The sequence below is a fragment of the Lissotriton vulgaris genome, chromosome 3_2 (assembly GCF_964263255.1).
Source record: "Lissotriton vulgaris chromosome 3_2, aLisVul1.2, whole genome shotgun sequence".
NCBI lineage: Eukaryota > Metazoa > Chordata > Amphibia > Caudata > Salamandridae > Lissotriton > Lissotriton vulgaris.
This window is the reverse complement of record NC_141690.1, coordinates 162,038,324-163,191,756: the sequence shown is the minus strand read 5'-3', so window position 1 is coordinate 163,191,756 and position 1,153,433 is coordinate 162,038,324. Positions and strand designations below refer to the sequence as shown.

At 44.9% G+C, this 1,153,433-nt stretch overlaps 2 protein-coding genes across 4 annotated transcripts; one reads left to right on the top strand and one right to left on the bottom strand.

The window, feature by feature from the left end:
- Window positions 1–450,049: 450,049 nt before the first annotated feature.
- On the bottom strand, window positions 450,050–674,823 carry TRMT44 (tRNA methyltransferase 44 homolog). Of its 2 annotated transcripts, XM_086964141.1 has the most exons (11): window positions 674,204–674,823; window positions 661,570–661,687; window positions 654,561–654,780; window positions 617,055–617,123; window positions 606,135–606,242; window positions 589,271–589,342; window positions 549,894–550,000; window positions 530,482–530,665; window positions 505,211–505,640; window positions 494,365–494,481; window positions 450,050–450,334 (listed from the first exon to the last, which is right to left on the bottom strand). In XM_086964141.1, the coding sequence occupies exons 1-11, from the start codon at window positions 674,529–674,531 to the stop codon at window positions 450,102–450,104; spliced, it is 1,986 nt and encodes a 661-aa protein (XP_086820267.1). In that variant the 5' UTR covers window positions 674,532–674,823; the 3' UTR covers window positions 450,050–450,101. The 2 variants fall into 2 exon arrangements, with proteins under 2 accessions (XP_086820267.1, XP_086820268.1); XM_086964142.1 differs by lacking the exon at window positions 589,271–589,342 and having other exon boundaries at window positions 674,204–674,668.
- Window positions 674,824–675,262: 439 nt separating this feature from the next.
- ACOX3 (acyl-CoA oxidase 3, pristanoyl) lies at window positions 675,263–1,149,613 on the top strand. Of its 2 annotated transcripts, none has more exons than XM_086964140.1 (18): window positions 675,263–675,398; window positions 731,785–731,970; window positions 822,198–822,431; window positions 846,655–846,729; window positions 848,292–848,381; window positions 864,137–864,280; window positions 898,408–898,496; window positions 967,115–967,211; window positions 992,787–992,969; window positions 1,000,301–1,000,423; window positions 1,019,423–1,019,543; window positions 1,024,443–1,024,565; window positions 1,063,513–1,063,626; window positions 1,122,173–1,122,288; window positions 1,126,997–1,127,171; window positions 1,133,511–1,133,578; window positions 1,145,226–1,145,312; window positions 1,148,944–1,149,613. In XM_086964140.1, exons 2-18 carry the CDS (start codon window positions 731,809–731,811, stop codon window positions 1,149,061–1,149,063), a joined length of 2,121 nt encoding a protein of 706 aa, XP_086820266.1. In that variant the 5' UTR covers window positions 675,263–675,398; window positions 731,785–731,808; the 3' UTR covers window positions 1,149,064–1,149,613. The 2 variants fall into 2 exon arrangements, with proteins under 2 accessions (XP_086820266.1, XP_086820265.1); XM_086964139.1 differs by lacking the exon at window positions 675,263–675,398 and adding an exon at window positions 701,350–701,369.
- Window positions 1,149,614–1,153,433: the final 3,820 nt, after the last annotated feature.

The following is a 1,153,433-nucleotide window of genomic DNA, read 5'->3' as shown; positions in this document are numbered from 1 at the left end:
GGCAGAAGGCATTGTGGCGGGGACTGTATGTACATAGGAGATTGAGAGGATGACCCTCGATCTTACCAGTTAAGGCCACGCAGCACCCCTGCGTGTCAGTCTCCACCTGTAGCAGATTAAAGGGGAGACCCCTACAAACCAATATGGCCTCTCCCCAGGAGCCCCGTGCAAAACCAGAGTGTCAGATCCTATCAAACCCATATCTGGTGAAGAAGGTACAGTGTGTCCCCAGGAGGTGCGTTTCTTGTAAAAAGAGAATGTTGGGTGCTTGGCGTTCGGTGCTGTGGAGAACTGTGGCTCGCTTTCTACGGTCTATAAGGCCGTTGACTTTCCATGACAGAATGTGGAGGGGTCTGTTAAGAGTTGATGTCATGTGATTGAGTGGTGTGTGTGCAGACCAGTGCAAGGGGCCTGGATCCCAGAGTAAGTATTGTCACATGATCTGGGTGTAAAGATAGAGCTCGGGTAGTATGATGGGTCTCATGTCAGAGGAATAAGAAACCTTATAATCGATATTAATAACATCAATATTTTTACCTTCTGTATTTACAAATTCAATATTTCTAAAAACATTAAAAACAATATTTTTAACATCAATAATACTTACCTCTGTATTTAAAACAATCGATTTCTTACCTCGATATTCTTGCATGTCAACATTTTTGCATTGATATTCTTTCTCTGCAGCGAAATCCACAAATTGGTTGAAAAGTATTTTACTGTACCATTTTAGGGACAGAGTACACATACTGTAGCTATGGTAAGTAGTTTCTGTTGCAAAGTCATCCTGTGCCCTGGGACCCAACAACTTTTTTTTGCTGACTGGTACTGTTGGTAACATACTCTGACTGACCCTGGGCTCTGCCCTTGCTATGCTGAAAGGGAAACTTAGATACAGTGAAAACACCTACATGTAGAGTCACCTGGCATTTCCTTTACTTGGTTGCACCCCAGACACCCCTCGCGACCAGGCTTGGTCAGAGGGTATAAATAAAGGAGCCAGGGTCGTACATGACCACTGGCTGAAGAGAGACCAACATATCTGTGTGGGTTGCTTGCGTGCTGCTTACCACAGGCCTTCACTGACCGGTCCTGCCCGCTACACTGGCCACGAAGGGTGAGAAACTTCTCAACTGGTGTTTCTCCTTTCGGTTATTTAAAGGAAGATTCCCTAACACAAAGCTCACTCCCTTGTTGGTCAATGTCAAGAGATCTGTGATGAGTGATGGTGTGGACTATATGGAAGGATGGAGAGAAAGGGAAAATGAGAAGATGTAGAAAAGGAAAATACAGTTTGATGGGAGGAAGGTGGTCAAGAAAGTGTGGTGTGTGTAGGAGATTGGGTAAGGATCAAGTCTCAACGGAAAAACAGTAAGTTTGGGCAACCTTTTAAGATTATTAAATTGTTTGAAATTGCTGTTAAGAATCATGACCACAAACCTTTGAACCTCAATAGGGTGGCGAAGTGCCCAACAAGTAATGTTGATCAACCCGAAATGAAATCTGTACAAGATGATCTCATGTGACCTTCTTGTACGAGGAAGATTCCTTGCTGGTTACATGACTATGTTCTTTGAGGGCTAATGTGTTTACTTCCTCATGTTTATGTTTTTTGAAAGGGGGAGGTGATGTGGTGTTTACACTTCTGTTGTTTCTATCTTGATTAGTTGATAAGTGATTATGATGCTAAGAATTAGAATGTAAATGGTTGCTGGGGTGCAATAAAGAATCTTAGTATTGGCAGTTACCTCTGGTTGTTCGTGGATGAGGTCTCTGCATCAGCTTGTTATGAATAAACTTGCCTTTTCCCTAAACTACAAATGTTTGCTGGCTGTAACTTATACTCACAGACCTTAGATTTCATGGCAAATTCCCAGTCGTTTCTAGACACAACCGCCTGTTGCAGTGTTTCCGTCAGCACCTTCACCAACCTCTCAACAATACCATTGCTTTCAGGGTGATATAAAGCTGCCTTCTTATGCACGATTCCTCATTCCTTTAAAAAACTCTCCACCACTCTGGAGGTGAACTGTATATGACAAAATGGAAGATGGAAACCCCTCAATCTCAAATAGATCCTCCAAAAGTCCAATGACCACACTAGACTCCACTGAGTTGACGAACTTGATTTCTGGCCACCTGGAGAACAAATCTAGGCACACTAAGACATACCTGTCTTGGGACTCAATTTAACAGGTCCTAAAATGTCAATTGCAATGTCAGACGAAGGAGCTGCAGCTTGCTCCTTAATAACCATGGATTACGTCCTGCACTTTAAGAATCTGTCACTGCACACACTGTCCTTTCAATCTGCAAATCCATACCAGGCCACCAATAGGCATCTCTAACTCTCTCTTTAGTCTTAACGATACCCATGTGACTAACATGAACACTGTTTACTAGCTTACCTCTGAGACCATCAGGAGGAAGCAACTTACTGCCTCTCATTAGAAGACCATAAACAACAGATAGCTCCTCCCTGACTTACCAAAACCCCTTAATTTCTTCTTTGCAAGTCTTCTTTTCAACCCACCTGCCTTGTATGTTCTTCATCACTAGTTGAAGCCACTGGTCATTGGCCAAAAAGTTTCTCCATTCTTTTTCCATAACAAACCTTCGCTAATGGTGCACACATTGACTCCTTCCTCAAATTCTTCTCCTCAGCCACCCTGGATTGCTCTGGGCCCCTCGCTTTGCACCCATGCTCTACCTCCCTCTTGTACTCCATCCTGGCCGATAACTCCCTGTTGGATGCATGGCGCCATACCCATCGGGACGTTCGCGAGGGCACCTGGGTTATGGGCACTACAGGTTGCTGGTTCCGCTTGTATCTTTGGATTACCACTTGCGACGCATATGCCTGGATCACCTCGGTTGAGCACATGGTGTGCACTCTTTCAGACGATGCACTTGTAAGCCTCAGTTTGCTCCTCCCGCATGTCCCGAAGTGTATGTTTGCTTGGCGTCTGCCCCCAACGCACTCCGCGGTTCGGTGTGTTCGACGAGATTCAAACTGTAATTGAGAACTATTTCAAACTTAATGCCAGGTCAGTGGATTCCCCCTCCACAAGGGGGAATGTATCTCCAAACAGTTGGGTGTCTTGCGCTCTATCCGCAGCACTCTTGAGCGCCTAGAGGGAGAAATTAAGGCCCTCGACTCTTTGCGCTCTATAAGGCCCACACCGACACCCTTGCACAGCACCGAGATAAACTCTCTGAATTTGAGCAAGAAGCTGATAGGGAGCTCTCCTTTCTGGGTATGGAGGCGAGGGCGCACTGTTATGGCGAGGGTGAACGCCCCGGTAAGACCTTGGCCAATCTTCTGCGACGTCCTCATGCTGCCTCCTACATCACTAGTGCAAGACGGTGGTCCGGAAAGCACTACCTCTCCCACCGAGGTCCTTTCACAGGTCACCGCTTTTTACACTCAACTTTACACCGCCGGGGTTATCCCATCTCGTGTCCTCCTGGACTAATACTTCGATACTCTTGAGCTTCTCTGGCTGAGCAATGGCCATCTGAAATATCTCGATGAACCCTTTTCTAAGGAAGAGATCCGAGCTGCCATCAATAATCTGCCCGGGGATAAGGAGCCTGGCTCCGACAGCCTGCCCGCTTCTTTCTATAAAGCATTCGCATCCATCCTTATCCCATGTCTTGCTGCTATGTATAATGACTCCTTCACTTTGTGAGACCCTGTTGAATTGCTCTTGAAACCAGACAAATCCCCTCAACTTCTGGACTCCTACCGCCACCTATCACTCATCAACAACGACAATAAGAATTTCGCCAAGCTTTTGGCCTCACGCCTTTTGCCCCTCATGTCCATGATTGCTCGCCCGAATCAGTCCGGTTTCATTCCTAGGCACGCTACATCACATAACCTCTGCACGATATTTGCTGTGCTTCACCAGCTCAACCCCGCACTACCGGTCGTGGCAGCTCTTTTAGACGAATGGTCCTTCCTGTTTTATCTCCTCCCCGTCACAGATTTAGCCCGGTTTTTCTGCGCAAAGTCCTTTTCCTTTACGCCCTCCCCGTGACTCGCCTCCGGATCAATGGTCAGATATCAGAAACCATTTGCGTCTCGATAGGTAATAGGCATGGTTGCAGACTTTTGCCTATGCTTTTTGCTGAGGCCATGGAGCCCCTTGCAGCCATGCTCAGGCAGCATCACAGACAGAGGGGCCTGGGCTTTGCGGCCGGTGCCTTGGTCGTCTCCATGTACACGGATGATGTCACGCTCTACATCCGCCACCCTCAAGAGAACCTCAGCCCCATGGTCAATTAAGTAGTGTGATTCAGGGGCTTATCCGTCATCCAGGTAAACTGCAGCAAGTCTATTCTTTTTCCTTTGACGGATGCCACTATTCCCTTCACCCCGGACTACCCTTTCCTGTGGGAATCAGGGTCCACTAGATATTTGGGTGTCTGGCTCAGTAGGGATGTGGATGAACTTTGAAAAGCCAATTTTGGTCGGCGGTTGATTGGCTGGAGACCAAGGTTTCCCTTTGGCGGCGCCTACCTCTGTCCCTGGTGGGGGTATCGCCATCACTAAGATGGTAGTGCTCCCAAAGCGTTTCTTCTCACAGCTCATTTCTTCCATACCCTCCATTCGCCTATCCTCTCTCTTGTCTGGGCAGGGCATTAGCCCAGAATCGCGTATGACATCCTCACACTTCCCCTCACGAGGGGCAGGATGGGTGCCCCGGATTTTAAATGATACGCCCACAGTGCCCAGGCCAGCTTCCTTCACTTCTGGTTGCATCCGACGACATTCTGGCCTCACGTGGCGGTTGAGGCCGAACTGGCGGCCCCTTTGCCCCTACACACTGCAATCTTTGCCCCTGCCAAGCCTCCATGTGGGGAAATCGACACAGTGGAAACCCTGCACTGGGTTTGGGACAGTCTTAGGAAATATTCAGGCTCAAGCTTGCTCTCCGCTGGCGCCAGATCTGTGGCATACCAGCCGGCTTACTCCTCGCTGCACACTGCAGGTATGGTGAAACGTGCAGCTGGTATGGGTCTGGCCACCTTATCTGACCTCTACCCTAACGGCAATTTTTTTCGCTACCGGCCGAGTCGGGCCCAATGGACACACTGCTCTATTATCAACTTAGAGCGTCTTGTCGGGATTTGCATCCTACATTCCAGCAGCCCCCGCCTTCGATGGCCGCCCTTGACCTGACATACACATCTTTCTCTCCTTGCAGACTGGTTTCTAGGATCTATGCCACCACGCTAGCGGCATCCTTAATATCTGCTGATCGCTCCCGCATGGCTTGGAGCGGGACTTAGGCATCCATCTCTCTCAATAGGACTGGCTGTACTGTTGTAAGCAGACCAAACGCTTATCTCCTAACTGCCGCTTGTGCCTCATACATTTTAAATATTTCCACCGGCTGTACCGCTCCCCCGCTCAGTTATTTAGAATGGGTCTCATCCCTAGTAACAGATGCGACGGACTTCCCTCACCTTGCTTGGCTTTGCCCTTTGGTCTCTACATACTTGAGCAGAGTGTGCACTATTATTACAGAGATAACCTCCTCACCTGTCCTGCCAGACCCTCTGACCAGCCTACTCGGCCTGGTGAGTCACTGCCCTGACACCACCCGCCGACTCCCCGGAAATGCTGCTCATTCTCGCGCCCCATAGAGTTCCTATACATTTGGGTCGGAGGCCCGCGCCCAAGGGAAGTGCCTGGCTCGAGGATGCTGCGTGGTGTCAGACGCTTCTATCAGAATTTTAGAAATTAACGCCGGTTACTGGTCGGCCACGTGATATCTGGGGCCCTCTTCTTTTGTATCTCCTCTCCCGGAATGTCTCCCCCTCTGCGACCTCTCCCGCGCTCCCTGCCGGCACTCAGCCTGTGGCAGCGGCCAGCTTTGGTCCATAGGAATCCTCCTTCCTCTCCCTGCTCACTGCTGTCCGCTCCACTGCTGTCCGCTCACCTCCTCCTGCCTATATTCCACCCCGTTTGATGCCCCTTGCTCCCCTCTCACACTCTGTCACTTTACCTTTCATTCCATGGTGTGCCGCTAGTGTATCATTGTCTTCATGCTGTTTATGACTATGATGTTTCTTTTTTTCTCTTGTCATGTGTCGCAGTACTATTTGATTACCTTGTAACCTGATGTGCACGATTTTCAATAAAGGTTTTTGAAAACCAAAAAAAAAAAGAATTCTTCTCCTCCGAAATAGTCCTTTTCTTCCAGGATCTCAGTCTCAGTGCCACAAAGTCTGGAAAGACAATCTGCCAAGATGTTGCTAGAGCCAGGTAAATATGAGATGTCAAACTCAAACTCTTGCAATGCCACCATCTATTTTCGTATACGATTAGATACAAAATCAATGCGCTTTTTAGTAAAGACCTCCTTCAATGGTTTCTGATCAGTCAGGACTTCGAATTTTTTTCCCCACAAAACGGTTCTCTGTTACGCACTCCCCAGGAAACCCAGAGGGCTTTTTTCTCCACAGCGGAATAGTTTAACTCCGCCCCTCTGAACGGTCTTGGGATACCCAGAATTGTTTGATTAATACCATCAACTTTTTGTAGCAGGACAGCTCCCAATCCTTTCGAGCTGGCATCAGTCATAACATAGGAAAACTTCAAAGGATCAAAACTAAGCAGACTAGAAGCCTCACCCAATAACTTATTGATGCACCGAAATTCTGTCTCACATGCAAGTAGTCTTTTCTGCAAAGTTAGGCACAAAGTTGATATAGAATTCAGACATCCCCAAGAATTTCATGCGTTCTCCCTTGTTTTTGGGAGAGACTAAATTACAGATGAAGCTAACCAAGGAAGATTTAGGTTTAATACCAGATGGAGAGACAGATGTCCCAAATATTCTATTTCGCTGACGTCAAACTTACAATTATCAGACCTGAGTGTGAGATCAGCATCAAACAGTTTCTTCAAAACCGATCTTAACCTGCTATCATGCTCTGCAACATCCACCCCAACAATCAAAACATCATCTTGATAGATTTTGACTCCATCAACACCGCGCAAAATTCTTTCCATTGCTCTCTGAAAGACAGAGGTGGCAGAGATGAAGCCAAAGGGACTCCTCAAAAATGTGAATGTCCCAAAGGGATTGATGAATGGGGTAAAATCGTGGGACAAAGGATGGAGTTTAACTTGATGATATGCTGAAGATAAGTCTAGTGAAGAAAATTGTTTAGCGTCCCCAAGAGTGGACAACATTTCATTAATGTTGGGGAGCTGGTAATGATCTACAACCATGGCTTTGTTAAGCTCCCTAAAGTTAATGCATAGTCTGGCCTCCCCATTGGCCATGCGTGCTATATTAACCGGAGAGACCCATTCCGTGGCTTCCACTTCATCAATTATCTTGTTTTTTAGAATCTATCTAATTCTGGCCTCATGCTTTCCTTCACTAGTAAAGGAACACTTCTAACTTTGGCTACCTTGGGAATCGTATTTTGTTTAATTGTTATAGAATGCATATAATTGGTAAGACAAGTGAGTTCCTTCTCAACAACAAGACCGCAAAGTCTGTTTGCACCAGTTCCTGCATGCCTAACTACAAACACCTCACTCCACGAACGGGTGCGTCCCTGCCTCCTTACTATTCAAGCAGTCTCCACAGGACATAATCCCAGAATATCCCGAGTGGACCCTGCCCTGTCTGGACATAGAGAGGGCCCAACAGAAGTGACGAATAACCAATGAAAAAGCGAGCAAGGATCGGAGGGCAAAGACTCCAACACTGCGAGTAGGATCCGGGTTGTAATTAAGGATCGCCATCCAGGATGGAATGTTGCACTCCATGTGAGCCCGAAGTGTGTACAGTGACCCGAGTGGATGGCACCATGATACCTGCTCAACAAGGCCGGAAAACCGTTGTGAGGAATGTGTCCTGGTTCAAGGCTGCATGGCGATGCCTCCCCCATGGACCATCCCCGCGAAGAGGGGTGGGGGCCTGAGAGTACTGCTGATCTGACGACCATGGCTTGCAGCCGGAGCTCAGCACCCTCTTCCCCATCGATGGCCGCACCGGAAGACAGCAGCTGATGGGGGTCACATCCAACATCACCGGTCAGACCCTCGGGGAGTGCACTTGGTGCCAGTCCAGTGAGGGAACCACAGAGTCAGCACTACCTATTGCGGCCCAACCCCTCCCGAAGTCAGAGACTGAAAAATCTAAGGTACTGATATGCCAATTCACGTTTGTTTGGTTATTCCTTTTTCGCATTATTCCTTTTCTGTTCTCTCTTTCTCTTTTCTCTCACTTTCTCTCTCTCGCTCCGTTTTGCCTTGTTATCTCTGGGCTAAAATAAGGGAGGGATGTAGAGAGTAACCCGGCATTTCCTTTACTTGGTTGCACCCCTTGCCCCTTGCGACCTGTGTTGCAGGGCTGCTTTTAAAATGCAAATTGTGCCCAAACTCGACTTTGGTATTTGCGGCACTTAAGAATTGATAAACTACAATGTTTGGGTATATTAGGTACCCCCATGGCACCCACTAGGTGTCCCACTGGTAGGGTCAGGTATTTAGAAGGAAGACCCTTATAAAATGAGTTTTATTGCCCTGGGTTAGTGAAATTGTACAATTCACTCCCTACTTGTAGTAAAGTGCTTCCCAAAATTGACTTTTGTACTAGGAGCACTGTGGAGTGGGGATATGCAATAAAATGTTTTTTTAAGCCCTGGTGTTGGAAAAATGGCCCCAGCTATCTTTCCCATTGCAAATCCCCTGCCACATAGGTTAACATGGCAAGAAGTTATTAATTAATAATTCCTGTTAGGAGAATCATACAAATGCCATTCAAAGACTTCCTAGAATGGTATTGATAAATCCAACAATATGGTATTGTTGAATTTCTCCTAAAGTTTACAGACAAAGAAGTTATAAGACTTTCTTGTCTGTAAGCCAAAATTCAGCCTTCCAGTCGTCTGTCCTGATTGGTCAGAGTTATTTGGATTAGCCAGGCTTCTTTGATGAGGTGATAAATAGCCCTTGTGTTTGGCCAGCTCTTCTGGGAGGGCAGGGTGCTGCTACATAAGAATTTCAGAGCAAGGGGAGGTGTTGTAAACCACATTCTTCGATGGAAGGAGGAGACAGGCAGAAAAAGTAACTTTCAATTTACACCTCTCCTCTTTGAACCCAGCCAGATGGTGGGACTAAGGAAGGAATGAGCAGAGGCAAGGGGCATAGACTATGGAGATTACCCATCCTGGGGGTGTGTTTAGCCAGCTTTTCTCTCCCTGCTGGAAAATCAGCCATTATGAATTTTGGAGAAATGGTGCTCTCTGGGAGAAAAAAGTCCCACACTTTGGAGGGGTACACAGACAAAATATTGAGTTTTAAATTTCGATATACAATTATATCGAAGTTTAAATATCGAAGGGACATAATATAGAAGGTAAGTAATATCGACACTCTTAATTTCGATATTAGTAATATCGAAGTTTTAAATATCGATGTTATTAATATCGAAGTAAATAATTTTGATGTTACTAATATCGATTTTTTTATAAATGTTGTATATATTATATTGTATTTATTATGTTTTATAATTTATTTTTAATGTAATTAAATTAAATGTTGTATTTTAGTACTGTAGCGGGTTGTGGGTTTATAGGGGAATAGGGTGGGAAGTAATTTAATTATGTTGAATTAATTATTAATTAGTAGGAATCATACAATAATTTAAATTAATTGGTAATTAAATTTAATTAATTTGTTAATTAATTTAAATTAATTGATAAATTGATAAATATGTTCTGTAGCGGGTTGTGGGTTTATAGGGGAATAGGGTGGGAAGTAATTTAATTATGTTGAATTCATTATTAATTATTAGGATTTTTTAATTATTTTTAATTAATTGGTAATTACATTTAATTAATTTGGTAATTATTTTAAATTAATTGATAAATTGATAAAAATGTTCTGTAGAGGGTTGTGGGTTTATAGGGGAATAGGGTGGGAAGTAATTTAATTATGTTGAATTAATTATTCATTAGTAGGAATTATTAATAAATTTAATTAATTGAGAATTATTATTAAATAATTTTAATTAATTAATTAATTGATAAATATGTTCTGTAGCGGGTTGTGGGTTTATAGGGGAATAGGGTGGGAAGTAATTTAATTATTTTGAATTAATTATTAATTAGTAGGAATCATTAATTAATTTAATTAATTGAGAATTATTATTAATTATTTTAAATTAATTGATTAATTGATAAATATGTTCTGCAGCGGGTTATGGGTTTTTAGGGGAATAGGGTGGGAAGTAATTTCATTATGTTGAATTAATTATTAATTAGTAGGAAGCATACATTAATTTTAAATAATTGGTAAATAATTTTAATTAATTGGTAATTAATTGTAAATAATTCATTAATTGATAAATGTGTTCTGTTGCGGGTTGTGTGTTTATAGGGGAATATGGTGGGAACTAATTTAAAGGTGATTAAGTAATAATGATTTAAAAATCATTGTTAATTTAATTTTATAATTGTTAAATATTTATTAATTGGTAATTAAATATTATAAGATGGTATTTTTTTAATGTTTTTTGTTAGTTACATATATTTTGCTCATCATGTATTTAATAATTATGTATATGTATTGTAAATGGTTTATATTTATTTATTAGTTTATATTTGTATTATTTTAAAAAAAGCATTTTTTATGTATGTCATTTTAACCCCTACGCTATCCAACAGTTTCCCTACTGTTGCACTCTCTGGAGTGGGAATAGTAATTTTTACCCCTACGCTATCCAACACTTTCCCTACTGTTGCACTCTCTGGAGTTGGAATAGTAATTGTTACCCCTACGCTATCCAACACTTTCCCTACTGTTGCACTCTCTGGAGTGGGAATAGTAATTTTAACCCCTACGCTATCCAACACTTTCCCTACTGTTGCACTCTCTGGAGTTGGAATACTAATTTGTACCCCTACGCTATCCAACACTTTCCCTACTGTTGCACTCTCTGGAGTTGGAATGGTAATTGTTACCGCTACGCTATCCAACACTTTCCCTACTGGTGCACTCTCTGGAGTGGGAATAGTAATTTTTACCCCTACGCTATCCAGCACTTTCCCTACTGTTGCACTCTCTGGAGTTGGAATAGTAATTGTTACCCCTACGCTATCCAACACTTTCCCTACTGTTGCACTCTCTGGAGTGGGAATAGTAATTGTTACCCCTACGCTATCCAACACTTTCCCTACTGTTGCACTCTCTGGAGTGGGAATAGTAATTTTTACCCCTACGCTATCCAACACTTTCCCTACTGTTGCACTCTTTGGAGTTGGAATAGTAATTTTTACCCCTACGCTATCCAACACTTTCCCTACTGTTGCACTCTCTGGAGTTGGAATAGTAATTGTAACCCCTACACTATCCAACACTTTCCCTACTGTTGCACTCTCTGGAGTGGGAATAGTAATTGTTACCCCTACGCTATCCAACACTTTCCCTACTGTTGCACTCTCTGGAGTTGGAACAGTAATTTTTACCCCTACGCTATCCAACACTTTCCCTACAGTTGCACTCTCTGGAGTTGGAATAGTAATTGTTACCCCTACGCTATCCAACACTTTCCCTACTGTTGCACTCTCTGGAGTTGGAATAGTAATTGTTACCCCTACCCTATCCAACACTTTCCCTACTGTTGCACTCTCTGGAGTTGGAATAGTAATTGTTACCCCTACGCTATCCAACACTTTCCCTACTGGTGCACTCTGTGGAGTTGGAATAGTAATTGTTACCCCTACGCTATCCAACTCCTCCCCTACTGTTGCACTCTCTGGAGTTGGAATAGTAATTTTTACCCCTACGCTATCCAACACTTTCCCTACTGTTGCACTCTCTGGAGTTGGAATAGTAATTGTTACCCCTACGCTATCCAACACTTTCCCTACTGTTGCACTCTCTGGAGTTGGAATAGTAATTGTTACCCCTACGCTATCCAACACTTTCCCTACTGTTGCACTCTCTGGAGTGGGAATAGTAATTTTTACCCCTACGCTATCCAACACTTTACCTACTGTTGCACTCTTTGGAGTTGGAATAGTAATTTTTACCCCTACGCTATCCAACACTTTCCCTACTGTTGCACTCTCTGGAGTGGGAATAGTAATTTTTAACCCTACGCTATCCAACACTTTCCCTACTGTTGCACTCTCTGGAGTTGGAATAGTAATTGTTACCCCTACGCTATCCAACACTTTCCCTACTGTTGCACTCTCTGGAGTGGGAATAGTAATTTTAACCCCTACGCTATCCAACACTTTCCCTACTGTTGCACTCTCTGGAGTTGGAATACTAATTTGTACCCCTACGCTATCCAACACTTTCCCTACTGTTGCACTCTCTGGAGTTGGAATGGTAATTGTTACCGCTACGCTATCCAACACTTTCCCTACTGGTGCACTCTCTGGAGTGGGAATAGTAATTTTTACCCCTACGCTATCCAACACTTTCCCTACTGTTGCACTCTCTGGAGTTGGAATAGTAATTGTTACCCCTACGCTATCCAACACTTTCCCTACTGTTGCACTCTCTGGAGTGGGAATAGTAATTGTTACCCCTACGCTATCCAACACTTTCCCTACTGTTGCACTCTCTGGAGTGGGAATAGTAATTTTTACCCCTACGCTATCCAACACTTTCCATACTGTTGCACTCTTTGGAGTTGGAATAGTAATTTTTACCCCTACGCTATCCAACACTTTCCCTACTGTTGCACTCTCTGGAGTTGGAATAGTAATTGTAACCCCTACACTATCCAACACTTTCTCTACTGTTGCACTCTCTGGAGTGGGAATAGTAATTGTTACCCCTATGCTATCCAACACTTTCCCTACTGTTTCACTCTCTGGAGTTGGAACAGTAATTTTTACCCCTACGCTATCCAACACTTTCCCTACAGTTGCACTCTCTGGAGTTGGAATAGTAATTGTTACCCCTACGCTATCCAACACTTTCCCTACTGTTGCACTCTCTGGAGTTGGAATAGTAATTGTTACCCCTACCCTATCCAACACTTTCCCTACTGTTGCACTCTCTGGAGTTGGAATAGTAATTGTTACCCCTACGCTATCCAACACTTTCCCTACTGGTGCACTCTCTGGAGTTGGAATAGTAATTGTTACCCCTACGCTATCCAACTCCTCCCCTACTGTTGCACTCTCTGGAGTTGGAATAGTAATTTTTACCCCTACGCTATCCAACACTTTACCTACTGTTGCACTCTCTGGAGTTGGAATAGTAATTGTTACCCCTACGCTATCCAACACTTTCCCTACTGTTGCACTCTCTGGAGTTGGAATAGTAATTGTTACCCCTACGCTATCCAACACTTTCCCTACTGTTGCACTCTCTGGAGTGGGAATAGTAATTTTTACCCCTACGCTATCCAACACTTTACCTACTGTTGCACTCTTTGGAGTTGGAATAGTAATTTTTACCCCTACGCTATCCAACACTTTCCCTACTGTTGCACTCTCTGGAGTTGGAATAGTAATTGTTACCCCTACGCTATCCAACACTTTCCCTACTGTTGCACTCCCTGGAGTGGGAATAGTAATTGTTACACTACGCTATCCAACACTTTCCCTACTGTTGCACTCTCTGGAGTTGGAATAGTAATTGTTACCCCTACGCTATCCAACACTTTCCCTACTGTTGCACTCTCTGGAGTTGGAATAGTAATTGTTACCCCTACGCTATACAACACTTTCCCTACTGTTTTAATCTCTGGAGTTGGAATAGTAATTGTTACCCCTACGCTATCCAACACTTTCCCTACTGTTGCACTCTCTGGAGTTGGAATAGTAATTGTTACCCCTACGCTATCCAACACTTTCCCTACTGTTGCACTCTCTGGAGTGGGAATAGTAATTTTTCTTCATACGCTATCTAAATTGTATTTAGCTTTTTTATTAGTTTTATGTTGTTATTAATTGTTATTTATATTATTATTTTATATATATAAATGTATTAGTAATTTATTATATATCTATTTGTTTATAAGTAATGAAAATAATTAATTTAGAGTTATTTTTAATGAAAAATATATTATGTATTATATATTTATTAATAAATTTGTATTACATTATGTATTAATTTAAAATATTATAGTATATTTTTAAATATGTTTATTAAATTTATAAGTATTATTTTGTTAACATTAGACTTTTATTTTATAAAAATTAAACGATATTTTACAAAAAATGATATTTTTGTCATTTGATATATTTTTTTCGATATATTTGTACTTACCTTGTTAGGGATAGGATTCCGATATTTTTCCATCGATATTTATGTTGCGATAATTTTGTATATCGATATTTGTGTATTCGATATTTTGTCAGACATTCCTTTGGAGGATGTGCTCATACCCTTGGGTGTAGACCTCCTGCTTGCTTGACACAGAGGACTTGGAATAAGTATCTGAGAGGGGTAGAGCCTCTCAGATCTGCTGCTTGAAACTTAACAGAGAAAAAGGGCAATGAAGAGGACTCTGAAGATTGCACCTGCTGCACAATCTGAACTACAGCTCTGTGGACCTACCTTGCTTGAAAAAGACTAAAGAATGGCCTGTCTGCAAGCTACAGGTCAAAACAGCTCAACTGGAACATCAGCACCATGAATCGTCAGCCTGGAGTACTACCAGTGGATTTGAAGGGATTTGTCTAAGTGGATTGTGGGAACTGAAGTCCCAAACTTTCAAGGACCATCTTGAAGCTTCCAGACCATTGGAATAGGTGTTGGACCCTTTGGGGAACTTCATGAAGAAGTTCCAGAAGTTTGGAAAAGTTTGGAGCAACTTTGGAAAAAAAGCTCCATAAGTGGACTGACTCGAACTGGTCAGCCAAGCCAGCAACCCTCAACTGCGAGCCGGCCTGCCATCCAGGTTCGTCCTACTGAAAAGCTCTAGATGTCTTACTTTAAGAGTTTGACAGGGATTAAGCTGAAACCCAAGACGGCGAATCCTCACCGAATCCGGCCTGGTGAAGAGCATCAAGGGACCCGAAAGAAAAAGCTCTGTAAAAGCTTCTCAGTCCGAACGTAGAAAAGGGGAACGGGACCAACCGCAAGAGCCAAGCCACCCCCTTCAACCGCGAGCCGGCCTGGATCCCTAGTTTGTCCTGCTGGAAAGCTCCAGAGGTCAGACTTCCACAAATTTGGCCAGGAGCTTGTCGCAAGGCAAGCTGGCAAACCCTCATTGAATCTGGACTGGCTGAGAGCTTCGAGGGAACTGGGAAGAAAAGCTCCAGAATTTTTTTAAGTCAGGAGGCAACACTTTTAACCGAGACCTACCACAAGGGGTAGCTGCACTGGGCTCCATCTCTGTCAGCTTGAAACTTTGACTTTGACCCAGTCTAGCGTGACCAAATGTCCCAATAGGTGCTATATTTCCTATGTGCTATATAGGGCTACATCTTTACAAAATTCATATCTCCAGTTGCCTACATTGTTTTCTTTTCATTCTGGTGTCTTTTTAAAGATACAAATATTTCCTATTGTTATAAATTGGTCTTGGATTTATATTGTGAGTTGTGTCTTAATAATTTACTGAATTGGTGTTTCTAAATGCTTTAAATACCCGTCTTTGAAGTTAAGCCTGCCTGCTTGCAGCCAAGCTACCAAGAGTTGAGCATGGGAAGAATTTTCTAAGACCAGTACTGAGCCCTATATTTTGTTATTGGCCTTATTGCCAGAGGCAGATATACAATTGCCACTACTAATAACCCATTTTCCAACAGTTTCTCAGAGCACAGCGTATTCATACCACCAAAAATAATGTACAGAAACATTGAGAAAATCCAGGCTGACCATGCTATACCCCAAATAAAAGATTCTCATTTTCAGATACAAAATTGCTTCTACCTCAAAATACCACTTATCATTTTTAGTGAAACCATGGCTTGCTCAAAAACACCAGCTGGACATTTTCACTAAGTACTCACATATACAGCTGCTTCTCCTGGACAGATTCAGCCTCACATGCACATGTATTACCATAACCAGGCAGTAGTGGGTTAAATAAGGATGTGCACAATATTTTAACACCATGGTCATCACAATGCCTTAAGCAGACGCCATAGTGTAAAGCATGCCCACAGTATGCCAACAATATTATTTATTATACCAGGGAGACCATTATGCCAGGCCAGGCACCCACAATGTCGAGGATGCACACAATGGGCCTGATTCACAAAGGAAAACATATACGTTTGTGTAAGTTTACGATTGTTTGCTATTTGTAAAGGTATTTTCATAGTAGTATCTTTATCTTCACACATAAAAAGATAGTGAGTTTTGTGGAATCGTTCATTGTATTAGTTTGATCTTCACAAGCAAATAATCAGTACCTCATCTGTACATTGTTTTGCTATTTTATGTATGGCATTGCCCCTTGTGTAGATTGTGAAATGACCATAGCAAAGTTTCAAGCCATATAGTTTATGACTGTGTTCAATTTAAGAAATATAATGCTGAATAGCAAGCATATGTGCTCAATATTGGCTGCCCACTTGGCTTAATGTGTGATTTCATTGTGCTTTCATGGAAGTTCTTAAAAGCCGTACAAATAAATGTAGTCTACCTCGTGCGGGAAACATATTTTCTTGTGTGTCCTAAGTTTTAAGATTCTTGGACAATCACCTCAGCCCCATGGAAAGAGTGCTGCGCACAGCTGTTAGTATTTGCAAATAAGAGGACATTTATCAAGTACTCAGAGCACATTATTCTTATGTATCAGAATGAAGGCACTTATTAAGGTAATCCCAGCAGTCATTATATAGGACAAAATAAAGATTAGGAAAACCCAAGGCATTTAACATCACACATCCATACTTCCCCAAATAAATTAGTCTAATCCATACACCTATATACATGCTATCAGCCTAATGGTTATTGTATTGCTGGGCCATGCAACAACTGCATCCCACAGAAAGCTGTCAGGCTTGCAGTTAGATAATGCTCTACAGCTTATCCACTCTAGCAGTCAGTCTTTGTGTCCCCCCCCCCTCCCAAATCTCCAGGTCGCTTATACTTTCTTCCTAATGATACTCTATGGAGAGGTAAGGAAGCTCCATCACAGCCTCTTGTATCTGCAGAACATGAACAATATCTCTGTTAAAGATGTGCTCAAAAGTCAAGCAACTGTAACCAATTCTGCTACCTCCTTCCTCCCAAGTTTGTTCGGTGTGAGTCTGGAAGGCTTTCAGTGCTAATCACTGCACATAGTCCTCCAGAATGGAAGATTCCTTTCTGCTGTGTTTCTGTTATTTCTGTTAGCATTGCTAATGTTGACCTGCAGCTACAGTACATGTCTATCTCAAAAACTCTGTTAGCTAGCATCACCATTTACAGTATCAGTTCCCTAGGCCCAAGCCTTACACATATGCACTTGAATTAGTTTGTACCCTTCATGTCGGCAGACAATTAGGTCTAATTTGTATGTAACATATATGTAATACCATGCCATCCATTACACCTCAAAACTTAAAAATAGAAATAATCTGACAGTGGCCTGCTGAAATAATGTAATAATTCACATTTCCAGCAATATCCTGAGTATATTACACCTACATAGTTTCAAAAACCTTTATATTTCCATTGCAAACATTTTCTTCTCATTTTGTGTCATTTCAAAAAGTGTCTTATTATGAAATATTAAGCAACAGCAAAATAGTTTGTCAGTAAAAGTAGTGGCCATCACAAATGTTATTATTGTTTAAAAATCTGAGGAAGGACTATTGATTCAGAATCAGAATGCCAACAGAAATACAGTGCACTCATTAAAAATAAAGCCCAATTGTACCTGCTCTGCGGTAGGATACTATCTGTTCACACTGTACCATGGATTTGTGCTTCTTAGAATGTTTGACTAGGCCTAAATAAAATATTTATTGTAACAGAGTCCGATTCTAATCAAGCAGAGTTTTGTGGTGTATGCCATTTAATGGTCCTTCCTTAGGCTTTCCAATTTAAAGCAGGATAGCAGGGCATCATGTTTATGTTACTTTAAGTGTGCAAAGTGTTATTCTCAGTTATGCTAGTCTGCTTCAAATGTTGAAAAAAATTAACACTTAGGGGCCTATTACTTTGGCGGGCGAACTTTGTCTTCCCGCCCCCGCAAAGGAGCATGGGACGGACCGCCGAAGTTGCGGCGGTCCCGCCAGGCAAATTAGGATGCGCCAGCCACATTGGCGGGCGCCTCCTCGACATTAACATTGCGGCAGGCGGCGGTGCTGTAAGCAGCACCCACCGCAATGTTAATGTCCTTTTTGTGCATTGCCATGCACAACGTGACAGGCACCGTGCGATGCCTGCCACCTTGTGCATAGCAATGATGGGCAGTACCACATACACCCCCCACGCCCCGGAGGCCCGCATTGGGCCCGTAGAGATTTCCCACATGCCTTTCCATGGTGGAGTGTCCGACATGGAAAGGTATGCATCCACATATGGATGGCGGTGCCGGCAAGGCACCACCACCATATTGTGTCCCTTTTCTGCCTGGCCGGCAATCCTACCGGTATAAAAACCGCAGACGGTCTTTCTGTCCACAGTGGTACCCCTCGCCATACTAATAAGGCGGGGTGACCCGGGGACATTTGGCAGGCAGATCGGCACAGCCGGACCAGCGGGTCCACCACCGGCACGGCGGTGGCAATGCGCCCGCCATCGTAAGTGACCTCTTAAACTCACAGAGTACACTGATTTATTAAATGTAATTGTAAGATAGCAAGCAAAGTGTCCTCCTGACATGCATGATGCAGCAATGCTATACATACCAATTCAAAATACGGGCATGTCCATTGTAGAGCTTAGCCTTGTAGTGTAGAGCCACCGCTGAGCAGCACAATTGCCTATTTGCTTCCACTGCACACTCACCAGAATTGATACTTTCAAATGTCAGCAGACTTCTGAAGTGAAAGTGAAATCTGAACCCAACCCATATGCCCATGACAACAATAGATCAAACTAGGGACCGCGCAAAGCCAGAATAGTCTTTTCATGGCCCCTGGTTTGATCCGGAGGTGCGCCAGAGGTAAGCCCGTCTGTGCCCGTCCGTGCCGCGGCCGGGCACAGGGCCCCCCCCCCTGGTCAAAATACGTCAGTAACCTCATATACTAGAGAGGAGTTACTCTCATTAAACATCCCCAATGAGAGATGTCTAAATATCTTAAATGTGGCGGACTGCTATGACCCGCTTTTCTGTAGTTATTGCGGCCCGCTCACAACCCCTGAGGACTGTAATACTATACCACGAAATTCCAAAATTATGAAGGGAGGTTTAATCAATGCAAGATCCATGTGTAAACATGCTGCACATATCCACGACATGATCGAAGAGAATGAGTTCGACTGGCTCTTCGTCACGGAAACGTGGCTGAAGGACTGGTGTACCCCTGATGTGGTCAATGCCTTACCACAGGGGTATCATATCCAACGCTCTGATAGGAAAATCAAACAAGGAGGAGGAATTGCTATTGTGCACTGAGATTCCATAAAATGTACCACCTTTGACCTCCCTGATGTAAAAGGAGCAGAGTGTCTAGGCTTCTGCCTTCATACACATGAATCAAATATCTTTTCTGGAGCTCTGATATATCGCCCTCCCGGTTCTCATAAGGAGTTTCTGGGGAGTTTTACTGAAGCGCTCAGTAACATCATCCCTAAATACGCTAACTTTACTATTTTGGGAGATATAAATTTCCATTTGGACACGAATACTGACCCTAATACCAGGGATTTTCTAGAACTTCTTAATATGTGGGGGCTATCGTTATTAAACAGAGACCCGACTCATGAAGCTGGCCATACTCTAGACTGTGTTTGTACGAATCTAATGACCCTTAAGGCAAATAAACCATGCCCTCAGATATGGACCGATCATATGCTTATTCCTTTGGAACTAACTATAGCAAAGGAACCAGCGAACAAAAGGCAGCAGACAATACCTTCCCAAAACAAATACGATTGGAATAAAATTAGTCAGGACCCGGACTTTCAGGATCTTGTGAAAGAGGGAAAACCTACCCTGACGGGAGACACCGAGATAGATAATGAGATCTTTAATCACTGGATCACGACAAGTCTAGAATTAATTAGCACTAAGGGATTAAACAGCATGTCTAAGAATAAGAAGAAAATAGCACTCTGGTTCTCACAATCTCTTAGAGAGAAGCGTGCAGAGGTTAGACTATTGGAGAGGAAGTGGAGACGCTCATACACAATAGAAGAACGATGAGTCTAAGAAGAAGCAAGAAATCAATACCATGTGCAGATTAAAGATGCCAAAAAAGTATTTTACTTTGAGGCAATTTCGTCGGCAGAAAATAAGCAGAAGGAGATCTTTAAAATAGTGGATGACTTCCTAAATCCAAAGATTACAAAGCAAGACATCCCCCCCTCTCAGACCCTATGTGACTCCATTGTAAACTATTTTGAGGCAAAGGTCCAGGAGCTCACAAAAGCTTTCCCTACACCATTGAAGGGATATGAAAAGGGAACATTAGATCCAGATATCAGAAGGCCTGAGTTGAATGAGTTTCTTCCAATTAGTTTGGAAGACAGCCGACAGGCAATCTTGACCGGAAGATCCGGATCTCCTTTTGATCCGTGCCCCCCCAAGATATTACACTCTTTGATTGATTTAGTGAACCCGATTATTAATGACATAATAAATTCCTCCCTTGCATCAGCTACAGTCCCTCAGGAATGGAGGTTAGCGGCGGTTAAACCTCTGCAGAAGAAAGCGCTGGCTGATCCCTCCATTTTATCAAATTTACGGCCAATCTCACTACTACCGTTCCTCTTTAAGCTCACAGAGGCAGTTGTAAATAAACAACTGACCAAATTTCTGGAGGATGAGGACCTTTTACATCATAACCAATCGGGTTTTAGAGCCTCCCACTCCAAGGAATCAGCTCTCCTTTATACAACAGAGACACTGAGGGCCGCCATGGATCAGGGAGATAGGCCTGTCCTAGTTCTCCTTGATCTGTTGGCGGCCTACGACACGGTCTCGCATGAGATGCTGATCAACCGTTTGGCTACGGTGGGTGTAGGGGGCACTGCCTTGGCATGGCTGGAAAATCTCCTTGTGGATAGGAAACAGATTACTGTTCTCGGACAGGATCTATCAGCTAAAAAGTCAAATCCCACAGGTGTGCCTCAGGGATCAAGGCTAAGTCCGGTGCTGTTTAATCTATATATGACACCTTTAGTCGAGCTAATAACATCATTTAACATCAATACAGTATCATACGCGGATGATACTCAGCTCATCCTAGTATTAGACAGCAAGTCCAAAAGAGCAGAGGAGAATCTTGGAAATTGCCTCACTGCAACCTTCAATTGGATGAAGGCTAACCATCTAAAATGCAACACGGGCAAGACTGAAATTCTCCCTGTGGGTTCCCAAAATCTGTTTTCCCCCCAGATGTGGTGGCCCCCAAATGAGGAAATTCCGCCAAAAACAGTATTATCTGCACGTAATTTGGGAGTCAGATTCGATGAAAAACTCTCTTTTAAACAGCAAGTGGTTGCAGTGGCAGGATCATGCTTCAACATCATTCGTGGACTTCGAAAGTTTTTTAACTTTCTCCCTTTGGAAGCAAGGAAGACAGTTGCAGTGGCATTAATTTCATCACGCTTGGACTACTGCAATAGCATATATGCAGGAGTGAATAGAGCTACCCTGCATAGGCTGCAGGTTGTCCAAAACGCTGCTGCACGCCTGGTGCTAAATCTTCCTAGGAGGTCTTCTGCCTCTGCTGCCCTAAAACAGCTACACTGGCTCCCCATACATAAGCGAGTGCTTTTTAAGATAGTGGTAATTACCTTTAGAGCGTACCACAAAAAAGGGCCCAAATATCTGCTCTCACGGTTGAAGCCGTACATACCAGCTCAGAACCTGAGGTGATCAGATATGTGTCTCCTGACAGTCCCCAGATTCAGATTGGCCACTAAAGGAGGAAAGTCCCTGGCCGTCCTAGGTACCAAGGCCTGGAATAAACTCCCACAAAGCCTGCGGCAAATTCCCACTGAGAGCGAATTCAGGAAAGCCCTGAAGACCTGGATTTTTAATTTACCAGACATGGTTAGCAAACTGCTAGTCTAGGCTCTAAATGACATTCAGGTAATATGATGTGAGTAGTTTTTTTCCGGCCCACCATCTAGGCTACAGACTACAGCACCAAGATGCTCCTTGGAGCGATAGAATGCGCTTTATAAAAGCTGCTTTACATTTACATTTACATTTACATCCATTCCACTTGTGTGCACAACGCCTAGCCACATAGGTGGGTGTCGTTTTATTGGAAGAAGTGTGGAACCGGAAGGTGGTAGAAATGTTATGGATTCCAACAGATTCCAGAACTTTCTGTTCCAGAAATGTAGTTGAGGGTAGTAGGGCATTGCGGGTAAGAAAATGTGGGATCTATGCAAGGCACACCCTGTGCTCTCCTGGGTGTCAGGTTACCCTGGAGGTTGGCTGGGCTTAGTTCTAAATAATGCAACTATTCTTATTGCAACCCCTTTGTGGAAAAAAAGTTATTAAGGCGTAAGCGTAAAATACCCTAAATATGACAAAAAAGCTTAGGACTGGGGTTGGAAACACCTCAACAGCTAAAGGGGTTAAAATATTTGAAACATTTCGAAAGGATATTGCCAGCAAATGTTTGTTTCAAGTAATTTGCTTTCTGCAATTCCTACCTTTCAGCAAATGTCATCAAACCTCAAGTTGTAAAATGTCCACACTTTTTAGCTAAATTAAAAGAGAGCTGTGTTTCTTGGTAGCACACACAGTGTTTGCAAAGGCAGTTTCTCCTTAAGTTAATCAAACTTGACCTTTGACCACTATGAACAGACAAAAGGCTACAGGAGAAAATAACTCAGAGGGCCTCATTATTATTCTTATTATTATTATTAAAGCCATTTATTAAGCGCCTGGTTACCCAAAACAGTGTGTCCCCGCGCTGTATACTGCACAAAAAAGCTAAAGGTGAGACAGGGGAAGAAAAATAAAGATTTATAATGGCACCGGGATTAGTCCTGGGGGAAAAGAAAGGTTTTAAGTTTTCTTCGGAACATGCTTTCGGAAGGCTCCATCCGGAGATCGAGCGGGAGATCGTTCCAGCATTTGGCCGCTAAAAATCTGAATGAGCGTGCGCCCATCCTGGCTCTGGTGATTTTAGGAAGTTTGAACATCATCCTTCCGGCTGATCTCAAGTCTCTGATGGGGCGGTGTATTGTCAGAAGGTTAAGGAGATAGGCCGGACCTTTGCCCTGAGCAATACGATGAGCGAAACAAAGAGACTTAAATTTAATCCGCTCTCTTATAGGTAACCAGTGGAGTTTGGATAGAGCTGATTTACCTGATGCTCTGCGAGGAAGTTTAAGTACAAGGCGAGCTGCAGCATTTTGAGCACATTGAAGTTGATGCAATCCTTTTTGGCTCAGCCCTAGGAGAAGAGCATTACCGAAGTCAAGGTGGGGGGTTACTAAGGCATGCACAATGGTCTTTCTAGAGTCGATTGGCAAAAGATCCAGAATCTTACGGAGAGCTTTCAGTATACTGAAGCATCTAGCTGTGACTTTATTCACGTGTGTTTTATATGAGAGATCTGAGTCCAGTGTTATCCCCAAATTACGCACTGACTCCACAGGATGAGGGGGACTGCCCAGTTCCATAGGCCACCACATATGCAACCATACTGAAGCAGATTTCCCAACTACCAACAACTCGGTTTTGTCGCCATTGAGGCGTAGACAGTTGTGGTTCATCCAGGCTGATACCGATGATAAACAGCTCGAGAAGTTGATGGCATCTTCTCTACACTCAGGCGTGAGCTTCAGTAGCAGTTGTGTGTCATCGGCATAGCTGACAATGCCCACCCCAAAACTCTCAACTATGCGGGCCAGGGGAGCCATATAAATGTTAAATAAGGTGGGGCTCAAACTCGAGCCCTGTGGAACCCCATGGCCTACACTTCTGCGAGAGGATTTAAAGGGGGGACAGTGCATTTGGAAACTTCTGTTGGTCAAGAAAGACTCCAGCCAAGCCAAGGCCATTCCCTTCACTCCAATGCCTGCCAACCAAGACAGCAGCGTTGAGTGCAGCACGGTGTCAAACGCTGCACTGAGATCTAATAAAACCAACGCTGCTGTCTCTCCCTCATCCACGATACTCCTCAAGCCTTCGGTGGAAAAGAGTAGGGCTGACTCAGTGGAGTGACCTGCTCTGAAGCCCGATTGAGTGGGGTGCAGGAGCGAATGTTCCTCCAAGTAGCTCATGAGCTGCTTATTCACCACCTTCTCAACGACTTTAGCGCAGAAAGGGAGGAGGGAAATGGGGCAGAGGTTCTGAAACTGAGTGATGTGAATGTTGGTTTTTTTTTTTAGGGGGATAACCTGAGCAGTTTTCCACGCGTCCAGAACCTGACACTCTTTAAAGGAGAGCGATGTAATGAGACTAATCTGATCGATTATTGTCGTTTCCAGTACTCCTTTAAAGTGAGCCGGGGGGCAGACATTGCTGGGTGAGCCTGATTGAATGCTGTTGGCAATGCTCACTAGTTCTTGTTTCTCTGGAGTAATAAAACCAGAAAGGCAAGTCTCCGTGTGGGTGTTTGTAACTACTGCGTGTTCAAACGGCTGGCTGTTGTCTTTCGTAAAAGTGGCATGGATTTTGTCAATCTTACCTATGAAGAAGTCGGCGATAGAATCGCACAGCTCTTCCGAGTAGGTATCTTGGGCGTCCAGCCTGGTAGGGACCGTGAGCTCTCTATAGATGGTAAAGAGTTCTTTCGTACTGTTCTCAGCAGAGTCAATTCTGTTTTTGAGGTAGCAGCTTTTTTCTGCTCTCAGCATTTTCTTGTAGGTATTGAGTTCTCTTTTATAGTAGAGTTTGTCCTCGGGGTTATAGTGTGATCTCCACCTACGTTCTAGATTTTTACATCTGGATCTGACTAATTTAAGAGGTTGAGAGAACCAAGGGGCAGTTTTCAATTGCCTAGCAGGGGGTTTGGTTGTCCATGGCGCGATCTCATCAAGTGCGGTGGTCACCCATGTTTCATATTTATTCCAGGCCTCCTCCAGAGAGTTGCTTTGGGGAGGGAGATTTTTTTGGAGAGCACATCTAAAATCTTCTTGATTAAAGTTTTTCCATTTTCTTCGTTTCATGGGGGGGGGTTTAGAAAGAGTGGTGTCTGATAGGGTTTTATCTACTGTGAACGGGATGATAAAATGATCCGACCAGATTATTCTAACCGGAGTACAGATATCAATACCACCCCAGTTCGCAAAAATGGGGTCTAGGAGATGACCATGTTGATGGGTGGGGGATGTAGATTTAAGGTTGAGGCCCAAGGATGTCAGAGCATCAGCCACATCCTGTGCTTCCCTGCAATCTGTGTCATCAAAATGGAGATTAAGATCTCCTAGAATCATAAATCTTTTGTATCGCAGGGCGGCTTGAGTAATGCACTCTAAAAGCTGGTTGCCAAACTGCCCTACCACCCCCGGTGGCCTATACACCAACAACCCATGAATGGCATTTCTAGGCCCTATATTAATAGTGAATAAGCTACTTTCGCTATTATGTAAGGTGGCCTTCTCTAGAGTGCACTCTAGTTCCGATTTGTACATGAGGGCTAAACCCCCCCTCTTTGTTTGTGTCTGTCTAAACGAAGTAGACAGTACCCGGGAGGAGTTGCCTCAAGTGCCTCGGGAGACGATTCCTCGTCCATCCAAGTCTCGGTAAGGAAGAGTACATCAGGGTTCTCAGCAACTAAAAGATCATGTATTTCGAGCTTATGTTTTTTAAATGACCTGCAATTTAGTAATATCATATTGGCTTTAGGGACATTGTAGATGGTCGTTTTAGGGGATGAGAAAGCTTGTTTACATGTTCCGCATGTTGGCGGCAATGTATCAGCTTGAAAAGCGTGGGTGCAGTCAGTAAGCACACGTGGGCACATTAGTAGTAGCTCCTGTTGAGTATAGTGTATAGCGAGCCTAGATGGTACCAACCCGTCATAAGGAGCCGCCCCACGCCCCGGTCTGTCGCGGTCTGTCGCGGACGGGCGCTGGCGGGCTGGAATCAGGCTTGACTCCGGCGCGAATCCGGCGCGCCCGCTGAACGCGTCCGCTGCGCGGAGTCAAAGCCGCTTGTTTTTATACTGGTGGCTCAGTCCACCAAGAGAGTCAAGCCCTCCCCAAGATGGCCGCCGCCGTCCCTTCGCCCGAGACCCAGCCCTTGAATCGGCCAGACACTCTGGGGGGGGGGGGGCAGCGCTGGAAAATGAAATAGCAGCAAGGATAGTTTTAAAAACACATTTTACCCCAGTGCCTTCACCCTAAAATCGGTGAGGCGCAGGGCGTCGCGAAAATCGTCGCGCTAGTGCTGGGAGGGAAAGGACACACAGGGTAAATCACACAAGTTAAAATCTGGTGTCAGAGTACAGTAAATAAAAGACTGCCGGCTCAAGCCTCAGGCGATTAGTGCAGTATACGACCGAAACGGCCGAAATCCTTTGTTTTTATACTGGTGGCTCAGTCCACCAAGAGAGTCAAGCCCTCCCCAAGATGGCCGCCGCCGTCCCTTCGCCCGAGACCCAGCCCTTGAATCGGCCAGACACTCTGGGGGGGGGGGCAGCGCTGGAAAATGAAATAGCAGCAAGGATAGTTTTAAAAACACATTTTACCCCACCCTAAAATCGGTGAGGCGCAGGGCGTCGCGAAAATCGTCGCGCTAGTGCTGGGAGGGAAAGGACACACAGGGTAAATCACACAAGTTAAAATCTGGTGTCAGAGTACAGTAAATGACACAATAGGTCATATGTAGGTAACTTACATTTTGCGAATCTCAAATAGCGATTTTTAAGGAATCGCTATTTGAGAATTGCAAAATGGAATGTAGGTAATAATTCGCAATTTTTTTGCGAATCCCTAAAATTCCTTAATTGCGATTAGCAAATTGCGAATCGCAATTAAGGAATGAGTGTCCCATTCATTTGTATGGGCCAAGAGGCCCATAGGAATTAATGGGGCTACATTCTCAAATTGCGTTTTTCTATGAGAAAATCGCAATTTGAGAATCGCAATTCCAAGGGAGCCAGGGTTTCCAAAGGACACCTGTTGCACCCTTGGAATGTGCCTGTAAGTAAATGTGGCGCACATACATGCCCTAAGGGCATGTCTGTGCGCCACAAGGCACTTTGAATTTTAGAAAAAAATGCATTTTGACAGGAAATCGCAAAATACCATCTACTTGGAGTAGGTGGTATTTTACGATTCCTTAAGCCAAAATCGCAATTTAAAAGGCACCCCTACATAGCATTTAAGGGATCGCAAAATTGCGATTCCTTAAATGCTTGAGCTAAATAAGGAATCGCAATTTTTGCGATTCCTTATTTTGCTATGTGGCACCTACATTCCAAAACGCCGTTTGTGATTCGCAAACGCCGGAATTCTGTAAATTCCGGCGTTTGCGAATCGCAAACGCCTTCCTACATATGCCCCAATGTCTTTATGAAATCATTCATGGTTTTTGGGGGTGCTGCAGCACCTATATCAACCCTGCCGTCAGTGCCACCACTTATGATCTATTTGGAATGCTGATGATGTTTTTTCTGGCAGATGGTGGAAAGATTTTCACTGGTTTCCTTAGTCAGGACGTGGACTGCTCAGTGGCAGTAAAGAAAACACCAGAATGACTGTCTTGTATGCAGTACAATTCAGGCTTTGTGAAGACGAGCTATGATAAATTATGCTAATGTGGTATGTACAAGAGAATTATTGTTGTTTCATTTTAATTTACATTCAGATAAAGAGAACATATTTCTTATTAATAAAATAATAAGAAAAATCACAGAAATACACCAACTATAGCTTAGTCAAAAACTATGGGGCATATTACCAAGCAATAGCGATAATTATCGCTATTGCTTGGTTAGAGATAAAAAATTATCGCCGAGCTGCCGCGATTTTTATCGCAGATAAACCTTGGTATTACCAAGGTTTATCGCAAATGCGATAAAAATCGGCAATAATGCATGAATATCGCTGAAAAATCTGCGATATTCAGGCATTACCGAGCTAATGCTTTTAGCCATGTTATCCACCTCCCATTGGATAACATGGCTAAGAACTGCTCCTGGGCAGGTGTTAGCTTTGGAGATATTCGCGTTTAGCGCGAATATCTCCAAACATCTTGGCACGCCCACTTTGCATGTCATTAGTGATAAATTTTTCTGACATGCAAAGCGGGGCCCAAGATGGTCACTATCTCCTACTAGCTGTTGCTAACTGGTGTTAGCGACAGCTAGGTAATAGGGAGATAATTTTATCTCGGCTTTCTTGGCTTTTAAAGCCAAAAAAGCGGAGATAAATCCCTTGATAATATGCCCCTCTAGTCCTAAACCCATCATGCACTGGGTTTTTTTCCAGGCTCTACACGAATATCTGAGAAAATGGACATCCAGATTCTGGTCTTTTTAAAAATAATGACATTGTAAGTGATGTAATATGTGTGGTCATAAGCAGTGCATTGATAGCGCGGAAGTTATATTTTTTTTACTAAAACTATAACTGGGGTACTTCATGTTTTTTAACATTAGCTTATTTCTCATTCTAGCACCCATCTATAACATCACGTTAACCTTTGTTTTTGTTTCTTTTCAGTGAATTTATAGAAGTTTTTAAATTTAAGTTAAACTCTTAGAACCTATCCTAACTATAACGTCACTTTTACTGTTGTTTATTTCAGTTAATTTCTTGTTTTTTTATCATGATGTAAATTTGCGCTTCTCAAGCAGTCAGACCACTTATGTGCACAGACTTTGGACATGTACAGCAGGAGTTGGCAGCAGGGCCTGGGATTTGGCCAGGCCCTGCATTCAAACCCTGCTAGTAGCTAATCACTAATATGCATGGGGGCCTTTGGCCAGGCCCTGTCACCAACCCCCGCTTCACATGGGCTTCAACCATGAGTAGCGAGGGTTGGCTGCGGGGCCTGAACTTTTCCTGGGATCTGCCGCTCAACCCCATGTTTGGCCAACCAGCGTGCACACCAAACCTGCATTGCTTTTTCCCTTATTTAAATTTTTTTGGGGGTACTGTAGTACTTTTGTGGTACCTTCGTTGCAAACGTCCACCCAATGGTTCCATGGAATAATGCAAGTCTCCTTGGTGAAACCTTTTTTTATATTGCTTACTTGGCCGTCAGTGGGGTCCCTTTGTGCCTCCCCACAAGCACCTGTGGTCAGGGTGTTCCCACCCTGCGCCTTTATGCCTTTTTCTAAACATGTTTTCAGCCCGCAAGAACTGTGTCCTGATTCTTGTAATGACTGCTAAACCATTTTCTGGAGTTTGCGGCTGGCCTATCATATCCCAAGGTACCACGGATACTGCCAGGCCGCACTGGCTGACAGGAGAAAATGCCGCAATGGGATTCAAGTATTTTTTTAAATTTTAGTAGTGCAGAAGACCTACAGTACAGAACCCAACATATCACTAACTTTCCTAGTACATTACTACTGAACAGATTTACACCAATACCAAAAACGAGGATTTCTGAGTAAAGTAAGTTCTAACTTTATGCCACATTTGTAGAGAATTGATATGGGAAATCAATATTTTGGTACCCCCTTTTTTCTTGCCACCTGCTTGATGGATAAGCACACAACGTTTTATAAGGGAGCTGAAGGGAGTGAACTTTTTTTGTGAAAGTTTTGTGCCGATTTGTATGTATGCAAAATTAATGTGAAAATAAATGGTGCCCAATAACAGGTTATTTTGAGGAACTGCACTGATAAACTCACATTTACACATATATTACTTCGGTGCTAATGCCACATTCAAGTTTATTACCACAGAACAGCAACATTTTATTGACCAACAAATTGCATTAAGTAATTACTTCAGACAGGAAATCAACTCTCCTAATAGTCATATGCCACAGCATGATTTTACTTTGCTGCTCAGATTTAACCCCTAGCAACCTAGTTTTGGTTAGAGCAAATACAAAAAAATGCCATGCCATGAACCACACATGTAAATGCTCAACGTATACTATGATACGTTGAGCATGATGACTCACGGAAGTGCAGGCTACCCACACTTGACCACAGCAATAAATAGCATATTACACACTCTGATTCTCCATATAATACATATTTAATTTAAAACATAGATTTTATTGTTTGTTTTGCTGACATTTATATTTTTATTGTATAGTTATTCGTGTAGTGTTGCGCTCTAGCTTCCGACGCTCCCACGTGATGACGCGGTGCGCCGGAGTGAGAGCGGAACACCTGCGCATGTGATCTATGCAAAGCGTGCGAACGGCAATTGCACAGCAGAAGCGACCGGAGCAGGTCATGTTTAGACGCTCGGCACTCTCTTAAATAGCGAAGCTCTAAATACATTAAAGGAACCTGTTAGAAGCACCTGGTATCACTGTGTCCTCATTTGGGGTAAACCTACAACTTTACAACTCGTTTCTTCTTTGTTCTGATTAGTGTCTTCTCTCACAGTCTCAGGATGTATAGCGTATTTTAATTATGCTAGAAAACTGATGGTATTGTGTATTGTTTAGTGCATAATTGCCAAGAGGCTATTGGGTTTGCGGTAGTTGCAAAACAAAAATCTTGCTTAAAAAAAAGAAATCTCGGTTAAGCATGTTCCTTAAATTAAAAAAGGTGATTAGTAAAAATATATCCTTCAATGATATTTTTTTAATTTAAGCTTAGGAACAGAGCTTTTTGAGCTCGCAAAACTCCTTCCTAGATCAAACCTCCACACAAACAACGAGAAATATAAATTAACTCAACATACAAAAGTTAATAAATACTCCAATGAAAAAATAAGGATTATTGGAAAACATATTGAACCTACTGAGAGTCTGGAACATCATACGTGAAACATAGCAACTAATAAATACATGTTTAGTTGATATTCAATTTGTGCTCTTAAACTGCAATCGATAATAAAGAAAGCATATTTTGCCTGTAAGTAGGGTGCTTACGAAATCTTGCTTTTGGACGTGCTATGACAGTGACAGAGGACCCACAGCAGTAATTGACTGCCAGAATTTGTGCACCTGCATTATCCCATGAAGTACACTTCTCCATAAGTAGCAGGAATGGAGTTTGAATGTAGCCTTTCAGCCAAATTGCCTGCCCCTCTGAAACATTTGAGATTTAAAATGAGCCTGTTTTCGAGAATAGAGTAATTCAGAAGATTTTTTCCAATTCCTTTTGAGAATCCTTTAGAGGATATGAGAGCAAGGCTTGCATGTAGCCACAAATGAAGTAATTTCAAGAACTCCCACATCATTATTTCTTGCTTCTTCAAAAGTAGAAAAGCGCCCTCTCTCTTTTGAGCTCCAGCTGATTTGTTCTGTTGACAGATATTGGGAGATAACCTCTCCTTTAGTTTTGTGTGCTCATTATCTTTGATTTTTCTTTGCTGTCTTCCAATTACCTACACAGCCTTCTGAAGCAAAGGAACTGGTCCGGAATAATAATAGAAATAACAATAGGACACCTGACAGGTCTTGGCCAGTTTTAATGTACTAATACCAGATACACACTATAAGTAGATGTTTTCACTAAAGCATCTCAAAAATGTATTTCACTTACTTATGAATTAATTGTAGTTTTAGAATTCAGATAACAGGACCTTAAGTAGCTAAACAATTTATTTAGCTCATGTACATCACATAATCAAATTATCAGGGACTCTCCTTTGCCTGTAGTTGGTATTTACCCACCCGTGCCAACTAGAAGACTCCAAAATGAGGGAGTAGATAAAACAAGAGACCTGACGTCACTGCTCCAGATTTGCGTTTAAGAAATGGGGGGATTTTCAGTTCACATACCCATAACGGCACTAATTATTCATCTAGACATGGCGTTTGGGCTTTACAGAGAGAGATCGCCATAGCAGAGAGAAACACATGATATGCGTGATGACGCGGCACGCATACATCGATACAAACCACTGTCGCTTGCCGAGTCCGGTAAGGTGCTGATTGAACGCGATACACCGACGGTAAGCGCTGCATGCATGTCGCCCAAGATAGCTCAGCCCACAACTCCAATAATCACCGACAACATCACTTGTAGCATAAAAGGCCACTTTATTCATAAGATCAGGCAATTTATAATATGAATTAATTAACTCTATGTTTCTAAAACATTGTCATCAAAACCGTGCAATTTAGAACTTCAGGCCAAAACCATAAATATATTTCTCAACTTCTTTCTTGTCACATTTATTTTCCAAAAACCATCAACGTCATTTTATTAAATCACCCCATATATTAACATATTCCGTTTCCTTGTTTTCCTTCCTTTTCCCCCCAACCTATTCCTTCCCCCCACCTTCTCATGAAGGACGGTCAAGCCCGCTCTAGGTGTTGACCCGCCCCCCCCCCCCATTCCGCCTTTGCAGTGACACATAGAGCAAATTGCCTGTCCTATTTGTGGCTAGTGATCTGCTCAGAAAGGCAGAAAAGCTAATTGTTACTCTATTTGTAAATAGTTTATCATTAAGTCTTTTTTTTTTTTTTAAAGGGTTGGGTGGGTGGGCCTCGGCAAAAACGGCCCCTCCCGACAGAGAAACCTCCTGACTGCGCAGTAGCTAAATGCGCGTCACTAATCCCTACCAGCTGGCTCACGCTCCCCTTCCCGATAGTTCTGGACTGAACCAATCGGGCGAATATCCCCGGGGGAGAATCGCTTGGGCTCTCTCCCCCGAGGATACCCTTTAGAGCCTGAATTAGGTTAATGTCCAGTAGTAAAACTATAAAGAAGGACATGTAAGCACTCTAGGCAAGGTCTGAACTACCCGACAATGAGCTTTTCCAATCAAGAAAAAGGGGGGACGAGCTACCGAGCATACTTGATATCCCTGGCTTTGAAGAGGTCAATAGTGGCGGAAAAAAGTCAAATGAGACACAGAACTAGATTATGAAGTCGGGGTGGGTAACCAACCCTGTATAGAGGCGTGTAAGTACCACTATAGGATTAATGCACAATAATCCGAAGATTCAAATAGTCATATGGAGGGGGTGTGAGGCATGATTTTATACTTTTGGAACTTTTGGAACATATCTAAAAGAAGGTTTTCAACAAATAAAGGACGTAAGAACAGGCGACAAAGTATAACCTGACCTGCAAGGAATGATACACAAAGTTTAATGTATGAGGTTTTGTAACGCTGCTTTAACTCCACAAATTTGGATTTATGGACTGACGGTGGCAGTTTACGTGAGAACAGCGAGATAGTGACCTAGCACATACTCACTCACAGGTACAGGTATGCCCTGAATGGGCTCCATCCCGGTAAATATCTATGACACCCTGTAGATTTTTTAATGTACATTAGAGATTCAGTGAATGGTTGCCGATTGCGTATGTTGCATTGTTTTTCACTTTTGTTCCCTTTAGGAACACTAATACAAAAGCTAATTGGTGCAGGGTGGAGTGACAGAACCCACGCCCTGATGAAATTGCTGTGAGTTTTCCTAGGGCAATGAAAATGTCGGCTTTTTAAAAGGGCAGACACATAGCACTGAATAAAAGTCCTATAGCCAGTGTGATCTAGCCCGGTTTTAATATAGTGGGGTTGATCCTGCGGTACATTGGATGTTTCACTGATGTACTGGCAGTGTTCGACATCCTAGCACCAGTATTCACTCTTTGTTTCCTTTTTCACATTTACAATTTATGTTGAGTTCGGTGGTCGCTGATGATGAGAACCTGAGGTAGAAGGCGAGTACCTTTCTACTTACCCCCAAGGTGTTACTTTCGTGAGGCGCCACCAACCTCTCACACATTTTTCTCTATGTACTTCTTTCTCACTTATTAGAAGTAGTTTGGCTCTCACACTAGGGGAAAGGAGATGTGGGGTTCACATTAGTTGAAAGCAACGCAACATTTTTTAATCATAGAATGTGTTTTAAAGTGGTGACCCAGGTTCGGTACGTAGAAAACAAGGACCCCCTGATAAGGATACAGTTCCTGGGCAGGGCAAACAGTATATGGCAAATAAACAACCCAGGCAACCCACAAGTGCTGGCAAAGTTAAAAAAACAAGACAATAATAGGTAATAATAAGGCACTGGAGTAACATAGAGAATCCAATTTTCCAATGAATGTAGGGACCAGATCCAGAGTTAGCAGTGGTGAAGAATCAGCCACTGACCATGATCCCTTCTCTTCCTTTGCTCTCATTACGCAAGATCAAATTAGCAGACTCACTTATACTACCAAGTCTGGCTCCCCCTTAGACCCCTGTCCTCCCTCAGTGATGGCTAACGTCACCGAGGTGATCTCTCGCCCACTTATGGAAATTTGTAACACCGCATTCTTAACTGGTCGCTATCCAGATCCTTTGAAGAAGGCCGTGATCAAACCTCTTCTGAAGAAACCCTCCCTGGACCCCACAGCTCTGGCCAGCTATAGACCAATTTTTTTTTTTTTGAATCTGGAAAAGCCTCTATTTGCGTTAAAAAAATCTAAGAATATTAAAGAACACCTGGTAAGAGCAGCATTACCGACAACTAATATCGGTGGTACACTTGAGGACATATGGGGATTGCCACGAGTCGTTGGGCATGTGAAATGTAGTTCATGCAGTGTATGTACCAGTACAATTGAAGGTAAAGATTTTGTGTTTGAACAGATTGTTTTCCACAGGCAACATCTTACAAACTGTAACAGTTCTAATGTAATTTATGCCATCTTTTGTCCCTGTGAGTTAATTTATATTGGTCAAACTACCCAAAAAGTGAGACTCCGAATTGGGCAACACAAGAGCAGAATTCGATGCAGGACTCTTAACGCCCCACTTGTGGACCATTTTGTTGAGAAAAATCACAATGAAGATGAGTTGAAATGGACAATTATTGACGTGGTCAAGAGTCCCCCTAGAGGTGGTGATCTCAGTATCCTGATGAACAAGGAGGAATTGAAATGGATCCTGAGAACTAAAAGTATCCACACTGGATTGAACCGACTTGAGGATTGGACATCTCTGATTTAAATAGACGATCCATTCTCTCGTTGGGATGCCCTTTAAGAGACAATCTATTCTTACTTTGGGAAGCTTTTGTTTTCGGAGTAAAAGTACATCTATCTCTAGGCAATGTGCATGGATAGAATCCACATAATATCTACAAGATGTATGGAGTATAATTCTTGTTTATGTGGCCCGTCTGTATATATGCACAGCTATGGACTTGGTCCTTACTTCAGGCCTTCTTCCTTTTTGCTATGAAACTGTTTCCCTGTATATATACAAAATTTCCCTTTTCTATTACTTTTTCCTCTATTGCACATTCCCGTTATATATATATATATTTTTTTTTTATATTTTATTTTTTATGTTTACACGCAATTACAAAAACTCTAACTAGTTACTGTATGTTTGACCATGGCTGGCCCTGAAATGGTGAGGCTTCCTGCTTGTTCCCTAAAAACGTGATCGCACCCCTTTTACTTAACCATTATAAGATGGCCGCCGTAATTTCGCCCAAATGTCACGTGACTACAGCCCGGCATTCTACTTCCTGCTGCAGTATTTACCGGGACTGTAGGGAGAGCGCCTTATCGGTACGAGCACTTACTCGACCGAGTTAACAGACCCCCATTGCGGCGGACTCTGTCTCCTCTTAGCGGTAAGATCACTACTGAGCCTTTACCCTTGGCAATGCTTTAACTTGACCCGTGACAGTCTTTTAATATAGTAACATGCCTGTAAGTTACAACCCTCGCGGAATTGTTTTCCATTTGCAGGGTGACCCGAGTTGTGAAGTAGAATTCCATTTCGGCCGATTGTGGTTTCCTTTTCTGGTAAGATTGATGTACCTGCTATATTCTATGGATTACTCCCTGTGTACTATGGCTACTTGGGGTGACTTTCAGCATATGTTCCCCTTTCTAGGTAATAATTATCACTTCCAGCACTCGAGCGTCATTTCGGTAAGAGAGTGCCTCTTGCTTTTCCTAAATTCAAGCTACTTTTCGACGCCCTCGCCTGTTACTAATCTCCGTCTTTATATGTCACTTGAATTTTCAGAAATGGGCTGTTATTTTACTGTATATAACGGTAAGCTTGACCTCGGTTATCAAATTTGTACTTTCGAATTTTATATAAATCAGATAATTATGCCCACTTCTTACCATTAGGTCTTGTAATACCCTGATTGGCTGGGGGTATTTCTCCTCTATTTGTTAAAGTTACAACTTTATCGGTAAGCCATATCTCTTAACGACCTATATTTATTACTAGCCGTACCTAGATAGGAACTAATTCCTCTTTCCTTTAATAGGTCCATATATAATTATTTTTCAAACAGACGCCCTTGTTCCAACTTCTGGGCTTGAAGGTATGTTCTGTGTAGAGTAGTCCTAATCTGCGCACGGGTGGTTTATTCTTGTTTTCTCTCATTCTTGGGAATAGTGGATGCTAAGCTGTTATTTCTACTTTCTGATTCACGTTGATCCTTCCAAGTTCTGGCATGTTCATTCTTGGTACTGGATTTTCTTTGGAATTTCGTAGGTTGTTGGAATATGCTCTAAATTCTGTTTTTGAGCTAATAAGAAAATCGTTAAGATATAACTACTATGTCTAATATATGTTATTTTGTTTTTTCCTCCCCCCCCTTCATTTTCTTGATGTTTAATTTTACTGTAAATATGTGTGGTGATTGTGATTGTATGTTGACTTAAAATGTTGGGCTTTTAATAATTACCTAAGGCATAAAATTACGTGTCCTGATGATGATCCCATATTACCAGGGATCGAAACGTCGTCGACACCTCACACTTGACGATCGTTGTATATTACACTGAATAGATCGCGTAAAGTGTATACGCTTTATTGTCTGTTTATACTACAAATGCACTTACAGACCGCCCTGTTTCTTTTGTTTGCCTTAATTGTTGTTAGATGTAATAGTAGGACACAGGCTGTGTCTCGCTTGGTCATTGCTTTTTCATCTGTTGTTGGAAACAAATATTTAAACTATTAAAATATGTCCGGCTGGACAGTTTGAAATATAGATTTCAATTTTGCTCTATATTTATTGTAATTGCTATTTCTGTTGCTAATGTTTGGGACCACTGTCTTTTGAAACAGCTATAGACCAATAGCGTGTCTCCCCTTTCCTGCCAAAATATGCGAATCTCTGATGAACAAACAACTCTCAGAGTTCGTCGATACTTACTAACTTCTCGACGAAACGCAGTTTGGCTTTAGGAAAGGGCATGGAACCGAGACCGCTTTAATAAAGGCCTCAGACGAGATCAGAGCTATTATGGACCAGGGAGGTGCGGCTGTCCTGATCCTTCTGGACTTGTCCGCAGCATTTGACACGGTCGACCATGCTATTCTGGTCGACCGTGTCACAGCCCTGGGGATAAACGGTACGGCTAGAGATCTTATTTCATCTTTTCTGGCCAACCGTACCCAGACAGTGAAGTTGGGTAACTTCTATTCTCCTGTCTCTGCACTCCCCTGTGGAGTTCCACAGGGTTCCTCGCTAAGTCCAACGCTATTTAATATCTATGTAGCAGACGTAGCAAGGGTAATAAAGGCCCATGGGTTGCGACTTACATCCTACGCAGACAACACCCAACTGGTTCTGGCGATCCACAAGGACGGCCCAGCGGTGGCAGCCAATTTCCAAAGGGCCATGCTTGCTGTCAGTACCTGGATGTCCTCCAATTGTCTGAGGCTTAACTCAGACAAAACCGAGGTCATGACCCTTGGTAAACTCTCCCCGGACTGGTCTTCCACTTGGTGGCCTAACTAGCTGGGCTCTCCACCTGTCCCAGTTGAAAAGGCTAGAAACCTGGGAGTCATTTTTGACAGCAAGTTGTCATTTAACCTTCATGTCAACAAGGTTGTGTCATCTGCGTTCTTTATTCTAAAGAAAATCAGGAAAATACTGCCTTACCTCCCCACCTCAGCTGGGAAGACCCTGGTCTCCACCCTAGTGTTTTCCAAAATTGACTACGGGAATGCCCTCTTCCTTAATACTCAGAAACTTGTTCTATCTAAGTTGCAGTCCATACAGAATGCGGCTGCAAGAATTCTTCTTGACATCCCCCGCCGTCAGCCAACCACCTCAGCCATTCGTCACCTGCATTGGCTAAGAGTTTAAGGCCCTCTGCATCGCCTACAAGGCAGTGCATGGCGTCGGTCCAAAGTTTCTGATTGAAGCGTTCCAGTTGTATAGCCCCAAGAGACAGCTGAGATCCGCCAACACCTGCCTGCTTCCGGTACCTCGCACGAGAACGGCAACCTGGGGAGACAGGCGCTTCTTGGTTGCCACACCCAAACTTTGTAACCTTCTGCCACTCACCATAAAAACTGCCCCCAATCTGATGAGCTTTCGTAGGCTCTTAAAGACATGGTTGTTCAACCAGTAAGCCTGCTGCTCGGTCTCTCTATCCGCCACATGCGCCAAGACACCTTCGGGTATTTGTTTGCGCAATAAAAATCTCGAAAATAAATAAATAAATAAATACAGAAAGGAGATGGTTTCCCTTCTGTGTCATTGGGAACATTATAAATACAAATTGCATGTACAAATGATATATCTATTCAAAGAAATATTTTTATTGTGTGTTTTTTAATTCATCATTATGTCAATGAACTTTTTCATGACACTTTTATCAAACTTATCAAACTTTTTAAATGTAATTCCCCTGTAGCTCTTATTTATAGAAGGTCACTGCTAGAGACATTATAAGAGAGAGAGGAGGGTGCAAATGATGTATCTTTTCCTCAACTCTGCGGCAGTCTGTTTTTTTTTGTCAGCAAGCCAATCTTGTTGCTACATAAATCCAAGGCAACTAAAACTGTGTAAGTGGCATCACACATAGCCTTTAGTCAGGATTACAAAATATATAGCAAATATCCTAAAATAGTCTAAATTGTTATCAAGGGGCCTGCAGTTCTCTTTCAATTAAGCACCAGCTAGACAAAACATAAAAATAAATCACAATACAGTGACTATTGGACCCGATCCCTTATGCAGGGCCACCCCCAAAATTGTGCCTTCCTCCTCCTAGTTTTTGCTGAATTCGTTTTTGTTTGTCTTGGGACTCTGTGCACTTTACCTCTGCTAATCAGTGCTAAAGTGCTTGCTGCTCAAAACATGGTAACATTGGCTTATACCCAATTGGCATATTTAAGTTACTTTTCGGTCCCTAGTAAAGTGCACTACATGTGTAAATTTAATGCAGCACTGATTGCGCGGCCCACTTAAGTAGCCCTTTAAACGAGTGTGCAGTTTTAACCTGCAATGTTGATCTGGCAAAGTAAACATTTTAATGACCCTGCATTGTCACTCCAATCAGCTTGGAGCAAGGGCAGGGAAGGTAGGGAATTCCAAGCCCTTCAAATACATTGTATAAAGGCTTCTTCCACCTTTCAGAAACAGGACACCAGGGTATAAAAGTCACATCTCAGACACTACAACTTCAGTACACTTCTGGACCTGTGGATACTCTGCCAGGAAGAAGGTCTGCTGACCACTGAAAAGACTGTCACTCTGCTGGACTGCTATTCTGAAGAAGCTGCTGCCTTGCTGTGCTGATCTTCTGCTTGCTGCCTTCTTGTCTGGGGAAGAAGAACTGGACCGGGACCTGGAATCCATCTTGAACCAGGACCATAGAAGAACTCAAAGGGCTAGTCTGCTGGCCTCCTGATCTGAGCCTCAGCGAGTACCTGGCCCCCAAAAGGTGCTTCTCAGGTCTTGGACTCATGCTATGGCTGTTGAGCTCTTATATTCAAGCTTTTGGGTACTTCACTCTCACAAACGGGCCAGTTTGCACCAGAACCATGCTACTTGCATGGAAAATCAGAGCGAGTTGCCTCAAATTAGTCTCTTGGCACAGTATGCATCGATCACCAGCATGGACCACCAACGCGAACGATCAGTCTGCCCATCAGCAATGCCTAGCCTCCTGCTCGTTCCACACTAATCACTGCCAGCAATGCTCTCCTTGCTCCCAGCTAGCTTTTCTCAGGTGAATGGGACTCTTGGCATAAAACTTAAGAAGGTAGACCTTCAGTGGGGTTAATCTGGAACTGTATCCCAACCGGGCTCCATTGAGGTTGTCTTGAACTTTTGAATTTGAACCGGTCCAGTGCAACGAGATAGCAGTGGTTGGTGCTTTCAGTTTCTAGGTGCTATTTCACAGTTGAATATGTAAATTTTCATGACTTTGGTACAGCTCTTTAGATTTAAGTCATTTTGGTCTTGTTCTATTTATAAAATGTTGCTCTATTTTTTCGTTTGGTTTTACTATTTGAAGAGTTGCACAAATGCTTTACACATTGAATCTAAGTTAAGCCTGACTGCTCTGTGCCAAGCTATCAGGGAGTTGAGCACAAGTACATTTGACTTTAGCTTGTGCCTTACCCTAACGAGAATTGTTGTGCTGCTTGACCAGGGCTCACACCCGGTCAACTAGTAACCCAATTTCCAGCAGTGTCTGTATAAACGAGAAGGACACAGGGACTTAGGTTTTTTTTAACAACTGCATGAGGTGTATTTATAAAATGCCACAACACTCATTGATAATTTGGCAGCTGTCCAGCGTTCTCAGCTGGTTAAATCCCTCACTCTGATCTTATTCTGTGCTGTGTTTCTGCAAATCTCCACAATCTTAAGGTTATTCTACCACTGCCCTTATCTGGTCTGACCACTGTACTGAACCGATGCTCAAGTCCTCAGACATGCCCCTCTCACCTTCAGAGGCAGATGCTATCCTCTCACATCGCTTGTCAAAATTCACCTAAATGTTTTGCTATTCCCTCAGCAACTCTGCTTCCACATTGCCGTCTGACATCACTTAGGCCAACAATACCATTAATAATTGGATTTCCACGCTCCTTCACTCTTTGACGCTTTTTAACATTTATCTCAGTCCTTTAGCTAGAATTATTTAGTACTTCAGTCTCAATTTCCTCACATTTGCTTTCGACACCAAGCCCATGGTTTGCCTCACCTGTAAAACCCCCAATAACTACACTCATTTTCATAACTGTCTGGTAGCAGTGACAAGATGTATGGGGCTTTATTGCCTTAAACTGAATGGTAGAAAAACAGAAGTTATGGTCATCAGTAATCAGCTCAAACGGTGGTCCTTAAATTGGTGGGCCAACAAATTCGGTCCTCCATCTATTCCTAATAAGGTGATGAAAAACCTTTGTTTCAGGTTAGACAGGAAGCACACCATGGACCACAAGGTTAACATTATTGCTTTTTGTTGTTTTAGCCTCTTATGATGCCTTAAGAAAATTCTTCCTCCTCTGCTTTCTTCAATACGGAAAGCTGTTATCTAGATAATTATCTTCTTGCACCTAGTCTATTATAATTTGTGCTATCTAGGCACTTGCCAGACTTTAGTCGGACACCTATAGTTGTCCAGAATAGAGTAGAATAGAATAGATGTAAACTTGTAGAGCGCGATTTGCTGCCCGGAGGCGTCCAAGCGCTAGAGTAACCAGAACCTACCGGAGAACAGAGGAGGAGGAGACTAAGGGTTAACGGGGGTAGAACCCTGCGATGCACCTCCTTCTCCACGTCGAAAGACATAATTCTGCCTCTACACACCTAAAAACTCTACACTGGCTCTAAGAGGACTAAATTGAAGGCTCTCTGCTTCACCTAATGTACCCCCACCCGAAAAGGACCTCAATACATCAAACACCTGGTTTATTCCTGAACACTGCAACAAACCTTCTACTCTAATAACCTATATCCTGCAGCTACACCCAGAACCAGGCCTGCTGGATAAAAGGGCTGCTTCTTCAGGGACATTGTTTCTTATCTCTGGAACACCCTACTTTAGTACATTCGACAAAGCCTGTTGAAGGCTGCATTTAAAAAACAGCTATAAACCTGGCTGCTATAGCTTGTACCCCTGTGCCCACTTGGTTTGAATCTGAGAGCTAGGATATCCCTGTTCTGGGGTAGCTATGCACGTATAAATCCCAAACATAACCCTTGTATGAGTTTATTGTGCATTTTTCTATTATCACATTGAAGAAAGAATTAAGCATGACAATATTTGATATCATGAGAAATTAGAGATTTCCACAAGAGATAAGGTCATAATGAGGTCCTCTGATTTATTTCTCCTGCAGCCTTTTGTTTGTTCATAGTGGGTCAAACGCTAAGTTTAATTAACTTCCAGAAAAACTGTCTATGCAAACACTGTGTCTGCTTCCAAGATTCACATCTCACTTTAAATGAATTCATCTTAAAAAATGTGTAGTAATTTTATAACTTGAGGATTGATGATATATACTGGAATTTAGAAGTTACCAAAATCAAATTGCTTACAAAAAGGGTTTTTTATACTTTTGAATTCCACAGTACAAACAAAAATTTACTAGCACCATCTTTTCTAAAGCTTTCAAATGGTTTAACCCCTTAACTGCTCAGGTGTATCTAACCCCAGTGCTAAGACTCTTTTGTTAATATTTGGCGCACTTCACGACTAAGCCTTCATTAAAGGAAACTTCCACAAAGGGGTTAGCAATAGGACTAGTTTTGGTATTTTGAACCAGGTCCAGCCACCCAACAGTGCAACCCCCCCAACATTTTTGAAAACTAGACACCCAGGGGAGCACAGAGTGTGACTTGTGTAGATCCCACATTTTCTTATCTGCAATGCCGGTGAACCTCAAACACATTACTGGGGCAGACACATCAGGAACCTGTTGGGATCCACAAAATTGTTATCTTACGCGGCTAGGCCTAGCGCACACAACAGGAATGGATCGAACTAGGGGCTATGCGAAGAACATATTGGCTCAGCATGGTCCCTGTTTTGATTCATTGCTGTCAATGGCAATAGGGTTCATAATACATTGCCACTGGAGATTTCTGGACCTTCCTATTGACATCTGCAAGTACCAACCCTGGTTAGTGTCCAGTGGAGGCAAATAGGCAATTGTTCTGCTCAGCCCTGGCTCTACAATTCAAGGCTAGGCTCTGCAATGGATATGCCCACATTCTACATTGTTATGTATATCATCTCTATCTGTGAGTTATATTTAATTTGAAACAGACTAGTACACCTGACAACAACACTTTGTAAAATAATGAGCTATAAACATCATGACCTGATGTTCAGCAACAACACTTGGAAAGACTTCGATCTCTGTGCCCGTGTTAGAGTCTTCTTCTCCTTTTTCATTGTTATTTTTTTTTTTTCAGCGTTTTCCTTCCTGGTTGCCCGCCTACCTCGCCGCCCTCCGTCTTCCCTCCCCGCTCCCCGCTTCCCGCCACCACCGCAGACCCCGCCCCTTTTTTCCTTCTGTTCCCTCCCCGCTCCCGCCTCCCAGCTGCCCCGCCCACCCGCGCACTTCGCCTTATATGGCGACCGTGCGAACGCGCAGCGGTCACGTGCAGCGGGCGCGCCGATTGTGCGCCGAAGGCGCGCCAAAGGTAAGCCCGTCTGCGCCCGTCCGCGACCGGATCGCGACCAGCGCCAGGACCCCTGGCCCACGAAGACCCCGACCTACCCGCCTGACGTACTCCGCCGCCACCCTCATCGCTCTCAACACCGGCCGACTCCCAGATTGCCACCAAGCCACACCACGACGCACCCACGGACCCTTCAGCTGCCACGCCTGCAAATTCACCTGCATCCGGACCTGCCCCGCACCAGCACCCGCCAAGTCGAACACCACCAGCACCCACCTCAAGTGCATCCTGCTCAACACCCGCTCCGTCCACAGACACGCCATCGAACTCTGGAACCTCCTAGACGCCACAGCCCCGGACGTTGCCTTCCTCACAGAGACCTGGATGAACGCCTCTTCAGCTCCCGACATCGCCATCGCTATCCCAGAGGGCTACAAGATCGTCCGGAGGGACCGCAACGCCAACCAGATGGGAGGAGGCATCGCCATCATCCACAGGAACACCATCCGTCTCACGACCAGCACCGACAACACCCTGACCACCGCCGAACACCTGCATTTCCAGATCCACACCGACCCGAACACCACCCTCAGAGGCACCCTGATCTACCGACCCCCGGGACCACGCACACAATTCAGCGAGGACATCGCCGACTTCGTCAGCCCGCATGCCCTCCCCTCCGCCGACTACATCCTCCTGGGGGACCTCAACTTTCACCTGGAGAACAACAACGACCGCAACACCAGCACCCTGCTCGACAACCTCGCCAATCTTGGACTCAAGCAGCTGGTGTCCACCCCCACCCACCTCGCCGGACACACACTGGACGCAGTCTTCTCATCCTGCAAAGACATCGTCTTCAACCACGCCACCGGACTCCACTGGACGGACCACAGCTGCGTCCACTTCACCTTCAAGAGAACGACGACCCACCACCACCAGCAACAGGCCGCCCGCAGAAGCTGGAACAAGATCACAGCAGACCAGCTCGCCACCTCCCTGAGCCAGCACCCTCCTGCCAGCTCAGCGAACCCCAGCCAGGCCGCCGACAACCTCACAAAGTGGATCAGCAACTGCGCGGACGAACTCGCCCCGCTGAGGACCCCGCCCAGCAGACCCGGCAGCAAGAAAGCCCCGTGGTTCACCGACGAACTCAAGAGCTCCAAGAAGAACTGTCGAGCCCTCGAGAAAGTCTGGAGAAGGGAACCTACACCGGACAACAGGACCACCTTCAAGCTGGCCACCCGGAAGCACCACCAGCTCATCCGCGCCGCCAAGAAAACTGCATTCAAGGACCGGCTGGACAACAACGCACACAACTGCAAGGAACTCTTCAACATCGTGAAAGAGCTATCCAACCCCAGCGCAGGAAACAACGACATCACCCCATCGCAAGACCTCTGCAACTCCCTCGCTTCATACTTCCACAACAAGATCACGGACATACACAACAGCTTCAACAACCAACCAACGCACACCAAGACCGAACAACCACCCCCCACCACCACCCTCCACGCCTGGACCCCGATCAGCACCGAAGACACCATCCGCACGATGAACTCCATCCACTCCGGATCACCGACCGACCCCTGCCCTCACCACGTCTTCAACAAGGCTGACGCTGTCATCGCACCCCACCTGCGAGACATCATCAACACATCCTTCGACACCGCCACCTTCCCCGAGAGCTGGAAGCACGCCGAACTCAGCGCTCTACTCAAGAAACCCACAGCGGACCCCACCGAACTCAAGAATTACCGCCCCATCTCGCTCCTCCCGTTTCCAGCCAAAGTCATCGAGAAGACCGTCAACAAGCAGATGGCCGCCTTCCTCGTGTCGAATGGATCCCTCGACCCCTCACAGTCCGGCTTCCGAGCCAATCACAGCACAGAGACCGCCCTCATCGCCGCCACCGATGACATCCGAGCCCTGATGGACCACGGAGAAACAGCGGCCCTCATCCTCCTAGACCTCTCCGCGGCATTCGACACGGTCTGCCACCGCACCCTAGTACAGCGCCTCAGCAACGTCGGAATCCAGGACAAGGCGCTGGAATGGGTCATCTCCTTCCTCGACGGAAGAGCACAGAGAGTCCGCCTACCACCGTACAAGTCAAAAGCCACCGAAGTCATCTGCGGCGTCCCTCAAGGATCCTCTCTGAGCCCCACCCTCTTCAACGTCTACATGAGCCCCCTCGCGGCCATCGCACGCCAACACAACCTCAACATAATCTCCTACGCCGACGACACCCAGCTGATCCTCTCCCTGACCAACGACCCCGCCACCGCCAGAGCCAACCTGCACGAAGGGATGAAAGAGGTAGCCGAGTGGATGACGACCAGCCGCCTGAAACTGAACTCGGACAAGACGGAGGTCCTCATCCTGGGCCCCTCACCCTCCGCCTGGGACGACTCCTGGTGGCCTCCCGCCCTGGGCACCGCACCCAAACCGACAGACCATGCACGCAACCTGGGCTTCATCCTGGACTCCTCCCTCTCCATGACCAGGCAAGTCAACAACGTTTCCTCGGCGTGCTTCAACATCCTACGCATGCTACGGAAGATCTTCTGGTGGATCCCCACCGAGACCAGGAAGACCGTCACCCAGGCCCTCGTCACTAGCCAACTGGACTACGGCAACGCCCTCTACGCCGGTACCACCGCCAAGCTCCAGAAGAGACTCCAGCGGATCCAGAACGCCTCAGCCAGACTCATCCTCGACATCCCACGAACCAGCCACATCTCCGGACACCTGAAAGACCTTCACTGGCTCCCCGTCAACAAAAGAATCACCTTCCGCCTCCTCACCCACGCACACAAAGCCCTACACGACCAAGGCCCGAGCTACCTCAACAGCCGAATCAACTTCTACGCTCCCAAACGCCACCTCCGATCAGCCAACCACGCCCTCGCCGCCGTCCCCCGCATCCGAAGAGCGACTACAGGAGGAAGGTCCTTCTCCTACCTGGCCGCCAAGACCTGGAACTCCCTCCCGACCGACCTGCGCCTGACCCAAGACCACCTCTCCTTCAGGAAGAAGCTGAAGACCTGGCTGTTCGAGCAGTAGCGGCACCCTCCCCCACCCCCAGCACCTTGAGACCCTACGGGTATGTAGTGCGCTTTATAAATGTCATTGATTGATTGATTGATTGATAAGTGAAGGACCACAAGATAGCTTAGGCCACTAAACTCTGCTTTGTAGAACTGGCCTAAGGCGAGAAATATTCTACTTAGGCCTAGTCTAATATTTCGAGAAGCACAAATCCATGGTACAGTTTTGAGAGGTATTATCCTATTGCAGAGCTGGCACAATTGGCCTTTATTGTTATGGAATGCACTGTATTTCTGATGGTATCATGTCTCTGGCACAAAAGGCCGTCTTCTGATTTTTAGTCATGAACCAGATTTTTGATTGTCACTACTTTTACTGACACACCATTTCAGCTGTTCTTAATATTTCAGATTGAGGCAATTTTTTTAAATGGCACAAAATGTTTTTAATAGAAATGTAAACTTGTTGGTACTATGTAGGTAAAATATAGTCCAGATCTTGTTGGGAATTGTGAATTATTCAATGATTTTTGCAGGCCAATGTTAGATTTATTATTCAGTTTTGAGGTGTTGTGTATGGCAGGATTTTCCTGGCAATACATATATGTTACATACAAACCAGGCTAACTGTATGCCAACATGAAGGATATAAATTTTTTCAAGTGCATATGTGTAAGGCTTAGGGCCTAGGGAACTGATATTGTAAATGGTGACGCTAGGTAACAGAGTTTGTGGCATTGCCATATTACTGTAGCTGCAGGCTAACATTAGTAGTGCTAACAGTAATAGCTGAAACACAGCAGAAAGGAATCTTTCATTCTCCATTTTGAAGGACTATGTGCAGTGATTAGGACTGTAAGGCAGTCCAGCCTCATACGAAACATGTTTGGAAGGAAGAAGAAAGCAGTATTGGTTACAGTTGATTGCCTTTTGAGCACATCTCTAACAGATACATTGCTCATGTTCTGAAGTGCAAATACAGGAGGATGTGAAGGAGCTCCCTCTCACTTCTCCATAGAGAGTCATTACGGAAAAAGGAATAAAGAGTCCAAGGGAATTGGAGGGGGAAGACACAGGGCCTCATTTACAATTGTTTGGCATAGGGCAGCATTGCAAGCCTTTCTGCTGTGCTGCTCTACATCAAGAGAAGATGGCAGGAATGCGCTGTACCTATAAGAAACAGCACGATCCTGTCCTTTCTCCCTGCACTGGTGCTCAAAGTGCTGCCTTGTGCCAATGCAGGCACCCTTGCACCATGGTGCAAGAGTGTCTGTGTTGTAGGGTTGATTGTTTTCGATGGAGGTAATTTCCTCTTTTGTATGTGTGCTCCTGAATGCATCACACATAGAATGAGGAAAAAACAAGGAGACATAATGTTATTTCTCCTTGTTGTGCCTCCACCACACCTCCCCTGTGGAGGCATTGGCTTTTGAAGCATTCTCAGGTATACAGAATGTAAATCTGGGAATGGGCTAAATGAAATAGGTGTCATGTGGGAACACCCACTGTAATGCCCATGGCACTCCTCCACATTCTAGTGTGAGGCAACGCAGTGACTTGCGGTCCATTGCCACACTCCATTTCTACAAGGCCATGAAAAGCCACGCAGGGTGGCTGTACGTGGCCTTGCAGATATAGCTACGGCCTGTGCTTGACCAGAACGTTACAAAAAGGAACGTTCCAGTGGCACCCAGGGTTTGCAAAAGAGCCCGACAGAGACTGACTGCTAGAGGTGACATGCAGGAGAGCAATTATCTGACTATAGGCCTGACAGCTTTTTAGAGGTATGCAGGAGTAATTTCATTGCCATACAATATGATAAACATTAGGATGATAGTGTGTATGTATAGGTGTATGGATAAGACTTGTTTATATAGGTAAGTAGAGATATATGACACTCACACCATCCCCGAACTGATGAGCTCATAGACAGGCTGGGTGCTGCCAAGTTTCCCCTTATATATAATCTGAAAAAGGATACTGGCAGATTATCCTGACTGAGGTGGGGCCAATGGCTGGTTGAAAGAATGGCCTTGCCACATTCCAGAGGCTGGCTTAAAGGGTCCTGGCTGGGATAAAGGCATTCTGTGCCCCTGTATAAAGGACATAGCTGTCCTCAGCTCCATCTGGGAGGAACACTCCAGGAGATTAGAAATGCAATGTTGAGGTATGGCATAGTTATGGTCTAAGATGGCTGCTCTGAAAATAATCTCTGTCAGCCCAAGACCTGCCCACCTCCAGTTCCTGACCTGTTGTTTGCCTGAACGCCTTCATGACACTGGGTGAGGTGATCCACTGAAGAGTTGAGGCATCTGCTGAAAAGGACCCAGTGCTCTGTAATTACCATGGTTTGTTGATGGGGCCATTCCCCCCTGTACTCGCCACTTGCACAGGATCTCAACAACACTTATTGCAGCAGGGCTGCAAGTTTCAGACCTTCCCCACCAGTAGCCGCTGTCTGGTTGCGGGAGTGCAGTGACAGAGCGGAGACACATCTAACTTCGTGTCCTGAAATGTGGAGGGACCACTGCTAGGGACTACAAGGAGAAGAGTACCATTTGTCTAATAACCATCTGGGGTGGAGGGCTGGTTCAGGCCCACTAGGGGTTTTAGCCCAGCTAATTTGATGTTCCTGCTGCGTTAAAAAACGGAGTTGGACAACTGCATGAACGGCAGGCCACTGGTGCAACACTCTGCCTATGCATAAGGATCCCGATAAAGGTGGTAGAGCTCCTCTGTCAGACCTACAGCCCCTCTGTTATACCCGTCTTGTGATTACTTTGATGGCCAGGGACTGGGGAGTGTTGGAATGGCCCTGCTTTGAGCTTGTTGCTCGCACCCGGGCTCTGGTGGTGAGACCGTGCCATAGGGCCGCCAGGATGGCACACAGCGATGTGGATATGCATGTTGCAGTGGAAGGCACAAGGGGTTGTATGCCTTGGGGGTTGCTTGACTGGAAAGGGCGTCTTGAGGAGATTGGAACACTCAGGAAGGACACTGTTGATGATGCAGTGCAAGTGGATGAGGCACTTAAATTCAGCCTCACATACCATCCAAAGATTGTTGCTAGATAAGGTCCAGTCTGGTGAGTTGATGGGCCTTCGTCATTTAAACTTCACTGCCTCACACCATAGGATCTATATGGGCCATTACATTTGATTTCTGCTCATAAGAGATACTGGTGCCTTGGGCCTCATTTCCGTTCACAAACTTCAGATATCAGCATGACAGCGGTCCTTTGCTAAAGCTGTGGCTAGCAGTACTTCTCGGACCCACAGTAGAGGGAACAATCTGTCAGAAACCACATTCCAAGCTATCCTGAAGGAGGTCACGACTTTGAGGACTTCCCTGGTAACCACTGTGGCAGATCTGGCCACTGATATCAAGTTCCTCAAATCTGACTTTCAGGCCATGCTTCTTTGATTGGACATGTTTGATAGACGCCTGAATGAGATGAACAGACAGTACGGCTTCCAAACTGATTGGGAAATAGCACTGGGATGATTGTGCAGTAAATCTATTGATTTAGAAGACTGCACAAGGAGGGATAACATTAACCTGTATGGTATTCCTGAAGGAGAAGAGGCAATGCATGGCATTCTTCTTGTTCTACTATACACCTCTGCTCCTTCAAGTCACATTCATGGAAAGTCTGGAGTTTCAAAGGCCTCCCTGCATTCGGTGCCATATTTCCAGACCTAGGGATCAACCCAGCGCTGACATTGCATGGCTTTCAGAGGGACCAACATACATGCTTTATTTTACAGGCTATAAAAAACATGGGGGCCTTTGTTTACATAATGATCTTACAGCGCACTTCTCTGCTAATATCTTGCATGAAACTGCTATCAAGCTGGCGCAATTCCTCTCCCTTTGCCTGCATCTGTAGGAGGTAAGTGTCAAGGTCGGCCTATTAGACACAGCCTTGATGATTGTAACATATCCATGCCAAACGTCTGAATTTGAGGAGCCAGAGACCCTAGAGAACCTTTCCTCAATCTTGAAGGAAATATGAACATGGGCTTGGCCCAGGGCATGAACTCTCACTCAGATGCTAAAGCTGCTTGTTTCCCTTGGTCTCCCAATAAAAATGATGACTCACTTGTGTGGGTGTACAATGCAGAATCGCCTAAAAACATATTTAAAAGAAAATATAGCACTTAGAGTTTGCTCTGATATCACCTCAATCCCTATGATTTTGGCCCTTCGCAGTCGCAGGCCATTTACCCACACAAGTGAGGGGAGCGCTGAATGGTAGGACATTTATGCCGGCACGGTGATCCCACACAGAAATGTGAGGAAATGTGATTTCTTTTCAGCTACATTTGAGATTTGCATAGGATTCTGGGTAGGAAAACGTTGGAAGACCCACGCAAGCCACCCATCCTTGTACTCCCCCGTTGTCTAATTTTTAGAAATGTGTGGGTTTGGTAGGTTTCCTTAGATGGCCGACGAGCCCAGGGCCAAAAACCCACATGACTCCCCTTACAAAACCAGGTCATTTTGTAATTGATAATTTTGATGTCTCCACAATATGTTTTGGGCCCTTACTTGCCCTTGGTACTTAGCCCACCCACACAAGTGAGGTACCATTTTTATTGGGAGACCTGGGTGAACTCTGGGTGTTGGGAAATTGTGTCAGCCTGGTGATCCCACAATTTACCCACACAGACATGTGAGAAAAATGTGATTTTTTTAAGCTACATTTGAGGTTTACAGGAGATTCTGGACTCCCCCAGGTACCTAGTTTTCAGAAATGTCTAGGTTTGGTAGGTTTCCCTAGAGCACGGGGCCAAAAACCCAGTGAGCTGTTTGCAAAACCAGGTTGTTTTGTGATAGGTAATTTTAATGTCTCCACAATGTGTTTTAGGCTCTTACCTGCAGTCTTGGGGGCTTTGAGGAATGTGGGGTGGAAGGAAGTTTGTGGATCCACGCAGATTCCAGATGTTTCCTTTACAGAAATTTGAGGAACATTTTTTTCTTGACTAAGTTTGAGGTTTGCTAGGAATTCTGGGTAACAGAACCTAGTGAAAGCCACTCAAGTCACCCCATCCTTGATTCCATCTGGTGTCTAGTATTAAAATGTATAGGTTTGCTAGGTTTCCCTAGGTGCCGGCTGAGCTAAGGTTAAAAATCCACAGCTAGGCAATTTGCAAAAAAATAGTCTGTTGTCACTGGAAAAATGTGATGTGTCCACGTTGCATTTTGAGCCATTTACTGCTGCGGGCACTAGGCCTACCCAAACAAGTGAGGAACCATTTTTATCGGGAGACTTTGGGGAATGCGGGATGGTTGGAATTTTGTGGATCCATGCAGATTTCAGAACTTTCCATCACAGAAATGTGAGGAAAATTTGTTTTTTTAAAGTTTGAGGCTTGCAAGGGATCTGGGTATCAGAACCTGATGAGAGCCACACAAGTCACCCCATCCTTGATTTCTCTTGGTGTCTAGTTTTCAAAAATGTATAGGTTTGCTAGGTACCTATGTGGTGGCTGAGCTAGGGTTCAAAATCCATAGCTAGGCACTTTGCAATAAAAGGGTCAGTTTTCACTGGAAAAATGTTATGTGTCCACGTTGCGTTGTGGACTGTTTTCTGTCGCGGGCACTAGACCTACCCGCACAAGTAAGGTAACTTTGAGGAATGTGGGGTGGGTGGAATTTCTTGGATCCACGCAGATTCCAGAATTTTCCAACAGAGTAATGTGAGGAAAATTGGTTTGTTTTACAAAATTTGAGGTTTCCAAGGGATTCTGGGTAACAGAACCTGGTGAGAGCCACACAAGTCATCCTATCCTGGATTCCCCTGGGTATCTGCTCATTTAAAATGTATAGGTTTCCTAGGTTTCAATAGGTGCCGGCTGAGCTAGTATTCAAAATCCACAGCTAGGCACTTCGCCTAAAATGGGTCTGTTTTTACTGGAAAAATGTGATGTGTTCATGTTGAATTGTGGGCCGTTTCCTGTCACATGCACTAGGCCTACCCACACAAGTGTCTGGAGATTTAGGGGAATACAGAATAGTTGAACAAGTGTCATTACAAATTGAATTTCTTTGCATTTCTGCCTTCCAAATGTAATACAAATTTGTAAACAAAGAAGTCATTTTGAAAAATGACCTATAATTCACATGCTTGTGGGGGTACCCACAACTTTGGAGATATGCAAATAACCACTGTTTCTAAAACTCTATATTTTGTTCCCATTTCAGAAATATATAGGTTTTCTGGGTACCTATTTTACACTTTTTATATGTTACCAAATTAATTGCTCTATACCCGATACACAATGAAAAACCATTGTATGATGCAGCGCAGTTATTGGCTCTGAGTTCTAGGTGAACCTACAAGTCCTATATATTCTCACAACCAGAAGGGTCCATAGGATGTAACGATATATTGTTTAAAAAAAAATCTGTCATACTTTGAAGGAAACACATGTGAAAACGTTGGCACAAACAGCTGTTTTTTTAACTTAATTTCAATATTTTTTATTTTTAACTGTTAGTTTCTATTGAAAAAACCTTGCAGGATCTACACAAATGACCCCTTGCTGAATTCAAAAGTTTGTCTACTTTTCGGAAATGTATAGTTTTCTGGTATCCATTAGTGCTTTCACACCCATTTCTACCACTAACTGAAAGGAGGTTGAAAGCACTAAAAATAGCATAAATAGCCTATGTCCCAGCAAAATGCCAAAACCGTGTAAAAATGTTGGTTTTCTGATAAACGTCTGCCTGTCCCTTAAAGCAGAGAAGATGGTGATTCCAACACCACAAACCCCTTGTTGATGCCATTTGCAGGGAAAAAACAGATGCTTTCTTCTGCAGCACTTTTTCCAATTAAAAAAAAAAGAAATAGCTGTATTTTGGCTAATTTCTGGGTCCTCTCCAGGGAAATTCACAAACGCTGGGTACTTATCAAATCCTCAGGGTGTTGAAAAAAGGCTTATATTTGATATGGATACCTTATGTGGAAAAAAAGCTACAGGGTCCATAATAGCAAAAAAAGAGATAGCACAGGGGATGGGGAAAGGCTCAGCATCGAAGGTGTTAAGCATAGTATTTATTTAACAGACACACTGCAACAACCAGTCTCAGATCGGATGTAGTGTGCAAACCAATGGCCATTAAATTGATATTTCTCTGCCTTTATAATGCACAGTCAATGTTACTAGCAAACATGCAGCTGGTAAACAGCTATTAATTGCATTACCAGTTCACTTGCACACCTGATGGAGAGTAAATGTTAAGTGTCAGTTGCCTCTATCAAATTCTCACCTTCAAAGGAAATTTATGAAAATAATTTTTGATAATATGTGTAAAATGGTGAAAAATGAAAAACAGTCTCCGGCTTTGCGGCCTGGCCTGAGCGGGCCCGTAGGCCCTGGGAGGAGCCGGAACGCGCCATCCAAGCCGCACTCCTTATCGCCTTGCTGAGGATATCCCCGCCCGCAGAGGCCGCACAGACACGAGGTGAGGAGCGTTAGCTCTGAGGGAGCAGAGTACGAAGGAGCAGGACTGCGGCGCTGCGGGGGACGGCACTACCGGCCGAGACTTAGTGGGACACCTTCCTTGGGCCCCGCGACCTCGGGGACCCGGGCGGACTGGTGGAGAGACCCCCTGTGGACTGCTGGCTGACCTTGACCGCGCATGGTGGTGCAGTAGGGCGGAGGGGGTCGGCGGCCTGCCTCACACATATCTGGGCCTCCTTCCTGCCCCCCCATCCGGCGTGACCCGGCCTCGAGTGTGGTAAGTTTAAATTACCTATGCTTAATTTATGCGGTAAAGTTCAATAAGAATAACTCAGTCAAAAATAAGAGGCAGAATCCGTGGTATTTGAGGTTTTAAAAGGGGTTTTATTCCTTAAAAAGGAATTGGTTCGAACCAGGTTAATCACAATTCCGTCACCACGAAGGATCAGGAAGGGACAGACAATACTTTATTGACAGTTAATCATATATATAGTCAATGCATTACAATAAAGGCAGATGCAGAAGGCGTAACAGCTGAGAGGAGAGATAAGAATACACATACGTAATGGAAAGGCGTTACAATAGGCGTGCATGAAGGCGTGTACTAGAAACGTCATTAAGAGGATGTCACGAGTGGGTGGATCCATGAGAGAATCCTGCAGTGTCAGCAGAAATATATGGCAGAGATGCGCGCGCAGGCAGCATGACGTGTGATTGACGTGTGATTGACGTGTAACTGGAGGGTGAAGGGGACTTGACATTTAGCCCTACATGAGGAGACAGAAGTCTGGGATGTCAGAACAACCTAATCCCAAATCGTATCTAATATTTCGTGTTTAAGGAACTGTATTATCTGGAAGGAAAGGTCTCTCGGGCAGAGGCTATTCTATACTAGCTATTAGTGCGTGTATAAGCGTCTACGTGTCTGCATGAGATGCGAGGGGGCATGGGCCTATCATGGTAACAGGAGCTATGACTTACTTGCACGGAGACAGTGAGGACGGGCCCTTTGCTCTGCAGCTGGAAGGATGTTTACCTAAACTACTAGACAGGAATGTATTTTTCGAGGAGCGGAGCAGATAACTTGAAGGCTGAGTACAGTTTTGGCAGGCAACAGGCCGAGCCGGGCACCGTTAGCCGCGCAGGGAGTAAGACAAAGGTCACGGATACAGATGCAGGTCCAGGCTGGAGCATTCAGAGGCAGAAGGCAGGAAAGGGCTCGATGGCAGAATTCAGGGCCTAACTCGCCAGAGCGGAAAAACGTGTAAAGTACACCACATAAAGACGTTGGCAAGGCATACTTAAGAACGGAATATTCGACCCATTCATGGTGGATCTGAAAGAGGACATGTTAACGTTGGACGCAAATGTATTTGCGTCTTCATAGCTGGAAATGGAGGGAACATACATGTACTTGTAGTGCGTACATAGAGCCGTTGGGGTCTAAGATAGGGGACACAATTGATCATGAAAATTCATATTTCCTCATTCCCTCCTTGTCCCCTACGGACCCTTCATGATATATCGATCCTCATGAATCGATCAATCTGTTCACGTAACATCATTTGCTCTTCTTTCTTCTTATGGCGTTTTGAATGGGAACTTGAATGTGGAATACATGATGTGGCACACAGGCCGCAAATCGCTGGCCCACATTGTAGACATAGGCAGCAACTGAATACTATGAGAAGGGCAATACCTAGGAAGGATAGGACCTTCCATCCCCAGGCTGTCAACGTGGTCCAGAACCAACCGGACCAAGTCCAGGTGCCTGGATTCTGGTGTATCAAACTTGCAATCTTATGAAGACGGGTAATAGCTTTATATACTGAAGGTGCGTTTTGTGGAATGAAAACACAGCAGCTCGATCCGATGACTCTACAGGCTCCGCCCCTATCGGCTAGGATGACGTCAAGGACAAGACGATTTTGAAGAACAACAATCCGCATAGCAGACTGCTCCTCTGTTAAGTTGCCTAGGGCGGAAGTAGTTTCATTCACTACTGCTTCGAGGGTTCTAGTTAATTTGCGTATCAGTTTACTATTAAAGACAGCACCTAAGTAGGGAAAGAAACCTTTATTGAAGTCTGTGTATTGCTCCCATGCCGTTTCAGTGTAATCGACAATCGGGAGATCTCTCCGGAGTCTATTGTTTACTAGATGGGTATTTCTATGATAATCAGGAGGGGCTAGGAAAACAGGTGGCAGAAGGAATGCAATGTAACAGGTACCATCCCAATCTAGAGGTAAGCGTATATATGCGGTATGACCACAAATGAAGTAGGAATGACGGGTAGCTCTAAATGTAGACTTGCCTTGATCACTGAATTCGACCACAGTAGTACATTTACTATGACCCAAGTGTATTGAACCATTCTTTCTAACGCATAATTCACCTTGGACTGGTAATACTGACATGGCAGGCAAGACTGGTGCAGCTTCGGATTCAACATTCAGAATCATGAGGTTAAGTGTAAAGTTACCTAATCCATATACTTCATTTTCTAGATCAGTTCCTGTCCTTGTTGGAAGTCCCTCCTTGTTAGGGTAGCAGGCTTTAAGCAAGACTAAGTTCAGGTTTCCCCAAACCCAATTGCCCTCGTAAACTACGGTATCTGAATCTAAAGAATTAATCAAACTAAACCATGCGCCACATGAACCATTGTGTGTGAACGGGTACGGAAAGAGGGGCAGAACTCCCTTGTATTTCTGGTAGGGAGGGAGTCGGCCACATATCCAACAATTTGTAGCGTTGTTGGTCTGATGAGAGTGATGTAACATACTAATGAATGTGTTGTTGCGCAGCGCAAGTCTGTAAGACAATTCATGCGGAGGTAATTCACTAAAAGAATGTTCGGCAGTGACGTTGAAAGCAGAATGTGCACGCTTGAAAATAGGGTAGTAGGTGTGCAATAGTATACTTGCAGCAATAATCAGAAGACTTAGAAAAAACATAATCAATAATGTCACTATACAGTGACTACGAAGTGATTTACAATATGCACGTTTCTTGAGCTGTCTCTGTCTATCTCTCTCTCTATCTCGGTCTAGGGGATACATGTCAGAAACTAATTTAACCGATTCACCTAGGGGAGGACTTAAACAATTAAACTGTCTGACTTGCTAGACCGCAGTTTCAGTTTGTACTCTTGGGAAGCGGTTTTCTCAACCAGGGGGAGTTTTGAGTCAGTCTGTGGAGGAGGGCAGGGCTGAGAGTTCAAATCAGAAGGAAGTCCATGAAACTTTTTAATGTGGCTCGAGTGCAGCCACCCTTTCCGGCCCTCAATTTTCACGGCGGTCCTCGTTGTCAGAAGAACCAATTTCGGTGTTTGCCAGCGGGGCTCCAGCGGGCTTCTTCGGTCAAAATTCCGCACAAAAACGAAGTCCCCAGGGACCACTTCATGGGGCTTCACCTCGGTGTTGTCGGGAAAGGCTGCAGCTACCTGTGAACGACAAGATTGTAGTGCAGACATCAAGAAGGCAAGGTAATCTGTCAGCATAATACAGTCAACATCAGTTATTTTACGAGGTATAGGCGTCCCCCACATATTTGGTGGCCTACCGAAGACCACCTCATACGGGGATAGCCCTGTTCGAGAATGCGCTATCATTCTCATGTAGAAGAGCGCAACTGGCAAGGCTACAATCCAGTCAACGCCTTTTTCTCTGCAGATTTTTGAAAGTCGGATTTTCAGAGTCTGATTATGGCGCTCCACGAGACCTGCTGCCTCGGGATGCCGGACACAGTGGAATTTCCACTGATAACCTAACAGGAGTGTAATGTGTTTCACAAGCTCGGATGAGAATGGCTGACCGTTATCTGAGTACACGATACGGGGCAAACCATACCGTGGGAAGAATTCGCGAACCAGCTGCTTGGCAGTGGTCGGAGCAGTGTAATCTGGGACTGGATATGCTTCGGTCCATCGGGAAAGTGCACATACGACTACGAGAACATATTTGAATCCCCGACAACGTTCCATCTGGATATAATCCATCTGGAGGACTTCAAAAGGATGATCGGGAGGTTGAAATCCACCTTGCTCTACAGGAATGCTTTTACCTGGGTTGAACTGACAACAAATCATGCAAGTACGCACTTTCTGTTTGGCTGCTGCTCGTAAGTGTTTATTGAACCATATGTTTTGAATACTGTCTAGCATGGCTTTTTCTCCTAGGTGTGCTGGACTATGTATCGTGTTAATGATGACTTGAACCATAGAGTCGGGGAGAAACCATGTAGATTTTCCCTTCGTCATCCATCCCTGATCTGTTTGGATCCCTCCTAGTTCAGTCCATTTCTTTATTTCGTCTGGTGTAGCATGTGTCTGTATGTCAATTACATCATGTGCGGGATCCCTAACTGTCATACAGTGTGTCGGTGTCGGAACTATTGTCTTTGTCACGTCAGTTACATGAGTTCGATTCTGGGCAGTTTGCTTAGCTGTTCGGTCTGCCAGGTCGTTACCCTGGGAGATGGTATCGGTGACTTTTGTATGTGCCTTACACTTCATGATGGATATCGCAGTAGGCAGATGTATTGCATCTAACAGAGCTTGAATGAGGGGACCGTGTTGAATGTTGGCACCGTGAGAAGTTAAATAACCTCTCTCTCGCCAGAGGACTCCGAAGTCGTGAACGACTCCGAATGCATAACGTGAATCAGTGTATATGTTAACTTTCTTATTTTTGGCTTGAATACAGGCTTGTGTCAGAGCAATGAGCTCTGCTGCTTGAGCTGACAAGGTGTTGATACAATTGGTTTCAATAACTTTGGTGTCTGTCGTGACTGCGTAGGCGGCCACTAATTCACCTGTACTTGTTCTCATACATGAACCATCCACATAAAGTGTCAGGTCTGGATCTGGTAATGGAATGTCTGTCAAGTCTTGTCTGGGTTTCGTCGTAATAGTAATGACTTCAATACAATCATGTGCCAATGGGTCTGTTCCACTTAATGGCAAAAGTGTGGCAGGATTTAATGTACTACAGCGTCTGATTTCTATGTGTGGCTGAAACAATGTCAATTCATAACCTGTCAGTCGTGCTATAGTCAAGTGCTGGGTCTGTGTACGGTTTAAAAGAACTTCCACAGAATGTGGAACTTGCACTGTCAATTGATGTCCTAATACTATGGAATCACTTTGTCTGATTGCTAAAGCTGTCGCTGCAACTGATTTCAAGCACGCAGGCAGAGCCTGGGCTACTGGATCTAATGTGCTAGAAAAGTAAGCACACGGTTTGTGTGAACCTGCTTGTTCCTGAGTGAGTACTGACAAGGCAGTACCTTCGCGTTCTGTGACAAAAAGTGTAAAAGGCTTACTGTAACATGGTGTTGCCAAAACAGGTGCTTGACATAAGGCTTTCTTTAAGTCTTCAAAAGCTTGTGTATGTTCTTGAGTCCAAGGGAGGACAGTTGATGTCGCTGCCTCCTGGGTTGTCAACTGAATGAGTGGCTTTGCTAGAAATGCATATTGGGGAATCCATTGTCTGCAGTACGAAGTGAGGCCTATAAAGGCCCGCACCTCCTTTTGTGTCTTGGGTGGTGACATGTTTACAATTAACTGGATGCGGTCAGGTGTGAGCTGTCTCCCCCCTTTGGACAGCAAGTGACCAAGGTACACAACTTGCTGAACACAGAATTGCAGCTTCGAAGGGGACACCTTGTGCCCCTTGTCGGCCAGAAAATGTAAAACCGTCAGTGATGCTTTTTCACATTCAGGTTCGCTTCGGGCGGTGATCAGCAGATCATCGACATACTGAAGCAGGGCAGTGTTAACAGGCATGTGGATACTGTTAAGTTGTCTTTTCAGTGCTTGGCTATAGATGCTGGGGCTTTCTGTGAATCCTTGAGGTGCGCGTGCAAATTTGAAACTTCGTCCATTTAAACAGAATCCGAACAAGTATTGGCTTTCCGGATCGATTGGGACGCTAAAGAAGGCGTTCTTGAGGTCAATTACAGTAAAGAACGTCGCTTCCGAATCAATAGCTGTCAATAATGAAGAGATATCTGGAACCACAGGATACTGTGGTACAATGCATTTATTCAATTCGCGCAGATCAATAACTAGTCGATAAACTGGTGGTGCATTTGGATCAGTACGTTTAAGAATTGGAATGATAGGAGAAATACATACATTGGAGTCGGTTTCCACGACCACTCCTTGTGCAATGAGCTCGTCAATGATTTGCAGCAAAGCCACTACAGCATCTGGAGGTAACTTGTATTGTCGAATTCGTGGTAATACCACTCCTGCCTTGAGTGTGACTCGATATGGTGTAATGTGCATACAACCTACATCAGTGGGGCCTTGTGCCCATAAATGTGCAGGGACATTCCGTAACCGGTGATCCATTTCTCTCAATACATAGTGACCCTTAAAGTCTCGCAGAAATAATCGTACTCCTTCCGGAGAACAGCATATTACAGCTCCTAGAGCTTTCAGTGTCTTTATACCTAGCAAATTTTCTGGGCATGATTTTGTAAGCAATAAATCTGTAGTCCGTGTCAGAGGACCAACTGCAAGAGGAAGAGGTTGCGATACTTCGTTAATAATAGGCTTTCCTGAAAATCCAGGGGAAACATTCTGTGAGCCTGAGAGGGGTGCCCCTGGAACCTCATCGTGACTAATAGTTGTTCTGCTTGCCCCTGTATCAATTAAAAACTTTCTGTCTTTCCCTAATACTTGACTGTGTACATAAGGACCCTCTTGATCTACAGGAACCTCAATAAGAGGCAAGCCAACCTCCCTCTCTAGGCTGTTTCATGTGTATCGCTGATAATCGGGGTAGTCATTTTGTGCGTACTGGTACATCTGTTGTGTCGTGTTTTGTGTTGCGGCAATAGGCTGTGGCTGTGGTACTGCTACGGTCTGTTGTGAAGCTTGCATAGGCTGTATGTTTTGTATATTCTGGGGTACTTGTTGTTGGGCCTGATCTTGTCTAGGTGGACGCGGTCTCTCCTTGGTCTTACCCGTGGAGATATTGTGTTTCAGAACTGCACAATCGTTTATATAATGACCTGGCTGTTTGCAATAGTTACATGTCCCTTTAACAGGAGCCGTCGAATTACTGGGCTGGGTCGCACCCTTTTTATGACCGTCAACTGGAACTGACTGAGCAACTAACATTTTCATTTTCGTGTCTTTCATACGTCTTTGTTCATGTTCTTGTTCTTCTCTAATTCTATTCTGGTGGTACTGTAACATTTGTAACATTTGCGAAGGGGTATTAGCTTGCCAAGTGCTCTCGACTTTCGGTACTCTGTTCTTAACTTGGGGCAGGGAATTCTCGACTAATTTTGTTACAAAAAGATGTGGATATGATTCGCTACTTGCTTTCAGGCCGCTGTTAATACCAAAACATTTTTCAAATCGGGAATAAAAATCACTAGTGTCTTCATCGGGTTTCTGTTTGCAAGCTGAGATTGCACCCCAGTCTTCCTTTTTTGTGGATAATAAACGTGGCAATACTTGTACTAACAATCCTGGTAATGCTTTAACTTTGTCCCCAAGTCCTAGGCCTGCGACTCGGGTATTTTCTTCATTTTCTAATGCAGCCCAATCAATCTTTGCGTCTCCCACCTCCCATTCTTTTTCTTTGAGTTTCTCGTAAATACCGGCAGGCAGTAATACTTTCAATATTTTCATAATGTCAGGATAGGTATAATCACCCATGAGTAACATGTCTTTTATTTCACGGTGAAAACCTGCTGGATCTTTATCATGGCTGGGCACTAATTTTTTCATTTCCAATAATTCTATTTTAGTTATGGGCGTGTACACAAACACGCGTCTAAAAGTATTATCATCATTCTTAACTGGGTGCACTTCTCGTAAGGGATTCTGTCTGTCTATGTAATACATTTTTCTTTCCATGGGTGGAGCTGAATCAGGCTGTGGACACAGGAAGGCACTATATCTGTGCCGATGTTCTAGAATTATTTTAATCAGATCGGTACCTAGACCTCTCCATTTATGCATGAGTAGTTCTACTAATATATCAGGCAGGGGACCTGGATCGGAGTGTTGGCTTCTATACAATATGAGTAGGTGTTGTATCATATACATACCAGCTAAACGCTGTTCGCTTGGCGAAAGATTCAAAAACGTGTGTGCTAGCGCATCATCACTATATTTTTCAGAACTGCCAGCCCATTGTACTGCTGACCTGGCTAATTCTTGTTCGTCCATAGAATCGAGTACATGGTACCCCATTCGTTCTCGAAGTCTATTGTCAGTGGCCTGGAATAAGTGTTCAGGGGTTCTCGGATTAGACATGGCTGCCTGAAAAATTCTTTTACTTTCTGGACGTACTGGACGCATTGAATTATTAAAAGATCTTCCTTTACCTACATAAGCTATCATTTCTCTAGCTGGTAATTGTAATTGTCCTGTTGTCGCTTCTGGTGTTTCCTCCTCCTCTGAGGATTCGATCTTGTCTGAATCTATTTCTGGTTCCGGCTGTCTTCTTTCATGTATTTTTATTACTGCATTTCTGATTCTTCGGTACATGTTTTCTATACAACTCTGTTTATCATGTTTCCCGTCTGCTATATTCTGACCCCATTTGTTAAGTGCTTTCATTTCGTCCGGATCTGCACCCGGCCTATCTTGGTTTCTTATTAGGCAGTTTATAAAAAAACGTAATAACATCCCCTGAGTGTCAACTTTCTGGTATGCCATGGCGTTGCTAATACTTTCGGGACCTTCCCCTGTTTGGATGAAGTGGTATATTTTGTCTAGATGATCGACCATCCCTGGTAGTAACATTAAAAAGTTTGCAACTCGTCTTAGTCGTACTGATGACAACATCATTCTGTCGTCATTCTTTTTACCGGGTACTGGATCGTATCTACAGTCTGTAAGAGGCTCATTGAGTATGTTGTAATTCTCTGATTTGGGTGTACGTTGTGTTGCTAAATCCCTATAAGTCAATCGATGTGCTGATGGTGGCGTTTGAACACCTCCTGTCGCACCTCCTGAGGTGCCAGATCCAAAAGGATTCGTTGGGTGTAAAGTAGGGAGAATAGGTGCAGGAAGAAGTGGAAGAACGGGCGGAAGCGTTGGAACGGGAGGAGGAGTATGTTGCTGCGGAGGTGGGGGTTGATTATCTCGGGCTCGAGCGCCGCCAGCAGGGGGTGTGAGTGGCGGTGCGACATTAACATATTCGGGGCTACATCGTCTAGATAGGAAGAAAGGAAAATGTCCTTTGCGGTATTGTGATGCATTTTAGTCGGGAGCAATGGAGGTGGCAGATCTTTTGGTACTTCCGGGGTGGCCTTAGGTAAACCCTCGGCCAGAAGAGGATACATACCATTCATAAGGGTGTTTCGTTGTCTGTCTACTTGTTCTGTTTTTACTCGGATACCTTCCTCAACTAATACATTTTCTCGGACCTTGTCTGAATCCTCTCTACGTTTCTCTTCTTTTCTGAGTGCTTTTTCTGTGCGTCTATGCGATTCTTTACGCCATAATTCAATGGCATCTTTCTGTGACTGTCTGGCTTTCTTTTTCCATAATACTTCTTCTACTCTCATGATGCAATCTGCATCCCATGTCCCAGCAGCGGGCCATCTCTGATTCTCTGCTAGATCCTTGGTGTAGTCCACCCATAAATCAAGATATAATACGGCATCTAGGCCATGTTTGTGGTACATAAAGTACCCTGGAGTGTCCCTAGGTGGAATGGGAACGGCTTCCTTGAGTATCCCTTTTCTAGTTTTTATCTGTCTTAATTTGGAGAATAACGGCATCTTAAAAATCTGGCTACTTGATTCCTACTCGGACTTGAACACAATTAATACAATAATCACAGTAATGAAAATCGAACAATCACTCATACCACGACATTTTGAAACACATTAAAACATTTTAAAACAAACAACAATGATTAGAATAAAACTAGCTAACTGCATAATACTGGATGTACTGCTAAACAGTACAGATACACCGTTAAAACAGTGCAGACCGGATATACTGCTAAACAGTACAGATACACTGCTAAACAGTGCAGACCAGGTCTGTGTACCCAAACCCGTCTCGACCGGCACAAATTAATGCGCACGTCTAGATGCGTCCCCAGCAATGGTACTCACCGGGAAGCACGGAACGGAAGGCCTCGGAAACTCTGGACTGGACTGGACCGGACTGGACTCGACTCGACTCGTGACGTAGATACTTCGGAACTTCGGAACCTGGTGGGCCTCTGTATACCTCGGATCTTGCTCTCTCAGCTAGGCTCTGGTCGGGATCCTCCGCACTCCTCACCGCCTCGTCTGGGTGTTGATCGCAGCCTCAGTCACCTCCGTTGGCCTGAGGGAGGTACAGGAAATCCTGCGGGTACGCGTAGTTGTCCGTCCGGCTGTGGCAGGGGACCGGGCCTGCAACGCACCTCCGGCGCGTGGGGTGGGGGAGGGGTCCCTATTCGGGCTCCAATTATGTGGTAAATTTAAATTACCTATGCTTAATTTATGCGGTAAAGTTCAATAAGAATAACTCAGTCAAAAATAAGATGCAGAATCTGTGGTATTTGAGGTTTTAAAAGGGGTTTTATTCCTTAAAAAGGAATTGGTTCGAACCAGGTTAATCACAATTCCGTCACCACGAAGGATCGGGAAGGGACAGACAATACTTTATTGACAGTTAATCATATATATAGTCAATGCATTACAATAAAGGCAGATGCAGAAGGCGTAACAGCTGAGAGGAGAGATAAGAATACACATACGTAATGGAAAGGCGTTACAATAGGCGTGCATGAAGGCGTGTACTAGAAACGTCATTAAGAGGATGTCACGAGTGGGTGGATCCATGAGAGAATCCTGCAGTGTCAGCAGAAATATATGGCAGAGATGCGCGCGCAGGCAGCATGACGTGTGATTGACGTGTGATTGACGTGTAACTGGAGGGTGAAGGGGACTTGACATTTAGCCCTACATGAGGAGACAGAAGTCTGGGATGTCAGAACAACCTAATCCCAAATCGTATCTAATATCTCGTGTTTAAGGAACTGTATTATCTGGAAGGAAAGGTCTCTCGGGCAGAGGCTATTCTATACTAACTATTAGTGCGTGTATAAGCGTCTACGTGTCTGCATGAGATGCGAGGGGGCATGGGCCTATCATGGTAACAGGAGCTATGACTTACTTGCACGGAGACAGTGAGGCCGGGCCCTTTGCTTTGCAGCTGGAAGGATGTTTACCTAAACTACTAGACAGGAATGTATTTTTCGAGGAGCGGAGCAGATAACTTGAAGGCTGAGTACAGTTTTGGCAGGCAACAGGCCGAGCCGGGCACCGTTAGCCGCGCAGGGAGTAAGACAAAGGTCACGGATACAGATGCAGGTCCAGGCTGGAGCATTCAGAGGCAGAAGGCAGGAAAGGGCTCGATGGCAGAATTCAGGGCCTAACTCGCCAGAGCTGAAAAACGTGTAAAGTACACCACATAAAGACGTTGGCAAGGCATACTTAAGAACGGAATATTCGACCCATTCATGGTGGATCTGAAAGAGGACATGTTAACGTTGGACGCAAATGTATTTGCGTCTTCATAGCTGGAAATGGAGGGAACATACATGTACTTGTAGTGCGTACATAGAGCCGTTGGGGTCTAAGATAGGGGACACAATTGATCATGAAAATTCATATTTCCTCACGAGGACTGTGGAGGTACACGCGGCGGCAGACGGCCGTGATTGAACCGGCCCCATGCCCCCTGGACGACTCGCATCAATGGGCTGCTGCCTCCTGCGGCCAAACTGGACTCTGCCGGCCTTGCTGCCGCGGCGACCTGCTGCTACTATTGACCGGGGGAGGCCTGTGTCCTCGGGGCTAGAGCATCTAGAGTGACGATTCCAGTCTACAACCCCCCACCCCCGGGATTCTGAGTCGCCGACGCGGGAGCTGGGCGCACCTCTACGCGCCCGGGTTGGAAACCCCGCGCAATCATGAGGCCCAAGCAGGGCACCTCCACCCAGAGCAACAATCTCAACAAGTATATGGTCCAGAAGGGCGCGAAACAGACAGAGACACCGGCGGGTGACCCGCAGAGCCCAAAAGGCCCATCATTGGCCAGCATCATGATGGCCATTCAATCACTGGGCGTGACACTTGAGACCAAAATGGACAAGATCTCAACAGAAGTAAACCTCCTTCGAACGGACCTCAATAAGACCTCGGACAAGACGAAAGCCAATGAGGCAGAAATCGCGGGACTGCAGGCGTCAACGAAGCAGCTGGAAAAGCGGGTAAACGATCTAGTCCATCAACACCGCCAGATGGCACTCCGGCTCCAGGACCAGGAGGGAAGGGCACGAAGAAGCAACATCCGCATAGTGGGAGTACCGGAAGATCTCGGAGGGCCCTATGTGGAACTCTTCATTGAGGACCTGATCCTCAACCACCTCAAGCCCAAACGCTTGTCCAACATATTCACTGTTGAGCGAGCACACCGGCGCCCATCCCAAAGCCGAAACCGGGGGCCCGCCCAGAACTATCATCGCTAAAATCCTCAATTACAGAGATCGAGACGCAGTCCTGCAGGCAGCCAGATGGGCTGGACACCTTCCCTACGAGAATGCCAATATCCGGTTCTTCCCTGACTTTACCCTCCAGGTCCAAAGGGAGAGGAGATCCTTCGCAGGTGTTAAAGCGGCGCTCACAGAAAAAGGCATTAGATACATGATGTTTTTCCCCGCTAAGCTCAAGGTCCTCGCAGGGGGAAAATCCTTTTTCTTTACTTCACCCGCGGAGGTGCCGGATTGGATAGACAGGACGTCGACCGCTGACGGTGAGGAAGCAGGGGGCCAGAACTGGAGAGACACTTGGATGGCTTCCCCAGCATCGGCTGCGGGGAGATCAGATCTATACGCCCAGAGTCAGCGTTCCTGGAGATCACGCTCGGCAAGTCCAAAATGAGACACTCTGTGTGAGGTGACTGGGCTTGGTAGTGATGGACCCGACCAATTTGATTGATGCTGCAACATGAAGTAAGACACTGCAACTGGTCCTTATATACCCGCCTATAGGGGGAACTAAAAAAGCTAAAATGATACTGTCTTGTGTAACTGTTGGGTGGCCTACTTTGCAGGACTGGTAGACATTTCACACTCCTGTATTGTTGGGGGGGAGTGGACTCGGGCGGCGGGTGGGGCCGGGGCCAGTACACGCTCCTAGCGAAAGGTTCACCCGGGAAGGAAGACGGGCTACCTAGAGTTTTAGTTTCTTCCTTTTCCGGGGTGAGTACTGGGCGAAAGGCACTCTGCTAATTGGGGATGTGGGTAGTTTTAAACCCGCGGAGCAGGGAGGGGGTGGGAGAGGGAAGAGTAGGGGATGCGGGTTTGGGCGCGGGGAGTAATTGAGGTCAGTTGTGGGAATTTGGGGAGTTGGGGGAGGAAGGGGGGGCGGGCATTGCCTGGTGAGGTCACTCAAATCCCTGTGCATATGGAATTATGCTTTGCCTGGAACCCGGTGAAATCAGTAGCAGGAAAGAATACTTGCCAGTATGAGGTGGGATAAGAGCCTCAAGGTCATGAGTTGGAACGTCAACGGGCTGGGGGACAAGCTTAAGAGGACTATTGTGATGCAATTCATCAAACGACATGGGCCCGACATTGTGCTCCACCAGGAGACCCACTTACTGGGCAACTCCTGCCATGCTCTTAACAGGTGTGGGTACTCGCTCTTGGCGCATGCTGGGTTCACCTCGGGGTCACGCGGCGTGGGCCTCATGGTGCGTCATAGTCTGCCATTGGTAGTGGATCGCACAGACTTGGACCCTCCAGGTCGCCATGCTGCTATTTCAGGAAAATGGGAGGGCCACGGGGTGAACCTGGTTTTCACATATGTACCACCCGGGTTGCAGACACAGGCATACCAATACTTGAAACAGTTGCTTCTGTCCCTTCCGGATGGGCAACTAGTAGTGGGAGGAGACTTCAACGCGGTGGTTTTGGGCAATCTGGATAGGCACCCTCCTAGGATCCTGCCATCGGGACACACATGATTGGTGGACGCCCGTCGCACAGTGGCAATTGCTCTTATTACATCGAGAATTGACTACTGTAACAGTCTGTATGCAGGGGTGGCAAAATCTACCCTGCATAAACTACAGATGGTTCAAAATGCGGCGGCTCGGCTGGTTTTGAGATGGCCTAGAAAGTCATCAGCATCAGCCGCCTTGGACATGTTGCACTGGCTCCCCATCCAGAAACGTATATTATTCAAGATCCTCCTGATCACATTCAGAGGTTTTCATAAGCGCGGGCCGAAATATCTGTCTAATAAATTTCACAGATACCATCCGAACAGAGAACTCAGGTCAGCTACGGCCAACTTAATGTCCATCCCTAAGTTCAGACTGGCCACCAAAGGCGGAAAATCACTGGCAGTCCTAGGCGCTAAAGCCTGGAATATACTTCCGGCCCACCTCAGAGCATCCCCATCAGAAAAAACCTTAAAAAAATTACTAAAAAGTTGGATCTATGGACTGTCCGAATCAAAGTGCAAAACCCTTGTTTAAATGACAACTAAAGCTCAGTTAAAACCACCTGACAATCTATTAGTAATGAAGTCACAGCGCCAAGATGCTCCCTGGAGTGTGCGTGCGCTATATAAAAACCCCCAAACATCAAACATCAAACTTCACGGACACATTCGGCCTTACTGACCTCTGGCGCCTTAAACACCCACATGACACCCAATACACCTTTTTCTCGGGCCCACTCTTTCTCCCGCATCGACTACACTTATGGACCTATACAGAAGGGAACCACCGTACGAGAATCCACGCACCTGGCGAGGGGCATTTCAGACCACTCCCCAGTGCTGGTACATTTCACCTTGGGCGAAAGGAGGGTGGGGTGCATAGCACCTATAAACGTGTAGTACCTCCGCAATGAAGATACTAGAAAGACATTGACCCTGGCCATCACCTATTAATTCGCTGAAAATGTTGGCACAGTAGACTCCGCGGTTGCACTATGGGAGGCCTTCAAAACGGTGATCGGAGGGGAAGCCCTCTCGATGATCGCTGGTCGCCGCAAGGAGCGAGAGGCTCAAATGGTCCAACTTGAGACAGACCTCCATGTATTGGAGGCGGCAGCGCCGACCCAGGATGATCCGACAACTACCCACCAGATGCAGCTTAAAAGAGCGGAATATCGAGCAATAGCCACCGATGCCGCTAAAAAAGTCATTAGAGACAAAGAAGGGAGGATATACGACCAAGGGGATAAGGCGAGTAAGTTGATAGCCTGGCTAGACAGGAAACAGCAGATGCAAAAGGTAGTAACGGAGCTCAGAACGGACTCAGGAGGCACGGTCACAGACCCAGCTGATATTGTCCACTGCATTACCAGAAGGTTTATAGCAGGGGGTCAGATAGACTGGAGGAAGACTCCATTGAAGTATTGAAGGACATCCGGCTACCTGCCCTGTCGGAGGAAGACCGTGAGGCCCTTGAGGCGCCACTCACTAACGAGGAGATGAGCCGTGCCATCGGCGACCTTCACTCAGGGAAAGCTCTGGGTCAGAACCGTCTGCCCTTTGAGTTTTTCAAGCTCAAGGCTGATACTATCAGTCCTTACCTGAAGCAGATGTTCGAAGAAAGCAGAGATCGGGGTCAACTGCCGCGGGACCAACGTATAGCCACTATAGTGGCCATCCCTAAGGAAGGCAAGCCTAGAGACTCATGAGACTCATGCGCCTCATATAGACCCATCTCGTTGCTCAACGCGGAGCCGAAGGTGTTGGCCAAGGTGCTGGCTAACCGACTCCGTCCGGTCCTACGCACGCTGGTCCACCCGAACCAATCGGGCTTCATGCCCTGCCGTAACACGGCACTTAATATTTGGCGATTACACAGAGTTCTGGGGCGTTGCCACACTCTTGATGAGGACGCGGTAGTGGTGTTGCTTGAGTCCACTATGGCATTTGACACCCTGGAATGGCCATATATGATGGTGGTCCTCCGGAAGCTGGGCTTCGGCCCTGAGTTTGAGGTGGTTTTGTCTCCTCTATGCTGAGCCTCTGGCCCAGGTGACAGTCAACAACAAGTTTTCAGACGTTTTTAATCTGGAGAGGAGGACGAGACAAGGGTGCCCCCTGTCCCTCCTACTGTTCGCCTTATCCTTGGAGCCTCTTGCGGCCTGGATCAGGCAGGACCTGTTTCTGAAGGGTATCCGTTGGACGGATGGATGGGAGGACAGGATTTCATTGTACGCGGACGATATCCTGCTTTATCTCACACGACCCTGACAGTCACTTAACGTAGCCATGGATATATTTACGAGCTTCGGAAGGAACTCGGGATACAGTATTAACTGGGGCAAATCAGTGATGTACGTCCTTCATGGGGACCCTCCAGTGCCCCCTCGGAATTGGTCCATCGCCACCGCCACGGACGGGTTCCGCTATCTGGGAATTTTTATTTCCAAAGAGAAGACCATCAGATACGAACATAACCTCCTTTCCCCACTGCAGCGTTTCCAGCAGGACTCTGCGTCGTGGAAGAAGTTACCGATATCCCTCCTTGGACGGGCATCCCTCTTTAAAATGATGGCGCTGCCACGATTCCTATACGCCCTACAGAACCATCCTGACTTGGTCCCACAGTCTTATTTTGCTTCTATTGAGTCCATTCTACGAGAGCTGCTATGGATGGGGATGCCCCGCATCTCCCTCAAGAAACTCACTCTGGGCTGGTATGACGGGGGAATTGCACTGCCGGACATTCAGTCATATTATTGGACCACCCACCTTTCGGCCATTAATCAAGGCACATACGCGGACGGCGCCGATCCAGGCTTTGCAATGGACCGCTGGGGGTAATTTTGAAGCTGCACTATACTCAAGGCCCGGCAGGTACCCCCTCACGGGGCCCACCAATCACTCGGTCAAACTATGGCATACCGTCCAGCGAAAGCTGGGATGGGCCGACACCTTAACGATGGCTACCCCGCTGTGGGTGTCCGAAAAGCTAGGTACCCTTGGTCGGACGAAAGGGTTTCACAATTGGGACCTCATTGGAATTTTCCATATCCGCGAGCTGTGGGCCCGGGGGGGGGGGTCGTCTACTTTGAATCACTGCAGCGCACGTATGAGCTTGCCAGCACAGAACATTTTAGATACTTGCAAATCAGACACTTCCTGCAATCTAATATTCCCCAGGGAACCATGCCCCCTGCTGCCTCCCACCTGGAGGACAGACTCCTTGATGGCCACCTACCTGAACATGCCATATCCCTTACGTACAAGAAGATTATTAACAACTCCCCAGATCTACTCCAGTTACTTAAAGGGAAGTGGGAGGCGGACGGGTTGGAAATTGATGAAGAGGAATAGAGGTCTGCCCTGGCGTCCCCAAAGGAGGTGGCCATATCGGCCAGACTGCGGCTGATTCAACTTAAGATTCTCCACAGAGTCTACATATCTGGTACTAGGCTGGGGTTGATGGGCCGCAGTGAGGATAGGCTTTGCAGGAGAGGGTGTGGGGCAGACGTGTGGTTATTCCACATACTGTGGGAATGTCCGCGGATCCAAAACTACTGGCGCCGCATTCACCAATGCATACAAGAGGTGTGGGAGGTGGCACTGAGAGTAGAGGCAAAAAGGTGTCTCCTAAACATCTGGAAGCCTAATGACCTAAACACTCATGGGAGGTTGTGGGCCACGCTGGGATTTGCAATCGCTAAACGGAACATTGCCAGGCAAAGGGGGGCGAAATCTCATCCACAATTGGCCTCATGGCAAACTGACATGGACTGGTGTATGCGCCAGGAAAAGACGGTATACGTGGCCGGATGTATGATGTTACAACGCATATTTTCACAACGCTTACCATTACAACGCAACTTTTACAACGCAGGATCCATTACAACGCATGCCTTTACAACGCATGACATTACATAGCAGATGCTATTACAACGCAAGCCATTACAACGTAAGTATAGGTAATTATATATATATTTTTTTTAAATGTAATTAATAAATATTTATTTATTTATTTATTTTTTAATTAATTTTTTGTGAACTTTTTTAAATTAATATTAAAATAACAAAGTAATTTATTTAAATTATATAAAGTACTATTATAAAAACGAAACCCTTAAAATACCCCTGTACCCCAAAACCCAAACCTAGCCCTAAACCCTATAAATACCCCTGTACCCCATAACCCAAACCTAGCCCTGAACCCTAAAAATACCCCTGTACCCCAAAACCCAAACCTAGCCCTGAACCCTAAAAATACCCCTGTACCCCATAACCCAAACCTAGCCCTGAACCCTAAAAATACCCCTGTACCCCATAACCCAAACCTAGCCCTGAACCCTAAAAATACCCCTGTACCCCATAACCCAAACCTAGCCCTGAACCCTAAAAATACCCCTGTACCCCATAACCCAAACCTAGCCCTGAACCCTAAAAATACCCCTGTACCCCATAACCCAAACCTAGCCCTGAACCCTAAATACCCCTGTACCCCATAACCCAAACCTAGCCCTGAACCCTAAAAATACCCCTGTACCCCATAACCCAAACCTAGCCCTGAACCCTAAAAATACCCCTGTACCCCATAACCCAAACCTAGCCCTAAACCCTAAAAATACCCCTGTAACCCATAACCCAAACCTAGCCCTGAACCCTAAAAATACCCCTCTACCCCATAACCCAAACCTTGCCCTAAACCCTAAAAATACCCAAACACCCCAAAGTATATACCTCAGTACCCCAAAACATATACTCCTATACTCATACATATTTTTAAAAATTTCTTAAATTAATATATTTAATTTAATTTATTAAAATACATAAATTAATATTTTTATTTAATTTCAATATTAACTAAATTAATTAAATAATGTTATGAATTAAATAAAAGAAAAAAGAAAATTATATACTTACCTATACTTACGTTGTAAAGGCATGCGTTGTAATAGCACCTGCTAAGTAATGTCATGCGTTGTAAAAGCATGCGTTGTAATGGATCCTGCGTTGTAAAAGTTGCGTTATAATGGTAGTGCGTTGTAAAAGTTGCGTTGTGATGGCGGTTTGGCTGTCCCCGGAAACGGATTGGTATATGGACTAATTGGAACGAGTACTTCATATCTGCGAACCCCCACATGTCGCCCGAGATGACGACCCAACAGTAATACCAAGTGCTCATTGAAGGATCTGAATAGTTGCTTGTAACCACCTAAGATATGTAATGAAGGGTTCACCAGGAATATTTGTATTTCACTCTATTGATTGTAAGTGACAACCACCGCTGTTTCTCTATAATTAATAAAAAGATTTAATAAAAAAAAAAGATGATGAATAGTAAAGTTTTACGCAATTTCATTAAATTATGCGAACTAGCAACGTAAAGAGTAAAAGTGACATGCATATTAATCTGTTTAAAAGTTTATATGTGTGAAGTGTTTTGTTCAATATTGCTTAATATTGACATGTAACCTTTGAAAATAAAAATGAGTGAATACTGAGAAAACTGAATTATATATGGGAATGTTTGTTTTACATTCATTTTAATGTGGTAATTAACAAATGTATCTGTAGGCCTTAAAATGCTTCATTTCCTCCATTTCAATCAGAAACTAGCTGAAGTTGGCATTTCAGACGCTATGAGAACATTTCCATGTGTTTCTTTTCATGCTTGTGAACAATGGGACTTTTCTGATTCAGCAACATGTTTCTTTTTTCAAACTTATGTTTATTCGCATTTGGCATACACTCCGATACAATATGACAGAAGAGACATCAAAATAGACTTACAAAGTATAGTGGTAATAAAAGTCCAGGGATGATTTGTTATACAAGGCACATGTCCAGGGCCTCCCTTCTAGAAACCTAGAATAACAAGTACAGTGTCTAGTATTGTGAAGGCACGGCATGTGTCTACCTTAAGAAGTATACGCTCAACCTGTCTTTCTTGTGTGACAGGTTTTAACTCTAAACCTTCCAGCTGGGAATGTGCCCCCTAAAAGAAGAAAACACAAGAAACAAGAACCCAAGAAAAATAAATAAATTCCCACCCCCCACCCTACCAATATAATAATGGTGGCAGCAACACTATATTAGATTGTTTCAAGGCTAATCATGTACAGTCAGATTAAAATTGAAAAAGGTGCATATCTCTGACGGAGGGTGGATAGACTGCCAGCGGTAATTCACATGTAAGAAAGGCAACGAACAAACCCCATTTGTATTAAAAACTTTTATAATCGTGTCGGAGGATGTCCGATATCCTTTTGAGACATAACAATTTCCAAAGCCTTGAATGCCACAGCGAGATAGTAGGGGCCGCCTTCTTCTTTCAGGCTACTGCTATCGTTACTTTGGCAGCCCCAATACATGTCCACATAATGGTCTTTTCTGCATTGGTTTGGTGTTCGAGAGATGGGTCATGAAGGCCTGTAGAGTCTCTGCCATAGTAATCGGGATGGGGTAACCCAGCATGCTTTTAATTTGTGCAAGAATTTCCTCCCAAAATGGTCGTATTGTGGGGCAGTCCCACCAAATATGCTGGAAATCTCCCAAAAGCCCACAGCCCCTCCAGCATTTATCAGATGTGTTTGGGAATATTATTTTAAGCTTAATGGGGTAAAGATACCAATCCATCATTGTTTTAAGATGGGTTGCCCCCCGAAGTTCTAAAAAGTGATTGAATTTCATTATGTCTGACCACAACCCTGTCCACTCCCTATCGAATATATTGCGTTGTTCTATCCCCTCCCACATCTTCATATATCAGGGTTTTCGCCAGTGTGTAGAGGCAAGCAAGCAGTTGTATAGGAATGAAATCACCCCTTTAATAGAACCTACATTCTGTACAAAGGTTTCAAACTTTGTGTGCTCACGTGTAGCTGCTTCGCGAATGTGGGGGGTGAGGACCCAGTGCTTCAGTTGGATATAATGAAAATGTTCAGTTATGAAATAAATGTGTCAGTGCAAGACAGCCACCCTCTTTACAGGGATTGAAAGGTCCCTCCTGAAGGGCCGGAGTAAAGGCCGGATTGAATTGGAGGGGTGTATAGGGTGAGGGACATGTGGTCCAGTGGTCATTCCCAGATATGGAGTCCCATACTTTCAAGGTGGGGCGAGTAGGAGTGGTAATGTAAGCATTCTCTGGTCTCTCCCTCTTGGGTCTCCATATGAGGTCCCAGATTGTCCTCCCTGCAATGGCTGTGTCGAGTCCATATGGCGCCAGTGTTTCTCTGATTCTCTTTTAGACCATTCTGTCAATACCCACAGTTGAGCAGCTTTATAATATAGGCCGAAATCTGGTAGGCCCACTCCTCCCTCTGTCCGTGATCACCTCAATATTGCAAAGGAGAAGTGTGCCCGCCCTCCTTGTCATATAAACTGTAAAATCATAGACCTAACTTTAGGAAGGAGTTCCCAGTCAAGTTCGATGGGTAATGCCCGAAAAAGGTACAGGTGTTTAGGGAGTACTGTAATTTTGACCGCATGCATACGGCCGAGCCAGGATATAAAAAGCGGCTTCCAGCGTGTAAAATCAGTTTGGATCTGGCAGAGAGAAGATGGGAAATTAGCCTTATAGAGCCCTTCCACGCATGGTGTCACTTGGACTCCCAGACACTGGAGAGAGCGAGTAGTCCGCTGGAATAGAGTGTGCGTCAGTAATGCATCAACCTCTTCTTCTGGAACTGTGGGATTAAGTATATATGATTTATCTAGATTAACCTTAAATCCTGCTAAAGCTACAAACCGTGCAAGTTCAGTATGCAGTGTGGGAAGAGAGTGCGACGGGTCCATAACAGATAAAAGCACATCATCTGCAAAAAGCGATATTTTGTGGGTATCACCACCAAAAGGGATTCCCTTAATCTCCGGTGCCGCCCGAATGGACATCGCCAATGGCTCAATGCTGAGGGCGAATAATAGGGGTGACAAAGCGCACCCCTGATGGGTTCCCCTGGTAAGGGAGAAGGGAGCAGACAGCAGCCTGTTCACTTGTACTCTGGAGCGGGGTTGTACATAGTTGGCCCTAATCATCGTAATAGATTTGTCAGCGAAGCCAAAGTGTGTGAGCGTGTTAAAGAGGAATGACCAATCCACCCTGTCAAAGGCCTTCTCAGCATCTAACCCGACAAGCACTGCTGGAATCTTCTGTTTGGTAGCTTTTTCAATGAGATGTACTATACATAGGGAGTTGTAGTGGGTCTGACGGCCTTTAATGAATCTGGATTGATCAGGGTGGATTAGTTCTGGCATAAGGTAATTCAGCCGGGCAGCTAAGATAGCTGAGTAGAGCTTCGCGTCAAAATTTAGAAGGGCTATGGGGCGGTATGAGGCGCACAATTGTGTATTCTTCCCTGGTTTGCGAATAACCATGAACAACGCCTCAGCCATCAAGTGAGTCACCTCTCTCTCCTAAGCTATTTTGTTAAAGAGACATGTGAGGTGGGGCATGATGTCTGGCACAAATGTTTTATAGAATTGGGCCCTCAGTCCATCCGGACCTGGTGCTTTATGGAGTTTAAGGGAGTTAATGACTGTGCCCACTCTTCTGGGGTGATAGGAAGATGTAAGTTTATCGTTCCACTCCTGCAATGCCTGGAGGTAGCTATGTTGCATTTCTATGTCGCGTGGTTCTCCGGTGTATATTGCCTTATAGAAGGATCTAAAAATATCAGCCTTTTCAGTATCGTTGTGGACCAATCCGTCCTCCCCGTCCTGTATGCCTCCTATGTATTCCAGTTCATGCTTCTCTTTCAGCTGTCTTGCTAAGTGATTGCCTATTTTGTTTCCCTGGGAGTATGAGAGTTGGCGCAGTTTCAATAATGTGAGCTCTGCCCTATAAATGGCCCTGAGCTTCCCCTGTAATTGTGTGAGGGTGTCTGGAGAACCTCTAGTGGGGTTGTTTTTATGATTAGTTTCGGCCAGTTCCAATTCTGCCCCTAGATCGACCCTCTCCTTAGTCCTCTGCTTATTCAGGGTGGAGTTAAGCGCTATGGATTTCCCCCGGAAAATGGCTTTGAAACCGTCCCAATTATTGAACACCAATGAATCTTCAGGGGCATTTAGGGTAAAAAAGTCAGTGATCGCTTCCCTTAGTTCAGTACGGAGCACCCTATCTCTTGTGAGAGAAGTTGGGAAATACCATTTAGGTGTTGTAGACCCAATCTCACTCCACTTCCGACAGATTGAGACGAGACAGTGGTCCGATAGGGAAAGAGGGAAAATCTTGGCCTCCTAGAGGGTTCCTAATAGATTCTGACTAATAAAAATATAATCAAGTGTGGAGTATGTATGGTGTACGTGAGAATAAAAGGTGTAGTCCCTTGTCTGAGGATATAGGGTACGCCAGGCATCTAAAAAAAACAAAGTTGTGGATTTGTTGCTTAACATCTGTGGAGAAGGAACTAGTTCCTAGTCTATGAGGGTGAGTGCTATCAAGATCAGCTTGCAAAGTCAGGTTGAAGTCACCCAGTAAGATTGTTGGCCCTTCTGCAAAGTCCTGTATTTTACAGCCTGCCCCACATTAGTGGTGTACACTACAAGGAATGTGCATAGTTTACCCTTCAGGGTGCCCTTGACCATAATGAACCAGCCCTCCTTGTCCGTCCGAGTGTCGACGGGTTGGATTTTTGTGGAGCTACGAAAAAAGAGTGCAACCCCTCGTGTATAGTAAGCGCAGAGGACCTATACATCAGTGGATATTGTTTATGTCAAAGTCGGGATTCTTCCGCCCTTGAAAGGTGTGTCTCCTGAAGAGCCACTATAAGTGATGGTCTGTAAGGTATTTCCAAACTCTTTGATGTTTTTGGGGCGAATTGAGTCCCTTCGCATTCCAGGAGCCTATAGAGAGTATCATCTGTCCAATGTTAACCCCCCACCCCCTCTCCCTCTCACATCTGTGTGGCAGACCTGGGTGTCCAGCGTTAGTAGCTGTGGTTAGCTTTACTTTGTGAAGGCTCATGATCGCCCGCAGGAAGACCCAGCAGTTCCGGGCCCTCCCTCGCTGCTTGTTTTTATATTCGAAACTAAGACCAGACGGGTATGTCCAATGATATCTGACTTTGTTGTCGCACAGTTTTGACGTGATGGGTCAAAACTGCTGCCTCCTTGCCAAGGTTGCCGGTGCCCGGTCTTGGTAGATGCCACAGGTGTGACCTTGGAAGGATACAGCACCTTTTTTCCGGGCCGCCAGTAGGACGGCTTCCTTCAACTTGTAGGAGTGGAATTAAGCAAGTAGATCTCATGTCTATTTTTGTTCTCCAGCCATTGGGCCTCCGACTCAGTGCACCCTCTCCAACTTAATCCTGAGTGTTTGGGGGCTCATGATCTCGGCAAACAAGCCCTCAAGGAAAGCTTCAAGATCTGGCCCTTCTGCTCCTTCCTCCAGGTCACGGATTTGTAGGTTGTCCCTCAGTGCCCTGTTTTCTAGATCTTCAGCTTTAATTGGGTTTGGCGTAGCTGGTCTTGGAGAGCATGCATTTCATCCTGCATTTCTGAGGTGCGTTTGTCTGCTTCCTGAGTTTGTGCTTCCATATCTACCACTATGGTGCCCATAGAGTCTACATCTTGTTGGAGGGTGGCTATTTGGACATTTAGATCAGTCTTCAGTTGATTAATGGAGGCCTTAATGACCTGACTCAGTTCCTTCCGAAATTCCGTTTTAAAATCGCGTAGGGAAGCCATAAGGTCATCTTTTGTTAGGGCTATGGCGTCCACACTGTCGTTGTGGTCCGATGGCAGACGTTTGTCCGCTGGTTAAAAATAAGTTAAAGACTTTATTCGAGGCTTTGGCCAGCGCCTTCTTCGGTGGCATAGAGGCGGGTTGGGCGACACCCCCCCTGCTATGGCAATTGTAGCCCTCTGCTGTAGCATCTGTCGCTGCTGGATGCTTCACTGGCGAGTTGTAGGGAGCTATCAAAGTGAGTCAGTCGGGTTTCTCCCCTCCTCTTAGACCTCTGGTCTTTTGAGGCGCTGTCACCAGTCTCATGGACCATATGACGCACTGTAGATGTTTGCTTGTCGGTCGCTCTTTTCAACCTCTCAACTTCAGTGGCCTAGAAACACTGGGAAAATTCTTGCCCGGTAGTCCGGTCTGAATCTGTCTCTTCTAGTAGCTCTCATAGTGATAGGGAAGGGCCTCCACTGTGCTAGGCCGAGCCCTGCTTCCCTCGCTAACTTAGTGGCCTGCCCAGCTCCTGGGGAGAGCGTGGCAGTCGGGTTGTTCCCCTGGTCGGATTGTGTCTCTCACGGATGTGTGGGCCTCCACTGCCTCGTGTTAGTGCGGTGTGTCTGCAGGCCTCCCTAGCCCATTGAAAACATCAGTCCTCTTTAGCTCTGCAGTTCTTTGTGATGGCTCACCTTTCTTCGACGTGATCCCGGGGTAGCTGATGTGGTCAGGTCTCAAGAAGTGCATGGCATGGCTCCTGCAGCGATGCCTGGTCTCGCCCCAGCCGCCATCTTGAGGTCAGGCATGGTGTGTTTGCGAGCCTCAGAATTTGGCAGGTGTCTCAGAATTGTGTAGCCTGGGTGAAGTTCAGTGCTCCCGCATTGCCTCCCTCGATTGTTGCTCAGCTTTCCAATTTCTCCCCAAGCCTCCAACTCACTGGAGCGCTCCAGCATCGCTGCGTGTAGCCGGGGGTCCAACTGTAGCATGCTCTCCTTAATGTCTGCTTCTCCCCAACGACTAAACCCCTGGGGGTCTGATGCGTTTTAAATATGCTCAAGGTGTGAGTAAGTCTTAAGAGGTGTAGAGCACAACTCCCGCATCACTGCTTGCTCTCACCCCTACCGCCGGCTTGGAGTCAGGCATGAAAGGTGTGCAGGTCCAGGAATCCGACAAGCCCCTCAATTCTGCATAGCCAGGGCATAAATCTATGTGGCCACAATGCCTCTCGTGTGTGGTACACAGTTGTCACTAATCACGTGGAACCCTCAATGCACCTGCATGATCCAGCAGTTTGGCGTATAACGGCAGGGTCGATAGCAGCATACGCTCCTCCAACTGTGAATCCCCGCTCTGATCACCCGTGTCCTCGGTGCTCACAAACATATGCAGTCAGCTAGGGTGAGTGGAGCACCATTGTGAGACCGGCCTTGTAGTCACCTCCACGGCAGTCGGGTGCCGCTGCGTCTCAGGGGATGGCAGATGCCATTTTGGGGAGCTATGCGGCCGATCGGGTGGGCTCCGAAGCAGCCCTTAGCTGAGAGCTCTCATCAAAGTCTGGGGCTCCTTACATGCACCAGTAGTAGGGCTTTCTGTCGGAGTCCACAGCAACATTTATGGCAGTGCACCTCAGCAGTTATGCACCTGAGACACGAGCATGGACCGGGAGCCGAGACAGATAACGTCCGCTCGGCCATCTTGCCCGACCATGCCCCTCAGCAACATTTTTGACAGAAAATGTATCAATACAATTGCAAACCCAGAGAGAGTGTCTGGGAACTAACTGACAGTGAACACAATGCATTACCAAACTTCCAAAGAATAGATGCAAAATAATAATGTGGCGGAGTGAGCTAAAGAATGATGATGGATTAAGCCAGATCAGTTGACTGGGGGTGAGTGCTAGCAATGTTCAACATTCTATCCATCATCCCCTTTGGTTTTGTTTTGTTTTACCCTAAATTGGCAGGATATGCCCAGACGTGGGTCCCTTGCTCACTTTGCCACTGGAGTCAAGCTAATCTGGCTAATGACGGTTGATTAGCCAGAAACCGGTCCCAGGATGCTTGTTTCTTGCCTAGGGAAGACATGGCTTGGCAGTTCACGCTGGACTGTTCACACGAGGCACAGGGTCAGACTGATTTGCATATAGCCATGTCTGAACTGGGCTGGCGGAGTGAGCTAAAGAATGATGATGGATTAAACCCTGATCAGTTGACTGGGGGTGAGTGCTTGCAATGTTCAACACTCCGTCCATCATCCCCTTTGGTTCTATCATTTATCTATGCCACAATTTGAATAGTCAGGAAACACAAGTCACATTTAGGCTTTGTATATGGAATTCATTTAGTACAATTAGTCACACAATAATAAACGGATTCACTAAAATAGGCATATGTTGATTACCTAGGGAAAAAAGAGAGAGAACATTGCAAGATCAAGTTCATCATTTAGGTTATACAAACCAATTATGCGGAGATTGGAACATAAGAAGTCACAGAATTTAGTCCATAACTCTGCAGTCGAAGAGTTATACCTGCACACTTTACCTGCCGGCAAAGTACAGAATGAGTCTGTTCGGAAGTTCAGTTCTAGATTGGGATAGGCATAAGGGAAATCAAAGTTCAGTCTTACAGCATGCCAGGCAGGGAACATGCACATGATAGCCAGCCCCAACTCCTCCTCCATGGGGTCAATTATACTTCCAAAAGTTCTCTGTTAATGCCCACAAAAAGTATCAGTTCTGTTGTATGTTATGCTTTCTATTGGTTGTCCACAGTGGGCTGCTCATGGTCTTATCAATACTTCACTAAGAAATCCGGAAGCATTAGGTAATCCAGACATGGCCATATGCAAATCCATCTGACCATGTGCTTCATGGGATCAGTCCAGAATGAACTGCCAAGCCATGTCTTCCCTGGACCGGAAACAAGCATCATGTCTGAACTGGGGTGGCGGAGTGAGCTAAAGAATGATGATGGATTAAACCCATATCAGTTGACTAGGGGTGAGTGCTTGCAATGTTCAACACTCAGTCCATCATCCCCTTTGGTTTTGCTTTGGTTGCCCTAAGTTGGGAGGGTATGCCCAGATGTGGATCCCTTGCCCATGTTGCCACTGGATTCAAGCTTGCCTGGCTGATGATGGCTGATTAGCCAGAAACCAGTCCCAGGATGCTTGTTTCTGGTCCAGGGAAGACAATGCTTGGCAGTTTGGGTTGGACTGTTTCCATGAGGTGCAGGGTCAGACTGATTTGCATATTGCCATGTCTCAACTGGGGTGGCGGAGTGAGCTAAAGAATGATGATGGATTAAACCCAGATCAGTTGACTGGGGGTGAGTGCTTGCAATGTTCAACACTCCGTCCATCATCCCCCTTGGTTTTGCTTTGTTTGCCCCAAGTTGGCAGGGTATGCCCAGACGTGTGTCCCTTGCTCACTTTGCCACTGGATTCAAGCTAGCCTGGCTGATGACGGCTGATTAGCCAGCAACCGGTCCCAGGATTCTTGTTTCCGGTCCAGGGAAAACCTGGCTTGGCAGTTCGGGCTGGACTGTTCCCCTGAGGCACAGGGTCAGACCGATTTACATATGGCCATGTCTGAACTGGGGTGGCGGAGTGAGCTAAAGAATGATGATGGATTAAACCCAGATCAGTTGACTCTGGGTGAGTGCTTGCAATGTTCAACACTCCGTACATCATCCCCTTTGGTTTTGCTTTGTTTGCCCTAAGTTGGAAGGGTATGCCCAGACGTGTGTCCCTTGCTCACATTGCCACTAGATGCAAGCTAGCCTGGCTGATGACGGCTGATTAGTCAGACACCGGTCCCAGGATGCTTGTTTCTGGTCCAGGGAAGACATGGCTTGGCAGTTCGGGCTGGACTGTTCCCATGAGGCGCAGGGTCAGACTAATTTGCATATGGCAATGTCTGAACTGGGGTGGCAGAATGAGCTAACTAATGGTGATGATTAAACCCAGATCAGTTGACTGGTGGTGAGGGCTTGCAATGTTCAACACTCTGTCCATCATCCCCTTTGGTTTTGCTTTGTTTGCCCTAAATTGGCAGGGTATGCCCAGACGTGGGACCCTTGCTCACTTTGGCACTGGATTCATGCTAGCCTGGCTGATGACGGCTGATTAGCCAGAAACCGGTCCCAGGGTGCTTGTTTCAGGTCCAGGGAAGACATGGCTTGGCAGTTCGGGCTGGACTGTTCCCATGAGGCACAGGGCCAGACTGATTTGCATACGGCCATGTCTGAAGTGGGGTGGCGGAGTGAGTGATGATGATGATGATGGATTAAGCCCAGATCAGTTGACTGGTGGTGAGTGCTTGCAATGTTCAACACTCCGTCTATCATCCCTTTTGGTTTTGCTTTGTTTGCCCTAAATTGGCAGGGTATGCCCAGACGTGGGTCCCTTGCTCACTTAGCCACTGGATTCAAGCTAGCCTGGCTGATGACGACTGATTAGCCAGAAACCGGTCGCAGGATGCTTGTTTCCGGTCCAGGGAAGTCATGGTTTGTCAGTTCGGGCTGGACTGTTCCCATGAGGCACAGGGTCAGACTGATTTGTATATAGCCATTTCTGAACCTTGGGTGGCGGAGTGAGCTAAAGAATGATGATGGATTAAACCCAGATCAGTTGACTGGCGTGTGTGCTTGCAATGTTCAACACTCCGCCCATCATCCCCTTTGGTTTTGTATAGATAAATTATATTCATGAGCAAATTATCGTTTTGAGTCACTTTTGGTGTGAAGTTCTTATCACGAATGTCTCTTACTAATGTTTGGAGGAGAAGTTGATGTATGCATACATTTGGCATTTTCTTATTCCAGGTCCTCATAAGGATTTGCCACATGTTCTCTTAATATATGAGTCCCTGTTAGCTCACATCAAAGACCTTTGGTAGGATCTATAGTTTATATGTAAGTTAACTTGATATTGGCCCGACAGAGGAAATAGATTGAAACGCGAGAAAGGTAATGAGAGTAATGTGTGTAAAAAAAATTATTTAGCTTTCCACTGCAACGGTTATCTAGTGCCTAGTCGGATGGTTAGTTTGACTAATTAAACTAGGATATAAAGAGACATGACTAATAGTAATTGGGGTTTATAGTGGTGAAAAGAAAATGGAGTTTCGACTTTGACGAATGACTAAAATGGACTTATCATTACTGAAATTGTTGAATTGTATGTTTGTTGTGGTCCGTCGTGACCTAAATGAGTACGGGTCCATCATGGCCTAAGATCCCGGGATAAGCCTACGGGCAGTCTTAGTGTGGCATACACTAAGTGTGTTTTTCTGCTGTTTTGTGAGTACTGTGCATTAGACATTGTTGCTGAGGTAGCACAGAAATAAGGGGTGGATGTATAAAAGTCCAAGGCTCTACAGAAAACATATAAATTGGATTTTAGTGACAAAGATTTTGAGGGTTTAAATTCCTCCGGAAAGAGATTACAAATTAAACACTTAATTACACTCCTGAAGCGATGAGGAGAGACCGAAAGATGGGAATGCAGATGGGCTAAAAAGATGGAAGATACCGCAGTGGCACTGCCTTTGTATCCGACGAGGTAGAGAAAGAGAAAGATGAGGCAGAGGCGTCGGCTTTCCCTATGAGAGAAGTCCCAGGAGGAGGGGATGTACATGTCCTCTGGAGAAGACAAGACATTTTGTCTTTTACAAATGCCGAGGCTGAGAGAGAAACCAGTTGAATGGTTAAAAGATTTGTGAAGGTTTCAAAGGTTTTGTTTAAGGATTTGGATGCTTTAGTTAATATTGCTACAAACTTGTGGGTGAAATCTAAGATTACAGTCAATTGGCCAGTGGAGAAGTGTGGCTCAATGATTAGTGCGGCAGACCCTGATGCAGAGGTCTAGCCCGGGACCAGGGTTCAATTCCCTGCCTCGGCGGGTCTTGGGCTCAAAATTCCACGGACCTGATAATTCTCGCCTCGGTGCCTATTCCAATCATGGAGTCCCACTCTGCAACTCTGGGCAATAGCTTGCTTAATCTCCACAATGGCCCCCACAACGCTAAGGATGCCTAGCCTCCACCTTGTGGGTGCCCAGGAGTTGACGCCTCACAGGGAAAGCCAGGATGGGTTCCACAGCGGTAATCGTACAAGCGCCTTGAGACCCTTGCGGGTGAGTAGTGCGCTATACAAGTATCAATTTACAATTTACAGAAACGGAATATGATAGAAATCCAAAAACAGGTGCACTATCAGCTGAAGTGATGAAGAAATTTAATCAGATCATTACATATTTGAAAGGAAAGATTTCTCCAAAAGAAACGGATTGGGTAAAAATAGATAAAACTACTAAGGAATTAAAGGAAACAGTACATGCTTACTATGAAAGGCTCTTACAGGCATTCAAACAGTACAGTGGGATTGAAAATGTGTCGGAGAAAGAGAAGGGCCATTTTGTGTATCTATTTGTGTATAGTTTAAGGCCTGAGATTCTTGCTATGATTCAGCAGCATTTGATTTGTTGGCAGAGTAAATCAATAGATGAGATACTGCGTTATGCAAAGTATTGTGGAGATGACATTGAGATGCAATATAAGCAATTGAAAGAGAAGTTGATGTTGGCGCAGATGAAGGCAGTCAAGAGAGGATCTGTGGGTTTTGATGCAGATTTTGCAGGTATGATACAGGAAAATGGTCAAACTACTCCTGGGATAAAAGGAGTAATAATACATCCTATGTTGAATTTGATGCCACAAACAAGGAAATGTGGACCAAATATAGAATCATTGAAAAAGACTTTCCTTTGTCACAGTTGCAGCAAGTTTGGACATTGGAAGGGGAGTGTAAACTAAATATGGCAAATCGGGTGAATTGGCAGGCAATTGTGACAAGCGGGGAATGATTGATTCAATCACAGAGACTAGTGATATGCTAAATCACTCGATGTCAAATGGGAGGGGTCAGAATCAGAATATGCCTCAAGCTCCTATGCAAAATTTGAATTGACAAGTAGAGAAGTACAATGTGAATATGGGATTCCATACCATTTTTTTAAATATATATTTTTTAATTAAATACTTGGTACAGTAACAATAAATACATGTTATACTTCAATCTGTTAAACAAACTCAATATACACAGATTATAAAATGTAGAGAGATTCAAAATACATTGTGGCGTTCTACCATTGATTGAGAAGCAATTAATACAGAATAAAATCAGGGTAAGAGACATCATAAAAGACATTAATTAGACCTGCCGACTCATTTAAAATACTGACATCCTGTGACCAGATAGGGACTTCCTTCAGGCAATTCCATATGTGGTCTTCAGCAATCAATCCTGTTCATAAACTGGAGTCCCTCCACCCCTTTATAGGGGCCCAGATATCCAATCCCAACTCCCTCGTCTTCCGACCTCTCATAATATATAAAGAGGATTCTATATTATGGATCCCCAGGAGTCTAACCAGCCACATTTGAAAGGTAGGTGCTACAGTATCCTTCCAGCCTACCGCTAGCAGTATCCGCAGGACTGCCACACATATAAAAACAAAGGCTTCCTTCCCCCCTCTGAGGCCCAAATTACTCTCAATTCCTATTACCATTATGGTAGGGGATAGGTCGATCTTGATACCTAGCAACCCCTCCCAAAACATTTCATCCCAATGATCAAGTAAATCCAAATGTACAAGTGGCTTCACAATATTTATTACAGATGGAATACAGTGACTCAGATACTTCTCAATGATAGTGCCTTAGAGGGGAGAAGGAATGAGTGCTTGGCGCATCCTTAGAGGTTGACCAGAATGGTCCTTATGTGGATGGCAAAGTAAATGTAACACCTAGTTCATTCCTTGTAGCTACTGGTGCTACCCGATCCACTGTGAGAACTGTGGAAATTCTCAACCTACCCCTCTCGGGAGAAACAATCCCAAGTAGTAGAAGCATCTAACCAGTTAATTTCAACCCCAGTGACAGAACCAGTGCAAGTGCAAATTGGGACCTTTGAGGATATGCATACATTTCAGTAATTTTTTTTTCATGATTTATTGTGTAAAATAAATTGTTCTATTTATTGTACACCTGAAGGAATAGAATTTCATACCAAGGATGAAGATGAAGTGTTTAAAATGGCCAGACAGAAGACAGAAGTGGAGAGTTTGTATCTCTTACTTACAGAAAATTATTTACCTCTTGTATTGAACGAAATGGTTTTGCCTGATGTGTAGGATTTTTTAGGTAAAGATATTGGATTAATGAGAGGAGTAGCTCCAATTCGAATTGCAGTGAAACCAAATGCAGAATTCCCAAGAACTCCAGCATACAATCTTAGTCCTGAGACTGTTGCTGGAGTAGCTCCGCTGATCGAAACCCTGATTGAACAAAAAATGTTGAGAGCGATTTTAGGCAGTCCATGTAATTTACCTACCATGAGCATCCGAAAACTGAATGGGAAATACAGAATAGTTGAGAATTTGTGCAAAATTTATCAGATTGTGATACCATGTTGTCCAATTGTACCAAATTCTGCTGTGATATTATAGCATATTCCCTGTGAAGCTGAATGATTTTCAGTGATTGACTTATATCCAGCATTTTTCTCCATTCCCTTGCATCTGGATAGCAAATATTTGTTTGCGTTCCTGATCAGGAACCGTGTCTTGGCGCCGTGATCCACAAGGGTATACAGAAAGTCCCTCAATAAAAAATCGGTCCTTCTGTATGGAGCACAAACTTGAAGGACAACAGTGACCCACACCAACAAAGTCCGACCATTCATTAAAGAAATCTTCCAAATCCGCTGGCCGAACACCATCAGAACAATGACCTATGGCAGTAGACTTTCCAATATCCTGCTCAAGAAGAAATCATGAAAAAACACTGGCGCTGAATAGGTCACGCCCTCTGCAAGCGTCCATCAAAATCCATCCAACAGCCCTGACCTGGAACCCGGAAAAGAAAAGTAAAAGAGGAAGCTCAAGAAACAAATGTCACTAATGTCTAGAGGCTGACTGCAAAGGTATGAGGGACACCTGTAGTCAGAATGAAAGAAAAGCCTAGGACAGAGATGGCTGGAGTGTCTTGGTTGATGGCCTATACCCCAGAAGAGGTGGTGGGCATAAGTAAGTAAGTGCTTCCTGTGCAGGTATATGAAGGGTGATGCAGTGGTGTCACTTCCTGGGCTGATGGGTGATGGAAAATTAAGTCCTCTTGCTTTGTAGGTACTATAGAACATATAAAAAATGTAAACCTAGTATTTTATGCATGTGAAAAAATTGTTTTGCGTGTCTTCTTTAGCCCTGCTCACAGCAGTTTTGGGCTACAATGCCTGTCTTGACAATATACTTTTGAAGCCACTCTTGCCGCTGTTGTAATTCTGCACTTCAGTTCACATTTGAAAGCTAACATTTATACCACGTGTACTACTTCAACACTACTATACTCTGCCTTAGCTATACATCAGACCACACCAATTGGAGTTAGGCTATCAGATAACATTTTGTAAGATGTAGAATACACTAATTGGTTACTGTTCAGCTGTTTCCAGTTTCCACAACTCTACTGTCCAGAGTCAATTTTATACTGATAATCCAGTGGCATAAAGGCTAAACATCTGGGACACCACACACAAAGGCAGATTCCCTAAGTAAATGATCCCTTATTGTTGTGTTAAGTCTTTCATACATTTTAAAACCTTTATCTCATTTGCCAACAACAATAATGAACTATGTCACCAAATGGCTGAGGGCACTTTGCCCTTTTTATTGAACAATCTACCATGGTGACCATGGACGTCTCCCGAATTGGGCCAGCTTGGGCACAGTTAGAATCCACTATCCACACAGTTGAGTTCCTTTTTCCTGCCCCAGAGTGTATTCTTTGTGTATACGGTGCTAGCTAGAGGGGTGCACTCTAGGTGGGTTTTCCCTCTACTCACCTCTTTAGTGGTGTAAGTGAACACGCAGCAGCTTAGCTATGGGAGTACTGATTAGAACTAATGTAAAAAATCTGATTATTGGTTGAGGGTCAACCAATCAGTCAATCAATCAGTGGTTATTAAGCGCAGCTACTTACCGGTGAGGGTCTCAATCCGCTGGGGGGTAGACGGGGTGGAGGGTTGCAGTTCCTAATGGGCCTCGCTGTTCATTTGAAGAGCCAGGTCTTGAGATCCATCCTGAATTGTGTCAGAGACTGGGGGAGCCTGAGGTGAAGAAGCAGATCCAAGGGCAAGGACCAGTTGGGCAGAGGGGAGGTGTCTGGTGGGTGAGTGATATGAGAGGAGGTGGTTCAGGTATGCCAGTCCGGTGTCATGGATGGCTTTGTAGGGGTCTGTGAGGAGCTTGAAGTTGAGTCTTTTGTTGACTGGGAGCCAGTGGAGTTCTTGTAGGTGTTCAGAGATGTGGGTGCAGCAGGGAATGTTCTGAGGTTTTCTGAGGAGTTTCTGGGTGGTGCCTGAATAGAGTGTGTTGCTGAGTCAAGTCTTCTGCTGCTGAGTGCGTGGGTGACTGTCTTCCTGGCCTCAGTGGGGATCCATCTGAGGGTGTTCCAAAGCAGACGAAAATGGTGGAAACAGGATGAGGTGACAATGTTGATCTGGTGGTTCATGGTGAACTAGAAGTCCAGTATGATGCTGAGGTTTCGTGCATTGTCAGTGGGTGTGGGGAGGTTCCTAGCTCAGCGGGCAACCAGGAGTTGCCCCAAGTGGAGGTGTTGGGCCCCAGGATAAGGACTTCGGTCTTGTCCGAGTTGAGCTTGAGGCAGCTGTCTCTCATCCAGGTGGCGACAGCATTCATCAAATTATGAAAGTTGTTTCTGGCTTTGGTGGCCTCGTTAGTGAGGGAGAGAATCAGCTGGGTGTCATCAACATAGGAAACTATGCTAAGTCCATGGCTCCTGACGATGGCTGAGAGCGGGGCCTTGTAATATTTGAAATGCGTGGGGCTCAGGAAGGAGCCCTGAGGCACTCTGCAGCCTCTGTGGGTTCCAAGAGAAACAGGGGAAGTCTGACTCGCTGTGTTCTACCAGTGAGGAAGGAACCGATCCAGTCCAGAGCTTTGTCGTGGATGCCAGCATCATGGATTCTCATGATTAGGGTGTAGTGAGAGACAGCGTCGAAGATGGCCGAGAGGTCAAGGACGATGAGGCTGCTGTTTCTCCCCAGTGGAGGAGGAAGCGGATGTCGTCGGTGGTAGAGAGGAGGGCGGTCTCGATGCTATGGTTGCTTTGGAATCCGGATTAAGAGGAGTCCAGGATGTTGTTGACTTTGATGAAGTTAACGTTGATGGCCTTGTTGATGACCTTGGCTGGGAAGGGGAGCAGGGAGTTTGGTCTGAAGTTCTTGAGGTCTTTTGGGTCGTCTGACGGTTTCTTCAGCATGGGATTGATCTCAGCGTGTTTCCAGTCTTCGGGGGAGGTGGCGGTCTCGATGGAGCAGTTGATGGTGTGGCAGAGTTCGAGGGGGGATGGTGATGGCGGCTCTGTGGAAGATGGTGTGCTTGCAGGGATCTGAGAGGGGTATGGAGTGAATGCTTTTCATGGTCTTGAGAGTGTCATCTGTGGTGAGAGGGGGCCAGTTGAGCAGAGTCTGTTGACTGGCGGTGCTGTCTCGTGAGGTGGTGGCAGGATTGATGGGCGTGTCTTAGGTGTCAAAGCTGTTGCAGACTTCTGTGGTTTCTCGATGGGGTTTTGTGAATTCCTTGGCATTGGTGAAGAGTTCTTTGCTGTTATGTGCGTTAGCGTTGATTCTGACTAGAAGGGCCATTTTCTTTGCAGTTTTGAGGAGGGTCTGATGTACAGAGTTGGTGGCTTTGAAGGCTGCGTGTGTTTCTGGGGTTATGTTGTTCTTCCATCTCTTCTTGAGCCATCTACAGATGCATCTGGATACGTGGAGGGCAGGAGTGAATCAGATGGCTTTCTTGGATTGTTGCTTGCTGGGTGCTCTCTTGAGGGGTGCCAGTGCATTGGAGCAGTTGGAAATCTATTGGCCGAGGTTGTGTAATGAGGAATTGGTGTCTGAGGATGTTGGCGGTATGGTAGGGCTGTGGGAGGTGGTTAGATGTTCTTCAGTGACCTAGCTCCAGTTGCAGCGATGGGGGCCGAGGGGTGCATTGGTGTGCAGTGTTTTGGTGAAGATGAAGTGCACACAGTTGTGGTCGGTCTGGGGGAGTTCAGAGGTGTGTCTGGAGGTGATGTATTCACTGGCAGAGAAGACGGGTTGAGCATGTGTCCTGCTGCGTGGGTCAAAGAGGTGCTAAACTACTTAAGTCCTATGATTGGTGAGGTTCTCCAGAAGAAATGCTGTGTTCTGGTCATTGGGATTGTTCAGGTGGAAGTTGAGGTTGCCGATTAGGATGTAATCAGTGGATGTGAGAGCCTGGGGTGCGCTGAAGTCAATGATTATGTCAGTGAAGGGCGTGCGGGGGCCAGGAGGTCTATAGACAAGGGCCCTATGGAGGGTGGTGTTGGGGTTGGTCTGGACCTGGAAGTCCAGATGTTCAATGGTTGTCGTGGGGTCATCCTAGTGGGTGGTCAGGCGAGTTCTTGTGGACGATGACGATGCCTCCTCCAGGTCGGTCGGTGCGGTCCATGTGGGTGATCTAGTATCCATCGGGAATGGCGATGTCCGGGCCCAAGTCACACTTCATCCAGGTTTCCGTCAGGGAAGTGATATCGGGGAATACGGAGTCTGGGAGGTCCCAGATTTCTGTGGAGTGTCTGTGAAGGGAACGAGTGTTGAGGAGGATGCAGCTGAGGCAGTCAGGTGTGCTATGGATCAGTCGGGCGGCAGTTGGAGCTGGAGTGCAGAGGTGGGTGAGAGTACAGCAGCAGTTTCGGCAGGAGAAAGGTCCTTGAGTGTCCTTCAGCGGCCTGAGGTGGCAGGTGGCGTGGCGTCTGTTGCGTAGGGCACAAAGGGTGTTGCTTCGTATCAGTGGAAAGTTTGACAATCAGGGACCATATGCTGAGCAGGGTCCAGGTATAGACAGGTGTGGACAGGCGCAGACGGGCGCAGTCGGGCTTGCCTTTGGCACGTCTTCTCCACACCGGCGGTGCAGCCACCATTAAGTAGTGAGAAGGGGTGGGCTGGACAGCTGGGAGTGGGAAGAGGGAAACCCGGTGCTAGGAAGGGGGCAGGGCAACAGGGGACGAGCAAGGACACAACGCAGAGAGAGAGGAGAAAAAGTGAAAAGTGGAAAACAGCAAGAGAGGGTGAAGAAAAGATCAAAGCAGAAAAAGTGCAAAGAGGCAAAAATCAAAAGGACAGAAGGCAGACTAGCAGCAGAGCAAATATGCTCACCACTAGACTACCAGGGATGAGGCACAAGCGGGAGCCTGCGAGTGGAGGAGGACCTCGAACCACCAACCACCGAGGGTCAGAGAACCTGCAAGGGGCAGCCAGTACTAGGTGGAGCTGCGCAGGAAGGGAAGCAGATCACTGACAAAGTCAGTGTAGCTGCTCCTTTCACGGCCCCACGGCCACCATTAAGTAGTGAGAGGTGGAGGGCTGGACAGATTGGAGGTGGGAGGTGGGAAACGCAGCCCTAGGAAGGGGATGTGGCCCCGGGGTAGAGAAGCGGCAGGGTCATTGTGCAGAGAGAGAGGAGAAAAAGGGAAAAAAAGCTCAACCGGTTGTAGAGAGAAAAAAGCAGAAAAGAGTGCAAAGAGGCAGAAAGTAAAAGGACACAAGGCAGACCAGCAACAGAGCAAAGATGCTCCCCACTAGACCACCATGGATGAGGAGACTGTGGGTAGAGGAGGGCATCGAAACACCAACCGGTGAGGGTCAGAGAGCCTGCAATGAGCAGCAGCTACCAAGCAGATCAGCGCAGGAAGGGAAGCAGATCACATGCAAAGTCAGTAAAGTTGTTCCTTTCCTGGTGCAGCGGCCACCATTAAGCGTGTTGTAAATGCTTCTCAAGCAACAACGGCAGTCCTTGTCTTGGAGAATCACAAAGTAACTAGATTAACATGGGCTTAATCTCTTAGTATCTTGGTAGAAAAGCAGTCATGTCTTAAGCATTTTTGCAGCACAAAAACAGTAATAAGGTGAAAACACAAACCAGAAAAACCCCACATCAATGTATAAAAATAAACTAAATTTTAATAAATAGAATGAAACAAAATTAATTAAATTCAATCTCTAGGAATAGAATTCTGAATTTTTCAAACGTTCACTGAAAATAGCTTCTAAAAGATCAAAGCGTCAACCGTGGGTATCTAGTCACACAAGACCACTGCAAAATCAAAAGGCATGACAGACTACAATGGAGCAAGGTTCGGATACATGAGGTGGATTGAACCCACTATTAGCTTGCCTTCGGATTTTGGAGAAATTTGCCCCAAGGGCTGTTTAATGCCTGCCCTAGGGGTGCTATATGTATTAACAAGAAGAGTTTAGGCTTAGCAAAAGATATATTTTGAAAGGTTATAATGGCAGGTTAAAACTACACTATAGAAAGAAGTGACAGGCCTGAGGTATGTTATAAAATAGTACTGTAGTAGGTGGCACAATGAGTACCCCGGCCCACCATTTAATTTACAGGCTTTGGGTATAGGTAGTACCACTTTACTCTAGACTTATAAGTACATGAAATGTGCCAATTGGGTGTAAGCCAGTTTTACCATGTTTAAAGGAGAGAGCACAAGCACTGCAGCACTGGTACGCAGTGGTATAGTGGGCAGAGTCGTAAAACCAACAACAATAAATACAACAAAACAGGAGTGAAGGCAAAATGCTTGGAGGAGAACGACATTAAGGATGTCAGGTTCTTCAACTATGGGAATAACTATCTGAAGTTCAGGTTCAGTTTTCAACCAGTTAATGTTTCCCAGAGTACCAGTACATTGAACTATTATATTAGGAATTTAGGGAGTCGCGCGAGCGCGTCGTCCAAGATGGCCGCCGCCACCGGAGCTCGGTGATGTAATCGGCCCAATTTGCCGAAATACGACAAATTTTTGTCAGGAACCTCATTTACAGCGCAGCGCTAGCAAGATAAGTGTATTACCTACCTTCTGCTCGTTTTTCTGGGCGATTTCTTCGTGGGAAGTGTTCCTGCTGGCCCTCTGGTTCCTCTCCCTGCCTTGGTCCCAGTCTCTGCCGGCTTCCTCCTCACAGGGGGCGGGGTGCTCAGAAAGAGAGGGCCTGGCTTGGGCCTAGCCACGCCCACGACCCTATTACTACTGCACTGCTGTTTCTGGAGAGCTTTTGGGAATTCTACATCTTTTTCCCTAATATTTATTAAAATTTTGAGGTGCTTTTCTTTTTCCTGCATTTATTTGACGCTTTTGGTTATTTACTCACCTCAAGATGGATAATAAGAATTCTGCCACTAATAAGAGGAAACAGCAAGTATCGCCTCCCCCAAATAAATCTAAGGTTGTTGAATCTTCTGAACCTTCCCTCACATTAATTTTAGAAGAAATTAAAGCGCTGAGACTGAACACTGAAACTATTGCAATTGAAATGAAGAATATTCGCAAAGATATAGCGTCCATGTCCATGAAAGTGTCTGATAATACTATCAAAATTCAGGATAACAAAAATAAATTGGACTCTTTTACTCCTTTGGTGCAGCAAATAGTACCAATGCATACTCAGCTGCTGGAATTGGACAACCGTAATCGGCAATACAATCTCCGTATTTTCAATCTTCCTGAAGAGATTGAAGGATCTGACTGTCGCTTATACCTAGAATCCTTGCTTCCTGGTCTTCTAAATATTAAATTTTCCGAAAAGTTTGAAGTGGACAAGGCACATAGAATTCCTTCGCATAGAAATCCTCGCCACACCAAACCTAGGCAAATGATTTTTAAGGTTTTGCGACACCATCATTTGGTTCTTATCAGGAAAGCTGCTAGAGATATTCCTTCTCTCTTGGTAAATGGCTCCAAAATCTTTATCCATCAAGACTTTGCAAAGGAAACGGTTGCTATCCGCAAAGAATTTTCTTCTTTTCGTCCACAACTGAGAAGCCTTGGTTTCAAATATGGCCTGTTTGATCCTTCTACGATGAGAGTCTGGAAAGACACTTTCTCTAAATCTTTTCAATCGTCCTGAAGATTTAGGACTATTCCTGGAACAACAAGCTTCACCGTCAATGGAAACTCAGGATGCCGTCACTTGAATATTGTAGTTTGATCTTCCCTGGCATTTAATGACTATCCATTTATGGGCTCCAACGGTTCTTGGCCATGCTTGAGGAACGGGTGTGCGTCTCTATGTTCTTATTTCTGTATCTTGTTTGTTCTTTTTCTTTTCTTTCCTGTATCTTCCTTTTGTGTCCCTCCTTTTCTTGCTACCTACATAGAGTTACTCTTTATCCATGGCTGTTTCTCCCATTCGCTTTCTTGCAATCTTTCTTTCTGTGTCTCCTTCTAATTCATGATGACTAGTTCTCATAATATTAAAATTGTCTCCCTTAACGTTAAGGGTCTTAGACATCCAGTTAAACGCACTAAAATTTTAGATTACTTGGGTGCATGTAGAGCGGACATTTGCTTTCTCCAAGAAACGCATATTGACGACAACATTTTACATTATATGAAAAAAAAGTGGGTAGATGATATTGTGTCCTCTCCTGCACAAGGAAAGAAAAATGGTGTTGCAATTTTCTTTGCTAAAAGACTGAATTGCCAGATTCTTAGTAAGTGTACCGATACAGAAGGTAGATATGTTATAGTTAAGGTTAAACTTCATGATTCCATATTCTATATGCTTAATATTTATGGCCCTACAGCTGATGACCCTTTGTTTTGGTCTACTATAACTACAGAAGTTTTGAAGTTGGGGCAGGCTCCTTTGATTGTTGGAGGGGATTTTAATGTATTTATTGATCCATTGTTAGATAGACTCTCTTCTGCAAAATTCCGTCTCCTAAAGTATTCCATGCCTTTAAATCTTTTCTTCACACAACCAAATTGGCTGATATTTGGAGATTGCATTTCCCCACTGATAAATGTTTTTCTTTTTTTCTAATCCCCATAACTCCCATTCTAGGATTGATTACTTTCTGATTTCTCCCTCTTTACTTCCATCAGCCACCAATCCTGTGATAGGTAATATTGATATTTCTGACCATGCTCTAATTTCGTTTGTTTTAAATATCTCCTCTCCTTTTACCAAACAAAATAGGTGGCGTATGAACACGAGCATTGTACTTAATGACACACATAAACCCAAATTACTACAGGCTGTTCAAGACTATTTTTTGTTCAACCCTGAAGATTCATCGTCAATTATGCCACTATTTCTATTATGGCTCATGAGAACAAAAAATTTAACTCTAATGTTAAACATTTAGAAAAACAAATTGCTAAATGTGAACGTTTATTTATTTCGTCTAATGACCCTCAATATAAACTTAAATTGCAAAAACTTTGTTATGAATTTAATGCTATACTTAGTACTAGAGCAGGGATCCAACTCGCTAATTCCAATGCTAAATTTCGTTTCAACACTAATAACACTCAAATAACCTCGATACATGGTTCTCAAGGAAAGGTGGCTATCTCCCATAGTGATATTGTTCAAGAATTTTGCATTTTTACTCTTCCCTATATAGTAAACCTGATCCCTGTGATGAATCTTTAATTGATTCCTTTTTGAATAGGTGTACTCTACCTCAAATTTCTCCATCAGATAGACTTAGTTTAGATTCTCCTATTACTTGTGATGAAATTTTGCTTGCCATCAAATCGCTCCCTAACAATAAATCTCCAGGTCCGGATGGTATCCCAGCTGAATTTTATAAAGAATTTCAGTCTCTCCTTTTGCCCTATTTGAGTGAGATATTTTCCCATTTTAGTTCCTCTGGTACCATTTCTGGTTCCTTTGCGGACGCTTTAATCATTGTACTGCCCAAACCCGATAAAGACCCTACCCTGGTCTCTAACTATCGTCCCATCTCCCTAATAAATCAAGACTGTAAGTTGTATGCTAAAATCCTTGCCTTTAGATTAGCTCCTGTCCTTCACTCCATTATTCACCCAGATCAATCTGGTTTTATAAAAAATAGGTTCTCTGCTAACAACACCAGAACATTGTTACACATTATTGTGCAAAGCCCATCTCTCTCTTCTCCTGCAGGAGTTATGGCTCTTGATGCTGAAAAAGCATTTGACAAAATTCTTTGGCAGTTTTTATTTAAAACTTTATTGTCCTTTAACTTTGGTGCCCCTTTTATTCGTATGATTTCTGCCTTGTATTTTGCTCCTACTGCTCGTTTGTTTATTAATGGTCAAATTTCCACTCAGTTTTCCCTTTTTAGAGGTACTAGGCAGGGTTGTCCCCTTTCCCCACTATTATTATTATTTTTGTTAGGAATTGAACCTTTTCTTAATTATAACTGTCACTGTGATAATATTCAGGGTATTGTGATCAATGATGTTATGGTTAAAACTTTAGCATATGCTGATGATGTTTTATTGTTTATTAGTAATCCTATTTCTTCTGTTCCTTCCCTATTAGACATTATTACAAAATACTCTACGGTTTCTGTTTACAAATTGAATGTAAGTAAGACAGAATTTTTTCCTTTAAATGCTTTTTGTACTCCAGATATGTTACCAACCCCAGACATTATTTGGCAAAAAAATAAGCTTAAATACTTAGGAATTTTATTTGCATCATCGTTGCCTGCTACTTTGACATTAAATAGCGAATTCATAATTGAGTATATTAAAAATAAAACATCCAAGTGGTCTTCTCTTCATCTCTCCTGGTGGGGAAGAATGGAATCTATAAAAATGAACATTGCTCCTAAAATTTTTTACTCCTTGACTATGATACCCACTCAATTTCCCCTCAAATTTTATAAGGATGTAGACAAATTGCTATCTAAATTCCTTTGGTTAAACAAAGTTCCTCGTATTGCTTACAGAAAATTAAAACTCCCTAAGTTTCAGGCTGGTTTTGCACTCCCAGACTTTCATCTGTATCATAAAGCTTTTATTTTAAAACAAAGTTCCTTATGGTTTACTAATTCTCCAGTTGTCAGACCTCCAACTTGGTTTGAATTAGAATCCTCAATTGTTCGACCCTTTTCTCTTCCTTCTCTGATATCGTTGTGTTCTGGTTCCAAGGTTGTTCATCGATCATCTATAATTAAATCCTCGAGATTAATCATTAATGATTTGGATTCTAATTTTGACTTACCCTTACTTTCTACAGTCCACCTGTCTTTATGGCACAGTGCTTTACTTAAACTGAACCGAAACATTAACTTCTGGTCCTCATGGATTTCAAAAGGTGTTTTATATCTCAAAGATGTTTTTGATAGAACTGCCTTTATTCCCTTTGAGCAACTCCAATTAAAATTTAAAATCCCGGCTTCAGATTTCCCTAAATATCAATCCTTATGCAATTCAATTCTAGATTCCTTTCCAAATGGTATCCCCTCATCTACCACCAATGATTTATTTATTTACCTTACAGCTGTTACATCAGCCTCCAAAGCTGTCTCTATCTTTTATAAAAATTTTGCCATCTCTCAGGGCTCCAATGTTGGTTTTATTGCCTCTTTTTGGAATAATGAACTTTCCATATCATTATCATATGACTCCTGGTCTTCTACATGGCTTAACAGCATATCTGGATGGCTCCCAGTGTCTCTATATCAAACTAATGCGTATATTTTGTTCAACACTCTATGGACACCATTGCGATTATATAGTGCTAAACTGTTACAGTCTGATTTATGTTGGCACTGCAAGTCTTGTTCTGGTTCACTTCGCCATATGTTATTTGATTGTCCAGTTATTAAGAAATTCTGGTTGGAAGTCTGGCCTATCATTCTGAATATTTTATCTTTGCAAGATGATATCACATATATACTGTTAATATGCAAATCGGTTGCCCTTTCTCCTCCTCTTTGTGAGTCAAGGGCTAAGTTATTTAATTTTTTGGTTACAGCTGCGTTAAAATCTATTACTTTTTGTTGGAAAGATGCTTCTTCTCTTTCGGTTCACGCTTGGTTGTCATGGATTACCTTTACAAGGAAAGGTGCTCAGCTATCACTTAAAGGTGTTAATCACAATTCACAATCATTTCAATCGTTTTGGTCACCTATTGATTCATATGTTATGAAATGATATTGTTAATTAGTTTTCTTTGTATATTAAGAACTATTTTGACTTTCATTATCACTTTTTTGTATTTCTGCATTTTATGTACTCAATTGCTTTGTAACTCTGTATGGTATGATTTTACGATGCAATGATATGTTTTCTTCCCTCCCTCTCCTCCTCCCCTTTTTCCCTTCCTCTTCTTATACGATTATTTGTTAATGATTCTCTTTACTACAAATTTACCTAGGATCCATAGTTCTTGTTATTATTGTCGTCATTTACGATTATCTGCTTTAATTTTTTTTTATGTACTGTTCTTGTTTATTTCTTTTGTCTCAAAAATTTCAATAAAATCATTTTGAACTTTAAAAAAAAATATTAGGAATTTAGAATGCCATAAAAACCCCACCTCGAACCTGTGGAACCAGAACTACTGTGTATGTAATGTTGATGCGTACTATATGGCATCCCAAAAAAACTGCACATCAGGGATGATTATGGTCTGACTGCATTATATTATGATTAGATTTGGTGTTATTATGCATTGATCATGATACATTTCTCTATTGTTCCTGATTGCAATACCCACATCAATATGTGGCCATACTCTCAATTCCCCAGCTCTTTTCATCCCAAATGCCCGATGCTAAGCACAAACTCCACCTAGACCCCAGGAGATCTCCGCGATGTCCGCCGGTCATGTTAGGCATGTTTCATGTATTTAAGACCATGCCTGAATTCCAGAATGTGCTTTGCCTTGATGATTCAGCTGGTTGACATCGCATCCCGAACACGTCTGGTTCAGCCTCCAGAGAACATTTGCGGACTCTACGATTTACCTGAGCATCTCCTGGAAGCCAGGCCACCTCAATCTCTGTGTCCTGCAATCCTTTGGTCTCTGGACACCACTCGGCCACCTGAAAGTAATAGAAAACAAAAAAACTGTGAGTAACAATAAACAAAACCTTGTAGATTTAGAGCAACAACAGGCAAAGGAGCAACTCGAGTTTAACCCCTTGGCTGCGGCGGTAATTCTCAGGTTGAGACTTACCTTGTGCTATTAACAGGGTAGACAGAACTCATATGAAGGACATGGAATTCAGAAGTGCGCCATAGGAATGCTCTCCTACACATTGCTACATATTGAACAAGAACCCCAGTAGTGGTTAATGCTTTGTAAGTGTGTTGGTTAACATTGTAAAACTAACCCGGAAGAAGGAGAGGTAGATCTGTTCTATGACGTATTTGTTTTATGTAATAGGTCCATCCTTAAGCACGTCCGCTTTTGATCCCTAATCTCAGAGACAAATGTGGAAACATTGATACGGCAGCTATACAGACATTACACCAACACGAGAAGGACGTCAGGATCACAGCAATGAACTGCAGGTAGGAAGGGACTTTAAAATATCCAGACGTGCCTCTTCATTTGGAGGTGGGAACTCAATCTCAGGCAGGGCAGGGCGGCTCTAGGCTCATGGTGGCCCTGGGCAGGGAGCGTAGGGAGGCCAGTGAAGAGGGGGGGGGGGTCAGGGTTTTTGGAAGTGGAACATAGCCGGAAGCCGCCAAATCCCTGCCAGGTTCCGCCACACAAATATGTATCCATCCTCAGAGGATTATTATATTAAGGATATATATTGGCGTGGCGGCCCCTGGGGTCTGGCGGCCCGTGCAGGTGCACAGCTTGCACATGCCGAAGGCCGCCCCTGGGCAGGGAGAGACTAAACACCAAAAGAAAACCTCAGAGAACTCATAAAGAATCTCGTCTTTTCGTTGAAGGTCGACAATTGCGAACGGGCATCCAACAACTAGGCCCTCTGTATTCCCTAGCCAAACTCCTTTTGTGGACAACTCAATATTCACGTAGTAAGGAAGGGCATGAGAAGTTGGGTTCATATCGTCCCTGGGAATCAGAGAGTGATGTCTCTAAGGTAAACTCCACATAGTTGATACCTTGACATGGTCACTACACCCAGGACTGGCTAATACACATCTTTAATAAAAACAAGCTTATTCCAGATACAATGCTGACTGAGATTGAAAGATAAGAGAGAAACCTGAAAACCACAGTACAGCCAACCATTTATAACACACACTTAGGGAAAGATGAAGAAGTACTCGGCTAAACAGACAACATTCTTAAGTCAGTTTAAAATAACAAAACTGAAAAAAACGTGGTAGAATTTTCACGTGAGATGGTGTAGTCTAACATGGATGAGTACTACACAACAGAAACCTTAAATAGTTTCTATGACAACACTAAGACATGGACAAACACCCCAACACTCATTTCTGATGAATGGATCAATCGTAATTAGAGAAAGAATCATTTTTCTGTTTGGCCCCCTTTTTTCTCATCAGATTACTACGTACGACTATTCATTTTTGGTCTCCACAATATCCACCATCATTCAGCGAGAGGCCAATACTGATTCAGCCAATGGCCTTTTTAGGAAAGAGTTGAAGACATAGAAAATGGAGAACAAGGGGCCAATAACTGACAGTAAAACTTTATTCAGTATTACAATACAATACAATATAATGTATAAAGTGCACGGCTGCCTCTGAAGAGGCGTCCCGGTGCTAGAGGTTGTTAAATGCATTGAAGAATCCGTTTATGACATTAGTGCCATAAAAGTGCATCATAGAAAAATGTCATACAAACAAACAGTACAGATGGCAATAAATAGGGAGGAAACACAGTTCAAATGATTGTAAACTATATAAAATCTCAGCGTACTTAAATAATAATTGGAGAAAACAGTCAAATCCTAAATGAGACTTCATAAAAACATTTCACTAAAAACATTTCACTAAAGCTATAAAGTGCACAAAAATAGCTAGCATAAACCAATCTAGACAAAAGGAATTCAAAGATATCTTTTTCTAGGGTTTTGTGACTCTCTGATAAAACTAATAATAGCACAGCAGACCGCTACCGAACCTAGTTGCTGTAAAATCAGGTAGCCCTTTTTGTGCGGTTTAAAATTTAAAGGACGTAAAACTGGGATTAAAAAACGAGTTTCCACGACTAGTAAAGAGACGATAAAAGCATAAGATTGACTGTACTTTGTTGTGAACAAGTATCACAAGGGCATTTGGGGAGGTTATCAAACCACATTCTTGCGGAAAAGCTAAAAGAAAGGGTGGGGAGCCCAAATGTAACCTGGTTAAATACAATCTGTACTGGGAGTTGTCTAGGTAAGTGAGATAAAACTCCAGTTCATGTACAGGGGATCATGCGCAGTAATTTACCATAGAGGATAACTGGAGGGCCAGAGTCTGGCGGGCGCATTGACACTGGTCAAAAAAGAGAAACCTTGTCATGGCTCTAGCAGAAGGACTTATTAATTTGTGGGAAGAAACTCGGTTACCCCCAATTTTTTTAAAGTACTTTTGGCATAGGCTAGCCAGGGATTATTAACAATCTTATCCAAAGCCAAACAATATACCAGAATAGATTTAGTGAGGCCTAACTCTGGTTGACTGCCAAATTTTCAGCCATAGTAGGAGGGTAGCCAACCCAAGCTAGTCTTCCAAATAAGTCATACCCACCTCAGAGTGGCAAAAAAAGGTGACGCAAAAAGCTGTTTTGAAACTTGTGGAGTCTGTCACAACAGCAACATCCCCAAACTGCAGCCCATAGTTTGCAACCAAAATACATTCAGATTCATGAGGAGTCACCATTTCCTTCACTAGCCTATGACCCAGTTTTAAAAAAATTTAAAACTGCTTCATTCTTTTCTAGAGAGTTTTTGTGCTCTTAGCTTCTGCAAGGGACCCAGTTATGCTACGGGTACCTAGATAATTGAAACTATCTACTCTGGTGTCGTAAACTCCGTCAATAAGATGGGCTTTCATTTTAGGGACTTTATGCCTGCAAATAATATCAAATCAATCAATCAATCAACAAATTTATTAAGCGCACTACTCACCCGGAAGGGTCTCAAGGCGCTGAGGGGGGGAGGGAGGGGTGCGGGGATGTGATGAGTTACTGTTCAAAAAGCCATGTCTTGTCAAAGGAATTTGAGCAGTTTACCTTTAAATCCAGTGAAGTCATAAACTCAAAAAAGGCATCCATCAGCCTCTGCAGGCCATTAGCAGTCCTTACAATGAGGACTGCATCATCAGCATACAAAAGTGTATTTAAGTACCAATTTCCCATCATCAGGATATCTAGCCTTTTTTTAAGTTAATACCCTTCAAGACTAATTAAAAATAATAAAGGCACAAAAATACAACCTTCACAGACTCCCTGCTGTTTAGAGGTGGTGTAAATTCCCCCCTTAATCCTAGATGGATTTTGGCTGAGGTATCTCAATGGAGCTAGCATAATAGTGTAACTAGAGCTTGTTCCTCCCCCAGGTTTTCTAAATTTACCGATAATTTTGAGAAAAAAAATTGGTATCATGAGTATCACCCTCTCTAGCAATGACGTGCAACTGAGCAACATGCAGCAAGGACAATCGAGGAATGAACCTAATTGCCAATTTAGGTGATACAAACCTGACATCCTTGCAAGAACTTATCTCTAATAAAGGCCATAGCATCAGCCTCACCTCACCTATAACACATGTGATTCCTATACAAGGCGAGAGCTAGCTGTTTGTTTTTTTAAATAGTCACCATAGATTTTACTTTGATTCCATTGATGAGAAAAATAGGGAGAGACAATTGAAGGTCGGAAGTAGAAGTTTCCATTTTGACCACACCCATACACTATCCCTAAAGATGTAGGCAGTTTTGAGAAAGGAATGCTCAAGGAATTTTCTAAAATCAATAATAACAACTTTCTACAATTCAATATCCTATTAAGGATCAGATGACACATAATTCATTTGCAAAATCCTGCAGTCTACCCTGGTGAATGGATTTGCCTCCTCAAAGATGAGAAGAGCTATAAGAAGATACACTGAGAACCCACAGAATGATTACAACTTATAATCAGACAGTGGTCAGTGAAGCATCACTGTAAGACTGGATCCCGAAGAAGGAAGTGGATATTCTGTTCACAGACAATTTAAGGATCGTGGTACAAGGTGTACAAAGCCAGGTAAACACCACCAGGCTAAAATATTGTGTCAACATAGAGTCCTTCCAAGAACCACTCTCACAATTTAGCAACTACTTTCTCAGATCTCTCATTGGTCGGATTCCATTATATTTAAAAGACACTAAATAAGTGCAATGTTAACTTAAGGGGATTTCTTTAGATCCTACCACAGAAACCCATCACAGTTTAGATGTGGAATATGCTCACACCAGCATCCTACAAACCTCTTCTCCACAGACCATTCAAGTGGATTTATGAGAAAACAATTAAATCTGCATCACTCCAATTCCACTGGTGAAAGCCAGTGAAACTATCACCAGGAAGGAAAAAAATCAAATTTGAATACACATTGTATCTTCCGATGGAATGTACTTATATGGGCAGTACATATGACCCAGGTTTGGTGAATCTGTATATGTACAGGATTGAGACACAATACACCTCCAATCCCAATAAACCACACTCTTACATTATTACACTATGGACAAGTTATCAGAGATATATTGGTGATTTCTTAATAATCTGTGCAGGTGATATGAACAGACCAACAGTGATAGCAGCACAGGTGCTTAATCCTCCTCTTTGTTTTACCATTACCTATAGTAAATCTTCACTGGCATTCCTTGACATTTTTACCATACCAGAAAATGATCACCATACTACTGAAGTCTACAACACCCCAACCGACCAGGATTTCGACCAAAATGTCCTACACCACTTCAATAGTCATCATCAAAAGTCCTTAAGAGAGAATTTACTATTTAGGCAGCATGTTTTTTTTGTTTTGGAACTCGCCGATGATGATCATGTAATACAACATTTCATCATATGGCAGGTATATTCCAAAGTTATACCTCATATAAACATTGCTTTGTTTTTTGGTTATGGGGGACTCCAATGATGATCACGCAACTCTAAACATCATTGCACAACCTGTGGCATGTTTTCACTGCAAACTTAAAAATTCTCACCAGACAATGCCTCAACGTGATAAGCAATAACCCAGGTAAGTCTCTAGGACCATGATTGCTTTTCGAACATATTGACCATGGTTTTTTTTTCATTCTCCAAGCAGCTGAATCCAACTTGCCATTCATAAGGACGAAGTAATGAACAAATTTAGAATCAAGTATCCACATAGTTTCTGTTTTGGGGCCATTGTGAGTTTGGCATTCTGACAGTCCAACCGCTGCAGCAGCAGACCCAAGAAGACCGCCACGGCGGCTGTCCCCCACATGCCACATTACAAGGTTTCAGATGGGCCGGCGGTGGTGTTCCTGATGGTAGTGCCTATTTGTTGATATGTGTTGATGCAGGTATGTTTGTTTTGACTGCAATGTACACATATTCATGACACGTGGAAAATTCCTACTACCAGTACTTTCCCATTTCTGTAATCTAGAACATATGTGCCCAGTCAGGTCAATGGGTAAATAATACAAAATGGACTTACCTGGATTTTTTTGCCAACTTGGTCATTTTCATCGGGGTCAGGATGCTGCTGTGAAGGGGAGCCCTGGAGGAAGGTATACACATCCGTGACTGAAGGGAGGAAATGGGTGTGAATGCACCCTGAATATTTTGATTCCGCCGCCTCAATGCAGACGGTCCCACCGCTAAGGTCAGCTCGTCATAACGGCAACTGGTAATTCGGACCGCAGTGAACATCTCTGTACCGCCCTATGGCAGCTGCTTTTCCCCAACTGCCACGGCTGGTGGTGTCGGTGGTGCATCAGCAGTCTTTCGTGCAGCAAACCACATATCTCGTAATACGGCAGTCCGACTGCCTAGTCGGTGGTGGCAGTCTTGAGACCATCAAACTCCTAATAAGCCCCTTATTGTCTTCGGTGTCTGCTAGGAGTGTGTACTCTAAGCATTTTTCCCTCTAGTCATATATGCAATAATCATTAAGTTGCAACTAAAAACAAGACCAGTCCATGTATAAATGATAGACAATCATTGCTTGTTCATAAACAAGAAAAGAGTAACATGCCAGAAATTGGATCAAGGGTAATAACTTATTGCCGTTGAGATGTACTGTCATAATGCCTGCTGCCATATCCACCACTGAGGGCAAAAGCATGTCACAGAATATAATTAAAGATTCAGTTTCAAAAATTAAAATGAAATGTTGCTTTACCTTCTTCAGCACTATTTTTGTAGATGAACACTGAGAGGCAATACAAGATATTTATGGCAATATGTTTAGATAGAATCTCTCTATATGTTTTTACATATTATAAACTGCAAAATAAATGTAATCTGACTTGTATTAAACTGATTCTAATATCTTTTTGCAATCAATATCTAGCTGGTTTATGGTGAGTTTAATTTCCACTAGACATTCTAATTTTATTCTTCAAATTTAGAAGCATTATACCCCTTTCGCATGAAAGACCAACACACGAAGGGGCAGATTTACAAGAAACTGACGCACCTGTAGATGCGTCAGTTTCCCTGCGCCAGCCTGCAAAACCCATGCGCCACCATTGATGTGCCATATTTAAAATACAGAGCACCATGGTGCAAGGATTGACAGATGCATCAGAAATTCTGGCGCTTCTGTTGGCGCAAAAGTAACACATTTCTTGAGTTGCTCATGAAAGTGACACAACTCCAGCAATGTGACACAGCACATTTGTGAGTCCAATTCAAAAAGCTCTGCGTCATTCCTTACGCCTGGTCGGAGCAGGCGTACAGATTTTGACGCAGAGAAGGCGTAGAGTGACGCAGTGAAATGTTGCACATTTCACTGCATCAGTTCTACATGGCTTTTTGCGTCGGAACACCCACCCTGCATACATTATACCTGATGCAGTTATAATGTGGAGCAGGGCTTTACAAGGGGATGCATCTCCTTAGATGCGTCACATTGTAAATTGGCCGCAACTCGGCGCATTGTTTACACCACCGCTGCGTCACAAAAAGAGACTCAACTGCGCTGCATACGTGTTGCAAGGGGATTGTAAATCTGCCCCCAAGTATCTGGTGGGAAAGGTGATAGTGTGGTGAAGTATTATAAGGAATGGCATACCCTTTGCCATGCATTATAATATAAATACAACTCACTTCGGAGTTCCATGATGTTATTAAAGAAGGAACTCGACCTTCAGCCTAGTTCCTCTATGTGGTCTCAGTGACTTGCAATGTCCTTACAATATATAGCAGATGGTACTCTATCAAATATATATTGTTTTTGTATCTAAGATATTTTATTTATGAGATAGAAATTAAAAGCTGACAGCAGAAACCGTGTGCATATACCGTACTCTGGAAAACTATTCAAAATCAACAATTTTAAGCTAAGAAGTGGTTCCCATTATGCATCAAGGGAAAGTTTTACTTCTGATTTGTGATTTTTGTTATATACGCCACCGCATAATCAAGCCTCTCCTGTTCTTTCCAGGTGCGTCCATGTTGGCAGTAATGGGATGTCACTTGTGACATACCCTGCATTGCCATTGTGGCTCTGAGTACACTGTGAGCTTCTCTCGCCCATTAAAGAGTTTATAATTGGAATGAAAACTATTTTGAATCATTATTGTGAATTAAAATAAATGGGACACTTTGAATTTGGGCTCTTTCTTTGTTCAGGCTAAGTGGCTTCCCACGTTAATGCAGAGCTTGTAATCAGACTTTAAACTATGTCTAATGATAATTAATTAAAGTTTAATAATATGCATTAGCATTGGCATTAGCTCTGAGCGAAAAGCCTGCATTCAGGCAGAGAGCCTTCTAGCCATCAGAAGCACCAGGCTACTAGACCATGCTTCACAATTTAAGTGGTATTACATTCTTACCCACAGGTAGTTCACACTCTTGTCCGGAGGTGATTGATCACCTTCGCGTGCATTTCAAGAAAAAAGCTGCAATATCAAGGCTTTGTTTAAGTTTGAGAATGAAGAAAAATGTATCTTTTATTATAATTTTTAAAATAAACAAAAATTGGGCCATATGTATCATGCATCTTACAGGTCACAAGCGGCCATATTGGCAGAATAGGGCCATTTTGCGACCAGTCAAATGCATTTTGATATGTATGAATCCAATTTACAATTCGGTAATGTTACTGAATCACAATTTAGAATTGCAAATGCATACCAATTCGGTATTAAGAAGGGGCGTGTTTAGGGCGTCCCTTCCAAATACCAAATTGCTGTGGTATGTAAGAATGCTTTGCGACTGAAACATTCGCATTTGACCACCTACTTCAAATAGCTGTTAACCCATTCGCATGTGGGAAGGGGCCTCAAAGGGACCCCTTCCCAGTTGGGAATGAAAGAGAAAACGTTTTTTTCAGAGCAGGCAATAGTCCCATGGACCACTGCCTGCTATTAAAAAAAAAATCAAACTTTTCATTTTTCTTTTTTACACACAACCCTTTTTCCCTTAAGGAAAACGGGCTGAATTTTTTTATTTAAGTTGTTTTATTTAAAATCTTAGAGCAGATTTTCTTTGCTGAGGATCATTTTTTTCCCGTCTTGTCTGTGTTGAGCTTGAGGCATTTTGCATCCATCTGGTGACTTCAAGCGTGCAAGTGGAGAAATATGCCTGGGCCTTTGGTGTCTTGTCCTGTTAGAGATGGAAAGTATGAGATTGCTGTCATTAGCATAGGATATGATGTTGATTCCATAATCTTGGATGATGCTGGCGAGTGCTGTCATGGAGGTGCTGAACGTAAAGGTGGTGAGTGAGGATTCTTATGGAACTATGCAGATGAGGTTGGCGGCGCACGAGGAGAAAAGGGTTAGGCTGACTGACTGGTTCCAGTCTGTCAAGGAGGAGAAAATCAAGCAAAGTGTGGGTCCTAGGATGCTGGCCTTGTGCAATAGGTGGTTGATGTGGTCGATGACCACAGTGCATTTGGTGGCTCTGACTGTTTGATAGTAGCATCTGAGGGTGAATTTTTAGGTTCTCTTGTTGGTGTCATCCTGACTTTGTCTCCATGTGTGTTCAAGTTCCTTGCAGTGGCGTTTGGTAAGCCAGAGCTCTTTCGTGTCTTGTAGCTTTATTGGCTTTAAGAGGAATCTGGGTGTATGCTCAGGCGGTGATATAGGTGTTAAATTTGGAGATGGATTTGGGGAGGATGGTTTAAGGATAGTGGTGTAGGAGTTCAGAACACCAGGACGCCATGATACATCTGAGATCTTGCTCCAGTCTCGCCATGAAGATTTGGTGAAGGTGTTTCTGTAGTGGTGTGGGATAGATATGCTGAAGTTGACAAGGGTGTGGTTCAACCAGGTGATTGGTGTGGGTGTGTTTACTGTGTTGTTGGTGAAGCTGGAGATGTTGGGGTGCAATTGGTGTCTAGTGGCATGTGTGGTGCTTTCCACTCACTGTCAAAAAATAAGTTTATTTAGACCATTTGATCTATAAACCACAGTTCATACTTTATCATATAAAATCACATAACACAAATTCATATTCTTAACAGTAAAAGTTATATTATCCTAAAAACAACCTTTGTACAATTTAAAACCAGAGTTCATTTGGATTATAGGGCTATTGGCTATTTTTGGGCCTCCAGTCAAATCAGGAACTTATATACCCCCTGCATAAATTTCCCGATGGCTATCGCAATATCAAGATTTTCCATATCAACTAGAAGCTCCCGTGCTTGGGTGCGATCCTCAACATCATATTTTAAAAATATCGGGCGTAGAAACGAATTGCGTAAATTTAAAAACATATAACAATCCAGTAAGATGTGCAAAATATCTCATACCTATTCTTAATTTAAGAACTTCTGTTCTTAACCAACGGTTTGGTAACAAGTCTATATATGGAAAGTTTGAGTCTTTCTCCCATCCACTCACTGGGTGAGTCTGTGGTTGAAGTGATCTTTGGGGAGGGTGGTTGTGTTGAGATCAGTGCTATTCTCCAGGTGGTACACCAGGATGCAGAGGAGGATGCTGTGCTGGAGTCAGGGATCAGGGAAGCAGTCTTAGATGGTGCTGCCGAAGTTGGACGGTGGTCCGGGAGAATGGTAGACATGGGTTCCACTCAGGTTGTAGTTGGTGGCAATGACACAATTGGAGGTCACGTGCTCCATATTGCTGGTGGTGCTTTCAGAGGTGGTTGAGCATTGGATAGATTATTGAAGATGGTAGCGATTCTACCTTGTCTCTTTATTCTGTCCTGTCTTGCAATCTTGCAACTGGGACAGATTACCATGGAGATGAAGGAGGCCAATAAAATAGTCAGCCATGTTTCAGTCAGGAAGAGAAGGTGTGGTGAGCAGTAGTGTAGCTGATTTCACATTACTTTGGTGTGTTCAGTGAATGAATGAGTGTTGATGAATATGCAGGACAAGGTGGTTTGGGGTGTGGTGAAGGTTGGGTGTGTGTGGTCATGTATTTTGAGGGTGTTGAGTGTGCGAGGTGGGTGCAGGAGGGTGCATGCGAAATGGCAGGTGGCACAGGAGAATGCACCTTAAGGGTTTGGCAGTGAGGCATGGCTGCAGCGCTGGGAGATGCAACCAGGGTGAGGAAGGCTGTGGTAGAGTAGCACTGGGTGGGAACTGGGTTGGGGAAGGCCAGGGTTACTACCACTGGGTGTTGACGGGTGTAGTCAGGCTTGCCTTTGGCACATCAGCAGCGTGCCTGCGGCTCATCCACTGCTCGTCCATGGTGTGTCCGCCATCAATTGATGGCAGTTTTGGTGGGAAAACAGTGATGTCACTTCCTGTATAGATGGATAATGAGAAATCCAGTTATGCTACTTCCTGTGAAGATGGATTATGGGAAATCCAGTGATGCCACTTCCTGTACAGATGGATGATGAAAATGAGCCCTGTTTCTTTGCTTCTTCTTTTAAGGTTGAATTTGGGGAAACCAGTGATGTCACTTCTTGTCCAGATGGATGATGGGAAATGAGTCCTCTTGCTCTGCTTTTTCTTTTAAGGTCAGCGTTGGCAGTAAAACTGCGATTCCACTTCCTGTGCAGATGGATGATGGGAAATCTAGTGATGTGACTTCCTGTGCAGATGGATTATGGGAAAATATTTTTAGTAGGAACGGCAGCTCCTTCAAGTGCGAAAGAAATGCAGATGAAAGAGTGGAAATCATGCTGTGGCTATGGAATGATTAGAATAGAGTTGATTATGTACATAGTTCATAGCACAGTAGATTTACTCTTCATGGAATGGCTATCAGCTTCCAGAAAGTGGGTGTACTGAATTCAATTATCATGGGAGAAACTGGTGTATGTAGTCAGCATGTAATGCGATACAGGTAACTCTTAATACTGCGCTTAATAAACTCAAAGGGACCCCTTCCCAGTTGGGAATGGAAGAGAAAACGTTTTTTTCAGAGCAGGCAATAGTCCCATGGACCACTGCCTGCTATTAAAAAAAAAATCAAACTTTTCATTTTTCTTTTTTACACACAACCCTTTTTCCCTTAAGGAAAACGGGCTGAATTTTTTTATTTAAGTTGTTTTATTTAAAATCTTAGAGCAGATTTTCTTTGCTGAGGATCATTTTTTTCCCGTCTTGTCTGTGTTGAGCTTGAGGCATTTTGCATCCATCTGGTGACTTCAAGCGTGCAAGTGGAGAAATATGCCTGGGCCTTTGGTGTCTTGTCCTGTTAGAGATGGAAAGTATGAGATTGCTGTCATTAGCATAGGATATGATGTTGATTCCATAATCTTGGATGATGCTGGCGAGTGCTGTCATGGAGGTGCTGAACGTAAAGGTGGTGAGTGAGGATTCTTATGGAACTATGCAGATGAGGTTGGCGGCGCACGAGGAGAAAAGGGTTAGGCTGACTGACTGGTTCCAGTCTGTCAAGGAGGAGAAAATCAAGCAAAGTGTGGGTCCTAGGATGCTGGCCTTGTGCAATAGGTGGTTGATGTGGTCGATGACCACAGTGCATTTGGTGGCTCTGATTGTTTGATAGTAGCATCTGAGGGTGAATTTTTAGGTTCTCTTGTTGGTGTCATCCTGACTTTGTCTCCATGTGTGTTCAAGTTCCTTGCAGTGGCGTTTGGTAAGCCAGAGCTCTTTCGTGTCTTGTAGCTTTATTGGCTTTAAGAGGAACCTGGGTGTATGCTCAGGCGGTGATATAGGTGTTAAATTTGGAGATGGATTTGGGGAGGATGTGTTAAGGATAGTGGTGTAGGAGTTCAGAACACCAGGACGCCATGATACATCTGAGATCTTGCTCCAGTCTCGCCATGAAGATTTGGTGAAGGTGTTTCTGTAGTGGTGTGGGATAGATATGCTGAAGTTGACAAGGGTGTGGTTCAACCAGGTGATTGGTGTGGGTGTGTTTACTGTGTTGTTGGTGAAGCTGGAGATGTTGGGGTGCAATTGGTGTCTAGTGGCATGTGTGGTGCTTTCCACTCACTGTCAAAAAATACGTTTATTTAGACCATTTGATCTATAAACCACAGTTCATACTTTATCATATAAAATCACATAACACAAATTCATATTCTTAACAGTAAAAGTTATATTATCCTAAAAACAACCTTTGTACAATTTAAAACCAGAGTTCATTTGGATTATAGGGCTATTGGCTATTTTTGGGCCTCCAGTCAAATCAGGAACTTATATACCCCCTGCATAAATTTCCCGATGGCTATCGCAATATCAAGATTTTCCATATCAACTAGAAGCTCCCGTGCTTGGGTGCGATCCTCAACATCATATTTTAAAAATATCGGGCGTAGAAACGAATTGCGTAAATTTAAAAACATATAACAATCCAGTAAGATGTGCAAAATATCTCATACCTATTCTTAATTTAAGAACTTCTGTTCTTAACCAACGGTTTGGTAACAAGTCTATATATGGAAAGTTTGAGTCTTTCTCCCATCCACTCACTGGGTGAGTCTGTGGTTGAAGTGATCTTTGGGGAGGGTGGTTGTGTTGAGATCAGTGCTATTCTCCAGGTGGTACACCAGGATGCAGAGGAGGATGCTGTGCTGGAGTCAGGGATCAGGGAAGCAGTCTTAGATTGTGCTGCCGAAGTTGGACGGTGGTCCGGGAGAATGGTAGACATGGGTTCCACTCAGGTTGTAGTTGGTGGCAATGACACAATTGGAGGTCACGTGCTCCATATTGCTGGTGGTGCTTTCAGAGGTGGTTGAGCATTGGATAGATTATTGAAGATGGTAGCGATTCTACCTTGTCTCTTTATTCTGTCCTGTCTTGCAATCTTGCAACTGGGACAGATTACCATGGAGATGAAGGAGGCCAATAAAATAGTCAGCCATGTTTCAGTCAGGAAGAGAAGGTGTGGTGAGCAGTAGTGTAGCTGATTTCACATTACTTTGGTGTGTTCAGTGAATGAATGAGTGTTGATGAATATGCAGGACAAGGTGGTTTGGGGTGTGGTGAAGGTTGGGTGTGTGTGGTCATGTATTTTGAGGGTGTTGAGTGTGCGAGGTGGGTGCAGGAGGGTGCATGCGAAATGGCAGGTGGCACAGGAGAATGCACCTTAAGGGTTTGGCAGTGAGGCATGGCTGCAGCGCTGGGAGATGCAACCAGGGTGAGGAAGGCTGTGGTAGAGTAGCACTGGGTGGGAACTGGGTTGGGGAAGGCCAGGGTTACTACCACTGGGTGTTGACGGGTGTAGTCAGGCTTGCCTTTGGCACATCAGCAGCGTGCCTGCGGCTCATCCACTGCTCGTCCATGGTGTGTCCGCCATCAATTGATGGCAGTTTTGGTGGGAAAACAGTGATGTCACTTCCTGTATAGATGGATAATGAGAAATCCAGTTATGCTACTTCCTGTGAAGATGGATTATGGGAAATCCAGTGATGCCACTTCCTGTACAGATGGATGATGAAAATGAGCCCTGTTTCTTGGCTTCTTCTTTTAAGGTTGAATTTGGGGAAACCAGTGATGTCACTTCTTGTCCAGATGGATGATGGGAAATGAGTTCTCTTGCTCTGCTTTTTCTTTTAAGGTCAGCGTTGGCAGTAAAACTGCGATTCCACTTCCTGTGCAGATGGATGATGGGAAATCTAGTGATGTGACTTCCTGTGCAGATGGATTATGGGAAAATATTTTTAGTAGGAACGGCAGCTCCTTCAAGTGCGAAAGAAATACAGATGAAAGAGTGGAAATCATGCTGTGGCTATGGAATGATTAGAATAGAGTTGATTATGTACATAGTTCATAGCACAGTAGATTTACTCTTCATGGAATGGCTATCAGCTTCCAGAAAGTGGGTGTACTGAATTCAATTATCATGGGAGAAACTGGTGTATGTAGTCAGCATGTAATGCGATACAGGTAACTCTTAATACTGCGCTTAATATCCAAATCTGGTGCTGGAACAAAGAGTCCATTCACAAGAATTTGCACACAAAAAATTCCCAAAGGTCAAGTCAAGTCAAGTCAAGAGATTTATATAGCGCGCTACATACCCAGAGGGTCTCAAGGCGCTTGAAGAAGGGAGGGGAATTACTTCTCGAATATCCATGTTTTAATTTGCTTTCTGAATGCTAGGTGGTTCTGAGTAAGGCGAAGGTGAGTGGGAAGTGAGTTCCAGGTTTTAGCTGCCAGGTAGGAGAAGGATCTCCCTCCCATGGTGGTTTTGTTGATGCGAGGTACAGTGGCAAGGGCTTGGTTTGAGGAACGTAGCTGGCGGGAGGGGGTGTAGAAGGACAGTCGTGTGTTGAGGCATTCGGGTCCAATTTCGTAAAGTGCTTTGTGTGCGTGGGTTAGAAGACGGAAAGTAATCCTCTTATTGATGGGGAGCCAGTGGAGGTTTTTCAGGTGCCCAGAGATGTGTTCTTTACGCGGGATGTCTAATATGAGCCTGGCTGAAGCGTTCTGGATGCGTTGGAGTTTTTTCAGGAGTTTTGCGGTGGTACCGGCGTATAGGGTGTTTCCGTAGTCCAGGCGGCTCGTGACCAGTGCGTGGGTGACTGTTTTTCTAGTTTCGGTGGGGATCCAACGAAATGTTTTTTTGAGCATACGAAGAATGTTGAAGCAGGATGAAGAAACGGCGTTGATCTGTCTGTTCATCGAGAGTGAGGAATCTAGGATGACTCCCAGGTTCCGTGCGTGGTCCGTCGGGATGGGTGCTTTTCCAAGGGCCTCCGGCCACCAAGAGTCATCCCAGGCGGAGGGGGAGGTGCCTAGGATGAGGACTTCTGTTTTGTCTGAGTTTAGTTTCAGATGTCTGTGCTTCATCCATTCGGCAACTTCTTTCATTCCTTCATGCAGGTTGGTTTTGGCAGTGTTAGGGTCTCTGGTGAGAGATAGGATCAGTTGAGTGTCATCTGCGTAGGAGATGATGTTGAGGTTGTGTTGGCGTGCGATGGTCGCGAGGGGGCTCATGTATACGTTGAAGAGGGTGGGGCTGAGTGAAGATCCTTGTGGTACGCCGCAGATGACTTCAGAGGCCTCTGACTTGAATGGTGGAAGGCGGACTCTCTGGGTTCTTCCGGTGAGGAACGAGGTGATCCATTCCAGTGCTTTTCCTTGGATTCCGACATTTCTGAGGCGCTGTAGAAGGGTGCTATGACAGACTGTGTCGAAGGCTGCGGAGAGGTCGAGGAGGATGAGGGCGACTGTGTCTCCATTGTCCAGTAGAGTTCGAATGTCGTCTGTTGCAGCGATGAGGGCGGTTTCAGTGCTGTGTTTGGCTTGGAAGCCGGATTGTGAGGAGTCGAGGGATTTGTTGGTTTCGAGGAAGGCGGCGAGCTGGTTGTTGACCGCTTTCTCGATGACTTTGGCCGGGAATGGAAGGAGCGAGATAGGGCGGTAGTTTTTGAGTTCAGTGGGGTCAGCTGTGGGTTTCTTCAGAAGGGCGCTGAGTTCGGCGTGTTTCCAACTTTCCGGGAAGGTTGCGGAGTTGAGGGAGCAATTGATGATGTCTCGGAGGTGTGGTGCTATAATGGAGTCTGCTTTGTTAAAGATGTGGTGAGGGCATGGGTCTGTGGGGGATCCTGAGTGGATAGAGTTCATCAGACGGATGGTGTCTTCAGTGGAGATAGGGTTCCAGTCATTGAGGGTGTTCAAGGGGGGTGGGGGTCCTGCAGAGGGTTGCGTGGGTTGGTCTTCGGGTCGGTTGTCGAAGCTGTTGTGGATGTCTGCAATTTTGTTGTGGAAGAATGAGGCTAGGGAGTCGCAGAGGGCTTGAGAGGGGGTGATGTCGTTGGAGTTGGCTGAGGGGTTGGTAAATTCCTTGACGATGTTGAATAATTCCTTGCTGTTGTGGGCGTTGCTATCTAGTTGGTCCTTGAAGGCGGCTTTCTTGGCATTCCGGATCAGTTGGTGGTGAATGCGGGTGGCGTTTTTGAAGGCGTCTTTGGTGTTGGTGTTTGGGTCTTTTTTCCAGGCCTTCTCAAGGGAGCGACAGAGTTTCTTGGATTTCTTAAGATCATCGTTGAACCAGGAGGCCTTCTTGCTGCCTAGTTTGGTTTGTCGTTTTTTCAGTGGTGCTAGGATGTCGGCACTGTTGGATAACCATTGGGTGAAGTTAGTGGCTGCTTGGTCGGGGTTTGAGGAGTGGGCGGGGGGGTATTGAAGAAGCGATGAGGAGATCTGGTCGATGGTGACTTTGTTCCAGTTTCTTCGCAGAGTGGGTTGGGGATGGTTGTTGAATGTGGACTTGTTGTAGGTAAAGTGAACGCAGCTGTGGTCAGTCCAGAGGAGAGCTGTGGTGTGGCTGAAGGAGACGTGTTTGCTGGAGGTGAAGATAGGGTCGAGTGTGTGACCTGCGATGTGGGTGGGGGTAGTGACAAGTTGTTTAAGTCCGAGGTTGGCGAGGTTGTCCAAGAGGGAGGTGGTGTTGCGGTCGTTGCTCTTTTCAAGGTGAAAGTTGAGGTCTCCCAAAAGGATGTAATCCTCGGAGGGGAGCACGTGTGGAGTGATGAAGTCCGTGATGTCTTCACTAAATTGTGCGCGGGGTCCTGGTGGCCTGTAGAAGAGGGTGCCTCTGAGTGTGGTCTTGGGGTTGATGTGGATCTGGAAGTGAAGGTGTTCAGTGTTGGCGAGATTGGCGTCTGAGCTGGTTGAGATGCGGATGGATTTCTTATGGACGATAGCGATGCCTCCTCCTGTTTGGTCGGTCCGGTCCTTACGGATGATTTTATAGCCTTCCGGGATGGCAATGGTGATGTCTGGGGCTGAGGAGGCGTTCATCCATGTTTCTGTTAGGAAGGCGACGTCCGGAGAGATGGTGTCTAGTAGATTCCAGAGGTCGATGGCGTGCCTGTGGACTGAGCGGGTGTTGAGCAGGATGCATTTTAGGTGGTTGGGGTCGGATATCTGTTGTGTGTTCGTAGATGAGGAGTTGTTCTTGGTGCCGTCGAACTTGCAGGAGTTGCAAGAGAAGGGCCCATGGGTGTGTCCAGGAGCGGCTTGGACGCAGTTGGGGGAGCGGCCGGGGTTAAGGGCTAGGAGGGTGGTGGCATCATAAGTAATGCGGGAGGGGAGGGTGGTACGGGGGCCAGGGGGTCTGGCGCTGGGCGCGGTCCAGGCGCGGACGGGCGTAGACAGGCTTACCTTTGGCGCACCTTCGGCGCGACTGGGGCGTGATCGCTGCGCGTGAACGCTGCGCGCAAAAGCCACTGTCATAAGTGGATAGTTGAAGGGGAGGGGCGAGGCAGGCTCAGCTGGGAGGGGCTAGGACGTCACAGGAAGCAAATGGCTGCAACAACAACAAATACTTAACGCAGGGAGAGGTTGGGGCGAGCAGTGGGGCGCTATGACAAAAATATATATTTTAGAAAAGAAATGGCTGACATAGAGTAGCGCTATGAGCACAGCACATTAAGAGTGACAAGCGGCGCTATGAAATTGGGCACAGAGCAATCACAAAGCAGCAAAGCAGCGCTGAGGACAGAGCGAGTTAAATGCACAATGCGGCGCTATGGTAGTCCAGCTGGAAGAATGCAAATATTACAAGCAGCGTAGGAGAAGCGCTACGATACCCAGCAGGAGAACAGAGGGGAGCAACCGGATCTGCACGAGTCAGGACGGTCACCATTCTCTCTGCATATTCTGGTGAATGCCCGGTACAGTATACCTTTGTCTCGGCATTAACACTTGCACAGTACTTTTGCAATCACTGCGCATTGCAATTGAGATACTGTGGGAGCAACCATCGGCTTATTAAACCACTATCTAATACTGCATCTGTCAGTATCAAAGAGGAAGCAGTTTCTAATGGAGAACCTCCTTTATAAATAAGATTACCAACTAACTAAAGCAGCAGGAAAACTTTCAATGCTCTGTGATGCAAACAATTACTCTCAAGTGTGGCCTTGCAACTCATAGGGAGTTACAATGGCTACATTGCAAGACACAATGGTATTTTCATATACCGTGAAATGGGTGATTTGCGTAGGGCAGATTTTTAAAATTATTTAAAGTCTTTAGCCTAATTCACTAAGGCTTTGCACTGTTGCAAAGTAAGGCAAAGCAGCACAGCTGTATTTATTTTCCAGCACAAAAGGTTTTTTTGTATTAGAAAGGTATACATTTCTCAGTACAAAAATCCTTGTGCACTGATTTGCAACAAGAGACACTTTGCCACACCCTCATTTAAAATGGGTGCACTCTGGACCAAGCACAAGGATCACATCAGCTGTTTAGTACAGCGCCAGTATGCTCAGTATTGAGTGACAGTTGTGTTTTATAAATATCCCATTCGTTCATTCATTAAAGAGGGCTTTACTGGGGCAAACATCTATAGGTTTTGATGCAAACCCTGGTTTGCTAAGATAACCATGCCGGACTTTGAATCAAAAAATGCATGGGCAGGGACTACCGGCCACCCCCTCCCACCTGACACAGGTAAAGCACAAATGAAATGAACTGGATGAAGCAGTTGGAGTCTTTGGAAGTCAGGGGATCTCGCGATCCCCCGGCCGTATTTATTAAATATGAAAACAAATAAAAATTGTCAAAATAAAACGTTATTTTACACAATTATAAAACGGCAAATATCCAAAATAGATAACAGTATTATAGACATATCTGGAAGGGCTAACCTTAACATATTTGTCTAATACAGCGTGTTCCTAACCGAATCTAATTCCACATCATTTGCAGTTTTATAATTACTGGGCCTACGGCAAGGTCGCTAACCGGTGTCAGATCCTTATTTGCTGCACTCTCCCGACCGAGTGCGCATGCGCCACGAGGGCCCGTTCACCAGGAGAGTCTGTACCCTGTTTACCCTCGGACACACCGGGAACTCCATTTAACCCCTGATAGGAGGGCCCTTACACTCGCGTCATTTACCGACATCATAGTGTATGCGCGGGTTGGCTACTCCCCAAAAGGAGAGAGCGTTGCTCCCTCCCCCGCACCCCTGTAAGCCAACGTATATCCTGCCCCTGGAGTTCTGAGAGGTACCCTGGGAAAAACCAGTCGCCCCTCCCCCTGGGCGAGCCCATATGCTAATGGTGCCGCCCCCCCCTTAAGGACCTCCAATTGCTGCTCACCAAGTATGACCTTACCGCCAAGGGCCAGCATAGTCAACCGGCTATCTGGCCCCCCCCCACAAAACCTCCCTACGCTTATAAGGTCATGATTACTTACCAGAACTCTCAACCCATGCCATTATATTCCTCACCCATAAGTCATTGCCCACCTCAGTAAGATGAACCCCGTCCTTCAAGTAAAATTGGCTGCCCCAGATGCATCTGTGCGGTATGTTCTGCAGTACTTTCCCCAACTTGTAATTGACCCTCTTTACCGAGTGGTTCAATGCGGCTACTGAGTTGCCCCCCCTCCATTGTAGTCATGGTATGAGGTGGGACCACACTATTGTGCACCCTGGCAATTCCATAGCTATACACCCAGCCGCGGAGACTATCTCTTCCACCAAAACCCTTTTGTTCAGTCTCACCAGATCATTCCCCCCCAAATGCAGTATTACCACTGAGGGTGGTGGCATGTGTGTTTGCAACAAATGAGTCATATAGCCCCTTAGCTGACTAATGCAGAGTCCCCCTCTACCGAAAAAGGTCACCCTGGACCCCTGTACCTCCGCCCGCCGTCTAAACCCATCTGAAATAAAAACATGATTAGCACGTTGCACATATGAATGACCTTCAACCCATATTATGCGCTTCTTCTCTTGTTCCTCCTGGCGATGCATCCTTGTTGGTGTGGGCGTCGGGCGACTTTGTGTAATCTCCAGTCCTGCGTGGCAGGTCCAGGAAACTGGAAGGTAAGCACACAACAAGGCAAATGTCAATTTGGGAAATATTACCACCTCACAGCATGTGCAGCCGCGCATAGTGCCTATAGTTGTCAGAAGACCATCTTCCGAACTTTTTATACTGCCTGACTGCAAACCTCTAGCGGCGGCTTCCGTCGCCGCCCCAATCCTGAATGAATGGGTACCGAATTCCTTGAGGTCCAATCCTGCTTCTCTAATAGCCATTGCCAATACCCTTTGGAATTGAAATCTGGACAAAGGGGTCCCGTCCGTGTGCCCCAGTAAAGGTCCACTTGGCGTTGCGACCCTCTGATTGATGAATGCCTCTATGCTGGCTACTTGGCAGCATGGGTTACTGCGTGCCCTAGGCAGCACCAAACTCTCCCCCAGGGCGTCCTGATCCGTCTTACACTTCCTGATTGTAATCCATAATGCATCGCCCTGGCTCGTTGTATCTCACCTTTGAATGCCGCCTGCCATGTCTGTTTATCTGGCTGACACCAGTTCACCAATTCGCAGTGCCCCATAAAAGGCCAGTGTAAACGCTGCCCTACACAAGAGTACCTCCCCAGGGGAGCTGCCTATGCCCTGTAGGGCAACCAGTACTTTTGCCAACCGTTCTATCCCTATCGGTCTCCGGCCGTCCGCCGGCCGCAGTTGCTCCCGCCGCCACCCCTTCAATGCTTCTCGCACAAAGAAGCTGTTTGTGGGATCCCTGACGCCTTTTACTTGTGCGAAGAACGACCCCGCCGCCTTGTGTCTATTAGCTGTGGCTGCTGACCGCCCCCCCCCTCGCGCATCGATTCCAAATAGAGAGTGAAGCTCGCTACGCCTCTGTAGTTGGTAATTGCTCCCTGAGCACCTGTATCTTGAAGCGAGAAAGGGCGTCAGCCGCATTATTCAGCACCCCTGGAACCTGTGTGGCACTGAATTGAACGTTCAACCTCATGCATGCAATGACAATTTCTTTCATGAGGCGCAATATCAAGGGACAACGTGCTGCCTGCTGGTTAATACACTCGACCACCCCCATGTTATCCGACCAGAATACCAGAGACCGGTTGGACAATTGGCCAGGCCACACCATCAATGCCACCCAAATGGGGAATAGTTCCAGGAAACTTATGTTAACAGTCAGCCCATTTCTTTCCCACCATTTTGGCCATTTCTGCGCCACCCTTTTGTTGCCCAGGATGGCGCCAAAGCCTACACTGCCAGCGCCGTCGGTCCATAGACCTAACTCCACTGACGTCGCAGGTGAGGGCCCCCACACCACCCTGCCATTGAAATCCTCCAGGAATGCTATCCAAATGAGCATGTCCTGGCGGACCTCTGTTGATAACCTTGTCCGGTGGTTTTTCTCTCTCAGACCCTTCATAGCCTGGGCAATAGAGCGTGAAAAAAGGGGCGTGCCATGGGTATGACTCTTAATGCCAAATTAAGTTGACCCACCGTCTGTTGTAACTGCTGTAATGTCACTTTCTCCTTAATTAAGCATTGTTGCAAAGCTGCTCTGAATTTGGCTATTTTTCCCCCGTCAACCTGAAACAGCCCTCTACTGAATCCAACTCGATGCCTAGGAATTCAGGCAAGTGGCCGGGCTCACCGTCTTCCCTTGAGCCCGCAGGACCCCGAAAGCGCGCATCAGCACGCAAAAGTCCTGCAATGCCTTTGCACACTCCCGTGAGCCCACCGCCCCCAGGAAGAGGAAATTATCCAGATAATGCATTACGTGTTAATGTACAGTGGACCGTCTCAAAACCCATTCCAAGAATGAGCTAAAAGTTTCAAAGTATGAACATGATATGGAACAACCCATGGACATGCATCTGTCCATATAGTATTTCCCCTGGAAGGTGAAACCTAATAAGTGTTGGTCCTCGGGCTGGACTGGGAGTAATCTAAAAGCGGATTCAATATCCGCTTTAGTCATCAATGCCCCATGCCCCAGTGTTCTTAACATCCCAACTGCTTGGTCGAATGAGGCATATCTCACGCTGCATATGTCATCATCAATTGCATCATTCAATGAATTGCCCCTGGGTGCTGAGAGATTATGGATCAGCCTGAATTCACCCTTATCTTTCTTCGGGACCACCCCCGGGTTGTGTTTAACTGAGAGTTGGTTCCTGCACTGCGGCCTACCCACATAGCCTGCGGCTGGAATCCTGAAGCCATGCGTGAAACCTACCTGTAGTAACCTGGCAGAGTCATGGTCTGGGTATTTATTCAGCCACGGGGTCGTCACTGATATGTCAATGGGGGTGTGGGCAACCTGGATGTGACAAGACCTACTCTGGTATCCTCCTCCCCCTACCGCTCTGAGGACCTTTTGCCCTGCAATTGGCTTCAGTGTGGGAAGCCTGCCCACAGCTGGCGCATGCATGTTTAAATCTGCATGTGCCCGGGGCCCTAGTACATGCCCCCTTATTAAAGTCCCAGCATGCCCCCTTTCCTCCCGCATTGCCCCTGGGACTGCTGGACGGGTCCCACCCAAGCCCCGCACGAAAGGGCTGTTGACCAGAGTGCTGGGATGGCTGCTGGAAATGCTGTTGTGGCCTGTTGGGATACCCTTTACTCCAACTACTGGCCCCACCCGGAGCCTGCCCTCCCGAAAACTGCGAGTGCCATGATGCCGAGTCAACTTTGTCCCAAGTTAAAGATTTGTTAAACTCCTTGGCTTTCCTAAAGGCAATATCATATTCTTTCCATGCCTCTCCATGCTTCTCGATAAACGTTATGATCCTACTCTGGTAACAGGCCAATTGGGCCTGCATCCCCGGTGTATGCTCAGCAATTACTGCTACAAATACTGAAAACGCCTTGAGCCAGTTACTGAGGGTCTCCTCCACCCTAAACTTCAACAACTAGGACCGCCACTCGCTAGGCAGTAACATATCCTTCTGGGTCTTTGCGTACTCCCACTCTCTGTTATCAATGAGCAAGGAAAACATATTGATAAATTTGTCCGCCCAGATGCACTCTTTCACAGATTGAGCCACGTGTTGTGCCAGGTCCCCCCCCCCTGCATGGCTGCGAGCCTTCCCCCACAAGGGGTAAAGCAACTGCCTTACCACTTTCCGTACTCCGTGTAGGCTCAATAATCTTATTCTTTCCCCCGTCACCTTCTGCACCTGTTAGGGGAGAAATTGGAATACCTGGCATGTTACCCCCTACCCTTGCTGCCATAATTTGGGTCACCACCTTCTGTGCCTCTGCCAAGGGATCTGCGGCAGCCGGTAGAACACCCCCTATCCCCAACCATGGGACCAGCGCCGCTATCTGGGCCTCCAATTCCAGGGGAACCGGGCCCACTCCAGGGTTTTGGCCTGCCGGACTCACCTGTGGCACCACTGCTGGCACCACTGTCACCGGCGGTGTGGCCGGTGCAATCATTGGGGTTGCTGGCACTGCCGGACTCACCTGTGGCACCACTGCTGGCACCACTGTCACCAGCGGTGTGGCTGGAGCCTGTTCCGCCGGTACAATCATTGGGGTTGCTGGCACTGCCGGGATAATCACGGGGGTGCGGGTGCTGGGGCGGGTGCTGGCGCGTCGTCTGGCCCTGGTATTGTTGACCCCCCACCCGGTCTGGGGTTATTACGCTCCTTTTTTGCCCCTACCGCGCGCGGGTGGGACCTCCAAGTCTCCTCTACGCTTAGGTGGTATTATTGTTCGCTTAGGCCTGCTCCCTGTGCTTGCCTCCAGCCTCTCACCCATCTCAGCCACAGTCCTCCCCAGCGCATCCACTTTCCCCCACCTTTTGTTCATTGCTTCCATCCTGCGCATCATTGTTTGTAACATGCGTTCCACTTTTGAGCCTTTCGTGCCCCGTGTAGCCATAACCAAAATTAAATTAGTGCGTTACAGCTTTCTGCAAACCCTTCTAGAATTCGCACACAATGTCGTAAATACCGTCTATGTAAACTAGACCACCAACGATGTCCCTTGTGGACTTCTTGTGGCATCTTGAGCTTCTTGGTTGTGCAGCCTGTTGCCAGGTTGCCACAGGCATTAGAATGCTCTGTACAGATTCTGAAGTTGTGATGTTTAGACTACCTAGACAGTTGAGCTTGGACCTTGCTACTGGTGACTCTTTATCCTGTGGATGGGATCCTATTCTACAATAAATACTTATTTCACCTATAATCCACGTTTGAACTTCTTTACTTTGGCGACGGGACGGGATTTCTCAAGAAAAGAAGAAAGGATCTCAACAAGGATACAAAGATATCTTCTTTTATCTCATTTTGAAGTTTATCAAAGGTACTGTTATTTTCAATTTTCAATTTTACTTGAAACTTTCAACCTTCATGCCTTTAATTCAACTTCCTGGAAAGACTTTTTATGGAAAGCACTTTTGTTCTAAATGGTATGTCTTAGTTTTAATAGACTTCTTTTCAAGGTGGCCAGAGATTGCTATTACTCGTGGCATAGAGTCCAAACATGTTATACTCTTTTTGGAAAAACTTTTTGCTAGGGAGGGCATTCCCAACATCATTTTGACGGACAATGGAAGTCAACTTGTCTCTAGGGAGATGGCATTATTCTTGTCTAAACATGGTGTTAAACATAAAAAATCTTCTCTCTGTCACCCAGAGACAAATGGCACTGTGGAGAGATTTAACCATGTGCTCAAGGAGACAATTAGAATGTCTAAATCTGCAGGTTCAGATTGGAAATCTGATATTTTTGAAAAAGTTAAACTTTACAGGTTATCACCACTTGCCACTACGGGCAAAACACCCTTTGAGCTCTTCAGAGGTAGATGTCCAAATACTTTGGTTTCCCCGCCTTGGGTAAATGATTTGCATCTCAAGGTTTCTAATGAAAGTGAGGATTGGAAGGTAGGTCAGGAGAAAAAGTTACAAGCTAGGAAAAGAATTCATGATTTAAAACATTCTGTAAAACACACGGTGGTGCATGTGGGTGATTGGGTTCTTATAAGAAATCCATGTAAGATGAACAAGATGTTATCTGCATCATTTTTGAAGCCCATTCAGGTCATCAAGGTTTTAGGCAATGCAATCAAAACAACTGATCATCGCATTTGGAATTTGAACAGAGTTGTGGTGATCAAGAAAGATTTTGTTGACAATTCCAAACCTCCTGTGTCAAGTTCTTCACCTACAGGTGTCCCATCTCATCGCCCTGTGATTGGTTCTTCGACAACTACCTCATCTCATCGGTCTATGGCTGGTCCTGTCATCACAAGGAAATCTTCAAGGATTAGACGTATACCTACTCATTTTAATGACTTTGTAAGATAATGTTTTCTGTTTATTTTTATCTGTTATAAGGAGGGAGATGTGTGGCATCTTGAGCTTCTTGGTTATGCAGCCTGTTGCCAGGTTGCCACAGGCATTAGAATGCTCTGTACAGATTCTGAAGTTGTGATGTTTAGACTAGCTAGACAGTTGAGCTTGGACCTTGCTACTGGTGACTCTTTATCCTGTGGATGGGATCCTATTCTACAATAAATACTTATTTCACCTATAATCCACGTTTGAACTTCTTTACACTTCTAGCACCAATAACGCTGACCTTTTTAAAAAAAACACCAAGGTTATAATTTCCAAGCGTTTAAAAGGCCACATCCACCTAGCCTTTAAAATGATCCTCCCGATAGTGTATCTTAAAGGAGGTCTCCCATCCAACTGCTGCCGTGGAGAAACCTGCTTCGATTCTGTGCCGATAACTGTGGTCAAAATCCCCTTCGTGAACCACACAAATCGACCCTCCCCTTTGACTCCCCTCAAGGGGATAAAAACGCCGGCTTATGCCCCCAAATTACCGCACCACTGATTGTTCTGCTGCCCGCTTGCTCGCCCCCCGGTACCACGACCACAGCAGCCACCGGGATTCAAATACCGGGTCCCACGGCGCACTGCTCCGCTCCCGATCACCCGATCTCCTGCTTCTGTCGGGAAACGCCAAAACGTAGCCTGCAATAAAGAAAATAAAATTAAAGGCTCCCCGGCGCTGGTGGGGGGAGCGAGGCTGTTGCCTGGGCAAGCGCAGGGACAAAGAGACCGTCTCCTGCGCTCGCCGGGCTTTTAACCTGCAAGCCACGCCCCCCACGGCCCGGAAGCACCCCTAGTGCTTCCGGGTCGCGGGGGTGCTTCCGGGCCGCGGGGGGGCGCGACCCAATGGCTGTAGGAGGGGGGGCCCGCCCCGCCACGCATACGTGGGGGCCGAGCAGTCCCCCATTTCTTTACGCCTCCTTGAAGCAGGTGTCAACAAGCTAAAATGTTTTTATTTCTAAGAAAAAATGTGTGCTGAAGGGCAGAACACACACCTTGTGAAGCTGTGTATTTCAGCTCTGAAATGTGTCTAGTAAGTGGATTTTTTACAGAACGGTTATACTGCCCGTACAAATCCTATAGACAGTGCACACTCACATCTGCACCATGATGCAAGGCTGTATGTTGCCCAATGCAGCCAAATTAGAGCGCAAGTGCAGGCCGGACTGGCCTGGCTGTACCCGGCATCAATAAGGCTTTACCCGGGAAGCTGGAAAGATGAGGGCCGGTTTTGCAGGGCTGGGACCCGGTTTTGGCACTGGGGGCCGAATTTGCAGCATCGGCCCCCAGTAACAAAAGCAGCCGTGCATCACACTTGCACCCACCCCGCAAGGGCTGGTCCGACGAAATTGGCAGGGCTGCTTGAGTACCCAGTCCGGCCCTGAGTGCTGGGGGTGACAGCATAAGCAGGCCAGTCTTAATAGATATGTGCCATGATTCCCCATGGCACATGCAACACCCGAAATCTAGCTGCTGTGCTGTGTGTAAAAGTAGTGAATTGGCCCCGTTGTAAATCTGCCACTGGCCTTCAGCATTATGGTTACACCCCCATCCCTAGAGCGCCTGGAAGCATCAGAGTAACACGAACGGACGTCCCAATATGTATGTTATAGGTATGAAGACCCATTTTACATTTAGGTACCTGCCTAGTTTGACTCACTAATTATTTCTGAACAATGAAGGTGTATAAAAAGTTTGCATCACTGGAACGCACAATTTTAAAAGAAGATCAAAGTAAATGAATGCTTAAAGCGGATATGTTTATAGAATATGAATGAAACTGTTTAATCCCACCCACTGTCGAAAAGACAAGTTTGCTTCCTGTTTGGCACACACAGGACATGATGTGTCTCAACCAGGCGAGCATGAGGGTCTGCAACGCGCATCCCATCGATTCTCTGTCAAGCATCGCGTGGACATTAACGAGTTCCAAAACTATTCCTTAGCATTCAGGCTCACTTCCTCGCATTGAGGAGGAAAACACTATAGATAAGCAATTTTACCTGCGGATCAGTACAGCTTTGAAAGCTCACAGCGCTTTCATTTAACAAAAGGCCCTGGATCGATGCGAGGCATTGTCGGGCTGAGGTGGGCAGGAAACAAGGGCAGCGCAATCTGCGGCGCGCGCGTCTCGCATTCAAGATGTCAGCTCGCGTCGGCTTACATCGATTGGTCGACTTTACAGAGATGAGGGCGGGGGCAGAAGTGATAGGATCCGACCCGGCTAACAAATGCAAGATTAGACTAGTAATTTCCGTGCCAAATGCCAATTAAACATTTTTGCAATTTGATTTCTTGGGAAGAATTGTAGCTGCCTTCTCCTGTAGCGCTTTGTTTTTCTGGCCAATACTAATCAACCACATATGGCAAGAGCTGCTAATATTCGGCCGCACTAACATTTCATTGTTTGTGTTTATAAGCAGTTCCACAAATTTATTCGGGATAATAACCTGGTGATTTGTAACATATGTATTTTAATATTTTAAATTTCATGAACGGTATTCTGAAATTTGTTTGGGAGAGAATGTGGCCAAGCCAAGTAAGCTTCCCTTGAGTACCTTTAATCGGGTAAGAGTAAAATATGTTATTTACAGCAATTAGAAACGCAGACGTGTGATATGAAGCATCATATGACATCGAGTTAATATTAAGACAATTATTATTCATGAATCAAATGTGGTGTGTGTACCCTTTTCCGAGAATCCCAGAAATGCCTTCGCCTACTACACTTAAGTCCCTCCCCTTGCAGATTTGATAATTCTTCCCCATCCTTTACTTCTGGAAGGAACGGAAGACACAATTCTGCAAATCATCTCTTTACCCAAATCTTTCTGCTTTCTGCTCTACAACGTGCCATTGCTTTGTAGCTAAATTCACACTTTAAAAGTGGCCCTGCTTACTTTTACTCGTACCTTATGTAAGAAAGTGGATTATTTTTTGGGGTGAGCAAAGGCACTAAATTAGCTTGAGCGTAACCCCCTGGTAGCAATGGCACAGAGGAGGCAGGTTTAACTCAGGGCACTGTGTAAAGTACTTATGCAGTACTAAAAAAGCATTAAAAGTCAAAACATTAAACAAGCAAAAAATCCAAACCGAATTAGAAAGATAAATTAAAGCATAATAAATAAAATGATAAAAATCCAAAAAGGGAACCAGAGATGTTACTTTTTAAAGATTTAAGTACCACTAAGTGCCAATGATAGTCTATGGAAGAAGTAGCCCAGGACGTAGGGCCAATTTCGGGCACACTGTGATGGAGCACGGATAGGATACCTTGTATGGGTTCAACCCGTTAAAGATTTTACCTTTTGAATTTGTCTTTTTTATAGAGTCCTCCATGATGTTGCATTGAAATGAGACACCTTTGTCGCAAGGTCCCCTGAAAGTTCCAGATGTCTTGAAACTCCAAACATTGCATAAGTTCTCACTTTTCAGGGTTTCTGGAGAAGCTCCTCTGGATCACTTCTAAAGTTCTCAGGACCTCAGTACAGCACTTCAGTGCCAGTAGTCACTCCAGCAGAGTCCAACACTAAGGTCCAATCCAGGTTCAGTTGGTACTGGTCAACTGGTCACTTCAAGAAAAAATGCCTCTTACAGCTTTTTTTGTCTTAGTGGCAACACAGGAAGTCAGCCAATTGGAGTCCACTTCTTTATGCTGGGTACAAGAGAGAACAGGTCCAGTCGTTCAGGGCTACTCTTAAGTCCCTGACTGCAGGTCTAGTCCACTTCTGATTTTCCGCAGGTCCAGAAAGTGTTCTGAGGAGGGTTACTTGGGATGCCACATTTATGGTTGGCACTAGTTTGTGGGTAGACATTAACTCCTAACACCTCCATGAACAATGGGGTTAAAGTTCCCAGGGACAACCTTACTCATTTTATCAGCAGTTTCTGTTTGACCTACTTCAGACATTCCCTCAATACCCCTCTCTCCCAAAATCTAAGATGATGAAACCTTCCCTCCCATGTGCAAAGTTCTTTCGCCCACCCACAGGTGTGTCCAGTGAAATTAGGAGTCCCAACCACTTTATCCATAGGGGTATCTTCCATCCCACTAGGGTTGGAACCTGCCTGGCTTGTGTGGGCCTTGGAGAACAAAGGTTTTCCCTTCTTCAGATCTCCACTAATCAATAAAGTTGTACTTGTACTGCACGGCTTATCACCCGAGAGTGTATTCATGGGCTGCGCTCGCAGCAGCAGTCGAAGTTCCAGGTGTTGAGTCCCTTCCTGAAGTGGGTCAGTGAGGGTCTAGATACAAATGGGCAGGCCTCACCTCTGTCCCTTTCAAGTTATTGAAGTTCCTGTGTCCATCCCAACTGTCCTTCCTGGGCTGACAGGGATCAAATGCACCACACCCAGTCCAGTTCTGCTCTGGGAGACGTTTTCACCCCTCATTAAGGTCAAGTACTGGCTGGGCAGCTGCTAGGAGGCTAGTGCAGCTTAGCCTCCAGGAGCTAAAGTCAGAGAAAGAGTAACCTACTAAAAGTTACTTTTCCCAAATATTTATTGAAAATCCAATTTCACCAAAGAATTGGATTTTTAATAAATATGAAAAATTGTCTTTGAATTAATATTTTAACTGTTTCCTTTCAAAAGTTACAGATAAAAAGGTATAACCTGTACGTTGACATTTCCTATGATCCAGCTACAACACTGCTTGTGAAATAGCTGTAAGGTGGTTAGTCACTGGAGGATCTTACCAACCTTAGGTTGGCACATGTTCCACTTTTAATTATCAGGTACTCTAATATGTGGATGACAAGGTGTACTTATGAGTGAGTTATTAATATTTAAAAGCAGGGGTTTCTGAACATCAAAAAGAGTTCCTTTGGCAAATCTGACAGCAGGTTTTTGGGCTGCTGCTGCAGTCAGGCTACACAGGATAGGTCAGAAGCAATATTTTACTGGCCCACATTGCGGATGCCACTACAGGTGCTGTAGTCCACAAGTGCCATTCAACTTCCAGGCCCTAGGTGGCCTTCCTGAGCCAAATACTAGGGACGTATAGGCAAGTTAAATTTGTCAATCAGGGGTAAGCCAATTTAACCAAGTTTTGAAGGGGAGCACAGGCACTTTCCTCCACAAAAAATAGGGTTAAATAAAAGTGAATAATCTGGAATAACCATGGAGGAAAGGCACATTTGCTTCTGCAGCTACATACATTCTTATCAAGTAAGAGATGGCATACAGAGGATATTCACATGAAAGTGTCACCGAAACAAAAGGAATCAGAGAGTGGAGGTGAGAGAAAACAGTTCCACAGCTATATGGTAAAGGCAACAATGTGCAATATCATGAGGCACACACTGTACCTAGGATGGGAAATCCGCTGAATCTAATAATCCTCTTCAAGTATATAACATGTACTGTGCATACATAATGAACAGTGAATTGTGTGCCTAGGTATATTAATGCTTGCCCTGTACCTGTTCTTTAGAGCAATACCATACACCAACAAAAACATGTAAATGATATCCCTGTATAGCAGACATAAATGAACACACCATGGGTTAATAGTGTAATATGAGGAATATTATCAGTTAGGTCATGAAAACTGAATTAAAGAATTAAAAAAGGAATCCACCACAAACGTATGGAATAATAGTAGAATCCACCTGAAGACTCACCTCCCCACTTTCCACACCTCCAAATGCATACTAGCCCTGTGATAATGTCAGAAGTGTTCAAGATGGTATATGAGGAGACCTAGTTCAGTACCTAATCCTTTCAATGGGGATTGTATTGACCACAAGAAAATACAATCTAAACTTAAATTCAAATGGATGTATATTTAATATTAGTAAAGCCTAATCATCATCATTTTAGGTAGCATGAGCATCAGGAGCTACAAACCCACGTATGCCAACTTGCTGCTTCATACCTCCATCTACTTCGATCATGAATTTGACATGTATTTGGATAATGGAAAATGTAATAACTCAATTCAACTAAATGTATATTTTCATGGAAAGGCCTTTAGTGCAAGAAAAGAAGTGAAAGAACAAAAACATGTTTTCTTCATCTGACTGAGGGAGGACTCACCATCTTCCCCTTGCCATGCACACTTCACTGCAATCTAACTTTTACTATGGCAATGGGACGGCGAGTCATTTCATCACATGAAAGAAGGGCATGTAGTACACTGGGGTATTTGTTACCTAAGGGCGGGATAAAGTCATTGGCACAGTGCAAATCTGATTATTGTGTCCCTGAAGCTAAAAGGCTAACAATACTGTCAGCTTAGATGAGCAAGAGACCCACCTCTAGGCATACCCATCCCACTTAGGGTGAAAAGTGCTACGCAAACAAATGATAGCCGGAATGCTGAATAAATCATACATTCACCCCCAGTCAAGAGATACGAGTTAAATCCATTGTTCTTTTGCTCACCATGCCATCCCAATTTAGACCCAGCCATATGCAAATCAGTCTTGACCCTGTGCCTCATGGAAACAGTCCAGACCGAACTGCCAAGCCAGGTCCTCCCTGGACCGGAAACAAGCATCCTGGGACCAGTTTCTGGGTATTACCCTTCATCATCCAGGCTAGCTGGAATCCAGTGGCACAGTGAGCAAGGGACCCACCTCTGGGCATACCCATCACACGTAGGGTGAAAAGTCGTATGCAAACAAACAAATGATGGGCAGAATGCTGAATAAATCATACATTCACCCCGTCAAGAGATCTGCGTTAAATCTATTGTTCTTTTGCTCACCATGCCACCCCAGTTTTGACCCAGCCATATGTAAATCAGTCATGACCCTGTGTCTCATGGGAACAGTCCAGACCGAACTGCCAAGCCAGGTCCTCCCTGGCCCGGAAACAAGCATCCTGGGACCGGATTCTGGGTATAGCCCTTCATCAGCCAGGCTAGCTTTAATCCAGTGGCACAGTAGGCAAGGGACCCACGTCTGGGCCTACCCATCCCACTTAGGGCAAAAAGTGCTACGATGGTACGTTCAGGCTGGACTGTTTCCATTGGGCGCAGGGTCAAGACTGATTTGCATATGGCTGAGTCCAAACTGGAATGGCATGGTGAGCAAAAAATCAATGGATTTTGGCCCAGATCTCTGTACTGGGATGAATGTATGACATTTTTCTGCATTCTGTCCATCAATTGTTCTTTTTGCATTTGTCATTCCGAGTGGGACAGGTATGCCCACACGTGGGTCCCATGCTCTCCATTCCACTGGAGTCAACTATCCTGGCTGATGAGGGCTGAAAGCTCGAAATAGGTCCTAGGATGCTTGTTTCCAGTCCAGGGAGGACCTGCCCTGGCAGTTCGGGCTGGACTGTTCCCATTGGGCGCAGAGTAAAGACTGATTTGCATATGGCTGGGTCTAAACTGGAATGGCATGGTGAGAAAAAAAAGATGGATTTAGACCAAGATCTCTGTACTGGGGTGAATGTATGACATTGTTCTGCATTCTGTTAATCAATTGTTCTTTTTGCATTTGTCACCCCAAGTGGGACGGGTATGCCCAGACATGGGTCCCATACTCTCCATGCCACTGGAGTCAAGGTATCCTGACTGATGAGGGCTGAAAGACTGAAACCGGGGCTAGGATGCTTGTTTCCTGTCCAGGGAGGACCTGGCCTGGCAGCTCGGGCTGGACTGTTCCCATTGGGCGCAGGGTCAAGACTGATTTGCATATGGCTGGGTCCAAACTGGAATGGCATGGTGAGCAAAAAAATGACGGCTTTAGGCCCAGATCTCTGTACTGGGGTGAATGTATGACATTGTTCTGCATTCTGTCCATCAATTGTTCTTTTTGCAAATTCATATGCGAGTCAGGGTCTAATTTCCAAAATCCACAGAGTACTCCAGGTTAGTGGGCCAACTAGGAGATAGTCCTATCAGTGGAGGTGGGAAGATGATCTGTATGTATATGTAGCCGACGAGGCATGGGCAGTGTTTTGGACTGATGTGCCTATGGTGTATTGAAGTATACCCCATATGTAATTGGTAAACAAATGATGTACCAACGGTGTATAAATCCAGCACATATGCATCACATTTTCCTTCTCACCCCCAACAGATACTGGAGGAGCACCAGGGAGCAGGAAATCTCCTCCATATCTTGTGGTCCCACGACTCAGTCATCCAGACATTGTGGAACAATGTACTGGGGCACAACATGGAGATACTAGGCTTCCCATTCATGATTAAATGGGCACTCTCTATACTGTTCACACCACTTGACAATATAGAGGGAATGGCTGCACATGATATTTACACAGGTTGGGAGCAACAAGTCAACTAATAGCCCTATTTTGGAAAAAAAGGAAGCCCCTATTAATTGTACTTTGCTATAATGAACTATGTGAACTTATGGCAAATGACCTACTGATATATAACATAATAGAGATGGAGTATACATTTGCAGCAAAATGGTTGTCCCTGATCGGCCACTTCTCTAGACTGGAATACCTCAACCTCTTGCCCCCTTGATATGAACCCTCTTATTTTTTTTGAGTAGTTCCAGAATGAGCAGTCTGCTGATAGGGTTTGTGGAAGCTACAGTCCGGGATACAACCACATACACTGACAGCCTGTATCGATGGTGTCTTAAGAAACTGGATTATTAGTTGGGGTGGATGTTAGTCCATCACAAGTAATAATGGCACTATTCTTTATTATGTGTAGCAAAGGTTTCAGTAATTTAAACCTGGACTCAGGCCCTGACATCTATGGCAGGGAGCAAACAGGCTTAACTTAAGAAAACTTGTAAAGCATTTAGAAGTATCAAAACAGTGAAAAAGTCAAAAACACAATACAATAAAAATCCCTTTCCAATTTATAAAGAGAACAATGCAATGAATAGAATATCTCCAAAATGACAAAAATCCAATAAGAGGAACCAAAGATATGAAAATTAAGACATTTTAAATAAAAATAGCGCCAAAAAGCATTAACCACGAATCACAGCCATCTGGCTGCCCTTGATGGTACCTATGCGTGATTTAAGGCTGTCCACGATGGAGCCTGGGTCGGTTCCAGAAACCAGGTTCATCTTGGTTGGGACAACCTGACCACCTTCAAGGCAGCCACCCGCAAACACCACCAACTGATCCGAACCACCAAGAAATCAGCATTCAAGGATCGACTCGACAACAACGCCCATAGCAGCAAGGAACTATTCAACATCGTCAAAGAATTTACCAACCCCACTACAGCCTCAAACGACATCACCCCATCCCAAGACCTCTGCGATTCGCTATCCTCCTTCTTCTACAACAAAATAGCCGACATACATAACAGCTTTGAGAACACTTCCAAAGAACAGTCCACTCCATCCACCTCCGAACCTAATCCGCCCTTTAACAACCTTAGCACCTGGAACCCAATCTCCACTGAAGACACCATCCGCCTAATGAACTCCATCCATTCTGGTTCACCAACCGACCCCTGTCCCCACCACATCTTCAACAAAGCAGACTCCATCATCGCACCCCATCTCCGTGACATCATCAACTGCTCCTTCAACTCCGCTACCTTCCCAGAAAGCTGGAAACACGCCGAACTCAGTGCCCTCCTGAAGAAACCTACAGCAGACCCCTCTGAACTTAAGAACTACCGCCCCATCTCCCTCCTCCCATTCCCTGCCAAAGTCATCGAGAAAGCCGTCAACAGTCAGCTCGCCGCCTTCCTTGAATCCAACAATTCCCTCGACTCCTCTCAATCTGGCTTTCGAGCCAAACACAGCACCGAAACCGCCCTCATTGTAGCGACAGACGACATCCGAACACTACTGGACAACGGAGAAACAGTTGCCCTCATCCTACTAGACCTCTCCGCCGCCTTCGACACAGTCTGTCATAGCACCCTCATACAACGCCTCAGCAACTCCGGCATACAAGGAAAAGCCTTGGACTGGACCATCTCGTTCCTCGCCGGGAGAACCCAGAGAGTCCAACTTCCCCCATTCAAATCAGAGGCCACCAAAGTCATCTGCGGAGTACCACAAGGTTCATCTCTCAGTCCCACCCTCTTCAACGTCTACATGAGTCCCCTCGCATCCATCGCGCGACAACACAACCTTAACATCATCTCTTACGCTGACGACACCCAGCTGATCCTTTCTCTCACCAAAGACCCTAACACCGCCAAAACCAACCTTCACGAAGGCATGAAAGAAGTAGCCGAATGGATGAAAAGCAGCCGACTAAAACTTAACTCAGACAAAACGGAAGTCCTCATCCTAAGCTCATCTCCCTCCGCCTGGGACGACTCATGGTGGCCATCGGCCCTGGGCACAGCACCTATACCCACAGACCACGCACGTAACCTTGGCTTCATCCTAGACTCCTCACTCTCGATGACCAGACAAGTTAACGCGGTCTCATCCTCTTGCTTCAACGTACTTCGCATGCTCAAAAAAATCTTCCGTTGGATCCCCTCCGAGACTAGAAAGACTGTCACCCACGCTCTGGTCACCAGCTGACTGGACTATGGAAACACCCTCTACGCCGGAATCACAGCCAAATTACAGAAAAAACTCCAACGCATCCAAAATGCATCAGCCAGACTCATCTTGGACATCCCTCGCCAAGATCACATTACCGGTCACCTGAGAGACCTCCACTGGCTCCCCGTCAACAAGAGAATAACGTTCCGTCTCCTCACCCACGCACACAAGGCCCTCTACAAACTAGGACCCGAATGCCTCAACACACGACTGTCCTTCTACATACCCAACCGCCAACTAAGATCCTCCAACCAAGCCCTCGCCGCAGTCCAACGCATCTATAGATCCACCATGGGAGGAAGATCTTTCTCCTACCTAGCGGCCAAGACCTGGAATTCTCTCCCCACCCACCGCCGCCTTACACAGAACCACATCTCCTTCAGAAAGGAACTTAAAACATGGCTATTCGATAGATATTGCACCCCCTCCCACAAGCGCCTTGAGACCCTCTGGGTGAGTAGTGCGCTATACAAATTCCTGAACTTGAACTTGAACTTGAACTACCTTATGTAGCTCAGCTGTTGTTCAGCTGTTGCTGAAGAGGATTCCACGAGGCTAGATAAATTTTCAGCGACATCCTGTTAAAACAGATTTGCTGCTAGGAAAAAACTCTGAGTAAGAGCAACGTGAATCTTTAGCCCAGCTGCAATGCATCTTTGTCACACTGAGTTGCCACGTTTGTCCTGGTCTTCTGGAGAGCGTTGGAGACAAAAAGTTCTAAGTCCAAGGTTTTCAGGATCTTAAGAGGAGTGCACTTTGACACAGCCAAGGGCCCCAGGTTCACTCCAGCAGAAGCAACCAGCAGGGATAAAGGCCAGTTCCAGTTTGAACTGGTCGGCTTAGCTCTTCAGCAAAAGGGCTTTCAGTAGCTTGCGGTGTCCCTGTAGTTGAATAGGAGGCCAGCCAACTGACACTTAGAGTCCACTACTTTGTCCTGGGTTCAAATGAGGGGCAGGACCAGCCTTTCAGGTCTCAATGAAGGTCTCAACAGCAGATGAAGTCCTTCTTCTGTCTTCCACAGGACCAATGGTACTCTAAATAAGGTGCCCAGGATTGCCACATTTATGCCTGTAACTAGCCCGTGGATACGGATTTCTCCTGGCCCTTCCCTAACCAATAGGGGAAAAGTCCTAGAGGTAACCCTACCTACGTTAGCAGAAGTTCCTGTGTGCCCTACTGCAAACAATCCCATACTGCCCCTCTCTACCTAAATTCAACATGGCAGAATCTTTCTTCTCCTGAGCAGAGTTACTATGCCTAATCAAGGGGTGTGGGCGGAAAAATGAGCTACCCCTCCTCTGGGGTCACTCTAAATGGTCTCAGGGGCAGTTCTACTCCCACTAGAAGTTGTGCCTGCTTAACTAGAGGGACAAAGAAGGGGGCAGGCCCAAGTGTTAGCTACATCTGCCTATGACAGAGTAGGCCTCTTTGAAGTTAATTAAGTTAATAGGAACAGCCCAGATGGCCGCCCTGCCAAAGGAACAGGATACCTCTCTACACCCTAGGCCCTTCTCTCAGCTCTAGGAGCAAGTTCACAACTCATCAAGTGGCATATTCATTTCCTGGGTGACAGCTGGGGAGCAACGGGCTTCGAGAGGCTTTAGACAGTGATGAGGGACTAACTTAAATTATTGTTTCTAAAATATTTATGACACATCCAAATTTACCAGTGAATTAGGCTTGTAATAAATGTATTAAAAAGTTGAAGAATAAACTTTGTAGGCATTTCCTAGGTGGAGATAAGATTATTAAATGCAATATTGTATCTCAATGATTTCTTATAGGATAACTAGCCCTGCTGCAGTGAAGTAGCTTTTGGGGTCTTATCCCTGTAGGGACTTGTGTAACATTAGATCTTTACATGTCCTACTTGTAAATACCATGCACCCTGCCTTATGAGCATTAAGGCTTACTTAGGGATGACTTATACATGTGTAAAAGCCAGGTGTAGACCTGTCAACAGAGAGTTGTTTTGCCTGTTTGAATTGCCAGTTTTAATAGTGCTGATAGGCTATATTGGTAGGCCTACAGTTATGTTTGGAATTTCACTGTAAAGGGTGGCACCATGGCTTGCTTTAGTCCACTAGCGACACTTAACTTACAGGTGCCGGATACACTTTATACCATTTACTTGGGAAGATGTGGGGCTGTGGTTGTGGCTGTGTCTGGGTTGCGGGGGCAGGGTGAAAGTACTCCATTTAATTAAGGATAGACGGATATTAATGCATGCAAACCATTGTCTGTTGCTAGTCCTTGAAACTGTCTGCCTTCCTTTGTGTTTCTTGGCTTTCTAGTCTGCATCCTGCAATTTCCTCGAGTCTGTCAGATCTTCCCTTTTCTTTGTTGGTTAGAGGAGCTTTGTTCTTTCACCTGGGTGTGAGATTGGTATTAAACTGTTGTATAGCTGTATTATTGTACCATTATAATTCAACATGATGCATTTAACCAGGATCGATAATGCAATTATTGGGATCCTTGAATTGTTAAACATTGGGGCATATCTACAAGGGAATGGCAGAGCATGGAGTTAAGCACAAAATGCTAACGATGCGCTCTGCCATTCCAAAAGCGGAGGGATACTTCATATCCCTGCGTTTTCCCTAGCGCTGGTGCTAAATTAAGCTGCCAACGCAGGCACCCTAGCACCATAGTGCAAGGGTGCCTGTGTTGAGGGAATATTTGTTTATGTCCAGGAAGGTGTCCCTTCCTGCACATAAACAATCATTTGCGGTGTTTTGCTGTTTCTGTGTGTGCTGCACAATGTTGCACACATTGGAACAGCAAAAATGAGGAGAAATAAACCATTTCTCTTTGTTTCTGCATGTTGAGACCAGGTTTTCTCTGGTCTTCATTTTGGAGCTGCTTCCTATTCACGCCACCCTTGTAAATAGGAGTCAGCATCGAAATCCTTGGGTGTTGCGGCAGAATGCCCAACGCAACACCCATTACCCACCCCTTTCATGCTAAGTATAGCAAGAAAGGGTGCCTTATTTACAAGTCGGCGTTAAGCCATGTTAAGTCTTAGTGTTGCCTAGTAAATAAGGCAAAACCCCTATTGCCACAGGAACGCCACTAAAGTGGCGTTCCTGTGGCGATAGGGGATTGTAAATATGACCCATAATGTGTTGAGGTTTTCTCTGTTTCTTTTCATTATTCTGGCTTTTCTCATTTTGAATCCCCACATAGTCCTCTTTCCACTTCCTTCCCTTCTCATTTAATGTCCTATGATTTACATGAAATTCCAGGAAAACGAGAATCCACATAACAAGCCTCATCGATTTTCGAGTGCTGCTAATTGTCTGCTCTCTTCTGTGAACATGACACTTTCGGGTTAAGTTTGGTAATATTCATTTTTTGCAGAAGATTTCTATATTTGGAGATAAGCAAATGCAATAATTAAATCATCTCCTCTACACAGGACGCCATAGAACTATTTTCAAAAGAAATATATCCTAAAATATACGAACTGTATGCTGAAATAAATAGAATATATGATGTTACTTAGCATACCTTTACTCCACAGGTATTTACTTTCGAAGTTTTTACTTCGCAAATACCATTACTATGCATGATTTTAGTGTGCATGCTTTTACTTCGCAAATATATACAAATACATTAAAATTGCTATTACTTCGCAGTTAAATATTACGCATAACGTTACAATGTGTTATTGGTACTTTAAAACAAAAAATGTATTGTAATAGTAACCTATCCCCTGGCACGCACCCTGACCCCTAAAAATATCCCAGCACCCCAAAACCTAAACGCAGCCTGAACCCCAAAAATACCCCAGCACCCCAAAACCTTAAATGCACCCTGAACCCTAAAAATACCCCATGCACCCAAAAACCCTAACACACCCTGACCCCTAAAAATACCCCAGTACCTCAAAACCTAAACACACCCTGAAACCTCAAAATACTTAATGATTCCCAAAACCCTGACTCCTAAAAATACCCCAGTACCCAAAAACCTAAATACACCATGAACCCTAAAATTACCCCCTACACCCCAAACCCCTAACCCACCCTGACCCCCAAATAATTACCCCAAAACCTTAAACGCACCCTGAACCCCAAAAATACCCCAGCACCCCAAAACATTAAATGCACCCTGAACCCTTAAACTACCCCCTATACCCCAAAACCCGATCCCATAAGGAAGTCCCAGGCTGTGAACTAATGGGCTTTTCCTTTAAAAGGACAGGGAGGTGTCCTGCACTCTGGGTTGCTGTGCTACAGACCCCCGGCTAATGCTCTGTCAGCCATACCTGAGTTGGTAGATCTCATCTACGATCTTTCCAATACTCATACCAGGTTTATGGTTTTGGGTGACTTTAACTTATGGCCGAACGGGCCTGCAGACACAGCTTACAAAGACTTGGTCCGGGCCTGCTGCAATATCCATCTGCAGCAGGTGGTGCTCCCTCAGACTCACTTAAAGGGCCATGTCTTAGTCCTGATTTTTGCGGATGTAAGTCAGGCTGCGATCCGAGACATCATTCCCCAATGCTGGACGGATCACGCTCTTGTTCACTTCTCACTCTTTCTCCCTGCTGATACCTTGAGGAGTGGCAGCACAGGAGCTACTACCAAACTTAGTAAGCAGTGGTCCAGGCTCTTGAAACATTCAAGCCTGCCAACTCTGCGTTCAGAGGGATTTACCCTAGGGGGAAGCGCGGAGGAGAGCTATGAGATCCTTAGCCGGAAAATCACAGACTCTGTGGATCAAATAGCCCACTTGCGGAAAGCTAGGGATAGGTCCTAACTTGCCATGCCTTGGTATTCAAAAGATCTTCTCCAGCTGAAACTCCGGTGTAAGCGGGCGGAACGAGTTTGGAGAAAACAGTACCTTGAGTCAGATAAAGTCTTCTTTAAACCGACCCTGTTGGACTATAAAGCACAGATCAAGTGTGCCAAAGCCAGGTTTCTCGAGGAGACGCTGCTGCAAGCAGTGAATAAATCGCAGACCCTGTTTAAAATCATTAAGGATCTCTCTCGTCCTGACTGTGCTACCAATGACATCCCGGCCTCTCAATCTTTATGCGACTCCCTGGCAAAGGCCTTCGAGGACAAGATTGCCAATATTCTGAGCAATCTTTGTGTTCCGGCCCCAGAGCTTGCCTGATCCAGCACCTGCATCCACCTTCGAGACCTGTGGGGAAGCCGGAAGGCAGGTACAGCTGGATAGTTTTCCCCTCCCTTCCATTGATGATTTCTGCTCCTTGGCTAACGGTGTGTCGTCAGGCTCTCCCCTGGACCCGCTACCTCATACATTTTGGAAAACGTTTCAGGAGGAGCTCTTTCCCCCTCTTCATGCTATCTGTTGCCAGTCCCTCAGCACCGCCAGAGTCCCTGAATGCTGGAAATTGGCCGTGGTTTCTCCTCTTTTGAAGAAGGCAACGCTGGATCCCACCTGTTCGGCGAACTATAGGCCTATTTCGTTGCTTCCTTTTCCTATTAAGATCTTGGAGAAACTGGTCACTAAACACCTGTCCAGCTTCATGGAGACTAATATCTGCCTGGATGTGGCTCAGTTTGGCTTCAGGCCAGCTCATGGTGCTGAGTCCGCACTGGTGGTCGTTCTGGACGACCTACGTTCGCGAGTCGACTCTGGTCGGGCAGCCTTTTTAGTGCTGCTCGATATGTCGGCCGCGTTCGATACGGTCAGTCATGCCATTCTGGTCAGCAGACTGGAGGAAATCGGGGTGGCCGGCTTGGCTCGGGACTGGCTGGTCTCCTATCTTGGTGATAGACACCAGGGGGTAGCCTTACCGCCCTACAGATCTGACATCAAGAAAGTAGGGCAGGGTGTACCCCAAGGGTCGGCTATCAGCCCTATTTTATTTAATCTGTATCTCCGTCCTCTGATCAGGCTGATTAAGTCTTTTGGTATTGCGGTCATCAATTACGCTGATGACACGCAGCTTATCTTCTCTTTTGAGGGTAGTGATGCTGTGTCTCAGGAGACTTTCCACTGCTGCATGACGGCCACTGCGGAATGGCTGCGTCAAAACTCTCTGCAATTCAATAGCTCAAAAACTGAGATATTGCATTGTTCCACGGACCGCACCCCACGGCCCTTGCCGACGGACTTCTGGCCTACCTCCTCCCAGGGTACCGTCGTGTCAGCAGATTCTGTTCGGAATCTAGGTGTCATGTTTGGTTCTAACTTACAGCTGGATGCATTCGTGAATAAAACAGTGGCTACTTGTATGATGCTGCTTCGCACGTTACGCAAGATCCTTCCCATGCTTCCGGCCCATGCCCGACCAGAGGTAGTGCGTAGCATCATCTTAAGCAGGCTTGATTACTGCAACGCACTACTTCTGGGTGCGCCTGACACCCTGATTGGTAGCAGCGAATACAGAACATGGCTGCTAAGCTGGCTCTCTCTCTGCTGCGACCTGATTCTTCTTCTCTGGCGCTTATGGAACTTCACTGGTTGCCAATCCACCAGCGCATCTATTTTAAAGCATTATTCTTAGTTTTTAGGGCCCCTCATGGTCAGGGGCCTGTTCCGCTGCAGGAGCTGTTTTCTTGGTATACGCCAGCCAGACCTCTGCGATCCTCGTCGACATGCCTGGTGGTAGTTCCCAAGATTTTGAGGATTCGGATGGGCGGACGCTCTTTTGGGTTCACTGCAGCCAAACTGTGGAATTCTTTACCTTTGTCCCTTAGAAGCGTTGGGGAATTTTCTCTTTTTAAAAAAGGATTAAAAACGTAACTTTTTCCTAGGAAAATGTAAACATTGTGGCAGTGTAACATCGCGTATGGTTTTTAAAAGAGTCAAAGCGCCAGGATACCCTTTGGGTGACAGTTTAGCGCTATACAAATACGCGATACATACATACATACATACATCCTGACCCCTAAAAATATCCCAGCACCCCAAAAACTAAACTCACCCTGAACCCCAAAAATACCCTAGCACCCCAAACCTTAAACACACCCTGAACCCTAAAAATACCCCCTACACCCCAAAACCCTATCTCACTCTGGCCCCTAAAAATATACCAACATCCCAAAACCTAAACCACCCTGAACCCCAAAATAACCCAGCACCCCAAAACCTTAAACGCACCCTGAACCCTAAAAATACCCCATGCACCCCAAAACCCTAACCCACACTGACCCCTAAAAATACCCCAGTAGCCCAAAGACTAAGTGCACCCTGTACCCTAAAATTACCCCTACACCTCAAAACCCTAACCAACCCTGACCCCTAAAATTACCCCAGCACTCCAAAACTTAAAAACACCCTGAACCCCAAAAATACCCCAGCACCCCAAAACCTTAAATGCACCCTGAACACTAAACATGCACCCTACACCCCAAAACCCTAACCCACCCTGACCCCTAAAAATACCCCTGTGCACAGTAACTCCATTATGCGTAGTAAATGCATGCTAAGTAATGGCATCTGCAAACTAAAATATGCATAGTAAAGGTAATACGGAGTAATGACCATGTAGTAATGGTAGAATACCGAAATAAATACCCTGCTTAAATGTGAGCAACCCAGCAGTTTCTCCCAGCCAAGTATTGGTTCCCAGAGGAAAGATTCACAAGGTACTAAGGGCCATATGTATCAAAGCCAAATGGGTTCGCAAACGCCGAAATTCATGCGAACCCATTTAGCAAAATGGTATGTATCAAACAATTTGGGTGCAAAATAAGGAATCGCAAAATTTGCCATTCCTTATTTTGCGATTACATTTAAGGAATAGCAAATTTTGCGATTCCTTAAATGCAATGTATCAAGGAAAAAAAAATTCCAAAATGCCCTTAAGGAATCGCAAATTACCACCAACTTCTAGTTGGTGGTAAGTTGTGAATTCCTTTAAAAAAGCATTTTTTTGAAAATCCAATGGTGCCATGTGACGCTCATACATGCCCTTAGGGCATGTATGAGCGTCACATGTAAGGGCATGTATGTGCGCCATATGTGCACACATGTCATTTTCAGGGGTGCAGCAGGGTGTTTTTGAGACACCCCTGCACCCTTGAAATTCTTCTCAAATTGCGATTAGCAAATTGCGAATCGCAAATTTCCCATTCCTTCCTATGGGCCTCCTGGCCCATAGAAATGAATGGGAAAGTATTCCTTAATTGCAAATTCGCAATTTGCGAATTCGAAACTAAGGAATATTAGGAAATCGCTAAAAAAATGCGATTTTCTTGATACATACCAATTTGCGATTCTGAAATAGCGATTTCTTAAAAACCGCTATTACAGAATCGCAAATTGGTACCTTGATACATATGGCCCTAAAGCTGTTCAAACTAATCTGATGATGCACAAAGCAATAAAAAATGGAAATTCTGTAAAAAGTTTTTCTAGTTTAGTTTAGTATGATATGATAGGTTTCAGTATACATCACTTTCTACATTTTACTAGACAACGTTAACTTTAAGGTTTCACTAGAAAAAAATTCTTGGTAATATGCATCAAACGTACTATTTTGGGATGAGGTGTATACTGCAGTTCAAAACTAGACATAATACAAATATACAAAATACAAAAACGTTATTGCTTCAGTTAATAAACACCATACCAATCTTCTAAACGAAAATTATTTTTCATCTTGTTAAATTATTAAAATTCAGTTTCTTATCAGAGTCTACAATATTGCTCTCCATTCCGATCTCAATATGAAGTGCATTAATTCAGTTTAAAAAGAACTGTAAGTCACTTTCGTACCTAGGAAGCTAAATAAAAAATGGGTGAAGTCATCCAGAACATATTAATAATATATCAATAAAACAATCTTCTATATTGCTATCACTTCAAAACTAGACACACTTTTAACTCTTGACACTTTCACAAAATTAAATCTCGGTAATGACAGCAGTCGGTGGTGACTCCGTATCTTACAGGATAGATTTACTACCAAAATGGTCCTCACTAGGGCTGGGTGGAGGACGCGAAGTATCGCTACGCATAGCTACGCAAAGTGCACATCCACACTACGGGAGCTACACGTAGCACTAATCGGACTGCGGAGTACCCTGTTCGCACTGTGCAAGATGCCGTTTTCAATGATTGCACAATGCGGACAAGCATCCGGCACTGTGCAATCATTGAAAACGGCATATTGCACATTGCGAGCTGTAGATTTTTACTCAAGCAGCAGCTTTCTCAACGCGGACTGGTAGTTTCTCATCGCGAGCAGTGGCGAGCATATGCGACCACTCACAATGAGAAACCTGACCTCCCCACGTTGAGAATCTCGCCAGGAGGTTTATTTTCCACATTCGCGATCGGCAACTTGATGTTGCTGAGCGCGAACGAGGAAAAAGTCTTGCCTGGATGTCATTTTGCTTGCTTGCGGTCGCCAACTTGATGTTGAGGACCGCGAGCAAGCGAAAAATGACCGCTGCACTACGCTACGCGTGTTTGCACAGTACTACGTGCAGTTCACATAGTGCGAAGTAGTGCAAACTTCGCAAACTACGCGAGCGTAGCGTAGTGCTTTGCCTAGGGTTAGTCCTCACCCCTGTTTAATCTTTTGGGCTCTTTGGAGGAATATCAGGAACAGGATCACGTTGTTGTTAAAATATTTTTGCGACAGAAATACTCAAATCAAAAACTACTTGCTGAAACTGAGTAAAGTTTTAGGTGACAGGGTGCATACACATTTAATAAAACAAGGCGACAAGAGATCTGGGGAACAAACCCTCTAGCAGTGTAGATCCTGAGGTGGAGAATAGTCCATTTTGTATAGAGGAGACATAAACTAGGCAAATGGGGTATCTATGTTCTCACACTGCAGACTGAAGCCTTTGAGGGACGTCTGAATAGCCCCAGATGTCAAATTGTGCAGAGAAGAACAACCTGCTGTACACACAAAACGGCAGATACTGTTAATAACGCCAATAGTGCGATTTAGCTTAAATTCAGCTGACTGTCTGGGATTTAACATGGTAAATTGGTCCAGGAGCTCATGACATTGTTTAGTTATTATCTTTTTAGGAAAGTTTACTACTATATTAGGAGTCCGACAGATGGTATTTTGTAGAGACCATTCAAACCAAGAACTCATATTTTTATCAAGTAAGAATAATTGCTTACTTTTTCAGTTCTTTTTTTAGGGTGTGGTGGACAAGCCAATGCCAAAAGAGGAAAGAGCATGTAAATGGCCTTAAAGTTTGTGCACCTTTTTCTTTACCGTGAGCGACATCTTCATTGTTAATTGTTGGAACTGGCCCTTCTTGCAGGGTCATCCCCAAACTTTTTGCTTCTTCCTCCCTTATTTTTCCTGACCCGTGGCTGTTGGAAATAGGACTCTGTGCACTTTACCACTGCTGATCAGTGCTTAAGTGCATATGCTCCCTATGTAAATTACTGTTCTGATTGGATATACATGTTTGGCCTATTTGTATCACCATGAAGTCCCTAGTAAAGTTCACCGGGTGTGCCAGGGCTGGTGATGACAAATGCTACTAGTGGGCCTGCAGCACTGATTGTGCCACCCACAGGAGTAGCTCTAAAATGGTGTCTCAGGCTTGCCACTGCAGTGCCTATGGGCAGTTTAGAAACTGCCATGTCCTCCTGGTCAGTGTCCCCACTGACCAGGCCTAACCCTTCCCTTTTTGTGCACATCAGTCAACCCTATGGAAGGCCCAAGGTACCCCCCTGGGCAGGGTGCAGTGTATGTGAGGGGTAGAGCATGTACTAGTGCAGGTGACATTCTCTGGTAGTGAATTACAGCCATTTTCGTTTTTCACTATTGTAAGGCTATCTTGCTCCATTGGTTAACACGGGGGATGCTGGCTACAGTGGCTTCCAGCATTTCTTCCCATAGGAACAAGATAGGACATAAGTATCTAGTATCCCTGAACTCAGAATTTAATAACACATCTTTTGGGAAAGGTTGTTTTTAAATCTTGTGTTTGAGAACAGCACTTTTAGAAAGTTGCTGTTCTCTTGTCTGACCCTTCTGTGTGCTTTGGCCTGTTTGTGTATTGACTGTCTGGTTTGTGAGTGACAGGGGCTGGGGATTCCCCAGGAGGCTGGCTGAGTCAGCCCTAGGCTGAATGACTGCATTTGCAACCTGAGTGGTGGGAGGAGTTAGCACCTGGGCCTGAATAGGGCTGTGCCTGCCTGCCACAATGCTGGCTCCACCTCCTGCTGGGCGGCTGACGAACCTGCCCCTCACTCTGAAAGGAAAGAAGAAGCCAGCAAAACAAAGTACTCCGGATCCACCCAGAACTGGTTCAGACCGGGCACAGGGCCCACATGCACTAAGAGAACAAAGACTTTAGGGGTACAAGTACAGGACCCCTGAGAACAGAAAATTAGATCATCCTGGAATCAAGAAGGAACCTCTGCCAAGGAGAAAGCTGACTCTGAAGAAGGAAGACTGTCCTGCTGTTGCTCTGCTGAACTGACCTGCTGTTGCTTTGCTGCAAAGGAGAGGGGAAGGACTTTGCTGTGTGCTGTGTCCCCTGTCTTGTAGGAATCTCCAAGGGCCTGAGAAGAGCTAGCTCCCTGTTCTGAAGTCCCAGGAACAAAAGGACTTCACCCCAACTACCCTGAACTCTGCTGAGAGAGTTCTGTCCTTCCTAGAGTGCTTGATCTAGTTGTGGGGCCTCTGGAAGTTGTACCTGTGCTGGGAAGCTTGAAACTAAGCTTGAGAGACTTTTTCAATTGAAAAGTGTTGCATCGCTCGCTTGCGGAGCGCATCCCCGACAGTGCGAGAAGTTTCCCGCCGCTACGAAGGTCGAGATCGTGGCAGAGCCTGACGCCGCTGCCAGAGCCGTCGCATCCTTCGTTTGCGGGACGCACCCGATCGGTGCGGGAAGCCGAACATCGCTGCTAGTGTCGTCGCAGAGCCTGTCGTCGCTAGGTGAGATCGCCGCACCGCTTGCTTGCGGACCGCATCACGTCGCTGCGAGCATCGTCGCAGAACCATCGCATCGAGGAGCTGCGAGAGAGAGGATCCCAGCTGGACCGAGCATCGTCGCCCCGGTGATCATCGCTGCCCCTACGAGATCGTCGCATCGTGCCTTTGCGAGAACAAACTTCCTACGGAACCTACGCACCGGAATCCATACAAGTGGCCTTCCTCCCCATAGAGACCGGATTCCTCGCAACATGCCCGCTGCTGCAGCTGGGCTGTCGCATTGCCTCCCCAGGGTCTCAGGAGCAACGCATTGCTTGTTTTCCACCGCACCAGCTTCTGCGTTTGGTACTTTGTTGCAACTAAAAGGTACTGTGAGTAAACGTGACGCAACTGTGAACTTTTCACGCATCTGTGGATTACTTTATCGCAACTTAAAGAACTTTGATTACAACCTTAAGAACTCTTTTGAAACCATATTCTTGAACTGTGTATGTTGGATTTTTGTTGTTTTGGTCTTGTGTAGTTTAGAATAAATATCTCTATTTTCCTAAACTGTTGTGGAATCAGTTTGTGGTGTTTTCACTGTGTTACTGTGAGTGTTGGTACAAATACTTTACGCATTGCCTCTGGTTAGCCTAGACTGCTCGTGCCTAGCTACCTAGAGGGTGATCAGGGGTTATCTCAGAGGGTTATCTCCTTGCCCTGACTAGAAGCAAGGGTCCCTATTTGGACAGCGGGTACCTACCTCTGCCAACTAGAGACCCCCAGTTCTAACATTGGTGGCAGCGGTGGCATTTGAACTTGTATTTGTACTAGACCCACAGTGATTGGTGTACATCACTAGTGAGTGCAGACCACTATGCCACCACATACTACATTTTGTTTTTGTTCTATTTTTGATCGTAACCCTGAAAGAATTCAAACATCATGTCTCAGAATGGTAAACCAGCAAGTGATGTAGCAGAACTGGATTTTGATATTGAAATGTTAAGTGATTACAAAGTAGGTCAACTCAGACAGTTCTGCAGGAACTTTGGATGCCCCATGAAGCGCTGCTCCAAGAAGGAGGAGCTACAGGAGGCCTTAAGGGCCTGGTGGGAGACCAAAAAGGCTGGGGAGACAGATGATGCAGAAGTGGATGAGGATGCACAGAGGGATGGTTTCAGGCCACAGGATCTGCCCGTGTCCAGAGCAGCCTCAAGGGCTGGCAGCAACCATTTAGCTGAAAGTGTTTCCCCAGAGGAGTTGGAGGAAAACCAAAGGGCTAGAGATCATAAGTTAGAAATGTTAAGGCTTGAATTGAAGATAAAGCAAATGGAGGAAGAGAGAGAAAGGGCGGCGGAGGAGAGCAAAAATGCCCGTGCCCTGGAAGAACTGAAATTGACCTTGGACCATGATTTTAGAATGAGGAAACTTGAGATGGAGCTCGAGAGGCGTGAGGCCATGAGGGTCTCAGCTGAAGAAGAAACATGGGTAGCTCAAGAGGTGAGCTTTGCTGAGTTGGAGGTGGAGTCCAGCTCAGATGGTGGCAGCATGATTATGATATCTAGTGCGGAGAGAAAGGTACAAACACCCAGAGATGTGGCGCCTGACTTGAGGGAGGGGGTCAACATACACCAGGGGGTCCAGGTTTATGATGTAGTTCCAGTGGAGTGCAGTATCCCTGAAGTAGATTGGGGGACTGGCACAGGGGACCATATTCCTAGTGGTTGGAGGGACACTTTACTGACTCTAGAAGAGAGGTACAGGGAGAGGGGTTCCCCCCTGGTAGAAACCTTGGTGTGTGTGTGAGAAGACCAGCTAGAAGAGTGTGGGTTGTGTGACAGAGACAGTCAGATACTGTCTTGCCAGTCTCATGAGAGTGGTGTGGGGTACTTGTGTGAGGCACTGGAGGGTGAGGCAAAGGATAGCTTGGGTAACAACTGTGGGGGGCTGTGTGATTCATTTGTTGGAGAGCATATTTTAAGTCCCTGTTTTCCAGAGCTATGCCAACACCCGGTGGAGTGTGAGTTCTCTGACCCCAGAGAGCTTGCATGGAAGGCAGACCTCTTGGTGAATTCCAGAGAGTCTGAGGAGGCATTGCGGAGTGATCCCAAAAGGAGTGGCTCAGATATCTTCCATACCTGTGAGGTGGAAGAGGTTCAGTGTAGCCCAGTTAGGTCCCAGTATAGTGGGAGGGGTATAGGGGCTCATGTCCAGTCTCAGTGGAGAAGGAATAAGTGTGGGACGGTGTGTCTCACGGTGCCCGAAACCCAGTCTCAGGGCCTGGAGGGTTCCTTAAGGGAACACCAGTTTGGGGACCTAGACTGTACTTGTAGGCCATTTGAGGAGGATCTCCTAGTGTTTGTTGAACGGGGAGTGCCTGTAACCAGGCCTCCATCAGTTCTGGTGTCTGGCAGTGCCACTCCAGTTGGGAGGGTGCAGAAGTCCAGACTGAGGGGTGAGAGAGGGAAGGAGTCCCCACTGGGAGAACCAGTGGGTCAGGAACCAGTCAGAAGGGCTGAGTCTCCCAGGAGTGACCATGGTGACACCACTTCTGTCCTGGGGGATCTTCCTGCACTGTCAGGAGGACAGGGGTCGGGAGATCTGCACCAGGCAGACTGTCACAGGACACATGAGTTGTGTGTCACCCTCAAGGGGGTACTATGTGAGTCCCCAGAAGTCCTGGCGTGCCCCCAGGAGGCTGGCTGAGTCAGCCCTAGGCTGAATGACCGCATTTTCAACCTGAGTGGTGGGAGGAGTTAGCACCTGGGCCTGAATAGGGCTGTGCCTGCCTGCCACAATGCTGGTTCTACCTCCTGCTGGGCGGCTGACGACCCTGCCCCTCACTCTGAAAGGAAAGAAGAAGCCAGCAAAACAAAGTACTCAGGATCCACCCAGAACTGGTTCAGATCGGGCTCAGGGCCCACACGCACTAAGAGAACAAAGACTTTAGGGGTATAAGTACAGGACCCCTGACAACAGAAAATTAGATCATCCTGGAATCAAGAAAGAACCTCTGCCAAGGAGAAAGCTTACTCTGAAGAAGGAAGACTGTCCTGCTGTTGCTCTGCTGGACTGACCTGCTGTTGCTTTGCTGCCGCATCGTCGCCCCGGAGATCGTCGCAGCCCCTACGAGATCGTCGCATCGTGCCTTTGCGAGAACAAACTTCCTACGGAACCTACGCACCGGAATCCATACAAGTGGCCTTCCTCCCCATACAGACCGGATTCGTCGCAACATGCCCGCTGCTGCAGCGGGGCTGTCGCATTGCCTCCCCAGGGTCTCAGGAGCAACGCATCGCTTGTTTTCCACCGCACCAGCATCTTCGTTTGGAACTTTGTTGCAACTAAAAGGTACTGTGAGTAAACGTGACTCAACTGTGAACTTTTCACGCATCTGTGGATTATTTTATCGCAACTTAAAGAACTTTGTTTACAACCTTAAGAACTCTTTTGAAACCATATTCTTGAACTGTGTATGTTGGAGTTTTGTCGTTTTGGTCTTGTGTAGTTTAGAATAAATATCTCTATTTTCCTAAACTGTTGTGGAATCAGTTTGTGGTGTTTTCACTGTGTTACTGTGAGTGTTGGTACAAATACTTTACGCATTGCCTCTGGTTAGCATAGACTGCTCGTGCCAAGCTACCAAGAGGGTGAGCAGGGGTTATCTCAGAGGGTTATCTCCTTGCCCTGACTAGAAGCAAGGGTCCCTATTTGGACAGTGGTACCTACCTCTGCCAACTAGAGACCCCCAGTTCTAACAGTAATGATGGGAATTCACTCCACAGAGAGGCAAAGCACTTTTGATATAGGCATTTGAGAAGGAACTTATCTTAAAAGTGATAAGGATATTTGCTCCTATATTAAAAAATGTATCATCAATCTGCTTTGAAATATTGTTGCACATGACTGGGGAGTGTGCCGCATTGGGATTTCCATTTTTGGGATTTCATTTTATCTTCATGGGGCTCCTGGGTGCTTCTAGCACACCCAACAAAGCTTCATCTCTGCATACATCCATACTTCAATAGAGGACATCAGGCTTCCAGAGAACGAGGCCGCTTTGGGATCCATCCAATAAAAGCAAACCTTATGTGACTGTAATCCCTCGTGCTCTACCTTGCAGACAAACATCTTCATGCTGGACTGACAATCCTAACGAAACTCGCTGTCTATGGGAAGCATGCAGAGACTTTCTACCATACAAATACCTCAGTAAAACACCCTCAAATACCCTACATGCATTTATCAGGGTGAGGCACTTAATCACATAATACAATAAAGCACAATTAAAGCATCCACAGCACCTGCTCAGCTTCACATAAAAGATTGCTTTGTTAGTTAGCAATGCGTGAGTGAATACAAATGTATTGTCATACACCATTCAAGCGGCACAGAGAGTCGCACAAATCCACAGATATTTATTTTAATCCAAATAAACCATGTTAATTTCAATTTTATTCCATAACTTTCAAAACGTTTTCCGGGTTCACAACAGAGTTAATGTGTTTCTAAGCTTCAGATGCTAAAAGACCTGCCCATCCAAACTTTATCCAGTAGCACAATGGAAATTCAGAGTATGTCCTGGCCAACCATAAAGAAATCCACCCAATGCATGTCGGGCTTAAAGCCCTTCTTCAGGAGTGACTGGAATGTAAGGATAAGCCCATCAACATCATAGTCAACATCATAGGGACTCTTACACAATGTCCATAACATTATATGTAAATCATATATGGACATGCAAGCCTTAACATGCATGTGCAACACTCTACCAAAACCACTGTGTTCCAAGCCAAAACTAACCAAAATATGGTGTTTTAAGGCTTGAATGATGTTGATTGGCTAATCTTTACATTCCAGTCACTCCTGAAAAAGGACTTTAAAACTGGAAAGTTATGGAATAAAATTGGATTAAACATGGTTTACTTGGATTAAAATAGACATCAGTTTGTTGACTTGTGTGACTCACAGTGCAGATTGAATGGTGTATGACAATGCACCAACTACTTTCAGAATTTCACTCATGCTCTTGGGACAGAGCACATTAATCAAGCTTGCATGCAAATCTTTTGCCTCGAGCACTTTACAATTTGGTGAAATTAAAGAAATATTGGAGTGCATTCCATCATCCATTTGCATAATGAATACAAATGTGCCAATCCTGTGGCTAAGTGAGATAGGCACATCAAAAAAGAACGGTTATGACATTGGCATGTGCAGCAGCGATAGCAACAGAATAATGTAATGGCAATGACGAACATCTCACCTAACCCCAACTAGATCCACTTAGAGTATTATGATTAGGCTATCTGGTTTTAGGTTTAAACCTATACTAACTGATAAAACCCCACCGAAAGGAAAATAGCCATCACCGGTGTAAACATATAAACACTGAAAAAACACCTTCGCAACCACAAACTAAGTGCCATTCAAAGAAAGGAGAAGATAAGTGAAAGAGTTATTTTTATTTCTTCCTGAAGGGGCCAATACAACTTTGTTTTAAAAGACAATAACAAGAAAGACTGGGCTAACATTAAGCTGCTTGAGTTTTGTTGTTTAGGGATGTCACTAAAATATTGTCTCTTCTTCCTTCTGCTTTTTTCAGTTTTGTGGTCTTTGGTCTAAAAATGCAGTGTTTCAAAACATGTTTTAGGTCTTATTTTGATAATTTAAAAAAACTACAGAGAATCAGGAAATGTCAAAATCATATTTGGTATTTTTGCTACATTTGATTTCACTGATAGGCAAAAAGGCTGGTTTCATAAGAATCTTCCCCAATATGTACCATCACATTTACCCACAGACAGAGAATGGATGAAATCCTTTGATACATCAGCCCCCTTTTCTAGCGAGTCAGTATTAATTGTAGGTGAATTTGCCAGGCTTCAAACATTGAAAGCAAGGTGTAGTGACATGTATATGTGAAAAGAATGTTGTCACCAAGCATCTGAGATAGTGGTTAAACCATGACACCAGACAATGGTAAACATGGAACGCATTGTCACTTGGAATGCTGCTGGAAAAAGTTCCTATCAAGTTCAATAAAGATTGAAGTGATATTGTTTGTGTTTGACAGTAATTCAGCTGTGCAGATGAAAAAGTTTTATGATATGTCAACATAGCTACCTGAGCTGAAATGCTTCCCTGTAATAGATTCTTGTCACTTGCTAGATGGTATGCTGAAAGCATCTTTTCAATCTTCACAGTTAATGAAGAATGCTATTGACTTTGTGGTCTATTCTGGTACACTGTTTCGTTATGCCTGGGAACTGAAATGCAAATATTTCTAATTTTGTGTGGCATCAAAGAAAGCGTCCTCCTAACTGTGTCATATAGGCGGTGGTTCTCAGTCCTAGAGGCTGTGAATGCTATATTATCAATGTGGTGACTGTTTACCGAATTTTTGCTTAGTGATGATGCCAAAGGCAAGAAATGTGATGATCATTGGTCACATATTGATAGTGATGTGAAAAAAGTAGTCCACTACATGCTTAGGCTTTTACATTAAAACATGACACCTGTAATGTACTTAATCAAAATACTAGTCTGAAAACACCCTTGTCTACCAAGTGTTCAGCGTAATTGGTCTATATGTGAAACATCTCCTTGAGAGTAGGGTGGGCGACACTTTAAGTGACTTTTGCACTGCAACATGCTCAATGTTTAAATTCCTGTCACTTGGTAAGCAAATAAATGTTGAGAAGCAATTCAGGACATTCATAATTTATGATATAAAGAAGAAGTCCACATTGAAGACTCGCTATACCTTCGAAAGAGCCTACAGGCTGCCACGATTGTCACAGAGGACAAAACATGGGAATCTAGTGCTACATTTAATGACCAGCAACTGACAGTACACAAGAAAGAGGGCTTAAAGAGGATCATGGGAGCTGGCAAGATGACAAATTTCACCAAAAGTTCCATACTTATCCTGGTGAATAAAACAAGACTATATTTGAAGGTGTAATATCCCAGCGTGCACCACAGAAGTGCACAACTCAGAATATCAAAAGGCAATGTAGTCCCCTTCCCTCCAACCCCATTAGTATATTCTGAGTTGGATAGCCATTTAGAATGTTGGGAGGAAAGCAGGATAGAATGTTGGTCTAAGGTGATCTGTGGGGTAGTTATAAGCAGTGGTCAATTTGTAAAATAAATAAGTGCTGTGGCTCTCATCAGAAGGTGGCTTGCACCAGCCTACTTCTCCTGTAAGGTCGCCTCAAACAGGACACACTACTGACCATGAAAGTGGGAAGAGGATGTGCTGTTACAGCCAGAGGTGCCGACTTCGGAGCTGAGGAACCAGGTTTAAGTCTCTGCGTCAGCTCAGATTCTGTGATTTTGGATCACTTAATATCTAACTGGTGCTCATGAAAAGATTCATTGCTGATGATTAAATGACGGTGCTGAGCACTGGAAACCACTGGCTCAAATTAAGCACTGGTTGTAAATTCCTGACAAGAGATTAAAGCACATTTAATCTACCAATAAACGGTTATATTGTTAAAAAAGAAAGGGGGCAACTGTCTCCATTGAAGCACTCTAGCTTCATCCCTGAATTCAGTGACATCTAAGCATGGGTTTTGGAAGCTGTGATACCCTGTCCTGTTCAATCACTTTGGCCTGCTTTTGTATGTTTTCTCTTTTCCTCAGTGAACTCAACAATATGTGAATCCATTAAAGGAGTTCTGGACTTTTGATAACGAGTTCAACTGTACAGCCAAGGCTTTACTGGTTTACAGGGCGTAGCCAAAGTATAGCACCACACACAATCGAGGACAACTACTACTCCACAACCTAAGGCTGTACAGGGAAAGACATTTGAGGACACCATAACTCTTACCAGAGTACATGTACCACTAGAGGGGGGAAGAGATAAAACTCTATCCCCTATAGAATCTATGCAGTCTCCATATCCGGTATCTTTACCTTCCTACATAGTGCGTGGTGTGATATATGTGTGCATTGTACATGTGTTTGTGTGTGTCTCTTTGTATATGAGTTTACATGTATGCGTGTTTGTGTGTGTGTGTGTGTGTGTATTTGGACTTAAGAGCTTAAGAGTGTGCAATGGAGAGACCAAGAAACAGTGTGTATGGTGACTGTTGTTCATGGAGAACATAGATTGTATCTGCACTAAACAGTGGTCCCGCTGTAGATTTTACAACCTGTATTTTCTTTGCTTCCCAGGTCCTGGTCTCACAGCTCCAAGGTTATGTGTTGAAGTTTATATCTGCTCTGTTCCCAATTCAAGTAGGCTTTTAGTTTAGATAAGCTTCACTCCTCCCATTCCTGTGTTATTCTCGGTGCCACCTAACAAAACAGAGGACCTTGGCTGAAGATGTCTCGGTGTATGTCACTTCTCTAGTGCTTATCTTGAGTAGTCCTTGTATGCTTTTCCAGAAGAGCCAAGGAAACAGGAAAAAGACTAGCTCATAAATGTAATCATGGTTAAAAAAGTTTTTACACCTTAAAGACATTTTCACTTTGAATGACCCAGTGTGACAAAGCAGGATAGATGCTGGCCCCACCAAGCCTGTAATTGTGTTTTATCTGACCTTCTGACCTAAAGAAAACTCAACACCGTAGCCCAGAAGGATTCTCAAAAGGGAATTGGTTCCTCTGCTGCTGTCCTCCTTTATGAGATTTGGCACTGAGCCCTATATTTTGGAAGAACAGTGCTCCTATGAGTTGGGCTGTCAATAAGAGTAGATGAACTGATTTCACCTCCAAGGTATGCAAATGAAGGTCAAAGCGACTAAAGCCAGGATGGAGGATGTGTTATATAAGAGACATAAGAACCATGTAGCAGAGCTGTCTAAATTGACAAACAAAACTATAGCGATGCTGCAATGTGCCCAAAGGTCATGGACCTGCAGAAGAAAAATCCTGTGTCATGAGCTTGAATTGGCTCTACCTGCCAGTGCCATCTCTGACTATAGAGCAACCAATTTATTTCTGTTTATTTAGTCAGTGGCACGTAGAGGCTTTTTTCTCTACTCTCCCAGGCTTGCAATAGTATCTCATTGACTGTGGGTCTTTTCCTGATTCTAGAACCGTGTCTCTCTAGAGCATATGGTTATAGATATAGAAATATTTAACCTTTGGTTGGCTTTAGACACTAAATCCAATTTCCCAGTGTCTGCTGATCGATTCCTGCCAATGTGCACCAAGTTCCATGGGTCCCCCTGCCAACAGAAAGTCTCAATAATAGCTAGATAGTTCTGAGACATAGGCCCAGGGGTCACTTGTGGATGCTTTCTCCATACTAGCCTAAAAGTATTACTGCACTGACTTGACATCAGTGGAGCCCTTTTTTTTGCACTGTATCTTCCTCCTGACTAACAGATAGACTATATCAAAAAGCACACCAAGACTCTATAGTTGAGATCCCTGGCACTCTAAGGACCTTTTATGCTTGGGTGTCAACCTGTTCCAAAGTAAATTATACCTTTTAGGATCGTTCATTCGTAAAACTCAGTCATAATGGGTCAATTCCCCTACATGTTCAGTTTTTCACTCCTTGTTGTGGCACACTGAGGTATTGAGCACATATATTGTATTCAATTTAATACAATAATGATGTACATGTATTTATATAGCGCAAATCACCCACACTGCAGGTATCTAAGCGCTTGCTTAGGGAACCCGTCCTGGTATTCCCCTGTGAGATACCCTGGCAGGGTATCCACAAGGTGAAAGCCAGGCATCCCGCCGCGAGGGGCCGTTGTGGAGATTAAGCAAGCTATTGCCCAGAGTCGCAGAGTGTGAACCCGTGAGTCGAGTAGGCACCGGAGCGAGAAATATCGAGTCCGTGGAATTATTGAGCCCAAGCCCCGTCGAGGCGGGGAATTGAACCCTGGTCCAGGGCCGATCTCAGCTTCCGGGTCTGCCGCCTCTAACCCCTGAGCCACACAATGTATCTTGCTTTCAGGCACTGCTTCATTATTGACTACAATCTGACTACAATAACAGTAGTTCACTTTTGTGACAACCCTGGAACCATTGATACAATGCTTCAAGCCCTTCCACCAGCCTGCCAGTTTATTAACTTTGCCCATAGTGCTCAATATTATTTGATTTTCTAGTGCAAGTGGTGCTAACACAATTCAGTGGGGCATTTCTTATCACCCAAAAGTGCTTGCATCATTTGTTTTTGTCTGAATCCTCATCTGGTGACATTGTTATTTCACTACATGCAAATGGAACACTTAGGTCGTTCCGGCATCGGCTAACGGTCTGCCAGACCACCAGGTCGGAGAAGACCTGATCCTTGGCTCCTGGCTGAGGACTGAATGACCCATTTAGATATTCCTGCCTACCTGGTGGCGACCTCTGTGACAAAAGTGCATCCTTTGCATTGGTTGATGCACTTTCATGCTCAGTGGAGTGCAGAGTGCAGAAGAGTCTGCCATGTTTTTTGGTTTGTTCTGCTTTTGTTTTGCATTTTGAGAAACAAATGAAAAGTGTAACAAGGGTTGTTTTCAGGACAGCAAAATAACAATTGCCTTAATGTACAATGAGTTTTCTCCCTGAACAAGAGAACCACTATTTCTATAGCCTGAACATCATACCTCAAATGATGGACTGGGACAGGAAGAATCATTGGCCTCGTCCTAAATAGGGTGTGGCTACTGTCAGTGCAGCACAGAGATACTGTGGCAGAAAGGCTATTGGATCAAGGCTTGCGATAGCAGAGCCAGTGGAGGCTCAGCTATTGGAAACCTGCTGGTTCCCCGACCTGTCGATGAAGTGGGGGACTGTTAGTTTGGCGATGTGGGAGTGCCCTCATTCTGTGGTAGATATCTTGCTCTGCTGAACTCTAAATGTTCCCTTTAATCTTTATCAAAGATATAACACTGACGGGACAATGAATTTTTGAGTGAAACTTTCATTGACCGTCTAAGTTCAAAACTCTCTTAGATCTATTGGAGTAAGCCTTTAATGCTTGACTTTTTAAATGTACAAGGGGGCTTAACTTGGTTATCCAATTGGAATGCTATCATAGTTGAGGCATGTGAGAGCTACTGGACAGTGTCCAGTAGCCCAGATATAATTCTCATGTACCTCCATCTATTGGTATCCGACCTCAGTTGAGGATCCACCAACAGCGACCTACACCAGAGTTTCACCTAGAAGCTCCACTATTCACCAACACTTGCATCACATAATATCCTGGTAGAACTCTTACCCTACCACCTATTCTTTGGGAAATCTCTACCCTCTGGCACATTAACAACACATGCGAGCAGTGACACCCTTGCCCACTAGCAGTTGAACTACACCATGATGGAGTGGCACTATGTTAACCTTCAGTCATAAAAACATGTCTTTTCTCTATATTATTATTACATTATTCAAGAAGATACCATTTATAGAACATGGTTCTGATTCCCTATAAAGAGGTTTTTTTTAATAACCGAATACTATAATCTTTATCTTTAAATCTGTGGAAATAAAATGAAAAAATCACTACTCTGCACTAATTCCAGTACACTATAGGGTATGGTCTTCGCACTGACTTACTAAATAATAGCTTCCAAAAAACATATGAATAGTATTCACATTGTTCACTGAGTCTTAATATGTTCTTGATAATGTTCCTTTTAGTTTTTATGCACAGATTCTTTTTCTTGGCGACAGAAGAAACTCCGGATTTGCTCATGAAGTCAGAAGGGTAAGTAATCGGAAGTTCAATTAACCACAAATATCCATTCTTTATGCTTTATAGATCCTTCATTATTGCCAAAGTCTTGATTCTTTTAAACATTGTTCGGAAAATCAAAGAATTCACACTCGCAAAACTAATTACATTTTTAATTAATTTTTTTCCTTCATACGCGCTTCCTTTTATGCGAGCGTTTTTAAAGATCTTACTTGATTAATGTTTTCTGTCTCTTTTGTTGCAGATCGAACAGATTTCACAGTCGGGACCGGAAGCGAAGATTCGTTGCGTTGGTGTTACCATGAGAACCCTGCCGAGGCTGGATTACCACCGGAACACTCCTCGCGCTGGGAAGTTGCCGTGGAGACTACAGAGAAACACACGGGACGGGAGCTGCTCTGGAAATCAGGTGAGGAACAGCATTCAATGAGCACAAGCGAGTTCTGTTGTAATGCAGGGCTTTTTATACTGTTTCTTTGGGTAGGGTTCTTCAGTTGGGGTGTGGTGAGAAAAACGTGGGAAGCATGCTTCAATTGCCATAATAGCAATGTGCTGAGTATGTAAATGAGCCCCTGTCGAATGGACACAATATAGTGGTTAAAAATATCGAATTGAAGGTAAGTAATATAATATCGATTGTCAAAATATAGAAGATTAAAATATCGAAGTATATAATATAGGCATTAAAATATATCAAATTTTTATTAATATCAAATTTTTTTAAAGTGTTTTGTATGTTAGTATTTTTGTAATGTATGTTTAATTTATTTTAATTAATTAATTTTATGTTATTTAATTTTTTGTAATTTGGTAATTTAATTCTGTAGCGGGTTGTGGGTTTATAGGGGAGTAGGGTGGGAAGTAATTTAATTATATTAAATTAAATATTATTTTTTAGCAATTATTAATTATTTTTAATTTCATTTTGCTTTTTAGTTCTGTAGCGGGTTGTGGGTTTTTAGGGGAATAGGGTGGGAAGTAATTTCATTGTAATTAATTAAATATTTGTATTTATTTATTGGTATTCATTTTGAATTTATTGTTAATTAATTTTTAATTGGTAATTATTTTTATTAATTGGTAATTAATTTCTACTAATTGATTAATTGATAATTATGTTAATTGTATTAATTTATTTTCCGTAGCGGGTTATGGGTTTATAGGGGAATATGGTGGGAAGTAATTTAATTGGAATTAAGTAAAAAAAAATGTTTTATTTATTGGTATTGATTTTTAATTTATTGTTAATTATTTTTGTTTGGTAATTATTTTTTATTAATTGGTAACTAATTTTCATTAATTAATTATTGATTTATTTTCTGTAGTGGGTTGTGGGTTTATAGGGGAATAGGGTGGGAAGTAATGTAATTGTAATTAATTACATATTAAAGATACTTTGTGTGTATTGATAATTTACTGTTAATTATTAATTGGTATTAATTTTTAATATTAATTATTTTTTGTTATTGAAAATTAATCCGTTGTTAATTAATTATGAATATGTAATTAATTTTTAATAACTAATATGTATTTGTATTTCGAAATAAGTAATTATTACATAATATTAAATTGGTGATTAATTGTAATTAATGTTTTATTGGTATTGATATTTAATTTATTTTTATTAATATATTAAATCATTACTTTCCCTACTGTTAAACTTACTTTCGTGGGAATAGTAATTTTTACCCTTACACTATCCAACGCTTTCCCTACTGTTGCACTCTCTGGAGTGGGAATAGTAATTTTTACCCTCCAGCTATCCAACGCTTTCCCTACTGTTGCACTCTCTGGAGTGGGAATAGTAATTTTTACCCTCCCGCCCTCCAACGCTTTCCCTACTGTGGTACTCACTGGAGTGGGAATACTAATTTTTACCCTTCCGCTATCCAACGCTTTCCCTACTGTTCCACTCTCTGGAGTGGGAATAGTATTTTGTACCCTCCCGCTATCCAACGTTTTCCCTACTGTTGCACTCTCTGGAGTGGGAATAGTATTTTTTACCCCTACGCTATCCAGCGCTTTCCCTACTGTTGCACTCTCTGGAGTGGGAATAGTAATTTTTACTATTCCCCCTACGCTATCCAACGCTTTCCCTACTGTTGCACTCTCTAGAGTGGGAACAATAATTTTTACCCTCCTGTATTCAATGCTTTCCCTACTGTTGCACTCTCTGGAGTGGGAATAGTAATTTTTACCCTCCCGCTATCCAATACTTTCCCTACTGTTGCACTCTCTGGAGTGGGAATATAATTTTTTACCCCTACGCTATCCAACGCTTTCCCTACTAATGTACTCTCTGGAGTGGGAATAGTAATTTTTACCCCTACGCTATCCAACGCTTTCCCTACTGTTGCGCTCTCTGGAGTGGGAATAGTAATTTTAACCCTACGCTATCCAACGCTTTCCCTACTGTTGCACTCTCTGGAGTGGTAATAGTAATTTCTACCCGTACGCTATCCAACGCTTTCCCTACTGTTGCACTCACTGGAATGGTATTAGTAAATTTTACCCTCCCGCTATCTTCCAGTAAAAATATTGTATATTTTTTATTAATATTACGTTAATATATATATGTGTTAAAAAATAAAATTGTATGTTTTTCTTAACTTAAATTAATTATTTATTAATTTTAAGGTTATTTAAGTATTTTTAAGTATGTTTCAGTCAATTATATTTATTATTTCATTAATTTTAAATTACTTTTAAGACATTTAAAAAATATATATATTTTGACTAACTATATTTTTTACAACGATAGTTTTGATTCGATATTTTTGTACTTACCTGTTTGTAGATAGGAATTCGATATTTTTGCATTCTATATTTTGTCAACGATATTTTGGTAAGTCTATATTTTTGTATTCGATATTATGTCAGTGATCCGCTCAAACTGAATATCTAGTTTATTCCTGAATCAGGTTGTACCAAAAATGTCACTTTGGCCTATGTTTGTGTAAAAGGAGCCAACTTGAAAACCACTCATAATAAATATGAAACAAGGAACATTATTCATGACACTTTAAAACAAACAAAGACACCATAGGGCCAATTCTTACAACACAGTATGGGGCTGAGCTATGTTCCTAGTACAAACCCTAACAATCTATCACCCAAAGACATCTGCACCACATAAGTAAAAGACAGCTTTAATTTTGCCCCCCAGGTGTGTCATCAGTCAGTGGCATAAACACTACAACACTAGAACGCAATGCCACCCCCATCCACTGGTATCTGCAACTGGTTTGCATGTCCAATCATTGGCACCTCCATTAGAAATGCTTACATTAGCACACTCCGCCGTTGCCATCTGCAGCTAGCAGCACCTTTATCCAATGCCACTTGCACCAATCATTTATGTAAAGTCATCCTTTCTCACTGGCACCTGCACACAGTGGCAGCTCCACCTTATGACTCCTGCAAAGTATCTGTCTCTAGCCGCACTGGAACCCTTTGGCCACACATGGGCTCACAAGACTTAAAATAAACTCAATGCACAAATGGAGGGACAAGAGGACACTGGCATTAGGATCTGTTTATACCAACTATTGATTGGACAGCTCAACCGATGAGGAGGGAGACATCACAAAAGAAGACACCAAAGTACTCTGCACTGGAAAAATACTGGACGACACAGTGAACATGTGCACAGGGGAACATAGACACAACAGGTACCTAACTGACTGTGGACACCAGGAGACACCTGCAATAGGGGCAGCAGAACATTTACAGAAGTGGAAATGGCAATTCTAACCATGAGGACAGGGAAAGAATGACACAAGGGCAGCGGGGTACTTACAATAGGGTCAACTATCTGACACTTTGGTCAGAAAGACAATGTGAGAGGGGAAATGTAACTGATACAAAAGACAGGAAAACAATTACAATGGGTACAGGGAAACACTGACAAGTGAGATATATGCACACATTTAGTGACAGATAATTTACAGTGGAGGCAGGGTACCGCTTCACTTAGGAAGGGTATTTAAAAGTATTACCAGAGAGACACTGACAATGGCGAAAAGTAACTGACGCCTGAGTCAGAGAGACACCAGTAACATTGACAGGGAAATTCTGACATTGATATATCGTGACACGAACAGTGGGGCAAGTAAGTGATAAAGAAACACAACACCAGGGAGACAGCAATGTTGAGTTCAGGCAGACCTAATAAATTGCTGAGTTGTTCATGTAGGTAAAACAGTCACCCTTACGTCTTCTTGGGCCAAAGGATAATCATGCATCAAGGAATGGACTTTAAAAAATACAACCTCTCACCCACTCTAGGTGGTAGGCTATCACAGGGTTGCTCCTTCGCCAGCAACAGGTTTAACAAAGCATGCTCTTACCACAGCTCTTTATTTAGCAATTTTAGGTTATTGAGAAGGGCTCGTCTTAAATGCACAAAAAAAGGAGTAGAGTTACTTTAACTGGTGTACCTCTTGGCTTATACATGATTAAAACACATAGAATGGGGCACGGGTGAATTAGGACAACTCTCTCAAATATGTTATGGTCGACATGTTACTGTCCTATCTTGTGTTTTCAGATGATCCCAGGGCCTTCATAAAGTCCTAAATAATACAGGAGCCATTCTCTCTAACTATTCCCAGCCTGTTCTAACTTACTCTGGTGTTTAATGTATTGAGAGTGTGGCCTGTACGTCTTGATGCTCGAGTTACACCAGACATCTTAATGAAAAATAAATCGGAGCTTAAACAATATATTAACTCAAAAATGATGAGACCCAAACACATTTGGTTATGTCATGAAAACCTGAACCTAAAAATGAGTATCCTACTTACCAACACGTGAAATCGCAGCAAAGTTAGTTTGAACTTTGTTAGTGACTTTAAAAGAAGGATTATAGTATACCTCACCTAAATCAATGGCCTCTGAGTTTCATGAGAGTACTAGTGGGAGGCACAATGCATGGCTAGGCAGTCTCTGTTTACTAATAGTTTTTGATCCACTTGGAGTGGGGGGGTGCTGTTTTAGATACCTGTATTGGCAGTGCTAGAAGTTTCGAATAGCACCCTTTAGTCAGGTGCACTATGTTGCTATTTCTACAAAGGTCCTAAATTTAAGTCGGGGACCACTGTTCCATAAGGTAGGCAAAATAGAAATAGCAAAAAAATTGATTTGTCTCTAGGACTCTTGTGACCCTTTGTTTACTGGGATTTTTTGGTCAACTTAGCTTCATATAAGTTTACCAATCGTGAGGGAAACTTGCAATACCCCAAATAGGTTTGTCTTTAGTCAGATGCACTAATGTCACTATTTGTGTTAAGTTTTACAAATCAGAGTTAGGGGTTGCTGTGAAATGCAAATATGGTAGGTAGCAGCTCTGGCCCACCGTTAAGCCAGGATGGGCATTCCAGCCATTATTCATACCCTCCATTGTGATGCTGTCTGGGAGGACTACACAAATGCCAACTGCACCTAGTCATGTGACCCAGGAACAGGTTGCAGGCACCAAAGGCTTAGGACAAGAAAATACCAATTTTATAAAAGTGTCATTTTCAGAATTGTGACTTAAAATCTGACTTACCATTATTGAGGGTTTTAACCTACAATTCCGGTAAAGGTACCCAGGGTTTGTAGATTTCCCTGGATGATTAGAGATAATAGCCAAACTATCGCTAAATTGGAAGGCGGGGTTGTTGAGAAAAATGAAGAAAAGTGCTGTGCAAGAGAGTGTGTTTCGTGTCTAAAAATGGCATCCATGAAAGGTTTGCTACCCTAGGATCACCATGTTTCCAACTTCCAGGCACAAGAAGAGTCGAATAAAAAAAAGTTTCACAATTTTTCCTATTTTTTGTGGTTTCAACCTACCTGCAGTTTGAGGTGGAAACGTGTGTAACCCATGGGTGATTTAAACAAGCTATACATTTCTGAAAAGTAGATATGGGCCCCCTAGGTGTGGTTAGGTGGTCCGCATCATAGATCATGCCTGCTCTCTGGATCTTTTAAATGGGGCACTTGCAGAATCATCGTCTGCAGAGATAGAATTCGTTCTGGGTTTGCTAAACATTGAACTTGTAGAAGAAATATTGGGTGCCTACGGCTGACCTTAATTTGGCTACATTTTCCAAATTTTCATGTTATTATTTTATTATCCTTATTTGTTTTGTATATGTTTATGTTTATGTTTGTGGATTTCTGGAGCGCATGGCTGCCCGTGAGCGTCCCAGCGCTAATGATAGAATAGGTGAGAGCAGGTGAGGGGAATTTAGGGAAACAGCCAGGTCTTCAGAAGCCTGCGAAAGGAAAGAAGATTGGTCTGGGACCGAATGTCCAGTGGAAGTGCGTTCCAGAGTCTGGAGGCATTATACGAAAAAAGGCGTCCTCCTGACCGGACCCTCTTGATCCTGGGTATTGTAGTCAGATGGAGATGCGTGGATCAAAGGGTTCTGCTGGTTTTGTGTGGAGTAATAAGATCTTTTAGAATAGGAGGGGCTTTGCCATGCAAGATTTTATGGGTGATACACAGGGCCTTGAAGTGTACCCTTTCGAGTATTGGCAACCAGTGCAGTGACCTGAGGGCCGGCCTCGCTGAGCAACGATTGTTGGTGCCCGTGAGAATCCGAGCAGCGGTATTTTGTACAACCTGCAATTTGGCTGTCACTTTCTTTGGAGCGCCAAGATAAAGCGCATTTCCGTAGTCCAATCTGGACAATATGAGGCCCTGAATCAAGAGCTTCCTAGACTGTGTGGGCAACAGCGGGAGAATTTTTCGCACGGTGCGGAGGAGGCCGAAGCAGGCCCCGGCTGTTTTCCTAGCTTGAGTGTTAAGTGTAAGGCCTTGATCCAGCCAGTTCCCAAGGCTTTTGATGTCAGACTTTGGGGCATGGAGGCCACAGCGTCTCAGGACGGAAATGTGACTGATTGCCCATAACCAGGATCTCCGTCTTATCGCTGTTGAGCTTAAGATGGGACCTGTCCATCCAACTGGTTATATCCCCCAGACAGGTGTGCAGGTCGATGGAAGGATGGTCCAGTTGGCTTAATGATACCACAAGCTGGGTGTCATCGGCATAGGTCAGGAGCTTGATACCATAGGGGGTGACAATTTTTTCAAGAGGGGACATATACACATTAAAAAGCGTAGGGCTCAGGAATGAGCCCTGGGGAATGCCACAGTGAAGTGGGGTTGTGTTGGAAATAAAGTTGCCCTCAGCTACCTGAAATGACCGATTGTGCAGAAAAGAATTCAGCCAAGATAAAGCAAGTCCTGAGATGCCCAGGTCCCTCAGCCTCTGAAGCAGCGTTAGATGATTGACGGTATCGAAGGCTGCGCTCAGGTCCAGGAGGATCACTGCCACTGATCCCCCAAAATCGATGATCTTCCTCGCCTCTTCAACAACCGCCATCATTGCGGTCTCCTTACCCTGGCCAGGTCGGAAACCCGTCTGTGAGGGTTTAAGTAAGTCGCATGCTTCCAGGTAGTCAGATAGCTGACGGTTGATGAATTTTTCTGCCATCTTGCTAATACCTGAGATAGGCCGAAAGTTGTTCAGCTCCATGGGGTCAAGATTGTTTTTTTTAGTAGGGCTTTGACTACTGCCATCTTCCAACTCGGGGGTACAACCCCCTGTGACAGAGAGATGTTAATCAAGTTTTCCATAGGGGCCAGAATATTGGGTGCAACTGATTTTAGAATATGTAATGGGGCTGGGTCAAGCGGGGAACCGCTTTTGATTGACTGAAAAATGGGGGGAAGTGTTTCGATTGTGATGGGGACAAACATATCTAAGCTATGCTCAGCTTGCTGTATTGCTAATGAGGGAGATTCCAGTGGATCAGCCGGGCTATCAAAGGGAAGATGCTTCAGAATTTTTGGGATCTTCTGGTTGAAGAACTCGGCTAGCTCGGTTGTCCGAGGGAGCTATCGGGCACGGGGGGTCCGGAGCTTTTAGGAGTTTTTTCACTATTTGAAAGGCTTCTCTTGATGAATTCGTGGAGGATCTCATTTTTTCAGCAAAAAAAGCAGCTTGCGCCTGTTTCAGTGCCTTTTTATAGTTTAGTATCGTAAGTTTATAGTCCCGTTTCCTACCGGGGTCATAATCCTTCCTCCATGCCCTTTCGGCCTTCTTGCAAAGTTTTTTTAGGAGACGAACCTCCTTGGTGAACCAAGGCGAGGTGGCTTTTTCCCGAGAATTAAGGGTGAGATTTTTTGGGAGGACTGCGTCCAAGGAGTTTTCAATCCATGTAGTAAACATGGTATCCGCTAATATGGGATCCACTTCAAAAATAGGAGGAGAAAGTTCCAGGGTGTGCTTCCAATTATCTATATCCAATTTTGACCATGGGCGTGTAGGCCTACGGGGAACTAATCTATGATGATAGGTGGTCGGGATCCGCCAATTGAACAGGATGAGAGAGTGGTCTGACCATGGTACTGGAATAGGTGCGTGCACCTTAAAATCAGTGATATTGGAAAAAATGGGGTCCAAAAGGTGCCCCAAGGTGTTTGTGGGTTGATGGCTTCCCAGGTAAAGCTGGCTCGACTATCTTCCCTACTATCGAAGTGGATATTTAAATCCCCTAGGATCATAAAATTAGGGAGTGTACTGGCCAAGGTCAGTGATGTTTCCGTAAGTGAGCTGCAAAACTGTCCAACAGCACCTGGGGGGCGGTAAATTAGGAGTCCAGAGAGCGATTTACATGGGGAGACTTGAATGGTGAAATATACGTTTTCGCAGTCTTGTATAGGACTGCCGTGAACCTGACAGGAGAGATGCTCCTTGTATATTATCGCTATCCCATCAAGATGTTGGATGAGGAAACCTGAAGGCAGGGCCTGGACAATGTCCTGGTCAGAATCAGGAGATAACCATGTCTCTGTTAGAAACAGTATCTCCAGTTGGTATTCTTCAAGAAGTTATTAATTTCCAGTGCGTGTTTCGGCAGGGATCTGCAGTTTATCAGGGCCATGTTGAAAATGGTGTGATGTGGGCAGCATGACTCATGGATGGGTAACACGTATGGACAATGGAGGCAGTAATTACGAGGGCCATCAAGTATGATTGAATGTGTGCATAGGGGCGAAATGGGCTGTCTCAATTGGAGCAGGGAGTCCCTGGAATACTCTTGTAGGGTAAGGGGTGTGGTAGTCATAGTGCTAGGCCCTAGGGCCGGTCTGGCGCGGACGGGCGCAGACGGGCTTACCTCTGGCGCACCTCCGGCGCGCCATTGACGCGCCTGCTGCGCTCGTCCGCTGCGCGTACGATTTAGGGAGGGCATTTTGTAGTGGGTGGGCCAAATCGCCCTCACCACTAGTCCGCCGACCGTGATTACCCTCAAGATGGCGCCTGTATCGGAGCGCTCGAGATCCTGATCCCGCATCCCTAGTGACCAAAATCGGCCACCTGAGGACGTGTGGACCCTCGGGAAGGGCGAGTGAAAAGGTAGGGGAAAGTGAGGGGATTTTTAAAAAGTGCACAGAGATCGTACCGTTCTGTGAGTAATTTTTAAAAAAGTCACACAAATAACACAGATTCAATATTCAATATTCAGTATTTCAAACAAGTAAAAACGAATTCCTCCCTGACTCCCGGCTTCCGCCTCAAGAGTCTGACTTTCTATCAATGAGTGCTTGTTCAAGGTCGGTCCTATATGTAGTGGGTGGGCCAAATCGCCCTCACCACTAGTCCGCCGACCGTGATTACCCTCAAGATGTCGCCTGTATCGGAGCGCTCGAGATCCTGATCCCGCGTCCCTAGTGACCCAAATCGGCCACCTGAGGACGTGTGGACCCTCGGGAAGGGCGAGTGAAAAGGTAGGGGAAAGTGAGGGGATTTAAAAAAAGTGCACAGAGATCGTACCGTTCTGTGAGTAATTTTTAAAAAAGTCACACAAATAACACAGATTCAATATTCAATATTCAGTATTTCAAACAAGTAAAAACGAATTCCTCCCTGACTCCCGGCTTCCGCCTCAAGAGTCTGACTATCTATCAATGAGTGCTTGTTCAAGGTCGGTCCTATATGTAGTGGGTGGGCCAAATCGCCCTCACCACTAGTCCGCCGACTGTGATTACCCTCAAGATGGCGCCTGTATCGGAGCGCTCGAGATCCTGATCCCGCGTCCCTAGTGACCCAAATCGGCCACCTGAGGACGTGTGGACCCTCGGGAAGGGCGAATGAAAAGGTAGGGGAAAGTGAGGTATAGCATTGCACATTGAATTTGCTTAGCTTGTGCTCATATCTTTACTATTTTTTAGTTGCTAAGTTACTTTCCAGACTAAGGAGGTGATGTAGTATTTTCCCTACTGGGCTCACTTTGGTTCTCAGTCGGTTGCGGGTATTAGCAGCTCTAGGCTATCTTTGCTTTGCACAGCCAACATAACATATTATACTATTTTAGCAATACAGTGCACATAATATTTGTTATTCAGTGACTTTTCTTGGGATTTAGTCTGAAGATTTCGTACAAGGTCGAACAAGATGGTGTTCTGTTTTTCTATGCCCAGTCAGCAACTTTGCCTAACATTTTAGACACAACACAATTGCACAGCTGCAGATATTTAACACAGCAGTTCTTGTAATATAAACTGTGTCTTGACCCCATGAAGGTAAGAGGGGAGAATTCCAGCAGAGAGACCAGTCTTGGAATGGAGGCAGCAGCCTTGTGTAAACTGAGTTTACACCCATGATGCGGACCACCTAACCACACATACTAGGCACCTATGTGTTACGTTTAACCTTGTGTCACCTGGTCACCGAGTAGTCATGGAAGTTGCAGTGTCCTCATTATTTACTGCATTCTCTTGGTATTCTTTGCATTAATGCCACAAATTATCGAAACTTCTTTTTTATTAAGCATATTTATTATTTCTGTTGTCATATGTGCAGTTCCCATGATCCTCTTCTGGGTTGTGTATTACCATTTCAAAGAATGGAACCTCAATCATGGTTATGGTAATATTATTTCTAGTTCAGTTTAAAGAAACATAAACGGCTTATGTTATAATTTATTAGCAAATAGAAATCTATTGGTATTTATAACTGTTATTTGTACAACAGTTGTATTAACACTGATTGCATAATGTACATATTTGAGGCCAATGGTTGTGACAAGTGTTCTTTAAAGGTGAAATTATGATGAACACCAGTTATGAACCATGTTTATATATTGTTTCCATTGGCATTCAGAGTGAATTACACATGGTGTAGTAAATAGGTATTGATTGTGGTTGGTTAATCTCACATATACTGCATCTTAACTTCCTCGTTGCATCTCCAAAAATCAATGTGGTAACTTGTGCTGTACTAGTTCTTAACTCTTTCCAGTACTGTCTTTTTCATGTTTTGCAGTGTGGTTATGAAAGGGAGTAATGTATTTGTCTGGTAAGATTGGCATGTCCAATATTTGACTTCGGCAAAATTTTAGTTCTGACTTTACTTGTAGGAGACGCTGTCATTGAAACCGGGAAACATTACCACAATGAGACTGGGTGACGCTATACCAATGACTGGCACATGCTTATAGTGGGTAACCAGAGTAACTTTTATTGGGGCAGGAAGATGAAGATGTGCTGGACTGTTTTAGAATGCCTTGACAATATCGAAAAGAAGCACACTGTTACTGGGAGATGAAACTGAAAATGGTGGTACACTGGTATGTGGGCTAGCGAGATGTGAACACAGAAGAGGAAGACAAATTAAAGTAGAAAGATACTGACACAGGTTGAAAGAGACTCTCACACATGAAAATGTGGGAAAGGACTCTGGAAAACTGAATCACAACAATGGAGACCTTAACCACTCACAGAGGGTTCGGAAGATAACAACACTATGACAGGGTAAATATACTAGTAGTTATGTGAAATGCTTAGAACTGTGACTGGCAGTCAACGAGATTGGTCAAGTCAGAACTACAACAATGGGACTGTGGATAACTCTCAAAGTGGGACTGTGACAGACCGACATAGGAGTCCGCACAGTAGGAAACTACATTGGAGAGTGGAGCACAAACATTGGGGTAGATCCTCAAATTCAAAATAGAAATATTAACACTATGGGGCCGATTCCGATTCAGTAAAATCCCTTTACAAATAGCCGTACGGAGCATAATCCCCGTACGAATCGTACCCGTAAACATCCCCGTACGTACGATGAAGTACGATTCGGATCCAAAGCAGAACTCCGTACGAATCGTACTAAAAACCGTACGACTAAAAAATACGTGCGATTTGTATCTGGAACACGTCTGTACGTAATTAAGCAGCAGTTTCCGGCCCAGCAAGTACGATTCGTCTCTGCGACACTCCGTACGACTCTTTTTCTATGGGAGCTCAAAACGTCCGGAAAAGCAGAGTCCGACCCGAACCGCATCCCAGGTATGCGACGTACACGCCAAGAACCCCATCGCCTGTGTCAGCCCAGTCCTGTACGCCTACGACCTGGTGCACAGAAACCGACGAGGGCGCATACGGTGCGAACAACAACCAGGGGCGATTGGAGGGGTGAGGGGCGGTAAACATCACCCATACCAAAGTCCAAACCCATAATCTGGATGACATACATCACCACCAATGTCCGGTTACTTGGGGGTGGGCGTGTCCAGCAACCCCTGCATACCGCAACAACGGAAGTGTACTTGTACGGTGCGTTTCACACGCTCGCATATAGCACCATTGAAATAGTAATATGAGGCGCACACACGCCATGAATGCCGGGGTACGGTGCATTACACACGCTCGCGTATGGCTCCATCACAATAGTGATACAAGGCGCACACACGCCATGAATGCCGGGGTACGGGGTTCGCGTGCACGTCGTTCAGTGTGGGTTCGTCTCGTATTTGATTGTGTGGCTCGCTCATACGCGACGTTTTCCGTACAAATTGCATTCTGATTCCCCGATCTGGATCGTACTTATCGGGTCATAAAGCATGTTTACGATTCGTACGGTTCACTTTGAGGGTCTGTGTCGTACGGATTTTCCCTTGCTATTTGTACGGTTCGCAACGAGTCGGTCGTATATTTTTCCTACGAATAGTACTGCGGGATTCGGACGGTAATTGGACGAGTCGTACGGAAAGGGCTACGGATTTGATTCGGTTGTACGGATTAGTTTACCGAATCGAATCGGCCCCTATGTGAGGCACTTAAACTAGACAGAAGGCTTCTCTTGTGATAGTTTTACTGGGATACCTACCACTGGGCAAAGGAACATGCATATTTAGAGCAGGGTGGTATTTGCAGGTGTGATGTGGAGACTGACACCAGATAGTGAGACACTGGAGATGGGGAGATGGTCCTGGGTACTCTGGGAACTAGATAGAAACTCTCACTAATAGAAACACGCAAGACACTGACAGTAGAAACTAGTACATAAGTAGACATTGCACTAAAATAACTCACTCTGGATGGAATGTCATACATACTGTAGACCAGGAGTTATGGACAACTGCGACTGTGGAGTCCTAGACTCTAGAACATGAAGACACAAACTTGCATACAATGATGACATATGAGGAAATGGACATGGGTAGACTCAAGAGAAACATACATAGAAAGTACAGATACAGTGAGACACAGGTACTATACCACTTGTACTACCAGAACTAAATTTGGTCTGCAAGCAACCCAATCTCCAAACAAACATGCATTGTGCTGCTCTCCAAGGCCATAGTGACGGTAATTCTGTGCCATTTTAAAAGAAAGTAACATACAATAACACCATCCCAACCGTATGAGGATTCTTCTCAATACACCCCCTGAGCTTTCCTTGCCCACTCAAAAGCACTCTATGGTTATGGTCAGTGTATGCAGCAGGTTAAACAAAAACAGCAAAACATACACAAGACTCCTGCCCTTTTACAGTATGAGAGAGTATAAATGAGAACCCCCATGAGAGTTTGCATGGTGTGAATCTGTGCATGATTGTCAACATTGTCTACTATCATGCAGCAACGTCGAGAAGGGTCGCCAGGGATGGGTCATTTTGTCTTTGATGAGCTGGGCGTCTTTGACTACTTCAAGAGTAGATGTCTCTGTATCTCTATTACATTTGAGATTGGAACCTAAATACGCAAAAAAGTCCTAAGTTGAAATTGATTGAGAAAATAAAATAAGGAAGTATATTCGTGTATCTATTTTGGGGAGTGACCTTGTTGTCCTAGTAATATATTTTCAATGCTGGTTTAGTCAAATTGGATTCATTTTCGATTTTGAGGGTCCTGGTTCCCATTGTAATAATGCACTTATATCTGCATATATACTACTCTTTAAAAAGACGTGCATGGATTTTTCTGGACATATAAAAAAATTCGCTACGACGACATATTTAGTGCGCCAATTCTATTTTGAGCTGCCTGCCCACAAACCTAATTATTCAAAAGGATACTCTTTGAACAATCTGAGCAGTAATTACTGGATATTTATTTCCCCAGAAAAATTCAACTGCTGACCTTTAGTGCAGATATGAATGGGAATGAATTCGTCAGATCTGATTCAGAGTTGAAAGTCATCACAGTGCGAAGACAAAATAAACCTTCCAATATAATGTGAAAGATCTTCAAACATTCTCGGAATAGAAGTTTGGAAACATTTTAATTACAACCTTGAATCCTTTTGACTGTCTTCCTTGATTTCGGAGCCCCTGCTTTGAACTGTTAATTACTCTGCAGCATTTTAATGTCACGTGCATTACTATGTAGTTATCTCTCAGGTCTGATGGGATCCTGCGGTTTCCAATTTCAAGTAGCTTTGAAATGCTCAAAAACTCTCTCAAAGAATGTAGGGGGTAATTCATTTCACCAGATATTTCGCCGAGTTAGGGCTTCTTTTTCAGACAGTACAGCTGGGAATCAGTGAAACGGTGAGCAAGGTTTGACTCTTTCTGTTTCTGAGCTGCTGTCTGAAAGAAAAGAAAAGCGGGTAGAATGAATCGGTGTTGCCTCCGTAGGCACATAAAAACAGGCGCTGTGTCCTGCCCCAGCTGAGCCGATCATGATACTGCCCCAGGTGGGCAGCCACACTGCTGGGGTTGCATTGTGGGGAGGCTTGAACACCTTATGCTGTTGTTTCTTCTCCAGGGAAGCACAGGCTTGTTGTGGAAACGAGGAATATGCAGACAGTGCGCCTGTTTGCGAGCCACAAGTCTTGATGTTCCCATGCATGTCTTCCACTCAGCATTGCATTCAGATGACATACAGTTGTGGCGGGTAATGTTTGTCTGCACTGTCACATGTATTTAATTATTTTCCCTATTTATGGACACATGGGAAGCAGTCTCCCAAGTGCCCACAACTAAAAAAAAGAGAGTGTGCCTCCTTTATGAGGCCCTTGCAGCACTTTTGCACCGCTAGAATGTCATTTTTTTTACACGCCCACAGCATATTAACAATTTAATGAATGTAAATATGTGCCCCTTTCACGCAGAGCACGGGGTGAAAGGGGCGTTCCATAGGTGTTGCTTTGGGTGTTCCCAGCAACACCCATGGAATCAGCAGCATTCCCAGATTTACGAGAAATCCTAAACATGGGAATGCGTCAGAATGTAGCTCCACCCCAGGGGTGGCACTATAGACCGCAACAAGGAGAAATATTTTCATTTCTCCTCATTTTTTCCATCTTCGGTGTGCTTCATTCTGCACCACACAGAGAAAGAGGAAATCACATCAATTGATTGGTTTTGTGCTGAAAGATGTCCCTACCTGTACAAAATCAATCAGACACTCAAAACAAACACCTTTGCACCATGGTGCAATGTTGATGGCGTTGGTGCATGGCAGCCCATTGTGCACCAGAGCAGGGGATAAAAACAGGAATACACCATATCTCATAGATACAACCTATTCCTGCCCTTTTGTTTTGAGGCAGGGCAGAGCAGCATGATTCCTCGAAGCACTGCCCTGCCCCAAACCTCATAAATGAGGCCCATTGAATGTAAGTGGGCTTGCAAAGAAAGCTCTTGTAGCATATAAGCACTGGATCTATGAAAGGTCCTTCACCTATGCAACATTCTTTGCTACCTTTTGTACTGTAGATCAACGCAAATATATTGCACATTCCTTAATTTGGACCTGAACTACAATGTAATCTTTAGCAAGCAACTTTGCTTGGACTGGTCACTAGGATGACAATGGTAAAATAAAACTACCCAGGATAGATGAAATGCAACTGCATACTAATAGATAAGGTTCAATTAATTTGCATATGCCTCAATCTTGCAAAGGAGCGGCAAAGTTATTACACCCATATTCATTAAAAGCAGTTAGGTCTGTAATAGGGAAACGCGTATTCTGTATTAAATGAAGCTGCAACCTAGCAGGCACAAAGTTCCTCTCACTGCCTGTAAGCTCTATGCTCAGTGGTCTCTTCCTCCACCCTTCTCTGTTCTTGCCCTCTGTACCCTTTCTGTTGTCCCTCTGCTGCCTGTGTATTGTCGATTCTTCTGCCATAACTGTTGCTCTTTCTTTTTGCCCAATTCTGTATATTATATCATTAATGTTGCCTGTTTTACCTCATTCTATTTATTTTATTATTATTCGTGCCTGTTTTTGACTGCTAATCAGTGCACAGTGAGCCTTGTCTCTCACTTTCTGCCACCCCCCGCTCCCGCCGTCCGCTTCCCAGCTTCCAGCACCCCTCATGGGACCTACTTAATGGAGGCCTCAGTGCGGCCTCACCAAAGGCACACTAAAGGCAGGCCGATCTGAACCGATCTGCGACTGGACCGCACCCAGCGTTAGGAACCCTGGATCTCTTATCACCCCCCTACATCAGCGCCAAACGCAGTGCCTTGAACCCCAGATGCCACAACTCTACATGCACAACAGTAGGAATCTTTGCATGCTGCCACTGTCTCTTCACCTGCACAACCAAAGCACATGCACATACCAACACCACGCCGACCACAACTGCACCCGAACAACTCCACTGCTTCTTGCTCAATGCGATCACTCTGCAAACATGCCATAGAGATCTAGGATACCATCACCTCCCTCAACCCGGATATTGTCTTCCTCACGAGACCTGGCTCAACCCTTCACCCGCACCCAACATCGGCATGCCCAATGGCTGCATGATTGCACACCAGGACCGCTTCAACAAATATGGAGGTGAGATCGCCATCATCCACAAAGAATCCATCCATTGCAGCCCCACCATTGACGACACCACCCCAATCATGGAACACCTCAGCTTCCAACTCAGAACAAATGGGAAAACCACCATCAGAGGCACCCTCACCTACAGACCTCCTGGACCATGCCCCAGGCTTCTGCGACGCTATCTCCGAATTCATTACTCCTCAAGCCATGAACGCCAAACACTAGATCTTCCTCTGAGACCTCAACTTTCACCTCGACGACCCAAACAACACCAACACAGCCAACCTCCTTGTAAGCATGAAGAGTTTCAGCCTCACCCAGCTATTCACTGACCCCACACACATTGCAAGACGCACGGTGGATCTCTTCTTCATTGCCAGCAACAGAGTTAACTACTGCCATGTCACCGAGTACACCTGGATGGAGCACTCAGTTGTCCACTTCACCTTCACAGTGGATCCCAGAGCCATCACCAGACTGCCCAGCACAACACACTGCAGCTGGAACAAAGTATCTGAAAGCCAATGGACCGACTCTCCCACCCTGACACTACTACCAACCTTGAACAGGCTTCAACTCCTAGATCTTTGATTGTACCGACACATTCACCCCCCCATCAAAACCACCAAAATCAAGAGATCCACCAAACAGGCTAGTGGGTACATTAGAAAGGAAATGGCGCACCAGCAAGGAACCCACCGGCCAGACCACTATCAATAAATCACTCAACCACTACCACCAACTCCTGAAAGAGATGAAAAGGAACGTCCTAGCTGACCCCCACGAAGCTAGCCCCAACCACAGCAAAAGCTTCAGCATCGTCAAGGAGTTTCACCAATCCCTCAGCAACAGAAAACGTCATCATCCCATCTCAAGAACTCTGTGACGTGTTGGTGGAATTCTTACATGACAAAATCTCCATCATCTACAAACACTTTGAACCCCAACCTGCCGCCACCGACATCCTCAGCCTCATCGCTTCCACAGTTGCAATCTCTGACCACCGGGTTACCACTTGGGACCAGCTCACCACGCAGTGCACCACTGACATCATGCACTTCATCCATCCTGGAGCTCTTATGGACCCATGTCCCCACCACATGTTCAGGCTTGGCAACAGGCCCATCAGCAACAAACTCACAGCCATATTCAACAGATCCATCACCTCAGCCACCTTCACAGATGAGTGGGAATGCATTGAAGTCAAACCCCTCCTAAAGAAACCGTCCGCAACCTCAATGAGCTGAAGAACTACCTGCCCATCTCCCGTTTCCCCTGTCCTGCTAAAGTCGTCAAAAAGGCCATCAACCACCAACTCACAGAATACCTCGAGAACAACAGTCTTCTGGACGCATCACAATCCAGATTCTGCACAAACCACCCAGATTGCAGCCACTGATGACATCAGAACCCTCCTAGACCAAGGAGAAGTGATTGCCCTGATCCTCCTTGACCTCTCAGCTGTGTTCAACAATGTATACCACCACACCCTGATCAAGAGGCTTCATCAGATCAGAATCCAAGAGGACATCCTCAAATGGATCGCATCCTTCCACACCAGAACACAGAGAATATGTCTTCCATCATTTACCTCGAAGCCCAAGAACATCAACTACAGCATCCCTCAAGGTTAATCGCTCAGCCCTACTCTGTTTAACACCTACAAAACATCCCTGACCAACATCATCAGAAACCATTGGCTGAACATCATCTCCTATGCAGATGAAACCGCACTCATCCTCTCTCTATCCAAAGTCCCATCCATCTCTGGGGCCAACTTCCACCTGTGCATGACCAGTGTCGCCAATTGGATGCAAAACAACTGCCTCAAGCTCAAAACAGACAAGACAGAAGTAGTGATCTTCGGGAACAACACCTTCCCATGGAACGACACCTGGTGGCCTGCTGACCTGGGACCCTCTCCCAGACCCACAGACAATGCCCGGAACCATGGCATCATCCTGGCAGCAAATTCACCATGAGGAACCAGATCAATGCAGTCTCTCCTGCCAGCTTCCTCACCCTGTGCATGCTACTAAAGATCTTCAAATGGCTCCCAATCTCCACCAGATGCACTGAAGGTGCATTGAAAATGAGAAAAAAAAGATATTTAAAGTATTTTCATTTTCAAGGTCTGTACTATTAAATAATAATGTATTGTTAATATCCTTTTATTTCCACCAGATGCACTGTCACCACCAGATGCACTGTCACTCAAGCCCTAGTCACCAGCTGCTTGGATCATATCAACACATTCTATGCAGGAATAACTCCTGAAGAGATTGCAGGCATTCAGAACTCAGCAGCCAGACTCATCTTTGACCTCCCCTGATGGACCCACATCATCACCCCTCATGTGAAGAAGCTCCACTTGCTCACAGTCCACAATAGATGCCAATTCAAGATACTGACCCATGCCTACAAAGCCCTGCACAACCAAGAACTAGTGTACATCAACCACAGCCTGAAATTCCACCAACCCTTCAGACCCCTAGTCCTAACTCACACCGCCGCATCTGCCGTAGCAATAGTGGAGGACGCTCCTTCTACTACCTCTCCGCAAAATACTGTAACAGCCTCCCCCTCCAGTTGAGGACCTCAGCCTCTCTCCAAGAATTCAGAAGCAGACTCAAGACCTGGCTATGATGCTGACCAAGCAACTTGGCTCTCAGCGCCTGGATACCCTCGCGGGTGATTAGCTGTGTTTTATAAATACTGTTTGATGAATGGAAGGGTTGCAAAATTTGTATCAATTTAATGCTGTTATCTTTTATTTTATTTTTTTTTTTTACTATTTTGGTACTTACTGCCTGCATTTCATGACATTTTGGGGTTGATTCAGATTCGGTAAAATCCCCTACGAATCGCCATATGGAGCATTTTTCCCGTACGAATCGTACACCTTCAACGTCCCCGTACGTACGATGAAGTACGATCCGAACCCAAAGCAGATCTCCGTACGAATCATACGAAACACCATACGACTTAAAAATACGTACAAATCGCATTTGGAGCATGCAGTACGCGACATCCGTATGGATTGAAGTCTCTTTTTACCAACCAGCAAGTACGATTTGTTACGAAAACACTCCGTACGATTCTTTTACTACGGGAGTTTAAAACGTCCGTAAAAGCATATTTTGACTCGAACCGTGTGCGAAACGGACCCCCCCGGGTACGCGAGTGCACCCCATGATTGCAGGGGTACGGTGCGTAGGGGTACGGTGCGTAGGTGTATGGTGCATGGGTCTATGATGCGTAGGAGTACGGTGCATGGGTGTACGGTGCGTAGGGGTACGGAGCATAGGGGTACGATGCGTACCCCTATGCTCATACGACGTTTTCCATCCGAATCACGTTCGTTCCCCGGTCCGGATTGTACTTGTCGGGTCGTACAGCATGTTTACGATTCGTATGGTTAACCGTGAGGGTCTTGTATCGTACGGATTTTCCCTTGCTTTTTGTACGGTTCGCACACATTCGTACGTATCCTTTTCCTACGGATCCTACTATGCGATTTGGATGGATTTGTACGATTCGTACAGAAACGGCAACAAATAGTCATACAGATTTGTTTCCCGAATTGGAATCAACCACTTTATGTGCTGTAGGCAGGACTGAGCAGTAACCATGTTTTTAAGTGTGTTTGCTTCTATCAATGGATACATACACAGTTAAGTTTTTAAGTAAGTGAACAATAAACATTACTGCAACTCCTCTGTATGATCACATGAACACTGAGTGAGACTTTGTTACTCCAGCTAAAGTAATCCTACCCCTCAAGCAAATTTATATTTCACTTAGATTGCTGCCCCCTGAAAAATAATCTGCAACTTTAAAATGACAGAGGTAAAAAGATTAAAACAAATAAAGACAAGAACTGACATAAAATACGCAAGAGAGAATATCATAGTACTGTTCACAGTGCAACGAAAGGGTAATAGTTTGCATAAATAATCAGAATGACAAACAAGACAGGTAAACTTTTCAAGACCTACAGGGAAATCATAGACTAGATGACTTCAAATACACCCCTTGTGGAAGCATCCAACTCTTTCAGGAACGTCTCAACTACATCAACCCTAGTTCCTTAATTGGACATAACCTATTGTTTGAAACTCCCCTTTTAGCGGGGGAGATGTTGAAGGCCCTGTTATATTTCCTTATCCCCAAGGGGCAATGAGAAGGTAAGGTCACACAGAGTCAGAGTGTAATGAATCAGACAACTCTGCCAGAGAAACTCTAATTTCATTTGTGGATGTGTGAACTCTCACCTCAGAAGCCAGAAATAATAGAAACACACAATGGTAGGTATTTTATAGAAAATATATTATTTATTGCTAGAAATGGGATACCTGGTTGGCTGAGGTATGCACGTAGGCCCGGCAGGAACCACCACTCTAGTCAAGGGTATCTAGATACACACTAAAAGATAACCTGGGCTCACCTTCTGTTAGTTTGGCAAAGAGCAGTCAGGCTTATCTGACAGGGCAATGTGTAAAGTATTTGTGCAAAACATATTGACAGCAACGCAATTAATACACCACAAAAAGACTCCACACAGGTTTATAAAAATAGATTATATTCTAAACACAACAAGACCAAAAGGACAAAAATCCAATGCATAGAAGTTGAGATATTGAAATTTAAAGGTAAAAAAGCAGTAACATGCTTAGAAGCAAGTAGCACTAAAAATAATACTTTAGGTCACACTGGACTGGGACTAAGTCAAAGTTCAGGCTGACCGTGATGGAGCGCCGGCCGGCTATAGGACCTATGCAGGCCCTGGTGAACAAAGTACCTTTCCTGGTCGTAAACTTCAATGTTGAGGCCCGCAGCTGAAGGCAATATGTCAGTTCCGAAGATGAGTACTGGAGACGAGAAACATTGAACGATTCCCTGGATTCTGCCACGCAGTTGAGGAGATGCATCTATCTCATCAAGATGCAGCAGTGGGGATACGCTGTCTAATAGGTCGATATCTGGAGGCAAATCACTGGTTCCGAGGTGATGCACTAATTTGATTTCCGCAACTGGGTCGATGCACTGGTTCTGCTACACGTAGACAAGAGATGCATCGAAATCCATGTTGCAAATATCTAGCCACTTCATGTGGGCCAGCACAGGAGCTGGGTAGAGATTTTGATATCCCTGAGTTTTAAACGACAGGAGGAATGCCAACAAGCCCTTAAAGATCACTTGGAGTGAATGTAGAGTCCAGCACTCCTTCAGAAGCGTCAGAGAGCAGTAAGCAGCGGGCAACAAACAGAAAAGCACGCCTTCCAGATCAGCAGTCCAGTTGAGTCCTTTAAGCCGCACAGCCGTTTTTCTGCCAGAGCTTAAGTTACATGTCAAGTAGTGTCTGATTTTAGGGGGCCTGAGACCCAGTACTAAGACCCAAAAGTGCCTTTCATGTGGCAAACTGTCTGAAATGCCCAAAGATTCCTTTTAACCCAGTCCCGTCTGCCAAGCTATCGGGAGGGAAATCAAACATTTGTGTGGGGACAGGACACTACCTATACAACTAAAGTGTTAGACCGTCCCTTCCATTTTGCACAAGCAAGCCCATCAGAATGCATATGTATGTACATGGGTAGTCAGACACACCTATCCTTCCTATGTGGTGGATGTCTAAAGGGAATGTACAAAGTGTATCTGTCACCTACATCAGACGAGCATTGGAGACAGGCTGCAAAGCACATAAAGTTATAAGTACAGAAATATTTCTTAAGCAGTAATGCCAAATCCAACTTAACCAGTAAGGAGGATTTGTCATTACCATTCAAACATATGAAATATGAAAAGGTACTCTTCTCTGATCAGGAACTATATGTTATACCCATTTACAAGGGACCTACTAATAAATCAAATATGCCAATAAGGTATTCACAAATGTCACACATTTAGGGGAGAAACACATGCACTTTAGCACTGGTTAGCAGAGGTAAAGTACTCAGAGTCCTAAGGCCAACCAAAAGAGTTCAGCAAAAAGAGGAGGAAGGGAAAACGTTTGGGGTGGCCCTTTAGAGACGGCCATTTTCCAACATGTATTATGTAGAATCAGTACATCAGACTTGTGTGTAGTAGTTCTGGAAATTATTATTGTGAACACAGCAGTCATTATGTAGAATAAAATGAACATAAGAATAACGCAAAGCATTTTAGATCACATATCCCTTCAAACTGTAAGCATTTAGTCTAATCCCTACCTCATACCTACACATATATGTATTTCAGCCTCATGGTTATTGTATAGGCTGTATAGGTTGAATGACTATTATTTTCCCAGACTAACTTTTCCTAAGCCAAATACTTATGTCTGCATACCTTAGAAATCTGGTGTGCCTGCAGTCAAGTAATGGTACTCCAATATCTCCCATTAAGTGCGCAGCCTTCTTGCTCTGTCCCTCCCAAAATCTCAGGTCTCTTTATATCCTAATCTCCAATGACTCTCTATGAAGGGAGAGTATTAGCTGATTTTTAAAACTCCAGACATCAGTGATCAATGAAACCTGTAACAACATGTCAAGCTCCTAACTAGTAGTGCCTCCGTTCTTGAAAGGCATCTTTTACTGCCAGCAATTCTTTGTCAACTGTGGAATCATTTATTTCAGGAGAAGGTAGTTTCCTGAATGATCTGCAACTGGATGGAGTTGACGAGTAGGTTTGTGCCGATGGGAGAGATTTCTCCTAATAGCTAGATCTGATGCTTTAGCTTCCACATAAAAGGGTTCCTCTGGATGCAATTGGAGCTGCTGTTGTGAAGACACCTGGTATTGAGAATGACAGATGAATCCTCTGTTCAAATACTGGTCCAATACTACTTGATATATAAACTTTCAGCTTCCATCAAAATGTAGAACTGACCACAGGCCAAACTGGCTCTAGGTTCCAACTCAATTCTATAATCAGGATCAGATATCATACCTTCTCAGCATCCTTCTCATTAACTACTGCAGACAAACCTTCATATTCAGCTGGAAATCTCAATTGCTTCAGTAGGACAGCTTACCTTTGTCTGTTGAGCTAACAGCGTGGCCTGAGAATGTTCAGTAGTTGATCCTTGGTCTGAAAGCAATACTCCTGGAAATAACTTGAATTGATCAGCACCATTCTTTTTTATAATTTATAGATAGATTATGCTCTGCAAGACAAGCAGGGCGAACATCTATTGAAACTGACAGGCATCAATTAAATTGAATTGTATTTGGTCATGATGATGATGTAAACTAATAGTCCAATTTTGCCGATGATCGGTCAGGAAGACAAGTTTGTACCATCACCTACGCAAACTGTTTCTTGAATTTTCTTTTTGATGAAATGCATTCCAATTTTGCAGGTATATTTGATGTTGCAGAAATTCCCTGTGGCACTTGAATCAACAACAACTGATCACTGTGTTTCTAAATTTTGTAGTTAGAGGAATGATCAGTTAAGTAGCAGCTGACTTAAGTTTATTGATGACTTGTTGTACATCATGAGTTGTCTTAGTCCCAGTATCCAGTACCCAGTACCCTGTATTACCACAATATATCCAAAGATTCCCATGTCTACATTTCTCCATCTCTTCTTTTGATACCAGACCTCCAATGGACCTTATTTGCATGGGTTCCTCCATTGACTCGCTGGTTTTGTTGATTCCAGGTCTAAATCTGTCAAAGCATGAGAGACTTGGACAAAAATCTCTCTTCTTTTCCGTCTTACATTTATTCAATATCTGGTCAACGTGGAGAAATCAATCAATTCTGAAACTTCCAAGGGTATCTTGGGTATCTGTGCTAAGGAATATTTAAAATCTTCTCTAAGTCCCCTGTAAAAAATTGCCGCTCTTTTGGCTTCTGCCCATTCCATTTCTAAAATTAATTTATTGAATTGTGCGAGATCAAATCTCTGTTCCCTTGCTTTAGTGCTAAAAGTTCATTATCAGTTGCTAGTGACACTGATCTATCAAAAATGCTAAGAAATGTTGCTTTACATTTCTCAAAATCATTTATATTGGATCGTTGCGAGGAACCAATTGCAGGGGCCAAGCTGCTGCATTACTTCTCAGATATGATAATATGAACGCAAAATTGGATTGGTTTTCAGTGCCTTATGAGTATCCCCACTAAAGAGCTCTGGAGGGGCTAAAGGACAATTAGGGAAATTGCATGAATTACTTGAGGGCAGATTTCAGATGTTGAGGATTGAGAAGGTTAATCGTATGCCCCGTTATCTCTAGGCAATGGTGAGCCTCCTGCAACTAACTCATCAGTCTTTCGGAAAAAATGTTGTGTTTCCTGTTGGGATCTTTGTATGTCTTCTCTCCATATTTTATTCTCTTCAATAGTACTATCCCTCTGCCATTCTGCCTAGGTGGAAATTTCACTTCAGTCTATCAGAACTAACCTTGTGCCAGCGAAATCCACATGAGCAGAAGAGTACTTCCAATGACGCTCTATCACTACAAGTGCCAAAACCAAAATGATTCTGTCACAGTGCACCAGCCAGAGGGGTTAGGGGAAGTGGAAGAAAAGAGAGACTTCCTCATAAGTAAAGGAAATATCACCCTTATGTTCTATCTCCTCACTCCCCCTCTATGTTATTTTCATGAAGGAATGGAAGTCCCCCTCAGTGTTATCTTCTTGAACGAATGCCAGGGTATTTTATTGATCCGATCCACCAAGAAATCAGCATTCAAGGATCGACTCGACAACAACACCCACAACAGCAAGGAATTATTCAACATCGTCAAAGAATTTACCAACCCCACCGCCGGCACCAACGACATCACTCCCTCCCAAGGCCTCTGTGACTCTCTCTCCTCTTTCTTCCACAACAAAATCACCGACATTCATAACAGCTTTGAAATCCTACCCGAAGAACAACCCACTCCACCCACTTCCGAACCAAAACATCACCCTCACAACCTTTGCGCCTGGAACCCAATCACGACTGAAGACACCATCCGTCTGATGAACTCCATCCACTCAGGTTCACCAACTGACCCATGCCCCCACCACATCTTCAACAAAGCTGACTCCATCATCGCACCCCATCTCCGCGATGTCATCAACTGCTCCTTCAACTCCGCTACCTTCCCAGAAAGCTGGAAACATGCCAAACTCAGCGCCCTTCTGAAGAAACCCACAGCGGACCCCTCTGAACTTAAGAACTACCGCCCCATCTCACTCCTCCCCTTCCCGGCCAAAGTCATCGAGAAAGCCGTCAATAGTCAACTCGCGTCCTTCCTTGAATCCAACAATTCACTTGACCCCTCACAGTCCGGGTTCCGAGCCAAACACAGCACCGAAACCGCCCTCATCGCTGCTACAGACGACATCCGAACGCTACTGGACATCGGTGAAACAGTTGCCCTCATCCTACTTGACCTCTCCGCAGCCTTCAACACAGTCTGTCATAACACCCTCATACATCGCCTCAACAACGTCGGAATACAAGGAAAAGGTTGGACTGGATCATCTCATTCCTCGCCGGAAGAACCCAGAGAGTCCGTCTCCCCCCATTCAAATCAGAGGCCACCGAAGTCATCTGCGGCGTACCACAACACAACCTCAACATCATCTCCTACGCCTGTGGTTCCCAAAGTGTGCGCCGCGGCACCCCGGTGCGCCGTGATGAGCAGCCAGGGGCGCCGCGCCGGCATGCAGGATGAATTGCAGCCACAGCCCAACATGCGGGGGGTTAAAATTCCACCTTCAGATTGGTTTTGCCCATGAGCGCGCTGCCGCCATAGGCATAGGTGCGTATGTACGCATGTGTCGTACTTAAGATGCGTGGTCTCTGCATTTCTTCTGTAGCAAGTTTGGAGCGTTTGAAGATTGTTGTTGCTGACCCCCGTGTTGTGCCGTGCCTCGTGGGACCCCCTTCACCAACAATTGGTAAGTAAGCAAGTGCTTGTGGTGGCGCGCCTCGATGCGCACTTTCATGTAAATGAGGGATTTTGTTGTGTTGGAGTTTTACCTTACTTAACAGATTTTTGCTCTTTTGTTTCTCCGAACGCCTTTTTCTGTCCTCACCACGTGTTCGCTCATTTGTTCTTCTTTTGCTTTCCACCCTTATTCTCAAATGATCTGTTCCTTTTTTTCTTCTCTTCTCCGTGCGCTCTCTGGTCTCTCCCTTGTTCCTCTTCTGCTCGTTGAACTAATTTGCCCGTAACTATCTAATTTAGCAACCTCCCCACATCGTGACCTCAGCTGTTTCCTTCTTCCCTAGCTCTCTGATCTCTTTCACTTCTCCCCTCTGAACTGGAGAACTAGTGACTGGTAAACGCGTTTACTGACGGGACGCCGAGATTACACCATTACTGATAACTACATTCACGAATACCACAGCATTGTAACATTTTGCCTACTACGGTCAATTACTCATACTTGTCTCCCGTGTATTAATGACACAAAATATGTTTACGATAGAGGCAGCCGTTGCACACCGAGTCTGGGATAGAGAATAAAAGTGGCCCCATTTACAAGCCAGGGCAGTCTAGAGCCTGTAAAGACGCACAACAAGCTATGGGAGATGCAAGCATTTGTGTTAGTTGGACCTTGAACAGCCCCCGGACCTGGCTGCTTCGAAGAATATACAACCCTCTTTTGCTGCTAGCTGGTTTCACCATACAACAATATTTACACGTAATACTGGTAACTATGTCTGGCGAAATAATAAATACTGTCCGAGAGGGTTAGAGTTTATCCGGAGGAATTACAGTAATTTCCTCAATTTCACAAGTATTTAGCATGTAAACAAAAGATGAAAACGGAACCTGTAGAGACATACATGCTATACAATTTCTCATGATATATATATATATATATATATATATATATATATATATATATATATATATATAGATATATAGATATATGTATGTATATATATATATATATATATATGTTAATAGCGTGAAATGGGGCTGCCGGCTTCCAGGTCAGGGGGAACAAACATCAGGTGTTCTTGCCAAGGTAGGGTAGTCACCTGTCTAGAGCTGGCAGTTTCAACAGGGTGAAGCAGTCCACGTGGCTGGCAGTGTTAGCAGTTTAGTATAGTGCTCAGGCCTTCCACTGCTCACACTGGACTCACTGCCAGCAGTGTTCATTACTGGGCACACTGTTGGCAGTATAAGCAGTAACAAATGAGAGACATCAGTGTTTGAATTGGGCAAGCTGCACACTGCTGGCAGAATAAGCAGTAATAGTTCAGTGTTTGCATTGGGCTTCTTATTTTGTTACAAATATGATTAGAATACCTTCATTACATCCCAATTACTTTAAGGAAGGCAACAGGAAGTACTCCCGAGGTCGGGCTTACATCCCGCCCCCCCCGGTTAAAAAAAAATGGTGGGGAGCGACGGCCAACTGCTGATTAGGTCAAGGGAGCCACAGGTCAAAAAAGTTTGGGAACCACTGTCCTACGCTGACGACACCCAGCTAATCCTCTCCCTCACCAAAGACCCTAACACCGCCAAAACCAATCCACACAAAGGAATGAAAGAAGTAGCCGAATGGATGAAGAACAGCCGTTTAAAACTAAACTCGGACAAAACGGAAGTCCTTATTTTAGGATCATCCCCCTCTGCATTGGACGACTCATGGTGGCCACCGGCTCTGGGCACAGCACCCATACCTACAGATCACGCACGTAATCTAGGCTTCATCCTAGACTCCTCCCTCTCGATGACCAGACAAGTCAACGCCGTCTCTTCATCATGCTTCAACATCCTACGCATGCTCAAAAAATCTTCCGCTGGATCCCCACCGAAACAAGAAATACAGTCACCCACGCACTAGTCACTAGCCGACTAGATTATGGAAACACCCTTTACGCCGGAACCACAGCCAAACTACAGAAAAAACTCGAACGCATCCAAAACGCCTCAGCCAGACTCATACTGGACATCCCCCGTCAAGCTCACATTTCCGGTCACCTGAAAGATCTCCACTGGCTTCCCGTCAACAAGAGAATAACGTTCCGTCTCCTCACCCACGCACACAAGGCCCTCTACGACCTAGGACCCGAATGCCTCAACAAACGACTGTCCTTCTACACACCCACCCGCCAACAACGTTCATCCAATCAAGCCCTCGCCGCAATTCCGCGCATCAATAGATCCACCATGGGAGGAAGATCTTTCACTTACTTAGCAGCCAAGACTGTAGAAAACTAGAAATATTGATGTACATAAGCAACGTTCATTTCCCTTTTCCAACTCCTCTCCCTGCACGCACCATGAATACCGTAAAGTATTGACTGCATCACTCTGCCAGCAAAGGCCTGTACCCATATGTACATGACAGCCATTTCAGGCACCCTGGCCTTCTGCCCGCCTAAGATTAGAATCACCGGCTTCCCCTCCGCGCGTATTCAACCCCCCCCTCCCCCCTCTCATGCACAGACCATGAAACCCTCTCCCTCTGCGCGACCCTGCCCTGAAAGGCAACCCTCCTGCTTGACCCATGCACCCCCCCCCCATTTTCCTCTCGAAGAAGCATCCTTCGCCTCAGCTGACATAACCCCCCAGCTGTATCTGACTGCCCCTGTTCTCTCATGTACGGGTCATAAGACCTCTCTCTCTCTCTGTGCGACTCTGTCCCTGCGCGCACCCTGACCCCCCTCCTTCTCCCTCACATGGACAAGTCATAAACCTTCCTCCTCTGCAAGACCCTGTCCTTGGGAGTCACGGCCGCGCCTGACCAGCACCTCCTTTCCTTTCATGAATAACCCCTCTGTTAGTAAACCCTCCCTCTGCGATGGACTGTCCGCACCTGTCCGAGGCCATCGCCTAAGCCGGGAGATACTGTTTACTACCCTTTATTGTATGGAGTCATTCCTCTTCAAAGAACCCACTATTGATCCTGGCTTCCCCACCCCCTGGGCTACGATCAGGCGCACACATCCTAATAATCAGCGGAACAGTCAGCTGCGTCATGGCCCCTTCCCTTATCGACAGTTCAAGGGTCTCTATTGATAACATATGTGGGGTAGGATTGACACGAGGATTATAGGGATGTCTTTTCTTTGTGTCACAATGTCCTGATTGTAATGCCAAGTGTTTTGTAAGGTATAAAAGACTGAGTCTCAGCTCACTTGTTAGAGCACCTCCCGATGGCACCTTGTTTCGTGTCTGAAATGACAGGCTCTCCTCATGAGAAATAAACTCTGTTCTTTGATTCCGGCTTCCAGCGCCCGTCTCTTTTATTTGGTAATTATTCAGAATGGGAACTAAGAGGCGTCTTGCGCCAGCAGCCCGGGCATCGATACTAGTATGGGCTGACCTTTTACAATTGGCGTCCCAACGCGGGGTCCATCAGTGACATACGGTCCAGTAAGAGAGATCCAGACGATGAGGTGAACATCTAAATGATCGGAGTATACCTGCCTTGAGAGGGCCCTCGTCCGGCTGCCGATTGAATGAACTTCACCTATTCTGAACGGACCTCTCTTGAGTGACCTACTGTCCTGACTGGAATCCCACAGGACTGCTGCGGTAAAATCATGGAGTAAGAGAACGATCGGGCGCTGGAAGGAGGAAGGCGAAGAACTGCCCACACGGTCCGGTCCGGGTAAGGTCGCGTAAATGCGACAAATTGTGAAATGATTGTTTGTTGGATAATACTAGTATTACGCTTTGTTGAAACCTCTGGAGATTCACCGTCTGCAAACGGAGAAAACAACAGGCTCTCCCTTTGCAAGCAGTGAAGGATAGGTAACGCAGACTTTTGTCCCCGTTGTAATCCGTCGTGCCTATCTTCCTCCCCCACTGTTTCCCGAACTGTCGTTCGTGGATTATTGTCTGGAGATTCTTTGTCTGCAAACAGGGAAGAACAAGGTCTCGCTTTGCAGGTAGAGAAAGAGTGGGTAACGATAACTTTTCGTGCCCACTTATTCTCCCCACTGAATTGTTTGATTGACCGAACATTGATTGTTCGGTATTGGTTCGTTTGAGGTATTCACCGCCGCCAAACAACGGAGAATAGAAATATTCTGCCTAGTCTTTGCCCGCAGTGATAAGATAGGTAATGCAGACTTTTGTCCCCGTTGTAATCCGTCATGCCTATCTTCTCCCCACTGGTTGGTAGCCTGTTTAGCCCGGACCGCTTATTAGAGATGAACCATCCAGCTCCACTGGAGGGCACACCTAATAAGGACCTGTTCATTAAGTGTGGACTAGTCGCTATAGCTTATAATAGGTTATGGCATAAAAATACAAGAAAAAGAGTTGAGCGAAATCAGTAGGCCACTGATGAGTTATCAACTTCGCTAAAAAAAAATAAAAAAAAAAAGAAACGTTAGAAATAACTCGCAATAAGAAACATAAAAATGGCGAGGGAAGACAAGCTTGACACCAAGGCAAGCCACGAGGTAGCTAGTTTCCGTTGCCTATTCCTGCCCCAAACATGTCTGCCTCATTGCCCACCACGCCCAAATAACGGTCACATGAAATAGATACAAATCAATAGGTACCTACCCCCATTCCGGAAACTCCCGAAGTGCCACAGGTCCGCGGTTACGCCCATCCGGTAGGCGAGGCCTCGAGGCATGCGGGGCTCGCCTGGACGCAGTCGGAAGGGGAGGCTGTGGGGCGGACGGCCCAGAAAACCGTGATGGCCTCTCCTTCTCTCCTCTTCTGCTGCCCTGCAGGCCACGGGGGGGGGCTGTCTTGCCTCAGCCACCGACCACCCCCCCCTCTGTCTCTCGCCTGGTCCGACCCGCGAAGAAGGCCGAAGCCAAAAGCAAGAACGGCGGCGCTTACAGGTAGTCCCGCCACATGTCAAATTCCTGCATAGTTACAGGTAGTCCCGCCACATGCCGACGCCTGGACAAGCGCAAGTAGCCCCGCCACATGTCTACCCCTGGAGAGTTGGAGGTAGTCCCGCCACATGTCAAAAGGGGGGGGGGCTGTCTTGCCTCAGCCACCGACCCCCCCCCCCATCTTCAATAGCCGGCACGGCCAATATCGAAACGGCGGAGCCGAGGATCGGCGAGGGGTCGCTGGAAGGGGGAGGTGGCGCGAACGAGCCTCCCCCACCTCCCTCCAGGTGGAGGCTTCCAGCGACACCCCAACGCTCTTACTTAAAGAGGGTCCACAACGAAAAACGATCCTTCGCCCGGGGCGGGCACACGCCCCATGCCTTCTCTCCTCGACTTTGAAGATTCTATGAGAGCCGGGGGGGCCCCCCGACCCCTCTACATGGGCGCCCCCGTCCCCCTCACCGGGACCCGCAACATCGACGCACTCCTGCCGGCTCCAGCCTCAGTTTGGAAATGGCTAAACCACAGCCAAGATACAGACTTGTTCAGTTCCGGTGGAACACCAGAGTGACCCGGTAGGAAAATTGTTACCGCCCTCCCCACTCTTTGACTGATGGTCCATATTGTTAGACTGTTACCACATTGCGAAAAACTTTTTGAACTGCCAACGGAAGGTTCTGGTCCAACCATGAGTCATAGGAGACATTCTGACTATACCGGAACCTGCCTAACCTCGCCCAAAATGGCGCCGATACACGAAACGAAAACTTTCAAACTCCCTGTTCACCCGGATTGCTCGAATATTGATGCTCTGAGATATGTATGCATTTTTTGGACAATGGAAGTCGATAAGATGGATAATGAGTATGTGTTTAAAGAAAGAAACAATGTAAGACAGATATTGATCAGATGTTTGGACAATGAACTGACTTAGGGTGGGTACCAATTATGATATGGAAAATGAATTGGTGTAATTCAGATAATGAATGAGCATTTGGATAATGAATTAATGAATTAATTGAAAAACTGAATTCTTGACATGCATCATGCTTGCTTTGTAGGGAAGTTTGATACGATTTTATTGCACTGCTGCACTTTATGCAATGAACTGCCACCAACTTCTTTCTTCCTATGTACAGTTCCAATCTGCTCCGTGGCCGGTCCACTGGGTTGTAGGCCTGTATTTATACACCAGCACTTTTTTTATTAAAAGTATTTTTGAAAAAGAAAGCATAGTTGTAGCGGTTGCATTAATGAGTTTTTGAATGTATTACTACTGTGAGCAACGAGAAAGTATGATGAAGGCTGAAGGTTAAAAAGGACCCGATATTTAGCAGCTACATTATGTGTGACAGGCAGCCGGAAAAGTGTTTTAGACGCTTTTAAACGACACCGCAGAAATGCCACCTGACCGCCACCCTTGCACGCAACCTAAAGGGGTCGCGACCAAGTAACTCATGTAGATACGTAGATCATCAATGATTATCTATCTGACGCTACTGGTCCCTCTGGGCTTAAATGCCGAGATGGCAAAGAAATGCACTACGTGGAGATAGGTCGAGTATGTGGTAGGTAAAAACATTTCCGGATTACTGCATGCTGATGAGGTTTGAATGCTGCCCCCCACCCCTTCTTTCTCCTCCCTTCTGCAGGTCGCGTTGGAACATCGGCTGAAGTATGGGAGAACGATGAACGAACCACCGACGAAAAAGGGAAGGAGGGAATATGAGCATAGTCCTTATGACGATAAGTTTTTAGAGACGTAGACTTAAATATGACTGTTCCTCCATTAGAGCATAGCGACTGAGAAAATGGACTGACATGGAAAATCGACGGGTACTGTATGACGGAAATTGACTGGAAATTAGTACGTTAGAACGGCTGGGAGGATGGACTGACCTAGAGACTTGACGGGTACTGTATGACGAAAATTGACTTGAGATAACACGTTAAAGAATGTAACTAGACGTTTGACTAGGTAGGGAAAGGACAAAAGAAAAATGCACGGGTAAGGGTTACCAAGGCTGCTCCCGTGTGGGAAGTTAGAAATGTTGCTGATGTTCAAAATATACTGCTCCCCCCTTCTCACACTCTTATAGATCTAGCCAAGCTGTCCGACTGTTCTCCCGATCAATACTTGCCGTTGCCTCAGCCTGGAGAACTTCCCACCAAAGGAAGGAACTGAAAAATGGTTTAAGATCCAACCATGGGTAAATAGCGCGACCAGGTTAATTTCTGATCGACTGATCGAGGTGTAAGTATTGGCAAATGAGAACGCTCGAAGAGATAACAAACGAAAAGGAAAAGGAGGGAAAAGGAGAGAAAGGTAGAAGGAGCTAAGCACGTAGATAAATAGGATAGTAAAAGATAAATGGGATTTAAAAAGAAGATTTTGTTGGCCAACTATTGTTTTCTGTTTTGTTGTGAATGTCTTATATATGTAATACAGATACTGTCTTCCTTCGTCTGAGTTTTGTGTGTGTGTGTGTACTGTAGGGGTTTATGTTCTCCCTCTGTTTGCGTCTCTCCGTTACCTGACCCCCTACTGTTCTGTGCTATGAACGCACTAAATGACCTATTTTTGTACACGTCTCTCCCTTTCTCTATCTCTCTCCCTCACTCTGTCTCTCTCTCTCTCTCTCTCTCTACATGTCATACGTGTACCATATGGCTCGTTTAGATTGCGGACGACTCTCACTCTCTATGAGAGTCTCCCTATTTCCTCTTCCTTTTTATGGTAAAACCGTGCCTCGCTGGCACCAGTCTGATTGGGTACTTATTGAACGCGAAGGTGTTCAGCGAAATTGACCGAAACTAAAATGATTGTATCTCGCCATATTACTACCTCTCCTTTCTGCAAAATGAATGAACTCGAATTGGCTGAGAAGGAAAGGACAGGTAAGACGACTAAGGTCCCCCAATTTGGCCTTTTATAGGGGAACTGTATGTCAATGGCACCTTATTTTTCTGTTCATCAGAGACGAGCACCAACGTCTAGATTGACCCCCAATGCCCAGATTGCCCCACCCCCTTTTGCACCCAAGCGCGAACGCCCGAAGCATCCCCGCCCCATTTGATAGACCCCAGCTGCTGTTCCGGATATAAACATGATGACCATGAGTAACTGTCGTCCCTCGAGAAAAACCTGTTTTACCCTGACTCTCGATGATAGCGCCCCCGCCCTGTTTGAAAAGGTTAGCCAGCCTTGAAGGGAAATGTTCCGAAATGTTGAATATGATGAAATACGCAGTTGATGGGAATATTATTTCTATAAATTTATGTCATGAATAGACCCTTGGCATGAACACAGTAGGAATGTTGACATATGCACTGCTTGGTAATAGACCTCTGACTGACCGATGAGCGTATCTCCCAAGTGCGCAGGATTGAGGGAGGAATTCACCTGCATAAATGACTTCGTCTACCAGTTCTCTAAAAAATTGTTTTGTACCTATTCAAGGATTCACGATCACCGGAGGAGAAGGGTCGGACGTGACGTACAGCCTAGCTGCAGATCTTGAGACACGTGTGACCTCGACCAAAGGTGGAGCCGCAGAGCAACAAGATATGGGACGAGACAGCAATTTCAAACGTGGAAAATGAAGCTTGATGGGCTGCCCTGAAGCCCTCCGTCTGCTAACCCACGTGTGCCTGGAGTCTCCGTCCCCCTTCTTTGGGCCCGATTGATGGGCCTGCCTGCTTGTTATCCTTTGCTCCCCTGGTCCCTTTTGTGTGTCCCAGGAACTCTGACCCAACTCCGCCCTCTCTCCTATCAACTATTTGAACCATACACACCCCCTCTTTTCCATATGACTTCACGCCAAAAGGAAGAACGGCATTCAGATGGGAAAAGGGTGTTGCCACGGAAATATAGGTGCCGAGCATAAGGCACCACTAAAAGGACTGGTTAGGGAACAGGACTGTGGTCTAACAGCAGAGGACTGACTGCACCCTGCAACGCGTAAGGATAGACCCGAGCTGGACCTATAGCTCCACCGCCGGTGCTCAACAGCGCCAACGAAAGGACACGGACAAGAGCCTACCAGTGATGGCTCACTGCTAAAAGACACTGTGACGAAGAAACATTGTATATTGAACTAATTCCGCCCTCAACTACTTGGTTAAAATGTTCATTGGTCACATTTTTTAAGTCAGAAACATTTATGCTATGTAGTGCTTCTGAAATGATAGGAACTCGACAAATGCAATTTCCTATGTGCTGCATTCTGCCAGGCGCATCAACTGTCCATGATTATATGCCATATGTTAGTATTGACAAATGCTAATTCTTCGACCGCACCTGCTTATATGTACCCTCATCGATTACGAAAATGAACTTTGCTATGTAAAAAGGGGCGACTGTAGAAAACTAGAAATATTGATGTACATAAGCAACGTTCATTTCCCTTTTCCCACTCCTCTCCCTGCACGCACCATGAATACCGTAAAGTATTGACTGCATCACTCTGCCAGCAAAGGCCTGTACCCATGTGTACATGACAGCCATTTCAGGCACCCTGGCCTTCTGCCCGCCTAAGATTAGAATCACCGGCTTCCCCTCCGCGCGTATTCAACCCCCCCCCCTCTCATGCACAGACCATGAAACCCTCTCCCTCTGCGCGACCCTGCCCTGAAAGGCAACCCTCCTGCTTGACCCATGCACCCCCCCCCCCCATTTTCCTCTCGAAGAAGCATCCTTCGCCTCAGCTGACATAACCCCCCAGCTGTATCTGACTGCCCCTGTTCTCTCATGTACGGGTCATAAGACCTCTCTCTCTCTCTGTGCGACTCTGTCCCTGCGCGCACCCTGACCCCCCTCCTTCTCCCTCACATGGACAAGTCATAAACCTTCCTCCTCTGCAAGACCCTGTCCTTGGGAGTCACGGCCGCGCCTGACCAGCACCTCCTTTCCTTTCATGAATAACCCCTCTGTTAGTAAACCCTCCCTCTGCGATGGACTGTCCGCACCTGTCCGAGGCCATCGCCTAAGCCGGGAGATACTGTTTACTACCCTTTATTGTATGGAGTCATTCCTCTTCAAAGAACCCACTATTGATCCTGGCTTCCCCACCCCCTGGGCTACGATCAGGCGCACACATCCTAATAATCAGCGGAACAGTCAGCTGCGTCATGGCCCCTTCCCTTATCGACAGTTCAAGGGTCTCTATTGATAACATATGTGGGGTAGGATTGACACGAGGATTATAGGGATGTCTTTTCTTTGTGTCACAATGTCCTGATTGTAATGCCAAGTGTTTTGTAAGGTATAAAAGACTGAGTCTCAGCTCACTTGTTAGAGCACCTCCCGATGGCACCTTGTTTCGTGTCTGAAATGACAGGCTCTCCTCATGAGAAATAAACTCTGTTCTTTGATTCCGGCTTCCAGCGCCCGTCTCTTTTATTTGGTAATTATTCAGAATGGGAACTAAGAGGCGTCTTGCGCCAGCAGCCCGGGCATCGATACTAGTATGTGCTGACCTTTTACAAGACCTGGAATTCTCTCCCCACTCACCTCCGCCTCACACAGAACCACCTCTCCTTCAGAAAACAGCTAAAAACTTGGCTATTCGATAAGTAATGCACCCACCCTCCCTCAAGCGCCTTGAGACCCTCTGGGTGAGTAGTGTGCTATACAAATTACTGAACTTGAACTTATGCATGACACCTAAAATTAAACTCAATTATACATTCCTCAAATACAGTTCTCAATTAACACCCTGCTGAGCTTCAGGAAGAGTTTAAAAACCTGGCTCTTCTTGAATTCCAACTAGTTTTCTGCCACCACCCTACAATCATTATTTCAGCGTCAGGAAACCTACGGTGTCAGTGCGCTTTATAAGTTTAGCTTAACATTAACATTAACATTAACATTAAATATATACGTGTCCTAACATTTACTATTATGCAAGCTTTTGTATCTATCTACAATACATAAGAACCTATTATACCCCAGAAAGGTAATTTCAATATGGCCTGCGGGAGCCTGCAGAGTGTGAGAGATGTAGGACGCGCCCAGCAGACTTCATTCACGTAGCTTTGCGCTGCCCAACTATTGCCATATATTGGGCAAAGGTATTTCAGACACTGAGTGACATCACAGAAGTCCCAATGCTCCTGGGCCCCTCGGTTGCCCTGCTGGGCTATACCAAGAAACTAAAAAAGGGTATCCGTTGTTTGATTAAAATGGCATGCTAGTTGCAAAGCGCAGGTTAGCGGTGCAATGGATGTGAGGCCCGCCTCCCACAATACAGGAATGGTCACGGGACATGTTGTTTTGCAATACTCAGATGGAATTATATAGTGAGCTGCTCCCCCCCCCCCCGAAGTCGCCCCAAAAACATCTGGGGTTTATACCAAACATATCTAGCTGGGAAAGCCCACCCCACTGCAGACCCACCCTTTGATACAGAAGGTGCCCCGGGGTAAATACTAAGGCCAATTGACATATGTGGCACTGAGGTACGTAACTAACGTGCACAATCACTCTATCATTGTAGTTGAACTTGAGGTGTTACGGAATTTTGGAAGTCGTGTCCACTACATGTCTTTGCTGTGGCTCCTTTAGGATAAAAAATGGTTAGCATTACTTTTTTTATTACAGTATGCTTGTATGTAAATGCTCCCTGAATGTACATTTGGTACTGGTTTCCATTAACGGTTCTTAATGGAAGCAAAGCTCGTTCATTCTGTAATGTATGACCTAATAAATACTATAAAAAAATAAAAACTTTGTACAATACATTAAACAATACCTGAATCTTTCTGAGGACTAGCTTCTCTCTATTAATGATTTTTATAAAAATGTCTTTCTTTTGAAAATGTCATCAAGAGACATGCTGCCCACCTAAGCAAACATTCTACAAATGTCTGATATTAATGCTTCACACGTTTTACTTTTCTTTCTCAGTCAGTCAGTCAAAACAAACTTTATTTGGTTTGTTACAACCATAAAAGTACAATTTGCATCTTATCTTACTAAACAGGAAAAGTAAAAGCAACAGAAAATACCTAGCACGGCGGTATCGATAAACATATTACATCTTAATATACATATACATAACTATCATTTTTAAAATCGAGATGTTATCACAATTAATTTAAAAAACACTTAATTCACATCTATACATCAACTTCTTAATCATACAGCACTATTTTAAACACTAATTGTTTCACATTATTTGATGTCAGGGACCTATATTATTGGATCTTACTCTGTGCAACTGAGGAATGCCTTAACTTTTTTCATATATTTCCCCAAGGCACAGGCTATGTCTAAGTTCTCCATTTCCATCAACAATTTTACGGCTTGCATCCTATTTGTAATACTGTAATTTTAAAAAATCGGACATAAAATCTCCTTCCGCAAATCTAAAAACCACATACAATCTAATAAAATGTGTATAATATTACAGGTAGTGCCTAAAGTGCAAGTGCAGAGCCCGTTACAACTTATCATTTGATTTCGGGCTCCATTATTCGTGTAACATGGGTTTATTCCGATTCTCATTTTTAGGACTTCCCGCCTTAAGTTATGACTTGGTAGCCGGTCTACATATGGGAAGTGCTGGTCAAGCTCCCAGGCAGATGTCATGTGGGCTACCGAGCTTTTTTGTGAGAGGTACTCCCGGTCATAAGTGCGGGACATCTCGGTGCCTTGGAGCCTTAGTTCTCTCTTACCTATTATTATATGATCTTGTAGCGGGCAGACCTTCAGATCGAGCACCCTGTATGCATTCCTTATTGATGTTCTAGCCTCTTTTGCCCAGGGTAGGTCGATCTTTGTAATTTCCTCTTTGGCCCACTGAGAGATTTTGAGGAGCTCATCAGTTCCCAATCGCTGCCAGAATCGTACAAGGGCCATACAGGCGGTTATCGCCCATGAGGTAATTCCCAACTCAAGTCTGGCCGCCTGTACCATAGAAGATTTGGGCAGTCCAAATAGGCTTTTTAATATATTTCCCTCCTCTCTATCCCAGGAGGTCTTACAGTTTAAGTAAATAACTTCGGCTCCATACAAGAATTGAGGGGGCACCATTGCTTGATAGGCTTTCAGGACCGGTCTGTCTGACATTTCTCCGTATGTATTGTTAAATCTTTTTAAGCCTTTCACAGAGGCCAATGCCCTCATTTTTAGTGCTTGTACATGAGTATGCCATTTCAGGGTACCAGAGAACCACATTCCCAGATATCTATAGTCCGCTACCCTCTCGAGCAATACTGTGCCCAGGTACCAAGAGAACTTTGTTTTCTTCCTGCCAAAACAGACAATTTTTGTTTTCTCCATATTTACTACTAGTTTTTTGGTAGTACTTTTCTTTCTCATTTACTTCTATTCATGCTTCTCTGTAAACAATGTTCCTTTGCACTAAAAACTGAATAGCTTACTCACTTCTTTCTCTTCACCGAAGCCCTCTGGAAACCTTCTTTGAAAGCGCCGACTCAAAACTACAAAAAATGAAAGTCCTGAAAATGGGGAATACCTATCTGTGCACACACTAATGGGGAACAACAGCTGGACTAGGAAATATGTCACAAAAATTCCCTTCGGAGCATGCACGAAATGAAAACATGGCTCTTGCTCGTCAGACAACAACTTAAGTGCACAGCACGAGCTTTGGGCATGCACATTGATGATTATAGAATCAGAAAAACTAGAATGCAGATCTCCCTTCAAACAAATCGCAACCACCATTTTGAATGTCTCTAATGAAATTGTCATTGAGTGACATTTATATGTAGGAGTTGCGTTGTTCTTGCCCCAAGCAATTGGGCACAAGAGTGATGTAACTCTTAAGAGTTTTATATCAACCCACGCAAGGCCACCTTACGTGGCCTTGTGTGGCTTGATTAATCCAGAGTAACGCATTGCAGGGCAAATCACTACTTTGCATTACTCTGCCCCAGAGAGGCGTTCCATGGGTGGAGCATGGGTGACCATGGATTTTGGCGCATTCCCAGATTTACCATCAAGTGCAAAGCTGGGAATGGGTCAATGTGCTACGCCTCCCCAGGTGAGGTGCAAAGAGGAGAAATATCTTTATTTGTCCTCGTTACTTCCTCTTTCTTCCTTTCTATTCTGCAGCACATATAAAAGAGGAAAATGCATTGGGGAATTATTTTTGTGCTGGAAGGTGCCCCTTCCTGCACACAAACAATCCTCCTGACAACTCAGCCATCCTGTAACCTGGTGTAATGGTTCCTGGGTTGGCTCTAGGCAGCACTGTGAGCACCAGCACCGGGAAATGATAGGAATGAACCACATATTGCCTGCTCTTTCTCTATCATGCAGCACTGCTTGATAATTTCATAAATATGCCCCTGAGTGTCTTCAGCAACTGTTTTACAAGCAGTTCGAAAAATGATCCACAGTGTCTCCAAAGCGGGTACGGTTTGACTTTAATGTCTTATCTCCATAATTTGGTTATGTTCTGGTACTATCAACTGTGTTCCTGACACAATACATGATAACATCCCTGCTTACAAAATGTGTGTGCCCAAAAGACCCAGAAAATCAATCATCCATTTTTAATTTGAAAACAGTATACAACAGCCTGTGCAGAGAGCTGTGACATCCTTCACCACCCGCACATTAGACACATTTGCACTGCTTGAAGGAATGGGCTGGGATAACATAATCAATTTTGAAATAGAATTGATCATACCTCTGTGACTCTAGTCTGGATGAATTGATCACATCCACTTTCTCATCAGTAAAGGAAATCAGTTGGGTCCACCCAAATGTCTGAAAATGTGTTCAACTATAGTGCACTTAGATTCACAAGTGCTTCAGGTGCACTTCAGAACACTTAACCATTGTGGTAATGACAACCTACAAGACCACAGTTATTTTTACTACAAGTGAACACATTCTTTTGTTGAAAATGTTACAGTAAATCTAAGGAACCCAATTGTTCTCTTTTATGAATAGTTATGGGTAGCAATAAAATATCCTCCAAATATTTCAATTAAATATTGCACTTTTCACCAGTATGTTTATTAATGCTTTAATCTTCAAACAAAAGCATACAAATAGTGTTACTTTTCTATGATATTAAAGATCATAGCATTCAAGAAGATCTTTGGCTTTCCATCACATTAATATCATTTCTTTATCTTCAGGCCTATTGGCCAATAATCTGATAAAAGCCCAACTCAAGATCCTGTTTGTGCCCTTCATCTTCAATTGTTCGCATACCCCCCAGCATGTATTATTTCTAGTGTATCCCTGAAACTAACCTTGATTCTGTGTTATAATCTGTACTCTTTTTCACCTCACTCACAAAAAGAAACCGGAGTCGTGTATTATTCGAGCTATAAAGATGTTCTATGTATAAATATTGCATTACACTCTCATAGTATAGCAATATTTACATTGTAATACGTTTGTGAGTACATATCCCCATGTCTTAACTTTCATACAGTTTCACACAGTTGAAGCCGTACTTGTGCAATATTGAGGTTGCTTTCAAGAGAAAATGCATGGCTTTCATTATGAAGGTTGACTTGTGCTCAATAATTTTCAGTTTTATTTCTCCTGGCATTCGTCCTACATATACCTGCCTACATTGACATTTAATAAAACATATAACACTTGCTGTCTCACACGGTACAAAACATCTCAAATGAATGTTTTGCGTGTTTGTGGTAGGATTCTATTTTGTTCTTTAACAGCATTATTTTAAATACTACATGTCAAACATAAACATTTTTTATGTTTTGTGAAGCTAACACAGATGGAACATCTGATTTTCTTAATTGTTCCTCTTGATAAGTAAATCTCTTAAGTTGTATTTCCTTGTGTATACCAGGCAGTTTTTTTTTCCGTACAAGGGTTTTAGATTTTTGTCGTGTACTATGTTCCACTGGTGTTTAATAACATTTGTATTCTTATATTGATGCCTACTTATCAGCATGACAAACCCAGTGTGGTTCTCTTTAATGTAGCACTTTCAAATGTGGTATTTGTTGAATTGTTTACTCCTATCACAAGCACATCTTAGAAATATTTTCTTTCACTTTATTTGTTAAGTATCTCTTTCTCATGCATTTTATAAGAATGCATTTTACTCTGGGAAGTTGACTGAAGGGTTAACTACATTTCTTTTGAATTGAAATAAAATCGTGTTGCCATCAATAGTCTTTTTAGTGCGATTTGTAAAATTAAGAACTCAGTCTTGAATTCAATGTCTTGAAAATCAATGTTCATGTTTAGTACATTTGCACACAAATCTGTGAGTCATGATGCATGTTAATTTCTAACAAGTTCCAATTTTGACTTTATAACTCACCAAGATTCAAAAACGTTATTTAGAAACCACTACAAAAGTAAATGTTTATCTTTCTAATTTGGTTATTGAAGCATCATCTTCTCTTCCAGAACATTTGTGTAAATATTAGGGTAAGCAGGCATCATGTTGCTGACCTTGACCCTTCTCAATGTCTGTAATAGGACGCATCTTTGTAACATTAATAATTGCAATATAGGATTAACTGTTAAAAATAAAAAAAATAAAACATTTTCCCTCAAGGATTCTGATAATAACATCCATATTGTCACTTCTGAGTCCACTTTACGGGTTATATTACTTTGAACTTCAATCAGCATTCCCATTCCCCACATTACCTTATCTTTAGGAAGTATACCTATAGGGCTACCCTTACCACTGAGACATGGGCTTGCCCCTTTTGATGTGATGCTGTCTATAGCTTGTAGGGTTTTTGGGTGAAAATGAGGTCAGCATCCCACCCTCCCATTGTAGACACAGCGGACACTGATGTGCCCTTATCTGTGGATCCTGTTTTTAATCTTGGTGACTCTGGAAATCAAGGAGTGGGGACCTGACTGTCCAGGCAGGATCTGGGATTGACTTACAGCAGCACACAAATGGATCCAAGGGAAAACAAATTGGGGTTGACAAGGAAACCGTGTCCCTGCATGAATACACCATCAGCCGTGTGGTTACTCACTCCGGGAATTAGAGTGGGTCACCCCATTTAAGGGTAGATAGTCTCACAGGCATCCACTGGACCCTTCCAGGCAGAGCTATATGAAAACTTAATCCACCAATCACAGCTGTCATAGGTGTGACAGGGCAGTGGGAGGGGATTTTAGTTCCATATTTAAGAGTCAGAATTCCAACCGAACACACACCTTCCTGATCACCTACCTGATTCCTTCTCTTCTTTTTTAGCTTGCAAGTAGGGGCCAAGCAGAAGGGCTGATTCAAAGTGTTACAGACCTCCAGAGAGAAAGGAGACCCCAGATCCTGTTCTAACTGGGATCAGTAAGACCCCTTCTGGAAAGGAAACACAAAGAAACCCAGGAAAAACTAAACCAATCAGAGTCTTTTGTGAATACTGTAGAACCCTCTGTTTTAATTTTTACCAGTTCCGAAATATTTTGTTTAGTAGTGAAGTTATCTTTTTACAAAATAGACTAGAAAGATTACTTTGTAAACACCTACTTTGTGCTGTGTGGAAGCTTTAGTAGTAATGAATTCAGTTCTGCTAGGCTCTTCCCTCAGGACAATAATGAGCAATTTGCTAACTACCTCCCTGCCCGCGGCATTAGAGCTGGCTCTGCTGACACATAGACTGAGAAGAGTACCCACTTGCCACTTAACCACAAATGTGAGAGAGGAGAGAGAACAGTAATACAGATGTCATTACAAAGAATTAGACTTGGGTTTAGACCTTTTTACATGTCTGCTAGAAAAGGGCCTAGTGTAAGCAAGCATTTTGACTTGGGAGCTCTGTGAGCCAACCGTAAACCTAAATGTTTACAGGTGTTTAATAGAAGAAATTGAATTCATGTAATACTGAGTAGAGGGCGCAAGAACTAGGATTACTGAGGCAGGATCTATATATATTACGAAGAAGGGTTTTGCTATATTTTTGGGAAGCTAACTAGAGTAAGCGTCCCTCTAAAATCCAATAGCAAAGCATTTTGTTGGCAAAGGCCCAAAACCTAAAACCCCATGTCTCTTTTGCACATCAGGTGTGCACATGGTAGAACCAGCTGAAATGATCGTTAGAGTACCGAGCCCAAGTATAACTATATACAGTAATTTTGCCTAGGGCCGTCTTAACAGCATTATAGCCCCCTAGAAATAACAGTGCACTAGGCCATGCCTACACAACCACTCACAGGAATAAAAATGTTTAACTGAAAATGAGTGTTAAATTCTGGTCTACATAGGGCCGCTATGCTCGTGGAGCCCCCGGGCAACTGCCCAGCGTGCCCATGTGTTAAGACAGCACTGGTTTTACTCCAAAGCTAAACTGGAACTATCCCTGAAACACATTTATAGGTCAGGCATAATATTTTTAGAACCTACCAGCAATGTGTTTTCTATCTTTAAAGCAATGATATGGGTATAACAATCAATCTTAGTGTCCTATCACACCGATTTCCAAATCCCTCCCTAATTGCCAAGCAGTTTTTGTGTTTTGAGTGTTGATCATGTTTTCATCCATGGGTAGAAATCCACACAGATCAGAATTTTGATCCCTGTGCAAACATGAATTTATGCAGGGATCAGAATTTAACTCCAACTTCAAAATCAGGGCCTTAGTGTATAGTGCTAATGACATGGAACAATTATATTTTAGCTTTAGGAATATAATGTGCTCATAGAAGCAGTCTGCAGATTTTGCACTTTATGTACTGATAAAGGACAGTGTATCACTGAGGAGTACTGACCCTGATTTTAGCAGTGATTGAAGGATTGGTACTGATTGGCCATGAGGGTTATGCAGATGTAGTGCCAGTCACTAACATTTATTTTAGGTCTCACTGGGAGGAACTGCCCATGGTGCGTGAGCATTCGAAACATTATCCCATGCACAGTTCTGAATTTATAGGACCTAATTAAACTGCTAACACATTGGTTTAAAGGCCCTATGTAATGATGAAATTTCAGAAGGAAAACGAACTTACAATTTGCCACTGAAGTAGTCCAACATTTCCTGTGAACTAACCCTCTTACAAAATTGTCTTGAAAATAAGAATAATTTTGAGTAACACAACTGAACCATAATGTTTAGAAAACACCAGTTTTCTGCCAGTTTTTGCATCAGGTTTTGAGGCCGGAGGGATCCATTGATCCCAGATAATTAATGTACTTTACTACCCATATAGCAGTGAGGGGGGCCATTTTCCAATGGTTGTGCTCTTGGCACTTGCGTTCCTTTTTTGTGCTTATCTCTAAGTAAGTACAAGTCTTTTTGTATGTGAGACTTATTCATTCAACGTATAACCCAGTACAGAATCCCAGATTACCTTCAAGATCAATAGACTATGAGAAGAATAAATTAGGCCCCAAATTGAGACATGATCCCTGCAAGCCAACACGTTTAGGGCCGATGAGACCTTGCCAGCAACAGCAATGTACTAGCCTCCTCAAGGACGCTGTTGGTAGCTTGGAGAAGCGGTCCCTTTCCACTTTAGGAGGCATCAAAAGGGAGCTAGTGTTCCCATTTGGTCCTTGAATGAAAAATATGCCACCTTCCACTATTTCTGCTAGTAGAAACCAGGATCCACTTGAGCACACATGTTCTGGTTCATTGTTCTGGGTCACTATACAAACAGTCCGGAAGCCATATTCAAGGGTATTATAAAGAAGTCATCATACTGAGAGGGACACCATCAACAATGCAGAATCTTAAGCTGCGACTTAGCATTATGACCCAGGTACTTTGAAGATTGTGGCATACTTGCTGGAGCAATCTGTAGTGTGATATGTAGTCGTTGACAGTACAGTGCGCAAAACCTCCAACTTTAAGAGCAACAAAGCAAAGCAAAGAGACAAACCAAACGAGAAACATTCAAAAACATGTGTGTGCTGCTGAGAGTTAAAATATGCAAAGTACAGTTCTAGATAGCAGCAACAGACTCTCAGAGGACATGCTCTAGATGTGCCCAGTTACGTCAACTGGAAACATTTCTGGGCATACAATAATAGCAGTACATTCATTGCCACTGAATATATTGTCGTGTCGTTCCTATAAATCTATATAGGATCTGTGCATTTAGACAACATAGACTGTGGGATTGGTTTCCAGATTGATTCCAGACACCCCTACCGGGTATGTTCACCTGTATACCAGCTAGCTCAAAGTGCCACTATAAACTCCTCTTACCAAGTAGAGAATAGTTCTTGGCAACTATCGAACATGACAACTGTGTCCCATCAGGGATCATGGAAACAGTATAGTACTTTTCGCTCAGTCACTCATGCTCACTTTGTCTCAGAGAGATACACAGAATGAATGGTGGGGACGTTTTTCAATAAACATTTATTGAACCAGCATCATTCTAGTGTAAAATAGGTGTGCTGAAACCACCATAAGACAGAAACAGATATAAATGATTATAAGCATCAATAGAGTATGTGGATGGTAGATTCCTAACAGAGTGCTAAAACAATGAATACAGGCAGGTATAAAAATAAATGACAATAATAGTACGTACTCCTGCGATGTAACCCTAACTAGATGTTCCTAAGTGTACCTAGCATCTATGTAGGTGTAGAGCCAAGAATCCTTTTAGGCTCAACCCAACCCCATTACCTGAAGTGAGAGACAGTGGGACCCCACCTTGGTCTTGAAATGGACACCCTGCAAGGGATGTCAGATCACTGCGAGCTGGAGTGTCTGGGTGCAGGAACCTCAATGTCTCTCGTCAGTGAGTTAGCATGGATGTCTTTCTCTTCTTTCTGCCCCAGCAAAGATATTGTGTATATATACCCAAAAGGTAGCCTTAGTGTTTCTACCTTGCTGTGTCATTTCGATTGAGGATGACAAAAGGGATGACTCTTATACATAGTTATTATGCATAAGCTGGTAGTCCTGCTGTGAATCAGAGAATCCTCATGCATAATAAATGAAGCTAGTTTTCTGGGAATACTACACAACATTTATGCAGCACCTTAACTAGGTAAAAGGTCAATTCCTAATCCGTTATGTAGTGTAATGGTAGGAGAAATATAGGTGAAAAGTTGGGTGACTACCTAAGCCTATATTGGGGTACATTTAAAAATCATAACACCCACTCCTAATACATACTAAAAAAGGAAATGTCCTTCTAACTTAAGCACAATAAAAAAACTGCTTAAAATATTTTCTAAAAAGTTCATAAAAATGCTTAAAAGTAATTTATATATGTAAAAAGTTCTCTATATGGTTTGGGCAACTGAAAATGTCTGAAAACCATGGTGCTCAGCAATAGAAAAGGAGTGAAAAAAGATTTTGTTTAAAATTACAATTTTGGTTGTTTTGGAAAAAGGCGAATTCTTCCCAGAGCACACGGAGAGCCAAAGGTTTATGTGTCCAGTGTGAGAGACACAACTTCACTGTTGCTTGCCATCGCAGACAACGGTCCCAGTAACACTTCATAGATCAGGTCAAATCAAGCAAAGAAGATCTTCTTCAGTTACCACTGCCGGTGCTGGGGAAGCCTTTGAAATATCCAGAGCATGTGTGCCTGTAGAGGAGGCAGTGTCCGATCCAACAGGAGTGAAAGCATCCCGTGGTGGCTCCAAGAATGCTGACATCAACATGGGAATATGCTGAGGACACTGCAGTACGTTGGCTGGTAACGGGTCCAGCAATGCATCCACGTCCAGTGGTGCAACCGATGGAAGTTTCAGACAGAGGTCCAACACGCATTCTTGTCTGCAGAATAGGCAGCGGAGGACAGGCAAAACACAGTCATTTCAGACTAGTCGAAATGATAGGAACCAAGACTAGCTTAGTTCCCGAAGTCGAGGTGTGCCCAGATGGAGTATCATGCATTCACGGTAACGGCGCTGCAAGAGCGCTTTTTCCATCTCCTTTGTGACTGGAATATCCATTGCGTAGCACAAAAATTTAAATCAGGATTCCCGCTACCAGTGGCAGGATTAGTAGAAGTCCTTTGAAAATGCTTCAGAATTAGGAGTGTTTAAAAGCTGGAATCACTCTGAAGACTGTCTGAAAGGTGCCTAGCAGTTCAGAATCTATTGGCTTAACTCCTTCGACGCTCATGACGAGCTCAGCTCGTCATGATGTACACCTCCATACACTCATGACGAGCTGAACTCGTCATGAACAATGGGAAAACCAAAAGGTCAGCACAGGAGGAAAATAGCACTAGCATCGATGGTGTTAAATAGGTGTACTACACCCTTCATATCAGACATGTTAAAGATGTGCCGTACCATTTCTCTGAAATGGAAGGGACAGTCAGTTCGTACAGGTGCCTGTATCTCAGCTGAGGACCTTGCAACCTGGAGATCGAAAGTCTCTCGGGCTGAGGTAAAGGAGACATCTTTCTGTAAAAGCATGGCTTTCATTCGGCTCAGAGTATCAAACTGTATAAAGGGAACATTCAGTGAAGACCATAACAGGGCCTTCCTGACTGTGCTGGTCAGTGGAAAAAATACTTTCATACAACAAGTAACCCTGGAACTCACTGTGACAAGATATACGATGCCTGAAAGCATCCCACAACAACCTTGATCATTCAGCATTAAGTAACTCCCATTTGAGAGTAGCCTGAACACCGGATTAATCACAGCAGCTGGGTACCCTTTCAAATGACAGGACAAGTTTCCAACTGAACCATTACAGGCCCCATGAAGCATAATATCCTGTCAAATGAGAGATCCACTCAAAGAATCCTTGCTGTCTGTACCACTGAGAAACACTTCAGTGTCCCCGTTCCTGAATCTAAATATATACGGTATTTCCCAAGATTCATTGATGACTGCCCTACCAATTACTTCATATCTGCCTACCTGGTGGTGTTCTAGGCAATATTGAAACAGGAAAGTTGTTACTGGCAATGTTATATGGCGATGAATTAACCATTCTGTGGATGGTGACTCTGCTACGGCGAAAGGTAATCAGTCTACTTTTTCAATGCGCAGCATTGTATATTCTGCATCCCTTTGTGCCATTGTTATCTGCGTTTCAGTTAAATTATATGCAGAGAACAGAGACATACTGTTGATATAATGCTAGGGCATATAACCAGAATGCAAAGATTGTAGCACCAGCTTAATGACACAACAGAACGTAACTGTGATTGTCCGTGTTTTAAGATGGGCAGATCCTGTTCCAGTATATCTATAGCAGAAGATACAATATTGCCCAGTTAATAAATCTTGGATGTTAATGTGATCATATCATACCATTATCAACCACTGCTTAGGCCTTTTCTAGGTTAATTCTGTCAATGTTACGCTATCTGTCTGCAGCTTCTTGTTGAGAGAGTTTCCAAATTTAATTGTAAGTGGCATATAAGAAGCGTTTGGTACGATGTGGCTTATGGAGACCTAGCAAAAAATCCCTTAAATCCATGTTGTCTGACAGTAGGGACTTGTGTTGTTTTGCCTGAGACTGTGTTGAGGTTCTTAGCCAATCTAGGCATAACTTCCCAAAACTGTATGATGTCACCACCCCAGATGATTGTATTGTACATAGTGTGAGTCGGGCCTATGGATACTAAACCCTCTGGTGGTACCCCGAAATCTTGACTGACGCCTATTTATGTCTACAGGCCAAACTAACCATCCCTTCCAATTGGAGTCTGTTTAAGTATATGAAATGCCCTGCATAATATTAACTAGTGTACCCTCACCAAGTTCTGTGTAATTTTGCAAACACTCAAAGTATGAACATGAGAGAATACTTGGTGTGTCCAAATCCTTAATCTTGGCTAACCCAAGACAGGACGTCTTTTGCACAGTGTTGTTCTGGAAAGATGATTTGTTGGGGTATGAGGCATGTTCTAAATAGTGCCCCCATTCCCTGAACTTGTGTGGGTGCAAGCTTATAATAGTATGAGTGTGGATCTGATGTATTAAACCCAGAAAAATAAGCAAACTTCTGTGCAAACGTTTGTGAACTACCTTTCGGTGGTGTCGGGCAATGTTCCCATTGGTGATATGTGAAAACATTCCATGGTGCACTTGTTTTATGCAGAAAGTGATGACCATAATGTTGAAAACAGTACATTGTGTAAAAATCAATAATGCCATCAAACATTTCATACTTTGTAAATGCTGCAGAAAGTTCTAAATCAGACAACATGTTATTTACAGTTTCAAAATCCCAATCGTCAGATCATGTAGTGAAGGTGATGATATCTTGAAAGAAATTTTGAATACATGTAGTATTTTCAAAAATTCTGTGGGACCAAATACATCATTAGCAACCATATATAACCTATTCCATCAGGAACTGCTGTAATGCTCACATAGGACAGGTATCTCTGTTCACAATGAGATAATGTATGAGGTTTCAGTACCAAGTTCAAATTTAATGCTGTGGAGCATTCTGGAAGATAGTGTCCACTCAGGAGTAAGAAAAAGACAGGGCCGGATGTAGGTCGGTCGGTAACGGCCGAAAATCGGTATTTTCGGCCGTTACCGACCGAGATTCACAAAATGGTATGTAGGGCCACATATTTTACAGATTCGGTAAATTTACCGATCGGTAAATTTACCGAATCTGTAAAATACCGAATCGGTATTTTTACCGATTCGGTAACAATGAGATGTAGGTGGGACTCTTCTGAGTCCCACAAGCCTTACAGAATCGGTATTTTACCATGAAGTCCAACTTCATGGTAAAATACCGATTCCGGTGTGCATGCACATGTGTGCATGCACACCTGTGCCATATGACAGGCAGACCTGCCCTTAGGGCAGGTATGCCTGCCACATGGCCCCCGAATCTTTTTTGGGGGTGCTAGAGGGTGTCAAAGTGACACCCCCTGCACCCTTGTCAAAATCGGTATTTACCGATTCGGTAAATACCGACCGGTAATGCCCCATTCATTCCTATGGGCTTCAAAGCCCATAGGAATGAATGGGGCATTACCGGTCGGTATTTACCGAATCGGTAAATACAGATATTTACCGATTCGGTAAAAGGAACATCTGGATGTTCCTACATATCCACCCCTTAGATTTACCGATTTTTAATTACCGAATCGGAAGAATTCGGTAATTAAAAATCGGTAAATCTATTTTACCTACATCTGGGCCACAGTCACTAAACCTGTCCAAAACAGTCGGAAAAGTATTCCAGTGATAATCCAGAGCTGTAGCCATGGTGAGACTAGGTAAGTCTTTTTCTGTAAAATTTAGAAGTCATGAAGTTGTTATTTGCAGGAAGCAGGAGCTGGCGGTGACTCAGGTTCACTTGGATCCAGGAAAAATGTGTAAAAATTTATGAAATAGCCATATGCAGTTTGATTTATCTTTGGAAGCTCAGCAGGTTTTGATGAACTGGCAGATGTCGCCTGTTGAGGCATATTGATGTATAGGTTCGTGGTAGGCCGAATTGATATCTTGTTTCATTTGAGTTTTGATGTCCAATTTCAATAGGAATGAGTTTCATTTCATTGTTGGTAACTCCATTACTACATATAGAAGACTCTTCGAATGTTATAAGTCTTTCTGTCTAAACTTCCTGTATGGTAGCGAGAAGAGAGCGGCGGCTACCCAGGAGCTATTCAGGATCAGCCACATAGTGTGGTTTGATCAGATCTATTGAGACAAATCACTTTTCCTTCTTGTCGGCACAAGGCAGAAGTATTGTTCTTGTTCATTCGACAGCCAGGATAGGTACAGGCTTTCTGTAGGATGGCCCAAATTCTTTCTTGTCCACAATCTTTTCTCTAACCAGAGCCCCAACTTTTGGAATCCCGACAGGTCTTGCCGTGACTGATTTGACTTCCACAGTTGCGGTGCGTTTTACTTGCATGTTGCTCTGTAGTGCCCGGAATTCATTAAGATCCTGTAAAACGGCCAAACGCTTATCCTACCCACATTCTCATTCCAAATAGGACTTCGTAAGGGGTAACACCTCCTAGGGAACTTCTTGGCATATTATTTAGTGCCCTCTGGACCCATGTAGGTGATTGACCCAACTACCACCTGAACCTAATACCCTTGCTGTTAAAGATTGCTTTAACTCCTGGTTCTTCCTCTCCATGACTGAATTTCCCTCAGGATGGGATGGAGAGGAATACCACAAAGCAAAACACTCAAACTTCGAATGGCTTGCTTGTAATCCCTAGAGCTAAACGCTGGGCCACCGTCAGAATGTAATGTGCCAACTTCATAGTCCCCATGAAGACTTGCAAATGTTTTATAAAAGTTCGAGCGTCAGCCAAGCATTGAGGCCAAACCCAAAGGAATCTAGAACATGAATCCACTGCCACCAAGTTGTACTTGTAAGCCCCATCAGATTGTAAGGGGCAGCAGTGGTCCAAATAGACACAGGCAAGAGGTCTGTCTGATATTAGTAATGGTGTTTGTGCCAGATGAGCTACGGTGGAACTCTTCATCTTCAGACAGATGTCTCACATAAGAACCAATCATTTTGTTTGTTTTGTTAAACCTGGCCACCAATAGCGTTGTTTCAGTGGAGAACCCAGACCCAAATGTGCAGAACCCAGACCCTAATGTGCAACTAGAATTAAACCTAATCTTCAATCCATGTTCGATATTATTATATCCTCCAATCCTGTAATTTGAGCATATGGAATGTTCTTTGCATCTGACTTGTAGGAGTACTTCAGTGGAAATGTCTTTAAAACAGCTGAGCTGTTTTTGCATGAAGCAATGACAGCTACCATTATGTCTCCGTCTATTCTCATGCAAGAACGGGTGATTACAGCTAAGGCAGCAGTTCGTACTGCCTCTTTTGCGGCTTCATTAGCCAATGAATTCCTTTCATCGTGAACGCCATCACATTGATGACTTAGTTTGTGCATCACGTGGGCTCTCAACAAGTCTTTTTTCAACTCTGCCACTTGTTCCCAAAGCATTTTATTCTTTATTGTGCAACCTTTTGAGTTTTTAAACCCAGTCTGAGCCCAGTAGTGAAGATATTCACTGTAAAACAGGACACTGTAAAACGAATCGCACACTATAAGTTTGAGGAATTCTTGATCAGTTTGTATTAGTGCCAGTAATAGAGCTTTACATTCTGCCTGCTGTGCTGTGCAGTCTCCTAGAGACGGTGTCTTCGTACTGCAAGGATGGAACTTGCCGTATCCTGCATACATACTTTTACAATTGCACAAGCTGTGCTGTGTGGCTGTTTACTTCCAGGGCAGGCTGAGTAGAACCGTCAGTGTAAATAATGTATTCATACTGATCTAGAGGCATTATTTCGTTCGGGAGAGGATATTCTTCTTTGTATTGCAGGAATGCTTGCGTTTTTAGTGTACAATCACATTTGAAGTCTACATCTACTGCAGTGTGAGAATTAGCTCTTGTATCCATCTCGGATGTAAAGCATTAGCATGTGGAACGTTTGCCTTTGTAACAACCTCTAAGGCTGGTACTGGAGTTAAGACAATTATTTGTTTCCCCAGAGTCAGTGCTCTTTCTCTCACTGTAGCAGACTGTGCTGCTGTTAGAATTTTCCCTGTAAAAGCAAAGCCATTTCAGCGTTTGTGTACAAATGTGATTTATATGCTATGGGTACTGTTTTGGATCACCAAATTTGTGTTATTTACACGTGTGTGAAGGTGTTTTTTAAAATTTATTTTATTTTAGAAGTTTTCTATAGCGCTGGCCAGACTCGAGGATATCGGAGCGCTTTACAGCAGGGTGGAGAGAAACAAATACATCATAATAGAACAAAATAGACGTATTCATAAGTGTTCAAAAGTTACAATTGTGCTGAGCGCCTGAGGTGCGTTGTTGAGGTAGAGAGGTCAAAGGGTCTGAGGTGCGACATAGAGGTAGAGAGGTCAAGAGGTAGTCTCAATGCATAGTCAACGTTTTATGCTGAAATTTTCTCCTAGCAGCGATGAATCAAGGTGATGGGTTGGGGAGAGGAGATGAGGTAGGCAGTGGTGTGCAATGTCAGGTGACTGCCAGGTGGAAGCATGTGAGTCACGTAATTGAGTTTGGGAAGGCACGGTTGAGGTAAAGGACTTTTAGGAGGCTTTTGAATTTTGGAAAGGAGGGGGTTGTTCTGATGTCAACAGGGATGTTCCAGATTTTCGGAGCGTTGCCTGCAAAAAGAGCGTGCTGTGTTTTTTTGTTTGTGCGTTTTCAGGGGGATGAGTAGGAGGGAGTTGGAACTCCTGAGACTTCTAAACTGTCGAGCTCTCTTAAGTATAGAAGCTAGGTATTCCGGTTTCCCTGTGTGCATGGCTTTATGTGTAAAGCAGGCAGTTCTGAAGCTGGCACGCATTTCCATTTGATGCCATTTTAGATCTCTGAGTGCGGGAGATATATGGTCAAATTGTTTGACCCCGGTGACCATTCTGGCAGCTGCATTGAGGGTAGTTTTGAGTGGCACTAGGTGGGAGAGAGCTGTACCGGAGAGGACTGCGTTCCCATAGTCCAGTCTAGACAACACCAGTAATTGGGTGGCATGTTTGAGGTTCATAGGTGGAATGTAGGGTTTGATTTTATTGAGAAGCTTCAGATGGAGAAAGGCGCTCTTAGCGGAGTTCTTGATGTGGTTGGTCACGGATAGTTTGTGATCAAGGGTGATTCCAAGTGATTTTACTGAGTTTGCCAGGGTGAGATTCCCGTTGAGGGTATCGATTGTTTTCAGCCATTCAACGATTTGCGGGTTTTCTTCCTTGTTGGAGATGAGGAGGATCTCGGTTTTCCCTGATTGAGTTTAAGGCGATTTGTTGATAGCCATTCTTGGACTTCTTAAGGGAGGAGGTTTCCAAGTAGATCTGGGTGTCATCTGCATATACATGGAAAGGGATGTTGGCTTTTTTCAGAATGGTGGTGAGGGGTTCCATATATATGTTGAACAGTTGAGGGGAGAGAACGGATCCTTGGGGGACACCTCTGTTCACGGGGAGAAGGTCAGATGTAAAGGATTTGATTTTTACTCTTTGGAAGCGGTTTTGAAAGAAGAAGGTGAACCATGGAAGGGCCACTTCATCTGCACCTACCCGCTCTTTGAGAGCCTTGATGAGAAGAGGACTGTGATCCACTGTGTCAAAGGCTGCTGACAAGTCTAGGAAGATGAGTAGACAGCAATGGTCTGAGTCAAGGGAGTTGAGGATGTCATCCACGATGTTGAGGATTGCAGTTTCGGTGCTATCGCCTTTTCTAAAGCCTGATTGGTGATGGTCTAGCAAATTAATATTGTCAATATGTTTGTTCAGTTGACGGAGAACACATTTTTCAAGGATTTTGGCTAGTAAGGGGAGATTGGAGACAGGTCTGAAATTATTCCAGTCGTTAGTATCTAGGCCTGGTTTCTTCAGAAGAGGTGTCGATTGGCTACTTTGAGACAATCTAGTATGATGCCAGTTTTTAGGGAGCTGTTTATGATTTTGCACCAAAGTGGTGCCTGGGTGACTTTCAGCTCTTTGGCCATTTGGGAGGGTATAGGGACGAGGTTGTGGGATGAGGGCTTGGAGGAGGAGATTAAATTGAGGATCTCAGCTTCAGGGATGGGGTCGAAGGAAGTCAGGTAATTGAGGGTCGCTCTCTAGAGGTAGTTATGATTGCTGGGGTGCAGTTTTTGCCAGGAGGATGGAGGTTGATGTCCAGTGATAGTTCTATCTTTTCATTAAAGAAGTTGGCAAAGTTGTCACATAAGGCTTTAGAGGGCTGGACATGGGTAGTAGATGGCTTGGATGTTTGTTTTTTGAGGATGTAAAAGAGTCCTCTTAGTCTGATTTTAGCCTTGTCCAGCGCGATACAGAAAAAGTTGTTTTTTTCAATATTGATATGCTTTTTGTACTGACTTTTTGCTGATCTGAGTTCTTCGCAATGACTGGAGGAGGGATTCTTTCTCCAGAGACGTTCAGTGGTTCTGAGTTGCCTTCTTTCCTCGTTGATGTCCTTGTTGAACCAGGATCTGGAGGGGATGTTCCTGGGTTTTTTCAGTTTCATGGGAGCTAGTTGGTCTAAGATGGAGGACATGGTTATGTTGTAGTAGGATGTGAGTTCTACAGTTGAGAGGCCGTCCGGGGAGATGGGCAGGAGGGAGGATATTTTTTTCTTCTAAGTCAGCTGTGTTGATCTGCGTTAGGTTTCTCGACCATGTAGGGGGTCTGTGATGGAAGGGTGAATTGACACATGATCGGTTGAGAGATGTTGAATAGGATTAGGTGGTGATCTGACCAGTCGACCGGAAGGATATGGTCTATAGTAATTGCGTTGTGTTGGGCAATGATGGCATCCAGGCGATGATGGCATCCAGGATTGCCCCTTTGTTATGAGTTTCTTTTGAGCAGTGCTGGGTAAGGTTACTGGAATGTAAAAGCTCATTCAGGTTTTGTACAGGGGCGTTGTTCTTATCATTCCAGTTTCGTGGCAGATCTACAGTTTATGAGCATGCAGTTAGTTCGGGGAGTAGCAATGTTGATGAGAGAGGCTGTGTGTCTGGGGGGTTTCGGGAAGGAGTGGCCAGTTCTGAACCCGGTGATTACCTGAATTGTAGATTGCAAGACATGAGTGGAAGGGATGTTGGATGAGAAGGCCAGCTCGAGCGCTTCCTCGGAGGACATGGCTTCCATAGCTCTATTCGGCCTCTGGGCCTAGGACGAGGAAGGGCAGGGGACTAGCCAGTGGCAGGGGCTTGGGAGGCCTAGGGTGTGTGGGGGAGGAGGAGATGGGGTGGAGTGAGTGTTTAGGGGGGATTGTGGAGTGTCGAGAGGTGGGTTAGGATATGATGCAGGCCCTATATTATAATGGCGACTTGGCTTTCAATACGGGTGAGGCGGCGATCCATCTCTTCTTGAGGGGAGGTGGGTTGCTTCTGGGTGGGGTCTCCTCGGCGCGGAGAAGAGCTGATAGTGTTGTATTGTCCTCTGGTGTTAATTGAGTTGTCATTTTGGGTTATGGGATAGGGCATAGGATGAGGGGGGTCGAGTTGTGGTAGTTGTTTTTTCTTGCAGGAGGGTAGAGGCCGGTGATTGGGAGACTTGGGGTGTGTATTGCAGTCGCTCGGTACTGATTGGGGGGTTCTGCACAGAGGGTTGTTCTAGAGGATGGACTAGTGCAGGGGGAGAGGCCGTGTCCTTGGTGGTAGAGGGATTAGAGAGGGTTAGAGGTTGCGTGTAGGTGATTGTGATAGCGGGAGGTGGAATAGTGAGGGTGTTCAGTTTGGGGTACTGGTTGCCCGGGTGGACGGGGAGCGCTGGGAGGGGGGTAGTGTGTGGGTGCTGTTGGTGTATAGAGAAGGGAAGAGGAGATCAAAAGCCTCAATGTTGGCATTATTGGCTTGGATCAGGACTGTGCCATTGGAGTAGATGGTCACCGAGGTGATCCCGCAGTGTGGCAGGTGGTTGGGGGGGTGTAGAATGAAAGTTTGCAGCTATGGGGCGTCTTGATGGTTTTGGTGATCTGGCAGTTTGGTTTCAGGGTGGAGGTCCAATAGCCGAAGCTATCATGTCAGCTTGTAAGGAACAAAGTATATCTGTGTGTTCTTGTGTCCAATGTCTGTTAGACCTGGCATCTTTGGCGTGATTACCCCTATCTTTTTGCCTCTGCCTCCTGTATTTTTGATGCTGTGCTGGATTTCGTTTTTGCTGGTTTAGATGCTTTGGACACTCTGCCACTGCTGACCAGTGCCAGAGTGTAAGTGCTCCCTAGGTAAATTGTTATTCCGATTGGATATACATGTTTGGCATATTTGTATCACCATGAAGTCCCTAGTAAAGTGCACTGGGTGTGCCAGGGCTGGTGATGACAAATGCTACTAGTGGGCCTGCAGCACTGATTGTGCCACCCACAGGAGTAGCTCTAAAATGGTGTCTCAGGCCTGCCACTGCAGCGCCTATGGGCAGTTTAGAACTGCCATGTCCTCCTGGTCAGTGTCCCCACTGACCAGGCCTAACCCTTCCCTTTTCGTGCACATCAGTCACCCCTATGGAAGGCCCAAGGTACCCCCCTGGGCAGGGTGCAGTGTATGTGAAAGGTAGAGCATGTACTAGTGCAGGTACCATGCTCTGGTAGTGAATTACAGCCGTTTTCGTTTTTCACTATTGTAAGGCTATCTTGCTCCATAGGTTAACATGGGGGATGCTGGCTACAGTGGTTAACAGCATTTCTTCCCATAGGAACAAGATAGGACATAAGTATCTAGTATCCCTGAACTCAGAATTTAATAATACATCTTTTAGGAAAGGTGGTTTTTAAATCCTGTGTTTGAGAACAGCACTTTTAGAAGGTTGCTGTTCTCTTGTCTGACCCTTCTGTGTGCCTGGGCCTGTTTGTGTATTGACTGTCTGGTTTGTGAGTGACAGGGGCTGGGGAATTCCCCCAGAGGCTGGATGAGTCAGCACTAGGCTGAATGAAGCAATTGCAACCTGAGTGGTGGGAGGAGTTAGCACCTGGGCTGAATAGGGCTGTGCCTGCCTGCCACAATGCTGGCTCCACCTCCTGCTGGGCGGCTGAGGACCCTGCCCCTCACTCTGAAAGGAAAGATGCAGCCAGCAAAACAAAGTACTCAGGATCCACCCAGAACTGGTTCAGACCGGGCTCAGGGCCCACATGCACAGAGAGAACAAAGACTTTAGGGGTATAAGTACAGGACCCCTGACAACAGAAAATTAGATCATCCTGGAAATCAAGAAGGAACCTCTGCCAAGGAGAAAGCTGACTCTGAAGAAGGAAGACTGTCCTGCTGTTGCTCTGCTGGACTGACCTGCTGTTGCTTTGCTGCCAAGGAGAGGGGAAGGACTTTGCTGTGAGCTGTGTCCCCTGTCTTGAAGGAATCTCCAAGGGCCTGAGAAGAGCTGGCTCCCTGTTTTGAAGTCCCAGGAACAAAAGGACTTCACCCCCAGTTTCCCTGAACTCTGCTGAGAGAGTTCTGTCCTTCCTAGAGTGCTTGATCCAGTTGTGGGGCCTCTGGAAGTTGAACCTGAGCTGGGAAGCTTGAAACTAAGCTTGAGAGACTTTTGAAGCTGAAAAGTGTCGCATTCGCTCGCTTGCGGAGCGCATCCCCGACAGTGCGAGAAGTTTCCCGCCGCTACGAAGGTCGAGATCGGCGCAGCGCCTGACGCCGCTGCCGGAGCCGTCGCACCCTTCGTTTGTGGGACGCACCAGACCGGTGCGGGAGAATCGAACATCGCTGCGAGTGTCGTCGCAGAGCCTGTCGTCGCTGGGTGAGATCACCGCACCACTTGCTTGCGGACCGCATCACGTCGCTGCGAGCATCGTCGCAGAACCATCGCATCGAGGAGCTGCGAGAGAGAGGATCACCGCTGGACCGCGCATCGTCGCCCCGGAGATCGTCGCAGCCCCTACGAGATCGTCGCATCGTGCCTTTGCGAGAACAGACTTCCTACGGAACCTACGCACCGGAATCTACGCAAGCTGCCTTCCTCCCCATACAGACCGGATTCGTCGCAACACGCCCGCTGCTGCAGCGGGGCTGTCGCATCGCCTCCCCAGGGTCTCAGGAGTGACGCATCGCTTGTTTCCACCGCACCAGCTTCCTGCTTGTGGAACTTTGTTGCATCTAAAAGGTACTGTGAGTAAACGTGACGCAACTGTGAACTTTTCACGCATCTGTGGATTATTTTAACGCAACTTAAAGAACTTTGATTACAACCTGAAGAACTCTTTTGAAACCATATTCTTGAACTGTGTATGTTGGATTTTTGTCGTTTTGGTCTTGTGTAGTTTAGAATAAATATCTTTATTTTCCTAAACTGTTGTGGAATCAGTTTGTGGTGTTTTCACTGTGTTACTGTGAGTGTTGGTACAAATACTTTACGCATTGCCTCTGGTTAGCCTAGACTGCTCAGGCCAAGCTACCTTGAGGGCGAGCAGGGGTTATCTGAGAGGGTTATCTCCTTGTCCTGACTAGAAGCAAGGGTCCCTATTTGGACAGTGGTACCTACCTCTGCCAACTAGAGACCCCCAGTTCTAACATTGGTGGTCAGGCGGTGGGATTTGAACTTGTATTTGTACTTGACCCACAGTAATTGGTGTACATCACTAGTGAGTGCAGACCACTACGCCACCGCATACTATTGGTTTTTGAGTTTTTTGAATTCTATTTTTGAGTAACTCTTCGAAAAGCATCATGTCTCAGAATGGGAAGGCACCCAGTGAGAGGGCAGAAGTGGAATTGGAGTTTGCCATTGGAGATTTGTATTCATACAAAGTTGAGCAACTTAGGAAATTCTGCCTTGAGTTTGAGTGCCCCATAAAAAGCGCCTACAGAAAAGAGGAGCTGCAGAGAATCTTGAAAGCCCATTGGGAGGCACTAGAGGGAGATGATGATGTGGATGTAGAAAATGCTTTTCAAGGCAACGATCTGCCAGTGGGCAGAGTCGGCTCAGGAGCGGGCAGCAACCACTCCAGTAGGGGCCTCACCCCAGAAGAGTTACAGGAAAATCAAAGAATAAGAGAATATGACTTGGAGGTCATGAAAATGAAAATGAGGCAATTGGAAGTAGAGAAGGCGGCGGAGGAGAGCAAGGATGCCCGCGCCTTAGAGGAAAAGAAATTGCTTTTGGCTCATGAATTGAGAATAAAAGAGCTGGATCTGAAAAACAAGGAGGTGGATGCCAGTTCAAATGGTGGCAGCGCGCAGCCAGTGCATGGGGGTAAAGTATATATTCCCAAAGACCTGGTACAGAATTACCATAGGAGTGAGGATATTTATGCCTGGTTCACTTCGTATGAAATTGCATTGAAGATGAATGAGGTGCCTGACAAGTATTGGGGGGCGGGCCTGTGGAAACATTTTGAGGCGTCTGGGAGGAGTGCTCTAGAGCCCTTAGAGTTGACAGATGCCATGACCTACCCCAATATGAAGGAGGCCTTATGTCTCAGGTATGGCCTTACTCCAGAGCAGTACAGACTGCAGTTTAGAAACTCCAAAAAGAAAGAGTCTGAGACTTGGATGGAGTGTGTGAATGGGTACTCGCGTGCACTGGACGGTTGGATGAAGGGCAGTAAAGTAACTGATTTGAAGGGGTTGTTGCATTTAATCAGTTGGGAGCACTTGAGTAGTCTTTGTGTTCCAGAGCTGCGCCAGCATCTTTTAGACAGCAAGCTGACCGACCCCATTGAGCTTGCTAAGGAGGCGGACCGCTGGACCAGTACCAGGGTCCACAAAGGAATTGTGGGTACCACAGCCAAAGGTGGGCAGGGTCCCCAGCAGAAGAGTGGGGGGGACAAGGGTAACCAAAAGGAGTTCTCACAAGGGCCCCAAAGTAGTTCCCCGGAAAAGGATTCCCAAACCCCCAAGCCTAAACAGCCATGGCCCTCTAAGGGTAGGCAGGACAAGAGAAATAACCAGGGTCCCCCTACCTGCTATCACTGCAACGAGGTGGGCCATATTGCTCCGAAATGTCCCAAGAAGAAGCCCGCACCCACTGGTGCTCCCGCCCCAGCGTTAGCTAGTGTAGCTTTGGGTGGGGATTTGGTTTCTAGTGACTGGGGAGAGCTAGCAGTTATGACCCTTGTCTCGCTAGGAGACCAAGAGGTGGTCCAGGAAACCTTACTGCCCTCTAACACTAAGAAATATGGGCAGAAGGTGACCATCAATGGGAGGGAGGTTGAGGCTCTGAGAGACACCGGAGCCAGTGTGACATCCGTGAGGTGTCAGTGGGTGTCTGACGAGCAAATCATCCCTGGTGTACTCCGCCCTGTAGTGGCAGCTGACAGCTCAGTGCGCCTCTGCAAGCTAGCGAAGGTTTCCTTTGAATGGGGAGGAGTCTCTGGTCTTTTGGAGGTAGTTGTCAGTGATGCCTTGCCTGTGGACTGTCTGTTAGGCAACGACCTGGAGAGTTCTCCATGGAAAGACATAGAACGCCGAACTCACTTGGAGATGTTGGGTCTGCCTGCGTGGATCTGCGTGACCACGCGTGCTATGGCAGCCAGTAAGGGTGAATCAGCAGTACTGGAGCCTGAAACAGTGGCCCAGAGACCTGCCCGGAGAGGAAGAGGCAGAGGGCGCGGGAAACCAGCCCCAGCCGTTCCCACGGTCCAGGAGGAAGCAGAACCTGAGGGGGATGCCCTGGAACCTACAGGGGAACAGGTGGCCGAACTGGGAGACCTACCTGAGCTGACCCATTGGCAGCAAGAAGGTGGTCCCTCCAGGGAGGAGTTCTGCAGGGAGCAGAAGGAATGCCCTTCCCTCGTTGGTCTGCGGCAACAGGCTGTAGATCAGGCAGCAGGTGGAGCAGTCAAAGATCACTATGTTTACTGGGAAGGTGACCTACTTTATAGTGAGCCTAAGTTTGCTGAGCCCGGTGCAGCCCGTGTGCTGGTGGTACCCGAGCGCTTCAGAAACTTCCTAATGGGTCTGGCTCATGACGTGCCTCTTGCAGGACATCTGGGGCAAGACAAGACCCTAAACCGGCTTGTCACCCACTTCCACTGGCCCCAGATGAGAAAGCACGTCGGTTCCTTTTGCAGATCTTGCCAAACCTGTCAAGCTAGTGGCAAGACTGGAATGAAGTTGAAAGCCCCCCTTCAACCCTTCCCAGTGGTGAGCACCCCTTTCGAGCGGGTGGGCATAGATATCGTAGGGCCCCTGGACCCCAAGACAGCCTTAGGCAACAGGTTCATCCTGGTCTTGGTGGACCATGCCACCCGGTACCCGGAAGCAGTCCCTCTCAGGACAATCACAGCACCCGTGGTGGGCCGTGCATTGATGGGGATCTTTTCCCGTGTGGGGTTCCCCAGAGAGGTGGTCTCCGACCGGGGTACCAACTTCATCTCTAGGTACATGAAGTCTCTGTGGGAGGAGTGTGGGGTAACTTATAAGTTCACCACTCCTTACCACCCTCAAGGAAATGGGCTGGTTGAAAGGTTCAACCGGACCCTGAAAGGTATGATTATGGGCCTAGCGGAGCCCATGAGACGGAAGTGGGACGTCTTGTTACCATGCCTGTTGTTTGCCTACAGGGAGGTGCCTCAGAAGTCCTTAGGGTTCAGTCCCTTTGAACTCCTGTATGGCCACCCTGTCAGAGGACCTCTCTCACTGGTGAAGGAGGGTTGGGAAAAGTCCCGTGGGAAAACCCCCCAGGATGTGTTCAGCTATGTGCTGGCCATCCGCAACCAGACACAACGCTTCAGGAAGCTCGCTCAGGCGAACCTGGAAGCAAGCCAGGAAGAAATGAAAAGATGGTACGACCAGAATACCACTCTGGTCGAATTTCAACCTGGGCAGAAAGTGTGGGTGATGGCGCCAGTGGAGCCTTGCGCGCTCCAAGACAAGTGGTCTGGGCCATACGAGGTGGTGGAAAGGAAGAGTGAGGTAACCTACCTGGTTAACCTGAAGACTCCCAGGCAGCCCCTGAGAGTTTTGCACGTGAACCGCCTCAAACCACACTTTGAGAGGTCTGAAGTAACCATGCTCATGGCTACAGATGCAGGAATGGAAGAGGATAGTGATCCTCTCCCTGACCTCCTGGCAGTTAAGGAGCACGATGGGTCAGTGGATGGTGTGGTCCTCTCGCCCACCCTGACCCCAGAACAGCAGAGCAACTGTCGCCAAGTGTTGGGTCAGTTCTCCTCTCTGTTCTCCCTGACCCCAGGAGTCACCAACTGGTGCGTCCATGACGTGGACACTGGAGACAGTCTGCCTGTGAAGCAAAAATTTTACAGGGTAGCTGACAAGGTCAGGGCCAGCATCAAGGAGGAGGTTTCCAAGATGTTGGCGCTAGGGGTGATTGAGCCCTCCAGCAGCCCCTGGGCTAGCCCAGTGGTCTTGGTTCCCAAGAAAGCTGCTACCCCCGGTGGCCCTCCAGAACTCCGGTTTTGCGTGGACTACCGTGGGCTCAATGCGGTCACGAAGACTGACGCACACCCTATCCCCAGAGCTGATGAGCTCGTGGATCGGTTGGGAGCTGCCAAGTACCTCAGTACATTTGATCTGACTTCCGGGTACTGGCAGATTGCCTTAACTGATGGGGCCAAAGAGAGGTCAGCATTTTCAACGCCAGAGGGGCACTTCCAGTTCCGTGTCATGCCCTTTGGGTTGAAGAATGCCCCTGCCACGTTCCAGAGACTGGTTAACCAGGTACTGTCCGGGCTGGAGGAATTCAGCGCCGCATACCTGGATGACATTGCCGTGTTCAGCTCCACGTGGGAGGAACACTTGCAACACCTCTGCGAAGTGTTGAAGGCTCTGCAAAAGGCAGGCCTCACTATCAAGGCCAGCAAGTGCCAGATAGGGCAGGGATCTGTGGTGTATTTGGGACACCAGGTGGGGAGCGGCCAGGTGGCGCCCCTACAGGCAAAGATTGATACCATTCTGGCTTGGGAGCCCCCCAAGACCCAGACAGAGGTGAGAGCCTTTTTAGGACTCACCGGGTATTACAGACGGTTTGTCAAGGGATATGGCACCATTGTCGCCCCCTTGACAGAACTCACTTCCAAGAAGTTGCCCAAAAGAGTTGACTGGACTGACGCCTGCCAAACTGCTTTTGAGGCCCTGAAGACTGCGATGTGCACAGCACCGGTGCTCAAGGCACCTGACTTTTCCAGTGAGTTCATAGTTCAGACGGACGCTTCAGAGCATGGTGTGGGAGCAGTACTCTCACAAGCCACTGAGGAGAATGGAGACCAGCCAGTAGCTTTCATTAGTCGGAGGCTACTCCCCAGGGAACAGAGGTGGAGTGCGATTGAAAGGGAGGCTTTTGCTGTGGTCTGGGCTCTGAAAAAGTTAAGGCCCTACCTGTTTGGGACTCACTTTCGTGTTCAGACCGACTGTGGTAAATTTAATTACCTGGTACTGAATTTCTATGCGGTAAAGTCAATAAGAATAACTCATAATAAATAAGAGGCAAAATCCGTGATATTTGAGGTTTCTCAAAAGGGTTTTATTCCTTAAAAAGGAATTGGGTAATTAGCATATTGGCTCGAGCCAAGGTGGCATACCGTTCCGTCACCACGCAGGTTCGGGAAGGGACAGACTGACAGAGTCAATGGTAATAGCGAATATGCAAGTATGCGACAATACATTATTGACAGGCATTCATATATATAGTCAATGCATTACAGTAAAAGCATAGGCAGGAGGCGTAACAGCTGAGAAGAGAGATAAGAGTGCATATACGTAATACAAAAAGGCGTTACAATAGGCGTGCATGAAGGCGTGAACAAGAACGTCATTTATCATGATGTCACAAATAGGCGGATCCATGAGTGAATCCGGCAGTGTCAGCAGAAATACATGGCAGAGATGCGCGCGCAGCAGTATGACGTGTAATGTACGTGTAACTTGAGGGGTGAAGGGGGACTTGACATTTAGTCCTACATGAGGAGACAGAAGTCTGGAGTGTCAGATCAACCTAATCCCAAATCATATCTAATATCTCATGTTTAAGGAACAGTATTATCTGGAAGGAAAAGGTCTCTCGGACAAGAGGCTATTCTATACTGACCATGAGTGCGTGTATGAGCGTCTACGTGTCTGCATGAGATGCGAGGGGTGCGAGGGAGGGCATGGGCCTACCATGGAAACAGAGCCATGAATTACTTTGCACAGAGACAGTGATGGCCAAACCCTTTACTCTGCAGCTGGAAGGATGTTGACGTGAACCACTAGACAGGAATGTATTTTCGAGGAGTGAAACAGATAATTCGAAGGTTGAATACAGTCTTGGCAGGCAACAGGCTGAGCCAGGCACCGTTAGCCGCGCAGAAAGTAAGGCAGAGGTCACCAGTACAGATGCAGGCTCAGGTTTTGAGATTCAGAGTCAGAAGGCAGAAAAAGACTCGATGGCAGAGTCCAGGGCCTACTTCGCCAGAACTGAAAAATGTGTAAGGTACACTACATAAAGACGTTGGCATGGCATATTTAGGAACGGACTATTTGACCCATTCATGGTGGGTCTGAAAGAGGACATGTTAACGTTGGACGCAAATGTATTTGCGTCTTCATAGCTTGAAGTGGAGGGAACATACATATACTTGTAGCATGTACACGGAGTCGGTGGGGTCTAAGATAGGGGACACAATTGATCATAAAATTTATATTACCTCATTCCCTCCTTGTCCCCTACGGACCCTTCATGATATATCGATCTGCATGAACCGATCAATCTGTTCATGTAACATCATTTGCTCTTCTTTCTTCTTTTGGCGGTTTGAATGGGAATTTGAATTCGGAATACATGATGTGGCGCACAGGCCGCAAATCGCCGGTCCACATTGTAAACACAGGCAACAACTGAATACTATGAGAAGGCCAATGCCTAGGAAGGATAAGATCTTCCATCCCCAAGCGGTCAACGTTGTCCAGAACCAACCGGACCAAGTCCAGGTGCCTGGATTCTGATGTATCAGACTTGCAATTTTATGAAGACGTGTTATGGCTTTATATACCGTTGGCGCGTTTTCTGGAATGAAAACACAGCAACTTGACCCGATGACCTTACAGGCTCCACCCCTATCAGCTAGGATGACGTCAATGACGAGACGATTTTGAAGAACAACAACCCGCATAGCGGACTGTTCCTCTGTTAAGTTACCTAGAGCGGAAGTAGTTTCATTCACTACTGCTTCGAGGGTTCTAGTTAATCTACGTATCAGTTTACTATTAGTAACAGTACCTAAGTAGGGGAAGAAACCTTTATTGAAGTCGGTGTATTGTTCCCATGCCGTTTCAGTGTAGTCGACAATCGGGAGATCTCTTCTGAGTCTGCTGTTTACTAGATTGGTATTTCTGTGATAATCAGGAGGAGCTAGGAAAACAGGTGGCAGAAGGAATGCAATGTAACAGGTACCATCCCAATCTGGAGGCAAACGTATGTATGCGGTATGGCCACAGACAAAGTAGGAATGACGGGTAGCTCTAAACGTGGACTTGCCTTGATCACTGAATTCGATCACAGTAGTACATTCACTATGGCCTAAGTGTATGGAACCATTCTTTCTGATACATAATTCACCTTTGACTGGTAACACTGACATGGCAGGTAAGACTGGTGCAGTTTCGGATTCAACAGTCAGAATCATGAGGTTAATTGTGTAATTACCTAATCCATATACTTCATTTTCTAGATCAGTTCCTGTTCTAGTGGGAAGTCCCTTCTTGTCAGGGTAACAGACTTTAAGTAGAACTAAGTTCAGGTTTCCCCAAACCCAATTCCCATTGTAAACAGCAATGTCAGAATCTAGGGAATTAATCAATCTAAACCATGCCCCACAGGAGCCATTGTGAGTGAACGGATATGGAAAGAGGGGCAGAACTCCCTTGTATCTCTGGTAGGGAGGGAGTCGGCCACATATCCAGCAGTTTGTAGCATTGTTAGTCTGATGGGAGTGATGTAACATGCTAATGAATGTGTTGTTGCGCAGCGCAAGTCTGTAAGACAATTCATGGGGAGGTAATTCGCTAAAAGAATGTTCGGTAGTAACATTGTAAGCAGATTGTGCACGCTTGAAAATAGGGTAGTACATGTGTAATAATATACTGGCAGCAATAATAAGAAGGCTTAGAAAAAACATAATCAACAACGTCACTATACAGTGACTACGAAGTGATTTACAATATGCACGTTTCTTGAGTTGTCTCTGTCTATCTCTCTCTCTATCTCGATCTAGGGGATACATGTCAGAAACTAATTTAACCGATTCACCTAGGGGAGGACTTAAACAATTAAACTGTCTGACTTGCTAGACCGTAATTTTAGTCTATATTCTTCAGAGGCGGTTTTCTCAACCAGGGGGAGTTTTGAGTCAGTTTGTGGAGGAGGGCAGGGCTTAGAGTCCAAGTCTGAAGGAAGTCCGTGGAATTTCTTTATGTGGCTCGAATGCAGCCATCCTTTTCTGCCCTCCAATTTAACAGCCGTCCTCGTTGTCAGAAGAACCAACTTCGGGGTCTGCCAGCGGGGCTCCAGTGGACTTCTCCGGTCAAAATTCCGCACGAACACAAAATCGCCAGGGACCACTTCATGGGGCTTCACCTCGGTGTTGTCGGGAAAGGCTGCAGCTACCTGTGAACGACAAGATTGTAGTGCAGACATCAAGGAGGCAGGGTAATCTGTCAGCATAATACAGTCAACATCTGTTATTTTACGAGGTATAGGCGTCCCCCACATATTCGGTGGCCTACCAAAGACCACTTCATACGGGGATAGCCCGGTTCGAGAGTGCGCAACCATCCTCATATAGAAAAGGGCAACTGGCAAGGCTACTATCCAGTCAACGCCTTTCTCTCTACATATTTTCGAAAGTCGGATCTTTAGTGTCTGATTATGGCGCTCCACGAGACCTGCCGCCTCGGGATGCCGGACACAGTGGAACTTCCACTGATAACCTAACAGAAGTGTAATGTGTTTTACAAGCTCGGATGAGAATGGTTGACCGTTATCTGAGTACACGATACGGGGCAAACCATACCGTGGGAAGAATTCACGAACCAGCTGCTTGGCAGTGGTCGGAGCAGTGTAATCTGGGACTGGGTATGCTTCTGTCCATCGGGAAAGTGCACATACGACTACGAGGACATACTTGAATCCTCGACAACGTTCCATCTGGATATAATCCATCTGGAGGACTTCAAAAGGGTGATCGGGAGGCTGAAATCCACCTTTCTCTACAGGAATGCTTTTACCTGGATTGAACTGACAACAAATCATGCAAGTACGCACTTTTTGTTTCGCTGCTGCTCTTAAGTTCTTATTGGACCATATGTGTTGAATGCTGTCTAGCATGGCTTTTTCTCCTAGGTGTGCTGGGCTATGTATAGTGTTAATGATGACTTGAACCATAGAATCGGGGAGAAACCATGTACATTTTCCCTTCGTCATCCATCCCTGATCTGTTTGGATCCCTCCTAGTTCAGTCCACTTCTTTATTTCATCTGGTGTGGCATGTGTCTGTATGTCAATTACATCATGTGCGGGATCCTTGACTGTCATGCAGTGTGATTGTGTCGTAACTATTGTCTTTGTCGAGTCAGTTACATGAATTCGATTCTGGGCAGTTTGCTTAGCTGTTCGGTCTGCCAGGTCATTACCCTGGGAGGTCGTATCGGTAACCTTTGTGTGTGCCTTACACTTCATAATAGATATCGCAGTTGGTAGATGTATTGCATCTAACAGAGCTTGAATGAGGGGACCGTGTTGAATGTTGGCACCGTGAGAAGTTAGGTAACCTCTCTCTCGCCAGAGGACTCCAAAGTCGTGAACGACTCCGAATGCATAACGTGAATCAGTGTATATGTTAACTCTCTTATCCTTGGCTTGAATACAGACTTGTGTCAGAGCGATAAGCTCTGCTGCTTGAGCTGACAGGGTGTCGGTACAATTGGTTTCAATAACTTCAGTGTCTGTTGTGACTGCGTAGGCTGCCACTAATTCACCTGTACCTGTTCTCATACATGAACCATCCACATAAAGTGTCAGGTCTGGGTCTGGTAATGGGACATCTGTCAAGTCTTGTCTGGGTTTCGTCGTAATAGTAATGACTTCAATACAATCATGCTTCAGTGGGTCTACACCGCTTAATGGCAAAAGTGTGGCAGGATTCAATGTGCTGCAGCGTCTGATTTCTATATGTGGTTGAAACAATGTCAATTCATAACCTGTCAGTCTTGCTATGGTCAAGTGTTGGGTTTGTGTACGATTTAAAAGAACTTCCACGGAATGTGGAACTTGTACTGTCAATTGATGTCCTAGTACTATGGAATCACTCTGTCTGATTGCTAAAGCTGTCGCTGCAACTGATTTCAAACATGCAGGTAAAGCTTGGGCTACTGGATCTAATGTGCTAGAAAAGTAAGCACACGGTTTGTGTGAACCTGCTTGTTCCTGAGTGAGGACTGATAATGCAGTACCCTCACGTTCTGTGACAAAAAGTGTAAAAGGCTTACTGTAACATGGTGTTGCTAAAACAGGTGCTTGGCATAGGGCTTTCTTTAAATCTTCAAAAGCTTGTGTATGTTCCTGAGTCCAAGGGAGGACAGTCGATGTCGCTGCCTCCTGAGTTGTCAATTGAATGAGTGGCTTTGCTAGAAATGCATATTGGGGAATCCATTGTCTGCAGTATGAAGTGAGGCCTATAAAAGCCCGCACCTCCTTTTGCGTTTTCGGTGGTAACATGTTTACAATTAACTGGATGCGATCTGGAGTGAGCTGTCTCCCCACTTTGGACAGCAAGTGACCCAGGTACACAACTTGCTGAACACAGAATTGTAGCTTCGAAGGGGATACCTTGTGCCCCTTGTCAGCCAGAGAATTTAAAACCGTCAGTGAGGCTTTTTCACATTCGGGTTCGCTTCGGGCGGTGATCAGCAGATCATCGACATACTGAAGTAGGGCGGTGTTAACAGGCATGTGGATACTGTCGAGTTGTCTTTTCAGAGCTTGGCTATAGATGCTGGGGCTTTCTGTGAATCCTTGAGGTGCGCGTGAAAATTTGAAACTTCGTCCATTTAAACTGAATCCGAACAAGTATTGGCTTTCTGGATCAATTGGGACGCTAAAGAAGGCGTTCTTGAGGTCAATTACAGTAAAGAACGTCGCTTCTGAATCAATAGCTGTCAGTAAGGAAGAGATATCTGGAACCACTGGGTACTGTGGTACAATGCATTTATTCAATTCGCGCAGATCAATAACTAATCGATAAACAGGTGGTGCATTTGGCTCAGTACGTTTAAGAACTGGAATAATAGGAGAATTACATACATTGGAGTCGGTTTCTACGACCACTCCTTGTGCGATGAGCTCGTCAATGATTCTCAGTAAAGCCACTACAGCATCTGGAGGTAACTTGTATTGTCGAATTCGTGGTAATACCACTCCTGCTTTGAGTGTGACTCGATATGGTGTAATGTGCATACAACCTACATCAGTGGGGCCTTGCGCCCACAAGTGTGCAGGTACATTCTGTAACCGGGGATCCATGTCTCTTAATACATAATGGCCTTTAAAATCTCGTAAGAATAATCGTACTCCTTCCGGAGAACAGCATATTATAGCTCCTAGAGCCTTCAATGTTTTTATTCCTAATAAGTTTTCTGGACATGATTTCGTAAGCAATAGATCTGTAGTCCGTGTCAAAGGACCAACTGCCAGAGGAAGTGGCTGTGATACTTCATTAATAATAGGCTTTCCTGAAAATCCAAGGGAAACATTCTGTGAGCCTGAGAGGGGTGCCCCTGGAACCTCATTGTGACTGATTGTGGTCCTGCTTGCCCCTGTATCAATTAAAAACTTTCTGTCTTTACCTAACACCTGACTGTGTACATAAGGACCCTCTTGATCTACAGGTACTTCAATAAGAGGCAAGCCAAATTCCCTCTCTAGGCTGTTTCATGTGTATCGCTGATAATCGGGGTAGTCATTTTGTGCATACTGGTACATCTGTTGTGTCGTGTTCTGTGTTGCAGTAATAGGCTGTTGCTGTGGCACTGCTACAGTCTGCTGTGAAACTGGCATAGGCGGAATATGTTGTATATTCTGTGGTACTTGTTGTTGGGCCTGATCTTGTCTAGGTGCACGCGGTCTCTCCTTGGTCTTACCCGTGGAGATATTGTGTTTCAGAACTGCACAATCGTTTACATAATGACCTGGCTGTTTACAGTAGTTACATGTCCCTTTAACCGGAGCCGTCGAATTACTGGGCTGGGTCGCACCCTTTTTGTGACCGTCAGCAGGAACTGACTGGGCAACTAACATTTTCATTTTCGTGTCTTTCATACGTCTTTGTTCATGTTCTTGTTCTTCTCTGATTCTATTCTGGTGATACTGTAACATTTGTAACATTTGTGAAGGGGTGTTAGCTTGCCAAGTACTTTCGACTTTCAGTACTCTGTTCTTTACTTGGGGCAGTGAATTCTCGACTAATTTCGTTACAAAAAGGTGTGGATATGATTCGCTACTTGGTTTCAGGCCGCTGTTAATACCAAAACATTTTTCAAATCGTGAATAAAAATCACTAGTGTCTTCATCGGCTTTCTGTTTACAGGCTGAGATTGCACCCCAATCCTCCTTTTTCGTACTTAATAAACGTGGCAATACTTGAACTAACAATCCTGGTAATTCTTTAACCTTATCTCCAAGCCCTAGGCCTGGAATTCTAGTATTTTCTTCGTTTTCTAATGCAGTCCAATCAATCTTTGCATTTCCCACTTCCCATTCTTTTTCTTTAAGTTTCTCATAGATACCAGGAGGCAGTAGTACTTTCAATATTTTCATAAGGTCGGGATAAGTATAATCACCCATGAGTAACATGTCCTTTATTTCACGGTGAAAACCTGCAGGATCTTTATCATGGCTAGGTACTAGTTTTTTCATTTCCAATAACTCTATTTTAGTTATAGGGGTATACACGAACACACGTCTAAGTGTATGGTCGGCATTCTGAACTGGGTGCACTTCTCGTAACGGATTCTGTCTATCCATGTAATACATTTTTCTTTCCATAGAGTGGGTTGAATCAGACTGTGGACATAGAAAGGCACCATATCTGTGTCGATGTTCTAGAATTATTTTAATCAGATCGGTACCTAGACCTCTCCATTTATTCATTAGTAGTTCTGTTAATATATCATGCAGGGGGCCTGGATCGGAATGTTGGCTTCTATACAATAGAAGTAGGTGTTGTATCATGTATGTACCAGCTAAACGCTGTTCACTTGGTGTCATGTTCAAAAACGTGCGTACTAACGCATCATCACTATATTTCTCGGGACTGTCAGCCCATTGTACTGCTGACCTAGCTAGTTCTTGTTCGTCCATAGAATCGAGTACATGGTACCCCATTCGTTCTCGAAGTCTGTTGTCAGTGGCTTGGAATAAGTGTTCAGGAGTTCTCGGATTACACATGGCTTCCTGAAAAAGTCTTTTGCTTTCTGGACGTACTGGACGCATTGAATTATTAAAAGGTCTCCCTTTTCCTACATACGCTATCGTTTCTCTAACTGGTAATTGTTCTTGTCCTGTAGCTTCTTCTTGTTGCTCCTCCTCTGAGGACTCAAACTTGTCTGATTCATTTTCTGGTTCTAGCCGTCTTGTTTCATGTATTTTTAATACTTCACTTCTGATTCTTTGATACATGTTTTTTATACTATTCTGTTTATCATGATTCCCGTCTGCTATATTCTGACCCCATCTATGAAGTGCTCTCATTTCCTCCGGGTCCATCCCCGGCCTATCTTGTTCTCTTATTAAGCAATTTATAAAAAACCGTAATATCTTGGCTTGAGTGTCAACTTTCTGGTGAGCCATGGCTTCCTTAATACTTTCAGGTCCTTGCCCTGTTTGGACAAAATGATATATTCTGTCTAGGTGTTCAACCATTCCGGGTAAGGTTAACAAGAAATTGGTAACCCGTCTTAGTCGTACTGATGCGAGTATTAATCTGTCATCATTTCTACCGGGTACTGGATCGTATCTACAATCCCCGATACGTTCTTTTACTATATCAAAATCGGCTGATCGAGGTGTACGTTGTTGTGCTAGATCCCTGTAAGTCAATCTATGTACTTGTGGAGGTGTCTGGAAACCTATCGCCCCTCCGGACGCGCCTCCTGAGGCACCGGCTCCGAAGGGGTTATTTGGGTGAAAAGTGGGAGGAATGGGTGCGGGAAGAGCTGGAAGAATGGGGGGAAGACCAGGAGGGACATTCGGAACAGGGGGAAGAGGTGGAGGAGTAGCTTGTCGCGGGGGTAGAGGCTGATTGTCTCGGGGTCGAGCGCCGCCAGTAGGAGGTGTGCGCTGCGGTGCGGTATTAGCATATGCGGGCACTACATCGTCTAGATAGGAAGTAAGGAAAATGTCCTTTGCTGTTTTCTGATGTACTTTAGTCGGGAGCATTGGAGGTGGTAGATCTTTTGGTACTTCCGGGGTGGCCTTAGGTAAACCTTCGGCCAGGAGAGGATACATACCATTCCTAAGGGTGTTTAGTTGTCTGTCTACTTGTTCTATTTTTACTCGGATACCTTCCTCAACTAATACGTTTTCTTGGGCCTTGTCTGAATCCTCTTTCCTTTTGTCTTCTTTTCTAAGTGCTTTTTCTGTACGCCTATGCGATTCTTTACGCCATAATTCGATGGCATCCTTCTGTGACTGTCTGGCTTTCTTTTTCCGCAATGCTTCTTCTACTCTTATGATGCAATCCGCATCCCATGTCCCTGCAGCGGGCCATCTCTGGTTCTCCGCTAGATCTTTAGTGTAGTCCACCCATAAATCGAGAAATAGAACGGCATCTAGGCCGTGCTTATGGTACATAAAGTACCCTGGAGTATCCCTAGGTGGAATGGGAACGGCTTCCTCGAGTATCCCTTTTCTCGTTTTTATCTGTCTTAATTTGGAGAATAACGGCATTTTAAAAATCTGGCTACTTGGTTCTTACTCAGATATGAACACAATGAACACAATAATCACAATAATGAAGATCGAACAATCACTCATACCACGACATTTTGAGACACATTAAAACATTTTGAAACGAACAACAATAATCGGAATAAAACTTGCTAACTGCATAGTACTAGATACACTGCTCAACAGTGCAGACTTGATATACTGCTAAACAGTACAGATACACTGTCTAAAACAGTGCAGACCAGATCTGTGTACCCAAACCTGTCTTGACCGGCACAAACTAATGTGCACGTCTAGATGCGTCCTCAGCAACGGTACTCACCGGGAAGCACGGAAACAGAAGGCCTCGGAAACTCTGGACTGGACTCGACTGGATTCGTACTGGATTCGGACTCGACTCGTGACGCAGATACTTCGGAACTTCGGAACCTGGTGGGCCTCCGTATACCTCGGATCTTGCTCTCTCAGCTAGGCTCTGGTCGGGATCCTCCGCACTCCTCACCGCCTCGTCTGGGTGTCGATCGCAGCCTCAGTCACCTCCGTTGGCCTGAGGGAGATACAGGAAATCCTGCGGGTACGCGTAGTTTCCGTCCGGCTGTGGCAGGGGGCTAGGCCTGCAAAGCACCTCCGGCAGGTGAGATGGGGGAGGGGTACCTGTTCGGGCGCCAATTATGTGGTAAATTTAATTACCTGGTACTGAATTTCTATGCGGTAAAGTCAATAAGAATAACTCATAATAAATAAGAGGCAAAATCCGTGATATTTGAGGTTTCTCAAAAGGGTTTTATTCCTTAAAAAGGAATTGGGTAATTAGCATATTGGCTCGAGCCAAGGTGGCATACCGTTCCGTCACCACGCAGGTTCGGGAAGGGACAGACTGACAGAGTCAATGGTAATAGCGAATATGCAAGTATGCGACAATACATTATTGACAGGCATTCATATATATAGTCAATGCATTACAGTAAAAGCATAGGCAGGAGGCGTAACAGCTGAGAAGAGAGATAAGAGTGCATATACGTAATACAAAAAGGCGTTACAATAGGCGTGCATGAAGGCGTGAACAAGAACGTCATTTATCATGATGTCACAAATAGGCGGATCCATGAGTGAATCCGGCAGTGTCAGCAGAAATACATGGCAGAGATGCGCGCGCAGCAGTATGACGTGTAATGTACGTGTAACTTGAGGGGTGAAGGGGGACTTGACATTTAGTCCTACATGAGGAGACAGAAGTCTGGAGTGTCAGATCAACCTAATCCCAAATCATATCTAATATCTCATGTTTAAGGAACAGTATTATCTGGAAGGAAAAGGTCTCTCGGACAAGAGGCTATTCTATACTGACCATGAGTGCGTGTATGAGCGTCTACGTGTCTGCATGAGATGCGAGGGGTGCGAGGGAGGGCATGGGCCTACCATGGAAACAGAGCCATGAATTACTTTGCACAGAGACAGTGATGGCCAAACCCTTTACTCTGCAGCTGGAAGGATGTTGACGTGAACCACTAGACAGGAATGTATTTTTGAGGAGTGAAACAGATAATTCGAAGGTTGAATACAGTCTTGGCAGGCAACAGGCTGAGCCAGGCACCGTTAGCCGCGCAGAAAGTAAGGCAGAGGTCACCAGTACAGATGCAGGCTCAGGTTTTGAGATTCAGAGTCAGAAGGCAGAAAAAGACTCGATGGCAGAGTCCAGGGCCTACTTCGCCAGAACTGAAAAATGTGTAAGGTACACTACATAAAGACGTTGGCATGGCATATTTAGGAACGGACTATTTGACCCATTCATGGTGGGTCTGAAAGAGGACATGTTAACGTTGGACGCAAATGTATTTGCGTCTTCATAGCTTGAAGTGGAGGGAACATACATATACTTGTAGCATGTACACGGAGTCGGTGGGGTCTAAGATAGGGGACACAATTGATCATAAAATTTATATTACCTCACGACCACAGGCCCCTCAGGTGGTTAATGCACATGAGGGGTGAAAATCCAAAACTGTTGAGGTGGTCCATCTCCCTACAGGGAATGGACTTTACGGTGGAACACCGCCCTGGTACAGAACACGCCAACGCTGATGGTCTGTCCAGGTTTTTCCGCCTTAGTGAAGAGAACTCCCAAGAGGGTGGGTAGTTCTCCCCACTTTCAGCTGGAGGGGACACGTGTTAGACCTGGCATCTTTGGCGTGATTACCCCTATCTTTTTGCCTCTGCCTCCTGTATTTTTGATGCTGTGCTGGATTTCGTTTTTGCTGGTTTAGATGCTTTGGACACTCTGCCACTGCTGACCAGTGCCAGAGTGTAAGTGCTCCCTAGGTAAATTGTTATTCCGATTGGATATACATGTTTGGCATATTTGTATCACCATGAAGTCCCTAGTAAAGTGCACTGGGTGTGCCAGGGCTGGTGATGACAAATGCTACTAGTGGGCCTGCAGCACTGATTGTGCCACCCACAGGAGTAGCTCTAAAATGGTGTCTCAGGCCTGCCACTGCAGCGCCTATGGGCAGTTTAGAACTGCCATGTCCTCCTGGTCAGTGTCCCCACTGACCAGGCCTAACCCTTCCCTTTTCGTGCACATCAGTCACCCCTATGGAAGGCCCAAGGTACCCCCCTGGGCAGGGTGCAGTGTATGTGAAAGGTAGAGCATGTACTAGTGCAGGTACCATGCTCTGGTAGTGAATTACAGCCATTTTCGTTTTTCACTATTGTAAGGCTATCTTGCTCCATAGGTTAACATGGGGGATGCTGGCTACAGTGGTTAACAGCATTTCTTCCCATAGGAACACGATAGGACATAAGTATCTAGTATCCCTGAACTCAGAATTTAATAATACATCTTTTAGGAAAGGTGGTTTTTAAATCCTGTGTTTGAGAACAGCACTTTTAGAAGGTTGCTGTTCTCTTGTCTGACCCTTCTGTGTGCCTGGGCCTGTTTGTGTATTGACTGTCTGGTTTGTGAGTGACAGGGGCTGGGGAATTCCCCCAGAGGCTGGATGAGTCAGCACTAGGCTGAATGAAGCAATTGCAACCTGAGTGGTGGGAGGAGTTAGCACCTGGGCTGAATAGGGCTGTGCCTGCCTGCCACAATGCTGGCTCCACCTCCTGCTGGGCGGCTGAGGACCCTGCCCCTCACTCTGAAAGGAAAGATGCAGCCAGCAAAACAAAGTACTCAGGATCCACCCAGAACTGGTTCAGACCGGGCTCAGGGCCCACATGCACAGAGAGAACAAAGACTTTAGGGGTATAAGTACAGGACCCCTGACAACAGAAAATTAGATCATCCTGGAAATCAAGAAGGAACCTCTGCCAAGGAGAAAGCTGACTCTGAAGAAGGAAGACTGTCCTGCTGTTGCTCTGCTGGACTGACCTGCTGTTGCTTTGCTGCCAAGGAGAGGGGAAGGACTTTGCTGTGAGCTGTGTCCCCTGTCTTGAAGGAATCTCCAAAGGCCTGAGAAGAGCTGGCTCCCTGTTTTGAAGTCCCAGGAACAAAAGGACTTCACCCCCAGTTTCCCTGAACTCTGCTGAGAGAGTTCTGTCCTTCCTAGAGTGCTTGATCCAGTTGTGGGGCCTCTGGAAGTTGAACCTGAGCTGGGAAGCTTGAAACTAAGCTTGAGAGACTTTTGAAGCTGAAAAGTGTCGCATTCGCTCGCTTGCGGAGCGCATCCCCGACAGTGCGAGAAGTTTCCCGCCGCTACGAAGGTCGAGATCGGCGCAGCGCCTGACGCCGCTGCCGGAGCCGTCGCACCCTTCGTTTGTGGGACGCACCAGACCGGTGCGGGAGAATCGAACATCGCTGCGAGTGTCGTCGCAGAGCCTGTCGTCGCTGGGTGAGATCACCGCACCACTTGCTTGCGGACCGCATCACGTCGCTGCGAGCATCGTCGCAGAACCATCGCATCGAGGAGCTGCGAGAGAGAGGATCACCGCTGGACCGCGCATCGTCGCCCCGGAGATCGTCGCAGCCCCTACGAGATCGTCGCATCGTGCCTTTGCGAGAACAGACTTCCTACGGAACCTACGCACCGGAATCTACGCAAGCTGCCTTCCTCCCCATACAGACCGGATTCGTCGCAACACGCCCGCTGCTGCAGCGGGGCTGTCGCATCGCCTCCCCAGGGTCTCAGGAGTGACGCATCGCTTGTTTCCACCGCACCAGCTTCCTGCTTGTGGAACTTTGTTGCATCTAAAAGGTACTGTGAGTAAACGTGACGCAACTGTGAACTTTTCACGCATCTGTGGATTATTTTAACGCAACTTAAAGAACTTTGATTACAACCTGAAGAACTCTTTTGAAACCATATTCTTGAACTGTGTATGTTGGATTTTTGTTGTTTTGGTCTTGTGTAGTTTAGAATAAATATCTTTATTTTCCTAAACTGTTGTGGAATCAGTTTGTGGTGTTTTCACTGTGTTACTGTGAGTGTTGGTACAAATACTTTACGCATTGCCTCTGGTTAGCCTAGACTGCTCAGGCCAAGCTACCTTGAGGGCGAGCAGGGGTTATCTGAGAGGGTTATCTCCTTGTCCTGACTAGAAGCAAGGGTCCCTATTTGGACAGTGGTACCTACCTCTGCCAACTAGAGACCCCCAGTTCTAACAATGTCTAATTGAAAAATCAGGTCTGATTAAATCGTAGCAAGGTATTACTTTTTCTGCGTAATCTAAAATATATGTTTTGCCAAAATTTAGGAATTCCAATAAGGATTGTAAGATTTTGGAGGTTGGAGCAAAGCACACTTTTCTAGAAAGTTAGCTGCTAGGCTTTTCCCCTCACTTGAAAGCTTATAACCCAAAAATAGGACATTGAGGTAGGCTATTTTTGATTTTTGAAAGTTGAATTTGTAGCCCTCAGAGGCGAACCCCAAAATTATATTACTCACCCTGATCAAATGATCCATCAAATCTTCATCCGTCTGATAAATATCATCTACATAGGACAATTCCTCCTCATCAAAATGTTGAAATAACTGTGTAACCCTAGCTGAGAACAACCCAGGGCTATTCTTATACCCTTGGGGGAGTTGACAGAATACACGCTCAGAACCCAGCCTTGAAAATATTGTCAAATATCTGCTTTCAGGTGCTATTTTTGGCAGAAAACTCAATTTGAGAAATCTAGTGTTTTGTATTTTTTCCACACAATGTTATTCATTAAGGCAGTACTGTGTGAGTTCTGTACTACAAATGCCTTTGTGTTCAGATGTCTGTAGACTAAAATTAGACGGTATGAAATATCGGGTTTCATGACAGGAAACCAAGGCTTATTCATTGAAGAGGTGCAAGTTTCTATTATACCCTGGTATTCAAGTGTATCTAAGATCTCTCTGACTTGCTTTTTCACTTTTTGTTTAGTAGGGTACTGTTTCTATGGAGTTGGGGTATTTTTTACTGAGATCACGTGGTGAGATGACTCAGCATTCCACCCTACATGGTTGCAATATAATGCTGGAGCAAGTGCTACCGCTCACTTTTGCGCGTATGAATGTTTTAAGTATATTATAACAAGGTGGGAAAAAGCTGGTAACATTTCTGGTTCTCCCTTTGGGCACGCCATAACAATCTCAGGCGGCCAATCTTTTTTAGCCAAAAGGATGTCACAGTCATAAGTCAGGTTCTCCGAAAAGAGACCTTTAATTTTTCTTATTTTGTCCTCCTCCACTTGGAGTGTTAATGCCACCCGCAAACACCACTAGCTGATCCGCACCACCAAGAAGACAGCATTCAAAGAACAACTAGACAACAACGCCCACAACAGCAAGGAACTCTTCAGCATCGTCAAAGAGTTCTCCAACCCCAGCGCCGGAAACAATGACATCACTCCCTCGCAAGAGCTCTGCAACTCACTCGTCTCGTTCTTCCACCGCAAGATCACCGATATACACAACAGCTTTGGCGCACCAACCACGCACCCAACCACCGAACCAACGCCCCCCACCACCACCATCTGCGCCTGGACCCCGGTCAGCATCGAAGACACCACCCGCACGATGAACACCATCCACTCCGGATCACCAACCGACCCCTACCCCCACCACGTCTTCAACAAGGCCGACTCCATCATCGCACCCCAACTCCGGGACATCATCAACACCTCCTTCAACACCGCCACCTTCCCGGAGATCTGGAAGCACGCCGAGCTCAGCGCCCTCCTGAAGAAACCAACAGCGGACCCCAATGACCTCAAGAACTACCGCCCCATCTCGCTCCTCCCCTTTCCTGTCAAAGTCATCGAGAAGACCGTCAACAGACAGCTTGGCGCCTTCCGCGAGACGAACGGATCCCTCGACCCCTCGCAGTCTGGTTTCCGAGCCAACCACAGCACCGAGACCGCCCTCATCGCAGCCACTGACGACATCAGATCCCTGCTCGACAACGAGGAAACAGTGGCCCTCATCCTCCTGGACCTCTCTGCAGCGTTCGACACTGTCTGCCACCGCACCCTAGTACAGCGCCTCAACAACCTCGGAATCCAAGAGAAGGCACTGGAGTGGATCATCTTGTTCCTCGCCGGAAGAACCCAGAGAGTCCGCCTCCCCCCGTTCAGATCCGAGACCACCAAAGTCATCTGCGGCGTACCACAAGGATCATCACTTAGCCCAACCCTCTTCAGCGTCTACATGAGCCCTCTCGCAGCCATCGCACGCAAACACAACCTCAACATCATCACCTACGCCAACGACACCCAGCTGATCCTCTCCCTCACCAACGACCCCTTCACCGCCAGAACCAGCCTACACGAAGGGATGAAAGACGTCGCCGAATGGATGAAGAACCGCCGCCTGAAACTGAACTCAGACAAGACGTAAATCCTCATCTTGGGATCATTGCCCTCCGCCTGGGACGACTCCTGGTGGCCCCCTGCCCTGGGCACCACTCCCAAACCAACGGACCACGCACACAACCTGGGCTTCATCCTGGACTCCTCCCTCTCGATGACCAGACAAGTCAACACCATCTCATCATCATGCTTCAACACCCTGCGCATGCTCCGCAAGATCTTCTGATGGATCCCCAACGAAACCAGGGAGACGATCACCCAGGCACTCGTCACCAGCCGGCTGGACTACGGAAACACCCTCTACGCCGGAACCACAGCCAAACTTCAGAAAAGACTCCAGCTCATCCAGAACGCCTCCGCATGACTCGTCCTGGACATCCCCTGACACAGCCACATCTCCAGCCACCTGAGAGACCTGCACTGGCTCCCCGTCAGCAAGAGAATCACGTTCAGACTCCTCGTCCACGCACACAAGGCCCTCCACGACCTGGGCCCCAAGTACCTCAACAACCGCCTGACCTTCTACGTGCCCACCCACCAGCTACGATCGTCCAGCCTCGCCCTCGCCGCCATGCCATGCATCCGCAAAGTCACCGCTAGAGGAAGATCCTTCTCCTACCTGGCAGCCAAGACATGGAACTCCCTCCCGATCCACCTCCGGCTGACCCAGGATCATCTCTCCTTCAGGAAGTTCCTCAAGAGGAGTAACGGACCCCTCCCCCCCGGCGCCTTGAGACCCTCCCGGGTAAGTAGCGTGGTATACAAATGCCCATGATTGATTCATTGATGTAACCGATGTGGGCCACTTACCCTAGTATCAGGTGTCTCCACTGTGATGTGTTGATTTATCTCGCTGTCAACAGAAATTCCATCAGGTTCTGGTGAGCTATTGTTACTTCTGCTGCACTGACTAGCATCGTCAGAGCCCATTACCCATTCAGAAGTGGAGTCCTCAGAATTCTGGGCATGTCTAACTTTAAGACCTGCTACTTTCTTCTTTAAATTGAGGTTTTGATTTTGTTTTTTCTTCTTTTTTGATATCATAGTCTGAAGTTCGATGTGTGTCTCTGGACTTTGTCCATTCTTCTTGTCTGTGTTTGGACCGCCCTTCCCTCTCTGAATTTTTGATGAACCCTGAAAGGAACGAGAGGAACATGTATCATTATCTTGATACCTGTCAGGTTTTGTAATGTTATCACGATTCCTAAAGTTGTACGTCCTTTCGGAGACCCACTCCTTGATTGTGATCAATTTTATCTATTCTCTTGTTTTTTATTTTCCCATTTCTTCTTGGAAGAATCCTGTGCTTGCTTGGTGTTATCCTTTTCAGGTCCACCCAAGAGTGGAGGTTTTGTTGTTCTAGGTCCCAAAGTGTATATACCTAATTTGCATAGGTATATTTGATAAATTTAGGTAATTCACGCTCCTGTTGTATAAGAGTGAAATCCCTCAGGCATTGGTGTATTGCCACTGCTGCTGCCTCCCCTTTCTGTTTCCCAATATAATAGCAGATGCCTGGGCAAAATTTCCTAACAATTTCATTCCTACCTTAAGAGCAGGTACTGCTCCCTACTCATTCTGTATTTGTCTTTATACATCTAGTATTACGGCTATTGAAGGGATACCATGTGTTCTGGTACAAACTGCAGCGAAAACTGTACCCCAAGAGGTACAATTCTCTATCTGAAGAACTATCTCCATTGGCAAGCAGATTGTTAGCATTCTGTTTTTTTCCTGAGGGCTTGTGTGTGGAAACACTGCCTCTAACTGTGATTTTCTGAGCAATCCATAATGGTATTTGTTCATGTCTAGTGTGCATTTTACCCATTACTGTGTGTAGCGTTTGAGGAGTAATTTTAGTTGCAGACCTCTGAATTTGTCCTTCTGGTGTAGGTAGCCATTGTTGGCTGTAGTGTGAGTGTTCTCATCACGAACGGTGTCTGGTTTCTGTAAAGTTTTATTATTTCTTTGTATAGTGGACATAAGTCAGCTACTGGCATAGTGTCAATGTCTGGATGCGGTGTGAAATCCGTTAAGACCGGCCAAGTGGCTCCATCTCTGCCGAGTATACTGAGTCTTACTTTATCTTTTATGTATGGGAGGGCACCTTTAAACCAGTTTATGTGCTTCTGGTAGGAGAGCAGGACATCAATATCCTCTTATGGACAATATTTCCATGGTGTTTCATCTTCAGTGTAAGATTGAAAGGTATTTGTGAGTGCATCTGCTGGTGGAAATTTAACCCATGAATAGAATACCTCTGGTTCTATATGATTTGTGTGCCTCAATCGCAAATGTTAGTTTCCCATCCCAGGCTGTGACTTCATACTCTGCTAGTTTTGAAGTAAGGGTAGTTCTGACTTTTTCTGAAATGTTTATTTTGCCTTCTTTTTCTCCTTCCTCCCCTGCATTCGCACGTTGTGCTGGCGCAGGGTTGTCTTCGTCAGCCATTGTTGAAAAAGTTTTCAAGGAAACTGAGATAAGGTTTTTTACACAATGGAAACTATTTTTCCTTCAAGCTTGAAGCCAATACATAGGATTCTACCTTGCTGTGTCATGTCCATTGAGGATGACAAAAGGGATGACCCTTATACATAGTTATTATGCAAAAGATGGTAGTCCTGCTGTGATTCTGAGAATCCGCATGCATAATAAATTAGGTTAGTTTTCTGGGAAAACCACACTTGCAGGCGGCACCTGCTGGCTACTGGACTTTCAAAGGAGCACTTGCTGTAAAATGAGTGAGTGTGTCCTTTCTGCCATACCACTGCCTTTCAGTTCTTGTTTATGGACCATAAACAAGCTATTTTGATTGAATTTGACTTTCGGACTGAGGATGTGGTGTTACGGCCAGAGCTACCGACTTTGGAGCTGGGAACAATATTCCAGTCTTGGCCTCCACTCTACATCCTTTGATCCTGAGCAAATCACTTAATCTCTCTTTTGCCTAAAAAGTAATTAATGTGTCCTTGCATAATGTAACTTGCATAACGCAACTGGTGCTTATGTAAAGTGCTCCAATACCTTTGGCTCGAAATAGCGCTATATAAAAACTGCAAAAAAAGAAAAAAGCTAGCTGAAAAGAATATGGCAGCTCTAGATCCACTGCCAATTGACCATGATCAGCATCAGAAACTCCTGCTACAGTCTGGAGGCAGAGACCTCGCCTCAGGCCCCTCTTCCCTAAGTGCCCACCACCCAGGAGAAGAACACAAGTGGCACAAAGCAGACCTTAGTTGGCATACGGAGAGCGCAGTGAATGGAAAGAGTGGCGCCCATGAACTCAAGCTCCCTCTAACTCTGCAAAGAATATGCAGAATAAAACTATGCTGCCCCGTTATGGAGATGGAGTCTAGATATAAGTGTCAGTAGCAATAGTAGAAATACTAAAGGCAAAGAAGGAGCAGAAGAGGTAGAGGGAGCAGTGGAGGGTCCCCAATTGTGATGGTGACTCACCCAGCCTGCATCGGCGGCACCCCGCTAAGACAGAGGAGCTCCGCCCCACTGCATTTTGAGCAGTGGAAAAAGATAAACAAAATGAGAATAACACTACGTTATTATATTTTTATTTTTCTGTTGTCAGGCAGGTTTAGGGGGTGGATGGGGCTTGGCTTTCATCACAGCCAGCAAGGGGAGGAGCGGTGGGCCAGCCAAACAGTCATGCACACTTTGCTAGTTCCCCACCAAACTATAATACACAGCCTGGTTGGTTACATGCACAGGCTCCCACTGCCTATCTGAGCACCGAACCACAGCACTCAAACCAATCACAATGCTGCATGGCAACATTGCGATTGACTTAGGGTAGTCTGGGTGTGCTTCCTGCTTCAAGCAGGACCAGAAGAGGATGATGCGAGTTGGCTGTCTGGCAGCAAGGTAAATCATTTTTTTATTTACTTTTCTATTCCCCCCTGCCCCACACGTGCTACCCAGTGGCAGCTGCCACTGCCAGCATGTCTCTTAGCATCCTTTAGAGTTTCACTCACTGGGGCAATGAGCAGCAACCGGGCAACACAGGGCTTTGCTACATTAAGGCAATGATAGCAAGCTAAGCTGCCTTACAGCAAAACAACCAAACTCCACAAGAGTATGAGATTTGACCAAGTGGCCTAAAAATGGCTATGCAGGTGGGGCACAGGGTGTGCACAAACAGCAGGATGACATTTGTCTGAAGATCCAAATATCCTTGCCCCTGGAGCTGCACCCGGGGAAGCAATCCTAGCGCATCACAAGTCTTCTTGCTGCGCTGCCCTACGCCAATGTGAAATTCCTGTCCTTTCTCCCCTCATGTGTGTCTGCGTTGCATGCTGGTTTATTTTTTTGCAGAAAGGGGCACCTTCCTTCACAAAAATAATCCTAATAGGCGTTTTCCTCTTTCTACGTGCGCTGCAGAATACAACACATGTGAAAAGAGGAACAAAGCGGAGAAATATACATATTTCTCCTTTTTATGCATGCTCAGGGGGGCTGTAAGGTTTTGGCGTTGCCCCAGCTTTACGTGATTAAGTAAATCTGGGGCAGCATCAACATCCATTGGTGCTGCCTGGGAAAACCCACTGCAACGTCCATGGAATGCCTCCCTGGAGCAGAGCAAGGCAAAGTAGCCACTTGCGCTGCTTGTCTTGCTCCATATCTATGGGGCTATGGAAAGCCCCGCAGGGTAGCTTTGAGTGCCCACACAGATATGGTTGAGGGGTCTGCGCCGCCGGAGCATCAGAAAAAGTGATGCTACGATGGCACAAGCCTCTCATAAATAAGCCCCTGATTGTGTGTGCTTTCCCCAGTTCAGATTAGAATGTGTGTTGTTCTTCTGCACAGTAAGGTTACTTTTGCTCTAACATACTGTGTGGTCAAACCCCATTGGGTATGCAACTAGCCTACCAGACGTGCACCCTATTGGGATTTGCCAAGGACTTGAAATGAGTTCCTACCAGTTCCCTTTTGATGTGCCCTTTGATGGCAACTACAACTCACAACATCACTGTAACAGGGATCTGTAGAGCACACAGCTAGGCACATCTTAAAGCTTTTATAAACCCCAAAAACAAAAATTAGACAGGCGCGTAATGCACTTTTTCTTTTATCTCACGATTTGTAATTACTCTAAATAAGGCTTGGACATGAATGTTCCAAGAGGCAGTGTAGTACTGCAAAGCAGAAGTTCTCAACTCCAATAAAACTCTATTGGCTAAGAAAAATAAGCATTGGGATTGTAATTCAATTTTTTAGGTTATTTCATGATTCTTAAGGCAGAGAAGAGAAATGCAGGCACGAGATTGCGTGCAATAATGGGAAGAAAGCGCCATGTTGTCTTTAGTAAGAGATGGATCTTTCTCCCAGATGGTAGGTAATGCAGTGGAAGTGTCCTCAATTGTTAGTACAAGACAACAACTATTGAAAATCATTTTGAAAATTATTAATCAATTGCATTTGTGTAGCGACAGATTAACATATTGTCTAATAAAAAAACATGTTGCCTTGGTATGAGGAAGGGCAACGTTTTTTTCAGAAAAGAATAATTCCGGGTGGGGAAACCTTTCAGTGGTCTGTCTTGGGTCTACAATAGAAGCCCCTCTTACTGACTCATCTAGTCCCAGTTCTATTTGTCACGAACCACCCTTTATTTCAGTTTAACATCAGATAAAAAAAACAAGAAAGATTTCAAACACCGCAATAAATTTCCCTGCTCCCAACGTCCCGCTGGAAGAAATAAGAGAGGTAACATGTACTACTGTAACTGGGTTGAACCAGAGTCCGCCCTGCTTGTTGGTAAGAATAGACAACAAGCAATGGCAAAGCCTGTTGGTCTGATGCTGGGTGCTTGCCACAGTGCCTTGTCAATGCTTGCTTTAGCTATGTTTTTGTAAATCTTTATTACAAAAGTATAAATTATATGTGAGAACGCACAAACAACCGTTTGTGAATGCTTTTGTAATAAACTTCACAAACGTATTTAAGGATTGCCGTACCTGCATGCCCAAGTGTGCACATGCACAAAGGTTTTGTGTAATAAAGTTATGCAAAAACTATACAAAATGGTTGCCGATGGGTGTGCATGTGACTGCATGCTCCCCAATGAACAGCTGTTGTGGGTTTAGTTTGAAGCCAATTCAAAGATCAGCGTAGTACATACATATTTGACACATCAACACGCATTAATGGCTATTTTCTCAATGGGTTTGAAGCTCATTTTGAAATAAACGATGGTTGCCGTACTGGTTTGTGATGTGGGTTACTATAAGCAGCAGAAAGGGCCTAGTAGAGGTGTCTGAACAGACTAGTGTCGAACTGGGACAGAAAATATGCACAAAAATAAAAGTGTCCCACATTAGTGAATCAAATAGCTGAAAAAGTGACCCACATTTGTAAATTGGGGCAGTTTTGACCTTATGAAGAGATGCTGTTTACGTGTTTTCAAAGGCAGCGGAGACTGCATGCATTTGTGCTTGCTGCGGGGAATGTTTGTTGCAATATCAGGGAAATCAACTGTAAAAGCCGGACCACCATACCATAACCAGGCCCACAAACAGTCAAAAACCTAGCACACATACTGACCACTCAAACCAGCCCACACAGACCTGCCTGATTGCGCTATAGGCCAGTACGACACTGCATCAGACCCTTGCAAAATTAAAGAAAGGGGATTTTTTTCTAAAAAAATAACACATTAGCTTACAGGTCTTATTTTTTTATGAGATTGCACTTTGTGAACAAGCAGACTGCTTTCACTCAATATGAAGGGAGCCACTGACTCAAGCAGGGTGACTCATTGCTCCAAGCTATGTGCTGTGGTGGGCGGAAGCAAAAGGTTAATGACACTGTAGTAGACCAATGGGTGAAGAGGGCTCTGTGAAAGCCTTTCTAAGTAAGTAGTTTGTATATGTATTTTTATCAACATCAACAGGTGCTGTCTAAAGCCTCAAAATGGTGTCACATATTTTCCTGACCACAACTCAATTCATGTCGATTGGGTAGGACAAGGGATAAATGAGTCCCAATGAGCAATATGCCTCTCTTAAATGGGCACTCCCTTTCCATCACGGGTGAAGCCTGTTCAGCGTACTTCAGGGAAAATCAAGGGTATCCTACCTTACACATAACTTCAACACATGCTTCGTCAATTAATACAAAATATATACTGTTAAATTATACATTTCTATAAATGTATTAAATAGAACTCCAAAAATATATAATTCAATTATAATAAATAACGATACACAATACAAGCATCTATAATAATAATAATTTTTTTGTTTAAAAAGTATTTTTTAAAGAAAAATGCAAACCGCAACTTGGACTGTGTTCAGGATTGGCCGGGACTACGGAGAGAAGCGGTCGCACTGGAAGCTTAGAACGCGGACAGGTAAGTGCAACTGAGGCCGGGTCCGTGGGTCGCTTTCGGGGGGAGGGGTCTTGGCACTTTTGGGAAGGGGGCAGGTTTTAAGGGCTCAGGGAGGGGTACATTTAAGAAGGGGGCAGGATTTTAGGGTGCAGGGCAGGGAGTTGGGGTAGTTTTAAGGGTTGATTTGGGGGGAGTTTTTTTAGAAATTGGGCAGCTTTAGGGTTCAGGGTGGGGGGGATTGGGATCGGTTTTTTTTTTAATTGGCGGCAGGGTTTTAGGCCTCGGGGCAGTAGAAGGGGTTGAGATAGTTTTAGGTACATCACGGGGTCAGGTTGGTGTATGTTAAGGGGCAGGTATTTAGGCCTTAGGACAGGGGAGGTAAAGGGGTTGTTTTCAGGGCAGTTTTTGGACCACAGGGACAGGTAGGAGGTTTGTAACTTAGGGCAGGTTATGGCGGTAGGAGTAGTGGCAAAGTTAATCATGCATTAGTTTACAACAAAATTGTGTGGTATAGGCATGCGTGGTAAAGGAATGTGTGGTTAATACACATTTTTGGCTCATTATGCAAATTAACCATTCTAACCTCGATCTAATAAATACTGGGATAAGTGGATGCAATTGGGGATACATTGTGGGGGTTGAACAACTATCAATGAAAGTGCATATAATGGCAAGGGAGAGCAGATTTACTATTCTAACTCCAGTGGAATAATCATAAAAAAATTCAGACGGGGGGGGGGAGTTGGGGAGTGCTGATACTCAGATTTTCTGCTCCAGTTTCAGTGTAACATATTGGCAATAGTGCATAGATAAGGCAAGGGGTGGTCAGATTTAGTATTCTGTTTCCAGTCTAACAAACATTAGGGAAATTCAATAAATCAGGACGGGTCAAACACAAACTTGGGAAAGTGCATACATGGGGGAATCAGATTCACCATGCCCAAATAATATATGTGACAGGCCAAGCAGGAGGGTACCTGCCTTATAAGATATGTTTGGGGCCCCTGCCACCTCCATCCTGCCCTCTATTGTCCGGGTCCATGTCCATACCCCATTCATTCTGCCTTTCATGATCCTATGTACCATACATGCCAACAACTTGAACTCGGTAAGAGGGAGATTTTGAAAAAATAATCAGGGGAATTGATTTTTCCCATTGACTTACATTGAAAAGGAGGAGATTTTAGGCAGGCGACAGATAAAATAAAGCCCCTTTGGACTAAAGAATCATGAGTTTCCTGCTATGAATCGAGTTTGTGGCATGTATGGTTGCACTGCCACTTCTTCTGCCTCCTGCCCTCTGTGGTCCACTGTGTTGCAATAGCCTCTCCTGCTTGTTCTGCATGGTTGGTTTGCTGCCCCTGCCCCTTTTCCCCTGCCCTCTGTGGTCCACTGTGCTGCCACTGCCCCCTACCGTCTGTCCAGCATGTTCAACTTACTCCCTCTGGACCCTCCGCCTTGCTCTCAATTGTCCGTGCCCCTGACCCTGAGTCTAATGCAATAGGATGGTGAGAGAATCCACAAATGTATTCTGTAGTACATTTTTGTTCTCGCTTGTTCCCTTTTGGTGCATACCCTGTGAATCAGTTATTTGTGTCGTAAATTAATGAAGCTCTTTGTCTAAAGTCGTATAAAAGGCTGTAATTTCTCTATGTTAAGGGCTCGCCTTTTGCCTTTTTAAGAAGGTAAGTCTATGCTGGATTTTCAGTAGACCTTACTTAATTTCTCTTCTTCTTTATGATTACATACTTCAACACTAATTGATGGATGGCCAGCTTATGTATTTCTGTACTGATATTATGTGTGTAAACTTTCAAACTTTAGTGATTGTCTGCCAATCTTAGTGGGAATGCTTACAGGGAAATTAAATGTATACATTACAACAAGGTAGAGACGGGCCCAACAGGGAGAACTGGGGCAGTGTAAATTTAGCCCCACCCATATACATCACAAATACATAGCATAAACGTGCACTTAGTACATGTTTTTTTGTGTGATCTAATGAACAATGGAAAGTGTTGCACTTGATATTATTAAAAGTGCATTCATTGTAGGATTAGAGACTTTACTCCTATTGCGTGCCTTAACCATGTTAAATGATATAATATTTGAAGACTCAATGAATAATCCATCCTTACTTAGTAGACATATTCATTATAGTAACAAAATTAATGTATGTGCTGTGTGCACTAATGATTCATTTATTGTATTCAAATGTAGTTCTTAGACATACTTACATGTACACATTTAAGGTTTAACCTAATGCCACATGTAATATGAATCAAATGTACTGACAACTTACATTTATTTGTATTTGATTGTGCACACACATATTAAATGTGCACTTATGATTTAATACTTTAAGTTGCCTTAACTAGTCCTGTTTTCCATGCTGCATATTTTCCATTTAATGCTTACATGACCTTTCTTGCAGTTGCAATTCACATGGGATTCTTAATGAAGAATAGATACAATACTACATTAGCGATAGAGAGAGAGCCTGAGAAGAAGATCTGGACAGAAAAACATGGAGAGCAAGAGCATTAACTGACAAGTCCTTTTAGAATGTTTGCAACATGACTTAAGTGAACAAGAACAATGTCGTTCCCATGTCTAGTGTGGGATACTTCGTACATGTTGCAGAGTACAACGTGAGAATGGAAAAGGACAATGGTACCCCTGATGATGCAAACAGAGGGGTGTTGCTCAAGAGACTCTTGTGTTATAACCTAGTGTTCACTAAAACAGGTCCCAGAATGCTTTCAGAATCTCCCCAGACTCTCAGGAGACTTTTCCTGTGGACTTTGAGAGGTTTATACCTCTATGCTTCACTTTATTTCTGAGTGTGGCTTAGGCTAACACATTCCCCTGACCAAAGAAGACTCTTGACTGGGAATCTAAAATGCTGACACCTTCCCACTGCTTTTCCTGCCATGTTGTATTTTCCCTTTATTACATTTCCTTAGCTTCTGAGATTCTTTTAAGATGCAACCAACCTTAACCAATTTAGATTCATCCATGTATAGAAGACAGAATCAGAAACTATTCTCTGAGCACCAGATCTTACGGTTGATCTTTTGTATTGCTGTGACTGAACTTCTTGTTTGTTTAATACTGGTACACCTAAACTTCTTTAGTAGGTTGTTATTCTGTAACTTTATACCATGGTGCTGAGATTCCTGTATCATAACTCTTGATACAGCTTCTTAACTTTAGTTACTGATTTGTGCCCCTTATTGTGTAGCCAAATGGGTTACAATGTTAATTTAATTTTGATTAATCTTATGTTAACTCCTATCACCTCTCTGTCAGAAAAGAAAAGATCCATCGGCAGACAAATCGTAAGAGTTTTGGCCCAGAGCGCTGGATCAGCACCAAAGCACGAAAGTTACTACACCGTTCCCAGTCCAAGCTGTTAGCGCACATTGGGAAAGTTAATGAGACGCAGGTTGGTGAGCGAACACAACTGAAGTCATCTGAACGGATTCAAAGCTGTAAAACCTAAAGTACTTTGTTTAGAAATGTTAAAATGAGGAGGTCTTTTTCCCATATTAAATTATGGTAAGTGCTCTAAAACTGTAAAATATCCTGTTGATCACTTTATAATTTGTTGCATTTAGGGGAAAGGATGGGCATTACCATCAGAGCTACTGACTTTGGAACTGGGAAACCAGATTCGGGCTTTGGCGTCTGCTCAATATCCTGTGATTCTGGGCAATTACGTAATCTCTCCATGCCTAAAACCAATATGAATGTTTCCTTGTGTAATATAACTCATGCTCATGTAAAACACTTGCTTACCTTTGTCACATTCACACTTAAAAAAAGTTTTTAAAAAACTAAAAAGCAGGTGTTTTGCACATGCCTGTCATTGGGCCACATTTGGGCTCTTTTTCTCTGGTGGCCATCTTTGAAGACTTTTTTGTTATGAAGCTCCTTCATTTCCTTATGTGCTTCAGTATCCTTGGTAGGAAATGCTTTCACTTTTCCATTTTGATTCCATCAAGATGGTGTTCAGATGCACCGAATGCAGAATGGTAGCACTCTAGTTGTTCATTAGAACACTGTGGCAAAGTTGCAGTTTATCACCACAGAGTTAAATGGCAGTTTGCTGCTGGTGTTGAAAGTGCATGTTTCAAACCGCATGTCAGAATGATTTAATGAAATAGATTAGGAAGAATTTTGCTGTTGTACAGCACTAAACATAATGTCTATGACAAAATGGAATACCTTCATTTTGTTCCTTTCTAAAGAAAATGTTTTAAGTTTTACCAATTTGTTGCAATCAAGATGGCTTCAGCACTGCCACACTTTTGTCATAAGTAAGACTGTTAGCACTCTGCTTGTTCTTTATAACACTCTGAGAGGCTGCAGAACCAGATTGAGCTATTTCCTGTACAAATGGCTGATATTTTTCCATCTTTCCCATTTGTATGGAGAAAAACCACATCTGGTGGGTTTTGGAATTTTGGGCTGCGTTGTGCACTGTGTGCGTCTTTTTTATGTATGAAGTGGTGCCTCATGGATGTCTCTCGTTGCACTGTGCTCTCAATGTGCACACTGCCCTCTGAGCTCAGCTGTCTGCTTTTCTCGCTCTGTCTGCCTGCAGGCTCAAGCCTTCCTCAGCCTGCCTTCCCTTCTCCCAGGTCAATTCCCTTCTAGACCCCAAACTCAACAGCAGCCTATCATGGTTGCACATACAATATTGACACAAGGATTTCCATTAAGGTGTGATGAGACGTTTTACCACTTAATGTAACTACTTGTGTCGTTATTGGCACCATCCCCCAGTGTTGTTTCATGGTAGGGATGTCATTCTCACTCAGTGCATGAAAACGCTTCTATTGACGGCCTTGTTTGAAAAAAATCCTACCCCAGGGTGTGTCCTGTCCTCCAGTGACAGAGTGACCCGTGCTCAGGAAGTGAGTCAAGCTTCACAGCGACCGGGCCTGAAATAAAAAAAATCTCCTCACCTTGTCCTCTTTTATGCCACATGTCATGCTTGAGGCCCGATATGAGGTGAAAGAAGAATACCAATAACAGTAGGATAAATCTGTTGGTTAATCCACCTTGTGCAATGATTTGCATTTTGTCTAATAACAATTTTGACTTACTTTAAAGTAGCACAGAGGGTTAATATGCCTGCTGCAGAACACACTGTTTATTACTTCAAGGTTTTAAGTTACAATCCTGCTGATATAGCGCAGTGAGATGAGAACTGTAATCCTAGCTCTGCATGCACACTGCAAAGGCATAGGTTTAGACTGAGTCCAGAGTCCTAAAATGACTGCCACCACTTCCTGGTTGATATGGTGGAAGCCAATGAGATCTCAGCATGAGATCTGTGGGTTCTGCTGATGTTCCACAACAATGTTTTTGAGCATTAATTCGACAAACACTACTGAACAAATTTACACCAAATCACAAACTGCACTCTTTCAAGACCAAGCTCTAGCTTTCTGGCAAATTTGGAGGAAATCCGTTCAGCCTTTATGTATTTACCACTAGGTGGTTATAGTTAGGTCTGCTTTTCCATAGATGGAGCATTGTTTGGTTTTCTAATAACTTTGGACCTATTTGACAAATCTTCACGAAACGTTCCAAAAGAAAAGTTTCATCCACCTCAGCTCCTTCCTGAAAAGTTTCAGGGTGATCTGTTAAGAGGAGACAAAAGAACAACTGCTGCCCCAAAATGCAAACTCCCCATGCATTTTCCATAGACTTCTTTAACACTGGCTAGAGCAACAACTGCAGAACAGAATTACACCAAATTTGGCAGGAAGCTAGATCGTTCTGTTTCTGATTTGGTGTAAAACCATTCATAAAGTTTATGAGATATATGGCCATAAAAATATAGATATTTAGATGGTTGGGTTGGCAAGAGTCCCACAAGAGAACAAATAAAAATATGGAGCCCTGTGATTGGTTGAGAGGCCCACTGTTCCCATTAGCCTTTGTGCTATTACAAGAGGCTCCTGTGAGTCCTGCAAGCGCTGTGATTGGGCTTGATGTTGGAATTTTAAAAATGAAATGGCCACAATTACTGTTAACTGTGAAAAATTGCAGGTGTTGTACAAATGAAGTAAAAAATCTATATAAGGGGACAGCAGAAAGACATACTGTCCCCCTAGATTTAGAAAGGAGGTCTCAAAGAGATAACTACTGTGGGACTCTCGCAGGATCATGAATAATAAATTGGAGTAGGTGAGTTTGCAATACTCTCTACGAGTAGAAATGCTTATTTCGGTGCGTGTTTTTGAGAGGAAGTGTGTAAGACATAAGTACTGTCATGAGTAGAAGGTGAATTCTTTTTTTAAAATTTACGATCTCACGAGACTGTCGCTGTATTGAGAAAAATAGGAAGGAGTTGGTGATATCTGAATACACTCTGGTATGCACACTTGTTACTGTAGGAAGGAGTCGTAATGAAGATGGAGTTTATCAGAATCTACTATTTATGCCTTCAGCTTGGAAAGAGTTGTTAGTAGAGTTAAGTCTCTTTCTGCCACCCTACTATGGCTCCTATCTTCCGAGAGAGGGGTCTCAGCAGAAGGGGCAGTCCCTCCAGACACCCTACTATACATACCTGTTATCCAAGAGAGAAGTTTGAAAGGAAAGCGCAGTCTCTTCTCACACCCTAGTATGCACACCCATCATTCTCAACGGAGAGGCCAGTCCAAGCAAACACCCTACTGCGCACACCTGTCATCTGAGAGGGAGGTCCCAAAGTAGAGGACCATCCATCCATACACCTTACTATGCAGACTCATCATCCGAGAGGGGTCTCAAAGGAGAGGTCAGTCTCCCCCCCTACACCATACTATGTGCACCCATCATCTGAGATAGAGGTCTTGAAGGAGAGGCCAGTCCATCTGCACACCCTACTATACACATACCTCATCTGAGACAGAATTCTTGGAGGAGATGTCAGATCCTGCACACACCCTACTACGTACACCCATGAATTGAGAGAGAGATGTGAAAAGAGAGGCCCATCCCTCTCCACTCACTAGCACGCACACCCATAATTTGAGAGAGAGGTCTCAAAGGAGAAGCAAGCTGCTCCCCATATACCCTACTACACACACCTGTTATCTGAGAGAGGTCTAAAATGAGAGACCAGTCTTTCCACACACCCTATGATGTACACCTATCATGTGAGAGAGAGGCCAGTCCTTAACCACTCACTCCTATGCACGCCTGTCATTTTAGAGAGAGGTCAATTACTCAATCAATCAATCAATCAGGGTTTTTGTAAAGTGCACTTCTCACCCGTGAGGTTCTCAAGGCACTGAAGAGGGGGGTATGCTACTCCGCTGGGGTCATTCGAAGAGCCAAGTCTTGAGCTCCTTTCTGAATAGGTTCAGTGTCGTTCTTCATCGGAGGTTAAGGGGGAGTTCGTTCCAGGTCTTGGCTGCGAGTTAGGAGAATGATCTTCCGCCTGCTCTGGTCCTGTAGAAACAAGGGACAGTGGCTAAGGCAAGGTCAGCTGAGCAGAGGTTTTTCTTGGGTGCAAGGAAGGAGATTTGATCATTGAGGTATCGGGGTAAGGTGTTGTAGAGGGCTTTGTAAGCTTGTGTGAGCAGTTTGTAGGTTATTCTTCTTAAAACAGGGAGCAAGTGGAGGTCGCAGAAAGGCTTTGTGTAATGTGGTCATGTCGTGGGATGTCGAGGATAAGTCTGGCTGTGGCGTTCTGGATGGTCTGGAGTTTTCAGAGGAGGTTTTTGCTGATTCCCGTGTACAGGGTGTTTCCTTAATCCAGTCTGTTGGTGATGAGTGTGTGGGTGACAGTTTTCCTGGATTCGAGGAGGATCCTCTTGAACATCTTGCTAAGTATGTGGAGGGTGTAGAAGAGAGTTCTGAGTGGAGGTCATTCCCTCTCTCTCCACACCCTACTATGCACACCCATCATCCTGGAGAGGGATCTCAGTGGAGAGGCCAGTTTCGCCATACACCCTACTATGCATACCTGTCATCTGATGGAGAGGTTTGAAAAGAGAGGGCAGTCCCTCTTCATACCCTAGTATGCACACCCATTATGCAAGAGAGGGTTGTCATTGGAGAGGCTAGTCCTTTCCATATAATATTATTTGCCTACAATACTGTTGCAATCTCACGAGAGTCTCGCAAAGTAGAACAAAGGTTCCAGTGAGTAAATCGTACTGCATGAGGCTCATTCAATCCTGCGAGACTCTCAAGAGGCCCGCATGGAAAATTACTGGACTTACAACAAGGTGTTTTATGATCCTGCAAGAGTTTAGCGAGATCATTACGGGCAGAAGCAAAAAAAAAGGGCCAAGGACAACCAATATTTAACATTACTATTACATGGTTGAAGAAATGCTGTGATGTAATTGGCTGCAGAGCCAGAGACATGTCAGATTGTCCTTGGTGCTTTGGAGGAGAAAGAAGTCTGTTCGAGTTGTGCTCAGCAGTCGTGACTTAATTTGGAATTGAAAGACACTGGTGGTTTGAACTGCATTTAAGAATCAGCTCCAAGTTCAGGTATGCAATAATATGTTTTATGAAGTTAATGAGTAGTCTCAGTAAGTGCACTATTAGAGGTAAACTTATTCGACACAAGGTTTACTTAGTGAAAACCTATTTGTGGAGGTGTAGATTGCTAAATATAGCTTTTAATGAAACAATTACCTGCTTCGATAAACAGTAAAATATTGTCTTATTAAGTGAAGGAGGATTATTGTGTTGTTCAGCAGTAAGAACCTGAGCAGGCATAGTGTATCCAGGTAGAAAAGATGTGAAAGCACATGACAAGCTCTCAAGTTCAACAGCATTTGCTAACTCTGTCCGAGTTATTTTTCGTGAACTCCTTTTAAAAAACTGTATGCATGAAAACCTTTGCTGAGATTTTTTTACCACCACATTCTTTGGCAGGCTGAGGTGACTGAGTTGCTGCAATTACACCAGGCTGCTCATCATAATCTGATGAAGACATCATAAGATATTGAGGCTGATTGTTTTGTTTGTTTACAGTTGTTGAAATAGTTTATTAATATAACTGTTGGAGTTTTGTTATGTTCAGTTATGTTGTTGTAATAAAAAAAGTTTAAAGTTACTATTGATTTGTTTATTTAATAGTTATTATAAAGTGTAATATTATTACAGTATTGTAAAGTTGACTAAAACGGTCAGTCCCAACTTCAGGGCGTGTAGAACTGTTCCTGCATTTATACGTATCTATACGGTTCTATGCACATCTTTGTTGCTACAGAGAGCGGGTAATGGAGAACTCATTTATTTGAATACCCTTGTAGGCTGAATTGTCATGCAACAGTGAGGTCTCAGTGAAGAGATCAGTCCTTGTCCACACTGTCGTATAGAGACCTCTCATACAAGAGAGAGGCCTTGGCACAGAGGTCAGTGTATATTCGTACTATACAACACACAGCTATCAGATGTTGTTGATGTGATAGCGGAGAGGGCAGTTCTTCTGCACATGAGCTTGTGACTCTGGAGAGAAGTTGAAGCAGAAAGGTCTATATCTGACTACACCCTACTACACATGCCTGTCCTCATAGGGAGATGTTTGAGGGAGAGCTGAGTGTGTCCTCACATTCAAAAATGCACACCAGTCATCTAAGAGTCAGTTCTCAGAAGAGAGGCCACTCGATTTTTTACCCTACTATGGACATTCATCATCATAAATAAAGGTATAAGCAGAGAGAGCAGTCTCTACCCACAGACTATTTTGCATGTGTTAGTCAGGGGAGACCTCTGACTTGACAGGGCAGTGTGTGCCTCCATACCCTAGTCTCTACAGTTGTTATGCAAGATAAACGTCTCAGCACAAAGGGAATTTCTTCCCGCCGCCTTACTTGCACATCTGTCATCCTAGGAAGAAGTGTGACCAGAGAGGTAACCCCATTTTCACACCCTAATTTGCACACCCATAATCCAAAAGACAGGTCACAGGAGAGGGGCCAGTGATCAAGGTTGTGAGGCTGAAACACATCATGAGGATATCATGTTGCCACTAATAAATATCTGATTTATACGATTTACTGTCTTGAGTAAACAACTCTCCTTTCTGGAGTGTCTTGATCATACTCGTGTGATCAAGACACTTTTTGTGTCGAAACACGTAGCGGTTTGCAGGAATAAACTTTGGTGTTAAACAAACGACTTCCGAGTGTGCATCTACACTCAGATGAACTTTGGAATATTTACAAAACCGGCTTGGGGCTCCTGCCGGCGGATGCACCACTCGACAATGGGATTGATCTTGGAAGGACCCGTACTTGGTTGGATTATATATATATATATATATATATATATATATTCACTGAAAAAACCATAGGTTTCACACCAGTTATAGTTAGCTGGAAATTTTACTGATATAAAACCATTGAAATTCCCACGTTATAGTTAGTCGGACTCACTATAACTTGCGCGTGCAATGCACTGCTGATGACGTCACATATTACATCACTCATGACATGGTCAGTGACATCACTCATGACATCACTGATGACACCATCCTTGTGACACAGTGACAGACCTCCTCTCAGTGTAAAGTAACCCTTGAGACACATATTCAAAAATAGAAACTGAAATTTTTAAAAAATGGACATACCTATATCAGTTACAACAAGCAATTCTGTACTTCCACTATCTATATACTCATCCACTCATTCACCAACAGTTCTATATAGTCACTCATACATATACTCACTCATCATATGAAGAGATACACCTATACATTCTGTTACACACCGACATTCATCCAAAAGTTACTCACACACATATTCACACGTGCAAATAAACTATTGAACAACCATTTATTTGAAAATAGAGTTATACACACACTTCCACCTTACTTCTATTGAAAATTACACATATTTATTCTCTTAAACAATCACTTATAGAAACACATACTTATTTAAACAGGAAATCTTACAATCTCTTACTCTCACATATACTCACTTATATACATCAATATTCATATATACTAGATTAAAACATATGTAGTTACTGATAAAGACACTAGTGAGACAGTCATTCACTCACTAACAAACACATATAGACACTCATCCACCCATACAGTCCTGTACATATGCTGTCTTCAAAACACATACAAACAAAGAGTCAGTCACTCATGCATCTATGTGCTAAGTAATACCTCCACCAAACCATATAGACACTCATACTAATACTAATAAAAATATCAAATAACCCATATACATACGCATGTAGCTACTTATCAACACATGTAGCCACTTATACACAAAGTGAAACACTAATATATGTATTTAAATATTTAAACATAACTCACTAATATTTATTTTTCAGAAAGACACATATTCACTGGATGGTGTCATCAGTGATGTCATGAGTGATGTCACTGACCATGTCATGAGTGATGTAATATGTGACGTCATCAGCAGTGCATTGCACGCGCAAGTTATAGTGAGTCCGACTAACTATAACGTGGGAATTTCAATGGTTTTATATCAGTAAAATTTCCAGCTAACTATAACTGGTGTGAAACCTATGGTTTTTTCAGTGAATTTAATAGGTTTTTTAAATGCTAATTCCTAACTATAACTGGTGTGAAACCTATGGTTTTTTCAGTGAATTTCAAAGGTTTTTTAAATGCTAATTCCTAACTATAACTGGTGTGAAACCTATGGTTTTTTCAGTGTATTTCATAGGTTTTTTAAATGCTAATTCCTTTGTATATCGAGTTTCTAACCTTTTTTTTTTTTACAATTTGCTGTTTTTTTTAAGTATTCATTTTTTTTATAATTTTTTTTTTTTGCGCTCTGGGTGCGCGCTCCGGGAAGCTTTCAGCTAAGCTCTCCTGTAAGCTTCTCCGAGAGCTCATCTGAAAGCGCACCCAGAGCGCAACTGTCGTTCGTGAAAAAAAAATATGAATGAAAAGTTAATAATAATGCAAAACATTTCGTACCATACAAATAAAATTTGTTTTTTTTAATATGGAAAATGATTATGCATTTCTATTAAAGATTGATGACGTCACTTCGGCGCGCAACGTACGTGCCCTCGGAAGCGCATACGTGCGCGGCGCCTAAACGCACGCAAAAGCGCCTACGATCGCGCCACGTGTGCGCCCCGGAAGCGCCTACGATCGCGCTGCGTAAACGCACCCGGAAGTGCACCCGAGCGCGCATCGTAAGCGCGTCAGGTCATGTGACCCTAAAATAACACTTTTCATTGGTTGCTAACAGTTTTTTTTTACAATGAATGAAATCCCCACCCATTTCCTTCACTTCTTCTTTCACTTTTGTGACTGAAAGACCTGCCTTTTTTGCTGCTCCATATTCCTGGATTCATCATGGCTGCCAGATCATCCAGCAGTGAAGATGACTTCATTGATGAAGAGCCACCTACCCCAAAGGTGAAGGGACATTTCATCTGGAAATTCTTTAAATTTCCAGCAGACCAGAAGAAGGTGAATGCACCAAAAGTAGAGTGCAGGATCTGCAAAAAGGTCCTGTCACGGGGTAACCCCCCAAAAAAATACTCTTTTGGCAACTTCACCATGATTCGCCATGTGGAGACCAGGCACCCCCAGAATTTTGCCCGAGAAAGTGTCAGGGCTCTGGCACAGGAGGTTCCCAGAGGTGGGGCCTCTACATCAACAGGAGGAGCAACTTCTTCTGGAAGAGAACAATCTCAGGGGCAGGTAGCAAACATCCAACCTGCATTCAACCATGGGGTCGTCAGATGCAGATACTGCAATCAACTCCTCACCTATGGGGAGCAAAGTGTCCTGCTCATGGTTCGGGCATTAGAGAACCATCACTGCCCTTCCCACCCCTAATTTTTTTCTTTTCTTTTTGCTCCTGTTGAGCAGTTTCTATTCCCTGTTTTTGTTCCTCTTCAGTTAAAAGAAGAAAACCAAAAGTTCTTTTCAGAACTACCTCCAATTCTCATCAAAGAGCTATAATCTTAAAAAATGAAGAGTAAGTGAAATATAGTGCATTGATAATTGAAAGGAGAATGAGTAAGAAAGAACAGAAAGGTATGAGAGGTGAAAGGAAGTGAAGTAGGAGGACTGAAAGAAGGTGAGTGTTAGAAAAGAAATTTATGACACAGTGAATAAACTGGAGGCCTCATTTCTGAAAAGTGACGCATCGCTACGTGAAAATAGCGATGCGTCACTTATCTGGACGCACTCCTTATGACATTCCACATATGTCATATTTAATATATGACTAATCAATTCGCAAGGAGTTACAGATATGTCAGTATTTCTGACATATCTCTAAACACAAAAGTAACGCATTGCAGGAGTGCGTCACAAAAGTGACGCAACTCCAGTAATGTGTCCTTTCACATGGAAAAAGCACCATGTGAAAGGTTTGCTGTGAAGCAGGCGCAAGATTTTGGCGCAACTGCATCCTAAAAGTGACGCACTGCGTCATTATTACCAAGCTTTTTGCAAGGAACACCCCCTCTGCATGCATTATACCTGACACTATTTTTTAAAAAGTGACGCATCTAGGTACATGGGTCACTTTTTAAAACTCTGCGCCATATTGTATCTGCATCAGGTATAATGTATGCAGAGGGGGCAATCCCTCGCAAAAAGCTTGGTAATAACAACGTACTGAAATCTATGAGATTTCCCTGCGTCACTTTTAGGATGCTATTGCGTCAAAATTTTGCGCCGGCCTCGCATCACTTTTATGTTTACACATATGTCAGAAATACTGACGTATCTGTAACTCCTTGCAACATGATTCGTCATACATTAAATATGACACATCTGGAATGTCATAAGGACTGTGTACAGAAAAGTGACGCATCACACCAGCAGTGTAATAAAATGTGCCTCGTTGCACTATATTTAAAGGATGCAACAGCATCCTAAAAGTGACGCAGTGAAATCTCAAACATTTCACTGCGTCGCTATTACAAAGCTTTTTGTGGGGGAACACCCCCTCTGCATGCATTATACCTCACGCAGATATAATGTGGCGCTTGATTTTAAAAAGTGACCCATCTACCTAGATACCTCACTTTTTAAATATAACGCAACGCAACACATTTTTTTACACTACTGGTGCAATGCGTCACTTTTCTGTGCGCACTCCTTATGACATTCCAAGTAACGCATTGCTGGAGTGCGTCACAAAAGTGACGCAACTCCAGTAATGTGTCCTTTCAAATGGGGAAAGCAGCATATGAAAGGTCTTGCCTCAGTCTAACACCTGCTGTAAAGCAGGCACAAGATTTTGACGCAACAGCATCCTAAAACTGACGCAGTGAAATCTCAAAGATTTCACTGCGTCGCTATTACAAAGCTTTTTGCGGGAGAACACCCCCTCTGCATACATTATACCTGACGCTATTTTTAAAAAGTGACGCATCTAGGTACATGGGTCACTTTTTAAAACTCTGCGCCATATTGTATCTGCAACATGATTCGTCATACATTAAATATGACACATCTGGAACGTCATAAGGAGTGCGCACAGAAAAGTGACGCATAACACCAGCAGTGTAATAAAATGTACCTCGTTGCACTATATTTAAAAAGTGACGCATCTAGATAGATGCGTCACTTTTTAAATATTGCATAACAATGCGCATTTTTTTACACCGCTGGTGCGTCACAAAAATTGACGCACAGGAAGCGCAAAACTAACAGCGCAAGGCCTTCATAAATATAGTCCTGGATTTAGGGGGTCAGAGGGGGTCTACTCTTCCCCCTTATGATCCAATCAGCTTCCTGCGCGCAAGTCGCGTGTCGCGCCTGGAGCGCACTCCCGTGCGCGCACGGGAGAGCGCATATCCCCGCGCAAAACGAAAAAAAAATTTTAATGCCCTGCAGGACCCTATTTTAGTCCCTACATCAAACCTAGGGGGTCAGAGGGGGTCTACTCTTCCCCCTTATGGTCATTTGCCCCTTTTTTTTTCAAACCCCTTGTGTCTCGATTTTACCGAGACACAAGATGGCGGCCGCTCCGCACTGTTTAGAATGTTTACAGACAACTGAGATCCAATCAGCTTCCTGCGCGCAAGTCGCGTGTCGCGCCTGGAGCGCACTCCCGTGCGCGCACGGGAGCGCGGCTATAGATATATATATTTTTTTGAACCTAAATTACTCAAAATCCACTGGAGCACATATCTTGAGACATAGCAAAGGCACATCGGGCTACCAGTCCCTACAATTTTGCCAAGTTTGGTGGAAATCCATTCAGCCGTTCGGGCTAAAAGTGAAATCGACCGCCCTATGGAAATTAACATGGGGAAAACGCGTTTTGGGACCCCCCTTTTATCTCGGCCCCCGCTTGACGAATCCCCCCCAAACTTTCAGGGAAGGACCGGACCGCCATGAGACCATTTTCCTGAAAATTTCAGGCAGATTCGTCAACCGGCGCCAAAGTTATTCAAAATAGAATGTTGAGATTTAACATTGAAAATTATCCTAACTATAACTACCTACTGGCGACCGCCAGTAGGTAATATATATATATATATATATATATATATATATATATATATATATATATATATATATATATATATTACAATCCAGCCGGTAGCCGCGCCAACATTCCAAGCGCAAAATCCAGCGCGTGGACACAGAAATACGCCAAAGCCAGTCTTTAGATGTTTGCTGCTTTTATTAAATCATAGAGTGCAGGGTGAAAAATGCTGAACAGACGCGTTTCGGACAAAGCGTCCTTGCTCACTGTTGGCTGGAATGTGGACCACAGTTCATATATATAGCATACATTTAACGTAAGCGCGCCCAAATTCGAAAACATGTATGTGGAAATAGAAATAGGGCTCACACATTGCCTAAGCCTATATTGAAACGAAAATGGGCGCCATTTTGGAATGGTACGAGTGAAACGCTGTCAATGCACAAAATATCATTGCATATAATTATTTCACAGCTGTATACTAATTGTACATGCTCGGACAATTGTAAAGTTGTGCATATCGGATCAGATCGCGTAAATTGCGATACAAATATCAATTGGTAAAAACAATGACCGTACTAATACATGTAAGTCAATTCTTCACAAAAATGTGTGTCAGGGATTATGAATAAATCTACCCTTACAATATTTGAGTTGAATTAACCATAGGGAATTTGTACATAATAAATTGGAACAATACTACACATTAAATTGTATATCAAAATTGATTTTTAGATCCAAGGAATAGGTGACATTATATAATAAAGTGCCTAGTGCAATATGTAAACATTCATATGTGCAAAATTCTGCATAATAAAGTGCAAAAGTGCTTCTTTATCTTGCTGGCAAATGCGCATAAATGTCCACCTATAATATTAACTTGTCTCAACATAATAATATGATCATATAACGTTCGTAATGCTCATCTAAGATAATTTATTCCCATTTTCGGAAAATAATTTCCCTGTGGTGCACACCATATTCAATACATAAAAAATAGCGCGAATTCAATGACATCCTAATGGTTTGTCGGAGCGCATACTAAATAAAGTATGTTTAAATGCTAATGCTATTACAATGGTGGTCTGTATTTGATTAACTAAAATCAAACAATAAGTGCCTGAGGAGAAAAACGTGACAACTGAAAAGTAATGCCCAAGGTCAATCATACCTGTAAATGAATGAATTGAACCCAATATCATTGCAAAGAAAAATAAAAAAGAAAGAGAAAATGATCAAAAATCTGCTCTAAATAGGACTTGAGGCACATACGGCAATGATTTGTCACCAAATAGGTGTCTGTAGATTATAATGGACTTGAACAGAGGAAACCTTCACATATGTGGATTCTTAAATTACTGAAACGAAGGTAAGCAATGCAAATTTGTGGGAATGATGTAAATTGTCTTATCATATCACTGGACAAATGGTCATGAGATTCTCACAAAAAATTCTCACAAAAAATTGCTTAGATCTTCCCCCATGTTTAGACCCCCCGGTATTTTGCTATTGAGTTGCACAATGTATCGTGATTCGAGCTGCCTAAGTTTTGATTCATAATCTCCACCTTTTTTAGAGGTGGTCACTGCATCGATCACAAAATATTTCAATTGTGCCAGGTTCTTATTGTGAAATTGCTGAAAATGTCTCGCTACAGGGTAGCTTTGGTCAACGTTCACAATGGCCCTTAGATGTTGTAATATGCGTTGGTACACAGGTAGTTTGGTGCTCCCAACGTATCTCAAGTTGCAACTGCAAGTAAGCACATATACTGCCAGTTCTGTCCTACAAGTATAATGTGCATTCAAAAAAAACGGTTTTATACTAAAGGGGGTTGTGTATGACTTGGTATTAATTCCAAAATTGCAAGCTCTGCAAGAGCTGCATCGGAAAAAGCCCTTTTGTGGGCATAACCAATTGTCACTCTTGGACAACTCTGGACTGTTGGTGACTAGTTCATTGCGCATCCCAAAAGCTTGCCTATAGGTGATGGTTGGAATGTTGGGCAGAATATCTCTGAGTACAGGGTCGGTGAGGATGACAGGCCATTGAGTTTTAACCATGGAGGCAATCTGTTGAGCTTGGCGACTAAAACCAGTGATTAGTCTGATGTTGTTGCTCTCCTGGCCCTCACTAGTTTGTGAATTGGATGCTCTAAGGGGGTCTAGTAGTTCAAGACGATTAAGGCGGTTGGCCTTCTGCATCGCCACATCGAGGGTATGGGAATTGTAACCCCTCGCTATCAGTCTAGCTTTTGCTTCTAGCTGATGGTAATCACGGAGTTCAGTGGAACTGCAGGCCCTATGTATCCTCAGAAATTCACCATATATATATATCAACGATCCAAAGTACGCCGAAAAAGGAGTCACTACAAAGAACGGGTGCCGTACACACGGCGACGTGTCCGTGAAATTAATAAAAGCTCCAATGTTTTCTCTCCCTTCTGAGAAACACATGGGATTCTTAGGCATATATCCCTCATGTCATTTGAGAGGTCCTCAGTGATGTCATGAGTGATGTGTTGAGGTCAAAAGCAGTGCATGGCAGGGGCCCAAGTTATAGTCAGCTGTGCTAAGTATAACTGGTGAATTTCTGTGTTTTTTTTAGTTCGAAACTTTAATGTTGTCACTGGCATATTCACCTAACTATAACATTTCTTTAATCTTTGTTTTGTCAGTGATATATATATATATACCTGTGAATAAAAACGAGCTGTTTGTCCTGCAATCCCTCTGGCCTCTGAGTTCTTCATTTTGGAGTGCTTCTTCGTCATATATATATATATATATATATAAATATATATATAAGCTCCAATGTTTTCTCTCCCTTCTGAGAAACACAAACAGCACTCACGGGAACAGTGGCAAAAAAAGTGGGTTTATTTACGCCTTAGACAGACGCGTTTCGGGAGAAACTCCCTTCTTCTGTGTCAAACATTTGCGCATTACGCGCCAACATTTTTAAAAGGTAACTCGCAGTCTAATGACACAAATGAGGGACTGCGCGCTCTTTGAATATTCATGGGCGCCATCTTGTAAGTACTAAATACATTGCATAACATACATATTCATGCCGTATTTTTAAGTCTAAGTCGCGCATTAATATTACGCCTTAAACATTTTAAAACATATAGTTTTAGTCTGTGTTATCTTGCCGTGGATCGGCAAAGCAACCCATATAGGTTGCCACGTCCCTCATACTTTGTTGTCAATAAAAATACATACAAACATTAAGCTGCTCTACTTAACATATGATTAGTCTAATCTAAAAATCCCATATAAACATCAATATTTCATTTCCTCTCACGAGACATTAACATAAATGACAGATCCCTGTCATTATGTTCGAAAATTCACATTATATCTAACATATTTTATCAGGAAATACTTTCATATGTCATCATTACATCATGATTCATTACTGTACTTAAGGTTATTGTTCCTATAGCTTCAACTTCCTGATTTCATAGTTCATAAATGTATGGACAGAACCTCTCCACTATTGAGTCCACCCGGTGCGCCCCGGTCCTTCCCTAAAAGTTTGGGGGGGATTTGTCAAGCGGGGGCTGAGATAAAAGGGGGGTCCCAAAACGTGTTTTCCCCATGTTAATTTCCATTGGGCGGTCGACCTCACTTTTAGCCCGAACGGCTGAATGGATTTCCACCAAACTTGGCAAAATTGTAGGGACTGGTAGCCCGATGTGCCTTTGCTATGTCTCAAGATATGTGCTTCAGTGGATTTTGAGTAATTTAGGTTCAAAAAAATATATATATCTATGACAGCGCCCTGGTACGCGCTCCGGGGAGCACTCCGGGCACGCCACGCTACTTGCGCGCAGAAAGCTGATTGGTTCTTGGGTGTCTGTAAACATTCGAAACAGTTCAGAGTGGCCGCCATCTTGTGTCTCCGTAGGATCGAGACACAAGAGGTGGCCAAAACAAAGGGGGAAATGACCATAAGGGGGCAGGGTAGACCCCCCCTGACCCCCTAGGTTTGATGTGGGGGCTATAAAAGGGCCTCGCGGGGCAAAAAATGTTTTTTTTTTTTTTTCGATTGTCGCGGAGGGAGCGCCCGGTACGCGCACCGGGGAGCGCACCGGGAAGCGCACAAAAGAGGAAAAAGAATGCCAGAGTTTAAAATTTTTGCCAATATTTTATAAATGGGAGGTAGTTCTGAAAATAACTTTTTTTTTATTCTTTTTGTTGTTTTATATTTTTTTATTATTTTTCTGAACATTTGTTTATTTTTTTGCGTTTTTGAACAATTTTATACTTTTTGGGGGTTTTTTAAGGGAATTAACAAAAAACAGGGAATTGGAAATGGCTCAACAGGAGCAAAAAAAAAGAAAAGAATTACTGTTTTCTTTTATTGCTGCATTGGTGGTTGTCTACAGCATTATTTATTAAGGTGACGCTAAGTTCACCATAGCATAATGTTTTGCCACAGAAAATGCAAACAAATTTGAGCTTGCCAAATTTTTCCCGAATATTTGGCACCATTTGTCGTTCTTCAGGACCAGAAAGTGAGGGTACAGAAGAGGAAGTGCTGGCCACAGGGGGTGGGTTGTTGCGAAGTTCCTGGACTTCAGCCTGGGCTAAATTATTGGGATGCCACCTCTCCATGTGGCGGATCATGGTAAAATTACCAAAAGAATATTTTGAGGGATTGCCCCTGGAAAGAACTTTGTCACAAATAAGACAGGTGACTTTGGGGGCGTTCACCTTTTTCTGGTCATCTGGAAAAGAAAAGAATTGCCAAATGAAGTGCACTTTAACGTGCCTTTGTCTTGGTTCTTCAGGGAGGAAGCGGCTTTGTTGTTGATTCTCCTCCTCTTCTTCCTCCTCTTCTTCTTGTCCTCCAAGAAACTGTGGTGGTGGACCTTCTTTTCTTGGTGGTGGGGTTGGTGGTGGGAGTGCACCAGCTGCAGCAACAAGTGATGCCATTGTTTGCACAAAAATAGCTCTTGCTCTCTCAATGAAGAAAGTAAGAATGAGGAAAAAAGGAGGGGGCTTTCATTATTTTGAGAAAAAAAATGATGAGAACCAATGAAAAGTGTTATTTTCAAGTCACATGACCCGTTGCGCTTACGTTACGCTCTCCGGCACGCTTACGTTACACGCTCCGGGCCGTGCCTCGGAGCGCTTCCGGGTGCGTACACGCAGCGCGTCATAAGACACATCGGGCGGCTACGCGATACGTCACGCTTACGCGACGCGTCACGATGTTGTTTTCGATCGCGACATTGGCGCTAACGGGACGCTTCCCAGTTCGCGCACCGGGGCGCTTCAAAATACTACGCTTTCCGGGGCGCTCACCGGGGGCACACACCGGGAGCGCTCCAGGGCAAAAAAAAAAATACAAAAAAAATTTAAAAATAAAAAAATTTGAAAAATTGTAAGGACTCGTAGCCCGATGTGCGTTTGCTATGTCTCAAGATATATGCTCCAGTTGTTTTTAAGAAAATTAACTTTTAAAAAATATATATTGGGCTACATTGGGCTATATATATGTTAGAGCCCAAATGTAGCCCAAATGTAGCCCAATGTAGCCCAATGTAGCCCAAAGATGGCCACCAGAGACAAAAAAATACAAATGTAGCCCAAATATCAGCCAGATGTAGCGCAACTATAGCCTAATGATAGTATGTACCAGAGTGTTCTAAAGAACAACTAGAGCGCTAACAGTCTTACTTATAAAATGAGACTTTTAGTTAGGAATTAGCATCAAAAAAACCTTTGAAATTCACTGAAAAAACCATAAGTTTCACACCAGTTATAGTTAGGAATTAGCATTTAAAAAACCTATTAAATTCACTGAAAAAACCATAGGTTTCACACCAGTTATAGTTACCTGGAAATTTTACTGACATAAAACCATTGAAATTCCCACGTTATAGTTAGTTGGACTCACTATAACTTGCGCGTGTAATGCACTGCTGATGACATCACATATTACATCACTCATGACATGGTCAGTGACATCACTCATGACATCACTGATGACACCATCCTTGTGACAGAGAGACTGACCTTCTTTCACTGTAAAGTAACCCTTGAAACACATATTCAAAAATAGAACCTAACATTTTCAAAAAAGTGGAGATACCTTTACCAGTTACAACAACCAATTCAGTAATTCCACCATTTACATATACATCCACTCATTCACCAACAGTTCTATATAGTCAGTCATACATATACTCACTCATCATATGTAGTGAGACACCTATACATCTGTTAACACACCGACAGTCTTCCAAAAGTTGCTCACACACATATTCACACATGAAAATAAAATATTGAACATCCTTTTTTTTGCATATACAGCTATACACACACTACCACCTTACTTCTAAGGAAACTTACACATACTTACTCTCTTAAACAATCACTTATAGAAACACATACTTATGTTATGTTATGTTATAAAGGGCTCTTCTATAGCGCACGGCTACTCCATGGAGTGTCCCGGCGCTTTGGCAAAGAGAGAATAGAGGAAAGTACATAACACAACGCCCTCCTCAGGCGGCACAGAGTTACTGGGCAAAAAGCCACGTCTTCAAGTCCTTTCGAAAGGAGAGCAGGTTAGATGTAGTTCTCAAAGCAAGAGGAAGCTCGTTCCAACAACGAGGGGCCAAATACCGGAAAGAGCGGCCTCCAGTACGAGCCCGTTTAATAATGGGTACAGCTGCTTTGGCCTGCTGTGCGGATCTTAGGAACCTCCTGGGAGCATAGAAGGCCATCCGCTTCCGGAGGTAATTAGGGCCGATCAAGTGGAGAGCCTTAAAGGCCAGAGTCAAGATCTTAAAAGTGACTCTCTTGGCGACCGGAAGCCAATGAAGTCTCACAAGCAACTCCGACGCGCGAGCCCTTCGCGGTAGTCCAAAGATGGTTCTAGCGGCCGAGTTTTGCACGACCTGCAAACGGGCTAGAAGATACTTCGGAAGGCCTAGATAGAGGGCATTCGCGTAATCAAGACGCGAGTCTATCAGGGCCTGGACAATAATTTTTTTATGTTGGAGGGATATTAGGGGAAGAAACTTCCGCAGCATTTTCAAAATGCCGAAGCACTTTCCGGTCAGCCCTACAATCTGGGGTCTAAAAGAAAGATCAACATCATATAAGACACCCAGATTTTTAGCTTTTTGCGAGGTATCCTCAGGCGGTGACATGTCACGAGGCCACCAAGACTTCCATTCGGGGTCCGGCGGGCTTCCAAAGAAGAGCAACTCTGACTAGTCCGAATTGCACTTCAAACTATGTCTCTGAAACCATTCAAACACGGCTTCCAGACATTCCCTGATCTGACCGCTGTCAAAGTCTTCACCCTTGTTACACGTGAAAAGTAGCTGGGTGTCATCAGCATAGGATATGATCTGGGCACCAAAAGATTCCGCTACCGCCGCCAGAGGGGCCATATAGATATTGAAAAGGGTGGGTGTAGTGAATAGGTCCACACAGATGATGATGTAGAGATGTTTATTAGTAGTCAAGTAGTTAAGATGGTAATAACACCCCAGATGGTAATAACACCCCACCAGGAACATCCAGCAAGATGCTCAGCCCAATGCCAACTGTCATCCACAGCCCACAGAGCCCCAACATTCTACAATGCATCATAGCTGCAACATTCTACAAGCTGGAGTAGAGAGGGAGATAACATGCAAAGCATAAACAGGATGCAAGAACACTACATTTTCCCCCCTTGTCCGAAATGAAAACAAACAGAGAAAGAACACAGAACAGAAAGAACCCCGGTAAGAAAGAACCAAAGAAAAGCAAAACATACGGAAGAACATACCCATCCTCCTTTAGAAAAGAAACATGAAAAAGTCAGGAAGACAAAAAGAAGCAAGCAAGAAAAACATACAAGAACCCATCCACTTTCCCTTCAATAACAGAAGAAAGATAAGAAAACAGCAGACAGGAAAACCAAGCTTGAAAATACCAACGGCTAACCGACATACATACCTACTGGCCAGACAGGCATGCAAGACAGATAGACAAAAGTACAAGAACCAAGATACGTTTAAAGTCCAACCCTCAGAGATATATGGTAAAGAACCACAACACGAGAGTGAGAACAATAAAAAAACAAGAGAAAACAGATAAAACTGCAACATCATAAGAAGACAGAATTACCCATCCTCCCACCAGAAAGTTAAACATAAGCATGTAGAAATAACTTTCACAATGAAGAAAAACTCTCCCACAAGAGGGAACTATGGGATTCTAAAGCAAGAGACGGAGAAAACGTCTCAAACAGAAGAACAATAAATGTAAGACATAGGATAATGGGACAAAAACCCAAATCCAACCCCAACAGAGGGACAGAAAAGGCTCCCCATGTGGACAAGCAGCATGTAGACAGCGTATATGGGACTAAAACCCAACAAAGCCCCTTAACATTGAGTAAATGGGACTTAGACCAAAAATTAGAAAACTAGGTGGGACTAACACCCCCTAAACAGGTGGGAATGGCACCCCCTAAACCTAGGTGAGACTAACACCCCCTAAACAGGTGGGACTGACACCCCCTAAACCTAGGTGGGACTAACACCCCCTAAACATTTGGGACTAACACCACCTAAAAACTGAGTAAATAGGACTTAACCCAAAATTAATGCATAGGTGGGACTCGAACCCCCTAAAAAAACATACAAATGAATCAAAAGGAAAAAGGGTTTGGAACCCAGTAAAACCACAAACTTTAAAAAAATAGGATGTGGGACTAAAAACCCACCCCTAAGGATTATGGGACTACAAACCCACTCCTACAAAAAGAAACACACAGCACGAGCTCAAAAGATAACAAGTAACATCAAAAACATAACCCAGAATAATGTAGTGAATAGGTCCACACATTTGATGATGTAGAGATGTTTATTAGTAGTCAAGTAGTTAAGATGGTAATAACACCCCAGATGGTAATAACACCCCACCAGGAACATCCAGCAAGATGCTCAGCCCAATGCCAACTGTCATCCACAGCCCACAGAGCCCCAACATTCTACAATGCATCATAGCTGCAACATTCTACAAGCTGGAGTAGAGAGGGAGATAACATGCAAAGCATAAACAGGATGCAAGAACACTACAGTGGGGCTCAGGACAGACCCTTGAGGAACCCCCACCTCCAGAGGCGGCATTTCAGCGGAAAACGGGGGTGCCCAGACCACTTGTCGGCGGTTGGTTAGAAATGACTTAAACAATTTCCACACCGTCCCCCGGAAACCGATTTCCCAGAGTCTTGAAAGGAGACCATCGTGGGGGACGGTGTCGAACGCCGCCGACAAATCCAACATGACCAAGATGGCTTTCCCTCCTCCATCCAAAGTCTCTCAAATGGCATCGGTAATCTCTAAAAGAGCTGTCTCCGTGCTGTAATTCACACGGAAACCTGATTGAGAGTCGTGCAACAAGTTGTTATTCTCTATGAAGCTGGAGATAGAGAGGTGCACGTGTTTTTCAATCACCTTAGCCAGAGAAGGGAGGAGGGAAATTGGTCTATAGTTTGCGTGAACAAGGGGATCTGATGTAGGTTTTTTTAACAGCGGCAGAATCAAGGCGTGCTTCCAGGCCTTGGGCACCTCACCAGATGTCAGGGAGGCATTGAGCAGTGGATTGAGCAAGGTGTTAATTGCCGGCGCCACTCTCCCAAGGCATGTAGCAGGACAGGGATCTAGCGGCGAGCCTGATTTAAGTCGAGTCAGGAGATCGAGAGAGGAAGCATAAGAGATGGACGGAAAGTCCAAAAGTGGAGGTCCTGTCTCCTTCACAAGTGAAGGCAGAGGAGTCAGATGACAGACACCAGAGCTAAGGCCCGCTCTAGGGAAGGAGCCTTGGATAAGCTTAATTTTATTAATAAAAAATTCACTAAGTTGGCTGATCCAGACTTCCGTATGAGAATGATTGGGAGAGCTCGGGGCAGGAGAAATTAACTCTTGTACAATTCTAAAAATTTCTTTACTCCTACTATCTGCTGTGTCAATTCTGTGTTCCAGATAAGTTTTTTTTGCATCCAAAATTTGCTTGTGGTAGAGTCGGATTAACTCCCTGTATTTAGTTTTATCTTCTGGGTCATACAGGCGCCTCCAGACTCTTTCCGCCCTCTTGCAGTCCTGACGCATCCTGCTAAGAGGAGGAGTAAACCAGGGGGCCGAGATGTGTTTACCCACCGAGTTACCTGGCTTGCCAGGGGCTAACTCCTCAAACCTAGTTTCGAGCCATTTTTGGACCAGTTCAATATCATGCTCCAGATCTCCTGATAGGAGGCAGGGATATTGGCCAAGAGCGGTAGAAAGCATTTCTGCCGTGACTCGATGAAAAGGCCGCGACATCCTTCTGGTATCTTTCGCTCCTCTAACACTGGGCATGGCTGTAACGGAGATGCAAAATTCTAATAAAAAGTGGTCTGACCAGAGAACAGGGCACGGTGGAGAGGCCTCGATAGACCTAGTAGAAAAGATCTGATCGATCGTATGGCCTTTGATGTGAGTCGGGCTAAAAATGAAAGGGGACAACCCTAGCGGACAAACTATGTCTTGGAGCTTAATGGTATCGGGGTCAACAGTGTTGTCCATATGGAGATTGAAATCTCCCAATAGGATACAATGCTCCGATCTCAGGCAAGGTACAGAAAGTGCCGCCTGAAGGTCCTCAAAAAAGGAGCCTAAAGAGCCAGGTGCCCTGTAGATAATAATCCCTGTGCAAGTTTGACGGGAAGATAGTTTGAGAGTGAAGCCTAAGGCTTCACTGCCCTTGATGTTATCCACAGGGAATGTCGAGCTAGAGAGACTCTTGTCGACAACTATTGCCACACCGCCACCCCGACCAACCACTCTGTCCTTCCTGTAGATGGTGTAATTTGGAGGGACAGCAGCGGCAATATCAGGGCCGGAACACTCAGTAACCAGATATCAAATTCCAGATGTCAATGGAATGCTTACAAAAAGATCTGGTATTGAGCAGGTGACAAAGAACAAGTGGTGATGTGGATACAGGCGGAACACCTTCCCTCATCGGCAAATTCCAGCCGCAGCCAGCGCAACCCTTTCTAAGCAAGCGGCCTCCTGGAAAAACATGGTGACAGGAGGTAATCGATCCTCGTAGCGCTAATAGCTCAGTGGCGGAATAAGAGAGCATCGGAACTACTGATACGTCTTCAACACCAATGACAGACTACAGGACAGCAAAGTTACTGCACGCCTACCTCGCCGACTTCCGAGACGCGGACGAGCACAGACGGGCGGGACTCTGGCGGGACTCAGGCACAGAGAAGGCGCTCCCGCTGCGCGTCACCGCTGCACGTCGAGAGAAGACCTTTAAATAGGCTGCTCCCAGTGTCCCTGAGCACAAGAACGCTCAAAGATGGCGCCCACAGTTCCCCTCCCTGCACAAAGATAGCGCTCCCTGTCCCCTGCCTCCCCGGAAACCAGACCCGCTAAACAGCGGTGGGGTGACAGAATTATAGAGCAGGTGAGTGGCCAGAGACCCTGTAGCTAAAACCAGGGGAAAGCAAACAATATTAAAATAAAATACAAAACGGGCAGTTTAAAATAGCCTATGATGCTATAAACGCTGAAAACAGCGCGCACACCCAGCAGCAAGGCGCTTCTGCAATACTTAACTTCAGGTCCACTGTGCCAGGCTGTCCCGGTGGATACTCCGCCTTAAATAGGCAGCTCCCAGTGTCCCTGAGCGCAAGAACGCTCAAAGATGGTGCCCACAGTTCCCCTCCCTGCACAAAGATGGCGCTCCCTGTCCCCTGCCTCCCCGGAAACCGGACCCGCTAAACAGCGGTGGGGTGACAGAATTATAGTGCAGGTGAGTGGCCAGAGACGCTGTAGCTAAAACCAGGGGAAAGCAAACAATATTAAAATAAAATACAAAATGGGCAGTTTAAAATAGCCTATGACGCTATAAACGCTGAAAACAGCGCGCACACCCAGCAGCAAGGCGCTGCTGCAATACTTAACTTCAGGTCCACTGTGCCAGGCTGTCCCGGTGGATACTCCGCCTTAAATAGGCAGCTCCCAGTGTCCCTGAGCGCAAGAACGCTCAAAGATGGCGCCCACAGTTCCCCTCCCTGCACAAAGATGGCGCTCCCTGTCCCCTGCCTCCCCGGAAACCGGACCCGCTAAACAGCGTTCGGGTGACAGAATTATAGTGCAGGTGAGTGGCCAGAGACCTTGTAGCTAAAACGAGGGGAAAGCAAACAATATTAAAATAAAATACAAAACGGGCAGTTTAAAATAGCCTATGACGCTATAAACGCTGAAAACAGCGCGCACACCCAGCAGCAAGGCGCTGCTGCAATATTTAACTTCAGGTCCACTGTGCCAGGCTGTCCCGGTGGATACTCCGCCTTAAATAGGCAGCTCCCAGTGTCCTTGAGCGCAAGAACGCTCAAAGATGGCGCCCACAGTTCCCCTCCCTGCACAAAGATGGCGCTCCCTGTCCCCTGCCTCCCCGGAAACCGGACCCGCTAAACAGCGGTGGGGTGACAGAATTATAGTGCAGGTGAGTGGCCAGAGACCCTGTAGCTAAAACCAGGGGAAAGCAAACAATATTAAAATAAAATACAAAACGGGCAGTTTAAAATAGCCTATGACGCTATAAACGCTGAAAACAGCGCGCACACCCAGCAGCAAGGCGCTGCTGCAATACTTAACTTCAGGTCCACTGTGCCAGGCTGTCCCGGTGGATACTCCGCCTTAAATAGGCAGCTCCCAGTGTCCCTGAGCGCAAGAACGCTCAAAGATGGCGCCCACAGTTCCCCTCCCTGCACAAAGATGGCGCTCCCTGTCCCCTGCCTCCCCGGAAACCGGACCCGCTAAACAGCGGTGGGGTGACAGAATTATAGTGCAGGTGAGTGGCCAGAGACCCTGTAGCTAAAACCATGGGAAAGCAAACAATATTAAAATAAAATACAAAACGGGCAGTTTAAAATAGCCTATGACGCTATAAACGCTGAAAACAGCGCGCACACCCAGCAGCAAGGCGCTGCTGCAATACTTAACTTCAGGTCCACTCTTTCAATCTCTCACTCTCACATATACTCATTTATATACACCAATACTCACATATACTATTTTAAAACATATGTAGTTAGTGATAAAGACACTAGTAAGACAGTCATTCACTTACTAACACATACATATACACACTCATTCACCCATGCAGTCCGGCACATATGCTGTCTTCAAAACACATACAAACAGTGAGTCAGTCATTGATGCATCTGTGTGCTAAGTAACACCCCCACCAAATCATACAGACACTTATACTGATACTAAAAAAAGCATCTAATAACCCATATACACACACATGTAGCTACTCACCAACCCATGCAGCCACTTATACACAAAGTGAAACACTGATACAAACATTTAAATATTTAAACAATACTCGCTAATATATGTATTCACTAAGATACACTTAATAAGCCAGTTATCCAATCATTTAAAAAAAAAAAACATTCATTAAGACAATAATTTAAACATTTATTCTCCCATCGACCTTTACATATACATATATAAAACATATTTATTTATCAGAAAGACACACATTCACTGGATGGTGTCATCAGTGATGTCATGAGTGATGTCACTGACCATGTCATGAGTGATGTAATATGTGATGTCATCAGCAGTGCATTACACGCGCAAGTTATAGTGAGTCCAACTAACTATAACGTGGGAATTTCAATGGTTTTATGTCAGTAAAATTTCCAGGTAACTATAACTGGTGTGAAACCTATGTTTTTTTCAGTGAATTTAATAGGTTTTTTAAATGCTAATTCCTAACTATAACTGGTGTGAAACCTATGGTTTTTTTCAGTGAATATATATATATATATATATATATATATATATATATATATATATATATATATATATATATATATATATATATATTACCTACTGGCGATAGCCAGTAGGTATATATAGTTAGGACCTAGTTTCCATAGGAAATCCGCAACATTCTATTGGGAATAACTTTGGCGCTGGTTGATGAATCTTCGCAAATTTCTCAAAGAAGATGGCCCGCTCCGCTCCTCTCCTTCCCTGAAAGTTTTGGGGGGATTAGTCAAGTGGGGGCTGAGAAAAAAGGGGGGTCCCAAAACGTGTTTTCCCCATGTTAATTTCCATAGGACCTTTAGACACGGCTACAGCTTGAACCGCTGAACGGAATTACACCAAACTTGTCATAATGGTAGAGTCTGGTACGCAGATCACGCTTTTGTTTAAATAGTGTAAATCCCTCCAGTAGTTCCTGAGAAAATTAAAAGAGAAAAAATTATATATCTGTAAGCGCGCACCGTGCGCGCACCCTGAGATTTTTCTGGAAAAAAAATTTGGGGGGGGCCTTAGGGGGCTTCTCTATTTTATTTTAATCTCGAGGGTGCCCACCCCTCGTTTTGCCCCAGAGATCACCGCCGCGGCCCGAGCCACCTCAAGATGTCCGCCGCCTGGTTGTGGGCGGGGCCGGGAGGACGGGGTTTCTGCTTCCCCCTACCTGGGGGAAGCCTTCGATGTCCGGTTTCCTGTGACGAGGGGGAGACCGGGTGATGCTGGCCCGAGGAGGAAGTGTGGGCTGGTGCGGGGCTCCCGTGTGCTGAGGAAGCCCCGGGAAAAGAGGAGACGCCGCCAGCGGGCCCCCGGCTGACCATTGATAAGCATCGTTCATGAATCAACATAAGTGCCGGCGGAACCAGTTTCCATGCAGGCCTCAGGAGCCCGAGTTCGCCATGTGTACATACCAATCCACGGTACGCATTGCATTCCCTAGCCGGATTTCCATGTATGTTTGTCAGTGACTCCAACAGCAGGAAGCACTTACCGCCGCAGCGCGCTGTACATTGTGCGGTGCTTTATTTGTCACAGCTGTTCCTTGACAATACCTGATCTGGTGCATAAATTCCTGACTCCTGAGGGGCGCTGACTGAAAATCAAGACCTCAGTGGCTATTATCAGGTCCAGGTCTTGTTTCAGGCTGTTCATAAAATCTGGTTTTGCGTTGAAATAATGCCATCCAGATGGTACTAGGGCTGTGTGGAGGAAAACGATTTTGGGGCTGTGTGGAGGAAAAAGATTTTTATTCTTGATTTATGTGGTAATGTAAAAACGGCAGTTGCTCGACCACCTTTACCATTTTCATGGTGGATGATAGAGTTTTTTTATGTGAGGTAAATATGTTACTAATTAAACAATATGTTACTCCTACTTTTCAATTCTTTTTACTGCTCTATGTGTGGAATATATTTGTATGACATATATGTATGATGATCAGAATTGCTTTGTAAACCATACCACGCCATCTACAGCTTTTAACGGCAACAGTGTTGTCTCTGTGAGTTGAACAGTCGCTGCTAACACATGCGGTGAAAAAAAAGAATGGAAGTATGGATTCTCTCACCTGTCCACTGGAGGGCGCTGCACCCCTCCAAATAGTCACTCCGACATCTGCAATGACTAACCCTTGTTATGGTGCCGTACTGGCACTTTGGCAGGTAGACAAGCGCGCTTCCCACCATGGACTCTGTACAGCAAGGGCTCAACTGCTTTTGGCTCTATTATGGATAAGGGTATCTGGTCCTTCATTTAATAAATTAGTACATTGACTGAGCTGTAGTCTACATTTTGCGATTTTTTTTATGCCTAAGTGTCACATAATGTGTAATGGTAGTTTCTGAAGACTAGAAATGAAATTTCCTAATGACCTTTATGCGTGTGTTGATGCTTTAAGAATCCGAAAATGCACAGGAGAGTGAAGTGTACGTTAAATGAATTATTTTAAAAATTGAGTGAAATATGCAGCAATGTTTCTAGAAAAGCCTGAAAGGACATTAAAATGGTCAGGATCGCTGGCAAATCCTTAATCTGCACGAAAATGATTCTTGTGATGTAGGTTAGCTTTCTCTCTCTCACCAGAAAAGAGGCCCTTTGCATATGGTAAATGCTTGTTTGCAAATAATTATAAGTACCAATGTTTTCCTAATAAAGGCAAATACGTATTTCTTGCAAATTAATACCCACCATATATATATTACCTTGTGGCGGTCGCCAGTAGGTATATATAGTTAGGACCTAGTTTCCATAGGAAATCCGCAACATTCTATTGGGAATAACTTTGGCGCTGGTTAATGAATCTTCGCAAATTTCTCAAAGAAGATGGCCCGCTCCGCCCCTCTCCTTCCCTGAAAGTTTTGGGGGGAATAGTCATGTGGGGGCTGACCGCGGGTCAACTGCAAGGAATTGCTTCCCAATATATCCATATTATTTAAACTAAAATATCTCAAAAAATACTCAACTGATTTACACCAAATCATGTATATAAATACACATATACATATATACACCCATTACTACCAGGGCAGAAGCAAGAAATACGGCACAATCAGGGGGGCAGAAGGCAAGAAATACGGCACAATCAGAGAGCATCTTGCTCCGGTCCAAAAATCGGATCCCTAGGGCTGCTCAGGTGGTCCCACAAGGATATTAACATAATTAAACGTTATCCGCTAATAGAATTAGCATTTTAAAAACCTTGCAAATTCACTGAAAAAACCATAGGTTTCAGGCCTTATATAGTTAGGAATTAGCATTTAAAAAACCTTTGAAACTCACTGAAAAAACCATAGGTTTTAGGTCTTATATAGTTAGGAATTAGCATTTAAAAAACCTTGAAAATTCACTGAAAAAAACATAGGTTTCAGGCCTTATATAGTTAGGAATTAACATATAAAAAACCATTGAAATTGCTCCTATATAGTTAGTTGGACTAACTATATTTGGCGCACCCGCAATCCACTGCTGATGATGTCGCATATTACATCATTCATGACATGGTCAGTGACATCACTGATGACATCACTGATGACATCTCAAATGACATCACTGATGACATCACTGATGACATCTCATTTGACATCACTGATTACATCATTCATGTGATAATACGATGCACTTCCTCACACTCTAATATAACCTTTGATACACCCAGTGTTAAATACAGACTATCATTCTTGAAACCATTGACACACCAATACCAGTTACTACATAGGCACTCACTGATTCCTAGGTCTACACACACATCCACTCATTCACCCATACAATCACTCATACATACAGTCACTCATCAATGCAACACTATCATATGCACTCATACACCTATGCAGACACTCACACACTGCCACTCATCCATGGAGTTACTCACACACCTAGTCAGTCATGTAAAGAATCAATCACACTTCCATTTTCTCATCTATATAGTTATACACACAACACCTTACTTATTCAAACATATACTAACACATACCTACTCTCTTATACAATCACTGATACAAGTACACATTGATATGCACAGAGTCACACACCTCCCAGCCAGCCACACACACACTCAGTCTCCCAAAACAAATACTTGGGCAACCAATCAATAACCCATATAGCCACTCATATAGCTACTGATCAACACATGCAGCAGCTTACACAACAACAGACATACTGATGCACACATTCACACAGTTTAGTCACTAACCTATGCATTCAGTAAGACACATTTAATCACTCACTCATACAGTCAGTCACGCACCTACTAAATCCTTCATCCAGACACTTATACATCCACTCATTCTTCAATATGTAAAACATATTTAAACTTTACAGAAAAACAGTCACTGGATGATGTCATCCGTGATGTCATCAGTGATGTCATCAGTGATGTCATTTGAGATGTCATCAGTGATGTCACTGACCATGTCATGAATGATGTAATATGTGACGTCATCAGCAGTGGATTGCGGGTGCGCCAAATATAGTTAGTCCAACTAACTATATAGGAGCAATTTCAATGGTTTTTTATGTGTTAATTCCTAACTATATAAGGCCTGAAACCTATGGTTTTTTCAGTGAATATATATATATATATATATATATATATATATATATATATATATATATATATATATATATATATATATATATCACTGACAAAACAAATATTAAAGAAACGTTATAGTTAGGTGAATATGCCAGTGAAAACATTAAAGTTTCGAACTAAAAAACACAGAAATTCACCAGTTATACTTAGCACAGCTGACTATAACTTGGGCCCCTGCCATGCACTGCTTTTGACCTCAACACATCACTCATGACATCACTGAGGACCTCTCAAATGACATGAGGGATATATGCCTAAGAGTCCCATACTGCTAAATCATAAAAGAATAGAAAAAACATGTATTTTTGTTAATAGGAAAATAAGATACTACTGTGGGAGACACCAATTGCTTGCATTTAAGATCTAAAAGTAATTTTGGTATATGTCCTTATAAAATAGAATTTGAAACGATGCACTGAATTGTTTCTTAGTCGACTAACTATGTGGCTCCTCAAATGACGTTGTAGTCTGCACCCATTTAGGGCAGGCAAGATAAAAGTTGAATAGTTAAGCGGCCTAATGATAGATGGAGGCTTTCTCCATGTGAGAATCTTGACATCCAATCACTGTCAAACACCTGCCAATAATGACAGCAACAGAAGGACAGATGGTAGCTAGAGTGACCATCTCGCACCAAGTCATTGCGGACACTACTTCCAGACCAGGAATTTTGTGTGATAGCTTAATGCATTCTGGGTTTTGTAGTCTTGTTTTGCATCATTGCAACTAATTAGATAGACTAAGACATCTGAAATCAATGCTTTGCAGGGGAAGCAGTCAGGACTGGTGAGAGTGGCCGTAATGACCTGGAGTGAAGTGGCACTCTAATTGTAAATAAGGGGAAATATGAAATCAAGGGAAATTAAATGAGTTTATTTTGTTAAGGGACAATAATATGATCCAAGTCATGCGATAGACTGCAACTAAGATGGAAGATAGAAACTGCAAACCACGTGGCTGAGAAAACTTGAGACCACGTTCCTTCCACAGATGTCCATTAACAGACATTCACAGCTAAACGAGTGCCACATAAACTGCAAATGAAAGGACACATGCTAATTGAGTGAAAACAGAAGGAGAGGGTAATAAAAATGAATGTATTGAAAAGGAGCCCAGTAGCATCTTAGGCTGCAACCAATCAAGGCAGGCAAGAAGGAAACTAAATAGCAGGGCAACCTCGAAAACGTTTCCCATATTAACATTCAGTCCGCACGCCCTCACCTCCACAGACTACATCCTCCTAGGGGACCTCAACTTCCACCTGGAGAACAACAAGGACTGCAACACCACCACCTTGCTAGATAACCTCGCCAACCTCGGACTCAAGCAACTGGTGAACACCCCCACCCACTACGCCGGCCACACTCTCGACCCCATCTTCTCCTCCAGCAAGCACACCTCCTTCAGCCACTCAACCGGACTACACTGGACAGACCACAGCTGCGTCCACTTCAACTAAAGGAGAGCCACGACCCACCACCACCCGCAACTGGTTCCCCGCAGAAGATAGAGCAAGATCACCGCCGACCAGCTCACCACCACCCTCAACCAGAACCCCCCCCGCCAACACAACGGGCCCCAACGAAGCAGCCCGCAACCTCACACAGTGGCTCACCAACTGTGCCGACGAACTCGCACCACTGAAGAACCCACCCAGCAGACCCGGCAGCAGGAAAGCCTTGTGGTTTACCAACGACCTCAAAAACTCCAAGAAAACCTGCCGCACCCTCGAGAAAGCCTGGCGCCACAACCAGACAGCAGAACACATGACCGCCCTCAAGAACGCCACCTGCAAACACCACCAGCTGATCCGAACTACCAAGAAGACAACATTCAAAGAACGACTGGACAACAACACCCACAACAGCAAGGAACTCTTCAGCATCGTTAAAGAGCTCTCCAACCCCAGCGCCTGCAACAATGACATCACACCCTCGCAAGACCTCTGCGACTCACTCGCCTCATTGTTCCACCGCAAGATCGCCGACATACACATCTGCTACGGCGCACTGACCATGGACCCAAACCACCGCACCAGCGCCCCCCACCACCACCCTCTGCACCTGGACCCCGGTCAGCATCGAAGACACCACCCGAATGATGAACACCATCCACTCCGGCTCCCCTACAGACCCCTGCCCACACCACATCTTCAACAAAGCCGACTCCATCATCACACCCCAACTCCTGGACATCATCAACAGCTCCTTCGCATCCGCCACCTTCCCGGAGAGTTGGAAACACGCCGAGTTGAACGCCCTCCTGAAGAAACCCACTGCGGACCACACAGACCTGAAGAACTTCCGCCCCATCTCGCTCCTCCCCTTCCCAGCCAAAGTCATCGAGAAGACCGTCAACAGACAACTCTCCGCCTTCCTCGAGACCAACGGATCCCTCGACCCCTCACAGTCCGGGTTCCGAGCAAACCACAGCACCGAGACCACCCTCATCGCAGCCACTGACGACATCAGGTCCCTGCTCGACAACTGGGAAACTGCGGTCCTCATCCTCCTGGACCTCTGAGCAGCCTTCGACACCATATGCCACCGCACCCTGATACAGCGCCTCTGCAACACCGGAATCCAAGGAGCGGCCCTGGAATGGATCATCTCGTTCCTCAACGGAACAACCCAGAGAGTCCGCCTCCCCCGTTCCGCTCCACATCCACCGTAGTCATCTGCGGCGTTCCGCAAGGATTCTCACTCAGCCCCACCCTCTTCAACGTCTACATGAGCCCTCTCGCAGCCATCGCACGCCAACACAACCTCAACATCATCTCATATGCCGACGACACCCAGCTGATCCTCTCCCTCACCAACGACCCCGCCACCACCAAAACCAACCTCCAGGAAGGAATGAAAGACGTCCCAGAATGGATGAAGATCCGTCGTCTGAAATTGAAGTCAGACAAGACGGAAGTCCTCATCTTCGGACCATTTCCCTCCACCTGGGACGACTCCTGGTGGCCCCCTGCCCTGGGCACCGCACCCAAGCCAATGGACCACGCACGCAACCTGGGCTTTATCCTGGACTCCTCCCTCACGATGACCAAGCAAGTCAACGCCGTCTCGTCATCCTGTTTCAACACCCTGCGCATGCTCCGAAAGATCTTCCGATGGATCCCCACCGAAACCAGGAAGACGGTCACCCAGGTCCTCGTCACCAGCCGTCTGGACTACGAAAACACCCTCTACGCTGGAACCACGGCCAAACTCCAGAAAAGACTCCAGCGCATTCAGAACGCCTCAGCACGACTCATCCTGGACATCCCTCGCCACAGCCACATCTCTGCTCACCTGAAAGACCTGCACTGGCTCCCCGTTAACAAGAGGATCACATTCAGACTCCTCACCCACGCACACAAGGCTCTCCACGACACGGGCCCGAAGTACCTCAACAACCGCCTCACATTCTACACACCCACCCGCCAGCTCCGATCCGCCAGCCTCGCCCTCGCCTCCATCCCACGAATACGCAAATCCACCGTTGGAGGAAGATCCTTCTCCCACCTGGCAGCTAAGACATGGAACTCCCTCCCCACTCACGTACGGCTGACCCGGGACCATCTCTCCTTCAGGAAACAACTCAAGACCTGGCTGTTCGAGCAGTAGCGACCCCCCCCCCCCTTCAGCGCCTTGAGACCATAACGGGTGAGTAGCGCGCTTTACAAATGCTGTTGATTGATTGATTGATTCACCAACAATGCATGGCAGCTAGGTACCTTTGGGTAACACACCCTTCAGATTCTTTTCAGGTGTAAAGCTTTCAGTATAGCTTGTCAATGCTTCTCAAGTTTTTGTTGCCACCTGAGATATTGGGAGACGCTCCGAGGTATTTCTGATGTAGCTCATGTAAGGCCTTGAAAAGCATCTATTGATTACTCCTGATGAAGAGCAACAATGCCTGTAAAGACCAGTGGTGAGCAAAGTGTAAATGATTTCATATTTACTAATTGTTACAGTCCGATGGCAGTAAAGATTAAAATAAAAGGCAGAGATATCAATATTTAAGGAAAGGGAAAAATATATTGGACTAAACACAATCGAGTAATAAGATTTGAATGATTGAATGAAACATTTTACTATCAATAGGAACCTTGTCAGGAGTAAAGAAACAGTGCACGAGGAGGGGCTATACAGGAGTCAGTATAGTACAGAATGTCTAGCGTGAACATTTTGATTACAGAGACAGTAATAATAGTACCAATTAGTGAAAAATGTGTGAAAAAATTCCATTAGAGATATTTTCTATCGGAAATAAATTAATTCAGCCATGTTTTTCAACCTGACATATGCTTATGGCTGCAACGCCCTTGAGAATTGGGCCCGTCATCTCCACCCCATGCGCCTGAAGACATTTACTTTCATGTTAAAATTCCTATTGTCTCACTAGTACATGTGCTTTTAATACCCGACTAATGAAAAGTGGGCAATTAACGAGCAAAACTAAAGCATGACTGAGAGCGCAGTGTTCCACTGCATAGCTGGAAATTATGTCATTAAGCAAATGAATTACCTTGAAACTAATTATTGTCTGCTTGCGGAGTGACTCACTCCTTTCTAGAATTCGGAATGAAATCTTTCCTCCTAGATAAACTAAAATAGCACCTTCTCAAAAAACAGTAATTTAAGCTTTGACAACTTAACGTTTTTTGCAATTTGATTAGCTTAATGAGAAAATTCAACAGTTTTTCTATGTGACCCATTTGCATGCAGCAATCAGTTGAGTGTATACTTCTATGAAGTGAAGGTTTTGAAAAACTCCGTAGCAATATATTTCGTGCCTTTCTGAACAAACATTGCCAAAGCCAATATGGCTTTAATGTGGGAAAACATGAAACAACACGAATCCGCACAGTTGTATTTGAGATATTAGCGAATGAAAAAGTGGTTTCAGAAGGGAATAAACAGGCATCGAAGAGTTGCAGTTCAACGATTTCTTCACTGTTAAAATATAGTGCCTATACCTTTAGAGCCATTTGGCGAATTTGCATAAAACTTGCCAAATGCGTAGCATGTTTAAATTACTAATTGCATTTTTAGATGTGTGCAGATCCACGAAGGGGGGCATAGGGTAATGGTAGGGGTAAAAAAAAGTGGCCAGTCTAGCAGCCATTAGAATGTTTAGTTTTGGGTTAGTATGTCGCGCTTTCTGAAGATACATAAAAGGTGGTTTAAGTTTTAAGATTGAGGGCAAAAGCAATTTTATGTGCTAAAGACTTTGACACATATAATGAATCTGCATGACATTTGTCAGGCTAGAATAAAGTTAAACCCACTGCAGGAATCTCAGGGTTTATACAGAACCAACAAAGGAAGGTGAAGTTGAAGGGTACAGGGGGGGCAAATAAATATTTGATTTGCTAATATCCTTGTCCCAATTTCATGGATTTTTATGAAAATTAGCAGACACTTTAGTCTATTTAGTCTTCATGTTTAGCGTTTTATGCTAATTTGTCAAGGGGCACAGTTAAATAGGGGCGGGCATGTGCTAATAGTTTTGGCGGTATTTAATGAGTGTTCATGTAATTTCACAGGCTGTTAGCAAGTTGCACCTTAAGGTCTCGTGACTCTTTGTTGGGCCTCAGCAAACCTGCAGCATTCACAAGCCTGATAAGGGGGGCCAATGGGCCAAAAAGGATCCAAGAGCTGTCCCATGGAGTCCATGGATGAGGGATAATGGTTTGCAAACCTAAGAGTCTTGTTCAGAGGTTAACAAACTCCGGCCCAGTACACTAGACAATAATGATCTCAGTGTGCGTTAAAAGAAAAAAACACAGCTTTTTTTTTTTTACCACTTTCTTAACTGTGCAAGATTACATTTTATGTACAGACTAGATGTCATTTACGATTTCATATATGTGTATTGATCAAATGATGTCATGGTTATTAACAAATTAACACTTATTGATCCCCTTTTACTTGTGAATCTGCACAAAGAAATAAAATTGCAGAAGTAAGCTAAATATTTTTCAAAATCATGTGTAATGATATAACAATATATAAACAAATATGTACATAGATAGAGAGATAGATAGATAGATATTTAGATAGATATTAAATGTTGAGTCAGAGTTTCTATAAAAAAGCATTTTTTGTTTTATTAAAAACATTTGCGCCATTTGACAAATCTGCATGAAACCTGCCAAAAAGCGTACATCTACTTTGGGTTCTGAAATACAAGATTCACGCAGTTCTGTCCAGCAGGAGCCAAGAAAAATGTCAGTCCCAAAAATCCCATTTATCCTTTTTACTTCCCATAGAATGCAATGCTCTTTTTAGCAGAAAAAATGGTTCAACAGAATTACACCAAATTTGGCATGAAGGTAAAAGGTAAAATGTAATAAATCTTTCTATGTTGGTGGCACGGACATGTGCAAGCTTCCTTTCTGGTTCTGGATGCGCAGCACCGAATAGGAAGCAGCAAGTGAAGGTTGCATGAGTCTACAAGACCAGCCTGAAAGCTTGCCCTGGGTCCATGGATCCTATTTTTGGAACCACAGATCGAAAATCCAATTAAAAAAAAGAAGAAGATTCTGGCCTGTTGATCAGGACATAACTTGCACCCCACATGTAATGTTTATGACCTAACAATATTTATACCAACAAATAACCACATCCAAAATCAAAAAAATTAATTAAATAACAAGGTATACCAAACCAATAAATACTTCATTTATAGTTGTTTCTATCAAAGTGGTATAGGTAATGTGATATATAATTTTAGCTGTACGATGATTTACAATATTTGTATTTGCATCAGTTTCGTTAAAAGTGCTGTCTTGGGCATTGCATTTGATGTGTAAGGCATGGCTCGAAAGGCTTTTGTGGGAGTTATGGATTGTAGCCTTAAACATAGCTTTAGAATTTTGTCTTTGTTTCAGTTTTGATGCGTAACCATAATGCACTTTAACTGTGCTTTTAGGTGAATTTCTGAGGTTTGAATTACGCCTGTTAAGATGTAATAAAAAAGGCAAACATAACTTTACTTTAACCTTTGATTTTTACAGTGAACCTATGCGCAGAGTGTGGTATGCTATTTATTACCATTGGCAAATGAGTATTAGGAGACATAACTCACAAGAGACGAAGCCTCGCGTGAGACAGGACATCCCTTGCTTGCCTCAAAAATAATAACTAGCTTAGATTCAGTACATCTGCATGTATAGTTTATGCCATTATGTTACTTTATATGTATCTGAGTAAAAAATAATATATTTGGTCATGGCCTGCTGGGGAATGGAGAAGACATGCATCTTGTGGGCTCTGATTCAACTCCACAGTTAATGGCTTCCAGTACTGCCCCACCATCACCAGTGAGTCCTGAACTGCAGTGCAGAGCACCAAGATGTCATGTATCCTGGAGTGCTTTCTAGAACTGGATTGAACTGGAGACCTAATGTAAACTGAGGCCCAGCGTCTGGCATAATATTTAAGTGCCAGTCCTTGGAAAGACACCCTAGTGGACCTGCCTACAGGAGCTGATCGCTGTTCTACCGAACCCCCTCTACTGCCATTCCGAGGTCCCCAGGAAAGCCAGAACAGACCCACAGAGGAGAGAGAAGCACAAAAGCGGGTGGGTGAAGGCCCCGTATACAGAGAGAGAGACCGTACTGGCTGCCATCTTATAAGGCCTAGCTGGAGTGGATGGCACTGCAGCACTCCCCCGCTGCTTGAAATTTGCAATGAACAACACTTGGGCCAGATCCTGAGCCAAAGCATCTGGTTAAGCAGGTTGAAACTGGTGGCTCCATGGTCGGGGCCACATGACTTTCATGGGTAGGGGGCAAGAGGAACACTCCAGTAATCAAACTGACGACCCCGGTGAATGGAGATATGAAGGGATTCCTTTTAGGGCTCGGCCTATGTCCCACGAAGTGGGCGTGGCTTAAGTCCTTTTCTGAGGGGTACGAAAATCTTGCCCGGCAAATTCCATAAAGCTCGTGCATTTTGCAATTTATTTTTGGCAGTTGCATGGCAATTGTCCCTCGCATGGCTGACTTTTTAGAAGACAGCACGCAATAGGCAATAGGCTGTAGAGTTGCTCTGCTTCCTGCATATTCCGTGCAGCAGAAGGCCATATTTCATCAATTACCAGCTGTCAGGGGCAGCGGTAATTGAAGCCAGATGCTCGGCGCGCATTCACCACTTTCCAGTTACTTTTTTTTCAGATGTGTGTGCGTGCATGCTGGCTCCCTGCCAAAGCTTGTGTGTGTAGTGGAATGGTGAGCACGATGACTGCGCTACCACCCCTGTTGCACTCGCCCCAGGCCCCCCCTGGTCGCGCCTTCACTACTTTTCAAAATCACAGCATTTCTGATGGCACTGTATTTATAAAGTAAATGTTTTTAAACGTGGCTCAATCAGTTTTCTCAGCTGGCCGGGCGGATTGAGGTGCCAAGGTTCAGGTTTGTGTGTCTGCAGGGCTGCACTACAGGAAGAGCGACGCAGGCTGGTACTCTCCCCACCCCCTGCCTCCGGCGCCCAGCGTAGTAGGTGGCATTGTGTGGGCACCTGTCACTGCCCCAAACACGGGGTTGGCAGGTCATTGCCACAGTTAGCTGTTTCTATAGACGGCGCCACTCTTTAACTGCTTCCCTGTCTCAAATACGATGCGAGGTGGTTTGTGTTCTTTGCGATTTGTCTCTATCCTCTGATGTTCTTTTAATTGTGTACAGTACTCGCATAGCGCTTAGGTAAACCCAGGGCTCTTCCAAGCGCTCATAGTGGCCCAGAGGTCTCATGCTAGTAACAACCATTGCATCTTTTGAGATCTGTTAAACAAACAACGCGCTGTTTGTGTGATGTATAAATTAATCTGCGTGCCTGTTTTTTTTAACAGAGCAGCTATGGGTGTTCGCCTGTTTCTAAGGGCTATTAAATGTGTCTTCTTAGCTAATGGAGACACAGGGAGATTGCAGTGACCAGAACTAAGTCAATAGGGTCAAGTGGGAAATCCGGTGCTAGAATTCAGATGTGTTTTGTCTCACAGCCGCGGCCCCCCTTCGGATGGTCTGGGAGATGAGCAGGGTATCATCAACAGTGTCCCGGGGGTCTCAGTTTTCATAGACTCTCTCTCTCGAGAGAGGATGCAGTCACCCTTCCCTTAACCGCTGTTAAATAAATTCTTTCGGCGGTGACTCGGGTGTCAGCGAGTGCTGTTCGAAACATACACGCAAGCAGACACACCATATGTATTTAAAAAGTTCAAAACGCCGCCAAACGAATACATTTGTCATTTAGGGAACACCATTTTAATTGACGGGGTCAATATGAGCGCAAAAACTTTAATATTACTTCAGTGAATGCATTTTTTCTCAGTCACAGTAACGGGAGTCCTGTGCTTTAAAACTATTAGCAGTGGGACGTAATTTAAAATCTGAGCTCTCGCTATACGTTTGTACAAAGCTTAAAAAAGGTCTGCACCTGGTTTATTATACCACAATCAGTGCAGAGTGAGAGTGAATACAGTGTGAGTGCCAAGTGAGTGCTGAATGAGAGTGAATGCAGAGTGAGAGTAAGTGCAGATTGAGAGTGAGTGTAGAGTGAGGGTAAGTGCAGAGTGAGAGTGAGTGCAGAGTGAGAGTTAGTGCAGAATGACAGAAGTGAGTGCAGAATAAGTGCAGAGGGAAAGTCGAATGACTGCAGAGTGCGAGTGAGTGAGTGAAGAGTGTGAGTTAGTGCAGAGTGCATGCAGAATGACAGTGAGTGCAGAGTGAGTGCTGAGTGCAGAGTGAGTGCACAGTGAGTGCAGGGGCAAAGTGAATGCAGATGCAGAGTGCGTGCAGGTGCACAGTGAGTGAGTGCAAAGTGAGAGCAGGTGCAGAGTGCAGAGAGAGTGAGTGCAAAAAGAGTGAGTGCAGAGTACAGAGTGAGTGCAGAGTGAGTGCAGGTGCAGAATCATTGCACAGTGAGTGCAGGTGCAGAGTGAGTGCAGAGTGAGGAGTGAGTGTGAGTGCAGAGTACAGAGTGAATGCAGAGTGAGTTCAGATGCAGAGTCAGTGCACAGTGAGTGCAGGTGCAGAGTGAGTGCAGACTGAATGTGAGTGCAAAGTAAGTGCAGAATAAGTGTGAGTGCAGAGTGAGTCAGGAGTGAGTGCAGGTGCAGAGTGCGTGCAGAGTGAGTGCAAGTGCAGAATGACTGCAGAATGAGTGTGACTGCAGTGAGTGTGACCGAATAGTGACTGCAGAGTGAGTGTGATTGGAGAGTGAGTGTAGAGTGAGTGCAGGTACAGAGTGCATGCAGAGTGAGTGCGAGTGCAGAATGACTGCAGAGTGAGTGTGACTGCAGCATGAGTGTGACTGCAGAGTGACTGCTGAGTGACTGCAGAGTGAGTGTGACTGCAGAGTACCAGTGACTGCAGAGTGACAGTGACTGCAGTCTGTGAGTGGGCAAGGTAAACAGTGTGTGAGTATGTGAGTATGCAGGGTGAACAGTGTGCAAGTGTGCAGGGTGCAAAGTGTGTGAGTGTCGGGGATGAACAGTGTTTGACTATGCAGGATGAACAGTGTGGATGTGCAGAGTGAGCAGTGTATGTGTCTAGGGACACTTTGTGAGTGTGCATGAGAAAAACACTAAAACTAAGTTCACCACACACATACATAGGACCACACACATAAAACCACACACCACAAACACATACACCACACATACACCACACACACACACCACACTCACACACACCACACACACACCAGCCTCTCACCACCACACTCTCATCACCACTCACCACCACACACTCACAACCACACACTCACCCCCACAGACTCACCACTACACACACAACCACACACAAAACCACACACCACCAGCCATCAGTGCACGCTTTCACCAAGCACAAACACCACCAGCCATCAATGTACGCTTTCACCAAGCACAAACCACACCAGACGTCAGTGCAGATTTCCACCACGCATACAACACCAAATGTCAGTGCATGCTTTCACCAAACACACACACACATGCCACCAGCTGTCAGTGCACACTTTTCACCAGTCACACACAACAGTGCACTCTTTCACTAGGCGCACTTGCCACCAGCTGTCAGTGCACCCTTTCACCAAGCACACACATTACCAACTATCTCAGTACACTTAATAGCCACACACACTACTAGCCGTCAGTGCACGCTTCCACCAGGCACACACACCTCCAGCCGGCACTGCATGCTTCCACCAAGCACACATACCACCAGCCATCAGTGCACAATTTTTACAGGCACACGCACCACCACCCATCAGTGCACACATCAACTGTTAACGCATCCACAATTAACTATTGTAGCAATCGCACTATGCTGCACTTACTTTTAAACATATTCATCTAAAGCGCAGCATGCACCATTGCTACTAGTCCAATCCAACACACATTTCCACTACACACCACATGCACACACTGCATAACACATGGCTACAAGACATTGCCATTTACAATGCCTTTACCTCTAACTCTAAAAAAATCCGAGACCTATTGCATTTCTAATGCTTGTTTGGTTAGTTTACACACAGTTAGAGTTCTGTCTACTGATATATGTGAAGTTCTTTCCTAGGAAAAGTGGTGGGAGACAGATGTCTGATACTCATACTTTCTTATATATAGATTGAGGAATCAGGACAGGGAGCTCTACCATAAGCTTCTATATTCAATGGTTTGATATGGTAAAAATTGTAAGCATAAGTGTTAAAGGTCTCAAAAACCCCAGACAAACACCTAGCAGTCCTCTACTTCTTGATATCGTAGAAGGAGAGAACCCCACTTGGTAAACTGCAATCAGAATACAATAAGCCTGCACATGCAAAGCTATTTGACATTCAGGAGCAACAACACAATTCCCCCCTGAAATCAGGGCACATCCTTGTCCCACCTTCCTTCGAGAAACGTGTTCGGGGTTATTAACAATTCACTGGTGGCCGCATGCAGGGAATGCACACGATTAGTTCCCCTTTGACTCTTCAAGATTTTAGTCAAAAGGTTGATGGTGCTGTAGCATCATTAGCAGCAGATCCACAAGAACCAAGTAGCTTGGTTCACGCCTTTCCCACTCTCGCTGCATGGAGATCGCCAGAGCAGCGGTTGCCCTCGGAACAGGCAGCTATGAGTGTTGCTCAGTTCGGAGAAGTTGGGCTACTTGCAGGCTATGTTGCAGCAACAGGAGGCGCCGGCTCTCCTGATTGGCACTGCCGAAGTCCTTCTCAGTTGTCAGAGCAGCTCCCAGCTTACGAAGATGCAGTAAGTTGGCTTTACCCGGAAGGGGAGAGGGAAATCCTTTCTTTATACCCAACAGGAGCCTAGTGAGGGTTTGACATCGTCCACAGCATCTTCAGGTGCCCTCAGGTTAGTCAGATGCAGTTCCCTTGCAGTGCAGATCCAAGCCTCAGAATGTATCCTCAGTGTCTCCCTCGGGTAACAACCCGAATCCTTTGGCACATTGATACGGACAGCCCCTCCTGGCATACAGGGTTGCTGCAGTGCTTGGAAAACAAAGGCACTGATTTTCTTGATGCAAACACCCAGGCCGAGACGGTCACAGGTTCCAGCAATTCAGCAGTGGTAACTTTACTGGTGGCCATTTCTGGCATATGGGATCACCACAGTGCTCCAGTGTGTGCCACCCAGCTCACAGGAATACAGTAATACACATATCTGTCTCAGTGGATTCCTCTCCTCCTCATGTCTTTATGACAGGCCTGGGCTTCCCAAGATTGAACCCACTGTCCTCCATGTATCATATCATTGCAGGCACACTTACTTAGTGTACATTCACATTACACTTAGTGTTCAGCAATACTACTGCCACACATTTTACCCTTACATGCAATCAGCACACACACTCAGTCTGCGTACACTGTTCAGCACTGAAGCTTTTTCTATATTTACCCAGGGTGTGCTATTCACAAACTCACACACTGCCACCACACAAACTTACCATGTGCGTGCTGCACAAAACTTCACCCTTTATGTATTGTACTTTATCTCAGAATGCATACACCCAGCACATGCTCTCATTGTACATGCACTGCACAGCACTACATCCTTTGTGTCATGTATTCTTTACAAAAACAACAAGTGATGGACCGAATGTGGATCAATGTCACACATTCCCCCAGTCAAAAGATCTGGGCCCAAATCCATCGTTTTTTTGCACTCCACACCACCCTGGGTTAGACAATGGCGATATGCAAATCAGCTCTGACCCTGTTGCCCCATGGGAACAGTCCAGTCCGAACTACAAAAGCCATTTTACCTCGAAACCGGTCCGGTCCTCGGATGCTTGATTCCGTTCTGGGAAGGACATGGCTTTTGTAGTTCGGACTGGACTGTTCCCATGGGGCACAGGGTCAGAGCTGATTTGCATATCGCCATTGTCTAACCCAGGGTGGTGTGGAGTGCAAAAAAACGATGGATTAGGACCCAGATCTTTTGACTGGGTTGAATGTGTGACATTGATCCTCATTCGGTCCATCACCTGTTGTTTTTGCAAACTCGCTATAAGTGTACTGGGGATACCCAGACGTGGGTCCCAGGCACTCCACACCACTGGAGTCAAGCTAGCCGGGCTGATGAGAGGTGTTACCTCGAAACCGGTCCGGTCCTCGGATGCTTGATTCCGTTCTGGGAAGGACATGGCTTTTGTAGTTCGGACTGGACTGTTCCCATGGGGCACAGGGTCAGAGCTGATTTGCATATCGCCATTGTCTAACCCAGGGTGGTGTGGAGTGCAAAAAAACGATGGATTAGGACCCAGATCTTTTGACTGGGTTGAATGTGTGACATTGATCCTCATTCGGTCCATCACCTGTTGTTTTTGCAAACTCGCTATAAGTGTACTGGGGATACCCAGACGTGGGTCCCAGGCACTCCACACCACTGGAGTCAAGCTAGCCGGGCTGATGAGAGGTGTTACCTCGAAACCGGTCCGGTCCTCGGATGCTTGATTCCGTTCTGGGAAGGACATGGCTTTTGTAGTTCGGACTGGACTGTTCCCATGGGGCACAGGGTCAGAGCTGATTTGCATATCGCCATTGTCTAACCCAGGGTGGTGTGGAGTGCAAAAAAACGATGGATTAGGACCCAGATCTTTTGACTGGGTTGAATGTGTGACATTGATCCTCATTCGGTCCATCACCTGTTGTTTTTGCAAACTCGCTATAAGTGTACTGGGGATACCCAGACGTGGGTCCCAGGCACTCCACACCACTGGAGTCAAGCTAGCCGGGCTGATGAGAGGTGTTACCTCGAAACCGGTCCGGTCCTCGGATGCTTGATTCCGTTCTGGGAAGGACATGGCTTTTGTAGTTCGGACTGGACTGTTCCCATGGGGCACAGGGTCAGAGCTGATTTGCATATCGCCATTGTCTAACCCAGGGTGGTGTGGAGTGCAAAAAAACGATGGATTAGGACCCAGATCTTTTGACTGGGTTGAATGTGTGACATTGATCCTCATTCGGTCCATCACCTGTTGTTTTTGCAAACTCGCTATAAGTGTACTGGGGATACCCAGACGTGGGTCCCAGGCACTCCACACCACTGGAGTCAAGCTAGCCGGGCTGATGAGAGGTGTTACCTCGAAACCGGTCCGGTCCTCGGATGCTTGATTCCGTTCTGGGAAGGACATGGCTTTTGTAGTTCGGACTGGACTGTTCCCATGGGGCACAGGGTCAGAGCTGATTTGCATATCGCCATTGTCTAACCCAGGGTGGTGTGGAGTGCAAAAAAACGATGGATTAGGACCCAGATCTTTTGACTGGGTTGAATGTGTGACATTGATCCTCATTCGGTCCATCACCTGTTGTTTTTGCAAACTCGCTATAAGTGTACTGGGGATACCCAGACGTGGGTCCCAGGCACTCCACACCACTGGAGTCAAGCTAGCCGGGCTGATGAGATGTGTTACCTCGAAACCGGTCCGGTCCTCGGATGCTTGATTCCGTTCTGGGAAGGACATGGCTTTTGTAGTTCGGACTGGACTGTTCCCATGGGGCACAGGGTCAGAGCTGATTTGCATATGGCCATTGTCTAACCCAGGGTGGTGTGGAGTGCAAAAAAACGATGGATTAGGACCCAGATCTTTTGACTGGGTTGAATGTGTGACATTGATCCTCATTCGGTCCATCACCTGTTGTTTTTGCAAACTCGCTATAAGTGTACTGGGGATACCCAGACGTGGGTCCCAGGCACTCCACACCACTGGAGTCAAGCTAGCCGGGCAGATGAGAGGTGTTACCTCGAAACCGGTCCGGTCCTCGGATGCTTGATTCCGTTCTGGGAAGGACATGGCTTTTGTAGTTCGGACTGGACTGTTCCCATGGGGCACAGGGTCAGAGCTGATTTGCATATCGCCATTGTCTAACCCAGGGTGGTGTGGAGTGCAAAAAAACGATGGATTAGGACCCAGATCTTTTGACTGGGTTGAATGTGTGACATTGATCCTCATTCGGTCCATCACCTGTTGTTTTTGCAAACTCGCTATAAGTGTACTGGGGATACCCAGACGTGGGTCCCAGGCACTCCACACCACTAGAGTCAAGCTAGCCGGGCTGATGAGAGGTGTTACCTCGAAACCGGTCCGGTCCTCGGATGCTTGATTCCGTTCTGGGAAGGACATGGCTTTTGTAGTTCGGACTGGACTGTTCCCATGGGGCACAGGGTCAGAGCTGATTTGCATATCGCCATTGTCTAACCCAGGGTGGTGTGGAGTGCAAAAAAACGATGGATTAGGACCCAGATCTTTTGACTGGGTTGAATGTGTGACATTGATCCTCATTCGGTCCATCACCTGTTGTTTTTGCAAACTCGCTATAAGTGTACTGGGGATACCCAGACGTGGGTCCCAGGCACTCCACACCACTGGAGTCAAGCTAGCCGGGCTGATGAGAGGTGTTACCTCGAAACCGGTCCGGTCCTCGGATGCTTGATTCCGTTCTGGGAAGGACATGGCTTTTGTAGTTCGGACTGGACTGTTCCCATGGGGCACAGGGTCAGAGCTGATTTGCATATCGCCATTGTCTAACCCAGGGTGGTGTGGAGTGCAAAAAAACGATGGATTAGGACCCAGATCTTTTGACTGGGTTGAATGTGTGACATTGATCCTCATTCGGTCCATCACCTGTTGTTTTTGCAAACTCGCTATATGTATTCTTTACAGACATACATACACCCAGTACACCCAGTACATGAACTAAACACATGTATACTACACAGTACTTCTCTAACCCTGTACAATGCCCTTCCTAGGCATATATACAACCAGCGCAGAGACACTACAAGGGAATCATTTATAGAAAATTCTCTATCTGTCCTAACAGTGACAACAGAAACTATATGACAGAATTTAGATTGGAGACAGATCCTTGTGTTCAATATATACAATTTGGGGGTGCAAATCATAGAATTTCAGACAAATATTAAGTTTGCCTATCAATATTTCAATAATAATACTAAAGAATAAAGTTTGAAGAGTCCTCTCTGGGTGTTATCAAGGTCTTTACACCATGAAATTTGAGCAATTAACTGGTGAAGATTCAGTAGATTCTTCTGGAAAGATATGGACTCGGTGTCGATGTTTCAGTCTCTGTTGTGCTTAGTCGGCGAGACCATCCTCGGGACCACTATAAATTGGAAATACAAAGACAACCCCTCATGAATTTATGAGGTACTAGTGAAGAAGAAATAGCATATGCGGTCTATATCCGAAATTAATCAAAATGCAAAGTTAAAGAGCCACCATGAAATAATTGGGAGGACAAATTCTGGATGAAGGTCCAGTGAATTAATTAGCACGCGGGCTGATTCATTTACTGGAGCTTCATTCAAAATGGTCCTCCCAGTTATTTCATGGTTCATTTCTACTAGGTGGTAGCCTTCCATCACTATGAGGGTAGCACTTTGGGCACCCCTCCCTGTCAAACAAGAATGCAGTTCATGAGACTGGTCTTTGTCATGGGGCACATGCATAATCTGTGTTCACCTACGACAATAAAATCAGCATTAGGTATCCAGACAACAGTACAATTGGAACTCAGGGCAGGGGTACACTTTTCAACCATGCAGAGAACTTTTCTATCCCAACCTCCACGTGGCCAAATTTAAAGTCCAATAGTTCCTGATGCAATATTTCAGTTCTGTCTCACATAAAAAGCAAGGATTGCCATATTATGTGTCAAACAGTTTTGGGGCAAGATCACCGGGGTCTTCTTAGTTGAAGAGGGTAGATTATTGACTGCACAGGTTCCCATAATCTCTCAAACTTTGACAGTCAGGTCCCATTATAGCCCCTCCTCTAGCTGGAGCATTTTATGAATTTGACTAGTTCAGGTCTTCAGTGTAGCAAACAGGGAGATCTTCGTAAGGGGTGACCTAAACCTGGTCATGGAATGAATACAAGACCAAATGGCACAAAAATAGTGGGAAAGGTGCAACTTCCACAAATTTGAAACAGGGGTTTGATTCTTTGAGTCTGGTAGATATTTCAAAGGAGCAGCATCCTGAGGCAACTGACTTCACGTTCTATTCCCATGTACGCTGGTCTTGCACAATATTAGATGACTACAATTGCGAAGGGAGATTGATTTCACAAGTTACAGAACACACTTTCTAAGCACTCTCTGACCATGCAACATCAATCACACTGACTCTGCAGCATCCCAGAAACAGAAGGGTTAACTGGAAACTTAACTTAGAACCTCCACCACAAATTGACTCCTTCCGTGTTCCATTTTACAAATTTGCATTGCATATAGTTTGCTACTTTTCTTGTTAAGGTTCTTTGGAGTACATTCTTCCCCATCTTCTATTTATGCATTTCAACACTCTCTTTTCTTTTTGGGGATAATCTACTTTTTTCTTTATCCCTTTGTGAGAAAGTAGCCTGGTATATGCTGTCCACTTATTAAAGTGGTCACCCTGTACCAGTCCACACGACTCTTATGAAGTATGAGGTCAAAGAGAACCTTTTTGAAAGCTATCCGAGTGGTAGCTATGGAGAGCAGCCTTCAGGCTTCATCTTGAAGGAATGTAAAGCAGCTTGTTTTACTAGAATATCACCTCCTAAATGACTAAATAAAAGGAGAACCACACAGTGTTTATATAAAAATATGTATTTATTAATATAACACTCTCTACTAGTCTCTAAACGTGACTACGGCACAAAGCACACAATACTGAATCAATGGAACATTCGTAAATAGCAAAATACACTGCGGGCTCCAGGGGGAGACCGAATCATGTACTAAACAAATGGTATAACAACAACGACTTAACTAGACACAGTGCCTAGAGCACGTAGAATCACTGGGACCCTAAGGAACCACCCGGAGGAGTGACACAGGGAGCCCACAGAGGAGGGGTGCAGTGAGGAAACACAAACGTGTGCTCCGTACAACTCTATGGGAAATTCGCTGTTGGAAATTTACAAGTTAAGGATACTTCTGAGAGGACTATTAGCAAACCCTTTGGAACTTAGGAGGTTCTATGGCGAACCCACCAGTGAGTACTAAAGTAGTCATGTTACCTATCCCAGAGGAGCCAGGTGCATAGGGGTCACGTGGTGTCGTAAACCTTCTTCGTTTTCAATGGAGAGCTGCAAAGAAGTCCTGCTGCCAGGAGGGCGAAGAATTTATGGTGGAATCCAAGCCTGGATTCTAGGTGAGAGTAACCTGAAAGCAGAGGGGAGAGAGTCTGGGTCACTTTAGGTGACCAGGGGCTTGGTAGTCAAATGCCCACCGATGTCGGGTGCTTCAGGTGTGAAGAAGGGTTGCTTGACTCTGCAGCAACGGGGACCAGGAGATGTTGAGGATGACCAGGATCCAGAGGTGAGCTGTCCCAAAAAGGGTGTCGAGTGCTGAGGGGTCGATGTCCAGCTGGAGCACCAATAAGCCTTGGCAAATGCAACCCACACGGTCAGAGGAAACAGGTTACGATGTGAACCTGCAAGGTCCAGGGTACTCTCCAAACAATAGAGAGTCAGGACACATCTGGAGAAACCAGGTAAGCCTAAGAATTAACAAGGTGACTCTGGCCAGGACCCACAGGCCAACAGACCAGGGATCACGAGGAGACCTCAAGCAAGTTTGCAAAGTACCAGCCCACAGGACACACCTGGTGCACAGGGGTTCGGGTTGCACAGTCCCCATGAGGGATACTGGTCTCAGAATCGCTGAGATGGCAGATCAGGCTCAGGGACCTTCGGAAACCTACCTCCTGTATTGCTGAAATCTTTGCAGTACTCAGAAGCTTGGGAGAAGCAAACTGGTCAGATGCGTTTAGGTGCCTGCTTTCGTTGGGTATTAACTCCTTTACTCCAAGGGAGATTCTTCAGTCGTCCAGCATCATTCAGGCAGTCAAAGTACTTGGTTTCATCTTAGCAAAATCTTTTCCAGGTAAAATATAAAGTCCTGTAGTCAAGTATGCCACTTTAAATCCATGGGAAGGGGTTGGCAAGATTCTGTCGACCCTCGTAGGGGATGGGAAGGACAGAGGGGTGGCTATGCCCATGTCCTTTGTCCAGTTTCGTACTAGAGCAGGAGCCAATGGCTCCCAGAACTGATTTGAGAAGGACTATGCAGAAGGACACCAAATGTGCCTCCAGCGCAGGCTTTCTGGTACTCTCAGAGTGCACCCACCCAGCCCCAGTACACTAAACCCTGTCTGGGAGGTGGTCACACCTCCCTGTGACAGGATGCCTATTGTCATGCCTTCCTCTGCTCCTGCTTGGCCCAGCAGCAGGAGAGCAGAATCGTGTTTGTGGCTGGTAGTGTCCATTTTGTGCTGCCCAGGTCGAGAAAGTTGGTACCGGGTAGACCAGTGATTTACATATGTCCTTTTGGAAGGACGGAATCATACCTCCACACCAGTTACTGGTTTGGTGGTATGATTCCAAGGTGTTTGACACCAAACACAACATGTTTTTAAGCAGCCGTTTTAAAGTTAGCATTTACTGCGAGGCTATAATGCACGCTCAGAAGAGGTCGCTCCCCACGCTCCCAAGGCTCTGTGGCATCGTAGCGTTTCAAGCTGCTCCCTAGGCACTGTGGCATCGTAGCGCTTCAATCTGCATCCGAGGCTCTGTGGTATCGTAGCGCTTTCAGGCTAATTTAGACCACCGCTCGCTCTGCTGCCAATATCTGTAGCGCTATCTCAGTGTGATTGTTTGCCATTGCCTGTATTGTAATTGTAGTGCTTGCATTGCTCTGCTCGCATTGAATTTGAAAGTTATTTATGCCCGATTTGCATCTGCCCATACAGTCACCTCAGTTTGTGCCCCAGTCTCTCCCTGTTTCGCTTTGTTTTTGTTGCTGCCATTTTGTTGTTGTTGTGCCTCACGGCCCGTCCCTCCGCCCCGCTCCCGCCTCCCAGCTGCTCCTCCCTCCCACAGATAGTTATTCACCGGCCCGCCTATCCCCCCGCTGTGACTCTCCTGACCCGCTCAGAAGAGGTCGCTCCCCACGCTCCCAATGCTCTGTGGCATCGTAGCGCTTCAAGCTGCTCCCTAGGCACTGTGGTAGCGTAGCGCTTTCAGGCTAATTTAGACCACCGCTCGCTCTGCTGCCAATATCTGTAGCGCTATCCATACAGTCACCTCAATTTGTGCCCCACTCTCGCCCTGTTTCGCTTTGTTTTTGTTGCTGCCCCTCCCTCGCCCCACCCCCCTCCACTATCCACTTATGACAGATGCTTTTGCGCGCAGCGGTCACGCCAAAGGTAAGCCCGTCCGCGCCTGGACCGCGCCCAGCGCAATACCCCCTGGTCCCTGCAAATCCCTTCCCACCCGCATATCATACGACGCGGCAACCCTCTCAGCCCTTAATCCCGGCCGCACACCACAATGCTACCAAGCGGTCCCAGGACACACCCATGGACCCTTCATCTGCCACTCCTGCAAGTTCGACTGCATCAGGACCCACACCAAATCCTCAAACTCCAAACAGAGCTCCGACACTAACCACCTAAAGTGCATCCTGCTCAACACCCGCTCGGTCCACAGACACTCCATTGAACTCTGGAACCTACTCGACACTACATCGCCGGATGTCGCCTCCCCTACAGAAACATGGATGAACGCCTCATCAGCGCCCGACATCGCCATAGCCATCCCGCACGCCTACAAGATCATCCGAAAAGATCGCATCAACCAAACAGGAGGAGGCATCGCCATCGTCCATAAGAACACCATCTGCATCACAACCAGCTCCGACGATAACCTAGCTACCGCCGAACACCTTCACTTCCAGATCCACACCGACCCCAAAACCACACTCAGAGGCACTCTCATTTACAGACCTCCAGGACCCCGCACACCATTCAGCGAAGACATCACCGACTTCATCAGCCCACATGCCCTCCCCTCCGAGAACTACATTCTTCTGGTAGACCTCAACTTCCACCTGGAAAAGAAAAACGACAGCAACACCACCACCCTTCTGGACAACCTGGCCAATCTCGGACTCAAACAACTTGTTGACACCCCCACTCACTTAGCCGGACACACGCTCGACCCTATCTTCACCTCCAGCAAGCACATCTCCTTCGATCACACCACAGCTCTTCACTGGACAGACCACAGCTGCGTTCACTGCAACTACAAAAAGACCACGACCCACAACCCCCCACAACCTATTCCTCGAAGAAATTGGAACAAAATCACCACCGACCAGCTCTTCACTTCGCTTCACCAAAACCCCCCGGCCAAATCATCAGACCCAAACCAAGCAGCCTCCAACCTCACACAATGGATTACCCACAGCGCCGACGAACTAGCACCCCTGAAAAAACATCAAATCAAGCAAGGTAGCAAAAAAGCCCCCTGGTTCAACGATGACCTTAAGAAATCCAAGAAGCTCTGTCGTACTCTCGAGAAAGCCTGGAGAAAAAAAACCAACCATTGACAACCTGGCCACCTTCAAGAACGCCACCCGCAAACACCACCAACTGATCCGATCCACCAAGAAATCAGCATTCAAGGATCGACTCGACCACAACGCCCACAACAGCAAGGAACTATTCAACATCGTCAAAGAATTTACCAACCCCACCGCCAGCACCAACAACATCACTCCCTCCCAAGACCTCTGCGACTCTCTATCCTCATTCTTCCATAACAAAATCGCCGAAATACACAACAGCTTTGAAAACCAATCCGAAGACCAGTCCACCCCACCCACCTCCGAACCAAAACCGCACTCTAACAACCTTTGCGCCTGGAACCCAATCACCACCGAAGACACCATCCGCCTGATGAACTCCATCCACTCAGGATCTCCGACCGACCCATGTCCCCACCACATTTTCAACAAAGCAGACTCCATCATCGCACCCCATCTCCGCAATGTCATCAACTGTTCCTTCAACCCCGCTACCTTCCCGGAAAGCTGGAAACATGCGAACTCAGCGCCCTTCTGAAAACACCCACAGCAGAGCCCACTGAACTTAAGAACTACCGCCCCATCTCGCTCCTCCCATTCCCTGCCAAAGTCATTGAGAAAGCTGTCAATAGTCAGCTCTCCACCTACCTTGAATTCAACAAATCCCTCAACCCCTCACAGTCCGGCTTCCGAGCCAAACACAGCACCGAAACCGCCCTCATCACAGCAACAGATGACATTCGAACCCTACTGGATAATGGAGAAACAGCTGCCCTCATCTTACTTGACCTTTCCGCAGCCTTCGACACAGACTCTCATAGCGCCATCATACAACGCCTCAGCAATGTCGGAATACAAGTTAAAGCACTGGACTGGATCATCTCGTTCCTCGCCTGAAGAACCCAAAGAGTCCGCCTCCCCCCTTTTAGATCAGAAGCCACCGAAGTCATCTGCGGCGTACCACAAGGATCATCACTCAGCCCAACCCTCTTCAACGTATACATGAGCCCCCTCGCATCCATTGGGCGCCAACACAACCTCAACATCATCTCCTACGCAGACGACACCCAGCTGATCCTCTCCCTCACCAAAGACCCAAACACCGCCAAATCCAACTTACACGAAGGAATGAAAGAAGTAGCTGAGTGGATGAAGAACAGCCGTTTAAAACTAAACTCGGACAAAACGGAAGTCCTCATCTTAGGGTCATCCCCCTCTGCCTGGGATGACTCATGGTGGCCTCCGGCCCTAGGAACCACACCCATACCTACGGACCACGCACGTAACCTGGGCTTCATCCTGGACTCCTCCCTCTCGATGACCAGACAAGTCAACGCTGTCTCATCATCTTGCTTCAACATCCTACGCATGCTCAAAAAAGTCTTTCGCTGGATCCCCACCGAAACAAGAAAGACGGTCACTCACACCCTGGTCACCAGCTGACTGGACTACGGAAACACCCTCTACGCCGGAACCACAGCCAAACTACAGAAAAAAACTCCAACGCATCCAAAATGACTCAGCCAGACTCATATTGGACATCCCTCGGCAAGCTCACATTTCCGGCCACCTGAAAGACCTCCATTGGCTCCCCGTCAACAAGAGAATAACGTTCCGTCTCCTCACCCACGCACACAAAGCCCTCTGCGACCTAGGACCAGATTGCCTCAACACGCGTATGTCCTTCTACACCCCCTCCCGCCAACTACGATCATCCAATCAAGCCCTCGCCGCAATTCCTCGAATCCATAGATCCACCATGGGGGGAAGATCCTTCTCCTACTTAGCAGCCAAAACCTGGAATTCCCTCCCCACCCACCTCCGCCTTACTCAGAACCACCTTTCCTTCAGAAAGCAACTAAAAACTTGGATATTCGATAAGTAAAGCACCCCCCTCCCTCAAGCGCCTTGAGACCCTCTGGGTGAGTAGTGCGCTATATAAATATTTGAACTTGAACTTGAACTTGAACTTAAACATAATTGTCTGTGCATCACAGACAACCCCGGAGAATGGTCTCTGAGGGCTGCAGAGGGGCTCTGCTCGTGAAGGGGCACCCTCTCATGTAAAACCCAGCACCCTGCCTTCAGGATTGTTAAGACCTGCCTTAGGGGTGACTGATAGGTATTTTAAGTGTAGTGATTTAAATAGATATAGTGAACCTATATCTGAAGTAAGTGGTGCAAGCATCAGCTTACACAGTCTGCTGTAGCAGGCTGATTGTGTCAATTTGGATGGCCTCTCAGGGATGGCATAATACATGCTTCAGTCCCTGGGAGTATACAAACTGGGAAACCCAATATACCCTTGGAGGCTTGGGCAATTCAACAATGATAGCTAAGGAGTGCCTACAAGGGGTTTTGTTTCAAAGAAATTCAATGAATAGCTGTTCTAAAAGTATTCTAGGGGTGAGTCTCATGAGAGCATCCACCCAAGTGTCCTTTGACAACAACAACAAATGAAATTCAAGAGCACAAAAACACGGGAATATCTTTTTTGTTTGAAAATATTAAGCATGGGCGCAAAATCCGTTCCGTTCGCGGATTTTGCGGATTTTCGGCAAATTCGCGATCCGCGAATTCCCGTGAATTTGCCAAAAATCCGCGAATCTGCGAGCAGAACGGATCCGGGGGGCAAAAGTTCAAGCTTCAAGCTTGTAACTATTTTAGAACGGCGCTGGCAAGCTGCCAGCACCATTCTAAAATAGTTACTAAGTTAGCTTCAACAGGAAGCACTAATAGATAAAATACAGGTGCTCGCGCACCTGCTTTATTTTATCTATTAGTGCTTCCTGATGAAGCTAACTTAGTAACTATTTTAGAATGGCGCTGGCAGCTTGCTGGCGCCATTCTAAAATAAAACAGGAGTGGGGCAGAGGGCAGAAGGTCACAGAGTGGGGCAGAGGGCAGAAGGGCACAGCAAGGAGTGGGGCAGAGGGCAGAAGGACACAACAACGAGTGGGGCAGAGGGCAGAACAACGTCTCAAATTAAACTTTTTGTTCCTCTTAAGTTTTCTGTTATTTGTTAGGCAGCGCTGGGACGCTTACGGGCAGCCATGCGCTTTACAAATACAATTTCATTTCATTTCATTCATTTCATTTCATTTCAGAAGGGCACAACAACGAGTGGGGCAAGGGGCAGAATGGCACAAAAACGAGTGGGGCAGAGGGCAGAAGGGCACAAAAAACGAGAGGCTGGCAGTGATGAACCAGAGGGCGCATCGCGGTCTTGCACAAAAAAAAACCAGCGAACACGCAAAGCGCCCCGCGAACACGCCAAGTACCCCGCAAACACGCAAAAAAAAATCCGCAAATTCGCACAAATTCGCGAATTTTGCGGATCGCGAATTCGCAAATCCGCAAATTTGCGGATCGCGAATTCGCAAAATTCGCCCATACTTAGAAAATATAGATTTGTTTATATACAAGTAGTTAATTAAAAAGAGTATAAATGAACAATCAAATCAGCAATAAATCATGAAAGAGGCTTGTTGAAATATGGCAAATGTGTAATTCTGACCTTAAAAAATAAATCCTTTTTCTCTCTAGTACATAAATCCTTGACCAAAATAGAGGATATTTTCAGGAAATCACCATCTCCTGCGAGTGTTGCCTTACCTGTTTTGCTGGCTGTAGAACTCTGTGCACTTTCCGCCTTCTTACCAGGGCTAAAGTGCTTATGCTCCCCTTTCACAATGGTAGAATTGGTACACACATAATTGACATACATAGCTTACCTACAATTCCCCAATATATGGTGCAAAGTGTACCTCCAGGTCGGCATGTTAACTGTCATTAGTGGACTGCAGCACCCATTGTGCCACCCACTATAGTGACAGTGAACCATGCCTGCAGGCCTACCATTTCCTTTATTGAATTTTTGTCATTTTGATGCCATTTATTAAAATTCAATTTTACTTTATTTTTCTAATTTGGTTTGGGATTTTTATTTTGTTGCACTTTAACTTTATTACTGTTTTGGTACTGCATAAATACTTTACACACTGCCCTAAGCGTAAACCTGTCTGCTTTGTGCATAGTCGCCAGGGGGTTGAGCTTAAATTAATTCAGAGACCTTGAGGGTTCACCCTAACAAGAGCTGAGATTGTTCCTTGAAGAGGATAGTCACCTAACCCACATAATATTGCAATTTCTTACAAATATTTTTTTGAGTAAATCATTAGTACAATGTTAAATAATGCTGAAATCTGACTGAAAATGTATATAGTTTGGAGACTATATCCATTAAAGAATCTCTAGATTTATATTTTGAAAATATCAAAGTAAACCATAATTCTGAATTGAATATTATCTTTTATTTTTAAAAGATTTTCCGTATAAAAGAGGATAAAGATGTGCTATACCTGACAGCTTTGATGTGATATTCCCCCAGAATGTTTGCCTTCACTTATATTTTGCTGAACTTGTTTTTTGTAGGTATTAGAACTTTGTGAACTTTACGCTTTCAAACCAGTGGTAAAATGCTTGTGCTTTTCTTTCCATAAACATGGTAAAATTGGTATACACCTAATTGGCCAATTTAATTGACTTATACGCCCTTAGTAAGTAGTACTACATGTGCCCAGGGCCGGGTAAATTAAATGCTACTAGTGCTAGTACTAGGATGCAGCACTCCTTGTGCCACCCACTAATATAGCCGTGTAAACATGTCTCAGACCTACCACTATAGCCTATAGGGCAGTGTTAAACTGCAATTTCAACCTGTCAAAACCTTTTGTCAGGCCTAAACCTTCCATTTTATTTCTTATAAGACACCCCTAAGGTTAGGCCTAACAGCTCATAGAGCAGGGTGCGTGGTATTTAAAATGCAGGACATTTGTACTTAAGTTGTACATGTCCTGGCAGTGAAAAACTCCTGAAGTCATTTTTCTGTGTAGTAAGGCCCTCTCTCCAGTACACTAACAGTGGGTTACTTTATTGCACTTAATAAATATAACTTCAGTTTGAATTGTAATTTAAAATAATCTTTAATGGTAAAGTTGATTTTAAATTATTATTCTGAAAATGCTACTTTAAGAAAGTTGGTATTTTTCTACATAAACAAATATGCCTTTGTGCCAGTGTCTCAGGTCACTTGACTGTGACTGTGAATGGCTCTCCCATATAGTGTTGTGTGTTCATTGCAGACATGGGGACAAAAAGGTAGAGTTGAATGGACATTATCAAGATGATGATTTTACCAGAATTTTTTTTTAAGATGGTGCCACTTAAAATACAAAAGTCTTTTATTTGCCAAAATGGATCTCTAAATAAACTTAAGACACCCGAATCAAATTGAAGGGTTCATATTCCATATTTTGGTAGGTATCAGAGTGGAGTGCCAATTTGAAACAAATAATTCTCCGTATCATTGGCCAGGATACAAATAATAATAAATTGTTGAATTGCTTAGAAGACACTTTTATTTGGCCTTTCTTTTACATGCCCTCTCCATGACTAAACCTGTTAAGTTTTGGGTGTTCCACTAACAATTACGTATTCATGTGCCCTGATTAAGCCTTACTTTGTTGACAACATTTATTTCCTAGACCAATTTAAAATGAGTCCCATTTGGTATACCATCAATCAAAATAAATGACAATGCGTTCTTCTAGAAACATGGTTATCCAAAGAGATCCTCTTAGTTAAACAACTCATGAAAAATGAATAGATCATTTCTTGTGCTTATTGTATATATAGGTATGGTTTCCCTCAAAGTAAGAAGCTAATTTCCTCTCTTAGGGATGGCTTGGCACAATACAATTTACTAACCTCAAATACACTGTCCAGTCTTAATGCATTAACTTGAAATGTTTTCATCCTAGGGCTTCTATCATATATAATTCATTGTAAATGCTTGATTTAAATAGAGATAAATATGTTGGAAACTGACTTGAACACTTCTCCACCCATTACTAAAGTATGGTCAAAGATCCATTCCAACACTAGATCTGCTAGGAAGATAGGAAGACACAATCTCTTTTCTTCTTTTATAACAGATTGTATACATATGCATATGATACAACTCTTAAACCATGACGTGTTTGCTTTGTGATGTGAACAAAGGGAATATTTCTTTTCAATTAATTTCCCTCTTAGTAACGTTTGTAATGTTTTCTTGGTGGGGCTTTAGGTTTCTTAACCTGTAACCCATTGCTGGGAAAACTCATCACTATTTAGGGGCCTATTCCGATGTCGGACAGACCTCAGTCCGTCTGACATCGGTCAGGAGCCGTAACCGACCAACCTGCTGTGGTCGGTTACGGCCCTGCAAGTACGATGCGACTGAACCCAGTTTGGTCGCATTCGCATGCTTCACAATGGGAGCAGGAATGCATGACTCCATTGTGAAATGCAGTGGTGCAGTTCATCCCTGCACCCTGCACCCCAAGGTGCCTGCCACCGGGTGAAGGGATCAACGGAGGGGCACCATAGGTGCCCCCAGGAATCCTTTTGGCGGCCTCACACCCATGGGGGCCCTGCTGGGGCCCCCAGAGACAGTTTCTGACTGCCAATTTGTGCCAGACACACCGGCACTAAAAGGCAGTGAAAAACTGCCATCGTACTCCCTCGGTCGTAAAGAGGCAACCGGGGGAGTACTGGAGGATTTTCGAATGGCAGACGGCCTTTCTGAGCCCGTCGTAGGCCATCCGGAAATCTGAGTGGGATTCCTCTCCGACTGAGCCCATCGAAATGGCTCTGTCAGAAAGGAACCTGCCCGGCACGTTCAGATTCGGTCGGAAGGGGTCCGAACATGGTTCAGAGCCCTTCCGACCGGAATCGGAATCAGCCCCTAAGTTGTTTCTTCTAATTAGAAATCTTTTGATCGAATCACCCTAATATATTGATAGAACTCTGTTCACATGCCTACAAAAGTGAAAAAATGTGGTCCTCTTTGATTAAATATTCATCATAATGTGCTACTTTTTCCTTTAATGTCACTAACGTTTATGAACCTCCCTAAATTAGCAGTAATTATGTTTCAAACTGGGTTCAATCTATGTCCTTTATGTTTTTATTACAGTGCACTTTATTATCATTATGTTCTGTTTCCTATTATAAATATTTACTTTTTATCAAAAAGAATACATCATGTTATTGTATATATCTTTTTATCTTGTCCCTCATCTATGGTACCCTTTGTTTATCCTTCTTTTTATCTCTGTCTTCTATTCTCCTATTTCATTGTTGTCTACTTTAACCTTTTATTTTATAATGTATAATTTATTTCTAATAGCCCCTGACAATATAACCGTGAATGTTTATAATTCTAACACACACATGTATTAAAACGTAATAGCTATTGTAGTTATTTAATGTTCCATGTACTTTATCATATACCATAAAATAATTTATATATTACTAACCATGTCCTATATTTTTGTGCCGGCTATTGTAAATATTATGTTTTATTTTAATAAAAACTATTAAACTTCATCTTGGACTTGGCTTTCCCTGTAGGGTCATTCTCAAATTGTTTGCTTTCAACATCCTGTTTTCTGAACCCGTTTCTGGTGGCTTTTAGGACTCTGCGAAATGTACCATTGCTAACCAGAGCTAAAGTTCTTGTGCTCTCGCTTCTAAACATGGTAAAATTGTCTTACAACCATTTGGCACATTTAGTTTGCCTATAGGTCCCTAGTAAAGTGGTACTATATGTATCCAGAGCCTGTAAATTAAATGCAACTTTTGGATCTGCAGCATTGATTGTGACACCCACTTATAATAATAATAATAATAATAAAGGAGTTTCTAAAGCGCCTGGTTACGCCATCACGGCGTGTCCCCGCGCTGTGGAGCGAGAATCAAAAGGGGAGGGGCATCTATCCCTACAGGGCAAACAGATGTGTTTTTAAAAGTTTCCGGAACATAGTTTCAGTGTTGGCTAGTCTGATCACAGGTGGAAGGCTGTTCCACTGGGTGGCTGCCAGCACCCGAAAGGAGCGGCCTCCCATCCTGGCTCTTCTTACACGAGGAACTGTAAGGAGACCCATACCCGCCGAGCGAAGTGCTCTTTGGGGTAGATAGGGGATAGCCAAATCCTTCAAATACCCTGGCGCTTCTGCAGAGGTTATCCAGTAACAAAAAAGGAGGGCTTTAAAGAGGATTCTTTTCTTTACAGGAAGCCAATGAAGGGCAGCCAAAGTAGGCTTGGATGCTGTTCTTTTGGGGAGTCTAGACGGGCCGCCGTATTTTGCAGCACTTGCAGTCTTCTCATGTTCTTCTCCGTAGTTCCTAATAGCAGCACATTCGCATAGTCCATGCGAGAAGTGACCAGAGCTTGGATCATAATGCGTCTGGCCTCAAGTGGCAGTAGGTCCAGAGTGCGATTTAGGGTCTTCATAACCCCAAAGCATTTCCCCACCAATTTGTCAACATGACTCTCAAAAGAGAGTTTAGGATCAACCCAGACCCCCAGGTTCTTGGCCTCACTGCATGGGATGGGCAGAGAGCCAAGGCAGGGCGGCCACCATTCCTGAGTCCAGCTCGCCCCATCTCCCCCTATCACTAGCACCTCCGTTTTAGCCCCATTGAGCTTCAGGCAGTGTTGATTCATCCAGCCAGCAAGCTCCTGCATGCAGGTTTTAAAATTGGCAGCTGCTAACTTTGGTGACTGTGACAGGGAGATGAGCAGCTGCGTGTCATCGGCATAAGATACTAGATCTATGCCGTATGATTGAACAACAGCTGCCAATGGAGCCATATACAGGTTGAACAGGGTGGGACTCAGGGCAGAGCCCTGAGGCACCCCCTGTTCTAAGGCCACGCTGTTGGAGAGGAACATACCTCTCTGAACCTGGAAACTACGGTCAGAGAGAAAGTCCTTGAGCCATCCCCAAGCTGCCTTGGTAACCCCAGCGCTGCTCAGACACCGTAGCAAGGTGGAGTGTGCCACGGTGTCAAATGCGGCGCTGAGGTCTAGCATGATAAGTGCCATAGTGTTACCCTCATCAGCACCAATCCGCAAAGTTTCGGTTGCTCTCAGCAGGGCAGTCTCAGTGGAGTAGTTCTTTCGAAAGCCGGACTGAGAGCTATGAAACATATTGTTTGACTCTAAGTACTCCATAAGCTGAGTGTTTACCAGTTTTTCCGTCACTTTCGCTAAGTAAGGTAAAAGGGAGATTGGGCGGAGATTTTCCATTATATCCTGGCTTACATTAGGTTTCTTTTTTATCGGCAAAACTATGGCTTTCTTCCAGTCACCTGGAAGGGTGGCCGAAGAGAAAGACAGCTGGATAACATGTCTGAACAGAGGCTCTAGCACATCCAGACTGGCATTGAGTATTTTGGGGGGGGCCGGATCACGGGGGGAGCCTGATTTAACCTTCTTGCATACAGCGACTAGTGTTTCCGCAGCAGGGACATTAAAGCTGGGTAATTCAGAATCTAATAAACCCACCTCCCTACTACTGTCGAAATCAGGGCCATTGGTCAGATTACCCGTAAAATTGGCATAGATGTCCGAGATTTTACCTGCAAAGTAATGAGCAATGTTGTTGCAGGTTTCCACTGAATCAGCGGAAGGACAACTATTGTTCGAGATTACAGATATCTCTTTAAAAATTTTAAAAAGTTCCTTCGAAGAGTTTTCAGCCTCCGCAATGCGATTTTTATAATGTATGGCTTTAGAGACCCTTATAGCCTTATAGTACTCTTTTTGCTTTTTCTTATAGTCTGTTTTAATCTCCGGGCAGAAGCTGACTCGCCACTCACGTTCCAGCTGCTTGCAAGCAGATTTCGCAAGTTGAAGTTCCGGAGTAAACCAGGGGGAGGTTTTCCTCACATTCTTCGTGTTTCTCTCATTACGCATGGGGGCCGTTTTATCAAGTGCACCTAAAATGCGATTATGTAGCTCATGATGGGCCATTTCACAGTCCGCTCCTCCTAATGGACCACCTACTGTAATTAGTTCATTGAAGGTGGACTGCGAAAAACTTTTCCATTTCCGTCGCTGATACCTCTGCTCAGAATCTCTCCTCTCTGCAATCTGAATCAGGAACGGGATCACAAAGTGATCAGACCAGGGGACCGGGATCGGAGTGAGAGGTTGTACCCCAGAACGATATCCAAAAATGGGGTCTAAAAGGTTCCCTAATCTATGCGTAGGGTCCTGATTGATAAGATCAAGCTGTAGGGAGCGGAGATTGGAACAAATATCCTTTGCTTCCATATCCAATGGATCGTTGAAATGAGCGTTCATGTCACCGAGCACAAAGAAACTCCTTTTCCTAATAGCTTGGTGAGCAGTAACCTCCATGAGGCTGGAGCTAAAATCATACATCCTACCAGGTGGTCTATATACAAGAATGCCTGAGAGAGAGGTTTGAGGTCCAAAGTTAATGGTGAAAGCCCCCGCTTCAGAATGATTGATGGTAAGGGGTGTTAGGGAGCATTGGAAAGGCAGTCTGGAGGCGATAGCAATCCCCCCCCCCCTGCCTTCCTTTCTATCCACTCTGGCCAAGGAAATATGTAATGCTTTACACATATTTCAGGTCTGCCATTGCAGTTTTAAACATTTTGACCTAGCAAAATAAACCTTTTACCAGGCCTAGACCTTTCATTTTTAATACATATAAGTCACCCCTAGGGTAGGCCCTAAATAACCCATAGGTTATGGTGTAGTGCATTTGAAATGTTAGACATGTGCTTTTAACTTTTGCAAGCCATGGCAGTGAAAACTCTAAAATTAGTTTTTTACTACTCCAAGGCCTACATCTCCCATAGGATAACATTGGGTTGCTTTATTACATTTAATAAGTGATTGCTTTCAATTGGGAGCAGATAGGAATGTCTTCTTTGATATCTGAAACATTGTAATTTGAAATCATCTTTAATTGTTAAGATGGATTTTGAGTTACAATTGGATACTGATGGACAGAATGCTGAACAATGTCAAACACTTGGCCCCAATCAGAGATCTGGGCCTAGATCCATCGTTTTTTTGTCCTTTGCTCACCACGCTATTCCAGTTTGGACCCAGCCATATGCTGATCAGTCTTCACCCTTCTCCCCATGGGAACACTCCAGCCCGAACTGCCAGGCCAGGTCCTCCCTAGACTGGAAACAAGCATCAGCCCTCTTGCCCCTCTGAATTTATTTTCAAGTTGCAGCATTCATGAATTTTGCCAAATTTCTAAGTTTCTAGCTGGCCAAAACAAAAATTTAAGCTAGTCATCAACAAATCAAATGCTTGAATTCAAATCTGATTGACAGGACCTGCAGTTTTCTAGCACACAAGTTTAAATATCCAAAATAGGGGACGTGGCCAAGATGGTGGCGGAGTAGGACGTGTTTCTCTGTCCCTCCGGTGTAGACTGTCATTAGCTTTGGATATTCTGCCCTTCTAGTGCCCATCGGCACTGGAGAGTGAGGGTGGACGTTACCATTGACCTTCCTGCCCCAGTGGAGGGTGTAATTTGGCGATCAACAGTGGTGTTTGATGTTGCCTTGAACCGTCCTGGCCTTGCTGCGGCCCGGCGAGGGACCCTGGCACTGAGGCACCTCAGACCATGCTGTGGAAAGGCGGCAGCTCCCCCAGCATAGCAGAGGGCATGCGAGCTGCAGTCCTGTCCTGCAGAGCATCCTGAACTGCGGGGATCGAGAGTCTGCCTCCTGTCCGCCATTTTACGAAGGTGAGCGGTCCGGGCCTATTGGAGCAGAAGAAGAGTGTGGCCTAGCGACGTGTGCTGATGGTACCCCCCTCCCATTGAGAGTGTGCGGGCGGGCCTTCCTGGAGAGCGGCGGCTTGTCTGAGACCGCAGCTGTGTGGGGCTGCCAGGTCCGGTGCCCGTGTGTGCTGAGTAGCGGTGCGGAATAGCGGAGAAGGCCCAGGCACAGTGCAACAAGGTGAGAGGGGGCAGCGGACCTTTAGCAGCGCGACTTGGTCCGTAAACCAACGGACAGCGCGCTCCTGTGCTGCGGTGGAGACAGGGGCCCAGCGCGGAGAGTGTGTAGACGGGGTTTGTGCACCTACCGTGGTCCCCAAGGAGCTCCGCCCGAGGGGTCTAGTGGTGCGCCTGATCTGCGTCCTGGATGCTGGAGGACTAGCGATACCTGTAGGGGCGGTTGGGGTGAGGGCCGCTGGCAGTGACACTGTGCGCACGACAGGAGTGGATGCCCCCCCTTAGTGCCTACTGAGTGCAATCTGCTGGCCTCTGCCGGGGGTACTGGCGGCTGCCTTGCGGGTGAGGCTGGTCTGCTATCGTCCCGCGTGTTGGTGGGAGACGCCCCTCTCCGTTGGTTGTTTTGGGTGGTGGCCCCTCCTACGCGCCCGCCTGGATGAGGCCTGGTGGATTGGTGGCTGCCTTGCCCCCGGAGCTATAAATTGGTCCGCTGGTTGGCGGGGTGATGAGCTGTGGTGTGCGGGAGGGGGCGGACGGCAGGACCTGGTGTCTTCCTGAACTGAACTGTAGTTGTGGACTGTGGCGGCATATGCCCCCCCCGTCCCGCGGGGACTGAGAGTGCGAGTGGGTCCTACACTGGGAGAGTACTTTGCAGCGGTGTGATTTTTGGCCTTGCTGGTGGGTTGGGGCCTGGAGACTTGTGCTGCTGGGTGCTGGGGGCCCGTGCATCGTTTATGCATGGGCGTTCAGGGGGACTTTTGAGCCTGGCCTTCCAATGGTGCCCCTCTCCCCCTGACAATTGGTCGCTGTGGCCTGGGGAGACGGCTGGGCCTTTGAGGCATAGATCAGGGCCCTGAGCGAGTGGTGGTTTCACTCCCCACCGGCGGGGGGAGAGGCCTAGGAGGTACTTTGTAGTGGTGGGCTCACGACTAGGCTGGAGCCTGGGGGCGAGCACGTGGGCCCTCAGCCGTGCCCTTTGTGAGTTGGCTACACCTCTGCCCTGTTTCTGGGCATTGGGGTGCGGGCCCCTCCCGGGGGTGAGATGGCGGCTTCCAGGAATCGGAAGGATAAACCCCTCAAAGATCTGCCCCAGAAAGTGGGGGGGCAGTCTACCTCTCCGCCTACTGACAAAATCCCTGTGCACTGAGGACAATGAGTCACCGGCGACCAAGACCTTCATTTTAGAATTGTTCTCTCCCATAAAGCAAGACATTTTAGTGCTCCACTCGCAGCTTTCTTTGGACCTGCGCGAGATGAGGCGTGATGTGAATGCTGTTGGGGAGCGGGTGGTGCCCTAGAGGAGCACGACATGGGAACAGCGGAGGACATCCACCGACTCCAGCAAGATGTAATCTGCCTCACAGAACAGAACCTGGACCTCCAGGGGCATGCCGAGGACTTGGAGAACAGGTCTCGGTGGAACAATATTAGAATCTGGGCGGTTGCGTGGAAAGGAGAGGGAGATGACCTGCGTGAGTACGTTGGGGCACTTTTCCATCAAATCCTTGGGGAGGAGGAGGTCCAGGGCATTCAAATGGATCGTGTCCATCGCGTTGGTTTACCTCGTGGGACCAAGGCCCCTCCCCCAGGACATACCGGTATGTGTCCATGACTTTCAGCTTAAGGAGAGGATTCCCCGGAAAGCCTGTGATCTTAATCCCATACACTTCCAGGACCATCAACCAGCGCTTTTACAGGATCTAGCGGCCTCCACCCTTGTCAAACGTAGGGACTTTAAGACCATCACTAATCACTTGCGGGAGCAAGGCATTCCTTACTCGTGGGGTCACCCGTTCCGCATCTACACCTAGAAGCGGCAGGTCGCCTGCTTGGCAGCGCAGGCGCTCCGCAGAGTGGCAACGTGTTGGGAAGCCCTCTTCATCTGCGAAACCGGACTTGTCTGCAAATCTACTGGAGAGGGGGGCTGCTGTTGCCTCCGTGGCCTTCGTAACCGATACACCTGGGGCCTCTTGAGGCCCAGCAGCTTGGCACTAGCTGGGACTATATCTGGCGCCGGAGGAGGACGGTTCTCCACTAAAGTGTTGTAGCACTCCTATGTTCTTAGAAGATAGTGTGTCTGTTAGATCTGGGGGTCTCTAATTGGCAGAGGTAAGTACCTTAGACCAAGTAGGGACCCTTGCTTCTAGTCAGGGTGAAGGAATACACACAGTAGATAACCTCCGCTCTCCCTCTAGGTAGCTTGGCGCGAGCAGGCAGGCTTATCCCCAAGGCAATGTGTATAATAATTCCACTTAACACAAAAATAATCCCCAATCCACCACAAACTGAGACCACACAGGTAAGTATATTTTATAAAAATATATATCTTTATCTAGTTTCAGCAATAAAATAAAGCAGTTGCATGATAATCACTTCTTTTAAGAACATGTGGTACTTAATCTTGAAGGTTGCAGTTAATTTCAGGAAGTTCTTGTTACAAAAATGATAGTCTCAGGTCTCTTGGAAATCAGCGTTCAAAATGAGTAATACTGACTTACTTCAGGAAAATGTGTTCTCAAAAACGAGCATTAAAAACACTGCCCACGTGTAATCTTATCTGTGGGCTTCAAGCGCAGCAAATGCGCTTTTTCGCGAGGCCCAGGGACTCTTCTTTTCCTCCGGGACAGCCTCACTCGTTCTTATGCCTCAGGCACACCGCGCCAAGCAGATCTCGACAATCCAATGAGCGGCGGGGGAGGTGGTGCTGCTCACCTTGTGGGGGCGGCAGGCCAGGAGTGCGGGATGCTCTAGATTCCCTCGGCAAGGTCGGGTCAGTCTTTCCCGGTCCCGGCGGTGATCACGGCAATTCCTCGGCTTCCGCAGCAGCTTCTGCAGAGCCAGCCAATCCCGTCGCGGCTCCTGTGACGAGCCCCTCTGGACGCGAGGTCACCAACCAATAGCAGCGCGGCCTCGCGGATGATGCTACGCTCCATGGGCCAATCCCGTCGCGGCTCTGGGGAGGCGGCTCGGCTCTCTCACCCAATCACAGCGCGGCGGGCTCGATCTTCGTGGCGTCGGCTCCGACCAAGTAAGGGGCACTTCCACGGGAGTTCACGGACCCCGGGCTGCGACAGTGACACGGCACACAGCGGTTCTCAGCGTTACTCACGCTGGGGAGGCCCACAAGTCTCCGATCTGCACCCCACACGTGTCGATGAACACGTCGATCTCGGCCACACAGCAGGCTGGGTCAGCGCGGCGCCCTCACTCAAATTAGAGAGCAGCCAGTGCGCTAAGCAGTCAAACTACAGGGTTTCACGATCTCTTCGCCACACAGCAGCTTCAGGGGGCACAGGAGAGTCTTGTAGTCCTCGGGCAACCTTTATGTCCCTGGGTTGCAGACAGGGGGCCAGCTCTTCTCAGGCCCTTGGAGATTCAAGTTTGCAGACACAGCACACAGCAAAGTATTGGCAGTTTCAAGCAGGCAGGGTCACAGCACACAGCAAAGTCCCTTTCTTCTCCTCTCCTTCAGTTGGATAGCAGGATAGGTCAGCCCTTAAAGCACACAGCAAGTCAATCTTCCATCAGCTCCTTCAGCAGTCCTTCTTCTGGCAGAGGTTCCTCTTGATTGTAGAATCTGCCTTTCTGTTGTCAGGGGTCATTCTCTTATACCCCAAAAAGTCTTTGAAGTCCTTTGAAGTCTTTTGAAGTATTTGTGCAAAGGGGGCCCTGAGCCCGGTCCAAACCAGTTCTGGGTGTTGCTGGGGCTCTGGGGTTGTCCTGGCTTCTTTCTTCTTTCAGTATCAGGGTCAGAGGTGACAGTCGCTCAGCGGGAGGTGGAGCCAGCATGGTGGTCTGGCAGGCACAGCCCTTCACTATCAGGTGCTATCTCTTCCCACTTTCCTGGCAGCAGATGCTGCCTTTCATCCAGGCCTGGCTCAGATAACCCCCTGGGGGCTCTGCAGACCCTGTCATTCTCAACCCAGACAGTCAATCCACAAACAGTCCCAGGCACACAGAAAGGTTAGACAAGAGAACAGCCACTTTCTAAAAGTACTATTCTCAAACACAGAATTTAAAAACAACCTTTCCTAAAAGATGTGTTATTAAATTCTGAGTTCAGGGATATCATACACTTATGTCCCATCTTGTTCCTATGGGAAGATAGGCTGGGATCCAATGGGACCAGCCTCCCCCATGTTACTCTATGGAGCAAGATAGCCTTACAGCAGTGAGCACACAAAATGGCTGCTGCTCACTACCAGAGCATGTGACCTGCACTAGTACATGCTCTACCTGACCCATACACTGCACCCTGCCCAGGGGGGTACCTTGAGCCTTCCATAGGGGTGACTGATGTGCAGAGACAGGGAAGGGTTTGGCCCAGCCAGTGGGGACACTGGCCAGGCGGACATGGCAGTCCACTGACTGCACACAGGCCCTGCGCTGGCAGGCCTGAGACACCATTTTAGGGCTACTTGTGTGGGTGGCGCAATCTGTGCTGCAGGCCCACTAGTAGCATCTGTCATCACCAGCCCTGGCACACACAGTGCACTTTACTAGGGACTTCATGGTGATACAAATATGCCAATCAGGTATACCCAATCAATATGACAATTTACAGAAGGAGCACTTACACTCTGGCACTGATCAGCAGTGGCAGAGTGTCCAAAGCATCTAAACCAGCAAAAACGAAATCCAGCACAGCATCAAAAATACATGAGTCAGAGGCAAAAAGATGGGGGAAAAACCACGCCAAGGGTGTCAGGTCTAACAGTGTCCTGTATCAGGAACTGGAAATGTGTGATGAAGGCACCATGTTCTCCTGCTATTTGGGCCTGTTTGACAGACTGTTGTTGCCTTTTGTGAAATTTGCATTTTTTTTCCTTTGGGGTTTTCATGTGGTTGGGGCTGGGGTGTGGAGTTTGGTTGGGGGCTTGGGGATGTTTTGGGGGCTCCGCATCAGAGGGAGCTGGGCGAGGATCGGGGGTGCCGTCAGGGCGCTGTGGCGCCGTAGGGGCATTGGAGAAGGGCGTTGCATTGGCTAGCCCTCCCTGTTCTAGACATGGTAGGTAGGGACTTAAAGGTTGTGAGCCTAAATGTTAGGGGTCTGAATAGCCCAGTTAAGCACTCTGCTATCCTCTCCCTCTTGGAGAATGCGGACGGTGGTGTGTGCCTGTTGCAGGAGACTCATCTCCTCTCTAAAGATCTTAAGCGCATGGCAAGCAAAGGCTTCCCGTCGCAATTTTGGTCCTCAGGTCCGGCTAAGAAGCATGGGGTAGCAATTCTTTTTAGCGTGCGTGCGCATTGCAAAGTTCTCTCTCAGGTAGTGGACATTAAAGGTGGATTTTTGGCTATCCACGCTCAATGGGGGAGATGTAGCTTACAATAGGGTCCATATATGCTCCGAAAGAGAGGCAGGAACCTTTCTTGCAGGCAGCCCTTTCTCAGGTGTTAGCGTCACCGGACGCCTTGATCCTTGTTTGTGGTGATCTGAATATTTTAATGGACTCAGGATTGGACAGGTCTGAGCAGAGGTCCCACCAGGCGGGGGCAATGTCGCAGGGAGGGAGGCAGTGGCTTCTGGAGGGAGGGTTGCATGATGTGTGGCGTGTTCAGCATCCCCAGAAGCGCGATTACACCTACTACTCTGCAGCTCATAAAACGTATGCACGCTTAGACCACTTCCTGGCCACGTCCTCTCTTTTACCTCATCTGTCAGCAGCCGAAATCTCGCCTCGGTCCTTGTCGGATCATGCGCTCATCTCAGTCTTGCTTACCTTCCATGGCGATCGACCGCCACCGTTTGGCTGGCGCCTCCGCAACTCTTTGCTTCATTCGGACTCGGTGGTCGTGAGGATATGAGACACTATTACCCACTATCTTGCTGATAATGAAGTAGAGGATACACCCCTAGCATCGGTCTGGGAGGCCTTGAAATTAGTAGAGCGGGGAGCGTTTATAGCGCTTGCAGCGACGTATTCCCGACTGCGCAAAGAGAAGCGCGCTGAGTTGGAAAAGGAGGTTGGTGGCTTGGAGGCGATACATAGGAGGAATGGGGCCCGAGGGTCTGAAGGGAGTTGGAGACGAAAAGACGCATGTTAAAACACCTTGACCTTGACAGGGCTGCACATGCATTATTTCGCTGGCGGCACAAATTCTACCTCAGTGGGGGCAAAAGGGGGAGGATGCTAGCGCACAGGTTGCGGGCGCAAACTCAATTAACAACTATCCAATCCATTAGTGAACCTCAAGCAACTGAGCAAGCCACTGATACCGCCATTGTGGACAACTTTCGACAGTTATATCAGACTCTGTACAGGAGGGAGGGCGCGGCCTCTGGGGGAATGGTGAACTATTTGGCAGCTTGTGGCATTACGCCCCTACTTCCGACATCGGCAGAGGCTTTGGATTCAGGGATCCGCATCGAGGAGGTCATATCCGCGATTGGGCTGTTGAAAGTAGCTAAATCCCCAGGGCCGGATGGCTTCTCTGCCATATTTTATAAAACTTACTGTGTGGAGCTGGCTCCTCTTTTAACCTGTCTCTTCAATTCCTTTCTTGATACGGGAGCGGTGACTCCGTCCATGGCTGAGGCGGGGATTACGGTCATTCTTAAACCTGGGAAGGACCCTAAGGACTGCGGTTCATACAGACCGATCTCCCTGCTCAATATTGATGCAAAATTGTTCGCGGGCATGTTGGCTGCGCGACTCAGCCCTTTAATGGATGGAGTCATTGAGCCAGATCAAGCAGGATTTATCCCAAACTCGGCAAGGGGGGATAATACCAAACGGCTGCTTCAACTCATAGATCTGGTTCATCGCTCTCGGACTCAGGCCTTCTTACTCTCTATTGACGCGGAGAAGGCATTTGACCGAATAGTATGGGACTACCTGTTCGTTGTACTGAGGGCATTCGGGGTGGGAGATAACTTCCTGCGTTGGGTTCAGTGCCTCTATGCGGCCCCTAAAGCGGCGGTGCGGGTGAATGGCTGTAAATCAGCCCTCTTCTCCATCACTAGGGGAATGTGACAGGGATGTCCCCCATCCCCGTTGCTCTTTGCACTCTATATGGAGCCCTTCACCCAGCATGTACGGTCCAACATAGGTATCTCGAGATTAGGTTTGGCGCTGATACCCACAAGATTAGCTTGTACGCGGACGACGTTATCCTGTCGCTAACCCAACCTCATTCCTCCCTGCGGTGCCTGTCGGCGGAACACCTCGAATTTCAAAAGGTAGCGGGCTTTAAAGTTAACTTCTCAAAATCACAAATTCTTAACGTCTCCGTCCCTAGTGCGGATGTACAGGATCTGCAGCAAGACTTTGCCTTTCAGTGGGTGCATTCCGACATTCCATACCTGGGTATCTGACTGTCCAACTCTATTTCTAAAACGGTGTCCCTTAATTATAGTTTGCTTGTTGAACACACCTCCAAAGCCCTCTCAGACTGGTCCCGCCTCAATTTGGCCTGGTACGGGAGGTTGGCTGCAGTGAAGATGACTGTGCTCCCGCGGGTCCTTTATCTTTTCCAAATGCTACCTTTGAGTCCCCCGCCAGGCACAGCAGGGGATTCTCCATAGGTTTTTATGGAACAATAGGCGCCCGAGGCTAGCGCTGTCCCTCGCTACTACCCCTAAGGCAGCGGGCGGGCTGGGCTTCCCCCTGTTGTCGGCTTACTATGAGGCGTCCTGTCTCCGCTATATTGCAGAATGGAACAGGCCCTTGTCTAGTAAACACTGGAACTTTATGAACCAAATGGTGGCGGGTTGTAACATCTGGCAGGAGTCCTGTTTACTATGCAGGCTCAGGGCATGGGGTCTTTACTCTTCCCCGGTGACTTCCCCGACCCTAAAGGCATGGGACCAACTAGCGCAGCGCAGGGGGTGGACCACTTTTCCCTCCCCAATGACTCCTATAGTTGATAACCCGGACTTTCCACCGGGATGCACGGCCCCAGTCTTCCATCGCTGGCGAGAGGAAGGCTGTAAGAGGGTGGGCTCCCTCTTTGACCTGGATGGCCTGATTCCATTTGCCCGATTATATAAAGAGTACTTCTAGCTGCCGGAGTCTGACGCTTTCCACTATTTGCAGGTGGCACATTGGGTGACCTAACCAGCCAATATTGCCTCTATGTTCCGCCCCTTGTCGAGGTTTGAAAAATTGTTAGTCTGCAAGACGGATGACCGCAAGATCATCTCAGAGTTATATGCGATGATACTGTGCCATCCTAAGAAGCAATGTATGAAGGCGCAGGTCCGCTGGGAAACAGAGCTAGGGCGTCCCTTGACGAAAAAGGAGTGGGAGCACATCTTTTACCGCGTACATCACACGGCTTCTAATACTGCGGGTACCGAGTCGGCCTACAAAGTGGCAGCCTATTGGTACTATACCCCGGCGCGCGTCAAGGCGTGGAATGTAACGAAATCGGGCCTCTGCTGGCGGGGGTGTGGCCTTTCAGGCACTCTGGTACACTTGTTGTGGCATTGCCCGAAGCTGGGGTGATATTGGAAAATGGTACTAGATGAGCTAGATGATGCGTTTCAGATTACATTTCCCCAGGCGCCTGAGCATGTGTTGTTAGGGCTTCCCCACCCTAAGACCTTTCCCTTTTGCTCGCTTGTAGACAGATTGCTTTAGCTCTGCTGGCAGCGAGGCAGGTCCTTTTGGTGCAGTGGGGTTCCCCGGTCATGCCCGATCCTCTGGATTAGATTCAAAGGCTCTGGCACATTCTAGCCATGGAACGGCTCTTGCTGGGCGTGGATGGAAAGGGCTTTGAATATGCAAAGCTCTGGGGTCCGTTCTTAAAACTCCTTTCTAAAGACCTATGTGAAAACATGCCCGAAATATCTCCAGATCCTGCAACTTATTTCTTTAGAGCCTAGGAGGGATACGGCAGCTGATTGAGTGGTGCTTGGTAGACCTGGTGGTTTCTGGAGAGTGAGGGTTGGAGGTAGAAGCTGATGCGGAGCGGGGTGGGGGGAAGCAGGGGGGGGGGGTGTGAGGGGTTGGGGTCTTTGTTTCTTGTGTTTGTTCCCTTACAAAAGTGGTGGCTATAGCACAGACGGGGCTGATCTTTAAACTCATACATCTACGCGTGGTCGCCCTCCGGGGTGTAGGCCCAGACGCTGTGTCGTTGCCAAGAGAGTACGCACTGCTGGCAAGTTGATGTAGGCGGCTGGGCTGTGTACCAAGATGCTTTCCCACATAATAAAAATGACTGACTCTAAATATCCTAAATATCTCTAAATTTTAACTCATCAAAGCCTGCCCTGCATATTTTTTTAAAACAATATTATTACAAAAACTATACAAATTACCACCACTTGTAAAAAGCATACTTTCTGAGTGAAGTTCAATTCAAATGCCAAGTTTCATGCAAATCCATTTTCAGTTTTTGCTGTTGCAGATAGCAAAACTGTCCTATGCAAACTTGAATAGAAAAATGTCTTTGTCTATTGGACCCTCTTTTAACTTTATTTTCCCATTAACAGATCTCCAGGAAACATGGCATTGCAAACTTTCACTACTTTCCTTAGTAGTGTGCAAACCCTGGTGCATATTTGTCAAATGGAATCTAAAAAAGCATCTTCAGTGGAAAGGATGGCAGAACCATCACTACTCTGATACATCTCCTGTGTCCTTTAGAGTACTGGACAGATATGTACTATTTCCTGAGATAGCTTGTTTTTTCAGCACTGCTGTTGCGCTATTTGTGTCCAGATTATGTGTGTACTCTGTAGAAACAATGTTTTCACAGATGCTAATGTTCTCCAAGGTTTTGCTGTTGATAACGTATTTGGACTGACAGATATTCTGATCTGTTGCCAGTTTTGTTTTTTTTTAGTTGCTAGTTCTGCATTGATCTCAATTGTTATATCATCCTCTGATGGTATGCTTCCCAATTTTCCCACTTACTGCTCCTCGTTAGTGATATTTACCTACAGCCAGCAGCATTGCACAACACAAACCCTACTATGTTACTGCCCGGCCAGATCACTAATGTCTGCAAAGTGGTAAAGAGAATCCTTTTGCGGTACACACATAATGGGAATCTCATTATCTTGGAATAATATTATCATGTATCATTAAATCTTTGTTCTGCATTTTTTATTTATTAAGGAAATACAATGAGCAATATATATAGCAGTAAGACGCATTTAGTTCCAAGGTGGGTAAGGTGGCAAAAACAGGCTCATAGGTTGACTCAAAAAAAAGGAATAGCAGATTACCTGAGGAGGAGACCTGGAGCAAACACTTTAGAAGATACAAATGTACTACTGGAGTGCAATTCGTAAATGATAGTCATAATGTTAATTAGATGGTCATAATGTTAATTTTATAAAGTATTGCTCGATGAATTCCAAAGAAAACAATGTATCACCAGGAATACTGCTGAATCATAAATTATGCACGATAAAGTGTGGTGGTAATTAAGATGCCAATTAACCGCTGTTCTTAAGCTGATTGTGGCACTTGTATTCGCATGTTTCAGAAAATACAAATTAGCAATTAGAGAGGTTTTTACCTAATGCTGAAATGTGTCCAGCAGAGGCAGGTAGGCAAGTCTCTTGGTAGATTCTTTATATAGATCCTGCTAATACAGCTCAGGCTAAAATGCATATACAAAAGCTAATTAAACAGAAACAATAGACAGTGATACTGGAGTAGTGGGTAAGATTAAGGAAATCGGTTTTTCAGAGACAGAACTTGTATTTTCCTGTAATGGTAAGATGTCCTTTGGACATCAATGTGCAAATATTGCATTGCAGAGAAGCTCACTTTCAGAACATGCCTAAGAAAGTAAGGGCCAAATGTATAAAATTCTAGAATTGCAATTTCATATTTACAATTCTTTCCGAATCACAATTAGGAAAACGCAATTCCTGATGTAAGAAAACGTACATCTTTGACATAGCGATTCCTAGTGGTTCGTAAATTGACCCACCTTGTGAATTTTAAGGAGATAGCTTACAGTTTACGAACCATTGTGAATTGCAGTCATTACTGGGATGGTGGTGACTGCTGACTGTTCCATTGGAGTTTAGAGGTGGGTAAGAGTATTGGGTTGGAAGGTTCTTTTTAGGGTTAAGGGGTTGGTAGGAGTATACGATGGTAAGGGTATTTTAGGGTTATGGTGTAGGTAAAGGTATATGATAACAAAGGATTTGTTTAGGGTTTAGGGGTGGATAGAAGTATAGGATAGTAAGGGTTTGTTTAGGGGTACGTAAGTGCATAGGGTTGTAGGGAATCTTTTAGAGTTTAGGGGTGGATAAGGATATAGGGTAGCTATTCATGCCCCTCGCACGGAGCAATCCCAAAAATGTGCCACAGCAGTGACAGGCTCAATGTCTGTTGTGGCCTCAATGTTAGTTGCAGATGTGCTCTTGGTCTTTGCCAGTCCTTATGCGTAGTCCCCCCATAAGTCCTCGCTAACTTGCATTCAACCCTATTATAGGGGCGCCCCAGTATTTTCTAGGTGGCAGCGCTCGTAGACTTCCAGCCTGCACCCCGGTCCGCAGATCTCCCCACTTCGGGTATCTTCCAGGCTCACCTGTTATCGCTGCAGCATGTAGGTGTTCTCAGCGCAGCCCAGCCCGGGTGGGTGCCATCTTGTCCCTTACTCTTCACCACTATGCTGCTCCTGTCAGACAACGCTAGGAACAGAACCAGGCAAAATACTTCCGCTGTTCAACGGAGCTAGTTCATCACAGGTGGAGCACCGCTGCCAACAATTTCCCTCGTGCTAGAAGGTGGTATGCGCTACACCGCTCACTCACCTAGGCACGGCCGCCATTTTGCTGCTAGTGCCCACTCCGATCAACATCAGGGTTCAGGGTCCGCTGGGCAGGGGGTTTAAGCTCTCCTCTCGCAGCCCTGTGCTCATAGGGCGTTGCCGGTCGCACTGCAGCGGGTCACGTTCCTTAGAGGCGACAGGCTCACCCGCTTCATCGATGTCCTCTTTGCTGGCTCAATGCCTTGGGAGGTGCCATCTTTGCGCCGAGGAAGCCCCGCCAGGTCACTTCGGGCTATCACTGCTTTAATCGCCTTCGGAAGCAGTACTAAGCACATCGCTCCCCTCCTCTGGTTCTTGAGACGTTCCGGTGTGCAGATCGCTGATGTAGTCTGCTGCCGGGGCTCCCGCTTCCTCTCTGTCGGCTCAAAGATTGGAGGCCGCCCTCTTGGAGCTGAGGGAGCCACGCCAGGTCGCTCTGGGTTATCGCCGCTACAATCACCTTCCGGAGCAGTATCAAGCACTCTGCTCTCTTCCTCTGGCTCTCAGGACGTTCCGGTTCGCAGACCGCTGATTTAGTCTGCTGCCAGGACTCAGGATGAATAATTGTGGGGATTAGCTCAGTCCGCCCGCGTCCGTTCACAACGGCTTCAGGCCATGCCCCCACCAGGGTGGATGTTACTGTTATAGCTCGTATTAAAACGCTGAAGGGCGTGTGTATGTATGCTGTAATGGTGTATTTGAGACTGCCTTGTAGAATATGTGGAAATATTATTAGTATTATTATTAATAATATTTGGGTTAACATACCCACTGCTGTGCATTATAAGTATATTGCGCATCACAGAGGAGTTCCATGCCCATATACAGGAGTGAGGCCAAGGCGTGGTTCCTCAATAAGGTTAGGGAACTCTGAGGTGACTTGCGATATCCTTATAATACATGGCAGGGAGTACCTGATTCCTTATAATATATACTCACACCATTGCCTTTCCCACACACCACTTAAATCCTTGGTGTCTAGTACTTTCATATAAGAGAGAACTTGTTTGCTAAATTAAAGAACACAAATAGAGTCATGCAATTTCTACTGCAAAATTATAAACATAAAAAGCTGTTAGGTAATCGTTGCAACAAGATGTTAGAATCAGTTTAACACAAGCCATTTTGAAAAACAAAACACATAGTAAAAACAAACAGAAAGATTTTACCTTTTCTTTAACTACCTTAAGAGTGTAAAAATAGCATATTGCCCTACATCTCCCCTTTCAGATTGTCAGTGTACAACCAGAGAAATAGGGGCAGAAGAAACAAAAGCAAAATTTCATTTCCATTGTTTAAACAGCTGCTTTAATTATGACCTGACCAGCTTTTCAGCTCGGCTGCTGGCTTTGGCAGCAGGCATTGAGATGTCAAAATGTGACTGTAATAAGTTTTTACAGTTGACTTCTGACATGATTTCTTTATAATAAGTTGTTACAGTTAACTTCTGACTTGATTTCTTTCTATTCGGTGACTGGGTGTGTCACAAGTCGCAGATTATAATGAAATTAGAGACAGGCTTTCAATACAGGGATTGCAGAATCCCATGTTTTGTAAAAGAGATTAACTCTGTCAATCTAAAATGATATGCTGAGGGCAGCTCACCACGATTATCACTCTCTGCAGGTATGTTTACATATTTTTGATGCTCATAACACTTAAGCTATAATATTCTAGTTTATCAATTTTTTTCAGCACATCCTCAAAAGATCAGAAGGGTCAGGTCCTGAAAGAAAAACTTTAGGAATTTTTGTCAGCAGGAATGAATCCGAAGTGTTGAGTTTGACAATCTCACTCCTGTCGCTGATCTGACTATTCTCTATGAGTCTATATCATCAACAAATGTAAACTTAATTTTCACTCATCCATTGACAAGATACCAAAAGCTGCATGCATCAAGCGATCCATTCCAGAGTTCTTCTAGTGCGTATCGAACAATTCGTACATTAAACAAACAAATCTTTTGGAGAGCATTTGAATATTCATTCTAACGATAAAAGTCTTGATTTTTGTTATCTCCTTGAAGTAACAGCTCAGTGGGCGATGTTTCCAGATTTGAAAGATACGTATGTAGGTGCTGAGCCCCAATAATCTTAACCCCAGTTTTAAATACCCCCAAAATTTACCTCATGCAGTTCAGCCCCAGGAGACTTCTCATTGTTCTAATGGTAAGAGACTACCTTCTCCATCAACAGCACAATGTAGCAGAGTAGAATCATAATTAGAAACTGGGACAGCTCACAAACTGAGTTCTAGATCAAAATGATGTTTAAAAGATTTAATACAGAATTGTCAAAATGAGCATTAGAGAGAAAGTAGTATATTTTGGTTTGAAGGCCCAGATACAGAATCCAGAATCACAGATCATAACAGATACCCTGCTTAGGGCCAGATGTAGGTCGCCAATTACCGGTCGGTAAAGGCCGAATTCGGCCGTTACCGACCGGTAATTGGATTTTGAGATGTAGGGCCCTTTATTTTACAGATTCGGTAAATTTACCGAATCGGTAAATTTACCGATTCTGTAAAATACCAAATCGGTAATTTGACCGATTCGGTAAATTCCAGATGTAGGTAGCACTGTTTACAGTGCTACAGGCCTTCAGAATTCGGTATTTTACCACCCAATCCAATTGGGTGGTAAAATACCGAATTCAGGTGTACCTGCACATCTGTGCATGTACACCTGTGATTCCATCAACAAGAGAGTAAGGGTTAGAAGAAAACACTCTCATGCCCCTTATGAATCCATAACTCAAACAACAGGAGAGTGTTAGTATACACAACAGACAAAATGAGCTAGCCAAAATGTGTTCAAAACACTACTAAACTATTAGACGTGGCTGTTATTGTCAGTTGGAAAGATAGAGTGCACGTGATCAAAGATCTAGCTAAAAGGACCCTCAGGCCCCAGTGAAACACTGGTAGCCAGTTGTCTTCATTGGGTCCCTCTTTTTGCTAGGAAAGTGAAGGTGAGTTTAAAAAGAGTATGCACTACTCCTCGAAGTTATTTAATAAGAGGGTAGCTCTAACTCTGTTAAAAACAGTGGTTGAAAAACATAGTTATTTTTCTGGACTACTATAGGTTGTGCAAATTTGAACCAACTAGTCCCATTAGTGAAGTGAAAAGAAATTATAAAACACGGTCAACATGTTTCTGCCAATTAAGCCAAATTCGCTCGGCATTCGTCAGGACCAGGAAGAGAAATAACACTCGCTGTTCAGGGCACGCTAAAGTGCACAGATACAGGGAGTAGTGACACTTAATGATACGACCTGTAGTTTGTCGAGGCACTTAGTAGAAAAGTCTTCCCCAAGTTGCTATAAGCTCCTTCTTATAGGAGAAACCATAGGATCTGTAAGGGTAAATAGAAAAGTGAAAAGAAACAGGAATGTCAAACTTAAGAATCTTAAATGTTTGCATCTACCCTATTAGAGCTCTAATCATGTGCACTTAGTTATTAATACCAAATGGTGTCTAAACTCAAAGAAAAGAAGGAAAATTATCCCTTCAGAACAAAAAGGAGGAACCATGTAGTAGGTATGTCCAATATTCAGTTAATGTTGCAGACAAAGGCTTTTCCTTATCTTATCAGGCATTAGATACCACAATGAGGAGAGGGAGTAATTGCCTTAAAAAACAGTGCTCATTTCAACCGAATAGGTTTGAAAACTCGAAATAATTACATCAAAAAGCACACACACCTTTGCAAGTGGCATACAGAGCACAAAGCACTCCAAAAAGAGGCCAGCTAAGCTGGGCACTTACATTTCATTTGTTGATAATGAGCCCCATGGGCATTGCGGCAGGAGGAATCTTCACGTTTGGGCGCTAAAAAAATTTTTTTTTACGAAAACGCGTTACTACGTGTTTTCAAAGCCGGTAGTGATTGAATAATAAGTCTTGTGTCCCGTGTGAACTGGGGAGAGACTTACTTATAACCAAACGGCTCCCTGCTGGATCACCTACACGCGGCCACATCCGCCGCCCGTATCATCCAACGCGGTAGTGAAGCCGTGTAGGAAATAAACACTGGGGACGCGCAATGCGTCTGGGACGATGACGCCGATCACGTGACCCAACGATCGCGTCATAATTTTAAAGGGGCCAGTTTATTTACGAGCACAGTACAGAGCGATCTTTGCAAAACGAAGGAACCATGAGAAAAAAGCCTCAAAAAAACAACGAAACAGCGTAATTGCGTTGTGTAGCTAATTTATAATGTTAATATTAGATTGTGTGTTAAAGCTGAGGGGAAGAAATGTCTCATGTATTTATTGTATTAGAAATGATTCAAAAATGGAATCAGCCTACTGCATATGTCACATGGGGAGATACAAAGTATATTATTTCTGTGATTGTCAGCTAAAAGGACATCACGCAATGTGGAAGAAGGTAAACTGATGGTTTGAGTGGATGGTCCGTCTATCTACGCATGACCGATCCCCAAGGGATATCGTCATTAAGACCCTGTTTGTGAGTGGATAGACGATATATCCATCGCTGCTCCTTTTCGAACAGTGTGTTTTCGTCAGTACAGTTCAGTTGTTCAATTATCACCCATTTGACATCGTTTGCACAATGGCCTTGCTCCAGAAAATGGGTAGTCATTTTTGTGGTGGTTCTGCCACATCGGATGTTACTTCGATGCTCTCCTATTCTTGTTTTAATTTTTCTGGTGGTCATCCCTATATATCTAAGACCACAGGGACATGTAATCAAGTATATAACATTACATGAATTACAGTTTGTGTGATTTCGTAAGTGCCAGATTTTACCCTCCTCTAGTTGTAGTGTTTTTGTAGATGATGTTAGGTGGCAAACACTACATCCCCCGCAGGGGAAATGGCCAGTTACCGAAGGCAGGCCCCAGGCATTCAGAACAGTGGCATCATGTTTAGGTTGATTAGTTCTCGGGCGGGTATGTACCAGGGCATCTTGCAAACTCCTTTCTTTTTTATAAGAAAATAATGGTTTCTGCCAATTTCTACCATTACTGGTAAGGATTTGCCAATGTTTGCCAATGCAACGGCTTACAGAGTTGGAAATGTTACTGTAAGTAGTTACACAGGTCAGAGGGACCTCAGATTCACTTTCCTTTGCATTATCCTCCAGGAGCGCTTCCCTGTTGTTATTTCTTGCTCTTTTTCTACTCTTTTGTAGAATTTTTCTAGGGTAACCTCTCTGTTCTAATTTTAGTGTAAGGTCATCCGCTTGTTTGTTAAAGTCCGCAAGATTGCTACAATTTCTACGTAAACGTAGATATTGGCCAAAGGGGAGGTTCTCGCGTAGGGAACGCGGGTGAAAACTGGAGAAGTGGAGCAGATTATTCTTACTTGTTGGTTTATAGTAGGTCTTACTCGTTATTCGGTTTCCAGTTTTTGTAAGTATGACGTCTAGAAAGACAATGGATCTTGAATCATACTGGTATGTAAATCTTAGGTGGGGGTCACAGGTATTGACCCAATCGAAAAAAGATAGTAGACTTTCCTCTGACCCTTTCCAGATTAAAAGCACATCGTCAATGTACCTCTGCCACAGGATAACATTGAGAGCATAAGGATTGGTGTTTGTCAGGATGTGCGTTTTTTCGAAGTTGTAAACATACAACCCCGCTATACTGGGGGCAAAGGTACTGCCCATCGAGGTGCCAGTCTTCTGTAGATAGAGAGTGTCTCGATATTGGAAAAAATTCCGTTTCAGTGCCAAAGTAGCACAGTCAATCACAAAAGTCTTGGAAGTGTTATAAGACCATGTGGTCTGGTCTAGGATGTCTGCCAAAACTTTAAGAGTTGCGTCCTGCGGGATACAAGTATACAAGCTTTCAATGTCTAAGGACACTAGATAACAAGGTTCCTCTGGGAGTTCTACGTTTAGTAACATTGAAAGGAGGCTTTTCGTGTCCTTGATGTAAGTACTTGTGGATTGGATCAAGGGTTTGAAGAAAAAATCACAGTACTTAGAGAGAGGTTCCAACTGGGACCCAATCCCAGACACAATTGGTCTTCCCGGCGGTGGTGTGCGGTTTTTATGGGTTTTGGGAAGGGTGTAAAAGTAAGGGATTTTTTCTTCTGAAGTTGTGAGAAAATCAGCCTCATGTTTAGTGATGTAACCATCTCTTTCCGCAGTAGAGACCAGCTCCAAGATTTCGTCTTTCAAGAAGGGAGAGGGATCTTGATGGAGCACGGTGTAACTGTTGGAATCCCCTAGAAGTCGTTTACATTCGGCATCGTAGGCCGTGGCATCCTGAATTACTATGCCTCCCCCCTTGTCGGCACTTTTGATTACAATTTCTTGGTTCTCTTGTAACGATTTGATTGCCTTGTATTCTCCTGCTGTCAAGTTTTTAAAGGTGGTTGGCTCGGTCAGACTCTCCACCTCCCGGGATACCGCTTGTTCAAAGGTTATGATGTCAGCCGGTATTAAGTGGGTTGGTGGATTGAAATTAGATTTCCTTTTGAAATTGGTGTCACTCAAAGTGGCAGGGACTTGTGTATTTTGTTGTTCAAAAAAAGATTTTAGTCTGAGTTTCCTGAAAAACTCACCCAGTTCGCATTTCAGTTTGAAACGATCCAGGCGGGGACTGGGTATGAACCCAAGGCCCCTTTCTAACACTGCGATTTCATCTGCAGATAAGGTGACTTTCGATAGGTTTGTTATCAAACTTGTTGGTTGCTCGGTCCTGCCCTCTGTTCCTGCGCCTTGCTCCGTGTGTTGTCTCCCACTGTTTCTGTGGGGCCCCAGTGTACCTGATTGCCTATTCTTCTCTTCCCCCTGCCTCTCCGGCCAAAACCTAAAAAAGGCTGCGGATACATATTTTGTTGGAATTGTTGTGGCGGGGGGGCAAAGTGTGGGTTCCAACCAAATTGCGGTGGAAACGGTGGCTGGTTAAAGGGGTTCTGGTGGAAACCTCCAGGTCCTTGGTGTGGGTAAGGGAACCATTGATGATTATATTGGCTGTAATTTTGTTTCCCTTGAGAGATGGTTACATCACTAAACATGAGGCTGATTTTCTCACAACTTCAGAAGAAAAAATCCCTTACTTTTACACCCTTCCCTTGAGGGAAACAAAATTACAGCCAATATAATCATCAATGGTTCCCTTACCCACACCAAGGACCTGGGTGAGTTTTTCAGGAAACTCAGACTAAAATCTTTTTTTGAACAACAAAATACACAAGTCCCTGCCACTTTGAGTGACACCAATTTCAAAAGGAAATCTAATTTCAATCCACCAACCCACTTAATACCGGCTGACATCATAACCTTTGAACAAGCGGTATCCCGGGAGGTGGAGAGTCTGACCGAGCCAACCACCTTTAAAAACTTGACAGCAGGAGAATACAAGGCAATCAAATCGTAACAAGAGAACCAAGAAATTGTAATCAAAAGTGCCGACAAGGGGGGAGGCATAGTAATTCAGGATGCCACGGCCTACGATGCCGAATGTAAACGACTTCTAGGGGATTCCAACAGTTACACCGTGCTCCATCAAGATCCCTCTCCCTTCTTGAAAGACGAAATCTTGGAGCTGGTCTCTACTGCGGAAAGAGATGGTTACATCACTAAACATGAGGCTGATTTTCTCACAACTTCAGAAGAAAAAATCCTTTACTTTTACACCCTTCCCAAAACCCATAAAAACCGCACACCACCGCCGGGAAGACCAATTGTGTCTGGGATTGGGTCCCAGTTGGAACCTCTCTCTAAGTACTGTGATTTTTTCTTCAAACCCTTGATCCAATCCACAAGTACTTACATCAAGGACACGAAAAGCCTCCTTTCAATGTTACTAAACGTAGAACTCCCAGAGGAACCTTGTTATCTAGTGTCCTTAGACATTGAAAGTTTGTATACTTGTATCCCGCAGGACGCAACTCTTAAAGTTTTGGCAGACATCCTAGACCAGACCACATGGTCTTATAACACTTCCAAGACTTTTGTGATTGACTGTGCTACTTTGGCACTGAAACGGAATTTTTTCCAATATCGAGACACCCTCTATCTACAGAAGACTGGCACCTCGATGGGCAGTACCTTTGCCCCCAGTATAGCGGGGTTGTATGTTTACAACTTCGAAAAAACGCACATCCTGACAAACACCAATCCTTATGCTCTCAATGTAATCCTGTGGCAGAGGTACATTGACGATGTGCTTTTAATCTGGAAAGGGTCAGAGGAAAGTCTACTATCTTTTTTTGATTGGGTCAATACCTGTGACCCCCACCTAAGATTTACATACCAGTATGATTCAAGATCCATTGTCTTTCTAGATGTCATACTTACAAAAACTGGAAACCGAATAACGAGTAAGACCTACTATAAACCAACAAGTAAGAATAATCTGCTCCACTTCTCCAGTTTTCACCCGCGTTCCCTACGCGAGAACCTCCCCTTTGGCCAATATCTACGTTTACGTAGAAATTGTAGCAATCTTGCGGACTTTAACAAACAAGCGGATGACCTTACACTAAAATTAGAACAGAGAGGTTACCCTAGAAAAATTCTACAAAAGAGTAGAAAAAGAGCAAGAAATAACAACAGGGAAGCGCTCCTGGAGGATAATGCAAAGGAAAGTGAATCTGAGGTCCCTCTGACCTGTGTAACTACTTACAGTAACATTTCCAACTCTGTAAGCCGTTGCATTGGCAAACATTGGCAAATCCTTACCAGTAATGGTAGAAATTGGCAGAAACCATTATTTTCTTATAAAAAAGAAAGGAGTTTGCAAGATGCCCTGGTACATACCCGCCCGAGAACTAATCAACCTAAACATGATGCCACTGTTCTGAATGCCTGGGGCCTGCCTTCGGTAACTGGCCATTTCCCCTGCGGGGGATGTAGTGTTTGCCACCTAACATCATCTACAAAAACACTACAACTAGAGGAGGGTAAAATCTGGCACTTACGAAATCACACAAACTGTAATTCATGTAATGTTATATACTTGATTACATGTCCCTGTGGTCTTAGATATATAGGGATGACCACCAGAAAAATTAAAACAAGAATAGGAGAGCATCGAAGTAACATCCGATGTGGCAGAACCACCACAAAAATGACTACCCATTTTCTGGAGCAAGGCCATTGTGCAAACGATGTCAAATGGGTGATAATTGAACAACTGAACTGTACTGACGAAAACACACTGTTCGAAAAGGAGCAGCGATGGATATATCGTCTATCCACTCACAAACAGGGTCTTAATGACGATATCCCTTGGGGATCGGTCATGCGTAGATAGACGGACCATCCACTCAAACCATCAGTTTACCTTCTTCCACATTGCGTGATGTCCTTTTAGCTGACAATCACAGAAATAATATACTTTGTATCTCCCCATGTGACATATGCAGTAGGCTGATTCCATTTTTGAATCATTTCTAATACAATAAATACATGAGACATTTCTTCCCCTCAGCTTTAACACACAATCTAATATTAACATTATAAATTAGCTACACAACGCAATTACGCTGTTTCGTTGTTTTTTTGAGGCTTTTTTCTCATGGTTCCTTCGTTTTGCAAAGATCGCTCTGTACTGTGCTCGTAAATAAACTGGCCCCTTTAAAATTATGACGCGATCATTGGGTCACGTGATCGGCGTCATCGTCCCAGACGCATTGCGCGTCTCCAGTGTTTATTTCCTACACGGCTTCACTACCGCGTTGGATGATACGGGCGGCGGATGTGGCCGCGTGTAGGTGATCCAGCAGGGAGCCGTTTGGTTATAAGTAAGTCTCTCCCCAGTTCACACGGGACACAAGACTTATTATTCAATCACTACCGGCTTTGAAAACACGTAGTAACGCGTTTTCGTAAAAAAAAAAATTTTTAGCGCCCAAACGTGAAGATTCCTCCTGCCGCAATGCCCATGGGGCTCATTATCAACAAATGAAATGTAAGTGCCCAGCTTAGCTGGCCTCTTTTTGGAGTGCTTTGTGCTCTGTATGCCACTTGCAAAGGTGTGTGTGCTTTTTGATGTAATTATTTCGAGTTTTCAAACCTATTTGGTTGAAATGAGCACTGTTTTTTAAGGCAATTACTCCCTCTCCTCATTGTGGTATCTAATGCCTGATAAGATAAGGAAAAGCCTTTGTCTGCAACATTAACTGAATATTGGACATACCTACTACATGGTTCCTCCTTTTTGTTCTGAAGGGATAATTTTCCTTCTTTTCTTTGAGTTTAGACACCATTTGGTATTAATAACTAAGTGCACATGATTAGAGCTCTAATAGGGTAGATGCAAACATTTAAGATTCTTAAGTTTGACATTCCTGTTTCTTTTCACTTTTCTATTTACCCTTACAGATCCTATGGTTTCTCCTATAAGAAGGAGCTTATAGCAACTTGGGGAAGACTTTTCTACTAAGTGCCTCGACAAACTACAGGTCGTATCATTAAGTGTCACTACTCCCTGTATCTGTGCACTTTAGCGTGCCCTGAACAGCGAGTGTTATTTCTCTTCCTGGTCCTGACGAATGCCGAGCGAATTTGGCTTAATTGGCAGAAACATGTTGACCGTGTTTTATAATTTCTTTTCACTTCACTAATGGGACTAGTTGGTTCAAATTTGCACAACCTATAGTAGTCCAGAAAAATAACTATGTTTTTCAACCACTGTTTTTAACAGAGTTAGAGCTACCCTCTTATTAAATAACTTCGAGGAGTAGTGCATACTCTTTTTAAACTCACCTTCACTTTCCTAGCAAAAAGAGGGACCCAATGAAGACAACTGGCTACCAGTGTTTCACTGGGGCCTGAGGGTCCTTTTAGCTAGATCTTTGATCACGTGCACTCTATCTTTCCAACTGACAATAACAGCCACGTCTAATAGTTTAGTAGTGTTTTGAACAAATTTTGGCTAGCTCATTTTGTCTGTTGTGTATACTAACACTCTCCTGTTGTTTGAGTCATGTACACCTGTGCCCTGCCCTTAGGGCATGTATGTGTCTCTCTACAGAGAGAAGACTTGCAGCGGGTAACTGATTGGGAGGGGAAAATGGGAAGGAGTACGATAAACAGAACACCAAAAGATGAATCAATTTTATACTACATTATTAATCACACTGCTAAATGAACTAATCATATCATTTTAAGGTCAAAATCATTATTTCACTGGTTACAGTCCAAAGCATCATTAAAATTACTAATTTGCCAAATAATTTCTCACCCAAAATTGCACATCAGAAAAAACTTTTTTTTTATATGAGTGGCGTGCTAACCAATCTAGCACAGGCCTAACACTTTATGGATATAGCATTGATTATTTCCTGACATGTTTACAATACCTTATTTCGGAAAATGTGTTGAAGTTAAATGCCTGCCCTGACTGAAAGTGTCAACCCTGTATCCTGTTACATTGCCTTCTGTTTAAAACAATGCACCTTTTTGATGCTTGCTCATCACACCTCACAGGCAACACACAGCGGAAATGAATAGTTCTGGGGAGTTAGGAAAGTGTACAGTGAGCACAAAGGTGTTTCTGCCCCTTTATGTTTTTTGAACCCTGACACTTCTGCAATACAGAAGGATTTGCAGTCGTGTGAGTGCCGCTTCTGTGATATAGACCGCATGGACCCACATTTTCCGCCTGTGCGATTTCAGGGGGAGTCTCTTTCTTTTCATGGGGGCAAGGCCCCTTGTAAATTAGAGAATGCCTTTGCACCTGCGATGTGTTTCCACCATGGGTGGAGGGGCAAATAAGCTATCGAGAGGTGCACTAACAGTGTATCACAACAGGAAATGATGTATCACTGTGGAGTATATTCTTTTTATACAGCAGTAATAGCTTACCCTGGACAGATATGCAGGTCACTACAGCGCTCTGATTTGTAATTCTAAATGTAAATGAGCGCCCTGTATCAATTTCCTAGAAGTTTTTTATAGAATGCATATATGCTTAAGATATGTATATTTTTTGCAGTTTTATATAGCAAGACCAGCATTAGAGCACGTTACAGGAGAACCAGCTTAACTTGTGTATTTTTTAAAATTGGACATAGGGTGATTAAATGGTTTGCTCAGAATCACAGGCTGCTGAGCCGCGAGCAGGACTCGAAGTTACTTCCCACGTTTAAGGTCGGCGGCTCGGGCAGTAAGGTCGTATCTTTTCCTCGTCACATGCACAGGATAAATAGCCTGTACCGTACAGGCTATTTATCCTGTGCACGTGATACCCTGTTTATGGAGTACTAGGTTAGTAATAACCAAGTAAAATCTAATAGCAGGAAAACTGTTGCCAACGTGCACTCGATAAGAAACAAAGATGCTCTAAATGATATATTCGTGGTGCTTCAACCACCGGTACCGTGTCCATAGGCGCTGATATACTGAATGCATTGGGTTCAATAATATGTAAAGGAGTTGCGGGTGGCTAATCGTGAATAACGTACATGTTGAATAATGTATGGAACGGGACATTAAATATTCCTAAAATGGATATTGAACTTGTTTGAAAAGTGTCGATTCTGGATTCAACAGATCAAATTTGTTGATACCTTAGGGTATTTTAATAGGGCTCCTATCAGCCAGGAGGGATCCCCCACCTTGCACTCTATCCTAAAATCGGATAGCAGCCACAGGAAATTCCTACCTGTCAATTAGATGCGGATCCAATAGAAAATAGCTTTAAGGTTTTTGTGTACTTACAGAAAACTTACAGCCGTCTGTTTGAAACTATAAAAAAATTAAACATAACTCCCCATGAGGTGCAACATCTAACATCTGAAGGCAGGACCGCTTGGGCCTCATTTTGTGCTTTAGGAGTTGGTTCAGCGAATTTATCTCAACACATAATACATATGTCTTTTTTTGCATTGGTATTAATATAATGAAACATCTGATTTAAAAAAGTATTGAAAATGATCAGAATGGAGGCATTCCTTAAAATGACACCCAACAATGTTTATTGTTTTCTATAGTTCGCAATGCAGACCTCAATTGCTTCTAGGCACTTCTGAGAGAGGTAAGTTGGACGGCATGGGGGTATGGTCACAATTGACCCCTGTCCATTAAATTAAATGGCGAAAATAGCATTTACACGATAAGGTGGTAGCGGAGTAGTGGTTTCATTGGCTGCCTCATGCACTAGACAAATCATTTTCATGACAAGACATTTGCAGTACAAACTGTATCATTCTTTAGAAAAGTATTTGTGCTAAATACATTTAATACTGTTAATGAACGAATGGAGTTCAGTGTTCATCCCGAAGGCAGCAGAAATAACAAGGTCAGGCGTGTCAGGCACCACCTTGGCCGTCATTGGGCCGTGGTGCCTAGAGTACGGTATATTTATTCACTGGCAGCATCTTACTTCTGTGAAGCAGTCATCAGTCATTTGTGCAGCAGTCCTCGAGAATGCCCCAGATATGTCACTGCGCTGGGCTCCTGGAATGCTATTTATGGAGCAGGGCCCCGAATATGGCGTTATCATCCTTTTTGAGAAATGTGTGCTGTCTTTTAATGCCCTTGACCAGGTCTGGCTGCTAGTGTTTCCACGCTCTTACTGTCTATGAGGTTTCATGCTTTAGGGATAATCCAAGGTCACTACAAGCATGTTAGATTACAAATTGTATAGATACAAGAATAATGCAGATGCTTAAAGAAAAGGCAAAATTCGATACCATTTCCCCTTGCACTAAACTTACATTTCATTTACACATGTGCACTTTGATGCTTATTCTTTTCTTTTTTTAACTTTCCCCTTTCTCTTTGTGCCCTTATGGTATACCAATCAGGACCTTTTGGGTGACGATAGGCCTTAATATTATATATCGTTCTGTCTACAATTGACATAGTGACATCATCTTCTATACTTACTGTCTTTTATGGGTTGGGGGTATATAGATCCTCCCGCATCTGGTCCGGCCCACGGGTGGAATAAGAGGAACAACCCCTTTTTTAAATAAAAAAATGTCTATAGTACTCTCTTCTGTTATTTATTACCATTCTTATTTCCTCTTTGAACTTTCGCTTTTTCCTCTGTGCTTATTTTTCTTATGACCTTTCTCCCTGCTAGTGTGCTTTTTTTTTGCCCCCCTTTCTTTAAAGCACTGGCAGGGGCTTTGAGTCTTGAGAGATGCCAATATCCTTTAAAAGGTTAGTTGACAAAATGGGTCCCAAGTGCCCTCGTTGTAATTCAACTGCCGCCCAATGGGCCCTTTGTTGCTGCTTTTTGTAACGTGTCTTATGTCTAAAAATGTGTGTGCTTTGTGTTCTCTTTGTTATTTCATAACATCTAACGCACTGGTCGCTTGTGTTAGTATTTGAATATATTATGATGATTTTTCTTGTTCGCTGTGCTTTGTGCCATTCTTTTCTTTATGCACTTTTGTCTATATGCTTCTGTGATGTTTCTATACATGTTATTTATACATTTTTATGTTTTATCTTTGATTTCTTATTTATTTATTTAGTTATTTATGCATTTTTATATAGCGCGGACTTTACCCGAAGGCGTCGGAGCGCTTCACAATAGGAACAGAGATGAAACATGATGGAAAACATTACACAAGAACAGATTACAAAAGCAGACGTTACGTTACATAAGGTAATAGTGACAATTGTGAGCAAATAAAATACATGAGGTAGTAAAAATTGTGAGCAACCAAAAATACATGAGGTAGTAAAAAGTGCACACGAGGAAAAAGTGACAAGTGTGCAGTTACAAGAGAAAACAGAGTATAATTTGAGGTATAATACTGCAATAAGTGCTAGACACTCAGGCACAAGAGCAAGCGTTACGTAGGCAAAGGTGGCACTTGTGCAAGTATCAAAGGTAAAACCATGTGAGAGGCAGCAAACCGTGTGTTACAAGGGCAAAGTGGTGTGTGCATGTTACAAAAGGGCACCAAACACAAGTACATGGAAAATACTGCAAAAAGGCAAACACTCCAATCACAAGAACACACTGGGAAGGCACTTCCATGGTCATGGAAAGTAGAAATTTTCAGTAGTGGGAAGTCTTCCTCCAAATAACAAGAGGACGTGAATTACTTTTGGAGGTGCCTCTGAGGAAGCACTCAGTGTGGGAGCGACACGCGTTGGCTGATACTGTGATCTGGTTGATTTTATAAGCAAAACAATTGTTCCAATGAAGAAGTTACTTTTCCACATTACTTTGGTCTACTGGACTTTGTGAGTTGTGCACCCCCAACGTAGTTTAACTATGTGCAAATTGCGTACCTGCGGTATTTGCCTACTAGTCTACAGCAGATGAATCTTGGTGGGGATCCTGTTGTCAAACAGCCTGACATACCAATTTACACACCCTTAAATGCATGGGCAATTAGCTTTAGGTCTGCAATATAAGTATGGGCAACTACGGCGCACTTGGAGTCAGGAGTTTATCCATATGCTATGGACCTGCCCGTGTATATTAGATCATTGGAATGGAGTTCAACATTCCCTGGGAGAAGTCGCGCATATGACAGTCCAAGACAATGCCCTAGAGTGTATTACGGGGCTCCGTATACGCACCAAAGTACAGAAAGTTCAAAGACGTTTTCTGTATCTTGCCCTTTTACTAGCCATTTGGGTCCTCACTATGAGATGGAAATCCCCTAGATGCCCGTCACTGTCTAGTTGGCAAGATGATATGATACAATGGGGTGGGGCTGAGAGCGCGGCGCTTAAAAGAGAGGAGGCAAGAGGGTTACGGAAATTGCTCATCTTAATGGAATGGGACATTATGTTCAAACTCTTAGATCTAATTCCTAAACAACACAATCCCACGCAATAATCTACATTCACTCTTTATGGAACCTTAGCTGGACTCGCGCAGACCCCAGTCCACATACCATAGAGTATAGACAGAATAGGAGACACAGTACCACATGAATAACCAGGCGACCACATGCATCAGAAGCAGCAGACCAGGAGGGGGAGAGGGGGGGAGGGAACGGGAGGTGGGTGGGGATTAGTTAGATAGTTAAAGTTAGTTTAAAGTTAGTTTAAACATAAATATGCTTGATATTATTGATGTAATATTGTATATATATGTAATATTATCGGCTGCTTATATGACCATACCTCTCATACCGCACAGCCGGACGACTGACGAATTGTATTTGTAACCGGAAGTTATATCACGGTCAAATATGTATTATGTATATAATGAAAACAACAAACACCAAATACCTTATGTGTCGAATGGTCCTACTTTTACTCTAACGAGGTATTTCAATAAAGTATGTTTAAAAAACCAACAAAAAAAACTATAGTGTCAGGGTCTGCATTCAGAGTCTGCTCTTTTTGGCTGAAGCCTTATAGCAATGGACCACCCTTTCTTTGCCTGGAATTACGCAATCCATTGTTTGGAGAGTCTCGCATAGGGGGTTGAGGGAGTTTACTGTCTGACAAAAAGCTTGGGAGTCTTTCATTTCACTTGCTATACTAAGTTCCTCCCAAGCCTTTTCAATAATATTTTCCTTTTTTTGTTGTTGCTTCTTTGTAAATTTTTCTAGCCTGGATTACTTCTGGCTGGTCTTGTGGGCATTTATTCTGCCCAAGTCTATGGGCGTTAGAACAGGTTCCATCAAACCACCTTGCATTGTGACTGGATTTTGCCACACCCTTGGTTAATCTGTCTGCCATATAATGATTCAGCCTGGTGTATGCAGTTATTACTTCTGTTGGGTTGGGTTTGGTTTGTTTTGGAGAACCATGTCTATTTCTGCTTAATTGCCCATAAGAAGATCTCAATGGAATGCTTCCTTATCAATTTTCTCCCATTTAATAGATAGTCCTTTATTCCTGCTATACTCCATCTGGGGTTGAGGGCTTTTCACTGTGACTTTATCTAGGGGTATCTTAAGCTCCAATATGAGCGTGTTGTGGTCACTTATACACAAGGCCACAACTTTACATGCCATAAGCACTGATGTGAACTCCTTGAAAATTAAAACTTGAACTATTGTGGAGCTTGAACTAGGACCCATATATGTCGGGAGCTTTGACGCGCTCAGCATGCAGTATTCTGATGAAGAAATTAAATTGTTTGCAAGGATCACTCTGTTTAGTAAGTCAACATAGGGGTTGTGTTTAAAATGTAGGAGGGGCTGATTACATTCATCAATGACTCCGCATATTGGAGATACTCCAAAGGTACACATTTCGGTGTTAAAATCAACTACTGAAATAAGTAATGCCTCCTTTATGTGATCACTTAAGATCTTATGCTGGGCATCATCTATACTATCCAAATCTTTAGTTTCTGTATAATCAAATATATTATAATAAAAAATTTACAAGTACCAAATCAAATACTTTCTGCAAGGTAATCAGAAAAATATGGTTGAAAGCCTTCGTGGATACTGTGCAATCAACCAAAGAAACAGATATGAAAGTAACTAGGCCCCTTTAGCTTCACCTGACTTCGAGGGGGTGGCTGAGACGTGGTAGGTGACAAATCCATTTATATGCGGCGGGTCCGATAACCTTGTCTCTTGACAACAAAGTATTTGGTGATGGTCAACTACATTCAGCCAGTCTGGAGTCTCCTGTGTGGTGTGCAGGCTATCCACCTTCCACAAGATTAAACTAAGAGACTTGGCCCCCATAGGAAGGTCATTAATTCCCCATTGGTTAGATACTGCTGTTCTGAGGCAGTTAAGCATAGCCACGTTTAGGGTTACCCCATGAGGTAATATCTAGTTTGGGATTGTAATAGGCATTGACCAGGAGCCTGTGAGCCTCAGGGGGATAAAAGAAGCCCAGGGGATGGACTCTGATGCCCTCTGAGGAGGAGGCAGTGTGGCTGAGAGAATGCAGTAAAACCCACACTACACTTCATCTTCTAAAATTGACTATCACACAGTCACCTTGCAAGGATTTTGTTAATAGGCCAACCCAAGAGACCCTTCTTGTTGAGATAATATCGTTAGATAGCTCACAGGACCATCTGGAGTCTTTCTGCATCTAGTATGTCACCATTGCAAGGTCATCCTGTGCCCTGGGCACCCCCCAACTTTTGCTGAATAGTACTGGTGGTAACTGACTGAATGACCCTGGGCTCTGCCTAACCAGGCCCCGGGCCAGTGCTATGCTGAAAGAGACACGTTAGAATAGAGTTAAAACACTAGGGTACGGTCAGGTACCCCTGTGATTAGCATGACCTACCCTATTGGCCCCTAGTATATGATAGGGCAGGGGGATGGAAACTACCTAGGAGTCCCCAGTACTCTGGGGTATGGCAGTTTAGAAGCCAGCAGCTCTTTTTGCACATGTATGTGTGCACTGCTGAAGCCTGAGGTCAGTTTAAAAACAGCCCTGGGTGCCAGGACTGCTTTTAAAAAGTAAATTGTGCCCAAACTCTGCTTTGGTGTTTGGGACACTTAAAAATGGATAACCTACAATGTTTTGGCATATTAGGGACCCCCAGAGTCTCCCCTAGGTATCCCAGGGGTGGAGGTCAGGTATTTATAAGGTACACCCTCATAAAATGAGTTCTTATATGCCTGGGTAAAGTTCGATTTCACATTTCACTCCCCACCTTGCGGTAAAGTGCTGCTCAAATTCGACTTTGATGCTAGAAGTACTGTGGATGAAGATTCTGCAATATTTCTACAGATTCAGAACCCCAAACGTCTCCCATACTTGCACATGGGGTGGGGTTCCTGTAGATATAAGACAGGTACTTATCAAATATGTTTTTGTAAGCCGGGAGGTTCTCTCCTCTCTATTTTATACCCTGTGTGTTTTTAAACTTGTCACCACCACCTTATCTTGCTCGATTTACTGAGCGTTTTAGTGCCTCCTGATTTGTGGTACCTTTTCCCTTGATTTAGAAGCGTTTCCTGGCAGACACCTCAGACGCATTCTTTCCGCTGCCTGGGCCCACTCTCATCTGAGTACTGACGCTGAGAGTGTGGTCCCAGGGAGTTGAAGCCCAGACAGCGGCTATCTTGGGTGGGAGTAAGTGCTCTGCTGTGCTATAGCTTCATATAAAAGGGGCCTCTTTGCTGTCAGCGCCCTCGTAAGCTGTGCATTATTTCACCCTCCTGAGGCGGAAGCCGGGAGGTTCTCTCCTCTCTATTTTCTACCCTGTGTGTTTTTAAACTTGTCACCAACACCTTATCTCGCTCGATTTACTGAGCGTTTTAGTGCCTCCTGATTTGTGGTACCTTTACGCTTGATTTAGAAGCGTTTCCTGGCAGACACCTCAGACGCATTCTTTCCGCTGCCTGGGCCCGCTCTCAGCTGAGTACTGACGCTGAGAGTGTGGTCCCGGGGAGTTGAAGCCCAGACAGCGGCCATCTTGGGTGGGAGTAAGCGCTCTGCTGCGCTCTAGCTTCATATAAAAGGGGCTTCTTTGCTGTCAGCGCCCTCGTAAGCTGTGCATTATTTCACCATCCTGAGGCGGAAGCCGGGAGGTTCTCTCCTCTCTATTTTATACCCTGTGTGTTTTTAAACTTGTCACCACCACCTTATCTCGCTCGATTTACTGAGCGTTTTGGTGCCTCCTGATTTGTGGTACCTTTTCGCTTGATTTAGAAGCGTTTCCTGGCAGACACCTCAGACGCATTCTTTCCGCTGCCCGGGCCCGCTCTCAGCTGAGAACTGACACAGAGTGTGGACCCGGGGAGTTGAAGCCCAGACAGCGGCCATCTTGGGTGGGAGTAAGCGCTCTGCTGCGCTCTAGCTTCATATAAAAGGGGATAGCCGTTCTCCGCGCAGCGGACGCGTTTGGCGGACGTGCCGTACTCACGCCGGAGTAATGCAGAGTCCTGCCCGTCTGCGCCCGTCAGCGCTAAGGAGGCGCTAGGGGCCATGGACCCTGTATTATTTATGTCCTCTGGTGGTCTGTACACTAGGGAGGAGTTACTCAGTCTAAGGCCACTGCCTTCTAATTGTGCGCATCCCCCTTTTGATCCGCTTTGCGGCCCCTCTCAGTGCTCATGTAACAACTTTGTGCTGCCTTCCCCCGCTTCTATTAGCATCTTAACCAAGCCTCCTTATATTGTTTCCGCACCCCCGAAGCATTCAGCTGCCCGTGACCTAAGAATCTGGCATCTCAATGTTAGGTCCTTGGTCAAACATCATGCCAAAATCCATGACCTTGTTATGGACGAGGCCCCTGATGTTTTCTTCATGACCGAAACCTGGTTGCATGATGATGCCAACGTTGTGACGAACCTAGCGACCCCTCCCGACTATTCTATCTACACCCATAATCGCAACTCTAGGGGTCGGGGCATTGCAGTGATGGTTAAATCATGCTACCCTTGTGTTTGGAAACAACTGGTTATAGCTGGCTGTGAGAGGGCTCAATTTGCCATTTCGATTAATGATCACTTTACCTTTTCAGGTCTTCTGATCTAAAGGCCTCCTGGCAGTGACAGTATATTTAGAAAGACTTTCGCAGATATAGTGAGCTCCTTGGCTGTTGGGTATGCTAACTTTAGTGTCTTCGGCGACCTTAATCTTCACTTCGAACTTTGCCACTCCTCTGCTATCAGTGGTATACTCGCCGACTTAGAGGCACTGCAGTTGAGACAGGTAGTCACTTACCCCACACATGAGGGTGGGCATACCTTGGACCCTATATTTACCAACCTGACTGGGGCTGTGACCTTGCCGCCAATTCCGTTGGCTTGGTCTGATCATCATCTGGTGGAATTTCAACTTGCTATCAGTACCCCCCCCCCTTTTAAAATATCAGATAGGGTCATTTTCAAACGTCCTTGGAAGAAGTTAAAGCTCGAGGACTTTCATCGTTTGCTCGGCGAACATCCGCCTGGCCCTTTCAATGACGTTGAATCTGGCTACGATATCTTTTGTGACTGGGTCTCTCGGGCCCTTGACTTTCTGGTCCCTGCAACGTGGAGTAAATGTCGCCGTGGCAAATCTAGTCCTTGGTTTGATGGCGCCCTCTTGCTTTTAAAAAAATCATGTAAGCAAGCCGAAAGAGCTTGGCGTAAAACCTATGAGACAGAGAAAAAATCTCTTTACTTAGCCAAAGTTAAGATATACCACAGGGCCATCTGCAGGGCCCGTGCGGCCTTTTACGCTCAAGAGTTCAAGCGTATCTCTAACCCCACGAAGCTGATTTTTAAGGTCCTCAAAGATCTGACGGCTAAAAAAGCCCCAGCAGCTGAGATCTGTTCTGAATCTCACTGTGAGGCACTTGCTGGCTTCTTCCTGGATAAGGTGCAGACCATCTATCGCTCCTTTTCTAGAGCTGCCTTCCAGAGTGAGGATCAGACGCCCAGTCCCACCATCAGTGTGGCCTTGTCTATACTCCCAGGTATCTCTGAGGTGGAGCGGGACAGGCTGGTGGCAAAAGTCAAATCTGGGTCTCCGGCGGATCCTCTTAGACCTGCGCAGATGAGAGTGTCGGCTGCTATGTGTCTTCCTCCTATACGGGATCTTAGTAATCTTTCTTACTCCACTGGCATAGTCCCCACTAAATGGAAACAGGCTTATGTCACGCCTCTATTAAAGAAACCGGTGTTGGACCCACTTAAACTGGAGAATTACCGTCCAATCTCTCTCCTCCCCTGGGCAGCTAAGATCGCCGAGGCTCATGTGAACGAGACCCTGTCTAAACATCTTCAAACTGCCAATATCCTTGACCCCTGCCAAAACGGGTTTCGGCCTGGTCATAGCACCGAGACAGCTCTCCTTGCCATGACGGAACACCTACGTACCGTGTTGGACTCCGGACAGACTGCGGCACTGGTGTTACTTGACCTCAGTGCCGCGTTTGACACGGTTTCACACACGATACTACTGCGTCGTCTAGGAGAAGCAGGTGTCTCAGGGAGGGCACTTGATTGGTTTTGATCTTTTCTATCTGATCGCACCTTCCGGGTTGCTATTCCCCCATTTGAGTTCAAACCCTATTCCATCGATCAGGGAGTACCTCAGGGGTCGGCACTCAGCCCCACGTTATTCAATCTTTATGTTCAGCCGCTGGCTGCGGTCGCCAAGCAGTGGGGTCTGAATATGGTCTCCTACACTGACGACACACAGCTGGCGGTTGCCCTCAGTGGGGATGCCGACTCCATGGCCTCTAGGTTCAGAGAGGGTCTTATAGGAGTGGCAGGTTGGATGACGGAACATTGTTTGCAGCTCAATGCAAAGAAAACAGAGGTTTTAATCGTGGGTAAACACAGCAACCTCTGGGGCGATCATTGGTGGCCATCCGAGCTAGGCCCTACCCCCATTCCAGTGTCTGAGGTGAAAAATGTGGGTGTCTGGCTGGATCCTGCTCTTAGTTTCTGCGGACACACCAAAAAAGTAGCCGCTACCTGTTTTGGTATTTTGCATGAGCTTAGGCCGGCCCTGAGATTTTTTGACTCCCCGACCAGACAGCTGATAATTCAGGCTGTCATACTCTCGTGATTAGATTATGCGAGTTCACTTCTGCTGGGGGCCAATCAGGCAGAAATCGTTCGGCTGCAGCGTGTACAGAACGCTGCGGCGAGAGCCTTGGTGGGCCTACCCAGGTTCTGTTCGGCAAAAGCTACTATTTCTAAGCTCCATTGGCTACCTATGGCTCAAAGGATCGAGTTTAAAACTCTCTGCCTTTCTTTTAAAATTCTCAAATTGTCTTCCCCCTTGATTTTGGCTAACCTTCTTACTATGTATGTCCCTTCTCGTTCCTTAAGGTCATTGGGCCAAAATCTGGTGATAGTTCCACGGGTCAAACGCTCTCAGGCTGGAGGCCGATCTTTCCGTTACCTCGCGGCTAAGCTCTGGAACTCTCTACCTGCCCATATTCGTGCCCTTGAGGACTTGTAATCTTTTAGGAGAGCCATCAAGACATTCCTCTTTCCTTCTGGTCCACTATAGTTTTCTGGTTTCTTTCTGTGCTTGTTTAGTTGTGTTTTGATATTTGCTGCTGCCAGCTAAAGCGCAGGGACGCCCCTTTGCTGGGGCAGCTGTTTTGCGCTATAAAAATCTCAATAACATAACATAACATAACGTAAAACCTGGTGCTGGAAAAATGACCCAAGTCATTTTTCTCATCGCAAATCCCTTGTTACATAGGTTAACATGAAAGCCAAATAAACAAATTTGAAGAAAAAAAGAAAACAAATATGGTAGGAAGTTACTCATTATTAACTCTGGATAGGAGAGGGAAAGAAATGCCATTCAAAGACTTCCCATAATTGTATTAATAAATCCAAAAATATAAGATTGTTGAATTTCCCTTAAGGTGTACATACAAGAAGTGATAAGACTTTCTTGTTTGTAAGTGCGAATTCAGCCTTCCAGTGGTCTGCCCTGATTGGTCAGAGTTAGTGGATTAGCCAGGCTGCCTTGTGGAAGTGATGAAGAGCACCTGGGGTTAACCAGCTCTGCTGGCAGGGCAGTGTGCTGTTCCATAGGATGCTAGGCCAGGGGAAGGATCCGTAAACTATGTTCTTCAAAGAGGAGAGTAGAGACCATTGTCATTTACAGCTTTGAACTTCCCACCTAAGGTAGATGGTAGGATTAAGGAAGGTATGAGGTGATGCAGGGGGGAGAGTCTAAGTAAATTAGCCATCCTAGGGGTGTGTTTAGCCAGCTCTTACCTCTTTGCTGGAAAATCAGCCATTATGGATTTGAAAGATATGATCCACTCTGGGACAAAATAATGCCACACTCTACAGGATGTGGTCATATTTTGGAGGAGTTAGCCTGCTTCTATTGGTCAGAAGTGACCTCCTGCTTGACTCAGAGAACTAGGAATAAGTATTTGCGAGGGGCAGAGCCGTCCAGATCGGCTGCTTGAAACTCACTCAAGCAGGAAGTGCCCTGTTGAGAGGTTTTGCTGTGCAAAGATTTCTAAGGCCTGACCTCTGAAGACTGCACCATCTGAAACTACAGCCCTGTGGATTATCTTACAGAACAAGAACTAAATAATGGACTCCCTGAAAGCAACAGGTTAAAAGAGCTCATCTGGAACATCACCAACTAAATCCGCACCTTAGAGAACCACCAGTGGATTTGTAAGGATTTTGTACCGGTGGGTTGAGGGAACTGAAGTCTTCAACTTTCAAGGACCATCTTGGAGCTTCCAGACCCTTAGAGTGAGTTTGTGACACGCTGGGACACCTTGAGGAACATCAGGAAGAAGTTCAAGAAGTTTTAAGAACTTTAGACCAACTTTGAAAAAAAGCTCCATAGAAGGACCGACTCAACCTGGCCAGCCAGACCGCCTGCCAAGCCAACCAGGTTCGTCCCGCTAAAAGCTCCATCACTCCAACTTCCAGAGATTGACCGGGACTAACTGAAAACTAAAGCCGGCGAGCCCTCACTGGATCTAACTACATGAGGAGTATCGAGAGACCCGCGAGAAAAAGCTCCAGAAAAGGTTCTAAGTCCGCTCGTAGAAAAGGTGACCCGGAGCAACAGCGAGAGCCAAGCCGCCTGCCTTCCATCGCGTGCTGGCCTGGATTCCTGGGTTGCCCCATTGAAGCGATCTTGAGAAATTTTCTACGTCCGCTCAAGAGAAGTTGACCGGGACCTCGTCATAAGTCAAGCAGACAAACCCTCACCGAATCCGGACTGGCTGGGAGCTTCGGGGGCCTCGAGGAGAAAAGCTCCGGAAAAGTTTCTAAGTGTGAAGGTAGAAACTGAGACTGGGACCTGCTACGAGCTGTAGCCGCTCAAGGCTCCATCGCACCCATCCTGAAACTTTGACTTTTGCCCGGTCTATCACGAGCAGGTTTCACACTATGGTGCTATAATCTTCTAAGTGCTATATTTTATTAAATCTTTGAAAATTCATATCTCCGGTTCCCTACATTGGATTTTTGTCATTTTGGTGGTATTTTAAAGATAACAATACTTGCTATTTTTATATAAATTGGTGTTGGATTTTTATTATGTGTGGTGTCTTAATTATTTACTGAATTAGTGTTTTTAAATGCTTTACATACCTCTCTTTGAAGTTAGGACTGTCTGCTCGCAGCCACGTTACCAAGGGCTGAGCATTGGAATAATTTTCTAAGACCTATGCTGAGTCCTACCATGTATTAGTGGCCTTGTTGCCAGTGGCAGACCTACATTTTCCCCTACCAATAACCCACTTTCCAACAGTCACTTTATACGATAAGGATGCATGTGATTCAAGGCTGTCAGTGCTCAATTTTGGGAACGTTTTGCAGCGCAATAATGTAAGGAGTGGACTCCGGTGGGATATGGGGGCGGATATTGTTTGATTCCCTTCTGCGTTACTCAGTTAAGGGTATCATCTTGCTGCCATGTGTACTTTGTAAAGAAGCACGAGGCGCTCTAGGCTTCAGTGGGCTGGGCATCAAGGAATTAGAGCTGTTATTGCTACCAGGATTCATACACGCAGAATTAGTATGGGAAGTCCCACTGTTTGGTGTGGCCTTGCACAGTTTCTCATGGTGGTGTTGGGAAAAATGGGAGAAGGCCCTACTTAAGGGCACAACATCCCCCCTGACATCTCCTTTGATGTTGCTCCTAGGGTAGACACCGGCGCGGGGGAGGGAATCAGGAGCTGTACGATAGTGTTGTTTTTCTTATTTAACCCCTCTGGCTTCCTGAGCATCAGCTCTATGGCAGTGAGATTGTCCAAAATGGGTTACAGCTTAATATGCAAGGCAGCAGTGATTGTTTCATGATAATAGACCAGTGTGGGTCCAACTTTTCCTTTCCCCTCCCCAGGAAGTCCTTCTTCTTGGGCAACTGACTAATTGTGACCCCGAGATGCTTCTATTTAGATGCTACTTCCTATCTCTTTCTTTTTCCAGCCGCACCTTGCGTGATAGGAGTGACTACTGTAATTTTATGCTCCAGTGGGGTCATCTGTAGGTGGTGTCTGGAGCTATCAGGGATCTCTAAGATGGGCTGCCTCGGCCCGCAATTTCCCCCTTACTTCAATTCAATTGAGGCCCCCGGTCTTTTATTTGTATTTGAGGGGCTAAGCAAGCACCCTTCTGGAGAACTTAATTGTTGTGAATTTAGGGAAGAAAGGGAGAAGCTCTATTCTGCCAACACAATTTCTTTGCTTATAATGTCCACCGCACATGTCAAAAACGCGTCCATGATTGTAGTTTTAGTTGTGGAGGCATGTTTGGATGTGCAGTGCGTGTCTGTATTTTACATTTCCCCATTCGCACCCAAAAATTAGACACCACACCTTTTTGGGATTTGCATGAAGCCTCAGTGAACTGGCATTTCCAAAATCCAGGGGCCCCACACAGCGATGATAGTCAGTGATGATAGTCAGTAAACTGGTAAATCAGTTGTTATAGGGTAAGTGAAAAATAACTGATGTCACACCCTAGCCTGTGTGATCGAGTAACAGTCGCAATATTGATAGCAATACTTGTAGTTTCACTAGTACCGGTACCAGTACAAGTGACCAGTAGCAATATCAGTTCCACTAGCTGTAGTGGTAGAAACCAGTAGCCAGTAGCAGCAGCAGTAACTGTCACAGTAGGAGCCACAGTCACAGTAAGAGCCACAATAGCAGAGATGGCAAGGGAAACGTCGAGCAGTGGTAGCAGTGATATCAATTCACAAATAATCCACTTGCCTCCTCCACCCTGAATCACAGGCCGCCGCCTTCACCACACTTCCAGAACACAGGCTACCCAGGAAATATCCAGTACTGGCAAATGCTGTCCAGTGGTATTGTTGGTAACTGCTGAGATCTCACTTTACATCTTTGAGAGTTTTAAGAAATATGTTGAGGATCAGATTAAATCAGTCAGGCCCGTCAGGGCCACACCCATGCCAACTGTAGTTTATGGCCTGGCCATGGAAACACACTGCAGGCAAAAGTGCTGTGTCTGTCTGCCTGCCCCTGCGGCCCCAAAACCGCCATAACCCTCACAGCCACAGCAACCTCAAGCAGACACTGGTGCACCACCACTGACCACCAAAACCCATCCTGCTGCAAACCCATATCCACCCACCTGTGCGGGTCGAGCGAGCACAGTGAAGGTGGTGAGAGCAAAAGCAGAGGAGTGCAATGTTGACTGTCGACTGTTTAGCTCGTGGTCAGAAGTTACTCGGGCTGAAGAATCTGCACGGGCCCCCAGGTAGAGAGCAGCAAATACAGGAGGTGGTTGCAAAGGGGCTATGACGCGTCTGTGTCAGTTGCGTAAGAAAAAACAGTAGCCGGAGAGAATCCTCTACTATCGTTCACTGGAATCTCCTCACTAGGTCCTCACTCTCTCACAGTGGTCTGGTGGGCACAACCGCGGCACGACAATAACATGAGGGAGGAGTCACTCCACAATTAGTTTTTTATCAGGTGCAGTAAATGCCACATTCAAAGTGACAAACTCAAAATCAGGCCCATTGCATAAAGAGGAGAGAAAATAAGGGAACAGAAAATGCTGAGAATAGTGCAGTTTTGGAAAGTGGATTATTGGTAGGGGTAAGCATGCACCTTCCACTATTATTAAGGCCACTAACATGGTATAGGGTCCAGTAAAGGACTTAGTAAATTAGCCCCTCGCTCACTTCTTGGTAGCTGAGAACGAGCAGTCAGGCCTAACTTAGAATACAGGAGTAAAAATCAATTAAAAACACCAATACATCACATAAGTAAGAAATAATGCACAATGACAATCTCATACCAGTTTATAATAATAGGAAATATTTTTATGAACAAATAGACACCAAAATGACAAAAATCCAATGTAGGGAAATTGAGATATACATTTGTAAAGATTAACCATTTTATAGGGCTTAAAAACATATAGCACAACCCTCCAACATCTGGTTGTGCTCGAATGGGACAAAGTCAAAGTTTGAGGCTGATCATTATGGAGCCCTGGTCAGATACACTAATCGGGGGGCCCTGTTAAAAATGTTACCTTCACACTTAGAAATGTTTCTGGAGCTTTTTCTTCCGACTTCGCTTGACCCACCACAGTAGGTCAGATTCGGTGGGGGGTCACCACTTTGTTTTCCACGAGGCCCCAGCCAAATTCTGGAAGTCTGAAGCTCTGGAGCTTGCAGCGAGATGAGCCTGCAATCCTGTCCCGGTTGAAGGTAGTGGCTTGACTGTCGAGGTCGGGTCGATCACCTTATAGAGTTTTTTCAAAAAAGTTCCCCAGAGTTCTCCAAACCTCAGGAGGAGCTTCTTAAAGGTATCCTTGCAAATTCAAAGTGTCTTAATCACCAATACAAAGGTCTGAAATCTCCTAGATGGTCCGTTGGATGTCTGGACTACAATCCCCACAATGCACCTGGCCAAATCCTTAAAAGTCCACTGGACGCACTCCAGGATTGGGACTTTTGGTGGAGATGATGCAAATGGGCTCTATTAACCTGAAGCTTGCAGGTAGTCCACTCCTTAATCCTTTATTAAGCAATGTACAGTCCCCAGGGCTGTAGTACCAGGTTATGCAGTAGGTGCAGTCATCCAGAATGCAAGCCGTTGGGTGCAAATCCAGATTCCAGCAGGGAAGTCCTTCTTTTCATTGTAGTTTCAGGCAGCAGATTTAAGAGACTATGCAGCGCTCACATACTTATGCAGTTTTCTGAGGCAAAAAGCAGGGTGGTACCTGTGTTCAATGAGATGCTGCTTGCCACCCAAATGCATGACTACTTCCTCCAAAGTGTAGCATCTCCTTGTCTCACAAATGACTTAGCTTCTAAAATCCAACATAGATTTCTCTCCAGAGGAGCTAGAGCTAGCTAAACCAACCCACACTGTGGCTCGTTTCCCTTAGCTCTTCTCCCCCTGACCTCTTCAAGTTCTTCTCCTAAGCCGGCCATCTTCCAAGGGGGCACAGGATTTGGGGGTAGGTACCCCTGGCATTGCTTACTGATCTGGTCTCTCTTTGAGCTCAGTTTGATTTACCTAGCCCCCTCTCTGGGACCTAACCTCCACAGCTGCAGAGCTCTATCCATCAGATAGCCTCTGGTCCTGCCAGGCCACTTGTCACCTAATCAAAGCAACCTAGCTAAGCATGTTAAGGCTGACCAATCAGCAGAGACCATTAGAAAGCTAAATTTTGGCTTACAGAAGAGAAAGTTCGATAACGTCCCTTCTGTACTATTTAAGATAAATTCAACAGTGGCAAGCTGTTGCATTTATCAATATCAATCGTTTAAGACCTTGTATGATATTTTACTCATTTCCTAGAAATAGTTATATCTAAATAAAATATTGCAATGTTAGCCTATAGAGTCAAGTATCTACAATGGGGAAAAATGATGGGCAGCTTTTCCTCACCAGGGCATATAAAACTTCTTTTATAAGGTCCCTCCTTATAGTTACATGGTTCCCACCCACGGGACACCTAGGGAGACATGGGGGGGGGGGGGGCTAATATGTACGAATAAGGTAAAAAATCACTTTTAAAGTGCCCATACCACCAAAGTCTTGTTTGCACACAATTGTACTTTTAAAGACAGTCTGTAAAACCATACTAGGACTTATTGGTAGTTTGAAACCCAAACCCTATTTTATTAGGGACATATAGGGTCTGTTAATACAAATTGTGAGAATTTACTTTTAAATACAGGCTGCTAGGCAGGACTGCCTTTAAAAGGCCTGCAGGCACACAGCAGCACACACATGCAAGTGCAGGAAATGTGTTGGACCTCTAAACTCCGTGCCCCATTATATACTTGGGAATTATAGGTAGATTTTACACCCTGGCCCTATTATAAACTAGTTCAAGTTCAAGTTCAGTGATTTGTATAGCGCACTACTCACCCAGAGGGTCTCAAGGCGCTTGAGGGAGGGTGGGTACTTAAAGGGTCTGTCTTTACCAATCGTAAGTGTACCCTATTACGTGTAACTTGTTAAACAGTGCACTGGCCATGGGCCTGCTTAGCAGTGCCCAGGGTACAATCAGAGTCAGAAAGCCAGCATCCATTGGTAAAAATGGGGGCAGAAAGTGGGTGGACACTGCAAACCGGTACTGATTTCTCACATGGAGGCACATCCCAGTAAAAATGCTCAAAATGGAAAGGCTTGACACCAAAGCTCTGCTAACTATGCTTTATTTGGCATGCACTTGCTACTCATGTCCCTCCATGAATAGTTGAGCTATCCCACAGCACTACCTTCATAAATGACCCTCTGGCTATCACACCCTCCTGCTTCCTGCCCACTATTGGAGGTAGTGATTATCACCCTAGCATTGGTTTCTGGCAGTCCATAGGTTCCTAATGTTCCTGTGCTTACCTGCAAATGACAGTGACGTTAGGAGGAAGTGTTGGTTGTGGGGATGGGTGTGTAGGGAGTGAGGGAGAAAGGAGTCAGTGCAACTTCTTTTCTGGGGGCAAGATATTGTAGTGAGGAAGAATGCCTGCCTGCACACATTGCTATGTTACCATAACCGCATTAGAAGTTTAAACGCCATTTTGCAATTTTGCCGCTTTGCACACAACACTACATATATCTGTTGTTGAAAGTTAACTTGCTCGCTTTACTTCACATGTGAATGGTCTGCTTTGCACATCCATAGACGTACACGGCAGCCTCTATCTGTACAGCTTCTGCTCACAGCGTCAAGGTCAAATAACAATGTATGCTGTTGATTCAATGTGATCGGCCCACGCTCTAGACATAATATGCACCCAGCTGCAAGAAGCTGACATTCAAGTGCCTTTATTATTACACTGCATGCAGTTTTCAGGCACTTGAAGAAAAACCTTTCCTTCTACAAGAGAGCTGGCTGATCCTTTGATGTGATATACCTAAGCTGATCCTTGAGGTATTGGGTTCCCAGTTGAAACTTAGAGACCTTATATTATTATGAAACTTAGCTTAGAGCAAGGGAGGGTGGTACACAAGGCGCTTTATGACCTGTTCCCACTATCAGTATAATATGATTTCTCCCTTTGTGTTTTATGGAATTGTGACAATGCTGATTGTATTATTTCTAATCTTATGCCTGCTTATGTTAGCCAAGATACTGCATCTTAGAGCACATCATTGAAACAAACATTTTAAACTTTACCCTGTCTCTGATTACGCATTTTGTGGACTTATATGAGAAATAACAATGAAAGCATGTTCTTGTTTCCCACCATTCCTGAGAGTATTCTAAGTCGCTTGTTCTGGTTTGTCTAATCATTGGTAGCTTCGCTTAGGATGGAGAACGAATGAGACACTGATGCTAGTCGGATAGGGGTTCTAGGTACTGAGGTGAGTTTCTGGTACAACACAAGTCACCGAGGTCCTGGTTTCCTACGGACAGTTCTGTGCACACACAGAATCCCCGCAACAGTATGTTGTTGGGGAGGGGCACAACAAACAACTGTTATTCAGTGACATGATTCATCAAGGGGTGGATATGAGCATTACCAATTCACATGCTATGCTATTTTTCTCCCTAAGTCCTTTTTATTATAACTGCATTATCTCATGACAATCTGGGGTGTATTCACCAATGTAAATTTTATTGTTATGTCATGTTATATAATGCTACATTACTTAGATTTGCATTACGCTGTTACAATTTTGTCTATGAAAATAGTAATTTGGCCATAATAAAAGGTTACAAAAAGACTAATAAATTTTTGAAACCACACTGCAGTCTGCAGTTATGGGTATAAGATCAGGATGGCCTTCTTGAATCCCAGTGATCTTCTTGGTATCTCAGCCACAAAATAATTGAGTCAAGAGCAAACTGGCTGCAGAGAGCAAACTGGACATACGTCCACTTCCTCTTGGTCTAAAAGGCAGTTGACTCACTTCTGCTCATCTTAATGCTTCTTTTTATGGGTTGGCTTGACATCGCAGATATCCCCAGACAAGTACGTGAGAGTCACTAAAAAGATTCTTTGGCTCCACCCACATGTTGGTAGTCAGGAATACATGTTTTGATTGGGCAGAAGCTGTGGACTTTCACAGAAAAGTGATTGTCCTCCAGCAGCTGTGATCATTTTGTTTATTTTTCCTGCTACATAATTTTGAACTTTCAGGGGCACACGCATGACGCTGTTATGATATTAAAGTATCTTATATATAATTTATGTTGTTTGTCTTTCTCCGACAGCAGCACAGATGGGAGCATCGCAGCAATGAGGAATGTATTGTAGTCCCAGCACACTCCGTTTACTTCAGTTATTAAATTCAGGGTGGAGATTTGTGTTTGAGCGCAGAATGGGATACCAAGGGCTACACCACTCTACATGGATTTTTAGGTCTGACTTGACAGAGTAATTGTCACCTGAATTTCTGTGATTAACAAAATAAATCCAGAGTACTACTGGGAGAGGTGCTTTGGCTCGATCCACATAGGCTGAATGCAGGATTTGGTTGGGTCAAATTTCTTTGCTATCACTACATGGACTTCTTGTATTGCCCTTTCAGGCTTGTGGTAAAACATACTTGATAAAAGACTTAGTTGGTTAATGCAAGAAATTGGATTGTTGGTTGACTGGGGTGTAAGCCCTGTTCAAGCAGGAACCACAATTCTTGTCAGCAGAGCCGGCCTTTGATTAGATAGCGCCCTGGGCAAAACCAAATTGTGCGCTCTCGCTCACTCAACTTTAATTATCTAGTCATTAAAATCTTTGGAGGGGTAAGTGGACACAGGAGTGGTTAAGAGGGATCCACAAGAAGAAAAACAAACCAAACATGCACACAGTAATCAGCAGCGTTCCTAAGAAGTGTTTAAGAACACTTTTCTTTGGAGCGAGGTTGAAGAGAGAATATGGCAGGCAGGTCCTTTGCCCTCTGAGGGCAGAGCCCAGAGCATAGGCCCAACTCGCCCATGCTAATGGACGGCCCTGCTTCCCAGGGTAAGGCTCAAGCAAACCCCAAATTATTCAGCAGTTTATAACTGAACACACTGGCAGGCCTGAGACACGTTTAAAAGGCTACTTAAGTGGGTGGTACAATCAGGGATGCAGGACCACTAATAGCATTTAATTTACACTCCCTGGGTACATGCAGTGGCACTTTACTAGAGACTTATAAGCACATAAAATATGCCAATTGGGTATGAGCCAATATTACCATGTGTTAGGAAGAGAACACAAGCACTTTAGCACTGGTTAGCAATTGTAAAGTGCACAGAATACTAAATGAAAACAAAAAAGAATTCAGAAAATGATAGGAGGAAGTAGGCAAAATGTTTGGTGGTAACCCTGAAAAAAGGGCCATTTTAAATAATTATGTTGGCAAGCCAATGATCCTGGCTATAGGCCTGATTTGCGAATGAAATATTATGATAAAGATACTAGGCCTGAAATATTTATTGTGAAAATCATATGTTAAGGACAATAGCCATTTAAGTGTCAATTGTTATTACTCTATATTAAAGCCTACTGATAGTTATTTTATTACATGGGATCTCACACATTTCAGTAGTAGGCAATGGGCAGGCGCAGCCGGCACAGATAACAGTGGTGGTGTGGGGCGGGGTGGGGCAGGGCAGGGGGGAAGTCAACAGACGACAGGATAGGGAAAGTAAAAATAAACAATAAATTAAAAAACACTTACCTTGCGCTCACCACATCTCTGAGTCAGTGATGCAGTCAGCGCAAGGTAAGTGATTTTATTTATTTTTCATTTTACTTTCCCAATCCCATCTCTTTTCGACTTCCTCACTGCCCTGCCCACCCTCACCCGCCCCACTACTATTACCTGTGCCAGCCGCGCCTGGCAATGGGTTTGGTTTTGGTTACCCCTAGTGACAAAATATGGATATAGAAGGTTTGCTCTGAGAGAATCCTAGTTAGACTCTCATAGAAGAAATAGTATTTTGCTTAGCCAACTGTAATTTTGTATTCCTTTCTATTTTTATGACTGCCTGTCCAATAGTTGTCTTGAGAAAAAGCTTATTCACGAAACTGTAGGCCTGAGATGTGTATTATGACAAGCTATGGGCCTGATTGGTACACTGTGAAATTCTATGTCCGCTGCCATAGGTCTGGTCTGCTTATTATGCCTCTTTATGACAAAGGTAGTTGGTCTAACTAATTGTGAAAAGCATTTGTTAAAGTCAATAAGCCTTTTACAGTTGCTTGGTATCATATTGGGTGACAGGCTATTGACAGGTATTTTGTTACATTTAATTTCTCAGATTATTGAAGTAGGCAAGGGTTTGGGCGCTGGCCTCCCACCCTGATAAACCCTGGTGGTATTTACTGTGATGACTCTTGTTAGGCCCTGCTGAGAGGGGTTGTATATTGTTTTTCAAACTGAATTCTAATATATATCCGTAATTCTATAACTGTATGCACAGTGGTTACCACTTTATGTGCACTTAAATCGACCAATGTTGGGTAGGAGAGTCAGTGGCAAAGATTAAAGGCTTCATTGGTTCATTGGGAACAGTCATGCCGGATTTTGTAGGTTTGATCTGTTTTTTATGAAACATTACAACAAAGCGATTAGGCCTGACCTACGTTTTGTGTAAAGCATGGGTTAAAGACAACAGACTGTTAAGGATGGATTGTTATTACACTGTGCTAACACTTGTAGGTAGGTATTATGCTACGAGGAATTTCCCTGATTACTGAACCAGACAAAGGTTTTAGAGTTGGTGATGCACCCCAACAAACCCTGAGGCTAGAAACTGTCCACTAAAATAATCCTTGTTAGGCTCTCTCAGGAGCAATAGTACTTGGCTTTGCTAACTGTAATTTTGTATACATTTGTACTTTTATGAATGTATGACAGAAGGTCACCTTGTAGATAGCTTACGTTCAGTACAGTTGGCTTGAGTTGGGTATGGTGTCATGCCAATGAAAAAGGCTATAGGCCTGATTGTTTGTTATGAAATGTTCTATAAAGGTAGTAGGCCTGTCAAATTGATTGCAAAAAACATATGTTAGGTTCAACAGGTATTTAAGGGCAGATTATTATTACTCAGAATAAAAGCCTACAGTTATTTTGTTACATGGAATCTCACAAGGTTTCCTTAGTGGGCAAGGGTTTTGGTATTGGTCACCTCCTCTTGCAAGCCATTGGTATATAAAATTTGCACTGTGAGAAACGTTGTTTAGTTCTGCTGTTAGTAAATTGGCTGTTGGTTGACTAGGCTATAAGCCCATGGCAGGCAGCAACCACAATCCTCATCAGGGTAAGAGACCAGAAATACACAAATTAACCTGTGCTCACCCACTGTTAGCTTGACACAGAGCGGTCAGACTTAACTTGAAGGCAATGTGTGAAGTATTTGTACAACACATCAAACAGTAAAAACTGTGAAACCACCACCCAAAATAGATCCCACATCAGTTTAGCAAAAATGAGGATATTTTAATAAATAAAACAATAAGTAGAACCAGCGATATTGATTTTTAAAAGAACCAGTGAAAATAGCTCCTAAAAGCACTAAGTGCCAAGTAGGAATATCTCGTCGCGCTGAACCTGGACAAAGTCAAAAGTTCAGCGACCAGCATCGATGAAGTGCAGGCAGGCTATAAGGACGAGGTTGAGCAAGCCTGTCAAAAGTACTTTTGTCCGGATTTCGTCGATATCAAAGATCCTGTCAGCAGAGAGGGTGTGGAGCGCAGAGGGAGTGATGCACAGATGTTGATCCGTAGAGGTGGTGAAGTGCTGAGTAAGCACCTTAGGTCCACTTCCAAGGGTTCAGGACTGGGGTGGCACCACTTGGCAGAGTAAACTCACAGATTTCAGAGTCCAGGTGCTGAAGTAAGGTAGTTGGAAGTCTGTTATTGCACTGAGATTTCAGATCAGGAGGCTATCCAACTAGCCCTTGGAGACACTCAGGGTTTTGGAGGTCAAGTGATTCAGGTCCAGTGCTTCTCACCCACACCAGAAGGGCAGCAGGTCAACACAGCAAGAAAGCAGTTCTTCAAGAGCAGCAGTCCAGCACGGTGACTGTCCAGCAGCACAGTGGTCCCTCTTCCTGGGAGGGTACCCAAAGGTTGAGAAGTGTACTGACGTAGTAGGGTCTGAGGTCCAGTTCTTATACCAAGTGGTGCCTTTGAAGTGGGGGAGACTTCAAAGAAGGATCTTTGAAGTACGCTGACCCTTCCTGGCCATGCAAAGACTAACTAAAGGGAACTATGCAGCCCTTTGTGTGGGGCAGGATGCATCCTATTCAGGTTTAGGTGCAAGACTCGGCCCAACACCTCCCTCCCCTCATCCCAGCATGGCCCATCAAGTCACTCCTAAGCTCCCATTGTGCGTGGCTGTCTAGGGAGAATACACAAAGCCCAGCTGTCACCCTCCCAAGACATGTATATGAGACAGGCTGCAGGCACACAGGGCTGAGAGCAGGACAATGACAACTTTCTAAAAGTGGTATTTTCAAAATTGTTATAGTAAATATGACTTTGGCATTAAAGATGATTTATCATTACCAGTCCATCGGTACCAAGCATGATAGATTTAATCCTCTCAGTCAGGAAGTACAGCTTATTAAATGGAATCCCCAATGCTATCGTATTAGAGGGGTAGACATTGCAGTAACGAAAAATGAATTTGGGAGATTTTCACTACCAGGAATGTGAAACTTAAAAGCACATGTCCTACATTTTAATTACACGAAAGTTGCAGCGCCAACCAAACGGCACTGTACCCACGGGCACTCCTCTGAGACTTAGTCTCTACAATTCGTATTGATGTAATCCGTTTGTTATAAGTGTAAGAATTCTCAATTACTCATTGGTAGGTCAATGTAATGACGTCTTTAATCCAGTCTTTTGTTCAAATCATTTCTTCGAAATTGTTACATTATTGATCAATTCCATCAAATTTCAATAGTATATGACAATCGCTTCATCATTTGATATCATCTCAAATTGCGATGTAAGTATCCCTATGCATTACATTTACATTTACATATGCATTTCGGGACCCAGCCCTCCTTCAGGGGATTCACATATAATCGCATAAATTGGTAAGACGTCGGGTCAAAATTTCCTCGTACAAATGTTGTTACACAGCAGCCTGCCAATTGGCACATCTAGGGCCTACCTCAGGGGTGACTTATATGTAATGAAAGGGAAATTTAAGGTTTGGCAAGTGGTTTTAAATACCAATTTTATGTGGCAGTGTGACACTGCTTTCAGGTTGCAATGGCAAGCATGGGACATGTTTTAGAGTGCTACCTAAGTGAGTGGCACACTAAGTGCTGCAGGCCCACTGGTAGCATTTTATTTACAGGCCTTAGGTGTTTGGTACATCACTCTACAAGGGACTTACAAGTTCATTAAATATGCTAAACAGGTGTTAACCAATTATACTGAAGAACCGGGTTTTAGAAAACAGCGGCGCCAGGGGAAACGCCCGATGTCTTCGGGTTCACCTGTCTTAGAATACAGAGACACAGGATACTTCTCGGTGACGTCAAAGACCAATTTTATTGGCTGCAACCAGGAACAGAGGTCTACGAAGCACAACATGGGTGGTTTGCTAGAGGCTGCACAAATTCATAGAGCGGAGCATCGTCTTTTATGCTAAAACTACATTCCTGGCTAGCATCAGTTACATACAAACGGACCAATCAGATGATGACATTTAATACATATCGCATGACGACAAACCCACTTTCCGTTGTCCAGCCCACCAGAAATGACCAAGCAAAATCCAACATTCCTGCTCGAGCAGGCCGGACGGACCCATAATAAAAGACCTCAACCCAAATCAATAAATAAGCCATAAAGGAAGGAACAGAAGCAGATGAGAAGCAAGATAGAAGGGTGTGTGCATGTACCATAAACTCAGCAATGTCCTGCTCTTTGATCTCTATCTGACCAGCTGCCTAACAAGGAACTGGCTCAACGAGGTCAGCCTCGGGCAAGGGAGTCAGCTCGTTCAGGTCACACAGAAGTCAGCTAAAGGTGTACGTGTCCCAAAGACTCGTTCGGCCGCAGTCATCGGCCTATGTGAGGGCAACCACACAAAATTTATTTAATGGTTTTGTAAAGCGCGTAGTAACTCCGAAGAGCATCCCAGCGCTGATCTGCTTCTCCAGAGGTTTTAGCAACTAGTAGGATTAGATTTGAGGGAAAAGGAAGGTCTTCAAGGTCTTTCTGAACTGGAGATAGTTAGGTTCTGTCCTAAGTTTTCGGGGTAACTGGTTCCATCGTTTTGCCGTGTGGACCGAAAAGCGACGGCCACCGGTCTTGGCTTTTCTCACTCTAGGGACTGAAATAAGATTTTCTGCATTGGATCGGAGATCCCTCTCTGCTTTGTAAGGGATTAAAAGTTCTTTCAGAAGAGGGGGACCGTTATTATTGAGTGTTTTATGGGCCAAGCAGAGGGATTTAAACAAGACCCTTTCTCTGATTGGAAGCCAGTGGAGAGAGTTAAGGGCCGGCCTGGCGGAGGATCTTCCAGGTGTGCCCGTAAGTAATCGGGCTGCGGCGTTTTGGACTTTCTGTAGTGAGTTCAAGGTGGCTTCAGGGGCTCCCAAGTATATAGCGTTACAGTAGTCTAATCTTGCCAGGATTAGACCCTGTATGAGGAGCCTCCTTGCGGTCTCTGGGAGCAGAGGAAAGATTTTCCTGCAGGCTCTGAGTAGTCCAAAGCATGTCCCTGCAGTTCTCTTTGCCTGGGTTTTAAAACTCATGTCTTTCTCAATCCACACACCAAGGCTCTTGACCTCTTCCTTGGGTGCGGGAGGGTCCCCTAGGCACCTGGGCCAAAGGTGAGATGGTAGAGAGGGCCCATTGTGGCCCATCAGGAGGATCTCGGTTTTGGACCCGTTTAATTTTAATGAGGAGAGATTCATCCATCGGTGGACTTCAGAGAGGCAGCTGTGGAGGTCGGATGGGGCATGGTGAGGGTGGGAGAGGGTAACGACCAGCTGAGTGTCGTCGGCGTAGTTGATGACTGACACGCCGTACGAGCTGACCCTCTTCTCCAGTGGGGCCATATACACGTTGAAAAGTGTCGGGCTCAGAGATGAGCCCTGTGGCACTCCGCACCGGAGGGGGATGATGGATGAGCAGCTGTCGTTTTCCCGCACCTGGAAGGAGCGTCCAGTCAGAAAGGATTCTAGCCATTTCAAGGCCCGACCCGTTACTCCGGTCTCTCCCAGTCGGTGGATAAGGGTGGGATGGTCTACAGTGTCGAAGGCCGCACTGAGGTCTAGGAGGATCACTGCCACTGATCCTCCCATGTCCAGAATGCTTCTGGCCTTCTCCACTGCGGTCAGGAGGGCGATGTCAGTGCCCTGACCAGGACGGAATCCTGTCTGGGAGGCCGCTAAGAGGTTGTTGCTTTCTAAGTAAAGCGATAGTTGTTTATTTACCAACTTCTCTGCGATCTTGCTGTTTCCAGGGAGAAGGGATATGGGCCTGTAGTTGGCAAAATCCTGCGGGTCTAAAGAGGGTTTTTTCAGCAGACCTTTGACTGCTGCCGCCTTCCAGCTGGGTGGGACAATGCCCTCTGAGAGAGAGGAATTGATCAGGGCCGTGAGGGAGGGGGTAATGATACTTGATACTTTTTTTAGGAAACGGAGGGGAGCAGGGTCAAGGGGAGAACCACTTTTAATAGCTGCCAGCGTAGCTCCCACTTCTTCCGTTGTTACGGGACCGAAGGTATCCAGGGAGGGTTGGGGGGCTGGCGGCAGTGGAGGGATGGCGGTGGTGATGGTAGGATCCGGCTGTGTGGGGTCCTGTTCAGGAGGGGGAATGGTTAGGAGAATGTTTTGAATCTTCTCGTCGAAGAAAGTAGCTAATTTTTGACATTTGGTTTCAGCTGCTTTGGGATCGAGGGGTTTGAGTGGGGGGTCGGGGGCGTGGAGTAATTCTTTTAGAACTGCGTAGGTTTCATGAGCCGAGCAGGCCGCTTTTTTAATTCTGTCCTCGTAGAAACTGGTTTTGATGCTACGGAGCTCTTTTTTATAGGATTTTATCGCGGCGCGGAATGCTTCTTTCCGTTCCTCGGTTTTTTCCTTCCTCCAGATACGTTCATATCTTTTGCAAGCCTTACGTAGCAGATTAAGTTCCGGGGTATACCAAGGTGAGGGATTGACTCTCTTGATGTGTCTAAGAGATGTGGTTTTGGGCAGGATGGCGTCCAGCGATTGGATAATCCAATTACTGAATTTTTTGTCTCCTACTAAGATGTTATTAGGGGGATGAGGAACGTTTTCTCGGAGTTTGGCTGCCCAGACTTCTGGATCTAATTTTTGCCATTGTCTGGAGTACGTTCTGATTTTTGGGGGTGGCGGAGGTACGGTAATAATGTCCCATACTAAGGGAACCAAAAAGTGGTCCGTCCAGGGAAGGGGGATATGGTCCAAGGATCTAAGGTTGGGGATGTTGGAAAAAATAGGGTCAAGCAGTTGCCCTTTTTCGTGTGTGGCCTGTGGGTTTTTAAGGTCTAGGCCCATTGAGGTGAGATCTTGGAGTAGTTCATTGGCCGGTTTGTCGTCTTGGTCCAGGAAATGTACATTCAGGTCTCCCAATAATAGGTAATTAGTGGTAGATGTGCATTTGATGGAGGTCTGGTCAGCAATTTTGGTCGGAAAATCCCCTAAATTGCCTGGTGGGCGATATATCAGCGTTCCTGATATCGAGGTGACAGGGGAGATTGTGATGGTATAGTGACAGCTTTCGTAGCCCTTGATGTTGCCATCAGACGTTCTACAGGTGAGGGTGTCTTTGATGATTATTGCAAGTCCGCCTCCTCTACCCTCTGGTCTATTCTGTGAGTACATAACGTACCCGGGGGGGAGTGCTAAAACGATGTCTGGGCCACTACTGGAGGTGAGCCAGGTTTCTGTTAAAAACAAAATATCTAAAGCATTGTTGGTAATTAGGAGGTTCACTTCTTGTGCATGTTTCACAAGCGACCTGCAGTTGAGTAGGCCTAAGTACAAACCCTTTGATGCCCCAGTCTGATTGACGGGGTTACAGCGATCACAGCCGGAGAATTGTGTGTCTCCGGTTAGGATGCGCGAGCAGGAGGGATGTTTATTGGTGTTCAAGGCTAGCAGCTCAGCCCGGGTGTAGGTCAAGTTAGTAGGATCTGCCACGGCCAGAGTGACTGGGCCTAAGGCCGGCTGCGCCCGTCCGCTGCGCGTCCGGTGATTGCACATCTTTGTATGGGTGGAAGGAGGGGCGGGTGGGCGTGGCCTGTGTAGGCGTGGCCTCGGTTCCTCGCCTTCAATGGCGTCAGCTAGTTTGTTTTCCTTGGTTTTGTTGCAGCGAAGAAGTCGCTGTTCAGGCGCTTAATAGTCCGTTTCTGGTGGTGCCAGGGGGTGAGTACAATTTTAAAATCAGGATAATAGTGGGCAAGTGCAACACGAAATACAATTTAAAAATATGTGACCGCCCGGCTTCCGCCTCAGGAGTATAGCAGGCTCTGGAGTAGTGGCGCTGTGAGTAGCGTTTTATACTTAGTTTGGGCGGGTGGGCGTGGCCTGTGTAGGCGTGGCCTCGGTTCCTCGCCTTCAATGGCGTCAGCTAGTTTGTTTTCCTTGGTTTTGTTGCAGCGAAGAAGTCGCTGTTCAGGCGCTTAATAGTCCGTTCTGGTGGTGCCAGGGGGTGAGTACAATTTTAAAATCAGGATAATAGTGGGCAAGTGCAACACGAAATACAATTTAAAAATATGTGACCTCCCGGCTTCCGCCTCAGGAGTATAGCAGGCTCTGGAGTAGTGGCGCTGTGAGTAGCGTTTTATACTTAGTTTGGGCGGGTGGGGGTGGCCTGTGTAGGCGTGGCCTCGGTTCCTCGCCTTCAATGGCGTCAGCTAGTTTGTTTTCCTTGGTTTTGTTGCAGCGAAGAAGTCGCTGTTCAGGCGCTTAATAGTCCGTTCAGGCGCTTAATAGTCCAATGGCTGCCGTACACAAAATGGAACCCGAAGGTTCGAACGAAATCCCTGAATACGTAGTGTTTCCATTGATCGATTATGACAAAAACACTCGTACATACCGCACTTGTCATTTGTGGTCCGCTGAAACCAAAATCGTCATTATTCTACGACCTTTATTCAACGGGTTCGGAATCACGGAACCTCAGACCCTCCTTTTGCCCTTACATAGGCAACAAACCAAAACACATGTCAGTCTGAATCCAGGTCTATATTCATCAGATCATCAAGATGTTGCTGTAGCATCATCCTAGTACTTAGCAACTCTCTCTGGACAGGTCTCCTGGCACACGAAGTAGCACAAAGGCCACAAATAGCAGGAGCGCACTGTACGCAAAGACAGAACAGGAAAAGGATAGCTAAGATCATCCCAATGACCATCAGAATCTTCCATCCTCACATGGATAACAATCCCCAAAAACATCCCATCAACGACCAATCTCCTTCGTCTATATGTACAGACTTGGAGATCTTATGTAGCCTGGAAATGGCCTGGAAAACTGTTGGAGTGTTGTCTGAAATGAAAACGCAGCAGCTCGATTGAATCAATTTACACACCCCTCCTTTATCTGCAAGTATGACATCTAATGCAACTCTGTTCTGAAGAGTCATAAGGCGATCCGACTGGAGCTCAGCAGTCAAGTTACTAAGGGCACCGGCAGTTTCGACTATGGTGGACTCAACCACTCTCGTCAACTGTCGAATATTCCTGCTATTAGCCATAGGTCCCCAAAATGGCAGAAAACCCTTAAAGAAATCTCCCAATTCTTGTCCTGCGGTATCTTCCTTACTGAAGACACCTCTAGCAACTCTCGTCTTGTGGTAATCTGCCGCAGCTGTAAATGTGGGAGGCAACAAGAACGAAACAAAACATGTGCCCGAAAGGTCAGGGGGCAACCATGTGTACGCTTTATCGTAACAGATGAAATAGGTACCCTTAGCTGCAAGGAATGCTGGGGAAGTCTGGGACGCAAAAACATACATCTCAGTGCAGACACTCTTCCCTAACTGAGCTCTCGGATTGTTGCCATTACCTTGCAGACAATAATGACCCACTATCCAAATCGGAGAGGATTTCTTCGCTCGCTGGTTAACACTCAGACTAACTCCGTATCCAGTAACGTTCCATCCAATGTATGCTTGTGTCTCATCTCTTGGGATAGTCTCATAGGAACTAATTCCCCTAATCATGTCAACTATACCCTTGACCAGAGCACTAGTCTTTGGACTATCTTTCACTGAACGTTGGGGATAGACTCCATGAGCATAAATGAACATCGTTCTGTATGCCCAAATAGAACCATTGTAGCTAAAAGGCAAAACCAAGTAAGGAATACCTTTATCGGTAGTATGGGGCATGAGGCCACAAACCCAACAATTTGTCGTATTCATTACTAGCTGGTGTTGATGCAGGAGCTGAACAAAGGAATTATTAGCAAATTCCAGTCTTCTAACAGTTTCATGTTCGGGCAGTGGGTGAAAAGAATGTGAAGAAACAGTAGGAGGAGGCATAGGTTGCATAGTGGGCACAAAAGTCACTTGAAAAGAGAATGTCACATATCCAATTAAAAACATCATTAAGCTAAACAGCATAAACAAACACAATATTAAAAAACGTTTTCTACTCATAATTTTACATATTTTGCTCTTGAAGCTTATTCTTTCAACAGGTCTCTCCATCTCGAAAAACTCCATCCTCTCTATCTTGCTGCTCGCGGCGGTAGGGTGTTCTGTGCTAAGGAATGAGTCTGTCAGTCTAGGGAAACGCCCTCAGACCAACCAGAACCGTCGACCTAACGTCTTTGGCTTGCACTCCAAAGACTTGACACCGCGACCCTACAGCTGAACCCGGATGGTGGTTCGAAAAACAAAAATCAAAATAGTTCCTCGGAGGAGAGCTTAACCTTAAAAAAAATCAGTAAAAGAAAGAATTTTACTTTTTTATTAGTCCAGCGACTCTCGGTCGCAAATTATAACGCTCTTTGCTAGGCAATGTCTGTTCACGGAATAGGAGCTCAGGTTCAGAAGTGTTCAAATGATTCAACGGAGGCACAGCTTCTTGCAGAAGATCGTCACTTTCTTGCTCAGTGTTCGTTCCAATCAAATGGGCATCACTAAAAGGCAGAAAACGAGGCACGGTCTCAGTTTCAGAATCAGGAAGTCTTTTCTGGACCCACCAGTCGTACAGCAGAGGCAAAGGGGCCCTCTTACAGTGTACGCCGTGGATCCAGTTCTTTTTACCGTGCACTCGTACTGCGGAACGGGTGGCCAATAGGACTAAGTAGGGGCCGATCCAGCGGGGCTGCTCGTTCTTGGTCTGCTGGAAATTTTTCACCAACACCCAGGTGCCAGGTTCGATGGCGTGTCCTGGATCTTCAGAAGCTTGTGGCAGTGTATCATGAACCTGTTGATGCAAAACACGCAATTTAGCTGTCAATTTGTACATGTAGTCAAGCAATACAGTATGCTCTATTTCACTAAATTTCGTCGGCCTCAGCACTCCCCAAATGTTTGCCGGGCGACCAAACACTACCTCCTACGGACTAAGTCCCATTCGTGAATGCACAGTCATTCTAGTGGACAGAAGGGCTAATGGCAAGGCATCTGGCCATTGTAAACCAGAACTCACCTGAATCTTGGCTAGTTTTAACTTAAGGGTGGCATTGTCGCACTCTACTAAGCCAGCTGATTGGGGGTGATTTGCAGCGTGGAACTTCTGCTTAATTCCTAATCCATCACACACTCTCTTCATCACTTGCCCCACAAATTCACTCCCATTGGCACTCCAGATCATTCTCGGCAAACCAAACCTAGGGAAAAATTCCTTAATAAGGGCTTTCGCTGTGGACAAGGCAGTGTTATCTTTCAAAGGGTAGGCTTCCACCCATCTCGAAAAAGAGCAAACAGCCACTAACACGTACTTCAGGTTGTTGCACCTCTCCATGTGGATGAAATCTCGCTGCAAAGCCTCGAACGGATACGTTGGAGGAGCAAAATGACCAGCTGGAGTTGGAGTTCCCTTACCAGGATTGTACATCAAACACACCATACAGTTCTTAACCAGATTCTCTGCATACTTAGGAATACTAGCATTCTGCCATACTGGAGCTAAAAACTTACAAATCCCTTTCACACTGATATGAGCCAATCCATGAGCCATCGTAACCACTGGAAGTACATATGCATCGGGTAACAACCATCGCTGATGCTCCGACAACTCAATCCAACAACCATTCGAATCCAATTTACCCTTGCTTTCTCTCCATTCATTCAACTCTTTCTCCTTAGCTTCAGCTTGGATGGATTTCACACTCTCAATCGTATCTTCACGCATATTTCTATCGGGAACCCATCTCGCCGGACCCGCAACATACATTCGACTCATCACATCTCTCGCAGTTTCTTTCGCGACTTAATCTGCAAATGCATTACCACGACCAACATCATCAGTAACTTTCTTATGCGCACTGCATTTCACAATCGCAACTTGCAACGGCAAAGTAAGAGATTCAAGAAGTTCATTCACCAACTGACCATGCTGAATCTTAGTTCCATGCGAAGTCAGGAACCCACGCTCTTTCCACAAACGTCCAAAACTATGAGCCACACCAAACGCATACTGGCTATCGGTGTACACAGTCACTCGTTTTCCTTTCGACAACACACACGCTCTCGTTGATGCAATCAACTCTGCTGCTTGTGCTGAATTATGTGGGATACGTGCAGCTTCAACAATCGTATGCAAAGTCGTAACAGCATATGCCGCAGTCGTATCCCCATTCCGAAGCTTAAAGCACGAACCATCAACCCATAAAGTACCATCACATTCTGGAAGAGGAGCATCCCTAAGGTCTATCCTCCCTTTCGTTTCTTCCTCTGCCCTAAGGAAGCAATCATGCTGTTCAGAAACATCTGTCTCAACTGAAATCGGCAACAACGTAGCTGAATTCAACGTGTTGCATCTCTTTATATGCACGTGGCTCGCTAACAGTGTCAATTCGTAACCCGACAACCGAGCACTACTTAAGTGCTGTGTCTTAGTGCGATTCAACAAGGTATCCACTGCATGTGGAACCATCACAATCAATGTATTATCCATTACCAAACCAGCAGACTGTCGAATTGAGACAGCCGCTGCTGCTGTAGCTCTCAGACAACTCAGCAACGCTCCAGCTACCGGATCCAAAGTCGACGAAAAATACGCACATGGACGCTGCTTATCGCCAAACTGTTGAGTCAAAACCAACAATGCACATCCCTCTCTCTCGTGGACATAGAGTGTAAACAGCTTACTGTAGTCGGGAGTAGCCAACACAGGAGCCGAACACAACGCATCACGCAATTCTGAAAAGCTCTTCTGACATTCGTCAGTCCAAGGAATAGGATTTGGAGTATCCTTAACAATAAGAGCTATCAAAGGCTTCGCAAGCATTGAAACATTAGGGATCCACGGTCTACAGTACGACGTAATACCCAGAAAAGCACGTCCTTCTCTCTGTGTCGTAGGCACACTCATTTTCACAATAGCTTGAATTCTTTCTGGGGTCAGTTTCCTTCCCTCCTTCGTTAAGAGGTGACCTAAATAGGTAACTTCTTGTCGACAATATTGCAACTTCGAAAGAGAAACCTTATGATGGAAATCAGACAAATGACGTAACAACGACAAAGTAGCCTCTCTACAAATCTCTTCATTGTCAGCGAAAACTAACAGATCGTCAACGTACTGGATAAGAGCAGCACCATCATGTAAAACAATCGAATCAAGTTGTGTTTTCAAGGCCTGACTATAAATCGATGGACTTTTACAATAGCCTTGAGGAGCGCGCTTAAACCGAAAACTTCGGCCTCCTAAAGAGAAGCCAAAAATATCTCTACTCTCCACGGCAATCGGGATGCTGAAGAAAGCATTCTTCAAGTCAATCACCGAAAACCACGTGGCTGTAGCCGGGATCAAAGTCAATAAAGCAGTGCAGTGATATCAGGCACAACAGGAAATTGCGGAACTACAATCTTATTCACCTCGCGTAGATCAATCACAAACCTATATGCAGGAGGCTGTGAAGAATCTGTTCTTTTCAGAACAGGCAAAACCGGACTATTGCACACATTACCTCTCGTTTCCTCAATCACACCTTTCTCAATCAGGTCATAGATGATCGCCAGAAGTGCTCTTTCACCATCACTGGAAATCGGAAGGCAGACATGACCGGGCGATGGTAGTATCAGCATCCGGTCCCTTCCAGGTGAACAGCAGCTGAGTATCATCAGCGTACGCTATCACTTTCGCACCCAACCTCTCCGCCAAGTAGACCAGGGTGGTAAGGTAGGTATTAAATAAAAGGGGCCTCAAGGTGGAGCCCTGCGGAACCCCTGTAGTCAAATTCCTGACCGAGGAGGAGCAAGAGGCCATGCATACTTCCGGCGTGCACTGGTCTAGAAAGGACTTGACCCACTCCCAGGTAAGGCCGGAAACACCAATAGTGGAGAGCAGCTGGTGGGGCACCATATCGAAGGCGGCAGAAAGGTTGAGTAAAATCAGGGCCGCCCTGCCGCCCCCGTCAAGACACTCTCTGATCCCCTCCGACATCTCCACCAGGGCGGTTTCCGTACTATACGCCGCTCAGAACCCCGACTGAGCCGGATGCAGGGCCCCTGAAGATTCCACAAAAGTCTCGAGTTGTCGAAAAACCACTTTTTCACAGACTTTAGCTAGGGCTGGTAATAGCGAAATTGGTCGATAGTTAGCAAGAATCTCCGGGTCCAAAGATGTTTTTTTAAGGAGGGGAAGCAAATTTGCTTGTTTCCATTGTGCTGGCACCATGGCGGTCTGAAGAGAGAGTTTCACGATGTCAGTAACAGTGGTACACACCTCCTTAGCCACCCCAGCTAGCACTCGGGCTGGACACGGGTCAGCAGGCGATCCAGACTTAAGAGATGTCAAAATGGCCAGAATATCGGCCTCAGCTACGGCTGTGAACGACGTGAGCGGATTGACAACCGACCACAGTGAAGGATCGGGACCAGAGGGCGACGACCCCTCAGTTATGGAAAGCGTGCCGACACTGCGCTGGATCTTTAGGATTTTGTCCAAAAAATAGGTCGATTGCTCCTCACTCCATTGTTGAGAAGCACCCTTTGTTCCGCAGCAGGGGATAAAAAACTTTTAACAATGGCAAATATTTCCTTCCCATTGTTCCCGGCCAGTTCAATCCTCCCAGCAAAGTAATTGCTTTTAGCTAGCTTAATAGCCATATAATACTGAGCCAAACGTAAAGACCTCTTATCCGACGGGCAATACTTCTGGCGCCCTTTCCGTTCAAGCCTTTTACATCCCAACTTAAGGTCCCTGAGCTGATTCGAGAACCATGGTTGAGAGGGAAAAGAACGACGGGTGCCCCCGTGGGTGTATTTAGAACTAGCCCTAACCCCCTGGCTAATCCAGCGCTCAAAATTCACAACCGCCCCCTCCAAATCGGAGGCGGGAGTGAGGCGGGATTGCTGAAGGGCCGCCAGAAAGGCCGGAAGATTGATCTTCCCCGGATGAAGAATGGGCGCCGATGGCAAGTTTTTAGCGGGCCTCCCAGTCGACCAAGAGAATCTGATCAGGTGGTGGTCCGACCAGGTCACAAGCTCAGGCTCCTCGACCTTGATGGAAAAATTAGAGCAGACCAGATCAATGAGGTGACCACCATCATGAGAGGGCAGTTCCCCATATTGCGTCTACTTGCCAGGCACAGGGAGTCCTGAAAGGAGCTAGCATCGCAGGATGCCGGGGAATCCAGGTGAATATTGAAGTCCCCCAGGAGGAGAAATTTTGAATAGCGGAGTGCACGTGGTATAATAATCTCATCCAAGGCTTTGGGAAACGCTCCAGCTGGACCCGGAGGGCGATACACCTGGGTGCCCCCAGAGTGAAGTGGGGTGAGATAGTAAATACAAAATCCAAGGATTCGCCCCCCCTCCCAGTCATCAATGACTACATTGGTGAAACACCACAGTCCCTGAACACTACAGCCGTCCCACCTCCTCCCCCGCTAGCTTGATCCCCTCTGAGCAGTTTATAGCCCCTCAGGATTGCAAACTCCACCACCGGAGCACAGGACTCGTTGAGCCATGTCTCTGTAATGAAGAGAGCATCCAAGAGGGAGTCAGACAGCAGCTCATAAATATCTGCTGAATGTTTAACCATTGACCACGCATTAATAAGCGCAGCCAAAATCCTGGGAGTGCCTAGCTCAGTCAAAATCAGATAAAGTCGGAATTTGCAACGTGGGCAGCCATTAAGAGGAGGATGGCCGACCTCCCACTGGGTGTGGCCCATACCCCTGAGTGCTACCAACTCGGCACGGGTGTAAGCCATCTTTCTGTCGGCCGGATCAAAGTCCGTTTGACCAGGGTGCCTGTCGCTGCACGCTGCCGGGGCGCGGACGGGTGCAGACGGGCTTGCCTTCGGTGCGCCAGTGGCGCGATTGCTGCGCTCGTCTGCTGCGCGTCCGAGAGGGCATGTGCAATTTATGAACAAGCCCCTCCCCCAGCTAGACCGCTGCCTACGGTCCGGCGGGGATCCGGGACTCACCCAAGATGGCCCCTGCCCTCCATGACAAAGGCACAAAGAGCCGCAGTGAACCGGGGCAAAGGGAGCGTTTCAGGAGGTGAGCAAACAATGATTTAATACGTTTGCAAACAGTTTAAGAACGTGCAAGGTTTAAAAATGAGCAAGCAGTTTAAAAAATAGGTAGCGTCTGGGAAAGGTAGCAGAAGAGGGATCCCAGTCAGAGAATACCTCGCAGTCTGCCCCAACACACAAGCGGATACGAGGAGCTGCCACCACCCTCGGTCAACCGCAGTGAGCCCCACACAACCTGACAATTTATGAACAAGCCCCTCCCCCAGCTAGACCGCTGCCTACGGTCCGGCGGGGATCCGGGACTCACCCAAGATGGCCCCTGCCCTCCACAACAAACGGCACAAAAAGCCGCGGTGGACCTAGGCAAAGGGAGCGTTTCAGGAGGTGGGCACACAATGATTTAATACGTTGTATCAGGGCGATTAGTTTGGTTTAATAAGGTCAAGGAATCTTTTTTCAGATTGGGCCTGGGATTCATGTGGGACGACCCAAAGTCTATTGCAAAAAAAATAGTACCCCAGCTAAAGAAAAAGGTACTGGGACTTTCTTGATTCTATTTGCACTAATGTCAGGACACTAGGCACTTTAACCACCAGCTTTTTGAATGTCAAGGGTTGTTTTAAGTTCAATTTGTATATAGATGATGTTGAACCCCCGCAGGCATGTGCACTTTACATACAATTTAGGATTGGGGTCCTCCCACCTAACACAATGAACAATAACTGGGTAAATGTCACTGTAACCTCTCTGTGCCGGTCTTGTCATTCTACCCAATTGACTATAGAACATTTTATTTTTTCTGTCCTGCCTATGCACTGTTAGGACATTTTCGATTATTCCCGCCTGCCGACTGCTTTCGTTTTCTCACCCATCTGATGCTTTACACATATTTAAGTCTGATACGACAAGGTGGCTTGTATTCACAATATCAGGATATCTGCTTTATGCCTAGTGGTTGCTATCTAAAGTGGCAAAATAATATCATGTCGTAGATCATTGATTATGCAAGTGTGCCGGCTTTAAGGCCAGTCATCAGGATAGTGGGATAATGACAGGGCTGAATTAATTTATTCCTGGTGTTGTTTTTAGGTAAAATAGTAAAATTTTCATTATCACATGTAATCCTGAATCTTAACTTTTTTATAAAGATGTATAGGCATTTGAAGTTGATGCTGTTTTTCAGATCCTTTGTTTTTAACGTTGTCGTGATTTAGTGTACGTTATGTGATTTTATGTAAGTGTACGATCATGCTATTGATTGAATAAAATTATATATATTTGTATCATTGTTGTTCAGAAATGTGAAGCATCTCTCCATTTGTGTTAGGGAGCTTGTCCATTACACTATAATATAGTCAATGTAACGCCCCCAATAGTGAATGTACTCCATCCACTCAGATGCCTTGGTAGACCATGCATGCCCCTTCTCAAACCAACCCATGAAAGGTTTGCATAAGAAGAGGCAAACCTGGACCCCATAGTGGTTCCTTAATATAACATAACATAACATGTGTATTTGTAAAGCGCAGGTTCACCCAGAGGTCTCTTGGCGCTGAACAACAGATGTTCCTTGTTACCCAACTCAATAGTACTCATTTTATCGACCTCAGATGAATGAAAGACTGAGTGGACCCTCCGGGATTTGGACCTGTGACCATGAGGTCGAACACAGGCCCGTGCAATGGGCGCATTAGTCTACTGAGCCACCAGGCCCGGTCCCTTGAAGTTGTTAAAACCACTGGCTGTTGCATACAAAGAAATTTCTGCTTAAGATCAGAGCAGACATTTTAAGCAACATCAATGAGTGTTCATACAAATTGGCTTTTCTAGTGGACACGAAATGGTCGAGAACCCTCAAACCAAATTCTTTCTTGATACCGTCGCGTTCTAATCTAGGACCCTGATCGATACTGTGACCGTATGCCCTTATACGGCTATAATCCCCTTTTACCCCTATATTGGCATAACCGATCAAATGCAATATTCAGAAACTCGTCTCTGGCTTCACACGAACAGAGCCACATTTCAGAATCGCTTCCTCTGCAACTTCCTTTGCAGCTCATTAGTGCAAATGACACAGCAGAAGACACTATCTAAGATTCCTAGATTAACACTCCAAGTTCTTCAACAAGATAAAAACTCAGCAACCTGGGAAAGCCCCGCTTGCTATGTTTTGATTAGTAATAGAACTCTAATGAGCACTGATAGACGATCACTTCCTAGTGACATCTTTATTGACATCTTATGTCCAAAAACGTACGTCAAACCAGGCACCTTTCAGGTATAAATATTACCAACGTTGCCTTAAGCTGCTGCTGATGATGCCATCGCTGACTATCGCTACTGCTACTGCTATCGCTGCTAACGAGCGAACGATGGTGTGGTGAACATAGGAGCTGAACAGCTGTCCCCCTGCAAGAGCCCAGCAGATGCAAGCTGCCCGCGGACGCTGCCCCTCCTCTTCCTCGACGCGCTGAGAGAGACGCTGTCTTTTCTCCTGCTGAGTAATCCTGCTCCGGCGTTTCCAGCCTACTCTTGCGAGTGACTGGGATATCGAGTCCCTGGAAGGAGATACCAGACCTCCAACATTCTATTTCAGAGGTATGGTGTTGACTAAACCCTTAGAGAGGATTCTTGAAGCATGCCTTGGCAAAACCAACTTAACTAAAGCTACTTACTTACTCCCCTCCCAAGTATAAGGCTTAGGTCAGGTACACTGGGGTAGGCGTAGTTAGAAGCACCAGTTGAGTACGTTAGCTAAATGTATATATGAATGTATATATGTTTTATTCATTTTAAACCATTGTATGGCTAAGAAACCATATCAATGCTTTTACAGTATTATTTCGCAATACTCATATTACTGTACGTACTTTTTATAATAACAAGTCTTGCAATTGTGGCAATTCATTTCTCTTGTACGAGAAGAAAGACTGTTCAATAAATAATTCCTTTTATTGAAAATGCCCGTCTCTCTATTCTCTACATATTGTGAAAGTAATCTGCACAACAACTGACTGAGTAAAATAACTGTCTATTGTTTCACACGACTCTAGAGATTGACTCTTATCTGAGGAGCAAAGTTGTCATGTTGCACGGTTGTTGGAAAACTGAATCCCTTCTTGTCTGTACCAGGGAAGCTGATCACTTCCTATTCAGTCAAGAAAGTTTCCAGTGACCTCTGAGCTAGTTGGTAACAAACCCAATTAAGTTTAGCATAGTCAGTGGAGGCCTGGAAGATCCGCACTTCTACGTCCATACTACTGTTTATGTTATTCCAATGCGCAGGGCCTATTGGGAAAATAGGAACTACACTACATGGCGCCCAAACGTTTGGTAAGGCGATAAACTAATGCAAGACGTTAGAGTAACTCAGTCGTGCATTTTTCACACAGACCCCTTTCTCCCGTAACTACTCCAATAGACGTCTGGAGTGGGTGAAAGGTTAAAATCCGCCCGACCTTAGTAGGAAGAGATTCCTATGTAAAGCTCTTGTGAATTCAACGTTGAAGGATACAGTGTTCCAAAATATTGTGCACCTAATCTTTGTCTCCTTGGAGACCTGCTCTGCAAAAACTTTCCTGACAATAAAATGTCAGTGTTAGAAAACGGGACCGTTGAAACCGCAGCAGATGCAAATCAACGGGACGCCGGTACTACTGAACCGGGTGCAATAATCATCCCGGCACATTTAAGAAAATCTATAACGTCAAAACCTATAGACAATGGACTGACCACACAAGGTGGCACAGTCGTCTTCGTGATAGAGGCACACAAATATCGGCAGACAGAGGTATTCTATTCATGGATAAAATTTCCAGCGGCAAACGCTGCAACACACGAGTTCCGCTATTATAAAATAGAGGATCCACCGGGAGAGTACGCTCCTTTCGAGGAGATTGAAATCCCATTAAAATTCTAAGAGCACCTGCTCTGGTTTAATGGCGCCCTAAAACACAATGATCATATTACCAGGCTCGGTCCACTAGGTAGACCAGTTGCAACGTGGCCGGTTCTAGCCAGCTACACACCACATCCGGACATTGATAAAATGTCTAAATAAGAACTTTTAGCACAGCTAAAAACATTAATTAAAATACATAGGCAATTAGTCCAATATGTAATGCGGACTACTACAGTCCAATCAGCTGTTAATACACCACAGCTGACCCCTCATCAGGGGAACACTAATAAAATTACACCACAGAACATATAGTCATGTCTTGGTAAAACATCCATAAAACGGGAACAAATTCCTTTCTGGTTAGCGCAGAAAATCACTCAAATAGAGGCAGTATTTCCGAATACTACCCCTATTGAGAAACATAGGATCTTGACCATCTGCCTTCCTATGGGGGTCGCACCACACGTGGAGGACTGTGACACTTGGGGTACAGTCTTTGCTTCCATTTACACAAAAACACATGGTGTTCCGTCAATGGCGGTAATACCAGATGTGCTAAAACAGATTCAAAATTAATACGGTCCAGAACCTGCTTTAACTCTTGGTATGAAATTACTGAAAGACTTCTAGCAGGTCTCGGCTATATTACTAGCCAATATAAAAGTGAAGCAGCATCTGTGGCGATCCACCAGAAGTTGAAGGAAACAGATATAACAGATCAACCAATTGAGCTTGCCAGAATCATAGAGAAATGCTATGAAGAATTAGATAGAGACAGCTTGGGTTGAAAACCAGTAAAGCCCCAACTGCTCGAAAATCCTGAAAAATTATTTATTAAAAATAATTCAAACACTCCTAAAAAGAGCTGGGATGGAAATAAACAATCCACTCCCAAAGAAAAAGTTTTCCAGTCCAGAGGAAGGTCTCCTCGACGGAGGGAAAGAACTCCGACTCGAGAACACCAGTCTCCCCAGAGGGAGCCCTCTGAGAAAAGATACAACCTTAGAAATAGGGATAATTTGAAAAAGCCTGATAGATATCAAAGTATTGATACACGTCCCTCTCGATCTTTTTCGCAGAAATCAGAAAGAAGAGGACGGTCAGACCCAGGAGAGCACACCAAGTCCAAAGACAAGGAACCTGCTCAAAGTAAAAAATCTCAATTTCCAAAAAAGAAGGTAGCCAGTATTAGAGTAATCGAACATGCCGAGAATACTGAGGACACAGTTGAAAAACGGGGAGTGGGCACAGACAATGCAAGACAGTGCAGCAGAAATCAGTATAGCTCGCAAGATCCTGATGAGTCATCTGGAGACAGTGGACACGAATTAATGCATTCAGGTTGAAACTGCCGACACCAGAGTTAGCGAGCCCCATAAGATATACGAAATAACATTGCGTATAGAGGGTGATAAGACTAGGAAAATAAGGGGTCTATTTTGGGATAAACTCTCAAAAGGCTACGATATTCTGTTAGCTGAAAAAGATTGGCCCCCAGAGTTTGTCAGGGAGTGCCCTCGTGGCGAAGAAATGATTATGCCTGCCTTCTCGAATCACATTCCGATTCACAAAAAAGATACTTATGCAAGGAAATGGGCAGTAGCCCAGGCACCGGCATTATATAAAAATCATGTAGGATGGGATGAGGACTCTCCTCCTCACAAAATCCAGTTAAAAAGTGAACCAACTGCACAAAGGCAGTATCCCATTAAGCAAGAAGCTAAAAAACAAGTCAGGGAGATTTTAGATCAACTTGAATACCAGGGGGTGATTGAAACATGCACCTCTCAAATGAACAATCCTTTGTTTCCTGTCTCCAAACCAGTCAATTCATATCGTCTAGTTTTGGACTACAGACACCTTAATGCATGTTGCAAAACTTTTGCAGTACAAAATTCGCATAGTGATGCACTAATGAATAACATAGTTAGGAAAAAATACAAAAGGACATTAGACATATCTAATGGTTTCTTTTGTCAAAACATTGCACCAGAAAGCAGATACTTGACCGCTTTCTCAGTAATGGGGTCTCAGAAAATTTCTGTAGGCTCCCACAGGGGTTCAAGAACAGCCCAGGACTATTCTCAGCTAGAGTAACAGAGTTACTACAAATATATGATGATGAGGCATTATCTTACGTAGATGATATCTATCTAACAGACGACGACTTGGAGACTCACTTGAAAAGAGTGAACACCATTATACTTCGGTTCGCAGCAGAGGGTTACAAATTCAACTTTAAAAAGTCTCGAATTGCCCATCTGACAGTATTATTTTTAGGACACGAATTATCAAGTGAAGGAAAAAGCCTAGCGGACAACTTCTTAGAGAAGTGCGCTGTACTCCAAGCTCCAAAAACGCTGAAGAACTTACAATTGATTCTAGGCTTTCTGAATTTCGGTAGAACTTACATTCTAAATTACACGGAGAGGGTTAAACCTCTCTACGAACTAATTAAACCTGATTTTAAACAAATCACCTGGACTCAAAAACACACAGAAATGTTGAGATCACTGCAAACAGACATGTTAGCAAAAACAAAATTAGATACACGTGACAACACACACAATCTTGTAATCCGAGTCATCCCAGGACGATGCGGATTCACGTACCTGACCTCTAATGAGGGAGAAAAGGTACCAATTTCAGTTAAATCTCACTTGTACACACAAGCAGAAAAAACATTCAGTCTCACAGAAAATACTGTGAAAGCAGTGCAGACTGCAATAGCAAATGAGCGAGAACTAGCACACGGCAAAAGGATTAATATCCTCACAGCGGAATCCGCCTTCGAGGCGCTATTCAGCCCAGTAAACCTGCCTACAGTGTCACTGGATCCGAAATGGATACAGTGTGTAGATTCTCTTGAAGCGGAAGATGTGAAATACTATTTCGCCCCGCAATTCAAAAAACTGAATGATTTAGAATATGAAGAAGAATATCCTCTGCCAATCGAACTTCTGCCTCTCCCACAGTACGCCTGTATAATCTATACAGAATTTGTACAGCATTTCAACGTAGAGAACAAATCCTACGATGCAACCTGTGCGATTGTTAAAGGTCGTTGGCTGTGCGGTAAATTCAGACCGAAAATAACAAAAACTGAATCAGTAAGAAACTGTTCGGCTCAGAGAGCTGAAATCAGATCTTTAAAGATGGCGCTTGAAAATGCAGAACGTGAATTCCCGACACTAATCGTGTGCGATTCTCATTTTTGCGTCAACTCTTACAATAATAAGTTGCAGAGCTGGATTGAAAACGATTACAAAGATGACACAGGTGCCACAATAAAGCATAAATTGCTCTGGAAACAGGTAGCTCTTTTACAGAAAGAACTACAAAAGACTCACATGATACTCACTCTGAGTCATCAACGTGATGGCGTTCACGTTGAAGGGAATTCATTGGCTAATACAGCCACAGCGGAAGCAACTAAACCGGCTTCCGTAGCCACAAAAAAGCGTGCAGAAAAATACATAGACGGGGAAACCATGCTGGCAGTAAAAACGTCCGTTAAAGGCGACTGTGCAGCACTACCCGTGAACTATCCACTCAATTATGCATACGTAATAGATGCAAACTCCGTTCCTTTTGCTCGAATCCCTGGAGTGGGGGATAGGGTAATTCCAAACATGAACCGGAGAAAGTTATTAATAGCAGACGCACACATGGGTGAAGGTCCTAGGCACATACAGATGAGGGAATCTCTGAAAGAAGTACAATCAGTGTACTGGTGGCCAGGAATGAGCCTACACCACTACAGATATGTAAAGGACTGCCCGGACTGCGACAAAGATCGCAGCAATGAGTCAAGCGCATTAATGCCATGGTAGGCATAATGCAGTCTACCTGCCATCCAGCGTCCTATTAATCAAGAAGACTAAATCCACTTAAAAAACGGTTATAAAAGATCGGCGAGTCTTTATCGGCACATACGCAATTGCCATGTTCCATTCTGACCAGGGTCCTGCTTTTAGCTCTCGAGCTTATAAGGAGGCCATGGCCAGCATGGGAGTTGGGTTGCGGTATTCTTGTCCGTCACACCCCGAAGGGAACAGTGTGGTAGAAAGAAAAAACCGGGACATAAAGCAATCTATAACAGCGAAGGTATTAGGTTCAGGTGCTGGGTGGGTCAAACATCTAATAAGTGTCCAAATCAGTCTTAATAACTTGCCAAGAAATTCTCTGAAAGGTTTCAGCCCATACGAACTATTGTTCGGAACTAGAATGAGAATTCAGGACTTAGATAGTCAAATATCAGTGGTACAAGATAAGAAAACAGACTTTGACATCAAAGATCGTTTGGCTGTTTTACAGGACTTGAATGAAACAAGAAAATCCTTAAGCAACATAAAGTTAAAGCAACAGCCAGCTACCACTGACGAGGCACCACCAGCCCCAGCAAGGCCTGTCTGGATTCCAAAGATTGGGGATCTAGTCAGAGAAAAATAGCGGTGAAGAAGGAATTTGGGCCTTCTTACAGAAAAGCAGTACCTGTCTTAGCAGTCAACGGAACAAGATCAGTAGTACTACCGCCCCTTGCTGGTAAAAAGGAGAACAGAGTTGTATCAATCGACCTGGTAAAACCACAAGCATGTGGCCTATAATCAACAGTAGGCCCAGTGGACTCCCAAGAAACAACAGAATACCCAAACTTGCAACAATCCAAGAGGTTCAAACTGAAAGACTAATCACATTTGATCAGCCTGCAGTGCACAGAGAGGGACTATGCAATAATTCCATGGAACTCGTGCCTCTTGAGACACAGATTGAAACAGTTCGTCAAGAAACACCAGTCTACAATGATGTGGCATCAGAATGTGCTACCGAAAGACAAATTGAAAGAACAATCCCAACAATTGACAGAACTGCCTCTGGCTACTTCATCAACTTCGATAACTTTTCTGAGGATCTAAACAACTCCGAAGTGATGCCAGAAATAAAAAAGACTTTTAAAGAAAAAGCAACAGAACTCTTTCAACAAATCAAAGAAGTATATTTGGATGCACCGTTGATTGAGCATTGGATTATTTCAGGGGTATTCATACTCCTACTATGCCTAATTTTAGTTTTAATTTTAGGAAAGTGTATTACAATACAATGGACACAGCAAGTCAGAACATCAACTTAGTCCTCAAACCACACAGATCATCCCACGTGAAGAAAAGAGAACTGTCAACAGTAAATGTCACAGCCATTTTAATACCCGGTGGGGTAGTATGGGAGAAAACTGACTATGAAATCTATGGTCCGGTCGAAATCCTGAAGTATCCTCATCAATTCAAGGTTTCCTTAAGTGACTTTGTAAAACCTAGTACATTCTCTGATGATTGGGACTTTGAAAGTATTAATAATATGATATCTGATTTAGTAATGTCAGCTAGATTCACAGATCATGATTATTTACAAGGTTCGTCTAGTTATGAACAGATGTTCTGCTTCACACACTATGGTGATCAATACTTGCATAAATCTGCACAGCCTAGAAATGTTTTTAAGTATAACCAATGGGAACATTGTGCTACACCACCTAAAAGCAGTTCTAAAACATTCTATGAGAAATTTAAGTACTTCTCAGGGTTTAACACCAGTGATGCAGAAACGTTTTATTATAAACTGTTAGATAAAAACAGGATTGAAAACAATGCTAACAAATACTAAATTGATATATTCAGAAGCATTTTATGAAAAAATGATGACATTTGGTTTTGATTATTGGAAAAATAACATTGAAACAAAAACCATCTGGGGTACAAAAGAGTGGCAGGTACAAGGCCTAGAAGCACTATTCCGAGCCTGCATGATCCCAGAACAAATGATGTTTTTAAATGACACAATCCAACAAACAACCTGTCTTGGCCTAGCTAAGATTACAGACCTTAACAAACCGTCTATTCCAAAGCCAATACCTGAAAATGCAACAACAGATATTGAGATAGACGTATCTAAAATTTTACATTGAAACAGAACACATACTGATTGGAAAAAGTGGTTAATCTGGCCTACTGACACAAACAACTGTCAAGATAGATTCCTGAATAAAACACAGGGGTTAAAAATGACCAGGCAAGACCCTAGATACTCCCAGAGACAACATCCAGGGATAGTACCAACATACAGTGTAGGGAAACTCTGCCTTGAATGGCTAGGATCATCCACACTGGCTGAAATTAAGCAACACTTGTCTTTACTTCAAGATGGTGCTGATTTGCGTGATTTTATTATGGGACCACGCAAACAGCGTCAAAAGCGTTTCATAGCGACCAGTATCTATGCTGCATACAACGAGTCTTGGAAAGTCACACAAATTGAAACAGCTGAAAAAATACGAGAAATTGATCGTATTAATTTGGAAAAATCACTTTCTGTAGTGGACAATGGGTTAATGACTCTGTCCTCCAGAATATATTCGTTGGACAATATTGTATCATCTGCCTTTGATATAATAGACAGAGACTTGCTAATATTACAGCATGGCCAGTCGCAATTACGTTCTATTGTACAGTTAGGCTGGACGCTGCAAAATCTTCGTTCAGGCTATGTGCCTTGGCGTTTAATCAACACAACGTCATTATTTTCCATATTTAACCTTACTGATAAACAAATCAGCTTGGCACAGAAAGGAGCAGACTATACAATCCTGAGCATCGAAAAACTTGAGAGATTACCTTTGACAATGTCAGAAAGTCCTGTCATTGAATTGATAATACACGGGATTATCACAATTCCGATAACAACTTTCCAATTTAAAAAGTGCCTTGAATACATACCTACTGGCCAGTATGAACAATTAGGTAAAGGATACGTTAAGTCAACATGGAAATTACCATACACACATTCATGCTATAGTGACAGCAACAAAAATGTATTTCTTAGTGGTGAAAACTGTAAACGTTCACTAAGTGGTATACTTTTGTGCCAGGGTATTAATTTACACGGAGCCTGTGAAGGAAATTCTAACAACCTTTCATGCCACCAGCTTGTCACACCTGCAACGCAGATAGAGCCTTTCTTTATGCAACTCGCGAATGGGAGTTACATTCTAAGAACGGATCACAGATGTTGTGGCCTTTTGCCAGGGAAAGCCTATCTCGTAAGCGTAACTTCCATGGTCAAATGCTGTATGCAAGCATTGTTTCCGAGCGGCCCTGGAGACATAGAGACTCCCATCTGGCCTCGTTTGAATTTCTCTTCTATACGAATTGATACTTTAAGCAGAATGAAGTCTGTGCTTTTGCAGACAACAGTGCCCATCACGTCATCAAAAGAGACGTATGATCTTCTAGTTGCAAGGACAGCTACAGAGATACATGACCTTCTATCAACAAATTGCCCCGTGCATTTCACAGAAATGCTTAGCCAACTCCTTAACATGTCTAGTGCCACAGGCATCCCAGGCATATTTAAGACGATTTTTACGGGACTGCTAACACCATTCAAAGCAATTCTGGGAATCATTCCTAATTTTGTCCATTCAGTCTTTGGCGGCATACCCCTATTTTTGGGACTTGAAGCAGGCATTTTATTTTTGACCCTCCTGCTCCGATATGGCAAGCCAAAGCTCAGACATGACTGCTACAAGGATGGAAGAAACAATCCTAGCAATCCGCTACCGGGACAGAATAACTAGAGTCCTTGGATTGGCCAGGCTGAGAGATCTAAACATGACCTGGTTTCTTTCATTCAGACCGATATGGCAATCCTGCATCTTACCTGTGCTTCGATGTATGCTATGCGGAGATGAGTGCGTGTTGGACACCTGTCTTGCACTTCCATCAGCAGTACCAATGGATATCGATACTTTGCTAAGTCCGATAACGGCTCACGCATTGTGTTGTCCCCAGCGGCTACACATCCTGATGACGGCATTCGTTGAGACTCCTGTACTACGACTAGGTGGTAATAGTGGAGCGAGTGACAAAAGCAACATCACCCAGGTACGACCTTCTGTGAGCATTGCTGATCCAGACTTTGATGACAGCAATCATTCTCACACCTGCCAAGTTACAGCCCTATCGAATTTGGTCGAACTGTCACCTGATTTTGTAGACCAATTCTTTGAGAGCCTGTCTGATATGATGTTCTCACCCGAACAGAAACAATAACTTTAGAGAAGCATTCCGACACACAGCGTTCCCATGAACTCTGAATTCGGCCTTCAGTTTTGAACAACAAAAACTGCTAAAAAGCGTTGGAACTCTATTTCCCCCGTTCAACAAGAATTTTTTTTTGAATGGAACACCTTTTAAAAAAATATTCACCTTTTTCTGGCACTAAAATTCTTTGCTTAAAGTAGACCTATTCATAAAGAACAGAAGCTTCTACTTCTATTTTTAGGTAATTCTAGAGACATAATAACTTTACACCAGCCTCTAGCACATTTTACTGCAATGCATTTATATGTGATGAAATTATCTCGCCTTTTCTTTTCTGTATTAAGAGATTTCATGTGTAATTTTTTCGCAAAATCGTTCATTGATTACATATGCTATAATTTTGAATGATTTCTATGCTTAAAGACGTACAGTACCTATATTTTCACGTATTTCAAATACGCCTATTTCAAATGCATATATGTATTTTGGGGTGGGCAATGTTACACATGCATCTTTTGCTATAGTTTTAGTAAATTGATGGACATAAATTCGTGGAGTGAGTGTCGCGTTCTAATCTAGGACCCTGATCGATACTGTGACCTTATGCCCCTATACGGCTATAATCCCCTTGTACCCCTATATTGGCATAACCGATCAAATGCAATATTCAGAAACTCGTCTCTGGCCTCACACAAACAGAGCCACATTTCAGAATCGCTGCCTCTGCAACTTCCTTTGCAGCTCATTAGTGCAAATGACACAGCAGAAGACACTATCTAAGATTCCTAGATTAACACTCCGAGTTCTTCAACAAGATAAAACTCAGCAACCTGGGAAAGCCCCGCTTGCTATGTTTTGATTAGTAATAGAACTCTAATGAGCACTGATAGACGATCACTTCCTAGTGACATCTTTATTGACGTCTTATGTCCAAAAACTTACGTCAAACCAGGCACCTTTCAGGTATAAATATTACCAACGTTGCCTTAAGCTGCTGCTGATGATACCATCGCTGACTATCGCTACTGCTATCGCTGCTAACGGGCGAACGATGGTGTGGTGAACATAGGAGCTGAACAGCTGTCCCCCTGCAAGAGCCCAGCAGATGCAAGCTGCCCGCGGACGCTGCCCCTCCTCTTCCTCGACGCGCTGAGAGAGACGCTGTCTTTTCTCCTGCTGAGAAATCCAGCTCCGGCGTTTCCAGCCTACTCTTGCGAGTGACTGGGATATCGAGTCCCTGGAAGGAGATACCAGACCTACAACATGCTATTTCAGAGGTATGGTGTTGACTAAACCCTTAGAGAGAATTCTTAAAGCAAACCTTGGCAAAACCAACTTAACTAAAGCTACTTACTTACTCCCCTCCCAAGAATTATTCTGAGGTCGGGTACACTGGGGTAGGCGTAGTTAGAAGCACCAGTTGAGTACGTTAGCTAAATGTATATATGAATGTATATATGTTTTATTCATTTTAAACCATTGTATGGCTAAGAAACCATATCAATGCTTTTACAGTATTATTTCGCAATACTCATTTTACTGTACGTACTTTTTATAATAACAAGTCTTGCAATTGTGGCAATTAATTTCTCTTGTACGAGAAGAAAGACTGTTCAATAAATAATACCTTTTATTGAAAACGCCCGTCTCTCTATTCTCTACATATTGTGAAAGTAATCTGCACAACAACTGACTGAGTAAAATAACTGTCTATTGTTTCACACGACTCTAGAGATTGACTCTTATCTGAGGAGCAAAGTTGTCATGTTGCACGGTTGTTGGAAAACTGAATCCCTTCTTGTCTGTACCAGGGAAGCTGATCACTTCCTATTCAGTCAAGAAAGTTTCCAGTGACCTCTGAGCTAGTTGGTAACAAACCCAATTAAGTTTAGCATAGTCAGTGGAGGCCTGGAAGATCCGCACTTCTACGTCCATACTACTGTTTATGTTATTCCAATGTGAAGGGCCTATTGGGAAAATAGGAACTACACTACAATACATGTATAAAAACTCTAAACATCTAGTGTAACAAACATCATATAGTAAGAGTCCCATATAACATCCACAAGCTTACTGAGAATGTCTGTTGTATCCCTAATGTATGAGGGTAAATTGGTAACAAATGGTTTAAGAAAACGTCCACAAATTCTGAGAGATGCTCTGTGGGTGAATCAATACCAGAAATAATAGGGCAGACTGGTGGAAAGTCCGCCTCTTTAAGTATCCTTGGGAAATCTTGGATGGTCTACCTTCAAATACCTATACTCCAGATCCGTTAATAGGCATATTTCATGCCAATTTGATAATCTCTCATTAATTGTGCTCATTAGCGGGCCAATGGGACTAAATGTGAGCCTTTTGTAGCAGGATATATCATTTAGCTGTCGCTTTACTTGAAGATGGTATTGGGAGCGGTTCATGACAACCACATTACCTCCTTTCTCCGCATCCAGAATAAAAATGTATTCATTGTCTCTCAAATTCTTTAATGTTTGAAACTCTACTTTACACAGATTATTTTCTGGGTTCTATGAGAAGCTAACATTCCATTTTTGTACTGCAAGTCATACGAATCATGCATGACCTATTTCATAACAAGTTCAATACCTTGAAATTGAATATTCTGTGGAGTGCCTTTAGATTTTGGTCCTAGTTTACTATCACATGTTAAATCAGATTGAATGTCCAATTCTATCAGTAATTCATCTGTGTCTAGTTTATATTCCTTAACAACATATAGTCAATGAATATCTTTGACATCAGAAATAGTTGTTTCTGATAGTGTAACACTTTTATTCACATCAAAAATGCTATGATGATTCACTACAAATAAACTTTTTAATTTCAAACTTCTAACAGACCTGTGCAAATCAACTTGGACATCAGAGAAATCACAATTGTTAGTTGGACAGTAGCGTAAGTCCTTATTAAGAAGACTAATTTCCACAACATTCAGAGTATGATATGATGGGTTGACAATGAAATTAACATAATTAACAGATCTAGTTTTACCAGTTTTTTTCCCAATTCGTGCATCCTCTTCGAATGTTGTCGGTCTTGTCTCCGGTATTTGGGTCTAATTTGTCCTGTTTTGTTCCATCTGACCCCTCTCCTGGTTTTATGTGGGCAGAGTTTTGTTTAAAACTCATCCTTTATCTCCTTAATTCGTCTAAAAAGGTTGATGAGCTCGAGGAGTTGAGAGTGGATTTAGATGTGCCAGGTGTTACTTCATCTATAGGAGAGACATCAGGGCTTCTGCCTCCACTTGATATACCAGCCTCAGCTTCTTGATGGACCTGCTTATAAGTAATTATTGCTTGATCACATCTCTTAGCAAAAGTATACACTTGGCCAGTGTTATAATTGTGATCATCTCTGTCTATTTTACGCTGTTTTCTTTTCTTTACTGTATGTGGTGTTTCTGAATTGCTATTTTCTGGATAGCATATTTTTTTTATCTGATGCTTCTTTTAAATTCAGTCTGTTATTTTCTTCACTATTTTCAATATCTCTTCTCTTAATTTTGATTATATCCTTTCAGCATGTTATATCCAAATGTTCATCATTATTGATGAACTATTAAACGAATTATGCTCCCATTCTTGCAATAGATCTCTGTCTAAATCATCAAAGTTTGGAAAAGTGAGTATGCGTAGGCCTCTAGGGATTTTACGATTCTCTATGTATTTTTTAAGAGTAACTCCATCCCACCACTTGGATAGCTCCTTTTTTGTCAATTTCTCCAATCAAATAAGTTTACTCTTTAAATCCCCCGAAGCATTCTTCCTCTACAGTGTCTAAGTATTAGTACCTGATGCATTACAGAAGAGTGCCTTCACCAACTCTTCTCTATCATTGTGAAAGAATTTCATATCTGGGGTTGTGTCCACTTTATGAAGAGATAACAGGTGCTGGCAAACCCACTGTTTACAATAGTTACAAACAGAACAGGGACAGTTGTGATATAAAATACCACACTCTGTATAGTTACCGTAATTACTTCGGTGCTCACTCCCTGGGCCAACTGTCCTAATCTATTGCTTTAAGATTTCCAGGCCTAGTTTGGTGCTTGGGAATAGTCTGAAGGTGAGGAATCTGCTATTAGAGGTATCTGTCCAAAGTTTTTTTAACTTTTTACGACTTACCCAGATAGAGGGGCCTGGAAATATTTTCGGTATAAATTCTATTCGTTTTCTATTCAATTTATTCAAGACAAATGAGTTGCTATTTCAAGTTAGGCTACTAGAAATTCTGTACAACCAGTGAAGAAAACTCTGTTACATGGGCCACAGTAGAGTGAATACGTGAAGATGAACTACCACAGAACCTCTTAAATCTTTGTCATAATTACGACTAAAGCATTAAACACACTTGCCAGGGAAAAAAATTGGTTTCAATATATATGCCTTGAGCGAGATTCATGTTACTCATTATCAGGAACAGGTAAGGACAGTACACAAAAAACAAGCATTAGTAACAACAATAAATCAGCTCCAATTAGTTAAGGCGTACCAACAAACAAATGCAAATATGCTGTTTTCAGCATTAGCACATTAAAACCACACCTGTTGGCTTTGGCAATATGTGTTAAAAGAAACAAATTAGGCCACTGACCAAGAACGCGGGGTGAAAGCTGAGACTCCTATCCTGCCCTGACTGCACCACTGTTCATGCCTAATACAAAGATGGGATTTAAGGCCCCAAAACACCCAAAGCCTTGAGTCTCTGTTGGGGCGCAAACCTATATCTCATTTACCCTCTAGTGCGCGTTGTAATCCTTGTAAGACTTTGGTGCTCCCCACTTGATCCATCTCTCATTTAATATTTGGATAAAAGCACTTCTGATTTAAGAACGACAGACTAGAACTAAAGTTAACTGTTTTCATCAAAGAATAGCCGTTACAGGAATTCATATGCTAAGTCATTACTCATGTGGTACAGTAAGCTTACATATCATAAGGAATACAAACAGGAACTCCGTAAAGTTCTGCTAGAAATCCAGGATAGATTTGCTTTTTAAGAAAGTGGAAAGGTGTGTTTTATCATGGAGGAATCACATCTTTTAAAAATTCTTAAAACAAAGGATTTCTTGCATTTATTACATGAGTACATGGTTCACGGGTCCTAAACTACACGGAAATAAGCAAAAGGAAACATTTACTACAGAATACATTCAGGGATTCTCTCCCTATTCTACTATATGACTTGAGGGTTCCTAGAGTCTGTTCATGTGACAGCTTGTTTCATAGGATGTTTTTCAGCCTGAGACCGTTGGGTTGGCCTTGGGGATGTACATTTCATTCGGTTCAGCTGGTAAGCATTAGTCTCAAATAGCAAGCATAAAATCCTGTATTACAGCCAATAATAATGACAGCAATGATCACGTGGATTCTACATGTCACATTCAAGATGGACGACAGAACAAACATTGGCCTAAATTATTGAAAGCTCAATTGTGTTTTATTTACCACAATTTGAAAAACAGATCTCACATTTCCAGTTACACATATATTGGACTTACGCACACGTTTTTTGTGCACCGTTTTCTTTAAACCCAACCTCACTTTTTTTTAATTGACTTATGGGTGTCAATTAAGGCCAGCCAAGCTTTACAGTTGCTGCCCCTAGCTTGCCCCTAGCTTGCCCTTCGGTAACAGTGATACTGCCGCTGTTATCCCTATCCCCAGCGCCTTGAAGGCAGCACCAGGGACAGAAAGCCCTTCTTAAATTCTGTAGATTACACTCGTTCAACTTCCTGCATTCTCTAAGCAGCAAATTGGAGGGGGCGGAGAGCTAATGTAGGTCAAAGAGTGAACCCTTTGATGTCATGAATTGGCCAAACGGTGCGGAGTGGTGTGGCTCACTGGTTAGAGGCGGCAGAATCGGATGCCGAGAACGGCCCGGGACCAGGGTTCAATTCCCGACGCAGCAGGGTCTTGGACCAGGGTCAACGGACTCGATAATTCTCGCCTCAGTGCCTACTCTAAGCAGGGATCACACTCGGCAACTCTGGGCATTAAGCTTGCCTCATCTCTACAACGGCCCCCCACAGACGCCGGGGATGCCTGGTTTCACCTTGGAGATACCCAGCAGGGACCATCTGACAGGGAAAACCAGGACGGGTTCCCCAGCGGTCTTCAGCGCCAGGACACCCCGAAATGGGGTAACAGTGCGCTTTACAAGTATCATCATTACATTACAATCACCATTTCCACTATTACTAGAAATATTAGAATTGCTGAATGGCATTGATGCGTTTTAGATGATCTAACGGATAGTGCAAGGTAACTTTGCCCTCCAAAATCCACTCCACAAAACCCAGGTAAATACTTTTCAATTTATATTGCAATCCTGCAAAGAAAGTTCTTCAGGTTGCATATTTTAGCAAAGGTAAATAGGCTTTAAAGCCGGTCACTTTAAATACTGCATATGCCTTTTGTCCATGGGAAATCAAAGATGACAATACGGATTTAAAAGGGGGTACATTACGAGACAGGGTTAGCTGTACTGGCAAAGTGGTCATTTTTTCAAGCAGGTGAAATGTAATCTGAAAATGCGGTTGCAGAATTGAAGTGTGGACTCCCGGTCAAAATGACATCCCCGGCACTCCGAGCTGCAGAAAAATATAACTGAAAAATAAACTCTTCTTTTTGATGAAAAAAAACCTCTCAAAACTAGATTATTTATTTATGACGCTAACATTTCGATGAAAGGGAACGGGAGGGATGCATACTTCCCCTGACCCCTTTCAAGCTGACAGGGAAGTTTTTTTAATTGGAAGCCATTTGTTGAATGGTTTGTCACCCGCAGTTAACAAGGCAGGTGGCAGCGGTCAGGCATTCTGAAGGACACCAGGCCCATCACACCGTCATCGTGACACAGGTACATTCGGAAGGGTGAGTCCCACGATGCTGCCGAAAAGAGAAGTAGAAGCACATGAAAGACAACAAGAAAAGATGCTCAAGGAGTGAGGCCAAATGTGTTTAATCAAGCAGGGACATCTGGGTACAAGAACAGTGAAAACAGTTAATTCCAGTATAGTGAATGCGTCAGAGTTCAATGCTCGCTGCTGAAACATGAAGTGATTTGCAGGTCACAAGTTAGAATCAAGAATGACTAAACGTTTCATCTTTCTGATCTGATGTCGATACATTGATTACCATTAAGGGCCTCTTTACAAGCTGATTAAACATTCCATCTAAATAACTGAAAACACAAGGTACAACGTAGTCTCCCAATTGATAGATTAGCACTGTCATATAATGAAGCAGACTGGGGCCCTTGGCACAGACAAGCCTCGCAGGAAGGGTATGGGCGCCCTTGGCACAGACAAGTCACGCAGGAAGGGTATGGGCGCCCTTGGCACAAACAAGCCACGCAGGAAGGGTATGGGCGCCCTTGGCACAGACAAGCCACGCAGGTGGGTATGGGCGCCCTTGGCCCAAGCAAGCCACGCAGGAAGGGTATGGGCGCCCTTGGCACAGACAAGCCACGCAGGAAGGGTATGGGCGCCCTTGGCACAGACAAGCCACGCAGGAATGGTATGGGCACCCTTGGCACATACAAGCCACGCAGGAAGGGTATGGGCGCCCTTGGTATAGACAAGCCACGCAGGAAGGGTATGGGCGCCCTTGGCTCAAGCAAGTAACGCAGGAAGGGTATGGGCACCCTTGGCACAGACAAGCCACGCAGGAAGGGTATGGGCGCCCTTGGCATAGACAAGCCACGCAGGAAGGGTATGGGCGCCCTTGGCTCAAGCAAGTAACGCAGGAAGGGTATGGGCACCCTTGGCACAGACAAGCCACGCAGGAAGGGTATGGGCGCCCTTGGCATAGACAAGCCACACAGGAAGGGTATGGGCGCCCTTGGCTCAAGCAAGTAACGCAGGAAGGGTATGGGCACCCTTGGCACAGACAAGCCACGCAGGAAGGGTATGGGCGCCCTTGGCATAGACAAGCCACGCAGGAAGGGTATGGGCGCCCTTGGCTCAAGCAAGCCACGCAGGAAGGGTAAGGGCGCCCATGGCACAGACAAGCCACGCAGGAAGGGTACTCGACTGGCAGTTAACAACGAGGTAAATTTGTGAGGGAGGAAAAGTGGGAAATTGCAGATGAGTTGTAATCCCCGTTTTGCCGCAGACACCCATTCACACCTAAATCCGGATTACCCGCCAGAACAAATTAAGGTCATGGATTGCTCATTAATAATGTAAAAATGACCAATGGTTTCTCTTTATGGTCTTTTTATTCCGAGATCAACATGTTTAGTTCAATATACATTTGGTTACATGTTGCACATTTTATGCCAGATTTATAAATAATGGAAACAGGGAAGTCCTTTCTTTGATGCTTCCGTTATTTCTATAATTTCAACCTTATTCAGTAGGTTCTTTAAATACAGATTGTAGATTCCTTAATTCTTTTCCTTTAGTCCTGCTTATTCCAAAAGTCCATATCAGTAGCACGCAGGTTCTTTAAATCGTCGCCAGTGTTACAAAGAAGGACGAAGCGTAGACCAGGTGGTGCAGATAAGAAGATCTCTACTTGATTCTCAAAATCTCTTCATAGTTACAGGTGACCAGATGTAAGTTAGATCCTTTAAAGTGCCCCACCAGGAGCAGGCTCTCCACTGCTCAGCCCATCCACACCAACTGACAACTCTTCCAATACAGAGAAAGACAGTGTAGCAAACTTTTAAGGGCATAGATAATCCCTAGATCAGAATCACAACAAACTAATAATACCTCCACAACATACTAATAGACCCTCCACAATATTCAAATAAATGTGTGCTGACACAGAAATTTATACAAAAATTCTTGAATTTATTTTGATTATATTATATTTTGTTTGTTATTTTTTATCCTTTGTATAAATTTCATTTACTTATTTATTTCATTGTCCATATTTACAAAGAACCTTGGTATATAATGCATACTGTACAAACACAAGCAAAACATTGGTTGTTCTTAACTAAAGGCATATAAAGACAATAAGTGAAAACAGAACAAAATTACATAACCACAAATACAAGAACAGATACAAAAACAAATAAACCCAGTGATATACGAGATATCCAGTCGTTGGAATAATTGATGAAGGCAATGCGGTTGAATGGAACTACGCGCGTTTCGGCCCAAGGCCTTCGTCAGGTGACCGTCATTCGTATAATTAAATAAATAGAAAAAGTGATATGACCTAAACAGACGATACAAAGACAAGAAAATATAGATGTATCAACAGCTCAGGCACACATGTTCATTTCAGCTATTTACAATGCAAAATCTGTTTCTGTATTTTAGGGTCTATGACAGTTACAATACAAATATATATATATGTACAATGTTAACGACTTAATGCAACCTAGTAGGTTTATTTGTTTTTGTATCTGTTCTTGTATTTGTGGTTATGTAATTTTGTTCTGTTCTGATTCTGATCTAGGGATTATCTATGCCCTTAAAAGTTTGCTACACTGTCTTTCTCTACATAGTTTATCTTCCCTACGAGTAGCCAACTGAATACATTGTAGGGGCCCCCTTTTTCTCATAGAACTCTTCCAATACAAACACCATCAACATTCTATCTGACCTCATCACAGGCTGAGCAGCAAAGGAGAGAACCTCTGTAGGGAGAGTGCATTAGTAAAAGGTACATTACAACACAGTATTTACTACTGATATTGTATTACATCCATCACAAATTATATACCATGGCATATAGTGTTTGTGCACTACATATAGCGCAATGCTGAGTACGGAGCTGTATTTAATTTGTAAAAAAAAAAACAGTAAGTGCCAGGGCTTTCATCAGGAGTGCACTGCAGCTTTCACCACCCATTCCCCTTACCTATACTGCCAGTAACAGTACAAACACAACTACTAACAATCACACTCCTACAAGTGTGACAAATCAGACTCTTACAGGCCACCCAGCAATATAACAATGGCTTGGGTAGCAAATATTAGTCATTTTTAATGTACATTGAATTAATAAACAGCTATTGTTGTGCTTATCTCCAAATTATACAAACAGCGCGACTAACTGGCAGACTGTCGTAGATGCTGGTGCTGACTATTAGGTACCGGTACCAAGCCCAAATAAGCACTGGTACAGATGTGTGCATACAAAACAATCACACTAATAACAGTTGGACAAGAATAAATTATACGACAATATTCAGAACAAGAGGTGGAGTCAGTGAAGGGGGCAATAATTCAAATAATAAATGATTATGAAATAATACAATCGTGTTACTCCTTTTAACTAAAGTCAACATTTCTGCGCAGGTGTTGGAATCTAGAAGTCATCCTCTGGATAGAAATTTAATTAGCGTGCATTTGGGAGCAGTGGAGCAGGGAAGAGTGCAATGGTTCCTTCAGGAGAAAAAAGCCCTAATGCCAGGGATAAGGCAGACCTGAAAGTCTGAGACAAGGCTCTGGAATGGACCACCTCCTTCCTCTCCGGCAGAACCCAGAGCGTCCGCCTCCCCCCTTTCCGGTCCGCAGCCTCCGAGATCATCTGCGGTGTACCCCAAGGATCATCCCCCAGCCCAACACTGTTCAACATCGACATGGCACCGCTCACCCACATCGCCCGACTGCACGACCTCAACATCATCTCTTACGCTGACGACACCCAGCTGATCTTCTCCCTTACCAAGGACCCCCTCACTGCCAAAACCAACCTCCATGAAGGAATGAAGGCCGTCGCCGAGTGGATGAAGAACAGCCGTCTGAAGCTGAACAAGACGGAGGTCCTCATCCTCGGCTCCACCCTCTCGGCCTGGGACGACTCCTGGTGGCTGACCTCCCTGGGAGCAGCACCGACACCCACAGACCATGCACGCAACCTGGGATTCATCCTCGACTCATCACTCTCCATGACCAAGCAAGTCAACCTCCTACTTCAACACGCTCCGCAAAATCTACAAGTGGATTCCCACCGAAACAAGAAGAACTGTCACCCAGGCCCTCTTCAGTAGCAGGCTGGACTACGGAAACACCCTCTACACAGAAGCCTCGGCCAAGCTTCTGAAACAACTTCAACGCGTACAGAACGCCTCTGCACGCCTGATCCTCGACATACCTCGCCACAGCCACATCACACTCCACCTGAGAGACCTGCACTGGCTTCCCGTCAACAAGAGAATCACCTTCAAGCTCCTCACCCACGCTCACAAGGCACTCCACAACACCAGACCGGCATACCTCAACAGACAACTCACCTTCTATACCCCGAACTGCCAGCTCTGCTCCGCCGACCTCACCGCCGTCGCTCATATCTGAAGAGCAACCACCAGAGGCAGATCGTTCTCCCACCTCACCACCAAGACCTGGAACACCCTCCCCATCCTCCTATGGCAGAGCCAGGACCTACCAACCTTTAGGCGGCTACTCAAGACCTGGCTATTCGAGCAATAGCAGCCTTCGCCCCCCCCAGCGTCTTGAGACCCTCACGGGTGAGTAGTGCACTTTACAAATGTTCTGATTGATTGATTGGTGTTGGGCCACGAAAAGTATATTTTTCAAGCCGAATATTTGACGTATCCCTCTTCCACAATTGACTCTTTCACGTTGAATTTTCACCTGGTGGAACCTTGCTCCTGAAAATGCCTTTTAATACCTGTGGTATGCCAGCATTCTTGATATTCTTGATTTAATCCTACGACGCACTCCATGACTGGACCATGGCTGACATTTTGTTCTTTGCATCAGCCTACAACGTTTTTCTCTTACGAAGTGATAGAGGTACCTCACAAGTTGCCGCTACCCCAGTGTGTTGGGAACAGCTCTATGGTCTGCTATCATTTTCAATATTGAAATTTTTTGGTGCTGAGTGGCACTGAAAGCATATTCTAATATTGAACATTTGCTGCAACTTTCTTCAACAATTGATTTCCCCATGCTATAAATGTTGCTGCCTCTACGGTTTAATCCTTGTTTCTCCTGATCGTGGCACACAGTCTTTTTCACAGGACCTCAATTAACTGGTACTACTTTAACATAATAAAGCTGCTTCAAGCCTGTTTCTCCACTTACCTTCAAATAGTCAGTGTTTACCTTGCTGGTTACCCATGTCTATGGGAAGAACTAAGTCTATTGGGGCGCTGTTTCATCTTACGCATCTGCCGTGCACCCAAAAGCTAATGCAGTGCCTACATCTAACCCCTTTTCAATATCACGGAAGGACAGGGAGAAATCCACTCAAGCCATTTGGCCTCATCTTGCGGAATCATCCTCTGGCATTTTTGCATTCTAAACCCAACTCTTTATCATTGCTATCTTCTACTAATAGAGTTAAAAAAGATCCTCCTTCACCAGCCACCTCTCCTTCACCAGTTTCCCTGGAGGTACTTCTAGATGAAATAAGGGCTCGCAAGCAATATATGAAAGATACAACCACCCGCCTGCAAGCTTTAGAGGATAATTTGTCTTCATTTCAAAATAAAATCGCTTCTATGGAACGTCAATTCAATTCTCTACAAGTGTCTTCACAAACAATTCCTCCAATGAAAGCTGAAATAATTAAACTTCAGAAGCAAGTAGAAAATCTAGGGAACCGTCGTAGATGCAGTAATCTACGCATTTGTGGTTAAGGATCCAATCCTATAGCCTTCTTTCAATCTTTTCTTCCGCAGGTATTAGAGATGGCAGAGCCCCCCTCACTAAATACACAAAGAGCACATAGACTTGGTCGAACTCCATCTACTCCCTCGTCTCAACGTAAATCAAGAGATATAATACTCTACTTCTTAGAGTATACAGACTTGTTGAAAGTGTTACAAGCAGTTAAATTTAAGCGTCGTATTTCCTGGCAAGGTTCACAATTCTTTTTCTCACAAGACTATGCCAATGTTACTGCAGATAAAAGGAAAAGTTTCCTTTCTATGAGACCAGCACTTTGTGATCTGAACTCCAGATATGGTTTGATTCACCCTTGCCACTTCAAAGTAACTTATAAAAATAAAACTACCATCTACGAGGAACCTGCTTTACTTCAACGTTTTCTGGACAATTGCAAAGAAGAATCTATGGAATTCGCAAGAGCATCTTCATCATAAGAATACTGTTGTTTCCTTGTCTCATGTGTAACCTAATGTTATCTCTCATATTCCCTTTTCAAGATAAATCTTATGAAGTATCTTCTTTCCTTTTTTGTTTCCCCACTCCAGATACCAGTTTCCTGACGTATTTCCACCATCCGTTGTATAAAAATTATTTGGAATATGTTTCTCCTCGTGATCTTCACCCGGAGTGGTCTCACTGGTCCTATGTCTTCTCGTTTTTGTTGCCTCAGTACCCCTCGTCCATGTTTGAGTTTATGTTATGTTTCATTGTGTAATATTGTGATGTATTCTAGTAGTTGGGAGTGGGCGGAGCTAGGGGGGCCAAAGGAAGAGAAAGGAGCAGTTAGAGTAGGGACAGGGACGAGTAAGGAAGCACTAAATAAAGCTCAGTGAAACATAAATAAGTGTCTGTGATTATTGTGCTAGACACTACAGCTGGCGACGAGGGTGGGATGCGGTAACCTGCCATCCCTGAATTAATGAGGAGAAACGTCCTGTCCCGGGCAGCACGAGAGAAGTGGTCGCCGTCGCGACACGTGTGCCCCACTGAAACCGCCGCCTCAAGCCAAAGGCCAGCGGTAAGTGCCTCTGCTCTGCGATTCATCGATCGCGTGGAGCCCTGCCTGGCCAGCGTGATTGAGCGCTGAGAAGAACCAGAACCGAGCGCTACTTCGCGCCAAAGTTGGGAGCTCACCCCGGATGCGTGTGACATGGCACACGGCTGCTGAAATGGCCCGAGATTAAAGAAGTAAAATCGGGAGCCCACCCAGATCCTACCTGGATGTTCCAGTCACTCAGGAGTGTGAATCGTCGACGAGGTGCTGCTGTCTGCAGGACCGGCTGCCGGTGAGTCCGGGTGAATGAATCAGCCTGCAAGGAATGAATGAAGTTGAAATCTCGCGGGAACCGAAATTTCCTTCACGGCGGCCATCTTGGAATCAGGCAGCCCATGAGACATCCCCTATGTGCGGATTGCAAGAGGCCATTTTGAGGTCAGGCAGCGTAAGGAATCACCGAACAAGCATTGGTAAATGCAAAAAAAGCAGTGGCAAAAGCAAGCAGCAAGCAAACAAGTATTGGCAAAGACCAAACAAGCATTGGCGAAGACAAGAGACAAGCAAACAAGCATTGGTAAATGAAAAACAAGCAGTGGCAAAAGCAAGCAGCAAGCAAACAAGCATTGGCAAATACCAAACAAGCATTGGCGAAGACAAGAGACAAGCAAACAAGCATTGGTAGATGCAAAACAAGCATTGTCAAAAGCAAGAAGCAAGCAAACAAGCATTGGCAAAGACCAAACAAGCATTGGCGAAGACAAGAGACAAGCAATCAAGCATTGGTAAATGCAAAACAAGCATTGGTAAGGGAAATAAAACAAGCCTTGGTAAAGGAAGTAAAACAAGCATTAGTAAGGGAAATAAAACAAGCATTGGTAACGGAAATACGACAAACATTGGTACCTGAAACCAAACAAGCATTGGTACCTGAAATAAAACAAGCACTGATAACTGCAAGTGAACAATAAGGAACCAGCCTTGGCAAGTTTAGAGGAACAAGCATTGGCAAATGTAAATGAACAAATGTTAGCAAACGTGAAGGAGCAAACATTGATAAACGCAAGCGAACAAGCAGTGGCAAACGTAATGAAAGAATACGCATCAGCCAAATGAAATAAGCACAAGCAAATACAAGGACCAAGCGAAGACAACAACGCAATAGAACATGCACAAGCAAATGCCAGAGACAAGTAAAGACAATGGTGACCACAAACAAGCACTAATACAAGTGACAAGAAGGGGAATGAACAAAAGTAACTGTTAGCAACGAGCACTGGCACATGCAAGATTCACAGCGCGCCAAGCACAAGCCAGTGCCGGAAACAAGCGAAGATTGCACTGAATATAAACAAGCACGGATGAACACAAGTTCCGAAGTCAGCGAGCACAAGCAAATGCAGATTCCGAATGTAACGAGCACGAGCAAAGACAGGTGCCAAAGTAAACGTTCAGCACCACCTGAAGACAAACAATTAAAAGTAACGGGAGCTAAGAAAATAAATGATTCAGAAGCATGAGTAGATGAATGTCAAGGAAGCCTTCTCTCATCAACGAAGTGATTGGATAACCTTCACTAGTCCAGAAAGAGACACATGAGCGAACAAGTGTGCCAGGCACCATCGCGGAAGAGCCACAAACCACCTGCAGCTAACATGTGACTCTAAAGAAAGCGAGCCACGAGTCACGCATAGTGTAGCTGAGTGGTGGCCATTATGAACTCAAGAAATCCAAGTTTCATTCACTGTAGCCTATCGAGATAGTTGCAAAGCTTACCAACCTCAAAGGAAACGATCAGACCAAGGATCTCGTCTGAAAAGAGTCAGCGAAGAAGATGGGAGCAAAGTGAACAGTCCTGTGACGGTAGCAGATCAGAATCTTCCTCCCTCATGGCGGTGGGAAAAGCAACACAACGGTCCAATCCCTGCATTGAAGTGCCGCCCCCAGTGACAGACTGACACTCAGAGTTTGGGTCTCGAATGGAACCGGTGGCTGGAATCACTGGGCGATTTTCTTGAAGCAACTGGTGAGCGAAGAGATAGAAAACGTCTGATACTACTCCTCCAACTGGTAGGTCATGAGGGCCGACGCTTAATCAGAACATTTCCTGAAAAGGACACAGAGACCTACAAAAGACTCCAAGAGAAGCTACGTGCCCATTTCCACGCACAGGCAGACGTGGATCATGATCGCATCGCCTTCAACAAAGCACGGCAGGAACCAGGAGAACCATTGCCAAAATTCATCACCCGGTTGCAAAGTTTGGTACCATGCTGCCATTTCAATACATTTACAAATGAGGAAGCAGTTCGGCTCTGGATAATCGAAGACTGTTCAAATTCTAACACGAAGCGCAAGATCCTTCGAGGGCATTAGTCGCTAAAGGAAATCATCAGAAAGGCCGAAGTTGGAGTGCGGTTCAAAGCAAGAGACATATCAAAAGAATTGCACCCGAATGCAAGACACAAAGATACCAGGAAAGAGACATCCCTCATGTCTGGGACCAAAACTCAAGAAACAAACAAAACCAGAAAGAAGAGGGTGAAGGCAGACCAGAGATAAGACAGCGGGAGAGACAAAGGGACCTGGAATACTCCGAGTCAACAATACAAAAGACTGGGACAATCCAGGATTGTGACAGTCTCACTGACACAACCTCAAGGAATCATTCAAAGCATGGCACAAACTATTCTGAAGAGGATGAAGCGTCAAGTGGGACAGATCGCACCCATGGACAAGATGGCAGTCTGCCCAACAAGCGGGCAAGAAAAACAAACTACTGAAGATGGGAACAATCATGACAAATCGGCACACGAGCACCCCCGAGCAGCGCACTATTCGCCAAATTCTGTAGATGCGTCCGAGGAAGCATCAAGCAGTAGAACACATCACACCCATAGCACAGATGTCAGTGCACAAAGGAAGCGGGAAGAAGAAGCCAACCGCATAAGATGGACTGATTCACTCCGACACCGGAAAGGGGAATACAAATGCATCCATGACATCCGAGATAACGAGCAAACTGAGAGGAGGTCATTACCATCATGTGAGAGAGGCAAATATGAAGCACCCTGGGAATAAACACAAGACATAAACATGTGGTTATCAAACAACCTCTCCAGTGAGATGCCACCGAAGCCACTTCGAGAAAGGTACCCGGAGAAATATCCCAAAGAAACCTCCGACTCTAGGAGCAGCCCGTCATGGCCTACCTATTTCAGAAATTTACCATTCAGGACACACTCAAAGGAACGTTCTCAAAGAAAAACAACAAAAGACTCTTCCGATTCAGAAAGCACGTCTGCTCGATCCCTCGAGTCGACTGAGTCATGGTCCCGACAACGGCCATGGCGTCAACCACCCGAACACACCATAGAACCAAGGGACATTCTTCCCATAAAGAGCAACATGTCTCACACCAATGTCTCTGAATACTCAATCACTCCACAAGACAACCTGTCATGTCAGTCACAGGTATGTCAAGACATAAATAATACACCGTCACCCCTGATGGGGTCAGCGAGGCTGACTCAAAGGGCCTACAAAAGGAAAACAGATATAGTGGACATTACTCACCGGATGGAAAAGGACCAGCCAGTCAATCTGCAAGGAAAGCCAGACGTGTCAATAGAGACAGATCATCATCGGATGAGAGAGAAACATACATATGCCCAGATGGTCCAAGGGTTCACCAGTCCCAAACGCGAGCGGGAGTGGATGAGACAACCAGAGACAGCAAATGAGTCCCCAAGCCAAACCAAGATGATCTCTTCAGATAGTACCTTACCGTCTGGCATACATGACTCTGAACAGGAGGGCAGTGTTGCCCTCAACCGGACAAGACAAAAAGAAGTAAAAGTACATGCGGGTGCTCGGAAGAGAACCAGAACAACATCGCCTCAGAAAGGAGATTGAACGTCAATCGAACAAGAGTCACAAAGGAAGACAGACTGCCGATATCAAGCTGAGCCCTTCACAGTCACCTCAGACACTGAAGGTGAGTGGATCACCCAGAAGCTGATTGAAAACCAAAACGAATCTGAGCATACACAGATCACTCAAGACGTCGTGCAATTGCAAAGATGCACTCTTGTAGTAAAGGATGATCTCGTCAAGGCGACAAAGCCACGTAACGGAAACAGAGATGCGTCTCCATAGCTCAAACGAACGGCCCGCGGACCCGTGTGGCTGATCGAGGAACTATAAATATGTTGGATGCTAAGTTCATTTCGTTAACAAGGGGGGAGATGTAATATTGTGATGCATTCTAGTAGTTGGGAGTGGGCGGAGCTAGGGGGGCCAGAGGAAGAGGATGAGCGGAGACAGGAAAGGAGCAGTTAGAATAGGGACAGGGACGAGTAAGGAAGCACTAAATAAAGCTCTGTGAAACATAAATTAGTGTCTGTGATTATTGTGCAAGACACTACACATTGTTCTTCTACTTTTAGTCAGTATTTTCTCTCACTCTCTCTCTTCGTTTCTTTCATCCATTCTTCTTCTTTCTAGCCTTCTCTTCTTTCCTTTTTATTAATCTCCTTTTTCCTGTTTCACTTCCTTTTCGGTCTCTAATGAGCTCTTTACTAATGGTACTTTTGATTCCTGCAGGTTTTTTCCTATGGTCATATTTGCTGTAAACTTTTTATTTTTAATGCATTTTTTTAACATATATTTTTGCATAAATAACGTTACGTATAATGACTTGGAATGTCAAAGGTTTGGGTATGCCCATTAAAAGGCAGAGGGTTCTTACCCACTTAGCTAATTTAAAGGCAGATATTGTATTCTTACAAGAATCTCATCTTGTTTCTTCAGAAGTTTTGAAACGTAAATGTCAATGGGTAGGAACTGCTTTTTCCTCTCCTGGTACAAGAAGAATGGTACAGTAGCTCTTTGTCATAAAAAACGTAAAGTTTCCTTTTTGTCTCAAGATACAGATGATGAAGGCCGTTGGTTAATTGTTCATCTTAAAGGTAATAATGTTCCTATCTCTTTATTGAATGTGTATGCACCCACTAAACCGGATTAAAAAAATTGGCCTCATATCTCCATGCTTTTGATGTCTATCTCCACACCATATGTTATTTTTGGCTGTGATTGTAACCTAATTATTGATCAATATCAGTGCTTAATTTGAGCAGGAGCTTTCAGGTGCTCAGCACCTGCACTTCTTTCACAGGGCCGGGGATACAATTTCTGACCCTGCAGGTGGTGGTCTCAATATTAATTGTTCAAATTCAAAATAAAAAGAATAACATACATTGCATGGTTTCTGGCTGGTAAATGTTCATAGACATGTCAGCATACGCCTGTCCAGGCAGACATGATTGTCTATCACCAAAATAGTGATGAAGTCATCTCGCCGATCACAAATCCAAGAAGTCATCGACAAACTATGTCTTGCATTCTATTCCCAGAGTCTGCTGCACCATGCCACTGCCTGAGCCTAAGCCTCCCATTGGATAACTGTAGCTGGGGGCTGGCTCAAGACGGAGTTGAGGCAAGGAAGCTGAAAGAGCACATTTGGAACTTGGGAGTGAGAGCTCTTAAGGAAGAATAAATGAAAGTAAGTGTGGACTTTCCACTTGCTGTGTAGCCAGAGTAGCATATCCTGCAGCCCTGAATTGTTGCTATCCTCAACATGCTCGATGCAGCTGTGGCCCAAAACAACTTTTGTGCGCATGGCGTCACCTGTAGAATCTGCGCGCTGCACCCCAGCATGTTAATTGCTCAGCGTGCGTGAGTCCAGTAGGCACCACAGCCATACTTACCGGCATTGGCAGCATTATGGCTGGGGACAATGCCTGTTCTGAAGCAGGCAAGGGTCACAGCAAACTGAGCTGTGGATGCCAATGCCGTCGCCATCCCTGGACCTACTAATTACAGGTAGCACTAGTAGTGACATCACCTGCTGTGCTCAAGCAGCTACCTGTTCTGCAAATAACCCAGTTATACTGCACCGATTAATATATGCAAAAAATATTTTTTATTTGGTGTACATTTTGTTTTTGCACTCGGTGTAGGTAAGAAAGTAAAACATGTCATCTTCCTCTTCTTCAGGAAAGACAACAGGAAAACGCAGAGTTAGCAGCAGTGTTACAGATGAGAGAGAGAGCAGGAGTAAAGAGGAGAAAGAAACAACAGGAGAGGAGAGAGATAAGACGGAGCTAAGTAGAAGAAAAGAAGAGCAAATCAGATACAAAGAGAAAGCAGCCATGATGTGAAGAAGAGAGCATTAAGAAGAGAGAAGATAGAATGAAAGGATGTAGAGGACAGGACTGAGGAAAAAAAGCAGACAAATGATAAAACTGAGACACAGCTAATCACTGCTAGATGAGTGATTGTAAAGATCCAAGATCGAGGGTAGAGAGAGCAGAGCATGGATAAAAGTGAAGAGGAAAAAGGGCAGGGGTAGAATAAAAAGAGGGCAAATCAGAAATGCAGGGCATAAGGTAACACACCAGGTGTGACAAAGATGATAGAAAACAATTAGAGAGGTGAGAAGATAGACTCTTAGAGCAAAGACGTGGGGGACAGACAACAGATCAAGGTTAGAAGATAGAGGCTGAGGCAGTGAGAGTGTTGAAAGTGGGGCTCACCGGAGGAAGAAGTGAGCTGTGGCCTCCTTGGCAAAATTTTCAGCACCTGCACTTCTTTTTTTTTACAAATTAAGCACTATATAGACCTTTCTTTAAAGCAACTATCATCTCCTACCCAATGCACCAACATTTTAACACTTTAATTTCTCATAGATCTCTCGTTGAGTCATAGAGATTCTGCAATCCTCAACTCCGTGAATACACCTTTTTCTCTCCTACTCACCTCTCCCAATCACGTATAGACTATTTATTCGTTTCTAAGGCACTTACACAGCCCATAATACATGCAGATATCGGTTCTATATTGATTCCAGACCATGACTCAGTAATCTTAGATTTGGAGCTACTGCCTGTAGGGAAGACTAACAGAAGATGGAGATTTAATACATATTTGCTAACTGATCAGACCTTTACTTTTTCTTTTGAATCCTTTAATACTGATTTCTTTAATCTTAATGTATCCTCTGTTTCGTCCTTTGCTGTTGTATGGGATGCTTTTAAAGCCTCAGCCAGAGATATTATCATTTCTTATGTTGCTAACAAGAAAAAATTAAATTCCCAGAAAGCTTCTGAAGTTCTTAAACATTAGGAGGTTAGAGATACTTTATACTAACTCTAACTCTAAAGCTGACCTTAATAATCTTATTGGAGAAAAATGTAAATACAATAAACTATCTACAGAAAATGCCAGCTCGTATCTTCTTAGCAGTAATGCTCACTATTATGGTTGGCAAACTCCTTGCCTCTTATCTTAAAGTTAAGAAAGATCGCTTAAATATTGAATATATTCTAAACACTGATTCTTCCAGCGCAACCAAGAACCTAGACATTTTAGAAGAATTTAAAAAATACTATTTGTCACTTTATACTCCTGAGGATACTCCAGACTGTACGCAATTACAACAATACCTTCATTAAACAGGGAATGCTCCTGGTCCGGATCGATATTCTGTGGTATGTTATTATTTTTCTAAGTTGATTGACCACATCTTCATTTGCTGTTTATGTTTTTTATTTCTTCTAAGGCTTCTTATTATTCCTTTCAGGATGCACTTATTTGTTTAATTTCCAAAGAAGGGAAAGATCCTCATTTATGTAAAAATTGCAGACCGATATCTTTAATTAATTCCGACTATAAATTATTCGCCAAGATACCTGCTCTTCGTTTAGAACCACTTTTACCATCTATCATTTGTCCAGAACAAAATGGTTTCATTAAGGGTAGCTCCATCTCTGACAACACTAGAACCTTTTTTAATATTTTACATAAATCAAACATATTCCCTCGTTCACTTGCAGCCATCTCGCTCGATGGGGAGTAGGCTTTCAACCGGATGGATTGGTCTTTTATTTTTCATACCCTTTCATGGTTTGGTTCTGGACCCAAATTCATTTCTTATGTCTCTTTATTATATACATCACCCAAAGCTTCCATCCTTGTCAACGGTTCTACTTCCACATCTTTTACTCTTCATAGGGGTGTTCGCCAAGGTTGCCCTCTTTCACCACTTCTTTTTTATCCTTGCTCAAGAACCCTTTTTTGATAAAATTAACCGAAATCCTGATATTTATGGTTTTCAAATTAATAAAATTCATATTAGAATGAGTGTCTATGCTGATGATATTTTGTTATATCTATCTAAACCTGACATTGCTATCCCAGCTTTTTTGACATAGGTCAACGATTTGTCCTCACTATGAGGTTATAAATTGAACCCTGACAAATACAAAATCCTTCCTCTTTATGTTTTTTGTTTCAGACATGAATTTCTTTCAACTAATTTTACATGGAACGCCCAAAATATCGAATATTTGGGTCTATGATTTGCCCCTTCCATTAAACTTACTTTAACACTGAATATGACCCAAGTCTCTAACATAATTTCCAACTCTATCTCTAAATGGCATCCTCGATACTTAACTTGGTGGGGCAGACTTGATACTATTAAAATGATGCTTGTTCCTGTTATTCTATATACTATTGCTGCTATTCCTCTTTCTATCCCCTCTCATTTCTTCAAGAAAATGTACTCTATTTTATCTGTCTTTTTATGGAACAAAACAAAAACCACATATATCCCTCGCTATGCTCAAACGTAGTAAAACGCTTGGGGGTGTTAACTTCCCTGATTTTCAGATGTATCACAAAGCCTTTCTTCTTAAACAACTTTTTAAATCATTCTTCCTCAGATACTTCTCCACTTTGGACAGATCTCAAATTCTCTTTCCTTTATCCTTTTTCAATTAAGGAATCTCTCACATTTACTCATAAGACACATTGCTCATCCTCACCTAAACATAATACTTTGCTTAAATTATTTCAATCAATAATTAGTTTGCATCCCTCTGATTTTGATTGTTTTCTCAACTCTTCGATTTGGCATAACCATTTTATAACAATTAATAATAAACCAATATTGTGGAAGTCCTGGCTGCTCTGCGTTCATCAATTTTACCCGCATAACTCCTTTCTCACTATTTCTGAAGAGCCGACACTTTATAACCTTCAAAAATCATATTCTAATAAATGTAGGGCATTGATTCATTCTATTCACTCTACACTTTTATCTTTACCACCTCCGTCTTCATCTGCTCTCCCTTCATCAACCTATGACAATATCCTTTCCATATAAAGTGCCCAACCAAGTGCTTCTTTTACTTATACATTTCTTACTAAACCCATAGAACATAGATGTAAATCTAAAGTAGAAATACAATGAGAACAAGATTTTCATAATTAATGGTCCATTTCATTTTGGGATAAATTATGGACCAAAATTCGCAAGACCTCAAGATCCACTAGTACAACTCAGACACTTTTCTTTTTGTACAATAGGCTCATGTTCACTCCAGCCTCCGTACGTAAATTTATACCTACCTTTATCTCAAGCTGTTGGTCTTGTAATGCTTCTGATGCAGATATATTTCATATTTTATTTTCCTGTCCTATTACCCACCAATTTTGGTTGAGGGTATGGTCTGAGATCAATACTATTTGTCATACTCGTTTTCCCTTCTCACCTCAAAACATTTTTCTAGGTTCACTTTCTGAACATTGGCAAACCATCACATATAATACAGATATTGTGGATTTACTGATTGCAATAGGTTTCCAACAAATCACCAAAAAGTGGAAAGAATCTGCAAACTTATCCTTCCAAACTTGGGGGTATAGTGTATGTTATAACCATCAACTAGATTGTGCCTATATTTCTCCTTTATCCCTACTTATTAAAAGAGAACACGTATGGTCACCTATTACTATTTACCCGCAAGAAAAAGCTCCAGAAAAGTTTCTAAGTCTGCTCGTAGAAAAGGTGACCGGGAGCAACCGCAAAATCCAAGCCACCTGCCTTACATCTCGTACCTGCTTGTCTCGGATACATACCATAAAGGAACTTTCCTAAGAAACTGGGCCTCCCCTCTCTTCGTGTTTATTGAATTCAAAAATTGGAAAGCCGAGGGCATACCTTTCAAATACTTCTCACGTCTCTTTGGTTTATAAAAATGTCAGGCTACTTGCACAGACTTTGGCAGGAAGATCAAAATCGGTTAACTGTTGCCGCTCAATCTCTATGCAAGGAGGCAGAGAGTGGGCAGGTTTGGGTGGAGAATCCTCCCCTGCTGCTGCGACAGAAGATCCCCCGTAAGGGCAGCCTGATTGGAGGAGTGATGCTCATTTGCAGAAGCTCGGAAAAGCACACTCTCTGTACACAGTCCAGAACCACAAGGATAACTCAGGCCCAGTCTCTCCTGATCTTCTTGAGCACTCTGGGCAGGAGTGGTAAGGGTGGAAAGGCATACAAGAGGCCTGTGCTCCAAGAGCGACGAAAAGTGTTGGTGAGAAGAGTCACCTTGGAAACCCCAATGCGCAAAACTGCTGACATTGCACGTTCTCTTTGGAGGCGAACAGATCTAACCTAGGCTCTCCCCACTGGTGAAAGAGACCTTGAACCACCATCGGATGGTGACGCAAATCATGATCCGCAAGACACTGATGTGGGAGTTTGTCTGCTCTGGCATTCAGAGTAACAGCCAGATGTTGAACCACCAGGGAAATGCCTTGTTGTTCCAGCCAAGTCCAGAGATGCAGGGTCTCTTGACAGAGGGTCCCAGGACCCCCCCGACCTGTTTGTTGCAGTACCACATGGGGGTAGTGTTGTCTGTGAACACTTGAACTGGCCTTCCCCTGTTAAGAAGGCTCTCAGTGCCAATTGGATTGCATGAAGCTCCAGGAGGTGGATATGGAGCCTGGTTTCCACCGGAGACCAGAGTCCTCTGATCTCCACCTCTTCTAGAAGGCCACCCCATCTCAGAAGTGACACATCCATCACCACTGTGACAGCTGGTTGGGGAAGGGAGAAGGATAGGTCTTTGACCCAATCGTGGTTTGTCAACCACCACTGCAGATCTTTCGCAGTACCCTCCGATATCTCTACTAAGTCGGCGAGATTCCCCTGATGCTGCGCCCATTGGAACTTCAAGTCCCACTGTCGAGTTGCATGCCCCAACTGGCACAGTCCACTAGTGGGATGCAGAAGGCTCAACAGCCTCTGAGTCATTCTCACAAAAATCCAGGATAGAGGCTGAAACATCAGAAAAGTCTGAATATCCTGGATCCGCTGCTCTGAAGGATAAGCCCGAAACTGCACTGTGCCCAGAACTACTCAGATGAAAGGAAGCATTTGGAAGCAGTCAGGTATGACTTCGGCACATTGATAGTGAACCCCAGCAAATGCAGAAGCTTCGCCGTAGTATGGAGGTGGGAGACGACTGTCTGGGTCGAGCCCACCTTCAACGATCAGTCGTCGAGATAGGGGAAGACTGGAATTTCTGATCTCCGCAGATGGTCTGCGACTACCTCCATCACCTTTGTGAACACCAGAGGGGCGCTGGTGAGACCGAAGGGGAGCATGATAAACAGAAAGTGCTCTTGACCCACAGTAAACCACAGGTAGTGGCGATGGCAGGAAGGACTTGAATATGGAAGTAGGCCTCCTGCAAGTCCAACGCTACCATCTAGTCTACTGTGTCCCGGGCAGACAGGACCTGAGCAAGGATGAGCATCTTGAACTTCTCCTTTTTGAGGAAATAGTCGAGAGGTCTGAGGTCGAGGATAGGACGAATGCCTCCATCTTTCTTTGGAACCAGAAAATAGCAGGAATAGCAACCACAGCCTATTTCTGGTCCAGGAATCCTCTCTATAGCTTCCTTGCCCAAAAGAGTTTTGACTTCCTCGTGGAGTAGGGCATGGTGATCTCCGTAAGCCAATCATATGTTGGAGGCATCAAGGGCAGGGTAGTCTCAAAGGGGAGGGAGTAACCCTTTCGGACTATTTGCAACATCCACCTGTCCAAGGGGATAACTCACCAGTGGTGGAAGTGAATGAGTATCCTGCCACCAACTGGACAGTCATGACCTGGAAGCCACCCGACATACAAGGTCGGGGTGACCCGCGTTCAAGTCACCGCAGAGGTTGCAGGACTTGTGAGGTCCTCTGGCTGGAATAGGGTTGGTTCGGTTGAAAACCCAATCCGTAGTCACGAAAGGCGCGAAAGGCAGACACAGGCCGGGATGAAGTGGAGAGGCCCAGGGACTTGGCCGTAGCCAACGAATCCTTAAAGCGCTCTAGCGCTGCATCTCCGAAGAGACAGTAGCCATCAAAGGGCATGTCCATAAGGTTAGGTTGGACATCCCCCGAATAGCCAGAGATCCATGGCATCTAATGGCCACAGTCAAAGAAATCACTCTGCCTAGTGAGTCTGTCGTGTCTAAGCCATATCACATGGCACACTTTGCTGCATCTCTCCCATATGTAACAGCTTGAGAGAGGAGAGCCCGCTCCTCCTCCGAGACACTTGGCAGCACTAGTGCAACTGTATCCCATAGCGAATGGGAGCAACGAGCCAAGAGGCATGCGGTATTTACCAACTGCAATGCTATGCTGGTGGAAAAAAAGATCCTCCTACTGAAGCTGTCCAGCATTTTGGGTTCCCTATCTGGGGGTGAGGAAGGGAACGCGCAATGGGATGTGGAGACTTGGACCACTAAGCTATGTGAGGTGGAATGGGTGGAGAGGAAAGCTGGGTCGCCTGATGTAGGTCCGTGGTGGCGGGCAATAGCTCTATTCACTGGAGCACCTGTGCTGGGCTTGGACCAGGTGCCCAGTAGAACATTGGTCAAGGCCTCACTGAAAGGCAACAAGGGTTCCCAGGTAGAGACACCAGGCTGCAAGACCTCTGTCAAGACATTAGTCTCGACTGCCACGGTACGAAACTGCCGGTTCAAGACCTCTGCAACCCTACGCACCACCATTGCAAAAGAAGCCCCATCTGCCAGAATCTGGGGAGGTTTCCAGGCTGCTGGCATCACCCAGGTGCTTATACCAGTCCAGTTCTTGATTTGGTTGCAGGATTTCAAAGGGTTTCCGCTGCCCCTCCCAATCATCATCATCCATCCCAAGCCCTTCCAAATAGGGCAGGGTTCAGGAGGGAACTGCAAGGCTCCGTCGGTGCCGGACTCCGCATTGGTGAACTCCCAACAGGCTCTGTGTCATCTGTAATGACAAAGGGGGAGGTGCCGCTGGTGGGCGCCGGTGTTGCAGAGGGACTCAATGTCAGACATGGCACTGGGGAAGGTCACAGGGTCTCCTTCGACTGACCCTGCGGTGCCCAAAGACTCGCTGGCAGAATCAGGCAGCCTAAATATGGGGCACATGGTGTCATAGAATTCTTTTAGTTGGGCGGGGGTCGCTCCCGGACCCAGAAGGGAGGGAAACATGGAGCAGACCCAGGCACCTGCTCTGAGGAGTGGGCCTCGAAAGTCGAGACTCTTCTGTCTCGTCGCGCGGGACGGGGTGAAGTCGAACCACGCTTCGACTTCTTGTGTTGCTTCTTACCTGACTGCAATGACTCCGACTGGGAGGAAGAAGACTTTGAGCCCAGGGAGCGGAGCTTGGACTTTTCTCTTGACCAAGAATGGGAGCAACATTGATGAGGTGACCTCTGTGGTGCCATATGCTGGGCCATGATTAGCGTTAGGGACATCTCCCTTAAAGCCTTTGGTGCGATGGCCTGGCAGTTGGAGCATGACTTTGGGTTGTGGTCATGCTCCAGGCACCAAAGACACACCAGATGTGGGTCTGCGAACAACATGGCGTGGTGAAAGGTGCCGCACAACTTGATCCCTGAGGTCTTCTTGCTGGACATACCTACACACCAAAAGGACTCAACAAAAAGTTGAAAAAAGTCTGTCAAAAAGTGACGGGGTAGCTCTCTTCAACGGATCTGCCCTGGCTGGTGCAGAAAGAAAATAACTGATGTCAGCACGCCAGGGTGGCACCTATATAGATGATGAGGACGTCATGATAACTATGAAAACAACGTCACACGGAGTCTACCGACTCCAACTATCGGCACGCAGGGGCACTACTATAAAAAATCTTCTAAATCCAGCCTGCGCATGGAAGTTCAAAGGTAAGGAATCGGCAGCTAGATGTCTCTATCAGATGCAGAGTCTTCTTATGCTTGGTGCTGTAGAGGTTCACCTTGTGTTCCCTGATGGCCTTCGGGCTCATCAACGCACAGTGGGTGCAGGCCTTGGAGTAGTGGCTTGACCTCAGGCTCCACAAGCATGCCTGGTAGGGATCAATTACACACATCAGTTTGTGACAGTCCATACCAAGCTCTAGACACCTGTAGTTTGGAGGGTGTGGGGGCATCCCTTGTACACTGGGAAAATGTCACAGGTTTCTAAGAAATGAGGAAGGGAGCTGTGGATCCACGTCTGGTAGCATGGAAAGAAAGGAACTTATATCAGTGCATTGAAGTGGCATCTTCATTTCCATAGCAGTATGGTGTCAGTGCGGAGCTGCAAGGTGCCACCTTCTGGCACGCAGAGGTACTACTGGATCCATTTCTGGATCCATCTGACGCCTGGGGAATATTCAAAAGGTGAGGAATGTGCAGTTATCTCAATCAGAAACTATTGCAAGACGGAGAGTAGGGCTAAAAGAGAAGAGAAATTAGAAAACTGAAAAAATATTGAGGAGGCAATAGGAGCAGGAAGGGGAGAGTTTATGCATAGAAAAACAAACCCTGGTATGCAAGGAGTCTTTCATCAAGCAAACAAACAAAAAAATGACATTCATCACATGAGAAACACGATGAATGAAAACTCGATTTAACAGTACCATGCGCAGAAAAAGTAAATGTTTTTGAGAAAAATAACCATGAGAACAACTAGATAAGTATACAACTCGTTTCAGTATTCCCCGAAAATTCAAAATTCAAGCATTTACCCTCTCATAAAGAACAGAAGCATTTACATTTTTACTGACATTACTGTACTTGTTTTGCTACCATTAATTACATAGTAAACCATGGCATGTATGCATTGAGGCAAAGAGTGTGGCTAGTGTGTGCCTTGGAATAAGCAAAAAAGACATTGTTAAGGATAGAAAGAAGACAAAAAATCATCAATCAACAGCTGACTGACTGACAAGATTTTATTTCTAGCAATGTAAAAGTTCAAAACAATAAGGTAATATCCTATAATTATGGCATATGGTCTACTTTTAACAATTGGTAGGCTTAAAGTAGATACACTGGCTGTCTAGTAGTTCTAGTTCATCTTATGTTGAATGTTGTCTTAAAGAATCTGCATCCCTCCATTTCACCCTTCTGTCGAATACATATATTCAGTTGTTTTGTGCTTTATTCAATACCCAGATATATTTTCAAACTACATACCTTTTGCCTTAATTATAGGTGTACCTTTGAGTGCTGAGAAAACATCAAAATGTTATCTGCTTGCAGATTCATCCTTACCTTTTCATCTAATTCAAAACCCTCCCAAACATCTGTTTCTTATTATGTTTTCTATCAAGGGTCTAAAAAAAATAGCCAACAATGAGGATACAGCTGGTATGTCCCCAAGGGTATGGTAAGCTGTTCGAGATAAGACTGACTACTAGCTCAGAGTCTGGTTTGGTGTATAGTTAATAACAATTCTCACAGGAATAACAGCAGATCCCATTATAAGTCTTCCCTGTGACTTTTATAAGCTCTACTCAGCATCATCTGTGAATCACTCTTAAGTAACAAAGCCCACAGTAATACGTTCTGTTACATGAAACCTTGTGATAGTGCTCCTAAGATTTGAAGTTCCATATAGTCAGATGGGTGCTTTAGGTCTGCGATGTATCAAAATTGTGCACTTTACCATGGCAATGCTTTACTGCAACTCCATTCAGAAGATACCGGATTAAAAAAGTAGTGATTAGTAGTCAATAGACAGGTTCCAGGTTTGTGATCCAGGTCAAAAGGACCATCGGAAAACCTGTTATGAACCTCAAGCTGCTCATTCTTCACAATCAGTAAATACAAGGAGACCTCCTGTCAGTAGATAAATATAACAGGCATTTATAGAGTTGAACTTCTTTGCAAGTCAGTGGAGTTACAGAATGCACTTATTGACTTCTAATAGTTTAGGTTCAGAGCCACAAAAAAAAAATGTGCAAATACAATAGTCTTTTTCAGAGACCAAGTACATAGTGTATTAAGCGGCAACAAAGAAGATTACCTGAAAAAGATCTGACCATCCCACATGCACTCCCAATATTATTCATGTTTTTGAAACCAGCATTTTTCTACTTTGTGAAACTGTCTCTTCAGTGCACAAGTCATTACTACTTCTTTAGCAAAAATATATTTAAATCTGCTACAGTAAATGTTATTTTAATGCATAATTAGTGTAACTATGGAGTAAAAACCAAAGCGTCAGATCCAAAGATAACTTCTTACCTATGGAGTGGCACTTGCTGAATCAGTATTTATCGACTATTATTTGTCAATCCAGTATTTTTCAACGAATCTCTGTTCTTCCATACTATCACAATTCAGTCTAACGACTGCCAAATGACTCCTATGATAAATACGGACATCATCCAATTCTACAGTGTTGTTCATCACCTTCACAATTTGCTTAGGAGTACTAAACTAACTTTTTCCCGTTGCAAATTTCTTAAAAGACTTCACTTTGACCCATTGTCCTACCACCAATTTCACGTACTCCATGCTTGAAATCAAAATAAGACGTATTCTTCTTTTGGGACGCTAAAATGCATTTGCACTTCTTGCGCATTCCAAATTAGCGTCCTTCCTCTCCTCATCCAACCAGGATTAGCTTTGAAATGCAGTACTTATCCTCTCATTAGCCCGAATGGACACTCCCCTACGGAACCATGGGAAGTCACCCTATATATCCAGATCATCTTTCTCAACTCCATTTTCCAATCTTTTCTTCCTTGGTTGGCCAGCTGCAAAATGCCTTTAACCGCATCGCTGCGCCGGCTTTTCCCGCTGTGTGCGGCTATTTTCAAAATACTGCGTTACATGACGAGCTCAGCTCGTCATCAGCATACGAGCGCCGTAGCTGATGACGAGCTGAGCTCGTCATCAGCATCGAAGGTGTTAATCAATCTGTTCGCTCTTGCCACAACACCACTTCCCTAAAGATAATAAACTGCTGTTAATTGTGCTAAATACCTGCAAATTCACCGACATTTCTAATTTCCTCTGCTTTGAACTGAACTACACTATAAGTTAAAAAGAATGCCAGAAGACCCTCACTCAAAAATATTTTGTCCAAAATCTTGATCACTGTTTTAGTGTACAACTTTTCAAACACAAAATCAATGAATACTAAAATGTACTTATATGACCCATCACTCCACATAAAAGGTCCTATGATGCCCAGCGCCACATCTTCCCATGGTAAATTGGGATACCTTAGAAGACTCAAAGGTGGATTCCAAGTTCTCTGGAATTTGTCACCCTTTCACAATCCATACATGACCTCACAGACCTCTCAGTTTCAGTGGCTACTTTGGGCCACCAATATAATTCCCTCACATTACGCTTGACACTTGCTATGCCAGCATTTCCCTTATGAGAAAAGGTTACATTTTATTTCTCATATAACATGGCGGTATCACCATATCGCCTCTAACCACAAACATTCTGTTCACTCTTAATTCCTCACTAACTTCCCAAAATGCCTTCATCTTCTCACCTAGTAGCTTTGCCTTCACACAATTCCCTCAACCACTGAAAGCTTTTTCTCCAACTCTTTTTAAGGTATCATCTTTGTCATATCCCTTCATCCACTTCTCCTTTTGGAAGCATTTTACTTCATTAATCATAAAGATTCCTGCAACACATGCATCATTCCAGGGATTCACATCATTCTTCCTGAGAGACAACAACAATCTGCTTAGAAAATATGCTGTTACACTTTTCTCTCCAGGTACATAATGAACTTCATAAAGAACAAGTGTTTACAGCACCGGGGCACATTACTGGCCCCCAGCCCTGAGACACCTCGCATGAGATAGCTGCGCGCTTTACAAATGCTGATTATTATTATTACTAAGTGTCCAAAATACCAACATAGTACATGCGATCGTGAAAAATGTCAAAGTGAGAGATATTCGATCAATGTTTCTGAATAAGCCTACAAGTAAGGTTTAAATGACACCTACTAATTTACTATAACAATTACTGTTTTCAAAATGTTTGAGCGTGCAGTGTAGCATTAAATAAAAATAACCAGACTAAAAATAGGAAAAAAAGAAAAAAGTATGAGAAACCAATACTTTACTCACAGTCATAAAAACACTTGGTGGCTTTATAAAACAAGTAAAAGAAAAGTTTCAAATATGAGTTTGTGAACCCAATATCACACACCCTGGCATGCTAACCTATAAAAAAAAATTCAGGAAACGGAGACATGTTACATTATTCTAAGGCAGAGCATCGAACAAAACTTCACGAATACTGCCAAACCAGAGCCTGACATCTGCTGTTAAGGAGTCTAACCTGCTAAATGTGAAAGTGAAGGCTTGGGTGTTTTATGGACGCAGGGGGCGGGGTGCAAGAATATTTTGGTGTGCCTCTATCTGCAGAACAATGCAGCCAGGCTAGCTGGAGGGAAAGATCTAAAAGCGAGTCAGCGCGTCGGAATGAGACACAGACAGTGATTGCAGTGGGGGGGGCGGGGGACAAAAACAAGGTAGGCGAGCGTGTGCTGTCAAGTTGCTGCGCTGTACCTTTAAAAATGAAGGCATGCAGGGGAAACAACTGCATGCCGTCTGGGCTCCCACGAAGCAATGCGCGAACCTCTGCTTATCTTGGTTGGCATTCTCTGTGTGTACACACTACCTGCACGGATGCTGCCCTCCCCACCCCGTCCCATGTGCCCGGGCTATGGTTACTACATGCGGACCGTCCTTCCCTCATAGTGATCATTTGGTTTCTTAATCAGTAGCAGCACCGAAGCTGTCTGCTCACCCACCACCTGAGGGGACTCCGGGGCCTCGTGCTACAAACACAGGCAGACCCGGAGATCCCGACCCGTATCACAGGTCCAGTTCACACTGAAATCCCAGGCCCCAGGAACGGCCCAGTTCCATCCGTCCCAGGAAGAGGATCATGCATCGAAAACCCTTTGAGAATTCCGGAAAGCTGCAACTCGCCGTGGCCCTGTTGCGCTCAATGCACACCTGCAGAACACGCCAGCCCGTCGGACTGCGAGATCGCAAGGAGCTTTTTTTTCGCGGGACCGTGGAGTAGTCATAGTTCAAAGGACTGTGGGAAAATAAAGCTTGTGGTACAGCCTGTGGAAATCAAGTGACAACACGAGGGGTAGCACAAAGCTTAGCCTGCGGACGTTTATTGTAACAGCACCAGATGGAGTCGTGCCATGAAACAGCCTTTTGTCTCTAAGCCCCGTCCTTTTCAGATTGGGCGCCCGGACTTCCTGCTGGCATAAAAGGTTCCTTATCTTCTTTATGGGGCCATCTGGAACCATAAAGAAGATAAGAAACCTTTTACTTCAGCAGTAAGTCAAGGAACCCAATCTGAAAAGGACGGGGCTTAAAGAGAAAGAAGAATGTCACTATGACCTCTTCTCCAATGGCTGGCCACCGTTTAGGAGGCCAGCCAATGGAGAAGAGGGGCGGAGCTTAACCTAGCTAGTGATATTCTCTCTATCTCATTAAATTGCGCCAGCGAGACTGCGCAAGCGCAGCCATCGCAGGCTGAGACCTAAAAAGCTGTAAGCCCATGGACAATCTTGAAAGTCTTGCGGAGGCTCTAGATAATCCTTCAGTTGTTATAAGCTTTGTCAAAGGCTTATGACCTGATCTCAACATAAACTTTCTTCCCCACAAGTACTTGTGAAAATGCTCCAGTGCCCACAAACAAACCAAGGTCTCTATCTCTATTACAGTGTACTTTTCCTCTGTGGGAGGGACGGTGATCGAGAAGCAAAAGCTATAACAACCTCGTCCTTGTTCACCTCCCTGAGTATGTTCCCCAAACCTGCTTGTTTGATCTCTAGAAATGGTCTATGGCATGCGCTAACCACTCAAATTTGTTTTTGTTCTTCAATAACATATGCATTTCATGCATTTTCTCAGAAAATGTTTCACCAAACTTTAAATAAAACTTAGCCAAAACCAAAAAGAACTTAGTTCATCCTTATTGTTAGGTGTTGGAGCCTTATTAATAGCCTCCACAAGTTTCTCCTTGGGTTTAATGCCCTTGTCTCATGTCCGAGATATATGTCTTTCTACCAGCAAACCTGGGTTTGTTCATTTCCGCAGTTAAATTCTTTTTACAGAGAATGCTCAACACCTTATTTAATATTTCACCATGGTGCTACCTAGACTTTCCTATGATCAAGATGTTGTTGTTGGTAAATGAAAGCATCTGTGCGGCCTGCACAAATAACAAGTCACATTTGTCCTTCACTGGGAACCAAGCACCCTAGCGCAGCGCCTGACTCTTAGTGGGTAGCGTTGCAGAGCAGTCTAAGGCTTACTCAAGGGAAGTGGTGTGGGCTAGTAATCGCCATTACAGGTGCACAGCAATAACACTCAATAATTGATTGTCCAGTCTGTACTTTGCTTTATAAAAGTAAGAGTAAATTTATTAAACACACACACTACTCAATGCCATGCACCAATTTACAAATATACATAAGCTGTTGGGATTACTTTGTGACATTGCATAACATCTCCACCCCTCCTGCAGGGGATGGGGTCTAGTACCACCACTCATGTATGCACATCATCTTGCCCCAATGCAAATAGTTGAACATAACCTGGAGTGAGGGCCATGCGCACTGGCACCAGCCCAGTGGCGACCCACCCCATTATCTCAACAAGCATTTAAAATTGGTAATCCTGCCTTGGTAACACATAACCCTGACTGAGCATTTCCTACTGACCATAAAGTATGCACCTCTATATCTTAAGGGCTGGCAGTCTGGGTTCTTCACCTAAGCTCAGCAGCAAGAATCTATGTTAAAGCATCACTTTAGAATGATGTTACTCATCACATTTGTGGATCATTAGAATGCATTGCAATTACAGCCCCTAAAGGCATCACAGATGAAATCACTGGATTACGCATATACAACCAGACACCCTAGCAGGAATGTCTGGCAACATAACCCCACTTTGCTTATGACATCACCTTACACAGGTACTTCACATTACACATGTGACCTTCAGTCCCTCTAAAAGAAATAACTATAGTAAATGCATTTCTGGTGCACTTACCCCTCTACACCTCCAGGGTCCCCTAGAAACGTAGGGGAGGACTTTCCTCTTAGTGCTGGGGGAGACTGTGTTGCTTCTGCAGCTCCCCCTGCACTTGGTTGTGGCCCTCAAAACGTAGACTTCCTAATGCCTTGCAGGGCATTATGGGGCTATCGTGTTCCTAGCCGTGAATATTAGATGAGCGGCTCTCCCGCTGTGCCGGGGAGAGCCACGCTGGTGGTCCCGGCGGTCTTCTGGCGCGCTCTAGCCTCGTTGGATGGCCCGTCCCACCTAGACCCACAGCTAAGGGCCTGCAGCTCGGGGAGCCCACCCCTGGCCGCTCTTGCTGAGCTTTGGGGCTCGGTCCCACCCGGGCCCCTGGCTCCTCCTTTTGTCTTTTTGGGTTCCCGGTCCGACCCGGGGGAGGGGTTGAGGGGGGGGGAAGGTGTGCGATGGCACTCCCCATCTTTACTTCTGTTGGGGGGAGCCCTGGGACCTGACCCACCCCGCGCTTCGTCGACGGTCCCATGTGGGGTCAAAGGTTGCCTACCTTCAGGGGGGCATATCTCGGCCCCCAGGCTGCCGATTTCCACCATTCCAGCCTCCTTTCGCTCCCAATGGCTAGCCCCAGCCACTGGGAACACTCGCATTCACCCTCCTGGTCTCAAGGAGCGTGCATTCAGCAGGGAGCTGTCTTCACTAGCTCCCTGCGCCAGCCTTTTGCCTGAGTCTCCTCCTGAGCCTCTCTTCTTCCTGTGCAGAGATCCCTGCTTCTGCACACTGGTCCTGGACTCTTCTCCTGGCGCTGTTCAGGATTCTGGAGCAGTCAGGGGGTTCCTCCTTCCAACTGCCCATTGCGCCAGACTCCAGCACTCACTGCCTCAGCAGAGCACACCCCAGAGAGAGCTCCTCTTCCTGTGCAAGAACTTTTTAAAGTTGAGGAGGGGGCTAGCAGGAAGTCTCAGTTGGCCCTATCACACAGCGACACATCACTTTCCTGCCCTGGCTCCATCCTTCCTACCCAGGCCTCTGAGTTGGTTCAACCTGGCGTAGTCCAGGGTCTCTGGCCACATGGTCTCTGAAAAAGCCCCAGGGCTGCCTTCTTCCTGGTGCAGCCTAGTGCCTGGCACCTAGTGATAGCTGCTTATGGATGAGCCTGTAGCTCCACCCATCTTCTCTTCCTTCGAGAGGATACCTTAGCTCGTGGAAGAAAGGTTATCAATCCAGCCTGCTGAGGTCGGCCCTCAGCCAGGCCCTGGTTATGGCTGACTCAGAGAAATATGACATTTCTGGATGACCAAAAGTAGTACAAATAGGACTTTGGACTCTGCAGAATACTTCTTTTCACACCCGTTACAGTGGAAGTTAGTGCGTGTTGAATCTGTAGGCTTTAGGAAAGTTATTCTAGCCCATGGGCTCCACATCCCCATAAGGGAATAATGAAGTGAAAAACAGTAAAACACACTGACTTTCCCTGGTATGGTTCTTCCCAGTGTATAAAGCCTATTCCATGTCACCACCCCATCCTGCACCTGCTCTTAAGCTGCGCATGCTAGGAATCTCCCCTGCGCATCCCCTACATGTGTGCACAAAACATGTTGACAGACGTTGATAGGTACACCTTAACACATTACGTTTAGGGACCCTATTTGTCCACCCCATTTTTAATGTTACCACCTAGAAGCAGGAATAACGTTTATTGAAAGCTTACTGGGCAGGTATTTTCAAACATATCACTTAGTCTACTCCACTATCACACCCGCACCACACATAGTCAATTATAAGTGCTCCTACGTAATTCGCAAGTCGCAGCACGCCCCAGCCCGTAGAGGACTGGGATGGCCCCAATGATGAAGCATGTCACCATGGGGCAACCCTGGTGAGTGAGGGGACACCAAGAAAAAGAGCAATTTTCTACTATACCTTCCAGACCAACCCCATTGAGCGTTGCGAATGGAATTATAGTGACCGGCTAGGCTCTCAGGTATCTGGTAACGGAGACCTTATGTTGAATGTAGTACTTGGAGGGTGAGCCTGAGCCTTTTTCCTCCCTCTAACTCCCTTCTCTTTTGTATTAATACATTGCAGCGCGCAGCTGCGGGAGATTCTATACACACCTTACACTGTGACAAAGGCCAGTTTATCAGTTGACATACAAAAAACAGAATACATAGGAGAGACCATCATGGCAGAAATTACAGGACTCTCTTTTACTGAAGATGAGGCAGACAAGATAAAAGCCTCCATGCTCCCTCACACCAGTACACCCTACAAAGACACGAGTGAAGCCCAGCAATGTTGGGATGAACTAACAGAATTAAAACGCAACCTAGTGAAAACAATAATACATGGAATCATGATGAGCGAATATCATAGGGCCAACGCAGCACCACGTGGCCTGATAGTAAACAATGAGCCTTTCATCTTCCAGGACGATCTCATTTTTAAAAAAGATTGGTCATTGATTAGCTGGCACTGCACTAGGGACTGGCTAGTCCTTATTGTAAAAACTGCAGCACGGCGAGCAGAGACAATGAAAATTGAAATCCATGATCTAGAGATCAAATTAAAGTCCTACCAATCAACAGCAGAACTTAAAAAAAGATTGGACGAATTGAAAAAATCAATGACTGAATTTGAAATCTCACTGAAGGATACGAAATATGTAAAATTCCACAAAGACAAGAAGTCTTTCTCGCATGAGAAAGTGTATCCATATATCAAGGTCGACTATGTCCCTTCCGGTAAAAACCCTGGTTACAACACAGACAGTGGGGGTTCAGATTCAGGATCCGATTCTTCTGACTCAAGTTACAACCGTAACCAGCCGAAGAACAGACGAGGTAGAGCTGGGAGGATGAGAAACAGAGGGAATTTTTGGCAACCTTATCAGGGACCACCGCCACCCCAGTTTTTCTATGGCCATCCACCGTTTCATCAACCATACCCTCACCAACCATTCCCGTTTTGGGATAACACCCAGATGTGAGGCATGCAGCAGCAGCCTTTTTTAGGGAGAGGCAAGAGGCCGGGAAGAGGAAAAACCAGAGGCCAACAAGTACAATGGGCACAACCACTGGAAACAGACAGAACACACACGAGGAGCCAAGGGCCGGTGACTACACCATCAACCAGCCACATCTGAGCCTAGTGGTTAATTTATCTGACAAGGTTCTCACCCCAGACCAAACTAGAGTGCTAGAAAAGGGCCTGGGTTTTGTCCCAACAACAAACCTGGATAAATTCAAGTTATACTGTGAGTTGAAGGAGTTCGTTCGCAGTATAAAATTACAAGGCTTTTTCAAAGATAGACAACAGTCAGTGGAAACCTTGAGTGATACAGGACTAAAGAAAAAATCTTCCTTTACTCCGCCGGCAGCAAGCCTACCAGTGGAACTGCTGGCGTTTGAGAAAGCAATCCTTAAGGATGTGATGGATCTGGATACTGGGTCATTGAGAACATTTTACAACACCAGTAGGTCTGAAAAAGAGGCAATACAAGAATTGGCTAATGATACAAACATTACAATAAAACCGTCTGACAAAGGCGGAGCAATAGTGGTGCAAAATTCAACAGACTACGAGACAGAATGCCTTAGACTCTTGGCGGACCAACGGAACTATGAAATCCTAACTGTGGATCCAACAGAACGTCTAAGGGTTGAAATTGCAAGAATGGTGGAAGAATGTCTAATAAATGATTGGCTATCTAAGAAAGAAGCAGATTTCCTTGAGAACAAACATCCAAGGACACCATATTTCTACACAATCCCAAAGATCCACAAAAGACTAGAAAGTCCACCTGCGAGACCGATCGTCTCTGGGATTGGGTCGATTTTGGAGCCTCTGTCTAAGTTTGCAGATGCTTTTCTACGACCACGAGTGCAACAAACTGAGACATATCTGCAAGATACAAAAGCAGTATTATGCCTAATCAAGGACCTCACATTTGATCCTACCACACAAATACTGGTTGGACTCGATGTGGAGAGTCTTTATACGAGCTTGCCCCATAGAGAAACATTGCAAATTTTGGAGGAGATTCTATTTGAAAATGAGTGGCAATACAAGACACCGAGACATGTTGTTTTGGAATGCTGCCGCCTAGCACTGACCGAGAATTTCTTCCTATTCCAGCGAACCATTTACAGACAAACCCATGGAACTAGCATGGGAAGCACATTTGAGCCGAGCGTGGCCGGATTATATGTCCACCAGCTAGAGAACAAAAGAATTCTGACTCCCAACAACCCATTCTCTGCACATATCCAGATGTGGAGACGTTATATTGACGACGTCATCCTCATCTGGAATGGAAATGAGATGGAAGTGGACCTTTTTCTAACCTGGTTAAATTCACCCTTTTCTGAAATTTACCTCCACAATGAGCAGAGAACAATTGGTCTTTTTAGACCTAAACATCAGAGCAGAAGGTGGTAAACTAACCACTATGACACATTTCAAACCCACTTCGAGAAATTGCTTACTAAACTTTGAAAGTTTCCACCCCCGCCAGTTACGGGAGAATCTACCCTTTGGACAGCTCTTACGCCTACGGCGTAACTGTTCAGAAAAACGAGACTATGAAACCCAGGCTGAAGAACTGAGTATGAAATTACTCCAGAGACAATACCCACACAAAATGGTATCAAAGGCCAAAAAGAGAGCGACAAATAATAACAGAGATGCTCTCCTAGAAATAAAACCCAGAACTGAACCCAAAAATGACACTGATAGAAGGCCTATCTGTGTTACAACCTACACCGTGGCCTCACAGAAAGTGACAAAAATTGTCAAAAAACATTGGAAGACACTAAATAGTGGTGGCCTTAACCTCACTCAACCCATGTTCAGTCACCGCAAAGGTAAAAATCCGAAGGACTTAATAGTCCGTACACGCCCAAAGACTGTAGAAGGCCCAGTCCGTCGCCTACATCCACTGCCAACGGGACACTATCCATGTTCCAATTGTAGTGTCTGTCATCTAACGAGTGCTACTAAACAAATTACATGTAACAATGGCCTGATTTGGGATTTGAAATCCTTTTCCAACTGTAATACAGCGGGGGTAGTCTATATGATCAAATGTAGTTGTGATCTACACTACATCGGCATGACCACCAGGAAGGTCAACACAAGGATGGTGGAACACCGCAGTAATTTCAGATGTAAGCATTCCAATACAAAAATTACTACTCATTTTTTGGAAAAGGGACACACCCCTAATGACATGCGGTGGGTGGTTCTGGAAATACAACAACCACATGCAGACATGGAGAAAAAATTACTGGAGAAGGAACAACGCTGGGTTTTTAAACTCCGCTCTCATATTGTGGGTCTGAATGGTGACATCCCTTGGGGACAATTCACGTAACAAGAAGAATATAACCTAGTGATACAGAAAGCATTTCTGTACGTAAAATGACCAAACAGGTGGAGGCAAATAACTGTTGGAGGTATTTTGGGCCGTTCTGATTTACAATATCTAAAAATCAGCTGCATTTTTATACCTATTCATGTTTTTTCAAAAACTGCGGCAAATTACCTGATAATAGTAATGCCCTTTAGGAGTATGCCTTAAATTAATTTTTAATAAAAATGCCCAACCCAATCGGAAAATATCGGCCTTTCAAATGAGGAAAAGGCACTTCATACACCTAAGATGGCCGCCGGTTTCGAACGCTCCGAACAACCGACACGCACCAGCTCTCCACAGAGCGCTGCGTGCAATGCGGAAGCAACCGGGCGATCGCAGGTCTTTAAAACAAATCCGGCGCCCCCGGTCAAACAACATTCGGACCGGAGAGACGCTAGTAGGTGTTTACATGAGGGAGGTATCCTGTGAGCAAGTAAGTGTGTGCTAATGAAGTCTGGCAAACGCAGAGCCTTTAGTTACCGCTGTGCGGGTTGATTAACCATCGCACAGCCTTGCAGATCGGAAGAAACAAGATCAGTACATGTAATTTACGATTTGCCTTCCTCCCACCTCTCTTAGATTGCTGGGATACTGAACCCCTCCGAGTCCATGGGGCACAGTTAGGTCCCACTACATGTATGTAAATATGTATGAGTGTGTGAGCAAGATGAATGTTTGGTTTTGTCACAGTAAGGTGTCCATCACGTTTTGATGCATGAGAACTACCACTTTTTGTGCATGAAAACAATCACGTTTTTGCATATAAAAACGTCCTGTTGAGGACCACGGGAAATGTAATCATGTTTTCCACGTGCAATCCGAAATATGTGTTATGTGTGTTTATGTTGGGGTAACACCCCTTGACTTTTCAAGTTGTCTTTTGTTTTACAGGAACCTCGTGATTCAAATGAATACGTAGGTACTTATGCATGCACTAATTATCGATTGCAGCATTATTTACTTAAAGTAACTCACAGCAGAGCTAAGGAGTGGCGAACACAGGGCTGGTCCCTGTGTAGTCCCGAAGAAGTGCTTGGGGTATGCACAAAACATGTTGACAGAAGTTGATAGGTACACCTTAACACATTACGTTTAGGGACCCTATTTGTCCACCCCATTTTTAATGTTACCACCTAGAAGCAGGAATAACGTTTATTGAAAGCTTACTGGGCAGGTATTTTCAAACATATCACTTAGTCTACTCCACTATCACACCCGCACCACACATAGTCAATTATAAGTGCTCTGGGATGGCCCCAATGATGAAGCATGTCACCATGGGGCAACCCTGGTGAGTGAGGGGACACCAAGAAAAAGAGCAATTTTCTCTTTTTCTATCTACTACACCTTCCAGACCAACCCCATTGAGCGTTGCGAATGGAATTATAGTGGCCGGCTAGGCTCTCAGGTATCTGGTAACAGAGACCTTATGTTGAATGCAGTACTTGGAGGGTGAGCCTGAGCCTTTTTCCTCCCTCTAACTCCCTTCTCTTTTGTATTAAATCGTTCCATTGTTAGACATTGCAAGTGATCAGGGAGCCCCTTTAAAGGTATGTACTGGGTTCTGGTCCTTACAAGTTACCGAGCTACATAATGGCTTCACTGAAAATAATGGTGTTTGGTATCAAACACTTTGTCATATTAAGTTACTACTGATGCCAGTATCACATTTATGAAGACATGTACCCAGAGGGCACCTTAGAGGTTCCCCCTTGTTACCCTACAAGTCTGCTAGTGTGTTGGCTAACTGGTATCTTCCAGTCTGACACCACTGATGAGGTTCTGACCCCTTGCAAGGGAGAGCCTGCACTTCAGTGGCCAGGAACAATGTCTGTTTGGCAGAAGGTGTTCTCACCTCCTCCAGCAGGATGGTTAGTGATTCAGCATATCAAGGCCAGAGGCTTCAAAGCCTCTGAAGCCTTTAATGTGAGACCCAGGATTGCCCCGAGACCAGAGGAATGCCACCCTCTGCCCTGGGGCATTATTTTGGCAGCACAGCAGGCAGGAAATTAGATATTTAGGAGGCGTGTTTCCCTCACAGGGTAGTCACACCTCTAAGCTGGGCTACCTGAAGCGGACAGCCAACGAAGGGTTTCACCATCATGGTTTTTTGTGAAATATAGACATTTGGGCCAGGGTTATGCCCACTCCCCAAAACATGTGGTCACAGAGGGGCTGTAGTCACCCTAGGGGTATGTAGCCCATTGGCTACTACCACATACTCCCCTAAATTGAGTATTTAGGGGTCCCCAAACACCAGATCGACTTCCTGGGAACCAAAGAGAAAAAAGAAGAGCAAACACTGCAAGAACCAAGGACCTGGATAGAAACTGGCAGTAAACTGTGCCTTGCTGCTTGCTCCTTAACAATTACAAAGACCCAACTCGTCCTGCGGCTGTGCATCCTCCCCAACACTTGGAAGACTACCCAGCACTTTGACAACCAGCTATCTTGGAGTGGAGTAGCCACCCCCTGCATCCGCAAGCAGCAAAAGCATCTGTCCAGTTCACCATAATGTTTACCATCTGGCCCACCGAGGGATCAACAGTTCAGGAGTTTTTCATGGTTCTAGGAGGTCAGGCCCATCTCTCTGCAGGGTTTCGAGACGTTAGACCCTCCAGGAGCCCCCCTGCACCAATACCCAGCCCGGACACCACCACCACCTTGGAAATCTTCCTGCACATCAAGGGACTTCAGTACCAACGGGACCCACAACCAGAGTTGCCCTGCTGTCTTGTTTTTCCCTACTCTGCAGGTGCACCGACAACTGCGAGAGCCTCAAACGCAAGTGGCCAGCCAGCAAAGCAGCTCTGCACCCGAGCCCCACAGCTTGGGTCCACAACTTCTGACTGCGTCCCCTTGGCCTAGGGCAGCGGTCTTCAATCTGTGGGGCACGACCCCCAGGGGGGTCGTGGAGTCCTGGGAAGGGGGTCGCAGATTCTGCAGAGTGCAGTTCCTGGCATTGGGCTGATCGAGGGTGCTCACGGCGGAGGCCTAATTCACACCGAGGTGTGAAAAACATCAACGCCTCATTAACAAGTAAAAGGTCTTTTAAAGACCTGTCAAGTACTTGGGTGTGACTGTGTGTGTGTCCCTGAAGCTGTTTCAGCCGGGCTCACATACACGAGCTGGGGGGAGCTGGGGGGGGGGGGGGGGAGTGGCTGTAGTTTAGCCCTTTGAGTTCAATGGATGTTGCGCACCTGGAGCCTGTGGGTCCCGTGACACGTCCCCCGCCCCCAGCAGGGAGGCACAGAGATGCCCTCCCATGAGCGGGAAAGAAGGACGACGACGCAGAGAGATACTGATCCCCCCCCCCATGAGAGAGGCACAGAAAAGGTGGGTGGATGAATGATGGGATGTAAGGCTGAAGGATGGATGGATGTGGATGGATGAAAGGCTGAAGGATGGATGGATGTGTGAAAAGGTGGGTGGATGAATGATGAGTGGATGGATGAATGAAAGGGTGGATGGATGAATGATGGATGTATGGATGGAAGGATGAAAGGGTGGATGGATGAAGGATAGATTGGTGAAGGATAGATGTATGGAGGGAAGAATGAAAGGGTGGACGGATGAAGGATGGATGGATGAAAGGGTGGATGGATGAAAGGGTGGATGGATGAAAGGGTGGATGGATGGATGTGTAAAAAGATGGGTGGATGAATGAAGGGTGAATGGATGGATGAAAGGGTGGATGGATGAATGATGGATGTATGGATGGATGGAAGGATGAAAGGGTGGATGGATGAAGGATAGATTGATTGATTGATTGATACATCTATCCTTCACCAATCAAGGCATTTATAGAGCGCGCTACTTACCCAGAGGGTCTCAAGGCGCTTGGGGGAGGGGGTGGGGTGCCGCTACTGCTCGAACAGCCAGGTCTTGAGCTTCTTCCTGAAGGAGAGGTGGTCTTGGGCCAGGCGGAGGTCGGTAGGGAGGGTGTTCCAGGTCTTGGCGGCCAGGTAGGAGAAGGACCTTCCTCCTGTTGTCGCTCTTCGGATGCGGGGGACGGCGGCGAGGGCGTGGTTGGTCGGTCGGAGGTGGCGTTTGGGAGCGTAGAAGTTGAGGCGGTTGTTGAGGTAGCTCGGGTGTGGTCGTGTAGGGCTTTGTGTGCGTGGGTGAAGAGACGGAAGGTGATTCTCTTGTTGACGGGGAGCCAGTGCAGGTCTCTCAGGTGTCCGGAGATGTGGCTGCGTCGGGGGATGTCGAGGATGAGTCTGGCTGAGGCGTTCTGGATCCGCTGGAGTCTCTTCTGGAGCTTGGCGGTGGTTCCGGCGTAGAGGGCGTTGCCGTAGTCTAGTCGGCTGGTGACGAGGGCCTGGGTGACCGTCTTCCTGGTCTCGGTGGGGATCCACCGGAAGATCTTCCGTAGCATGAGCAGGATGTTGAAACAGGACGCGGAGATGGCGTTGACTTGTCTGGTCATGGAGAGGGAGGAGTCCAGGATGAAGCCCAGGTTGCGTGCGTGGTCTGTCGGTTTGGGTGCGCTGCCCAGGGCGGGGGGCCACCAGGAGTCATCCCAGGCGGAGGGCGAGGAGCCAAGGATGAGGACTTCCGTCTTGTCTGAGTTCAGTTTCAGGCGGCTGGTCGTCATCCACTCGGCTACGTCTTTCATCCCTTCGTGGAGGTTGGTTCTGGCGGCGGCGGCGGGGTCGTTGGTCAGGGAGAGGATCAGCTGGGTGTCGTCGGCGTAGGAGATGATGTTGAGGTTGTGCTGGCGTGCGATGGCCGCAAGGGGGCTCATGTAGACGTTGAAGAGGGTGGGGCTGAGCGAGGAGCCCTGAGGATGCCGCAGATGACTTCCGTGGCTGCAGATCTGAACGGTGGTAGGCGGACTCTCTGTGTCCTTCCAGCGAGGAAGGAGATGATCCACTCCAGTGTATGGATGGAAGAATGAAAGGGTGGACGGATGAAGGATGGATGGATGGATGAAAGGGTGGATGGATGAATTATGGATGTGTGAAAAGATGGGTGGATGAATGATGGGTGGATGGAAGGAAGGGTGGATGGGTAAAGGATGGGTGAATGGATGTATGGATGAAAGGGTGGATGGATGTATGGATGGGAGAACAAAAGGGTGGATGGATGAAGGATGGATGTATGGATGGGAGGATGAAAGGGTGGATGGATGAAGGATGGATGTATGGATCGGAGGATGGAAGGGTGGATGGATGTATGAATGGATAAAAGGTTGCATGAATGAATGGATGGATGTGTGAAAAGGTGGGTGGATGAATGATGGGTGGATGGAAGGAAGGGTGGATGGGTAAAGGATGGGTGAATGGATGGATGAAAGGGTGGATGGATGAATGATGGATGTATGGATGAAAGGGTGGATGGATGAAGGATATATTGGTGAAGGATAGATGTATGGATGGAAGAATGAAAGGGTGGACGGATGAAGGGTGGATGGATGAAAGGGTGGATGGATGAATGATGGATGGGTGGATGTGTAAAAAGATGGGTGGATGAATGATGGGTGAATGGATGGATGAAAGGGTGGATGGATGAATGATGGATGTATGGATGGATGGAAGGATGAAAGGGTGGATGGATGAAGGATAGATGTATGGATGGAAGGATGAAAGGGTGGACGGATGAAGGATGTATGGATGTGTGAAAAGGTGGGGGGATGAATGATGGGTAGATGGATGGATGAAAGGGTGGGTGGATGGATTTATGGATGAAAGGGTGGATGGATGATGGATGGGAAGATGAAAGGGTGGATGGATGTATGAATGGATTAAAGGTTGCATGGATGAATGATGGATGGATGTGTGAAAAGGTGGATGGATGAAAGGAAGGGTGGATGGGTAAAGGATGGATGTATGGATGGAAGGATGAAAGGGTGGATGGATGAAGGATGGATGTATGGATGGAAGGAAGAAAGGGTGGATGGATGGATGTGTGAAAGTGTGGGTGGATGAATGATGGAGGGATGTGATGAGGTCTAACAGGCGCATTTATGGTTGTCAAAAGTTTATGATGAGGAGTACCAGTTTCTAGAAACTTTTGTCGGAAGGGGGTCCTTACGCCTAAAAAGGTTTTACAAGGGGGTCTCGGCATCAAAAAGTTTGAAGACCTCTGGCCTAGGGGTTCCCACGACCTGAGCCTCCCTTTGGGTTCAGCCAAACTTGACCCCAAGTTGCCCATTGCAGTCTATTAGTTTCAGATCCCCTTGACTTGAGCGGTGATGCCTTCAAAGCTACTGTCCCGACCAGCACATCTACATCCGGACAGACCAGGTCAGGTAAAAGGAAACTGCTGGTGGCCCCCAGCAAGTTAAGTCCCCAAGGGCACCTCTGAACTCCGACTGCAAGTACCTGTTTGCTATGAGTGTTTTTCCTCCCGTAGGATAAAACTGTAATATTCGATCTTCCCATTAACCTGTTGTTGTGACCACTGCCTGGTCAGACACTCCTGAAGTAGGCGCATGCGCATGTGAGAATACCGTACTATTGTTATGGAGGAGGACTGGCAAGCAGAGCAGTTTGCTTCTGACTTTTGAAAAGTTGAACACTCAATGATGGGTTGACTATGGAACTTTGAATTACATTTGGAGCAGAACTAGAAGAATGTATTCTCCATATCCTATCCCCCAGGAGTCTTTCTCATAACGACCTGGTTGCTGAACCCTTCCTATAAGGCCCCAATATGAAGTAAAGAATAAGAGGAATTTTCCCATGCTGTTGCAGAGAAATCAGATCACTTGAGTTGAACAGACAGCGATTAAGCCCATACTATAATGTATGGTTCCATCACCTATACTTTCTGGCCAGGCTCCAACTCCACCGGGTGAGCGTTGTGGTCATACCACTCTTTCATCACTGCCTGGCTGGCTTCCAAGTTGTCAGAAGCTAGACACCAATTATGTTGGACCTGGGGGTTCCAGATCACCAAGGGTAGCCTGGCTCAGAGTAGGAAGGCCTAACCCACAGGCATTTGTGTAAAGCTTGTGTCTCACCCTAACAGTAACTCAGCGTCCATCCATTCAAAAATGACACTACACCAAGTCTTTTTTAGGAAAATATGACACCTCATCTGTCCTCTGCCAACGAACGACTGCTCCCCTCGAAAAGGGGGGTGGATTCGATGACGCTTCCCACAGGGACCTCTTCAGGAGGATTGGCCAGTAAAGTCAATAGATGAGTGTCAGGACTCGATCAAAGGCTAGGGGGAGACTTCCTAAAAGAAGAGGCTGTCGACTTATGGGACGATCTAACCACTTCTAGTGCGCCTACCTCCCCAAACCACTGCCTCACTCCTCACTCTCTGGTCATTACCAAATGTCCGCCCACCCACTGGCCTTTATATAGGCAGGCCTCAGGCTACTAGAACCAGCTAGAAGGTTCTAGAGCATCCCTGTACTATCCTATGGGCCTTTTTCCTGAAATTACAGTTATGGCAGTTAATGGCCACCATTTTGTGTATCCCATATTGTTAGTCAGAAAAGGAACCTAAGGCAGGGGGTTACAAAAAACCTACAGGGGCAAGGAGCACCTAACCCCTAGGTCAACACCTGAAAAATGCCAGTGGACGTCAAAATGAAAAGATTGAGGAGCAAAAAGGGGACAAAAATAAATAATTAAATAGGAGGGACCGCCCAGATGGCTGACAGGTCTAACACGCGTCCCCCCCAGCTGAAAGTGGGGAGAGCTACCCAACCCCTTGGGAGTCCTCATCACTAAGGCGGAAATACCTAGAGAGACCGTCTGCATTGGCGTGGTCCACTCCAGGCCGATGTTCCACCCGGAAGTCCATTCCCTGTAGGGAGATGGACCATCTCAACAACTTGGGATTTTCTCCCATCATCTGCATCAGTCAACGAAGGGGTCGATGGTCAGTCAGAACCAGGAAGTGCGAGCCAAACAGGTATGGCCGCAACTTCTTCAGAGCTCATACCACCGCAAAGGCTTGCCGCTCTATTGCACTCCACTTCTGTTCCCGGGGAAGCAGTCTCCTGGACAGGAAGACAACAGGCTGATCCAGACCCTCTTCATTGAGTTGCGATAACACTGCCCCAATGCCATGCTCCGATGCGTCTGTCTGGACAATGAACTCCTTGGAGGAATCCGGGGCCCTCAGGACCGGTGCTGCACATACGGCTTGTTTCAGCTTCTCAAAGGCTTGCTGACAAGCCTCTGTCCAGACTACCCGTGGAGGTTGTTTCTTGGAGGTGAGCTCAGTGAGGGGCGCAACAATAGTGCCATACCCCTTCACAAAGCGACAGTAGTAACCTGTGAGGCCCAGGAAAGCTCGGCCCTCAGTTTGGGTCTTGGGGGGCTCCCAAGCCATGATTGCCTCAATCTTTGCCTGGAGGGGCTGCACTGATCCCCTACCCACCAAGTGGCCTAGGTACACAACCGACCCCTGCCCGATCTGACATTTACTGGCCTTGATTGTCAAGCCAGCCTGTTTCAGGGCCTGGAGAACAGCTTGCAAGTGACACAAATGGTCCTCCCAACTACTGCTGACGATGGCAATGTCATCCAGATAAGCAGCGGAGAAAGCCTCCATTCCAGAGAGGACCTGGTTCACCAGCCGCTGAAAAGTGGCAGGGGCGTTCTTGAGCCCAAAGGGCATCACACAGAACTGGTAGTGGCCCTCAGGCGTGGAGAAGGCTGACCTTTCCTTTGCTCCATCTGTAAGGGAGATCTGCCAGTACCCTGAAGTAAGGTCAAAGGTACTCAGGTATTGGGCAGCTCCCAGCCGGTCAATAAGTTCATCCGCCCTAGGGATCGGATGTACATCAGTCTTGGTCACTGAGTTCAGTCCCCGGTAATCCACACAGAACCTCAGTTCCGGAGTGGTGCCCGGTGGGGCAGCTTTTGGTACTAGAACCACCGGACTGGACCAGGGGCTACCGGAAGGTTCAATGACTCCTAGCTCCAGCATCTTGGTAACCTCACCGTGGATGCTGGCCTTCACCTTGTCTGACAGCCGGTAGGTCTTAGACTTCACTGGTGGGCTGTCTCCTGTGTCCACATCATGGGTACACATGTGGGTCCTTCCCGGGACAAGGGAGAACAACGTGGAGTACTGCTCCAAGACCTGGCGGCAGTCCTCTCGCTGCTCAGGAGTTAGGGATGGAGAGAGAATCACTCCCTCCACCGACCCATCCTTTTCTTGAGACGAAAAGAGATCAGGGAGAGGCTCGCTTTCTGCTTCCTCTGCACCATCAGTCACCATCATCAAGATGACCTCAGGCCTCTCATGGTGGGGTTTGAGGCGATTGGCATGCAGCACCCGTAGGGGCTGTCGAGGGGTCTTAAGATCCACCAGGTAGGTGGCCTTGCCCTTCTTTTCCAACACCTCAAAGGGGCCTGTCCAGCGATCCTGGAGGGCAGTTAGCTCTCCAAGTTCCATCACCCATACTTTCTGGCCAGGCTCCAACTCCACCGGGTGAGCGTTGTGGTCATACCACTCTTTCATCACTGCCTGGCTGGCTTCCAAGTTGTCAGAAGCTTGCTTCCACAACTTTGCCATTTGGCTCCGGAAAGCCAGCATGTAGCTCACCACATCCTGGGGAAGCTTCCTGGGAGATTTTTCCCATCTGTCCTTCACCAGGCTGAGAGGTCCACGCACAGGGTGCCCATACAGAAGCTCGAAGGGGCTGAAGCCCACTCCTTTCTGTGGCACTTCCCTGTAGGAAAATAGCAAACCGGGTAGGAGGACGTCCCATTTCCTCTGCAGGCTCCCAGGCAGACTTCTTATCATGCCTTTCAAGGTCTTGTTGAACCTTTCCACCAGACCATTGGTATGTGGCTGATAAGGAGTGGTAAACCGGTAGGTAACTCCACACTCCTTCCACATAGCCCGCATGTACGCTGACATGAAGTTGGTCCCCCTGTCGGACACAACTTCCTTGGGGAAACCCACTCGGGTAAAGATCCCCATCAGGGCCCTAGCCACTACAGGTGCAGTGACAGTCCTCAGAGGAATTGCCTCTGGGTACCGCGTGGCGTGATCCACTAGAACCAGGATAAACCTGTGACCAGCTGTAGTTGGTGGATCCAATGGCCCCACAATGTCGATGCCCACCCTTTCAAAGGGGGTGCTAACGACAGGAAGTGGTTCCAGGGGAGCTTTCAGCTTCACCCCTGTCTTCCCACTGGCTTGACAGGATACACACGTCCGACAGTATGTGTCGGATGCCACTTTCATCTGAGGCCAGTAAAAGTGGGGGACAAGCCGGGCAAAGGTCTTGTCCCGTCCTAAGTGTCCTGCCAAAGGAATTTCATGAGCCAGTTCTAGAAGAAAGGCTCGGTACCGTTGAGGGACTACCAAGGCCCGTGATGAACCGGGCAAAGGCACCTTTGGTTCACTGTAGAGGAGTCCGTCCTCCCAGTAAATATGGTAGTTCCCTGCAACGTTCCTTGCTGCCTGGGCTTCGGCCTGTCGCCTCAGTCCCTCAAAGGTAGGGCACTCCTTCTGGCCCTTACACAACTCCTACCTGGTAGGCCCTCCTTCTACATGCCACTCAGCAGGGATAGGTAAGTCCTCCAGGGAGACTACTTCCCCCTCCACGGACTCCTGGCTCACCACCGCAGGCCGCCGATCTGTCTCATGGGGCGTGGAAGCCGAAGCAGGCTTCTCCTGTCTTCGGTTCTTTCCCTTTTTGGCAGCGGGCTGGGTCATTGTTCCAGGCTCCAGCCCAGGCGAACTCCCTCTCCGGGTAGTCGCGGACCTTGTGCTTGCACAGGCCCAGTCAGGTGTACCCAGCATCTCCGAATGAGTCCGGTATTCCACCTCCTTCCAAGCATTGTGATCCATGTCATTTCCCAACAGACAATCGACTGGCACGGCAGGGCTTACGGCAACTCGAAGTGAACCTGCAACCCCTTCCCACTCAAAGGGAACCTCGGCCACAGAGTAGTGGCCCAATCTGCCGTCAGCCATCGTGGCGGGGTGGAGTACATGTGGAATCACCTGCTCTGGAGACACCAGTTGACTCCTTACCATAGTCATACTGGCTCCTGTGTCTCTCAGAGCCTCCCCTCTCTGGCCATTGATGGTGACCCATTGCCCATACTTTGTAGTATTTGAGGGCACCTGGATCTTAGGAACCATCTCCCAGGGACACTAAGGTGACACCCGCCCACTCACCCCCCCTTATCTAAGGGCAACTCCTCCCCGAGCACTACACTAGCTACTCCTGGGGCTTTTCCTCCAGTGGGAGGGGGTGGTCTCTTTGGGCACTTGACATCTCCCTTATAATGTTCAACACCACCACACTCAAAGCAGTGGACAGCCCTTGGCTGCTGACCTTGGCCTGGATGAGGGTTTCTGGGCGGGTTAGCCTTAGGGGTGAATCCTGATCCCTTTCCCTGGAAACTGTTTTGGGGGCCTTTTGAGAACACCCGCTTTTTATCTCCCCCCTCCTTCTTCTGGGGGGCGCACTGTCCGGCCCTTTGGGAATCCCCTCCAGTCCCCTTTGAGGACACCCGGGTACTTGCCCAGATGTCTGCCTCCTCTGCAAGCTTCTGGGGGTTGGTCAGCTTGCTGTCCACCAGGTGTTGACGCAGCTCGGGAAAACATTTCTCGAGTAGGTGCTCCTTGAGTATAAGGTCATACAACCCCTCATAGTCCCCTACCTCGCTGCCTTGCACCCAGCCCTCTAATGTCTTCTTTGCATAGTCCAAGAAATCTACCCAATTCTGTGTGCCTAGTTTGTGACTACCCCTAAACTTTTGACAGTATTTTTCTGGAGTCAGTCCAAACTTTCTGATTAGCGCCACTTTCATGGTGGGGTAGTGGGTCTGCTCTCCCTGCTTTAGGGCCAAGAGTGTATCCCTCCCTGCAGGAGGCATGTACTTATACAAGCCACCCCCCCCAGTGTTTCTCCAGTATCCCATGGGCTTTTAAGGAGACCTCATAGGCAGCCAGCCACTTGGCGATGTGATCCCCTGTACTGTAGCTGGCGACTACGTCCTTCGGTAAATAGGGTCTGGGTTCCCTGGTCACATCCTTTGGTTCGCTGCCACCATTCTGAGAATTGGAAGTCCCTACTTGCAGGGCCTTAAAGTCTAATTCTCTGAGGCTCAACTCGTGAGCTAGCCTACTCTCCTCCCTTGCCTTCTCCAACTTTGCTAACTCCCATCTTAACTGTCTCTCCTCCCTCCTATCTGCTAGTTCGGCTTCAGTCAAGCTTCTCGCGGAGACACTGCTGCCCTCTCTTGAGATTGTTCCTGGACCTGTTAATAAGTTTTCCCTCTCAGATTGGTACAACACATCTACCCCGATGACAGTTTCCCGGTCTGTCTCCTCCTCCTCCTTCCCATCTGGGTGGGCTGCCACCCACGCCCTCAAGCTGGTTTGAAGTTCCCCCTTCTTAGCACCACGCTTGAAGAACACTCCCATATTCTGACAGAATTCTCGGAGTTGAGCCACAGTATAAGTTTCTAACTTATCCAGTGCGAATTCCATCTTGCTACTGAGAGTTCGGGACAGCCACTAAGAAGGAATAATTTAGAGGGTAATCAGAAGCTACCTTCACCCACCACCAGGAGTAAATTTGGAAAAACTAAAAGAAAATTAGGGAGTCCGCAAGGAGAAAGCTCCAGGTCTAGGCCTGTGGAGTACACTAGGTTACTATAGAGTGGACACAAGCACAGTTCTCATCCCACCGCTAGACACCAATTATGTTGGACCTGGGGGTTCCAGATCACCAAGGGTAGCCTGGCTCAGAGTAGGAAGGCCTAACCCACAGGCATTTGTGTAAAGCTTGTGTCTCACCCTTACAGTAACTCAGCGCCCATCCATTAAAAAATGACACTACACCAAGTATTTTTTAGGAACATATGAGCTGTTTTATAAAAATATTTCTGTTTTCTCTTATTTCTCTTGACCGTCAGTTTTGTTACTATTCAAATCACATATTTCTCCATTTGCTTCTCTACATTAATTAATTCTCCAACAATCAATTCACATTATACTGTTACTTAACTCCCTGGGAACACCCCGGGTATCATAAATTGGCCTGGTACATTCGTAAGCAGGGTTTGACTCTTTCTCAGGCACAGATGAGTAGTCACAAGGGTTCAGATGAAAGATTCAATTCTACAATCAGCTTAATTAAATTAACTCTGATGATTGACACGAGAGATGCAAGAGTTTTCTTCCCCTTCCACCACTGAAAGAAAAAGGGTCAAGCAACAGTCTCAGTCTTTTTCAACATTAAAAGGGAACAGTTAACTCCTTTTGTTCAATCACCCTCCTTTACTTTACTAGTTCCCTTTGTCACAAGTTCTGGCGAACTCCTAGTCTCCGACTTCCCTGTCTTGCCAGCGCTGTGCTTCCAGAGCACAAATAGGGGAAAGTAAGATCTCTCTACTGGGACCTCGCCTTATTAATTCCTGGTCCCACAACAGCCCCGTTTCCACCTTACTTGAGGCTGGCAGAGTTTTGGGTCTCTCCTGCCGTTCTTGCACCGCTGCAGCCACCCGGCGCTCACCACCAGGCTTCCTTTCCCAGCAGTGCCTCCCTCGTGGGCCAGGCCAAGGGATATTCAAGCCGGCACCGAGGGGAGGCCACCCTGGGTTAGTGGCGTTGCGGGCTCCTCTTCTGTGGAACTGCTCCTCGAGTCGTCTTTTCCGACCTTCCGACAGCAGCGTTATGGGGCAGGTGCGGGAGAGCAGTGGCTCAGTTAGTTGCCGCCCCTCTCTCTCCTCAGGCAATCGGAAGATCACCTCTGGGCCTGTGCGCCGGTTGACGCTTCTTCAACAACACTCCGCCCACTCCCAGGATGGGGAAACACCACACCAGGCCTGCGCAGTATCGCGCCACCTCCGCATACGCTGCTCTCCCCGCCAGGAACACTTGGAGCTGAGGAGAACACTCCACCCACCCTCAGGATGGGGAAACACCACACCAGGCCTGCGCAGTATCGAGTTATCTCTGCAGACGCTTCTTGGTGCCGGTAAGGGGAATCGTAGTGGGTCTGACACGGGCGGCAGACGTTGTCCAACAGAGAGGAGGGGAAGGGGTGTAGCAGAACAGCCTCTGACACCTCAGCTGTCCTCTGCCAACGAACGACTGCTCCCCTCGAAAAGGGGGGGGGGGGTTCGATGACGCTTCCCACAGGGACCTCTTCAGGAGGATTGGCCAGTAAAGTCAATAGATGAGTGTCAGGGCTCGATCAAAGGCTAGGGGGAGACGTCCTCAAAGAAGAGGCTGTCGACTTATGGGACGATCTAACCACTTCTAGTGCGCCTACCTCCCCAAACCACTGCCTCACTCCTCACTCTCTGGTCATTACCAAATGTCCGCCCACCCACTGGCCTTTATATAGGCAGGCCTCAGGCTACTAGAACCAGCTAGAAGGTTCTAGAGCATCCCTGTACTATCCTATGGGCCTTTTTCCTGAAATTACAGTTATGGCAGTTAATGGCCACCATTTTGTGTATCCCATATTGTTAGTCAGAAAAGGAACCTAAGGCAGGGGGTTACAAAAAACCTACAGGGGCAAGGAGCACCTAACCCCTAGGTCAACACCTGAAAAATGCCAGTGGACGTCAAAATGAAAAGATTGAGGAGCAAAAAGGGGACAAAAATAAATAATTAAATAGGAGGGACCGCCCAGAGGGCTGACAGGTCTAACACGCGTCCCCCCAAGCTGAAAGTGGGGAGAGCTACCCAACCCCTTGGGAGTCCTCATCACTAAGGCGGAAATACCTAGAGAGACCGTCTGCATTGGCGTGGTCCACTCCAGGCCGATGTTCCACCCGGAAGTCCATTCCCTGTAGGGAGATGGACCATCTCAACAACTTGGGATTTTCTCCCTTCATCTGCATCAGCCAATGAAGGGGTCGATGGTCAGTCTGAACCAGGAAGTGCGAGCCAAACAGGTATGGACGCAACTTCTTCAGAGCCCATACCACTGCAAAGGCTTCCCGCTCTATTGCACTCCACTTCTGTTCCCTTTCCCTGGAAACTGTTTTGGGGGCCTTTTGAGAACTCCCGCTTTTTATCTCCCCGCTCCTTCTTCTGGGGGGCACCCTGTCCGGCCCTTTGGGAATCCCCTCCAGTCCCCTTTGAGGACACCCGGGTACTTGCCCAGATGTTCGCCTCCTCTGGAAGCTTCCGGGGGTTGGTCAGCTTGCTGTCCACCAGGTGTTGACGCAGCTCGGGAAAAATTTCTCGAGTAGGTGCTCCTTGAGTATAAGGTCATACAACCCCTCATAGTCCCCTACTCGCTGCCTTGCACCCAGCCCTCTAATGCCTTTTTTGCGTAGTCCAAGAAATCTACCCAATTCTGTGTGCCTAGTTTGTGACTACCCCTAAACTTTTGACGGTATTTTTCTGGGGTCAGTCCAAACTTTCTGATTAGCGCCACTTTCATGGTGGGGTAGTGGGTCTCCTCTCCCTGCTCTAGGGCCAAGAGTGTATCCCTCCTTGCAGGAGGCATGTACTTATACAAGCCACCCCCCCAGTGTTTCTCCAGAATCCCATGGGCTCTTAAGGAGACCTCATAGGCAGCCAGCCACTTGGCGATGTCATCCCCTGTACTGTAGCTGGAGACTACGTCCTTCGGTAAATAGGGTCTGGGTTCCCTGGTCACATCCTTTGGTTCGCTGCCACCATTCTGAGAATTGGAAGTCCCTACTTGCAGGGCCTTAAAGTCTAATTCTCTGAGGCTTAACTCGTGAGCTAGCCTACTCTCCTCCATTGCCTTCTCCAACTTTGCTAACTCCCATCTTAACTGTCTCTCCTCCCTCCTATCTGCTAGTTCGGCTTCAGTCAAGCTTCTCGCGGAGACACTGCTGCCCTCTCTTGAGATTGTTCTGGGACCTGTCAATAAGTTTTCCCTCTCAGATTGGTACAACACATCTACCAGGATGACAGTTTCCCTGTCTGTCTCCTCCTCCTCCTTCCCATCTGGGTGGGCTGCCACCCACGCCCTCAAGCTGGTTTGAAGTTCACCCTTCTTAGCACCACGCTTGAAGAACACTCCCATATTCTGACAGAATTCTCGGAGTTGAGCCACAGTATACGTTTCTAACTCCTCCAGTGCGAATTCCATCTTGCTACTGAGAGTTCGGGACAGCCACTTAGAAGGAATAATTTAGAGGGTAATTAGAAGCTACCTTCACCCACCACCAGGAGTAAATTTGGAAAAACAAAAAGAAAATTAGGGAGTCCGCAAGGAGAAAACTCCAGGTGTAGGCCTGTGGAGTACACTAGGTTACTATAGAGTGGACACAAGCACAGTTCTCATCCCACCGCTAGACACCAATTATGTTGGACCTGGGGGTTCCAGATCACCAAGGGTAGCCTGGCTCAGAGTAGGAAGGCCTAACCCACAGGCATTTGTGTAAAGCTGGTGTCTCACCCTTACAGTAACTCAGCGTCCATCCATTCAAAAATGACACTACACCTAGTCTTTTTTAGGAAAATATGAGCTGTTTTATAAAAATATTTCTGTTTTCTCTTATTTCTCTTGACCGTCAGTTTTGTTACTATTCATATCACATATTTCTCCATTTGCTTCTCTACATTAATTAATTCTCCAACAATCAACTCACATTACACTGTTACTTAACTCCCTGGGAACACCCCGGGTATCATAAATTGGCCTGGTACATTCGTAAGCAGGGTTTGACTCTTTCTCAGGCACAGATGAGTAGTCACAAGGGTTCAGATGAAAGATTCAATTCTACAATCAGCTTAATTAAATTAACTCTGATGATTGACACGATGCAAGAGTTTTCTTCCCCTTCCACCACTGAAAGAAAAAGGGTCAAGCAACCGTCTCAGTCTTTTTCAACATTAAAAGGGAACAGTTAACTCCTTTTGTTCAATCACCCTCCTTTACTTTACTAGTTCCCTTTGTCACAAGTTCTGGCGAACTCCTAGTCTCAGACTTCCCTGTCTTGCCAGCGCTGTGCTTCCAGAGCTCAAATAGGGGAAAGTAAGATCTCTCTACTGGGACCTCGCCTTATTATTTCCTGGTCCCACAACAGCCCCCAGTTTCCACCTTACTTGAGGCCGGCAGAGTTTTGGGTCTCTCATGCCGTTATTGCACCGCTGCAGCCACCCGGCACTCACCACCAGGCTTCCTTTCCCAGCAGCGCCTCCCTCGTGGGCCATGCCAAGGGATATTCAAGCCGGCACCGAGGGGAGGCCGCCCAGGGTTAGTGGTGTTGCGGGCTCCTCTTCTGTGGAACTGATCCTCGAGTCATCTTTTCCGACCTTCCGACAACAGCGTTATGGGTCAGGTGCCGGAGAGCAGTGGCTCAGTTAGTTGCCGCCCCTCTCTCTCCTCAGGCAATTGGAAGATCACCTCTGGGCCTGCGCGCCGGCTGACGCTTCTTCAACAACACTCCGCCCACTCCCAGGATGGGGAAACACCACACCAGGCCTGTGCAGTATCGCGCCACCTCCGCAGACGCTGCTCTCCTCGCCAGGAACACTTGGAGCTGAGGAGAACACTCCGCCCACCCTCAGGATGGGGAAAACACCACACCAGGCCTGCGCAGTATCGCGTTATTTCTGCAGGCGCTTCTTGGTGCCGGTAAGGGGAATCGTAGTGGGTCTGACACGGGCGGCAGACGTTGTCCAACAGAGAGGAGGGGAAGGGGTGTAGCAGAACAGCCTCTGACACCTCAGCTGTCCTCTGCCAACGAACGACTGCTCCCCTCGAAAAGGGGGGGGGTTCGATGACGCTTCCCACAGGGACCTCTTCAGGAGGATTGGCCAGTAAAGTCAATAGATGAGTGTCAGGGCTCGATCAAAGGCTAGGGGGAGACGTCCTCAAAGAAGAGGCTGTCGACTTATGGGACGATCTAACCACTTCTAGTGCGCCTAACTCCCCAAACCACTGCCTCACTCCTCACTCTCTGGTCATTACAAAATGTCCTCCCACCCACTGGCCTTTATATAGGCAGGCCTCAGGCTACTAGAACCAGCTAGAAGGTTCTAGAGCATCCCTATACTATCCTATGGGCCTTTTTCCTGAAATTACAGTTATGGCAGTTAATGGCCACCATTTTGTGTATCCCATATTTTTAGTCAGAAAAGGCACCTAAGGCAGGGGGTTACAACAAACCTACAGGGGCAAGGAGCACCTAACCCCTAGGTCAACACCTGAAAAATGCCAGTGGACGTCAAAATGAAAGATTGAGGAGCAAAAAGGGGACAAATATAAATAATTAAATAGGAGGGACCGCCCAGAGGGCTGACAGGTCTAACAGAGCAGAACTAGAAGAATGTATTCTCCATATCCTATCCCCCAGGAGTCTTTCTCGTATAACGGCCTGGTTGCTGAACTCTTCCTATAAGGCCCCAATATGAAGTAATGAAGTAATGAATAAGAGGAATTTTCCGATGCTGTTGCAGAGAAATCAGATCACTTGAGTTGAACAGACAGCGATTTTAGATTGAATGTCCAGGACCATGAGATGAACGTCTGAACCTGATGCAGTGCATTACGGGTGTTAGACCTGTCAACCTTAAGGTGGTCTTTCCGCAAACTTTTTGGCTCCTCCCCTCTTTTTTGCTAAACTCTATCCTTATTACCGCTAGTAACCATTGCTAAAGTGCTCGTGCTCACTCCTTAAAACAAGTTAACATTGGCCTTCACCTGATTGGCCCCTTTAATTCACTTATAAGTCCCTAATAAAGTGGTACAATATGTACTCGGGCCCGTAAATTAAATGCTACCAGTCTGCAGCATTTGTTGTGCCGCCCACTTAAGTAGCCTTTTAAAACATATCTCAGGCTTGCCATAGCAGCAAATTTGATCTGCAAAATAACCCTTTTTCCAGGCCAAAACTCCCTTTTTAATACATATAATTCACCCCTAATGTAGGCCTACAACAGCCTCCACAGCAAGGTGAAGTGTATTTATAAGTTAGACATTAACTTGTAAGTTTCACACGTCTTGGTAGTAAAAAATGACTTAATTCGTTTTTCATTACCCTGAGGCCTACCTCTGCCAAAGGATAACATTGGGTTACCTTATTACATATAACACGTGATAACATTTGTTTAGGAACAGGTAGTAATGTCATGTTTGGTCTCTAAAGAAGTATACTTCAATCAGGCTTTAAAGTCACAATTCTGAAAGTGTCCCCTTTAGAAATGTGGCTTTTTCTTGTTCTAATCATTTGGTGGCTGCAGCCTATGTCCTGGGTAACATGACTCTGACTAGAGTGGCAGTTGGCCTTTATGTATTTCTCCCAGACTATGAGACTAAGGGGGGCTAGGTTTTGGCAGATTTGGCATTTAACACCAGGATGGGAGGGGAGGTGAGGGGCTGTTCCCTGCCCCACTTACATTTCAAAGGAACTGCCTCAGCACACTCACAAGGAACTTCACATAAGTCTTTTGTCACCCTAGACATCTTGGAGCCTGGGCAGAGGGAAAGGAAACCATCTTTAGAGGAAACTCTAAAAGTTTCCTCCACTTCAAGGTTGGCACCATGTATAAAAATTGGACCCTCAGACACACTGTTCAGTTCACTCCTGGACAGCAGAGGACACTCAGAAAGGCAGCCTTGTACTTCAGAGGACTGCCCTGCTGCTTGAGGCATGCTTTGTACTTTAGAGGGCTGCTCTGCTGCTCCCAGGTGCTTGAGGACTACCATGCTGCTTAAACCCAGGACTACCAGAGTGTCTCCAAGGGCTAGTGTCCTGAGCTACAGGGATACTGGGACACAAGGACACAAAAAGATCCAACAACTTGAAACCTGACCTAGATCCTGCCTGACGTGAGTCCTTCCCTCCAAGTGGTGCCCACTCAGTGCTGGGCCTTTGTAAGTGCTGCTAAAGGTGCCTAAACAGCCAAAACCCAAAACGTAGAAACTTTTCAGCCAAAATGTGCTCTGAGAATCGACAGGAGACAAGGACCTACCTGCAGCCGATTGCCTAAAGTCCATCCCCAGTCAGCCTGACTTTGCGGCAGCTCCCACTACATTCTTCTCCAAAGCAGCAAATCCTGTTCGGCAGCTCCTCGCAGAAGGGGTATCCGGCTTCTTGGAGTCCTCGATGCCTACAATCTACAGCTTCATCCCGCTGGAGATTTTCAGCTACCAAAAAAGTGACAAAGTCTGAACGTAGAAATCTTTACCATGATTTCGACCAGTGGCTCCTACTTCTCAGACACCATCTCTGCCTTGCTCCACTAATCTTTACCTTGTCAGACATATATCCTCCAAATGTCTTCTTAGTCCGAAAGTAAGCAGAGACGGGGGTCAAACCTACCTCACTTATCTGACCCGTGCTCCCTCACAGTTGGCCATAACTTTTGACTTGCGCGACTAGATGACTGTAGTTGGTGCTTTGATCTTTCCGGCACTAGTTTTTGCTAAAAGCTTAAATTCATAACTTAGGTTCCACTGATTGGAATTTGTTTTGATGTCATATATATAATATATATATTTTTTTAATCTAAATTGGTGTGGTAACTTTGGTCTATTTTGTTTTCACTTTATTACTGTTTGAGTGCTTCACAAATACTTTACACATTGCCACTAAGTTAAACATGACTGCTTTTGCGTCTAGCTCCTAGAGGGTTAAGCACAGGTTAATTTAGAGACTTTTGTGGTTCCCCTGACAAGAATTGTAGTTGTTGCTTTAGAAGGATTAACACCCGCTCAACCAACAACCCAATTTTTAACTATGGGGTTCAGGGAAACGTCACAAGGTATATTGACACTGAAAACTTCATTGAAAAATCCCAGATTCCAAATGTCAGCACCGCCCACTATATGCTACAAGTGTGCAGAGCACGTGATCTATGGTAGCACATGCTGCAAACACACATTTTGGGCCAGCACAGGAATTACATGAAGGGCTTGTACCACACTGAATAGTTCCCGCACTAATTGTTGAAGCGCTTTAAGCCGTGCCTACTCCAAACTCTCTTTTTTCAACTTGCATAGACTATTTATTTGTGGGTGCCACACCAGTGGAAATAATAGAAGCCTCAAATATTATAGAGTACCGTTGAAACCAAAGAAAGGTAAACGCTACTTCTCTTTCAGGTGTCAGTAAATGAGTTCCGTATTCCACCCAAACACCTCAACGAGAGATTATCATTCCACGTACCCAAAAGGAACCTCTGCTCTGCCGACCTTGCCTTGGACGAGGTCCCCGGCATCCGCAGAAACAATACGGCGGGAGAGCCTTCTCCTACATTGCAGCAAAGGCTTGGAACGATCTCCCCGTGAACATCACACGCTCCCCGACCCTGCACTCGTTCAGGAAGGACCTCAAGACCTGGCTCTTCGACTGGCCCAGAGCCGCATCCAAAAGAAATGCTGAACATCATCAGTACATTTCAGAATCCAAGAACCGTCTAGGAGGACAGCGGAACCTTGTAGTCTTCTTTAGGGAACATTTCTGTATTTTAAATTCCTCAAACTCGAACTTCGAAATGGACAATAAAGCCAGCTGAATTAATGATAGTCAAGCGTTTTAGTTAAATCTTAATTTTAATAAATGTAAAAGAAAACTAAAAAAGTATTTTAATGTCTTTGCCTTTTTGTTTTGGCAACCTGCGGCTGTCTAAGTTCGTCAGCCCCATGTGCAAACAGACAGAGTTCAGAAAGTAAAGGACAACCATCTGGGTGATTCGTAAAAAACCAGCAGAGTCGTGTTTTTAAAAGGTCAGAGGGTGGTTTTCTTCTGAATTCCAGTTTTGCTCTCTTTGCTGCTTTCTCTTTTCTCCAGTCGCGAATATGAACTCTTGCATCATGAACTAAGGGGACAAAAAGGAAAAGTCATACCTGATCGAACGACCATCACACAAGTAATATCAGCAGTAGTGGCGTCAGTTAAATGAATATCATATGCTGTATGTAGCATGCACAAGCAAAGAATACGTAAACATAACTGAAATGTTTATTGGCAAATTCGCATCACAGGATGTTAATTGGATAAAGACTGAAAGACAAATGAGAAAACTTTCATATTATAAATATAATAGAATGAAAAAAAATCGCAAAGGTAAAAAAATGGTATCAAGCTAAATCGGGAAAAAAGAGTCCATTTAGCATGAATTGCTTGAAAAAATGCTAATACACATACCACAATACATATACTTTAATAAGACAGTATTCTTCAAGAGTAGTGGAAAGACGTTCGATGTTTAGTGGCTTATGCCAATAGAGCACTGGCATTTTACAATTGAATTTCACCTTCCATAAAAAATATATTTCATTAAGCAAGTGTTCACTGTGGAGAAGAATCAATAGTGAATGGGTTCCACTTTTAGGTTTGTGTACATGAACCAACTTTAACACTAAGAAACATAACAATATTTTAAACAGCGACATGGTAAACTTTTCACTTCTACCTACTACCCAATAAACATTGTTGCTCAAAAAGCATAAATGGCATGCATATGAGTTCTGAGATCTGTACATTGCAAAATACATTTACATCTCATTCAATCATTTGCAGTCTGAGAAAGGATGGCACCTAGTTTGTGAACTAAAAAAAACAATTTAACGCGGTGTGTGGGGAGGGGTGGTGGGTTCTCTAGAGTAACTGACAGAAAGATATGCAAGAGAAGGAAACAGCATGTCTTTTTAAGATGGCTGGCAACCTTAAACATGAGATCTGGTGGACCTGGGTAACCACTGTAGCTGTCTAAACTCTGGCTCCAGCTATAAGTGTGAATGCAGCGTGCATCAAACTACCTTACCGGGAAAAAGACAGATTAAGGATGACAAATAAAAACATCAGTTTCATATTCAGTTCTCGAAAACTTTAGTGAAAGTTAGTGTTTACTGTGTGAAACCAGCCAGCCAAGTACAGTATTATAGTCCTAAGAAACCTGTTTGTCAAGCATGCCATGTCTAAAATGTATCTAGGTAACTCTTTTGGACTAGTTTCTTGAGATGGGCTGAATGTTTTTAATTTCTCTCTCTCTTGTCAGAAATGGTACAAACGCACACAGCAACCAAAAGAAAACCTTTATTTTTAAGTATGGCGTTTTGACAGCAAAGCGGACAAACAAATCCATTGCGAAAAATATACATAGAAGGGGCTTTAGGTCCGCCCCTTTAAAGCATTTGCTTTCTTCTACCAGCCTCTTTCGGCCAGTGGCTTGAGACTTATTCATTCACTTAATGCTTTTTATGCATCCTTCCACCTCAACGAGAGTGATTGCTTGGAACTTCATGAAAACCTACTTTACAAATATAGTCCTCTCTCTCCGGTTCTGCTGGCTCCCTCCAATATGGTAAAACTGCTAGCATTAATATAATAAAGCCAGACCAATTGGCTTTGCCAATAGTTCTTTTAAAAAAGCAGGTGCAGTCTCAGCTGCAAAAGCCATGAAGAATTCACATATCAAGGTTACCTTTTCAGCATGCACCATACTGTGGCAGGCATTATCAGGAAAATAAAACATTCTAACAATGCATTTCACTCTGGTCCTGCTGAAAAACAGTGAATCAAAATGGCCAATTTCAGGTCAAGAATTTAAGAAGAGAGTGAACTAAAAGCACAGTGCAGAAATCGGCTATTACATTCCAGGCATGGTGAAATTCCAATGTGGACAAATAGGACTCTAAGGCGTGGAGGTCTTTGTTCAAAAGACAGACACTGGGTAGGTTTCAAGTCGTTTGTTGTAGTACACCGGTAAGACCAACAGACACATCCAGCTCGCAAATACCCCAGCTTCAAAACTGTCCCAAACAGAGACATCACCATGGAAACTTGGAACATGTAGCACGAGCTAGAACACATCATAAACAGGGTATGGCAATACAAGTCATTACAATAGTCTTGTTGATCCATGAATTTTAATTAGAGTCCACATTTCTTGATTTATGTATCAAAAGTATTTTCTCGATAGTTCTTCCAAGCTGTTGAACCACGCCCAATTATTTTCACTGTGACTTCTTTAAATGATTTCAATATTTTAAGAATAATATGAAAAAATAAAAATATCATTTTGCGTCTATCTACCTCAGTCGATTTTTCTCCACTGAAATAGTATTCGAGGAATCCTATATATAGGCAAAACTATTCAGTGCACCCCATCACATAAAACAGTTAAAAACATATACATCAGATGGGCACCACCAAAATATTCAGTAATGGAAAATAAAGCCTTTGCTGGCTGGGATGCTACAAAAAACTGCAGTGCTATGTGAGCGGGCTATATGATTAAAAACAATTTCCTGGCACAGGAACGAAATGTTGGTGACTTTGGAATGAAACAAATCTGCCTTTTAGTGGCCTGCATTTAGATGGAATTATGGACAAAGCTGTGCATAACTGAGTGGTAATAATAATAATTATATCCCACATTTGTAAAGCGCACAATCACCCGTAAGGGTCTCTAGGCGCTGGGGGCCGTCGGGAAGATTAAGCAAGCTATTGCCCAGAGCCACATGGTGCTGGGCTAACCTGCCGCCGGGGATCGAACCGTGATCCCCAGATTCCAGAGTCAGTCGCCCTGGCCGCGGCGCCACAAATATGTTACATATATGGAAGTTCCTGATGGTATATATGTCAACATTGCACATGACATTTACGAACCCAGATCCACATTTAGGAATGTTCCCAGGTATGGCACTGTCTTGATAGAGTTTCTTAGAAATGGGTTTCAAGAGAAGGTTTCTGGTGACTAATACTTGATATAAATGGTGTCTGAAGTGGTGACAACATTTAAGAAAAAACTATTTGAATCACAACAAAACATACCACACCTAAGGGCATGGGCTTATGGAACTTGTGGAACTTGTGGGACACCCCCGCGCCGCACGGCCACCAGCTGCTGCGTGTGTTCCCCTCTGCCTGCCTTCTGCCTCGCCGCCGGCCTCGCTGACGCCGTGGTCGCTCCCCTCTGGTTTCCCAGTTGTTTTGCCCTAAATTTGTGCTTGTCTGTTCCTGCCGTCTGCTCGCGTATTTTGCTGTTTTTCCTTGTTTTGCCCGTAATTTGTGCTTGTCTGTTTCTGCCGTCTGCTCGCGTATTTTGCTGTTTTTCCTTGTTTTGCCCGTAATTTGTGCTTGCCTGTTTCTGCCGTCTGCTCGCGTATTTTGCTGTTTTTCCTTGTTTTGCCCGTAATTTGTGCTTGTCTGTTTCTGCCGTCTGCTCGCGTATTTTGCTGTTTTTCCTTGTTTTGCCCGTAATTTGTGCTTGTCTGTTTCTGCCGTCTGCTCGCGTATTTTGCTGTTTTTCCTTGTTTTGCCCGTAATTTGTGCTTGTCTGTTTCTGCCGTCTGCTCGCGTATTTTGCTGTTTTTCCTTGTTTTGCCCGTAATTTGTGCTTGTCTGTTTCTGCCGTCTGCTCGCGTATTTTGCTGTTTTTCCTTGTTTTGCCCGTAATTTGTGCTTGTCTGTTTCTGCCGTCTGCTCGCGTATTTTGCTGTTTTTCCTTGTTTTGCCCGTAATTTGTGCCTGTTAATTTCTTTGTATCCCCTGTGCCGTGTCCAGTTTCCTTCCTGATTGGCCGCCTACCTCGCCGCCCTCCGCTCTCGCTTCCCGCCACCGCCATTGGCCCCGCCCCTTTTTCTCTTCTGTTCCCTCCCCGCTCCCGCCTCCCAGCTGCTCCGCCCACCCGCGCACTTCGCCTTAAATGGCGACCGTGCGGACGCGCAGCGGTCACGCGCAGCGGGCGCGCCGATTGTGCGCCGAAGGCGCGCCAAAGGTAAGCCCGTCTACGCCCATCCGCGACCGGATCGCTACCAGCGCCAGGACCCCTGGCCCACGAAGACCCCGACCGACCCGCCTGACGTACTCCGCCGCCACCCTCACCGCTCTCAACACCGGCCGACCCCCAGAATGCCATCAAGCCTCTCCACGACGTACCCACGGACCCTTCAGCTGCCACGCCTGCAAGTTCACCTGCATCCGGACCTGCCTCGCACCAGCACCCACCAAGCCGAACACCAGCAGTACCCACCTCAAGTGCATCCTGCTCAACACCCGCTCCATCCACAGACATGCCATCGAACTCTGGAACCTCCTCGACACCACAGCTCCAGACGTTGCCTTCCTCACGGAGACCTGGATGAACGCCTCTTCAGCTCCCGACATCGCCATCGCCATCCCAGAGGGCTACAAGATCGTCCGGAGGGACCGAAACGCCAACCAGATGGGAGGAGGCATCGCCATCATCCACAGGAGCACCATCCGTCTCACGACCAGCACCGACAACTCCCTGACCACCGCCGAACACCTGCATTTCCAGATCCACACCAACCCGAACACCACCCTCAGAGGCACCCTGATCTACCGACCCCCTGGACCACGCACACAATTCAGCGAGGACATCGCCGACTTCGTCAGCCCACATGCCCTCCCCTCCGCTGACTACATCCTCCTGGGAGACCTCAACTTCCATCTGGAGAACAACAACGACCGCAACACCATCACCCTGCTCGACAACCTCACCAACCTGGGACTCAAGCAACTGGTGTCCACCCCCACCCACCTCGCCGGACACACACTCGACGCTGTCTTCTCATCCAGCAAGGACATCAACTTCAGCCACACCACAGAGCTTCAATGGACGGACCACAGCTGCGTCCACTTCACCGTCAAGAAAACAACGACCCACCACCACCAGCAACAGACCGCCCGCAGAAGCTGTAACAAGATCACAGCAGACCAGCTCGCCACCTCCCTGAGCCAGCACCCTCCTGCCAGCTCAGCGAACCCCAGCCAGGCCGCCGACAACCTCACGAAGTGGATCAGCAACTGCGCGGACGAACTCGCCCCACTGAGGACCCCGCCCAGCAGACCCGGCAGCAAGAAAGCCCCATGGTTCACCGACGAACTCAAGAGCTCCAAGAAGAACTGCCGAGCCCTCGAGAAAGTCTGGAGAAGGGAACCGACACCGGACAACAGGACCTCCTTCAAACTTGCCACCCGGAAACACCACCAGCTGATCCGCGCCGCCAAGAAAACAGCATTCAAGGACCGGTTGGACAACAACGCACACAACTGCAAGGAACTCTTCAACATCGTCAAAGAGCTCTCCAACCCCAGCGCAGGAAACAACGACATCACCCCATCGCAAGACCTCTGCAACTCCCTGGCTTCATACTTCCACAACAAGATCGCGGACATACACAACAGCTTCAACAACCAACCAACGCACACCATGACCGAACAACCACCCCCCACCACCACCCTCCACGCCTGGACCCCGATCAGCACCGAAGACACCATCCGCACGATGAACTCCATCCACTCCGGATCACCGACCGACCCCTGCCCTCACCACGTCTTCAACAAAGCCGACGCTGTCATCGCACCCCACCTGCGAGACATCATCAACACATCCCTCGACACCACCATCTTCCCCGAGAGCTGGAAACACGCCGAACTCAGCGCCCTACTCAAGAAACCAACAGCGGACCCCACCGACCTCAAGAATTACCGCCCCATCTCGCTCCTCCAGTTTCCAGCCAAAGTCATCGAGAAGACCGTCAACAAGCAGATGGCCGCTTTCCTCGAGACGAACGGATCCCTCGACCCCTCACAGTCCGGCTTCCGAGCCAACCACAGCACCGAGACCGCCCTCATCGCCGCCACCGACGACATCCGAGCCCTGATGGACAATGGAGAAACAGCGGCCCTCATCCTCCTAGACCTCTCCGCGGCATTCGACACGGTCTGCCACCGCACCCTAGTACGGCGCCTCAGCAACGTCGGAATCCAGGACAAGGCGCTGGAGTGGATCACCTCCTTCCTCGACGGGAGAACACAGAGAGTCCGCCTACCACCGTACAAGTCAGAGGCCACCGAAGTCATCTGCGGCGTCCCCCAAGGATCATCTCTGAGCCCCACCCTCTTCAACGTCTACATGAGCCCCCTCGCGGCCATCGTACGCAAACACAACCTCAGCATAATCTCCTACGCCGACGACACCCAGCTGATCCTCTCCCTGACCAACGACCCCGCCGCCGCCAGAGCCAACCTGCACGAAGGGATGAAAGAGGTAGCCGAGTGGATGACGACCAGCCGCCTGAAACTGAACTCAGACAAGACGGAGGTCCTCATCCTGGGCTCCTCTCCCTCCGCCTGGGACGACTCCTGGTGGCCTCCCGCCCTGGGCACCGCACCCAAACCGACAGACCATGCACGCAACCTGGGCTTCATCCTGGACTCCTCCCTCTCCATGACCAGGCAAGTCAACAACGTCTCCTCGGCATGCTTCAACATCCTACGCATGCTACGGAAGATCTTCTGGTGGATCCCCACCGAGACCAGGAAGACCGTCACCCAGGCCCTCGTCACCAGCCGACTGGACTACGGCAACGCCCTCTACGCCGGGACCACCGCCAAGCTCCAGAAGAGACTCCAGCGGATCCAGAACGCCTCAGCCAGACTCATCCTCGACATCCCACGAACCAGCCACATCTCCGGACATCTGCGAGACCTTCACTGGCTCCCCGTCAACAAAAGAATCACCTTCCGCCTCCTCACCCACGCACACAAAGCCCTACACGACCAAGGCCCGAGCTACCTCAACAGCCGAGTCAACTTCTACGCTCCCAAACGCCACCTCCGATCAGCCAACCACGCCCTCGCCGCCGTCCCCCGCATCCGAAGAGCGACTACAGGAGGAAGGTCCTTCTCCCACCTGGCCGCCAAGACCTGGAACTCCCTCCCGACCGACCTGCGCCTGACCCAAGACCACCTCTCCTTCAGGAAGAAGCTGAAGACCTGGCTGTTCGAGCAGTAGCGGCTCCCCCCCCCCCCAGCGCCTTGAGACCCCACGGGTATGTAGCGCGCTTTATAAGTGTCACTGATTGATTGATTGATTGATTGAACTCTTCCACTTGTAGTCAAGGAAAAAGATGCAAATGGCTACTGCTAATGGTATAGAATAGAATGGAGAACGAAAGTCATGATCTTTATTCTACTTGATATGTAGTGTATGCCAGGCATTTCATGATGGTCAGAAAGAATTAGCCGAAGTATTGGAAACCTGGAAACGATATTCAGATGTGGAAGCAAACTGTGTGGATTTAAATTTTGTGATGGTGTGATTGGTGTTGAGAGTACAGGAGTTGTTAAAAAAAACAATTATGTAGTTTTGAGCTATCTCACTGCAAGGCAGAAGCCAAACTGAGGTATGGTGTGCCTTGCTTTGAAGGATACTTCATCATTTTTGGCTATTTTTATTTATTCTTGTGATGTGCTGTGTTGTGGGATGTGGGAGGGATATTATTTGCTTTTAGCCATAACTTAAGCAACTGCTGTGTAGGTGCTTGTAGGACCTGGATTATCCCCATATGTTTTTCCTTTTGCCTCCTATTTTTATGACCATGTTTTTGTTGGCTATAGGACTCTGGGTACTTTATCACTGCTGATGAGTGCTGAAGTGCATCAGTTCTCTGTGTAAATTGTGATTATGACTGGCTATCCATGATTGGCTTTACTGGTAAGTCCCTAGTAAAGTGCACTGAGTGTGCCAGGGCCTGTAAATCAAATGCTACTAGTGGGATTGCAGCACTGGTTGTGCCACCCACATGAGTAGCCCTGTAAATGTGTCTCAGACCTGCCACTGCAGTGTCTGTGCAAGCACTTTTAAAACGCCATGTCAACCTGGCAAGTGCACCCACTTTCTAGGCTCGAACCTTCCCTTTTCTTACGTGTACATGTAAGGCACCCCAAAGGTAGGCCCAGGGTGCTCCTCTTGGCAGGGTGCAGTGTATGTGAGAGATAGAATATTGGCTGGTGCGTTTTATACGCCCTGATAGTGAAACACTCTGTATTTCATTTTTTACTATTAACCATAGGTTAACATGGGAGCTACCTTGTAACATCTTACATGTGTAACTTTCCACTGGGACAAGATAGCTAAATGGATGTTAGTTGCTCCAAACTCAGAATTTAACAACTTTTAGTGAAGGTTTTTTTTAAATTGTATGCATGAAAATGCCACTTTTAGAAAGTGTTACAGCAAACAAATGATGGACGGAATGCTGACATTGCAAACGTTCTGCCCCAGTCAAAAGATCTGGGTTAAATCCATTGTTCTTTTGCCCACTACGCCACCCCAGTTTGGAACCAGCCATATGCAAATCAGTCTTGACTCTGTGCCCCATGGGAACTGTCCAGGCCGAACTGCCAGGCCAGGTCCTCCCTGGACCGGAAACAAGCATCCTGGGACCGGTTTCAGGGTATGTCACTCTTCTTCAGCCAGTGGCCCACGTCTGGGCATACCCATCCCACTTAGGGCGAAAAGTGTTACAGCAAACAAATGATGGACGCGATGCTGACAATGCAAACATTCTCCCCCAGTCAAAAGATCTGGGTTAAATCCACCGTGGGTCTGTGCCTGCTCTGCAGAATGCTGTCTCCACCTCCTGTAGTGAAGCTGGACCAGGGAGGACAGAACTGGTTTTACTGAGCAAGAGAGACTTTCTGAGCAAAGACTTCAAAGGGAAAAAGGGGTACCAGTAGTAGATCTTAAACCCCAGAACTTTAGATTACTTCTAGAATCAAGAGAAACTTCTGCCAAGGAAGAAGAGCTGAAGAGGCAGCAAAGGATGATGCCTTTTCTTTCCTTGGATGAAAATGACTGTGTTCAGGTAGAAACGTATACGAACTTTAGGGAAGGTGTAGGTTACTTACCCTGTAAGCATCTATTTGTAGTATGCAGTGCTGCAGATTCACAAGCTATGCACACTCCTGCCATCTAGTGTTTGGACCAGACTCTGCAAGTTGCTTTTCTTGAGGAAGTTTTATGGTCAGCGTTGTGCTTCGTACCCCTTCCTCCTCGAAGTATTGCTCATGTTCAACGGCTCCTTTGACAGATTGTAATGTTATTTTCCCTGCCATACGGGAAGTGAGACTATAGCATGCTAAGTTACCGTTTGCTGTTGAAAATGCTGAAAGATTTGTGTCACCAACTAAAACGTGCCGGGAGGAGGGAGGGTGCACGTGAAGCTGCAGCACTTAATGCTATGAATAAATGCCTACAGGGTAATGAATAAATGCCTACAGGGTAAGTAACGTACTCCAGTCATAGCATGTATTGGCTGCAGATACACATGCTATGCACAGACTTGCAGTACTTCTCTCGTAGTAGCTTTTGGCATCAGATTTGTATTTGCTTAAAATAATGTGTGTAGAATTGTTTGCCCCACCAGAGATTGTTGTCTGGCTTGCACATCTACACAATAGTATTGGGTAAAAGTGTGTGGGTTTGTCCATGTTGCCGCTTAACAACTGTACGTTAGCAGTATATTTCCTAAAAAAGCTGTTGATGCTGTTTTTTCTGTGTTGAATAAGCTCTTGGCATTGTAGGTAGTGTTCGTTTTTCTTTGATGTGGCAAATTAGGACACATTTTTCTATCCACCTAGCTATTTCGGCTTTTGATTTGGGATTGCCTTTGGAAAAGCAACAAATAGTTGGGCTTTCCGGAAAGTTTTTGTTCTACGTACATAGTGTCGTGTTTATATCTAGGACCCTAATTCAATATTCCCGATTTATGCCCTTGTGAGGTTATAATCAATAATATCCTGATAAAGGCATAAGAATCAGATCCATATTCAGTAATAGCCCATGCAGTCCAAAGCACAGCACGGCTACTCCCGTCGACTCCTAGAAAGCACAACGCGTTCTTTAAACAAACCAAGCCTCCAGCAGCCCGGGAAACCCCCCCCTGCCTTTGTTTTGATTTGAACAAGAACTCCTGAAGTCCAGAAAAAACTGTTAGTTCTTAGTGACGTTCTATGTCCAACCTTACGTCAAACCCGGCACCTTCCAGGTATAAAATACCAACAGTTGCCTTAAGCAAACACACGGTGGTTTGGAGCAGAGCGGCCATCTACTTGCCCGAGAGCCCAGCTGATGCGAGAGCCCACGGAAGCCGCCCCTCCTGTTGGACGCACTGAGAGAGATGCTGTCTTTTTCTCCAGCCGAGAAAATCCAGCTCCGGTGTTTCCAGCCTACCCTTGCGGGTTGCTGGGATATCGAGTCCTGAAGAAAGAGATACCAGACCTCCCACATTCTATTACCAAGGTACGGAGCGGACTAAACCCTTAAGAGAATTCCTGATGCAGACTCTTGGCAAAACAATCTTAAACAACTTAACTTAAACTGCTACTTACTAACCCCTTCCCAAGTATTAGGCTTAGGTCAGGTACACCGGGGTAGGCTTAGTTAGAAGCACCAGTTGAGTACGTTAGTCATTGTATTTATGTATGTATATATTTTACCCATTTTAAAGTATCATATGGCTAAGAAACCATATCAATGCTTTTACAGTATTATTTCATAATACTACTTTTACTGTACGCACTTTACTTTACTTTAAGTATTGCAATTGTGGCAATTCATTTCTCTTGCATGAGAAAGAAGATTGCTCAATAAATAACACCTTTTATTGAAAACGCCCGTCTCTCTATTTCTCTGCACTCTGGTGAAACTAAGTATGCACTGCTGACTGAGTGAAATAGCTGTCTATTGTTTTCACACGACTCTAGAGATACACTCTTATTCTGAGGGAGCAAAGTTGTCATGTTTATGCGGTTGTCGGAAACTTCCGGGTGGAATGGACAAGAGAACCGCAACCCAACACCCATACTGGCCATGGCCTCCTTATAAGCTCGAGAGCTGAAAGCAGGACCCTGGTCAGAATGGAACATGGCAATTGCGTATGTGCCGATAAAGACTTGCAAATCTTTTATAACAGTTTTGGCGTCAGCTGAGCGCGGGGGCCACATTTTTAAAGTGAATGTAGTCTAAAAAACAAATTAATAGGACGCTGGATGGTATGTAGACAGTAGTACGCCTACAATGGCATTACTGCGCTTGACTCATTGCTGCGATCTCTGTTGCAGTCTGGACAGTTCTTCACATATTTATAGTGGTGCAGGCTCATTCCTGGCCACCAGTACCTTGATTGTAATTCAGTCAGAGATTCCTTCATCTGTTTGTGCCTTGGACCTTCACCCATGTGTGCGTCTGCTATTAATAAGATTCTCCGGTTCATGTTTGGAATTACCCTATCCCCCACTCCAGGGATTCGAGCAAAAGGAACTGAGTTCGCATCGATTACGTATGCATAATTGAGTGGATAGTTCACAGGTAGTGCTGCACAGTTTCCTATTAAGGACGTTTTTACCGCCAGCATGGTTTCCCCGTCTATGTATTTTTCTGAACGCTTTTTTGTGGCTACGGAAGCCGATTTAGTTGCTTCCGCTGTGGCTGTAATAGCCAATGAATTCCCTGCAACGTAAACGCCATCACGTTGAAGACTCTGTGCGTGTATCACATGAGTCTTTTGTAGTTCTTTCTGTAAAAGAACTACTTGTTTCCAAAGCATTTTATGCTTGATTGTGTCACCTGTGTCATCTTTGTAATCATTTTGAACCCAGCTCTGCAAGTCATTATTGTAAGAATTGACACAAAAACGCGAATTGCACACGATTAGTGTCGGGAATTCTCGTTCGGCATTTTCAAGCGCCATCTTCAAAGATCTAATTTCAGCTCGTTGAGCCGAACATTTCTTCAGTGATTCAGTTTTTGTTATTTTCGGTCTGAATTTACCGCAGAGCCAGCGACCTTTAACAATCGCGCAGGCTGCATCGTATGATTTGTTTTCTACATTGTAGTGCTGTACAAATCTATCTGTATAGATTATACAGGAGTATTGTTGTAGAGGTAAAATTTCGATTGGCAGAGGATATTCTTTTTCATAAGTTAAATCATTCAGTTTTTTTATGTTCGGACCATAGTCGTATTTCACTTTTTCAGTTTCAAGAGTGTTTCCCCACTGTATCCATTTCGGATCCAGTGACACTGTAGGCAGGTTTACTGGGCTGAATAGTGCCTCGAAGGCTGATTCTGCTGTAATGACCGTTATACTTCTACCTTGGGCAAAAGCTCTTTCTTTTGCCACTGCCGTTCGAACTGCATTTACAGAATTCTCTGTAAGACTGAATGTTTTCTCTGCTTGTGTGTACAAGTGAGATTTGTATGCTATTGGTACCGTTTCTCCCCCATTAGAGGTCAGGTACGTGAATCCAGATCTCCCTGGGATGACTCGGATTACAAGGTTTCGTTTATTGTCACGTGTTTCTAATTTTGTTTTTGCTAACATGTCTGTTTGCAGTGATCTCAAAATTTCTGTGTGTTTTTGAGTCCAGTTGATTGGTTTAAAATCAGGTTTAATTAATTCGTAGAGAGGTTTAACCCTCTCCGCATAATTTAGAATGTAAGTTCTTCCGAAATTCAGGAAACCTAGAATCGATTGTAAGTTCTTTAGCGTTTTTGGTGCTTGGAGTACAGGCACTTCTCTAAGAAGTTGTCCGCTAGGCTTTTTCCTTCACTTGATAATTCGTATCCTAAAAATAATACTGTCAGATGGGCAATTCTTGACTTTTTAAAGTTGAATTTGTAACCCTCTGCAGCGAACCCAAGTATTATGGTGTTCACTCTTTTCAAGTGAGTATCCAAGTCGTCGTCTGCTAGATAGATGTCATCGACATAAGATAAATCTTCATCAACATATATTTGTAGTAACTCTGTTACTCTAGCTGAAAATAGTCCTGGGCTGGTCTTGAATCCCTGTGGGAGCCTACAGAAATTTTTCTGTGACCCCATTACTGAGAAAGCGGTCAAGTACCGGCTTTCAGGTGCAATATTTTGACAAAAGAAACCATTAGATATATCTAATGTCGTTTTGTATTTTTTGCGAATTACATTATTCATTAGTGCCGCACTGTGCGAATTTTGTACTGCAAATGTTTTGCAACATGAGTTAAGGTGTCTGTAGTCCAAGACTAGACGATATGAATCGTCCGGTTTGGAGACAGGAAACGAGGGATTGTTCATTTGAGAGGTGCATGTTTCAATCACCCCCTGGTATTCAAGTTGATCTAAAATCTGCCTGACGTGTTTTTTAGCTTCTTGCTTAATTGGATACTGCCTTTGGGCAGTTGGTTGATTTTTTTAACTGGATTTTGTGAGGAGGAGAGTCCTCATCCCATCCTACATGATTTTTATATAATGCTGGTGCCTGGGCTACTGCCCATTTCCTCGCATATATATATTTTGTGTGAATCGGAATGTGATTCGAGAAGGCAGGCATAATCATTTCTTCGCCATGAGGGCACTCCCTGACAAACTCTGGGGGCCAATCTTTTTCAGCTAACAGGATGTCATAGCCTTTTGAGAGGTTATCCCAAAACAGACCCCTTATTTTCCTAGTCTTATCTCCCTCTATACTCAGTGTTATTTCGTATATCTTATGAGGTTTGCTAACTCTGGTGTCTGCAGTTTCCACTTGAATGTATTCATTCGTGTCCACTGTCTCCAGATGACTCATCAGGATCTTGCGAGCTATGCTGATTTCTGCTGCACTGTCTAGCATTGTCTGTGCCCACTCCCCGTTTTTCAGCTGTGTCCTCAGTATTCTCGGCATGTTCGATTACTCTAATACTGGCTACCTTCTTTCTTGGAAATTGTAATTTTTTACTTTGAGCAGGTTCCTTGTCTTTGGACTTGGTGTGCTCTCCTGGGTCTGACCGTCCTCTTCTTTCCGATTTCTGCGAAAAAGATTGAGAGGGACGTGTATCAATACTTTGATATCTATCAGGCTTCTTCAAATTTCTAAGGTTATATCTTTTCTCAGAGGGCTCCCTCTGGGGAGACTGGTGTTCTCGAGTCGGAGTTATTTCCCTCCGTCGAGGAGACCTTCCTCTGGACTGGAAAACTTTTTCTTTGGGAGTGGACTGTTTATTTCCATCCCAGCTCTTTTTAGGAGTGTTTAAATCATTTTTAATAAATAATTTTTCAGGATTTTCGAGTAGTTGGGGTTTTACTGGTTTACCACCTAAGCTATCTCTACCTAATTCTTTATAACATTTTTCTATAATTCTGGCAAGCTCCATTGGTTGATCTGTTATATCTGTTTCCTTTAATTTCTGGCGGATCGCCACAGATGCTGCTTCTCCTTTTATATTGGCTAGTAATATAGCCGAGACCTGCTTGAAGTCTTTCAGTAATTTCATACCAAGAATTAAAGCGGGTTCTGGACCGTATTCAGTCTGAATTTGTTTTAGCACATCTGGTATTACCGCCATGGACGGAACACCATGTGTTTTTGTGTAAATGGAAGCAAAGACTGTACCCCAAGTGTCACAGTCCTCCACATGTGGTGCGACCCCCATTGGAAGGCAGATGGTCAGGATCCTGTGTTTCTCAATAGGGGTAGTATTCGGAAATACTGCCTCTATTTGAGTAATTTTCTGTGCTAACTAGAAAGGAATTTGTTCCCGTTTTATGGGTGTTTTACCAAGACATGATTGTATGTTCTGTGGTGTAATTTTATTTGTGTTCCCCTGATGAGGGGTCAGCTGTGGAACATTAACAGCTGTTTGGACTGTTGCAGTCCGCATTACATATTGGACTAATTGTCTATGTATTTTAATAAGTGTTTTTAGCTGTACTAACAGCTCCTCTTTCGACATTTTTGCAATGTCCGGATGTGGTGTGTAGCTGGCTAGAACCGGCCACGTTGCTCCTGGTCTACCTAGTGGACCGAGCCTGGTAATATGATCATTGTGTTTTAGGGCGCCATTAAACCAGAGCAAATGCTATTGGCATTTTAATGGGATTTCAATCTCCTCGAAAGGAGCATACTCTTCCGGAGGTTCCTCTATTCTGTAATAGAGAAACTCTTGTGTTGCAGAGTTTGCCGCTGGAAATTTTATCAAAGAATAGAATACCTCTGTCTGCCGATATTCGTGTGCCTCTATCACGAAGACGACTGTACCACCTTGTGTGGTCAGTCCATTGTCTATAAGTTTTTTTGTTTTTTTTTTAAACCTTTATTATGTAAAGAAGAGCAGTTAAAAATCCACAACCATGGAGGCTGGTCAGTCAAGCATAAAACCTCAGCATCAATTTACACAGCTCATCAGCCGACAACCCGGGGGTACGGCAGCGATATTTCACAAGTACATACAGGCCTGTGGTATGGCTAGGATTCGTGAAAGGTTCCACATTTTATATTTTATTTAAATAAAACCACTAACAAAACACAAAAAAGAGATAAAAAACGAGGCATAGCTATGTACCAAGTGAGAGTCCCCTATGGCCGGAGGAAAAGGGTAAATCATGTACGTCAATGAGAATGAGGAGAAGTATCGGGGAGGGCAGATTGTCTATAAGTTTTAACGTTATAGATCTTTTTAAATGTACCGGAATGATTATTGCATTCGGTTCATTATGTAGGATACTCGCGTCGTCCATCATTAGTTGTATTGCTAATATGGTAGCATCCCATTCATCATCACTTTCTAGCATTTACTGCCAGAAAGGTTTTTTGTTGCAGATCAGGTTTCAAGGAAACAAAGATTAGGTGCACAATATTTTGGAACACTGTATCCTTCAACGTTGAATAAACCAGAGCTTTACATAGGAATCTCTTCCTACTAAGTTCGGGCGGATTTTAGCCTTTCACCCACTCCAGACGTCTATTGGAGTATTTACGGGAGAAAGGGTCTGTGTGAAAAAGCACGACTGAGTTACTCTAACGTCTTGCGTTAGTTTTATCGCATTACCAAACGTTTGGGCGCCATGTAGTGTAGTTTCTATTTTCCCTATAGGCCCTGCGCATTGGAATAACATAAACAGCAGTGTAGACGTAGAAGTGCGGTCTTCCAGGTCTCTACTGACTATGTTAGACTTAATTGGGTTTGTTACCAACTAGCTCAGAGGTCACTGGAAACTTTCTTGACTGAATAGGAAGTGATCAGCTTCCCTGGCACAGCCAAGAAGGGATTCAGTTTTCCAACAACCGCATAAACATGACAACTTTGCTCCTTAGAATAAGAGTCAATCTCTAGAGTCGTGTGAAACAATAGACAGCTATTTCACTCAGTCAGTTCGTGCAAGAATTACTTTCACCAAGATGCAGAGAATAGAGAGACGGGCGTTTTCAATAAAAGGTATTATTTATTGAACAGTCTTTCTTCTCGTGCAAGAGTAATGAATTGCCACAATTGCAAGACTAGTTATTATATAAAGTGTGTACAGTAAAATGAGTATTGCGAAATAATACTGTAAAAGCATCGATATGGTTTCTAAGCCATATGATAGTTAAAAGGAGTAAAATATATACATTCATATATACATTAGGCTAACGTCCTCAACTGGTGCTTCTAACTACGCCTACCCCGGTGTACCTGACCTAGGCCTAATACTTGGGATGGAGTAAGTAGCAGTTTAAGTTAAGTTGGTTTTGCCAAGGTTTGCTTCAAGAACTCTCTCTAAGGGTTTAGTCAACACCATACCTCTGGAATAGAATGTTGGAGGTCTTGTATCTCCTCTCAGGACTCGATATCCCAGTCACCCGCAAGGGTAGGATGGAAACGCCAGAGCTGGATTTTCTCGGCAGGAGAAAAGACAGCGTCTTTCTCGGCGCGTCAAAGAGGAGGAGGAGGGGCAGCGTCCGTGGGCTTCTCGCATCTGCTGGGCTCTGCAAGGGACAGCTGTTCTGCTCCTGTATTCAGCACACCATCGTAGTCGTTGCGCTTGCTTAAGGCAATGCTGGTATTATTTATACCTGAAAGGTGTCTTGTTTGACGTGAGTTTTTGGACATAAGACGTCAATAAAGATGTCACTAGGAAGCAGTCGTTCTTCCAGTGCTCATTAGAGTTCTATTACTAATAAAAACAAAGCAAGCGGGGATTTCCCAGGTTGCTGGAAGTTTTATCTTGTTGAAGAACTCGGAGTGTAATCTAGGAATCTAAGATAGTGGCTTCTGCTGTGTCATGTACGTTAATGAGCTGCAGAGGCGAGTTTCTGAAATATGTTTGAAATATGGCTGAAATATGGCTCTGATCGTTTATGCCATTATAGAGGGTATGAATGGATTATAGCCGAATATGGGCATAAGGTCACATATTGATCGGGGTCCTAGATTAGAACACGACACTTAAACTTATAGAAAACGGACTGACACCATGAGGTGGTACAGTCATATTCGTGGTAGGGGCACATGAATATCGGCAGACAGAGGTATTCTATTCATGGATACATTTTCCAGCAGCACACACCGTGACAAAAGACTTCCACTATTACAAAATAGAGGAACCTCCGGATGAATACACTCCTTTCGAGGACGTTGAAATCCCACTAAATTACCAAGAGCACCTGCTCTGGTTTAATGGTGCCCTAAAACATAATAATCACATCACCAGGCTCGGTCCACTAGGTAGACCAGAAGCAACGGGGCCGGTCCTATGCAACTATGCAACACACCCAGACTACGAAATAATGTCAAGCGAAGAACTCCTAGTTAAACTAAAAGAATTAACAAAGGCATATAGAGAATTGGTTCAATTGGAAAGGGATGATATAAAGAACCTCCAGAAATTGAAGGAAACAGATATAGCAGACCAACCATTAGAACTTGACAGAATCATAGAAAAATCCTATGAAGAGCTAGGAAGAGATAGTTTGGGTGGGAAACCGGTAAAACCCCAACTGGCTGAAAATCCTGAAAAAATATTTATTAAAAATAATTTAAGAACTCCAAAAAAGAGCTGGGATGGTAATAAACAATCCACTCCCAGGGAAAAACATTTCCAGTCCAGAGGAAGGTCTCCTCAACGGAGAGAGAGATCTCCAGGCCGAGAAGACACGTCTCCCCAAAGGGAGCCCTCTGAAAAAAGATACCTTAGAGATAGGGATAAAATAAGAAAACCTGACAGATATCAAGATGTTGATACATGTCCCTCTCGATCCTTCTCACTCAATCTTTCTCGATCTTCCTCACAGAAATCGGAAAGAAGAGGACGGTCAGAACACAGAGAAGAGCACGTCAAGTCCAAAGAAAAGGAACCTGCTCATCAAAGTAAAAAAGTTACAATTTCCCAGAAAGAAGGTAGCAAGTATTAAAATTAAACATGCAGAGAATTCTGAGGACACAACTGAAAAACGGAGAGTGGGCATAGACTTTTCTAGACAGCGCAGCAGAAGTGACAATAGCTCGCAAGATCCTGATGAATCTTCTGGAGACAGTGGACACGAATGAATACATTCAGGAGGAAACTGCAGACACACGAGTTAGTGTGCCCCATAAACTATATGAAATAACATTACGTATAGAGGGAGATAAAACTAGGAAAATAAAAGGTCTCTTTTGGGAAAAACTTTCAAAAGGCTATGACATTCTGTTAGCTGAGAAAGACTGGCCACCAGAGTTTGTCAGGGAGTGCCCTCATGGCGAAGAAATGATTATGCCTGCCGTCTCGAATCATATCCCGATTCATAAAAAATACACATTGGCAAGAAAATGGGCAGTAGCCCAAGCTCCAGCTTTATACAAAAATCATGTAGGATGGAATGAGGATTCACCTCACCACAAAATCCAGTTAAAAAATCAGCCCACTGCACAAAGGCAGTACCCAGTTAAACAAGAAGCTAAAAAGCAAGTCAGGGAGATCTTAGATCAACTTGAATATCAAGGGGTGATCGAAACATGCACCTCTCAAATGAACAATCCTTTGTTTCCTGTCTCCAAGCCAGATGATTCATATCATCTAGTTTTGGACTACAGACACCTTAACTCCTGTAGTAAAACATTTGCAGTACAAAATTCACATAGTGCAGCACTAATGAATAACATTGTGCGCAAAAAATATAAAACGACATTAGATATCTCTCATGGATTCTTCTGTCAGAACATTGCATCTGAAAGCAGGTATTTGACCGCTTTCTCAATAATGGGATTGCAAAAACAATTTTGCTGACTCCCACGGGGATTCAAGAATAGCCCAGGATTATTCTCAGCAAGGGTAACAGAGTTACTACAAATATACGACGATGAGGCTTTATCCTATGTCGATGACATCTATCTCACAGATGATGACCTGGAGACTCACTTAAAAAGAGTGAACACCATAATACTTAGGTTCACATCAGAGGGTTACAAATTCAACTTTAAAAAGTCACAAATTGCCCATCTAACTGTCCTATTTTTAGGATATGAATTATCAAGTGAAGGCAAAAGCCTAGCAGACAATTTCTTAGAGAAATGTGCTGTACTCCAAGCACCACAAATGCTGAAGAATTTACAATCAATACTAGGTTTCCTGAATTTCGGAAGAACATACATTCTAAATTATGCAGGAAGGGTTAAACCTCTCTATGAATTGATAGGACCAGATTTCAAACAAATCAATTGGACTCAGAAACACACAGAGATTTTGAGATCATTGCAAACAGACATGTTAGCTAAAACAAAATTACAAACTTGCGAAAACACACAAAATCTTGTAATCCGAGTCATCCCAGGAAGATACGGATTCACATACCTGACCTCTAATGAGGGAGAAACCGTACCTATAGCTTACAAATCACATTTGTACACTCAAGCTGAAATGAAATTCAGCTCTACAAAAAAAATTCTGACTGCGGTTCAAACTGCTGTAGCAAAAGAAAGAGCCCTTGCACAAGGTAAACGAATAATAATCGTTACACCGGTACCTGCCTTAGAAGCAGTAACAAAAGCAAGCATTCCAAATGCTAAAGCATTATAGTGCTGCATGCGCGATCGTTAAAGGTCGAAGGCATGAAGGGAAATTTAGACCAACGGTCACTAAAACTCAATCTCTAGGAGATTGTACAGCTTAGCGAGCTGAATTACTAGCATTTAAGATGGCGCTTGAAAATACTGATCGCGAATTCCCCACACTAATAGTGTGCGATTCATATTACTGCGTTCAGTCTTATAATGAATACTTGCAGAACTGGGTTCAAAATGGCTTCAAAGATGCAAAAGGTGGCACAATCAAGCATAAAATGCTATGGGAACAAATAGTTCTTTTACAGAAAGAACTACAAAAGACTCACGTGATACACACACTGAGTCATCAACGTGATGGCGTTCACGTTGCAGGGAATTCATTGGCTGATGAAGCTGCGAAGGCAGCTGTGCAAACGGCTTCCGTAGCTGCAATCACCCGGTCAAAAACAAAAATAGACAGCGACATACTACAAGCTGTCAGTGCGTCAGTAAAAGATTACAGAAAAACACTCCCGAAAGGCTTTCCAGTAAAGTACTCATACATAACTGATGCGAACAATGTTCCATTTGCTCGAATCCCTGGAGTGGGGGATAGAGCAATTGCAAACATGGAACACAGATTAGGACTCATTTCAGCGGCACACGAAGGGTTAGCTTCTGCACATGCTGGTATTTCCGCCACAACATCTTTATTAAAACAGAGATATTGGTGGCCGGGTATTAGGAAGAAAAATAAGAACTATGTTCTAGAATGCGAAATATGTCAAAGAATGAAAGTATCAACAGTAAAACGACCAGCACAGACGCCCCTTCTAATCTCAGACAAACCATTAGCATGTGTTTACCTGGACCACTGTGGTCCCTTACAAAGGGATGGCAACTATAAATATATCATGGTCGCAGTGGATTCCTGTACGAGATTCATTTGGATGTGGCCCCAGCACTCGGCTGACGCCAGAACTGTTATAAAAGATTTGCGAGACTTTATCGGCACATACGCAATTGGCATGCTACATTCAGATCAGGGTCCTGCGTTTAGCTCTCGAGCTTAAAAAGAGGCCATGAACAGCATGGGCATCGCATTGCGGTACTCTTCTCCCTTCCATCCTGAGGGAAATGCGGTTGTGGAAAGAAAAAACCGGGACATAAAGCAATCTATACCGGCGAGGGTATTAGGTTCGGGTGATGGGTGGGTCAAACATTTAACAAGTGTCCAATGTAGTCTTAATAATCTGCCAAGAAATTCTCTAAAAGGTCTCACTCCATACGAACTATTGTTCGGAACTAGAATGCTTATTCAGGATCTTGATAGTCACACTTCAGTGGTAGAAGAAAAATCCTTTGATATCAAAGATCGTTTGGCTGTTTTACAGGATTTAAATGAAACAAGAAAAAACCTGAGTAACAAAGTTGAAACAACAGCCGACAGCCCCTGAAGAAAAACCACCTGTCCCAGCAAGACCTGTCTGGATTCCAAAGATTGGGGATCTGGTCAGAGAAAAGATCGCGGTAAAGAAGGAATTTGGGCCTTCTTACAGAAAAGCAGTACCTGTCTTAGCTATCAGTGGAACAAGATCAGTTGTACTACTGCCCCTTGCTGGTAAAAGGGAGAACAGAGTTGTATCCATCGACCTGGTAAAACCACAATCATGTGGCCAATAATAAGTAGTAGGCCAAGTGGACTCCCAAGAAATAGCAAACGCCGAAATTTGCTACAATCCAAGAGGCTCATACTGAGAGACTAATCACATTTGATAAACCTGCAGTGAATAACAAAGGACTATGCAATAATGCCATGGAACTAGTGCCTCTTGAAACCCAAATTACAACAGTTCGTCAAGAAACACCAGTCTACAATGATGTAGCCTCTGACTATGCTAATGAAAGAATGAAAAATGCAAAAGCAAATGAAAATCCGGAAAAAATTCCAACAATTGACAGAACTGCATCTGGCTACTTCATCAATTTCGACGACTTCTCTGAAGATCCAAGCGAGCATGAAGAAACGCCTCCAACAAAAACTTTCAAAGACAAATTAATTGAACTTTCTCACCAACTAAAAGAAACATATCTGATTTCACCATGGATTGAATTTTGGATTGTATTAGGTGTACTTACTCTCCTGCTTTGGCTCATCATGGTTCTCTGTTTGGGAAAATTCATTGATGGAAAATATAGTACAATGGACACAGCAAGTCAGAACATCAACTTGGTCCTAAAGCCTCACACATCCTCCCACGTCAAGAAAAGAGAACTGTCATCTGTGAACATCTCAGCCAATGCAATACCCGGTGAGGTAGCATTGGACAGAACCGATTATGACATTTTTGGCCCGGTTGAGCTCTTGAAATATCCACATCAGTTCAAGGTTTCATTAAGTGACTTTGTGACACCAAATACATTCTCAGATGATTGGGACTTTGACAACAATAATAATATGATGTCAGATTTAGTAATGTCAGCAAAATTCACAGAACATGATTACTTACAGGGTTCATCGAATTATGAAGAGTTATACTGTTATAACCATTATGGTGATCACTATTTGCATAAAACTGCTCAGCTTAGAAATGTTTTATCTTATAACCAGTGGGAACACTATCCAACTCCACCAAAAGGCAGTTCGAAAACATTTTATGAGAAATTCCAGTACTTCTCAGGGTTTAATAACAGTGATCCAGAAACGTTTTATTTTAAAATGTTAAGTAGGACAGGAATGAAAACAATGTTGACAAATACTAAACTGATTTATTCTGAAAAATGTTATGACAAAATGTCTACATTTGGTTTCGAATTTTGGAAAAACACCATTGAAACAAAAACGATCTGGGGTTCCAAAGATTGGCAAGTACAAGGCCTAGAAGCATTATTTAGGGCCTGCATGATCCCAGAACAAATGATATTCTTGAATGGCCCAATTCAACAAACTACTTATCTTGGCCTAGCTAAGATAAAAGACTTAAATACACCGTCTATTCCGAAACCCATAACTGATAGTGACAGCACTACAGATGTGGAGATAGACGTATCCCATATTTTACACCAAAACAGAACACATCCTGATTGGAAAAAGTGGTTGATCTGGCCAACAGACACAAATAACTGTCAAGATAGATTCCTGAACACAACACAGGGGTTCAAAATGACCAGACCAGACCCTAGATACTCCCAGAGACAACATCCAGGGATAGTTACAACATACAGTGTAGGGAAACTATGCCTTGAGTGGCTAGAGAAATCCACACTGGCTGAAATTAAGCAACACTTGACTTTACTTAAAGACGGTGCAGACTTGCGTGATTTCATAATGGGACCACGCAAACAGCATCAAAAACGTTTCATAGCGGCCGGTATATACGCTGCGTACAACGAAGCATGGAAAGTAATGCAAATTGAAACAGCGGAAAAATACGAGAAATTGATGGTATAAATTTGGAAAAATCACTTTCTGTTGTGGACAATGGGTTAACGACTCTGTCCTCCAGAATATATTCACTGGACACCATTGTATCATCTGCTTTTGATATAATAGAGCAGGACTTACTAATGTTACAACATGGTCAGTCTCAATTACGTTCTATTGTACAGCTTGGTTGGAAGTTGCAAAATCTGCGTTCAGGCTACGTACCATGGCGTTTAATCAACACAACATCATTATTTGGTATCTTTAACCTTACTGATAAACAAATCAGTTTGGCACAAAAAGGAGCAGACTATACGATTCTGAGCATTGAAAAAACTCGAGAGATTACAATTGACAATGTCAGAGAGACCTGTCATTGAATGGATAATACACAGAACAATTACAATTCCGATAACAACTTTCCAGTTTAAATACTGCCAAGAGTATATACCTACAGGCCAGTATGAAAGGTTGGGTAAAGAATACATCAAATCAACCTGGGATTTACCTTATACACACAGATGTTATAGTGAAGGGAACAAGGAGGTATTCCTTAGTGGTAAAAAGTGCAAAAAATCACTAAGCGGTACACTTCTGTGTCAAGGTATTAATTTGCATGGAGCCTGCAAAGGGTCTTCAAATAACCTTTCATGTCACCTGAATGGCACGCCTGCACAACGGATAGAGCCATTTTTTAGACCACTTTCTAACGGCAGTTACGTTTTAATAAGTGACCACAGCTGTTGTGGCATGCTGCCAGGAAAAGCCTATCTGACAACTGTAACTTCCAGGGCCGTTTGCTGTATGCAAGTATTGTAACCACACAGCAATCCAGATATGGGGGCTGCGTTATGGCCTTCGTTGAATATCTCTTCTATTCGAATTGATACTTTAACACCTTGGCTGCTAGAGGTTTCCCCCCCCGGTGCTGCACTCGCAGATTTACCATTGTTCATGACGAGCTCAGCTCGTCATCAGCACAGCTCAACCGTGCCTCATGATGAGCTGAGCTCGTCATGAGCATCGAAGGGGTTAAGCAGAATGAAGTCTATTCTTTTACAGACAACTGTGCCTTTAACGTCATCAAAAGAAATGTATGATCTGCAAGTGGCAAGGACATCGGCAGAGATACATTCCTTTTATCGACAAATTGCCTCGTGCATTTCGTAGAAATACTAAGCCAAATCTTAAACATGTCTGATACCAGTGGCATCGCACATGTATTTAAGACAATTTTTTCGGCACTGTTAGCACCCTTTAAAACAGTTCTGGGCATCTTCCCGAATTTTGTCCATTCTGTCTATGGCGGCCTACCCTTAATCTTGGGACTCGTGGCAGGAATTTTATTTTTGCTCCTTCTGCACCGATATGGCAAGCCAATCCACAGACAAGACTCTAGCAACGATGGAAGAAACGATCCTAGCAATACGATACCGAGACCGTATCACTAAGGTCCTCGGATTGGCCCGGCTAAGAGATCTGAGTACAACCTGGTTTCTTTCATTCAGACCGATCTGGCAAGATTGCATCATACCTGTGCTTCGATGTCTGCTATGCGGAGAAGAATGCGTGTTGGACATCTGTCTTACACTACAATCAGGAGTACCAATGGATATCGATACTTTGCTAGGTCCTGTGACTCATGCATAGTGTTGTCCCCAGCGGCTACCGATTCTGATGACGGCATTCGTTGAGACTTCACCACTACGAATAGGTGGCGGTGAGGTACGAGAGGAAAGCCGCACCAAACAGGTACAGCCTTCTGTGAGCATTGCTGATCCAAACATTGATGACAGCAATCATGCAGAGAACTGCACAGTTGCAGTATTTTGGAACTTGGTCGAACTTTCACTTGATGTGGTAGACCAATTTTTTGCGGGTCTGTCTAAAATAATGTTCTCTCCAGTCAACGAGAATAACTCTTAATAAAAACAATGAGCACACAGCGTTCCCTGAACTCTGAATTCGGCCTTCAGTTTTGAAAAACAAAACTACAGAAAATATTTGGAACTATTTTTTCCCCTGAAAGCGAAATTATTTTTGTTCATTCTCCAAAATATTTACCTTTTTTTTGGCACATGGTACTATGCTTAAAGTAGAACTATTCTTAGAGAACAGAGCTTCTATTTTAGGATACTAGAGACAATATTTTACCTCAGCCTCTAGCACATATACAGCAATTTGTATAAATATGTGATGAAATGGTCTCAACCTTCTTTTCTGTATTTAGAGCCATTTCATGTGTAATTTTCGCAATTCATTCAGCTGATATATATATGCATTTATCTGAATGATGACACTGCTTGAAAAGCGTACAGTACCAACACTAATTTTCGTGTATTTACCTTATACCATCTCAAATGCGAAGTATGTATTTTGGGGTGGGTCGGAAAACACACATGCATCGTTGAATGTTTACTATTGCTTAGTTTTTTAGTAATGATGGACATCAATCCGTGGAGTGGGTGTCGTGTTTATATCTAGGACCCTAATTCAATATTCCCGATGTATGCCCTTGTGAGGTTATAATCAATAATATTCTGATAAAGGCATAAGAATCAGATCCATATTCAGTAGTAGCCCATGCAGTCCAAAGCACAGCATGGCTACTCCCATCGACTCCTAGAAAGCACAACGCGTTCTTTAAACAAACCAAGCCTCCAGCAGCCCGGGAAACCCCCCCCCCCCCTGCCTTTGTTTTGATTTGAACAAGAACTCCTGAAGTCCAGAAAGAACTGTTAGTTCTTAGTGACGTCTTATGTCCAACCTTACGTCAAACCCGGCACCTTCCAGGTATAAAATACCAACAGTTGCCTTAAGCAAACACACGGTGGTTTGGAGCAGAGCGGCCATCTACTTGCCCCAGAGCCCAGCTGATGCGAGAGCCCACGGAAGCCGCCCCTCCTGTTGGAGGCACTGAGAGAGACGCTGTCTTTTTCTCCAGCCGAGAAAATCCAGCTCCGGTGTTTCCAGCCTACCCTTGCGGGTTGCTGGGATATTGAGTCCTGAAGAAGAGATACCAGACCTCCCACATTCTATTACCAAGGTACGGAGCTGACTAAACCCTTAAGAGAATTCTTGATGCAGATTCTTGGCAAAACAATCTTAAACAACTTAACTTAAACTGCTACTTACTAATCCCTTCCCAAGTATTAGGCTTAGGTCAGGTACACCGGGGTAGGCTTAGTTAGAAGCACCAGTTGAGTACGTTAGTCAATGTATTTATGTATGTATATATTTTATCCATTTTAAAGTATCATATGGCTAAGAAACCATATCAATGCTTTTACAGTATTATTTCATAATACTACTTTTACTGTACGTACTTTACTTTAAGTATTGCAATTGTGGCAATTCATTTCTCTTGCATGAGAAAGAAGACTGCTCAATAAATAACACCGTTTATTGAAAACGCCCGTCTCTCTATTTCTCTGCACTCTGGTGAAACTAAGGATGCACTGCTGACTGAGTGAAATAGCTGTCTATTGTTTTCACACGACTCTAGAGATACACTCTTATTCTGAGGGAGCAAAGTTGTCATGTTTATGCGGTTGTCGGAAACTGAATCCCTTCTTGTCTGAGCCAGGGAAGTTTATCCCTCCCTATTCATTCAAGAAAGTTTCCAGTGACCTCTGAGCTAGCTGGCGCAAACCTAAATTAAGTTTAACATAGTCAGTAGAGACCTAGATGACCTCAGACCTACGTCTACACTGCTGTTTATGTTATTCCAATGCGCAGAGCCTATTGGGAAAATAGGAACTACACTACAATAGTGCAAAAGAGCATATTTCACATTTGGTGTATGTAATTCTCTTTCTGCGACTGCTTATTATTTTAGAAAGAAAACAGGTAAATCCAAAGTTTGATTTAAATAGAAAGGTGATATGACCTCTGGCAGAAACATTGGGTTTGTGCATAGGCAGCTTTGTCCGGAAATACTTGAAAGTAAGGCTCCTCAATAGTGAGTGCATGTATTTTGTGGCTACAAGGAATGCATTCTTCCATGTTAAGAGCTGTATTTTGTATTTGTGAATTGGTTCATATGGTGTGGACATTAGTCTTGTTAACACAATATTTAGATTCCACATTGGTACAGGAAGTGTACGTGGTGGAATAACTGTTTTAAGTCCGTTCATGAATGCTTTTATGACAGTTATATGGAAAAGAGATCAGTGTTTTCTGATTTGTAGGTACACTGCAATTGCTGCTAAATGCAGATGGCCAGATGTGTATGGTAAATATGCTTTTAGCAGATGTAACAAGTAACATACTAGTTGTTGTTCAGATGGTAAAGATGGGTTTACGTTGTTTGCTGCAGTATTGGATAAAGCGATTCCATTTTGCAGCATAACTGGCCCTTGTGGTTTAATTCTGGCCTTCTTTAGAATGTTCAGGTATTTTTAAGGTAATTCTACATAGTTAAATTCTGTGATCTCAGGAGTCAGATTGCAAGATTGAGTTGTTGAACACTGGGGTGTCTGACTCTACCCCATTGTGAGTGAGAAGATTTGGAATGTTGGGTAGCTTCTCGTGAGGATCTAGGGTTAGCTCCAGCAGTGTTGTGTACAAAGGTTGCAGTGCCCATGTTGGAGCTATGAGAATCATAGTTAGCGAAGTCTGACTGAGTTTCCAGACCACATACAGAAGGAGTTGGGGTGGACAAAATGCATACACAAAGATCCATTAACAGTTCATCCATAGAGCTTTGCCCTTGGATTGTGTGTGTGGTTATCTGGATACGAAGTTTTGGCTTCTGCGTTTTTAGCAGTGGCTGGATGCAAAGCTTTGGCATTTGCATTTTTCTACTGTGGCTAAAAAATCTACTGTTGGTGTCCTCCTACGTTGGAAGTAAGTTTGTAGGGTCTGAATGTGGATTTCCCACTCGTGTACTTGCGTTCTGCTTAGTAGGTTTGCTAGTGAGTTGTCCACTCCCGGTATGTATTGTGCTAGGAGGTGGACTGTGTGTTTGTTGCCCCATTTCCATAAGACTTCTGCTAGCTGAGATAGTTGTGGTGAATGGGTCCCTCCTTATTTCTGAATGTAGTATATTGCTCTCATATGGTCTGTTCGTGGAAGGACATTTTACCTGATATGGTGGGTAGCAACGCTTTGAGAGCCATGTCAATGGCTAGCAGCTCTAACATATTGATGTGCAATGTCTGTTGTTGTGGAGACCAATGTTCTTGTACCACCCACAATGTATGTCCTTCATATGAGCATCCCAACCCATGAGTGAAGCATCTGTTGCGATTGTTACCTGCAGGATTGAGTCCATGAAGGCTCTTCCCATTTGTGTATTTTTTGAGTTTCATCATTTTGAACCTCCCTACACAGTCATCATTGGCTGCCTATTGCTAGAAGCATCAAGTAGTAAGCCCTAAAATTTGCCTTCAGAGCATTTGAGCATAAAGGCATCGGCTATCTGAGAAAAAGACTGCTTCCCTATCATCAGGGTAGACCACTTCGCTTCAACGAACAACAATATTTAAATATCCAGAGAATCAGTAAGGCAAGGAGACAGGGTTGTTCCTTTTCCTACTTAACTGCTAAACTCTGACATTCTTTGCCTTTAACCCCTAGTTCCACACATCCGATACTGTTTTCCGTAAACTCTTTAATCCCTTGTGTGCTGATGACGGCCCCCGTCTGTCATGCAGCACGGTGCTCGTGTGCTGATGACGGCTGGGGGCCGTCATAAACCCGCCCACTCTTTAAAAGCGCCGCACAGGTGCAGAATCGCTGCTGCACGAAAGGGGTTAAAACATACCTGTTTGACAAGTAGGCACCGCACTTCTGTATGGGTCTGTTTGTTTAGTGCAACTCTGAACCATTAGCGCTGGGACGCCTCTTCAGAGGTAGCCATGTGCTTTATAAATAGTATTGCATTGTATTGTATTGTAGTGCCTGATGGACCTTAGATGAAACCAATACTAGATCCTCAATGTTGCCTCCCGCTTGTGATCATTGCAATGCTAAGCACTCCTGTAGGGGTCTGATGTGTAGTTTTGCATGTGGAACTATTGCTATGCAAGAGGCCATCATACCTAGAAGGTGCATCACTGTTTTGACTGTTAGGCAATGATGTGGCTGAAAAAGTTCCCGTTGGTTCTGGAGACTGGGAACCCTCTGTGGATTGGGGTATGCTTTTGCTGTGATTGAATTGAGTATGGCTCCAAGATATGACTGTATCTGGAGCGGTTGTATATGGGATTTCGTGGCATTGATCATGATTCACAATTTGTGTAATAGGTTGTGTCTTGAGTGTCTGTAGGGATAGTTTTGCTCGCATTCCAGGGCCTTTGTGGTCTTGGGAATTGGCATGCAAGCATTGGAATGACGTGACTGGCAGTTGCTGCCTGAGTCTTGGTGTTGCGGATGAATAAAACTTACCTTACTCATAAAGGGTTGTCATCCTTTCAGTGGCGATGAACGACAACTTTGAGGGCGCATGTGTGTTTGGGGTAGTTTGGGCCACCCGAGGATCATCATGGCTATCCGTGGAGTAGTGTGAGCCATTTGAACTGCGTGGAGACTGCCAGGGCAACCGCGAAGCTAGGGAAGCTTGTGTTCTGCTGCATTATTCTGGATAGTTTTCTGGCCAGTGGGCGCAGTGTGAAATTTGAAGGGGATTTGGCTAATATCTCCATTCTTTTGCAATGTGGGTGGTGTTAGAGTGAACAGCGGTTAACTCTGGCTGCACCATCCTGCTGCACGCGCACGGTGTTGGTGCGAACAATGATTTGCTTGGGCGTGGCTTCATTGCAGCATTGTGCAGGGGACGTCAACACGCTTCTGCATGTTAATGCGGAGGCCATTTTAGTAGGTTGGAAACCTACTACATCCATTTCTGCATGTTTACAGAATTCAAGCACCACAATGTGCTGTACTTGATCATGGTAGGTTGGAACAAATGGTGACAGGCACATCAAAGATTGTATTGTACACAGTGTGCAGTGTGAAGCCAGCCTGTCATATTTGTAAATAAACAGTGACAGGCACACCAGAGGTCATATTACAAGTAGTTGAAGTGTGACAAATCAGTGGCACATCAGGATCCTGTTTAAGGTCAGTTGTTTTGACTTTAGGCTGTACATTATCCAAAATATATAGCAGCAACTCAGCACTGTCTGGTGTCATGGAGAAAGTTTCTCTACCTCCGTCCATTTTGTCAGTTCCAGGCACCCCACTAATGATTTGGGAATGGTGGCATGAAGCCTTTGAGGCTTACCTGGAAGCCAATGACAGGAGATACATTTACTTCAACAAAAAAAGAAACCTTTGACTATGTAGCTGCGCTGGGCACATTAGCTATAACATGCAAATGCCGTGATCTTAAGGATTAAATTATACAGAACGAGTTAATCAAAAAAACGAACAGAAAAATTCAGGAAAGGTTGTTGCCTAGAGAGGATCTGAGTTTGGAAGCAGCACTAGTCATCGTAAGAAGCATAGAACATTCCCAATATTGCATGATGGAATTGGGTGAAAGCTCAGTTAAAAACGAGATTAATCAAGTCAGTCAGTCAGTCAAAATATCTTTATTCGGCTTATTAAAAACCATACAAAGAAGTGAACAGTAAAATACATTTCGTACAAAATTTAACATAATACACATGATACAGATATCTGACAACAATTTTAAAATTTATAATAGACAGTTTAAAAAGGAAAATATGTTTAACATTTATAGTTAATCTTGGCAGGCGGCTTTTGCCCTTGAGGCAGCTACCAAAAATTTAGCAACGCAATAAGTAATGTGAGGGTTAGGTAGTAGTTGTAAATAGAGTAGAGCCGGCCTCACCTGTATGAAGCCGGCCTCCTTAAGGATTGGCAACAGGAATTTTTTCCTAGGCTCTATGTATAAACCACAAAACATAACAAAGTGCATTGTGTCCTGCACAGAGAACTGGTCACAGCTGCAGGGCGGAGCTGATTCTGGTTTCTGCCAATTATTAAAAGAACCTAAACGATAATGCAACAAATTAAATCTAAATTTTGTTAAAAGAAACCTGTGAAAAGGAAGTGTAACATAGCCAAGATAAGGTGCAAGTGAGGGTGAAGTAAGCAGCAGACAATGTTCCCTCACTGCCGGCTTTGCTAGTTCACTCTCTTCACGACCCATCTCCATCCTTCCTATAAAAGACTTTTTAACCGAATCAAGATCTTGGATCCTAATGGACTCCGGAGAGGTAAAAAGCTCCGGGCGACCTATGTCGGAAAAAGCTTTTGCTAGATAGGCCAGCCATGGAATTTTGTTAAATCTGTCAAGGGACAGGACATCGGTCAGAATCTTGTGGTTTAATGGGAGTTCTACATTCATCCATATTTTTAACCATAGAATCAGAGGGGCCATGCGCAACTTGTCCGAGAGAAACTGAAGGCCAACTTCTTTATGTATGGAGTACGTTGGGGTGGACTGAGGTACCGAGAGCAGGGCTCTGATGAATCCATTCTCTGCTCTCTGTATCGGCTCCACGTTTGCGTAGCCCCACAGTGCGGAGCCATATAGTGCAATGGCCACGGATTTACTGTTGTAGATTTTTAAGATAGCTTCCATAGGCCTGGCTCCTAGCCTAGCAGCAAAACTCAGGATTGCTGAGGATGATCGAGTGACGGCCAATCTCTTAGCTCTAACCTGTGGTCCCCAGGTCCCTTTCTGATCAAACAAAATGCCTAAATAGGGAAATGTGGATACCCTAGTGACCAGGTCCCCCCTACAGGTAAATGTTTTAGTTCTCTTCCTGCGACACTCTGAGCCCACCACCATAGTATGTGACTTGGCTACGTTTGTTTTAAGGTCTAGTTGGTCCATAAACGTGCCAAAAGCATTCAATAGGCGCTGGAGGCCAACTCCCGTACGGGCGATCAGCACTGCGTCATCCGCGTATAGAGTGCCGGGATCTTTGTTGCTCCTACACGCGGGACGTCGGCTTCCTGCCCCTCCAGGTGTGCCCCCAAGCCATTGATGTAGATGGTAAAAAGTAGGGGGGCCAAAATGCAGCCCTGCCGCACGCCCCTTAAGGATCTAAACAGAGCGGTACACCTGCCCTCATTAGTCACGCGTACACTCGAGAAGAGTTCTTGGTGCAGGGAGGACATAAAGGTGACCAATGCTTCATCTATGCCGATCTCCAACAAGATGGACCACAACTTGGTCCTATTGACCAAGTCAAAGGCCGAGGAGAGGTCCATGAATGCAAGATACAAAGACCCCTCCTTGGCTATAGTATATTTGGAAATGAGCAGGTGTAAATTGATGCACTGTTCGATGGTACCCTTTTTTTCCCTAAATCCATATTGGATTTCGGACAATCCACCACAGCCCTCAACATTATCCCTTAGCCTAGATAGAAGGACTCTGCCTAAAATTTTTACCGATGAAGCTAGGAGGGATATAGGCCTATAACAGCCTGGGTTGTCCCGTTGGCCTTTTTTAAAGATGGGAACAATGGTAGAAATGTTCCATGATGCAGGTACGAGGTTAGCGTTCACTGCATTAAACACATTTGTCAAGACTTCAGCCCACAGTTTTGGGGAATACATGAAGAAGTCGGCAGGCACACCGTCAGGGCCAGGTGCCTTGTGCTTTGTGGTGGCCATAATGGCTTTCTCCACCTCATTTTGATTAAAGATAATGGGGCAGGTGGCTGGTCTTATCGCCAGGGCGTCTATGGTTACGTCACCAGTATCCCCATAGACATTTTTAAAGTGGGATAACCATTTTTCATCAGGAATAACGCAGTCCATAATATCATTATCGTCATCTGAGAAAAAAGGCTGTTTAATAATTTCCCAGAACTTTTTGCTATTCTTCAGGACTGCCGCCGAAAGGAGATCTTCCCAAGCTTCTTGTTTGATGGTGTCCTTTCGTTTTTTTATTGCTGATTTGTAGATTTTCCTGAGTCTAGTAATCTCATCATTTGCCCTGGGGATACTTTTTAAAGCTACCAGTAATGATCTATGTGCTTTTGAGCATGCTGAATCAAACCAGCGCTTATTTCCTGGGGTTACGTTTTTGGTCTTTACCAAGAGGTCCTGCGACACCTGCGCACATATGGCCTCAAAGGCCTGTACAATTTCTTGACCCTGTGCGCAAGGATTTTTACAGACCTCAACCTGCCCCTTAATCTTTGGAAAATTTTCGGCATAGAATTTTTCTGGGACCACCTTTGCCCATTTCAGGCGTCTACCTTGTCCAGTAGTTCTTAATGGATGGGTAATAACTTCCAGTGGGGATGGTCCAATATTGCCTCCCCAGGCCGCTTCTAGCTCTACAGGGTTATGGTCACTAAAATGTGATTGTGTGGTGCAATAGGCATTGACCCGTGTAAGGGTGCTTAGGGATACAAATATATAGTCAATAATAGTGCCATGTGGGATACCAGTGAAAGTTGGCTGTCTAATGCCACCATCTGGTTCATAGAGGTCATAATTGGCAAGGAAATCCTCCAGTTCTTCTCCCTCAATAGAATGTTCAAAGTGGGGTTCCACAGGCCCATCGTCCCCATCAGTGCTACTTCTCCTGCAATTTAGATTGCACGGATGGATGTTAAAATCGCCTAATAAAATATACTCTGTATCAAGCGTTTTATTCTGACTGATCATGTTTAAAATCCTATCCAAATCCATAATATTACGGCCTCTGTGCTCACTGTTCCCTGAGTTATAAAAATTAACAAAAATAGTCCTACTAGTGTTTTTGATCACTCTTTCGACCATCAGGATATTAGGGGAATCCGTGTCGATCTGCCTACAGCTACCCTTTAAATCTAATGAAAACAAAAATAAAAGGCCTCCCTTGGCCCTCCCCATACGACTATGGACAGCGGCTTTGGTGAAACTGATAAACCCATCCCACCACAGATTTTCAGAAGTGTCCCACGTTTCTTGAAGGGCAATAATATGATGGCCTAGGACAAAGCTTGACCAGGATTTATCCTCACGTTTACCATTTAGCCCCGCAATATTCCAACTCAATAGCCTACAAGAATCCCTAGGAGTCTCAGGTACTGGGCATAGAGCTGGTGCCACATCCAATTGTTGAGCTGTGTCATCTATTCCCTGATTTGTTATTTCTGTGTGTCAGTCGCAGTCGTTTAGGCCTGACAAGACCCCGTATCTGTTTCCCATTCCCAATCCCCAATCAAAGGGAGTGGGCACCTGGCCCCATCCGTTTGCTGCTGGATTCCACATGGGCTGGGGGGTATTAGGTCGCATTGAAAAATGTTCGTTCCCTTGCCTAGACATAAACCCGATGCCCTGGCCTCTGTTATCATAACCTGGAGTATGTGGGCCCCACCTATTTATATTGGGCCAAAGTGGCCCTGGTGTTCTGGCCATTGGCCCATGCGGAAAGTTGTGTTGCCCTAACCCACGGCTGCTCGGGGGGCGAGAGTGGTTGTAATTAAATCTGGGCCTAGTTTCCCCGCCCCAGTGAGCCGTTCTATCGTTTCTTCTGGGCCTTAAATTATTGGAAGAAGTCGCCAACTGGGTCTCAGTGTAGAAGAATTTCAGGGTAAGGGGAATTATGGATCCAGTTCTGCGTTGCGGTGGGAGGATATTAGCAAGAATGTTAGGGAGTACTTCTGCGCTAGCAAAATTTAATATGACGCAGTCCCCATTAAATTTCTTGATCTTGTTACCAATCCATGGTACCCTCCTTGCCATAACAATTTCACCGGCTAACTGATCAGCCCCCTGGTCTGCCATGCGCATATTATTGGTAAGCCAATATAATGCTTTGTCTTTAAGGCCTTGGGCGGATTCCCTTTGCTCCTGAGATAAAACAGGGACGTTCGCCAAAACCAGGACTAATGGTGAGGCTTCCAAAATGAATTGTGGTGAATCATCCCCTAAGTGCAAAGGGGCAGGTGCCATAGGTTGTAACATGGGAGCCTCACTAATTACATCATTGGTGGGCACAGATGGTAACGATTGGCCATCCAAGATGGGCTGTTGTTGTATATCCGTAGTGCCTGGGACGACACCCTGATCTTCCTCTATGGCAACTACAGGTTTGCAAGCTTCATTGGCTAAGTTCTCCAAGTCATTCGCCAACTTACTTTGCAACCCTCCCATCTTTTTTATTTCAGAAGTTAATTTATCGATCTTCCCAATAAGAGGCTTGATGATGGTTTTGATTTTGATGTCTATCATATCTGCAATCCTATTAAATAGGTCATCATCAATAATTTGTCTAAGCTCATCCACGTCGTCACACTCCACATTTGTCCCTTTATGTCTAGGGGGTGAATTAACCTTCTTCTTTCCTGACTGTTTTCCTCCCCTTTTGGCTTGAGCTTTTCTGCAATTTCTCACAGGACGCGTAACAGGGGAAGAAGATGAGGGGATCTCTGCGACAATGTTTTGCTGCTGCTCTAAGTCAGACACGACGTTTGTTGACTGATCAGCTAGCAAATCAGAGTTTCCGTCATCTACTTCCAAGTTGATTAAGTTAGCGTCAGGTATGGAGGTAGAAGGGTCGGGCAATGGGGTGTCAGAGATTTGTGTGCTTGGGTCAGGGCTCAGTGGGAGCAAAATTGGCGATTGACTCAGGCCCAAGGATTCCCTTCTGTCATTGTTTATTTTTTTGACCACTTGTACAAGAAACGAGTCAAGGGTTTTAAGTGGTGCTGGGGTGACTGAGGCCGATTTTTTAGACATTATTATCAGGTCAAAGGTCACAGAATGCACAGGTAAATGCTGTAAAATAATAAAAACAGGCTGCAAGTTTAGCAAAACAATAAGGATTAAATAGTGTCGTACAGCATATACAGTTTATGAACTCAGAACCTGGCCCTATTACAAGAAACTAGAGTTCAAATGAGTGGAAATCTTAGGGGTAGCTTAAGGTCAATCCCAAGCGCCCTTGGTGGGCCACCTATGAGACAAGATCAATCAGCAGTAAAAACATCTAGTAAGGACCATGTATTCTAGGTTTATGTCCTGTTATGTAGCGTTTACCCCCCCTACTAAACCTTATACCTGAGCGATTCAGTGAGTGCTCATAAAAACCCCACTGACCCCCGTCTGGCAAAAAGGAGAAGAATGGAGGAATGCTATAGATGATGGACCAGGCAACAGTGTTCAGGGGCACAGAATATTAGAGGTCTTATAATTATGTCTTTTTGTAAATAACAGTACCTTGTCTATGCCGTAGCGTAGGATTTAAGATGTTAGGGAGTGGGCCCAGCCCGGCCTCCTTCGGCCCCGGACGGCCACAGACGGTCCCGCCCTTCTCCCGGGCTTCTCCCGCGCGCTCCCGCGCCGCGGGGACGAGCTGTTAACTTTATAGTGCCTGGGTTAGGGTGGGAGGGGCGTGTCCTGCAGGGAGAGCGCCCAGGTGTGTTAATTGTGGGCGGGCGGTCAGGCGGGCGCTCCTGGGACCGGTAGTCCTGCGCCTCCGCCTGCTCGCAGCCCTTGCAGGATACCTTGGATCTTCTGGTCACCCTGTCGAAGCGGGACCCGCGCAGCGGGTTCCGCGAGTTGCAGCGTTGAGAAGAGGGATTTCCTACAGGTCTCCCCTGTCGTCCGGCAATCAGCAGCAAGTGCGCGATAGTAGTCCCGCTGCTACTCCTGTCCCGCAGCCTTTTCTCCCCGGTCAGTTGGGGGCGTGTCCTGCAGGGAGAGCGCCCAGGTGTGTTAATTGTGGGCGGGCGGTCAGGCGGGCGCTCCTGGGACCGGTAGTCCTGCGCCTCCGCCTCCTCGCAGCCCTTGCAGGATACCTTGGATCTTCTGGTCACCCTGTCGAAGCGGGACCCGCGCAGCGGGTTCCGCGAGTTGCAGCGTTGAGAAGAGGGATTTCCTACAGGTCTCCCCTGTCGTCCGGCAATCAGCAGCAAGTGCGCGATAGTAGTCCCGCTGCTACTCCTGTCCCGCAGCCTTTTCTCCCCGGTCAGTTGGGGGCGTGTCCTGCAGGGAGAGCGCCCAGGTGTGTTAATTGTGGGCGGGCGGTCAGGCGGGCGCTCCTGGGACCGGTAGTCCTGCGCCTCCGCCTCCGCCTGCTCGCAGCCCTTGCAGGATACCTTGGATCTTCTGGTCACCCTGTCGAAGCGGGACCCGCGCAGCGGGTTCCGCGAGTTGCAGCGTTGAGAAGAGGGATTTCCTACAGGTCTCCCCTGTCGTCCGGCAATCAGCAGCAAGTGCGCGATAGTAGTCCCGCTGCTACTCCTGTCCCGCAGCCTTTTCTCCCCGGTCAGATGGGGGCGTGTCCTGCAGGGAGAGCGCCCAGGTGTGTTAATTGTGGGCGGGCGGTCAGGCGGGCGCTCCTGGGACCGGTAGTCCTGCGCCTCCGCCTCCGCCTGCTCGCAGCCCTTGCAGGATACCTTGGATCTTCTGGTCACCCTGTCGAAGCGGGACCCGCGCAGCGGGTTCCGCGAGTTGCAGCGTTGAGAAGAGGGATTTCCTACAGGTCTCCCCTGTCGTCCGGCAATCAGCAGCAAGTGCGCGATTAATCAGATGGTCAAACCTCGTATGAACTGTAGGCGGGGAAGTGTCTAAACGGCTTGGGAGCATGTTGAGGTGTAATGTTTTAGGTGTGGGAGCAAAGCACACGTGACAAGTGCGAAGAATTGTCCAGCTGCTAACACAATGTATTTCAAAAGTGTAAAAAAGGCCATTTTGATAGTCATACAAAGGCGAAAAAGGGTGAAATGACACAGTGGTTGTAAAGTCCATTGAGGAAGGTATGTCTGATGAGGATGAGAGTATGATATTGATGCTGGCACCATCAACCCATGATGACCAGATTGTACAAATATCACTGATGCATAACATTAAAAAAAGGAAGCTACCTGTTTGTGACAACAGGTAGGTTACTTTAAAAGTAAGAGTGATGGCTAATTCTGGTACACCATTCACACTGATTGGTGAAACTGATTTCGCCAAGTTAAATCTTTCATGTCTGAGTAATTCGCACATCAAGATTTTTGAGTATGGGGGTAAAAAGGTGGAGTTATTGGACCAATTCGAAGCTGCTCTGAGTTTTGATAACAAAATGTCCATGGGCACTGCATTAGTGGCCAAAGGTAGATCCAACCTGATGGAATAGAATGAGCAAGGAGATATGGATATAATTCTCGGTCCTAACCATCCCAAATTAGTTTTGTCCAGACAACGTTTGTTCAAATTATGTAACAGTGAGATGTGCACTGTGGATGAATAAAAATGTGGGTATACAGATATCCTGGTGTCTTTATGGACGTGCATCAAGAGTTGAAAGGATTTAAACATCGTATTGTACTAAAGGAAAGTGTGTACAGAGAGTGGATAAGGTGAGGCGTGTACCTTTCAGTTTAAGGGAAGAGCTCAAGTCAGAGTTGGACAAATTATGCAAGTTAGGCGTTATTGAACCAATCGAACGATCAGAGTGGTGGGCACCGGCTCTTCTAGTAAATCGGATAAGACTTGCGTAGATTGGCGTAACCTAAATGCCAACATCTGGTTTGACCGTCAACCACTTCCTAATATTAATGAATTGCTATCCATATTAAAGAGTGCCGCAGTATTTACTATACTTGACATGCTGGCAGCTTACCACCAAGTGTAGCTGTGTGAGGAGTCAAAACACCTGACTTCCTTCATAACGCCTGAAGAGGCTTTCCGTTACAGATGAATGCCATTTGGTTTGGCTTTAGCATCATCTGTAGTTCAGAGATTGATGAACAATTTGTTCAAGGGCGTGTCTGGAGTGTTGTGTTTCCAAGACGGCATTTTAATTTATGGAAAGAATGAGTGCGAACATGATCAGAGTCTAGAAAAAGTGTTGAAGATTCTGGAAGTATCTGGCTTAACTTTAAAGAAAGAAAAGTGTAAGTTTTGTTGCATTGATTTGGATTATCTAGGACAAGATGAACATTTTGAAAGCAATTGAGAAAGCGCCTGCCCCCTGTGATACCTTACTAAGGTTTGTCATCCTTTCAGTGTCCTGCAGACAATTCGGTTTGCTGGAAATCCTGCTAAGCCAGTAGTCCAGATAGGGCATCGAAACTGTAGAGCTCTGACGCAGTCCGTCTGAGCCTGATGGTGGGAAAATATTGTCTAACACGCGCAACACCTTGCGGAGGAGGACATACAACGCATGACACCCACCATAACACTTCCTCGAGACAAAACAACTTGCAGAGTCTGGGACTAGCACTAGATGGCAGGAGTATGTACAGCATGTGAATCTGCAGCCAAATCATGCTGCGAACAAAACAATAATTTGGTGTTTTGGTACTACAATGGGCTTACACTACGCCATATGGCCCAACACTTACATCTGAATTCTCATGCAGAATTTAAACAAGCTTTACTTTCTACGAACAGACAATACTTTACAAACTTTAGCAATATTGTAGCCAGTGGCGGCTGGTGACATTTGTAAGTGGTGAGGCGTACACTTTGTGCACTGCTGCGAGCGAGCGCAGCGAGCGAGCTCAAACATCTGAAGGGGGGGAACTTGAAAAAAGAGTGGGTAAATGGTGCATTTACAGGCTCAAACTCCAAAGGTTTTGCGTGGTTGTGATCAAAATACAAGTGGTGAAAGTGGTGTTATCCCCCCTTACCTCCAGGGCCTAGTAGCAGCTGTGGGATTCCTTTTGTCACCTGAGTCTTGTATCATATTAGGCCTTAAGCAGAGGACGAAACTCACAAGGTGGTGTGAGTCCAGCGGCCAGATTCATGAAAGACCCGTTTTGCGAGTCTGAAATAGCGATTCATAAGGAATCGCTATTACAGACTCGCAAAACGGGATTCATGTAGGAATCGCAAAATTAAATGTGATTCCTACAGATTCCTTATTTGCGATTAGCAAATTGCTAATCGCAAATAAGGAATAACTCCCCATTCATTCCTTTGGGCCAAAAGGCCCATAGGAATGAATGGGGAGTATTCCTTATTTGCGATTAGCAATTAGCTAATCGCAAATAAGATAGCGATTTTAAGGGTGCCAGGGGTGTCCAAAGGACACCCTGTAGCACCCCTTAAATGCAAATTGAAACAGGTGTTGCGCACACACATGTCCAAAGGACATGTGTGTGTGCAACATGCAGAAAAATGCTCTTAAAAGCATATTTCTAAGTTTTCGCAATTTACCACGAGGTTTGACCTCGCAGTAAATAGCGGGCCGAAATTGCGAATTCGCAATTTTTAAATGGATGATGAATTGAATTTAAGGAATCTCAAATAGAGATTCCTTAAATGTAATTCCTCGCAAAATTGCGAAATCGCTATTACCGATTTTTGCATTTGGGATGATGAATCCCAAATGCAAAAATAGCGCTCGCAAAGGGCCAGATTCTCAGAATCTGGCCCTTTACGAGCCGATTTCGGCTTGATGAATCAGGCTGCAGATGTATTACCTGGAGGAGGTAGGTGCTCTGCCTGAAACCTGGCAGCACGCACAAAGAATGAAATGAGTATGGCAGTTAGTTACAATATTTTTATAGAACAATATTTTTGTTTGGTGGTGTTTGTGTGCTCGATATTTTTTCAGACATACACCTGTCACCCCCCACGAGCGGAGTAGGTCTGCTCATTTGACCTCAATGCTTCCACCAACCCACATGTGTCTGCCTGCCTTAAAGAAATAATGCAATGCATGACGTCGCTACTTAAAAGATAATGATCCGAAAAACGCCCGACAAAGACACACCGGCTGGTGTGCTGTTTTTCAGATTTTTTAAACAGACAAGTAACGTAGATGAGCCCACGAGCATACTAGACCCGCAAAGTGTTGTTTTTATGATTCAGCATGAAAAACAAACACCCTCATAACACCTGCTTTACAATGTGCAGCAGGAGTGATTCACCAACTCTGGCTCCTCAGTCCAGACGGCCCTCCCCCACGGCCCCTCCTCCATCTCTTCCCAGGACCCCAGTGGTCAGCAGCGCATGCATCTCTGGAGGTGGCCTCAAAGCTGCATCTGCCCAATAGTCACCCTTAGCAAAATTTTGAATTTATCAAAAAAATGTTGAGGATCACATGTTGCTGCTGGTCGCCAGAGGTTTCTGGGATTGAAACACAACACCACGCACGTACAGTATGAGGCCACTTAAGCAGCGTTTTTTCACCATACACAGCCCGACATAGAGTAAATTGCCGCATTGCATTAAACCTCACAACATATTCCACTTTTCACTTTACGTCTGGCTTTACCTTGTCTGCCCCCTCCCTTAATTCCTTTGTTATGTGCACGTGAAAGCACTTGTAAAGTTCCGTAGCGCTCTTGGAATCTGGGCGCTCCAATCGGCTCTGGTTTGTGGTTGACCGAGCCAAAGAGGTCTGCTGATATTGTGTTTGGTTACCTTTCCGTTTCAGGCTGTTTAGAGATGAGTCACTGTGGGTGGTGGTCGGCGAGGTGAGCATGTGCTGGCGTCTGGACAGTGGCTGGCCAGATTCTGATATAGGTCAGTGTGGCACATTCTGTGTACGGGTGCGTGCGTGCACTGAAAGGCTACTGCTGCTAGTTATGAGACAGACATCTGCTCCAAGAACAGGTATTTTGTAGTGGCTTGAAACTAAACACACGTAGTGCCAGCGGGTACACTAGGTGCTAAAACAGGAGTGCATACTAGGCGCTAAAACAGGAGTGCAGCGCCTCAGACCTGATGGAATTCTACCACCGACTGCAGCACTGACCTTTGTGCTCAAGAAGTCCCTTACCAGCACCCCTTCCCCTTGGATACTTTAAAACTGCTTATAGCAGGTGTTATGTTATGTTATAGGGGGATTTATATCGCGCACTTCTACTCAAGACTGTCCTGGCGCGGGGGGAAAAGTGACAGAACAGGCAACAGATCTACAACGAGTGTTTGAACAGATGAGTTTTGAGGAGTTTTTTGAAGGTAGAGAATTCCTTAGTGTGCCGCAGGGCATCTGGCAAAGCATTCCAGATGGTGGTAGCCTTTACCACAAAGGACTGCCCCCCAAGCCGTGCTTGATGAAATCTGGGAATCACCAGCCGTCTTTGAAGGGCGGAGCGAAGAGGACGGTTAGGGAGGTAAAAGGCAAACCTTGAGCTAATGTAGGCAGGGCAAGTGTATGGCTCAGTGAGCTATTCAATATTCTACTACACATTAAACTTGCAGCCGCAAGCGCGCTAGAATAACAACTGACTGCAAGTACTTTTATTGACTGCTGATACTCTCGGCAGCACATCACCTACTGAGGCATAGATATGGTAACCCTTACCCTGTAAAATCTCCCCTAAAGCACACTTTGTAATTACATAATGTACATTTCTAAAACAAGTTTTTACCCTATCTCAGTGTAAATATATTATGCATTCAAACTGCATTAATAAAACAATGCATACCATCATGTTTTTCACATCGACCTTTCACATTGTGCAGCAAAGATATTTCTGTGTACTTTCTAAAATACATATAGCTTTTAAACACAATAAACTGTATTTGCATCTATTTATTGCGTTTCACGCGCAACAGTCTAGCTTGTTTATAGTCATCAAGACAATCACTGCACCTACTTGGGTACTCTCTTACAGTCAGTCCAATAGCCAGGGACGCTTGGTGAAGGATGCGCTGCACCCATGATTCCACCCGCTATGGGTAACCGTGACTCCTGGAACCCAGGGCACAAGTCCTAAAAAAGAAGTGGGGCTGCCGACGTCACAAAAGGAAGTGACGTCAAAAAAGGTGGCTTGCGCCATCAGACTCATTGCCTCCCCTCACTCACCGCTCTTTCTGAGACTGAATCAGAGAAGTCAGCGCATGAGCAGCGTTCGGAATGAGCTTCAATCTTGCCCCAGAGAGGCCAAAGAGTGAATGTGTGGGACTCCATTCCCTCCAGTTATGAAGCTCCCAGTAAAATAAGTGTGGGGATGCTGTCCACCCGCGTGGTACCCCGGCTCGAGCCCTGCTGGAACCACTAAAGCAGTATCGTCTTAGCCGTCCGCAAAGCTCTTAAGCGCCTCGTCAACGGTCTTAAGCACTATGCAACTCACTACATGGCAGCTACATGCACCTAAAACACAGGCATTCATGTACCACAGACTCACACACACACACACAGACATGCCACAGACAGAAGTCCAACGTGCACTTTGCATGAAGCCTCTCCATATATTCTAACACCTTATTATGCATCCATATTACAGCTACGAAATAAATATGAGATACTAACACAATAATTTCCATACAATAACAGCACCACCTCAGCACGGCCAGCATGGAAGCATAACCCTTCAAACAGCAACCACAATCGCAGGGTCCACCACCAGTTGTCGATGTGTTGGGTTATCAGATAGAAGGAATATCAATGAAATAGGTGTGCCTCTTTTTTAGCATTAAATTTCATGAATTTACTAGTAATAAAAACAGAAAAAATTATTCCAAACGTTTCCCAAGGCCTTTAAGGCCCCGATTGCAAGTTAGGTACAGCACAATTAACACGATTTTGTGTATACATTTCGCTCTACCTGATTAGAAGTCTTTATTTCTTTGCACATCCGTTTTTACTGAGTGTGGGAGAACCTGACAATTATCCAGTCTGGTCATTCAGGCTGGGAACATTTCATAAAGCTTTGGCTACAACAACAGCCAAACCTCATTCAATGTTCTGTTCAAATGGTTGCACATACCCCCATCCTCCCTAGCCCCTCCACATACAGGTACCACCCGCACAGAGCAGAAGACAAATATATGCATGAGATGAAGAGTTCTGTGTGATTTAACGATTTGAAAAACTGCCCCACACGGAACTCCCCATGCATCGGGGGTTTACTCATCACTGCATGGTACTGGAGCTAATAATATAATGGCCCCAGTAACATGCAAGTATATGAATATTTTGGAAAAAAAATTACTAAGTCAAATTGCTTTTATACAATGAAATAGGAATTTCCATGGATACTTTTGGGTACCTTCAAAAACTTGGTGGTTGTTCCTGAGAAGAGTCTGTAGACCTCCACATTCATTCTTCAATCTCTGCAGAGTTTCTCGGTCTAAATATTCAGCCACATCCTTCAAAGGAAGACTGCCTGAAAACAATTGAGGGGAAGCAATTTGAAATTTTTATTAACGTGTCCACAAAACCATTCACCATTCACATACAGATACATCCAAACAGTTTTCCTAAAGCAGCTCAAGAAGAAACTAGCATTGGCAAAGCCAAGACATATGTCTTTTTTTGAAGTGACGCGTTTGGGAATCATCAGGCATCTTTGTGTATGTTTACACCCAGCTGACCTGGAACAAAAATCCTAGTAAGTTGTGAACTTAACCCCTTTGCTGCGGTGGCTATTCCGCCGCAGCGCTAAGGGGGAGGCAGGGCAGTGCGGTGGTCCCGTCCTCATGATGGAACCGCTCCGTCACGGCCCACGGGTGAGCTGTGCTTGTGACGGAACGGTTCCGTCACGGCCCCGCCCGCTCTTCAGAACGTCAGCGCAGGCGCGGAATTCGCGCCGAGCAGGCGCGGCGAGCGGGCCGTGACGGAACCGTTCCGTCACCAGCACAGCCCACCTGAGGCTCGTGACGGAACGGTTCCGTCACGAGCATGGGAGGGGTTAAAAGCAGTGAACCGCAGCATGGCTCCCAGAAGATACAATTGTTGGGGGAAGTTTAAAAGTAGACTGTTGGGTCAGGACAGTGCTCTTTGAAGTGGTTTCTTATGCTGTTTTATGAATGTAGGAAAGATGGTGCTGATCTGATGTCGATAGGGATAGTGCGCCAGATCCTGAGAGCATGAACAGAGAACCATTAACTTCTATTCTTTCCCTTCTTGCAATGTTTTGTCTCTAATCTGCTGATATCCAGCCTCCTGGTCTAGCACGCTATTCCAGATGTGGCTAGTTTGTGGGCCAATTATAACAAAACATTCAAAGGTTTTTAAGCTGTCCAATTTGATTCAGACTGTGCCAATCTGCCTAGACATCCTTAGGATGGACCACTAGCTAAAGAGCATGCTGTGCGGTGAACCTGGAGGCAGGTCTGTGATGGCAGTAGCAATGCTACACGTCTCTTTAATTCACATTACAAGGAGTAAGGAATGTGCAACGTCAGCAGGTTTGTAGAGGGGTAAATTTCTTCTTTCAATCAGTTCCACAATTTTCATTTTAAAATCAGGTAAGACAGTAAGAAGTATGCCACTTGGACGGTGTTTCGTTTATTTTTAAAAACAAAATGGACATAAACTATAGGAGTTCGTTGCACTGAGAGAGCTGTTTGAGTGAAGAAACAGACCCAACTGTTGCATAATCAGCTAAAGAGATTATATGTCCACACAATATTTTTTTCTGTATTGCACAGTTTAGAAAGTAGAGATAGAAAGAAATTAAACTGATAAGGAAGAGGGTACGATTAGGAGACAAAGTAACAGGAATGTGATAAAGGAAATGAGATCCCAAAAAGAAATAAATTGTTGGAATGTATTAAATCATTTCAAAATAGAGGGAAAGGGAAAAAGAGAAAAAATGGGGAGGAGGGCAAGACAAGTGGATGAAAGAGGTCTCACAGATATGGAGCAAAAGAACGAGAGAGAAAAAGAGAGGGTTAAAAAAGAAGCAATGTGCTCTAATTGCTAAGTTGCAAAAAAGAGACCTGAATTATAATCATGGTTCCCACAATAATATGTTATGCTATGTTATATAAGTTCATAACACGCGCGGCTACTCATGAGTGTCCCGGCGTTAGACCAAACAGGGTAATACACTGGCTTAAGGTGAATAGTTGAGTTTTCAATTTCTTCTTGAAAACACTTGATCCTGGATGGTGCGCAGGGCAGGAGGAAGAGCATTCCATGCAACCGCCGCTTTCCCTGCATAAGAGCTGCCCGATCCTCTGACGCTTAAAACGCGGGACCTGGGCATAACATAAGAACAAAGAACGCAAGGAGTGCGCAGGAACATAAAAGGAGAAATACCTCTGTAAGTAAAGAGGGTCACCCCCGTAAAGCGCACGGTGGGCCAAAATCAAGAGTTTGAATTTCACTCCATCAACCATGGGAAGCCAATGAAGAGAGCGCAACTGTTGATGCACACTGTCCCTGGCCGACAGACCCAGTAAGAATCTGGCTGCGGTATTTTGAACCACCTGTAGCTTCTTCAGCAGGTAGCCCGGAACACCAGCATAAAGAGCATTGGCGTAATCCAGCCGGGACAAGATCAACGCGCAGGGGACCGTTTCCCTCGCCGCCTGTGGTTTTAAGCAGGCCGAAGCAACTTCTGGTCAGCTTCTATATATGTATTGAGAAGGAAAGATCTTCAACGAACCAGACCCCCCAGGTTTTTTGCTGGCTTTCCTGTTGAGGTCCGTAGAGGGTACTCAGGAGGCCAGAGCTGCTCTCTGAAATTGAGGGGAAATTTACCAAATAGAAGAATCTATGACTTTTCTTCATTGCACTTGAGCTGTGCCTCTGCCAGCCATTTAAAGATAGATGATAGGCAATGTTGGACCAAAAGTACAGCGCCCGTGTCTTTGTCCCAGGTAAAAAGAAGCTAGGTATCATCAGCATACACCAGCACCTTAGTCCCCAACTTCTCTGCGAAATATATCAGAGAAGTAACATAGACATTGAATAGGAGGGGACTAAGTGAGGATCCCTGCGGGACTCCTGTTGTTACTGGCTGAGGGGAGGAAGAGGACAGTGGAATCTAGATCTGCTCAAACCGCCCTTCTAGGAAGGATTGAAACCAGCCCCACACAGTGCCCGATAGACCAATCTTGGTCAGACGTGACAAAAGAAGTGAGTGCGGGACCGTGTCCAACACCACCGCGAGGTCAAGCAAAATCAGAGCAGCCCTCCCGCAGGCGTCCAGACACTCCCAGATGGCCTCCACCACCTCAACCAACACTGTTTCTGTGCTGTAGGATGCCTGGAACCCATATTGAGCTGGATGCAGGAGAGCCTCCTTTTCCACAAAATCAGTGAGCTGCTTATTTAGCAACTTCTCACACACCTTCGCCAGAGCAGGAAGGAGGGAGATTGGCCGGTAGTACCGCAGACAGAGGGGGTCCAATGACTGCTTTTTCAGGAGTGGCAGGATCTTGGCCTCCTTCTAAGCCAGAGGAACCACCGCTTTCTGGAGGGGCAAATTAATGATGGAATGCACTTCTACATTTGCGACCTCAGCAACCACTGCCAGTATCCAAGCAGGACAGGGGTGCGAAGGCAAACCCGACTTAAAACCTTTAAGAATTTTGAGATATTCCAGAGGATCGACTGGCCTAAACACAGACAGAGAATGGCCTGTACTGACAGACTGACACTCCAAAGGTGCCTCCATACTGATGCTGCAGGAGGTAAATGCTGCTTGGATAGACAGGATGTTATCCCCGAAGCAGCAAGTGAGAATATTACACCAAGAGGGTGAAGATGACGCCACACTTGCTTGGGCCTCAGGAGACATGAAACTCTGAACAATCGCAAAGACTTCCTTAGAGTTATTGCTGGCTGAATCAATACGGGCTGAGTAGAATTGCCCTTCAGCCAGCTTTATAGCTGTGTAATATGTCTTCGGCTTATCTCTGAGCTTTCTCTTTTCGGCCGGGTAGTAGCCACTCCTCCACCAGGCGCGCTCAGGGGCTTTACAATCATGCTTCAAGGATTTGAGAGACAGGTTAAACTGAGGTTTGGACGGAGATTCTCTAGCCAACCTAGTGGAACGTAGTGGGGCCACCGTCGCGACTGCATTCGAGACCCAGCTAGAGAACCCCGCCACACGTTCCTCAATGTCTCCTGTCAGACTAGGCCTGGAGGCTACCAAGGCCATATTTAGCTCAAGAGGATCGATTTTACCAAAGGCTGATTAATAGCATGAATGTGCTAAAGGCTCAATATTGGACACTTCCCACGAGAAGTGGGTTATAAAATGGTCTGACCAGGTGACCGGAAAAGCGCCCCTTAACCTCATCACTGCGGCGCGAATTCCGCCGCAGTGCTGAACATTCAAATTGCGGGCGTGGTCATGACGGCTCCCGGCCGTCATCAGCACACGCCCACCGTGACTCATGACGGCCGGGAGCCGTCATGAGCATCGAAGAGGTTAATGAAATCAGGAAGTTGGTACAAATAGGGTCAAGTACATGTCCAGCTTTGTGGGTGGGAAGGCTGACATGCTGGTTGAGCTGAGCCAGTACTAAAACATCCAGCAGGTCACGCGCATCCTTACTCTCTGCTTGATCCAAATAAATATTAAGGTCACCCAGGACCATATAGTGGGCAAATCTAACAGCCCTGGTGGTGACAGCATCTCACAAGGCCTGGATAAAAGGCCCCACTTTGCCCTGTGGCCTATTTTATTTATTTATTTTATTTTCAGAGTTTTATATAGCGCGAACAAGATCTTTGCAGATATCAGAGCGCTTTACATAGACGGGTACATGAGGGAACAAAGTCAAATAGGTAGGTCGATAGTTCACAGAGTACAGAAGGGAACATGAGGGAACAAAGTCAAATAAGTAAATCAGTAGATCATACAATACAAATAATACAATTGGGTGGCTGCAAAGCAATCAAGTGGGTGATAAGACAGCTCGTACAAATAGATAAGGGGTCAAGCAAGTAATAAAGATCATCGCAGGGTGTTGATAGGGTTCGAGATAGTAGTACAGGTGAATTTAGCCATGAGGATAGCTTTTACTTCTTTTTTGAAGAGTGTAGTGGAAGAGAGAAGCCTGGTTTCGGGAGGGAGTGAGTTCCAAATCCTAGGCGCCATTCCTGAGAAAGAGCGCTTGTATGTTTTCTCCTTCCGGAATCTTCGAGGTTTCAGCAGAAGATTGTTTGCGCCTCTCGTGTTTCTGATTCCCCCAGAGATTGTCAATTTCTGAGCAAGGTAGCCGGGTGAGTTTAGGTGTACAGCCTTGTGTGTCATGCAGGCTATTTTCAAATGTATTCTGGCTTCAAACGGCAACCAATTCAGGGATTTCAAGTCAGGGGTGATGTGGGAGTGCTTTTTTGACCCCGTGATGAGTCTCGCTGCAGCATTTAGAGATGCTTTTAGTGGTGCGGTTGTAGTTAGTGGGAGTCCGCAGAGGGAGGTGATGCCGTATTCAATTCGTGGGATGACTAGTGCTTGCACCGCTGTTTGGAAGTCTTTGGCTGGGAGGTAGGGTTTAAGTTTCCTCAGAGTATTGATCTGGAAGTTCGCTCCCTTTGTAGCTTTGCTGACATGTTGCTGCATGTTGAGATTGGTGTCGAGTGTTATGCCTAAAGATTTTGCTGATTCCACGATGGTGGGTTGGACATTGAGTGCGGTTAGGAGTTTAAGCCAATGTTGAGTGGTGGTTATCTTCGCTGGAGGTGCGATCAGAAGGAACTCTGTTTTCAGGGCATTGAGTTTGAGGTGATTGTCGGCAAGCCAGGATTGGGTGCATCTGATCGTTGAGTTCAGGAGCAGGATGTCATTGGGAGATTGCAGTTTGAGGTAGAGTTGGGTGTCATCGGCATACATGTGAAAGTGTACATTGGATTCTTGTAGCAAAGTGGTGAGCGGTTCCATGACTAGGTTGAACAAAGTTGGGGATAGAGAAGATCCTTGGGGGACGCCTAGCGTTACAGGTACTGGCGTGGACATCAGGTTGTTGCTCTTGAATTTCTGCGTCCTGTTGCGGAGAAAGGAAGTGAACCATTTGAGGACAGTTCCAGATAAGCCCATTCTTTTGTTTAGTAGTTCTAGTAGATTCTCATGTTTAACGGTGTCGAATGCGGAGGAGAGATCAAGAAGGATGAGGAGGCAGGTGTCATTTTGGTCTAGCATTTGAAGTGCGTCGTCAATTATGTGAGTCATAGCCGTTTCTGTGCTGTGTCCTGCTCGGAAACCTGATTGGTGAGGGTTGAGGAGATCGAATTGCTCAATGTGTTTAGTCAATTGTAGTTGTGCGCATTTTTCCAGCAGTTTGGCGAGAGTGGGGATATTGGTGATGGGACGGTAGTTGTTGAGATCCGCGGGGTCGGCTGTTGGTTTCTTTAGTAGAGGTGTGACCTGACCAACTTTGAGGGAGTCAGGTATGCTTCCTTGTTGGAGAGAGCTGTTGATGATTTTAGTCCAGAGAGGGAGAATCAGTGGGGTAAAATCTTTTACTGCGAAGGCAGGGAGGGGGTCCGTGAGGTGATTGGAAGGTTTCAGGGTGCTGAGTAATTTGCCAATTTCTTCTTCCGAATATGTGTCAAAGGTTGACCATGTCGCATTGTTTTTTCGTTCAACGGGTGCTGGGCATTTGGGTTTGGAGTAGAGGCTTGCGTCAGTGAGGAGATCGCTTTTTATTTTGTCGGTTTTTTGGATAAAGAAAGCAGCGAAGTCTTCACATGAGGGTACCACACGCCCAGTGTTGAGTGGTTGTGGTAGCTCTTTGGATTGCGATTTGATTAGCTCAAACAGTTTTCTCGGGCGGTTCTTTGCTTGGTTAAGTTGGAGGCGGAAGAAGTCCGATTTTGAGCGTTTTATTTTCCTGAAGTAGGCGTTTCTCTTCTTCTTCAACTCTTTTAGGTGCATTGCAGAGGGGGCTGATCTCCAGGTCCGTTCTGCCATTCGCAAGTCTCTTCTATCTTCGTTGAGACTCCCGTCGTACCATGGTTTGGAGATTTTAATGGCGACTCTTTTTAGTTGCATAGGTGCAGCCTCATTGATTATCGAAGTCATAGTGTTGAGATAGTGGTCAGTCAGGGTTTGGACGTCCGAGGCGCCTGCAGGAGGGAGTAGGAGATTGCAGCTGTTAGGGGGCAGAGAGCCAGGGTTGAGCTTTTTCGAGTTTCTATAGATCAAAGAGCCTAATAACCTAAATAAACCATTTCCCACTTCTCAGTCTGCTGTTCTCTGGTTTGCCAAATCGTGAGCACTTACAGGAAATTCACTTAAAGTGTGTGCTATACAAAGAAAGCACACTCACTCAGAGGAGTTTAAGGACTTGCGGAGTAGAACAATTTGGAGACTAGAGGAGGAGGGCAGAGAAGCAGAGGGAGAAGACAGTAATAAGAACAATATGAGTGTAAAGTTCAACGAATTACAAAAGTGCACTCAGCCTTCAACACAAATCCTATTTTCCAGAGCATGATATTCAAATGTGCAAGCACACCTACCACAATGGCCACCAAAACCGACCAATCACCCAACCAATTCAAGCTGCTGACCCACGCACCCAAGTCTCTACACAACCAAGGACCTACCTACATTAACCACTGCCTGTACTGCCACCAGCCACTGAGAAGATTACGCTCCACTTCCTTATTGCTTGCCCACATGCCCCGCATCTACTGAAGAAGAAGTGGAGGATGCCCCTTCTCCTACATAGCAGCAAAGACCTGAAACAAACTCTCTGTGCAGCTCTGGACCTCAGTTTCGGAATTCCAAAAGGCCCTGTAGGCCTGGCTGTTCGAATGAGCCTTTCAGGACCAGCAAGCGCCTGGATACACTACCGGGTGATTAGCAGCGCTATAAAAATCCTAACTAATTGATCAATTGATCTGATGAAGTTAGGGAAGTTGCAGTCACAAGCATGACTAAAGAAGGATGGGAATAAAGAAGGGAGAAAAGATGAGTGGGGATGGGGAAAGTAAATATTTGAAAAGATTAGCGGAAAGAAGAAGCTGAAAAACGAAGAGGAAGAAGTGAGAAATATGTATTGCTTAATTTGGGCTGGAGTTTGCCAGTGGAGCCCACCGGCACAAATTTTTTAGGACCATAACTTATTCTTGCTGATTAGATATTGACCAAGAGCAGGAGCAGGAAAACACACAAAGGGTAAAGAAGGAAGAAGAGAAAGACTGAAAAACTGTCACAAAGAGTGAGATAAAGGAGTATGTAGTGTCTGAAATTGTTTTAAAGAAACATGAGTGCCTTTAAGGCTACACAACCTTGGTATTCAGCGTGTTGACATTTAATAGCACTAAACCTAGGCTTCTGAGCAGAGCTTTGGGCACCGGCACTCATGGTTTTACAAATTAAGCACTGGCATATATGGTTTTGTGTTTAAGTTGCAAACTATACAGCCTAGAGAACTTCATTTGATCTCAGCTTTCTCACTTGACAAAAAATCCAGGCAAACTACTTTTCTCTAGGGACTGATTTCATAGTTGCCAATATTTGGAGCTCCAGGAGGCAAGTCAACTTGCACTCAGTGCTGAACACAAATAGCGTTGCTATTCAAGAGTGAGAGAGAGCGAGATCAGGAGCAAGACAGAAGAGGAGAATCTGTTCAGAATTGAGAGTTAGAGCACACTATTTAAAAAATCATCAGCTTCAGGCAAATTATTTTCACATAGTTGAGCCCCTACTTCGAATCCCTAATCTACATCACAGTAACCGAGTTGTCGTAATCCAATGCAAATAATTACTCACTTAAAAGCCCTTGGCAGTCTCATGCCTCTGAAAGTCCAGCGAGCTGGGACAGAATCAATCATGATAGAATCGGTCTACTGTACTAGAGAACTAGAGAACAGCTACAACCCAGGGTAGCACAGATGCTTGCTCATCAGTAACAAAAAGGAAACACCATATTAAATCAGAAGGCAATTTTTGTTTTTTCAGACTCAAAGATCATTAGAGCAAGCCACAGGTCTGCATTTGTGTAAAATCTTAAAGACACCGATGACATTACCCACTTTAGTAGGATTTTAACATAAGGTTGGCATGGGTGTTTTTTACTTAGTAATTGCAGTGAGGAAATCTCCTAACAGGAAAATGTCAGAAGATGGGAAATAGCTTTCAAACTGAAGCAACATTAGGAGAAATAATCGAGGCTGCTGTGCACTTCAGGGGCTTCTCTAGGCTCATGGCTGCCCTGGGCAGGGAGCGTAGGTAGGGGGCCCCGGAAGATGGGGTCAGGGCGGGGCGGAGTCCCCCGGAGCTCAGTAAGGCGTTTTAATAAAACGTCCAAAAAAGGCATTAGATGACCAGTACCGGTGGCTGCTCCTACACTTCCGAATTCGTCTCAGAATGATCAAATTTAGGAGGAGGAAGGTATTGTGACGCATGACGTGAGGGACTAGCACAGACGTCTGCAGTGCCATGGCCATGACAGGGGCCGCGGACCCACAGCCCCCCCCACAGGAAAGAATCGGTGGCCTCTTTGCCTGGAAACATTAATATCGATACCATATCGAATATGGTGTCTTACGCATGGCAGATGGCCACGTCCATGGAAGAATGCAGGCGCAGAGGCCAGTGAAGAGGGGGGGTGGGGGCAGGGTGTTTGGTAGAGGAACAGAGTCGGAGGCCGCCAAATCCCTGCCAGGGAGCGCCACGCAAATATGTATCCATCCTCAGAGGATTATTATATTAAGGATATATATTGGCGTGGCGGCCCCTGTGGTTTGGCGGCCCTGTGCAGGTGCACAGCTTGCACATGCCTAAGGCCGCCCCTGTGCACTTTGTGCATTATAAATGCCAATTGGAGTAACATGAATTGTTTGCCACTGGCTAAAATTTTACTATGTTTTTAAAGTGCAATAAATATATGTGAGATCTTGGGATGTGAACTATATTGAGTCATGGTATGGAGACATTTTAATGTGTACATGTTTGTAAATGTATAAATTGTACCTAGGTGGGTTTGAAAGATATAAGCATGAATTGTTGTTTTAGGCTCTTTAAAAAAATATCAATTTTTATGAATTGTGTGTATTTCTATTAGAATTTATTTTTCGGTATTTCTTGGAAATCAAGTATTTTTGACTTGATGTCTGGGTCCGGTACGAGGGAGTCACAGGTTCCAAGAGGGTGCCTGGCGTCGAGGGCGGTGTGCCAATTACGCCTCCACCCCCCTCCCGTGACCCATGGTGCAGATCGCATTTTTACTACAAGTGCAGAAACCTGAATTTGGTAAGCCTCCTAAACCAGGAGTAACTGGGAATGAGCAATTGCTCTTCCCTTAATGCACCTTTTCACCTTTTTAAACCCTTTTTTTCACTTTCACGTCCCTAGGTCAGGGTGAGCCTTAGGGTGCTCATACCGCCAGGGTTTAGCACATTTAATGGTCCTGATGAATGCCTGGTAAACTTACACCGTTTTATAGGCAGAAACATGTTGACTGACTGTACTATTGGTTGGAATTAACCAAACAGTTAATTTTGGATAAATTCCCAACACATACATTTTTTTTTATCTGTGTCCTAGTGATCTATAAAATAAAGTATATTTTTTTTGATACACTTAAGACACTTTTATTGTTATACTTTCACTGCACGCCTTTACACAAAAACCCGCTCCGCAGTAGATCTGGCGTCGCAGCACACTAAAGAGGCATTCGGCCTCTTTAGTGGGGCCCAATGATGAAGCACGTCACCGACCAGGTCGGTGAGTGAGGGCTTTCTTAACTGACCTAAGTCAGGCCAGTTTTAATTCTTGCTCCATATTGTGGTTATTTGCATACCACTGACCTCTCTTTTTTTGTTTGACTATGTTTTTAAAGTGCAATAAATATATGTGAGATCTTGGGATGTGAACTATATTGAGTCATGGTATGGAGACATTTTAATGTGTACATGTTTGTAAATGTATAAATTGTACCTAGGTGGGTTGGAAAGATACAAGCATGAATTGTTGTTTTAGGCTCTTTAAAAAAATATCAATTTTTATGAATTGTTTGTATTTCTATCAGAATTTATTTTTTGGTATTTCTTGGAAATCAAGTATTTTTGACTTGACTTTGACTTAAAGCAATGACTTACTTTGATGCGGACTAAATGCTCTTGAGCAGGAAAACAACTCCGTGCAAAGAGATAACCTTGAGCAGGAAAACAGAACATTTGTGCAAACTGTAGGAGCACAGACTTACTTCCACAATTCCAAGATTTAGCATTGTCTTCAGAAACACATTCAACTTGGCCTTCTTTGGCAGTATCTAATAGTAAATTGGCTACTTGCAGAACAACCTGGTCAATGAAATCTCGCGGGAGTGTTGCACAGTTTCTGGTTTGCTCAATTTTTTCTCTTGGCAAAAATCCAGATATCCAGGCCCTGCTTTCAGAGGTTTTGCTATTGTCTTCTGGATATAGACAATGTTGATGTTCCTTTTCATCATTGCAGCCAGCATCACTTTGGGAACATTGGTTAGATATCTGTATACAGTCTGTTATGCTGCAACTAGAGTAATCCTTTTTTCTGGTTACGTCAGACTGCTGATTCTTAATATACTCTTTTCTCTGTTCATCAATCAAAGCTTCATCTCTTGGTTGATATGTCCTTGATTTTCCAATGAGGCATACCTTTATGAAAACAGATAAACAAAATGTAATTGTTTCTTGCATAGTTCAAGCCCGTGAAGCATTTTGCATCAATTACCTTGAACATGAGAAACGATACATGCAGGAGAGGCAACTACATTGTAATCATTATTTTCCAAAGTATCTAAAGAGCATATATGTTAAATGTTTCAGAGTTGTACAAGACAGCAGGTGGGCATGTGGAAATATAGACAATCTAAATAAAAGATGGGAAGGTGAAAAAGTAGAAAAGAAAGAAAAATAAAGTCCTGTTGCTCCTGCAGTTCAAGACAGATTTGAGACGCATCTCATCAATGAGCTTGAGGGCTGTTAATAAGGACTCCCTTCACAGCTTCCTTGTCGAATCCCATTGACGTTCCCAGCTGCATGTCATTTTAATAAGCAGATATATGCACAGTCAATAAATAGATGCAACATGTGCCTTGCCCACAAAGCAGTCTGCCACCTATGAGATTACATGACACATTTGTTTGAAACATTTGTTTGAAATTCAGTGGCTTTTACATTCATAGCTCGTTGCCTACTCTTTATGCCTGTTGTGTTTCTACAGTTTGCCTATTTTTTATTTGGCAAATCACTGCCTACTGACATTCAAACCATACTTTACTCTGAAGGTTCCAATATTATTTTCCTCCTCTATGCCCTTGACCCTACCCACAATATGGTGTCCTATCTTCCTCGTGCATGATTATCATTTCAGTAATGCACTGTGCTAAAGTAAATCTCTCCAAATTGTACGCTTAAAGACATTTGCAATGTATGTCCTTAGTCTAACCAACAATATTAGGTTTTCTTGCTCGGTTACTCAATGAGGCTGCCCCTTATATTCCCCTTATTGTTACTTGGGAACATAAAAGCTAGTTCCACTGCGTCGAAACAAAAAGAGAGGTGTTGTACTACTCAACATCTATTGAGTAAAGAGATAGGACACCATGTTGAGGTTGCAAACCGTGTGATTTGCAAAATCACAGCATTTGTGACCACAAAATGTTTTTTCACAATGCCCTAAAACAATTTTGCAATTTGGAAAAACATTCCTAAATCACATGAGGGTTTTTGGAAGTCATTCCACATCGCAATTTGGAGGGGGAGTGAAGGAGTCAACCAATCCTATTTGTGATTCACAATGATAAGTAGCTACGATCAGCGCCACTGGAATTATGCGATTGTGAGGCAACGGCAATTTTCACATAATTATAGAATTGCTGCATTTGCCATATACGCTTTCATCTGCAGATAAGCTGCAGATTTGAACAAAAACAAATCTGTTTTTATCTCAAGTGGTTCAAAAGTTACAAAAAAATGCAGCACCACGTGTTGCTGTGAAGTGAAAGGCCCTTTATAATGCTGGACTGGTCACCTTTCTATTGCATATTGTTATGTCTGGATTTTGAACTGGTACTACTGAGGTGCAACCAACGCCCACAGAATATTACTAAATTTAAAAATGATGAAATAATGAAGTAATACCATTAGAAAATGTGCCGCATTATGCTACATAATTTGCCTTTTATGCAGCATAATTTACGTAACCTTGCCACATCATGTGTCCCTTTCTTGCCACATAATTCTAGTGGTCCTGTCTATGATTTATAACCGCAAGTGAAACTTTAAGCTACACCTCAAGGGAGAAGGGAACTCATTCAGCAAGCACTGATAATGCATCAGTTTCGCCTATGTGATGACTGATATACTGTTTTATCAATCACCATCTGGGACAAAGGGACGAAGTATAGAGCTCCCTCACAAGCATCATGGACGTGGTGCAGGGGCCAGAGCTGCAGACTCAAGAGCTGGGGATCCTGCTTTGAGTCTCGGCGTTGCAACTTCCTGTGATTCTGGGCAAATCACTTAATCTCGCAGGTGATAAATTGGGCTCTATAAATCTGCTAATTTAGCTTAAAGTATTACCGGAAAACGAAAAAATAGCTCCACCAAAGCAGATGTTAACAGTATTTCATCGCGGGAAACTGATAAGAGAAGCAGACGAGGAAAAAGTATTGGTAAATGCAGGAAAATATGGTACAGCCAATAGAAATGGATGAAAAATAAGTGGCAAGCACATGAACCAATGGAATGCGGGGGTAATTCCCTTTTAAGATTTAGATCAAAAACAACAGATTTGACAAGCACAGTGCAGTCGATGTACAGGCGAAACCTAAAAAGGGGAAGCTGTCCCATTGGACAACTTCCCTAATGGGATGTCCCTGAGACAGTCTCAGTCGCAGTAGTCCAGATGTCATGGACTCCTTAAAAAGATGTTTCCCGTTTGGGAATGCGAGTGCATGGTTGGTGGGCTGATGACCACCATCACTTCTTTGTAGCCAATCACAGGGTTCACAAATAGCGACCTGCCCAATTAACATTCACTAATCGGCTCATTATGCAACTCCTTGACATTAGACATTTTGTGACATGCAAAATCACAGGCAGGTCCAAAAAGTAATGCACAATTTGTACCCACTATTTCAGACTTGCCTGTTAGTAAATCTGGCCCTTAGTTCAAAGGCTGAGATTAGAGGAATACAATCAGACTGCACTATGATGACCGCACGGGAACATCATTTTAAAGAACGAATATATTATTCTGAAGGAGCTAAAACATGACAAAGACCATTAGAAGACATCGAAGACATCAAAACCATAACGTCAAAGGCCCTCAGTAGATATCCAAGATAGCTAAATAACAAGATATTCACTAGAGGTGGGGAAGCCAAGAGAAGCTTTTCGTGAGAAACTGACTTTGATTTGACTTCCGTGAGATGGAGACAACAAATAGCTCAGGCAAGCACCAAAGGCACTACAGTATTCCTCCTTATTGCTGTTTTAAAAGTCAAAAACAACACTAAAAGCATGAAAGTGGAGCACACAGAATCTAAAAGGTGTGTTTGTGCTGTGCGTGAGTCTGCTGAGTTCAGTACGGTTCCACAGGCATCAAAACATATGATAGTAAAACCGCTCTTGAAAAAGCCTACCGCTAATTCTTTCCTGGTGGAGAGCTACCGCCCTATTTCACTTCTTCTTTGGCTGAGCAAGATCCTCAAAAAATTTGTAAATATACACCTGTATTAATTCTTGGAAACACACTTGATCCCACACCCTACAAGATTCAGACCAGGCAATAGCCCTCTTAGTGGCAACCGAAGAGCTAAGAGGGATCCTGGATCAAGGCGGATTATCAGCTGAAAGCGCCGCCTTTGCCACAGTATTCCACTTAGTCCTCATTCAGAAAATTAAGGAGGCAAGAATAAATGGAATTTCTCTCAAATGGCTAACTAATTTACTAGAGCTAAGAAGCTTTCGAGTTCAGGAGGAGTCCTCACTCTCCTCAACTTATGCATTACATTTATGGAGTACCCCAGGGATCCTCCTTGAGCCCCACCCTTTTTAATGTTTACACACGTCCAGTGGCAGAAATTGCACAAACTTATGGGTTTGCCCTTGTCTCATACACAAACAACACCTAGATTGTCGTTTCAGTCCGTACAGACATCAAAGAACACCTCACAGCAGCTGAAAGCATGCCTCAAGCATGTTAAGAACTGGATGTTGGATAGACATCTAAAACTGAATGGAGATAAAACAGAAGTGTTGGTTGCAGGAAACAATCCTTTCCTCTGGAATGAACTCAATTGGCCAAAAGAGTTAGGACTGCTCCCGGCCCCTGCTCCATCAGTGAAGTGTTTAGGATTCTAGAATGATGAAAGACTATCTATGGAAGTCCAAGCCACAAAATTGGCAGCTTATTGCTTTGGTCTTCTTTGCACCTTAAGAACGTTTTTAAGTTTACTCTCAATCCAGACGCACAGAATAGTAATCAATGCTCTGATTAATTTGCGCTTAGAATAAGGGAACTCTCTTTATCTGGGCAGTCTAAACAGGTTACGAACTGCCTGCAGGTAATTCAGAACGCAAGAGCACGTACACTTTTTAAGATTCCTAAGCGCACGTCACTAGTCACCGTGCCTTCGCAGCACTTCATTGGTTGCCAAACAAGAAGAGAATACTGTTTAAGTCTCTCGGCTTAGTCCAACGAGCTTTATACAGAAAAGGACCCCTGCCCATTCAACGTCTGATCACCGCCTAGGAGGCCAAACAAACTTTACGCTCCGAGAGTCAGAATCTTCTTCTTATTCCCAAGATCAAGAAAGTAAGAGGTGGCGGAAGCTCCACTTCATTTTGAGCTCCTACGTTTTCACATCAGCTTCCTTTTCATATTAGGAAGAAGAAATCAGAAATTACCTTTAGGAAGTTATAGAAAACGTACCTATTCTAGGGACATTTAGATATATTCACCATTATCAGCGCTGGGAGGTCCGTTGGGTAGCCAATGCGCTATATAAATCCCAGAAAATAGACATTTTTACCTAGCAAAATAAACCTTTTCCCAGGCCTAAACCTTCCATTTCAATATATATAGGTCACTCCATGGGTAGGCCCTAAACAGCCCATAGGACAGGGTACAGTTTACTTGAAATGTTGAGCGTGTACTTTTAACTTTTACATGTTCTGGTAGTGAAAAACTCTCAAATTCATTTGTTGCTACTGCAAGGCCCACCTCTCTCATTCGGTTGCCTTATTCAATTTAATAAGTGATAACCTTCAATAGGGAGAAAGAATGAATGTTGAGTTTGGTGTCTAAAGAATTATAATCTAAAGCCCTCTTTAATGGTAAAGTTGGATTTTAAGACACAATTCTGAAAATGCTACTTTTAGAAATTTGCTAAACTATATAGGGTTGGGCCCCTAATCAGTAAGGCTAGGCCCTTCTAACATCAAACAACACCTCAAATACCAGTACTGATATCAATTCTTCATTTCATTCATACACCATGATCACACATCTCAATTGTCATGACCATATTAATCTTTATTCAAATTATTTTTTTTATAGAAATATGTTTACCAATTTAGAACAAACATTGTATCAAGATGTATAACCCATTTTTTAAATACACAGGGACATTAATAATAATATATTTACAACAATGAACAAATCTCACAGACAATACAAAAAACAAATACCATAAGAATACGAACAAGCTAATTTCTCCAAGATTTAAGTTTAGATACAAATTCAACTTTTACTCCACCTCCGTATCTACCAGGGTCTTCATTTACAGGAAACTTATTCTTAAGGGTTCGTAACCTTCGCTCGTTTCATTACCCCATTCCTCGTCTAATTCACATTAGTTTATCCAAACAGGCAGCCTCTGCGAAGCAATTATTTCAAACCACTTTGAAAGTTGTTTTCGTATCAAAACTTAAATCTTGGAGAAATTAGCTCATTCATGTTCTGAGTCTTGAGGAGAACCCAAAAAGAGATGTAGAAGGGATTTAGGAGGCACTTGAAAACATGGCTTTTCCCAAACCCCTAGCTTTCTATTAGTTGGCCCCCTTTCGAAATGAGTCGGTCAGCACCAGGATGCCTTTTTTAGGTGATAGTGCGCTTTAGAAGTGAAGTAAATAAATAAATCGAAACACGTTAACGGTTGTTTGCATCACCAAACAAGTGCTGTACATATGAAGTACCACTGTGCTCAATACTAATTGTTTTTATTTCGGACAGTCTCCCATGAGCTCAGTCACTGCTTGGTTGCGCCCTTAAAGAAAGAAGGGATTATTGTACTGTAACATTAGTCTCAAGGGCATTTTTTGTTTTTAAACAAGGTTTCACTTTTACAGAAAAAAAATTGTAATATGTTATTTATTTTGTTTATGGTTTATGTAGTTTGTTCATTGTTGTAAACATTGTATTATTAATGTCCCTGTGTACATTATTGAAAACGTTTGAATATACATTTTGATAAAATGTTTGTTTTACATTGACAAAAATATTACTATATAAAATTATTTTGAATAAATATTGATATGGTCATGACAATCGAGGTGTGTGATCATGGTGTATGAATGAAATGAAGAATGTATATCAGTACTGCCATTTTAGAAAGTTGCAATTTTTTTGTCCTAACCATTAGGTGCCTGTACCCTGGGTTACATGACTAGGTGTAGCTGACAGTTCGACTTTTTGTGCTTTTCAGCACTATCTTCCACTAAATCTTTAAAACTGGATTTCTGCGTGCCTACTGTTTTGATTTTTGTCATTTTACTCTACTTTTCTAAATTGGTGTGGGATTTCTCTGGTGTTGTGTTGTCACTATATTATTGTTTGTGTGCTACATAAATACTTTACACAAAGTCTCTAAGTTAGGCCTAACTGCTTTTGCCTCAAGATACCAGAGGGTTAAGCACAGGATAATTTGAGGTTCGCCTGTGTATCATACTGACAAGAACTGTGGTTGCTGCTTGAGTAGGGTTTTACCTCCCCAACCAATAAACCAATTTTCTAAAATTATGAACACTGGAACACTCTAAAAATATGAAGCAAACCAACACAGATGCAGTTACTGTAAAAATGGTTACATGGAGGATACAATTTTCATAAACATGTAACGTTTGAAGTCGCTAGCCAATTGCAAACTGCACTTAAGGAAGGCACTCTTCTGCCCAAAAGAGTGTTCACAAACTCTACTGAAGAGTAAAACAGCAAACATTTACAATGCAATAAGTCTCCCAACTGTGAGTTTTAGAGCTACTGGTATTGTAAATGGCAATCCCTTGTGAAAACTTAACATGTATTGTACTGTATAATAGTAGTTTTCCACCAGTACCATAACTACCACTATTATTATTACTATCACCACAGAGTAGTAATAGTAATAATTGTAGTGGTGGTTAGACAAGTAATCCTCCTCCCCTTCCTAAGCGCCTTGAAACCCTCTGGGTATGTAGTGCGCTATATAAATTCTATGACTTGACTTGACTTGACATGGTGCACAAGTTACTACTTGTGTAACGATATATCTGTAAGAGACATTAGTTAGTGATAGATTCCTTACCTTAGAATATCCCCAGGCGTCAGACTGGATCTGGAAATTTTTGCGTAGCAGTACCCTTGCACGTCGGTAGGCGTCGTCTGCGGCTCCGCGTCCGTCATAGGCGTCGTGGGCGCCGTTATGATGTCGTCGGAGTACTTAGACGCCGCCTCCGCGTGCTGACGTCAGTTCTTAGACACAGCTTTTCCGCGCCAGAAACGCAGAGCTATGCTAAAAACCAACACTGGTGCCATTGAAACTAAGGCCCTGAAAGGGGATGACCTTAACCCTAGATATCAATTCGCAGAACAGGGAGGATGGGTGGGTCGGTTAGGAATCTATCACTAACTAATGTCTCTTACAGATATATCGTTACACAAGTAGTAACTTGTGCATCTGAAAGAGACACGTTAGTGATAGATTCCTTACCTTACAATAGATACCCCAGCAATACCAACCCCGGTGGTGGGTCTGCGAACCAATAATCACACCAGAAAGTCCTGGAGGACAGAACGGCCAAAGAAGCCATCCCTGCGGACTTGGCTGTCCAGGCAATAGTGTCTTGCAAACGTGTGCAGCGAGGCCCACGTAGCTGCCTGGCAAATGTCCTGCAAGGGCACGCCTCGGCCCAGGGCAGTTGTAGTCGCCATGGCCCGAGTGGAATGAGCCCTTAGCCCAACAGGGGGCTCCTTCTTAGCCAAGGAGTAACACGCCTGGATACACAAGATGATCCACCGTGAGCTGGTCCGCTCGTGCACCGCCTTTCCCTTCTTCGCGCCCACGTAACCAACAAAGAGTTGGTCATCCACCCGGAACTGGCGTGTGCGATCCAGATAGTAAGAGAGCTCAAGTTTTGGGTCCAGACGGTGGAGCCTCTCTTCCTCTTTCGAGGGATGCGGAGGCGGAAAGAAGGTGGGCAAGGTGATGGACTGCCCGATGTGGAAGGCTGTGACTACCTTGGGCAGGAAAGAGGGCCTTGTCCGCAACACAACCTTGTCCGGATGGACCGAAAGGAAAGGGGGTTTAGAGGATAGAGCCTGGAGCTCACTCACTCTCCTGGCAGAGGTGATGGCAACCAGGAAGGCAGTCTTCAAGGTAAGAAGGCGGATAGGACAGTTGTGAAGTGGCTCAAAGGGAGCGCACATCAGAAAAGTAAGAACCAGGTTCAAGTCCCACTGAGGCATCACGAAGGGAACAGGTGGAAACGTGTGTGTGATGCCCTTCAGAAATCGATTTACAATAGGGGACTTGAACAAAGATGGTTGATCAGGCAGCCTTAGGAAGGCTGAAAGGGCAGAAAGGTAGCCCTTGATAGTGCCCAGAGCAGAGCCCTGCTGGGCAAGAGAAAGAAGGAAGAGAAGAACCTCAGAAAGAGGGGCAGAGAGAGGATCCACAGCCTTTGCTGTGCACCATGCCACAAATCTGTTCCACCTGCAGGCGTATACCGACTTTGTGGAGGGACGCCTGGCTGCCAGAATGATGTTACAGACTTCAGGAGGCAAGTCAAATGGTCTCAACTGTCGCCGCTCAATCTCCAAGCATGGAGGTGGAGACTGGACAGGTTCGGTGGAGAAAGGTCCCCTGCAGATGCGACAGAAGGTCCTCCTGAAGAGGCAGACGAACGGGGGGATCGACTGACATACTGAATAGCTCGGGATACCAGTACCTTCGTGCCCAGTCCGGAGCCACAAGGATGACTTGTGCCCGGTCGCACTTGATCTTCTTCAGCACTCTGGGCAGAAGTGGTATAGGCGGAAAGGCGTACAACAGACCGCAACTCCACTCGCGACGAAAAGCGTCTCCGAGCGAGTGCCGCCTTGGAAATTCCAACGCGCAGAACTGATGACATTGCGCGTTCTCTTCTGTGGCGAATAGATCTAACCAAGGCTCTCCCCACTGCTGAAAGAGGCCTTGCGCCACGTCCGAGTTCAGACGCCATTCGTGATCGATCATGCACCAGCGGCTGAGTTCGTCCGCCCTGGCGTTCAGAGAACCTGCCAGGTGTTGAACCACCAGGGTCACACCCTGATGTTCCAGCCACTGCCAAAGGCGCAGAGCCTCCTGGCAGAGGGTCCACGACCCCACCCCGCCCTGCTTGTTGCAGTACCACATGGCGGTGGTGTTGTCCGTGAACACCTGCACTACACTCCCCCGGACAGAGGGGAGGAATGCCTTCAGTGCTAGACGAATCGCCCGCAGCTCCAAAAGGTTGATATGGAGCCGGGACTCCGCCGGAGACCAGAGGCCTCTGATCTCCGCCTCTCCCATGTGGCCTCCCCAGCCCAGGAGGGACGCATCCGTCACAACTACGTGCTCCGGTTGGGGAAAGGAGAGGGATCTGCCGCTGACCCAATCGCGGTCCGTGAGCCACCACTGCAGCTGTCTCGCAGTGCCCTCCGAGATCAGGACATGGTCGGACAGGTTGCCCTGATGCTGGGCCCACTGAAACTTCAGGTCCCACTGCAGAGCCTGCATCCGCCAAGGGCGTGATGCACCAGAAGGATGCAGGAAGCCATCAGCCCCAGAAGCCGCAGCGTCAACCTGACTGAGACTCGGTATAAAGACTGAAAGATTGGAATCAGTGCCTGTATATCCCGAACCCGCTGTTCGGGTGGGTAAACCCGAAACTGCGCCGAGTCGAGAACCGCTCCGATGAAAAGGAGCTTCTGAGAGGGACACAGGTGTGACTTCGGCACATTGAAGGAGAACCCCAGCTGGTACAAGAGGTCTGCAGTCGTCTGGAGGTGGCTGACGACTGTCTGGGGCGAGCCCGCCTTCAACAACCAGTCGTCGAGGTAGGGGAAGACTGAAACCCTTACCTGCGCAGATGAGCTGCGACCACCGTCATCACTTTCGTGAACACCCGTGGGGTGCTGGTAAGGCCGAAGGGGAGCACGGTAAACTGAAAGTGCTCGTGGCCTACCGTGAACCGCAGGTAACGTCGGTGGGCCGGCAGGACGGGAATGTGGAAATAAGCGTCCTGCAAGTCCAACGCTATCATCCAGTCTCCTGGGTCCAGGGCAGCTAAGACCTGAGCCAGAGTCAGCATTTTGAACTTCTCCTTCAGGAGGAAGCCGTTGACGTTCCGTAGGTCCAAGATAGGGCGTAGGCCCCCTTTGCCCTTCTTGGGTACCAGAAAGTAGTGGGAGTAGCAACCACATCCTACTTCTGGCCCAGGAACGCGCTCGATGGCCCCCTTGGCCAAGAGGGCCGTAACTTCCTCCTGCAGAAGTCGCAAATGATCCCCCGATACGCGGTGGTGTTGCGGTGGCATGGCTTGAGGGGTCGTCTCGAAGGGGAGGGAGTAGCCCCTTCGGACGATTTGCAGCACCCACCTGTCCGACGTGACAGTGCGCCAGTGGGAGAGGTGATGGCGAACCCTGCCCCCCACTGTCACATGGGCCGAAAAGCACGGACTAGGAGGGTTTAGAGGCGGATGCTGCGGGGGAGGGTGTGGACTGGCTTCGCCGTTGTCCCCGACCGCCTCCACGGCGATTTCCACGGCCGCCACCGTGCTGTATGTTAGTCTGCGGTTCGTGGCTGGCAGCACGTGTGGGGGCGCCCCTTCCTTGGCCACGAAAGGAGCGAAAGGCACCCGTTTACTGACGCGGGGCCGAGAGGCCCAAGGACTTGCCCGTAGCCCTGGAGTCCTTAAAGCGCTCAAGCGCATGGTCTGCCTTGTCGCCAAAAAGGCGACGGCCATCAAACGTCATGTCCATCAGAGTGTTCTGGACATCTGCCGAAAAGTTGGCGGACCTCAACCAGGCGTGGCGACATATCGCCTTCGTCGTTGCCATCGCTCTACCTAGTGAGTCGGTGGTATCCAGCCCACACCGGATAGAATATTTTGCTGCATCCCGGCCTTCCACACGGGCTTGGCCAAGTTTGGCCCATACCTCCAACGGACACTCTGGCAGCAATTCCGCGACCGTATCCCACAGGGAGTGGGTGTAGCGGCCCAAGAGGCATGCGGTGTTGGAAGACCGCAGTCCCAGACTAAGGGAGGAGAATACCTTTTTGCCGTATTGCTCATACCTCTTGGATTCCCTGTCTGGTGGAGCCGACAGGAATGCGGTCTGGGAATTTGATGCCTGGATGACCAGGCTCTCGGGGTGGGGTGGGTTGACAGGAAACATGGGTCGCCCGGGGCTGGGCGGTGGCGTCTGGCCACGTTCCTATCTACGGGCGAACCCGTAGCGGGCCTGGACCAAGTGCCCAAAAGAACGTCGGTCAAGGCCTCATTAAAGGGCAGCAGCGGCTCGGCCGAGCTTGACTGCGGTTTAAGGACCTAAGTGAGGAGGTTAGTCCTCACGGCCGCGACGGGGAGCTGAAGGCCCAAGGCCCAAGGCCTTGGCTGCCCTCATCAACACCACACTGTAGGTCGCCCCCTCCTCCGTAGCCACGGTAGGAGGTGAGACAAAGCCAGTGTCTGGTGATGTGTCCAGACCACTGGCATCCCCAAGTTCACCTGTCCAATCCTCTTGAGACTGACACTCTCGGGTCAGAGGGTCCTCAGACCCCTCCCAATACTCCTCTTCACCCATCCCCCGATAGTCAGGGTTGTCAAACGATGAGGCCGGTTCATAGAAGCTAAACTCCCCAAGCGGCATCAAAAGCGTCGCCCAGCTGCGCCGTTCCGATGCCAGAACCGGAGCGAGGGAGGCATCGGGGACGGCGCCGCCTGAGGACGGCGCCGGAGGTAACACCTGAGGGACCGGCACCGGTGAGGTCGTTAGGTCAACCGGCGATGACCCGGATCCCGAAGCGGATCCAGAGGGGCCTCGGGGGGATTTAGAAGAGCGATGACGTCTCTTCGACTTCTTACGCTTACCTGACGACGACTTCGACCCGGAGGAGTGATGCCGACTCTCGGAGCTGTGATGACTCCGACCCCGCGACCTGTCCCTCGACCTCCCGTGGTACCGGGACCTCTCGCAGAGCGGGCCGACTGCCGGAGTTTGAGCCGCTTGCGGGACCGCTCCCGCCTAGCCTTCAAAGTCAGGGCCCGGCAGTCGAGGCAGGCCTTGTCGTCGTGGTCGACGCCGAGACCGTGGAGACACCGACGGTGAGGGTCCGTGACCGACATCAGACGGTCGCAATCCCCACACTGCTTAAAACCAGGCATCCCTAGGCACCGTCCGGAATCACAAGACTCAAGAAAAGATGATCAAAAGGGATCAAAAAGACTAGTAAAAAGGTGACTAAAGTACTGCTTTTTCCAGATCTGCGCTGCTGGCGCGGAAAAAAGAAGATTTGACGCAAGCATGCGGAGGCGGCGTCTAAGTACTCAGACGACGTCATCACGGTGCCTACGACGGACGCGGAGCCGCAGACGACGCCTATGGACGCGCAAGGGTACTGCTACGCAAAAATTTCCGGATCCAGTCTGACACCTGGGCATATTCTAAGGTAAGGAATCTATCACTAACGTGTCTCTTTCAGATACTTGTGGTGGTTGTAGCGGTGGTGGTATTGGTACTGGTGGTGGTGGTACTGGTGGTGTTGGTGGTGGTGGTACTGGTGGTGTTAGTGGTGGTGGCACTGGTGGTCTACGTGGATTTTACTTCATTATTTATGCTACTTCTGGAATATTGTTTATCAAAAAAATACAAAAACTAACAAACATCATCATTTGCAACGCCAATAGCTCAAACTTTTAGTAATGCCAGCCCTACTGCATTGCAAATGCTTATTTTATGTTGCAGGCATGAGGTGTATCATCTACTTCCCAAAATACAATCTTAGATTTGTAGACACTCAAAACAGTCCTATGGTAGGAGGCAGTTGTTCAGTCAGTGTAAGGCTAATAGCTCACATAACTTTGCATTTTGATACCTGAAGTTTTAAATTACGATAAATGTAGTAGACCTCAGGCAGGAGACTTGAGTTACCAGTAACTGTGCAAAGAGCAATAACTTCAGAAACAGGTGCTTTATTTCACCTTTTCTGTGGTGTGAAGGTTACCTAACTGTTTTATTGCGTTCAAATGGGCACAATGGGGCTTATTTAAAAGTCCCTTTCACCACCAGTGCTTCACTTTTTGTGTGGGAAAAAGTGACGTAGCGGCGGCGCGAAAAGGCTTGTAAACTAGCCCCAATGTCCTGTTTCTCTGGCTCTAAAGCAGCTTTGCTGACCTGGTTCTCTGCCTCTAGAGCAGCTCTGCTAACCTGGTTTTCTGCCTCTAGAGCAGCTCTGCTGACCCGATTCTCTGGCTCTTAAGCAGCTCTGCTGACCTGGTTCTCTGGCTTCAAAGCTTCTTTGCTGGCATGGTTCTCTCCCTCTAAAGCAGCTCTGCTAACCTGGTTTCTCTCCCTCTAAAGCAGCTCTGCTAACCTAGTTTCTCTGGCTCTACAGCAGCTCTGCTGGCCTGGTTCTCTGGCTCTAGAGCAGCTCTGCTGACCTGGTTCATAGGCTCTAGAGCAGCTCTGCTGACCAAGTGCTCTGAAAGAAGGGTGGTGTTTGTAATCAAATAAGACTGCATTGCGAGAGCCCCCTTTTTTCTAAATGCTGGATGATGCCCTGGTAATTCTGGGGGGTATAAACAGATTGTGTTTTCGAAAGTGCTGAGGAGATCTTTGTGAGGAAGTAGAGGTAGGCAGAGCGCGTGCATATGTTTTAGAAGAGCACGTGCATATGCTCTGCCCTGCGTGCGGAGAGAGGGAGCAGAGCGCGTGCAGAGAAGAAGCAACCGAGCAGAGCCCTACGTGTGCACATCTTGTTTAAGCCATACGCGCACATCTGCTTGTTTTCAGCTAAGCTGTTAGTCAGACGTACGCATGCACATGTCCTGTCTTGAAAGCGTGCACATCTCCAGTTCCCCTTCGCCCACCAAACCGAAGACAATAGGTCTCGCCAAGGCGAGGAGCGCATGCACTGCGTCGCTAGGCGAGACCTAAAAAGCAGTGGGAAACAGAAACGCAGTGCAACAGTAACTCTGAAAGATTTGATAAAGTGTCTCAAGAGTGCAATAAAACAGATGTAGGTAGGCTTTTACTGGTCGGTAACGGCCGAAATCGGCCGTTACGACCGGTAATAGCCTTTTCCTATGTAGGTGTCATATTTACCGATTCGGTAAATAACGAATCGGTATTTACCGATTCGGTATTTACCGAATCATCATTTACCGATTCAGTATTTACCGAATCGGTAAATGAGATGTAGAAAGCACTTTAAAGAGTGCTTTTGTACTTTAAGGATTCGTTATTTACCACCAACTATTGGTTGGTGGTAAATAAGGAATTCCTGTGTAAATGCAAATATGTGCATTTACACCTGTGCCATGTGACAGACATGCATGCCCTTGGGGCATGTATGTGTGCCACATGTGCACACAAGCACTAATCAGGGGTGCAGCAGGGTGTCAAAGTGACACCCTGCCACCCTTGACAGCACCAGGATGCCTTTTTTAGGTGATAGTGCGCTTTAGAAGTGAAGTAAATAAATAAATCGAAACACGTTAACGGTTGTTTGCATCACCAAACAAGTGCTGTACATATGAAGTACCACTGTGCTCAATACTAATTGTTTTTATTTCGGACAGTCTCCCATGAGCTCAGTCACTGCTTGGTTGCGCCCTTAAAGAAAGAAGGGATTATTGTACTGTAACATTAGTCTCAAGGGTATTTTTTGTTTTTAAACAAGGTTTCACTTTTACAGAAAAAAAATTGTAATATGTTATTTATTTTGTTTATGGTTTATGTAGCTTGTTCATTGTTGTAAACATTGTATTATTAATGTCCCTGTGTACATTATTGAAAACGTTTGAATATACATTTTGATAAAATGTTTGTTTTAAATTGACAAAAATATTACTATATAAAATTATTTTGAATAAATATTGATATGGTCATGACAATCGAGGTGTGTGATCATGGTGTATGAATGAAATGAAGAATGTATATCAGTACTGCCATTTTAGAAAGTTGCAATTTTTTTGTCCTAACCTTTAGGTGCCTGTACCCTGGGTTACATGACTAGGTGTAGCTGACAGTTCGACTTTTTGTGCTTTTCAGCACTATCTTCCACTAAATCTTTAAAACTGGATTTCTGCGTGCCTACTGTTTTGATTTTTGTCATTTTACTCTACTTTTCTAAATTGGTGTGGGATTTCTCTGGTGTTGTGTTGTCACTGTATTATTGTTTGTGTGCTACATAAATACTTTACACAAAGCCTCTAAGTTAGGCCTAACTGCTTTTGCCTCAAGATACCAGAGGGTTAAGCACAGGATAATTTGAGGTTCGCCTGTGTATCACACTGACAAGAACTGTGGTTGCTGCTTGAGTAGGGTTTTACCTCCCCAACCAATAAACCAATTTTCTAAAATTATGAACACTGGAACACTCTAAAAATATGAAGCAAACCAACACAGATGCAGTTACTGTAAAAATGGTTACATGGAGGATACAATTTTCATAAACATGTAACGTTTGAAGTCGCTAGCCAATTGCAAACTGCACTTAAGGAAGGCACTCTTCTGCCCAAAAGAGTGTTCACAAACTCTACTGAAGAGTAAAACAGCAAACATTTACAATGCAATAAGTCTCCCAACTGTGAGTTTTAGAGCTACTGGTATTGTAAATGGCAATCCCTTTTGAAAACTTAACATGTATTGTACTGTATAATAGTAGTTTTCCACCAGTACCATAACTACCACTATTATTATTACTATCACCACAGAGTAGTAATAGTAATAATTGTAGTGGTGGTTAGACAAGTAATCCTCCTCCCCTTCCTAAGCGCCTTGAAACCCTCTGGGTATGTAGTGCGCTATATAAATTCTATGACTTGACTTGACTTGACATGGTGCACAAGTTACTACTTGTGTAACGATATATCTGTAAGAGACATTAGTTAGTGATAGATTCCTTACCTTAGAATATCCCCAGGCGTCAGACTGGATCTGGAAATTTTTGCGTAGCAGTACACTTGCACGTCGGTAGGCGTCGTCTGCGGCTCCGCGTCCGTCATAGGCGTCGTGGGCGCCGTTATGATGTCGTCGGAGTACTTAGACGCCGCCTCCGCGTGCTGACGTCAGTTCTTAGACACAGCTTTTCCGCGCCATAAACACAGAGCTATGCTAAAAACCAACACTGGTGCCATTGAAACTAAGGCCCTGAAAGGGGATGACCTTAACCCTAGATATCAATTCGCAGAACAGGGAGGATGGGTGGGTCGGTTAGGAATCTATCACTAATAATGTCTCTTACAGATATATCGTTACACAAGTAGTAACTTGTGCATCTGAAAGAGACACGTTAGTGATAGATTCCTTACCTTACAATAGATACCCCAGCAATACCAACCCCGGTGGTGGGTCTGCAAACCAATAATCACACCAGAAAGTCCTGGAGGACAGAACGGCCAAAGAAGCCATCCCTGCGGACTTGGCTGTCCAGGCAATAGTGTCTTGCAAACGTGTGCAGCGAGGCCCACGTAGCTGCCTGGCAAATGTCCTGCAAGGGCACTCCTCGGCCCAGGGCAGTTGTAGTCGCCATGGCCCGAGTGGAATGAGCCCTTAGCCCAACAGGGGGCTCCTTCTTAGCCAAGGAGTAACACGCCTGGATACACAAGATGATCCACCGTGAGCTGGTCCGCTCGTGCACCGCCTTTCCCTTCTTCGCGCCCACGTAACCAACAAAGAGTTGGTCATCCACCCGGAACTGGCGTGTGCGATCCAGATAGTAAGAGAGCTCAAGTTTTGGGTCCAGACGGTGGAGCCTCTCTTCCTCTTTCGAGGGATGCGGAGGCGGAAAGAAGGTGGGCAAGGTGATGGACTGCCCGATGTGGAAGGCTGTGACTACCTTGGGCAGGAAAGAGGGCCTTGTCCGCAACACAACCTTGTCCGGATGGACCGAAAGGAAAGGGGGTTTAGAGGATAGAGCCTGGAGCTCACTCACTCTCCTGGCAGAGGGGATGGCAACCAGGAAGGCAGTCTTCAAGGTAAGAAGGCGGATAGGACAGTTGTGAAGTGGCTCAAAGGGAGCGCACATCAGAAAAGTAAGAACCAGGTTCAAGTCCCACTGAGGCATCACAAAGGGAACAGGTGGAAACGTGTGTGTGATGCCCTTCAGAAATCGATTTACAATAGGGGACTTGAACAAAGATGGTTGATCAGGCAGCCTTAGGAAGGCTGAAAGGGCAGAAAGGTAGCCCTTGATAGTGCCCAGAGCAGAGCCCTGCTGGGCAAGAGAAAGAAGGAAGAGAAGAACCTCAGAAAGAGGGGCAGAGAGAGGATCCACAGCCTTTGCTGTGCACCATGCCACAAATCTGTTCCACCTGCAGGCGTATACCGACTTTGTGGAGGGACGCCTGGCTGCCAGAATGATGTTACAGACTTCAGGAGGCAAGTCAAATGGCCTCAACTGTCGCCGCTCAATCTCCAAGCATGGAGGTGGAGACTGGACAGGTTCGGTGGAGAAAGGTCCCCTGCAGATGCGACAGAAGGTCCTCCTGAAGAGGCAGACGAACGGGGGGATCGACTGACATACTGAATAGCTCGGGATACCAGTACCTTCGTGCCCAGTCCGGAGCCACAAGGATGACTTGTGCCCGGTCGCACTTGATCTTCTTCAGCACTCTGGGCAGAAGTGGTATAGGCGGAAAGGCGTACAACAGACCGCAACTCCACTCGCGACGAAAAGCGTCTCCGAGCGAGTGCCGCCTTGGAAATTCCAACGCGCAGAACTGATGACATTGCGCGTTCTCTTCTGTGGCGAATAGATCTAACCAAGGCTCTCCCCACTGCTGAAAGAGGCCTTGCGCCACGTCCGAGTTCAGACGCCATTCGTGATCGATCATGCACCAGCGGCTGAGTTCGTCCGCCCTGGCGTTCAGAGAACCTGCCAGGTGTTGAACCACCAGGGTCACACCCTGATGTTCCAGCCACTGCCAAAGGCGCAGAGCCTCCTGGCAGAGGGTCCACGACCCCACCCCGCCCTGCTTGTTGCAGTACCACATGGCGGTGGTGTTGTCCGTGAACACCAGCACTACACTCCCCCGGACAGAGGGGAGGAATGCCTTCAGTGCTAGACGAATCGCCCGCAGCTCCAAAAGGTTGATATTGAGCCGGGACTCCGCCGGAGACCAGAGGCCTCTGATCTCCGCCTCTCCCATGTGGCCTCCCCAGCCCAGGAGGGATGCGTCCGTCACAACTACGTGCTCCGGTTGGGGAAAGGAGAGGGATCTGCCGCTGACCCAATCGCGGTCCGTGAGCCACCACTGCAGCTGTCTCGCAGTGCCCTCCGAGATCAGGACATGGTCGGACAGGTTGCCCTGATGCTGGGCCCACTGAAACTTCAGGTCCCACTGCAGAGCCCGCATCCGCCAAGGGCGTGATGCACCAGAAGGATGCAGGAAGCCATCAGCCCCAGAAGCCGCAGCGTCAACCTGACTGAGACTCGGTATAAAGACTGAAAGATTGGAATCAGTACCTGTATATCCCGAACCCGCTGTTCGGGTGGGTAAACCCGAAACTGCGCCGAGTCGAGAACCGCTCCGATGAAAAGGAGCTTCTGAGAGGGACACAGGTGTGACTTCGGCACATTGAAGGAGAACCCCAGCTGGTACAAGAGGTCTGCAGTCGTCTGGAGGTGGCTGACGACTGTCTGGGGCGAGCCCGCCTTCAACAACCAGTCGTCGAGGTAGGGGAAGACTGAAACCCTTACCTGCGCAGATGAGCTGCGACCACCGTCATCACTTTCGTGAACACCCGTGGGGCGCTGGTAAGGCCGAAGGGGAGCACGGTAAACTGAAAGTGCTCGTGGCCTACCGTGAACCGCAGGTAATGTCGGTGGGCCGGCAGGACGGGAATGTGGAAATAAGCGTCCTGCAAGTCCAACGCTATCATCCAGTCTCCTGGGTCCAGGGCAGCTAAGACCTGAGCCAGAGTCAGCATTTTGAACTTCTCCTTCCGGAGGAAGCCGTTGACGTTCCGTAGGTCCAAGATAGGGCGTAGGCCCCCTTTGCCCTTCTTGGGTACCAGAAAGTAGTGGGAGTAGCAACCACATCCTACTTCTGGCCCAGGAACGCGCTCGATGGCCCCCTTGGCCAAGAGGGCCGTAACTTCCTCCTGCAGAAGTCGCAAATGATCCCCCGATACGCGGTGGTGTTGCGGTGGCATGGCTTGAGGGGTCGTCTCGAAGGGGAGGGAGTAGCCCCTTCGGACGATTTGCAGCACCCACCTGTCCGACGCGACAGTGCGCCAGTGGGAGTGGTGATGGCGAACCCTGCCCCCCACTGGCGTCACATGGGCCGAAAAGCACGGACTAGGAGGGTTTAGAGGCGGATGCTGCGGGGGAGGGTGTGGACTGGCTTCGCCGTTGTCCCCGACCGCCTCCACGGCGATTTCCACGGCCGCCACCGTGCTGTATGTTAGTCTGCGGTGCGTGGCTGGCAGCACGTGTGGGGGCGCCCCTTCCTTGGCCACGAAAGGAGCGAAAGGCACCCGTTTGCTGACGCGGGGCCGAGAGGCCCAAGGACTTGCCCGTAGCCCTGGAGTCCTTAAAGCGCTCAAGCGCATGGTCTGCCTTGTCGCCAAAAAGGCGACGGCCATCAAACGTCATGTCCATCAGAGTGTTCTGGACATCTGCCGAAAAGTTGGCGGACCTCAACCAGGCGTGGCGACATATCGCCATCGTCGTTGCCATCGCTCTACCTAGTGAGTCGGTGGTATCCAGCCCACACCGGATAGAATATTTTGCTGCATCCCGGCCTTCCACACGGGCTTGGCCGAGTTTGGCCCATACCGCCAACGGACACTCTGGCAGCAATTCCGCGACCGTATCCCACAGGGAGTGGGTGTAGCGGCCCAAGAGGCATGCGGAGTTGGAAGACCGCAGTCCCAGACTAAGGGAGGAGAATACCTTTTTGCCGTATTGCTCATACCTCTTGGATTCCCTGTCTGGTGGAGCCGACAGGAATGCGGTCTGGGAATTTGATGCCTGGATGACCAGGCTCTCGGGGTGGGGTGGGTTGACAGGAAACATGGGTCGCCCGGGGCCGGGCCGTGGCGTCTGGCCACGTTCCTATCTACGGGCGAACCCGTAGCGGGCCTGGACCAAGTGCCCAAAAGAAAGTCGGTCAAGGCCTCATTAAAGGGCAGCAGCGGCTCGGCCGAGCTTGACCGCGGTTTAAGGACCTCAGTGAGGAGGTTAGTCCTCACGGCCGCGACGGGGAGCTGAAGGCCCAAGGCCCAAGGCCTTGGCTGCCCTCATCAACACCACACTGTAGGTCGCCCCCTCCTCCGTAGCCACGGTAGGAGGTGAGACAAAGCCAGTGTCTGGTGATGTGTCCAGACCACTGGCATCCCCAAGTTCACCTGTCCAATCCTCTTGAGACTGACACTCTCGGGTCAGAGGGTCCTCAGACCCCTCCCAATACTCCTCTTCACCCATCCCCCGATAGTCAGGGTTGTCAAACGATGAGGCCGGTTCATAGAAGCTAAACTCCCCAAGCGGCATCGAAAGCGTCGCCCAGCTGCGCCGTTCCGATGCCAGAACCGGGGCGAGGGAGGCATCGGGGACGGCGCCGCCTGAGGACGGCGCCGGAGGTAACACCTGAGGGACCGGCGCCGGTGAGGTCGTTAGGTCAACCGGCGACGACCCGGATCCCGAAGCGGATCCAGAGGGGCCCTGCGGCGCCGGCGGCGTCGGGGCCGAAGCACCCGACGGCGTCGGGCCGAAGCCCCCGACCCGCTATGGCCCCTAGACGGGTCCGCTGGGCCCAAAGGCGCCGCGGAGCACGTCGGGGGAGAGAGGTTCCTCATGGCCATGAGGAAGCGCTCGATCTCCTCCGGCGTCGCGTCCTGCCCAGGGACCGGAGGGTGTGGAGCAGGCCACGACGCCCGCGACTCCGACGGAGCCGCGTGGGCGGTGTCACCCGAACCCCCGGCCGTGTCGCGCGAGCGTCGGGGGGATTTAGAAGAGCGATGACGTCTCTTCGACTTCTTACGCTTACCTGACGACGACTTCGACCCGGAGGAGTGATGCCGACTCTCGGAGCTGTAATGACTCCGACCCCGCGACCTGTCCCTCGACCTCCCGTGGTACCGGGACCTCTCGCGGAGCGGGGCCGACTGCCGGAGTTTGAGCCGCTTGCGGGACCGCTCCCGCCTAGCCTTCGAAGTCAGGGCCCGGCAGTCGAGGCAGGCCTTGTCGTCGTGGTCGACGCCGAGACCGTGGAGACACCGACGGTGAGGGTCCATGACCGACATCAGACGGTCGCAATCCCCACACTGCTTAAAACCAGGCATCCCTAGGCACCGTCCGGAATCGCAAGACTCAAGAAAAGATGATCAAAAGGGATCAAAAAGACTAGTAAAAAGGTGACTAAAGTACTGCTTTTTCCAGATCTGCGCTGCTGGCGCGGAAAAAAGAAGATTTGACGCCAGCATGCGGAGGCGGCGTCTAAGTACTCAGACGACGTCATCACGGTGCCTACGACGGACGCGGAGCCGCAGACGACGCCTACGGACGCGCAAGGGTACTGCTACGCAAAAATTTCCGGATCCAGTCTGACACCTGGGCATATTCTAAGGTAAGGAATCTATCACTAACGTGTCTCTTTCAGATACTTGTGGTGGTTGTAGTGGTGGTGGTATTGGTACTGGTGGTGGTGGTACTGGTGGTGTTGGTGGTGGTGGTACTGGTGGTGTTAGTGGTGGTGGCACTGGTGGTCTACGTGGATTTTACTTCATTATTTATGCTACTGCTGGAATATTGTTTATCAAAAAAATACAAAAACTAACAAACATCATCATTTGCAACGCCAATAGCTCAAACTTTTAGTAATGCCAGCCCTACTGCATTGCAAATGCTTATTTTATGTTGCAGGCATGAGGTGTATCATCTACTTCCCAAAATACAATCGTAGATTTGTAGACACTCAAAACAGTCCTATGGTAGGAGGCAGTTGTTCAGTCAGTGTAAGGCTAATAGCTCACATAACTTTGCATTTTGATACCTGAAGTTTTAAATTACGATAAATGTAGTAGACCTCAGGCAGGAGACTTGAGTTACCAGCAACTGTGCAAAGAGCAATAACTTCAGAAACAGGTGCTTTATTTCACCTTTTCTGTGGTGTGAAGGTTACCTAACTGTTTTATTGCGTTCAAATGGGCACAATGGGGCTTATTTAAAAGTCCCTTGCACCACCAGTGCTTCAATTTTTGTGTGGGAAAAAGTGACGCAGCGGCGGCGCGAAAAGGCTTGTAAACTAGCCCCAATGTCCTGTTTCTCTGGCTCTAAAGCAGCTTTGCTGACCTGGTTCTCTGCCTCTAGAGCAGCTCTGCTAACCTGGTTTTCTGCCTCTAGAGCAGCTCTGCTGACCCGATTCTCTGGCTCTTAAGCAGCTCTGCTGACCTGGTTCTCTGGCTTCAAAGCTTCTTTGCTGGCATGGTTCTCTCCCTCTAAAGCAGCTCTGCTAACCTGGTTTCTCTCCCTCTAAAGCAGCTCTGCTCACCTAGTTTCTCTGGCTCTACAGCAGCTCTGCTGGCCTGGTTCTCTGGCTCTAGAGCAGCTCTGCTGACCTGGTTCATAGGCTCTAGAGCAGGTTCTGCTGACCAAGTGCTCTGAAAGAAGGGTGGTGTTTGTAATCAAATAAGACTGCATTGCGAGAGCCCCCTTTTTTCTAAATGCTGGATGATGCCCTGGTAATTCTGGGGGGTATAAACAGATTGTGTTTTCGAAAGTGCTGAGGAGATCTTTGTGAGGAAGTAGAGGTAGGCAGAGCGCGTGCATATGTTTTAGAAGAGCACGTGCATATGCTCTGCCCTGCGTGCGGAGAGAGGGAGCAGAGCGCGTGCAGAGAAGAAGCAACCGAGCAGAGCCCTACGTGTGCACATCTTGTTTAAGCCATACGCGCACATCTGCTTGTTTTCAGCTAAGCTGTTAGTCAGACGTACGCATGCACATGTCCTGTCTTGAAAGCGTGCACATCTCCAGTTCCCCTTCGCCCACCAAACCGACGACAATAGGTCTCGCCAAGGCGAGGAGCGCATGCACTGCGTCGCTAGGCGAGACCTAAAAATCAGTGGGAAACAGAAACGTAGTGCAACAGTAACTCTGAAAGATTTAATAAAGTGTCTCAAGAGTGCAATAAAACAGATGTAGGTAGGCTTTTACTGGTCGGTAACGGCCGAAATCGGCCGTTACGACCGGTAATAGCCTTTTCCTATGTAGGTGTCATATTTACCGATTCGGTAAATAACGAATCGGTATTTACCGATTCGGTATTTACCGAATCATCATTTACCGATTCAGTATTTACCGAATCGGTAAATGAGATGTAGAAAGCACTTTAAAGAGTGCTTTTGTACTTTAAGGATTCGTTATTTACCACCAACTATTGGTTGGTGGTAAATAAGGAATTCCTGTGTAAATGCAAATATGTGCATTTACACCTGTGCCATGTGACAGACATGCATGCCCTTGGGGCATGTATGTGTGCCACATGTGCACACAAGCACTAATCAGGGGTGCAGCAGGGTGTCAAAGTGACACCCTGCCACCCTTGACTTTTTCCCAATTTTACCGAATCTGTATTTACCGATTCGGTAATTGACATTCATTCCTATGGGCCTCCAGCCTGGAGGAATAGGAATGAATGGAATGAATGGCAAATACCGAATCGGTAAATACCAAATCTTATCGAATCAGTATTTGTTACCGAATTATTATCTACATTGCAATTACCGATTCGAAAATACCGAATCGGTAAAATTCGGTATTTTCGAATCGGTAATTTACAATGACCTACATCTAGCCCCAAATTCCCTGATTAAGGTTAGGTGCTTGCAGTCCCTTTAAATGAAGATAGTTCATGACCTGTGGTCATAGGCGGTTATACTTGGGTGATTTCACACTAAAAGTGGTCCAAATTTGATGACTGAGCCCAACAGAACGCATTTTAATCTACAGTGACAACAGTGTGTGGGCACACAGGAAACAAAGGCCCAAACTAAGGTACTCAGGTGCTTATCTATCCAAATAACGAGTAGGCCAACTGGGGAAAGAACGTCTGCACTCAAATGATTGGTCCAAAATGGGGGGGAAAACACAAAGGTGGCACAGGGAGGGAGGGGTCTGCTCAGTGGGCAGGGACACTGTTTAAAGTACAAACCAAAACTATCGCCCGTGAGCATATGTTTCTCTGATGTCTGATCATTATTGCAACACCTATTCACATAATGTTAGAAAACATCCCCACACATTAAAAAGTAACCATAAAGGGATCACATCTACCCTATGCCACTGGTCTTCATGTAGAAGGCGAGGAGGGCTAGTAGGCATCTTCTCCAGATGCAGAAATATAAAACATACACCGTTGCCACTAGCCAGGACCTCTGTCCGGATGACCACGCGGTGAGCAAAGGGCTTCGACTAAACTTCAGCAAACCAATGGAGCTCCCCCCATCCCCGAAGTGAGGGCACACAGAGGGCGCCCCACATGAGTACAAAAACACAATTAGGCACTGGAGTGACCCAGTAGCCCGGAGGGTAAGAGAGGGAGTACCGGAGTTTGTCCTCCCAAAGAGTTCTAGCACGAAAAAATACTCCAGAGGACCACGTAGTGGTCAGTTGAGTAGTTATAAAAAACTGTACCTGTGATCCAGAGAGAAAAGGGTAGGGGCGATAAGACTAGTGGTACTATACGGTTGTGACTAGCGTGGTTGCGCTAGTCACAACCGTATAGTACCACTAGTCTTATCGCCCTACCCCACATAAGTGCCAGATCTTGAGCAAAAGGAAAAGGGCACGGATTTTACATCCGCACAGTTTGTTGTGGACCTGCGTCCTTACAACATGTCACCAAAATAAGCTGCCATGAACCGGAAGCTTGAAACAAAAGCGCTCAAAGTGATTCAGAAATATCAGTCCATATAAAGAACATAAAAGAAAGACGTGTGTGGTCATTGAAATAACGTACCAGAAATACTTAAAGCCATACATACCCGTTTTGTTGAAGGAATCCTGAGACAGTCTTCTTCTACATCAAATCCACAAGTAATTCCCACCTCAGTGATAAAATCCAGGTATTCCCTGTACTGGGTTTTCTTGCATTCCCTTCGGTTGTACTTTCCGTGGAAATTAAAGAAGCAGCAAGGCAGTACAAAGCAACAGCAAGAATACGAAGACCTGTAACACAATTTAAATACAGGTTTGTGGAAATAGAAACATGCTGCGTTAGCCATTAAAGGGCTACTCACAAGCGTCTTAGCTGTAAGAATGCAGATGCTTAAATTAACATACATGACGAACCTTTTGTTATTCACAGTAGGAGTGTACTATTCAAACTCGCTCTATTATGCAAACTTTTGGAACTAATATTTTTCTGTTCTGCACAGAACAAGTGCACACAAGTACATAATTACGGCCCACAGTACAAGATCGTACAATTGTATGCAATATTTTGGAAAGAGCCTGAAAGGCAACTCAAAGTACATTTCAAACTACAGCACAGAAATAAATAATTTCTACGTTCTTATGTTATAATTATTTGTAGATCGCAAAGTCACCTGGAGGGTATTCTGGGACAGAGCGGGGTGGGGTGTATGGGGGTAGCCTAGGCGGGGGAGCTATTCGGAAAGTGGAGGAGGTCCTGATGTGTCCAGTCCAAAGCCTTTCTAATTGCAGAGTCCCCTAGACCTTAACTCCTTAACCGCGGCGCAAATTCTGCAGAGGTGCGGGAGTTCTATTGGGTGGGCGGGCCGCGTCGACCAACAGGCGTGCGCAGCACTAGCCAGGTAGCTCGCGACGGCGATTGGTCAACGCGCGCACGGAAAGGGTTAAGACCTGTCATTTTTGTCCCTTTTCTCTAATTCACAAAAACACTAGAGAAAAAAAAGGTACAGTACAGGACCTTTCCAATTTGCATAACAGAATTGTCATGTACAGCTAATCCCCAAACAGATCCGTTTGCCTTTTCATTCAGTTTGTCCTGTGAGACAGTACATGGATTAGAAAACTAGTATCACAGTTGCACAGAATAAATCAATCAAGAGTTAGGAAAAACGGGAAGGCTCCTTAACGGGGCACAACATTTTTAACCATGTAGCAGCATTTTACAGCAGATGCAACGGAAACACTCGAGGCCTTAAGCACGCTCGATCGGAATGGCGGAGGAGCCTTGCATCACCAAGCTGGTCAAAGTCAGTCGCAGGAAAATAAAATGACGATAAAGCAATAATAATTCAATACCAAAAGAGAGAGCTAGGACGGGTGGACAGCTGTCCTTGTCCTAAGAATCAATAATAAACCAACTAAAACAGCCACGTTTAGAAGACTGTCTAACACGGAAATGTCAGGCACCTCAATGGTTTTTTAATAAAACCCTTACACACCAACCTGGTTGGTGTCATGCTTCATCATCGGGTCCCAGCTGAGTAGCAGAATGCTACCCAGCTGTGCTACAACACCTGTTTACAGTGGAGCAGGTTTGAGGAGTTAGTGAATGTGATTAAGTGGCAGCGAATATTAAAAATACCTCCAGATACTACCTGTTGAGTTTATTCTTGGTGAACCTGGGTATATTTAAAAACTGGAGAGTGGATAAAGGATACTATGTGTAGTCGTATATTTATCCAATGATGGTCAACATGTTTCAGCCCAATAAAAAAATATACGGGGCTTTCGTCAGGACCTCTCAAATAACGTGATATAAAGTGAATGTGAGAGGGAAAAAATCACCACGTGTGAGGCATTTCAGTGTTCACGCAAAGGAACACTATATATGGAAAGGGGCGACCACTCGGTCCCCCCGAACGTATGGTTGGGTGCCCCCATCCTCCCGGGAAACCATTTTGGGCGGGGGGCGTGTCTCGGCTGGTATGCCCGAAGCGGCGTAGCCGGGGCGCGCCTTTTCCCGCCCAGGAGGGGTTGTCCTAGACACCTACACCGATGTCCACGCCCAGTAGGCGTACTGGAGGAGGGTACACGCCCTCCCGCAGAAGAATAAATAGAGCGGGAATCCGAAGAAGCGTCCTCTTGTTCCTGTGCTCTGAAGGCTGCACCCACTCGTTGCTCGTGAGCCCTCGACGGAACAAGCAGCAATTTTGAGAACTTATAATTCTTGTGTTTCTCTTTCAGTTACTCGAAAGGCGAAGAGTCCAGGACCTCGTGGATCGTCTAGGAGCCGATAATCGAAACCATGGCTGGCAAGAAAGCAGGAAAGGGTTCCGAGACGGATAAGGTGCTACGCCTGTTGGTGAACCGAATGACTTGCATGGAGCGGAAACTCGGACAAGTCCCACCGATCGGTCGAGGTTTGGCGGACGTCAAAAAACAACTGGCTGCACTGAGCAATCCTGGTAACCCTAAGAAGGTAATAGGTCCGGCCTTGCCGGGAATCGTCCCCGAGGGTAGAGGGAAGCGGGTCAAGAAGAGGGCGGTTTCAGGGGAGGTTCCGGTCCCAGAGGTACCCCCGGCCACCCCTGTCACACCGGCAGACAACCCGGTACCAATCCCAGACGCGGGTCAACCGATCCCGGTAGTGATTACCCCCGCTAACGATGAAGATATGCCTCCTGAATCGGCCACCCAGTTGGCCGCATGGCTCAATAAAAAGGCAGGGGGTGCCAAGGCACCCGGAGACACGGCCGAAGAGGCCAAGCTACTAATCCAGCAATTGCGGCAGTCCCGAGATGCCGCAAAGGCGAATCTTCCTCTTGTTTCCCCACAGGTGACACCGGTAGGACCTGCAGTTGGTCTCGAGAAAACGGCGGGAACAACAACTGAACCGGGTAAGCTCGCTTTGCCAATGGCGGGGGAGGGCTCATTACCCTCAAGGCGGGAGAGGGTGGCAGAGCACATCCCTATGGCCACAAAAGAGTTAATATGGGGTGACAAATATGTCAATATGTTTTCATTATTAACTGACCATCGGAGATGGAATATGCTAAAACCCAGAAAGATTTGTGGCACCCGAGCGTGTGGCGTGCCAAGATGGCGGAATTCAGGGTGGATGAAACGATAACGAATTGGGCGAAGGCCTTTGCAATATTTACTGCAGTTATGGGGGAACGTAAACCCGAGGTGTTAACTGAATTGTCTTGCTATCAAACTCGTATTATGGATTTTTATGCAATGTATGAGGGAGAGGAATGGAAAGGTTATGACATGAAATTCCGAAAAGCGAAAGAATATGATGCCTCTCTGACATGGGACTGCCTCGACTCGGTCTCATGGCATAAGCAGCTCCTGCCGGGGGCGGCAGGTACATCCTCGCCGGGCGGGAGTGGGTCGGGGGTCTTCCGCCAAAAGCCCGCGGTGCCCTTTCGAGCAGGCGCCGGTGTCGATCACCAGCCGAAAACCGGTGGGAATGGCGGCAAGCGGGGGTCTGTTGGGGCTTCAATCGAGGCAACTGTAACAGACCGCAAGGAACATGTAGGTTCAAGCATGTGTGTGCGGGCTGTGGGAATTCCTCACACCCGGAGAGTTCATGTAGATCAAAGAATAACGGGGCGGGAGGAAAGGGAGGGTCCAAGCAGGAGTAAGGTAGAACGTTGTGACCAGTTGCCTACACCCGTTGATCTCATGGCTATGACTCCTTGGTTAAACAAATACCCTGATCATGTCTCCGCTGGGGTGTTGAGGAAGGGATTCATGCACGGCTTCCACATCCCGGCGGGGGATTTTCGAGGGGACTCCTTTTGTAAAAACCAGTTATCGGCGCAACATAATCCAAGTGTGGTAGAGAGAAAAATTGCAAAAGAAGTCAGCTTAGGGCGAGTGGCAGGGCCTTTTCATCGCCCACCGGTGGCGGATTTCATCTGTTCCCCGTTAGGGGTTGTCCCGAAGAAAGACCCAGGGGAGTTTAGGCTTATTCATAACCTGTCTGCTCCAAGGGGCTCCTCGGTGAACGAGGCCATTGACCCAGAAGTCTGTTCGGTGCGGTACGCATCATTCGATGAGGCCGTGGCCATGCTGAATCGCCTGGGCCCCGGGGCGCTGATGGCGAAATCAGATATCGAGTCGGCGTTCCGGTTGCTCCCGGTACACCCGCAGGATCAGCGTTTGCTAGGTTTTGCATTCCAAGGGAGTTATTACATGGATAAATGCATGCCTATGGGTTGCTCCATTTCTTGTGCCTATTTTGAAATGTTCAGTTGTTTTTTAGAGTGGGCATTCACCGAGGCCACAGGGCATAGGCATGTTATGCATTATCTCGATGACTTCCTGTTTTTGGGAGCAGCCGGCGATACGAAATGTGCACAGGCGCTGCACGATTTCTGCATCCTCATGAGGGAGTTTGGAGTCCCATTGGCACCAGGTAAGACGGTTGGACCACCTACTTCACTGGAGTTTCTGGGAATTGAGCTCGATTCTGTGGAGGGATGTTTCCGTTTGCCGATGGGAAAGGTGGCCAAATTTAGGGCTTCCCTGAAACTATGCCTTGGTAAGGAGAAAGTGACCCTGCACCAGTTGCAGCAAACAGTGGGTCAGCTTAACTTTGCCTTGCGAGTGATACCAATGGCCCGCCCCTTCTCACGCTCTATTGCACAAGCTATGGCTGGTCTCAAAGAAGGACACCACCGTACGAGACTGTCTGCAGAGGTTCGCCAGGATATGCGCATTTGGTTGGCATTTCTGGCGGACTTCAACGGTCGAGTAGTGTGGAACAAGCCGCCAGCGTCTTCAGATGAGCTAGGTCTGTGGACTGACTCGGCGGGGAGCGTGGGATTTGGCGCCATTTTTGGTAATCGATGGTCGGCGCAAACATGGCCGGCGTGGTGGCACTCCAGCGGTCTCACAAGTAACATTGGGTTCCTGGAGCTATTCCCCATTTTGGTTGCTCTGATGGCATGGCCAGACGATTTCAGAGACCGCTCAGTGGTGTTTTGGTCTGATAATATGACTGTTGTCGAATGCATTAACCAACAGGCAGCACGCTGCAAATGGATCTTGAGATTGTTGAAAGAAGTTGTGCTGCTTTGCATGAGACTGAATGTACAGTTCAGGGCGAAACATGTGCCGGGTGTACTGAATCATGCGGCTGATGCACTCTCTCGTTCACATATGCAGGCGTTCAGGGGTTATCTACCTACAGCGGACCTAGTGGCGGCACCATTCCCCGAAGCACTTTGGCTAATCGGTGCCCCGGATTACAAGACCTCGTGGCAGCAAGCTTAGCCCCCAGGACAAGGAAGGCATATGAAGGAGCGTTTCGTTCCTATTGCACATTTTTGGGTCCGACAGGGGATCAGAACTGGGGTCAGGAGGAATCCTTCCTGGGGTTCCTGGTAGCACTGCACGGAGAAGGCCGATCAGCGGCAACGGCCAATAGGCATAGGGCGGCCATTTCATTCATGGCGCAGGTGCATGGCATACAAGACCCAACGGGTTCCTTTTTGGTGAAAAAAGCCCTTCGCGGCTGGCAGCGCCTCGAGGGTCGCAAGCAAGATGTAAGGCGCCCGATTGGCTTAGATAGGTTGTCCCTACTCATAGCGAAACTAGACGAGACATGCTCCTCCCAATTCGAAGCAGTTCTGTTCCGGGCAGCTTTCGCATTAGCGTTCCATGGGGCTATGCGGGTGAGCGAACTATGGTACACTATGCAGGGGCTCACAGGGTGACCAAGTAACCAATCTGGTATGCACCTAAAGTACATGGTAACAATTTAGAGAGAGAACAGCTAGGCTGTCGGTCTGATTAGCAGGGCCACAGCCCGACTAAAGTCGAAAAACCAGAGAATCACAGCAAAAAGTGGGGTAACCATAGGAAGCAGACCCTACTCTCCTACACCACAGGTCAGGAAAAATAAAGGAGGAAGAAGCAAAAAGTTTGCGGATACCCTGTAAAAAGGGCCATTTCCAACATGCAAACTCTGGAAAACTTTAAAGACAACTTAAAGTTGTAATCTGCTCTTGTAAAATCACCATTCTGTTAAGTCTTCTGGACCTCATTTGGTGTTGTTCATGCTACAAAAAACTGAAAATAAATAACTAAAGCCATCTTTAAAATGTCTGCTCTCCACAACAAACACTAATCATTGCTAATAATATATGCCCTAACTTCTGCACTTGATACTATATTCTCCAGTCTCCACTCACCGTCTTTGTTACAACAAGCTGATCCTCGTACCTCATAGATCAATGTTTTTCAATCTCATGGTTTTTATCGCTGTTCCTTTTGAAGACAGGACTTGATAAGGAGGTTTATTCAAAGGAAAGTGCTTGTTCTGGAGAGGCAAGATGGCTGCTTCGTGAGCGTTGTGGGAAGCTGCCTCCTCTACCACGGCCATAGGATGGCTGCCTAACACTGCAGTAACTACCGGGCATGATTGCAAAATCCACCTAGCTTAAGTCGGCAAATCCTGGGCTGAAGCGGATGAGGTTCTTCACGGAGGCTGTGATCCTGGCAACGCGGGCTCTGAGAGCCTTTTCTTCTGTGGCGATGCAGCGGTCAGACGCGTGGTGCACCAGGACGGTAGAGGAACTCGCAGATACATTGTTGCTTGGCTGTACGCTTCGTGAAGAGGTGTGGAGCTGATTCAAACACCGGCGAAATGCCTCCAAAGGGAAAGCCGCTGGGCAAAGACTCAAGTGCAACCGGAGGGGCCAAGACTGCATCAGTGAATCGACGCGCTGCAGAAGGGAACATCCTGAAACTTAGTGCGGACACTCCAAAGCCTGGCCTGGGCAAGGATGGATCGCCAAAAGAGAAACCAGAGGCAAATGGAGCTGGCGAACAAAAGACAGAAAGAGGCACACGATCTAAGGCGCCAACTGTGCCGGTAATGTTTGCGGGGAGAGGGCCTCCAACACCGCAAGTAGAAAATAATTTACCCAAAAGTACTAGTAATATAAACCTAAAAATGCATAAGGACAATTCTAAAAATAAGACTACTGTGGACAAAGTGTCTGAATAAAAGGCTGATAAAATTCATGTGAGTACAGTTAAGACTGGCCCTGCGGCAGATGAGATAAATGGATTTGCGGCCAAGCTAGCCAATATTTTCTGCAAGGGGTCAGAAAATGCGCAACAGGGATGCGACAAGGATGCGTTACCAGAGGATGCATGCCGCAAAAAGGATTAAATAATAACAGCATCTTGCTAGCTGCAGGGGATCCTCTATGCACACCGGTGGTAAAGGGAATGTACGGTTTGCCTGATCAGGATGAAGGCATCCCTGTAGCGACTTCAGATGGTGAACATTTCTACTCGCTGACAAATGACCCAGATTTATCCGAGGACAGCTGGAAAGATAGTGCTGATGGAAACTCAACGGAGGACAGTGGTAGCCCTGTCACGAAACCCGACACACAGAAGCGCATCCCCTTTCGCAGCAAGAAGAAGAGTGCTAGGGGATCAGACAAGGACAAGGGCTCCACGTCAAGCCAGCTCAAATGGGACTATTCTGCCTCGCAGCTTGAAGAAGCACTATAGAACGAACCTAGAACCTAAGCCTCAGAGAGTCAAGGTGGTGCAAACAGCGCTACAGGAGCTCAGGCGCTACAAGGCTACACTGAAACAAATACAGACTGAGGCCCACCAGGAACATTAGAGGGCCCATTTGGCAACCAGGAAACTTCAGGGCGCACGGAAATTAATGAACGTACTACGGCATTAGAAGAGCGCATAGTACAATTAGAGGCAAGCGTGGAAAATTCCGATAGGCAGTCCACCTCTAATGAAAGTAGAAAGTCCAACGTCCTGGAAGCTGGAGGATTTTGAAAATAGACAGCGACGGAACAATCTTCGCCTATTTGGAATTGCGGAAAAAACGGAAGGAAGCGATATCCGCGGTTTTGTTCGAAAGCTTCTGCAGGAGGCCTTTCCTGAACTGGCTCATTGGAACTGGGACGCTGAAGTGCAAAGGGTGCACAGATTTCCCTTGATGCTTAAAAGAAAGCCAGGTCAAGACGAAAATCCCAGAGCTATCTTAACCACATCAGCGCTGCGCAGATTCCTGCGCTGTGCTGAACGTTCTAATGAGCCAACGGGCTCATGACGGAACGGTTCCGTCATGAGCACAGGCCAACCGACGCTCATGACGGAACCGTTCCGTCATGAGCATCGAAGGGGTTAATATTTTTCGGCAACTTTCTCCTCCGCCAATCTATATTTGAGAAGGCCAGGCAGGATGCAAGAAGGTCTGCAGCTGGAGGCATCACAAGGGTCCTGGGACCTGTTTTGCCTTTCGATGGGAGGGGGAAGGGAGGGGAGGGAGAGGGGCACCGAAACCACAGGGAAACAGGGAAGACATTTTCTAAAAGAATGGTCTTTGGGTACGTTGATATGGTAGACCTTAGCTTGTGCACTAGTAGGTTTCGTAATTTTTTTTCACTTTTTCTGTTCTTAAATGAGGAAAATTAGAATAGCATATGTTAATATATGTGGTTTAAATGATCCCAAAAAAGGAGGTGGATCAGTGTCGATGGTAAATTTTTAAGGGCTGATATTCTATGCCTCCAAGAAACTCATATTGAGGGATGTAGGAGATGGCTTTTGGAGATGACTGGGTATCAAATTATCGCAAACACAACACACGAAACTCACACTAAGGGGGTGGCTATATTGGCTCGGAAGGGTTTGGGTAGTTTTCCTCGTTGCTTGGTTGACAAAATGGGCAGATGGGTGATTGTTCAAGTTTGTATTGATAATAAAATGTTCACTCTCTGTTCAGTATATGGATCAGTGTTGGATGATCCAGCACTGTTTGACTGGCTAAAAACTGAGCTTGTAGGGTGGACTTTACCTTTGATTTTTTGCGGGGATTTGAATATTAATTTAAGCTGCCACGTTGCCACCAAGAAGGCTCCGTACCAAGGTAGAAAACCCAAAGTTTTTAACTCACTGTCACAACTCAAATCACTGCGCGGGTTAGATGTATGGGCTGTAAAAAAGGGGAACTGACCCAGGCTTTACGTACTCTTCTGCTCCACATAAAGTACATGCTAGATTGGATTAATTCCTAGTGTCGCAGGAACATGTCTTGAAAAGTACTATTAACAAATTTCCCAGGGTCATGTCGGACCACAACCCCTTGGTGATTGAGCTGGATATTCAGCTCTCATCCCTGCAAACACGGTGGACATTAAATAGGGCATTATTAAGTGAAGAAGGGTATACACAGCAAATGGGGGAATGGATCCCTAGGTTTATCGAAGAGAATTATGGAAGTGCTAATCTAGGTATAATTTGGGACACATTAAAAGCAGGGGTCAGAGGAGAAACTACTAGTTACAGTTGGGAGACACAAAGACAAGTGAAAACCTTGATGCGTTCATTGTACGAGGATCTGGTTAAGGTGGAGGCCGAACTGATAGAGATATTAAAAGCTGGAGCAGACTCGGAGGCAGGACAGTCAAAAGTTACTATTGCCAGATCCGTGATTACGCAAATCTCACTAAAGAAAGCAGCCAGCAAATATCTGGCCTATAGAATTCGGGCATACGAGAGCCGTGAGCGAGCGGGGCATCTACTAGCAGTACGCACAAGGGAGAAAACAGTGCAATCTCAGATCAGAGAAATCAGGGATCCGGATGTCGGTATAATTAGCGAGACCAATGCTATCCTCACCGCATTTCTAAAATTCTATCAAAACTTATATACCGAAGACACCCAGGCTGGGAGTCGGGAAATTCAGGATTACCTACTGGGACTGGCTCTGGATCAGCTTTCGGCAGATGAGAGAGACAGACTAGATGAGCCAATCATTATGGGCGAAATAACTGCTGCCATAGAGCGTCGGGCCCTGACCTAATCCCAGGGGAGTTTTATAAAAAAAAGTTTAAAAAACAGCTTTTGGCGTTGATGCTGGAAGTTTTTCGAAGAGCACAACTAGATCTGTCCACTTCAGATTCATGGAAAAGTGCTAATATTATAGTTTTCCCAAAAAAAGGCAAACCAGTTATGGAATTGGGATCATACGGGCCAATTACTTTGCTTAATAGGGATGTTAAGATATATTAAAAAATTCTGGCAAATAGGCTAGCTGCAGTTATCGGAAAGCTAGTCTCTCCGTTTCAACATAGGTTTGTACATGGGAGCGGCACAACAGAACATATCAGACGCATAATTACACTTTTTGACTACGCAAGGGTTTCAGGAGACCCTATGGCGGCTATATTTCTTTATGCAGAGAAGACTTTCAATAGGGTCTCCTGGCCCTTTTTATGGGCAATCATGGAAAGGCAGGGACTGGGTAAGAGTTTTATCGGTGCTATTGGATGTATGTACCAGAAACCTGTGGCAAGGATCACAGCAATGGGTGCGTCATCTGATATAATTAAAATCACACGCGTTACACGCAAGGGTGCCCTTGATCTCCACTTTTATTCGCACTGTATATAGATCCTTTAATTAGGAAAATTGTGGAGAATAATAGGATTCAGGCAGCTCAAACCCTCGGTGGCGATTCAAAGATATTAGCATACGCAGACAACCTTGCCATAACAACATCTAGTCCTACAGATGCGATGAGGGAGGTAGAAAGGGAGGCCAGAAGATTCAGCAAAATATCAGGCTATTTTTTAATGAAGAGAAGACAATGATCGTGAACAAATCCTGGTCAGACCTGGTCGATACAAGGGTAGCTGGAAATACTAGATATTTAGGGGTCGAGATTTCCGCTAACATGGATGAAATTGTGCAAATTAACTTGGAGCCCCTGTTACTCAAGACCAAAACTGATCTCAATAGAATGAACTGTTTACACCTTACATTGCTGGGAAGGTGCAATATTATAAAAATGTTATTTCTACCCAGAATCCTATATTTTTTTAGAGCCACTAGAAGTTAAGAAAACCTGATTGTCTGCTTTTAATCAAATTCTTGTGGAATGGGAAACGCCCTCGTATAGCACTAAAATGTATGACCCTACCTAAGGATGGGTGGTCTCTCCCTGATCTCCAGATATAATACTGGGCAACAAACCTACAACAGATGACTTACCTATTGGGAAAATGATCGACTGATATTGTGGAAGCAGTCTACCCCTCAATTTACAGGTTACTGCTCGGGATGAGGCACATGGGTATTTGATGCGGCATATTGATTTTGCCTACTTCTAAAGAGTCAAGTTTAAGGTCCTGTTGGGAGCATTTAAGATTTGGTTGGCTATTAGGAAAAAACTCAAATTAAATAGGATACACAGATATATCCCTTTGAAAGATAATCAACTCTTGCCGGGAATCTTTCATGATGGTTACATGGAATCTTGGAGGGAGAAAGGTATTAGGCATATTGGAGATCTGATAATGGATAACACAACACATACATTCTATACAATTAAGGAAAAATTTGGGGTTGGAAATAACCATTTTTTCAAATTCTTACAAGTGAGGGACTATCTTTCTAAAAAAGTAATTCAGGGCCATAGAGTCCCCTTAATGGAGGTGGCATTAGGAGCACAATCTGCACCAATCTCCAAGTTTTATGTATTACTTAGTAACATAATGGAGGATGATCTTATTAAACACACTGACCGTTGGCAGGAATTGGTACAAGCTGGAGTGGGGGTTTGTGAGGACTCTTTATTGCTAAGCTCAACCGCAGCTATATCTGCAAACTTATAAGTTCAATGCTTCAAAACCTGGCTAAACTTATACATCACTCCAGCACGGATTTCTAAGTGGGGAGGCTCAACAGGTATACACTGCTCTCGTTGTGGATGTCTTGTGGTAAACAGCATTCACATGTTAGCAACCTGCCCCCGATTAACAGGATTAGTGGGGAGATGGGTAACTATATCAAACAAATGCTGGATTTTGAGGTCGATCTGTCTCCGCAAGTCATTTTGCTGGGGGTAAGCAATCAGGCAGTGACAGATCCTAATAAGACTCTGCTTTTCATTATGATGGCAGTTTTTAGGCTTTGCCTGGCTACTGTTTGGTTGGATAAAGAACCTCCCTCAGTTCATAGCTGGCTGGGAAATTGCTAGCTACCTATCGCTGGGAGAAAGCAATATATAAACGAAGAGGTCTGAGAGACAGGAAAAGAGGCTTTGATATATGGTCTCCAATAAGTATCTGGATTAATGAAACCATGTCTTGATCTTTTTTTTAAATAGGGTGTGTAAGCTAAGTTATAGCTGAGATAGGAAGGCAAAATCTAAACATATTTTTGTGGAAAAAGTAACCTTATGATGCAGTATAATATTGGTTTAATTTAAGTAAAATTCGACTTTCCTATGGTTTCGGGAAGAGGGTGGGGGGGAGGCTAGGGGATGGAGGGAGGATGCTGCTTGAAGGGAGGGTTCAAGATAAATAATTGCCATCCTGTTCATATGTTTTGAAATGTTTCTTGGTTACTGTATTGTTGTAAGTATATATATGTGCCGGATGTCTAAAAAAAGATAAAAATAAAAAAAAGGTTCATTCAAGTTATCAGGAGCAACCCTCAACAACATCAGCTACCGCCGTCTCCTGGAGTTCAACATACAGGATTCCAGTAGTGGAAGCTTGCTGTTGCCAAGCAGCTGTTGCTAAGATAAGTAAACACTCACAAAGAATACAACATTTCTTCTTTCTTTAAAAATAAAAAGTTATTTGTATGAAGAGATAACAAATTCGTAACAACATACATTGTTAATAAGGCTAATCACAAATATAATCGTGTAACTTCTTAGGCAATTTCTTAACACGTGTGCTAGGTACTCTATTCTCAGACATGGTACTGGGCACTCTATTCTCAGACATGGTACTGAAAGGTGTACAGGTTCTTTTGGAAGAAACTTCTTTTGATTCATTGTTCACATCTGAACTGAAATTAGGTACATCTTTCCTTAACCACTCTCGAACTTCCGTTTCATTGGACAGGGCCACTCGATTAGTATTCCACCATTTTCTATCAGAAAGCTTCAAAAAATCACCTTTAATAAACTCAACTTTCCTGGGGTCTGACAACTTAGAACTTCCTTTGTGTTGAATAGTTCCCAACTTTACTCTTACAAAATTGCCCAATATAAACATTTTAGGTTCTTTGACCAACTTATCATTGTGTCTTTGATCATAAGAACTTTGCTAATCTTCACATTACATCTAATGATACTATCATTGATAAATTTCCTGCCACATCTTCCCATCCATGTGGGCACAGCAATCGAACAAGGAACTCTACCTTTGAGTAAGCAAAACGGAGTTTCACCTGTAACAGAATGTGGAGTGGTTCTATAATTCCACAACATTTTCTTTACTAAACATTTCCAATCAACCTGATTGTTAACGGCCATTTGTATACATTCACCCAAAACGCTGTTGAAGCGTTCAATAAGGCCATTTCCACTGAGATGATAAACCGGAGTTTTTAAGTGCTTGATGCCCCATGTTTTAAGAAAATCACAAAATTCTTTGGATGTGAATTGAGGTCCATTATAAGTCAACATTTCTGCGGGATAGCCCTCTCTACAAAAAATGTCTTCACAGAAAGCAATCAAGTTGTCAGGTTTAACTTTGCGCACAAAGGTTACCTCAGGCAATTTAGAAAAAGAATCCATTAAAACAATGGCAAATCTACACCCAACACCAAGAATCTCAAAAGGAACACAAATGTCAATTGCTAATCTTTCCCAAACTTGCTTGGGCCAGATCATGAATGGCAGTTTCTTGTGTAACATGTGTCTTGTCACTACGAGAGCATGCTACACAATCCCTAACAAACCTTTCAATTTGCCTGTCCATGTCATGCCACCATAAATCTTCCCTTCCCTTCCCTGGCCTTCCTCTTCATAGTTGACCTACCACCATGGCCTTCATGCAACAATTGTAACAATCTTGATCTCTTAGTAAAGGGAACTACTAACTTATCGTTCCTCTTCAAGATACCATTCACAAGAGATAATTCACTCCAGACTTCTTTATAAATTAATAAATCATCATGTGACTTTCAACCCTCTCTCATAGAAAGACAATCAACAACTTTTTTTTATGATAGAATCATCTAAAATTGCTCTTTTCCAATCAGACTCTTCTGTGGTGTGACATACATCACTCAGTTTGGCTACCACCCAGTCTTCTACCTCTAAATCTAAATTTTCACTATTTTCCTTATCAACTGGAAGACGTGATAAAGAGTCGGCATTTACATTTTTCACATCAGGTACATATTTAAGACTAAAATTATACTCTTGTAAACGATAAATCCATTTGGCAATTCGTGGAGTAGCTTTGGCAGCCCTGCGTGGGAGAAAATGTCAATTAGAGGTTGATGATCTGTGTGTAATTCAAACCTCATACCCCACACAAAATTCCGGAAATGCTGCACTCCCCACCAACACGCCAATGCCTCATTTTCGATATTGGAATACATGCTCTCAGCACCTTTGAGTGTCCTAGTGGCTTGTGCGGGCAGCTCGAAGTTGGGAGGCTGCTACGACGGGGCTAACGGCTGTGGCTTCTGTCATTGTTTTAATTGTAGAATTTTCCACTCTTTCCCTAATCCTTAGCCTGTGATTTGTTGCCCCTTCCTTTTCTTTTGAGTCTACCAGTGCCAGGATGCATCTCGAGGTGATAGCGTGCTCTATAAGTGAAATAAATAAATAAATAAATAGATGCGAATGCTATTACTCTCTCTTTGCCTTCATGAATTTGCATCAGTACCGTGCCCAAACCATACCCACTGACATCTGTCACAATTATGTACTTATCACTAGCATTGAAGAGTTTTAAGGAAGCAGCACGAGCATCACCTTTTTTTCCCTCCTCAAAAGCACTCTGGCACTTGTCAGTCCACGCAAATGCCACATTTTTCTTCAACAATTCTCATAGAGGAAACACACAATTGGAAAAATTAAAAATAAATATTGAGTAATACTCGGCTAATCCCAAGAATGACCTTAACTGATCTGTATTCTGTGGAACAGGTGCTTTTTCTAGATCTTCCGCTAACTTAAACTTGGGTTTAATTCCCTCTTGATTTAAAGTGTGACCAAGATAATCCACCTCCGTTTGACAGACTTTGCATTTTTTTAGACTAATGGTTGGACCAGCTTGCTCTAATTTGTTTAGCACAATTCCTAATACATCATTGTGCTCCTCCATTCTTTCCCCACACTAAAATATCATCTTGAAACACCAGAATATTGAGAATGTCTTTCAAAACACTTTGTATAACTCTTTGAAAAACTGCCGAAGCAGATGCCAAACCAAATGGCAAAAGCACAAATTGAAATGCTCCTTCCGGAGTGATGAAAAAAGTTAAGTGCTTTGATTCCGGTTGTAGCAAAATTTGATGATAAGCACTTGACAAATCTAGGGTGGAAAAAAAATTCCCATAATTAACGGTGGCTAATATATCATTTATGTGGGGCAAAGGGTGGCGGTCCACCCAAATACACTCATTTACATCTCGTAAGTCCACACACATGTGGATGCTGTCATTCGGTTTGTTTGCAATAGCAATTGGACTAAGCCATTTGGAAGCTTTGATTGGCTCTATGATACCTTCTTTACACAATCTATCTAACTCTTTTTTGAGGGGATACCTCAACGCCAATGGCACATTCCGTACTTTATGCACTTTAGGTATAACCCCTTCCTTAAGAATGATGCGATGTCTAAACTTTCTCAAACATCCTAGTTCTTCTTTAAAGAGATTAGGAAATTTTGACACCCATTCATGCTTACCATGATGTTCTGTTAAAAGTACTTGCATGGGATGGTTAGGGTTCAAAATAATTTTTAAAGCTTTTTGTTCTCTCCAACCTAATAGGGATTTCCCTTTTTCCACAACATAAAGTTTAGCTACTGTTTCTCTATCTCGAAACTTAATATTTGATAGAAAATAACCAATTACTGGTAATTTCTGACCACAATAACCTACAGGATTGACGTCAGTAACTTGAAGACTTTTAGAACCCAACTCTTTCCAAATCTGCGTTTTGATTAAGGTGAAATGAGAACATGAATCCGCCCACATCGGTAACATTTTTTCACCAACCCAAATATCACACTTGGGGGATTATAATTTTCACCATTGCCAATGTCATCAACTTCATCAATCATATATACTTCAACATCACTTTCCACAGTCATCACAAGCATATTTATTGATAACATTAATGACAGGGTTTGAGTGAAATGTGCTAACAGTTTTACAAACTTTTGGGAAATTTCCTATTCTTTTACATTTATAACATCTGCTTTTAGCAGCAGGACAATGAATAGCATCCGATGAATGTCTGTTACTGCCACATCTGTAACATAACTTGTTAAAACTAGTAGTAACTTTTTTCTTATCACCTTTAACCTCATCAGTTTCATTAGCCTTTTTGTCACTTATTTTACATACTTTTGCTGAAACATTATCATGTTTAGATTCAGTTATAGTTAACTCTTTAACATATAAAGATGTATTTTCAATACGTTTGGCTATACTAATGGCCTTCTCTAGTGTGTGGTCAATTAGGTCTAATAATTTTTCTTGGATCTTTTTGTTATTCGTAGCATTAATCATCTGATCTCTTATAATTTCATCTCTAAGGTCTTTAAACCTACAAGTTGTTGCTAATCTTCTTAAGGTTGCGACATATTGCTAAATTTTTTCTCCATGCAGTTGTTTGCGATTAAACAATGCTTAACTTTTTGCCATAGTTCTCTTCTAACATTGTTAAAGCCATTTCATAAGCATCTTCTTCATCACGGATCCATCATTGTCGTTTCTTGATACAGAAGACGGTTTAGGAAGTGTTTTTAATACATTTTTTCCTTCCACTCCCAAATAAATGCTGTTTTAGAATCGCTAATTTCCTATTGGGAACATAATCTTCACCACCAATAGCTTCCAGATACATTGTAAAAGACTCTTTCCAGTCTTCCCAAGAGATGCAAGGAGATCCAGGATCTGGAAGAAAGGTGGGGGGTGGAGCAATAACTTGTGAGGTCATGTTATAAAAATCTCCTGCAAAATGCTTATTTACTTACATTTCTGAGTTAATGAATAAATAATTTAAATGTAAAACCACTGTGCTTTCTACAAAATTTTAGAGTTAATAAAGACCTGTTTGTTTTCAATGTCACTGTTTAAAAGTAAAAGAAACTTCTGAATTAATACTACTCTGTCTGTGCCCAATGTCGTACTCCAAAGTATACTTGTAGTTTAACAATTCACAAAACTATGAGCATGTAAGATAGGCTGTGTGCCTATCACCGTTGACTTCTATGCGATGCTTGTATAATTTTTTTATAATAAAAAAATCGTGGTTGGCAAATAGCAATAACGTCATGTGTCTTCAATTCCTGGTGTTTGTATGCCAATGAATATGGCGGCACGTCTACGTGACCTCCTGTATAAGGTCACATCAGGTAGACGTATGGCGCAGAGGACGCAGGAAAACAAAAGAAGTCAACGCGCTCCAGCGAAATTTGAATGGCGCACACCTGGACTAGCGATGAAAAGGTCAACGCGCTTCAGCAGGGTTTAAATGGGGCACACTTGGACTCGTGCTCTCTAAAATGCAGGTCAAGGACTCGCGCCTGCCAAGTTGCGTTCAAGTACTATACCAGCTTGTAGATTGACTCTCGCTCCGACGTCTTCTCAGCATGTGCATCCAAAGATAAGCGTCCTCACAGCTCGTGCTCTTCTTCACGGGCGGCAAGCAACTAAAAGGTTACTATGTAAGTAATTAAATATTTTTACTTACAAAATTTCACCAACTGCATCATGAGGCAATTTCTCTTGCTGCTGGGGGTCTTCGGGTCTCCGAGTAAAAATGAAATAAATACTCACAAAATCCCCATAAAATGATAACCTACTCCTACTTTAGCTCATCCCCGTCGCCATTTTTTAAGACAGGACTTCCCGGATATTTGATAAGAAGGTTTATTCAAGTTATCAGGAGCAACCCCCAACAGCTGTCTCCTCAACAGCAAAGGCTACCGTCTCCTGGACTCCAACATACAGGATTCCAGTAGTGAAAGCTTGCTGTTGCCGAGCAGCTGTTACTAAGATAAGTAAACACTAACAAAGAATACAGCACTCCCCACCAAACTATCCACCAGCTGGAGATCCCAAATGCTCTGTACTCTTCCCTTTCTAAAGGATATCATTTAATATTTTGTTTTCTCTTTTCATTTTCCCTTTTCCTTCCATTGCCACCTATCTTCAATCTAAAGGCTCAAAGTAGATACTTGCAGCTGAAGCAGTTCATTGCCTTAAGTTCATCTTTTCAAACACTGAAATCATTAATTTTTCTCCATATAGTTCAATTTCTATAATATTTTCTGCAGATACTATAATTCCTACATTATTTATCATATACTTTAAACCGATAATAAGTCTGCAGTCCTTTGTAACAAACTCAGCCACTGTTGACAAATTACAAGTGCTTGAAGACATACAAAAGAAAATTTGAAAAATGAGTTGGGTCCCTGCATCACAATATACATGGCCAAACGTTATTCTCAGCACTGGTCCTTACCCAATTAGATTACTGTACTAGGAGATATTTCCCTTTATTAATTCTTACGATTGGACATAGTTCTTAACTTTGCTAGTAGGATCTTAATAATCTACCCAAGCACAGCCCAATAGGTGAACGTCATCACCAAATTGGTTGGTTCTCAGCAACAAAAGAAACAAATAATGTACAAGTTACTAATGATTGATTGCAAAACCTTTTAACAGCTTTTCTCCTAGTTACCCATTTCAAATGCTGACCAGAAACGGCAACTGATCCATAACTCTTACCCTCATTGGCTCTCCTAAGCCTTCATCCAGAGTCTCTTGTTCCTTTCATTGATCTAGGAAAGCTTAATCACTGGAATTAGCTCCCTGATGACCAAGTGATTCATGATCTAGCCGCTCTATATAGTCATTTGAACCCACCATCAAGACTTAGGTCAAACTGTTACTAATCTCCTGTCTTGACTCTCTCATGCCTTACTTCTCTCCTGGTGTTAATGTCTTGTAAGTCTCTATACTGTCTCTCAACCAACATTTGCAAACACCAGACCTTCCATATTATATGTTTTGCACCCAAACATTAAGCCAAGTAATTTCGCAATAGGCACTGTCTTCCTGCTACTATGTAGAACTTTTGCCGAAATGCAATCATATGCCACAACACATAGGTATATAAAATAAACCAGTATGGCCACTGGGTTAGTTTATTTACATCTCCTGCTTTTGACAAGCTACATAAAGGAGAGCCAAGGAGACATCTGAGCACTTCTACACCTATGTTTGAAATCAGCAGAGTCTCTGCATGGGTATAGGGTCTTTATTTTCTCCTGACCAGTGACTCACTCATATATCAGATCAAAAGATTTGTTTTTGCACACTAGTTCCATTGCCGTAGGAGTTTTAACTTGTGATGCGTTTTTATTAACATTCACTCCTCCACATAGTGGATTGAACCAGTCGTTGTTTTAAAAACAGACTTAAACAATACATTTTCTTTACGGCAAATAACTATTATGTCACATACCTGGCTGCAATCACCGGTAACCATGGAGTTAGCTCATCAGAGTGATTCCCAATTAACCAGTCAACATCTGGGAATAAAAAGTCATCATTTGGTGTAATTGCACATTCCTAAAGAAAAGAAAATATTTTTATTTATTGAATAAATGCCAAATGATAATACAAAGAGATAAGGAGGCCAACAGTCACATGTTATTATCTCATGCACATTGTCGTAAATAGGCTAAGCAGCAGTTTAAAAGCAGGTTTCATTAGCTTTGCGTAAAAGGGATCTAATGATCCCAACTCCTATAGATGCAGGAGGACGTTTGTGTAATAATCATTATAAAGTAAATTAAAATAGAAAAATGAGAAATCAGTAACATGCTAAAATACGAGAAACATCCTTTACAACGCAACCATTACATTGCACACCACTTGCAACGCAGTCATTACATCGCAATATCCTTTACAGCGCATGCCACTACAACGCAGGCATTACAACGCATGACACTACATCGCATGACGCTACATCTCATGTCACTACATCTCATGTCACTACAACGCAAGCATTACAACGCATACCATTACAACGCATGTCATTACAACGCATAATACCCCTACACTATCCAAAACTTACGCTACTGTTGCACCCCCTAGAGTTAGAATAGTAATTTTTACCCCTACACCATCCAACATTTACCCTACTGTTGAACCCCCTGGAGTTAGAATAGTAATTTTTACCCCTATACTATCCAATACTTACCTCAAATGCAATGTAATGGTACGTGTTGTAAAGGTATAATGCGATGTAATGGAATGCGTTGTAAAGGTAGTTTCTAAAAATGCGATGTAGTGTCATGCGATGTAATAGAGTGTGTTGTAAAGGATGTTGCGATGTAAAAACTGCGTTGTAATGGCATGCGTTGTAAATGTATGCGTTGTAACCTCATACATTCCTAAATTACATTAGGTAAGCAGAACTCTGCTACATAACTTAAGAAATTACTAAGAGCAACACTAACAAGCTTCCATCAAATGAATGAGATAATAACAAAATAGCTAACAAAGGCTTCATAAACTGTGTGCCCATATTTGATCCATCGGTCTATGGAGAGTTTGATTTATTACCAATGGGAGACTGTCTTCCATTCTCTGGAAACATTCGGGGAGTATGTTTTTAACAAATAAACATGTTCTCACCTCAACTCAGAGTTTTCATTTTTTCCTTGTGATGAGATTTTAACCCAGCTGTGGAAGGGGCAACTGAACCCTATCACCCATAAGACGGTCTACCTAGACACTGCTTCAACCAGAGTACAAACTGTGGAAACCTCCATAGAGCCTTCTCCTAGCAGGCATAAGCATTGGTGCTAATGGGGGAGGGCGGGGGGAGGGGGAGGGACTGAGGAGTGCTCACCACATTATCTCTAGTTGTTTGGTAATGAGAAGAGGGCCAGCAGCAAGTCTCGGTGGTCTGTTAGACTTTATTAATGGTCTGCTTAGTCTCTACTATGCACCAGGATGTTAGAAGGAACAGCTCCTGTTGTTGCAAATGCTACAAGCAGGCTCTTGTGAAAACTTCCAAGTCGCAGTGCACAATGTTTGCAATCCTGAATGTTTCCAAGCAGGTCAGTGGAATCACGCTAAGACTTAACGTGGGACTACATCATAGGTGGTGCACGTCCAAAGAAAAGGCAGAGACATAAATGCAGTTGTCAGGGAACTCAGTGGTGTTTGAGGCCCAAGCTGTGATCTTACCATTTCACAAACAGAGAACTGAGTCGAGAAATAAGTTGGTCTGAGAAGTTGTCAACAACTATAAACAAGCTCTATTCCATTGGGTGAACAGAGGCACCGCCTTTGATGTGGATTGGGCTAGGGAAACAGCACATCAAGTTTTCCGGAACTGAACTGGTGGAAGAATTGGCTGAGAATGCATTGGCTCTTCCTCACTGATTGAGGAACCATTGTTATACCCTCTACTGCAGCGGCGGCTCCTCCGCCAGGGCAGAGGAGCATCGCATCACTGCTCTAAGAGCAGTGCAAAGGAAAAATAAAATGATAATAACTGAACATTATTAGCACTTTATTTTTACGTTGGCTGCAAGCTCCATGTTAGGGCGGGCCGGGGGAGTGGGGGATCGGGAGAGAGGGTGCTAGGCTCCCGTGACCTAGAGGGAAGAGGAGTGGCTTCTGCACCTTAAATGTGCATGGCGGTTTGGGCGGCCAAACCTCCCATGTGCACTTTGCGTGTTCTCCACCGGCTGTATTGTACAGCCTGGGTGGAGAACATGCACAGACTCCCAGTCCCCGTCTGAGCGCCGAACCACAGCGCTCAGACCACTCATGAAACTGCTGTAAGGTAGCATCGTTATTGGCTAGGCGAGCCTGGGTGCTTCTGGGAGGCAGGATTCAGCAAGGAGGAGAGGCAGCGGATGGCGACCCACAGGTAAGTGTTTTTTTATTTTTTTCTAACCCACCTGCGCCACTGTCCCCTACCAGCCACCACTGCTCTACTGGGATAACTGTGAACATACAAGGATCACCAAACAGTGAAGTAGTTTACTGTTGCTTTGTGGCTCAAGATAATGTTTTAACTGTTACTTCGTAAGGTCAATGCATTATTTTACCTTATTGTGACAATGAATTAATTTAGATTGTTACATTATTTAGTTGTTTGCTTATTGGTGTACCATTCCTAGCATTACCATGGCAGTAGTATGTCACAGTCTGTCATGTTTTTAAATGATGCACGAGTGCTTGCACTGATATGAAAACACCAGTTAAAGTTGTCTGAATCCTATCTGATAGCCACTGGGTGAGAAGTTTACACTGCCTCATAAAACATGTTGGGGGTCGCATAAGAAGTAAAGTTAATCAACGTCTAATGGAAAACTTGGTCAGTCTGGTGAAGGAGAGACAAGAGGTGCTTCGATGGGACTCAAGAGGATGGAAAACCACAAATAATACATGTTGTCTTAAAGCTCCAAAACTTGATGCATGATTACAATGGGTGGGGAAAAAAGTGTGTTAAATGATAGTGCTGTGTGGAATGACAAACAGAGACAAATTTGAAATGTGTGCAATGCATTAATAAGGTATCATCAAATGTGGTGCACCAATAACCCCTGTGTACAAGAGACCTTGCTGGCCGATAATCCTGATCTTAAAAAGGGTATATTTATCACAGTAGCTACAGAACACACTAAACTTTGTGTAAGGGAAATAAAACCAGTAAGGTCAAACTTTTTAACCAAATGTCAAAATCTGTCCTTTTTCGTAATCGACTTTGTCGCGATAATATTTTCTTTATTTTTTTGTCTTTAATCTCTTCCTCAATTTTTTCAAGTCTGATTAAGGAAAAGAAAAAGAACTGTGGAATTCAAGGCTTTTTCATTTGCAACAAGTGTAAAGCCTGTAAGCACAGCGAAAATTGCAAAAGTCTCAAAATTTCACCAGAGAACGTACCACATAAAATAATGAAATATGTGAATTGCAATACAGAATATGCTATATATGCCCTAAAGTGTAATGTAACAAGTTTTTTATAGGCAGTACGCTCCACAAGGCGAAAAAAAGAGTACCCGAACACCTAAGGGCTATTAAGAATTTGGATCGCCAATATCCCATTGCATGCCATTTCTCAGCTGTACACAATCAGAACCCAAACCTCTTGAAATGTTATGTTCTTGGCTGTATTCAAGCAAAAGAGAGGGGAGGAAACAGAATTAGGGAGCTAAGGAGACTACAAATTTACCATCAAGTACAATACGATGCAACCTGAAGGTCTTAACCTTGACGAGGAACATTCAGTTCATCTGTAAGCTTATCTGTTGTGAAACCATTTAGAGCTGTCTAGCCATAATGTAATTATGATTTTAATGGTTTTAATTGTATATAACACTTATTTTTTGTTACTAAAAGTTGCACTCTCTATTTTTATTTTTAGATGTGAAGATTGAATAACATATTTATCATGGATCGATTATGCCCACTGGGGCAGAATTGGCTTGAAGTGTCACAATTTACAAATGTTTCCTAAAACATATTTAATTTTGGTTTAGAGAACACGGTATGTCCACATTTACCATTTATTTTCCTAATGGCTGGCCCACTTGGGCAGAATTGTCTTGTTCAAAGAGACTGTCTGTTTAGAACGGACGAACTGAGAGGTTGTACCACTCGAGTAATATAAACAATGACATTAAGTGAAAACCAATACTGAAAAACTGCATTTTTTGTTTTTGTGTTACTTAAAAAAACATAATGTACGTAAATCTTTATTGATACTAGGCTACTAACAGTGAGCGTAACTGCAATGTTTTTTCTATGTTCAGAGATCACGTGCACGTTCTGCAAAATGTGTTGTACCTTTAAAAAATAGCTACAATGTAACCTCACCCATGAAAGATAAGTGAGTAAACTTTGAAACGTTTTGGGTGTTTCTCGTTGCCAATAAATCAAGCAGAGCACGAATTGTGTCCACGGCTCGGTTCTTTTCTTTTCTTGGCAAAAAAGAAAAGTATTTGACCAGGATTGGCGAACCTGCCGTGTGCCCGCCAATGCAAGTGCCTCGGACACGCCAAATACTTTTTTTCATGTATGGATGTATGTACGTATTTATTAACTGGACTATAATAGAAATAGAGAAGTGTGTGTTAGGCAATTAGGAGAAGCGTACAAAAGCACAGAATACAAAAAGTTGTGAAGAAAGCGGCCTTCCACATAAATAATATTGACAGTTAAAATACAGATTTACCTAGATGTGAGATTTACTTGGATGACAGAAGGGTGAATGTTGTTGGTAATTCTGGATCTCCTTCATATGTAAATAAACAAAGAAGATATTGTCAAGACACTTGGAATAGCAGAATTAGTGGTAGAGGAGGCGAGGCAGCAGAACTGTGCTTGGCGCAGGATTGCCCTGGGGATGAGCTGGGTATCGTTGGCGACACCCATCAAAAATTGCTGTATGTCCCAGATGTTGTATTTAGAGGGACACTTACACAAATACACTCATTTTTTAGAATCAACTTCATTGCCATTACACACATAACATGCATTTGGTAGATAAAAATAAAACATACTAAAGTCTCCTAAAGTAAGTACAGCCTCAGTAAGGTCTGCAGGTTCACTTACGGTTTTCCCCGTCATGGTTGCCAACATGTTAGTAGCGCATGAGCATCCTATAGTGTAGCAGGGATTCTGCTCCTACACAGAACTGTGCATAGAGACTTGGAACCTCAGTGAATTAGGGTGTGCCAAAACTCACCTTAGTAGCCAAAATCCCCTACCAGACTAGCAATCAGTGTCTCATTGGTTCTTCCATAACCCCAATGATTAGACAACCCAGAACATGGAACTTAGATTACCTCAGGCAATGTGGAAAACATGAACACTCTTTCGTTATACTCTCATACCAATCCAAAACAGGGAGTAAAAAAAAGACACGAGCAAGTTTGAAATATTTATTTCTAATGCCGTGTTCTCATGCGCAGTATCTTAGCTAATACAAGCAGACATATTATAAGCAACAAGATTATCAGCATAGTTACTATTCCATAAAATACAAAGGGAGAAAGCATGTTACAATGCTAAATGAAACAGGTTTAGAATATACCTATATTTCACCCTCCTTTGCTAGTAAGTTATTTTAAATCTACAGAAGGTCTCTTGGGATTACAAGGGCGGCCCCATACCTCTGGTCCTAGCAGAAATGGATCACATCAGTTTCTGCAACAACTCTCTGCATGCAAATCTTCTCCAAGTGTGTTTGATCATGCCTACACGCAGTGCATTATTAAACGCGCCAAAATCCGAGGTGGCCGCAGCTGCATATATGTTATGTCTAGAACGTGCGCTGATCAGTCCGAACAACAACCACTGTGTTGAAATAACCTTGAAGGCCTCGGCACTCACTGTTCAGACAAAGCCTTCCAAGCAAGGCTGCTGGTATAGAAAAACATATTATTCTCATGTGAAGCAAAACGCTTAGCTTAACTCTAAACATTTATAATAATGTGTGCCGTGTGCAAAGAGGCTGCAGAAAGGAAAAAATGGTGTTTAAACTTCTAATAAGCTCATGTCAACTTAACACAGTGTAAATGCAAAGTTCATCCCCATGACACCCTCCCTTGATCCGAGCACGGATAAGAAAAAGGGGGAAATTTTGGAAAGCAGAGTTCAAGAACGATAGTCAGAACCAAGTTCAAATTGCCATAGGGAAAAAATGGGAAAAAAGTCCATAAATTATCAATTTTAGCAACTGAAATACGGAAGCCAATAGGGCTGGGTGGAAAAAAGTGAAGTCGAGAATTTTTTTTTATATATATATCGGATGTCCAACATGTGACATCAGTCATGTGAGAGAGAGAGAAGCGATAACACATCTCACTCCAATAATGTGTATGCAAAATATGTATTAAACAGCCTCCAATAGGAAGTCACTGTCCTCATCTGAAAACAGTTCAGCCATCCAATTCAGCAAAGGGAAAGAACATACATGTTCCTCAATTAGCGGAGCCTTTAGCACCATCAGAGGGCAACTCGGTGTTTCTTCAATGAAGCTGCGTGCTAAGAAATCTTGCGCCGCTGTGAAAACATTCCAACAGAGAAGTGGAGAAGTGTGGCTCACCGGTTAGAGGAGGCAGTCCATGATGCAGAGGTCAGACCCGGGACCAGGGTTCAATCCCCGACGCGGCAGGGCCTTGAGCTCAAAATGTCCACAGACTTGATAATTCTCGCCTCGGTGCCTACTCGAATCGTGGGTTCACACTCTGCAACTCTGGGCAATAGCTTGCTTAATCTCCACTACGGCCCCACCGCGATGGGATGCCTGGTCTTCACCTTGGGGATGCCCAGTAGGGGTACTCTCGCAGGAAAAGGCCAGGACGGGTTCCCAAAGCAAGCGCCTTGAGACCTTACGGTGAAAGGCGCTATAAAAGAACATATGATTTACGATTTATTTTTATTTTACGTCCCAGAACTCCATGCATCACTGCGAAGGCCATAATCCCTCCGCCAGTACAAAGCAATTCATGAGCAACTAAGGGGCACATTAGCTGAGCATAATCCACATTGGGAGACACTGTATTGCAGAGACACAAATCCAGGGCCCAGTCGAAATCGCAACCCAGGCAATGAAAGACAGGCTGAACGCATGTGAAAAAGGAAAATCGAAAAGATAATCCATAAGCTGCACTCAAAGTAGCAAGAGGCAGCGCTCCATAATATTCAAGCATTCGAATGTGGAGCAGAAACAGTCGTGCAGATCTTCTCGCAACACAGGACGTGCATCCATTTTGAAATAAACAAAACAACAGAAGTACGCCTGCGGCCAGAGCTAGCATTAAGGGAAACCCACCAAACAGGCTGGAAAAAATCGAATGAAAGAATGCCGGGAACACACCAAATATAGTTTGAAAAGAAGTCACAAGGTCACTGCTAACAACTTTAAAAAAGTGAGCCAGCCCTGTGGTGGAGGAAGCATTAAAGATAGTGTGAATTAACTCACCGAACTGCAAGGGAAAAACCGTATTTAATAAAGCATGCACTTCTGTGCGGGTGTTTGCCACGTGAAGGACAAATGTTTCACGAGCAGATGTGAGTGCGACTCCTTCTTGGGACAATAGAGCTCTTATACGACTCATTTTGTTGAACTCTGCTTTCAAGGTCGGAATCGTTGGCCAGATGGAAACATCAAGCTTCCCACGCGGAGGAGGAAACATTACATTTTTACAACAAACTACACGCTACACGCTCACTGACCGTAACCACGTAAGGAATTCAGTCTACCATTCCACAACAATCTTCATTATTTAAAAGTAAATAACTCCCATTTGCCAGTAAAGTGAATGTGGGTATGATAGCAGGTGCCGGTGTACCTTTCAAAAAACAGGCTAAATTCGGCTCGTTCTGGTTACAAGAGCCATGTAATTGGATATTCCTACACATTAATGAGTGATCTGGTGTTGTAGTGCAATCTTTGCCATTCAAGTAAACCTCTTTTCCCTCCCTAAGGCACCAATTGGTAAATGGTACTGACCAAGCTTCATGAAGCTAAGCGGTGCCCAGAGGTTCAGATCTGCCTATTGCGTAGAATTTCATACAGGCCTCGAACTTGAAAAGGGGAAAAGGTAAAGTTATCCATTTGTCGATAAGCCACGTTGCAGAATTTGTTTCGGCCACAGAAAAAGGTAACGGTTCGATCTTTTCAATGTGTAACATAGAAAATGTTGCATCTTTCAATGACATAAAACGTTGCTTGTCAGTCAAATTAAACGGGGCAAATAATGATGAAGTATTCATGTAGTGCCATGGCACTTTTCCATATTTTAAGGTCTGCAAGGTCCAGGCAAACTGCATAATAGAACGCAATTGATTTTGACCATGGTACAAAACAAACACATCTTCTTGCACAATATCAACAACAGATGAAACAATATTATCCAATGTGTAAATGCGGGAAGAAAGCGTGTTAATGCTGTTATCTACAACTGCTAGCACTTTTTTTCAAATTTGCTTGATCTATAGCTCTAATTCGGTACAGTTTCCAAACCTCATTGTAATTAGTATATATCCATATTTTAGATCTGCCGGAAGCCGGGCCCTTCACAAAATCATTCAGATCAACATCCTCAGTCAATTTAGATAATTGCAGCTTAACTGACGCCAAAGTGGAATGTTTGAGCCAACTTTGACATAATTTGCCTACAGAATAGGTAGTCACAGAGTGGCCACTTTCAAAACGGGGATCCACCCTGACCTGTGTGTAGCCTGAAGCTAAACCCAGAAACCGATGCTGGCAAGAATCAGCACTTCTGTGCCAGAGCAACCAACCCTTAGGATACAAACTGGATATGTTAAAGGTAGAATTCAGTAACAGAGTCTGTAATTCTCTGATAGAACACTCGGTATTATTATTCCAACCGGAATATTCCTCTAACTCAGGAAAATAAGGAGCATTTAATTTTTTAGTAGTAGCCAATCCAAAGCAAGTCGTTTGTGAAATCGTAGAGTTCAAAAACAACATATGGTTCGGGATGAGGCATACACGATGCAAAGCCTCGGTGCCTTGCACTTGCCAATCTTTAGAACCCTAAACAGATTTAAGATCAATAGTATCTTTCCACAGCTCGTAGCGCCCAACAGCCAATTGGTCTAACAAGGACTTTGAATACAATAATTTTGTGTGGGTAAGTCGAACTTGGAAGTGGACTTTTCGGTCATTTAAAAAAAAAATGCATTGGAATTTGACTGATTAAAATCAGTAAAGTAAGTGAACCTCTTTAAAAGAGATGAGGAACTGCCTTGTACAGGAGCGGGACAGTGTTCCCATTGTGTATAATTAACAGTATTCCTCCTGGTATTAGCTTTATGAAGGTAGTGATTGCCAAAGTGTTGATAACAAAACAAATCACCATAATTTGCGGAATAGATACAAATCTTCAGCATCAAAGGCAGCATATTTCAATTCAGAAAACAAAGCTTCTACGGCCTGAACATCCCAATCATCAGAACGTATATTTTGTTTAACCCCTTCGATGCGGATGACGAGCTCAGCTCGTCATTAGCCACGGTGGTCGTGTGCGGATGACGAGCTGGGCTCGTCATGTAACGCAGCTTTTCGAAAAAAGCCGCACAGCGTAAAAATAACCCCCGCACGCATGTGGTTAATCGCATCTCCCATAGAAACCCTTAGGACATTTGGGACATTGATAACCTCTGTTGGTCCGTGAATTTGAAAACTAATAGCATCCCACACAATCCCATCTTAGACAGGCCAAGCAGTTATGTTAACAAAAGCCAGGTCCCTCTTCAATCTGTGTGATGAGGAATGGGGAGCCAATTTTCCATTAATATGTTGAATACATGATCTCTCTTCAACATAGGATCCGTTTGACAAGGCGGAAAAAATACACCACAAATCCAATAGACATGAACAGGTAAATCGAAAAAAGCAGCAACCAAATGTAGGTCCAAGGAGGAATCAAAAAAATTTTTTTAAACCATGAGGCAAAAATTTAGATTTTTGAAGGGGTCTTCGATGTGTCAGAGTCAGTGTCAAATGAAAATCTGGACTGTGTAGCCAAACATGTTTGCAAATCAGGCATCGATAAGTCAGTGGGGTAGGTGTATTCAGTCTCATCAAGGTGAGCATCAGGTGGTGAACTCAATAAAGGACTAGAAACTGCAGGCATCTCAAGGGCAACATCAGGCCTGGGATTAAGAGCCGGGGCCAAAACAGAATTCCTCAAAATCGATGGACATGAGACTGCTGGAGTCATACTAAGAAGAATCGGCCACTCTGTGTAGTTTGACATTGTCAATGGAGATGTACCTTTTTTCTTTACGACCTGGAAGTGGTGGTAAAATGACGGTTCTTGTGCCCTTCACACCAAACAATGGAACTGGAGCTCGATATGAGGGACCAAATTCTTTCTTGTTTTCGAACCAGCTCTCCAACTTGGGGAAGCCAGCCAACTACCGGAATCTGCAACGCAGCATCAGATGTGGAGGGGAAGTGTTCCTTTGCAAGACTGTCTCTAGTCTCTTGTAGATTCTGTAAAACATGACAATGTTCATCTACGTCAAAGGGGGCAGCTACCGCCACCTCGTCTAGACCGTCAAGGTCCGGGACGAACATTTTGATACCAAAGAGCATTTTGTACCGGGTTCGCCCTCCCAGACACCTTCTAGGGAGATTATTAAGTGCACGTTGCAAGCTATTTAGGTGGGCCAGCCAGTTCCTGCCAGTGCCTATAACTCTAGCTGTCAAAGACTGCTTTAAATCTCGGTTAATTCGTTCCACAACACTATTACCCTCAGATCTGTATAGAGATGAAAACTTGACTTGGACCCCCAACAAAGTCATAGCATCCTTATACGCCTTAGAGGCGAAAGCAGGACACTGATCCGAATGGAACGTGCCACAGGCAAAAATCCCCACAAAGACACGTAAGTCTCTTATGACAGTTCATGAATCAGCGCTGCGGTGTGGCCATACCCACACAAAGCGTGTGCAAGAATCAACTGCAACTAAGATGTACTTATACGCAGGATCAGAGGAAAAAGGACCGCAGTGATCTAAATAAACACAACCAAGTGGTCTATTAGACATGTACAACTGTGTCTGGGGCGGACACAAAGCAGTTTAAGGCTTAATCTGCTGGCAAATGTCACATTGAAGGACATAATCACGCGTCTGTTTGTACAGTCCCCGCCACCAGAAATGTTGTTGTAACTGAGATACAGTAGCCGAAACGCCTGAATGCGCAGACGCAACACCCTCGTGAGTAGCTGTAATCAGTGTGGACTTGCGGTCCACGTTGGGAATTAGTCTTTCACCAACGTCCGGTATTTTCACAATAGGAACTTTATCAGGACTTAAGTGATATACTTCGAAGGGAAACCCTTAGGATATTTACTTCCCTTCTCAATAGCGGCTACAGCCGCCAAGATGTCCTCATCAATCTTACTTTTGGAACGTGTAACTGCTGCAACCAAATATGTAGGTACTGCTGACTTTGCGGCCTCATCGGCCAAACTATTGCCAACAGCGTGAACTCCCCTGCGCTGATGACCGAATTACATACACGAGTGGCAACTGCTCTTTAAGCTCAGCCACTCGAACCCAGATCATTTTATGTTTTATCGTGCTACCCTTGGAATCACGAAAATCATTCTGAACCCAAAAGAACAGGTTTTCATTGTAAGACTGGACACAGTAGTAAGAATCACTAACAATAAGAGTCGTCGCACCAGGATCAGCGTACTCCAATGCAAGCAACAGAGCACGGTGCTCTGCCAATTGTGCGGTACAGTCCCCTAATGTGTGTGTATGCACGACATCGGACTTGAATTCATCATTCACCATGGTACCTACCACAATGGCACAAGCTGAGACGTTTGCGTGTTTAGACCCATGCGCAACTTGCGCTGAACCATCAGCGCAAATGATACAATGGAAATCCTCAAAGGCTGCATTGTCAATGGCGCAGGATGAACAAACTCATACTGCAAAAACTTGTGACTGTATGGAGGCATCACAAATAAACGTGACACCCAGAGACTTCAATGATTCTTCCCATTGTATCCAACGTGGGTGCAAAACTTTAGAATTTGGTACACTGGCTTTCGTCACTGCCTCTAGGGCAGGATACGGGGTAACAACCAATAGGCTTTTTCCCTGCGACAGTGCACGTTCCTTAAGAATCGCCATTTGCACTGCTGTCAAAACTTTCTCCACAGTGGAAAACCGCATTTCAGCTGAAGTGTACAAGTGTGACTTGTAAGCGATAGGCACTGTGTAACCTTTGTTAAAAGTAAGGTAAGTGAATCCCATCACCCCAGGTATGATTCTTATCACCAGGTTGGGTTGGTTATCATGAGTCAGTAAGAATTTAGATTCTAGAAGATCAGCCTGCAAAGATTGCAAAATGGCTGAATGTTCAGGCAGCCAGCATGATTTGGTAAAAGTAGGTTGTATCAAAGCATATAAAGGCTTGATACGCTGGGCATATTCAGGAACATAGGTACGCCCGAAATTCAAAAATCCCAGCAAGGACTGTAATTTTTACCGTGTTTTAGGAGCGTGCAGCTGTGTGCATTTCTCCAAGAAGTGAGGAGCCAACCCTTGACCTTCATCGTTGAGCTCGTAGCCCAGGAACAACACTGTGTACTCTGTAATGTGAGATTTTGCAAAGTTGAGTTTGTAACCGAAGTCCACAAAGTTACAAATTATGCGGTCAACGCGACACAGATGCGCCCATATTTCGTCATCTGTGAGATAGATGTCATCAACATACGAACACGCATCTGGGTCCATTCTCTCCAAGAGAGAGACAATGCGGGCAGCAAACACAACCGGACTATTCTTATAGCCCATGGCCAGGCATTTAAGTTGGCGCTGTTTGCCGCCACTGGTAAAACTGGTCCATTGGGAACTTAGACCAGATAGATTGTGGGCAAAAAAAAAACGTTGGATTGTCAAGTGTGGTTTTAAACCTTTTTCGCACAAGACCATCCACTAAAGCAGAGCCGTGGGTATTTTGTACTGCACAAGTACGGCAATGCGAGTTTAAATGCCGGTAATCCAATACCAAACGGTACGAACCGTTAGGCTTGGTCACAGTAAAAAGTGGGTTATTCATCGGTGTCACGCAAGTTTCAATCACTCCTTGATATTTCAATTGTTCAAGGATTTCCGCAATGGAAGCCTTAGCTTCACGCCGGATGGGATATTGAGGTTGAGGCTGTGGCACAGCCCGTAAGGGAATCTCGTGGTGCGGGGAAAATGTATCTCAACCACAGTGCGTACGGTACAGAGCCGGCGCAAGGGCCTTAGCGGCGACTTTCTTTTACTGAAACTGGGGTCTTTTCTGTGAAAAATCCTCGTGCTTGCCTTTAACGTCTTTCGGGCGGGGCTGGTAGCGACTCTGCTGACCACCCCTACCTCTTCCGCCGCTTCCACCACCGGACGAAGAAGCCGATGTGTCCTGTAAAGAACGAGGAGACGAGGAGAGTGTTGATCAGGAACCTAAAAAATCTATCAGGTGACTTAATCGTAGCGCGGTCGCGCAACTCATAAACGCGCTCAGTAGACGCAGACACGGGTGATGGGGACGGGACTCCTGTTTCTGTTGCTATTTCCCCTGTTTTTTATTTCTGTTCCAATTTTTCTTTGGAGCTGTGGGTTGAACGTCCGTTTCAGACTTCGCACCCTGAGTTTGTTTTTTATCTTTAGCAGAAAAGGGCTTGATACCTAAACTATTGCGGCCAATGGTTTTATAATCTGCCCTTAATAATTATCAGTAACTGTCGGGGTTTTTCAGCATCGGGGGCATCGCGTAAGGTATTAGCCACTTGAAAGTTCACCGCATCTCCCTTAACATTAGAAAGGACGAGATTGGATACTACGTCAAATGTGCCAACGAGTCTCATTCCCAATTCAACCGCAGCCTCAGGTCCGTGTTTGTACCGAACACGTTTAATGACCGTCGGAAGGGCAGCCATTAACGGAGTGCCGAAGCACCACAGGTACACTACTGCAAAAATTCTCCCCCATAACTCGCAGTCACCGGCTTCTGGTACCAAGTCCTTGGATAAACTAATTGTAGGAATCCTGTGTTTTTCTACGGGAGTCGAATTAGGAAACACTGCTGCCAGCTGGTCAAACTTCTCGGCAAGCCAAAAAGGCATATCATCCTTATCATGGGGACGCTTGCCCATTACTGCATTGACCATCACGGGACTAAGCTTCATTCCGCTCGGTCCAGCTGGAAGGGCTGCAACTCCAGGGCCCCCGCCCTGGAAATTACGGGTAATATATTGAACAAGGGCCCTAATCACACTAATAGTAGAGTCATACAGGGTCTGTAATTCAGCAACGGCAACCAGCCCTGCACGAGGATGCGGGGTGAATCCAGCCAAAACCGCCCAAGAAGCACCCGGAATGGACAAAGGACCCAATCTAGTTGCTGTTACAGTGTGGGGAAGGGCGCCATCAAACCAAAGACGGTGCTGCCATGCAGAAATCGAAATCTCCTGTGTCCTATAAGGACATATTCCCCGGGCACGGCTAAGTGACTGTAAGTGTGAAAAACCTGCGTAGCCGCATCAACTGCAGGAAACGTCACCCAAGAGTAGAAAATCTCAAACGGGTAAGCAATCTCAACACTCACTACCAAAATCACTGCCATGCCCTCCAAACCTACATTAAATGTTTGCAAATGATTGCGAACCGCAATGAGACTATGTTGCGGTATAACAATGCTAGCCATAGTGTCACAGGGAAGAAAGGGTACAATGTAAAACAATGTAGCACAACTGGGTAGTAATTCAAAAGGAAACCGTTTTGAAAGATTCAAGCTTGAAAAGACCTATGTAACTATAGGTGGGTTTGTCAAACACCACTGTTATACTGAAACAATAGTGAAGGGGCTAAGGGTTGAAGGAAGTACTACTCAAGCGTCATGTAATAAGACCACCAGCGTTGGGGATGATGTAGCAGGGATTCTGCTCCTACAGAGAACTGTGCATACAGACTTGGAACCTCAGTGAATTAGGGTGTGCCAAAACTCACCGTAGTAGCCAAAATCCCCTACCAGACTAGCAATCAGTGTCTCATTGGTTCTTCCATAACCCCAATGATTAGAAAACCCAGAACATGGACCTTAGATTACCTCAGGCAATGAACACTCTTTCATTATACTCTCATACCAGTCCAAAACAGGGAGTAAAAAGAGACACAAGCAAGTTTGAAATATTTATTTCTAATGCCGTGTTCTCATGCGCAGTATCTTAGCTAATACAAGCAGACATATTATAAGCAACAAGATTATCAGCATAGTTACTATTCCATAAAATACAAAGGGAGAAAGCATGTTACAATGCTAAATGAAACAGGTTTAGAATACACCTATATTTCACCCTCCCTTGCTAGTAGGGTATTTTATATCTACAGAAGGTCTCTTGGGATTACAAGGGCGGTCCCATACCTCAGGTCCCAGCAGAAATGTATCACATCAGTTTCTGCAATAACCTTCATACATGCGAATGTTCTCCAAGTGTGTGTGATCATGCCTACGCAGTGCATTATTAAACGTGCCAAAATCAGAGGTGGTTGCAGCTGCATATATGTTATGTCTAGAACGTGCGCTGATTATTCCGAACAACAACCACTGTGTTAAAATAACCTTGACGTCTCCGCACTCACTGTTCAGACAAAGCTTACCAAGCAAGGCTGCTAGTATAGAAAAACATATTATTCTCGTGTGAAGCAAAACACTTAGCTTAACTCTAAACATTTATAATAATGTGTGCCGTGTGCAAAGAGGCTGCAGAAAGGAAAAAATGGCTTTTAAACTTCTAATAAGCTCATGTCAACTTAAAACGGTGTAAAGGCAAGGCTCATCCCCATGACAATAGACATGTGAAAGTAGTCCTACCAAGAACCCCATATTGTGGTATGCTTCTTGGGACACGCTCTAGAACATAAGATTGGTTGCTTTCAGCCAATATGTTTCCTCATCTCCCGCCCCCCAACAGTGGAGGTGGGACTGAATGGAGGTTCCTGGCAATATCTGGTTTTAGCCAACAAGAGTACCATCCCCACAATAGAATGACCAGTTCTGGTGTAGTCCAGTTCATCTATTACACTGAGGGGTCCCATCTTAAGGGACAGATCAACTGGATCTCCCACCACTTAAGTTAAGGAGTGGGCAATATTTCATCTAAAGCCCAGAATGACTGAGCATCCCTAGACAGTGGGCAAGAAGTCTCCAGTATCATCACTGCAGCTATGGTAGTTGGGAGATGACCTCCACCCCATCTTCTGCAGACGCCCAGATGCGCAATATACACTGTGCAGATATTTAAAGTGGATTCATTGTAATTTAGTCAATAATACATGTTCCCCCAGGACATCTTGTCATCTCTCCGTTCCTCCTCCTCAAAAGCTTCCAGAACTTTCTCCCATTGGGATGTAAGATCCACAACTAAGCCTGGGACATTGCATATTATAGTGCAGTGTACCAAGTGTTGGACTTGGCCTTCTCTGCATTGTCACACCCAAACATTCTGCCTTCACACCTCCTGTTTCTGAACCCTTTTGTGCTGGTTTGGATACTCTGCACATTTACCACTGCTAACCTGTGGTAAAGAGCTTGTGCTCACTTCTTAAAAAATGGTAATATTGGCCTTCAGATGATTGGCACATTTCATTTATGTAGAAGTCCCTAGTAAAGCGGTACTACATGTACCCAGGGTTGGTAAAGCAAATGCTACTAGTGGGCCTGAAGCACTTATTGTGCCACCCACTTAAGTAGCCTCTTAAAACATGTCACAAGCCTGCTATTGGAGGCTGTGTGCAGTTTTAAATTGGCAATTCGATCTGGCAAAATAAACAGTTTTCATATATGGCAGATTGCAACCGATCTTTACATACGCACAAAGGCCTCCTGGGCCTAATGCATTATTTGGGAACCCACTGCTGATCAAAATAAACCTTTTGCAAGGCCTAAAACTCCCTTTTTATTACATATACGTCATCCCTAAATAGCCTATAGGACAGGGTACACTGTATGTACATGTGATTTTAAGTTTTACATGTCCTGTAGTGAAACACTCTTACGTACATTTTTCACTACTGTGAGACTGTCTGTCTAACAGGATAACACTGGGTTACCTTATTACATTTAATAAGTGATACCTTTTGTTTGGAAACAGGTAGATATGTCATGCTTAATCTCTCAATACTTATTAAATTAAAATTCCCCATAAAGTTAAAGTTGCATTTTAAGTCACAATTATGAAAATTTCACTTTTAGAAAGTTTTTAGTTTTTTGTCCTAACATTTGGTGCCTAAAGCCTGTGTCCTGGGTCACATGACTGTGATCCGAGTGGCAATTGGCCTTTGTGTATTCCTCTGAGACAGTGAGACAAAGGGGAAAGGGGGAGTTACAGGTTGGCAGGATGGGCCATACTGCCACGATGGGCAGGACAGAGTTGTTGTCTGCCCCACTTCCATTTCAAAGGTGCTGGCTCAGCACACTCATAGAGAACTTCACAATAGGCTTTTGTCATCCAGACCCCCTGGAGCCTGAGCAGAGAGGAAGGAAATAACAGAACCATCTGCGGGGTAACACTTTCGACGTTTCTTCCACTGCAAAGCTGGCACCAGGTAGAAAAATCAGACCCACAGTTTACTCCTGGACCTGTGGACGGTGCTCAGAAAGCCTACCATGTATTTGAGAGGACTGCCCTGCTGCTTGAAGCCTGCATTGTACCCTCAGATGACTACCCTGCTGCTTGAGGCCTGTGTTTCTGCATGAACCCAGGACTTCCAGATTTACTCCAAGGGTTAGTTGACTGGCCTCCTGTTCTGAGCTACAGAAATGCAAAAAGCTCCACCAACTTTTAAATTGTACCTGGACCTTGTCTGACCAGGTTCACTGTGTCCATCAAAAGGATCTTCATATTCAACAAGGAGCTAGGGCCTACGTTTGTTATGTGAAGAACTCAGAATAGGTAGTTCCCATTACAATGGCGAATATTTATTTTCAAAGTAAAATCGGTCCCGGCAATTCATATGCCAGCCAATATCAGCTTCAGTCACCTGATGTTGTACCTCATCTCTCACCCTGGCATAAAACCATTTGGGACTGAATGAACTAGGGGAGGGACCACCTTCACTGCTCTATTGACAAGAGCTGGTTGCTTCATTGAGAACAGGATGAAAAGATACATGAGAATCTGGAGGTGACCAGGTGTTGTGATAACCGTGAATGTTGTTTTGATATTATTCCTTCACCTTAGATTATTTAGCATGTTTTGTAATTTGGCTGGTAAGGAATTCAATAGTAATGTTGCTTGAACTGAGAATGGGAATCTTCCAAAGGACATTTCTTGTAAACAGGGACAACCAGATGATGTGTTAATCGTGAGCGCAGTGTCCTGCTTTGGAAATCCTGTTAGAACTTTCATTGCAGCTACCTTGTGCATTTTCCATAGATGTATTGTAGAGGAGATAGGGAGTTTAATAAGCTGAGCGTCTCGCTAAAGGCAGCCATTGTAATGCTAGAAGCACAGGAGTAATGGGTCACCTTTAGTGGAGGTTAAGTAATAATCTTGCTGCATGAATTTAGAGCCTTTATAATTTTTGTAGTATGGGGAGCAGAGGTACAGGCTATCCGTGCAATCAAACATCGATACTGCAAGAGTTTGAATGGTCCACAGTTTCAGATGATAACCTAGGTAAGGAATGATTGTATTGTATTGTAATTGCATTTATATTTCGCTTACTACCCCTGATGAGGCGTCAAAGTGCTTTTCAGGGAGTAGCAAGCTACTCCGTAACCCATAAAGAATTAGTGCTGAATTAGTATAGTAAAATATGAAAGAAATTTGGGTGGTGGATATGTTAGTCAGTGATTTGGATTGAGAAAGATATCGGGGAGATAGAAGAAGGAAAAAGGATTGCATCTATGTAGCGCTTAGTATTCTTGGTGAGGTGTTGAAGTGCTTTTTTTGATAAGTAGCACGCTACTCTAGATTCCATAAAGGATTAGTGGTGAATTAGTATGGTGAAATATGTAATTAATTTGAGTGGTGGACTTGTATTTGGATTGAAAAGGATAGTGGTGGGATAGAAGAGGAAAGGATTTAGAAATCTTTTTATTTTTATTTTGGAGCCCATAGTAGAAGGAGGGGGCTTGGGATGAGTAAAAGGGAGGTGGTGGGGGAAGAGTCAAAGGGGAGAGTTTTGAAAGGCTTGTTTTGGGGGGGATCAGAAACATTAAGGAGGTATGAAATGATGCAAGGAGGTGTAGAGTAGGGAAGAGTCTAGAAAGGGTTCTTTTGTGGGCCATAGTAGAGGTATGGGGTTTGGGATGAATGAGAGAGTGGAGGTAGAGAATGTAACAATAGAGTTACAGGGTGAGAAATAAGGTAGTGCATTGGAAAGAGTATTATTATTATTATTACACTTATAAAGCGCACAGATACCCGGCAAAGTTTCCCGGCGCTAGACATTTGGAGGTCGATACACCTAGACAGAGATAAAAGGGCAAAGATCACAAAGAAATCAGACTAAGTCACTAAACAGCAATGTCTTTAAGGTCTTACGGAAGGCCAACAGGGACTGACCGTTTCTAAGATCAATCGAAGGGGCATTCCAGTGCCTGGAGTGAAGACAGGAGAAGGAGCGACCACTCATACGGACGAGCCGGAACCTGGGAACTGAAAACAATGAAAGGCTGGAAGAGCGCAGCTGTCGTGCAGGAGCATAAAGAGTAAGTAGATTTTTAATGTAAGAAGGAGCAAGGCACCATTTGACAAAAAACATGTAGCAAAGGGTCTTGAACTCAATACGCTTATTGATTTTAAGCTAGTGAATTTGGTGAAGCAGAGGCAGATCTAAGCAGGAGGAAATGAAGGTGAGCAGCAGCGTTCTGGATGACTTGTAGCTGGAGTAAAGAGGCTTTATCAGCACCCAAATACAGGACGTTGCTGTAGTCCAACCTGGATATCATCAAAGCCTGCCGGACCGTTCTCTGAGCTGCCAGTGGGGTTAACCAAAGGATTATTTTAATCCATCTGAGAGCAGCAAAGCAGGATGAGGTTTGCATGGACACCTGAGGTTTAAGGGAGAGCTTTTGATCAATAATAAAGCCCAGGTTCTTAATTTTGGAAACGGGGACATGCGTGGGGCCCAAATAGTTGGGCCAGTGTTTAATACCCCACAGCTCAGGGTTATTGCCCAGAATGAGCACCTCAGTTTTGGAACTTTTTAGCTTCAGGGCATTACTAGTCATTTAAATATTCCTAAGGCCAAACTGCAATAAGAAAGGATCCTGGTGCTAAGCAGAGGAAAGGGAGAAGACAATCTGAGTATCGTGGGCATAGGAGAAGATAGTCAGACCCGAATTCTACTTCTCTGCAATGTTGGCCAAGGGGCAAACATATATTTTAAAACAGAAGGGGCTCAAAATAGAGCCCTGAGGAGTTCCAGAGGTTAGCTCTAGCGTGTGCGATCTCACTATGTTAGAGAAGACCTGAAAGGTACGGTCAGTAAGGAAAGACCTCAGCCACTACAGAGCCAAGCCCACAATCCCACAGGCTTCGAGGCGGTCGAACAAAATGGAATGAGACACCGTATCAAACGACGCACTCAAATCCAACAGCATGAGTGTAGAGGAGCCCCTGGAGTAGAGTTGTAGTCTGAGGTGCTCCGTGACCCCGAGGAGAGCAGACTCAGTACTGTGGCCATGTCTGAATCCAGACTGAGACGGATTTAACAAATTAGATGTCTTAACAAAAGAGGAAAGTAAGGTATTAATGTACTGCTGCAAAATTTTATAAAACACAGAAAGAAGAGAAACAGGATGAAAATTGGACCAACATTGCGGGTCAAGAACTTCCTTTTTTAATAACGAAAGGACAAGAGCATGCTTCCACCCCTTCGGGACCAAACCGGTACTTATGGAGTTGTTAAGTAAATTAAGAATCATAGGAAGGACCGTGTCGTCCAAACAATTGCGTTTAGAAGGGGGGAGAGGATCAGCAGGAGAGTCAGACTTAATAGAGCTCAATGAATCCAAAATAGGCCAACAGCTGATCTGTTCAGAGTGCTCAGACGCAGAGTTCTGAGGGGAAATTCATGGGAAGCTGCCAAGAAACCAGAAAGAAACATTATATTCCCTTGTTAACTAACATCCATTGCGGGTTGTGCGTGAATGGACTTGACTTTGTTGTAAAAGAACAATGCTAACAAATTGAGGTTGAGTGAGCGAAGGAGGAGGCAGAAACGCACTTGCGGCAGAGAGTTGATTAACTACCTTAAACAGAGTTTTCTGGCAGTGCAGGGAGCTGGAAATCTTATCTATGAAAAAGGCAGCATGTGCCGATCTACATAGAGCATGGTATTTCTTTAATGCTCCCAAGTACTCTAGTTTGACATCAGATATTGTTTCCTCCATTGCCTTTCTAACATTTTACAGCACTTGTTCTCTTCTTTAGGAGAGTCGGTAAACCAAGGTGCAGGGCGATGTGTTGTTTAGAGACAAGAGGTAGAACAGCTTCAGTGGCTGAAAAGAGCCAGGAATGCACACTAAGTTGAGCTTGGTCGAGAGAAGGATTGAGAAAAGGAATATTATCCCCAAGTACTTTGTTTAGAGAAAAGTTTGGAGCAATTCAGGGTTTTCAGCTGTAAAGTTTGTCTAGTGGAAGAGGAATCAGGAAGCTTAAAAGAAAAAGGAACTGCAAAATTATCAGTCCTGCAGAGGACAGAAAGTGAAATAGAAATAATAGAAAGATTAGAACAAAATAGGGTCAAGAAGAGGACCAGAAATGTGAGTGGGAAGTGAATTTAATAATAAAAGATTCATATCCTCAATAAAAGTAGAGGCTGATTTGTCTTCAAGGTTCTCAAGATGGAGATTAAGATCAAGAGTAGGAGGAAGAGGTTTGAGATTAGTCAGAGGGCTGAGGAAGAGGATATATTGAGAGCAGTATAGGGTGAGAAATAGGGTAGTGCATTGGATATGGTGAATTAGAATAAAAGTAATAAATATATAGATCCATAAGTACATGAAAGGGATAGGAAGGTAGTATATGTAGATTAAAGATGCATTAAATAAACTCCGGCTTTCAAGTGTTGATGTACTTTAAATTAATTTTATATATATATATTTTTTCTTAATTCAATAGTGAAGCAATTGTAGATAAATAGTTAAGATAAAATATGTACTTATTTATGCAGTCACTTATATATACATGTTAAAAACATAACTGTTGATATCTATATTTTTTTAAAACAATTATTCTACATGTTTATACAAAGCAATACACATATATAGGTGCATATATATCGTACAAACAAAGGCTTATATACAGAGGGATATGCTGTATATTTCTGTTTGGGTATGGTGGTTATATGGGGAAGAGACAATTCTGGTGTAGTTTTCTGAAGATAAGGTGGGTATCCGTGGATCTTATGTTGGGGTATGGAGTTCCATAGTTTGGCTGCTTGAACAGAGAAGGATGTGCCACCCAGGATTTTTTTATTGTCCGTTTGGAGTTGAGGCTAGGTGCCTCTCTAGAGTAGAGGTTCCTTTGTTTTAGTTTTTTTTCAAATCTTTTAATTGAATTTAAGACCAAACAACGACCAACAAGGTCACATTTCGAGGTTTTTCCATGTATACAGCAGATCTTACATGGGGGTCCAATGTTACATCATCATCGTGGCAAAGGATAAATAAATCACAGTCATTAGTCTTCAGCCTCAAGTACCGGTCTCCTAGTCTGGGGGGGCTCGCAGATGTGACCTCTACATTCGTTCCAATTGTCCCATATTTCCCCCCATTTGCGGGCGCACTCTCGGGCTACATACACCATCTTCTTTTGTAACATGCACCAGTCCATATCTTGTTTCCATTCAGAGAGACGTGGTGGCGTGGCTGCCCCCAGAGTCTTGCAATGTTACGCTTGGCCACCATTTGGCCGAGCGTTACCCAGAGCCTGCCTCTAGCTGGTAATTCCATTGGCTCCCATATGTTTAGAATGCAGCGCTTCACCTTCGGGCGCAACTCTTTCCCCCATTCCGCACCCCCTTCTGCATTCATCACTCCCGCTTCTGCCCATCCTTTTTAGCCTCGTATTCGATATGTACACTCGATGCAGGATTTTCAGCTGGATGAGACGCAGCCTAGACGAGATGGCCACCTCCTTAGGGGAGACTAGCGCAAAACTCCACTCTTCCTCATCAATATCCAGCCCATCAGCCTCCTATCGTCTCTTAAGGTCGTGAAGCAGATCAGGAAGATTATTTATCAACTTCTCTGTAGAGATTGCATGTTCCTGAATGTGCCCATATAACAACCTATCCTCGAGGGGGAATGCCTGTGGGGGGACAGTGTCCTGTGGGATATATTTCTGCAGTGAGTGACGGACTTGGAGGTACTGAAAATACTCAGTGTCTGCTAGCTTGTATGTCGTCTGTAGGGAGGGAAATGACTTGACCCCGTTAGAGTCCCATAAATCTCCTATCTGGGAGATACCGATAAGGTCCCAGTTCTGAAACCCCTTCGTACGGCCCAAGAGGCCAAGCCGTTCCGAAACCCAGAGGGGAGTGGCCAGGGTGAGTCTGTTGTGCCGACCCATGTGTCGTTGAAAAATATGCCACAGCTGCACTCTGCGGAGAGTCGGCCCAGTAGGTGCATGTTTGCCTGGACGTAAGTACAACGCTGCTTCATAGTCGTCGCCCCCCCCCCCTTCCCCCGGGCAGGAGCCACCTATCCATGCCATATCCTGAGTCGTTACCGTCGCAATATGTGCCCTGGTTAATGGCCGATAAATGTGCGGTCCAGTAGTATCTACGTATGTCAGGCAGGGCAATCCCTCCGTCGTACCACCCCAGCGCCAGCTTTTCCAAAGCTATTCTGGGTGAGCCGGACCACAGGAGGTGTCTCTGCGCCGCCTCAATAGCCTTGAAATATGAGGAGGAAATCAAGTCAGGGTAGTTCTGCAAGGCGTAAAGAAATCGGGGTAGCACCATCATTTTAAATAGTGCTGCCCGGTCCAACAGGGAGACCGGGAGCTTCTGCCAGGCAGCCGAGTCGCGCCGAAGCCTCGTGAGGGGTGGGAGCAAGTTTTTATCTTACATGGCGGTCTTGTCTTTCGACACAAAGATGCCCAGATATGTGAAGCCCTCAGTGACCACCTTTATGGGACACTCACGTGGGAAGTGTGGGGGTGGCACCACTAAGGACATATAATCAGGATTTACTCCAGTTGATGCTGTAGCCAGAGTTTTTGCCAAAGCTTGTAAAAATATCCAAAGCCACGATCAAAGACTTCCTGGGTCTCGAGAGATAGAGGAGGATGTCGTCTGCGTACAGGGAGATCGTGTCCTCCCAGCCCTCAGCCCATCGTAGTCCTTTAAGGGAGACATCCTGCCTGATCCAGGTGGCCAGCGGCTCAAGGGAAAGGGCAAACAGAAGGGGCAAGAGTGGGCACCCCTGGCGGGTCCCCCTCTCCAGAGTGAAGGCCTCTGAGACCTTGTTGTTCACGACCACCTGGGCAAGCGGCTCGGAATAAAGGAGCCGCACCCAAGAGATAAAACTTGGGCCAAAGCCCAGTTTGCGAAGGACCGCCATCATGTATGGCCATTCGAGGGTATCAAAGGCCATTGTAGCGCGGAGCGACACCACCACTACATCTTCACCTATCGTGTGGCTTCTCCCTAGTACCCCATTCAAACGCCGGAGATTAAGTGCCGTGTTACGATGGGGCATAAATCCGGATTGGTCCGGATGCACCAGGGAGTTGAGGACCGGCTGAAGCCTATTAGCAAGGACTCTCGCCAGTATTTTTGGTTCTGCGTTTAGCAGGGAGATAGGCCTGTACAAGGCGCACAGCTCCCTAGGCTTCCCTTCCTTAGGAATCGCAACAATGGTTGCTAGCCTTTGGTCGCGGGGTAGGATCCCTTTGGACTTGCTTTCTTCAAATATATTTTTGAGATAAGAGCTAATGCCATCGGGCTTGAGCTTGTAAAGCTAAATCGGGAGGCGTTCGGCCCCAGCGCCTTTCCAGGACGGAGTTCCCTGATGGCGCATTCAACCTATGCCACAGCGAGCGGCGCTTCGAGTAGATCGCGTTCCACGTCAGAGAGGGCAGGCATCCTTAGTGGAGAAGTGTGGCTCACTGGTTAGAGCAGGCAGACCCTGAAGCAGAGGTCAGACCCGGGACCAGGGTTCAATTCCCGACGCGGCAGGGTCTTGAACTCAAATGTCCATGGACTCGATAATTCTCGCTTCGGTGCCTGACCTAATCATGGGTTCACACTCTGCAACTCTGGGCATTAAGCTTGCTTAATCTCCACAACGGCCCCCCACGGCGGGATGCCTGGCTTTCACCTTGGGGATGCCCTGTAGGGGCTATCTCACAGGGAAAAGCCAGGACGGGTTCCCAAGGCAAGCGCGGAGATACCCCTTCGGGGGTCGATTCTGGCGCTATATAAGAAACATAATAATAATAATAATAATAATAAGGTCAGCTAGTAGTGGGTCTGAGTCTTCTTCTGGCCGGTCAGCCCCCCTGCTATAGACAGCCCGATAGTGACTAGCAAATCCAGTGTGCAGATTTCAGCCACTATCTTGCTCGCCTGTTGTTTTTTGTCCAGCAATGCCAGGAGCTTACCCGCCTTGTCTCCCTGGTCATATTTATTTATTTATTTATTTATGGACTTATAAAGCGCCTGATTCAATTCCCGAAGGGATATCTCTGCGCTTGTGCTTCCACTGGTTAGTGTCTATCTGGGTTTTTTGGCTGTAACACTAGGGAGTTTTATCTAAGGCAGGGTGAAGAGATATGTTTTAAGGTTTTTTCTAAAGGATTCAAGACTGGGGATTTGTTTCATCACGGGGGGTAGGGAGTTCCAGAGAACAGGTCCTTTGTAGGAAAGGGCTCGGCCACCCTGTCTGGCTCTTCTGACCCTAGGGACCTGAAGCAGTTGATGGCTGCTGGAGCGCAGAGTACGTCCAGGGGTATATGGAACAAATGTTTCCTTTAAGTACCTGGGAGCAGTGCCAAACAGGCATTCATGTATCGTGCAACATATCTTAAATTTAACACGCTGCTTTACTGGTAACCAGTGGAGTTGGTGTAGAAGGGGACGGGAAGGGGTTCAGGGAGGGGCATTGAGGCTAGCCTTGCTACAGTGTTTTGGACTACTTGTAATTTTTCCAGTTGTTCCTCATTTGCCGATATATATAGGCCATTACAGTAGTCCATCCTACTTATTATTAAGGTCTGAATAAGCGTTTTCCTATGATTGTCTGGCAAAAATGGAAAGACGCGTCGAAGCAGCCCAACCACACGAAAACAAGCACCTGTGACTTGAGTAGTGTGTTCCTTAAGTAGGAGTGCCTGATCCAGCTTAATACTAAGATTTTTAACTGTTTGTTTCGGGCTTGGGACAGGTCCCAACTCCAAGGGCCACCAATCTGGGGACCATGTTAGAGTTGCTCCCCCAAACAGCATGACCTCGGTTTTGGTCACGTTGCATTGGAGGTAGTTCTGTGCCATCCAGTGTGCCACTGCTCTCATTCCATCCGCAAAAGATTTTTGGATTGCGGGTGTGAGGGTTTGGAAAGGAAATAAAAGCTGGGTGTCATCAGCGTATGACACCGGGGTGAACCCATATGATCCTATAATGTTTGCTAAGTGGGCCACATACACGTTAAAAAGCGTGGGGCTTAGGCATGAGCCCTGTGGCACTCCCTTAGTGAGCTCCCTAAGGGTGGAAGAGTGGGAGCCCAGCTAAACACCTTGTGAGCGACCCGAAAGAAAGCTTTGCAACCATGACATAGCCGCACCTCCTATGCCCACATCTCTCAGGCGGCCGAGAAGGAGTTCATGTGACACCGTATCCTGCCCTCTCTGGAGGCAGCCATCTTCCTCGCTTTTTCCAACACCATCGCCTGATATTCCGCTGTCTTGAGGGACAGCTGATGACGCGCCCTGGGCGTGTCCTCAGTACGCACCACCACCTCCAGCGGCCCAAGGTCTGCCTCAATTGTCACGAGTTGTGCCTCCGTTTCCTTCCGCCGGCCCGCAATTACCGACAGGGCCTCCCCTCTGAGGACCGTTTTAAAGGCCTCCCACAGTGTAATCGCCGACGCCACTGAACTGTCGTTGCTTTCAAAGTAATTTGTTATTGAAAGGGTCAGCGCCTTGCGTAGGTCTTCATTGCGGAGGTACCAGGCATTAATCAGTGCCACGCACCCCTCCCGCCTGTTACCCACAGTTAGGTGGGCCATAACCGGCGAGTGGTCAGAGATAATCGTATCTTGGTGTGGAGGAGTAAGGATGTGGTCTAGGCGGGAGAAGGAGTGGTGCGGCCCCAAAAAATAAGTGTATTGTGTGTCGGTGGGGTGTGTCAGGCGCCATATGTCTGCGAGGCCAAACGTCTCTAGGAAATCTCCCAACCATCTCTGTCCCCTAGGAATCTCCCTGGGTGGGTGTCTGTCTAGCGTACCGGAAACTACTGCATTGAAGTCCCCCCCCTATGAACAGCTGTCCGTCCGGGAGGGATAGGAGGAGTTTACCAAGGTCAGTGTATGCCTGCGACTGGAGACCTGGAGGGACATTTGAGTCAACCTGCGCCCCTCCCACTTACCCGAGATTGTGGCAAATCGGCCCTGCGGGTCTGTGTCTGTGTGGTCGGGAAGGAAGGGAAAGGTGCGTTGAAGAAGGATGCCCACACCCCGGGACCCAGTGGTGAAACCAGAGTGAGTTACCAAAGCATAGCCATACCTATTCAGAGCGTGACAGGCATTACCCAACAGATGAGTCTCTTGTAATAGCACTGCGTCAGGCTGGTTGCGCTTGATGAACTGAAGCACCATGGTGCGTTTAAGTTTATCCCCGAGCCCATTGACGTTCCAACTGCATAGTTATACCATGTGAGGTGAAATTGATTGATCAGTGCTGGTAAATACTTCAAGTAGACGTTGAAAAGCATGGGTGAGACAATAGAGCCTTGAGGGACCCCTGCTTTTGTGAAGTACGGTTTGGACGAGAAAAGGGGAGTATGGATGACATTAGTTCTGATGCGAAGGTAGGATGTAATCCAGTCTAGATCAGTACCCTCTATGCCGGCTTCATAGAGTCTTTGTATCAGAGTGTCATGGTCAACCGTGGCAAAGGCCACCAGTGTTTGGGAAGAAAATATAATGGTTAAGGTAGGGAGAGTGATACAGCTGAAGAAGGAAAGTATTGGACTTTCATCGTGGATTAGTGCAACATGAGTGATTGAAGACTAATACAATGACTAATGTCCATAAAATAATTGGCTATCAGCTGAAGGAGGACAGGGGGCTGGACAGAAGTGAGATTTGCTATTCTTTCACATAATGATGGTATGAAAAACCACATGAAGAAATAATGTCACAAAAAACCCAGGACTGAGCCTTGAGGACATCTTCTGTTAGTGAGGAGGGCGAAGATAACTTACAGTTCCAAGCAACTAATGAAGAAATGTTAAAGAAGTAAGAGTAGAACCCCTTAATGACTGATGCAATATGCCTTCGGTAAAAGCAAGGATAGTAAAGTAGGTGATCAACAGTTTTTAGGTGCAGCAAATAGACTAAGGAATACAAGTACGGATGAGGGACCATTGGCAAAAGCGGAGATGATGAAATTACATATGTGTGAAAGCGAGAAAAGCCCTCTTTAGCAAGACCTTTTAATTGATGGGCCCAGTAACCGCAGTTACCAGCACCATTCAAATTATGAGACCAAGAGTGTTTTCAGTGATCTGTTTATTTTTACATGGAGACTTAGCCTACTGCAGGCCGCCAAAATCTATGTGTGACATCCCGGAAAAATGGAGAATTAATGGAAGATTCAAATCCCATAATTACTAATTTCCCTGGTAATTCCTCATTTCTAAGGAGACTTTATGGTCTCACTTTTAATGCCCCGGACTTTCCCCACTCTCAGAGTTATCGATATAGTTCAGGGTGGTGAAAATCCAGGCCACTAATGAGAGTCAAGCAAGAAAAGCCTATCAGAAGGGACGTAGTAGGTTATCAGAGGGAAACTATAGGCTAGGGAAATTGAAAACAAGGTATTGAAGTATTGGCAAAGCATGAAGTCAAGACAATGGGCAGTAGCTAAACATCAAATGAGAGCTGTTGTATCCTTTTCATTATTTAGTAAAGGCAGTACCATGCAGACTTGAAACACATTAGGTAGATACCAGATTTAAGGGAGAGCAATACTTGCAATGCACATACTACTTAACAATAAAACATTGTTTAGATGCCACTTCAGATGTACTGTGATGTGTGCAAATCTCAACATTATTGTATGTATTGGTGAATTTAATTTAAACACACTCCTACCGTGAGGTCTATCTAAATCAAGGTAGTGTCAATTAAACAGTTATAAACATTCAATGCTACAGGGGTTCTCTCAGAGAAAAAAGCCCTATATAAGAAAGGCGTAGTGCTGATTGTTTGTTGCTTTCCTATGTATTCCTCAATTCAGCACCTGACTCGTGCTTCCAAATATAAAGCTGTAGCAGTGATCCCCTTACTAGTGGAATAAAAGCAAGCACAAACTGTCTCAGCATGATATCAGCAGGCTGGACTGCAACAATGAATCTGGAAGTCTTTACACCTGGCCCACGTGTTCCACTTGCAATCCATTAGAGTACTGCACCTCATTCAGAGTCAGGATAATCACATTCTAAAGATACTTCATGGGCAGATTTGAACTGCTACCAGATGGATACTAATGAAAACCAAATAGTAGATAACAAGCTAAATCCATGAGATGCACTGTAAATACTAACATTCTAATACAAAACCTCTCTGTAGTTTAGCTGGCAACCAGTATCTTCCATTCAGTGAGTCATTTAATCAGAAGAGACTGCTAAAGGCAGTTCTTGGAAGAGATGGAGCACAGCAAGATACATCTGCTCTCAATTCATTTTCGAATCAAAGCTCGCAATGGAAAGCCTCTGCATGGGCAGGTAATTATATGTACAGATCAAGAAATAAATTACAATTACACAACACATGGTTACAGTGCATAATGGTCTAATAGAGAAGTGCAATTACTAAACCAGGACAAATGATAACTACCTAACTTCAACCTTGTCTCGCCTGTCTTGAACCCTGCAAGCCAGATTAGTATCTTGTTGCATCCACTGCACTACTAATCTGTCATAGGGAATCAAAGGACCACAAATTAATTAAGTAATAAAGGTATAAATCTACCAGCACCCAATGACAATTAACAGATGATATGTGTGCTACATAAGTGTACTAATTATTACTGCTTTGCAGCTGAGAATAGTTGGAAAAACAAAACAAATAAGCATTCACAAAGCCAAAGGTCTGGTCTTGGCAGGCTGTTGTGATGGCTAATTGCAGCTCGGTTTATAGCAAGAATGTGCCACAAAAAAAGAATAAGACAAAAAGAAACCATGCAACCATCTATTCATGCCCGCCATATGCTTGCGTTAAACATTTTCGATTTAAAAACATTCACTGATATAGCCCTTTTATTAGTGAGTTTTTTTATTATTTGTGAAAGAGCCAAGAATAAATCACCACCCAGCCAAGAACTTAAATCGCAAGCCACTTAAATGCTGCACTGTGACAAACACTCTATAAATGTAAAAAAGGGGCATTAAATAAATCGCAGTCTAACTAGGCACCCAAAGTGCAGACACAATAATTAGCAGCTATGCAATTTTGATATTAAAAAAACTCAAATTAAAAATCCAAATTGGAACCAGTTTTATTACTACATAGGAAGGGTCTAGATGGATGTAAGTAATGTTTCACACACTTTGTGCAGTTACTTAAAGAGAAGGGAACCTGTGGTTATAGTGGACTATAGCATTGCCCTATTCTGTATGCTGTGGTGGGATGAAATAACTTGTGAAGATAATTTAACAGACCAATGAATTAAGCCTGCTGAACAACAGCTCCTTCATGTATGAATATGTTATATGCACTTTCTGGAAAAACAATAGTCTGGTGAAGCAACAAAAGCAAGTGATGTTATTGATGATCATATAGAACATGTCATGAGAGATGTAATATATGAGGTCATGAGCCATGCATGGCGTGGACGCAAGTTATAGTTAGCCCTGCTAAATATAAGTGGTGAATTCTTTTTTTTATCAAAACATTAATGTTGTCACTGACATGTTCACCAAAATGTTTTTCCGTTTTAATAATAACTTTGGAGCCATTTAAAGAATCTTCACCAAATTTTCAAAACTAGTTTGCCAGTCACATCAGCTGGTGTGGAAAGTTTTGGGGTGATTCGTCAATTAAAGGGGCAAGAAAAAGGGGGTCCCAAAATGTGTTTCCCCATGCAATTTCCCCTAGGCATTTTAGAAACGACTACACCAAATTTGGCAAAAAACTAGATATTGGTCCAGAAAGAGTGATTTTTGTAATTTGGTGTAAATCTTTTCAGTAGCTTTGGAGTTATTAAAGACAAAAGACCCAGAGATCCAAAAACACACCCACTCACAGACCCACACAGGCACTCACACACCCAATCACACACAGCCACATTAACACCCATACAGGCACTTACACACCCACTCATAGACCCACAAAGCCACTTACATACCCACTCACAAACCCATTGAGCAAAACCACTGACACACTCCCTCAAGCACCCACTCAGCCACTCGCACACCCACTCATACATTCACACATCACACGCCCACTTACACATCCACGCAGCTTCTCAAATACCTACTCAGAGGCCCAGATAACTACTTACACACCCATACAGACAAGGATACATACACTCAGAGACTCAATCACACACCGAACCACAGAGCCACACAGACACTAACATACCAGGTCACACATCCATTCAGTCACTCACACACCCATACAGTCACTGATACATCCACCCAGAGAACCACTCACACACCCATACAGCCACTCACACACCTACTCGGAGACCCAGGCCCACTCACACACCCCTTCGGAGACCAAGACACCACTCACACACCCATTTACACACTCATACAGCCACTCACACACCCAATAAAGACCCAGAGAACTACTCTTATATCCACTGAAACCCACACAGGAACTCACACACCCACTCAGACACACACACACTCACATACACACTCATAAAGCTAGTGACACACCCACTCACAGAATCACTTACATACCCACAAAACTATTCACACTTACACACCCATACAGTCACTTACACACCAAGTCCCAGATCCCGAAAAACACTCACACGCCTACATAGGCACTAGATAGCTACATAGTCACTCTCACACCCAGTTGAACACCCACACAGCCACTAACACACCCGCTCACACACCCAGTTAGCCCCTCACACACCCACACAGTTATTTACACAACTACTCACACACCCCCACACAGGCAGTGATATAGCAATATAAATCATAAGACATGTTTGTATTAAATATGTTGTTTTGTATTCAATGTGAGCTATTGGTGGGGAGCGGATCTGCTGATCCGTCGCCGATCCATCTGCAATATAGCCAGCAGACCCTTTATTTGGCATGGGATCCACGGCAGTCCCACATGAGAAATTAGAAGAAAGATTTGAAAACAAAAAGAACCAGTGTTTGGGAAAAGGGTTGACTCTGAAAAGAGCCTTTGTTTTTATGGTGTGTAGATGATAATTACACATAGAACAGGATGCAGTCTTAAGTTGTTGAGGAACTCCCTCGTGACTGTGAAATGGATCCTGTCTCTTCGATATATTCGGTGATGTCGAAGCATAAGTTGTTATGGTATATAGAGCCCCTGTTGTGGTCTTGTGGAAAGGAAGAAACAGCTTTATTGACATGTTTCCTGGTTTTCTCTAACTGCTGACAGAATTGGGTTGACCACTATCACTTCTGTCTTTGGCAAATGTGGGAGAACACCAAGGCAGTATGTGGGAAAAGTGACAACGTTGTTATGGTATTTAGAGCCCATGATGTTGTCTAGTAGAAATGCTAAAACAGCTTTATTGATATGTTTCCTGGTTTTCTCTGTATGTGGACAAAATTGGGTTGACCACTGCCTCTTCTGTATTTGGACAACACTAAAACAGTATGTGGGAAAAGTGACATTAATTTCGCAAGGGTATCCTTCATTAGGATTTACAGTTCTAATCTAGTTATTGTGCCTAGGTCATTGCCAACACAGAGCACAATCATAAGGTCTGGATGTTGGCACTCTGTAATGCTTTCAACCAAAGGCCGCAAGTTATGTCACTTTAACCCTCTCTGGCCAACCCAAGTAATGTCTATATTCTGTAAGCCTAGGTCCCTGTCAATGCCACTCTTCCTAGTACTCAGTAAACAGCAAAACTATGAGTGTATATAAGCTGAAAGAAAATGTTTAGTTCCTAGACACTACAGTAAAAGGCAAAACAGAAGGGAGGTTAGATGAGAACATTAACTAAACATATATAGTGAGCTGAAAACGCGGAAGAGGAATAGTTCTACTAAAATTATACTTATTAAGCCAGTATGAATTAATTTGTTTGAAATTATATGTGGGGGGTTGCTTATAGTATGTAATTTAATAGTATGTAATATGGACCCACTCAAACATTTAGGCATTCACTTTCACATCCAGTTTCACTCCCACAAAAGCACTTATATACCCACCACTCATTTAGCAGACAGTGACTGACACACTAAATCACAAACCCATTTACTCACCATTACATCCACTTACATTGTCATTCACACGCCCATACAGGCACTGCTACATCCACTCACACACCTATTAATTCATTCATGTACCCGCCACTCTGACAGTTACACACACTCTTACACACCCACAGAACCAGTTATACACCTAGTCACCCCCATACACTCACATACCTATTTACAAAATCATAGAGCCCCTCACACACCCAGTAAGACAGTGACAGAGGCCCTACATATCCACTCACACACTTGCACACTCAAAGTTACACACTCAAACACCCACTAACACAGCCAGTTACCAATCCATGCAGCCACTTACATACCTAGACACTCATACAGTCCCTAACACACGCAGTCTCACACACAGCTACTTAACATCCAGTGCAACGCCCACAGAGGCACTGATGCACTCACTCACATATCCACTCAACCACTCGCACACCCAGTCAACCACCTGTGCAGCCACTCATATACCAATTTATACACCTTTACTCAGACATTTACACACTGACATAATCACTTATGTATCTACTCACTTGCTTATAGTGTGAAATGTACTGGTATGTAATGTAAAGTTAAATGCATTCTATATTTGCTTTTCAGCTATCTACTTGTGTTTAAAGAGGAATGGAAGGTATAACGTCAGGTGAAACAATAATACAATTATGCTTTTGGACAGCATCCATTTACTGGGCAGCAGATGACATTTTTAGTGCAACTGGCATATGGAATTTGCCACAATGAGTTACCATGTCTTGAAGTTTTGGTGAAACAGCAGAGATGGTAACTATCTGGTTGGGTGGTAAGGGTCCCACTGATGGTCTAGCTGCTGATCGTGATGCACCACCTTCTCTCCCTCTCATCATCTTGTCATACATACTTTTTTTTCCAGATATTTCCACATAGAGTATGTGCCTTGTGAAAACTTCTCCTCCCAACCTCTTGACAGTTAACAGAGTGTGCATATCCACTTACAGATCAGAGAACTAAAGCTCTCTCCCACCTTATTGACTCTTTAAACCTAGTGGGCCGTGTCTTCAAGGGTGGAATGGAAAAAAGTATATTTAGTAATCATAAACCCCTATGGTTTGATTTAGATATTTATCTGGGGGTTGAAGAGCCAAAGGGGTAGCCAAGGGTTAAGGTGCAAGCCCTCCGTTTGGATCAGAGGAATGTTGACCTAACAGCCCTTAGGCCTTACAACAGAGCTGTGGGTCAGTCATATGAATACACAGCTCAATTGTCTTACTACCACCGGTGACCAACAGGTCATAGTAAACCGATTTGTCCAACTGGTATAATAGACTGCAAACTACTAAGAAAGTCAATTACTCCTGTTAATCAGAATGCAAAATGGTTTGGCACATCTTATCAAAAAGCCTCTGCTGATTTACACAAGGCTTTGAAGGAGACACCAAGAGATAGCCATACAGTCCAACAGTGTAGAGCGGTATATAAGACAGCCCTTCACCATCGGACCAAAGAGATTCAATTGTCCTCTTGGGATAAGCTAGTATCGGCTTGTAGGCAGAAAGAACATGTCATGAGTGATGTAATATCTGAGGTCATAAGCAGTGCATTGCGAGGGCGTAAAATATAAATAGCTCAGGTAACTTCAACTGCTGAATTTCTATGGTTTTGTGTGCGTAACATCTGAGCCCAACTATAATGTCCCTGTAACCTTTCTTTTATTCAGTGTAAATTATATACACTTTTTATGGGAGGGGGCGGCTGTCAGGAATCCGCAGACTGTGCCCTACCTTATTTGGCAACATCCCCAGGGGGTCACTAATTAGCCATTTCCTCAGTTTTGGTTAGTCTTCATACACCTCTATCCCATGCTAAGCAGGCAGTGTGCATAATATGCTGTTTTTTTCTTATGGAAGTTTATGCATTGTTGATGGCCATACCAAGGCTTGTTGGGCATGGACCATTTGGCACGAGCTCTGGAAGAGGCATTATACTTTGTTAAACCCGTTGCTAGGTAACTCCACGTTGCACTCCTCAGGACACGTGGCCCTCCAACGGCTCCCTGATTGGCTATAAATAGTGAAGTCAAGCCTGCCTGGCTTCATTTCCTGGCATGCTGGCAGCAGATTCCTGTTCAGCAGCCTTCCTCCAACATTTAGGCTTCGTTTCTGCTGGTGAGCTTCAAACCTCTGCATCATCTTAGACACCTCGCTCTCTATGAACCGCCAAATAAACGTTGTATTGTCCTCCTGCTTCCACACGCTCTACCTACTCCGAAAGACCTTCAAATGGATCCCCATCAAATCCAGGAGAACCATCATCCAGGTGCTTGTCAGCAACAAGCTTGACTACAGCAACACACTCTATACCAGCACAACCCAAAAACTCCAAAAGAAATTGCAGTGCATCCAGAATGTTTCCACCAGTTTTATCCTGCACATCCCCCACCAAAACCACATCTTCGGTCATCTGAGAGACTTCCACTGGATCCCAATCAACAAGAGAATCCCCTTTAATCTCCTCATGCATGCCTACAAAGCCCTGCACAACACAGGACCTGGACTCAATCATCGCCTCTCCTTCTACACACCCACCAGACACCTTCGCTACACTCATCTGGCCCTGGCCACTTTTCCACGGACCCGCAAGAAATCGGCTGGAAGAAGATTCCTCTCCAACCTTGCGGCGAAGACCTGGAACTCCCTACCTCTGTACCTCAGGCAATCACTGGCACTGCCTCAATTCAGGAAGGACCTCAAGACTGGGCTCTTTGACTGATCTGCAGACTCCCTCCCCTGCGCCTTGAGACCTTTACAGGTGAAAAGTTATGCTTTAAAAGGACCCGGATTGATTAATTGAACATCCGGCACAGCTGGCTATTTTCCCTTGGCTCATCAACAGGCACATCTGGCGACTTCAGGAGCGGTTCAACGTTCAGCTAAGTGTAATACTGCGCTTGTTGAGAGAGCTAAACTGTTGTGGGATGAATGCAAGTAACCACTTTGACTTTTGATAAGGCGCTGTCATTTTGTAGGCTCTTGACCTCCTGCAGTGACTGTGCTTTGTGCGCTCTAGCCTAGAACATACCTGCATTATAATCTGCGCATCATTATAAACATTGTTGGGAGACCTCCTAATTATTGAGCATTGTGTTTAGGAACTCGGGTGCGTTAAAAAAACAACAGCTTGCATGCCCAAGAGGTGGTTGCCTCAAAGTGTTCCCAGAGTCCATATTTTGGTTTATCTTATGTTATTTTGCCCAGTTTTGATTGCATGTGTATGAGTGAGTTCTCTCTTTATGAAGAGAACCCTGTCTATAAGGACTTCATGTGTAGAGTGTGGTAGTTTAACTGTAAATGGACATTTATCCACAACCTCAGAGTGCTAGAAACACAGAACCAAGTACAGAGGTAGTTCCAAGAGAGTCAACCAAGGTATCAGGTGATTATATGTCTTTGGTTAACTTGCACATGAGACTCTAGTTCTCCCCATAGGTGCATCACTAATCTCTGTCCCCTTGTTGATACCCAGAAGAACTGATTGAAGAAACACTGGTGTCGTCCACTGCAATTACGAAGAACGGAAGCCCGGCTGGACCAGGTGGCTAGGCGTAGCAGTGTCTTTCTCTTGTCCCTTTGAGCTGTCCTGCATTTTAGGTGAGTGGTCAGGTCACGACACCAGACTGCCAGTTTGTAAGCATGCACCAAAGCAGAAAGGGGTGCTCAGCTTTGTACAAGGACCACGTCATGGTTATCAGTCATCACTCTCACTGCTCACATAGAAAGGCCGGCACTAGGGTTTGCTTGAAGGGCCCATTTATTTACCCAAGTGGCAAAGGTTAACCCATCTCAGCTAACTTGTAGCCTTGCTCACAACAACAAGCTCCATTTTTTAGGTGCCTTAAATACCCGTTCACCTTCCAAGTGCCACAGTAAACTAGAAAGGCTTACTATGTCTTTGTTATCGTAGCTAGTGGACATGGTTATCAATTCTGACACTGTGCATGATTCAAAGTTCAAAATTCTTGATCTCAAACATGCATAATTTATATAGCCCAAGTGGACTGGGATGTGTGATTCGACTTGATCAATTGCCTGCTTGGTTTAAACATAATTCTATATGGTTGAATTTAACTGGAGTAGCTGACCTGGGCTATACTTAGTCTGAATAAGTCCCTTTGCTGAGGACATGCTTCTTCCAAAGACCAATACTTCTGGAAACTCATGTAGTACTGATTTGTTTTATGTAAAGACACACCCATGTTGAGGCAGGCAGGATGAACAGTCACTCAAAAGAGTACAAATATTTGATTACTGATGTGAACATGGTGTAATCTGGTGAAGTGATTGACAGTTATTCACTGCCTGTGTTGCACATGGTTCTGCACTGTTGTCTCAGTCACCCAGGCCCTTGTCACCAGCAGACTGGACTATGGCAACACTCTCAATGGAGGAACATTAGCCAAACACCAGAAACGACTACAACGCATAGAGAACGCCTCCGCACGCCTCATCCTCCACATCCCACGCCACAGCCACATCACAGTACACCTGAAAGACCACTGGCTCCCCGTCAACAAGAGGATCACCTTCAAGCTCCTCACCCACGCACACAACGCTCTACACAACTCCGGACCAGCGTACCTCAACGAACGACTCACCTTCTACACCCTGAACCGCCAGCTTCACTCCGCCAACCTCACCACCGCCCCCAGCATCCGTCAAGCAACCGCGGTGGCAGATCGTTCTCCCACCTGGAACACCCTTCCCCATCCGCCAACGACAGACCCAAGACCTATTGGCCTTCAGGAGACTCCTCAAGACCTGGATGTTCGAGCAGTAGCAGCACCCTCACAGACCCTCACAGGTGAGTTGTGCGCTCTACACATGTACTGATTGATTGATATGATTGGATGAGGAAATGTTAGCAGTTACTTATAGGTGATAAGGCACTGGGGAGTGTATGAGCACCAGGAACAGTATTTAGTGGCTACAAAGCCCTGCTTGCCATCAGTAGATGGGCAAATGTGAAGCGAGCAGATGTTGTTTATTGGGTGCCTTTCTTGGTCAGTCTGTTTCATAAAGGCAGTCGGCAGAAGGCAGCCAGACTCTGGTGACCCATGTTAGAATAGACTCTCTCATAGGGCCAAGTTGTGAGGGTGTGTGTGTATATTTTGAACTGATACTGCACAGAATGTATTAGTTCTGCGTCTCCTCGTGAAGCTTCCATAGATGCCGCCTAAATTACGGCTGCTTATTGGATGTCTGATTGTGGGGGTCTAACACTACTGTACCTCTATTATATAAAGTGTTTGTTTGTTGGTGTGAATTTTGCAATGCTGCTGGTACGGTCTGTGAGAGAGATGCTGGCATTGCTGAAGCCCATTACTTACTTGTTCTGCGATTGCTGTCTGTCATACTGAAGACTGAGAAAAAATGTCAAGATGCCAAATCTAAAAAAATTAGCACCGTCAATGCCTGCTTCCTTTGTTCTTGCTGATAGGAACACCGTTTTTCCTCTGGCAGCATGATATTAGCAGATTATGTATGTTACAATGTCAACAATTATATTAAATACATTATGTACTATATATTTGTAATTTACATGAATTGAAAGGAAAATATATGTTATAGAAGCGACTTGGAGAGAACCAAAATATTACAATAATGTAAAATATCTCATGACATAAAATGTACCTCCAGGTTAGTCTGTTCTCCATACAGGTCCCAGATTTTTCTTCTTCTTACATCCAGTCCCTTACCACTGTGCTAAAATGTGTAATGGACTGTATTATTACAGGAGAAATGCAGGATCATTATCTAGGAGCAGATATTACAAAACAAAAGCCTCAGTCACAGATCAAGCTATTTGTACGAAACGTTACTGGGTATGTTATGCGGCTGCACTTGTAAACATTACATTTGTCATAGATTGTCCAGAAATGAAGTAAGCAGGAACACATTTCGTTGTCCAATTTTTCAAAATATTTTGCAAGGAACCCATCTGCCCACTTCGAGACCTAGCCAGAACATCAATTAACAACATCTGAGAAAAGACAGCCAGTGACCTCGAAGTTTGTCAAATCATGTCAGATCACGGGTGGAGACACAATGCAGGAGATGTCTTCCAGAGGATGGGGAGGACAAGTTCAAATAAGTGAGAATTGTCTTTCTCAGCTGCAGTATTGTTGTAATTTGCACTGCCACGCATGAAACATCATGTCAACAAGTTGTCATACTGCAATGAAAGTCACCAGGGAAAAGTTGCCACAAAAATGTTGCTCCAGAAGATGTGGTTCCTCTTGCTAAATGCCGTTATAGACCGGACTACAGAAAAAATGCCACATGTTAATATACAAGCAAACTGCCTTGTCCAGCCAAGTGCTGGATTTACCCAAAACGGAGAAGTTACTTCCTTCGGTAACGCCTTATCTGGTAGAGACATTATTTAGCCGCAGATTCCATACCTTCGAACTTCTAGGCGATAGGTTGGATCTGAAAGACATTTGATAGCAGCACCCCTGTGTGCCGGTAAGTGGCGTCGGTTGACTCTGCCTGACGTCATAGGTGTTGTGTTCATGGGCCCCGCAGATAGAAATGTGGCGCAGCGACTTGCTGAAATGGGGCAAGGCAGAATCCGCAGCGCTGCGAGACGAGGAGAGCAAGGGCCTGCGCAAATATCCTATAGCTCAGGAATGGGACTTAATGATGATAGACCTGGAGGAGATAGACCTGAACAGCTCGGGAGGCCCGGTGGGATGAACTCACAAATGTGGCGGGAGGGGGACGAGGCTTAAGGGCACCAGTGTGACTCACAGGGGCTAGACCAGACCTACGGTTTTTACCACTTCAGACATACATAGTGCCACCTTGACCCGGGATGTGGAGTGTACGAGTGAGAACGACCAGGAGACAGGGGGTGGGTGGGCGGTTGGGGAGGAAGGGACAGTTGGGGTATGCTACTTATGACGGACACGATTCTGGAGGGTACGGAGTACGTATGGGAATCATCCCGGGAATGCTCTGACAAGCAATTTGTAACTGAAATGCACTGTTCCCACAAGTTTCTGGGTTTGAAAACGGAAAAGACTGATGTATGTTGTGATAAGAAAATGTACAGAAATGTATGTCATCCTGTAACAGTCACGAATAAAGAGTTAAAAAAAAAAAAAATAGGTGTTGTGTTCATTGTTGTTGTGACGTCCGCGCCATCAAAATAACTGCCACACTGGCACTCTGCTGTCAGTACTTTTCACGACTTTGCACGCCAGAAGCGTGCAGCCATGAAGTGACTGACTGTGGTGTGTTAGAAAAGGCAACTAGGGCCCTTGAAGGAAAAAAGCCCTCGATACTAGAACCAATCCGCAGTGCTGGGAGGATGGGTGAGTCGGCAGGGAAACTGCCGCTAGATCATGTCTCTACCAGATAAGGCGTTACCGAAGGTAAGAAACTTGCCCATCTGATAGAGACATCTAGCAGCAAATTCCTTACCTTTGAACAGATACCCAAGCAATGCCATCACCCGGAGGAAGGACTGTGGACATTTTAGACCAGGTAGTCCTGCAAGACAGAGCAACCAAATGCGGGCGTGTTAGCCGCCGTCCTTTTAAGATCAGGCTTCCCTTTCCGGGTCCGCTCTTCATTGTGCAGATTACTTCTCACAAAGTTACTTCTGCGAAGAGCAGGAATACATTCCATTGCAGAGAGAACAGGAAGGATTTTGTTGCGTTCTTCATAGAGTTAAAACCAACTTCTGAACACTGCCATCACGTACTTCCCAAGACTGTTCGCCGCGGGGCTGATCCACCCCAATAAACCAACAACGACTGGAGTTTCCATGGATTCTGGCTAACAAGAAGTAAAGCTAAATAGCGGTAGGTACAGGTACAGCCTTTCTATGCGTAAATTTACTCGTGTTAATACTTTAGACGTGAAATAGATGCGTCAGAGAAGCCTTGAGAGAAATATGCCACCTACACCACCGTGGTTTTGATATTTATACCTCAGTATTGCCCCCCCCCCCCCACAAAAAATTACGACGGATGGTATAGCTTAGGCAGAACTTTTTATTGTAGGAGACATTTTTCTGACCGTTTTGAAAGGCTTTGGCTTACAGGAGGATTGCACGCCTGCTAACCAAGTCAGCCAGCTGGTCCTGCTGTCTACTGCTAATTTTACTAGACACCCAAAATGTTCGATTTAAAAAGCCAAAATGAAATTCCAGGTGCCACCGCTAGATGGCAGCATCTGCACAGTTTATGAATATATAGCCGATTGATTTATACAAAACATACTTGTATTAAGCTCCAGCAAAAACAGCCAAGGCCTAAATTAGTGTGTATATACTTTGCATGTTAGTTTACTGTTATGTAGCTACTCTACTACTCAGTATATTGCCACATTTTACAATGTCTAAATAGTTTATATGGTGCCGTTGGCAATCTTTGCATTATTAAATAATGGAAACTAAATATCAGAATGCAGTTTGTGCTGCTGTGCTACCAGTGCTCTCGGTCTCCCCGTACACTTGAAGCTCTCGCGGGAGTGGCGAGCGATGGATGGGATGCCCATGCACGCGGAGTGGTGCTGGCCTTGATGAACCCGTCCCCCACCCCCCTCCAGCATTGCAGGCCCCTCACATCTGACATGCCTCCCCCATAGGCAATGAAACAAAGTCCAAGAAGGCACAGGATGCCACCAGCACTGGCTGCACCAACTGATGGCGAACATTTATTTACCATGACCCGCAATTACCAGTGGCCATAGGCAATTAATGTTGATGTGATAGCCATATGCCCCCAGTACACTTAGCAATGCATCTCGGGGTGCATCCCCGTAAAGCAGTGGTTCCCAAACTTATTTGACCCGTGGCTCCCTTGATCTAATTGTCAGTTGGCCGTGTTTCCCCCCATTTTTTTACGGGTGGATGGGTGGGTGGGGATGTAAGCCCGACCTCGGGAGTACTTCCTGTTGTTTCCCTAATTTAATTGGGATGCAATGAAGGTATTTTATCATATTTGTAACAAAATAAAAAGATTACAGTTGTAAAAGGGGAAAAACAAACTTTTGCTTTATGTGCTGATACGTTTTCCCTCATCGAGAATGTAAATGCGTTGTGAACTCAGGCGTGGGAGGATGTATTGAAGCCAGTGACCATACTGATGTTTCATTAATATTTGAATGCCTTCCCCTTTCAAGGACCATCCGAGAGTTCTACTGGGTTTGGTCTAGAATAGTTTAGAAAAATGACAATGGCCCTGTCTGTTATCGCATATTTGAAGATGTTTTTAAACAAAATACACTTTCTTTTTATGTAATTGTAGATGCATATTCCCTATTGAATATATGGAATATGCATTTACAATGAAATTTAAAAAAAGTGTATTTTGTTTACAAAAACATCTTCAAATGTGCGTTTACAGACAGGGCCATCATCATTTTTCGAATCTATTCTAGACCAAACCCAGTAGAACTCTCTGTTAATCTGGAGTTAAATTCCACCAAGTTAAGACAGTGTTATCATTGCATACTGGAGGAAAAATGCACCCAACAGGCAAAAACGCACGCCGAAATTCATTTAATACACCCCTCCCCCTGTCTGCCAGAACCCTGCCAACCCTCTCCCCTCTGCCAACCCTCTCCCCCTGCCCCCGGATGTCTCCCCTTCTCTGTTTTATGCCTTTTGGCTGGCCCTGCTCTAGAAGTGCCCGTTCTGCCCATGCTTGCTCCCTTTGTGACCTCTCCTGCCCCCTCTACCCATGTCTGTCCCCTTCGTGTCTTGAGACTGTCACTTCTTTCCATGCCTGCTCCCTTCGTGTCCTCTGACTGTGTCTTCTATCCATGCCTGCTCCCTTCGCACACTTAGTCTGCTCCTAGTGTCCATGCCTGCTTCCGTCGTGCCCTCAGACTACCCTGCTGTCCGTGCCTGCCCCATACCCCTGACTTCCCCCTCTGTCCATGCCTGCCCCCGAGCTCTCAGACTGCCCCTTCCGTGCATGCCTCCTTTCTTCGTGCACTCAGTCTGCTCCTTGTGACCATGACTGCTCCATTTGTGCCCCCTGATTGACCCATCTGGCAATGCCTGCTCCCACTGTGCTTTCAGACTTTCCCTTCTGTCCATCCCAGCCCCCTTCGTGCTCTCAAACTACCTCGTCTGTCCATGCCTTTCCTCCATGCCTTCTCACTTCGTGCCCTGAGACTGCCCCTTTCCTCCATGCCTGCTCCCTTCGTGCCCGAAGACTGCCCCTTTCCTCCATGCCTGCTCCCTTCGTGCCCTGAGACTGCCCCTTTCCTCCATGCCTGCTCCCTTCGTGCCCTGAGACTGACCCTTTCCTTCATGCTTTCTCCCTTCGTGCCCTGAGACTGCCCCTTTCCTCCATTCTCCCTACGTGCCCTGAGATTGCCCCTTTCCTCCATGCCTGCTCCATTCGTGCTCTGAGCCTGCCCCTTTCCTCCATTCTACCTCCTGCCCTGAAACTGCCCATAGAGGATTAGTGTTGAATTAGTATAGTGAAACATGCAAGTACATTTTAAGTGGTGGATAGGTTAGTCAGTCATTTGGATTTGGAATGATAGCAGAAGGTTAGAGGAGGAAAAAGGTTTGCATTTATATAGCGCTTGTTGACGCACGCTATTCAGGAAGCCTACTAAGGATTAGTGGTGAATTAATATGGTGAAATATGAAGTAATTTTAGTGGTGAATATTAGTCAGTTATTTGGAGTGAGAAGGATAGCGGAGAGATAGAAGGGGAAAAAAGGTTTGCATTGATATAGCACTTGTTACCCCTGATGTATGATAAAGGAATTGCTTCAGCAGAGACCCGGGCCTGCCCTCACATCTACTGTGGAACTCTGGCATCATCAGTAAGTATTTATTTCACATGACTAGCAATACTACTCACCCCAAACATAACATGTGTAAATGAACCAATCCGATCTCTGTACTGGGTCAAACAATACTCCCTCTCTAATCTTACCAATTGGTATAAACAGCCACCTGTGTTAAAATAGCACTTTAGCTCGGAGTAGCATTTAAGAGTTTATCATCCATTCAACGATTAAAATACCCTTAAATAGCAGCGGTGTGATTATGACGTCACGACGGAAGGCTGCAGTTGATTAAATGCTACAAATTGCTTTCTTATTCCTGCTGTCAGTTTTCAGCAGAAGCCGGTGACTCAAAAGTCAGCAGAAAATTATTGCTTGCTCCAGCATGGAGCAAGCAATAAACGATATAAGGAAGGCCAGGAGCCCACAGAGCTTGTTCGGACCCCAGGACTAGCCTCACAATCCTAGGGCCCGATTAGCAAAAACCTTTTCCATGCTTAAATCGTGTGAAAGTGGAGTTCCCCACAAGGAAAATACATTCCATACTCGCAATGTTAGGTGTGCATATTGTTAAGCAGGGCTGTCACATGCCAGAGCAGACGTTCCGGTATATTTTTCCACAAGGATAAGTGACAAGTGAAAGTTCCAAGGGCTATGGTCCTTGTAAATAAAGATGCAGAAATTATGGGATAAGGCATTAAAGATTATAATTTCTACAAATTTTGTGGGGGACAACTTCACGCAGAAAATAAAGCATTCCATGTCTTATCTTTGTGCCCTCAGACTCTGATGCGCAACACCCATTGGATTCAAAGGGCTTCAGCCCCCGACCCCTACCCCCCCTCCTCTGCCTCCCCATCGTGTGTGGCAGCCCAGGATGAGACAGCATCCCGGGTGCACACATAGCCGCACCCGAGCACTTACAGGTCTTTAAAAGACCTTTTGCATGTTAATGAGGCCTCGCCGTTGTTTCACCCTTTCTAAGAGCCCCTGCAGCTCCACTCTGCATGTTGCCCATATCGAGTCGCGGCGCCCCTGGCAACTCATAACGGCGCACCAGGGTGCCGCGGCGCACAGTTTGGGAACCACGGCCGTAAAGCATTGGAATGAGACAGCGGTTACTGTGATCCAATGGGGCAGCCGTTTATCTCTGACCAAACAAAGGATGGGTGGTATTGATATTTTTCAAATTACGTATAGATACCATTGCAATAATCCAAATTTGATGTTGCCACTACGATCACTAGTGTGATTTTTCACAAATATGCAGAAGTAGGGCCCCTCTAAGATGCGAGCAGTACAAAGATGACTTATGTGCTTGATAAATAGGGCCCTCTGAAGTCCCCCCACCCCCACAAACTTGTAGCACAGGACCTCGCATTACGCCCTGCTGCGCCAGAAAGAGAGACGACCGTCCCCATGCCTGTCAAAGGGTCCCATGCTCTGCTGGTGCCTCACTCACTCCGAAAAGCCCTCACAAAAGTGGAGAGCGGTCTCACTGTACTTTGTTGTAACACATGCAATTCCCGATGAATGAACATTTAATAATCGAAGCTGAAACACAAATAACGTTCAGATATGTTACCCTGAACTGAAGTTCTGTCATATAAGTTCACTCACAAGAGCGAGTATTGGTTTGAAAATGTTGCCTTTTTTACTGGTCCTTTCTAAAGTGTCTGTAGCACAGTCAGTGTACACACATATACATATAGCCAGTAGGGGGTGGGTGAGTGCCATCTCCTATTCCTCAGTACATTCTTGATGAAGAAATGTTTTCAGAATCCAGGTTGTAGTTTCACATATATGTATTTATCTTTATGTGTTCAATATTCATTGCATGTTAAGGCAAAGAGAGCTTTCAAACAGCCAACACGTGTTTCGCCCTTCCGTGGTCATTCGGACCAGGGCTTCCTCAGGACTTGTTTCAGGTTCATATTAGGTCTTTAAATTTCAATTAGAATCTGGTAAGGTTCGGGAAAGAAATTTCTAAGCAGCATTAAGCGAGTTGTGGTCTGTCAGCAAGAAGGGTCATAATTTCTGGTTCTAATGGCGTCCAGGTAACTGCCTGTAGCTTCAGTTTTTGTGTGCCCATCTATGCCAGGCAACTTGTGCTCTCATGTGCGGGTCACAGTATTCCAACATCTATCACTGTACCTAGAGGGTGCCTGTGGACGTGTATATCCCTTCATCACCAGGTACCTGCGTTTGTCCTGTTCTACCCCATCACTGAACCCATGCTCTACCAGGCAAATTTTGTATGAGTCTTTCGTTTGTTCTTGTTAAGTACAAACATGGAACTCCACTTGTGTCAGCTTGTCTAGTTATAACTTCGCTTGCCCGTGGCTCCAGTACACATCTGCAGCTTTTATCTCAGTGCTCTGCTCTCTCTCTCTCTCCAGTCTTTGCTTGTGCACTCGTTCCCTCTGACCTCTACTCCAACTCTCCTGTCTATGGTGTCTACTCCCTCTCTCTCTCTCCCTCCCTCATTGTTCTTTCCCCTCACTCCTTTCATGCAGTGTGCTTCCTACAAGAATCTCTAAATTGTGCTCTTTATATCTATCTCTGTGCTGTGCTCGTCACTCCTGTCCGGCAGGCTGCTCCCTCACTGGTTGCTGTATTGTGACTGGATCTGGAAGATTTTCAAGCAGTCCCCCTGAGCTGGGGTAGGTGGTGTTGTTCGGCTGCGCATCAGCATCAGAAGTGATACTTAGTACCTGTAAAGACGCCATCTCGGCGAGCTGACATCAGTTACTTTTGAGACTTTCTACGCCAGCAGTGCAGCGCCACAATGTTGTAATGGCAAGTTGTTCTTGTCTCTTTAAGAACAACTTGTCTTCCCCGTGCGCCTGTTCACGGGCGCTGTTTTCATTTAATGTCCACTTCGCATTCTGGTGTTCTCATCTGCCCTGCTCTAACTGTTTACTTTGGCAGTTAAAACGAGAGCACCAGAATGAGCGGTTGTGGGTTGTTTCTTCCCCACGCTCATTACCTTAAAAAAAACTTAAAAGGTGCAACACTTCCTGGATTTCTTCACATTCCACGACGATCTGTATGTGTCCAAACAACCCACCGACCGTCTCAGACGTTTTGTAGCCATTTTTCGGAATTGACATGGAAAGATTATTGGGATGTAGGGATCCCACATTAAGTGAAACAATAGAAATGGACAAAAGCATAGAGAGAGATCAATGATTTCTTTTAAAGCAATGTCTAATGATTCTTCTTTTAGCAGTACTTTGGTATCAGTCATCCCAGATGAAGGTGATCATATATCCATAATTGATGAGAGGAATAAACACAGAAGAGTATCATTTAAAAACCCTAACACATTTTGTTACAGGTGTGGTTTGCACAACCATTTGGGCTATATATTCCGAATTGTCCTGCTTCTTTTAAGCGATGCACCAAATGTGGTAAGATGAGGCATTTTTTGTCCGTTTGTAAAAGCTCAAAAAACACTGTCAGAATTAGCTCATTAGAGGCCACTCCTGATACGTGTGCACGTGTTTAAGCTAAAGTAGTACTTACAATTTCTAATGAAAACCCGGATCAGATTAGTATCAAAGGCCCGTTCAGTCAACCTATGGTGGCTCATGTGCCCATAGAAATTATGGCGGACTCAGGTACACCAATTACTATTATCGTTGATTGGTTATTTGCAGACAAGTGGAAAGAGGCAAAATTGTTTGAAACAGATATTCACCCGAAAGGTTTTGGGGATCAGGATATTAATAGGTTAGGCTATTTCATTGGTGTTCTGTCCTGTTTGGGTAGACAAATTACAACCAAGATCTATGTGGCCATTAAGGGAAAAAATATAATAGGCTGGAAAGATTTTGGGCATCATTCTAGTTCCCGGTGCAGAGAATCCTATTGATCTGGGTGAACATTCGATGAATTTCATTGAAAGTGATGTGGAAATGAATGTACTTAATGTTAACAGATTTCAAAATAGTTTTCAGAAAAAATTTGTAACATTTGTTAATTTGAACATTTGATCAAGCTTAAAGAAAATGCCTATCCAGTTGTCTATAAAGTGAGGTCGGTTCCGCTTAGTGTCAGACATGATCTCAAACTTTTACTGGACAAACTTTGCAAAGAAGGCGTCATTAAAGCAACAGACTCCGCGGAATGGGTCAGTCCGGTTGTCATAGTTAAAAAGAAGACAGGCGAGATCCGCCTCTGTGTGGACTTACGTACCCTAAATAAAAATATAATTATCGACTGTCACCCTTTACATAAAGTACAGGACCTTTTAGCCAATTTGGGGAAGGCAAAAGTTTTTTCTTTGCTGGATCTTAGATCCGCTTACCATCAGATACCACTTGCTGCAGAGAGTCAAGACCTCACCACCTTCATAACACCTTTTGGTGCATTCAAGTTCTTGCGTATGCCTTTTGGTTTTGCCTCTGCAGCAAGTGTGTTCAAAAAATGTATGGACACCATTCTTAAATTCATATCGGGTGCGCAAGCTTTCCAAGATGATGTCCTTATTTTGGCGGAGTGTGCAAGAGAACACAATCTTATTCTGGAAAGAGCGTTATCTGTTTTTGAGAAGGTGGGCATTATTCTCAGAAAGGAGAATTGTAAGTTTATGGTCGATCAATTAGATTATCTTGGTCACTGCATTTCCAAACAAGGTATTAGTCCCAAGATGTCTCTCATCTTTGCCATTAAAGACCCCACACCTCCAACAAACAAGGACATTCTTCGTTAATTTCTTGGATTGTGCGAGTACTACTCTCGTTTCATTCATGGGTACGCTTTAATTGTTCAGCCTTTAAGGGACCTATTACGTAAGGAAAAAACATTTGTTTGGCCTGATGAAGTGCAGAAATCATTTTCTGAGATCAAAACTTTAATCACTTCTGCACCCATTTTGTCACCCTTTACTGCTGGTCAATTGTGCTGCTCAACAGTTGATGCTAGTCAATTGGGCTTAGGTGCTGTTCTGTCGCAATATGTTGGGAGTAATGAACATACCATTGCTTATGTCTCAAGTTCCCTACTGTTCTCAGAAGTGAATTACAGTACAATTGAGAAAGAGGCACTTGCCTGTGCCTGGGCAGTTGAAAAATTCAAAACTTATCTATGGGGTACCCAGTTCAAAGTTTTCACTGACCACAAGCCTCTTTATTTACATGCTAAGTGGTAATGGCCAGACTAGTGCGCATGCTTTTTAGACTGCAGGAATACAATTTTTCTATTCAATACTTACCTTGTGGCAAAAATGGACGTGCTGATTGCCTTTCCCGAATGCCCATCAAAGATTTTTCTCTGCCTGAGGCAGAGGAAGCACAGTGTGTTGTGGCTCTCATTGAGGATACTGTTGATGAGAACTCTTCCTTTTCCAGAGAGACATGGTTATCAGCACTTGGTAAGGATGTCTTCCTCCAGCAAGTTATTACTCACATCAAGCAAGGTTGGCCTCATGAGAGAAATCTTTCTCCTGGTGATGAACCTTTTGCACAAGTTTCAGATAATTTATCAATTTGCTTCGTCATGACTCATTAATTCCTCCCACTAATCTTAGGGAATTGTTATTCAAGAAGAGTCATGAAGGTCACATGGGTGTTTCTGCAACCATTCGCAATTTAAAACAGTTCTACTGGTGGCCTGGTCTGGATTCCCAAATAAAAAAATGGATTTCTGATTGCAGCACGTTTAATTTCCGATAAGCATTGGAAATTATCTGAACCCAATCTACACATGGTTCCCATACCTGATTCTCCATGGGAAAAAGTAGCTCTTGACTTTGCGGGGCCTTTCGAACTTCTTCGCAGTAACAAAAGGCACCTCTTAGTTGATTGATTACATGTTTAAGTGGGTGTACTTTGATTTGTTTCGTCACCTGATACTAATACTGTAATTACATTTTTGAAAATGATTTTTGAAATTGAAGGTCCACCGAGAGAACTGGTGACTGCCCAATGGCACACAATTTAAATCTCACCAGCTGTTGAAGTTTGTTCAAGATTTGGGAATTAAACACCTTACTGTTGCGTTATATTCCCCTTCTTCCAATGGCCTGGTAGAACGAATCAACACATTTTTGAAGGAGGGGATTCAAACTGCTCTGTCTGGTGGTTTTCATGTGGAGGAATTTTTAAAACACAAATTGTGGGCTTACAATACAACTCCTCAAAGCACCACCGGTGTTTCTCCTTTTAGATTATTGCGTAACAGACTTGCCAGTTCACATTTATGTCCTGCTTGGGTGAGAGATTTAACTAATCCTCCTTGCAGTTCCCAGGGCAGTTTAGAAACAGTAAAGGATACTGTCAAGCGAAAACATTCAGCCTTTTTAATTTACCGTCAGAATTTAAAGAACACTAAAGATGTCTTATTTACTGTTGGTGATTGGGTTTTGATTAAAAAAAAAGAGAATCCAAGTTCACCCTATCTGTCAGAGTTATCAGAGCTTCGAAAGGGGATGTTCTGTTGGATGGTAGAGGGTGGCGGAACAGGAGGAACAAGAATCACAGCTGATCAAGCTTTAAAAATTACATCTATGTCAGAGTATTATGGAGGAAACTCTGGTATGGACTTCAGTTTTGACAATCCTGTTTCTTCTTCATTGAATAATGATGTTCATATTAATGAGGATGTTTGTATCAATGATTTTCCTCATGTTGCTTCTCCAACTATTGAATCAAGACAAAGTGGTTCCTCCAACTTGCAGTTGTTAACTGAAGATTGTTTGATTCCGGTGACTCCTCACAGATTGCCTCGCAATGCTTCTCTTCCTCAGAGATTTAGAGATTATTATTTAATCTGATTTCTCAGTTCCACTTATTGTTTGCATTTATTTATATTGTATAGTTTGTTATTTGTATTATGTTATCCATTAATTGTAATGTTACAACATATTTTTCTTGGTTTGTCAAAACTAAGGAGGTGATGTTGTAATGACAAGTTGTTCTTGTCTCTTTAAGAACAACTTGTCTTCCCTGTGCGCCTGTCCTCGGGCGCTGTTTTCATTTAATGTTCACTTTGCATTCTGGTGTTCTTGTCTGCCCTGCTCTAACTGTTTACTTTGGCAGTTACGACAAGAGTACTAAAATTAGCGGTTGTGGGTTGTTTCTTCTTCCCCGCTCATTCCCTTATTAAACACTTAAAAAGTGCAACGCTACCTGAATTTCTTCACATTTAACACACAATGAGAACTAAACAATGGTGTCACATGCTAAAGCCCTGCGAAGGGAGTCCCTAACCATTGTAATAGAGTCTTTACCAGATAAGGGGTTACAGAAGGAAAGTAACGTGTTCATCTGATAGAGGCTTCTAGCCGCAGATTCCTTACCATAGAATAGCTATCCAAGCAATACCTCCCAAAAGGTGGGACTGCAAAGCCAATTAAATTAGAAACGGGCGAACAGCCTGTCACATCGAGCCTGACTGTCCAGGCAGTAGTGCTTGGTGAACGTGTGCAGGGATTTCCACGTTATGCCTGACAAATGTCCAGGACCAGGACGCCGAGCGCTAAAGCAGAGGTCGCAGCGCTGGCTCTGGTGGAGTAAGCCTGTAATTAATTAATTAATTAATTGTGTGCTTATATAGCGCTGGAATCACTCCCAAAGGGGTACCTCCGCGCTTCGACCGCTGCGAAACCCTTCCTGGCTTCCCTGAGAGATGGTCCCTTAATGGGTATCTCCAGGGTGAGACCAGGCATCCCCGGCGGTCTGGTGGGGCCGTTAGTGAAGATGAGGCAAGCTAGTGCCCAGAGTTGCCGAGTGTGATCGCTGATCAGAGTGGGCACCGAGGCGAGAGAATTATCGAGTCCGCTGACCCTGGTCCAGAAACCTGCCGCGTCGGGAATCGAACCCTGGTCCCGGGCCGTCCTCTGCTCTCGGGTCTGCCGCCTCTAACCAGTGACGATTCAGAAAAGGGGGGTGGTGATGAACAGAGTGTCTGAATTAAGCAGACCACTCTTACCCAGTCCAAAGATCAGGGCTTGATCCATCACCGTTATTTATCTCACTGCATCATCCCAGCTCAGAACCTGGCTATATGCAAATCAGTCTGTCCCTGGCCCAGTGCATCATGGGAACAGGGCAGACTAAACTACCAAGCCAATTCTTCACCAGAAAGGAGACAAGCTACCGGGGACCGGTTTCTGGCCTCTAACCAGTGAGCCACACTACTTCACACTACAAGGGCTGTTTCTTTGCGAATGCAAAGGAGATCTTAATGCATGGAACAATCAATCGTGAAATGGATCTCTTCTGCACAGACTTCCCAAAGAAAAGGTAGGCAGGGTGATGCTCTGGTCTACATGGAAGGGAATCAGCTTGTCCAGGTAGAAGTTGGTATAAGGAGATTGTGAGGAGTGTGCCTGCAATTCCCTGACCATCCAGCCCGATGTTATGGACACTAAAAAGGCAGTTATTTTCAAAAGCCTAAGAGAGCATTTGTGTAGAGGCTCAAATGGTGCACAAACTACAAAGGTGAGGACCACGTTGAGGTCCCACTGAGGTATACATAATGAGTGGTGTAGGGGGAAACATATGCCGCAGGCCTTTAAGCCACACAACAGGTGACTTAAAGAGAGACGGTCGGTTCAATGTTGAAGAAAGCACATCATGACCCAAACTTGTACCAATGGCAGGCATATCCAAACTATATGGAGGGATGCCAGAATAAGATTACAGACTTTGGGAGGAAGGTTGAAAGCCGTCAACTGTCGCCGCTCACTCTCCATGCATGAAGGTGGAGGGTATGCAGATCCTCTCGAAGAGGCAACCTGACTGGAGAACCTGACAGCTCAAGATACCAGACTCTCCATGCCCAATAAGGAGCCACAAGAAAGACTTGGGTCCGATCGTTCCTGTTCTTCTTGTGAACTCTGGGCAGGAGTGGTATTGGTGGAAAGGCCGGAGCTCTACTCAAAATGAAAAGCATCTCCAAACGAGAGTCACCTTGGAAACTTCGGTGCACAAAAACTGCTGACATTGTGCATTCTCGGCAGTGGCGAACAATTCTAACCAAGGGTCTCCCCATTGCTAAAAGAGGCCTTGCACCACCTCCAGATGGAAATGCTATTCACGATCCACTAGGCATCTTTAAGTTAGTTTGCCAATGCCAAGAGAATCGTCCAGAGCTCCAGCAGGTTGATGTATGTGGAGCTCGGACACTGCAGGAGACCAGAGTCGTCTGATCTCCACCTCTCCAAGATGGCCCCCCTCAGCCCAGGAGCAATGCATCTGTCACTACAGTCAGCTCTGGCAAGGAAAGGGAGAGCGGTCTGACACTGACATAATTCTGGTTCGTTAATGAAATGAAATGAAACGAAAAAGAGTATTTGTAGAGCGCGATAGCTACCCTGAGGCGTCCACAACTGAAGATCTTTTGCAGTTACCTACAAAATCTGGACCTTGTCTGGGAGATTCTCCTGATGCTGCGACCACTGAAACTACAGGTGCCACTGCACAGGTCGCTTATGCCAACAGGCATAAGTAGAAGAATGAGAAGAGTGTGGCAACCGTCTTGCACTCAATTAACTAATTTATGCAGAATTGTTACAATTTCAAATTATTTATATCAATAGTAGAACAATGCGTGCAGCGGGAAAATAGGTTCTGCGGGCCTATTGGAAATTACAAAGGAGGAAACCGGATGAAGATCTGGTTGTCCCAGTGCACTGCTACAGGTCCCTCTAACTGAGTGTACTAAATTAAACAATGTTTTCAATCACATTTCAAAAGCATATTTGTCAGTATTAACTTGAATTTCACAATAAGCAATTTCAATAAGTTGAACATAAATAGTCCTTTTGATTTAGAATCACATATTTTTATGTAAATTCAGATTTTTCAATTTCCAAATTCATAGGTAAAGGTCCTTGAAGATACACGTTGAGTTTCAAATCATAAATCCCAATGCATTTCGGGCAAAAACAACACGCCCTTCGTCAGGGGAATCTGTACAAAGTAATATATACACGTCAGGACATTTGTTTGCAAAGGCAGCAGGCAAAATAACGTAAAGTTAGTAGCCCCACGTTTTCAAATGATACTATTAGTTGAAGAATATTAAAAACTATAGGATTTAGAAACCAAAGAAAAAAGGTAAGTAATCAGGGTCAGGGGAATAAGGAGGAGGAGGAAAGAGAAACCGCTAAGGGTGATAATCATTCCAAGTTCGATAAGAAAATTCGAGTTGTCCGTGGGAACATAAAGGATTACCAGTGGATACCAAAAAAGAAAATATCAGAAACGTGATGTTTAGTAACCACTATAGGTGTACGGCTAGCGGAAATGCTCAGTTAGTGGCTGTGAATGTTAACCAGTGTTCGGTGAAAAAATGCTTACCGGAACACTCAGCGTGATTTCAATGAACGAAAAGACGGTGAGAAGAACAGATGTTAAAATATTTGTAGTAGCATAATGCTAAATAAACTAGTGGCGAGTGCGCTAGAGGTGAAGAGGCTTACCGGGTGAGTGACTAATTGAAAACCATGTTTGCGGTGAAAAAGCAGTCAGGACGATCTGGGGAAAAAATATTATAATAAAGCTGAATTAACCGTGAATTACGGGTATACAGCATGTGAAAGAGATACGTGTGAGTTACTCACCACCGGTAGCGGTGATCGTTGCTCAGCGTCTCCGGGCGTTTCAATTAACGAGTGCGGTGTAGTTTACTCGGAGAGAGTTAGTATTAAAAAGGATATGTGAAATAAAGGACAGACTCCGTGGGAATAGCCAAAGGGAAAACGTGGCGGCCATCTTGTGTTAGTTTAGTGAATGAAAACAGTATAGTGACAATGAGAGAGTGAGAGGATAAAGTCGATGTCACTAGAGGGATTCGCCAGCAGTATTGGAGTTGCTAATGCGAACTGGAGACATAAAGTGAATTATCAAATAGTGTAAAGATACACTGTTGTGAATTTAAAGCCATAATGTCCGTAATGAGGTTGAAAATACAAAAACATCATAATGGTCATAGCAGAAAGAGAGATTCATCATAAGTGCTAAATGCAAAAGTACATGAATACTATTCACCACGTACAAGGAGGACCAGCAGGTAAACACAGGGCTTAGCCAGCAGGAGACGCCAATGCGTGGAGATGAATATGTTGTGTAAACCTGAAACTTCTGACAAAGTAAATGAAAGGGGCAAAGGACATTAGACATAATTACACAACTTACCAATAAAAGGATTTGACATCATTTGGACCTGTGACTTATCTCGACCTGTGGGGACTGTTGTCATGGGATCCGGACATAGCGGGGAGAGAATACCAGGACAGGTGTGTGTAGCACATAACTGATAAAAGTGGCTTACATTCAATCCTGTATCACAGTCCCATTGAACTGTTTACAATGTAGCGCTACTATGAGATTACAGTAGTTTCCTTTACTTCAAATATAAGCACTGGGCCATGAAATACATTATTAAATCTATTGGTTGATAGAGTTCTAAGGTCTTTTCACCCACACTGCATTACAGAGCAGCCATTGACTGCTTGCTCTCAGTAGGCTGACAATCAAGAGTGAAAAAGATTTTACATAGTACTGGCACCAGGATACCAGTAGCAAACAACCGCAGCCATTATGGTAGGGGTCCAGAAGTCCCTATCTGCTCTTTGACCCTCCCGCCCCCAAATCTGAAACCTTCAGAACGGGATTTGAATGGCTACCTACCTTTATTCAAATCCTACAACGCTCGTTCTTGTCAAGTCTCAAAATTGAGATCCTAACTATTTTCTTATTTGTAAAACTAAAAGGGAACTTACCCCTTCGTTGCTCAAAATATGAACCAAAAGGCCATTTCCACAACCCAAGTCTACGAAGGACTGCTTTCTGGTTAACTTCTTTTCTGTTCGTTCATCTTCCCAAAGGATCTAAAAATATTAAATATTAAAAAAGAAATATTTAAAAAGGAACATGAAAATTAGGCATCAATTAAATATTGTAAATGTCAATGTTTGAATATACCAATATTTTTAAATCGAAAAACAGTTCAAAATAAATTTCCAGAGCGAAGACTGATTAGGAAATGGGAATTACCACAATAATCCTTTCCGTAGAGTGCGGTGGTACTCCCTCAGGCTTAACTGTTGGGTAAGAAGCTTTCTATGAATGCCTTCATTAGGGCTGTCGATATACCAAAACAATCTTCAAAGGGAGCGATAACGGAGTACTGTAGATACTTACTTAAAAGGTATTTCCCGCTCCTGCTGGCCACAGCTGAGTGATAAAAACCAAGTATTGCAATGGAAGCAAGGGCAGCAAGGCTATTAGCACCTCCACCTCATGAGCAGTGACTATAGCTCGACGGAATTGTGGGCAAATTGGCTCTTACAGATGGCCGCAGCCTTAGCTCTCCGCCTAAATGCAGTTTTACTACCACTCTGTGCCAGCCCCTTCAATCCCCTCCCAAGGATAGAATGCATGCCCAAATGCTGCAGAACTGTAAAAACAACAAACTTGTTAATTTCTTTATTTTTTTATAATTTCCAGTGGTGGTTGTGGAATACATTTCCTCTTTGACAAGGAATGGGAGGATTCGGGACAGAGTGGCAGCGACAGCTTCGGATCAGTGAGGTTTTGGTTCAGCGCAGAAAGGAGGAGCTATTTTTTCAAAGCTGACAATTTACACCAGTGGTTAAATTGTGTGGAAGATGGGGTTCTGCCCACCAGCACCAGGCGCAGCTGAGGAGCGGGTAGCTACCGAATTCTCCATCTCGGGTAGATATAATAGTAAATATAGCCAGCAAATTGAACATTCGGATTGACTTTCCTGCTCCCAATTTTCCGTACTGGGTGCTAATGAGTGTTATAATTATTTTATCTTGTCGAGAGTGTGGCCTGCAACCTGATTTTATCATGACCCAAAAAGACACTGCAAACTTTTCTCAAGACAGGAAATATTTGTGCTTGCAAAGAATATACCTATGTTACAATCTGATTCAGTTTGATTGCACCTATATGCTTTAGTATTGTTACGCTCCTTAAGATCCAGTAGCGAGTCCCAGCTATTCATAAAATAGTTTACTTAACACTGGTTCTGCACATGGAGAAATCTGAATGGGTGTGAAATCAGAGAGGATTCAGGATCCAAATGCAGACACGAGTAATAGGACCCTAAAGTTACCAATCAAATGATTTTTTTTTCCTGTGCCAAAAGAATATGTTGATTACATAAGGCTCTTTATGGTGGACTCTTAACTTAACCACAGAGTCCTCACCTTATGAATCTCCACAGGCACCAGACTGAATCTGAAAATACTTGCAACAGTCCATGTCTGTTGACAGATGCCACCATTAACCTCCATGTCAACTCCATTCTGCTTCTGGACGTTACAACACAGTCGCGTAAAGATGATGGACTGGGATTAAGTCTGAGTAGATACTAGTGTGATAGATTAATTCAAGAATGTGGCCCTTCACTTTTTTTGTGTAAAACAGAGCTGCATAGGGGTGCCCCTCCTGCATGCTGATAACAGTTTTATTGGCAGAAATGCCATGCCCACCCAAGAAGGTGGACCATAGTAAACAGGATTGATCGTAAGCTGAGAGCTAACTTTCTATGTTTTAAATACCCCAAAGCCCACTCCACAGAAAGGGTAGCTGGAGGGAAGTGAGAAATCTGTAGTTGGATAGAGAATCCACCAGGAAGAGCTTATTCTTTTGATGCATACTTTTAATCACAGATTCCTCACTGTGAGGATCAATTCCAAAGCAACGTTCCCTGCTCCAAGGAGGAGGGTCTGAAGCGGATCCTGCAAAAAACAGCAGGTAAAATGTCCGTATTTGCGGATTTGAGAATCGATAAAGTAATGCATGCTAATGGTATGGACAGAAGCCCACGTGGCTGCCGGGCAGATATCCAAAGACGGAATACCTGGAGATAAAACAGTAGTTGCAGCCTTCGTTCTGGTGTAATGAGTCCTAAAGCGGGTCTTTTTTAGCCAAGATATAAAAGAAAATTGATGCAATAATGCAAAAGACAATCCATTGGGCTAACGTTCGCTTTTGGACAGGCCTTCTTTTTCTTGCATTAGAGAACCCAGCAAATAGTTGGCCATTATTATGGTACTCCATAGTTCTACCAACATAAAAAGAAAGAGCACATCCAACAGGCGAAGCTCTCTTCATCCTTGGATGGGCGTGGATGAGAATAGAACTCTGCGAACGTGCAGGAATGCTCCACATGAAAAGGTCACACCAGGTTCGGCAGAAAGGATGCACTAGTTCTAAGAACCAGTTTGTCAGGACAAAAGGTGGTATATTTACAAAGCCTGCAGCCGGACAGAAGTGATTGCAGTAAGAAAGAAACCTTTTTCATGAGGAGGAGCCTCAAAGTACTGCTGTGTAGAGGATTAAAAGAGGAACAAATCAAGACCAAGTTAAGGTTCCACTGTGGCACAAGGAAAGGCGCAGCGGCAAATATTTGTGAATGTCCTTTTAGAACATGCATCACGAAGAGCAATTTGAATAATGGAGGTTGATCAAACAAACAAAAGCCAAAAAGTCCCAAACGGAATCTTTAACAGTGCTCACATCAAAATTGAGCAGGTCATTCAAGCCTGAAGAGGGTCAACTTGTGCCTCATTGTACTAAATGACCAACCTGAACCAGTCGGCTGAATAAACTTATTTGGTGGAAGTGCAACACATATACATACTCTGAGGTCTTTTATTCTAATATAGTTGTATGTATATGGTATTTCTATAGCACAAACCAAAAGGCAGCAGAGAGCTGTACATGGTAAAAGACAAGCAAAAAGTCAATGAGAAAGGAATCTAGTTTGCGAATTATTAAATCATTATGATGTCATGTTCTTTATAGAGGTAAATCTTCAACGCTTTCCTCTGGATGGGCTAAATGTTGAAACACACAAGATGATGGACGGAATGTTGCACAATGGCAAAACATTCACCTCCAGTCACAGATCTGGGTTTAGTCCGGGAAGGACCTGGCTTGGCAGTTCGGGCTGGAATGTGCCCATGAGGCACAGGGTCAAGACTGATTTGCATATGGCTGGGTTCAAACTGGAATGGCATGGTGAGCAAAAAAAGGATGGATTTAGGCCCAGATCTCTGTACTGGGCTGAATGTAGGGCATTGTTCTGCATTCTGTCCATCAACTGTTGTTTTTGCATTGGGCTAAATGTTGGTCTGGTCCTAATGGATATGGGGATGTTGTTCTAGTTCGTGGGTGCATAGATAGAAAAGGCCTGCGGTCTTGTTTTTTTTTTATACAATTAGTTTGCAGTCTGATGGTGTCCTGAGTGAGGGTGTGCCAAAATCCACCAGAGCTTGTGAGCTTGTCTGGAAGATAAGCAGAGGTGCTGGTCGGGATAGCTTTGTAAATGATGCAACTGCTTTTGAATATGATGTGGAAGGGAAGTGAAGCCAATGGCCTCTTTTAATAGTATGACTGTACTCAGCGCTACGAGGCCTCTGGGTTGTTTGCGCTTTATAAAACCCGATTAATAATAATAATAATAATAATAATAATAATAATAATAATGGAGCTTTATCAGAATGAGTGTGATTTTATCATATTTGTTCAGGCTGTGGGTGAGACATGCTACAGCATTTAGGATGCCACAATGGGGTGCCAGATGGAGTTTTTTCTAGTCCAGGGAGGATCTGGCCTGGCAGTTCAGCCTTGACTCTTCATATAGGGAACAGGGTCAAGACTGTTTTGCATATGGCTGGGTCTGAACTGGAATGGCATGGGAGCAAAAAAACGATGGATTTAGGCTCAGGTCTCTGTACTGGTATGAATGTTTGCCATTTGCAGCATTCTGACCATCATTTGTTCTTTTTGCAGTTATCTGTGAATGGAGCACCAAGTGGCTACATAACTAGGTTGAAGATCACCAGAGACAATATGTAAACCATGGGGTACTCTAAAAGTGATAGGGTTCTTTTGTGTCCTGGACATGCCTATGTGAATAAACTTGGGGTTGATTGGAAAGGTGGGAGGAAAACAAATAAAGGACATTGCCACAAATCCCAGTTAGGACTCCAGGGTGCGTAAGAGGGTTGGATGGTCTACTGTGTTGAAGGCAACTGAGAGGTCCAGCAATATCAGAAGGCAGGGGGTCATCTTCATCTGTGGTCAAGTGACCATCATCTACGATTTGTAAGCTAGCAGTTTCCGTTTTGCAGCCTGACATGAAGCCTGACTGGTAGTCGTGAATGATATAGTCAACACTGATGGGGTCTTGTAGTGAAACACAGACTGATTTTTCAATGATCATGTAGATGAATGGTATGGGAGTGATGGGCAGATAGTTGGTGAGGTCATTAGGGTCTAGTGTAGGGTTCTTTAGGAGAGGGAGGAATGGCCTGTCTTAAGAGCATCTCTTCATAAGTTGTAGCTTTGAGGGAGTATGTCATGGAGATCTGGGAAAGATAGGACTTTAAAGGCTGACTGCTGCTGGGTTCTATGGGAAGGGATGCATGCAAGAATGGAAGCAGGTTTGGTGTTGTTGCTGTGCTGCCGGATATTCAGTATTTTTTCATGGAAGAAGCAGTTAGTGGCATTGCACTTTTCTGTGGAGTGAGAAATAGGTGGGTCTGGCAGAGGGTTAATGCAGTGATTGATTGTCTCGAACAGCCTTCTGCTTCGGTCGCTGGCTTCATTAACACCTTGGCTGCTTGAGATGATCTTCTGCTGTGCTGAAGGTCAATAGAAACGGGTGTGGTCATGACGAGCTCAGCTCGTCATGAGCACACAAGCAGTATGCCTCATGACGAGCTCAGCTCGTCAGGGGCATGGAAGGGGTTAATGGGGTTGGTACAGCACTTTGTTTTGGCTGAAGTGATGAGAAATCCTCTGTAGTTTGTATTTTTCTGTTTTCTTTCATGTCTACAATGGATCATTTATTCTGGTGATGACCATACTCTTTTGCGTTTATTAAAATTCTGTCTCTCTCTGTATCAGCTGACTTTACTGTGACAGCATTCTGCTCTTTCACAAGGAGCATATTGGCACACAAAGTAGTTTTGTTCAGTGCCATTAATTACTGTGGTAGTGTGTGCTTTTTGAGACCAAAACCAATTTTTGCTGTTGTCAATGTTTGTTATAACGGTGAGAGCCCGGTAGCTCCCACACCAATAAGGTTTTTAAAAAACCATGCCAAAACAATTCACACATTGACAAAACAAAAAAGCTGACCACCAATTTCAGACCTACTGGCTTTGCCAAGTCTTGTTTATTTTTGCATGCAGCTCTTTGATGACAATTAATGGCTCAATGTTCTATATTAGGATTTTGAGTTATAAACGACAAGTACCAAAAAGAGCTCTCTTACAGAAGCAGTAACCCACTGAACTATTTACATTCTATGCATTTGTTATCCATGGTCCACGTTCTTAGCAGCAGGCATTTTAACCCTCTGCACTACCTTAGGATTAGTCACAATTTCCACTAAACAAACCGCTGGTCTCTTCCCAGAAAGATGATTAATCACCGGAGTTATCTTGACATTTTAATTGATGTCTGATAATTGCTGAAGGCCAGGAAGCGGCAGCAGGTGCTTTTAAAATGAGAATTAACTTGCAAAAATGAAACCTCTACCCAAAGTCAGCGCCCTGTGCGGTGGCACCGATCGCACCGCCCTAGAGCCGGCCCTGCTTCCACGCCTACACTCCTGCTGCAGCGATTGGATTCACTACCAGGTGATAACCCGTGCTATGCAAATCAACATAACCGAACAGAACATAACAGAGACTGGACATGACTTTCTGGACCATGGTTACATTATTATGCTATGACCTCACCAGTTAAATTATACAACTATTGGCTCAGCTGTGGATGTAACCCTGTTTATTGCATGCCAGTAAATAAACAATATAGCAGTTCTGTTTAAAACCTTTAGTACGATTACATCAGGAATGAAACAAAAACAAATAAGAAGACTCTGTGGGTCTGCAAATAGGAGCTTAGTTCATTCCTCTTTTTAAATGAGTAAGTAACATCTATTACTAACCCATGAGTTTAAATTAATGAATTCCTATTTGTAAAGCGTGAACATATTACCCCTTAATCATTAAGGGGCAAGATGTTCACGCTTTACAAATAGGAGTTCATTAATTTAAACTCATGGGTTAGGAATAGATGTTACTTGCTCATTGTTTCAAGGCGCTGGGGGCTTTCGGGGAGATTAAGTTAACTATTGCCCAGAGTCACATGGTGCTGCTCAGTTGCCACCAGCGCCGGAGATCGACGCTCTCCCGAGTCAGTCGCTCTGGCCGCTGCGCCACACCTCTCCCTGCACTCATTAAGTGCATCGAAAACTGTTTGACATTGGGCCACATCATGTCCTGTGTTCTTATAGCCAATGGCCGTACTGCCTCACAATGTCACAGGAGCAGAATTGGTAAGCACACAGCTGATCCACAAGAACTCAAAAGGATTTTGAAATACAAGCAAATCACTTTCAAAATTTTATAAGCTGCCCTTGTGAGGTTTGCTTCTCTTTTTTTCTTTTATGGTGTAATGTTTAAAAATACATTATTCAGCTAGTTTATTTGGAATTTGGTGGCGGATACATTTCTCTACTAACAGCAGGACAACTTTACCAAAACTTTGAATCAGCTGATTAAATGTGAACATAACTGCTGTATTTATGTAATTATACAGGCGCATTTGTAAACTACACTCCTGGCTGGGAAGTAATGAGACGTTATAAAGAGTTGCAGGTCGCCTAACATACATATTTTTAAAAAATACTGATAGAGAAGCAGCGAGAATGTGATTTCTGAACATGTTAGGTGATAGTTTCAATTACAGGTACAAGGGAAGCAGTTAATCAGTGAATCAGTACTTGTGCCATGATGTGAGGGCCTGAGAGGTCTATTCATTTACCACTAATTCATATGCGCTAAACCACAGTAATATTTATTCATAACATGAACTTCTATCATAAAGATGTTGGGTCATGAACAAACTTCCTTTAGTATTTAGTATCTACCATAATAACAACTACCTGGTCAGCCAAATCTGACTGGTTGGACATTGAAGAGCAACCAGCAGTATGTTACTCTTTTACAAGTGGTGGCTATTCAAGGTAACAGCTCTAGGATGATGTATCTGGAAAAGTGAAAAGCACAGAACCAAGCAACAACAGTGCTGATTATCGGGCCTGATTAATTTGGGAAAACAAAAGCAACAACAACTAATGAAGTTGAAGATCATGTTCCTCATTTCACTTGTAGATGGTTTTTGGTAGGTTTGTTCTGTACCAATTAGGCCATTCTATACCTACAATAGGCCACTAGATAGTAGGTGGCTTTATTAAAGACCAACACCTAGACAAACAAGCATTTACAATGCAATGGTCTTGGCTTTGTTAAAGTTAGAGCTATTGGCATTGCAAATGACCATTCATGTTTTGGTTTTTTTAAAACATAAATAAATCGTATTGTCATTTACAATGGCAATAGGTGAGCATTAGAGAGTAGTAGAGAGTATTGGCGGACACAGAGCATCACCCACACCCACAGAGCCAACACACACCCACACAGAGCCCAACACACAGAGCCCAACACACACAAACAGAGCCCAACACACACACACACAGAGCTCAACACACACACACAGAGCTCAACACACACACACACACACACACACAGAGCTCAACACACACAGCCACCCACACGGAGCCCAACACACACAGCCACCCACACAGAGCCCAACACACATACACACAGAGCCCAACACACACAGCCACCCACACAGAGCCACAGACACACACACACAGTCCAGGTCAGCCACACGCCCACTACCCAGTAACGCCCCAGGGAACAGAGGCAAGAATAAACTATCACAAGCAGGGAACAGAGGCACTAAAAACAATCACAAGCAGGGAACAGAGGCAAGAATAAACGATCACAAGGAGGGAGCAGAGGCAAGAATAAACGATCACAAGCAGGGAACAGAGGAACTAAAAAAAAAACGATCACAAGCAGGGAACAGAGTAACAGAAAACGATCACAAGCAGGGAACAGAGGCACTAAAAAACGATCACAAGCAGGGAACAGAGGCATAGAGTTTTGACAGGCAGCGTGCATTGCGCCTCCCGTGAAGGGGGGGGGGGGGACGTTCTATGTACTAGACGAGAAAACTGCATATATTGTTAGGACAATGACACTAAATTCATTGCGGCTACAAAACATAGTAAACATTTTAACTAGATGTTGCATCACGACCATGCAGTTCTACCGTAGCATTGGACTACAAACTGTAAGAAGCATTAGTAGCAAATGGCATAACACCACTCTCACGCCATTAGACACCACTATGCTCAGTTTGTGCCATGTTATTGAAACTACCTGCTAGGCTTTAAAGTATTGAAAAGTAAAGCCAAAGGGTTTTCCCTATGGGAGATATTATTTCCTGCTTCTAAATCAGGACTCAAAACGATAAACTCAATTCACACCATTCATCTATCTTGCATTTTGTTGGATGGGAGAACTCTTACCAGAAAGGAACACAAACAGTCTATTTTTTAAAAAAGTATACAATTTATTATAAATAAAAGAATATGGATTCCAAGTTAAAACCACAAAGTACACAAATAAAACCACCTAATGTGGATGTGGAGAATTTTTTTTGAAAAAGACACTAATAGCCATATTTTATTTGTGCATTAGGTATGATACAACTCAGTGGAGAAAACATATAGAGACTGTCCTGAAGAAGGAAGCCATTATCAACTTAAGCATCCGAAACGCGTCAACGCATTTTCATCAAGTCATATTCGGTGTTGCCAACAAATAACCTGGTTTAAAGGAATATTATTCCCCCAATGTTGACAAACGAGGGCCCGAAATGACATAACTAAGATAGATAGTAGTGTCTTTTTCAAAAAATTTTCTCCACATCCACATTAGGTGGTTTTATTTGTGTACTTTGTGGTTTTAACTTGGAATCCATATGCTTTTATTTATAATAAGTTGTATACTTATTTAAAAAATAGACTGTTTGTGTTCCTTTCTGGTAAGTGTTCACCCATCCAACAAAATGCAAGATAGATGAATGGTGTGAATTGAGTTTGTCGTTTTGAGTCCTGCTTTAGAAGCAGGAAATAATATCTCCCATAGGGAAAACCCTTTGGCTTTACTTTACAGTATATTGGTGCTCTATTTCCCTAAGGGTTATTAGGAGCCCCTCTCTTCTATTTATACCTTTAAAGTATTGAAACAGATCTGCGAAAGTTTGAAAGGCAAACTCCAAACCACATATATCGCCCATACAGAAAAGCAGCATTTTGAATGCCAGACAAGTTAACTATACATAGCGTACTTGTGCACAGAGTGCTGACAACTTAAAAGGCAAGACTCCCCTTCCCACTATGTAAAAAGGTAGGATTGAATGCCTGTCATGTCATACCTACTTGCTAGGAACAACACATATAGGGCAGAAAAAACACAAGGCTCGTGCACCGCACAGATTCAAGTAGAACGTCTTCTAAATGTCACCCCACCCCCCAAAGAATGGACTCCGTGGATGACGTCACACTGTACCCTCTTGGCCTACATTGAACTCAGGCCGTGATGTCACATCGTGGCTACTGTCACTTTCCACAACCCAAGAGCGCAGCTGCAACCCTCTCAGCGAATTTCCAGCCTGCACACAGACCAGGGAAGCATATGACGCCATACCCAGCAACGCCTGCAAACCATAAACAAAAGACAAGGCCCGTGACGTCACATCAGCAAGGGACTGCACAGGGAAAGGGGATTAGGAAACCGAGGTCAGGCCCTTCTACAGGGGCACAGTGACGTACCGAGAGGGGGCTCGGCCGCCTGCAGCACTGAGCCGCCCAAGACATCAGAAAGTGAAACGAACACCCGTTCCCCTACACCAGCACAAAAGCTGCGCAGGCCCTGAATCCCCCGTACCTTGGTGCGAGTAGGGTGCAGGGGGAAAGAGGGTGTCGATCTAATGGTATCTTTGTGTGTGGGGCGGAAGGGGGTAACTAATTGGACGAGACCCACCAGCTCCGCCCTGTTGCTGCCGCAAAGAGCGAATGAGAGCGACAGGCAGGAACTGGGGGGATATACAGATACAATTCGGCCTCCCGGTAGGGCTGCCCTGCGCGACTGCCAGAGGCAAGTGTCAAGTTAGATTTCGGACTGTGGCAGGCTCCGACGGCCACCAGGGGCCCGCCGTCCCAGACTGGGACGGCGTGTTTCCTCCATGCAGAAGGTCGGCCGTGCAGCCCCCACTGAGGGAGGGAGGGGGAGGCACCGTGAGCGGGGTGGCGCCAGTATCCATATCGCCTGTGGTCTGCTCACGCTGCCTGTACGCGCCAGTCTGCTCTCTGATTGGTAATAAGGAACACCAATGGTAGTGTTTATTTGGTAGTTGTCAACCAATCAGAGAGACGACTTGGGCATGCAGGCAGCGTGATGGGGGGGGGAGTGTTTTGCACCGATGACGTGAGGGAGAGAAAGAACCCAAAAAACACACCCCTCAATCCCAAAAAGACGGGACTTAAACGGACAGACGCCCCTCTCCTCCAATGGCTGGCCTCCGTTTAGCAAGCCAGCCAATGGAGAAGAGGGGCGTGTTTAAGCCCCTACTCTAGAAAACATCAAATCTTCGCAGGCCGAGACCTAAAAAGAGAGGACAAACATAGCAATATTTGTCACAATTGAGCCGTTAATGCATTCAAATTTGTATCTTACCAACAAGTAGGTAGCAATGGCAACATCTTCATATACAAACTTCTCAGGATCAGTTACTTCGGGCCACACCTTTGGAAAAATATGTTAAAAGCACAATCAGTCTTCTCATCTGATAACATTTTCACATTAAGTAGTAGTGGTAACATCATTATGGAACAATAGAGGGCTTTGCATAGTTTTAAGATGAAAAGGAGAGATCAACACTAACCTGACAGCACTGCAGGTACATTGTGTTACTCTAAACATGACCAAATACGAGATCATTTTGCTGAATAAGGGGCACAGATGTGAGTATCAATGCGCGCAGAAACAGATCACTTACAAGCCTTACACATAGAACATTTCGAATAGTCAGTTCTTTCTCTGAAAATCTGCTCGATTCACCTGCTCACAACCTTCCTCAACCAGAATACACCAAAATTCAAGGTTACATAGCAAATATTGACAAATGTATAGTGATTTTGCTTGTGTAACAAATACTGGAATGATTTCAGCTGGGGTGCATTCTATAGTGGCTTGTGAATCCAGTCCACGTTTTCACACCAACGCTGTGAGCGAGTGAGCGGAGAGGACGCCACATCTTTGCATCGCAAAGCCTCTCCCGGCCTGCAGGTCCCGCCGGCCTCTCGTTGGTTGCCCGCTGGCCCCGGTCCCTGCTCGCGGACTAGGTGGTCTTTTGCCTTTGCCGGCGGTGAGCAGTGGCGAGCGGCTCTTGTGGGCTGGTGCAGCCGCGGTTGAGTCTCAGCACCCCCGTGGCGCACCTGAGCCTGACTTCCAGAAGCGAGTGAGCCACGACCGGCTGCTGCTGCTGTTGCAAGGAACAGAGATACAGCAGGAATTGAACCCCGCCACTTCAAAGGACAGGGGAATTGCTAGGCTGTAACCAGAAGCCCAACAGCTTCACAGTATTTGTGGGACAGAGAGGTGAGCTGGGGGACCTGAGAGATCCAGAGGTGGATCCGGGAGTACTGAGATGAGTGCGACCTCTGTCAGCAGATGCCGCAGAGAGTGATCCATTGGGGGGGTGCGGAGGTGGACCGGTTAGTTCCAGGTGCAGCCTGCACCTGCCCTGTAGAGTCCCACTTACCTGAGCCTTGGGCCTGGCAACCGCATTGAGAGCCTGCCGTCATTTGCCGTCATCTCCTCCAGCCACTTGCCTCCTGCTGCCTTGGCACTTTGGCGTTTCTGGCGCAAAGTCCAGTCTCGCCAGTGGTTAGCGCATAGAGGAACCCCCGGTCCAGGGAGCGGCGAAGGAGTACTCAGCTGATTTTTTTCCAGCAGTGACACTCTCTCGCCACCTCTAGGCATCAGCAATTAAGGTGAAAGATCGAAATAAGAAAGGCTCACGGAACAGTTCAAGGATGGTCAAAAAGCGATACCCAGGCAGAGGCACGTGTAGGAAGGGGCAAATTGACAAAGCAAGAGATTGCCCAGGCTTGGCTGAAGGGGGGCAAGGTGGCCCAGTATCAGACCCTTTGGGTACCACTCACAAACAAACACTCACATACCCACCTACAGATGGAACGTAAAACAGAAACAGAAATGGAAACGGGCATTCATCTGAACTGGAGACCATCCAAAGACGGACCAGCAACTATGCCCGTGCGCTCTTCCACACAGGGAAAAATTCAAAGTTTCTTTCAAAGAATCACTCATTCTTCACATTCCACCGGTAATCAAAAACACAACAGTAACAGTAAGAAGGATCCAAGGGAAAAATCTAGATGTTCTCGATCTTTAAATAGGGCAGCCTCACTGAGCTCAGAACAGACCCAGCCTAAGGACTCACGAAGATCAATTTCCCATCCCACACTCCAACAAGTCGGAGATTCACTCAGGCCGGCTGGGGGAGATACCATACCGTAAACAGCTCAAGTTCACGCCTCAGCACAGGGAACGGTTATTCAGCTAAGCCCGCCAATCTCCCCAGAAGTAAAAGCCCCAGAAGAAGAGCAGACGCAAAGGATCACACCTGTTCCTGTCCAGGGGGGCCTATCGCAGGAATTTTTATTAACTTTAGAAGCCCAAATAGACACGCAAATGGAAGCATCTCTAGCACAAACACCAGGGCTAGACATTATGTGTGCTACACATACTAATTACCTATCGCCACTCCATTTACACGAAGTGAGCAATGACCAAGGTAGCATGGGAAGTCCAGCAGACTAGAACTGTGAAGATTTTTGTCTATACAAACAATACACAATAGCCAAAGTTCCACTCTGGCAGTCACAAAAAATGGTGCTCCAGATTGATCGGATTCAGTCGATAGCAACAACACTATTGGCTCTAGGGAACAGGCTAACGGCGATCAAACACAAACTTGATCAGACGGGAGTGGGCCAATGATGCTCCGGCACTCAACAAATGGACAAACTTACCGGAAATTAGGTTGGCCTTCTAAAACAACGCTAGGAAGAACGGACCACCTGCAATTATACCAAAGGATATCAGAGAGGCCGCATCCAGCCAAATAACGCAGACAAGGGAACGAATATATCAGGCAATAAGTTCTCGCATCAATGAATGCACGAACGTAATGTTCACTTCAGCGCCAGCCTAAGCCTCCACACAAACTCAGATCTAAGCAAGAGTCCCAGCAAGCAAATCCCTAATGCACACGCTTTCGGAAGAGCTTCCTCTTGATTCGCAGTAAGCTCCTAATACTCATGTATCTGGGGAATCTCTCAACTCACAGCAAGCTCCTCCAGGGCTCGAAAAAATAAAAAAAAATTGTACTAGTCCTGCAGGACTAGTACCTTAAAAAATGACTCGACCTTACTGCAACCTACTTGACCTCCATCTGTGAAAGCCGAGCAAATGTAACAAGATAAGATTTAAAGGCATCTTTATTGCTCATTAACTGAGCAAGATAAATCTTGTTATCTTGTCACATGTGCTCCGTTTTCACAGACGGAGGACAAAAGTTGGTTTGTTTTCGTACTCGCCAGAAAGGGCGAGTAGGACCTAAAAACAGCTCGACCTTTTTAAATTTAGCTTGACTATGCGAGCGGCCAAGTGGAATTTTCGAGCCCTGTCCTAGTATTCATGTCTCGGGGGACGCTCCTCTATCAAGAGCAAAAAAGAAGCTGAAAAAACTCCACAAAAAAAAGCGCCTACAAAAAAGTTTTCAGGTGACAACAGGCCTCGGACAAAGAGCACACACAATTACACAACAAGGAAATCCGGTCAAACTTTTCCCCATTTTCAATAAAAGACCTAATCCAGGTTCTAATTCACGCTCCAATCACTTAGTTGTTAACATACAGAACAAGCATTTACAATGCAATGGTTTTGCCTTTGTTAAAGTTAGAGCTATTGGCATTGCTCTTGACACTCTGAAGCTCCACTCTGCACTCTGAAGCTCCACTCTGAAGCTCCACTCTGAAGCTCCACTCTGAAGCTGCACTCTGAATCTCCACTCTGAATCTCCACTCTGAAGCTCCACTCTGCACTCTGAAGCTCCACTCTGCACTCTGAAGCTCCACTCTGCACTCTGAAGCTCCACTCTGCACTCTGAAGCTCCACTCTGAATTTCCACTCTGCACTCTGAAGCTCCACTCTGCAGTTCCACTCTGCACTCTGAAGCTCCACTCTGCACTCTGAAGCTCCACTCTGCACTCTGAAGCTCCACTCTGCACTCTGAAGCTCCACTCTGAAGCTCCACTCTGCACTCTGAAGCTCCACTCTGCACTCTGAAGCTCCACTCTGCACTCTGAAGCTCCACTCTGCACTCTGAAGCTCCACTCTGAATCTGCACTCTGCACTCTGCACTCTGAATCTGCACTCTGAAGCTCCACTCTGCACTCTGAAGCTCCACTCTGCACTCTGAAGCTCCACTCTGCACTCTGAAGCTCCACTCTGCACTCTGAAGCTCCACTCTGAATCTGCACTCTGCACTCTGAATCTGCACTCTGAAGCTCCACTCTGCACTCTGAAGCTCCACTCTGCACTCTGAAGCTCCACTCTGCACTCTGAATCTGCACTCTGCACTCTGAAGCTCCACTCTGCAGTTCCACTCTGCACTCTGAAGCTCCACTCTGCACTCTGAAGCTCCACTCTGCACTCTGAATCTGCACTCTGAAGCTCCACTCTGCACTCTGAAGCTCCACTCTGCACTCTGAAGCTCCACTCTGAATCTGCACTCTGCACTCTGAATCTGCACTCTGAAGCTCCACTCTGCACTCTGAAGCTCCACTCTGCACTCTGAAGCTCCACTCTGCACTCTGAAGCTCCACTCTGAAGCTCCACTCTGAAGCTCCACTCTGAAGCTCCACTCTGAAGCTCCACTCTGAAGCTCCACTCTGAAGCTCCACTCTGCACTCTGAAGCTCCACTCTGCACTCTGAATCTCCACTCTGAAGCTCCACTCTGCACTCTGAAGCTCCACTCTGAAGCTCCACTCTGCACTCTGAAGCTCCACTCTGAAGCTCCACTCTGCACTCTGAAGCTCCACTCTGAAGCTCCACTCTGCACTCTGAAGCTCCACTCTGAAGCTCCACTCTCCACTCTGAAGCTCCACTCTCCACTCTGAAGCTCCACTCTGAAGCTCCACTCTCCACTCTGAAGCTCCACTCTCCACTCTGAAGCTCCACTCTGAAGCTCCACTCTCCACTCTGAAGCTCCACTCTCCACTCTGAAGCTCCACTCTGAAGCTCCACTCTCCACTCTGAAGCTCCACTCTGAAGCTCCACTCTGAAGCTCCACTCTGAAGCTCCACTCTGAAGCTCCACTCTGAAGCTCCACTCTGAATCTCCACTCTGAATCTCCACTCTGCACTCTGAAGCTCCACTCTGCACTCTGAAGCTCCACTCTGCACTCTGAAGCTCCACTCTGCACTCTGAAGCTCCACTCTGAAGCTCCACTCTGAAGCTCCACTCTGAAGCTCCACTCTGAAGCTCCACTCTGAAGCTCCACTCTCCACTCTGAAGCTCCACTCTCCACTCTGAAGCTCCACTCTGAAGCTCCACTCTGAAGCTCCACTCTGAAGCTCCACTCTGAAGCTCCACTCTGAAGCTCCACTCTGAAGCTCCACTCTGAAGCTCCACTCTGAAGCTCCACTCTGAAGCTCCACTCTGCACTCTGAAGCTCCACTCTGCACTCTGAAGCTCCACTCTGAATCTCCACTCTGCACTCTGAATCTGCACTCTGAAGCTCCACTCTGCACTCTGAAGCTCCACTCTGCACTCTGAAGCTCCACTCTGCACTCTGAAGCTCCACTCTGCACTCTGAAGCTCCACTCTGCACTCTGAAGCTCCACTCTGCACCTCCACTCTGAAGCTCCACTCTGAAGCTCCACTCTGAAGCTCCACTCTGAAGCTCCACTCTGAAGCTCCACTCTGCACTCTGAAGCTCCCCTCTGAAGCTCCACTCTGCACTCTGAAGCTCCCCTCTGAAGCTCCACTCTGCACTCTGAAGCTCCACTCTCCACTCTGAAGCTCCACTCTGAAGCTCCACTCTCCACTCTGAAGCTCCACTCTGAAGCTCCACTCTGAAGCTCCACTCTGAAGCTCCACTCTGAAGCTCCACTCTGAAGCTCCACTCTGAAGCTCCACTCTGAATCTCCACTCTGAATCTCCACTCTGCACTCTGAAGCTCCACTCTGCACTCTGAAGCTCCACTCTGCACTCTGAAGCTCCACTCTGCACTCTGAAGCTCCACTCTGAAGCTCCACTCTGAAGCTCCACTCTGAAGCTCCACTCTGAAGCTCCACTCTGAAGCTCCACTCTGAAGCTCCACTCTGAAGCTCCACTCTCCACTCTGAAGCTCCACTCTCCACTCTGAAGCTCCACTCTGAAGCTCCACTCTCCACTCTGAAGCTCCACTCTGAAGCTCCACTCTGAAGCTCCACTCTGAAGCTCCACTCTGCACTCTGAAGCTCCACTCTGCACTCTGAAGCTCCACTCTGAATCTCCACTCTGCACTCTGAATCTGCACTCTGAAGCTCCACTCTGCACTCTGAAGCTCCACTCTGCACTCTGAAGCTCCACTCTGCACTCTGAAGCTCCACTCTGCACTCTGAAGCTCCACTCTGCACTCTGAAGCTCCACTCTGCACTCTGAAGCTCCACTCTGCACCTCCACTCTGAAGCTCCACTCTGAAGCTCCACTCTGAAGCTCCACTCTGAAGCTCCACTCTGAAGCTCCACTCTGAAGCTCCACTCTGAAGCTCCACTCTGAAGCTCCACTCTGCACTCTGAAGCTCCACTCTGCACTCTGAAGCTCCCCTCTGAAGCTCCACTCTGCACTCTGAAGCTCCCCTCTGAAGCTCCACTCTGCACTCTGAAGCTCCACTCTGCACTCTGAAGCTCCACTCTGCACCTCCACTCTGAAGCTCCACTCTGCACCTCCACTCTGCACCTCCACTCTGAAGCTCCACTCTGCACCTCCACTCTGAAGCTCCACTCTGAAGCTCCACTCTGAAGCTCCACTCTGAAGCTCCACTCTGAAGCTCCACTCTGAAGCTCCACTCTGAAGCTCCCTTCTGAAGCTCCCTTCTGAAGCTCCACTCTGCACTCTGAAGCTCCCCTCTGAAGCTCCACTCTGCACTCTGAAGCTCCCCTCTGAAGCTCCACTCTGCACTCTGAAGCTCCCCTCTGAAGCTCCACTCTGAAGCTCCCCTCTGAAGCTCCCCTCTGAAGCTCCACTCTGAAGCTCCACTCTGAAGCTCCACTCTGAAGCTCCACTCTGAAGCTCCACTCTGAAGCTCCACTCTGCACTCTGAAGCTCCACTCTGAAGCTCCACTCTGCACTCTGAAGCTCCACTCTGAAGCTCCACTCTGAAGCTCCACTCTGAAGCTCCACTCTGAAGCTCCACTCTGAAGCTCCACTCTGCACTCTGAATCTGCACTCTGAATCTCCACTCTGCACTCTGAATCTCCACTCTGAATCTCCACTCTGCACTCTGAATCTCCACTCTGAATCTCCACTCTGCACTCTGAATCTCCACTCTGAAGCTCCACTCTGAAGCTCCACTCTGAAGCTCCACTCTGAAGCTCCACTCTGAAGCTCCACTCTGCACTCTGAAGCTCCACTCTGAAGCTCCACTCTGAAGCTCCACTCTGAAGCTCCACTCTGAAGCTCCACTCTGAAGCTCCACTCTGAAGCTCCACTCTGAAGCTCCACTCTGCACTCTGAATCTGCACTCTGAATCTCCACTCTGCACTCTGAAGCTCCACTCTGAAGCTCCACTCTGCACTCTGAAGCTCCACTCTGAAGCTCCACTCTGCACTCTGAAGCTCCACTCTGAAGCTCCACTCTGCACTCTGAAGCTCCACTCTGAAGCTCCACTCTGCACTCTGAAGCTCCACTCTGAAGCTCCACTCTGCACTCTGAAGCTCCACTCTGAAGCTCCACTCTGAAGCTCCACTCTGAAGCTCCACTCTGAAGCTCCACTCTGAAGCTCCACTCTGAAGCTCCACTCTGAAGCTCCACTCTGAAGCTCCACTCTGAAGCTCCACTCTGCACTCTGAAGCTCCACTCTGCACTCTGAAGCTCCACTCTGAAGCTCCACTCTGAAGCTCCACTCTGAAGCTCCACTCTGAAGCTCCACTCTGAAGCTCCACTCTGAAGCTCCACTCTGAAGCTCCACTCTGAAGCTCCACTCTGCACTCTGAAGCTCCACTCTGCACTCTGAAGCTCCACTCTGCACTCTGAAGCTCCACTCTGCACTCTGAAGCTCCACTCTGCACTCTGAAGCTCCACTCTGCACTCTGAAGCTCCCCTCTGAAGCTCCACTCTGCACTCTGAAGCTCCACTCTGAAGCTCCACTCTGAAGCTCCACTCTGAAGCTCCACTCTGAAGCTCCACTCTGAAGCTCCACTCTGAAGCTCCACTCTGCACTCTGAATCTGCACTCTGAAGCTCCACTCTGCACTCTGAATTTGCACTCTGAAGCTCCACTCTGAAGCTCCACTCTGCAGCTCCACTCTGCAGCTCCACTCTGCAGCTCCACTCTGCAGCTCCACTCTGCAGCTCCACTCTGCAGCTCCACTCTGCAGCTCCACTCTGCAGCTCCACTCTGCAGCTCCACTCTGAAGCTCCACTCTGAAGCTCCACTCTGAAGCTCCACTCTGAAGCTCCACTCTGAAGCTCCACTCTGCACTCTGAAGCTCCACTCTGAAGCTCCACTCTGAAGCTCCACTCTGAAGCTCCACTCTGAAGCTCCACTCTGAAGCTCCACTCTGAAGCTCCACTCTGCACTCTGAATCTGCACTCTGAAGCTCCACTCTGCACTCTGAATTTGCACTCTGAAGCTCCACTCTGCACTCTGAAGCTCCACTCTGAAGCTCCACTCTGAAGCTCCACTCTGAAGCTCCACTCTGAAGCTCCACTCTGAAGCTCCACTCTGAAGCTCCACTCTGAAGCTCCACTCTGAAGCTCCACTCTGCACTCTGAAGCTCCACTCTGCACTCTGAAGCTCCACTCTGAAGCTCCACTCTGCACTCTGAAGCTCCACTCTGAAGCTCCACTCTGCACTCTGAAGCTCCACTCTGAAGCTCCACTCTGCACTCTGAAGCTCCACTCTGAAGCTCCACTCTGCAGCTCCACTCTGCAGCTCCACTCTGCAGCTCCACTCTGCAGCTCCACTCTGCAGCTCCACTCTGAAGCTCCACTCTGAAGCTCCACTCTGAAGCTCTGAATCTGCACTCTGAAGCTCCACTCTGCACTCTGAAGCTCCACTCTGAAGCTCCACTCTGAAGCTCCACTCTGAAGCTCCACTTTGAAGCTCCACTCTGAAGCTCCACTCTGAAGCTCCACTCTGAAGCTCCACTCTGAAGCTGCACTCTGAAGCTGCACTCTGAAGCTGCACTCTGAAGCTGCACTCTGAAGCTGCACTCTGAATCTCCACTCTGAATCTCCACTCTGAAGCTCCACTCTGAAGCTCCACTCTGAAGCTCCACTCTGAAGCTCCACTCTGAATCTGCACTCTGAAGGGAAGGCGGGTGCCGGCAATGCCGGCTGTTCATCGAGAGGGACGGGGGGGGGGGGGTTGGGGGGAGGGGGGCGGGAGAGGAATAAGATATCGAGGGATACATGCTGGAAACAATCATACTTCACGCAACTGCTGTTCAGCCCGACAGTTATCCTCCTGTGAGATGGCTGAGGGTTTCAGATGAAATGCGGAGAGCACCAACTAAACCGAGGCAGCGGTAGGGGGGCGGGAACGGGGCACAGGAAGGCAGGTGCCGGCAATGCCGGCTGTTCATCGAGAGGGACGGGGGGAGGGGGGCGGGAGAGGAATAAGATATCGAGGGATACATGCTGGAAACAATCACAGTAATTTTATTAAATGCACCTCGGCTCACCCTTACAGCAGGAAGGCGGGTGCCGGCAATGCCGGCTGTTCATCGAGGGGGGCGGGAGAGGACACGGACGGCGGGAGACACCGGAGCAGGAAGGCGGGTGCCGGCAATGCCGGAACAGATTCGGGGGCGTTCCCGGCTTTCGCCTGACGTCGCGTGACGTCGGCAAAAGCCAAAGAATCTCGGGAACGCCCCCGTGTCTCCTCCGGCATTGACGGACAGGCCCGTCTTCCAATGGCTAGTCTCCATTTATGGAGCTAGCCAATGAAAGACGGAGGCCGTTCCTGTCTCCCATATAGATCTCAAGAGGTGAGCGCATCTTTTTCGCGAGGCAAAACCTAAGGAGTCTTCACCGACACGAGGAAATACTCAGAGTACCCAAAGAATACCAAAAACAGACAAACTAGTAAATGGCATGTGAGGTGATTGTCCATCGATTCCAACACACTCAATGGGAATGGTTGGACCCCTGGCTGAAACTCCAGCGATACATCAGGCCAGCACAGGAAAACTACTAAACAGCGAGAGTGGAAACCATCCTCCAAACAGGCAAGTGGGTCGAATTATGGCCCCAGGTATCCCTTCCAATGTAAGAACAGCAGCCGCACAGAATGATATATATACCATTTCTACCTTGTCTTCCACTTCCATCAGTCCATCAACAATGACCACAGACCAAACCTCCTCAATGAATACTCATGCGGACAACGGTTAACTTTACAAGGGACGACGAACAGGTGCAGGAAACCTTGCTGAGGGGGAATACAAATACACGAGATCGCACAAGAAATCCTAGCCCATCTCAATTTATGAAACCATCTGCGGAGAAAAAGGTTACATGGAAGAAAAGCCATAGCCTCTCGCTACACACACAAGGAAGCGCTAGCTGGTACCCAGAGTTAAGGGACTGTGAGGAAACAGGCCAGGGAGTACGTGAAAGTTCAGCTCTCCAGTATCATCCATTGGGGCAAGTCTTACATCCCCGTACCAGAGGGAAAGGAGAAAAAAAAAAGGATGAAAACTCATCTGCCGGCCTAATATTTATTCCTCATTACATCTTTAGCGGACCAGCTGATATTTTGAATAGAAGGAACTTATTAAAACAAATTCAACATATACCTTCTCTAAAGCACCTAACTTCAGTGAAATTACACTCAGTAAAATGTGCCCATATATCGGGGTGAAGGGCACCTGAATCCATTATCACAACCTGGAACTCAACTGCCACCAGAGATGCCATCCTCAAAGAAGAGTCCATTTTTGACGAATGGGGCCTAGAATTAGAGCCCACCGGGCCAAGGACATACCTGCACGTCCTAATCAAGGTCTAGAGACTTCCCGCTGGAAAATGTACACTGAAGGGAGCTTGAGGGGCAACCCATGATTGGCTAGTAAGTACAACACGAGCATCCAATCCATTAACGATCCACTGTGACAAAAAAGACCGGACAATCATCTGGCACCCCGTAGACAAGAATTCCGAGGGGGCAACAACAAATTCAGCTCTTAAGGATAATAACTTCCTTTACGTTACCTAGTACTAGAGAACTTTCACTAAGGCCAACTGTAATGCCCATTCAGCATGGAAAATTGGTATTAAAAGACCAACTCACCATCATCTCTTGGAATGTGGCGGGCTGGCCTCAACACTCTGTTCTAAACATGGGCGTGACTTCCTAAACAACAATGACATTATCTGTCTCCAGGAGACCTGGTCACTCACTTCAACAGCAATCTATGGGTATCATGAATGCTTTCAATCAGAAACACAAACAAGCTTATTTGGGAGGCCATCAGGGGGCCTTTCGATCTTTCTAAAGCAATCTCTTATGGTCTCGATCTCTGCTGACATGCAGGCCCATTAGAACATACAATCCCTAGCCATTAAAGGCCTGAGAAGCATTCAGAAGGCTTTCTCATTGGTCCTCATAAATTGCTACCTGAATCCCTGTAAAACATCAAAAGCACTCGCCCTGAGCAACCTGTGCTCGACCATCAAGACAGTCATCGAATCTTATCCCGCGCACAAAATCCTGTTGGTATGCGATTTTGACACCAAATATTTGGGCCGTCGACATAATGCAGGACAGAGTAATAGCGAATGCGATAAATTTAACAATGTATTAATCAGATATGGCCTAAAATCAGAAAATCAGACTCCGGATGTCTGTCCCACGTTTAAGAAAACCTCCTCAATCGACTACATCTTCATTTCAAGTGGCTTGATTAATCATCTTCAGAGCTTAGCCATCGCAAATCGCACAGAACGCGATCACAATCCCCTGGTAATAAATCTGAACTTAAATCACCAGATAGCAGATACAGGCCAAGAGATAGGCCACTCCACAGAAGATGAACTCATTAACATGGTGAAACGAATAAAATGGCAACCATTTTATTAGCCCCAGGTGACGAACTGGCTCAATGAGGTGAACCTCCGATCACAGGAAATGCCGGGGAATTTTCTTTTTACAAATTGGGATTTCATGACCAGAGAGCTGGGAGTACTTCTTCAGGGCCATAAAGGCCTTTCAAAGCGATCTCAAAAGTTGCCAAGTGACATAAAAAAATCTCTTGGAACGAACCATTAATCTCACATGGAAGAACCTGAGGAAGAAATCCCCGTCTGTTGAAATTAAACTCAACTCACAGAAAATTATTGGCAGTAAAGGAAGCAAGGAAAACTCACAAAAAAAACATCTGGGCCCTGAAATGCGCTCAGCAAGACAAGGAATGGAAAAAGTTATTCATCATGCTCAGAGAAGGCTCTTTAGCTCGTTTTGGGAGTATGTGAACAGATTAAAATCTCTTGGACCCCTGGAGGACAAATGCTGTCTCAGCCCCTGTCTGGGAGAACCATGTAAGAACTCAGTTCCAGACACATAATATAACATCGACCATGGCCCTAGTCCCATTGAACAGAGGTGAACATGATGATGATGATTTGAGCCCTGTATAGCGCAACTTTGCCCAAAGGCGTCAAGGCGCTGGAGATGGAAAGAAAAAATAAAACATCAAACCCCAATCCAACCAAGGGATATTAGAAGACTAATAAAATCCATTAAATCAAGTGGGGCGCCGGGCCCAAATGGTCACCCTATGGGGATCTGCCAATCCACTACAGAGGGCTGGGCAATGTTACTGAATCCACTATTTAATACCGCTTATACCCTCAGAAAACCCCTGAAGCCTGGAAGGGATCAATATTATGCTGATTTACAAAAAAGGAGATCGGCTTAAACAAGTTGCTCCCTTTTTTTCAAACAGGCGTCTGAGGAGGAGCGGCAACAACTGGCAATATTTACAAGCAGGGTTCAGAGCACACGCAAACAGTTCCTTGAGAAGTAATCATAGGTATAAAAATAAAATAAGATCATTCACAAGGGGTTGTTTCTTTTTTGCTTTATAAGTGATCCTGGTTCTACTTGCAGAGGAGATCCAGAGAACATGAAACCAGCCGACAAGTGTTTCGCCAAATCGGGTAGTTACCCGTGACTCTTCAGGGCTGAATGAGTGATATAGGGGACGATATCGACGGACTGGTGATAATTCCAACCCGGTCCTGGACGAACTTTCCATCTGAAAACTAGCGTAAAATTGAAATACCAAATTAAAGACACAAGCACAGGATGTTAGATTGAAAACGAAGCATGCCCAGGATCATCCACAAATCCATTAAAGCAAAACCCCATCCACCACAACATGGTCAACAGGGTTGCTAATCTTCAGTTCTGTTTCTCTCCGGTCATACCTAAAAAAAAAAAAAGGGATGGAGGTTGGGTGGTCTGCAGAAAAAGAGTTGATTAGGAGTACAGTCAGTACCGTGAGTAGAATTGACTTATTTACAGGCTCCATGTGTTCTTCTCGATGACTGATAGAAAGAGTATATAAAGGAAAGAATAAGTTTGATAGGAAGTTAGCAACATGCATTTGCAATGCAATAGGTCTCGCCTTTGCGAAAGTTTGAGTTATTGGCATTGTAAATGACAATGCCTTTTATTTATGTTTTTTGAAAACCTGCAAGCGGTGCGTAAACATGCACTTTTTACTTATAGTCGTTGCTTACGAGAAGCAAGTCTGGCAGTAACTACGCCTCTTTTACTGCCAGCCTTGCTTCTCATAAGCAAAGACTATAAGTGCAAAGTGTGTGTTTACGCACCGCTTACAGGTTTTCAAAACACATAAATGGAAGGCACTGTCATTTACAATACCAATAGCTCAAACTCTCACAAAGGCGAGACCTATTGCATTGCAAATGCTTGTTTAGGACTTGAGCCCTGAACTCCAAGGAGAGTCCCAGCACCAGAGTGGACAGGAGCTTCCAGAAACTTAACAGCTCAAAAGCAAAGGTTCCGCTCTGCAAAACTTAGTGCTACCCTCCCCACCAACAAATCACCAGTCATGCCAGAACAGCAATCAATCCAAAAGGAAAGGTTCTGCTCTGCAGAAGGTACTGCCAGCCTAAGTGTGAACAAATCACCACTGATGCTTTTACAGCTAATCAACCCAAAAGGAAATTTTCTCCTCTGCAGAAGGTACCCCCAACATATGCACCAACAAATCACCACTCACGCCAAGAAAGCCAATCAGCCCAAAAGGAAATGTTCTCCCCTACAGATGGCACCGTCAAGCTCCCCGCCAACAAATCACCATTCATGCCAAGACCGCAATCAATCCAAAAGGAAAGGTTCTGCTATGCAAGATGTACCGACAACCTTAACACCAACAAATCTCCATTCACACAAGACAGCCAATCAAGCCAAAAGGAAAGGTACTGCTCTGCAGAAGGTACCAACAACCTCCCCACCAACAAATGGCCACTCATGCAAAGGCAGTAATCAATCCAAAATGAAAGGTTCTGCTATGTAGAAGGTACTGCCAACCCCACCCCACCAACAAATCACACTCATGCCATGACAGAAAATCAGCCCAAAATGAAAGATTCTGCTCTGCAGAAGGAACCATCAACCTCCCTACCAACAAATCACCACTCATGCTATGTCAGCCAATCAACCCAAATAACACCAAAGTAAAAATCTAAATATACAACCTTGTTTCGCTACCTCCTTCTTCTTCAACTCACCCTCCTCTTCAAGGGGGGTTATGACCACTGAGTAAAAGTGTGAGAAAACTGTCAATGCTTGCCTTAATTCCGCCAACTTGGTACAACTTACCAGGACAAAAAAGAAATCAAATCCCTGACTGAAGTATTCCACAACACAGTCATGGTGGTAACAGGTATGGAATTCTAATGCCTTTGAAACCCCGGACTCACCTCTGCAGGCTTCCATCTCAATATCTGGATCTCTGACCTCTACTCCCCCACGTGAAATCGCTCTTCCACCTCTACAAATGAATATAACAATACAGTCTTCTGTGATCTCTGCTCTCATCTGCTCATACCTGTTCCACATCTCCACATCAACTGCAGCTATAGGGAGGCAGACTCTTTATAGTCCAAAGACCCTGGCTATGCAATGCCTTCTCTGAGCCGCCGCATCGAAACTAGCCAGCTCACAGAACTAAATGCAATCTTCATCTGCTCTGAGTCCTTCACCCAGCCGCCACTCCCCATTGGTGCCTCTCAGCCATTTACCTTAGACACATTTTAACAATTCCATGTATTCCTACAAACTGAAGAACTGCTGAAGAAGGCTGAGGATCTGACAAAGACTTCGAGCTGAAACATGTCAGCGTTGTGTGGTGCTAGCATAGCCTAATGTTCTAAAGCTAGTGAGAAGAGAGAGGTCCTATGTGTGCTAAGGGAAAATATTGCTGAAGAACAAAAAAAATTATGTAGACATTTGGATGGGAAAAAAAACAGCGGTGTTTGGGTCTTTTCTCAAGCATACAACGGAGAAAAATTAAGCTCATTTAAATGCAGATACTCCTGGGGATAAGTAACAAGATCATTTATTAGTGCGCAGTATGCAAATAGTTTTAGATCATTTGTAAACGTAGTCTGTGGGCTGCAGCCGGGGGCTTCTTCGTTACAGGTTGCTCGTCCTGAATGTTTAGGTCTGTATCCGGTGTCTGCACAAACACCGTTTTGTCCTCATATTTCTGTAACTCATTTCCTTGTATGTGTAATTTTGGTGTTTTTCTGGGTTGTTTTCACATTGCTGCTTGCTTCAGTGTGTCATTTTTCGATTGAGTGAGTCATCAGGGCAAAGTGAAACTTTAGGGAAGAGAGACCCAGAGGGAGGGGGTGGGGCAGGGGGTTCAAGAAACACGGCAGGCGTCCTTCATCATAACAAGTGTTTACATACCTGCAGGCGGCATGGAAATGTTGAGTGAGACGCAGGTTTCTTCGGCCCCGTTTGATGCAAAGAGCAGAATGGCGGTCTCTGAGGCACAGACGAGGGACAGGTCCCTCGAATGAGGGGGAGCTGCAGAACTATGCTAATTCACCACTAGTACTTTTTGTGTCCCAGAGTAGCATTCTGCTCGCCGAAAAGCGCTTCAACCGCTCGTCATGGGTAGTAAGCGCTATCTAAATGCAATTACAATGACGTAGTGCAGTGTATTGGTGGCTTCAAGGAGCCGCTCTGGGCGTGGCCCTCAAAGCCAAGGCTGGGAGCCAAGCAGGAATCATGACAGGGCACTCTGGGGTTACAGTGACAAGGAAAACTGGTTGGTCAGCAGTAGATGAATCCTAGTTGACTGTGCTCGCTTTAGGAGCTGCAGAACAATCTCCTGTCCAACCACATCAAGGCAAGTGGTGCGGATGATGTGAGGTGAGATGGCTTGGCAATCTACTTGGCCAGCTTGGTTAAAGCGTTTGGTCGCCCTGGGATCAAAGAGGTGAAAATATCCCAAATTGAGAGATTTCATTATCAAAAGGTGTAATGCCAGGAGAGCCCCAGACAGACTCATGGATGCCCAATGGCAGAAGGTGGCCCAAGAGATAAGGGAACGTCAATGCACTCAGAAGGATTGACTGGCCAGGTAAGAAGTAACGCAGAAGAGCTTAGTGCATTGGAGGGCCAGCGCAGACTCAGCTTACCATAGAAAACCATCGGCATTAAATGAGGCAGGAGTCTAGGAAAAAAGTGAAGAAGACAAGTGGTTGTGGTGGGGATGTGATGAAGACGCCTGAGATATGACAGAGTACCAACTCGGTGAGGTATAATCTGTGAAGGACTGACTGCAGCGGTTTATATCCAATACTGTTGGAGGGGGTGATGATAAGACTGCGAGTGCTAGTCATTCAAAGATGTTGGATCCATGAGAAAGGTTAAGACGCCTGAGGGCAAAGACATCTACTAAGCAGTTAGTGTGGATACAAGCCATCGTGAAGCAGGGAGGGTAGTTACTAGCAAGAAGCAAGCATATGCAGGGAAAATGTAGTTGCAGGGAGATTGATTTAATAGCGTAGGGTGAAAATATTTAGTTGGACGGAGGAAGCCGGGGCTAAGAAGAGGGTGAGCAGGACTTGTGACGAGATGGTGGTTAAAGGTTAGGGTAAGGAAGTGGGATAGAAGGATGGGAGATGGCAAGCAGCAAGAATGGACAATAATGCTCATGGTTAACTTTTTGAAGAGAATGAAGTTACAAAGTGATTGCTAGAAGCGAAGATTGTGTACGGGACTGCATAAGGAGCATGTAGAGGGTCCTAGTAGCACAAATTGGTATGCAGAGAGTTGAGATCAGAGTTTGGATAGCGGAGTTGGTTCCTATTCCATTAAAGCTGTGGTGAAGGTGTTTAGTTGTGTACGTGTGTGTTGCAAAATCCAGGTACAAGGTGTAGCGAGGTATGAAATCAGCATACTCCTGTATGCAAAATACACACAGACTGAAGCTACATACTTTCAGCTCATTAGGCAAAGTGATGCAAGCTCCAGAAAAAAGCACGCCAATTAAAATCAAAGTACCACCACGTTTTGGGTCTTCGACTTCTTTTGGTTTCTGGTGCCGCTGTTGAACAGCAGACAAATAGCAAATGCAGCAAAGATGATGCATGCAATCATTAAAGAGGCTGCTCAGGGGCATAATACAGACCCTTGCAGAGTACGGGCGCCGCAACCCCTCAGGGGACTCCCATTCAGCCTGAAGTCATTGAATATTTGAGATATCGGTGACTCGGGGCCTTCATGACATTCTGCAGGCGGCGTATGGGGTTGAGGGGGGGCGGGGAGGGGGGGCAGGGGAGAGGGAGTACTTCATTTCGTATAACTTTATTGGGGCTTCCGAATTATGTTTTTTTTACATCTGTTTTTAGGACAAGACATGCAAGCTCCTCGTGTGGTTTTTCAAGATAAACGAGGCGGAGACGTTCAGTTTACAAGGGCCTGTGACATAACTGGGTCCACATGGGCAGATCCTGCCCTGCTGCCCGACTCTGCGTTGCCCTTTCACCGGGATAATCATAACTATAAGTGTTATCTCTGACGCAACTGTTCCCACGGGCAAGCAGCACTGCATTCAGTTAACTCTTGCTTAACTGGGAGTAAATGGAAACGGACTACTGGCACACTGATTAATGCTTCATAATTAAAATAAAAACACATAATCGGGGGCTCTAATTGCTTGTCCTTTTTTTGAGGTACGTATGCGATCGTTAAGTGGCGAGTTCTGGATAATGCTCGCACTTTTTTGTCACATTTAAACTGCAGTTTTACTAATATGCTGGTTCCGATGGATGCATGTGCGGGCCACTCAAAGTGAATTAATAACCATAACCAAAATTTGGTAAAATTGGGTTGAAAATTCAGATAAACAATATACCAAGTAAGCCAAGTCTGTATCTAGAAACGGATAACCCCCCACCCCCCACCCCTGCCCCCTCAGAAGCTGAGTCGATGGCACATTCCGTGAATTTGAAAAACAAAACTGATGGGAAGCACCAGACCATCAACACTAACTACAGTAAATAAATATGGAGGTGAGACGATCTTTATTTCACAAATACAAGTAAGGGGCAGGAAATATAGGCGTTATTCTACACCTAAATAGCGCTCATTAGATCGACCTGGTAAAGATTAAGAGCGAGGCCACTACTGCAGATACACAACGGTTCAGTGCAAGGTTCCCGAAGTAATTCTTTAAAAATACATGCACGCAGTCGTCGCCTAGGTAGACTACTCAAGAAGGCAGCTCAATGGTTCAAATAAGTTTAGCTGGAGCCGTCTCCCTTTCTGAATTCTAGTTTTTCATCCCAGTTCAGCGAGAACTGCACAGATCACTTGCCATCTCACGAGCTGCTGCCCCGCGCAGTGACGGTCTGTCCTGCGCTGCAATTTTCATGGCCGCGTGGGAACACTGGTTAGTATAACTCCGACCTGTCTCACCCTCCCCAACTTAACCGCATGCCAGCTAGCGGGTTTTCCCGCTGTGCGCTGAAATTTCAAAAAAGAGCCTTACGTGACAAAGCCAGCTCGCCATGCGCGCAGCGCAGGTAACGCCCATGACGAGCTGGCTTTGTCACCAGCATCGAAGGGGTTAACAAACAAAAACAGTGCAACACCTATCTTGAGAGGTGGCTGGGGCCCTAAGCTTCTTCGGACCCGCATTTTGGTGCCTCCCAGCGCGCTGTACACAAACGAGAAGCCCAGGGGGGCGAGAGCTACCAGCGCAGGGACAGACAGTGGGCTGTCAACTCCCCTCGCAGATTATTTGGTCTGGCCGCATCGCTCCCGGCGGCCCCTGATCTGTGTTGTGAAGGTAATCCTTACATAAATGATGCAGGAATAAATTGAAGAAGAAAAGGTAGTTGATATTCCATCTAGAAGTTTATTCTGTAGTAGATGGCAGCAAACAACAGGAGTATGTCTGTATGGTCCAACGTCCAAATGCTCAATGAGACATTAAGCAGTTGGAGGACACTGGAAAACATTGACCACGAGAGATGCACTTTTGAAGATGAACATTCTTCAAAAGTGCGTGCCGTGGCTCGAGTAATAATACCATTCATAGACATAAAAGAGATGCACAATATTGCAAAGTAACATTCCATGTACATTACATCTTCTCCCTTTTTATACAATAAAATAAAAAAAGTCAAAGGAAAACAAAACTAGTTAAGACAAACAGAAATCTTTGAATCGTGAAGGATAAGAACAATTTCTATGTTCTCTAGTTGAGATAATAGGAGAAGTGATGGATGAGCTTGATATAACGTGAGAATCATTAGCAAACTCAACACATGAAGAAGGCGTATCATTTAAAGTGTGCAAGACCTGTGAAGAATGTTGACAATTAACATCAGAAGAAGTGCCCAAAGGAAAATAAGAACAGGAAGGACCTTCATCAACACGTTTAGATGGAAATATCTTTATAGCCTGCTCAAGAGTAAGTTTAACAATCACACGCTTGTTCCACCACCCCTTTTTTTTGAGAAAAAGTGAACCTTTAGAAACTTTGAGAACCTGAGTAGGTAGGGAAAAATTGGAGATGCCTTTTTTAACCCTGTCATGGGTTTTAACCATAACCCAATCACCAACCTTAAAGGTCTGCAGGGTACACAAAACCTTGGAATCAAAGTTCCTTTTCTGATCTCTCTGATGAATAGACACATTTTCTTTGACAACAGCTTTATCACAACTTGCTAAGCAAAGCCCACCTTTTGTATTTAAATCTTTGATCCAAGATGGACAAATATTCCCATTGGGATTCCGTTTTTTAAACAACCTAAAAGGCGAAATCCCTGTAGTGGAATGTGGAGTAACTAAATAAGAATGCACCTTTTTTTCTAAGAAAGTCTTCTACATCCACATTAGAAGAAATAGCAGTCTGAATTCCTTCCTTGATAAATCTATTAAATCTCTCCCCTAAACCATTAGAGGAAGGAGAGTAAAGTGCTACTCTGAGGTGTTTTACGCCATACAATTTCAAAAAATCTTGAACCATGGAAGAACAAAAGTGAGAAGCATTATCACTCACAATTTCTCTAGGCGGACCTTCCGAGAGAAATATTTTCTTCAAAAAATTGACAACAGAAAATGAATTCTGACTCTCGAAAAAGTCAAACTCTACCCATTTAGAGTGGTAATCAATAAGTAATATAATGTAACGTTTGTCAGGAGATAAAATTTCAAACGGTCCAGCAAAATCAATGGCTAACTTGTCCCAAGCCTCTTCTGGTAAAGGAACAGTATGAGGTGGTAAATGAGGGGTCTTCCAATGTTTGTCTGAAACCAAACAGGTATCACAAGCGTTTAACCATAAAGTGACATCTTTATCCAGGCCAGGCCACCAAAAGTGTTCTTTCAACTTACGGGACGTGCCTCCAATACCCAAATGGTCCTGATGAGCAGCAAGAAAAAGTTTCCTGCGAAGGTTAAAAGGAGGAATACATTGATCTCCTCTGAAAATCACTTCATTAATAATGGAGAGTTCATCAGAAATTTGAGCATAAGACTTCAAAGAGGCAGGTAGGGCACGAACCTTGGGCCAGCCTGAAACAATCATATTTTTAACTGCAACTAAAAGGGTATCCTCAGAGTAACTTTTAACCCAATCAGCCTCTGAAATCGAAAAAGGAGAAAGAACTAACTCCGCTATAGAAGCTACAACACATTCTATATCATCACAATAACTTTTACCATTATCATCATTCTCCAAAGGCAGTCTTGAAAGCGCATCCGCCCTCAGATTGTTACCTCCAGAGATGGGTTGTATGGTAAAATTGTACTTGTGGAGTCTCGACAGAACCCTAACAAGTCTAGCAGAGGCTTTCCCTGTGCCATTCCCATTAAGGAGATGCAACAGGGGCTTATGATCACTTAACAGTGTGAAATGAGACCCCCAAATGTAAGTTTACATTTCTCCACAGCCCATGAACAGGCAAGGGCTTCTCTCTCAATGATGCTATAGTTGGACTCAGCACGACTCAAAGATCTTGATGCAAAACCAATGGAGTACTCCTTAGCACCACACCATTGACATAGTACCGCTCCCAGACCCTTCTGACTGACATCCACAGAAATTGTGCATTTCAAACCGGGAGTGAAAGAGGACCAAGCTGGTGCCTCAACAATAACATTTTTAACCAAATTAAATGCACAATCTGCATCCTGAGACCAGACTAATTTTGCATCCTTTTTAAAGAGAATGCGAAGAGGTTGAACAAGTTGAGAATAATTCTGCACAAATCTAGAATAATATTCCGCCAGACCCAAGAAAGACTTCAAGGAGTCTTTATCCTTAGGAATGGGAACATCGGAAATAGCTTTTGTGAGGGAAACCTTGGGTCTTAACCTTTCAGCAGAGATACAATGCCCAAGATAATCTAACTCATTTACAAAAAATGTGCACTTCTTCTCTCCCAAAGTTATACCAACCTTGCTGAGGCGTGACAAAACTTCCCTTAAAGTCTTGAGATGTTCACCTTTGGACTTTGAGTGTACCGAAACATCGTCCTGACACACTCAACATCATTTTAAATAATGTCCATAAATTTCTGGAAGACACTTGCCGCGGATGCCAATCCAAAGGGAAGTCTCAAATTCCTAAACGCTCCGAATGAAGTGATAAATTTGGTGAACAACCTTTACAACGAAACTTTTACAACGCACTACCATTACAAGGCGGTCATTACAATGCAAACCATTACAACGCATTGCGCTGGGGGGCGCTCTAGGATAGGGAATAAGTTTAATTTACTATCCAACACCTTCCCTAGTGTCCACGGGGACTGGTGTTGGAATAGTAAATTAAACCTTTCACTATCCAGCACCCCAAAGCGCTATGCGTTGTAATGGATTGCGATGTAAAAACCGCGTTGTAAAGGCAGGCGTTGTAATAACCTGCATTGTAACGTCATACATCCCGTCATACATCCGATAAATTTGGTCAGTTCTGATCAGGCTCTAGTAAGGGGAATCTGATGATAGGCACTTCTGAGATCAAGAAGCGAAAAGATTCTTGAACCCGAAATGCCAGTGAGCAGATCCTGACTTTTCGGTAAGGGATGGCAGTCCACAATGATGTTCTGGTTCAAAGAGCGAAGATTCGCACATAGGCGAATACTGGAGTCCCTTTTTTTAACAACAACAATTGGGCTGACCCAAAGTGATGAGTCAGTGGACTCAATAATGCCTTCAGACACCATTTTATCTAAGACCTTTTTTAAATCATCTCTGACATTGAGAGGAATGTTCCTTAACTTATAAACAACTGGAACAGCATTTGGTTTGAGTCTAATCAAGTGTTCAAAATTTTTGATTCTTCCAACAGAATCATTAAAAACTTTCGGAAACTCAGAAATCACATCATAAATAACAGAATCCTCAATATTATCCACAACAGAAATAGATGCATCATTTACCTGGTCTGGAGAGTCCGAACTAGGAACTAATTTAAGACCCATTTTCGCAAGGTCCTGCCAACCAACTATACATTTACCATCAATGGCTACATACACTTTAGTTTCAGTACATCTACCCAAACATGTAATTTCTGTTAAAAAATAACCCAACATGTCGATATCCTTACCACCGTATGCTTTAGGAACAATATCCAATGGTAGTAGGCTTACTTTTGAGGACCAATGAGTGTTAAATAAAACCTCAGAAATGATGGTTACAGGAGCACCAGAATCAGCCATCATGTCTAAGTTAATATGATCAATTAATACCACACAAGTTGGATCTTTAACACGACTACTGTTGGGAGACTTATCAACCAAGTCAACAGACAGTATGTTATTTTCTTGTAAGACATTCAAACATGCATCAAAAGCATTAATTTCAACAGTGTTAACATTAATATTATCCAATGATGATTCAAGAACAGAAACATCTATATCAGTATTATTAAAAGAAGATAGAGTGCTGACTTGAACTGTCTTCCTATTTCTAAAAACAGTGTGGAAATGCCCAACTTTGTTGCAAAACGTACACCTCTTGCCCAGTGCTGGACAAATTGGGCTATTACTAAGGTGTGTCTTAGACCCACATCTGTAGCAGAATGAACCAGACTTTTTTTGAAAATGTTTCACATCCTTGTTTTTAGAATTAATAGCATTGACCTGTATATCAGTTTGAATAGACGGAATATTTCCTTCAGAAATACATCTCGAGGAAATAATGGATCTTTCAACACTTTTCGCCATGTCTACTACTTCTGACAGGGACGGATCACGACAACTCAAAATCCTTTCCTGGATTTTCTTATGATAACACTTGTAAACAAACTGGTCTCTGAGTACAGTATCTAAATATGCGCCAAAGTTGCAGCCTGCCGCTAAATTTCTGAGTGCGGAAATAAACTCTTCAACAGATTCATGCTGTTCCTGTTTCCTTCTCATAAAGTTAAATCGCTCCAGCATGACACTGAGTTCTTCTAGAAATTTTTTATTAAGTCTTAAAGTTGCATCAGTGAACTCCCTCCATCCATCCCCATTTCCTGGAGGAGCTACAGAGGGTGGAAGATTATCGTAGATTTGTCGTCCAGCGCTACGTACACGACTATAAAATAGCAAGCTTCCTTTTGGCTGAGTACTCATCTGCCCCAATTGCAATCAAGTAACTCTCAAAACTTTTATACCATGACTTCCATGTTTCCTTGAGCTTACCAGGTGAAGGAAGAAAATGATTCAAAGTAACAATCTGCTGATGATCTGCCATGTTTAAAAATAAATCTTTTTAAAGTTTTAATCAAATGACTGACAGTACCTCAGGTCTGTACCAGAGCAGTCCGTTTTCGTTTTTTAAAATAAGTAGTCTAAAATGACTTTAAAAATGTAAATGATAACGAACCTGAGTCGTGTGAAGTGAAACACTAACAAAACGCTAAGCGCTTCGTCAATTTCAAATCGAGAAATCCTGTAAAATGTCTCTCCGTGAAAATCGAGCTGTTACCATAGAAACAGCTTCCTTTTGCGAAATCAAAATGGCCGCCGGTGCGTGATCACGTTAAACGTGATGACGTGGAGATACTCAGCGTAGTGATGCGATGGAAGGCCTAATTGAGCTTGTCACTATGATGTCGTGCTATGCGTCATGAGTGACAGCAGTTGAGGCCAATCGCTCGATAAAAACTCACAGAAATGCCGAAAATCCACCGCCGAGTCACCTTAAGACGCAATTCCTCCGGCTTTTCACTGAAGAAGACACACAGAGTTCTTCGATGAAACTGAGATCCTCATGTGAAGACGACAGCGTGCACAAAAATTGGTTGTTTTGCTGCTTTTACCCTCGTCGCCAAAATTGGAAGGTAATCCTTACATAAATGATGCAGGAATAAATTGAAGATGAAACGGTAGTTGATATTCCATCTAGTAGTTTATTCTGTAGTAGATGGCAGCAAACAACAGGAGTACATCTGTATGGTCCAACGTCGAACTGCTCAATGAGACATTAAGCAGTTGGAAAACACTGGAAAACATTGACCACAAGAGATGCACTTTTGAAGATAAACATTCTTCAAAAGTGCGTGCCGTGGCTCGAGTAATAATACCATTCATAGACATAAAAGAGATACACAATATTACAAAGTAACATTCCATGTACATTACATGTGTAGGCCCTTTCGGGGATTCCTCCCCTCTCTCTACTTAACTTGGGCCGCAAATCCTTACTTCTTGTTATAAACTGGAGGCCCGCCCTTCCTCGTAACATTAAAAGCTGGAGACCTTTTCTCTCGCAGTTGATGCTCCAACAGGTTTCAACCATGCCTTATATTCACATCCTTAAGTTTGAAGGTCAACATCACTGGTCCTTTCTTAACAACGTTATGGCAATCAACATGTCAGCGATGATGTCCATGTTTACATTTTACATATTTACTTCATCTTGCATTCATTTGTTGTGTTTCTGTAGTCTTTTTTTGTGTGCAGTACTTTAAGCACCTGTATGTGTCTTAGTGCTTTTCAGGCGTGAGTGGGGCTTCATGGCAGGAGTTACTGAGAACTTCTAAGAAAGTGCTGGGGCTGAAGGTAGGGAGAGATTCTCACAGTGCCTGCCGGTGGGTCTGGCTACAAGCCCATCCGGTCACTGGCCTCTCTGCAGTGTGCACAGAGCGATGGTCACGCATGTGCTAACTATTTGCTGTTTTATGTGTAAGTGTCTGAAGGCGGTGTATACAGCTGTTAAAATATTGACCGTGCCAGAGGAAAGAAAATGCTGTCTCCAGAGAGACAGAGACGTAGATAATGTGTTAGATGTTTAGAGGCAGGCCATGAATTGGGCCGGGTCCCTCCAGGTCTCACACCCAACAGGTATGTGCAACCTCCGGGGGCCGCCGCCAGCAAGAGAACACACATACCGTGTAGAAGAGCGTGAAAGTATCTCCATGTCTGACCTCTGACCCCCACCCTTGCATAACATGAAGGTGACAGCTGTGGGGTTTCCCTGCCCTTCCTGTATCCCCACCCCACAAAGCGGACATGCAACAAACCCAGTGAGAAGCCACTCCTGGAAATGATGGCAACATCTGGGCCCCAGATGGGGAAGGTGGCTGTCTGGGCCTCATCTGTTTCTTTACCCCCTAACCCCTCCCCACGCGGTTTCCATCACAAACTAGCTGCCCTGAAACACGGGAGCCAAACTTTCATGTGTAACACAATCCTAACCGGGTTGGGGTGGCAGGTTAAACAACAAGTATCCCCTTTGAAGGCAAATAAATGAAAACTGGCACAGAACTTGTCCATCCCATTGCCTGTGCAAGATGAGGTGTATTTACCATGATGGGCATTCTTGGCAGTTGCTTTACCCAGTCAGCATCAACATGTCTCTGAAAAACATTTTTGTCGCAACGGGCCTTGCTATGAAATAGTGATGTGGGGTGGGGGGTTTACAATTTGTTTTAGGTCTGGCAATCTCTCCAGCATCATGCAATAACACAAATTAAGTAGTAAAAAATACATGCACACACGGCCATTGAGTCGGTCCTTTTCTACATTCACTCTTTTCTTTCCCCACCCACCCAAGCTCGCAGCCTCTGGTCTTAGGTAACATGTTTTAGCCGATTGCAGTCTTCACTGAGTGACGGTTTACCTGACCATCCTCCTAAACAAGGAGCAGTTGACGTGTCTCACAGGTACAAAGACCTGATAAGTCGGTGCCAGCATTTTAGTCCCATAACTTTGTTTTCAGGTACTCAGTGGACATGCAGCTTCCGTCCCCCGTTGTCAGCAGACAGTAAGTGTTACGCGATAAGAAAGACAGGAATGGCTGCACACTTCACACCCGACAAGACAGCAAGGCAGTGTAACACCCAAGCCCACTGTTTATTTTTGCATTGCGCTTTTAAAGTGAAAGCACAATGCAAAAATAAACATGCGGCCTGCCTTCCTTCTGCCGTGAAAGGTTTCCTGTCTTTATCGGGCCTGTGTTTTGGCCCCATAAAGATAAGAAAGCCTTCGCGACGTGAGGAACTCAGATGAGCCCATCCAAGTGGGCCGTCTGAAAAAGAGAAAAATATACGTCGCACAGTGCTCTTTCCGAATGGCGGGCCACCTTTTAGCATAAACGGTCATGCCAGCCAATGGGAAAGAGGGGCGGGGCTTAAAGCCTGATATTGACACTCACCAAAAAACGTAAAATCTTGCCAGCGACACTACGCATGCGCAGCCCACGCAGGCTCGACCTAAAAAGGGAGAGAAACCAAAACGGGTGCAAGAAAAAGCAGAGATGGAACCCTTTTGGTATATTTTACACCAAATATTAGTAAGAGAAATGGATCGATTCGAGAAACCATGTGTTCGTGCTCTTCGAGCTTCAGCAATCAAAAGTACAGATTTTTTAATTCTTTCTTATACCACTAGTTAAGTAGGTCCTTATTTTGCATTGACAAGTCGATCCGGACAAAAAAGCGGTCTATCTGCTTGTGTATATTTAAAATCTCAATTGGTCTTTTAATTCACATATATTTAGACCATCTTCTTGTCTCCTATGACTTGTATGACATTATCATGGTTAGTAATCATAAACGCATTAATTTAGAAAATATTAAGTAGAGAATAAATAGTTACGCTAATTCCTACAGACATTTCAAAGGCATTTTATTTAAGTAATCTCTGGGCATTATAGCAGAACTGGGTGTACTATTAGATTAGCAATTCAACAGTCAGTCAAGCCATTTACTACAGCGATCTTCCATCAAATGCTGAAGTCAGTTTTCACTGAAGCCGATTGCTATATTATTATTTCCATCACGTTAAAATAGTTACATTCTCTGTAAGTTGGGCTGTGATTGCCATATATGTTTTTGCTATTGCATCCCTAAGCATAGTCAATTATTTTTATGTACGTAGATTCAGCTTTACAAGCTCCAATTTCTTCCTTTCTTGTTTTCCATTACAACTATATCGCTACTATGCACAGAAAATACCATGCAAGTAATTTAAAAAACCTTTCAACAAAGATATGTGAATTATGTGTTTTTCATGGAGGACTACCAATTAAGGAAGAATTCTATACCTATACTAACATACATTTTCTATATTGAAGCTAATAACAAAATGACCAGAAACTATTCTGCTTGGCACCATCAGAACAGTCGATTCTAGGCCAGGGACAAAGACAAGAGAATTTTTTTTTTAATCCTGTATTTTCATTTTGTGCACTATTTACTAGCATTTCAGACCATAGTCTAGTTCTAGACCCTGAATAAATTGTTCTAGTGCCACATAGAGCCAGCATTGTAGTGAAGAGGTCTAGCGCTCGACTGGCATGTGTTGTAGCCAGATCCCAACAGCTGGAAGAAGGTCTGACTGACTGACTGAGATACTTATAAAGCGCTCTTATGCCGAGGCGTCTTGGCGCTGAGTAAATATGGTGAAGACAACAACAGATCTTAAGGCCTTGAGAAGAGCTAGGTCTTTATCATTTTTCTAAAAACGACCCTGTTGGATTCTAACCAGATTGTCACAGGGAGGGAGTTCCATAAGATGGACGCTTGGTAGGAGAAACCCGTTCCACCCCATCTAACTCTTTTTGTTCTAGGGACATAAACCAATCCTGTATTGGCTGACCTGAGAGAGCGGTGGAGCTGGCATACCGAGAACAAAGTTTGAATATCCCCAGTTCCTCCTCCATATATAGCCTTGTGCAGTAGGCATAGGGCTTTAAAGTTCACCCTATGATGGACTGGAAGCCAGCGTAACTCCTTAATCACCGCAGATGTTGGGTATTATTTGGGTAGGCCAAGTAAAACCCGAGCCGCTGCATTCTGGAGGGATTGAAGTTTTTTGGTCTGTCCCTTACCAACTTTTAAGTATAGGGAGTTACAATATTCGATTCTTGACAGAACCAGGGCTTCGACCACTGTTTTTCGAAGTGACAGAGGAATCAAGGGCAGAATATTCCGTAAAATTTTTAAGGTGAAAAAGCATGATGAGGAAACTTGATTTATTTGTGAGGCAAGTTTAAGGTCCTTGTCAAGCACTAATCCCATGGTTCCTAACCTTGGGCTGGGACTGGACAGGGGCCTGCTTAAGTAGGCCTCCACGCTTGGCTCCATACCAAGGGTAGTTGCCCAAACTCTAGGACCTCAGTTTTTTCTGTATTTATCTTTTAAAAGTTTGAATTCATCCAGGCCATTACATCTGTGAGGCAATCCCGAAATCTCTCAGCTGTAAGCCCCACATTTTGTGTCACAGAGCCCACTAGTTGAGTGTCGTCAGCGTACGACACCAACATTATACTGTGCTCTTTGATTACCCGAGCCAGAGGACTGACATATAAATTAAATAATGTCGGAGACAAGGCCGAGCCCTGAGGGACTCTGCATGGGATATGGAAGATTCCCGACTGCAGGCCATTCCAGTGGATTAGTTGTTCTCGTGAGGTTAGAAACGATGTTAGTAGAGTCAGAGCCACATCTTCTATACCCGCTTCCTTTAATCGACGCAGCAATACTGCATGATTTACAGTATCAAAAGCTGCCGTCAGATCTAACTGGATGAGTGCAGCTCTGCCTCCCCCATTAATCACTTACGGATCTCCTCTGTGGCCATGGTTAAAGCTGACTCAGTGGAGTGCCGCGAGCGAAAGCCATGTTGTGTGGAGTCAAGAATATTACTACTATCCAGGTATTCTGTCAGTTCTAGGTTCATGGCTTTCGCCAAGATTTGTGATGGCAATGGAAGACAGGAAATTGGCGGTCTAGGTTCACGGCTTTCTCCAAGATTTTTTATGGTAATGGAAGACAGGAAATTGGGCGGTAGTGTTGTGGCTCTGAGGGGTCTAAGGAGGCCTTTTTTATGATAGGCCTGATGCATGCCTTTTTCCACAAGGAGGGAAACTCCCCAGATGTGATTGAATTTAATAAAGGAGTCAAGGTGGAGCTTACTTCTTCTGATACCAGATGTATTATGTAAGGGGGACATGGATCCAGAGGTGAACCTGATTTAAAATTTAACAACAGGTTGGCAACTTTAGCCTTCTCCAGTGTGGAAAAATAAGACAACCTTGGCAGAGATGCCCAGTGATCCTCGGAATCTACAGTATTCGTTTTTGAGACACAAGCAGCAGTGGATAGCCCATCTGTTCCACAAACATTTGGTCCGGCAGAAATGCTCTATCACCCGGACATTTTGATAACGCTGTCACTATTTTAAACAGCTCCTTAGAGGAATTTTTTGCCTGCAGGATTTTTTCGGTGAAGTAGACTGATTTGGCAGATTTATGGCTGCCTTATAATCTTCTAAGGCGCAATTATAGTCTTTTTTATGATCAGCACTATAATCTGATTTCCAATTACGCTCCCTGCATCTACAAGTTATTTTAATTTGCCGTAGCTCAGTCGAATACCAAGGTGAGCTAACACGTTTATTATGGAGTTGTTTGGTGGTTTTGGGGGCTAAGACATTTACTGCTGAACTAAGCCAGCTGTCAAAATTTCCGACTGAGGTATTCTAATGTGTGTAATAGTATCTAGGGCCTCATTCGTTGATTGCTCCTGTGGGTTAGGCCGTCACCTGCCTACCAATATCTGTCCACCCCTTCACGACTGTGGTACTGTACACCCGTGTTGATAGGAAACACAGATCATCAAATATCCAGTTTTCAGGAAGATAAAGTTATATTCATGGGCATGTCCCTAAATTGTGAACATGGAGAACCTTGTTTTGACTATTTTAGACCCTTACTTTCCTTCCTTATTGGCTAAACTATTTGTATTCTATTGCTAGACCTGTCAATCTTGCGGTGGTCTTCCCCCGAACTTATCGCCTTCCCGGTCCACTTTTTCTGACCTCGTTTTTGCTGGTATTACAACTCTGCTTGAGCTCTCTCCTCTAAAGATGGTAATATTGACTTATCCCCAATTGGCACATTTAATTTACTTGTAAGTCTCCAGTAAAGTGGTACTACCTGTGCCTTGTAAATTAAATGCTACTAATGGGTCTGCAGCACGGATTGTGCCACTCACTTAAGTAACCTTTTAAACATGTCTCAGGCCTTCCACTGCAGAGCCTGTGTGTGCAGTATTAAACTGCCATTTCAACCTGGCAAAACAAACCTGCTGCTAAGCCCACACCTTCCTTTTTAATGTTTATAAGACACACCGAGGGTAGGCCCTGGAAATCCCAGAGGGTGGGTGTAATGTATTTAAAAAGTATGACATGTACTATTAAGTTTTACATGTCCTGGTAGTGAAAAACTCTTAAATTAGTTTTTCACTGCTGTAAGGCCAATCTCTCGCATAGGATAATACTGGAGGTGCATTATTAATTTTAGAAGTGTAATTTTCAAATGGGAAGACCACTTCATGTTTGTTGTCTCTGGAATTCTGATTTCAGATCCTAACTCATGTTAAAGTCGAATTTCGAATTACAATTCTGAAAATGCCCTTTTTAGAAAGTTGCAAATTGAACAATTGATGGATGGAATGCTGAACAATGCAAACATTCACCCCCAGTCACAAAGATCTAGGTTTAATCCATCGTTCTTTTGCTCACCACGCCACCCCAGTTTGGACCCAGCCATAAGCAAATCAGTCTTGACCCTATTTCTCATAGGAACAGTTCAGCCCAAACTGCCAAGCCAGGTCCTCCCTGGTGCGGAAACAAGCATCCTGGGACTAGTTTCAGGGCATCACCCCTCATCAGCCAGGCTAGCTTGAATATAGTGGTGCAGCAAGCACAGGACACAAGTCTGGGCATGCCCTTCCAACTTAGGGTGCAAATACAAGCCTAATCCAGGGAGGACCTGGCTTGGTAGTTCGGGGTAGACTTTCCCATGAGGCACAGGGTCAAGACTGATTTGCATATGGCTGGGTCCAAACTGAGGTGGCATGATAAGCAAAAGAACAATGATTAAATCCAGATCTTTGTGAGGGGGGGTGAATGTTTGCATTGTTCAGCATTCTATTATTTTTAGAGAGTTGGCATTTTCTTGCCTTAGAAATTTGATGCCTGCAGCCTGCCTCTGATCACAAGTTTGGGTTTAATTGGCAGTTGAGCTTTGTGTATTCCTCCTAGACAGCTACACACAATGGGAGCTTAGGTGGGACTGAATACGTAATTCCTTCCAGGATGGGAGGGAGGAGCTGGGCCCAGCCTCACTTACACCCGAATAGGCTGTGTCCTGTCTCCACACAAAGGCCTGCATACCCCATGTAGTTACTCTGGAGCCAGGGCAAGGCATCTAGTCACTTCAAAGTCATGGCTCTAAAAGCTTTTACCTTCTTCAAAGGCACAAATGGACATAAATACTGGATCACAGACATCAACTCTTAGTACAATTCTGGATGTATGGATACTCTGCCAGGAAGAATGACTGCTGTGCTGCTGAAGGACTGCCACTCTGCTGGGCTTCTGCTTTGCTGTGCTGACCTACAGCCTGCTGCCCACTTGCCTGGGTGAGAAGGACTGGACCTGCAGCTCTTACACCCAGAATCCAGAGTGATTCCAAGGGCTTGTTGTTTGACCTCCTGATCTGTAGCCTCAGGGACATAACAGTTTTTCAACAGTCTTGTATCTGCACCTGGATTCCGCCATCTTCGAGTCTATTCTGCCAAGTGGAGCACCCCAGTCCTGGACCCTTGGAAGTGGGCGTAAGTTGCTTTGCGAGGCTCTGTAGAACCAGCTAAGCCAAAGCATCTCCTCTGTTGGGCGGTGCAACACAGAGCAGAACAGACGCATCTCAGCAGCTGCATGAGTGGATTCCGCAGCAAAGACTTGCATCGCCACTGCAGCCAGCATCGCCTGCAGAACAGCTACTGCGCAACACATCCGCAGCACATACCCTCGTATCTCTCATCGATGGCAGAGTTGACAATGACAACGGACTTTGAATGGCAGCCTCGCCTCTTTTGGGAACCCACGCATTGCCCAGACTACTTGCTGCATCCCCGAAGCCCGACTTCACATTCAAAGCCATGTCAACATGATCATCGAAGGAAAAGGAGCCAGGACCACGATCTCACTGCATCGATTTAGCAGAGCGACACATCGTCACGCGGATCCACGCAACACTCTGCAACCAAGGATTTAAGGTACTCTCTTCTGCTGGCCTAACTGAGTCCCTGTAGTCTCCCACACCCCATCAGAGTCGACCTGAACTTGTGACTTTGTCCTGTCCGGTGCAACCAGATATCCACAGTAAGCGCTTTATGCCTTTTGATTCTATTTTCTCTAAAAACTTTCAAATTCAATATCTCCGGTTCTACCAATTGGATATTTGTTGTTTTGGTCTTCTTTTATTTATTAAAAATTACGTTATTTGTCCAACTCTGTTGTGGGCTTGTTTTGTGGTGTGTTTTCATTGTGTTACTATTTGAAGTGTTGCACATATACTTTACACATTACTTCCAAGGTAAGCCTTACACTCTGTGCCACGCTACCAGGGGTTGAGCTTAGGTTATTATGGGGTTTGCTTGTGCCTTATCCTGACAAGGATAGCGGTTGTGCATTGCCATGGGCTCACACCCCAGTCAACCAACCCAATTTCTTACATCTAAGTTTTTATCAAGATAGCTGGTGATCTCAATCAGGCCCCAAACTCGACAAAGAATCAATTGGTTTTGGTGAGCAAGTCGAGATCGTATAATTTATCAACAGGACAGCTAAGTAGTCAATTAGTACTTGAGAACAGTGTGCAACCGCATTTGTGTTATTTTGTTACTTAAATTGATATGTCTGAATTCATTGATAGATTAGGACTTTCACTGTACACCAACTGTGGTTAAGGTTTTCTTTTCATAAAATAACATTGCTTTCAATCTTTTAAGTCTTTACTGATTGGTCAGCTGCCCAGAAGGTCAAAAAGATTGGGGAATCTACTTACCACCTTAGACAGTGGACCCAGAGTCTTGTTTAGAGGTGGGAAGATATCCAAACTCACCTGTGATACAGCTGGGTTAGACCTGCGACTTCAAATGTCTGGGAGAATGGCTAATAATTATATATTAACTTCATTAAAGAGCTCTGGAAAAACATATCGGTTAAAGTTAAATTAAACAAAATCTTTGGTCTGTTCAAAGTCAAGTCTGAGCTTTTGACCATGAGCACTAAACAACATTATTAAATATACGTTTTTAGGTCTCGCTAGAACCAGCGCATGCGATGCACTGGCGAGACATTTAGTAAGTGGATATTTCAAGTGCTACCAAAGGCAGCCACCAGCTTGCTGTTACGCACACATGCACGTGCGATCTCTTTTACTTTCACGCACGCTCAAAACTCCCGTTCGTCCCCGCACTTCACTTTCAATTTTTCGCGCATCACTAGACCAATGCTTGTTTCCTGAGATAATCAGCCCCTGGTGCCTCTGGTCAGAGCGACGCTCGCGGAGTGCCCCTGCATCTTTGGAAGTGCCGTGCTGCGTTCAATAGAATTCTTAGAATATTTAATTACAATAATGAATTCATCATATTTGTAATTTTGTCAGATGCCCACTTGAGTGCTTCAAAAGCCTGCACTAATGTCTGCGCCGTTGAATTATGCTTCGTCAGTGCATGTGCAATCGTTAATTTATGCAAAAACGTACGAGTTACCAGTCAGATTCCTGCTCGAGTGTACCTGTCTCTGCTGTTGAACCAGCCCTGCTCTCCTGAGGAATGCCAGGCTCTGGCATTACTCAAACCGATGTTTGCCCCGTGATTACAAGGCAGCAGAACCTCTGGAGGGTGGGAGGCAGAGGTGGGAGGGGGTGCACATGACATCTGTGCCATAGGGGAACCTCCAGTCTTATCTCTCATCCTAATCCCTACGGTGATAGATTTGGTCTGAAAACAAAGCTATCATGACCTTTAACCTTGGTTTTCAGTATTTAGTGCTCTCTGCATCTGGGCACAAGGTTCCATAACGTCCCCTTATATTTAAATACAACTACCTTGATTACATCGGCACAAGTACCCCCCCTCCACCCAGACTTATTTCATTTGTAATAATTTAGGAGATATATTGGTTCTACCCATCTTTATCACAACGGCAACTAATGTGCATAAACGTATAGCGGGGACTATAGTTGCAAGGTTTTCAAATACATGTTTCGGAGCTTCCCATCCTGTGCACATTCCTTGGTATACAACAGGGTGTGCCTAATGCACCCACCTTCCTAAAAGTCCAATAAGACTATGTTTGCATGATAACACAGCAAAAGTAGCGGTGGTTTTGACAATCGCACTAACAATTCAACATGGAATGTTTAAATTGCAATAGTTATTTTAAAAATACATTTGTTTTCTTGTAGTTCTGGTGCCCCTCCAGGTAACATTAACATCCCACTACCACGGTTGTTGGATCAACGACAGTTCCAGAGGACTCTTCGTCAAGTGTTTATACAACTGATTGTACCCTGGCACTCTAATAATGAATATCAAAAGCATATGCTATTTGGGGGGGGGGGGGGGATTCCCAGTCCTGACTCGGTTAGGTTCTCTTTCTGTACAAATATAGAAGCATTGTTCATACCCGAAACTATTAGTCAGGGCAGCCTAACCGGGTCAGGACTGGGAAACCCCCCCAAATAGACTATGTTTGCATGTAGACATGGTTGTCACTAGAGTGAAAACTGAGAGACCTACCGAGCACAGGAATACTGTCGCAAGGCGGCCCAGACTCGTGCTTTCTGAAGCTGCTCCATCAGTCCTTACCACCTCCTCTTTCTTTCACCAGATACTCTGCCCACGCGCCTGGTGGAAGCATTGGGGTTCCCAGTTGTGCATTAACATCTGTTGTCGTATTTGAATGTCTCCTGCCAATCGGCACCCTCGGATAGGCTGTCCATACAATTTCTGCCCCCATATACTTACTACGCACCACGGCTGTTTGTGAAGCTAGGGGTTACTTTTGCCCTGTACTCTGTCGTCCTCTGCCCCCGCCCCCACCCCACGCTTCTCTTCTGCCCTTCAGCAGCGCGCACCGTCCGCGTGGACTTCTTTGCTCCCCTCATCTGCAGTGCGGAAGTGCCTTTTGGCGGGCACTGTTCTGTCCCGCGATTGCCTCTCTAAACTCTAATCCAAGCTGGCGACATCCGTGTGTGGCCTTCTGTGTCCTTGCGCATTTCTGGGTTCCTCTGGGTGAGCTAACACAATGATGATGACTACTCCTCTCTTTGCTCCTATACAGGGCCGGTCTTGTTGTTTTGAAAAATAAGTAGCTCCTTCACACACATTCGAATAGAATCACAACTGGAATACAGGACCATTGCGCTTTCTGCTCTGCAGAGAGGCCATATTTTTGAATGATCATGTAATCTGAACACCTTTTTGACCCACGGTCAGGCCCAGTGTGAAAGTTGTACTGCCTGCAGCCTCAACTCCAAGGTGCTCAACTGTAGCCTGTTATAAACACCTGGAGGGAACTCAGTACAAAGGGTTTATCATCCAAAAGTAATATGCTGTGAGATGAAATACAGAAACACAATTGCTGGAAATAGCTACCACTCTAGGGGAATGCAAGATTAAGGAGGGCATGTGAAATATAAACAGGAACAAAATCACTACCATTGATTACTCTAACATCAGGACCACTGCAATTATGCTGCAGAAGAAGGTTACATTATGTGGCTGGGTTAGTAAATTATGTGACAAGAAAGGGCAAACTAGGCAGCATAATCTGGCACGTTTTGAAATAGTATTACTTCATTTGTGTTGCCATTTTTAAACTTGTTAACACTGTTTGGGCACTGGTTGCACCTCATTAGTACCAATTTAACACCCACATTTAGCAGTGGGAAAAAGAAAGTTGACTATTCCAGATTTTCAAAGGGCCTTCCCACATGCAGCAAGACGTGTCTGCATTTTTAGTAACTTTTGAACCGTTTGAGAAAGAAAGCACTTTTGTTGTTAAAATCTGTAGATTTTGCAGCAGATGGTCGATTATGTGGCAAATGCGTCAAATGCATAATTCTGCAGAAATTGCCGCTGCTGCACAATTGCATAATGCCAGTGGCCCTGCCAAACATGCAGCATCAGACAGGGAAAGAAAATAGGCTCAGTACCAAAATAAAAGGAGCCCCATTAGTGAGTTAATTAGGTAGAATAGTGTCCCATGGGGCAGTTTTCAAACTTGTAAAGATATACCGTGTAGGTTTTTTGTAAGATATGGAAAACTGCACTGATTTGAGTCTGGTGCAGGCAATGTTTGCTTTAATATCATAAAAATCAATAGTAAAAACCAGCTCACCTGAACATAAAGCAGGTCAACAACTAGCCAAACAAGCATTGGCATAGCCAGTAGGTCTTGCCTTTGGTACCTTTTAAGTGTTTAGCCATGCAACAGTTGATGTTGTTGCATCAAGGATATTGTGCTGTATAACTAAATACTTATAAGGTCCCAAAGGCAAGACCTATTGGCTATGCCAATGCCTGTTGAAACAAGATATCATGCCTCCGGGTATACGAACAGGGTGGGAATAACGTGCAAGTACTTTTTGTCCCAAGATACAGCCATTAATTATTATCTCCAAATAGACAATTTTTTAAAATATATTGCTTACTGTACCACTCTTGTCCTATCTGTAAAACGCTTGCACTTCGAATGTAAACTATGATAGGGCAAAAGTGGAGATACAGAATATGTAGTAGGGAATAACATCCTATCATAGTATCACGGGCAAAAAATCAAACAGGTAAGTATGTAAAGGAATGTGCAGACTCCACTAATATGTAACTCGACAATGTATATATATTCAAGGTATGTAGATGTGGAGTTAAGAATAGTATATCTATGCCTACCTATATGCACTTACCACCTTCATATTTTGGTCCTCTCTATTTTGCCTACTATATTACGGCAGGCAATCTTTCCTACTCGATATACAGACTACAGCCAAGCCCAAGTAGTTATGTCCAACATGATTTTCGCATTTACCTTAACCATTTCTTTATACTTTTCTTTCAGCTCCTGATAAAGCTTGCTGTATCGTATTACAGAAATGAGGGACAAGGTGCTTTTGAAATCACTTGTCTTGGGCTCGGCAGACCACTTAGCCAGTTTGGGCAGAAGTTCATTTACCAGCCACTCTGGTTTTGGGTAAACAACTCCATCTGATTTCCAGCCATCTAAGCATAGAGCTAAAACAGAAATAAACCTACAAAAGAAAAGGAAAGGCCATTAGAAGATGATCGTTAACTACATCACACTTCTGTCTTTTTTTCTTTAAACAATGGAATGGTCAGGGGAGAGCTCCTGCTCTTAACATAGGCAGTTTTTAAAGAATAAAACAATTCGGAGAAGTTCACAGAGTAGCAATTCAATAACCAACAAAAAGGACAAGCGAATAGTCCTATAATTAACAGGAAAGATCATCGGGACCTTATAAGATACTCATTAATTCTATGACCAAATAGGTCTGTTTTTCATTCAGTTATTTTACTGTAGCGGGAAAAACATAGTGGGTTCGATGTGCATCTTCTAAATCACAATATGTTTTTTTCCAGTGTTCCTTTCCTAACTGAGCGTGCTAAAACAAGATACAGCATTTAATGCACTATGAGAAACTCAAACTGTGTTAGGGATTAGTTCACCAGAACCTAGCCAGCCAACCCTCTCAATTACAATGAGGAAGAGGCATAGGTAGCTGCACCTCAATTACTCTGCAATATCTGGGATCCATTGTATTCTAAAGGACCTTTAAGAAATATGTTGCAGCAGACTATTGAGTACCTAGGGATAGCTGTGGTTTCTTCTTGTTGGCAATAAAACTTTAACACCGTTTCATAAACCAGCAAATAACGTTTTCCCTCCATGTTCTGATTGTCATTATATTCCGTGGAATATGGCAAGATATACACATACTCTTTTGTTGCTTGGAATAGGTTGCATTTACTGAAGCAGAACAAATTATCAAATAATTTGATACATTTCTTCAACTTTTAATTATTTTTACTATATACACTCTAATAAATTATCTTTTATAATATACTCCTATTTTAAGCTTCTAATAACATTGTTTTCTTCCCCATCCTTTACAACACTTCCCCTAACATGTCTTTAACTGTAGGAAGGTCGCTGTATTCGGGGGAGGGGCTCGGGGGTGCCGGATCATTATTAAGGGGTGTAAGGTAATGAGCATGTGGAAAGTAGCTATCAGAATTTATGTGCTTCTTGTAGGCCTTCGTTGTGTTTATTGTGAGTACAACATTGATATATATATATATATATATATATATATATCAAAGAAAAACTCGTCCCAATCTCCAACACTGCCAGATATCGCGCAGTCCTGAACAAATGAAGAGAGGAACCCAGAGATGGTGTCAAACAAGTGTGTTTATAGAGGCTCAATCTCGCTCAGCATGCCCGCTATATATATATATATATATATATATATATAAATAAATATATAATCAATGGGGGGAGGCCGGATAGCCACGATTAATATATGTGGTTTGAATGACCCAGCCAAGCGGGGCAGGATTAAAGAGGACATTCGAATTCTCAGGGCCGATATTATCTGTCTCCAGGAGACTCATATTCAAGCTAGTAAAAGCCAAATTTTGAAATTAGATGGGTTTCAGTTGGTGATATGCTCTAAACAGGAGACTAAGACTAGGGGTGTTGCTATATTTGCCCGCAGGGGTTTGGCGAACTTCCCACGCTCAATCTCAGACAAATATGGTAGATGGGCCCTAGCTCAATGTGTTATAGATAATAATGTTTTCACTCTTTGCTCTGTTTATGGCCCGGTATTGGATGCTACTGAGGTATATGACTGGCTGAATACTGAATTGGTGGGTTGGCTGCTCCCACTGATTATTTGTGGTGATTTCAATATAAATCTGGGTTGGGCTGTACAGAATCCATCCGTAGCAGGTTACCAGGGGCGGAAACCGAATGTCTTTAGGTCTCTGTGCCAAATAAGAGAGCTCCATGGGCTAGTAGATGTTTGGGCTGCAATAATAAGCGGGGAAGACGGGTGTACATATTACTCCGCCCCACATCAATCACATTCCAGGCTAGATTATATTTTTATTTCTCATAATTTGGTGGCGGGTTGCAACATTCAGAAAAGTCCCAAGGTTATGTCCAATCATAATTCGTTGGTTCTGGAACTCTCACCCAAGTGTTCAAAGAATAAGTCCAGCTGGACTTTTAATCGGACTCTATTGAGTGATAACCAATATGTGGAGCATATAGGTATCTGGATCACTAGGTTTTTTTGCGGAAAATCAGGGCAGCACTAATCCTCAATTTGTTTGGGACACATTAAAAGCCGGGGTCAGAGGGGAGACTACACAGATCGGATGGCAGGCTCAAAAACAAGAGAAGGATAAGATAAATAATCTATATGCGGAATTGAGCAGAGTCGAATTAAACCTGGGCCAGGTGATTTTGGAAAAAGGGGATATTGAGGCAGCAAAAATGCAGATTGTAACTTCTAGAGCTGCCATAACTGAGATCTTAGCTAGTAAGTCAGCTGCCAGTTATCTTACCTGGCGCACGCAAATGTACGAAAGCAATGAGAGAACAGGACATACTCTTGCTCTACGTATCAGGGAAAAGGAAGCTCAAGCCCAAATCATGGGAATCAATGATCCAGATATTGGATTTGTAAAAGATTCCGATGCTATTCTTCTAGCTTTTGAAAAATTCTACCAGAGACTATACTCAAAGGAAAGGATTAATATCTTAACTTTGCAGGATGAGATAGCGGGATTCCTAGATCAAGTTCCAATTGAACCTCTGTCCCCCATAGATCTGGGTATGCTGGAAGCACCAATCACCTTAGGTGAGGTTGGTAAGGTTCTAGAATAAATTCCATCCGGTAAAGCTGTTGGGCTTGACTTTTTGCCAGGAGAATTTATTTTTAAATTCGCCATGCAGCTTGCCCCAATCTTGTTGGAGCTATTTAGCTTGATTCAGGGGGGGGAACCTCCACCCGATTCATGGAGATTTGCCATAATTGTTTTTTTTTAAAGGAAAGGCAAGCCAGCCACTGACCTAGGAGCTTACCGGCCAATTACTTAGATTAATATCGACGTCAACATTTATTTTAAGATTTTTGCGAATAGACTGGCCTCGGTCATTAAAAAATTAGTATCACATAATCAACATGGTTTTGTTCTGGGTCGAGAAACTATAGACCACATCCGTAGAGTCATAACTTAATTTGATTACACCAAGGTGACAGGAGACCCTATGGCGCTAATTTTACTTGACGCCGAAAAAGCTTTCGATAGGGTCTCCTGGCCTTTTTTATGGGCAGTTATGAAATACTATGGAATTGTGGAAGGGTATATTCGGGCTATAAAAGGCATGTATTTAGATCCTGTAGCCAAGATAGAACTAAAGGGAGCCTATTCTGGAGGGATCAGCATAGAGCGGGGTACCAGGCAAGGCTGCCCCTGCTCTCCTTTGCTATTTGCAATCTATATTGACCCCCTAATCAGATTAATACAAGAGAGCCAGGCAATTCAACCTGTATGTGCTCCAGGAGGGGAGGTAAAAATGTTAGGATATGCTGACGACCTAGCAATAGTTACTCCAGCTCCACAGGATACTCTAGCCGAGCTTGGGGCTATAACATCTCTATTTGGGGAAGTCTCTGGCTACCATATGAATGAAAGCAAAACTCAAATAGTGATTAATGAGAAGGTAGATATTGTTGATCCACGGATTGTACCTAGAGCAAGATATCTCGGGGTCGAAATTAGTTTCGACCTAGCCACAATTGTTGATCTAAATCTCGTGCCACTTTTAGGAAAAATGAAAACTGATACTAAAAGAATGAGTAATCTACACTTGACACTTATGGGGTAAAGTAACGTTATCAAAATGATTTTATTGCCAAAAATTCTTTATTATTTCAGGGCTATCCCTCTGGAATTCAGTAAAGCTTGGTTCCGGAAATGTTATCAGGTAATTTCCTGGTTTTTATGGGCGGGGCAGCGCCCAAGACGGGCTTTACGATACATGACTTTGCTGAGAGATCGAGGGGGGTGGTCCGTTCCCAATTTTCAGATCTATTACTGGGCCACCACCTTGAAGTATTCTGCCGAACTGTTAAATGGCCCTAATCCAGATGACTTTGGAAGCTCTATTTTTCAACTTATTTGTGGGGTAAAGGCCAGAGGTTTGCTATTGCGAGAGATTGATTTTGCCCATTTTAAGAGGGTCAAGTTCAAGGTGCTGGTCAGCGTATATAAAGTCTGGACGGCAGTCAGGAAAAAGGCTGGAATTCCCGTATGCATAGGTATACCCCTTTTGGCAGCAATACCACTCTGCTCTGATATTTTTAATGATGGTTACTTTCGCATATGGAGGGCAAAAGGGATTGTATTGGGGATTTTTTGTCCGGGGACTGTATACTTTCTTTTGATGTTTTTAAGGAACGGTTTGGGATTGGTAAATGGATTTCTTTACATTTCTACAGGTTAGGGACTTTTTAGATAAGAAATGCCATAATTGGGGACAAATCCCCTTGTTAGAAATGTTCAGAAACACAATACCAAAAACCGCTGCTATTCATAAAGTCATTACGGAAAGAATGGGGGATGATTTAGCTAAACATTTTGAACGATGGCAAGTACAGGTAAAGGCTGGGCAGGGGGACTGGGAGGACTCTCTGTACTATAGCCAAATGTCATGCATATCTGCCAATTTACAAGTACAGTGCCTTAAAACTTGATGTGATTTGTATGTTACCCGGGCCCGAATACATAGGTGGGGGGGCACCACCGGTATTAGTTGTCCGCGCTGTGGATAAGTGGCTGCGGATAGCACCCATATGTTCGCGACCTGTTCCAAACTCTTTCAATTACTATCTAAAATCGAACTAAGGCTGAGTGGAATCCTGTTTTTTTTTTTTATATTTACCCCGTTGACTGTCATGTTGGGTATTTCTGATCACGCAATGGATGAAAATTATAAGAAACTCGTATTTGTTGCCATGGCTGTCTATCGTCTATGTATAGCCACAGTATGGCTAGATGTAATCCCTCCGACTGAAAATGTTTGGCTTAATAAATTACTGTCTATATATAATTGGGAAATGGAGGTGGTGAAGAGGAGAGGAAGGCCGGCTAGAGAGAAAGGGGAGAAGCTCTGGCTGCCTATGTCTGGTAGACAAAGACATATTTATATTTTCTTTTTTTTCTCCATGTGCCCATTTATTGTATTATTGTATTATTTTATTCTTATTCTGTTTTTCTGTTTTTTTTGTTTTTGTTTTCTCCTTGTTTTTGCTGAATTGGGTTGCTGGGGGAAGGATGGATCCGCCGGGGTGGAGGGGAGAAAAATTGTGAAAAATGTTTGGGGAATTAACCACAGTTCTTGAATTTTTTTGTTTTTGTTTTAATCATTGATTGTTATTGAATGTTTGATTTCTGTGCTTGTTATCCCAATAAAAAGTTCTTTAAAAAAATAAAAAGGAAGGCCGCTGCATTCGCCTCTTTGCAATTCTTCAATCTTGTTGTTTCACTATGAGACTCCGCTGCTCATATTTTCTATCCCCTCTGTCCATCTGATTGGGCCACTGGTGGGCTGAATAGAAACCACAAGCAGGGTCGTCCCTGCTCCTTGTGATTTGTTTCCAACCCTTACATCTAAATATTGTATCCTCTTGCTTCTATATTTCCTTGCCATTCCACTACTCTCCATTCAAAGCTTTACCCTTCAACTCATAACTAACACCTTTTTTGGTCTCTTTTTTTAATGTTATTTTTTACAAAGCCTGGCAATATATTGGGAACTAGGCCTAATTTGTTCAACACACAACTGAACACATTTCCTTACTTACCCTTACTTCGACCTTTACTTTATCTGACCTTGGTCCAACTGATATATTGCGCTCTTCAACTTTAAGCACTCTGACCCTATGCTCCCTTAATCATGTCCGAAGAATCACATTATATGTTGCTCTACCTAGCCAATGACCCTAGGGAGTGTTGTGCGATACACCCAAAGGATGAATCTGACCACATATAGTATACCTCCACAGCCTATTTGACACAATTATACACAAACCTGTTGTTTCTCTGAATATAAAATGTCAGAAACAACAACATCAGTCGCGCCCGGCACTGATCGGAGGAAGGGGGGGGCGGGTGGGGATGAGAACTCGAGAAAGAGGGAATAAAATCTTACCTTAAGGCTGCTTCCTCGCCTCGGTAGTTCTCACTCCCTTGGCATTACCGGAAGCACACCCAGGCTACCAGTCAGCGAATCGAAACGCTGCCTTAGCAGCGTTGTGATTGGTCTGAACGCCGTGTTTCGGCGCTCAGACGCTGACTAGGGACCTGGGCATGTTCTCCATGTAGGCGGTAATGCAGCCTGCAAGGAAAACATGCGAAGAGCGTAAGACTGCTTTAAGCGACTGAGAGGGCTGGCCAAGCAGTCACTGCGCACTTTAGGAGCGTGCTACCACTCCTTCACTGCCCCAGCTCCCTAACACAAAGAGGGGGGAAGTAGATGAAAATAAAATGATAGTAACACAAGTTAATATCATTCTCTTTTCCCTTGTGTCACTGCTTAAAAGCTGTGGAGCGACGCTCCTCCACCTTATTGGAATGTCCCATACCTACGCCTTACCAGTCCTCGCAAATCAAACTTTCTTTCAAATGTTCTCCTTTTCAAAGCTAAGTGTGTAGGTTGGAAAACGGGTTGCTGTGAGCCTAGTGTAACTGAGACAGGACCAGAAATCAGTAATGACCTAAATGAGAGCGGGAATCTGTACACACATTGGTGTGAGTATTACTAACACATTTTTTAAAATAAATTAATTAGATATAATAATTAGTCAAGATTAATTAGATTACATAAAAATGGATGTCTATACCACAGGTTCGCAAGGGGTATTGTTTGCCAGTAATTAGAGACTGTTGTGTTCCAAATGTCAGTTGTGAACAGGATATACATACATACTTGAATGGAAACTCACCATTCGTCATCCTTGGCATGTGAAAGACGAATTTGATAAACATTGCTTCTGTTCACTTGAACATGTTCTTCTTCCACTTTCTTCAGGGGTATAAATGTCGCAACTCCATTAGAAATATCTGCAATTAGTCGGCAAAGGGAGGATATTTTGATAGGTAGCAGTTTCATACTTCTAACATAATTTAAACAACTTTTGCAGATCCTTTTTTACATTATATTTAGCATTTCCTACCACACGCTTTCCATTTGTAAGCATTGCAAATGGTTAATTCTACACAACTTAATGGTGCTCAATTTATCGACTTCTTATGGATGAAGCCACCAATGCTCTGAAATAGTGGCTTCAAAGCTCCATCATATGTTATTAGCAAGCACTTCAGCGGAGACATTTACTAGTTAGATGTTCAAAATGTGCAAAATAGCGCTTTAACACACATCGATTTCCATTCCTAAAACATAAGCAGGAGACTCTTGCTTCACTAATCGGTATACAAAAGCAGACACTTCAGAATGAAAAGCCTTCTATGCCCGGATCAACAACGAACTCATCAGAAGGTTGCAAACTGTTGTAAGGTAAATTCCACAGATGACCACAGGTAGCCAGGAGGTATTTTCCATGTAAGAGGTTTATTGGTTATTTGTTACAGGTTCCATAGAAGTCTTAAGTAGGTATTGTAAAGGTCCTGTGAAGGTCTTAAGGAGGTCTTATGGAAGGTCCCACCAGGAGCTGCATGGTTGCTGCTCAGCCCACTCTCTTCAACTGTCATTCTCCACACACAACCAGGCACACTCACATTCTACTCTCTCTGTCATCAAGCATTCCAACATTACACGCAGACATCACATCCATTCTGGCTGAGCAGCTAAGAAGGAGATGATTCAAGGTATAACATATCCCCTTCCCTTCAACAGCAATAAAACACAATAATTTGCAACATTGCAATTTCAAAATAAAAATGATAATACTTGCAATATTGCACACAGTTCATATTAGCAAGAAAGAAAGAAAAGAATGGGTAGTAGAATGACTAGAATGAGGGAAGGATGAAACAGTGCAAACAGTTACAGGATGGCACACATCCCCTTCCCTTGGAGAAAAACAAACAATAGAAAGCTATGAATGGATCGTTGTTTAGTAAGAGTGAAGGCACTATGTAAAAAGGTGCAAGGCAGTAGCGTAACTAAAGGCTGAGATAGTACAACACCCAACCAAGTTTCTACATGCCACACCATAGAGAAAATAGTGCAGGACTGAGAGAGTGAAAGACAAAAGGGAGAAGATAAATATCTAGACACTCACTCTCTGCACACCTCCATAACTGTATGGGATATATGACCCATTGCACAAAGTATAGGGTACCATAAATGACCCATCGCATAAAGGCACAGAGGCCCAAAAGTAAAGATACTTAACCCATCGCACATGGGCACAAGGTACAAAGGCACAACAGTATGGGTAAATAACCCATCGCATAAAGGCACAAAGGCTCAAAAGTATGGGTACATAACTGTTGGAACTGGCCCTTCTTGCAGGGTCATCCCTAAACTTTTTGCTTCTTCCTCCCTTATTTTTCCTGACCCGTGGTTGTTGGCAATAGGACTCTGCGCACTTTACCACTGCTGATCAGTGTTAAAGTGCATATGCTCTCTATGTAAATTGTTATTCTGATTGGAAATACATGATTGGCATATTTGTATCACCATGAAGTCCCTAGTAAAATGCACGGGGTGTGCCAGGGCTGGTGATGACAAATGCTACTAGTGGGCCTGCAGCACTGATTGTGCCACCCACAGGAGTAGCTCTAAAAATGGTGTCTCAGGCCTGCCACTGCAGTGCCTATGGGCAGTTTAGAAACTGCCATGTCCTCCTGGTCAGTGTCCCCACTGACCAGGCCTAACCCTTCCCTTTTCGTGCACATCAGTCAACCCTATGGAAGGCCCAAGGTACCCCCCTGGGCAGGGTGCAGTGTATGTGAAAGGTAGAGCATGTACTAGTGCAGGTACCATGCTCTGGTAGTGAATTACAGCCATTTTCGTTTTTCACTATTGTAAGGCTATCTTGCTCCATAGGTTAACATGGGGGATGCTGGCTACAGTGGTTAACAGCATTTCTTCCCATAGGAACAATATAGGACATACGTATCTAGTATCCCTGAACTCAGAATTTAATAACACATCTTTTAGGAAAGGTGGTTTTTAAATCCTGTGTTTGAGAACAGCACTTTTAGAAAGTTGCTGTTCTCTTGTCTGACCCTTCTGTGTGCCTGGGCCTGTTTGTGTATTGACTGTCTGGTTTGTGAGTGACAGGGGCTAGGGAATTCCCCCAGAGGCTGGATGAGTCAGCACTAGGCTGAATGAATGCAATTGCAACCTGAGTGGTGGGAGGAGTTAGCACCTGGGCTGAATAGGGCTGTGCCTGCCTGCCACAATGCTGGCTCCACCTCCTGCTGGGCGGCCGAGGACCCTGGCCATCAAAAAGGAAAGATGCAGCCAGCAAAACAAAGTGCTCAGGATCCACCCAGAACTGGTTCAGACCGGGCTCAGGGCCCACATGCACAGAGAGAACAAAGACTTTAGGGGTATAAGTACAGGACCCCTGACAACAGAAAATTAGATCATCCTGGAATCAAGAAAGAACCTCTGCCAAGGAGAAAGCTGACTCTGAAGAAGGAAGACTGTCCTGCTGTTGCTCTGCTGGACTGACCTGCTGTTGCTTTGCTGCCAAGGAGAGGGGAAGGACTTTGCTGTGAGCTGTGTCCCCTGTCTTGAAGGAATCTCCAAGGGCCTGAGTAGAGCTGGCTCCCTGTTTTTGAAGTCCCAGGAACAAAAGGACTTCACCCCCAGTTTCCCTGAACTCTGCTGAGAGAGTTCTGTCCTTCCTAGAGTGCTTGATCCAGTTGTGGGGCCTCTGGAAGTTGAACCTGAGCTGGGAAGCTTGAAACCAAGCTTGAGAGACTTTTGAATCTGAAAAGTGTCGCATCGCTCGCTTGCGGAGCGCATCCCCGACAGTGCGAGAAGTTTCCAGCCGCTACGAAGGTCGAGACCGGCGCAGCGCCTGACGCCGCTGCCAGAGCCGTCGCATCCCTCGTTTGCGGGACGCACCAGACCGGTGCGGGAGAATCGAACATCGCTGCGAGTGTCGTCGCAGAGCCTGTCGTCGCTGGGTGAGATCACCGCACCGCTTGCTTGCGGACCGCATCACGTCGCTGCGAGCATCGTCGCAGAACCATCGCATCAAGGAGCTGCGAGAGAGAGGATCACCGCTGGACCGCGCATCGTCGCACCGGAGATCGTCGCAGCCCCTACGAGATCATTGCATCGTGCCTTTGCGAGAACAGACTTCCTACGGAACCTACGCACCGGAATCCACGCAAGCGGCCTTCCTCCCCATACAGACCGGATTCGTCGCAACTCGCCCGCTGCTGCAGCGGGGCTGTCGCATCGCCTCCCCAGGGTCTCAGGAGTAACGCATCGCTTGTTTCCACCGCACCAGCTTCCTGCTTGGGGAACTTTGTTGCATCTAAAAGGTACTAACGTGACGCAACTGTGAACTTTTCACGCATCTGTGGATTATTTTAACGCAACTTAAAGCACTTTGATTACAACCTGAAGAACTCTTTTGAAACCATATTCTTGAACTGTGTATGTTGGATTTTTGTCGTTTTGGTCTTGTGTAGTTTAGAATAAATATCTTTATTTTCCTAAACTGTTGTGGAATCAGTTTGTGGTGTTTTCACTGTGTTACTGTGAGTGTTGGTACAAATACTTTACGCATTGCCTCTGGTTAGCCTAGACTGCTCAGGCCAAGCTACCTAGAGGGCGAGCAGGGGTTATCTAAGAGGGTTATCTCCTTGCCCTGACTAGAAGCAAGGGTCCCTATTTGGACAGTGGTACCTACCTTTGCCAACTAGAGACCCCCAGTTCTAACAATAACTCATCGCTCAAAGGCACAAGGGCACACAAGTATAGGTAAAAAACCATTTGCACATCACAAACTAATGTATGAAAACTACAGGAGCAAGAGAATAAAAACAACTCGCACTGCTAAATAAACATAAGTAAAGGGGGATGCAAGAGTAACATTAATATTAGGCACAACAGAAAAAAAACGTGTAGGGTAGGAACACTGAAAAGGTGTGCGCACACCCACACTGAAGAAATAACCAATGTATGGAGACCAGCACCTACCCTACAAGAAAAGATAAAACTTAGTGTCCCAAAATATCTAGATAGGCCAAATCTAAAACAAACCAGGTAAGCAAAACACCAATTACCGCATGAGCAAAATTATAGAATAGTGTAAAACACAGTGTGTATATATAACACATGACTTGCAATAAAGACTGTAGTGCACTTCCTAATACTTGCCAATTGCCAACATGTCACAGTATTGTTTAAATTACTGTTTAATCCATTTGAAGCATAATAAATGGTAATTTTCTCCATTAATGTAGACAGCTGACACTAGACAAGTGTCACGGTGCAAGGTTGATTGAGAACAGTCGGTGAACACAGAGCTTTTCGACTCTCAGGGAGTGGACCACAAAAAGGAAAATGCCACTTCAAGAAACGATCAAATAAACGAGAGAGACGTTGAAACCAACGAGAGTACTTGCGATATTCTGCTGCATCGAACTGCATCAGCGGTGAGCAAATGATGCATGACTGGTTATGCCGGGCAGACACTCCTCATCGTAACTGACGTCGAAGAGACCAGCCGACGTCACAGAAGATGCACTGAAGCCTCGCTGGACTGTACACAGGTATGACTGCATGCGCCATTTGATTTTAAAAGAGGCACAAGGTGAGCGCGCGATATAAAGATTTAACCAGTATGGTTGAACGGTCACATATAGAGAGGAAGGCTATGGCCCACAATTAAATCAAATAATTGGGCTTACCTTCATATGTTAATGACATTGATGGAGCAAGGATTCGCACGTTAAGCGACTTGCTTGTATCAAGAACCTCAAATAATGTTAATAAAGTAATAAACATGATTTTTTTACTAATATTACACATTTTTTCACTACACGGGGGTGTCCCAGTGACGCTTGCCTATGTATTTACTAAACCTAATACGCTTGCAATTAAAATGGCTGCTGCTACGCGGGAATGTAGACTGCGCATGCGTCGGTCATACCCATGTGACGAGACGTACTCGCAGTTCTGGTGGGAATTTGTTGCTCATGCGCAATACAGCTGATATGGCCGTTCTGTGTTCTCACATGCTCAGAGCTTGCATTGCAGCTTTCGCAAAACTGTTTGTTCTGCCTAATACTTAATGCTTTAGTTATTATAAAGTAATGGGAATAATATAGCAACTCATGGTATACAGTGAAATCATTTATTCTATGTATTAAAACTATTCTTTTCCATTTCATATAACACTTCGAAACTTGGCCTGTTCTAACGTGGCTTGCTTGAATCTGAGTCTGCGCGAGATCTGCGAGTCTCCACAGAAAATGACCTTTGGACAGAAGCCAGATGGTAACCCAAACCAAGATGTGCCTGGGAAGACAGCTCTAACCTAGTCGAAGAAGCCAAGCTGTAATACATTTGTAACAATTTTATATGAAAATAATATTCACCATTGTTAGGTGAAAACATATGTCATCGGAACTCAGAGAATAAGGGGTGGGTACCAAGATTGAATGTTAAGCCTGAGAAAGTCTAAATTTTAGGTGGTGTGATGACCTAACCTCCTCCTTTGTCCAATCAGAATTTGGGGTTTCTTACACTTGCAACATTGGGGGGTGGTACACTGACCCGAAAAACAGTATAACTAGCGTAGGTTTAGCTAGAGAAATTGTCCAACTTGTCCGAATAGCTGACCTGTCACTGACCCAACGCACTTTATAGGTGACTGAACTCAGAGAGCTGCGAAGCACTCTGTTGGGAGGTTCGAAAAACCCATTTGGGGTTTATGCAGACTTAAAGTGCTGGCGAAGCACTTTGCTGGGAGGTTCGAGAACCCAATCGGGGTTATTGGCAGATTCCTTGCAGAGGGGGAGTAGCGCAGGCGTTGCAACCGAAGCTGCGGGTGTTGGTTGTACCCTTTGGTGAACCCGGTCCTGATCCAAATTCTGGGGTTAGCCTGTCCTGACTGTCCATGAGCTGTACCTGCTCGCCTACTGGCATCTAAATCCTTGAGGGTCCTTTCCCGTCTTTTCCAAACTGACCCGTGGCCAGGGTTGGTCTTCACTCTATCCTAGGTAAATATAAAGTCTGTGTGGGTGATTGCTTATCTATATTTGCATTTCTAATTCTCGAATATTGCAAAGCATAATTTCATATACGTTCCTTTTTCTCCCCTGTCCCTTTATAAATGAGATTTTCATGCATTAATTGTCTATTAGCATGTTCCACTTTTCTACCTACCTTTAGCCAAATGCTAAATCGTTTTCTTTTATAGTTTATGTTCCATTCTTACCCTCCCTATAGAAAATAAGCACAGCTGGATAAATCTAATTGCATAAGTTTCATTTCCTTTTAACAGTTAGTGAATAACGAAAGTCTACTTTGATTTAGCATGTTCCCTTTCTTTACCTGCCTTTTGTGAAGTTGTGAAAGTCTGTTGATCTAAATTAGCATGTTCCTTATTTTCACATTCCCTTTATTTTCCGATTCCTAAATGAATAATATTGTCTGCCTTATTCATAGCTATACGATATTTCTAATTCTAGTTATAGATAGTCTTATTTGTGTTAATCTTTTGCTCATGACATATGATGATGATGATGATGATGATGATTAGATAAAGGTTTTCAAAACTTCCTGAGTCTGTGGTGATTATAAAGAGTGCAAACATTTTTTATTTTATATTGTATTGTGATGACTGCTTATCTTTACAGCTAGTTCCTTGATCCATTGGGATCTTAGGTACCTGAGACGAGGATTGGTAAGTCAGGTACATTGGAAATAAATGGAAAGGAACAGGGTTACTGGTAGTAGAGTTAGGTTACCCGATTAAATAAGTGTAATAAATAAATTATGGGCCTAAGTGTGCATATTTGGTAACAAAATAGTCGGGTGACCTGCGCGCTCTATCAGTAATTTTCTGATAGCAGAATGATGGTTAAGGACTAGTTAAGATAGGTAGGTAGGTTAATTGCTGATAACTGTGTAAAAAATAATTGCTGCTAAAATGTTATTTGCTGCTAAAAGAATCGATCAAATGCAAAATTGCTTTGAAATATTATTAAATGTTTTTGAAATATTTTTGGTGAAATGCTGTTATATTGATCTATGTATTAACACAACGTTAGTGATTGTTATATGTTTGTCTGGAATCCCCGGGGGCAGAATAGCGGGTGGTGAGGAGAATCCACCTCGCAGTGAGGTCAGTGGCTCGAAGAAACTTAGTGCATGGTTAGGCAGAACTGGAAGCGCTAATTAGGGTTTTCTGTATGAATAATTGAATGAATGATAGTTCAAGTTAAAGTTCAGAAATGTATATAGCGCACTACTCACCCAGAGGGTCTCAAGGCGCTTGGGGAGGCGGGTGCATTTACTTATCGAATATCCAGGTTTTTAGTTGCTTTCTGAAGGAGAGGTGGTTCTGAGTAAGGCGGAGGTGGGTGGGGAGAGAGTTCCAGGTCTTAGCCGCTAAGTAGGAGAAGGATCTTCCTCCCATGGTGGAACTGTGGATGCGCGGAATTGCAGCGAGGGCTTTATTGGATGATCGTAGTTGGCGGGTGGGGGTGTAGAAGGACACTCTCGTGTTGAGGCATTCGGGTCCTAGGTCATAGAGGGCTTTGTGTGCGTGGGTGAGGAGACGGAACGTTATTCTTTTGTTGATAGGGAGCCAGTGGAGATCTTTCAGGTGGTCGGAGATGTGAGCATGGCGAGGGATGTCCAGTATGAGTCTGGCTGATGCGTTATGGATGCGTTGAAGTTTTTTCTGTAGTTTGGCTGTGGTTCCGGCGTAGAGGGTGTTTCCGTAATCCAGTCGGCTGGTGACCAGTTCATGGGTGACCGTCTTTCTTGTTTCAGTGGGGATCCAGCGGAAGACTTTTTTGAGCATGCGTAGGATGTTGAAGCAGGATGATGAGACGGCATTGGCTTGTCTGGTCATCGAGAGGGAGGAGTCCAGGATGAAGCCCAGGTTGCGTGCGTGATCCGTTGGAGTGGGTGCGGTTCCCAGGGCTGGTGGCCACCAGGAGTCATCCCAGGCCGAGGGGGATGAGCCTAAGATGAGGACTTCCGTTTTGTCCGAGTTCAGTTTTAAGCGGCTGTTCTTCATCCACTCGGCTACTTCTTTCATTCCTTCGTGTAGGTTGGTTTTGGCGGTGTTCGGGTCTTTGGTAAGGGAGAGGATCAGCTGGGTGTCGTCTGCGTAGGAGATGATGTTGAGGTTGTGTTGGCGCGCGATGGATGCTAGGGGACTCATGTATACGTTGAAGAGGGTGGGACTGAGTGATGATCCTTGAGGTACGCCGCAGATGACTTCGGTGGCCTCTGATTTGAAGGGGGGAGGCGGACTCTCTGGGTTCTTCCGGCAAGGAACGATATGATCCATTCCAGTGCTTTTCCATGTATTCCGACGTTGCTGAGTCGTTGTATGAGGGTGCTGTGGCAGACTGTGTCGAAGGCTGCGGAGAGGTCAAGTAAGATGAGGGCAACTGTTTCTCCGTTGTCCAGTAGCGTTCGGATGTCGTCTGTTGCTGCGATGAGGGCGGTTTCGGTGCTGTGTTTGGCTCGGAAGCCGGATTGTGAGGGATCAAGGGATTTGTTGGATTCGAGGAAGGCTGCGAGCTGACTGTTGACGGCTTTCTCAATGACTTTGGCGGGGAATGGGAGGAGTGAGATGGGGCGGTAGTTCTTAAGTTCGGAGGGGTCTGCCGTGGGTTTCTTCAGAAGGGCGCTGAGTTCGGCATGTGTCCAGATTTCCGGAAAGGTAGCGGAGTTGAGGAAGCAGTTGATGACGTCTCGGAGATGGGGTGCGATGATGGAGCCTGCTTTGTTGAAAATGTGGTGAGGACATGGGTCGGTTGGCGTTCCTGAGTGGATGGAGTTCATCAGGCGGATGGTGTCTTCAGTGGTGATTGCATTCCAGGCGTTAAGGTTGTTAGAGGGCGGTGTTGGTTCGGAAATGGGTGGAGTGGACGAGTCTACGGACTGGTTTTCAAAGCTGTTATGTATTTCGGCGATTTTGTTGTGGAAGAATGAGGATAGAGAGTCGCAGAGGTCTTGGGAGGGAGAAATGTCGTTGGTGCCGGCGGTGGGGTTAGTAAATTCTTTGACGATGTTGAATAGTTCCTTGCTGTTTTGGGCATTGTTGTGCAATCGATCCTTGAATGCTGATTTCTTGGTGGATCGGATTAGTTGGTGGTGTTTGCGGGTGGCGTTCTTGAAGGTGGCTAGGTTATCAGAGGTTGGGTTTTTTCTCCAGGTTTTCTCGAGAGTGCGGCAGGACTTCTTGGAATTCTTGAGGTCATCGTTGAACCAGGGGGCTTTTTTGCTGCCTTGCTTGATAATTCGGTTTTTCAAGGGTGCAAGTTCGTCGCCGCTATGGGTGATCCATTGGGTGAGGTTAGTTGCTGTTTGGTTTGGGTCCGATGATTTGGCAGGGGGGTTTTGTTGAAGCGATGTGAAGAGGTGTTCGGTGGTCATTTTGTTCCAATTTCTTAGCGGAATAGGTTGTGGGGGGTTGTGGGTCGTGGACTTTTTGTAGTTGAAGTGAACGCAGCTGTGGTCCGTCCAATGGAGAGCTGTGGTGTGATCGAAGGAGATGTGTTTGCTGGAGGTGAAGATAGGGTCGAGCGTGTGTCCGGCGTAGTGGGTGGGGGTGTCTACAAGTCATTTGAGTCCTAGATTGGCCAAGTTATCCAGAAGGGTGGTGGTGTTGTTGTCGTTTCTCTTTTCAAGGTGGAAGTTGAGGTCTCCCAGTAGAATGTAATTCTCGGAAGGGAGGGCATGTGGGCTGATGAAGTCAGCAATGTCTTCGCTGAATTGTGTGCGGGGTCCTGGTGGTCTGTAGATGAGGGTGCCTCTGAGTGTGGTTTTGTGGTCGGTGTGAATCTGGAAGTGGAGGTGTTCGCCGGAAGCGAGGTGGTCATCGGAGCTGGTCGTGATGCGGATGGTGTTCTTATGGACGATGGCGATGCCTCCTCCTGTTTGGTTGGTGCGGTCCTTTCGGATGATCTTGTAGCCGTCCGGGATGGCTATGGCGATGTCGAGCGCTGATGAGGCGTTCATCCATGTTTCTGTGAGCAAGGCGACGTCCGGCGATGTAGTGTCGAGTAGGTTCCAAAGTTCAATGGAGTGTCTGTGGACTGAGCGGGTGTTGATTAGGATGCACTTTAGGTGGTTAGTGGCGGATCTCTGTTTGGAGTTTGCGGATTTGGTGTGGGTCTTGATGCAGTCGAATTTGCAGGAGAGGCAGTTGAAGGGTCCATGGGTGTGTCCTGGGGCGGCTTGGTGGCAGTTTGGGAGTCGGCTGGGGTTAAGGGCTGAGAGGGTTGCGGCGTCATAAGTAATGCGGGTCGAATGGGAATCGGGGGGGCCAGGGGTCTGGCACTGGGCGCGGTCCGGGCGTAGACGGGCTTGCCTTTGGCGCACCTTCGGCGAGCAATGGGCGCGACCGCTGCGCGTGAACGCTGCGCGCAAAGGCATCTGTCATAAATGGATAGTGGAGGGGGGCGGAGCGAGGGAGGGTCAGCTGGGGGGCGGGGTAGTATGGTCAGTAGGAGCTGGAGGGAGCGGGGGTGGGGCTGCAGGGGAGCAGCAGCGGCGTGGACGGGCTAAGGCACAACAACAATGCTGGGAGGTCGTGGGCACAAGACAGACAATCGCAGGCACAATCAGCTGGCACAATATAAAATACGGTCGCAGGCAGGCACAATCAGCTGGCACAATAGATATTAATGCAGGCAACGATACCAGGCACTATGGTAGGGCACAATGCGGGTTGCTGGCACGGAAGGCAGGGCAGGATGCAGGGCACAATGCGGGTCGCTGGCACAGATGGCAGGGCATGATGCAGGTCGCTGGCACAAATGGCTGGGGAGAGCTGCGAGAGGAGCGACCAGTTCTGACCGGAGTCAGGCTGGACACAGCTCCTAGTCTCGCGCTATCTGCTTAAGGTATGTTTGTGGGAGGGAGGGTCAGCTGGGGGGCGGGGTAGGATGGTCAGTAGGAGCCGGGGGGCGGGGTAGGATGGTCAGTAGGAGCTGGAGTGAGCGTGGGTCGGGCTGCAGGGGAGCAGCGGCGGCGTGGACGGGCTAAGGCACAACAACAATGCTGGGAGGTCGTGGGCACAAGACAGACAATCGCAGGCACAATCAGCTGGCACAATATAAAATACGGTCGCAGGCAGGCACAATCAGCTGGCACAATAGATGTTAATGCAGGCAACGATACCAGGCACTATGGTAGGGCACAATGCGGGTCGCTGGCACGGAAGGCAGGGCAGGATGCAGGGCACAATGCGGGTCGCTGGCACAGATGGCAGGGCAGGATGCAGGTCGCTGGCACAAAGGGCTGGGGCGAGCTGCGAGAGGAGCGACCAGTTCTGACCGGAGTCAGGCTGGACACAGCTCCTAGTCTTGCGCTATCTGCTTAAGGTATGTTTGTGGGAGGGAGGGTCAGCTGGGAGGCGGGGGGCGGGGTAGGATGGTCAGTAGGAGCTGGAGGGAGCAGGGGTGGGGCTGCAGGGAAGCAGCGGCGGCGTGGACGGGCTAAGGCACAACAACAATGCTGGGAGGTCGTGGGCACAAGACAGACAATCGCAGGCACAATCAGCTGGCACAATATAAAATACAGTCGCAGGCAGGCACAATCAGCTGGCACAATAGATGTTAATGCAGGCAACGATATCAGGCACTATGGTAGGGCACAATGTGGGTCGCTGGCACGGAAGGCAGGGCAGGATGCAGGGCACAATGCTGGGATCCTAAGCGCTGGGATGCTTCCGAGTAGCCATGCGCTATAGAAGAGCCTTTTAATAATAATAATAATAATAATAATGCGGGTCGCTGGCACAGATCGCAGGGCAGGTTGCAGGTCGCTGGCACAAATGGCTGGGGCGAGCTGCGAGAGGAGCGACCAGTTCTGACCGGTGTCAGGCTAGCAAAACTTTTATTGGGATATAACCTAGTAAGGGTCACACGGAAGGAGTAGTAGGTTCGTCGGAGAAAGCTCTACGTTCCGCCCCTGGGCGCCGCGCTTTACTTTTTCAGCACGGCACCCGCTTTAAGAATAACAACACGGGTGCCCGCTTTCACAATAACACGAGCACCTCTTTCTTTGCTACCAATACACATAACAAGCATATGCGATTTAATAGGTCTCGCATTTTCAAAACTTTGACCTGTTGGCATTGGAAATGACAATGCTTTTTATTATTATATTATTGCAGGTTTTTCAACACATAAATAAAAAGCAGTGTTATTTATAATGCCAATAGCTCCAAATCTCGCAAATGCGAGACCTATTGCATTGCAAATGCTTGTTTTAATGTGAAAAACTACAGACCTATGGGTTGATCTCGCATGCAAAAGTGAAGGACATACTGCTACGGTATCACTTTGGTGTTATTCAAAACATTTAAATTTACAAATGTCGTAAAAAGCACTAACTGCAAAAAAAAAAAAAAAACAAAGCAGGACACGTGCATGCTTTATACAAGATACCTTTAATTACCAGCTCACTGCTGGGCACTGAAGAGTAGTGTGGGTTTGCCTTTGGGATAAGGATCCTCGGCAGCACCTCCGCAAGATCCCCCTGATCAGCAATACTGCGAAGAATTTCCACGTCCTCCTCGCAGCCCCCCGAATCGCAGAAGTCATTCTTTACCGAGGCCAACCAGCGGTCGCTATCTGCATCCTGATGGCTTTGGGATCCGCATAGCCTCCTGTTCACCACTTGTGGCTTCTGCACCCACACGTCAACAGCAGCCCAGAAGCCGGCGGGTAGTACCGAAGGGCTTCCTCTCACCGTGCACTGCCCTAGAATCACCATTGTTTTCTTCACGACTCAAGTCCAGCCGCGAAAACCCTATTGTAGTTCAGACACAGGCGTGCAGCTGTCAGAAAATGTATTTAGTAGCCTATCACAGAAGCAGACATCTTAGAACCAGGCTACGTTTCTGGTCGATGTGTTGTTTAAACACACCGTACAAACACTGAGCAGATGAGGTGAAAGCATAGGTTCCTTAACACACAAGAAACAACTTATTCGCCGGTCTCGCTGTTGGACATATTGTTATTTCATAACAGCCTTCTCAATTGAAATCGACTCTTTGGAACAAGAATGGACACAAAAGAGGGACCAGTGCTGAAAGTGTTGCCTCTTACTTATTTGAATGTTAACACCATCTTGGACGGTGTGAATTGTGTATATTTTATTGAAACGACATAAAAAAATAAGGTAAATGTCCTCAGTCCTACGAATGTTTAGAGAAAATCTGCTCCACAAAATAAAACAAAGAGTGAAATTGGTATTTGCTGCTATGTGAATTACAAAAATAAAAGAATAACGTTTTGTGGTGTCAACGATCTCGCTTTTATAAAAAAAAAACCACTTGATAGCCTAATATTTATTCACTTTTGTAATCTACTGATTCATCAAGGGCGGTAAGTATTGGAAGATCGCACTGGTTACACGTCTTCTTTATTCCCCGTTATGAAAGTTGCTCTGAATACTTCCCGAATTTACAGGCATGTATTTAGTCCGTCGTCTATGTTTATTTCATCAATTAGCCACTCGAATTACATTGAGTTGCATACTCATTAGTGAATGAAGCTGTCAAGCCAGTTATAGTACATGATGTGTTCGAGCTTGTTGTGGACTCAGTAACTCGGGATCAGCTTGACGCTTCAGAGGAAGGTAATGTCTTGTCTGTAGTACAAATAATATTATTTTATGGAATAGACTAAAAGGATACTAACTATCTGTCCTGGGAAAATCCTGCATCATCAGCCTGAGGAGGCGATTGCACTTTGTGCATTGACAGCTAGTGTGGCTTCTCATTTATGCATATTTGTGATTCTAGATTCCTTGCGCTTCAAATGAGCATTTTGTCCCGGGTTCAGTATTATTAATAGCCATAAAAATGTAAGGTTTGCTAATGTACAACAGAATTTAACAAGTCGATAGTCCGGTTCTTAGCGAGTTCTAATTTCTTTAAAGCAATTCTGTTAACTAGAAATGTGTTTTCTGAAGTTATTATCCTGAAACGTTACGAAATAGTTGATCTGTTTGTTAAAATGGACTTTGCAGCTTTCGATGATGTTGCCTTGTCATCTCTACTATCTGGAGGCAAAGGTTACTGTAGTGAATGAATGATGATACGGTTCCATGTTGATTGCTTAAGTAGGTTTATTCAGGATTAATTGTTAAGATGTAAAGCAGAGCCCCACCAGGAGCAACCTGCCTGCTGCTCAGCCCATCCACCAACTGACTCACACTCTCACCAACGTTCCACACATAGGACATGGCAACATATGAGAACACCGACAAAGTAGATTTGAAAGCAGCAGATGAGCCCTTTTAAACTTCTGCCTGTCAATGTGCGATCAAAGAATTATATTCTTAACAGAGAAACTATATCTTGAGTGAGTTAGGTTTGGTTGGTACGAGTGCTTTGTTGAGGAGATAGGTAGAACTCCTGCAATAATTGTTTTCCTTTGTGGTCATTTCTTGCAATACACAGGAGAGCATTCAACACGAGTTATCTTTCCCACTTTTATGGCGAGTCGTTCATGTTGGCAAGACAGACCTCTGTTCCTTTCAACGACATTCCTTCAGTGCTCACATTTTAAGCAGAGATTCAGATAACGACTCATCGTTGCTGTGAGTTCTTGGGATTTGCACTTTTTTGAACCCACAGGCAATACGTGAATGTATTTATTTATAGCTCTTATTATAGGTCTGCTTGATCCTGTAAGTGTGACAGCACTCTGTACCATGGCCAGTTCACACAACGGTAATTGGCATTGTACATTAGAAAACAGAAGAAAGGGCGATGTAGGTCTTGTTATGAAATTGCATGGTGAAATGAGACTTTTTTTTTAATTAAAACCAATTGATAAATGAATTTGACAAGATTCAATAAATGAAATTTAAGCTCGAGTTTGAAAATTGGGAGTAAGGGATAGGTCATGTATCCTTGGGAAGCACATTTCATATTGTAGAGGCATTCCCCGAGAAAGGGCATTTGAGGGTGAAGGCTTTTTGAATTGCTATGCGTTGAGAGAAAGAGTTTGAGCTTCTTTCGGACATGTGTGTTTTCAGACAGTTCTAGTTTTTGAGTGAGTTAGAGAGAGGAATTTAGATGCAAACCTTCATAAATGGATATAAATGAATGTATTGAGTGTTAACTTCCATAGTGTTAGCTTTTAGAGATCAGAGGGCAGGTGTTATTTGGTCACTGTTTCGCGGGCCTGTGACCAGCCTAGCTGACGAGTGGAGGATGGCTTTGAGGTAGGTAATGCATAATTAATATAAACACAAAAGCCGGACATAGGGACCAATACGCCTACCATAGGCACCAACTCAGAAGATGTAACAAATGTTTTTTTATCAAAGAAATTCTATTGTGTGCAAGCTTCGAGAGTGCCCTCTGTCCCAAGGCACCACCCTTATCCCTCAGGGTCAATTGTATCTGTAACTTATATCGAAGTTGCGGGACATGCAAATGGCTAAGGAGTTTGCATATGCATATGTTGAGACAAATATTTCCGAAAAGGTTAAATGTACAATTTGTACAGTACGAAAGCAAGGATGGAAAATTAATGTACACCTAAGCGGACAGCTTTGTGTGGATAGATGCTCTGGGTCCTGTTAGAGAGGCGGGAATCGAACCAATAAGTGCTGTACACTGAAAGCCCTATCTGTTTTTGTAAAGCATGGAAGAGGATGTTGTGGGCAATAGTATCAAAGGAAGCTGACAGGTGTAGGGGTACGAGCATGCAATGCCATTAAAAAATTGTATTGGAGTCGTCTATAATTTTGAACATCGCAAGCAGATTTAGCCGGCCTTAACGGCCTGTGCCTACAGTTGAGGAGACAAGAATGGGAAGCTGCTGTATTGGCTAGCGTCCTGACCATTACTGAGCACAGTTATACCAGAAATAGTCCACGGCAAAGGGATGCACCCACTGTGCCCCCTTGGAGATTGCTCAAACCTTTGCAGAATATTATGCTTCGACTTATACTGCCTGTTAGACCCGTCTGCTTCTGAGAGTCCCCTCACCACTATGATTTTTTTTGTTCCCCTGTACCTCCCAAAATTTGTCGCTTTTCTTTGTCTACCAGGACTTTTTATGTGCTGTTTCATGGGGCTAGATGTTCCTTGACGCCCAGTTGCTCACCAAGTTTTTGGCACCTATTTACAAGGCACCTGGCGAAACCTGTGGCATTATAGACTGGGATTGGCAACGTGTATGAATGACCCTAAAATGGTGGTCATCCTTTTTCCTCATGAGAGTGACTCCCATTGGAGCCTCCATGAACATTGGCCTTTGGAGGTTTTGGCGCCCTTTTGTTTGGCGCGCATTCCTGACAGGAATTCCTTTATTTCCCTCAGGTACACAAAATGGCTGCTCTAGAACCACAGTATGGTGGCTGCTAGGTCCTAAATACACCTCAAAAGTGCAATGTCATTGGCATAGCCAGAGAAGGTTCTAGAACCTTCTGGCTCGTGCCAGCGCCTCAGGGCATTCGTCGAAGAGAATGGGGTATTGGCTTCCCGTCAGGCTGGCTTTCGCCCCGCACACTCTACGGAGTCCGTAGTCCTTTCGGTCCTCGACAACCTCAGGGAGGGGAGGGACACCAATCAATTCCAGGCATTAGTCCTCCTCGATCTCTCTGCCGCCTTTGACACGGTGGATCACACCATCTTACTCTCCCGTGTCGGGGCGGCGGGGATCGGGGGTACGGCCCTGGTATGGTTGTCCTCCTTCCTGAGGGACCGCACCCAGGCGGTTCGCCTGGGTGACTTCTCTGCGGACTTCCGGAAGGTTCAGTGCGGGGTCCCCCAAGGTTCCTCCCTCTCACCTCTTCTGTTTAACCTTTATATTTCTCCCCTTATTTTTTCTTTAGAACAAATGGAGGTCACCGTATATAACTATGCGGAGGATCTCCAACTTGTTTTCAACCTCTCTTCATCTTCTGCCTCTATTTCTAATTTCCAGTCCACTATGATTTTTATCCGGGACTGGATGGATTTCAACCACCTGAAACTCAACCCCGACAAGACCGAGCTGGTGTTGACGGGTGGTTCGTCCAGTCCCTGGTCTTCACTTTTTTGGCCCCCCTCCCTTGGTCTCCCTCCGGTCCCCTCTACCTCGGTCAAAACTTTAGGCATCAAACTCAACTCTCACCTCACCCTTCACTCCCAGGTCAGCTCTGTGGTTTCTTCTTCTTTTCTTTCTCTCCGCACCATCCGCAAGGTCTCTCGATTTTTCACCTTCGAGGCCTTGAAGCTGATCATCCTTGCGATGGTCATCTCCCGCCTGGATTATGGCAACGCCCTATATGCAGGCATACCTGCATATAGTCTCAGGCGGTTGCAGATGATTCAAAACCAGGCGGCTCGGTTGGTCTTTAACCTTCCAAAATCCTCACATGTCACTCCCCTCCTAGAAAACCTTACACTGGCTCCCGGTTCTGGAACGTGTCCAGTTCAAGCTTGCGACCATCACCTACCAGGCTCGACTGGGCACGGCCCCTGCCTTCATTTCCTCAGAGATTGTCCCTTACCTTCCAGCCAGGGAGCTCCGATCCTCTTCCAAATTTCTGCTGACAGTTCCCCGGTTTCGTCGGAAAAAGTGGGGGGGGGTCAAAATTTGCGACCCTTGCCCCAGCTCTCTGGAATTCATTACCCTTGGAGCTCAGATCCCTTACCTCATATTCCCAGTTTCGTAAGAAACTTAAAGCTTATTTTTTCAGTAAAATCTTCATGTAGTTCCTTTCCCCTGTCCTCCACCCCTTGTCCCTTGTGGAGATCTGCCAGTTACAGCGCCATGAAACCGCCGGTGAAAGAGCGCTATATAAAACTTTTAAAACTCAAACTCAAACTCAAACTATATAAGGTCCAGTCCCTGGCGGCCATTTTAGATGAAGAAAGAGATTGAACCAGAATTGACCTTAAGAAGAAGAAGGAGATTCCAGACTTGACACCAGATTGACACCTGCCCTGTTGACCCCTGAGGTGGCTGGAAGCCCAGGCAGTATAGTAGCAAAGGTCATTGGCGTTGATTCTGACTGGCGTTCCAGTCAACTACTTGAGCGGTGACCTTGCGCCTACAGCGCCCGCCCAGCAAGTGCCTCATTACCCTCAAGAGACTGTGGCCAATTTCGTGTGCCTCCCCGCCCCCCGGTGGTGAATTGCGACAGACTCCGCGTGTCGCGAGGCGAGAGCAAGTTCGCCGCGATCGTCTCCTGTGCCCCCTTCGCGACAGGCGCCTCCAGCGAGGAGCGAGGACGTCTCCGAGCCCCACCAGCGTAGAGTGCTTCCTGCGCGGACTGAAGGTGAGGAGGTGAGCCGGGGCGGGGAAAGGCCGGCCTTCGTTGGGCGGGACTAGTGTCTCTGCCCCTCCCCAGTGAATCGGCAGCTGTAGCTGTGGGCGGGAACCACCCCTGTATGAGGAAGTCGGAGGGAGGTCCGTGGAGCCCCTGAGAACCCCGTCGCTGGCGTGAGAAGTGCTGTGCCCTGACTGAATCGCTTCCTGATTGCAGCCAATGTGAGGTGGGCCCGTTTCTTCAGGTGGGGAGCAGCGTTGTGAAAGAACTGTGAACCGGCATTTACTTGACTGAGCGCGAAGATTGTGTGACCTATCCAGCAACCCGTTCGTCAGTCTAAAGACTTTGAACTGATGCCGCCCTAGTGCTAGCGGTGACAAGCCCGTAGGCACGCTTAGACCCCACCGGCAAGCAGAGATCTCATCCCGGTGGCAGCAGAGTGTAAATGACGTATTCACTGTGTTTCCTTGCCTTTTAGATACACGCGCATACTCCCTGATTGAATCTTAAAGAGTCCCAAAACTCATTCTGTGCCCAGAGAAGCCCATATGCATTATCATTGAAACCAACACAAACTGTAAGAGTAATCTTTCCAAACTGAAACGTATTGCAAGTGTAATGTTTCTGAAGTATTTAAATGGTGGCAGCGATACCAGAATGAACATGTGGTTGTTTATTTAAGTGAACCAGTATTTATTCTGCTTTACAAAAGTGATATTTATTCCTGATATTTATTCTATTTATTAGTGATATTTATTCTATTTATTGGTGATATTTATTCTTGATATTATTTATGGTATTTATTTTAAAATTGAAACCCAGAAATGTGTGACTAAAAGAAATGTGTATGTGCTTTCCCAATTGAACCCTATTCACAATAGAGAATTTTTATATAAAGGAATCATATTTTTCTACAGCAGTGGTGTGGTGTCCTTCTTTTTGGTGACTGTACAGGGAGTTATTATTGGGTCAGAGCCGGCTTAACACTAAAGCTTTCACTTACCTTGTCACTTGAGCCAAGCTACCCCCTTTGTGCTGGGCTTGCCCATCGCAGGTCCAACATAAAATTGGTGCTCAGCGGGTGGGATTACGAGCCGTGCTTGTTTTGGACCCCATAATAATTCAGTGTGCCCCACAGGTACACACCCGGAGTTTCCTCCCAGCGGCCCTCCAATTCAATATTTTGCTTTTTCCAAATTCTCTTCTGGAGGTGGGTGGAGGTGACCCTCAGAGTTTCCTATCCTTGTAACCTACTTCAGGGTGGTTGTCCACACTTTTCACTTGCAAGATGGAATTCGACATGTCAGAGCTGGAGACCTATACTGTGGCGCAGCTCAAGGATTTCTGTCAGGAAAGGGGAGTGTTCGTTAGGCGAGGGGCCAAAAGAGAGGAGCTCCGTATTAGTCTGCGAGCCTGGGTGGAAGCGCATCCGGAGGGAACGGTAGAGGAGGAGGAGTCAGACAGAGGTACTGTCATTGAGAGGACCGCAGAATGTCACTAAAGCCTTCACTTGCCTTGTCACTTGAGCCAAGCTACCCCCTTTGTGCTGGGCTTGCTCATCGTAGGTCCAATACTGCCACTCTGTGACTGGCAACTGAAGTATATCAAAAACAACAAGAGAGCTAGGGATACAAGACAATCCTATTCCCCAATCAAAATACTTAGAAACAACAAAGGAGCGACAAAGACATTGGAAAGAAGGAAAAAATAAGAAAAAAATGCAGTACCCAAGGTGTGCCTACCCGGATAAATATTCTCCAAAAAACCGCAGATGCTGTTTAAGGAGAAACTGAATTACATAAAGGAAGGACACAGAAGAGTGTCAAACTGGAATGATTAGTATTTATAAGTAAAACCCTCACTCATCAACATAGTTGATGACATGCTTCATCATAGGGTTTTATCAGGGAGACCGAGTGTCTCCTTGGTATGCTACCACGCCTGTATTACAGCGGAGCAGGTTTGAAAAAGACGTGAAGTGAAACAGTGTTCAAAAAGTGAAATAAAAAAATGGCAGGCTGTACTCCAAAGTGAATTTAATAAAGAGTCAGACTACCAGTATTAAAAATGGTGGTTCGGACATTATTGACAATCAATTCGAGTCAGATATGTCCTTTGTGTGTTAAAAGGTCGACATGTTTCTGCTTTCAAACTGCTATGTTTCGCAAAGCTTTAATCAGGACCATAAAGAAATGCGAGATTCCTAGGCAGTATACGCACCCTAAGGCGTACCCTAACCTTGGGAATGTGTGTGCAAATAACAGTAAACTCACGGTTTTACCCGGTTGTAAGTTTTGCTCGGAATTCCCAAGCAGTAAGTATTAAAGGTGCTGCCAGCTCGAAGTAGAATACAGGTCTGGCAAACACTCTAAGAATCATACTACATGACATGCTAACATTCTAATATCACATTCTACAGCACAAGCCCACAGCTCTAAAGAAGATAAGCATCACTACAGGGGGTATCACCAATCGAGATAGTCTCCGGACTCAAGCGCTCAACTAGCCAAGGAGCACAGAAAACAACGAAACCATGATTATCAGCTTTAGTGTGCATTTGGGACAAAACAGGGAGTCAAATGATAACAACATTAGTTATATAGCAATGAAAGTTTATGTCGTCCCGACAAAAATAAGGTACTAGACAGCCCAACAGATTAACTCTTAAAGAGCTAACGACCTAACGCGCAGTCTAAAAAATCTACCCACACTTCACTCACCTAATGTCTCGATCAAACAAAGCTAGGGAGAAGAGAAAATAACGAAACCATAGGTAAATGCTTTGACGCGTATGTGGGACAAAATAGGGAGTCCAGTGATAACAACATAGGTTATATATCAATGAATTCTTTACAAGAGCTAACAACCTAACTCGCGGTCTCAGAGATCTGCTCACACTTCACTTACGTCTCAGTCAAACAAAGGATATTTTGCAAGACTTGAGCAAGGAAAGGCTTAAAGGAATTTGAATAGTGTCTTGCAAGCGGCTAAACTACGTACTTCAACAAGTCAAATTTGAGACGTCGGGTGGAAACTTACGTGCGGAGTTTGAACATAAAAGAAAGACTCTGTCACAGTAAAAGAAAACATATGGAAACTGATCGGGACTGTGAAATGTCAGCAGACTTAACTAAAAAAATATACAATACAAACCAACCACGCTGGGGCATTACGGCACTTGGCAAAATGGTTAAAACAGAGAGTAAAATTCTAATGGAGAATGAATAACTCAGAATGGGCTCAAATAACATTCTCTGCATGATTTAGTGGGAATCAAAATTCTTATGCCGTAATGCTCAATCATGGGAATAAACAACGGAGGAAATGTTACAACGAAAATAAAGATCTTAAATGCAGATGATGGAACTAGCATCATCGGACTTGAAGGCGCAAAAAAGTCACGTGCAACCTTCGATGGGACCGGTGTCCAAAAGTAAAAGGGAAGGCTTATATCATATGGAGAGATACTGTCAGATCTAAGTACCATATCTGAAAGCATTCTTCCACTGAATTTCATTGGCGAGTCCTCTTTTGTGTGTATCAAGAACAAAAATCCAAAAGACCTCTAGCCTTTTACGAACTTCACAACTTTTGGATTTTTGCATAATTAAATTTTTTTTAAGATATGCCATCTGATGTCATTGGCATTGTGGTCTTTGTCTAGGTAAAGTTTAACCGAAGAGGCCGTTAGCTACGACATACTTATTGCCAATCGATGTTCCATTAATCGCGTAGACAGTGCACATGCTGTCTCACCAACGTGACCTAAGTTACAAGGACATAACAAAAGGTAGATCTGGTTGTTGATTTTGCAGTTGGTAAATTTGTTAGCATGTACAGTATACCCATTATGTGTGAGACTGTTTCCTTCAATAGCAGTCGCACATGCTTTGCATTGATTACATTTAAAAGTTCCCTTCAAGGGGCAGTGCCGTCAATATTTTCTGAACAAAAGCGGGACCTTTAGCAAAGCCTGAGTGTACAATCATATCTTTGATGTTCTTATTTCTGTGAGTGGCTTTGGCAGTTTGGAATCTTTCCTCCTTGGAGTGTTGAGAGTGTGTCAATTAGAGTATCCTATCTGTCTCACTGCTTTGTTCATCATAGAATGTTTGGTGACACATACAAGTTGTGTTACCAGCGAGCGAAGATGTGATCTTAGCCGGGGGATCTCTGTCATAAAATCTGGCTCGTTTGAAAGATTCGCGTATGAGGCATTTCGGATAATTTTTCTTGATACATTTTTCTTTCATGGCGCTAGTTTGGAGATCAAAAGTCCTGAAGATTGGAACAGTTAGGACGAAGTCGTAAGTACTGTACGAAAGGAATACTTTGTTTTTTCACTCGTGGATGGTAGCTTTCGAACTGCAACAAAATGTTTCTAGCTGTGGGTTTCACATAAAGGTCTACTTCAAGAATACCATTGTTATGGCGAATTAAAATATCTAGGAACTCTACTTGGTAATGACTAATGTGTGCCATGAATTAAAAAAATGTGTCACACAAATTAAGCCTCACCGGGAACTCTATAGTAACTCAGCCGTGTTGATCCAAATGAGAAATATGTCATCGATATAATGGGACCAATGTGACACATATTCGTAAAATGGTGCAATCTTGTCGTGAATAGATTTCTTTTCAAACAATACCATGTAGATGTTGGTTGCTGAAAGTGCGTAGGATGCCCCCATGCTTACACCTTTGATTTGCTTACATAGCGTGTTACCAAATTCAAATGTGTTTTCAGATAAGACAATCGCAGCGGAGACGCTGTTAGCTACGCGGCGCTGGTAACAATTGTTGCTGGAATTTGTTTAAGCAGAACTTGGTTTTTAAATATTGCTGCTAAGGTCAGAATTTGTTTTTAAAACTGCTTAAGCCACACATCTCCCACCTGTACACTCCTGGGCATGGTCCGACACGGCTGGTGCCGATTGCTCGGAGGGCCTTGTAGGAGGAAACACAACTTCCGGTTGGGTTAGCGCTCTAGCCCACACGTGCCCACCGGTACTTAAAGTTAACCTGAAGCGCACGCACAGCGGATGTGCGCAGCGGGCGCGCCGGTGGCACGCTAAAGGCAAGCCCATCTGCGCCCGTCCATGCCTGGCCCGGGCAGAAGGCCAGAACCCCTGGTCCCCACACTCAGGCCCGTTGAGGATACTCAAGAGAGGACTTAATAAGTCACTGCCCTGGCCCAGCGTCCCCCGCTGCCATAAGTTCGATCCCTTAATGGAACCTCATGTATGTGAACACTGCAAACTGCAGTTCGACTTTATGACAACTAAACAAGCTAGGTCCCCAGCTGTTCCAACATATTCTGTTGCTACCAGAGAGTTAAAAGCTATGCTATTGAACACCCGCTCACTAATCAAGCATAACATAGAGATGGCTGAAATGATTGAAAGTCATAGTCTCAACCTAGTATTTGTCACAGAAACTTGGGCGAACGATTCATCCGATCCAGATTTGCTCCTAGCTCTTCCCTCAGGTTTCCAGATCACTAGGGTAGATAGATCTAACAAAAGAGGTGGTGGGTTGGCCATCCTCTCGAAAGAGGGCATACCCATAATAACATCTTCTCTGGGCACCTCACCTGACTGTGAGCTTCTATCTTTCCAGATACAACTGAGCCCCAATGAAGCATGGAATGGCCTATTGATTTACCTCCCACCAAAAGTCCAAGCCTCTCTGGTAGATAAACTTAACCCATTTGTTGGAAACTAGCATTAATTATGTAAATTACACCATCCTTGGTGATTTTAATCACCACTTAGAGCTTATTTCGGATCCTAAAAACACCGAACTTATAGTTACCTTGTCCGGTTTAGGGATGGAACAATTGGTCAAAGAAAGTACGCACATAGCCGGACATATTCTCAATGGCCAATTACTTCCAACCCTATTATTAAAATACAGGAGGTTCTTCCAGTACAATGGTCCGACCACAGGGCCGTCATATTTATAATTAGAGTCTTAGCCCAAAACAAGACAGGGATCAAGCCTTTGACATCACACATGTACCGAGATTGGACTAAGATTGACCCGACCTTCTGCAAACCTCTTTAAGTTTAAATAAACCAAATTTACAGGTAGAAGCTAATCAGGCAGCGCAAAACATAACATCATGGATTACTAAGGTCTCTAATATAGTAGCACCTTTAAAAACTACTATCTCACGAAGAAATAATGCCTCCGAACCATGGTTCTCTGATAAATTGAGGAAACAGAAGCAACTATGTAGGGGAACTGAAAAACTATGGAGGTATAATTATAACAAAGATCTGAAAATGAAGTATGCCCAGACGTTAGCCACATACAAAAAGTTGATTGTGGAAGAAAAAAGCAACTATTTCACTAAGAAAATACTGATATCCAAAAAGTCAAGTAAAGTGCTTTTTGCTACCATCAAAAAACGTACTAAACTCCCGACTAAGGAGAGAGCAGATAATAACCCAGAACTGTGCAATGTTTTGGGTCAGACTTTTGCCGATAAGGTGGAATTAGTATATAAAACATTTACCCAGCTTCCTGCTGAATCTACATCCTAAAGGAGCACCCTTACAATGAGCTCTCCCGGCTTCGCCTTCACCCCTCCAACTTTGGATCAAATCACTAAAATCATAATGGGCACAAAATCAGGGGCTCCGTCTGATTTCTGCCCTCCAAAAGTCTTCCATCTCTTTCCAGAGACCCTTGGCGAACAATTGAGTGACCTATTCGCAGGAATAATACAGCATGGAAAACTCCCTGAACTATGGAAGGTTGCATTGGTGTTACCTCTACTAAAAAACCTCATCTAGACCCTGCCGAGCCTAATAACTATCGGCCAATCTCCATAATTCCTTTCTGCTCTAAGGTCCTTGAAAATTTACTGAACACCCAGCTCACCGCTTCTGTTTCATCTAATAATCTGCTTGACCACTCCCAATTCGGGTTTAGAGAGGGACATGGAACGGAAACTGCCCTCATTGCTTCAAGTGAGGAGCTAAGGAAGACATTGGACGAGGGCGGGAAGGCCGCCTTGATACTATTAGACCTGTCGTCGGCCTTCGATACCGTCAACCACAAAATCCTTTCCAATAGACTATCTGAGCTGGGCGTCAAAGATTTCGCCTTGACCCTTCTAACATCATATCTTACAGAAAGATCTTTTCGTGTGGAATTGGGTGAGGCCAGCTCCCAAACCTTTAACCTTTAGTGCGGTTTGCCACAAGGCTCGCCGTTGAGCCCTACACTGTTCAATATTTACGTGTCCCCGTTGGCTACTCTGATTAGACAGTTTGGTTTTTCGGTTATTTCTTATGCGAATGACACGCAGATTGTTGTGTCCATCAACAATAACGAAGATGAGGTAGCCGATCGCTTTAAGAACTGCATGACCCGTGTCAATTCTTGGATGCAATCCAACTGTCTTAAACTGAATGGCAGTAAGGCAGAAGTGCTTCTTTTGGGCGCTAATCCTTTGACTTGGTCTCGGAGGTGGTGGGCTGTAGTTCTAGGGGACTAAGGCAAAAAATCTTGGGATCAAGTTTGACTGTAGGCTGACCTTGACAGCCAAACAAATTGCCTTACCTCCAGTTTCTGGTCAATTCTGAAAATGATTCGGAAGGTTCGACCTTTTGTGCCGTCGGAGGCAGTAAAAATGCTGGTGACTACGCTGGCCTTTTCAAGACTGGATTACGGCAATGCACTATATGTAGGGATCCAAACCCAATTCCTGAAAAAGATGCAACGCCTGCAGAATGCAGCAGCCAGACTGATAATGAACATCCCTATGCATGAATCTGTTTCTCAACAGCTGGGAGCTCTGCATTGGCTCCCGGTTAAGAAGAGGATTATTTTAAGACTCTTTGTATCACATTTAAGGCACTGCATGGAAAGGGCCCTGCTTATCTAACCTCACGTATAATATACTATGCACCATCCAGGAACCTCAAATCTGCACAACGTAGACTGTTGCAAGTGCCCAGGTGCAGGCAGAGCCGTTGGGGAGGAAGGAGCTTTTTGTTGGGAGCCGCCAGGCTTTGGAACCTACTTCCGCTAACAATTAAAAAATAGCTCATATCTTCCAGCATTTAGAAAAAAAGTAAAAACCTGGCTTTTCCAAACTGATATCTAGTTCCATTTACATACTAGCTTCGAACTCCCTGAGTCCTCAGCGCCAAGACGCCTCCAGGCATTCGCTGCGCTCTATAAATTGAACAATCAAATCAAATCTGAAGACATTCTAGTAAAAAGATTTTTGGACAGGTGATGTTATAAGTGTTTATGACCCACGCCACCGCTTCACGTGCCTCTAACTGGGTTTCCTTACTGTACAAGGACTCTATGTCCAATGTTACCAGAGTATGACATTGCGGATAAAAGGGAAGATTTTCCACTTTATTAATGATGTTTTTTAGTGTCCTTAATATGGGATGGAATAACGGGTATGCTGGTCCGCAGAAAGTTGTCTATATATTTGGATAATGGTTCAGTAACTGATCCAATGGTCGCCACAATAGGATGATATGGTTGATCCTTGGAGTTTTTATGAATTTTTGAAATTTCATAAATGCTTGGCATTTTTGGATCTTTGATGTTAAGGAATTCAAACTCTTTTTCACTCACATATGTCTCCAGCTAATAAAGCCTCATTAGTTAGACATTGGATTTTAAATAAAAGTTTTGCACTTGGATCAATGGTAATTTTCTCTTAAAAGCTGACATCACTTAAAAGATTGCCCATCTTTAGTTCATATTGTGTCAAACATGACAGGGTGTGGGGCAAATGGATTAATACTGTGGATATAGATTCATGCTTAAAGTGTTGACGTGATTGTGGCATGTATTTATGACAGTGTCATTCATTACTCAGATGTATACAATGGTGGTTTGTTATAGCTGACTATGGTTTCTATCGATTCCACTGTGACCTGTTATACAATAAGAAAACAATAAAATTGTTTATCAAAATGTTTTTTTTAACATAGCAGTTTTTTTAAGGAACTGTAGGACCTAAACTAATACCTAATTATCGCAGCGCTAATTTTAGTGTGCTGGGCACTTTAGGCTGCAACATTTTCAGGGGACATTTTGTGTTTTATACTGTGCTTGTTTATAAATACGCTCTTTATTAATAATAATTCTGTTTCTTTGCACTTCCTACCTCTTTCTGCTGCTACACAGTCACTTGCATTCACGCTCCCTTGATGTGCTGGTGTACTCATCTGTCAGAGCGAGTCACCGGGGCGACGTCATCTTGGGTAGCGTTCTAGCTGTTACACCTGCATTCTCCCTATTTAATGGAGGTGATGCAAGCGCGCAGCGGGCGCGCACAGTGGGCGTAGCGACGGCATGCCAAAGGCAAGCCCGTCTGCGCCCGTCCGCGCCTCGGACGTGCTTAGCGCAAGACAAGCTGCCCCAGTTAACCCCCGTTTGGTCTATTCTAGTGACGAGCGTGTCCGGCTTGATACTCGGAGAGCTGGGTCCACGGGTAATGAAAATGGCACAAGGTCGGGTAAGCATCCCTTCAAGAAAGTACTGTTGGGGTAACTGTGGATTGCTCAATGTTAGATCCTTGAATAAACATCATGTGGACATCTCCATCTTATTGAATGATTATGATCTTGATGTCCTGTTTCTTACCGAAACTTGGACACGAATAGATAGTGAAGTGGAGTTGGGAATAGCATGTCCTCCAGGCTACAAAATTCCTCATAAGCCCAGGCGGGATGGAAGAGGTGGAGGAGTGGGTTACATTTATAAAGATATCTGGAATATTACCCCACTCTGCACAGTGGACGTGCCGGGAATTGAGTCATTAGGGTTCTCACTTAAAGGCACCAGTGGCGTCCTGTATACTGGCTGTTAGACCAGGAGTCCTAGACTACATAGGGTAGCTTAGCACAGAGCAGTTAAGTCTAAACTCCAAGGCAGATTGCACACAGCTTGCTTCACATCAACAGTCTCTCAGTGCACATCCACTAGAAAAAGAATGACTCTACACCAGAGTTGGAAAAATACGAGCTGTTTTATAAAAATAATCTCTTGTTTTTCTTTGTTACTTAGCAGACTTTTAGTTTCAGCACAAAATAGCTCCACATGAAATTATTGGCAATAGGACAATTTTATCAAACATTAATGACATTTCCCTCCCCATCACTCTGACAGGAGGGTTCTACAATAATTCCTTCTTTTTAGACAAGCAAAATATTTATATGTCACGGACCTGGCATTTAACAAGCTTAGATCTCTCTTACCGTTAGGCTAGGCTTATTCATTAACCATGTACACTCATTGCAATATTGAACCTGAGGTTACAAACAACAGTCCCTCGAATAGTGCAGTAATACCAGGCCTAAAGGGAATGGTGCTCCGATAAGCCCTCAACCAGAATATTCTCTTTGTCCCCAACCAGCCTTTTTAGTTTACACTGTCCAGATTAACATTACAAGCTGTTCACAGTTCCATTCGTCAGCACCAATTGTTTGGCCTTATAGCAGTAACCCTGTTCTCCTAAGGCTGCAAGTTGCCCTTCACCCTGTGGAATGCTTTCCTGCAGGCAGCCTTTTCGTGTACGACTAGACAGTTATGATGTCGCACACTCCATGAGTTTGGTTTACTCGATTACCACAACAGCGGAAAAAGAAATTGCTCCAAGCCCGTCAGCTGTTAGTCAGTGAAGGCGGACTTTCCAGTCAAATTCGGAAGGCTCACCCCTCCCTCCACTACCCCAAAGCCGGGTAAGAGGCCCTTTCTGACCCGGGGGCCCGCTCTCCACTCCTCGGTCTTACCGCGTGGTTGGAGGCGGTCCCACACTTGTTCCTGCTGCCTCGATCCACCGGTAACTCAGCTCCTTGTGGTTTCCGCCCCCGGCGCTGCGGAATGCAAAGCAGCTGATGGGGTCGGGGCTACGCCAAGTCTTCCTCACAGCTCCCTGCTCCGTGTCCCGCCCTCCTCGCGTTCGTCAGAGGGGGGGGGGAACGACGCAGGCCGGGCCCCTTCAGTTTCACGCCCCTTTCTCTTCCGGAAACCCGCTTGCCTGCCTCGCTGTTCTCCGCAATACGGTCTGCTGCGCTCGCTGCTCCACTGACCTCAGGCAGACCCTCCCGGCTGACTTTCCACAACAGGGGCCCAGGAATTAGCGTCAGTGGAATGATGACGAAGTAGCCACTCACCAAGCGCCACCGGGTAGGTCTATTTCCTTATGAACAGGAAGTCACTCAGGAAAGGAGCAAAGATGTTCCTAACCCCACAGTTCCACAGCGAGCATTACCGGCGGGGTCACTCAGGAGAAAGGGGGAAAAACCAGGGCAGGAGAATCTCCTTTTTATTCAGGACCTGTCCCCTGTGGTCTTCCCTAGTCCGTTAACGTCGTCTTAAGGTAGGAGGCTCTATGGCTTTTAGGAGCCTAAAAACGATACAGTCTATCAGGGCTCAGTCAGAAGATAGGGGGCTACGTCAGCAAAGTAGGGCAGCTGAACCTAGGGACAATCTACCTCTTATCACTGTGCTGGCCTCCCTACACTAATGCTTCACTCCTTACAAGGTTCTCTCAGGTACTCTGGACACTCTACATAATGGCTGCCCTGTCCCTGGCCTTATATAGGCTAGCCTCAGGCCACTAGAACCAGCTGGAAGGTTCTAGAGTGTCCCTATGTTACCCTATGGGTCCATTTTCTGAGGTGAGCAGTTCTGGAAGTTACAAGCCACCATTTTGTAAAACTAAATTTTCAGGTTAACAGTTGGGCTTCTAGGCCTAAGAAAGATTTTAGGATCAAGGAGTACCTAGCCCCTGGGACAACACCTAAAAATTCCAGTGGAAATAAAAAGAACAAGGGTTAGGAGGCAGAAGGGGAACAAAAATAAATAAATAAGTAGGAGGGACCACCTGAAGGGCTGACAGGTCTAACCCTGGCTTACTGTGTTACAGACCACCAGGGAGCGCTGCCCATGTTTATCAAGAACTGACTGATATCATATATAACTGATCAAACTCTCACTCTAAGTTATTTATCTTGGAGATTTGAACCTATGAGAGAATGGCAGTTTAGACACAGCTGTTAAGGAACTTTGCCAGTCCTGTAAGAATGTAAACTTACAACAGCTGGTGTTACAATCTACTCACCAGAGGAGCCATGTGCTTGACCTTAATCTAGTTGTAAAGGAAATACTCCCTCAATGCTGGACAGACCATTAAAATTGATAATCATATGATGGTGGTAGGTCATCTACTCATACCAGGAGGGAATGGTCCAAAATAACAAAATTGACGGACCTCCCCAGGCTTGTTGATGACAGTTATGTCCTGCATGATTCGGTGGCAGTGAATTATCTGAACTTATGCCATCAGATCACCAGTTAATTGGTTCAATTAGCACCTCTAAGGAAAGTTAAAAGCCGTTTAAAACCTTCCGCTCCCTGGTACAACGAAGAACTTAGGTCGATGAAGACTAATTGCAAACAAGCGGAAAGGAAGTGGAGGAGGAATTATCTGGAATCAGATAAAGCAGTTTTAAAAAACTTACTTTAAACCTACAAGGAGCTGATAGGCAAGGCCAAGGCCAATCATCTTGAGGAGACTATTTTAGACTCAACTAATAAGTTTCAAACTCTCTTTGGCCTAGTGAAAGGCCTGGCCAATCCAGAATGTGCTAAACCTAACATTCCAGCATCACAGGAACTATGTGATAATTTGGCACTTTTCTTTGAGGAGAAAATCAGTAAAATCTTAAATGGTCTTAAACCTTCGGGAAACAACGATATGTGCCAGCATACTGGAAATGACATGTTAACAATTTGGTGTATAAATGAAAGGGAACATTTGACAGTCCTGTACCATTTCCAGGTTCCCTCATTAGAGGAATTTAACGCAATTGCTGCTGGTATTTCCTCAGGTTCTCCTTTGGACCAACTCCCCCATAAATTCTGGAAATCTTTTGGCAGCGAACTTCTTCCGCACCTTTACCACGTTTGCTGTCAATCTTTAAGCAATGCTGTAGTTCTGGACTGTTGGAAAAAAGCAGTCATTTCCCCATTGCTAAAAAAGGCGTCACTGGATCCCCAATGCCCCGCTAACTATAGACCAATTTCCTTGCTGCCCTACCCAATTAAGATTCTGGAGAGGGTAGTGCCAAAATCTCTCTCAAGATACATCGAGGATAACGAGTTGCTGGACGAAGCCCAATTCGGGTTTCGTCCTGCACATGGAACCGAGACTGCCTTGGTTGCAGTTTTGGATGGCCCAAGAATGCGGGCTGACAGTGGTCAGGCAGCCTTTTTGGTGCTGCTTCACATGTCAGCCGCATTCGATACTGTCAACCATCAGATCCTGATTGAAGCTGGAGAAATTGGATGTTGTAGGGGGGGGGAGGGGGGGGGGGGGGAAGGAGAGATTGGCTGCATTCCGATCTTTCCAACAGACAGCAGGCAGTGACGCTATTTTTGTTCATTTCTCAGTTCAGGGATGTTAAACAAGGAGTTCCTTAGGGCTCGGCCATCAGCCCAATCTTGTTTAATGTTTATCTTCACCCGATCTTCAGTTTAGTAAAATCTTTTGGAATTGATGTCATCAACTGTGCAGATGACATACAGCTTGTCTTCGCGGTTGATGGGGATGATTTAGTCTTCCTAGAAAAATTTCACAATTGCCTGCATAGAACAGCAGCCTGGCTGAAAGAGAACTCCTTACAATTCAATGGGGAAAAAAACTGAAGTTATGTGCTGAATGTCAGACAAAATTCAACGCCCCCTCCCACCAGACTTCTGGCCGGATCTGTCTAATAATTCTTCTGTGCCCACCAATACAGTACATAATGTGGGAGTGGTGTTGGATAGCAACTTACAACTGGACTCAGGTGAACAAAACCGAGATCACCTGTCTATATCTGCTTAGAGCCCTTCCCAAGATCCTTCCGTTTTTACCCACTCTTGTTAGACCTTTAGTGGTACGGAGTATTGTCCTGAGCACCCTTCTGGGTGCACCAGGCTCTTTGCTAAAGAAACTACAAAGAATACAGACCATGGCGGCTAAATTGGCATTGACCCGGCCACGTGGAGCTTCGGCCTCCCTGGCCTTAAAAGCTCTCCACTGACTGACCGTTGTACAAAGAGTACACTTTAAAGCACTTTGTGTTGTTCACAGGGCTGTACATCAAACTGGGCCTAAAATCCTACAAAGAAAATTTGTATGGTATTCCCCTGCCAGATCTCTGCGCTCTTCCTCTGCGAACTTGGTCTGCGTTCCCCAAGCTAAAAAAGTTTGAATGGGTGGAAGATCATTTAGCTTTAATGCAGCCAAGTTATGGAATGCCCTACCCCTGGAACTCGGGCAACTAAATGCCATGTCACGGTTTAGGAAGGAACTGAAAACTCGACTATTCCCCAGATAGTTATCTAAGATTATTCTGCTCTGTCCTCACTGCTTCGGTAATTTAAGTGCCAGGATACCCTTTGGGTGACAGCAGCGCTATATAAGTGCACATTACATTACATAGAGAATTAAGAAAAATACCTCACATCGGTCTTACGAGATGATAGGGATAGGATTATAGTTAAGATGATGGCCTTATTTCAAAATTACAAAATCTGATGAAGACTCCTTAGCATTTTTGGGAAAGTTGCAGCACTGGATATAGTTGTTCTCTTGGCTGAATTAATTTATTTGAGAAGTATGTGTTTGTTGATGTGATCCATGGGACATCGAAGTCACCAACTGGGATGTGCTTACAAGAAGAGTATAATTGGTCTCTCCTTTCCTCATTAAGTTCCTCCATAAATATGTAAAATTTCCAAGGGTTTTTGAAAAAGATTTATAATTTGGTTTCCGAGCTGGTTTAAATGCCAATGTTCACTGTGAGGAGTCGAAATTGGTTGGTACAATAATGATTAACAAACACCATATGGGTTCTATGTAGAGATTTTACATTCCACCTCCACTCTTGCCAGTTCTGGCCAGGTGGAATATTCTATATTTTGTGGGAAATAGGATGTCGATTCAAATCAAAAAGTTGTATTCTTTTTTTACATGAGAACCATAAAAACCAGCCCATCAATACATATCATAAAAAGATTACATAATTACACAATTGCAAATAGTTACCTATAATTTCATAAATAAATCATTCGATGATACTACCTATCCTATTTATGACCTATAGAAAAAACATACCATAAAAATGGAGCAACAGCTAAGCAGATTTCTAGGTTATGTAGTTGTTGAAGAAAAATCACAGTTGGCTTGCATTGTCTGAATTCATGATTTCGCAATATACGTTTCGGCATTTGTTTTCTAGGCAACTCATGTAATTTACAAAAAATAAAAAGTGCAAAGTGCATTGTTCTTGAACACCATCACAAGGACACTTATCAACTACAGAAGACCAATTATTCGCACTTGGGAATGACTCAAGGCGATGGATAACATTACATCTAAACCCTGCTAAAACAAATCTATGTTGCATATTGTGTACATGCACATAATAGAATTTAATACCATTATTAAAACACTAGGCTTCCCTCATTCCTTGTTGAATCTTTCTTCCTCCAACAAATTAATTAAGATGGATTTGATTTCCATCTTGCTTACCTTATGAAGGAAAGCAGGATCCCTAATGAGTTGCATTCTAGCCAGCCTGCTACAGAAAGCTTTCATATACCTAATCCATTGGATTAACCTCTCTTTCATTAATCAACTTCAGGCGGCATTCTATATGGAAAGTCTTGGCCAAATTAACTCTTAAGTCCAGTTCAGCCATGTAGTTAGCGAAAGTTTCAACTAGTGATTGCAGACCCCTAGGTATTCGGGCCTGGGTCATCCGGATACTGAAGAGCAGGATCTTGCTGGTGCCCAATCTGGAGGATACCCTGCTTCGATCCTCTAACACCCTACCCAAACATTAACACATAGGTTGAAAAGGAACGGAGCAGAAATAGGAGGTCAATGAGAGGCATGGCTGCATGGGAGAATCAAATGTCAGTAATGGCAAGCACATTTAGATTATCAGAGAAGATGACAGTGAGGTGGCGGACCTGCAGTTAAATAGGGAATATCTGAAGGATTGAATGTTTATGTGGTTTGAGAGGTATTGATATTAATGAGATAATTGGTACATACTGATCTATGATTAGCTGGGATGGAATGAGAGACAATTCCATCCCTTAACACTGGCATAAGAAGTGTGAACCATTACTTATTAAATAATTCTCATGATGAGTTATTATTAAAACTTAACTATGTCAAGCACAACTAGTTGGGCTTTAGGTGAAATAACAAAATGCTTACGTTTATCATCCTACTCATCCTTTACTTGGTCTACTGTGCTTCTTCATGGTCCTAAGTTGTTTACTTGATGTACTGTCTTGTATGACCACACACAGTTAGTGTCATCAGTTCCTTGAGGTGGTCAGTGCCCTCCCCAAATGATAATCCACAATCTCCTTCTTTTGCCACACTGCAGCAATGTTTATTACATTAACCCGTTCAGTGCTTCCAACGTCCAACGGTCGTCGCGTGCACTACCTCGCTAGTGCTGCGCACGACCGTTGGACGTCCGAATCCCGTTAGCGCAATTGAACGTCCGCACTGGGGCGGAATGTTTGCGCGCGCTTAACGGGTTAAAGATGCCTCAGTTCCTCTGAGAGGGTGAATATGATCAGAATGCAAATCAGTCTTTGCCGCACACCAGAGTGAATGAGGGATGCCAACCACTAGGCCCCCATGTCACGACTGAACTTGAATTACTAGGCTATAATTTCTCAACTCAACTGAACCTGAACAGGAGCACAAGCACCCACAACTCATTTCAACCTTGTTGGGCCTCATCAGTGAGATGCAGTTTGAGTCACGTTGTGCAGTGAGTTTTGGACTTGTATATTTACCTGACTCTGTCCTGGCTGTTCAGGCTAAACTCTTCCATTTGGAGCAGAACTAATGCTAGTTTCCACATGGTTGACCATGTCTAGTGACACAGTGAGCAAACATGAGATGGAATGGAATGCAGTCTAGACTCTATAGTAGTGGCTGGGTAGTGGCTGTTTCCTCCCCTACTGGGACAATTCAGTGGGTTAAAGTAGAGCACAGAATCTTTCTAAAACCCTGTTACAATGATCCATGTGTAACATGCAGCTACAGGATTCCTGTGCAGTAAGATTGCTGCATGAGCTAATGCACCCACTGCATGAATCTGTTTCTAACTTGTACCCTCAAGTTTCAATCCCTGCATGGGCAACTAATCTTTAATTCCTTCAATATCCATGTCATAAAGTCAATATGAGTGAAATGTACCAATTATGCAACAGATGATGAAATGTGTTGCAAATCAATAATTATGCGGAAAATGCAGTGGCTGAGATATCGTTTAGCTATTTTATGTGACTGAAATTGGGCCTCTTACTTTTGAGTGGGTTGCTCACAGAAAGAGAGAATAAGGAAGTGCTGTCAAAACCAATTGATTTTGCTTAGTGTTGGACCTGGCATTTCTTGGCGTGGTTACCCAGACTTTTTGCCTCTACCTCCTCTATTTTTGATGCTGTGATGGATTTCGTTTTGCTGGCTTAGATGCTTTGGGCACTTTGCCACTGCTGATCTGTGTCAAAGTGCAAGTGCTCCCTCTATAAAGTATTATGGTAATTGATTGTCCATAATTGGTATCTTTGTCTTAATAATAATAATAATAATACTGGATTTTATACAGCGCAAACAGCTACCTCACGAGGAGGTGTCCCGGCGCTAGTAGAACACAAGTGACCTGGGCCAAAGATAGGAAAGCTAGCGTGGCTGGGTGAAGAGCCAGGTCTTTAGTAATTTCTTAAAGCAGGGTTCGGAAGGGGCCTGTTGGATTGCTTGTGGCAGGGAGTTCCACAGAGCGGAGACGTTTGCTGAAAAGGTCCGACCGCCTAGTCGGGCCTTTTTTGCGCGCGGGACGGCCAGTTGGACACGGTCGTTGGACCGTAGTGCGCGACTTTGGAAGTATCTTGGAAGGCGGTTTTTCAGGTATTGTGGGCAGGAGCCATGCAGAGATCTGAACGCCAGCGTCAGAGCTTTGAATTTTATTCTGTTGGCAACTGGCAGCCAATGCAGGGTTCGAAGATGCGGAGAGACTGACTGCTTGAAAGGGATTCGCAGTAGCAGTCTCGCAGCCGCATTTTGAACTACCTGAAGCTTGTGAGTCAGGTATTTTGGGAGGCCAAGGTATAAACCATTGGCATAATCCAGCCGGGAGGTGACAGTCGCGTGGACAACCGTTTTTCTGCAGCTCTCCGGTAGGAGTCTTAGGATTTTTCGGAGGTTTCTCAGCTTGCTCAGGCAGCATCCGGCGACTTGTTGGATATGGGATGTAAAGGACAAGTTATCATCCCATCTCACTCCAAGATTTTTTGCCGAGTGACTGGGTGAAGGGGGCGGGCCCATCTCCGTTGGCCACCAGAGTTCTGTACTTACTAGTAAAGTCCCTAGTAAATTGCACTATGTGTGCCAGGGCTGGATGTGACAGGGTCTCGTGAGTGTCCTGAACCCAGGGAGGAGGAGGTGAGACAGCAACAGACTGGCCTGCATTTGATGTGGGTGGGACGAGTAGCTACCTGGATGTGAAGAGGGCTGTGTTTTGCTGCCTTGAAAGGATGGCTCCACCTCCTGCAGAGCGTCTCGGCCCCAGACACTCACTTTCAAAGGAAGAGGGTGTGCACCGGCTCGAAGACACCCAGGTCTGGTTCGGACCGGGCTCAGAGCCCCCTGAACACAAAGACTTCAAAGACATTCAGGGGTATAAATGTGAGAGCTGAAACCCCTGAACTCAAGACTGAACTCAAGCCTGAAAAACTACTTTGTAATCAAGAGGAACCTCTGCCAAAGAAGAACAGCTGAAAAGACTGAAGAGAAGGGCTACCCTTGCTGTGTGTTCTGGGGCTGGCCTGCAGTTTGCTGATTTGACTAAGGAGAGGGCAAGGGTTGTGTTGTGTCCCCCTGCTTGAAAGAACTTCGCTATGTGCTGTGTTCTTAAGTAACTTGTCTCCAAGGGCCCGAGGAGAGCTGGTCCCCTGTTGTGGAAACTCAGGAACATCAACTTTTCCAACCGTGTCTCAGCAACGCTTGGTGCGTGGTGCCTTTGCACGCCTAAGACTGCCGTGTGGTCTGTAGTACTGTTTACTATTTTCCACGTGACCGCATTGCCCTGCAGCTTGAAACATCGTCCGTGCTGCTGCACTGATGTTAGTGGCCCAAGCCATCATAGTAACTAAGGTTGTGAGTAAGGATCGCCGCCGCCGGCCCAGCCGCAAGGTGCTAAAGGATTTGTGGAAGCTAAGGACCGCCCAGCAGAATGTCTGATGAGCGGAGAGAGAGAGAGAGAGAGCGAGAGAGAGAGAGAGCGAGGCAGCGCAACACCCAGGTATGGCTTGGACTCTGGTCGGGAGCCGCAAGCGGAGTTGCCTGGGGAGGCGTGCAGGAGTAGTACATGTGTGCTCTGATCTCTCTCCCACTGCCCCGTGTTAGACGCGCTGAGTTCCTGAGCGGCCCATACCTGCCCAGCAGTACCGGGGCCGCCCCTTTAAGTTCACAACCGTTGTCTCCGTTGTTGGGGCCTAGTGGTGCCCTAGCTGATCCCGCAGATTGGCTTATAGTCTGATTCTTGCATTACGAACTGCATTATTCTTGTATTACAAACTGTCTTATTCTTGCATTACAAACCACATTATTCTTGCATTACAAACTGCCTTATTCTTACATTACGAACTGCAATATTCTTGCATTATGAACCGCATTATTCTTGCATTACGAACTGCCTTATTCTTACATTACGAACTGCAATATTCTTGCATTATGAACCGCATTATTCTTGCATTACGAACTGCATTATTCTTGCATTACGAACTGCATAGCATTGCATTAGGACTCTATTAGATCATCGTGAACTGCTCATTAATACTGCAAGAACCTACAGGTGATTGTTGTCCGAATAACCGGCCCAGTGAAATATTATGAATACGCATATGCTGGATATTTTTATTGTTTGGTCTCATTGTATTTCTACTTGATAAAGATACCGCTATTTTCCTAAATCAATGTGGTGTCCATTTGTGGTGTTATCACTGTGCACTGGGAGTGTGGTTGCAAATACTTTACATATTGCCTTGGAGATAAGCCTGGCTGCTCGTGCCAAGCTACCAGGGGGTGAGCAGGGGTTATCTAACAGTGTGTCCCTCCTTTCCCTGACTAGAAGCAAGGGTCCCTATTTGGACTTAGGTACCTACCTCAGCCTACTAGAGACCCCCAGGTGTAACACTTAGTATTTTGTTTTTTTAATAATCAATGAAGCTAACAGTCGTACAACACAGGCAGCGACAGCAGTGCAATTAGATCAAGCTTCGCTCACAAAATAAGCATTGGCAAAGCCAATAGGTTTCGCCTACGCGAATTCTATTGAATTTGTCAATTTTTTTAACATATTGCAGAGCAGTGGAGCTGCTGTGCAATATAACTTAAAGTTAAAAAAGAAAGTCGTGACATGCAGTGTAGCTATTCTGTTAAATATTTGAAATCCCCAAAATCAAAGTTTCCTTACTGTGAACGGTGTGTCTTTCAAGCGGCCAACGGAATAGCAGTTGTCTCCAGGGGCTAACAGTGCTAACTAATAAGGATCTGTCGCAGGGCAAGAAAATGGCCAAGGAACCATTATTATATAAAAGCCGGGTGTGTAATCGCAGCTTCTCCACGATGTGTAATATTGGGCAAATGCTGTTATCTGACTGTATCTCTGAAACAATGGGGCGTAAGCATAGGACGTTTTTAAAATGTGATGGTTGCTACTACACTCCCCTGTGTATATAACTGTGCATAGATCTTCAGTAAAAAAAAAGTAAGGGTAGGCTCTGCCTGGCAGAACGGTTTCAGAAGGGCTTCCAGGTTTGCGTTTACACACAGTATGATACATTTTGGAAGCCATTGGTCTAAAATACGACTGTACCTTTAATACAAACCAGAGCTGGGGAGTGGGGACTGCCCTAAATTGTGCAGCTCGTGAACAATGAAGCAACGCAGCGCACCACCCTTTTGAGCAGACTTGACGAAGGCTGATGACGCATGGCTGTAGCTGCCCGAGGCAGTAAGGAATATGGTGGGGAGCAGGGTGAACAGAAGGGCCAGCATCAGAGGGGTGCACTGGTGCTAGCAATGGCAAGAGAGATACTACGCTCCCATAGCAGCCGCTCCGGCAGGTCAATGTGTATACTCACTCAGGAAAGCGAGTCACATAACATTAGCAATTACACCAAAGCTGCAGCAGCTGAAGCCTCGGATGCTCTCGTGCGCTTCCGACTCACCGGCTCTGTTCACGGTGGTGCTCCATGAGAAACAAGGTAAAGCTGCTCTCTGGAGGGAGTAAACTATTTAGTACACTATGTGCTGCCGTGTCTAATGTTCCTGAGTGGAATATTATAGATGAATCTCAGGTGAAAGCATTGAAGGGGCATGAATAACAAGTATCACAGAGTGGGAACGATGTGGTTTAGAAGTCAGAGAGCTGCTGGCTCGAGAGCTGGGGATCCGGTTCAAGTCTCAGCTGCGCATTATTTGGTGATTCCGGGCAAATCAATTTATTTCTCTGTGTGATAAGTTACTACTGTATAAATCTGCTGCAAGACCAGAAAGAAGCAAAACTTTATGAAAACATATTGTTCCATCGAAGCGGATGTTAGCAGTATTTCGTCTACGTCAGGGTTTTAAGTGGAGGGGTCTGTGGGGGTCTGACACCCCAGTTTTATTTTGGGAGTCCTCGAACGGGGTCTCTATGGGCCTTTATTTTCGGGACTCAAAGGTAGGGTGACCAGACGTACCGGATGAGCATGCGTTCTTAATCAAGCTAATGCGCTCCCAGTACGCCTGGCATCCCCACACCAGCTCGATCAGAGGCGCAACTAAAGTGCCCACAACTCCTTGGTAGTGTGCTTTCACCGCACCATTGTGTCAATCAAGTCAAGTGGGATCATTTAGAAGCTTAAACGACTTTGTGTGAGAAACTGCCTACATTTTGATATCGCTTCTTTACTTCTGATCATGGGAAACTTGCTTGTAAAAGTCCAGTCAAACAAAAGTTAGATGTGAAATAATACAAACGTGTTTGCACAGAAGAAAATTTTATGTGACCGCATCATAACGAGGATTTGATAGCCCTATTTTGAGAGTCTGAGAACAGCAGGCTGATTTTGTGCGCTGCGAGGCTGGCCTGCAGCATCGCCCAGTTGTTTGGAACACCACAAGAGTAAGTATGTGTAAGTTTCCTTAGAAGTAATGTGCTAGTCTGTGTATACTTGTATATGCAAATAAATTAATGTTCAATAGTTTATTTGCATGTGTGAGTATGTGTGTGAGTAACTTTTGGATGACTGTCGGTGTGTAACAGGATGTATAGGTGTATCACTACATATGATGAGTGAGTATATGTATGAGTGACTATATAGAACTGTTGGTGACTGAGTGGATGTGTATCTAGATGGTGGAATTACTGAATTGGTTGTTGTAATTGGTATGGGTATCTCCATTTTTATGAACATTTTAGTTTCTATTTTTGAATATGAGTTTCAAGGGTTACATTACACTGAAAGGAGGTCTGTCAGTCTGTCACAAGGATGGTGTCATCAGTGATGTCATGAGTGATGTCACTGACCATGTCATGAGTGATGTTATATGTGACGTCATCAGCAGTGCATTGCAGGCGCGCAAGTTATAGTGAGTCCAACTAACTATAACGTGGGAATTTCAATGGTTTTATGTCAGTAAAATTTCCAGCTAACTATAACTGGTGTGAAACCTATGTTTTTTTCAGTGAATTTAATAGGTTTTTTAAATGCTAATTCCTAACTATAACGTATGTGAAACCTATGGTTTTTTCAGTGAATTTCATAGGTTTTTTTAATGCTAATTCCTAACTATAACTGGTGTGAAACCTATGGTTTTTTCAGTGAATTTCATAGGTTTTTTAAATGCTAATTCCTAACTATATATAAGGCCCCAAACCTATGTTTTTTTCTTTAAATTTCAAAATTTTGTTAATAGCAAATGTCTATAGCTATGAAATGTAATATTTTTGAAAATGAATGAATCCTATATTTTATTTGTATTTAAAACAATTTTTTTTAATGTATATATATATATTTTTATTTTTTTACCCTGTAGCGCTCTCGGGGCGCGCCCCGGTGAGCGTTCCGGAAAGCGTAGTCTTTTGAAGCGTCCCAGGGCGCGCTCCGGAGAGCGTCCCGTTAGCGCTTTTGCCGCGAATGAAAACATCATTGTGACGTATCGCGTAGCCACGTCCACGTGATACGCACGGCGTAAGCGCACCCGGAAGCACTCGAGCGAATACGATCGCGCAACGTAAACATCCGACGGGCTTACGCGACCCGGGGCGCGCCGCGTAAGAGCGTCGGTCATGTGACCTGAAAATAACACTTTTTATTGGTGCAGAACAGTTTTGGTTTTATAATGATGAAATCCCTGGTCTTGTGACCTGAAAATAACACTTCTCATTGGTTCAGGCCTTTTTTTTTTCCAAATGATGAAAGACCCCACCTTTTTTCCTTATTCTGACTTTGTCCTTTGACTTAGGAAGACCTGTTTTGCAATCTTTGAGATATATTTTGTACTTTGAAATGGCTACAGTAGCAGCAGCAGCTGGAGCATCTGCACCACCACCACCACAACCACCAAGAGGACCACCACAAGATTACATTGGTGGTCAACAAGAGGAGGAGGAGGAGGAGGAGGAGGGGAGGAGAAGGTGGCTGCAAGAACACAATACCCCATACCAGCCAAGACCACACATTGTATGGGAGTTTTTTTCGATCCCAGAGGGAAAGAAAAAAGTCAATGCGGCCAAGGTGACTTCCCTAATCTGTGGCATGGAACTTTCAAGGGGGAACCCTAATAAAAAATACTCTTTTGGAAACAACACCATGATTCGCCACATGCAGCGCAGTCATCCGATCAACTATTCTGCTGCAGACATGAGGGAACTGGCCAGTAACCCTCCCCAATCTTCAAGCACCACCTCCAAAAGAAAGCAACCCACTCCATCGGGACCAGAGGCAAGGGAGACGATCCCTTGCATTCAGCCACGGTTTGCGGATTTCCGAATAACATGTATTCATTGTGGTAAGACCATCTCCAATGGTGAACTGAGCATAAAGCTCATCGTCCTTGCTGGGGACAACCACAAATGCCCCAAAAAACCCGAATTTTTTGTTGTTGTTTTTTTTTGCTCCAGTTGAGCCATTTTCAATTCCCTGTTTTTTCGTTTCTCCCCATAAAAATAGCAAAAAAATATAAAATAGTTCATAAAAGCCAAAAAAAGTACAAAATGTTCCAAAAACACAAAAAATATATAAAACAACAAAAAGAAGAAAAAAAACAGTTTTTTTTTAGAACTACCTCCAATTTATAAAAAAAGCTACATTTTTTTAAAAACTCTGTCATTCTTCTTTCCCCATGGGCCGCTCCCGGGTCCGCTCCCCGGTGCGCGTACCGGGGGCTCCCCCGCACAAATCAAAAAATATATATATATTTTATTTGCACAGCGGGCCCTTTTATAGCCCCCACATCAAACCTAGGGGTTCAGGGGGGGTCTACCCTGCCCCCTTATGGTCACTTCCCCTTTTTTTTCCCACCTCTTGTGTCTCTATCCTACCGAGACACAAGATGGCGGCCGGTCCGGACTGTTTCGAATGTTTACAGACACCCGAGAGCCAATCAGCTTTCTGTGCGCACCTCGCGTGTCGCGCCCGCTGCGCTCCCCGGTGCGCGTACCGGGGCGCAGCCATAGATATATATATTTTTTTTAACCTAAATTACTCAAAATCCACTGGAGCACATATCTTGAGACATAGCAAAGGCACATCGGGCTACCAGTCCCTACAATTTTGCCAAGTTTGGTGGAAATCCATTCAGCCGTTCGGGTTATCTCGGCCCCCGCTTGACGAATCCCCCCCAAAACTTTCAAGGAAGGACCGGAGCTCCGCGAGGCAAATTTGAGGAAATTTTCAGGCAAATTCGTCAACCGGCGTCAAAGTTATTCACAATAGAATTTTGAGATTTTGCATTGAAAAAATACTAACTATAACTACCTACTGGCGACTGCCAGTAGGTAATATATATATAAACATATACATAGAGATAACTCTAACCACTAGTATATGCAGTAGACCTTAGCAGTACCATTCCTATGTGATTCTTAGAGTTTATCCCTTTATATCTCTTCCTTTCGTGACTTTACAACTTGTACATTTGCAATTTTTAGGTCTCGCCTGGCGTTGCAGCGCGAAAGCGCTGTCGCCAGCGAGACCTATTGTTGTTGTTTTCCCTCCCAAGTTGTACAGACCGGTGCACAAGCCGATCGGGGTCTGTGGACGCGCTTACACAGGCCGGCCGAGGGCACACACACGCGCGCACACACATGCACAGACACACATACACACACCGCTGCCGCGCCTCCACACGCACACACACACACACACACACACATACACACACCGCTGCCGCCGCCCCCCCACTTCCCCTCCCCCCCACAACTAAGACCCACTTACCGCATCAGCGGCCTCAGCCGCCACTCCTGACTTCTGCTGCCACTACGGGACTCTCCCTCAGGCATGGGAGCCCCGCGTCACCACTGCTCCTCTGGGCCATCCACTCCGTGGGCGCGGGCTTCTTGCAGAAGACTGAAGTCCCGCCCCCCGGTTTCGGGATGTAAACGCTCACGGCTAGTTTTTTAATAGCCCATACTGGGATGTGAGCCGGTCAGCGTGCACGAGTCTCTCTCTCACCCAAGCTGCGCCCCGTGCAACTTCCGAAAATATCAGGCATCAAGAAGTTAATGAGGTTGAGAAATGGTTTTAAAACTCCTTTTGTGGAGTGCTAGAGTGTCATTGAAACTCACCATCGTTCACACTAACGCTCCTCCATTTAACCGGTTCTGAGAGGCCATTTGTGAATGCTTGCATCTTGTTATTTATAAATCTGTTTATGAACAGTTCTGCCTTTGTGTTGTTCAGGCAGTAACCGCTGGAAACCGGAAGGGGGTGCTGCACTCTCCATTAGGGCTTTGTTTCTTCTCACAGTGACTCAGCACAACACACTGAGGCAGAGCGTCGGCTGTTGTCCGTCTCAGCAGGCCTTCAAGATACTTGACCGATGGCGACTCTCCCACTTTACGAAAAGCGAGGACCCGTCCAGCTGTATGCAGGCAGCTGGCTGCTGAGCTCTTGGACATGCTACAGTGCATCATATTCCTGGGTCCCGCTAACACCGGTCCTTGTGAACCCCACTCCCTTTCAAACATTGGATGGGCATGTATTTCCATGTTCAAGCGCCAAATGTTTTCCGTATAAACATGACTTTCCCCGCCCCATCACAGCCGGGTTTCCGCTCATCTGCACGAGCCTTGGCAGTACATGCCACCATATTAGACTTTATTTTATAGCTCAAGTGCTTAAAGTCCCGAGGAAGATGCAAGAGGAGGCAAAATACCTTACTTTTTGCAGAATGAAGAAGGGACCCATACTTTCTGGGGTGAGACAGCATCGTCAACAGCCAAGATTTGCAAAAACTCACAGACCGCTCTGGAGTGTAAAGAGAAACAGAGACAAAAGTCCTGTTGGGGTAGAGGAGGCCATAGAGGTCAAAGGCTAGTTGATTCATATCAGCGGAGCCCTCTTTGCAATGAGTGTTGTACAGTTCAGTGCTGCCGGTAAACTAAACAGTCAGTTTACCGTATTGATCAAAAGTCAGTAAACGCCGATTTCCATGGGGTTAACAACTCATTATTGCCATGCCTACACAGTTCAGTATTTACAGTGGATGTTTTAAAACTTTTACTGCTATACATTTATGACTCCTGCGGATACGGGGTGACAGTGGGGATGAATACATTAACACAAAATTAATAAATGCTGGCTTCACGGCAATGTGCTTTTGTCAGGCAACATATTGGCGCTATACAACACAGAGAAGAAATCAGCACATCTTTACTTCCAGACCCCGCCCATCCGAAGCTCCTCATATGTGCCCATCTTGCTCTCCCAGTCTGTCCTCCTTGACTTCCGTAGACAGCTGTCCCTTCTCCATAGGGTCACTCACAAAGCGCACTGAAAGTACATCTTGGAGCTCCTCTAAAGTTAAATGAATCCACCCTTCCTTGCTTAGTCCATTTTCCCACTCTCCCCTTGTTGCCACCCACTACATAAGTACACATGGGAAAGAATCCTAGAATAACCTCCATGCATGGAAACCCCCCTAACCTTTATCCTTCACCATGCATTGGCCCTAGTTTTAGTTCTTCTAAAATTTCCTGAATGTCACATCGCCTAAAATATATTTGCTAACAAGCAATATTAGTTTTTAATTTTTAACACAAAAATGTAATTTTCATTTGGGTTCGTTATGTGTTTCTGCATTGGTGCAATGTTGTTTGTTTACTTATTTTGGCATCTCTCGGACACCCATTCGTACCCTCACCCTCCTTGGAACCTGTGTGCATCATACCCGACTTTCCTAATGACTGGATTTACCTGCACCCTAACAAATAAACTACTAACCAGCTCTGTTCGTGCTTCAACCAACTGAGCTATGATCTGGATCCATCAAATGGAGCTGTTGGCCAGACACCTGCTTAAAGCTGTCTCTGGCGAGGCTGTCCTTGCCACTAGATAAATGGGTTATCCCCCTGGGGCATCCTTCGTTTCAGAGCTAAGTGGTGTGAGGAGATCGCTGTCCCCTCCCCACCCCCAAATTGCAGGTGAATTTAGTTGTGGAGTCTTCCAGATTTCAGGGCATACGAAAACATGTTCATCTACCCTTAATACCCAGTGAGTAGGGCACTTGACAGAGAGATCACCCGTTTCTGGACATTCCTGCTAGTGTTCTGAACTGGGGACAGTTTGCCATTTGCACACTCCCTTCCAGGTACGGTAAAGCTTCGTATTTTCATCTTCCTAAATCAGCCGAGTATCCCCTGGGCACCACCTCCTCTTCCGGCCCACACGGCTAGCCATGTCAGCAGGGATTTACAGGCAAGAGCTGTATTTTTTTCTAGCTCAGCAGCACTTTGTATTTTAGTTTTACTTTCAGCTTCTAAATTCAGACGTTCATAACCAATTTAAAGGGCTGGCGTGGCAGTTTTATCGCCCCGCCCCTCCCCGCATTAGCCGGGCAACATTTAACAGTTTGACCGAAAGTGATATCGGGCAAAGGTCGCGGTGTGTAAGGCCTGTAAGGGCATCTAACAAAGTGGAGACAAGTCCGCTTCTATTTAAAAAAAAAAGTTGTATATTTTCAGCGCCGAAGCAGAAACAGATTTTTTGGGGAGGAAAAAACATCGATATGGATGACGGTTAGTGGTCCTGTGACGCAGTACTACTAACTACACTGTCCTACCACAAAGGTAACTGTGTGAGGAAGGCATGCGCAGCTTTTGTTAGTTTTACTATACTTGCCAGTGCTTTGAGTCGTATGGATCACTTTAATCTTTCACTATTAAAAGCACTGACTAGGTCGAAAGGTTTGGTCTTGCTTGGCTGGTAGCCTTCTGGCTTTGCACTCGTTATTTTATTTTCGTATAACTTATTATTTTTTTTTTTTTAAATCGAGCTACACTGACATTGAGAAAGGCAAACGTGCCAAAACACTTCTGTCTGCTGTTTTAAGCTTGCTAGGAATAAAAACAAGCATGTGCAATGCAATAGGTCTCTCATTTACGAGAGTTTAAACCATTGGCATTGTAAATGAGAATGCCTTTTATTTAGGTTTTAAAAACCAAAACATAGATAAAAGACATTGTCATTTACAATGCCAATAGCTCCAACTCGTGTAAATGCGAGACCTATTGCATTGCAAATGCTTGTTTCTATTTGTATCTCTTCCCTTTGTGACTGTACAACTTGTACATTTGCAATTTTTTTTCCTGTTTGTATCTTTTATGTAACTCATGTAATCCTAAGTCCTTATGTATCGCAACTGGTTCATTTGTAAAGTGATCTGACACCTTCGGGTAATATTCGCGCTATAGAAAATTGTATTAAATAAATAAATAAAAACTATGGAACCTCCATCTACCGTCTGGACATTCGTCATGTGGCAAGTGCGTTGTATGTCCCCTGACTAAGAAAGTAAAGGAGTTAAACATTGGGCTTAGAACACTGTGGATGTTGAAAAATTTCACAAATTGAGACTCAAAAATTGCAGTTTATTTATTCAAATGTTCAAGTAATCTTTTTTATGTGGGTATGAAAATGAGACAAATCCGTACCAGAATAACAGAGCACTGCAGTGCTATCCAGTACAAAAGAGAAGCCACCAGATTAACACAACACTACATAGAACAAGCATTTACAATGCAACAGTCTCGCCTTTGCCAAAGTTAGAGCTATTGGCATTGTAAATGACAAAATTTGTATTTATGTTTTGGTTTTGAAAACAGATAAATAAATGGCATTGTCATTTACAATGTCAATAGCTTAATCTATCGCAAATGTGAGACCTATTGCATTTGCACCCACACACACACCCACACAGAGACTCACACCCACAGAGACTCACACCCACAGAGACTCACACACACACACAGACTCACACACACACACAGAGCCCCCCCACAGAGCCACACACACACAGTGCCCCCCACACACACACAGAGCCCCCCCACACACACAGAGCCCCCCACACACACGCATCCCCCCACACACACGCATCCCCCCACACACACACAGAGCCCCCCCACACACACAAAGCACCCCCCACACACACAGAGCCCCCCACACACACACAGCCGCACCCCACACACACACACACACACACACACACACACACACACACACAGAGCGCCACACACAGAGAGCCACACACACATGGAGAGCCACACACACACACAGGGAGCCACACACACTCCGAGCCACACACACTCCGAGCCACACACACACACAGAGCCACACACACACAGAGCCACACACACACACACAGAGCCTCACAAACACACACACAGAGCCACACACACACACACACACACACACACACAGAGAGCCACACACACACAGAGCCACACACACACAGAGCCCCCCACACACGCACAGAGAGCCCCCCCCACACACACAGAGAGAGAGGCCCACCCACACACGCACAGAGCCCCACACAGAGAGAGAGAGAGAGAGCCCCACACACACACAGAGCCCCCCCCCCCACACACACACACACAGAGCCCCCCCCCACACACACACAGAGCCCCCCACACACACACAGAGAGCCATACACACGGAACAGAGGCCAGAAGAAAACGATCACAACGAGGGAACAGGGGGGGCACACAGAGCCCCACACACACAGAGCCCCCCACACACACACAGAGCCCCCCCACACACACACACAGAGCCCCCCCACACACACACAGAGCCCCCCACAAACACACAGAGCCCCCCACAAACACACAGAGCCCCCCACACACACACAGAGCCCCCCACACACACAGAGCCCCCCCCCACACACACACAGAGCCCCCCACACACACAACTCTCAGTTCCCTCTTGCGTCCGGCCGGCAGTCATTAATTTGTAAAAGAATAAGTGCTGGGCCCAAAGGTTTTCTCTAAGGCCTGCCTCTCGTTCTATGGAATGTTGGGGTTGCTAAATACCACGACTGCCTAGATTCTCCCTTTGTAACTGTTTTCCTGAATTCTTTTCCACCTATTTTCTTCCTTTTCTGCCTTTCTCTCTTTTATTCCGAGACAATTTTGATGATGAAAAAAAAAGTCCCAGTCTCCAAAAATGAATCCCGGTTGGCCCCAAGCTCAAATTAAGCACTGCGCGAACCCACCCTGGACCCAGTATGTGCTATAAATACCCAAAATAAAATCCATTAACTATAGCTGTCTATAGCCCTTTGGTCGATAAGGAAAGAGATATGTTTGCAGGTAATCTTTCAAACCTAGATCAATTTCTAGCAGCCAAACTCCCTCTGTAGGGCTGGAGCCATTTTGCTTGCGTAACGCAGCTGTGCTGCTCCATCGGTAATACAGGAAACACATGTTTAATATAAAATCAGTAACCTGTGATAAAAAGTATGCTAACATTTTGGTCGGCTAACAATAGCATCCGAGTTCTTGAATAATTAGCGTCCTTAAAGCAATCTGTTTTGATTGTTGCTGCGTTGCCAACAATTTCCAACAGCCACATGCGCCCCGCTTAAAAGAGGGATTTGCTTTTCGTTAAACAACCCCGGGAGATTATCGATCTGCGAGCAAAGATGGGCGCCGATTTGCATGGAAATGAAACGCGCAGGCTTGCCACGGCAAACCCCTACTGTCCCGGCGCGGGGAGAGCGACTACCTGGCGTCACGGCCTCATTAGCATGCGGAGAAGGCGAGCACTGCAACACAAACGACTCCGGCTCCGGGAGCAAGCTGGCAATTACCCTCAATGGGCTGGCTATGTCCCTTTAAAGCCGCGCGCTCGGCGAACAAATTGGGCTTACTTTCTTTGCCTCTGGGGGTCATGTAAAAAAGCCAAGCCGGGGGTCTGGAGCAGGCTGAAGGAGAGAGAGGATGTGGCAAGGAGGGAGAAAGAGAATGGGGAGGGTGAAAGAGGAGGGGGGGCAGAAAAGCACGCACAACGTGGGAACGGGGGGCAGAAAAGCACGCACAACGAGGGAACAGGGGGGGCAGAAAAGCACGCACAATAAGGGAACATGGGGGGGCAGAAAAGCAAGCACAACGAGGGAAAGGGGGGGGCAGAAAAGCGAGCACTCACCGGCTGGGGCGGAGGACTCTGCAGCTTCTCTACTTCTTCCGGCGGCGGTCCAGCAGAAATGGCTCTCTGAAAAGCCTCGACATTTCGGACTGGGGGGCGTGTTTTTCTTTCTCTCCTCTTCCCATTGGCTGGAATGTATATTTCCAGCCAATGGGAAGAGGAGAGAAAGAAAAGAGAAAGAACCTAAACCCCCCCACAACCCCGCCCGAATCCGGGCTTGAACGGAGTGATGCCCCTCTCCTCCAATGGCTGGCCTCCGTTTAGGAAGCCAGCCAATGGAGAAGAGGGGCGGGTTCAAGCCCCACACTCCAAAAAATAAGATCTCCCCTGCTAGACTGCGTGAGCACAGCCTACGCAGGCTTCGACCTAAAAAGGCCACAATGACGAGAGTATGCGTTAGAAAAACTTACACAAACACGCTCGATATGCGTGAGCCCCTATTTCTATTTGAACAAAGATGGGTCTACAGACAATGTACATTTTACATGGTTTGAATGTCGGGATTCCCTGGGGCATTTTAAAATCATGAACCGAAGTTCATTTGCCAGACATAAGCGGTTACTTTCCGGAATTACCTGAAAAATATAATTTACTCACATTGAATTAACACAGACCGGTCACACAAAAAAAATTGTCTTGGTAGCGATTGAAAACCAACAACCCTGTTTTTCTTAACATTACGCTGACTAGTAATTTCCACAGCATGACGTAAGAGATAATATGATTGGTCTATATCTTGGATCCATCAGAAAATAACTAATACAGACCTTTCCTGATTTACGCAAATTGCTTCACTGTTTGAATACACGAGTAGACATAAGCCCTATAGGAGGATGACAACCCCCATGAGCACTCGGGACCGTGAATGACTTCCGGGTCCCTGTATCATTTCCTCTCCCTTTCGGCGCAGACGGGACAATGCACGTACACCAGTTTAAAACCCCGCCACATATGCAGCTAGCCGTACCATTGCCGCGGAGTGGGGATCGGACTAGGTAACATGGATGGGCACTCCTTTTGATGAAGTAAGTAGGGTTGAGATACAAGGTGGGCAGGTTTCTCCTATTTCAAATGTTTAACCCTCAAGAGGAATGGTCAGACAACTCTGGGGCCCATCTAAATAATTAAGAATAATTATATTTACTTTCTGACTAAACAGAATTCCGGTTTACTAATACATATACCAATACAGTTTTGTCATGACTGGATGACTTTATCAACTTCCTCGACATGTCACTGGTATTTCAGTCAACGGGGTACAATTAACTTCTGAATTTATTGCTATATGTTTAATAGTTTAAAAAATATACATATGTTGCTACTTTCACAAGATGATCTAAAGAAATCAAACTCTATTACAAGGTAGAATTGGAAAAGGGGACCTACACTTGAATACTAATGGTCTCCGATGATTTAATCAGCCATGCACTATCTTGCAAGCAATCACCTCAAGAACGAGTTGAAGACTAATGATGACATAGATAATGTTTGGATAGCTGTTGAATAATGTTTGTAAGTCATTGTGAGGGTTGGGGTTGGGGTAATGAGAAACGCTATGAACTGAAATCTATGAGTAAACGTTTTATTCGTAGGTATAGTACTTATTCTGTCTCAGGGGTATAAGTAGCGCAAAGTCCAACAAGGCACACAATGCAACAGTCCGGGATTCCCTCCTCTGTTGGGCTTCCGATGTCTTTAATTTCCCGTCTTGGCTTTCCCTGGGGCGTCACTGGTCCAGACGTAGGCTCGAGAGAAAAGGAAAAGAGACAGCCGCGTTAGTGGCTGTGACCGATGTTTAACAGGTGGGAGGGGGGCAGGGGAGTGAGGGATCACCAGGATACTACCACCATCTATAGCAGCCTTTTGGGTCTTGGCGGAAACAGTGCATGGCGCTAGTGACCACCCTCAGGCTACCCCGTCCCACCCCGTGGTTTAAACAATCCCTGAAAACGCCCTCGTACCTTGTGGAGCCACACTTCTCCCCTGGAAGTGTGGCAGGGCGGCTCATGGTATTGTTGGCCTCCTGGCTTGTCGAGTCTCTGCTCCGGGGGTCCTAGTAGCGGTTCTTCGGCACTTCCTCCTTCTTCGTCCTTGGCGTTCTCCTCGTGGATCGGCTGGTCTCCTAGAGGTTCTGCGCCGACAAACAGAGATGGGGCTTCCTTAAACGCCCCGGCTCGTCTGATTGGGTTGGTGCAGATGACGTCCGCTCTCCTGATTGGCTGACTGTCGGAAACGCCGGGGAACACACCCCCAGCGTCACAAAGGCAGGTGCAGTGACGGGGTCAGCGAAGGCAGAGCCGGGGAAACCCAGGAAACGTCCAAAGGATCCTGCGGACGGGGTGGAAATGGAGAAATGTTAGCAGGTACACCCCGTCCGTCCGAGTCAGGGACCGCGACCTCGGGACAGTCATCAACCTGAAATAATTGTTTTACACCGGTCTGCGAGGTTGGCTAGACAAGTCAGAAGCAGGACACACAGTCCAAACATACAATATAACTAAAACATATGGCCATCCCCTCCATTGCATTTTTAATTGATACTTATCTTTATATTGTGGCTTTCTCTTTGTTAGTATGTGACTACAAAGGACCCAACTCCTCTGTGACCATGATGCTGGTATCTCCTAAAATCTAGGGTTAGGGATACACACACAAAATGTCATGGAATGTCCACAGTGCTACAAACTAAGAAAATAGTTCATAGAACCATAGTTCACATAGAACTCTTCATATTTTGAAGAGGGTTATCAATGAGCACTTGTATGAGCACGACCTTAGACATCCCTAGTAATTTCATGACCTGATTTTTTCCTAGTGCACCATCAGGTCACCTTGGTAATCCTTGTATCCTGTTTTTGTTTCCCTTTTATATTTATCTAATGTAGGTTTCAAGTTCCCACAAACCTACTAACAGGTAGGGTAGTTTGGTAGTGCTTAAATTAAGAAGCTTCCCTGACCAATCTAATTAGTCTGAACAGTAGATTGTTTAGAAATACTTCACCAATAGTGATCCACACACCCTGACAAATGCCCCAGACCTTTCAGGCTATTGACGATGGGCAGAAACATGTTGACAGGTAGTGGATGGCTGTGAGTCATTGTACTCCATTACCCACCCAATTTTGACTTTTTAACCGTACCTAGTGTTCCACCGAATAAAGGTATTTCCCTAAGGCATAATAAGGTATTTTTTAAGTATTCATCTGTATCCCCTGTCCTGTGGTGTTGTCCAGTAAGATTTATGTAAGAACTGCCTCCTATCTAGTCAGTCTTCGAGGAGGTCGAGTCCGCCTTGGTGGTACTGTCCTACCAGGGTGGGGAGAGGATTCCTATGATGAAGCATGACACTAAAAAGGGTGTGAGTTTTCCTCTTCCACTAAGAATGACTTTCCACAGACAGTAATCTAAGGTTAAAGTTTTGCTCAGGCTACTCACCCCCCCCTCCTTCCTTGGCTCCAAAGAGACCTCTTGTTTCTGAGGGTTATGGCCCATGTAGTGTGTCTGTGCCTACGTATGCTGACGTCTTTATTTTTTGTCCTCAGCCTAATAGGAGATCTGCAAGGCTATCGTCTGTAAGTATTGTACGATTCAAATTTGTCCCAGACGCATAGTTAAAAAGAAAAGTTGCGACGGTACAGAATAGCTAATATTGTGGTATTGTTTTCCTTAAGAATCCCGCCCCTCCTAAACCAGAACCCAAACAAAAGCGTAGTTCGTGTGAAGCTGCCCTGAAGCCGAATAGCTTGTCTTGCTTTTGTCAGCATGTATCAATGATAGCCTGTCTTAAAGGGCAATTAAAGCAGATACACAAGTATTAGAAACCATTTTCTTTGTCAAATTTCTTGTTTGTACCTAGTCTTTGGGAGGGAGGGCGAGGGGTGAGAGAAAAGTAGACCAAAAATTGTTTATGTGTGTGTAAAAGGCCGCTTTATTAGGAAACAGGTGCACATTACAAAATACAACCTCGGCAAACGCCTTACAAAACTAAACCTCACTAAATAAATAAATAACTAACCAAACGAGCCCCCAACCCCCACCCCTACATATTTGGGCCCTCCCCACAATACATCAATACACATTATAACATCATTATACATTACGTCATGAGAAAACATTACATCATCAATCAACATTACGTCATATATATAAAACCTACGTCATCAATAAACTTTATTCATCAAACCACAACTGAATTAACATTTGTCATGTCCTCCGTAATCATCGATCCTGCCTGACCCTGCACTCCTGCAGAATACCCCTTTTCAAAACTGAACGGTCAAACCATGACCAACCTGCCCCGGCCCCAGTCCAAGAAAATTCTAACGAAATTACAACCAACAATCAACCTGAAACCGAACTGATACACCACGACCCCGCACTGCACCTGCTCCTAGCGACAAATACAATACAAGAAACAACCCCTGCACACCGGAAACCCATAAAACAGCCTTTTGAAAAAGAAAAATTAGCAAAAAAGGTGAGAAAAAACGAGGGAGCGAGGGGTAAGAAAAATACTACAGAAAACAGGGAGGGAGGGTGGGACAAAAAGTTAAAGCACCTAGCCACCAGGTCACCAAACCTAAAATGGTGGCGGTTGGAGGGAACGGTGGAATTTATACTTGGGCTGGCTGGTCCTACTAGACCAGCCCAAAAATAGAACATTCTGGCAACTTCTGGAAATAACCCCTCGCAGCCCTCCCAAACCGCCCGGGGGAGGAGACCTCCCTTCGGTCGGCTCCCTCCCCCAAGCCCCCCTTGGGAGGGAGGGCGAGGGGTGAGAGAAAAGTAGACCAAAAATTGTTTGTGTGTGTAAAAGGCCGCTTTATTAGGAAACAGGTGCACATTACAAAATACAACCTCGGCAAACGCCTTACAAAACTAAACCTCACTAAATAAATAAATAAATAACCAAACGAGCCCCCAACCCCCACCCCTACATATTTGGGCCCTCCCCACAATACATCAATACACATTATAACATCATTATACATTACGTCATGAGAAAACATTACATCATCAATCAACATTACGTCATATATATAAAACCTACGTCATCAATAAACTTTATTCATCAAACCACAACTGAATTAACATTTGTCATGTCCTCCGTAATCATCGATCCTGCCTGACCCTGCACTCCTGCAGAATACCCCTTTTCAAAACTGAACGGTCAAACCATGACCAACCTGCCCCGGCCCCAGTCCAAGAAAATTCTAACGAAACTACAACCAACAATCAACCTGAAACCGAACTGATACACCACGACCCCGCCACCCAGAAAGGTAGGCAAGTGTGGGGGGGGTGAACACACGGAGCCTTCCTTTCTGCCCCCCAACCGCGTAGCGAACGGAAAGATAAAAGGAATCAACGCTGCATGGCCAAAGCCCGTGCTAACACCTCACGAAGCTCTAAAAGGTAAAGGTCCATACCCACACGTGACAAATGTACTCCGTCATCCCGGAAAAACTCTACCGATTCGAATTTTATGTCCCTGTGCGATATCCTGCTGAAACCGTGGCCCCTGCAGCAACGAGACACCTCCGAATTCACCTTCTTCCTTGCCCGATCCACAGCCCTGGGGTTCACCGCCCCTCTCCAAGTCCTACGCGGTATCAATTCTGTCCAAAACACATGGCACCCAGACCAGAGTTCCTTAATGAGGCCTAAATCCCGTTTCATAGCCCGCAGTAAGACAACCCCTTTCGTGGCACAAAGATCATTTTCACCCAAATGAATGACCAAAATATCCGGGCATAAACCGCCCACCATGTTACTGTTTAAACAAGGGATTAACTCTCTCCAGAGCATCCCACCTTTACCCTTCCACACAATATTAAACATACGATCATTAAAGCCGAGCTGTTCTCCAAAGTAGCTCCGTGCCGCCTGGACTCTGGCCCATTTAACGAAGGAATGCCCCACTATCCAGACCGTGACCACTGGCGATCGAGGCCCAGCAACGGATCCTGAAAGAGAAAACACAATTAGAACACATGTCTAGGCTGAGAACGCCTGCGCTTCTTCTGCCGGGCTCCGCACATAGCGCCGGAAACAATTAGAAGACCAGCGCCCCAACCTCATAATATCCATCTCCGTCCAACCTCTGTGATAGGCCTCCGTGGCTGCACCTATACGAAAAGAATGAGTACCATATAAACTACTATCAAGCCCAATGTGTTGCAGGGCTTTACGGAGAACCATCCGTAACTGATAAGATGTGACAGGTAAACCATTAATGTGTTGGAATACGAGGGCTTCATCCTTGCCCCCAGACAATGAACGCCAGCGCCGCGCCAGCAATAAAGGGCAAGTGAGCTTTGGGTCGCGCGCTTGTAACCAAACCCCTTTACCTTTCCCCGTTTGATCAGTTTTGGAACTGGATAACCAGACATGAACACCGTCATCATGACAAAAAACATCCCTCCAATGTAAACCACCCTTATGCTTGGTCCCCAACAACTCCGAGACCCTAAAAGCTCCAAAAAACATAAACGCCATGAGCATGGAAAAAACACACGCCTCAAAATCATCCGAACATACCAAAGGTAAGACTGTAATTAACCTAGCCAGTATTTGCCAGGATAATGGAGCCCTAGATCGAACCACATGCCCCTGTTCCCTGGCCCAGCCCTCAAGCATTCTCCTGCCTATTTCCCCCGCTGACGGGGTGTAACCCCATAATAACTGACCCATAAAAGCAATACCCGCTAATTTCCCCGCTATAGTCACTTTAGTGAGGCCCTTATCCATGAGGTCTAGTATAAAATTCACGACATCCTCTGACCGCTGTGACAGATCCTCCCGTCTGACAGCTCCAGAATCCAAGAATTCCCTCCAGGCCAAGGAATAAGCAGTGCGTGTGGACACAGATAAAGAACCTACCACCAATTGTACGACCCTACTTCTCCTACACGCCACAGATGAGTCGGCATCCGAGTCGGGGATCTGTCTGCCTCCCTCGCCAGTCCACGGAATCTCCCCCACTGTGAACGAGACAAAGCATCCGCAATGTCATTGTCCACGCCAGGAATGTGTAAAGCACGAAAATGAATGTCGTGTTTCAAACAACCCAGAACGAAAACTCTCATCAGTTTCAACACCTGTTCGTCTCTGGCAGACTGTCGGTTCACTATCTCCACAACAGCCATGTTATCCACACGAAACAAAACCTTCTTGTGTGCCAATTCCTCCCCCCACAGTGTCAAGGCCACCAACAGGGGGAACAATTCCAAGAAAGTGATGCTGCGACCACCATTCAACCATTCATCCGGCCAACGTTCCGCGCACCATCTGCCATTCCAGAAAAGGCCAAAACCATCACTGCCAGCCGCGTCAGAAAACATCTGTACGTCCCACTGGAAATCAACGTCTCCGACCAAGGGAACACCATTGAAAGAGGCCAAAAAGAACTTCCACATTCTCAAATCCTCCTTTACACCAGCAGACAGGCGCACACGATGATGAGGCAAGTGGTGTCCTGCTAAAGCCCTACCTAGTCTCCTACAAAAAGTCCTACCTGCTCTCACCACCCTACAAGCAAAATTCAAATGACCCAATAGCACTTGAATCTCCTTTACCAACACTTTCTTTTTGGCCAACATTGTCTCTAGCAGTTGCACCATGTTGCTCCTTTTATCCTCAGGCAAGCGAGCAGACATGAGTACAGAATCAATTTCGATACCCAAGAAGGAAAGGACCGTACTGGGGCCCACTGTCTTTTCCGGAGCTAAAGGAACTCCGAGATCCTCCATGAGCCCATGGAATGTGTCCAGAGCTGTCTGGCACTCCGCGGAGCCCGGGGATCCAACAAAGAAAAAGTCGTCAAGGTAATGTGTCACCAGGGAATGACCAGTCCGATTTGAAAAATACCACTGTAAGAAAGTGCTAAAACATTCAAACAGCGCACATGATATTGAGCAGCCCATAGGTAGAGCTTTGTCCACATACCAGTTACCACCGAATTGTATACCAAGAAGGCACCAATCCTCAGGGTGGACAGGCAACAGGCGGAAGGCAGATTTTATGTCGCACTTGGCCATTTCAGCGGCTGCACCCGCTGTCACAACTAGTGACATGGCCACATCAACAGAAGAGTAGGATACCGACACAATCTCCGGGTCAATAAAATCGTTAACTGAGGATCCTTCCGGCCATGAGAGATGTTGAATGAGTCTGAACTGACCTGCCTCTTTCTTAGGAACAACACCGACTGGAGAAACAATCAAATTGAGTAATGGCCAATCTGTGAACGGGCCAGCCATCCTACCCTCTTGAACCTCCTTAGTAAGTTTGTCTTGGACAACTGCGGCATGTTCCAAAGCCGATTTTAAATTGGCAGACCATCTCCGTTCCCGGGATCCTGGGTAACCCAGTCGGAAACCAAACTGAAAACCGTCTAATAACTTCGTTTTTGCAGACTCATCGTCATAACCTTGCAAGGCAATCCGCAGCCTGTCCAATTTAACCGGAGTACGAGCCTTTGGCCCCAGAACCCTTAGCACCTCTGGATCCCCGCCCCCTTGAGGAATTACCTGATCCTGACTGCTTCCCCTGGTGGCTGCCCGAAGGCTCGTTGTCCCAACATTTTGATAACGGGTGTTTCCTCCCGCAACCTGAACATTCATGTCGGAATTTACAGTATTCCCTAATACAGGAACCCCTATTGAATTCCCAACAGAAACCTGACTCTGATTGAGTGTTAGAGTTAGACCCCACCCCTCCCCGGGTGGGCTTCCCCTGAAAGGGCCGGTACACTAGAGGTAAACCACTGGCCGTGAACACAGTCTTCCCCCCGGCTGATGACCCCATTGTGTGTTGCCATAAATCATTATCGAGCTCACCCCATTTCGCCTCAGGGTCCCACGCCATCCTGGCCCTAAATTCCTCGTCGTATTGAGACCAGGCAAAACCACCCCCGGTGATCTGAGCTTTACGAATCACATCCATGTACTTAAACAGGGAAACGCTGCGCTCAGGGAACTTTTCACAGTACACACTGGCATAAATCAAAAACGCAGCTGTCCAATTTTCAATATTTAAAGGCACTTTCGGGCGTTTAGCCAACTCAAATTCTTCCTCTTTAGAGCCCTCCTTAGACCGGACTTCTCGATGGAGAAGCTTAAGGAGCTCCACATACTCACCATTCCAAATTCTTTCTTTAGTACTAAGCATCAAGTGAGCACCCAGAGGCTTCGTCACCCCCATGTATGGCAATTTTTTGATTTTCAACTCTTTGCTAGCCACTGGCTCTTTAACAGTGCTGGAAGCACCAGCTATAACACCACTGTCCATTTTGTCTGTAACTTTGCTGGAAGCACCAGCCATAACACCACTGTCCACTGTCACTGTAACGTTGCTGGAAGCACCAGCCATAACACCACTGTCTACTTTGTCTGTAACGTTGCTGGAAGCACCAGCTATAACACCACTGTCCCCTTGTTGAGTAACTTTGCTGGAAGCACCAGCTATAACACCACTGTCCCCTTGTTGTGTAACTTTGCTGGAAGCACCAACTATACCACAGTCCCCTTTATTTTGTAAAAACAGATCATCAGTACCCACTGCAGTGTCTTTGACATAACGACCTTTAACCAACCGGCCATCCGTAATGACCACATCAAGTTCACCACCGGTACCCACTGACACCATAAGAGGTTTGGCCTGTGGGACCGTTTGCTCACCTTGCAACAGAGAGACAGCTCTCGATGGCTCCGCCCGTGGCGCCGAGGACAATGCATCCGGTCTCCGAGGTGCCCTACCCGATGGGCCGCGCTCTCTTCTCCCCTGCAGTTGCCTCTGGACCACTGGAGCCTGTAAAACACTATGAGAGGAATGAGAGGGCACCCCCCCCTCAAGATCCCGCAGTTCACCTTCTTCGGGACTCTCCTCGTCATAGTCCAACACCACCGAGTCCACACTAGTATGCATCATATCACCACGGGTCTTACCTAACCCGGTATCAACCACTGTACATTTCAAAGATTTCGAAACTCCAGGTGGGGGAGCAGACTGTACACGCCTGTACCTCCCTGGGCGCTGACTCTGTTGCTCCATAGCCGCCGGCAAGGCCTGCCACCTATACCTGCTACTCGTTGGGGCCAGCGGGATCACGCCAGACCCTCGTGTGCTGGCCGCGTCGGGTTCCCTCGGTGGAACAGAGAGGGCCGCGCTAGGCACTCTCCTCACTTCCCCTTGGCGAAAATGGACTGGACTGCGCCCTGCCAAGTCTGGAACGCCGCGCCTAACCTCGTCCTGAAAAGAAAAAGTTTGGACTGGTGTGCTAGGGTTCCTACCATCCACAGACCAACCATACACATTCTCCCTTCGAGTAGAATCAACAACCCTCCTCTGACCTCTCTCCAAAGAACGGCCTCGCGCGTCATGCCTCAATGGAACCACCTGAATCGGAGAACCACCTACCACCTCGTCGTCGTCACTATGATCCAAATTATCAGGTGCCGAAAAGGAAGCGCGACTAACAGCTCTAAGGGCTGAGTCCTGGCCTGCGAAATCCCTCTGAAAAGTACGGTGTGCCAGGCCCGCCGCGCCAAAATGTTCCCAGCCTGGAGAACCACACATGAAATACGGACCCCCAGAGGCCCCAGATAAGTGCGGAGCTGTACTCCTGGGTCCTTGCATAGGCCCGCCACTCACCTGACCAAAACCTCTGTCGGGGCCTAACAAAGTGCCCTGGAAGCTAAACCCTGCCGCATTCAAGGCCCCAGGAGCCGGAAAACCACCCATACCCATTCCGGCCGTGCCAACAACCGCAGGACCCACACCAAAAGCAGTCTGCCGATTCTGTAAACCCGGTTGAAAAGGCCCACCCCTCAGAAATGGAACACCCCCACCTTCAGATCGAAAACCTTCACCCTGTTCCAAACCAGTAATCGCACCACCAAACGAAACATTGACGCCCATTTGGGCCCATTCACCCTCACCTCGAGAGCCACCGCCCCCAGAAACCACTTCGCCAGTCGCCGATCCCGGGGTAGAAAACAATAACGGACTCCCCACATTGCCTCCAAAATCAACCGCTCCCGCGTCAGCCTCTTGAGCCACAACCCGTACACCAGATGATAAAATAGTCCTGGACCCCACCAATCCCCCCTCATGGCCCTCCCCAACTCGAACATTGCGCGGAATACGACCTAAAGGAGTTAACAATCGTTGACCATCGTCAGGGGCGAACTGAGTTTCACCAACAACCAAAATGTCCTCCTGGGCCCCAAGGGCAACCTGGTCCCGGTCGGAGTCCTGTAACACAAATTGCACCGAGCTCCTACGACCTCCGCGCACAGGGACACCGTCAGCAGACTGTCCCCGCCGCTCAAAAAGCGGATCCGAGGCGGAGCGTTTCTTGCTGCCTCCCCGTCCACTCTTGCCCCCTTTCTTCGACCCCTGCCCCCGTCCCGCCATTAACGGAAAGTCCCCGGTACCAGAAGCAACGTGCAGTTGAAGCGGCGGGACTTGTGAAGGTATACCCTTCCCCCCACTTAACATGCCCGGGGCCTCCGGAGCCTCCGAAGCACCGGGCTCCCCCCGAGGTCAACCGTTGCGGGGCCGGCTTCCTAGACCGGGAGCGGCCCCTCTCGCTTACCTGACTCGGCCGTCTCCTCTTCGGCGACGAACATGCCATTACTGCGGCCACTACACCGGCGGAGGCCTGGCGGTGAGGCCTAGCCTGTCCACCTCCCGCGAGCAAATCCAATCGACCGGCATCAGCCAATAAGCGCATCGCCTCAAGAACTCGTGCGTCTTCCATTACTAAGCTCGAAGTAATATCGCTACAGGCAAAGAATGAAAAAGAAACGCACACACACAAGATACTCTCACAAAAAGTTAAAGCACCTAGCCACCAGGTCACCAAACCTAAAATGGTGGCGGTTGGAGGGAACGGTGGAATTTATACTTGGGCTGGCTGGTCCTACTAGACCAGCCCAAAAATAGAACATTCTGGCAACTTCTGGAAATAACCCCTCGCAGCCCTCCCAAACCGCCCGGGGGAGGAGACCTCCCTTCGGTCGGCTCCCTCCCCCAAGCCCCCCTTCAGTAAGTTAATTTTTTGTCGCGATGTGCGTTTTTTGTTTTTTTTTAAGTCCGCCAACTGCTTACAACTCGCAAAAACAAAATGAGCGCAACAACAAACGTGTGCAGTTTATACAAGGCACCTCGGAGAAACAGCAGAAAAAAAGATATTGTGATTATGGATAAATATTGGAGAGGCCCTGTGTGACCAGGAACCGGGTAAATAACACTTAACAGTTTGCCCTACAGACAGCAGCACTGCAAGTTGTCTACCATGCTAATAAAACCGCGGTATTGTTTATCAGACTACCGAATAAACACGGACGAGCACCCTGGATCAAGCAACGTGAAAATGAGTTAATAACCTCCTAGTTAAGGTAATGTTTTCATTAAAACACATTACTCTTATAATTTGCTGATGTATAGCAAGGGACATTTAAGGATGGTATGAGTCAATTTATGGACGCAGGGAGGGGGTGTACTACCAAAATCATTTTTCGGGACGCTTTTGATAGCATAGTATAGGTTTCTAATTATATCTTAAGGCATACATTCTTATTCATGATTTTTATAGCAGAATACAGTCATGCAGATCAGAATTAAAGGTCTGTTGATTTCCATTATTTTCAGAACGAATGAGGGTGGTCTGAAGATGTGTGTGTGTGTGGGGGGTGGGGGGGGCGGGGCAGGGTTGGATTGGGATTGAAAATCGGCCCGGGCACGCGCAAAAGAAATCGGCCCACATTTGCCTAATCACTCCTCAAATCACTGCTTGGCGTAATCTTATAAAAGAACTTTAGGGGGGGGGTAGGGGGTAAAAAATTGCATGCGTTAGTTTACAGTGGTGAAATAAATTAGGCCACTTCTACTAAGGCCCCCGCCCCCCACTCAGTATGTGCACACATTAATGGGCCGGCCACGGAGACAAAAGACACCTCTGCCTGTTGCTAAATGGAGGTAATGAGTGCCCAACTGCCTCTAGAAAGGCCACTCAGACACCTACTGGGCCGCTGGCTGTATTCGAAGAATAGAGACAGCGCCCAAGTGGCCCCCCAGACTGCTAAAAAAAAGCAGCCCACAGCAGAACTCGGGCATTGCCCGAATGCCCGCGTTACCTATCCGACGCTGGGAGGAGGTGTGTCCACTCTTCCCCTCCCCTCGAATTTTCCATCATCGGAGGAAGGGAGAGATTGAAAAGCTCTCTGGTCACTTTACACACTACTAAAATCATAAACTGTCCTAAAACAATAATACTGTATGAAATGTGTTTTCCTAAAATACAGAAAACAAGCAGCTCGATCACCCATAGAAGGTATGAGTGAAATTAAATTAAATGTGGCTAATTACAGAATGCGTTAAATGTTTGTTTGCAGTTAGCAGACTTTTAAGAAAATAAATCTGAGTTAACATCTTGTCTGAATGTGAACATATGTGCAACAGAAATAAATGAAGGAAGAAGCATGACACAAAAGCAACAATGAATCCGCAGGTTTACCTGCGCCTCATCCCTGGTGGTCCAGTGGACCTCTGTCTCCCTTCTTTCTTTCTGCTCCTACACTCGTTTTTCTCCCCTTTCTATCTTTCACCTTTCTGCACCTCTGCTCTTTTGCGCCTTATTTCTGCCCATTCTCCCTTTCTCTCCCTCTGCTCCTTCACTCGTTTTCACTCGTTTTTTCCCCTTTCTATCTTTCACCTTTCTGCACCTCTGCTCTTTTGTGCCTTATTTCTGCCCATTTTCCCTTTCTCTCCCTCTGCTCCTTCACTCGTTTTCACTCGTTTTTTTACCCTTTCTATCTTTCACCTTTCTGCTCTTTTCTGCATCTCTGCTCTTTTGTGCCTTATTTCTGCTTATTTTCCCTTTTTTCTTTATCCCTTCTTTCCTCCCTTTACCTTTCCCCGCCGCTGCTGCCCCCGCGGCCCCTCCCCCCCAGCACGACCGGCCCAATCCAGCTCCCCTCCCCGCCTCCCAGCTGTCCAGCCCTCCCCGACCCCTACTTAATGGCGGCCACTGCGGGGACAGGCGAGCAAGACCACTGACTCATTGTCAGTGAAATTGCTCTCCCACCCTCGCAGCTCCACCATTAAGTGAGGTGCTCCTGCCCCTGCACTCTTCAGTGTTGGTGATCGAGGCCCTCCTCCACCCGCAGGTTTCCCTGCGCCTCATCCCTGGTGGTCCAGTGGACCTCTGTCTCCTTTCTTTCTTTCTGCTCCTTCACTCGTTTTTCTCCCCTTTCTATCTTTCACCTTTCTGCACCTCTGCTCTTTTGCGCCTTATTTCTGCCCATTCTCCCTTTCTCTCCCTCTGCTCCTTCACTCGTTTTCACTCGTTTTTTTACCCTTTCTATCTTTCACCTTTCTGCTCTTTTCTTCATCTCTGCTCTTTTGTGCCTTATTTCTGCTTATTTTCCCTTTTTTCTTTATCCCTTCTTTCCTCCCTTTACCTTTCTCTGCCGTTGCTGCCCCCGCGGCCCCTCCCCCCCCAGCACGGCCGGCCCAATCCAGCTCCCCTCCCCGCCTCCCAGCTGTCCAGCCCTCCCCGACCCCTACTTAATGGCGGCCATGGTGCACCGAAGGCGCGTCAAAGGCAAGCACGTCTGCGCCCGTCTGCGACCCGTCTGCAACCAGCACCAGGAACCCTGGACCTCCGCCCCGCCAACGCTACGACCCAGCAGCACTCCACGCACTCAACCCAGGCTACAACAACAACTGCAAGCTAGCATCACCAGCCGACACCCATGGACCCTTCAGCTGTCACCGCTGCCGGCACACCTGCAGCACCGCCAAGAACACGGATCCAGCACAACCCGCCCACAAGAACACAACCGAACCGAAGACCCTGCAATGCATCCTCCTCAACGTCCGATCCCTCCACAAACACGCAACAGAAATCTGGGACCTCCTCGACAGCATCACCCCAGACGTAGCATTCTTCACCGAAACCTGGACCAACACCACCTCGGGACCGGACATCGCCATCGCCATCCCCCAAGGATACAAGATCTCCATTAAGGACGGCCCCATCCACCCAGGAGGAGGAATCGCCATTGTCCACAAATACAGCCTCCGCCTGAGCACACTCCCTGACGAGTCCACAGAACTGATGGAACACCTTCACTTCAAGATACTGGCCAGCCCCACCGCCGCCCTCCGAGGAACCCTCATCTACCGACCCCCTGGACCCCGCGGACCCTTCGCCAACTCCATCACGGACATTATCTCCCCGCAGGCCATCGCATCCACCAACTACACCCTGCTGGGAGACCTCAACTTTCACCTCGACAATCAACTGGACCCCAACACCACATCCCTCCTGGACAACCTCCACAACATTGGACTCCGCCAGATCGTGACCGAGCCCAGGCACTCAGCAGGACACACCCTCGACCCCCTCTTCACTACAGGAAACTCCATCACCTTCAGCCACACCACCAAACTCCCATGGACCGACCATTGTTGCGTCCACTTCACCTTCAGAACACCATCCACAGACACCAGCACCTGCTTCCACAAAGAAACTGGACCAAAATCACCGATGACCAGCTCACCTCCTCACTCAACAACTCCACCCCAACCATCGTGGAAAACGACGACCCCAACACCGCAGCCCGAACCCTGCATAGATGGATCTCGGACAGCACCAACACCATAGCCCCCCTCAAGAAAAACAATACCCGTGCCAAGAAAGCCAGATGGTTTACCACCGAACTTCGAGAGTCCAGGCGCACATGCCGCCGCCTTGAAAAGGCCTGGAGAAACACCAAATGAACAGAAGCCCACAACAACTTCAGAGCCGCCACCAACGCCCACCATCAACTCATCAGAGAAACGAGGAAAAAAGCGATTGAAGACAGAATCTCCACCCACGCACACAACAGCAAGGAACTCTTCAGCATCATCAAGGAGTTCGCCCAACCCACCAGCGAGTCTACTGACATCCCTCCCTCACAAGAACTCTGCGACAAACTCAGCATCTTTTTCCACCACAAAATCAAGAGCATCTACAACAACTTCGACGAAGACAACCAACACACTGAACCCTCACCAACCACCCCTGATACCCGGAAACCAGCGATTGATGACTGGACAGCCCTCACCACCGAAGACACACTGAAGACAATGAAGTCAATCCACTCAGGGGCCCCCACGGACCCCTGCTCCCACCACATCTTCAACAGAGCCGCCAACACCATCGCACCCATGCTCCGCCAAACCATCAACCGCTCCCTGGCGACCGCCTCGTTCCCCGACGACTGGAAACGGATGTATGACGGTACAACGCATACCGTCACAACGCATCCCTTTAGCACGCATCCCTTACAACGCAAGTCGTTACCACTACTTGCGTTGGGGGTGCGGATTTCATATAGTATAATTTACTATTCTAACACCAGTCCCCGTGGACCCTAGGGAAGGTGTTGGGATAGTAAATTAACTATTTTTAAACCTTTAGCGCCCTCCAACGCAAGTCGTGGTAACGACTTGCGTTGTAAGGGATGCGTGCTAAAGGTACTGCGTTGTGAAAACTTCGTGGTAAACGATGTTTACCCTGGAAACACGCCGAGGTCAACCCCCTCCTAAAGAAACCCTCAGCGGACCCCACCGACCTCAAAAACTACAGACCCATCTCCCTGCTCCCGTTCCAAGCGAAAGTCATCGAGAAAGCCATCAACAGCCAACTCGCCACATTCATTGAAGAACACAACATCCTCGACTCCTCCCAATCCGGCTTCAGAAAAAACCACAGTACGGAAACCGCCCTCCTCGCCGCAACAGACGACATCCGCACCTTACTGGACAAAGGAGAAACAGTAGCCCTCATCCTCCTCGACCTATCAGCGGCGTTCAACACAGTCTCCCGCCGCACCCTAATACGCAGACTCTACGATGCAGGAATCCAGGACAAGGCCCTCGACTGGATCTGCTCCTTCCTCTCCGGCAGGACGCAGCGGGTCAGACTCCCCCCTTTCCTCTCGGACCCCGCACCGATCACCTGCGGAGTCCCCCAGGGCTCCTCCCTCAGCCCGACGCTCTTCAACGTCTACATGGCTCCACTTGCCCCCATCGTCAGAACCTACGGACTCAACATCGTGTCATATGCAGACGACACCCAGCTCATCCTCTCCCTATCCAACGAGCCCAACACCGCCAGACGCAACTTTCGAGAAGGCATGGAAGCCGTCGCCAAATGGATGAAAAACAGCTACCTTCAACTAAACACCAACAAAACAGAAGTACTCATCATGGGCCCAAACCCCGACGCCTGGAGCGACACCTGGTGGCCCACCGCCCTCGGAAACCCGCCAACCCCCACAGACCACGCACGCAACCTGGGAATCATCCTGGACTCCGAGCTCAAAATGGACCGCCAGATCAACTCTGTCTCATCTTCCTGCTTCCACACCCTCCGCCTCCTTCGTAAGACCTTCAAATGGATCCTCCTCGAACACCGAAAGACAGTCACTCACGCCCTGGTCACCAGCAGACTCGACTACGGCAACGCACTCTACGCCGGAATAAACAAAAACCTCATCCGCAAGCTACAGAACATCCAGAACGCCGCCGCAAGACTGGTCCTCAACCTGCCAAAACACTACCACATCTCCCAGCACCTGCGCACACTCCACTGGCTCCCCGTCGAGGCGAGAATCACCTTTAAGATGCTCACCCACGCACACAAGGCCCTCCACGGCACCGGACCAGCATACCTGAACAGCCAACTCAAATTCCACGCACCCCAAAGGACCCTACGATCAGCCCAGCTTTCCTACGCCGTGGTCCCCCGCACCAGAAAGACCAGATCTGGAGGCCGCTCCTTCTCCTTCCTCGCGGCCAAAGCATGGAACGCCCTTCCGCTCCACCTCAGACAGACAACATCGCTCCCCATCTTCGCAAGAAACCTCAAAACCTGGCTCTTCGACAGACCCCCTCCTTGATGGAATGGAACCTGCACCCCCCCCCCCCACTCCTCCCCCCCCACCCCTAGCGCCTTGAGACCCTTACGGGTGAGTAGTCGCGCTTTAACAAACTCCTGATTGATTGATTGATTCCCCCGCTCCTTATCTGAACAATTCCTGGACCTGCTCTTAAGAGTGTTTTGTGTAAAAATATAGACCCTATTCACAGTACACTTCTGTAAGAATGTATGCAACTCCAGGTCCGGCTCTAAGGGCTGTCTTAACTCCATGGCGTTTGATGGGACCCACTGTCATGCTGCTTAAAGCCCTCTTCTAATGGTGCAGCGCTCTGCTACATCATTTTGTGCCATGCTTCGGTAAGAACTCATGCCTTTCAAGAATAATTTAGCTCCATGCCCCATACACTCACTCAACGTTATGGCCCCGTAAGGACGTACCCAATGCCATGCTTCTGTAAGAAAACTCCAATACCAAGCAGTGATTTCTCAAGTTAGGCTGCAATGCGGTATTAATGTGGTATTTAACCTTTGCACTGTAGAAATAAACAGTTGAATATGTATTATTAATACACTTCTAGTGGGACTCATTTATTTTCGTGTGCATGCGTGTGCAACTCATGTATCACTAAGTCATTTAAAAAAAATAAAACAAACTTACGCCCCAGTGATTGACGAGGCATTGGGAACAACGTTTCCAATCTCTTTTCATTTTACAGAAATAGTTTTTGAGCTTCTTGTTAAACAAGTATTTGCAATGCAATAGGTCTCAAATTTACAATTTTGAGCTATTGATATTTTAAATGGCAATATCTTTTATTTATGTTTTAGTTTTTTAACCCCTTCGCTGCGGGGGATATTCCCCGCTGTGCTGGGGGGCAGGGGGGCGGGCACAGCGCTCACATGCTCATGACGAGCTGAGCTCGTCATGAGGCACGGCGCTCCTGTGCTCATGACGAGCTCAGCTCGTCACGGCCACACCCGTTCCCGTGGAACGCTCAGCACAGCAGGGGAATTATCCCCGCATGCGAGCGTTCCACGGCTCATTACGAGCTGAGCTCGTCATGAGCACCGGAGCGCCGTGGCTCATGACAAGCTCAGCTCGTCATGAGCTTTCAAGGGGTTAAAACATAGATAAAAGGCCTTGTCATTTACAATGCCAATAGCTTACACTCTCGCAAATGCGAGACCTATTGCATTGCGAATGCTTGTTTACTTGCGAGGCATTATCAGGCAACAGCGTCTTTCCCAGTAGCTTCACGGTAACTTCGTCCAGCGCCCTCCACTCCCCGCCAGTCAAGACTGTTGCAGGCGCCTTGGCAATCAAGTGTGTGTCGTAGCCATGGCAAGCCTAAGAGGATCTTCACCACAACTCAGTGCTTAAGCTAACACGCACCTTCTCAACAGTGCCTGCATGATCGGACTGCGTTTAACAATCCACCCTCCTTAAGGGGATGTGCGTGAGTGGACGCTTGCAGAGGAGGCCCATATGAAGGCCAGTAGGAAGGATGTGAAATCAGAAGATCTCAGTAGAGGGAACTCAGTAGAGATTTCCTAACTGAGGCAACTGTGAGTGATCAACATGCATCGGATGCAAACAACAGTGTGACTGACAATGAGGGGAGTTGATGCCCTTAATGTGACTATTCCTAAGCTCCTAGATATATGACAACTGGTACATGAAATTGTCAAAATATATTGTTTCTTTACTCTTATCTTGTATTCGGATCCCATCAGACCGCATGCTCTTAACTACATACCCACTGTGATTTTATTGAAAAAATAAAAGATTTAAAAAAAAAATCCACCCTCCGTCACATACTGCAGCATCTAGTCTGAGTGGGCTCGTCTACTGGAGCCTCTGGATGCCCAAACAGATGTTGAATCATAGCACATCCTCTCACAGAGCATCCTCGCCACCATCTTGCCCAGGGGACCCCACACTGTCTAAAGTTATTTTTTCTGTTATGCATTTGTTGTGATGCTATCCCTAATATATCTATAGCTAGTTATCTGTTTGCTTACTTATTTCTTCACATTTTTTTTTCTTTGTAGCAGGCAGAAGACGTTTGTCTCAAAATGAATCCCTCACCTTTCAGCAGTAGAAATGATGCAAACGTCCACCAAGACTTGCTGCCTGAGTTCCCAAGGGGCCCATTGAGTGTATACAGAGAAAAGGCGTCCTTCAACTGGAGAGAATTGGCATTGTTTCTTGATGGTGAAGATATCATTCAATTCAGGGTACGAACACATAAAATAAGTATGAACGTATTGGTTATGTTTTTCATTCATTATGGTTGTGGTCCTGCACCTTTCCCTGTTATTCTATGTTATCTGCTCTTAAATTAGCGCATTACACTGGTGAAATTTGTACAGGCAAGAAGTGTGTTATTATGGCTTCTGTTGTACTCTTGATTTATGTGCACAAACCTCTCTTTGCTCACAAATTGGGATTTCCACAGGTCCACAAATGAGCTCATATGCTTTTTTGAAATAAGGACCTATATGTCTAGCTGAGGTAACCTATGGCTCAAATTAGATGCCTACACCTCCATTTGTTTCGGGGATACAACTGGAACCAACAACAATATCCAGCATAGTAGTTCATAAATGTCGAAGTGCTCATATAACAGCGACTAGATCCATTCTGAACCACTTGCAACTGATCATCTGAAATTTCTTCCAAAGGGATATGAAATGTATTTTTTTAATCCAAGACTCTGAAATCATACTTTATTATTTTAGGGTTAAGCATGCAGGTAAAATCCAGAGAAGATTGTGTTCAGTTCTGTTCACTGTAAGGCCAGAATCAAATATGTAAATGTAAAGAGTAACTGGGATAATATAGCAAGTTTGAGTCGGGCTGTACTACATTTACATAAGCCTGTTGTGCCGCTAAACATAAAAACCTAAGAGTTACATTTAAAAGAAAATAAGAACTTACCACAACTTATTTAGTGGCAAGATACTCCCTGTGGAGCGTACACAGGGTTTAAAAATATCCTTCAATAAATATATATTTTTTAAAAAGACTCAATGCTAAAATGTTAGAAGGTGGTTCTGACCATCTGAGCTGCCCGGATTTTTCGCTTTTTGAGCACCTAATTGTTGAACTATTACTGTGGGAGAGCTTCATAATTTGGGACTCACCCACAGTGAACTCATGATGAAAGAGACTGCATGTGGATTTTACTGGTGCCCCCCTGGCTTGACTAGGCCGCTGCACTGAAGCTGGAATAAGGGGCACCAGACTGGTTGCATGCAGACACGTGTGCATGCGAGTGCACACGTGTAGGGGCTGCGCAGGGGACTGCGTGTGTATTTTTACCAGTGTCCACCTGGCGCAAGTAGGCCACTGGGCTGCAGCCAGAGCAGGGGGCAGCGTGCTGGTTACATGCAAACATGGGTGTACATGCGTGTGCCCAAGTGTAACAGGGTGCACAGCCCAGGAGCAGCTACAAAGTGAATGGTGTGGTAGGACTTATGCAGAATTGGGTGGTGACATGGAATAGGCTTTATACAGTGGGAAGAAACATGCCATGGAAAGTCAGTGTGCTTTACTGTTTTTCACTACATTATTCTCCTATGATAGGGAGCACATGGGCAGTATCACTTTCCTAGGGCCAACAAATTCCAGACATGCACTAAAGTCCACTGTCTCTTATGTGAGAAGAAGTATTCTGCAGAGTCCAAAGTCATATTTGTACTGCTTTTGAGTCATCCAGATATGTCATATTTCTCTGAGTCATCTTATAACCAGGGCCTGGCTGGGGGCTGACCCTGCCAAGCTGAATTAATTACCTTCCCCTCCAAGCTGTAGCCTCAGAGGCCCAGCCCTGCACAACAAGCATTCTGAGGGCGAGGGCCTCCACTCCAAGAAGGGAAGATGAGTGGAGCTACAGGTTCATCCATCAGTATCTGACACCTGGTGCCATGCACCAGGCTGTTCTGGAGAGATGGCAGCGGGGGGAGGGGAGGGGCTCTCAGAGACTATGTGGCATGAGACCCCCGGACGACGCCATTTTGAACAAACCCAGAGGCCTGGGCAGGAAGGAGGGAGCCGGGGCAGAGAAGTGATGTGTCGCTGTGTGATAGGGCAAACAGAGACTTCCTGCCAGCCTCCTCCCCAACCCTGCACAGGAAGAGGAGCTCTCTCTCTGTGGTGTGGTCTGATGAGGCAGGGGGTGCTGGAGCCTGGCGCCATGGGCAGTTGGAAGGAGGAACCCCCTGACTGTCCCAGGATCCTGTATAGCGCCAGGGGAGGAGTCCAGGACCAGTGAGCAGAAGCCTGGGCCTCTGCGCAAGGAGAAGGGAGGCCCAGGAGGAGAGCCAGGTGAAAGGCTGGTGCAGGGAGACAGTGAAGACCGCTCCCTGCTGAGTACACCCTCTTGGAGGCTGAAGGAGAGTGCTCCCAGTGGCTGGGGAGCGCCACCAGGAGCAAGAAGAGGCCAGAATTGTGAAGAATGGTCCCCTGGGGGCTGAGGTATGCCCCCCGAAGGTAGGCGACCTTTGACCTCTGGCTAACCAACGACTAAGCTCGTGGGGCTCCGCCGCCGGTCTCAATGATACCCCCGTGGGGGGTCGGGTCCTGAGGACTGCACCTGCAAGAAGCAAATTTGGGGAGCGTGACTGGGGATCGCAGTCGCACTCCCCGTGAAGCTGGTAGAGAGAGGTGCCAGGAGCCCACCCTGGCCCGTCCGCACCTGGACTGCGCCAAGCGCCAGAACCTGTGCCCCCCGCGAACAACACAATGCCCGACTCCACTACGATACCAGCACCCTCCACGCACTCAACCCCGGACGAGAACACACCTGCTACCAGGCCACCCCAAAGCGCACCCTTCACCTGCCGGAACTGCAGCTTCACCAGCATCCGGCCCACCAAACCACCAACCAAAGAACCTAACTACCTCAGATGCATTCTTCTCAACACCCGCACCGCCCGCAAATACGCTGTCGAACTCTGGGACCTTCTCGACTCTACCTCCCCAGACGTTGCCTTCCTGATGGAGACCTTGCTGAACCCCACCTCAGCTCCCGACATCGCTTAGCCATCCTGGAAGGCTACAAGTTCACCCGCAGGGACCGCCCCAACGGCATAGGAGGAGGTATCACTATCGTCCACAGGAACACCATCAGAGTCTCGACCAACACCGATGACACCCTCAGCACCGCCGAAGACATGCACTTCCAGATCCACACCGACCCCAACACCACCCTCAGAGGAACCCTCGTCTACAGACATCCCGGACCCCGGCCACAGTTCAGCGACTCCATCGCCGACTTCATCAGCACACACGCCCCCGCCTCCACAGACTACATCCTCCTCGGAGACTTGAACTTCCACCTCAAGAACAACACAACACCAACTCCACCACCCTGATCGCCGACCTCGCCAACCTCGGACTCAGACAGCTCGTGACAACACCAACCCACGCAGCCGGCCACACGCTCGACCCCATCTTCACCGCAAGTCCCCACGTCTCCTTCAACCACACCACTGAACCCCACTAGACCGACCACGGCTGCATCCACTTCACCTTCAGGAAGCCCACCACGCACCACCGCACCCAACAGATGCCTCAACGCTGCTGGAGTAAGGTCACAGAAGACCAGCTAACCAACACCCTCGCCCAGAGCCCACCCACCGACTCCACCGATACCGCCGCCCGCAACCTCAGACAATGGATCAACGACTGCGCCAACACCCTCGCCCCACTCAAGACACCCTCCAACAGCCACACCAACAAGAAAGCCACCTGGTTCACTAAAGACCTCCAGGCCTCCAAACGAACATGCCGAAAACAGGAGAAGAACTGGCTCCACGACGAACACGGACAGCTACGCAGCCCACAAGAACGCTACCCGCAGACACCATCAACTCATCAGAGCCGCCAAGAGGGCCTCATTCAAAGACTGCCTGGATACCAACGCACACAACAGCAATGAGCTCTTCAACACTGTGAAGCAATTCTCCAACACCAACAACATCCCACCTTCGCAAGACCTGTGCGACACGCTGGCCACGACAGCTTCAATGCCACAACCACCACCCCCACGACCACCAGCTGCACCAACCGCCTGCTCTCCTGGACCAGCATCAAAGACGAGGACACCAGCGAGATCATGAACACCATCCAGTCCGGATCACCGTTGCACCCATGCCTTCACTACATCTTCAACAAAGCCAGCACAGCCATCGCACCCCATCTCCGGAAAGTAATCCACATCTCCTTCGAGACAGCAACCTTCCCGGAAAGCTGGAAGCACGCCGAGATCAACGCCTTACTCAAGAAACCCAAGGCGGACCCCAAGGACCTCAAGAACTTCCCACACATCTCCCTGCTCCTGTTCCCGGTGAAGGTCACTGAGAAAATTGTCAACAAACAACTGATCCGCTTCCTCGAGGAGAACAGCATCCTGGACCCGTCCCAGTCCGGGTTCCGCAGGAATCACAGCACTGAAACCGCCCTCATCGCCGTTACTGATTACATCAGGACCCTGCTTGACAACGTAGAAATAGCAGGCTTCATCCTCTTGGACCTGTCAGCCGCCTTCGATACGGTCTGCCAACGCACACTACGAACACACCTACACGACGCCGGGATCCAAGGCCCTGGACTGGAGCACATTCTTCCTCTCCAGCAGAACTCGGAGCGCCCGCCTCCCCGCTTCCGCTCCACTGCCATCGAAATCCTCTGCAGTGTACCCCAGGGCTCTTCCCTCAGCCAGACGCTGTTCAACATCTACATGGCACATCTACATGGCACCCCTCACCCTTGTCGCCCAAAAGCACTACCTCAACATCATCTCCTATGCCCATGACACCGAGCTGATCATCTCCATCACCAAAGACCCTCTCACCACCAAAACCAACCTCCACGAAGGCATGAAGGCCGTAGCAGAATGGATGAGGAACAGCTGACTGAAGCTGAACTCGGACAAGACGGAGGTTCTCATCCTTGGCTCCACCCCTTCAGCCTGAAACGACTTCTGGTGGCCAACAACACTAGGAACAGAACAGCCCTGAAACCCACCGACCACGCACACAACCTAGGGGTCAACCTCGACTCCACCCTCTCCATGACTAAGCAGGTCAACCTCGTCTCCTCATCCTGCTTCAACACCCTCCAAATGCTCCGCAGGATATTCAAGTGGATCCCCACCGAGACGAGAAGAACAGTCACCCAGGACCTCGTCACCAGCAGGCTGGACTACGGAAACGCCCTCTACGCAGGAACGTCAGCCAAGCTCCTGAAACAATTGCAACGCATTTAATCTGATCCTCGACATCAGCCACCTGAGAGACCTGCACTAGCTCCCCGTCAACAAGAGGATAACCTTCAAACTCCTCATCCACGCACACAAAGCTCTCCACAAGACCGGCCCAGCACACCTCAACAGATGACTCAACTTCTACACCCCCACCCGCCAGCTCCGCTCCGCCAGCCTCGCTCTCGCCACAGTCCCCTGCATCCGAAGAACGACCACCGACGACATATCCTTCTCCCACCTCGCCGCCATGACCTGGAACACCTTCCCCACTAACCTACGGCAGACCCAAGAACTACTGGCTTTCAGAAGACTCCTCAAGACCTGGCTTTTCGATCACTAGCAGCCCCCCACCCCAGCGCCTTCAGACCCTCACGGGTATGTAGTGCGCTTTATAAGTGTCATGATTGATTGATAGATTGATTGGTACCAGAGGTGAACTGGAGCAGGGGAGCACCGTCATGCTCCCCTGGGAAAAGTGATGGGGGCCTGGGACCCCAACTCCGGGCCCCGTGTGAGGAGGAGGAGGTGGAGAGTGCCATTGCACCCCCTGCGTAGAAGACTCTGGGGCCCGGGACCCCAACTCCGGACCCCGCCGAAGTCTGGAAGCGTTGTTGCGCTCCCCGTGAAACTAGAGGATGGGGTGCCAGGAGCCCACTCTGGGGCACGACTGGCAGGAGGAGGAGGGGGAGTGCTGCTCCATTCCCCCGAGGTCCAGGGCTGGTCTTGCGTCTACCTGCCAGACCAGAAGAGAAGTGCCAGCTCCTGCTGCAGCACGCAAGGGTGCTGCGCGGACAGGGAGCCGGCGGGAGCAGCCGGGAGTGGGCTCCTCGGGCTGCCCTCCAACGCTGGGGTTGTGGGGAGTCCCGGGTGGGACTGGGACCCCAAAAACAGAAGAGGAGCGGCCTGGGGCCCGGGTGGGACCGGGCCAACCAACAACATGAAGGGCGGCTCTCCCCGAACAGCGGGGGAGCCGCTGCTAGGATATCCACGAAAATGAGGAATTGCCCCATAATGCCTTGCAGGTGTGGACCGGCCTGAAAGAGAACACAGCTTTTTATCTGTTTCTGGTGGCCCCAGGAGAACGGGGTCACCACCCTGTGAGTGCCAAGGTGCAGGGGAGCTGCAGGAGCAACGCAGTCTCCCCTAGCACAAAGATGAAAAGTTCCCTCCCTAAGTCTCTGGGGACTCTGAAGCAATAGCCCTCAAGGGCTCACTCAGCATTGAATCACTTTCTGGCCGGAAATTTTGTTCTACAACTGGGGGTGTATTGAGAAGTGCACCAAAGGATGAAGGACTGAGTTGGGGATGTATGGAGAAGGGCATTGTGTAGTATGTGCTACTTAACTCTTTAGCCATTGTAAGAATTAGAATGTAACCTCTTGGTTCTATATGACCTCATGCTAGAGTTAAGACAGAGGTTCAGAATGTTATTACTCAAGTAAAGCTGTTAGATGAACAAGAGCTGTTTATGCAGGCTGAGGTGTTATGAAGATACTTAAATAAATCTTCTGGATTACTGACATACAACTTTGTGGACTGATCTTTACGTTGGCGACGAAGTTTAAAGGACTCATATCTCGTCTACACCTCAACGCTACCATCATCTGAATTTGAAGATTTTCTCCTCTTGGTATCATATGACTGTATTAATCTAAAGTGTGAAATTCCTGCTTGTGCGCGTAGAGGAGTATGTCACTTGCTGAAGAACTGTGTGCTGTTTTGATTGAACACTTTAAGTGAACTTTGAGTGGAGAAGGAGTTTGGGGTTTATTGGCACTTCAAAATTGCCTCCTGACTTTAGCTTGTGCACCCTGCTTTTGTGCTTTCTCACAGGATTTCTCAGCGTTTGTTTTGTCATTCAAGAGAGTTTGCGCTGTCTGTGTGACTGATCGCATATACTCTTCTTTTGGGGCCTTTGGTTGAGCGCCATTCATTTAATTGAAACTGTAACCGCCTTAATTAGAATTGTTTATGATTGAAAACAATTCTCTTACCTGCTGCCTCCGCGTGAACGCCACTGTTTCCACGTGAATCCTCGTCTGTGCTTAACACTCCACATCTTCACACTTATCACGTGACATGCGCACTATGTTTAAAACTAGACTGCTGACCGATTTGGAAAGACTTCTCTTCCTTGTTCTGGAACTAGACGTCTAACCTTCCATAGCATCTTACATCACACGTCAAGGGATTGAATGCTAGACTGCTAGCCTTTCTATTACAAAACACATCTACTACTCATTTCCTGATAATACTTGGAATCTTTTCGACAAAGCAAGATTCTGTACCCCAAAGCAAAATTCTACGCTCTGGAATCTCAGAATTGACTTGCCTGCGTATTCCAAAGACAAAGCATCTTTGTGACCCAAATCAGATCTTCTTTATTACTATTGTGGGAACTTCTTTGGCAGAACATTCTTTGTTGGCAGAACTGTGTTTATTGCAAAAATCTACATACAACTTATCTCGTTTTACTATGAGACTTTAAGCGATTTCTAATAGCATATTCTTGCTATTACAATGACTTCTTGCTTTACAGGTACTATTTATATATTCACCTTGCCCTAACCTTTTCCATTATAGGTATTTAACAAAGCAATTCCAGCATGGAAAATATTCCACCACCACCATTTTTCTTGTACTCTCCCAGTGAACCTCCTATTGCTTGGGAAGAAATAGAAAATGTTATTTTCTCATTATGCACGTGTGTGTGGTGTATCCCTCAGTGCAGAAAGGAAAATGTCACTGCTTTTACACAGTTTGGGTTCCTAGGACATGAAGTATTTCAACATCTTCCGTATTAGTCTTCTCTAGATGCAGACAATTTAAATGACTATGAAGTTTTTCTAAAAATACTTGATCTGCATTTTTTACCAAAAGTCTCCACTGTATTAGAAAGACATCATTTTGGTAACTGCATGCAAAGATCAGGGGAGAGTGCTGAAGAATATATAACAGAATTAAGGAAATTAGCTTCTTCATGCAATTTTGGAGCTAACCACGAAGAAAGGTTAAGAAACCAGTTCATGCTGGGTTGTACTTTAGACAAAGTTAAAGAAGCTTGTTGGGAGAAAGACGATCCATCTCTCTCAGATATCATCTCTATAGCTAAATCGTGTGAACACAAGGCAACGTGTAAAAAATGTTTAAAAAAAAGTCATGCCTCAAAATGTTGTCGCAGTGAAGAAGAAAATTCAAGAAATCTCTTGTGGTGATGAATGCCAAGTAGAAAAGATTATAATGAGAATCAGTGATGGTGATAAAAGTGGGCCTTTTGACGTTGTGTACGTTCAAAAAATTCAGGTGAAATTGTTGTTTGATTCAGGAGCTAAAATCACTTTGATTCCAAAAGAGGCGTATGATAAATACTTGTTGGACAAAGTAGTTCTATATAAACCTGATATTAACGCTATGGTGAACCCATTATTTTGTCAGGATTTTTCAATGGTAGTGTTTCTTACAAAAACAATACAGCCACAGGAAAGATTTATGTTTCCGAAAGAGGGGATACATCAGTAAGTTGGTCCCTACAAAAAGATCTAAGAGTTATTCTTGATCCCAATGAAACTTCACCCATAAGGTTAAAACAAGATGAATTAGAAACTTGTAATGAAGAAATTTTGGATATTGAACAAAACAAATGTGCGCATTCTGATTCCAATTCTTATGAAAATTATTTTCTTGGGGTGCTCAAAGAGGAATTGGGTTGTTTGAAAAACTATACTCACAAAATAATTTTAAAGAAAAATTCTGTTCCTGTCATCAGTAAGGTTGAAATATTCCAATTAAAGTTAGAGATAAAATGAAGATAGAACTTGACAGACTTTTAAAAGATGGCATCATTACTGAAGTCGAAGCAACAGAATGGCTAGCTCCAGTCGCTTTGGCACTTAAGGAGAATGGAGAGTCTAGACTTTGCATTGATCTCAGATAACTTAATAAGTGTGTTGTTGTGGATCACTACCCATTACCAAATATCTCTGAAATGTTGTCGTTAATGGAAGGTGCTACGTTTTTCTCCTCTATAGACCTAGCATCAGCCTACCACAAGCTACATGAAACTTCCCAAGACTTGACCGCTGTCATAACTCTGTTTCGGACATTTAAATTCTTAAGAATGCCTTTTGGACTCATTTCAGCTGCTGCAGTCTTTCAGAGAATGATGGAGCACATATTCAAAAACTGTGGTGGTGTAAAAATATATCAAGATGACATACTTATTTTTGGCAGCACTGAACTAGAACACGAACATTGAGTCAGATTTGTTCATAGTAAGCTTAGAGAAAATGGTTTCTTTGAAAGCTAAGAAATGCAAATTCAATATCACTGACATTGATTATTTCGGTCACAAGCATGTCCAGTCTTAGTAACAAGGATGAGGTTGTAAAATTTTTAGGAATGTCTGAATACTATGCCAAATTTATCCCTAGCTTTGCTGATAGGACACAGAACATGAGGTTTTTACTCAGAAAGGGTGTTCTCTTTGAATGGAACGCAGAATGTGAATCTGAGCTTAGAAGTGTTAAGCATCTTATGTCTACGGCTACCTCTTTGAAGAGCTTTGAACCTCGCCAAGACATCATTGTTTCGACTGATCCCAGTGCTACTGGACTAGTTGCAGTCATGATGCAAGTACATGATGGCGTGTAACGCACTATTTTGTTTTTATCCAGGTGTCTAAGAGGAGCAGAAATTAACTACTCTGTCATAGAAAAGGAGGTGTTATGCATATTCTGAGGAGTGAGAAAACTCAGGAAATTTTTTGGGGTAACACATTTACAATCAAGACTGATCATAAGCCCCTAAGGGAAATTTTTGAAAAGGAATACTTACATAACATTTCTTCTAGAATATGAAAGTGGGTGGTAGCCCTTCAAGAATGTAACCTCTGTATAGAATATATCCCAGAGCCAAGAACAACATAGTTGATTGTTGCTCTCTTCTGACCTACAATGAGTTTGATGATTACGCAGTATGTCTTGTCAATGACCACATAATCAAGGAAGACAATTGGGTCAGAGAGCTAGAAAATTATGAACATTTGCAAGCTGTGATAAGTGGAATCACAAGCAATTGGAAAGAGCATTTCAAAGTGAGACATTCCCTTAAGGTTCTTATACGTGTGAAAGATGAACTATCCTTTCAGAATGTAATTTTGTTGAGAGGTACCAGGTTGATTCCTCCAGCCAGTTTAAGGATGCAATTGATTGAATTTAATACAGAAATTGAGCTTACAGGTAGGCGCCTATCCATTACCCCTGATCTGTGTATTCCAGCACCCGAATCACTAACTCAGCAAACAGTCCCTCGTGTCCCTCTAGATCCAATAATGACACCACCACCCCATGTATCCCAACAGTAAAAGTTCCACGCAGAACTAGAAATACTACCACCATTACAAAAAACGGGAAGCGAAAACAAACAACGGAGGCGGGCCCCAAAAGGAAGAAACCATGTGAGGAACTAACATCCAGTATTGTGGAGGGTGAGAAGCAGGACCAAACTCTTGATGACCAATTTTATACTAGTGCAGACATGAACCATCCTCCTTGGGCACTTAATCTCCTGACTGATCTGAGGTCCCAATTTAGAGCCATTGTAAGAGAAGAACTGACCCTCCTCCTTAACCGCTCAGACAAATTGATATCACTTGGGGAAAGAAGACAACCAAATCCTCATATAATCCTAACCCAGACAAAAGCTAGCAGGATCGACTCTGGCTGCCAGGTGGATATTCAAAAGCCAATATCTCTGGACAGGCTGGGTGCAGAGACCATTGATGGTCACACCACAACTCAAGAGATAAGGGAACTGAATATTGATAACCACCAGGAACACACAAATTCAAATCAAGCACCTCCCTCTTTAAGGGGGGGGACAGGAAAAGCTTTCCCCCACATGAGCCTATTGGGAATCTGAGTGAGCAGATAAGGCCAGTTCGTACTGTGGAGGGGCCAGAAACAGTAACCCTGCCAACCATAAATTTACCCCCTGCCTGCTCCCCATATCTAATCATACCTGCTGGAGTCCTTTGACTTAGAACAAACCAAAGGGAATCACAACTTGACCTTAGAAATAAAGGCCTGTTCTGGCTAGCAAGGCACAGGCAGTTTTATTGTGGTAGGGCAGACAAAATTCTAATGGTCGTTGAGTGTGCTGGGTGGGAAAACGCGAAAAAGACATGGCAAGGGGATTGTATAATCATAAACTTTAAAAACCCGGCAACTGTGAGAGATTTACTTGAACAGAACTTATCCCACCAGGACCCATCAACTGTAATTAGGCTCTACCCACTGGACTATTTATACCCACCATCAAACGCTGACCAGGAACTACACTACTTTCAACACCTCCAGATGGCTACTAAATCCCCCACTTAACGGTAGATGGGATGCCCCTCCAAGGTCCCTATTGCTCAATACATCAGCAAGCAACAGACCTGAGGATAGATGGGACGCTCCACCTAGGCCTTTACTCTATAACATACCAGTAAATAACAGATTTGAAACTCTGGAGGAAATAGATTGACAAGAGGGGAATTTGATGCCTGACGGGAAAATTGGAGGGCACTGGATGGATAACAAGCTGGACGAGTGCAGGGGGGTCAGGGTAATGAGCTAAGAGTGCATACCAGAAGCACCACATAATAATAGTTTGGAAATCGCCGGGGTGAAAAAAATGAAATGAAATGAAATGAAATGTCAATTTATAAAGCGCAGTTGCTGCCCTGGGGCGTCCAAGCGCTAGCGAACAGCTTCAAAATTGATTAAAGACAGAAAAAAAGAGAGTTAAAAAGAAGCATTAAAAAGAAAAGTCTTCAGCTGTTTCCGAAAAATGGAAAGGTTTGTGTTGGATCTAAGTTGGAACGGGAGCGAGTTCCACAGCTTGGCGGTGTTGTAAGTAAACATACTGCCGCCAGCTCTTACCTTTTTTTATTCTGGGGACAATAGCCTTACATGCCTGGCTAGAACGAAGGGTTCTGCTAGGATGATACTGTATAGCTAGGTCCCGAGTAATGGCCGGTCCCGTGTTCCCAGAAAGCTTGGTGGAATATGCACATCGCCTTAAAGGCGATTCTTTGTCGCACCGGAAGCCAGTGCAGGCTGTGCAAGCCAGACTTTGCCGACGTCCTACGTGGCAGTTGGAGCACAGTGCGAGCCGCACAATTTTGTACAATCTGAAGCTTGCGCAGTGTGTATTCCGGAGCGCCAAGATAGAGGACATTGTTAGAATCCAAGCGGGACTGAATCAAACCTTGAATGGCTACCTGCTTTGCCTCTACTGGCAGAAGGGGAAGAACTTTCTTCAGCATCCTTAAGAGGCCAAAGCAAGTGGCCGCAAGTTTTGTGGCCTGAGTATTAAATGAAAGGGTCTTGTCCAGCCAAACCCCAAGGCTTTTTATATTGTCCCTGGGTATTGGGGGGGTGCCAAGACATGAAGGCCACAAAGGATTAACAGCAGTAGGGTTAGAGGGACCCAGGAGCATCAGCTCCGTTTTGTCTCCATTCAGCTTAAGGAGCGAGGAAGTCATCCATTCCTTTACCTCCTTTAAGCATTTTGACAGGCCACCTGCGGATGGCAGGCCTGGCTCCTGCGCCAAGGAGACCACTAGCTGAGTGTCGTCCGCATAGGAGATGATCTTAATTCCAAACGGACGAACAACCTCAGCCAGTGGTCTCATGTAGATGTTAAAAAGCGCAGGGCTTAATCAGGAGCCCTGCGGGGCTCCACACTTCAGTGGCCTGCTTGAGGATACCGAGTCCCCATCAAAAATTTGGAAAGATCTGTCACTCAAAAAAGATTTGAGCCATAGCCATGCTCCGCCAATTATTCCGACACTCAACAGGCGTCCTAGCAAGATGTCATGGCTAACTGTGTCGAATGCTGCTCTTAGATCAAGAAGGATCACTGCCACTGACCCTCCCTGATCCAAGATCTTTCTGGTTGCCTCGGTGACTGCCAGCAGGGCGGTCTCCGTCCCATGCCTAGGTCTAAAGCCCGTCTGGGTAGCGTCTAAGAGCTGGTTGTTCTCAAGGAAATGCACCAGATGGATGTTAATGTGCCTCTCGAGAACCTTGCTTACCCAGGGGAGCAGAGAGATGGGACGATAGCTACTGAAGTCACTGGGGTCCAGATTAGGTTTTTTTAGCAGAGCACGCACCATGGCCCGCTTCCAAGCCGGCGGCACGATACAGGAAGAAATGGCATTTAGCAGGTTCAAGATGGTCGGCAAAATAGCCTGAGGTGCCTGCATCATGATTTGCGGCGGTGCTGGATCACATGGAGATCCGGATTTTGCTTTGCTGGCTATGGAAGCCAAAGATTCAGGGTCTAATGGCGGGAAGTGATCCAAGGTGATGAGGGATTGAGATGGCATATCCTCCCCGATTGTCTGATCCTGGACTATGGGCCGAGGTTCTATAGAGGGGAAGGAAGAATAGATTTGAGTGACTTTCTGAGAAAAAAAATCTGCCAAGTTATTACAGTGAACTGTGGGTTTATCCAAGTGCGTAATAGGGGGGGAGTTTGGTCAACTTCTTCACAATTTGGAAGATCCCCTTGGGCTTGGACTTAGCTTGTATAATTTTATCAGCAAAGTATGTGGATTGCGCAGATTTGACCTCGGCTTTATAGATTTTAATTGTCTCTCTATATCGAGCTTTATCGTCCACTGCATAGCCTAAACGCCAGCGTCTTTCCAATTTCCTACATTGGCGTTTCTTATCCCTAAGAAGCTCTGAGTACCAGGGAGCAGTTTTTTGCAAGCGTTTCAAAGTAATTTTACTAAGGGGGAGCGTGGCATCAATAGACTGTGCTATCCAGTCTTCAAATTCCTGGTTGGCTACACAGGGGTCCTCGTTGTAGGAGGGTTGGCTCATCCCAAGTCTACTGGTCCATGATTCGACCTTTAGTTTGGCCCAACTTCTGGCCCTCCTCACGATAGGTCTGGAAAGTACTACCTTAGGTGGCACCAATAGATGGTCGGTCCAAGGGAGGGGAATTGGCAGTCTCACCACCCACTCTGTGCAATTACTAAACACAGGGTCCAACAGGTGACCTTTAATATGGGTGGGAGGCTTTACTCGTTGGACCAACTGTAGTGCCGCCAGATCATCTATAAGTGACATGGCTGTGTGGTCCATGGTGACATCGAAATGAAAATTCAGGTCCCCAAGCAAAGTAAAGTTAGAGGAGATTCTAGCTCGTTCTGCTAAGACGGTCGGGAGGTGGCTGTGGAACTGTTTGGAGGGGCCGGGGGGGATATACAACCGTGCCGGAGAAACAGTTGTTAGGGGAAAATTCCAGACTGAAAGCTAGACTCTCGCAATCTGGTATTGATTCCGGGATGACTTGACAGTGATGTTGTTCTTTATATATAATAGCTAATCCTCCTCCTCTCCCCTCGGGGTGATCCCGCCGTATAATTTGAAAACCCGAGGGAAGGGCTGTTGCTATGTCGGGATCAGAGTCCGTCGTAAGCCATGTCTCTGTGAGAAAGACTGCATCTGGCATATGTTCTTCCAACAGAAGAGCGATTTCTATCTTATGTTTAGGAAGGGATCTACAATTCAACAGTAGCATACAGTAGTCCTGCTTCACTTCCTGAGGCTGCATCGGTTTAAGGGTCTTTTTACACCTTGGGCATAGGACATAAAAAGGGGACGAACAGCAACCAGGTCCTAAAGGCCTCATACTATGAAGAGATTCCGCGCTATAATACCTGGGTTTTGACAGCTGCGGTGCAAGGTGGGTGGCCCTGGGCCCGGTCCTGGCGCGGACGGGCGCAGACGGGCTTGCCTTTGGCGCACCACCGGCGCGCACGCTGCGCGGACAGGGAGGCGTCATTCTTTTATCCTCAATGGAGGAGGGCATGAAGCGTCCTACTGCTGGACCGCTACCCTATTCCTCCCCCTAAGATGGCGTCCCCCCTCCTAGCCTTCCGGCGTCAGCACCTGAATCGGCTGAACCGGTCAAGAAACGGCTGCGAGGGGCCTCGGAACTACATGATTCTCGCACCGAGAGGTCAGTAATAAGTGCTGATAAAAATGAGCAATTTAAAATATTTATAAAGTTTTAAAAATAAGTTCGGCAAAGCAATTTATTAAATGCTCGTGGGCAACAAAGATAGCACAAAGAGCCCCCGGCTTCCGCCTCAGGGGTGAGAAAAGCAATCCCTGACACCACACTATCGGCCCCTCTGAGTAAAGCTTACAGTCAAGTGGTGGATGAGAGGGTACCAGACAGCAATCCCAAGCTGCCATCGAGAGACACACAACCCCCAGGTGTGAGTATAGTGCAAGGCCACCCGCTCAGGGTGCTGTACTGGAATCTTGCTGGGCTCATAAGCAAACTTGCTTGCCCAGATTGGGGGCTCTTCATGGATAGCCAGGACATTGCTATGTTCCAGGCAACCTGGGCTAGGGAAGACCATCAGAGGGTGGGCTTCGCAACATTCAACATTCCAGCTAGCTCCGGTGGGAGGGGTAGACCATCTGGGGGCCTGTCTATCTGGGTAGCCACTCACCTGGGCTGTAGAGCTGAACCGCTGTCCACCGCTACAACTGATATCCAGTGATTCATACTTGCCTTTCCTCCAAATAGGAAAATCGCCCTTGTCAATATATACTCTCGACTTGTAGCCAACAGCCACAAATCTGCCACTGTTGACCAATTCTCACATTTTATTCCTACAATTGATCCAGCTACATGGTTGATTGTAGGGGGTGACTTCAACTGTTAGTTCGAACCCCTTATTAATTCAAGTAATACCACTCCCTCTGAAGAAGACATGCAATGGCTAATTCCAGACACGCTTATTCAACCTATTAAAGCCTGGACCCCACTGGCACTCCAGAATAACTCAATTACATTAGCTTACTCATTAAGAGCTTGCAACGGCCGAACAAAATCAGACACCCTGGGTCAACTGACATTTAACAGACCAAGCCAGGAATCTCTGCTGGATTACATTCTAGTGGAAACTAGACTCTGGCAATGGGTGCACGACTTCTCTGAGATGTTTAGGCAGGATAGCGACCATAATGCCCTGATCCTAGAATTGAGTCTATCGAATTGGGGCATTGTTAATCCCAAATATACTCCACTACCCAGAATAGTGGTCTAATTCTCACAAATAACAGAAGGAAAATTAGGTGGGGGCAATTCCAACAGTCACCCAAAAAATGGCTACAGTCTATCAGATTGTAATTCCAATACTCACAAAAATGCAGGGAGTCACATCTGTTGAGGATTCCCCTCTCGATCTTCAAAATGTAGCAGAAATACACTCGGAACTAACCCTAAAACTTACAGATTTATTTTAATCAGTTTTGGCTCACAGGGCAAAGGCAGGGGCCAAAAGTACATGGTTCAACATAAAATGCCGGAAGGCGAAGCAGGCCCTTCTGGATGCCGTTAAAATTAAGGACAAACAACAGATCAGACAAAACAGGGTGCAAAAAAAGATTAGGAACTGGATAGATGGGAAAGCCTCAAAATTGCATTGGTCAATAAAGATCTGAAGATCTTCTGGGCAATAGTCGCCTCTGGCGATAAGGGTGGGAAACCAGCCATTGAGGCAAATATAGCATCTGAAGTCTGGGAGAACCATTTTCAGTCCTTGTACTCAGACAAGGAAGCCCTAACGGTAAATGTCAAAACCCTAATAATAGACCCCGACCTTCCCCAGGAACTGGCCATAGGGCTCACCTTGCCCGAGGAGCTAAATGCCATTAAGAAGCTCCGCTCTAATAAAGCGCCAGGCCCAGATAAACTATCAGGGGATCTTTTTCGGGAGGAGCCAAAAATTTGACAAGTGAGATATGGGAAATATGGTGAATTAACCTCCCCGTTCTCTGTCAAGAAAGGGGTACGACAGGGTTGCGTTCTTGCACCCACTTTATTCTGCTTATTCATAAACGGACTCATAAAACAACTCAAAAAGGTAAAGGACAGCGATGCTCCTAGGCTCGCCTCTGGTAGGGTTCCCGCGATGTTGTTTGCCGATGATACCCTTTTACTCTCAAAGACGCCAATGGGAATTAAACGCATTCTCAACAGCTTTGAACTTTTTTTGTAAGAATAGGGGTTTGGCGATCAACACAATGAAGACCAAATACATGGTCTTCAACTCCGCTATCAAGTCTCGCCCAAATCCATACCTGAATGGCATCCGGCTCGAAAGAGTATTGGTCTTTGACTACCTGGGTGTCACCGTGTCAGATTTCTAAAAAAGGGACACTGTTCCTAATGCAGGGTGCAAAAAGTCACCAATGCATGAGGGTGCTAATGTCACCCATATGTGAAAAAAAGAAAAGGGGAGAAGAAACAGAATCCCTAGGTAAGTAGACCCACAGAAAACAGGGAAAACATTTTGTGTCCTCTGTTGCCCTCACACACCCCGAAAGGTGTCATGCTTCATCATCGGGCAGTTGCTCCTCGTAGGGCCGGCGCTGCAATCCCCTACGGGTCCCCCTACGGGTCTCTTTATTAGAGATCTTTTGTAGGACAGCCGGATGGTGCATGTGGGTGTGCGGGGGGTGTGGTGGGTCAATTGAGGGTAATAAAAAATGTGTGCTAGTGTAAAGTGAAATTCGTAATGGGTAACCATGCAGCAATTGTTCTAATCATGTACCCTGAGCAGACTTAACTGCTAAATAAAATCTAGCCCCAGTAGCATACTATGCCTGGGTATAGAGAGACATAGGTCAACATGTTTCGCGCCTGCGTCGCCTTAAGGGTCGTTGGCGCTTCGTCAGGACCAGAATTAAAAGTTGTAAAGTGCACGTGATAAATGGATTAAAAATACCCTCATAATCGATCAGGGCAGGCAGTAACCTGTATACCCAACATCTGGCTACAGGTGCATGTTTGTAACCGCTCCTGGTCAGTACCCTCATAATCGATCAGGGCGGGCAGTAACCTGTATACCCAACATCTGGCTACAGCTGCATGTTTGTAACCGCTCCTGGTCAGTACCTCGTTATTTCAAGGAAATCGATCCGTTGGCGTCAGGCAATGGACTCACCCATAAAATCGGGCCCATCATTGCGTCGGCCAGGGACCTTGTCAGAACATCTTGTATGGGGTCCGCAGATCACCAAGGCAAGTCTTAAGCTAGCTCAGACAGTGGGAGGCCTCACAAAACTATATAGATTGTCCTCATTTAAACCAGCAGGTCCAATAACTAAAATGTACAAAATTCAAGGAAGGGGTGCTACACTGTATGGGGCAGAATTGTGGGGGCTTTGCCCAACCATTAGTCTGAGCAAAATTGAGAATAACTTTATGAGGCAACTCTTATGCCTCCCACCCAGCACCCCTCTCACCCCAATACGTCTGGATCTGGGCATGAGGCCAATTAGTGAGGAGATCGCCCTCAGACCTTTAACCTTCTTGCGGCGCATGTGGGCAACTCCGCAACTGATCACTTATCGAACAGAACTCAGAGATCTCTTGAACCTACCAGGCATTGCGGACATACCCTTGCTTAAGTGCATAAGGGACCTATGTATCAAGTTGGGCAAAACTGAGTTATGGACCTCTCCTGTGGACTCATGTCCCCTGATCTCGCGGGTGGAATTGGTGAAATCCTATAAACTTTCTGTCATCCACGAAAGTTCGTCCTGAGGCCGTTTGACAGCCGACTTCTTGCAGGTTAAAGACAAGTAAAGCCTGGAACCTTTCTTGGATGACATCCAGCCAAACCTGGCCAGAAAACTGTATGTGCAGATCAAACTAGGGACCCTACCACTCCATGTTTTTACAAACAACTGGTCCAACACCCGCTCTCATGGATGTCCTGCTTGTAACTGCAAGGAAGAAACAGAACTACATGTTGTTTTCTTTTGCACCGCTTATAAAATACCTGGCAGCGCTGGCTTACTCAGCTATGCAGGAACCTAGGTTTTGTCCAATGCGCGGAGGCATTAAGAATATTAATGTATGATAACCATACTCCCATTGCTTTCGCCGTATCCCGTTTTTTTTTTTTTTTTTTTTAAATTTTTAAAACCTTTATTATAAAAGAGCACACAGCTATTCAGCCTAACATCCCGGAGGCAAGGCAGCATAGTATCAGGAGGAAAATAGTGCAAGACGATTTACATCAGAGCATTGCAGGTTGTTTTTTATTTTTTATAAAAGATAACCAAACCAAGAAAGAAACGCCAAAGGGCGCATAAGATAGGCAATGGAGTAACGAGGACGTGTATGAGTCGGTCAGAGGCAGAGGAGGACAGGTAGAGAATCGATAAAAGAATGAATAGTAGGATGGGGAGGGGGGGGGAGGAAAGAACAGGAGAAGTACAATCAGCATAAAACAGTTGGTGTCACAGGTTACGGTGATAGGTGTTCGTCCCAGGGAATAGGTTCCGGTGGTAAGCACACATCACCCCTGTATGCATTCCATGCCCCCCACACTTTGTTCCACGTCTGAGGCCTCCCCCTGGCAGCATAAACCGTCTTTTCTCTGAGCATACACCAATCCATGTTGGCTTTCCATTGTACCACCAGGGGGGCCGTAGCAGCACCCCACTTTTGGGCAATATCTCGCTTAGCAATCATATTGCCTAGTGTCGCCCAACGAGTCTGCGCCGTGTTGTAATCAGTCGGTTCCCAGACGTTGAGGAGGCACCTCCGCGCCTCCGCAGCCAACCCAACACCAGTCACCTCTCCCATAATCCGGTGTACTCTCGCCCAGTAAGGGGCGATGACGGGGCATTCCCACAGAATATGCATAAAGGTAGCGAGAACCCCGCAACCACGACGACAAAGGCCATCGGGCGAGAAGCCCATGTGCACAAGCCGGGGGCCGGTGACATACACCCGGTGAAGGATTTTGAATTGCACCAGTCGGAGACGCGAGGAGATGGCGACCTCCTTAGTCACTCCTGCACTCTGCCAGTCCTCGTTGTCAAGTTCCAGGCTGTCTGCCACCCATTGTTCTCTCAAGCACAGGAGGAGATCAGTTCGAACATTTATCAGTTTTTTATAGGACAATGAAATAGCGCTGTCAGGCATATGGCCATCCAGAATCCTGTCCTCCAAGGGGGAGCTTTCGGGGATCTCACCCTCCGCTGGCCTAGCAGAAATCAACGCGTGCCTCAGCTGGGCGTAGCGGAAAAACTCCGATCCGCCCAAATGATATTCGGCCTGCAGTTGGGGAAAGGTCTTGACTTCTCCTTTAATAACCATATCGTCCACCCTGGAGATACCTATGAGATCCCATTTATCAAAACCCTTGGTGTGCCACAGTTTGCCCAGGATATCAGAGTCGTACAGTGGGGTGAATCTAGTCAGTCTGCCCTGCCAACCCTGTGCTTTAGTAATCATCCGCCAAGTGTGAACCGCTGCCTTGGTCGGGCCCGTGAGGCGCCGATCGAAGGATCTGGAATACAGGGCGCGATAATAGTTGCCACCGCGCAAAAGCCATCTGTCCATTAAGTAGCCTGGGCTGTCCACGGGGCCATAAAATGTTATGTTATGTTATGTTATGTTATTTTATTTTGTATAGCGCACAGATGCCGCAGCCAAGAGGCGTCCCGGCGCTTTGGAGATGAAAACACAACACAACAAAAAGACCAGATAGCACTAAAGTTAAGCAGAAGCTAAGCAGAGGAGAATACATGAGTTTTTAATTGTTTCCTGAACTGAAACAAATCAGGGATGGAACGAAGTGAGGCAGGCAAAGAGTTCCATAATGTAGCCGCCATCACCGAGAATGAGCGGCCGCCCATTCTGGATTTTTTAAAGCGAGGAATGATGGCCAAGTTTGACCCTGCAGACCGAAGGGCTCTTGAGGGGACATAGTGGAGAATGGTCTGGGTGAGAATAGGAGGGGAGGCCAAGTTAAGAATTTTAAAGGTGAGGCACAGAGCCTTGAACTTGATTCTTTGGCCTACTGGGAGCCAGTGGAGGTCGTGGATAGTGCTGCGAGCAGAAACAAATTTAGGGAGGCCGACCAGCATCCTGGCCGCCGCATTTTGTATCCGCTGAAGACGGACTAGCTCAGCTTGATTCACACCCAGAAACAGAGAGCTGGCATAGTCCAATCTGGTCAATACCATAGCTTGGACTATGATCTGCCTGGTGTCTGGGTCAAAGAATTTAAAAATAGGCCGAAGGCACTGCAGAGCGCCAAAACAAGTTCCCGCGACACGTTTAATATGAGGGATAAAAGACAATTGATCATCAAGCCATACGCCCAAATTTCTGGCTTCAGTTACAGGAGTGGGAGCAGGACCCAATTCAGAAGGCCACCATTGGACCATAAAATCCATGGTTGATAGCAGTGAGCTGAGAGGACCAGTAGTACCGCCGTACGTCCGGCAAGGCGATGCCTCCGTCATACCACGGCAATGTGAGCTTCTGGATGGCGACACGGGGTCGACCCTCCCAGAGCAAGGCGTGTTGCAAGCTCTCAATTTCCCGAAAATAGCAAGCCGGAACCGAGTCCTGAGTGTTCTGTAGGGCATACAGGAACCTGGGCAAGGACATCATTTTAAACAATGCCGCCCGGCCCAGGAGAGAGAGCGGGAGCCTGCGCCAACTATCCACATCTCTCCGCAGCCGCTGGAGAGGGGGAAGGAGATTGTGATCATATCGCGCCTTTGAACTACCGGAAATGTATATTCTCAGGTACTTAAAGCCCTGTCCGGCCAACTGGATATTGCAGCCTCTGGGGAGGCGCGGCGTGTCCCCCTTTAGAATGTAAAGGGAAGTCTTAGCCCAGTTAATGACCAGGCCAGAGTGGCGTCCAAACAGCCTGAGCACGTCGCATGCTACAATGAGTGACTTGCAGGGAGAAGTAAGATAGAGCAGGATGTCATCTGCGTATAGGGAAACTCTATCCTCAAAGCCCGGGGCCCAAGTGATACCGTGCAAGTCCGGGTGCACACGTAGCATGGCCGCGAGCGGCTCCAAAGCCAGCGCAAACAGGAGAGGTGACAGGGGGCAACCCTGCCTGGTACCTCGGTGGAGGGCAAAGGACGCCGACATGCGGCCATTGACTGTAACATTAGCCAACGGGCAAGCGTAAAGAAGTTGCACCCAACTCAAGAAGCCCGGTCCAAAGCCAAGCTTCGCTAGCACCGCCCAAAGATAACTCCACTCAAGGGAGTCAAAGGCCATCGTGGCATCAAGGGAAGCAAGTACCGCCGGTTCTTCCAGGGTGTGAGCTCTGGCCATGACACCATGAAGCCGACGCAGGTTAAGGGCAGTGTTACGGCGAGGAATAAAACCCGATTGGTCCGGGTGCACCAACTCACCGATGACTCCAATCAACCGATTGGCAAGCAATTTGGCTAGGATCTTAGGCTCCGCATTGAGGAGAGAGATGGGGCGGTAGGATCTGCAAACGTCTCTCGGTTTCCCCTCCTTGTGAATAACCACGATGGTGGCCAACCGCTGATCCAAGGGGAGGAGGCCCTCTTCCCGAGCCCTCAGGAACATAGTCCGCAGATACGGGGGATACCACATCCGGTCGAATTTTGTATAACTCGACCGGGATACCATTGGGGCCAGTCGCTTTACCCGACCGTAATGCACGGATCGCCAAGGCGACCTCGTCAGCGGATATGTCCCGATCTAAGTCGGCACGGTCCTCTTCAGAAAGACAAGGGAGGTCAATTGTCGAGAGGAACGCAGCCGAGTCAGCCTCAGAGCGGTCTGAGTTGGAAGTATAGACACCCCGGAAATAATCAGCAAAAGACTCGGCAATGGCACTTGGGTCCGTGACGGTCACTCCGTCATCGCCCAAGATCTCCGGCACCACACGGCTAGCCATCTCGCGCCTGTCCAACCAAGCCAGCAGCTTTCCGGCCTTGTCCCCAACGTCGTAAATACGACCTTGCTGTTCCCTGGCCAGAATAAGGGCAGCATTCGTGGCGAGATCGTGGTATTCCGATTGTTTAAGGGAGAGGTCATGCAAAAGAGAAGGATCGGGCTCGGGCCCCAAACGGGACTCGAGGCACAAAACCTCATCTTCAATACGCGCGAGGTCGGCATCTCTGACTCGCCTGGCCTCCGCAATGAGAGCAAGGGCCTCACCCCTCAACACAGTCTTGAATGCCTCCCACAAGGTGATAGCCGAGCCAACCGAGCCTACATTTTCCGAGAAATAGAGGTCGATGGCCTTAGCCAGGAGCGCACGAGTCTTGTGATTACGGAAATACCATGGGTTAACCGCCACCGAACGGTCAGACAGGACAATGTTAAAATCAAACGAGACCCACAACGGGGAATGGTCGGAAATACCCCGTGCCAGAAAACGGGCCTCAGACACGGCGGGCGCATGCGCAGCCAGGGTAAGAACGTAGTCTATACGGGACAGACTTCCATGGGCACTCGAAAGGAAGGAAAATTGGCGAAGCACGGGATGTAGCAGTCACCAACTGTCCACCAACCCCATAGAATCAAGAAAGGAAGGCAACCACATTTGGGAACTGCGGAGATCTCTCGGCGGTTGGCGGTCCAGGGAGCCAGAGCAGACTGAATTGAAATCACCCCCCATTATCAATAGGCCAGCAGGCAGGGACAAAATGGCGCCACCAAGGTCTTGGAAGGTACTGGATTGCAGGCCCGGGGGAACATAAACCGAAAGTAGCGCTAAGGAACGCCCCTCCCATCTTCCCGCCACTGCAGCGTAGCGTCCCCTCTCATTGATCACAGTGACGTCTATCTCAAGGGGAAGGGACGCACGCACCAGGATACCCGCCCCCCGGGAGCCCGAAGAGAACCCAGAGTGGACCACCATTTTGTAGCCTTTACGATTAACGGCCTTGCAAGAGTTCCCTACCAAATGCGTCTCCTGTAAAAGCACAATATCGGGCATATGTCTCTTAATCAGTTGAATCACCACCCCTCTCTTAACACGGTCACCCAACCCATTAACATTCCAACTGATCACTTTTAATTTCCTACCCCCCATCGTCCCGCAACCCGTCCCACCCGACCCCAGCCAACTCGATCATCAAGTAAACAGTAGTAAACACGATCCATTGCCTAAAGAAAGGAGAAGAGAAAGAACGAACACACAAATAAACTTGCATAGTTGCACCCCCCACCCTGCACCCCTGCATAAGACTAAAAAGCCCCCCCAACCAGCAGTGTGCCTGTCACCCCAAATAACTACTCTACAAAAAGAGACCCAGAGGAGTAAGGAATCTCCGCGAACACCCCCCGCCACCCTCCATGTACCAACAGGAAAGTCAACAGGGTCAATTAAAACAATACCCAATAGTCACATGAGGCGGAAAGACCAAGCGCCGGTTTTCCCACTGTAGAGCCAAGTCTCATAGATCCGGGCCACCAGCCGCACCTCCATCATGGTCGTCTTGGGCATCTCGACGCGGCGACAAAGTGTCCAACCAGTCACTCACATTCTCGGCAAAGTCAAAGAAAAGGGCTCGGCCCTCATGTTCAATCCGGAGTTTGGCAGGAAACATCATGGAATACTTATATCCCATATCTCGCAATCTCCGCTTCACCCCGGCATAGCTCTGGCGCTGCCGCTGTACCGTCCTGGTAAAATCCGGATAGAAATGTATTTCAGCGTTCTGGTACTTGAGCGGTCCATGTCGTCTGGATGCCTGCAGGACCGCATCCCGGTCGCGAAAGTTGAGAAGTCGTGCCACAATGGGCCTGGGCGCCACGCCCGACTTCGGCGGGCCACCCGGCACCCGGTGGGCTCGCTCCACCGAGAAAAAGTTGCTAAGGCCAGACGGTGCCAGATGGGTCTTTATAAGTTCTTCAACAAAGAGGTCCGTCGCCGCTTCTTCTGAGCCCTCCGGGACACCGACAATGCGGACAGTCTGCCGCCTGGCACGTCCCTCAAAGTCCTCCAGCCTCCTTGAGAATTGATCCGCAGTCATCCGCAGGTTCCGGACCTCAGTTTGCAGGTCCGAGACGTCGGCCATCAGGCTGGAGGTCTTAATGTCCAGTGTTTTGACTCGATCATTAGTTTTGCCCAGGTCGGCTCTAATAAGAGTCAGGTCAACGGCCATAGTGTCCACCTTGTGTGTCAAGACCTCATGTTGCTGTTGCATGTCAGCCCGAAAACTGGTGATGGCTCCCATAATGTCGCTCAGAGTAGGCTCGGAGCCGTCGGGCGAGCCCGTAGGTGGGAGGCTCTTGTCAGAGGATCCCGTAACAGGCGGCGTCTTCGGTTGGGTATAGCGCTCAATCCTGTTCTGTTGCGACTGTGCTTTCCCGCGGACGCCTTTGTTCGATGTCTTGTCGGGGTCCCCTCTGCCCGCCATGTTGGGTCCGATGAGGACAAAGGGCTGTGCCAGTCAAGCCCGAGCCCAACGAGCAAGATAGAGTTTCCGGGCTGGACAGGGAGACCAGGCCGTCTTGAAAACGCACTGCGGGCGCTAGTATTCCGCCAGCAGAGACGACAGGCAGGCACTCCGCAGATCGATCGTGCGGAGTGACGGAGTCCGGAGAGACAATGGCACAGCACTGGCACGGAGTTCCACTCGACGTAGCTCAGCGTAGGAATCACCGATTCGAAATCGGAAAACAGTTCTCGCCTCAGTAGACCATCAGCAATAAGAATCCACCCTTGTGGATCAGGATTTCAGACAGGATATCTGAGGAGGATCGGAAGGTCCGCGGAGCTCCGAGCTTACGCGGCCATCTTGGTTGCCCGCGAAGCTCCTCCCGTATCCCGTTTTTTAAATTCAATGTGGCATGTACGCCAAACCTATTTAAGATAACACTAAGGCTCGCATTTTCTTTTTTAAAGTGTATTTGTTAACATTTTCTTTAATACATTACAAAGACATTGATTAATAGCAGCACACAGTGGCACCTTCAGCGAGACATCGGCATCATATAAGAACAACAGTGGCGGATAATCTAGTAACTGTTCTAGAGTCTTATACATTTGTTGGGAGCATCTTTCAGCAGCATAACCCATAAATCCATCGCAAGAGATCACTGTGAATCAAAGAGCAACAACCCATAGTGTGTCAACCATGGCTTCCATATTTTCCAGAACTTTTTGGGGCAGCCCCATGCTTTTAGGTCGTCTTTTCCCCCAAAATATACATTTCCATACTTTTTTCCCACTCCGTCAGGGACGGGATCGCCACAGCCCCCATGCCTTGGCCTAGTCTCGTTTTGCAACCACCAATCCCAACTGAAGTAAGGTTAACTTTGGTTTAGGGAGATTAATGCCAGTGGATATCCCCAGCAATAAGAACTGCGTACTGAGTGGTATCGTCTCTCCCAGGACCGTACTCAACCTTCCCAGCATGTTGGCCCAATACTGTTGAATCCGTGGGCAGTCCCCACCGTGTGAAAAAATATACCCCGTGACACTCCACATCTCAAACAGTCTGGTGTTTCCGCCCTCCTTATATGATGCAGTCATGCCCTATCATAATATGCTCTGTGCAGGTATTTAAATTGTATCAGTCGGAGCCTGGACTTAATAGCCACCTTACGTGGGTGCATCAGTGCCATTTCCCAATCTAAGTCTTCCATCTCACCTAACGTTGCTTCCCATTTCGCCCGCAACTTCTGTAGAGCTTCTGTCCGGCTTGTTGTTAATTATCGTCCTATAGGTCCATGAAACCGCTTTCTCCACAATTTCTCCCATTAGTAGTCGCCCCTCCAGTGCCGAATATTCCGTAATGTCATTAGTGTCTAGGTGTTGTACTCGCCAGGCATGGATCAGCTGCAAGTATTTGTAGTGTTGAGTCTTGCTCATGCCATATTACGCCTGTAGGTGTGAGAATGTGACCAGTTCTTCACAGTGTATGATATCTTTGAGTTGTGAAATGCCCAGTAGGTCCCATTGTTGGAAGCCTCGAAGTTTTGTAATTTCCTGAAGCCAGGTGCCGTCCCAAAGAGGGGTTTCCCTAGTGATCCGGCCATCCCACTTCCTTTGTTGTTCTGCCTGTTTCCAGGCTGTTGTAACAATCCGTGTCACAGTCAGGAGTCGAGCTGCCCCCTTCCCTCCAGATAAGTAATGTGTGTGTGGGCAAGCTTGCATTATTTATAACTCTCTTTTATTTTTTTATACTGGTTTTATAATTCATTCATTTATTATGTATACTGCTCTGTAGAGTGGATCCTGACCATTTAAACACAAATGTATTGTATTGTATTTTCAGACCAGGACCAGGCCAGAGCAGACCAAGTAATGCACTTTATTTCGCTCTGATGTACAGTCTTGTGTCAATAGCCTCAGATGAACTATTGTAAGATTATGTATTAGTCTGTATTTAATTGTACATATTCCATGTTTTTTATGACAATCCTCCCCGTGACCAAAATAAAGTTTTAGAAGAAGAAGAGTTTGCACATGAGAGTCATCCAGGTATCTCTAAGACAAAGGAAATACTGAGACAAATATAATGGTGTCCTTGAATGGACCTTTCTATTGAGAGATGTATGAGAGAGTGTGTTGAATACAATCTGTGTGACAAAATTCTTAAACCTAGAGTTCAACCCATGACTTTAAGGACTCTACCCAAACTTCCTTGAGAGAAGTTTTCAATAGACAATTTGGGTCCCATTAAACAATCAATGATCAACAAGTATGTTTTGGTTCTTATAGATGTGTATTCTAAGGTGGCCTGAAATTAAGGTCACCAATTCTGTGGAGACAAGAGATATAACAACATGTTTAGATGACATTTTGGCAAGATAGGGTTTCCATCCAGATTATTGTCTGATAAGGGAGTTCAGTTTACCTCTAGTGAAATGAACAAGTATCTGTCTGATGAAGGTATTAGTCGTAAGAAGTCTGCATTATATCATCCAGAAACAAGTGGAATTGGAGAAAGATTCAACAGGGTACTCAAAGAAACCATTCGGAGTGCTTTGTCTCTTCACAAATGTTGGCAGGCTGAAATTAATAACAAAGTAAGAAACTACAGATTATCTCCTCATTACATGACAGGTAGAACTCCTTTCGAGTTGTTACGCAGAAGAAGGGCTTGTACCATGATCTGTCCCTCCTGGATTCTTGACAAATCTCAATGTTTGAAAACTGTTGGTGATGACCAAGATACATTTGAGAAAGAAATGAAGAGAATGTGTGAAAACAAAAGGAGATTTGATGTTAAGAAAAGTGTAAAGAAAACGAATATCAGTGTGGGCGACATAGTCAAAATCAAAAATCCCTGCAAGGTGACTAATGTCAATGGTTCTAAATACTTGTTACCTATGAAGGTGATTAACGTTTTTAAAAATGCAATCAGAAACGAAGATCACAAGGGATGGAATTTAAATAAGGTTGCAAAACTCTCTTACTCATTGTATGAAACTCTTATTGAGAATAATGGTAATCATCCTTGTATGATAAAGAGTCACAACAAATATGAAAGTACTAGACAACGTACTAAACCTAAGTACCTAGAAGACCATGTTTTGTGTTGATGCTCATCGTTTTAAAACATTTTGTTCAATTTAATTACTTACTATGTTCTTTAACTTATTTTGTAAGTTCTGTTATTGGGAGGGAGATATGTAGTATGTTGTACTTAATGCCTTAGGCCATTGTAAGAATTAGAAAGTAACCTCTTGGTTCTATTTGACATCATGCTAGAGTTAAGACAGAGGTTTAGAATGTTATTACTCAAGTAAAGCTGTTAGATGAACAGGAGCTGTGTTTGCAGGCTGAGGTGTTATGAAGATACTTAAATAAATCTTCTGGATTTCTGACATACAACTTTGTGGACTGATCTTTACACATCCCCTGGAGGCGAAGAGGTGCAATTGCACGAGAAATGCATTACTAATGTAATTTCTATGAAGTGCCTTGACCAAGGTTATTTCTATGGAGGGACTGTAAGTCACATGTGTAATGTGAGGTCATAAGCAATGAGGGGTTAGGGTGCTGGACATTCCTGCTAGGGTGTCTGGCTGTATATGCTTAATCTGGTGATTTCCTCTGTGATAACTTTTAGTATTAAATCTTTTTATTGAGCAACAAAGGAAACATAGCATCTTGTACAGCCGGCACTCCTGCCTGGGCACAGGGCGGTTAAGTACATTTCAGTAGCTTGAGCATAGCTAATAGATGTTCCTGTTGCGAGCGTTAACACAGCAAGCCGCCTACAACCCATCCGGGCCAGCTGCGTCTTTAAGGCTGAAAGGTAAGTGCATTCAGCGATAATAATGAGCATGAATAAAATAGAGAACTGGGAGAAAAAGGGTAAAGGAAAAACAAACACCCACCCCCCACCCTCCTCCCACAACCACCCTTCTCCTTTTCCATAGACCAAAGGCAGAGACTATATGGGACCGTCTCTCTAACAAGTGCCATCGAGCGCAGAACTGCTTGGGAGTGTGCGCTTGTGAGGCTGCGCCTTAGGTTCTGGAAGTGGGGTGTCTGCAAGGCGTAGCAGTCGCAGGTATCGAGGGCAGCTCAGCTCTCGGAATTCTCCTGTCAGCAGGGTCAGAAACGGCCGCCAAAGTGCTGCAAAGTCTACTCCCCGACCTGCTTTAGCCAGTGATAGTTTCTCCAATCCCAGGATCGCCCAAAGCCTATGTAGCCAGCCTATTTGCAGGGGAGGTTGGACGGCTCTCCAATGCGCTACAATATTTTGTATAGCAGCCCATAGCGAGATCGCAATAAACCTCCCTCTCCAGGACTTTAGGGGGTACATCAAAGCGTTAGGAAGGCCCAGTAGGATATAAGCAGGGAGCCTGGGTAATTGGGTGTCTAAGTGCGCGTCTATCAGGTCCAGAATTGGGCTCCAGTAAGGCTGGAGGTGGTCGCAGTTCCAAAGTAGGTGTTCCAGTGTCCCCAGCCCTCCGCACCCCCTCCAGCAGCGGTCACTAACCCGGGGGTCCCATTGATGTAGCCGTTCGGGTGTGTGATACCAGTATGTGGCAACTTTGGTCATGGTTTCGATGAGGCCTGTATGGTGGGCAGCGTGTCTGGCTCTATAATAAACCCCTTCCCATTCTTTGCGTGAGAGTTGCCTCCCCAAGTCCCTCTCCCACCTGATCCGCCCCACGTTGTAGGTGTATATGTTGGTGAGGAGTAAGTGCTGATACAGGTCTGATATCAGTTTTTTGTCAGAGGTGCGTGTCAATAGCCACTTCTCGTATGGAGTGATGTGGCGTCGTGCACCGGGTCAGACCGATGGCTGTAAGACCCAATGGCGAACTTGCAGGTCGGGCAAGCGATCCGTTTCCGGTATGTCATAGTCCTCCTTCACTTTCTGGAATGGAAGAATGCCGTTAAGGTCGAACATATGACCTACATCTCTACAGGGTGTCTTTCTCCATGCCACGTATGCCCGAGGGTCAAGGCCGGGGGATAAATCCGGGTTGCCGAAGATCGGTGTCATTGGCGAGGGGAAGGAGGTAAGTCCTCCCTTCACAGCTACCTTGTCCCACACCTCCAGGACAGTGCTAGTGATCAGTGAGGCGTAGAGGTTGGGAGGCCTATGACATTGTGGCAAAAACGGGATGCCCTGAAGTGGACGCCCGCCACCGCCACCGCCTGGTCCTGGAAGAGCCAGTGTCTGCCAGATTCCAGTTGGTGCCACTCCACCAAGGTGCGCAGCTGAGTCGCCTGAAAGTATAGGGTGAGGTCGGGTACGCCTACGCCGCCGTGTTCGGGGGGGGAGTGTGGCAAGCGCGTGCTTAAACCGCGGATGGCGGCCGTTCCAGACAAAGCGCACTAGCTCCGATTGTGCCTTCTGGAGCCATCCCGCCGGTGGGCGTAGAGGGAGGGTCTGGAAAATGTAAAGGATCTGGGGCAGCAGAGTCATCTTGTCGGCCGCGATCCGACCCAGCCAGGATAGGGTGAGGTGCTTCCACCTTCTGATGTTGTCACGAAGTCGGGAGCTAAGCCTAGTATAGTTGGCGTCTGCGGTGGCCTGCACCGTTGGGATGGTAGTCGCCGACCACTGTAGGTCAAACTCGGCCTTGGCGTCCTCTAGTACCTCTGGCGGCATAGATATATTCAGGGCCTCCGACTTCGTCACGTTAATCTTAAAGCCTGATGCCCGCGCGAAGGTGTGGAGCTCAATAAAGAGCGCTCAGAGGTATTGCATCGGGTTGGTCAGGGATAATAAAATGTCATCAGCGTATAAACTGATTGTGTGAGTGTCCCCACCAAACGGGATGCCCGTGATGAGGTTGTGTTGCCTCACTTGTTGCTCCAACGGCTCCGTATAGAGCGCAAACAGGAGGGGGAGAGTGGACACCCCTGTCTAGTCCCTCTGCCGATTGAAAACCGTGGGGAGGAGTGGCCATTAACCCGGACTGCAGCGTTTGGTTGGCGGTAGCAATTAAATATCCGGTTGCGAAGGGTTTCTCCTATCCCGAACCTCTGTAGCACCAGGTCCAGATAGGGCCAATGCACCCTATCGAATGCTTTCTCCGCATCGATAGTGAGGAGCATGCAGTCCGGTCTCGTCCGTGACCCCGCCTCGATGAGATGGAGGACACGTCTGGTGTTATCGCTGGTTTGTCGTTGCGGAATGAAGCCCGCCTGATCGGGGTCCACCAGTTGTTGCAAATATGGTGCTAGTCGACCTGCAAGTATGCGGGTGTAAAGCTTCAGGTCGATGTTCAACAAGGAGATTGGCCGGTATGAGCTACACCTCGTGGGATCGCGTCCCAGTTTGGGAATCTCCGAGATGGCCGCTTCCAGCAGATCCGGTGGGATGGCATCCGGTTGGTCGAAAGTGTTGAAGAGGTCTCTCAGCAGTGGGGCTACTTGTTGGCAGAAAGTCTTATAGAAGGCCGCTGTGTAGCCATCCGGGCCTGGCGATTTCCCAAGTTTGAGGCGTGAAATCGCCGTTATGACCTCCTCCAGGCCAATGGGCCGATCGAGGAATGCTGCCTGCGCTTCATTAAGGGATGGAAGGGACGCACCATGCAGGTAGTAAATGTAAATGTAAATGTGGGTGTACTTGTAAAGCGCACTGCGACTCCATGGAGTATCCTGGCACTGAAGACCGCTGGGGAACCCGTCCTGGTTTTCCCTGTGAGATGGTCCCTTTCTGGGTATCTCCAAGGTGAAACCAGGCATCCCCTGCGTCTGTGGGGGGCCGTTGTAGAGATGAGGCAAGCTTAATGCCAAGAGTTGCCGAGTGTGCTCCCTGGTAGAGTAGGCACCGAGGCAAGAATTATCGAGTCCGTTTTGACCCTGGTCCACGACCCTGCCGCATCGGGAATTGAACCCTGGTCCCGGGCCGTTCTCTGCTTACGGGTCTGCCGTCTCTAGCCAGTGAGCCACACCACTCCACTTAGTCATGACCGTCCTGCTGATCGAGGCGGTCTGCTGTATAGAGATTAGCGTAGTAATCGCCAAAAGCTGCGGCAATGGCCGCGTCTTCTGTAATGGGGGCACCGTGGCTAGGTTGGAGGGTTCGGATATGTTGCCTTTGCCGTTGCTCCCGCAGTCTGCTCGCCAACAACCCCCCGCAGCGCTCTCCTCCGGTATAATACGCGTGTCTGAGGCGCATGGCGGCATATTCGGCCACATCCTGGTCCAATGCCGCCAGCATTTTCTGTTCTGCGCATAGCTGACGTCACGCTCGCGCTGCCCCAGTGCGTTGATGCATCTGTTCCAGTTCCGCCACCCGCTGAGTGAATTCAGCTTGTTTCTGTGAGGGTTCTTTATTGTTAGCCGTAGCTATGGAGATAAGTTCGCCGCGTAGGACCGCTTTAAGAGCTGCCCACTGCGTGGCTTTAGAGGTGTCTCCGTTAGCATTATGTGTGAGGAACTGGGCAAGCGCTGTCTTAATCCGCTCCACTGTGGACGGGGTTTGCAGAAGGCCGTCCCGCAGACGCCAGTGCCGCTGTGGGCCGGGCGCAGCCGCGACAAGAGAGGCCGGAAGGATCTCCACGTCTCGTCCCTGAGAAACCATCCGGGAGGAGCACAGGAGATAGTCAAGTCGCGCATATGTTTTGTGTGCTGCGGAGTAGTACGTGTATGCCGTTGCCCGCGGGTGCACCAGTCTCCACAGATCTACTAAGTCTAGGTCAGAGATGTGAGTGTGCCCTACTGTCAACAGCGCTCCCACTTGACCGGACCGCTGGCTAGAGCGGTCTGCAGTGTTGTGAAACACAAGGTTCAGGTCGCCCCCGAGCAATAGGTGTAGGTGTGTGGTGACTGTGGCCGCCTCCAGTGCAGTGTGTAGAAACTTCTCCTGGCCTTCATTGGGCGCATATACAGTACCCACTAGTAATGTTTGACCGGCTATTTGGAAGCGGTGAACTAGCAATCTACCCCTGATCTCAGCTTCCTTCTGCAGTACCCTTCCACCAAAGGATTTGGCCACGAGTATCGCCACCCCGGCTACCTTTTTGTGTGCGGACGAGAAAAATTGCCAGGGAAATGATCGGGACTTGAGTCTGTGTTGGTCTTTGGGCAGCAGGTGAGTTTCCTGCAGGAGGCAGATATCTGCCTTCGAGTGTTCCAAGAGGGATAGGACCGCTTTGCGCATGACAGGGTTATTAAGCCCTCTCACATTAAGCGTGAGAACTGTCAGAGGATGTGTCATGCTAAGTGATTAGTTGGGCCAGCTGTGTAGTGCGCCTGAGTTGCCTTGGTCTGTAGTGGAGCCATTCCGTGTTCTGCATGTGGAGGCCCGGAAGACCCAAGCGTAGACTCAATATACCGTGGACAAGGAGATACCCCCCACACCCCCCAATCCCAACAGTCTCCCAACTCCCATTGTACCCTCCCCCCCCCCCCCCCCGCCCCCCCCCCCCTCCCTACCCTTGCCCCAACTGTAAGCAACCAAAAAGTGAACATTGTCCCAGGTCCAGCTATCAGTCCGGCTGGATCTGTGGTGAAGTGTAACATTAATGGGGATATAGTGGCGACGGCGGCCCGATGGCCCCCGCCCGACCCCTCGCCGCAGAGCGGCCGTGCACATCAGTAACCCCAGTAGCTAAGACTCATGGTGCGCTGGCTGTGTCTTTCTGTGATATCTTTTAGAGGTTGTGATTGCGAAACATTATAATTGTTATCATCTATGTTAAGTACCTCATTTAAAGTGATGCCCAAACATGTATTCTTGCTACTGCGTTTGGGGAGGAACAACCCAGACTGTTAGCCACAAGATGTAGAGCTGTATACTGTATGGTCAGTACAAGATGCTCAGTCAGGGTTATGTGTCCCCAGGGCAGGTGTACCTATTTTTAATGCTTGTTGAGATGATGGGGTGGGTCGCCACTTGGATGTTGCCAGTTGGCAAGGTCCTCGCTCCAGGTTGTGTCAACCCACTGCATTAAGGGGCAAGATGATGTGGATACATGGGAGTGGTGGTACTAGGCCCTACCCACCCTGCGGGAGGGGTGGAGATGTTATGCAGTGTCACAAAGTTATTCCAACAGCCGAGGTATAATTGTAAATTGGTGCATAGTATTAAGTAGTGTGTGTGTTTAATAAATGTACTCTTACAGTTATAAAGCAAAGTACAAACTGGACAATCAATTATTGAGTGTTATTTCTGCACACCTGTAATGGCGATTACTAGCCCACACCACCTTCCTTGAGTAAGCCCTAGACTGCTATGCCACGCTACCCGCTGAGTCAGGGGCTATGCTAGGGTGTTTGCTTCCCAGTGAAGGACAAATGTGACATGTTATTTGTGCATCACTCACAGATACTGCCTCGTTTTCCAACAAAGAAATATACGTTTTATGCAGCAGATCACATGTGCAGAGAGGAAACGGTAAGGAAGTGGAAGGGGAGAGCCAGAAAGATACAACATTGGTAAAGCCAGTCGATCAGGTTTGCATGTTTGGTTATGAGGCAGACAATTTGCTTTGCCAATGCTTGTTAGCGGCAACTCATTATCTTGTGGCCAGCAGCCTGGTGGTAGAGTGAAAGGAGCATCCTGCACACTGAATGTCAGCAACCCTCCACTGGTGTAGACATCCTGATCCTCATGATGCACTCCTGAATTTCTGCAAGACTGCATCTTTTGTTGTTGATTCTGCAAGACTTTGTCAATCTTTCGGTCAGGTTGTCTCGATCTGAAAAGGGACAAGCCAATGGGCCAGCTCTCCAAGGGTCAGGTTCATACTTGAGCGCTGAGAAAACCTTCTAAAAACACTGCTATGGTGTGCATTAAAAAAACAGTTGGCTCATGTAAAAAAAAAACTCACTTGTGAGATGCATTATTGATGACAAAAAAGGTATGATGTTAGAGTGGATCTTCAATCATTCCAACGGAAGCGCTTGCAGAGGAAGGTTGCAGCCAGACAACCAATATCATAAGAGTGAGACTAAAATATGCATCTGTGCGGAGCCAATGTGATCCTCAATGTGTCAAGCCAATGGCTGGGGGCCGGCAAGCCTCTGGTTTGACGGGGTATGACTGGGGCTGACCCAAGCTCAATCAATAAGTCCGGCATTGGCTTCACCAGGCATAAAAAGGTAAAAGAAAAGGATAAAGAGATCAATGACTGGAGATTTAAGGGGAGGGAATAAAAATCGAAATTAAACTGAGGCATGGAGCGGGTGCTAAATAGTAGTGGGTGGGGAGTGAGACCAGAGAGAACAGCATTAAGGTTGAAAGCAGAAGGAGTAAAACTAGGGGGTTTGGAGGGTCTCTGCTGGCAAACTTCAAAAGCCCAGAAGGAGGTGATAAGGAAGAGGTGGAGTAGAATGTGGAAGAGAAACATGGATAGGGGAAGGGGGAGGTGATGAATTTTACAGGCAAGGGGAATCCCTGCACGCATTGATGGAGAGTATGGAGGCGCAGTTCAGAGGAGGGCTGATGGAACTGTCATCATCAAAATGGAACTTTGGGTCAGAGTGGTCTTGTGAAAAACCAGCCTTGAGAAATTCATTCAATTAGGAAAAGCATTTGAGAAGGTAGAGTGTGAAATGTGGTAATAAGCAAATACTCAAGCTGTAGGAGGCTTTGGGGTACACTTTGAACAACATATATTGATTATAGTGATAGAGCGCGCAGGTCGCCCGACTCCTTATTTCACCAGATTACACGCACTGGGGCCCATGACGTGTTTAATGACTGTATTTCTGTGAATCGGGCGAGTTTACACGTCACTATCAGTAATTCGTTGTGTTTCCTTTCTTTTATTTCCAGTGTACCCGACTTACCACCTTGTCACAGGTACCTATGTTCCTGATGAATCAGGAGCTAGCAGTGGGTAGGAGATAAGACTACTAAAATTACCCTATACATTTGAATAGCAACTCTATATGATTGTAATAACCACAGACACCTGAAGGGTTTTCAAGACTTTATATAGTAAAAGTTTAGAGTTCGTATGCCATGAGAATAAAGTTTATACAGATCAAAATATCAATAATTAGAATCAGGACTAAAAATGTAACTATGAATGAGAGTGAGCACCATTGAGTGCGAACAATCTACAGGAATAGGGTAACAGGGAACATGCTATTCAGTCTTCAGGCTTATACTAAGGCAGGTAAAGTGAAAAGCACCTACTAAGAAATCAGAAATCTAGAATTCATCAGTAATCTATATGAGACAGCTCTGATCTAAATAAGAATGCTTTGATACTACAGGAAAGGGTAATAGTGGAGCATGCTGAATGAACAAGACAATTCAATATTCTCCTAAAGGTAAGGGTAAAGTTGGAACATACTACTTAAACAGTTTGCATGTAAAATCCTTTAGAGAAAGACAGGGAAAATAACATAGGCAAGAATGCTTTATTAAAAGGAGGAGAAGAAAAGAGAATAGATAGACGGACACCCACAGTTATATTTACCTAGGACGGGAAATGAGGACTAACCCTGGCCACGGGTCAGTTTGGGAAATGACGAGGACAAGGACCCTCAAGGATTTAGGATGTCAGTAGGCGAGCAGGTACAGCTCATGGACAGTTATGACAGGATACCCCTCAGGATTTGGATCAGGACTGGGCTCATCATAGGGCACGACCAACGCCTGCGCTACTCCCTCTCTGCACGGAATCCGCCAATAACCCCGATTGGGTTTTCGAATCTCCCAGCAAAGTGCTTCGCCAGCACTTAAAACTATTCCACCCCTTGGAGTTTGTGGAAATTACGGACAGAGTGATCTGCAGCTCTCTGTATCAATCACCTATAGAGTTCATAGGGTCGGTGACAGGTCAGCTACTCGGACAAGTCGGACAATTTCTCTAGCTAAAACTAGACTAGTTATACTGTTTCGGATTAGTGGACCACCCACAAATGTTGCAAATGACAGGATCCCCAACTCTGGATTGGACAAGAGAGGTGGTTAGGTCATTGTCACCACCTAGAATTCAGTGTTCCCACAATTAATATTTATATTTTCGTATCCACCCCTTACATTCCAGTTCCCATGGCATACGTGTAAAAGAGAACAATAAGGCACACAATATTATCACATAAATTGTTACATTTCAGGTACAAGTCGAAGTCTTTTCCTAGAGCAGAGGGTAGGTTCCCAGGAGCATCTCAGTTTCGGCAGCCAGCTGGCTGAGTTCCACTTTTGCAAGACTTCATTTCTCTTGTCACGTGATGAGTCCCTTTCAGACTTCTAAGATGGAGAGGCTCCCCACTCCCAGGCCCACAAATACACGGTACATGAAAAGTAAGCGAAAACAAATTAGAATCACAGAAAAACTAATTACACTGTATACCTTGATTAGCTACACTGCACCCCCTTACTTTATAATATCTATAGTGTTAGAGGTTAGGCAGAAATAAACAGATGTGCAAAAGCGGCAGTAGCAAGCAGAGAGCATGTTACAAACAAAGCGGCCATTTTAGCAGTAATGCGCATGTGCGAAAAAATCCCTCCAGAACTACGAGTGCGTCACATCACATGGGTATGACCGACGCATGCGCAGACTAGATTTCTGCAAAGCAGCGATCTTGTCAGTTGCAAGCTTCGTTAGGATTAATAGACACATATGCAAGCATCTCTGGGACACCCGCGTGTTGTGTGAAAGTGCATTATTAATGACAAAACAGGTTGATTACTGACATTATAGGTTATGCGAGGTTCTTGAATGTGAGCAAGTCGCTTTCCGTGCGAATCCTTGCTCCATCAATCCCCTCTTTGATGATATTTTCTATCATCACTATTAATGGAAACAGATGCCAACTTCTTTCAGATCTCATTCATTTCAATCTCCACAAACTTATTGTTAAGCCTCTTCTCTGCATCCTTATTAGGATGGGAATTCTTGGCTTTCTTATAAATCTGGTTTCTCAGTTCCTCTAATTCAAGTTCATCAACATTCCGTTTCACTCCTCTTTTATTCACAGTATACTTCTTTCTGCATTTTTGACATTTGCAGCAAATTATTATGATCAGCACAATTAAACTTATTCCAGCCATTGGCATCAGTATTTTTCCCACGAGACTTCTACCTATGTTAGAAAACCAACTACCTACAGAGGAGAGACCATCAGTTAGTCTCTTCCAGGCACTATCAACCTCCAGTGGTTTGAGTTCCCTTTCCAAATTAGTTATGTTTTTCACATATTTCTTAATCTCAACGCTCTTGTCTGGAATGTAAGTGCAACAATGTTGCGCTTTCAACATTCTACAGACTCCACCCTCTTTTGCCAATAGGGTATCAAGAGCAAGGTGATTTTGTAAAACCATTGATCTGATCGCAACCGTTTCAGTATTGACCAGCAGGAATCCAGCAGCAGTGTCAGTTGATAACCGATCCACTACTGTAGACAATTTGCACATTCGGTGAGTATTCAGAACCACTCCCACTCCAGGTATCAGTGCACTAAATATATCACCTTTAATTTCTCCTACACTTTCTCGTCTACTACGTACTAAACCATTAGTATTTTCATTGCTTCCAGCAGTGTTGTTCACATGGTATATTTTCGGGAAGACAATGCCAAAATAGCAGCTTCCATACCAGTGATCCGGCAATTTGAAATAAGCCTTGTTTCCACATATATAATAAATTCCAGGAAACACAGGTTCTGACCCATTTTTGAAACCCCAACCTCCAATTACCTTGTAATTGTGTTCGCATTCACTGGAACCGATGAATACATTGTTATAATAACTAGTCTTTTCTCTATGAAGACAGAGTTTCCCTTTCCGTTCGAAGTCCAGCAACAGTGCAGGATTAGCTTCACCATTTGAGGTGCTTTCCATGTTTTCAGCCCACTTAGGGGTTTTCTGTCTTTTATCATTCGCCTTTCTCTGGAAACTCTCCCTTCTCTTTTCTGCCATTTTCAAAAACATTTTCTCTTGTTCATGTAATGAACAGGTCAAGTTATCTCTGCGTGCTTCATTTAAATCTATGTCACCTATAGTCAGAAAATATTCTCCCATATAACGAGTCACCTCACTTCTAATATGTACAATGTTCAGGTTTCCCCGAATAGGAAGTTCAGAAAAAATTACGTCAGTGTTTGAATAGTAGTACTGTAAGGTGCTTCTGTAAAATAAGCTTGCTAATATACTACAGGAAATTCCATAGGTTAGGGGTAGATGGTGATAGGTCACACCTTCAGCTACAGAAGTAGGTAGTTTCATGCAGACTTAACAGTCTTCTATTTCCATGGCTTCTACATAGTGTACTAAAAGATTTGCAAATACATTTAAATGTGTTCTGTTTTTGATTCTGTGATAATGTAGTCCTCCCTCATCTGATGCATCTATGTCCATTTTTGTCTGTCTAAGGCTGAGTCTTCTCATGCCTTTCTACACTTCGTGGTGTTTCTTCAGTTTGTACGGCTTCTGTGTCTGGCGTCACTTGTTTAGTAGGGTACAGGTTAGTATCTTTACTTATCATAAATGGAATGGTAATTGTTAGTCCTATCCATACTATCAGTACTATGGCTATACTACATAAACATACTTTGCAGCATGTTTTACAACAGTTTCCTCTAGGTCTTCCATTCACATTTGAATCAGACATTTTGGCTCAAAAGAAACTTTCCAACCCCTCTTTATAACTTTACTCAAGAGGCTTACGTAGTTTCACTTTTTCAGGTTGGGTCTTCTTCTTCGGAATTCTGATCAGCAATTGAGTCTTTGTCGCTTATTTCGAGATCTTCAATTTCTTTCACCACCAGATAAGTACATTCAGGACTCCGATAATTTTTGTTTTGTCTTTTTATCCTGGTACTTCGTCTGTTTGGGTGGCCTCCGGTTTTCTGTCTTTCACTTGCAGCCCTTTTTCGGTCTTCTAATTTTTCTTCTACTGTTTTTAATCTTAGTCTCAGTCTTTTTATGTATCTGGGTTCACTTTTCTTCTTCTTGAGTCTCTTAGCTGTTACTGTAGTTTGGCTCTCCTCACAAGCCCTTTTATTTTCGTTCAGTTATGGCACTGTGATTTCGACGGTATCTTTTTCCCTTCCTGTCTGACTAGTCCCAGGTCTTTCTTCAGTTTCTTCCGCCTGGTTTCTAAGCTGGCCTTGCTCAGGTATATTTTGGATTTGTCTTTGACTTTCAACTGTTTCAGACTCTGTCTCCTGAACACGTTCTTCTATTTCTATCTGTTCCTGTTCATGCACTTCGAACCCTTGATTTTCTTCTGCATGAACTTCAGCCCTAATTACTATCTGTCCCTTTTCGGTTTCTGGAGTCTTTGGAGGAGTGTCGATGACTTGGTCTGTCCCTATCTGACCTTGTTCTTCAGCAAGTCTGACATGGATTTCGATGACCTGATTATCTCCGTCTTTTCCTGTCTCGTCTTCACTATCCCACTCTCTATCTAGGTAGGAGTACTTTCTGGTTCTTATTGGATCAAGAATCAGATCGTCTGCTGGGAACCATTCGTCTTGACTGGTGCTTGGTAGTTCGACATCAGCTAGTTCCGGACCCTCATCTGGAGACCCCTCAGCTGCACCACCTTCAGCCTCAGTCGCTTCTTCTCCGGTTACCCGCTTTGTATGACTGGCATGGATCCACTTTGGCACGCCTGCACACTTTACTGCAGTTGTGGTAACAAGAATCACTTGTCTGCGCTTTCCCCACTTCGGTGCAAGGCAACTCTTCCGGGTGTGCTTCTTTAACACAACCCAATCACCTGGTTTCAGATTATGGACTGGAGTTGTGGGCCAGGCGACGGCGTCCTCCCCAATCTGGTGAGAGATAGAACGCACTTGGTCACCCAGCTGCTTGCAGTATTCTAGTACCAAATCATCAGAAATACTTAGCAGTTTGTGTCCTGGTACCCATACCTGTCGCATCACTCTTCCCATTAGTATCTCATGGGGACTTAGGCCTGTCTTTCGGTCTGGAATGCTTCTCAATCCCATCAGGACAAGGGGCAAATCTTCTATCCAGTTCAATCCTGTAGAGTTACACATTTTTGCCAATCTTGATTTTATAGTGCCATTCACCTGTTCGACTACTCCAGAAGCCTCTGGATGGTATGCGCAGTGCAGTTTCGGGGTAATTTTGAATGCTTTATAAAGATCATTTAATATTTCGTTGGCAAAATGCCCACCTCTGTCTGATTCAATTGTCTCTGGAAAACCGTACCTAGGTATCAGTTCCCTTAGTAACAATTTGGCTACAGTGATAGCATTATTTTGCTTTGCTGGATAGGCCTCCACCCATCTTGAGAATAGGCATACTATAACCAAAACGTACCTATATCCTTTGCACATGGGTAGCTGAATGAAGTCAGCCTGCAGTCTGATAAAGGGACCTTCTGCCTTTCCAATCGTACTTTGTCCCACTACTGTTCTTTTCCCTGGGTTAAACTGCTGACAAGTCAAACATCTCTGGCAAAGTGCCTCTGCAATGTTCCTGAACTTCGAATTGTACCACACTTCTTGACAAACACGGCACATTGCATCCCTCCCTATGTGTGTGTCTCCGTGTATGAGTCTTGCCATAGGATCAACCATACTGTCAGGTAATACAGGCATACCTTTACCACAAACCATGACACTATCCCTATCCCTAGGTTGACAACCATCTTTCTCCCATTTCTCTTTTTCGTCTTGCTCTGCTGCTTGTTGCAACTCTTTCAGTTCCCTCCAAGTAGATACATTCTCAAACACCATAAGTTGGCAGCTGTTTCCGCCTCCCCACAATTTAATGTTTAAGGACATTTTGTGTCTTGCACAATATTGGGCAATTTGGTCAGCATATCGATTTCCAGCTGTCACATCGTCGTTGCCAGATTTGTGAGCAGCACACTTGACCACTACCAATTCTTTGGGTAACTGGATTGCTTCCAGTAGGTTCTGTACCACTTTTCCATTTCTGATAGGGGTACCTGAGGAAGTCATGAATTCTCTTTGCAGCCATAATTGGCCTAAGTCATGCACAACCCCGTAACCTTATTGACTATCAGTGTATATGGTTACTCTCTTGTTTTTCCCTTGTTTACAAGCTCTTGCCAATGCAATTAATTCAGCTACTTGGGCAGATTTTATTTCACTTAAGTAAGATGCTTCCAGGGTCGTTTCTAGAGTGACTACCGCATAGGCAGCACTCAGACCTCCATCCTCATGTCTTAAACAGGAGCCATCCACAAACATCACAAGGTCTTCTACAGGTAAGGCTGTTTCTTTTATATCAGGACGTGGTTTAGTGCTAAATTCAGTTAGGTCAATGTTATGTTATGTTAACATTATTTATACAGCGCACAGCTGCCCCAGCGAAGGGGCGTCCTGGCGCTTACACAGATACTAAAACATAACACGCAGGAAGAGGAAAAAGGAGAAACGACTACCTAAGTACAGGAAACAGGAAAGTTTTAATAGCACGCCTGAAGGCGGACAGATTATTCAAAGCTCGAATGTGCACTGGGAGTGAATTCCACAACCCCGCGGCAAGCACTCGGTAGGAGCGACCACCCATTCTGCTGAGTTTAAAACTGGGACAGACCGCAAGATGAAGAGCCTCCGATCTAAAGGACCTCGAAGGAATGTAGGGGATGAGCAAGTTGGTAAGTGCAGGTGGCGAGGAGAGCTTCATAATTTTAAAGGCCAGACAGAGCGATTTAAACGTAATCCTCTCACTGGCTGTTTTCAGCCAGTGAAGAGCAGAAATAGTGCTGGAAACAGAGCAATGCCTGGGAAGACCAACAATGGCCCGCGCCACAGCATTCTGTACCCTTTGTAGCCTAGATGCCTCAGCCTGGTTTACCCCCAACATCAGCGCACTACCGTAGTCCAGCCGAGATAGAACCGAGGCTTGGACCACGAGCTGTCGGGTGGAGGGATCAAAGAACTTGAGGACCGGTCTTAAGCCTCGCAGGATGCCAAAGCAGGTGGCTGCAACCTTCTTCGTATGGCCCGTAAAGGTGAGCGCCGGATCCAGCCAGACCCCTAAGTTCTTTACTTCAATGCAGTTATGCTCCATCTCACCCTCAACTTCTGCACTTGAGGTGTTTGGTAACAAGGTTGCTGGATTTAGTATATTACATGGGGAAATTATCACATTTTCTGCACCTATAAGAATTCTCTCATACTTAGTCAGCCGACTGGGTGTGAGATACTGTGTCTTGGTTCTGGTCAGCAGAATCACAACTGAATGTGGAACATATACAGTTACAGGGTGTCCCATCACAATGCTTTCACTTTGTTCTAGACTAGTGCAAGTGGCAGCTACTGCTTTCAGGCATCCAGGCAATCCAACAGCCACTGGATCTAAAGTAGCCGAAAAATATGCCACCGGACGTCTGGTCAGACCATGTTCTTGTGTTAGGACTGAGAGTGCACAATTGTCTCATGTGTCACAGAACAGGTCAAAGTTCTTGGAATAGTCAGGCATTCCCAATGCAGGAGCGGAACACAGACAATTTCGTAATTTTATCCAGGCTGTCATACTTTCATCATCCCACTCAACTGGATCTTGTACTCCTTTCTTGGTCATTTTTATTAATGGTTTTGCTAGAACAGCAAATCCCGCAATCCACTGTCTGCAGTATCCTACAACTCCTAGGAACATTCTAACTTCCTTCTGGGTTCTGGGTAATTCCATGTCTCGAATTATTCTAATTCTTTCTGAAGTGACTTCCGGATACCTTTTTCTATCTGGTGCCCCAGATATTTCACTGAGTTTTTGCAGAACTGCAGTTTGTCAGGTGATACTTTATGTCCTCCCTTGCCTAGATGATTCAACAATGCAATGGTATCAGTAACACAGTTGTTCCGACTTTTAGACGCCACTAGAAGGTTGTCTATGTACTGGACCAAAACTGATTCTCTAGGCAGGATTAGTGATTCAAGGCATCTTTTTAAAATCTGATTGAAAATCGAAGGACTTTCTGTGTACCCCTGGGGGACACGATTCCAAACGTAGACATGACTGTCAAATTCAAATGAGAAAAGAAATTTGCTGTCTGGATGCAATGGGATGGAAAAGAATGCGTGACATAAGTCAATAACGGTAAACCATTCCGCATTCCATGGAATTTGGTACAGGATCACTGCAGGGTTTGGCACAATAGGGCAGCAAGGTACAACAATCTGGTTTACCTTTCGCAGGTCCTGCACTACCCTGTACTTTCCACTAGGCTTTTTAATTCCAATTATGGGTGAATTACAAGGACTGCTCATTACTTCCTGTATAATGTTAGCTTCTAAGAATCTTCTTACTTCAATAGCAACTCCTGCTTTTACTTCTGTAGTCATTTTATACTGTTTGATATTTGGGTATACTGCATTTGTCTTAATGGCTATTTTAACGGGGTCTACATTTGCCATTAATCCCACATCTCTCCCTGTGAAATCCCACACATCTGGTATCACTTTCTGTTGGAGCTCTTCAGGTAAATCCTGTATTGACAGTGTCTTAAATTCTGTGTCAGGCCTTAGCAACATCAACTTGTACAGTCCATCCTCATCTGGGGTCTGAATTTCGACACCCTTTGGTGTGCAAAAGATGGTACAGTTCATTTTGCACAACAAATCACGTCCTAGCAAATTTACAGGACTAGAGTCACAGACGACAAATCTGTGCATTTCTTTAAATCTCCATTGGTTCAGTTACTGGAGTACTGATTATTTGATTTGACACACCCACTACTTGGATGGCTTCTCCCGAGAGGGGTAGGTTTGGAACGTCCATTGTTCTCACAGTAGAACGGGTAGCACCAGTGTCCAACAGAAAGGTGACGTCATTTACTTCAACCTTTCCTTCAATGTATGGCCCTGTCTGGTCTACCAGTAAGGAGGCGCCAAGCACGCACTCCTCGTCCTCCCCCCTCAGGCCCCGTCAGTATGGTTCATCACAGAGGAATGTATCATTTAACAGGAATTGCGAAGTTGCTGCATTTCTCTCATCTCTTCCTTCCCACATCTCGACCCCCTCATTCTGCTGAGCCTGGTTCTTATAGTTAGGCCTAGGAGCTCGAGGCAACTGATTCTGTTTTACATGTTGCTGGTTCTTTCTTGGCCCCTCTTTCTGCACCTGTGGATTTAAACCATTTATGGGGGCATTACCAGCCTGCAAATGTGGACACTCGTCTCTCCAGTGCCCTATCTGACCGCACCCGTGACAGGGGAACTTCTTTTTGGCTTCTTCTTTACTCATTTTTACTCTGGGCTTCCCTCCTCCCCCAGAAGTAGTGTTTTGCACATTATTATTCATTTTACTCAACTGTTTCTCTTGTTGTTCAGCCAATTTTACTTGTGCCCACATCACCTTCTCCTTCAGGGCTTTTCTTTTGTTCTCCAGCTCATCCTCACAGTACTTGGCGTACTTGAGGACCTCATCTATGGGTTTTCCCTGCCAACAGATTTTATTATCCCTGATCCACTGGGATATTTCAGGCCTCAACCCCAACACGAATCGGTAAATGAAATGGGTCATATCCTTCATTTCAATATTATCGATTCCACTGTAGGTTTTGAACACCTGTAGTAGTCTTTCATAGTAGGAGTGCACTGTTTCATCACGATTCTGGGTAGTTCTATCTATTCGGGTCCAATCAGTCTCTTTTGCTGGCACTTTCTCTTTTAGGTATTGTATTACTTTATCATACTTTCTCATTACATCTGGCGAGGGAGCTCCGGTTCTGGAGTCTCTCTCATATTCTTCACTGGGCCAATCAACTGCGATCTTGCATTCTGTCCACAAGTCTACAGGAACTACAATGTCAAAGAACCCATCCAGGTCCTTCAAGAGACATTTTTGGACCTTCACGAATCGCTCTACCTGCCTATACCATTCTACAGGTTTCTCTCGTAATTTTGGGAAGTCATTAGTAAAGGACACAATATCCTGTCGGGACCATGGGACATGTACATATTTCCCACCTGGTACTTCTCTCATGGGATACAGATTTTCTGCCTTGTCCACTTCTTTTAGAACATATTCAGAAGTCTTTGGTTTGGCCTTACTATCTTCCCTTTTCTTTGCCCACCTGGCTTTCCACTTGTCTAGATCTCCCCACTTCTGCATTATGTTCAGCAATTCTTTTATCTGTATCTTCTTCCCTGACACATTCATATTTTCTAAATCTTTGTCTGAAAATTCTGCTCTGTAGGGTTTCTGTAGTACCTTGGATCGACTAACATCTATTCCCATATTTGCAGCAGTGTCCATTAATTTTTCATGGAACACTCTAGTGTTCCGGGTAAGGCTTTTACATAGGAACAATAACTCTTCTTCATCAAGGGTATTTAACCGGTCTAATCCTACATTCCCAGCCGTCAGTTCCTCCAGCTCTATTCTTAGCTTGTATATATCTAATGGTTTTGGCTGAGGAGTTTCTTTTTCCATCTCTTGGGACCATCGCTCTATTTCTTCCGGAGTCACTACAGTGGCACTCCGGCTACCTGCAGCTGTTTCTATCAGGACTTCCTTTGCCTTAGTCTGATTTCCTGACCGTGGTACACTGGTTCCTGGTTCCCTTATGGGCAGATCCATCAGGGAGATCACAGACTCACATTCGCTTGCATGATCATCAACTATGAGCGGCTCTTTCCTAGGCGGCTCTACAATTGGCGTAATAACTGGAGTTCTTGGACTAGCCTGTCTATCCCCATAAAGAGGAACAACTGGACCAATAGTAACTGGAATTGTCAAGGCTTCAGGACTGGGATTTATCTGAGCTATAGTCTGAATCAGTTCATTTCGCTGTTTTATCAATGCTTCCTTTTCTCGTTCATGTAAAGCCCTTTCCATAGAGTTGTCATGCATTACCTGGGGTACTAATGGAGGGTATATACTCGGGGCAGTTGGGATTGCCAAACCTGGTCTTTCATCATCAAAGGGTCTATAATTTGGGATTGCTGTGCCAGGCCTATAAAATCCTTCACTACCACTGAGTTTACTACCAGTACCAGCTATATCTGTCTCACTGGCCCTTCTACTTCTAGGATGTCGGAAAAATGGGTTTTTCGAACTCAGGGGCCTAGACTCTTCAGCATAGGGTGGTGGATTTTTCATTAATAAATCCTCCAAGTATTCATCCTCTGAATCCCCCATAGCCATTAAATGTCGGGTTTTCTCTGTCCTTTTTCCTCCTTCGTGTTCAGTTACTCCAAATACTGGAAATAGTCCCTCGACCATCATATTCTGTCTCCACTGTTTCATCTTTTTCTCCTTAGTTTCTCTCTGTAATTTCGGATACCATTTGCTCACTCCCTTATCCATTCGGGGTCTGTCTCGCTCTAGAGCCTCAATCTCCCATTCCTCTAAAGCTTCGTATTGCGTTGATCTGGGTCTGGGGTGTAAGTCATTCATTCGGGTCCTTAAATTAAACAGAATGCTGACATTAAAGGTACCATCGAGGGGAAATGCTAAGACTCCGTCATCTTCGGTATACTTTACCCAATTCTCCAACCATACACAGGTATGATACCCTTTGTCAAACATCATAAATGATGCGGGAGTATTAGGTGGTGGAATGATTACACCTTCCCTAGTTCTAATGGGCTTGTCTTTCTTGAAATAGTTCTTGATCTTTTCGACAAATGACATTTTTCTCTTACTTCCGTACATATTGTAAGGTCTACCCCTTAGCATCTGCTCCTTATGAAAACCTAGATTTTTCGGATCAGGTAAGAATTCAGGATACCACATACACCTTTCCAAACTCTTCAAGCTCGGATTGATTAATTTTATTTACTTTGGTACTTCCAATGCTAGCACGTCTTTCAATTTACAGCAACCAATCAACACAGAGGTTGCAAATACTCTTGACCAATGGGTGCGCGGCCTTTTCGCGAGACGCGGTCTCATGCTTCGGCACTCACCCCTCCCTTACAATGTCAGCTTCTCTTACACGCCCGCTGTTTCAACCAATACCAGCGCGGCACGGAGTGACGTCAGTGCGACCTTGCGACCGACTCCCTCCTTCACAAGGTAACGGAAACTTTGAATTTTTCTTAAAGTGCAAGTGCTTAATTTAGTTAACAACGTATAACTTTCGCCACTGTGCTCGAGGGTTTTAAAAAGGAAAAAGGTTTTTCTCTTACTGCAGGTAAACCACTTCTTTCTACTTTTCATTCACTTCGGATAGACCTCCCTGCCTATCCTCTCACTCGAGCATTTAGAGAACCTGCTACTTCTTTGACTCATCCACTTCTTTCCGGGATATATACTAAGTCAAAGTTTCACCACTGGACTCCTTTGCTATCACTCAAGCTTCGAGGAACCTACTACTCCTCCTGCATGTGACCCTTACTAGGTGATATCACAACGGAAGTTTCAACAGTGGACTCGTAGCTATCATTTATTCAATGATTCATTCAGAAAAAAGAATCCTAATTAGCGCTTCCAGTTCTGCCTAACCATGCACTAATCTTCCTCCCAGCCAGTGACCTCACAGCCAAGTGGATTCTACTCACCACCCGCTATTCTATTTCCCCGGGGATTCCAAACAACATAGAACAATAACTCACAATTTGTTAATCACATGCAATAATATAGCAGCATTTCATAAAATATAATTTCAAAACATTTTATAACCTTTTCAAAGTAATAATAAAAAACTTATTTTAGCAGTAATAAAATTTTAGCAGCACATTTTATTTTTCACAGTTCGTCAGAAAGTATCTTATCTACCTATCTTAACTAGTCCTAACCATTCTACTGCTACCAAAAAATTACTGATAGAGCGCGCAGGTCGCCCAACTCCTTATTTCACCAGATTGCACGCACTGGGGCCCATGACGTGTTTAATGACTGTATTTTTGTGAATCGGGCGAGTTTACACGTCACTATCAGTAATTCGTTGTGTTTCCTTTCTTTTATTTCCAGTGTACCCGACTTACCACCTTGTCACAGGTACCTATGTTCTTGATGAATCAGGAGCTAGCAGTGGGTAGGAGATAAGACTACTAAAATTACCCTATACATTTGAATAGCAACTCTATATGATTGTAATAACCACAGACACCTGAAGGGTTTTCAAGACTTTATATAGTAAAAGTTTAGAGTTCGTATACCATGAGAATAAAGTTTATACAGATCAAAATATCAATAATTAGAATCAGGACTAAAAATGTAACTATGAATGAGAGTGAGCACCATTGAGTGCGAACAATCTACAGGAATAGGGTAACAGGGAACATGCTATTCAGTCTTCAGGCTTATACTAAGGCAGGTAAAGTGAAAAGCACCTACTAAGAAATCAGAAATCTAGAATTCATCAGTAATCTATATGAGACGGCTCTGATCTAAATAAGAATGCTTTGATACTACAGGAAAGGGTAATAGTGGAACATGCTGAATGAACAAGACAATTCAATATTCTCCTAAAGGTAAGGGTAAAGTTGGAACATACTACTTAAACAGTTTGCATGTAAAATCCTTTAGAGAAAGACAGGGAAAATAACATAGGCAAGAATGCTTTATTAAAAGGAGGAGAAGAAAAGAGAATAGTAGACGGACACCCACAGTTATATTTACCTAGGACGGGAAATGAGGACTAACCCTGGCCACGGGTCAGCTTGGGAAATGACGAGGACAAGGACCCTCAAGGATTTAGGATGCCAGTAGGCGAGCAGGTACAGCTCATGGACAGTTAGGACAGGATACCCCTCAGGATTTGGATCAGGACTGGGCTCATCAAAGGGCACGACCAACACCTGCAGCTTTGGATGCAACGCCTGCGCTACTCCCTCTCTACACAGAATCCGCCAATAACCCCGATTGGGTTTTCGAATCTCCCAGCAAAGTGCTTCGCCAGCACTTAAAACTATTCCACCCCTTGGAGTTTGTGGAAATTACGGACAGAGTGCTCCTCAGCTCTCTGTATCAATCACCTATAGAGTTCGTAGGGTCGTTGACAGGTCAGCTACTCGGACAAGTCGGACAATTTCTCTAGCTAAAACTAGACTAGTTATACTGTTTTGGGTTAGTGGACCACCCACAAATGTTGCAAATGACAGGATCCCCAACTTTGGATTGGACAAGAGAGGTGGTTAGGTCATTGTCACCACCTAGAATTCAGTGTTCCCACAATTAAAATTTATATTTTCGTATCCACCCCTTACATTCCAGTTCCCATGGCATACGTGTAAAAGAGAACAATAAGGCACACAATATTATCACATAAATTGTTACATTTCAGGTACAAGTCGAAGTGTTTTCCTAGGACAGAGGGTAGGTTCCCAGGAGCATCTCAGTTTCGGCAGCCAGCTGGCTGAGTTCCACTGTTGCAAGACTTCATTTCTCTTGTCACGTGATGAGTCCCTTTCAGACTTCTAAGATGGAGAGGCTCCTCACTCCCAGGCCCACAAATGCGCGGTACATGAAAAGTAAGCGAAAACAAATTAGAATCACAGAAAAACTAATTACACTGTATACCTTGATTAGCTACACTGCACCCCCTTACTTTATAATATCTATAGCGTTAGAGGTTAGGCAGAAATAAACAGATGTGCAAAAGCGGCAGTAGCAAGCAGAGAGCATGTTACAAACAAAGCGGCCATTTTAGCAGTAATGCGCATGTGCGAAAAAATCCCTCCAGAACTACGAGTGCGTCACATCACATGTGTATGACCGACGCATGTGCAGACTAGATTTCTGCAAAGCAGCGATCTTGTCAGTTGCAAGCTTTGTTAGGATTAATAGACACATATGCAAGCATCTCTGGGACACCCGCGTGTTGTATGAAAGTGCATTATTAATGACAAAACAGGTTGATTACTGACATTATAGGTTATGCGAGGTTCTTGAATGTGAGCAAGTCGCTTTCCGTGCGAATCCTTGCTCCATCAATAGTATAGGCCATAGAAATTCATTGTGTTTCTTAGACATTTGAGTTCTAAAAATGCCTGCATACAATATGATGTGTCAATTTCCATTGTATGTCAGGACCTATTTACAAAACCTGTTGGCTTTACCAGTGCTTCTTTTGATATTTAGCTCAAATAAGTGGTGGGGAGCTTCATAAGGTATTTATATAGCGCTTCCTACCCTTGACGAGGCGCTGAAGAGGCACACACAGAATAAATATTTTGACATTATTCAACAGCACACTGCTGGTTTTGAAATATTTACAGTTCAAAGTACAGGAAGATAAAGTGATTTGCTTAGAACAATTCTCTGGGCAAGGGATGGCACAGGGTTTAAGAGCCAGGTATTTGTGCCCAGTCACTTGAATGGTTTGCAGTTATAACATTTAATCAAAACCTCCAAAAGCATGCTTGTCCACCATTACATAGTTCCATAGTGCCACAAAGTGGAGGGCATTCTTAAAGCAACTGTGTGCAGGGGGGTGGGGAGGGCGGTCACTTGGGAAATCAAGACTGCAACAATAAATGTGTTGTGATGCAAAGAGATGACCGTGGAGTTAGGCTCTTGAGTCAGGCGTTCTGGCCTTGAAACACTAATAACATCCTGTCTGATGTTGAACAGGCCGCATTAGCCTGCTGAAGTGCAAGGAAGACCTCAGTAATTAGTTAGGGCTACACCAGCACTGAGAACTGAGTGAGTGATGCAATGCGCAAATACCTCCGCTGATTACTTGTTTGCTGTGTGCTTTGCCGGAATCACTGCATCTCTTCTCCCTTCAGTTAAAAATCTACTGCAAAACGGTTAATGTTTCTACGCTGCCTGTTTTCATACCAAGCGATACCAGAATAAAGAAGTACGATTCTTGTAAGGGATGCTGAGAACTTTGTAATCAACTATGAGAAAAAAAACACATTGCACATAACATGGCGGACATACTGGGGTGGGGAAATAAAAGTAGGGACGATGGCAAGCAACAAAAGAAAACACGCTTGCCACGTCATGGCAATTTTTAGGTTTTGCCTGCACAGCGATGCGCTGTGCTTGTGAAATCTCTTGTATTTAATATATCTTAAAAGGGGACTCTTATCAGTTCCCAATGCCAAATTCCTGTTTTCATTCTCTTTTGTGTGGAACCTTTTTTTGTTAACTTCCCCTGGCTGCACGCATTTACGATACTTTGACTAAAGCTATTCACACTATTTAAGCCCCTTTCACTGTCAAGATAACATCTCTTCTACAAATAAAGCTGTGCAGTTGTTTATGTCAGGCTCGGTTCCAAACTTCCTCGGGGCTGTGATGAGAGTCCAAATCCCGGCCCTACCGAACGACCTCAGAGTCCAATAGTAAAACACTGAACAACTAAGAGAGTGCAGCAGGTCGCGGGAAAGGAAGGGGACAGCAGGCAGGGAGATCTGCAACAACAAAGAACAAGATATTAAAGCACCCTATTTCCCTATACTACAACAGTGTACTCTACAGTCTCTTAACCCAACACCTCCCCACGTTTCACCAGTCAATACCTGTAAAGAAAAATACACAATGATCAAATCCAATGGAGACAGGGGATTGTTGAGGTTTGAAGAACTGGGCCCACTGTGAAAACAAAACGAACACGATTCAACTCCCTCTGCTCCAAGTACTGGATTGTCGGTTGTTGTTCAAAACAGAGATCACTACACATACCCAAATACTGCGTTAGTTTCTATAAATGGGTGACTTCACAGTTCCCTTTTGACTTTTCCAATACCCCTCCTGTCTCCTGTTAGAACGAGATAAGCAAACAATAATGGGCACTGCACTCTTCAGAATCATCTCCGTAAGAAACAGTATGGTAACCACTTCCCATTTGGTTCTCAGAGTTAAAGCTCACTCTGCAATGGGTCTTCATTAGCTTGCGCCCTAGGAAGTTCTGCAAGATAGCACCCTGAGAGGGCTTGAGAAGGCGAGGCTCAGTAAAAGCTCCAGGTGAGTCCTATCGCCACTGTGCAAGCTTACACGTATTTACACTATGTACATATTTTGTATACCATGGAAGGCTCAGTTTGGTTATGTTCAATTAACAGGTCTATTTCCCTGTGAACAAACGTGCAGCCACCAAAGTCTGTAACTGCACACGAAGACACTGAGCCTCCGAGTAACACTCCTCCGAGTGCAACTCTAAACAACAGACCAGGTTGTGGGTGTGTTGTTGGGATCGAAACTACCAACGCCACACACCCAAACGAATTCGGATTACTCACGATTCTGGAGGACTAGGAATCACCAGACACCTCTTACCGCCTCCAAACAAGGACTCTGTAAACGCCACCGCAAAACGGAATTATCGGCGTCTCACCGCCGTTTGTATCTGACCTTTATTTCCTGGCATGCGTGCGCAGCTCACGTTTGGTACGCGACGTCAGCGCGGCATGCCGGGAACTGTAGTTTCTGATCCTTTTGGCGGCCCATGAGCGTTCGGCGGCTTGGAACCTGACAGTTTAAGCCCCCTTCACTGTCAAAATACATTCTCTTCCCAAAGGCAGACAGCTTCTAACTGTATGCTCGAATGCTTGCTTTTTATTACTTAGTTGTGTAAAGAAAATGCTTTAGTCTTAGAACGTTTGTGGCATTTCCTATTTATGCCTCAGTACTTTTCTTTGCACTCTGTAGGCATTATCGGATTGATTTTTTCAACTTAATCTATATGGTCATTATTTTCAAATACTAAATGTTGTTTTAAACATTGCAAGTTAAAAATAAAATTAATATACAAGAGCTATGCTAAATTTTACTACTAAACAGGCAGCCACAAGTGCAGTCACCTTGCAGACGGCAGGGTCATGATCTAAATGGTGCAGCAGGCTCAGTGGCACTGGGCCCAAACGTTGTAAGAACTCCTCTAAACACCAAATATTGCTATATTTTACTACTAAATAGGCAGTCACCAATGCAGTTATCTTACTGGCACAAGGGGCATGATTTGAATGGTGTAGCAGGAGCAGTGGCACCAGGGTCTCAAAAGTTGTCAGAACTCCTCCAAACACATAATATTGCTTTTGCATCAATTCTATTATTTCCCTCTTTCATTTCATTTTTCAAAATTTAGCTATTACTTACCCACACTATACCACTAGTAACAGCACAATATATTGCCTTTCTATACATAAACATGTCATAACACTTTAAGAGACTTTCTATAAGTTATATCATACAACTACTCAGCTAGCTAGCTACAACTTACAACCAAAACAGCTTATTATTCACAAAGTTGAAACCTAATGCATTTACCAATGCTTGTGTTTTTTTCTTGTGGGGGGGGGGGCGTTGCAAGAAAGAAGGATGCAGCAGAGGGTGGCAGGGAATGGGAGGGACAGTGGCAAGCATGGATGAAGAGGTAAGGGATGGGTGGGAAAAGGGGCAAGCAACAAGGTTATGAGAGAGATGGCGGCAAACAACAACAAAGCAGTAGGGGGTGGAAGGGATGGTAGCAAGCAAGCAGGGCCCTCAGCAGCACTCCACAATGGCTCTTAATGCTCTGGGGAAACGTAAACACCCCCAACAGCTAGCGTCTGGAGGGGAGGTCTCTCGGATATAAGTGGGGGTCGCACTGATCCTCCTCGAAGTAGAATGACTGCTGATGAGCCCAGGATGGTAATGTATTTGTATGTTTAGTGTTTAGTTAATTAAAACCATAACAATTTTCTGATAAGACATCTAATACAATTACATTACAATTGTTTTAATAGTTTTAAAAACAAAATTTCATAATTTGAACAGCGCCCATTTGACAATGTGGTCAGTTGAGTACATATGCATCTAAATGTTCTTGCTTTTCCATCATAGAGTCCTAGAATGTTGGAAAAAAGTCATACAAACCTCATTCTCAACATTGGATGATTTAATGATTTTTGTTAATATTTATTTCGATTATTCGTAGCGCACTTTTTAATCCATCAAACTCCATGTAGTCAAGTAGATCGTGGTTACAGTAAACTTGTCAAGTCACTGACAATGGCTAGGGCTTTGGAAGGCACGCTCCTAGTGTGACTTAATGCGATTGAGTTATTTGATGTGAAAAATTAATAATTCGCCTCACCAACTTCACTAGTAACTTTACTTTGTGTTAGAAATAAGAACCATGACAGGTAATTTTTGTAGATTGAATGCGTTGAGTGATCATTTGTTCCACTGACAAAAATATGATCCACTTACTTACTACAATGACCTGTCCTGTATATAATTTCTATAAAGAAAAATAAAATAAATATATACTCCTATTGGGCTTCGGTTTTCAAAATTTGAGCATGACGTCTGAGAAATGTTATCAGCTTGCAGTTCATTTGAGGGTCTTACTGTTCTAGCCCTTGCGTAATAGCAGCTCTACAGGTCCTTATTCCTCTGTGGATCAGGGCTTTACTTAATAAAGTGGCTCGTGCTGTATGCACTTTCGGGCAAATACAAATTAGATGGATGAGGTCTTCTTTCTTTACTACCACAAAGTCAGCATGCTATATGTAGAAAAAGGGTAGGGCTGATGGCCTTTTTCAAATATGCCCGGCGCTAACCGCCTCTATACCATTCTAGTTATCAAATAAAGAGGCAGGCGCTGGAGACTGGAAGGCAGGAAACAGAAGTTTTATTCCGACGGAGCAGAACACATCAGATCAGACAACAAGGTATCGTCCCGAGGTGCTCTGTAGCCTCTCTGAGGCCTGGCCTCTTATACCCTGGATTATGACATGTGAGCATTCTTTATTGCATAAAAACTCTTTGAACTTATAAAAAGACATCCCCGTAATCCTCGTGTCAGACCCACCCCACATGCATCCACAATAGAGGTCTTCACCCTGCTGATAATAGGAGGGGGCTATCACGCAGCTGAGTGTTCCGCCGATTCTTAGGATGTGTGCGCCTGATCGTATCCCACGGGGTGGGGAGGCCATGATCAATAGAGGGTCCTTTGAAGAGGAGTGACTCCATACAATAGGGGGCAATAAACTGCATCTTCCGGCTAGGTGATGGCCTGGGACCTCGTGCGGCCGATCGGATACAGAGGAAAGGGTCATCAAAGGAGAAGTATTCATGAGGGGAATGGTCTGTGTGGACAATCAAGCGCGGAGAGGGAGTTTATCAACAGAGGGGTATTCATGAAAGGAGAGGAGGTGTTGGTCAGGCGCGGGCTCGACTCCCAAGGACAGGGTCATGCGGACATGTGCATGTGAGGGAGGGGGCAGCCAGGGTGCGCGGAGGACGCTCGCAGGGTCAGGGAGCGCGCTGGTGATCCAAAATGGCTGCCGTGCTGGTAGTGACAAGCTGGCGCAGATGATGTTCAGTTCGTAAACTTAAAATTCCACAGTCCTCCCTTTTAACATGTCTCGCCAACTTGTCAGTTCGGATTTATCCCCATAAGGCCACGTATTTCTACTTCATAGAGGGGACTCATGCGCTCATTTCTGAAGTCCAAAGTCTTTGGGCGCATGCAGTTAGAAACAAGTGCGCACAAGGATGGCAGGCATTGAATACCTAAACAACACCCACATAGTATCACAACGGGTATCAATACAAAGGAAAACAACCTCCAACCCCAGCCCTTCAAAGTGTCCCAAAACCAGCTCCCAAGCGACCATCCTTCTTGTTCTTGGTGAACCTCTGAGGAAAGTCTGTGGAGGTGTTCGATTGCTTTGTAGACTGAGGGCGAGTTATCTGGCACATAGGTACAACAACTAGATCCGATGATGTGGCATGCTCCTCCTCGATCGGCTAGAACAACATCTAGAACGAGGCGGTTTTGAAGGGCCACAAGGCGGACCGCCTGAAGCTCAGCCGTGTTGTTAGCGAGGATACCAGCCGTGATGTTGATCGTTGTTTCTACTGCCTGGGTCAGGTGTCGGATAGCGCGGCTGTTTGCCATTGGGCCCCACAGAGGAACAAGTCCCTTTGCTGCATCCAGGAACTGTGCTCCAGTGGAGTCGGCTTGTCCAATGTCATTTGCGCGCCTCTGCCGGTGATGGTTAGCAGGGGCTACATATGTGGGAGGGAGAACAAAGGCGATGTAGCAAGTACCTTTCCAACCTTTCGGGAGCCAGGTGTAAGCTTTGGTGCCACAAACAAAGTACATATTTGGAGAAGCAACAAAGGAAGGGGGATCACCTGAGTCCAATGTTCTGGTAATGCGGCAGGAACCGTGACCCACCAGCCGTGTTCCCTGGCCTTCAAGACACACAAGACCTGTGACATTGATAACAGACAGAGCCACGGTCAGGGTGGCGGCAGTTTGTTTTCGCAGGTGAGAGAAGGTGGGTCTAGCCGGATTGTGGAGCACTTGCACTTCAACACGTTCTTTGGCTGGGATGTTCTTAATGAAGGTGGCACCCGAGGGCACAGGACACAGGGGAGCAGAGGTCCTTCCGGTTCTGTTCAGCCAAAACCCAGAGTAGAAGTGCGACACTGTCTGGCTGGAAGTGACGTTATCCTTGTGGCTTTCTTGCATGAGGATCAACCAGGCGAGGCAGGAGCCGTGAACTGAGAAAGGAGAAGGGATGAAGGGGATGGAGTGTCCATTGGCGTGCGGGAGCAACCCGCAGATCCAGCAGTTCGTGGCATTTGCAGCAAGGTTGTGTTGGTGCAACAGTTGCACGAAGGAATTGTTCCAGAACTCCCTACGCCTTTCTCGGAGCTGAGGTGACATGGAGATCAAGTGATGCTCTCTCGTAGGGGTTGGCTGAGCAGTGGGCAGCAATGCCTGACGAGCGGGTGTGCTTTCCTCCAGGATCCAGAAGGAGGTCATGAGGAGGAGGCAAAAGAGGAAGACAATGAAGAAGGCGATTGTCTTTGATTTGTGCAGATTGTCAGTCTTTGGGTTCCTGTAGTGGGTATTTCCGGTTGCTTCCATCATCTTCTTATCTGGCGCTTCCATCATCTTCTCATCTGGCGCTTCCATCATCTTCAAGGTGCTCGGTAATGGGCAGAACCACAGACTTCGTTTAGCTTCTCTCCCGGTAACCCTTGGTTGTGTTTAGGTCACCGTTCCGAGATTTAACTTAGTCCGTGGCCTACTTAGCCGAAGCTCCCTCCTTTCGACGCAGGAAATACCCTTCTTTGGATGGCACAGTGGGATCAGAGAATTTTGCAAGTTCAAGTGCCTCGGTATCGGGATAGCAGTCCAGTGCTGGCCGGTCTTTGTTCAGGAGCTCTTCTTGGGTGTCGACGTTATCTGTCGTGGCCAGGGTCGAGGAGACCTTCCTGCAGTGGTGTGCGTGCAGCCAGTGCCGCTTCCCCTCCACTCGAAGCGCCGTCCGGGTGGTGATCAGCACTTGCCAGGGGCCCGTCCACCGGGGTTCCAGACTCTTGGCCCGTTGAAAGTTTCGGACTAATACATAGTCCCCCGGTTGGATGTCGTGGCCTGGGCCCCTGGAAGCATCGGGGATGGCCTGCTGCACCTGTTGATGAATTACAGACAACGTTTTAGTTAACTTGCACAAATAATCAGACAGCAGGACGTCCGGGACGTCATGAATGGAGGTCGGTTTGGGGGCAGTCCAGAGGTTCATCGGTCGCCCGAATACAACCTTGTAGGGGGTCAAATGGGGTTTGGTGGGAGTGGAGCGCATCGACAGCAAAGCCAGTGGGAGGGCATCTGGCCACTTAAGTCCGGTGGTGGCCACTATTTTTGACAATTTCAACTTCAATGTGGCATTATGTCGCTCCACCAGACCGGCGGATTGGGGGTGGAAGACCGCATGAAACCTCTGCTTCACCCCCAACCCTTTTAAGATTAGTTGGATAACCTCAGCTATGAAGTGGGGGCCATTGTCGCTCCATAAAATTCGGCAAAGGCCATAGCGAGGGAAAAACTCCTTCAGTAGTACTTTGGCAGTAGTCATGGCAGTGTTGTCACGGGTTGGATAGGCCTCTACCCATTTGCTGAAGGCACATACAATGACTAGTACATACTTCAAGCCTTGGCATCTCTCCAGCTGGATGTAATCCATCTGGAGGACCTCAAAGGGGTGATCGGGGATCCCAAACCCTCCCCGGGGTACCACAGTTCCTTTCCCGGGGTTGTGTTGCAGACAGATAAGGCACTGCTGGACTAGACGTTTGGCTGAGTCGGGGATTTTGTCGTTGTGCCAGACTTTGGAAATGAGTTTGATCATTGGTGCAGATCCTATGTGTGCGGGGGAATGAGCCATAGTCAGTATGGGGATCAGGTATGAGTCAGGCAGCAACCATTTGTTTGCATCTTTTGTTCGCCAGCAGCCCTCATCGTCCTTCAAACCCACCCGCGCCCACTCGGTCAGTTCGTGAGGGGTGCTGGCTGACTGGATGTCTCTAATCATTTCCCTTGCGTCAGCCCATTTCTCTGCTTGTGACCTGGTCACATACATGCGTGTCACCGTGTCCTATTCTCAGCTGTGTTTCGTGCAGTGATGTCGGCCAGTGCGTTCCCTTGTCCGACTAAGTCTGTCACCTTCTTGTGTGCCTGGCATTTGATCACTGCTAATCGTTTGGGGAGGAGAACTGCTTCAATCAGGGCAGAAACCAGATCTCCGTGAAGGATGGGTGTGCCGTGGGACGTCAGGAATCCCCTTTCCCTCCACAGGAGCCCAAAATGGTGAACCACCCCGAAGGCATACTGACTGTCTGTGTATATGTTCGCGGTGGTTCCTGTTGCTATGATGCATGCTCGTGTGAGGGCTATCAGCTCTGCCGCCTGTGCAGATCGTTGTGTGATGCGGGCTGTCTCAACTACTGTTCGGGCTGTCGTTACCGCATAGGCAGCTGAAGTGGTGCCATCTGGGAGTTTGATGCATGAGCCGTCTACCCATAGCTCTCCATCAGGGTCTGTAAAGGCAGTGTCTCGGAGGTCAACTCTACTCCTAGTTTGTTCGTCCGTGAGGGTCACACAATCGTGTATGGGAGGCACGTCGGGGTCATTTTCAGGCAGGGGCAACAGTGTGGCAGGATTCAAAGTCGTGCATCTCTTTAGTGTGATGTGGGGTGCAAGTAGCGTCAATTCGTACCCTGTCAGTCGTGCGCTAGTCAGGTGTTGAGTCTTGGTTTGGTTCAAATGGGGTGTCGACTGCATGGGGTACTAACACGGTGAGGGAGTTTGAAAATACAATTCCCTCGCTCTGACGGATAGAGACAGCAGCGGCAGCTACTGCTCGAAGGCAGGCAGGCAAAGCTCTGGCTACAGGATCAAGAGTGGCAGAGAAGTAGGCACAAGGGCGCTGCTTAGGACCAATAGACTGAGTTAGGACAGACAATGCGCACCCCTCCCTTTCGTGGATGAAGAGGGAAAAGGACTTGGAGTAATCCGGTGTTCCCAGGACGGGTGCTGAACAGAGGGCATCCCGTAACTCCTTAAAGGATGCTTGACACTCAGGGGTCCAAGGGAGCGGGAAGGGGGCATCTTTGGTCAACAAGGCAAGTAGGGGTTTTATAATGAGGCTGAAATTTGGTAACCATTGTCTGCAAAAAGAGGTAAGGCCAACCAAAGAGCGGACTTGCTTTTGTGTTTTTGGGATGGGGATGTCTAGGATGGTTTGGATTCGATCGGGCGTAAGTTTCCTCCCTTCTTTGGACAGGAGATGGCCTAGGTATGTCACTTGTGGCTGGCAGAACTGTAATTTCTTTTTGGAGACTTTGTGGCCATTTTCTGCGAGAAAGTGTAGGAGTTGGACAGTGGCTGTGATTGCAAGTGGGGTGGTGTCGGCCGCCAAAAGGATATCATCGACATATTGGATCAACACCACTCCATCTGGTAGCTGGACGGCGTCCAGCTGTCTTTTGAGGGCCTGGCTGTAAATACTGGGACTTTCAGTGTACCCCTGGGGAGCTCTACAAAATCGGTACGAGCGGGACTTTAGGGTGAAGCCGAAGAGATAACGGCTGTCTGGATGGATGGGGATAGAGAAAAACGCATTCTTGAGATCGATAACAGTGAAGGTGGTGGCAGTGGACGGGATGAGGGTCAGAATGGTGGTGATGTCTGAGACTACGGGGTATTGGGGTACAACCACTTTGTTAATCTCTCGCAGGTCGATGATGAAGCGGTACGCTTTCTCATCTCCCTCGCCTTGCTTCTTAACAATAGGTAGGATTGGGCTGTTGCAGACATTGCTAACTACTTCTTCAACCACCCCTGCATCTACCAGGGACTGAATGATCGCTACCAGTGCCTTCTCGCCCTCGGGCGATATCCGATACTGTGGGAGTTTCGGGAGCACGGCGTCCTGTCTTACAGTTATGTGTACGGGGTCAATCATCATTCGTCCCACATCGGAGTCATTTTTGGCCCATAGGTACGGGGGCAGGGCGTCGAGCAAGGACAGATTGCAGTCAGTCAGGGAGTACATGTGTCGTGCTGGGCAGAATTTAGACACGCTCGGGTTGTCGTACAGGATGACTCTGACTCCATCTGGGGAACACCTGATAGTAGCTCGAAAATGCTTCAGTAAATCAATGCCCATAATGGCGTCAGGGGAGTTGGAGGAGAGCAAAAATGTTGTGTCAGTGGTGTTGCTTTCTAGGTCAAAGGAGATAGGCACGGACAGAGGGTTAGTGGAGGGCGTCCCAGCGAAACCTATCGATGTAATGTGTGAGCCAGACAAGGGTGCCCTTGGAATCAGTCGTTTTGATAGCACACTACGTGTCGCCCCAGTGTCTACCAAAAATGGAGACTCTGTACCCAGGACCTTAGCAGTGACGTAAGGACCTTGCTGGTCAACACAGAGCTCGACTGGATCCCTCCCTTGCCCCTGGCAGTCCTATGCAAAATCGGGGGCATTCTCACCGTCGGATAGTTGATACTGGTTCTGTCGGGGACGGTCAAATGTGTTCGATCTCCGTGGTCTGTCATTGTTGGTGTTGTTTGTGTACCCTCGTCCTTGTCCCCTATTTCTCGGCCCACCCGCTACGTCCTTGGGGTCCCCATTTCTGTTCATCTCTAACAGAACCGGACACTGGGATTTCCAATGGCCGAATCCTTTGCAGAAGGCACACTGGTCCTCGCTAATGTCTCTACGTCCGATGTGGGGTGTTGGGGTGCGGTCTTTGGGAGGTGGATTTCTAGGGGTGGTCGATTGGTAGGTCCCCCTGTGGGGTTCCCGTCCGACCGCTATACCTTGTATCTGGGCTATCATCACCCTTTCTTTCAAATCTTTCTTCTTTTTCTCGGATGCTCTATCACTCTCATTCTTCTGGTGCTCGTAATACTGAGCCATCTGAAGGATAGCTGCGGGTTTGGAGGCCCCCCAACTACTCTCACTCGTCTGCAGCTTTTGGGAGACCTCTTGTGATAGACCCTTTACATAATTTTGCACAAACAGGTGTTGTCCGGTTGCGGTGGTCATGTCTTGGCCACTGTTGTCGGAGAACACTGTCTCGAATCTGGAGAAGTATTCCGATACATCTTCCTGGGGTTTCTGACGACAGGCCGTGACTACCGACCAATCTACCTTTTTCTCTGGGATCAGTGTCTTTAACTTCTGAACTAATTTGTCTGGGAGATCTAATATGTCCTTTACTGGTTTCTTTCCGGGCTCTCGCCGTCTATCTAGCTCACTGAGTTGCTTCCAGGTATGTCCGAACAGATCCGTGTGGTCAGCCTTCCGGATTTGCTTCCACACGTCAGCTGGCAGGCATAACCCGAAAAACAAGTCAATGTCCGCTAAAGTCATTATCGTCGAACCCAAGGCTGTGCCTAATTCGGTATAGAATGCTGTCGGGTTCTTTCTTAAATCGGGCAGAGTTTGTCTAAAAGTTAAGATATCTTGTCGGTCCCATGGTTGGTAAACCCAATTGTACACAACCCTCCCCTTTGCATCTGCGTGGTTAATATCGTCGTTTGTTCCCTGACCACGCGGCGGAACCCAGTAAGGGGCCGCCTCTCTGATGGGCATCATAGTGTTGGCTACTTCTACTGAGGACTCGGTCGTTTCAGGGACTGTAACCTTGACTTCTGGTTTCTGTTCCGTGAGGTGGCGGAAGACCTCAAGCATTTGCATGAAGAGGTCCGTCGCATCACGTTCAGTCCCATCTCCAACATCAATCTTTCTATACAGCGTTGTCAGTTTAGCGGGGCCCTTACTCTGATACCTATCCTCATATGCGTTCAGGGTGTGATAGCTGAATCGTAAAATGAAATACCGTCTGTGGCTGTCGGCGTATGAATTATACATGTTCATTGTATATTCTTCATTCTCCTTTCGTTCTACTAGCGTCTTCACTACCTTATCAATCCCATCCCGTTCATCTTTACTCAGTCTGTTTGATCTGACCGGTGGCGGCTCGCTAACCTCGGGGTCACCTGATGTTGTTGCTAATGTGCCTGGTGCGGAGGCCGCGAGGGCTGGTGCACTAGCGCTAGGGTCGCTCTTGTTTGCACTCAGGGCTTGCAGGTGTTGTTGGCAGGGGGCATATGGAGGGGGCATGTAGATGATTGGGGGACCTAGCAGTAACTCATCGTTCGCCCGTTGTTTGGAGGGCAATTCAGGGTAGAGCGCAGAGGGGGTCCTAACAGGACATTGACCTGTCGACCCTGATTCTTGTTTTTGTGTAGCTTCCTTTCTTTCTTTTATTTCTTCTAGTTGCTTAGCGGCTAGGTGGGCTGCCTTTCGTAATTCTTTCCCTATTTTTGCTTCTTCTCTTTTTCTTCGTTGTTCCGTTTCTTTGCGCCACATGCCGATACTATCGAGCATAGTGGGCGTAGTCTTATTTTTCTGGAGCGCTATTTCTAATGTGTTTATTTTATGATCATCAAAGGAACCTATCAGTGGCCACTGACTTTTGAGGTCCTTCTTCGTATATTTATGCCATAACTTAGTATAGGCTATAGCGACTAGTCCATGCTTAGTAAACATGTCCTTATTAGGGGTGCCCTCCAGTGGAGCTGGATGGTTCATCTCTAATAAGCGGTCCGGGCTAAACAGGCTACCAATCAGTGGGGAGAAGATAGGCATGACGGGTTACAACGGGGACAAAGGTCTGCACTAGCTATCTTATCACGGCGGGCAAAGACTAGACAGAATATTTCTATTCTCCGTTGTTTGCAGGCGTTGAATACCTCAAAAGAACCAATACCGAACACTTAATGTACGGTCAATCAAACAATCAGTGGGGAGAATAAGTAGGTACGACGGGTTAAAAGTCTGCGTTACCTACTTTTTCTCTACCTGCAAAGAGAGACCTTGTTCTTCCCTGTTAGCAGACAGAGAATCTCCAGACAACAATCCACGAACATCAGTTCGGGAAAACAGTGGGGGAGGAAGATAGGCACGACGGATTACAACGGGGACAAAAGTCTGCGTTACCTATCCTTCACTGCTTGCAAAGAGAGAGCCTGTTGTTTCTCCGTTTGCAGACGGTGAATCTCTAGAAGAATCAACAAAAGAGTAATACTAGTATTATCCAAATCAAACAATCATTTCGTAATTTTGTCGCATTTACACGACCTTAACCGGACCGCATGGACAGTTTCCTGTCTTCCGAATCCAGCGCCCGATCGTCCTCTGTTCTTCGTGATGTTCGTGGCACTCCTGATGGTTCCCAGTCAGGACCGTAGATCACTCGAGAGAGGTCTGTTCAGAGCTAGTGAAGTTCGGATGATCGGCTGTCAGACGAGGGTCTATCGGACAGGAGCTCTCCCGATCGTTGCAGTCGTTCACTCTGTCGTCGGGACCTCTCCCACTGGATCCACGTGTCGCTGATGGGCCCCACGCTTTGGGACGCCAATTGTAGAAAAAGGGTAGGGCTGATGGCCTTTTTCAAAGATGCCCGGCGCTAACCGCCTCTATACCATTCTAGTTATCAAATAAAGAGGCAGGCGCTGGAGACTGGAAGGCAGGAAACAGAAGTTTTATTCAGACGGAGCAGAACACATCAGATCAGACAACAAGGTATCGTCTCGAGGTGCTCTGTAGCCTCTCTGAGGCCTGGCCTCTTATACCCTGGATTATGACATGTGAGCATTCTTTATTGCATAAAAACTCTTTGAACTTATAAAAAGACATCCCCGTAATCCTCGTGTCAGACCCACCCCACATGCATCCACAATAGAGGTCTTCACCCTGCTGATAATAGGAGGGGGCCTTCACGCAGCTGAGTGTTCAGCCGATTCTTAGGATGTGTGCGCCTGATCGTATCCCAGGGGGTGGGGAGGCCATGATCAATAGAGGGTCCTTTGAAGAGGAGTGACTCCATACAATAGGGGGCAATAAACTGCATCTTCCGGCTAGGTGATGGCCTGGGACCTCGTGCGGCCGATCGGATTCAGAGGAAAGGGTCATCAAAGGAGAAGTATCCATGAGGGGAATGGTCTGTGTGGACAATCAAGCGCGGAGAGGGAGTTTATCAACAGAGGGGTATTCATGAAAGGAGAGGAGGTGTTGGTCAGGCGCAGACTCGACTCCCAAGGACAGGGTCATGCGGACGTATGCATGTGAGGGAGGGGGCAGCCAGGGTGCGCGGAGGACGCTCGCAGGGTCAGGGAGCGCGCTGGTGATCGGTCGCGAACAGGGAGACCATGGTACCCAAAATGGCTGCTGTGCAGGTAGTGACAATCTGGCGCAGATGATGTTCAGTTCGTAAACTTAAAATTCCACATATAGGCCCTTTATACTTCCAGCTTGGGTGGTCCGCTGTGGACTGTAGCTTTCTCAGCTGAGTGCCATCAATTGTTTTTGTTAGATGTACCGCAAATGTGAGATTTAGGTAAGCAGCTGGTATAGGGGCTTTATAATTATTCATCACCCTCCAGGCATGAGATCTATGGCTAAAGAAAGGAATTAAATTTAGCATCTTTGTTTATGGCTTGTATAAATGTTGGAAAGGGTAGATTGTTTTTGATTTCAAAGTATTTTATTAATTTGTTTTTCAAAACAAGTACATTCGCATTTCCGTTATGAGGTTTATTCCCCAACTCAACAGTGCATGTAGTTTTTTAGTGCTTTGTAAAAATATTGGTTGTACATTGATTTTTTTTTTATAATTTTCAAGTTCTGTCCATAATGTGGAGCACACAGAATTTTGTTTGTCTGTACCAAACCTTTATTGAGGTATAAATTCTCCCTATTGATACGTTTGTGAGCCCAAATTTAAGTCGCACCTGCGCCGGTGATGCTTTATGTGGTAGTTGAAAAACCTTTTTATAGGTGGTCGCAAGCAGCTTATTCATTAGGGCGACTCTGCACCATGTAGCGCAATGCTAGAGTATGATATAGTTGGTAGCATTATTGCCGCTATTACGGAGAGCAATGGATTGTAGGAGGCGCCCTCCAATCTTTTTGGCAGGGTCCTAAAAGCAAAATGTAATGCACTGGATCTCTGTGCCATATAATTTTTCGGCTCTTGATGGTTTAACCTGTTGTCGATGTAAAACCCTAAGTATGTGTAGCAGGCTACTTACTCCAGAGATTTACCGTCTACCCAGATATTCTGATGGGGGCTAGGGCGATTGCTGATGAGCCCAGGATGGAGTGAAGCCTTACAATAAAGCGACTGCTTCAGTGCAATCTTGGTCAAGCACCCCCCATATTACACATTCTTTACAGAAAAGAAGAGATCAACCTATAAAAGCACAAATTCAGGATAGCACAATTTGTGCATATAAGTACATAAGTTACTAAAACAATTGAATTTAAAATTAAGTGTGTAGTGGTGTACCATCATAGGACGATAGTGATCAGTGGGCCTCAAGCTGGTAGTACAAGATGTTTAAAACTTCTAATAAGTCCGAATCCCAAGCAAGATACTTTGTTCAATGTAGACTACTAAGGTGTAAAAGTAAACATGGGAAAAATAAGGATAAAACTATCCTATCTTAAAAAAACAAAACAGGGGGGCTCAAAAAATCTAAATGTAAAGTGTCTCGAATAAACAAAAAAGAAAAAAAATATATAATAAAGTAAGTAAGTAACATTTTATTCGATCAATTGTATGATCGTAACAAGGTAAAAAACACTAAAAACATCACAGTTCATAATTATGATCAATTACATCATATATAATAAAGACAATGATTAAAAAAGCATGATTCTGTTATATTTCATTTGCTTTATGCGTGGGATGGAAAGTATTTGGAAAGGTTTGGTTAATCGAAATTCCTAAGGGGAATTCTAAGTCTCAGGTAAGGAAAATCTAGAGTTTATGGACCAAGCTGCAAACCGCTATCTACTAATCGTGAACACTATAAACCTAGAGGAATAAGAAATAAAAATCCCATGTGCAGTCAAAAATCTATCAAGGTGCAGATTTCGGCACAAAGATCGAATCCATTTGTGTCTAGATCTGGTTTAATATGGATATAATAACAAAAAATAATCAATATCCTCAGGTTTATACCCACACACATTGCACAGTGAAGTAGTGTGGCTCACTGGTTAGAGGCGGCAGACCCGAGAGCAGAGGACGGCCCGGGACCAGGGTTCGATTCCCGGCGCGGCAGGTTTCTGGACCAGGGTCAGCGGACTCGATAATTATCTCGCCTCGGTGCCCACTCTGATCAGCGATCACACTCGGCAACTCTGGGCATTAGCTTGCCTCATCTTCACTAATGGCCCCACCAGACCGCCGGGGATGCCTGGTCTCACCCTGGAGATACCCATTAAGGGACCATCTCTCAGGGAAGCCATGAAGGGTTTTGCAGCGGTCGAAGCGCCTTGGGACCCTACGGGTAAGTAGTGCGCTATATAAATGCCAATACATTTACATTTACATTACACTCTGTCGCCAGAAAGAGACCCGAGGACCATTTCTTTGTGAAGGCCCTTTTGGTAGAATTCCAAAACAAAATGTTATGTATCTGCTTTTTTGCAAATGAAGGGGAAATCCCATCAAGGAAGGCCTCGAATAGGGAGCTGGTTTATAAGACAGAACTTGGGTAGATAGGGATCCCAGGAGCTCTGTGAAAATGCTATGGCCGGGTCCAAACTGGGGTGGCGAGGTGAGCTAAAGAACGATGATGGATTCAACCCAGATCTGTGACTGGGGGTGAGTGTCTGAAAAGTTTCAGCACTCTGTCCATCATCTCCTTGTGTTTGCTTTGTTTGCCCTAAGTTGGCAGGGTATGCCCAGACGTGGGTTCCTTGCTCACTTTGCCACTGAATTCAAGCTAGCCTGGCTGATGAGGGGTTTTACCCGAAACCGGTCCCAGAATGCTTGTTTCCGGTCCAGGTAGGATATGGCCTGGCAGTTCAGGCTGGACTGTTCCCATGAGGCACAGGGTCAAGACTGGTTTACATATGGCTGAGTCCAAACTGGGTTGGCGAGGTGAGATAAAGAACAATGATGGATTCAACCCAGATCTGTGACTGGGGGTGAGTGTGAAAAGTTTCAGCACTCCGTCCATAATCTTGTGTTTGAGATGAAAGATTTCTGCGCCTTTTTCCTCTTATCTTTTTGTCCTTGGCAAGTGCAGAAGAGATCCACAAAGTGAAGCAACTCCTTTGTAGTTTAGATGATTTAATCAGGGCAGGCTACTTCATTGCAGAATCACTACACTTTTTAACTTTCTCTACGTCTGTTTCTAAGGAGCTTGTTAATGGGTCACGTGTTTGTTAAAGTATTCACGGCTTAACAAAGAGACTTGACTTGGAATGTTTCGATTTTGACGATTAGTTTCTATTACATCCCAGAGGGAAAAAACAACACAACATCTAAAAGTCAAAAGAAATCATGGCCTGCAAGAGCCGTCCTTTCTGTTTTAGGTGTAATATTTGCAATGAATATATATTGTGGCAAATAATCCATATTAAATGAGTTCATTAAATCTGAGTGTCAAAATATCGCCCTGTGCCTTTGGAAGTGAAATATGTCATTGTCTGAGTGCAGCATAGACTCGGCTCAGAAGCGGCTGCTGTGATCTGGTGCTGGGTTTGTTTGTCAGATATAACCGAGTGCTGCCGGGATTTAGCTGCCAGCCTTAAATGCCTCTAGGAGATGCTGCTTGCAGGGGAACGAAAATATCCGGCAGCGCATAGAGAACATTAAAGTAAACATTTGCAGGCCGTTTGTGCTTAACTAGTTTACCTTTGAAAGCACATTACATAGAGACAGCACAGCCTAAATGATTAGCAGAATACCCCCTTTGGAGCATAATAGCTGGTCTTTTCCGGCTTGAGAGGAGGTGGGAGAGACAAATACTGCAATAAAATGCAAGCAGCCATGGGCCTGAAGCACCCGCAGTGTAACAGGAGCAGGGCAGAAAAAAATGTCCCCCCAGAAACAGGTGAACACAACCAATCGTAATGATACTGTACTTGGTCCCTGCTGCCTGGGAGGAACAAAAAGAAAATGAGGGACAAAGAGGCAGGACTGACCACAAGCAAGAAAGGATTTTTAAAAGGCAACTCAAACAAACGTATAGCAGGGGGATGGCTTTAAGACCACTGAGAAGTATATTACAGTACACAAGAGGCCATGTGCTTTCGCTTGACCCAAAAAGGAGAGTATTTCAAGAAATGTCCAGGCAGGGGAGTTATTGTACTCAGCTACTTGAATCTAATATAGTAAAATATGCCTACTGCACCCAGTGTACTGCCAAAATCTCATTCAAAGAATTAAGAACATCTGCACCTTGTGAATCCACCTCCAAAAGAGAACAGGAATGGCTGAACAGTGTCCCTCCCCCATAGGGATTAGCCAATAAGTGTCCACTTAATCCAGCATTCCTCCTGCTATTCTTCCCTCTTCTCTCAAGACAGGACGGAGGATGTTCGGCTTCCGCTGGGCGGGAGCCCGCATCAAAACGTACACAAGGTTGGGGAGGAGCTACGACACCAGCCAAGATGGCCGCATAGTCTCCCGGCTCCGCTGACCCCCGTCCTACGCTCGCTTATCCTGTCGAATATCCTGATCTCCTGCCCCGGATTCGTGTGGGTGAACTAGTCTGCATCCAGATGGTGTGATCGCGAAATTTTTCTGATGTTCTGGTGTGCAGTAACATCGAAAATGTTTTGAGGCCTAACCCAGACTGGAAGCCGGGGTCTCGATTGCTGGTCTACCCGGGTCCAAAGTGAACAACAACGGACTGCCGAGGGTGGTTGGGTCCGGTCCTTGGAACTTTCGAAAATTTCTCTGAATTACTTTGCAATCATCTGCTGCCTGGTGCTGTACCTGAGGTGAGGCGACGGGTGGTGCGCGGTGCTGCGTCGCGGGGGGCCCCAGCCCGGAGGCCCGGCACTAGCACTGCTGGGGCCCCGGGGTAGGGGTCCCGCCGCGCGTCGCTGCGTGTTGCTGGCCCGTCCCTCACGGCCTGTTTCTGCTCCGGCGTATCCTGCCCCGGAGAGGAGGCCTCTCCGTGGGTATCGTTAATGCCTGCGGCCGTATGGAACCCGGCGGAACGGACTCAATGTGGCCCTTCCTTGCGGATGGTAATGGCGGAAGTTGCGGAGCTTCACGCGATGGTGAGGGCCCAGGTCAATCATTGGCTGTCGGCAACAGATGGGATCATAGGACCGGGAACGAGCCCTGACTTGCTCTTTGAGACCCGGCAGCCGACTTGCCCCCTGTTGGAAGCCCTACTGGTGTGTTTGGACCCGGTGCTGGAAGCTGTGCCTGCCCCCGAAGAAACGGAATTCATCGTGTATGCTGAGATTGGTGACTCTCTTAGGTTCTCGGAAACATCGGTCCTACAGTTGTCGGAGCATTTCACTGCTTCCCCCATCCTGGACACTGTTGGCCCACACTTTGATCTGTGTCGGAACGAGTCGCACCCCCTCCCCAATCGGTCTCCCAACATGGCGGATGGAACGATGCTTGGCTCTGGGGACGGGGAGGGACATCGTTGGTGCAAGCTGTGTGCGTCGGGACCTGCTATTCCTCTCCTAATTGCTGACTCAAGCTCTGGCTGCTTCCGTGTGAACTTTGACTTTCCGGGGATGTGGCTTTTCTTATCCGAGGGACTCGGCAACTTTGTTAGACGGGGCCAAGGCTGAGATAGTGGGTTGAATCATCTACGATGGATCCATTGGTAACGGGACTGCTTCATTAACAGACGGATTCCGGGGCGGGGGGTTTGTGGTTCCCCCCGGGGTATTTTTGTATGGTGGGCAACTTTACTTGTGTTGGCTTAGGGGGGCCCCTTTGATAGGGCGGGGGGGGGACTGGGAGCGCATAGACTATCGCCCTCCTCCGCTTCCCCGTTGGGTGGGGTTTCCTTTCTTTCTCTTTTTTCTCTTCTTCTATATTTCGGGTTTGGCTCTCGGGCGACAGGCACACTGCTGGGGGGGGGGGCCGTAGTCATCTGCAGGGGTGCTGGGTGGGGGGTTGGGGGAGGGGATCTTTTGTTTTTATTTTGTTTCTATGGCCTTCTTTCTCTTCTCTTATCTTTCTTTGTCTTTTTCTTTTTCTGGGTCAGTGCAGTGGGTTTCCTTTGGTATCAATCCCTGCTTTTTCATCTGTGCCTCAATTTTCGTGGTGTTTTTTGGGTCTTAGGGCAGGTGACTGCAGGCGCGAATTGACCGTAATATTCTCTCACATCCTGAACCTCCTGTTTCAGCGCCATTGATTTGATTGATTACTGTTTATTATTGACACGTTTACTATTCTGCCTGCCATTTTCGCTGCTGTGAAGTTGTTCGGCACCTGATCCTTCCATCTTATATTATAAAATGAAAACCTTTTATATCCTGTTTTTCTAATTGTGCTGTTCAGTGGCCAAGAGTACGCTAGCATGGAGATTCTGCTCCCCGAGGTGCTGCATGTGATTAAAATTGCTCTCTGTTAATCTAACTGCTTAGCGGCCGGCCCCCGGGGTTGTAGGCCCATACTTGTATTTGGTTTAAATGTCAATAAAGGTTTAAAAAAAAACAAAAAAAAAACGTACCCAAGGTTGCCTCTAATCGGATTAGGCACAGTGGCGTACTGAGGATGGTTTGGTAGTATGCACTTGATCTTGCTAGGCGTTCGCAGTGTGCGTACTGCCGGAAGGGTTTTCGAGGGCGTGGGAGGTGACGGACTTCTTTCCGGTAGTTTCTTCTGCACATGTGCAGGCCTGGGTGAGCACGCATGTGCATACGTATGCAGCTATGCTCTCTCAGAGCATCAGGGCAGTGAGAGTATTTCTGCTGCAGAGCAGGTAAGTCCTCATTGTGGTTTTGGTGTTTGCTGTGCTGGATACATTGTGGATTTCTTAGTATTTGGTCTTCTACTTTGGTGTACTTGCCATAGGGAGCATTCTCATAAGAGGAGGCATGTGGATTACTCCTCCTCCAGTGATTCCTTGGGCTCTCCTTCTCCAAAACAGACTGCTAAGGAGTGGGAGGATGAGCTCTCAGGAAGCTAATTAAGGAGACCTGATTTGAACTTAATGTGGGGAAGGTCCTGGCAAGACCAATTATTGGGGAATTTTGTGCTGACATGTCAGCCCTTTCTGATGAAGAGCAGCCCGCACTTGTTTATGAGCAAAAAGGAAAATATATTGGGAAAGACTTGCTACCGAGCTACTGGCACATGTGAAGCAGAATATGGATTTTCAGAGGAAAGAGACCCCTGAGACTTCCTTTTCGGGTGGGGGCTTTATGCTAAAGTTTGAGCAGTCAGCCCATCTGTATTTCCCTGTGCATCCAGATAATATGCAGGTTTTGCACAGAGAATGTAAGGACTCTCTTGCCAAGGGGTATGACTTAGTTATATCTGATTACAGATATGCAGCATGTCTTGCCTGATTCCATTCTGATTGACTCTTTTGTGGCCATTTTGGTGGGACACACATCACTAGCCGAGGGCAATATTATTCGTAATCAGAAGGATAAAAAAGTTGTTTCCTCCCTGAAGAAGCTAAATTGGGAGCCCATCTGGGTTTGAGGGCTAACATCTATGGCACGTGTGTGTCACAGTCCTTAATGTCTGATTTCAATCAGCTTTTCAAAGCAGTGGAGGAGGGGGCAGAGTATTCCTCCTTGCTAGAGGTGCATTGAACGGTTGATTGAATATATATCAGACAGTTCTTTTGATGTAGTCTGAGCTACTGCTCTGTCGGATAGGCTGTTCAATTGCGGAGTGACACAACTTGGTTCTCAAGCACTCTGCACTATGCTTGCCATTTGAGAGTTTGCACCTGTTTGGAGCAGAGCTGGAAGGCAAGTTGCATAACCTCTTTAAAGAGAAGAAGCACTCCTCTTCCCTAAAGAAATAATTTTTTCCTCCTCCTGCCAAGGTCTTTTCTGTTTGTCAACCTTCTCATCGCCAGATTTAGGGCCAGCAAGGGAGATTTCACCCTAGGAGAGAGCAGAAGAAGTATCCTAAATCACAGAAGAATCAACAATCCTGACTATCCAGGTAGAGGCCAGCCCTGTACGGTTGGGGGTAGACTGAGCATTTTCCTGACAGCATGGGTCAAATCCACTGCAGACTCTTGGGTTCACCAAATAATTTGCCCAGGATACAGGATAGAGTTTGTGGCCCTTCCACTAGAATTAGGAGTGAGACCGACGCCACGGCCATCACACAAGGAAAATAAGCACCCTATTCAGCAGGGAATACAGGCTCTGTTGCTGAAGGAAGCGATTTCAGAGGTTCCCTTGCTATCATTTTTCTGGTACAGAAAGCCACGGGAGGTTTCCAGATGGGAATAGATCTTAAACATCTGAAAAAATGTGATACTCTGCAAATAATTATTCCCTTGATGTTTAGGGATCAGTGGAGTCACCTTGAGCCATCAGGATGCCTACTTCCATATGCCAGTTCACCCACTTCACTGGAAGTATCTGCGTTTCTATATCAACAACCATCACTACCAGTTCAATGTACTTCCATTTAGTCTAAAGACGGCTCCTCCGGTGTTCTCAAAGGTGGTGGCTCCACTGGTGGTATCTCTCCATCTTCAGGGTATCCCTGTATCCCTATCTAGACGATTGGCTCCTACATGCGCCAACGGAACAATAACTTCTGCAGGATTTGTGGAGGGTCCTAGTGCAGGTTCAGAAGCATAGGTTTCTTCTCAATTGGGGCAAGTGTCCACTACAGCCTTCACAAGAGCGAATCTTCAGAGGGGCCTGCTTCAGGACTGACTGGAACAGAGGTTTTCTTCCTGAATCGTGGGGTTGGACTCTGAGGGATTTGGTATCCTGGACGCTCCAGAGTCAGTCTCTATCTGTTCATCAGTGGCTGGTGCTGCAGGGACACATGGCTGCGACAGTCTTTACAGTCCTGTGGCCCAGTTTACATTTTCACCTTCTTTGGAGTACTCTTCATGCGTTCTGGATGTCTTCTTCGGGTGACTTCTAGAAGATGGTCCCTTTGATGCCCGAGCTTGGGGAGGCTCTGGCTTGATGACTTCTCCCAGATTCTTTATGCAGGGATGTGGAACTGCAACCTGACCCTCCAAATGTTTTGGCGACAGATACCAGCACTTAAGGGTGGAGGGTAACCCTGGGGACTGCTTCCACTCAGGCCCGTTGATCCCTGGCAGAGAGCAGGTTGTCCTCCAACTAAAGGGAGTTGATGGCTGTTAGGCCAGCTCTGCTGCATTTTTCAGGTTGTCCTTCAGGGGTATTACGTGATGGTCAGGACAGACAATATGGTGACAGTGGTTTACATAAACAAGGGGTTACCAAGGTCCTCGAATAGGGAAGCCAGACAGCTGATATACTTTCCATTTCAGTAGTTCACATCACTGGTGGCTGTCCCACCCTGCAAAATATCTTTCAGGTTCTATGAGTATAGGATGGGGAGTTTTTGAGTATTGTGTTGGTTGCTGTTAGTTTTCTGTTTTTGCTTTTAGTGGAGGGAGCACCCATGACCTCAGAAGATCACCGTCTAACATATTGTTAGGACTCTCACATTTTCAACATTCGATAGCCAATGACGGCCTATCCTGGCTGGCAACAGTTGTCCTGGAACATCAATGACCTGCTGGATGAAATTAAGAGGTCAGCTGTCCTCCGGGCTGCAGAGAGTCTACAGGCTGACCTACTATTTTTGCAAGAGACATGCTTACTGGGTAACAGAATTCCCAGAATTCCTTTCCAGGCCCACTATGGCTATACTCATTGTTTTCATTCAAGCTTCAATAAGTGCTTCAGGGGAGGTGAAGTTGCAATTCTGGTCCGATGACAGTGTGACTGGCCTTCCAGTTCCGGATCTATCAGTGGGGGAGGGGGGAAGCTAGTAAGCTACTCCACCGTCTTTGCTCTAATATTACACATCATTCCCGGTTCCTTTATTTGTTGGATGCCCGGGCTCTGGGGTCTCTGGAGAGGATGCTATGGCACACCAATTTGCTCGTTTCTACGTAGACCATTATGCTCTGCGTAACCAGCTACCTGAGACATATCTTTCAGCTTCTGTCAGACGTGCCCCTAAAAACCCTTTTGTTGACTGATAACTTGTTAGTTGTATTAGTTAAACTTGATATAGCGCACAAATCACCCGGGGGCATCTCAGCTCTGTCGCAGACACATGATCAAGGAAACAGAAAGAATGGTTCAGCAAATCTTACTTGTACTTTTTGAGTTTTGGGTCTGCTATAAACCCCCAGCATGTAACTTTCAAGTGAACCCAGCCATGTTCCTCCCACCACTTGGTTAATGTCCCTGATTATTCGCATCCAATACCCTGAGAGAGTTGAGCATGACCCCATCATGTAACCTATGAGGTGTGAGGTACACCCTCTGCAATGCCATATATTGTATGAATTTACATCTTGTGTTCCTGGATACTTTTTTAGGGTAGGCTTGCATTCCCTCCCAGTCCTTGTCTTCAAATTATTTTCCTAGTTCCCACTCCCATTTACCCCTTAATGGTGTGAGGGATATTTCTGCATGCGTACGTATGCCTCTGTACAGCCATTACATTAAGTGTCTTCCATTACCCTTCAGGTGTAAGGTGTGTACCAGCTCATGTGTTGGTAGTTCTACATTCTCTGGAGCCCAGTGTTTTCTGACCCATCCCGTCACATGTGCGTGCAGTAGGAACAGCAACTCCGGAAACCCCTGCTCATGTGCAAAGTCCATATGGCGAGTAATGATCTGTCTCCCAACAGTGCTCCCAGCATCGTTACCCCCGCCTCCTCCCACAGTCGTATACTACGCGTTGTAACTATGCCATTGGCGGTGGGGATACCCTGCAGCGGTATATTTGGGCCATATGGTACTGTGTGCCTTGTATAATGCATTGCCTGTTTCCAATATTTAGGCTCTGCTTGTTCCTTACCTGTTGTGAGATTGCTTCGCCCAGGTAGCGTCACGACCGGCCCTCACAGCGCGGTTCGTGCTAGACGCTGTTCATTCACCCCACCTAACGGACCCACCATCTTAGGTAGGGAAGGTCGACGGTCCAGTTGATCGTCCCTCCCACCCTCCTCCCGCCCATCCCAAGTATGAATATAAATAACGGACATGCACGTCCGCGCAGCGGGCGCGCCGGCGGCACGCCGAAGGCGCGCCAAAGGCAAGCCCGTCTGCGCCCGTCCGCGACCTGACGGGACCAGGGGCCACCCCCCCTGTGTAAAACAGACCAGATGGCGTTATACCGATACGCTATGATCCCCATACTCTAAAAAAGTTAATGCCGCCCATGAAGGATCTCTGCTGGCACTCTGTTAACTGCAGCACAACTAGCGGCACCTGCTCTCACTGCGAGTTTTCCCTCTCTAGTTACAGGAGCAATTCACATACGGTCAAACCCTATATAATGTTTCTTTTAAACTGCCGTTCCCTCGTCAAACACACTGCTCAAATGTCACTCCTCTTAGAAGAACACAATCCTGATGCCATATTTTTAACTGAGACATGGCTCAAAGACACATCTGATCCGGACATCATATCTCTTATGTAACTGGGATATGGATTCCAGAGGGTGGACAGACCGGAGGGCAGGGGAGGAGGCCTGGGCATACTCTTCAAAAACCACTATCATTGTAGGACCAGCCCTGCTACAATATCTAATTGTGAGAGCATGCATTTTGCGCTGGACTTTGCTCCCACTGCCACTTTTTCCGGTATCCTTATTTATCGACCCCCTAATCAAATGGGAGATTTTCTTGACTCACTTCAATCCAAAGTTGCAGAGGCTGTAGTCATCAGACCTCACTTTTCCCTGTTAGGAGACATCAATATCCATATGGATGATCTAAAACACCCAGTGACCAAGTCTCTGTTGGACAATTTGGAGGCCCTACAAATCACACAGAAGGGTTTTAAATCTACTCATGAAAAAGGTCACCTCCTAGACGGGGTATTTAGTAATGATCCGAGACTTCAGGTAGGGACTCCCCTGCCTCTTACATGGTCAGATCATTATTTGATTCCCATACAGTGGTTGGCAGTCACCTCAGCCCTAGTACGTCCTCGTACTATTTTGCAAGGGAGAGAATGGACAAAACTGTCCACTGACGAGTGGATCAAATCCCTGTCCCCTGCCCCCTCCCAAGTTGAGGCTGACCGTACATCTCTCTACGACAGCTATACTAATTGTCTATGTACATCCTTGGACGCGATCATACCCCAGAAAGCCCTTAAAGAGAAGACTAAATCAAGGGACTCACCTTGGTATACCCCCCAACTCAAGGAACTGAAGAGAGTCTGTAGGAAACTTGAAAGAACGTGGAGGGAATCCCGTAGCAATTTAGATAAAGCAAAACATCACGAAGCAATAAAAAAATACAAAGCTGAAATACGAAGCACGAAAGCCTCCTACTTTGAAGGAAAAATTACTAATGCTTCCAACTCCCCGAGAGAAATTTTTAAAATTGCAAAATTCCTTATTGACACTCCCCCTATTCCCCTCGACCCCAGTAAAGCTCAGATGCGCTGTGATAAACAGGCCGAATATTTTTACACGAAAATATAGACCATTTCCTCCACTTTTGCCCCACCCAATCTGGTCTCTGATGTGGGAATGTCTTCACCGTGCACTAGGTCTCACCAATTGGAAGAGTTCCCTCTGCTTAATGATGATTCTCTTGATATCCTTATGAGGAAAGTTAAATCAGGGTCTCCCACTGACCCCGCTCCCCCGTGCCATCTAGTAAAGATTTCAGACACTATTAGACCTGTTATTCTCAACATACTAAACACCTCTATCACCACTGGCCTAGTCCCTTCAGCATGGAAATGTGCCCAAGTCAGAGCACTGCTGAAGAAACCCACCTTGGATCCTGAAAATATGGCCAACTACAGACCTATTTCTTTACTTCCCTGGGTCAGTAAATTACTAGAAAAACATATCAATACCTCCATCACTCAATTTCTGGAAAATAATCATCTGCTCCACGATTCCCAGGCAGGCTTTCGTCCTAAATTAGGAACTGAGGCCGCCCTTCTGAAGGTAACTGAACTGGCCAGGAAACAGATGGACGAAGGCGGCACCACAGCAATTATGTTGCTTGATCTTAGTGCCGCCTTCGACACTGTTAACACTAGCATCCTCCTTCACCGCCTACATCAAATAGGAATCGCAGGAAAGGCCATTCAATGGTTTCAGTCCTTTCTGGAGAACCGTTCCTTTGAGGTAATAGAAGACACCGTCCATTCAAAAACCTGGCCTCTCGACCAAGGTGTGCCCCAGGGCTCTGCCTTAAGCCCTACCCTTTTTAATATTTATATGCAACCTCTCGCTGACATAGTGCATTCGTTTGGTTTAGACATAGTGACCTACGCCGACGATATGCAACTGGTTGTATCTTTGAATCAGCCCAATACCTCCCCTCACAATCTTAGTAACTGCTTGATAGCGGTTACCCAGTGGATGACCACCTCGCATTTGAAGCTCAACGGAGAAAAAACTGAGCTAATGTTTCTGGGCAATCCTTCTATTTCTACCCCTCTGCTGGATTGGCCTACATGCTTAGGTACTCCACCGCAACCAAAAACCCATATAAAAAGCTTGGGCATCTGGCTAGATGCCAACTTAAACTTCACACAACAAGCAACTATTTTGTCTGCCACCTGCTTTGGCCTTATGCGCATGCTTAGGAAGGTGTTACCTCTTCTTCCCCCCCAAGCCCGTAGAATAACGGTGCAAGCCATCATCTTGTCCCGTTTGGACTACGGGAATTCCTTATACCTTGGGGCCCCGGTATCTACCACTAGGAAGCTCCAGGTCACTCAAAATGCGGCAGCCCGCCTTTTGTTGGGCCTTAACCATCGTGAATCAGGCACAGAGGCTCTCAAAAAACTTCACTGGCTTCCTATTAAGGCCAGAGTACTGTTCAAATCTATGTGCATCTTGCATAAGGCCATGTGGAAGACCGCGCCAGCAATGATTCGTTCCTTAGCAACTCCGTATCTCCCCCATCGAACTTTGCGATCTAGCACTGCTTTTCTGGCCACTAGCAATAAGATCAAACGAACCAGATGGGGCGGACGTTCTTTTTCTTGGAATGCCGCCAAGGCCTGGAACACCCTGCCCACTACCCTGCACAGCGAATCGAACCTTCTGGAATTTAGGAAGAAACTGAAAACTTTACTTTTCATCTAATCTTAGTCTTCCGTTCCCTGTTCAGTTTGGCAACACATAGCGCTACGAGGCCCCCGGGTTGTTTGCGCTTAATAAAACTCAATTAATAATAATAATAATTAATGGTGTGAGGGATATTTCTGCATGCGTACGTATGCCTCTGTACAGCCATTACATTAAGTGTCTTCCATCACCCTTCAGGTGTAAGGTGTGTACCAGCTCATGTGTTGGTAGTTCTACATTCTCTGGAGCCCAGTGTTTTCTGACCCATCCCGTCACATGTGCGTGCAGTAGGAACAGCAACTCCGGAAACCCCTGCTCATGTGCAAAGTCCATATGGCGAGTAATAATCCGTCTCCGAACAGTGCTCCCAGCATCGTTACCCCCGCCTCCTCCCACAGTCGTATACTCCGCGTTGTAACTATGCCATTGGCGGTGGGGATACCCTGCAGCGGTATATTTGGGCCATATGGTACTGTGTGTGCCTTGTATAATGCATTGCCTGTTTCCAATATGTGAGAGCAATTCGAAGTAGCAGTGGCGCTTCAGATGGAACACTCACAGGTGTCAACAGTAGTGTCTAAAGTGTGCCTCTTGCGATTGCGGAGATGTCGTAGCCTATTTCATGGAGGTTGCGGCCTGCCAGCCAGTATGACAATCGGACCGCCCTTATCTGTTGGGAGCTGTAGTTACGTCAGTCCAACCCTCCTACGGCCCTTTCCCCATATCAAGTCAATCAGTAGTGTATTGAGCATTGTGAAATAGTGTGTAGGAATCATGACCTGGAGATTAACAAAGTAGTACAGTACGCAAGGAAGCATCACCATTTTGGATATTGTTATTTGGGCCGCTAATGTGAGTGGAAGGGCTGTCCAAAACATAACCTGGGATCACAAGGAGGAGATCGCCTAATGTAGATTTGCTAACATACCTGATGCAAAACCTTTTTTTGTCGCTATCAGTTCCAGGCCAAGTGTGAACATTAGCTGGGTGTCATCTGCTTATGAGAATATATCAAAGCCGAAATGCTCTACAATCACCGCTAGCGGCGCCATGTAGACATTAAACAAAGTGGGGCTCAAGCATGAGCCTTGCTGAACACCCTTGTCCAAGGTCAATTAATGTGAAGAGTAAAGGCCCAGAATGACAGTTTGATGTATGTCTGTCAAGAAATGCTGGAGCCATTTGAGTGCTGAACCCTGCATGCTGATTGCTTGCAGCCTTTCCATCAGCCTCAAATGGAGATGGTATCAAAGGCTGAAGAAAAGTCTAATAACACAAGTATCACTGGGTTTCCTGCATCCACCCCCAATTGCAGAGAATCGGTCACAGCCTGTAGCGCCCTCTCTGTGCTATGCCCTGGGCGAAAGCCAGATTGTGAAGGATCAAAGATATGGTTAAGTTCAACGTAGGAGCCCAATTGTTTGTTTATTAGGTAGAGGTAACAAGGATATTGTGTGGTAGTTATCGAGAGATTTTTGGTCTAAGTAGGTTTTTGTATATGGGTCGAACACATGCGCCTTCCACTCTGGCGGAATAATGCCTGTTTTAATTGAGTAATTAAAAATCTCTAGGATCGCTGGGGCGCAGTAAGTAGCTAGCAAAGACATTATTTTAGGTGGGCAGAGGTCCAGGGGAGAGCCATACTTCGCTGACACCAAGGAACTATGTATTTCCTCTAAAGTGACAGGCGGAAAACTATCTAGTGTATGGAGGGTCGCTTTTGACTGATCTTGCTTGGGGGAGTGATCTCTATGCCCTGAGGGGGGGCAGTATGGAATTTTGTATAAATGTGGGAAATGTTCTCCTGGAAGAAATTGCCCAGAGAGTCACAGAGGTTGTGGGTTTCCGAGGGAGACCGAATGCACGCTTGCGAGGATCATGTGCTATAAATAAAAAGAACTTTTGGGGGAATTACCAGACAGTTCAATTTGGTTAATATTAAAGCTCCTCTTAGCGGATTTGGTATTATGGTGGTAGCAGGACAGGGTTTGTTTATACGGATCCTTTTCAAGAGCCTCTTCTGCGCCAGCGCCTCTCTAAATTCTTACACTTTGATTTTTCTATATTACACTCTGGTGAGCACCACGGGCCAAAGGTCGATGGTAGGTGGAACTGTGAAATTTGTAAGGAATGGCTGCGTCCAGCACGGCTGTTAGGGCAGAGTTGAAGGATTCCAACAATTCAGAGACCTCGGGGTTACTTTGTGGTAAGTTAGGATGGAAAGCTTCACAGAAAGCTTCAGGAGTGAGTTTTAGCCAAAGCCTATGGGCATCGCGTTCAGTCTGCTGTTCCTCGTAGTAGTCGGGGAATAAAAGGAAAATTGGATCAAGGGGTTGGCTGGCTATATGCATAGGGCCTCTGACTCTTTGGGAGAGTCCTAATATTTCTAGGTCTGTTAATAGCTTCATAACTTCCAAGTTGGTGTGTTCTTCCCCATGGAAATTAAAGTCGCCTAGGAGCAGAAATGTATTTGAGGTTAAAACATGCGTGGCTATCTGTTCCACCAACTGTTGACTGAAATTGGCCTTGGGCCCAGGACGGCGATAAATCAGCGCTGCATTCCAGCTAACAGTTGCGGAAACTCTTATCTTCAAGATACCTAACTCCATAGCGTCAGTGATGGTGGTTGTAATCCATGTCACATTGATTGTGTTTTTAAAAACGATGGCAATACCTCCTCCCATTTTTACATCTCTATCGAGGTTGATTAGTTTGTAGTTATCTGGGATAGCTACCGCAATAGCTGGAAGGTTGGAGGGGTTTAGCCATGTTTCCGTCAAAAAACAAATATCAGGAGACTGAGAGGTGATTACATCCCATATCTCAGTTGCGTGCTTGGCTAATGACCTTACGTTGCAAAGAAAACGTTTTAGGCCATACTTGGTTGGAGAGTGACTTGGTACAGGGCCCTCTAGGGTATGGGAATATCGGTTGGTGCATAGGAAATGTAGACACTTGACGAAGACCTGACTCCTGAGGATCTTGCTACTACCTTGGGTAAACTGCAGTCTAGTAAGACTCAAGACCCCAACGGCTTCCTGTGAGAGCTCTTAAAACTTTTTGCAAGCAAGCTTGTGAAACCCCTAATGGTAGCCCTCACTGAAACGGCTGACACAGGAGTGCTTCCTCAGGACATCCATAGGGTGGAGATTGTGGTGATTCCTAAACCGAGGAAATCTACAGACCAATGCTCCTCTTCTCTAACGATCTCTTTAATAAACACGGTGGCTAAGGTTCTAACCAAGGCTCTAGCCAACCACTTGCTTAGGGTTATCCCCTACCTGTTCCACTGTGATCTGGCTGGCTTTATGCTAGGAAGCACCACCAGACATTACATCTGTAGGGTATATAATATGCTTGCCATGGCCTAGATGGGACAGCAGTAATTTTGCTAGCTAATATTGAAAAGGTATTCAACTTGGTGGATTGGAGATATTTATTTGCACTGCTTCGCCGACTGCGCTTCGGACCAATGTTCCAGAAATATGTCAAACTCCTCTATACAGGTCTTACTACCCATGTTCAAGTGGGTTCTCCCCTTTACAGCCACTTTGCCACTAAATGAGGCACACCAGCAGTGTTTATTATCCCCACTACATTTTGCACTTGCCATAAAACCTCTGGCCGAGTGGCTTCTTATGGATGCTTAGGTACAGGGGTTTGAGTGGGATGGAGGTCCTGAGGATAGAGTCGCACTCTGCACTGATGACGCCTTACTTTTCTCGACTAGACTGGAGAATTTTGCCCTTGTGTGCTCCAAATCCTACAAATCGTCAGTGAGACTATGGGTTTTCTCTGTCAATTGGACCAAGTCTACCACTGTTGGACTTGGCCCATGTGCTTTCTGCCTTACATAGGTATATTAGGACTCCCCCTCCCCTATAGGGGACATCTCCCCCATGGTAGGAAATGTATATGCCATGTGTGGTGTGAGAGGAAAATAATAAATGCTGTGTAATGGTGGACGCACCTTTATTTTCACCATTGTGGAAATGTCACTTTTAAAATGGACGCCATTTCTGTCTGCTTGTGCCGCCTGCCTGAGGTGGGTTGGCGGTCTAGAGTTTGAAGTGGCAAGGTGCTCCACTCTTCCCCCAGTAACAGTGAGGCTGGAACTGCGAGGGACCTTCTAGAAGCTTCCAGCTCTTTCTGGTAGGTGGGAGGAGGGGTGAATATGTAGAGCTGTAGAGATGCCATGTGCTCAGACTGAGGGTGGACTGGAATGAGAGGGGACACTCTGCCAGGAGGTACCGCCGCATGGGCCTGTGTGCTGGCCCCTGAGCCCATCTGTACCCCTCTGCTGTCCACAGGGCCAGTGAGAGCCTTTGCTGGAGTGAAGACTGATGTGTCAGGAGGAGTGCCACTTTATTGGAGATGACTGCTTCTAGCAGCTGCTGTCCTGTACTGATGAGTGCCCACTGTCTGCTGATCTTGCCCAGCCTGGCCTGCCTGCTGCCCCAGCGCCCGTGAGTGCTATACTTTGACTGCCTGCACTCCAAGGAGGTGAGGAGCGTGGGCGCTACTCCCACGGGTGGGAGCCTGGGAACCGTGAGTCGCCTAGCGCCTGGTGAGCGCCATATTTGAAGGGACTGTGCTGCTCTGCCTGCACTCTAGCGCCTGGTGGGCACTGTTTTCCTGATTACCAGAAGAGGTACACTATCTTCTATCCCTGAAGCTTCTAGTGGGACCTAGTGCCTCGCAAGTGCTATATTCAAGGTGCCAGGGGAAGAGGAGCTGACGCCTGCAGCGCGGTGCTGTCAAAGCGCTATATTTTAATTCCCCTGCGTGTGTGCTGCATGGGGTATGCCTAACCTGAGGTTCCCATTCCAGGCAACGATGATCTATGCCTGAAGTTATGCATAATGTGTTTTCATGATTAATGCATTTAGGCTACTGTTTTTCCCTAATGCCTACGTGGCTGGTTTCATGTTTAGGCCTACCTTGCAAATGCCTAAAGTGATTTATGCCAAGTGCATGTCTACTCACCAGTAGGTACAGGCGGTGAGACGTTATTGCTTATGGTCTTTTAGTTAACCTTGGACTTATGATGGTTCTGGCAGCGGCCCGATTGCCGCTGCCCTGTATATAGTCCCCCTGTGAATTATTCCCCGGTGCCGGCTGACACAGTTTATCTGCACCTGTGATTCCCTTCTGATGTGTTTATTTTAGAATACACATACTGTTTATCACCTAACCTGGTGTGGAGTCTCTTTTTGTAGTGTGCTGTGTGTGCTTTACACATTTCCTCCAGGGTTTTGCCCACCCGCTCTGCACTAAGCTACCCGTTTTTAACCACCACCCTCCCTGTTTCCCCGTGCCGCCCCCCCCATACTCAGGACTTGGGATGGGCTTCCAGATTCCAGATAGCTGGGCATGACTTCAAATATTTGGGAGTGCTCATCACCCATGGCCCTAACCCGACTTTGAAGTTGAAAATCAGGCTACATCTTGACACACTGGCAGCAGACATTAACACCTGGTCGGCCCTTCCTTTATCCCGCTCTAAGGCACCCCAATCCACCACTTACTCTACGGGTCTAGAAGCTGTTTAATACCCCCCCAACCCCTCCCCCACAGTGACAAACTTAGTTCTGCAGAGCTGGGATGGGCTATTAGCAAAAAAGGGATGGAAATTATGCCTAACAGGACAGACCTGTGGGTGGGTGCTTCACTCCCTCATGTGGTGGCACTGGAGGGCTTCTCCAATTGGGGTACTATAGGTATTTCGACTTTGGGGGATATCACAAAGGGGGTCATGCTGAAATCATATGCCACCTTCCAAAGCTAATTTAATTTGCATCACAGTCAATTGTACTGCTATCTCCAGCTGCGCTACGCCATGCCACTGCACATTTGTGGGCTAGAGACGCTCGCTCACTATAACCCCCTTGATGCCGAGCTACTCCTCGAGGAACTAGCCACACATAAAATTGTCTGGTTTATTGGTACCTGGTTCAGCATATGCCTGATTTATTTGCCTCGTTGAATGCGGTTTGGGAGAGGGATGTCAGGGATTTGGCGGATAAAGGGTAGCGCATCACCACGAAGCTCAGCCATTGCGTCAAGGCTGCGGCTCATGCAGCTGAACTACCTCCACCGCACATAGTTTACACCTCACAGGCTCTCAGTGATTGGCAGGGTAGACTCCCTCTCCTGCCTTTGCTGCGCACATTCAGGTGGCGCCTCCATACACACTGTGTGGGGCTGTGCAGCTATACAATTATACTGGACTTGGATTCTTGACTGATTGGGTGTTACTGTTGTGATTCATGTCACCTGTATGTTCACTATCATAACATTTTCCTTGGTTGTAGTTGTGCATCACCAACATCTTCTACCTCTCTACGAACTGTGGTTTTTCTCTTTTATTTGTAAATGAGAGCTAATGTGATGACTTGCATGACGTCCACTGAGAAAATATGATACCTTTTGTTGGTGTAAATATACCATCCTTTTTACATCTGTGAATTTTCTTAAAACACTTTAATAAAAAAGTCTATCTGTATGTATGTATGTGTATGGTAGACGTATAGCGTGAACCTAGACAAAAAGCAGCAGAGCACAAATGGAAAATATTCAAAAGTAAGGAGTGTGTTTTAATAAATTGGAGTTATGTACTTTTGGGGAAAAACTGTTGCATAATGACTGTATGGCTAAACTAAATTGGCAAAAACTTGCTCCTAAATCACACCTGTCTCCTTAATATCTACCCAGCTCTAACTTTTATCTTCTACACCCTCCATCCTGCCTGAATATTTCAGGTCTACCATAAAGGCGTAGGTCCTCTCACATCTAAATGGAGCAATGCTTTACTTACCGGTCTACCTAAAATGCTCTAACCTTTTTCAGAGCCCTACTACATGCAGCTATCTGGTTTGTCAGAGGGGCAAAGAAAGTGGATCATATAACCCTCAATTTGAGAAATCTCCTCTGGCTTCTTCTGGAGGCCAGAAAGCAATTTAGGATAGCGTGTTTAACACACAAATTTTTAACAAGCCTGTGCAACCTACTTAAAACACAAATTGTTGCTCCCTGGAGGAGAAAGAAAAACTACGAACAAGTCTTAACTGATGCTAGTGATCCAAAAAGAAAGGAAAACAAAAACACTAACTAAAACCTTATTGAGTCTGGCTAAAACCTTTTCCTCAAGATTTCGAATTGAACAAACTACTGCTAGAGGGATAAACCTGAAGATCCACCTATTTAAAAAAGTATTTATAAGACTGAGCTCTCCATGAACTCTTATAACTATGTTTCTACTACTTTTCACATTATTTTGTCAATATTTGTTCTCATTTAACTATTACTGTTGCTCAGTGCAGTTAGTATAACCCACACTTGTCTTCATTGTATCTTTTATTGTAAAGTATTCTCCTGGCCATATGGCTTGTCTGCTTCATATAAATATGTTTAGCACAAATTAAAATAAAAAACAGCTGCATATACCGACGCAAGATCTGTGGTTGAATATGTCTTGAGGGCCTCTGTGCGGAGCGATGGCTCCGGTTATGGCCACTGCTTAGGGAGGTTAAAAGTAGGACACATAGTACACTGGATATCCTTATCCCTGTACTAACAGTTCAGCAGTGTATTTGTGCCAATAGTTGCAGCATAATCAGTCTGTGATCTCAGCAGTAGTTCTTGTTGCTGATATGGTTGTGTTTGGTGGCAGCCATATTGCAGCACAGTGATCCTATATGGTAGTATGGACTTTCCGGTTTGCAGGACCTTCTTTTCCTGTAACTTCTGGCCTCACTTTAAAGATCAGGCAGATGGGATCAGGTTTAAAGGACTGCAGGTAGCCACCAGCCTTAACCTCTGAGCACAATAGCATGAGTACTGGTTGGGGTGCATGCATAAAGTAATGATAGTATCCCATTTCAAGCACTCTTCCCCCAGGCTCCTGTTTAGAAGGAACACTGTTGTGAAAATGCTGTACCAGAGCGGAACATGGCTTGCTGGTTCCCAGTGTCTCTCTTCTAGGCCAATCCCTTTTTAGCCATTGAGGTACCTCAACTACTTATGAACCCTTTTGCACACCAGAATAACTCCTACTTCCATACTCTGGTTGACTGAGTCCTAGAGTGGAAGTGAGCTGGTAACTCTGGACCTCAGGGCATGGTGCCAATGATGATGTCTGAAGATCCATGATGGCTGGGCACAGCAGCAACGATGCAGTGGTGCTGGTGCATGCTGTAGAGCCCGATAGGATTCAACAGCCTGGACCTCAGGCCCTGGCAGCATTGGTGCTGGCTGCAGTTTTCCGTAGTCTGAGGGGGCCATGTCACACGCTACTTCTCAGTTTACTTTCTCATTACCTTCAACTCTTCTTCCCAATGGACTATTCATTCCTTGATATGGCCTCTCTCATAACCAGTGACATACATGTGATCAAAACTTTTCCTCTAACTCACCCTTTCCCCCTTTCTAGGACAACTGTGACATGTAACCAGGATTAGCATTCTTAATTTTTTCAATTGATATACCACTTAACAACCCTTGGAGTAGCATGATTTGCCCCTTCGTCATGAAATTGTCCAACAGAATTTTTTGATCAGTGCCAAACTCAAGCTTCACACCACATAATTATGTGCTGCAGACCCAACCACAATGCAATAATCCTCTTATCAGTGACCGAATAACTGTTCCTATCACCCTTAAATGTTCTGCAAAGTCAAGCAACCCTTCTAAGCCTTCACTTTATTGTAAAAATATTGCTCCCAAACTGTAGGCACTGGCATCATTTGAGATTAAAGCCCTGCCTATCATGTATGTTTTCAGTGCAGTTGCCTCAGATTCACTCCTCTTTAGACTTGAATGTTCTCTCACAACTTTAATTCCATATACATTCCACAGATTTTAGCCCAAATTATCATTAGTCTTATCCTAGAAGAGTACCACACTATTTTGCGTACTGTCGAGTCAGTTAGCTGTTCCTAATTTTCCACAATGTGTACCCCCTCAATTGCCTCACCCAACATTATTTTTGACTTTCTTTTGATATCCGTTGCCCAAATATTTCACCTCTGCCCCATCACATTTAACATTACTCCCGTCCTCATCAATACTGTCCATTCATTCTGCCTATTTTACAGGTTTTTTAGTGGACAAATACACCCAAATATTGCCATTTAAGTAAACTACCTTGCATACATTATAGAATAACCTGTGCATTACTCTCTGAAAATTGCATATGCCAACGTCTAACATATTTATTGTGAAATGTAAATGACATTAGCATTTCTAGTGGGTATTTTCTGTTTACTATCAGCAAATCTCCCCTTTAATGTTTGCCAAATACGCTATTGTCTCATGTCTTTTTCTTGTTATTTACAGGTACACTCAATAATAATGTTTTTACATTTGAAAAGCCTAGTTGATAATTGTAATTTTACAATTATTGATGTGCTACCAGTGAATGATATATAAGAGGGTACAGTTCAAAATAATTAAGATCAACTGGAAAAATAAAATCTGCTCCAGAATGAACATAAAAAAAGCAACATGTCAGTTTAAATTAAGTCCTATCTTTTAAGGTTTGTATAAAAAGAGGAAAAATGAAATGAATGAGAAAAGAAAGTTTGAAGTGCCTACTAAATACTAATGAAATGTTCCAGCCTAAATATAAAGAACAAAAATACTTTTTAAATAATAAAAAGCACATCTTAATGTCTGAAGGAACAATATGTGAATAACATGAAGGTACATTTCTAGATGAAAGTTTATCTATATTTGTGTTTTTGGCACATTCTTTATTTGTTTTTGTTGAAAACAAATTACCCTTTTATTTCTGGGTTAGCTCCGCATTTCCCTTGTTGTTTTCCTCTGATATATGTTGACATATTATCTGGGGCTGAGAATAGGGCAGCCGGCCTTTAATCCACATGCTTGAGTTCTGTGAGCATTAGCACATCTTATTAGATAGTTATATTGTAAAGCGAAGTTTTTCTTTTTCTTCTGTGCTGTACCTTTGGATCAAACGAAATTATCAGAAAATCCCAGGTAGCAACTTTTTCTGACATATCAAATAACCTAGGGTAGCTGCAGGTAAAGCTTCTTCGATTAACTGTGTTGTGCTGTAATACCGCACTCAACATTACTAGGGTGTCTATACCTCTGATATGTTCATTTGCTTGTGCTATTAGCTTGTGGAATAACAATGCCCTCTTTTACAGTTGAGTGAAGGGGATGGAGTTTTAGTAAAATCTTGTTGGATCTGGGCAGAGGTAGTAACCCTGATTGGCTCTACCAATGAGTAACTAGTTGTATATCATGTTTTAATGAAGCAACAAATACATAAGACTTGGTTTCTTAAATAATGAAGCTATCCCACCATGCCACTGCTTAGAGCAACTCATAATTCTTTTAGGTTGGTTTGATGGAAAGGTGTTCTCCCCTCTACATATATGGGAGTACACCCACTAGAAAAAATAGACAAGGCCTACTTGTATTTTAACCCACATTTTCTCATTTTTTCACCTTCAATAACTTTCTAATAAGTTGTCATTTGCTTGGCATTTTACACCTCTTTCTTATGGGTGCATGAAAGTGTTATTATTTTCAGCTCAGTAGCAGGGGCTTCTTATTCCTTCATTACATCACCCACCCCCATACCCATCCGCCTCCCTGAATAAAGTAGAAGCAGTAATTAACTCATGTTGAATCGCCAGTAGCTGTGACTTTTTGTACACCAACATTATGTTTGGTTTTTAATTTAAATTTTTCTCTATAGAACAAAATCTTCTCAGCTCTAGAAAGCGATCCTGTTTTTGCTCAGCACACTGGTGAAGAACTATCGTTGGATCAGTACCGTAAACTCACATTTTTGCAATGCAAAAGGGTCTTCGAATATGATTTCTTGACAATGGATGAGATGATGGAGCAGCCGTTAAAAATTCGTGTCCTGATAAACTGCCTTGGCATGTACGATTGGTCTTTGGGAGCCAAGTTTACGCTAAATTCGGAAGTAAGTGATTGTGAAATCTGTATTTTGTATTGATGTGATCGTCATATTCGGATCTCTTCTTGTAGTACTGGGACTTATAATAGCATCAGGCTCTTAATTATGTCTCTTCAATCAGCTATTCGTTCCCAAATGTCATATTTTTGTACATTGCTTACCATTGGGTTTTTGCCTTTTTCTTGTTGACTTAAATGTTGTCACATAAGACAAATGCAGCAGAAGTCCATAAAGCGAGTGTCACAATATCTCATGATTCAGTCATATGCCTTATAGCCCGGGCATCGTGATTCCACAATGCATCATCATAGAGACTAGGACTTCTCTGCCCACTTGATTTCAAGTATTTGGATATGCTTACCTAAATGGCTTCATAAGGGGGCGTAGTCTTTGTGACTTTGAGCCACCTTTGGTTAAGTCACTGTTTTCTACTATGATTTGGTGAAATGGCGGAATTGCTGTGTGTGTCATGTGCTAAAATGTGGTGAATTACAAAGCCTGCTCCCACCATCTTCTATACCCGCGAACGATCCATTTTCCAGTCTGGTTTATATATTGTTTTATATTTGTTAACATAGTGACTTTTTAGCAGGAAAATATATTTATCTAAATGTATTTTAAATGTATTCTATGGTTACGTTTGTCTTATCTGATAAATAAGAATGAGTTCTTGTACGTGAATTTCTGACTTTCCTGTGGCCTTAAATAGTTCTTGGACTACACCTTATGCTTTGAAAGTACAGTGATTCCATTTAGGTTATGTTAGTGCTATATTCATTTCACATACTCGGTGTGATTAGGACCCATTGGGAGATGCATACTCCTGTAGCTTACTTGAACAGTCACTAAGCTTAGGGTCTTAAACATCTCTTTCTAGCAACTATCTGCATAGCTAGTGTACAGTGTTTATATTACATGTCTCAACTACCTTCCTTCTAAACAAAGTATTTTTACTGTTCCATATAGCACGTTTACTTTGAGCCATCGTTAAATGCTAGATTCTCTGAGGCACGAATTTTAACTTTACGAAAAACAATTGCTAAAGCTGCTTGCTAGGATCTTTTTTAGGTTGAGCTTAGGCTGTGCTTGTGCTGATTCTTCGAGACATGTTGCATGCACTTTGTGGGCTTACAGCCCGGCCATTGCCTTTTTATGTGTTACTTCGATTGTCCTTTAAAAAGGCTTGCTTGCTAGTAGTTAATCCTTCTTGTTTGTCCCTCCTTTTTGTGTTTTATTTCCTCCCACAGAGCACTGCCCAATTAATGGTATCTTTACGCTTTGGTGTTTATATGTTCGTTTTGGGGAATTCTTTTTTTTTCTTAGTTTCCAACTCGTGTTTGTCATTGCTTGTTTAACTTGTTGCTCGTGTTTGGTTTCACCCGTTCTCCCACCCCTCTGCACCGTCCTTGCTTGCACAAACAACCACCCTTCCTCCGTCCATTTATTGTTGCTTCCCTCAACATTAGCCCTGCACCCCCCGTCGTTGTTTGTTGCTTCTTTTGCATTTCACAGCTTAAGAAAACAAGCATTGGCATAGCCAGTAGGTCTCGCCTTTGGGAAGTTATGTGTTTAGCCAAATCTTTTGGCTATGTTGTAGAGCATTGTGCAGACCCTCCAGCATTTCGCGATTTCGCGATTCACGAAAAAATCGCGAAATCAGCTGGCAAGCGCGACGGGCGCGATATTTACCTAACTGCCCGCGAAAATAACTCTCCCCGGTAGGCATGAAAAAATGATGCAATTTCATTGGTTGTGCGCCCATACGTCATCCCGCCAAACGGCTCTATTAGATGCCTGCTTCCTCCTTTGTTTACAAAAGTTATGAAAGAGGAGCGAGGCGAGGAAAGTATCGCTTCTCTTCAGCTTGCAGGGACTGGAAAGAATAAAAAATTACGATTCCAGCTCGGGGACGGAAGGGGCGCGCAGAGAAGGGAAAGGACTGTCTTTTCCTTCTTGCGCACAGAATACACCGTGTCTGCTTTGCCGCTTCAACTGCCCTCCCCCTTTCTTTCTTCCTCCCTTTTCTTCCCTCTCTTTGTGTAGCAGCTTCTCTCCTACTGAAATTCTGCCTTCAGAAACGGTTCTCCCAGTCTCTTTTCTTCGTTCCTTGATTTGTGCACTTGTGAAATGGATCCAAAAAAGAAAAACATGTAATTGACGTCTTTTTGTGATATTTTACAATTCCAGAGTAGTGCTTGAAATAGATAAATAGAAGTGCAGGTACTCTGTAACAGAGTACCTGCTTGTTTCTGAGAAGTGCCGGTACTCTCTCTCTCTCAATATAAAAAAGTGCTGTGTACTACGTACTGGACAGTACCGGCCCAATGAAAGCAATGTTCCAAAGTGAAGCTGTGGGAAAGAAAGGTTCAAAACATGAAAAATAACTAAATAAAGCCAAACAGAGTGATAGCAAAGTGGGCAGATTGATTTTATTCATACCTAAACACATTTGCGCCACTCTACAGAGTTTGCCAGTGAAGCTCTTCTTTTGTTCTTCATCCTGGACTCCTCCCTCTCCATGACCAGGCAAGTCAACAACGTCTCCTTGGCGTGCTTCAACATCCTACGCATGCTACGGAAGATCTTCTGGTGGATCCCCACCGAGACCAGGAAGACCGTCACCCAGGCCCTCGTCACCAGCCGACTGGACTACGGCAACGCCCTCTACGCCGGTACCACCGCCAAGATCCAGAAGAGACTCCAGCGGATCCAGAACGCCTCAGCCAGACTCATCCTCGACATCCCACGAACCAGCCACATCACCGGACACCTGAGAGACCTTCACTGGCTCCCCGTCAACAAAAGAATCACCTTCCGCCTCCTCACCCACGCACACAAAGCCCTACACGACCAAGGCCCGAGCTACCTCAACAGCCGGATCAACTTCTACGCTCCCAAACGCCACCTCCGATCAGCCAACCACGCCCTCGCCGCCATCCCCCGCATCCGAAGAGCGACTACAGGAGGAAGGTCCTTCTCCTACCTGGCCGCCAAGACCTGGAACTCCCTCCCGACCGACCTGCGCCTGACCCAAGACCACCTCTCCTTCAGGAAGAAGCTGAAGACCTGGCTGTTCGAGCAGTAGCGGCACCCCCCCCCCCCCCCCCCCCCAGCGCCTTGAGACCCTACGGGTATGTAGCGCGCTCTATAAGTGTCATTGATTGATTGATTGATTGTTTACTTGTCTTTCTTTGAATAGCGTTGTTTTCCCCCTGGCGGGGAACTAGTGCACCAGTGCGGGAGGCACTGCAACACATGGATTGGAAAACAAAATGTGTACTGCGTCTCGGTGTTCAGGGAATTGGTCTTTTTATTATACTGCTTACATTCTGTAAGGATATAAGCAATGGACATTGAAATGGGTCCATTCTGTGCCCTTAACTTTTCAGGCAAAAGCACTCACTGATTTCTGAATAGTGAGTGTAAAAGCGTTAAAGTAACCATGTTTTTCCTGCTTACATTTCACATGCTTTACTTAATTTTGTATTCCCTATGAGTATTTGCTTTTTCCAGGATAATGTTACTTTTTTTTGTAGGCAGGATATTGCTCTTGTCTAGTGTGTCATTTAAATTGAGCCGCATCCAGGTGTTTATAGCGGGCACAATTGGGTTATAGTTGAGGCAGTGCGAGTTTCTCTCAGTGGGGGAGAGGATGTGACACCATGGTCAGAGCTACTGAATTTGGAACTGGGGAACTTGGTTCTGAAGGATGATTATTGCGAGATGTCTGCCCTGTCAGCACTACCCATAAAAGGGAGTCAGTGCACGCAACACAAGAAGAGGCTGTACCTCTGCACCCAGGGAGAGATGGGGGTCTGTGTGACTGCACCCAGGGAGCAAATGGGGGCTGTGTTACTGCACACATGGAGCAAAGGGAAGCTGTGCGACTGCACCCAGGGTGTGGTGAAAGTGGTGCCCCGGCAGGGGTGCACTCATGGGTGCTAGAAAATCCCAGGGAGAAATACGCCCCCTCCCACAAGGTTAGTAGGTTAGTAGATAGGAGCTGTGCTTCTGTAGAGCTGCAGAAACTTTAACCACGCCTATTTCAAAGAGGAATACTATGCTAAAACAGGTTTTATTGATTTAGGGCTGAAAAGGAATTATTTCGAGTAAAATAAAGTGCCGCAATAATGCCGCTAAATTTACATTTTTGTGCCGCTAAATTTACATTTTTGTGCCGCTAAATTTGCACTTTTATGCCGCTATATCCTGGGGGGTCTGATTGTGGCTGCTGTGCATTATGTTGAAAACTTATAATAAAAAGTATTAAGCATTTTCGTTACCTTTATACAAACAAAGTCAACATTATATGCAACTGAAAAACCTAATTAAAAAAAGATTTTAACATAAAAATTGTCTTCTACTTTTTTCGTGCTTGCGCTGCTGGCAACTACTTCCTGCATGTTCTCATGCTTGTTTGTTATAATTTTTTTGTTACGGGGGAGCGGGACTTAAATAACGGGGGAGTGGATGTTTGAAAACAGTAATTTAATTAGAACACGAGCAGCAGACAGACACTAGGGGAGAATCAACAGATGCCAGATTCCAAGGGCAGACTGACATGATGCTTAGGTGGTTTGTGATGCAAAATGGTGGTGGTATATGAGGTTTGGTGCTCAGATGGTGACACTATATGGTGTGGATTGGAGGTACGTTGTGGATTGTGGAGTTTTAGAGCTGAACTATGTTGTTTGGTGTGTAATTATGTGGTGTGTATTGGAAATGTGTGGAGTTGAATTGTGTGGCTTGGAACTGTGGTGTTCTGTGAAATTATGCTTAGTGAAATTGTGTCATGGTGTGCAGTGCATTTTGCATTAAGTGCAGTGTAAGTCTGTAGCATATAATTATGTGGCACTGAGTGGTATTGTGTGGCGTGTATGTTGCATTCAGTAGAGTGTAATTATGGGGCACTGAGTGGTATTTGGAGTGTATGTTGCATTGAGTGCAGTGTAATTTGAGTGCAGTGTAATTATGTAGCATATAATTATTTGTCATTGAGTGGTATTGTATGTATGTATGTATGTATTGACATTTATATAGCGCACTACTTACCCGTAGGGTCCCAAGGCGCTTCGACCGCTGCGAAACCCTTCCTGGCTTCCCTGAGAGATGGTCCCTTAATGGGTATCTCCAGGGTGAGACCAGGCATCCCCGGCGGTCTGGTGGGGCCGTTAGTGAAGATGAGGCAAGCTAATGCCCAGAGTTGCCGAGTGTGATCGCTGATCAGAGTGGGCACCGAGGCGAGATAATTATCGAGTCCGCTGACCCTGGTCCAGAAACCTGCCGCGCCGGGAATCGAACCCTGGTCCCGGGCCGTCCTCTGCTCTCGGGTCTGCCACCTCTAACCAGTGAGCCACACTACTTCACTATTGTGTGGATTGTATGTTGCATTCAGTAGAGTGTAATTATGTGGTGTGTAATTATGTGGCACTGAGTGGTATTTGGAGTGTATGTTGCATTGAGTGCAGTGTAATTATGTAGCATATAATTATATGGCACTGAGTGGTATTGTTTGGAGTGTATGTTTGTATTGAGAGCAGTGTAATTATGTAGCATATAATTATGTGGCATTGAATGGTATTGTGTGGAGTGTGTGTTGCATTCAATTGAGTGTAATTATGTGGTGTGTAATTATCTGGCACTGAGTGGTATTTGGAGTGTATGTTGCATTTATTTATTTATAAAATTTCTAGAGCGCACAAATACCTTCCGGTGTCTCGGCGCTAGAGTTCGTTGAGATTGCAGAGAGCTCCTACAGAACTTACTGGTTGAAAAGCCACGTTTTAATGTGCTTCCGAAATATAATTAGGGAAGATCTTGATCTAATATTAAGGGGGAGCTCATTCCACAATTTAGAAGCAGCAAATGTGAAGCGTTTATCGCCCCATGTTGCTTTCTTAGTGCGTGGAATATGAAGTAGCTGGGATGCCGCAGAGCGTAAGGAACGATTGGGTTTATAGGGAGTGATGGATTTTTTAAAAAAGTCCGGTCCGGTATTGTTCAATGTTTTATAAATGATGCACAAAGCCTTGAACTTTGTACGGCTTCTCACAGGCAGCCAATGAAGTTGGCGAATAATGGGAGATATGGATGAGAATTTGGGTGTACCGGTTAAAATTCTTGCCGCAGCGTTTTGCACTAGTTGTAATTTATTCATGACTTGTTCCTGTGCATTCAGCCATAGTCCGTTACAATAATCAATCTTTGAAAGGACTAGTGTAGACATTAGGGTTTTACCTGAGTCTGGAGGAAGAAAAGGGAGAAGCTTTTTTACCATTCTTAAGGTATAAAAGGACGCTGAAACCACTGTATTAGCATGGCTATGGAAAGTAAGCTTATTATCGAATAGAACTCCGAGGTTCCTAACTTTTAGCACCGGGTGAGGAGGATCTCCCAGCTCTGCTGGCAACCAGACTGGTGACCAAGACGGGGTCAGATCACCAAAGAGCATGACCTCCGTCTTGTCGGAGTTTAATTTTAAGCAGTTCTGGTCCATCCAAGTGCAAATTGCTCTCATTCCTTCCTGGAAGTTAGCGGCCACTGCAGCTCCGTTTCTATGAATAGCCAGGACTAATTTAGTGTCATCGGCGTATGATGTTATTCCTATGCCGAATGACTTGATCACCCTCGCTAAGTCCGATACATAGATATTAAAAAGCGTCGGACTTAGCGAGGAGCCCTGAGGAACTCCACAAGGTAAGGTGAAATCAGGCGAATAATAGCTACCCATTTTCACAGACTGTTCTCTGTCTGATAGAAAAGATGCCAGAAGAGTCTTAGCTTTGCCTTGGATGCCCATGGCATCGACACGGTCGATCAGGATGTTATGATCGACCGTGTCGAAGGCAGCCAATAGATCTAAGAGTATCAAAATTGCTGTACCGCCTTGGTCTAGAATTATTCTAACTTCTTCAGTTGCTTTTATCAAGGCGGTCTCGGTGCCGTGACCCTTTCTAAACCCAAATTGGGTCTCATCTAGTAGGTTGTTGTCATCAATAAAGCTAGAAAGTTGTATATTAATTGCCTTCTCAAATACCTTAGAGGGATAAGGAAGCGAGGCAATGGGTCGGTAGCTTTTTAACTCTGCTGGGTTTAGTGTTGATTTTTTTAGAAGAGGCTTCACAATGACTTTCTTCCAGACTTTAGGGTAATCACCTGTCTGGAACATCGTGTTGAAAATGTGGGTAAGAACCGGGGCTACCTGATCAGATGCTAGTTTAAGAATGCTTGGGGGGCAAGGGTCCATAGGAGATCCTGATTTGACCGCATTCATAATTTCCTCTATAGATGCTTGAGGGAGTGAGGAGAATGTTTCCAGGGTTGGCCTGGTAGATATCTGAGGAGCAACTGGGCCAACTATAGCATCAGAGATTTTTTGTGTGAAGTTATTAAAAATATCTGTAACCTTTCCTTTAAAAAAATCTGCAATTTCATTACAGAAGGTTTGAGAAGGTTCTGTAGAATCAGGAACCGTAGGGTTGGATAACTTTTTTACCACCTGGAATAACTGTTTGCTCGAATTTTGAGCTGATTCTATTTGTGTGGTGTAGAAATTACATTTTTCCTTCGTAATAAGTTTTTTATAGTTATGCAGGGCTGTCTTATATCTATCTTTATCGTTGTTGTCGTAGTTCCTACGCCAACGTCTCTCTAGATTACGACATCGTTGTCTTTCGAGCCTTAGTAATTCAGAGAACCAAGGAGCAGAAGGTTTATTACGGTTAGGCTGCAGTTTTTTGAGAGGTGCCACATGATCTAGTGCGTTGTTCAACCAGCGCACGTAGTTGTTGGATGCCTCACCTGGGTCATTTGAGTCTTTGAATTTAGTAGTTTTTAGTGCATTATTAAAGACATGGTGGTCAATATTTTTCCAGTCACGACATTTAATCTGTGAGCGTGCAGAGGGCGCGCAGTATTTGCGTTTCCTAATTAGTATAGAAAATACGACTGCCGAATGATCAGTCCATATGAGTGGAATCACCGTAGGTTGATTCATGTATGGATTATTAGTGAATAATCCGTCCAAGGTATGACCAGCTTGGGGGGTGGCTGAGGAGACTCGCTGTTCTAGGCCTACTGCTTGAAAATCAGAGATAATCTTGATGGTATCTTTATCCGCATGATTTTCTAGATGAAAATTAAAGTCCCCCAGTATTGTATATTCTTTGTAGGCAGCTACTGGTTCTAATAGAGGATTGAGAGCTTCCAAAAAAGATGTGCGTGAGGTGGGAGGTCGGTAAAGTAATGTGCCTTTAAAAGTTTGAGTGGGGGAAAGAGTAAAGGTGAAACATAAGACTTCCATGGAATCATGGATCATTGGCTCAGTTTTCAGAGCCAGGTTAGCTCGATGTATGATAGCTAACCCACCCCCTTGTTTTCCCGAAGATCTGTCTAGTCGGGTGACATAATAGCCATCAGGAGTAGCTATCTTGAAATCCGGGCCAGAAGCAGAGTCTGCCCAGGTCTCAGTAATAAACAGGATGTCAAGATTTAGAGTGGCTATAAGTTCAGCGACCTCATCCCTATGTTTAACAAGGGATCGGGCGTTTATAAGAGCACAATGTATATATTCTTCAGGGGTTAGTGGCAACCTAGGGGCAGCTAAATTAGAGTGAGGAGGAGTGGATTTAAAAGAGCAGTTTGGGCAAGGATTAGTAGGCAGATTGGCCAGAGAGTCTGCACAAAAATGGGAACATCTTTTATCAGTTAGAGTGTTGCCAATACCCAAAAGTTGAGATCGGGTGTAAGTTATTACCTTAGGAATATTGTGGATGTTACAAGAGGTAGGGGGTCTGGCGCACAGCGCGGACTGGCGCAGACTGGCACCCCTTTGGCACGGCTTTGGCGCGGTGTCGGCGCTCCCACTGCGCTCGACCGCTGCGCTTCAGAGTGACCATTTTATACTTTAAGCCACGCCCCCAGCTGGAACGCTAACTCCGTTCTGCTCGGGGAGGCGGCTCTGTAGTTCTGAAGCTCGCCCTGCCCTCCACACAAACGGCACGAAGCCGCGATGGAACGGGGCTGGGGGTCCACAAAGCGGTAACTTTAAACGGTGAATTTGTACATATGCTTTTAAGCGTCTTAGCCAAACAATTATAGTACAAGTGAATGCGCGTTTTAAAACAGAGTAAAATGCAATTTTAAAAGTTTCTCAATAATGCTTTCCAGCGTGCAGAGGAGGAGCCCCTCGCAATCTGCACGAGCTCTAGTAACAAAAACTACCAAGGAGCTGCCACCACCTTGTAAGTCTTGAGTGCAGTGTAATTATGTAGCATATAATTATGTGGCACTGAGTGGTATTATGGGGAGGTTATGTTGTATTCAGTAGAGTGTAATTGTGTGGCGGGTAATTATGTGGCACTTAGTGTATTTGGAGTGTATGTTGCATTTGAGTGCAGTGTAATTATGTAGCATATAATTATGGGGCACTGAGTGGTATTGTGTGGAGTGTATGTTGCATTCAGTAGAGTGTAATTATGTGGTGTGTAATTATTTGGCTCTGAGTGGTACTTGGAGTGTATCTTACATTGAGTGCAGTGTAATTATGTAGCATATAAGTACGTGGCACTGTGCAGTATTATGTGGAGTGTATTTGTGTTGCATTGAGTAGAGTGTAAGTATGTGGCGTGTAATTATGTGGCACTGAGTAGTATTATGTGGAGTGTATTTATGTTGCATTGAATAGAGTTTAATTATGTGGCATGTAATTATGTGGCACTGAGTGGTATTTGAAGTGTATGTTACAGTGAGTACAGTGTAATTATGTAGCATATAATTATATGGCACTGAGTGGTATTGTTTGGAGTGCGTGTTGCATTCAGTAGAGTGTAATTATGTGCTGTGTAATAATGTGGCACTGAGTGGTATTTGGAGTGTATGTTGCATTGAGTGCAGTGTAATTATGTGGCATGTAATTATGTGGCACTGAGTGGTATTGTGTGGAGTGTGTGTTGCATTCAGTATAGTGTAATTATGTGGCACTGAGTGGTATTTGGAGTGTATGTTACATTGAGTGCAGTGTAACTATGTGGCGTGTAATTATGTGGCACTGAGTGGTATTTGGAGTGTAGGTTGCATTAAGTGCAGTTTAATTATGTGGCACTGAGTGGTATTAGGAGTGTATGTTGCATTGAGTGCAGTGTAATTATGTAGCATATAATTATGTGGCACTGAATGGTATTGTGTGGAGTGTGTGTTGCATTCAGTAGAATGTAATTATGTGGTGTGTAATTATCTGGCACTGAGTGGTATTTGGAGTGTATGTTGCATTGAGTGCAGTGTAATTATGTAGCATATAATTATGTGGCACTGAGTGGTATTGTGTGGAGTGTGTGTTGCATTCAGTAGAGTGTAATTATGTGGTGTGTAATTATGTGGCACTGAGTGGTATTTGGAGTGTATGTTGCATTGAGTGCAGTGTAATTATGTGGCACTGAGTGGTATTAGGAGTGTATGTTGCATTGCGTGCAGTGTAATTATGTGGTGTGTAATTATGTGGCACTGAGTGGGATTTGGAGTGTATGTTGCATTGAGTGCAGTGTAATTATGTGGCATGTAATTATGTGGCACTGAGTGGTATTAGGAGTGTATGTTGCATTGAGTGCTGTGTAATTATGTGGCATGTAATTATGTGGCACTGAGTGGGATTTGGAGTGTATGTTGCATTGAGTGCAGTGTAATTATGTGGTGTGGAATTATGTGGCACTGAGTGGTTTTGTTTGGAGTGTATGTTGCATTTAGTGCAGTGTAATGATGTAGCATATAATTATGTGGCACTGAGTGGTATTGTGTGGAGTGTGTGTTGCATTCAGTATAGTGTAATTATGTGGCACTGAGTGCTATTGTGTTGAGTGAATGTTGTATTCAGTAGAGTGTAATTGTGTGGTATGTAATTATGTGGCACTGAGTGGTTTTGTTTGGAGTGTATGTTGCATTTAGTGCAGTGTAATGATGTAGCATATAATTATGTGGCACTGAGTGGTATTGTGTGGAGTGTGTGTTGCATTCAGTATAGTGTAATTATGTGGCACTGAGTGGTATTTGGAGTGTATGTTACATTGAGTGCAGTGTAACTATGTGGCATGTAATTATGTGGCACTGAGTGGTATTTGCAGTGTATGTTACATTGAGTACAGTGTAATTATGTAGCATATAATTATATGGCACTGGGTGGTATTGTTTGGAGTGCGTGTTGCATTCAGTAGAGTGTAATTATGTGGTGTGTAATTATGTGGCACTGAGTGGTATTTGGAGTGTATGTTGCATTGAGTGCAGTGTAATTATGTGGCATGTAATTATGTGGCACTGAGTGGTATTGTGTGGAGTGTGTGTTGCATTCAGTATAGTGTAATTATGTGGCACTGAGTGGTATTTGGAGTGTATGTTACATTGAGTGCAGTGTAACTATGTGGCGTGTAATTATGTGGCACTGAGTGGTATTTGGAGTGTAGGTTGCATTAAGTGCAGTTTAATTATGTGGCACTGAGTGGTATTAGGAGTGTATGTTGCATTGAGTGCAGTGTAATTATGTAGCATATAATTATGTGGCACTGAATGGTATTGTGTGGAGTGTGTGTTGCATTCAGTAGAATGTAATTATGTGGTGTGTAATTATCTGGCACTGAGTGGTATTTGGAGTGTATGTTGCATTGAGTGCAGTGTAATTATGTAGCATATAATTATGTGGCACTGAGTGGTATTGTGTGGAGTGTGTGTTGCATTCAGTAGAGTGTAATTATGTGGTGTGTAATTATGTGGCACTGAGTGGTATTTGGAGTGTATGTTGCATTGAGTGCAGTGTAATTATGTGGCACTGAGTGGTATTTGGAGTGTATGTTGCATTGAGTGCAGTGTAATTATGTAGCATACAATTATGTGGCACTGAGTGGTATTGGGTGGTGTTTGTGTTGCATTCAGTAGAGTGTAATTATGTGGTGTGTAATTATGTGGCACTGAGTGGTATTTGGAGTGTATGTTGCATTTAGTGCAGTGTAATTATGTAGCATATAATTATGTGGCACTGAGTGGTATTGTGTGGAGTGTGTGTTGCATTCAGTATAGTGTAATTATGTGGCACTGAGTGGTATTTGGAGTGTAAGTTACATTGAGTGCAGTGTAACTATGTGGCGTGTAATTATGTGGCACTGAGTGGTATTTGGAGTGTAGGTTGCATTAAGTGCAGTTTAATTATGTGGCACTGAGTGGTATTTGGAGGATATGTTGCCTTGGTTACAGTGTAATTATGTGGCGTGTAATTATGGGGCACTGAGTGGTATTTGGAGTGTATGTTGCATTGAGTGCAGTGTAATTATGTAGCATACAATTATGTGGCACTGAGTGGTATTGGGTGGAGTTTGTGTTGCATTCAGTAGAGTGTAATTATGTGGTGTGTAATTATGTGGCACTGAGTGGTATTTGGAGTGTATGTTGCATTTAGTGCAGTGTAATTATGTAGCATATAATTATGTGGCACTGAGTGGTATTGTGTGGAGTGTGTGTTGCATTCAGTATAGTGTAATTATGTGGCACTGAGTGGTATTTGGAGTGTATGTTACATTGAGTGCAGTGTAACTATGTGGCGTGTAATTATGTGGCACTGAGTGGTATTTGGAGTGTAGGTTGCATTAAGTGCAGTTTAATTATGTGGCACTGAGTGGTATTTGGAGGATATGTTGCCTTGGTTACAGTGTAATTATGTGGCGTGTAATTATGGGGCACTGAGTGGTATTTGGAGTGTATGTTGCATTGAGTGCAGTGTAATTATGTAGCATACAATTATGTGGCACTGAGTGGTATTGGGTGGAGTTTGTGTTGCATTCAGTAGAGTGTAATTATGTGGTGTGTAATTATGTGGCACTGAGTGGTATTTGGAGTGTATGTTGCATTTAGTGCAGTGTAATTATGTAGCATATAATTATGTGGCACTGAGTGGTATTGTGTGGAGTGTGTGTTGCATTCAGTATAGTGTAATTATGTGGCACTGAGTGGTATTTGGAGTGTATGTTACATTGAGTGCAGTGTAACTATGTGGCGTGTTATTATGTGGCACTGAGTGGTATTTGGAGTGTAGGTTGCATTAAGTGCAGTTTAATTATGTGGCACTGAGTGGTATTTGGAGGATATGTTGACTTGGTTACAGTGTAATTATGTGGCGTGTAATTATGGGGCACTGAGTGGTATTTGGAGTGTATGTTGCATTGAGTGCAGTGTAATTATGTAGCATACAATTATGTGGCACTGAGTGGTATTGGGTGGAGTTTGTGTTGCATTCAGTAGAGTGTAATTATGTGGTGTGTAATTATTTGGCACTGAGTGGTATTTGGAGTGTATGTTGCATTTAGTGCAGTGTAATTATGTAGCATATAATTATGTGGCACTGAGTGGTATTGTGTGGAGTGTGTGTTTCATTCAGTATAGTGTAATTATGTGGCACTGAGTGGTATTTGGAGTGTATGTTACATTGAGTGCAGTGTAACTATGTGGCGTGTAATTATGTGGCACTGAGTGGTATTTGGAGTGTAGGTTGCATTAAGTGCAGTTTAATTATGTGGCACTGAGTGGTATTTGGAGGATATGTTGCCTTGGTTACAGTGTAATTATGTGGCGTGTAATTATGGGGCACTGAGTGGTATTTGGAGTGTATGTTGCATTGAGTGCAGTGTAATTATGTAGCATACAATTATGTGGCACTGAGTGGTATTGGGTGGAGTTTGTGTTGCATTCAGTAGAGTGTAATTATGTGGTGTGTAATTATGCGGCACTGAGTGGTATTTGAAGTGTATGTTGCATTGAGTGCAGGTTAATTATGTGGCGTGTAATTACGTGCCACTGTGTTGTATTATGGGGAGTGTATTTATGTTGCATTGAGTAGAGTGTATGTACGTGCATCCCGTGCTCACTATGCCACTGGAGTCAAGCTATCTGGGCTGATGACGGCTGATAGCCAGAAACCTGTGCTAGGATGCAGGCGAGACTGTCTAGGAGCTCCAAACATGTAGCTATATGCAGTATGCACTAAAGTGCAGTTTTTGCATTACTGGCTTTATCCTACCCCTTTCCAGCCCCACTTAGCGATCGAGCACGATCAAACGCTACCGCTGACAATCGTGGGGTTCCAACATTATAAAGCTGCTAACGGTAAGATTAGCACTGTGTAGTGTTTGAGGAGCGTGGGATGGCCTTCGTAAACGTGCCAGCCTACTGATACTATACGCACCTTCTGCATCCATGATAGATAACCCCTTAGTCCCACCATTGCGGGACAAAGGTGCTGCCAGACGCGCAGAGGTGCGCAGTATCAAGAAATGTCCCAGTCTCAGATACACTGCTATATTACCAAATCAGAGCACACGGTTGTGAGATATTCCCTCCCCCCCCGCCCCCTCCCCCGCTCGCACTCACTGTTTTGGAATACGTATACACAACTGCTTCACCATGCAAACGTATTACACGTTTATACCTATTGATGCACAATGCATCAGCGACTGACGATTCGAGGGCCCAGGTGGCTTGGGGAAAAGATCTACGCTCTACGATAACAGAGAAACTAATGGCAATATTGCGTTGCCCAAATAAAGAAACTATCTCCCATTACAGACTGCAGCTGATACATTTTAACTACCTGCACAGAACCTATTGCTCACCAACACAACTTCCCAAAATAAGACTGACGGCAGACCCATGCTGCTTGAGCTGCTTGGGGTCAGAGGCCATTTTCTCACACCTAGTGTGGTCCTGTCCTAGAATAGTGGCTTTTTGGGCGACTGTTTGTGACATGGTGAGTATTATCACAGGGGATACACTCCTGCCAAACCCTATTGTTTGCCTGCTGGGTTTCGTTGGGAAAGAAACTCAAAAATATGTCAACAAAAGTAACAGTATCCAAAAAGTAAAACAGAAGATGACCGGGCAAGTGTAGATAAACACAAAAAAACATGTGCCCTCGGGGAAACCATGTCTGACATTTGATATCAGTCTTGCCCTGAACAGCAAATGCAAAGAGATAAGAATTACTGCCCTGTTTAAAGCTCAGAGGAGTGCAAACACAGAGTGCTCTCACATGAACTGCTCTTAGACAAGTAAAGATGAAGTTCCTTTAGCACTTGCTATAACGAGACAAGTGAAATTATACATATGACAAGGGTCGGCCTCATAGGAGGTTACAAAAGACCAAAAGATGGGACTAATAAGCATATTCACCAAACAAAAAGAGGCATTTATGAAGGACAGTAAAAGGAGCTAGTTCATCAAAATGGAGGGCATTGCATCATGCCCATATCTAGATACACCATGTCCCGAAGAGTTAGCGCAAGCGCTGCCTAGGCTAGACCTAAACACGGGGCTGAGGGGTAATATGTCACGAGAAGTATCGCCACAAGGGCAAGTAAGTTGTACTTATTGGCACATAAATAAAAACACCTTTAGCACCTCAGATGGAAGGCTGATTGTTTCTGCTTTTCTTTACAAACTATACCTCAGTGAACTCTTATATATGGTTGTGAGACTGCACAATGATAACTACGGACAAGTCCGATGGGGTACCCAAGGAGAAGTTACCCCACGGTTTCCAGCCACCCAAAGGGGTGCGCCAGGTGTGTCTTAGCCCCAACTTTATGTTCTCTATTTATCAACGGGGCTGTAAACTATTTTCAAACATAGCCAACGGACGTTCCTTCACTCGCTGGCACCAAAATACCGCTACTTATGTTTGCAGATGACACCCTGATTGTATCAGAGACGCAAGTAGGGTTGGATAGGGCACTCAGGCGCTTTGAGGTATTTTACTGTGATCACAAATTGATGATCAATGTAGACAAAACAAAATTTATGGTCCTGCATAAGCAGCATGCAGTCAAAGGAAGAATAGCCATGGATGGGAAGTTATTAGAACAGGCAGATTTGTTCACATACTTAGGGGTTACCCTGAGTAGAAAACTAAACTGGAAACATCATATAGATCTTATGGCCCTCAAACACAGCTAACTAGCAGGGATTTTATTAAAAGAATATCCTCTCTCGCATACCAAGCATGTAGGCCCGGCAATCAAGATTTACAATACCAAGGTCAGGTCCTCCATAATGTATGGTGTGGAGCTCTGGGGTTTCAATGATCTTTCTCTCCTGATATTAGCCCAGAATATATTTCTGAGAGCTTTAACTGGGTTACCACAAAGCACTCCACTAACTCCTTTGTTATCTGATTTGGGATGTAATTTGTCGGTGGAGGAAGTACGATTTAGACCCATTGCATTTTGGCGTCGAATATGGTCAACCACGGAGCTTATCGATTACGCAATGGCTGTGAAGGACGTAGTGGAGGCTGATAGATCCTGTATGGTTGTCTGGCTTCGGAGGGTTAAAATCATGTTGGCTGGTATAGGCATTGGTTACCTACCTGTGGGAAGAGCTGGTTGGTAACCAGTTCCCATCCAAAAAGAACTCAAGGAGGCATACTGGTCGATGGTAAAAGCAGAGCACATACATTCTACTATGACTAATTCTTTGACTGGTTTATTTGTGGAGCATAAGACTGCTCCCAAATTTGAAAATGTTTGGGATTTTATGCCTATACCCAGCGACAGGAGATTATATTTCCAGTTCAGGGTCGGCAGTCTTAAAGTTAACTTTTACACCCGAAAATGGCCGAGCACGTGTGATAGTAAATGTTTGTATTGTAAAGAGCAGGATAAATGGTACTACACATTTTATTTGTCTGCCCATTATACAAAATTCCTTGTAAAGTATGGCTAAAGCAAATCTGTCTCCAAATGGGCACACGGTTGAGTGCTATAGCCCTGCGTATTCTCATGACCAACACAAATGAGTTATTTGTTATAGCTATTGCTAAATTTTTGAGTTGGTCTTGGAGAATTCGTGCAAAGCTTGTTAAAAAACAGATCACTGGGGTCAGCGTGACTGCCATGGATGACCCATCTCCTGTTAGTGATGTAGTATGATCAAACCCAGAGAAGCTATTCTTGATATATTACGAAGTTTGTAGAATGACTTAAAGGACTAGTTGATTTTTAAAACATATATATATATATATATATATATATATATATATATATATATATATATATATATATATATATATATATATATATAAATTATATTTCTTATCGATTTTAATGGCCAATGTTTTACAGATGATTTTATATCTTCTTGCTTATTGTAAATGTGTACAGTGTTATCAAACTATGAATTGCAAATTTGTATATAGGATTTTTTTTTTTAAGTTTGAAAGCTTTATTAAAGAAAAAGGTACAAGCTATAATATGACATCAGCAGATATAATGCAAGAACTAGAGCAAGTAAATTGTGAACTACGATAAAATAAAAAACAAGTAGGAGAGAGTACAGACACTTCAGGGAGGCTTAAAATTTTGTGAGGAGAGAGAGGCATACCTCCGGCGAGCGGAGTGATTTAAATATGAGGTACGAGGCAACCAATAAAGTTCAACATTACGAGAAGGCTTACAAGAGGAGGCAAAAGCCACATCGAGTCTGTGAAAATGACAAAGGGAATTCCACCAACAGCGTGCGGAAACCTTGGTGAGGGATTTCCAGTTAGATGTAATGTGCTGAAATGCCACGGCAATCATTAGGTCAAAAACGCCAATAGAGTGTGGGGGGAGATCTAAAGAATCTGAGAGACTCCCTAAGAACACAAGAGTAACGGAATAAGGAATAGAGAATTGAAAAATACGGGAAATGTGAGTCCAGACTTACTTCCAGAATATATCAAGAGAGGGACAGAAAAAGAGAAGGTGAAGAAGGTCAGCATCAGGTGCAGCACATGTCCAGCATTTTGAGTCAGAGGAAGAGGTAAAGCGAGAGAGAGAGATGGGAGTAATGTAAAGTCTATGATACAGGAAAAATAACGATTGGGTGAGGGAGGCAGAACAAGAGGTTTTTAGGGCTTTGGCCCATACTTTGTCCCAAAGAGGAACAGGCCAAGAACAACCGAAGTCTGCTTCCCGCGAAGACTCTAGCTTAGTCTTGGTACGATCAGGATTAGGAGCAGAAAAGAAGCGATAAATATGAGAGGCCTTAGGAAGAGTAGCAAGAATTACAAGTAGAGGGGAAGAAGAAGGGAGTGGTTTAGCCCTTGAATTTTGAACTTGACTGAATTAATGGTTGCAATCGATCATTTGGTTCCATTCTGTTGGAGTATCTTTAGAAACCCATGGCATAATACGTAAGTCTGTCCTTTCCTAAGATGGCGTATGGCTTTAGTCCAACTTCTATTTCCATGCCCATTGTTGGGTTATGCGGTACCCCATGAGTACACCCTTGCCAGTAGCTCGAAATTGAAAATTGTCCCCTTTTTCGAGGCTTTTAATCAATTTTAGTCACTGGGACTATTCCATATGAGTCCCCCTGTCGATGCTGACTTCTTGATTAATTCAAGTCTAAATGTCGGAGGTTTGGCAACATTAAGTGCGGTTACTCTGAGATTATTAATCTAACCAAACCCACTTAGTAATAGAGATGAATTTTGCCATCTTTGATACTCGAGTAAATACGAATAATGGTTGTCTCGGCAACATTCGATAGTCTGTTGTCGCTGTCTATTCTGGGAAACTTATTACACACCCACGAACTGTCGGTCGGGGCTGTATGCTGAAGAAAGGGTTCAAGGGCTAACACAAAAAGAAGAGGGGAGAGAGGACAACCCTGACAAACCCCAAGTTGAAGGGTAAAAGAAGAGGAAAGTTGACCATTAACAAGAACTGAGGCCTTGGGCATGGAGTACAATAAAGATATAAGGGAAATAAATGTAGGACCAAAATCGTGCCACTTTAGGGAAGCAAATAAAAAAGACCAATCAACTCTATCAAAGCCTTTTCAGCATCCACGGAAATTGCGGCTAAAGGAATAGAAAGAGAAGAGGCTTTATTCTGAACATTTAGAAAAAGTCTTGAGTTGTCAGAATAAAAACAACCCTTTACAAAACCACATTGTTCTTTATCAATAAAATGGGGCATGAAAGGATCCAAACGCAACGCAAAAAGCTTAGCAAAAAGTTTGTAATCTACATTAACTAGCAAAATCGGTCGATAATTTTTACAAAATTTCGGATCACGACCCTCCTTGGGAATAAGGCAGATAGTAGCGCCCTGAAAGGTACCCTCGGCCACACCCGAGGAGCAAAAGTAACGAAAAAGAGAGAGAAGTTTAGGTAACAAAAGGTCAGAGAAATGAAGATAAAACTCCACCGGAAAACCGTCAGGACCTGGGGTTTTGCCGTGGATAGAGCCGTGGAAATTTCACATAAGGAAATATCTACTTCGATATCTGAAAAGTTAAGTGGAGGGGCAGAAGGTTTAGGCAAGGTGTCAAAATAAGACTGAAGAAGAGAGGGAGTAGGAGGGGATTCTGGAGTATACAAAGTAGTATGAAACGATTGGAATTGATTTAGAATGCATTTATCAGTATAAAGGAGAACATTATCAGGCGAGTAAATGGATTCAATAAAAGTACGCTCTTTACGGGACTTAGGATAATTAGCCAGGAGCTTGCCAGATTTGTTACACCCACCATAATAAAGCGCACTACTACGAAGAAGAAAAGAGGACGCCGAGTCAGTAGTTAGTTTGTTAAAGGCAATCTTCGCTTGGAGCAATTCAGCTAACATATGATTAGTAGAGGAGGTATAGAACTGGTATTCCAGACTCTTTATATGAGCTAAGGCAACTTTACGCTTCTGAGCAAATTGTTTCTTTTTCTTAGAGACAAAATCAATGATGAATCCACGTGCTGCAGCTTTAAAAGAGTCCCAAAGGACATGAGAAGAAATCTGGGGGTCAGAGTTGAAGTGGAAGAATTCAGTAATGAAAGAACGGAAAGAGGAGGAAAAATTAGGGTCAGTCAGGAGAGAGGAGAGAGCAATTAAAACGCCAACTGGAAGGTTTCGAAGGAGGAGGAAGCTAGTCAAAGTCTGTAATAATGGGAGCATGGTCGGAAATTACTATAGGTTCAATGGAGGAGGTTATTAGGTTCTGAGAAAGGGATAAGGAGAGGAAGATATAATCTAAGCGAGAGAAAGAGGCATGTGGGGGAGAGAAAAAGGAAAAGTCTAAAGTGTCAGGGTGAGTAAGTCTAAAAGAATCGGAAAGATGTGTTTGTGAGATAGTGTCCAAAAATTGCTTGTGGGGTTTCTGAGGAATAAAACGAACAGAAGATTTACGGTCCAAGAAAGGGTCAACTATCTGATTACAATCGCCTCCTAAAAGAAAAAAATCATCAATATATTGGATACATTTACTGGGGATTGACGGCCAAAAGGAAGTGTCAAATTGAGTAGGGCCATAAACATTAAACACAGTAATGGGGATTGCATTAATAAGTAATTTAGCCAGAATCCATTGGCCATCAACATCTTTTTCCTCCAATAGAACCTTACATATTAGTTTCTTATGAATTAGAACAGCAACATCATTTTCTTGTTAATTGAAGGGGAGAATAAAACAGTACCAACCCAATTCCTTTTCAATTTTAAAGATTCAAGGTCAGAAAGATGGGTTTCTTGTAGAAGGACAATATCAGGATTATAGGAGGATAAGTGAGAAAGTACTCTCTGACGTTTGATAGGACTATTAAAACCTTTCACATTCCAGGAAACAACTCTGAATGCATAAACAATGGAAACATATTAATTATAAACAGTGCAAAAAAACAAGCAAATATTAATGAGAAAAACATTGGAAAATTGGAAAAGAGGAGAAAGGGAAAATTAATACGTGAGGGGGAAGGGAAGAGACGGGATAGAGGAAAGATCGCATCAGAGAAAAAACATGGAGAAAGAAGACAGAGGAGACAGTACAAATCCATAAGGATGACTGCAAAAAACATACCTGAGAGGGGAATACAAGGGGAAGGCAGGGAAGCGGTGATGCTTAACAAGAGAGAATTCCTTCAGGACAAGAACCCTCACTCACCATTAGGTGACATGCTTCATCATATGGGTTCCCTCCTCACATCAAGGTGGGGGCTGCGACTCCCCGAGGGGAGGAGCTGAGGTGTTTCCTCAGAGATGAGCGTATGGATAGTGGTGACTGCGGGGCAGAGTGCAGAAAAAGTTGTGAGTGATTAAAAGCGTATCTCTGGATCCACTAAAACTTTATTGGGTGGTCACAGGGACACAGATAATACGCAGGAGGTCACAAACCGCACCGGGACATCATAGAACAACAAAAGGAATGTCACAAGATGAAGAGAACACTAGAATACAAAAACAAATCTGCAGGAGGGAAGAAAGATAAGAATTAGTTAGAGCCAAGGACAAAAACGAAAAAATACAATATATAATGAGTACAAAATTAGAACTGCGAGACGATAAAACACTAAAGAAAAAAGAGCAGAACCGAAAGAAGCCAATTAGAATAATAGGAGAGCATGGGACAAATTAAGAAGAGCAATAAACCAACGAAAAAGATATCCACAGATTAGGAACAAAAAGAATCAAAGAACAGCCAACAATTGAATCAAAGAGCTCCAAAAGACTTGTTCAGCCACTAGAAGAAGAAGAGGTCTCCATTCCACCGTTGGTCTGCAGAAGGATGAAGTTCCGGAGTTCACCAGGGTATTGAAATGTCCAAGTCTTGTTTTGGTGCGTAACTCTAAAAATGCAGGGGTGGAACAAGCCATAGCGCGCCCCAAGGGAGCGCAAAGAGGGTCGAAGAGAAAGGAACTCTTTCCGTCTGAACTCTTTCCGTGGCATTAGAAACATCTTGGGTCAGAAACACACGTTGACCTAGCCAGGAAACAGGACATTTGGCCCTAGCTACGGCAAGGACCGAAAGAAGATCAGTAAATTTCAGGAAAAGGATGATAACACCACAGGGTTTTGTAGTAGAAGTTGTACGTGGGCCAAGTCTGTGAGCTCTCTAAATACTGATGGATGTAGATGGCGGCATGTCCAGAAGCTTTGGAAGAAAGGAGGTGAAGAAGGTGACTGGGTCATCCCCTTAAAGAGATTCAGGTAGGCCATAAATACGTAGGTTGTTCCTTCTATTACGATTTTCGAAATCCTCCATATGCTGTTGAAAAGAGATAAGTCTTTTCCAAGGAGGCAATACTTTGGGAATTGGATTGTATGTCAGGAACTTGCTGTTCAATTGAGGAGATCCGGACGTCCATGACCGACCATTTGTCTTTTAAGAGTTGCATGTCTTTACTTGTTTCCTCAATGAAAGGGCGCAATGCACGAATTTCTTCTAAAATCAAATCTATGGAGGAAGAAGAGGAAGACTTATCTGGCGAGGGAGGATCCTGCTTTAATCGTTCAGAAGAGGACGCCGTAGGTGAAGAGGAACGATGAGGAGCAGAAGCAGCCATTGTTATAGTTGACGTGGACGCACCCAAAGCCATAGAGGGACAGGCTGAGGTACCCGTAGAGGGAGCAAAAATAAATGTTGGCTTGCGCAGTTTGACCATGAGAGAGAATATAATCAAAATGTATATCCATGAGATAATAAAGTCAATTCTGCTGAAGTAATGATGAGATTTGTGGGTAGGAGGAACAGGCGACTCCAGGGAAATACATTAAAAAAAAAACAAGTGAAGTGGGACCAGCGCAGCATACAACATTGAGGCGTAATGTAAGGCGGCAATGTCAGGTAGCAGGTGAAGCGTGAAATGGCGGTGGTGCGCTTCGTTGTGAGGAAAACAGGTCGCAGTCTGAACAGAGCGCTGCCACACAGGAATGACCTGAAGAGGTCCTTGCAAATGTCGCTAATCATCCGGGGGTTGCCAAAAGGAGGAATTGACAGCAGCAGAGTTAAGAAATTGCAGCCTTAACAAAGTATTACAATGGTGTCTAAGGTAGATCCTTTAGTCAGGGAAACGTACAAAGTGAAGATGAAGTGAGGTCCACGCATGCAGGCTCAAAGGTATTAAAGAAATGCTCCCATAAATGCTGAAGGTAAATGGTGCAAGCTGGCAGGAGAAAGCAGCTGAGGAAAGGATACCATTATGAATGTAAAATGAAAGCTCACCACAGAAGGGCTGAAACAATAAAAGACCATGAGGCAGGCTCCATCAGTGGCAGGAAGCTGAGAACGGCATCATGGGCAGACTGGAAATCCTGGTTTAGTGGCAAACTAGTTAACAAAATAACGCCGGCATAGTTATGTGGAAGGCGCGGCTCTCAAGTCAGCCGCGGCACGTCACAAAATGGAGGCTCTGTGATGCTCTGTGAGGTGCAGCACTCGCGTCGCTGGAAATCAGGAAATGAGCAGCAGGAGGCGTCTAGGAACCACAATGAGAATCCCGGTGAGTTCTGACGCTCAGAGAAGTAAGCCGCACGAAAAACGGCTCCCGCAACATATAGTTACCGGCGGTGAGATGTCCCGGTTCGGCGGAGCTCCACAATCAGCCGGCCATCTTGCGCGGCATCCAAGCCACGCCCCCTATATAGGAATTGTTGATGACAACAAAACAAATGTTTTTATATAACTGTTTGGTAGCCTTGGTTTTTGTATTTTATGGTAATTGGCTTTAATGATTGATAAAATAAAGCTTGAAGTGAATTGAAATGTATTTAGTTTCAATAGTTTTTACTGTGGAAATAGATTAGTCCATTTTCCATATATCACATTTTTCAGAAAAATGAAACCATTTCATTTTCAATTCTCAAATACATTGATAATTGTACTGTAAATATAAATCAGGCTTAATCAGTTTAAAAAAAATAGCAGTATACCATTTGAGTAGCACCTTAGCTCTGCCATGTATCTCTGCAGCTAGCGCTGCATGTTATATGAATTTACCCCTTGCTGTGGTTTACTTGGGTCAGTCTTCTGTGGTTCTATATTGCTCACCGATTCTTGCGCTTCTACCACCATCATTTCTGTGGGAAAGGAGAGGGGCATAGTATTAGGCTGGCTGCAACTCTAAGTTGCCCCTAACTCTGTACAGGAGCAGATTGATTCTCCTTGTAATCTCCCTGCAGAACTCTCCTCCGGACATTTTCTCCTCCATCTCTCTGTATGTGCTCCCTTACCTGACGTGATGTGGATGGACACCCCCTAGAGCTGAAGAAATGTTCTCTGTTTGAGCCTTGCTGTGTCTCTACAGAGTACAGAGGCGGGTTATTTAGAAGTTTTATAGGGGGATTCCAACCAAAAGGCAAATCTTGACTCCCTTTTATTGAAGCTTGACTTACAATTTTGCCTGTATATATGATGTTCTGATGTTTATTAAGGATTCTTCTTTACATTTTCAGGTTTTTGCTGGCGCTGTTCAGAACACTGGTTCAGAGAGGCACAGTAAATTTGTAGAGCAAACAAAAAATATGGAGGTATGGAATTAGTAAATTTATTTTCCTGCATAAAAAAGTAGTTTATTTACATGCCATGCTGTCTCCTCAGAGGTGTTGTTAAAAGACTTCCTTACTGCTGAATGAACAGATATCTTAAATGCATGACTTTTTATGGTTCGAAGGACCATACTGATTACACATCAGAAGCTCCAGGACAGCCACCCTAAGACGTTTACAATTGGCTGAAGAAAGCCATAGCGACTACTTTCAGCTTATTGCATATGGCTGCAAGAGAGCTTTATTCTGGGGTTGTGATTGATGTTCATTCTTGATCTACAAATATATAATGACCCTTATCATTCCAGCAAAAGGTTGCGCTTGTCCCATTTGATTGCCTCCTCTGCCACTGAAAGCAAAACTGAGGAGGGCAAGGACCCGAATTGCAGAAGAGTGGCATGAACCATGCTCTGGTCTTTCCTGCATGATCCAATGGGAAGGGCAACACTCCTGATTCCAGAGCAGTGACTGGGGGAGCCAGAGTCTCGACTGTTACTAATAGTAATTCAAAGCACCCGAAGGATGTGGACAAGGAAGCCATGCAAGTAGTGTCCTTGAAGGTGAAATAGTGGCCTCGAAGGTGAAAATAGTGCTGACTGTGTGTTCCCTATGCAACACATTGGATTATTAATTTGGAGCATGGTCTCACCAAGTAATGTACTTACTATGTAAAAGCCGGCCTCAAAGAGGAATCCTTGGCTATCAACTGGTAGGCCATGGATCAACAGTCATGTCTACCCAGTATGTAAGCAATACCAAACACCAAAAAGGTCAAGAAACCACGAAGTAAAATACGCAAACCAAATGAGTAAAAAGTAGAACATTTATTTAAGATTTTAAATATTAAGACTGGATAAACTCCTTACAGGAAAAGATCAGACTGGTGTCCTTGGCCTACTGTGCTCCTAGCAGTTCCAGGCCATTTGGGAAGCAGACCCGCCTAATCACACCCACTAGTCTGTCCCATGGCTCCCAGAAAGCGCTCGCGATTATGTGAATACATGAAATTGTCATGGGAAAATGTTCAGCATCTTCAAAAAATCTTTGTAACTCAGTTGGAAGGGAGGACCCGAGCCAAGACACTTGTTGAACGGAAATATCATGGTATGAAAGTTTACCCGGTGAAGCCTTTTAACGATCTATAGTCTCCTGTTTTCTCGTAATTTTTATTGCTGTACTGTCTAAACCTCATCATGTACCAATACAAGTGATTCATGTAAAGAATGGTCTTTTGAGCAATGTTAATAAAAAGAGTTTAAAAAAATTCTTTTTAACTGTAAAATAAAGTTGGCATTGTTTGCTAAAACATTTAAAACATGTCTGATTTGTTAAGCTATATATATAGTTATATTTTATTGTAGTTATGTATAGTTTTATTAAGAGTTTCAATACTTTTTTCCCTTATTCCAAAGCATAGTGTTATATTACAAACCTGTTTTCTAAAACTTTATTTCAAAACAAAAATGTTTAGCCTTTAACATTTTGAATGATGTCAACTATGGAGTATGATGACTCAAATTTCATACTATTGTTTGAATGCTTAGATCTTTGGATGTTTTGCTTTGACTGAGATCAGCCATGGAAGCAATACCAAGGCCATCAGGACAACTGCAAATTATGATGCTGCCACTAAGGTCAGTCTGTTTTCTATTTTGACTGTTACTGTAGGTAGTTGGTTGGAATATTCTAGATTACATCCAATTTTGAAATCTTAGGAGAGTCCTATTGACTGTCGGGGGCCAATGTTTGATTTGAAAACATCTAGCAAGAGATGATGTCCAACAAAATGTAATGTGCCACATCTATGCCGATTATTAAATTTTGCTCAGCTCAGTTAAGTGCTTTTAAAGGCAATTGAATTTGAAGAGCACTTGGAGTGCAGTAATTTATGTTATTTGTTATAATGTACAGACTTATTAATGTATTCATTTTACTTCTCCAGTTTAATAAGTGCTATTAGCCAGGGCTGCACCACCCTTAGTAATGGTGTAAAAGGTGTGCATGCTGCCCATTTCTGAGTACTGCACTGACACTGGGGCCTCATTTGCGGGAAGAGCCGCTGCAGTCGGAAGTTGCTGGGCACCATGTGTTCCAGAAGTCCCGCTGGGAGCCGCAACTGCAACCATTTCAGTGCTACATAAGTGCGCTGCAGTCCCACCAATGGTGGATTCATTTGTGGCTGTGGCAGCCAAACAAGGCTGGGCTGGGCCTCCCCTCAAGGCCCTTTCCCTCGCCTGCAGCACCATCGAGGTAGGCCAGACATTTTGTATCCTGTGACTTATTAACCTATTTGCTAATCATGGGCAAGAAACACCCCTCAGCCATTTACACCAGGTCATAAGGGAGCCTCCACGTCCCCCCTCATTAAATCCTACCTATCTAGTGCTATGGGAGTGATCTTGACGGAGATAGAGTTGGTTGCAACTTACATTTACGGTGTACAAAAGTTGATTAACGTCCCACCCAGCTCTGTCTCAAGCCCCCCAACGGAGGGAAGTTTTCTTTCATCAGGCACCCCTGCTGTGGTTCAGAATGTAGGACCTCAACTTGGTCACAAACTGGACTCCCCTCATTGAAATGTTAGGCTGCTCCTTGGCTTGGCGAAGCCTTAGCATGTAGGGACTCCTCGACGTCAGCTGAAGTGTCTCCTCTGCTAACCTCTGATAATGCTTCTTCATTTATAATAAAAAGCATCCTTGTGATGTATATGCAGATTAGTACTGTTATGGGTATGCAGATAGCCCTGTCGCTCCGTGAATGAAGATATAAAAACATTTGTACAGCATGCTTAAAGGCCTTGTACTTCATTTTCTAGGCATCATTATAATGTTGCGTGAAGGCTGATGTGTAAGCAAAGTAATCCAATATTCTCATGCACTCAAATATGTGCAAAAGGTCACAGTAAAAATGTTGATGTGCAAAAAGAGGACAATCTAAGAAACATGTGCAGTGTTGCTACATGGGCCTAATCCGGGCACAAAACACCCACTCCTCATACTAAGGGTCGATCTAAAAGCTTTCTAAAAAAACAGCAGGCCATATAAAACGATAAAGACTGTAATATCTAAAACTCCTCTGAAATCATCTGAGCAATTTCTCAATAAATAGGCCAACACACAGTTAAAAATAGTAAGCACACAGAAAGCCAAGTTGCCCAGAAGTAAAGAAATACAGATAGAAGACAACAAAAAACATAATTTTGTTTAAAAACAGGCCAAATAGTTCCCACAAAATGGAATACCCAATTGCTTTCATTTAGAGTGGCAGTCGTAACATCGCTGTTGCCAGCAACAGCAGACAATGTTCCCATAGTCTCACCTCGAAGCAAGTTTGTAGAGCAAAGGTGGTTCCATCCAGTTCCAACAGCAGCTGCCGATGGAGGGACTACATCCTGTATGTGTTCCGCAGAGCAAATATCTAGTTTACTAGGAGCCAAAGCATTCCAGGGTGGCTCGAAAAAGGCATTCAGAACCAAAGGAATACACTGGGAACAACCACACCCATGGGCCCTTCTTGTGGTTCAGCAACGGGCTATATGAGGACAAAATGTCCCTAATGTAAACCCTTGTATTTTGCCTGCCGTTGGTAACGACATAACACCTATTTGCCTCTCTATCTTCTCCTTGATGCCTCCAAAACACCCGCTTCAAAGCGCAAATGTTTCCACGGAAAGTACAAGAAGGAAGAGGACAAGATCAGTAAGACAAACCCTAAATTTTCCACGCTCCATAGTGAATTGCATTCCATTCGATCCCGGCCCTTGACCATTTTATTACCTTAGCTGTTCACTCGTACTCCTACTACGCAATCCCTACTCTGTGTGTTTAAAGTGTATGTAGGTGCATAGCCAAGAACCCACAAACTGGATACCCCTCATGGAGTAGTTAGGCAGCTGCTTGGCGAAGCCTTAGCATGCAGGGACCCCTCAACGTCAGCTGAAGTGTCTCCTCTGCTAACCCCCAGAAATGCTTCTTTTATATTAAAAAGCATTCCTTGTGATGTATATGCTGATTAGTATTTTTAGGGTATGCAGATAGCCCTGTCGCCCCGTGGATGAAGATAGAACAACATTTGTAAAGCATGCTTAAAGGCCTTCTTTAAATTCCTTGTACTTCTTCTAGGCATCATTATAATGTTGTGTGAAGCCAGATGTGTAGGAAAGTAATCCAACATTCTCATGCACTTAAATATGTGCAAAAGGTCACATAAAAAATGTTATTGTGCAAAAAGAGAACAATGTAAGAAAAATGAGCAGCATTGCTACATAGACCTAACCCGGGCACAACACTCCCACTCCTCATATTATTAGTCAATCTAAAAACTATCTAAAAAACAGCTGGTCTTATAAAACAATAAAGACTGTAATATCCAAAACTCCTCTGAAATCACCTAAAAGTAATCTCTTAATAAAAAGGCTAACGCACAGTTTCAAATAAAAAGCACACAGAAAGCCAAGTTGCCCAGAAGTAACAAAGTGCAGAGAGAGGGGAAAAACATCATTTTGTTTAAAAACAGGCCAAATAGTTCCCACCAAACAAAATAGCTAATTGTTTGTTTCGAGTGGCAGTCGCAACATCCCACAGTCGCGCCTCGAAGCAGGTTTGTGTAGATAAGGTGATTCCATGCAGTTCCCACAGCAGCGGCTGAGGCGAGGGAGGGACCACATCCTGTATGCATTCCGCAAAGCGAATATCCAGTTTACTAGGAGACAAAACATCCCAAGGTGGATCTAAGAATGCGTTCAGAAGCAAAGGAATACGCTGGGAACAACTATACCAATGGGCCTTTAAAGTACATCAGTACTTCAATGTCCAATGGTGCAATCAATTGTGATCTGAGGCAGAGATTCAGAGTAATATAGGTAGTACACAGTGAGACCACTTGATAAGAATCAATGCTCATTCAGTTCTCAAAGCTGAGGTGTGCCATGCAGTGTAGCATGCGCTCATGGCATAGCAGCACTGGCAGTCCTGTCTCCATTCCGGTTTGAACTGGGACGTCCATTGTGGAACAGGAAAATTAAGATAAGAATCCCTACATCAAATAGCACGATAAGCGTAAGACCAACAAAAATGCCTCCTAGTACGGAGTGTATGAAGGCTGGTATAACTCCAAAAACTGTCTGAAAGTTGCTAACCAACCAAAGCCAATACATTTTAAAAAGTGCGCTACTCCTTTCGTATCAGACATGTTTAAGATACGGTGGACCATCTCCCCAAAATACAGTAGGAAATTAGAATGAAGTAACGTCTGTGTTTCGTAGACCTTTCAACCTTGAGATCAAATGTATATTTGGCAGATGTTAAGGCCACATCTTCTTGAAAAAGCATGGCTTTCAGTTTGCTCAGAGAATCAAAGCATATGTTGGAAACATTTATCAAAGGCATCAGTGTTCCCTCTCTAACTATGTGGGCAGGCGAAAACAGTACTTGTGTGCAACCAGTGACCATGGAATTAACTGTCACAGGATAAGCTATGCTTGTTTCCATTCCAAAGCAGCCCTAATTTTTCAGCATCAAATAACTCCCATTAGAGAGCAGCTTGAAAACAAGGCAAATCACGGCACCCGGAGAACCCTTCAGATAGCAGGACAAATTTGCAACCAATGCATTACAAGCCCCTTGAAGTGAAATGTCCTTGCATACTTAAGGACTCACTTGAAGCATTCTCACAGTCGGAACTGCTGCGAAAAACCTCTGTGTCCTCATTCCTGCATCGCACAAATACCTCCCCAAAGCTTCATATCTGCCTACCGGTTGATGTAGACATTATTGGAACTGGAATGTCGTGACTGGTAGGGTAATTTATCCATGGATTATCCAATGCGTGGACTGTGTCCCTGCAAAGGTGAAAGGTAGTTGGTCTAATTTTTCAATGTGCAACATGGTATACTTTGCATTGCAATTGTAAGGGTAGGGGATGCACACCTATTATAAATATTTTCATCGTTTGTCACTTTTAATCCGCAAAGTTCATCCTGTGTTGCGTGCTCACTGGGTTTTGGAGCGTTGCCCTCGTGGCACCTGAGTACTACATCTCTGTATGTCGGGCGATTCGTCCCCCCAAGACCAACGGCACTGCTAAGTGCTATGCGCACAATTTATCCTGGGTAAACAATTTAATCCTCCTTTTATTCTTTTCATCATGGTTTTTTAAGTTGGTGAAATTTGTGTGAGGTTCCACACGTCAGACATCATGCCAATTTACAAGGTTTTCTCATGTTCAGGTTTGTCCATCCGGACCTTTTCAAAGTTCAAGTACAAACACCAAGATCCATCAACAGCAGTATTTTATTAACCCAATGCATTTCGGGCGATTCCAGCCCTTCATCAGAGGCAACTGAAAATATCAATGAAACATGCATTATTATGAGGTACACCATTGTGTAAGCCAAACAATATCACAATCGTTAAAACTAATTCCCATTGAAAGCAACGCATTGAATATGTTTTTTTCCTGTGTACCAATACATTGAATGACAATCAAAGTTTTTGTTACCAGTGCTTGTTTAAACCTAAGTGATCTCCACATATCCTTTATTAGGACCTCTTCTCCCATGGACCCCGAATTATCACTGCTGTGTGTACGAACCTCTGAAACACCCTCCTCTCTCTGGCCATATGATCTTATTTACTTACTCTCTCAAATAACCCCTCCATTCCACATCACTCTGCTAGCGAGCGCACACCTTGTAGGACTGTAAACCCACCCGATTCTTACTTTACTCAACCCCCAAAAAAACCATCAACGCTGCATCCAACTTCCCGCAACTCTCTCAATGGACATTCAATCCACAAACCTGCAGAGACACACAGGATGGCTAAGCAAGAAAATACAAGAAAATATCTGGTACCAATGGGAAGTTTTATTTATAAGATGTTATAAATAAACTCCCATTCTATCCTTTTAATAGTGAAAAATGAAATTGGCAGGATTTCACTATCAGGACATGCCACACACACACCAGGACATGTCCTACCCTTCACGTACACTGCACCCTACCCACAGGGGTAGATTGGGCCTACCTTGTGGGTGACTCACATGTAAGAAAAGGAAAGGTTAGGGCCTGGCAAGTGTGATGCACTTGCCAGGTCAACATGGCAGTACTGAACTGCACACATACACTGCAATGGCAGATCTGAGAACCTTTTGCAAGGCTGCTTTTGTGGGAGACACAATCAGTGCTGCAAGCCCACTAGCAGCATTTGATTTACAGGCCCTGGGCACACACAGTGCACTGTACTAGGGTCTTAGTAGTAAATCATCGTCTGCATAGAGGAGTATTGGGAGGGACGCCTTCTTGACATAAGGAGTGTCCTAGCCCTCTCTAACAATGCAGATTCCAGTTTATTTTTATAGAGGTCAAATAAGAACGGTACAGGAACACAGCCTTGTCTCACTCCTTTTTCAATATTAAAGATCCCAGTACACTCCCCTCGTTTCCCATAACGAACACTTGCTGTCGCTCCCCGATACAGCTGTCATATAAAGGCAATTATTGATGTATCTACCCCATGCGCCTTTACTGACGCCGTATTGGGCCACAAAAAGGATCAGCTATTCTTCTAGCCTATTCAGTAGGAGGCGACCTATTAGTTTGGCTGTTCAGTTGATTAAGGAGATGGGCCTATAATTTTTTGGAATACATCTATCCCCCTTTTTAAAAATGGGAATGATGTTGAATGTCTCCAAGAAGTAAGCTGACCTGATTTTACAGTAGAATTAACCAGATCGCTGCTGTGCATTTTCCCCTCCTGTGCTGGAAAGTGTGATTTTGGTTCTTTCATGACGAGCTCAGCTCGTCATCAGCACAGCTCCACTGTGCCTCATGACGAGCTGAGCTCGTCATGAGCATGGAAGGGGTTAAAAACATTTACCTGTAATGGACCCCACAATAACTTATTAGTTAAGAAAATGTCTACAGGCACCCCGTCAGGACTTGTTCTATTTCTATCACTACAAAGGTCAAGGATGAGTACTTTACCAAGCTAACGGTGTCTGCATAGTTTGCTAACCCTTCATTGTTTTGTAAAATATCTTGAAAAAATCTAACCCAACCCTCCTCCTCGATATGAACATCCAACTATGGTTCCCCCTATATATTTTTTAAATGGGGCATTTACCACCTTCCAAAACCCAGTGATGTTATTAGCCTCAGAGGCTTGCCTTAGATTTTCCCACGGCATGGGTTTCCCCTGTATGTTTGACTTTGACTCCTGTATTTTTACTGTGTTGGACTTCTTTTTTGCTGGTCTAGATGCTTTGGGCACTTTGCCACTTCTGTTCAGTGCCAACGTGTAAGTGTTCTCTCTTTAAATTGTTGTCATGGATTAGTGGTTCCATAACTGGACTCTTGTTGAGAGGAATATTCTTTAGTTATCAAAGCTTCCATCTGAACTTCCTGTATGGTTGCCAGAGGAGTGCGGTGGCTACCTAGGAGTCCAAGTGGCCTACTGTTGAGAATAGACCATATAATGTGGTTTGATTGGATCAATGGAGACAAACCTTTTGATTAGTCGACCACCAAGGGGCGGAAGAAGTACACTTCTGTTCAGTGCCAAAGTGTAGGTGTTCCCTCTTTAAATTGTTGTCATGGATTATTGGTTCCATAACTGGACTCTTGTTGAGAGGAATATTCTTTAGTTATCAAAGCTTCCATCTGAACTTCCTGTATGGTTGCCAGAGGAGTGCGGTGGCTACCTAGGAGTCCAAGTGGCCTACTGTTTAGAATAGGCCATATTATGTGGTTTGACTGGATCAATGAAGACAAACCTTTTGATTAGTCGACCACCAAGGGGCGGAAGAAGTACAGTTCTCGTACTTTCGACTGCTAGCAAAGGAACAGGCGCTCTTTAAGATGGCCCCAATTCTTTCTTGTCCACTCATTTTTCCCTGACCAGATCCCCGATTTTCGGGACCCAGCTGGATCTTGCCAGGACAACCTTCACTTCCCCAATGGCTGCGCATTTTACATGGACGTTGCTTTGTTTGTCAAGAAATATATTTAGTTCCTGTAAAACAGCCAAACGTTCATTGATGTTGAACGGTGTGTCTGCCGCCACTGTGACAACATTATAGAAGTCTGGGACCCACATTCTAACCCCAATCAGGATTTCATATGGAGTACGGCCACCCAGGGATGTTATTGGCATGTTGTGAAGTGCCCTCTGGACCCAGACAGGTGAAGGACCAAACTGCAACCTGAGCCTGGTACCATATCTGTTTAAGAATGCTTTAAGTCATGGTTTTTCCTCCTGACTACCAAATTTCCCTCAGGATGATAAGGGGAGGAGTACAGCAAGGTCACACCCAAACTTCTCATGGCTTCTTTGTAAGCCCGAGAGTTAAACGCCGGGCTCTGGTCGGAATGTAGTGTGCCAATTGCGTATGTCCCCTTGAAGACAAGCAGTTTTGGTGTCAATCGACAGCAATGGCCAAACCCACTGGAATCTAGAGCATGAATCCACTGCCACCAAGAAGTACTTGTAGGCCCGTTAAATTGCAAGGGGCTATAGTAGTCCAAATAGACACAAGGTTTGTTTGAAATTAATAGAGGTATGTATGGTGTACATGCTATAGTCGAGCCCTTCATCTTGCTGGCCGATGCCATATTTAAGGACAAAGTCTGTGGTTTGTTTAGTAAGACCAGGCCACAAACAGCGCTGCTGTAGTAATGAAACTGTGGCAGTATTTCCTGCGTATGCTGAACCCAGACCCTCATGTGCAGCTAGTATCAACCCAAATCTGTGATCAATGTTTGGTATGACTCTATCCGCCACTTCTGGAATGTGAGCATATGGTATACTCTGTGCATCCATTGGGTGGAAAGCCTTTCAACAAGTGTGTGTGGTTTCACGCAGCATTGACAGCCATCATGATGTCTCTCGCTATTCTCGTACTATAACGAGTGTTTGCAACAATGGCAGCAGTACAATCTGTCACCTTAACAGATTCATCAGTTATGGAATTCCCTGCAATGTGAACGCCAGCACGTTGATGACTCAATGTGTGTATTACATGAGCCCATGGCAAGCATCTTGTGCTTGATTGTGCAGTCCTTAGAATCTCAAAATCCATTCTTGCCCCAGCAGTGAAGGTATTCATTATATGACTGAACACAATAATGCGGATCACACACTATAAGTGTGGGGGATCCATGATCCCCCACACTTATAGTGCCAGTATCAGGGCCTTGAGCTCTGGCAGCTTTGCTGTGCAGTCACGTAAGGACTGCGTGTGACTTTTTTCAAGATGGAATTTCCCATCATGCATGCTCCATTTTACTTTTGCGCAGGCGGCAGGATATTGGTGTTTCGTCCCTACAGCAGGCTGGCAGATCCACCAATGTTGATGATATAATCATATTGATCTAGAGGCATTATTTAATTCCACAGAGGATGCTCTTATTCATACTGCAAACATGTCTGTGATGTAGAATCTTTAGTCTACATCTGTTGCAGTGAGACAGTTAGTCCATTCTATCAATCGTGGTTGTAAAGCATTGGCATTTGAAATGCTTGCTTTAGTGACAGCCTCTAGGTTAGGCACCGGGGTCACCACAATTATGCGTTTAGCCTGAGCTGGTGCTCTCTCCCTCTCTCACTACAGCACCCTGCACAGCTGTGAGAATTTTCTCAGTAGGTGCAAAACTAATTTCAGCGTTGGTGTATAAAATGTATTTCTATGCTATCATTACTGTATTACCTTCGTTTTACGTGATATAAGTGTATCCGGTTGATCCAGCGACTACGCATATCACCAGATTTGTGATGTTTATATATTTGTGTAAATGTTTAGAAGCTATCATATCTGCTTGTATGGAACGTCAAAAGTTTATATGTTCCTGTGTCCAATGTGTTATTGAAAACTCTGGTCTTATCAAGTCGAAGAATGGTTTTACCCGTTCTGCATAATCCAAAATGTATATTCTGCCAAAATTTAAAAATCCTACAATGGATTGTAGTCTTTTCAGAGTCGTTGAAGGTTGGAGTAAAGCCCATTTTTCTAAAAAAAAATTGGAGCCAGGCTTTTTCCTTCAACGGACAACTTGTATCCTGAAAATAGGACATTGAGATGGCCAATTTTAGATTATTTGAGTTAAATTTGTAGCTCAGGTGAGCAAACCCCAGAACTATGTGGTCTACTCTGTCCAAGTGTTCCATTAATTCCTCATCCGTGGGGTATATGTCAGCAACGTCGTACAATGCCTCCTTATCAAAATTTTAAGTAACTCTGTTATTCTGGCTGAAAACAGCACAAGGCTATTCTTATACCTCTGGGGCAAACAACAGAATTGCCCTTGTGAGCCTAGCACTGAGAATTCTGTCAAGAATTTGCTTCCGGGCACTATATTGGGCAGAAAAATCCATTTGTGATATGTAGTTTTGTTTTGTATTTTTTCCGCACAATGTTGTTCTTTAAGGCGGTACTGTGTGCTTTTTGTACTGTAAATGTGCAAGTAGATGTGTTTAAATGTCTGTTATCTAATACTAGACCATATAAATTGTCTGGTTTCATTACGATAAACAAAGGATTACTCATTGAGGTGCATTTTTTTTATTACACCTTGATATTCAAGTTGTTCTAGGATTTCCCTAACTAGTTTTTCAACTTATTGTTTTATTGGGTGTTGTGTCTGGGATTTGAGGAGTTGATTTCAACAGGATCTCCGGATGAGGTGACTCATCATCCCACCCAACATGTTTTTGGTATAAAGTAGGAGCTAAAGCTAATGCCCACTCCTTGGAGTAAGAATCTTTCACGGATTCTGGAAAGAGGTCAGACAAAGCAGACAAAACTACAGTTTTCCTGTTTGGGTATTCCATTACGAACTCAGGTGGTCAGTCTTTTTCAGCCAAACGAATATTGTAACCATACATCAAGTTCTCCCAAAAAAGAGCCTTGATGTTTCAGGGTATGTCCCCCTCCAACTGGAGTGTGATTTCGTATAATCGATTGGGAACACTTGCCCTAGTATCTATTGTTTCCACCTTGATATGCTCATATAGCACAACTGCGGCCAGATAATCCATGAGGTTCTGGTGAGCTATTGTTTCTCCTGCCACGCTGTCGAGCTTCGTCACTGCCCACGCCCCGTTCAGAAGCAGAGTCCTCATTTTTCTGGGTATGGCTGATTTTAAGCCTGCTTATGTTTTTCTTTTTGAAATTGAGGTTTGGGATTCATGGATTTTTCTTCTTTATTAATAATATAGTCCGATGAGCTTTGTGAATCCTTTGGCTTCACATGCTCCCGCAATCTGCGTTCTGACTGTCCACCTCTCTCCGAACGTGTATCGGATGACTCCTGAAAGGAATGAGAGGAACGTGTATCAGTATTCTGATACCTGTCATGCTTCCTAATGGTATCATGTTTCTGAGAGTGTATCTTTTTTTTCAGTGGCATCCTGCTGAGAAATTCCACCGATGATCTTATGATCTTCGTTTGCCTTTATTTTTGTGTTTATTAGCCCACTTCTTTTTCATCTAGGAATCTGGTGCTTGCTCAGAGTTATGCTTCTCAGAATTACTTTTAAGTTGTGGTTTCCCAGGTCTGGCTCCCAAATTATCTCTACCTAGCGTAGAATAGGTTTCTTGGATAATTTTGGTAATTCCTTCTCCCGCTGTGAAGGAGTGAGATCCATCAGAGTTGGCTTATAGCCAATGTAGCTGACTCCCCTTTTATTTTAATTCAAATAATGGCTGATACTGCGTCAAAATTGCCCATCGGTTTAATCCTTAAGTCCAGGGCAGGTGCTGCCCCTTACTCATCCTGTAGCTGCTTCAACACATCAGGTAAAACAGCCAGTGAAGTGGTACCATGGTTCTGATATAAATTGCAGCAAAGACTGTACCCAAAGTGGAGCAGTCTTCCACTGGGGAAGCTAATTGTGGTTGTGCAATTTGAGCATCCCGCGCAGGCTTTACTATGAGTGTTTGCATTATGAACTGTGTGAGATTTCTATATATTTTCATTAAATCTCTGTATAGTATACGCACTTCTGCTGCAGTTAAATTAGCAGTGTCTGGATGCAGTGTGTATGCAGCTAGGACCAGCCATGCTTCTTCTTTGTTGAGCAGACCCAGTCACATGCGCTCTGTTGAGTGTGGGATGGCGCCTTTAAACCATTAAATATGTTCTTGGTAATAAGGAGGAATTCCTATGTCCTCTTACGAAGTGTATTTTTCTGGCGCTTCATCCACTATGTAGGTGTGGAAAAACTGTGTCCGAGCATTCGCTGCTGGGAATTTAACCCAGGAATAGAATACCTCAGTCCTAAATGCACTGTGTGCCGCAACCACAAAGGTTACGTCTTCAGGAGACCAAAATGTAATAATTTAATAATTACTGCATGTCTGCAGTTTTCTGTCATGTTTAATGCCTCTTCTTCTTCCTCATCAGCCATTGTTTTAAAATGCTTGGAAGAAAAAGGAAGTTAGCAAATGAATTATGGAAATTGGGAAACACCATTTTTTAGAAGTATATCCTTCAAGCTTAAATAACCTACAGCCAATACATAGGGTCTACCTAACTCAGCTGAGGCTGGTTTCCCTACCACCACAGACTTCTCCAGTTTGGAGATGAGTAGGAATCTCTGAGAAGGCATGATTGGACTACTCAGTAGAACTGTAAAATAAGAATTCAACCAACGTTGGCTGCTCCATGTCTTGTACTTCCCACCAAGGTTTCCCTACCACCACAGACTTCTCCAGTTTGGAGATGAGTAGGAATCTCTGAGAAGGCATGATTGAACTACTCAGTAGAACTGTAAAATAAGAATTCAACCAACGTTGGCTGCTCCATGTCTTGTACTTCCCACCAATCCTTAGGATCTGCGCCTTTAAGGACAAAAAACTTTGGGTGACGGCCCAGACTGATTCCATGCATCCCATAGTATATGTTGGCCTAGAGATCAGATAGCTCACTGTGCCACCATAAGCCCCCCTAACCCAAACAGGTAGCACATAGTTTCTGGCAACCACTGAACATGATAACCCTGTTCCCTCCGGGATCATGGTAACAGATTTAGAACCCTTTCGTTCAGTCACTCGTACAATCGTGTTCTCAGAGAAGTATACAGAAAATACACAATGGAGATGTTTTCAATAGATCTATTGAACTAACGTTATTCTTGTATAGAGTACAAGTGCTGCGATAATCAGTAGACAAAAGCATATGAATGTGATTACAAGCAGCAGAATAGTAAATAGCAGGTATGCTTCCACCATAGTGCTAAAACAGTGTATATGTGCAGCCATATAAAACAAGGTAATAATCAGATAAACTCAGACTCTGTGTGTCTAGAGTGTATGTAGGTGTATAGCCAAGAATCCCCCATGGGATAATCCAACCCCATTACTTGGCGGGAAAAAATGTAGGACCCCATCTTGGTCACTAACTGGACATCCCTCACGGAAATGTAATGCTGCTGCTTGGCAAAGCCTCCGCATGCGGGGACCCTCTACGTCAGTTTAAGTGTCTCCTTTACTAATCCCCGGAAATGTTTCTTTATTTCTAATAAAAAGCATCCTTGTGATGTATATGCAGATTGGTATTGTTATGGGTATGCAGATAGCCCAGTGACCCCGTGGATGAAGATAGATTGACATTTGTACAGCATGCGTAAAGGCCTTGTACTTAGTGTTCGAGGCATCATGATAATGTTTTGTGAAGCCAGATGTGTAAGCAAAGCAGTTTTAGAGAAACAAATCCAACATTGTCGCAAAAGGTCACAGTAAAACTGTTACTGTGCAAAAAGATAACAATGTAAGAAAAATGTGCAGCGTTGCTACATGGGACTAACCTGGGCACATAACAGTCCATTCAATCTACACGGCAACCAAGGCAGCTGATGAGGCCTGTGGCTGAGATGCCCAGTAACATCCTTGTTTTCTTCACACACACAAATTGGTTCACCCCATTGTCAGGGCTTTCAGACAATGATTGACTTTGTGATAGACCTAGTGATAGACTTTCAACTCTGTGCCTTGAGGCAGTTTACAAGACAGCCCTGCCTGAGCAAGCCCTTCAATCCGCCCCTGTCCTGCACGATAGTAATGCCTCTACTCCGCCCACGATAACCAGGTCTGGTGGGCTGCAAATTTATAATTTGTAATTGTAATTCTGTCAGCCAAGTAGGGAGAAACAATTTCAGACTATAAATATTGTTTAGATGGGACTATTCATGATGGACAATGCATTATAGGGCATGGCTTTTATTCTATACACAAGATTTAGAAGTTCATTGCATACTTCTCTGTTTTATAACTACAATGGGGAACATGCATGGAGCATTTTACCGGTCGCAAACGCAAGTGGAAAAATGCCATTTCCGATGTATGTACCTTTTAGCATTCGCAATATAGGTAATCGCAATTTTTTGTGATTACCTAAATTGCTAATGTATTTAGGGAATCGCAATTTGTGATTCCCTAATTTGAGATGCATGTAGCATTTCCTAAATGTGACTGTGCATTTAGGAAACGCTAATTACCATCAACTTCAAGTTGATGGTAATTTGTACATGCATGGAAAAATGCAAAAAAATCATTTTTCAATGCGCTATGTAGCGCACGCATGTGTGTGCTACACACGTGCAAACTTACCTGTTTTGGGGGGTGCTTCAGGGGACCTTAGGCCCCAGGCACCCTTGGATTTGTATTTGCCATTTGCGATTACCAATTTGGTAATCGCAAATTGCAAATGCATTCCCGTTCATTTCTATGGGCTTGTAGTCCCATAGAAATGAATAGGAATGCATTCCCTAATAGCGATTCGCAATTTGGGAATCACTATTAGCTAATGTTAAGGATTTGCTAAATTATTTGCGAATCCTTCATGCATAGGCATTTGCGATTACCAAATAGCGAATCCTTAAAATTCGCTCTTTGGTCATCGCAAATGGTTACCTTGATGCATGTGCCCCAATATGTTGGTGTGTTAATCACAGTATAAAATATTCTATTTGCCTCCTTTCTTGGTCAGAGTTTTTGACCCCAGACATTCCTTTCACCCGCCATTGTTGTGTTGCTTGGGACTGCCTGCCTAAATGGTGGCGGTCCCGCACATAGAATCACGATGCAACAGCCACTGTGGTGGTTGCCTCCTGCATCTTTACCAATGCGGTGGGTGCTGCTGGCTTTTGCACCCGCCGCAATGTGAAAAATGCATGTAGTGCGTTTCCCTGCACTACGTGGCAGGCACAATGCAGTGCCTGCCACATAGTGTAGGAAAATGTAGGGGGGTACCATTGGTACCCCCCAGTGCACCACAACCTCCCCCAACACAAGGGGGGCCGCACGGAAAGGCTGGCTGCGGCCAGCATCGTGATATGGCAGACGGTGCCTCCTATGCACCGCCACCATTTTACACATGTTGACCACTCCGCCAGGCAATCGGAACGATTGCCTATGGCGGAACGATGTCGGCGGTCTTTATGACTGCCTCAGTACCACAACGATTCCCCCCGCCAACGCAATATAGCGGGGGAAAATTGCTGTCTGATGTTGAAGGGTCCGCCACCAATGCGGCGGTGGCGGATCTTTCACCATCGAAATCAGGTCCTTAGTTTGGGATAAAATGTTTCTGAGCTTGGAAAGCAGTCGGATTTTAAAACTACATTTTCATCAAGGCATCTAATCTGCATGAATATACACAGTGTGCCTTCCTCATTCCCTATAGTTTGTGATGGTACCGTTCTCCATTAGGACTCTGTTGATGTATTCTTTTAGTGCAAATATTGTACCTTGAATATTGGCTTATGATGATGTTTGTGTATACTGATTTGCTTGGGAAAGGCCATGAACCCTGGAAAAAGAGCCCTACATTAGTGTGTAGCCTCACCCTGGCTGGGGCATGGGGCGCACATAATAGAAGGGCTTGGTCGGATGTGAGGTCATCCACGACTGTTAGAATTCAGGAGGCAGGAGCAGTCTCAGGCCACACACAGAATATTGAGAATTGTAGTTAGTTTGCAAATTAACTATGGCCTGCAGTTGTTTATCTGTTGGGCTATATTGGGCCTGTCAACCTGCTTCCACTTTGTATGTCTGTAAAATGCAGAAGCAGTGTGTCATTGTGTGGATTTGCATAATAGTAACCTCTAAATATGTAATTCAATTTAATGTCGAAATGATGAAAAGCTGAGTGGGCCTAGTAGGAATTTGAACTTGTGAACTGCAAATCGCTCTGTTTCAGCTATGGTGTTCAACTCGCTGAGTCATCCTGCCAGCTTTAAATCTGTAAACCAGATGTAGAAGCCTAATTAAGAATATACTTGCAGGTTGAACATCAGCAATGTGTCCCGTTTTCTGCTTACCTATTCATAGTGTACCAATTTGGTACATACAATTTGTGCATGCTTGTAGAGAATAATTCCTTATCTTGTTTCAGGAATTCATAATTAATTCACCAGACTTTGAAGCTGCCAAGTTCTGGGTTGGTAACATGGGCAAGACTGCCACTCATGCTGTTGTGTACGCCCAGCTTTATACTCCAGATGGACAGTGTCATGGACTGCATTCCTTTGTAGTACAGGTAAAACAACTTACTGCTGTTGTTAAAGTATTATTTTACCATTTCTATTTAACAAATTCTGGTATTTATGAGTAAAACCTTTCAGGAAAATCTGTTTCAAAATGCACCATATGCAATAAATTATGTCTTTATATATTTCTGGAAATATGATTAGTTTCTTTTGAAGCACAGCAGCTGCCATTTGGATATATGCCAAAAATCATTAAAAGTTGGCTGCCTGCCCATGTGGGTAAACATGGGAAGAACATTTTTAATAGTTTACCAAAATGTTATTATTGGTTTACTTTTCCAAGCTGGCCAACACATTTGAAGTAATTCATCGTGCATTCTTGTAAAGCATTGACGATGTTTATCAAAAAATGTTAATCTCTTGAATGCTGGGGTTTTGCTTTCCACACAAGGTATCCATGGCAGGTTTGCATCCTTTTTAGGTCTTGCCTGAGCCAGCGCATGCGCTGCTCTGCGAGGCATTTTGTAAGGGCTTTTAAATTCCAAATACATGCTTGTGCGTGTGCTTGGAATTTATCACTTGCTATTGGGCTTTGCGTGCTGTCTTTCGAAGAAAGACAGCACGCAATTGGCCCAAGGGGGGTGCATATGCTGCCTTCTCTGTTCTGGGGCCTAGGATCCGCAGGAGCGAGCATGAGCGCATATATTTACAATTATCGCGCCACGTCTCGTGAATTGGAACAATATGGGCAAACGCGTCGCTTTCACTTTTGCCGCGGCAGGCACAAGCGCGCTTGCTCGCGCAACATTTCCGGGCTTGTTTCTTATAGTTACTGTTTAAGCTATAATAGGGGGAAAAATACCGTATTTACGTAATTTTCCTAATTTTCTTAACTGCCGGCACGCAAAAATACCGGTCATGCGGGTAAAAAACAAAAAGGGGCCAAGTGGCAATACTATCTGCATTCCTTTTGTGCTGCTTCTTTGCACCCACTCTCGACTTCTTCTTCTAGGCCCCAACACTTCGCTTTGCCACACCCTCCGCCCCTCCTCAGACACCTCTTTCTCACCTACGTTCACCTTTTTCCTGCCTCGACTACAAGGAGATTAAAACATTGCATTCTCTGAGCTCTAAATTCAGAACTCCTTGGAGCTGCTCTCACAGCGCTGAGCACCACAGCTGGGAATCCGCCCAGCACCAGTATGGGTAAGCGATTAACATACGTAGTTCCCACTGACTGGGGTAGGAAACTGCTCATTTTAATTGTCAGAATTTGGTATCTATTTTTGCAAACTGTTTATATGCGAAAATTTCTAATGCGCAAAAAAGTTCACGGGCAGAGCTGCCGACTTTTGAGCGGGGGAAACAGGTTCACGCTCAGCGTTGGCTCAACAATCCTGTGATACCGGGCAACCCATTTGATCGCACTGTGCCTCCCACAAATGAATGTGTCCTTGTGTAGCGTAACTGGTGCCTATTTATAGCCTTCTAATACCTTCGGTCGAGTTTGCGCTATATACAGCTGCAAAAAAATAGAGCCGCACATGCCTCTGCCGGTGACCTCACAGTTATGCTCCAGGAGTAAGACAAAATAGCCCTCTTTTGTTAATGCTATCACTGGCGCCTATATGGTTAATGTTTGGGATTCGGAATGGAGTACACAGGGTGGGTTGGGAGGGGTGGTGGTTATCAGTGTCATGCTTTAAAGTGCCCCTAACAAGATGCTGACATGATCAGGTCACCTTGGATACTTATCTTAAGTTCACACACAGTTACAGCAGAAATGAAATCATCTTTTTGGATGTGGAAATCAAGGTCAATGGCACGTCCTTGACCACAAAAACACACTATAAGCCCACAGCAAAAAATAACCTCTTGGAATTTTCAAGTTTCCATTCTAGACCACTGAGGGAGAACCTTCCCTATGGTCAGTACCTCAGGATACGCAGGAACTGCAGCAATGTCAGTGACTACAAATGCCAGGCAGCAGACTTAACACAGAAACTTAAAGCAAGAGGCTACCCGACAAAGATACTTGAGATGGGCAACAAACGGGCTAGAAATCAACCCCGTGAAGCCCTTTTAGAGGATACCATCAAGGAACCAACGGAAATACCTTTAACATGTGTCACCACCTACAGTACCCTCTCAAACCAGATGAAAAAATCTGTAAACAAACACTGGAGTATAATTAGGAGCAACAGAAAAGATTGGCAAATACCACTTTTTCCTTCAAAAAAGCAACCAGCCTCAAAGATACACTGGTGAATACACGACCCAAGGTCGATAAACTGAACCATCCAATCTTGAGTTCTATCACTAACGCATGGGGCCTCCCTCCAATAGTAGGGCACTACCCATGTTCTAATTGTAGCGTTTGTCATTTAACAACCCATACAGAAGAACTCTCCTTAGAACCAGGGAAAACATGGTTCCAAAAGAAACATACCAACTGCAATTCCATGAACGTCATATACCTTATCACCTGCACATGTGGGAAAAGGTACGTTGGTATGACGACTCGCAAAGTCAAACAACGTATTTGCGAGCATCGCAGTAATATCAGATGCCGCAAAATCACCACAAAACTAAGCGAGCACTTCATCCAACTCAACCATACACCAAACGACCTGAGATGGACCATCATAGAGCAAATTGAATCAACAACCAACACTGCAAGCATACTGTTTGAAAAAGAACAACGCTGGGTGTACAGACTGGGTACACACCTTGATGGCCTTAATGAACAGATCCCTTGGTCCACAGTGCTGAAACTCTGAATACCACCCCCTTTTTAAATCGAAACTCTGAATACCAACTGCATTACTCTTTAATATCTGGGGCACTCCACCATCTCTTTGCCCATAGCAGTGCCAGACTTTGTAGTTATTCCAACCAGCCTCTAGCAAGGCTTCCCATTAAGCGAACCCCTCGCTTTTGTCCTTTCACTTAACTAATCTCTTTAATCTGTGTCGTCTGACCCCCCCTTTTTTAATATAATCAGATTCCTCTTTTTCTTTCACCCTAGACAGTATCAATTAATAATTAATATTGTCCCCGATTCATCCACCAACAAGGAGATGAGTCTCTGGTTCCCCAGCCACTGTTTGGCAATTCAGAGCCAACCCGAATGCCCGAGTGAACGAAGGACCACGCCTCTTTTTCACGCCGGCCCGGGTCTTCCGCCTACTCCCCGAAGACAGCCAGTACGAGCGAGCTTGCTTCTCAAGCCTCGCTCTGAGAGCGGCCTGAGATTGGTCCCTCCCTCCAACCCTCTCTCTGAGGACGGCCTCCGATTGGCCACAGTTACCCCGCCTACCCCGACACCCACCGGCACTCCATATCAGCGTCCCCGGCGCCGAGACCCACATCCACGGGGTCCGGAGCAGGAGAAGCTAGGTGCCAAGCAGGTGCCAGGCGTTGCGGGCATAAGATTCCTCGCATCAGTAACTTTGAGCTAAGTAATTTCCCTGTCTGTCACCTCTGTCAGCCGCGCAAATTTACGAGGCTTTTCTTTCCTTTATTCTTACTTACAGGGTGTGCCATTTTTGCCTCCACCCCCCTCCCGAGACCCATGGGGCGTGGATCTTTTACTACACAAGTGAGATCTTTCAATCCATCACTTGTGTGTCACCCTACAACGTGTAGGAGTTAGCACTTCAGGCCAAAATCATTGGTCTATTGATCGCTATCACCGTAAATAGTGCATCTACGAAAGTGTACACTACAGAGGAAGCCAATGATATTTATAAACTGATCAAGGAAGCAAAAACGTTCGATGCCCAAAGTGGGTCAGTAACACAACAATTGCGTCAATTGGAATACCTAACCAGCCGAGAACTCAATCAGAGACTTCATGCTTCAACACTTATACAATACCATTGTGTGAAGCGGATCCCTCGTGGGCTAAGGCTAGCAATTCGACCAATGCTATTCCGATTAAATAACAACCAGAAATTCATGGAAAAATGGTACTGTATCTTAAATAAGTGCTCGCTGGATCTCATTCTACTTCTCATAGAAGAATTATCCAAAACTCTAACAGAATTGGAGGAAGAAATCTATCACATCAAAAATGAGGTATCCAAACGCATGGAAGAGGAACCTTGGACTAAATTCTTACAAGAACTTGATGAACGTCTCGATAAATATGGCAAAGAACTTCAAGAAACAAAACTACGGAAGTTTAAAAGAGATATAATTGACTATAAATTAAACGAAGCATACACATGGGCCGAGGTATATGCGCAGAGACGCTACACGCAAAAGAAAACTCAACCTGCCTCTTCAGAAGAGAGTGTCATTTCGGATAAGGAAACTGATATTGCTAGACCACCAGCCAGCCAGTTATTGAAGACTAAAACTACAGGTCAGGCTAAAGAAACCACAGGCACAGGATCAAATGGAAGTGCTTCGTCGTCTACTCCTTTTTTAGAGAAAGTAGTAGAACAAACCAGACCTCCGGATGCAACCACATCCAAACAAACCGAAAGAAGACAAGAAGTGGAAAAGGAAAAGGACAAAGAAAAAAAAGAAAGGGCTGAGGAGCCAAGCGAAAGTCTCGTAGTCAACATCTCGCAGAAAAAACTCACTAAATGTGAAGAAGATCTCCTTAATAAAGGTACATCATTCGTCAGTACATACCATACTACTGAACTGGAAACGGAAGTATCTTTCTTTAAATTTATGAGAGTATTACGCCTAAAACATTTTTTTACGAACATTTGTCCACCTCAATCGGAAGAAGATTCACAAGCAAAATTCAAACCAAAAAGCACATTTCAAGCTCCTATATCACATAAGTCTCTTGATACATTTGAAACTTTGGTGAAAACAGATTTGCAAAAGATACATTTCAAACGCAAACTAAGAAACTTGACACGTGCTGAATACAGTGCTTTACAACAATTGGCCCAAGATGACACTTTAACATTCCAGAAGGCAGATAAAGGAGGGGGACTTGTAATCATGGATACTGACTTTTATCTACAAAAAGGTACAGAACATGTAATGGATGACACCATTTATGGATCACTGAATAATCACCCTACCACGGAAATATCAGACACACTGAGTAAAATACTGGATGAGGCTGAAGAAATGAGTTGGATAGACACCAAAACAAAAGGCTATTTGTTAGAAACATTTCCAAGAAGACCTAGGATTTATTTTTTGCCTAAAATCCATAAAAACCTCACCAATCCTCCATTCAGACCAATCGTTTCAGGCTGTCAATCAATCTTCGAGCATCTTGGAGTATTCATTGACCACTATTTACAACCTTTCATTCAAAGATGGCCAACTTACATTGAAGACACCTCAGATTTCCCAAGAAGTTTGGCCGAATTACCAATTGAGCGAATGGACACTTTGATTCTATGCACAATAGATGTTGTCGCTCTCTATACTTCAATTCCACATGCAATGGGGTTGGAAGCAGTCGAATGGGCTCTTCTACAAGTAAACATACCAGATACTCTGAAAGTCTTTATTCTTCAGATTCTCGAGTTCTGCTTAACAAATAGTTATTTTGAATGGCAAGGAATTTTTTTCTGTCAACTCAATGGTACTTCCATGGGTTTTCCAGGAGCACCCATGTACGCTAATACGTACATGGCAAAATTTGAACATGATTTTATACTGACAGATCAGACTTGGAAATCAGGCTTGTTATACTTCAGAAGGTATATTAATGATATTTTTCTGATTTGGCATAACACAGAAAGAGCTCTAATCAACAATATCAAAACCCTCAACTCAGTAGACCCAAGGATACAGTTTACCTACACTATCAGTGACAAAGCCATACCTTTCCTGGATGTACTAGTTGAACTCAAGGGTAATAAAATTCAAACACGATTATTCAAAAAGCCTACAGACAAAAATAATGCACTACAATTTCATAGTTTCCACCCTTGATTCGGAACCTACCTGTGTCTTAATTCATGCGTATCAAAAGAATATCTTCGGATGAAGAAATTTGTAATCACACACTTGAGGAACAAAAATTGCGATATATCGCACGAGGATATCCAAAAACAAATCTAGACAAACAAATTACAAGATTTAAGGCTTTACCACGAATGACATTACTGGAAAAACAACAAAAAAAGAGCACACAAAGAATGGTTTTTGTGTCTAAATTTTCCTCTGCATCTAGAGACATCAAGAATATAATCATGAAAAGGTGGGATATTCTTCAAGCTGAAAGTGATTTTGGAGATTTGTTTCTTGAAAAACCATTGTTTGCCTACAAAAGGGCACAAAATCTAAATGAAATACTGACTAGGCGTAAATCCAAGAAACCTAATGGAGATTCACAACCTCGTGGCACTGTTAAGTGTTGGAATGGCAAAAACTGCAATAACGTCATCCCAGGCAACACCTTATCGCACCCCAGAACGGGTGAGAGCATCAAACTACATCATACCTCCAACTGTGACTCAGAACATTTGGTGTATATGATTAAATGCCCTCGTAAAATTAAAACTCGTCTCTCTGAACATAAGAGTCGAATTCGGAACAAAAATCTCACATCACCATTGGCTGTTCACTGGACAGAACAACGTCATTCGATAGCTCAACTCAAATTTCAAATTATCGAACAAGTACCTAAAAAACCGGGCACGGACAATTCAAAGAACCTTCTCCAACGTGAAGTCTTCTGGATTAAAAAACTTAAAACCTTAATGCCATTTGGACTCCATGATAAATTCGAAATGAGTTGTTTTTTATAAAGTTTACATAATTTGCAAATCGGTCAAATTAAAAAATCTGGTCGTCCCCCCACCGGTGGTCCCCAACACACAGTAGAACACATTGATACACACTCCATAAGAACACATACATTCACAATTGGCCAATTCAAAAAATGTTTTTAAGGAATTTTTTTAGGTATGTTAAGTATGCTACTCCTTTTATTTTCTGGTGCTGAAGTAAGACTGAGGACTTCGTCGTGTTTTAGAGCTTTCCACTCTGAACTTATTCCACAAAAAACACAATTTCGAGAGGCTCACCCTGGCCTAAATTCTGTCTGCCATGGTGGCATTTGATTGCAGAACTCCTATTTCCACATCCTCGTCCTACAGTCCAACAGAAGCTGCCTGCAGTTCCAAATGGGTCATGAGTATTTATAGTTCTTTGTGCTCCCCTTTGGCCTCACCAGTGCCCCTCAGGTGTAAACAAAAGTGGTATTTGCATATCTTCGGAGGTTGGAAATACCAGTCTATCCATACCTCGACATCTGGCTGTAGAATGTGGGCTCGCCTCAGTCAGTTGTGGACCACCTTTAAATGACAGCAAACCTCCTAACATCTTTGGGTTTCAATCAATGTGACTAAGCCACACCTGACACCTTGCCTTTCCTTCATCAGAGTCATTCTGGATACCGTGTAGTTTTGGGCGTTCTTCCCATCTCATAGAGTCTGGGCTGTTCGAGCTACCAGATGTTTCAACCACAGGCATGGGTCTCTGTGACAGTGACTGAGATTTTTTGGCATCCTTCATCCTGCTAGTGGACCACACCAGGTGGCACTTGCAGGCCGTCTATGGGCTCAGTGCCAATAGAACCTGTTTGAATCCATCCAGGTATTGGAGGAGACTGAAAAGATCTGCAGTGGTGATTGCTAGACCCCACCTGGACCAGAGGCTGACCCTTCCCCCTACCTCACCCAGAACTGATGACTGTGATAGATGCATTGTTGCTGGGATGGAGAGGCCATCTAGGAAAGGTGGAGATCAGAGGAGTCAGTTGTCCGTTGAACACCCGGCCCTATATGAATTTGCTGAAGTTGCAGATTATTCCAATGGCACTAATACCCTTACTTCCATCTATAAAGGGGTAACAGGTGCATGTCCTAACATACAGCAATAGTGCCATGTGGTACTGCAACAAGCAGGGTAGGATTGGGTCTTGGGAGCTGTGCCTAGAGGCGTTACACCTTTGGAGCTGGCTCAGTTGTCTGGGCATTAACTTGATCGTAGATCACCTGACAAGGTCTTCAAATACTGGGACAGACAAAGTTGTCTAGAGGATTATGAATGTTGATTACATTTAAATGTGATGTAGTGCGTCTTCCAGCAATGGGGAGAACCCAGTCTTTTTGTCATTGCGGAGTATACTCTGTATTGAAGCTTTTGCGTGGAGCTCCCAAGGAGGTTCTCCCTCTGACATACCTTTCTACTGAAATGGAGCTCGAGACTCCTGTATGCCTTCCTGACTACACTTTTTCTGCCCAAAGTTTTGAAGAAAAATCAGGAAGGACTGGACTCAAGTCACCTCAGATGCCTTGGACTGGGTCAGGAGAGTGTGGTACTGCAAACATCTATGAGAAAAATTGAGAGAAGACCCCACAGGTTCCAGGGAACAGGGTACTAGTAACACTGAAAGTCAAAAGGGCTATCCCTGGAAACAATTGTCAAAGAGGGGAGCTCTTGCCACAAATATTATAGCATTCACTCACCCCAAGCACTCTAAGTATAAACTAAATCACCGGTCACAAACTAGATCATAACGTTTAGAGTCTATTTTATTAAAAATATATTTGTTAAAAATTCAGTTAGAATTCTATTTGAATCTACTGAACACATCAATGTAGAAACATCTCATGAGAAAATTTAAAAAACAGAAGAAAAACATAATACATTTTCATATGTAAAATATAAGAAAGAGACAATACATATATATATCATATTAAAAAAGAAGAACACATTACATTTTCCTAATCCACAAGAGTAATCATGCAGTATATCGCAAATCAAACAAAACAAACAACATAACCCCTTTAAATTCAATACGGCACTTGATATTGCTACGGATTGATTGATTCAAAAAACCTTTTTCAAATGTTTGGGGTACTCCCAGTATAGTACAGTAAAAATATCTCAGGGGTCCCCAAAGTAAGTTTGAATTCTGTGCAAAAAAGTGTGTTGACGCGTTTCGGTGTTGTAGCCAGTTGATATGGTCACACCTTCATCAGGACAGTTTTTGTATTGGGGTCTTCAAGAGCAAACGACCGTTTCCTCTCTGTGTAGTGAAAGAGAATCAGTAAGTGCATGTATGTAGTTCCATGTCAGTACCCTGAGAGATACACCATTCTCTGGCCTCATAGACAATATCAATTTTCACAAAGATGATTCTTAATTTACGACAGCATATCTCTCATGTTTCTATTTAGTAAGTGCCTGTATGCCGTTACATATCAGCACTGTAAGTTAATATACTATTGCCTGATTTCATGGGAATTACCTCTTTTCACCTACATGATTCTTAATTTGCGTCTACATCTTTGTCACATATCATTCATGATTCTCTTGTATATGTATCGTGATGCATTTTATAAAATCACAGTGCTCACAACTTGTATCATCTCTAGTCCCTCCATTATGGTATAGTAAGTGACCAGCTTTACTAGATCAAAGGGGCTTGAAGTATATCTATATCTACTGACCTCTAGAATGTATTGTATGGATTCCTTGCGCTCACCAGATCTCTCATTACTTCATACGTAGTAGGCAAAGAGTTCTGTTGTGTGGGAGATTTAAAATTAGGTCTAATCGATAGCTCCAGTTTTATATTTAAAGATTGAGGTATAAGCAGGTAGTTGAATATTACCTTTATTTATCGGCCAAAAAAGACTGTATATTCAGTTCTTTTGTTTTTAGTGGCTATTGATTCGATACTCCAGTTGGTACAATTTAAATTTCTTTCGTGTGGGTTCCTATTTGAAATAAAAGAGGAATCCTGTGGCGTGACTGCCTGACACTGACCCGGTGAGTGAATGCCCGTGCCTCCTGTGGTGCGGCGGAAGAGCCCACTGCGGTTGGGATCTCTGAGCGTCTCTCTGGTTTTTTGATGGCGAAGCCTGACACGGCGAGGTCCGGAGGCTCCCATATGGCCGACGAAGGCTGATGGGGATGTGCGTTCCCGGTATTGAATGCATGGGGTCTCGGATGTTACCTCCTGCTGCCGCCTCTTTTGCCCAGATTAACTGAGGAGTAGTGGGTGTGGGGGCTACTGACCTAGCGCTGCACTGCAGCGCGAGTCGCTAAGGCTCTGGCCTTCCTGCAGGGGCTGCCGGCTCTTCCTGCATATAGCAGGTATTTTGGTTGCCACGTATCCTGGTCTGTTTGGTGATTCTTTATAGGCTGATGTGTACATTTTTGGGCGCCCATTTTGTTTTTACCTTTGATGCTGTTGTTCGACTCAGAATTCGTCCTCCTATTTCGGAGCTGAAGAGGGTGACCCCTTCCCTGCTCTCGATGCTCTACAGGACTTGGAAATAGAAATGGGCTTGCTCCACTGTCAACCTATGGTGGTCATCTTGGAGTGGTCATTTTACCTATATACCTCACATGGGCCCTGCTTAGTTTACCCCAACACCACATAGTGTGAGGTGGTTATTTCCTTGTGGTCGGCATGAAATTCCTGCCTGAAATGCCTTCCATATAAAGATGTAAATCCAGCCCAGGAACTGCCTTCAACGCATCACGTCCCAGCCTCCGGTCTTTTAGCCCTAGATAATCTGACCACACATGGTATCAGTCTACCCAAAGGAACCCGAGGGTGTGTTGCTAGCAAGTGTGATTCAGTTCTCCATCTGCTCTCACACAGAACTCCTTCAAAACGTCCCCGTCCTCTGCCTTAGACGCTTGGCCTACCTATGCCTCCTATGGTCGGAGCAGACCTCTGCCCAGATTCTTGCTTACCTATGCCTCCTCTGTTCAGACATCAGACATTTGCTGTTATGGAGCTGAAAGCTTTGAGCCTCATATCTCCCAAACTGGAATCAACTTCCCATAACGCCTTCCGACTCAGATATCCCCCGAACCTATCTAAAGATGCTGCAAAAATCTTCAAACATAGACTACTTAAAACTCATCTGGAAACCCTTATCTCAGACCCCTTCTTCTCTACCAGAAAGGGTGTTCCCATAAAGGACATCTTCTACACTAAACGGCATGCTCAATGGATGAAGGCTATTTACTCTCGGTGCAAGATCTCCACTTTGCTGAAAACGCCACATGGTCTTAGACTGATGGTTGCACTCTTCTTGGCTTACAGAGCTGAAGCCACTATCTCCCTCTACAAAAATGGAACCATCCTTATACAAGCCTCAGATCGAAATCTAGTGGTATTTGACAAATTTTCCCACCATCTTTATTACAGTGGCTAACTTCAATTCCACCCCAAGCGGAAGGGCTGGCCCCCCAGGGGTCCGCCAGTCCTTGTAAAGTCTATCTCCTACCTCTCCACCACCATCCTGTGAACCCACATCTGCTTCGAAGGGCCCCCTTCTACCTACCCTAACTCATAATAACAATTCCCCTTCAATGCACGTTATGAACGAGCTGCAACAGCACACATTAACGCCAATCTACATGCTCCCCCCTACTGTTAGCTAGCCCTAACTCCCGAGCTCTACTGCTCACAGCACTGCCCTGATTGTCCCCAGGATCCCTTCCCACAGTCAAACCCACAATCCCAACAGGTCTCTATCTCTCATTCTCCTCCTCCCCTATCCTACCCATCCTTCCGAGCTCGCAGCTCCATTTCCCAGAATCCCGTCCCTCGCGGCACCTTCATTCGCCACCCGCCCTACTTTCCCCCACCCTCAGTAGCCCTCTACCACTCCAGGGTCCCCTGGACTTAGCTTTCCAATCCCATCCTCGCACCTCACTGGAAGGCCGTCGGAGCGAGATAGCACTCTGCCTACAACAACTTAAGACAGAGGTTCGTAGTCTATTGCATATCACTGAGGCCCTGTCTGCTAACTCCAAACTAAGTTGCTCCACCATGAAAAATCCCCAACTCCGCTCGCTCCCATATAGCGGGTGTACCTGGCTCACTTTCCCCCTACATGCGGCGGTCACCTTCTCACATCACCCACACACCGCATAGGTGGGCCTCCGCTCTGCTCCCTAACGACCCTTCTCACCCCTCCAGATGTAGAGCCTCCCTGTCTGATATGGATATTCTTTCACTCCTACTTTCGTATGATCCAGCAGTTCCCCCCATCATTTTAAACTTGCAACAAATTGAAACCATCCCCATGGATCTCTTCAGGGAACCTAGGCCACACACCAGAACTTTAAATGAGAACAACCTCACGAGAGTCACCACCACTCTACCGCCACCAACATAAGTCTCAAATGCGTGCTTCTAAACTGTAGATCAGCTGTTAAACACGCTGCAGACATTGCTGACCTCACCCTTGCCCACGATCTTGACCTGGTAATGTTGACGGAAACCTGGCTAAATTACTCCGTTGCCCCCATCCTGGACTTTTAAATGCCTCCCAATTATGATATCATTAGGTTGGACAGATCCAGTGGTCAAGGTGAAGGCATTGCATGTTTGCATCGTAGCAATGTAATGTAATGTAATGGTGCATGTGTACCGCGCAGCTGTCGCTCCAAGGAGCATCTAGGCGCCGCTGTTGACCAAACAATCTATACCACGGTCAAATTGCTTATGGTAGTTAGTCCAGCTATCACACTAGTGCTCTAGCGCGGGTCTCCTGTAAATTAAAGATCCACGTTTTCAAAGCCTTTCAGAATTCTACTTCCCGCTCTAGTGCCCGAAGGTGAGGGGGAAGAGTGTTCCAGGCTTTTGACCCTAGAACTGGTAGTGATTTACCTCCTCTCGTGCTGAGTCTGAAGGCTGGAACAGACAGCAGATTAGCATTTGAGGACCGCAAGGTACGTGTAGGATAATACCAAGAGAATTTTCCCCTTAGGTACTACGGCCCTTGGGAGTGGACAGCTCTAAAGGTGATAATCAGTATCTTGAACAGGACCCTTTTGATTATCAGTAGCCAGTGCAAGGTATTTAATGCGGCAGATGCTGATGATCTCTTAGGCCATTTCAACACCAGCCTAGCTGCTGCGTATTGCACCATCTGAAGTTTGTGAGTGACAAGTTTATTGGTCCCTGCGTATAGGCTGTTACAGTAGTCTGTCCTTGATGTCACAAGGGTGACCGTTACCGTTTTCCTAGCCGCCAAAAGAAGTAGATCGAAAAACTTCCTTAGTCCCTTGATGATACTGAAGCAGGTCCCTGCTACTGTCAGTGCCTGTTGCATGAAAGACAGGGCGGTATCAAAATTGATCCCTAAATTACGGGCCGAATTGGTGGTATGAGGCGGTATCTCTGCCTTCTCCGGCCACCACAGTTTGGGGGCAAAATCGTAGTGTGGACCCATTGGCATGATCTCCGTCTTGCCCGTGTTACATTTCAAATAGTTCTTCCCCATCCAATCGAATGTAGCCGTACGTCAATACCGAATGATGATTTCAACCTGATCAGAGGGATGTTGTACACATTGAACAATGTTGGGCTTAGACTAGACCCTTGTGGTACTCCCGTCTTAAGTGATTTTTCCTTTGAACAGAAATCACCCAGGGTGACCACTTGTCTCCTGCCACTCAAAAAGTTCTTGATACATTCCAGGACCTTACCAGTAATGCCAGATGTTGCTAGCCGGTCAATCAAGATGGCATGTGAGACCGTGTCAAAGGCTGCCGACAGATCTAATAAGATTAGGACAGCCTTCTTACCCTTCTTACGAATGGTATCGGTGGTAAACAGGAGCACTGACTCGGTAGAGTGCTGTGCTCTAAAGCCTGATTGATTAGGGTGCCAAGCCTCGCTATCCTCAAGGAACTTGGTAATTTGTTTATTTACGAAAGACTCCGTAATCTTACACAATACGGGGAGTAGTGAGATTGGTTGGAGATTGGATAAAGTGGTGGGGTCAGACAACTGTTTTTTCTGCAGTGGTTTAACTGCTGCTAATTTCCATTCTGAGGAGATTTTGGCTGTGGCCAGTGATGTATTTACAATTTCATTAATCACAGGGTTGACAACATCAACGATCAAGTGCAGGGGGGCATGGATCAAACGGTGACCCTGATTTGGTCGCTAGTATTGCCCGATGAGACTCCTCCAAACTGATTGGCCAAAAAATCGCCAACTGGTTCACAGGACCGTTCTCCATACAGCAATCTTACAGTGAAAGTATTACAGGCCGACCTCCTCCCGTCCTGTGAATACCTATGCATTAAAGTGACTGGTGACAACAATCACTCATGCAAACTGCACAAGTTTTACCACCCCCCTCATGACAACTTTCCCTTCACAGAACAGATCATGGACATTATCTCGGCTAATGCAGATTTCCATGGTACTCAGATCTTCCTGGGAGATTTCAACCTCCACTGGAACAATGTAAATGATGTGGTGGCCAATAGCGCCTTGAGACCCTCGCAGGTAAGTAGCGCGCTTTACAAATGCTATGATTGATTGATTGATTGATAGCCTTAAATCCTTTCTACTGGGCCTCAAACCTAATCCAAATCTGTGACAGCCCTACTCATATCAAAGGAGCTACCTTAGATCTTGTCATTGGTAAGCCCAACTCCATCTTCCTGGATTCGATCCTCCCATGTGATTTGACAGACCTCTAATGCATCACCTTCCTCATCCTGGAATTGGTTAGAGCAAGTAAAGCCCAGCCTAAGAACCCAAAACAGTTTAAAAGATGTCTACGGAACATCAACCTGCAAGATCTGACTGCTCTCTGAGATAACATCCTACCCCCCCCCCCACCGAACATGTTGGATGTCCACGACCTTACAACCCACTATACCCACTCAATGCCTACTGTACTAGACTCTGTTGCACCACTAGAGCTTAAAAGAATGTTCTCTAAACTCTCCAAACCTTGGTTTACTGATAGTCTTAATTCCGAAAGAAGACTTGCAGAAAGGCTGTGGCGGTCCTATCCCTCCCATGAGCATCTCTACCACTTGAGATCCCTGAGAAGCATATATAATAAACGTATCAGATGCTCACAGGCCACCTTTTTCAGAACTAAACTAGACCAAGCAACAACAGTCCAAAAAACTGTTTGAACTCATCAAGTCCCAAGCTAATAGTCATCTTAACTCCGCCTCACTGGGTCAAGGGACATTGCCTAATTGTGAAGAATTTGCAGATTTCTTCACAGATAAGACTATTAAGATTGAAAATGAATTACGCTCTGCCCATGACCATCTGTCATTCAGTCTACTGATCTCTCTCCGTCCACCAGGCTTGGATGTCACTGACCCTGCGCAACCCTATCTCCCCAAAAACAATGCATCCTGTAGACAGTTCTAAACCCTGGATAAATGCAATATACGCAAAATGCTGTCGACGCTGAAACCTTCCAATCATTTCAGCGACCCTCTGCCATTGAATCTTTTCCCGGAAGTCAGATCCTCCTTACTAACATTGTGGACTACGATCATCAATGCATCACGTCGGCAAGGTGCTATTACGGATTGCTTAAAATCGGGTCAAGTAACCCTGATTCTAAAGAAACCAACTGCTGATACCACAGACCTTCTTAACTTTTGCCCAATCTCCAACATCCCCACCTTGGCAAAGCTCCTGGAGAAATGTGTGCTCGCCCAACTCTATAACCTCATTTCCAACTCCTAGACCAATGCCAATCTGGTTTCTGCCCGGGCCATATCACTTAGTTGGCGCTAACGCACATTGTCGATGATGCACTAAGACGACTGGACCATAATGAGTGGTGCCTACTGATCCTTCTTGACCTTTCATCAGCATTTGATACTGTCTAACACTATAACCTAATTAACTTCCTGGAACACAGGATAGGGCTGCCTGGGCCCGTACTTAACTGGTTCTCTTCGTTCCTCCTGAACAGATCCCAAAGCTTCAAGGTGAACCAATCCCTGTCCCATCCTGCACCAGTTACGCTGGGGGTTCCCCTAGGTTCAGCACTCTCTCCCACGCTCTTTAACTCGTTCATGGAGCCTCGAACAGAAATTCTGAAATCATCCAGCATTCACTATCACATGTATGCAGACAATACTCAACTACACCTGAAGATCGCCTCCCCGGAGGAAATTCAGTCCCTCAACTCAGTCCCTCAACTCAGCTTACTGCTCTTAACTGTAAACCTCACCGCATGGACTCTGCATCCTCGCTGGGTATTACATTAGAAAAAAGTCTGAACATGCAAAAGCACATTAGTTCCATCACCAAAGGAGCGAACTTCCAACTCGGCATCCTAAGGAAGCTCAAATGGAAGCTCAAACTCTTTCTCCCTGCTCATGACCTAAAGGTTCCAATTCAAGCATTAGTGATCGCAAAGCTGGACTATGGCAGCGCAATTTTTTGCGGTTTGCCCAGAGTGAAACTGCTCCTCTTAGGGTGGCCCTCAATTCTGCTGCTATGCTCTTAACTGGCACTAAAAAATACAACCACGTCTCTCTGGCCCTGAATTGGCTTCCATATGAAACTCTGATACAGTTAAACATTGTATGCATGGCACACAAAGCCATCCACTCCAAGACCCCACTGTACCTAGTTCAGAAACTGGAGCTCTCCTGTGGTTCAAGAGCATCCAGAAGCACCAGCACCTTATGACTAATACCACAAAAATTCAAGAAATAAAGGGCTATAATTGAGCCTTCTCCGGTATGTTATGTTATTTTAAAGTATTTGTAAGGTATGGCTCAGAGGATCTGGAACTCCCTTCCCTCCGAAGTCAGGGTGATCCCTTCCACTGTCCTCTTCAAAATAGAAGTCATAGGGCTCTTGATGAAGAAATTTCTGCCTCAGTCTGGCTTCCCCATTTTATTCGGGGCCATAGCCGCTGATTTGTAGCCCAGCTGCCTGGCTCACAAGAATGTTGGACTTTTTAAGATTGTGTGTACTTTTCGCTATGTTGATTCTGTTTGTTTGCCTGTACCCTTCTTGCTGTATAAACTGTAAAGCGCTCTGATACCCTTGGTTGCCATGTTCGCGCTATATAAAACTTTCTATATATATATATATATATATATATATATATATATATATATATATATATATATATATATATATATATATATGTATATATATTAGATATTTTGCACAACTATATTTTTGACATCAACATTTTTGTTTCAATATTTTTGTACTTACCTGTTTAAGTATAGGGGGTCGATATTTTTTTCTTCTATATTTTTTACAACAATATTCTGTCAGTGAACCATCAATTCCACAAGATAGATAAGAACCATATGTATATATATTCGTTTTATAGCCTTAGGCTATACTGGCCATTAAAGACCCGTTCCTGCATTAATGCCTTTAACAAGGAAGCGGGCCTTTAATGGCCAGCATAGCCTTAAACGTAGGCTATTAGGCTATTAAAACACTGCCCCAGCAACACACTCTCTGAAAAGTGAGGGAGAAGGGCCCCAGAGGTCTCTCTACAATTTACACGTTTAGGTGCAGTGACTGCTCAAGCTACGCACTGTGCACATACACATTGCTCGTCTCCCATACTATCACCAAATGTAAATGAAGACAAAGATAAAATATGAGGTGTTTGTTTACCTGAAATATTTATGGATATCGGGCTTTCCTAAGAAGAAATTTCCACCACAAGTGGCAGGAGAAACGTAAGTACCTGATCCCGAAACTGGTCTGCTTTTGAGCTCATGGGCTCTATTCATTGTTTTTCCTTTCAATTAATATTCAGCTTTGTGGAAAAAAAATAATAAAGCCCCTTCCCAGCTGGTCCTTTTTAAACATTAAAGTGGGTGGAATAAAAACGATATGTTTTTTTCTTGCTGCTTTCTGTTTGTGGCCTTTCTAGTCTCCTTTAGAGTTGCCCCCTTTCCGAGAAAAAATGCTGTCTGTTTGTTGTAGTTTCAAGAGTCTACAAAGACCTGGACATGAAACTTAATAGGACTTTAAAAAAAACACAGAAAAGTATTTTTTCCTTTGTTTAATTATGAGTCAGGGATCATTAACACAGCCCTACAACACTTTTATAAGTGCTTTATGTATATAATTGCTGTCTGATGTGCGAGCCGAAAGCATGGGGCCTTTAACAAGGGACCGGGCTTTTAATGGTAGGTATAGCACTGCTACGGCAGGCTATTGGAACATTGGAATGTGGAGCACTCCATTGCAGACAACGGAGTGCTCCATGCTTCTACGGGCCGATAAAGGCCAGCAGAGCAACATTCCAATGTGGTTTAAAGAAAGGCCTCTCAGAGCCTTAGGGGATTTCAATCCTCTCGGGCTCCGAGAGGCCTTTGTTTAATTTGTTAGAACATTCTGCCCTCTAATGGCAGAATGTTCAAATAGCCTTATAGCCTTATAGCCCTTTGTAGCTGGGATATACCAGCTATTAAAGTCCTGTTCCCTTGTTAAAGTCTGTCACCTTCGGCTCGGGCCTTTAACGCTGGAGCAGGCCTTTAATAGCTGGTATAGCCCGCGGGCTATAAGGCTATATTAGAAAATTCCGTCTCATGAGGGCAGAATGTTCGAATTAGTAAAACAAAGGCCTTGCGCAGCCCGTGGGGAATTACGACAGGGTTGAATTCCCCTCAGGCTAACAAGGTCTTCGTTCACAGCTGTTGTTGTGAAAGACAAACATTGGAATGTTGGGAGCTCCTGGCTTCTTCCAGCCATTAGAAGCCTGTTGTAACCTCCCACTGGTATAGCCCTCCCCGGGTTTCCCCCCCTCCTTCCCCTCCCTGGTTGGTACCTCCTTGTAACGTCACTGAAGGTGGCATTAGAACGTTCGCTGAGAGAACTCAGTGTCTCACCCAGTGCCTTCAGCTGGGGATGTGCCTTTCTCATTCTAATAAGAAGAAAACAATAAAGAAGTATTTCAACTTACCCCCTTTGTGTAGTGTCACATTACTACAAAGCCTTTAGCTACCCATTGTCTTCAATGGAGTGCTCAACAGTCCAATACCATATTTAAAAAATATGTATATGAAGAATACTGAGATAATGAGATAATGAAGCATGGGCTTTCTCTCTGGGAATGTTTCCTTGAAACAATATGTAATTAATAGACATTTCAACTCAACTGTGCTAATATACAAGTGTAGGAAATTACGATCTCTGGTGTGATTCCCCCCCCCAACGTTTGCCCTATCTCTTTTGCTACCATTAGAACTATATGCACATAACCTCTTCTGGACGTGAGTAAACTAACTATGATCGCCTTTTAAACATTAGGTTAGTTCCAAACATATCCTTCCAATCACCCAGACGGGGTTTAGGCCCGGAACCAACACCACATGTAATCTTCTAGCTTTAAACCTCCTCGTCGAAAGAGCAAAGGAAAGGTCAACAAAATTGTACACCTGTTTCGTAGATCTAAAGGCGGCGTTCGACACTGTCCCAAGGGAGATCCTATGGCAAAAGATGGCCAATTGGGGCACTCCTCCGAACTTGTTACGAGCAATAATAGAATTATACTCATCCACCTGGGTCAAGATCAAATTAGGCCCTGGAGATAGAACAACAAAAAAAATCCCCACCCTAATCGGCCTGAAGCAGGGATGCGTATTAGCCCCAACCCTTTTCAATATCTTCACCGCCGACCTTGATAAGCGCATCGCGGAGACACAAACTGACCCGCCAAAGCTAGCTCAATACAAAATAAGGAGCTTACAGTATGCCGACGACATAGTTCTCTGCAGCCAGACCCCTTTGGGTCTTCAACGCTCCATCACAAAATTGCATGAATACATCTCTGCGAATCGCCTGCAAATTAACTATAATAAAACAAAGATAGTCTGCTTCTCATCCCGGCAAGGACGACAACCCTTCAAATGGCACATCGCGGGTAACACCATAGAGTCAAGTAACTCTTACAAGTACCTGGGGGTAGTGGTCGACTCAAGCTGGTCATTAAAAACTCACCAACTGCATAGAAAAGCGCAGTCCAATAAACTACGGTTTGCTCTAATGTTACTGAAAACAAAATTGAAATGCCCCTCCAACCTTTACCTCTTGAAAGTGATTGAGGCAAAGTTTCTACCCTCCCTCACGTACGGTTCAGAGCTATTCAGAGGCAAAGACGCAAACTTCTTGAACTTACAACAGTCAAATCTGTTCAAATACATCTTTTACATACCAAGGTCTGTATCACAAGCGCAAGTACGCCTGGAATTTGGGCTTTCAAATCAGCATCAAGTCAGGCAGGCCGGGATACTAAAAATGTGCTGGAAATTAAGGGCAGCAAGTGAGGACACGCTGATGGGCCATTGTTGGTGCGAAATTAACAACCGAACAAATGCAAAAAACGTATGGAAAACATCTTTGGAAGACGCACTGACACAACTTAATATGCGAGAGGCATGGAATACAAACCACCCCTTTATGGCCTTCAAAAAAAATAGCCAACAGTACAGCAAAACAAAAATCCATGATTGTTGACAAAGCCGCCCTCGCAAAGAAAAAACATGGCTGGATGGTGCTAGCCACGTATGAGAGAAGTGCCCCACAACCATACCTAGTCAACTATATAACACCGTCCACACAACAAATGCTCCTTCGCATACGTCTGGGCACCTACACCACAAAGGACCAGACCCCAGCATGGAAGCAAACATGGCAAACATCGCTATGCAGACTGTGTGGCCGTTCGGAAGAAACACTGACTCACATCCTGTGCATCTGTCCATCATTGGCTAGTTTGAGACGTTACTACCTATTACAAATATTTCGTTTTTATCAAATCAGAACATGCAGGCCTGCCGTCATGCTAGCACTGAACAGTTTCCAGTTGCAAACGGCCTGTAGGGCCTCCAAATTCTTACAGAAGGCGAGCCTCCTAATCCAGAAGACTGAAAAAAAAATGGTGCGGACCAAGTCCGAATGATTGATATGTTAGGTGAGGCTCAGGCCGCAGTCGATGTAACACTGTTTTTAAAAAAAAGAGAACTTGTTTTTTAAAGAGTGTAAATGCATTTTAACCAAGGCTAGTTCGTATAGTGTTTTGTACTCAATCTTGTAAAGGTTTTAATTAACCATATGCAATAAATATTTACTTACTTACTTACTTACTTACTGCCTTTTAAACATGGTTAAATTGCTTTAGCCAAGACTGACATATTTAACTTGACTACAAGTCTACATTATATGATGAAGGTAGAAAATGCACCCATGGACTGGAAGTAAAATGCTATCTGTGGACTGCTGTACCTATAGTGTCATCCGCAGAGTGGGCAGAAAGCGAAGGGCGAAACAGACAGTCTTTTAACAGGCAAGGCCTAGGAGAGACACGATCGAGTCATGACTACGAAAGTGTCATTTTAGGAGAGTAAAAAATGTTTGTTTGTACCACATAGTCGGTGTCCAGTGACAACCTTTTACGGGTGGGCACAAAAAATATGTTAAGAACTGAAGTCAAGATTGTCTTTCTTCCTCCTCCCTATATTCTGTGGTGTTTTCTGTTACCCACACTCATCGTTTTTATTGCAAAAAGTCGTTTACGTGGGCTATACTAAAATTCCTATTTTGTATGATTGTTTATTACCAGAGCAATGTAATATCAGTAAGTGCCACTAGATGGTGGTCTAGCTTGCAGTTACATGTGCATCACATTAAATTCTAAAGAACTAAAGCATCATTTCAATGTTATTTTGACGAGGTCTTAAATGGTTCTCATCTGGATCCAGCTGTGGCATTACAATGGCTATTATATTTTGTTATAATGATTAAGTAGCTGTACAAGAACGTTTGTTTAATGAAGCGTGCACGTTAATGTGAGCAAGTAGTTCTTTTTCCGCATCCAAACGTGAGCTCCTGTTCGAATTGTTTTAATGTGTGCTGGAGCAGGGAGCAGCATTTCCTGCTCTGATTATAGTTTGGCAAATATTTTACTTGGTTACACATAAAACAATTCTACATACAATCTGCCACACATGTAATACTTTTAGTCTTTTAGTCTCATTATCAATTAAACGGTTAAGCAAGATGTTAATAGAGCTAAAAGTATTGAATTGATTGCCGTACAAAGAAATCGAAGGTCCGATAGATTTTGCCCTGAAAATCAAAGCAATTACGTGTCTGCGCCATATATCGGCTGCATAATATTTTAGTCTCTAATCAGAAGAACTTTACTTTTGAGGTTCTGCTTTTGTTTGCCCCAAGCTTGTGTCAGCTCTCAGCAAGTGTTTTCTTTAAAGTGCTCCAATCTTTGCCCATTAGGTTTCCTGCTTTCAAGCTAGAGTCCGCATTGCCGATTAAGCCTTTTTTTAAGTGTCTCCATTTTATTCGATTTAAGACATTTTCCAGTGAAATTAAATGAAGAGTACAGTTATCATAATGCATAAGAGGCTCCCATTTCATGCGGAAATGTCTCTGCTACTTAGCTGGTCCTAGATAATTACTAGAAAATGTTTGCTTTTTGGCAATAGTTTTGAATTAGAAGCAGGTTCCTAGGGTCTCTTATGCTAGTCAGCAACTCAGTAATAGTTTAGTAATAGTTTAGTAATCTAAACTATATATCTGGCTGCTTGGTAAATAGCAGGGATTGTGTATTGTTTGACCAGCAGCCATGCAAATAGCAAATAAACGTTATTATTTACCCAACCTGTTTCTAAATAGCAGACAGCATGTACTGTTTGGACACATAGCAAAGAAACTTCAACATTCGAATAGCCAACAGCTAAATAGCAAAGGTATGTGTTGGCCATTCAAATAGTAAGTAATCTTCATTATTTCCACTTTTCTTGGCTTTATATTTTCAGATTATTATTTGAGGTAGGTTATAAATGATGTGCTGTTTGGCCGGGGGTCTTGCAAATCTCAAAGACCATTCACTGTTTGATAAACAGAAGACCATTTGGGGGACGACCTTGTAAATGGCAAGCAAACTTCTTCATCTACCCGGATGTCAGCTAAATAGCAGAAATGATGTACTGTTTAGCCAGAAGCCGTGCAAGTAGCCTATAAGCATCATTATTTTATTCAGCTGCTGGTTAAATAGTAGACACTACTATTTGAATAACAGTCATCTAAACAGCAAAGAAACTTCCTTTTTACCCAGCTCCAGACTATGTAGCAGACACTATATACAATGTGGCCAATGTCTGTGCAAGTAGCACAGAAACTTCATTCTTCACTTATTATTAGCAGCCTGTATGCACAGTTTGTTCAGTAGCTGTGCCAATAGTATAGAAGCGTCACTATTTACTCAGCTGCTGTCTAAATAGTTGAAATTATATAGTATTATGCCTAGCGCACATTTCAACACAATTACTACCACGTAGAACTGCAAGCAAAGAGTGAGCATGATTGGCACCCATGTCTTTTCGCAAGTTACTCCTAAAACTGTCTTATATGCAATTTGCCCCCAAACAGCCCTAACTCATAGTCATAGGTCTAATGGTCGAAATAACCATCAAAGAGGATGCTTGAATGTTTCCAAATTAATCTGGAAGACATGGTATAGAATATATACCAACAGTCAAGAAAAAACCCTGAGAGACCAATTATGGCCAATGGTCACAATGATCAGATCCTTTGCAAGACGAGCTAAAGCTATATATGTATCTAAAGCTTTACACTCTTTATAACTTACAAAGTCACAGAAATGCCCCAGAACCAGATACAGCATTACCAAAACACTCCATGTTATCCATGTTAGCACGGCATCTTTTTTTGTAGCCCAATTGTTTATGTAACAAATCATTGCATTCTGGTATTTGTAATTCTGAGTAAGTTCTATTTAAAATAAAACGCACTAAACTCCTGAAGCAATGATTTGTAAAAGCAGAGGCCATAACTGGAAATTGATGTCTAGGCACATAGTGCCATCTGTTGATTGGAGACATAGGATACAGGTAATATTTTTAAAATAGAAGCAGGTGCCATGGGCATCTTATTCTAGTCACCAACTCAGAATCATTGAGAGATTTCATTCCAATCTCTTACCAGAAGGAAGAACAAGTATATATCTTTGAAAAATTAGAATCAATGTGCCTAGCAAATGTTAGTCAGATTTTTTCAAGATGCTTTCATGGAAACGTTAAGTAAATATTACCTAAATACCTGTGAGATTGATAATGGCATTTTCATTCAGTCTAATTCCTTTAAAAAGCAGTCTCAAGGACAGTAGATAGAGCACATGTCCAGCATATCTGATTTTTCAAACATGTGATTCTTATAAGGCATCCTTTCTGCATTTTCTTTACAGATCTGTTGGCACAGTTGAGTTTCCCTTCTTTGGCTATTGGTTAGCGTTATAAATAACCATCTTTTGTGTGGTATTTCCTTAGATGTGTTCCTTCTTGTAATTAACCTGTTTTTGTTGGCCATAGGACCAGGTACTTTATCCCCGCTAAGCAGAGATAAAGTGCTTGTGATCTCCCTTTTAAACAAGATAAACTTGCTATATACATAATTTGCACATAAACTACCACATGTACCAAGGGCATGTAAATGAAATGCTACTAGTGGGCTGCAGCACTCACTGTGCCACCTTCTGAGCATGTCTCTAGGCCTTTCCCTGCTGTATGGTATGCAGTTTTAAACTGACATATCAACCTGGCAAAATACATCTTTTGCCAGGCCTAAACCTTCCTTTGTGCTACTTATATGTCACCTCAAAGGTAGGCCCTAAATACCCATAAAGCAGGGTGCATGGTATTTATAACGTAGGATATTTATGTGCAAAACCTTCAAAGTCTTTTTTCACTATGGCAAGGTAGGCTCTCCTATAGGAAGCTGTTGGGTTACACTATAGCAACATATACTGCTTAGTTTCCATTAGGGAGCTGCTAGAAAGATGATTTAATGACTCATTTAATAAAAAATTAAAGTCCAAGGTAATCGGCAACTCAGATTTTATATTACTATTTTGGAAATAGAACTTTTATTATTATAGTTATAATTCCAAATTACAACTATATAGTATTATAGTTGTAATCTCCCTGCCTAAACTAATAGGCTGTCCTTACAGTGTCCAGATGTCACCTGACCCCTAATGGCTTCCCTTTGGTGAGGTGTGTATTGATCCTAGACGGTAGGCAAAGGGCCCTGGGAGTGGGTAGGGGGACTCCTCCTTGACAGGATTGCCAGCCGGCTGTTCCCCGCCCCTTCCTGATCTTCAAAGGATGCCTACCTTGTCAGTGGCAAATGAAGCTCACACCTAGGCCTACTTCCACATTGCCTCGCTAATCAGGTTTGCACGAAACCCAGTGGGGGTAGAGGAACTGACCAGAAGTGGTTTAGGGGTTGTGCTAAGGGTTATTCCATTCCCACAGGCTGGCTTTGGGCATAAATGTAGACCCCACAGACCTCTCCACCGAACACTCCCAGTCCTGAACACCTAGATAGGAGACTGAGCCTGCTTGCCTTTAACCCAGGGCCCCAGAAGTGACTCCAAGGGTCAGTTGGCTGACCTTATGTTTGAGGTATAGGTACACAACAAGTTTCCAGAAGCCCACTGCCTGGCTGACCAGTTCCTATTAGCTCTGGACCCTGTTTCTGGCCTCTGTTGGAATGAGTCCTAACCCCTAGGTGGGTCCCTTCCGGTCTTGGGCGCTTGGATTGGTGGTAGATTGTTCTACTCCTGCCTAACCCTGAAAGATGGAACTTAGAAACTTTTCTGCAAATTTCTGCGGGGGACCAGGCCTACCTGCAAGCCAATCTGCAGTTCTTCTCCATGGCAAAATCAGTTCAGCAGGACCTCCCAGCGACGGTATTTGATCTTCTGGAGCCCTCTTAAAGTACATCCTGTAGCCTTGACTGCTGAGAAAATCTGAGCTTCAGATTAACTTCCACGTCCAATGGTAGAAATCGTCAGTGGGCCTGATATTGAGCAGCACTACATCGACGGCGGCCTCCTCAGCGTGAAAGCATGACTTTTCTGGATTGGAGTGCTTCCAGCCTGCGTCTACAGCTTCACCGAGACCTCATCCAGTGTCTCCCCATTGCCGACGAACCCATTTTCAGATACAGACTAGTGCTTTGCCCTACAGCATTTCTTCTAGGTGTGAAGGTATCTCTTTGACTGGGACTAAAGCGGTCCTTACATCCTACACATGCTCCATTGAAGTTGGGTATTTTCTGGTTTGTGTTTTCACTTCATTACTGTTCAATTGCTGCATAAATACTTTACACATTGGCGCTAAGTTACGCCTAACTGCTTTGTGCCGAACTACCAGTGGATTAAGCACAGGTTTATTTAGTGGTGTAGTAAGGAAAGTCCACACGTAGTAGGGGTCAAGAACATTTATTAAGTTCTATTTAACATAGGGGCTCCCAGCTTGACGGGGTTTGTCACAACATCTCAACATTCTATTGCTGCCTTCAGGTGACAACACGGGCCATACCAAGTGGGAAGGAGGCATGGGGGGAACAGAAAGGAGAGGAAGGAACCAAGGGATAAGTTACAACACATCATCCTCCCTAGGGAGACCACAGTAGGTTGGGGGATTGGGGCCAGGAATCAGCAGGTGAGTAGGAGCGAGGTGGGGAAAGGGAGAGAACGAAAGAGAGAGAGAGAGATTGAGAGTAAGGGAAAAACAGGTGAGAGCAGGTCTGGGTGGAAACAACATATGCGTAATGAAACACAACCCAAAACATTGAGTCTTGCACAGAAGACTCTTTCCCAGGTTCAACACCTAGGTTAACCTGATAGGAGAAGCCCAGAGCCTCTACCAATGATGGCAGAGTTACCCCATATTCATGTTATACTGTCTATGCCAGGACGGGGTGGTTCTTCTCCTGTGACTCTCTCTTCTCTTCCCCATTTCCTGCCAACTGTCAACTGACTCTGAAACCCCCTCACCCTCCTGGTTCTTTCTAATGGTAACGGGGACTACCTGTTCTTGACTCCACATCTTCCCGTCCTCCATGACCACCACATTACTCTTAACCTCCTTTATTTTCCCTGGGGCAAAGAATCGGTCCTCACCTTTCCCAACCCTGTCCGGTTTCCTGATATACACCATCTGTCCCTCTTTGAGGTTCTTCTCTTTCACACCCCACTTCCTGTCATACCAATCTTTGTATTTGCTTTGCTTGTCTTCAATTTTCTTTCTCATTTCCTCCTGATCTACTTCCACATGACCATTTTTCCCCATCCAATTCGGGGACAGCTTTGATCCGGCTTTTCTTTTTCTCAACAGCTCGAAAGGTGAGTGTCCTGTGATTGAGTTGGGGGTGGTATGATAGGCCCAAAGAGTTTCCATGATGGCGTCCTCCACGTTTTTTCCCGACCTGCTGGCCAGATTGATACACTCCTTCAGCAAGCAGTTGGCCCTTTCCACCTTGCCGTTCGCTTTAGGACAATACAATGGTGTACAGATATGGGTTAGCGAGCAGTCTTTAAGAAACTCTTTCATCTCCTCCGAGATGAGTTGCACTCCGTTATCTGTTATCAACGTTGATGGAATTCCCTCTTTTGTAAACACCTCTTTCAAGAATCTTATCAATGACTTTGTATTGATATTAACTACCACCTTGTGAGTTATCCAGTTTGAGTAATAGTCAATCATCACTAACAGGTACCAGTCTTGTGAGCCCCTTCCACGAATGGGGCCCGTAATGTCGAAGCCCAGCTTTTGCCAAGGTGCCATAGGTACTTCTACCGGAATCAAAGGAGAATGTTTTGTTACTTTAGATTTGTCGCTTAAGCTACACGCATAGCAATCTCGAACCTTTTCCTCCATTTCTCGATCCATTTCTGAGAACCAGTAATCTGCTCTTAACCTTGACTTACATAGACTTCTGCCCAAATGACCTTCATGGGCCAAGGAGATCACTTGATTCCTCACTCCCTCGGGAGGAACTAGTTTTCCAGATTTCATAACGAAGTTTGCCTCCACAGAGAGATCTTCTCTTACATTCCAGTACGGTTGGATATCGGTATCCAGTTCCTTGCACCTCTTGGGCCATCCTGACACTATATACTTCTTTACCCTCTTCAAGGTATCGTCCTTTTCCATTTCTTTCTCCCATTCTTCTTTTGCCACTGCTGCTACGCCTATTTCCAGAATTGTGTCATCTTCCTTTTCCTCCTCCGTATCACAGCGGATGGGCGCCCTTGAAAGGAAATCCGCCACTCTGTTTTGTTGGCCTGGTATGTATACTGCTCTGAAATTAAATCCTTGCAGGCCCAACACCCACTTCGCTATGCGCGGAGTCATTTCCTCCATGTTTTTCTTTGTGAACAAAGGTACCAATGGCTTGTGGTCCGTATGCACCTCAAATTGTACTCCCCACACGTAGTACTTGAAATGCTTGATTGCCCAAATACCACATTCAGTTTGATTTTAAAATGTTCCTCCAATTTCATTAACGTATATTCGTACACATTGGTCCCTTCTACCTATTCTTTTTCATCATCTACCTGTCTGCCAGTTATGTCCTCAAACACTTTCCTGCCATGAATTCCCAAATTATGTAGTAATATGTGTTGCTTTCTCACATTGTTATAGTTGCCTCCCCCTATAGCTATGAGGTATGACTTGAATATGCCTTCCCATCTTTTCCATGGAATGTCCGGCTCACCCAGATCATTTAAGAAAGGTGGAGGCTGGCTCATTCCTGCACCTGCCATGGCCATAAAACTGTATTCCCTCCTAAAACACAAACAACTTTAATTAACAATTACAATATGACACCGCTAAATTTGCCCTCACTATTTAAAATTTCCTTTTAACTTTATTTCCTTCTTGTGCAGGGTTAATTCTAAAATACCTGTTTTTCCCCCTTTAATGAGGTGAAGATTACTTCCTTTTATACCCTTTCTCACAGTACATTTGAATTATAAACACAAATACTAGAGATTCCACACGAGTCCTCTTTCTGTATCACTCGACACTCCTCATTGAACCAATTACTAGCAGTGTGAAATGTCCAGGGCGGGAACTTCCTGTGAGGAACGTCGAGGCCTCATCAGAGTGAGACAGATCGGCATGCAGTCCGCCTTCGTTTTGTCCCTCACGCGAGTCTGTCACATCCAACGCCGTACATCCACTCCACACGAGCAACGAAAGGAAAGCGAACGGCTACCTCAGGAAATTCATGCTCGTCACAAAGAACGATGGAACGCCTCACAATCTCGATCCCCACTCTGCTCCGCCGAGCAAGCTCCTAGAACACGCCTCTGCTCTCCTTCCGCCCCCTGATCTTGCCTTTGACTTCCCGAAATCCTGCCGCTCACTCGCACCTCGTCCGAATGCGGATTGCCACTCATCCAGCGATTGTCACCGATGTCGGGCCTTCACCCCCGCTCTGCACCGGCTCACCTTCCAACGGGGGTACTTCACACTGTTCTAGCTGCGACCAGCCGTCCTTCCAAATTGGGATATGACCGGTGATCAACTTCTTCTAACTCCGATTCTTACCAATCCGAACTGAAGGGGAGTGGCTCAACTTGCGGGTAAGTCATCAATTCATTTCCCTTTTTCAATCAATCAATCAATCATAATACTTGTATAGCGCGCTACTCACCCGGAAGGGTCTCAAGGCAATTGGGGGAAGGGGGTTGCTACTGCTCGAACAGCCAGGTCTTGAGCTGTCTCCTGAAGGCGAGGTGGTCCTGGGTCAGCCGAAGGTGGATGGGGAGGGAGTTCCATGTCTTGGCCGCCAGGTAGGAGAAGGATCTGCCTCCGGCGGTGGCTCTTCGGATGCGTGGTACGGTGGCGAGGGCGAGGCTAGCGGATCGTAGCTGGCGGGTGGGCGTGTGGAAGGTCAGGCGGTCGTTAAGGTACTTGGGGCCCAGGTTGTGGAGAGACTTGTGTGCGTGGGTGAGGAGCCTGAACGTGATCCTCTTGTTGACGGGGAGCCAGTGCAGGTGCCTCAGGTGGCCGGAGATGTGGCTGCGTCGAGGGATGTCCAGGATGAGTCGGGCGGAGGCGTTCTGGATGCGTTGTAGTCTTTTCTGTAGCTTGGCTGTGGTTCCGGCGTAGAGGGTGTTTCCGTAGTCCAGCCGGCTGGTGACGAGGGCCTGGGTGACCGTCTTCCTGGTTTCGATCGGGATCCATCGGAAGATCTTGCGAAGCATGCGGAGGGTGTGAAAGCATGAAGAGGAGACAGCGTTGACTTGTCTGGTCATCGAGAGGGAGGAGTCCAGGATGAAGCCCAGGTTGCGTGCGTGGTCTGTCGGCTTGGGGGCGGTGCCCAGGGCTGGGGGCCACCAGGAGTTGTCCCAGGCGGTGGGTGATGGCCCAAGGATGAGGGCTTCCGTCTTGTCTGAGTTCAGTTTCAAGCGACTGTTCTTCATCCACTCGGTGACGTCTTTCATCCCTTCGTGGAGGCTGGTTCTGGCAGTGTCGGCGTCTCTGGTGAGGGAGAGGATCAGCTGGGTGTCGTCGGCGTAGGAGATGATGTTGAGGTTGTGTTGGCGTGCGATGGCTGCGAGAGGTCTCATGTAGACGTTGAAGAGGAGGGGGCTGTGTGATGATCCTTGCGGGACGCCGCAGATGACTTCGGTGGCCTCGGAACGAAACGGGAGAGGCGGACTCTCTGTGTTCTTCCAGCGAGGAACGAGATGATCCACTTCAATGCCTTCTCTTGGATGCCGGTGTTGCTGAGGCGTTGGACTAGGGTGCGGTGGCAGACAGTGTCGACCGCGGCGGAGAGGTCCAGGAGGATGAGTGCTGCTGTTTCCCCGTTGTCGAGAAGGGCTTGGATGTCGTCGGTGGCTGCGATGAGGGCGTCTCAGTGCTGTGGTTGGCTCTGAAACCGGACTGCGAGGGGTCGAGGGATCCATTCGTCTCGAGGAAGGCGGCAAGCTGTCTGTTGGCGATCTTCTCGATGACTTTGGCAGGAAAAGGGAGGAGCGAGATGGGGCGGAAGTTCTTGAGGTCGGTGGAGTCCGCTGTTGGTTTCTTCAGTAGGGCGCTGAGCTCGGCATGCTTCCAGCTCTCCGGGAAGGTGGCGGTGTCGAAGGAGGTGTTGAAGGAGGTTTTTCCGTCCAAGCTCATACCACTCCAGGGGAGAGACACCTCGCTGACCCTGGCTCAGCTCCGTTACCTCCGTCGCCAAAAGTGTAGTAAGTAAAGTCCACACGTAGTAGGGTTCAAGAACATTTATTAAGTTCTATTTAACATAGGTGCTCCCAACTTGACGGGGTTTGTCACAACATCTCAACTTTCTATTGCTGCCTTCAGGTGACAGCACGGGCCATACCAGGTGGGAAGGAGGCATGGGGGGAACAGAAAGGAGAGGAAGGAACCAAGGGATAAGTTACAACAAGTGGCATGGGTGGTTCACCCTGAGAAGGATTGAGATTAATATTTGAGGTAGGTTGTCACCTCCCCTTAACTAATACTCCAATTTCTTACAGTTACCTTCTTGTTAAACACTTCATAGTGCTGATTTCATGCTGCCTGTACTCTACTACTAAGCCAACAAGTATATTATGGCACGTTTAAATTAATGGGCCAAAAGTATTCTGATGGCTTGGGAGTGCTATAACATCCTACACTGTCAGGTATTCTGACTATCCCTGTGTTCCCCTATTACTTGTTCACTGGAAGTGTACCATTCTTTTGCTGTTCTGTTTTAGCAGAGCTCTGATGTCTCAAGACATCTAAATGGTACCCAATCTGTGAGATTCCTTCATGGACCATCAAATGAGGCTGTACAGTGGCAGGTCTTACTATCCGTAGACTGTTGTTACATGGGCACAAGATGTTTAACCTGTATTGCTGTGAGTGGATTGACTATTGGTTGTCCAGTGCCCCAGGCAGTGGTCTCTTGCCTTTGCCATGTATGGAAGTGCAAGCTTTCCTAGTCCATGGAAAACATGATAGCCTGCAAATACCGCTTCCTAAGCTCACTTTCCTGAAACCAGTTGTAGTGGTTGAATGAGGCAAAAGCATCCAACGCATTCCTTTTGTTACATTAGTTTTCCTCCCGCTCTACTGAAACCAAGTTATTCCCTTCTTTCTATGTTCCTACTGGTCTAAGAGGCAACGGAACAGATGGGAGGGTTGTTTGGCCTGGAGTCAGCAAAACATTTTTAATCAGTTCTTAATGATCTGACCAGTGAATCTTGCCTTCAGAATCCAGGGAAAGGTGGGCATGAAAAGGCAGAAAAGCTTCTCCAGAATTGTAGAATTTTATTTTAGAAGTCTTATTTAGTGCTTCATGCCACTTATAAGGCCACAAAGCACTTATAGGTTGTCAAGTAAAACCTTTTCTGTGCATGGTTGATATTGTGTGGCATATGTGGAAAGTACTGGGTATCATGCATGAGGCTTGGATATTTGCTCATATCATTTCACAGCAAACTTATAGTGGTGCATAAGGTAAAGTACAGAGTTTTATTATAGACAGAGTTGCCCTTTCAGACACATGCCATTTTCTTGATAGTTGTTCTTGGCTGGTAGGTTGTAGGTTGTGTGCATAAAAAACAAGGGAACCCAAATAAAATCGGTCCGGGACCGTGGGAACTATCTTTTTATAAGAGACAGTGGTCCCTGGGACAGTGACGAATGTATATACAATGAATATAGCCCTACTCAGTACTATATTTAAGCCAGTATCCAGCCGGATAAAGGCAATTTTAAATTGCAAAATAGTTGAAAATAGAACAAAATTGTGAGTCAAATAACAGTGGGATACAAGCATGTATCCATGAACCCACATATAAAACAAACAAACAAAATAAAAAGGCTCAGGCAGTTTGTGGTTGTTTCTATAAAGTAATCACTGTGTATATGGTTGACAACTATTTTGATGATGTTTCGATCCTTATCTCGCTGGATTGGTGTCTACAACCACACGCCGCGAAGAACTACATTCGAAGCCCATTGCGTGCCGTCCTGTGAAACTTTCAGCATTGCTCTCTTACTGAGGCTGCCACATCCTTATCACCACGCACCGTTTTTATGCCATATCTTCTTTCATCAAGACGCCGATCCCGCTTGATGTTATTTCCTCAAATGATAGAATTGGTTCTTCCAGGGTCAATGGGCATCGCCTGCAATCCTGATATGCTCCCTTCAGCCCTCACCCATAGGGCTACACTGCAGTAATTTATAGGCAAATGTTTTCAGGCCCTTTATCTGATAGTCCTGATGATGATCCAATATCCTACAGTTAAGGATCGAAACATCGTCGACATAGTTGTCAACCTTATACACAGTGATTCTCGTATTTAATATTGTGCAAAGGTGCCCTCTCCATATTTGTTGTTTCACAATTTATGTATTACTTTATAGAAACAACCACAAACTGCCTGAGCCTTTTTACTTTGTTTGTTTATTTTATATGTGGGTTCATGGATACAGTTGTATCCCACTGTTATTTGACTCGCAATTTTGTTCTATTTTCAATTATTTTGCATATTAAAATTGCTTTTATCCGGCTGGATACTCGTTTAAATATAGTACTGACTGAGGCTATATTCATTGTATATACATTCTTCACTGTCCCAGGGACCATTGTCTCTTATAAAAAGGTAGGTTGTAGGTTTGCAGACTGTCCTGTATGAAAAGTATTTGGTATTTGTGGCAGGTTCAGAGGAGTGCTCCTGTGTGTTACATATATCTTGAAGGAGTGCCACATGAATGGGATATGGCAGAAAATTGCATGATAGACTTGTGAATACATATCATTGTTCTCCACTCTGACCAATGTATGATCATCGTCTTTGTGGGATCTACAAGGGAAATCCCTCCAGCTTGATCTACACCATGCAACAGATCAGGTGCTTTAATGTAGATATAGAACAGTAGAAAGTGGTGATGTTTGACCTACAATGCCCTCCCCAGACGTACACAGAAGGTGAGAAGTTAGCCAATGACATTGCTTACATATCTCACAGTCACCTGATTCATTGCTCCCAAGCTGTACCCCACATTACCTTCCTCAGATAGCTTGTCTGCTCTACCCTGACAATGAAATGCGAGGAAGGGCTGTACCTGACCCATTTTATAAAGCAACAGTAGTGTGGACCCCATGATCTCATTAGCAAACAAGTTCACCCATTACTATTGGGCCAAGTAGCCCCCGTCTGCACTATGCTCATCCGAATGGGGACTGAAAATGGGACATCTTCCAATCAGACTGACATCTTCCTCAATTTGCAGTGGAGTCCTTTTTTTATACCCATATCTAGGCGCCGAGTAGGAGTGGGTTGAATATTTTAAATTGAAGGCACTGCTGTTGCACATTATTCAATTCTGTTGGAATGCTGTACTTCTGCAACTCTGTAAAGCACCTTAAAAATGATTGTGTAAATAGATGTTTTTTTTATTTCATATACCTACTAGAGATTTATTCTTCCATTACTTGTATTAGATGAAAAAAAACTTGAATTAATTGGTATGTGCATTTGGCACCTTTTGCAATTATTTTGCACACATTTAGTTTTACATTGTTTTTGGTTGTTCATAGATCAGAGATCCAAAAACACTTCTGTCCATGCCAGGTGTGATGGTTGGAGACATGGGCAAGAAACTTGGTCTGAATGGTATTGATAATGGGTAAGTTAACACCTTTGAGTGTAAAATGTAGGTGTGCAACATTTTAAAGATATAATTCCAATGCTTTTCCAACAGTATGTTTATGAGTTTATACCTTTAGACATATCTGTAAATGTGGGCTGGATAGATGGCAAATTATTTACCCAGTAGTTACTAAAGTCCATACCTGATCCACACAACACAAACATCACCGCCATTGACATGGCCAGTGCTTTTTACTTTTGAGAACACAGAACTCTGTCCTGTGACACTAGGTTTATGACTCTATAGATAACATGTAAATATCAAAACAGCTAAAAGATATCCATGGAAAAACATCTTTGAAATCTATTCATGCATGTAGAACAGCATCCTCTTTTCAAATGCTTAATTTTTCTCTGTGTAAATGAAAGTGATTACGTTATCCAACGCCCTCTTACAAACATAGTCCTAGTTTACAATATTGCCAGGGTTATTTACTGGTAATCATCATTACACCTAGTCATCCTTCCTCGTCCCAGTACTTACTTCAGTGAGTGAATGTGTCTCATTTATCCTTTCGATCACTCAGTATGCCTTCGTCAGGAGTTTACGGAAGAGTCAGAAATAAAAAGAATACATCGCACTCAGAGCAGAACACAGATAGCCATCCTTCAAGTCTACAGCCAACAGGCGTGATGGGCAGAAAGGAAAGTGGAAAAACGTATTCCACTTTACAGAGGAATAGAAAGAAACCAGAATGGAACTGTTGCTTATGCAAACATTGTCTTCACAAGAATTCCTGACCCAAAATATAACTCAGAACTAAGCATGGGCAAATTTGCGGATTTGCGAATTCGCGATCCGCAAAATTCGCTAATTTGTGCGAATTTGCGAGTTTTTGTTTTTTTGCGTGTTCGCGGGGTTTTTTGCGTGTTTGCAGGGTTTTTTGCGTGTTCGCTGGGCTTTTTGCATCTTCGCGAGCCGCTTGCATAGCGAAGTTACCCATGCTGTAGTTTATGGGAGAGGGAGAGAGAGATAGATAGATAGATAGATAGGTAGAAAGAGAGAGAAAGAGAGGGAAAGAGTGAGGGAGAGAGAGAACGAGAGAAAGAAAGAGAGGCCGTATCTCTGAAGGGCCAGATTCCTGAGCTGCCCCTACAGAACATACAGCTTTTTATTTTTAGCAAAATGCATATGAAAATTGTGCTGTAAAGGTCTCTTTTAGTTTAACCCCTCCTGACAACTCAAAATGGGTGTATTTGCCATCCTCTCCCTTCTTCCTGTTTTTTATATCTGTAAGTGCTTCTTGATGAGGTTTAATTCCTTGGACAGGTGCCTCGTTGCCTACTTGTAACTATTCTCTGACCCTGCTTCAAGGGTCAGAGCAGGGTCAGAGAATAGTTGCAAGTAGGCAACGAGGCGCCAGCAGGTGTCCAAGTTGAAGTTAATTTGTTTGCAACCCTTTTGTAAAAGGTTACAAAGAAATTAGGTTCAACTTTTGCACCTGCTGCTGTAACCCTTGCTTGGCTGAAAATTCGTCCCCGCTGATTCGCGGATTTTACCGCGATTTCGTGAGATTCGCGGATTGCGAAATCGCGGAAAATCCGCAAATTCGCCCGCGAAACGGATTTTACGCCCACCCTTACTCAGAACCCTAAGCTATTTTTAGCCTATAATGTAAAAATGAATGTAGAATTGGAAGCCCAGGTGTCAGCTCTGCAGATACCTACAAGGATACCCCAGCCCATTCTGCCCAAGAAGCTGTCATCCCTCCTGTAGGATATGGTGTAACTGCACCTGGGAGCTCTTTGTCAAAATCTTGATATGGTAAAGAAATTAAAGATACATCTCCCATAGTCTGCTGTTCTCTTTAGGTACCTTTTTTAATATCTCACAACTTCCAGGAGATGAATTAAAGGGTCCATATCTGTGGATGAGCTTGCCTCAAAGGAAGGGATAATGCTTTCCTGATTTCTGGGGAAGGCTTTATATACCCTGGGCAGAAAGTTTGGACTTAAAAAAGAACACTCAGACCCTCAAAAATCTTTAAGAAGGAGTGCACCCAGTTCCCAACAATCTCATTGCCACAGTTTGTGCTACTAGAAAAACACTCTGACAATAAGACTTTTTACAGAAAGCTTCTTCAAGCGTTCAAAAGAAAAATAAATGCTAAAACTAATTGTAATAAGCAGATTTAATCTTTTATCTTAATAGTTTGAATCTTCTAAAAAGCTTTGTAATCAGTGGCCCATTTGAATAAGGGTCATTCAGGGGGAATATAAATGCTCTATAGAAGACCATTGCAATTTAAGTGTGACTAAAGAGAAATTCTTGTTGAACGAATTGAAGAATATCCTGTAGTTTGCTAGAGGACATTCTTCTCCTGTGTACTGAAGACAGATCTTTAGACCTACACTAATTACCAAAAGAAGCCCAATGATGACAAAATGCCTTATTTGTGGAACAACTTCTCAAGGTCTGTAGAGAACTAGAAACAGAACAGGAAAGATTCTTACTCCAGAAACCCTCTCTCTCTCCTCCTCCAACTTGACAGTCTTAGCCAGCCGAGGGTGGCAAAAGACAGAAGAGGGTGAGTCAGGGGAGACAGAGACAAAAGAACGATGCATTCCTGATTTACGGCTAGATTCTGATGGGGCGGAAAATAAGATCTTCTTGTCTGGAGCACTATAATTATTTCTGCTGACTTCCTCTGGACTCTTGTCAATACTCTCGGAATTAAAGGAATGGGTGGGAAGGCCTAAAGAAGGCCCCTCGCCATGGACTGAGAATTATTCAGAATCCTCAACGGTTTTGTAAATCCTTCCACCTGCTCCTAGTTTATTCAAGCTTGCAATACCCATGTAATTCTTTAGCTGAGTTTTTCGAGTACAAAATGAACCAAATTGATCTGAAATGTACCACTGCTACAGGTTAGTCTGCTGAGGTGCTTAACTATAATGGCCGCCTTCCCCCGAAACAATGCCTGCAGTTTAGAAAAGCTTGCACCCTTCTCTCTTGAGCAGACTCAAAAGATACTAGGAAAACCAAATCTGGCTCACTTTTGGGTCTCTGTCCTTCATGGATTTCAACCTCACTTGCGCTCCAGTTGTCATCTGCTGTTCAAGCACTGTTTAATCTATCCGTGGACATGGGAAGTATTTCTGGCGCTTGAAAAGAGGTGGTACCTATACAGAAAAAGGCCAACGTTGATCCCAGCAATCTAGCAAACTTCCGCCCCATCTTGCTGCTTCTGCTCCTGGGCAAATCAATCGAAGGTATAATAAATACTCAACTCTCAGCCTATCTTGAGGATAATAATATCTTGGACCCATCGCACTCTGGGTTCAGCTCCTCTTATAGTACTGAGACTGCCTTGGTTGTGGTTACTGATTGTATAAGACTCTCGCTGGAAAAAGGCATTCCATCTATGCTGGTGCTATTGGATCTATATGCTGTCTTTAATACTGTGTCCTACTCTAGGTTGATTCAAAGGCTGTATGAGGTTGGCATTTTTGGCACTACATTGAATTAGTTTCAAGATTTCTTAAAAAAACAGAACTCAGACTATCTCTTAGGACACTTTTAAGGATCACAGCATACTGATTGACAAGGGGGTACTGCAGGGCCCCTGTCTAAGCCCCACTCTGTTTAACATTATGTAGCCCCTCTGACTGCTAATTCATGAGCGTGTAGTAGTTATAGATGGTTACAACCTGCCAAGCAAGTCAGATAGTTGATGAGCTATGTATGTATGTGTGTGTGTTTGTGCAGTGCAAATCTAGTGAAAAGAAATCAGAGTGCTGTGCAGGGTAAAATGCAAAGACACTGTCAACAATCTCTAAAAGGTGCCATTTCATTTATTTCCTAAAATACAGAGGGGTTGAGGGTGGTCCTATTGGATACAGATATGTTGTCCTGGATGCATAGATGGAAAAGGCCTATTGCCTTGTTTTTTTCTTTCTTGCACATCTTTGTCTCCAGTCTGATGATGTCCTAGCTGCAGGCGTGCTAAGAGGCACCAGAGATGTTGAGCATATTAGCCAGCTAGGGAGAGGTGCTGATCATGACAGCTTTGTTAATGATGCAGCTGTGTTTTTTACGATAATGTCGCAAGTGAGCCAGTCGAACTCTATCAGTTTGGGAGCGATCATTTAAAAAAAGTTGTTAATTGTTTTTTCAATCCTTTTTTTGTTGTTTTTTTTCCACAAACTTAATACAAACAACTCTCATGTTTGCATACACCGTTTTTGTTAAGAGTATTCCAACAGCATCACATACGACATAGTTACGCATTGCATTTCTGGTTATTTTTTTGTCTATTGTCCACTCATTTGACTCGTCACATTGTAGGCTGCAGGTCAGATTTCTTTAGGACATGGATGAGACTTGCTAAGGCATGTGAGAATCCCTTAGACGTGGCTTTGCTGAGACTGAGAGGCCATGCAGTTGAGTTTTGTCACCAAATAGATGCTAGAGTATAAGACTGTTGTAAATAATGTAGTGTAGTTCCTAGTTTCCCACTAGGCCCTGCGCATTGGAATAACATAAACAGTAGTATCGACGTGGAACTGCTTATATTCCAGGCCTCCACTGACTATGCTAAACTTAATTGGGTTGTGTTACCAACTAGCTCAGAGGTCACTGGAAACTTTCTTCTCTGCATAGGAAGTGATCAGCTTCCTTGGCACAGACAAGAAGGGATTCAGCTTTCCAACAACCGTGCAACATGACAACTTTGCTCCTCATATCAAGAGTCGATCTCTAGGGTCGTGTGAACAATAGACATAGATTTCACTCAGTCAGTCTGGTGCAGTTTACTTTCACAGTATGTAGAGAATAGAGAGACGGGCGTGTATCAATAAAGGTTAACATTTATTGAACAGTCTTTCTTCTCATACAAGAGAAATGTATTGCCACAATTGCAATAACTGTTATTATAAAAAGTACGTACAGTAAGATAAGAATAGCGAAATAGAACTGTAAAAGCATTGATATTGTTTCTTAGCCATACAATGGTTTAAAAGTAATAAAACATATATACAGTCATATATACATTAGGCTAACATACTCAACTGGTGCTTCTAACTAAACCTACCCCAGTGTGCCTGACCTAGGCCTAACACGTGAGAAGGGGAGTAAGTAAGTAGCTTTAGTTAAGTTGGTTTTGCCAAGGTTTGTTTCAAGAATTCTCGTCTAAGGGTTTAGTCAACACCATACCTCTGAATAGAATGATGGAGGATTGGTATCTCCTTCAGGGGTCTCTCTCGATATCCCAGTCACCTGCGAGGGTAAACTGGAAGCGCCGGGACTGGATTTCTCTGCACGAGAAAGGCAGCGGCTTCTCTCAGCGCGTCGGGAGGAAGGAGGGGTGACAGCGTCCGCGGGCAGCTGGGCTGGATGTCTTCGCAGAGGACGGCTGCACGGCTCCTCAAGCGTACTGAACCACAGTTCGCGCTGTAGCGGCGATAATGGTAATCAGTAGCTTCACCACCACAGGATAGCAGGCTGCAGCGACAGAGTGCTAGTTTTTACCAACACGGGGTCATGCAGGCAGCTGGCATCAGCAACAGGCAACGCACATTGCTTAAGGCAACGTTGGTAATATTTATACCTGACAGGTGCCGGGTTTGACGCAAGTTTGCTGGACATAAGACGTCAATTAAAGATGTCACTAGGAAGTGATAGTTATCAGTTGCTCATTAGAGTTCCATTACTAATCAAAACATAGCAAGCGGGGATTTCCAGGTTTGCTAAGTTTTTATCTTGTTGAAGAACTCGGAGTGTTATCTAGGAATATCAGATAGTGACTGCTGCTCTGTCATTGCACTAATTGGTCGCAAAGGAAGTAGCAGAGAGTCATGCTGGAATGTGGCTCTGTGGCTCTGCTCGTGTGAGGCCAGAGATGACTTTTCAGAAAATCGCACTTGAACGGTTATGCCAATATAGGGAATAAATGGCTTTATAGCCGAATAGGGGCATAAGGTCACAGTATCGATCAGGATCCTAGATAAGCACATGACACCCACTCCACGAATTCATGTCCATCAAAATCACTAAAACTAAGCAATTAGATGCATGTGTAACATTGTGTAACATAGCCCACCCCAAAATACATAAATGCATTCGAAATAGGCGTACTTGTAATACATGGAATTTAGGTACTGTACGTTTTTTTAAAAAAAGCATAGTACTCATTCAAAAAATGATTGCATATAAAATCAATGAACGATTATGCAAAAGGAATTACACATGAAGTATCTCTGACAGAAGAAATGCGAGATAAATCATCACATAAAAATGCATTGTAATAACATGTGTGCTAGAGGCTGGTGTTATGTTGTTATGTCTCTAGATGTGTTTAGAAATAGAAGTGTGAAGCTTCTGTTCTCTAGGAATAGTTTTTACGTTAAGCAAAGAATTGTTCGTGCCAAAAAGGGTCAATATTCGAAAAATTGTCCAATTCAAACAAAAAAATCAGTTTACCAAAGCTCCTGGCAGTTTTTTGTTGATCAAAACCGAAGGCCGAATTCAGAGTTCATGGGAACGCTGTGTGTCGGAAAAGCTTCTCAAAAAGTTATTGTTTCTCTGTGGGTGAGAACATCGTATCAGACAGGCTCGCAAAGAATTGGTCTACAAAATCAGGTGATAGTTCAACCAAATTAGATAGCGCTGTAACTTGGCAGGTGTGAGAATGATTGCTGTCATCGAAGGTAGGACCAGCAATGCTCACAAATGGCTGTACCTGGGTGATGCTGCTTTTGTCACTCGCTCCACTGATACCACCTAGTCGTAGTACAGGAGTCTCCACAAATGCCGTCATCAGGATTGGTAGCCGCTGGGGACAACACAATGCGTGAGCCGTTATTGGACTGAGCAAAGTATCGACGTCCATTGGTACTGCTGATGGAAGTGAAAGACAGATGTCCAACACGCATTCATCGCCGCAAAGCATACACCGTAGCACAGGTAAAATGCAATTTTGCCATATTGGTCTGAATGAAAGGAACCAGGTCATGTTTAGATCTCTCAGCCTGGCCAATCCGAGGATGTCAGTTATCCTGTCCCTGTAGCGCATTGCTAGGATTGTCTCTTCCATTCCCATGGGAGCTATGTCTGAGCCGAGGCTTGCCATATCGAAGCAGGAGGGTCAAAAATAGAATCCCTGCGATGAGTCCAAAAAATAGTGGAATACCACCAAAGATGGAGTGCACAAAATTAGGAAAGATTCCCAAAATTGCCTGGAAGGGTGTTAGCAGTCCCGTAAAGACTGTCTTAAATATGCCTGGGATGCTTGTTGCACTAGACATGTTAAGGAGTTGGCTCAACATTTCTACGAAATGCACGGGGCAATTTGTTGATAAAAGGTCATGGACCTCAGTAGCCGTCCTTGCGACTAGAAGATCATACGTCTCTTTAGATGACGTTATAGGCACTGTTGTCTGTAAAAGCACAGATTTCATTTTGCTTAATGTATCAATTCGTATAGAATAGAGATTCAGACGAGGCCAGATGGGAGTCACTATGTCTGGAGGCCCGCTCGGAAACAATGCTTGCATACAGCATTTGACCATGGACGTTACTTCTACTAGATAACTTAGTCCGGGCGCGAGGCCACAGCACCTGTGATCCGTTCTTAGAATGTAACTCCCGTTTGCGAGTTGCACAAAGAAGGGCTCTATCTGAGTTGCAGGTGTGACTAGCTGGTGGCATGAAAGGTTGTTTGAATTCCCATCACATGCTCCGTGTAAATTAATACCCTGACACAAAAGTATACCGCTTAGTGAGTGTTTACAGTTGTCACCACTAAGAAATACATTTTTGTCGCTGTCACTATAGCAAGAATGAGTGTATGGTAATTTCCATTCGGATTTAACATATCCCTTACCCAATTGTTCATACTGGCCAGCAGGTATGTATTCAAGGCATTTATGAAATCGGAAAGTTGTTATCGGAATAGTGATAATTCCGTGTATTATCCATTCAATGACAGGACTCTCTGACATTGTCAATGGTAATCGCTCGAGTTTTTCGATGCTCAGGATTGTATAGTCTGCTCCTTTCTGTGCCAAACTGATCTGTTTATCAGTAAGGTTAAAACTGGAAAATAATGACGTTGTGTTGATTAAACGCCAAGGCACATAGCCTGAACGAAGATTTTGCAGCGTCCAGCCTAATTCTATAATAGAACGTAATTGAGACTGGCCATGTTGTAACATAAGCAAATCTCTGTCTATCACATCAAAGGCAGAGGATACAATATTGTCCAACGAATATATTCTGGAAGACAGAGTCATTAACCCATTGTCTATCACAGAAAGTGATTTCTCCAAATTAATACGATCAATTTCTCGTATCTTTTCAGCAGTTTCAATTTGCTTTACTTTCCAAGCCTCGTTGTAAGCAGCATAGATGCTGGTCGCTATGAAACGCTTTTGACGCTGTTTGCGTGGTCCAAGAATGAAATCGCGCAAATCAGCACCATCTTTTAGCAAAGACAAGTGTTGCTTAATTTCAGCCAGTGTGGATGTAGCTAGCCATTCTAGGCAGAGTTTCCCTACACTGTATGTTGTAATAATCCCTGGATGTTGTCTCTGGGAGTATCTAGGGTCTAATCTGGTCATTTTTAACCCCTGTGTTTTATTCAGGAACCTATCTTGACAGCTATTTGTGTCTGCAGGCCAGATTAACCATTTTTTCCAATCAGGATGTGTTCTGTTGAAATGTAAAATTTGTGACACGTCTAACTCATTATCTGCAGTTGCATTTTCAGGTATTGGCTTTGGTATAGACGGTGTTTTAAGGTCTTTGTTCTTAGCTAGGCCAAGACAAGATGTTTGGTGTACAGTGTCATTTAAAAATAACATTTGTTCTGGTATCATGCAGGTTCTAAACAGTGCTTCTATGCCTTGCACCTGCCAATCTTTTGTACCCCAAATTGTTTTCGTTTCAATATTATTTTTCCAATAATCAAAACCAAATGTCATCATTTTATCATAAAATGCTTCTGAATATATCAATTTAGAATTTGTCAGCATTGTTTTCATTCCTGTTTTATCTAATAGTTTGTAATAAAACGTTTCTGCATTACTTGTGTTAAAGCCTGAAAAATATTTGAATTTCTCAAAAAATGCTTTAGAACTGCTTTTAGGTGGTGTAGAACAATGTTCCCATTGGTTATACATAAAAACATTTCTAGGCTGCGCAGATTTATGCAAGTAATGATCCCCATAGTGGGTGTAACAGAATACCTGCTCATAACTAGATGAACCTTGTAAATAATCATGATCTGTGAACCTAGCTGACATTACTAAATCAGACATCATGTCATTAATACTGTTAAAGTCCCAATCATCAGAGAATGTACTAGGTGTAACAAAGTCACTTAAGGAAACCTTTAGTTGATGAGGATACTTCAGGATTTGGACCGGACCATAGATCTCATAGTCTGTTTTCTCCCATACTACCCCACTAGGTATTGGAATTGCTGTGACATTTACTGTTGACAGTTCTCTTTTCTTCACGTGGGATGATCTGTGTGGTTTCAGGACTAGGTGGATGTTCTGACTTGCTGTGTCCATTGTAATATATTTTCCTTCAATGAATTTTCCCAAACATAGTACCATGATGAGCCAAAGCAGGAGGAAAAATACACCTAGACCGAACCAGAACTCTAGCCAAGGGGAAATGAGGTAGATTTCCTTCAGTTGATGAAAGAGTTCCGTTGCTGTTTCTTTAAAAGACTTTTTTGTTTCTGGCATCACTTCGGGCTCATTTTCATCTTCAGAGAAGTTGTCGAAGTTGATGAAATAACCAGAGGCAGTTCTGTCAATTGATGGGATTGTTCTTTCAATCTGTCTCTCGGTAGCACTTTCTGCTGCCACATTAGTGTAGACTGGCGTTGTTTCTTGACGAACTGTTTCAATCTGTGTTTCAAGAGGCACGAGTTCCATGGCATTATTGCATAGTCCTTCATTGGGCACTGCAGGCTGATCGAATGTGATTAGTCTTTCAGTTTGAACCTCTTGGATTGTTGCAAATTTGGGTATTCTGTTGTTTCTTGGGAGTCCACTGGGCCTACTGTTGATTATAGGCCACATGCTTGTGGTTTTACCAGATCGATGGACACGACTCTGTTCTCCTTTTTACCAGCAAGGGGCGGTAGCACAACTGATCTTGTTCCGGTGACTGCCAAGACAGGTACTGCTTTTCTGTAAGAAGGCCCAAATTCCTTCTTAACCGCGATCTTTTCTCTGACTAGATCCCCAATCTTTGGAATCCAGACAGGCCTTGCTGGGGCTGTTGCGGGTGGTGCCTCGTCAGTGGTTTTTGGCTGTTGCTTTAACTTTATGTTGCTTAATGATTTTCTTGTTTCATTCAGTTCCTGTAAAACAGCCAAACGGTCTTTTACTTCAAACTGCTTTGTTTCTTTTTGTACCACTGACATCTGACTATCGAGGTCCTGAATGTTCATTCTTATTCCGAACAATAGTTCGTATGGGCTGAAACCTTTTAGAGAATTTCTTGGCATGTTGTTAAGACTAGTCTGGACACTTATTAAATGTTTGACCCACCCAGCGCCTGAACCTAATACCTTCGCTGTTATAGATTGCTTTATGTCCCGGTTTTTTCTTTCTACCACACTATTCCCTTCGGGATGCGACGGACAAGAATACCGCAACCCAATTCCCATGCTGGCCATGGCCTCCCTATAAGCTCGAGAGCTGAAGGCAGGACCCTGGTCAGAATGGAACGTGGTAATTGCGTATGTGCCGATAAAGACTCGCAAATCTTTTATAACCGTTCTAGCGTCAGCCAAGCGCTTGTGGCCTCATTATTTAAGTGCATTTCGTTTTAACTATTAATAGGACGCAGGATGGGGTGTAGGCAGCGTTACGCTCTTTCTGATTGGTAGCCGGTAGCAAGGTTCGCTACTGCGATCCCTATTGCAGTTTTCACAGTTGTTTGCATATATTTGGTGTTCTACACTCATTCCCGGCCACCAGAATACTGATTGTAATTCAGTCAGTGATTCCTTGATCTTTCTGTGCCTAAGACCCAAACCCATGTGTGCGTCTGCTATTAAAAATATTCTCCTATTCGTGTTTGAAATTACTCTATCCCCCACTCCAGGGATTCGAGCAAAAGGAACGGAGTTTGCATCGATTATGTATGCATAATTGAGTGGATAGTTTACGGGTAGTGCTGCGCAGTCGCCTTTTACGGTCGTTTTTACTGCTAGCATGGTTTCCCCGTCTATATACTTATCTGTACGCTTTTTTGTGGCTACGGAAGCCGGTTTAGTTGCTTCCGCGGTGGCTGTATTAGCCAATGAATTCCCTGCAACGTGAACGCCATCACGTTGATGACTCAGTGTGTGAATCACGTGAGTCTTTTGTAGTTCTTTGTGTAAAAGAGCTACCTCGTTCCAGAGCTTTTTATGCTTTATTGTGGCACCTGTGTCATCTTTGTAATCGTTCTCGATCCAACTCTGCAGTTTATTGTTAAAAGAATTGACGCAAAAATGAGAATCGCACACGATAAGTGTGGGGAATTCGCGTTCTGCATTTTCGAGCGCCATCTTTAAACATCTGATTTCAGTTCTTTGAACCGAACAGTACTTTACTGATTCAGTTTTTGTTATTTTCGGTTTGATTTTACCGCACAGCCAACGACATTTAATGATCGCACACGCTGCATTGTAGGATTTTTTCTCTACGTTGAAGTGCTGTACAAAGCTATCTGTATAGATTATACAGGCATATTGTGGGAGAGGCAGGATTTCGATTGGCAGAGGATATTCTTCTTCATATTCTAAATCATTCAGTTCTTCGTATTGCGGGGCGAAATAGTATTTCACGTCTTCCGCTCCTAGAGAATCTATACACTGTATCCATTTTGGATCCAGTGACACTGTAGGCAGGTTAACTGGGCTGAATAGCGCTTCGAAGGCGGATTCCGCTGTAAGGATATTAATCCGTTTGCCGTGTGCTAGTTCTCGTTCATTTGCTAATGCGATTTGCACTGCGTTCACAGTTCTTTCTGTGTGACTGAATGTTTTTTCTGCTTGTGTGTACAAGTGAGATTTAATTGAAATTGGTACCTTTTCTCCCTCATTAGAGGTTAGGTATGTGAATCCGCATCTTCCTGGGATGACTCGGATTACAAGATCGATCGTGTTGTCACGTGTATCTAACTTTGTTTTTGCTAACATGTCTGTTTGCAGTGATCTCAAAATTTCTGTGTGTTTTTGAGTCCAATTGATTTGTTTTAAATCAGGTTTAATTAGTTCGTAGAGAGGTTTAACCCTCTCTGCGTAATTTAGGATGTAAGTTCTTCCGAAATTCAGAAAACCTAGTATTGATTGTAAATTCTTCAGCGTTTTTGGAGCTTGGAGTACAGCGCATTTCTCTAAGAAGTTGTCCGCTAGGCTTTTCCCTTCATTAGATAATTCGTACCCTAAGAATAGTACTGTCAGATGGGCAATCCGGGACTTTTTAAAGTTGAATTTGTAACCCTCTGCTGCGAACCCAAGTATAATGGTGTTCACTCTTTTCAAATGGGTATCCAAGTCGTCGTCTGTGAGATAAATATCATCTACGTAAGATAATGCTTCATCATCATAGATCTGTAGTAACTCTGTTACCCTAGCTGAGAATAGTCCTGGGCTGTTCTTGAACCCCTGTGGGAGTCGACAGAATTTTTTCTGCGACCCAAATGCGGAGAAAGCGGTCAAGTATCTGCTTTCCGGTGCAATGTTTTGACAAAAGAAACCATTAGAAATGTCTAATGTCGTTTTATATTTTTTCCTAACTATGTTATTCATTAGGGCTGCACTATGCGAGTTTTGTACTGCAAAAGTTTTGCAACATGTATTAAGATGTCTGTAGTCCAAAACTAGACGATATGAATTGTCTGGCTTGGAAACAGGAAACAAAGGATTGTTCATTTGAGAGGTGCATGTTTCAATCACCCCCTGGTACTCAAGTTGATCTAAGATCTCCCTGACTTGTTTTTTAGCTTCTTGCTTTATGGGATACTGCCGTTGGGCAGTTGGTTCACTTTTTAATTGGATTTTGTGAGGTGGTGAATCCTCATCCCATCCTACGTGATTTTTATACAACGCAGGTGCCTGGGCCACTGCCCATTTCCTTGCATATGTGTATTTTTTATGAATCGGTATGTGATTCGAGAAGGCAGGCATAATTACTTCTTCGCCACGAGGGCACTCCCTGACAAACTCCGGGGGCCAATCTTTTTCAGCTAACAGAATATCATAGCCTTTTGAGAGCTTATCCCAAAATAGACCCTTAATTTTCCTAGTCTTATCACCCTCTATACGCAATGTTATTTCGTATATTTTATGGGGCTCGCTAAGTCTGGCGTCGGCAGTTTCAACCTGAATGAATTCATTCGTGTCCACTGTCTCCAGATGACTCATCAAGATCTTCCGTGCTATACTGATCTCTGCTGCACTGTCCAACATTGTCAATGCCCACTCCCCGTTTTTCAACTGTGTCCTCAGTATTCTCGGCATGGTTGATTACTCTAATACTGGCTACCTTCTTTTTAGGAAATTGAGATTTCTTATTTTGAGCAGGTTCCTTGTCTTTGGACTTGGTGTGCTCTCCTGGGTCTGACCGTCCTCTTCTTTCCGAATTCTGTGGAAGAGATCGAGAGGGACGTGTATCAATACTTTGATATCTATCAGGTTTTTTTATATTATCCCTATTTCTAAGGTTATATCTTTTCTCAGAGGGCTCCCGCTGGGGAGACTGGCGTTCTCGAGTCGGAGTTCTTTCCCTCCGTCGAGGAGACCTTCCTCTGGACTGGAAAACTTTTTCCTTGGGAGTGGATTGTTTATTTCCATCCCAGCTCTTTTTAGGAGTGTTTAAATTATTTTTAATAAATAATTTTTCAGGATTTTCGAGCAGTTGGGGCTTAACTGGTTTTCCACCCAAGCTGTCTCTACCTAATTCTTCATAGCATTTTTCTATGATTTTTGCAAGCTCAACAGGATCTTTTATATCTGTTTCCCTCAACTTTTGGCGAATTGCCACAGATGCTGCTTCTCCCTTTACATTGGCTAATAATATAGCCGTGACCTGCTTGAAGTCTTTCAGTAATTTCATACCTAGATTTAAAGCGGGTTCTGGACCGAATTCATTTTGAATCTGTTTTAGCACGTCTGGTATTACCGCCATAGACGGAACACCGTGTGTTTTTGTGTAAATGGAAGCAAAGACTGTACCCCAAGTGTCGCAGTCCTCCACGTGTGGTGCGATTCCCATAGGAAGGCAGATGGTCAAGATTCTGTGTTTCTCAATAGGGGTAGTATCAGGAAATACTGCCTCTATTTGAGTGATTTTCTGGGCTAACCAGAAAGGAATTTGTTCCCGTTTTACGGGTGTTTTACCAAGACATGACTGTATGTTCTGTGGTGTAATTTTATTTGTGTTCCCCTGATGAGGGGTCAGCTGGTGTGAATTAACAGCTGGCTGGACTGTTGCAGTCCGTATTACATATTGGACTAATTGCCTATGTATTTTTATTAATGTGTTAAGCTGTGCTAACAGCTCTTCCTTAGACATTCTTGCAATGTCAGGATGTGGTGTGTAGCTGGCTAGAACCGGCCACGTTGCTCCTGGTCTACCTAGTGGACCGAGCCTAGTTATGTGATCAGTGTGTTTTAGGGCGCCATTAAACCAGAGCAGGTGCTCTTGAAATTTAAGTGGGATTTCAATCTCCTCGAAAGGAGCGTACTCTCCCGGAGGTTCCTCTATTTTGTAATAGTGAAACTCTTGTGTTATTGCGTTTACCGCTGGAAAGTTTATCCATGAATAGAACACCTCTGTCTGCCGATACTCGTGAGCCTCTATCACGAAAATTACTGTACCACCTTGAGGTGGCAGTCCGTTTTCTATAAGTTTTAACGTTATAGATCTTCTTAAGTGGACCGGGATGATAATAGCACCCGGGTCTGCCTGTAGGAGACTCGAGTCCTCCTCTATTAGTATGGAAGCCAGCCTAGCTGCTTCCCTTTCTTCATTGTCTGACATTTAAAAAATGCAGGCTTTGCAGAGTAGGTCTCCAAGGAGACAAAGATTAGATGCACAATATTTTGGAACACTGTATCCTTCAACGTTGAATAAACCAGAGCTTTACATAGGAATCTCTTCCTACTAAGGTCGGGCGGATTTTAACCTTTCACCCACTCCAGACGTCTATTGGAGTATTTACGGGAGAAAAGGGTGTGAAATATGCACGACTGAGTTACTCTACAAGTCTTACGTTAGTTTATCGCCTTACCAAACGTTAGGGCGCCATGTAGTGTAGTTCCTAGTTTCCCACTAGGCCCTGCGCATTGGAATAACATAAACAGTAGTATCGACGTGGAACTGCTTATATTCCAGGCCTCCACTGACTATGCTAAACTTAATTGGGTTGTGTTACCAACTAGCTCAGAGGTCACTGGAAACTTTCTTCTCTGCATAGGAAGTGATCAGCTTCCTTGGCACAGACAAGAAGGGATTCAGCTTTCCAACAACCGTGCAACATGACAACTTTGCTCCTCAGATCAAGAGTCGATCTCTAGGGTCGTGTGAACAATAGACATAGATTTCACTCAGTCAGTCTGGTGCAGTTTACTTTCACAGTATGTAGAGAATAGAGAGACGGGCGTGTATCAATAAAGGTTAACATTTATTGAACAGTCTTTCTTCTCATACAAGAGAAATGTATTGCCACAATTGCAATAACTGTTATTATAAAAAGTACGTACAGTAAGATAAGAATAGCGAAATAGAACTGTAAAAGCATTGATATGGTTTCTTAGCCATACAATGGTTTAAAAGTAATAAAACATATATACAGTCATATATACATTAGGCTAACATACTCAACTGGTGCTTCTAACTAAACCTACCCCAGTGTGCCTGACCTAGGCCTAACACGTGAGAAGGGGAGTAAGTAAGTAGCTTTAGTTAAGTTGGTTTTGCCAAGGTTTGTTTCAAGAATTCTCGTCTAAGGGTTTAGTCAACACCATACCTCTGAATAGAATGATGGAGGATTGGTATCTCCTTCAGGGGTCTCTCTCGATATCCCAGTCACCTGCGAGGGTAAACTGGAAGCGCCGGGACTGGATTTCTCTGCACGAGAAAGGCAGCGGCTTCTCTCAGCGCGTCGGGAGGAAGGAGGGGTGACAGCGTCCGCGGGCAGCTGGGCTGGATGTCTTCGCAGAGGACGGCTGCACGGCTCCTCAAGCGTACTGAACCACAGTTCGCGCTGTAGCGGCGATAATGGTAATCAGTAGCTTCACCACCACAGGATAGCAGGCTGCAGCGACAGAGTGCTAGTTTTTACCAACACGGGGTCATGCAGGCAGCTGGCATCAGCAACAGGCAACGCACATTGCTTAAGGCAACGTTGGTAATATTTATACCTGACAGGTGCCGGGTTTGACGCAAGTTTGCTGGACATAAGACGTCAATTAAAGATGTCACTAGGAAGTGATAGTTATCAGTTGCTCATTAGAGTTCCATTACTAATCAAAACATAGCAAGCGGGGATTTCCAGGTTTGCTAAGTTTTTATCTTGTTGAAGAACTCGGAGTGTTATCTAGGAATATCAGATAGTGACTGCTGCTCTGTCATTGCACTAATTGGTCGCAAAGGAAGTAGCAGAGAGTCATGCTGGAATGTGGCTCTGTGGCTCTGCTCGTGTGAGGCCAGAGATGACTTTTCAGAAAATCGCACTTGAACGGTTATGCCAATATAGGGAATAAATGGCTTTATAGCCGAATAGGGGCATAAGGTCACAGTATCGATCAGGATCCTAGATAAGCACATGACAATAAGATGGTGATAGATGACAGGATACTTGTAGTTGATTACATTTAGATTTATTGTAGGACACAGCTGAGTACAAAACCTCGCCAGCTGACCAGACCATCAACTGACACTGGTAGAACACTCTGGTACAGATTAGAACACTCACAGGTATTCTGGGAAGCTAAGGAGGTAAGAACACTAAGGAAGGGCTAAAGACTACTGTCAGCCATATTACAAGAAGAATCGATATACAACACATCTTCCTCCTTTACAGAAAATAAATGAAACAAACATAAAAATAAAGCTTGATGCATGGGAGACAACAACAATAATAATAATAACAGAAAGGAGGCCTAAGTCGACTTGAACTAGTTTTAGTTCATGAAGGCAAAAGAGCATTTTGGGACAAAGAGTGTAAAAGTGAAGTGTGAGGTGAGACACAATACTTGAAACTACTAATAGGCATCACCACTACCTACTCCCCTTAGACTGACAAAACAGGAAAAAGATAGTGCACTCCCTCCAATCTGTCTTTGACCATCAAAACAGGAAGAGACAGTCCACCCTCTCGAATCTGTTTCCGTCCGCCAACACTTTACGCTCTGAGTTGGAGATAGAGAGTTCAACATGCGCCTTCGTGCTTTATAGATACCAGATTCTTAGATAACTCTGAAGATTCCAAACGTAGGTACTCCTGAAGATTACTAAGTGCAGTATCACAAGCGATGTAAAGAGATTCATTTTTCCTTGAAGCTTTCACTTCAAAAGATGGATACATAGTCCTAGATGTGACTAACTTAGACGCAATCCGGACCACTGTCCATCCTCGATGTTAAACCCGGAACCTTTGTCCCAAATTCAGGCTTTCCGACTTAGCCTCCGTTGTGGACATACTGTCCAAACTCTGACCTGGGACCTTTGTCCCCATTGCGGACTTTCTGTCCAGACTCTCACCTGGGACCTTTGTCCCCATTGTGGACATACTGTCCAGAGTCTCACCTGGGACCTTTGTCCCCGTTGTGGACATACTGTCCAGACTCTCACCTGGGGCCTTTGTCCCTGTTGTGGATTTACTGTCCAGACTCTCACCTGGGAACTTTGTCCCTGTTGTGGACTTTCTGTCCATGCTCTCCATCTTTCTACTGAGACATTCCGCTCCTTGTTCCTGGACAACCTTGTCTCCTCTTTGACAATTGTCCATATTTTATTTTTGGAACAGCCTTTGTCCAGTCCAGTTTCTTTTACCTCTGTCGCCTCGCTTCTTCGGCTCAGTTATGGACTAATTTAGCCCTGCTTGTTGGCATGTTGAATCAATATACAACAAAGACTTAAAAAGGAATTCCATATTCCCTTTCTAGGAAGAAAAATTTCACTTTCTTTAGTAATAAGAGGTGTTACCAGGCTGTTTGTCTTGTAATGCATTCCTTAAGGATGAGATTCTTGTAGAGGATAAATCCAAATGAGTTGACATTTTCGTGAAAGTTGGGGTTCAAAGCCAACAGGGTTCACGGCATTGAGCCAGGACTGGACTAGTTATTGTTTGTTTTTATTAGAAAATAAGAGGAGTTTTGTCTTGGTGGGGTTAAGCTTCAGGTAGGTGCTATACATGTTTATCTGGATGAGGTGTAAGGCAAAGTTTGAGGCATTGGGTGTGTGGAGTGGAGCAGACGTTTAAGTAAAGTTTAGTAATGTCAGCTTATTGTTTAAAATGTAACACTATTATCACGGAGTAGAACACCATTGGTTTCTACATATAGGGTGAACATGGCACGTTATAAGATGGAACTTGGGGAGCTCTGCATGCTATAGGGATCTGGAGGTGCACAATGAACATACTAGTGCCAGTTGCATAGATAGGATGAGAACTAGTGAAGGACGTTGTCTGTATATCCCATTCAAGACTTCAAGGTATGGAAGAAGGCAGAATAGTTAATGGTATGAAGGTAGCTTAGAGGCAGCAGTATCAGCAGACAGGTGCTGTGTTCATCTGTGGCCAGGAGGGTATTATCTACAATTTGTAAGATAGCTGTCTCTCTGCTGCAGCATGATCTGATGCCAGATTGATACTTATACAGGAGATGGTTGGTGGTGATTTGATCTTGGGGCTAAGCGTAAGTGTGTAATCGTAGTAACCAACTATAATAAACACTGTATGTCCCTGTGGATATACATCTCAATAGACAGTAACTTGAACATGCTCATGATAGGCACCAAGTGGAAGGTAGAAGGATGCTCTGTCATATTCTTCAATGTCCTAGTTATTGGTCTGTATTGATTGAGGGAGCTATCATGCTCCACATTAACACCAGGATAACGACAAACAAACCAAAACTATCCCCGGAACTTTTCCAATGTTGCTCTATACTTCTGTCACCTATGCATATATATCATTTTGCTCTTAAGTCTGTGCAATCCTAATCAGGGGTCAAGTTTCCACTCTGCATTTTCCTTTGGGTGTCCAGCATCCAGTCCTGTTTAACCAGCCATGCTGACACCCTTGTGCTCTTTCCTCTAGAGAGGAAAGAGCACCAGCCTGTGACTGTCTTCAATCAACCTAGTGCGGCCCTCCATTTAGATTGCTGTTCTAGTTGGAGAATGTATACTTGCCTGGGAGACATGGAAAAAAACGGCTGGAATGACATCTTGCCTCCTGCACAACTTGGCCCTGTTGCAATCAGTAGTGTGTGACCTGTGCCCCTTCCGTGTTCGTGCAACAACATCCCAACCAAAACCGGATGCAGATAACACCTTAGAAAAGGAGGAGGAAAGGTGGATGGTGTATTTTCATAGTCACGCATTCCATACAATACTCTTCTAAAAGCACTGTGGCTGTAGACTTTGCCTATCATGCATAGTGTGGCTTTGCACAAGAAAATACCCAGCTACTACTCAAGCCCCATAGCATTTGGGTAAGATATATGGCAAAATGATTACTTAAATAAAGATCCATACTCACTTGCCAGTCAGTTAGTTAGGAGCACAACAGTTCTCTTTCTAGTGAGACATATCCAAAATATGTGTACTGATGATTCCTTCCTTTGTGGAAGAGCGATGAATAACCGAGCATTGGCAAGCCCAATTGGTCCCAGCTGTAAATTATGTTTTTCCTTAGCAGTAGCTAACACCAAAATGACATTGGTGAACCACCAGTGGCCATTTTGCAAATGTTTTGAAACAAATTGTAAATTTGTTTTATTTTACCATCCAACATGGCTGACAGACCTTTATCAACGTTGAAGTAAAACTTAAAAGAATGTGCACTGCAGCACAAACAAAGGAAGCCAGTGGCCTGGCAGCATTCTGCTGCTGTTGGGACCTTGTAAAAACAGATGCACTTCTATTGAAAATGGAAAAGAGATAAAGAGTCCCCTCAAGTCCGCAGTGGAAGGATACAACTCATCCAGTTAGAACACTCTCACCCCAAAATGGCTCCTGGACTAGACAAACAAAAGAATAGGGAGTCAAACCATTGAATCAAGTGCGGAAACCGGAGACAGACAAAATAGCCATTCAATCAGAGGCCGTGTTATGATTCCGCGTTCTGCCCTCTGTGCTGATGCAGAAGCGTGCCTTGAGTCGTGAGCACGTGCATTGGCTAGCTCTTTTTGATTTCAAGAAAATTTTATTGATAAAGAAGTGATAAATAACAGAAGGACCAAAATACAATACAAGTGATACAATTGAATCAAGAGAAATATACAATCAGGGGCTAAAATTGAGAAGTAAGCAAAGTAAATGCATATAAAAGTAAATGTAGCCTGTTATAAAGTATAGAATCCGATTAGGTAAAAGCTACTATCAAAGCAATAAAAAAAACATATCACTATCAAATTTGGAGATGGGGACAGGGGAGGAATTAGAATAAAAGAAAAGAAGAAAGAAGAGAGAGAGCAATAGAAAAGATGAAAGGGAATAGAGGACAGGAAAGAGAAAAGAGAAGAACAAAAAAGAAGAAAAAGAGGAAGGATTCCCACAGGACTAACCCAACCTAGAAAATTATAAGACAACAATTAGACAGACAGATCAAAAGGAAACTGAGGAACCAACCCTTTTGAGGACAACTCCATATAGTCATCCAAAGCTTTCCAAACACCACTAGAAATAGATGTAGTGAGGTGAGCTTGATCAACCGAAGTGTGAGCACTGCGTAAAAAGGAGACCCAAGCCCACCATGTATGATAGGAAACCGAAGAGAAGGATTTCCACTCCATAAGAATGATTTTCACCGCAACAGTCAGGAGAAGATCCATCAACTGTAATTCCAGTGGATCTAATGGGAGAGGAGTAGGGGCAGCCAGTGGACCCAATAAAATTAAAGGGAAAGAAAGTTGGAACTCAATACCAAAGATAAGAGAGAGATGTTTATGGATGAGGTTCCAGAAAGGTTGAAGCAAGGAGCAACCAAAAAACATATGATGAAAATCGCCTGCCAACACACCACAACTCCAGCATAAGTTGTCATCTTTAAGATTTAGCGAATGAAGACGCACAGGCGTCCAATGGAGGAGATTGATAGAGAAAAACTTAGACTGCATTAAAGATGGTGCAATTTTATTGCGAAGAGAGAGTTTACCAATTAATTGCCAAGTATCCGAGGAAATATGATCCGTAATGGCATGATCAAAATGGTGTAACCATTTTTGTTGAGCAACCGTCTGTGCGGGTAGTGAAGCAGATGACAAAAATGTATAAATTTTGGAGGCGATGCGACCAGATTTAATCCAGATATGAAAAAGTGAGATGGTAGAAGAGGTAGGATGAAGACGAATTTTAGCAAGGGCCACTTTAATTTTAAGAAAAGTATAAAAATCAAGGTTTGTTAAAGAATGCTTTTGAGCCAAGTTGGAAAAAGGTAATGGCTCATCAGAAGCACCATATAGATGTTTAACAAGAGAGATCCCTTTATCTGCCCAGTAGGACATGAGGTTGGGAGTAATGTTGAGTTTAATTTTGGAATTCCGCCAGATAGATGACCACCTAGTTTTATGTAAAGGGATTGCCACCTTCTTGTCTATTTTCCTGACCGCAGCAATTGTATCAAGAATGATAGAACGGGAGAACAGGATATGCAAAGTAGATGCAGTGCAAAAAGAGGCAGTAGGCAAAGGGGATGCTAATTCTTGTTCTATGAGCAACCAAGAGGGAACATGAAGAGATGGAGGAGAGAACCATGAAGCACCTTGAGAGGCCAAAAAGGCAGTTTGGTATTTTTCCCAATCAGGAAAATTGCAACCTCCCATATCACAAGGACGACGCAAAAATGTGTATGCAAGTCGAGCACGTTTGTCATTCCACAAAAATTTAGATGTCAGAACATCGATTTCGCGAAAAAAGGAATCTGATAATTTAACCGGAAGCATGGATGAAACAAAATTAATAATCGGCGTGATCATCATTTTGAGAGTCTGGAGGCGACCCCACCATGAAATATATTTCGGAGACCATGTATCCAAAAGACGACGCACTTTAAGGAGAGTCTGGGATTCATTATAGGCAGTGGTGGCATAAAGAGTAGAACAGAAATAAATCCCTAAGTATTTCAGGTGTGTAGACTGCCACTTAAAGCCCGCTGAGCCCATATAAGAAGGGAAGCAATAGGCATTCAAAGGGAACATTTCCGTCTTATCTTTATTTAGGATATAACCTGAAACCGATGAGAAGATGGAAATGGTATTTGAAATAGCAGGGATTGCCAAGGCGATATCATCTGAAAAAATAAGAACATCATCTGCGTATGCAGCAGTTTTAATACAGTGAGGCCCGAAAGAAAAACCTTTAATATCAGGGTGTAACTCAATCAATCGAAGAAGAGGATCAATAGATAATAAAAATAAAAGTGGGGATAAAGGACACCCCTGTCTAGTGCCCTGACGAAGATTGAAAAACGACGACGTAGCGCCATTAACTCTAATGTTAGCTTTAGGTTGAGAATATAAAGACATTATCATATTAATGAAAGAGTCGCCACGGTTATGCGCGCATAAAACAGCACGAAGAAATGGCCAAGAGACCTTGTCGAAGGCCTTTTCCGCATCAAGGGCCAAGGCCGCGGCAGGAAGTTGAGACCGTTTAGCAGCACCGAGAATATGACAGAAAGTGCGTATATTGTCTCGCGCAAGACGACCTTTCACAAAACCAGTTTGAGAAGGATGAACAAGATGAGGGATAAAGGATTCTAATCTTTTAGCCAGGATTTTAGCAAAAATCTTAGCTTCCATGTTAAGGAGAGAAATAGGACGGAAGTTTTTGGGATCCGAGTGGTCTTTCCCTTCTTTCGGGATCACAACTATAGTAGCTTCAGCAGCCGTACCAGAAACAGACCCATCCTTAACAAAAGAGTCAAAGACAGATTGTAATTTGTTGACAAGCTTAGGGAGAAAAGTTTTATAAAATAAAATTGGATAACCATCAGGGCCTGGAGCCTTGCCAGAACGAGTAGCTTTAATTGCAGAAACAATTTCCTCGGGGGAAATAGGCTTATTTAAAAAAGTACGATCATCATCAGAGACCGACTGAATCGGAACCGATTTTAAAAAATCCTGACATTGGTCAAAAGAGGATTGGTTAGAAGGAGTATACAATTTATTATAAAAGTCACGAAAAACTTCAAGTATTTCCCCTGTTTGGAATTTTTTAGAACCCGTGTGATCAGTAATAGAAGAGATTTGCGAGGATTTAAAAGAGAAATCCTGAAATTTTAATGTAGCAGCCAAAGTCTTCCCAGCTCGATTTTTTAACAACAACTTCTTGGATTTTTGTGCTTGTACACCAATATGGGCTCTTTTAGTAACAATAGTATTATATTTGTATTTTAGTTGTTTTATTAGCTGTAAACAAGATGAATCCTTAGATTGCCTAAAGGTGGCTTCCAGAGCTTTAATTTCAGATGATAAATCTGTAAGCTCCTTTTTAATATCAGAATTCCGTTTGGACATACATTTAATGACTTGCCCACGGAAAGTGCATTTAAATGAGTCCCATAGAATGATTGGGGAAGAGACAGAGCCTTCGTTCTCATGGAAAAAAGTATCTATAGCTTTAGAAAATTCATCAACCTGAGAAGGATCATGCAAAAGTTCGGTATTCAATCTCCATGAACGAGCGCGCGATTTAGGGGCAAAGGATGACAGCGTAAAAGTGACCGCAGCGTGATCAGAAATTAAAATAGGATGTATAAGCGGAGAAGAAGAAGATGAAATAAGAGAAGAATGAACCAGGAGATAGTCAATACGAGAGAAGGAAGAGTGAGGCGAAGAGAAGAAAGAAAAATCACTACCAGTGGGATTATGAAGACGCCATATATCTTGAAGATGAGTAAAGGAACACATGTTAAGCATTTGTTTGTGAGATTTAGGAGGTCGAAACTGAAATGCAGAGTTCCTGTCTAAAAGAGGGTCCATCGGTAAATTAAAATCTCCACCCACAATAAGATTGCCAGAATGCGGGGTGTCATTTAATTTTTTGGTAACCGATTTCCAAAAGGTCGGATCGTCAACGTTAGGAGCATAGATATTCATCACATACATTCATCATGCTGTCCATCCGACAGTTTAGATAACAGCCAGCGACCCTCAGAATCATGATCAGAAGAAAGTTTGGATAAACCAGAATTCTTTGAAATTAGTGTAATAACCCCATTTCGTTTACCAAAGGCATCAGAACAGCAAACATCCGAAACCCATTCTTTCTTCAAAAACAACGCTTCTCTGTTAGTGAACTTGGTCTCTTGAAAAAGAACCAGGTCAGAAGACAGAGTTTTACAGTAATCTAAGACTTTCGACCTCTTCACCGGATGATTCAAACCCTTAACATTTAGGGATAATACATTTAAACCCGGCATGGAAATACATAATAATAGAGAAAAGACGACACGGATGACAGAAAAAGAACCAACCTCACAAATACAAGGAACCAACCATCAATCATAAGAAACACGGAGGGAGAATCCATGTGGGGAATCCAGGATAGAGAGAAAGAAAGAAAAGAAGAAAAGAGAAAAGAAAGGAGGGAGAGAGAGAAGAAGCAGGAGGGGAGGCCTAAAAAGACCAACATCATACTAGGGAGAACGTGGAAAGGCGAGTAAGGGACCCATACCAGGAGGAAAAGTAATTGATAACAATAGCCCCAAAAATACAGCAAACTGATAGCAGTAAAATAGGAACTGGTAATAATCAAAAGTAGCAACGCAAAGCAGCTTAATAATGTAAATAGTCATAATGTAACTAAGAAAATTGTACAATCACATTTAGTTATCAGTCTAATAGCAAAAGACATATCTATAGTAATTAATACTATCAAACAAACTGATAAGAAAAACAAAGGCATGAGGTAAATCATGAACAATAGATGAATGTATGACGATCAATATATATATATCCTAAAAATAAATACATAGGGAATGAACAAACTATAACTGTATATAATAACAATATGTAGCTGAAGTGGAAAAAGCACGAACATATAAATATGTAAGAAAAGAAAGGAAGAAAAAATAGCAAAATAGAAAGAAAAAAGAAAGATAGAAAATGACACATATCAGAAAAAGCAAGGTAACTATTTAAGAGATAAGCATCAAGAGAAGAGAAAAGTGACTTGAAATAAACAATGACAGAAAATAAAGACAAGATGAGCTGAAGAGAAGTTAAAGAGCAAAAATAAAAGGCATGACTCTAAAAGAGGTAAGAATATAGAAAGGAGAAATGGCAAGAAGCGGAGTAAAATAGAAGAACAAGAAAGCAATAAAGAGATAAGAAGGAGTAATATTAGGAAGAGAACCATAGAAAAATCGAACAAGTATAAATCCAAGGAAGAAGGATAGAACAGAAATCAGTGTGGACACAAAAATAACAGAAAAATTCCATTAACAGCCTTGGAGGTTAAGACCGACAGATAAGCTCAACAGGAGAGAGGAGAGAACCAGGCATACAGAAAAATACATCCAGAAAGAAGAAGGAGACATTTCAAGTGCCCGAGGCACCAGGAGTCTGCGAAGTGGCTTTTTGAATCTCCATCTCTATCTCCAACTGGTTGTCCAGGAATGTAGTTAAATCGGCCGGCTCATCGAAAATTCTAGAACGTCCTTTATAAGTAATGCAGAACTTCGATGGTCCAGAAAACGAAAAGGGAATGCCCATCTCAGAAAGCCGTTTCCGAAGATTAAGGAAGCCTTTTCTCCTTATGACCGTATCTCTGGCAAAGTCCTGAGAAATTGAGATTCGATGACCGTCCCAGATGACTTGTTTAGCTTTCCGCATATGAGAGAGAATCTGTTCAGTATGCTGATGCCGCAATGGCTTAAAAATGATTACTCTTGGCTGGGTTGCCGATTTAGACCGAAACGTTGGAACACGATGTGCTCTTTCTATCTCAAACTCTCTGTGGAATGAGATTTGTAAGGTGTCCGGAATCCAATGAGATAAGAACTCTATCATAGATGAAGATGATTTCTCTGAATCTTCCGGCAGACCAAAAATGCGTAGGTTAGATGTACGATTACGGTCCTCCTGCTCAGTGAGATCTCTCCGCAAGGCCGCCATTGAGCGCTCCAAGTGGTTGAGGGATCTGGATTGTTTCTGCATACCATCCTCTGCACAACTGATTCGTGATTCCGTAGCAGATACACGAAGAGAGAGGGCTTTAAAGTCATTTCTGATAGCAGACACCTCCACTTGCAGTAAATCTGTATTAGTTTTTGTTGACTGCGCAATATCATGCACTTCATTAAGGCGCGTTAATATTGTGTCCAGTGTGGAAGTAGTGTCTCACTGAGCAGACTCAGGCGTAGGAGACACTGACTTAAGTCTTTTCAGCGACGTGCCAACATCTTTTGAGTCCTTGTTGCTCGAGGAACAACCCATATTTGCAGCCATGAAGGAGCAGCCTCCAAGAAAAAAAATATAAACCACTTGAGGGGAAGAGGAGAGCAAAAACTGCGCAGTCTGTGTCAAAAAAAGAGATATAGCACACTGAGCTCAATGGGCGCTAATTAAGTAATAGCGGCGGACTTATATGCAGGGCAGGCAGGTAGCAAATTAATGATATAGCTACAATTAGAGCAGGAGGGCACAGCAATGAGTTCGTAGGAAAAAGATCTACACCTGTATAAGAAACTGCACTGAGAAAAACAGCGCGTGGGCAACTTAATTTCCAGCCAAGCAGCAAGAAAATAACAGAAAAAAGGAAAAAATGTTACCAATTGTAGGCATCATAGAAGAAAACGTCCTGGACAGCCACCACGACCTGCAAGATTGTATCCAAAGCGGCACTTCTGAGGAGAAAATGCCAGCTGTGTCAGGAGCGGGAAAATGGCGGCCGACCCGTGAGGAAAACGAGCGTCTCTGGAGCGTGAAACAGAAATCATTCAACCGGTGACCAAAACGTCAGGAAAACATCGTCAAACAGCTCCCTGCATGTTCCGCTGCTGAGGGCGGCCTTTTCCGCACACAGGGGCAGCAAGGAACGGAGAAATTAGCCCGACGGGACACTCTCGCCTCGGAGCTCAAGCGCAACACGCCATGCTGAAGCGGCGCGCAAGCCACGCCCCCGTGCATTGGCTAGCTCTGAGTTCGTGCCTGTTTTACTGACAGCAGAGCTCGGAAATACTAGGAGGCGACTACTGCCTTGTGTGGAAGCTTTGCCGTCAGCAAACCTTGCACGCACTCCGCGTTATTTTGAGTTGATGCTTACACAAAAGACACCCAAAGAAAGCACGACTGACCCAATGCATGGCTGACCGGAAGCCACTCTCTGTATATTCCATACAGGCTAGCCCTGCGACAGACATAGGAACTGTTCTGTAGCAGGGATCTGCAAAGGGGTGCTGCGTCCTGTTGTTGAAAAAAGGTACAGGCAGAAGACCCTTTTCCGCAGTTGCCCGGCGTTAACCGCCTCTATACCCATTCAAGTTACCAAACAAAGAGGCAGGCGCTGGAGACCGAAAGGCAGGAAACAGAAGTTTTATTCCGACGGAGCAGAACACATCAAATCAGACAACAGGGTATCTTCTCAAGGTGCTCTAACTGCATCTCTGAGGCCTGGCCTCTTATACATGAGTTTATTACTTTATTGCATAAAACACATCTCTGTCAACTCTTTGATGTACGGAAAGACATCCTCGAAATCCCTGCTTCAGGTCCGTTCCCACACACATTTACAGTTGAAGTCCCCACCCCGGTCACAACAGGTGATGATTATCGCGCAGCTGGACATTCCGCCGATTTACGGAATGTGTGAGGTTGATCGGATCTCATGGGGTGGGGACTTTGATCAACTCAAGGATCCTTTGATGGGGGGGGGGGTGTTTCCTACTGTACAGGAGGAAGGGGGCAATGACAGTATCCGCATGGCCAGGTGGCGGCTTGGGAACGAGTGAGACAAACGGGCACAAAGGAAAGAGGGGTGTTATCAAGGGATCCGGAACCATGAAAGGGATGGAGGGAAGTGTCGCGCTGGGAACAGGATGGGGTTCCGAGGCAGAGCTGCGAGGAAGAGAGGTTTATGACCCAAGGCATGTGAGAGCGGGGGCCGTCAGCGTGCGGGGGATGTTTGCGAGGTCAGGAGAGAGAGAGACGCGCTGGCTATTAATGATGGGCAGAGAGGCCATGGTACTAAAAATGGCTGCCGCTTATGCGCATGGATGGGCTCAACATGGGACAAGATGGCGCCGATAATGTTGACGTTTTCGGCCTATCTTTTAACAGTCCTCCCTTTTCAACATATCTAGCCAACTTGCCTACTCAATGTCAATCTTCATCAAATTCCTAACCTCGACATCATATAATGCTCCCATGCGTTCGTTTCCAAAGTCCACAGTCTTGGGGCAAATACAATTTGTACATAATGAACACAGAGGGGGCAGGCATTGAATTCCTAAGCATAGACCACATATTGCCACTACAGGGATCAAGATAATGGTAAATAGCCTCCAGCCCCAGTTCTTAACCGTGCTCCAGAACCATCCACCAAGTGACCATTCTTCCTGCTCCTGGTGGACTTCTGAAGACAGTCTGTGGAGATGCTCGATGGCTTTATATACTGATGGTGAATTGTCCGGTATGTATGTACAGCAGCTGGACCCAATAATGCGACATGCTCCACCACGGTCCGCAAGAACCACATCTAGCACAAGGCGGTTCTGGAGTGCCACCAAGCGGACCGCTTGAAGCTCGGCAGTGTTGTTAGCAAGGATACCAGCTGTGATGTTCATTGTTGTCTCGACTGCCTGAGTCAGATGTCAGATGGCACGGCTGTTTGCCATCGGGCCCCAGAGTGGAACAAGTCCCTTCATAGCATCAAGGAACTGTGCTCCTGTTGAGTCGGCTTGTTCAATGTCCTTGGCTCGTTTTTGTCTGTGGTGATTCGCTGGAGCCACATAAGTCGGAGGAAGGATGAAGGAGATGAAACAAGTGCCCCCCCAGCCTTTGGGGAGCCAGGTGTAAGCTTTTGTGCCGCAGACGAAGTACATATTTGGGGACGACACAAAGGAAGGTGGATCAGTAGAGTCCAAAGTTCTGGTAAAACGGCAAGCACTGCGGCCTACCAGCTGTGTCCCAAGCCCTTCTATACACATGTGGCCTGTGACGTTGATGACTGACAGGGCCACAGTCAGAGTGGCAGCCGTTCGTTTCCGCAGGTAAGAGAAGGTGGGTCTGGTTGGATTGTTGAACACCTGCATTTCAATTCGTTCTTTAGCAGGGATGTCCATGTGGATTGAGTCGTTGGAGGTCTGCGGGCAGAAGTGCGTCTTTGTCCGGTTTTGCCAGACCCCATGATAGAAGTGTGTCATAGTTTTGCCGGAGGTAGCATTGTCTTTATAGCTTTCTTGCAGGAGGATCAGCCACGCAAGGCAGGAGCCGTGGACTGAAAAGGGTGAAGGGATGAAAGGTATCGAGTGTCCAGTGGCGTGAGGTAGCAACCCACAAATCCAACAGTTGGTGGCGTTGGTGGCAAGATTGTGCTGGTGCAGCAACTGTACAAAGGAGTTATTCCAAAATTCCTTTCGTCTCTCTCTGAGTTGAGGAGAGAGCGAAATCAGGTAATGTTCCTTCATGGTGGTAGGCTGAGCATTGGTCAGGAATGTTTCGTGAGCAGGTGTATTTTCTTCCACAATCCAGAGCGTGGTCATGAGGAGAAAGCAGAAAAGGATCGTGATAAAAAGTGCAATTGTCTTTGAGCTGTGGAGTCTGTCTGCTTTCGGGTTTCTGTAGTGGGTATTTCCTGTTGCTTCCATCATCTTCTTATTTGGCGCTTCCATCATCTTCTTATTTGGCGCTTCCATCATCTTCAAGGTGCTCGGTAGCGGGCAGAACCACAGACTTCGTTTAGCGTCTCTCCGGGTGACCCTTGGTGATGTCTAGGTCACCGTTCTGAGATTTAACTTAGTCTGTGGTCTGCTTAGCCGAAGCTCCCTCCTTTCGTCGCAGGAAATACCCTTCTCTGGATGGCACAGTAGGATCAGAGAAATTTGCAAGTTCAAGGGCTTCGGAATCAGGATAGCAGGCTAAAGACGGTCGGTCCTTGTTCAGGAGCTCTTCTTGGTTGTCGATGTTTTCTGTTGTGGTCAGGGTCGAGGAGACCTTCTTGCAGTGGTGCGCGTGCAGCCAGTGCCGTTTCCCCTCCACACGAAGAGCCGTCCGGGTGGTGAGCAGCACTTGCCAGGGGCCCGTCCACCTGGGTTCCAGACTTTTCGTTCGCTGAAAATTCCGGATCAGCACGAAATCTCCAGGTTGGATGGCATGACCCGGACCCCTGGTAGCATCGGGGATGGCCTGCTGCACCTGCTGATGAATGACAGACAGAGTTTCAGTCAATTTATACAGATAATCAGACATTAGGACGTCTGGGACATCATGAATGGAAGTCGGTTTTGGTGCAGACCAGACGCTCATGGGTCGGCCGAAAACAACCTCGTAAGGTGTCAAGTGGTGCTTGGTGGGGGTAGAACGCATCAATAGCAATGCCAGGGGGAGAGCGTCTGGCCATTTCAGTCCTGTGGTAGCTACTATCTTGGCTAGTTTAAGCTTCAGTGTGGCATTGTGTCGCTCGACAAGTCCAGCAGACTGGGGGTGAAAAACTGCGTGGAACTTCTGCTTGATGCCCAGCCCCTTTATGATGAGCTGGATGACTTCGGCTATGAAGTGGGGGCCATTGTCGCTCCATAAAATTCGACAAAGGCCGTAGCGGGGGAAGAATTCCTTTAATAGTACCTTTGCAGTGGCCATGGCGGTGTTGTCACGGGTTGGATATGCCTCTACCCACTTGCTAAATGCACACACCACAACGAGTATGTATTTCAGGCCTTGGCATCTGTCTAGTTGAATATAGTCCATCTGCAGGACTTCAAACGGGTGATTTGGGACCCCAAACCCTCCCCGGGGTACTACAGTTCCTTTCCCGGGGTTGTGTTGTAGACATATCAAGCATTGTTGGACCAGGCGTTTGGCGGAGTCTGTGATTTTATCATTGTGCCAAACTCTGGAGACAAGTTCAATCATGGGGGCTGATCCTATGTGGGCGGGGGAGTGTGCCATAGTCAGTATGGGAATCAGATAGGAGTCAGGTAGCAACCATTTGTTTGTGTCCTTTGTCCGCCAGCAGCCTTCGTCGTCTTTTAATCCCACCCGTGTCCATTCAGTCAGTTCGTGTTGTGTGCTAGCCATTTGAATGTCTCTAATAGTGTCCCTAGCGTCAGTCCATTTCTCTGCTTGTGACCTGGTCACGTACATACGTGTTGTCGTCCTGTTTTCAGCTGTCGTTCGAGCGGTGATGTCGGCTAGTGCATTTCCTTGTCCAATAATGTCTGTCACCTTTTTGTGTGCCTGGCATTTGATGACTGCAAGCTTTTTGGGGAGAAGGACAGCTTCGATCAAGGCGGAGACTAGATCCCCATGCAAGATGGGTGTGCCGTGTGAGGTCAAGAATCCCCTCTCCCTCCACAGGAGCCCAAAATGGTGAACCACCCCGAAGGCGTACTGGCTATCGGTGTAAATGTTTGCGGTGGTTCCTGCTGCTAGAATGCAGGCTCGTGTCAGGGCAATCAGTTCCGCTGCCTGAGCAGATCGTTGCGTGATGCGGGCTGTCTCGACTACAGTTCGAGCCGTGGTGACTGCATAGGCAGCTGAAGTGGTGCCATCGGGGAGCTTGATACAGGAACCGTCCACCCACAGTTCTCCGTCAGGGTCAGGAAAGGCCGTGTCTCTGAGGTCAACCCTACTTCTAGTTTGTTCGTCCGTAAGAGTCACACAGTCATGTACAGGGAGCACATTGGGATCGTTCTCTGGTAAGGGTAACAGAGTTGCCGGGTTCAGTGTGGTGCATCTTTTTAGGGTGATATGGGGTGCTAGCAAGGTCAGCTCGTATCCTGTCAGTCGTGCACTGACGATCCCCTCACTCTGTCGGATAGAGATAGCAGCGGCCGCTACAGCTCGAAGGCAGGCAGGCAAGGCTCTGGCTACAGGGTCAAGAGTGGCAGAGAAGTAAGCGCACGGTCGTTGCTTTGGGCCAATGGACTGGGTCAGGACAGATAAAGCGCACCCCTCCCTTTCGTGAGTGTAAAGGGAGAAGGGCTTTGTGTAATCAGGGGTACCTAGGACAGGGGCCGAACAGAGGGCGTCTCGTAGTTCCGTGAAGGAGGTTTGGCACTCAGGGGTCCAAGGGAGTGGGAAGGGGACGTCTTTAGCTAGCAGAGAAAGCAGTGGTTTTACAACGAGGCTAAAGTTTGGCAACCACTGTCGGCAGAAGGAGGTGAGGCCTAGTAGGGAGCGAACCTGTTTCTGAGTCTTAGGGACAGGAGTTTCGAGAATGGTTTGGATCCGGTCGGGAGTGAGCTTCCTTCCTTCTTTGGACAGGAGGTGGCCTAAGTATGTCACTTGGGGTTGGCAGAATTGCAACTTCTTCCTGGAGACCTTGTGGCCATTTTCCGCAAGGAAGTGTAGGAGTTGAATGGTGGCTGTGACTGCTAGCGGAGTGGTGTCGGCCGCCAAAAGGATATCATCGACGTATTCCACCATCACCACTCCATCGGGTAACTGGACTTGATCCAGTTGTCTCTTGAGGGCCTGGCTGTAAATGCTAGGGCTTTCTGTATAGCCCTGGGGTTCTCGACAGAACCTATACGAGCGGGCCTTTAGGGTGAAGCCGAAGAGATATCGGCTGTCTGGGTGAATGGGGATGGAAAAGAATGCGTTTTTGAGGTCAATGACAGTGAAGGTAGTAGCAGTAGAAGGAATCAATGTCAGGATGGTGGTGATGTCTGAGACCACGGGGTACTGGGGTACCACCACTTTGTTGATCTCTCGAAGGTCAATGATAAAGCGGTATGCTTTCTCATCTCCTTCTCCTTGTTTCTTGATGATGGGCAAGATAGGGCTGTTGCAAACGTTGCTAACCACTTCCTCTACCACTCCTGCGTCTATCAGTGACTGAATAATCTTTACCAATGCCTTCTCGCCTTCAGGCGATATCCGATATTGTGGAAGTTTTGGGAGTGTTGGGTCTGGTCGGACAGTAATGTGTATTGGGTCAATCATCATGCGCCCTACGTCCGAATATGTCTTGGCCCACAGATACGGAGGCAGGGTGTCAAGCAGGGATGCGTCAGCGTCAGTGATGGAAAACATGCGTCGGGGAGGGCAATATCTAAGCAGAACGGGGTTGTCGTAAAGGAAAACTCGAACTCCGTCTTGAGAGCATCTAATTGTCGCTCGGAAGTGTTTCAATAGGTCAAGTCCCATAATGGCGTCAGGGCTATTGGCGGAAAGCAAAAACGTGGTGTCAGTAGTGTTGTTTTCTAAGTCGAAGAGGATCGGGGCGGACAAAGGGTTAGTGGAGGGCGTTCCATCGAAACCTGTCGATGTTATGAGTGAGCCAGACAAGGGTGCCCTTGGAATCAGTCGTTTAGATAACGCACTACGTGTTGCGCCAGTGTCTACCAGAAATGGAGACTTTGTACCCAAGACCTTAGCAGACCCACTTGTGGGACACCCCGCGCCGCACGGCCACCAGCTGCTGCGTGTGCCCCTTGCCTGCCCTCTGCCTCGCTGCTGCCTCGTTTGCCGGCTGCCGCCGCTGCGGTTGTTTTTGCCCTTGTTTTGACGCGAATTTGTGCCTGCTTGGTTTAACTCGCATTTTTCCCTTGTTTTATCGTTTATTTGTGCCTGTTTTGTTGGAATTTCTTTTTCCCCGTGTTTGCTTCCTTCCTTGTTGTCCGCCTACCTCGCCGCCCTCCGCCCTCCCTTCCCGCCACCGCCGCTTGTCCCCGCCCCTTTTTTGTCTTCTGTAACCCTCCCCGCTCCCGCCTCCCAGCTGCTCCGCCCACCCGCGCACTTGGCCTTAAATGGCGACCGTGCGACGCAGGTGAGTGTGACCCACTTGTGGGACACCCCCGCGCCGCACGGCCACCAGCTGCTGCGTGTGCCCCTTGTCTGCCCTCTGCCTCGCTGCTGCCTCGTTTGCCGGCTGCCGCCGCTGCGGTTGTTTTTGCCCTTGTTTTGACGCGAATTTGTGCCTGCTTGGTTTAACTCGCATTTTTCCCTTGTTTTATCGTTTATTTGTGCCTGTTTTGTTGGAATTTCTTTTTCCCCGTGTTTGCTTCCTTCCTTGTTGTCCGCCTACCTCGCCGCCCTCCGCCCTCCCTTCCCGCCACCGCCGCTTGTCCCCGCCCCTTTTTTGTCTTCTGTAACCCTCCCCGCTCCCGCCTCCCAGCTGCTCCGCCCACCCGCGCACTTGGCCTTAAATGGTGACCGTGCGACGCAGGTGAGTGTGACCCACTTGTGGGACACCCCAGCGCCGCACGGCCACCAGCTGCTGCGTGTGCCCCTTGCCTGCCCTCTGCCTCGCTGCTGCCTCGTTTGCCGGCTGCCGCCGCTGCGGTTGTTTTTGCCCTTGTTTTGACGCGAATTTGTGCCTGCTTGGTTTAACTCGCATTTTTCCCTTGTTTTATCGTTTATTTGTGCCTGTTTTGTTGGAATTTCTTTTCCCCGTGTTTGCTTCCTTCCTTGTTGTCCGCCTACCTCGCCGCCCTCCGCCCTCCCTTCCCGCCACCGCCGCTTGTCCCCGCCCCTTTTTTGTCTTCTGTAACCCTCCCCGCTCCCGCCTCCCAGCTGCTCCGCCCACCCGCGCACTTCGCCTTAAATGGCGACCGTGCGAACGCGCAGCGGTCACGCGCAGCGGGTGCGCCGATTGTGCGCCGAAGGCGCGCCAAAGGTAAGCCCGTCTGCGCCCGTCCGCGACTGGACCGCGCCCAGCGCCAGGACCCCTGGACCTCGAAGATCCCGACCTACCCGCTTGACGTACTCAGCCGCCACCCTCATCGCTCTCAACACCGGCCGACTCCCAGATTGCCACCAAGCCACCCCTAGACGTACCCACGGACCTTTCAGCTGCCACGCCTGCAAGTTCTCCTGCATCCGGACCAGCCCCGCTCCAGCACCCGCCAAGTCGAACACTAGCAGCACCCACCTCAAGTGCATCCTGCTCAACACCCGCTCCGTCCACAGACACGCCATCGAACTCTGGAACCTCCTAGACGCCACAGCCCCTGACGTTGCCTTCCTCACGGAGACCTGGATGAACGCCTCTTCAGCTCCCGACATCGCCATCGCTATCCCAGAGGGCTACAAGATCGTCCGGAGGGACCGAAACGCCAACCAGATGGGAGGAGGCATCGCCATCATCCACAGGAACTCCATCCGTCTCACGACCAGCACCGACAACACCCTGGCCAGCGCCGAACACCTGCATTTCCAGATCCACACCAACCCGAACACCACCCTCAGAGGCACCCTGATCTACCGACCCCCTGGACCACGCACGCAATTCAGCGAGGACATCGCCGACTTCGTCAGCCCGCATGCCCTCCCCTCCGCTGACTACATCCTCCTGGGAGACCTCAACTTCCATCTGGAGAACAACAACGACCACAACACCAGCACCCTGCTCGACAACCTCGCCAACCTGGGACTCAAGCAACTGGTGTCCACCCCCACCCACCTCGCCGGACACACACTCGACGCCGTCTTCTCATCCAGCACAGACATCGACTTCAGCCACGCCACAGAGCTTCAATGGACGGACCACAGCTGCGTCCACTTCACCTTCAAGAGAACGACGACCCACCATCACCAGCAACAGGCCGCCCGCAGAAGCTGGAACAAGATCACAGCAGACCAGCTCGCCACCTCCCTGAGCCAGCACCCTCCTGCCAGCTCAGCGAACCCCAGCCAGGCCGCCAACAACCTCACGAAGTGGATCAGCAACTGCGCGGACGAACTCGCCCCGCTGAGGACCCCGCCTAGCAGACCCGGCAGCAAGAAGGCCCCATGGTTCACCGACGAACTCAAGAGCTCCAAGAAGAACTGCCGAGCCCTCGAGAAAGTCTGGAAAAGGGAACCGACACCGGACAACAGGACCTCCTACAAACTTGCCACCCGGAAACACCACCAGCTGATCCGCGCCGCCAAGAAAACAGCATTCAAGGACCGGTTGGACAACAACGCACACAACTGCAAGGAACTCTTCAACATCGTGAAAGAGCTTTCCAACCCCAGCGCAGGAAACAACGACATCACCCCATCACAAGACCTCTGCAACTCCCTCCCCTCATACTTCCACAACAAGATCACGGACATACACAGCAGCTTCAACAACCAACCAACGCACACCATGACCGACCAACCACCCCCCCCCCACCACCACCCTCCACGCCTGGACCCCGATCAGCACCGAAGACACCATCCGCACGATGAACTCCATCCACTCCGGATCACCGACCGACCCCTGCCCTCACCACGTCTTCAACAAGGCCGACGCTGTCATCGCACCCCACCTGCGAGACATCATCAACACATCCTTCGACACCACCATCTTCCCTGAGAGCTGGAAACACGCCGAACTCAGCGCTCTACTCAAGAAACCAACAGCGCACCCCACCGACCTCAAGAATTACCGCCCCATCTCGCTTCTCCCGTTTCCAGCCAAAGTCATCGAGAAGACCGTCAACAAGCAGATGGCCGCCTTCCTCGAGACGAACGGATCCCTCGACCCCTCACAGTCCGGCTTCCGAGCCAAACACAGCACCGAGACCGCCCTCATCGCCGCCACCGATGACATCCGAGCCCTGATGGACAATGGAGAAACAGCGGCCCTCATCCTCCTAGACCTCTCCGCGGCATTCGACACGGTATGCCACCGCACCCTAGTACGGCGCCTCAGCAACATCGGAATCCAGGACAAGGCGCTGGAATGGATCATCTCCTTCCTCGACGGAAGAACACAGAGAGTCCGCCTACCACCGTACAAGTCAGAGGCCTCCGAAGTCATCTGCGGCGTCCCCCAAGGATCATCTCTGAGCCCCACCCTCTTCAACGTCTACATGAGCCCCCTCGCGGCCATCGTACGCAAACACAACCTCAGCATAATCTCCTACGCCGACGACACCCAGCTGATCCTCTCCCTGACCAACGACCCCGCCGCCGCCAGAGCCAACCTGCACGAAGGGATGAAAGAGGTAGCCGAGTGGATGACGACCAGCCGCCTGAAACTGAACTCGGACAAGACGGAGGTCCTCATCCTGGGCTCCACACCCTCCGCCTGGGACGACTCCTGGTGGCCTCCCGCCCTGGGCACCGCACCCAAACCGACAGACCATGCACGAAACCTGGGCTTCATCCTGGACTCCTCCCTCTCCATGACCAGGCAAGTCAACAACGTCTCCTCGGCGTGCTTCAACATCCTACGCATGCTACGGAAGATCTTCTGGTGGATCCCCACAGAGACCAGGAAGACCGTCACCCAGGCCCTCGTCACCAGCCGACTGGACTACGGCAACGCCCTCTACGCCGGCATCACCGCCAAGCTCCAGAAGAGACTCCAGCGGATCCAAAACGCCTCAGCCAGACTCATCCTCGACATCCCACGATCCAGCCACATCTCCGGACATCTGAGAGACCTTCACTGGCTCCCCGTCAACAAGAGAATCACCTTCCGCCTCCTCACCCACGCACACAAAGCCCTACACGACCAAGGCCCGAGCTACCTCAACAGCCGAGTCAACTTCTACGCTCCCAAACGCCACCTCCGATCAGCCAACCACGCCCTCGCCGCCGTCCCCCGCATCCGAAGAGCGACTACAGGAGGAAGGTCCTTCTCCTACCTGGCCGCCAAGACCTGGAACTCCCTCCCGACCGACCTGCGCCTGACCCAAGACCACCTCTCCTTCAGGAAGAAGCTGAAGACCTGGCTGTTCGAGCAGTAGCGGCACCCCCCCCCCCCAGCGCCTTGAGACCCTACGGGTATGTAGCGCGCTTTATAAGTGTCACTGATTGATTGATTGATTGAGCAGTGACGTAAGGGCCTTGCTGGTCAACATAGAGCTCGACTGGATCCCTCCCTTGCCCTTGGCAGTCCTATGCAAAGTCGTGGGCGTCGTCATAGTCAGACTGCTGGCATTGGTTCTGTCTGGGTCGATCAAATGTATTTGGTCTGCCTGATCTGTCGTTAGTCATGTCATTTGAAGGCCCTCGCTGCTGTCCCTTATTTCTCGGTCCATTTGCTATGTCCTTGGGGTCTTTGTTTCTGATTATTTCCAAAAGGATCGGGCATTGGGATTTCCAATGGCCAGTTCCTTTACAGAAAGCGCACTGGTCCTCTCTAATGTCTGTACGTCCAATGTGGGGAGTCGAAGTACGGTCCTTGGGAGGTGCGGTCTTAGGGACGTTCATCTGATAGTTTCCCCTGTATTGGTCACGTCCTATAGTCACCCCTTGCAGTTGCGCGATCATCACCCTCTCTTTTAAATCTTTCTTCTTTTTCTCTGTTGCTCTATCGTTTTCATTTTTCTGATGTTCGTAATATTGGGCCATTTGGAGGATAGCCGTAGGTTTGGAGGCTGCCCAACTACTCTCGCTGGCCTGCAGTTTCTGGGAGACCTCTGGTGACAAACCCTTAACATAATTCTGGACGAACAGATGGTGTCCGGTTGCAGAGGTCATGTCCTGGCCGCTGTAATCGGAGAACACCGTTTCGAACCGGGAGAAGTAATCCGATACATCCTCCTGGGGTTTCTGGCGACAGGCCGTCACTATCGACCAGTCCACTTTCTTTTCTGGAATCAGGGTTTTTAATTTCTGTACGATCTTATCTGGGAGGTCTAAAATGGATTTCAAAGGCTTTTGTCCAGGTTCTCGTTGTTTATCAATGCCATCGAGTTGTGACCAGGTATGTCCAAACAGCTCAAGGTGGTCGACTTTCCGGATTTGCTTCCACACATCAGCTGGTAGACATAACCCGAAGAACAAGTCGATGTCAGCCAGGGTCATAATCGTTGAACCTAGGGCTGTAGCTAACTCAGTATAGAAGGCAGTGGGGTTTTTACGTAGATCAGGCAGAGATTTCCAAAACGTCAGAATCTCTTGCCGGTCCCACGGCTGGTAGACCCAGTTGTACACTACCCTTCCTTTCGCATCTTTGTTATTTGCATCATCGTGAGTCCCTTCACCTCGTGGAGGAACCCAGTAAGGGGCAGCTTCTCGTATCGGCATCATGGCGTTAGATCGCTCAGTTTGTGGTTCGGGTGCTACGGATGTCGTGGGTTTAGCTCCCGATTCTGGTTCAGTGAGGTGGTGGAAAACCTCAAGCGTGCGCGTAAGGAGGTCCGTCACATCACACTCGCCCTCATCCCCGATATCGACCTTCCGGTACAGAGTCGTTAGGCTCTCGGGACCTTTGTCTCGATATCGGTCCTCGTATACGTTCAAGACATAGTAACACAGTCGGACGGTAAAGTGTCGTCTGTGACTTCCTGTATACGATTTAAACATATCTGTGATATACTCTTCGTCTTCCTTTCTTTCTACCAACGTCCTTGCTATCTTGTCAATCCCTGCTCGCTCATCTTTGCTTAACCTGTTCGTTCTTGTAGAACCAGCCCTTCTGGTCTCAGGGTCGCCTAACGCAGTGCTTAATTTGTAAAATATGAAGTGCAGGTGCTCAAATGTTTGTCGAAGGCCACACCTACTTTTCTCTGGCTCCACCCACTTCTTCTACAATGCGGTGACGTGGCCTGCTGCGACCGGCGTCACGCCACCACCACACTGCACATTATGCAATATTCCTCCCCTTCGCAATAGGTTACTTCACTCAGGGCCAGCTTTAACACTGGTGTTGGCGTGGCGCCCTGTGCGACATTGTTGGTGCTTCCCCAATGACCACCCCTCACAGGCATTCCCTCAGTACCACCCTTTAACACTGCCCTTCAAGTCTCCATAACGTAACCCTTGTCTCTCAGATTAATTTAGTTTTATAGTGTAAGGTGTCGGAGCACTTTGCATCATACACACATTGCATAGATACAAATCCTACGTGTGTAAATCAGTATGTAGTGAATGTTACATCAGACAGGACTACAAGGTATAGGAGTCACATGTCATCCATGATTGTCATTGTGCAATATAGTTTAAGAGCTCTAAGTATGGAAAAGCGCAAATTCAGAATTTAAAACATAACAGCATTGTTAGGGGTTCTCTCCAATAAGAATTGATTTCTACACAAATGAACCATTTTGCAAGATTAGGATAATGAAATATTGGGCAAAAAAAAATATTGCTGTAATATATAACTTGCAGTTTTCATGCAGCTCTTGGATGACAGTTAATAGCTTGCTATTCTATGATAGGATTTTAACTTACAAACTGCAAGTAACAAAAGTATCTCTCTGACAGAAGCAGTAACCCACTGACCTATTGGCATTATATGCACTTTTTGATCTGCGTGGGAAACGTTCTTTGCAACAGGTATATTAACCATCTGTACTACTTTACAAGCAGTCACAACTTCCCCTAGACAAAACTCCTGTCTCTCTCCAAGAAGAAGATTAATCATCAGAGTTATCTTGACATTTTAATGTATGCCTTAATATTACTGGAGGCCAGGAAGGAACTTGGCAGCAGGTGCTTTTAAAACAAGAATATAGTGGCAAACTGACACCGCCACAGTTACGTGAAAGAATGAAACAGAATAGAGTAAAGCAAAGTTGACAGATTTGTAAACAATTTAAATAGAGAAAAAAGCATGGCTAGGGATTAAAGGCTTTTGGAAATACATAATGGTGCAAACTGCAAAAACAAAGGCGAGGACTTGGGGATCCTGGACACACATTGTATGATGATGCCACCGCCATCAGTAGTAAAAAAAGAAGTTGTGTGCCCTTGGTGACCCTGAAGTAGTGATGGCAGAGTGTGCCCGCCTTGTTCAACCTGGAACATTGATTTATGAATGGAAGCACTGGTGCCTCATTCATGGATAGAACAAGTAATCCGGCAATCACAGTACAGAGTCAGAGGTGGTACATTGTACGGAATAATGAAAAAATACTTGGTATACTATGACTGAGAATATTGGCATGTTCTGAGCAGTACGAGATTGAAAGCGCTCAGTGTTAAGCATTGGAGCAGGTTCTGGGACGGGTTCATTGCAAAGCTTCTCATTCTTTCCTCGGATTGTCTGAGAATAGAGAGTTGGATTGTGCCAACGTCAACTCACTTCCAAGTTCCGCCCAAGTGCTAGGCATTGACGTTACCCGGCCCCGGCTTACCTTTGGGACTACTGAGCTCACCACCTCGGCCCAGTCACAAGTCCCACTAAGGCTGCCGAGTCAGAATGCACGCAGTATAATGGTGACTGGACCCTGTCCTCTCAGTCTGTGTGTTTTGCCTGATCAGTGATGAGGACTCCGAGGGTGGAGGATGGAGGGAGGCACGCACAGCTGTGCGCACCCAAACAAAAAGCAGCGTTGGTTCGGCTAAGTAAGGTTGCAGCCTTTCTTACTCTCCTGCGCAGCTTTATTTTAACTGATTAGGCCTTGCCTCACCTGGTGGCTGGTGTGGTTACTGGCGGCACTGGCCAGAGTCAGACTGGCCAGTAGTAGTACTCACTCACACTGCTGGCCGCGCAACTGGGGGCTACTGCAACTCCGAGTCCTCAAAGCCAATAAGTCGCCAATTCACATTGTCTTGCACGCACCGCAACATAGTCTGGCCTGGCTGTTCACGCTTGCTGCTGGCTTACTTTCATACTAACGTTAGTTAGACAGCTTGGCTGCCAAGGTTTCAGATTGGCACGTGTGACATTTTCAGAATTTCAGTGAATTTATGAGTGACATTGCAACGACTATGAGTGACACTTTCTCGCCAGTAAAAATCATGCATTAAAGACGACCGAAACTTCTAAATATCACAAATTACAGCCATTTGAGCAACAAAAAACTCCAAGAAGTTCTTGAAACTGCTGCAGAACACCAGAAATGGAAGGGCACTAACCCTAGTGCTCCCTCCTGTAGCCGGATTGTACTGTAAACAAATGCTTAACCATGATATTAAACAAGTCTTTTCAGAGGAGCCTCAAGTCAACACAGCTGCCAGTCAGTGTGTCGCCGGGCAGGCCGGCAGAAAAACAACACTGACTAGTTTAGTACAAAACATATATCCAGTCAGTAGCATGGCCCGACACCCCCCCCCCCCCCCTCCCCATCTTCTGCCTGCAAAATCTGGAGAGAGCATGATAAGAGGACTGAGGGGCCTCTGAGGGATCTGACATGCGTCGTGACCCCCCCCCCCCCCCCACCCCCATGTGGGGGACATGACGAGAGAGAGCAGAGAGCCCTGCAAAATACCCACCACCCGTGTCACTGAAGATAAACCCTCTCGGTATGTACATGATTACTTGCACCATCATTTTATAAATTAAGCACAGTGTATAAATAATATGTAATGTGACATCACTCTCAGCTATAACATTTAATTAGTTATATAAGATTAGCAGACAGATTTAGCTACAGACTCAGTAACTGACTCATTGAATTGTAATTGTCCATAAGCTGAACTAAGTTCATTACAAACAGAGTGGGTCATGGCTAGTGCTTTCAATGACGGTACCCAAAATAAAAAACCTCTGAAGCATGACGAACCAGACCAGCCCTGCCTGCAGATTACTGTCTTAAATAAATGAAAAGATCAGATCTTGCAGTGCTTGCTCCACCGTCCGATGCAGATGACCCACGATGCCTGAGCTGGCAAACATGAACTATTGCGTGCCCCGCAACTATGGGCTAAATGAACAATGCGCAGCTGGGTCTGCTGCATCAACCATCTACCCCGCGGATATTCTGAGCTGCACACTGTGTGAGACTCTCACTCAGTCTGTGTGTCACAACAACAACACTACAGTGAACCGACGCTGCTGAACAGTTCTTGTACCCTGAACGTGAATAATGGCCATGAAGACTCGGTGGAGGTGAGAGCGAGGTGAGGCCGTGCGGGTATGCTGGGGTGTGGCTAAGCAGCGAATTTTTTACCATGTAAAAAAATCTGTGCACGCTGCTTGCCGCGCACAGCCCCAACCTGTGCGGAATTAGATTAGTCATTTGTGGAACTGGAACCAAAAGTAACTGAATCCATCCGGGCCGGCCCCCAACATCAAACTAAGGGCCACGGGCCCGCAGCCACGCCATCATGATCAATCATAATCGGTTGAATAGAATTATCAGAATCGCCACGCCATCATCAGTGAATCAACATATAATCAGTCGAATAATCATGGATATCCAGAGATTGATTTACTATTGAAATTCATTCATGAATCTCCATACTGCTGTCTTGTGTACCCACTACCCGCAACACTTTACTGTGAGATGGGACCCGAACCAGTAAGTTGAATGGGACTGTGGGAGTCTGGGACCGGAACTGACTCACTCGGGAATCTGTCACGGCTGCGCACTGCCCAGCTTCATTAAATGATTAGGCTGCGGCGCCTACCAGGCCCCTGCCTCACCTGGTGCTCATTATTTCGCAACTTTATTTTAAATAATGATGATTAGGCCTACCAGGCCGTGCCTCACCTGGTGGTGTTGTAAGTAACTATGTACTGTCTACTCCACAACCCGGCCAACGTCGTCCAAATCGCGCTCTCACTCAGAGACTTTAAGCAGCGCGGCAGCGGCCGTTGAAACCACGATGACTCCGTGAGGTACGGCCCGTGAGGGTATGCCTGGGGCGTGGCAAAAAGCAGCGAATGCGTGCGCATTATAATCTAAAAAAATCTGCGCGCACTGCCTGCTGCAGTGCACAGCCCAAAGTCAACCCCCGCAGAGGACCAACCAAAGCCCCGCCCTGCCCTGCCCACCTCAGTTTCCCGCCCACTGGGCCAGCAACACTGCAACAACATTAATTGAGAACGAACCAGTTACGAAGTGAGAGAAAATAACTAACTGACTTGAACGTGTGACTGTCTATGAAACAATCGTCAGTATTTCAACATCAGTCGACATCAACAACACAATGCAACCAGGCAGTACGTAATACTCTAACTAGTAACCTTACGCGGTAGAGAAGCACTCAACTAATTACTATCAAGCATATCAATCAATTACGTGCTGTGCACTAAATGCGTGTAGACCCGGCCCTGACAATTAAGTGCCGGTGCTAAGCACCGGCAAGCACCGGCACAAATTAAGCACTGGCCTAACGTTGTCGTTTGTGTAGTATCTAATACAAGGAGTTCGGCCGGCACAGAGGCCACGGGGGCCGAAGCTGTGGCGCGACTCTCGTTTGTACCTGGGGGTGGTGGGTGCTGTGCTAAGAGTTGGGAAGGGGCATATGGAGGGGGCATGTAGATGATCGGAGGACCTAACAGCAGATCATCGTTGGCTCGTTGTTTCGAGGGTAATTCAGGATAGAGCGTAGGGGGCGTTCTAACCGGACACTGGTTTGATGTTTCTATTTCTAGTTTCTGTTTGGCTTCCTCTCTTTCTTTTATCTCTTCTTCTAGTTTCTGAGCAGCTAGGTGGGCTGCTTTTCGCAGCTCTTTTCCCAACCTACTCTCAGTTTTCCTTTTACGTTGTTCAGTTTCTTTGCGCCACATGCCGAAACTATCAAGCATAGTGGGCGTTGTCTTGTTTTTACCAAGGGCTGTTTCTAGCCCGCTCATTTTATCATCATCGAAGGATCCTATCAGTGGCCACTGACTTTCTCGATCCTTTTTCGTATATTTATGCCACAGCTTGCTATAAGCTATAGCGATCAATCCATGCTTCATGAACATGTCCTTATTAGGGGTGCCTTCCAGTGGAGCCGGATGGTTCATCTCTAATAAGCGGTCCGGGCTAAACAGGCTACCAATCAGTGGGGAGAAGACAGGCATGACGGAAATGGGGACAAGAGTCAGCACTACCTATCTTATCACTGTGTGCAAAGACTAGACAGAATATTTCTATTCTACGTTGTTTGCAGGCAGTGAATACCTCATGAACCAATATCGAGCAGTCAATGTTCAATCAAATAATCAGTGGGGAGAATAAGTAGGCCCCCAAAAGTCTGCGTTACCTACCCTTTCACCATCTGCAAAGAGGGAACCTGTTCTTTCCTGTTTGTAGACAGAGAATCTCCAGAAAATAATCTACGAACGGTAGTTCGGGTTCAATCAATTAATCAGTGGGGGAGAAGGATAGGTGCGATGGACGAAAATGGGGACAAAGGTCTACGTTACCTATCCTTCACTGCTTGCAAAGAGAGAGCCTGTTGTTTCTCCGTTTGCAGGCAGCGAATCTCCAAATGAATCAATCAAAGAGTAATACTAGTATTTTTCAAACAATCAATCATTTCGCAATTTGTCGTGTCTACACGACCTTACCCGGACCGCATGGACAGTTTCTTGTCTTCCGAATCCAGCGCCCGATCGTCCTCTATTCTTCGTAATCCTCGCGGCACTCCTGATGGTTCCCAGTCAGGACCGTAGATCACTCGAGAGAGGTCTGTTCGGAACCAGTGAAGTTCGGATGATCGGCTGTCAGACGAGGGTCTATCGGACAGGTGCACTCCCGATCGTTGCAGTTGTTCACTCTGTCGTCAGGACCTCTCCCACTGGATCCACTGGTCGCTGATGGGCCCCACGTTTGGGACGCCAATTGTTGAAAAAAGGTACAGGCAGAAGACCCTTTTCCGCAGTTGCCCGGCGTTAACCGCCTCTATACCCATTCAAGTTACCAAACAAAGAGGCAGGCGCTGGAGACCGAAAGGCAGGAAACAGAAGTTTTATTCCGACGGAGCAGAACACATCAAATCAGACAACAGGGTATCTTCTCAAGGTGCTCTAACTGCATCTCTGAGGCCTGGCCTCTTATACATGAGTTTATTACTTTATTGCATAAAACACATCTCTGTCAACTCTTTGATGTACGGAAAGACATCCTCGGAATCCCTGCTTCAGGCCCGTTCCCACACACATTTACAGTTGAAGTCCCCACCCCGGTCACAACAGGTGATGATTATCGCGCAGCTGGACATTCCGCCGATTTACGGAATGTGTGAGGTTGATCGGATCTCATGGGGTGGGGGCTTTGATCAACTCAAGGATCCTTTGATGGGGGGGGGGGTGTGTTTCCTACTGTACAGGAGGAAGGGGTCAATGACAGTATCCGCAGGGCCAGGTGGCGGCTTGGGAACGAGTGAGACAAACGGGCACAAAGGAAAGAGGGGTGTTATCAAGGGATCCGGAACCATGAAAGGGATGGAGGGAAGTGTCGCGCTGGGAACAGGATGGGGTTCCGAGGCAGAGCTGCGAGGAAGAGAGGTTTATGACCCAAGGCATGTGAGAGCGGGGGCCGTCAGCGTGCGGGGGATGTTTGCGAGGTCAGGAGAGAGAGAGACGCGCTGGCTATTAATGATGGGCAGAGAGGCCATGGTACTAAAAATGGCTGCCGCTTATGCGCATGGATGGGCTCAACATGGGACAAGATGGCGCCGATAATGTTGACGTTTTCGGCCTATCTTTTAACACTGTCAGGGCTTTTACAATGAAGAAGGATGAGGGGGCTATGTTTTGGAATTCGTAACTGATTGAATTGATTGCAGGCCAGTTTTTATCTAGACCTTGATGCATGTTACACGGTGAAAGCTTCCAAGCCTCTGTGGTCAGATTTTTTTTTCTGGCAGGCAACTTACTTGAAAGAAACACTGAAGTTTGTTTAGCTTACAAAACTAAAACATAGGCGCATTAATATTAATGCTCCTGGCTGATCGTCATTTTGAGAAAACGCGTTCCTCTGATAGTATACAGCTCATTGACCTCACAGTGACCTTCCAGCACTTCTTTCAAAAACGACTGGATTAAGATCAAAGTAAGATGGCGGTTGTTTGTCAGGTCTTCTAGACGCTTCACAGGACAGAGATGGGGAGACTCTGGCAGGCCAGTGCAGAGCACACGCAGGCTGTAAGCCATCTGCAACCACAATCTTTAAAGCTGCAGGCGCACTCTCCACTTCAAAGATTAGCAGGCTACCAAGAAACCACAAAGATATAGATCAAAATATACATAACCAGGAGCTTATCTGCTGTTATCCAGCTGAGCACTCTGCACAGAATATAAATCTAATTTGAGGGAACGTTCTAAATCAGAAACCTTTTCCTCTTAAGCCACAGTAATTAGTGATATAGACTGAACGGACCGTGTTCTGTTTGCTAGAGCAGCTCTTCTCTGGGATAGCCAGTTGTTTTGAGGGCCTTCGCCCACAGCACAGCATGGAAACTGCCCTGGTTGAGGTATTGGAGATGATCAAATTCACTCTGGATGCAGGTAAACGCGCTGCATTAATCGTGCTCGATCGATTCAGGGTTTGATACTGTCTTTCATCCAATTCTGCTTCAGTACTTGACAGAGCTGGATTTTGAAGATGGCTAAATTGTTTCTTGGAAGGGAGAGGGCAGGGCACTTGGCTGATTAAATCTGTCTGGTCTAACAAGCAGTTAGCGTTTTGGGCGCCACAGTGCTTCACTCTCAGACTATTACTATTTAATATACGTATGCCTCTCCGTAGCTAAACTTATTGTGTCGCCGTCTGTTATGCGACAATTCCTTACTTTCGATCCTTCTTCTAGAGACAAATGCACCACTTTACATTCATCCCTAGTAATTAAACGTGCCTCACCGGCTCCGGGAGAGAAATCTATAATGCAATGTAGAAAAAGCGTTGATTCTTTTATTGGGGGAAGGGAGTTACTTTTGGGTTATGGCCTGCTGGCCCAAAAATCTATCTTCTAAACCGTCGTCCACAGCAGTAGCTAAGAACCTGGGCGTCACGATCAATAAGTTCTCTCTTCTTCCCCAGAATCTGTCTGTGGCCAGAATCTGCTTTGCTTTGATTCATTCCATAGGGGAATGTTGTAATGGGCTTATCTATTTCTATGAGCTTGGCTGCATTCGGCCCCAGTGTTCTGCCAGTTTAGAATGTTCATTCGGCATCGTTCCACCAGCGTCAGTTAAGCCGACTGTTGGAGTCTGGCTGGCAATGGTGGATAGCGCTTAGTTGCTGCCGCTGTGATGCTGCCTACAATAAAGGTGTCAACTTGTAGCACTAGTGTCCCAGTGTCATTACAGGGAACTTATTGATTTTCTCCCTCAAGAGGCCATTAGGACAGTTGTCCGTGCCTTGATAACTGCCAGACAGTATTATGTCAACATCCTAATGCTAGGCAACTGAGAAAAAAATACTTCAAACAATATAGAATGTCGTGGTCCGCCCCATTCTCTATATTCACAGATCTGAATCTGTCGCTCAGTCTGTGAGACCTGCACTGTCTACCTATTAAGAGGATTCTTTTCAAAGCTCTTACTTCCATACATTGGGTGATAGAGCGCGGGTTCACCTGCTCAAGATTTTACCATACTCACCTGGGCCCATAAAACATACACACTTTTGAAACAGGTAAACCTACGCTAAATCAGTGATGTGAATTTTAACCTTTTAGGACCAATACCTTGACTTACCAATCCTAGTTACCGGTACCTAGAGTCCTAAGGGATCTAGGGAGTTAGCAAGAAAATAGGTAGTAAATAACATTTGCACTTATAAAATAACCACAGACTTGGTAAAGATTTAAACACTTTATCTAAAGGACCGGCACCCACAGCTAAAGTGCAACGCCAGCGTCACACCCCTCTCTGCAGCTAACAGTCGGACCCCGATTGGGTTAGCAAATCTTCTCCCTCAGGAACCCTGATTGGGTTATCAAACTCCTTCCCAGAACCCCGATAGAATTATCGTATCTTCTGACAGAGTGCTCCGCCAGCACCTCTGCTCTGGATCGCCTATTGAGTGCATCGGATCAGTGACAGGTCAGCTATTCGGACAAGTCGGACAATCTAACTAGCTTAGCCTACATTAGTTATACCATTTTCTAGGGCAGTGCACCACCCCCTAATGTGCAAATGTGTGTATTCCCTCAATTTGATTGGTCAAAGTACGGGGAGAGGTCATCACACCATACCAGTTATGAGATCCAGCTCTTTAATATTCAGATCAATGTTCCCGCCCAGTATTTTAATTCCCATGCACTTTTATTCCACCCAACAATGAATGTTCCAATAGTAAATACAATGTATAATTTAACATCCTCTTGGAGATTCAGGAGGTCGGGTTCCCATAAACATCTTCTAGCAAGTCGGGAGTTGGCATGAGTTCAATGCCATGGCTTGTAGACTCGGGTGAATTCGGCGCATGCTCAGTTTCAGGACCCAAGATGGAGCAACATTGTACTTGATTGTTCTCAACACGAGCTAATAGCAAAGACAAAGAAGAACAGTTTTAGAACAAAGAATACATGAATGCACTGTATACCACTTATCTGTACTCTATTCCCATTACTTTATTTTAACTACAGCATTAGGGATTAGGCAGAACGAACAACTTAGTAATAGCAGCAATGCAAGCATTAGCGCATGAGAACATAGAACAGCCATCTTTAGCTCTAGTGCTCAGAAGCAAAGATTTCCCACCAAGCTTAAGAATACGTCATGTCACGTGAGTATGACAGACGCACGCGCAAAAGATCCTGCGTTGTGGCGGCCATTTTAAGACACTTGAGTTATGGTTAGTAAAAAAAAGCACAAATAGGAATGCCTAGATACCAGAAATGTTGTGTTTTGCTTTGTTAATAAGACGAAACATGTTTATTAGTGTATGACAGTTTATTTCGAGAGGGCTGATAACAAGCAAGTCTCTTTACGAGTGAAATCTTGCTCCATCATGGGTCTTTTAAAAGGGTTGCCCACAGTACATGATCAATAGGATCCAGAGTACATGATCAATAGGATCCAGAATTCCCGTACTCACACTCTTCGTTCTACATATGCTCTATGGGTCATGGTGCCAAGATTCAGTAGGGTTGGGAGCCGTAGTCTCTCTTTTTCATGCTTGGTGAGTAAGGAGTGGAAATAGCTCCCACACTCTTTGAGCGCTAGCTCCCAGGAATCCCTGTTTAGGAAGCCACTAGAAATCCACCTTTTTGCCTCAGATTAGGGTGGTTGTGGTGGTGGACAGACCTATTAACAGATCAGCACTGGAATACGTGGTTAAGTAGTCAATTACTCTGTAGGTCAGTCATTCATGCATTCATTCATATGGTCACATCTGTTAAAGATTGAATTTTTGGCAGGGTTAGTAAAGTAAGATTGTAAATTCTGCATGTGGTCCATACTTTATGGATGGCCCATCATGCCCACAACTAGTCCCCATTGTGTCACTGTCTGGGAGGTATACACAAGCCCTAGCAGTGGAGCCATTCACAGTAATGTGACCTAGGAAACTGGCAGGAGGCACAAATGGTTAGGACCAAAAAATGCCAACTTTCCAAAAGTGTTTTTGAGAATTTTGACTCGAAATCTGACTTCAGCATTGAAGATGATTTTAAACTACAATTCATTTGAGTCTAAACAGCATACCTCTTTCTGCTCCCAATCCAAAGTTGGCGCCTATTAAATGTATTATGGCAACCCAATGTTAGTCACTGAGACAGATACGTTTTACAACAGTGAAGCTTACTTTTTCCCTGCCAGGACATGTCAATCTTGAGTACGCATAGCTTACCTTTTTAAATACAGTGCACCTTGCCCTATTAGCCTTTAGAGCCTGCCTTACCGGTGAGTAATAAGTATTAAAAGGGTTTATTTTGCCAAGTTGAAACTGTAGTTTACAACTGCACTACAGGCTGCAGTGGCAGGCCTACAACATGTTTTTCAAAGCTTACTTTAGTGGGTGGCACAATGAGTGCTGCAGGCCCACTAGTAGTTTATAAATTACAGGCCCTGTGAACATGTAGTACCATTTTCTAGGGACTTTCAAGTAAATTAAATGTGTCAATTAGTGTAGGTGTAAGCAATTTGATTATGTTTTAGGCAGAGGGCACAAGCACATTAGCTCTGCGGAGCATTGTTAAAGTGCACAGACTACTGAAGCAAGCTGTAACAAAATCCACAAAATATAACATGAAGATAAAACGTTTGGGGGAATACCAAGACAAGTATGCCAGGTCTAACAAATAGGTAACATATCCAAATGGAATTTAATCAAACCAAAACTTATATTAGAACTCCGCCAGTGAGTGAAGTGTGCTCGCACTCTTTCAAAAGTGATACACATGTGAAAAATGAGATCATACTCCATATCAAATATACAAGAACAGCAAGAAGCCCAGTTAATATTAAATGAGTTTTTTAACGGGTCCCCACCATGGTCGGCTACGTTTTGATCCCTTCAGAAATGTGAGATCTTCCTCAGGACTCAGACGGTGGAGCCCTAGGATAAATGAATATTAAAGGCCACCACGGTGTACATGGAATTCTTGATGGGTCTGGGGCAGCCTGACAAGATAGCACACTGTTTATCTGGTGCTCTTTTGATTTGTCTTCTCTTTGTTTGAAGACTGCTTATTACCGTGGTATGTATGCATGTTACAAGTTTATGTGTGTTGGTGTAACGAAGTAAGTTGGAGACGTGTATTGTGCTATACAACTCATTTAACTGCTATTAGTATAGTCATGTGCACTGTTGCTCCTGGGAAATACATCAGGAATTTGGGGCTGCCAGCAGTGCAGCGACACTATGCACGTCCTATCAACATTCCAAACATGAGCCTAAGGACGAGTGGTTGCGCAGGAGAGGTTCACGGTTTGTACATACTTTTCAGTGCTGTGGCACACCACACTGTCACCTACTGCATGGACCCCCAGCAGTGTCCGCTCACAGCCAGGGCTCAGAGGTAAACTTGCCATATATACATAGTCCATACTATCCGGCCATGAACCCCACCATGTCCACATCCTGTTATTCGTATGAGGTTGTTGTCAGTGTTTTGGAGCTGCATATTATTTGTGCCATTACACTTTGTACGACGTGCCACTTCTCACACACATGAGTTTGCTATTGATACTTTTCTCTCGTCCTCACTGTTCCTGACAACTCACGCATAGCAAGAAGCACCTCTTGGTTCTGTGTCTTGGTCATGAAGATATGTGCCTCTTGCAAGCCTTCTTTGCTGCTGTACAAATCCTGGCATCTCTGGGAATTGAATGCAATGGAAGCGCATTGAACAGCTTGGGATGACAGACACAATAGTCTTTGTGTGTGATTCATTTCACATTTATTGAACAAAGGGCCCTGTGTGGGTATTAATGAGGGGAACTTATCTGTCGCAGTATGCATTGTGTGCCTGGCATCCTTGAATTTGGCTCTCCCCTGTACTGGAGCCAGTGAAGTGTTTTCAGTGCGTTTATTATAGTTAGTTCACTGAAAGTTCAGAGACATTATAGCAGCTTGGTTGTTGACCCTCTGGAGAGTACTAGTGAGTTTATACAGAAGACCCGTATAGATCATGTTGCAATATTCAGCGCACATCAGGAGAAGAAGTGAAATAAACATTCCTGTGTATTGTTCTAGATTACTGCTTTAACCTGGGGTAGGGGAGGGAGCGTGGAAAAAAGATTGGAGTCAAAAAGATTTCCAAATGTCTTACATTCACAATGATTGAAAGAGCTAGGTGTGTGTTGTGGAGGGGGGGGGGGGTGTAACTGATCTGAAACTGAACCTCCCCTCATGTCATGACCTGCAACTTTGTTTTGCTCATACAAAATTAGCTCTTTTTCATCCAGTAAACCTTGGGGTTCGTGTACATTATAATGCTGTCCTAATTTGCATGCACATTACTAGCTGAATCTTTTCCATCTAGTGGCATGGTTATCTCTGGCTTTGTTCATGCAGATGGAATCTTCTAATACTGTATTTACCATCCATCTGGCAATTAACAAACCCTTCTGTAATGCTACGTGCTTCCTTTTACAGCTAGTGGTATGTTTGCACCTCTACATTAACACCTGTTCTGTTGAGAACTGAAACTTGTCTATAGCCCTTCGAACCGGTTTCTTTCGATTTCTCATTTTATAAAAAGAATCATCTTGAACAAAAGCTGAATGTTCCTTCTATCAACAGTTTCCAGATGAGATGGAATTGGTCCTGTTCTTCCTATAAATATTGTAATAGGTGTCTGTATAACGTTTCTAATGTTCATGGTTTACTTTTTTATACCTTCAACACACTTTCCTGAAATGCCCTACAATTATCTAAACATTTAAAAAAACAGTTGTTGAAATGTTTGGACATCTGTATAGTATTACACAATACCTTTTACTTGTATATCACAATTCTTTTATCTGATGTATTGCTTCACTATTGCTTTTGGTCTAGGATTAAGATCTTCAAAGCGGATTTTCTTCACAGTCAGTCAGCACTGAGTCACAGCCGAGTCAGGGTGTCTGGGTAGCCTCAAGGAGCAGGGCTTTAGCCAAGCTGTGTAGTCATCAAAACATACACAAATTATAAAGCAATGAATACACAATGGGAATGTTTGTATGCATACTAAGGAAAAGAGAAAAACGGTGACCAAATACTGAATATGTTTTGAATTTATTCACAAGAGGCCGCTTGAATTATTTAAAAAAAATAAAAGAAAATACAGAAAAAGCATAAGGACTGTACGGTCTACCATGATAAATTCAGGCATTCAGAAATTGATCATTTCTGATTGATCTTAAATGCGTGTTTTTTTAAGTGCCGTTCAACACATTATGACATAAAACCGTAGATTGCTCCCACCCTGGTAATGTAGATACACAAGTTAATTGATAACACTGACTATTCAAGGCTGCATTTTGACACATCAGACAAAGTGATATTTTTAAACCAACTCCATTAGAAAAGGGAATCATATTTCCTGCTTGTAGATTTATTCCGGAGCCCACCTGTTTTTGGCACAATGGACATCCGTCTGGAATTTCCGTACCCTATACCTTGCCCTGCTAACCGGAGTTTATGTCAGAAGTCATCACATTAGGAGAGGGTTAAACGTAGGCTGTGGGGTTGACTTGGGTAGTACCCACACTAGGCCTGATATCACGGCAGAAAGTGTGTATGACCCAGTAAGGGATCCTTCTTAGATGCAAATTTTAAATTTCTCCTACTGAGCTCCAACCGACGAAACCTACTCTCTCACCTAATGCTATAAGCTGGTGATGTATATTCCGGAAAGAGATCATTCTAAAACTGAAAAATAATCCTAACTATGCTCATTTGAAATATTCAGTTGTTTTTCTCCTATATGCTTTCACACAGACGGACATATTTTGGCACTTTTACCGAGCATTAGAAAATCCAGTAGGGCAGGTTTTAATGTGATAGACAATATGTGTGCATACAAAGCATGCAAACAGCATGTGTGAATGTTTTGTTTTACATTTGTTGGTACTTTATTATCTATGGTGCGGGTGTTGGCCATGGACGGACACCAGCACTCAAGTCAAGTCAAGTCAAATAAACTTTATTCGGTTGTTCGATTTGACAACCATAAAAGTATTTACATTACAGTTAATAACACGACAAACACATAATCTAAAAAAGAGTATTCAATTACAGTTAAAAATCACAGAATTAAGAGTACTGCACTATATCAAAACATTGAAGACCGTTTAAAAATAGTATTCCTTTAACAACATTTATAAATAACAATTCATGTATCAGTGTTACTATCCTTCCATACTGTTTCTGAATTTGATTGCCATTTTTAAAAAACTACATATAAACAAAGTGTAGTCACAATTTAGCAGCTGTAAAAAGTGTTGTGCAGGGCGAAATTGTTGGAAGTTCAATTTTTTCAAACAGGGTTTCAAGTATAGCTTCCTTGGTACAGCATAAAAAGGACAGAAAAACAAGAAGTGTGCCAGGTCTTGCGGAGACTTATCGTCGCAGCCGCAAGCCGGCAACACTTGACCTCGATGAGAGCCCCTAGGTACCGCCAACAAAAAATGAAACAGGTTGAACCTGAACCTTGTCAGCAGGAAACGGTCGTAACTCGACATTTGCCATGTCAGGTAGGGTTCCGTAAACAAAGTGCTTTTAATTAATATATGATTACGTACACTTTCTTTTTTTAGTTCACATGATTCCCTTTCCTGTTGTCTAGAGTCAATAAAAGCATTTTTGACCGTAATAAGATCCGTTTTGGTGATGGATTCCGGATATAGAAAGAGTTCAGAGCGGCCTAAATCAGTAAAACATTTAGATAAGTATTTAAGCCAAGGAACCTCCATCCTGTTGTCCCATGTAAGTGCTTCTCTTAAAATAAGCTTGGTCAGTGGGATATTGTCATTTAGCCAACAATTCATCCAGCATAACATGGGATTCACTGCAATTTTATCGCATACGTACGGCACCCCCAGTTCTTCATGCACAGAAAAGTTTGCTGTACCCCTGGGAACCCTTAAAATCTGTTTTAAAAAATTATTTTCGACTATCTGGAGTGCATCCAGGGGAACATATCCCCATATTTCACTGCCATAACAAGCTGTGGTTACACTTTTGGCCTTATATAGTTGGAGTAGAGCGGCAACTGGGCTATTTCCCATCTTTTTTGAGAAATCCAAAATAGCCGCGTTTACCCTTGTAACATCTCCCTTCTTTTTCTGAATCACGGGTCCCCATTTAAGTTGACTATCAAAGAGTACCCCGAGATAGGAGAATGTGTGAGTTACAGGGATTTCCACTCCAGCTACATTTAGGCGATTTGGTTTTCTAAAACCTTGACCAACCTTCATTATGTAGGATTTAGTGTTGTTAATACTTAAATCTCTTGTCTTCATAAATGTGTAAAAGGAATCTAGTAAAATTTGGAGTCCATTGGCCGTTCTAGATAAAAGGACTGCGTCGTCCGCATATAATAGTACCGGCAGACCTTTTCGACCAATGTATGGATAATCTGTGTTGGTGCTTAAAAGGGACTCTTCCAGATCATTAATGTATAGATTGAAGAGGAACGGGGCCAAAATGCATCCTTGCCGGACGCCCCGAAACACTCCAAAGTCTTTGGTCACTTTTAGGTCCTGGGTGTATCTGACATTCGCTTTAGTATCTGAATGCATATCTTCTAGAAAGTTCACTAGGTTTTTGTCCACGCCCATTTTTTCCATGGCGCCCCAGAGCTTCCCTCGGTTCACACAATCGAAAGCCGAGGAAAGATCCATGAACGCCATGTGAATCGTTCCTCTTCGAGCCTTGGTGTACTTCCCAATGATAAGATACAAATTCAGACATTGCGAGATGGTAGAGTGTCCAGGCCTAAAACCATACTGGATTGGAGATATTATATTATTTTCCTCTGACCAACTGATCAATCTATTTAAAATGACTCCTCCTATCACTTTTGCCACAGAATTTATTAACGATATTGGTCTGTAGCAGGCCGGGCTGCTACGGTCTCCTTTCTTGAATATAGGGACTATTGTAGATACCCCCCATGATTTTGGGCATCCACATAACACAGCAGCATTAAGTACTGCTGTAAGTACCGGCGCCCATAGTGCTTCACATGATTTAAAGAGGTCAGGCGGAAGTCCATCAGGACCTGGGGCCTTATTATTTGATAGACCTTTAATTCCTTTTATTATTTCGTCATTTGTGAAACATAGTGAGATTTCTCTTCCTTTAGTTGAGTTGTGTTCTGCCTGTGATTCATTGTTTATAAAAATAGAGCTAAAGTGGTCTATCCATTCATCCTCTGAAATGTTTGTGCCCACATTTGAAATGCTAGGACAATCAAATATTGGTTTATTGATTATCTCCCAGAACTTCGAGCTGTTTTTTAGTGTCTCGGGTTCTAAAAGTGACTCCCATACACTTTTTTTAACTGCTCGCTTGCGGGCGGCCAGTGATTTCTTATATTCAGTCCGCAAACCCCTGATGATCAATGGATCTCTTGGTTTTGTTTTTAGGGCTTTCTTAAGCTCGCGACTAGCCTTTGTACAATCACTGTCAAACCATTTCGGGTTGCTATTTGAATTTATTCTCCCCTTAATGGGTATCATTAAAAGTGACTCCACCTTCTTGGCTATCTCCTTGAAGGATGTCAAGATTTGCAACGGAGCTGATATAGGAGATGTGCATATCATCAGATCTTGATTACATACTACATTAATAGAAGTATAAAATTGATCGCAATCCACCATTGACCATTTTAGGCGACGCTTACCATTAATGCATTTTAAAAGGCCACGGTCCTCTCGAGGGTTGCATTTTTCAAGTAGACTCATGCCCATAGTAATGCATAAAGGGTTGTGGTCGCTGTAAATACTCATGAGGATCATAAATTCCTCAATGATATTAACAAAGTCAGCTGAAATAAGAATGTGGTCTATATATGAACCTGTAGCATGGCCTTTAAAAGTAGGGGTTAGGAATACAGTTTGATCTGGTACTGTCGACATTGCTGTGAATAGATTGTTTTCATTCATTAAATCGTTTAGACCTGTACCCCTCCGCGAGTGTTCAAAATGTATTCCTTCCATACTGTTACAACCCAATTGTCCAGCAGGTCTCACGCTAGGGTTCCCACATAAATGTGTATTAAAATCACCTACTAGAATTTTAGAACGTGGCAGAGAACTATCAATTGCCCCTAGCAAATCACGTAAGAGTTCTATATTGCAATCTCCACACTGGTTCACAGAATTATAGAAATTAATCAGTACAAAGTTAGTTTTACCCCTTTTGAATTCCAGGATCTGGATGTTATTATTACCAGATTTGTGTTCGATTTTATGACATATGAGCGACAAATTAACAAAGATGGCCAAACCCCCTTTAGCTCTTCCACTAGCAGATGGAATTGCCGGGATTATAAAGCTCTGGTATCCTTCAATATACAAGTTTTTCCCTACTACCCAGGTTTCTTGAAGACATATTATGGGATATTTTTTAACATAGTGCAACCAATCTTTGTCTTGCAGTTTATCAGAGAGTCCAGCTATATTCCATGATAACAATGAAAATCCCTCCTTACATTTTTGACGTCCACACTGTGTTATATTCATATTCTCGCTTACAAGTGGGTTAGTAGGGATGGCAATACTGTAACATTCTTGAGCTGGCCCAGAATACTCCATGGTATGAACTGGAGGCAGAGCTAAATTTGAAGCAGTATGTGGACCAGGAATACCTTTATGAGTGATGTCTGCACCCAATACCGTAATATTACCAGCCTCTGATTTTAATACTTGGTTAGCATTCACTATGCCTGCATCTTCTGGTAGTCATTCTACCCCATCCAGCCCACCCTCCGCAGAGAAAATATCATACCTATTGGATGTGGGGATATTAAAATATTGGTGATCTGTATGATATGGTCGTGATGGTTGGTCGAATCTGTCCCTACTATAACCCCAGTTGTTTGCTGGTGCGTCAAAGCCCCAACCGTTTGTTTTTTCTGGCCATATTGGCCTGGTGTAGGTATGATTAGGCTTAGGATATGTCATACTCCGTTGTTTTTTGCCAAAGAATTCCAGAGTAAGAGGGATGATGGTACCTCTCCTTCGTTGTGGTGGTAGAATGTTAGGAAGGATATTTGGTAAGACTGCAGAGTTTACAAAATTTATAATTATGCAGTCGCCTTTAAATTTTTTGGGATTTTGTCCTATCCATTTGGCCCTTCTAGCTGATTTAATATCTCTAGCTAGCTGTTGCTTCCCCCATGGGGCCAACCGCAAGTTGCCTGATAGCCAATGCAGGGCTTACTTGTTAGCGCCGTGGGTGATTCAGATTGGTCCGGTGCTAATGGGGGAGCATTTGCTAAAACCAGCACTAATGGGGCCGCGTCTTCAATGAAGTGTAAAGTATCTTCTTCTACACTTGGTAGGGATATTTCTGGGGGATGTGGAGGGTGGATCTCCCTTGACGGTGACTGATTGGATGCAATAATTGGGGTCTGATCTAAATGATTTAACCTTGTGATGTTAGGAGTTGTGCCTTCATCTGGCCGAGGGCCAAATACCTCTTTTACAGGTAAGGCCAGGTTTTTAACTGTACCAGATATGTTAGACACTTCTTCCATTATCTTCTTCTGATCTACACCCAACTTTTTCACATCTGCGGATAACTTGTCCAGTTTAGCCACTACTGGTTTAATTAAAGATCTAAATTTGGTGTCAATTAAATCTGCTATCCTAGATATAAGATCTTCATCCATATTTAACTTTTCATCATCTTCTACTTTCCTCCTACCTTTTTCCCTACTTCTCAATGGTGACGCGGCCCTCTTCCTCTCTGAACAAACTCCACCGCGGAGTAATTGAGTTTTTCTACACTTTCTAATCGCTCGAGGAGCTGGGGCTTGAGCAGGAGGATCAGCTTCTGTATTTGTCTGCTCACTGTCTTGTGCAGTGTGATCTTCTTCAAGATCAACTATCTGCGAGTCCGAAACATTAGTCGTAGCTATATCTTGATCCTGAGCTATACTGATACTCATATTTGAGGGACCATTTTCAGGTATCTCAGGATCTAAAATTACACTTCCCTCAGCCTGAGATGGAATATCTATCCATGGTGAGTCTGGTGATGGACTTAAGGGAGATAAATTAGGGGAGTGACTAAGACCTAGAGATTGTCTCCTGTCGTTATTAATCTTTGACACTACTTGTACCATATAGTTTTCAATAGAGTTACCCCCCACCATAACATTCTTCTTTGGCATTCTGAATGAGGGTGATATTAAGTCCTGAACTTTAACGAACTGCCAAGACAAGCGGACTCACAGTAATACGGTACAAAATAACGAAGATTAAACGAATATTTCAGGGATTATTAGTCTTACTGTAAGGAAAAGGTCAGGTTCAACAAAGTGGTGTGCCCAGTCCAGTCTCGGCCTGTCTCGGACTGTCTAAGACTGTCCGCCCTTTGTCCGGGCTTCGTCCGGCGTCCCGCACACGCGTCCCGCTGTACGTCTTTTGCACGTTTTTGTAGGAGGAGTAGGGGGCGGGAAGAGACTCCAGGTGCGCTCTGATGCTCCTGCGCGGAACCCTGGGTCTCGCAGTCCCGTCCCCTGTAACAGCAGGCTACCCGGTGTTAAGTTGAGGGTCTGTAGCGCCTTGGCCTCACTCCTTTCCAAAGCGGCGTTGAAATTGGCAGGAAATCCACCGAAAGCGGCACGAACAGTATTGCAGCTACGAGCGGCGCCCGCGAAGCGGGGGCCGTGAGCTGTTTTAACTCAAGCAGGCAAACAGGGAGGAGCAGGGGACGGGAAGAGACTCCAGGTGCGCTCTGATGCTCCTGCGCGGAACCCTGGGTCTCGCAGTCCCGTCCCCTGTAACAGCAGGCTACCCGGTGTTAAGTTGAGGGTCTGTAGCGCCTTGGCCTCACTCCTTTCCAAAGCGGCGTTGAAATTGGCAGGAAATCCACAGAAAGCGGCACGAACAGTATTGCAGCTACGAGCGGCGCCCGCGAAGCGGGGGCCGCGAGCTGTTTTAACTCAAGAAGGCAAACAGGGAGGAGCAGGGGACGGGAAGAGACTCCAGGTGCGCTCTGATGCTCCTGCGCGGAACCCTGGGTCTCGCAGTCCCGTCCCCTATAACAGCAGGCTACCCAGTGTTAAGTTGAGGGTCTGTAGCGCCTTGGCCTAACTCCTTTCCAAAGCGGCGTTGAAATTGGCAGGAAATCCACAGAAAGCGGCACGAACAGTATTGCAGCTATGAGCGGCGCCCGCAAAGTGGGGGCCGCGAGCTGTTTTAACTCAAGCAGGCAAACAGGGAGGAGCAGGGGGCGGGAAGAGACTCCAGGTGCGCTCTGATGCTCCTGCGCGGAACCCTGGGTCTCGCAGTCCCGTCCCCTGTAACAGCAGGCTACCCGGTGTTAAGTTGAGGGTCTGTAGCGCCTTGGCCTCACTCCTTTCCAAAGCGGCGTTGAAATTGGCAGGAAATCCACAGAAAGCGGCACGAACAGTATTGCAGCTACGAGCGGCGCCCGCGAAGCGGGGGCCGCGAGCTGTTTTAACTCAAGCAGGCAAACAGGGAGGAGCAGGGGGCGGGAAGAGACTCCAGGTGCGCTCTGATGCTCCTGCGCGGAACCCTGGGTCTCGCAGTCCCGTCCCCTGTAACAGCAGGCTACCCGGTGTTAAGTTGAGGGTCTGTAGCGCCTTGGCCTCACTCCTTTCCAAAGCGGCGTTGAAATTGGCAGGAAATCCACAGAAAGCGGCACGAACAGTATTGCAGCTACGAGCGGCGCCCTTTCCCCAGTACATCTGTCGGACATTGTCCAATGCTGAGCATGGCTTTAAAGGACCCAATGGTGCGAGCACTTAAGGGTTTCCTTTTTTAAAAGTTTGACCGGTTTATGGGAAAGAGCTCCTCCAACAGCCTGCGTCTTTTTTCTTGCGACATGACGACCCGCACGCTGACGTAATTTCAGTGAAAGTGTAATGAACCGATTGGCTCATTTCAGCTTCACTGCATCGGTGAATGGGCATAAATTCGCCCCCTGAGCACTGATTGTTATGGGAGGAATACCATTGAAAGTGGACAATGTCCCTGTTCCAGTACTGCCTTTCCCTAGAGGATCTCTGCTTGGGGATTTTGCTGGGCACATGACAACCCAGCAGGGATCCGCTATACTAGGCCACAAAGGATGATGATTGCCTGAGGAACGGCCCCTAATCAGGGGCTTGTGCTCCCCCTTTTCCTGGCCCAGTTAGTCTTTTTGCCTGTACTCGGAGACAGATGGTGGTGTTCCCCCTCAGCCTCACTAGACATCAGGGAGTTTTACTTGACAGTATTTTCCAGAGGTGGTGGGGGGAGTAGCCCCAAAGTCATGGGCTTTGTCTCAACTCTGCCCTGGCCTCTATCAGTCTTTCTGCTCCTCCAGGTGGTGGGTGGGGATGTTCACCCTAAATCTGCCTCCCCTGGGATGGAAGAAGGCCCACTAGACACCAGGGATTTTTACATGGGACTATTATTAGAGGGGAGCATCACCAATGGCATAGGCCTGTGCTGCCTCACTGCCCTGGGCCTAGTTAGTCTTTCTACCCCCTCCTGCGGGGCGGATGGTGTTGATTATCCCATCTCTCCCCAGTAGGGCAGAGGGCCCATCAGACAACAAAGATATATTTTTATTGTTATAGAAAAAGAACATGGTGTGTGGGTGGACCACTCTTGTGATGGGCCTATATTCCAACCTTAAAACCTCAACAGTCTTTCTGCCCACTTGGAGCGCAGAGCCCCATCCCATGGCAAGCAAAAAGATATTTTGATCCTTTTGACCTCAGTCTTGACATATGGATTAGCATAATATAAGTAAATTCTAATTTTCTCGTACTAGCCATGATGATAGGTGCGCTATTTGGGCCGGTGCTCTGCCACCCAGGGAAACAAACTAAACACACCCAGTGTGAAAGTTATACACCCAGGAGACTCCAGGGAGATGTGCCTTGCATGGATCCCACAATGTTTTCTTGCCCACAATGCCATGCAAACATTAAACTATGCATTTTCCTCACATTTCTAAGTAGGAAAGTTACAGAATCTGAGTGAAAACACAAATTCCCTACCATCCAGCGTTCCCTCACTTGTTTCGATATAAATGGTACCCATTGTGTGTTGCTGACTCTAACATCAGCAAACACAAAGGGCCCCAAAACCCAACATGAAGAAAACGTCAATAGAGGTAACGGTTGGTAGTGGCGGTATTTGGCTGGATGGCCACTCAGGGAAACCTACCAAACCCAGACAATTCTGAAAACTAGTCCAGGATGGTGTGCCTCACATGGATCCCACAACAGTTTGTTTCATATAATGCCATGCAAACCTCAAACTTTGCTTCAAATCACACATTTTGTTTGCATTTCTTTGGTGTAAACATCTGGAATCTGCAGGGCTCTACAAAATTCCTACCTCCCACCGTTCCCACAGTTGCTCCAATAAACATGCTACCTCACATGTGTGACTGGGCCTAGTTCCCACGATAGGAACAGATCAAACCAGGATCAATAGGGATCATTGTGGATTTCCCATTTTACCGTGGGACTTGCTATATACTAGTACAAATGAAAAACCATTGTAAGGTGCAACTCAGATGTTGGCTCTGAGTGCCTCAGGTTCTTGGAGAATCTACAAAGAACCTGCAACCAGACGGTCTAGTGTAGGTAACAGTATACTGCTTTTGTAAATCCGGCATCGTGTCAGGAAATTACAGATTAAAATATCGTCTCAAATAGATGTTTTTTCCTACTCATTTTTATCATATTTTCTTTTCAATGGGTAATTTCCTTGAGAAAACCTTGAGGGATCTACACTAATGACTTCTTGCTAAATTCAGAATTTTGTCTACTTTTCAGAAATGTAAAGTTTTCCAGAATCATCCATAGGTTTCATACCTTTTTCCTCTACACGTTGGAAGCAGATTGAAAGCACAAAAATTAGAAAAAAGGGCTACGTCTTAGAAAAAGGCCAAAACTCTGGCATAAATTTGTTTTAGATTCAGCTCTTCTTCTTCCTGAAAGTTGGGAAGATTGTGACTGTAGCACAGCAAACCTATCATTGATGTCATTTGTAGGCAAAAAAACTTTCTAGCACAGCATTTTTTACCCAAGAAAAAAAGCAACTTGTGGGTATATTTTGGCTATTTTCTCAGTCCTCTTCATGGGCATCCAGAAAACCTTAAAATCTCCATGATGTTGGGGGAGGGGAAAGGAGAAAATGTTTGTGTGGATGTCTTATTTGGAAAAGGAATTATGGAGGCTTAAGTGCAGAGTACCCCAGATAGCAAAGAAGGGCTCAGCACTGAGGTGCAGAAGCCTTTAGCAGTGAACAGGTTAAAGCCAGAGCTGTTGGCTTTGCCAATGCTTGTTTCTGGTTATCTTTTAACCAACATGAATCTCACACGAACTCCTCTTATAGCTGCTTTGTACTTGCGTTTCTATGTTTGTTTTACTTAGCTTGGTTGCTGGAATGACAAATAACATTGGCTTTATGATTCACTCTTGAAAGCTGTTTGGAAAGGACGTGGACATCTATAAATGCAAGTTCATTGTAAAGTCAGTCATAAAACAATAATATGGTTCCTCTCTTTGAAAACAGCATGCTTGGACAGTTCACATGAATGTGCTCAGTGTTCTTTGCTTTGGGCAGGCATATTTTATGGCTGATTGGCTACAGGAATGTGCCTGGTACTTGTGTTTTTGTGTGTGGCTATCCGTGCTAATCCAAAAGTTTCCATGGAGCACAGATATGATGATTGAGGCATGGCAGGGCACACTGATGCTTGTGCCGTTCTGGTGTCCAGAACCATTAAGGTTATTATCCTTGCTGAATTATTTTGTTGACTGAATCTTCGAGGTGGAAGACAGTTTCACCATTACCAACTCAGTGGAAGATAACTACAGATCCTTTAGCTCAAGAATCACCTCCCTTGCGGACTCTGCTGCTCCTCTTAAACTCTGTAAACCGAAAGGTACAACGACTCTCTGAAAACCCTCAAATCAGCCTGCAAACAAGCTGAGAGAAAGTGGAGACACGGATACTGTAACAACAACAAAACCCTCTGGAAGAAGGCACTCCGTGACTACAAGTCCGCTATTGCAGAGAGTAAAGCGAATTACTACTGCTCCACCATTACCAATGCGGCTAACAGTCCAAAAAGCATATTTCAGATTCTGGACAATATCTTACACCCTGACTGCGTCAAAAACTCCATCCCCCCTTCTCAGTCCCTTTGTGATAGCCTCGCTCAGTTCTTTACTGATAAAATTTAGACTATCATTAATAACCTGGCAACGTCCCCGTCTTCCACTCCCTCCACCCTCCCCGAAATCAACCCTACTAACCCTGAATCTCTGAGGCCAACCTGTCCTCCCACGAATAAACTGCTGGCTTTCCCTCTTATCTCTCAAGCAGAATTTGAAATAGTCGCACAGGGCATCACCTCCGGATCCCCCCTTGACCCTCTGCCACCGAAAATATGGAAAACCTGTGGGCACCAACTATTTCACACCCTCCGGTTGATTTGTAATCAATCCCTGAGCTGCGGCGTCGTTCCCCGCTCCTGGAAGCAAGCGCTTATAACCCCGCTGCTAAAGAAACCCACGCTAAACCCAGATTGTCTGTCCAACTTCCGCCCCATATCACTCCTGCCTTTCCCAGTGAAGGTGCTCGAACGCTGGGTCAGTAAATGCCTCTCAACCCACCTCGAGCAGCACCATTTTTTGGACGAATTCCAATTTGGGTTTCGCCCAGCCCATGGCACTGAAACAGCGGTGCTCACGGCCATGGAGGAGCTTCGAATGCGCGCAGACAGGGGCCAAGCTGTGGCCCTCATTTTACTTGACTTGTCTGCCGCATTCGATACTGTCAATCATAGGGTCCTGCTCCAGCGGTTGAGAGCGGCAGGGATCGACGGCACGGCCCTGATCTGGTTTCACTCATACCTCAGCGACAGAAAACAGGCTGTTTCCCTCCCCCCTTTCCAATCGGTCTTCTCCCCGGTCCCTCACGGTGTCCCCCAGGGTTCCTCTATCAGTCCGATTCTTTTTAACGTTTACTTAAAACCTCTGGTCACGTTAATCAAGTCACACAACATGACCACAGTAAACTATGCGGACGACACACAGCTCCTTCTCTCGTGGGAAGGCGAAGACTCCATCTCCTTGCAAGCCTTCCATGACTGCCTACGAGACACGGCATGCTGGTTGCACCGGAACTCACTTCAGTTCAACTCCTCGAAAACCGAGGTGATGTACTGCCCTGCGAGTCGCATACCCCGCCCTCTGCCTGCTGAGTTCTGGCCCCCGGAAAACTCCAACAACCCCCCACCAGTTACCACCGTTCGCAACCTGGGCGTCATGCTCAACCATCAATTAAGCATGGAAACACACGTCTCAAGAACAGTCGCAACTTGCGCCGGCCTTATGCGCTCACTGCGCAAAGTCTTGCCTCTACTTCCACCCTCCGCCAGAGCAATAGTAGTCAGGTGTACTATTCTTAGTCGCCTTGACTACTGCAACGCTCTGCTGCTTGAATCTCCTGCGACACTACTGGACAGACTCCAACGAGTCCAGTCGGCAGCAGCCAAACTGGCTCTGGGATGGACTAGGAGATCCTCGGCCACTGCCGCACTGGCCGAGTTGCATTGGCTTCCTTTGAGGCAACGCATTGCCTTCAAGGCCCTTTGCCTGGTCTTCAAGGCACTACATGGAATAGGACCCAGACCTCTTCAACGTCTGTTCTCCTGGTATACCCCCACCAGAACACTCAGGTCCACAACTGCCTGCCTCGCGAGAGTGCCCAGATGTAAGAAGGCCAGGATGGGAGGAAGATCGTTCAGAGTAGCTGCAGCCAAGCTATGGAACAGTCTACCTGTCGACATTCGCCACATCCCTCATCTCCTCCCATTTAGGAAACGTATCAAAACATGGCTCTTTCCCCTGTCCCTATAAAAACCGGCCAGTCCTAGTCCACCCCCGTCAATAAACCACAAAAGTAGCTACCAGCGCCAGGATACCTGCCAGGTGACAGTCGCGCTTTATAAATATTTTAAATAAATAAATAAATAAATAAATAACTGTCATGGCTAAAGAAAAAGATGTTCATGCTTTCAAAGTAGCTACTTTCACCAGAGTGCTCATCAGGGCTACAAACGACTTTCAGTCAAATCAATCTTTATTGGGTTTCAATCACAACCGTAAAAGATAAATTCACTAAGTAAATACATGAAATACAGTTTCATGGATAAATAGCTATAAAAATAGAATAAAAGCACAGTTAAAACAATATACATAATATCAGTCATTTAAACAAACAATCACTGGATAAAGTACACTTAATAACCACAAATCCCAAGTGTTCTAAATTGCTTTTACTCTCCGCTGGCTATTTTTAGGTCATAATATTTTCCCAAAAGGATGCAAACGTCCCTTTGCAAAAGAGTAGTAGGCAATCTAAACCAATAAAAATCTTTTGTACCGCAGTTGTAGTGACATCAGACACCTATGCGGCTTGGCGATGTGCTGCTGTTTTTAAAACGAGAAGGTATAACTCTCCCCTCCAAAACAGTTCTGAAATGTCAGTAAAATGCATAGTTTGAGGCTTGCTGGGTAAAGTGGGTAAAGTCATGTAATTACTCAATGGCGTTTCGACCTGTTTGGTGACAGGATCTCCATCAAGACTTAATAAACATATGAGCCCGAAAACATGTTGAGAGCATGTAGCACAAGCAGCACAATCAGAGGATGACAAAAACTGATGTGGGAGATATGAGTCATTAGGGAGAGGTGTGGCACAGAGGCCAGAACGGCTGACTCCGGAGCACAAGGCTCACGTCACGGTTCAATACCTGGCGCTGGCAGCAGCTCAGCTCAGCATCATGTGACTCTGGGCAGTAGCTCACTTAATCTCCCTGAACCGGCCCCCAGCGCTTTGAAACCCTTAAGGAGGTGATATGTTTGCGCTTTACAAGAAGGAATTATTAATATTATTATTCTAAGTAGAGTGTCATGGCTTGGTTGAAGCGATGGCCTGAGAAGGGCAGGATGAATTAAGTCAAAGTGCTGAACAGGCCGCCGAGCTGGGGAGAATTGGAGTGAAGCGAAATAAAGCTGCAGCGACCCGCAGTGCTGGGAGGTGCACAGTCATGGTGGCCCGGCTCCTGTAAAGAGAAACCAACAATATGTGAAATAGGCGTCTGTTCGGGGAACAGCGTTTACAACGCAACTTGTACCACGCAGTACCTTTACCACGCAACTTTTGCAATGCAAGTCGTTACAACGACTTGCACTGGGAGGCGCTGTAGGATAGGTAATAGTTTAATTTACTATCCAAAGCCTTCTCTACTATCCACGGGGACTGGAGTTGGAATAGTAAATAAAACTATTCACTATCCAGCGCCCCCAGCGCAAGTCGTTGTAACGACTTGCGTTGTAAAACCTGCGTGGTAAAGGCATGCGTTGTAAAAACATGCGTAGTAACGACATACATCCGTCTGTTCAGCTCTTTGCCCTTATTCATCCTACCCTTCTCGGACCAGCGCTTCAACTGAGCCAGTACACATATTAGGAGTCCTGATGAGGTTCCTGTCATCAATTGGGATCAAAACGCCATTGACTAATTAGACAGATTCAATGAAATTTGTATCTTAGCTAGTTCTCCTAGTCGTATATTAAGAAAGCTTTGTAGTAGACAACTATTTCTCGAGATCACAGTAGCGTGTCACTCTTCTGTGCACTGAGCACAGACACTTTTGTTCCTCACTGTACATTGTTATATATCTGTAAATATATGACTATTTGATGTCCATTACATTTTGTTGGTATTAGGGACCATTGTTCTCTCTTCTTTAATTGACACTTCGGGTCCCTAATAATCATAGATTTTCCTGTTTTTTAGTTTAGCATATCAACATTAAGGCACTATGCCTTCCACATAGCTATGTCAATGTTGCATGCACACGCTATTACGGCAATGTGTCTGATTGCTAAACGATGTCTTTCTGTGTAATGACACCAGCACTGTGTTCTCCCTTTTTTATGTCAAACTCAGTAAACAGAATTTGAGTTTTTAAAAAAGTTGACTAACAACTGAAAGACGTTTCATTTATTGTTCTATACTAGTCACTAAACATTCGCCAAATAACTTTCACTTTTATTGTCATTTTTACAGATTTGCCATGTTTCACAAAGTTCGAATTCCTCAAGAAAATCTATTGAATAGAAACGGTGACGTCTCAAGCTTGGGAGTCTACGTTACTCCATTTAAGGTATGACTTCTATATATATTAAAAAATATGTGCCATTAAAGATTCATTTTTTGCAAGAGAGGTCATATGTACGTGCGTGCACAATAATTATTTATTTCAAAATCTATGCAAAAATCTTGCTAATATCTTCAGCACAGTTTGAGAAATCTGCACAAAACTTCCTAAGCAATTGCATTCAGTTTAGGTTCTTTAATGCAAATATTGTGCACATCTGTAGAGCAGTGCCCGAAAAATAACAGGTGGTGGGAAGTAACATTTCCCATTTTAACTCCCTTAGGATTCTTTATCTTTTGATAGAAAAAAATTGTTGAACGAAATTCCACCAGACTTGATATTTAAGCAGAATTTTACTGAGGAAAGTACCTCTGCTTGTTCTTTTGTGTGTATCAGCTCAGTACTTTTCCATAAGATTCATAGGTGTTCCATTCTGGGCTTGTAGTGGCTAAATTCTAGAGATATTTGGACTGTTAATTTGTAGATTTCTGAATTCACAGATATTTCGAAAATCCAATTTTCCGGGTTTGCAAATCCTGTAAATCAAAAAAATGAAAAATAAGTATTCAGTACGTCACTGCTGCTCTTGGCCAATTGGCAAACATATGTGTGTGTGTGTGTGTGTGTGTGTGTATATATATATATATATATATATATATATATATATATATATCACGTTCACACAGCTGCTGGAACGACCCTCAACCAGGCAACGCTGATGCCGTCGGTAGCAGCAGCCGCTACCTAAATGCTGAAATTGCTGGATCCCGCCAAATAGAAGGAAGCAGAGACGGCACACCAGGAAACCTTGCACAAAATTCCTTTATTGTGCACTCGTTAACCCAAGACGTTAACCCAAGACGACGCGTTTCGGCGTAAGCCTTTTTCCTTACGCCGAAACGCGTCGTCTTGGGTTAACGAGTGCACAATAAAGGAATTTTGTGCAAGGTTTCCTGGTGTGCCGTCTCTGCTTCCTTCTATTTGGCGGGATCCAGCAATTTCAGAATATATATATATATATATATATATGAAAAAAAGATTCCTCCTCAGCTTCGCTCTGCGCTCGCAGACACCGCCTCCACGCCAGCAGAAATGAGGACCGGACCATCAGAGTCAGCAAAAGGTGTTTTATTATCCTTCAACAGAACCAGCGACGCGTTTCGAGCAAAAAGCCCTTGTTCACGCTGCCTATATATATATAGAACCTTATACCCATTGCTCCACCAGCTGATGGAGGTGATGGATGGAATGTTTTCGTTGAAGCTGTTGCTAGACTTGAAAAACAATTTGAAGATGAACCTAACGTTATGATTGAAAGACATTCTTTTCATAAGAGGAAACAGCTTGCAGATTAATCTGTTGAGGATTATATAGCGGCTCTTAGGGTGTTAGCCGCAAACTGCGAATTTGGTGCTTATGTTGATACTGCTTTAAGGGATCAATTTGTTTTTAATTGTGCAGCTAAAAAGGTACAAGAACGACTCTTAGCTTGTCGCAATCCTACCCTGGCAGAAGTAATTGATTTGGCCAAAGGGATTGAAAGATCTATTGAGTCTTCTAAAGTCATTGCTGCTAATGAAGTCAAGAGCACCAATGACACTGCTATTTGTGCTGTTCAAATGCGAAGTAGGAGTAATTTTCAATCTAATAGAATCTTAAGCTGTTTTAGGTGTGGCTCAAAAGCACATTTGGCGAATTCTCCAGATTGTCCTGCCCTTAAGAAAAAATGCACTAAGTGTGGTAAGGTTGGCCATCTTGCAACTTCTTGCTGGATTCAAAGGAAGGGCGGTAGATCTGACTCCGCTGTGACCAGTATTTCTTGTATTCATGATGATTTGGAGAATTTGGTCATTACTATTTATGATGATTCCTTTGATAGTCACATAAATAGTATTTCTCTTCCCTTCAAAGCTCCTTTAGGGATAGTTCATGTTGAGGAAGTTGCCTTTGAAGCTATGGCTGACTCTGGTTCGCCTGTGACCATTCTATCTGATGTTTTCTTTTATGAGAGATGGAAAGGTGTCAAACTGGCTAAATCTGATATCAATCCTAAAGCTTTTGGTAATTTTAAGATCAAAATGCTAGGCTTCTTTGAAGACTTGTTAAAATCTGAGTCCTGTGTTATTTTTACCAAAATGTATGTCGCAATTGATCGGAAGAACATTGTTGGCTGGTATGATCTTGGTAAGCTTGGCATTAATTTATGTCCTGGATCTGATCGTCCTATTCAGTTGAGAGAAATGCCTATTAACAGTATTTCTCTGGAATATCCTATTGCTTCCATTCTTAATAAGTATAAGAATGTTTTTGAAGATGTTGTGGGTGAGGTCAAAAGCTTTTCACACAGGATCAAACTTAAAAAAGGAGCTTTACCCGTACAACATAAAGTTCGCATGGTACCTTTGGGTGTGAGAGACAAGCTTAAGTCGCATTTGGATTGTCTCTGTTCTCAAGGTATCATAGAACCCACTGATAGCTCAGAATGGGTTTCGGCTATCGTTATTGCTCTTAAAGAAAATCAAGAAATTAGGCTGTGTGCAGATCTTCGATCTCTCAATAAAACATTGTAGTAGAAACATATCCTTTGCCTAGAATACAGGAAATGTTGGCTGCTGTGAATGGAGCAAATTTTTTTCAATTATCGATTTGAAGGCTGCGTACCATCAAGTCACTCTGGGTCAGGATTCTAAAGATCTGACGGCGTTTATAACTCCGTTTGGATTATTTAGATTCTTGAGGATGCCTTTTGGCCTTGCTTCGGCTGCCAGCGTTTTCCAGAAATTAATTGAAAATTTGTTCTGTGGTGTGAAAGGTGTCCAGTCTTTTCAAGACGACATTTTAATTTTTGCAAAGTCTATTGATGAACACAATGTCACTTTGGAAGCAGTTTTAAAGATCCTTAGCAGCAAAGGTATGACTGTGAGCAAGGAAAAATGTTAGTTTCTTGTTAGTGAAATTGACTATTTGGGTCATAAAATCACTCAGGAAGGGATTTTTCCGAAAAAGGACATCATTAGTAATCTTGAAAATGCTAGCAAGCCTCAGGACAAGGATGCTTTACGTTCCTTTCTTGGGTTAGGAGAATACTACGCAAAATTTGTTAAAGGATATGCTTTGGTTGTCGAGCCACTTAGACAATTGCTTAAAAAAGGTGCTAGGTTCATTTGGACTGATGTCCATGATTCTGCTTTACAGGGTGTCATCAAACTTATCGCTAATGCCCCGGGTCTTAAAACTTTTGATCCTGAGGGGAAGTCTTTTGTAACTGTTGATGCCAGCACAATTGGTTTGGGAGCTGTTTTCACACAGATGGTTGATGGTAAGGAGATAGTTATTTCATTTATCTCAAGGGCTCTTAGAGGTGCTGAGGTTCATTATAGCACGATCGAGAAGGAGGCTCTTGCCTGTGTGTGGGCTGTGGAGAAATTGAAGAATTTTTTGTGGGGTAGGCCTTTTGTTTTGGTCACGGACCATAAACCATTAGTCTATATGATGGATGGCGTGAGGAGTGGTAGCGCCTCCTCAAGGTTGGTTCGGTTGATTGCTAGACTGCATGAGTTTAACTTTGAGATTCAGCACATTCCTGGTGGTAAGAATTTTGCTGCTGACTGTTTATCCAGGTTGCCTCCACTTGGTGATACCCATGATGAAGTCACTGATCAGCATGAGTGTGTGGTGGCTGCTGTGGATGCGGTGGAGTCTAGCAATTTTGGCATTGATGTGAATGAATGGAATGATCATGCTGGTAAGGATAATTTATTAGCTAAGATCAAGTCTTATGTGGTTAATGGGTGGCCCTCCATTAAAAATATTGAATCTTCTTTGAGGAGTTTTGCACAAGTGGCGAACGAGTTGTCCATTGAAAATGGTATTTTGTTGAGGAATGAATTATTTGTTCCACCTGGTAGCCTTAGGGAAAAGATTGTCAGGTTGGCACATTCTGGACATCCTTGTGTTTCTGGCACAAAGAAGATACTTAAGTATCACTATTGGTGGCCTGGTTTGGATACCTTTGTCGAGAAGTTTATCAACAACTGTGCGGTGTGTGTCGGGTCTGACAAGCATTGGAAGGTGTCCACTGAACCTTTGTCTGTTTGTGAGGCTCCTACTGGTCCGTGGGAAAGGCTTTCAATTGACTTTTCTGGACCTTATGATTGTGTTGGCAGGGAGAATAGGTTTTTAATTGTTTTAGTTGATGATTTTTCTAAGTGGTTACATTATTCTTTTGTGGAGCATCCTAGTATTGACGTTGTGATTGGTTTTCTGGACAGTGTTTTCAGAATTGAAGGGGCACCCATCTCCATTAGGTCTGACAATGGTGTTCAGTTCACCTCTAGTAAAATGGGAGCGTTTCTTAAAAAGTTTGGAGTGTCTGCTAAGAGGGCTCCTCTTTATAGTCTGCGTTCAAATGGTCAGGTTGAGAGGGCTAACAGATTTTTTAAGGAGGGGATCCAAGCTGCTTTGGAGAGTAATTTGGACGTTTTTGACTTTTTAAAAGACAAAATTTGGAGTGATCATATCACTCCTAATTCCTGTACTGGGGTTTCTCCTTTTTGTCTTATGAGAGGCAGACAGGCTAAGTCCTTATTTTTACCAAAGTGTGTCTGAAAGTTTTGAGTCTTCCATCTCTAAAGCTAGAGACAATATTTCTTCTGCACGGAACTCTGGAACATCTTATCATGATGGGTTTCATCATTGTAAGAGCAAGGTTATAAATGTTGGTGATTGGGTTAGGGTTGTTAATCCCTCTCACACTCCCAAAGGTTTGTCCAGGTTCAGTAAGCCCCTTGTGGTGCAACAAGTTTCTGATTCCTCTGTTCTTCTCAAGGGTGGTGGTGTAAAAGTTCTGTGGTTCTGAAACCTGGCCAAGAATTTTTTTTTGATAAAAGGGGAGATGGTGAGGATGATGTCTGGTTGGATGACTCTTGTGATTCGTGTCCTGGTCCATCATCTGAGGTCTCTTGTGACTCATGTCCTGGTTCATTACCTGATCCTATTTTGGATTCACCTTTTCCTGTTGATGATGCAATTTCTAGTTCTTCAGTTCTTGATTCACATGTTTCTCCTAAGAGATGTGTTAAGTTGCCCAAGAAATTTGATGACTATGTTTTGGATTAATCTTTCTTCTCTTGTTTTTACTTTTCTTTTGTTTGGTTTTATTTTTATTTATTTTTGTTTTTCTGTAAAAAGGATACATGTGGTAATATTATTCTTCTTCTCTTTCTTTGTTGGAGTTTTGACATGTCACTTATGGAATTGTCTTATCATTAGAGTGTTATCTATGTAATGCAGAATGTGTTGTAAGCTGTGTTCTAAATCAGAGAAGCGGTTGGAGCTGATCTGATTTAGACGCTTTGCTCTATACTCCAGTGGGTCCTAGGATTTAAGTTAAATAAATCCTTATTTAAACTTCTTCTGCCTCCTCCCTTCTTTACAAGTGGATTGCTGGCGCGCGAGATGTAGTTAGTACAACTAACTATATCGGAGAAATTTTAATGGTTTTGTACGAGTAAAATGTCCAGCTAACTATAACACCCCTCAAACCTATGGGTTTTTTCAGTGAATTTCTAAGGTTTTTTTAAATGCTAATGCCTAACTATATCAGGTCTGAAACCTATGGTTTTTTCAGTGAATTTCTAAGGTTTTTTTAATGCTAATTCCAAACTATATCAGGCCTGAAACCTATGGTTTTTTCAGTGAATTTCAAAGGTTTTTTAAATGCTAATTCCTAATTATATCAGGCCTCAAATCTATGGTTTTTCAGTGAATTTCAAAGGTTTTGTAAATGACAATTTTTAAATGTATTAATTGTTACATTTATTTGTTTTCATACTGTTTTACTACATTTATAAAAACTATTTATTTTTAGATATTTTATTTTTTAAATTACATTATACATTACATTACAAAATATACCTTCTCAGAATAAATTACTTTAGTTTAAATACTTTGGAAATAGGCAATAGACTTTTAAGTACAGTAGTTTCAGTTGTTGCAATGCGCAACACAATTTCAGACACAATGCAACATTGAGCTCAATGGGAATTTCTAGTCAAATGCAATTTGTTACTTTTTGGATTACTTTTCTAACCAAAGGACTGGATCCTAGATTCAGTCCTGGGACACCTCCTGTAAACAGTTGAGTAAAAGCGTTTTGGCTACAGTAGTGATTTTAAGGAATATTATTGTATTTTAAAAGTTGACACTTAGAAACTTTTTCACATAGAATCACCAATGTTATCCTATGGGAGGAAATTCACTTATCAGGTAAGTAGTGTTAACGTAAATTTTTCTTACACAGTGGTGATTCCTTGATCCAGCATGGGTGGATCTCCTGTAACCAGTCAAAAGAATGTGTTTAAGTCATACAGGCAATTTTTAAGGAATATTTTTAGTTTGTGAAAATAGACAGAAACTTTTCAGCTAAAAACCAAACAATGGATTCCTATGGAAGGAAATACAAGTTACTGGCAAGTACGGTTAGAATTACTTTTCAGGGTCAGTGCTGGGCTAAAAGATGCAGCACTGAGTTCTCTTGTGCTAACAGGTGAGTAAATCGCAATTCGTAGTTCCGCTGATTTTTGAGAAATATATGTACGTTTCAAAAATCAACACTTAAAAACTTTTCTGGTGAACACCACACAATGGATTCCTATGGAAGGAAATACAAGTTACTGGTAAGTACGCTTAGAATTACTTTTCAGGGTCAGTGCTGGGCTAAAAGACGCAGCACTGCGTTCTTTTGTGCTAGCATGTGATTAAATCGCAATTCGTAGTTCGGCTGATTTTAGAGGAATATTTGTACGTTTCAAAAATAGACACTTAGGAACTTTTCTTCTGAAAACCACACAATGGATTCCTATGGAAGGAAATACAAGTTACTGATAAGTACACTTAGAAATACTTTTCAGGGTTAGTGCTGGGCTATAAGATGCAGCACTCGGTTCTCTCCTGATAACAGGTGAGTAAATCGGAATTCGTTGTTCGCCTCATTTTAGAGGAATATTTGTACGTTTCAAAAATAGACACTTAGAAACTTTTTCAGCAAAAAGCAGGCAATGATATCCTATGGAAGGAAATTCAAGTTCCTGGTAAGTACTGAAGAAAACAAGAAACCTTCTCAGGGGTCCTACTGATACTTGGTCCTTTTAAACCAACAAAGAAGAAATTGGCACTGAAGCTGTAATATAAAATACATATTTATTAAACCTCAGATGAGGGAGACTACGTCACACAGAAGCCTTAGCAAATGAATGAGGCAGTCTAAGGAGTACAGAAAACTGGGGCCTTATATATGCTTACGGTTACCACAGGACTGGATCCTAGATTCAGTCCTGGGACATCTCCTGTAAACAGTTGAGTAAAAGCGTTTTGGTTACAGTAGTGATTTTAAGGAACATTATTGTATTTTAAAAGTTGAAACTTAGAAACTTTTTCACATAGAATCACTAATGTTATTCTATGGGAGGAAATTCACTTATCAGGTAAGTAGTGTTAACGTTACTTTTTCTTACACAGTGGTGATTCCTTGATCCAGCGCGGGTGCATCTCCTGTAACCAGTTGAAAGAATGAGTTTAAGTCATACAGGCAATTTTAAGGAATATTTTTAGTTTGTGAAAATAGACAGAAACTTTTCAGCTAAAAACCACACAATGGATTCCTATGGAAGGAAATACAAGTTAGTGGTAAGTACGCTTAGAATTACTTTTCAGGGTCAGTGCTGGGCTAAAAGATGCAGCACTGAGGTCTCTCGTGATAACAGGTGAGTAAATGGCAATTCGTAGTTCGGCTGATTTTAAAGGAATATTTGTATGTTTCAAAAAAAGACACTTAGAAACTTTTTCAGCAAAAAGCAGGCATTGATATCCTATAGAAGGAAATTCAAGTTACTGGTAAGTACTGAAGAAAACAAGAAACCTTCTCAGGGGTCCCACTGATACTTGGTCCTTTTAAACCAACAAAGAAGAAATTGGCACAGAAGCTGTAATATAAAATACATATTTATTAAAACTCAGATGAGGGAGACTACGTCACACAGAAGCCTTAGCAAATGAATGAGCCAGTCTAAGGAGTACAGAAAACTGGGGCCTTATAAATGCTTAGGGTTACATAGTCCGCATAAGACTAAGGGCCAGTCCTGGCTCATGTAAGCATGCAAAATGACTAATCTGGGAGACAAGATCTGCTTGCTCAACAAAGTGGGAGGAGCTAACAGTGGCTGTTTTTGGCAAACACATCCCAACATTTACATACTAGGAACAGTTGCCAGGACAGCTACACGCTCAACTGAGCATGTGCGAAGGTGGAAGATGCTGAATATAGTTCGTTTTTAGGCTGATTACAAGAGCAGTCAACACTGAGGGAGGAAAGAGCACATGGCTAACTAAAAGGGCTGCCAGAAAAACAAAATGGCTTTCAGCTCATGCTAAGAACTCCGTCCAATATTTAACAGTACGGTTAAAATTACTTTTCAGGATCAGTGGGGAAATAATTCCCCTTCAATCCTGAGTGTCTCTAGGGTCCAACTAGCCCACTAGGTACATCCAGTAAGCACCACAGAGCTGCGTAGCAGGGAGATGAAAAAAGGGGCATGGCCTAGACCACCTCTATGCAACGCAGCGCAGTGGCGCTTACTGGAAGCACCTGGTGGGCTAGTTGGCCCCCCTGAGCCCTCATGATTGAAAGGGAATTTTTTTCCCAACTTAAAATGCGCCACGGGGCGTGTTTGTACAGTGGTGAAGGAAGGGGGCATGGCCTGAGATGACATGTCTGCAAACACGCCCTGTGGCGCGTTTTGAGTTAGAGAATTAATTCCTCCTCAATCCTGTAGGTCCTTGGGGCACAACTAGCCCACCAGGTACCTCCAGTTTGCCCCAGGAGGCTGTGTTGCAGCTCCATGGCGCTTACTGGAGGTACCTGCTGGGCTAGTTGGCCCCCAGGGACCCACAGAATTGACAAGGAATTAATTTCCAAACGTAAACCGCGCCACAGGGTGTGTTTGGGCAGGTGTGAACTCAGGCCCGCCCCCTCCCTTTACCACTGTGCAAACGCACCCCATGGCGCATTTTAAGTTGGGGGATTAACTCCCCTTGAATACTGACGGTCCCTGGGGTGCAACTAGCCCACCAGCTACCTCCAGTAAGCGCCACAGAGCTGCATTGCAGAGAGGTGTAAAAATGGGGCGTGGCCTCTCAACACCTCTCTACAACGCAGCTCTTTACACCTCTCTGCAACGCAGCCCCCTGGCGCATACTGGAGGTTCCTGGTGGCTAGTTGGCCCCCAGGGACCCCCAGTATGCAAGGGGACTTAATCCCCCAATTTATAACGCGCTACGGGATGCGTTTGCACAGTGGTGAAGGTAGGGGGTGGGGCTTGAGGTGATATGTGTGCAAACATGCCCTGTGGCGCGTTTTAAGTTGGGGAATTAATTCCTCGTCATTCCAGATGTCCCCTAGGAGCCCACTAGCCCACCAGGTACCTCCAGTATGCGCCAGGGAGCTGCGTTGCAGAGAGGTGTTCAGAGGCCACACCCCCTTTTTACAATACTATGCAACATGTGCTGGTTGATGTGGGACTCTTGGGTAGGTTGAGGACCAATATCAGTGCTGCGTTCTGGCTCTTCTGGAGTCTTCGCATGAGTTCCGTGGTGATGCCTCCACAGGGTACGTTGCCGTAGTCCAGCTGGCTTGTGATGAGGGCCTGTGTCACTGTTGTCCTGGTGCATATGGGGAGCCACTTGAAGACTTTGCAGAGCATGCAGAGGGTGTGGAAGCAGGCTGAAGAGACTGCTTTTTTCTGACGCTTAACAGAGAGTTTGCTGTCCAGGATGATGCCTAGGTTGCTGGCGTGGTCTTTCGGAGTGTGGGTGGGTTCGAGTTCAGATGGATACCAGGAGCCATTCTAGAGGGAGTTGTGTCTGCCGAAGATCAGAACTTCGGTTTTGTTCATGTTGAGCTTCGGGCAGCTGTTCTTCATCCAGTTAGAGAAATTCTTCATACTGCTGTGAAAGTTGATCTTCGTCGAGGTGGGGTCTGCTCAGAGTGAATGGACAAGCTGGTTATCGTCAGCGGAGGAGATGATTTTGATGTTGTGGGTTCTGACGAGGTCTGCTGGGGGTGTCATGTAGATGTTGAAGAGGGTTGGACTGAGGGATGAGACTTGAGGATGCCACAGATGATGTACTTGGTTTGTGAGGTGACTGATTCTCTGGATGCACCCTGTGAGAAAGGAAACCATATATTTGAGTGCATTTTCAGTGATTCCAATCTGGCGCAGACTATCGATGAGTGTGTAGTGGATTTTGGATATAGTGGAGGATACTGTGAGGAATTGGTTGACAGGGGTGTGAGTCCTGGTCAAGCAGCAACCACAATACTTGTCGGGTTGAGACGCAACCCAACCTGAAATTAAAATGCACTTGATGTTCTGGTAGCTTGGCACAGAGCAGGTAGGCTTAATTTAGAGGCAATGTGCAAAGTATATGTGCAACACCTCAAATAGTAATAAAGTCAAAATTCCACACAAAAAGGATCCCACACAAAATTAGAAAAATAGTACTTCCTTTAATGAACAAAACAAGACCAAAATGACAAAAATCCAATTAGTAGAACTGGAGACATTAAATTTTAAAGATTTTAGTGACAATAGCGCCCAAAAAAGCACAAAGCGCCAGCTATGGATATCTGGTCACAATGGATTGTGGGCCGGCTACAGGGACCCAGTGAGGCATGCTGAACAAAGTACCATAAATCCTAGTTTACAGAGCATTCTGAGGATCTGCATTGAAGATTCAATGCGCAGCAGAAGCGATGTATGCGTTCTGTAGTGTGGTGAGGCTGCGATGCGAGGGCCTGTGTGGTCAGCGAGGATCTTGTCAACAGGGCTTGCGATGCAAGGGCCGCCATCAAGGATGCAGCACACAGTTGGGTGATGTGTCTGTTCCGGAGAACTGCAATGCTGCGCTGGGAGACCGACATAGTCGTTGAGGCTGCCGTTGAGAGATGTGAGGGCTTGCAACAAGGATGCATTGTGTAGGAACGGTTCGGAAGGCGATACGAGCTATGCTGGCAATTTGTGTCTTAGCGAAGAGTCCAATCCACGCAACAGCGGAGTTGTGTTGGTTCTGCTCGGAGTTGCGCAGTAGAGGCTATGTGTCTGTTACACTGAATTCACAGAGGCCGGCATAGCACATTAAGCTCAGTTCCAAGGGTCCAGGACTGAGGTGGCACCATGTGACAGGGTACACTCACAGGTGGTAGAGTCCAGGTGCAAGGTTGTTGGTAGCATGTTCTGTCCCTGAGGCTCCATCTCTGGAGGCCATCCAACTAGCCCTTGGAGTCACTCCGGGTTCTGAGTTTAGGAAATGCAAGTCCAGTCTTTCTCAACCAGGCAGCAGCAGCAGTTATTTCAGTGCAGCAGCAGTTACTTCAGAGCAGTCGGTCAGCAGTGTGGCAGTCCTTTCAGCAGCACAGCACTCCTTCGCCCTGGAAGAGTATTCACTGGTCCAGAAGTGTACCAAAGTGGTTGTGCCTGATGTCCAGTATTTATACACAGTTTTGCCATTGAAGTGGGGAAAAGCTTCTAGAGACTTGGCTTTTGAAGTGTGCAGGTACTCTGCCTTCCTGGCCCTGGCTTCAGAATAACTACGAGGGGTATGCAGCCCTCTGTGAGGAGCCAGTAAACAGCCTATCCAAGTGAAGGTGGAGCTGGACCCAGCGCCTCCCTTCCATCCTTCTACACCGCCAGTCAAGCGCCATCCACGCACACCGCCAGCCAAGCTCCATGCTTGCACACCACCAGCCAAGCACCATCCTGTCACACCGCCTTCTAAGCACCATCCACGCACACTGTAAGTGAAGCACCATCTACGCACACCATGAGCCAAGTGGCGGTACACACTCACTGCTAGCCAAGTACTCTCCATGCACTCTGCCAGCCACGTGCCATTCATGCACACTGTAAGCCATGCACCAGTCCGCACACACCGCCAGCCAAGCACCAGTCCATGCACACCGCCAGGCAGTCACCAGTTCATGCACAGCACCAGGCAATTGCCAGTCCATGCACACCACCAGCCAAGTGCCAGTACACACACACTGCCAGCTAAGCACCATCCACGCACACTGCCAGCCAAGCGCCAAACACACACACCGTCGCGAAGCACCAGTCCATGCACACTGCCAGCCAAGCACCAGTCCCGGCACAACTCCAGGCAAGCGCCAGTCCATTCAAACCGCCAGGCAAGTGCCAGTCTACACACATCGCCACCAAGTGCTAGTCCACACACACCACCAACCAAGTGCAAGTCCACACACACCGCCAACAAAAATGCCAGTACACACACAGCAAGCCAAACGCCAGTACATGCAGACTGTCAGCCAAACTCCAGTTCCCACACATACACAGATGATTCCCTGGTATGTAGTGCTTTTCTGCCCCCCGTGGGGGTAAGGGGAGCCTAAAAATATTGCTGATCTGCCCCCAAGGGGGTAGAAACAGCCAAAATGGGGCCGCTCTCTGACTTGCCCATAAACATATCCCTGTTGTCTAATGGGCTTTCTGCCCCCCTCTGTGGGGCAGATCGGGGTTAATAACCCCCATCTGTCCAACCAAGGGGGCAGAAAAATTATCTAATTTGTGTATGTGGGGGCAAAAGAAATTCCTGGTGCCTAGTGGGCTTTCTGGCCCCAGGGGGTGTAGTGTCACAATAAGTACTCAGGCGACACTGTATAATTTCAAGTGGGAGCTTTATTTATCTTGCGTCCTCACTCTTACTTTCACTTGACCAAACTGCCCCTAACTCCTCCTGTTCATTCTCCTCGTTCCCCCTCCCACTTTTGGGATCCCTGGCTCCTTCCTTCTTACACAACTTGAAAACATATCAGTGACATACGTGCATGTCAAATTAACAATGAGAGATAATAACATAGTTACAGTACTTCATTGAGGCGAACGGGTCTTCGATGAGTTCGCTGTGGCCGGTGAGTTACATCGAGAGTCACCTGCTCATCTTCACCAGGAGAAGTGGAAGTCCGATGATCGCTTGCTAACTCAGGTGCTTTCTCGTCCAAAGCATTGTGAGGCACAGTCAGTGCTTCTCGGACAGTGGGCGTGCATTTCTGGAAGTGCGCTACATTCCTTGTCATCCTCCTGTTCTCTGACGCAGCCGTGATCAAGGTCCCTTTTTGTTTTGTTACTAACAGTGGGCACGGATGATATCGGCTGACTGCTTTTCGCTGTTTTTCTTGTTTCACCAGCACCCAATCCCCTTCTTGGATGGATGACTGCGCCGCTTTTCTCCGACTGTCGGCATATTCTTTCATCTTCTCCTTTTTCAGTCTGTCTCGTGCTACTAATTCTTTGTGATCAGTGTCTTGGTGAATGTCACTGGCAATGTCTTCCCAGGCCGGTATTCTCGTGCACACTGTGCAACCCAACATTAAGGCTGCAGGACATCTACCTGTGGTGGTATGGGCTGCGGTTCAATAAGCTTGTAACACCTCATTTAAAACTACTTGAACATCACACTTTGAGAGTACTGCTTGCTGAATGCTTTTCTTGAGGGTGCCCATAAACCTTTCTACCATTCCGTTGGCCTGTGGCCATAGGGGGCTGATTTTCCTGTGTCTAAAATTCAAGTGGTTGGCAAAAGCCGCAAAGTCTTGCCCACTGAACGGTGGACCATTGTCCGTTTTCACTACCTTCGGTATACCACATGCTGCAAAGGTCACGTCCAATATGGGTATCGTGGTGGCAGGTTTGGTGGATGCTATGAGGTGTGCAATTGGGAAACGTGAGTACTCGTCCATTATGACCAGGATATTCTTGCCAGATTGCAATGGGCCAAAGAAATCTACTGCAACATGCTGCCAGACACCGTCCGGCAGTTCTGACATTTGTAGAAGTGCAGGTGGATCCTCTCGACTCACTCGCTGACACTGTGGGCAGTCTTTCAGAGTGAGTTCCACCATCTGATCGAGTGTAGTGAACCAGACTCGCACCCACAGTTCTCTTTTCGTGGCTTCAATGCCTCTGTGCCCTTCATGTGCTAAGTTGATGACTTCCTGGCGCAGTTGTTTCGGAATGATGATCCGGTTGTCTTGTAATAAAAGACAATTGGAAGTGATGGATAGTTCATTCTTCACGTGTCTAAAGGAGGACAGTTCCTGACTGTCAACCTGTTCATTTTCTCCGGGTTCTTCCAGGTGTCTCCAACTATTTGTCTGAATGCGCTGTTTCACATTTTGTAGTGTAACATCCTCATTGGTGGCGTCCAGAATGACCTCCAGGGGAACTGCAGGTGGTTTGGCTTGGGCCACTTCAAAATGAATGTATTCTTCCGCTAGGGATGGATTTGATTTAGATGTTGTTTAGGATGGCTCCACATATAGTCAGCTGGATTTGCAGCTTTTCCGGGTTTGTGGACTATAGTATATGTGTATTCTTGGAGGCGGATACCCCACCGCTCTATTCTGGGTGACATTTTGGCTCGGGGGTTTCCAAAAATGGTTAGCAGGGCCTGGTGATCCGTGATGAGCATAAAGTGTTTTCCATAAATGAAGATGTGAAAATGTTCACAGGCCCAGACTACCGCCAAGCTTTCCTTTTCGGGCTGAGAGTATTGTGGAGATTTCATTATCCCATTGTAGAACCCAGTGATGCCATAGTATGACATCACTGGGAGATCCTGAAAGAATGGTCAGTTGATGAAGCTGGAGGTTGCTGTACACTTGTGTAGCTGTACTTGTATGGATAAAGGCTTTTCATTCACTAACCACTGTCTCTGTGGTTACTACATTTCATGGCGATGTGATGAGCTTGAATGAGGAATTAAAGAAATATTTAAAAGTCAAAGACCAGTTAAGTATTCAAACAGATAAAGCCTTGAGATGCAATTGTGTAGTCCCACCTAGGATGTTAAGAAGTAAATGAATCAAACTTGTACACGAGGGACACTTAGGGAGAAGCATGTGCAAAAGGAGATTGAGACAGAATTTTTGGTGGCCGGAAATGGATAGAGAGGTAGAAGAGGTAGTAAAAGATTGTCAAGCGTGCAGTTATAGCGACAAGTCTAGGGTAATCCGGCAACCACCACTGGGTTTTGTAGGTATTCCTAATCAACCCTGGGAAACATTAGCTTTGGATTTTCTAGGGACAATTGAGAGATTGGGTGTGAGAAGCAGATTTTTAATTGTATTAGTTGATTACCACAGTAAATGGTTTTTGGTGATACCCGTAGAACATATTACATCAGAAGTAGTGATTGAGTTTCTGAAGAGTGCATTTTTAGAAGAAGGAATGCCAAAGTCTCTGGTTACGGACAATGGAGTCCAATTGGTTTCGAGTATGATGGCAAGGTTTCTTAAGGGATTGGGTATAAAGCATGAAAGAGTGGCGTTGTTCAGACCACAAGCTAATGGATTAGTTGAGCGAGTTAATCGCATCACAGTGGACAACATTCAATTGTCTTTGAGCAATGGTTTAAAGTGGAGAGAGGAACTAGACAAGATGATCTGGGCTCACAGGGTGATTCCTCATTCTATTACAGGTGTATCACCTTTTGTGGTTTTAAAAGGAAGAGAACCAGCAACCAAAGAATCTCCTGTGTGGTTGCAAAAGAAAGATCAGGTCTGGGTGGATCGAGAATTAATAGCAGAAATAGTTAAGGAGTCTCAAGAAAGGAACAAAAATGATTATGACAGAAGGAAAGTAGTGAAGGATTTTAAAATCTTTATTGGTGATTGAGTGGTTACAAAGAAAATGGGATTCGTGAGAAAAGGTAAGAGCAAATTTTCCAGACCTCAAAGAGTAATAAAAGTGTTGAACTCAGTAGTAACTCTGGATGATGGAAAAATGTGGAGTATGGGTAATTTATGCAAAGTTGATGCTCCTAATTCTATTGAGCAATTGGTGCAAATGTAAAAAAATATATATATTGTATTGAGTATTATGTTATTGTTGTTGGGTATATTAATTTCTTGTTATTGATTTTAAAATGTATAAGTCTTTATGTTTTATTGCAATTCCTTGTAAGGGGGGAGAGGTGTGGAGATTTCATTCTCCCATTGTAGAACCCAGTGATGCCATAGTATGACATCACTGGGAGATTCTGAAAGAATGGTCGGTTGATGAAGCTGGAGGTTGCTGTACACTTGTGTAGCTGTACTTAGAGGAATAAAGGCTTTTTATTCACTAACCACTGCCTCTGTGGTTACTACAAGCATGCTCTCTCTGTGTCCGCCAGACTTCGACTTGCATAGGCTACAATGTATCGTTGATCACCCTCCATGTCATATTGAGCTAAGATGGCTCCAAGTCCCATAGGACTCACATCCACAGTGATTTCGGTTTTTTGCCGGGGATTGAAATAGGCCAGGTTATTAGCGGACTCCACTGAAGCTTTGATTGTGTGGAAAGCTTGATCACATCTTTTGGTCCATTGGAATGGATGGCCTTGTTTGGTAAGCTTTCTCAGTGGATAGCTGATGGTGGCGTAATCTTTAATATAACGTGCACAGTAGCTCGCCATGCCTAGAAAAGAGCGCCCATCTCCAGCCTCTTTCGGTCTGGGAGTTTCATTTAAGGCTGCAATCTTTTTGGGATCCGGTCTCATGCCTGCACCTGAAAAAATTTATCCAAAGAATTTTAGTGTAGATTTGTGGAATTCACACTTGTCTTTATTTAATGTGAGGTTAGCTTCCAGTAGGGCATGACAAACACGGTCCAGTGCCTTGTTGTGTTCTTGCATAGTTGCTCCGTATACGAGAATGTCAACACTGTATTTTAGAGCTTTGGGAATGTGATGGATTACTTTTCTAATGGCCTCCTGAGAAATCTCAACGGCAGATGAGACCCCAAAACGGAGTCGTTTGTATCTGAACAGGCCTTGATGAGTCGAGAACGTGGTGATGTATATCAATTTTTCGTGAAGTTCTAGCTGGTGATATCCCTAGTTGAGGTCTAATTTGGAAAATATTTTCGCCCCATTGAGTGACGCAATCATGTCGCTGATGTGAGGTCCCGGGTGTCTTTCTCTCTCAATTGCGGTGTTGGGGTCTCTCATATCCACACAGAGACGCACTTTGACCAGTGAGCTTTTTTTCGATACTACGACCACTGGAGAGACCCAGGGAGTGGGTCCTGATGTTCTCTCGATGAAGTCGGCCCTTAGAAGATCCTGTAGTTCCTCTTCCACAGACTGTTGAAGATGAAATTGAATTTTCCTTTGATGTTGTGCTATGGGTGTCACTCGTTCATTTATATGCAGTCAAACTTGACAGTGAGCCATTTTTCCGAGTCCATGGAATAGTTTTGGAAATTTGTGAATTTTGTCCGGTTCATCATCAACTCGATATAATATTTCAACTAGCCTCAAGTGTTCCGCTATGAGCAAACTGAGATGACAATCTGTTTCGGGACCACCAATGACATGGATGCGGGTGGGAATAGTCCTGTTCTTATATGTAAGATTGTCCTAAGCACGGAAGAGGTTCCTTTGACATCCATGTATATACCCACACTGCAGCTTTATGCAAGCGTGGTTGTGGATCTATTTGGTTGTATTCTGAAACAGAAATATAGTTAAGAAATGCCCCACTATCCAGTACGAACAGCTCAGGATCCGCAACCATGAAGATATATTCATCACTGTCTTGAGATACTGGAGACAGCGACCTCGACTCCCGAGATAGTGACCGATGTGATTTTTATGTGCCTTGAGACTGGCGGCTGGACCTTGAAGAGCAGATAGAAGACTCTCTGCGGTCTCTCACAGCCTTGACATGATGGCGAACAGTGTATTGTCTGGATTGTCTGTACGTATCTCTGTGAGTGTCTTTGGGAGGGGCTCTACAGACATTTTCAAAGTGATTGTCCCGACCACACTTTCTACATCTTTGGCCTACTGCAGGGCACGGCTCCGTGTGAGGGAAGTCATTTCTACAGTGATAGCATTTGAGTCGGCGCTCCTGTCGTTTGTCAGTCCGACTGTGACTACGACGGCTTGTGTGATGAGACTGCAATTTGGATCTCGATGAGCGTTGTTTTGCAGGGGACGATCTGTCATTGTTGCGAGATTGGAGCCTAAGTGCCTGTTCTCGTTTTTTGCCTCTTCCCGCTTCCATTCTCTTTGCATGTTCTTCCGCCTGATCGTGTACCCGCGTCATTTCTTCAATCACGGCAAGAGAGTAGCTCTTCTTCAATAGACGTCTACGTAACGACCCAGACTGGCATCCTTCTATGATTCACAGGCGAAGGGCGTCTTCAGTCGTGAACGAGTCAAATTCACAGTAACGAGCCAAACGTCTTAGACGTGTGATGAATGTGCTCATGAGTTCATCTTTCTCCTGGGATGCTAAATTGAATGTGTATCTTTCATAGTCAATTTTCCTTTTGTGAAGAAATTTTCGATTTAAAGCGTCACGCATGTTTGCATAGGACGACGGAGCATCAGCTGGAAGTTCTTTTATGATCTGGCCAACATCCTTCCCAATTAGATTGCGCAGTGCAATCAGTTGCTGATCCTCTTCAGTCACATGAGACCCTTTCATAAAATCTTCGAAATCCTCCAACCATTCCTGCCAGCGAAGGCCCATGCCTCCCCCAGATATGAGGACTAGAGGTTCCGGTGGACGTAGAAACGGGACTCCAAGCATGCCAAGACGTTGGCCTCAAGTCTGTGATGTCAAAGTAGGCGACCCCGGCCTGTTACTTGCGCCAGCAGAGGTGTGATGCTGCCTGGACGTTGGGGACCCAGACATGATGACAGAACGTAGGCAGTATACGTGAGCAGAAGTTTGTGACAGACCTTGTCTACGGATGATGAATCTCACAACGCCTTGTCACTTGGCACAATTACAGTAATATGAACAGTGTCAGCACTTGAAGGAAGATGCTCAATACGCAGGAAATGACTCAAAAATGCGTTAATTATAGGACAGGCGCTGTTTATTGGCACCATTCAGTTTGTACCAAGGCAGGCAGCAGAGAAAAGAAAACATGCATTCAGCTCCTCCACTTGGTAATGACCCGACGTCACACTCCAGTAGACATGTAAAGTGTTCTTTTCAGTGTTAGTCCATGAATGACAATATGTGTGGTCCACCACAGGCATCTAAAGGTATTCCACAGGCACCTAAATATGGCTGCCGGAAAATCGTCGAATGGGATTGGCTGAGGTGCCTGATTCCAATATGGCCGCCGGCCAGAGCTCTCTTCTCGCGAGAGCACAGCCGACTGCAGACACTCCACCACATGTGAGCAGGCAGGCACTTCAACCTACCGGCAGTGGAGAGGAAGTGGCCACCGGTACAGGATTCCACCCTTTAAGCTCCTCCGCAGGCTCACGGCCTGACCAGCACAACCGGGGTGAGCTTCCGGCCCGCGTTTATAGCGGCACACCACAGGGGACACACAGGACTGGGGTGGACTCCCGGGTCGCGAACAGCAGTGCTCCTGGACAACGGAGCGGCAGGCGAGACGGCGGGCACAGCAGCAACACGACGCGACCGGGGTGAGCTCCCGGGTCGCGTACAGCACGGCTCCACTTAGCGGAGCTCAGCACAGGATACCACTGCACCAGGTAAGTGCAGTGAAGGTCCACGACCTTCGTCGCCAGCTGTAGTGTCGCAATAAGTACTCAGGCGACACTGTATAATTTCAAGTGGGAGCTTTATTTATCTTGCGTCCTCACTCTTACTTTCACTTGCCCAAACTGCCCCTAACTCCTCCTATTCATTCTCCCTGCCCCCCCTCCCAATTTTGGGATCCCTGGCACAGGTCCTAGTGCCCGTCCCAGTTACAACATTACAGGGGGTACACATCAGGGGCTATTGCCACCATCTTCCACCGGGGGGAGGACAGAAAAACGGTTGCAAATTGTTTAGGGGGCAGTGGCCGCATTGGCATACCCGTTCTGGGCAGTGCCCACCCCTGACTTACAAAAGCAAAATAGTCTCTGGCTTTCTAGTGGACTTTCTGCCCCCCAGGGGGGTAGTTGCCCCATCTGCCCCCCCCCCAAGGGGACAGGAGTACTGACCAATTCGTGTTTGGGGGGTGGGGGCACTGGCATGCCCATTTTGAGCACCCCCCACTCCTACGTAATTAAAAATCATAATCCCTGGTGCCTAGTGGGTGGGGGGCTGGGCAGATCAAGGGCTATTGCCCCCATCTGCCTCCGGCGGGGGCAGAAAGATTGTGGCTAATTTTTTAGGGGGATGGGGCTTCGGAGTGGCCATTTTGGTCAGCCCCCACCTCTACATATACAAATAAAAATTATCCCTGGTTCCTAGTAGGCTTTCTGCCCCCCTAGGGGTAGATTGTGTTCTATTGCCCCCATCTGCACCCCAAGGGGGGCAGAAAGACTGTCGTTTTTTTCTGAAGTGTGGGGGCATTAGCATGCTCATTTTGGGCAGCCCCTACATATACAAATATAAATAATCTCTGGTGCCTAGTGGGCTTTCTGTCCCCCGGGGGGACAAATCAGGGACTATTGACCCCAACTCCCCCGGGGGGCGGAAAGACTGCCATTTTTTTATGGTGGCAGCATTAGCATACACATTTTGGGCAGCCCTCACCTCTATATACAAAATGAAAATAATCCCTGGTGTCTAGTGTGCTTTCTGTCCCCGGGGAGAGGAGAATCGGGGGCTATTCCCCCATATGCCTCCCAGAGGGGTAGTAAGACTGAATTTTGCCCAAAACTTTGGGGGGGGGGGCAAAAGCCCCTGCCCAAGGGGCCGCTCCCCCAACCCTGGTGTCTAGTGGTGGATTCCTGCATGGGGATCTCCCTCCTGTGGCAATCCCCAAGCGGGGATCCACTAGAGATTCTCCCCTTTCCAATGTTACCTCTCCCGTCTGCCTACGTGCTCGGGGGGCTGACATAGCCCCCCGAGCACGTAGGCAGTGAAAGCAAACTGAGCTGATTGGCTTTTTTCACTTTAGTTTTCAGTGAAATGAAAAAATCAGAACACCCTCAGGAGCTGGGGAAGCTATTTGAGATGAAGGAAATCCATTAGGTGCTCGCACCCGAGTGATTTCCAATGTTATGTGCTCGGACGCGCTGGAGCCGTCTGACGCACACGACCACTGTTGCGTCGGACATCTCCCACGCATCCAAAGCATGGAATGGGTTAAAGGAAAACGGGATGGGGTTAAAAACAAAACTGAAACTTTGAAGTTTGGACCACTGCCTGCTCTTGAAAAATATTTGCTTCAGCATTCTCAAAGAGGAAGGGGTCCTCTGGGAAACCCTTCCCATTTCAAATTGTTACCACCACCCTTGAGGTGTTGATAAAAAATGACTGTTTGCAATGTAATTCAGTCAGAAAACTTTCTTCCAGACCACTACTATTCTGTATTTGGAAGGGACGCCCTAAACGCCCCCCCCCCCCCCCCCCCTTTCAAATAGCAGATCGTTAAACACAATTTGAGGTTTGGTAACATGTTCCTGAATCACAATTTGTGCTCTGTACATATTTAAAAGCATTTTTGCGGTCAGAAACTGCCCTATTCCACAAATCGGGTTGTTACCGACTGCAAAATGCTTTTGTTTGTGACACGGTTTACAACGTTTTGAACTGTCTAAAACCATAGGATCATTATCAGGACTGGGACGGTAAAAGAATACCTCAAACAAGCCAGCTATGTAGGGATTCATTCAAGTGACTGCAATGGATGGGGTTAGTACCATAATAGGCAGTGTAGAGACTTAGAAAAGTGGGCATGGTAATGTTCCTGAGTTGAAGAAAAACAGGTGTAATCGAGTCCTTCACTGATATAATCAAAGAGGTTACTTACGTTTACTGTTAGAATAAGGACAGCTGTTAAAAAGAGCGATAAGGGCTAATAGTGTTATTGCCAAAAGAAGCACCACAGAGGTGAGTATGGTTGTAGCAAATTAAATAATATCTTTTGCAAATTTTGTAAGGATTAGAATGAACAAGGGAAAGACATATCTAGAAAGTTAGCATAATCAATTTGATATTTGGTCTAACTTACTCTACCCCTGATAATCCTGTCAGATATCTGTGCTAACGTAAACTCCAAATTCCGTCAAAAATATTTTTTCCATCACTATCTGCAAACAAGCACAGGGCGGAGTATTGCAGCTGTGTGGGATGCGGGTAGATTAAAGCATGGTCCCAGGAAGAACATTGAAAAAATAAGTTAAATACTGGTAGCAAGCTCAGGGTGGAGATCTCTGGCTAAAGTGGGACGCTTGTGCGTGTATCCAGTTCTCAAAATGTGGCTGATTTCTGCCTGAGAGGATGAATGCAGTGTAGCTGTGAGTGCCCGGTAGGAAGGCAACTGATTCAGTCAGCGTACAAGATCAATGAAAGATGGCCGACAGGCAAAAATCATACAAAACATTGAAATCAAGTAGATCTGGTATGAAATGGGAAAACATGTTACTTGATTACATTTAATCAATTAAAAAACTATTTTTTTTATTTCCTAGTGAAATTTGAAAAATTAGAAGTAAAACAATATGTCTTCAATTCTGTCTTTCCTGTTTAGGTCTGCCTTAACGTTTCTAGTATCCTCTAGTACAGAGAATAAAAACAATGTAAATAGTGATTGTCTGACCCATTCTTGGTAAATTATCTTAATGTTAAGGAGCAACATTATTTTCAAGAGGGAGAGAGCAGAGGAGTGGACACTTCAAAAGAAGCAGAACCCCAACATAAAATGTCAAAGACTGAGTCCCTAAATCACATTTGTAGTCTGGAAATGTACTACAAGAAGGAGAGTTAGAGACCCCAAAAATTGTCATCTGCCAAGCAGCTAGATCAGTGGTGTGAAATGGGTAAGCTCTGCAAGACTTCTGCCTGTGCCCATGACTATGGGCCAAGGCCTGCTAGTCACACTACTAGCTCAGGGGATATTACCTGGGGAATCGAAGAACCTCTGTCCTGGAGCCTTGAGCACCAGCACCAGTGCCTGCCTGCCCTGTCCAATGGACTGCCACTGGGAGGTGTGAGGAAACTACTGCTGCATTGATGTTATGTTATGTTATCGGGTATTTATAGAGCGCACAGCTACTCCCAGGAGTGTCCCGGCGCCTGGAAAACAGAGACCACTTAACAACAAACAAAACATTCCTACAAAGCAGAAACACAAAGCTGAAAGAGCCATGTTTTTAGACTTCTCCTAAAAGTAAGGAGGCCCAGATTATGTCTAAAAGAGAGAGGAAGGCTATTTCACAGCTGTGAAGCCACAGCTTGGAAAGATCTCCCCCAACCCGAGAGATAGGGACCTTCGGAGTCTGGCCATTGCCCATGTGCAAGACAGAGTTGGCGACACCTGTATGCCTTGGAAGGGCCACTATGAAGTGAAGTCACGTGGTGCCAATCGGGCCAGAACCCATATGTAGTGCTGAGTCAATGACCCCCTATGCCAAGAGGGGCCTCCGTGAAAAAGACTGCTGGGCAGTGAGGGTCGTCGCCTTGTGCAGAAGCGGGCTGCGAGTCACGAACCTGTTTGGCAGGAGGAGGCGCCCCCGAATACTTTGCGGTGCCAGCGGGAGCCTGTGTACTGTGAGATACGGTGACTTCGTATGCCACAGGAGGTTGCCAGGAACATCAAAGAATGCAACCTGATCTGCAACACTCTGCTGGAGAAGTGAGGATACTGTGGGAGTACCTGCACACCCACTCCACCTCAGGAAAATGACTGGACACTTACCCTGCATAAGGAAACATTGAGAACCTGCTGTCGCTTTTGGAGCGTGACCATGACTGAGGAACGCTGTGCTCTCTAATTGTAGCCACCTGAGCTGTATGCAACAGACTCACCAGAACTTAGTTGCAGCTGCTTTGAGCACCCACAGACCCGGCCCCCTCAGCAACTCCAGATGCTTCACGCCTGTCGGTGCAGTAAAGACTGATTCCAGGCCTGTCGGCCACAGGGGAACTTGTGGGAATACTATTTACTTTAAATTAGAGTCATAGGGGACTCTTGAGACTCTGACTGACAGTGGTGGATACACTGAATGTTACCAACAGTGAATGGGGAATAACTACCATTGTTAAAGCGAGGAGAGACTGGGACAGGGAACTGCCAAAGAAATACTAGAGCCCTGACCTCAGGGGGATTGTGTAGTTGTTTGTGAATGTCCTATTTTTCCTTTGTGTTAGCAAGCAGTAGAAATGAAGTGAGTATTTGGCTAGATAATTTGATGATTTACTGCTGCTTTAGTGCACCGTTTGAATTGTGAGACTGTGTTCCCTACCCTGTATCTACCTCCATCCAAGGGAGCTTTGGACTGCTTGATCACGTTAAAAGCAAGAGTCCTGTGCATGAATGGTACTTTGCTCAGGTGCTGCGAATCTGTAGTATTGTGGGCCCTGGGACATCAGGATTAAAAGGCCCAGTGACCCCTGGGTGCCCCGATTCCCTCTGAAAGGGGTTCTGACATAACCCATAACAAGTTAGATGAGCTTACAGAGACATAGCTGTCATTAATGCAGCATGTGCAGTGGCAGTCATCGCGTACAGATGTGAGGAGCCCTTTGCATGGCTGTTATGGCGGTCTTACACTACATAATCAAAATGCAGCAGATTGTACTTCCTTGCTTTCGTGACCCAAAGCACTCTTCCTACGTCACGACCAGCTGGCTTTGTCATCACATCCTGGTAAGGTGTTGCTTGAGTTCGAAATTCCTTAAAAACAGAAGACAAGAGGCGTTTGGCAAAACAGGAATAGTTTGTTTAATTAAACATTATGGCCGGAAGTACAGTTACAGGCACAAGGTCTTAGGACTGTCTTAATGTTTAATCTCTAGGTATTCTTCTTACATACAAAACTTAGTAGGTTGTAAACCATTCCGGCGTTCCATATATGGTGACGAATGTTGATTGTTGCCTTTGGAGTCATAATTTAATTGTCTAATGGTTTCCACAGGTGTGTCTCTACCTTGCATGGACATAATGTGGCCAGCGGATAACGTGCCCAAATGTCCTGGAGCGAGTGATCACTAAGTATGCTAGGTCCTGATTGGCTATGTGTTCCTAACTGATATTGCATCTTACTTTTATGGTGTTTTAGCCACGTGTATATACCTCCAGCTTTATTGGTGCGATCTCCTTTGGCCCTTTGTAATGTCGCTGCCCCTATCTGTAGGATTGATCAAAATTATCCTGCCTGAGCATTAGCCTGCCATCTACACACCCTCCCACCTGTGACCTATCCCGGGTCTTGCTCTCAGGGCCTGTTAGACTACATATTTGTGAGTTGTGTTGATGTAGATTTGACAATGGGTGTATCTGTTATAAAGACAAGACTTCATTTTCATTGATAAATGCATCAAGTTCCATATTGACACAGGACTAATAATCCAATATTTTTTAAGTGCAAATAGTATCTTCTTGAGTAGTCAAATGTATATCCATTATAGTACTCGAACTTCATCAGCCTTTTGTGTGGAATGATACTTTAGGCCGACCCAGTTGAAACTTAAAGTATAATTCACATTGAATAAAGTTCATACCGTATTGCTACGTGTATGCAGTAATCACTTGTTCTATTCTCAGAGTGCCCCCTTACCCCTGAATCTAACCCACACCTGCTTCCTTTCCTCAGGATCCCAAACAACGCTTCGGTGCTTCCCTGGGAGCGTTGTCCAGTGGTAGAGTTTCCATATCAGGGATGGCTGTCGTAAACTTAAATCTTGCTGTGTCGATAGCAATTCGTTTTTCAGCAACTCGACGTCAGTTTGGACCAACAAAAAGTGAAGAAATTCCTGTACTCGAATATCAAATGCAGGTAAAACATAGCCATTTAACAATTATTTAAAAAAATGTCATGGCTGGGTTTCCGTGCCAAATACTTGATGTGTATTCAGACGTTTGTTATGTAGGGGTGTCTGTAGAGAAAGGCCAGATGTGGCCTGTGCCCCAGTTCCATTTCTCCCGCCTCCTTTGTGTCCCACCACCACAGCTGCTGAGAGCGCGAAGAAGTAACACAGGAAAAATAGATGCTGAACCCTGCTGCACACATTAATTTGTGCAACTACCTCTCATTGCATAGTAGTGTTTTAAGCCTTTTTTTCTACTAGGGGTAATTCACACATAGGCTCCCATAACATTTTGTCCACATGAGGTATCCACTCTAAATTTGTATCCTTCTTTCCAACATTCTGGGGATTTTAAAGGTACCCAGAGTTTGTAGATTCAGCTGGAGGGGACCGACAATTTAGCGGAAAATACAGCTACATTTTGTTTTTTTGTGGCAAAATGGAAAAAAGTGCTGATGAAGAAAGCATCTGTTTTATTCCCTGCAGTTGTATCATCAAAGGGTTGGTGGAGCTAACATCACCATCTTCCCAGCTTTCAGGAACAGGCAGACTTTTGTCAGAAAACCACATTTTTCAACACAGTTTTTGCATTTTACTGGGACATAGCCCATGTTTCCTATTTTTATGTGCCTTCCTTTGAGGGTTTCCTATATAAATTAACAGTTGAAATAAAACAATTATTGAAAATTAGTTGAGAAATACTGCCATTTGTGCCTACATTTTCACCTGTAACTTCATCTAGCTATGGCAGATTTTTAAAGCAACATACCATTATGTCTGCTGTACTCTTCTGGTTTTGGAGATGTAAAAGGCTTGTAGGTTCACTAAGAACTCGAGGTACCCAGAGCCAATAATTCATCTGCACCTTGCAGTCATTTTTCATTTGTACCAGGTATACAGCAATTCATTTGGTAAAATATAAAGAATGAAAAATATGTACCAAAGAAATCCATGTATTTCTGAAATGGGAACAAGATATGCAGTTTAGAAGCCGTGGTTATTTACACAAACTGAATTTGTAGCATGTGAATTATAGGGCATTTTTCGAAATGACTTCTTTTTTACACAATGTATTACATTTGGAGCCACAAACGCAGAGAAAGACTATTGGTAAAACACTTGTTTTACTATTCTATGTTCTTCCAAGTCTCCTGATAGCAATGGTACCTAACTTGCATGGGTAGGCCTAGAGCCCGTGATAGGAAACGGGCTAAAACCAAATGTAGACACATCACATTTTTCAACTGAAAGCTGCCCCTTTTTTTGCAAGCTCCACTGGCATGTTGTTAAAGCTAGCAATCCTGTACATTGTTGAAAATTAGACACTCGGGGGAATCCGGGGTGGGCTGACTTGTGTGGTTCTCACCTGTTTCTGTTACTCAGAATCCCTTGCAAACCTCAAACTTTGTCTAAAAAAAAAGTCCTCACATTTCTGTGATGGGAAGATCTGTAATCTGCGGGGAGCTACACTTCCACCCACCCATCAGTTTCCCTTGTCTACCGATAGAAATGGTACCTCACTTGCGTGATTAGGCCTAGTGCCCTTGACAGGAAACGGCCCAAAATGCAATGTGTAGATGGCCGCCGAGCCCGGGACCAAAAACGTAGGTGACCCCTTGCAAAACGGGGTCATTTTGTGCTAGATACTTTTGATGTCTCCACAATTCATTGTGGGCCATTCGTTGTCACGGGCATTTGTCCCACCCACACAAGTGAGGTAGCATTTATATTGGGAGATCTAGAGGGAACACTGTGTGGTAGGAAATTTGTGGTTTCTTTCTGATTCTGGAACAATATGGCACAGTAATGAAAGGAAAATGGGTTGACCGTATTCCCTGCGGAAACTAAGTGACTCAGTAACTGAATTTATATGTGCGCCTTGTATTTACCAAAGAATTCACACCTACTATCTACAAAAGTGGGTGTTGTAGATGTGCTATGCAGTCTATTATTATCAAACAGTGGTTATTGTAAACAGTTGCATTAAAGGCATCATTGTGTAGCTTTCTTATACATATACAATTACTACTTTTTGTGAAATGGAAACTTTCATGAAAGGTAACGAGTAGTGATATTAATGTTACCTAACCTAGAACACTTTTAATGCAGTAGAATTCTGTACAGTGCTTCATTCATTACTGTAGCGTCCTCCCCAGCCCAGGAGCATACAAAATAAAAACGCCATACATGGAGCTCTGTAACAGACGTCTTTATTCCTCAGCATACTATCACACACTGTACTCTCATTAAATCATAGCCATCAACAACAACACCTTAACACCTCCCAGCAAGTTATGTAATTTCTCTGTTGAGTCTGTCCTAGTGCACATTGTCTCATAACGCTATAATTACCACCTTTCAGAGAATGGGCAATCCATTCATAGATTCCATTTACCCCAGCTTCAGTGGAGTACAAGTTTACCAGAAATATTTAAAAACTTTTATAGAGGAAGAAAGCTAAAGGGAGTTTATACAATGCTCAACACTGACTGGAACTTTACACTGCAGCTAAACACTTTTACACTAACCTTGCATAAACACTAGCAGGACATTGTTGCCACCGGGTCCGTCCAAAACACTTGAGAAACCTTCTCTCAGTTCTTGGCTTTTCAGCAAATAGCACGTTACACTCAGAATTTATAATTTGGCTTTTGACATTGGCAGGGGATGTACAAAAATCCCAGCATGTGAAGCTTTTGTTGAGAATGTCAAAATAAATACATGCTGTTACGTAAGATATTAGGTCACTTGGAAGCTGTCTCATACTCATATAAGGGTTAGAGCACTTGAAGTTTCTTAGGTTTGGCATTAGCCATGACCTTTTAATTTTATTAAATTTATTTGAATAATATACTTACTTTAAAGGGCTTTCAGACCAGTTTCTTCATCCATTGGTCTGTGGTCTCCTCCTACTACAACATACAGCATTTGCAGTGGGTCAGATTATTTAGGCCACTGGTTAACTTCACTTGGAGGGACAGCATTTTACCCTCTCTCAATGAACAATTCCATGCATAAGGTGGTTGCCTTCAGTGCCAGTATTTTTGTTTTTAATTTATTATTTTAGTCTTACCTTTCTGTTTAGAGCCTAATGTGCTATCCCCATGCCATCCCAGTTTGAACCCAGCCATATGCAAATCAGTCTGGACCCTGCGCCCAATGGGAACAGTCCAGCCCGAACTGCCAGGCCAGGTCCTCCTTGGACTGAAAACAAGCATCCAAGGACCGGTTTCATGGTTTCACTCCTCATCAGCCAGGATAGCTTGACTCCAGTGTCATGGAGAGCAAGGGACCCACATCTTGGCATACCCGTCCCACTCGGGGAGACAAATGCAAAAAGAACAATTGATGGACAGAATGCAGAACAATTTCATAAATTGGATTTAATGTTTGTCAACACACTTAGGATCAGAGGGGATTGGAGACAAAGCCAGGAGGTACTGATCCCTCAATAGAACATGTATTCTCACAAAGAGTATGTCAGTGTAAGAGAGAAGAAGATAAGAATGGTGTAATGTCAGAAGAGGGGAGAGAATTCCTTCAGGGCAAGAACCCTCACTCACCGTTAGGTGACATGCTTCATCATATGGGTTCCCTCCTCACATCAAGGTGTGGGCTGCGACTCCCCGAGGGGAGGAGCTGAGTTTTTTTCTCAGAGATGATCGTATAGATAGTGGTGACTGCGGGGCAGAGTGCAGAAAAAGTTGTGATGATTAAAAGTGTATCTCTGGATCCACTAAAACGTTACTGGGTGGTCACAAGGACACAGATAAAAAGCAGGAGGACTAGAGATAAAGCCAATATATCCCTAGAAAAATGTCTACATGTTTCAGCCATTATTTGGACCCCTAAAGGGATCGGGAGGCATTCATCAAAACCCTAAATAGATGAGTTGGCCTAACGACTAGGGCGGTCGACTTTGAACCAGGGGAACCGGGTTCGAGTCTCGGCAATGACGCTGAACATCCTGTGATTCTGGGCAAATCACTTAATCTCCCCGTTCCTCCCGAAAACGAATGTGTCCTCATGTAACGCAACTGGTGCTATGTAAAGCGCTCTGATACCCAAAACCGGGTCAAGTTTGCGCTATATAAAACTCCCTAAAATAAAAATAGTCACTCTGCATATGTGAAACTAATGTCAACATAATGGCCACCACAGGAACTAGGCGGTCAGGTGTTCAACAACCCAATTCACTTCAAGGGGTACGTCTACTACAGAACGATATAACAGACCAACTCTTCATGCACTTAAACAGACTTATTGTGCCCAACATGTTAGTATGGTGCACCGTCCAGAAAGACTTCCAGCCTGGACATCTCTACGGAAGGTGCACATTATTTTCACATATGCAGAGTGACTATCTATTTAGGGTCCTGCTGAATGCCTCCGGATCCGTTCAGAGGACCAAATAATCAGTGCTGCCGGCCCACTACTCGAGAAGCAAAAGACACACAGATGATGGACGGAATGCAGAGCAAATAAAACATTCGCCCCCAGTCAAGAGATCTGGGTTAAATGCATCATTCTTTGGCTCACCATGCCACCCCAGTCTAGACCCAGCCATATGCAAATCCATCCTGACCCTGTACCTCTTGGGAACAGTTAAGCCCGAACTGCCAAACGAGGTCCTCCTTGGACTGATAACAAGCATCCTGGGACCAGTTTCGGGGCTTCACCCCACATCAGCCAGGCTAGCTTGAATCCAGTGGCACAGTGAGCCTGGGACCCACATCTGGGCATACCCAGCACACTTAGGTCGAGAAAGGAAAAGACAAACAGATGATGGATGGAATGCAGAGCAAATCAAACATTCACCCCCAGTCAAGAGATCTGGGTTAAATCCATCATTCTTTTGCTCATCATGTCACCCCAGTTTAGACCCAGCCATATGCAAATCAGTCCAGACCATGTGCCTCATGGGTACAGTCCAGCCTGAACTGCCAAACCAGGTCCTCCCTGGACTGGAAACAAACATCCTGGGACCAGTTTCGGGGCATCACGCCTCAACAGCCAGGCTAGCTTGAATCCAGTGACACGGTGAGCCCAGGACCCACGTCTGGGCATACCCGGTGCACTTAGGGCGAGAAAGCAAAAGACACACAGATGATGAACGGAATGCAGAGCAAATCAAACATTCACCCCCAGTCAAGAGATCAGGGTTAAATCCATCATTCTTTTGCTCACCATCCTGGCCCACTAGTAGCATTTAATATACAGGCCCTGGACACAGGTAGTTCCACTTTACTGTGGGCTTCCAGGTAAGTAAAATATGCCAAATGTGTATAAGCCAATTCTACCATGTTTTAAAGAGAGAGCACAAGCTCTTTCGCTTTGGCTAGCAGTGGTAAAAAGTGAAGAGTCCTCAGGCTAGCAAAAACAAAGTCAGCAAAACAGGAGAGTTGAAGGCAAAAAGTTAGGAGAAAACACACACCAAGGATGCCAGGTCTACCAGTGCAGATTTGATATTTTTTTCTGAAACACTGAGTTCTCCTAAGGATAGAATTGTTAACAGTACTTGCGTCCCATATTTGTGTGATGCAATATTTACCCAAACCGTCAAGCATTGTCTTTTCTTTGGTAAATTTTAGAAATCCCCCAAAATACGTTTTTAATACCAATTTTATTGTCACTGGATCACTAATCTCAAAGGCCGGCTTTTGTTGAATAATTGAGGGTAAATGCCCCTTGCATTAGTTTGGCGATCTCTAAAGTTATGATGACAGCTGTGAAGGTCAGAATATCTAAGGATGATTCAAATGGATTAAGACTCAGATAAGGGAGATACCTTGGCGAAGGATGTCAGAGCTTGTATGTTTTTATTTAACTGTTTTATAATTGTTCTAATCTAAATATGTTTATGTAATTTTATTGGAAACTGTAGGTATATTTTAATAGGTATTGTGAAATAATTAAACAAAATATTTATACAGTATTTTTTTTAAAGGTTTCTTGTATCAAAATAAACGGTTTGACTGACTGTCAAACATCTGGGGCCGTATTACATACACGGGGGGATACTTTCCCTGTTTGCCCAACGGCGCACCTTTAAATAGGTGCACCATCCGCAAACAGGGAAAGTGCGCTGTGTTACTGTGAATGTTCTGCCCCCTGAGCAGCTGTGAGCGCGCACTACCTGCAGGGCAGCGCATTCAAGTGAAATAAAGAGAGGCTGATTCACTGTGCAGGCGGCAACACACCTGCACTTTAAAGAGGGGAGAGAGATCCCCTTGCAGGCGGGTGTAGTGAGTGACTGCACTCTCCTGCAAGTGCACTTCCTACGGTCATGTTTGCGTCCGCGCCCACGGCCGTAATACGGAGTATAAGTGATTCCCCTCATTTGCATGGGGCCACACAAATGAGGGAACTCACTTGAATGATAGAGCTACAGAAGGGGATGCATAAGTGTCTGCGGCCTCTCCTGTAATACCAAAGTGCACCAAGCAGGAGCACATGCACACTGCACGCCCGGGACCCTCTTTGTAATACAGCCACAAATCTCCTTCAGTTTGCTCACTTATGGAGCCAATACTCATATTACACAGACTCTTTCAATGGTGGAAAGCAATTTCAGGTTTTCATTTGCACATACAATGTGTGGATGAAAGTGATTTGCTGAAGAAAACTCTAGGGCGGAGTTAATCTTGATGGGGACATTGCTGCCATGTAGCAGCTGTTAGATCAAACAAGCAAAGTCACCTTTAGACTGGATGTTTTCCTAAAAAAAAGGTTCTCTCTTCTTAGGGGAGTCTCCACAATCTTGGTATCTAGATATCAGCGCGCCAATTGCTTTCACTCCAAATGCTTGCAGAAATGTATTTAATGAAAATGCCCTCAATAAATTACATGGCAACGACAGGATCTGAAGAAAAATGTTACGTTTTGGGTTAAAGTCAAAGTGAACGTTCTGGGAGTGATAACTAGGGAAGTGGCTGTCCATCAAATATAGAGTTTGTGATAAATTTGCTTAAAAAGTTATTCCAATCCCTGCCCATGTTTATATGCCAATACATTATGCTCAGTTTTTCCCCCAAATATGAATGACGCACTAAGCATTTTGTCTTTTTCTCAAAATCTCTTTTTGGCTTTCCTGAGCTATTTGGACAAGTTATCTGGTTTATATTTCCCCAGTGCACTCGGAGGAGTTAGAACACGGTGCATTCAATGCCATGTTACACTTTTGTTTAGCAACTGAGAGAACAATTTGCTTAAAAAAACCAGAGACCCTCATCCTGAGTTTGAAGGACTAAGATGTCTTGTATTGAACATTGCCAACGCCATTGATGCTTTTTATTTCCAGCAATGGCGTCTGATTCCCTACTTGGCTGCAGCTTTTGCCTTGGACCATTTCGCAAAGACATTGTTTATGAACCTCGTTGAACTTCAGATAGGCCTTATGCTGAGAGATAAGAGTGCAAGGCAGGTAAGTTCTTGTAGTTGATGCCTACTCCTTTTATGATATCTTTCTTACTAATACGTGATGAAAGAAATGAAGCTTTGCCACGAATGTTGGAAACATAATACATTAGTGATAACTGCAAGCTAAAAAGCTGTTTTTCGTGGGCATAAGACGTTGGGTAAGGTTAAGGAAATATATGGAAGGACTTTTTAATTTTAGATTCAACCAAAATAAAGATTAATTCGTAGACCATTGAAGGTAGCTTATATCCTGTGGTTTCCAAATTTGCTGAGAGGTTTTTTTTTAACAAATGTGTTTTCAGTTTGTTTTTTGGTGTACTAATAAAACTCTCTTTCTCGTTTTGCATACATTACATTTTGGGGATTTCTAGAAATGAAGAGAATTTGACAGTCATCACTTAAAGTAGGCACAAAACAACAGTTGCATGTTTCTAACCAATGTTATTACAGACCATCTTACAGATACATATATATATATATATATATACTGAAAAAACAATGGTTAAAGTAAAGTTATAGTTAGGTGAATATGTCAGTGAAAACATTAACGTTTTGAACTAAAAAAGTCAAAACACAGACATTCATCAGTTATAGTTAGCAGAGTTAACTATAACTTGCGTCCGGTCATTCACTGATTATTATCTCACATTACATCACTCATGACATATTCTGTGACCTCATTTCTATCACTGATAACATCTCAAATTACATCATTGATGATATCACTGATAACATTATCCAAAAAGTGTGCTAGTTTTTTTTCATAGTTTACATAGTGGCAGGTAACTACCATATTACTTTTCTACCTAATATTGTACAGCCTGAGTCCAGCTAATGGATGTAAGTGTTTACAAAACGTACATGCTTCTAATGCATCATAGGTGTGTAGATGTATAGAACACAGCATAATTCTTTGCATTGAAGACTAATTCTGGGCAGGTGACCGTTGATGACCTGTGTTCAGCATGTTCCACAAGAGTTGTTTAGATCAGGAGAAAACATTTCCAACAGGGTAAAGATTGTACGTCAAACATATTAATTGTAGTAAGCAACCTTGAGTTATTAGGCCGAATCGTCTCAGCATGACAATTTCTACACAATTTATATGAGTGTGTGCACCAGTTACTAATCTATGTACATGTGGTTGTTTTGCTTCAGAAGATGGGTTATCTGTAAAGTTTTAACCTCAGTATGGAGGCTGCAGATAGTATGAACGTTAGCACCTCCAGGCCTTGGTTATTTTAAGTGAATAGGCACTCTTTGGACAAGCTTTGCGGAGAGTGTACACTGTTCTTTGTAGATACTTTTTAATACTCTTTGGGATATTTCTTATGAGAGTTTCACTATCTGCAAACAGTGTGGTATAGAGTAAACAGTGTTAACCCTACCCACTTTTCTACTCATAGCCACTTGATTTCTTAATGCAGGTTTAGTGACTGTCAAAGATTTGAGACCGGAAAACACTGTCCGTAGTAGGTTATTAGTTATGTAACAGGGTTTGAGTCTCTGGAGGAACTATGCTTTCCCTGAACAGTTGAATACAGATTCAACAGTGTGTGCAGGATAGGTTACCCTTTCATCAGTGGTTCATAGTCAACATGAACTCGACTACCCATGAAGTGTATGGTGTAGAGTCAATGTTGCACATAACACAAGCTTGTTTTCCTGTGGGTGTTTATGTATGATAGCGGTAATTATGCTTCATATTACTCTTAGCTATTTTGACTTTCTTAGTTCTAATCTATATCCGTTTATAGAGCAATGCTTACAGAAGAAGCTTGGATGATGTCATCAGTGATGTCATTTGAGATGATGTCATCAGTGATGTCAATAAATATGCCATAAAACATGTCATGAGTGAGGTAATATGTGAGGTTAAAAGCAGTGCATGACACTTGTTAAAAAAAGACACTATTCGCTTAAAATAACCAGGTCTGAAGGTGCGGTGCTAAAGATCATACTTTCTGCAGCCTTCATACTGTTGTGAAAACTTTACATATTTACAACAAGGGGTGGTGAGGGACAGAGTCTCTGAATTAAGCAGAAAGCTCTCACCCAGTCAAGAGATCAGGGCTAGATCCAACACCGTTTTTTAGCTCACTGCACCATCCCAGTTTCAGAACCTGGCTGTATGCAAATTAGTCTGTTCCTGTCCCAGTGCATGATGGGAACAGGGCAAACCAAACTACAAAAGCCAATTCTTACACTGGGAAGGAAACAAGCTCCCGGGGACCGGTTTCTGGCATTACAGCCGTCTTCGGCCCGGTTTGCTTGAATCCTGATGGTGCAATGAGCAAGGGTCTCACATCTGAGAATACCCTTCCACGCTTAGGGTGGACAAAAATATTTACAACAAGGGGTGGTGAGGGACAGAGTCTCTGAATTAAGCAGAAAGCTCTCACCCAGTCAAGAGATCAGGGCTAGATCCAACACCGTTTTTTAGCTCACTGCACCATCCCAGTTTCAGAACCTGGCTGTATGCAAATTAGTCTGTTCCTGTCCCAGTGCATGATGGGAACAGGGCAAACCAAACTACAAAAGCCAATTCTTACACTGGGAAGGAAACAAGCTCCTGGGGACCGGTTTCTGGCATTACAGCCGTCTTCGGCCCGGTTTGCTTGAATCCTGATGGTGCAATGAGCAAGAGTCTCACATCTGAGAATACCCTTCCACGCTTAGGGTGGACAAAAATATTTACAACAAGGGGTAGTGAGGGACAGAGTCTCTGAATTAAGCAGAAAGCTCTCACCCAGTCAAGAGATCAGGGCTAGATCCAACACCGTTTTTTAGCTCACTGCACCATCCCAGTTTCAGAACCTGGCTGTATGCAAATTAGTCTGTTCCTGTCCCAGTGCATGATGGGAACAGGGCAAACCAAACTACAAAAGCCAATTCTTACACTGGGAAGGAAACAAGCTCCCGGGGACCGGTTTCTGGCATTACAGCCGTCTTTCTGGAAAAGAATTGGCTTGGTAGTTTAGTCTGCCCTGTTCCCATGATGCACTGGGCCAGGGACAGACTGATTTGCATATAGCCAGGTTCTGAGCTGGGATGGGGCAGTGAGATAAATAACGGTGATGGATCAAGCCCTGATCTTTGGACTGGGTAAGAGTGGTCTGCTCAATTCAGACACTCTGTTCATCACCACCCCCTTTTGTAAATCGATTTTGGCCACTATAGGTGTGGCAGGGTATACTCAGACATGAGTCCCTTTCTCACTGCTCCATCAGGATTCAAGCAAGCCGGGCCGAAGACGGCTGAAATGCCAGAAACCGGTCCCCGGTAGCTTGTCTCCTTTCTGGTAAAGAATTGGCTTGGTAGTTTAGTCTGCCCTGATCCCATGATGCACTGGGCCAGGGACAGACTGATTTGCATATAGCCAGGTTCTGAGCTGGGATGGGGCAGTGAGATAAATAACGGTGATGGATCAAGCCCTGATCTTTGGACTGGGTAAGAGTGGTCTGCTCAATTCAGACACTCTGTTCATCACCACCCCCTTTTGTAAATCGATTTTGGCCACTATAGGTGTGGCAGGGTATACTCAGACATGAGTCCCTTTCTCACTGCTCCATCAGGATTCAAGCAAGCCGGGCCGAAGACGGCTGAAATGCCAGAAACCGGTCCCCGGTAGCTTGTCTCCTTTCTGGTAAAGAATTGGCTTGGTAGTTTAGTCTGCCCTGTTCCCATGATGCACTGGGCCAGGGACAGACTGATTTGCATATAGCCAGGTTCTGAGCTGGGATGGGGCAGTGAGATAAATAACGGTGATGGATCAAGCCCTGATCTTTGGACTGGGTAAGAGTGGTCTGCTCAATTCAGACACTCTGTTCATCACCACCCCCTTTTGTAAATCGATTTTGGCCACTATAGGTGTGGCAGGGTATACTCAGACATGAGTCCCTTTCTCACTGCTCCATCAGGATTCAAGCAAGCCGGGCCGAAGACGGCTGAAATGCCAGAAACCGGTCCCCGGTAGCTTGTCTCCTTTCTGGTAAAGAATTGGCTTGGTAGTTTAGTCTGCCCTGTTCCCATGATGCACTGGGCCAGGGACAGACTGATTTGCATATAGCCAGGTTTTGAGCTGGGATGGGGCAGTGAGATAAATAACGGTGATGGATCAAGCCCTGATCTTTGGACTGGGTAAGAGTGGTCTGCTCAATTCAGACACTCTGTTCATCACCACCCCCTTTTGTAAATCGATTTTGGCCACTATAGGTGTGGCAGGGTATACTCAGACATGAGTCCCTTTCTCACTGCTCCATCAGGATTCAAGCAAGCCGGGCCGAAGACGGCTGAAATGCCAGAAACCGGTCCCCGGTAGCTTGTCTCCTTTCTGGTAAAGAATTGGCTTGGTAGTTTAGTCTGCCCTGTTCCCATGATGCACTGGGCCAGGGACAGACTGATTTGCATATAGCCAGGTTCTGAGCTGGGATGGGGCAGTGAGATAAATAACGGTGATGGATCAAGCCCTGATCTTTGGACTGGGTAAGAGTGGTCTGCTCAATTCAGACACTCTGTTCATCACCACCCCCTTTTGTAAAGTGAAAACTTTACAGACAGCTCATCTTCTGAAGCAAAAGAAGCACACGTACATAGGTTAGTACCTGATGCACACAGTCTTCTATCTTACGTAGGAATTGTCATGCTGAGATGATTGTGTCTAATAAACCAAGGCTGAACTGTTGACCTATTGGAAACTTTTTCTGCTGAGCCAAAAGCCTGTATGGAACATACTTGACACAAGTTGTCAGTTTAAATATTTATAACGTGTTAAATACCTCTACACACCTATGATGCATTAGAAGCACATGCGTTTTGTAAACACTTAGACCCATTAGCTGAACACAAGCTGCACAAAATAAGGTAGAAAAGCAATAGGATAGTTAACCGCCACTATGTAAAATATGAATAAACTAACACACTCATTGGATGATGTCATCTGTGATATCGTCAATTATGTAATCTGAGATTTCATAAATAATGTCATAGAACGTCATGAGTGATATCATATGTGAGTTCATAAACAGTGTATGGTGGGGTGCAAGTTATAGTTAGCTCTGCTACCTATAACTATAGAATTTCAGAATTTTTTGTCGTTATTCAGAAGGTTAATGTTGTCACTGACATGTTCACGTAACTATAACATTGTTTTTTCAGTGAAAAAAAATAAATAAATATATATATATATATATATATATATATATATATATATATATATATATATATATATATATATATATATATATATATATATATATATATATATATATATTCCATACACAAAGAGTTGCCCCTACGGAAAGAGCCACACAGGCAGATATGCTTTCTTCCTTTAATGAAGGTGCAGAGAGTGCGCAAACTTCGAAGCCAAAAACAAATGTTGCAGCCTTACGCGTTTCGGGCGGACACCGCCCTTGATCACAGGCACAGCCAAAGTCTCGCAGCACAGATTAACACGAATCTTCCGTTTAAATGAATAGCAGTCCCGCCCCCAATGGGGCTACACAGCCTTCTGGTATTTGGAGTTCGTTTGTATTACCCATGTGGGTTTCCGTGTTGCTCGCAGATGTGGCAAAAAAATTAACATCCACAGTGGGCTGAACTCCGGAGATTTGCACACCCTCGTGCACATATTACAGCCTTCATTGGAAATCCACCAGTCCTTGTGATGACACGTCCTTCAATGTCACCAGGATCCGCACACATGCAGAGGGCACTTTCCACGACCAGGCAGGCCGTCATTTATTCCATACACAAAGAGTTGCCCCTACGGAAAGAGCCACACAGGCAGATATGATTTCTTCCTTTAATGAAGGTGCAGAGAGTGCGCAAACTTCGAAGCCAAAAACAAATGTTGCAGCCTTACGCGTTTCGGGCGGACACCGCCCTTGATCACAGGCACAGCCAAAGTCTCGCAGCACAGATTAACACGAATCTTCCGTTTAAATGAATAGCAGTCCCGCCCCCAATGGGGCTACACAGCCTTCTGGTATTTGGAGTTCGTTTGTATTACCCATGTGGGTTTCCGTGTTGCTCGCAGATGTGGCAAAAAAATTAACATCCACAGTGGGCTGAACTCCGGAGATTTGCACACCCTCGTGCACATATTACAGCCTTCATTGGAAATCCACCAGTCCTTGTGATGACACGTCCTTCAATGTCACCAGGATCCGCACACATGCAGAGGGCACTTTCCACGACCAGGCAGGCCGTCATTTATTCCATACACAAAGAGTTGCCCCTACGGAAAGAGCCACACAGGCAGATATGCTTTCTTCCTTTAATGAAGGTGCAGAGAGTGCGCAAACTTCGAAGCCAAAAACAAATGTTGCAGCCTTACGCGTTTCGGGCGGACACCGCCCTTGATCACAGGCACAGCCAAAGTCTCGCAGCACAGATTAACACGAATCTTCCGTTTAAATGAATAGCAGTCCCGCCCCCAATGGGGCTACACAGCCTTCTGGTATTTGGAGTTTGCAAATCTCCGGAGTTCAGCCCACTGTGGATGTTAATTTTTTTGCCACATCTGCGAGCAACACGGAAACCCACATGGGTAATACAAACGAACTCCAAATACCAGAAGGCTGTGTAGCCCCATTGGGGGCGGGACTGCTATTCATTTAAACGGAAGATTCGTGTTAATCTGTGCTGCGAGACTTTGGCTGTGCCTGTGATCAAGGGCGGTGTCCGCCCGAAACGCGTAAGGCTGCAACATTTGTTTTTGGCTTCGAAGTTTGCGCACTCTCTGCACCTTCATTAAAGGAAGAAAGCATATCTGCCTGTGTGGCTCTTTCCGTAGGGGCAACTCTTTGTGTATGGAATAAATGACGGCCTGCCTGGTTGTGGAAAGTGCCCTCTGCATGTGTGCGGATCCTGGTGACATTGAAGGACGTGTCATCACAAGGACTGGTGGATTTCCAATGAAGGCTGTAATATGTGCACGAGGGTGTGCAAATCTCCGGAGTTCAGCCCACTGTGGATGTTAATTTTTTTGCCACATCTGCGAGCAACACGGAAACCCACATGGGTAATACAAACGAACTCCAAATACCAGAAGGCTGTGTAGCCCCATTGGGGGCGGGACTGCTATTCATTTAAACGGAAGATTCGTGTTAATCTGTGCTGCGAGACTTTGGCTGTGCCTGTGATCAAGGGCGGTGTCCGCCCGAAACGCGTAAGGCTGCAACATTTGTTTTTGGCTTCGAAGTTTGCGCACTCTCTGCACCTTCATTAAAGGAAGAAAGCATATCTGCCTGTGTGGCTCTTTCCGTAGGGGCAACTCTTTGTGTATGGAATAAATGACGGCCTGCCTGGTCGTGGAAAGTGCCCTCTGCATGTGTGCGGATCCTGGTGACATTGAAGGACGTGTCATCACAAGGACTGGTGGATTTCCAATGAAGGCTGTAATATGTGCACGAGGGTGTGCAAATCTCCGGAGTTCAGCCCACTGTGGATGTTAATTTTTTTGCCACATCTGCGAGCAACACGGAAACCCACATGGGTAATACAAACGAACTCCAAATACCAGAAGGCTGTGTAGCCCCATTGGGGGCGGGACTGCTATTCATTTAAACGGAAGATTCGTGTTAATCTGTGCTGCGAGACTTTGGCTGTGCCTGTGATCAAGGGCGGTGTCCGCCCGAAACGCGTAAGGCTGCAACATTTGTTTTTGGCTTCGAAGTTTGCGCACTCTCTGCACCTTCATTAAAGGAAGAAAGCATATCTGCCTGTGTGGCTCTTTCCGTAGGGGCAACTCTTTGTGTATGGAATAAATGACGGCCTGCCTGGTCGTGGAAAGTGCCCTCTGCATGTGTGCGGATCCTGGTGACATTGAAGGACGTGTCATCACAAGGACTGGTGGATTTCCAATGAAGGCTGTAATATGTGCACGAGGGTGTGCAAATCTCCGGAGTTCAGCCCACTGTGGATGTTAATTTTTTTGCCACATCTGCGAGCAACACGGAAACCCACATGGGTAATACAAACGAACTCCAAATACCAGAAGGCTGTGTAGCCCCATTGGGGGCGGGACTGCTATTCATTTAAACGGAAGATTCGTGTTAATCTGTGCTGCGAGACTTTGGCTGTGCCTGTGATCAAGGGCGGTGTCCGCCCGAAACGCGTAAGGCTGCAACATTTGTTTTTGGCTTCGAAGTTTGCGCACTCTCTGCACCTTCATTAAAGGAAGAAAGCATATCTGCCTGTGTGGCTCTTTCCGTAGGGGCAACTCTTTGTGTATGGAATAAATGACGGCCTGCCTGGTCGTGGAAAGTGCCCTCTGCATGTGTGCGGATCCTGGTGACATTGAAGGACGTGTCATCACAAGGACTGGTGGATTTCCAATGAAGGCTGTAATATGTGCACGAGGGTGTGCAAATCTCCGGAGTTCAGCCCACTGTGGATGTTAATTTTTTTGCCACATCTGCGAGCAACACGGAAACCCACATGGGTAATACAAACGAACTCCAAATACCAGAAGGCTGTGTAGCCCCATTGGGGGCGGGACTGCTATTCATTTAAACGGAAGATTCGTGTTAATCTGTGCTGCGAGACTTTGGCTGTGCCTGTGATCAAGGGCGGTGTCCGCCCGAAACGCGTAAGGCTGCAACATTTGTTTTTGGCTTCGAAGTTTGCGCACTCTCTGCACCTTCATTAAAGGAAGAAAGCATATCTGCCTGTGTGGCTCTTTCCGTAGGGGCAACTCTTTGTGTATGGAATAAATGACGGCCTGCCTGGTCGTGGAAAGTGCCCTCTGCATGTGTGCGGATCCTGGTGACATTGAAGGACGTGTCATCACAAGGACTGGTGGATTTCCAATGAAGGCTGTAATATGTGCACGAGGGTGTGCAAATCTCCGGAGTTCAGCCCACTGTGGATGTTAATTTTTTTGCCACATCTGCGAGCAACACGGAAACCCACATGGGTAATACAAACGAACTCCAAATACCAGAAGGCTGTGTAGCCCCATTGGGGGCGGGACTGCTATTCATTTAAACGGAAGATTCGTGTTAATCTGTGCTGCGAGACTTTGGCTGTGCCTGTGATCAAGGGCGGTGTCCGCCCGAAACGCGTAAGGCTGCAACATTTGTTTTTGGCTTCGAAGTTTGCGCACTCTCTGCACCTTCATTAAAGGAAGAAAGCATATCTGCCTGTGTGGCTCTTTCCGTAGGGGCAACTCTTTGTGTATGGAATAAATGACGGCCTGCCTGGTCGTGGAAAGTGCCCTCTGCATGTGTGCGGATCCTGGTGACATTGAAGGACGTGTCATCACAAGGACTGGTGGATTTCCAATGAAGGCTGTAATATGTGCACGAGGGTGTGCAAATCTCCGGAGTTCAGCCCACTGTGGATGTTAATTTTTTTGCCACATCTGCGAGCAACACGGAAACCCACATGGGTAATACAAACGAACTCCAAATACCAGAAGGCTGTGTAGCCCCATTGGGGGCGGGACTGCTATTCATTTAAACGGAAGATTCGTGTTAATCTGTGCTGCGAGACTTTGGCTGTGCCTGTGATCAAGGGCGGTGTCCGCCCGAAACGCGTAAGGCTGCAACATTTGTTTTTGGCTTCGAAGTTTGCGCACTCTCTGCACCTTCATTAAAGGAAGAAAGCATATCTGCCTGTGTGGCTCTTTCCGTAGGGGCAACTCTTTGTGTATGGAATAAATGACGGCCTGCCTGGTCGTGGAAAGTGCCCTCTGCATGTGTGCGGATCCTGGTGACATTGAAGGACGTGTCATCACAAGGACTGGTGGATTTCCAATGAAGGCTGTAATATGTGCACGAGGGTGTGCAAATCTCCGGAGTTCAGCCCACTGTGGATGTTAATTTTTTTGCCACATCTGCGAGCAACACGGAAACCCACATGGGTAATACAAACGAACTCCAAATACCAAAAGGCTGTGTAGCCCCATTGGGGGCGGGACTGCTATTCATTTAAACGGAAGATTCGTGTTAATCTGTGCTGCGAGACTTTGGCTGTGCCTGTGATCAAGGGCGGTGTCCGCCCGAAACGCGTAAGGCTGCAACATTTGTTTTTGGCTTCGAAGTTTGCGCACTCTCTGCACCTTCATTAAAGGAAGAAAGCATATCTGCCTGTGTGGCTCTTTCCGTAGGGGCAACTCTTTGTGTATGGAATAAATGACGGCCTGCCTGGTCGTGGAAAGTGCCCTCTGCATGTGTGCGGATCCTGGTGACATTGAAGGACGTGTCATCACAAGGACTGGTGGATTTCCAATGAAGGCTGTAATATGTGCACGAGGGTGTGCAAATCTCCGGAGTTCAGCCCACTGTGGATGTTAATTTTTTTGCCACATCTGCGAGCAACACGGAAACCCACATGGGTAATACAAACGAACTCCAAATACCAGAAGGCTGTGTAGCCCCATTGGGGGCGGGACTGCTATTCATTTAAACAGAAGATTCGTGTTAATCTGTGCTGCGAGACTTTGGCTGTGCCTGTGATCAAGGGCGGTGTCCGCCCGAAACGCGTAAGGCTGCAACATTTGTTTTTGGCTTCGAAGTTTGCGCACTCTCTGCACCTTCATTAAAGGAAGAAAGCATATCTGCCTGTGTGGCTCTTTCCGTAGGGGCAACTCTTTGTGTATGGAATATATATATATATATATATATATATATATATATATATATATATATATATATATATATATATAGTCTCTATATATTTATATCTTATTCCTCCTCCCATCTTGCAAAGAAACAGGCAAAGACACTCAAGCTGTGTACTCAGGAAATATGCTTTATTGACAGACTGCCCCAACACCTTTCTGCTTCGCAAATGGTCTTGTTCACACAATAGACGCCAATGTTCATTTTGCTTTATGTGCTCATGCGGTATGTCAACTCAAAAGCATAGATTACAGACTCTGTTGCATCGCATCTATAGAGCTTATATCTCCAAATAGCTGTTCCTATTGTAAAAAGCTATTTGGAGATATTATAAGCAGTCGCAGGTGGCATGCAGTGGAATTAAGCTCCTCCAGGCCACAAATTATTCAGCACCCTTCAGCCACATCAAATTGCATAAACAGATTAAATTGAGCTGTTTGAGATATATTGGCTTTTCACCAGTTTCTTTGTAATATTACCATGTAAAATGCACCATTAGTTGTGTTTGATCCTTGCGTTTTGGGGTGGTTATTTACACAACACCAGATACACAGGTCCATGGCTAAAGAGGGGAGAGAGTGTGGCGTAACAGCCAGAGCTGTTGGCTTTGGAGTTGGGTAACCAGGTTCGAGCCTCGGTGATGGCTAAACATCCTGTGATTCTGGTCAAATTACTTAATCTCCCCGTGCCTACAAAAATTAGTGTGTCCTTCTCAGATGCGTAATGTCCATAGGGCTGATCGAGCTTCAGCCGCTGTACCCCCTCCCCCCTTCCGTCGTGTCTCTCAGGCCGGGCTGCTTCAGCCTGAGCTGCTGTGTGCTCGGCTGGGCAGTTTGAAAGACCATTTGCATATTTACTAGGTGCTGGCGGAGAGCTCCGCTCCACCGATGGAGTGTGCAGAGATTTGCCTACTCCACGTTCCGCGGAGAATGCGGAGTATGCAAATCGCCGCACACTCCGCAGCTGAGCTGTATTGATCTGTCCCCACCTCTACCCCCCTATTAAGAATTAATAAAAAATACATCTAAGGTAAAAGAATAAACACTTACCTTGACTGCGGCTTCACGGGCTGTCGTCCTCCTCTTCCTCGCCGTCTCAGGGTCGTCTGCGAATGCACGCGCCCGCGCATGCGCATTCCTTGCGAGAAATGTGCTTGCGGGGGATGCCGCAGTCAAGGTAATTCTTTATTCTTTTACCTTTAAATGTATTTTGTATTAATTCTTAATATGAAGGGTGGAGGCGGGTGGCGGAGCGGATTAAGCGGAGTTCCACAGAGTTTGTTCCTAACTCCGTGGACCTCTGCGTAGTCTTGCTCCGTCAGCTCCGCCCAGGGTTAATATTTACATACCTTTGTAAACTGTTTAACAAAGCTTTGTTTGGTTCCAGTACCCCCCTGGGCCTCCACTCTATCTGTTTCTTACATTTGGATTTTACTTTCACTGCCCTAGTGTGAGAATGCATTTCATGAAAAGAAATATAAAGTAGGGTTGCCAAAAAGAAAAATACCAGCCATTTGTTGTTTAAAGAGCCTGCAAAGTCCTCCTGTAGTTCCTGTCCTTGAATAATGCCATAATAGCGATAGCTTAATTTATATCTGAAACCCTACCATAGCCCTCAATAACATGCTGAGTTACTTCAACTGTCTGGGAGTGCACCCTGCATTCAGACAACTCACTGCTCATTCTCGCTTTTCACTTTCACTCCTCTCCCCTACTCTCGCACTGTCTCATCGCACACCGTGCACTCACATGGGCACTCCTGTCACCCACACATTGCAGAGGGTTAATGTGCCTGCTACAAAGGACGTGTACCATGCACCAACACAGAACTGAGTGTGAGTAAACTACGAGTAGCCCTATGAAGATAAAAAAATTATATGTTTGTCAGAAAGGGGCTATAGAGAGATGAGGTACATTGTTGGTGAGTGGTCGTGAGGGAAGAAGGAGGAAATGGGGGAGCAGCACCAAAAAAAGGACTGTTGCCCTGTGCACAACCAGTGCTAGGGCCATACCTGACTGCGAGTCTTAGCCCCCCCCAAGTTCGGGTCTAGTAGCTCCTGTTGTCCTTGTGGTACGTAACTGGTGCTAATGTAAAGTGCTGCAATACCTGCGGGTCAGGTTCGGACTATATAAAATAACTGCAAAAAAATACGACAGCTGTCCTTCTAGAAGCCAGTGGAGGGCGCCTTCCTTGCTCAGAGTCTATAGATTGTGCATGTGTATGTTATAGAAAAACACCTTAAATCAGTGAAACTTGTCATTCGTGAAACTCAAATAAACACTCTCTACTAAATCATTGGCTTTAAAAGTAACATAGAGCGTTTTCAAATGGTTTTTAGTTTGAGAGATCTAAATTGTACTTCACACTGATGAGAATCTGTGTTCTAGCGAAACAAATCTACAGTTCAAACATAAGACCTTTCTGGGGCTAATGGTTTTCCTATGCATCCAAATAACAGCACACAAAAAAGTGAGCCATGCTGACCTTGTATGGTGCTTTGCTGCAGCGACTCGGAACCTATGCTATGATCTCGCATCTTTGCATTGAGAATCCGAAAAAGTCCAAACAAGGAAAATGTTTTGAAAGCTCCGTTGATGTATTTAATAGCTCTGTAATTTCATAAGATTGAAAAGAACACATTTCCCTCGCTTTCTTTAACCAAGGTCATAAACAAAACTTGCTGTTTTATGAAGTATGTGAAACTCTCCCAAATGTTTCAATATTGAAACATTATTATTGAACCTTACACACATCCTAGATCTGGAATCGTGGTTAGACTGTAAATTATTATTATTGTTAATATTATTTTAGAGCACATGTTGATAAAGAACTCTTGTCACTAGGCACCAACTAAAAACAAACATTTGCATTGCAATAGGTCTCGCATTACTGAAAGTTTGAGCTATTGGTGTTGCATTATTATTTGAAATTAAAATAGGTCAAACTTTCAGTAATGCGAGACCTATTGCATTGAAAATGCTTGTTTCTTCAAATTATCCTGCCTCTATATGTAAGCAGAATCTGCATCCCTGAACATGGCAGGCTTTCCGATCCCACAGAATCGCTGCAGTTATCTGGTTCGTTTGGAGCATTGTATTTTTTAATAAAATCAATCAATCAATCAATCAGTGGTTTATAGAGTGCTCTACTCACCCATGAGGGTCTCAAGGCGCTAGGGGGGGCGGGAGGAGCAGCTCCAAGTCAGTCGAAGAGCCAGGCTTTGAGGTCCTTCCTAAATGTGTGGAGGGTTGGGGAGCGTCTGATGTTGACCGGGAGCTTGTTCCAGGTTTTGGCCGTGATGTGGGAGAAAGCTCTCCCTCCCGTTCTGCGGATGCCAGGGCAAAGTCAGCGGAGCGGAGGTTCCTTTTGGGAATGTGGAAACATACTCGGTCGTTGAGGTATTTGGGTCCGATGTTGTTGAGGGATGTGGTAGGCGTGGGTGAGGAGATTGTAGGGGATTGTCTTCTCGACGGGGAGCCAGTGAAGGCTTCGGAGGTGTTGGGTCATATGTTCGTGACGCGGTGTCCCTAGGACGAGTCTGGCGGCGGCGTTTTGGATGGTTTGGAGCTTGCTTAGAAGAGTTTTGTTGATTCCGGCGTAAAGGGCGTTGCCGTAGTAATGTCTGTTTGTGATGAATGCGTGGGTGACAGTCTTTCTGCAGTCGGGGGGGATCCATTTCAAAGTCATGCGGAGGCAGTTGAAACTGGTGGAGGAGACAGCATTGATCTGGCGGTTCATGGAGAGGAAGGAGTCGAGGATAATGCTGAGGATCCGAGCATGGTCTATCAGGGTGGGTGGGCTCCCGAGGGCGGGGGGCCACCAGGTGTTGTCCCAGGCGGAGGTGCAGGGTCCAAGAATGAGGACCTCGGTCTTCTTGGAGTTGAGCTTTAGGCAGATGTCCTTCATCCATGCTGCTACGCTTCTCATTCCTTCCTGGAAGGTGAGTCTGGTGATTTCTGGGTTCTTGGTGAGGGAGAGGATGAGTTGGGTGTCGTCGGCGTAGGATACGATGTTAAGCCTGTGCTGTCTGATGATGGCGGCAATGGGGGCCATGTAGATGTTGAAGAGCGTCGGGCTTAGTGAAGATCCTTGGGGTACTCCACAGATGATATCAGTGGGCTCCGAGAGGAAAGGGGGGAGTCTAATCCCCTGGGTTTTGCCGGAGAGGAAGGATTGGATCCAGGCGAGGGCGGATCCTTGTATTCCTGCCTTATGGAGTCTATTGACTAGTGTGCGATGTGAGACGGTGTCAAAGGCTGCGGAGAGGTCTAGGAGGAAGAGGGCTGCGGTGTGTCCATGGTCGAGCAGCATGCGGATGTCGTCTGCGGTCTCGGTGCTGTGGTTGCTGCGAAAGCCAGACTGGGAAGCATCTAGGATGCAGTTTTCTTCTATGTAGGCAGTCAGCTGATCGTTTACAAGTCTTTCAGTGACGTTGGCAGCAAAAGGGAGTAGAGATATAGGCTGGTAGTTCTTCAGGTCTGTTGTGTCGGCCGTTGGTTTCTTGAGGAGGGGTTTCACCTCTGCGCGTTTCCAATCATTAGGGCAGGTGCCGGATGTGAAGGAGGACTTGATAGTATGTCCTAGTTCGGGAGCGATGGCAGTGGCGGCTTTGTGGAAGATGTGGGGGGGCAGGGGTCCGTAATAGGAGATGTCTACTTGGAGCGAGAGAGCACAGAGAGGAGCCATCCGATCGTAAGATAAGATTTAATTGCCTGCCACCACATCAACAACAATGTGATGGCAGGCATTTTAGGACTTGTGGACTTAACCCCTTGTCCTAGAACAAAGAAAAAACCATATAGAAGGAGAGGGTTGGGATACCCTCCCTACCTCTCCCCCAGGGCCAAAACTGTATATTTGTTTTTCTCTGCATAGTACCACGTAAAAAAGAAACATGAGCTCCCAAACATTTTCAAAATTACACCCCACCCTCCCCCAGAGTGTACAGGGCCGGGAGGGTTCTGCATCTGTATTTTCAGCGAAGGGGGAGTTCGCCCCCTCAGCCTTTTTCTTTTTTTTTTTTAGACTCCGTTGACCCCATCCTGCAGGCCATATTAAATAAAAGGTGATGGGGACATGCGGCGCCCCTACCCGGTCCTTGTGCTGGCCCTGTGGACCGATATGGCTCCATTGTCACAGGGACCTCATCCACCAGAACACTGGTGCTCTCTGCCCTGGAAAATGCAGGCATACTCTTCCCTCTCTCTCCCGGGCGGGATCAGTAAAGAAAATACTGCTCCCACCATGTACTGTGTTGTCATCAATGATGTAATTTCAGCTGGTGCAGTGATATCAATGATGTCATAGAACATGTCATGAGTGATGTACTATGTGAGGTAATTAGCAGTGCATGGTGAGGTCACAAGTCATAGTTACTTTAAGGCACAAATTACACTTACTAGAGAACTATAATAAGTGAATTTCAGTGGTTTTGTTAAATTAAAAAGCTATGTTTTAACTGACATGTTCACCTAACTGTAACGTCCCCTTTAACCTTTGGTTTGTTCAGTGAATTTGTAAGATTTTTCTTAAATATAATGTAAGATATAATTACAATTCCTACTATAACTTCACTGTAACCTTTGTTTGTTTCAGTATTTGAGAAGGCCAGACAGTCAAAATAAGAGGGATGCCCACTGACTGGCTTCAGCTTTGTAAAATTTGGTGTTATTTGCTCCCAATTCTAGACACGTCAAACTGCTGCACTCTAAGACAGCATCACATAACATTGTTATATATCCTCAATTTGTAGATATGTTTCACCCACAAAATAAATTAGCCATTTGAAGAAGTTACTTAGAAGTCCTGAAATGCACTGTGGCCACCAAAATAAGTCCAGTATGTGGTTTTAATGAAGACGTTTGTAGAGAATTTGGAAATAATTTTTTTACTACATGTGATAATGGAACTACAGTATTTTATACTTTGGTCATTTCATGCCTAGGATATGAATGTGCATTAGGTCACAATCCTGGGAGTTCAACAAATGTTATTTTGAGATTGTATAATATGGCCATGCTTGAGTGTATATGTAATGGCTTTATAAAATTGCTACAAGCGCAATCAAATGTTCTTCATTCTGCAACTTTTAGTGACTGTTAGCTATAATGCAATATCATATCAAAGGTTGTGCAGACACACTTCACCTGAGCATAACCCCACACCATGGTGAGCAGTGCTAAAAACATTATGCACATTGGTATCTGCCTCTGCATTCTGATGGTCTTGCCTGAGGAGGAGGAAAGGGAGGGGCTACCACTTCACTTGAATATGCTGTCCCCCGTCCCCACACAAAGCACTGATTACCCCCACAGATAGCCTGGCAGACAGAACTAGGTTGTAAGGGATACTTGTGCACTTCAGAGAGCTCCTTTGAAGTCACCCCCACATCAAAGGCACTTTTGGGCATAAGTACTGGATCTCTGACTCCTAACATCAGACACTACTGCACTTATAACCTAAGCTCTGCCAGAAGATTAGCTGCCCTGCTTAAAGGACTCAACCGGACTGCTGATCTGGAAGGCCTGCTTTTTTGTTTGTTGCCCTGCAGCCGGATGCTCTCTAACTCTTCTGAAGGAGAGCTGGACTCTGCCTTAACTCCAAGTGATCTCCAAGGGCTTGTTGGCTTGCCTGCTGTTGCTTGAGACTCTGGATATCATTGTCTCTAACCCTGCTCCTCTGACTGGCTCACTGGAAGTGGCCCACATGCTTGCAAAACAGAATTTAGAGCATCTCCTGTCTGCATGTAGCAGAACGGCGCATCAACCCGGTTGCAGGAGTAAAATTAGTGTATCACCTTGGAACCAGCACTTTGCCTCCCGAGATTGACGCATCGGACAGCATATTGCCGCCACTTGAGCTTGGTGAGATCGACGCATCTCCTTCACTGCCTGGCAGAATCCGGCGCATCACTCAATGCCTCTCAACTCCGGGCACCCATCTTCTGGACTGACGCATCGCCTTCATTGCGTGGAGAAGTTCAAAGCTTCCTGCACCTGCAAGCCTTGACATCGACGCATCTTGCTGTTTACGATCAGGAAAGGCACTTTGTTTGCCGGGGGCGTGCACAGGTCCTGTAACCGGCCAGCGCTGCCTTTCTATCGGCACAACTTTGACTTTGCCTCGGTCCAGAGTGACCTAAAGTAACCTTTTTAGCTCTACTTGCTTTACTGTGTTTATTCCTTTATAATTCAGTATCTCAACCTCTATACGGTGTATTTGTGTTGTTTTGATCTTGTTTTGTTCAGAATATAATAATCATTTTTTTCAAAACATGTGTGACGTCTTTTTGTGGTGTATTCATTGTGTTACTGTGTGAGTTGCACAAATACTTTACACATTGCCACTTTGTATATGCCTGACTGCTCACTGCCAAGCTAACGGAAGGTGAGCACAGTTATCTTTTAGTGTCAATCTAGCTTACCCTGACTAGAGTGGTTGTTCCTGCTTGGACAGGGTGCATACCTCTGCCAACCAGGCATCCCATTTCTGACATGTACTATCTAGGTTTGTTATGGGTAAAAATGCCCTACCTGAAGTAAGGTTTGTTGCACGCAAGGCATGATAACCTTCAGATCAGATCAGCAGTGCAATGAACAAGGGTCAGTGATCAGGCAAAGCAAATGTACTTTCATGTACTTGTTACATAAGGGGATAGTGTAATGCCTCAAAACTGAAGGAAATGCAAACTTAAAAGACTTTGTAAAATGTAAGCTACTCTCCTTTTCAGTGTCCGTCCTTTTTACATTTATAAATCATAGAACACAATATAGACTTATAGCCCACTGTAGCAGGCTATACCGTCCATTAAATGCCTGCTGCAGCGTTAAAGGCCCGAGCCGAAGGTGTGGGAGTTTAACAAGGCAGCAGGACTTTAATAGCCGGTATAGCCCTGCTATGAAGGGCTATAAGGCTATTTGAACATTCTGCCACTAGAGGGCAGAATGTTCTAACAAATTAATCAAAGGTTTCTGGGAGTGTAAGGGATTGAAATCCCCTTAAGCTCCGTGAAGCATTTGTTCAAAACTACAAAGAAGCATTGGAATGTTGGCGCTCCGGGCTTATACCAGCCATTATAAGCCCGGAGCTACTCCAGTGTTTTCAATGGAGTTTCCAACGTTCCAATGTTCTAATTCACATTTAATGTGTTTCCATATTGCAATAGGTAAATATAGATGAACCGCAGACATACTTGTTTACTATATTTGGATTGCTGGATGGGGAATTTAAAAAGAACCTCTAATACCCCATTAGGCTGTCATCGTGTCGTAAGGTTGTTGGTACTCTTCTGTCGGTACATACATTTATGATACTGAAAACTGACATTTCATTAATTAATTTCTCACCATACCCCCTTTTCATTTGTAACAAAGGCCGAACTTGGACGTGAAATACATGCTCTCTCCAGTGCCAGTAAACCTTTGGCGTCGTGGACTGCTCAGCAGGGGACGCAAGAGTGCCGAGAAGCTTGTGGAGGCCATGGCTACCTAGCTAGTAAGTAATGTTGCATTTTTATCTTTGCTGCTAGACACCGAAAGATAGGTTAGATTGGTGTTAACAATTTTTTTTACATGAGCTCGATTATTCATTTGCCAAATTATATTTTGGCTTCTTTCAGATGTATTCAGATATTGCAACTTGATTTGCTAATTTAAAATGTTTTTGGGTGTTGAACTCAGGTTAGAGCGAAACATGTGCCATGAGCTGCTCTATTCACTCTAGTGATGGTATTTTTTGTTCAGTTGAGAAGTACATTTTGTTTTAGACCTGTTATTTGATGAAGTCCTCTTCTGGATTGCAATAGGTACAATTTAACACATATACCTAGAAAATATATTACACAAGTTAGATTGTAGCTGGTAGGTTATTGGTGTGTTTTTGTGAATTGATTAACCTTAATTGGTAACATCTAGTGTTAAATGTATTTCTTTAAAAAAAATGTATGCAGTTCTGTAAGTTTGTGAGGCGTTAGTTTCACATGTGTCACATATCAACTTTTAGAAAACAAAGTTGTGCACTGGGAGGATGGGATCATAGTTTGAGAATTAAAAACTCCCCCTTATTCCGCTGACCACTTTGGTTCTAGTGAAACTGAAGATCCATGTCGTGTTCATGATTCTCATCACCATCGTTTGCATGATATTGACGTAGTAATCTGAGAAATATGCTGGGGGAACCCAACTCATTCTTTTTTTAGGCTATGGTTACCCCTTGGGCAGAATGTGGCCATCGTCAAAGCAAGCTACACACCAGAGCCCTAATTACTATAAACATGCTACTCTGGGAGCTCCTTCCAGCTGTTTGTAATGCTTATATGTTGGCCCTGTTCAAATCCTGTCAGATATTCTAAAATAACTGGGGATGAACGCTCTGTTACTAACTTGTCTTTAACCTCCAGGTGCCTCCGTGAAAGAGATTGTAGTACAAGCTGGACTGGTAGTGGAGAAAGCATGTATACCATATAAACAAGATGCAAGAATACTACAGAGATCTCTTATGTGCAATATATTTTCTAGAAATGTATTGTATGCCTAACCAGGAGACGTAGGAGAGTTATTTACGGAAAAGAGAACCTGTTCGAACCAGTTTGATGTCTCTTCAGGCTCCAGTCGTAGACAACCACATTTCATCAAAATCATCCTAGAACCATATTTACCAAAAGTATTTGAAAATCTAATAAATCTGATTTTTAATTTACTATGCGGTGGGTTTTATAGTTGCTCCCAAAACCAATTTATGAAAAAAATAATTTTCATTCACAAGTAGAGATTGTAGTCTTTGCAGTGAGATAAAACTTTTAGGGCCAGATGCATCATTGTAAACTGCAGTCGCAAAGGGGCAGATTCTGCGAATCTGCTTCTTTGCGACCGCAGTTTTTGCATTTGGGATGCGTTATCCCAAATTCAAAAATCGGTATTTAAGTAATCTCTAAAATTGCGATTACTTAAATTGAGATTGCATTTAGGGAATCGGACATTGCCATTCCCTAAACTAAAACCAAAAAAAAATGTGGGATTTCACAATTAAACGCAAATTACTATCAATTCAAAGTTGATGGTAATTTGCAAGAACTTTGAAAAATGCACAAAAGTGCATTTTTCAAAGTTCTCTGTTGCACACATACATGTCCTTGGGGCATGTGTGTGTGTGCGCAACATGTTTTGAAAGTGCAACTTCAGGGGTGCATCAGGATGTCCTTTTGGTATCCTTGCACCCTTGAAATTGCATGCGCAAATTGCGAGTACCTATTTGGTGCTCGCAAAGTGTGCATGCAATTCCTATTGATTCCTATGGGCCTCTAGGTCCATAGGAATGAATGGGAAGCAATTCCTTATTTGCGAATCACAATGTGCAAGTCGCAAATAAGGAATGTGTAGGAATCCCAATTGTTTTTGCGATTCCTAAATTGCGATTTCTTAAAAATCACAATTTAGGAATTGCAAATGCACAGTTTGATACATGTGGCCTTTAATCCTGTCTCTGCAGGGACATGCGTGTCCCAGTGTTGGCGATGGCTCCTTTTTATGTATTATGCGACCCGGCTTGGTGGATTCCAACGCATATTTAACTACAGCCTGTTACCATTACAGTGTCTGCCTGGAACGATGTTTTTGAAGCCGTACTTCAAAACTGTAAAACTACACTGCAATCCACACAATCCATTCGATTTCTGTTATATCACAAAAGAGATCTGGAAAAGGTTTAAAGACCTACAAGGCTTGACTTCCCTACTTGATATGTCAAAGCACAAAAAGAAACCCTTTAGTCTATGTACATCTATAGCCTAGCTGGGTACCTAACCACCATGGAGTGTTCCTTTTATAAGATGGTTGTCCTCACCCATCGTAGGTGGCATGCTTCATCATTGGGGGCTTCTCGTATCGTGATGCGTAGTCACGATACGGGCTACAACCCCCTTACTGAGAGGGAGGAGTTCAGGGATGTTTTCGTACGAAGAGAGGTATACTAAATACCCAATTGTGGAGCTCGGGTAATGAGGGCAGCAGATCAAGTGAAAGTGATGGTTAAAACTAACTGCAGGGTTTCAAGAAACTGTTTTAGGGAGACCCTGGGCTAGGATTAAAAACAACATGACTCTACAGGAATCATTAGACCCACTTGTGTGTCATAAAATGCTCGACATGTTTCAGCCTGTGGCCCAGAAGGTTTTGAGGCTTTCTTTAGGACCTAGAGATGCTGATGTTCAAAAAGTGCTCAAATTAAATAAAAATTAAATCATATTCACAATATTTACAAAACCAACCATGGATCCCATGAAATGTCAGGGAGTGAAGGATTCACTGGCGGTAACCTGCTGTAGTTGGCTGTCAGGCCTCAGCTCACCCTCTTCATTGGTGTGGTGAATGGCATGCCGGCTCTCTGGTCATCGAACAGAGATCCCTGTTGAGCCCAATGCCAAGGTGGGTTGAGGCGTGACACCCGACTACAGCTGCAATTTTGCCCCAATAGGTTCTACAAGAATTTCGAGTAAATTTAATGATAGGTATTCTTCTTTCACCTCTGATACATGAATTGCAAGATAACACGGTCACCTCCACCAATATTGCTTCACGCAACACCACCTAGACCCTTCTCCCAGAAAAGATAGTGAGGCCAGGTTAACTTTGATGATTGGAGAGGTGGACAGTGTGCTTGCCCAAAAAAGTGTTGCATTTCACGTATGGATACCATGCCTGGAGCATGGCTTCTAGCCCGGATTCAAACCACTAAGCTAAAGCAGACCTGTTACCCCTAGTGGACTTTCAGATGCCCTGTTAGGAATCCCAGTCTCCTTTCAGCCTGTAAGATCTGTATATGTTTCAGTTAGAATTCCTTTAATTCACTCATACACTGCAGTGACGCCTCCATATCTATGCTTGGATCTCTGATGGGGCAGCCCTAAACCCAGGGCAGCATTCCAGAAATGGTGAATCCCAGATTCCTTCAGGGAGACATGTTCTGAACCTATTGCATTTACAGAGGAGTCCCAAAGACATTTTCAGTGCACAGGCCCCATACCGGGGCTCTTGCTGTTGACCCAAAGCATCTCTCTATACTTATGGCAGAATCCCCCAAGCCGTGCTAGTACTCACATGCACTTCTGGGATAGCTGATTCTTAGAAGCCCTGTGTGGTTTACGGGAGGTATCCATGCATGTCTGAAGCTGTGGTTCAGAGTTTGCACACTGAGCTGACAAGGGAGACTCCAGAATGTCTAACTCTTAGCCCAGAATAATCCTGATTATCCTGAAATTCTGCACTCGGTATGGAAGACCAATACAGGTCAGTGGGTAGAGCTGAGATCACTGAATTCAAGCTTTACCCACTGACCTGTAATGGTCTTTCATACTGAAGGCAGAATTCCAGGATTATGAGCTCTACCCACTGAACTGCATTGGTCTTTCATTCCAAGGGCAGAATTCCAGGATTCTCCGTTTTTTTCTAGACTAAGAGAATTAGACTGCTTGGCGACTCCTTTGTCAGTTCAGTGAGCAGCCTCTGAACTACGCTATTAGCTACAGAACAGCAGTTCCCTCTATACCCAGGGCAGAATACCAGAAGCACCACAAGGACTTGAAAATCTTTGAGACACCACCAGTTAGAAATCCTGGAAGCCTCCATGCACATCTGTGACTTGACCCTTCGCCATAGGATTAATCTACCGACCCAAGGCATCCATATGTCTGGCAAACATCCACACGCCCCATAAGTACAGCAAGGATGGATGCCTTAGGGTGGCAAGCATAGGGACAACCCCTGACACAGCTCCAAAAAGTACAGGGGTATTTCCGAAGCATGTCCTTTGTCCCTGAACTTCTGCTGCCAACTTGAACAGCGATCAATACCGTTGAGATATGCTTCAGTCACTGACCTCGGGCGTCCCACTAGGAACAGAGTTCCATGAGCCTCGATAAATGAAAAACATATGTATTTGGAGAAACAGCTATTACTGTGGTGACCATTGAAGAGAATTGTTGGGCTATCAAAATAGATTTATAATGACATTCGAATATGTTGAATGTGGATATGGAATAACTTCAGAAATTAAAATAGCACTGAGATACACAATACTTGGCTTGATTCCACGCGAACCTTCTCAAATATGGCCACCAATATCTCCCTGCAGACAGAATTTAATATTGCCCAACGAGTTGATTGCTCTCCAAACTTCTCAATGAACGAAACTTTAATATTTATTTCTTTCAAACAAATTCCTTCCTGGTTAATATTTGCAATACTGTACGCAAATAAATAGATTATGTGCGTATTAATATGCTATACTGTTTGCATCATGGATTTGGTAGAAATTAAGTGGATATTTTCTTCAAGTTATGTAGTTCTCCCAGTCTCATGTTGATCTTTTAATTACTATTTTTATTATTTTATTTGAAAGTGAATCGATTAGGTGATATCCGAAATGACAATGACCCAAATTGCACTTACGAAGGAGACAACAATGTTCTACTTCAGCAAACCAGCAACTACTTACTCAACTGGGTGACTTTAAAGCATGAGGGTATGTATGCACACACGTCTAGTGAAATAGGTATTTATGTTTACAGTTATGGTTTTTGATTTAAATATGTATCATTGTAGCATAGATTTGTGTTTAATGCACACATTCTGCATAAGGTGTCAGCCGGTTAACTTGGAAAAATGTATCTTCACCTTGAAAACATTAACACAATGCTTTCTTGTAAAATCTGCAGTGTGAGAGTGACAAGTCAAGATTGTGTTTTTAGAGGAACTGTTATGAGCACGTCATAGCTTGTAAATTTTCTAACAAGGAGCCTGTAATGTAACTACGTTATTTGTATGACATTATTTTATTTATGCAGGAGGGGATGCTGGGATTCTGCAAACTATCTCTCCCCAGAGATGCAGCATGATATATATATATATATATATATCTATATATATATATATATAGATATATATATATATACCAGTAGGTAGTTATAGTTAGGATTGTTTTCCATAGGAAATCCTCAACATTCTATTTGGAATAACTTTGGCCCTGGTTGAAGAATCTTAGCGAATTTCTCAAAGAAGATGGCTCGGTTCGCTGCGCTCCTTCCCTGAAAGTTTGGGGGGGATTGGTCAAGTGGGGGCTGAGATATAAGGGGGGTCCCAAAACGTGTTTTCTTCATGTTATTTACCATAGGACCTTTAGACTCGGCTACAGGTCGAACGGCTGAATGGATTTATACGAAATTTGGCTAAACTGTAGAGTCCGGTTCGCAGATTACGCTTTTTTTGGAATGGTGTAAATCTGTTCAGTAGTTGTTGAGAAAATTAAAGTTAAAGTCAATTATATATCTATAGGCACGCATGCGTGCGCGCACTCAAGCGGCTGCGCGTGAGCGGAATTTTTTTTTGCTGCGTGACGTCTGTTAACGTTCGATTCAAAGGAAATCAGGAAGTTTTGTCCGCCATTTTGTCACTGCGAGTAAATATATTGTTTATTTCAAAGCGTTGAAACATGGAAAGGGGAGAAGGTAGAGATTGTCTTGCTGCGTAGGTTTTCTCGGGGTGTGCAGTAAGGCCCTTAAACGCGAAAAGATATAATTTTTTTTCCGGAAAAAAAAAACGGGGTGCGCGCACCCGGTCGCGCACACCTATTTACAAGAGTGTGAAAATGGAGATAAATCAGAAGTTTGAGTGCTTAGATATAAGGTGGCTCTGAAAAGAGCCCTTGTGTTAATTGAGTGTTTTCTGCATTTATAAGTAAGTACCGATGCAGAGCCTGATGTTGCAGAGGAAGATTCTGTTTCCCTCATTCGTGAAATGAACACCGTCTCTCCTATAGACGTCTTGCATGTGGTATCGCAAGTTGTTGTGGTAAATAGAACCCATGCTATAATCTCTGAGGAACGCAGAAACAGATTTATTTACATGTCTCCTTGCTTTCTCAAATTGTGCACAATGTTGATTGGACCAATTCCATTTCTGTCTTTGGCATATATTGGAATATACCAAGGCAGATCGAGGAAAAAGTGTCATCAATTGTCGAAAGGTGTCTTTTAGAAGCATTTCCAGACCTACCCCAGTGATTGTGCCTAGATCGTTCCCACCACAGTGCACAATTATAAGGTCTGGTTCTGGGAGATGCATAAAAGTTTTCACCAATGGAATCAATTGGTGACATTTCAATCCTCTTTTGGCAATCCATGTTATGTGTACATTTGGTAAGCCGAGGTTGCAAATTCGTCTGCTTACTGCATATTTTTCACTCCAGTGAATATAACTGTGTCCTATTAGCCAGACCTTCATTTTCAAGGGATTTGTAGTCGTCCTCCGATCGGTTCTGGAAGTGGAATGGTAGTTAGAAGTTGAAATTCTAAATAAAGAAAAAGGAAGAGGCTGGGTGTGGTTAAAAAGATAAAAATGATTGGTTGATTGTAATAAGTGGAGATTGAAGAGTATGTTGCATGTTAATGTTTATGTTAAACGAAAAGTACTATTGGGTGTGAAAAAAAAAGACATGTAACAGAGTTGTGGATTGGCAGGTGTTTCTGGAGGGATAACAGTCTTCTTAGTTTGCTGTAGAACGTTGAGACATGAACTTTTGACCTCTGCCTTCAGCAAGGTGCAGAATGAGGTGTAACCATGGAAACAGCCGGAGATGGCAGTTGGTGATGGGTTCACTCTTTGGTGCCTCTGCATCTGCACTCTGTTCTGTGGTGGCTGGCGGAGAACTGTTTGTTATTGTGGATATTAAAGGGTGATAAGGAGAGAAATACGACATAGCGTTTGGCCTGTAGAAGCGTGGGAGCAGTGATTAACTCTGAGTGAAGCGGAACTGTGGCGGTGCTTGGTAACAGTGAAAAATTTTTTTTAACAGAGGTACAACTGTCTGTACGGTGCGCGACCTACTAAGAAAGAGTTCACGGGCCACAATTGGCTTGCAGGTTCTAGTATCAGTAAGTGAGGTCGAGAAAAGAAAACATTCAGGACTTTATTTATGAAGGACTTGCGCCACCGGTGCGTCACTTTTTCCCATTTTAAAAAATGAGGCACCGGCGGCGGAAGGTCTTCATAAATAAGGTCCACAGTGACTACAATTAAGGTTATGTGGAACCCATGAATAGTTTTTCAATATGAAATCATTTCAGTTGAGATTATGGATTAAAAGAGAAACCGTGAATATTTGAAATGTTTATTTAGAAATGTACTGTTTTAAAGGCAAATCATTATGTAATATGAGTACAGAAATTGCAAAAAACACAGTAATTGGTATTGTCAGTAGTACATGGAATACAAACGCTATAGTTGAAGAAAAATGAATATAGTTGGAAAAAAACATTGTACACTCTTAAAAGGAAGTATATCATATTTTAATAAATGGAAGGAGGTGTCTGGCCTTACAGTTAGGGAACGATATATGAAAATGCAAGTGGTTATACATCATTACTTTATCAATCAGCTGTCTACATGCGAAGCACTATCAAGTTTGTGTTATGTCAGTGTGTGAGGGGAAAAAAAGGCGTCAAAAGCAATAAAATGGTGAGAGGTGCATGTATGTAATCTGTTGGATGCTGCGCAAATCACTATTGAGGAGAACTACTGTATTGAGATATCTTTTGAAGGTTGCAGTATTGCATTTGAAATACAGCACAAGTAATAATGGAAATATTGTTGAAAGAACATATTTTTCTGTAAAGTATTTTAAAAACATAATTTTATAGGAAATTAAAGGAGTAGAGGCGTGTGAGGCGGAAATAAGCAGTTGAGATGCGAAATGGCGTTTACAGTTATAAAAAATTCGTTTAAAATTTACACATTAATAAGGGCACATGTAGCATATATTAGCGAGTTTTGCATCGAGTACTTTTGAAATAACCTTAGATAAGATATGCAATAGAATTGTTGAGATTAGAATGTAAAAAAATAAAGTTGAAAATCGAGTAGCTGAAGAAACAAATGTAGTCCACATAAAAGAACAAAATTTAACCAGCACAAAATCATAATGTCCACTGTTAGTAAAGGCAATAGGTCTGTTCTTCAAAAGAAAATATGGAAAAGAACGTGAAGAATATAGGGAAGCAAAAGGAAATGAGGACGTCAATGGCTTGTATAAGAGTTATTGAAGCATTGTTTAGGCAAAATAGGTAGCTTCTGCTTCTAACAGGAAATCACTTTTATCCTTTGAAAGTATGTCAGTTATCCAATGGAAAAGAGTAAAGCAGTACTCATGATCTGTTAAAATCGGAGCCTCTTTTATTATCAGAGGGCAGCTCGGTGGGTTTTCGATGTAGTTCTCTGTTAGGAAAGAGTTAACCGTCCATTGTGTAGGCAAAATAGGCTGCACTGTGCTTCTAACAGGAAATCACTGTTATCATCTGAAAACATGTCAGCCATCCAATTGAGAAGATGAAAGGAGCATTCATGATCTGTCATTATTGGAGCGTCTTTTACCATCATAGGGCAGCTCGGTGGGTTTTCGATGTAGCTCTCTGTTAGGAAATCTTGCGCCGCTGCGAATATATTCCAATGACCCAGAACTCCTTGTATCGCTGCAAAGGCCATAAACCCTCCGTTGTAACAAAGCTGTTCATGATCAAGTAACGGATTCATGAGGTGATTGTAATTCGCTTCAGGAGGTACCAAATTGCAGAGACATAAATCCAGGGCCCACGTGAAATCACAGCTCAGGCAATGAAATACAGGCTGCACACAGGTGAAATACGAATATCGAAATGATAATCGATATGATGCATTCAAAGTCGAGAGTGGTAAGATGCCGTAGTAGTCAAGCATCCTCTGGCGTAATAGTTCTAAGTGGTCCGGCTCGTTTGCGAAGGCAGGAGGGACATCCATTTTGAATTTACCAAGATGGTAAAGGAAACGGCGCAGCACTGCCGGTTGTATAGCAACTCCACAGAATTAGGTCGCCGGCTATGCAGTGGAGAGGAGCAGAATGACTTGATAAATTTTCTAGGAGTCTAGTCACTTAAATATTGCTTAGTAGTTATCAAAAAAGTAGCTTTTCTTGAAGTGGAGGATGCTTTAAAAAATAAGGGAGTCATTTGAGCAAGTTGTAAAGCAAGGTCAATTTTTTTTACATCAATGCTGTTTTCTGTGAATGTTAGCTAAGTGAAAGATATGTGTGTGAGCAGATGCTACGTTCAGTTTTAAATGTGACAATGGAGCTCTTGTTCATGTCTTCCGATTCAAGGTCGGTATTCGCTGCCAAATGCAAAGATCAAGAAACGCATGCGTGGGGTACATAGTCGACATTCTTAAAGGAAAGCAAATGGAGGGTTATTTTTACCGCGTTAGCATTGTCGTTTAAAAAGTTACAGTGATTTTTATTATATGTTAAAAAAGTGTCACTGATGAAGACTGAAAATAAATCCTTATAAATAACAGGGACTGGTGTATTTTAGAAAAGGTGTGTAGCATTACATGAATTGTAAAAAAAAAAATGTAATTGAAAGTGTATGGTTTGAAAATGAAATGTAGAGGTTTATACTTCACGTTTTGAAAGCGGTTCTAGAGGGTCAGATGCATGATAGATTTATAAAAAATAGAACATGTTTTTCAATAGTATTATGGAAAAAATATGTGCCTTTATGTACTATTTAGATTATCTGCCTGTTGCCTATTCTTTGAGTTTTAGTAATCCTGTGTCTTATAAGTTTTCAAGGGGCGGTTTGATGTTCATGGTGGGCTTGGGCAGGAAGGGTTGGGGGTTTGTAATAGGGGGTCCGGGTGGGGTGGAGTGCGAAGTTTAGTGAAGAGTGAGGAGTGAGGGGGGCGGGGGGTTAGGGTGTTTGGTAATGGAGCAGAGTCCGAGGACGCCACATTTCTGTTATGGGGTGCCACGGAAATATGTATCCATTCTCAGAGGTTTATTATATTAAGGATATATATTAACCCAGTGGCTCTTGTGGTTTTGTGGTTTGTGGTTCTGTGCATGTGTATAATGCTGGCCCTGTAGTTTTTGTCTATGGACCTCATTACGACACAGGGGAGCCACGTTGCACAGTTGGAGATCAGAGACTTAGGAAATAAAACTTTATAATTGTAAGGGGTCTAAGCGATACAAATCGCCCGTTCTCGGTGTAAAAAATATCAACTCTATTGGTGGTATTTTCTACGGTGTTAGTGCTCGAAGGAGAATAGTACCATATATGTGAAAGAAAATTCTGTAACAGGCTCAGCATTTCACATTATCGCGTGAAAACAAAAGTTGTTCTCACATAGCAATAAGTCTCTTATAATTAAGGGACGGAGTGTATATAGTGGTATTTACTACACTGCTATGTGAACGATGTGGAATGTTTCATAAGAGGAGGCTTTAAAAGTTTTTTGATAAACTGGTTTTCCAGGGAAGTGGGTAGAGTGTTCCGTGTAAATTGCAGAATAGAAACTAGTAAGAACCAATTGGAAGTGTTGTTCTAAAGTCACATGAGAGGAGAGGAGCTGGGGCGCCTTGGTACAATGATTCCCTAAGGGAGATGAAACGTGGGGTGAGGAAGAAAGAACGGGCATGGCGTAAAAAATATGACGCCATCACCAAGCAAGAATACGTCTTATCCTTAGCCCATTATAAACTAGCCATACAATCTAGGAAGGCTGCGTTCTTCGAGGAAAGAATAGCTGTTGCAAGAAATCCGCAAAAGGAAATCTTTCGGGTCCTGGCGGAGCTCAGGGTGAACAAAGAGCAAAGTCCCGAGTTCACTCAGGAGGACTGTCAGAGGTTTCAGGACTTCTTCGTAAAGAAGATATCAGATATCTTGGACGAAATTGCGGAAACCGTACCCCTCAAATGTCCTTGCCTACCGGACCTTATCGCCCCGCTAAATATCCCACCATTAGCTGAGTTCTCCCCTATTTCCAAACAGGAACTACTTAAAATCATAGGCCGAGTTAAATCGGGTTCCTTGGTGGACCCTTGCCCTCCTGACATATTCAAGGCGGCAATGCCAGGAATTGAGGAAGAGGTTCTGCATCTATTGAACACTTCTCTTCGCACAGGACAGATCCCTCTAGCTTTTAAAGAGGCTCGCCTGATCCCCTTACTGAAGAAACCTGGTGCAGACACAAAATGTCTGAAAAATTTTCGGCCCATCTCTCAGTTGCCTTTTTTGGCTAAAGTGATTGAGCAACATGTGTTAACTCTACTCTCGGGCCATCTAGAGACTAACAACCTGCTGGAGACCAATCAGGCAGGGTTCCGTGCTAATCATAGCACGGAACTAGTCATGTTATCCATTCTAGATGAGCTAAGAACTCTGGCTGATGTAAAAACACCGAGCGCCCTGATACTTCTGGATCTCTCCGCGGCGTTTGATACCGTGTGTCACAAACAGCTTCTGTCGCGGATGAGATCCTTTGGCGTCATGGGTACAGCACATGCATGGCTTACATCATTCTTGCAGGGTAGGACACAACGAGTTCAGCTGGGTGATCTACTTTCCACCTCTGCTCCGATCACCTGCAGGGGTCCCACAGGGCTCTGCCTTGTCACCCCTACTTTTCAATATTTACCTGCAGCCACTAATTGCTCTCCTGAATAGGATGGATTGCCTAGTGTACAACTATGCAGATGACACCCAGATAATCATCCGGCTGGATGATGGCCCGGGAGCATCCACTAGGCTACAGGACATACTGAAAACCACAGTCAACTGGATGTCCGAGAACTCTTTGAAAGTCAATCCCGATAAGACGGAAGTGCTGCCCATCTCCATCTCGGGCAACCCTTGGAGTGAGAAATTTTGGCCTAGGGAGCTGGGTACACCACCGAAACCGGCAGCCGCGGTCAACAGTTTAGGCCTATATGTGGATAACAAATTATCCATGGAAAAACAAGTTACCACTGTAGTGGGTACCTGCATAGGCCTCCTAAGACAACTAAGGAAGATCTCTGTCCTACTGTCATTCCCTACTTTGAGACACGTGGTCTCAGCCACAATTCTGGCTAGGCTGGACTACGGGAACTCCCTATATATAGGTTTGCCCCAGCGGCTGCTGGACAAACTACAGGGAGTTATGAATGATGCAGCGAGGCTGATATTTAAAAAACCCAGGATTGCTCATGCCTCTCCCCTGATGCAGGAGCTGCACTGGCTCCCAATTCGTCAGAGGATCGTCTTTAAAGGACTGTGTATCGCTCACAAGGCTCTGTATGGCAAAGCACCAAAATATCTGAAATCTCGACTATCCCCCTACATACCGGGTAGGACTTTGCGTTCGTCGGACGCCACTCTTTTGTCCCAATCCTGCTTCAAATTGACCACGGTGGGGGGCCGTGCGTTTTCCAACACGCTCCCAGCTTTATGGAACAAACTGGATCCAGAGCTCAGGAAGGAAAGTAACTTACTTTTCTTCAGAAAAAAACTAAAAACTGTATTGTTTAAACAAGCATGGAGCAGATCTTAGGTGCACAGTTGGTTTCAAGTGAATGTAATATCTCATCACGTAAATCTGGACAAATAGCGCTTAGAGACCCCTGTGGTTATAACGCGCCTTATAAATTAAATAAATAAATGACTTCACATGCGTGTGTCGCTGCCTCTACGCGATAGGTGGGTGCGCGCACCCGATCGCGCACTAAAAAAAAGTGGCGAGAAAATATCAGCTAATATGCTCTTGGAGCTCGTTTTGGTACAAAGAGTTAGTTCTGAAAAGAACTTTTTTTTTTTGTTTTCTTTTTTTTTGGAAACAAGTGTTATGATGCTTTTGATTTCTTAAAGTTGCTACGACATTTTTCAGTATGTCATACTATCCAAATAAAGTGAAGAAATTTAACTTTTCTTGGAGCATTTATGACTCTCAATTTTGTGTTTAATTACAATAAAGCTTTGCTCTCCGTATACAAGAAGTTTTCCACAGTTCTTGCATTTCATGTGCACGTTCGCCAGATATGGTTTCAAGTCCATGTCAGCACTCGATGGAGATACAATTCGTTCTGCAGAAGATGTGCTGGTCACTTCTGATGGTAATAGCGTGGCCTCCGTTTTTCTAGTCAAAGGTGGTCGCTCATTTCCTTCAGATTCGGAAGATGAATGCGGAACGGTAGCCATTGCAGCAAAGTCTTCGGGAAGATGTTCGACGTTGTTCTCTATTTAGAGTAGAAAAGAAAGTGATGGAAGTGGGTGGAGTGCTGTGTGTAAATTCCAGAATATAAACTACCAACAACCAATTGCAAGTGTTGTTTTCAAGTCACATGACTTTACATGCGCTTCTCAGGACGTGTAGGCGGTGACACTATCTAGTTATGAACGTGATTTGGAAGTAGCGATATTCTTTAGTGAAGTTTAAAAACGTGAAAAGAAGTGAATTCAGACACATACGGATTTCACATATTTTTAGAGCTCGATTTAAGTATACAATTATTAAATTATAAAACCTTTTATATTTTTTAAAAAAAATATTAAGGTGTGTACAATTAGTCACGCACGAACGATTAAAAAAAATTCGGCTCCATTTAATTAAAAGGTTTGTATGACAAAAAAAAAGCCCAGGTTCAGTGTCTTAACGTACTATATGTTCTTTCATTGGTCTATGAAGAAATTCATTAGGTTTAAATTGGAAAGCTTTCATGAAATAAATAAGTGGGTGCGTGCACTCAGTTGTGCACGTAAGATTGGTATGTCGATATTTATTTCAGGTATATCTTTCATACTTAGGAACTAGCATTCAAAAAACCTATGAAATTCACTGAAAAACCCTAGGTTTTACACACGTTATAGTTAGGAAATAGCATTTCAAAAACCTATGAAATTCACTGAAAAAACCCTAGGTTTTACACACGTTATAGTTAGGAAGTAGCATTTAAAAAACCTATGAAATTCACTGGAAAAACCATAGGTTTGACACATGTTATAGTTAGCTGGACATTTTACTCATATAAAACCAATGAAATTCCCCGTTATAGTTACTTCAGGTAACTATAACTCGCGCGCCCGCAATGCACTGCTGATGATGTTACATATTACATCACTTATCACATGGTTAGTGACATTACTCTTGATAACACTGATAATATCTAGTATCTCACATATGCTGCCTACAACATATAGGAATAGTATGTCACTGACTCTTGCATGAATGGAATATGTAAAATCTCCTAATGTAGCATATTAACACTTAGACACTGAGATACTTTTGGTAATATAATGAAACAATAACCTATATAGATATAATGTTTCAATGATATTGCTACTCATCAACACATTCAGCCAATAAAATAGAAACTGATAGACAGACACAGATAGGTATATATTTAAATATTACTCAGTAACACATGTACTCATTAAGATATATTTAATCAGTCAGTTATAGAATCTATTTGTCACCCAAAAAGCAACCGTTTATACACTTATATACTACAATTTTTTTTCAACCAACTTTCTGATCTACATATATAAAATATATGTAATTTTCAAAACTAACCCATTTAATAGATGATGTCATGAGTGATGTGATGTGTGACATCATCAGCAGTGCATTGCGGGCGCGCGAGTTATAGTTACCTGAAGTAACTATAACGGGGAATTTCATTGGTTTTATATGAGTAAAATGTCCAGCTAACTATAACATGTGTCAAACCTATGGTTATTCCAGTGAATTTCATAGGTTTTTTAAATGCTACTTCCTAACTATAACGTGTGTAAAACCTAGGGTTTTTTCATTGAATATATATATATATATATATATATATATATATATATATATATATATATATATATATATATATATATATATATATATACTCCAACCTCCGTTTTCCTCCCGCAATCGCTTTTCCCTCGATCGCGCTGGATACAGACACGGACCAAACGTAAGATGCTGGTTCAGATTTTATTCAGCTGTCGCTGTATATATACACACATACATATACACGCGCACAACCACACACGCTCTTTCTCTCACACACACACTCTTTAACCACTGTGAATAAGCATTGTGTCTCTGAATACACTTGGAAGGACTGGAGCGGTCTTTATAGCCGGTGTGTGGCCCCACAACCCATTTTAGAAAGTTTGTACAAGCTTCGCTTGGTTAGAGAAGCTGGTAATTGGTTCCTGGTGCCAGGCATCTGCACCCAGGAGCTGTTTTTACACTCATCTGTGAATAATGTCCCAAACACCTTTCCCTTCTGTAGAGTACAGAATTGTGAAACGCGTGTGAAGCACTGTGCAGCACAAGCTAACCTTGAACATTCAAGCTGCCACTACAATCATAGTAAGTGAGTACTAAGTAGCGCCATATCTACCAGGATGCACTGGGAAGAACTTGTATGGTCTTGCTAGCCATGGTATGTGACCCACCACCTACAACCGATCAGTCTTGTCCCTGTTCATTAGGACCAGTTCAGCATGAAATGGCAGGCCACGGCCCTCTGAAGAGAAACAAAAGGTCCCACATAACGTCGACCTAGTTGAACCTCATGAGTGAGCTGCAGTTTCTGCTCTATGACATAGTTTAGGATGTCCCCCATGTCTGCAAAGACCCGTTGCATTTAGAGCATCACATTAAAACAACAAATGATTGTGGTTGGTAAGCTTGTAAAAGCCTCATCCACTTGCAGTCGCCCTGGGCTGCATTCTAGCGCATGTTTTGCAGTGAAGGCGGTCTCATGTTTCTTTAGTTCCCGTTCAGTTGCCATACCCTGACAATTCGTGCTCTACCTTTTGGATGAGGGTAGGACTGATCTTTATGTCATAGCTCCCTGTCTGGAGTGCATAGTAGGCAACATAATAATGGACTTGAATGACGTCCAAGCAGGCTGAACATTTGGAACCAATCCACCCGTCATTTCTTTTTATAATATTAGACGTGTCATAAAGGTTCACGTCATTTAAAAAATGAATTCAGGACCCTGCATGGCAAACACACACTTATCCCTGCTCCAAGTTCCCAACTGCTGGGGAATCTGGTGCCTTGGCTTTTATTTTGTCCCTGGCACCATGGTAGTCTAAGGTGCTTAGAGGCCTTAGCTGTTCTTTGAGAGTACAAGGTACAGTTCCTGTCATGTGAGGGGCCTACAAAGCATACCCTCCTTGTGGACAGAGGAACACTGTTCCTGTCCTGGGTATAGCACATAAAGAGGTGGTGACAGCCTACCATATGTTTTGGTTGGTAGTGTTACCAGACCCTCTTATCTAAGTCAGCGAGACTGCTGCCTACTGGCCCACATGTATAAAGTGCCACTGTTATTGCCTAGAACCTTGTGGTGACATGTGTGCAGGTATAAACTATGTGTAGTGCATGTATAGGATGTGTGTGTCCCATGTGGTAGTAGTAGGGCTCTTTATGTCTGAGCAATGTAGCCAGTGGGATCCATTTTGGATGCCCCAAATTTAGCATGGTACAACATGGAGAAAGAGGACAGCTTCTCCTGAAAGTGGTAGTGTATACTTCTGTGTCTGGAAGGCTGAGATCCAGACTCTAAAGTGAACAAGGGTTAAATAGGGCCACTTTAGAAATTCCAGGAACACTTTGTTAGCAAGGGGCAGCTGATCAGTGTGTCCTGGCCACTGCCGTTTGATAAATGGAATGGGGGCGTGGGGGTACTGCAGTTTATGTTGGACAAGGTGTAAAAGTCTCTAGGTCAGATGTGCATTTTCATGTGTTTCTGATTACTGTTTCAGAGAGGCTGGTGACAGCCAGGTGCAGAAACCTCACACTTCATTGGGCCCATGTTGTGGGTAATCCAGTTTGAACAGCCCCAGTACTGCCTGCTCTGAGAAGCATCTCTTAACACACAGGCTGTCTGGAGAGCAGACTGAGGACACTTTAAAGAGATTCATCCAAAACCGGTTCTTAAGTTTGAGGCACTGGATCCAGATCCACATTGTAGAAAATTGGGATCCGAAAAAACCCACTTTATATCAATCGCGTGAATTCTGCATTGACCCACGTTGGGCTGTAACTATCTACTGCATAAAACCTTGCGAGGTCTTTCTCGAGCTATAACTTTGGAGCTACATGAATTCTGCTCTGGCTCGTGTTGGGCTGCAGCTGCTGTGCTGTGTGGCTCCACTGCTGACCAAGAAGCACAGTGTTCAAAGATGAACATAAGGACTTGAGACTGCTTTTTTCCCACTAATTCCATTTGATTTAGATAGTATTTACCAATCCAAAGCCTTATTACTGTTCCTGCAAAGATAAAATGCCTTTGTTATTTGTTTTTTAAAAGTCTGCATGGATAGCATTTGCAATTCATATCGTTATGCTAAAAATGCTAAATGTTTTGTAACATTTCTATCCTGCTGTTGATGGCATTGGACTTATCCAATGCTGAACAATTCTGCTTGAAAAGCAAACTTTTGAGGTGAGGAGATGTAGTTTATATGTTAGATGTGTTCATATAAAGGAGCAACTCTCAACCGAAAGACTGGGATCTACTCATTTGTGCCTCCTTATGTTATGAATAACTTATTCAGTAGGCCAATCTTGCAAGAGCATTGTTTATAGATATATATTACACAGATAGTGAAAGTGCAATAGAGTTGTGGTTAAGTCAAGGTTTTCATTGCACATTGATTTTTTGTTTTCTGCATAACATTGGCACTTTCCCATGACATTTATATTTTCCAGGAGGGCCCACTAGTTTAAATGGTTTAAACACAGCCTCCTACACTCAATGTGGATGTTTTATGGAAAAAGTCCCAACTTTCCATTGTTGTTGTAAAAGTTCTTGTTAAAGGATAAGATGAAAGGACCTTTAAACTAAATGGTAGGGGTCTTAGAACCACTAAACTCTGTTTCTACTCTTGTATATTTCAGCTATCATGCAAGCGAGGCAGTGCCAAGACATTTTGACATTTTCTGTAAAACAAAACCCAGAACTATTTCCAGAGCCAGATATATCAACTTAAAAGAAAATCTTATAAGGGGCACAAGCATATCATGTTGCTTTAAAAGGCGTTGCTTTATTATACCATTAGCAGAATACTTGAGAAATAGCTTGATATATTCCTATCTTAAAATTGTATCAAAGACATTATGTCAAAATTATGTATTTTAAAGATGTATTGTACGAACTGTGTTTTAATATGCCAAACATGAACTGTGCTTTGCAAATTGATGTACAGCTTTGCTGAAGTTAGAGAGACCAAATGGCGCGGCCCCAGAGGCATGGTTAGATAGATATATTTAAGAATCTTCTTCCACCTATTACACTCCTGACGAACCAACTGTTGCTGTGATGGGACTATTCAAGATATAGGATGAAGCAAGTCACCTTGTTTAACCTGTTGAGTCATTCTGTCTAAGGTCGGTTAATCTGTTAACCAATCCATTGCATAGTGAAGCTGACCGCCCAGATAGTGTTCCTCCTTTTCTGGTACCTGTAGACACTCTTCTTCGCTATTAAACTTCTGAGTAGCTAATTTGACTCTACTGAATCTCCTGCTTTGTAATTAGCATTTCAGTATGCTATCAAACTCTTTAAAGACATCCCTTAACATAAAGCAGCCTGCTATCGTGAAATATATACAGCAGTGAGGCACGACCACTGTCTTAGTCGGAGCTGCTATTTCTATTATTTGTAAAGGCAGGTATAGAAAGCCACTGATTTCAAGGTTCAACCTGTAGTACTGGTCCATGGGTTTTGTGGTTTGGTGATCATTACCAAGTTGCAGAAATAATGAGTTCCATCTCAAGGGTAATAGGGCAGATTCATTACAATACTTCAGTGATACAGTGGTGTATAAAACCGATTTGTCTCCTTTCATCCTGAGACTGTTCAGTTGCTACATCTTGCCACTTCTACCAGCATCTTTTGGAAAATCAGTGTAATATCTTAAGCTTTAAACACACCTTTTGGTATTACTTTGAATTTTCAAGGCTGTGAGAAAATGCCTCTTTTTTTGTGGTCACCCCATTTTTTGCTGAGTTTCACTGCATGTTTTTACACTCTGCACACTGCTGTCCATTTCCTAGTATATGTGCTCTGAAACACAAAACCTGTAGACATTGGCTAATCCCTGATTGTTGTAGTTAACACACCTAAAATTCCATAGTATATGGTGTAGAAACTTTACCCATGGCATGGAAAGTTAAGTGTCACCTGTGGACTGCAGTACTTACTGTTCTATCCACTACAGTGACAAGGAAAACATAGCTTCATGCCTCACATTGTGATCTGACTGCTGCAAAACGGTGGTGTAACCTATCAAAATAACCCTTTTTGACATATAAAAACCTAATTTTTAAATAAATAGTAATCCCTATGTAAGATGTGTAGCTGACAAAGATATTGCATGGTATTTAGTGGGAAAAAGAATACAGTGCCAAGACACTAAAACCAGTTTTCTCTGTGGCAGTCCTATGTAGAAAAGAAGAGTACAGTTTAAAATACTAATACTGCATCTATGGCATGGGAGCAGCTAGAAAAAAAATGAAGCCACAATGTTTATTAAATATCAACAATTCTCACTGGTCCCCCACCCCAAGTTGTTACTGGCCCCGGGAACCCCATCCTTCGGGGCCCGCATTTGTAAAAGGGTGGGCTGCAGGAGGAGTCCCGTGACCCCAGCCAACTGCCTGCATGCAGCAAGACCCGGCATTGCTCCTGTCCACAGGGCTTCTAATGCTGCTTCCTGCGGTCGGGAGTAATATTTTGATCGGTTTCCCTGCCTGCTTCAGTGCAGACAGGGAAACGGAGCAAAGGTCTGCACCCTTTGGGAGCATTTCATAGCACCCGCTCGCTGGAAGCGGACTTGGTGTTTGCTCCTGCTTGGCAGGAAAGAATGCACCCGTCAAGCAAGAGCAAACACAGCAGCACTGTGGTTAGGGAAACCGCTGTGTCCCCGGGATAGGTTCCCCAGGACATAGCCTCTGAGCTGTCCCCCGGGGTGTGGGCTCCCCAGGGTGTTTAATGGCTCGGGGGGTTGGAGCCATGCAGCCTCCCTCCCTATTTTCTTAAATATCTGCCCCAGGGGTGGGTTACCCAGGGCCTTCTGAGCTGTAATTAGGGAGGAGGGCCACGTGGCCCTCCTCCTCATTTTCTTAAATTTTGGCCCTAGGAGTGGGCTCCCCAGAGGTTTGGGAAGGGGGACGGGCATCCCCATTCCCCACATAAACAAATATCGTCCCTGGGGGTGGGCTCCCCGAGGCATAAGCTTTATAAATGCAGCCCGGCTACCAATTTGTTTTTGTTTGTTTTTTCGATCCCGCAGGAGTCCTGTGGGTTCGTTGCATTTTTTGCTGACAGTTTTTATTTTTGACCCGGAAGGCTGGGGTCCACCCTGAGTCCTGTAATGGCTGCCTGCAACATTTTTCTCTTGTTGCTGGCAGCCATTTGAGATAGCCCAAGGTAAATAAAGCTTCCTGGGCCTATCAGAATGCTCAATTTGTAAATTGGCGCTCCTGCGATAGTCTCTCGAGACTGTCGCGAACCTGACTTTCCAAATATACAATTATTTTTGTCCCTTAATTTCTCAACAAATACAGTACAGATTTACACCAAATCACCAAAAACACAATCTGCGGACCAAGATCTAGCTTCCAGACGAAATTGGTTTAATTCTGTGCAGCAATTTTTGCTGTAGCCCTGCCTAAAGAAGTCAATGGAAAACGCATGAGGATTTTGCATTTCTGGACCACCCTTTTTTGTCAGCCACAACTTGACGGAACACCCTGAAACTCTTCTGGAAGGAGCTGAGGTACATGCACTTTTTTTGGGAAAGTTGTGTGAAGATTCGTCAAACGGGCCAAAGTTATTAGCAAAACAAAAAAAGCTCTTTCAATGGAAAAACAGACAAGACTACAAATACCTAGTGGCGACTGCCACTATGTTATATATATGTATATTTATCCATGTATGTATGTATGTATGTATTTATGTGTGTGTATATATATATATATATATATATCAAGTTTCACAAGTTGCCCAAAAGCGGAGTGCACTCCCTGTTAGCACTTTCCAGGTAAGGGAAGAAGCAAATGCAGTCGGCGCCCGCAGAGCCTGACGCGTTTCGGGTTCACCACCCTTCTTCATAGGCATATCTGCATATTGTGAGACTGCAAGCAAACAACAACCAGTTTCATTAGTCCCTCTTTTATTACTACCATCTGAATCACCTGCGTATTCCCAAAGTTCCATCTCAGGTGATCAATTCAAAGCGATGTACGCTGGGACTGGAAGTTCATTATATCACCCCAGTGGGCTGCATGCAGTTCTCTCAATAAATAAGTTCACATTCACGAAAGCACTTGCAAGGCACTTCCCTGTTCAAATTTTGTGCAGACCAGGTCCGTACCGCCGATTCCAGAACCAGCAGTGGAACCGCACTGATATGCAGCGGTGCTCTCCCCGGCCGGGTCGGCCGTAATTAATCAAGTTTCACAAGTTGCCCAAAAGCGGAGTGCACTCCCTGTTAGCACTTTCCAGGTAAGGGAAGAAGCAAATGCAGTCGGCGCCCGCAGAGCCTGACGCAAAATTTGAACAGGGAAGTGCCTTGCAAGTGCTTTCGTGAATGTGAACTTATTTATTGAGAGAACTGCATGCAGCCCACTGGGGTGATATAATGAACTTCCAGTCCCAGCGTACATCGCTTTGAATTGATCACCTGAGATGGAACTTTGGGAATACGCAGGTGATTCAGATGGTAGTAATAAAAGAGGGACTAATGAAACTGGTTGTTGTTTGCTTGCAGTCTCACAATATGCAGATATGCCTATGAAGAAGGGTGGTGAACCCGAAACGCGTCAGGCTCTGCGGGCGCCGACTGCATTTGCTTCTTCCCTTACCTGGAAAGTGCTAACAGGGAGTGCACTCCGCTTTTGGGCAACTTGTGAAACTTGATTAATTACGGCCGACCCGGCCGGGGAGAGCACCGCTGCATATCAGTGCGGTTCCACTGCTGGTTCTGGAATCGGCGGTACGGACCTGGTCTGCACAAAATTTGAACAGGGAAGTGCCTTGCAAGTGCTTTCGTGAATGTGAACTTATTTATTGAGAGAACTGCATGCAGCCCACTGGGGTGATATAATGAACTTCCAGTCCCAGCGTACATCGCTTTGAATTGATCACCTGAGATGGAACTTTGGGAATACGCAGGTGATTCAGATGGTAGTAATAAAAGAGGGACTAATGAAACTGGTTGTTGTTTGCTTGCAGTCTCACAATATGCAGATATGCCTATGAAGAAGGGTGGTGAACCCGAAACGCGTCAGGCTCTGCGGGCGCCGACTGCATTTGCTTCTTCCCTTACCTGGAAAGTGCTAACAGGGAGTGCACTCCGCTTTTGGGCAACTTGTGAAACTTGATTAATTACGGCCGACCCGGCCGGGGAGAGCACCGCTGCATATCAGTGCGGTTCCACTGCTGGTTCTGGAATCGGCGGTACGGACCTGGTCTGCACAAAATTTGAACAGGGAAGTGCCTTGCAAGTGCTTTCGTGAATGTGAACTTATTTATTGAGAGAACTGCATGCAGCCCACTGGGGTGATATAATGAACTTCCAGTCCCAGCGTATATCGCTTTGAATTGATCACCTGAGATGGAACTTTGGGAATACGCAGGTGATTCAGATGGTAGTAATAAAAGAGGGACTAATGAAACTGGTTGTTGTTTGCTTGCAGTCTCACAATATGCAGATATGCCTATGAAGAAGGGTGGTGAACCCGAAACGCGTCAGGCTCTGCGGGCGCCGACTGCATTTGCTTCTTCCCTTACCTGGAAAGTGCTAACAGGGAGTGCACTCCGCTTTTGGGCAACTTGTGAAACTTGATATATATATATATATGTATATATATTCACGAGCAAATGTCACAAGCGGGGGGAGCAGCTAGTTAGCTGGTGCTGGCGGTGAGGTTTGGGACAGCCTCGCAAAAAATACTTTAGCAAGAACCTTCTCTTAAGAAGACGCCACACACCACTTCAAAAGTTTTCTTCAGTTATTTATTTTCCTGTAGGTTCCCCACCAGCCCCGGGGACCCCCACCCCTGGGGCTTCATAGTATACTGTTGGGGGGCCTCTAAGGCCTCCCCGGGGACTGCCACCCCCTGGGGCTTGACTGAATTGGGATTGCGGGGGGCACCCCCCCAGCCCCTGGGACCACCACCCCCGGGACTTGAAAAAAATAATACCCTGTGTAGGGGGCTAAAGCCCACCACACGACCCGGGTACCGCCACCTCCCTGGGGCTCTAAATATTTAAATTGGGGGGTCCACGACAGACTCACTAGCCCCGGCAACCACCACCCCCGGGGCTTTGTAAAATTGTGGGAGGGGTGCCGCGCAGCCCCCCTCCTGTAGCCTTGTCGTGGCCCTGGGGACCGCCAACCCCAGGGCCGACTCCTGCAGTGTCCCGGAGTGCCCACCCCCGGGACACTGTAGTTTGCTATGGCAGGGCAGGAGACATAGCAAACTTGGTTTGAATTTTGAAAGAGAGATCAGGAAAACCTGCTCTCTCCTTCAAAATTCAAACCAAATTGCTTTTCCACAGGGAGCTGCATCTTAGCATCTTAGCAGCTCCCCATGTTGAAAAGCAATGCCGGCTCCCGATGGACGCGGGGAGCCGGCGGGACCTCCCCAAAATTTAAATATTGAAAAAAAAAATTTAATCCGGCCCGGGTGATGGGGTGCCCGGGGCCATAAGTGGCCAGAGGAGGGGGGCAACACAGCCCCCCTGCAAAATAATGAATGCCCCCTTCCAAATTATTTAATTTTTAAAAAATAAATTAGGGGGCAGGCCCTGGGGGATGGGTTCCCCAGGGCCAAAAAAATAGGAAACGAAGAGGGGCCACACAGCCCCCGTCTTAAAAAAAAAAATAGAAAAAAAACCCCGGCATTGTGCGGAGGCCCTGCCCCCTCGCTGCAGCACTATGCAAACGTGCCCCCTGGTGCGTTTGCAGATGGGGAACGGATTCCCCTTGAATACTGGGGGTGGCTGGGGGCCAACTAGCCCACCAGGAACCTCCAGTATGCGCCTGGGGGCTGCGTTGCAGAGAGGTGTTCAGAGGCCACGCCCCTTTTTACACCTCTCTACAACGCAGCTCTGTGGCGCTTACTGGAGGTACATAGTGGGCTAGTTTGACCCTAGGGACACTCAAGATTCAAGGGGACTTAATCTCCCAACTTACAACGGACACAGGGCGCATTTACACAGTGGCAAAGGGAGGGGACGGGGCCTGAGGTGACGAGTGCAAACACGCTCTGTGGCGCATTTTAAGTTGGGGAAATAATTCCCCTTCAATCCTGAGGGCCCCTGGGGCTAACTAGCCCATCAGGTGCTTCCAGTAAGCGCCACTGCGCTGCGTTGGAGAGAGGTGGTCCAGGCCGTGCCCCTTTTGACACCTCTCTGCAACGCAGCTCTGTGGCGGTTACTGGACGTACCTAGTGGTCTAGTTTGACCTTAGGGACCTTCAGGATTCAAGGGGACTTAATCTCCCAACTTGCAACGGACACAGGGTGTGTTTACACAGTGGGGAAGGGAGGAGACGGGGCCTGAGGTGACGTGTGCAAGCACGCCCTGTGGCGCTTTTTAAGTTGGGAAGTTGGGGAAATAACTCCCCTTCAATCCTGAGGGCCCCTGGGGGCTAACTAGCCCACCAGGTGCTTCCAGTAAGCGTCACTGCACTGCGCTGCTGAGTGGTGGTCCAGGCCAGGCCACTTTTTACACCTCTCTGCATCGCAGCTCTGTGGCGCTAACTGGAGATACCTGGTGGGCAACTTGTACCCAAGGGACACGCAGGATTCAAAGGGACTTTATCCACCAAATTAAAACGGCCACAGGGCGTGTTTGCACATGTCAGCTCAGGCCCCCTCCCTTTACCAGTGTGCAAATGTGCCTTGTGGCGTTTTAAGAGGTAGTTTTAATCCCCCTTCCCTATTATATACTAGGGGCTTACAGAGGAGGTCATGCTAATAACAGGGGTACCCCAACCCATAGTGTTCCCTAGTGTATGTAGGTGTTTTAACTGTATTCTAAGCGTCTTTTAGCATAGCACTGGCTCTAGGACTGGTTAGTCAGAGTCAGTTACCACCAGTACCCTTCTGAAAAAGTTGAGGGTACAGGATGATTTAGCAAAAAGGCCTCTTTCTGCTCCTCTGTTTGTTCTTTCTGCATATCTTCCTTCTTCCTGCACTTTTCTTCATCTTTGAGGACTTCTGTTGCTTCTTCTTGCATTTCTTTTTCTTCTTTCTGTGCGTTTTTTCTTCTTTCTTTACATGTCCTTCCTCTGTAGACATAGTTAGAAAATAGCATTTAAATAACTTTTGAAATTAACTGGAAAAAACATAGGTTTGAGGCACGTAATAGTTAGGAATTAGCATTTAGAAAAACCTTTGAAATTCACTGAAAACACTTTAGGTTTCAGGCACATTATAGTTAGGAATTAGCATTTAAAAAAACCTTAGAAATTTACTGAAAAAAAACATAAGTTTCAGGGGCGTTATAGTTAGTTGGGCATTTCACCCAGAGGGGAAGAGTATTCCACATCTTAGCACCGTTGTAAGCGAATAGGCGTCCGCCACTCCTGGCCCTCTGAATCCTGGGAACAGCTGCCCAAAATAAGTCGTCAAAGCGCAGTCATCTATTTGCCACATAAGGCTGAACCATGGAGTGGTTGATCGTGGGGCCATTCCCGGTAAGCATCTTATGAGCTATGCACATGGCTTTAAAGCTGACTCTCTCCCGAACAGGAAGCCAGTGGAGCGGCTTCATGGTGGGCTTTGCGGATTGCCGGCTTGGAGTCCCTGTCAGCATCCTTGCAGCACAATTTTGCACCGTTTGGAGTTTTGTGAGGATCGCAAACGGAGCTCCGAGGTAAAGGGCATTCCCGTAGTCCAGGCGGGAAAGGATAAGAGCCTTCTTGCCCGAAAAGGGAGAAGAGGGAGCACTTTACGGAGCATCCTTGGGATGGCAAATCAGGAAGCGGCAACCTTCCGTGCTTGAACCATGAAGCTAAGATCCTGGTCCAGCCGGAAGCCTAGACTCTTCATCCGGGTCGTAGGGACAGGTACGGGGACCATGCAGTCTGGCCAAAGAGTGTCTACCCTGAAGAGGGATGGATTGCCTAGGAGCATCAACTCGGTCTTGTCACCATTTAGCTTTAGGTATGATTGATGCATCCATTTGACTACCTCTTCTAGGCAGAAACAGAGGCTAATAGAGGCCATGTCAGCGTGGTTTAGTGCTTCGACCAGTTGGGTGTCGTCTGCGTAAGTCACTATATGAACCCAAATGGGAGCACAATCTCTGCAAGTGGAGTCATATAGACATTAAAAAGAGATGGACGCAGGGATGATCCCTGCAGGACTCCACATTGGAGAGGCAGAGGTTTAGAGGAAACATCACCCTCCAAGACCTGCAAAGATCTCTCAGTCAGGAATGATTGCAACCATGATAGAGCTACCCCAGTCACCCCCAAACCTCTGAGGCGATGGATCAGAATTTAGTGGTTGATCGTTTCAAAGGCAGCGCTAAGGTCCAAGAGTTTATTTGCTCCATGGTCGAGAATCTTTTTAGATACTTCGACAACTGCCGACGCTGTTCCATGGCGCGGGCGAAAGCCCGTTTGAGAGGGATGAAGGAGATTGTGCGACTCAAGAAATGTTAACAGTTCAGCGTTTACATATTTCTCAGCTAATTTACTGATCCCTGGGAGGAGAGAAATGGGGTGAAAGTTACCCAGTATGTCCGAGTCAAGGCTAGGTTTTTTCAGGAGAGGCTTTACCATCACTCTTTTCCAAAGGGGTGGAACCACTCTTGAGGAGAGAGAAACATTGATTAGGTCAAGATTGACCGGGGAGATTATTGAGTGGAGCTGGGTCTGTCGGCAACCCGCTCTTTACGAGTAACGAGATGGAATGCAGGGAATCACAGTCCATCAGGGAGACAGCCTCGAGGAGGTGGTCTCTTTTCTGTAGATCCTTATCCTCTTAGTGGAATTTGTTTAGACTGTTCACCTGGGAGAATGATGCATAGGTTGTTTGGATCCTATTATGAAAATAGTTTGCGAGCTCATTACAGCGTTGGCCGGTGGTATCAGGTATATCCGGGGGTGAGGGGGCTTTAAGTAAAGTTTTTGCTATAAGATAGGAGGCATTACAAATAATTCCTCTAAGTTAGAAAAAATTGGGTCCAGGAGGTGGCCTCTCGCATGGGTCGCATTAGTGATCTTTTGTTTAAGTTGGTTTGAGGCAAGATCTTTCGTAATCTCTGCTGCAGACATGTGCGATAGGTCATCAAAATGCAGGTTGATATCGCCTAGCAAAGTGATATTAGCAGGGGTGCTGCCGAGGCTTGCAGCCACCTCTGGTAGTGTTTTACAGAATTTACCTAAAGCCCCAGTGGGGCGGTAGATTAGGATGCCTGTCAGTGAGAGTAGGGTGGTGGTCTCTGGGGCTCGGGGTCCGTAATGGACCCCCACATTTGCATCTTAGTGCCTCAGTGTGGTGGTGGTCCCCGGGGCATGTGGAGGGCTTGAGCCCAACTACACAGGTTTACTTATTTATTTATTTAAAAAAGCCCCGGGGGTGGCGGTCCCCGGGGCAGCGGGGGGCCGTGTGCCCTATCGCAAATAATTAATAAAAGCCCTGGGGTGTAGTCGTCCCTAGGGCTTGGGGGGGGGGCCTTGGAGGCCCCCCACACATTTAAAAATTAGCCCTGGGGGTGGCGGTCCCCGGGGCTGCGGAGGGGTTGCGTGCCCCCCGCAACTCTTAAATCAAGCCCCGGGGAGGTGGCGGTCCCCAGGGCAGTGTGGGGGGATTGGGCCCCCCACACACATTTTTCCAGTGTCCCCGGGACCTGGCCCAACTGGAGGCCACAATTCAACAATGCACGGGAGCCAATTAAAAAAAAAAAGAAAAAAAAACTTTTTGGGGCCCTGGGGGTCCTTGTGGGACTAGGGGTTCAGGGTGTTTCTACCCTGCCCCCTTTTCTTGTTTTTCGTGTTTGTTTTTCTCTTGGTCCGGAGGGTGCACGGATCCACTGCACCTCTAGATATTGAAATTTTTATTTTTGGGATTTCTCAGCAACTACTGAACGGATTTACACCATTTAAAAAAAAGGTCGGCTTTCGATCCAAGCACTACCTTTTTTGCAAATTTGCTGTAATTCCGTTCAGCAGTTTTGGCTGGCCCAAAGTTTCCTATAGGAAATTGATTTTTTGACTCTTATTTTTGGAATTTTTCAAAAAGAACTGAATGGATTTACACCATTTAAAAAAAAGGTTGCTTTCTGAACCAAGCTCTACCTCTTTGCCAAATTTGGGGTAATTCCGTTCAGCAGTTCAAGCTGTTGCTCGTCTCAAAATTTCCTATGAAAATTAATGTGGGAAAAACACGTTTTGGGACCCCCCTTTTTTCTCAGCCCCGCTAGACGTATCACCCCGAAACTTTCAGGATAGGAGCTGACCTGGATAGACTTTTTTTGGGAGAATTTCACGAAGATTCGTCAAACGACGCCAAAGTTATTAGCAAATCAAAAAATGCTGTTCCCTTGGAAACTAGGGTGCACATAAGATATACTTCCGCGCCTTGTTGCTGGAAGGGGGAAATAGGTTGCCTCAGGTGCCATCTCCGCTCCACAGTTTGATGGCAAAAGTCTGGCTTAGCGAAGAACAGGATCCCGTTAGCCCCTTTTTTGCAGTTTGGTCGGGCTTGGTCGTAGATCAATTGTCTCAAAAGAAAGTTGCCAAAGTAAACCAGGAATACTCTGGGTTGGCCACCAGTCGAATTACTGCCATTATGTTGTCGTTTTTGAAAGAATGGGAAGCGGTGTGCTCGCTGTACCTCTCGATTCCAGTCCCACCCAGGGTGGTCAGGGAAGGATTCACGTAGTAGATTAACTATGAATTGTCGGGGGTCATCCCCTTCTTTCCCTTCTGGAATGCCTAGTAAGCGGAGGTTGTTTCTTCGTTGCCGATTTTCTTGTTCCTCCATCTTTACCATTATGTCTGTAAGGCAGGCGGAATGGGATTCGCTCAATTGTTTAGTAGCCGCTGCTTCAGTTTCTAAGTGTTCAGTCCGTGCTTCCACCATGCTTACCCTGTCGCAGATATCTATACAGGTCTTGTTCAGCCTTCTTAGGCTTCCCTGGAGTTTTTTGGCTGCATTCTTAGCGGACCGACTATCGGCCCTCACCTCTTCTTGGAAATCCTTGATGGAAGCTAGTATGGCTGCCAATGATGGTTCCCCTGATTCTGTTGCCTTAGATTGCTGATTCCCCAGACTGTTCCACTGCGGCTGGGTTGAGTTGTCCTCCTCCAGAGGGTACGACATCCTTGTATCAGAATAGTCCCATCTAAGTTGGCTTCGTCGTTTGCTCTTATTCTTAATTTTCTTGGGCCGGACGGTTGTATCAGGATTAACGTGTGAGTCCCCGCTCTCCTCTTCGCTGAAGCTGGGGGTGCCTACCTCGTCATCTTCATCCGTCTCCTCTTCTCCCTCACCGGATGTGCTAGGAGTGCTATCAGAAACTGTGTAGAAGTCCTCCTGCCCAACCTCTGGAGTCCAGGGGTTGTGTGCGCCAGCCGTAGTCTCCAGGTTTTGAAAGGTAAACTCAGCCCCTGTAGGATTAAAGCCGGCGCCAAAGGTGACTAAAGGAGTATCAGCCCCTTGGTGGTTAGATTCTTCACATAATGGCTGCTGCTCTTGGGCGGCGGATGAAACAGGCAGTGGAGCACCCAACGGAGTGTGAGGGCTAATGGAGCAGGGGACCTCTGTGGGTTGAGACAGGCTGATCTCTGAGCTTTCAGTGGGCATATGGTTGCAGGCAGGGGGTGCTTGTGCAGGTACAGAGATATTACTTGGAAAGGTGGCCAGATTTTCTGTTATACTTAAGTTATTGAGACAAGGTTTTTTGGAGCCCCCGTTGTCTGTAGTAATCTCTGGCGGTGGTAAGATCTTAGACGGTGAAGCGGGCTGTTTACTCTTTAATCCGGCCTGAGATTTGGCTAAATTAAATATTTTGGCGGGGGGAGGATTAGAACGCTGGTTAGACGTAGGGGTTTTATTATCTTTGTTGTCTTTGTTAACCTTAGCGTCTTTGTTAACCACCCCCCCACTTTTAGCCAGAGCGTTTTTCTTTGCACCACTGACCTGGTCTGTATTTGTCTTGCCGGTAGCCTCTTCTGCGGGGGCATCCTTCAATAGAGCCAGACTGAAAGTTGTCCATAAAGGGTCTACCAGAGTCTTTCTTTCAGAAATTAAGGCTAAAGAGTACCTTGACGAAATTAAAGCCAAAAAAGGACATAAAGATTAGATAACGCTCACAAATCTATAAATCTATATTGTATTTGGACAAGTCTTCACTCCTATCTGTCTCCTCTTCTATACATCTTGGTTACTTATATTGATTAAATGGGTTGACACATGTCCGCAAGTTACATATGCACCCACTCACTGTATTGCAACCTCACGCAGCAGCACTTTTTGCCGGTCATGGACCTAGGCTTCTTCCTTTACAGGACTGACTGGCGGCTCCAGCAGCCGTGGCTCACGACTGAACACCACCATTCAGGCTCTGCCTGATTGCTCACACAAGGGGGAGGGTGGGGGGGGGGATGGGAGGCTGGGGGGGGGGGGGAGGGGGCTCGGCAAGGACACTTAGGTGCAGAAAGGGGAAAAAAAAAAAAAAAAAAACAATTCTTTTTTTTAGGCAATACGCCCATAACGACACAACCACATCTCTGAATTTAGATATCTCTTGTCAAAAAAAAAAGTCAAACTAATAAAACGTCTAAATCAAAAAAGGAACGTCCCGCAGCCCTACAACCTTATATTGTAAGATGGCTAGGGTAGATTCTTTACGAATAATATCTATCAATGTATGTGGATTAAATGACCCAACTAAGAGACAAAAAGTGGCGCTGGGTCTACGAACACTGGGTGGGAACATCATATGTATGCAAGAAACGCATATAGAACACTCTCAAAAACAGCTACTAGAAACTCTAGGATACAAACTGGTGGGTGCAACTTCACAAGGTGCTAAAACCAAGGGGGTAGGAATCATACTAGATAGAAAACTCGCCATTAACTGCCCCCGCAGCAAATCCGACCCTCTTGGGAGGTGGGTTATCTCAGAGATTGTACTTCCCAATAATTCTTCTATCACACTCTGCTCGGTATATGGAAGTAACCTCGACGAACCCGGGGTTATCAATCTTGTATCTGGGGAGTTAGCACATTGGCCCACCCCTATAGTTCTCTGTGGGGATCTTAATATCCACCTACCTAGCAATTGGGCTTCAAACTCAACACAAAAATATAAAGGCAGGAAACCCAAAGTTTGTCAAGCTCTGAACAACCTCATGCAGACCCACGGCTTAATTGATGGGTGGGCTAACAAAAATCCCACCCAGCCGGATATACGTTTTATTCTGCCCCACACAAAACCCTAGCCAGACTAGACTACTTTCTTATCTCCGCTTCATTAATGAACAACTTCACAATTGAAATAGCACCCCGTTTTTTATCCGACCACAATCCACTTATAGTCACGCTAAAAGGGGTATTACCACAGAAGGAACCCACAAAGTGGAGCTTTGAGAAAGCACTACTACAGGATAATAGCTATGTAGTTCATATGCAGGGTTGGATCCAGGAATTCCTGGAAATCAACAACCGCACTGCCTCTCAAATGACAGTGTGGGATACTCTAAAGGCGGGGATCAGAGGTGAGACCCTGAGATTTTCTTTTCAGAAAATCTTTATGGAAAGAAAACGTATTAGCGAGCTACAGGACAAACTAAGGAACATTGAGATTAAACTAACGCAATCAATACATGCAGGATTGGATTGTCAATCTATTCAAGAGGAAGCAATACTTGCCAAGGCAGAAATAGGCACTGTGTACATGGAAAAAATTGCAGCCAAGTGGGCTGCCACTAGGGTAAAAAGCTACGAGTGCAGTGATAGTATTGGGCACCATCTTGCTGTTAGGACAAGACAGCAGGTATCTAACAGCGAAATACACGCAATTAAACTCCCCTCTGGCGCTGAAACTACAGACCCTTCTCTTATCCGGAAGGGATTTCAGGAATATTATTCTAAACTATATACTGAGGAAATCTGCTCCGGGGGAGATACCCTAGATAGCGAAATCTCTAGTTATCTTAGCGAGTGCGAATTGAGGCAACTCAACCCCATGGTTAGCGAGTCCTTAGACCGAACTCCTACCTGGGAGGAAATCCAGGAAGCTCTCACAAGTTTACCAGATGGGAAAGCCCCTGGTCCAGAGGGCATCCCCACAGAATTTTTTTAAATCTTTGCTCCACAAATTAAAACAATATTTTCGGACATAATATCATCCATCTTCAATGGGGCTCTTCCACCGGACTCATGGGCTCATGCCAGGATTTCTATCTTTCTAAAGAAAGATAGATCCCCTTTGGACATGAGTTCTTATAGGCCCATTACCCTCATCAATAGCGACTCCGAAATTTTTTCCAAAGTAATAGCCTCCAGGATTTCTCAAATAGTGGAATCTCTAGTTTCTGATTGGCAACATGGGTTCATTCCCAAGAAAGGAACTATCGAACACGTTAGAAGAGTGATCACTCTATTTGACGCTGCACAGGTCGCCGGAGACCCAATGTCACTCATTTTACTCGACGCCGAAAAGGCTTTCGATCGAGTGTCCTGGCGATATCTGTGGAAAGTTATGAGCAAGATGGGGTTCGGAAATAAAATTATTCGGGCAATACAGGCACTCTATAATAAACCAAGGGCTAGCGTCACCATAAACGGACTACTTACAGACTCTTTTAACATATCTCGAGGGACGAGACAGGGTTGTCCCTGCTCCCCCTTGCTGTTTGCTCTATACCTGGACCCCTTTATCAAACAGATAGAAAAAAACGAGAGCATATCTCCGGTATGCTATCATCAAAATTGCTGTAAAATTTTGGCATATGCCGACGATCTTGCCATCACCTCCACAGATCCCGCCAGCTCTATTCAGGCTTTAGAACTCGAGGCCCAGAAATTTAGCAAATTAGCAGGATATGCCCTCAATAAAAATAAAACACAGATTTTGGTAAACTCGAAAATCACATGGACTGATGAACGGGTGGTACCCAATGCTAAATACCTAGGGGTCCAAATTTCACCTAAACTGGAGAACATTGTAGCAGAGAATCTAATACCCCTCGCAGCCCAAACAAGGAAAGCCTTACAACAAATAGACAACTTGCATTTAACGCTAGTGGGAAGATGCAACGTTATTAAAATGACGTATTTCCCTAAACTTCTGTACTTTTTCCGTAGTATACCCCTAGAATTCACCAAAAATCACCTACTTAAATTCCAACAAATTTTTACTCAATTCATCTGGGCATACGCTCAACCCAGACGCGCCCTTAAACATCTTACTTTGTCGAAAGAAAGAGGTGGCTGGGCCCTCCCTAACATCATCCTCTATTACTGGGCATCAGTCGCGCAGTATAGCTCAGAGCTGGTTATGGAACCTACTCTCTCTACAGTTGGTCTGCCCTCACCCTTCCAGATCCTACTGGGGGATCAACATTGGGGGTGCTTACTTCGAGAAACAACTTACGGCTACTACAATCGGGTCAAATTTAAGACCTTATTGAACTCCTTCAAAGGCAGATTTAATTTCTACTCACCCATACTTAACAATAATTATTTACCAGCTATCTTTGACACATCATACTTTTCAGAGTGGTACCGGGCCGGAATAGTTAAACTTGGGGACCTGATTACCACCGAGGGAATCAAACCTTTTGCAAACTTACAAGCCAAATTCAACCTGAGAAACCAAGACTCCTTCAAATACCTGTCTATCCACGCCTTTCTTTCCAACAAAGTCGGAGGAGCCTCGGGTTTCTCAGAAGTTGAATTTTTAAACACACTTCGAAACACTTCCACCCCCCGCATTGGTTCTCTGTATAATATACTCAATAGACAAACCCCCGATGACCTAGAGGCTATTGCTGCAAAATGGCACCTCAAACTTAATTCATCAGAAAGTATCTTTTACAACTCCCTCGCATAATCACAACAGATTTTAATATCTGCCAAGCTGCAAGCACAACACTTTAAAACTATCTTCTTTTTATACATGACACCCAGTAAGATTATCAAATGGGGGACTGGTAAAGGAACATTATGCCCACGCTGCTCTGAAATTGGGGCTGACTCGGTACATATCTTTGCGACATGTCTAACTATAGCTCCGACACTACTTAAAATACAAAACACACTTAGCGAAATAATGAAACACCCAATCTCCTTAAACCCCACAATTATTCTTCTTGGTACACAATCCGACTCACCAAGAATAAAGGAAGAAGGGCTGGTATTTATCGCCATGGCAATTTGGAGACTATGTATCTCCTCAAGCTGGCTAGACGCAGACTCACCCTCCCACGCGCAATGGCTGGCTAGGCTGGCTGCCACTTTCCACCTAGAAAAAGCAGTCTATGCCAGGAAAGGAAGAAGGAAAAAGAAGATAGGGTTGGAAATATGGGAAAGATTCTCCTCCTGGACAGAGCAACGGGGGCAATTAGGCTCAGTAAATCCATAGGAGAATGTTACATGTAAAATATGTTTGAAACTCGCATGGCTCTTTTCCTCTCTTTAATTCTTTAATTTTTCACCTCTTTTCTGCGGTCAATAATTACTTTCATACTTTATCTTGTACATGTATAACATGATGTTTGTTGTTTTTTTTGTTTGTTTTTTGACTGTCATTAACCGGGGAATAATTAGCACCAAGGAATACCAGGCTCCCAGGGGTGGGTGGGGGGGGGGGGAATAAATAAATAAAAATAATTTCAAAAAAAGGAAACTAGGGGGCACATGCATCAAGGGTTTTTGCATTCGCAAACGGTGCGAATCGCAAAATTCGGCCGTTTGCGAATGCAAATCCCTTTTTTGGGATGCATTAAGGTTTTTGCTTTTTTCGCAATTTAAGAAATCGCAATTTTGCAATTTCTTAAATGCAATGCATGATTTTTTTTAAATTGCGAAATCGCAAATAGGAAGTGGTAAATTACCATGAAGTTAACCTTCATGGTAATTTGCAAAACTTGCAAAACTTTCAAAAATGCACAAAAGTGCATTTTTAAAAGTTTCATTTTACACACACACATGCCCTTGGGGCATGTGTGTGTGAAAAAAGTACTTAAAGGTACATTTCAGGGGTGCAGGGGGGGGTCCTTTGGACCCCCCCCTGCACCCTTGAAATTGCATTCTCATTTTGCGATTCCTTAATTGCGAATTGCGCAATGAGAATGCCTTCACATTCATTCCTATGGGCCTCTAGGCCCATAGGAATCAATGGAAAGGGATTCCTTAATTGCGATTTGCAAATTGTGAATCGCAATTAAGGAAAATTAAGAAATCGGAAAAAAAATTGCGATTTCTTAATGCATAGCCGTTTGCGAATTCTTAATTGCGATTCCCTAATTTTCGCAATTAAGAATTCGCAAACGGGAACATTGATGCATGTGGCCATAGGTTCCAACTATAACTACCTACTGGCGACCGCCAGTAATGTATATATATATATAACACTTGGTAAGTCTTAGTGGCTGTTGGAGTAATCCCTCTATATAAATACCCATATGTATATAGAAACAGCAATATTTACACAGTCTGATGTGCACACTTATCTTTTGGTGATGTATGCAGATTTTTTTCTGATGTCTGTGATCAATTTATACATACATATGTACACATGATACTTTTAAGGTTTGGGTAGGAGGCATAAACCCCTCAATATTTGCACCTTTGACAGGTCTAATGATCCACATGTAATGCTTGGGACACAGTTGAAAAGGAGACAACAGGATGCCAAGACTATTCGTATGTACCTTCTGTGTGGTTTTTGAAGGACCCTGCTTTTGTCCTACCCGGCAAAGTGGAACCCAAGTTTAGTGTGGTTAAAGACTTCAGCCATCTTGACCCAGATACATGCATTTTAACCCTGTTTGTAGTAAGGTAAATAGGAACAACTGCAAATGCAGGTAGGTCAGGGCCTGGGAACCTTTAGTCTATTGGTTAGAGATTAGCTAGGAGTGTTTTAGAATGTCTCCCACCCACAGGCTGATGAACCTTACAAAGCTGGACCATCACCCAGCCTTCCTCTGAACACTGTTGGGCATACGAAAGGATACCAGTGACCTGTGAGAAGGACCTGAGGAGTTTAGACCCCCCTTCCTGTTTGAAATACAGTGACACAAGGCTGATCCCCTGGGTGACTCCAAGAACATAAAAAAAGTTAAAGACGACATTCCTGTTTATAATCCCAGCTGACCAGTGCCAAATGGATCTGTACTGGACTCTGCCTGACACCCTTGAAGTCTCTATGTTCTCCCACTGAAGTCCCAGGCACTTGGAAGAGTAGTTCTATGGTTATTTGGGAGAAACAGATATTACATTGCAGCTGTTACTCCGCATGCCATTACAACGCAAGCGTTGAAACAATGCATGACCATCAAATGCCGTTTTTAACCACGCATAGGCCTTTAATACTCATGCCTTTACAACGCATTTCGTTGTAACGGCATGAATGGTAAAGGGATATACGCTTTAAATTAGGTAGGTATTAGGTAAGTATGGGGTTTGGGATGGCATGGGTAATTTTAAGGTTTAGGGTGGGTAGGGGTTGTGGGTTGGCCTGGTTATTTATTGGGTTTAGGGTGGGTATGGGTTTTGGGGTGGCAAGGGTAATATTAGGGTTTAGGGCGGGGATGGGTTTTGGGGTGGCATGGGTAATTTTAGGGTTTAGGGTGGGTATGGGTTTTGGGATGGCATGGGTCATTTTAGGGTTGAGGGGGGGATTGGTCTTTGGGATGGCATGGGTTATTTTAGTGTTTAGGGTGGGTATAGGTCTTAAGGTGGCATGGGTAATATTACAGTGGGTTTGGGTCATGGGGTGGCATAAGTAATTTTAGGGTTTAGAGTAGGTATGAGGTTTGGGGTGGCATGGGTAATTGTAGGGCTTAGGGAGGGTATGGGTTTTGGTGTGGCATGGCTATTTTAAGGGTTTGGGTGGCTATGGGCTTTGGGGTGGCATTGGTAATTTCAGGTTTTGGGGTGGGTAAGGGTTTTGAGTGTCATGGGTAATTTTAGGGTTTAGGGTGGGTATGGGTTTTGGTGTGGCCTGGGTCATTTTAGGGTTTAGGGTGGGTATGGGTTTAGGAGTGGCATGGGTATGGGTTTAGGAGTGGCAAGGGTAATTTTAGGGTTTAGGGTGGGTATGGGTTTTGGGGTGGCAAGGGTAGTTTTAGGGTTTACTGTGGGTAGGGGTTTAGGGGTGGCAAGGATAATTTTAGGGTGGGTAGTGTTTAGGGGTTGGTGGATTTTTAGGAAGTGTGCGTGTGTGTGTAAATATTTATAAATATATATTTAATATATGCGTATATATATATTTATACACATTTATATAAAATGCATACATATATTTATATATGGTTTTATATTTTCCAACACACATCATCATGTGGGAAATATATAAAAACATATATAAAAATAAGTGCATTAGTTTACTTTCACATATATTTTAATGCATTACCATGCATGTCATTACTATGAAATTATAAGCATTGTATAGGGAAATATAAAGCTATATTGTATACATATATAGCGTTTATATTTACCTATAAAATATTTATATTTTCAATCATAACTTTAACCATGCATATGCTTTTACAAAACATGCTTTTACAACAAAATTAGTTATAAAGGCATGCGTTGTAAAGGTATATGAGTGGTTAAAGTTCTCTTTGTAAAGGTAACGTGTTGTAACAACACTTGCGTTGTTACAACCACTTTGTAATGGCATGCTATATAATGACATGCGTTGTGGTGTCATTCAACCGTTATTTGGGCACCAAAATTAGTTTGGGAACTCTTTCAAAACATTTGCTCTAGAGCTTCAAGTGGACCAACCACGAAAAGTATCCCACTGCAGTTCAGCAGGGTGGATTTGATTTTCTGGTTAGTCCCACTTGGAGAAAACTTTTTCCTCAGAAAAAAACATCCCTTTTTAGATTACGACTTAGAAACCTTTTCAAACTTTCATACTTCCACGCCCTAGTGGGGCCACTCTACTGTATGTATCCAATCCGCACTCCGTCATGGTCGACTTCAAATTGCGCATTGGTCCTGGTCTACTACAATCATTGACTACCATTGATCCTTTGCACTAATGGTGCTCTTACCCCAGAAACCTTTAAAAATTCATATCGCCGGTCCGCCTTTTGGGAGTTTTGTCGTTTTGGTATTATTTGGTTCATTACATTTTGCTCTTTGCTTATAAATTAGAGTAGGATATTTACTTTATTGTGTTTTCAGTTTTGTAACTATTTTGGTACTTCTAAACGCTTTACATAGTTTCCCTAAGCTAAGCCTGTCTGCTCTGTGCCAGACATACCAAGGTTTGACCTCAGGTTTAAACTATTGAAGCCTATGACTAGACCTAACAAGTTAGTGACTTTTGTTACATGTGCTGGACACCTTTTACCCCTAACGCTAATTATTTTTCTCACCAGGGCCCTACTCTGGGGAGAGAATGTGGCCTAATGGCTTGTGCTGTTGTCCTCGGAGCTGGGGAACCGGGTTCGAGTCTCAGCAGGGACGCCCAACATTCTATGATTCTGGGCAAATCAAATAATCTCCCCATTCCTAACAAAAAAAATGAATGTGTCTGTAAGTAACTCATGTAAAGTGCTCTGATACCTCCTGGTCTAGTTTGCACTATATAAAACTCCACAAAATAAAAAAAATACTCACCGATAAAATAATTAGTCCTTCCCAAATGGCTGCACACTCAGTCAAAATAGATATATTCTAGGAGACACATCTGAGGAGGAAAGACTTGTCACAATTGATATCTTTTTGGTACCCTTTTCAATTTCCCAACAAAGCCACCATCATAACAAAGGGATTAGGCATTGTAACGGTTAAGGGGGTCCTCTTGGATGTCGAGTTGCATCTCCAAGATGTGAAGTACTTGTGTATTGGGCCTTGGAGGAAAAAAGGAGGTATGAGAGGGGACAGTATATAAGGTGAGGACATCATTGTGGCCCTGAACCCCAGATAGATTGCTCCACAACTAGATTGTATTCCCCACTATCACAAGGTATTGAACACCTAGCTCTCATCACTATATAGATTTTTCAACATACAAATGAGTTTGAGTATGCTTTTATTTCAATATATACAGAAGTATTTCAGAAGTCCCAGCTATAATAGTAACGTAAATTGGTGTGAATATTCTGTTGAACCACTGGGTTGTATCATTTCATCTAGAATAGCGATTATCAGTACACAAGTAAATCCACAAATCGGCATATAAAGACCCAACTGTATACACCTCGATTCCTTAAAGCTGCGCCTCTTTGAGAATATCGAGCAGATGAGCAGACTATGTCCTGGGGCACTGTGTCGGATACAGCCAAGGAGGTCATATGGGGTGAATTGATATCACAATTGGCCAAAATCGTGAAGTTAACCAGGGAGAGTAAGATTTAGTCTAGATATCCAACACAAATGGGATGGAACCAGGCAAAACCTATAGGCCGCTGCACTGGGCAAGGGTGAATGAAACTAGAGCAAATATTGTGACTAAAACTGCATGCACAAATGTTGTTTACTTACAAAAATATTACAAACATGGTGGCAAAGTAGATAGGCCACTAGCACACAAACTTAACATAATTAAAATTAGAAACCACATATCTGCCATTGAAACTAAAAGGGACAATGCTTTTCACATGACTATGGACATTATAGGCCTTTTTTTTACTTCTAATTCTCCCTCCACCCAAGGGGGTAACAACCCGCTAATTTTCCAGTGACTAACCAATTTTACCTTTCCAACAGTAGATCCAGGTAACCTAATGAACTAGAGGAGGCTATTTCTGTACAGAAGGTGTAAATGATCATCAAGAAATTGCAGAGTAATACGGCTGCTGGTCCATATGGATCCACTGCATAATCTTGTAAAGCTTACATTGGTTTATCAGCTGAACCTCTAGCCAAAGTCATATTTGAAGTTCATAAGCCTGCATGAGTTCTCGAAAATCACAAAGCATAGACACCCCAGTGCCTGGCAAAGTATCTTCCTCAAAGGCTCTCACGCAGGCCAATATGGGCCAAGATGTTTCTGTACTGGAGACAAGTTGGACCCTTATGAATGCTTTGGGAATTGTTTTCATAGAAGCATTAGTCCTTTTTCAGTCCCCTCGTGCCTCCATGTCTTCATTCCTCCATTCCCAGGTCGGTTTCCAAGTACTGAAGAACTAGGAACAGTTTCCATCTACCACTCTTATTTATACTGGAAAGTATCTGCATATACATAACGTCTTAGCTGAGTCTTTGCTTTCCAACCTGTTGAATGTAGTCTAGGAATAGTCATATCTTTGCATTCCTGAAGTGTATCTATCTCATCATTCTCGCTGCTGTAGAATTACTGTCATCTGTCTTTTGTTTAACAGTCTAAATATCACAGACCTAAGTGGTGCCTCTTCTGGTGAGTTCTTTGTGTACTTTCAATCAAGAAGGGGGATGATAGGCCACTTCGTTTCAGGTGTTTGATTAACCTGTCCTTTATAAAGTCCTCCATACACCTACATTTTGCCCTCTCCAGCAGTCCACCATCTGCATATTTTTTCCGCAGTATCTGTATTCTGTACTCCACACCTGTGGCTTGAAATTCCAGAGGTTTAGGCAACTTTTGAAAGGCTGCAAAGTCTGCTTTAAGTTGGGGTATCTCATTGATCACCAGCTCTGTGGTGGAAGCCTACTCACAGATAACAGCATCAAGGTTCACCAATATGCAGACGATTCACAACTATACTTGAAAGTCTCTTCTGCTTCAGATATACAAAGCCTCAAACACTGCTTGCACATCATCCACCTGGATGTCTAGCGCTAACCTGAATCTCAACCCAACCAAGTGAGAATTCCTGTTCACCAAGAACAATAAATAAGATACAGTACACACCTGGCTCTGTGACATCAATTTTGACTGCTTCAAACCCCAACTTTCACCTAATGCAAAGTTACTTGGATTTACCGTGGACACCGACCTCACCTTCAAGGAACACTTTGTCAGAAAGTCAAAGGCGGCTTGGTACCAGCACTCTCTTCCAAAACAAAAGTCAAACATGTCTTCCAGAAAGCAACTTCAGAGCTGCTGTTCATGCCCTTATACTCTCACATCTGGATGGTGGAAAAACCCTATTCCATGGCTTCTATGAAGATACAGTGGTACCCCTTAGGGGCACCGTACATGATGCAGCAAATCACATCCAGGGCTTGTAGAAATATTCTCATTCAAACTCCCATCCTGGTGGAACTATATTGGCAAGGGTGCTGGCACGCAACATCTTCAGAATCAGCTGCATTATTAGCAAAGCTATCAGACCAGCACCCAGCTTATCTTGAAGACAAGCTCACCATCTGTGGTGGATTCTGGCACACTCATAGCCAGGACACCATCCGTCCGCAGTGTAAGAACTGTAAAAAAGAACAAAAGTAGACAGCAGGCCTTTCCCATCTATGCACCCTGGATCTGTAACATCCCCACATAATCTGGATCGCCCCAACGCTATTTCATTTCAGGATATATTTGAAGAATCGACTGTATAAAGAGCACTACATCACAATTTATTAACAATCCTCAACCCAGCTCCATCTCCTCTTGTTAACTCATGATTGTCTTTGACCATGTACAGTGCTCTATTGCCTTTTGCCTAAGTTTGTGCTTTCGAAATACCCTGTACATATTCAAACGTATGTACATACTTGGCCTGATATCTTAACCAAGTCCATTCCAAGTCCATTCTCAAAAGATTAAGATTGATGGTTACAGCGTGCTTCCAATGAGAGTCATTTGTAGGCAGATTTTGAGTGTCACAGATCTTTCTGTGTGGAATTAATCAATATATCAAACCAAACCAAAATAAAACAGAAGAAGGTGAAGTCTCTGTACGTGTGTCAATGGTGTTTCTACCATTAGAAAAATGGGAGCTGCTATGTCAAGCTCTCTTAAAAACACATCGACTTTGGCGGAAGGAAGGCTCAAACTCTCAACTGGGCTATCTTCAATGTGATAGTCCCTAATAGGGCAGTAAATGCTCCTAATGCGACCAACTTGAGAGAGGAAAATGAGGTGGCTTTTCTAGGGGGAGATGCGCCTTTTTTTCTAAAAAACGAATGAAAGAGATCGCTTTGAATTTTAATAGATGTTAGTTCACCCAGCAGGATTGATTTCTAAACCCTTAGTGGCTTCAAATTGTTGATATTGTTCAGCGCCTCAACAATCCCACCCAACGCGATGCAATCTTAGTCCTGATGAGATCAAATCCTTCATAGTGGGTCAAAACGCCATAGACACACTTACAGAGACAGACAAAGTTTTCAAAACTGTGATACAATGATTTATTCTTTGTACTCTAGATAGTATTGAGTATAAATTGCTGTCTCTTCAAGGAATCAACCAATACACCTTCAATGTTTATTTCTCACTTCACCCTTTTCTGTTTTATTTTGGTTTTGGACACCTGGGGTCTACTTATTCTATTTGCTTTCCTTACTGTCCTGAAAGACACTCACAATATTGTTTGTTGAAATAATTATTGTCTAATAAAACTTGGTTCGACTAAACTGTAGTTGCTTATAGAAATACTGGGTGTGTTATTATTGTTTTTGCAATATGTTATTGAAGAATACTTGTCTATATTGATTAATTCCACACAGAAAGATCTGTGACTCTCAAAATCTGCCAACAAAGGAATTCCATGTGAACGCCTGTTTTAAGGATTACTTGATACACCTGTTCGCATGGACATAAGGGTTGCTCTTGTTTTTGTTCAAATATAAAAATAAATCCTATTAGAGTCAGGTATCCTTAAGGCATTCCAAAAGCTCAGGACAAGGGATGAGCAAAGTGTGAATGTAGTTGTTCAATCTTCCATATGAAGGTGTGACCCACAACAACTTACAGGTGTATTCAGCCATTTTCTTCATTCGTGCTGGTCTGCTTTGTTTTGTATGTGCTGAGCTGTACAGAGCAAACACCTTCAATGGAGGTTTTCACCAGGCAATAAGTGGTACATGAGGGATCATAACTCCAAATGTTATTGAGGCAATGGGAAGCCCCCATGCCCGTCAGAGTGGCAGGCGCTTCCGGACTCCATCATGGGAATCCACTTAGTCCCCAGCAGGTATGGTCAAGCAGCATGTTAGTACCGCACCTTCTGCACAGACGTTTGCAAAGCTCCTGGGAGAAGAGGGAGAGAGAGGTCCACACCAGCAGTTGCCACAACAGATCCAGATCCCTCACTCCCCAAGGAGGCAGCTCCTATATATGCTCAAAATGTTCCTCTCTGGTGCAACTATCCCAACAAATCGTGTTCTGATTTGCAAGAGAGTTTAAAGTTTACCTTTTACGTTTGTAAGATCTAGTTGCCTATTTATATTTTGTCTGCATTTTATTTAAAAAAATGTCTTGCTCCTAGATGATGAATACATTGACAACTGCCATTTATTGGTGTATTGTGCTTTTATTTTAGGTCATGAGCCTATTGAGTCCCCTCTTGGTTCAGTTAACTTTTTGGAAGACTATAATTCTATTCTTGGCCTGAAGTTCACAGCGACCACTGTTGAAGACTGCATGGATTCTGCAGGTAGATGTCTTCACATAACCTAATGTACTCTATGCAGAGATTGAATCTTTACCTCTATTTCTTCCTCGCACTGTCTGCTCTTAAAAATCAGCTCAAATATAGTTTGAGCAAATTAATAATGGCAGAACTACATCTGTATGTATTTGTGTTTCTAGTATGTGACTTTTTGTTTGGATACCTGTTCAAAATGAACCCCTCTTTACTCTAGCTATTCAGATAACTCACCTTCATAATTGTTCGTGTTAAAAAGATGCTAATGCGTAGAATATTCATTAAATACACAAAAAGTATATCTCAATCCCTTAAAGTTGTATCATGAATTTATAATAGTGAGCCATTTCAATTTCCACAAATTGACCTCATAAGTTAAAGAAGGTGATGCATTTCCTGAATTTCACTCACATTGCACATTAACAGCACAAATACTCACATTGCACATTAACAGCACAAATACTCACATTGCACATTAACAGCACAAAATCCGCAAAATAACTTTTATAAAGCATGTTTTTAAATGACAATTTATTTTCCATAATCATGTCAATGTAAAATACTCAGTGTCGTCTATAAGAGATCTATACTGCAGCATTTTCTACGAATTGAAATTCAGCAGGTGTAGGTTTATCATGCTAAGTCCCCCTACTAATGGTGCAGCTGTTTTCTGTATATGCTCCCAGTCACACAGACTAATTTTAAACAAATATTTGAACACAAACATGTTTTCATCTCCGATATTGTTCTTATGTATTTTGTATTTCTTGAATTTATACCTCCCAACAGTACTGCATTGTAGCAGCTTCTAGGCACCCACGTGGTATCCATAATGCAACCCAGAACTCCAGTATATAAGACAATTATATAAAAACTTTAAAGGGCCTAATTACTGTACATGTAAATTGAAATATATACGTCCTTATTCATAATATACATTTTGGACAAATAAGTAAGCAAATCACTCATCTTCCAACAAATTCCTTTTCAGTTAGGTTAAGGTCTTGAATGACTAAAATATATAAAGGTGGCACAAGGAAGAAGGGAGCAACTTCTCTTCTTTTTTTAAATTAGATTTTGCAAATCAACACTTTCCTGTTTAACCCTCACTCCTGGATAAAAAAAGCAGGCTGATGTTTCCCATAGTACAAAGCAGCGGTCAAGATAGGTGTTGTAGATGCCTATTCGGTGCCTTGAATGGATCAATAAGGTGGCGAAGTGACCCAGGGGTCTAGCTAATCTATACAATTTGTGAATGATAAAATCCTTATAGCTATTGTGACGCCCGTTTCCAGCATCATAGAAGCATGAACCCGTCTCCATGGTCCGCAGGGTCTTTTTGTATGAGGTATTGTCTGAGCGTGCCCATGTGTCTTTGGGTCTGGCCTATGGCGTCAGCATGGCAGCAAAGTCTCTGGCCTTTCGCCCCCATAAGCAGCATCCTTGAGCCTATTCCACAGTCCTAAGGGACAGGCCCTTTATCCATGTTTTCAGAAGTCGGCTCTTTGTCTACATTAACAGAATGGTCTCTAGTTTACGCCCAGTCTTGGTGAGGTCCTTAACATAATCCAACAGCAGTACTTCGTGGGGTGCAGTCAATTGCATATCCAACAATATCAACAATAACGTGTGCTGTCTCCGCAAAATACTTCACCAACTGCAGACATTTCCACGCCCGGCCTGACATTGTATGCACGAGAAGGGCCTAATCTGTGGTGCATGGCAGTGGTGCACTACATTCTGTTTGGAAATCTAAAATGGAGGAGCTTGTGACAATAGTTGATGGATACCTCTTTTGTTTGCATGCAGTAGTATTTCCAAACCTTGCGGCTGATCTCCACCCATTGGTTGATTCCCACCTCCCCAGTGTCCAGATAGGACCGGGGTCAAATAGACTATACAGCTCAGGCCACCTTCCACCCTGCATGAGCGAGGTCAACTCACCTGGTTCATCAGGAAACAAACGCCTTCTCAGTCTGACGGCGTGCCTGGTTCTGAGATAGTCCATGCATTCAAGAGCTGTCTGCGTGTCCGCCCCTCCCCAAACTGCTTGTAGGACAGAAACTTTGCAGCCACAAATAGTTGCCGAAATGTCCACAGCCCAGATGTCACAAGCCTGATTTGAACCCCTTTGTCTAACATAGGGAATTTATGAGAGTATATCTACACCACAGTGTTCGCCTCAGCCGTGGTCCATATTGATACAGAAAAGGGTGTGGTGATGAACAGAGTGTCTGAATTAAGCAGACCACTCTTACCCAGTCCAAAGATCAGGGCTTGATCCATCACCGTTATTTATCTCACTGCACCATCCCAGCTCAGAACCTGGCTATATGCAAATCAGTCTGTCCCTGGCCCAGTGCATCATGGGAACAGGGCAGACTAAACTACCAAGTCAATTCTTCACCAGAAAGGAGACAAGCTACCGGGGACCGGTTTCTGGCATTTCAGCCGTCTTCGGCCCGGCTTGCTTGAATCCTGATGGCGCAGTGAGAAAGGGACTCATGTCTGAGTATACCCTGCCACACCTATAGTGGCCAAAAACGATACAGAAAAGGGGGTGGTGATGAACAGAGTGTCTGAATTAAGCAGACCACTCTTACCCATTCCAAAGATCAGGGCTTGATCCATCACCGTTATTTATCTCACTGCACCATCCCAGCTCAGAACCTGGCTATATGCAAATCAGTCTGTCCCTGGCCCAGTGCATCATGGGAACAGGGCAGACTAAACTACCAAGCCGATTCTTCACCAGAAAGGAGACAAGCTACCGGGGACCGGTTTCTGGCATTTCAGCCGTCTTCGGCCCGGCTTGCTTGAATCCTGATAGTGCAGTTAGAAAGGGACTCATGTCTGAGTATACCCTGCCACACCTATAGTGGCCAAAAACGATACAGAAAAGGGGGTGGTGATGAGCAGAGTGTCTGAATTAAGCAGACCACTCTTACCCATTCCAAAGATCAGGGCTTGATCCATCACCGTTATTTATCTCACTGCACCATCCCAGCTCAGAACCTGGCTATATGCAAATCAGTCTGTCCCTGGCCCAGTGCATCATGGGAACAGGGCAGACTAAACTACCAAGCCAATTCTTCACCAGAAAGGAGACAAGCTACCGGGGACCGGTTTCTGGCATTTCAGCCGTCTTCGGCCCGGCTTGCTTGAATCCTGATGGTGCAGTGAGAAAGGGACTCATGTCTGAGTATACCCTGCCACACCTATAGTGGCCAAAAACGATACAGAAAAGGGGGTGGTGATGAACAGAGTGTCTGAATTAAGCAGACCACTCTTACCCAGTCCAAAGATCAGGGCTTGATCCATCACCGTTATTTATCTCACTGCACCATCCCAGCTCAGAACCTGGCTATATGCAAATCAGTCTGTCCCTGGCCCAGTGCATCATGGGAACAGGGCAGACTAAACTACCAAGCCAATTCTTCACCAGAAAGGAGACAAGCTACCGGGGACCGGTTTCTGGCATTTCAGCCGTCTTCGGCCCGGCTTGCTTGAATCCTGATGGTGCAGTGAGAAAGGGACTCATGTCTAAGTATACCCTGCCACACCTATAGTGGCCAGAAACGATACAGAAAAGGGGGTGGTGATGAACAGAGTGTCTGAATTAAGCAGACCACTCTTATCCAGTCCAAAGATCAGGGCTTGATCCATCACCGTTATTTATCTCACTGCACCATCCCAGCTCAGAACCTGGCTATATGCAAATCAGTCTGTCCCTGGCCCAGTGCATCATGGGAACAGGGCAGACTAAACTACCAAGCCAATTCTTCACCAGAAAGGAGACAAGCTACCGGGGACCGGTTTCTGGCATTGGCCATTTGGTGCAGCGAACCATGTAGACTAAATGCATCGGTCTGGGTGTTTGTAGCATAACACTAGTGTGTGGGTTTCCTACCATTATTTGCTAATTTTCTACAGGCAGATCGGGTGCCCCACACCGTCTATTGAGCCAATACACCACATTGGACTGTGCTGTGTGATAATCAGTGGAGGTTTCTTAATGAGGGCAGGTAATCGTTGCCCCCTTACCCGCATGAAGCCGCACTAAACGTGAAAAATAAAATAGCAATGACATGATTTAATTGCCATTTTATTTTACACTATAGAGCACCACAGCCACTGGCCTCCCCCGATCCAGGAGGAATGGGGGCATGTCCTTTGTTGCCTTGGCTACGGTCTTTTCAATATCTTTAGTTAAAGCATAATTCAAACAAGTAAAATTATATATGAATGAATTCCAGGGGTGGCATGGCCATGCCGTTGACCGTAATGTCTGCACGGTCATGAAGCTCTGAAGCTGATAGTCTCTATCCTGAGGTTTATGGCATACCTTCCTTCTTCTGCGCCTCATAAAGAGAGTGGCCGGACGCCCGCTGATTGCTCGCATAATGAACCATCCTACTGCAGCACTGCCGGGTCTGGGGAGTGTGGCATAGCCCGCCTCAGAGGCGCCTCAGCGACAGGGGCCGCGGGTTAGCCTGAGGCCGGGGCAGTAGAGCCTCGCTGGCTGCCTTCCCCTTGATTCCTCATCTTTACCTCCTCCGGCCTCCCACTCCGGTTTTGCTGCCACAGCTTTGCTGTCTACCCGGCCAATCGTGCCCGCCTCGACTTTGACCCATCATGGCACTGGGTGCGGGGTTTGGCTGGGGGCCGTCTGGAGGACGCCGGGCCTCTATCTGTTCCCTACGGCCTGACGCAGACTACAAGATCGCTTCCCTGGGACGATGCCCTCACACTGCGGAGAGCCTGGTTGCTGCATTTTGCAGGAGGCCGAGGCTATTGGTGCAGCACCTCCTTAGCACCTGAACACCTGGAGTCTGCGTTCCACTGGCACGTCTTCAGGTTAGTCCTCCTCCATTGGCCGTGTGAGTCAGACCACCCACCTCGAGTACTACTACCGGTGCTGCCTGCCTGGGCTACGATGTATGAGTAACGCTCCCAGGCCTCCTCTGATGTTTGGTGAGCCTCCTTTGAACTAAACTCCATTCTGCTCTTCATTTTTGAGGCCCTCTTCCAGATATTTTCTGCCTTGTTGTGACTTCCTACCCTGGAAACGTAATCATTCTATTAGTGTTGGACTGGGCAGCTGGTTACCTTGCGTTCTGAATTTGATTTGCTGGGACTGTCCCTACTCTTCTACTACTGGTGGGTTCCCCCGCTTCTTAGAACAGGCCGAGCATTGTTCTGATCGGGACACCCTTTAACTTAGTCTGGTGTTTTACTCTTTACTGCTTCTGCCCATCCGCCACTCTTCTTACCTCTCCAAGGGCCAAATTTCCTCATGGGCCGGGGTGACCACAGACAACGGAATTTCAGTTTTGACTTTACTAAATCAACCGGGAGGTCCAATTCCTCTCTGATGTTGAGGGTGGTCATTTTGAGGATGGTTCTCAGACCACCCGTAGTGCACAGCTGCAATTGTTGTGGAGCTCCGGGCTAGTTTACTACCTTATGATGTCGGCTTTGACGCCCTTGTCGCTAAACTGGCCTGCATTGGAAAATGCCTCGAGTGTCATGGCAATAGTCTCGATGCAGCTGATGATCATGTCTCCAGCCTGGAGGACGGTACAAAACAGGGTGGTCCCTTGCTCACTTTGCCACTGGATTCAAGCAAGCCGGGCTGAAGACGGCTGGAATGCCAGAAACCGGTCCTCGCAAGCTTGTTTCCGGTCCAGGGAAGACATGGCTTGGCAGTTCGGGCTGGACTGTTCCCATGAGGCACAGGGTCAGACTGATTTGCATATAGCCATGTCTGAGCTGGGGTGGCAGAGTGGGCTAAAGAACGGTGATGGATTAAACCCAGATCTTTTGACTGGGTGTGAGTGTTTGATTGATTCAGATGCTCTGTCCATCACCACCCCCTTTTGTACCGCTTTTGGCCGCCATAAGTGTGGCAGGGTATGCTCAGACGTGAGTCCCTTGCTCACTTTGCCACTGGATTCAAGCAAGCCTGGCTGAAGAAGGCTGGAATGCCAGAAACCGGTCCTCGGAAGCTTGTTTCCGGTCCAGGGAAGACATGGCTTGGCAGTTCGGGCTGGACTGTTACCATGAGGCACAGGGTCAGACTGATTTGCATATAGCCATGTCTGAACTGGGGTGGCAGAGTGGGCTAAAGAACGGTGATGGATTAAACCCAGATCTTTTGACTGGGTGTGAGTGTTTGATTGATTCAGATGCTCCGTCCATCACCACCCCCTTTTGTACCGCTTTTGGCCGCCTTAAGTGTGGCAGGGTATGCTCAGACGTGAGTCCCTTGCTCACTTTGCCACTGGATTCAAGCAAGCCTGGCTGAAGACGGCTGGAATGCCAGAAACCGGTCCTCTGAAGCTTGTTTCCGGTCCAGGGAAGACATGGCTTGGCAGTTCGGGCTGGACTGTTCCCATGAGGCACAGGGTCAGACTGATTTGCATATAGCCATGTCTGAGCTGGGGTGGCAGAGTGGGCTAAAGAACGGTGATGGATTAAACCCAGATCTTTTGACTTGGTGTGAGTGTTTGCTTGATTCAGATGCTCTGTCCATCACCACCCCCTTTTGTACCGCTTTTGGCCGCCATAAGTGTGGCAGGGTATGCTCAGACATGAGTCCCTTGCTCACTTTGCCACTGGATTCAAGCAAGCCTGGCTGAAGATGGCTGGAATGCCAGAAATCGGTCCTCGGAAGCTTGTTTCCGGTCCAGGGAAGACATGGCTTGGCAGTTCGGGCTGGACTGTTCCCATGAGGCACAGGGTCAGACTGATTTGCATATAGCCATGTCTGAACTGGGGTGGCAGAGTGGGCTAAAGAACGGTGATGGATTAAACCCAGATCTTTTGACTGGGTGTGAGTGTTTGATTGATTCAGATGCTCCGTCCATCACCACCCCCTTTTGTACCGCCTGGAGGACAGCACAACTTCCCTGATCTGGCGCTTGGAGAAGACGGAAAGTCTGCTGAAAGCAGTAGCCATAAAAAACAAGGACTTCGAGGCACACTCATGCCAGAATAGCATTCATATAGTTGGCCTTGCGGAATCCACAAGCATGGGGCACCCCGAAAATTTTGTAGAAACTCTGCTTACCACTCTATTTGTTTCCCATCATTTCACTTTTACATTTGTTGTCAAAAACGCTCAAAGGTCTATCGGCCCCCATCCACCTGTGGGCCCTTCCCCCCACCCCATTGTGGCTCATCTCCTGAATTATAGGGACCATGACACTATACTTCACCTGGCCAGGGAACAGGTTCCACTGCAATAACAAGACACCACAATCTCCAACTCTCACTGCCCAGAAGGCGAAGCAAACTTTCAACGATACCAAAGCGCTGCTCCTTAAGCATGGAATCAAGTATTGAATGCTGTAACCTGCTAGGCTACCGGTTGTTGTGGATGGCAAGGCCCGATTCTTCGACACCCTGGGCAATGTGCTCTCCTGTTGTAAACAGCTGGGCCCTGGAAAACCCTCTTCGTCCCGCACCACCCCAGAGCTCTCCTCATCCGACCGCACTAAATCGGCCAGTGCACACCTTTTCATCCTGGTTGAACTGGTCAATAGCGATTTTGCATTCCATGCTGAATCTCACATGTTCCCATGGTGATATACTGCTGTAGTTAACTAGCTTTATCTTGCCCTTGCAATTCCCTTCTTATGTAACCCTCATGTCTTTTTGATTGAAAATCAGTATCCACGCTTCATTATGGGCATTAATTACCACTGCTTTGTTTGCCCCTACATAGTATTCCATATTTTGAATGTTGGGGTTTCTGTTTCTCGTTTGGGTTTTGCTGGATTTCACTGGGTCTCTTATACCCAGTATGGGAGGAGGGTGAGTTTTATCGGTTTCTATGGGTATTGTTTCCTATTGTCTTCTTGCCTTCACATTAGGCTGAATGAGACTACACAAGACCTCATATACACAAATTTAGCATGCGTGACGTGTCCTCTTATATAGTTGATGGGGGTAATTGACAAAATGTAGACCAAACATTTCTCTTTGGCAATATCCGTGGCCTCAACATCCCTCATAAGGCTAAACTGGCATTTTCATATCTCAGTCTCGACACTTTATGAAGGTTGCGGCCTTACAGGAAACACATCTTCCTCCCCAATCCTCCCCTATTGTTGCAGCATCTTGAGGGTTCCATGTATCTTTTGCCAACTATAGCTCATACTCCTGCGGAGTTTGTATTCCGCTTCACAAAAACCTTCCCTTTAGCCACCACACTACTAGGAACAGGAACGCTGATGGGGAGGAGGATCCTTCAATCGAATGTTTATGCCCCTAATGTGGATGACCACTCTTTTTTCCAAGAGCTGGAAGTGTTTGCTTAAGCAATCGACTCCTTAGATGGCTCTAATGCCCTGGGCCTCGTTAGCCTCCCTAGAGCCTTCTACAAAGCATTCAAGGGCATTCTCAATCCCCACTTATTAGATGTTTATGTTGAAAGTCTATACAGGATCCTTCCTCCTACTATGTGGGAAACAGCCATTTCTTTGCTGCTTAAGCCTGGCAAAGACCCTAATTACTGCTTCTCCTATAGGCCCCTTTCCCTGATTAATTTCGACAATAAGATACTGACCAAGGCAATGGCTAATAGACTATTGTTGCTACTTGAGCAGATTATCTCCCCATCCAAACTGGGTTTGTTCTCCATAGATCTTCTTCACTCAGCCTGCATACTGTGTTCTCTGTCTTGAATAGGGTTTCCCCAGATATACCAGCTGTGCTCGCTCTTCTCGACTCAGAGAAAGATTTTTATTCTTTGGAGTGGCCCTTTCTCCATACAACATTACAGAGGCTTTGCATCCCCGCTCGCTGTACTGCCCTCATATCCCTCTTGTATACAAAACTCATTGCCCACATTTGGGTCAATGGATCCCTTACTTAACACTTTGCATATCTAGGGGTAACAGACAGGGGTGTCCTCTTTCACCACTATTGTTTATTATAGCTATGGTCCCCTTGGTTCGCCACCGCCAAGAACATCATATGCTTCGACGTCTCCACTTTAAACTGGGACCACTCCTCATATCTATGTACGCTGCCGACATGTTATTGTTTGATCTGCACCCCGTGAGGGAAATCATCTGATTTAGTGGACTTTCTGGTCTGACAAAGTCTGAACTCTTTCCCCAGACAGATGTAACCATCCTTCCTGCGACTATCCTCGTTAATGATTTACAGACGCCACTAAATATTATTTATTATGTCACACAGAAACAGGAAGCAAGTTGTTTGCCTTAAGTACAATTCCGCCATCGACAGCCTTACAGTCCAGATTGAGCATTGGATGCAACTCCCTCTCTCCATGGCGCGCTTCATAGCTATCATAAAAATGTTTGTCCTCCCATAGTTTCTTGTATTTTTTTAATAAATATACTCCTTCCTCTGACAAGCTCCTTATTTGGCTCTCAACGTAGTCTCCACTTAAAATTGGTCTGGCCCGGTCGCAGACCTCGAGTTGCCTGGGACACCCTTATTCTTCCATATGACCGCAGTGGCTTCGTTTTGGAACTCTGGTAGAGTTCAGAGTCCCAAGATGGCTCCCAACACTTCCTGGTTGAAGTGTTCTAAGCCAATCAGATCTCACCACAGAGAATTAAGTGTCCAAAGATATCTACAAATCTTTTTTCCTAATAACTCCAAAGGTACTGAACGGATTTACACCAAATTACAAAAAGAGATCTTTCAAGACCAAGATCTTGTTTTCTGACAAATTTGATTTAATCCCCTTTAGTGGTTCAGGCTGTAGTCGTGTCTAAATGACATTTGAGAAATTGTATGGGGGAAACGTGTTTTGGGACTGCCTTTTTTTTCTCTGCCCCTGCTTAATGAATCACCCCTAAACTTTCCAGACAGGAGCTGAAGTGAGTGGAAACTAGTTTTGAAAATGATGTGAAGATTCGTCAAACGGCACCAAAGTTATTAGCAAAACATAAAACACTCAATCTGTGGAAATTAGGCCCTAACTATAATTACTTATTGGCAAGCGCCAGTAGGTAAAAAAAAGACAAATATATATATTGATATATATAGTACGTAAACAGTAATAAAGTGAAAACACAATGCAAAAATACACCCAATCATTTCACAAAAATAGAACATATGTTAATAAATGAAATGATGCATAAACTACAAAAATCCATTCAGTAGATCCAGAATGATTAGCATTTAAAGTTTTCATGAAAAATAGTAATGAAGAGAATTAAAAAACAAAATAGTACCAAAAGCCGTGAAGCTCCAACTGTGGGTATCTGGTTGTGCTGGACAAAATCACAAGTCAGGCCGACCACCATAAAGCAAGGGCCAGATAAAAGACGAAGACTGCCCCACTTGATACGAGGTCTACGTGGTGCTGCTTTGCTGAGCTTGACTTTGCACACCGTCTGGTCTGGTGAAGTGTTCACCCGTGAGACTTGACAAGGCTTCACATCATTCTGCATCAGATCATGTAAAGCCTTATGGTAGTGCAGCTGCACTAGGCTCAGTGACGATCGGTGCCGGTTCCGGTGCAGCTGTCAGGTGGGATCTGCACAACATGAATCTCTGAGACTTGGTGTAGGATCTAGGGAAGTGTTCAGTTGCAAGCCACAGCTCTGCAGGGCTCGGCATTGCTTGGCATTGATTATAGTAAGGCCTTCAGTGCAGAGCTGCATGGCTTTGCAAGTCCCAGTGTCGCTTCCCTTCAAATCTGATGGAGCTTTCAGTTAAACAGGGAGAAGTACACTGTGACTCCAATCAAGGGCCTTGTATTGTATTTTGGACTTATAAAGCGTACAATCACCCAACGGCATCCTGGTGCTAAGTACCCTAATCTAGCTGTGCATGTAGAAGGCATTAAAATGCCTAGCTGATAACTACAACATTATGCAGCAACAGTGGGAAAAATCCAGGTATTTACTTTCTTTTTAAACTGCAAGAGATCTTCTGTCTGTCTAAGGCTGTGAGGTAGTGTACTCCATATTCGGGTGACTGCCACTTTGGGAGGGGGTCAGAACTCACTCCTACAGTGACCAGCAGAGGGGACCAGATAAGGTCCAGAAGGCACTGGTCAGCTGGAAAGTAGGAATGTCCTGTGGTAGCGTGTTCTGGCCCTGTATCTCAAACAAGAAGCCAGCCAACTGTCATTTCTTGGATCCTGGGTTCAAGGCATGCAGTTCCAATCATCCTCCTTCAGACAACAAGACACTCATACTGAATCTTCTCAGGTCCAGGAGTGTTCCCATAAAAGGTTCTGAGGGTACCAATTTTATACCCAGTGTCAGCTTGTGGGACACACCCTTTGCCTACCCTTCAACTGGTTCTCAACATTTCTCTCTATTTTTCTTGGGTTTGGATCCAATCTGTCTATGAGAACAAAGGGCAGGCAGGCTCAGGTGTGGGCTCCATTTGCGAGGGACAAGAAAGGCATTTTTGGAAGTCAGGAGGAGGTCTGGTGCACATTTCAGTTTTAGGCCGAGCCTAGGCAGTGCGCATTCACTGTCTGCAAGACCTGTTATATTCGATAAAATTACCTTGGTCCCGCTTGCTGCTTTCTATGGGTTTAATTCAGTGTCTCTCTTCTTTGCTGCCTCTGAATTCATTTGCGCTACCAAAACCTCATTTAATTTATTTGCGGGTTTCTAATGCGCTAGAATCGACTCCCGAAGGAGTATCTCTGCGCAATAGACCGCTGGGGAACCCGTCCTGGCTTTCCCTGTGAGATGGTCCCTACTGGGTATCTCCAAGGTGAAACCAGGCATCCCCGGCGTATGTGGGTCGCCGTTGTGGAGATGAGGTCGAGTGTGATCCCTGGTTAGAGTAGGCACCGAGGTGAGAATTATCGAGTCCGCTGACCCTTGGTCCACGACCCTGCCGCGTCGGGAATTGAACCCTGGTCCCGGGCCGTCCTCTGCTTCCGGGTCTGCCGCCTCTAACCAGTGAGCCACACCGCTCCACTTCAATTTAAAGCTGAGGAGAGCGGTCAAGTTCAGTTTCGTTGCGCTTTCAGTCTTTACCCAATGTTTGGGAAAACTATTTTTTCCTAATCCTTGCTTTCGTCGCTCTTTCCCCACTGGGCCAGCAGCGGATCTTGCTCTGCACTGCTTTCGACCAGCCAGTCCAGCTGCCAACATGGCAGAAGGGGCATTTTCATTCCCACCCCCCGTTGTGTGCGTGTGTGTACCCAATCACAGGCCCCAGTGAGCTGGATACAGAGGCCTCCCCCTCCCACTCTGAGATCCGGGCGCTTATCTGACGGGTGTCACTTGCAGGGTGAGTGACTCTTTCTGTCTTGCTCCTTCTCATTTGCTGAAAACCATGACTTCAACAAATGTCTCTTACCTTCTCTTTCCTCTCCTTTCCTTTAGTTGTTCCCTGTGAAATGGATCCAAAAGAGAAAGAAAGACTTTTGCTGCAAATGTCGTCTTTTTCAGACATTTTTCTATTCCAAAGTGCAGCCTTGGGACAAAGAGAAACAATAGGTTAAAAATACGAAAACTAAATAAAAAATGAAGTAAAGCAAGAGAGAGTGCTAGCAAAATGGCCAGATTGCTTTTATTCACATCCACACACATTAGCCCCACTTTACAGATGTTGCCAGTGAAGCAAAACCTGGTTGATGTGTAATGTGAAAAACGTTTAACCTCATGCGCGCTAGCGGAATTCCGCTCCTGCGCTGAGATTTTTTAAATCGCATGTTACGTGACGAGCTGGGCTCGTCATCAGCGTGCGAGGAGGCTACGCCATGACGAGCCCAGCTCGTCATCAGCGTGGAAGGGGTTAATGTGATCCTGACCAGCTGATTTCCTTTGCCATGAGTTTAAAGGTGTGTTACAACATCCTGCTTGCTTAATGTTCTCTGCTCTTCTGCATCTCCACATGCTTGAAGCCCTGAACATCCTCATGCGTCAGACAGGCGGTAATCCCTTCACTTTGAAACACAAAGATGAATTTTAGGCATTGCTTAAACAGCACCGAAGTAATGAGGATGCATGCCCTCAGGCTTGCCAACCTCACCTTGCCTACAGCCTTTTCTTTTCTTTTTAAGGCAGTGTTGTGGTAACAAATGAAATGGGCACTGTAACCACAGCTCCCCCCACCCCCAATGTACATCTGACTCGATAACAGAAAAAGAAATGCTAAAACTCTTAAATCCTCAGGCAAGAATGTTTTATTTATCTGTACGTTTGGTCGCAATACATGTCTATTGTCTACTCACAATAAAAGCAACCGATAGCCTGGATTTATCTGCCTCACCGCGGTGTAGGGGCCCCCATCTGAATATGATAAACCCCGCCTCCCACCCACTCAACGCACTCATCTCACACCGCCCACAGGGGCGGCTCTAAGCTCATGGCGGCCCTAGGCAGGGAGCGTAGGTAGGGGGCCCCCGGAAGAGGGGGTCCGGGCGGGGCGGAGCGCGGAGGCCATTGAAGAGGGGGGGGGGGGGGTCAGGGTGTTTGTGGAACAGAGCCAGAGGCCTCCAAATCCCTGCCAGAGGCCGCCACGCAAATATGTATCCATCCTCAGAGGAATATTATATTAAGGATATTTATTGGCATGGTGGCCCCTGGGGTTTTGGTGGCCCTGTGCAGGTGCACAGCTTGCACATGCCTAAGGCCGCCCCTGCCGCCCACCTCCCTGCAGTGTTCACTTCATCTTCACTGGCAACTGCCCCAACCCTCTTTTTCCTCTTCCTGTCTACACATTAGTGCCACTTGGCAGAGTTGGCCAGGGCAGCACTACTTCTGTTTTCTAGCATTTCTTTGAGCAACATTATTTTCCCCGGGTGGAAAAGTGCACCATTCCTCGAGGTATTGTAATACCTCATTGATGCATACAGTGGAAAACATTTAATGTGATCCTGATCAGCTGCTTTCCTTTGCCATGTCAAGTCAAGTCAAGTCAGGTGATTTATATAGCGCGCTACATACCCAGAGGGTCTCAAGGCGAAGGGTGGGGAATTACTTGTCGAATATTCAAGTTTTAAATTGTTTTCTGAATGCTAGGTGGTTCTGAGTAAGGCGAAGGTGAGTGGGAAGTGAGTTCCAGGTTTTAGCTGCCAGGTAGGAAAAGGATCTACCTCCCATGGTGGTTTTGTTGATGCGAGGTACAGTAGCGAGGGCTTGGTTGGAGGATCGTAGCTGTGTTAAAACATACTGCTTGCTTAATGTACCCTGCTCTTCTGCACATGCTTGATGCCCTGAACACCCTCATGCTGGAGACAGATATTAATCCCCTCACTTTGAAACAGAAAGATGAGTTTTAGGCACTGCTTAAACAGTGCCACAGAAATGCGGATGCATGCCCTCTGCCTCCCTAACTCTCCTACAGCATTTGATTTTTTTTTTTTTAGCAGTGTTGTGGTAACAAATGAAATTAGCGATGTAAGTGCTGTTTTCCCTCCAAAACATACATGTGACTTGTTAACAAAAAAAGAGCCACATAAACTCTTATATCCACAAGGTTGACATGAAAGTATTAAAAAAGATGATTTAGGCCTGACAAAGGGTTTATTTTTTCAAATTGAATGGCAGTTAGAAAGTGCGCTACTGGCTGCAGTGACAGGCCTGAACATGTTTTACTTTAGTAGGTGGCACAATGAGTGCTGCAGCCCACTTGTAGCATTTAATTTACAGTCCTTAGGTACCTTAGTACCATAAACTAGAGGCTTATAAGTAAATTAATTGTACCAATCAGGGTAATCTAATTTTTCCATGTTTAGAGGGGAGAGCACAAGCCCTTTACCCCTGATTAGCAGGATTTGAGTGCACAGAGTCCTGATGTGAACAGAAATGGGTTCAGCAAAAATAGGGTTTTCAATTAAATATATGGAGGAATACCACACAAAAGATAGTAATTTCCAACAGTGCTCAGTGCCTGAAAGTTGAATGCCACTAGTGGACCTAAGCACCTATGCGGCCATTCATAAAAATGGCAGTGCAAATATGGCTTCAAGCCTGCCACTGTAGCTTGCCTGTAACAGTGTAAAAACTGCAACTCAACGTGTCAAAATAAACCCTTTTGACTAGTCGAAAACTCTTTCATATATTAATAAGTCACCCCTATGTAGGCCTTGATTCCCACAAGTAGTATTTAAGAGTAGGGCATGCAGATATTTTTGTCAACATGTCCTTACTGCGACTAGTACCCAAAAGCTATTTTCCCTTTTGGCACGCCTAGCTGTCCTATGTAGAAAACCAGAGTACAGATCTTCATCTGTATTTTGGGAATGGAAGTAGCTAGAGAACCTATTTAACAACTATGATGAAACACATTTTTGGGAAAATTAACTTTTAGAAAGTTATCATTTGCCTGTCTGAACCGGCAGGAGGTTATTTAGAATAAGCCTTTGCTAGCTTCCAGCCAGAGATTAGCCTTTGAATAGGTGTGAAGTGCCTACCAGGATCAAATGGGTAACAATGAATTATCCGAACTCTGCAGAATATGCAGGGTGGGGCTGTGGGCTTTCTTTGGCAGTACAGTGTCAAATCCTGCTTTGCATGTCTGCTGAGCCACATGTAAGACTTGAAAGAGAGTAAACAGAGTTTTACATATAACATTTGGGGTGCACTTGAAAGGAAGGGCACTTGATGCCAAGGCATTTTTTTATGTGTTCATTTTCTGGTTGCTGAAGAACCCTGCTTTTGTCCTGCCAGCCTTCTGTTGCTGTGTTTTACATATAACACTTGAGACACACCTCAAGGAAGGGAAGAGGATGCCAAGACCAATGTTGTGTATTGACTATCTGGTTTCTAACGACCCCTACATTTTTCCTACCATACTTTTGTCTTTCAGTGTATTGTGGTACAGTGGCTGCTTTAAACTGGGTTTTATTATTACATGTGGGAGGACACAAGGATTACTATAGTACTCTCCCCAAATACACCCCCAGCCCGCAGAGTCCGGGTTTAGTGTGGAGGAAGATGTTCACTATTTTGAAAATGCACAGAGTGGATAGGGCTGGCCCAGGGAACTTTAACACCCTTAGTTAGGGACGCCCAGGAGTCATTTATATCTACTAGACAGTGCCTATCATAAATGTGGCACCTCCAGGCACCCACTTAAAACACTTCCTGGACCAGAGGAAGAACAGAAGAGGACTGGATCTGCTGTCTTTGACTAGAGAGGAGCCTTGAAGGACTGTACCTGATTCCTCCTCAACCCAAGACTAAGAAGTGGATCCTTAAGATCATAAGACTAACCTCCTGTTTAGAGTATAGGGATACCACTAGCTACAAAACTCCTTTCCTGCAACTGCTTAGTTGACCAGTGGTAACTGAACCTGGACTGGACCCTGTTGTTGGCCCCTGCCTGATACCTCTGAGTCTTCAAGTTTATCTCCTGAGGTCCTCTGGGGCTTTAAAAGTGTGCTTCTGTGGAAGATTGAAACTCAAAGAACTAAGTCAGAAGGTAAAACCTTTGACCAGGATGAACCACTTTGGTGTATCTGACCTGCACTCCATCGTGGTCAGCCTCAAACTGTGACTAGGTTCCAGCCTGCTGTGACCATTGACTATCAATGGCTGTTTTAGAATTTTGCTGCTATTTCCACTTAAAACTTTAAAACGTCATATATCTGGTTCTGCCTAGTGGATGGTTCACATTTTTATTCATTGTGTTTATTATATTGTCCTCTATTTTTCTCATTCGCTTTGGGATTTTAAATATTTAGCATTTTGACTTCATCACTGTTTTGTTACTACATAAATATTTTACACATTTCCCTACGTTAAGCGTGTCTACTCTGTGCCACAGCTACCAGGGAGGGGATTGAGCTCAGGTTAATTTAGTGACATTGACGGTTCACTCTTAGGAGGGGTGTAGGTTTTCCGTAAAGTGGGGAGTCAATCAGATTTCTTACATTAGCGACACCTATAATAATGACTTTATCACTTTTCATGCACAGTGTTTAGCAGAGCGACTGAAATTAGAATTATTCTAGGCAGAAGGTGGTATAGAACAATTACTATGGTAGGTAAATGCTCACCCTCTACACACCAAATGGTAAGATTCTTAAAGCTAGAAAAATTTATCTGGAAAAGTCTGTACAAAAAAAATAGATTTTTATATAGCTACTTTCTGATACTCTCCTCTCCAGTTCAACCGGAGTTGTAGAAGGGGCTTCGTATTTATTTCAGAGAATAACGTTAAATACTACATCTTCAATTACACCATGTATCTTAAGTCCATATCTACTGTATTATTTACTGGATTTTTGACTGCAGACCTTACATTTAGATATGCCATTTTGTCTGTCATTGTCAATTTGACTCCTTGGACTCCATAAAGAAAAAATAGCCTCTGTAACTGCCAATACACCGGCTAGGAGACTCTGTATTATTCTGTCTGTTGTAGAGTTTGGCTGGGAAGGTTATAATAATTTTGAACGCATGTATCTTGTGTTTATACTTGAAATTGTGGACTTAGAAGCCGGCTGGAAACTGCACTATTGGAAGACCCTCTGAAGACTCTCTTTGGAGAATGGCCGGCAGTGAAGCTCCTCACTGTCAATGCACAATGGCATCGTAGCAGTTGGTATAGTTCTTTCGCACAAGCTCATCCACTTGCTCATCAAGGGTGTTCTCCACTAGCTCGAGTACATTTACGAGGGCATCAGGGGCTTCTGAGATGTCTGCACCAAAGGGAGCAGGTAATTATTAAGAAAGGAGAGTCAAGTGGGAATACCTCTGCTTTACTCTACATAATATCCTGTGATGATTCCATTCTACCAGCTTAGATTTCCTAATTGACCCTGAAGAATGAGAATCAAAGATACTCTTAGTCCGGTCCAAACCGTTCACTCTACAAGGCTCTTGACCTGGGTGGGCAGGACCACCTTACTATAGACTACTGAGAGGACAAGAAGAACCACAGTGGCCTCCTCAACTTTGTTAATAGTGACATAACACCACTTTCTGATATTTGGCTGTGCAAAATCTGTGCATCTTAAGGGGTTGGCGTTCGAGAAAAGTTCATGCACCAGGTGGTGGTTTGCCTCTACTGCCATCACATAGAAAAATGTTGCTTGTGATCAGTATGGGAGGTTGACGATTGGTAGCTACTTGGTCAAAGGTTATGGGTCTTCTAACGAATAATTCAAGGGCAGTTTCAGAATTGTGCATTTCAGTGGATGGGCACCTGCCTCTTAAGACAGATTTGTTTATCATGTTGATGGCATCTGTTGAAGGGGTTGTGAACAACGGATTCATGCAGGGCGTGGTTCCACTGGCAAATTAGAGGCTTTTATTTCTTGTGCTTGCCTCACCACCTCCTTCACAGCCACTTGTTTGAAGGTAGTACACCAGGACTGAAGTGAAGAGGATGGTTGGAGACCATGAGGGTTCCATTCATTTCTCAATGTGCTCACCATTTCCTACAAATGGCTTTGAAGAACTATAAAAACCTTGGAGTGCTTTTTAGCTACATATGATGTTATTCTGAAAGAGATTTCCTAAGGACACTGAAGATTTCCTTTTTTTGTATAGTTACATTATGCGCATCTCAATAATTGCCTTTTTTGCTTAGTTCACAACTTAATGTTTGACCTCATGCATCAAAATTCACCAATATTAGTAAATTATTTTGTTTTAGCAGCCTTTTTGCACAGTTTAGCCAGAAACTGGTAGGGCATTATTACTCAACCTCTTAACCTGAACAGATGTTATGTTAAGGTCGGCACAGGTAGGTCTTAACCCATTCAACGCTGAAAGTCGGGATAATACAAACTCTCAACTTAATAAAACTGGAAAAATAGCAGGTCTTTACCCCCATAACGGTGTAGGTAGTTATCCCTCCAGAATGATGATCAAACTGTTGAACTCAATCAAGTGGAAGCTTTCTCTACTATAACCTTTGTAGTTGCAAGTGGTCTGGTTGGTGCCACCCTGCTCTGGTTCCAAAAATAAGTAAAGGGATCTCACAGAATGAAATCTCAAGGAGATGGATTGCTGGATTTTGTCCACCATGCCACGGCCACCACTTTGAAAAAAAATTAGAGGAACTACTGGCAGTTGTTCGATGACTCTGAGCACGGCATCCATGATGTCCGTGCATCAGGAGTATGCTTCATGCACGGGTGGTACTGAGCCCACTCTTTATTTCGATGTGGATGGTGGAATGCGCCTTAAGTGTCGTGCTCCCCATCCCTCCATATTTACCCTCGAGCTAAATGGGCCATTTTCTGCCATTTTCGTTATGTGGACGTTTGAGGCTAAGTTTGCTCCTGGGTTCATGCTCGACTTGTTTTTGTTGAAAAAAACCCCAAAAAGGCACGAGTCTTGCGCACCCCTCTGTCGCACTGCGAGATGTTTTTGTTTGCATTCCCAGTTACTGTATTATAAATGATTTCCATGAAATGCACATTTTATCCTATTGAACTTTTTGGGTCGCTGGGCCGCGTCGAAGGCAGAGCGCAGCCCACCTCTCGGGTAGAGTTCATGGCTGAGCGGGTGGGTGAGAATTCTGAAAGGCTTTACCTGGGTTGTCATGCCGATGAAACGGCTCCATTCTGCGTAGTTTCAGTTTTGGAAGACAAAAAGACAATTTTGCTTATGATCGCTGGTTGTGTTTCCCAAGACAGAGCATGCGAAGGATTTTATAATAGAACGTATTTTTGCCACCCTTATATTGCACGCTCCTCCCAGTATCGTCTTAAGGCTCTGATAGTGTTAATGGCCTAACTCAGTAGCAGTCAATTTAATGTTGTTTTCCTTGCTATGGCCTGCCACTAAGGTTCCTGGCCGGAAAAGCACAGCAAGCCCAGATTCGGGAGGACTTCCCTTAACAGCAAGGGCCTTCCAATGCCATTTTCACTTGTTTTTGACCAGTGTCCTGGTTTTGCCGGCAGTGGCTACAAGTTTCCCCAATTCTAAATGAAGATGGAAACTAGGAGGTGGCAGATGGGATAGCCACCTCTGTTTGGGTAATGCCCCGTTGCCTCCCAGCTCTAAAACGAGGTCCGATGGCCAGGTATTTTCTCCCAGTAAATAGTTGATGGCAAATCCGCATTTGAATTCCCATTCATTCCTGTAGGCCCATAGGAATGAATGGGAATGCATTCGCTAATAGCGATTCACAATTTGCGAATCGCTATTAGGGAATGTTAAGGATTTCAAGATTATTTGCGAATCCTTCATGCATAGGCATTTGCGATTACCAAATTGCGAATACTTAATATTCACTATTTGGTAATCGCAAATGATTATTTTGATGCATGTGCTGGATCTTTTCACTCTTAATTCGCAGATTTATTGGCTTTGGATCATGCAGACATCGCTCTGGTCTGTTATTCCATAAACCACTGCGCTAACATCCGTACACAGATTTAAGTTCACAAAGCTCGTGAATGTCACCATTGAACTGCTTCCTGTGGCAGCATCTGGAATCCTGTTATGCTATACACCAAGGTATACGGTGAAGCACTACCAAAGGATGGAAGGGCAGCAGTATATTTTATTAGCTGGGGTGATTTAGGTGCAGGGATTTCTTGGTCTTAAGGTGACGTCACACTTACCCATTCGGACAGGAAGACCAAAGCAGAACAAAGCATAAGAAAACATCACTTTTGTACTCTCTTCTCCTTCCTGTTCAGAAAATTTAATTTGTAGGTTTCGGAGACATATCACAATATTTCTGAAGCATTTCTAAGTCAAAGGAACATCTGCGTAGGTGTTGGTCAGATGTTCGATTTACATTTTAAGTCGTACTGCCAGCTGTAGTAAAGAACCAGCATATAAAATACCATATGAAGGCCCTGGGTTTATGGCATGCCTACAGGGCTGTTACCGGATAGACTTCAAAAGTAAAGCAGCTTATGGGAGTATATCTCTTAGCAACAGTGTGTGTGCTGCCCTTTAATATGATGTGATGTCATCCTAACTTATTCCAGATGTATTGGTTTTACTGACAAAACAATAACCAGAGTTTGGGTGTGCAGCTTGATGTTATGTCTAGATGTTGCTGTGACTTTTCTGTTGTTTTGTTGCCATCTCAATAGACTACACTGGTAAATGTTGATTAGGTAAACGTTGTCATCTTTTTAGGGAGTATTTGTTGGCGGGGGCTGTTGCACAAAAGGAACATGTGTAATAGCTCTTGTAGTCAGTATTTACATAGAACTGTGGCTATCATTTTTCTATCACCACACCCACAGAATGAATCATGCATAACAAAGCCACTGTTGTGCATTACTTCAATAGAAGCAACAAGCTAAATGCTGCAGTGTAAGTGCTGTTTAGTATCATAAATGTCTAGATTTTCATTACAACTCGACGAGTGTCCTTCTTCCGACCCTGAATACCATGGGGTTTATATTTTAGTTTTAAATCAGTAAGCCCCGTTATTTATAGTTACATGTGTAGGAATTTCGTAGGTGTATTCTTTTTCGTATTCTCAAACATCCATCCCCAAAGCAATGCTTTGAAATCAACAAAACATATGCATTAAATAGACATACTTGAAACCCGCATAGTCCTTGTGAATTGTTCGCAGGCAGGCCCAGATTTAGGGTCACATTAGTGTACAGGATAGGGTAGTATCATTATGCTTCCTGAGTCAAGGGTGTTGTAAGATGCATCTTTAATTAAACTTATAAAGATTATCCAGGAGTTCTGAACCTCTTTTGAGTGTAGCCTCAACATGGCAGATGACATCGAGGGTGGCTCTATACCTGCAGCATCACCACTGTAAAGATGGACGCTATCACAAGTATAGAAATACTTCTTTGAGTAGTGCAGTTAACTTTTCAGAGTACTTTCCTACTTCACTGTTGTGAGGTTAGATTATTTGGCTGTTTCCTGAAGTTCTGTCTTGAAGTCTATGTTTGTGATCTAACTTTGTGTCTGTTCACCTGTCACCTTATTTGCTCTATAGTAGTCTTGGCGTCCTGATGCCAGGCTAGAACTATAACTATATAACTGTATGATATGCCTTACCTTATCACTTACCATATATATATCGAATCATCTGATTGTCTTGTGTTTTCTTTACACTATTATTGGGCCTATTAGAATGGCGGGCGGACCTGAGTCCGCCCGCCATCCTCGCAGCATTGGGACCTGCCGCCAGACATGCGGCGGTACCGCAACGCGAATTAGGATGCGACCGCCACCCTGGCGGTCGCATTCTGCATTTTAACATTGTGGCAGGTGCTGCTTCACCCGCTGCAATGTCAAAATCGCATGCCTGGCATTTCCCTGCATCACGTGGCAGGCACAACACAGTGCCTGCCACTTGGTGCTGGGAACTGCAAGGGGGTACAATTGGTACCTCCCAAGTTTACCCCACACCACCATGGGGGTCCATAACGGGACCCCAAAGCCAATCCCCGCCAGCCCTTCCATGGCATCGCCGCCACGGAAGGGCCTGTACACCACCCACATCGTAATATGGCTGGTGGTGCCTGCTAGGTACCGCCACCATATTACTTGCCCAGCACCGCCCAGCCGGCAATCAGAAAGATTGCCTACCAGCTGAAAAGTGGCAGACGGACTTTGCGTCCGCCGCAATACCCCCGCCATTATAATATGAAGGGGGTATTTCTCATTACGATGGTCTTTACTCCATCGTAATGAGCCCTTATGTTTTTAGTCAAATGCACTTAGACTGTGAGATGAAGGCTAACTCTGCACAGTCTCTTACCGCCCTCTCTTAATTTCCTTCTGCTCTCTTTTATAATGCTACATGCCCAAAGGAGGTGCTGCTTTGTTATCTTTTGTAAGACAGGTGTAGCCTCTCACCGTGAACATGCCAGACTTTAGTGCTTCAGAGTCTGTGAAGTAGGGTCCTTCTCCTTCTTTGACTCCTTATGTTAGATTTTAGATTTATCATAAATTCAAACAGGAATAATTTGGTAAAAATTCTCTTGAGATTATCCAAAGAAGTCCGAATTTATACATTTTAACAGAGAACACCAACCATATATTAACAGATTGTAAAATGTTCTAGCTAACATGAAGGAAAGTTTAAATTCTATTAAGGACACGGAAGCGATGATTATGCATTCCTCCTTTTTTATTTTAGCTCAGCAGCCCAACATACTAATAAGAACCAACAAGAACAAAAGACTACATTGCCCTTGAGTCTTTCAAGTCCACTAATGGCCTTTGCTCCACGTCATGGGTGTCTAGGTTCTAATGGTGTGCCAGTTCGAAGTTAAATTGTTTCCCAGACTTCTCATTAAGAAAGTGGATTTGGAATGTTACTGAGATCATAAGTGGAGAGGAACTTTAAGCCTAGCCTTAGTTCTTAAACCATGATTTGGTTATACGTGGTGACACGTGAACTGTTTTTTCCTGAAGGAGACGACTTTTAGACGATTCTGTAGACGGATGTATGATGTTAGCACGCACACTTTTACCACGCATACCATTACCTCGCATTTTTTACAACGCGATACCTTTACAACGCATAGTGCTTTGGGTGCTGGATAGTGAATAGTTTAATTACTATTCCAACACCAGTCCCCGTGGACACTAGGGAAGGTTATTGGATAGTAAATTAACCTATTCACTAGCCATTCCCTATGTCAGATTGCCCCAAAGCGCTATGCGTTTTAATGGTATGCGTTGTAACAGATGTGTGGTAATGGCAGTCTATTGTAAAAAATGTGTGCTAAAGGTTGTATACCTCTGTTGACTATCGTTTTTTGGAATTTAATTGTTCATTGTTTTATGAAGCATTTTGAACCCTGCATATTGCAAATCTCACTCATGGTTGCTCTTAATTACTTTTATATGTCCTGATGATGATCTGATAAATGTAATGGTCGAAACACCATAAACGCCTCCCTGGCTAATATTGATAAAGCATTAGTTGCATTATGTTCTGGTCTTAAAGCTGACACACCTTATTGTATTGTTATCCCTCTGCCATTGTTTTTTTGTTTACACTGTATATATTATTTGAATGTTTTTTTGTATAACATCATGAGCATGCATTGTTTGTTTATGTATTGGTTGTTATACTGTATTGTTATTTTTATGGAAAATATTCATTCAATGAAAAAATTCTTTTGCTTTGAAAAACAGTTTTATGTGCAGGTAACTTCTTTCTTTTTCCTTTGTTTAAATGTTTATGTTGAACTGACTCTCGAACCATCGTGGTTTTGATATTGTTTAAGGCCCCAGGTTTTGGGTAATAGGGCTGCCCCTGTTGGGTGCAACCACCTCATATATAGAATTCATCAAGGAAAGGCACTCCCTTTTTCTTTGTTGCCTAGTGTTATGCCATCCGCTTGTGATAGAAAATTGCTATTTCTATTCAGCTCCTAGTGAATAAAGGAAAAACGATATTGTAACTTACAAAGTCTAACAGCACAGTGCTCAGTGTTTAAACGAATCTCACAAAAGTTCAAAACATACTGTAAGAACAGATTATGAAAACTATACATATCCCCATTAAGTATCGGGCATGCAACTTGGGAAGGTAAGTGGAAATACAGAAGTATTGCAGGGAGGGATAATCCTAGCCTCCATGACCTTAATGGAATTGAAACTTTATTTCAGGTCTGTTAGGGAATTTTACATTCTATGTCAGAACTGGACTCTCGGATTAAACAAGTTTAAAGCTTACTAACCACCAGTGAAGCCACACTCAAGACAGGCTTGATGTAAAACTCCTTAAAAGTAGCGTCTGAGGACCAGTCCGCTGCATTAAAAATATCTTACAAAGGACTTCATTGAAATACTTTAGAGGACATACCCTCCCCAGTGAAATGAGCTCTGAAAATAGAAATGGCAATACCTGCATTTTGCAAAATCCAATTCACCCAATATGCAACGGTTGGATAGGAGATTGACTTAAAATGCTTTTTCAAAGCAATGAGAATCTGAGACATTCCTGGAGGGTAGAACCCCTCTGTCGTAACTTCATATGCTCTTAGGCATGGTATCATGCATAACTTTGGATGCTGTGGAAAAGCTAGATAGTAAACCACACTAGTATTAGATTTAGTTCTTCACAACATGGATACAGACACCCCTTCTAGGGAAAATATTCTGGCTGAAATATCCAAAGCCCTGACATCCGACACACGTTTGCAGGATACGATACATAATAAGATTGTTAACTTGCCTGTAAGCTGTTTCTGCGAAAGAAATTTGATGTCCTGCCAGGATTCCATAACTTTAACGACTGCATTAACACCCCACAAAGAAAAATATCTGGGAACTGGGGGTCTTGATCCTCTGAACCCTCTCATTTCTCTAGACACTGGAGGGTGTTCCCCTGCTGAGAAATCCTGAAAATAAAAATGGCCTGCCGATATGGCAGAGCGGCATGCATTGATGGTCCTGTAATCCAAACGTTTTTCAGATAACTCTGATAAGAAGTTAACTATTGCGACTTATTCTGACCCCACAGGATCCAAACTCCTTTGCATACACCAGCTTCACCATCTGTGCCACGCAGATTTGTACCGCTTGACCATCAAATTTGTCCACGTTCAGCTGATGAAGTGAGCAGCTGAATGTGATAATCCCAGGACCTACCATCGTGACCTGTAATCTTCTATGCCATCAGTTGGAGAGTCCCTGCTTGTCCTTAGTGCTGCAAGTTGCTGTGAGAATCCTTCACCAGGTTCGGGGTCAGGGGAAGAGAGGCTGGAAAATCCATAGAAAGTTTCAGAAAAACTGGATACCAGACTTGCGATCTCAAAGGAGACCAGAAAAATCATGGACATCGGAGGCTCGGCAGCCATCATCCTCTTAGACCTAAGTGCAGCCTTCAATACCGTTAACCATCAACTGCTTATCTCTAGGGCAAGAGAAGCAGGGGTATCGGGGACTGCACTGGACTGGCTGAAGTCCTTTTTAGAAGGACCGATCATTCAGGGTCTATGAGGGCGAAGTCATATAGAAAAGTTGGCCATTGAGATGTGGGGTGCCACAGGGTTCGTCCCTGAGCCCCACACTCTTTAACATTTATATGATCCCGCTGGCTAAAATAGTGGAACCCTTTGGAATTCGAATTATCACATACACAGACGATACCCAATTGATCGTCTCCCTGAACCAACCAGGAAAAATCCCAGACACTCTAGCAAACTGTATGAGAACAATTGCTTCCTGGATGGAAAGCTCCTTTCTACAACTGAACGGAACTAAGACGGAACTGATGTTCCTGGGTAAACCACTCCCGATGGCGGTTTCTAACTTCTGGCCAAATTGTCTAGGCAAAGCTCCAACCCCTAAAGACAAAATTAAATCCCTCGGTGTCTGGCTAGACAATAAACTCAGTATGAAAGCCCAAGCACAGAAAGTCGCAGGATGTTGTTTTGGACTAATGAAGATGATGCGAAAAGTCTTCCCACTGCTTTCGTGGGAGTCCAAGAAACTAGTAGTACAGGCCCTGATACTTTCGCGAATGCCCTTTATGCGGGCTCACCCCAGTCTACAATAAGGAGCCTTCAGGCGATACAAAATTGTGCAGCTAGGCTTCTTATGGACATCCCTCGGAGAGAATCCGCCAGAAATGCCATATCCACCTTACACAGGCTACCAGTGGCAGAGAGGATCCAGTTCAAAACCCTCTGTGTGACCCACAAAATCCTGAACGCAAAATGCTCCCCTATATTACAAGGAACCATCCTCCCCTATTTACCTAATAGATCTCCGCGCTCTGGAAAAAAACGCCTAGCAACAATCCCCAAAATTCAGAAAACCAGAAGGGTGGAATACCCTGCCGGACCATATTAGACTGATAGACGACCATCTGGTCTTCCGCAAGCGTTTGAAAACACTGCTATTTCCATCACTCTAAACAGAGCATTCACAGCAAATAGTCCACAGCGCCGGGAGGCCTCCGGGTAGCCTTGCGCTCTATAAATATTTTTACAATTTACAATTTACAATTTTACAATTTACAAAAGTGGCAGTACCAACACCATCACTGCTCGCTGTCACTTGACCTTGGCAGTTAGCCCGCTGATCATCGAGAAAGGTGGAAAAGTGTATCCCATCATCTGGCTCCAATCCTGCAGAAACGCCTTTGTGGTGTCCGTCCAGGTGGCATCTGAAGAAGTGTAGAAGTTGACTGTCCAGATGCGAGGCAAAAAGGTTGATCAGGCACTGTCCGCATCTGTTCATCAGAGCTCGAAAGAGGGACAGATCCAACTGCCAGGCACTGGACTTTTTCTGATGTCTGGTATGCCAATCCGCTGTCCGATTCAGCCTCCCCAGAAGGTACTCCACCATCACTGATATCTTATGGATCAGACCATATTACCAAAAGTCTTTTACCAGATTTGCGAGTACCCTGGAACTTTTTCCTCCCATTTGGTTGATATACTGCATTGCTGACACATTGTCCGTTTCCAAAGAATGGAGCAGGACACCTCGTTCGATACCAGACTTTCTACTGTGAAGGAACCAGCCAGGAGCTCCAGGTAGTTGATATGATAAGTTTCTTCTTCATCTGACCAGGGATCTCCGGTGGTAGTATCCAGACATTGGGCACACCAACCTAGACGGCTTGCATCTGATTCTATTATAAGATCCGGGGTGGATCTAAAGATAGCCCTGCCGTTCCAGGCCTGCATGTGTTCCAACCACTACTTTATCTCCAATCAGTCCTCTTGGTTGAGGGAAATCTCCTTGGCGTAGTTCAGGCTACACGTGAGATGCATGACCTTTAGTCTCTGCAGGACCCTGTAATATAAGGATCCCGGAAAAATGGCCTAGAAGGAGGCAGTCAGGAGACCCACCACCCTGAATAAGTATTGTAACAAAATCTTGTCCTTCAGCAGAGTCCTTCCAAGTTCTCGGCAAATTAAGGCCATCTTCTTCTGCTGCAGTCTCAGTGACTGATGAATGGGTTCGATAATGAACCCCAGGAAGACTATCCTTTGAGAGTGGTTGATTTCTGACTTCTTGGTCCTGTAACTGAGAAATTGCGCCAACTGTTCCTGCAGACAAACTAGGTTCTGATGCATGAGAAGAATGTTATCAAGGTAGACGATAAGTCGGACACCTCTTGCTCGAAGCCATTCCATGACCGGTCGCATTACCTTGGTGAAGCACTAGGGGCGAAAGAGAGCCTGAATGGAAGGCACATCATCTCATCGATCTGATGCTTCCGTTCGAACTGTAGAAACCACCAATGAGGATGGAAAATTGGGACTGTTAGACAGGGGTCCTTGAGGTCTAGTCATACTATTTAGTCGTTCAGCTGGAGAATTATCCTCAGTGCTCTACTTCCATTTTTAAATGCCTGTAGATCACCCATTTGGTGAATTGCCCCAGGGTTATGATGGTGAAAACCTTTGTCCTTCTTCTCCACCAGGAAAACAGTTCTGAGTAACTCCTTGGGATGAAGAGATGCTGTGGTTAGAGCACCTTTCGCTAGTAGGGTATTTACTTCCCAATCTATCAACTGATAGACCTCTTGTGAGAAGGTCAAAGGTAAGCATGGACGAATTTTGCGAATTCGCGATCCGCGAATTTGCGGATTTACGGAATTTGCGATCCGCAAAATTCGCGAATTTGCGGATTTTTGTTTTTTGCGTGTTCGCTGGGTTTTTTGCGTGTTCGCGAGCCGCTTGCATTGCGAAGTTACCCATGCTGTCGTTTATGGGAGAGGGAGAGATAGATAGATAGATAGATAGATAGATAGATAGATAGATAGATAGATAGATAGATAGATAGATAGATAGATAGATAGATAGATAGATAGATAAAGAGAGGGAAAGAGAGAGGGAGAGAGAGAACGAGAGAAAGAAAGAGAGGCCGGATCTCTGAAGGGCCAGATTCCTGAGTTGCCCCTACAGAACATACAGCTTTTTATTTTTAGCAAAATGCATATGAAAATTGTGCTGTAAAGGTCTCTTTTAGTTTAACCCCTCCTGACAACTCAAAATGGGTGTATTTGCCATCCTCTCCCTTCTTCCTGTTTTTTATATCTGTAAGTGCTTCCTGATGAGGTTTAATTCCTTGGACGGGTGCCTCGTTGCCTACTTGTAACTATTCTCTGACCCTGCTTCAAGGGTCAGAGCAGGGTCAGAGAATAGTTGCAAGTAGGCAACGAGGCGCCAGGAAGCAATTAGCAGCAGGTGTCCAAGTTGAAGTTAATTTGTTTGTAACCCTTTTGTAAAAGGTTACAAAGAAATTAGGTTCAACTTTTGCACCTGCCGCTGTAACCCTTGCTTGGCCGAAAATTCGTCCCCGCTGATTCGCGGATTTTACCGCGATTTCGCGAGATTCGCGGATCGCGAAATCGCGGAAAATCCGCAAATTCGCCCGCGAAACGGATTTTACGCCCACCCTTAGTCAAAGGTTAGAGCCGAATTCTCTTGGGTGGGGTAGCGAAGAACTCCATCTCAAGAACCCAAGCATCGTCTGTCCAATTGTGTAGGAAGAAGCGTAATCTGCCCCCCACACTTCCTGGCAAAGAAAGGTTACTGATTACCATTAGTTCCTTATGGGCGTTGGTGGCTCCTCTGAAGGCACACCTGCCGCCGTTACCTCATCCGGTACCATGATAGAGGAAGAATTCCCCAAATCTCTTCTGGTCCTGCCACTGCATGTATCTCTTCGTTTGCAGTTTGTGGGGAGCTGTGTTGTAGGAACAGTCGGGGAGCATCCCCTGCCTCTCCCGGCCCCTCCAAAAATCTTCTGAGCAAAAACTGTGCGCAACAATTGCACCTTGTCAAGGGAGGAAAACATCATGGCAAACTTGGAAATCTCTTTGATAAAGGGATCATCTCCAAAGAGGCCACCATCTCTGAGGTGGCCAACTCTCCCAGTTTAGGATCAATTTTTATTAGAATATACCTCCTGCGCTCCATGGAGAGGACGCAGTTTGCATTGCACAGGGCACATTGAGCGCAACCTGAGAGAATATCTGGATCAACGAGATTGCCAGTTTCCTGGGCCTCTTCGGTCATATCTAGAATTTAAGTGGGAGGCCACAAGACATCTAACACGTTGTCCTGGCTGGACTTCAAAGAGGGATCAAAGCCTTTTAACGGTTCCTTCATACATTTCTTTTCTAAATGAGCCCATTTTAGGGTCAGTTTTGGGGGTATTAGCTACTTTGCCTGCCAGAGATGATCTAAGACATTCTGGCCTGAGACTTCCCTGAACCTCCTTATCCAAAGAGTTTCTAATGAGGCTGCTCACATATTGAGCCACCGTCCCCGCCGGGACTCTTTCGGGGGAACGAAATGTTGTTGGGGGTTCAACATGTCCGAGGAATCAGCCAACTCTGCAGGACCAGGACCATTAGTAGAATCCATCCTGGGATGTTTGGGGCAGCCGTCCAGCCTGCATGGTCTGCTGGGGGTAGTTCATCCCCAGATTAAAATTTGTCAGAGTTTTCTCCGGCATTATCTCCCAAAGGAAGGAAAGCATCATCATAAATGTAATCCAAGAGTTTCTGCGTCCTGTCTATCTTGGGCTTTCACCATTGTCTTCAAGCCGGCCAGACACAGCCTCTCAAAAGTGTCAGATGGTGGAAGGTTTCACTGGCCCTTAGGGACTACCTGTTTGGCACCCAATGAACGATGAGTTCCTTTGGGCCCCCAGGGAGGGACGGTCCCTATCCACCTTGCTATAAGGAGAGATTCTGGCTTTGGCTGCCAACAGCAATAGTTGCCTATTAATAGGCTCTACTGTAGAAGAAATGGCTTGGTGAAAAGCAGCATAGAGTACACCAAAAAGCCCTTAAGGGGCATTAAGATGTACTCTTCCTTCATCGTTTCTAGAGCCTGCTCTTGGGAATGGGCATGATGAGGTAAGAATTTATGTTGCCAGTAACTATTTATGTTGGTAGAAAAGCAGATGGTTATTTGCCAATGCTTGTTGAAAAATAAATCAGCCCAGGAGAAAAGTAAAACGGGCAACAAGAAAATCCTAAGGAAAGCAAAAAGAATAGCCTGAGGCTCCACGCGCTCGTAGTAAAGACACTCTGACCACCGAACTAATATTGCAGCCGAAGAGCAGACCAATGAGACGTGCGGACTGCCTGAAGAACTTGAGCGCCCTCTACTGTTGCAAAACAGATACTGTGCCTATGAATGAGTGCAAGATCAGCACCTGGAGGGCGGCTGGTAGTGTCGACGTCGCCCAAGAAGGCTACAGGTGTGTGAGGCAACACTTGAAAGAGTGAAAACAAGGGTGGGAAAGGAAAATTGGTTGTGAAGAGAGCAGAAGTGTGGCAGGGGTGAATGGTAGTCAGGTGTCTCCCCCATAAACCAAGTCATCCCCCACAGCGTTAAACTCTAATCATGACACAAGACAAATATTAAAACAAGAAAAGAAATGAAAGCAATTCCTCATAACATTAAACAATCAGAAGGAAAGGTAGTTATCTTGCTGCTGAGCAGCGAAGAAAGAGGAAGTGGTTTTCCTTGATGATGTGTATATTCTATATACGAGGTAGAAGAAGGCCATTGGTGGTTTTGAATTTGGGATTTTAAAGACTCATGGAAAATGTAGTCTTTTGTTCTTGTTCGTTATTAGTATGTTGGACTACTGAGCTAAATAAAAAGAAGGAGAAATGCATAATCCAAGCCTCTAGTACTGACAAAGAATCTGGAGATTGGAAAGTGGATAGTTTTGCACCAAAACTTTCTCAAGAATTCCCATCGCTTTGCTTTTGGTTTGACACTGACCTTAGTATGAATACTCGCATCAAACGCATTGTAAAGTCAGTTAGACCATCGTTATTCTCCATGAACTGCCCAAAGCCACTTTGACTTCCTTCACTAAAGTAATTGTCATCTCAAACCCTGACTATAGAAATGCTCTTCATTTTGAAGCTCCCAGAAATATACTAGCATCCATGAAAGACGTACTATTGATCACATAGCATCTTTTTTTGAGATACCTTCACAGGGTAACCCTTCGAGGCAAGAATCAATTACAAAACTTGGCAGTTTGCTTTCAGTGCCCTAAAACTACAGCACGTATTGCCCTTCAGCCTCTTTACATGTCTGAAGTAAAGAGAACTTTCGACTTCAAATCAGGAAATTCAAATAAAGGTTAATGTTGATATTGATAAAATCGAAGTACTTATATTGATAAATTCGCATATACAAACAAAATCGCATCATTATTATCAAATGCGTCCGTCATGAACTCTCCATCAACCCCGACTCGTGGTCAGGCAGGCTATGCAACCTAAGCCCACTGGAACTGATTGACAGGTCACAGGTGGGGTGGCACGAGCCGGAGGTTAAATGCACGAATAGGAAACTCAGGTATATTTCCCAGATAAGTGCAGTATCACCCAATGGTCCAAGGAAATTGTCCCCAATAAAGCACACATGCCCAGAGGGAGGTGCGCATAAAGTCAGATGCCACAGAAATTAGGAACACATAGCCAATTAGGACACAGCACATGCAGCAACACCTGGACATATAACCCGCTGTCCCACACTCTGTCCATCAAAGCTGAGGTCCAACTGCATTTGTTATCAGGGGCCTTATTTATGGCTCCACAGACAAAGCATGTATTCGTTTATGAAACAAGGATCGCCAGAAGTATTTTTATGACACCCAAAAACTGTATACAAACTTGCTCGGATTGATTGTACTTTGAGAAAGTCCTCAGATCTGTTCTGTCACTACTCCCGGCCACAGGGTTTAATTAAACCAACTGTTCCTGTTTTGCCAAACCCCTAATGTCTTTTGTTTTTTCAAGATAAATTCATATTCGCTGCCCCTCCCTGGTGGAACTCTCTCTCATCAGATGGCAAGAGAACACTATCAGCTTTTGAAAGAAACTGATAACACGAATGTTCAAATAACACCTAAATGTCAATTTTTCCTGGTAATTATTCTCTCTGCTTTTCCAACTCATATGAAACTCGGCTCTCCCTGTTAATTTGTTAGCTCTCCCACCTCTTTCACAGCATACTAATTCAACACAACTCCTCAAAAGCACACAATGCCACAAAACAACATTACAGAACGACATCTCAATTTAACAATTCAAAAACACATCAACACAACGTTAATAGAGTAGAAAAATAGAACAACATAGCACTCCAATGAGCACATCACAGCAAAATACAACTACATAATAAACCAAAAGAATAAAAAGATAACAACAAAACAAATTGTCAACATCACAACACAGGACGACAGAAAATACAAATAACACAACCACACAACAGTATGACTCACAACAGTACTAAACTGCATAACAACAGAAATCAAATAACCCAAGCATCTACACGACAAAATAACTTACACTAAAATGTAATAAAGAAACAAAAAAACATAGAACAAGACAAAAACAGCATAGCAACAAAGCAACACAAAAGAACAGCACCACAGATTATAGCACCTCAACAAAGCAAATTTAACTATTGGGCTGCCCTCTCAGTTAAATCAAAGAGCAGAACCCGGACATCCTTATCGCTCTCAGCTGCTTCATAGGAGACTGCGCAAGTGCGGTTGGAGAATGCAGTGCCATTTTTCCATCCTGTCTTTCAGAAGATAGGTAGCTCCTGCTCTTGCAGCACTCTCTCCTTTCATCAGCGCTTGCTTTTGGGTAGGGTGGGGTGCCAAGCACGTCAAGAGTCCTTTGGGAGTTGGCAGCACAGAATGCTCCATTTGGGTACTTGCAACAGACGTATGACTGCAAAAGGAACTATCTCATTAGCAGGCCTACTTCCACTGTTCCATCAAGGGTTCTAATTATTTATTTGTTCTGGGAAATTATATGAATGCCATTACTGTAACACTTGTTGCTATGATATTTCTAAATCCCATTAATTGAAGGCCGTTTTTGCAAATATGTCAGAGTTCCTTTTTATGCTGGCACTGCAAATCGTGTTCTAAAGTGGTACATTTTTAGGTTTCGCCAGCACAGCGCTGTGCTTGTGAAATCTATTGTCTTCAGTATAAATCTTAAAAGGGGCTTATATCCCACCCTGTGACTTTTTGTGTGTTCCTGTGCTTGCCACTTACTTTTCCTCAGTTTCTATTGGCTGTAGCATACTATTTCCTGTTTTTCCTCCATGTGCTTGCTCTTATCAGTGTCCTGAGGCCCAAGTACTCTTTGTATCCACTTTTGAGAACTTTTTTTAAGCATTTGGTAGCACAGCGCCTGGCCAGTGCTCATTTTTACTTTTTGCTGAGTGCATGTATCTCTGCAGTTCGTCTCCGTCCTGTCAGCACATTTACGCGGTTTCACTTTAGTGCCAGGTCGGCGTCACTTAACCCTTAGGTACCCTTGTTTGAGGAGTGTGAAAAGGGGGCTTGCTGCATTTGTAATCTGTTGTTGAAGATGTGTTTGTGAATTATAGTTCTATTTCTATGTCGAACAAATGAAACTACCATACAAATAGCTTTCACTCTTCCGACAGCAAGCATGGCATTCACTATTGCTTCCCTTTTGTTCTGCCATTCACTGAGAAACGTTAGCACTATAGTTCTCCACTAAAACTCCATTTGAGTCTCCTTAAATCACATTGACCCTATGAACTGTGATAGAATGTTTCTTCATCTCTATGGTCGCTATCAGTGATGGCTCGTGTAGTGAAAAATTACATCCATCCGGCACTCTTTCGGTGGGGGTAAGTTACCGTCTTGCTGGCTGCCTTGGTATTCGATTCTCCGGGAACCTCCGATCACTAGAGTGCATGTTTCTGACCAGACCTCTTTGCACTGGGAGAGGAACTTGTGCTGTTCAGAGATAACACGCGATGTGCAGTTTTCTGTGCAGCAAACAGTGTTGCCAGGTTGGACTATATTCCGCACAAATGGGTGACATTTTCCCCATTTGTGTTGGGAAAAACGCACCTTACGGGTGACAGATTTTTGGGCTGGATTGTGCACTGTGTGCAGCTTTTTACCAGATGATGCGGCGCCTCATCGATGTCTCTGGTTGCACAGTAGTGGCATGCAAGCCTGGGGCACTCCTGATTCACGACAGGATGGCTCTGTGAAACGCCGTCACCCTTGATTTTGTTCCCTTCACTTTCCTACCCTTGTTACCCATCCTCCAACATGCACTGACCGCTGACTCAGCAGCCGGCCCACTTTGACAGGATCGCCACCATGCCTGACTCAATGGGTGAGTGCAGCCTGTGCAGGATGTGGCTGAGAGCCGCGGAATAAGTGCACATACCACAGCCTTGTGGGATCTCACGCACCCACCACGAGATTCCATTCCCATGTACATTTATTTATTTATTGAACAGTTTTCTATAGCGCGAACATGACCCATGGGTATCAGAGCACTTAACAACATGTGGAATAGGTTAAAAACACACACATATATAATATACAATATGACTGAAAGGAAATTAGTTCGGAATAATTCCATACCGGATGATTTAGGAAGATAATGTAAAATAAAGATAAATAAGGACCGGTATCTGTTTAAACACGAGTATATATTGCACTGAGGTAGGTTGCGGACTAATTATATTATATCGATGTACGCGATCTTTCCGTATATGAGTATTTATTGCAATTTTTCTTTAGGTCTCTATCTTCTCCAGTCCCATGGTTGGCATCGTACCAAACGCCGGTGTTATCTTATCATTGGTGATTTTCTATATTTTTCCCGAGTTGTTATCTAAAAGTCAGCTCAATGTCAGGTTTTAGCTGGTGGATTGTCATGCCTGTGGCAGGAACCTACTCATAAGAAAGATCTTAGTTTCCCTCTTAAATGTTGCAGTGTTTGTAATTTTTCTGATGCTCGGGGGAAGAGAGTTCCAGATTCTTGGGGCCGCTCCTGAAAACGCTCTCTCATAGGTTTTTTCTTTCTGAAGATAAGTGGTCTCAGCAACAGATCTGTGGCGCTCCGGGCAGGTCTGTTTCCTCCTGAAATTTCTATTTTCTGGGCGAGGTATCTTAGTGTGTTGTAGTGAATCGCTTTATGGGTGATACATGCCATTTTTAGCTGTATTCTGGCTTTGTAAGGTAGCCAGTTTAAAGCTTTCAGGTGAGGGAAGATATGGTCAAAACTACTCGTTTGTTTACACTCACTGTGTTTCCTCCACCCCCAGCTGTCACTGCCTCCTCCCTGGGGACAGGGAGAAGTGTGACTGTCACCTGCCTCACGGGACCCTGTGCACAGACAGGGGTCCTGTTACACTGTATGCACAGCTCTGACCCTTTTCTGCCCCCTCGCGTGCCCTAACTCTTCAAGCCCCCTAAGGCCCTATACAGGGGTGTGATTGACAACCTGAATACTATTACTATATGTGCTTTAAGGGATCTCGTGTAGAGGCAGGCACTCAATGCCATACATATCCAATACATGTATGTAATCCATATGCAGCCGCCCAGGGTGTTGGCACCCTTTGTCCTTTAGTGCAAGCAGTGCCCGTTGGTGCAGCATTAGGGATGGGATGTAGTCTGTATCATTCTGCATTCGTGCCTTCTGCAGTCAGATGTAGTCTGTGACATAACTCTGCCAACCACTGACCCCTCTCTCTCTGTTTATACCATGTGGGCACAGGTGCAGTTTGTGCAGGTTACTGAGAACCAATGCCAGCATTGTTCTCTACCTGTGCCATATGAAATCTCATACACAGTTATGATGCCCATGCAGTGTGCATGCAAAGCTATCTCTGCTACTGAACTTTGTCTATTACCAGCAGGCATGCCTGGGCACAATATGGGCAGGTGGGACTAAGAATGGGAGCAGCCATAAGAGATCTAATGCAGAGCCAGGCACCTGTGCCATGTCAATGCAGCCTTCCTCCTCCCACCGAACATTGTCTGTTTGCACCTGTGTCCTCCAGCACAAGCACTGTCAGTCAGTGCAGCACAGAGGGGTATTGCCATGTATACTTCAGAAACGTATTTTATTTATACAGAGTTTTGGTGATATACCACAAGTTTATCGTGCCAACATGCGTTTCCCAACATTTGTGGCAGTAGTTGCGGGTAATAATAGTGTTTGGGATGATTCACGTTCTTCCTGTTTGCACTTAAATGTGGCCACTGGAATAATGCGATTGTGCGGCCGCTGGCGATTTCACATAATCATAGATTTTACGCATTTGCCACACAATCCATAATGTGCAGCATAATCTGCAGATTTTAACAACAACAAAAAATAGTTTCTAGCTGAAACGGTTCAATAGTTACTGAAAATGCAGCTGCACGGTTTGCCGTGCAGTGGAAAGACCTTTGCAAAGCTGGCCTGGCCACTTTTCTGTTGTTTATTGATTTGGTGTTAACCTGGTACTAATGAGGTGCACCCAATGCTCACACAGTGTTACCAAGTATACGGATGGCAAAATGATGCAGTGACACAATTACAAAATGTGCCGCATTATGCTGATAATTTCAGTGGCCCTGAGTACTTTAGTGGCCAGTCCATGTCTTAATTAAGCATTTGTCCGGTTCGTGGGTTTGCGATCATTTGAGAGCGGGTCATCACACCAAAGTTATTTCTCTTTTCAAAGAATTACAGGGAGGGTTACAGAAGGAAATTGGTGGAAGGGTAAACATCTGGTGTGCAGCCTAAATTGATTTGAATGTATTGCATTGTGACATTCATATAGTATTACCCACCTTGTAATTGGTGTGCAAAAGGTAAAAAGGCTCTATACTGATGCCAATTATATTTTACTCTTCATTTCTGATCACCTGGATTTTCTGTTCTTCGTGCTTGTTTTGCCACTAGAACTATAAATGAACAAAACATTCTTCTATTAAACTTCGTAAGTAGCGATAAGGCCCAGGGTTAGGTTTCAGAGCCTAATGTTAGCAGGTGGATATGCTTTAAAAAAGAAAAAAATGTAGAGGCTTGGAAACTACCGGTCACTTTTATGTAACTATTGTTCAACGCCATTAATTTCTCAGAGCTTAGAGATCAAAGCCCCTCTGCTCCATTACTGGTCTTCAACACTGCCCAAAGTGACAGGTTTGCAAGTTTTCAGTACTCTGCCAGTAAGCCATTCTGTATGAGTGAAGCATCTATTCCCTTGATGCCCGTGGTGTATCTATGTGTGTTAGTGAAGCAATTAGAAACTTTTTCAAAGTCTTTTGTAGCGTATTAGGCCTTTTTTTGTTACTGTTTTCCATTTCGCCTGCACAGCTGTTGCTCTGTGCTTGATAAATCTTTTGTAATAAAAAGAAATCTCAAAAGGGGCTTACAGGCTGCCCATTACTTACCATTGGTGGGCTTTGCCATTCACTCTTGTTTTCTTTCTTCTCCTTGGTCAGCAACAGCTTTTCACTGCATCAGGTTGCACTTCCTTTCTTTCCCTGCCTTTGGCTTCTGTTCCCTGGAGCTTGGACCAAGTACCATTTCTGGTTGTAGCTCAGTGACATGCGGCCAGTGTCCTTCCATTTGCCACACGCTTCCAAGGTACTTTAAAAAACAGAAAATCCTCCCCACTTTCCAAACAAGTGCATGTGTTCCATCTTTCCACACACAGCGCAAGAGCTTACACTATAAGAGTAAAAGAGAGACCATGGCATCAGAATAAAAGGTAAAATAAGGTGGGTGAATAAAAGAGTTGAAGTTGGCATTATCGAGGCATTTTTTTAAATTACCGTATGCCATGTTGCACAGCATACACCACATATAAAAGAACCTTGTTTTTTTTCCTTTGCCATCCGCCCTTTACCTAATCTCCCCACTTCATAGTACTACAAGTAACAGCACAGTGTATTGCCTTTCTCAAAAAACAAGTCATAACACCTTAACGGAGTTCCCATATGCCTTCATATTTGCTTGCACATTAGCTCCTACCATTGTTTTGTCCCCTGTGTGTTACAATTTTAGCCATGTTATTCGTAATATATGAATTTTCCTTAGTTGTGCACACATCTTTAAAATAAAATGCCTTCGTGAGGTAGAACTTTCATTAAAACGTTTCGAGATCATGTGTGGCCCAAACAAGATGCTGACTCCAAGTTATATGAAAATAGAAATTTGCCATATGACGTGTATTTCTGACCAGTATAAACCTTTCTTTCTGCCTGCTAAGGTTACATTTCATTTTATCAATGCTCGATCTGTAATTGTGCAAGTTTTATTTATTTTTGTTCTTACCACATGAAGAAGCATGCTCTCTCTTACCAATACACCTATAATTTGGCCTCAACAAAAGTACCACTAGCATCCCCAGTCTTTTCCCTTTTCAGCACATAAATATTGAAGGCTTATGCTGAGCCTTCCTATACATTAACTATCAATCTGTTCTGCTCAACTGTATAAATGAAAATTCAAAAAAAATATATATATATTAAACCTAGAATGCTTACTCTGATTGATTTCATTACTGGACAAATTGAGCGTGCTTGAACAAAATAGAACACTACAGGTACTTATTATGCTGTACCAAAGAGAATTGTACATATTACTTCACCCTCTGCTATACATCTGTTATATATAATGGCAGATCAGCAGATAGGAATTCTGCTTCACTACTTCTGAATAACAGATATTGGAGTGGCTGACGCCCAACCATTTTTGGAAGTTTCAGTATACTTTACGATTGTTATCACATTTGTGCCAACATATGTTCATTCACCTCGTTACAGCCAAAGTACGAACTAGCCAGTTAAAGTGTTTTCATTTTGCAGAGCAAAATATATTCGATAAAATAGGCACTTTCTTTAGCTTCATAGATTTATGTTTTTTATTAATCTTCGATTTTATTAGACGTGTATTGATAAAATGCTTTAAATGTGTTTTATTTTTTGCCTCTGTTCCAACAGTCTTGGCGGCGCTTTTAGCCAACTCCTTCATAGTTTAAGATTGTGTCATAACATATAAGTGGTGTAATTAATATAAAACTAAACTATTCTACCGTGATTTTCAAGCAGTGTAAACATTCACACTCATATAAACAGCAGCTGTATTTTGGCATATGTAATTTGTTTTCAGTCATGGACTTGTACAAGTGTTGTGTTGTATTCTTGCATTTAAATAGGTCTTCTTACTCCATCACGGGGTCGCAGAGCGCACTTGTTTGCATCAGGTTCTTGGGTGACCTGAATGCATTTTTTTGTAGGTTGTTTGGTATAGTAACAATTTAAGGTAGGGGTTGAGTTAGGAGGTGTTTGGCGAAAAGGCGTTGTAGCACCCTAGCATGCAAATATGAGTCGTGGAGAAACAGTCTGATAAGATATTCAAGTAACATATAAAGAGAGGGTCGTGGCTAGCAGCCGAAGAAGATGGCCGCACTCTAACGAGGCTCCGGCGACCCATGCTGCAAAACCCCAATTAATCCATCCAATTATCTGCTGGCACCCTAAAACAACACAATATTGCTACACCTGGATCGGATCTTAGCAGCGACTGCAGAAATCCGATCTCCACCGAGCTGCAAAGCAGCCAATGCGGGATCCTGCTGCAGCGAGAAGAAGAGCCTGCAGAAACTCTGACCTTGGGCTGGTGGGCAGAGTGCCTCGACTGGTCTACAACATGACCCAACCTCGGGCGTCGATGAGGACTGGCTCCCCAACCCCCTCTCCTCTGAAAAGGTGAATTGGCTTGGCGCAGGCGAGCGGAGGCATCGGGCGAGCGGAGGCATCGGGAGGGGGACGAGGCTTTGGGGAGGCGCGTGCTGCTCGCCCAAGGGGAGGCATGACCTGGGTTGACAACACTGCTCCCGTTGGGCCCAAGTGGTCCGGCCGCCGTGGGCTGTGCACTGGAGGCATAGGGGTGAAAGACAACCAAAAGGAGGAGACCCCTTCCGACCGCTCTCCCTGAGGCCTGGGTGAGGCTGATACTCGCCAGGAGATAGAACGTAGGTGTGAAGGTGGAGGACTCATATCGCCTGCTACGTTGGTGACCCAATGTGAACCACATATGGTCCAGGTAGTATCACAGAGAAGTCAAACAGGAAGTGTTACAGCCCCCAAGAACAAGACAATCTGAGACTGCTCAACCACCATGTAACCGGCAAGGGCCACACCAGGGAAACTGAGACAGCAAACTTGTCATCAACAACGGAATTGAGCCATATATAAATAACTAATTCCACAATACTTAGGGCTCCTAGATGTGATATCCGAAGGCCACCCCCCACAGTGAGTGAGAACCCATAAGCGGCAAGGCGCAATAAACACGGGGCCACAAATAGCAAGGTGCACTGGAGGAAGCTGACAGGCCGATAAGGGGAACATAGCCCTAAGCAGGCAGCGAGTACCCAGTGGCCCATAGCGAACAGTGCCCAGAAGCCACAGCTCCCCTACTAGCAAAATTACGGGCAGCAAAGGAGGGCACATTTCCCACGAGCCCAAGCTAGACAAATTCTTGTGGCAGAAGAACCAGAAGGGGGCAAACAACCAAACTGAACCTACACAACCGCAGTGGGAGACGGAACAGAGTGATCTTACTCTACATCACACTATGGTGGCCATCACCACTGTGCGCACCTTCTTGGAATCTCGAATAGACTCAGTCTCAACAGAAGTTTTACTTATACGTGCAGATCTGCGGAACATGGACACTAGAGTCAAATAAGTTCAAGATACCACGCAATCCTTCGTGACAAGCACCTCTGTACCTCAGAAACAGATCCGTAAACTGCAAGAGACTAGTAAGCACGTGGTTGCACGGCCAGTCGACCATGAAGGCAGATCGAGGCGGAACAGCATCCGAATTCTCAGCGTTCCAGAAAGAGCAGAGGGCCCGGCAGCAGACCTCTTTGTTGAAGACTTGATCTCAAATCACCTAAAACCGCGAAATCTCACCAACTACTTCTCAATTAAAAGAGCACACCAAGTCCCGGGAGGCCCACCCAAACCGGGTGTGCCACCGAGACTGTTACTGGCCCGAGTCTTTAACTTCAGAGACAGAGATATCAAACTTCAGACAACCCGTTGCATGCCATCAATCAAGTATGAGAATACCATTACCTTCTTCCCAGATTTCACCCTTCGAGTAACAAAACAAAGACTCAGCTCCTGAAAATTAAAAATGCCCTCAGGGAAAAAATCTGAAATATGCCATGTTGTTTCCGGCCAACCTTAGGGTGGAGGCAGAGGGAAAAACCTGTTTTTTTATGCACCGTACCAGGCATGGGAATGGCTTGACGGATGGAGATGATTGGGTAAAAAGGAGTCAATGACAGACGCAGGCGACAAATGTGGAAGTCATTGAGACAAACAGACCCCAGCCTGGAAGAGGCACAGTCGATAAATGGCAGAACACATGACAGCTTGAATATTCTGATTGAACTGCAACTGAGAATCACACAACCAGCGAAGACTGTACTCCTGAAGGCCGACCAGCGAAAGGTGGTCACCATCCAAGTATAGGATCGGCATGACGAAGGCCTACCGCCAAAAACGAAAAGGACTGTAAATTGCAATGTATAGCAGTGTGCCTTACCATTATTCATAGTTGGCGAATTGGGGGGGGATAACTAGAGCCACAGTCCTACCGACATGGGGAGGGAAGGCGACGGACACTCAGCAATGTTCGGGGTGGGAAGTTCACAAAACGTCATGCAAGGAGGCAGAGTGGGGGGGTTGTTATGGTTACCAAGATGGTTAAACTTATGGTAGGGTTGAAAAGGAATCACAACTAGATATCCTTCTTTACAAACCACAGAGAGGACAGCACTTGAACCCAAACTCGCTATCTCTTTCCAGCCAGGAAAAACAATCCGATCAAACAAGTACCACAGCCAAGGTGCCTCAAATGCCCCAAAGCAAAGCACTAACCGGTGCTCTCTCCAATAACGACTATGACAGATCAGCACACAAACGATAGGAAGATGGAGAAATCACTTATATGCTCTCCTGGAACGTTAATGGGCTGAGAGAATGAATCAAAAGGGGAATAGTGCTCAAATATATTAAAAGACACCAACCTGATGTTGTCCTACAGGGAACTTAATCGGGCATACATGCAGACTTTTTCCTTCGTCCTTTGGTCAGCCAGATGCCCACGTATCTCAAAGGTACGACTGATGTACTTTGCCTACAGGACGATATGGTCTTCAACCCCCAAACTGACTACCTGGTTTCATTCGAAGTGGACTCACTGTACACTTGTATACCTCAGGACGAGACCCTTGAGACGATCGAACAACTACTATCAGACCATCCACCGACACAATCACGCCTATCTCATTCATAATGAGTTGCGCGCAAATGGCCATGAAAGAGAATTTTTTTCCAGTTCGAGTCCCACTTACATTTATGAACAGATGAACCTGACAGTGAACCTGAACAGTGAACCTTCTGACTACCAGCACCTAACCTGTTATTCCTCCATCAATCTTGTCAACTCTATACTAGCTGGGGTCTGAGTGCACACTGACTGGCACCCACCGTCACAACGCTTGTTCCATCAGGGACCTAACAATTTAGAACACAAGCACAGGTGCACACCTCAGAACTTAAACAAGAAGAACAGTTTTAAAGTCCATATCCAGTAAAGATGTTCTTCAAATTCTTTCTTTTTATTCCATTTCCAGTAGGTAAAACATAGTCAAATTTTTATGACTCTACACACATAAATATTGGGTGGGTCAAACACATCCAAAGGCTGATGAGTCATAGGCTTCATTACTAATAGGCTGTTCCCCGTCCAATGTTATATTATATCCAAAATTAGAGCTGTCTGTATCTAGACCACGACCAGATGATGTCTAAAAGGCGCATCCCACAATAAGGATGTCAAGCACCACCATGTTGTATTGCGATGAGGCTCAGAAACAAATCTTGCAATAGTTAATCTTCAAAATTGCGCGTGAAGGCCTAACGGTAAGATCAGTCACTCCACTTGATTAGGGATACACTTGAACAATATCAGCCTCCACAAATACCTGTGGTGCATCCGAGCAGAGGAAACGTCCCATTACAAATATCGTTGAAAAGAATACCAAATAGGCAGGAAACGAACAGCCGAAATAAGACTGTCATAGGCAATGGGAGTGCTGGGGGCATTGCAGCAACGGAGAGCCGGGCAATATTTACTGCCCACTTATATTTACAAATCTCTTGGCTCTTCCATAGACAGCACCTTCTCGCCCAATCTTGCGAACCTCTACATGCATGCGTTCGAAGATGGTGTTGTCCAGGAGGGACAGAATCCATTTGCGCACATATACTTCTATGGAGGACGTTTATAGATGATATATTTGTCATCTGGCGAGGGGATGAGGTCACCATCAACCCTTTTCACAACTGGCTTAACAGCAGAAATACACATCTCCACTTCACCTGCGAATATAGTAAGGAGAAACTGGCCTTCCTGGATCTCCAGATCTATCCAGCGGAGGGTGCCCTTGAGACAGAACTTTACCAAAAGCCCATGGCCCGCAATGCACTGCTCCAATGTGAGAGCTACCATCCGTAGTCATTGCGGGAAAATTTACCATATGGACAGTTCTTGCGACTCCAGCGCAACTGCTTTACAACTGAGAAATACAACACGCGCTTCAAAACTCAGAAGCAACCTTCTTGACAGACACTACTCAGCAAAATTAGTAAATAAATCAGCCAAAAGTACCTTCAACGCCAAAAGTGAATCCCTCCTGGATCAACCATTAGCCAAACCTACTTCTTCCAAACTGGTTTGTGTCAACACCTACAGCTCCCTTTCCAATGTAGTAAATAAATCAATACTTCACAATTGGGATATTTTGAATAAAGGGCAAATGACCCTTGATAAACCGCTTTTTTGCATTTAAAAGAGGACGCAATTTGAAAGACGCACTGATCCATACAAGACCTACCTTGCCAGAAGCACCAAGACCAAACACGCTTTGAAACCTACCACCTATTCAAGGACATTTCCCTTGCGGCTCCTGCACAGTGTGCGCTCAAACTAAAAATGGCTAAGAGCATAGATATAGGCCCTTCCAGACCCTGGGTCTTAAAACAACACACTAACTGCCATAGTGAGCACGTGGTTTACCTTATCACTTGCCCTTGTGGCCTGAGATATGTTGGCATGACCACCAGGAATGTACGCACCAGGATTTTAGAATATAAGAGTACGATAAGGTGCGCCAAACAAATCACCAAAATGACCAAACACTTCTTTGACATAAAACACGGACAAGACTCTTTGAGCTGGACATTTCTAGATAAATCTAACTTGAATTCAAACACTCCCAATCTCACGACTAAGCTCCTCAGATTGAACAAAGATGGGTTTACAGGCTAGGGACCTCGGAAAACCGCCTCAACAACGAGATTCCTTGGTTGGCACTTTCCTAACTAACCATGATCAGTGCCTTTCGCCTCTAGTGGCGCCAGGTGCGCATCCTCGTCAATGCCATCTGCCAGGCCTTAGGCCAATACCCTGGTCAATCTGCCCCATTGAAGTAAAGCACCTTGAACCTACATCAGGGGCACTCCTTTATTGTACCACCTCCAGCAGACCAGACGCGCTTTCCACCCTTTCCCCCTCTAAACTCTGACCAGCAACACTGGTTCTCTTTTCTAGGCCTCCCTTTGCAGCTAGAGAACCCCTGCGATCACTATAACCTCCCCTTTGGTCGTAATCCCTGACACGGGCTTTTGAATTCATTACAGGGGACTCCCTAATGGTACCAACGTCTTTCTCTGGATACCTCTGCACCACCAGCAGACCCCACGCAGCGGCTACTCCCTTCCACACAATTTGTAAAAGCAGCCCTGGGCCCCCACTGCATGTACCTGCATGCTGTTTCAGACCCCCGCAATCTAGCGCCTTCCATCCCTTTTCTCTCCTTGGCTGCCCCTACTAATGTGGTCATTTCTCAACCACCAGCGCCCGGAGCCTTTTTAATGCACCGTTTTGCACATAAGGCGGAAATTATTTCTGATTCACCTTTGGTCCTTGACACCCCATGCGTCCACAAGCACACGGCTACCATGAGCCTCGGCTTGGCTGTCACTCCATCTACGGAGATTTCCAGACCGTTAGCATCCACACTACAAGTCCTGTGAACCTTTGGGGCTTCCGGCCGCGCAAAGTGGAAGCCAGCTGCTTTCCATCCAACACACTCCTTGCCCTTTTTATAAATATCCAGAGCCGCACCGGCAACTGTGTTTCCTGTCCATGGACGTGCGTCGCCCGGAGAACAACCCACGGACTTGGGGTAAGAGCTGCATAAACTTTGCTAGCTCCACACTTTTCCCTCGAGCGCTCCACCTAGTCCCTCGTCCCCTGCCCAGCCAATTCAGCCTAACACATGATCTTACCCGGCTTGGACCCCGTTTCTCTCCCCGGCCCTTCTTCCCCTTGCTCACCCTGCACACGACCACATTGTCGACTACCTAGGCTACACCCGGCCCTGGCGTTCCTTGCTTCAGGCAGATCCCTGAGCACAGACACAACGCCTGCTGACAGCCAGGCTACTTTGAAACCCCCTTCTAGCTTTTTTTAATATCCTTGTATTTATTCACGAGCGCACACCAGACACGCTGGAGTGCTCCTTCCATGAGCGCACACATTCACATGGTGGATTGCTCCTTCTACCTCCGCCCTCACTTAACACCACCGGTACTCCACCGTGGCTGACTTTGCCCCCTCTGCTGCTGGTTAACAGCTACGTCACCGTCCTCTACCCAACATCCACTATTTAAATCAAAGTCCATTGAAATTCCCGGGGTACCTTGCTTGTATGCTTTTCCATGGATACCAGCACTTCGATTTAGACAGTGAATTGACATTCACATCTTTCTCAGAGTCCTTACATGTGCCATCTGACATCCTAGTCAGATTCACGCTCTATCTTGGAATCCCTCTCTTGGGACCTCTTGTTTTTAAGACCATATGCCTCGTCTTGGCAGGTTTTTGTGCACATACCACATGGCTAATATGCCGGGACAGATGTGGGGAATTCAGCAACCAACAGTGGTGAGTCACATGTCTTCAATGCCTGCACATTGTTCTAATATGTACATGTGTGATTTAAAAAAAACGTACAGTTAGGAGAATTTTTAAACTGTTTGTCCGACTCTGGCTTCTTGTATATAGTATATGCTATCGGTGACTATATGCCTTTCTGTCTCCAATATAGTTTGTATGCAGTACTTACTGAACAGTCAATCACACTGGTTCAGTATTATACTTTTGATTTATTCACGTTTTTGTCCATGTTTTTTCACGTAATTGCACGTATTTATTGCAGTAGCTAAATAACTGACCCTGAAGAAGGCCGTGACACTATCTAGGTTTTTTGGCCGAAACATGTTGGTCGAGTGATTTACACAACTGTCTCTAATGCCGACACTTGTGTTGTCAGCTTTTCACTGTTTTTAATTCTGACACATGGTAGCCGAATAAAGTTGCATATAGCTAACCCTGTATCCAGTTTTAAATAATCCCATCACAGCACTGCACACTTTTTTATACACACACCAACCTGACATAGAGGTTTAGTACATCCTTACCGACTCAATTAAAAACATCCCTGAGCTGCTCCCTCGTAGAAAGGGGGTTGTAACCCACGTGAAGACTAGGTCTGTCACGTGAGGCACCCCTATGATGAAGCATGACACCTTTGGTGTGTGAGGGGAACCGTACTGAAAAGGAAAACCCCCTGGTTTTGCACGGCAGAGTACATTCAGATAGCTAGACTACCTCCTTCTAGTCTGGACCTGTGGCCCTTTTTCTGTGTGACAATACATGCAATGCACTCAATAGGCGAGGATATAGATTGATTTCATATTTGGGTTTTACCTCTGGGTCCAGAGAAACAGGCATCCTCCTGCTCAATAGATTCCCTTTTCTAGTAGACAAATCCTGTATAGACGAACACGGCCGCTTCGCAGCCATATGCGGCAGCTGGGATTGCAGGAGTTTCAATATTGTGTGAGTGTATGTCCACCTAGCACTTCACAAGACCTCACTTACAGATATAAGCACAATGATGATAACATTTCCCAGCAGGAGATATAGTAGTCGGTGAGGACTTTAATATGACGCTCTGCGACCAGGAGAACTGATCACCACCAAGAAGCACGCCTCTCCCCAGATCTCACCTGTCCGTTTTTTTAGAGCCAGTTGAGATGGTAGACGTTTGGTGCAAAAATAATCCCCTTACACACCAAACTACATTTTACTCTGGGGCCCACAATAGCCATTCTCGATTAGACCACATCATCGTACCGGCTGACCGATTATCAAACTTCAAAGATGTAACACACTTGGCAAGAGGTATCCCAGACCACTCCCCGATCTGGGCACAATACTCTCTGGGGACAACATCAGAGCGCAAGGTAATCTTGCTTAACCCATGGTACCTCAAAGTCTTTCTTATCAAAACCAGCCTTACTAAATCAATAGATAATTATTTTAAAGAAAATGTGGGATCATCTCGGGTGGGCGTCCTCTGGGTGAAGGGTACCATGCTCAGTTTTAGTCAGCTGAAACAACAGTACAAACTTACAGACTCTGAATTTTTTCGTTACCTGCAAATCCGACATGCTTTAACCACCACCATAGTTAGGGACTCCCCCCTCCCTCATTCCTCCCCCCTAGAGGATAGACTATTGGACGGGCTGCTTCCACAGAATGCTTTCTGATTAACCTACAAAAAACTGGTCAACAACACACAAGATCCCTTGGTTAAATTACGGGAGTCGTGGGAGGCGGATGGCCTCTTACTAGACAACGAGGAGTGGAGGGAGGCGGGGGCCTCCCCCAGGGAGGTGACGATCTCTGCGCGTCTCCGTCTGATCCAATTGAAAATTCTCCACAGGATCTACATCACTGGAACACAGCTAGTCCGTATGGGGAGTGGGGAAAACATGTAATGCAGGCGTGGGTGTGGGCAGTTTGTCACCTTTCTGCACATTCTTTGGGAGTGTGAGCAAATTCAGAGATATTGATGGGGGAGACATACCGTCATGAGTGAGGTCCTTCATAAATCTGTCTGCCCAGAGGCTAAAAGACATTTACTTAATGTGTTGGAGCCCACTGACTTGTGAGGGGCGGAGAGGTTGTGGGTAACACTGAATGCCGCAGTTGCCAAAAGAGACATAGCTCAATTATGGGTAGGGCTGTCACCCCCTACTGTTATAACCTGGAAGTGAAATCTTGACTGGTGCATGTTTCGAGAGAAAATGGTCTATGTGGCAAGAGGATGCCGCCAAAAATGGTCCAAGTGGAACACATATAGGGGAGATATCTTTGTTGCACCTACTGCCCTCCCTGACAGTGAATCCCTGTCTCCCAGAATACTCAATCCAAAATAGGTACTGTTTCCTGCAGTTGCTGTGTATTCCGAATGAAATGTCATATTCAATCATGCCATATATTACCTAGATGTGATTTGCCGATCATTTGTATGTTTAATTGTTTATTAAAATTAATAAAAAGATATTTAAAAAAAAAATGTCGGATCAGTGGACTCTCCTCAGATACTCTGGGAAGCGTTCAAAACGGTAATAAAGGGACAACAGTCTATAAAAAAGAAAAGAGTAAACAATTAGAAGCGCTTGAGAAAGACTTATTACACTGAGAACGGAGTTTTGCACTCACTCCAGACGACTCAACCAAACACACAATCGAGGTTAAGAATACATTGTTCTAGTCTCAGGGATGGCCAGAGCCCAACACCTAGCTACGAGGAACAAAATCTACCAGCATGGGGATAAAGCAGGGAAAATTCCCGCATGGCTAGACCAATGGGAAAGGGCAAACTGCTGAGTAAACACACTAACAATAGATAGCTTGAGAATATCCGATCCACAGGAAATAGCAGAGGCCTTTGCTGCCCATTTCACGAATCTATATTTCCTCACCGCAACGGCTACAGCCGTGGAGGCCAAAGAGTTTTTAGTTGATCTCCCCATGCCAACGCTCTCTTCGGAGGAGCGGCAACAACTTGAAACTGACCTCACTGATGACGAAATTGAAACGGCAATCCGAAGTATACAATCCTGATAGAATTTGATAAATTAACACCCACTAAAATAACCCCATGCCTACAATAAATGTATCTAGAAAGTAAGCAACGGGGCATACTACCCAGCGACCAGAGGCTAGCAGTCTATAGTAGTCATACATAAAAAGGCAAGCCCGCAGTAGACACTAGCTCCTACCGTCTCATTTCACTAATCAACGCAGTGGTTAAAATTTCGGCAAAAATACTTGCATTGTGGTTGCGCCAAGTCGTGACCAGGCTGATACATCAGGATCAGTCGGGGTTCGTGCCGGGGCGTAACACGGACCTCAATCTGCGTCAACTCCATGGGGTGGTGAGGCGAAGAGACATGATTAAAGAAGACTCAGTTATATTGTTTTTAAACCTCCAAATGGCCTTAGACATCATCGAATGGCCCTTCATGTTTGCTCTGCTAGAACAAATAGGAAATGGGCCCCAGTTTATGGCCTGGATCCACCTGTTATATGCGGGTCCGCTGGCGCAGGTATTGGTTAATGGACATATATCTCAGGTTTGCTCTCCATAGTGGCATGAGTCAGCTATGACCCTGTCGCCATTTTGTTTGATATTGTCTTGGAACCCTTGGCAGTCTGGATACACGTGGACCCATTGATACATGGCCTGAAATGAATAGAGGGATGGGAAAACAACATTTCCCTATATGCAGATGACGTTCTTGTTTACGCGGCATAGCCATGGACATCAATCAATAGAATACTCCAAATTTGCACCAACTTTGGGAAATATTCAGTATACTCCATAAACTGGTCAAAATCCACAATATACTTGCTAAGTGCCGCCCAACCCTGCCCCCCAATTACGATGCCACAGTAGTGACAGAGGGCTACCAAAATCTAGGTATATTTGCAACGGCTGACACTGATCTTTTCTAGGCATACAACCTCATGGGTCTGATCACACATTTGCATAGCGACGTGCACCACTGAGATCCCTGTCTCTGTCTCTGCCTGGGCGAGTGGCCCTCTTCAACATGAAGGCACTGCCCAGGTTCCTGTATACCCTACAAAATACACCATACAAGTTTCTTGGAACTTATTTAAATGATGAAAGGGGGAATTTAGGGCATATGCATATTTGTAATATTTCACCTGCCCGGTTATTAGCCCAGCAAGCCCTTTGTAGGTTCTTGCAGTATTAATGAGCAATTCTAGATGATTCAATGCAGTCCTAATGCTATGCAGTTCGCAATGCAAGGATCAGGCACTTTGCAATGTAAACCTAATGCAGTTCGTTATGCAAAAATCAGGCAGTTTGTAATACCAAAATAATGCAATACGTAGTGCAACAATCAGGTAGGTCATTATGCAAAAGAATGCAATGCGTAATGCAACAATCAGGTAGTTTGTTATGAAGAAATAATGCAATGCGTAATGCAACAATCAGCCAGTTCATTATGCAGAAATAATGCAATGCGTAATACCAAACTGATGTAATGCATAATGCACAACTCAGGCAGTTCGTAATACCAGTTCGTAATACCAAAATAATGTACTCCGGCACCAATCACGGTGCTCGGGACCGTCTGCAGGCCACTCCGGCTGACTCACAGTCAGCTACTACCAAAAAATGCCCCCACACGGGTATGGTGTAACACAATCTCCGGCCCTGGTACTGCCACTCCTCTGCAAGTACGTTGCCGCGATATGAGCTTGAGCGAAGGCTTGCGCTGCGAGAATGGGAAAGGCCAACAGCGTTTCTCTCCGAGCCCGCACCCCGCCCCAGGTGTCGACACACGCACGCTCAGTGAGTGTTACCTGGGGGTGCAACTTTGCTCTCCTCTCCTCGCCACTTGGGCCTCTGATGAGACTTTGTTGAGTTGGGCAGTGGCAAAAGGCAGGCTTGGACCGGCAGCACAGTCCTCTGACGAAGATCTCAGGCTGCAACAGGGCACAAGCACACAGCATCGCTGGGACTCACTTGAGCTCCAGGGGTGCATGGTCACAGGTCAATCCTCACAAAAGTCTCAGGCTGCTCGAAGCCCACACACCCAACATCGCTGAGACATCCTTGAGTTACGGGTGCACACGATCACAGGGCAATCCTCACGAAGGTCTCAGGCTACAAAAAGCACACGCACACAGCATCGCTGTGACACACTTGAGTTCCGGGTGCACACGATCACAGGGCAATCCTCACGAAGATCTCAGGCTGCCAAAGCACATGCACACAGCGTCGCTGAGACCCACTTGGATACCGGGTGCACACGATCACAGGACGATCCTCATAAAGGTCTAAGGCAGCACAAAGCACACACACACACAGCATTGCTGAGGCTCACTTAGACTCCTGGTGCCCACGATCACAGGGCGATTCATACGAGGGTCCAGGCTGCAAAAAGCACACGCACACAGCATCGCTGAGACACACCTGGAAACCTTTGTGTTCCTGAGTTTCTACAACAGGGAGACAGCTCTCCTCAGGTCCTTGGGGATAAATTACATCAGGACACAGCTCAAAGCAAAGTCCTTTCAAGCAGGGGGACACAGCACACAGCAAAGTTCCTTTAGCCTCTCCTTGGTTAAAGCAACAAACTGCAGGCCAGCCCCAGAACACACAGTAAGAGTCAGTCCTTTCCTTCAGTCTCTTCAGACTGGCAGAGGTTCCTCTTGACCACAAAGTAGTTTCAATCCTTTTCAGTCTTGAACAGTTCCATTCCAAAGTCCAGGGGTTTCAGCTCTCATAATTATACCTCTAAATGTCTTTGAAATCTTTGTGTTCTGGGGGGCACTGACCCTCCCCAAACCAGTTCTGGGTGTCTCCCTGCCAGTGACACCTTCTTACTTTAATAGTGGGGGTTTGGATCCTTAGTCACTCAGCAGGAGATGGGGCCATTGTTTTATGGCGGCAGCCCAGGCCTTCTCAACTCCAGGGGCTACTCCTCCCCCCATAGGGGTGTCTAGGGAAGGGTAAGGCCTGGTAAGTGGGTGCACTTGTCAGGACAACATGGCAGTTTAACAAACTGCGCGCAGGCACTGTAGTGGCAGGTCTGAGTTCTCTCTTTAAGGCTATTGGTGTGGGTGGCACAATTAATGCTGCAGGCCCACTATTAGCATTTTCATTACCAGCCCTGGCACACATAGTGCACTTTACTAGGGACTTTACTAGTAAGACAAATATACCAATTATGGACAACCAATTACCATTACACAGGGAGCACTTGCACTTCTTTGACACTGATCAGCAGTGGCCGAGTGCCCAAAGCATCTAAGTTGGCAACACCATTTTAGAAAAAAGGTCTAGGGGAAGGAAAAACGTTTAGGGAACTTTAGCCAAAAAGGGCCTAGTCCAACAGGCTTGTATTATTTACAAATCCATTTATGACCAAGCTCCAGACTTTGTAGCACGCAGAATTAAGAAACATGTGCCTACTCAAGCTGTAAGATACTATCTTTTTCAACCAGTCGACGATCCCTCGGTTCAAGTGAGCTATGTTGACATTCCAATCAGTTGTGCAGTTTTTTGGGGAGCACTTAACTTGTGTAAACCTCTACTGGAGTTATGTTATGCAGATTTGTAGAGTGCGCTATCACCCTGGAGGGTTTCCTAGTGATGAGCAGGTGTGGTTACCCTGGCACTCAGCCGACATAGGGCTTAGTGGGACTACCCAAACATCCAGGTTCTTTCAGAATTCAAGACGTGAGGAGGAGGCTCTTATTTGTGGAAGCAGGTTGTTCCATGCGTTTGGAGGGATGTAGGAGAATGCTCAACTGCTAGATCTGGTTTTCCGTATGCGTGGGATTTGTTCAAATAGGAGCACAGACAAGCAGGGGTGTTTTGAAGGTTTGTTGAAGTATGCTGAGCCAGTGCTATATAGTGCCTTGAAAGTGTGGGTGAAGAGTTTGAATTGCACTCCTTTGTGAATTTGGGAGCCTGTGACTGTCCTTCCAGTGTGGTGTGATGTGATGTGAGTGCAGCATGGGAGGTTGAGAGTGATTCTGGTTGGCAAGTTCTGAATGGTCTTGAGCCTTGTGTTGAGTTTTTGTTGATCCTGGCATAGAGGGTGTTCCCATAGTCCTGCTTGCTTGTGACCACAATATAGGTATTTTCAGTGTTCAGCTTTAGACAGTTGGTCTTCGTCCAGTGGGCAATTTCAGTTGTGTAGGCATTTAACTTGATATGGATATTGAGCATTTTGTCTGTGAGGGAGAGAATGAGTTACGTGTCATCAGCGTAGGAGAGGACGTTGATCTAGTGAGAGCGCATAATGCTGGCTAGAGGGATCCTCTATGCGTTGAAGGTTGGGCTCAAGAACGATCCTAGAGGGACTTCGCAGATGGGGTTGCAGGCTTCCAAGGTATACAGTGCAAGACTGACTAACTGTGTCTTTCCAGTAAGGAAGGAGCAGATCCACCAGAGTGCTTATCATTGTATTCCGCTGTTGTGTAGGCTTTGGATGAGGATGGGGAAGGAGACTGTATCAGATGCTGCGGAGAGGTCAAAGAGGATGAGGACTGCTGTGTCTCCTCTGTCTAGAGTCATGCAGATTGTCATCCATGGCAGCAATGAGGGCAGTTTCCAGGCTGTGGTTGGGTCTGAAACCAGACTGAGTGGTGTCAAGTAGTTGGTAGTCCTGGTGCTGATATGTTCCTGACCTCCGGAGTAGGTGTGGCGAGGGCATGGTGCAGATGTTACCCCTGTGTGGATGGACTTCATGGGTATGGCAGTTTCATCTGGGGTGATGATGGGCTAAGAGGTTGGTATTGGTTCTTTGGATAAGATTGTGAGGCATTTGGTGAGGTCTGTCTGGTTTGGTTGCGGGCTGAAGTTGCTGTAAATGGCAGTAATATTCTCCACAAAGTTGCTTCCAGGGGCAAATAGATTGGAAAGAGAGGTTGTAGGTGTGTGTCTGTCTGTATGTGTTTGTCTGTATATAGACACAGGAAATTGATGGTGATTGGACCCAATAGAAAATAACTTTCCAATAAATGTAACTTAAAGGGTTCACATATGATATTTCAATTGATACTGATTGTGATGAGCAACTGGTAAACACAATGATTCATTTTTTCAACTCAAGTTTTTGGTAACACATTTATTCTTTCATATACTTATTTCTGGTGTTAATGTTTACATTTGATGAAGGATGCTTTTTCATTCTGTATATTTTCTTCTGTAAGATTCTCATAATTCACTTACCCTATATAGCAGTTGTTATAACATAAGTCCTAATGCAAGATAGGTGCCTACATTCTGGCATTTGCTCTCAAAAATATACAAACCAAACTTCCATAAAGGTGGTATTTTAAAAAACTATTTTACTGCAAGTGTAATACCTTACACATCACATTTGGATGATGTCTCACTTAATACAGACAGTCTCTAAAGACCTTAGAAAAGTTCCTGGCTAATTCCTAGAGATATGCGTGTTATTATGAGGTTGGAGAGTGATGACAATCCTCTCTGCTTCTTATTGGAATCCTTCTGTGCTACAATGGTGTCTAATACCTACACTTTGGTTCCACCAGGAATATGCACATTTTCAACAATAAGCAACGCATTAAAGGGTCCAAGGCTGTGGGTTTCCCTGACATCTTGTCTTCTACCAGCAAGGATGTATCATTCTGTTTGACTGAGCTGTCTACTAAGTCATCATGCAAAGAGGGTTCATGGTTTAGCATAGATCTTCACAATAAGCTTTTCAAGAAATCCTATCTTATTTTCTTTTTCCTACCTCGTCTTTCCGCATATCCCCCTCTACACCAAAATGCTAGTTCAATAAGGAATGCAGAAACACGCTTTCTCTGTAGTTCAAGGCAATAAAATACAAAAATATGCTGCAGGTCCATGCAGGCAGTAAGTTTTATAAATTAATTCGGGCTGGAGCGAAAAGAGTGGGACGAGGGGAGATGGCAGGATCCCAGGGCACGGGGCTGTGCGGCGGAATTTTCGCCTACATGGCGTTGCTGTGCCGGCAAATACTGCAACAAGAAGGACAAAGCTTCGTTTTTGTTGGTTTCTTTAGTTATTTGTCGATTTTTGCAGCAGGAACAACTTCTAGGGGGCCAGAACTGGATTTGGCAGCACAAGGCAGGTCAGAAATCTCAGCTGTACAGTTGAAGGATGCTGCAGGAGAAGTCTTTGTGTCCCTTAGACTTCTTAACAGGAGGCAAGCTCTACTACAAGCCCTTGGAGAATCTGGACACGTTATCCACTGGCCCACAATGTGTCCATACAGGGTCGAGGGCCACCTGCATTTGTTATCAGGACTTATAATTTATGACTTCGCAGACAAGGACTGCATTCTTTTACCAAACACTTTGAGACAGTTCTCAGACCAGTTTCTGTAAGCTGTAGTCCCGACCGAAGTGTTTAAATAAACCAACTGTTCCTGTTTTGCCAAACACCTCATGGTAATGCAAAATTGATATGTATTGGACTTAATGACTGCAATGGAGAGAGGGTTCTGTGCCAAGATCAGTGTGTCCTGCTGCACATTTATCCCCGGTAGCAACCTGGATAACGGAACTCAAACTCTTACCATCCAAGCATTGCACTGTTTAGAAAGATCATCAACACAACTGGAGCAACAGGGGGAGAAAGGAGTCGGGCCGCCCCCCACTCAACAACCTATAAACACCATGACACTTTATTAGCGATAGGGAGTCACTCTTGTGAGGGAGTACTGGAAAAATATTGGAAACCCCTTCAGTGTCTAGTATTCAATAGTAGGCGTTCAAGTCAAACTTCTTGTTTATGAACTGTTTAGGAAGAGACATACATGAGGAGGGAGATGCCCCTGAGCAGGCACTGTATTTAAACTGGTTTGCCTGGCTTCCCTGATGGCTGACCGGACTGTGCATGTCACTGTTAACCGTTTTCTTTTTTTTTTGTTCTTGTGTTGTTCCCTACAATTTTTGTTTTTTGCTGTAAAAACACAGTCCTCAAGTTAGGCAGAATGCAAGTAACTAGTAAAGTAGTATTAGTCAAAGCCGAAGAACAGCATGTCCCCAATAATGTGACTGTCATGAAGTATGGGTTGGATAATGTTGTTGAAAATTCAACTAAAGGGGAGAATGTTGATCACAAAACAATGGCAATGCTTATAATAGTACGCTCGCATACACAAACAAAATAACAGCACTATTATCAAATCTGCCCAACATGAACTCTCCATCAACTCCGACTAAGAAATATATGATCAGGCAGGCTCCGCAGCCTAGGCTTGCTGTAACTGATTGACAGGTCACAGGTGGGGCCGGGGGGGGGGGGGGGGGGGGGGGGGGAGCTCAATTTGCCGGCTGATAAATTCACGAACAGGAAAGCCAGGTCCATCCCCCAGATAAGCACAGCAATTCCACAATGGCCCAAGGAAATCGGCCCCAATAAAGCACAAATGGCCAGAAGGGCACTCAAATTCCCAAAATACCATAACACCTGATGCTGCATGGAGTTAGGAACATGAAGCCAATCAGGACACAGCACACACAGTGACCACACACTCCTCATGCCAACACAGTACCCACTGGCCCATATTGCGTCCACACAAGGTCAAAGCCCACCTGCAGTTGTCACCAGATACCTTTTATTTACGACTCCACAGACCAGGCCCGAATTCTTTTACCAAATAAGGATCACCGGATGTACTTTTATGACACCCAAAACTATATAAAAGCTACTCTGGATTGATTGTACTTTGAGACAATCCTCTGACTCATTTCTGCAAGCTTTACTCAGGGCCCAAGTGTTTAATCAAATCAAGTGTTCCTGTTTTGCCAACATGGCTCTTATCTTTTTTTCAGTGTAGATTCATATTCGAGCAAAACATGTGTTTTTTATATTACCAGTAAATAAATTGGTGACCATATCTGTACTCAGCAGGCTTTCCGAGGAGACCATAAACCTCGCGTCTTCTGGAATTTTAAAATGTATTACATTCTTTACTGCTGCTACTACTTTTTCTAGCATTAGGACTTTCCCACCAGATATGGACTGTTGTACAGTCTCCCCCACAGTCCCTCTAACGTTGAGTGAGAGAACCAGGAAGCACCTGACCAAGCACCTGACCAAGCCTAGGTAGCAGCATGGACTTACCTTAATTGAACCTTTTATCTGGGGCTTCCCCTCTAACAGTTGCAGTCTTATTATCCTTCACTGGCTCAGCTGAAAAAAGGGGTAACAAAAAGGATGTAAACAGTAGGAGAACAAGGGCCACATTTTGAGTTTGGCAGACAGGGTACTCTGTCGCAAACTTTGCGAGTATCCTGTTTGTCATATTGCACGTAAACAATAGTCGATGGGCTTGTATTGTGGTAGACGGGACATCTGGTGTGTTTGTCACAGGGTCTCTGTCTGCCAAACTGTAAATAAGGTCCAAAGTCCATCTGCGTGGTTCTACACAAGCAATCTACACCAGGGGATGGATTATTTTCTCCTAATAGCATGTCCCCAACTACGTTAACCGATTTACCAGCTACCTGCAACCTATACACGGTAACTTGTGATTTCATAGGGTGTATTTAACAATGTGCCTTCTGTTTACAAGAAAGAAACAATTTAGTTGTTCATGCTTTTTCTGATTTGTGAAACCACCTCCTTTTCTAATAATTAATTTGTTGAAATGTTATAGCTATCTGAATTTGCATTAATGTAAAAAGTATGTTGCACAGATTTGTTTTTCTTGTATTGCTAAATGTTGTCATCTCTTGGGTTTGTATAATATTTGAGAAAACTAATTGTTATAAAATATATTTCCAGGAAATCAATGGTGTGAGGAAAATGTACTGTTTACTTTCAAAAGCGTACACTAGCGAATAAATCAATGTGCAAGCTATTTTACCTTTTATTTGTGTTTTGCAGTTGCTGTGACAGCCTATAAATGGCTTGTGTGTTATCTTCTAAGGGAAAGCAGCCTAAAATTGAAGCAGGAGAAACAGAATGGAAGCAGCGAGTTTGACGCAAGAAATAATAGTCAGGTATGGTAAGACGTACGCAGTCTTTTTTGGAAACGGAGCATCAAAACACCTGTCAAAGAATTATTGTGCACCATAAAGTTTTCAATTTAACAACCTATCTACGTTTTGGTTATAATGTGGTGTATGTGCGAACGTAGATGCCCCTTCAGCTGGCTCTTTTCTATTCCCTTCTGGTGAGAATATCATAAAATTGTGTCCGGGTTGCATCTTGGAAAGTGTAAATGGGTGTGTGCTGCCTTTTTCAGACCTGCTCACGTCCCCCTTTAACGCCCTACGGTATCTTCTGTGTATCTTTTTGAATGTGATGGTGTTTCTAGAAAGTGGACCGAAATGTGAGGCAATTGATTGAATTCTCCTGCCGTCGGCTAGACCCTGCTTCGTTTTTAGGTCTCGCGCTTAGTGTTGCAGTGCGCAGCAATGCACGCGCGGCACAAGATCCCCGTGCTTGAAAACATGGGGAGCAGGAAGGTGGTTGAAGAGAGCTGAGCACGAGCACATTGGTACACAGAAAGAAGTGGGACTATCGCCTCAAAACTGATTCCAAGCAGGAAGCTAAAAAGCTGGACCAAGCGATATACCTCAAGCTTATAGACTACCGGTGCATCAGAACCGATCAGCTGTTCTGCGCAGATTGAAAGACGCAGTTACGATTAATTTGACCCCACAAAAACGAGTCTCCCCGTTTTTAAAATACCTGAGAGCGTTTATTCAATTGGCTCCTGACCTAAATGAATTGTATTGGCCTAAAAGTGAGAAGAAGGACCAATAGTCATCTAACTAAAAAAGAAGACCACATTGGTTTTTAATTCGTCTGTCCTGAAGAAGGTGTTACATCAATACTAAGCACCGAAACGCGTCGACCAAGGATTTTTATGTATTGTGTTTTTAATTGACTGTAATTTTCAAGTTTATCTATAAAATCTGTGATTCAAATTTAGGTTTGATTGAAGCATTAGGATCAGTGACTCTGAGATAGTAACCGTAACTTGAATTGTTAGATAGAATTTTTTTAAATGTACCAGAGCACGTGATCGTGATAATATACAATGAATGCTTGTTTATGTTTTTAACTGATAAGAAAATGTTTTTAAAGTAAATAAAATTCGGGAAACAAATGGTAAATCACTTGTGGTATGTAGTATTAATCATCTGTGTCATAATTTTGATGTAAAAGCTAATCATGGTTTGTGTGTAGGCCTTTTGGTCACTAATTAGAAGTATAATAGCACAGAAAGGAAATTTTCTTGTTGATACTGTTGATACCCGGTCCTTTTTGGCTTCTGGGAAACTCTCTTATTTTTTAAGATTATCCACTTAAGTAGCCCTCTAAACATGTCTTAGGCCTGCCATTGCAAAACCTGTGTATGCAGTTTTAACTGCTATGACGAACTGCCTAGTTAACCTACTTGCCAGGCCCAAACATTTTTTATTACATATAAGTCACCCCTATGTCAGGCCCTGAGCAGCCCCATGTGCAGGGTGCAGTGCATTCAAAAGGTAGAACATGTACCTTTGAGTTTTACATGTTCTGGAAGTGAAAAACGATGTAATCCGTTTTTCCCTACTGCAAGGTCTATCTCTTCCATATTAACATTGAGATTACCTTTTATAAGTGTAATTTCCAATTGGGAAAAGATGGACATTTGGATTTGGTGTATCTGGACCACCGATTTAAAAACTACATTTATGGCGAAGTTAATTTTTAAGTTGCAAGTCTGAAAATGCCACTTATAGAAAGTTTATATGAAAAAATCGAGCACTGTCCTTGTGCTCTCGTACTGGTGCACTGCACTAAGTGGGAACAACTCCGTCCAATGAATCATATTCTCCAGGTAATCAAAAGTAATCAATGTGATTTTCTTGCTCCTTGTTGCTATTTTATTCTAAATACTTAATATACTTCACCACAACTGAGACAGTAAGAAACAATCTGTAGTCTTTATTAGGCATTCCAAATACATACTGTATGCCATTTTAAGCTTCTTCAGCTGTACGCACAGATTGATCTCTGTTTAAAATGAGCACGAAATATGTTGTCCCAATGCATTTCATGCCTAATGGGCTCTTAGTCAGGGGAATCTAAAACATAAAATTGAACAGTGTCACCTGATTTTGCCATTATAATAAATGTATGCTATCGCTACATTATCATAACATTGTAAAAAAATACTAATGCAAACCACTTCGTAAATAAAACCCCTACCTTCACCCAGTTTTTAATAAAAAGATTGTGATAATAACTGCAGCACTCTATTATCCTCCCAACTTAAGCAAACATAGTTTAACCAAAGTCTTTAAGCAGCTCACGCTCAACCACTTCCTGTTGACGCTCATCTCCCCTCCCGATAATCTCCCATTCTCACTCCTAGATGACACCTACCCTTAATCATCCATTACCATGCTCCTTTCCTTCCAATCACATCAACCAACAGACTATCCCTCGCTAGCACCTTCAAAACATTCCCTTCCTTTCCCACTATCCCTCATTATAACCATGTTTCTGTACCCTCATTCCCTACCTCACCCTTTTCTTTCCTATTCACATTCGCATGCAGCCACTTCAAGCAGCCTCCCCTGTTCACTCTCCTCTCCGTGGAAAAGTTCCATCCTTATGCTTGCTGTTTGTATAGTCAGTGCGTAAACACTCAAGTCCTCTTAAATAACCATCAAGCACACTTGTAATTGCCTCAACATGACTCCTTCCCCCACAGCCTGCACACAATGTTATCAAAAAAGCTGCACCTGAAATTTCCACCTCAAAAACTACGACTTCCACAATACACTAACCATCCCCCAAAAAAGGCCTCAAACGATATCTGTAACTAAATTTCTAACTCCAGAGTGTCATATTTTTGACTTATAGAAAGTTGCCATTTTGTTACTTAAACCATTCTGTACCGCTACCTGTCTCTAAATACACATCTGGGGTGGGTGACAACTGGAATTGTGTGCATACATGCACTATACAGTCACACATAAAGGGAGCTGAGGTGTGCCTGATCTACGGCTCACAACATGATGGGCCATTAACATCCTGATGGGTCTTCCTGGGCATGACGGGAGGGAGGAGCTGACACTTGCACCTCAATAGGGCTCTGCCTGTCCCCACACAAAGAGCTGCATATCCCCCTGATGTTAGTCTGGAGCCAGGGCAGGGAAGAAAGGGACTTTGAATACTACAAAGACTTCTCTTTGAATTCTTCCCCACTTCAAAGGCTCAAAAGGGTTTTAGTACTGTGCCACTGACACCATGACTTCAGTCACTTTTGAATCTGAGGACAGTCTGCTAGGAAGTAAGTCTGCTATGCGGTCAGTAGGGACTGCCACTCTGCTGTATTGCTTTGCTGTGTTGGCCTGCTGCTTCTTTCCAGGGAGTGAGAAGGACTAGACCTGTATTTCTACATTGTTCAAAAACTTAGGTGACTCCAAGGGCTTGCTGACTTGCCTCATGTTTGGAAACCTAGGGCTATCAAAGACTTCCATCAACTCTGCTTCAGCTGATGGACTTTGCCAACTATGAGTCCTGCCCTGCCAAGAGGTGTCAACCTGGTCCTGGGCTTTGAAATTACGTTTTGCAGCTGGTTTGTTCAAAAACCCACCCATCACCTGCTTTGCGCCGATCGGTACCGACTCATTTGCCTTTGACATTGACGCAGAGCTGCTTCGAAGACATCCCTGTGGAGGTTGACGATGGCGCTTCGCCTTCATCACAAAGGGGTTCGACTACGATGCGAGATCCATCTGCCAGGCCCGATGACAACGCATCTACCCAACTGCATGACTGGGAACCAACACATTGTCTATTCATCCTCCGGAAGGGTGATGTTTACAGCGGGCCTGTGTGGCTGCTGTATCCGACCCGCACTCCATCGTGGTTGGCCTGCACTTTGGATGTATCCAGGTCCAGTGCAACCTCAAAATGCTGTTTCCTTCTAAACGCTATATTGCAGTTTTAGCTTTTTAAAATTCATACTCATTGGACATTTGTAGTTTTGGTCTTGTTTTAAAAATATTCTTTATTTTTCTTAACTGGTGTGGAGTCTTTTTGTGGTGTTTTCACCCTGTTACTGTAATTAAAGTGTTGCACAAATTCCCATTGCCTCTTAAGCTAAACCTGATTGCTCTGGGCCAAGCTACCAGAGGGTGAGCACAGGTTAATTTAGGTTGTGTATCTGACTTACCCGGACTACGACTGTGTGTTTCCACTTGGACAGAGTGCAAACCTCTGCCAACTTGAGACACAGTTTCTCACTTGAACTCTCAGAATTATCAGAGCTTGTCATAGGCTCCCCCAAAGTACACAATTGGCAGAACATACATTAGCTATATGAAGACATATCACTGATCAGGATATGAACTTTCCCAAAAGTGCACATTTGAGACCAATCTTGAAGTTAATTCAAAAGTTTTAAATTAGAGTCATGCTGACTCCACAATGAGGTACACCTACGTTTGTGTTCCTTCAAAACTGCAGCATCTGGATTGGGTGTGGACCCCGTAAAATCTAGTCACCCTGGTTGTGGCAGTATTTTCTGTAAGAGACTTTTGACCAAGAGAGATGCATAGTTTGCAGGCCACCTTACAATGTTTATACGTATGATTCATTTTGGCATGTTCAAGCCAGATAAAAACGATGCTGCTGCTGGTGTGGTAACGTATATACAAGGGCACATAATGATACACATTACTTGTTACTTTTATCTTTAAGGTTTACTATTGTCGCTCTTTGTCTCTGGCTTTTATTGAACTCACCGTACTACAACGATTTAATGATTATGTTCAAGACTCCAGCACACCTCCTTCACTTCAGCCAGTCTTAAAAAATCTCTGTGCTTTGTATGGACTATGGTCATTAAATAAACACATGTCTCTGCTGTACCAAGGTAAGATCTACCATTAATGTATTTTACTTCACTCTGTAGCCATTTAAAGAACACTCAAAATAACTGATATGCAAGTCAACATATCCAGAAATATATCAAAATCACACACTTGTGTGAATTGTTGACAAATAAACAACAATATATAGAGATGAGGAATGTCAATTGGTAAAATATATTTCAGGTCTGTGTGTTTAAGGAGTCCGATATTACTAAGACGAGCACCTCACAGGTTAATGTAGCCCAGTCCACCCATAGCCATTCCAGCATATTTGGTCAGTGCCTCAGAAGTTAAATGGTGCTTGTTTGTGTTGCAATTATTTGATACCCCTGTATGTTACAAAGGTGTTCATGAGATAATGCTGTTGCTCCTTTCCCTGCCGATCACTTACTCCCTGTTTGTGAGAATAGTTTTTCCTTTTATATTTTAAATTCAAAAGTGAAGCCAGGAAACCAGGCAGATGTGTTTATCATTTGGTAGCCAGTACCTCTAAACACTGTCCTTTCTGCCCACCAGTTACAGGAATATATAGATTTGAGACCATTGTAGCCTATACCATCACCAAAGGTAAATTGTTTGGCATATTATTTTAAGCATTCAACTGTTTAATCCCATCCCAACATAAGGGTGTCGGCGTTTTTCTCCTACTAATTGTCCAGCCCACGCTCTTCTCATAAGAATAAGTGGATGTAAGTATTATGGGTAGCAGCACAATTTATAATCTTTATTATTCTGTCACCAGATGTCCAGTGAGGGATCTCACTATCAATATATTAGCAATTTTTTTATCAGAATTTTACCAAAATAATGCTACAGTAACTTCTGCTTCAATGAGATCAAAGTAATTCCCCCACAGTAGTCCCTACTATATTTGGTACTCGCTGCTGCCAAGTATATAAGGCAGGCGGAAATGTTTACTACTTTGTGAACAACCTTGTAACACTACGTTTGAGCTTACACTACATCTAAAGGTATCTCCTTCTTCTTCTCCTCATAAGGAGTTTAACCCACCAGTTGATGAGGCATTTCTCTCCCCAGCACTAAGCCCTTTTTTTAGGGGTTTGGGCGCTTTGCTCTTAAGTCATCCGAATTTATTCCCACAAAAAAGTATCAAGGCCAAATATGGCTTCTTTTTCCCCCCAACATGTTTGTTGATTAAAGAAAATAGCCAAAATGTACAAACATTGTGAGTTTTTTTAGGGGGGGGAAATCTGAAAAAGTGCTGTGCAGGGAAGCATATGCTTTTTTTCCCCTAAACAACAAAAGGCTTGCTATGCTAAGATCATAATCTTCCCAGTTTTCAAGAACAAGCAGTGTTGTAAAAAAAAAAAATCAATATTTCCACAGCCATTACATTTTTTTAAATGGTAACCGACTTTTCATATTTTTTTTTATGTTTCTACCTACATGAATGTTGTGTTGGAAATAGGTGAAACCCATTGTTAAAGTCGGTAAGCTATGTATTTCTGAAAAGTAGACAACATTAGCTTACACACTGACTCGCATTTAGTAGCCAAAAATGCAGTGAAATACAATTGATAATAACAAATGTTATACTATTAAGAATTTACACACTTCTCACAATAAAAATGGTACCCCAGTTGTATGGCCTGGCCTACTGCCCCCGACATAATAGACGCCAAAACGCAACATGGAGACATCAAATTTTTGTCATGAAAATATACCCTGTTTGCGGATGGGTGTCCTGTACTGCTTTGGCAGGAAGGTGAGTGTTAGACCTGGGTGTCGCTAGTTGGCTGAGGTAGGTACCTTAGGCCAAATAGGGTCCCTTGCTTCCACGTCCGGGAAAGGAAGGACACCTTCTCAGGTAGCCCCCTCTTACCCCCTCGGTATCTTGGCACGACCAGCCTGGCTTATCTTCAAGGCAAGTGTGTAAAGTATTTGCAACCACGCTCTCAGTAACCCAATGATGACACCACAAATGGACTCCACACGAGTTTCATAAAAACAAGTATACATTTATATAAAAAGATATAGATGAGACCACACAATATAAATTGAGTTCTGGCGATATTAATGAGCAATTCTAAATGATCAACTGCTGTCTTATGCAATGCAATGCAGTTCGAAATGCAAGAATCAGGCACTTTGCAATATAAAAATAATGCAGTTTGTTATGCACCAATCAAGTTGCCAAATAATGAAATGCGTAACGCAAAAATCAGGTAGTTTGTTATGCAACCTAACGCAATGCGTAATGCAACAATCAGGTAGTTCGCCATGCAATATTAGTGCAATGTGTGATGCAACAATAAGACAGTTCGTAATGCAGAAATAATGCAATGCGTAATACAACAATCAGGTAGTTTGTAATGCAGAAATAATCAATGCATAATACACTCCAGCACCTATCACAGTGCCTAAGGTGGTCTCTCTGCCACTTGTACTGACTCGCGGTCAGCTTCCGTCAAAACAGATGCCCCCACACAGGTATGGTGTAATCCAAAGTGCAGCTCTGCACTCTTGCCCCGGTACTGCCACTCCTTGGCAAGTACGGGCTGCGATACGAGCCGAAGCAGAGGCTCGCACTACAGGACTGGGAGAGGCCGAGAGCGCCTCTCTCCGAGCTCGCACCCCAACCCAGGCCGCACACACATTAGCTGGGGGGTGCAACCTCGCTCTCCTCTTCCCGCGACTTGGGCCTCCGATGCAACTTTGTGGATTCTGGGCTGTGGAACTCTGCCTCCTTTGATGGTGTTGGTTCGAGGTCCCACTCTGGCAACGGCGGGCTCAGGCTGGCGGCTCAGCTCCTCTGGGGCTACCAGTCCAGGCCGCTGGTGCTACAAAGATCTCAGGCTGCAACAGGGCACACGCACACAACGTCACTGAGACTCACTTGAGCTTTGGTTGTGCATTATCACAGGACTCCGGGTGTGCACGATAACAGGGCAATCCTCACGAAGGTCTCAGGCTGCACAAAGCACACACACACAGCGTCACTGAGACTCACTTGGACTCCGGGTGTGCACGATAACAGGTCAATCCACACGAAAGTCTCAGGCTGCACAAAGCACATGCACACTGCATTGCTGAGATTCACTTGGACTCCGGGTGTGCACGATAACAGGTCAATCCTCACGAAAGTCTCAGGCTGCACAAAACACACGCACACAGCGTCACTGAGACTCACTTGGACTCCGGGTGTGCACGATAACAGGTCAATCCTCACGAAAGTCTAAGGCTGCACAAAGCACATACACACATACGTTGCTGAGACTCACTTGGACTCCGGGTGCACGATAACAGGGCAATCCTCACGAAGGTCTCAGGCTGCACAAAGCACACGCACACAGCGTCACTGAGACTCACTTGGACTCCGGGTGTGCATGATAACAGGTCAATCCTCACGAAAGTCTCAGGCTGCATAAAGCACATGCACACCGCGTTGCTGAGACTCACTTGGACTCCGGGTGTGCACGATAACCGGGCAATCCTCACGAAGGTCTCAGGCTGCACAAAGCACACGCACACAGCATCGCTGAGACTCACTTGGACTTCGGTGCAGACGGTCACAGGACAATTCTCACATAGGGCTCAAGCTTCAAAAAGCACATGCACACTGCATCGCTGAGACTCTCTAAGAACCTTTTGTGTTCCTGAGTTTCCGCAACAGGGAGCCAGCTCACCTCGGGCCCTTGTGGATAAGTTACTTCTGGACACAGCACACAGCAAAGTCCTTTCAAGCAGGGGGACACAGCACACATCAAAGTCCCTTTAGCCTCTCCTTGGTTAAAGCAGCAAACTGCAGGCCAGCCCCAGAACACACAGCAAGGATCAGTCCTTACCTTCAGCCTCTTCAGCTGTTTCTTCCTTCGCAGAGGTTCCTCTTGATCACAAAGTAGGTTCAATCCTTTTCAGTCTTGATCAATCCATTTCTCCCCAGTTCAGAACTCATAGTTATACCCCTAAATGGTTTTAAAGTATTTGTATTCAGGGGGCACTGACCCAGTTCAAACCAGTTCTGGGTGCCTCCCTGCCAGTGACACCTTCTTCCTTTGTTTAGTGGGGGGCTGGATTCTCAATCACTCAGCAGGAGATGGGACCCTTGTTTTATGGCAGCAACCCAGGCCTCTTCACCTCTAGGGGCTACTCCTCCCCCCTACATTCCAGATGTAGGTCAGCCTGTTGCTGTCTCACCTTCTCCCTTAGGTCAAGACATTCCCCAGATCCTATCACTTTCAAATCCAGACAGGCAATCCGCAACCTGGCAGAGAAACACAGAAATGTTAGAGCACAAAAACCCAGCCACTTCTAAAAGAGTGGTTTCTAAACACACAATGCAAAAACCACCTTCATAAAAAGATGTGTTGCTACATTGTGATTTCAGGCACACTAAACTCCACCTCTCCATCTTAAGCCTTTGGGAAGATAGGCTGGAAAACATATTACACAGCCTCCCCATTCTGTCCTATGGGCAAGATGGCCTTTCAACAGTGAAAAGAGAAATGCAGATTATTACACTGCCAGGGCATGGTACACACCTCAGGGCATGTCCTGCACTGCACCCTGCCAAGGGGGGTACCTTGAACATAACATAGGGGTGTCAGATGTGCATATAAAGGGAAGGGTAAGGCCTGGCAAGTGGGTGCACTTGTCAGGACAACATGGCATTTTAACAAACTGCGCTCAGGCTCTGCAGTGGCAGGCCTGAGTTCACTCTTTTAAGGCTACTAGTGTGGGTGATACAATTAGTGCTGTAGGCCTACTAGTAGAATTTGCTTTCCCAGCTCTGACACACATAGTGCACTTTACTAGGGACTTTACTAGTAAGGCAAACATACCAATCATGGACAACCAATTACTATTACACTTTACACCCAAAGCATCTAAGTTGCCAACACCATGTCAGAAAAAAGATTTCGGGGGGAAAGCAAAAGTTTTAGGGCACTTTAGCCAAAAAGGGCCAAGTCCAACAGTGAGCGGTTACCTTCTTCCTCTTATGCACCCAGTTAGTGGTCTCTAGGATGAAAAAAAAAGGTAAGTCCTGAACATACTGCAAAGCTCTGCCATTGTTGATCATGGTTTCTTGCATCAGGAATACAACTATTTTCAGGATTTTCATTTTATCCATCAGTGATATGGATTCTACATTTGCTCAGCATCTGCTGTTTACTCAAACAAATATCTTTCAAGAAGTCACTTAACATTTTTTTGCTTGATACATTATTTTGTATCCATTCATTTCCTTCTATTACTGTTGATGTTTATGAACACAGTCAGAATTGTAGCATGGGCTGGTTGAGCTAGGAACTTCAGCTCTTATTTTAGGAGGGGACCAGTACCATAACTCCTCCTTTTTGATATTTAACATTTTTCCTAAATAATTTGTTTTTCCGTTTGCAAGTGTATGATTTATGCTTAAAGATTTAGATAACGAACATACATGGTTAAATCAGATCGAAATACACGATATTGTACTGTTATTGAGTTTTCTCGAGGGGATATTTCTTGTACCCATTTTTTGCTGAGGACTGCATTTAAGTGTAGATGTTACTTACAGACCTAGGCATTTTAGGTGATCATTTCCACCGACGTGTCTGATTGTTGTGATTATTGTATTTACAATGTTCCCCTCTCTAATAGTAGATTGCCGTGATTTTATGTTTGTGAATTTGAAGGCTGTTTTAATGGGGAATTGTAAGGATGTGTCGTAATGAATCAAAGTACTGAGTATTCATGATTTGTACAGTCATTTTAGATTTCCACTACAATCCGTAGATGAACACCCGTTTTGTTGTTTTCAACTTTTTATCTGGGTAATAGAAGTCTTTTGAAAATCTACTCTAGCCGCATTAGAGAATTCAGACTCTGCACAATGTACACTGTAGACTGATCTGACATATAGTGCATTTCTGCTACATTGGTGTGCCATGTTTTGCATGCCTTATTACAGTGAAAACCAACATCTGTTCTTGAAACAATGACTCATGTTTATCTCGTTCGCATCCTGTGTGGCATACTTGATATCTCTAGCAGGCTGAAGTGAAGGGCTGCCACCCAGGATACTTTGCATACATTCTTTAACTGTCTCTTTCTGTAATGCAGTTTAAGACTGGAGTCTCTCCTAAGACCTGTTTTGATGATGCCTTACGTTCATCTTTGCTATTTCCTCCTCCTAGTCAATGCTGTTTGGAAAATTGTTCCCTCTAGATGGGAGTAAGAGTGAGTGCCTTCCTCTAAAAACGAGAGTAAGCCAGACCTAATAGCAGATAGTAAAATATTGTCTTACGGTCTGATGAGTAAGGTCTCAGGGTAGGTTTTCAAAGTCTTTGCTGCTTTCAAGATTACCGCATGGTAATAACCATTATTCACATTGACAGGTGGATATTGTCAAGGTGAGCTGGCTGGAAAAATCGTCCAAGGGAGCATTCTGGAACTCTGTGCAAAGGTGAGCTGTAGAGGATTGGTTCTGCAATACCTCTTGAAATGCAGTGAATGGGGTTTCAGTAATGCTTTACAGCTCTGTTTTAAGTAAGAAGATAGTTGAACATATTAAGAACGCATTAAAGAGTTAATAACCTGCTCTGAGCATATAAAATATGTAACTGGAACAACGATCAATAGTGCCAGGTGATTTATTACAAGGTGCAGTGATCCTGCCCAGTAATACCACACCTGGTATCAATCGTAGCACTGCTAGGTGATATTACCACTGCAAACCATTATGTAATACAACGTTGTGCTACATTTATTGAGGGTCTATCTGTTGTTGTCTTAAGCTGACATCACTCCTTGCTGCTGATTTGACCAGTATTGAAATACAATTGCTTTATTGTTTGTATCATGCAGTGTACACGCAAGCTCCAGCTCAGTTACAAAGACCTATGTGATCACAGCCAAATTATGAAAAACACAACGTTGGGGAGGGTCAAGGGGAATATATTTATAGACTATCCAAACTCAATACCCCTATTCAAACTGCAGTAAACAAAAAGAGTTGGAGGGTCTGTATGCTAGGTCGCTGAGTCTCAAAGGTCCTTAATTAAGCACCCCTTTTGGATTGCACTAAATCAGACCTAGTGGTCACATGACACGGGTATGTAGTAGATATCCTATCAGCCCACCCATTTGGCGGAGCATCGTCATGTAGGACGTCTGACCACTTCTTTTTAACCTGACGTCCTGGTGAATATCTCCAATAAAATTATTTTTCTTTGCCTTGACCGTCATTTTAGCTTCACTCTACCTCACTCCCTATTTTGCACTGCAATTTTTCAGTACCACTCTGTGGCATGGACACTGTACAAACATAACCAGTAGTGTGTATTATCTGGCCGATTCATCTGGGCCTAGATTTACCACCCTGGTCAGACGTCCTACATGACGATGCTCCGCCAAATGGGTGGGCTGATAGGATATCTACTACATACCCGTGTCATGTGACCACTAGGTCTGATTTAGTGCAATCCAAAAGGGGTGCTTAATTAAGGACCTTTGAGACTCAGCGACCTAGCATACAGACCCTCCAACTCTTTTTGTTTACCACAGCCAAATTATAACACTTGTGCATATTCGATTTGGGCATATCATAACTTTAACTAGGATACGTTCACTGATAAGGACCAGGTTACCTTAGTGCTCGTGCATGAGCTCCTCCTTTTTCTTGGATTTAATGAGGATTTCGTATGCAATTTCATGTAGTACAGAAGTGGGTAGTCTAAATGCAGGTCCTAACGACATGAATCAAGTTACAAAGCAAGGACAGAAGCACACACATATATACAAGTCACAAGTGAAAATTTCTGGGAGACAGACGGTCTTGAGATCGATGACGAAGAGTGGAGAGAAGCACTCTCCTCTCCCAAAGAAGTAGTAATATCAGAAAAATTGAGATTGATACAATTGAAAGTATTACACAGAGTCTATATCTCTGGCACCCGATTGGTATTGATGGGCAGGAGTGAGGATGGGCTCTGTAGGAGATAGTGTGGGGAGGTGGGGACGTTCCTTCACATACTGTGGGAGTCTCCTCTAATACAAGCTTACTGGAAGTGGGTGCACAACTGTATACGTGCTGTCTGGGGGGTTGAATTGCGGCCCGAAGTTAAGAGGTGCCTTCTGAACATCTGGGAACCCACAGATCTGTCCGCGAAAGGCAGACTGTGGGTGACACTGGAACTCGCAATTGCAAAACGCAATATTGCACGCCTATGGGGAGCGGTAACACCTCCAACGCTCAGTGCATGGAAGAAGGACATGGATTGGTGCATGCTACAAGAAAAGACAGTCTATGTGGCCCGGGGTTGCCCCGGGAAGTGGGTGGCAGTTTGGTCAAAATGGAATGAGTACCGTAGCAATCTGTGTGAACCTCCCCTTGTCCCTTCCCTTGACGAACCATTAACACTTTAAGCGACTCATGCATTGCTAACATCTTGTATTATATGATACCAGCTGTGATATATTTGTATAACAATATGTAAAGGCAACACTGTAACAACGGCAATCTCTGTATGTACCGATCACCAAGTTTATTTTTGCAAATAAAAAGATTTATGAAAAAAAAAAAGTGAACATTTCTCATGCAGGAAAGTACCCCTCCAAAGGGTCAAAAATCAGGGTTGCGTCAGCATTACAGCAAAATTACTACACATCATAAAACATACGAGTTTTTCAGAAAATTCATCTTTTATTTCTTTTCTTGCAGTTTAAAAACAGGGACAAGGACACAGCCAACACGATTCGTCACTAAACATAGAGACTTCTACAGAGCACAAAATTCTGACACCTTCTGTAGAGCCCAAGTGGTGATAAGGGGTGCCTAAATACATCCCCAAGTTCTTCCAAAACATATTCCAGTCATTGAATATTGTCAGACCTATGTATAATTCCAAAGAGTAAATTCCTTTTTGCAAATCAGAAGTTCTGGCATGATTTTAATGCATAGACTCCTGTTCTCCACAATGTACACCAACAGTCACAAAATGGTTCAGTTTCGTGACTGTTTGTGTATGTTGTGTAGAACGTCAGTTTGATTGAAATCTGACGCTTTCCCTACTTACAACGCTGACGATAACACGAGTTGGAGCTCTCTCCTGTACTTGATATGACCTATTTACAAGTGACATTGACATAGAGAATATGCCTGATGAACTAGAATACAGATGCTGGACACTAACATATTTGTGAATTATTTGTCTATACACCAGTGGATTCTGCTTTAGCCCTGAGGAAGTCATTAGTTGACTACCTATATGACAAAACATGTGTTGGCTACAGAACTAAAAGTATTACTGGATGCATTCGAAGAAGAAAAGAAAATTAAAAGGACAACTTTGGAACAATTCGAACTCTAATGTTTATTGTTACGGAGCTCAGGAGTATTTTTCATTTTTATGGGGAGCCCAGCTTTCTTGTGTTGGAGTGTGGTGGTCAGTTCATCTCCATCGAGCACTGTCTAAAAGGAAGCTTTGTGGGGCTTATGATATTAGGAACACACATGCTTGTGCAGAGATATGGCCTAGCCAATGTTGTGTAATTGTAGTCTTCTAATTGGCTGGCTACACATTCTCCTGGACTCTTTAGTAGGAAAGGGATGCCTGTGTCAGCTCGTAGGTGATTGATCTCTGTATGTTTATCAGACTTAAGGAGGGTGTGAGCATGCCTTGTGTTGAGTGAATCCTGTAGGAACCCTAGTTATGGACTGAGTTGTTCATTTGTAACCAGAGAGAGAAGAGTGTGTTACAGTGATTTAGATTGGGGTAAGTTGGTATCTGAAACGAAGTATGTCAACTTCATGCTTGCAATGTTCAATTTCAACATATCAAGAGATGTGGGGAAGGCAGTTGACATATCTGCTGGACATTTCTTCCTAAGTGTGTGTTCTTTGTGTCAGATTTGTATAGAAGATTGGCTATATGTAACCCAATTTTCATGTGAAGTGACGAGCTTAATTGTCATATTTAGAATGTGTGATGTGAGGTAAAGTGCCCACTGTGACTCTGTGCTGCTTGATCTAAAAGCATATATTTTAATACTAAATTATTACTGTTTTGGTGGGCCACTTATCAATGAAGTCGGGCACAACCCCTTATGTCTATTAAATAAGGAAATAAGAAAAGCACACACGTGTATAAATTGTTGACAAACAACAATTATTTATACAGAATAGAAATTTTAATTGGTAAAATATAATTCAGGTCTGTGTGTTTAAGGAGTCAGATATTACTAAGACAAGCATCTCACATAGGTCAAGGTAGCCCAGACCACCCATAGCCATGAGTATCTATTCCAGAATATTTGGTTAGTGCCTCAAAAGTTACATGGTGCTTGTTTGTGTTGCAATTATTTGATACCCCTTATGTTCATGGCAGTGGGTTTCTGATTTCAGGGTCACCACCCAATGTAGAAGGAGGAGAACAACACTTTTTGGCATCGACAGATGTACGGTGGTCAGCACAGTATTGACTTCCAGTAATAGGAACATTTAAAAAAATGTGGAACATATAAAAAAATGTGCAACATTCAGCAAAATGTTCCACTGTGGAATACATTCGCATCTATATTAAATCAGAGTGATATTTTCATTTTATGTAGTGAAATAGGCTCTATGTATGTATGTATTTCTATAGCTTGAACATAGCCAAAAGGCAGCAGAACACTGTATAGAGTCAATGACAAGCATTAAGTCAATTAGTGATGAGAGGTAACTGTTTTGTGAATTGTTAATGCATTGTGATACAGTATTCAACTCTTTCCTAAACTTGAGCAGCATTGGGGATATGGGTAAATTGTTCTAAGAACCAGCAGAAACGGTGAGCTTGTCTGCAAGATAAGCTGAGGTGCTTGTTGTGATGGCTTTGTAAATGATGCCGCTGGCTTTGGAGATGGCATTGGCCAGTAAGGGGTGCCAGTGGAGTTCAATTGAAGTGAACTAGTGGGCGCCTTCCTACAAATTTCTTTATTTATTTGTTTGTATAGTTTATTTGACTTAGCTATAGACCTTTATCTTAGGAGTTGAAGATAACAGAGAACAGTATAGAACCTGGGGGGGTGGGGGGGGGGGGGGGGGGGGCTCGGCAGGTGAATGGGATCTTGGGACATCGAGGCACTTGTGTGAACAAACTGGTGTTGGTTGGAACGGTAGGAGGAAAACTTTCTCCTAGACGGCCTTATGAAGGATGGCTGCTACTGAAACTGAACTGAGTCACACTGCTGAAAATATTAGGCAGAGTGAATTTGGTAACCTTGTTTTGAGATGCCAAGGAGTTGTCGACTATCACTGATTGGACTAATTCGCTTAACATTCCTTCATGAACACACTCAACAATAGGACTGCCTCGTGCAGTTCATGATAAGAAAATATCCATTTACGTTGCTATCTAAGATTCCCTTCGACTCTGTGTATTAGAGAGTATCTCCAGGTTTGGACTTCGGTCTCTGGAACCAGCATGTTCCTCCAGAATTCATGCAAGATTCTTGCTGAACACCAAGGACATTGGTGCCCCGGTCCAGAGAAGCATACATGCCATGGACTACTTCTGTTCTGACGATGGAGACTTAGGACCTGCCTGGAGACAAAGCAGCAGCATCTCGAAAGAGAATCAGTAGCACAATGGCCAGGACCGGACTGGCCATAGTGGACACCGGGCAATCCCCCGGTGCACCGCACAGGTGGGGGCCGGTTTTGGGCCCCTAAGGGCCATTTTTGTTACTATGCTGTTTTTGCAGCATAGCTGCAAAATCGGCCCTGAACCAAAATCGGCCGAAAACCGGCCCCGGCAAAGAGCTCCGCGGCAGCTCCAACGCAACCCCCCCCTTCCCCCGAGTGGGCCAAGCACTTTGCTAGGGCCGGTTGTGGTTCCCAGTCCAGCCCTGACAATGACAACGACAACTGAACATTTCTTCAGCTTGCCCTTGTGAAACCTCTTCACTGTTTCTTAGAAATGACAAAGGCCCTGACGATGGTGAGCAGACAAAGAAAGCAGAATGCATTTGAAAGAGAATCAGTAGATGAGCTGCAATTGGTCATTTCTTCAGCCAGCTGGTGTTAACCTCTGCCCTGTGTTTGAGAGATGACGAGCGCCCTAGGAGTGGGAGCTGCTGCAGAGCGATTCCATTAGCTAAACATTGTTTTTGTAGACATCTGCTGGAGCGGTGAGTCTGCCTTCAATGTTAACCCTTGGATTGTTGCCCACGGAGCATTTCCCAAAAGTGTAGAGTCTCCTAAGGGTTTCTGGAACGTTTTGGAAAACATCATGACCACTTTGTTTATTTTTTATTGTCTTCTCTGACTGCAATGTTTGAGATTACTGTGGGACTGTGAAAAGGGACTGTGTGTCTTGTTACTCCCTGCATGGCTCAAACGTACAGCTTTGTTTCGCAGAAGATTGTCCCAAAAATATACATTTCGACCAGGAATCTTCGTTTGGCCGTAAAGGATGCTTAGGTCCTAGTCCACCGCCCTCCTTAGATTAACACTGAATCTGACTTTCACATTGTTTCCAATTGATTTTTTTTTTTTTACTGTAACGCATGTTCCTTCCATCCGATTTTCTTCATTAATATCCGAATCAAAAACTCATTACATTTTTTATTTTGTGTCTGTGGTTATTTGGCAATTTCACATAATTTCTTTTCTGAGCCTAATGTTGCTTTAGTGTTGCACAAGGGTTACTTGCATTTTTATCTGTGAAATTCTGTTCTACGTGTGCCAGGGTTCGATGGGTGAATGAGACACTTACAGCTAGATTCATCATAGTCCCGTTTTACGAGTCCTTAATAGCGATTATTAAGGAATCGCTATTAAGGACTTGCAAAACGGGATTCATGTAGGAATCGCTAAATAAATTGCGATTCCTACACATTCCTTATTTGCGATTAGCTAATTGCTAATCGCAAATAAGGAATAACTCCCCATTCATTCCTATGGGCCTCAAGGCCCATAGGAATGAATGGGGAGTTATTCCTTATTTGCGATTAGCAATTTGCTAATCGCAAATAAGGATGCGATTTCAAGGGTGGCAGGGGTGTCCAAAGGACGCCCTGTAGCACCCCTGAAATGTAATCTACATTGCTGTTGCGCACACACATGTCCAAAGGACATGTGTGTGTGTGTAACATGCAACTTAGAAAAATGCATTTAAATGCATTTTTCTAAGTTTTTGCTATTTACCACGAGGTTTGACCTCGCGGTAAATAGCGGCCCAAAATTGCGATTTCGCAATTTTAAAATGGTTCATGAATTGCATTTAAGGAATCTCAAATAGAGATTCCTTAAATGCAATTCCTCGAAAATGTGCGAATTCTTTATTAGCGAATTTTGCATTTGGGATGATGAATCCCAAATGCAAAAATTGCACTCGCAAAGGGCCAGATTCTCAGAATCTGGCCCTTTGCGAGTGCAATTAAGCTTGGAGAATCTGGCCGTAAGTCCTCACAGAAAGCAGTTTACCTAAGAACTGTCAGATTGTTTTTTTTTGGGGGGGGGGGGGGGCAGCGGTTCGCATTAATACTGCTGCGTCTCTTCCCTGTCAAGTAACAGTCCCGTTTTCTACAGGGCTTCCATCACAAAGGGGGAGCATGGATTCTCTATGGGCAGCAGTGGTGCTGTTCCTACAGTGGGGTCGTTTTCATCAGTTACAAAGCGTGTTCATTCCGTGCTCTGGTGCTCACACGTACTGAGCATGTGAGCAGAGGATTTTGCAGCATGAGTACAGTACTTTGACAACTTCTGCGTGCTTGACTGTGTGACTGCTTCAGGGTGCTTTGTGGAACCCTACGAAGATGCAGTCTCAGCCCAGTTGACAGTAGTGCAGGTTGCGTACCTGTGGATGTTGACAGGGAGTCCACAGCAATTCTGACAGTCTGTAAATTTGCACCACCTAACCTCACTTGGGATGAAAGCGCTGGTTCCTCGTGCATGTGTTATGCGATTGGTTCTTCCTAAGTGTATTTTCAAGAGTGTACCAGTGATCCTCAATGCCGCATTCCCACCAAAAATACACATGTGGGATCCTCATTTTCATTGGTCATTGCCCACATGCAAACCATGGAACATCCATATATAAAATGGGGTTTGTATAGTGTATAACAGAAGGTGTCTTATGGCCCTTTTCTAACGTGAATTAGCACTTCTTGAATGTAAAAAATCTGAGAGATATTTTCATAGGGAAGGGAATCGATGATCTGTCTCGAGAACATTCCTAAGAAGCAACAATGGTGCAAAATTGATTTGCCCTATGTTCTTCACGAATTCAGAGTTAATGTAATATGGACACAGGGTTCTAAACTTTCTCTGTTTCATTGATAGAGGGATATTATGGCAAATACCTTTATTGTAAAGCATGGTAACACTACTAGATTTTTAAAAACATCTTAATTTCTGTAGCTATCCCTGCATTGTGAAATATCTAAATAAGGATGCGATTTCAAGGGTGGCAGGGGTGTCCAAAGGACGCCCTGTAGCACCCCTGAAATGTAATCTACATTGCTGTTGCGCACACACATGTCCAAAGGACATGTGTGTGTGTGTAACATGCAACTTAGAAAAATGCATTTAAATGCATTTTTCTAAGTTTTTGCTATTTACCACGAGGTTTGACCTCGCGGTAAATAGCGGCCCAAAATTGCGATTTCGCAATTTTAAAATGGTTCATGAATTGCATTTAAGGAATCTCAAATAGAGATTCCTTAAATGCAATTCCTCGAAAATGTGCGAATTCTTTATTAGCGAATTTTGCATTTGGGATGATGAATCCCAAATGCAAAAATTGCACTCGCAAAGGGCCAGATTCTCAGAATCTGGCCCTTTGCGAGCGCAATTAAGCTTGGAGAATCTGGCCGTAAGTCCTCACAGAAAGCAGTTTACCTAAGAACTGTCAGATTGTTTTTTTTTGGCGGGTGAGCAGCGGTTTGCATTAATACTGCTGCGTCTCTTCCCTGTCAAGTAACAGTCCCGTTTTCTACAGGGCTTCCATCACAAAGGGGGAGCATGGATGCTGCATGGGCAGCAGTGGTGCTGTTCCTACAGTGGGGTCGTTTTCATCATTTATAATGAGTGTTCATTCCTTGCTCTGGTGCTCACACGTACTGAGCATGTGAGCAGAGGATTTTGCAGCATGAGTACAGTACTTTGACAACTTCTGCGTGCTTGACTGTGTGACTGCTTCAGGGTGCTTTGTGGAACCCTACGAAGATGCAGTCTCAGCCCAGTTGACAGTAGTGCAGGTTGCGTACCTGTGGATGTTGACAGGGAGTCCACAGCAATTCTGACAGTCTGTAAATTTGCACCACCTAACCTCACTTGGGATGAAAGCGCTGGTTCCTCGTGCATGTGTTATGCGATTGGTTCTTCCTAAGTGTATTTTCAAGAGTGTACCAGTGATCCTCAATGCCGCATTCCCACCAAAAATACACATGTGGGATCCTCATTTTCATTGGTCATTGCCCACATGCAAACCATGGAACATCCATATATATAATGGGGTTTGTATAGTGTATAACAGAAGGCGTCTTATGGCCCTTTTCTAATGTGAATTAGCACTTCTTGAATGTAAAAAAGCTGAGAGATATTTTCATAGGGAAGGGAATCGATGATCTGTCTCGAGAACATTCCTAAGAAGCAACAATGCTGCAAAATTGATTTGCCCTATGTTCTTCACGAATTCAGAGTTAATGTAATATGGACACAGGGTTCTAAACTTTCACTGTTTCATTGATAGAGGGATATGATGGCAAATACCTTTATTGTACAGCATGGTAACACTACTAGATTTTTTAAAACATCTTAATTTCTGTAGCTATCCCTGCATTGTGAAATATCTAATAATGTGATTTTTATGATAACTAAGTTAAAAAGCAAACTGTTTGTTAGAGGTAACTGGTCCCTCTTAACTTACCCTGAGTTAGTAGCGTAGCAACAAGGTGGTACAGCTTTGTAATGAGAGTGTGTGAGAAATTCATCCTTTTTGCCCTGATCCCCACCATTTTTTGTTTGGTCCTGGGGGTAACTAACTATAACTGCACCCTGGGCTCTGCTTATGAGGCCCAGGGCCAGTGCTCTGATTATACGGATATGCAAATTAGGTGTAATTATAATTGGTACTGACAGCCTAGCTTGTAAGTCCCTAGTATATAATAGGACATATAGGTTTGGAGGTCCAGCAAACTTAATGCACTGAAGTGTGCACTACTGTGGTGCCTGTTGTCATTTTAAAGGCAGCACTTCTTTTCAGGCTACCTTTAACTTAAATTTCTATGCAAGTTTGACTTTGGATTTTAAGGTTCCTACCGAAGTCTTAAAGTACCTTATTTTTACATATAGGTCACCCTAAGGTCTCCCCTAGGTGTCCCAGAGGTAGGGTGCCTTGTAACTATAAGCAGGGACATTAAAAATATATTTTATAAACCCTAGTTAGGGAACATCTGTCAATTTCGTTTTTCCTATTGTAGTGAATCGCTCCATAGGCTAACATTGAGATCTTTTATTTAAGTATAAATATTGACAGGAGCCACCTAAAAATATACTTCAGGGTATCTAATTATCAGTTAAGATTGCCACTTTTAGATTTATAATAGCTATTACAGAAAATAGGTTATTGTTAAGTTTATGTGAGCCAAAGTCCAGCTTCCCAACTGCCCTCTCCTGATTTGCCAGCCTTTCCCAGTGTGAGCCTGAGCTGCTTTGTGAGGTGTGAAGTGTCCCGTCAGATAAGATAATGGATTTCCTGTGGGTGGAAAACTTTAGCTGCAGAAACTGGTCTTCAAAGGTTGGATTATAGTTTGGGACCAGCATAGGCTAACTCCCACATCGTGCACCTCCAGCCACACCGGAGCCTCAGTAATTAGTTTAGTCAGGGGGTTGGAAGGGGTGTGTTAGTGAAACTTAGACACACCAGTGGTCTGGCTTAGCCAGATCTAACCCCAAAGGAAAATAATTCTCAATGTTGGATTTTTAGAGAATGTTGCTTTCGGGGATAAGAATTTGCAACACTTTGGAGGAAGTGGTCATACACCTAGGTGGCACCCTGCATCCCACTAGTCATGGGTGCCCCATGCTTGACACCTAAAAACTGTGAATACATTTGGGAGACCTGCATAGCTCCTCTGATCTGCTGCCTGAAACTACAGGGAGAAGAATGTCTGCCCTGCTGGAACACTGGCCTGCACCCCAAAGAATTGCACTCTGAAGGACTGCTCCTGTTGCACAATTGGAACTACAGCCTTAAGGACCTTGTCTTGTTCAAGACAGATTAAGGAGTGGACTCTCTATAGACTACAGGTTAACAAGCTCACCTGCTTCATCTCCACCAAGAAGTCCCATCCTGGAGTGCGTCCAGTGGACTTTTAAGGGTTTGACTGGGTTCATTGTGAGAATTCTAGTCCTAACCTCCCAAGGACCACCTTAGAGATACTAGACCCATGGATTGGTGTTGTGGACACTTTGAAACCTCAAGGGGGAACTTCAGGAAGATGTAGATGTTTAGTTTGGAGCAACTCTTGTAAAAAGCTACATAAGTTGACCAGGTGCATTGGGGGAGATGTAGTCCCAGACCCCAAGATCCAAACCAGAATATCTGAACCCTTTGCTAGTTCTGGGGACCAATTTGCTGTATCAAGAAACACTTCTGGAAGTAAGTGTGAAGAACTCTTGACTTTGTCCCTGTCCAGCACAACCTTTCTTACCCTTTTAGCGCTATTTGCGTCTAAGTGCTAGTTTGACTTTTAATCTTTAAAAAACATATCTCTGCTTCCCTACATTGTCTTTTGTAATTTTGGCGTCTATTTGTTCAAACCAATATATTCTCTCTTCATAAATTGGAGTCGGATTTTTATTGTGTCTTACTTATTTAATGTATTGGTGTTTTAATTCTTTACACACCAGTCTCCTTAGTTAAGCCTGCCTGCTCGTTGCCAGCTACATAGGGTTGATCAAGGGAATAATTTATTGAGACCCTAACTGAAACTTTTATTGTGTTTGTGGCCTTATTACTAGTGGTAAATCACTACTTATCACTACTAATAAGCCACTTTCTAACAGTTTTTAACCATGGGATTTTTATATGATTGCCAAGTTTATGCTCCTTGTTTCCCCACAGTTGAAAAATGATGCGGTTGCCCTGGTGGATGTCATTGCTCCGCCTGACTTCATTCTCAACTCCCCTATTGCCAAAGCTGATGGAGAGGTAAGTGTCATGAGCGTTTTTTGGATTTTTAAGAACTGCACTCTTGCATACCCGCATCTTCTGGACATAGTGTGACCAAGAGGAATGCTACTTGAAAGTGCAAATATGCTACGGTGTACAGATGTTCACTAGACATTCATTAGTTGCAAGTGTACAATCTCATACATGGATTTTAGCCAATGAAAAGCCTAATAAAGTTGCATATGTGTGGGTTGTGACTTGGACGGAGGCTATTTTGCTCATGTTTCTAGCACTCCATCGAACTTTGGAATGTTGGTGAAGAATCGATGGATAGCGAGAGGAATGGGACAAGGGAAGAAGACAATTGGGGGGTTTACACATGTTTTGGACAGCTGCCTGCATTCCCTATGAACTTAAGAAAATAAACCTCTTTATTGAGAAACCGATGCATCCATATTCGCGCATTGAACAGTGTAACATACTTGTCATCTGTTAATGATCTCTCGGCATTGTGGAGATATTTATAGGTCATTCAGCATTCTACTCTTGGTTTATTATTATGACATATAGACCCTTAGGTGGAATTATATGGGAGATTAGGTGCATTTCTCATACAATAAAGGATAATGTAAGCCATTGAGAAGTTCCATAACTAAGGATCTGATTTAGATCTTGGCAGACAGGTTACTCCATCACAACGGATATCCCATACACCGAAATATAAATCCCATTATAGCCTTAGGGATTTATATTTCGGTGGACGGGATATGCATCACCACTGTGTCCATCACAACGGTAACCTGTTCGCCAGTATCTAAATCGGACCCCAGGGGCCAGATGTACGACGGGCAAAATAGAGCCTCGCAAATTGCGAGTCTTTTGCGACTCGCAATTTGGGGAATGGCAGGTCCTCCCAGGTATGGTGGCCTGCTGGGCTCAGCAGACCACCATCTCTGGGACTGTTTTCAAATAAAGCACTTTATTTTTTTTAAATGCAGCCCGTTTTTCTTAAAGGAAAACGGGATGCCTTTAAAAAATAAAAATTAAACTTTTCAGTGTCATTTTTTAACGGAAGGCAGTGGACCTTCGGACCACTGCCTGCCCTTAAAAAATGATTTTCCCCTGCGTTTGCAAAGACCCTTTCCCTTTTGCGATCCCATTACCACCCTCTTGAAGAGGGTGGTCATTTGGGAGTGTTTTGCAACCGCAATTGTGGTTGCAAAGCATTTGTACATGGGGTTGCGCTCGCTATTAGGAGGGGAACACCCCTTCCTAATAGCGACTCACAATTCCAAAATAGTGAGTCGCAAATAATTTGCGACTTGCTATTTTGGTATGGTACATACCCCAATTGATTTTTGCATGCACAAACGGGTTTGCAAACCCGTTTGTGCATGCAAAAACCGGTGTACATCTGGCCCCAAATGAGGAGCGAAGTGTACGCTAAGTTTCCTTGTAATAAATGGGATTCAGCAATTTTGCTATAAAAATACGTCTCTAATTTCTTTATAATTGTCGACTTGTGACAAATGACATCCAAACTCAGTTCTGTTCTGACTTCACAGTGCCCGCTGCCAGAGCCAGCAGTCGAGGGAAAGGCAGGTCAGGTCACTGTTTAAAGAAACGAAAAAGAAATTTTACTTTTCTTTCTTGTATGTTTTTTCGACTCTACAGTGCCAAGCAGAAAGTAGATATTATGGAAACATGTTTATTTTTTGTACTCCTTAGGAAATTGTAGAAAGTTAGAATCTTTCTGTATGTTTCTGCTGCGGAAAATGATTTTTCAATTGCTTCTAATATCTTTTTTCAACAACTAGATAACAGCATTTTTTGATGTGTTTAATTTTGCCCACCCTTTCGATGTCCCGTGCTACGCCTAATCTAAGATGTATTCATAAAGCATTAACAACGAGTCTGTATTAAGAGCTAGTCCGTATAATCAAGTTACTTCAGGACACAGCACACAGCAAAGTCCTTTAAAGCAGGGGAACACAGCACACAGCAAAGTCCCCTAGCCTCTCCTTGGTTTAATCAGCAAACTGCAGGCCAGGCCCAGAACACACAGCAAGGGACAATCCTTTCCTTCAGTCTCTTCATCTGTTTCTTCCTTGGCAGAGGTTCTTCTTGACCACAAAGTAGTTTCAATCCTTTTCAGTCCAGGGGTTTCAGCTCTCATAGTTATACCCCTAAATGTCTTTGAAGCCTTTGTGTTCAGGGGGCAATGACCCTGTCCAAACCAGTTCTGGGTGTCTCCCTGCCAGTGACACCTTCTTCCTTTAATAGCGGAGTCTGGATCCTCAATCACTCAGCAGGAGATGGAGCCATTGTTTTATGGCGGGAGCCCAGGACTCTTCACCTCCAGGCGCTACTCCTCCCCCCTACACTCCAGATGCAGGTCAGCCTGTTGCTGTCTCACCTCCTCCCCTAGCTCGAGACATTCCCCAGATCCTATCACTTTCAAATCCAGACAGTCAATCCACAAGCAGGCAGAGACACACAGAATTGTTGTAACACAAAAAAACAGCCACTTCTAAAAGTGTGGTTTCTAAACACACAATGCGAAAAAAGATGTGTTATTAAATTGTGAGTTCAGGCATACTAAATTTCACCTCTCCATCTTACGCCTATGGCAAGTTAGGCTGGAAACATATTACACTGCCTCCCCATTCTGGCCTATGGGCAAGATGGCCTTTCAACAGTGAAAAATGAATTGGAGAGTATTTCACTGTCAGTACATGGTATACACCTGAGTACATGTCCTACCTTTCACATACACTGCACCCTGCCCAGGGAGGTACCCTGGACCTACCATAGGGGTGTCTGATGTGCATAAAAAGGGAAGGGTAAGGCCTGACAAGTGGGTGCACTTGTCCGGACAACAAGGCAGTTTAACAAACTGCGCGCAGGCACTGCAGTGGCAGGCCTGAGTTCCCTCTTTAAGGCTACTGGTGTTGGTGGCACAATTAGTGTTGCAGGTCCACTAGTAGCATTTGTGTTACCAGCCCTGGCACATATAGTGCACTTTACTAGGGACTTTACCAGTAAAACAAATACACAAATTATGGACAACCAAATTACCATTACATTTTATACAGGGATCACTTGCACTTGCACTTTGACACTGATCAGCAGTGGCAAAGTGCCCAAAGCATCTAAGTTGGCAACACCATGTCACAAAAAAGGTCTAGGGGGAAGGAAAAAAGTTTAGGGAACTTTAGCCAAAAAGGGCCAAGTCCAACAACCATGATCGGGTGAATACACAGTTGTCAAACAGCAGTGGTGTCCCCCCACAGTGGTGGACAACAGATGTATGTTGGATGCAAGCAGCCCCTCGTCAATGTAAGAGTGATTGGAGCCCCGTTAAGGTTGACTCTTGTGTCATAATTAGTGCAAGAATGCAAGGCTTGGACCTTCTGTTCTGCGACAGCCCTGCAAATCCTCTATTTCAATCCATCATATTCCCTACCAACTTCCCACCCCATCCTTCGATTCAGCATTGCACAGAGACGCCATTGCAACCTGCAATATGCATATGACGCAGGCACAGAGCATATAGCCAGAAATAATAGACGCATGGCCATTGAACACAGATGTGCGAGAATGAGTCCTTCAGCCGTGCGAGTGTGTACATTGTATTCTCCATAGTCTGATAATCATTCTTGTATTTCAGCTGTACAAAAACCTGTGGACTGCTGTGCTCCAGGGAAGCAAAGTGCTGGAGAGGCCGTCGTGGTGGGCAGAATTCTGTGCCAAGAAGCCAGCTGTTGGCAGTTTAAGGTCGAGGATGTGAGAAGAATCCTAGTCGGACACTGCTTGCTTGCTGTCAGAAGGATCCTCCGTGCAGAGTTTGAAAGCACTGCCAAAGAAACCGATTTCGTCATTCACCGGATACTGAATTACTAAACAGCTCTAAGCCAGGGTCACATTTTTCCATTTGCCAAGGGATGAGCTTGTCTGTTTCTGGGAAGAACAGCCCACTAAAGCGGATTTAGTTAAGGCGACTCATTGCACATTGTTCATTCTTGGGCATATTTTCAGTAGTTGATCAAAACACATTTCACATAACACAAATGTTATTTTTAAGAAAGGAAAATAATAAATTTTATCATGTAACCGTCTAATTTAAATAATGAAAATGATTAATCAAGCAAGGTTGTTCTCAGGGTTAATAAAACAACTGCACAGTATTTACCTGCGTAGAGCTATTTTTAGATTCATAAGTGAATCCTATTATGGACACCTGAAATGTTTTAATAAGTTTATATTCTGGAAATATGTTATGCTTTTGCCAATAAAAAACATCTGGATCCGTTCATAAAACAATAAATAACTCTTGCAGATCTGCCTTGTCTTCACTTTCATCCATTTTACACGTAGGCCCTGATTAGGAGGTGGGCAGAATTCCATGTGTAGATTCCCAGGAGCCGAAATTACCATAACTGGTCAGTATCTCTGCTTTCGATTTCCACCTTGGAATGAGGAATAACAGTGCAGACATAAAATTACCACGCAGTATTCTGCCGATTTCCTTTTCTGAAAGGCTTAACACACATATTTACCACCTTCTGCCAGCAGGTGGTAAATGTCTGCAGGGGCTTTAGTGTGGAACGAGGGTGGAGGGTGGATGGTAGTGGAGAACTTGTTGTAGTATGCGAGTGCTTTGAATACTCCTGATTTCCTAGAGCAAAAGAAGTGGACAAAGCGGATCGGCCGCTGTTATATGAATTACAGGACTGGAAAATGGGGTCTGAACACAGTTTAGTGGAGCCTGTTGGCTGGTGTTACATGCCTTTACTTCATTTCTTCAGGTATGTCTGCTACATAGCGAAGAGGATAGAGCTTTTTAGAGGTTAAGAGTATTACCACTGTGCCAAGATGTACCTATTGTAGTGATACCTCCAATAAACCAGCAAACTAAATTATCAATTTATTATAAGTAGCAGTGTTTTTTTTTCAAAATATGTGTAAAGAAAAGCATTACTAACCAGAAAAATGAAGATACGTACGTATGAAACTTTTTCCCTACTGCCACTCATGGTAGCCATGTGAGGTTCTACCTGCTCCACTTCGCCAGTATTGACCTTTTATCTGCAGACTGATCATCATCCCAGGAGCATAAGTACAATCACCTATTTATGGTGGTCTATTGTTCTTCTGCATTACACTTTGCTATTGTTTATGCTCTTGTCTTTTGCATTGAGTATTGAGTGTTTTTTCATTGGTAAGCATTACCCAATTCATGCCCTGCCTTCAGATCCAGGTTCTGCTCTATTCTTCAGCTCCAGTACTTCTTCAGCCTTTAGATAGTCCAGTCATCTATGCCAGACCCTCATCGCTGCGGAGAACAAGCTTACTTGTTAAGTTATTCCAATCCAGATCTCAATAGGGGTCCAGACACAAAAGTGTTGGCTCATATTTGATTACCTGATAATAGAACGTGTTCCTTCCAACGTTTCTTGAAGGTGGATAAATAGTAGCAGATCTCACTGAATAGAAAATCTTAATCCATAATTTGGAACCCAGAAGTACGAAAGTAATAAGATCAGGACCGCGCACAGGAAGGACGAGGAACAGTCAATAGGCACAAGGAGACAGACCATAGAGACCATGGATGAGTTGACAGTGTAATAGTAGGACAGAGGTATGATAGCACCAAATTATGAAAACACTTGAATAGCATGCCTAAAATGCAGAATTTGCTCTAACGATAAAAGGGTAAGTAACAATGTATGGAAAGATATGGAGATGAACAAGTATTAGAAGGGAGGAGAAAAAAAGAAAAATACAAATAGTTTGAATAGATGAAAGTTGTCCAATTGATATTCAGGAAAACTAACATAGAACAAGGAACAATATTTGAAACGTAAACGGACTAACATTGAAAAGAGTAGGTTTATTGGAAAGAAAGGAACAAACGGATTCAGTCTGCATATGTTAAACTTATGAAAGTAACAGAAATTTACCATAGATGAAATAGGATTTGCAAAGTCGAGGGATGAATGAAATACAGTTCCCTGATGGCAAGCAAAAGTAGAGAAAGGATTTTTGATTTAGGGAAAGAAATAAGCAGTGAAGTAGCAGAAGAGGAAAGAAAAGCACTTCCATTTTCTTAAGGTTTAGTTTAGGGAAGGGAGTGCTGAGCAGGTTGAGACGTATTTATGTAGGAAGTGTGGAAAAAGAGAAGAAGACCTGAGAATCATCAACTTAGAAGTGTGAATCAAGAACATTAGTAGAAATAAAAGATCCCAGAAAACAGTAATAGGCCCGTGATGGATTCTTGAGGGACACCAAAGTAAACAGGAGAGGGATTGGAAAGAGCCCTTTAATGTCCCTGAATAATAATGGACAGAAAGTGAGAAGGAAAACAGTTAACCTCAAAAGCAGCAATACCCAAGGACAAAGAAGGAGCAAATAAAATAGAATGAGCCACCTTGTCAAAAGTAGCTGAAATGTATAAAAGGTTTAGGACAGAGGCAAGTTTGTTGTGGCAAGAGTATAGTAAACAGAATAGGCCTGGGTTTAATTTGCCTTCAATGTAAACAGCACTAGCACGTTAGAGCAAGACACATGAAAAGAAGCCATCAGAGCGGACAGAGGGCTATACTTCAGACAGTTCAATGCATGCACTGGAGTTGAATTGGAAGGATACTGCCAAGCACCCAATAGCAGTAGATGAAAAATGAATTCTGTACTAGGCAGAGCCAAATGTGATTTACAGAGTATCAAACCAATGGCTGACAGAGACTTCTTGAAGAAGGATGGTTGAATGTGATGGTTCCAAAGCTTTCTTTGTATAGTGTATGTATATTGGTAGCAATAAATCAGTTCACCACAATGTTAAAACCCAGACCTAAAAGGCTCTCGTCCTCATGTGCTAACTATTTCCAAGGTCTGGTCTGGATGCAGTCATGGCTCTTTAGTTGCAAGAAGAAGGCGGCAGCCATTGCAATACCAGATTTCTTGAATTATCTCAAAGATAGATTTGTTTCCATTTGTTTCCTGTGTACAAAACCAAAAAACGAAACTACACCAGACATTTGGGACCAATGATACAGCCGTATTCCGATTGCGAGTTTTACAATGTTAGGTTATCATGTTTAAAATGTATGTTCTTTTCCATTCAGTCCAATGCCTTGGCTTGCCTTTATCTTTAATTATTGCTCTGTAGAATTGGCACTTTTAGTGCATTAGCTATACATAAAATTCTACTTTTGTGTGTCCAGAATTGTCAAATTCAGACTCACTTTATGAAACATCAAACATGGTTTCAAAAGTAAGGTAATACTTAATTCATAGTATTCCCAACTGTAGTGTAATAAAAAAAAAATCTTAGCTAGCGTGAAAACAGTTTAAATTCTATTAATGACATTGAGGTGACGATTATGCTATCTGACTCTGCTTTATTCTACAACAGCAGCTTTAACCAAGTAAATATGTAAGCAAAGCTACCTTTCCCATGAACACAAAAGGGTAATAGTAGTTTCAAGTGAACTATTCACAGCACTTTAAGTCCATAATATCATGATACAACCGGACCTCCCCCTCTTTCTCTGTGTGACCTCAGACAGTTAACCATGAGGTGTTCTGCTATTCCTGTTTCAGGTCATTTCGTACAACAAATCAAACACACGGTGGTCTAAATAAACTTTGCAAAAGTAGAAAGGGGTGGAGGCAGAGGGAGGATGAACTCAGCTAGGTCGGCCTCCAAATGAACTAGCAAAAACAGTAGGAACCCAATGTACTGGATTCAGAGATCTAGCTGGTATGATGGTCACTGATCAAATTTTGTCAGTACAGACCAAAAAGAAAGAAAAATTTCTTTCTAGTGTCCCCTCACTCACCGGGGTTTCCCCACGGTGACATGCTTCATCATTGGGGCCATCCCAGTTCTCTACGAAAAGGGGCGTGCTGCGACTAGCGAACTACGCAGCAGCACTTAGTTGTGAAAGACTATGGGGCTCATTAGGATGGCGGACGGAAGTGCCACCGCAGCCCTGGAGTATGCGGAACATGCCTTATCTGCGTCCGCCTGTCGCGGTCACTCCGTCCGCCATATCAGGATAGGAAAGATTGCCCGAATTCCGTCCGCGACGGAAGAGCACGCTCCGCGGGCCATCTACACCCGACCACGCGGCGGACGTAACCAATCCAGAGACACCG

What these genes read in the sequence shown, in the direction of transcription:
- TRMT44 (XM_086964141.1), bottom strand. Translation starts at nt 674,531, where the DNA reads ATGGTGATTCTAGGGCAGTGCACGGTGAGAGGAAGCCCTTCGGTACTA. An exon ending in GGATTCCTTCAACAAAACGG is followed by an intron (nt 505,641 to 530,481) that starts GTATGTATGGCT and finishes GTTTTCATAAAG; the next exon opens with GTATGCCTCATTGGAAAATC. An exon ending in TAAATCTTGGAATTGTGGAA is followed by an intron (nt 494,482 to 505,210) that starts GTAAGTCTGTGC and finishes AATTGTTTTCAG; the next exon opens with GCAGTCTTCCTTTGAAGGAT.
- ACOX3 (XM_086964139.1), top strand. An exon ending in AGTTTACGCTAAATTCGGAA is followed by an intron (nt 822,432 to 846,654) that starts GTAAGTGATTGT and finishes TTACATTTTCAG; the next exon opens with GTTTTTGCTGGCGCTGTTCA. An exon ending in AGACTGCATGGATTCTGCAG is followed by an intron (nt 1,063,627 to 1,122,172) that starts GTAGATGTCTTC and finishes TGTGTTTTGCAG; the next exon opens with TTGCTGTGACAGCCTATAAA.